This window comes from Stomoxys calcitrans, chromosome 4 (genome assembly GCF_963082655.1).
Source record: "Stomoxys calcitrans chromosome 4, idStoCalc2.1, whole genome shotgun sequence".
Classification (NCBI taxonomy): Eukaryota; Metazoa; Arthropoda; class Insecta; order Diptera; family Muscidae; genus Stomoxys; species Stomoxys calcitrans.
Window position 1 is genome coordinate 128,032,031 of NC_081555.1, and position 1,153,433 is coordinate 129,185,463.

Below are 1,153,433 nucleotides of genomic sequence, written 5' to 3' on the forward strand. Positions count from 1 at the left end.
ACCATTAGAAATGCATTGACATATCCTAAGCGAAATGTTCGTCACCGTTACCGAAAATTTCGCTTGGGTGTACGCAGCTCAATTGAAATTTTCCTTTGTATTTACCGGTTTACTCTACACTACTTGGGTTAATATGTCTTGCCACTACCGGCAGATTTGTCCTGTGAAACTTACACTTATCGTCGTTAACCAACTCACAATAAGTTTAACAGGGTTGCAATCTTTCCATTGTGATTGTCAATATTCAGTTACTCATTCACGGTTACTTAATACCGAGTTAAAAAGGGCGACATGGAATATTCACCAACAGCAAATACACCCAATACTTTAACAACCCTAACTGCGCACTCCGCTACTCATTACAAAGAATCCCCACCATAAAGTAGTAGTGCATAAATTTTTCCGAACAAAATGGTAAATAAGTGTTGAAAATGTTCCACTTTTTTTAATAATTTGAATTAAAAGAAGTAGTTTATAGTCCTTAAAGTGTTTTAAAAGGAATAAGCGATGGAGTTCTTGGACTGTTGTAAAAATAAAAGCATACAAAATTGCCGGGTGTTAACTTGGTCGACGCGAAAAAAGTAGATTACTGTGCGACATGATGGTGCGAAGAAGCAAGCACAATGACCGCATCATTCAATTAGTTAAAAGTCATTGGTAGCGGCGGTGGCGGGGTATATGAATGAGACAGGCAAGCCGTGTGTGTATGTAGTGTAAAAACCGAAATGAAAATGCACGTGAGATTTTTATTTCAGTTTATACGCGATTGCGTTAAAGGAAAAGGGAGTTTTTGTGAATATTGTTAAAAATTTTCAAAGAATATTCAAGTGAATGAAGATGCTTAGTAAATAAATTTAGAAATTTCGAGATTTTAGCGTTTGCGGTAAACAGCATGTTGAGCGGCGTATGAATCATACATTTTTCAATTGTTCATATATACATATGTATGGATTTATAATAATGCATTCATTTGGAAGCCTAATTTCCGTTTTCAATGAATTTACAGTTGAATAGCAGAGGAAATTTGTTATAATAGAAGTTTTATCACTTAAGGGCCAAAGATGCTACAATTAGCCAAAACCAAAAAGTTAGGTTATGCCGAAAGTCACACTCCTTTAAAAACGGTTTGATGTATAGGGTTGCCAACAGTCAGTTAGTTGGGAAACGCTATAAAACCTTTATCCTGGTAACTTTTAAAACAACATGGTACAGTAACAGCTATTACCATATATTTTTTTATTGTCTGTAGAAAACGTGTTTAACTTTCTAACATTATTCTTTTTTTTTTCATTAGGAGATGTCTTTGAATCCTGTCCGTGTGCTCAAAAATGATGCACAAGAAGAGAAAGCCGAAATGGCTCGCATGTCATCGTTTATCGGTGCCATCGCCATTGGTGATTTAGTTAAGAGCACTTTGGGACCCAAGGGTATGGACAAAATCCTAGTGTCGCATGGCCGCCAAGCTGGCAAAGTGGAGGTGACCAATGATGGCGCTACCATTTTGCGATGCGTTGGCGTTGATAATCCCGCTGCAAAAATTTTGGTAGATATGTCCCGCGTCCAAGATGAAGAAGTAGGCGATGGCACCACTTCAGTCACCGTATTGGCTGCTGAGCTATTGCGTGAAGCTGAAAAGTTGGTTGATCAAAAACTTCATCCCCAAATTATCATTGCCGGCTGGCGTATGGCAACAAAAATTGCACGAGAGGCTCTTACTCAGACTTCTCAGGATAACTCGGCCAACAATGATAAATTCAAAGAGGATCTTATGAATATTGCACGCACTACACTCTCCTCGAAGATTTTGCATCAACACAAAGACTTCTTTGCCAAGTTGGCTGTAGATGCTGTTTTGCGTTTGAAGGGTTCCGGAGAATTGCATGCCATACAAATTATCAAAAAGACTGGTGGTACTTTGGATGATTCATTTTTGGACGAAGGTTTTTTGCTGGACAAGAAGCCAGGTGTACATCAACCTCAAAGGGTAGGTAAATCATGGAATTAAATATTTAAATTTGTCTATTTAAGAAGTGATCAGTTCATGAAATGTTTGAGAATGTTCATTATTGGCGCGTCAAATTGGTTGTGAATTATGTTGTTTTTTTATATATCATATCACAGCCATTTTGACGAGTTCGATGGTGTTGCAAGAGTCATCTGTATTGTTAAAAAACTGTGTTATTTTTCCCATGTGCCCACCCTATGTTAGACAACAAGCAAAAGACATGCTTAGTCTTGTGTCCAACTTTAGAGTAGAGCATTGACACATGAAAAAAGTCGTTGCTATAGGATCGGCCCATTATGATGCTGCAGTAAATGGTTATCTTAAGGATTCCGGAGAGGCTACATAGATCTTTCTAACGGTGCTTTATTGGTAAACAATTCCTTCCAGCAACCCTCTGGCATTTAGATCGATTATGAGAGAGTGCAAGGAAGAACTTCCTAAGTTAAGTCGTATGGCTATAGTAGCTCTCACTTGGATCCCCGGTCATAAGAGAAGTGTCGTAAGAGCTGGAAAGTCCTAACGAAGTTAAGAAGGAGCCAGTCGCAACGCCGTGGTATGTTGTTCAAAGGAAGATCTTCAAGTACTATATCAGACAAGCAGAGATTGATAATTTGGGATAAAACTGAAAGATGTCGTGTATCATGGAATACCTGGCCACAAAGTCTCAAGCGCACAGAGCGCGTGATCAGCCTGTACCGACGGAACTTGCCAAAACTTATAGCGGTAAGACTGCCCTATTGGAAATTATGCACGACAGTTGAACCACCTTCTCAGATCTTCCCCTGCGCGAATGATACGTGCTTAGGTCGACCGTTCTTTCATGGCTGGATAACAGCAATTGGAGTACGACGAGATAAAAGCCATTACTCGGTTCATGTGGTTTTCAATATGATCGAGGCTATATTGGGTTACTTGCTACCACGTGGACCTACTAGCACATCCCAAATCTTAATGGTACCAGCGTTACTATAGTCATCTCTTTGGGCATATCTTTTTCACCATCTACAATAAAGCAAACAAAGACTATATTGGATGTGCTTAACAAAGTTTTAGTGGTATCCGAGTGAATATAGTGAATACATTCCTCCATTTTTGACTTCACTTAAAGTACAATTTTAATCGTTTACCACATTTTATGCTTACTCATTTCAGATTGAGAAAGCCAAAATACTCATCGCCAACACGCCTATGGATACTGATAAAATCAAAGTATTCGGCAGTACCATCAAAGTAGATTCACTATCCAAGATTGCCGATTTGGAAATGGCCGAAAAGGAAAAGATGAAAGATAAAGTACAGAAAATTTTGAATCACAACTGTAATGTGTTTATCAATCGTCAATTGATCTACAACTATCCCGAGCAATTGTTTGCCGACGCCGGTGTAATGGCCATTGAACATGCCGATTTCGATGGTATTGAGCGTTTGGCTTTGGTTACTGGCGGTGAAATTGTCTCAACTTTCGATAATCCTTCCTTGGTCAAATTGGGTGAATGCGATGTCATTGAACAGGTGATGATTGGTGAGGATACTATGTTGCGTTTTAGTGGTGTTAAATTGGGTGAAGCTTGCACCATTGTTATACGTGGTGCCACACAGCAAATTTTGGATGAAGCTGATCGCTCTTTGCACGATGCTTTGTGTGTATTGGCTGCCACAGTTAAGGAATCCCGTGTTATTTATGGCGGTGGCAGTTCCGAAGCGTTAATGGCCAATGCTGTGTTCAAAAAGGCAGCTGAGACTCCTGGCAAGGAAGCCATTGCAATGGAAGCTTTTGCACGTAAGTATAATTCAGAACTCAATATAACTTCCCCTATAAATCTTACAAAACTTTGGATTTTGTTATTAGGCGCCCTTTTGGCTCTTCCCACTGCTATCGCTGACAATGCCGGCTATGACTCTGCTCAATTGGTTTCCGAACTACGTGCTGCTCATGCCCAAGGCAAATCTACCATAGGTTTAGATATGGAAAAGGGCAAAATTGGTGATATGAAGGAATTAGGTATAACAGAATCATTTGCCGTTAAACGTCAAGTTCTTCTGTCCGCCTCTGAAGCCGCTGAAATGATATTGCGCGTCGATGACATCATCAGATGTGCTCCCAGAAGACGTGTTCCTGACCGTGGTTATTGTTAAACTATTTAAGACATATGTCATCTTTTAATCACATCAGCCACACCCTACGCCTCATGTTCTCCTTACATCTTAAACTTTATTTTAATATTTTTTTGTTAAATCCATGTTTATTTAATTAACCAAAAAACACATCTAATTATTAAAACGCTAACTTTCTCACTAAACTTTCTGTTCTCCTTCATTGATTTCAATTAGGCATTTTACAATAATTTTATTCCTTAAAATAACGGCATAGCCTTTTAAGGGAGATTCTTTTCAAACAAAAAATTATACTAAAAATTAATTTTTTGCCTAGTGCAAAAAATACTATTTGAAATGTGTCTTAAATTACGCATAAAAAATAATTCAATAAACCTTATGTATTTTTAATACACTAAAAAATATCACACTCAATAGAAATTTATTTTTCGGCTTAAGTATTGAACAAATCCCTATTTTTAGAAAATAAATATGACTCGCGAGTCTATTAACAAAACTGAAGTTTTTTTATTTATAAAAATATACATTTCTATTTAATGGTTCGAAAATGGTTTGCAACCCAGCATCAGTTGCGTTGCCTGCTATTCCAACAACTAATCCCATGGCAGACGGTTGAACGTACCGGATGACCCGAAGGAGTCCTTCATCGACAATGGCTGTCGCCACAGTGTACAACACGCTGCTTGAATAACAACAACAGCTCGGTTGCCAACGGGAAAATTTGTTATAGAAATTTTTATTTCCGTATTGAAGTGCATACATTTTTACATTTACTTAGTAACTGGACTTTCAAAACACTGATATTGAATAAAACTTAGAAAAACTGCCAACTTTATACTAAATTGTATATCATGGTTTTATCTCCTCGCACCGCAACTGTAGGAGAATTGCAATCCATAATTGACCCTTAAGTTTATATTGACATTTTGCAATATTTCTCTAAAACTTGGAGATTTCCGGTATGATTACCAAGATATGTAAAAAAGCTAAAATCCTATTATTCCGAACAGTTTTGCGGAGGAGTACGGTCGATGGCAACGAATAATTATTTGCCTTCTTCTCTGTTGAAAGCACATTGTTGCCTCACGAGAAAATATACTTTCGTTGCTTCTTCTCTTTTTTTGTGTTGAGTGTGGCACACCCTGTAGTGCCTCACCCGTACACTTATTGTCTGTGTCGGGATTAAAAATAACCTCATTGGTTTGAAAAGTATAACCCCGCGCATGGAGTAGGTTCATTTCTTTATGTGATTCAGCTTACAAGATGTTGTCCCAACATAGTTATAAGACTTCTCTTACCCGGCACTATATACAGCTCAAAAATTGCCGTAACAATACCGAAAAAACAACGCTCTGCGAGTTGCAGGGGCAATGAAATCATAGACTTCATAGCTCTGGAGAATATGGTCACTGCGAGGAGACGAAGCTGGCCAAAATACGCAGCTTGCTAGTTGTTAAGATTACAATGAGTTGCGTAAGGATCGCTCACAGCCTGGTTTTCTTGATATACCACTCTATATAGTAAAGTCCTATATCGCTTGCGTTCGACGTAAAAGACTCCATTGACAACCCTCCGACTTCATAACATCTGAAAGCCTGACGTATAATACTTCGCAGAGTACACCATTCGCCGCTTAAGAGAATTACCACCTCTGTCAATTCTATAGCAGCCGGTTGTACGTACCGGATTGACCCGATGGTGTCCTTCATCGGCAAGGGCTGTCGCCTCCGTGTATAACACACTGCTACAACAACAACCACCTCTGACGGACCACCAACTCAGGGACATCATTTACACATCAGACTCTACAAGCCTGTAGCACACATACCTCAATTGAGCTAATTTCCCGGAACAGACAGAGGAACTCTTATACGCGTGATGGGAATGATCGCTCCAATCCTATTCATCCAAGAATTAGGACATTAAATCTAATGAAGAATATGAGGGGAATTTATGGCTGAAGCACCTGAAGCCAATCGTTCTATTTATTTATTCACACCTATTTTGTACATAAATACGTAATAGAGAATTGTACTCACCTGTTATAAATAAAAACTTGAAATTCACACAAAGCAAGCACTTTATTCACTATTTTTTAATTTTATTTTTTTTTTTTTCACAGAGATTGAAGTACTAACGGTAAATAACACATGACTGATTGAAGCGCAAAAAAAACAGACCTGCCACCTTACAAATAAATTGTCTACCAAAGACATAAAATATGTAAAGATAGTGTGTATCATGCGCTTTTTGGATGCCAGATGTCGTAAGTAATAATGGACCGCATCTTTCAATTATATTTTAGTTATTACATATAGTTGTTGTTGTTGCTATTGTGCAGTGTGTTGTATGTACACTGATGTATACCATTGCCGATGAAGGACTTCATCGGGTCAATCCGGTACGTACAACCGGCCGCCATGGGATTGAGTTATATATAGTGATCAATAGGTGTCGTTGGTCCAAAGAGAGGTCCAATTTGCCTAAAAATGGATATTTAAAGTGTTATTTCGGGTCAGAGCGCCCTTAAATAAATATATTTATCGACTTAATTAATCCGCACATGCACTGCGTTCGGATATATGTATTTTTTATATAATATGTGATATATGCGTTTAAAATTATCCCTAATCGACTTTTTTGGATACAATGGAGAAACAATAAAAGGTGGTCCCATTTGTACAACAACAATGTAAAATCCGAACAAAGCATTTGACGTCCTAGTAGGATTTGCATACAACTCTGGAATTAGAAAATTTCATCAAGGTGGTTTTAAAAAGGTGGTTTCATGCGAACAGTTGTTAACTGCCGGCTAGATTTGACGGTATTGAGATGTCAAATTTTTATTCGCATTCTCTTTGTTGTTATCTTCTTTCTCGCATATTCTTTGCTCACGTACGCACTTTCTGCACACGTACACAAACACGAACACAAATTTCTTAATTGTGTTGACAAAATGTCGATCAGCTTGATGGCGATTTCACCATATTATTCTTATGTTGTTGTACTAATGAGACAACCTCTAAATTTGTTGTTGTTGTTGTAGCAGTGTATTGTACAACGAGGCGGCAACCCTTGCCGATGAAGGATTCCATCGGGTCAATTCTGTACGTACAACTGGCTGCCATGGGATTGACCTCTAAAGTAATTCAGCCATGCTGTGCTACCACACGTGAAGTAGTAGTCATTTTTCGAGTTTAATTTTTGACATTTATTTGCAATTTTCAACGCGAGCTCAGCGAGCTCATTCTGTTCTGACCTTTAGGGTTGGTATTTTATAATGCTTTGGGAATAGTCGTTGAAATTTTGAATTGCTGCGCGAGTGAAATTTGACAACAATCAAATGATTTTATTTCCATACCAAAACAGGTGTTTTTATTTGCACTTATTGTTTTCTCCATTTTATTTATTTTCATACCAAAAGACGTTTTTTTATGCCATCAAGATGATCGACGTTTTGCCAACACACACAAAGAATTTTGTGTGCGTGTGTATTACGTGTGCGTACATCAGCAGGGAATGACAACAAACAAAAATCTGACATCTTAATACCGTCAAACCTAGCCGGCTGTTAACAGCTGTTCGCGTGAGAACACCTTTTAAAATCCGCCTTGTAATGTCACCAGGGTTTAATCGCACATATGTAAGTGAATTGACTCGGAAGTTGAATTAGTTAAAATGTGTATTGCCCTAGATTAAACCTTGAGATGAAAGAGAAAAAAAGAGGTTTGGGAGCATGCGCATATCCGATACGCCCACATGTATGTGCATACCAGAGAATAGCAGCAAGCCACTTTAAAATGAGTGCACACGATAGACATGATGTGAATGACGCGCTCACACATTGTACCCTGGCGAAACAGTTAAAGGTGGTCTCGTCGTTTTGCCAACACACGCAAACAAATGTGTGTGTGAATACGAGTGCGTGCATGAGCGGAGAATATGAGAATATAAGATCTTAAAAGCTGTTCGCATGTGAACATGTTTTTAAAGCCGATTTGACTTCGTACCAACAATCGTTGTTGACGCTAACGACTCTCAACCACCAAAAAATGAAATGCAATTTTATGATTCGTTGAGCAACTAAGTCTTTTTGCTAATGAGCCATGGCGAAACAATAAAAGGTGGACTCATTTGTACAACAACCATAAATCATATGGTGCAATCCGCCATCTTGCCATCAAGCTGATCGACGTTTTGACACACACAAAGAAATTTGTGTACGTGTGTGTATACGTGTGCGTACATGAGCAGAGAATATGCAAGAAAGAAGATAACAAAGAGAATGCAAACAAAAATTAGACATCTTAATACCGTCAAACTTGACCGACTGTTAGCGTGGGACCACCTTATTAAATCCGCCATGCTAATCAGCATAAAATTATTGCTGGGCGTATTTTACATTTTGACCAATACTCACGAGGCTCACATGGATAGCAACTGAATAGATGACACACAGCCGTACATAGTTCATTCGTAGCTGTCTCAACAACGACTGAAACAAAGAGAATAATAATAATAAGTGCAGTGTTGCCACACCAGAAAATAATTTCCGACCTAAATGTAAAAAAAAATCCAAGATATATTCATTTACAGGTAGTGGCAGTTGCCCAACAACAAAATATTAAGTGAACTGTCTGTCAAAATCAGTGATTAGTGCAACTCTGATATTGAGTATTTTACTAGTTCGAGCCATTTTTCGTGAGTTATGGTTCTTAAGTATAATACACACACACACACAACCAAAAGTGGTTGACAGCTAGTGCACTTCGCGAGAAAAAATTGAACTCAGCTGAACTCATTTTCTAAATAAAAACTGTTTACGCTATGCTACTAATAGCAAAAAATTTCCGATCACATTGAAGATCTACCAAAATCGATTTGGGCCGTCCATCCGACCAAATCCTAAAATGTACAAAACGGCAATACTGAATGCGTGTGACTTGGCATCAACGCTACCGTGAAGATCTGAACATTGCTGATCTATGTGTCTTTACCGTTTGTTTGTCTGTTGTGGCATTCCTCTGCACATGGCACTCATCTTAATAGTGCTCATTCGCAAACAACATACGATGTCCGACTCTCAAATTGAAAAGCACATCCACTGAACGATTGCTGAAACGTTCGATCAACTATTGCTCTATTGTCATATGAAGAGCGTTTCTAGCTGGCATTGTTTGGATGTGGCATGCATAACACGCACTTACATTGGCACAAGTGATCCGGATCCAGATCCGGCTCGTAGAACTTATCACTTTTTAATTTGATTTCTTTTTATTTTAATCTACAAAAACAATCTTTAAGTTATTATGATTTCATAGTTTTATTTCTTAATTTAGAGATATTTTCCAATAACGTAGATAAAATTTCTATGACCAAATTATAAAATTTTTTAAAACACAGTTTACTTGCGGACAATATAACTTTTCATCATACAAGGAAGTAGTTCGATTTAGGACGGTCTGCCTTTACTTTAAGGTATGCATATTTTTACGTACAAACATTTAGCTTATATATAAATTTTAACATAAAAAAATTCGAGTTACCGGATGTACGATGTGCGAATTAAAGTTCAACATTCAGCAAAAAAAAACAACAAAACTAACCTATTAAAATAATTTAATAAACAATTAAGTTAGGAAATTGAACATTCCATTTCGCCATGTTTAGGAACACAATCCAAAACTAAGGCCACAGCTCGTGCCATATATGTCATGGTGCCAAAACTGCCACTTGGGGCACTAGAAATACAAAAAGCACAGAGTTAATATTTTGTTAATCAATTTAAGTTTTTTACTTTACCTGTCGTATAAATGCTGGCAAATGTAAGCAGCTCCACCACAAAGCAACATGCCCGAAGCTGCTTGATGCTGTTCTTTTCCATCCTTTGACTTGGCACAACATAGAGTGGCATCACCTTGCACTTTGCGTTGATCTTCCAGAAATAGTTGATTTGCCTTGTGAACCAAATGCTCGACATAGATAACATTTCCCAGATTGGGTACTAAATTGTGCTCGGTGACGAGAGTTAACACCATTAGGGCCTCCACCACCAATTGACGATATTCTGGTTGGGGAATTTGATTTAGAGCCGTCTCAACTTCCAAAGCAAATTTCAACTCTCCAGGAGTCATTTCTTGAGTTAAACTTTGTTGCAATATACGACCTTCAATAGCCAAACCTTGGCATTTTTCCAAAACACTCCAGACACGAGAATAGAAATCACGGGGCACACGATTTAAAGCACCATCCAAACGTCGGCGGCGCAACCATTGACCTTGTCGATCATCAATAGTGGCAATAATGGCATCCTCACCTTCGGGATCACCCAAACCAATTTGAGATTTCTTACTTACACGACTCGATTTGCAACTAACAATGGAGAGATTTCCACGAGCAACTAAAAGAAAATTAAAGATTATGTTTTTTTTTTTTTAGTTTTAGACATTCTAAAATGAGCACTTTTGCAATAGTTAAATTTTTCGCTAAGACCAACCACCACTGAAAATGTGGTTTTGATGTTAACGTCGGCATTTGAAGCGGGCATAAACATTAGCATGATTGTCCCCCGTCGACAGTTTATATAAAATATGGATTGTAGAGAATATTTGAGTAAAGACGCAACTGAACGGAACATGGACGGAGACTAGATCTGAAACTCTTCGAGCTACTGGCTGCGACTGCCGTAGGTGTTGAGGCGTGAACAATCTTGGAATTGAGGAGATTAACGCCTTCTCTGATAATAGCAAAATCAGCATCGTTTGGGTGCCGGGCCATAACGAAGTAAGGGGGAAATGAAAGGGCAGGCGATTTGGCGGTGAATGCCAGAGGACTGCCGTCAATACTAGGCTAACTCGGTTAACCCGAAGCCTTTCGGGTCGACCCAGTCCGAGTTAAGGGAGTGGGCGACGAATACGCATGCAACATTGTGGAACAGCGAAACGATCAGTAGGACGGCGAAAATCCTATGGGGGGATCTAGATCGTGAGAAGACGAGGCTATTACTGAAAGGAAGTAAGAAGGTCAGTATAGCTATAGATATCATAACGGGACACATAGGACTATGAGCTCACTTTTGTAAAATCGGTGCCGCATGTGTAGGGCATGCGGGAAAGATGATGAGACATTGGAGCATTTCATTTGTCATTGCCCGGCTTTCGCGTCTTACAGATATCGGCACTTAGGTGGGGTCATAATACCAGACATGAACCAACTTAGGGGCGTGGCATGGAAACCAATTAAGGATTTTGTAAGTAGCACGGAATTCCTAACTTAGATTTTCTTTTTCGAGTTTACTTTTTCTTGTATTTAGAGCGCACAACAAGCCGATTACTGGCTTAGGTGTATGTCCATAGCGGCATGGGGCGGATTAATATCTGCACCCTCTTTTCAACCAAACCTCACCTATCCTATTTTGCAATATAAATTATACCTCCGTGAAATAAAGGGGACCACTAAGGGCAGAGGTTAGCATGACTGCCTATGGTCCTAAACGCCTGGGTTCGAATCCTGGCGAGATCATCAGAAAACATTTAAATCGGCGGTTATCCCCTCCTAATGATGGTGACATTTGTGAGGTACTTTGCCATGTAAAAACTTTTCGCCAAAGTGGTATCGCACTGCGGCTCTCCGTTTGGACTAGGCTACAAAAAGGAGGCCTTGAATTTGAATCGGACAGCTCTTATTTATATATGAGAATATTGCCCCAGTTCCTTAATGGAATGTTCATGGGCGAATTTGAATCTGTGAAATAAATTATATCTTTGCATCCCGACGGAATATGTTTCCGATCGTATCATAAATTGATATTGTCCGGCTTTAGACCATTGCTTAATGCTTTCTATTCCGTATCGGCGATACGGAAAACCAGTCAATTGCTTCTAGCAGCAACACACGTTTGCTGACTTTTGACTTTGACTGACTTTAAATAGAAAGCATGAAGCAATGGTCTAAACCCGGACAATATCCTGCAATGGAATCTCAATAAGATTTTAAGACCGATAAAAATAAAGCGCAAACAGACATTAATTCAGTACTTTCATACTTACCACTGCTAACTGCAAACTCCTTGCCACTTAAAATGTGATATAGGAGGTTTTTCATTTCGAATGGAGATAGATTCAACAAATGTTCGGAAGCAGCTTCACCATCACAATTAAGGGTGCGCGATAATTCTTTGGCCATAACTTGAATAATAAGACCAACACGCAAACGTAACATCTCATGGAAGAGTTGGGGCTCTGTGCGTATAAACATGGCCAAATAGACCATTAGTTCTTGAGTTAACATGGCTGTACTCTCATCATCACCATAGGCCTAAGGAATACATTAAAAAACAAAAACACAGAATTAGTTTGGAAAAATGTACAACAAAATTACTCGACTTACATCATGTATCAATTGCCTTAGATCAGCTTCCGGCAAAGGTGCTGTTATAGTATATTCATTATTTGGCGGCATGCCAACTGTTACCTGCTTCTGGCGTACCAACAAATCGGTAACAGCCTTGGCCAAGTCCTCGACACGTTTACCCAACATGCCAGCTGTGTGACGCACCAGACCCCATAGCTTTTGTTGACAAGCCTTTTCATAGAGGCCTTTTAGTAGATCGCGTACGGTGACTACACGACCTTCTTCCAGCATTCCTTCAGATTGAGATAAATTAATAGTAGCATTATGGGAAGCGGAGCCTCCTTCAACCATCACAGAAGGAGGCAAAGGAGGTTTGGCAAACAAAGGATTTTTCATAGCAGTTTCATATACAAGTGCTTCTTCCAAAAGTGTGCTATCAATTTCTGCATTGATTTTTAAAGTAAAATTTTAATTAAAGCATATGTGGGTTATGTGCGCGCACATGCAAACATTTTCCCGGATTTTTTTTTTTGATATTTTTAGATTATAGATAAAATATAAAAGCAGCATTAGCATATAGTTACAGCATAGAGAAGCCCATTTAAATGTTGTTTCCCCAGCATTGGTAATCGTTAACATTTTAGATGGATTATAAGTGAGGGTGCGTGTGCAGATGAATTTATATAGTAAAAATAAAATCCAAAATGGAGAAAGCAATTATGAAAATAGAAAGAAAATTTGTGAAAAGGCGATTAAAACAGTTTAAATTTTAGTAAAGCATAGTCTTATTACAAATTTATAAGAAGTTATATAATACAAGTGTATGTATGTAGACATTTGCAACCATGATATATGAAAACACCGCCCAATCTTTATGAATAGGAATTTTAAATGAGTATCCAACTGTGAAACGTCTAAAATTTTTCTCTAAATTAAGTGTTCCCAAAAAATGCTAATGTTCAAGAAATGTGAGAAATATTTTATTTTCAATATTGTTGTTGTTGTTGTAACAATGTGTTCCGTATTACAGAGATATCGACCAAAATGTGGACTTTTTGTGGTAGTCACAGATTAAAGCGTTGTGCAAAATTTCGAAAAGATCGAATGATAAATGCGATGATAAATACAAATGCTCTTGCAACGGACGACTTAAACGCAATGAGTTGTAAGAGAATCGTCTCGAAGAGCTGCTTAAACTTCCCCACACGCAATGGGTTGCCCAATAATATTCCAGAAGTGTGTTTCTCGACTCATACGGAAGATCGCAGGGACGAACTCTCTTCCAAAATTATGAAAATGTTTGCAGGGTAAGTACCAATCGTCATCAGTGTTGCCACTCAAGAAAATTATTTCGTACCAAAATTTAAGAAAAATCCTACCAAACCAGACCAAAACCTACCAAATGTTCTACAAGCCAAAAATGTGGTATAGCGTGCATTTTAAGCCACTGCCAAACAATTCGCCATTTTGACATTTCATTTTGAACCCATCGTACCGTATTTCGAACCCACCATAGCATGGGGGTATACTTATTTCGTCATGTTTGTAACACCTCGAAATATGCGTCTGAGACCCCAAAAAGTGTATATATCCTTGATCGTCATGTCATTTTAAGTCAATCTAGCCATGTCCATCCGTTCGTCTGTTTGTCGAAAGCACGCTCGAAGGAGTAAAGCTAGCCGCGTGAAATTTTGCTTAAAAACTTTTTATTAGTGTAGGCCGGTTGGGATTGTAAATGGGCCAAATCGGTTCATGTTTTGATATAGCTGCCATATAAACCGATCTTGGGTCTGGACTTCTTGAGCCTCTAGAGGGCGCTATACTCGTCCAATTTGACTGAAATTTTGCACGTTGTGTTTTGGTATCACTTACGACAATTGCGCTAAGTATGGTTCAAATCGGTCCATCTTTTGATATAGCTGCCATATAAACCGATATTGGGTCTTGACTTCTTGAGCCTCTAGAGGGTGCAATTCTCGTCCGATTTGACTGAAATTTTGCACATAGTATTTTGGTATCACTTCAAACAACTGTGTTATGTATGATGATCGGTTGATAATCTGGTATAGCTGTCATTTAAACCCATCTTGGATCTTGACTTCTTGAGCCAATAGAGCGCGCAATTCTCATCCGATTTAGCTGAAATTTTGCATGAGGTGTCTTGTTATGACTTCCAATAAATCTGCTTAGTGTGGCGCAAATCGGTACACAACCTGATATAGCTGCCATATAAACCGATCTGGGATCTTGACTTCTTGAGCCTCTAGAGGGCTCTCATCCGATTTGTAAGAAATTTTGTACAACGGCTTCTCTCATGACCTTCAACATGCGTGTCTTATATGGTCTGAATCGATCAATAGCTTGATACAGCTTCCATATATACCTATCTCCCGATTTTGCTTCTTAAGCCCCTACAAGGCGCAATTCTTATCCGAAAGAATTGAAATATTACACAATGATTTTTACAATATTCAGCATTCATTTATGGTCCCAATCGGACTATAACTTGATATAGCTCCAATAGCATAACAGTTCTTATTCAATATTCTTTGTTTGCCTAAAAAGAGATACCGCACATAGAACTCGACAAATGCGATCCATGGTGGAGGGTTTATAAGATTCGGCCCGGCCGAACTTAGCACGCTCTTACTTATCAACTCTACAATGTACTAGATAGTCGTTATTCATAGAGGATAAGACAAACACGTCCGTCTGTTCGTTGAAATCACCCTACTGCCTCAAGTTAAGTTCGGCCGGGCCGAATCTTGGAAACCCATCACCATGGATTCTGCTAAAATATGGGAGCTATATCTGGTTATAGACCGCGTTGGACAGTAATTGGCACAGTTGTTGAACAGAACATTATATGCAATATTTCAGCCTAATCGGATAAAAAACGCGGCTTGTAAGGGCTCAAGAAGTAAAATCGTAGTTCAGTTTATATGGGGGCTATATCAGGACCGATTCGGACAGTACTTGGCACAGTTGTTGTAAATTGTTACAGAACGCTATCTGCAAAATTTTAGCCAAATCGAACAAAAATTGCGGATTGTATGGGCTCAAGAACTCAAATCGGGAGATTGGTTTATATGGCAGCTATATCTAAATCTGAACCGTTTTGGCCCATTTGCAATCCCCAAAGATCTACATCAGTATTAAGTATCTGTGCAAAATTTCAAACTGCTAGCTTTACGCGTTCGACCGCTATCGTTATTTCGACAGACTGACGAACGGACGGACATGGCTAGATCGTCTCAGAATGTCGAGATGATCAAGAATATATAATTTATGCAGAGTTAGACGAATATTTCGACCATCCTCTGGTGGTGGGTATAATAATTACCTATATCTTGATATAAAACTATAAACTCATCCCCCGATGAGAGATCTTAAGTTTATAAAGTGGTATTTCTGACCCAATTTCAGTGAACAACCGTCCCGAGTTTCGATAAAGCGATCTCCCAATTTAATAGCCTGTTTGTCGACGTCGAATGCAAGCGTTCGTTCGGCCTGCAAACGAAAAAATACTGATTTGGGTTTGGGTATCTCATTTTAAACGAAGAATTTATCGAACGACAAGCCGAACAAAATCGTAAGCATTCCCATACAAAAAATGGGTTCATGTATATCGTAACAGATGTCAACAATGGGAAGCAAACCAGTCAGTTGATAATTTGCTATCGAGCAAGAATTTTCCAACAAAAATGTAAAGCAAAAAAGCAATTGATATTATAAAATTATACATATATAACATTTTAAATACTTAGATGCCCCCCACGTATTCTATGATAAAAATAAAGGACCAAAAAAGGTTGTCTATAGCAAATTACGGATATCTCTTTTCAGGTGCTTCTGCAAATTTGGACTCAAATAAGAAATTCTAGGAGTTCCAAAAGTAAAAAATGTTCCTTTGTGCCTCGAGGTTTTTGTTGTTGTTGTAGCCATGTTGTTGTTGTGCCTCGAGGTTTTTGTTGTTGTTGTAGCCATGCTCGTATGTCGAGGTGGCGGTCCTCGTCAAGCTCCATAGATGGGCAGGCTCATTCGGATGAAAAATGCTCCTTTTATGAGCTCAATACTCTATATCGATCTGAACCACACTTCACAGAAATGGGTAGGCGTCTACCAGAACTTGGCTGTGGCAAATTTCATCGAAATGAAAAATGACCAAATTATTGCCTCACGACTTTAAGTTTGGAGATCGGTCTATATATAGCGGCTATATATAACTAAATTCTGATTTTTTGAGATCAGAAGGTCACGAAATTGTTTGGAAAATGTTTTTATACCCAAGATATCTGCAAAATTATAAATACCCAAATAAATGCCTAAAAATTGTATTTACTCAATACCCAATAAGTACCCAAGTGTTGAGTATTTACCCGGTAGAAACCCATCTCTAGCAATGGGTTGTAAGAGAATTGTCGCGAAGAGCTGCTAAAACTTTCGCACACGCAACGGATTGCCCAATGATATCCCAGAAGAGTGTTTCGCGACCCATACGGAAGAGCCATTACGTAAATATCTTGCAGGAGATTGTTTTATTCATCGCGGGTACGAACGATCCTCCAAAATTATGAAAAATGTTTGTAGGGTATAAGAACAGTACCGTTAGTACGCTCAAACAAAAAAAATTAACAAAAATCTTAAGTATAATGAGCAGTTGGCTTTTAAAGTCATGTCCTCTGTAGAGGACATCCATCGGTAGAGAAAGGGTTAAAAGGTTGAAAGGGTCGTATGAAAGTATACCAGTGGGTAAGTTTTAACAATTACTCTTTGCAGAGTCCTTAGTGTAAAATGAATGGACATAGACACATTTAGAAATACTAGGCAAGACAGTTCCAAATCTGTAGGAAGGGGTGTGTAAATCAACATTAAATATTTAGTGCAACCAAACCACCATAATCTTAAAAAGTAAAACCACGAATACAGATGAAAACAGGAAAACACCAAAATGACAATATAACAAAACCAATTGTTTAAACTAAGTACTAAGTTGCAATTTTTGTATATTGGGAGTTTGAATGGGGGTTCTATTTAGAATGCCAGCAAAGGCTTTTAGGTAGAAATGTTTAACTTACCAGGCGAAGAAGAAGAAGATGATTTACTTTTAAGTCCTAAGCCGGCTATTCAATATGTTTGGATTTTTTTTTTTTTTTGATAAAAAATCAATGAACAAGCGTTAAAATTATATGTTGACCTTTGAATGTCGAAAGATGTACATATGTATGTGTGTATTTATGTAAAAAGGTTTATATGAATAAAGATATATAAGTTTTTGTGGTAGGGATGCTCGTGGTGTGTTTGTGTAGACAGCTTTTGAAGTTTAACCATTATACACTGGACGGGACAAAAGGATGAATAGGAGATGTGTGATTAGCTTTGGGAAGCTGGAAGATGATATAACACTTCCAATGTGTGTGGGTGTGTGTGTATTATATATGCATTGCAATTGGCAAAACAAAATTTGAATAAAAAGGTTGTTTTAGTGTTTTTTGTTCTTATAACTAAAAGTTCTATCTTAATTGCCATATAATAACTTGAAAACTAATTAACATACCTGTATTGAAATCCAATCCTTGGGTATCCACCAAATATTGCAAAATATCACCTTGTTCCTCAAGATTTTCTGTTTCCCGCAACATTGCAATTAACTCCTCAACCTCTGTGTCGGCGAAATTTGTTTCCGGACGATGGCGTTGAACAAGAATTTTGGGAACATTTTGTACTGAGTTTTTAACAATTGCATTTTTTTAAATGGCATTTTTTCACCACACACACATACAATAAAATCAAAATTAAAACGTAATAATGTGTGGCGCAACGAAAGATCAAGTGATAAAACGAAAATCGTATGAAAATAAAGAAAAGACAAAAATAAAAAATAAAATCACCAAAGAACCTAATGTTGAATGACATGTAGAACTCTTTCTTTCTCTCCTATATATCCTTCACAGAGCACTATTATGAGATCTTAAAATGAATGCGCGTCTTGTTATTTCATATACTCAAAATTAAGTAAAAGCGTGCCAAGTTCTGCCGGCCGAATCTTGTATACCCTCCACCATAGATCACATTTTTCAGGTTCTTTAATCTTCTTATATATAAAACTACCTGACCCGGGCCCGCTCCGCTGCGCCTTCTTTAATTTATATAAAACAAAAGTTTCCTTGGAATATTTATTTTCTACAATGAAAGATCTTTTAGTGAAATACCATGCTAACTTGACTAACAGTTAAACAATATAAGTGGCTTTATCTGAATCCCATATGATATTTATTGGTCTACGAGTTTAAGTTTGGATGTAAGGTCCACGAATTTAAGTTTGCCACATAAGGCTCCATTCTTAAAATACATATTTTCAGCCCGATATTCTTATGATGTCTGATTTAGTGGTGTTTTCGGAGGAGAGGTGATTCCCCAGATACTTGGCCCTGAAAAAATATCAACATCGTGCTCTTCCCTCAAATACCATTTATTTAAACCCCAAATTGCCTTTGGCTTAAAAGGAGTTTACAGGATGAGGCGTCCCCCAAACACATGGCCCCAAAATAGGTTATCAAATTCGTTTTCTAATCTAAAATACCTTCCATTTGAGCCACATATTGGCATGGTCGAAAAATTGTTTCCCCTTTGGGGGTGTTTTAGGAAAGGGGTGATGCCCTAAATAAATGGTTCTACATTTGGATATCAAATTCGTATTCTAATCCAAAATTCCTTTAATTGAGCCCCATATTGCGATGGTCGCTAAAAAATTGCTGTTTGTGAGGTATTTTGGGAAAGGGGTAGACCCCCAGAAAATTGGTCCCGAAAATGGGTATCAATTCTTGCTCTACCCCTCAATACCTTTCATTTAGGCTCCACATTGACATGGTCAGTAAATATGCCCGATTTAGGGGTGTTTTGGTCCTCTAGACAGTTGGCCCCTAATGTTGATATCAGATATGTGGTCTACTCCCACATACATTTAATTTGGTCCGACAATTGGATATGAGATACGTTTCTTATCCTAAATACCTTTTATTTGAGTCCCATATTGTCGTGATTGGTCTTAATATATGTTTGGTAGGTATTAGGGTGGGGCAGCCCCACTAGGTACTCCATCCGAAATTTGGATACCAAATTTTTATTTTTAGGGTACTATACGAGAGCACACAAAATTTCGCTTAAATCGCACCAGCCATCTCCGCGATCTGGCGTTTTTGAAAATTAGGGTAACGGATAGGGCCCCCCCCCCCCCCCCCTCCTTTCAGATATCAAAAAATTTAGTACCCTATTTTCACCACGGGGTTATTATGCACCATCTGTGAAAATTTCAAGAAAATCGGTTTAGCCATTTCTGAGTCTATAAGGAACACACAAACATACAAACAAACAAACACAAATTGATTTTTATATTGTATATAAAATTCAATTTGTGTTTGTCGGCTTGTTTGTTTGTTCCGTATAGACTCAAAAACGGCAGAACAGATTACCTTTAAATTTTTACAGACTGTGTAGGTTGGTCTGGAAGGAAACATAGGCTATATAATTTTTTGATATCGGGAGATATCCCTCTTAACTTAAAAATACTACCCAAAAATAAAGGTGGACCCATCGGGACAATATGGGATTCAAATGAAAGGTATTCAAGAGTAGAGTAGGAATTTCATAATAAAAGTTGGGTCCAAGTACCTGGGGGCCGACCCAGCCACAAAACCCCTTAATATAGGTTTATTTGACGATCATGACAATATGGGACTCAAACGAAAGGTATTCCGGAGTAGATTACGAAAATGGATAGGAAGGAGGAATGGCTTTTTAGTTAGTTGATATTGGAAGAGGCGGACCCTCCCCCGTTACCCCAAAAACACCACTTAAAATCAAAAGTGGACCGATATCGGTAATATGGGTATCAAATGAAAGGTATTGGGGAGTAGAATACGAATATGGCATTAAAAATTGGGTGCAAGGAACCCAGAGGCCACTCCAACCTCAAAAGTTCCCTAAACAAGCATATTGGACGTACATATAAATATGGGACTCAAATGAAATATATTCGGGAGTTGATTACAAATATGACATAAAATATTATGTCTAAGTATTTGCGGTCCGTCCCAGCCCAAAAAAGCCCCCCAAATAGGAATTTTACTCGATCATGGCTAAATAAGACTCAAATGAAAGGCATTTGAGAGGAGATTACGAATATGAAATTAAACTTTGTGTCCAAGGAAATAGGTGGTGCTTTACCTCCAAAATTCGCTACCTATTAATTTACGTTGTTCAAATTTGTGCTCAAGTGACTGTGTGGCACACAACCCTCACATAGACGCCCTCCACCAAACGGCTGTATACACCAATCATGACAATATTGGGTTAAATTAAAGGTATAAGGTTGTGAACTGTGAATCTGATCTCATTATTCTGCTCATATATATATCTTTGTAATGACCATTTATCGGTCCTTTGAATAAAGAAAAATAAGATATAGGAATTTCATTGCGGTTGTTAGCGGTATTATTTTTTAACTATTCCATCCAAGTCGGTGTTTAAGGTCGTTATATATATATATATTATATATATATATATATATATATATATATATATATATATATATATATATATATATATATATATATATATATATATATATATATATATATATATATATATATATATATATATATATATATATATATATATATATATATATATATATATATATATATATATATATATATATATATATATATATATATATATATATAAATTAATTTTTGTTTGTTTGTCAATTTCCTTTTTTGTTTGTTCCATATGGGCTCAAAAACGGCTGAACCGATTTTCTTATAATTTTCACAGATGGTGCATTATGGACCCGTGGTATCCTAATATTCAAAAACGCCAGATCTCGGAGATTGGTAGGGCGATTTTAACTAAATGTGTTTTCTATGTAATAGACCTTAGGTGTTAAGCATTGTATCGTTTCTAAGCAATAAAGAAGAGTTCAGTACACTTCTAACCATTAATTTCTAATCCATGTGCAGCAGGAGCCGTGCTTTGGAGTGTATATTAGTGGCCGTCGGTTGACTTTGCCGCTGGTTAATAGAAGGGAATTTGGTGATATTTTTTTCCACTTTGGGGGCCTTCTTGGACATAGAAGGGCTGTTTTTAACAACGTGAGATAAAGTCCGTACATGATTCTCTGGTGGACTTTAGGGAATCAATAGATAGAAGTTGGCTGCTTAAACAGGAGACGGTGCACTGTATGTCTACAGATTTCACCTATGTCAGGTATGGAGTCATGCCCATAGCAGGTGTGTCCTCCGCAGAATGACCGAGAAGGTACAAGATACTGCCCCCTACCAAGATCAATCTTATACCATTGCAATAAGATTGCGCTTAGACTGACGTGTTCGGGGGCATAGCTTTTCTCAACCTTCAAGCACTGTTCCATTCTGCTGATGGCGTTCGGTGAAACGTGTTTTGTGCTCGTGGGAGGTATAGAATACCGCGGCGTTGAATACCAGGCTCAATTTTACGCCTTTGTACATTTGGTTAGGAGATGCAAGATTATCTTTGAATCATGAGAAAGGCGGTGGTGGTGGTGGGAATAAGGCGGCTGATGAGCTATACATTAATGGAATGCTGGTAGTGCAATTGAATCAGTCAACTCTCCCATGTGCAAATTGCTTGGTAGGGAAGGGGCTTTCTACGCCGACGCAAATGAACCTGTGGCAAAGTATATCACAGAACAGGACTTTATTTATCCTGTGAAAGCATGGACTGCTGATAGGAGTCCCAGCTGGTTATTCCAAAATCAGATGTTTGACTCCGCGCTAACCTTCTTTAGGGGTGGGTTGTGGCGAGCATTTTTTCTGTCGAAGCCCTCTAAATGCGTGCGGAAGACGCGGAATTAAAGGGCCTTTCGTCCTTAACTTTCTGCAGACTTTTGGCCCTATCATTATTCAGGTTTAGAAGAATATGTAGAAGATGAGAGAGAAAAGAAACAAGACGCGCACTCCAGCCTAACCTAAGCTAGTCGATTTGCAAAATTCTATTTCTTGAACTAGTTGGGTTAGTTTAGGTCTATCTGCAGTCAGAATTTCGCCAATTGTGATAAAACCGAATCGAGATCGTTCTTGTACCTCTTTACTTACTTACACGTAAATGTCTATTACGCATCGTAGAAATATTTAAACATCATTCATATCTACCCCAAACCTCAATCAAAGACAAAGATGAACAGGCCAAAGCTCGAATCCTGGGTCAACCCATTTCCCACTTTATGCGTATCGTGTATGAAGCTTCAAAAAAGTTTGGTACGAAATTATTTAAATTTTTTTTTGGTATCCCTAAGCTGATTTGTTGTTGAGTATCTCCATGAACTAGAAAAGCATGTAATTCTTGGCTGTCTAATAATTTTCTATTGAAATTTCGAGCTATTCAACTATCGCTCTACATTGTGGATAATAGTACAGATAAGAGAGAGCAGATTTAACAAAACCAACAACTCACATTCCGAATATCTATTAAACTCACTGCGTTTTTCCAAAGATGAGCGGCTGTGATTAATATCAATGGGATATATATTTTCCCTGATCAATACGTTTGATGAGCTGTGATTGTTAGAGCCTTCCTCAGGTGTGGTAGCAAAAACGCTGTGATGTGCCTGTTTGTTGGCCTGCAACCATGGTGGAGCAATAACAGATGAAAGCCGTCTTTCGGTTAAAGGGGTAGGGCCTTCCATGCCCAAAGTATCGGCTAAAGAATAATTAGAAATTTAAACAAATAAAGCTATGTAGAGTTTATACACAAACATTTTAATCATTCCGATAGATTTTTAAATTTTGTTAACACTATTATTTTTATTGTATTTTTGAAATGTCTGAAAAAAATAATAAAGCCTTTTTTTCTCTTGTACTTACTGTCCACATTAATTGATCTTGTTTTCTTTATAGCGCCCTTGCATGACATACGTCTTCTCAACTGTCTAGGTCGTAGATGGCCACCTCTCAAATTCATCATACTGCTACGATGGCTAAATGAACGCAACAAATGTTCATCTAAATAGGCCTGAACATCTGGATGCAAACGATCTGGGTAACCATCTTCAGTGCTACCCAAAAAACTTAAGTCCGTAATGGCGGATGTATTGAGAAAATCTTTTAAATTGCCCAACATTACTCGGGTGCCATTTATGTAACCGGATTTCAATTTACGCATTGTTTGTATCATGGCCAAGGGTATTTTATCTTGGTCTAGTTATGTAAGAAAAATGTCAAACAAATTATTATTATTTTGATATGTGCTAAAAAAAAATCGAGCAACATAAAATGCATTTGGGTTAGTAACTAAAACAACGACATTACTTATCTTAACCTTCCACCGAAGATACGAAATCATGCTACACAGTTTATATTCAGTTTTGAAAACCCCCATTACATACATCGAATAGTACGGAAGAAAACATAGAGAATTAAATCCTTTTGTAAAAACTGTTCCCAAAATATTAATGTGTTTGTCACAAAAAAAATGAAATTGGATCTGTTCCATTTCAATACATTTATACAAGTAGAGAAAAGGGAGAGTTATGGGCTATTATCATATGAAATGGATATCTATGGAATGCTACGTTGCTTTACTTTTATATATTTCTACCTACCAGACAAAATTTACACGGAACCCCATCCCAGACAAAGCGTTTTGAGGTGGACAAAGGCCCGATGAAAACTTTCATTGGTCACGAACTTCCATTACTCTGTTAGGTGTCTGTTTCGTTTTAATTTTCTTCTGGGATATACAAATCCCTGTTCCGATTGCTGTTTATATAGAGTGTGATCAATGATATCGGTTGGGTGGTATGCCATTAATTTATAGCAAACTGCGGTCCACCGAAGCCGAATCTTTATTATCTCAAGCAAGAAATTCAGTGAGATAACCACAAGACCATGCAGCATATCAGACAGGTTGTTACAGTTGGCAAAATGCAAATCGTACATTTTGGTACCAAAAAGTACTAAATATTGCGCAATACCTAATCTACTTTTACAGTGAACGGAGACAGGCAAAACAAGTAAAAGCAAGTTCGCCCGGACCGAATCTTGGGTACCCAACACCATGCTTTCCGCTAAAAGTGTACTCTTTATTAACTGAGTTTGTATTTGTATTATTTTTGCCTCAAGAAGTCACATCGCGATATCGGTACTAAGGGGGCCTATATCACCATATGGACCAATTCGGATTAAACTTGGCCCTGATGCCGTAAGTTATAAGTAAGGGTCCGGATTTTTATGCAAAATCTTAATTTAACCATCAATTATTAGGGATATGCTTTGGTATTTTGCATATATGCATACAGAATCGAAGTTCCGAAACCATTCTATGTTTACAAAATTAAATTGTATTACATAATTCCAGTAAATTTGGAAAATTGCAAATGCAAATTTTGCCCATGAACATTCCACTAAGGAACATAGGCTAACTTCTCACATATCAATGATTGCATTCCGATTCAAGTTTTAAGCTCAATGATAAGGGGCCTCCTTTTTATAGCCGAGTCCGAACGGCGTGCCGCAGTGCAACACCACTTTAGAGAGAAGTTTTACATGGCATAGTACCTCACACATGTTACCAGCATTAGGAGGGGAAAATCACCGCTGAAAATTTTTCTGATGGTCTCGCCAGGATTCGAACCCAGGCGTTCAGCGTCATAGGCGGGCATGCTAACCTCTGCGCTACGGTGGCCTCTTCAATAGGGATCGTAGCAAATAGTACAAAGTAAACCACCACTTTACCACTTTGGTACTACTTTTTCAAAATGCTTTAATGCCTAACTTTGACAGTTTTTACTCAATCGGTAAAGAAAATAATGGTGTTACTATGTCCGAGTTCGGAGAGCTTTAGTTTAAATAGTAAAAAGTACAATTTTGTACTTTTAGTACCTAAACTTTGCATTTTCTACGTTCTTTAAGGATATGGACAGGTTTCTGAAATTTCATATTCAAATATGACAAGACATCATAATTTTCAAACGGTGTGACTACATAGGCTTTCGGAAGTCCAACACTAAAACGGAGATACTACTAAAAGGGGGATAGCGGACCGGCGGTATGCTATCTCTATATGTAAAAGAGTCGCGTGATTGACTGATGACTGCTCAGCCCAAATGGCTAAAGCTAGAATCAAGAAAATTTGCATGAAAATGGGATTTGGCGATATTCGTACTAAAGGTACTTAAAAGTAATAAATAGTACGAAAATACTACTAAAGGTACTTAAAAGTACCAAATAGTATGAAAATGGGGACTGTTTACAAGGGACCAACGGAAAGGGGAATAATTATGAGGCATTATTTGTGCCAAAATTAAAGAGCGACCCGAAAAAAAGGTTCGAAAAAAAATTTCAGAAAATTGTACCGAAAGTGGTAGAAATAGTACGTTTGGTGCTGCAATGGGCACTATTTGGTAAATTGTGCTAGAGGTTTGAATTTTGGTACATAGGTACACTAAACCAACCTTAGTTGGGAGACGTAAAGAATTTTCGGACTTTTATACATTTCGGTAGCAAAGTATCAAGAAGGTACGAAAAAGCCAACCTTCGATAGGATATGATAGAGCTAGAACTCCGAAATTTTGCATAAAAGACATCTATTACGAAATAATGAGGGTGAAAAGAAAAAAATCAAAAATAAACCTGGAAACGCGAGAAACCGTACGTTTAGTGCCGCAATTGGTACCTTTAGTACTTGGTATTTTCTGTACGTATTGTTCTAGAGCTATGAAATTTGGCATCTAGATACAACTAGGAAATATATTTTGGGTAACTGTATGTTTTTATACCCTACACCACCACTGTGGTACAGGGTATTATAGATTTGTGCATTTGTTTGCAACGCTAGGATGGTCCAAGGACGAACGCTATTGATTTTGAAAAAAATCGGTCGAGAATTAGATATAGCTCCCATATATATCTTTCATCCGATATGCCCTTTTAAAGCTGTAGGAGCCGCAATTTTGGTCCGATCTTTACCAAATTTAGCATGAGATGTTTCGTGTGACGTCTTAATACGTGCGCAAAATTTCATCAGAATCGCATCAGATTTTTATAGCTCCCATATATATCTTTCATCCGATATGAGCTTATAAGGCTGTAGAAGGCACAACTTTGGTCCAATCTTAACCAAATTTGACACGAAGTGTTTTTTTTGACGCCCTAATACGTGTGCAAAATTTCATCAGAATTGGATCAGATTTATATATAGTTCCCATACATATCTTTCATCCGATATGGTCTTTTAAAGCTGTAGTAGCCACAATTTTGGTCCCTTCCTTATAAAATTTTGCAGAAGATGTTTTATTTGACGTCACACTACATGCAACAAATTTCATCAAAATCTAACCAGATTTTGGTAAAGTTCCCATATATATATTTTATGCGTTTCGATTTTTAAGGCTGTAGTATCTACAATTTTGGTTCGATCTTTACAAATATTTTCATGAGATGTTTTAATTGACATCCCTGTGTGCAAAATTTCATAAAAATCCAATCAGATTTAGATAAAACTCTCATATATATCTCTTACGCGTTTCGACTTTTAAGGCTGTAGAAGCCACGATTTTCGTACCATTGTAAGAAAATCGTACAAGGTTCTATTCGATATTTCAAATGGTGTGCAAAATTAAAGTCTGACTTGATTATTATTATTATAAGTGCTATATATTAAAAGTATAACGTAGACTCGGTGGTGTAGGGTATTATTGTATATAGTCGGCTCCGCCCGAATTTTGCCTTTCTTTACTGGTCTTTTTTCAAAATTCGCACTCTTTGGTACAAAATAATGAAATAGGTACTAAAATTTATATGTTGTGCAGTACTTGGTACGGATTGTGCCAAAGTTTTAAAATTTGGGATGCAGATGTACCATGACAGTATATATTGGAAGATCAGAAGATTTGTTTCAAAATCGTACATTTAGGTACTAAACGGTACAAAATGGTACTTTCTTTAGGAATGGAAATGAAACGCTCAAAATTGGGATACAGGTACACCTTGGCAGCATATATTGCGTGACTAGAAGATTTTTATTTGAAATTCGTATATTAAGGTTCTAAAAAATAGTTTACAGTTTGAGCTAGAGCTCTGTTATTTGGGATGCACGTAAACCTTGAAATTCGTACATATAAGTACTAAAACGTACAAAATGATACTTTCTTTACAGATTGAGCTAGAGCTCTTTATTTGGAAAACAGCTACAACTTGATAGTATATATCAGGAAACATAAAAGTGATTTTGAAATTTGTACATTTAGGTACTAAAACGTACAAAATGACACATTCTTTACGGATTGAGCAAGAACTCTGAAATTTGGGATGCAGGTACATCTTGATAGTATGTATTAGGCGTCTAGAAGATTTTTTTTAAAATTTGTACATTAAGGTACTAAAATGTACAAAATGGTTCTATCTTTACGGATTGGGCTACAGCTCTCACACTGGGATACAGTTACACCCTGACAGCATATATTGGGCATATCGGAGATTTTTTGGAATTCGTACATTCAGCTACTGAAACGTCTTTACAGATTAGGCTAAAACTCTTTAAATTGAGTTACAGTTACACTTTAACAGCATCGGGGGCTAGTAAATAATAAATATGTAATTTATTGTCACCAAAGAGTGAAGAGTGCCAATTAACAACTTTACTCTTTCCATACTTGTCGTAAGTGCTGTGGTAATTCCTCTTGCTTAACTTCTTATAGATACTACTTGCGGCAGAAAGTGGCGTCATTTATTCGTTATTCAATTCTGCACAGTAGTGAAATGCTTGAGAAAAATTTTTCTACGCATTCCTGTAACAACTTCTATTCCATATATGTACGTCAGTCAATTCCTCACTGCTGTGTTTGTCCATAGATGACACTACGAAATGCTGAACCGAGTGGTTGACCCCTTAGTTAGTAACTGGTATAAAATCAAACAAAAAGCATGCAAATCAACACAGATAAAACTAACTATGCTACTAAAATACTATGAACATAAAAACAGTAGAAAAATTCAATACAAACACTAATCTCAGCTTAAAACGATAAAGAAGCTAAAGCAAATGATAAAATAGGAATATAGTTGTTATAATTTTTTAAAGCTCTACCGAAGATATGAGTTTGTCATATGGATTGTAAGTGAGAAGAAATAATCATCGAATAAAAAGAAACCATTTTGAATTTTATTATAATGAAAAAACAGCGACGTACGTCGAATTTTGTTTTGGCTCAAGTACCTTTGTTTTCCAACGGTTCTGTTAAGATTTTTTTACAAATCCGACTGTACACATATACGATATTTTAAAAACCCGATGTGATGGACTTATCAATGGTGCAGTTCTGTGCACCTTATGTTATGCTAGGCAAATCCTATTTACCTTGGGATGTACAATGATATTATTTTATTATCCTCTGTGGGAATCCATATGACAAACAGATCAAAGGAAGTAGGCTTAAGCGAATTTTCATTATTTTGTTTGTGAGGAACGGTATAAGTCAATTAGGTAATAAAATTATAATTTGTTGCTGTTTTTTTTATGTAACCAACACGTAGGGGATGTCCCGTATATATGCATTGCATTGCGTTGGCAATTATGAAAGTTAAGGGTTGGAGGGGGGAAAGGGGGAGTAGTGTTTATTGATATTCGTGTTAAATTTCTGAACTTTAATGTGGTGGGAAAGACATTATGCGAAATTCGATTTCACATACGAATGATTCGGGCGAAAAATGAATTTTCCCGGTAATGCATGGTTCGGTCGACTTGCCAATCAATTACAAACGGGTGTGAGTTCCTGACAAGTCTTGTATAACTGGCGAATATCCTAACGTCAGGGATAAGAAGACGAATATCCCTGGAACACACGCCATGAAAATAACGATAGAGCAATTCAACGCTACCAACATTCCGACGATGTTCAAGAGAAGCAATAGAGTTGGATGCTCTGCTGTCTCCAATCAACACCATCGCTTCCGTTGAACCCGGGGCAAATAACTTCAAGGAAGATTTTGGAACTCCTGCCCATATATGACAGTTATATTCCATTCTCGGCCTGATGTAGGTAGTATAGATATTGAGAAGATCAGAAGAGGTGAAATATTTCTTGCATCGCTTCAGCAAGCCTACACATTTGAATGCTTCTTTCGACACTTCGAATACGTGTTTTGGCCAACGGACATCACATTGAATCTTCATGCCCAGAACATCAAGAGCATCTGACTGCTCAATATCTATACCGTTGATAGATATCGACGATTGTAGTGAGTCAGTGAATCGCTTGTGAGACAACAAACAACACTGCGTCTTCTGTGCGTTAAAGTCTGCTCTGTTCATTCTACCCCACTCGGAAATGGCCAACAAATCCTGGGAGAGCGTCTCATCCATAATGTGCCTCCTGTCCACAATTTCTTGAGGACTGGGCCTATGGTCGAATGAATATGAATGACACAGACTACTGTCATCGGCAAATGAATAGACTGGATTCGAAGTCTCACCCAATAGATCGTCAATGAAAATAAGAAAAAAGGAAGGGATGTATACTCATCGGATGAGAGCCCATCTACAAAAACTCAATCTCTGAGAAAGCTCAATATAAATCGAACGAAATTATTACCGACTGCAAAAGCGACAAGCTTTGATAAAAGTGTACCGTGTCAGACCCTATCAAATGTTTTGAAGATATCCAGAGCCACGACCTTACTCTCACCAAACTGGTAGATAGAGCGACTCCATCGTTCCGACAAAAATGCTGTTAGGTCTCCCGTGGAGCGGAGCCCATACTGTCTATCGCTAAGAACGCCATTGGACTGTAAGTATCTCACAAGATGATGGTTAACCATACTCTCCATAACCTTGGAGAGCATATGGCAATTGGCCGGTAATTCGCAGGGCTGTTCGCCCAACCTTTTTTGGGGATGGGCTGAACGTTCGCAACCTTCAAACGCGCCGTGAAAACTCTCACGCGGTAAGCAAGGTTGAAAAGGTTGCGTAGTGGACAAGCAAGCGTCGAAGAACACTTACAGAGGACAAGTGTTGATAACCCGTCCCGGCCCGAAGATTTATTAGCGTCGAGATCCGCAAGTTGGAGCTAGCAGATTTACCTAGCCAATTTACAAGCAATCCTAAATAAATTTCAGCTTAACAATATGGAATTTAAACTGAAAAATGTAAACCAAACTCGTAGCTCATTTGGAAGATATTTATGTAACAAGTAAGAACGTGCTAAGTTCGGCCGGACCGAATCTTGAGAAGGATTCTGCTACAAATGTACACAAACTTAGCTGAAGGACATATGTAAAGGGTTTTTAAACAGGGTAGCTACAAAAGTAGAAAAATTACGGTTTGGGGCGGTTTAAGGGCCAGCGGCGTCATTAGGTCATACTTCTTCCGTGATGATCAACACCGGCACGTTGCTGTGAATGGTAATCGCTACCGTTCAATGAAAAAAAAATATTTTTGACATCAATTGGATGATATGGTGGTTCCAACAGGTTCCAATTCGCCATATCGGGCAAATATTGCAGCTTCAAGGGGCTAAAGAAGTCAAATCGGGGATCGGTATAAATGGGATAAAATCGGGGTATTGGTTTAATTGGGAGCTATATCCATTTATGAAAAAAATTGAGGCTTCTAGGGCCTCAATAAGTAAAAACGGGGTATTGGTTTGTACGGGGGTTATAACTATTTATCGACCTACCTGGGAGGGATTCAGTTTGGATTTGGGTGGGACTATTAGTATGGAAGGAAAAAAAATGTCGCTTCGCGTTTCTAGATCATACGTCTACGATGAAAGTCGAGCTCCGGATTATGACGTTTTTGCTCAGACTTTATTTTTTTTATTTTTAAATTTGAAATTTTGACCTATTTTCAAAAGTAAAGTTGCATCGTGCTATTGTATCGTGCTACAATTTCTCTGAGCTTATTTCCGAGAAAAAAAACTTCGTTTTCATGGTCTAAATGTAGAAAATTCAAATTTTTTTTTTTTGATATTTTGGGCTATAACAGCCAAACCATTGGAAGATAGATTTTCACCGTAGACATATAGTCTAGCGTAATTTTTTTTAGTTACTACAATCTTCGATGTTCAATTCGACCCACCCTAGTGTGGGTGTTTTAGGGCGTAAACGTACATTGCGTACAAAATTTCAGACAATATGTGAGAAGTTTGTCCCCTATTCCATAATTGAATATAAGTGGCCACAATTTGCAAATAACATGGTTATCGTGGAAAGCTCAGCTGAAAGTTACCGGGAGCCTTCACAGGTAGCGGATAATGAAATGCCCCGTATGTATACGGAATATCTTCAAGTGCAGTCGCGGACAATCAGCGGTATCAAGTGGAGATTCTTAGTAAAAGCCCGGCGGAAACGGCTCAACAACATGAAGTGATGACATTCAAAGCAGTCATCGCATATGGAAATTCTCCAGCAAGGCTGGGGAGGAGTGCTGCCTGATTTATCAGCATAAGGTTAGATCTTCTTTCGGGACCTAGCGCTTTGAACGACTTGGCGCTGAATGACATTCGTAAATGTTTCACAGTAAGTTGTGGTGGTTAATCATTGGCTCGGAAAGCACGTATGCTGCGATTGGTTCACTTCATCGCTCTATGGCTTTCGGAATGCTCATGACTATTAAACAACTTGGTGCATCTCTTCGGATCAATCTCTCCTACATCACCAGAAGTGACTGAGATTCTATCATATAATCTGACGAGGTCCGAAGTTACAGGGTACAATTGGGCTAAAGCCATACATTGCACTCTATTGATTTCAGATTCAGAAGGATTGGAGCATTAAATCCCATCACACTCACACTCGTTTTTTCAAGCCCTTAATTAATAAGGAATGGGTACAACATCAATACAAGTTCAACGATAACTCGAAGAGGGTATAGAAAGGGAGACTACATGGTATATCCAGAAAACCGAATTTTTTCCCATACATACGTCGGTGATAACTTTTCTTACACAGATGGCTCAAAGCTAGAGAATAGAACGAGAGAATAGGAGACTACATAGTTAATCCAGAAAATGAAATCATTTTTCCTTTTATCTAAAAGTATAAAGACAAATTTACAATTTTACAAGACGTTTGGAGTAAATATTTCAGGGACGATTATATTTTATTGTTTGTTTATAGAAATTCTACCAAAATTGTTATACCGTTCCATAAATATATACAACATAATTCAAGTAACATGTAGATATTTGTATATTCGTGTAAGTGTAGTGTTATATGTAAACAAGGTTTGAATTAGCTGTATATTTGTATTTTTGTTAAAATAATCAATGTAATTTTTTTTTAATACAATTAATTCAAACCGATATATAGAGAATATTATTATAATGGTTTTTCTCTGCGATTGAGTAATTACCTAGCATATAATGTGTGGCCATTAGGGTTATAGTAGGTCTTCCTAACATATGACGCCAATTGTTTGTTAGGAAAGCTAAATTGGTGGTGAAATTACTTGCAAGCAAGTCGGGATCACGTGTGGTATAATATTCTTCATAATCGATATGCTGAATTTGATTAATACAAAATAAATGATAAAAATAATGGTAATAGATAAAAGTTTTCACTAATTCATTACATTATGGAGGGATATTTTATGATGCTTATTTGTGACTCTTTGCTTTGGGGATGTCAAAAATCAAACTGAGATTGTTTTTTTTTATATGGGTGACTATGGATTCCTTCCAACTAAACGGGCATTAGCCACTAGACTCATTTACTATTCTCAAAAGAGTGCCACCAATTATTGTCCAGTTGTGGATTATCATTCTGGTCAAGATTTTGTTATAATCTTGTTTATTCATTAACTGCTTGCAGATGATTAATAGTTCTTGTAACAGGTACAATATTTTGGTATTAAACACTTTCGCTATCGTTTTTAATACTCCTTTTCCTATCCAAAAGTGGCTAATATTTAAGCCATTTCTAAGTAATTCTTATACTCTACTTGGTTAGATATCACAGATCGGACTGCACTTGCCTCATTTTTGAGAACTAGTCTTTTGGTTTCCACATTTGTTGTTAGTCGCTGGAACTGTTTATTTGTTTCGTGAATAAATTATCATATGTTTATTACATTTTATCTTAAGCTCTTTAGACCTAAGTTCCTTAAATAAAAATTCCATCTTATTTCAATTGTCCCAACGTTTCGTCAATTTTTGTTGACATCTTCAGGGGAAATAGATGTATTTAATTAAAACATTACATTTATTTCAAATCTTCATGAAAATATAATTAACTTACAATAAATTAGGATATATTCACATGAATTTTTTCGCCAAAAGCACATTCATTAACAACACGACATTAATTATATTGAAGACAACTTAAATTTTAATATCACAGATCTTTATATTGCAACACGGTAACTTATACTAATATTGTTTGTGTCCTCTTTCAAGTTCATCGTCCTATCTATTTTTTATTCTATCTTCTGTTTATATATATATTTCTTACTGACTTGTTATTTTGCCATGGCAATGTTGTATTTTCGAATTTTAGATATCACAGATCGGATTGCACTTGCCTCATTTTTAAGAACTAGTCTTATGATTTCCACATTTGTTATTGGTCGCCGGAACTGTTCATTTGTTTCGTGATTTTCTCATTTGTTTTGCTCCAGGTCATCGACAAATTTAAAAAATAGGTGTTGGTTTTTTTCATTAATCGTTTTATTATACCCTCCACCATAGGATGGGGGTATACTAATTTCGTCATACTGTTTGTAACTCCTCGAAATATTCGTCTAAGACCCCATAAAGTGTATGTATTCTTGATCGTCATGACATTTTAAGTCAATCTGTCGAAAGCACGCTAACTTTCGAAGGAGTAAAGCTAGCCCCTTGAAATTTGTCACAAATACTACTTATTGGCACAAATACTTCTTATTAGTGTAGGTCGGTTGGGATTGTAAATGGGCTTTATCGGTCCATGTTTTGATTCCTATCCTATTCTATACGATTTTGCACGCGGTGTTTCTTTATGACGTCTAACAACTGTGCCAAGTACGGTGTAAATCGGTCCATAACCTGATAAGTTGCCATTTTAACGGATCTTGGATCTTGACTTCTTAAGCCTCAAGAGGGCGTAATTATTATCCGAGTTGGCTGAAATTTTGTACAACGGCTTCTCCCATGACCTTCAATATACGTGTCAAATATGGTCTGAATCGGTCTTCAACCTGGTACAGCTGTCCTATAAACCGATCTTCCTATTTTACTTTTTGAGCCCCTAAAAGGCCCAATTCTTATTCGATTTCGCTGAAATTTTACTCATTGACTCTACTGTGGTCTCCAATACTCAATTCAATTAGCATAGCAAAGTCTTTTCTTTTATACTTTGTTTGTCTACAAAGAGATATTGTGCCAAATATTCTAACTATTCCAACTATTCTACTGTTCCAAATATGGTTCAAATCGGTCCGTAACCTGATATAGCTTTAATATAAACCGATCTGGGATCTTGACATCTTGAGCCTCAAGAGGGCGTAATTATTATCCGATTTGGATGAAATTTTGTACAACGGCTTCTCCCATGACCTTCAATATACGTGTCAAATATGGTCTGAATCGGTCTTCAGCATGATACCGCTCCCCTACAAACCGAAATTCCCATTTTACTTTTTGAGCCCCTAAAAGGCCCAATTCTTATTCGATTTTGCTGAAATTTTACACATAGACTTCTACTATGGTCTCCAACACTCAATTCAATTAGCATAGCAATTCTTTTCTTTTGTCCTTTGTTTGCCTAAAAAGAGATATCGGGAAAAGAACACGACAAATGCGATCTGTGGTGGAGGGTATGAAATACAACGACTGTTGAAGATAGTCGCATAGCTTTTAAGTTTTTGTTCGTGTTTTGTTTCCCATTTAGATATATCATATCTTGAAAATGCATTTAATCGAAATGCGAAATATGGATGAATATATTAAGATATGCAAAAACAATGACCTCAAGCTTTAACTAAACAACAGCAAAATTAATTTTTATACCCACCACCGAAGGATGTGGATATATTAATTTTGTTATTCCGTTTGCAACACATCAAAATATCCATTTCCGACCCTAAAAAAATATATATATATTCTTGAGCAGCGTTAAAATCCTAGATGATCTAGCCATTTCCGTCAGATTCTTCTTTTTCCATAAGCAGGTTAAGTTCGAAAATGAGCTATATCGGACTATATGTTGATATAGCCCCCATATAGACTAATCCGCTGAATTTGGGTCTTAGGCCCATAAAAGTCACATTTAATATTCGATTTTGCTAAAATTTGGCACAGAGAGTTGTGTTTGGCCACACGACATCCTTCTTCAATTTGGCCCAGATCGGTCCAGATCTGGATATAGCTGCCATATAGAGCGATCTCTCGCGTTAAGGGTTTGGGCCCATATAAGGCTCATTTATTGTCCGATTTCGCCGAAATTTGGGACAGTGAGTTGTGTTAGGCTCTTCGAGAACTTTCCGCAATTTGGCCCAGATCGGTTCAGATTTGGATACAGCTGCCATATAGACCGATTTAAAGTCTTGGCTCCATAATAGGCACATTTATAATCCGATTTCGCCGAAATTTAACACAGTGACTTATGTTAGGCTTTTCCACATTTGTGTCGTATATCATTCAGATTGATCTATATTTGGATATGGATACCAAAAAGACCAATATTTTGTTCTGCAAAATTGAGCAATGACTTGTACTTATTAGACCACTCACTATCCTTGTCGAATTTGGTCCAAATCGGACCATATTTCGATAAAGCTGCTATGGGGGCATAAATTATGCATTTTTCACCGGATTATTATGAAAGGTGGTTTAAATATATATACCCGAGGTGGTGGGTATTCAAAGTTGGGCCCGGCCGAACTTAACGCGCTTTTACTTGTTTTTATTTATAACATTTATTTTTACATAGTTTACTACATTGAGATTTCATTGCAAGATATTGTCCGCACGACGATCGCCCAACGTTTGATGCTGCCAGTGCTGTGTGCGCTTTCTTTTTTTGGTCTTAAAATCTTATTGAGATGCCATTGCAGGATATTGTCCGGCTTTAGACCACTGTTTAATGCATTCTATTCCAAGAGTAGTATAGCAAAAAAACATTTAAAAGTCAGCAAAAATGTGTTGTTGCTAGAAACATTTGACTGGTTACACGTATCGCGATTTCAATTTCGACCAAGAAATATCATCAGCGGGCGATGTCAAATGGATCATGGTGCTTTACAACCATCCCAACTAGAGTAGATTGTAAAGCACACATCTGAATTGAACAGGACTTTTTAAGACGACTGGATTCACAAGCGCAATAAAAAACAAATCAAATCTTACTTTTCTTATTCAAGTCCAACTTATCCAACGATGCCAGTAGCAACAAACACAAATATCTTTTGCAAAACCTTTTTGTTCCTCGCACGGGGGTGACCTACATCACATGCGATGTGCCTAGGGTAGTATCCCTACACATTCCAGAGATACTGGAATCTGTGGCCCGGCAACCAGGAGGTGCGGTTTTTGTGTTCAGAAACACGTTCTTCAGGGATTTAATGGCTGCCTGAGAAGATATTTATGCCAATCGTCGTAATGACATTATATCTTAGCCATTCCACCACTTCCTTAATTGCAAGGATCTCCGCTTGATACACACTGCAGTGGTCGGATAACCTTTTCGATATGACGGGGTCTAGATCTTTAGAGTACACCCCAAAGCCCGCCTGATTGTTTAGTTTGAAACCATCCGTATAGAAGTCTATGTAACTTCTGTTACCAGGGATATCGTTGTTGTTGTATTCTATCTTTCGTCTGCTTGATTCTGTTGAGTGTCAAGAACCAGGAACTCTGCAATTAAGATGGGGTGCGTCCACAGGGATCTGGGTCTGAGTGGAGTGGGTCTGGCGGGGCAGTTAAACAGGTGACGGTAACGTGCGGTCCCTGGTAACAATCGGGACATACATCTTGCACGTCGCCATCAATCCTTGCTCTGTAGGAGTTGAGGCGGCTGCATCTGCCGGAACATAATTGAGCCAGAACTACTCTGGTTTGCCGGGGGAGGTCAATTTCTTCAGGTGTAATGGGGGGCGGTCGTTTCCAAGGACTACATTAACCCGGTAGCCATTTACCGCATCTGCATGAATGTTGTCTAGATTTGCTTTATATGCCGCTTGATCTAGAGGTTCTCCTTTGTAGCGCTGAACCTCACGCAGTGGATATCTATTCTCAAGATGATGATTTGGATGCTCTCTGCGATAACAGCCCAAAAGGTATTGCTTAGACAGCATGTAGTTATGTCTTCACACTGGTAGGATCTTTGTCTCCTGATGGAGGTGGTCCTCATGAGAACTGAGGAGACAGCCCGTCGCAGTTCGGAGGCCGGCATTCTGACAGGTCTGAATATTATTCCACTACGCGTCACCAAGTTGACGAGACCACGTTGGCGCTGCATAACTTACCATAGACAGGTCAATTGCTTTGTACGTGGTCAACAAGGTTTCTTTATCTGTACCCCAAGTTTCTTGTTTCTACTTTTAACTTTATTGTAAATTGCTGTGGCATGCGGGGAGAGTGTGGAAGAGCTGTCAAATGTGACGCCAAGTATTTTAGGACACTTGACACACGTGTCTCTATTGAGTGTTTTTGATAAGTGTCTATTGAATGACAAATATCGGGTTTTATGCAGTTCTCTGATTTCAATGTCATATCCGTAATAGTAACTGTCATTTCAATAGGTTTATGTTTCATATTCTTCACTCATTTCAGTTTGCAATACATCATTCTTCTTCAGTTTCTGTTAGGGTAATTACTGTACCCTGGCGTTCAGAGTCATGGTCGGACATGCTAACCTCTGCGATACGGCGGCCTCCAATACAATATACAATAAAATAATAATGGAGAACCCTACAGTTTTAGAACTTTTGTCAGACTCATTTTTCAACCCAAAGTGCTATTTTAAAAGTGGCGACAAGCCAAAACTACGAGGTTATGCACAGCTCAGAGGGAGACTATGGTTTTATATACCCCTTGGCTAAGGTTTTGGTATAAATTAAAATAATTCGTTTGAATTTGACATCCCTTCAGCTTTTTTTTCTTAAAGTAAAATACGATGTGTAGTCTGCATTTTGTTTTGAAAGTGTTTTTGAATGTATCGAAATGATTATACATAGTGCACGAGAGGGTAAGGGGAAAAAAATCATACAAATTATTGATTAAAACATATGTAGAAAACTAAAAACTCAACGTGTAAAAACTAAGTTCAAATGCGAGTTCATAAACAAAGAACTACAAATTTGTTAAAGGAAATACAACAAAAGCAAGTTTTCTATAAACCCAGTGTTTATAATTATTGAAGACTTTTAGACAGAGTTTGCTGCACATTTCAGATAAAAGTTTTTTGAAAAAGTTAACTAAACCAATTTCTCTTGTTAACAGTGAGCAGAGGTAGAAGAAGTTGAGAGTACCAAAACCAATTATAGTAATCACCCATTTTTTTTTAATCATAAGTGAAAACAGAAAATAAATCTACAAAACTCGCTTTTGTATACCAAAACAAAAAGGGAACTAAACATGTAAGAATTCAAAAAAGGTTAAAAACGCATCCCTTGCAAATCTTAATCTCGTACAAATGCAAACAAATAATTAAATTAATAACTGATTCAAAATAGTTTTTTTTTGTATTTTCTCTTCCTCTGAAACAGACCTAAATGGATTTTTTTCAAAACTAATGTAACCAACGGACGTCCAAGTAAATCCCAAGCAGACTTGAGAAAATTGATTTCGCCTTTCAGTATATCAATCATTAACTCATTGTCGGAGGCGACATAGAAACGCGATAAATCGACAAACTATAGGGTTTTATTTTTTGGGTGTGTATGTGTATTGAAAGAAAAAAAAATAAACAACATAAAACAAAATTAAGAAAAGTTATAAAGTTTTGAGCATTGTAATCAATATAAGAAAAACTCTTTTAGAATAGTCCCTAAGCGGCTACAAAAAGATTTCACAATCAACTTACCTGTGGTGTAAAGGCAAATATTCTATTTTTCAGCGAGTACAATTTACTTGTACTCAATATACCCACATCACGTGATTTGCGTCCGGTTAAGCCCAATTTACGGTTTCTTCCCAAATAGGTGTACAAATGACTTAGAACTCGAGCTGGTTGCACCTCTATGGGTGCCACTTCGGCAATGGTCTGTACATGTAAATCAGACTCTGCTAACTTATCGCGTATTTCGTTGTCTTCGGCTATAATGACAACTTGCACAACCACATCTGGTTTCTTTTGAGCCCCCAAACGACGATTCAAAGGATCCAATTCACCAACAGCAAGAAAACCCTAGGAAGGAATCGGCAATTGAGCCATGCGTTGTGCAAGTTTGATTAACAAAAACTCACCTCTTGTAAAAGTCTTCCTAAAATAAACAATGATTGGCCCCATAGGAATGGACAACGGCCCACTACTTCTCTTGGCGCTGAGCCAGGATGCCTATATTCCTGTGATACAGCATCTGGGGGCACAGCATAACTTTCAGGAACCAATAGAATACCATCATCACCACGCACCATAATTTTCTGCAAATAAATATAAAATGTTTTTTATAACAAATAAAACCGCATTAAGTTTGGTTGGGCTGACCTATGCATACCCTCCACCTCGGATAACTATTATATCTTCTTTTATGATATAAAAATTAAATTGTTTTGTTTGTTAGTTTCTTTGTCTGTTCAGTATAGACTCAAAAACTGCTAAACCGGTTTTCATGAAATTTTCACAGATGGTAGAGTTTAAGACCCGGTGAAAATAGGTTGCTAAATTTTTTGATATCCGAAGGGGAGGAGGACCCTCCCCCTCTCAAAAAGGCCAGATCTTGGAGATGGGTACACCGATTTAGGCGAAATTTTGTACGCCAAATAACCTGGAGGGACACCCCATCCCAAAACCCACCCGAACGGATATGTTTACCGATTGAGACAATATGGGTATCACATGAAAGGTATTTAAGAGTAGAGTGCGAACTTGACATAAAAATGGCACCTTTAGTGCCGGGTGTTACCCCACACCCAAAAACACCACCCAACAGAACACTTATGGGGGCTACATAAAGATATGGTCCTATATAGCCGATCTTCAAACTAAACCTGCACAAAAAAAGGAATCTGTGCAAAGTTTCAACTCAATATTTTCTTTTTTTTTTTGTCGCGTGTTTTCAACAGGCGGAAGCTGGCACGACAATGGCAAGATTGTCTTTGATTTTTCGACGATGTATTGCAAACAAAAATAATATAAAGAATATAACTCACCTCCAAACGATCTGCATACTCTTTTACAGACAGCTTGTCATTTTGAAATGCATGAAACAATATCAAATAGCAATAGAATAACGGCCATTCGCATTCAATATTTTCAAACATACGCAATTCCCATCTTTCGTAATACAATCGTGTGGGGTCCTCTTTGGGCGTGCGATAACCATCACGTAGAAAACGTTTGCAACCATATTTACCCTGCAAACGCTGTAGTATGGCGTCTTTGGTGTTACGTATAAGATGTGGATCATCAACAGCAAATGCTGGAAAACCAATTACACACAAAAGACCAGAATCCAACTCCTTACTATTCGATTCACGAGGCAACATTGATTGCAATACAGCTTGACATTTATGAGCCTCGTCAGCCAGCACATGTATGACACTAGCCGGACCTCCACGTGCACCGAATAAGTCCAATTCATTCATTGCTTCTAGAGCAGCTTTAGCCATACCAATTGAACTGGCATTAAGTTCGGGTTCACCATGATTAGTTTTATCACCTCTTTCCCAAATGCCATAGTCGGGAATACAGTAGGCTGATTCAATGTAGAATACCAAATTCTGTATAAAAGACACTTCGTCCAAAGAGAAAACGATTTGCAAGCCCGAAGCTGTCATTTGGGCCAAAATCAGGAGGTATAAGGACACAGCATCAATTTGCAAATGACCCCATTCACTATCACCCACCACGGGTTGGCCATTGCTACTACTGTATTTAGCATGCAAAGAGTCCAAAGGATTTTGTGTTATTTTGAATTTTTCTACTTTATCCTTTTGATTCATCATGGCCATAAGAAGGCCGCGCATAAGCTTAACACAGCTTTGTTCCAATTCATAACACTTTGCCCGATCTTCATCCTGATCGGCAATTTTTTTATATGCCATTGAGAGACCCCAAACAGCTAATATGCAATAAACATTATCTCTTATCCAAGCATGAGAGTTGACATTCGAAGCAGGAAACAGCCCAGTCACCGGTTCCTGATGGGACATAATCAAGCGATGGACTACACGTTGGTAGTAGTCCAGGCGTACGCCCGAATTGCTGCGAGAACGCATTTTGCTGTAGTTGTTGGTGAGTATTTGTCGAATTTACACCCACAGCTGTGCACAAAATATTAGAATTATACATCATCCTCTGTACGATGTGGGACATTTAGATGTAAAACTTACATAATTTAAATAGTATTTCCCACTGATCTTCTTCCGATCTATTATATATCTCCTGATGCAGTCTTTAGCATTTTAATAAAACCTAAATTGAATTGAATCCTCTTTAGGCGAGTTGTCTTTTCCGTCCTTCTTAGATTTTGATATTATTTTGTTCCCAATGTTTGTAAATATTTAGTAATTTGCAGATAAAATTCGAGGTTTGCGTTCTGCAGTTTTCACAATTTTTTTTTCTTTGTAAATATGTAAAATGTCACGACAATGTCAAATCAATCAGTGCCAAAGATTTAAGGAATTGTAAAACAGCTGTTGCTAAATACGTAAATATAAACCTAAAAATCGACTTATTAATAATCGATTGTTCAACTCTTTGTGTAAATAAATCGAAAAGTCAAAATTAAACATCCCTGCCCACAGCATCAAGAGCAAACAACATTTTGTTGATGTTTGTTTTTAAGAAGACTTGCTGTCACTCTAGCCTAACCTAACCCTTACCCCAGATTCACTAATAGAAGGTTAGGTCACTTGAGCAAACATAAAGTGGATAGGCCCCATAAACATCATTAAGAATGTCAAATCTGCCGATTGAAAATGTCATCATATAGGAGAAAACGTAAACAAAAAATTGATGTAAAAAAAGAACAAGTTGACATCCTCAATAACAGGATTCACTGAATATTAGTGAATCCTGCCTCAATAACAAGTATAGCCAAAAATTAAAAAAAATTGTATATCGGCTGATCGCTTGTTTTAACCTTATTCAGTGAATCATGCCCTTACCTTACGTTGCGTTCAGCTTGGCGGTGGTCATGACATAATTACCAGGTAGTGTACCGTAAACAGCTGAGTACAATTTTTCTCGCGAAGTGCACTGTCCGTCAACAAAAATGGCGCGAACTCGTAACATACACAAAATTAGAGTTGCACTTATCACTGATTTTGACAGATTGTGCACTCAATATTTTGTTGTTGGGCAACTGCCACTACCTGTAAATAAATATATCTTGGCGATGGTGATGACGGCAGTTGTAAAGCCATCTCAATAAAGCATAAAGTTGTAACGTAAGACAACTCCTTTGTAAACGCATTTTCATTCATGATTTTCATTTTAAAAATATGATTTATCCAGCCAAAACCGATTATAGTAGATATAAACCTTCGACCGGTACTATATACGTTTTCCACAGTTGAAAATCCATGTTTTTCGCGATTACTTTTTGAGACACTAAAAAAATCTCATGTCCTCCTTTGACGCTGAACGCCTGGCTTCGAATCCTGGCAGGAACATCAGAAAAATTTTCAGCGGTGCTTATCCCCTAGTCAGGATTCACTGAATAAGGTTAAGCCAAGCGATCAGCCGATATACTTTTTTTTAATATTTGACAGTACTTGGCATTGAGGATGTCAACTTGTTCTCTTTTTACATTCATTCTTTGTTTACGTTTTCTCCTATATGATGACATTTTCAATCGTCAGATTTGACATCCTTAATGATGTTTATGGGGCCTATCCACTTTATGTTTTTACATTTGACCTAACCTTCTATTAGTGAATCCTGTCCCCTAGTATTGCCGGCGACATTTGTGAGGTACTTTGCCATGTAAAAACTTCTCCCCTAAGAGGTGTCGCTCTGCGCCACGCCGTTCGGACTCGGCTATTAAAACGAGGTCCCTTATCATTGAGCTTAGAATTGAATCGGACAGCACTCATTGATTTGTGAGAAGTTTGCCCTAGTTCCTTAATGGAATGTTCATGGGAAAATTTGCATTTGCACAAAAATCTTAATGATAACTCATACTTTTATTAAAAAATTTTATAGAGGTTTGTACTCTTTTCGGCTTTTCACGTGGACAACTGTCAAACTCCATATAAAAAAGATAAGAAATGTGTAAAAATAATCCCTTTTTTACACTTACGGCTCAAAGTTTGTAGTAAAAAACAATTAATCCTTGCAAAGTATGAAGGCAAGTTTGGGTTAGTACAAAAAAAAAAAATATTTTAATAGGGTTTAAAAATATTTTGATATTTTGTTAAAGTTTTTCGCAACTATTTCAAAAACTGAACAGAATATTTTGCTTACGTAAAGAGAGAATGACTAGTAATGAAATCAGGAAATTTTTTTTTGCATGGAATGTGTTCGCATTTTCTTCGTCACCATTTTTTTATAATGCGTTGTGACAGCTGTTCGGCCGAAAAGTCGAAGTCACGATTAAATTTTTTGGTTAATTTATTTTGAAGCAATACTCTGATTTCATTCAGTGGGACATTCCATCATTATTTATAATACTTTTGATATGTTATGTTATCATTGAAATTTTTGTAGTATTTCAAAAAAGTAAAATCCCGTTTACACTGCTTTTTAAATCTGGATTCGAACCGGATGGTTTGATCATTTGTTTTTCCTTTATAAAATCAGACGACGAGAGCTTTTTATATCCAGACTTAATGAGCAATGTAAACGGGGTTTAATTGCGAGACATGTGTTTTCAACTGTGGAAAACGAACATAGTATCAGCCTTAAAGTGCAACTTATTGCATATGCATCGTATGTAGAACCCACACGTTAGCCTATATTTCAAAGTCCCATCTCTGATATTTTGAGGTTGTCATATTCCGTTATGTACAGTTTTAAAGGCATACCTTAGGATTGAACTCGCATAGTGTGATTTATAAAACCGTTATAATAAAACATAAAGATTGTCTGAAAAAAATGTGATTTTATTAAAATATATTGTGTCGCGAATAAAAACTAGATCAATATGCGTTTGCCTGAGGATGTAAGTTGTCAGCAGGTTGCCCTATGTTATTATTTTTTCTAACTTTGAGCTACAAATCTACCACAATTTCTTCAAACAGGCCACTTGTAAAGTTTGTCGAAGTGTTTTTTGTTGTGCCAAATGTTGTTACAAGCATGAAATAAAAAATCACGCTATCGTTGCTCGAAAACCCATTATGATCAACACCAACAGCATTGGAATCTCTACAACCAACAATAGCAAAGGTGTTGGCAATGCCTCTAACGCTTCATCTTCTTTGGTTAAACGTGGTGACAATGAATCCAATGCTGTCCAAGAAGTGTCCCTGCCGGCGGGGGCATATGAGGAAATTTATCTGTTTTGTCCTATCTGTGAAAAACGTCCTCTGCCTTTGCAAAATGAAATCTATGCAGAAATGTTGATTCATCTGGAGACTCACCATTTGCCATTGCGTTGTGAAAAGTGTGCCAAAATGTACTACAACATCAGTGATCTTAAAGAATTTACCAAATGCATGCAACCATTGGGAGTGTGTCAGTCGATGTCATCGAATACCACAAGTCAAACATGTTACACTGATGAGGCGTCTAAGGTAACAGTTACCCGGGGGGACATGCATTCCACACAAGTGTCACCTATGCGTCGCCAAGACTTCAATGATACGCATATGACGCCAATATCAATAATTAATATGCGTTGGAAGGCGAAGAGCAGCAAAGCTCATGAGGAGTTTATAAGTGATAGTGTTTCATCAATAAAGAATATATCATCCATTAGCAATAACTCATCGTTTCCAAGAGGCCATTGTGGAGTCGCATCTGCAGTTAAGGGCAAGGTAATACGTTCAACATCGACCCCGGTTCACTTAGAGGTGGTATTTGCCAAACCCAAGGAACAAACGTTCAACGCCACAGGTGCTGGTCACATGTCTAGCATATACAATAGCGACTCGGATATAAGTCCGGCATTACAACAGCCTAGCAGGTAAGTTTCGGGAATATTAAAGGAAAATTATTTTAGAATATTATGTAGATTCACCCGTAGCACTTTTCTTTCTTACAAAATAATCGTTCATCTTCCAGTCAAGCTCTTGAACCATTGAATCGCTATCGAAAGGTCGGCAATGGTCGACCCCGCATGTCTGCTGTTACACCATTGCGCCAAGTCATGTCTAAAAGTATACAAAAGGCATTTGCCGAGCATGGTTTACCGGCAGCATCTACAGCCGTAAGGGGATCTTCCGCGGCCTTTCAACGCAAGAAAATGTTTGATACCACTTCTTCACCCGGACTAGATAATGGGGATGCCACTGGCGACAGGCCTTCATCACCATCGCCCCCTGCTCTTGATTTGCGCCTTTCGCCGGCCGTTAGGCGTAGCTACAGTGAATCCGAAGAATCATTGCAGCTGCAAATTTCCGAGGAACAAAAACACATGCAAAGAAATGATTTACCAAACATGAGACGTCGAATTTTACTATCAGCACAAAAACTAACCACCGAGTCGATAGTTATTACTCGTACTGAGCATCTTTCGAGCGTGTCATCATCCTCCTCGGGTAGCAGTTCTAATGGCAGTATCAATTCCATCAAGCCCCATACATCTGCAACTACTAACGCCTCATATCAGTCGGCAGGATCGAATAGTTCCAACAGTTCTGTTTTCAAATCATGTCGCAGCGTTGAAATCATAACATCTACCACCGAACAAATACAACAAATCGAGTCTGTGGAGGGAGCGAATTGTGTTAGAAATCCGTTGCCGCCCATAACACCTATAACTCGCATTCCGGGAGCAGTTATACATAAAAAGCTAATTAAATTTGAAACTCCTAAACTAGGCTCCAAAGATTCACGTGACTCCCAAAACTCACCATGTGATATCTTCTTTACGCCCAATGCAACACCAGTTAGCAAAACAAAGGTGACACCGGACAATAATGGTAGTTCTCCTGAAACACAGAGGATTCGAAAGCGCTTAGTCCCACAAAATCTTAGCGGGCGTTTTTCGTCTCCGCGCAGACCTTCCATAAAAGAATGTGCCCATAGCACTGCCTTTAGTCGTATAGAAAATATTACGGATACTTTTGATGGCAATGCTTATAATGAAATTGAAGACGAAGTATTTGTCACAGAAGAATCGCAGAAGCCTGCACGAAAATTGGAAGAAGCTAAGAGTAAACAGAATCATTCACATTCTGGCCTATGGTCAATAATGAGTTCTGTAATGCGTTTGCCATCACGAAGGGGTAGTAATTCGAAAGTATCACCTAAGAACGCTTCGCCTCTTCAAACAGATGCCAATTCCAATTCGATAATCAAAAGATGTGCTTCTATTGCAGGTAATGTGTTGTGTGACTGATATTTGTATTATTGTCCAATGACACTGAATCATATGTTTCCTTAGGTTCTTTGGTGCGTTCCAAACCGTTGGTCGATGAAAATGAAATGAATACTTTAAAGCGAAAGCGAACATTTACTACGCATGAACAGTCAACATCATCATATTTGTCTCAACTGCATAATTCCGATGCCGCATCACCTCCTAGCTCAGATGGTCTCAATACTTCTTCGAAACGTTTCCGTATTCAAGGTCGACGTCCCATCGATCGTATGCGTATGAATAGTTAATACCGTGTTTTTCCCATTAAATGTTTACATTTTTGTACTTGTATTAATAGTTTTAAAAATAAATTATTTATCTGTTTTTGTGTATTCAAATTATAGCCAAAGTCTTAAAATCTTATATTCATTTAGGATGTCCGAATCAAGCTTTAAATCGATAATAAGGCCAATTCTATTTATAGGCCAGTTCGAACAGTGGCCTTTAAATCTTTAAAGATAAGTTTTGTTGTTAAAGTAGCCGCATTTGTATGTGGAGATAGCCAACTATCGCCGTGTAAACATGATGGTCATTGGTTATTTAAAGGCGCCAATAACTTGTATTGTTATATCGATAATCAAAGGCACTCAGTATTTAAAAAGGTCCGATACCGCTCGGATTTTCATTGAGATGTTTTACTCGATACCGCTGATTGTCCGCGACTGCTCCGTATGGAGCATGCTACTAAACGCTACCTTCCACACCAAGCTTCTCGTGATAACGATGAACATCACACAGATTGGATCTTAAAACTCCAGCTCCAGTTGCTCATATCTATCCCGTGCCGAAGTATTTATTAATGTCGCTAGGCGTGACTACCACTGAAAAATGTATCGCTAGGACTCAAACCCAGGCGTTAAGTAAGTCATTGGCGAAATCGTAGGTAAGAGAATGACAAATTGTATAGATTTGGATAACACAAAAATATTTGAGTTCGATGAGTATGGATGTGCCAGCTCATACATGTTTCACAACACTCTAACCACCCATTATAAACATCGACGAATACGAACAGGCAACGTGTTGGATGCGTATATACTCCAGTATCCGTGTATATATACCCTTGTACAGCTGCATTGAGAGATATGAAAATAAATCAAGTTATAATCCGATTCGGACCATAAATGAATGCCGAACATTGTAGAAGTCATTGTGTAATATTTCAGTTCATTCGGATAAGAATTGCGCCTTGTAGGGGCTCAAGAAGCAAAATCGGGAGATAGGTTTATACGGGAGCTGCATCAAGCTATTGATCGATTCAGACCATATTAGACACGTTTGTTGAAAGTCATGAGAGAAGCCGTTGTACAAAATTCTGCCAAATCGGATGAGAATTGCAGCCTCTAGAGGCTCAAGAAGTCAAAGTCCCAGATCGGTTTATATAGCAGCTATATAAGATTATTTACCGATTTGCACCATACTTAGCAGAGTTATTGAAAGTCATAACAAAACACTTCATGCAAAATTTCAGCAAAATCGGAAGAGAATTGCGCCCTCTAGAGGCTGAAGAAGTCAAGACCAAAGATCGGTTTATATGGCAGCTATATCAAAACATGGTCCGATTTGGCCCATTTACAATCCCAACTGACCTACACAAATAAAAAGTATTTGTTTAAAATTTCAAGCGCCTAGCTTTACTCCAGGATTCACTAATAGAAGGTTAGGTCACATGCAAAAACACAAAGTGGATAGGCCCCATAAACATCATTAAGGATGTCAAATCTGACGATTGAAAATGTCATCATATAGGAGAAAACGTAAACAAAGAATGAATGTAAAAAGAGAACAAGTTGACATCCTCAATGCCAAATACTGCCAAATATTAAAAAAAAAGTATATCGGCTGATCGCTTGGCTTAACCTTATTCAGTGAATCCTGGCTTTACTCCTTCGAGAGTTAGCGTGCTTTCGACAGACAGACGGACGGACATGACTAGATCGACTTAATATGACATGACGATCAAGAATATGGGTCTCAGACGCATATTTCGAGGTGTTACAAACAGAATGAGGAAATTAGTATACCCCCATCCTGTGGTAGAGGGTATAAAAAAAAATCTTATTGCAATTAGTTTGTATTCGAAAATGAAATACGTGCTTGCGTTCAGTTTAGTTTTTTTTTAGCGATTTATAAAAAAATGTATTTAGTTGAGTCATACAAAATATACATGTGTAAAAACTTAGTTATTCAACAAACCGAACAACTACCAGTAACTTTCTAATATTCACCATACTCGAACATTAAACTTCGAGCTCGGCACGGGATAGCTGTGAGCACAACACGGTTTCGGATAGTGGAATGATCCATACGGAGTAGCTGCAACGGCAGTAACGGACAATCTTCAGTATCGAGCCGTGAGTCTCAGTGAGAGGCCAGGCGGCACCGGCTCTTGCCCAAATACTGAGTGCCTATGATGATCGATAACACAGGGCGAGTAATTGGCGCCTTTAATAAATCAATGGCCACCGTAACGCAGAGGTTAGCATGTCCGCCTATGACGCTGAGCGCCTGGGATCGAATCCTGGCGAGACCACCAGAAAAAATTTTCAACGGTGGTTTTCCCTCCTAATGCTGGCAACATTTGTGAGGTACTATGCCATGTAAAACTTCTCTCCAAAGAGTTGTCGCACTGCGGCACGCCGTTCGAACTCAGCTATAAAAAGGAGGCCCCTTATCATTGAGCTTAAACTTGAATCAGACTGCACTCATTGATATGTGAGAAGTTTGCCCCTGTTCCTTAGTGGAATGTTCATGGGCAAAATTTTTAATTTACCCTGTTCTCGCGGCGATGGGTCCTTTTGACCGGAACAAGCTTGCGCACCTACTAGAGCTTGACGAGGATCGCTACCTCCACATGAAAATGTTGCTACAACAACATTAAACATAGAGTATGGATTTACCCTTTCTCAAAAGGGTTTGAGTTGTTCGTATGTGCGACAAACAAATGTGAATACACATAGTGACATGTCGTAAGACATCTACATGCCGTGTAATAATGACATAATTACCAGGTAATGTACCGTTAACAGCTGAGTAAATTTTTTCTCGCGAAGTACACTATCTGTCAACGAGTTTTGGTTGTGTGTGTGTATTATACTTAAGAATTATACACCCACAAACAACGAAAAATGGCGCCAACTAGTAAAATATACAAAATGAGAGTTGCACTAATCACTGATTTTGACAGATAGTACACTCAATATTTTGTTGTTGGGCAACTGCCACTACCTGTAAATGAATATACCTTGCTTGTAATAGCCTTAAAAGGTGTCGTCATACGCACAACAACAAAAATCTACCCCAACGAAACTACCTTGAGTGGCAGATGCCGTAAATTGAAATGTCAAAGTGGTCCTAGAAATAAACTTTATTTTACAACTTATCTTCTACAAATGTGTTTAATATTTTCATCATAAGAACACTGTTTTGTTGCTTATGTGTAGAATATCGGATCAAATAGAACGAGATTTCATTTTTGTTTTTGTGCAAATGACCCTACCTCTTAATTGTACCATGATCAGTGACAACCTATTCCGTTTTCAGGGAAATTAGAATATAGGAATAGTTCTAATTTGAATTTTGGATTTTGTTTTTTTTTAGATAACATAATTATTTTTTTTAATATTTTGTTTTGTTTTATTTTTTATAAAATAAAGGGGTAAAACGAACCATTAAAACAAACACAAGTGATGGTTGCAATGGTATCGAGTGTTGTCAATGTAACTTTTTTACTATTTTCCTCACTATCAGAAGAATTCTACTATTTTTTCGACTATTTTTCTCCAATGTTCGACAGCATTCCGCGTGAAATGCTTAACAGAATACCCTGCTTATTACAAACTCAATGGCCTTTTTGAAACGCTTTTCGCTTTACGTCACAATTTAGCGAGAAGACGAAAGAATATATTTAGCTTGGCCATACGCTGTTAGTCGTGCGTATTGCGATAAGTAACGTCATTACTCTGTGCAGTGTAAATCTGGGAAATTTTGGAAACAGGCGAACCTACATTATCTGCTCTTCAAAGAAAACAAAACAGGAAGTAAGAAATAGCGGTCATTTAAAAACGAAAGAAATATGGAAGTTTTCGATAATTGTCGCATATGTTTACAAGCCATTCCTCATGAGCCCATCAAAATGACCCGTTCCATCCTGAAGTTCATAGAACAAGGTCTGCAAATGCCACACATTACCCGAAAGTTGGATAGCACAAATGTCAAGCAGAACCTTTGTGCAGCATGCTTTAATAAATTGGCTGAATTTCAAGATTTCCATGAAGTGTGTAAGGATGCTGATGAGTTTTGGAAAAGAACATTTCCGAAAGAGCACGACGAAGGGCAGCATGCTGTTGACACAAAAAAAGAGCTACAAATGGAACAGAATCAAATAGCCGTAGTTGATGTCACTTCGACATGCACTCAAGAACAGGAAATGCAACTGGAAGTGTATCCAGAATCGAAATCAGAAGAAGAGAATGACGAATTACTTTTATCTCTACCATTCACGGATCAAGCCGACCAAGAAGTTCAATCGGAAAATGAAGATAAACCAGACAAGATAGTCGATGTTAACGCTGGTCATGTTTCTGTCGAATGGCGGACAGAAGATGAAGAGTCTGTGATTGAATCAGAAAACGATGGCAGTGGTGTTGAGGATCAGGATATCATAGAATATGAATACGTGTTGCCACAAGAAAATAGCAGTCTAAGAAAGGAGGGCATAGAAGATATTGTCGCAAACGATGACGAAGCACATTCTCAAATGGAAAATCAACCATATGTCTATGAAGTGGGTGATGATGATTCTTGCACATTAGTACAAGACTCTTACGACGATGGCATGGAGAATGCCACAGAAACATCCACATTGGACACACCAATGGAAGTTTCAGCATCAGCAAATACCTATATAGTTAAGACGGTTCTAGATGACAATGGAAAGGTAAAGAAATCCTATCAATGTCAACATTGCGGTGCGTATAATGCAAAACTATCCGAAGTGTTTATAATCATTTTGATTTGTTTTTCTGGCAGATAGGTGTTTTGATCGCATCTACGACATAGAATCACACTACAATATACACACGGATGTTAAACCTTACAAGTGTGAAATTTGTGGCAAATCGTTTAGGCAGAAGAATATACTTACCACACATCAGGCAGCTTTGCATTTTGGCAAAAAAATCGAATGCCCTGAATGTGGCAAGATGTTTGCACGGCGCTCACAACTCATACTGCACTTCCGCATGCATCGTGACGAAAAGCCTTTCGTTTGTGAATTCGTAGATTGCCAGGCGGCCTTTAGGCAGCGCCAACACTTGGTCGATCATTTATTTATTCACACGGGAGAGAAGAATTTCCAATGTTCCACATGTGAAAAGGCGTTCCAAACAAGAAAACGGCTACAGGATCACATTTACAAAGTACATTCCTATCACCGCTACGGTTGTGATAGATGTGAGAAGATGTTCCTTAAACCACATATGTTAGTATTGATGTAGAGTATGGTTGCCGTTTTGTACAAGTTTTTTTTTTAATTTTTTTTTAGGCTTCGTAATCATCTTGCCTCAGCCCATAAAGTGGCAGTCAAAGATGTCTCGCATTTAAAGATTTTGGTAGACCCTATAAGAAGTTTTAAGAAATCAGATTGGAAATACAATAAAAATTAGTGCAAACGTTATTGAATGAATCTAAAGACTGACACACAAACCATTGTTGAAAGTGATAGGTCCAAGCATTTTTAGAAACTAAGACATTCGGCAGCCTTGTAACCACAAAAAATCGTAAATCTATTCTCTTTATTGTTTTTGTGGGGTTAGAACCCTGGAACCCTGACTTTCTCCTTTCTTGTCCAAGAAGGTCGAAAAGTTATATAGTTTTTAGCCAAATGGATTAAGAAGGGTTATAATATGTTCGTTCAAAAGTCCCTACAGGTCCTTAAGACGAAGGATGAGCGACTAATTTGTCTGTATTTCTAGGTATGAAAATCGCAGCTCCTAAAAGATATCTCAAGGATTCGCATGGCATGGCTCGCTACTCCATAGATGAATGTAGAAATATAAGTGCTACAGAAGGTGATTCAGCTAGAAAGACATTTGAACATGAGCATTCTCCACTGAAAAATAATTAATGCATCTTAAAGGACTCCCAAATAAGACAGAGGAGGATAATGGCTTTCATTCAAAAGCGCAGCTTCACAGTCGCCGCTGATCCAAGAGACGAAGTTAAACGACAACTACAAACTTCGCTGCTGGAATCCCTATAGCATCATACATAGATTGCGAATTACATGGGTGGCCACTAGACATAAGTAGAGTAGAAAAGTGAAGTCCTGTCTAAGCTCCCTCTACCTCTTACTGGCCTGAAGATAATATCATACGCGGATGATTGCTATATCCTGGCAAGGTAATTACGGATAACCATTTATTTGGAAGATCTAGCAGCACTTTTCAGTAAATTCTCTCCCACGAAATAGTCATCCACATTATTTACTACCTGGAGAGCATCCAATGGGTGACCCTCGAGAGGATCTTCCCTTTATTAGCCTGTGATATTACAGTCTGCTACAAGGCAAGAAACAAAACAAGTGAAGCGTGCTACGTTCGGCTGGGCCGATTCTTGGGAACTCACCACCAGGGATTATGATAAAAACGTATACAAGATAAATTTAGTCGAAGGGCATAATTTTATTTTACATACCAAACTTCTGTCAAATCACCAAAAATTAAAGCTTCTACGAACAAAGATAATCGAGAGACCGGTTTATAGGGAGCTATATCAGGTTATAGACTGATTTGGACCATACTTGGCGCATTTGTTGGAAGACGCAACAGAACAACACATGCAAAATTGCGGACACAATTGTGGCTTGTAAGGACTCAATAAGTCCAATCGGAAGATCGGTTTAGATGGGAGCTATATCATGTTCTTGACCGATTTGGACTTTACTTAGTACAGTTGTTGGAAGTCATAACAGAAAAATTTGTGAAAAATTTTAGCTAAATTGGCCAAAAATTGCGGCTTGTAAGGGCTTAAGAAGTCAAATCGGGAGATCGGTTTATATGGGAGCTATATCAGGTTACACACCGATTTGGACCGTACTTGGTTCAGTTGTTGGAAGTCATAACGTAACACTACATGCTAAATTTCAGCCAAATCGACCAAAGTTGCGTTTTGAAAGGGCTGAAGAAGCCCAATCGGGATATCGGTTTATATGGAAGCTATATCAGGTTATAGACCAATTCGTACCGCACTTAGAACAGCTGTTGGAAGTCATGACAAAACACTACATGCTCAATTTCCGCCAAGTCGGACAAAATATGCGGCTTGTAAGGGCGCAAAAATCAAATCGGGAGATAGGTTTATATGGAGCTATATCAGGTTATAGACCGATTTGGCACAATTGATGGAAATCATAACAGAAAACTACAAGCAAACTTTCAGCCAAATCGGACCAAAATTGCGGCTTGTAAGGGCTCAAGAAGTCAAATCGGGAGATCGGTTTATATGGGAGCTATATCAGGTTATAGACCAATTTGAACCGTACTTGGCACAGTTGTTGGAAGTCATAACAGAACAATACATGAAAAATTTCCGCCAAGTCAGACCAAAATTGCGGCTTGTAAGGGCTCAAGTAGTCAAATCGGGAGATCGGTTTATATGGGAGCTATATCAGGTTATAGACCGATGCGGACCGCACTTGATACAGTTGTTGGAAGTCATAACAGAACGCTACATGCAAAAATTCAGCCAAATGGGATATGGGAGCTATATCTAAATCTGAACCGATATGGTCCATTTGCAATCCCCAACGACCTACATCAATATTAATTATATGTGCAAAATTTCAAACGGCCAGCTTTACGCGTTCGACCGCTATCGTGACTTCGACAGATGGACGGATATAGCTAGATTGACTCTGAACGTCGAGACGATCAAGAATATACTTATACTTTATGGGGTCTAAGTCGAATATTTCGAGGTTTTACAAAGGGATTAGTATACCCCCAGTCTGCGATATTGAGTGGAGAGTCTCAGTTGGAGGTTGGGCGGAACCGACTCTTGCTTAAATACCAAGTGCCTATGATACTCGATATGAGAAGGCGAGTTATTGGTGTCTTTAAATAACTAGTGGTTATGACGTTCCTATGGACCGAAACAAGCTTGCTCACCTATGGAGCTTGACGAGGATCGCTGCACAGGAAAAAAATTTTCATAATTTTGTCATAACATTTATGAAAAAAATTAAATGAAACTTTACATAACATTTATGAAACACGTTTCATAAATCTCAAATCAATAAAACATGTCATAACATTTATGAAAATCAAACATATAGTTTATGAAAAATGTTCATAACATTTATGAAAAACGTTCATAACATTTATGAGCATTCTTCACAACATTTAAGAAAAACTGTCATAAATCTTATAAAATGTTTTCATTATATTTATAAAAATAAATATAAAAAAAAAAACATTTTATAAATAATATAAATTCCGCTAGAAAAATAAAAGCAAAAGCTTGGATATTTTGTTAAAATTCTTAAGATAAAATTAGTTGAACATAAATCTAGGTACTGTGTTGTTATTGCAGACTCACTTCGCTTTATTAAATCAGCTGGCGAGAGCTGCGTTATAATCATAAGGATAATGTAGCAAATGCGACTTTATCATACCTGGCATGGGTTAGCTGTGAGCACCATATAGGCTGAAACATTGAGGTCCGATCTGTGTGGTGTTCATAGCTGTCACGAGAAGCTTAGCTACGAAGGCGCGTTCACAGTTTGCGGAGAGTGGAATGACCCATACGGTGTAGCTGCAACGGCAATCGCCGACAATCAGCGGTATCGAGCGGAGAGTCTCAGTGAAAGGCCGGGCGGCACCGGCTCTTGAACAAATACTTAGTGAATATGATGCTCGATATGACAAGGCAAGTTAACGGCGCCTTTAAAAAACCAATGGCCCCATGTTCCCGCGGCCATCGGACCTTTAGACCGGAACGTGCTTGCTCACATACAGGAGCTTGACGAGGATCAAGGTGGCGATATTCAAATGTGTCTTCAACAACATCATCCCATGGCAGACGGTTGTACGTACTGAATTGACCCCATGAAATCATTCATGGGCAAGAGCTGCCGCCCCAGTGTGCAACGTACTGCAACAACAACATTCAAATAAATATGGTCCTTGGTGGACAGTTGACGAAAAGATCTAACCAGGAATTTTATAATCTTTATTTATTTTAGTTCTATAGTTAAAAAATAATAAAAATAAAAAATAATTCATTAGAAAAGTTAAAAAATAATGTACATCTCTACATAGTTAATAAAAAAACATAAAATTATATTCCATACTAGTCTAACAATGCACATTTGCTTTTGCGTCCATTTACGCAAAGGGATCAAAATCATCACCATTGGTTTCAATGGGATTAAAAGTCTGATAACGATCTTGTTCACTATCATCGGAACCGATTTCATCATATATTTGATTTTCATCAATGTAAGGTGTATTCTCCAGTAAGGATTGCAAACGACGCTGCGGCATAATATATTCCAATTCGCCGGAATCAAACGAATTGTAATTATATTTCAACCAAGAATATTTGGTGGCTTCTTCCAAGAGTCTAGGCCAAGTGATAAAGACATTTTTCACCAGACGTATGATGACATTGAGTCCCTTTATTTCATGCGATGTGTGGCGGGGGTTAACAGAGCCCAATAGCTTTAAATATACAACAAATTCATCATCTTCGATGTGTGTGGCAAAGAAAATCGTCTTTTGAGTAACCTCAAGGGCATAGTCTGTGATATCGGGGGCATAAATGGAAATAAATATTAGACAATCGGTTTCATACCATGTGGTAATAGGTCGTTTATACAGGGCCTTTAATACGGGCATTGGTGTTGTGATGGAGCTGCTGGCACTGGAGGAAGTTAAAGAAGTTGAAGATTTCTTGTTGTCCGAATCATCAGTGGTACAGTGATCTTCCTCGTCGTCATCAATTTCTCTTGTTATTACAAGAATTTTTTTGGCATTAGGCTGATGCTGTTGCTGCTGTTTTGCCTCTTGCTGAGGGTCGTCCAGCAGACCATATGACTTGGCAGTTTCCTTAATCTCATCTATTACATCCGTGGTGCTTTCATTCAATAAATTCTCCTCCATTTGCTCTAACTCATTTGATTTTTGTACACTCTCAAGTTGCTGCTGTTTTGCCTCTTGCTGAGGGTCGTCCAGCAGACCATATGACTTGGCAGTTTCCTTAATCTCATCTATTACATCCGTGGTGCTTTCATTCAATAAGTTCTCCTCCATTTGCTCTAACTCATTTGATTTTTGTACACTCTCAAGAAATTGTTCGAATGTATAGACCCCACTGCCACTGGTCGAAGAGCCGCTGGAACTGTGAACATTGGGTTTTAAATCATTGCTATGGCTAGTTTCAACACTGCTGCTGTGTATAAAACTTAGCTTATAATCCAAATAATGTTTGGTAGCTTCATCCACTGTCGTTATACCTTTTTCCACAAGAACACGGTTAAACATTTCCGCTGCCACAAACTCATTTGGTTTTTCGCACTCATATAGCAGTATTTTGTAGGAGTATATGGGCAGATTGTTTAAACCTAATGATTTCTTCTCCTCTTCGCTACGCTGCTCAACAGCACAAGCGTATAGATATTCTTTGGTAACCTGATATCTCTTGGCAAAACGATCCCATTGTATGCCTCCCAAGGTACAATTTATTGCCTGATAGGGTATAAAGTTAACAATTTCCTCAGTGGTCTCATAAAGGAAATCATTGTACAGCTCGTGAGATTTAACATTGGTAAAACAGGCATAATCACATAGGAAAAATCTGTACAGGCGATCTCTCACATTGTTACCAAATACCCCATGAACTTTGGCACGCAAATACATATTATCATATTTGACAATGCAATTGTGTAGGGGCTTGAACTCATATACGCGATTCATTGAGTCCTTGTCCTCGTTATTGCAGTTGGCCTTTAGTTTTGCCACATGATTGTTTATCATATTGACAAGATCATCGAACATGGCCATGTGTTTTTTGTCGATGATTTGTAGAAAAATATTTTCCCAGTTTCCATTTTCTCCTTCATCTCCAATTTCCACTTTTGTCAATTCGTACAAAGACAACTGAGACCAGGACTCAACTTTTGAAGGGGTTTCATTTTTTAATGGCACAAATACCTAAATTTTTGAAAAAAAAAAAAACACTACATCAATCATCTATTCCGGAAAAATTCATGTAGGCACACATCGTACCTGTTCGTGTTCCTCTTTGCCTGGCTTATCGCTTACAAATGCATCCCAGTCCTCTACTGTATCCACTGGACCTTTTTCACCATCTAGGCCATCTGCCGCTTCTTCCGTTGCTATCTCGTTTCTAGCTGATTCCATGCTGCTATTTGTAACATCCTCCCCATTTGAAGATGAGAATTTAATCAAGTCGGTACTATTATCGTTACGGCATGATTCATAGTCCTCCATGGTTGAGTCGCCCGAAGGGGTCTCTACGCTTTTTTCCTCCTGGTTAGAAACAACAACTTTCAGCAAGCCATATTCTCTGGCAATGTCCTGTACATGTTTTCGTTCACCTTTATAGATCATGGCGAAATTCTTTTTAATAAGGGACAATTTCAAGTTGACATGCGGCCTATAGGTACTGAGTGTTGACAATTTCTCCATAACCACCATATTGTTTACCCACACTGTTTGAGCCAAAGCAAATTTAATGCCCACCTGCACAACATGGTGGGGTTTTAGATCATCCATAAGCCATGTTTGCACTTGTTTGGTTGTTTTCGAATCCCATGTTCTTTCATTATCGAACGGCACCACATTCATTAAGCGTATGTCGATGGCTTGGAAGGGAAACTCTTTAAACTTATCATGACACACAAACAATTCATTGCATTTCACAGAGTTTACAGTGGTACCATCGTCGACAAGTTTCAGATTTACTCTCAAATTGGATTGTACAATATTTATATTTTTATCGCTCAAATCTGGGGCTTCTAGGATTAGAGCTCTTCGGAAATTATCTGCATATTTGTACATGCATAAATCATTGACATAGGGTGGCCAATGTAACAAAAGATTCGCTTCATTGCGATAGTGAAGGTCGAGTTCAACTGAAAATTTCAAGTTTTCCGCGGAACGTCGTACTTCACGCCATTTTGTGGTGTTCAAGGGTTTATGCTGTAGAAGACGTGCAGCAAAATATGTGGGTGAAAATACCTGCCAAAGAGAGAGAGAGAGAGAGAGAGAAAATCAAGAAAATAGCTAAAAAAAAACATATACATACATACATATAGTATGAAATAATTTGAATATTTTACAATATTTTCATCTATACGAGTAAAAACAAGTTTTAGTCCGATTCGGACTATAAAAGAATGCTGAACATTGTAGAAGTCATTGTGTAATATTTCAGTTCATTCGGGTAAGAATTGCGCCTTGTAGGGGCTCAAAAAGCAAAATAGGGTGATAGGTTTATATGGGAGCTGTATCAAGCTATTGATCGATTTAGACCATATTAGACACGTATGTTGAAGGTCATGAGAGAGGCCGTTTTACAAAATTTCTGCCAAATCGGATGAGAATTGCGCGCTCTAGAGGCTTAAGAAATCAAGATCCCAGATCGGTTTATATGGCAGCTATATCAGGTTATGTACAGATTTGCGCCATACTTAGCACATTTATTGGAAGCCATAACAAAACACGTCATGCTAAATTTTAGCTAAATTGGATGAGAATTGCGCGCTCTATTGGCTCAAGAAGTAAAAATCCCAGATCGGTTTATATGACAGCTATACCAGATTATGGACCAATTTTAATCATACTTAGCACAATTGTTGGAAGTGACACCAAAACACTACGTGCAAAACACTACATACAAAATTTCAGTCAAATCGGACGAGAATTGCGCTCTCTAGTGGCTCATGAAGTCAAGACCCAAGATCGGTTTATATGGCAGCTATATGAAAAAGCGGACTGATTTGAGCTATACCAAAACAACACTTGCAAAATTTCAGTCAAATCGGACAGAATTGCGCTCAAGACCCAAGATCGGTTTATATGGCAGCTAGATCAAAACATGGACCGATTTGGTCCATTTACTATCTCAACCGACCTACACTAATAAAAAGTATTTGTGCAAAATTTCAAGCGGCTAGCTTTACTCCTTCGAAAGTTAGCGTGATTTCGACAGACAGACGGACGGACAGACATGGCTAGATCAACTTAAATAAAATGACATGACGATCAAGAATATATATACTTTATGGTGTCTCAGACGCATATTTCGAGGTGTTACAAACAGAATGACGAAATTAGTATACCCCCATCCTATGGTGGAGGGTATAAAAATGATATAGTCAGATCCAAATATATCTGGGATAAAGTTGGATCTAATTAGATCCGATTGGATCTGCCATATCCAATTATATAAATTTATATCTGATGCTATATATAGTTACATCTGGTAGTAGATATAATTGGATATGGGACTATTATTATTGGGTTGCCCAAAAAGTAATTGCGGATTTTTCATATAGTCGGCGTTGACAAATTTTTTCACAGCTTGTGACTCTGTAATTGCATTCTTTCTTCTGTCAGTTATCAGCTGCTACTTTTAGCTTGCTTTAGAAAGTTCATTCTAAGTTTTATTAAAAATGCATTTACTTTCTTTTAAAAAATCCGCAATTACTTTTTGGGCAACCCAATATATCTGGCCTTAGATATACATATATCTTGTAGCGCAAGATATATCTATATCTAACTGACTTTTGTTCTTTAAGTGCTAAATGCTTAAACTTTATTTTAAATTAATTAGCAAACTAGCCAAATCGGGCCCGCTCCGCCGGGCCCGCCAATATGAGCCCCATATTGGCGTTATTGGTAAATAAGTTATGTTTGAGGGTGGAGTGGTCTTTTTCCCAAAAACTAGTATCAATTTCCTATTCTACTCCCAAATAGCATTTATAGAAGTCACATATTGCAATGGTCGGTAAATACATCTGATTAGGAAGGTATTTTGGGGTGGGGCGACCCCAAAACACATGGCTCTTCAATTGGATATTAAATTCGTTTTTATACCCTCCACCCAGGATTCACTGAATAAGGTTAGGCCAAGCGATCAGCCGATATACTTTTTTTTTTAATATTTGGCAGTACTTGGCATTGAGGATATCAACTTGTTCTCTTTTTACATTCATTCTTTGTTTACGTTTTCTCCTATATGATGACATTTTCAATCGTCAGATTTGACATCCTTAATGATGTTTATGGGGCCTATCCACTTTGTGTTTTGCATGTGACCTAACCTTCTATTAGTGAATCCTGCCCTCCACCATAGGATGGGGGTATACTTATTTCGTCATTCGGTTTATAACTACTCGAAAAATTCGTCTGAGACCCCATAAAGGGGTCTGCCCGTCCGTCCGTCCATCCGCTGTCTGTCGAAAGCACGCTAACTTCCAAAGGAGTAAAGCTAGCCGCTTGAAATTTTGCACAAATACTTCTTATTAGTGTAGGTCGGTTTCTATTGTAAATGGGTCATATCGGTCCATGTTTTGATATAGCTGCCATATAAACCGATCTTGGGTCTCGACTTCTTGAGCCTTTAGAGTGCGTAATTCTTATCCGATTGGGATGAAATTTTGCACGACGTGTTTTGTTATGATATTCTATAACTGTGCCAAGTATGGTTCAAATCGGCCCATAACCTGATATAGGTGCCATATAAACCGATCTGGGGACTTGACTTCTTGAGCTTCTAGAGGGCTCAATTCCTATTCGATTTGGCTGAAATTTTGCAAGACGTATTTTATTCTTACTTTCAACAACTGTGTCAAATAAAGTTCATAAAGTTCATAACCTGATATAGCTGCCATATAAACCGATTTGGGATCTTGACTTCTTGAGCCTCTAGAGGTCGCAATTATTATCCGATTTGCCTGAAATTTTGTACGACGGATTCTCTCATGACCATCAACATACGTGTTTATTATGGTCTGAATCGGTCTATAGCCGGATACAGCTCCCATATAAACCGATCTCTCTATTTTACTTCTTGAGCCCCCAAAGGGTGCAATTCTTATTCGAATTGGCTGACATTTTACAAAGGTCTCCAACATATAATTTAATTGTGGTCCAAACCGGACCATATCTTGATATTACTCTAATAGCAGAGCAAATCTTTTCTTGTATCCTTTTTTTTGCCTAAGAAGAGATGCCGGGAAAAGAACTCGAGAAATGCGATCTTTCTCTGAAGCACCTTTCATTTGAGCCCTATATTGTCGTGATTGGTCCATACATCCATTTGAACGGCTTTGTGTGGCCCCCTAGACACCCGACCCCAACAATAGAAACCATGTTTTGTTTTAGTTGAATGTAAGAGTGCGAAAAAATAAAACGAATCATTACCAATCTTCGAGTTCTGGTGTTTTTGAAAATTAGGGTAATGAGAAGTGCTTTTTAGGGGAGATATGGCACCTCAAACATTTTGACTCAAATATCGATATTAAATTTGTGCTTCACTCCCAAATCCCTTTAATTTGAGACCCATATTGCTATGGGGATGGGGCGCCCACGGGCACTTTGCCATGAAAATAGATATCGAATTTGTTCTTCGCTCCCATATACCGTTGATTTGAGCCCCATATTGCCATAGTCGGAAATGAAGTTCAGTTTAGGGGATGGTTTAGGGCGTATCCCTATTATACTCTTAAATACGTTTCATTTGAGTCCCATACTGTCACAATGGGTCGATGAACCTATTTGACGTAAGTTTAGGAGAAAAGACGCCACCTAGATTTGAACGCAAATTTTAATGTCATATTTGTATCTACTCCCAAATACCTTTACTTTTGTGTCCCATATAGCCATGGTCGGCTAATATGCCCATTTGAGGGTGAGGCGACCTGCCATTATCTGGATCTAATTTTATATGCCATATTTGTAATCTACTGCCAAATAGATTACAATATGAGTCCCATATTGACATGACATCGAATATGACTGTTAAGATGAGTTTTGTGGTTGGGGCGGCCCACAGAGTACTTTGACCCAAAATTTTAATACCATATACGTTTTCTAGTCTCTAATACCTATCAGTTGATACCAATATTGTGAATATCGGCCAAGTTTCGATTTTGGGTGGTGTTTTTGGGATATGGGAGAGGGTCCGCTGCCATCCCAGATCAAAAAATTATATAGCCTAGTTTCCTTTCAGACGGTTTAGCCTTTTTTGAGTCTACGGAACAATCAACCAAACCGAGTTCCATATACTCATAACTGGTTAATATGCCCATTTCAGGCGTTTTTGGGGGGTTGGTGTGACCCCTATACTTCTATCTGATTTTATATGCCAAATTCGTAATCTACTCCCGAATACCATTCATTTGAGCCCCATTTTGATAGGAACGTTCAATTTGTTTGCTTGAAGGAATTTTGGGATTAGGGCGACTGCCTGGATACTTGGACCCAATTTTTAATAACGTATTCGCATTCTACTCTTCAATATCTTTCATTTAATACCCATATTGTCATATCGATATCTATAAAGGGATGACAGCATTTATTGGAAAAAGGCTGTTAAGGAGGAGTTAGATTCTCATTTTTCAAATTAAACATGGTCAATTGTGACAACGCCAGAGGGCAGAAATATAATAGACTGTAAATGGGTTTTTACTTTAAAGCATGATGAGTTTGGTAATCCCCAAGCTATAAAGCTAGATTTGTATCAAGGGAATTTAAATAGGAATGTTTGGTAGATTATAGTGAGACATTTACATCAGGGGCTAGAGTCTCTAGTTTTCTTATTTTAATGTATATTTTAAATCAGTTTGGTTTAATATTACATCATTAGCTTTTTTGAATGGAGTGCTTCAATTGTGGAGAAGATAAAATTTGCAAGTTGAACAACGCAATTTATGGTCTTAAGCAAGTGGCAAGATGTTGGTTTAAAGTTTTTGAGGAGGCATTGAAGAATATGGGTTTTGTAAGCTCTCCTGTTGATCGTTGTATTTATTTAATTGATAAGCGTGATGTTCTAAATAATGTATATGTACTACTTTATGTTGATGATCTAGTAATAGCTTCTTCAAATCAGAAGACCATCGAAAATTTTGAAGAGTACTTGAAGAGTAGATTTAAAATGAGGGATTAAGTTTTTTAAAGTGATGAGAATTGAAAGAAATAATGACACAATAACTCTAAGCCAATCTGCTTACATTGAGAAAGATTTTAGAAAATTTGGAATAAGCGATTGCAATCCAATCGGAAATAACTTTCCAAATAACCTTGGTCGAATGCATTAAATTCAGATGAGAAATATGACGCCTCGTGTTGTAATTTGATTGGATGTTTAATGTACATAATGCTCTGTACACGAACTGATCTAAGTACTTCCATAAATATCCAGAGTAGATATAGTGGTAAGAGTAATAAAGAGTTGTGGCAATGTCTCAAGAGGATTCTTTGATACCTAAAAGGCACTATTGTTTATACGAAGGAAACCTGCGGAGAAGGTATATTCTCGGGAATTGCTGACGTTGATTGGGGAGGAAGCAAGGATGATAGAAAAACTACTACTGGTTTTCTGTTTATGATGTTTGAGTCAAATATAGTTTGCTGGAATACAAGAAAACAAGTCTCTTTTGCAGCATCTTCTATAGAAGATGAATATATGGCATTATTTGAGGCTGTAAGAGAAGCATTGCGACTGAAGTCATTGTTGCAGAGTTTAGGTTTTGTGCTTGAAAGTCCAATAATAATTTATGAGGACAATCGAAGTTGCATAAATTTAGCTAATAATCTATCATGTCACAAGAGATCTAAGCCCATTGACATTAAGTATAATTTTTCAAGAGAGCAAGTGGAAGATAATCTGATTAAAATTTATATTCCCACGGGCAAGCAACTGGCTGATTTGTTGACGAAACACTTGTCAACTCCTCGATTCTAGGAATTAAGGACAAAAGTTGAATTGAAGAATTTGGAACATTAAATTTTTTTTTTGATTGGACTGTTCAGATTTTTAGGGTTTTCCTAATCCTTGCAACAAATGTTGGGCCATAAATTTATATATTTTTTTTTCTCAGAAAAAAAACTTTCCCTAATAGTTTTTTTTTGTTTTTAAAATATTGGGTTGCCCAAAAAGTAATTGCGGATTTTTTAAAAGTAATTTAATGCATTTTTAATAAAATTTAGAATGAACTTTAATCAAATATACTTTTTTACACTTTTTTTTTAACGCAAGCTAAAAGTAACAGCTGATAACTGACAGAAGAAAGAATGCAATTACAGAGTCACAAGCTGTGAAAAAATTTGTCAACGCCGACTATATGAAAAATCCGCAATTACTTTTTGGGCAACCCAATACTATTTAACTGATCGCCATATTTTTGAGGTGGAGTGTTGGAAAACATGTAAATTTAAATTTACTATTCAAAAATATTTCGAACAGTATATTTACTTTGTTTCAATATAAAGGGTGATTTTTTTGAGGTTAGGATTTTCATGCATTAGTATTTGACAGATCACGTGGGATTTCAGACAGACAGACAAGAGAAAGATGCTCAGTATGCTTTGACATTTCATCATGAATAGACTTACTAACGAGCAACGCTTGCAAATCATTGAATTTTATTACCAAAATCAGTGTTCGGTTCAAAATCAGTGTTCGGTTCTCTTACAATAATTTGGAATTATCATATCCTTGATTCTTCACATGTGATAAGGTGTATTTAATCGCCGAATTGCTACAAAAAAGCATCTTTTTTCGGAACTTGGGCGAAGAAAATTCAATTCGCCCTGACATTTAAAATTTTCGGCAAATATGCTTCGACCAATCAGAGCAAGAAGAAAGAAGTTTACTAACTTTTTAGTATCAAGCAAGAAATAACAAATAAAAAACTGTTCAAAATTCCAATTAGCAACTGGCTGGAACATTGAGGTCCGATCTGTGTGGTGTTCATTGCTGTCATGAGAAGCTTAGCTGCGAGCTACCGGGCGAGTCCACAGGTTGCAGATAGTGGAATGCTCCATACGGAGTAGCTGCAACGGAAGTCGCGGACAATCAGCGGTATCGAGCGGAGAGTCGATACCGTTGATTCAGAATTAGATGTAGCTCCGTTGGTTTTTAGTAAATTTGCAGTAATGTTGTCATTTGTCAACCGTAGTTATTACAGTTTGAACATATTTGCTTGAAATTTTGCTACGAATTTTTTAATAACCCATCTGCAAACATTCGCCGAGGTCTAACAAAATTGGTTCAGAATTGTATATAGCTCCCACATTGTTCTTAAAGGGTAGGTGTATGGTATTATACAGTCGGCACTGCACGATTTTTGCCTTTCCTTACTGGTTTTTAAATTTGTTTGTTTGTATTTATTTTTGTCAGTGTAACTTATCATATTTTTCCCTTTTTTCCCCCTCTTTTAAAAGTCAATATGCTAATATATAGTATATGCTGCCCGGTTCAGTGAGAAACTGGGCGACATCGACTCTTACACAAATGCTAAATGCCTATGCCTTTAAATAACCAATGGCCACCCTGTTCACGCGGGCGATCGGTCCTTTGACCGGAACGACGAGGATCGCCACCTCCACATGAAAATGTGGCTACAACAACAACAACAACAACCCACAAAAGCACCAAGGTGGAAGGTTTAAATAGTTTTCATAAGGTTATTGTAGCCGCAGATATCTACTAAGTGAATGCTAACAAATGGCTCATATAAAAAGATTGTGAATTGAGCTCAATCACCGTTAGGAGGGGTTGTGTAGCCCTTTTTGGCTCTTGGATATCTATCGGATTTTTAGGCCATTTCAAAAGGTCAGTTAAAGTTTGTTCGCTACGAGGATGACGTTGTCATCATGGTGTGTGGCCGTTCAGAGTGCATACAGTATGCTGCCAAAATACGAGGTAATTTGGTATGTTCAGGGGACCTCTCCTAGATATGATGGAGCTGCCGCTCTCACTACTGAATGTCCTGAAAAGCCGTTGCAGTATCAGGACTTTGACCTTGCGCTGGTCACATGGCGGACTTGATTTGTGGGGATGCGGAGGAATCATACACGGTTGAGCACCTATAGTGAGATTTTCCTGAAATTGCGAGAGTAGGTGCAGAATTATGGCTACACAAAAACCATTTTTTCCTTTCGTAAATTACCTTCATGCAATAGTCCTTTTGCCATTTTGGAATACAATAGTTTTAAATTGCATATTGGAGGAAGCTTCTCCAGACCGCCTGGTAGTTTTGTCATCCATGTTGGCTCTTAATCTTCTTCATTTAAATGTCTGTCGTTGCACTGACGTAAATTTTATCAATATGTCTTCTGCGCTTTTTGAATCTTTCGGGGGCGACACAATAGACCTAAGTTCCCTGAGTGAAACTGATGGTGAATAAGGTTGCTAGACGCGTGCCATACCCCAGATTCAAAAAACATAACTTCAGCAAAAATAATTTTTAAAATATTTATTTTGTTTCAAAGTTTATATGTTTGTACGGCGAATTCAAAAGTTGCGTTGACATATCAAATTTTCTCAGCTGGATTGATGCGGCCACCTAATAAGTACGCCTTGGCATGTGCTTTAAAATTTATTTTTGCTGTTTATTCATTAGTTTTGAAATCTTTGCAGTGACAAGTTAAAGAAAGAAAAGAAATAAAATACAGAATTTTCATTTTCAATTTTATGTGTTTGTCATTTGTCAAATCGTTCTAGAACTTATTTGAATTTAAATATAAAATCCAATATTTCCCTTTTTCCTATATTGTTGTTATATTGATGAACACTGTCCTATTGTAAACTTTTGGGTCTATTCTTCGCATTCGTCTTTACTTTTTCTCTCTTCTAACGCGAACACAATGGACCTAAGGACTTCGAGTGAAGATGTCTCAACCTAATCCGTGTTGCCGAAATAGCCAGCACCATTGAGGGAATAGGTTAGGTTAAAGTGGAAGGCCTTTAAATTCACTTTGACAACTTTTGTCCATTGTGATTTCACAGTAGACCAAAGCTTCTGATGGGAAACGAATCCACAACCCCCACAATAGTAATCCAAGGGCGCTACCAACTCAGCTACCGAGACGCTTATTGAGGGGATAACAAGGTCAATCGGTTTCCTGCTGCCCATCGCCCCACAGGCTGTGGTGGTTAAAAGTAATGATAGAAAACAATGTAAGCAATCATATGTTTCCTACCTTTAATATGAGAATTCGCATTTCTCCTTCGCAAGGTATGTCATCTTTCTCTCCAATCACATCGAAACGCGTCAATTCATGGCGTTTATCACAGCGACTTTCATCACATTCCCCAAATTCCAACAGTTGGGGACACAACAGGGCTCCCTTACAGATGCGCATTTCTTCACGAGCAACCAAGACACGCTTCGATACGGCCAAAATATCAGGATGAACGTATTGATTATGTTTGCGCATAAAATCAACTAAACGTGGCAACTGCAAGCTATTATCTTCATCTAGTAAAATCATTGAGTGAGCTGGAGTCCCAACATGTAACGATGACGATGAGTTTATTGGCTTGGTCACCGTAGAGGTGTGAATATCTTCGATGCATTTACAGACAAAATTATCATAAGTTTGGGCCATTGCTGAAAATCTTGTAGTGAATTGTGTCCACGATGTAGGCATTGAATAGTGTATGAGGTTATGAACATTCTGCACTTGAAGCTCAGGAAAACGTGCATCGGTGCATATGAGGATTTGTGAAGATACCTAAAAATAATAAGGACAGAAATAGGATACATTTTAAAAGTGGACATTATAAAAATTTTATTTTTTCTGTTGATCGAAGTTAAATTTATTCGTTATTTGTTTAATTCTTTCTCGAGATGAGCTTAATGATAGAAGACTTTTGCAACATAGACGCATTTCGCCTATGGTGTGGGCATCTCGAAAGAAAAATAAACAACTCTTTTTGTTAGTACCTTCTTCTTCCACTCATCCACTGTGACCTTTTCACTGTCGGTTGATCGATTGTTATAGGCCAAACATGGATAACCATACTCCGAAATGAATTGCATCACCGTTTCCACATCGTCATCTCCATTGCACATGATAAGAATTCGTCTATGCTCCAAGTCACCTTGTAATGATTGCGCCTGTTTCTCTATGAATTTGAGAATGGTGTCATTTTTCTCCACACTAGACTTCAATTTCACTGACAGAGTGGCCCGACCATAGACGGCGGCTTCTAGAAAATCTCCTATCAGCAACAAGGGTTGGTTGGATTTTCGCATCAAACGTATCATTACACCATCCCAGTCCCGTGAAGTCACAATCAGCTGTGGTTGCAAAGTGTTGAATTTGGATTTCTTAGACAATTTGAATACAATGCGTGCTGCCGTTTCAAAGTCTTCGTGTGATCGCGACAACATGATGTCCATATCATCGATTACTATGTGCTTTAGGCGTTCGCTGTCAAACAGGGGCTCGTTGTTGTTATTATCCTTCAGCAGACGCAAGAGGGAAGAGGGAGTGACAACCAGTATGCCACATCCATTAAGTAGTTGAACTTTGGTATCAATAAAATTTCGCATGCCATATGAGGGAACACAGCTGGGAGCGTCGGCCTTGAAGCCACTCATTAAACGTCGGCAATAGCTATAAACCGATTCCACATGTCTGGAAGAGGCCACCATGACTATAGCCACCGGCCCATATGAGGGTTTCAGTCTTTCGTAGCGACAGCAAACAAGACTGCACAAAGCTGGCAGATATGACCAGGTTTTACCAGTTCTTGCGGGATTAACCACGAAAAGTGAGTTGCCTCTCAAGACATGGGACCACGAATAGACCTGTATGCGATAAACCTTATTGGCGCGCATTTGATGCATTTCCTCGTGTATTTCCGGCAAAAAGGAGGCCTCGTTCACATTTTCCACAGGCATTAGGGGTATGCTGGAATGGGCCAGCACTAAATGGTCAATGAATTTCGTTTGCAGCGTTATTTCACCCTCGACAATTGGTAAATTTTCGGTGCGTTTTACTTCCATTAACGTTGTGTAGTTAATCATATTTTTGGTATTTTTATTATCGGAATATGGAGATTGACATCCAGAAAAATTCTTTGCTATGGTATCACTGAATGCAGACGCCGTTGAATTTGTCGTGTTACCACCACTGTCTGCTCTAAAAGAGCAGTTGGACTTTGAAGATGAACTGTTGCCCGAGATTTTCTCCAATTTTTTTCGTTTAAGAATTTCATCCATTTTTGATATTTGGGAAGACGGCGAAGGCATTTGGCGACGAGCAGGATGGCTATTGATAGTGGACTGCGAGGTAGACCTACATTATAAAAAATGAAGAAACAATAAAAAAATGTTCTATAACTTTAACATCCATTTAAACACCAAGCAACAAAGTTAGCTAGAGGCTTGAAGCGGATACTAGCATTCAAAAATTCTTATATGTCTAAATAAGTCAATTTTTAAATGCAGCTTTCCCTATTCCATTAAGGAACAGCCTAGAAACTTCACCAAATCATACCACACGGTGAAAAAACTAAAATTTTTTGTTCTGTAACTTTAAGCATCTCGGTTGCAAGCCGCTTCACTCTGAGACCATGGATCTAAGGTCTCCGAGTGAAGCGGCCTACAACCGAGTTTGCCGTGTTTTCCCTAATAAATGGGTTCACCAGACTATGTGCCTAAACGATATCCAGGTACGATAAGAGTTCACCCATAATCCTGTGTTTTCCCCCTATTGCGGGGCAGTGCCACAAATTGCGCTCAACCGTCTCAAACTCTTTCTGATCATCACACACCCTGCAAAAGTCCGCCCCTCCCTCTGTCTTGTGCGATGTCGCACACCTAAGTTAAGTAAGGTAAGGTCGCCCCGGTAACCTGCTCGGATTATCAGTACAGGGGTCGCGGATTCGATTCCCACCAGACCTGGTCTGTCGCTACTGTGGTTGATGTTGTTGTTAATCTAACCTACCGTTGGCAAGTGCATGCCTTCGCTCATTCTACGTGATTTTCCAACTCCTGGGAAATCAACAAACACCCCTGCACTAATGGCCACATCCAGCTTGGACCCATCAGTGTAAACAGAGGGACCCCGAGAAGAGCGGGACGCCTTTAGCCCAAAGCTGCCTCCTCGGTAGGACAACCTCCAGGTTGCCATCGAAGAAAAATCCGCCCAGAACATAATACTTCGCGTCGCCTATACCACGTAGTCGATCCACGCTAGCGCCTTTCGCAGAACAGACGAATGCCTGACATACGATGAGCGCCGGACTGCCTAATCGAATGGCATTCATCATCTCCGTGCATTCCACGTAAATAGGTCTCAGACCAAGTATCGCATTAAAGGCCATCAAACCGAGAAAACTCACTCTCTGCAGGTCCCACTGTCAAACCAGGCACCAGGTGCATCCAATGAACCGCCCCAGTTCTAAATCCCCAACTCCTTCCTTTACAACCCTCGTGGCACTGGACCTATCGAAAGCATTCGACACGGTCAGCCATGCCAAAATATTTGAGGACATCGCCAACGCGTCCTTGGGTCGTGAATTATCTGTGTGGTCGCCAGTCATTTGTGTAAATTAGGGATAAGAAGTTGAAGCACTGTAGAGTGAAACAGGGAGTCCCCCAAGGTGGGGTGAAATCTCCGGCACTGTTTAACCTCTACCTATCATTCATTCCACCCCCTCCAGACGGCAGAGATCATATCATATGCGGACGATTGAACGATCATGGCAGCCCCCACCATTGTTGACATCTGCGATTGGTTGAACGTCTACCTCAACGAACTTGCCTCATATGTATTTCGCTGCAAGAAATTTGAAGATATCTGCCACCAAATCTTCAGCCACATTGTTTACTACAAAAACGCCTGAGGTGAATACTGAGCTGACTGTGACGGTCGATGGAGAAATGATTCCGACCATCAAGTGTCCCAAAATACTTGGCGTCACATTTGACAGCTCTTACACATTCTCCCCACATGCCACAGCAATTTGCGATAAAGTCAAAAGTAGAAACAAGGTCCTCAAGTCACTTGCTGGCAGCATTTGGGGTGCAGACAAAGAAACCATGAACACGTACAAAGCAATCGGCCGGTCTGTGGTAAATTGTGCAGCGCCAGTGCAGTAGAATAATATTCAGATCTGTCAGAATGCCGCCCTACGAACTGCGACGGGCTGTCTCCACCTCCATCAGGAGACAAAGATCCTACCAGTGCGAAGACATCATTACATGCTGTCTAAGCAATACCTTTTGGGCTATTATCGCAGAGAAATCATCATTTTGTGGATAGATATCCACCGCCCAGAAGTCTTAAGGTAGATCTACAAGATCTATGGCGTGAGGTTCAGTGCTACAAGAGAGAACCTCTAGATCAAGCGGCATTGAGTAGTTTTTTAACTTATGTTAGAAAAAGTACGTCTTATGCATAGTGTGATTATTTATAGGCCTGATGGCTTCGCATTGCATGAAATGAAATAAATAAATAAAAATAAATAAATATCAAGCAGGTGTAGCCAACATTCATGCAGACACGGTAGCAGATGCGGTAAATGGCTACCGGGTGAATGTAGTCCGACCGCCTCCCATTGCACATGAAGAAATTGACCTCCCCGGCAAGCCCGAGTGGTTCTGGCTCAATTACGTTTCGACAGATGCAGCCGCCTCAATTCCTACAGAGCAAGGCTTGATGCCGACGTGCAAGATGTATGTCCCGATTGTAGCCAGGGACCGCACGATACACGTCACCTGTCTAACTGCCCAGCCAGACCCACTCGACTCAGACCCAGATCCCTGTGGACGCACCCTATCTTAGCCTCAGAGTTTCTGGGTCTTGACACTCAACAGAATCAAGCAGACAAAAGATAAAACACAACGAACTGCTACAACAATAACCAAAAATAAAAACAACATATCCGATTTTTTCAAAATCAAATTAAGAATAAGAAGAGTAAAGAGTCTGAAAATTTTCTTAAAAAAATTAATTTTAACTTTTTTCTCCTTTTCCTACAACTTTTATGTGCCTTTTATTTAGTGGATGAAGTCTTCAAGGCAAAAAAATATATGTGTAAAAAAGGAAAATTTAGCACTATTAGATCAAAAAACTTAAGTCCGTTTTCCCTTAAATTAAATCAAATAAGTTTTCCTCTCCCCAAAGACTTTATCCTTTTGATTTTTGGAACGATAAATAAAAGGCACATTTTTCAGGAGTATAAAAAATTAAAAATTTATTGAAATAAAAATAAAATTAAAGGGCTAATTCAATCTTAGGCTTTTTAAGCGATACACAAAAAACAATAAAAGTGTGTATATACATTTCAACGATTGGACATGGAAGATAATACACATTTGGGATTGTAGTGTGTATATGGGAATGTATAGAGTTTAAAGAGAATTAAAAACGTATTTCAGTTTAATCAAAATATATAAAGCAAACAATGAATTCAAAAGGTATCTGATATAGACTTACGTCGAAATTTCTGGGTAAGGGTGATCGCTACCACCAACGACATCACTTATGATTTGATTATCACTGCAACCAGTCGCATTGCTGTCTTCACGATAAGAATGCTTAGCGCCCATTTGAGCTTGCTGCTGTTGGAAACATTTTAAAGGCTTAATCAGTCTATGATTGTTCTCCACATCTGGCACAGAAAGATCTAAAAGATTTATCTCTTCCTGTTTTTGGGCACTTACAGAAAATGTCTGATTTCCCGGTGCAGACAAATGCGAGGGTTTTGTGAATCTTTTAGAAAGATCTTTTGGCTTTTGTTTTATAACCGGTGCTTTAATTTGGAAGAAATCGGATGATGAGGAACTTTGTTCATGCATATTGTTAATGAGTATTTCTTCTGAAGATGAAATGGTGATGTCATCATGTGGTATAAATTCGTTGCGTGTAGTCTTTTTCCGATGCCAGTGATTATTTTCATCGCGATACGGACGCAGGCGTGTTACATCGAAACCTGCTGGTATCATTGTAAGCCCATCATAATCATCTGCTTGTGATTCCTATAAGAAAAAAAAAGTCATGCCACATACATACATCAATCTCAAAGAGAAATGTTTAATTTAATCAACGTACTTTGTCACTTGCTTTGGAAGGGGTCTTTGGAAGAAGACTTGGCATATCTATGGGCTCATTTGACTCATAGTGTATCGAAGATTTTGGCTTTAACTTAAAATCGAAACTTTCTAATATATTAGTTGGATTGCCTTCCTTAGTGATTTGTTTACTTGGCTGCAAAAAATCCCATATAACAAAAAAAATTAAAAAGGAGACACACTTCACCCACCTTGCAATCACTCAAAGCAGCTGAGAGTTCGTGGAAATTGAATATCTCGTCCTCGGTTGTTGATACTTCACTGGCAGTTTTTTCTTGGGAACTTGCTGCTCTTAATTTGCGTCTCATTTCGCTTAAATGTTTACCACGGGCATTGTTTACTGATGAAGCATTCGCAGAGTCCTTAATATATACAAAAATCATTCAATGAAATGTGATGCTATATGGTGTATAAACCCAAATTGCTTATTAAGCAGAACCTACATGTGTTTTATCGAGATCGTCATTGCAAGTGGTAGTTGATTGGTCTAACACTTGATATGGATGAATTGTTGAGTGCGTTTCATTTGACTGCTGCAATTTATACTGGAAGAGTAAAAAAGAAAATATGACAATGTCAAGTTTTGTAAAGATTTTGCAATGGCGTAGAAATGTTATTAGGGCTACTACAACATATGTAAGTTTGTACCTTTTGTCGTATTCCAATTAGGTGTTGAGTGCGTGAACTAAATGTATGAGTTGAGGATGGCGAAACTATTTTTGAATCTTCAGCTGCAACAGCAGCCGATGATTTTTTCTCCTCGTCGTTTTTATATTTTTTACGCAACTCTGTCAATTTTTGACTACGTAATAAAGCTACAGAACTTCCTGCTCCACCGGTAGTTACAATAGAAGTAGTGGTTGAATTAAAGTCCAAAGAACCTAAATAGTTATGTTGTTGTTGTTGCTGCTGTTCTTGTTGCTTTTTAATTTGCCGCGCATGTTGAGCACGCACTTCAGCAAGTCTTTGCAAACGATCAGATACACTCTTACAACTAGATGCCGAGGATACTATTGTCGGGGCAGAAACAGATATAGGCTTAGCATCATCATCATCATTGCACCCAGTGCCATGAGTGTCAAAATCCATATTGAAGGCTTTTAAATTGGCTTGAGGTGGTAGGCTATGTTTCAGCGAATACTTTTGTTGTTTTAATCTTGTCATAGCCCCCGCTTTTCCAATGTAATTAATTTGATCATCCAAGTCTTTGGTGCTGTGCTCGTGTTGATTTTGGGATTTTGATGCTGATCTTCGCTTCGATTGCATTTGCTGATGTATAACCGAAACGGAATCATCGAATGTTATATCGTCAATGCTCTGATCGTGAGAACATTCAACACCAGATAACTCTGAATGCTCCACAGGGTCTACAGTGCTATTCTGAACACGAGCATTGCGTTCACACCAATCTTCAACTTTGCGTTTTGCACATTCACCAATGATGGCGGAATTAACTTGTTGTGCATGTTCCGCCATATTGTGTTTTATTGAATTGATTTTCATGTTGGTTCTGCGACAGTTGGACAGCCAAGGAGCAATGTTTATTGTCTTAAGAGTAGAGCAGATTTCAGGAAAATCCTTACTGGCTATTTCCATGGCATGCTTAGCTGTTTTAAGGTATTCACGGGCATTGAATTTGTTACCCTTATGATTGACTATGATAAGTTCGCCCCAGCTATGCTCCTCTGGTAAATGAAATTGTTCCACAAAAATTACCGTAGAGGCATCGGCTAACAATTTCTCAAGCATTTCACAGCCCTTCTGTGACCATTCATTCTGTTTCACCATCACTAAATTACTTTGCACGTAATCATAGTCCTGCACAGCAGGTTGAATTTTTGATACGCCACCACAGTGTATGAGACCAATTGACTTCGTCAATATGTCAGGCAAATTTCTCAAATACTCCTTTTTAGTCAAAAGGGGAAAGCCATAATCCATAGCCCATACAATATACTCTTCCTTTTGGAATTCGGCTTTTTGTAGAATTTCGGCACGTATAAATTTATTCCATACCACATAATGAACTGCAACTTTGTCGCCTACTGCTGGACGGCAGCGGGCCTCGGTTGGCGGCTTATTCTTATACAACTCATGTAATCTTTCTTCCAACAGAGTTAGCACGTGGAATTTGTCATCTGGACCTCCGATTTTACGATACCAAAACAAATGTGGATTTATAAAGTGCGTCACTGTGACGCTATGGTCACTAAGTTCTAGGTGCTCCATGAACAAGTTTTTGTTGTTTGCCGGTTGGCTAATATATATTAATAAAACAGGACATGCTTTAATGAAGAAATAGCAATCGCAAGTCTAAAAGTTTATTTTTTTACCTATGGAATGGTTCCACAGCACTTTTCTGTTCCAAATACTAGCATCAACTTTAAAAAAGATAAAAATAATTCCGCGAATCAGAAGCAAGTTGTTTGCCGGCGGTATAACGGTGATAAGTAGAGATGCTAAAACAATTTAACTAGAAACTCCCAAAAAAGATGTTGATAATCTCCTATAAGGATACCATTTAGTATAAAAATTGTTAATAGAATTTGAATATAGCTGGGGATAGAGCTTACCAATTGTTAATAAGATAATCGACAATCATTTTACTATTGTTGTATTAAGTTCAATGCAGTTAAATTTTTGCCTCCAATAACAGAAAATTCTCCATTAACTAGAAATATGTCATTATATGGCAACATTGCTGAAAGAAATAGAAGCCGAACGTTTTATCATCAGATGTTTTATAGTTCGTTTACACAAGACCATCAAAAACACTTATATGAGCAAATCTCCAATTCCGTTTACACAATGCGTTAACTGCAATTTTTTTATTGCTTAAAGGTTGGTGCTATATTCGGTTTTTGCGGTGAAACTCCATATAAAAAAATAAGCGGAAAATATTGATGAAAAGAGTTCGTTTCGCTATAACTTGTTTTTTCATCCAGTGAAAATTCACATTCCACGACACCCAAAAAGATCACAATCACAATTGCTGCGCAACGAGTTGTTTTCTTATATAAAATAAACGCGATCGCAAAACTTCTAATTGTAATTAAATGTTTGTTAGTGTTAGTAATCTTGCTCACATATACTTACTCGGTGTGGAAAAAAAATATTGTTTGTGGATGCATAAATAAGAAACTATTTGTATATATATATAAAAATATAAATAAATATACTTCTAAAATAACAAACTATTGTACGAAGTAATAGCGATTATGAAAGTGTTGTGCTTTTGGTCTTGCTTTCACAACAACATTATTTTTATACAAGTAGAAGCATAATTCGTTTCTTTTTAAATAGTTTTGTGTTTAATTATTTATTAATGTCGAAGGGGTGGGTTTTGGTTCAAATTGCAGCAACATATATTAATTTGAATGCGGTCCAAACACTTACATTTGTATGTAAACATGAACGTAAGCAGCTGATAAATTGGTTGGTGCCATATGAATTTTTATATGTAAATGGCAACATATTGGCAAAAAACCCAAAAGAATCAAATGTGGTAACCTTGTCAAACCACCGAAAGAATGATGTAGGTAAATTTTTTCCCAAAAAAAAACTTAGTACCAGCCTTAAGCTGAGTATTCTGTTCAGCTTTTCAGGCGGAATTTAAAGTGAGGAAAATGGCAAAAATAAATTTTAGTGGTAACGCCGGACATCATTGCAGGCATCATTTTTATTTTATTGGTTTCATTGGTTTGTTTTTTCTTTTTGTTATTTTATTTATTTGCGAAAAAATAATAAAACCATAACTTCAGTTAAAAAGTGTCTTTTGATCTGAAAATAAAAACAAAACATATCTGTCAAATTCCACTAGCGGAACAATAAAATATTTCCGCGACTATTCCGAAAGCAGAATAGAATACCAAACGCTTAAGCCTAGTACTGACTTCGACTTTTCACACGAACAACTGTCAAAAAGCACTATAAAAAATGGTGACAAAGATAATCCATAGAAGTGGTACTGCCTTCTATGAGCAAAATAGTAGCAACATGTCGCTGCATCAAGAGAAATTTTGCACAATTTTAATTGCAAATGTGATTAAATGCTCACGAAATGGGCCGAATCAACTCTGCTTTAATACTGTTGTCTTTGTTGTGTGTTGTTGTTTGACTTTTGATTGTGTGCTGACATAGAAAAGAGTTCATCGGATTTCACAATAATTTAATAGACATTTTCGCCGTGAATTGAGTCAGTACTAGGCTTTAAGCTTTAAACCCCGTTTACACTGCTCTTTAAATCCGGATTTAATAGATCTGTTTTCCCTTTATAAAATCAGCTGACGAGAGCCTTAAATCTGGATTTAATGAGCAGTGTAGCGGGGTTTGAGAACACCTTGTTAAATCCGCCTTGAGTTTTTCTTTTATTTTAAACATAACGTACGTAACGTCTGCTGTAGAGCCGACCTACAAATGTGAACAGCGCATTAAACGCTACCAAATACGTCAGAGTAACTGTGTAACTGAGTGTGTCACATATTCATCGAAGTTTATCGATAATCAGCTGACTGGCACCGAAAAAAAAATAATTTTTAGTTAGGTGTTCGTGAAAAACTAAACTCGATTTGCGAAAATGTTAGCGCAGTTAAATTAAACAAATTATTTTAATTGGAGGAATGTGACTAGATTTCTCTATAAAATTGATAAAATTAACAAGAGTTCCAATCAAAGCAATCAAAATGAACATTTCATGAGTAATTATCGACGTCGGGAGAGTTCGGTGCTAATTAGTATTGCAAAAATAGCGAATAATAGTTTTTAAATAATAAATTTAGCAAAATGGGAATATGATTTGTTCCTAAATGAAAATGTAGAAATAATTTTTGTTCAATAAAAATTCACAAAACGGCGAAACGACAAAGAGCACTTTTTAAATTACATTTATTGAGGTCGCCCGTGTTCCGCAGCGAAAAAATCTATAATTTTTTGAAAGTGGAGCAGATGTATGAAAACGAAAATTGAGACTAGCAAAATTGAGTGTGATTCAATGTTGCAGGAAAAATGAGACCAAAACAAAAAATACGAAAATTCATTGTTATGGAAATGCCGGGAAATGTAAAGATAATTTTTTTAAGTTAAAAGAAGAGGAGGCTGATGCCTCTTACGGAATTTGATAGTTGCTTTCAACTATATTGACCAATGTGGTCCTAAATGGGTGAACATTTCTATCTCACAAATGGGGGAGTATGGAATGGACAGTCGCAGTCAAAAACTCCTCAAAATGGCATGTAGTACACAACAACTTGTTGTTGGCGAAAGTGATGATGGCAATCTAGTAGAGGCTAATAAATACAATGAACGAAATAATCGGACTGACAACAACAGCAGCAGCAATGAAACAGCAGAAGTATATGAAGTATTGCAGGCGAACAACAACAACGATGGTGGCGACAACAAACCGCAAAATAATGTAAACAAACTAAAGCCAGCAGCAAATTCTCAAGTCATACTACTTACACAACCCCATACCACCTCAGCAGCGAATGCTACGAAAGGCGCCAAGGAAGGCAGTGTTAATGTTGGCGACACCAATAGCGATGATGGCGAACAAGAAAATAATCAAACTTTTTATGAAGCCACAGGAGAACCGGAACTAGTGTTGACATTGGCTAACACTTTGGAAATAACAAATGACGTCACATCACGACCAGAAACGGCAGCAACACAATTAGCTCCAACACAGCAAAATCATGCTGCCACAATGAAAGACGACGACAATGAGGTGATTGATGAACAACAAACGCAACTAAAGTTGCCGGCCAATAACTCCACAGACAATGAGTGTATGCCATCCCACACCGCTAACGTAGCTGCCATCGTCGGTCTACGCGATAATGATGATGATGAAGAGTGTGAAGGCGCTGTTGGCGTGACATCCAATGTTCCAACTGATGTTGAAATTTATTCATCAAATTTGGAGAATGATATCACAGTCTCAAAAGAGGAAAGCGAGGAGCCAATTGTGATATTGCGCAAGAAAAGGGGAAGAAGTAAGTTTTTACTCTCTATAATCATTTATTATCGTATGTACGTACATATGACGTGCGTATGTATCTTTCAAAACACTTATGTATAGGTTTCCACCGTGGCCAAATAAACAAAGGTGGCTGGTCCAAATTTGGCCAGTAGATTGATCTTAGAATGTACTATCTTGTAATGTAAGCCTTTAGTCATATTTAGTTAACTATGTCAAATATGACCATCTATAAAAAAAATATTTGTTCCTAGAGAGAATGTGGCCACCATAGCCATATTCCACATAGTTAAACGACCTTTTGGGTCTATGGCGCCCATAAGGTGTGGGCGAAAAGATTTAGCAAATTGTACCTGAAATGGGAGGAATAGTACATTTAGTACGATTTCGCCGAAGCAAGAACTTCGGCTTAAATGATTGTTGTTGTGAAATGAAGGGGGTAGATAAAAAATATGAGCAAAAGTACTGGAAACAGGAGAAAACGTACATTTGGTACCGCAATTGGTTCCGGCACGAGATAGTTGTGAGCTGGAACATTGAGCTCCAATTTGTTTGGTGTTCATTGCAGATTGTCGATCTTCCAATTTAGGTCCTAATCCCATAAAAGCGGATTTGTAGCCCGATTTCACTGACACTGTGGCTTGTATCAGGGTTCTCGGTAGTAGTGGGTAGTGGAGTGGTTATAAAAGAGGATGGTTATTTTATCCATGGTGGTTGTTTTTGTTGTTCTAGCAGTGTGTTGTACATTGAGGCGGCAGCCCTTGCCGATGAAAGACTTTATCGGGTCGATCCGGGACGGGATTGCTCTTTGATATGACAAAAGTATCATTTCATTTCATTGATTCATACACTGTTATACAAAGTCGGCCCAGTTCCTAAATGAAATGTTCATGGCAAAGTATTGGGTTGCCCAAAAAGTAATTGCGGATTTTTCATATAGTCGGCGTTGACAAATTTTTTCACAGCTTGTGACTCTGTAATTGCATTTTTTTTCTGTCAGTTATCAGCTGTTACTTTTAGCTTGCTTTAAAAAAAAAGTGTAAAAAAAGTATATTTGATTAAAGTTCATTCTAATTTTTATTAAAAATTCATTTACTTTCTTTTAAAAAATCCGCAATTACTTTTTGGGCAACCCAATATGTATGTGAAAGACCTTGATAGGAGTTTATTCTGGTACAATTTTGGTTTAGCCATCTATTCCAATTCCAGCACGGTGGGCTCTTATATTAAATTTAAAATTATATGAATTCTTTTATCTCAAAGGAAATTTGAGTATGGTGGTGACTGATTCTGACACACCTTTATTAGGAGATTATATTAGTATTAGTTTGTTTCGACTATTTATGACCAGTTCAATAAAATGAATTGCTTTGTATTGAATTGTTTTGTTTTAACTTTCAAAAACGGTGCCCCATTTGGTCTAATCGGTTCGTAACCTGATAAAGCTCCCGGATTTTGACTTCTTTAGCCGCTAGGTTGCTCAATTATTATCTGATTTGGCTGAAATTTATCATGAAATGATTTTCTTTTAACTTCCAATATAGCTCTCATATAAACGGATCTCGGATCTTGAGTTCTTAAGCCGCTAGATGGCGCAATTAATATTCAATTTGGCTAAAATTTTGCATGAAATGTTTTGTTATGTCTCTTAACAAATGTGCCAATTGTGATATAAATCGGTTCATAACCTGAAATAGGTCCCATATAAACCCATCTCTGATCTTGAGATCTTAAGACGCTAGAGACGGTAATTATTTTCCGCTTTGGCTGAAATTTTACATGAAGTGTTTTGATAAGATTTCCAACAATTGTGCCAAGTATGGTCTAAATCAGTTCATAGCCTGATATAGCTTCCATATAAACCGATCTCCCGATTATGCTGTTTTTGCCTCTAGAGGGCGCAATTGTTATCGGTTTGGTCGAAATTTTGCACAATGACTTCCACTTTGGTCTCCAACAGGCAAACCAAATATGGCCCCAATCGGTTCATAACTTTGTATAGTTTTTGTTTCATACTTTATCCTATTGAAAAGGTATTTACAAAAAGCTATATAAGTATTTGCAGAACTCTGCTGACATTTTAGTGATATCTTATTACTTTGTTAACACTCTTTGACTCTCTTTAAAATCGGGTTGAGTGGTGGACCCTCCCCCATACTACCATTTGCAAAAACGCCCGATCTCGGAGATGAGTGCACCGATTTAGGCGAAATTTTGTATGCCACCTTTTGGTACCCAAAAAAACTCGAAATTGGTATAAAATTTTGGGGTCGAATAACCTGGCGGACGCACCATCCCAAAACCCACTCGAACGGACATGTTAACCGATTGGGACAATATGGGTATCAAATGAAAGGTATTTAAGAGTAGAGTACGAAACAAAAACAACACCCAATAGGACACTTTTACCGATTTGGGCAATATACTCATATTGCCCAAAGCGGGTTCTCCCCATCCCCAAAAGCCCCCAGCAGGACATATTTACCAAATGGGACAATATGATACTCAAATGAAAGGTATTTGGGAGTTAAATACGAAAATGTATTAATGAAGAAGTATCCCTGTTACTTAATGGAATGTTCATGGGAAATTAAGTATTAGTTCCATATATACATCAATACATCGCCGTACTTGCATATATAAAGCCCTAGTTATTAAAAATTTGAACACATTAGCTCTACATTTCATAGGGTTTGTTTTATAACCCATCTAAAAACCTTCACAGAGGTCCATCAAATCCGGCTCAGACTTAGATATGCATAGTTCGCAATTTCCACTTATAGGGTAGGTGTAGGGTATTATGTAGTCGCCACCGCTCGTCTCTTGGCTTTCCTTACTTGAGAATTCCATTTACAAAATTTCTTTTTTCTTTGTTTCAGCTTTAAAAGACTACAATCACATCAATCAGCAAACTTCGGTTGCAGCTGCCGAAGATGAACAGGCTCAAAAGCAACGTCAACAAACTCTTTTGACAACAAAATCCTGTGAAACGCCAGCATCGGCAACCACTCTCTCACCAACGAACTCATATAACGGTAGCATAGGAAGCGATGGTGGCGGTAGCGTGGGTGGTGGTGCACGACGCAAGTCATGGACATTGTCACCGCAAAGTGGTACTTCAACACCCCTAAGTGGGGCTAGGAAAAAGGAGAAGCGAGCAAGTGTAAAATCACCGGCTTCATCAACACCAACGACATCGACGGCTACAGATTCCTTTAATCTATGGATCGCTCGTGAATGCTATGAAACGGTGCCAGCCGAAACAGTGTTTGAAGTCGATAGCAACCAGGGCTTGGTGGGATCAGCTAATTTCACCATAGATGAAGAGGCAGACGAAGAAGCAGCCGCAGTTGAAAGTTTATTGGGGGCAGCAGCAGCATTGCATGCTTCAGCCAGTGCCAGTAAAGAAGCTCAGATTCAGCGTAGACAAAAACATCTTCGACAACCCCAGCATAGACCCTTAGAGAGATCCTGGCCCCCCAGAGCCATTGGAAGGGATTTTCGTTTACAGGGTGACGTGTTTAAATTTGATATTTTAGATACGGATGACTCCATGGATATATATGGTGGTGTTTGTGGCCCCAATGGCTATGGCAGTAATTCCAATAGCACCAACAATTCACCTCTCTACTTACTGAACAGTGCAAATTCCAGCAATTCCTCAAACTCAAGTCCACAATATGAGTTAAATGCTACGCCCTCTCCCCCAGCAATGAAGTTTAAGCCACTGATAAAAAAGAAAATAGGGCCCGATAGCTACATTAATACGATAAGTACCAAAAAAGTGCCAGCAAGTGAAACCTACGAGTTTCCGGCATTTCCCACAAAGGAGAATACTTCCAATACACAATTTCCACAGACGCCTTCAACGTCAGCTTTGAGACAGCACAGACCATTGACAAGAACACTATCGAATGGAAAGTCGGCCTACGAAGATAGGCAGTCACATTCACCCAGTCGCCTAATGCTTTCACCTAAACGTCATCGTAGCCCACCATCGGGATGCTCTACACGCAGTGCTTCCCCATTAGATTTTCAATTGAGTCCGGATGCCCAAGTTTTAACTTGTGGTCAGCAGCAAATTTCCGGTATAGGTAGTGGCACTGCCTCGCCCGTTTTGCATAGTCGTCCCCAACAAAGACTCTTGAAGCGTGTGGGAGGTGTGGGGGCAGGAGCCGCAGCCTCATCTGGTCTTATATGTCCACCAACTCCAACGCATCATGCCAGGCGACAGGCACGTATGCAGCAAGCTGCCGCATCAGCAGCTATGAACAATAATCTCGACGATACTTACATAGGTACAGGAACACCCAGTGGAGGTGGGGGTGGTTGTGCTGGTGCCTTGGGAGGCCAAACTCACGCTAGTCATTTAGATTATAATTATCTTTCCTCACGAACCCCACCTTCTTCGCCAGCTTTTCATGCGTCTGCCAATACTCGAATCTCCGATGATCGCTCACGCTCTGCGGAACTCATGCATTTGGGAGCCACTGCAGCCGCAGCCGCAGCTACATCTCACATAGAAGTGGTGGATAATGATGAAGATGATGGAAATGCCTCAGATGATATGGGAATTGTCCACATAACAAGCACCCGATTGCCTTCAATACCTGAGAGAGGAGCAGCAGGTGGTCTGTTACGTACTAGTGCCATATTTTCAGCTGAAGCTGATGGCAGCAATATCAATGCAAGCGCTGAACCCTTGCCTCCGGCTTGGGAGGCACGAATGGATAGTCATGGCCGCATTTTTTATATTGACCATACCACAAGGACCACATCTTGGCAAAGACCTGGCACCAATGGTTCTGCCACGCTTAATGGACCCGCTGGCAGAGAGCAACATCATCGCCAGCAATTGGACCGCAGATACCAGTCGATTCGTCGCACCATTACCAATGAAAACCGTTCAAATGCATCCGCACCTAATGTTGATAATACTCAAACCTCGCAATCACCACATGCCATGCCCCACAATAATAATCACCAAAATGCACCATCCAATTTCCAGCATGTCTCACTGTCTGTTCACCCAGCTGTTTTAATGCTATGCCGTCCCGATTTTTACTCAATGCTTCATACCAATGAAGATGCTTTGGCCATTTACAACCGCAATACTGCCCTTAAACATATGGTTATACGTATACGCCGTGATCCGTCGTGTTTTCAACGTTACCAGTACAACAAGGATCTGGTGGCACTGGTCAATTCCTTTGCACAGCTCAATCGAGATTTGCCCTCCAGCTGGGAGACCAAATTGGATCAATCAGGGAAACAGTTCTTCATAGATCACAACAATCGGCAAACTTCGTTTATGGATCCTCGTTTGCCTATTGAGTGTCCCCGTATAATACGCCATCGCCAGCATCATCCACAGTTCGATGCCCTTGATGGCAATTGTATGTCGGCGGCAAATCCTCCTTTGCCTCCACCAAGACCATCATCGACCTCATCGTCATCGTCGGCGACCAACACCTCAAGACAAAGTCAATTTTTACAAAACGATAATATGCCTCATTACACCTCATCTTCGACATCCTCATCGCCCTATAACAATGGACCCAGCTCATCGAATGCAATATCGGCAAATAATGGTTACAATGAAGTTCCTGTGGCCTACAATGAAAAAGTAAGCAGTATATCTTTCAACCCCAATCTACGCTTTTGCCTGATGTTGATATCTGATCTTTTTTTTTAGGTTATTGCATTTTTGAGACAACCCAACATAATTGAAATACTACGAGAACGCCAAGGCCAAAACAACGTTTCGCGATCCTTGCGAGAAAAAATTAACATACTTCGTGTGGAAGGTGTGCCAGCATTAGAAAGATTGGCACATGATCTACAATTGACCATTTTATTAAGGTATGTAATTGCAATGTTATTCTCTTCTTTTGAGTGCCGAGTCCACTTATCTATTCTTAATACTGGGTGCGACATGGAGAAGTATAATACTTTCCATTTAGATCCTATGTGAACATTTAAATAGCATTCATCTGAGGATGAAGGTCTTAAATACTTGGCCACTTTATAACAAACCTATATATTCCAGTATAAAAGATATAAAACAATTTTAAACAAACTCTAAACACTGTGACATATAGCATGTTTGGGTAAACGTCTTAAAGAGCGCAAAAGAATACAGCTGGGCTACCACAGTATTTCTACACTCTTAGAGCCAGGCAGACCGGAAAACAGTTTTCATCCCTATACAATCTTTTCTTGTAGCATGATCTAATCTTATTAGCGACCCATACATGTTCAGCTTTTCAGCTGCCTTATTTTCCGCTACGACTTGGAGGCTCTGTAGAGCCAAATAACCTCACACATGACACCGTTCACAAATCTCACGAGACCTCCCAGATACGATCGCAAGATCACCCAGATCGCAGAAGAATCGGCTCCCCGGAAAAGAGGGCCTGCGTCCTTGCAGACCTGGACATAAACAAAGCAAGTGCTTCGTAGTCTTCTACTCATCCTCATCAAGAAATCATTGTGTGGTATTTCCAAGCGCGCCGCCATGCGACCTTTGGCACAGTGTCTGCTTATGACCCCTTTTAAGATACTAAGCGATATCTCGATGACAGGCCATAGCGCTCTAGCAGTCCGGCAACTATCCGCCGAATCCCATCTTGCCACTGACGCCGTCCTGCCATCTATTCTACTTTGTTCATTTGTCCGCCCCTAATATCCTGGAATCCTTTCATGTCCGGGAACGCATGTCAGCGTCACATCGTGGACCAGGGGCCTAACCTGGGACTACAAACAATCTGCCCCAATTGGTTGCATATCCCGCATGCAACTGCCGCATGCAAGCTGCCCGCGGTGCGAATCGACCTTCTCGAATTCCCTAGTACGAATCCTCTTATTCACGCCCTCCACCATACCATTGTCCCATAGGTCAGTTCTGGTCTCACAATGGTCGTATACATCCAATAAATCATTTTGGAGATTACTTCCCTTCTTTCGCGCATCCTCCTGCTGGAGTAAAAAGAGAGCAGTGCCTTACGCCCTCTTTACTCCGTTCTTCGCTTCCTTCGACAGCTGCAGGGTGATCTCGTCGAAAGAGGAGATTCTGAACTTCCTTCTTCTTCTGAACAAACAATCTGCCCCAACTACAAAACAATCTGCCCAAATTGGACTACAAACAATCTGCCCAATTGGTCGCATATCCCGCATCACTGCCAAGGCTCCCCGCGGTTCGAATCTCAGTGCCTCAGTGTCGCATAGATCAGTTCTGGTCTCACAATGGTCGTATATAATCATTTTGCAGGTTACCTCTTCCTTCTTCTTCCGCACATCCTCCTGCAGGAGTAAAATGCGAGCAGTGCCTTACGGCCTTTTTACTCTGTTCTTCGCTTCTTTCGACAGCTGCAGGGTGATCCCGTCGAAAGAGGAGATTCTGAACTTCCTTCTTCTTCTGAAGAGGACTAGCACCTTCTTCCTTGTGTTGATCTTCAACCCATTTCTGGGAGCTCGCTCGCAAAATCCGTTCTAGCCAGCGCAGGGTCACTCCAAGCGACTCCTGCAGGAGTGACGGAATATACCATTAGGTACGGACACAATCTTCACCACGTCAACGATTTCTCTGATGAGGTCAACCGCCAAGGCCGCATATATAGGTATTGCGATATCTTGATCACCGACATCTTCCTGACAAATCTCGGTGTAGCTCCTCCGGATGCTAAGAGTGCTAAGATCTTTCGAGAGCTTTTCAATACGTCACAGAATTTCGCCCAGGATGATGGATTTCGCCTTCCACGTTTCCTTCTTGAACTAGCCAAGGGCCTGATGATATTCGTAACAGCCCTCTGCCGTGCTCTCTCGCTTCAGCTCCGTTGACCACCATGGCTGATTTTACGCGGCAGTACTCGTTCGGACATGCCTGCGGCCTCCAGTTCCTTTGCCAGAGGCCCCGTAGAGGGCGCCAGCTTCTTCACATGTTTCCAGAATTTCTCTCAGTTTGTCCTTCTCGGGTTTCTCCTCTTCCTCATATCGTCCTCGACCTGTAAACATATCTTATAGTGATCCGAAAAGGAGCATACGGTACAGACGTTTCTGCCCCAGATTTCTATTGCCCTAGGATAAAATTTAATCATAAACTGACTCACCGCCCTTGTTGGTATCCGTGCCTCACCGGAGACTGTGGTGTGCATTGACGTTGCACCTAGCACAATGTCAAGTCCCTTGTCCTTGCATCAGCTGGGCGAACTTTGGACTGTATCTGTAGATAGGTGTATAAAGGCAAGAACCAATTTTGACTTGTGCGGTCTCTCCAAAGCACTACCGTTAAGTCTTCATCGCTGAAACGAGAAATCAGAGTTGGGTTTACATCTCTACTGGCTACGATACAGCTTCTAATCTTTCCTTCTGCTGGGGGGAGATAAGATTTAATTTACGTTATTTCGTAACCACAGTACTTGTACCCATTGTTTTCAGAAGCTCATCTTTGGCTGTCTCTGAATGGTGCAGGTTAATCTGCACTAACTTCAGGCAACCCATGCCCCCATAGCCCTTTGGGCGGCTTTGTCATCATTGGAGGGCAGGTCTGCCATCAAACTCACTTAGACGTTTTCTTCCATTGTGATACCACAGGAACAGAAGGAGGAGACGCCTCCTAATTCCTACCGTTGAGCCATCCAGCTCACTTTAAAAAGCCCAACAACTTGCGAATGTTTACATCCGCTAAATCAGATAGATTCTCAAAGAAATGAGAACCTAAAGTGGAACTCCTTCTGACTGCTATTGCGGGACACACACACGGAAGGTGTTTTATAGTATCTTCTTCCTGGATGTCCTCACAGCATCTGCAAAAGTCGTTTTTGGTCTAGATCGGGCAAATATTAATTTGTCATAGAGGTATTTAGGTGTTTGCTTCCAAATGATTTTATATAAGAATAGTAGAGATCTAATTTTAAGTATTGTCGAAGATTGCCGAAGCTACAGCCATAAAGGGAAGTAGCCAAGCGAGAAACATGTTGAGTCCTTCTTATACCATAGACATACCTAATAATGCTGTTGAATACTACATTTAATTTTCGTTCGCTTAGTGAATCGCAGTTTAGAAAAAGTTCACATCCATAGATCGGACCAGGAATCAAGAATATCTTTGCTAACAGAATTCGAATTTCGATTGGTGTATAAGAGTGTGTTATCCACAGTGCACACAGCTGTGCATATGTCTGCCCGGCTGACCAAGTTAAAGAACTGTTAAAAATTACACCTATTGTAAATTCTTAGCACTAGACACAATATCAATTTTCTGTTGATTTATGGTGATACTCAGGTCTCGCAAACTTAATTATTTTTTTTTTTGTGAATAACAATCACTTTCGATTACTGTGGGTTCAGAAATAAACCATTTGCTGTAGGCCAATTATAGACACTGGCCAAATTCTCGTTGAGTTTTGCAACACATTCACTAATATTATTAACAGAGCCGTTTAGGAATAACTACACGTCATCAGCATACATAAGGATTTGGCTATGGACCAGTTGGGTAGGAAGATCGTTTGCGTAGATCGAAAAAAGGAGCGGACCAGTTATTGAGCCTTGTATAACTCCCTTGGGCACTAGAATCTGCTCTGATATTGAATCACCTAGGTACACTGATTGTTGCCGATTACTAAGATATGATTGAACCAATTTGATAGAAGTATCGCTAAAATTGAAAAATCTTCTGAGCTTCATATATAAGTTATGGTGATCAACCGAGTCATTATTCGATTTAGGGATTGGGATTATCTTTTATCTTTTCCAAATAGTCAGATACAGCGGTCAAAAAAAGTATTCATCATTAGCAAAATTGATAATAAATTCACTTATTTTGGGTAATTGAAGAAAATTTAAAGTAAACAAATAATGCAGTTTTATGCAATAGTTTATTTTTCGTAATATGTTTTAAAATAAATTCAAAAAATAAATTTAATTAGCGCAAAAAATGCAATTTTATATAATAACACCAAAAACAGAACAAAAAAAGTATTCATCATTGATGTGCTATCATCAAAGTCAAATTCAAATATTATTTGGGAATCCCCCTTTTCTGTTTTATTTAGTAAAGGAGGCTTTGCCCTTGACAGCAAATATTTAATTTCATTGAAAATATAGTTTTTGTCAAAATGGGTCGTAAGCAAAACGAGGTTTCTGATGAGGTAAAAGTTTTGATAATAAAACACCACAGGAATGGTTTAACTCAAAAAACTATCAGTGAAATATTAAATAGACCACGATCTACTATACAATCCATCATCAGAAAGTGGACAGAAACGAAAACTGTTGACAATAAACCAAGATCTGGTCGACCAAAAGCACTTTCAGTTGGAGATGTGCGTTGGCTAGTGCGGCAAGTTCAGAAAACTCCGAAGACAAATGCGACCATTCTTCGTAAAAACACTATGGAATATTTAGGGAAGGAAGTTACTACACAAACAATTCGAAATACACTCAAAAGGCATAGTTACAGAGGAAGAACTGCACGTAAGAAGCCCTTTATAAATAAAATAAACCGAGTGAAAAGGCTAAACTTCGCAAAAATGTATGTAAAACAGCCCGAATCATTTTGGAAAACAGTCATTTTTGCAGACGAGAGCAAGTTTAATCTTTTTGGGTGCGATGGAAAGGTCATAGTGTACAGAAAACCAAATACAGAGCTTGAAGAACGAAACACAGTTGCTACTGTAAAACATGGTGGAGGTGGTTTAATGGTTTGGGGGTGTATGGCGGCTTCAGGAGCGGGAAATCTTGAAATTATTAATGGAGTAATGGATCATAAGTATTACATTGACATTTTAAAGAGGAATTTAAAAGATAGTGCTGTAAAACTTGGGCTTGGTAATAACTTTCAATATTATCAAGATAATGACCCCAAACATTCTGCTTTAAATACCAAGATGTGGATGCTGTATAACTGCCCCAAAGTCATTAAAACTCCTCCTCAAAGTCCCGACTTGAACCCAATTGAACATCTTTGGGAACATCTCGAACGCAAATTGAGAACGCGCAATTTTTCGAGCAAGAGTCAAATGCAACAGGTGATAATGGAGGAATGGACTAATATAGACCAAAATATAACCGCTAAATTAGTCCAATCGATGTTTAAAAGAAGTTATAAGACGCGGTGGTCGAATAACAAAGTATTAATTTTTTTAAATTATGTTATTTATTTTTTTGTTTTTTTGCAATGATGAATACTTTTTTTGTTTAATTTTTTGTGTTCAGCTGTAAAATGGCCCTTTTTGTTCCAATAAATACTATTTTTTTCTTTAAAAACAATGAAATTGTGTACATATATATCACACAAGCACTACTGCATCATTAGTTTAATATGTTTTTATTCCAATTGTCTTTTGTAGACTTATTAAAAAAAAAACATTGAATGATGAATACTTTTTTTGACCGCTGTATGCACAAGTGATTAGAATTGAATTAAAGAGATGAGTAAAATAAGGTAGAAGGTAAGGAACTAATATTCTAATGAATCTTGGGTCAATGTTATCAACACCAATAGCATTTGACTTGAATGATCTAAGACAATGTAAAACTTCGTCGTACGATACACATCTAAATTAAAAACTGCAATCAACATTTGTGCTTTCCGGAAGCCTATAAGTGTCTTGGTTAAAAGTCGAGTCTATAAAGATTCATTCAATTCATATATATCACCATGGTAATTAGAAATTGCCTTGGATTTTCTAATTCCGATATCGATTATAACCCTCCACTTGCCTTTTGTGTCTAAAGCCGAATAATATTGGGTTGCCCAAAAAGTAATTGCGGATTTTTCATATAGTCGGCGTTGACAAATTTTTCCACAGCTTGTGACTCTGTAATTGCATTCTTTCTTCTGTCAGTTATCAGCTGTTACTTTCAGCTTGCTTTAGAAAAAAAGTGTAAAAAAAGTATATTTGATTAAAGTTCATTCTAAGTTTTATTAAAAATGCATTTACTTTCTTTTAAAAAATCCTCAATTACTTCTTGGGCAACCCAATATTTGGATGAATAATATTGTAATTTTGCATCACTAATGCGGAATGCCGTGCGGAATTTTTCATGAAGTTTTGGCGTTTTAAAACGTTCCCACCTGGAGTAGGCTAGGTCCCTGTTACGAATAATATTTCTAATAGTGCAATTAAACCAAGGCTTAGTATCCGATTTCTTCATCTTAGTCCGAATGGGGACTGTTGCATCATAGATACGTCCAATGTTATCTTGAAGAAAGCTACATTTCTCATCGATAGATATAATATCAAATATCCCTTTCCAATAGATTTCCTGAATCCTTTCATCTTAGTCGGAATAGTCAACATTTTTGAATTGGCGGTACGAAAACTTCTCCACTGTCTTTGACACAGTGAAATTGTAAGCCAGATAAATCAAATCATGTCTTGAGAAACAAAGGACAGATATTTGATCATAGAGCGAAATATTAGAAGTATTATTCACAAAGAACATATCCAAAAAGGTATTAACAGTTGACGAAAAATGAGTGGGGTTTCTAGAATTGGTAGGGGAGAGACCCAGTGCCAACATATTGTCCAGCTATAATAACATCGTTATATCCCTATGTTTCGTTATATTCAGGTTCGAATCCTGGCCGGGCTCTGCCGAATTTTAATTTTTCAAGTTTTTTTGCCTGTTAGGGCGAGATCATTAAATTTTACAATTTTTGTTTGTTTCTCTTTCGAGACGAGCTGAATAATCGAAGATGCAGATGGAAAAGGAATGCCAAAGGTAGCAACACACACCAACCACTATGGGACGCGTTTCGTCTTTGGTTAGAAGACTTTTCAACCATATTAGGTGTGATGGCTTCAAGGGCCGTGCGTTGGTATGTTGTATTTAAATCGTATTAATTGCGAAAACGCAATTATTAGTTAGATAAAACCCCCTCGAATATATTGTATATTCCATTTAATCCTCAGGATTAGATTTTAATCGGAATTTGGCTTTTAACGTGTTCCTTGCATATATGGTAACACCACCCCCACGATGTTCTCTATCAGATCTGAACACAGTATATCCATCCAAGATTATCAAGCTATCTGGTATTGCAGTGTCTAACCAAGTCTCTGAGAGACATATTATATCAATTTCCGCATTTTCGAATATACACTTGAAGTCATCAATCTTGTTTACTATACTTTGAAAATGTATGTGGCATTTCTTCAAACTATCTCTTTGTCTTGTTAAAATATCCAGATTTCGAATTACGTCTTTAGAATCTCTATCTACACTAATTAGATTAGAGCGGATACATATATTTTTTGGAGCATCGGAAAAAATTTGAAAACAAAGAAATTCGTTTCATCGAATGTAGGTTTAGAAAACGCTACGAAATTTTTGCAATTTTTTCATATTTTTGCATATTTTTTGCATAAATTTTGAACATTTTGCATATTTTTGCATATTTGTTGACTAAAAAATCCCAGTTATCGAAGATGGCTTAACCCACTTAAGCTTATTTTTGTATGTACCCATATAATAACTCAAATATACGAATCTGGTGTTATGTTTGGGGTCAAGCTATTGGGTGAACCGCACAACCCAAAAGGACTTTGGTAGATTGGGATAATATCTGATTCAAATGTAAGGTATTTGGACACATGTCATCTAGACTCGACCGATGGCTATTTTAAATTTGGCTCTGCAGAATACTAAGATATTACTTAGCACTAGAAAGAGAATGAAAATGACCGGTTGGGTCATATAAATAATTTTTTTTTGTTCAAAAATGTATATGGCTTTTTATTAAATTAATGTAAACTTTATGTTAAACACATTATTTTATTTGTAAAATTTTCTTTAAAGGAAATGCGTATGCAGTATAACTAAATAGACTTACAGGTCATTTTGACCCCTTGTATAGAATAGAACCATTGTTCGTAAATTTGATCAAAATACTACTTAAACCGGTTTGGTCCAAGTAGGTACATATATAAAAAATCATGGTCTTTCTAGTGTTAAACACTAAGCTGTATTAAAGAAACGACTTCTTTTTTTGCAAAACCCCGATACATTGAAAATGCGGAAGGCAAATTTTTAAAAATCTGAACAACTTAAATAATAAGATCAATCTAGGGTTGCCCAAAAAGTAATTGCGGATTTTTCATATAGTCGGCGTTGACAAATTTTTTCACAGCTTGTGACTCTGTAATTGCATTCTTTCTTCTGTCAGTTATCAGCTGATACTTTTAGCTTGATTTAGAAAAAAGTGTAAAAAAGTATATTTGATTAAAGTTCATTCTAAGTTTTATTAAAAATGCATTTACTTTCTTTTAAAAAATCCGCAATTACTTTTTGGGCAACCAAATATATGGGAGCTATACTAAGATATACACCGATCTGAACCATATTCGGTACAGATATCAAAGATCTAAACACAACTCGTTGTGCCCAATTTCAGCCAAAACGGTAATAAATACGGCTTTTATGGGCTTAAAATCTTAAATCGGGAAATCGGCCTATATGGGGGCTATACTAAGATATAGACCGATCTGAACCATATTCGGGAGAGATATCTGGGAATTTAGCACAATTCGTTGTGCCAAATTTTAGCCAAATTGGATAATAAAAGTGGCTTTTATAGGCCTAGGACCCTAAATCGGGAGACCGGTACAAATTTGGACGTAGTAGGTTCATAGCATACAATTAGAGGAAAATGGGTTTAAAGAGGACATTTATACCCACAAAAGTAGTTTGAACCCAAACCACTAAATCATTTAAGGATCTAAACGTATCTATTTTGGCTCGTACATTTTGCATTTGTTTGGCATATTTTTTGCATATATCAGATATGACGTCAAAATTCGTTTTCTTACACCAAATAATGCCACCGTAGCGCAGAGGTTAGCATGTCCGCCTATGACGCTAAACGCCTGGGTTCGAATCCTGGCGAGACCAGAAATAATTTTCAACGGTGGTTTTCCCCTCCTAATGCTGGAAACATTTGTGAGGTACTATGCCATGTAAAACTTCTCTCCAAAGAGGTTTCGCACTGCGCCACGCCGTTCGGACTCGGCTATAAAAAAGAGACCCCTAACCATTGAGCTTAAAACTTGAATCGGACTGCACTTATTGATAAGTGAGAAATTTGCCCCTGTTTCTTAGTGGAAAGTTCATGGGCAAAATTTGCATTTTTTAACAAAGTTTGGTCAAAATCGGTCCATAAACAAAAAGTGCATATATATCCGCTCTCTACTAATCATGTGTGTCATAGAGAGTAATAGTAATAAGTAATAAATAAGAAATAACATCAGCAGAATCTGTGGTCATCCAACACTTTCAGTCACGACACCCGTCACCTGTTCAACTGCCCCGACAGGTCCACCCTGCTCTGACCAGATCCCTTTGGACGCACCCCACCTTAGTCGCAAAGTTTCTGAATCTGGATTTTAGCAGAACCAGGGGGGGCAGAATATAGAAGACAACACACTGCTACAACACTCACAACATATCCTTCCCATTTACATGTCTTTGCTTAATTCTAAGTATGTGTTATTAATTGACAATATTTCGTCTTCCGGCAGCTGAGTTTTTTGTTTATTTATTTATTTGGCAATTTGTTTTTATTTTTCAAAACAAGTGTTTTGCTGCAAAATAGCTGGTTATTTGCAAAAAAACTGATTAGACAAATGTGCGATTGTGTCAATAATAATTAGTGCGTTCATAATTGAAGCCAAATTATTTATTTATAAATTTTTTTCTTAAACAAACACACCAACCGTAATAAAAAAAACAGAATAATTTCCCTAATAAAATAAGTGTGAGATAATGTTTTGTAGTACAACGAAGTCGCCGATGTCGATAGCAATATAAAATGTCTTTTGTTTTATTTGCTCTATGGGGTGGGAGTGTTTGTGAATTCCTTCATAGCTCTTTGATCATTGGCGGGCTAATTTGACAGCGTCAAGAATTTTTTATTTGCAAATTGAGTTCAAACGGTTTACGTGTTGCTAATAAAAGGAAATGGCTATTTGTCTTTCTTATATTTTTCGTTGTTGTTTCGTTTCCCTCGAGATTAGAAACAATTTCATACATTATTCATGCGGATGATTTTGAAATGGCGCTTAAATAATAATTACAAAGTTTAGACAAGCGGCATATGAATTTCATTTTGGATTTGGAGGCGATAATTGCCAGGTAATTGCTACATGAGAGCGTGTGACAAAGTTTCTAATATGAGAATATAATTGAGGGTGGTATGAACAGCTTAGGTACACCCATGTATTCTTTTTAAAATCTCTTGGACTTAAAAAATCATATCAATTGAAATGGTAAAATCAATAACTTAAGAAAAGGATAAATTATATGATAATATAAGGTTGAAAAAGTAGGCGTAGATATTAATCTGCCTAATGCCACTATCTACATTAAAGTGTCTTAAAAAACAAAAAGTATTTTTTTTAGAACTCATACTCACATTTGTTCCTTTTGATCTATTGGGTTGCCCAAAAAGTAATTGCGGATTTTTCATATAGTCGGCGTTGACAAATTTTTTCACAGCTTGTGACTCTGTAATCAGCTGTTACTTTTAGCTTGCTTTCGAAAAAAAGGTAAAAAAGTATATTTGATTAAAGTTCATTCTAAGTTTTATTAAAAATGCATTTACTTTCTTTTAAAAAATCCGCAATTACTTTACTTTTAGGTACTAGCATGACATTGGTAAACGTAGTATACATTTATTTAGAAGTAACTGAGCTTGGCCTGCTTCGCTGCGCCCGATCATGCTATGTTGTGGAGGAGTACTCTAAATTTGGAAATATCTTCTTAGTTTCAGTTGAAAATGTATTCCAATTTTCCTGTAGATTTTTCTTCTCTCAAATATCTCTTACCTAAACCCACATTGCAATGGTCATGGTCGGTAAATATGTCCGCTATGATTGGTTTTTTGGGGGTGGGTTGACCCACGAAGTACTACGTCCTACGATTGAATAACTGATTCGTTTTCTACTCTCAAATACCTTTAATTTGATACCCATATTGTAGTGATTGGTCCATATATCCGTTTGGCGGGTTTTGAAGATGGGCGGCCCCACTTCAGATTTTGATACCAAATTTTTGTTTTTAAATTAATTTTAGTGTGCAAACAAAATTTCACTTAAATCGCTCCACCCATCTCCGAGATCTGGTGTTTTTGAAAATTAGTGTAAGGGGGAGGGTTGCCCCCTTCAGATATCAAACAAGGAAAAAAGCGTTAAGTTCGCCCGGGCCGAACTCTGGATACCCACCACCTCGGGTATATATGTAAACCACCTTTCGTCATAGTCCGGTGAAAAATTCTTAATTTATGCCCCCATAGCAGCTATATCGAAATAGGGTCCGATTGTTCAATTTTGTAGAACAAAATATTGATCTTTTTTGTAGCTATATACAAATATAGACAAGACCGAAAAGCCTAATATAAGTCGCTGTGTCAAATGGGCCTTTTATGGGGCCATGACTTTCAATCAAGAGATCGGTCAATATGGCAGCTATATCCAAATCCGAACCGACCTAGGCCAAATTGAAGAGGAATGTCGAAGGCCCTAACACAACTCACTATCCCAAATTTCGGCGACATCGAACAATAAATGCGTCTTTTAAGGTTCCAAGATCTTAAATCGAGAGATCGGTCTATTTGGCAGCTATATCCAAATCTGGACCAATCTGGGCCAAATTGTAGAAAGATATTGAAGAGCCTAATACAACTCACTTTCCCAAATTTTGGCAAAATCGGACAATAAATGCGCCTTTTAAGGGACCAAAACCTTAAATCGAGAGATCGGTCAATGTGGCAAATATTGAAGAGGGATGTCAAAGCCCCCAACACAACTCACTGACCCAAATTTCAGCAAAATCGGATAATAAATGAGGCTTTTATGGGCCTAAGACCTTAAATCGTGAGATTGGTCTATATGGCAGCTATTTCCAAATTTGGACCGATCTGGGCGAAATTGAAGAAGAATGTCGAGTGGGCTAACACAACTCACTGTACCAAATTTCAGGAAAATCGGATAATAAATGTGGCTTTTATGGGCCTAAGAACTTAAATCAGCGGATCGGTCTATATCAAGGTAAAGTCCGAAAAAAAGAATCTGTGCAAAGTTTCAGCTCAATATCTCCATTTTTAAAGACTGCAGGGTGATTTCAACAGACAGACGAACGGATATGGCTAGTTCGTCTTAGATTTTTTAAACGATCAAGAATATATATACTTTATAGGGTCGGAAATGGATATTGCGGTGTGTTGCAAACTGAATGATCTTTGGATAACCACCACCCCGGGTATATATGTAAACCCCCTTTCGTCACCATCCGGTGAAACTTGGATAACTTAAGCACCCAAATTCGGCACGGACATTGAGTGGTCTAATAAATATAAGTCACTGTTCAATTTTGTAGAACAAAATATTGGTGTTTTTGGCAGCTATATCCAAATATAAACCGATCTGAACCATATAGGACACGGATGTCGAAAAGCCTAACATAAGTCACTGCGTCAAATTTCAACGAAATCGGATAATAAATGCGCTTTTTATAGGGCAAAGACTTTAAATCGAGAGATCTTTCTATATGACACCTATAGCCAAATCTGAACCGACCTGGACCAAATTAAACAAGGATATAATAATCATCCTTTTTTATTATAACTCCACTACTATATCCGTAGTAATACCTTAATAGTGGCTGGTCTCGATCATATTTTATTCAGGTCCCGAGATCTCATATACATTTTTAGATAATAAATCTACTTTTTATGGGATTAAGACCCTTAATTGGAAGATCAGTCTATGTGACAGCTATAGCTATATAGTCTAATCTGACTCATATGGGGGCGGATGTCGGGAGGCTTAAACCAACCCACTATTTAAAATTTCAACGAAATCGGGTAATAAATAAAGCTTTTATGAGCTTCAGGCCCTTAATCGGCATATCGGTCTATATGACAGCTATATATAAATACATTCTGACATTTACTTTATTTGATGTCAGATGGCTGGTGGCTTAAAACAACTCACGGATTAAAATTTCAACGAAATTGGGTAATAAATGCAGCTTTTATGGGTTACAGACCCTTAAATAGCAGATCGGTCTAAATGGCAGCTATAGCTTAATATAGTTCGATCTGAAACATATTCAGGTCGGATGTCGGGAGGCTTAAAATAACTCACCAGTTCAAACTTCAGTGAAATCGGGTAGAAAATGCAGCATTTACGGGTTTCAGACACTTAATCGGCAGATCAGTCTATATAGCAGCTATATCCAAATATGTTACGATTCGGCCCTTTCATGAACATAGCCAGCGTGCATCAAAAAGACGTATCTGTGCCAAATTTCAGCTCAATAATTACATTTTTGAAGGCTGTAGAGTGTTAACAACAGACGGACGGACAGACACACAGACATCCTTAAATCGTCTTAGCATTTTACGCAATCCGATATATATATACTTTGTAGGGTCGGAAATTGGTATTTCGATGTGTTGCAAACGGAATGACTAAATGAATATACCCCCTATCCTATGGTGGTGTGTATAAAAATTAAATATTTAAAGACGCTTCTATTTGTAAGGCTATTTGTGCGTTTTTAATTTCGGTTCACTGGTGTCTTCCCAACTTTCAAGTTAAGGACTGATCTGTTTTTGACTGCCTGACCAAAATACGGTCATGCAGGCGGAGATACAGGCGATCACGGGATGCGTGAGGTGATGTGGTGTTAACACGAGGACGACGAGTTTGAACATCTTTAAGGAAAGTAAACTGGCCATCATGGCAATAACAACCAAGACGTTAAGGTCTTGAAGTGTAAGAAGGAGATCAACGACTTCTCTGGGGATGACATCATCCGCGGAGTAAGGGGAAATGAAAAAGCAGACGATTTGGCAGTGAAGGCCAGAGGATTGCCGCCAATAAACTTGGTTAACCCGAAGCCTTTCGGGGCGACGCAGTCCGAGTTAAGGGCGTGGGTGATGAACGCTGTCGGTAGGACGGCGAAAATCCGATGGGTAGATCGGGATCGTGAAATGACGAGGCTTTTGTTGAAAGGAAGTAAGAAAGAGGTCAGTGTGGCTTTCGGTATCATAACGGGACACATAGGAATACGAGCGCACTTATGCAAAATCGATGCGGCAAGTAATCGCATTTGTAAGGCATTCGGGAAAGATGATGAGACGTTGGAGCATTTCCTATGTCATTGCCCGGCCTTAGCGGCTTACAGACACCGGCACTTAGGTGAGGACACAATACCAGACATGAACCAACTGCAAAAAATTGATTGCCTCCAACAATATTTGTAGCTTCCAGAGCAATTCTACTAAATGCAAATTTGCTCATGAACATTCCACTAAGGAACTGGGGCAAACTTTTCACATATTACCGAATGCAATCCGATTCAAGTTTTAAGCTCAATGATAAGGGCCTCCTTTTTATAGCAGAGTCCGAACGGCGTGCGACACTTCTTTGGAGAGAAGTTTTAACATGGCACAGTACCTCACAAATGTCGCCAGCATTAGGAGAGGATAGCCACCGCTGAACATATATTCTGATGTTCTTGCCAGGATTCAAACTCAGGTTTTGGGCGTCAAATGCGGCCTTGCTTAAATCTGTGCTACGGTGGCCTCAACATTTTACTTAAACTTAACTAAATGATCAGGCCCTTACTTAGAAGTCTTGATTTTTTTTCTCCCAACATCCTTTGATCGAAGAAGATGCCTTAAATTTTATTCATCATTTCTATGTGTATCTTTTAAGTTTCATTGAAAAATATTTCCTCGAAAATATTCTATTCTATCATTTTTAAATTTTCATCCCACCTTCATTAATATGCAAATTAATATGTAAATACCGTTTTATCGTCATTATCGCTATGAAATGCACCCAATACAGATTACAAGTTTGTCGACTCAGAACAAATTGCCGACTCAGAACAAATACACGATTGGGTGTAAGCAAATGTTTGTTTCATATTCATAATCTACAGCTTACTGATCTGACTGTCAATTAGTGTTCCTAAGAATGCTGTGAACCTAAACAAATATTTAAACAATTTACGCCTTCTTAGTCTGACATCTGTAGTCCTCAGAATCCACTCCACTTTACCTCACCACACTGAGTTCATTAGAAATCAAACAAAAAATAATTGTAGCGAATAACGACGTTGATAGGAGATTTACTATTACTATTTGAATTTAACAATTAATAATTAACTTGAAATTAATGATATGGAACGTGCTTACACATATTACACATCATTGGAAATCATTTGATTCATGGGAATATACCCTCGCCATGTGTTGGGAAGCTGTTAAGAATCACACAGCTAAGTTAAGTCAGTAGATGTTTAATTTTCTGTGGAATCTGAATCATGGTAAGACAGATCTGTTTGAAATAATTTTATTCGTAAATTTCCACGTTCGTTCAATTCGGACTAACTAAAGCCAGTTTAAAAACCAAGGAAAAGAAAATAGATTGCTTCATCAATTTTCCATATATGATATGCAAGTGGAAAATTTTTTCAATTTTGTCCCTGTTGTATTACTATGTCTGTCTTTCTGTCTGCCTGTCCGTCCGTCTGTCCATCTTAATTGTGTATAAAGTACAGGTCGCAGTTTTCATCCGATCATCTTAAAATTTGGTACAGTCATGTTTTTCGGCCTAGAGACGAAGCCTATTGAAATTGGAAAAAATCGGTTCAGATTTGGATTTAGCTCCCATAAATATGTTCGCCCGATTCTCAGTAATAATGCAATAAAATGGTCATTTGTTGACCGATTCTCTCGAAATTTGGTAGGATGGATTTTTTATGACTCGACATTACTGGTGAATTTCATGGACATCGGTTCAGGTTAAGATATAGCTCTCATATATATATATCGCCCGATTTTCACTCCTAGAGCCACTGCAAGCCCATTTATTGATCAATCTTCCCAAAACTTCGTACAACGCTTTCCTCGACGACTATCACAATATGTGAGAAGTTTGCTCGAAATCAGTTCAGATTTAGATATAGCTCCCATATATATGTTCATCCGATTTCCAGTAATATATCAATAAAATGGTATTTTGTAAACCGATTCTCTCAAAATTTGGCAGGAAGTATTTTCTTTTGACCCTCGACATTACTGGTGAATTTCATAGAAATCGGTTCAGATTTATATATAGCTCTCATACAAATATATCGCCCGATTTTAACTTCTGGAGTCACTGCAAGCGCACTGGTGAATTTCATAGAAATCGACCCAGATTTAGATATAGCTGTCATATATGTATATCGACTGATTTTCACCCCAAAGAGCTACTGCCAGCGCATTGTTTGACCAATCTTGCCAAAATTTTGCACAACGAGTTCTTCGACATCTACCACATTATCTGCTCGAAATCGGTTTAGCAATTTGCAATAATGTTGTCATTTGTCAACCGTAGTTATTACAGTTTGAACATATTTGCTCGCAGAGGTCCATCAAAATTGGTTCAGAATTGGATATAGCTCCCCCATCGTACTTATAGGATAGGGCGGTGCCGACTGTATCATACCCTATACAGTCGGCACCGCCCGACTTTTGTCTTTCCTTACTGTTTTTTTTATTGAAAATGGCAAAATTGTTAATCACGACTGTAATTGGAAAAAATGCATATTCAGTTAAAAAACGATTGAATCTATTAATTTTTTTACTAGAAAACGATTTTATTTTCAATTAAATTTTTAATTGAAACGATTTTATTTTCAATTTCATTTTTAATTAAAAACTTTGTGGCGATTTTTTTTTCCGGCGTATGGATCGTCCGACTCTTCATTTCTTAAATATTTGAATTATAAACAAATTTTATTGTTTGGTTTATAAACATACATTGAAATCCTTAAAAATATAATTCCATTATCAGCTTGGCCTTATTCCAATTTCATTTGCTTGTAAGAAGTCCTCGGCAGTTCAGTGACCTAAAATTGAATAAAAGGTCAACATTTAAATAACTATTTCCTGCAATTATTAAAAGGCGAGACCATAAACCACATCAATTTTACACAAATTAATAACATTTACACCAATGGTATCGCCGATTACAAAGTAAAGCCCAATTTTATCACATTTTTCAATCTCAATTAGCCATAAGCATGAAACTTCAACAATTTAATAACTTATTAGACAGTCACTTTGTGGGTTAAGTCCAACACAAAACACCGACACCGACACCGGCAACGGACCCAAATAGCCACAATCATCACTAACCACCTGCCGCCTAGGCTACATGGTGTGCGATCTTTGGTCCTGCTTCAATGCATTTGTGGCACTGGCTGACTGAATGGGTGACTAACTGGCTGTAAGTCTGACAGCCTGCCAAAAGACGTTATTTTAAGTTTGTTGTGTGAACTCTTAATAGATTGAAAACAAGGTCGATTATGATTGTAATTTTATTAAACAAAATAAAATTTTATTTGTTTGTTCAGTATTTAAGTTTCAGCTTCAGGGTTGTAGAACAAAATTTTCACTTGACCACAAATATTGAGGAAATTCTCTCAATTAATTCCATGTAATTTTTTTACATGTCATAACTAATGACCGGTTGCGCCTCACATTAATCGGTATTAAAGTGTTTTAATGCTTGAAAATGATTTTTTTTTGTAATTGTTAACACTTTAAGATATTGTATTCTGTCATGACTCTTTGTCTGACTTATGCTAAAGTCTTACAAATCGTTTGTTTTTAACATTAGACAAGAGCCGTTTACTCAGACAAATGTAATGCATTTGTCAGAATCTAATTAATATACATTAGTTGAGGTGAAGGACATTTAATTAATATACAAGTTATCCGATATACAAATTGAATTTCAAATAACGGGGTTAAGCCGATCGACACCCAACTCGGTTTATATGGAAGCTATATCAGGTTATGGACCAATTTGAACCATTCTTGGTATGGATGTTTGAGGTCATAAGAGAAATCATAGTACAAAATGTTGGTAAGAATTGGTCCCTCTATAGGCTGAAGAAGTAAAAACGGTTTATATGAGAGTTATATGAAAATGTGAAGCGATTTGGCTCATCTACAATCCCCACCGACCTACATCTCTAAGAAGTATTCGATCTCGACTGCAGTTGGGTTTACCTACCGGTATCGATCCAGAATCAATCCAGGCTAAGGATTGCTCCTCTGCAGATCTACGGTCACAACAACAATAATAATATTAGCTAAATTAAGGTTGAAAATAGGTTACTGATATTAATCCCTCTCATGCTACTATGGACATACATCTAAGTCAGTAATCGGCGTATTGTGAGCTCTAAATACAAAAAGTAAACACGAAAAACTTTAAGTCTGGAATTGCGTTCTTCTCACAAAATTCCTAATTGTTCTCCATACCACATCCCTAATTTTGTTCAACTCTCCTAATTTTGTTCAACTGTCCTAATTTTGTTCAACTCTCCTAATTTTGTTCAACTCTGGTATTGTGTCCCTACCTAAGTGTCGGATTCTGTTATCCGCGAAAGGCGGGCAATGCCATGAAATGTCTCATTATCTTCCCCACCTACCTTACTCACGCTATCACCTATTTGCATAAGTCCGCTCGTAGACCTTTGTTTGGCGTAATAATACAGAAAGATGTACTGATCTCTTTTTTTACTGAGGATATGTTTCAATATCTCATCGTCTGCCCCTCATGCCCTATACATGTTAAAACTATTTGCCGTTAAATCGGCGTGCGCTCGAGTGCCTTAAACTCAAACTAGGACCCGAAGGACTTAGTTCTCTCCAAGTTTACTCTGGCTTTCACGGCCAAATCGTCTGTTTTTTCATTCCTCCTTACTCCTTTATGACTCGGCGACAAAACTATGCGAATCATGTCATCCTCTGAGAAGGCTTTAATGTCCTTCTTACACTCTAAGAATGTTCGTGATCTTATCGTCCTTGTTGTTATAGCCGTGATATTCGGTTTACTCTTCACACTCGACATCTTCGCGTTAACGCCATAACACGCCCGTGATAGCTCAGATCTTCGCCTACAGGGCCGTATAATGATTGGGCAGTCGGAAACAGATCACAGACTTTGGATCCTCAATGCAAACCCCAGGTCCACTTTGTCCTCTAGCATTGATCAATCCATGTAGCATGAACTTTCAGATGGCAAATGCAGAGTTACGTCGATCCAAGACTTCGCAGCTGCCAGCAGTGCCTCGCACTCGACCTCAAGTGCCGTCTCAGATATCCGATCCGAAACCTCTTGTATTCTCTACAGGTTTCCCTTAGTCGTTTCGATTATGCCTCGATGGTATGACCTGCTCCCATCCATTTTCCTATCTCTGTAAGTCTCATACCCACAATGGCTCCCTCATATTTTGTCTTTATGTGTCGGATATCTAGAACAGTCGCCAGTGCCCTCCTCAGTCGGCCCAAAATTTAACCACCTATTCCTTAGCATATGGTTTATCCAATCTCTAAGCACCCGGTATTGATCTAAGTATTAGATCACTGTGTCGGTCCTCATGTTTTTAAAAGCCCTATCGATTTCAATGCATACAGCCAATGTGTACGTCTTGGCATCGAAGGATTCTTTTTTTGTGCATAACCTCGTGCAGGGCAGTCTCGGGCCTTCCCTCGACATTGATATGCTGTTTGTATTTAAGCAGTTCGCTGAATGCACTACTCCTTATCATAGTATCCACAAAATGTACACTCTTAGAAAAAGTCTGCAAATACTGTCTGCTGACTGATAGTAGTTAATTTAGCTGCTATTACAGCATTAGTTCTACTTTTACAGCAGTAGTTCGGCTATTACTGCAGTAGTTTTGCAATTTCAGAACAGCAGGCATACTGCTGAAAAGATTTTTGAGCACAGACATGTGTGCTGCGTTTTATAACATAGTAAAAAGGGCCATCGTTATTGTAAGCAATACAAAGCATTTATGAGTAGGTATGAAGCTGTTATGCCGCATTTCCCTGTTTAAAATACTTCTGGATTGTTGTTGTGGTTGTGTTAAAACGCAAAATATCAGAAAAAACCAAACAAATTGGTTTCCTCGCAAAAACAGAGAGAAGGGACAATATGTAGATAGACCCAAAAAAATTTTGGCACATATAGTTTTAAGGAAGTTTCTTAAATGAGATATTGACCCGTAGAGATGGAGATGTGAGTCTTTTTTACACAGAAAAAATATCTCTTAAAAAAAAATAATTACCAAATTTGTGTGTGATAACGTTAATTCTCATCGAATTTTAGCATTAATTTGAAGACCTTTTGTTGTTGAAGTAGATTTGTAGAGACTTGGCAGATGAAATAATTGAAATTTTATGGATTTTCAACATATTATTTTGTTGAGTTAGTTGTTAAAATACGCGTTTTACCATGTAGCACACCAAACTCCCATGCCATTCCCGATTTGCAAACCCAGGTTCTAATCCCCCGGCCAGTCAAAACATTTTTTATACCGTCCACCATAGGATGGGGGTGTACTAATTTCGTCATTCCGTTTGTAATACTTCGAAATATTGATCTAGGACTCAACAAAGTATTGGGTTGCCCAAAAAGTAATTGCGGATTTTTTAAAAGAAAGTAAATGCATTTTTAATAAAACTTAGAATGAACTTTAATCAAATATACTTTTTTTACACTTTTTTTCTAAAGCAAGCTAAAAGTAACAGCTGATAACTGACAGAAGAAATAATGCAATTACAGAGTCACAAGCTGTGAAAAAATTTGTCAACGCCGACTATATGAATAATCCGCAATTACTTTTTGGGCAACCCAATATATATATTCTTGATCGGCTCGACATTCTTAGTCTAATTAGCCATGTCCGACCCTCAGTCCGTCCGCCTCTCTGTCAGTCGAAAGCACTCAAACTTTCGCTGAAGTAAAGCTAGGTGCTTGAAATTTTCCATAAATACTTCTTATTAGTGCGGGTCGGTTGAGATTGTAAATGAGCCAATTGGTCCATGTTTTGGTATAGCTGCCATATAGACTGATCTCGGTTCTTGATTTCTTGAGTAATTATTATCCGATTTAGCTGAAATTTTGCACCAAGTGATTTATTTTGACTTCCAACAACTCTGCCCTGCATGGTCAAAATATAGCTCCCATATAAACCGATTTCCGCTTCTTGAGCTGATAGAGGGCGCAATTATTAACCGATTCGTCTGAAATTTAGCTTGAAATGTTTTGGTTTGACAGGGTGCAATTCTTATCCGATTTCACTGAAATTTTGCACATATTGTCTTGGTGTGACTTCCAACAACTGTGCTAAGTATGGTTCTAATCGGCCCAAATCCTGCTATAGAACCCATATAAACCGATCTCCCAGAAATTTTACATGGCATAGTACCTCACAAATGTTGGCAGCATTAGGAGGGGAAAACCACCGCTGAACATTTTTCCTGATGGTCTCGCCCACGCGTTCAGCTTCATGCTAGGCGGCGGACATGCTAACCTCTGCGCTACGGTGGCCTCCATAGTGGCATAGTACCTCACAAATGTCACCAGCATTACAAGGGTTGTACCACCGCTGGAATTTTTTTTCTCTCTAGGTTTCGAACCCAGGCGTTCAGTGCCAAAGGCGGACATTCTAACCTTTGTGTTAGAGCGGCCTCCGAAATAGAATAGTAAATAAGCTTTTTATGTCCTACATTGTAACACCCAAAAGGAAGAAAAATTTACCCATTGATAAGTATACCGATCGACTCACGTTCTGATTCGATTTAGCTATGTCCGTCTGTCTGTCTGTTCATGTTAATTTGTGTACAAAGTACAGGTCGCAGTTTTCATCCGATCGTCTTCAAATTTGGTACAGGTATGTTTTTCGGCCTAGAGACGAAGCCAATTGAAATTGGAAAAAATCGGTTCAGATCTGGATGTATTTCGTCCGATTTTCAGTAATAATGCTATAAAATGGTCATTTGTTAGCCGATTCTCTCGAAATTTGGCAGGAAGAATTTGTTTGCGACTCTTGGCGTTACTGGTGAATTAATTTCATGGAAATCGTTTAGATTTATATATAGTTCTCATATTCAAATATCGCCTGATTTTCACTCCTAGAGCCACTGGAAGCACATTTATTGACCAATCTTGCCAATATATTACACAACGCTTTCCTCGACGACTACCACAATATACATAGATTTTGGTCAAAATCGGTTCAGATTTAGATATAACTCCCATATATATGTTCGTCCGATTTGCAGTAATATTGCAATATAATTGTCTTTTGTTAACCAATTTTCTCGAAATTTGGCTGGAGGGATTTTCTTTTGACTCTCAATATTACTGGTGTGTTTCATGGAAATTGGTTCAGATTTAGATATAGCTCTTATATATATATATATATATATATATATATATATATATATATATATATATATATATATATATATATATATATATATATATATATATATATATATATATATATATATATATATATATATATGTATATATATATATATATATATATATATATATATATATATAAGAGCTATATCTAAATCTGAACCAATTTCCATGAAACACACCAGTAATATTGAGAGTCAAAAGAAAATCCCTCCAGCCAAATTTCGAGAAAATTGGTTAACAAAAGACAATTATATTGCAATATTACTGCAAATCGGACGAACATATATATGGGAGTTATATCTAAATCTGAACCGATTTTGACCAAAATCTATGTATATTGTGGTAGTCGTCGAGGAAAGCGTTGTGTAATATATTGGCAAGATTGGTCAATAAATGTGCTTCCAGTGGCTCTAGGAGTGAAAATCAGGCGATATTTGAATATGAGAACTATATATAAATCTAAACGATTTCCATGAAATTAATTCACCAGTAACGCCAAGAGTCGCAAACAAATTCTTCCTGCCAAATTTCGAGAGAATCGGCTAACAAATGACCATTTTATAGCATTATTACTGAAAATCGGACGAAATACATCCAGATCTGAACCGATTTTTTCCAATTTCAATTGGCTTCGTCTCTAGGCCGAAAAACATACCTGTACCAAATTTGAAGACGATCGGATGAAAACTGCGACCTGTACTTTGTACACAAATTAACATGAACAGACAGACAGACGGACATAGCTAAATCGAATCAGAACGTGAGTCGATCGGTATACTTATCAATGGGTAAATTTTTCTTCCTTTTGGGTGTTACAATGTAGGACATAAAAAGCTTATTTACTATTCTATTTCGGAGGCCGCTCTAACACAAAGGTTAGAATGTCCGCCTTTGGCACTGAACGCCTGGGTTCGAAACCTAGAGAGAAAAAAAATTCCAGCGGTGGTACAACCCTTGTAATGCTGGTGACATTTGTGAGGTACTATGCCACTATGGAGGCCACCGTAGCGCAGAGGTTAGCATGTCCGCCGCCTAGCATGAAGCTGAACGCGTGGGCGAGACCATCAGGAAAAATGTTCAGCGGTGGTTTTCCCCTCCTAATGCTGCCAACATTTGTGAGGTACTATGCCATGTAAAATTTCTGGGAGATCGGTTTATATGGGTTCTATAGCAGGATTTGGGCCGATTAGAACCATACTTAGCACAGTTGTTGGAAGTCACACCAAGACAATATGTGCAAAATTTCAGTGAAATCGGATAAGAATTGCACCCTGTCAAACCAAAACATTTCAAGCTAAATTTCAGACGAATCGGTTAATAATTGCGCCCTCTATCAGCTCAAGAAGCGGAAATCGGTTTATATTGGAGCTATATTTTGACCATGCAGGGCAGAGTTGTTGGAAGTCAAAATAAATCACTTGGTGCAAAATTTCAGCTAAATCGGATAATAATTACTCAAGAAATCAAGAACCGAGATCAGTCTATATGGCAGCTATACCAAAACATGGACCAATTGGCTCATTTACAATCTCAACCGACCCGCACTAATAAGAAGTATTTATGGAAAATTTCAAGCACCTAGCTTTACTTCAGCGAAAGTTTGAGTGCTTTCGACTGACAGAGAGGCGGACGGACTGAGGGTCGGACATGGCTAATTAGACTAAGAATGTCGAGCCGATCAAGAATATATATATTGGGTTGCCCAAAAAGTAATTGCGGATTATTCATATAGTCGGCGTTGACAAATTTTTTCACAGCTTGTGACTCTGTAATTGCATTATTTCTTCTGTCAGTTATCAGCTGTTACTTTTAGCTTGCTTTAGAAAAAAAGTGTAAAAAAAGTATATTTGATTAAAGTTCATTCTAAGTTTTATTAAAAATGCATTTACTTTCTTTTAAAAAATCCGCAATTACTTTTTGGGCAACCCAATACTTTGTTGAGTCCTAGATCAATATTTCGAAGTATTACAAACGGAATGACGAAATTAGTACACCCCCATCCTATGGTGGACGGTATAAAAAATGTTTTGACTGGCCGGGGGATTAGAACCTGGGTTTGCAAATCGGGAATGGCATGGGAGTTTGGTGTGCTACATGGTAAAACGCGTATTTTAACAACTAACTCAACAAAATAATATGTTGAAAATCCATAAAATTTCAATTATTTCATCTGCCAAGTCTCTACAAATCTACTTCAACAACAAAAGGTCTTCAAATTAATGCTAAAATTCGATGAGAATTAACGTTTTCACACACAAATTTGGTAATTATTTTTTTTAAGAGATATTTTTTCTGTGTAAAAAAGACTCACATCTCCATCTCTACGGGTCAATATCTCATTTAAGAAACTTCCTTAAAACTATATGTGCCAAAATTTTTTTGGGTCTATCTACATATTGTCCCTTCTCTCTGTTTTTGCGAGGAAACCAATTTGTTTGGTTTTTTCTGATATTTTGCGTTTTAACACAACCACAACAACAATCCAGAAGTATTTTAAACAGGGAAATGCGGCATAACAGCTTCATACCTACTCATAAATGCTTTGTATTGCTTACAATAACGATGGCCCTTTTTACTATGTTATAAAACGCAGCACACATGTCTGTGCTCAAAAATCTTTTCAGCAGTATGCCTGCTGTTCTGAAATTGCAAAACTACTGCAGTAATAGCCGAACTACTGCTGTAAAAGTAGAACTAATGCTGTAATAGCAGCTAAATTAACTACTATCAGTCAGCAGACAGTATTTGCAGACTTTTTCTAAGAGTGTACATTTTGTGGATACTATGATAAGGAGTAGTGCATTCAGCGAACTGCTTAAATACAAACAGCATATCAATGTCGAGGGAAGGCCCGAGACTGCCCTGCACGAGGTTATGCACAAAAAAAGAATCCTTCGATGCCAAGACGTACACATTGGCTGTATGCATTGAAATCGATAGGGCTTTTAAAAACATGAGGACCGACACAGTGATCTAATACTTAGATCAATACCGGGTGCTTAGAGATTGGATAAACCATATGCTAAGGAATAGGTGGTTAAATTTTGGGCCGACTGAGGAGGGCACTGGCGACTGTTCTAGATATCCGACACATAAAGACAAAATATGAGGGAGCCATTGTGGGTATGAGACTTACAGAGATAGGAAAATGGATGGGAGCAGGTCATACCATCGAGGCATAATCGAAACGACTAAGGGAAACCTGTAGAGAATACAAGAGGTTTCGGATCGGATATCTGAGACGGCACTTGAGGTCGAGTGCGAGGCACTGCTGGCAGCTGCGAAGTCTTGGATCGACGTAACTCTGCATTTGCCATCTGAAAGTTCATGCTACATGGATTGATCAATGCTAGAGGACAAAGTGGACCTGGGGTTTGCATTGAGGATCCAAAGTCTGTGATCTGTTTCCGACTGCCCAATCATTATACGGCCCTGTAGGCGAAGATCTGAGCTATCACGGGCGTGTTATGGCGTTAACGCGAAGATGTCGAGTGTGAAGAGTAAACCGAATATCACGGCTATAACAACAAGGACGATAAGATCACGAACATTCTTAGAGTGTAAGAAGGACATTAAAGCCTTCTCAGAGGATGACATGATTCGCATAGTTTTGTCGCCGAGTCATAAAGGAGTAAGGAGGAATGAAAAAACAGACGATTTGGCCGTGAAAGCCAGAGTAAACTTGGAGAGAACTAAGTCCTTCGGGTCCTAGTTTGAGTTTAAGGCACTCGAGCGCACGCCGATTTAACGGCAAATAGTTTTAACATGTATAGGGCATGAGGGGCAGACGATGAGATATTGAAACATATCCTCAGTAAAAAAAGAGATCAGTACATCTTTCTGTATTATTACGCCAAACAAAGGTCTACGAGCGGACTTATGCAAATAGGTGATAGCGTGAGTAAGGTAGGTGGGGAAGATAATGAGACATTTCATGGCATTGCCCGGCTTTCGCGGATAACAGAATCCGACACTTCGGTAGGGACACAATACCAGAGTTGAACAAAATTAGGAGAGTTGAACAAAATTAGGACAGTTGAACAAAATTAGGAGAGTTGAACAAAATTAGGGATGTGGTATGGAGAACAATTAGGAATTTTGTGAGAAGAACGCAATTCCAGACTTAAAGTTTTTCGTGTTTACTTTTTGTATTTAGAGCTCACAATACGCCGATTACTGACTTAGATGTATGTCCATAGTAGCATGAGAGGGATTAATATCAGTAACCTATTTTCAACCTTAATTTAGCTAATATTATTATTGTTGTTGTGACCGTAGATCTGCAGAGGAGCAGTCCTTAGCCTGGATTGATTCTGGATCGATACCGGTAGGTAAACCCAACTGCAGTCGAGATCGAATACTTCTTAGAGATGTAGGTCGGTGGGGATTGTAGATGAGCCAAATCGCTTCACATTTTCATATAATTCTCATATAAACCGTTTTTACTTCTTCAGCCTATAGAGGGACCAATTCTTACCAACATTTTGTACTATGATTTCTCTTATGACCTCAAACATCCATACCAAGAATGGTTCAAATTGGTCCATAACCCGATATAGCTTCCATATAAACCGAGTTGGGTGTCGGTCGGCTTAACCCCGTTATTTGAAACTCGATTTGTATATCGGATAACTTGTATATTAATTAAATGTCCTTCACCTCAACTAATGTATATTAATTAGATTCTGACAAATGCATTACATTTGTCTGAGTAAACGGCTCTTGTCTAATGTTAAAAACAAACGATTTGTAAGACTTTAGCATAAGTCAGACAAAGAGTCATGACAGAATACAATATCTTTTCAGTAATAATGCTATAAAATGGTCATTTGTTAGCCGATTCTCTCGAAATTTGGCAGGAAGAATTTGTTTGCGACTCTTGGCGTTACTGGTGAATTAATTTCATGGAAATCGTTTAGATTTATATATAGTTCTCATATTCAAATATCGCCTGATTTTCACTCCTAGAGCCACTGGAAGCACATTTATTGACCAATCTTGCCAATATATTACACAACGCTTTCCTCGACGACTACCACAATATACATAGATTTTGGTCAAAATCGGTTCAGATTTAGATATAACTCCCATATATATGTTCGTCCGATTTGCAGTAATATTGCAATATAATTGTCTTTTGTTAACCAATTTTCTCGAAATTTGGCTGGAGGGATTTTCTTTTGACTCTCAATATTACTGGTGTGTTTCATGGAAATTGGTTCAGATTTAGATATAGCTCTTATATATATATATATATATATATATATATATATATATATATATATATATATATATATATATATATATATATATATATATATATATATATATATATATATATATATATATATATATATATATGTATATCGCCCGTTTTTAACTTCTAGAGTCACAGCAAGCGCATTTATTGACCCATCTTGCCAAAATTTTGCAAAACACTTTCCTCGACGACTGCCACAGTATCTGAGGAGTTTGCTCGAAATCGGTTCAGATTTAGGTATAGCTCTTATATATATGTTCGTAGGATTTTGAGAAATATTGCAAAAAAAATGCTCATTTGCTAACCGATTCTGTCGAAAATTTGCAGGAAGGATTTTCTTATGACTCAATATTACTGGTGAATTTCATAGAAATCGGCCCAGATTTAGATATAGCTGTCATATATGTATATCGCCAGATTTTCACCCCAAGAGCCACTGCAAGCGCATTGTTTGACCAATCTTTCCAAAATTTTGCCCAACGTTTTCCTTCTTAATATGGCTATTGAAGTACTTGTCATTTAAAGAACGGAATTTAAATCCCATAAAACGTGGGTTAAAAAAGTCTTGCATGTATTTCTTAGGAAAGCAACCTTTTAATCCATCCGATTTTTAAGATTGTCACACTTTAGGATAGAGCATCAACATCATTTTTAGAAAGCCTAAATCCCTACTCCTTGTTAAAATATTAAATTTATTTAATAAAACCAAACTTACTTCATCTCATTGTTAGTCACGGGAGGACGCATTCATCTTACGACCTTTTAGATTATCTCTAAATAAATGGCAGAAGCTTTTCTTTGTGTGCTATTTTTAAACACACAAAAAAATGCAATTCATTATACAATAGTAAGTTATATTGGGTGTTTTATATGTTCAAACTGGAGTACTCATTTGGGGCCCGTTAAAAGAGGCCAAACAATAAGCCTTGTTTAGTGATTCACTTAATGTGGGAGTGTTCCCCCTTACAACATCATTATATTCACACATATTTACTCTAAATAACTGTAAAAACTCCATGGACAATTTGGAGCATTTATTGTTTTGGGATTCAATGTTGTCATCGCTCTTAATAATCCAATGGATTTTTTTTCTGCCATGTTTTTGTTTTTGTTTTTTCTTTCTTTGAGAGAGGGGGTGTGTATTTTGCGAATGCACCAAAACCTAATGTCTCACACATTACTAATTAGTTTAGACTTATGCGGACACTTCCCATAAACGTCCCCCCTCTCCGACCGTTCCCCATTAAGAGAAGTTTATGTTTTTGTTAAGCTTCATTAGTTGTTGCTGCTTCAGCGCTTCAGCTGCTCTGTTGTCTTTGCGATTGAGGATACGTCATTTCAGCAAGCAAAGGCTACAGCAAATAAACAACAAAAAAAAGTAAATAAACACATCGGCAGAGAAGCTACCGAAAGTGAGTTTTAAACAAAAATAAACAACAACAAACTACTCAAGTTAGCACAGCAGTCGGGGCATGGACAAGCACAGTGGGGTTAAAAAGTTTATGATTCAAAATTTCCTTAAAGCGCCATTATCAGGTTAAAAACAAAACGAAGATTTCGAGTACTATGAGATGAGACTAGGCTTGCCAGATGGTCGAATTTCAGTTGATATCATGTCTCTTGGGGAAAATATTCAAATATTCCAAGCGTTCCAATAGAAGGAGTATTGCCAGGCATTAGTAGAGTATAACCAGGCTTCATACATTATTGCCAAACCTAGAATGCTGTATAATTTTGCGGTTTTGGACAGGGATATATGCATAAGTCTGGTCTCTGTAGACTGTATGCCGACAAGCCCCAGGATACTTCATTTCAAGAGTAGTAAAATGACCAGATACAAACTGAAAAGCGGACAAGACAGGGGTCAATTGCGTATATTCGCTTTTTCTTCAAACCAATTTGAAAAAAGGTTGTGTTATTTTAAACTTGGTTATATCATAACCTCTCACTGCTTGTTCAGTATTTTTCGGTATCCATTACATTGAATGCTGCATCAGTTTCAAACGTGAAGTTTTGTCTCTTTCGTCCCATTGTGCAATGAGTAAGTAACTTTATCATCACACAAAACTCTAAAATCGTCATTTATATCAACAAATTGCCTTTGAGGGATGAAGAAAAATCTTTGCAGTCCGATTAATGTTCATATAAACAAAAACAAAAAAAATAAACGTCATAGTATTAAAAGATCAAGACGTGAGTATTGCCAATTAAGCATACACACGCCGTTGTCATAAGAAGAGGTCGCCTAAGATTATGATAAATACAATAACAGCTCGTAACAAAAAAATCTTTAAATTCAAAGTACGAAGAGAATCGATGATGGAGCAACAATTAAGTTATCATGCATGAAACGAGAAGGGTATATTAGAGAGCAAACAATTGGCAAAAGTTTGAAATGTAGAAAATTTCAAAATGCCATCGTGAGCAGATATCATTGATGCTGGACAATTAAGAGGTAATGCTTAAGAATTTCAAGAAAACAAATTTGATGAGCATCGAATTTTCATAAAAATTTGTAGAACATCGAATTTTCATAGAAAATAAGATGACCATTGCATTTTTATAGAAAATTTGATGACCATCGAATTTTTATAGAAAATTTGATGACCATCGAATTTTCATAGAAAATTTGATGAACATCGAATTTTCATAGAAAATTTGATGAACATCGAATTTTCATAGAAAATTTGATGAACATCGAATTTTCATAGAAAATTTGATGAACATCGAATTTTCATAGAAAATTTGATGAACATCGAATTTTCATAGAAAACTTGATGAACATCGAATTATCATAGAAAATTTGATGAACATCGAATTATCATAGAAAATTTGATGAACATCGAATTTTCATAGAAAATTTGATGAACATCGAATTTTCATAGAAAATTTGATGATAATCGAATTTTCATAGAAAATTTGATGATAATCGAATTTTCATAGAAAATTTGATGAACATCGAATTTTCATAGAAAATTTGATGAACATCGAATTTTCATAGAAAATTTGATGAACATCGAATTTTCATAGAAAATTTGATGAACATCGAATTTTCATAGAAAATTTGATGAACATCGAATTTTCATAGAAAATTTGATGAACATCGAATTTTCATAGAAAATTTGATGAGCATCGAATTTTCATAGAAAATTTGATGAACATCGAATTTTCATAGAAAATTTGATGAACATCGAATTTTCATAGAAAATTTGATGAACATCGAATTTTCATAGAAAATTTGATGAACATCGAATTTTCATAGAAAATTTGAAATTTGATAAACATCGAATTTTCATAGAAAATTTGAAATTTGATAAACATCGAATTTTCATAGAAAATTTGAAATTTGATGAACATCGAATTTTCACAGAAAATTTTTTAAACATCGAATTTTCATAGAAAATTTGATAAACATATAACTTTCATAGAAAATTTGATGAACATCGAATTTTCTATGAAAGTTTGATGAACATCGAATTTCCATAGAAAATTTTAAATTTTATAAATATTGAATTTTCATAGAAAATTTGAAATTTGATAAACATCAAATTTTCATAGAAATTTGATGAACATCGAATTTTCATAGAAAATTTGGTGATTTGATGACGAATTTTCGTAAAAAATTTGATGATAATCGCAATTTTCAGGAGGCCACCTAGCGCAGAGGTTAGCATGTCCGCCTATGACGCTGAACGCCTGGGTTCAAATCCTGACGCGAACACCAAAAAAAATTTTCAGCGGTGGTTTTCCTTCCTAATGCTGACAACATTTGTGAAGTACTTGGTCATGTAAAAACTTGTCTCCAAAAAGGTGTACGTTCGGCTCAGCTTTAGAAGGAGGACCTTATCATTAAGTTAACTTGAATCGTCTGCACTCATTAGTATGTGAAGAGTTTGCCCCTGTTCATAAGCGGAAGTTCATGGGCAAAATTTGAAAAAAAAAATTATATTCGAAACTTTAATAGAAAATTTGATGATAATCGAAATTTTCATAGAAAATTTGATAATAATCGAATTTTCATACACAATTTGATGATAATCGAATTTTCATAAAAAATTTTGTGATAAAAGAATTTTCACACAATTTTATGATAATCGAATTTTCATAGAAAATTTGATGATAATCGAATTTTCATAGAAAATTTGATGATAATCGAATTTTCATAGAAAATTTGATGATAATCGAATTTTCATAGAAAATTTGATGATAATCGAATTTTCATAGAAAATTTGATGATAATCGAATTTTCATAGAAAATTTGATGATAATCGAATTTTCATAGAAAATTTGATGATAATCGAATTTTCATAGAAAATGTGATGATAATCGAATTTTCATAGAAAATTTGATGATAATCGAATTTTCATAGAAAATTTGATGATAATCGAATTTTCATAGAAAATTTGATGATAATCGAATTTGCATAGAAAATTTGATGATAATCGAATTTGCATAGAAAATTTGATGATAATCGAATTTTCATAGAAAATTTGATGATAATCGAATTTTCATAGAAAATTTGATGAACATCGAATTTTCATAGAAAATTTGATGAACATCGAATTTTCATAGAAAATTTGATGAACATCGAATTTTCATAGAAAATTTGATGAACATCGAATTTTCATAGAAAATTTGATGAACATCGAATTTTCATAGAAAATTTGATGAACATCGAATTTTCATAGAAAATTTGATGAACATCGAATTTTCATAGAAAATTTGATGAACATCGAATTTTCATAGAAAATTTGATGAACATCGAATTTTCATAGAAAATTTGATGAACATCGAATTTTCATAGAAAATTTGATGAACATCGAATTTTCATAGAAAATTTGATGAACATCGAATTTTCATAGAAAATTTGATGAACATCGAATTTTCATAGAAAATTTGATGAACATCGAATTTTCATAGAAAATTTGATGAACATTGAATTTTCATAGAAAATTTGATGAACATCGAATTTTCATAGAAAATTTGATGATAACCGAATTTTCATAGAAAATTTGATGATAATCGAATTTTCATAGAAAATTTGATGATAATCGAATTTTCATAGAAAATTTGATGATAATCGAATTTTCATAGAAAATTTGATGATAATCGAATTTTCATAGAAAATTTGATGATAATCGAATTTTCATAGAAAATTTGATGATAATCGAATTTTCATAGAAAATTTGATGATAATCGAATTTTCATAGAAAATTTGATGATAATCGAATTTTTATAGAAAATTTGATGAACATCGAATTTTCATAGAAAATTTGATGAACATCGAATTTTCATAGAAAATTTGATGATAATCGAATTTTCATAGAAAATTTGATGATAATCGAATTTTCATAGAAATTTTGATCATAATCGAATTTTCATAGATAATTTGATGATAATCGAATTTTCATAGACAATTTGATGATAATCGAATTTTCATAGAAAATTTGATGATAATCGAATTTTCATAGAAAATTTGATGATAATCGAATTTTTATAGAAAATTTGATGAACATCGAATTTTCATAGAAAATTTGATGATAATCGAATTTTCATAGAAAATTTGATGATAATCGAATTTTCATAGACAATTTGATGATAATCGAATTTTCATAGAAAATTTGATGATAATTGAATTTTCATAGAAAATTTGATGATAATCGAATTTTCATAGAAAATTTGATGATAATCGATATTTTGATAATAATCGAATTTTCACAGAAAAAAGGAAACGACCCACATTCATTAACATTACCTAACTATGTACACTCTCCTCGTATGCAATGATAGGTGATAGTGCAAGTCAACATTAATTTTAACAATGATCGGATCGTGTTGGCTTTCCTAAACATTTGTGACTGACTTAATGCATGCATCCAGACCTGAATGAGTGAGTAGTGAATGCTAGTTGAATGAGTGTGTAGTGCTACCAATGAATAATGCCAATCTTATTGTCTATGGTCTGGTCGTAGTTCTTCTCGTCGTCGACGAAGTCGACGTAGTAGTCATCGTTTTCGTTTAGAACAATATCAAGTTTTGTGCTACTGTAAGCGTCGCTGCTTCCTCTGATATGGGAGATTTTTGTTTTTCAAACCAAAGAGTGATCATATTTTTTTTTCATAATCATAATGTTGTGTTTTTCTTAGATCATCCATAGTAATTATTTTCCCACCGCTTATCCTAAATTTGTGGACGTTATTTTTTTGAATTCTAATGTTTTTATTTTGCATATGCAATTCACATACGGCTATCTGTAGAGCCTGGGATTAAGGATGGACCGGATATTTGAATATCAAATATCTTATGATATGAGCGACATTTTTCTTTTATTCTTTATTGTTTTTTGATTAGTATGACATTTTTTTGGTAGCTGAGGCAGTTGGGAATGTTACAAAAATGTGATCGCGTTAGAATTGATTATGGATACATTGTGTTGTCAGAGTAATATGAACGTTAATAGAGTTTATGTTACCTAAATTCCTTAAGTATTTAGTATGACATAAAGAAGAATAGGTTTAGTTTGGATATGATACCTTTTATGAGGCATTTGTTTACTAATGAATGCTCATTTCGACTAATTTGGGATTGATCAACTTGTCTCCCCTACGAAACATAGTTGAGTGGCTGCATTCGCAGCACGTTATATTGCACACAAATTTGAAGGGCATGAAGTGAAAAATAACACTAAACAAATTCGATAGTGTCATCCTCAGCGCTGCTGTGTGGCACTGACAAGCCATCCATAGTTCCGATTGGAACAGTAGATAATTTTTTGAAGAGCTGTCCACCAGACCACAACACCATATTGCATGACGGTCTGACTACTGCAGAACACCGATAAAACATTACAATACATGACCTTAAAGATATAATACCTGACCTAAAAGATATAATACCTGACCTAAAAGATATAATACATGACCTAAAAGAGACAATACATGACCTCCTGCAGGTGTTATAAGACAAAGTCAGATTTTTTGACTTTTCCTAACAATCAAAAACACCTAAGAATTTTGAGCTTCAATTAATGGATCTTCTTTTTCTAACAAGCAGACAGGTGTTACCATCAGCGCCTCATAACTCCTGCTGAAGAAAAACATTTTTAAGACTGATATACGTCATTTTCTACAGCCTACATCGCTGTCGTGCAGTGTTTTTTGAGGAATGTCCCAAAAAATGCCGCGAAACTTCCCCAAAATCCTAAGACTTGAACATTCGCAACCGCTTTTATAAGCCACTTTTTACACGTTTTTACGTGTTTTCTTTAATAATATGCTTTTTTTTAAAATAAATTTGTCAATATTATCGATAGTCGAATGAAGTGAATATCGATAGTTTTTCAGCTCTTCTCAAAATCCATGTACAGATTCCTACAACGCCAACGACTGCACTTCTACCATGTGCTGTATTTCAAAAGTTGACGTATATTATGCGAGACCGGTGACAGTTTCGCCCAGAATGCCATCGTGTCCGGGAACCTAAGTCAGCTCTATGTCATGGGCCTGGATTCCGCTTGCGACTATTGTAATGGCTTAGATCTCTGCCTGAAGTACCGATCACTAGTCTGGCAATCTCGCTGAAGTGCTCATGTTGAGAGTCTGGAAGTAGAACCCCAAACTCGTTCTTGAATCATTCTTGAAGTCAACTGTGAAGACCTACCCTCCCTGGTTCGAGATTTCCTATCCGATCTGTTTAGACTTAGGACATGCATACTTAGGCGATTCGTTGAGGGCGTTCTTAGTTAGCATGACCATCGTATCAATATAATATCCTCTACAAAACTCACCACATTTTCAGAACTAATAGGGGTAGTCATATAGAATTTGTGCTGGATATGATTCCAGTCCGACTTCTTTCTGTTTTTCGGAGTTACTATGTATGGAGTATTTCCATTAGGCTGAATCCTTTTATACTTTACTTTTATTGGCTATGACAGAACATTTGTCCCATTAGCCGAACTAAGAATCCAAGCGCCTCGATCTTCTGCGCTTCTTCTATAACCTCTGACACGAAATTTCGAGATGTCTTTCACCACTTGGTCTTTCTCACTTCCTTTAGCCCATCTGAGTTTTCTTCGTCCCGGTTTGTGCCTGCAATGCTCGCCTTTAAAAGTCTTTTTCGATGGAGCTTCTTCATTCATTCTGACAACATTACAAATGGTCCAATGCAAACTGGTTCATAAAGAAGAATCTTTCTCTCAAACGCTCCAAGCACTGCCTCGACTGCTTTCACTAGTATCAGTGTCTTGTATAGTGTAATCTTCGTCTTCTTAATCCAACGTAGCATCTGTTGCCCGTATTATTCTTGGCTTTATTTCAAAACTGGTGTCAGTTGTTACGGTTACGGCGGTGCCGAGGCAGATAAATTGCTGACTATCTCAAAGTTGTGGTTTCTAACCTTCTCCATTTTCTTTATCTGCTCGGGTGTACAAGGCGTTGTGGGGATTGATTTTATCTCCATTAACTGCCAGACCCACTTTTTGGATTCTGTTTCTATTTCGATTCTTTCATAGGCTGCAGTTACTACTTCCGAAGACCGACTCATGATATCGATTTTGTCGGCATAGGCGAGTAGCATGTGTATTCTTGGGAGTTGTGTGTCATATCTATCCACATCTGCATCTCGTATAGTCTTCTGCAGCGGGAGAGAGATCACACGATAAGCTGTCTCCTTGTCTGAAACCTCGTTTGGTATTAAATAGTTCTAGAATAGATCTGACCGGCCCTTCTCGGGTCTTTCCAGGATTTGTCCCAGTGTGAACATCTGGTCTATAGTGGCTCAATTATCTCATTGTATGTCGTATGCGATGGGGAGGAGACATATTCGTCTGTTGCCAATTACAGAGGAATGAGTCATCCCGTCTTGTCTCCTTTCTTGTATACGGGACATATTATGCTGAGGTTCCAATCATCGGGTATGTGTTCTTCTAGTCAGATCGCTCATACGACCAGATGTATGTGCCATATCAGCGTATTGCCTCAGGTCTTAAATAGTTGAGCGGGCAACGCATCAGCTCCTGCTGCCCTGTCGTTCTGCAGTCGGGTCACTGCTACTTAGACCGCATTCTTACTATCAGGTAAACATTCTATACCATAATCAGTGATTGTTCTGGGTTATCCTCTACGCCGCCGTCTTCGAACACCAGTAGCTGCGAAAATGTTCTTTCCATATCCCTAGCATACTATATGTATCAGTTACTAGATATCCTTCTTTGTCTCTGCAGGAGGATGTGCCTGTACCAAAGCCATCGTTTTGATGTTTAATTCTTTAGTAGAATTTCCGACTTCATTCTGACTCATGTACATCTCAAGTCGCTCACACCCACGACGTTCTATTTCCTTTTTCTTTCTGCGGAATAGACGTTTCTCCTCTTTCCGATAACTCTCCTTCATCTGGCGCGTTGCTACTCATTGCGGGTTTGCTCTGTATGCCACATTCTTGGTTTCAGTAGCATTTCGACACTCTTGGTCGTACCATGGGTTTCTTGGAGTAGGCTTCTGGCAGTCAAGTACCTAGTGAATTTAATTGAAAATATTAAAATTTTATATTAAAATGTTAGCGAAAAGCACGCTGTACAGGGCGCATTCTCTATTTCGATGCAACATGGTTCATATATGTAAAACTCCTAGAACACGAATTTGAGGTTTATGTTTGGGTCCATGAGCACTCCCTAGAAACATACCAATACCAAAATATTGTTTTCCGAATTGTAAAAGAAAGTATCGTGGCATGCTTTGGGGAAGTAAACCCAACAGATAAACATTTAATAAAAGAATATGTTATAATTAGATTGATGCTAAAGAAGCCGTTATGAGATTCTAAGAAGAGAATCGCGTCTAGACGTTTAAAAAGGTAGTCGAAAGATTGTTTTTTTGGGGAAATTTTATCATCCATATACAAATAGTATTTATCAAAATCAAATTTAGAGCGGATAAACTTTTTTAAAAACGGAAAGTTATAACAGTGCTGTCGGGACTAAAAAGTTTTCAAAGAAATGAAGAACGAATTGAGTGACAAAAAGGAAAAAAATTAGTGGTCTTGGTCGTTATTGTTTAATGGAAAAAGATTAAATTTTCAATCACATTTTTTATATAATTTTTTTAGATTCAATTACAAAAATTATTGGATCAATTAATTTTTTAATTGAAAATTTCAATTAGAATTGTAATCGAAAAAATTTAGATTCAATTAAAAAAATAATTGAATCAATTAATGTTTTAATTGAAAATTGCCTAAATTTCAATCCCGATCGTAATTGAAAAAAATACTGTTTCAACTAAAAAATTATTGAGTCAATTAATTTTTTTAATGAAAATTGCCTAAATTTCAATTTCGATCGTAATTGAAAAAAAAACAGATTCAATTAAAAAAAATTATTGATTTAATTAATTGTTTAAAAAATCCGAATTCAATTAAAAAATGATTGATTCAATTAAATTTTTAAATGAATACAGTTCTATTTTCAACTAAGTCTTTACTTGAAAAAAATTTCGTCATATTTTTCCTGTGTAGGAGTTAGTGCCAATTAACCCCTCACTGAGACTCTTCACTCGAAATCGCTGGCTGCTTCGCCCGCATTTGCAGCTACTCTGCATAAATACGATATCTTCCACTGTTACATCTACCTCATCGACTGTGTTCGTCATAAATTTATCCTCCCAAGACACTTTTATCTTCCTTATGCATTTAGGCGCCATTGAAAAAGAAGTGGCACGACTCTTTCTCGGGGCGCTGGACACTTGTGGTGTAGCTGACTCCTCAGATGCTTTCCCAGCTGCTGTTCAATGTGAACCGCTAACGCATACCTTAATTCAACCAAATGACGCACTCACACAAGGCTTGTCAGATCCCGCCTTGGAGTATCCTCCTTCTCTTTTGATCGATTCCGAGTTAGGAGAATTTTTCTTTTCCAGTAATACACCAGACTTTATCGATGTGAAAAATATCCTTTAAGCTTTTTCTTTTTTAACAAATTCAGGAATAAAAACAATTTAATTAAATATACGAGACCACACCATTATGGTGACGTTATCGTCCAAACGCTTGAACATGTAAAAAAAAATCAAGAAGACAAAATGGCACAATAAACAAATAAATGAATACTCCTAATATATGCTTCAGATAAATCATTCCAGGTATATTATTAGATGCTTCACTTAAGTATCATCTTTATTTGCTTCCCAAAATGTTGTGTGCATAAATATAAATTTTGAATTTTTAATTTCTAAAAAAAATATTGGCAACAACAACGAAATAAAAAATCATAAAGATCAAGTATCAAATGCTACGAGGCAAAAAAAAAATTAAACTCCATGTCTCCATGACTGTGAGCAAGATTTGTATGAATCGGAATATTTGTAAAGAGAATTAGATTTTATTTTTGCTTAAATACTTCAAGTCGTCAATTTTAGTTTAACGAACATACAGCCTCAAATAAACCGGGGTACTGAAAAACTTTAAAACAAATTTCTTTCTTGATTTGAACTTATTTACAGGACATTGTTTGTGCAAACACAATCTTACCAATTGTTTCTAGTTTCTGGTTTCAAAATATAGCATTTTAAATATATCTCACGAATTAAATCACAATTTTGCTATATAGAGTTTGGGAGTTGTCCGCATAAAAAGAGTAAGAGTAAACCGAACATAGTTTTGATATAGTTGTCATCTAAACCGACCCCCTGAATTGCATCAATTTAATGTTTCCCATCGTGCTGGGCAACCAAATTTCGTCCCGGGCCGAACATGTTGCGCTTCTGCATACTTGAATGATTTTTTTGGTTATTGTATTAGCATCTAGCGATTAGTCAACTTCTTTAATGATTAAAAGCAGAATGAATCAGACTAGCGTTCGATCACAGTATATTAATAAATTATTTGAATAATTTAATTAAAACTGTTTCATTTATTATTTGTGATAATAGCAGAAGCCGGTTAATTGACATCATACCATTAATTAATGGTTTTCTCTTATTTTGTTTATTGTGTATATATGTAAAATGAATTTGTATCTTAATCTAATACTTTCGCTTTTAATAGAATTTTTCCAACAATGTTCTTATTTTTATACCCACCACCATAGGTATACAAATTTAGTCATTCCGTTTGTAACACCTCGAAATATTCATCTAAGATCCTATAAAGTATATATATTTTTGATCGTCTCGACGTTCTGAGCTAGCTATGTCCGTCCGGCCGTCTGTTGAAATTACGGCAGCGGTCGAACGCGCCAAGCTAGCCGCTTGAAATTTTGCATAGATACTAAATATTGAAGTAGGTCGTTGGGGATTATATATGTAGCTCCCATATCTCCCGATTTGACTTCTTGAACACCTGGAAGCCGCAATTTGCAGGTAGCGCTCTGTTATGATTTCCAATAACTGTGCTAAATACGGTTCGAATCGGTCTATAACCTGATATAGCTCCCATATTAACCGATCTCCCGATTTGACTTCTTGAGCTCTTAGAAGCCGCAATTTTTGTCCGATTTGGCACAAATTTTGCAAATTTGACTTCCAACAACTGTGTCAAGTACCGGTCCAAATCGGTAAATAACCTAATATAGCTTCCATATAAACCGATCTCCCGATTTGACTTCATGAGACGATTTGGCTGAAATCGTGCATGTTGTTTTTTTGTTATGACTTCAAACAACTATGCCAAATACGGTCCGAATTGGTCTATAACCTAATATAGATCCCATATAAACCGATCTCCCGATTTGACTTCTTGAGCTCTAACAAGTCGCAATGTTTGTCCGATTTGACTGAAATTTTGCATGTAGTGTTCTGTTATAACTTCCAACAGCTGTGCCAAGTTCGGTTCGATCGCTATATATCCTGATATAGCTCCCATGTATACCGATCCCCCAATTTGATTTCTTGCGTTCTTACAAGCCGCAATTTTTGTCCGAATTGGCTAAAATTTTGCATGCGGTTTTGTGTCCGATTTGGCTAAAATTTTGCATGTAATGTTCTGTTACGACTTCCAACAACTGTGCTAAATACGTTACAAATCAGTCTATAACCTGATATAGCTTCCATGTAAGGCGGTCTCTCGATCATCCTTGTTCGGTTCCTAGAAGTTTTCATTTTTGCTAGTTTGGCAGAAGTTTGGTTTGTAAAATAAAATTATGCCCTTCAATTAAATTTATTTTGAATACATTTTTAGTTAGCAGAATCCATGGTGGTGGGTTCCCAAGATTCGGCCCGGCCGAACTTAGCACGCGTTTACTTGTTTTTCTATAGCCCCTTAGAAATAAAACAAAGAAGTTATTTTTGAATTTTTTGGTATAGTTCGCTTCTTTACATACAACTATACGCATTCCGATAAAGATATAACAACAATGTTCATAGGTTTACAAAAAATCTAATATATTTGAAGAAAACCGAAATAACGAATACTTATGTGAGTCACAGTACACATTTGTAGAACCCTAACAAAACATTTTTTATTGACACAAACCCCAAAAAAAGATCTGACTGGTCCATATTATTTGTGATCTCTTGAGTTGGCCTTTAAGTGTTGGTGGTGGCGATGCTCATCATAATGTCATATTATGATGTCTTGTAACATATATCTACACACAACACCGGCGACAATGATTGTTGCGTAGGCGGCGACTGCGGTGGTGGCCAATGGCGTTTTTGAAATATATTCGTGCATTTAATTACAGCAAACAAGCAGAAAAATGTTTTAAATACTCTTCTCACACTTTGACTTTTGCCACTCACTGTTCTCATGCAATCCATGTGTCATTTTCTTTTGTGCGGCCGACCAATGTCTGACTCAAACATTTGAAACGTCATAACAGTTTCGAACGCGATCCCTCAATGGGGCACATTCACAGGGAATGCAAAGCAATTGACCAGTACTGAGTACTTTACTCAGTCTCTCAATATCGCATGGCCCATTGCGCTTGGCGCTACTGCTGCCCTGTACTCTGCTGCTGCTTTTTCTGCTACTGAGAACATATGTATGTTTAGTATTTTTAACATTAATTCTTTTTTGTTCTTTGAATGCTACTCGATTGATTTTGGTATCATTTGTTTACTTTGCAATATTGACGAAGTGTTGCTTAGGGTTGCCAGATAAGTTGAAATACAAATAAGCGTTTTTAAGAAAGAAAAGGTAGTCTTTGTTAGAATAATAAAAGAGAATAGTTCTTAAATTATGTTAAATTTTACTGATGTGCCAAGATAGAAGTTTTTAAATGGCTACCATACAATGTGATCCATTTATCCATTCCCTACAAAAAACTTTCACTCAATTTAGGTCACCGTAGCTCAGAGGTTCGCATATCAGCCTTTGACCCTGAGCGCCTGGGTTTAAATCCCGCCGAGAACAACAGAAAAACTTTTCAGTGGTGGTTATACTCTCCTAGTGCTGGTAGTACCTGTGAGGTAAGTCTCTACTAAGTAGTGCCACTCTGCGGCAAGCCGTTGGGACTAGATCTGGCAAAATATAAATGGCAGTATCGATACCATCTATATTTAATTTTTTGACTGAGTATCGATTGTAATTTTTCCGATGGATACTATCGGAAAAGTTAACTTTTTGCAAAAGTAAACAGAAAATGTAACAGAGATGCAACACTAAATGTAGAGATGCAACACTAAAAGTATCCTTTAAGATGCATTGCGCCTATAGAGGGCGCAATTTTCATCCGATGAGGCTACCATTTTGTACAATGATTTCTCCCATTACTTCCAACTGACTTTATAATGCATTTATGTCGCTTCTATATTAATTGATTTCCTGATTTTCAATTCTCATTTTCTTTTGAAATATAGGAGATGGGAAAATATCGAATGGTGCGTTTATCGACAGCTCTAGTTGGGACTCGGCAATAAAAAGGAGGTCTCTTATCATTGAGGTTAAACTTGTATCGGACAGCACTCATTGATATGAAAGACGTATCCCTGGTGCTCCTTATTAATAGACTATTCATTGGCAGAAAATTTGCAATTTGCGATATTACTCTTGAGCCTTTGGAAGCATAATTGATTTACTGTAAGAAAATCCCTCATATACCTATAAACTGAATTGATTTCTGTAAATATTTACCAAAATCTAATACGGGTGTTTAACGGCAATGAACGCCACACAGATCGTACTTCAATGTTCCAGCCTGTGTGGTCCTGACAGCTATTCCGTGCTGAACTTAGCAGTTCGGCCACGCCGAATCTTATATACCCTCCACAGTGGTTCACATTTGCCGGGTTCTTTTCCTGGTATCTCTTTTTTGGCAAACAAAGGATAAAAGAAAAAAAATTCCTATGCTATTGAGATATATCAAGTCATGGTCCGATTCGAGCCATAATTGAATTGAATGCTGGAGATGATAGTAGAAGGACCGATTCAGACCATATTTATTTGACACAGTTGTTGTAAGTCATAACAAAACACGCCATGCAAAATTTCAACCAAATCGGCGCCCTCTAGTGGCTTAAGAAGTCAAGATCCAAGATCGGTTTATATGACAGCTATATTAGGTTATGGAACGATTTGAACCATACTTAGCACAGTTGTTGTAAGTGATAAAAAAATCTCACATGCAGAATTGCGCCCTCTAGAGGCTAAATAAGTAAATACCCAATATCGGTTTATATGGCAGCCATATCAAAACAAGAACCGATTTGGCCCATTTACAATCCCAACCGATCTACACTAATAAGAAATATATGTGCAAAATTTCAAGCGCCTAGCTTTACTGTTTCGAAAGTTAACGTGCTTTTAACAGACAGACGGACGGACATGGCTAGATTGACTTAAAATATCATGACGATCAAGAATACCTTATGGCGTCTTTGACGCATATTTCGAGATGTTACAAACGGAATAACGAAATTAGGACACCCCCATCCTATGGTGGAGGGTATAAAAATATGGGCATTATGCCTATTACTAACTACACTCAAATCTGGCATCTCTTTTCGATTTTCGAACAGAGTGTCGCTGCTTGCGTTGGCGCTACTGCTTCTCTGCCTGTGGAGCTCAGTCAAAGCGATAGGGATATAGCTAGCGCGAGAGCAACGAATCTATGAAGTATTTGATGTTTGTTTACTTTTTGTATTGTTGTTGTTGTTTAACTAAAATACTGCTAATAACAATTAAATAATACAACACACATGGGAGCTATTGCTAAGTTAGTGGTGACAACAGACAGGCATATGCTTGCTGTTAATTTAGTTTTCGCGCGCTGTTCTTGGGCTGCAAACGAAAATGAATTAATCGTCATTGTTTTTACAGCAGCAGCAGCAACAGCAGATATTCTTCGTTCATTCACAAGTGAAAACTACATTAAAGCGAACGGGCGTGCGCGCACACACTTCTTGTGTTCAATATACTAAGCGATCGATAACGATCGATCGAGTGTGAGTGCCCATCGAAATCCATCGGAAATTGAAGTTGGTTTTTTAATGTTTCCTTTTTTTTCCAATTGCCCTACTACAATTGGCGATTGTATTCAAATTCTTTGATCAAGTGTGTTTTTTTTTGTTTTGTTTTTTTTTTTGCTACTGTATTTGGCGGCACACGTATTTGAATGCAAATTAGAAGGTGTACTCAAAAGTTCCTTTAAAAGTGATTTATGTTAAACAACAAACAGTTCTGACTAATTGACCACAACCATATATAGATCGAATAACCATTTAAATGAATTACTGGCCATTATGAACAATTAAAATCTACGTATAATAATTTTCTCATTGTGTTAAACTCTTCCTGCATACCGTTAGATTGTTGCCCATAGACTTTGTGAGACCAGTTCGATATGGTTCGGTTTGGTTTATCATTTACAAAAACGTGTGAAGTTACAATCATAACGGCTTTTCAGAATTCTGTGAATGATTATTAGAAAAAAATTACAAGTGCATAAAAATTATCAAGAATAGCTTTTAATTGACAACAACAAAAAAACTGGAAATATACAGATATTACTTAAGCAAATTTGTGTAATCAATAAATGGGCAATATTAGCATAAATTTTTTAAAAACTCTACCGGCATTTTCCAGAAAAAGTTATTCGCATTTGTAGTTGGATCAAGTTAAACAGAAGTTTTTAAATCAAATTTATTCAGAACAATTTTATTCAGTACGCAATGAATTCCATAAAATCAGTCGATATCTTTTCTAGAATCGTAGAAAGGCAATTAAATAAAGCTGTAACATGTTTTGCATATGTTAATGAGGAAAAGTCTCAACTCTTTAGTAGTGATTAGGGTGCAATTTACAAGAATTATGTTAAGTAGGCATATGTTAACATGCAAAGATACAATTAAGATCGGGAATAACATAATCCATACAGAGTCATTTCAATATCCAACTCCACTACCGTGGTACAGTGTTTCATAAGTTTGTACATGTTTTTACAACGCCAAGAAGGAGAAAAGCTAGAACCCTGATAAGTATACCGATCAATTTGAATCTCTTCATGTTTATATCCTTTACCGTAGATAAGGGGGTATACGTTCCAATGCAGTCACTCTGTATTAATGTATTGGGTTGCCTAAAAAGTAATTGCGGATTTTTTAAAAGAAAGTAAATGCATTTTTAATAAAACTTAGAATGAACTTTAATCAAATATGTAATTGCCATTTTGTTCGATAACCTTTTGCCATCTTCCTGGGAAATTTAGTATTCCACGCTCATATCTGCAAAAAACTGAACCAAGTGCGATTTTATAGCCTGATCATTGCCGAAAGTTTTACCATTTAAGGAGTTCTGCAAAGATCGAAATAAATGGTAGTCTGATGGTGCAAGGTCAGGGCTATATGGTGGATGCATCAAAAGTTCCCAGCCAAGCTCACTCAGTTTTTGGCGAGTGACCAAAGATGTGTGCGGTCTAGCGTTGTCCTGGTGGAATATGACACCTTTACGATTGATCAATTCTGGTCGCTTCTCCTTGATGGCTGTATTCAATTTGTCCAATTGTTGACAATAAACATCCGAATTAATCGTTTGGTTCCTTGGAAGCAGCTCAAAATAAACCACACCCTTCCAATCCCACCAAACAGACAGCATAACCTTCTTTTGGTGGATATCAGCCTTTGAAGTGGTTTGAACTGGTTGACCATGCTTGGACCATGATCGTTTTCGACGAACGTTGTTGTAAAGAATCCATTTTTCATCTCCAGTTATGATTCGTTTTAATTCGATCGAATTCATTGCGTTTAAGGTGCATATCACAAGCGTTGATTCTTCGGTTTGTTAAATGAATTTTTTTCAATACACGTGGTACCCAAATATCAAGCTTTTTCAACAGTCCAAGACTTTTTATGTGATAATGAACGGTTGATTTTGGTATATTTACATGACGATCCAATTCGATTAATGCTTTGATTTGGTCATCATCAACTTCATTTGGCCGACCGAAAAATCAGCAATTACTTTTTGAGCAACCCAATATACAATTATATAAACAGTTGTGTTCAAAATAATAGGAGTGTGCTCCTCAAAAAAAAAAATTTTTTTTAAAAATAATTTTTTTAGATAAGATGAATTATAAGCCAATTCTCTAAATTATATAACAATAAATAATTTAATTAAAGCTACAATAATTTAAAATATTTCATTGAATAATTTTTATACCCACCACCATAGATAAGGGGTATATTCATTCAGCCATTCCCTTTGCAACACACCGAAATATCAATTTTCGACCCTACAAATATATATTTCGGATCGTCGTAAAATCTAAGACGAAACGATGTCCGTGTGTCCGTCTGTTGTAATCAATCTACAGCCTTCAAAAAATTGAGATATTGACCTGACAGATACGTCTTTTTGATGAACGCTGAAATTTGAAACAGTGAGTCGCTTTAGACCTCCCGACACCTGACTCGAATATGGTTCAAATCGCCCTATATAAAGATATAGCTGCCATATAGAGTGATCTGTCGATGAAGGGTCTGAAACCCAAAAGAGCTTTATTTTTTATTCGATTTCGCTAAAATTTAAAACAGTGAGTTATTTTGAGCCTTCCAAAATCCGACCTAAATATGGTTCAAATCGGACTGTATTTGGATATAGCTGCCATATAAACCGATCTCCCGATTAAGGGTCTGAAGCCCATAAAAGCTTTATTTTTATCCGATTTCGCTGAAATTTTAAATAATAGGTAGTTTTAAGCCTCCCGACATACGACCAATATGGCTTAGATCGGACTATATTTAGATATAGCTGCCATATAGAACGATATGCCGATTAAGGGTCTGAAGCCAATAAAAGCTGCATTTATTGCCCGATTTCTGTTTCGAAACTGGAGGAAAGGACACAAAAATCAGTTTGGAGGCCATATCCAAATCCAAATATGGTCCGATCTGGACGATATTCAACAAAAAGGTGTATAGGTCTATCATAACTCACTGTTTCATATTTCATCAAAATCGGATGAAAAATGCTCCCTTTATAGGCTCAATACTCTAAATCGGGAGATCGGTCTATATGGTACGATCTGGACGATATTCAACTAAAAGGTGTAGAGGTCTATCAAAACTCACTGTTTCAAATTTCATCAAAATCGGATAAAACATGCTCATTTTATGGGCTCTATAGATCTTAAGATCGGTCTATAATGCAGCTATATCCAAATATGGTACGATCTGGACGATATTCAACGCGAAGGTATAGAGGACTATATTTCACAGGAATGAGTAGGGGTCTTCCAGAACTAACTGCGCCAAATGTCATCGAAAATAAGGATTTAATACCCTCAAAACTTTAAGTTTAGAGATCGGTCTATATAGCGGTTATATAGAACTATAGTCCGATTTTGTCAGAACAATTTCACTACTGCCTTTAAGATAGTGGGGTGGTTCTGATATAAAATGCGCCAAAATTGCATTTAAAATCCTTCCCAATACCTCCCCTTTGTGAAAATACAAAAAAATAATTATATCTTGATGGCAAAACGAAAACTTTTGTCCGACTTTTCGTCCCATCTTGGGATCCCTATGGAATAACTTGCCGCACCGATTTGCATAAGCGAGCACGTAGTCCTACGTATACTTTCCTATGGTGGAGGATAAAAAATACTTCCTGACTAGATGAGCATGTGAGCTTTGGGGTATACTCTAGAAATCGTATACCAGATGAGTTGGCAAAACTAAGAACAACCTGGACGCTTTTTCTTCGAGATTTGGTCGAAAGGGCCAAATGGTATTAGAATATAAATAATTTAAATTTACAATCTAAGAAGGTCCAACATTTTTTTTGGGCATCTTAACCTGAAGAGGTCTATCGTGTTGTCGATGGCAAGATTTCATCACTCATCTTGTCTGTTATGACAACTCACTATTTGATTTTAAGTTTCTATAGAAGTTGTAAGGACATCGAAAAAATAAAACTGTACTGCAGGATTTCCTTTTAAGCTTCTTAATCTTTAAGGCTTTTCCGAATTAGCTCATGTAAAAATTTGCAAGGTTTTTTGTATCGATCTGGCTTGTTTAACGTTTTCGTTCTTCATGTTCCAAAATCAACTATAATGACCGAGTCTGGTTCCCAACTTGCACTAAAATCCAACTTAACTAACCTACAAATTTTTCTATGAAAATTATATTAAGGAAAAGAGGCAAACATCTCACATATCGATGAGTGCTGTCCGATTCAAGTTTTTAGCTCAAAGATAAGGGGCCCCTTTTTATAGCTGAATCCGAACGGCGTGCCGCAAATGCTGACTCATGAATGTTGTCAGCATTTGGAGGTGATAACTACCGCTGAAAAATTTGTCTGAAGTTCTCGCCAGGAATTGAACCCAGGCGTCCAGCGTCATAGGCGGGCATGCTTGCCTCCGCTTAACATAACTTACCTATGTTCGAATAGTAAACCCTAAGAGATTTGGGTATAACTTGCTGGTGTCAAGGCAATTACCTATTTCGCCCTTTTCAATATCTTGGATTTGAAGTTAAATTTATCGTCCACCAAAATATTCAGGAATTTTACCCAAGCACTTCAACACTAAAGAGAACTTTTTCCACTAAAGAGGAGATGGGTGTCTCCGTGGGTATCTTATTATCCTACTGATAAAAATAATTTCTTGTCTTGTTCGCCGTTTTATCCAAAATTTCTTTTATACCCACCACCAAAGGGTGGGGATATATTCATTTTGTCATTCCTTTTACAACACATCGAAATATCCATTTCTGACCCTATAATGTATATATATTCTTGATCGTCGTAAAAATCTAAGGCGATCTAGCCATGTCCGTTCGTCTGTCTGTTGAAATCACGCTACAGTCTTTAGAAATTGAAATATTGAGCTGAAACTTTTCACAAGTTCCTTTTTTTTGTTCATAAGCAGGTTAAATTCGAAGATGGGCTATATCGGACTATATCTTGATATAGCCCCCATATAGACCGATCCGCCGATTAGGGTCTTAGGCCCGTAAAAGCCACATTTATTATCCGATTTTACTGAAATTTGAGACAGTGAGATGTGTTAGGCCAGTCGATATCCTTCTTCAATTTAGCCGCGATCGGTCCAGATTTGCATATAGCAGCCATATAGACCGATCGCTCGATTTAAGGTCTAAGGCACATAAAAGGTATATTTATTGTCCGATTTTGCCGAAATTTGAGACAGTGAGTTGTGTTAGGCCTTTCGACATTTTTTATACCCTCCACCATGGGATGGGGGTATACTAATTTCGTCATTCTGTTTGTAGCACGTCGAAATATGCTTCTGAGACCCCATAAAGTGTATATATTCTTGATCGTCATGTCATTTTATGTCGATCTAGCCATGTCCGTCCGTCTGTCTGTCGAAAGCACGCTAACTTTCGAAGGAGTAAAGCTAGCCGCTTGAAATTTTGCATAAATAGTTTTTATTAGTGCAGGTCGGTTGGTATTGTAAATGGGCCAAATCGATCCATGTTTTGATATAGCTGCCATATAAACCGATCTTTGGTCTTGATTCTTGAGTCTCTAGAGGGCGCAATTCTTCTGAAGAGGGCGCAATTCTGAAATTTTGCACGCGGTGTTTTGGTATCACTTCCAACAACTGTGCTAAATATGGTTCGAATCGGTTCATAATCTGCTATAGCTGTCATATAAACCGTTCTTGGATCTTTACTTCTTGAGCCAATAGAGCGCGTAATTCTCATCCGATTTGGCTGAACTTTTGCATGAGTTGTTTTGTTAGGACTTCCAATAACTCTGCTAAGTATGCCGTAAATCAGTATAGAACCTGATATAGCTGCCATATAAACCGATCTGGGATCTTGACTTCTTGAGCCTCTAGAGGGCACAATTCCTATCCGATTTGGCTGAAATTTTGTACAATGGTTTCTCTCGTGAACTTCAACATAAGTGTCTAATATGGTCTGAATCGATCTATAGCTTGATACAGCCCCCATATAAACCTATCTCCCGATTTTGCTTCTTGAGCCCCTACGAGGCGCAATTCTTATCCGAATGAACTGAAATATTACACAATGATTTCTACAATGTTCAGCATTCATTTATGGTCGGACTATAACTTGATATAGCTCCAATAGCTTAACAGTTCTCATTCAATATTCTTTGTTTGCCTAAAAAGAGATACGGCGCATAGAACTCGACAAATGCGATCCATGGTGGAGGGTATATAAGATTCGGCCCGGCCGAACTTAGCACGCTCTTACTTGGTTTCAATTTAAGCGGATATAGCTGCCATATAGACCGATCTCTCGATTAAAGGTCTTGGACCCATAAACGGCGATTTTTTTGTCCGATGTCATCGAATTTGGGACAGTGAGTTGTGTTGGGCCCTTCGATATTCTTCTTAAATTTGGACCATTTGGAACAGCTCACTGTTAGGCCACTCGACATTCTTCTCCATTTTGGCCCAGATTGGTCCAGATTTGGATATAGCTACCATATAGACCGATCTCTCAATTTAAGTTATTGGGCCCATAAAAGGCACATTTATTGTCCGATTTCGCCGAAATTTAGGACAGTAAGTTGCGTTAGGCCCTTCGATATTCTTCTTAAATTTGGCCCAGATTGGTCCAGATTTAAATATAGCTGCCATATAGACCAAAATTTGGGACAGTGAGTTGTGTTAGGCCCTTCGATATTCTTCTTAAATTTGGCCCAGATTGGTCCAGATTTGGATATAGCTTCCATATAGACCGATCTCTCGATTTATTGTCCGATTTCGCTGAAATTTGGTGCAGTGAGTTGTGTTAAGCCCTTCGAGATCCTTTTTTAATATGGCCTAAATCGGTATAGATTTGAATATAGCTGCCATATAGACCGATCTCTCGATTTAAGTATTGGCACTATAAAAGGCGCATATATTATGCAAGTTCGCTGAAATTTGACACAGTGACTTATGTGCGGCTTTTCGACATCCGTGTCCTAGATGATTCAGTTCGGTCTATATATTTGAATATAGCTGCCAAAAAGACCAATATTTTGTTCAACAAAATTTAACAGTGACTTGGATTTATTAGACCACTCAATGTCCGTGCTGAATTTGGTCTAAATCGGACCATATTTCGATTAAGCTGCTATGGGTGCTTAAATTATGCATTTTTTACCGTATCTTGATGAAAGTTGGTTCACATATATACCCTAGGTGGTGGGTATCCAAAGTTCGGCCCGACCGAACTTAATGTATTTTTACTTGTAAATGGCATACATTTTTTTGTATGACAAAAAGGAGGATACGCATTTTGTTGATGTAGTGCTCAAACTGTACTTTATTAAACGATGGCCCCTTCGACATCATTATCTCTTATTAAATATTTTTGTACATTTACACTCATTTGGTGACCACACATAGGCTGATTCACATATTTTAGCTACACATAGGCAATTATTATTAACCCCCTTTCAAATGCCACCCCAAAAAGTTATATCTCCATCATCCTTGTTGTGGCAGGTCTCCCATAGAGAGGCATCATGCATGGCAAACAATCTTATCTATTTTTCTTTTTTAATAATCGAAATATTTGTTTTAGCTGCGGTGGGAGTGAAGCCTTATCTTTAATAGATTTTAATGCAACAATAAACCCTAGGCAATAATCAATTAATTTAGCTTTCAATCACATACATAGGGTTTTTGTACTGAGCAAACGCATTTCTACCGATGATCGACTATGTTAAGTTCAGTCCACTCCAAAAGCAATTCTTTCAACTTTTTTTGAATCACTTATTTGCCGATGGGTGTTGAAAGTTCTGTCAACTGGGTTGGGTAGAGCGTATCTATCGATTGCAGTAATTCGTATTTCAACATAGCACGTTAAGTAAGGGAATGTACCCACCACAAATCGATTAAATATTATTGTGAAATCGTTGAAAACTACGTTTTTGTGTCGCATCACATCACTATGAAATGTTAACTCAATTTAATACAAAAGAAGAAAAAACGAACCAACAGTTTGGAATGAAAAAAAAAAACGCATTTTCAAACAGTGCAATAACAGCGGCGACGCACCCACAATGTTTTGAATGGAATATTACCTCCCTCATGCCATCACTTATAGACTGTTTTTGTTGTTAAATATATAAAGAAATAAAAAAAGTGAAACAAATAAACTAAAAAAAAAATGTTTCATAGTGTGTTTAGATTCTTAACAAACTTGCTACCAGACTTCTTGCCGTTATTTCGAAATTCATAAAAGCTTTATTTACAGTGATTTGCCATTTTTGAAGAATCCCCTTAAACTTATTTAATAATGTCAGTGGTGTGCTGAAATTAATTATATAACATTAAGAAGCATACAGACTCTTTAAAACAATTGACGAAAGTGAAATCAAATACCAAACAATAAAAACTCGCAAAGACATTTTGAATCTTTTTTTGCTTTGCCAACTATCCGCAATCGCTGCTGCACCAACCGACGTTATCTCCATTATCCAAAAGTTTTAGAATGCTTGAAATCTCGCCTCTCCTGTTGATTTGTGTTGATTCCACGAGTCCAATTACAAATCTCGACATCAACTCTCCAGCTGCAAGGCGAATTAAGGAATTTTGGAATTCAAAGAATTTCATTCACTATGGGATTTTTCTCCAAAGCTGCCTATATTGTGTGGGCTGTGTAAGTATTGTGCATAAGTTTTAAAATACTATGAATGAAAAAAAAAATACTATGAATGAAAATACCGAGAACTATAAGATTTCAAAAATTTACTTAGAATTAAGATTTTTTTAAATAAAAAAAGGTAAACTGTGCTAAGTTCGACCGGGCCTAATCTTATATACACCCAGAGAAATCATTGGTTGGAATTCGATTATAAGAACAAAAAGAAAATAATGTCAAAACAACTTCAATTGTTTGAATTACAGTTTGGTTATTTTCATAGTTCAGTAGCTATCTTAACCACGATACAATAAATAGGATTAAAAGAAGATGCTACTTACCGATATATCAGTTCCATCGATCATTTCCATAAAAAATAAATTAATTTTGCTTGAGCCAATTGCATCACCAACGTTTTATTTTCTGCAGTACCATCAAAGAGTTAGCATAACACCCTTACGGTAGTTTTGCCTATTACCCTACTGGTAGTTGTGCTAACTGCCATACCGGAGTAATACTAACCCTTACCGATAGGTGTGCTAAGGACTACAAAACATGACATCATGAATTCAAATCTCCCCTCGACTACCGACAAATCTAATAGGATAATAAGTCGAGAGAAAAAGCCGAGAGGGAGAGCAGCGGCAAGCAGAAAAGAACGAAAAAGCTCAGCGCATCCACCCGAACGACGCACGCTTAAAGCAATTTTTATTTTTGGTAGCATAACAAAAACTAGACAATAACCTCAACATCAATGTTGGTTGTCACAACAGCAAAATTTCGGTTGGAAAAAAAATTGGTTGAGGCAACAAAACTGTTTTAAGGGTGTACCATGCACCATGGATCGCATTTATTAAGTTCAAGTTGTTAAGCTATTAGAGATATATCCGGCTATAAACCGATTCCGGCTATTATACTATATGTTGAAGGTCTCAGGGAAGTCGTTGTGAAAATTGTCTGGCAAATAGGATAAGAATTGCTCCCTCTAAAGGCTCAAGAAGCATAATCAGGAGGTTGCTTTATATGGGAACTACATTAGGTTTTCAACCAATTGAGAACATACTTGGCATTTATATTGGAGGTCATAAAGGAAATCATTGTGCAAAATTTTATCCAAATCGGATAAGAATTGCACCCTCTAGAGGCTAGGATAAGAATTGCTCTCTCTAGAGGCTCAAGAAGCATAATCAGGAGGTTGGTTTATATGGGAACTACATGAGGTTTTCAACCGATTGAGAACATACTTGGCATTTATATTGGAGGTCATAAGGTCATAATCATTGTGCAAAATTTTATCCAAATCGGATAAGAATTGCACCCTCTAGAGGCTCAAGAAGTATAATCGGAAGATGGGTTTACATGGGAGCTATATAAGGTTATGGACCGAATCAGACCATACATGGCATGAATGTAATTTCAGGCAAATTGGTTAAGAAATGGGCATTCTAGAAGCCGAAAAAATAAATTCGGGATATTGGTTTATAGGGGAACTATATGAGGTTATGGACCGATTCAGAACAAACATAATACGAATGTTGGAGGTTATAGCAGAATTTATTGTGCAAAATTTCAGCCAAATCGAGGCCCAAGAAATACATTCGGGAGATCGGTTTTTATGGAAGATATATCAGGTTATGGACCGATTCAGACCATATTTGACACGAAAATGGGGGGTCATAGTAAAAGTCGTGCGAAATTTCAATCACATCGGGTAAGAACTCCGCCCTAAAGAAATCACATCGATGGATCTGGTTACATGGGGGCTATATCCGAATCTGAACCGATATGGTCCGTTTGCCATCCCCAATGACCTACGTCAATAAGAAGTATGTGTGCAAAGTTTCAAGAAGCTAACTGTTATCGACCGCTATCGTGATTTCCACAGACGCACAGATGAACGGACATTTATGGGGTCCCAGAACAAAAATTTAGGTGTTGCAAACGGTGAGGGGCAAACAAAACAATTACTTATAAAAAAACATGAGTTGTTGTAACCACATTCTTATATGTGGAGGTAGCGATCCTCGTCAAGCTCCATATGTGAGCAAAATCGTTAGGTTAAGTTGAAAAGAGGGTGCAGATATTAATCCGCCCCATGCCACTATGGACACAAAGGTCAGACCTCATTCTTCATTGTGGCTCCATGATAGTGTCAAGGTCAGGTTGGGGGTTTAATTCCTCGTACTTGATATCGGTATGTAGCTGAGACTCCCGGACTTTGTAAATCTTGACAAGGGATCTTCCACCCTCGGAACTCAGGATTTAAGTGGAAAATCCTTTAAATCGAGGTCAAAGTGCTTGTCGGAATATATAAAAACCTTGACTGAACTTCAGGCTCATACATTTTTCCGGGAAATGAGAAAAGGCTGATTCTTCATTGGCATTTTCGGAACTGCTGAAAGTGGTGGAAAAGTTGACATCTCCGGAGGTCGGAATCAACATGTGTATAGCAGATTGCAATGACTCTTAAGCATGGAGAAAGTTTACTGTCTCTCGACTTCTTCGCGTTATCAACACACCACCCCACGCAGTCCGTCATCGTTCGGAACTCCACTTGGTCAGGCGGTCTAAAACATATCTCAGTCCCTGGGTTCTCAAAGTAGACCCCAGGCCCGCTCTGTCCTCTAGCTTTGATCCATCTATGTAGCATGAACTTCCAGTTGGCTATACCAGAGTACCATCAATCCAAGACTGTGCCGCTGTACCATGCTCCATCCACTTGTGATGGTATCCAATCGGAAGCCTCTTCCAATCCTTTAAGGTCTTCGTCGTCTCGATTATACAGCGATGTTAGACTTACTATAGCCGCAGTGGCTGCCTCGCACTAAATCTGTATGTTTATGGGTCGGATATCTAGAATAGTCTCCAGTACCCTAGTGGGCATGGTCGTCAACGCTCCGCCTCCGCAAAGACAACATGTTCTCTGAACCGGTTGTATTATTCTTTCTTTCTCTATCACAATCCACCAAACTACTGAGGCGGAAGTAAGCTTAGTAAATGAGCTGGTAATGGTTCCATCCCCGGGTACCTGTTCGTTAGGCTGTATTAAATTTCCCGTCCCTGCAAGTCCTATTGTTCTTATATTAGGATTTTTGATTATCCTAGTCTTGGCCACCGTGGCACAGAGGTTAGCATGTCCCACAATGATACCGAATGCCTGTGTTAAAATCCCGGCAGCATGAACATCAGACAAATTTTCAGCTGTGGTTATTTTCTTACTAATGCTGGCTACATTTGTGAGGTATCCTGCCATGTTAAATCTTTTCTACCAAGTGGTGTCGCTATACGGCACGTCGTTCGGACACGGCCCCTTATCATTGAGCTTAAACCTCAATCGGACAGCACTCATTGATATGAAAGAAGTATCCCCTGTTCCATAGTGGAATGTTTATGGGAAATTTAGTAGTTAGCCTTTTCAGTATTGAGAATGTCGGTGATAGTCGTCGGCCCTTTGTTCGTTAGGCGGTATTGAATCTCCGTATGATGTCTCAATATGAGGATCTTTGAAGACAGGTATTCCCAATCTTGAAAAAACATCGTTTTTCCCTTAGAACGCCATGTCATTAGTCTTAGAAAAACTTGTCACCTAGACTTGGTCAATGCCCACCACAAGGAGAGTTCCTTCCCCTTCTCTTCTCTGTGAAGACCTCCCATTTCTCCGCAACCAAAGCTTAATTTTGCCTGCCTAAGAATCCCCATAAGACTTCCGCGAATTTGCTGTCGCAGCCCTTGAAAAATACTGTCGCTTTTGTGAGCTGGGGGATGTCCATTTTTCTCACCAGGTCGAGCTTTGCGCCCTCCCAGGGAATTTGAATACTTCCGACGATCTTTTTAACCATACAAATTCATCCTGTTGACGTGAAACCTAGCATAAAGATGTCCCCTCTATACTCGCAGCTCATAATTTGTATGGGTGGACTCACTCCAGTGTTCCACACATGTTCGAAAATCTGTTTGTTCATCAGATCCTTCACTTGATACCGATGATTTGGTGGAATTCCACTGGATGCACTCTACCGTCTGTCTGTCTGTGGAAAGCACGCAGACTCTCGAAGGAGTAAAGCTAGGCGCTTGAAATTTTGCCATATAAACCAATCTTGGGTCTTGAGATTTTGTTATGACTTTCAACAACTATGCAAAGTATAGTCCGATTATGACTATACTTTGCATAGTTGTTGTTCATAAAATATATTTTAACTGCCATATAAACCGATCTTGACTTCTTGAGCCTCTAGAGTGCGCTATTATTATTCGATTTGGTTGACATTTTGCCCAATGACTTCCAACATCCAAACCTAGTATGGTCCGAATCGGTCCATAACGTGATATGGCTCCAATAGTATGGCAATTTATATCCATTATTACAAGAAAAAGAACCTGACAAATGCAACCCATGGTGGAAGATTCGGCTCGTCCGAACTTCATTCATTTTTGAGAACCGCGGCCTGATATTCAACGTTCTCAAAGCATTTTCCGTCAAAGTGCATGCTTCACTTCTCGAAATAAAGCGTGCTTACCAAGTACTCCTACACCCGGTCAGCTTCCTTGTATAAAGGATTTCTGACTGACATGAGGTTGGGATTTCAATAACCTAAACGAAAAACTGTTGGCAGACCGTTGCTGATTCGTAGGACGACAGCTTTGGGTTTGTAACAAGGCGTTTTGCAATGGTTGTTAGATTATGCTTCCTTACTATACCCATCACCGAAGGATGGGGTATATTCATTTTGTCATTCCTTTTGCATTACTTCGAAATTTTTCCGATCCTATAAAGTATATATATTCTTGATATTCGTAAAAGCCATGCCCGTCCGTCTGTCTGTTGAAATCACGCTGCAGTCTTTAAAAATAGAGATATTGAGCTGAAACTTTGCACAGATTCTTTTTTGTCCATTAAGTTCGAAGATGGGCTATATCGGACTATATCTTGATATAGTCCCCATATAGACCGATCTGCCGATTTAATGTGATTAGTGTCGTGAGCAGGTCGCAGATCAATACTCCGAGGTGTTACAAACGGAATGACTAGATAAGTATATCCGCATCCTATGGCGGTGGGTATAAATCGGTCAAAATTGCAGTGTTAAATATATAAAAAAAATCATTTTTGCAATACAATGATCATCTTCCATTGATATGATGTGTGCGCTCTAAAGATAACATATCTCTTAGGTTCGTTCATGTTATACTGGCCAAAATTCTCAATGATGTCACGTTAAAAATTTTTCGTATTTTAAGATGCTTTCCTTAAATGTGAAATTAAATATTTTGCTACTGTTTGCCAAATAAACAACAATGGTGGTTTAAAGTGGAATTGCCTTAATTAATTGCTTGTATTGGAGTCTTTTTTCTTATTTCATTTCAATTAATGTGAAATTTTAATCCACATAATTTTCCATATATAGTACAGCTGGGTGAATAAATTTTCACTAATAAACGGTTATGTGAACATTTGAACAAATAAAGATACTTCCGTTGAAAATAAGAAATCTAATAATGGCATTTCTGTTATTGTCCTAATTGCAAAATAATTCTTGAAAATTCATTTGTCACAAAATAGGGGGAACGACAATGTATAACCATTAGAAGAAGTTAAAAAAAATCGTAATGTGTATATGCCTTTTTCGTAAATTTTTAGATTAAATCACATAAATATCCATTAAAGTCAATAACTCTTTGCTGTGTAATGTCGCTGGGAATTTCTCTCTCTAAAGTAAGGCTCCATTTTTCGATTTCCTTAATTCTTTCGACCTTGAACTTCATTCAACTAAACTTCTCGCCCATTTTATTCAAAATAGTTGCCAAATTAATGTACAAAACGCTCTGCTTGTGTGTCACCCGCATTATCGTTGCGTTTTGCATTTTTTTCTCTACCAATTTTCACAATTCCCATTTCCTATCAGGCGAGAAGTAGATTAAATCACTCAACCCTTTCATGGGGCAATTATGATGAATGCGTTTTTATGCGGTCTGATTCAAAATTCTTTCGATTCAAAGTTGATTGTACCGTCGGCTGCAATTTTTTGTGGTGGGTATAATTGGGCGTTGCTACCAACAATTAAACACGATAAACAGTTTAGCAAAAAACCTCCATCTATTCTCTTCGAAAAAATTGTTATTCTATTAATTAAAATAAAAAAAAAAATTAACGAAATTGACATTTGACAAAGTGTAAAGTGGAGTAATAGAAATATAGCGTGCTGGGATGATTTCATATTCTCGGGATTGCGTATTTATAATAAAAAAAAATAAATTGTTCATCCCAAAAGTTTTTGTGAATCCTGAAATAATTATCAAAATTAGAAAATAACAATTGAGTTTTTAAATGGAGTTAATGTGGCATTTTTGGTACGTAATTTTTGTGAAAAAATATTTTTATTCAAGTAAAAATTATTATCAAAGTGAAAATTAGGCAAAAAGTTTAAGCATGCTTTATTTTCTAAAATTTAAAGTTAATGTTCCATTTACTAAAAGTGCAAAATACCTGGGTTTTTTGTTAGACAGAAAATTAAACTTCGAATCAAACATTTTAGAAAGGGCAAGAGAGCCATTCGCAAAGTTGGGGATTTAAACCATGTGCCATGCATTATTGGGTCTTTACTGCAGCTGTCAGACCTATGTTGTGGTACGTTGGACGGCACTTTTAAAGTCCAACTATTGTTCAATACTCAGCCATATCCAAAGGGTGGCATGTTTGTGCATCACATCCGCACCAAGGACGACACCATCTGATGTTCCGAATTTAATGCTACACCTAATGCCTTGGACATTATGGCTAGAAAAATTTCTGGTCATGCGGCGTCTACGGACACCGATGTTCTAGGTAGTGTAATGTAGTGGTGTGCATGCGAGTCGAAAATTTGTCGACCATTGTGATACCACAGGAACAGAAGAAGGAATATGCCTTCTAGTTCCTACCATTGAACCATCCAGATCGCTTTAAAAAGCCCAATAACTTGCGAATGTTCACATCCGCTAAATCAGACAGGTTATCAAAGAAATTAGAACCTAAAGTGGAACTCCTTCTAACTGCTGGTGTGGGACACACACACAGAAGGTGTTCTATTGTCTCTTCTTCTTCGATGTCCCCACAGCTTCTGCAAAAGTTGTTGCTGACAACCTTCTGTCTGTCAGCATGTTTTCCAATTAGACAGTGACCTGTCATGAGGGACACAATGACTGAGACGTCTGTTCTAACCAATGACAGCAAAGCAGTAGACCACTTCAAGTCTAGAATAGGCCACAAAGTTTCGAAATGCTCACAGCCCCCTCTTTGTGACCATCTATCATTCGTTGGTCCTGAAAACTTAGCTTACATGTCGCTAGAAACATACCTACAGATTCCAGTGTCCCTGGAATGTGTAGGGTAGTTCCCATACTCGCAAGCTCATCCGCTTTAAAATTCCCTGGGATATCTCTGTGGCCCGCCACCCAGAACAGGTGAATTTCAAACTGTTCAGCTTTCTTGTTGAGAGATCTGCGACAGTCAAGGGCGTTTTTTGTGTTCAGAAATACGTTCTTCAGGGATTCAATGTTTGCTGATATCAGCAGACTAATTTTTCTAGCTGTAGAGATGCATAAAAATGAGAAGAGGATGGAGAAGTGGTTGTGTAGGAGAAGTGGAGGAGGAGAAATGGAGGAGGAGAAGTGGTAGGAGTGAAACCTTTTATACTTTACATTTGCACGTTAAAATACCGCATGATTTTAGACGCTTGGAAAAAATATTTTTTTTTGTATATGGATTGAGTGAAGATTCAGTCACATGTACATCAGTAGTGTAAAGTACACAATACCTACGCCGCTATTTGATAAAAAGTACTGTATCACTATATCTGATTGGTATTTCTGATACACTCAACCAAATTTGTTATTCAAAACAGCAAAACTGTTTGCTAAAACATGAGTTTTTATCTGCTGAAAATGGGAAACCATACATTACTACTGTTTCAAACATAGCAAACATAGGACTGCTGTATTGGCAAACATTTCGGTCAGCTAAATCAGCAAACAAAATCTGCTGTTTTAAGAACAAAAATCTGTTATATTTTATTTTTTCTTCTAACATCCCCTTTATAATTAAGCAGCAGTCATTTTCAGCAAATGACTTTTCAGCAGACAACCTGCTGCTCTGAAATTGTAGAACAACTGCTGTACTAGCAGAACTACTGCTACAATAGCAGCAAAATTAACTACTAAAATTCGGCAGACAGTGTTTGCTATTTTCAGCAAACTTTTCTATGAGTGTATGTAGTGGTATTGCTAAGATATAATGTCATAAGCACAATACAACGATTAACATAAATATCTTCTCCGACATTAAATCTCTGGGGAATGTATTCCTCAATTCAAAAGCCCTCTACAGCCGCAGATGTATCACCGAGATGCCTGAGCGAAACTAACTACCTGCCAGGGGAACTAGAATCTGTGGATATGTTTCTAACGCTATGTAAGTTAAGTCTCCAGTGCCAGGCACGAAAGGCATTGATCACAAAGTGTGGGTTTTTGACCAAATTCTTATCCCTCTTTTTGTTTTAACTGCGGTATAGTTGTATCTGGTATTCTCTCGCAATGTCTGCGACTTTCTTGGATTCAGCAGCAGTTCGGTCATTTCTGGCCGTACCATGGTTGCCCGGTGAATGCGTTTGATACTCAAGTAAGGATTTTACGACGTTTTTCATAGAGTGGAAAATGGTCGTTTTTCCATTGCGCCGCTTTATCATCGGGTCAAGGATGGATCAGTCGAGTATAGAATGGATTTGCCACCAGTTGTATACATAAACTCGCCTTGTAAAATCACGACATTCAGGATTTAAGTAAGAGCCCATTACGCCCTGCCTCTCGCTGACACTCTGCATTTGGTATTGTCCGCGACTATAGTTGCAGCTAAAACAGTAGTGAGTAAATAAACACTATTGCACGCAAGCAAGAACATAAACGCTTATAAGCGCAGGACTTGGAAATACTATGCACAAGTGTAAGTGTGGCGATCTCTGAATTCACTAAATTCAATATCTAGGTTTTGGATTTTAATGACAAAATCAGAAGTTTACTTAATATTGGTTAAAAAACAAAAGTTTGTCTTCAAATACCGGCAGCTAGATTGGAATTTTAGAATTTGTTATCTCTACCTTAAAAAAATGTACACATTTAAGGACGGTCCTATTTGTAAGGCTTTTCTGTGTAATTAACTAATGTACAACATTGCAGGTGGAGAGTTTCAGTGAGAGGCTGTGTGGTACCGGCTGAGAGTGTCTGGAATAGTCTATATGTCAAGGCGAATTATTGGCGTCTTTAAATAACCAATGACCATAGGAGATTTGTGTCTTTAATAACAAGTCGCAAAATCCTTCTTTCTATCTACTATCTATCAAACTATGATATATATATTTCACCATAGGAAATGTTTCATTAAAAAATTTGAAAAGTGGTTATCCTTAAATTAAGTTTGCGATCTTTGGCTCGAATCTTTAAAAATAGGACAACAATTTTTTAGTGTGGTTGGTTATCCAAATTTTTCGGTAACATATAATCACCCTTATTCCTGTTGTCGAAGGTGGAAATCGACAGCAGTTGTAGCTGAAGGCGACATTTTTACCTTTATTAAAAGATTTTTGTCTTTAATAAAAATCGCAGTCTCTCTTTCTATTTACTTTCTATTAAACTACCATTTAAAATGAAAAATCCAGCCAAACAGTCAATTCCTTGTTTACCAGTTGTCTTCCAAGAAATCAGGAAAACCAACCGCCGAAGACGGATCACTCTTCACCACTATATTTTGAGCACTCAGAACATAGATTTGATGAGTCATCCGCCGTATAGTCCTGACTTGGCACCGAATGAAATAAATGAACGAATAAAATGAGAATAAAATGAGATGTCAACTTTTTACGACACCTGAAGAAGCGGTTAATTCGTTCAGAATGCATGTTTTTGAGATACCTCAATCAGAGTGGCAAAAGTGCTTCGACAAGTGCTTCGCATGCAAATGTGTATAGATCTTAATGGGGAATATTTTGAAAAACAATAAAGCGATTTTTGATTATTAATATTTGTTATTGTTCTCTAATACCGAAATATAAAAGGCAACCTAGTTCCTAAAATAATACACAGCAAACGTCTTGTTATCAAATTACGATTTTCATACAACATTTTTTTTCAAATGTTGTAATATTTTTAAATTTTATCAAAAAAAGATTATATATGCTAAATCTTATTTATTCTATCATTTTGCTATTAACCAGTAATCAGCCATTATACATTCACTAGAAATTATAACATTTCATATATGGAACAATTATCTCATTACGAAAGGAAGTCCCGTTTGAAAACAATTAAATATAATAAGCTAAAGCAATTTCCGTGAAAAGTATATACAAAAGTAAATACTTCGACACTTTTGTACTCACTTTCAAACTTCCCCACTTTACTATAAATAATTGCCAAAAAATAAACATTGTTTTTTAACATTCACAAATTATACAAGTGATTGACAAACAATTATTCATACAGTTTAATTGCATTTAATGAATAAGACTGAGATACACATAACACATAACTTTGATCTATTTTTTAAGGCAAAATAGAATATAAACCTATTGACTTTACAAAAAATATGTTGACTATATCGATTAAATAATATTCAGTTTACAAATCTAGGAATAGATTCTGCAAATGGTTGAATTCTGTAATTTGTATTCGTATACAAGTCCGTATTAAAATTTGCAACTAAAAGAAAGAAAAATAAAATTTTAGTTTGAGAAGAATTTTTAACAGCAAAATGCAATAAGTACCTCGTACCTAAAATGATCTAATTGATACTGCTTCATTCGTGGTATAATTACATTTATTACATAGTTTTTAGTAAATGTAATAGTTGGATTACAATTTCAAATTTCCAATTGAATCATCGATAATATCATCATTTTTATTGATTGATAGCCATAAACATTATGGCCGACGTTTTAATAGTAGATAGTAAACAAATGATTGGTTGATAATTCTGATATCACATTTAATGGATCACGATTCTTTTATACATCTAGTTTTATATGATTTTATTTTCTTTTCTGAATCATTGTTAATTGTAGACTATTTGGTGATTTTTCTTTGCAGTCTCTTCGAACAGGAAATAATGAGCTATGTGCCAATCGAAGAACGCAGTCCCCAAGGCTCTCCGGTGCTCAACTCGCGTATGATGCAGCGTGCTCCACCGCCATTCCGGCGTGATTTCGAGGCTAAATTGAGAAGTTTCTATAGAAAACTTGAATCGAAGGGATACGGCCAAGGACCTCATAAATTGAAGTAAGTTGCTTAATTAAATTTATCAGAATCGTATATGCAATTGTAAATTTGCCATGAACATTCCATTAAGGAACAGGGGCAAACTTTTTACAGAGTCGTATATGCTTAATTAAGTTCTTAAAATTGGATATATAAAAAAAAAAGATATTAAATAAGTGAAAATATTAAATAACTGAAAACGCGATGGTTAGGAGTCATGAAAGAAATTGTAATAAAACGTACGAAAAATGCTATATTTCGTATCATAAATTGTTCTTGGTTTGAGCTATTTGAGTGCAAAAAAGTGCCGAATGTTTCAAAAATACGACTTTTGAGATGGATGGATAAAGGGGGAAAATAGAAATTTAACTTTCATACATGATCTCCAAATAATAGGTTAAGAAGGTTAGATTATCTAACAGTGAAGTCAAAAACTGGACTTATTGGACCATTGTGATAAAACAGTAGCGACTAAACAAATCTCGGCGCCCCGGTAGCCGAGTTGGTAGCGTGCTTTGATTACCAGTACAGGTGTCGTGGGTTCGATTCCCGCCAGAAGCCTTGGTCTGTCGCTACTATGGTGTCACAATGGACTTAAAATTGTCTAAGTGAGTCTGTAAAGGACTGCCACTCTTACCTATCCTAACCAAAACTTTAGGCGGGAATCGAACCCACGATCCGCATACTGTTAATCCGAGCTAGCTAACAACTCAGCTACAGGGGCACTAAAGGTAAAAGGATTTTTTTTTGGAAAATCGTACTTTGGTCTTATAATTGGTTTTTGTTGTTGTTCTAGCTGTGTTCTATTGTAAACTGAGGCGGCGGCCCTTGCCGATGAAGAACTCCATTGGGCCAATCTAGTACATACATCCGGCTGCCATAGTATTGAGTCTTATAATTAGTACCTAATGGTACCTTTACTGAATTTTGTGCTTGAAATTTTACACCCAGAGATGTTTGGAGTTCACCGTAGCGCAGAAGTTAGCTTGCCCGCCTTTGACATTGAACACCTGGGTTCGACTTCTGGCGAGAACATCAGAAAAAAATTTTCAGCGTTGGTTATCTTCTAAAGCTGGCGACATTTGTGAGGTATTTTATCATGTAAAAACTTATCCTCAAAGAGGTCTCGCTCTGCGGCACGTCGTTCGGATTCGGCTATAAAAAGGAGGCCCCTTATCATTGAGCTTAAAACTTGAATCGGACAGCACTCATTGATATGCGGGAAGTTTGCGCTGTTCCGTATGGACAAATTTGCATTTATATTTCAAAATGTTTACATTTATGTAGCGAAAAGTACAAAATATACTTATCTTAGCCCACAACAAACGGATAAAGCTGGAATTACATATAACACATTTGATACAAATTATTGGAGTTTGGAAAAATATAGAAAGAAATCATACAAACAGGGTAGCTGACACTGCAGAGTAGCTGATGCTACATGGTAGCTGACACTACAGGGTAGCTGACACAACGTGTTGCCAAATTCAAGTTAAAAACAACAACAAGTAAAAGCGTGCTAAGTTCGGCCGGGCCGAATATTTTATACCCTCCACCATGGATCGCATTTGTCAAGTTCCTTTGCCCGATTCTCTTAATAGGCATGATTATGAATGAATTAGAATTCTTCGTGCGTAAGCGTAAATCACGAATCACAACGCTAATCACGACTCACAACGAAATCACGAACCACGAGATATCTATATTTGGAAATCCGATCACAAATGAAGATTTGGCAGACCGATTAATTTTTCGAAATAAAGGGTGATTTTTTTGAGGTTAGGATTTTCATGCATTAGTATTTGACAGATCACGTGGGATTTCAGACATGGTGTCAAAGAGAAAGATGCTCAGTATGCTTTGACATTTCATCATGAATAGACTTACTAACGAGCAACGCTTGCAAATCATTGAATTTTATTACCAAAATCAGTGTTCGGTTCGAAATGTGTTCAAATTTTGACAAATTTTGTTCAGCGATGAGGCTCATTTCTGGTTGAATGGCTACGTAAATAAGCAAAATTGCCGCATTTGGAGTGAAGAGCAACCAGAAGCCGTTCAAGAACTGCCCATGCATCCCGAAAAATGCACTGTTTGGTGTGGTTTGTACGCTGGTGGAATCATTGGACCGTATTTTTTCAAAGATGCTGTTGGACGCAACGTTACGGTGAATGAACACATTTCGAACCGAACACTGATTTTGGTAATAAAATTCAATGATTTGCAAGCGTTGCTCGTTAGTAAGTCTATTCATGATGAAATGTCAAAGCATACTGAGCATCTTTCTCTTTGACACCATGTCTGAAATCCCACGTGATCTGTCAAATACTAATGCATGAAAATCCTAACCTCAAAAAAATCACCCTTTACTTAATTAATTTTAGGAAATCGAACCCAAATAATGATTTGACAGCCCGAACAATTTTTTGAAATGCCAAGGTGGCAAGTGGCCCTAACTTTTTTGAGTTTCAAAAACTTATAACTCAAATGACATATTTATACGGGTTTTTTTCGATTCTATCCCATTGTCGTAAGGAGCAAAAATTCCTTTGGAAAACCTCCAATTTCTGTAGAACATATCTTGGGTTTTCAGCATGTTTTTCGTAGAAAACTTACTCCATCTAGAAACGTTAGTTGATTAGAAGGGAGTGAGAGCAGAGACAACGGAGGACTTATTGAGGCTTTTGATGAAAACGCATTTTCCACAGGATGCGACGGGACTCACGGAGACACCGGAATCTTGGAATAATGAGGTAGATCATATGTTTATCAGAATTTATGGTAAAGGAAGCCTTGACGAGCTTTCAACCATTTAAATCACCCGGACCGGATAGATTATTTCCGGCGTTACTACGGCAGGAGACTGATTATCGGGCAACCCAACTGGCCACTTTTTTCATAGCGTGTCTAGGACTTGCATATACTCCGAAAGCCTGATAGAAGGCAAAGGTTGTACTTAAACCCATGTCTAGCAAAATAAGTTATGCGACACCAAAGGCCTAAGGACCTATAAGCCTTGCGTCCTTTCTACTCAAAACCATGGTTCGTGTCGTGGATACCATGATAAAGAGTAGGATATCCAGCGAACTGCTCAAATACAAGCAGCATGCCTATGTCAAGGGAAGGCCGGTGGAGACTGCCCTGCATGAGCTTGTGTAGGGCAGTCTTCAAAAAAAAAAAAGAATCCTTCGTACACACTGGCGGTATGCATTGACATAGAGGGGGCTTTTAACAACGTGAGGACCGACACACTGATCCAATCCTTAGACCAGTACCGGGTCCTTAGAGATTGGATAAAACATATGATTAGAAATAGGTGGATAAATTGTGGGTCCCATGACATGAAGACAAGAAAGAAATTGATCCATGACATAAAGACATTATGGATCAATCCCATGACAGCCGGTTGAACGTACCGGTTTGGCCCGATGGATTCCTTCATCGGCAAGGGCTGTCACCTCAGTGCACAACACATTAGATCAATATTTACTTAAGCCTCAGTAGATAATACAATAGGTTCAGAGAACATATTGTCCTGACTTAGGCGGGGCGATAAGGACTAAGTCCACTAGAACATTGGAGACTATTCCAGATATCCGACCCATAAACATACAGATTAAATATGAGGCATCTACTGCGGCTATGGGACTTAAGACGATGGGAGAATGGATAGAGGATAGGAGAAAGTCCCACCATCGCGGTATAATCGAGGGACGATAGGTAAGCTGGAAGTGGTATGGTGTTAACGTGGGCTCGTCGGTTGTGAATATCTTTACGAACAGTAACTGGTCATCAGGGCATTAACAAACAAAAAGTATTCTCTGTGAATGGTTTGATCCGCATTGTCTGGGTGCGAAGCCATCACAAAGTAAAAGAGAATGAAAATGCAGACGTTTTGGCCGTTATGGTCAGAGGACTGCTGTCAATAAACATGGTTAACCCCAAGACTTTCGGAGCGAATCAGGGCGACGAACTGGCATGTAACACTGTGGAACAGCGAAAATGTCGGAAGGCCAACCTTGTCAAACTTCTAAAGATGAGTAAGCTCGTTCCGGTCCATAGGACCAATCACTGCGGGAACGTACGTGATGGCCATTGATTATTTAAAGGCGCCAAAAAAACTCGCCTTGTCATATCAATCATCATAGGCACTCAGTACTTAAGCAAGACCCAGTGCCACACAGACCCAGTTCACTGAGACTGTCCCCCGCAATACTGCTGATTGTGCGCGATTGCAGTTGCAGCTACTCCATATACGAAGCATCCCACAATCGGCTCTTTGCGTGCTAGGGAATTTTGCCTACTTATACCTCAACATTGACTATGTTGAGTTTCGTGTACACATTTACCAAGATTTTTTGATTTGGCAACATCGTGCGCCGTTCGGTCTCGGCTATAGAAAGGAGGCCTCTTATCTTTGAGCTTAAAACTTGAATCGGGCAGCACTCATTTGTATGTGAGAAGTTTACCCCTGTTCCTTAATGGAATGTTCATGGGCAAATTGCATTTGTAGATCGGTTGAAATTGTAAATGAGCCAAATGGATTGATGATTTGATAAAACCCCCATATAAATCGATCTCACGATTTAATTTCTTGAACCTTTAAAGGTTCAATTCTCACCCTATTTGACTGACATTTGGAGGTAGTGTTCTGTTATGACTTCCAACAAATGTGTCAAGTGTGGTCCAAACTGTCCATAACCTGATATAGCCACCGTATAAATCGACTATGCTATGACTACTAGTAGCCAAGTACAGTCTATAGCATGATATAGCTCATATGTATTTGAAATATTCATTCGATGAACTTCGATGAAATCGGTCTGGCTAAACTTAATGCAATGTTTTACTTTTTATACCCTCCACCATAAGATGGGGGGTATACTAATTTCGTCATTCTGTTTGTAACTACTCGAAATATTCGTCTGAGACCCCATAAATTATATATATTCTTCATCGTCGCGACATTTTATGTCGATCTAGCAATGTCCGTCCGTCCGTCCGTCTGTCTGTCGAAAGCACGCTAACTTCCGAAGGAGTAAAGCTAGCTGCATGAAATTTTGCACAAATACTTCTTATTAGTGTAGGTCGGTTGGTATTGCAAAGTGGCCATATCGGTCCATGTTTTGATATAGCTGCCATATAAACCGATCTTGGGTCTTGACTTCTTGAGCCTCTAGAGTGGGCAATTCTTATCCGATTGGAATGAAATTTTGCACGACGTGTTTTGCTATGATATCCAACAATTGTGCCAAGTATGGTTCAAATCGGTCGATAACCTTATATAGCTGCCATATAAACCAATCTTGGGTCTTGACTTCTTGACCCTCTAGAGTGCGCAATTCTTATCCGATTGAAATGAAATTTTGCACGATGCGTTTTGTTATGATATCCAACAACTGTGCCAAGTGTGGTTCAAATCGGTCCATAACCTGATATAGCTGCCATATAAACCGATCTTGGGTCTTGACTTCTTGAGCCTCTAGAGGGCGCAATTCTTATCCGATTGCAATGGAATTTTGCACGAAGTATTTCGTTATGACATCCAACAACTGTGCCTGGCTGAAATTTTTGGCTGAAATTTTGCATGACGTTTTTTATTCTTACTTTCAACAACTGTGTCAAATAACGTTCAAATCGGTCCATAACCTGATATAGCTGCCATATAAACCGATCTGGGATCTTGACTTCTTGATCCGTAGAGGTCGCAATTATTATCCGATATGCCTGAAATTTTGTACGACGGATCCTCTCATGACCATCAACAAACGTGTCTATTATGGTCTGAATCGGTCTATTGCCCGAAACAGCTCCCATATAAATCGTTCTCTCGATTTTACTTATTTATTAATTTATTTTTTATATATTTTCAACATCCAGATTACAAATTCGCCGTACTCACTTGCTGGAGGATGCCTTCCGACGCATTATGTCTGCCAACAAAAAAGACTTACAAAGAGGACGCTTAGCTGTACTCTGGGATACTGAAGAGGGTCTCGACTATGGAGGACCATCAAGGTTAGTCTTTATGCAGTATATTTTTATCGTATATCCTTATCTGGTAATTTCTTTACAGAGAATTCTTCTTCCTGTTATCCCGTGAATTATTCAATCCCTACTATGGTCTCTTTGAATATTCTGCCAATGACACTTACACGGTACAAGTGTCGCCACTTTCTGCTTTTGTAGATAATTGCCACGATTGGTTCCGCTTTAGCGGTCGTGTTCTGGGCTTAGCTTTAGTGCATCAATACCTATTGGATGCCTTCTTCACACGGCCATTTTATAAGGCTTTATTAAGACTTCCGGTAGCTTTAAGTGATTTAGAATCATTGGATAGTGAATTCCATCAGTCATTGCAATGGATACGTGACAATGACATTGGTACGGGTATCGATTTAGGTCTCACCTTCTGTGTCACCGAAGAGCTTTTGGGGCGTGTGGTGGAACGTGAACTCAAGCCAGGTGGCAAGAATATCATCGTTAATGAGAAAAACAAAAAGGAATACCTCGAGCGCATGATCAAATGGCGCCTGGAACGTGGTGTACAAGAGCAAACGGAATCTTTGGTACGTGGCTTCTATGAAGTCGTAGATTCTCGTCTGGTATCGGTATTCGATGCCCGCGAATTGGAGCTGGTCATAGCCGGAACGGCGGAGATAGACATCAACGATTGGCGCCTTAATACCGAATATCGATCGGGTTATCATGATAATCATCAGGTGATCATATGGTTCTGGCAGGTCATTGAGAAGTTTACAAATGAGCAACGCTTGCGTCTATTACAATTTGTCACCGGTACCTCAAGCATACCCTACGAAGGTTTTTCAGCATTACGCGGTTCAACGGGTCCACGGCGTTTTTGCATTGAAAAATGGGGTAAACCAAATGCCTTGCCACGAGCCCATACATGTTTCAATCGTCTAGACCTACCACCCTATCCCACTCCAGAGCTGTTGTATGAAAAACTTTTACTGGCTGTAGAGGAGACAAATACCTTTGGCATTGAGTAAATCTTCAGTTGTTTTGCTTTTTCTCCATTCGATTTAAATTTCAACTATGGTGTGTGTGTGAGGCGCAAGAAGAATTGAAGAAGTTGAGTAAAACAAGTGAAAAACGTGATATTTTTAATGTCCTTTAGTTATTATCGATATATATTCCAATATTATATTATAATGATTATATTTAAAATAATTATTAAATGTAGATGTGCTCGTGTGTTTTGTCCATCTAGTTAAGATTATCTAATTTAAGTATTTATTTACAAAGTGAAATATTTTTTATTTTCGATTACAGCTATGACTATAATTTATTTGAAATTAGTTTTTACACAAAAAAAAAATATTATAGTTGGCCATTTTATTAGACATTATGATTATTATTATGATAATAATGTGGATGGACCCAAAATGTATAGCATAGTTGTTGGCCCATACCTAGTAGTTTGATACTTTGCCTGACCAATTGGTATTTCAAACATCATTTATTCAAAATAATCTTTAGGGTTTCTCTGCAAGTTTTTAGCTTTTTGTTCAACCTTTCCGTATTCTTGTCTTTTTAGTCATTAGCATTGTAAGTGATATAGGAAAAAAAATCAACAAAGAATTAAACAAACTGAGATGTTTGTCAACACATTCCTCATTTTAAGCAAAATGGTCCATAGTTACTCGCAAACATATTTCTTTATAGAATATTTCCAGAAATGATTGGTAGTTTTTGCCATTTTCAACATATATGCCGGGAAACATTTCGATCCTTATTTTAACGATTCGCTTTACTATATTTAAAGATGTCAAATGTTTCAATTTTTCAAGGATACATTTTCTTTCATAGAAGATTTTTTACTTTATATTAAGAAATAATTACCTTCAAATTTAGTATAATACATACTTAACTTTTAAACTAAAGTTAAAATATAGTCTTGCCTTTGAGAAAAGTACAGCATTGTACCTTAGTTATGAAAATAAGCGGTGTTATACACTGAGGCGGCAGCCCTTCCCGATGAAAAACTCCATCGGGTCAATCCGGTACGTACAATCGGCTGTCATGGGATTGCCATGGAGTTCGGTGTACTTGGCTACAGCTTTTAACATGGTCCAAATTTGAAAATTATTTATATTCATATTGAACTCTCAATAATCATCCATTAGAATCCCATATTGTTTCGTTTCCTCAAAAATTAACCCACATTTTTATATAATTTTCATATACTGATCTCAAACTGCTTTTGTTTGAGCCCCATCCTGCCCCGTTCGGTGTATATGTGCATTTGGTGTATAATTTTGGGGTGGGCGACCCGCCTGGGATTCTACTTCCAATAACCTTTCATTTGATACCCATATTGCCCAATCGGTAAAGTTGTGAATTTTTGGACGGTTTTTGGTGTGGGGCGGGCCCCCAATACTAAAGGTTAAATTGATGTAACAAGTTCCTACTCCACTCTTAAATACCTTTCATTTGATACCCATATTGTCTCAATCGATAGACATGTCCGTTTGGTTGGGTTTTCGGATGGGGCGTCCCCCATGGTTATTTGACCCCAAAGCTTTAACCAATTATGTGTTTTTGGGATATCATAAGTTGATACACATAAATTCACTTAAATCGAGATCACCCATCTCCGCGATCTGGCGTTTTTGGAAATTGTGATTAGGGTGAGTCTCTGCCCCCTCGCGGATATCACAAAATGAAGTACCCTATTTTAAGCGGGGGCTAAACTCTACAATCTTTGAAAATTTCATGAAAATCGGTTCAGCCTTTTTGAGTCTATTTTGAACAAACAAAAAAAAGCGCAACACTTTCATTATTATATAATAGAGGTCCTTATTCTAAAGTCTGGTTTCTCAATCTGTAAATCATTAGCAAAATCCTTAGGTAAAGGAAGAAAAATCTTAAATTTTTGTACTTTCTACCTTATAATGGGAGGAATACTAACTTTGTCATTCCGTTTGTAACAACTCGAAAACAGATCTAAGCCATCATGAAGCATTGTCCCCATGGTTACGACCAGTGGGGCATAGTTTGGCAGAACTGATTGAAGGCTCCACATTCTGCACGGCGAATGAGAAGGGTGCAGCAGCTCGCCAGATATTTCCTTTGTATCCCTTGTTCTCCTGAATGACGTATCTTGGCAAGCCGCCCTTTCTTTAGGATCTGACCACTTTCCCATAATTCTCACCATCCACCGAGTACCCGACTTCATAACCTCTGAGCGCCGAACGTTTATCAATCAAAACAAGGTCGATTGGGTCGGCTTCAGAGAGTACACCAATCGCCGCCTCCCATCAAACGTGCTAATTGCCGAGGGGAAATTCCAAGGCATCATTAACGCATCATCCGCTCGTTTTATACCAGTCAGTCGATTATCCCAAATGTGGCCCAATATTCCGGCGCAGGCAATGCTACTCATAGTCGAGCGTGATGGGATTCTTTGCACGGACCCACTAACCCCAGAATCAGCTAGCTGAATCTGGCAATAAACAGGGTAGTCAACGAACATAAGCGGAATATGTGGTTGAAATTCTTGAAGGCACGGATAGCTGTAAGCACCACACAGGCTGGTACATTGAGGTTCGCTTTTCATTACGTTCACAGGTTGCAAATAGTGGAATGCTCCATACGGGGTAGCTGCAACACATTCTCCCCACGTGCCACAGTAATTTGCGATGAGGTCAAAAGTAGAAACAAAGTCCTCAAATCACTTACCGGCAGCACTTGGGGTGCTGACAAAGAAACTGGCTATTTCCTGGTAGAATAATATTCAGATCTGTCAGAATGCCGCTCTTCGAACTGCTACGGGCTGTCTCCTCAGTTCTCACGTGGACTACCTCCACCAGAAGTCAACGATCTTACCCGTGCGAAGACATAACTACATGCTGTCCAAGCAATACCTTCTGGGCTGTTATCGCAAGGACCATAGAAATCATCATCTTGTGGATAGTTATACACCGCCCAGAAGCCTTGAGGTGGGTGTACATGATCTCGAGCGAGAGAAATCCGGCAGTTCTAGACAGCATTATGCAAACACGGTAGCAGATGCGTTGAATAGCCACTGGGTTAATATGGTCCTTGGAGAACGACTGCCTCCCATTGCAAATGCAAATTTGCCCATGAACATTTCATTAAGGGACAGGGGCAAACTTCGCAAATATTAATGAGTGCAGTCTGATTCAAACTTAAGCTCAATGATAAGGGGCCTCCTTTTTATAGTCGAGTTCGAACGATGTGCCACAGTGCGACACCTCTTTGGGGAGAAGTTTTTACATGGCTTCTATGCATGCATGGAGGGGAAAACCACCGCTGAAATTTTTTTTTCTGGTGTTCTCGCCAGGGTTCGAACCCGGACGTTCAGCATAATAGGCGGGCATGGTAACCTCTGCCCCTCCATTGCATTTATAGCACACCGCAATTTGGCTTTAAAAAAAACAAAGTTTTTTATTTTGCTTTCTATTCTACAAAGAATCCAACAACCGAAATAAAAAGTAACAAAACAACTTAGAAGTTTTTTTCAAGAAACCATGGATAAAAACCAAGGTTCTGGACCAAATGGAATATGCCTTTGCCATCTGTTGTTGTTATTGTTGTAGCAATGTGTTATACACTGAGGCGGCAGCCGATGAAGAGCTCCATCGGGTCAATCCGGTACGTACAACCGGCTGCCATGGGATCGCCATTTGTTGTGTTAACAGTTTTCTAACGTCGAATATTCGGGCACCATCACATGGTATATTCGCAAAGTTTATATGATGCTGAAGCTTTTCTGCAACAAGGAACTGAGTCAATGTTCGCTTTTCGAATCGAACGCTGGATTAATGTCTTTCATGTTGTTTTTACAACACTAATTTATGGGTCGATTATGGATTGCAACTCGACTACAGTTGAACTGCCAGGAGACAAAACTGCAAGGTAAAAATTTTTATAAAGTTGGAAATTTTTGTCAATTTCATTCAATATCAGTATTTTTAAAGTTCAGTTACTAGGAAATTTGTAAAAAAGTGCGTAACTCAATACAAAACTTTAAAATGTCTGTAACGAATTTGGCCGTTGACAACGCAACTGAAGTTGGGTTGCCATCCATAATCGACCCATTAGTTTCTTGTTAATTGATAGTTGGGCATCCTTGTGGATGCTGAATTTCCAAATTATTGAACCAATTTTCACTTTCAAAGAATGATGTAAATCATTCTCTCTAATCTTAAGGGAACGATTCTGACTACGATATATGATGTGAGAGTAAGAACGACTAATTCTTTACAATTAAAAGAATTTCTATTCCAATACTTGCTCTTCATTTTGAAATTTGAAAACAACTCCATATTCACTTGCTAAATTTCTAGAAAAAAATTTTAAATATTGTCATTTATAAAAAACTGTGATAAATTCAAACACAAATTAACTGCCACTCGTTCTGGAAATATTCTAGAAATGATGTTAATACAGCATTACACGTAGTATACAAGTTTATTACTAGAGTTTACAACAAGCGAATCAAAACTAGCGTAGATACATTCCATGATCTAATAGAGACACCACCAATAATGAAAAACTTTAAATAAATTAAATCATAATCAAGTCATAATATCACCCCTTAAAGTTGAATAGTAGTAATATACATACAGGGTGGCTGATGAATATTGCTACATTAAGAAACTCAAATAATTTTTTTTCGGTGTATGGAATACATATTTCTTTTATTCATGTTAAAGCTCGTTCAATTTTATTAAATATAGTTTAATTTGTTTTAAAAATAATGGAATTTAAATGCCCCCCCTGCTCGTTGATGCATGTGCGGCATCTTAGCAAAAAGTTATTCATTACTGCTTGGAGAGTTGAGACAGGAATAGCCGCAATTGTTGCTCGAATGGATTGCTTTAGTTCATTCAAATTTGTTGGTTTTGCTTTGTAAACTTCCTGTTTGCAATGACCCCACAAGAAAAAGTCAGGTGCAGTAAGGTCAGGCGACCTGGGTGGCCAACGGAATGTGGAGTTTCTGGATATCAGTTTATTGGGAAATTTTCGTCGCAATTCTGTCATAACAGGTTGGGCTATGTGAGGACCTGCACCATCTTGCTGAAACCACACAGAGTTAAAAGAAATTCTCTTTCGGCGTAATTCTGGATAGAAAAACTCTCTCAACATGTTCAAGTAGCGGTCTCCAGTAACCGTAACGGGGTGACCGTTTTCTTCGAAGAAGTAGGGCCCGACAATGAAACGTGATGAAACTGCACACCACACTGTGACACGAAGTGGATGCAATTCCGTCTCATGGAGTGTCTGTGGGTTGGAAGCACTCCATATTCGACAATTTTGTTTGTTTATGTTGCCGTTCAAATCGAAATGGGCCTCGTCAGACATGAAAAGACAGTTCAACATGTTTCCATCCTCTTCCACCATTTGAAGCATCTTCTGGCAAAATTCCAAGCGAATCGGCAAGTCTGCAGCGTTCAGTTTGTTGGCCATTTGAATTTTATATGGGAATAAGTCCAAATCTTTGTGCATAATTGACTGTAATGACTGTCTGCTTATACCCATTTGAGCAGATAAGCTTCTTGTCGAAACTCTTGGATTGTGTTGTATCGCAGCAGCTACAGCAGCGATTGTTTCCTCCGTTCGAACTGAAGGGTTTCGATGGTAAGGTCTTCTGTTGACTGTCCCATGCTCGGCAAAATTGTTTACAAGTCTCATTATGGTCCATCTGCTCGGAGGATTGCCGCCAAACGTGCGTCTATACTCTCTTTGAACCGAAACTACAGACTCCAGTGCGTGATAGCGGCGGACAATCCAAATTCTTGTTTCGGTGTCCCAGTTATCCATTTTTGTCAAATCTAAGAATCAATCTGCAAAATAAAAAAAAAATCGACCACATTCATTAAATAGAAAAAAAGTTATTACATTTTTTTTTGGTAGCGGCTTTCATCAGCCACCCTGTACAACTATAATGTATAGTGATACCTTCAAATAATTGAAACAAAAAAGAAATGCATTTTTATCTTCTTTAGATATTTATATACACATATTTTTCGATTAGTTAAGTCAGTTCGAATCCATCCAATTGTGTGTATTATTACTAAGCTCTTGATTTGAGTAAACCAACAACAACAAAATGATATAACGATGATTTTTCCAAAAATGGTATAATAATTTCGCAAATAGTAGTAGTAGTTACGAACATTCATTCCCTATGTTTGGAAATGGCATAGTTGCCACCTCAATGATTTATGAGCATCCTCAAAAACTTAGATGTGCATAAATCATTAAGGAGCTAACTATGCCACCAGATCATATATATATATATATATATATATATATATATATTTTAAACGATGGAGCAGTAGATTTTGTAACTCTTTTTTTGATTTGTTTTACTACAATCGGGGTTTCATAACAAAGAAATTAAGAGCCATCAATAAAGTAATCGAATGATAATTATTCAACTATCAAAATTTGAAACGGATCGTTGTATCCGTTTAAATGTCGGAACTTAAATTTAAACCTCAAGTATCGTCTGAGGTATCCGATCTGAAACCTCTTCCCTTCTTTCCAGGTTTCCTATCGTCGCCTTGATTAAACCGCGATGGTAAGAGATATGGGTCAGATATCTAGAATAGTCTCCAGTGCCCTTGTGGGCGTGATCCTCATCTCTTCGCCTATGCCAAGACAACATGTTCTCTGAACTTTTTATATGTTCCTAACATTTCACTTTTTCTCCATAGCAGTCCACCAAACTACTAACGCATAAGTAAGTATTGGTCTACACACGCTTCTGTAGAGCCAGCAGACTATCCTCGGATTCAGGCCTCATTTCGAGCCTACGACCCGTCTACATAGTGCCCAACATCTGTGAGCCTTCTCAGTACGCTCCTGAATGTGACACTTCCAGTTAAGTTTCCTTTCCAAGATCACTCCTAAGTATTTGACATTGTCAGATATCGGAATCGGTTTTATTAAAAAAGCGAGGTGCGTCAAATTGGCATATTTTAGTCTTCTATGGGTTAACATTGAGACCCCCAGGTCTATCCCAGTAGTTCGGATCCTTAGTATTGGTCTAATCACGCTTCTGGTTAGCCAGCAGACTATCCTCGGATTCAGGCCTCATTTCGAACCTCCGACCCGTCTACATAGTGCCCAACATCTGTGAGCCTTCTCAGTACGCTCCTGAATGTGACATTTCCAGTAAAGTTTCCTTTCCAAGATCACTACTAAGTATTTGACATTGTCAGATGTCGGAATCGTTTTATTAAAGAAGCGAGGTGCGTCAAATTGGCATATTTTAGTCTTCTATGGGTTAACATTGAGACCCCCAGGTCTAGCCCAGTGGTTCGGATCCTTAGCCCTAAGAAGTATTATAACATGGTCTGCATATCAGACGCGTAATAGGTTATGTATCAGTCAGCATTCATAATAGGCTGTTTATGGTGGTCACACAAAGGCGTTGCGAACCCTGTGCCACTTTCTCCCTTATATTTATGTCATGGTACCCGCAATTTATCCACCTGTTCCTTAGCATATAGTTTATCCAGTCTCTAAGGAACTGGTCCACCCGGTACTGGTCTTAGGATTGGATCAATGTGTCGGTCCGCACATTTTTAAACGCCCCCTCGATGTCAATGCAAACCGCTCTTGTGTACTTCATGGCATCGAACGATTCTTCTATTTTATGCACCACCTCGTGCAGGGCAGTCTCCACCAACCTTCTCTTGACATAATCATGCTGTTGGTATTTAAGCAGTTCGCTGGATATCCTACTATTTGTCATTGTATCCACAATGCGTTCCGTGGTTTTGGGCCTGTGTCGCATAACTTGCCTTGCCGGACTTGGGTATAAACACCACCCTTACCTCCTGACAGGCTTTCGGAATTTATGCAAGTCCTAGGCACACTGTCAAAATAGTGGCCAAATGAGGCGCCAGTAGAGCTGGCAAATTATCGATGGCACGATCGATATTTAATTTTTTGACTGAATATCGATTGGTGTTTTTACGCAAAAGTTCAGTTTTTTGCAAAATTAAACAAAAATAAGCAATGCGACACTGAATGCATCCTTTAAGATACAATGCCCCTATAGAGGGCGCAATTTTCATCCGATAAGACTAACATTTGCTACAACAATTTCTCTCATGAATTTCAACTGATTTAATAATCTTGTTGTTGTTGTTGTAGCAGTTTATTGTGTTATATCTTTCGTCTGCTTGATTATGTTGACCCAGGAACTCTGCGACTAAGATGGGGTGCGTTCACAGGGATATGGGTCTGAGTCGGGTGAGTCTGGCCGGCAGTTAAATAGGTGACGTATATCGTACGGTCCCACGATACATCCCCACCTAGCTCCGTACGAATTGAGGCGTCTGCATCTTCCGGATCGTAATTAAGCCAGGACTACTCTGGTTTGCCAGAAATCGAAAATATCGAATGTTCCGATTATCGATAGTTTGTCAGCTCTAGGCGCCAGATAATCGACCACCTTCTCGCCGGAAATATTCCAACAGGTCCGTGTGACTTAAATGGTTTGAAGCTTTCTTGACCATAAACTCAGTTATGATAAACCTTCGATCAGCCTCATTATTCCAAGATTCCGGTGTCTCCATGAGTCCCCTCGTATCCAATGGGAAATGCTTTTGTAAATAGGAGATTCAATTTAAAGATAGCAAGTTTATTTTAAAGTTTTGGTTCTATGACTCGTTTTCATTGCTAAAATCCTACAAATAAGGAAAAATCTTAAATTTTCGGCCAAATTTTTTTTTTTCAGTGTATTAATTTTAAAATTTAAATACATTTTTTATTCAATAAAAATTTACCCAATTTTTTTTATAACTTGTGTTATTATAAATAAATTTATATATATCTATAGCTAGTAATAATTAGCTGACAGTAGAAAGACTTGATTAACAATCTATCTCTCCAAATATTAAGTAAAAAATCTAAGAAATTTCTGAAGCTTTGTTAAACATGTATTACCATTAAAATATATATTTTAATGTAATATTTTTTATTATTATAATTTATATTCCTAAAGTCTGACTTATAGAAAGAAAGAGAGGAAGAAGAATCCCCAAACCACATTCAACCTTATTTATTTCAATTGAAAGAGTGTAAAAAAACCTACCATAAATATAATTGTTATAGAAACTCCCCTAAATGTATTCCTTAAATCAATTTAAAATTTAAACAAACTAAATGAACTTAAAATATATACAATTACCATAGAACAAATCAAATACAGTGCTTGAAACAAAATTTAAGAGTTTTTAATCCTAATAAAAAAATTTTATTTGTTAAATTACATAAACCTGATTTTATCAGTTTTTAAAAATGGTATTTTTTAAATCCAAATCTACCAACTTTTTTAGAAAAAAATATTTTATTGTTTGATTTGAGACAAAACAAAAAAAGAAATGTGATGTAAGCTTGCGCAATAAAACCCTCTTTATACAATAGTTTCTATTGTTAACAAAATGGAAAAACAAAAGTTAAAAAAATATGTAAAAACAATTCCTAATCCCAAAATTCAGTCATTATTCAGCCTGTTATGATTATTGCTACAAACTTACAAAAAAATCAAAAACCTAACAAAAAAACCTCACCACAATATTTGTACTACAGTCTCTTCATATATGTGTTACCTGAGTGATAATTTAATACTAAGCGAATATTATATAAAAATATTATTTTTAAAGCAATGTCCAAAATGTCAGTTATATACCTCTTATTTATTTCTATCAATATACACATCTTGATTATTTAAAATAATTTTAACAAAAAAATGTTTCTGTATTCTATTTTAGTTTAAAATACAATTATAAACAATTTCCCTAATACCTCTATGTTATACACTTGCAATCCTTATATTTTTTTATATAAATTTATAATTTATGCCACAGCAGGAATTCGGAAACATGGGAAAATTTTGATACGATAACTACATAAAAAAAAAAATAGTTTTGTTTTATTTTACACAGTCCAGTTTATACAGTCCAATTTTATACAGTCCAAAACCGAAAAAATTTTTCTAAATCCATTTCTAAAATTTTCGAATCCAAAGAAGAAAAGCTGAACTTTGCATTACTGCTCAATGGAAATGACTTTAAGTGAAGTTAAGCTTTTGTACTGAAATGCTAATGGCAGTCTCTCAGTTTGGATCTGGGCAATGGGATTTTTCTAAAACACCTCTAGCTCGCTCAATAGCTCTTCTTGTCCAAGCTTTCATTTTCTGTTTCCAATACTGTGGTATATCATTTATCATTTAATTTATTTTAATTTCACAAATAAAATAAAACTACACTAAAGAAATCCCTAGCTTGTGACTTAAGACGATTAAAAAGGAAGAAACTACAAAACAATTATTAAAAGTAAAACAAACCGATATTAAATTAATATATACATACATATGCATACTTACGTAAATTCGAACATTTTCTGAAGAAAATTTCAATTTAAAAAAAGATTTCTGAGAAATTCAATATAAACCAAGTATGTTTTATTCAAATATAGGACAAGTGTGTATAACAGGTAAGTACAAGAAAAAAAAAAAAGAAATTTAAAAACAAAAATCCAAAATATGCTCTGAATGTAGTTTGGAATTTGCCTGAAAACGTTTCGTTTTTAGGCCAAAAAAGTGAATTTCAAAAATCTGAGATGTGTCTTCAATTCAGTTTTCGACGAGGAATTATAATCGCCAGCCAATTTAGCAAAAATCGAAAAAGTTTTTTCGACCAGTTTTCAGACAGGCTATATGAATGAAAGTCAATGAAATTTTCAATAATTATCCAAATTTCTTAATTTTTAAAATCGCGAAAATTATGGCGAATCTAAAGAGAAAAGCCAACCGAAATTCATCATCAACGCGTCAAAATCGTGCGTTTTTGCACTGAAAACGTCGCGTTTTTAGGCCAGAAAAGTGAATTTCAAAAATCGGAAATGTGCTTTCGATCCACTTTTCGGTGAGGAATTATATACACCCAACAATTTTGCGAAAATCGAAAAAAAAATTTTTCGACCAGTTTTTTGACAAGGCTATAAGTCATTGAAATTTTCAAAAATAAGCAAAATTTCATAATTTATAGTATCGCAAAACTTATGGCGAATCTGAAGGGTGGTATCACAGCATTCCGAAATTCATCATCAGCGCGTCAAAATCGCGCGTTTTTGCACTGAAAACGTAGCGTTTTTAGGCCAGAAAAGCGAATTTCTAAAATCGGAAATGTGCTTTCGATTCAGTTTTCGGTGAGGAATAATAATCGCCAACCAATTTTGCGAAAATCGAAAAAAGTTTTTTCGACCATCGAAAAAAATCGAAAAAAAGTTTTTTCGACCAGTTTTTTGACAAGGCTATAAGTCATTGAAATTTTCAAAAATAAGCAAAATTTCATAATTTATAGTATCGCAAAAAATATGGCGAATCTGAATGGTGGTATCACAGCATTCCGAAATTCATCATCAGCGCGTCAAAATCGCGCGTTTTTTGCACTGAAAACGTAGCGTTTTTAGGCCAGAAAAGCTAATTTCTAAAATCGGAAATGTGCTTTCGATTCAGTTTTTGGTGAGGAATTATAATCGCCAACCAATTTTGCGAAAATCGAAAAAAAGTTTTTTCGACCAGTTTTTTGACAAGGCTATAAGTCATTGAAATGTTCAAAAGTAAGCAAAATTTCATAATTTATAGTATCGCAAAAAATATGGCGAATCTGAATGGTGGTATCACAGCATTCCGAAATTCATCATCAGCGCGTGAAAATCGCGCGTTTTTGCACTGAAAACGCAGCGTTTTTAGGCCAGAAAAGCGAATTTCTAAAATCGGAAATGTGCTTTCGATTCAGTTTTTGGTGAGGAATTATAATCGCCAACCAATTTTGCGAAAATCGAAAAAAAGTTTTTTCGACCAGTTTTTTGACAAGGCTATAAGTCATTGAAATGTTCAAAAGTAAGCAAAATTTCATAATTTATAGTATCACAAAAAATATGGCGAATCTGAAGGGTGCTAACACAGCGTTCCCAAATTCGTCATCAGCGCGTCAAAATCGCGCGTTTTTGCACTGAAAACGCAGCGTTTTTAGGCCAGAAAAGCGAATTTCTAAAATCGGAAATGTGCTTTCGATTCAGTTTTCGGTGAGGAATTATAATCGCCAACCAATTTTGCGAAAATCGAAAAAAAGTTTTTTCGACCAGTTTTTTGACAAGGCTGTAAGTCATTGAAATTTTCAAAAATAAGCAAAATTTCATAATTTATAGTATCGCAAAACTTATGGCGAATCTGAATGGTGGTATCACAGCATTCCGAAATTCATCATCAGCGCATGAAAATCGCGCGTTTTTGCACTGAAAACGTAGCGTTTTTAGGCCAGAAAAGCGAATTTCTAAAATCGGAAATGTGCTTTCGATTCAGTTTTCGGTGAGGAATTATAATCGCCAACCAATTTTGCGAAAATCGAAAAAAAGTCTTTTCGACCAGTTTTTTGACAAGGCTATAAGTCATTGAAATTTTCAAAAATAAGCAAAATTTCATAATTTATAGTATCGCAAAAAATATAGCGAATCTGAATGGTGGTATCACAGCATTCCGAAATTCATCATCAGCGCGTCAAAATCGCGCGTTTTTGCACTGAAAACGCAGCGTTTTTAGGCCAGAAAAGCGAATTTCTAAAATCGGAAATGTGCTTTCGATTCAGTTTTCGGTGAGGAATTATAATCGCCAACCAATTTTGCGAAAATCGAAAAAAAGTTTTTTCGACCAGTTTTTTGACAAGGGTATAAGTCGTTGAAATTTTCAAAAATAAGCAAAATTTCATAATTTATAGTATCGCAAAACTTATGGCGAATCTGAAGGGTGCTAACACAGCGTTCCGAAATTTATCATCAGCGCGTCAAAATCGCGCGTTTTTGCACTGAAAACGCAGCGTTTTTAGGCCAGAAAAGCGAATTTCTAAAATCGGAAATGTGCTTTCGATTCAGTTTTCGGTGAGGAATTATAATCGCCAACCAATTTTGCGAAAATCGAAAAAAAGTTTTTTCGACCAGTTTTTTGACAAGGCTATAAATCATTGAAATTTTCAAAAATAAGCAAAATTTCATAATTTATAGAATCGCAAAACTTATGGCGAATCTGAAGGGTGCTAACACAGCGTTCCGAAATTCATCATCAGCGCGTCAAAATCGCGCGTTTTTGCAGTGAAAACGCAGCGTTTTTAGGCCAGAAAAGCGAATTTCTAAAATCGGAAATGTGCTTTCGATTCAGTTTTCGGTGAGGAATTATAATCGCCAACCAATTTTGCGAAAATCGAAAAAAGTTTTTTCGACCAGTTTTTTGACAAGGCTATAAGTCATTGAAATTTTCAAAAATAAGCAAAATTTCATAATTTACAGTATCGCAAAAAATATGGCGAATCTGAAGGGTGCTAACACAGCATTCCGAAATTCATCATCAGCGCGTCAAAATCGCGCGTTTTTGCACTGAAAACGCAGCGTTTTTAGGTCAGAAAAGCGAATTTCTAAAATCGGAAATGTGCTTTCGATTCAGCTTTCAGTGAGGAATTATAATCGCAAACCAATTTTGCGAAAATCGAAAAAAAGTTTTTTCGACCAGTTTTTTGACAAGGGTATAAGTCATTGAAATTTTCAAAAATAATCAAAATTTCATAATTTATAGTATCGCAAAACTTATGGCGAATCTGAAGGGTGCTAACACAGCGTTCCGAAATTCATCATCAGCGCGTCAAAATCGCGCGTTTTTGCACTGAAAACGCAGCGTTTTTAGGCCAGAAAAGCGAATTTCTAAAATCGGAAATGTGCTTTCGATTCAGTTTTCGGTGAGGAATTATAATCGCCAACCAATTTTGCGAAAATCGAAAAAAGTTTTTTCGACCAGTTTTTTGACAAGGGTATAGTCGTTGAAATTTTCAAAAATAAGCAAAATTTCATATTTTATAGTATCGCAAAAAATATGGCGAATCTGAATGGTGGTATCACAGCATTCCGAAATTCATCATCAGCGCGTCAAAATGGCGCGTTTTTGCACTGAAAACGCAGCGTTTTTAGGCCAGAAAAGCGAATTTCTAAAATCGGAAATGTGCTTTCGATTCAGTTTTCGGTGAGGAATTATAATCGCCAACCAATTTTGCGAAAATCGAAAAAAAGTTTTTTCGACCAGTTTTTTGACAAGGCTTTAAGTCATTGAAATTTTCAAAAATAAGCAAAATTTCATAATTTATAGTATCGCAAAACTTATGGCGAATCTGAAGGGTGCTATCACAGCATTCCGAAATTCATCATCAGCGCGTCAAAATCGCGCGTTTTTGCACTGAAAACGCACCGTTTTTAGGCCAGAAAAGCGAATTTCTAAAATCGGAAAGTGCTTTCGATTCAGTTTTCGGTGAGAAATTATAATCGCCAACCAATTTTGCGAAAATCGAAAAAAAGTTTTTTCGACCAGTTTTTTGACAAGGCTATAAGTCATTGAAATTTTCAAAAATAAGCAAAATTTCATAATTTATGGTATCGCAAAAAATATGGCGAATCTGAATGGTGGTATCACAGCATTCCGAAATTCATCATCAGCGCGTCAAAATCGCGCGTTTTTGCACTGAAAACGTTGCGTTTTTAGGCCAGAAAAGCGAATTTCTAAAATCGGAAATGTGCTTTCGATTCAGTTTTCGGTGAGGAATTATAATCGCCAACCAATTTTGCGAAAATCGAAAAAAAGTTTTTTCGACCAGTTTTTTGACAAGGCTATAAGTCATCGAAATTTTCCAAAATAAGCAAAATTTCGAAATTTATAGTATCGCAAAACTTATGGCGAATCTGTAGGGTGCTATAACAGCATTCCGAAATTCATCATCAGCGCGTCAAAATCGCGCGTTTTTGCACTGAAAACGCAGCGTTTTTAGGTCAGAAAAGCGAATTTCTAAAATCGGAAATGTGCTTTCGATTCAGTTTTCGGTGAGGAATTATAATCGCAAACCAATTTTGCGAAAATCGAAAAAAAGTTTTTTCGACCAGTTTTTTGACAAGGCTATAAGTCATCGAAATTTTCCAAAATAAGCAAAATTTCGAAATTTATAGTATCGCAAAACTTATGGCGAATCTGAAGGGTGCTATAACAGCATTCCGAAATTCATCATCAGCGCGTCAAAATCGCGCGTTTTTGCACTGAAAACGCAGCGTTTTTAGGCCAGAAAAGCGAATTTCTAAAATCGGAAATGTGCTTTCGATTCAGTTTTCGGTGAGGAATTATAATCGCAAACCAATTTTGCGAAAATCGAAAAAAAGTTTTTTCGACCAGTTTTTTGACAAGGCTATAGTCATTGAAATTTTCAAAAATAAGCAAAATTTCATAATTTATAGTATCGCAAAAAATATGGCGAATCTGAATGGTGGTATCACAGCATTCCGAAATTCATCATCAGCGCGTCAAAATCGCGCGTTTTTGCACTGAAAACGCAGCGTTTTTAGGCCAGAAAAGCGAATTTCTAAAATCGGAAATGTGCTTTCGATTCAGTTTTCGGTGAGGAATTATAATCGCCAACCAATTTTGCGAAAATCGAAAAAAGTTTTTTCGACCAGTTTTTTGACAAGGCTATAAGTCATTGAAATTTTCAAAAATAAGCAAAATTTCATAATTTATAGTATCGCAAAACTTATGGCGAACCTGAAGGGTGGTATCACAGCATTCCGAAATTCATCATCAGCGCGTCAAAATCGCGCGTTTTTGCACTGAAAACGTTGCGTTTTTAGGCCAGAAAAGCGAATTTCTAAAATCGGAAATGTGCTTTCGATTCAGTTTTCGGTGAGGAATTATAATCGCCAACCAATTTTGCGAAAATCGAAAAAAGTTTTTTCGACCAGTTTTTTGACAAGGCATTGAAATTTTGAAGTCATTGAAATTTTCAAAAATAAGCAAAATTTCATAATTTATAGTATCGCAAAAAATATGGCGAATCTGAATGGTGGTATCACAGCATTCCGAAATTCATCATCAGCGCGTCAAAATCGCGCGTTTTTGCACTGAAAACGTAGCGTTTTTAGGCCAGAAAAGCGAATTTCTAAAATGGGAAATGTGCTTTCGATTCAGTTTTCGGTGAGGAATTATAATCGCCAACCAATTTTGCGAAAATCGAAAAAAAGTTTTTTCGACCAGTTTTTTGACAAGGCTATAAGTCATTGAAATTTTCAAAAATAATCAAAATTTCATAATTTATAGTATCGCAAAACTTATGGCGAATCTGAAGGGTGCTAACACAGCGTTCCGAAATTCATCATCAGCGCGTCAAAATCGCGCGTTTTTGCACTGAAAACGCAGCGTTTTTAGGCCAGAAAAGCGAATTTCTAAAATCGGAAATGTGCTTTCGATTCAGTTTTCGGTGAGGAATTATAATCGCCAACCAATTTTGCGAAAATCGAAAAAAGTTTTTTCGACCAGTTTTTTGACAAGGGTATAGTCGTTGAAATTTTCAAAAATAAGCAAAATTTCATAATTTATAGTATCGCAAAAAATATGGCGAATCTGAATGGTGCTATAACAGCATTCCGAAATTCATCATCAGCGCGTCAAAATCGCGCGTTTTTGCACTGAAAACGCAGCGTTTTTAGGTCAGAAAAGCGAATTTCTAAAATCGGAAATGTGCTTTCGATTCAGTTTTCGGTGAGGAATTATAATCGCAAACCAATTTTGCGAAAATCGAAAAAAAGTTTTTTCGACCAGTTTTTTGACAAGGCTATAAGTCATTGAAATTTTCAAAAATAAGCAAAATTTCATAATTTATAGTATCGCAAAAAATATGGCGAATCTGAATGGTGGTATCACAGCATTCCGAAATTCATCATCAGCGCGTCAAAATCGCGCGTTTTTGCACTGAAAACGCAGCGTTTTTAGGCCAGAAAAGCGAATTTCTAAAATCGGAAATGTGCTTTCGATTCAGTTTTCGGTGAGGAATTATAATCGCCAACCAATTTTGCGAAAATCGAAAAAAGTTTTTTCGACCAGTTTTTTGACTAGGCTATAAGTCATTGAAATTTTCAAAAATAAGCAAAATTTCATAATTTATAGTATCGCAAAACTTATGGCGAACCTGAAGGGTGGTATCACAGCATTCCGAAATTCATCATCAGCGCGTCAAAATCACGCGTTTTTGCACTGAAAACGTAGCGTTTTTAGGCCAGAAAAGCGAATTTCTAAAATCGGAAATGTGCTTTCGATTCAGTTTTCGGTGAGGAATTATAATCGCCAACCAATTTTGCGAAAATCGAAAAAAAGTTTTTTCGACCAGTTTTTTGACAAGGCATTGAAATTTTGAAGTCATTGAAATTTTCAAAAATAAGCAAAATTTCATAATTTATAGTATCGCAAAAAATATGGCGAATCTGAATGGTGGTATCACAGCATTCCGAAATTCATCATCAGCGCGTCAAAATCGCGCGTTTTTGCACTGAAAACGTAGCGTTTTTAGGCCAGAAAAGCGAATTTCTAAAATGGGAAATGTGCTTTCGATTCAGTTTTCGGTGAGGAATTATAATCGCCAACCAATTTTGCGAAAATCGAAAAAAAGTTTTTTCGACCAGTTTTTTGACAAGGCTATAAGTTATTGAAATGTTCAAAAGTAAGCAAAATTTCATAATTTAAAGTATCACAAAAAATATGGCGAATCTGAAGGGTGCTAACACAGCGTTCCCAAATTCATCATCAGCGCGTCAAAATCGCGCGTTTTTGCACTGAAAACGCAGCGTTTTTAGGCCAGAAAAGCGAATTTCTAAAATCGGAAATGTGCTTTCGATTCAGTTTTCGGTGAGGAATTATAATCGCCAACCAATTTTGCGAAAATCGAAAAAAAGTCTTTTCGACCAGTTTTTTGACAAGGCTATAAGTCATTGAAATTTTCAAAAATAAGCAAAATTTCATAATTTATAGTATCGCAAAAAATATAGCGAATCTGAATGGTGGTATCACAGCATTCCGAAATTCACCATCAGCGCGTCAAAATCGCGCGTTTTTGCACTGAAAACGTTGCGTTTTTAGGCCAGAAAAGCGAATTTCTAAAATCGGAAATGTGCTTTCGATTCAGTTTTCGGTGAGGAATTATAATCGCCAACCAATTTTGCGAAAATCGAAAAAAAGTTTTTTCGACCAGTTTTTTGACAAGGCTATAAGTCATTGAAATTTTCAAAAATAAGCAAAATTTCATAATTTATAGTATCGCAAAGCTTATGGCGAATCTGAATGGTGGTATCACAGGATTCCGAAATTCATCATCAGCCAACCAATTTTGCGAAAATCGAAAAAAAGTTTTTCGACCAGTTTTTTGACAAGGCTATAAGTCATTGAAATTTTCAAAAATAAGCAAAATTTCATAATTTATAGTATCGCAAAAAATATGGCGAATCTGAATGGTGGTATCACAGCATTCCGAAATTCATCATCAGCGCGTCAAAATCGCGCGTTTTTGCACTGAAAACGTAGCGTTTTTAGGCCAGAAAAGCGAATTTCTAAAATCGGAAATGTGCTTTCGATTCAGTTTTCGGTGAGGAATTATAATCGCCAACCAATTTTGCGAAAATCGAAAAAAAGTTTTTTCGACCAGTTTTTTGACAAGGCTATAAGTCATTGAAATTTTCAAAAATAAGCAAAATTTCATAATTTATAGTATCGCAAAAAATATGGCGAATCTGAATGGTGGTATCACAGCATTCCGAAATTCATCATCAGCGCGTCAAAATCGCGCGTTTTTGCACTGAAAACGCAGCGTTTTTAGGCCAGAAAAGCGAATTTCTAAAATCGGAAATGTGCTTTCGATTCAGTTTTCGGTGAGGAATTATAATCGCCAACCAATTTTGCGAAAATCGAAAAAAAGTTTTTTCGACCAGTTTTTTGACAAGGCTATAAGTCATTGAAATTTTCAAAAATAAGCAAAATTTCGTAATTTATGGTATCGCAAAAAATATGGCGAATCTGAATGGTGGTATCACAGCATTCCGAAATTCATCATCAGCGCGTTAAAATCGCGCTTTTTTGCACTGAAATCGTTGCGTTTTTAGGCCAGAAAAGCGAATTTCTAAAATCGGAAATGTGCTTTCGATTCAGTTTTCGGTGAGGAATTATAATCGCCAACCAATTTTGCGAAAATCGAAAAAAAGTTTTTTCGACCAGTTTTTTGACAAGGCTATAAGTCATTGAAATTTTCAAAAATAAGCAAAATTTCATAATTTATAGTATCGCAAAAAATATGGCGAATCTGAATGGTGGTATCACAGCATTCCGAAATTCATCATCAGCGCGTCAAAATCGCGCGTTTTTGCACTGAAAACGTTGCGTTTTTAGGCCAGAAAAGCGAATTTCTAAAATCGGAAATGTGCTTTCGATTCAGTTTTCGGTGAGGAATTATAATCGCCAACCAATTTTGCGAAAATCGAAAAAAAGTTTTTTCGACCAGTTTTTTGACAAGGCTATAAGTCATTGAAATTTTCAAAAATAAGCAAAATTTCATAATTTATAGTATCGCAAAAAATATGGCGAATCTGAAGGGTGCTAACACAGCATTCCGAAATTCATCATCAGCGCGTCAAAATCGCGCGTTTTTGCACTGAAAACGCAGCGTTTTTAGGCCAGAAAAGCGAATTTCTAAAATCGGAAATGTGCTTTCGATTCAGTTTTCGGTGAGGAATTAAAATCGCCAACCAATTTTGCGAAAATCGAAAAAAAGTTTTTTCGACCAGTTTTTTGACAAGGCTATAAGTCATTGAAATTTTCAAAAATAAGCAAAATTTCATAATTTATAGAATCGCAAAACTTATGGCGAATCTGAAGGGTGCTAACACAGCGTTCCGAAATTCATCATCAGCGCGTCAAAATCGCGCGTTTTTGCACTGAAAACGTAGCGTTTTTAGGCCAGAAAAGCGAATTTCTAAAATCGGAAATGTGCTTTCGATTCAGTTTTCGGTGAGGAATTATAATCGCCAACCAATTTTGCGAAAATCGAAAAAAAGTCTTTTCGACCAGTTTTTTGACAAGGCTATAAGTCATTGAAATTTTCAAAAATAAGCAAAATTTCATAATTTATAGTATCGCAAAAAATATAGCGAATCTGAATGGTGGTATCACAGCATTCCGAAATTCATCATCAGCGCGTCAAAATCGCGCGTTTTTGCACTGAAAACGCAGCGTTTTTAGGCCAGAAAAGCGAATTTCTAAAATCGGAAATGTGCTTTCGATTCAGTTTTCGGTGAGGAATTTTAATCGCCAACCAATTTTGCGAAAATCGAAAAAAAGTTTTTTCGACCAGTTTTTTGACAAGGGTATAAGTCGTTGAAATTTTCAAAAATAAGCAAAATTTCATAATTTATAGTATCGCAAAACTTATGGCGAATCTGAAGGGTGCTAACACAGCGTTCCGAAATTTATCATCAGCGCGTCAAAATCGCGCGTTTTTGCACTGAAAACGCAGCGTTTTTAGGCCAGAAAAGCGAATTTCTAAAATCGGAAATGTGCTTTCGATTCAGTTTTCGGTGAGGAATTATAATCGCCAACCAATTTTGCAAAAATCGAAAAAAAGTTTTTTCGACCAGTTTTTTGACAAGGCTATAAATCATTGAAATTTTCAAAAATAAGCAAAATTTCATAATTTATAGAATCGCAAAACTTATGGCGAATCTGAAGGGTGCTAACACAGCGTTCCGAAATTCATCATCAGCGCGTCAAAATCGCGCGTTTTTGCACTGAAAACGTAGCGTTTTTTAGGCCAGAAAAGCGAATTTCTAAAATCGGAATGTGCTTTCGATTCAGTTTTCGGTGAGGAATTATAATCGCCAACCAATTTTGCGAAAATCGAAAAAAGTTTTTTCGACCAGTTTTTTGACAAGGCTATAAGTCATTGAAATTTTCAAAATAAGCAAAATTTCATAATTTACAGTATCGCAAAAAATATGGCGAATCTGAAGGGTGCTAACACAGCATTCCGAAATTCATCATCAGCGCGTCAAAATCGCGCGTTTTTGCACTGAAAACGCAGCGTTTTTAGGCCAGAAAAGCGAATTTCTAAAATCGGAAATGTGCTTTCGATTCAGTTTTCGGTGAGGAATTATAATCGCAAACCAATTTTGCGAAAATCGAAAAAAAGTTTTTTCGACCAGTTTTTTGACAAGGGTATAAGTCATTGAAATTTTCAAAAATAATCAAAATTTCATAATTTATAGTATCGCAAAACTTATGGCGAATCTGAAGGGTGCTAACACAGCGTTCCGAAATTCATCATCAGCGCGTCAAAATCGCGCGTTTTTGCACTGAAAACGCAGCGTTTTTAGGCCAGAAAAGCGAATTTCTAAAATCGGAAATGTGCTTTCGATTCAGTTTTCGGTGAGGAATTATAATCGCCAACCAATTTTGCGAAAATCGAAAAAAGTTTTTTCGACCAGTTTTTTGACAAGGGTATAGTCGTTGAAATTTTCAAAAATAAGCAAAATTTCATAATTTATAGTATCGCAAAAAATATGGCGAATCTGAATGGTGGTATCACAGCATTCCGAAATTCATCATCAGCGCGTCAAAATCGCGCGTTTTTGCACTGAAAACGCAGCGTTTTTAGGCCAGAAAAGCGAATTTCTAAAATCGGAAATGTGCTTTCGATTCAGTTTTCGGTGAGGAATTATAATCGCCAACCAATTTTGCGAAAATCGAAAAAAAGTTTTTTCGACCAGTTTTTTGACAAGGCTTTAAGTCATTGAAATTTTCAAAATTAAGCAAAATTTCATAATTTATAGTATCGCAAAACTTATGGCGAATCTGAAGGGTGCTATCACAGCATTCCGAAATTCATCATCAGCGCGTCAAAATCGCGCGTTTTTGCACTGAAAACGTAGCGTTTTTAGGCCAGAAAAGCGAATTTCTAAAATCGGAAATGTGCTTTCGATTCAGTTTTCGGTGATGAATTATAATCGCCAAACAATTTTGCGAAAATCGAAAAAAAGTTTTTTCGGCCAGTTTTTTGACAAGGCTATAAGTCATCGAAATTTTCCAAAATAAGCAAAATTTCGAAATTTATAGTATCGCAAAACTTATGGCGAATCTGAAGGGTGCTATAACAGCATTCCGAAATTCATCATCAGCGCGTCAAAATCGCGCGTTTTTGCACTGAAAACGCAGCGTTTTTAGGCCAGAAAAGCGAATTTCTAAAATCGGAAATGTGCTTTCGATTCAGTTTTCGGTGAGGAATTATAATCGCCAACCAATTTTGCGAAAATCGAAAAAAAGTTTTTTCGACCAGTTTTTTGACAAGGCTATAAGTCATTGAAATTTTCAAAAATAAGCAAAATTTCATAATTTGTAGTATCACAAAAAATATGGCGAATCTGAATGGTGGTATCACAGCATTCCGAAATTCATCATCAGCGCGTGAAAATCGCGCGTTTTTGCACTGAAAACGTAGCGTTTTTAGGTCAGAAAAGCGAATTTCTAAAATCGGAAATGTGCTTTCGATTCAGTTTTCGGCGAGGAATTATAATCGCCAACCAATTTTGCGAAAATCGAAAAAAAAATTTTTCGACCAGTTTTTTGACAAGGCTATAAGTCATTGAAATTTTCCAAAATAAGCAAAATTTCGAAATTTATAGTATCGCAAAACTTATGGCGAATCTGAAGGGTGCTAACACAGCGTTCCGAAATTCATCATCAGCGCGTCAAAATCGCGCGTTTTTGCACTGAAAACGCAGCGTTTTTAGGCCAGAAAAGCGAATTTCTAAAATCGGAAATGTGCTTTCGATTCAGTTTTCGGTGAGGAATTATAATCGCCAACCAATTTTGCGAAAATCGAAAAAAAGTTTTTTCGACCAGTTTTTTGACAAGGCTATAAGTCATCGAAATTTTCCAAAATAAGCAAAATTTCGAAATTTATAGTATCGCAAAACTTATGGCGAATCTGAAGGGTGCTATAACAGCATTCCGAAATTCATCATCAGCGCGTCAAAATCGCGCGTTTTTGCAGTGAAAACGCAGCGTTTTTAGGCCAGAAAAGCGAATTTCTAAAATCGGAAATGTGCTTTCGATTCAGTTTTCGGTGAGGAATTATAATCGCCAACCAATTTTGCGAAAATCGAAAAAAGTTTTTTCGACCAGTTTTTTGACAAGGCTATAAGTCATTGAAATTTTCAAAAATAATCAAAATTTCATAATTTATAGTATCGCAAAACTTATGGCGAATCTGAAGGGTGCTAACACAGCGTTCCGAAATTCATCATCAGCGCGTCAAAATCGCGCGTTTTTGCACTGAAAACGTAGCGTTTTTAGGCCAGAAAAGCGAATTTCTAAAATCGGAAATGTGCTTTCGATTCAGTTTTCGGTGAGGAATTATAATCGCCAACCAATTTTGCGAAAATCGAAAAAAAGTTTTTTCGACCAGTTTTTTGACAAGGCTATAAGTCATTGAAATTTTCAAAAATAAGCAAAATTTCATAATTTGTAGTATCACAAAAAATATGGCGAATCTGAATGGTGGTATCACAGCATTCCGAAATTCATCATCAGCGCGTGAAAATCGCGCGTTTTTGCACTGAAAACGTAGCGTTTTTAGGCCAGAAAAGCGAATTTCTAAAATCGGAAATGTGCTTTCGATTCAGTTTTCGGCGAGGAATTATAATCGCCAACCAATTTTGCGAAAATCGAAAAAAAAATTTTTCGACCAGTTTTTTGACAAGGCTATAAGTCATTGAAATTTTCCAAAATAAGCAAAATTTCGAAATTTATAGTATCGCAAAACTTATGGCGAATCTGAAGGGTGCTAACACAGCGTTCCGAAATTCATCATCAGCGCGTCAAAATCGCGCGTTTTTGCACTGAAAACGCAGCGTTTTTAGGCCAGAAAAGCGAATTTCTAAAATCGGAAATGTGCTTTCGATTCAGTTTTCGGTGAGGAATTATAATCGCCAACCAATTTTGCGAAAATCGAAAAAAAGTTTTTTCGACCAGTTTTTTGACAAGGCTATAAGTCATCGAAATTTTCCAAAATAAGCAAAATTTCGAAATTTATAGTATCGCAAAACTTATGGCGAATCTGAAGGGTGCTATAACAGCATTCCGAAATTCATCATCAGCGCGTCAAAATCGCGCGTTTTTGCAGTGAAAACGCAGCGTTTTTAGGCCAGAAAAGCGAATTTCTAAAATCGGAAATGTGCTTTCGATTCAGTTTTCGGTGAGGAATTATAATCGCCAACCAATTTTGCGAAAATCGAAAAAAGTTTTTTCGACCAGTTTTTTGACAAGGCTATAAGTCATTGAAATTTTCAAAAATAATCAAAATTTCATAATTTATAGTATCGCAAAACTTATGGCGAATCTGAAGGGTGCTAACACAGCGTTCCGAAATTCATCATCAGCGCGTCAAAATCGCGCGTTTTTGCACTGAAAACGTAGCGTTTTTAGGCCAGAAAAGCGAATTTCTAAAATCGGAAATGTGCTTTCGATTCAGTTTTCGGTGAGGAATTATAATCGCCAACCAATTTTGCGAAAATCGAAAAAAAGTTTTTTCGACCAATTTTTTGACAAGGCTATAAGTCATTGAAATTTTCAAAAATAGGCACAATTTCATAATTTATAGTATCTCAAAACTTATGGCGAATCTGAATGGTGGTATCACAGCATTCCGAAATTCATCATCAGCGCGTCAAAATCGCGCGTTTTTGCACTGAAAACGTAGCGTTTTTAGGCCAGAAAAGCGAATTTCTAAAATCGGAAATGTGCTTTCGATTCAGTTTTCGGTGAGGAATTATAATCGCCAACCAATTTTGCGAAAATCGAAAAAAAGTTTTTTCGACCAGTTTTTTGACAAGGCTATAAATCATTGAAATTTTCAAAAATAAGCAAAATTTCATAATTTATAGAATCGCAAAACTTATGGCGAATCTGAAGGGTGCTAACACAGCGTTCCGAAATTCATCATCAGCGCGTCAAAATCGCGCGTTTTTGCAGTGAAAACGCAGCGTTTTTAGGCCAGAAAAGCGAATTTCTAAAATCGGAAATGTGCTTTCGATTCAGTTTTCGGTGAGGAATTATAATCGCCAACCAATTTTGCGAAAATCGAAAAAAGTTTTTTCGACCAGTTTTTTGACAAGGCTATAAGTCATTGAAATTTTCAAAAATAAGCAAAATTTCATAATTTACAGTATCGCAAAAAATATGGCGAATCTGAAGGGTGCTAACACAGCATTCCGAAATTCATCATCAGCGCGTCAAAATCGCGCGTTTTTGCACTGAAAACGCAGCGTTTTTAGGTCAGAAAAGCGAATTTCTAAAATCGGAAATGTGCTTTCGATTCAGTTTTCAGTGAGGAATTATAATCGCAAACCAATTTTGCGAAAATCGAAAAAAAGTTTTTTCGACCAGTTTTTTGACAAGGGTATAAGTCATTGAAATTTTCAAAAATAATCAAAATTTCATAATTTATAGTATCGCAAAACTTATGGCGAATCTGAAGGGTGCTAACACAGCGTTCCGAAATTCATCATCAGCGCGTCAAAATCGCGCGTTTTTGCACTGAAAACGCAGCGTTTTTAGGCCAGAAAAGCGAATTTCTAAAATCGGAAATGTGCTTTCGATTCAGTTTTCGTGAGGAATTATAATCGCCAACCAATTTTGCGAAAATCGAAAAAAGTTTTTTCGACCAGTTTTTTGACAAGGGTATAGTCGTTGAAATTTTCAAAAATAAGCAAAATTTCATAATTTATAGTATCGCAAAAAATATGGCGAATCTGAATGGTGGTATCACAGCATTCCGAAATTCATCATCAGCGCGTCAAAATGGCGCGTTTTTGCACTGAAAACGCAGCGTTTTTAGGCCAGAAAAGCGAATTTCTAAAATCGGAAATGTGCTTTCGATTCAGTTTTCGGTGAGGAATTATAATCGCCAACCAATTTTGCGAAAATCGAAAAAAAGTTTTTTCGACCAGTTTTTTGACAAGGCTTTAAGTCATTGAAATTTTCAAAAATAAGCAAAATTTCATAATTTATAGTATCGCAAAACTTATGGCGAATCTGAAGGGTGCTATCACAGCATTCCGAAATTCATCATCAGCGCGTCAAAATCGCGCGTTTTTGCACTGAAAACGCACCGTTTTTAGGCCAGAAAAGCGAATTTCTAAAATCGGAAAGTGCTTTCGATTCAGTTTTCGGTGAGAAATTATAATCGCCAACCAATTTTGCGAAAATCGAAAAAAAGTTTTTTCGACCAGTTTTTTGACAAGGCTATAAGTCATTGAAATTTTCAAAAATAAGCAAAATTTCGTAATTTATGGTATCGCAAAAAATATGGCGAATCTGAATGGTGGTATCACAGCATTCCGAAATTCATCATCAGCGCGTCAAAATCGCGCGTTTTTGCACTGAAAACGTTGCGTTTTTAGGCCAGAAAAGCGAATTTCTAAAATCGGAAATGTGCTTTCGATTCAGTTTTCGGTGAGGAATTATAATCGCCAACCAATTTTGCGAAAATCGAAAAAAAGTTTTTTCGACCAGTTTTTTGACAAGGCTATAAGTCATCGAAATTTTCCAAAATAAGCAAAATTTCGAAATTTATAGTATCGCAAAACTTATGGCGAATCTGTAGGGTGCTATAACAGCATTCCGAAATTCATCATCAGCGCGTCAAAATCGCGCGTTTTTGCACTGAAAACGCAGCGTTTTTAGGTCAGAAAAGCGAATTTCTAAAATCGGAAATGTGCTTTCGATTCAGTTTTCGGTGAGGAATTATAATCGCAAACCAATTTTGCGAAAATCGAAAAAAAGTTTTTTCGACCAGTTTTTTGACAAGGCTATAAGTCATCGAAATTTTCCAAAATAAGCAAAATTTCGAAATTTATAGTATCGCAAAACTTATGGCGAATCTGAAGGGTGCTATAACAGCATTCCGAAATTCATCATCAGCGCGTCAAAATCGCGCGTTTTTGCACTGAAAACGCAGCGTTTTTAGGCCAGAAAAGCGAATTTCTAAAATCGGAAATGTGCTTTCGATTCAGTTTTCGGTGAGGAATTATAATCGCAAACCAATTTTGCGAAAATCGAAAAAAAGTTTTTTCGACCAGTTTTTTGACAAGGCTATAAGTCATTGAAATTTTCAAAAATAAGCAAAATTTCATAATTTATAGTATCGCAAAAAATATGGCGAATCTGAATGGTGGTATCACAGCATTCCGAAATTCATCATCAGCGCGTCAAAATCGCGCGTTTTTGCACTGAAAACGCAGCGTTTTTAGGCCAGAAAAGCGAATTTCTAAAATCGGAAATGTGCTTTCGATTCAGTTTTCGGTGAGGAATTATAATCGCCAACCAATTTTGCGAAAATCGAAAAAAGTTTTTTCGACCAGTTTTTTGACAAGGCTATAAGTCATTGAAATTTTCAAAAATAAGCAAAATTTCATAATTTATAGTATCGCAAAACTTATGGCGAACCTGAAGGGTGGTATCACAGCATTCCGAAATTCATCATCAGCGCGTCAAAATCGCGCGTTTTTGCACTGAAAACGTTGCGTTTTTAGGCCAGAAAAGCGAATTTCTAAAATCGGAAATGTGCTTTCGATTCAGTTTTCGGTGAGGAATTATAATCGCCAACCAATTTTGCGAAAATCGAAAAAAGTTTTTTCGACCAGTTTTTTGACAAGGCATTGAAATTTTGAAGTCATTGAAATTTTCAAAAATAAGCAAAATTTCATAATTTATAGTATCGCAAAAAATATGGCGAATCTGAATGGTGGTATCACAGCATTCCGAAATTCATCATCAGCGCGTCAAAATCGCGCGTTTTTGCACTGAAAACGTAGCGTTTTTAGGCCAGAAAAGCGAATTTCTAAAATGGGAAATGTGCTTTCGATTCAGTTTTCGGTGAGGAATTATAATCGCCAACCAATTTTGCGAAAATCGAAAAAAAGTTTTTTCGACCAGTTTTTTGACAAGGCTATAAGTCATTGAAATTTTCAAAAATAAGCAAAATTTCATAATTTACAGTATCGCAAAAAATATGGCGAATCTGAAGGGTGCTAACACAGCATTCCGAAATTCATCATCAGCGCGTCAAAATCGCGCGTTTTTGCACTGAAAACGCAGCGTTTTTAGGCCAGAAAAGCGAATTTCTAAAATCGGAAATGTGCTTTCGATTCAGTTTTCAGTGAGGAATTATAATCGCAAACCAATTTTGCGAAAATCGAAAAAAAGTTTTTTCGACCAGTTTTTTGACAAGGGTATAAGTCATTGAAATTTTCAAAAATAATCAAAATTTCATAATTTATAGTATCGCAAAACTTATGGCGAATCTGAAGGGTGCTAACACAGCGTTCCGAAATTCATCATCAGCGCGTCAAAATCGCGCGTTTTTGCAGTGAAAACGCAGCGTTTTTAGGCCAGAAAAGCGAATTTCTAAAATCGGAAATGTGCTTTCGATTCAGTTTTCGGTGAGGAATTATAATCGCCAACCAATTTTGCGAAAATCGAAAAAAGTTTTTTCGACCAGTTTTTTGACAAGGGTATAGTCGTTGAAATTTTCAAAAATAAGCAAAATTTCATAATTTATAGTATCGCAAAAAATATGGCGAATCTGAATGGTGGTATCACAGCATTCCGAAATTCATCATCAGCGCGTCAAAATGGCGCGTTTTTGCACTGAAAACGCAGCGTTTTTAGGCCAGAAAAGCGAATTTCTAAAATCGGAAATGTGCTTTCGATTCAGTTTTCGGTGAGGAATTATAATCGCCAACCAATTTTGCGAAAATCGAAAAAAGTTTTTTCGACCAGTTTTTTGACAAGGGTATAGTCGTTGAAATTTTCAAAAATAAGCAAAATTTCATAATTTATAGTATCGCAAAACTTATGGCGAATCTGAAGGGTGCTATCACAGCATTCCGAAATTCATCATCAGCGCGTCAAAATCGCGCGTTTTTGCACTGAAAACGCAGCGTTTTTAGGCCAGAAAAGCGAATTTCTAAAATCGGAAATGTGCTTTCGATTCAGTTTTCGGTGAGAAATTATAATCGCCAACCAATTTTGCGAAAATCGAAAAAAAGTTTTTTCGACCAGTTTTTTGACAAGGCTATAAGTCATTGAAATTTTCAAAAATAAGCAAAATTTCGTAATTTATGGTATCGCAAAAAATATGGCGAATCTGAATGGTGGTATCACAGCATTCCGAAATTCATCATCAGCGCGTTAAAATCGCGCTTTTTTGCACTGAAATCGTTGCGTTTTTAGGCCAGAAAAGCGAATTTCTAAAATCGGAAATGTGCTTTCGATTCAGTTTTCGGTGAGGAATTATAATCGCCAACCAATTTTGCGAAAATCGAAAAAAGTTTTTTCGACCAGTTTTTTGACAAGGCTATAAGTCATTGAAATTTTCAAAAATAATCAAAATTTCATAATTTATAGTATCGCAAAACTTATGGCGAATCTGAAGGGTGCTAACACAGCGTTCCGAAATTCATCATCAGCGCGTCAAAATCGCGCGTTTTTGCACTGAAAACGTAGCGTTTTTAGGCCAGAAAAGCGAATTTCTAAAATCGGAAATGTGCTTTCGATTCAGTTTTCGGTGAGGAATTATAATCGCCAACCAATTTTGCGAAAATCGAAAAAAAGTTTTTTCGACCAATTTTTTGACAAGGCTATAAGTCATTGAAATTTTCAAAAATAGGCACAATTTCATAATTTATAGTATCTCAAAACTTATGGCGAATCTGAATGGTGGTATCACAGCATTCCGAAATTCATCATCAGCGCGTCAAAATCGCGCGTTTTTGCACTGAAAACGTAGCGTTTTTAGGCCAGAAAAGCTAATTTCTAAAATCGGAAATGTGCTTTCGATTCAGTTTTCGGTGAGGAATTATAATCGCCAACCAATTTTGCGAAAATCGAAAAAAAGTTTTTTCGACCAGTTTTTTGACAAGGCTATAAGTCATCGAAATTTTCCAAAATAAGCAAAATTTCGAAATTTATAGTATCGCAAAACTTATGGCGAATCTGAAGGGTGCTATAACAGCATTCCGAAATTCATCATCAGCGCGTCAAAATCGCGCGTTTTTGCACTGAAAACGCAGCGTTTTTAGGCCAGAAAAGCGAATTTCTAAAATCGGAAATGTGCTTTCGATTCAGTTTTCGGTGAGGAATTATAATCGCAAACCAATTTTGCGAAAATCGAAAAAAAGTTTTTTCGACCAGTTTTTTGACAAGGCTATAAGTCATTGAAATTTTCAAAAATAAGCAAAATTTCATAATTTATAGTATCGCAAAAAATATAGCGAATCTGAATGGTGGTATCACAGCATTCCGAAATTCATCATCAGCGCGTCAAAATCGCGCGTTTTTGCACTGAAAACGTAGCGTTTTTAGGCCAGAAAAGCGAATTTCTAAAATCGGAAATGTGCTTTCGATTCAGTTTTCGGTGAGGAATTATAATCGCCAACCAATTTTGCGAAAATCGAAAAAAAGTTTTTTCGACCAATTTTTTGACAAGGCTATAAGTCATTGAAATTTTCAAAAATAAGCAAAATTTCATAATTTATAGTATCGCAAAAAATATGGCGAATCTGAAGGGTGCTAACACAGCATTCCGAAATTCATCATCAGCGCGTCAAAATCGCGCGTTTTTGCACTGAAAACGCAGCGTTTTTAGGCCAGAAAAGCGAATTTCTAAAATCGGAAATGTGCTTTCGATTCAGTTTTCGGTGAGGAATTATAATCGCAAACCAATTTTGCGAAAATCGAAAAAAAGTTTTTTCGACCAGTTTTTTGACAAGGGTATAAGTCGTTGAAATTTTCAAAAATAAGCAAAATTTCATAATTTATAGTATCGCAAAACTTATGGCGAATCTGAAGGGTGCTAACACAGCGTTCCGAAATTTATCATCAGCGCGTCAAAATCGCGCGTTTTTGCACTGAAAACGCAGCGTTTTTAGGCCAGAAAAGCGAATTTCTAAAATCGGAAATGTGCTTTCGATTCAGTTTTCGGTGAGGAATTATAATCGCCAACCAATTTTGCAAAAATCGAAAAAAAGTTTTTTCGACCAGTTTTTTGACAAGGCTATAAGTCATTGAAATTTTCCAAAATAAGCAAAATTTCGAAATTTATAGTATCGCAAAAAATATGGCGAATCTGAATGGTGGTATTACAGCATTCCGAAATTCATCATCAGCGCGTCAAAATCGCGCGTTTTTGCACTGAAAACGTAGCGTTTTTAGGCCAGAAAAGCGAATTTCTAAAATCGGAAATGTGCTTTCGATTCAGTTTTCGGTGATGAATTATAATCGCCAAACAATTTTGCGAAAATCGAAAAAAAGTTTTTTCGACCAGTTTTTTGACAAGGCTATAAGTCATTGAAATGTTCAAAAGTAAGCAAAATTTCATAATTTATAGTATCGCAAAAAATATGGCGAATCTGAAGGGTGCTAACACAGCGTTCCGAAATTCATCATCAGCGCGTCAAAATCGCGCGTTTTTGCAGTGAAAACGTAGCGTTTTTTAGGCCAGAAAAGCGAATTTCTAAAATCGGAAATGTGCTTTCGATTCAGTTTTCGGTGAGGAATTATAATCGCCAACCAATTTTGCGAAAATCGAAAAAAGTTTTTTCGACCAGTTTTTTGACAAGGCTATAAGTCATTGAAATTTTCAAAAATAAGCAAAATTTCGTAATTTATGGTATCGCAAAAAATATGGCGAATCTGAATGGTGGTATCACAGCATTCCGAAATTCATCATCAGCGCGTTAAAATCGCGCTTTTTTGCACTGAAATCGTTGCGTTTTTAGGCCAGAAAAGCGAATTTCTAAAATCGGAAATGTGCTTTCGATTCAGTTTTCGCTGAGGAATTATAATCGCCAACCAATTTTGCGAGAATCGAAAAAAAGTTTTTTCGACCAGTTTTTTGACAAGGCTATAAGTCATTGAAATTTTCAAAAATAAGCAAAATTTCATAATTTATAGTATCGCAAAACTTATGGCGAATCTGAAGTGTGGTATCACAGCATTCCGAAATTCATCATCAGCGCGTCAAAATCGCGCGTTTTTGCACTGAAAACGTTGCGTTTTTAGGCCAGAAAAGCGAATTTCTAAAATCGGAAATGTGCTTTCGATTCAGTTTTCGGTGAGGAATTATAATCGCCAACCAATTTTGCAAAAATCGAAAAAAAGTTTTTTCGACCAGTTTTTTGACAAGGGTATAAGTCATTGAAATTTTCAAAAATAAGCAAAATTTCATAATTTATAGTATCGCAAAACTTATGGCGAATCTGAAGGGTGCTAACACAGCGTTCCGAAATTTATCATCAGCGCGTGAAAATCGCGCGTTTTTGCACTGAAAACGTAGCGTTTTTAGGCCAGAAAAGCGAATTTCTAAAATCGGAAATGTGCTTTCGATTCAGTTTTCGGTGAGGAATTATAATCGCCAACCAATTTTGCGAAAATCGAAAAAAAAATTTTTCGACCAGTTTTTTGACAAGGCTATAAGTCATTGAAATTTTCCAAAATAAGCAAAATTTCGAAATTTATAGTATCGCAAAACTTATGGCGAATCTGAAGGGTGCTAACACAGCGTTCCGAAATTCATCATCAGCGCGTCAAAATCGCGCGTTTTTGCACTGAAAACGTAGCGTTTTTAGGCCAGAAAAGCGAATTTCTAAAATCGGAAATGTGCTTTCGATTCAGTTTTCGGTGAGGAATTATAATCGCCAACCAATTTTGCGAAAATCGAAAAAAAGTTTTTTCGACCAATTTTTTGACAAGGCTATAAGTCATTGAAATTTTCAAAAATAGGCACAATTTCATAATTTATAGTATCTCAAAAAATATAGCGAATCTGAATGGTGGTATCACAGCATTCCGAAATTCATCATCAGCGCGTCAAAATCGCGCGTTTTTGCACTGAAAACGTTGCGTTTTTAGGCCAGAAAAGCGAATTTCTAAAATCGGAAATGTGCTTTCGATTCAGTTTTCGGTGAGGAATTATAATCGCCAACCAATTTTGCGAAAATCGAAAAAAAGTTTTTTCGACCAGTTTTTTGACAAGGCTATAAGTCATTGAAATTTTCAAAAATAAGCTAAATTTCATAATTTATAGTATCTCAAAACTTATGGCGAATCTGAAGGGTGCTATAACAGCATTCCGAAATTCATCATCAGCGCGTCAAAATCGCGCGTTTTTGCACTGAAAACGCAGCGTTTTTAGGCCAGAAAAGCGAATTTCTAAAATCGGAAATGTGCTTTCGATTCAGTTTTCGGTGAGGAATTATAATCGCCAACCAATTTTGCGAAAATCGAAAAAAAGTTTTTTCGACCAGTTTTTTGACAAGGCTATAAGTCATTGAAATTTTCAAAAATAAGCAAAATTTCATAATTTGTAGTATCGCAAAAAATATGGCGAATCTGAATGGTGGTATCACAGCATTCCGAAATTCATCATCAGCGCGTGAAAATCGCGCGTTTTTGCACTGAAAACGTAGCGTTTTTAGGCCAGAAAAGCGAATTTCTAAAATCGGAAAGTGCTTTCGATTCAGTTTTCGGTGAGGAATTATAATCGCCAACCAATTTTGCGAAAATCGAAAAAAAGTTTTTTCGACCAGTTTTTTGACAAGGCTTTAAGTCATTGAAATTTTCAAAATTAAGCAAAATTTCATAATTTATAGTATCGCAAAACTTATGGCGAATCTGAAGGGTGCTATCACAGCATTCCGAAATTCATCATCAGCGCGTCAAAATCGCGCGTTTTTGCACTGAAAACGCAGCGTTTTTAGGCCAGAAAAGCGAATTTCTAAAATCGGAAAGTGCTTTCGATTCAGTTTTCGGTGAGAAATTATAATCGCCAACCAATTTTGCGAAAATCGAAAAAAAGTTTTTTCGACCAGTTTTTTGACAAGGCTATAAGTCATTGAAATTTTCAAAAATAAGCAAAATTTCGTAATTTATGGTATCGCAAAAAATATGGCGAATCTGAATGGTGGTATCACAGCATTCCGAAATTCATCATCAGCGCGTTAAAATCGCGCTTTTTTGCACTGAAATCGTTGCGTTTTTAGGCCAGAAAAGCGAATTTCTAAAATCGGAAATGTGCTTTCGATTCAGTTTTCGCTGAGGAATTATAATCGCAAACCAATTTTGCGAGAATCGAAAAAAAGTTTTTTCGACCAGTTTTTTGACAAGGCTATAAGTCATTGAAATTTTCAAAAATAAGCAAAATTTCATAATTTATAGTATCGCAAAACTTATGGCGAATCTGAAGGGTGGTATCACAGCATTCCGAAATTCATCATCAGCGCGTCAAAATCGCGCGTTTTTGCACTGAAAACGTTGCGTTTTTAGGCCAGAAAAGCGAATTTCTAAAATCGGAAATGTGCTTTCGATTCAGTTTTCGGTGAGGAATTATAATCGCCAACCAATTTTGCGAAAATCGAAAAAAAGTTTTTTCGACCAGTTTTTTGACAAGGGTATAAGTCATTGAAATTTTCAAAAATAAGCAAAATTTCATAATTTATAGTATCGCAAAACTTATGGCGAATCTGAAGGGTGGTATTACAGCATTCCGAAATTCATCATCAGCGCGTCAAAATCGCGCGTTTTTGCACTGAAAACGTAGCGTTTTTAGGCCAGAAAAGCGAATTTCTAAAATCGGAAATGTGCTTTCGATTCAGTTTTCGCTGAGGAATTATAATCGCCAACCAATTTTGCGAGAATCGAAAAAAAGTTTTTTCGACCAGTTTTTTGACAAGGCTATAAGTCATTGAAATTTTCAAAAATAAGCAAAATTTCATAATTTATAGTATCGCAAAACTTATGGCGAATCTGAAGGGTGGTATCACAGCATTCCGAAATTCATCATCAGCGCGTCAAAATCGCGCGTTTTTGCACTGAAAACGTTGCGTTTTTAGGCCAGAAAAGCGAATTTCTAAAATCGGAAATGTGCTTTCGATTCAGTTTTCGGTGATGAATTATAATCGCCAACCAATTTTGCGAGAATCGAAAAAAAGTTTTTTCGACCAGTTTTTTGACAAGGCTATAAGTCATTGAAATTTTCAAAAATAAGCAAAATTTCATAATTTGTAGTATCGCAAAAAATATGGCGAATCTGAATGGTGGTATCACAGCATTCCGAAATTCATCATCAGCGCGTGAAAATCGCGCGTTTTTGCACTGAAAACGTAGCGTTTTTAGGCCAGAAAAGCGAATTTCTAAAATCGGAAATGTGCTTTCGATTCAGTTTTCGGTGATGAATTATAATCGCCAAACAATTTTGCGAAAATCGAAAAAAAGTTTTTTCGACCAGTTTTTTGACAAGGCTATAAGTCATTGAAATTTTCCAAAATAAGCAAAATTTCGAAATTTATAGTATCGCAAAACTTATGGCGAATCTGAAGGGTGGTATCACAGCATTCCGAAATTCATCATCAGCGCGTCAAAATCGCGCGTTTTTGCACTGAAAACGTAGCGTTTTTAGGCCAGAAAAGCGAATTTCTAAAATCGGAAATGTGCTTTCGATTCAGTTTTCGGTGATGAATTATAATCGCCAAACAATTTTGCGAAAATCGAAAAAAAGTTTTTTCGACCAGTTTTTTGACAAGGCTATAAGTCATTGAAATGTTCAAAAGTAAGCAAAATTTCATAATTTATAGTATCGCAAAAAATATGGCGAATCTGAAGGGTGCTAACACAGCGTTCCGAAATTCATCATCAGCGCGTCAAAATCGCGCGTTTTTGCACTGAAAACGTAGCGTTTTGTAGGCCAGAAAAGCGAATTTCTAAAATCGGAAATGTGCTTTCGATTCAGTTTTCGGTGAGGAATTATAATCGCCAACCAATTTTGCGAAAATCGAAAAAAGTTTTTTCGACCAGTTTTTTGACAAGGCTATAAGTCATTGAAATTTTCAAAAATAAGCAAAATTTCATAATTTACAGTATCGCAAAAAATATGGCGAATCTGAAGGGTGCTAACACAGCATTCCGAAATTCATCATCAGCGCGTCAAAATCGCGCGTTTTTGCACTGAAAACGCAGCGTTTTTAGGCCAGAAAAGCGAATTTCTAAAATCGGAAATGTGCTTTCGATTCAGTTTTCGGTGAGGAATTATAATCGCAAACCAATTTTGCGAAAATCGAAAAAAAGTTTTTTCGACCAGTTTTTTGACAAGGGTATAAGTCATTGAAATTTTCAAAAATAAGCAAAATTTCATAATTTATAGTATCGCAAAACTTATGGCGAATCTGAAGGGTGCTAACACAGCGTTCCGAAATTCATCATCAGCGCGTCAAAATCGCGCGTTTTTGCACTGAAAACGCAGCGTTTTTAGGCCAGAAAAGCGAATTTCTAAAATCGGAAATGTGCTTTCGATTCAGTTTTCGGTGAGGAATTATAATCGCCAACCAATTTTGCGAAAATCGAAAAAAAGTTTTTTCGACCAGTTTTTTGACAAGGCTATAAGTCATTGAAATTTTCAAAAATAAGCAAAATTTCGTAATTTATGGTATCGCAAAAAATATGGCGAATCTGAATGGTGGTATCACAGCATTCCGAAATTCATCATCAGCGCGTTAAAATCGCGCTTTTTTGCACTGAAATCGTTGCGTTTTTAGGCCAGAAAAGCGAATTTCTAAAATCGGAAATGTGCTTTCGATTCAGTTTTCGGTGAGGAATTATAATCGCCAACCAATTTTGCGAAAATCGAAAAAAAGTTTTTTCGACCAGTTTTTTGACAAGGCTATAAGTCATTGAAATTTTCCAAAATAAGCAAAATTTCGAAATTTATAGTATCGCAAAACTTATGGCGAATCTGAAGGGTGGTATCACAGCATTCCGAAATTCATCATCAGCGCGTCAAAATCGCGCGTTTTTGCACTGAAAACGTAGCGTTTTTAGGCCAGAAAAGCGAATTTCTAAAATCGGAAATGTGCTTTCGATTCAGTTTTCGGTGATGAATTATAATCGCCAAACAATTTTGCGAAAATCGAAAAAAAGTTTTTTCGACCAGTTTTTTGACAAGGCTATAAGTCATTGAAATGTTCAAAAGTAAGCAAAATTTCATAATTTATAGTATCGCAAAAAATATGGCGAATCTGAAGGGTGCTAACACAGCGTTCCGAAATTCATCATCAGCGCGTCAAAATCGCGCGTTTTTGCACTGAAAACGTAGCGTTTTGTAGGCCAGAAAAGCGAATTTCTAAAATCGGAAATGTGCTTTCGATTCAGTTTTCGGTGAGGAATTATAATCGCCAACCAATTTTGCGAAAATCGAAAAAAGTTTTTTCGACCAGTTTTTTGACAAGGCTATAAGTCATTGAAATTTTCAAAAATAAGCAAAATTTCATAATTTACAGTATCGCAAAAAATATGGCGAATCTGAAGGGTGCTAACACAGCATTCCGAAATTCATCATCAGCGCGTCAAAATCGCGCGTTTTTGCACTGAAAACGCAGCGTTTTTAGGCCAGAAAAGCGAATTTCTAAAATCGGAAATGTGCTTTCGATTCAGTTTTCGGTGAGGAATTATAATCGCAAACCAATTTTGCGAAAATCGAAAAAAAGTTTTTTCGACCAGTTTTTTGACAAGGCTATAAGTCATTGAAATTTTCAAAAATAAGCAAAATTTCGTAATTTATGGTATCGCAAAAAATATGGCGAATCTGAATGGTGGTATCACAGCATTCCGAAATTCATCATCAGCGCGTTAAAATCGCGCTTTTTTGCACTGAAATCGTTGCGTTTTTAGGCCAGAAAAGCGAATTTCTAAAATCGGAAATGTGCTTTCGATTCAGTTTTCGGTGAGGAATTATAATCGCCAACCAATTTTGCGAAAATCGAAAAAAAGTTTTTTCGACCAGTTTTTTGACAAGGCTTTAAGTCATTGAAATTTTCAAAAATAAGCAAAATTTCATAATTTATAGTATCGCAAAACTTATGGCGAATCTGAAGGGTGCTATCACAGCATTCCGAAATTCATCATCAGCGCGTCAAAATCGCGCGTTTTTGCACTGAAAACGCAGCGTTTTAAGGCCAGAAAAGCGAATTTCTAAAATCGGAAAGTGCTTTCGATTCAGTTTTCGGTGAGAAATTATAATCGCCAACCAATTTTGCGAAAATCGAAAAAAAGTTTTTTCGACCAGTTTTTTGACAAGGCTATAAGTCATTGAAATTTTCAAAAATAAGCAGAATTTCGTAATTTATGGTATCGCAAAAAATATGGCGAATCTGAATGGTGGTATCACAGCATTCCGAAATTCATCATCAGCGCGTTAAAATCGCGCTTTTTTGCACTGAAATCGTTGCGTTTTTAGGCCAGAAAAGCGAATTTCTAAAATCGGAAATGTGCTTTCGATTCAGTTTTCGCTGAGGAATTATAATCGCCAACCAATTTTGCGAGAATCGAAAAAAAGTTTTTTCGACCAGTTTTTTGACAAGGCTATAAGTCATTGAAATTTTCAAAAATAAGCAAAATTTCATAATTTATAGTATCGCAAAACTTATGGCGAATCTGAAGGGTGCTAACACAGCGTTCCGAAATTTATCATCAGCGCGTCAAAATCGCGCGTTTTTGCACTGAAAACGTAGCGTTTTTAGGCCAGAAAAGCGAATTTCTAAAATCGGAAATGTGCTTTCGATTCAGTTTTCGGTGATGAATTATAATCGCCAAACAATTTTGCGAAAATCGAAAAAAAGTTTTTTCGACCAGTTTTTTGACAAGGCTATAAGTCATTGAAATTTTCAAAAATAAGCAAAATTTCATAATTTACAGTATCGCAAAAAATATGGCGAATCTGAAGGGTGCTAACACAGCATTCCGAAATTCATCATCAGCGCGTCAAAATCGCGCGTTTTTGCACTGAAAACGCAGCGTTTTTAGGCCAGAAAAGCGAATTTCTAAAATCGGAAATGTGCTTTCGATTCAGTTTTCGGTGAGGAATTATAATCGCCAACCAATTTTGCGAAAATCGAAAAAAAGTTTTTTCGACCAGTTTTTTGACAAGGCTTTAAGTCATTGAAATTTTCAAAAATAAGCTAAATTTCATAATTTATAGTATCGCAAAACTTATGGCGAATCTGAAGGGTGCTATCACAGCATTCCGAAATTCATCATCAGCGCGTCAAAATCGCGCGTTTTTGCACTGAAAACGCAGCGTTTTTAGGCCAGAAAAGCGAATTTCTAAAATCGGAAAGTGCTTTCGATTCAGTTTTCGGTGAGAAATTATAATCGCCAACCAATTTTGCGAAAATCGAAAAAAAGTTTTTTCGACCAGTTTTTTGACAAGGCTATAAGTCATTGAAATTTTCAAAAATAAGCAAAATTTCGTAATTTATGGTATCGCAAAAAATATGGCGAATCTGAATGGTGGTATCACAGCATTCCGAAATTCATCATCAGCGCGTTAAAATCGCGCTTTTTTGCACTGAAATCGTTGCGTTTTTAGGCCAGAAAAGCGAATTTCTAAAATCGGAAATGTGCTTTCGATTCAGTTTTCGGTGAGGAATTATAATCGCCAACCAATTTTGCGAAAATCGAAAAAAAGTTTTTTCGACCAGTTTTTTGACAAGGCTATAAGTCATTGAAATTTTCAAAAATAAGCAAAATTTCATAATTTATAGTATCGCAAAACTTATGGCGAATCTGAAGGGTGGTATCACAGCATTCCGAAATTCATCATCAGCGCGTCAAAATCGCGCGTTTTTGCACTGAAAACGCAGCGTTTTTAGGCCAGAAAAGCGAATTTCTAAAATCGGAAATGTGCTTTCGATTCAGTTTTCGGTGAGGAATTATAATCGCCAACCAATTTTGCGAAAATCGAAAAAAAGTTTTTTCGACCAGTTTTTTGACAAGGGTATAAGTCGTTGAAATTTTCAAAAATAAGCAAAATTTCATAATTTATAGAATCGCAAAACTTATGGCGAATCTGAAGGGTGCTAACACAGCGTTCCGAAATTCATCATCAGCGCGTCAAAATCGCGCGTTTTTGCACTGAAAACGCAGCGTTTTTAGGCCAGAAAAGCGAATTTCTAAAATCGGAAATGTGCTTTCGATTCAGTTTTTGGTGAGGAATTATAATCGCCAACCAATTTTGCGAAAATCGAAAAAAAGTTTTTTCGACCAGTTTTTTGACAAGGCTATAAGTCATTGAAATTTTCCAAAATAAGCAAAATTTCGAAATTTATAGTATCGCAAAAAATATGGCGAATCTGAAGGGTGCTATAACAGCATTCCGAAATTCATCATCAGCGCGTCAAAATCGCGCGTTTTTGCACTGAAAACGCAGCGTTTTTAGGCCAGAAAAGCGAATTTCTAAAATCGGAAATGTGCTTTCGATTCAGTTTTCGGTGAGGAATTATAATCGCAAACCAATTTTGCGAAAATCGAAAAAAAGTTTTTTCGACCAGTTTTTTGACAAGGGTATAAGTCGTTGAAATTTTCAAAAATAAGCAAAATTTCATAATTTATAGAATCGCAAAACTTATGGCGAATCTGAAGGGTGCTAACACAGCGTTCCGAAATTCATCATCAGCGCGTCAAAATCGCGCGTTTTTGCACTGAAAACGTAGCGTTTTTAGGCCAGAAAAGCGAATTTCTAAAATCGGAAATGTGCTTTCGATTCAGTTTTCAGTGAGGAATTATAATCGCCAACCAATTTTGCGAAAATCGAAAAAAAGTTTTTTCGACCAGTTTTTTGACAAGGCTATAAGTCATTGAAATTTTCAAAAATAATCAAAATTTCGTAATTTATAGTATCGCAAAACTTATGGCGAATCTGAATGGTGCTATCACAGCATTCCGAAATTCATCATCAGCGCGTCAAAATCGCGCGTTTTTGCACTGAAAACGTTGCGTTTTTAGGCCAGAAAAGCGAATTTCTAAAATCGGAAATGTGCTTTCGATTCAGTTTTCGGTGAGGAATTATAATCGCCAACCAATTTTGCGAAAATCGAAAAAAAGTTTTTTCGACCAGTTTTTTGACAAGGCTATAAGTCATTGAAATTTTCAAAAATAAGCAAAATTTCATAATTTATAGTATCGCAAAAAATATGGCGAATCTGAATGGTGGTATCACAGCATTCCGAAATTCATCATCAGCGCGTCAAAATCGCGTGTTTTTGCACTGAAAACGCAGCGTTTTTAGGCCAGAAAAGCGAATTTCTAAAATCGGAAATGTGCTTTCGATTCAGTTTTCGGTGAGGAATTATAATCGCCAACCAATTTTGCGAAAATCGAAAAAAAGTTTTTTCGACCAGTTTTTTGACAAGGCTATAAGTCATTGAAATTTTCAAAAATAATCAAAATTTCGTAATTTATAGTATCGCAAAACTTATGGCGAATCTGAATGGTGCTATCACAGCATTCCGAAATTCATCATCAGCGCGTCAAAATCGCGCGTTTTTGCACTGAAAACGTAGCGTTTTTAGGCCAGAAAAGCGAATTTCTAAAATCGGAAATGTAATTTCGATTCAATTTTCGGTGTGAATTTATAATCGCCAACCAATTTTGCGAAAATTGGAAAAAAGGTTTTTTGAACAGTTTTTTGACAAGGCTATAAGTCATTGAAAAATTCGAAAATTTTTTCTTACTTAGAAATCAATTTTTCCCATTCTCATTTTATTTAAGTAAAACACTCAACTTTTTTTCTATTGAACACTTTTTCAATATTTTGCATTTATTTGCTTTTGCCTTAATTTTGAATTAAAAGTAGACATAAAATTATTAGTAATGTACTAACTAATAGTAAATCGAAATGTAATTTTAAAATTATATACAAACAAGTTAAGAAGTCATGTTTTATTATTATTTAAGTGAAGCAAATTATTGTTTTTCTTTATTGTAATGAAAACAAAAATTCACCATAAATTATTTTTAGGTTTTTGGAAATTAGTCACTAGTCCATCATCCTATTGAAACAACATAGTCTTTAAGATCACATGTATTTATTAATTTTGTCATAGAATTTCATATCGCTTTCAAAGTCGTCTTCTTGCCTTTCTATCATAAACATTTGTATTAACATTCAATTGTAACATTCGTTATATATAATGAGCTTTTTTTAATGCTATAATGTGATGATTGTATATTCGTGTTGGAGTTTTTTGTTTTGTTTCTTTTAATAAACTTGCAATAGCCGTTGTTTAAAAAGATATTTGAGCTGCAGCTTTTGTGGGAAGTATTTTATTTAATATCTATGTAGATGGCGCTGTTAATATTATTATATGGGTATATGTGTATATGTATTTGTTTATAATATAATTTTAAAAATCCAGTCGTAACAATTAAAACACATCGAAAATTCCATTTCTGTCTGGCATAAATGTAAATACATATATAGATACTATTTAGCTTTCTTTTGGTTTGGTACGGCGTTTTGTTTTCATATTTTAAGGTATGCAGTAAAAGAAACCTCCATAGATTTTGAAAAGAAAAATATAATGACATACAATTTTGCTATATCCGAGGATAATAATTTCCCCAAGTTTCCGTTTGAATTTTACGTATGAACACACATGTTTCGGTAGATTATTGTTTCTAATTGAGTTCTAATGATACCAATTTGAATTGACATTCAGAGATAATTTTATTGTGTTAATAAATGCAATATGGGCTTTTGGTTGTTATGCTGTTTTAACAATTTCCTAATTCTAATAATTGTCTAATATAACATCAACAATGATTAATGTGTATGGTATTCTAGTATGTTCTTCGTTAAATGTGATATGTTTTGAGCGATATTTATATGTTTCTTTTTTGTTACCTAAGGTAAAACATAACAATGTATGTATTTATGTATATGTAGAATAATGTTCATATGTTTAATTCTTTTTCAAATCTTATAATCTATGATAAAATAATAAAAATTGCAAAAAAAAAAAACATATTTTCAGTAGTTGTTTTATTAAAACAATAACCAAAGACAATCTGAAAATTCATCGGCTGACGCCAGATGGACATCTATCAAAGAAATTCCCAGCATTGGGTATTTATTGGGAACTTACCGGGTTTATACCCAATGTGTGGCAAATTTTTGGGTAGATGCCCATTTCCGTAGCACAGAGGTTAGCATGTCCGCCTATGACGCTGAACGCCTGCGTTCGAATCCTGGCGAGTACATCAGGAAACAACGGGAAAGGCATTAAGTTTGGCCGCGCCGAACTTTGGATACTCACTTTGGATAAATGTAAACCACCTTTCGTCATAATCCGGCGAAAAATGCATAATTTATGCCTCCATAGCAGCTTTATCGAAATATGGTCCGATTGGGACCAAATTTGGATATTGAGTGGTCTTATAAGTATATGTCATTGTTCAAATTGGTCTTTTTGGTAGCCATATCCAAATATAGACCGATCGGGACCATATACGAGATAGGTGTCAAAAAGCCTAACATAAGTCACGGTGTGAAATTTCAGCGAAATCGGACTATAACAACTCACTGTCCCAAATTTCGGCGAAATCGGACAATAAATGCGCCTTTTATAGGCCCAAAACCCTTAAATCAAGTGATCGGTCTATATGGCAGAAATATCCAAATCTGAACCGATCAAGGCCAAATTGCAGAAAATTGTTGAAGAGCCTTACGCAACTCACTGTCTCAAATTTCGGCGACATCGGCGATAAATGCACCTTTTATGGGCCCAAAACCTTATACCGAGAGATCGGTCTATCCAAACCTGTACCGATCTGGGCCAAATTGGAGAAGGATGCCGCAGGGCCTAACACAACTCAATGTCCTAAATATTGGCACAATCGGACATTAAATGCGCCTTTTATGGGCCTAAGACCTTAAATCGAGAGATCGGTCTATATGGCAGCTATATCAAAATCTGGACAGATTTAGGCCAAATTAAAGAAAGATGTCGAGTGGCCTAACACAACTCCCTGTTCCAAAATTTCAGCAAAATCGGATAATAAATGTGGCTATTATGGGCCTAAGACCCTTAATCGGCGGATCGGTCTATATGACAGCTATATCCAAATCTGAACCAATCTGGACCGAATTGAAGAAGCATGTCGAAGGGCTTAACACAACTCAATTTCAGCAAAATCGTATGATAAATGTGGCTTTAATGGGCCTTAGACCCTACATCGGGGGATCGGTCTATATGGGGGGCTATATCAAGATATAGTCCGATATAGCCCATATTTGAACTTAACCTGCTTAAGGACAAAAAAAGAATCTGTGCAGAGTTTTAGCTCAATATCTTTAGTTTTAAAGACTGTGGAGTGATTTCAACAGACAAACGGACGGAACTACATGGCTAGATGGACTAAATATGTCATGACGATCAATAATATGTATACATTATGGGGTCTTAGATGAATATTTCGAGGAGTTACAAACAGAATGACATAATTATTATACCCCCATCCTATGGTGGAGTGTATAAAATAAAAGCGTAAACTGACATAAACCCAGATCGGTTTATATGACAGCTATACCAGATTATGAGCCGATTTGAATAACACTTAACACAGTTGTTGAAAGTGATACCAAAACACTATGTGCAAAATTTCAGTCAAATCGGACGAGAACTGAGCCCTCTAGAGGCTCAAGTAGTCAAGACCCAAGATCGATTGATATGGCAGCTATATAAACATATGGACGGATTTGAGCCATACTTGGCGCGCAGTTGTTGGAAGTGATACCAAAACACCACGTGGAAAATTTCAGTCAAATCGGATGAGAAATGCGCCCTCTAGAGGCTCAAGAAATTAAGACCCAAGATCGGTTTATATGGCAGCTATATCAAAACATGGACCGATTTGGCCCATTTACAATACCAACCGAGCCACATTAATAAAAGGTATTTGTGCAAAATATCAAGCGGCTAGCTTTACTCCTTCGAAAGTTAGCGTGCTTTCGACAGACAGACGGACGGACGGACATGGCTAGATCGGTTTAAGATGTCATGACAATCAAGAATATATATATACTTTATGGGGTCTCAGACGGATATTTCACGGTGTTACAAACAGAATGACGAAATTAATATACCCCCATCCTATGGTGGAGGGTATAAAATGGAAAAATGTAATAGGTCTAGGCTGAAAGTTCTTTCAATTACTTTTTGATTGAACCGGAAACTTTTTTACAGTCATCAGCATTGTTATGGCTGTGTGTTTTTGAAAAAGTCTAGCCGCTCAAAATATTGATAAATACTTTCTATAAATAGCAGATAAAACTCCCCAACAAACATTCTTTCGACTACCTTTTTTAAATTTCTAGACTCAATTCTAATCTTATTTATGATCAAATTATGCATATTAATGGCATACAGGCTTTTCTAGCATAGATCTAATTATAACATAGCGCAGAAGTTAGCATGTCCGCCTATGACACTGAACGCCTGGGTTCGAATCCTGGCGAGACCATCAGAAAAAATTTTCGACGTTGGTTTTCCCTTTCTAACAGCCAATGGTACGGCAGTCATGTAAAAACTTCTCTCCAAAAAGGTGTCGCACTGCGGCACGTCATTCGGACTCGGCTATCAAAAGGAGGTGCCTTATCATTGACCTTAAAACTTAAATCGGACTGCACTTGTTGATATGTGAGAAGTTTACCCCTGTTCCTTAGTAGAATGTTCATGGCCAAATTAGCATTTGCATTATTTTATGTTTTTCTGTTGGATTTACTTCCCCAAAGCATTTAATTTACAAAGTTACTGTAATAAAAATATATTAATTACTGTTAGTTTATAACGCTAGCTAGAGATAAATCCGCCTCGCAAGTCTTTCATTAATAATTCGGGAAACAATATTCTCCCTTGCAATTTATGGAGTGATCATAGACCTAAACGTAAACCTCAAATTCATGATCCAGAAGTTTTACATATGTGAATCATGTTGTATCGAAATCGAGTGTACGGCCTATACAGCTCGATATTCGCAAAAATTTAAAAATAACATTGATGCAATTTAAATATTAATCTGATATTTCGGAAATTGTAATCGTCTTTTAATTGTATCAATCAAAAAATTATTTGAAAATTTCAAAAACATCAATAATTTTTTAATTGGATCAATTAAAAAACTTATTGAAAATCAAAAAAAAAAAAAATTGTCAATCATTTGTTAATTGAATATGCAAATTTTTTAATTAAAAATTTTTTCAATTACCTTTCACAAAACTTGATTGATTTTATCATATTCGTGATTGAAGCTGTTTCAATTAAAAAAATAATTGGAATTATTAACTTTGTGTTAGAAACCGATTTTTATTTTTTCTGTGTGTTACTACAATGAAATGTTTGTCAAAACAACAGCATTTGTTCCAAGTCTGCACAAACCTTCTTCCAAGATGTTTTTTGTTCAAATCATATAAAAAAAAAATGTTTGTGGTATTCGCATGAATAAAATTGTACTTACCATTTAGCATTTCAATTATCTTCTACACAGCAATGCTTCGATAATGATCTGTCTTAACACAAACATATGCCTGCACTCACTCAATTCGTTTTCCTTCTATAAAATCAGCTGATATCGATAAATTTTAGCATTATACAAGGCTTGTTTAAAACGTATTACACATTTTGTATATCTTTAGAAAGTGTTAAAAGGTTCTTGAATATCTATTTTGACCCTTCAAAGCAATCATAATTGAGTTGCACACCATAATCGACCCATAAAGTAAATTTTTGTGATATTGTTCAGCTTTTAGTTTGTAAAACTTTATATGGAACTAGCTGAACCTCTGAAGCTGCGGGGCCACGACATAACGTTGAATTGGGTTCTCGGACACGTTGGCATTCCGGGAAACGGGAGATCGGACGAAAAGTCCAGCGAGGGGTTTTCCTCTCAGGGCAACCTTGTAATATGTACCACTTGTCGAACTACGGTGGTGTATTGGGAGTTTGTGCATAGATGCCTAATTGCTCGGAAAGGTAAGTGAGTAAGACGCGAAGGTTTCGAAGGTTTATACAAAGAAGTCCTACAAACGCGGTCATGTATGAGTTAATAGGCAGGACCACTGGATGACACTCACCAAATACACGCACAGATGAGAGTGAAGATCTGTAATTGTTTAAAAAGTTAATTGACTCACTCATTTATTTATCGGAGACCACCGTAGCGCAGAGGTTAATATGTTCGCCTATTCGGGAAAGACATTAGTCGGAAGTCGATTCTCGGTAATGCATGGTTCGATCGACTGGCCAATCAATTACAAACGGGTGTGAGTTCCTGGCATGTCTTGTATTCCTGGTGAACATCCCAACGTCAGGCATAAGAAGACGAATATACCTGAAATACACACCATGAAAATAACTATAGAGCAATACAACTCTACCCACATTCCGACGACGTTCAAGAGAAGCAATAGAGTTGGATACCCTACTGTCACCAATCAACATCATCGCTCTCTTTTGAACCCGGTCAAGTAGCTCAAAGGATGATTTTGGAGTTCCTGCCCATATATGAGAGTTATATTCCATCCTCGGCCTGATGTAGGTAGTATAGATATTGATAAGATCAGAAGAGGTGAAATATGTCTTGCACCGCTTAAGAAAGCCCAAACACTTGAATGCTGAAGTGTCGAACACTTCGAATACGTGTTTTGACCAACGGACATCACATTGTATCTCCATGCCCAGAACATCAAAGCATCTGACTGTTCCATATCTATACCGCCGATAGATATCGACGATTGAAACAGCACTGCGTCCTTAAAGTCTTCTCTTTTCATTCTACCCCACTCGAAAATGGCCAACAAATCCTGGGAGAGTGTCTCATCCATAATGCGCCTCCTGTCCACAATTTCTTGAGGACTGGGACTATGGTCGAATGAATATTAATGACACAGACTACTGTCATCGGCAAATGAGTAGACTGGATTCGAAGTCAGACCCAATATATCGTCAATGAAAATAAGAAAAAAGAAAGGGGGAGAGGGAAAAAACAGAGCCTTGTGGCACACCTGTGGTCAATGTATACTCATCTGATGAGAACCCATCTACAACAACTCGTATAGTGCGATCTCTGAGAAAGCTCGATATAAATCGAACGAAGTTATTACCGACTCCATAAGCGACAAGTTTTGATAAAAGTTCACTGTGCCACACCCTATCAAATGCTTTGGAGATATCCAGAGCCACGACCTTACTCTCACCAAACTGGTTGATAGAGGGACTCCATCATTCCGACAAAAATTTCATTAGGTCTCCCGTAGAGCAATTTCTGCGGAACCCATACTGTCTGTCGCTAAGAAGGCCATTGGACTCTAAGTATCTGACAAGATGATGGTTAACCATACTCTCCATAACCTTGGAGAGCGCAGAGCATATCGCAATTGGTCGGTAATTCGCAGGGTTGTTCTCCCCACCCTTTTTGGGGATAGGCTGAATGTTCGCAAACTTCCAACGCGCTGGGAAAACCCCCGCACGGTAAGCAAGATTGAAAAGGTTGCGTAGCGGACGAGCAAGCGTCGAAGAACACTTGCAAAGGACAAGTGTTGATATACCGTCCGGGCCCGGAGATTTATTAACATCGAGATCCGCAAGGACCCTTACAAAGGACGGTAACAAATCAGACAACAGCTGTTGAAGAAAGACGCATAGTCTTTAAGTTTTTGTTCGTGTTTTGTTAGTCATTTAGATATGTAAGTTAAATAACAACTCAAAACAGTGATGCCAATCGTGTTAAAATAAACTTTAATTTTAGTAGATCATATCTTGAAAATGTATTTCATTGAAATGTAAAATATCGATAAATAAATAAGGAATCAAAGACCTCGAGATTGAATGAAAAAACAATTTAATTGAATAATAAAGGTCGATTATAAAATTATTAAAACATATTAAATAAAAAAATTCATATAACTCAATTTCTCACGAAATTTTTTGTTTATATGTTTTCCATTATCCTTATGTTTTATGGTTTTGCAGCTGCTTTAGGTGCCAGTAAAACTGTTGTTCTCTAGTTTTTTTTTTGTTTTTGGTGTAGTTAAAAATCATATACAACCTGTTTGTAGTGTTGTTTTTCTCGCAAAATAAGTGTTGTGTACATTGGTTTTATTTTATTTTTTATTTATAAATTTTTATTAAGTTCTTCTTCAAGGTTTCTGATATAACGGATTTCGTTTAAATCTTCAGCATTCAGCAAAAAAAAAATAGTAATATTAATTAATTAATTAATCAATAATTAGTGTAAGATGGGAAAAGGGAAGGGAGGAAATGGTGTACTTAAAAAAAAATCCATAGCTAAAAACTATAATTTCTTCATCTTGCTTTCATTTAATTAATTTTATATTTATAAATTAATTAATGTATGCTTGTATATATATATATATAGTAGGTATATATAAAGTTTTTCGTTTTTTTGCTTTTTTCGCCTTATATATATTTTTTTTTTCATTATTTAAACAACTTGTAATATTTTTTAACATTAGCTAAAAATTAAAAACAATTTGTTTACTTATTTCAATGATAAGATGAAGCATTTTAGATTTTTTTTTGTTTTTTTCTTTATGGTTTTTTGTATATTCTTTTTTAGGGAATTCAGCTAAGGTTTCAGAATGGTTTCAAAAACCTTTCATAATGAAAAATTATAAAAAAGAAAAACAAAACAAAATTGTGTGTGTTTACTTTATTTCATTCAATCAATAACAGCATATTTATTTCAGAATTCCCATGTATAAAAAAAGTAATAATAATAATAAGATTTCTTACGGAAAACTTATATACCGATGAACGATAAACATAAGCAGTATACAACATAAACTTATTAAAAAAATAGAAGAAAAAAATTATATAATTATTGAAAAAAAAAAAAAGTTTTGTGGTTGAAATTTTCTTTTTTTGTTTTTTGAAACGAACAAAATTATGTTACTTACGCAAAGAAATGTATGGTAGATAATGAGACATTCAATATATTAAAAGTTTATAAGCCAAAGCCTTTGATAGCATTACAAAAAAAGCCGACAGACTAACATATAAATGAAGATCGTTTAAAGGTTTTAATTTTTAGGTTTAAAAAAAAGCAAAAAAAAAAAATAAAATTAAACAAGAAGAATCACACAAAATAGAGACCTTTAGGAAATTGGGTTAGAAGCAATCACAAGAATCACAAGGGAGAATTTATAAAAAAAAGGATTCTTTTTTTTCTATATAAATAAAATTAGTAAAAAGTTTTGAAAAAGTATTGGGAAAAAGATGAGGAGTTTTTTTTGTGGGGGGGATTTATGTCATTTCAAGTACATACTGGTTTTCTTTTCTTTCCTCAATTTTTTGTATTATAATTAGAAACACAATTGTTTTTTTTTCAATTATTTTACACTAAAAACTAGATTTAAATAACTCATGCTGTAAAAAAATATTTTTTTTAAACCTTTTCAGTATGGTGTTTTTGTTAAGATGACCGCATTCCCTTAATCTCTGTTATTTTTGTCTTTTTGGAAAATACTAATGCAGAAAGAGATTTTGTTTTCCCTTTACTTTAGTAAACCAGCTAAAGTTTCAAAAAAAACCAATAAGGAAAGGCAAAAGTCGGGCGGTGCCGACTTTATAATACCCTACAACTACCCTATAAACACAAAAGAGGGGCTACATATAATTCTGAACCAATTTTAATGGACCTCGGTGGATGTATCCAGATAGATTATTAAAATTCTTGCATCAAATTTTGGGCAAAGCAAATATGTTCAGAATGTAAGAACAACGGTTGATAAATGACAACAAATTACCCAAAATCTGACTAACATATACATGGGAGCTATATCTAAATCTGAAGCGATTTCGACCAAACTTTATGGATATTGTGGAATTCGTCGAGGAAAGCGTTGTACAAAATTTTGGGAAGATTGGTCAATAAATGCGCTTTGCAGTGGGTCTAGGAGTGAAAATCGGGCGATATATGTATATGAGAGCTATATCCAAATCTGAACCGACATCTATGAAATTCACCAGTAACATCGAGTCATAAGAAAATTCTTGCTGCCAAATTTCGAGAGAATCGTTTAACAAATGACCATTTTATTGGTGAATTACTGCAAATCGGACGGACATATATATGGGAGCTATATCCAAATCTGAACCGAATTCTTAAAAATTCACCAGTAACATCGAGGGGCATAAAAAAAAACCTTCCTGTCACATTACGAGAGAATCGGTTAACAAATGACCATTTTATTGATGTATTACTGCAAATCGGACGAACATATATATGGGAGCTATATTCAAATCTGAACCGACATCTAGGAAATTTACCCATAACATCAAGAGTCATAAGAAAATCCTTCCTGTCAAATTTCGAGAGAGTCGGTTAACAAATGAACATATTATTGCATTATTACAGCAAATCGAACGACTAATATATGGAAGCTATATCCAAATCTGAACTGATTTCTTCGATATTCACCATTAATATTGAGAGTCATAAAAAAATCCTTCCTGCCAAATTGCGAGAGAATCGTTTAACAAATGACAATTTTATTGATGTATTTCTGCAAATCGGACGAACATATATATGGGAGCTATTGCCAAATCTGAACCGACATCTATGAAATTCACCAGTAACATCAAGAATCATAAAAAAATCCTTCCTGTCAAAATGCGAGAGAATCTATTAACAAATGACCATTTTATTGATGTATTGCTGCAAATCAGACGGACACATATATGGGAGCTATATCCAAATCTGAACCGAATTCTATGAAATTCTCTAGTTATATCGAGAGTCATAAGAAAATCCTTCCTGACAAATTTCCAGAGAATCAGGTAAAAAATGACCGTATTATTGCTGTATTGCTGCAAATCGGAGCTATAGCCAAATCTGAACAGATTTCTACGATATTCACCATTAATATCGAGAGTCATAAGAGAATCCTTCCTGTCAAATCGGTTAACAAATGACCATTTTATTGCATTATTAATGCAAATCGGACGAAAATATATGTGGAAGCTATAATCAAATCTGAACCGATTCTTTCTAATTTCAATAGGCTTCGTCTCGAGGCCGAAAAACATGCCACTACCAAATTTGAAGACGATCGGATGAAAATTGCGACCTGTAGTTTGTACACAAATTAACAAGGACAGGTGTACAGACAGACGGACGGAGAGACAAATAGACGGACATAGCTAAGGGGCCTCCTTTTTTTGTCGAGTCCGCGCAGCAACTATAGTCCCAAACAATCGAGTGGAGCGTCTCAAAGAGAGGCCGGGCGGCACCGGTTCTTGCTTAAATACTGAGTACCTATGAAGCTCGTTATAACAAGGCAAGTTATTGACGCCTTTAAACTACTAGTGGCCATATTCCCGCGACGATAGGTCGTATGGACCGGAACGAGTTAGCTCACCTATAGCAGCTAGACGAGGATCGCCACCTCCAAATGCAAATGCGGCTACAACAATAACAACAACATTGCGTGAATTCTCTGACTGACTTTGACTGGAAAAGAAAGGATGGACTTCTTATTTTTGTCAATATGTCACTGAAAGCTCTAGATTAGGTTAGGTCACAATGAGAGTCTGTTGACAAACTAAATAATGGAATGGATGTCTTAATCGACCAATGAGGCGGCAGCCCTTGCCGACGAAGGACTCCATTGGGTCAATCTGCCGGCTGCCTTGGGGTTCATTAAGGATTTGATACGGTAAAGTAGATATGCTTAAAGTGTATGAACTTACTGTCTTGAACATTTTACGTTAATTTTAAACCCAAAACATTCTTCTTTTTTTATTTTTTGTTTACGTTTCTACCGATTTATATATGCTGCTTTTGTTTAACGGGGGAATATATGCTGTTATATTTATTTGAGATTACCATATCTGTTAAAAAATATCAACCATGATGTGGTAAATAAACTCCAAGGACATGTTTTGCCAATAGGCAGCAAACAAATTTTTGTTTGGAGATATTTCCCTAATTAATGACATGTTTGGGATCATTTACATTTTCTTTAAAGAGTTTGGGGATATTTTCGTTTAATCTGATTGGGGAATTATAAGCTGTTATATAAATTTGGGGTTACCATGTCTGTTAAAAAATCAACCATGGTGTGGTAAATAAACTCCAAGGATATGTTTTGCCAATAAGCAGCAAATCAAGTTAATGACATATTTGGACCATTTACTTATTTTTTTTAAAGAATTTGGAGATATTTTCTTTAAATCCGATTTTGAGGACATTTCTTATGAATTTTCAAGGCGGGTTGATTATTCAACTGGCAGACAAATTAAGCAGCAAAAAAATGTTTGTTTGGGGATATTTCCCATTTACTTTTTTTTAAGAGTTTGGGGATATTTTCTTTTAGTCTGATTGGGGAATTATATGCTGTTATATTAATTTGGGGTTACCATATCTGTTAAAAAAAACCAACCATGGTGTGGTAAACATACTCCAAGAACATATTTTGCCTGTAAGTAGACAAATTAAGCAGCAAAAATAATTTTTGTTTGGGGATATTTCCCAAATTAATGACATATTTGGGACCATTTACTTTTTTTAAAGAGTTTGGGGTTTTTTTTTTTTTTTATCTGATTTTGGGGACATTTCATATGAATTTTGAAGGCGGTTGATTATTCAATTGGAGGAAAATTCACTTTCGGGAAAAATTTTCATGGTTGAGAATATTTAAAAAAAAATTTTTTTGGGGATATTCTTGCCACAAAGGATTTGGCTCAAATTGATGACAAGTTTTAAGACATTTTCTAGTAATCTGATTTTGGGGACATTTCATATGAATTTTAAAGGCGGGTTGATTATTATTTGGAGGAAAACTCACTTTCTGGAATAATATTCATGCTTGGGAATATTTTCTTAAAAAAAATGTTTGAGGAGATTGTTGATTTGTGATTGATTGATTTTAGAATATATGAAACTAATGAGAAGTTTAAAGACATTTCCTTTTTGAAAAACATTCTTGGGAGTTTTTTTTATGGTTTTTAGGGAACATTTCACATTTATATACCAAGCAGATTGATTTCTTAATCATGATTCACGACAGTTTTTTTTATTTTGAAGATATTTCCTAATATAACAATTTGGGTAAATAAACTCCAAAGACATGCTTTGTTTGCGGATATTTCCCAAACTAATGACATATTTGGGACCATTTACATTTTTAAAGAGTTTGGAGACAATTTCTTTTAATCTGATTTTGAGGACATGTTGTACGAATTTTCAAGGCGGGTTGATTATTCAATTGGACGAAAATTAGCTTTCGGGAAAATAATTCAAATATTTATTAAAACAAATGTTTGGGGAGATTGTTGCCACATATTTTAAAACATATCCCATGTTAATGACAAGTTTAAGGACATTTTCTTTTTGGAAAAATTGGGATTTATTTTTTTATATGGTTTTCGGCGATAATTTCACATTTGTATTCAAAGCAGATTGATTTCTTAATCATGATTTCGGGCAGTTTTATTATTGTAAAGATATTTTATAATATTACTATTTGGTGACAAATTCCTATTAGGAAAAATAATGTTTGGGGACATTTCCAAAGTAAGAGACGTATTTAGGGACATGTCATTAAAAAAAATAATGTTCGGGGACATTTCCAAAGTTAGAGACGTATTTAGGGACATGTCATTAAAAAAATATATGTTTGGGGACATTCCAAAGTTAGAGACGTGTTTGGGGGCATGTTTCTTTAAAATAATTTTTTGCCATATATCGATTCAAAAAATATGCTTGTATTAGGATAATGGAACATTAGAGATGTGTTTGGAGACATATTCTTTTAAAAAAATATATGTTTGAGGACATTTCTAAAGTGAGAAACGTGTTTGGGGACATGTTTAAAAAAAAAATTATGTTTGGGGATCTTTCTTTCAAAAGTTTTAAGTTTAAAAAAGGTTAAGGATATATTATACTTTAGGGACAATTCAATTTAGGAAAAATATTAATGTTCGCTAATATTGGGGATCCAAGCTTGCCATAATTGGTAATCTAATTTTAGGGCAAGGTGAAATTGTTTTCATGTAGGCCCAAACAATATACTAGTATTAGGATAATGGAATTTTAGGGAAGTTTTTGGGTTTTGGGGACATTTCCAAAGTGAGAGACGTATTTGGGGACACGTTTAAAAAAAATTATGTTTGGGGATATTGCTTTCAAAAGTTTTAAGTTTAAAAAAGGTTAAGAATATATTATAATTTAGGGACAAATCACTTTAGGAAAATATTTTTTTTGATAAAATTGGGGATCCAAAATTCCCATAATTGGCGATATAATTTAAGGGCAAGTAGAAATTTTTTTCATGTAGGCCCAAACAATATACTTGTATTAGGATAATGGAATATTAGGAAAGTGTTTGGGTACATGTCCTTTTAAAAAAATTATATGTTTGGGGACATTTCCAAAGTTTGAGATGTGTTTGGGGACATGTTCTTTTAAAAAAATTATATGTTTGGGAATCTCTCTTTCGAAAGTTTTAAATTTAAAAAAGGTTAAAGATAGATTGTAATTTGGCGACAATTCACTTTAGGAAAAATATTACAGTTTGCTAATATTGGGGATCCAAAATTGCCATAATTGGCGATATAACTTAAGGGTAAGTAGGAAATTTTGACATATAGCCACAAAAAATATATTTGATATATTTAGATCTATGCATGAGTTTTGGTCTATGCATGAGTTTTGAAAGAAAGGGAACCTCTTTTAAACCAATAAGAGACAATAAGAAAACCCAAAGGAAGTTAAGTTTAATTTTTTCCGTATAAAATAAATTCCATCTACATTAGCAAACGAAAAAAATATTGTCATCTGAGATACCTCAAGCCGTATAGAGACCAAAAGTACAAATTGGGTTAAGAAAAAAAAGGTTTAGATAAATCGAAAATGACAAAAACCTTTTCGTTTCCAAAGTTGCAAATAGACCAACTTGCTTGCTAGTACCTACATAATAAATATATAGGACATCTTACCTCCTCTTCCTGTTTGGCTGAACGTTTTTATTTCTTTTGTTTCCTTTATTTCGTTTCCTTTTTCCCCAATAAGACTTAACACGCAGGACATTGGTCATCTTAAACAAATTCTTCATAGGCTACACCACCACCACCACCATCATCTGTACAACATAAAAAGTAACTAAAATACTTTTTTCGTTTTGTTATTAAATAATTATAATACGTATAACTAGTACTACTACGGCTATTTTTATTATTATTTTGTTTATGGTTGGGGGGCTTATTGATGGGTTTCTCCCTATACTACATGCAACATAAGAAACGGTGAAAGAAACTTTTGGCATTCCTTCGCGCCCTAGAGGCCCTTAGCTAACAAATAATACCCTGATCTAAGCTCAAACCATTTGCGGCGGCGCCAGCGGCACTTTTCACCACCCCATGATGATGCAGATGGGAATGCGGATGGTGGTGGTGAAGGTGATGGGCATGGTGATTATGTGAATGATGATGCGAGTGGTGGGAATTCAAGAGGTGATGCTGTTGCTGCTGCTGCTGCTGTTGTTGTTGCTGATTGGAGCCTCCACCAAATAGCAAAGCGTTGGAGGATGAGGTGGTAATTGTGGTGCCGTTACTGGAACTGCTGGTGAGGCTGCCATTGCTACTGCTGCCATTAATCAATGATTTGGTGCTCTGGCTGAAATTGGCGCCACCACAGGTGGAGGTGGTTGTTGTGCCATTCTTATGGGAGGCCACATGTACTGTCGTTGTTGTCGATGTGGGATGCCTGCATCCATTATTGGCCACCGCTGCATTGCAGGAATTACAATAGACACACATTGTTTTATAACTATTATTGCTGGCCATAGATGGTGGTTGGGAAACCGGAGCCGACGAAGCCAGCTTCTTATTGGTATTATGGTGTATAGCCGTTATGGGCTCGGAGGCTCTTCTCGAGGAGGTATTATTGTTTATGATAATGGCCGTGGAAAGCGTAAGTGTAGGAGGAGATTTTGGCATAGATGATCGGCCACCACTGCCATTGAGGAATTTCGTTTTCGTTTCGTTTGTTACTGCTTTCAGTGCTGCATGAGGCGCCTGCTGTGGCTGCATCAGGACCTGTGCCTGATGATGCTGCTGCTGCTGCTGGTGCTTGGAGCCATTGGTGGCAAATTCAGGTGGGCTTAGCGGCTGTTCGCCACCTTCCAATTGGAATTTCTTTACTAAAGCCTTAACAGAGGTGGGAGATGTGTCCGAATTTGGTGCCTTGCGTATAACTTTGGGTGTAGTAGGAGCATCTGGGAAAAAAGAATTATTGTTGTTGTGGTTGGTGGCTGTAGTAGCTGTTGTAGTAGTACCCATAGTATTGTTGGTGGCAGTATGTGATGATGGCATAACATTTATTAATTTCTCATTTGTAACATTGACATTAGAGGGTGACATTGTTGAGGAGGATGAAAAGGAGGAGGTGGTGGAAACGTTCGAACATACCATTGCCGCTGTCGAGGGCAAGGTTATGGTAGCCACTATATTATTGGCAAGAGCATTGCCCATGCTGGGATTAATGACAATGGTTGCTGTGGAGGTATTGGATTGTGCAACTGTTAGATGGGGTTTTTTCATGCCACAGCTTAGGGGGGAGGGGGCAATTTTCTTGGTGGTTAGAAATGTATTTTCTTTATTCGACTCGGACGATTGACGTCGAGCGGGTATGTGTAGAAATTGTTGTTGTTGTTGCTGTTGTTGTGGTTGGTGATGTTGCATTTCTTGAGGTGTTGTTACTAATGTACCAACATAATGTTGCTGTTGTGATGTTGCTGTTGAGGGTGGCACCATCGCCATTGGTGTTTGAACACTGCCCAGGGGAATGGTAATGGCTTTTGTTGCTGTCGCTGGCACATTATGAACCACTGTAGTTTTGGTTGTAGGTATTGAGGCAGTCTTACTACTGCCGCCTGAGGATGTGGGGGAAGTGGGAGTTTTGTTGGCCGAACCATTGGCCTTGGGGGTTTTAGCATAACCATTTGTTGTAGTGTGACCATTGGATATACCACCACCACCACCATTCCTCATGGTGTGACCATTTGAATAGGGTTTTGCATGCCCATTCATATGAACACCATTAGTGATTGTGGTAGTGGCTGCATAACCATTTGTTTTGCCATGTTTGTTGTTGTGCGACGATTCGGATGATGTCAATAGATCATCTTCCTCCTCGGAATTGTCTACACTTATAGCTTCGGGTTTAGCTTTAACAACTACCTCATCATCATCATCATCCACTGCAATGTTGGTACAGCTGGGGCTGTTGGGCTGGTGATTTAGTTCCAATCTCTTTGTTTCCGCAACATCCACATCATGGTCGATGGCTCCCCCACTACTACTGGCACGTTCATCGCTATCAATATCCACGTCGTCCTCCTCCAACTCCAACTCCTCATCATCATCATGTTCCAATTGCTGCTTATTGCTGAGTTGGCTTTTGAAAATATGTCTATCGATGCTACATTCGTCTTTAAGCCAAATGTGTTCGAGACATCCTGCAGCAGTCATGCGATCACTGAAAAAAAAAACAAATCATAGACAAAAAAAAAAAAAATGGGAAACAAATTAAAATCAATTAGATAGAGAGTGATGTTGGGACAAAAACGACTTGAGATAACTCTACACAACCAGCAAACTGAACTGGGAGTAACGTCTGTGAGTATATAGAGAAGGTAAGAAAGATAAAAGATGCGTTAAAGAACTTATGGTGCCCCAAAAACACGAAACTGGTATACAATTTTGGGTCAATTAACCTGGGGGGACGCCCCATCTCGAAATCCACCCGAATGGACATGTTGACCGACTGGGACAATATTGATATCAAATGAAAGATATTTAAGAGTAGAGTATCAACTTGGCATAAAAATGTCACCCTTAGTGTCCCCCCTCCCCAAAAACAATCACCCAACTGAACACTATTACCGCTTTGGGCAATATGGGTATAAACGGAAAGGGTTTTAAAGGAGATTACAAATCTGACATAAAAATTTATTACTTGGTGTCTGAGGGGCCTCCCCACCCCCTAAAACCACGCAGCAGTACATATTTACCGATTGGAACAATATGGATATCAAATGAAAGGTGTTTGGAAGTTGAGTACATATATTGGGTTGCCCAAAAAGTAATTGCGGATTTTTCATATAGTCGGTGTTGACAAATTTTTCACAGCTTGTGACTCTGTAATTGCATTCTTTCTTCTGTCAGTTATCAGCTGTTATTTTTAGCTTGCTTTAGAAAAAAAGTGTAAAAAAAGTATATTTGATTAAAGTTCATTCTAAGTTTTATTAAAAATGCATTTACTTTCTTTTAAAAAATCCGCAATTACTTTTTGGGCAACCCAATATGTTATAAGAATTTGGTCCGAGGTGTCTACGGGGCCTCTCCAAGCCCAAAAACTCCCAAAACGGTCATGAAAGTCCAACGTCAAAAAAGGGGGTATGATATGAAATGGGACCCTCCCCTTTTCCTACTTTAAAAAACGCTAGATCGCGGAGATGGGTGGGGCGCTTTACCTGAAATTTAGTTTGTTTGTAATAACTCCAAAAAAGAAAAATTAGGTATTCTTATTTAGAGTGGGGCGACCCACGCTAAATAGGGTGGGGGGGGGGTGGGCGCCCCACCTCCAAAGCCCGCCAAATGGAAATTAAAACCAATAATGACAATATTAGGTTCAAATGAAAGGTCTTTGAGACTAGAGCACGAATCTGATATAGGGGGGTCCAACTCACCCCCCCCCCCCCCCCATACCGGACATATTTACCGACCATACCAATGTAAGGCTCAAATGAAAGAAATTTGGGAGTAAAGCTCCAATATGATATCCATATTGGGGAAATATCTGAAAGGACGTACCAGCATCCCAAACAGGACTTTTTCCCTGACCGTGCCATTATAGGGCTCAGATAAAATAAGAGAGTGAACGAAGGCGCAGCGGAACGGAACCTCTCCAGCTAGTAGAAAAGTAAATCTTGGGAACTTGATCTTGGGTGAATTTTGTAAAGCTTGGTCCAAAACTGTGGCATCTATAGCCATAATAGGACATATTTCACCTGGCACGCGATAGCTGTGAGCACCACATAAGCTGGAACATTGAGGTCCGAGCTGTATGGTGTTCATTGCTGTCACGAGAAACTTAGTTGCGTGCTACCGGGCGCGTCCACAGGTTGCGTATAGTGGAATGCTCCATACGGAGTAGCTGCAACGGCAGTCGCGAACAATCAGCGGTATAGAGAAGAGTCTCAGTGAGAGGTCGGGTGGCACCGGCTCTTGCACAAATACTGATTCTACAACAACAACAACATCAATTGTTGTCGTTGTTGTTGAAGTTTGTAGTTGTTGTTGTTGTAGCAGTGTGTTATACACTGAGGCGGCAGCCCTTGCCGATGAAGAACTCCATCGGGTCAATCGGGTACGTACAGCCGGCTGCCATGGGATTGTGTAGAAGTTTGTTGTACACTGAGGCGGCATCCCTTGCCGATGAAGGACTTCATCGGGTCAATCCGGTACGTACAACCGGATGTCATGAGATTGCGACAACAATTGTGACTGGTTAAGACTTAAAAAGTCACATTGTATGAAAGATATAACCGGGAGCTGTATCTAAATCTGAGCCGATTTTGATGAAATTTCGCACACGTATTGGGACGACAAATAAAGTATGTCATGCTAATTTTTGTATAGATCGGATCAAAATTGTGTACCTTGATTACAAGAATTTATGAACAGACAGACACATGGGCGTAGCTAAATCAAGAAATGATTCTAAGCCGATCGCTACACTTATCAATGGTTTTAGCAAAGTTATTATACCCTGTACCACAGTGGTGGTGTAGGCTACAAAAATTACCCTAGCAGTAATGTAGCATATCAAAATCGAAGTTTCCTCTTATAGAAATGCAAATGATTGATTTTGTTTTCCATGACCTGCTTACCTTGGCTTTATTCGCAATGCTTTGCGTATGAAATCAATGGCTGCCGATGAGACGCCTCCAAATAATTTATCCGGAAATGTTAGTGCACATTGTGATATATTAAGGAAGGTTTCCTGTTTGGTATCTCCCCCGAATGGGGAAAATCCAGACAAAAGGACATAGGTCAAAACACCCACCGACCAAATGTCGGTGGACAGTGATAGGGGTTCGTATTGTAAGACTTCGGGTGCAACATAATCGGGTGTGCCGACAATTTCACGCACATTGGTACCCTCGGTAACAACGCGTGAAATACCGAAATCGCATAACTTAAGACCATCTGCAAAGAAAAAGATATAGGATTTTAGTAGTATCAGTGTCCTAGAAGAAGATTTTGATCATACTTACCTTCAACACGTTCTCCACTAAGCAGGATATTTTGTGGTTTTAAATCTAAATGAACAATGGATCGTTTGTGCAAGAATTGTAATGCTTTAAGTACTTCACGCATGCAACTGCGTGCCTGGCCCTCATTGAGACATTCTTCATTGTCGAGAAATGTTTGCAATTCACCGCCAGTCGCTCTGTAAGCAAAAGACAAAGACAAAGAGTGTTTAATAAGCGGTAAAATGTTATGGCAATCAAATCACTTACAATTCCAATAGAAGCGCTGTATCGGATCTTGACTCGTGTACAGCATTTAATTTGACAATATTTTCAGCTTCGTTACATAACATTAGCACAGCTATTTCATGTTTGATTTCTTTATCTGAAGACTGGGCACGTCTTCGCCGCTTTAGAAATTTTGCTGCAAAATGAACTCCGGAATTTTTGTGTATTGCACGGCGTACAGCTGCAAATTTTCCTCTGCAAAGATAAAAAAGGAGAAAAAGAACAAATTAGGAGAAGAACAATGGCAACAAATAAAATTGAAATTTAAAAACAAATATAAAAGCATCCTTTCCCAAAAGGAATTTCTTCGTTTATGCAGATGACGGTAAAAAAATATAAATGTAACACTACCCCAACTGAAGAACAACAAGGCAGCAGGAGCCTATGGGTTACCAGCAGAATTATTAAAGAGGAGAGACAACAAGCAAATTAGGCGTATGCATCAACTCATCTGCGCAATCCGACTAGAAGAACTTATACTTGATATATGCAATCTCATATTATGACCCGTACACTAGAGGCCATCTGTAGCGCAGAGGTTAGCATGTCCGCCTATGATGCTAAACGCCTGGGTTCGAATCCTGGCGAGAATATAATTTTTTTTTCGGCGGTGGTAATCCCTTCCTTATGCTGGCGACATTTGTGAAAATGGTACGGCAGCCATGTAATAACTTCTCCCCAGAGAGGTGTCGCACTGCGGTACACCGTTTGGACTCGGTTATAAAAAAAGACCCCTTGTTATTGAGCTTAAACTCGAATCATTTTTATGTGAGAAGTTTGCCCCTGTTGTTTAATGGGATGATCATGGGTAAATTTGCATTTTTACACAAGGATTCAATAGGGTCTAAAGTCAACAAGATAATTGATTGGCCTATATCAGCTTGAGACCAGGTTAATCCATCGCAACGAGATACTCAGATTGCTCTATTTTCTAGAGAAGACTTAAGAGAGAAAGATCGACCCTTAACATCTTATCGTTGACTATAAGGCCGATTTCAACAACCCCATATGTTGTGTTTCAAGTCATGTCTGAGTTTTGTGCCCCTGGGATAAAATTTCCTAGGCTCGATTAAGTTAAAAGGGTGCGAACACTAATCCGCCCCATGCCACAATAGACATACACCAAAGCCAGTAATCGACTTGTTGTGCGCTCTTAATCCGAAAAGTATCCCGTAAGCGTTTACCGCCATAGGCGGACATGCTAACCTCCAATAACGAGCAGACCAAGTATATTTTCTGCAAGCACCTAGAGAGAATATGACCGTTGCCCCGCCCATGATGTTAAAATCCCTCTGGGTCATCTTAATGTAAAGATTGTGAAGGACAATATCTTTTGTCCAACTGTCGGAAAATAAGACTCTAATGAGATAACGTCCGATAATGGGTTGAGGCTAATAGACTTTGCCGTTGCATAAACATGGTAGTTAGCAGCATCAGATTTTAAAATATCCACCAAGAAACATGATGTCTCCAGATCAAGAAGTAAAAAACCAAATTGATCACGTTGTAATAGATGGAAGTCATTCATTCAGCGTGTTCGATGCACGATCGATTCGAAGAGCGAACATAAATTCTAATCATTACTTTGTTGCAGCGTTTTTTGAGTGTGGTGAGAAAAATACGATCTGACAGTGCACGGAAGCTGGACATAGAAAAGCTGAAAACACAATAGATGGCAACGGCATACTAAACTCGACTGACCCAATTGCTTGATGAAAGTACTACGCAGTGGCAAACCATTGCCTGCTCTATGGAAAATTCCGCGTAATTCGTACTTGGGTACCAGAAGCCTCCCCAACGATACGCCCAAGAGTGTCGAAATGCTACTGAAGCCAAGCAACGCAGAGGTATCGCGAGAAAAGGAGGGAGGAGCAACATCTATTCCGCACAAAGAAAAAGGGATATGGAAAGACGTGAGTGTGAGCGAACTGGGATGTACAGGAGTCAGAATGAAGTCCGGAAATTTTACCAAAGAGTTAAACATCAAACCGATGGCTTTGGTGCAGGCACATCCTCCTGCAGAGACAAAGAAGGAAGTAGAAGTGCTAAAGTAGGCCTGAGGATAAACATAGCGAAGACCAAATAAATAGGGATAGGAACATCAAATCTGACACCGTCCACTATAAACGACCATATCATTCAAGACGTTAACAATTTCTCCTATCTTGGCAGCAAAATAACAAAGGACGGAGAATCAGAGGCAGACATAGGCGTACGTATCAACAAGGCTAGAAGCGCTTTTTTTAACTCAACAATGTTTGGAGATGCAGTGACATCTCACATAATACAAAATTCAGGATCTTCAACAGTTGTGTGAAATCAATTTTATTATATGGTTGTACATCTTGGAGCTTGACACAAGCGACTACTCGCAAAGTCCAAGTCTTCATAAATCGCTGTTTACGACAAATACTTCGAACTTTCTGGCCTAACCGTATTTCAAATGAAGAATTGCAAATAAGAACAAACACTTCCCCTGTCGATGTAGAAATCCAGAAGAGAATATGGACTTGGTTGAGTCATATCCTACGCCGACCACGCGATGATATAGCGAGAAATATCGTAGACTGGAAACTGCAAGAACAGCGAGGGAGGGGATGCCTGAAAAACACATGGATTCGCTGTACGAAAAGAGAGCTGGAATAAACCCATATATCGTGAAATCAAGCCAACGATAGAGCTCAATGGAATAAATACCAAATTTGTGAAAAAGTTTCCTATAAATACCAAATTTGGACCAAAACTGTCTATAAAAAGCAAATTTGGACAAAACATACATCTATCCATAAAATAGTAAGTTTTGACAAAATTTAGTATAAATAGCACATTTTGAAAAAATTCTTGCAAAAAGCTAATTTTTGAAAGTTTTCTTTAAATAACAAAATTTTTGAAAAAGTTTCCAATAAAAAGCAAATTTTGAAAAATTTCACAATTTCTTAAAAATTTTAATATTTTACAAAATTTTCTGGGAATAATTATTACATATTTTTTTAAAATAATTTTTTACAAAATTTTGTTGAATTTTTAGCTTTGGGTATTTTGTGCTAGCCATGTTGTTTATATTCCTCATTATTTCCATTAAGAAGATTAAAATTGTTTATGTGCCACAGAAAACAAGGAAACCCCCTTTTGTGAGCCAAAAAGAAAATACATACCACAAAATTACTATTTTGTTGATTCATAATAATGGAAACTATTATATTTTCATTCATAAATTTCCCATTAGAATTATATGTATGTGAAAGAGAGAGAGATAGAGGAGCTGCAGGCATAGCGGCGGCTATGAAATGTGGAAAATACTTTTTCAATTTATTTTTGGGTTACAACCAAATGACGAAAAACTCATATGCGCGCGTGGCTGTCTGGAAACCGGCCAAATAAGAAACCGGTAATGAATTTGTGTTGTTTTTGGCAAGTTTTCCAAGTTTCCGATACTTAGCAAAACAAAAAAAAAAAAAAAAAAAAAATAATATATATAAGTATAACAACCAAAACACTACATGGGCCCAGCTTGACACTGAGTTTACTCTATACTACAATTTGGTGAATGAAAATTTCATTGGAGTCTGTTATGCTTGTTGTCTGCTGGTTGGCGTTGCCCGTCCACCATTCAGCTCAACCATGTTGTTCGGTCCACCTTTATTGCCGGTCTGTCTGCTTTTTTTCGGTCTGTTGGAATTGGAATTTTATTTTTTTAGGGGGGGAGGAAAAAATTTTTTGGGCGTTTTGGAAATTTTGAAATGATCAACAAGTTGTTGGCATTATTACGAATTTTTCTGGGCTATTACAATATAAAACAATATAATGGAAATGATTGCATTTTAAATTTTAACAACATTTTCTCAAATGTGGACAAATTTCCCTTTCCATCATGAATCTATAATAAAATCAATTTGGACAAAAATTTATAAAAAAATTTCCATCATTCTGTATTATAATTTAAAAAAATGCCTATAAAATTAAGTTTTATACAAGTTCCCCCGATTTTTTTTACCACAATACCTAAATTTGCTGAAAAAAAGAATTACTTTAATTACTTCTTTTGAAACTAAAATCTCTTTGGGAAAATGAAATTGAGATCTCCGACTACTTTTGTTTAAGCGTTGTTAAAATTACTTAAATATCAAAGACACATTTGGCAAGGCACCTAAGTAGCATAAACATATGACGAACTAAAAAGCAAAATAGTCTGTTTTCATTTCAAATGTTTTTCATGTTTTTCATTTCAAATGTGGTCCAATCTGTACTATTGGGTTGCCCAAAAAGTAATTGCGGATTTTTCATTTAGTCGGCGTTGACAAATTTTTTCACAGCTTTTGACTCTGTAATTGCATTCTTTCTTCTGTCAGTTATCAGCTGTTATTTTTAGCTTGCTTTAGAAAAAAAGTGTAAAAAAAGTATATTTGATTAAAGTTCATTCTAAGCTTTATTAAAAACGGATTTACTTTCTTTTTAAAAATCCGCAATTACTTTTTGGGCAACCCAATATTTCAGCACAAACGGGTAAAAATTTGACCTTTTTCTAAGCTTTTTATGGGCTTACAATCCTGAATGGGTAGAACGGTCTATATGGGAACTATATCTCAATATAAACCGATTTAAAATGTATACACTCATAAAAAAAGTCTGCTGATAATAGCAAATACTGACTGCTAACTGTTAGTTGCTAATTTTGCCGCTATTGCAGCAGTAGTTTTGCTGTTACAGCATAACGCTTGTAATTTCCCACCAGCAGCCTGCCTGCTAAGAAGTCTGTTGTTTGCTGAAAATGTCTGCTGTTCAAATTAGGATGGGGTTGTTAGGAGAAGATAATAAAATATTAAATATAATATAAAATAAAAAAAGTTAAAAAATAAAGTAAAATCTGGTAAAGCAAAATTAAATAAAAATAAAATATGATAATGTAAAATAAAATAAAGCAAAATAAAATAAAATAAAATAAAATAAATAAAATAACTAAAAATAAAATAAAATAAATAAAATAACTAAAAATAAAATAAAATTAAATAAAAAAATAAAAAAACGAAATGAAATAAAACAAATGAAAGCGTGCTTAGTTCATCCGGGCAGAATCTTGGGAACCCACCACCATGGATTCTACTAAAAATGTATGACAAAATTTAGTTGAAGATTTTTATTCTAAATGCCAAACTTCTGACAAACCAGCAACAATTAAAGCTTCTAGAAACCGAACTAGGATAATGGAGAGACCGGATAATATATGGAAGATATATATCAGGCTAGAGACCAATTTCAACCATGCTTGACACAGTTGTTGGAAGTCATAACAGAATACTATATGCAAAATTTTAGCCAAATCTGACAAAAATTGCGGCTTCTATGGGCTCAAGAAGTCAAATCGGGAGATCGGTTTACATGAGAGCTATATCAGGTTATAAACCGATTTGAACCCTACTTGGCACAGTTGTTGGAAGTCATATCAGAATACTATGTGCAAAATTTAAGCAAAATCGGAAAAAAATGTGGCTTCCAGGGGCTCAAGAAGTCAAAACGGTAGATCGGTTTGTATGGGAGTTATATCAGGTTATGGGTCATTTTGGACCTTACCTGACACAGAACACCATGTGCAAATTTTCGGCCAAATCGGACAAAAAATGCGGCTTCCAGGGGCTCAAGTAGTCAAATCGGGAGATCGGAGATATGGGAGCTATATCCAAATCCGAACCGATATTGCCTATTTGCCCGCCAAAGCTGGGCAATGATATAGGAAATGCTCCAACGTCTTATCATCTTCCCCAATTGCCCTACACCTGCTATCACTTGCCGTACCGATTTTGCATAAGTGAGTTCGTAGTCCCGTTATGATACCGAAAGCTATACTGACCTCCTTTTACTTCCTTTCAGTAATAGCATCGTCTTCTCACGATCCGGATCCCCCCATAGGATTTTCGCTATCCTACCGACCGTTTTGCTGTTCCACAGGGTTACATGCGCGTTCGTCAAACACGTCCTTAACTCAGACTGCGTTGACCCGAAAGGCTTTGGGTTAACCGAGTTTATTGACAGCAGTCCTCTGGCCTTCACTGCCAAATCGTCTAAAACAAGTACAAGACCTTAATTTCGGCCGGACCGAATCTTATATACCCTCCACCTGACTTTTTCAAATGTATAGGAGATACACCTTTAGATACAAACAGACCATAGAGACTATTAAAAGTCATAAAAAATGCCACGTTTAAAATTTCAGCCAAATAATTGCACCCCCTAGAGGATCAAGTAGTCAAATTGGGCGATAGTATTATGTGGGAGTTATTGGGTTGCCCAAAAAGTAATTACGGATTTTTTAAAAGAAAGTAAATGCATTTTTAATAAAGTTTAAAATGAACTTTAATCAAATATACTTTTTTTACACTTTTTTTCTAAAGCAAGCTAAAAGTAACAGCTGATAACTGACAGAAGAAAAAATGCAATTACAGAGTCACAAGCTGTGAAAAAATTTGTCAACGCCGAAAAATCCGCAATAACTTTTTGGGCAACCCATCTGGTTAGATACCTATTTTGACCATACATTGCACGGCTATTGAAAACCATTGACAAATTTTGCAAAATTTCAGCCAAATCGGGTAGTAATTGCCCCTTCTTAAGGCTAAAGAAGTCAAATCGGGATATCGCTTCATATGGGAGATATATAAAGATATGTACAGATTTGAACCATACTCAGCACAGTTGTTGGAAATCAAAGCAAAACACTTTGTGCAAAATTTCAGCAAATTCGTGTAAGAATTGTGCCGTCTAGTGGCTCAAGAAGTCAAGATCCGAAATAGGTTTATATGGCAGCTATCTCAAAATGTGGACTGATATGACCTATTTACAATCCTAATCGAGCTACACTAAAAGGAAGTATTTGAGCAAAATTTAAAATATCTAGCTTTACTCCTTCGAAAGTTAACGTGCTTTTGACAAACAGACAGACGGGCAGACGGGCGGACAATATTTCGATGTGCCACAAACGGAATGGCGAAATTAGTATACCTCCATCCTATGGTGGAGATAAAGTGTGATATTTTAAGAGCTATAGGAAATAAACATAAAAAATACATAAAATTCACGAAACCTTTATTTGAATCGATAGTACGGTCCACAGAATTTATTGTTTGAAGATTATTTCATGCAAATGTTGACCGTGACTGCGCCTCAAATGGTCCATCCGTTTGTCCAATTTTTGCATACTCTTTCCAACATTTCCGCCGGTATCTCATGAATAAATGCTTCAATGTTGTCTTCCAATGCGTCAATTGAAGGGAGCTTGTCTGTATAGACATTAGCTTTATTATAGCCCCACGAAAAATAGTCTAAAGGCGTTAAATCGCACGATCTAGGTGGCCAATTGACCGGTCCCGAACGTGAAAAAAATGTTCACCAAACTCGCCTCTCAATAAGTCCATTGTTACGCGTGCTGTGTGGCATGTGACACCGTCTTATTGAAACCACATGTCATGCAAGTCAAGCTCTTGCACAGTTACGTTACGATTCGCATCATCATTGAAGAAGTACGGTTCAATGATGCTACCAGCCCATGAACCACACCAAACTGTGACTTTTCTGGATGTATTGGTATCTCTTGCAATGCTTCTGGCTAATCTTCACTCCAAAATCGAAAATTCTGGTTATTTATGTAACCATTGAGTTAAAAATGAACTTCGTCATTTCGTCGGAGAAGCGCGCAATGTACTTTCTTAACAAATCACGTATTTTGATAATAAAATTCAATAATTTGCAAACATCGTTGATTTGTAAAACGATTCATGGTTAAATCATAGACCAAACTGAAGATGTTTGACAGTGAAACAAAACATGAAACGTGCGTGAGATGTTTAAACAAGTGTTTCCAAAGAGATAATAACTAAAAAATCACCCTTTATTACAACAGTTTTAGGTTTGTTGAAGTACCAGCATGCTCTCTTATTTTCAGCACATACAAATTTTTGTTTTAGCTAACATTTCTTACTTCTTCTTGTAAATTTTCCTACCGGTGAATTTTTGCAAACTACTATTACGCATTTTTGCTTTTCATCTGACACTACACCCAATCCACTTAATCCCTAGTCCTACTCGTTCATTTTAGTGTTGCATTAAAAAATGATTTCCAAGAACATACAGTGGTCAATAACTTAAAGGAGGAAGCCGAGAAAAGAAAATTTAAGGCGACTGCTTATGCCAACCATCCAGTCTCCAGTCAGTCTTGTAGACAACAATGAAACAGCGAAAATAATTAAGATTGAATACAAAGGAATGCCCTTGGGGGGAATACACCAAAAGAGCCGACGACATGGACATCCATCGATGGTATAAAGAGTAAGATTTTCACACACAAATAACGTTTCAATTCGTTTGAAGATTGTGACATGAAAGAATTCTTTATAATGAAATAATTGAGAAAGAGTAAAAGGATTCCTGAGAATACAATGGCAAATAAATAAAAAAAAAACAATTCGTTGGAAAGAGGAAAATTTAATATGCAAGAGAGAATCATAATAGAATAGATTTCCCAGAAAATTTACAGCCATAGAAACTTTATTCTTATGTATTTTCTAGCAACTATGACATCCCGAAATTTGAAACAAATGTCAATTGACACTACTTTTCTCTTTTACTTTCCAATCCTTAACAATCCATTCGCCAACGCCATACACTGCATTCAAAGCAGGCATGCTCTGTGTGTTGGTGGATATTAATAAACTATGTACCCATAATTTAACAGCAAACTTCATCGAAATGTGAATTATGTCAAACATTTTTTACAACACCGGTATTCACAAAACTTAATGTAGATTTGAAATAGGTATATTTTACAGATTTCCTTTATAGAACTGTCAAATAAATTTCGCTTTTTGAAAACTTGATAAACTTTTATTTGAGAAAGTTAAAAGGATTTAATAATACAGGAATGGGTGCGGATACCAGCTACCAAGTGAATGTAGTCTCCAATGGCTACATTCACTTGGTAGAAGAAATTGACCTCCCACGGCAAACCAGAGCATTTTGGCTCATTTGCGTTTCGGCAGATGCAGCTGCCTCAACTCCTACAGAGCTAGGATTAATGCCAACCTGCGGGATATGTGTCCTGATTGTGACCTGGGACCACACGAAACACGCCATATGTCATTTTTTTTCTTTGATATCAGGCCGAAGTTGAAGTGGATGTCAGGGCAAGCATGCTCAACTGCTAACCGCTAACTCCGACTTCGCAGCTCTGAGACTGACAGCTCTTCCTATAGTTCAAAGAAGCTCTTTGCATCTTCTATCCAGTCTCAGCTTCACATAGTTCCTTGCTAGACCCTTTAGCGACGACTGACTATCCACTCCCACATTGACATTATCTCCAATGCCTTCAGGACCACCGAAACGCTGTACACGTCCAAAAGCCTATATGATTCCCTGTTTAACGGAAAAAAGAAGCTCTCGGAGACGGCGAGGTACCTTCATCTCTTAGTTCCCTTTTCGGGAAAATAACATCTCCACCGTTAACAAGGAAGGACTTCCTGTCTAGATCGGCGATGGTCAATGGGTTTGGCATAGAACACAGAAAGGCAGAGCTGGTGTTGTTCACTGGAAGGAGTAAGTATGGCGAATTCAGGGGACCGATCCTGGAAGGAGTGCGTTGCCGCTCGCTCGGGAGGCTAAATACCTGGGCATAATTTTTGACCATAAATGAGAATGAACGTTTAGGAGAGAGTTAAAAGGAGGCTAAGTGCGTTCTAATCATGGCACAACTCAATAGCCAGGATTTGGGAACTTGGACCAGGGGCGGTCCAGAGGATGCACACTTCTGTGGTTTGGCTGATCCTTATCTATGGGCGCTGGGTGTGGCACCTGGCCCTGGAGACGGTGAGTCTACGCGGTATGATGGAAAAGGTAAAGGGTATTAAGGCAGTACTGATATTGGGGGGCGAGTAAGAGTGCACCGAGAGCAACACTTAACGCGACACTAGACCTTTACACTTTTATGTAGAGGTCGTGGTGTTGAGGTCTGCCTTTTAACTGAGGTAGTCAGGAACATGACGTTCTTTCGTTTTCGGGCATTCGTTTTTTTGCGAAAGGCCGCTAGAGTGGAACAATTACGTGGCTTTGGCGATGCGATGCGCTGCATGCCGGGCGGATCTTTCTTCGATGGCGACTTGGAGTTTGTCTTCCCGGAGAGGAAGCTTTGGGATGGGAGTGTCCCGAGCTTCTCCTGTCCCTCTATTTGCATGGATGGTTCCAAATTGAATGGGGGCACTGGAGCACTCCATAAACTGAATTCTTAGAGTTTATGGAGTCACCTAGAATTCTGGACGAGTGCAGTGTCCTTCATTATTCATAATAACTCTACGCAAAAAAATAATAAAACAAATTAAAAAGACAACGTTTGAAGCTAACAAAGTTTTAAACAGCTGATTGTCATTGTTCGCTGGAATTAATATACAGCGGTCAAAAAAAGTATTCATCATTCAATGTTTTTTTTTTAATAAGTCTACAAAAGACAATTGGAATAAAAACATATTAAACTAATGATGCAGTAGTGCTTGTGTGATATATATGTACACAATTTCATTGTTTTTAAAGAAAAAAATAGTATTTATTGGAACAAAAAGGGCCATTTTACAGCTGAACACAAAAAATTAAACAAAAAAAGTATTCATCATTGCAAAAAAACAAAAAAATAAATAACATAATTTAAAAAAATTAATACTTTGTTATTCGACCACCGCGTCTTATAACTTCTTTTAAACGTTTTGACATCGATTGGACTAATTTAGCGGTTATATTTTGGACTATATTAGTCCATTCCTCCATTATCACCTGTTGCATTTGACTCTTGCTCGAAAAATTGCGCGTTCTCAATTTGCGTTCGAGATGTTCCCAAAGATGTTCAATTGGGTTCAAGTCGGGACTTTGAGGAGGAGTTTTAATGACTTTGGGGCAGTTATACAGCATCCACATCTTGGTATTTAAAGCAGAATGTTTGGGGTCATTATCTTGATAATATTGAAAGTTATTACCAAGCCCAAGTTTTACAGCACTATCTTTTAAATTCCTCTTTAAAATGTCAATGTAATACTTATGATCCATTACTCCATTAATAATTTCAAGATTTCCCGCTCCTGAAGCCGCCATACACCCCCAAACCATTAAACCACCTCCACCATGTTTTACAGTAGCAACTGTGTTTCGTTCTTCAAGCTCTGTATTTGGTTTTCTGTACACTATGACCTTTCCATCGCACCCAAAAAGATTAAACTTGCTCTCGTCTGCAAAAATGATTGTTTTCCAAAATGATTCGGGCTGTTTTACATACATTTTTGCGAAGTTTAGCCTTTTCACTCGGTTTATTTTATTTATAAAGGGCTTCTTACGTGCAGTTCTTCCTCTGTAACTATGCCTTTTGAGTGTATTTCGAATTGTTTGTGTAGTAACTTCCTTCCCTAAATATTCCATAGTGTTTTTACGAAGAATGGTCGCATTTGTCTTCGGAGTTTTCTGAACTTGCCGCACTAGCCAACGCACATCTCCAACTGAAAGTGCTTTTGGTCGACCAGATCTTGGTTTATTGTCAACAGTTTTCGTTTCTGTCCACTTTCTGATGATGGATTGTATAGTAGATCGTGGTCTATTTAATATTTCACTGATAGTTTTTTGAGTTAAACCATTCCTGTGGTGTTTTATTATCAAAACTTTTACCTCATCAGAAACCTCGTTTTGCTTACGACCCATTTTGACAAAAACTATATTTTCAATGAAATTAAATATTTGCTGTCAAGGGCAAAGCCTCCTTTACTAAATAAAACAGAAAAGGGGGATTCCCAAATAATATTTGAATTTGACTTTGATGATAGCACATCAATGATGAATACTTTTTTTGTTCTGTTTTTGGTGTTATTATATAAAATTGCATTTTTTGCGCTAATTAAATTTATTTTTTGAATTTATTTTAAAACATATTACGAAAAATAAACTATTGCATAAAACTGCATTATTTGTTTACTTTAAATTTTCTTCAATTACCCAAAATAAGTGAATTTATTATCAATTTTGCTAATGATGAATACTTTTTTTGACCGCTGTACATACATATCATTTAAAATCTACGAAATTTGACAGTGTTGCTAGCAACATGTTGAAATCATTTCGCAAAAAGAACTAAGTACAACTTATTTGAACAACTTTCGTAGTCATTTCGCAAAAGTTTTTTTATAGGGCCCATTAACAGTTGTTCGGACGAAAACTTGAAGTCAGTACTAGGCTTAAGGCCGTAAAAATATGCTTAATTTAAATTTCTACGTTTATCTATGTAATTTTTGACTTTTTATATTAGGTTTACTGTATAAACCACATACACACATCAGCATTATGAGAACTGTCTCTCTCTCTCACACTTTCTTTTACCTTCTTCTCTTGTTGTTGTGTCATATCTCTCTTGTTGTTGTGTCATATCTCTCTTGTTGTTGTGTTTTTGAATGACGCATAGCATCAGCATCAAAAACAAAAACAAAAAAAAGAAAGAACAAGAGAAGATGAAGCTCCAACTGGTTTTCAAATTTGCTACAATATAAACAATAGTAACAACTGCATTTACAACAATGACTCAAAAAAAAAAAACACAAAAAAACAACGTGGAGTGGTCAAACAACGACGGCCGGTAAACATTAACGTCGGCGGCAAATGATAACGACGCCTTTGACAAAGTACGTGCCACCTTAATAAAGCGGCGACTAAGTGTTGAATGCTTCCGGCACAATACAAATGCACAAACGCATACTCGTATGTATATGTATGCAAAGCTCCAATGGTGAATAACACCAACAACAAATCCGACATAAATTGGAAGAGAATAAAAACAAACAAAAAACAACAACAACAATAGAGAGAGATATTGGCTATAGAATAATAGTTAAGCTGCAACAACGAGATGTAAACAGTGTCTGCTGTTAGTAAAATGTCGACTAGGAAGAACAAGAACACAAACAACAAGAATGATGCTAAAAATTTGCAGAATGGCAACAACTAACAACGACTAATAAAAAAGACAAAGAAAAATACAGAGTTGAACAAATAATACAAACATCTGGCTCTTACTCTATGCAAATTGCATAACAGATGATAGCAAAAGAGAGTGAGGTTAGGAAGTAGTATTGTTAAAGAAAGTTCATAAAAATTCGGCATATTGACATTAAGCCAAGGGACAAGAAGCATTGGTAGTGCAAAATGGTCTTTTTTATACCCACCACCGAAGGGAGGGTGTATTATTAATTTTGTCATTCCGTTAGTAACATAACGAAATATCAATTTCTGATCCCACAAGGTACATATATTCCCGATCGTAGTAAAATGTTAATAGCACGTTTACATTGAAATATTTATGATCTGCATTTAACTAAATCTAAAAATAAATCCTGTCCGTTTTTACTGCGTTTTTTGAGAATTTAAGTGGCGTACACAAAAGTACATGAGTGAACATGTATGTGCATATCACACACATCTATACACAAGCCTTGAAAACAGTTGCATATTTTGGCACTTTTATCGATTATTCGGGTTTATTTTGGATTTAAAAATAAATCCTGCAAAAATGGGATTTATTTTTGAATAGTAAAACCTGCAAAACAATACAAGATTTAACACTTAAATCTCGAATATTCCATAAATCCAGATTTAGTGGCCAACGTAAACGTACTTTAAGACAATCTACTTTTGACCGTCCGTCCCTGATCATCAAAGACAGACGGAGAGAGGAGGGGTACATACATATATTCGTTTTTTCATTCCATTTGCAACACATCGAAAAATCCATTTCCATCCTATAACGTTTATATATTCTTGATCGTTGTAAAAATGTAGGACGATCTAGCCATGCCCGCCCGTATATCTATTTAAATCACGCTACAGTCTAAATATATAGCTGAAACTTTGCACTGATTATTTTTTGTCCAGGTTACGTTCGCAGATGGGCTATATTGGACTATATCTTGATATAGCCCCCACAAAGACCGATCTGCCGATTTAAGGTCCTAGGCCCATTTAAGTAACATTTATTATCCGATTATGTTGAAATTTGGGACAATATGTTGCGTTAGGCTCCTCGACATTCGTACTGAGTATGGTCAAGTTGGGGTTATATTTTTAAATTTGTGCCATATAAATCGATCTCCCGATTTAGGCTCTTGGATCCATAAAGGGTGTATTTATTATCCGACTTTGGGGAAATTTGGTAAATTGACCTATGTTAGACTTTTCGATATCCGTACCATACATGGTTCCAATAGGTCTATATTTGAATATAGCTGCCATATATATCGATCTTTCGTTTTAAGTCCTTGGGCCCATAAAAGCAGCGTTTATTATCCAATTTTGCTGATATTTGGCACAGTGAGTTGTGTTAGGCTCTTCGACATTTGTGGTCAATATGGCTCCGATCGGTCCATATTTGGATATAGCTGCTATATATGTGTAACGATCTTCGATTTAAGTATTTGGGCCCATAAAAGTTGCGTTTATTATCCGATTGAAGAATTTTCGACATCCTTACCTTACATGGTTCAGATAGGTCTATATTTGGATATAGCTGCCATATATACCGATCACTCGTTTTAAGTCCTTGGACCCATAAAAGGCGTATTTATTATTCGATTTCGCTGAAATTTGGCACAGTGATCTATTTTAGAATTTTCGACATTCGCGGTCAATAAGGCTCCGATCGGTCTATATTTGGATATATCTGACATATGTAACCATCTACGATTAAAGATGTTAGGCCTGTAAGAGCAGCATTTATTATCCCATTTCACTGATATTTGGCACAGTGAGCTGTATTATGTTCTTTATTATCCGATTTCAATATGACCCCGATCGGTCTATATTTGTATATTGCTGCCATATAAACCGAACTCCCGATTAAGGCCCATAAAAGGCACATTTATTATCCGATTTCGCTGAAATTTAGTACAATGATCTATTTTAGGATTTTCGACATCCGTACCATTTATGGTTCAGATCGGTCTATATTTAAATATAGATGTCATATAGACTAATATTCTGTTTAAACATTGAATTTGTTAGAACACTCGATATCCATGCCGATTTTGGTCCAAATTGGGGCATATTTCGATATAGCTGCTATGATTTCATAAATTATGCAATTTTCTCCGTAGTATGAGGAGAGGTGTTTCACATATATATCTGAGGTGGTGGGTATCCAAAGTTCGGTCCGGCCGAACTTAGCCTTTTTACTTGTTTACCATAGACAGGTTAAGTTCGAATATGGGTTATATTATACTATAGTCCCCATATAGACCGATCTCCCGATTTAAAGTCCTTGGCCGATACAATTTTGTTAAAATTTGAAACAGTGATTTTTATGAGATCCAAAGACAACATCCGTCCCAAACATGACACAGACACAGTATGCTTCGTTCTAGCCAGATTGCACAGACGCTTTATCAGCTTGTCGCCTCCGATAGTTCAGCTGGCCCGGGGAACTGTTATATGTACGTACGCTGACATCATTCTAACCAAGCGATATATATTCAACACCACTATCAGGGTTAGGTTCAAAGGTATCCTTGTCGTGTCAAGCGTGATTCTCTTGATTCGTGAGTGAGATCCAAATCCAATCACATGATTGTGCGTGACCTTGGCGTTGTTTGAAGCGAGTATATACTCGTTTCAACATGCCGTGCGATTTGATTTATTATTCGCTGGATGGAAATTTATTTGTTGAACCGTGGCTCGTGAGTTTTTCGTAAGTCGTGATTGTCTCGTGAGTCGTGATTTTCTCGTCAGTCATGATTTTCTAGTGAGTCTTGATTATCTCGTATGTGGTGATTATCTCGTGAGTAGTGCGTGAGTAAAATTTTCGTCTCGTGAGCGTGCGTGAACATGAGTCGAAATAAAAAAGTCGTGCATGAACGTGCGTGATTAAAATTTTTTTCTCGTGAGGGTGCGTGAGTGGAAAATCACTCGCGCGCATATCTCTAGTCTAGGCTCCAACAGCTTTTGCAGCTTATCTAGGCACCAACAGCTTTTGCAGCTTATCTAGGCACCAAAAGCTATTGCAGCTTATCTAGGCACCAACAGCTTTTGCATTTGCCTATTCAGTGTGTAGCTTGTAACCTATTGGCACTCGCCAATAGGTTATTTCAAGCTTGCTACGCTTAGCTCATTCACACTAGGGTGTATACATTCGTTGCTGCCACTATTGTATGCTAGCAGATGGGAAAAATTTCTTGCCAAACCTTGAGCATACGATCTGTTGAATATGTCTCATCAGAGTATTAGCTTTGGATTTAAAAATTGTAGCTGGTTACCCACTGGGTACTATTTTTAGATGGGTATCTTATATGTTGAACTTATTCTGAGTAAGGGGTATACATTCAACACTGTAAACGTCAATGGATAAGCTTGGAGTATCTCCCTCGCCGCCACCATTATAAGAAAAATGTTTATTTTTTCATATCTAAGCGTTCTATATGCAGCAGGTACTAGATTGTCTGTACCAAAGGTTCAAGATTGACCTGGACATTGCCAAGATGAAGTCAAACAGAAACAAAATGTGGTATCCTTCACCCCTCCCTTGCAATACAAGATGTAATATAGAATTTATTATGGCTTTTGTAGGCTACAGTCAACTTTTCGCCATTTTCAGCACACTTTTTATTGTTTCAGCAAAAATTTTGTTTTTTTTTACTAACAATTTTCTCCGAGTCTAAATACTCCAAAATGATAAAAAAATAATGAAAATGTTAAATAGTGTCTGCTTATGTGTTCTGAGGGTTTAGCGGGAGAAGTAGGTTTGAAAGCCAAATCTATTATGTCTGGCTGTCTAGCAATGAAGGATGTTTACATGCGAGCGAGCGCGCATGCGTTGTTTGATTGGTAAAATTTATGGTCTTAAAATGATTGTGTCTAGGCTTTTAAAGCACAATACAACGGTTGTCTAAAAGAATGGGTGGTAATTGCCATTTAGTTGTCCAGCAAAGTGGTTACTTTGAAAAAGTTAAATAGCTGATAGGTGCAAAGGAAGTGTGTGTATGTGTGATTGCATGATGTTGGAGGAGTTATTTAGGAAATGATTTGTAAATTAAACACTTTAAGCTGGTAATTTATTCAAGTGTTGGGTGTAATTTTTTTTCATTAGACCTTTTTACATTACATTAAAGGCGTAACAGGGGAAATTAACTGAGACATTTGATACCTAATTTAGTTATCCTGTTGAGATTATGCCAAAAAAGTTCATTACAATGTTGGTAAATTTGATACACTCATAGAAAAAAATTCTGCAAATAATAGTAAACCCTTTCGTATGCTGCTTGTTTTCGTTTCTCTGCTATTACAGCAGAATTTTTGTTATTTTATTTTACTACTGCATTGCAAATGCAAATATTGCCCATGAACATTCCACTAAGGAAAAGGGGCAAACTTCTCACCGTATTACCAATAGAAATATCACTAGAAGAGGCCCAGAAGAACTATCAAATCAAAAATCAATTATTCCCTATAATCATTATTCTCTGAATATCACAGAAGACATACTCGTTTCCATTGAAGATGACACACATTTTAATAACTTCCTCTGACATGGAAATTAAAAACTTAAAATTTTTTATTGCTAATTATACTGCTGTCAAGTACAAAACCACAAAAAATTATATAAAATGAGCAAAAAAAAAAAAACTTTTAAAAATTATTACCCCGGTAGACATGAACCCACCATAATAATAATGTGGTAAAATTGCATTAAAACATTCAGAAGCTTCATCGTAAAAATTTCCTACTGCATGTCATCATAGTGCACAAGAGAGACCATAAATGTGGTTGCCATAGATGATATGGATGTACATGCATGCATGCAACAGCATGCAGATTGCAGACTGCAAAATTGTTTGCGGATCAAATAAAAGTTTTAATTAATTTTTGTAAAAAATAGTAAAAAGCAAACTGCAGAGGCACCGGCCGACCAGCCAGCCAGTCAGTCAGCCGCAAGGAAATGCGTGACTGCATTTTAAGATATCAACTCTATTTTTTATTTCGTTCAAACTCTTAAAATCACAGGAAAACAGACTGAAATTAGAACTGGTCTCTGGCAGTGGCACAACCACAGACATGTTAGTCAGCATTAGGCCTTGTTTGCAGCAACAAGGATGGTGGTGTGAAAATGCAGGAAATATTTTTTTCAAATAAGAACTTTTAACAAAATTTCTTATAATAGAAAATTTTTACAAAAATTCCTATAAATAAAAAATGTTGGCAATTTTTTCTAAAAATAGAGAAAATCTTTAAAAAACTTTCTACATATGAAAAATTTGAAAAAATTGCAGCAACAAGCAAATTTTTTTTTATGAATATTAGATTTTGTAAAGATTTCTCACATAAAACAAAATTTAACTAAACTTTCTGAAAATAGCAAATTTTTGCAAAATTTCTTATGAATATCAAATTTTTACCAAATTTCCTGTAAATAGGAAATATTTTACAGAATTTCCTATAAATAGCAACAAAAATAGCAACGGTAGATTTACACAAAATCTTCTTAAACAAAAGAGATATTGACCAAATGTCCTAAAAATAGCAGATATATTGACAAAATTTCTTCATGCACAATTTTAGCCAAACAGGATGAGAATTGCGCCCTCTAGTGGCTCAAGAAGTCAAGATCCAAGATGGGTTTATATGGCAGCTATAACAGATTATTGGCCGATTTGAACCATACTTAGCACAGTTGTTGGAAATCATAACAAAACACTTTATGCAAAATTTCAGCCAAATAGGATAAGAATTGCGCCCTCTAGAGGCTTAACAATTCAAGATCCCAGATCGGTTTATATGGCAGCTATATCAAGTTGTGGACTGATTTGAATCATATTTAGCACAGTTGGTGAAAGTCATAACAAAACACTTCTTGTAAAATTTCAGCCACATCGGATGAGAATTGCGCCCTCTAGCGGCTCAAGAGGTCAAGATCCCAGATTGGTTTATATGGCAGCTATATCAGGTTATGAACCGATTTTAACCATACTTAGCACAGTTGTTGGAAGTCATAACAAAACATTTCTTGTAAGATTTCAGTCACATCAGATAAGAATTGCGCCCTCTAGAGGCCCAAGAATTCAAAATCCCAGATCGGTTTATATGCCAGCTATATCAGGTTACAGACCGATTTAAATCATACTTAGCACAGTTGTTGGAAATCATAACAAAATTCCTTGTGCAAAATTGCAGCCAAATCTGATAAAAATTCCGCCCTATAGTAGCTCAAGAATTCAAGATCCAAGATCGGTTTATATGAGAGCTATATCTAAATCTGAACCGCTATGGCCCATTTGCAATCCCCAAAGATCTACCACAATATTAAGTATTTGTGTTTGTTGGTTTGTTTGTGTGTGTGTTCAGTATAGACTCAAAAAGGTCTAAGCCGATTTTCTTGAAATATTCACAGATGGTGCATAATGGTCTCGTGGTGAAAATAGGGTACTTCCCCTTTTTATATCTAAAGGGGGTGCGGACCCTCCCCCTTACCCTAATTTTCAAAAACACCAGATCTCGGATATGGGTAGGGCAATTTAAGCGAAATTTTGTGTGCTCTCTTATAGTGACCTAAAACCAAAAATTTGATATCCAAATTTTGGATGGGGTATCTAGGGGGCCGCCCCACCCAAAAACCCACCAAATATAATTATATTCCATTCACGACAATATGGGACTCAAATGAAAGGTATTTGAGAGTGGAAAACGAATCTGATATTCAAATATGGAATCAAGTGTTAAGGGAGCCGCCCCACCCCCAAAACACCCCTACATCGAACATATTTACCGACAACGGCAATATGGGACTCAAATAAAAGGTATTTGGGAGTAGAGCACGAAATTGATATCCACTTTCAAGACCAAGTTTCTGGGGGTCCTCCCTTTCCCCAAAACACGCCCCAACAGAACTTATTTACTGACCAAGGCAATATGGGGTTCAAATAAAAGATATTTGAGAGTAGAATACGAAACTGCTATCCAAATGTGGAACCAAGTGTTTGGGGGGGGGGGGCGCCCTTCCCCAAAAACAACATTCGGTAGCAAGGGGCAATAGGGCCGCCCCTCCCAAAGAGCACAAATTTACCGACCTTAGCCAAATGGGACTTACAAAATAGGTATTTTAGAGTAGAATATGAATCTGATATTTATTTTCAGTGCACGTCACCGCGTGGCCTTCCCATCCCCATACGAATCTGATATCAGCATTCGAGATTAACTGTCTAGGGGACGTCCCACCACCTCTATAACAAGCACCAAATAGGACTATTTGTTCATAATGACGATTTCGGACTCAAAAAAGTGGAGCACGATGATAGTAGTTTTTAGGGCCTCCCCCAAACCGGTCATATTTGCTGATGATTGCAATAAGGGGATCAAATAAAAGGTATTCGAGATTGGAAAACGAATTTGATTTCCTTGGGGCCAAGCGTGTGGGGGACGACTCATCCCATAAGTTCCCCTTAATCCACGATGCTAATATTTTTTCAGGGCTAAGTGTTTGGGCGACCACCTCACTCCCCAAAACACCCATATTTACCGACCATGGCTATAAGGGGCTGAAATGAAAGGTACTGGGGCGTAGATCACTCCCATGTAAAAGAAGGCGCAGCGGAACGGGCCCAATTCAGCTAGTTACCTGTAAAAGCAAATTTTTACAAAATTTCCTATAAAAGCTAATTTTTACAAAATTTCCTATTAAAGCAAATTTTTACAAAATTTAAATTATGATTATAAATATAAAGGTAACTTGGTTCTTAGAACAAAGCAAAATTTGGCAAATAATTTTAAAAATATCAAATATTGGAAAAAATTCCTATAAATAGTAGATTTTACCAATTTATTCCCGAACTGAATATACACCCCTCCTATTATCTTTAAGAAGAACAAGAATTACAATTCATTCATTAGCATTTTAAACAAATGAAGAATGTTTTCTTAGTTAAATACGTTTTGTTCGTGTCAATGTGTTGCAGCACCACAGTAGCGCTATAAACATGGAGTAAGTGTTCACTCACTCTTGGTGACTATGCGGTGTTGGTGGTGATACCACAAGGCGAATGCCATCAAGACCAAGATTAACAAAGAACAAAAAAAAAAAAACGAGAACAGGGCCACAAAAATGTGCTGCACAAATGATTTTCCGGTACATTGCATGTTAGCATCTTGGTAGCCCCATGACGATGGAGGGACAGACAGACACACGGAGAGTTAAAAACGGACGCAGTTTGCCAGATGATGATATAAATGACATTTATGGTAAAGTTAATTAAGAAGTCTCAACAGCCAGCCAACTAGAATTTAGCAAAAACACAGAAATGGCCAAATGCATTTTTTCTCTTCTAAATATGAGGTGGCAAACAGAGCAAATTTTATCATCCTCATCGTCTTCTAACCCATGAAACGCTTCAGCAGCAGCTACCGTTTGTGTCAGCCACGCAAAATTGCATTTGTCAACAATATTTTGCGCAGCGAGTGGTGAGTTGATGGGTTTGTTACAGCGCACAGCTGCTGTTGATGGCAAGCGGATGATAATGACCATCAAACCACCTTCACCCACCCACCCAGCCACCTCCATTGCCACAGGTTAGTAAAAAGCCTACTAAAGGCTCCATGTTTTGTGGTTAGGAGGCATTTTTTATGGCTCACCAACAACAACAACAACAAAATTAAAGGAAGATGTTTTTGATTTGTCACGTTTCTTGCAGTTCACGAAGAGCATATAGACACACACTTTTCCTCTTGTCTCCTCCGTTCGTATTCAGCACAAGTTACAGGAAACATTTTGATTTGAGTTTTTGAATAACGGCAGCAATGATGAGTTTAGTGCTTGACATTCAGTAGCATTACTGCTGCATTATTAGTAGGTGCTGATGGAAACTCAAGAAAAACAGATTGGAGAAGCTAATACTGAAACTTGCTGCAAGATGCAGCATTGGTGAAATAAATGATAAGAGGGAAGAATGGAATGGAATGAATTCATAATGACAACACAAATGACCAAATTAAGAATTTAAAAACAAAATCAGAATCTAACTTTTGAGTACTGAGAAAATAAAAATAAAAATTTAATAAAAAATAAAATTGAAAAAAATTGTATACCCTAGTCTTATCGGGATATCGGTCCACCATATGGAACGTTTTGAATAAAACATGGCATGGATATTGTAAGCCATAAAAGAGAGTTTTGGGGCAAAAATCAGGTGAAAATTTAGGCTTCTAAGGGCTGGAGGAAGCAAATCCAGGGATCGGTTTATATGGGGGCTATATCTGTTTATAGGCCGATTCGGATCATACTTGGCATCGATGTTGAAAGTCATAACTCAAGTCTTTGTTCCAAATTTCAGCCAAATCGGATGAAAATTGAGGCTTCTAAGGACTCAAGAAGTAAAATCAGGGGATCGGTTTATATGGGGGCTATATCTGTTTATAGACCGATTCGGATCATACTTGACACGGATGTTGGAAGTCATAACTCAAGTTCTTGTTCCAAATTTTAGACAAATCGGATCAAAATTGAGGCTTCTAAGGGCTCAAGAAGTCAAATCGGGAGATCGGTTTATATGGGGGCTATATCTGTTTATAGACCGATTCGGATCATACTTGGCACCGATGTTGGAAGTCATAACTGAAGTCCTCGTTCCAAATTTCAGCCAAATCGGATAAAAATTGAGGCTTCTAAAGGCTCAAGAAGTCAAATCGGGGGATCGGTTTATATAGGAGTTATATCTGTTTTAAGACCGATTCGGATCATATTTTGCATGGATGTTGGAAGTCATAACCCAAGACTTTGTTCAAGATTTCATCTAAATCGGATAAACTTTAAGCTTCTAAGGGCTCTAGAAGTCAAATCGGGGGATCGGTTTATATGAGGGCTATATCTGTTTATAGACCGATTTGGACCATACTTGGCATGGGTGTTGGAAGTCATAATATAAGCTTTTGATTCAAACTTTAGCCAGATCGGATGAAAATTGAGGCTTCTAGGGGCTCAAGAAGTCACATCCGAGGATCGATTTATATGGGGGCTATATTCAAATCTGAACCGATATGGCCCATTTGCAATTCCCAACGACCTACACCAATAACAAGTATCTATCTATATCTACGTTGGACAGCTATCGTGATTTCGACAGACGGACGGTCGGACGGACATGGCTACGAATGCGAATATGGTATTCAAAATTGGGCGCACCGTCCCCATTACCCAAACAATCGGAACAATATGGGTATCAAATAAAAGTTATTAGAGAGTAGAATACGAGTATGGTATAAAAGTTTGAGGCTAAGTATCCAGAGGCCGCCCCAACCCCAAAACTCTCCCAAACAGACATATTGGAAGGTATTAAGGAGTATATTACGAATATGGTAAAAAAATGAAGTCCATGTCATTGGTGGTTTTCCCTCCCCCAAAAAATCCCCCCAAATAGGTATATTAGCCCACAATGACTATATGGTACTCAAACGAAAGCAATTTGGGAGTATATTAGGAAAGTGACATTAAAATTGGTCTTAAAGTATCAAGGTGGCGCTTAAATCACCTCAAATAGGTTATCATTACAATATGGGACTCAAATGAAAGGTATTTGAGAGTAGAAAAGAAATACAGTTTTGGGGCCAAGTGATTGGCCCAAAACTGAGGCTCTAATGAAAGGTTTTTGGCAGCAAAGAACGAATTTGATGCCTATTTTAGGGCAAAAAATGATATAAGGGGCAAAAAGAATGTCTTTGACTTTCCTTTTCCTTTTGCATCTCCGATCATTGAGCTCGTCTCGAAAGAGAAACAAACAAAACAAATCAAATTTCGATGAAATTTTCTATAAAAATCAAATATCGACGAAATTTTCTATAATTTTCTGCATAAATTACATGTTTCCCAAAATTCTCTTTAAAAATCCAAATTTGACAAAATTCTTCACGAAAATGCAAAATAAAATCAATTTTTCGGGGATTTTGTGTTTAAATCTAACTTTTAATTTTTAATCCCAAAACAAAGTTTTCTTTCATTACTGCCCTTGGTTTTTTTTTCCGACTTCTTTCTCTACCATATATTTGTTCCTTTGTATAAGGAACATAACAGGTTATGTGGAATAATATTAAGGTGAAAAGTTCTTCATGACCTAGCTCCTCAATCTAAAGGCAATGTTATATGAGCATAAAAAGGAACTTAGAAATGAAAACGAGCTACAACGGTTAGCCTTCTAGCGAAATGATGAGTTTTTGTCACAACCAGTCACTTGGGCAGGTTCATGCCATTCCATGCCACACAACACTGGACAACACAGCAAGTAGACAAACATTCCATGTGACACGTCGTCTTTAGGAGACTAAAAGAAAACAAAAACGAAACAGAATCATGAAACACAGTAGCAGAAGATGAATGACATCTTAACATTAAGGTGACTGACTATCAAGAGTTTCGATAACTTGTCTTAAAAGGCTTCTACAACAATTGTTGCTAGTTGTTGTTGTTGTTGTTTGTAGCAAGTGAGTGTTGTATTTTTCCACCTCTAATTGGACAAGGTCTACTAATAAGTAAAACCAATGTTGGTTACAAGCACTTCATTGTACAAGCGATATATTGTACAAACAAACACAGATGATGGTGATGATGATGATGATGATAATGACGACGACAACGACGATGTTGTCTAGGCTATTTTTATCAACAAAAAATATATATCATCAATCAATTCCAGCTATCTACGTTCGTTACGTAACTTTGTAAGTTTGCACACCAGACTCAAGTGGCAGGTACCTACCTAAACTGTGGGATGATGATGGTACATGAAGAAATTGTGAATTTTGAAATTCTTATCGAGGTTTAGAGAAAAGCAACACAAAAAAATGCCAAATTTGGCAAATTTTGTAAAGGTTAATGTATTACCTTGATGTAGTCACAAAAATAAGTTTGTATGATAAAATTAAAAACTAAAAATATATGTTCCGGAAGTTTTAAAAAAAGATGTTTGTTTATACAGCTACGGATATCCATCACTTTCGATCTATGGCAAAACATGACTCAACGTTTAAACAAAGTTATTTAGAAAGAACATGGTATTAAATGTTTTGTAGTACACTCTACCATAGCATGTGGGCATATTTAACATTTAATGGGAAATTGTGTAAACATATGCTGTTTATTGGAAATTTTGTCAAAATTTTTCATTTACAGGAAATTTGATCAAATTTGGTATTTATAGGAAATTTTTTTAAAATTTGATATTTATAAAAAATTTTATCAAAATTTACCATTAATAGGAAGTTTTGTCAAAATTCACTATTTGTAGGAAATTTTATCAAAATTTTTTATTTATAGAAAATTTTATCAAAATTTTCTATTTATAGAAAGTTTTATAGAAAGTTTTATCAAAATTTTCTATTTATAGAAAGTTTTATCAAAATTTTCTTTTTATAGAAAATTTTATCGAAATTTTTTTGTATAAAATAGTGGCTCTGACCATTTTTAATCCACGCTTCTTGAATATCGGTCATTATATTAAGCAATTGGTCTAAGCACAACGATCAGAGTTATTAAGTGTAGTATGGCGACTGTAATGCACAAACAAGACATCCTTTGGATCCGGTTTAGTATTGAACAATAGGTGGATTTTTCAAGCGTCGTTCACCATACTACAACACCATATAGCAATATCAGACCTATAATGCTATATGGTGGTGTAGTATGGTGGACAGCGCTTCAAAAATCTACCTATTGTTTAACACTTTAGCGGATCCAAAGAATGCCTTGTTTGTCTGCAGCATTTAACTAATGCGCGACACATGTTTTTAACCCCAACTTTTGTCAATGGCTGATTATTAAATGGAGGATGGATTAATAGAACGCTGTTCACCACAACACAACACCATATAGCATTATAGTTATGACATATGCAAAATACCAGGCCAACGTGGCACAGAAATTAGCATTAGCATGATCATATGACACCGAACTTCTGGGCTCAAATTTTCTATTCATAGTAAATTTTAACGAAATTTTCTATAAATAGTAAATTATGACAAAACTTCCTATTAATAGTACATTTTGACGAAAACTTCCTATAAATAGAAAATTTTATCAAAATTTTCTATTTATAATTCTCACCTTGTTTATATCACGATTGATACTTAGTATGACAAATATGATGAGTAATACAAACATTTTTTTAAATTCACTTGTTACGTTTTTGATGAACGAACTAATCTTGATATGCATTTTTGATTTTCCAAGCGAATAATGAGCAATTCTTTTTAAATAATTAATAAATATTCCAAAACACTTAGTTTTAACTCCAAGCGTGTAGTGCGAAATTCGTCTGGAAGAGTGTTTTATAAATCTTCCAAAAAACACTCATTCGTTACACGTCCACATGATTCTTGCGCGATTGAAAGACCATCTAAGACTCTTCTGACTTACTCGTTAGCAACTCATATGGAAGATTCGCGGAACACTTTCCCAGAAGATTCGTCTTGAGGACACAGCTTGTCACAAAGGGGGAATCGTGCACGACTCTTAGACGAGCTTGTCTGCGATAAAAATTATCATCTAGAAGATTCGCGGAGGGTTGCTTGGCGATCGAAAATGTCTGCAGGGTATGTGGATATATCGTAAGCGAGGAAAGGCCGCCGGAGGGTTGGGCTTAGCACCCCGCAGAAAAGTTTTAGTATTTATTATTTCGTTATAGCTACTAAAGGATTATAAATGGTGCATTTTCACCGGATTTCAATTTTTTTTGAAATGTGAAATATACACGCACATATCCAAAGTTCAGCCCGGCCAAACTTATTGGTGATTCCGTTTGTGACTTATAGAAATAATGAACTGAGATCCAACAGAGATGTATATTCTTAATCTCTTGACACCCCCTTAGTCTATTTAGCCATGTCTATCTGTCTGTCTGTCGAAGGCACACTATCTTTCGAAGGAGTAAAGCTAGGTGCTTGAAATTTTTACAAGAATTCTTATTAGTGCAAGTCGGTTTGGATAGTAAAGGGACCAAATCGGTCCATGTGTTTATATAAACGGCTAACATTTTCCACAATGAATTTTTCTACGAACTCCAACATTCGTGCCAAGTATGACCTGAATTGGTTTAGAATCTGATATAGCTCCCATATAAACCGATCTTCCGATTGCATTTCTTGTGGTCTAGAAGTCTAAATTTTCATCTGATTTAGCTGAAACTTGGCACAATGACTTCTGTTCGGATTTCCAATATCCGTGCCAAGTATGATTCATTCAAATACAAACTGACTTATTAAGGGTCAGTTTTTAGCGGAATCCATGGTGGTGGATACCCAAGATTCGGCCCGGCCGAACTTAGCACGTTTTTACTTGTTTCGTGCCTTTATAAAGAAACCGTGCTAAAAACTTCATTCATGCAATCCAAGGTGGAGGGTACATACAACAATTCGCCCCGACCGAATTTTATATTTTTGGTTATTTTTTGGGCTGATACGATCTCCCAAATCTTTGGGATCTAAAAATAATCTCAGATTCGCTTTCTACTCCCGTATATCTTTCATTTGATACCCATTTTGTCCCAATCGGCCAACATGCCCGTTTGTGGAGCTTTGAGGTGGGGCGTTCCCCTTGGTTGCTTGATGCCAATTTGATATTTTTAGTTTGTCGTAGATTGCAAATAAAATTAATATTGAATCGCTGTACATAATTTCAAAATCTGGCGTTTTTCTGGGTCTTCGCTTCCCTTCATATTCGTCTTGTTAAAACTTCTATTTCGTAAGGGTTCTTTCAACAGACGAATTTATTTCCTTAGTAACAAAATAAACAATTCTTCAATCGAGAAATATTCTCTTCTCCTCAATATATTTCATAATTCGTTCACTTACTCAGCTCTCGCAATTCATGTTTGAAAATAGTAATCACATTAAATGTACCTGAAAAACAAGAAAAAATAAAAAAGTTAGTACAAATTGAACAATTTTTTAATATGCAAAAATGTTTGCTTTAAAGATATATGCAAAAGATGTATAAGATGTATAAAATATGTACAAAAAACTCTTTGCATATGGGTTATTATGAATAATCGCTGTGAATTTGACAATACCAGCTGGGCGAAAATATCGAAAGTCATACGATTAGGGTTGCGGTGTTTGACCCTGAGTCGGAGTATTAAGCCGGAGTCGGAGAGCTTTTCGTAATTGGAACAAGTTTCTTCAACTCCGAACCAAACTCCGGATCAATAGTCCGACTCCCACTTCGATTCTGAGCTCAAGACCTCGACTATGACCATGGAACACTGCATATATTGCCAACTTTATTAATGAATTTAATCCAAGTCATGTAGGGTATAAAATATTCCACCTGACCATAGATAAAATTCACATTTAATTATTTTTTGATTATTTAAACGCAACGCCTTCACAGTTTTTGGTGTTTTTGGTTGTTGAACGAACTACAATGAACTATTTCGATGTTTTGGTTGCCTTATTCTCTAAACTTTGAACGACCACACGACCGACCAATGGTTTTCTAATTTTGGTGAATGGCAAATTTTTGTTTTATTTCCATATACCCAAAAAAAAAGCAAAAGAAAAAAAGTTCTAAATAAATTAAAACATGTATGGTTGATTATATGGACAAGATAGTGGTGGTATGTGGGTTGGTAGGTCTGGATTGTTTTGATTTGTTTTTGTTGTTGTTCTTTTTATAGAAGTGTCCACACCCACCTACAAACACACCACTACCTTTAGATCTCTGTCATATCTTTGAGGCAGCACTCAGCAACCTCAAATTAAAGTACAACTCAAGCTTTACAGAAATGCTGGCTAAGATTCGATGGAATGATTTGCTGATTGCTGATTATAAAATACATTTTAGCACGTTTTCCATTCAAAAGAAATCATTAAAATCGCCATTGTCGCTCTACAAATATATTGCAAATAAAACGTTTTCTTCTTTTTGCTTCGGTTCTACAATACGAAACTTTTGACCATAAATGGTGAGATTTAAATGCCATGACGATGATGATGATGATGATGATTATTCGACGACTTGAAAGGCATAAAGACATAAAATCATATCTATCGCTCGCTTAATGGGGGTGAACTAGAGCCATGCGATGCGAAGCGATTTGAATAATACCTGTTGCCATGATCTCAAAAAGCAATTCTTTTGTTTGTTTATTGAGTGTAGAATATATTGTACAAAAAAAAAAAAATACGAAGAAACAATGGATTCAGGTGAAGTTTTAATAGAACAACTGAATAGCCTACATATATCGGGATTCCCGATAAGGACTTGACAACTTTTTTTATTATGAACTTCGCCGCTGGAGTTAACGCACTTAACATGGCGATCACTGACTCCGAATTTCGTTCGTTCGTGACAAAAACGTCGAGTTTACTGAATAAATTGACAGTGACTGTTAGAAGATTAGTGCTAGATTTCGTTCACAAATTTAATGCAACGTTATTAAATCTCTATTGGACAATCCTTTACATTTTATTTTGATTACCATTTAACTTTGAATGTTTTAAAATTGCCTCTGTGGATACATTGATTTTAACTTAAAACGCAATTATCGAAGTGACAACTGAAAATGATCATGTTATACTAAGAAACAATAATTTATTGACGATTTTATACCCTTCACCATAGGATTAGGGATATACTGATTTTGTCATTCAGCTTACATCACATCGAAATATCGATCTGAAATCCAACAAAGTGTATATAATTTTGTTCCTCTTGACATTCTTAATCGATTTAGCCTCTCCCGTCCTTTCGTCTGTCGAAAGCGCGCCAACTTCGAACTTATTCTCTTAGTAACAAAATGAACAATTCTTCAATCGAGAAATATTTTCTTCTCCTCAACTTCGCCAAATTCGAAAGGAGTAAAGGCGCTTGAAATTTGCAAAAATACTTCTTGTTAGTGAAGTTCCGTTGGGAAATGGGCCATATCGGTTCATGTTTTGATATAGCTGTCATATAAACCCATCTCGGATCTGGACTTCTTGAGCCTCTAGAGGGCGCAATTCTTATCTGATTTTACTGAAATTTTGCATGAGGTGTTTTGTTTTGACTTCTTATAATTATGCCAACTATGGTTCAATCCGGTTCATAATGTGTAATAGCTGCTATATAAATCGATCCTCAGATTTAAGTTCTTAGCCTCTAGAGGGCGCATTCACTATCCGATTTTCTTGAAATTTTGCAAGTAGCGCTTCGTTATGACTTGCAACAACTATGACAGGTATTGTCCAAATTTTTGGTTTATAACCAACCGATTTGACTAAAATTTATTGCGAAATCTTTTGGTATGACTTCCAAAAACCGTGCAAAGTATGGTTAAAATTGATCCATATCCTGATATAGCTCCCATATCAACCGATTTCTCGATCGGACTTCTTGAGCCTTTAGAGGGCCGAATTACCATCCGATTTGGAATTATAACATAGAGTTAGGTTTCGACTATCAAAATCCATACCAAGTATGATCTAAATCGGTTCATAACTTGATGTAGCTCCCATATAAACCGATCGGCCGAATTGAATTTTTGATCCTCTAGCGGGTCCAATTACTAGCCCATTTAGCTGAAATTTTGAAAGTTGTATTTTTTATGACTTTCAACAGCCATGACAAGTGTGGTCAATATTGGTCCCTTACTTGCTACAGCTCCTGTATTTTTGAAAAAGTCATTCAAAGAACTTGTACCAAGTGATGCATGCTGGAGAGTTTATAAGATTCTGTCCGGCCGAACGCGTTTTTACCTTGTTCTTACTTCAAATTGTCTGTGGCATGAACCAAATAACAAAATGAAACATTTTCGAAAGAAACATTTTCGTTAAAAAATACACCGATGATTTTTATGGGAACTGTATCTTCTGTATTTGCTCGGGTATATGGAACTTTGTGGTAGTTGATACAATCCACTTTGTCTTATCTCCATATTCACACCAGTATCTCGTATAATCCACCCTAGCAGGATATTAAAGAGAGGCTTCCTATAAATTCGTATCAGTTTTACCAAACTCAGATATGGCTGGAAATTTCTGAGGTCATTGAAAATATGGTAGGTGTTGATTTGTGCCTCTCGAGTCTTTTCCAGGATTTGGCGCAGTATAAGTAGGAGGCTACCGTAGCGCAGAGGTTAGCAGTCCGCATGGGTTCGAATCCTGGCGAGACCATCAGAAAAAATTTTCAAACGGTGGCTTTCCCCTCCTAATGCTGGCAACATTTGTGAGGTACTATGTCATGTAAAACTTTTCTCCAAAGAGGTGTCGCACTGCGGCACGCCGTTCGGACTCGGCAATAAAAAGGAGGCCCCTTATCATTGAGCTTAAAACTTGAATCCGACTGCACTCATTGATATGTGAGAAGTTTGCCCCTGTTCCTTAGTGGAATGTTCATGGGCAAAATTTGCAATTTGCAACAAGTATCTGGCCTATGATGGATTCACCAGGTCTAAAGCCACACTGATATGGCGCCCTTTTTTCTTCGACTTCAGACTTTCATCTTTCACAACTCACGATCGATGGTATCTTGTATGCGATGGGTAGGAGAATTATACCTCTGTAGATGGTCCATACTGTCTAGTTCCCTTACTTGTGTAAGGGACATGGTATGCAAAATTGCAAATGTTGCCCATGAACATTCCATAAGGAAACTGGGGCATGGTATGCTGATGTTCCAATCATCGGGTATGTGTTTTTCCAGCCAGAACACTGACGAGCTGATGCATACGCCTTATCAGCGTTTCGCCTTCGGCCTAAAATAGTTTAGCTGGCAACCCTTCGGCATCTGCTGCCTTATTGTTTTTTCAGATTGGTTCAGCGATTGGTTCGGTGGTATACTCATGACCCCCATTATCGGATAGCAGCAGCTGGGAAAAGTGTTTTTTCCATATTCTCAGCACACTATCTGTATATGTTGCAAGATTTTCTTCATTGTCTCTGCAGGAGGATGTGCCTGTACCAAAGCCATCAGTTTGATGTTTAATTCTTAGGCAGAATTTTCGGATTTCATTCTGTCGCCGATTTCCATTTCCTTCTTCTTTTTGCGGAAGAGACGTCTCTCCTCACTCCTTTTCTCCCGATAGCTCTCCTTCTCCTGGTTCGTTGCTGCAGACTGTAATGTTGTCCTGTTAGTCGCCTTCTTGGCTTCAGTAACTCTTTGACATTTTTGATCGTATCATGGGTTCCATAGGGGAGGCTTTTGGCACCCAAGTACGGATGTTGCGGCTTCTACCAATGAATGGGCAATGATTTTCCTTTGTTCTGCTACTCTATCGGAACAGGTAAGGCTTTCTTCAAGCAATTGGGTCAGCCGATTGGAGTATGCCGTTGCCACCTATTGTGTTATCAGCTTCCGTGCAATGACAAATCGTACGTTTCTCGCCACACTAAGCCTTTGCTACAAAAAATATTGATCCGAATCGATATTCGCCCGTCGGATCGATGGTGCATGTAACACCTTGCATCTATCACAATATGATCTATTTGTTTTCTCGTGTTTCGAAAGCCGCGTGGCCGTTATAGCACGAATATATATGAACATTAATTTTCCTTAAACAAAAAATATGAAAATGATGAACTAATTGTCAATTAAAGAAGAAGAAGCATTGACACAGCAAATTGTTGTTGCTGTTTTGTGTAAGCATCCGTTACTTGTGTGAAAACAAAGCCAATATAAGTGGAGAGAGTAAGAGAAACAACTGATAGATGTGCGAGAGAAAGAGTATCACTATTTATAGTAGTAGGTGAGGGTGTTGTGGGGGTGTGATGTGCCTGGCCCTACTCGACATGTTGGTAGTCATTGGCTGGAAATCATACATTAAGACCACGCTCCAAATATTGCCCCCTTAAAAGGCTCAACATGTATAATCAGGATATCTGTAAAAATAGCAGTTATATCCAAACAATAAGCGATTTGGCCTATAATGGGACCTCTACAAAAATAATCGATATTGCAAAAGTTCGAAAAAAAAACAAGTAAAAGGGTGCTAAGTTCGGCCGGGCCGAATCTTATATACCCTCCACAATGGATTGCATTTGTCGAGTTCTATGTGCGGTATCTCTTTTTATACAAACAAAGAATATTGAATAAGAACTGTTATGCTATTGGAGCTATATCAAGTTATAGTCTGATTCGGACCATAAATGAATGCTGAACATTGTAGAAGTCATTGTGTATTATTTCAGTTCATTCGGATAAGGGGCTCAAGAAGCAAAATCGGGAGATCGGTTTAATGGGAGCTGTATCAAGTTAAAGATCGATTCAGACCAAATTTGACACGCATGTTGAAGGTCATGGGAGAAATCGTTGTACAAAATTTCTGCCAAATCGCATGAGAATTGCGCCCTCTACAGGCTCAAGAAGTCAAGACCCAAGATCGGTTTATATGGCAACTTTATGAAAACATGGATCGATTTGGCCAATTTACAATCCCAACCGACCTACATTAATAAGAAGTATTTGTGCAAAATTTCAAGCGCCAAGCTTTCCTCCTTCCGTGCTTTCGATAGACAGACGGACGGACATGGCTAGTTCGACTTAAAATGTCACGACGATCAAGAATATATATACTATATGGGGTCTTAGACGCATATTTCGAGGTGCTACAAACAGAATGGCGAAATTAGTATACCCACGACCTTTGGTACATTATATTAAAATTTTTAATAATTTTAATATAATGTACCAAAGGTCGTGGGTATACTAATTTCGCCATTCTGTTTGTTTGGTAATCAGTCTTTCAAATTTACCCATTGAAAGACTGATTACCATGGCCCAAATGGTTCTTTAAACTTGAAATTTTTTTCCTGAGATTCAGCATAACCTTAGATTTTTTCTACTTTTTTTTCATAATTAAGACACTCAAATATGTTAATGGTATTTCTAAGAGGTTTAAATCATTGTTTAACACAAATAAGCCCATGTAATTACATACTTTTATCTGTCTACTTAAGCGTTTATAGTTTGCACGAATAGTTGTCGATAATAAGGTCATTAACAATTGTCTATCTTCTCTGGAAATTCATTAAATTTTATAATGTTAGCTCAAATTGTACACCCCCTCTTACCACTACTCTCCTCTATCGCCTAACCACAAAAGTGCTATTTATAGAAATTCATTGTCATTAGAGGTTGGTTTTATATTTCCTCTGCAGCGTTATGATCTAATACATCATTTATAAAAAAAAGAACAATCATTGATAGCGACTAAAATACAAAATATTCGAAAAAATTTGGTATGGAAATATTTAATTAAAATTTTGTTGAGGTAATTTTTATACCCACCACCATAGGATGGGGGTATACTAATATAGTTATTACGTTCGTAACACCTCATAATATTGTTCTAGGACCCCATAACGTATATATATATTCTTGATCGTTTCGACATTATGAGTCGAACTAACCTTGTACGTCCATCCGTCTGTCGAAATCACGATAGCGGTTGAATGCGTAAAGCTAACCGCTTGAAATTTTGCACAGATACTTAATGTTGATGTAGGTCATTGGGGATTGCAAATGGGCTATATCGGTTTAGAGTTGGATATAGCTCCCATATAAACCGATCTCCCGATTTGACTTCTTGAGCCCCTAGAAGCCCGATTTGGCTGAAATTATGCACATAGTGTTCTGTTATGGTTTAGTGTTCTTTTATGACTCCCAACAATTGCGCCAAGTACGGTCCAAGTCGGTCAAGAACATGATATAGTTCCCATATAAACCGATCGCCCGATTTGATTTCTTGTGCCCTAACAAGCCGCGATTCATATCAATAGTTGAGTTGAGAGCAACACTCCGTAAGACGAAAACCAACAAAGCTCTGGGCGAGGACAGAGTGATATATGAGTTCTTTGTTAATGCAACGGAAGATTTTCATAATATATTGTTAAGAAAGTATAATAAGATACTGGAAAGTGAAAACGTAGACGATTCATTTATTAAAACTATTAAATACCCAATATATAAAAAAGGCGATTGTGATCAACTAATAATTACAGAGGAATTGCGTTCTCAAACTGTATTGTAAAGATAATGATGGTGATTCTTAACGAGCGGTTACGGAAGTGGGTAGAATCTGAGAATGTTTTGAAAGAATTTCAAGCAGGATTTAGAGGAGGCTATTCCACAAACGATAATAAATACAACTTGTCTGCAATTGTAAGTCTTAAACTAGACGAGAGAAAGAAAGTCTATGCATATTTTGTAGACTTTCCAGCTGCTTTTGACAATGTGTCCAGACAAGTTTTAATTTATAAATTATTGTATTTGAACTGGGAGTCTTCTATAAATTTGCTAAGCTTGTTGAGAACATATACGCTAATACACAGTACGATGTATGGACGGGGGAGGAAATGTCCGGATATTTTCAAACTAAGGCTGACGTAAAACAAGGATGTTTGCTATCACCTCTGTTAATCGCTTTATACATCAACGATGGTATCAATCTGAGAATCTTACTATACGCAGATGATATTGTCATTATCTCTGATGATATAGAAACAATGCAACGAATGATTGACACGTTGGAAATCTATTGCAACATATGGAACCTTTCAGTCAATATATCAAAATCTCAGATGTTAGTATTTAAAAGAGGTGGAAGATTAAGCTCACTAGGAAAGTTGTATTTTAAAGGGAAAGAAGTCAAAATTAACTCTGAATTACATTATTTGGGAGTTACTTTTATTCCAATCCGTTGAAAATCTATTGCAACAGATGGAACCTTTCAGTCAATATGTCAAAATCTCAGATGTTAATATTTAGAAGAAGTGGAAGATTAAGCTCACTAGATTATGGGTATTATAAATGGGAAGATGTCATATTTACCTCTGAATTTAAATATTTGGGAGTTATTTTCACTCCAAAGCTGAGTTTTTAAAAGCATGTAGAAAAGAGAAACTTGCAGGCTAAGAATGTTCTTAATTCGACTTGGAACCACATAATGAAGGAGAACCACATCAGTCTACGTATGAAATGGAAGGTTTACTTAGCAGTTTGTAGAGTAATACAGAGCTACGCATCTCAAATATGGAGTTTCAGACATTTTGATGAAGTAAACATACTTCAACGCTTCTTTATAAAAAAAAAAATATTACGGTTGCCGAAAAATACGCCAAATTATGTACTGATGTTGGAAACTAATGTTGAAGAAAGTCTTATATATATACGATGGATCTACATTTGAAATATATTAATAATGTTTTGCTACATTACCATGATAATCGGTTGTCAAAGAAGTTAACGAGAGACCTAATTGAAAAGAATTCATTTTGGGTGAAAGATTTGAGAAATATAGCAAAAGATCTCAATATCAATTGACCGGAATTGTCGAATATTTTCGACCAATGGCAAACTTTCGGCATTGACCTGCTAACGGCTTTAAAACTGAAAAACATCCATGGTAATATCCGAAATAAAAACTGAACAGAAAGGTTTTACAAGCATCTTGACTATAATAAAGGGTTACCATATATAACAGATGAGAATATTATGGATAACATTATAGGGATTCTAAAGGCGCGAGGCGGAATGCTTAAATTAAATGACAATTTATACGGAGTGGTAGATAGCCATAAAATAAGTAACCTCTGCAACATTCAGGCTATCGAAAATATCCAACATTTTGTAGGAGTTTGTCCAGTGCTAAATGAGTTTCGATTTCTGTACTTTGGGAAAAGAATACTAGATGAACATGAAATGATCAATATATTGAACGGTCAACGAGAGTATGATTGGAGAAATTTGATTAAATATATAAAATGTGCTTCAAATTACAGGCATTCTTTGATATAAGATTTAAACTAAACATAAATGAGACAGACGTTTGATACAGAAACATTGTCCAATTTAAACTTTCTTTGTTAAATTAAATATAAAAAAACAAGAATATTATACTTTTATAGTTGAATTTTGATAAATAAAGATCATCTATCTAAAAAGAGCCGAGATTTTTATCCGATTTGTCTGAAATTTTATGTTATGACTCTCAACAACTGTACGGTCAAGTACGGTCTAAATCGGTCTATAACCAGACAGCTCCCATATTTTAGCAGAATCCATGGTGGTGGGGTCCCGATATTCGGCCAGGGCGAACTTAGCACGCTTTTTCTGGTTTAAGTTACAAAGATTATTGGATTGATTTCTTTTATCATTCCTCTCCTGTTAACGATGTTCACATTGTTGGCTGCAGAAAAAGCATGATGCACACAAGATCCAATAGAAATATGAAGTAGCTCATATAGTTTTCCTACAACTTCTATTGGATCTTATTTGCATCATGATTTTTCTGCAAGCTATCCTTGGCCAAGCTATCGGAGGCCATCGTAGCGCAGAGGTTAACATGTCCGCCTATGACGCTGAACGCTTGGGTTCGAATCCTGACGAGACCATCAGAAAAAAATTTTCAGCGGTGGTTTTCCCCTCCTAATGCTGGCAACATTTGTGAGGTACTATGCCATGTAAAACTTCTCTCCAAAGAAGTGTCGCACTGCGGCAAGCCGTTCGGACTCGGCTATAAAAAGGAGGCCCCTTATAATTGAGCTTAAAACTTGAATCAGACTGCAGTCATTGATATGCGAGAAGTGGAATGTTCATGGACAAAATTTGCATTTTGCATCCTTGGCCAAATTCACTCAGTTGGTTCTTATGGTTATTAGCTAAGAGCATTCCCTTTAATTTAATCTCAAATACGTGAGAACAGTGTTGTGTTATAAAGGCCTGTAAATGTAAAATTTTTATCTATTGAAGTCGCTATAGTGAATTATTGCAAAAGAAGACATAGTGAGAAAACAATAACCAACGCATACATTGATGTCACACTTTCAAAACATGTGTTGTATTCATGTGACATTAGTGTTGATGTAGCCAACATTTGAGGTGTGTTTCATTATTTCTTTACTTCGAGGGGTCTTTAGTAACAAACAAACAAAACAACATTTCAGCTTTCAACTTCAATTCTTACCTGCCTAAAATCATAAAACCAAAAAAGTGGACTATAACGAATTTTGCAAAGTGAATAATAACAACAACCCCCCATTAAACTTAAACCATAAAAATTTATGTTCAAATTCAGCCATACATGGATGGATTTGCAACATAAAATTTTTAGCTTATACTGAGTCAGTTTTAATAAATTATAATAAAAAGACCACTACGGCATAAACTTCATTAGCCTAATTTTAGATTGAATTCATATAAAAATAAACTTAATTTTGCCAAAAAATAAGGCAAATACAGATGTTGAATTCAAGTCACCGAATAAGAAAATTCAATTAATTGAAAAACCACCGTTATTGTCGCCTTCGCCACCACCACCTACTTCAATATTTCCGCATTCCGCATGAAATTCCAAGACTTCACAGTTGACAATTTGTTGATGACAAGACGTCGTCTACTGGCAAAGGGCGTTACGAGTGTCTGATCCGAATGTGTCACAAAAGCTGTTAAAAAATGTGTTACAACAAAGGTGTTGCTGTTGTTAATAGCATATAGACGTGCAAAAATATTCTTTAGGTCTTTGTTGAAAATAAAAACTTTTTTTTACAAAACTTATTTTTTTTTTGTTTTCAGCACAAAAAACAATTTGGCACATACACTTTTAGTTCAGTTTTAAATTCAAGATTTGTTTTTGATTAAAACAAGAATTTTAACAAGACATTGAAATATGAGTAGCGCGTATTTAATGATCTATTTTAAAGTCATCTTGTTCAACGCAAATGCGTGTGGTTTGAATGTTTGTTAGACAAAGAAACAATGTTGCATGAAAAATAAAATAATATCTTAAGATAACCGCAGGCACAACATTGCCTTGTGGCAAAGTGTATTTGGTTGAGTTGACAACAAAAAATTCAAAGAAACACAAGTATTAAATATAAATATGTACTTATACAAAAATATGGGAAAATATAAAAAAAAAAAATAAAAAATAATAAAAAAAGATAAAAATAAACAAAAAATTATAAAAAAAACAAAAAAATATAACAAAAAAAACAAAAAAATATAAAAAAAATCATAAAAATACATAAAACAAGTAAAAAGGGCCCCACCTCGGGTATATATTTAAAAACGCGTCTTTTATGGGCCCAAAACCTTAAATCGAGAGATCGGTGTATATGGCAGCTATATTCAAATCTGGACCGATCTGGGCCAATTTGCAGAAAGATACCACTGTCCCAAATATCGGCGACATCGGACAATAAATGCGCCACTTATGGGCCCAAAACCTTAAATCGAGAAATCGGTGTATATGGCAGCTGTATCCAAATCCGGACCGATCTGGGCCAAATTGAAGAAGGATACCGAAGGACCTAATATAACTCACTGTTCCAAATTTTGGCAAAATCGAACAATAAATGCACCTTTGAGGGGCACTTGACCTCAAATCGATAGAACAGTCTATATGGCACATATATCCAAATCTGGACCGATCACGGCTAAATTCCAGAAAGATGTCGAGGAGCCTTACACAACCCACTGTCCTAAATTTCAGTGAAATTGGACAAAATATGCGCCTTTTATAGACCTAAATCTGGACCGATATAGGACAAATTAAAAAAGATGCCAAAGGGCTTAACACAACTCACTGTCCCAAATTTCGGCGAAATCCCCAGAATGAAATCCAGAAATTCTACCAAGGAATTGAACATCAAACCGATGGCTTTTGTACAGGCACATTCTCCTGCAGAGACAAACAAGGAAATCTGGTGACTGACACAGATAGCATGCTGAGAATATGGAAGGAACATTTTAACCAAACTGCTAGTGTTCGACGTTGGCGGCGAAGGGGATACCGCAGAACCAATCAATGTTGATGGAATAGAATATTTACCTCTTAGTCAGAATGAGGACCAAATAGCAATGACCCGACTGAAGAGCAACTAAGCAGCAGGAGCCGACGGGTTACCCGCTGAACTATTTAAGACCGGAGGCAACACGCTAATACGGCTATGCATCAGCTTGTCTGCGCAATCTGGCTAAAAGAACGCATATCCAATGATTGAAACCTCAGCATACTATGTCCGGTACACAAGAAAGAAGACAAGACGGAATGTGTCAACTACAGATGAATAAGTCTCCTCCCCATCGCATACAAGATGCGATGGGGGATTAGGTTTAATCTGTGTGAAAGATTAAAACCTAAAATCTTGTCATGGCTGTTAGAGGTCATAGAAATACACCACCTCCAAAATTTCAGGCAAATCGAGTAAAAATTGCGCCCTCAGTCTGTCAAATTGGGAGATCGGTTTATATGACATTTATATCAGGTTATTAACCGATTTAGACCACACTGGGCACAGTTGTTGGAAGTCACCCCAAAAGAATAGCGCCCTCTGGAAGCTCAAGAAGTCTAATCGGGAGATCGTTTTATATGGCAGCTAAATCAGGTTAGGAACCGATTTGAGCCATACTTACCACAGTGGTTGGAAGTGATACCAAAACACCATGTGCTAAATTACAGCCAACGCGTATAACAATTGCGCCCTCTATGCACACTGAGTGCAGTTTTTGAGCCCTCTAGAGGCTCAAAAAGTCAAGACCCAAGATCAGTTTATATGAAAACATGGACCGATTTGGCCCATTTACAATCCTAACCGACCTTCACTAATATGAAGTATTTATGCAAAATTTCAAGAGCATAACTTTACTCCTTCGAAATAGCTAGATCGGCTTAAAATATCATGACGATCAAGAATATATATACGTTATGGGGTCTTAGACGCATATTTCGAGGTGCTACAGAGAGGATGACGAAATTAGTATGCCCCCATCCTATGATGGAGGGTATAAAAATGTACTACCCAAATTCGGAATCTGTGACCGCTAGCTTAATAGCAAAGTTATCTTCTGTTACGAAACTAATTTTTGGTTTAATGGATTCGTCAATTAGAAAAAATGCCTCACAAATTAAAACTTCATCTATCCATCCATCGGTTTGAATGCCGGCTTCGTTATTGGATCATACTTCTTCGGCCACGATGCTACGCTACCGCATAATGTTCATTGATTATTTTTGGCCTGAATGGGAAGATAGGGACCTGGTCGACATGTGGTTTTAACCAGGGCTGCGGAGTCGAGTTTTTGAGGCCGGAGTCGGACTTTGGTTCGGAGTTGAACACGCTTGCTCCAACTCCTAACCGCTCTCCTACTTTGGCTAAACACTCCGACTCCGACTAAGACTCCAACCTGGGGACGGAATCGAGTGCTAGAATCCGCAGCCCTGGTTTCAACACGACGTTGCTATGAGCCACACATCACACGTGCAATCAATTTATGGAAGATTAAGTTTAATGAGCGTGTTAGCTAAAGAAATGGCCCTGTCGATTGGCCGCCTCGTTCGTGCGATTTAACGCCTCTAGACTATTTTTCCTATTTCTAGGGCTACGTCATTGGTCTATGCCAACAAGCAGACAACGCATAGCAAAGAATATGCCGTGTGAGAACGGGTAGAGATGTCTCCTTGTAATGGCTTGAGTTGAGTTATTGGCGAGATCGTGTGCAAAATTTCAAAGCCCTAGGTTGTCCTGGCGCCTTTTGGCAGGTCTTTAAAGATGGTCACCTTGTATTTCGAAAAATTGTTCGGATTGCCAAATCTTCATTTGTGTTTCGATTTCCAAAATTCTTTTCTTTTACTGGATAGTGCTCAAAAATCCCTACAAAAAAGTCCGCTTGAGGTTTACAATATCTTCACAGGATATACGAGTTTAAATATTTATTTGTTGAAATTTTGAGCGAGATTGGCTTCGTAATTTGCAATTTCGTATTTTGAGCTCAAGTTTTTGAAAGCTCAGAAACCCCAATTGGGCATATGTTTTTTTTAATTCATATGTACCCTAAACCGATGGAAAAAAATTTTTACAACTAACAATATTTGTAGCCTCCACAGCACATTTACTAAAAAATGCCGATTTTGAAATCATCGTTTCACAAAAAGGGTAAATTGGCAATTCTTGTAAAAAAAAATTGGGCAGAATTTAATTTTAGTTTTTTGAGGACACTTTTATCTGCAAAATTCTAAAATATCTTTATTCGTTTTTTTTCTTAGAATATTTTTTATTTTTATTTTTTAGCTCAGAGCCAACAATAAACTAAAAATAGCGACCGTTTTGGCCGAAATGTGCGGCTGTCATTGAAAATTGGGTTCAACGTATTGAAAGGTTCAGATTCCATTCATAAATATTTTGATAATACTTCAAGCCGATACTAAAATTTCGAATAAAAGTTAATAGCTTTAAAATTAAGTACTCATTTTAATTTGGTTTAATTTTTGGATATGTGGCCCAATCAAATTTTGCAAAATTCAAAAATTGTAATTATGTCTGTTAAGTTTTTGTGAAGAAGTAGATAAGAAAAAACCAACCCAATCAATCAATTTCATATATCAGCGATTAATCGATTTATTTTTGACATAAAAACCAGATTTTTCGTGATGTTTATACACTCTACTCTACCATTGATGAGGATTTTTGATTAATCAGCCGAGAAAGGTTAAATTAATCAAAGACTAGCCCCATAGCCACCCTACTTTAAAAGGCCTGATACATATACACTCCATTAAAATGTTTTAATACAAGGCTTGCATAAGTTTTCGGTGATTAGATGAAGGGGATAGCCGTTTTAAAATGTTACAATTTTTTTTTCGTTCAAAATTTTGCTTTGGCCTTTTTTCTATATTATGGCAAAATCGAAAAATTCGCACCCAATTATAAGCAAAACAAAATGTTAATAAATCACGAATATTTTTTCCGAGCTGTTTTGTTGGTGCTGTGATCTTTTTTAATGCCACATTATTGGCAAAAGTGCCGGCTTGTCTATCTGTATGTTGGCTTCTCAGATTAAACCTGGGTCTGTTTGTCTGTCCGTCGGAGACTGTGTTCGTACGTCCATTGTGGCAATCATATGCACCATTAATCTACACTTTGTTTGGAATTTATTCCAATGTCTATATGTCTGTCTAACGTGTTGGCAACCAGTAACCACAAGATTTCAACAAGAAATGGCTAAACACCAGCCACTGACTGACTGTGACCAGCTATGTCCCCTTCTCATCTTGCGAAATATTTTCTAGCTTGAATCCCCCTGGCGAGTTCAATGGAAAACACCTTTTACAGTCAACAACGCACACCCACCTCAAAAAACAGTATGTAACCGAAAATTATTTTGTTTTTTTTTTTTTTTGAGCAGCTCGTAACTTCAGTTTTTTAGTTGTTTTGTGTTTGCTTTCTCAACTTGTCCGAGTTAACCCCCCCCCCAATGTATGGGCAGATATATGCATAGACGACCAATTCACCAGCATGAGATGTAAAACAAATTGTTGGATTTAATAGATTTTGCAATCGCCTATTTTACTTTACCGCCAACTATCAAATGCCTCGCAAATTGGAATTTTTGAAAATATATAAAAAAAACACAGGGAATTCCCCTAATTCAAGGTGCTGCTTTATTTTGAAAATGCTAATAATTTTTGAAGATAAAAATGCTATCTTAAAAGAAATAATGGTGACATATACGGGTGGCTGATGAAAGCCGCTACCAAAAAAAATGTAATAACTTTTTTTCTATTTAATAATAATAATTTAATAATTAATTTAATTAATTAATTAATTAATTTAATTAATAATAATTTAATAATTAATTTAATAATTTAATTTAACATGAATAAAAGAAAAATGTATTCCATACACCGAAAAAAAAATGTAGCAATATTCATCATTGTAGCAATATTCATCAGCCACCCTGTATAAGGAAAAAGAGTCATCTCTGGCCTCCCCTGCCAAATTCCCATAAAAATGCAACGCAATACTTGCCTTGTGAATTACATGCTATAGCTAAAGCTCTTATTTAAAATACTAGGCCACTATATGACTCTTTGCAAGTTTGCAGCTTGATGTTTGCCTTAGCTGCAGTATCTTCCTCCCAGTGTTTTCAAATCCACTTGTTGTTCACCTTACCTCACATTATTTCTTTGACGTTTTTGGGTCCCTAATCTTCTTTATTCATAAATATTTTACTTTTCTCATTGTTTGTGTTTTTTGTTGCTGTTTGTTTTCTTATTTTTTTCCAAACTTATTAACGAATAAATATGACAACAAGTGGTTTTTATTATTGTTGTTGTTCATTACTTCATCCACTTCATAATTTCATTATTTTTCCCCCAACCCACAGTTACAATAGTAATAATGAGGGAAGCGACCTGCTCTTCTTTTTCACTTGCATTATGTGTTATAAATCATTTAAATTACACTATGGAACAAAGAATTGTTAAGAGGTTTTTATACCCACCACCATAAGATAGGGGGTATATTCATTTAATCATTCCGTTTGCAACGCATCGAAATATCAATCAATTTCCGATCCTACAAAGCATATATTTCGAATCTTATACAGAAAAAGAATAAAAACAGGTTTCTATAACGAAATTAATTGATCCAATTAATTTTTTAACTGAAACTGAATCAATTAACGATCTGAACCATATACGACACGGATGTTTTTCGACATTAGGCTTTCGGCCTAACATAAGTCACTGTGTCAAATTTCAGCGAAATCGGATTATAAATGTGCCTTTTATGGGGCCAAGACTTTAAATCGAGAGATCGCTCTATATGGCAGCTATATCCAAATCTAAATCGATCTGAGCCAAATTGCAGAAAGTGGTCGAAAGGCCTAATGCAACTCACTGTCCCAAATTTCGGCGAAATCGGACAATAAATGTGTCTTTTATGGGCCCAAAATCTTAAATCAAGATATCGGTCTATATGGCAGCTGTATCCAAATCTGAACCGACCTCAGACAAATTGAAGAAGAAAGTCGAAGGGCCTAACACAATTCACTGTCCCCAAATTTCGGCGAAATCGGACAATAAATGCGTCTTTTATGGGCCCAAAGCCTTAAATCGAGATATCGGTCTATATGACAGCTATATCCAAATCTGGACCGATCTGAACCAAATTGCACAAAGTTCTCAAAGGATCTAACGCAAATCTCTTTCCCAAATTTCGGCGAAATCGGACAATAAATGCCCCTTTTATGGGCCCAAAACCTTAAATCGAGAGATCGGTCTATAAGGCAGCTATATCCAAATCTGGACCGATCTCAGCCAGATTGACGAGGGATATCGAAAGCCTTAACACAACTCACTGTCCCAAATTTCGACGAAATCGAACAATTAATGCACCTTTTATGGGCCCAAGACCCTAAATCGAGAGATGGGCCTATACGGCAGCTATATCCAAATCTGGACTGATCTCAGGCAAATTGAAGAAAAAAATCGAAGGGCCTAACACAACTCACTCCCAAATTTCAGCAAAATCGGATAGTAAATGACCCTTTTATGGTTCCAAAACCCTAAATCGAGAGATCAGTCCATATGGCAGCTATATCCAAATCTGAATCAATCTGGACCAAATTGAAGAAGGATGTCGACTGGCCTGACACAACTCAATATCCTAAATTGCGGCAAAATCGAATAGTAAAAGAGGTTTTTATGGGCCTAAGACCCTAAATCGGCGGATCGGCCAATATGGGGGCTATATCAAGATATAGTCCGACATAGCCCATCTTCGAACTTAGCCTGCGTATAGACAAAAAAATAATCTGTGCAAAATTTCAGCTTAATATCTCTATTTTTAAGGACTGTAGCGTGATTTCAACAGACAGAAGGACGGACATGGCTAGATTGTCTTAGATTTTTACCGTGATCAAGAAAATATATACTTTATAGGGTCGGAAATGGGGTTCTACGAAGCATGGGTGCTTGCGAAAGCAGATGAGGCAGTACTCGAAGTGTTTGAGAGAAACATCCTTCGTAACATATATGAACCGGTCTGCGTTAAAGGAGAATGTAGGCGACGTATGAACCACGAGCTGTATGACGATGATAGAATAGTTAAACGCATAGGCCATGTTGAATGGACCATAAAAGAGAACGCAAAAGGGGAAGACTAAAACTCCGATGGAAAGACCAAGTGGAGAGCGAAATCTTGAAACTTGGTGTCAGAAATTGGAGAAGAAGAGCGGAAGATCGAGGCGCTTAGGCATCTATTCTACCTTCGGCTAAAGGAATAAATTTTCTGTAATGGCCAATTATAGTAATGTAAGAGGCCACCGTAGTGCAGAGGCTAGCATGTCCGTCTATGACGCTGAAAGCCTGAGTTCGAATCCTGGCGGTCATGAAAATCTTCAGCGGTGGTTATCTCCTTCTAATGCTGGCGACTTTTTGAATTGCTGTACCAAAGATGGTATACAGCCATGTAAAAACTTCTCCACAAAGAGGTGTCGCACTGCGGCACGCCGTTCGAACTCGGCAATAAAAAGGAGGCCCCTTATCATTGAGCTTAAACTTGAATTGGACAGCACTCTATGTATTGCTATGTGAAAAGTTTGCCCCTGTACCTTAATGGAATGTTCAAGGGCAAATTTGCAATTTGAAAGAGTTGTACTAGGGCCCCCAATATGGTCCATATCGAGCCATATTTACATATAGCTGCAAAATAGACCGATCTGCGGCTTCAGGGTCTTCGCTAAAATTTGGAACAGTGAGTTGCAGTAGGACAACCGATATTTGTACGGAGTACGGTTCAGATCGGAACAATTTTTGGATATAACTGCGATATAGACCAATCTGTGCATTCAGGGACTTAAGCCCACAAAGTCGTACTTATCCCTCGAGTTCTCTAAAATTTGGTACAGTAATTGAACAAAGACATCCGAGCCGAGAATGGACCACACCAAACCATTTGTTTATAGCTTCCATAAAGACAAATCTGCCAACTGAGAGTCTAAAGTGAGTAAAAGACGCATTTATTATCCGATTTTGGTGAAATTAGAAAATGAACCATAAGAAATTCGGATGCTTATGGTTCACACCAGACTTCAATTAGATATAGCTGCGGCATAAACCGATCTGCAGATTAAGGGTCTTAAGCGCATAAAAGATGCATTTAATGCCCGATTTGACTGAAATTCGGAACAGTGTGTAACAGTAGAGCAACCAATATCAGAATGGAGTATGGTCGAGATCGGACCATATAGAGCGATCTGCTGATTCAGGATCTTAAGGCAATAAAACACGCGTTTATAACCCTCTTTTGCTGAAATTTGGAACAGTGTATTAGATTGGGCCACCCGATATCCAAACTGAGTATGGTCCACATCAGACAACAGACTACAGATATAGCGCCCTAAAAGCGCGTTAAAAGCGCATTTAGTATCCGATTAGGCTAAAATTTGGAACAGTTAGTTGCGCTGAGCCAAAGATATCCGAATTTTGCAAATTATGTTTATAGTGAGCTTAGTAGGTTAGGTCTTGAAATTATTAAAAATGCCAGATCTCGAAGTTTGAACGAATTTTTATAGGGATACTTATTTTTATACAAAACGAAAAATCTGGAAAGCAAAACCCTCACAAATCCCTGAATACTCCGATCAACGATCAGGGTAAAGTACGAAAATGATATATTCTTTAAAGACCATGTGTCTGAGGTTCAAATGAAAGGTATTTGGGAGAACTCACGATTCCGACCGTGGTTAATTGTCTGGAGGTCTACCACTCCCAAAACATCGCTACAAACCGGAAATATTCACCGACCGTGATAATATGGGACTCAAATGGAAATTATTTCAAAATAGAGTACAAAAATGATACTGCTGAGGTCAAGTGTCTAGAATTCAACAGCACCCTTAAAATACTTCCCAAACGGGATCTGAAGACTGATGATGGCAAAATGGGGTTCATGTAAAAGGTATTGGAGAGTAGAGTAGTAATCTGATATGCTCTTCGAAGAACAAGTTTCTGAGGTTCAAATGAAAGTTCAAATCTGGTATCCATTTTCGTGTCGAAGTGATTGAGTGCTGTTCTACTTAATGTCTAAATTTTCCTAAGAACATTCCATAAAGGAACAGGGGATTCTTCTCCCATACCAGTGAGTGCAGTCCGATTAATGTTTAAGCTCAATAATAAGGGGCCTCCTTTTTATTGCCGAGTCTGAATGGCGTGCCGCACAGCGACACTACTTGGTAGAGAAGTTTAACCATGGCAGGGTACCTCACAAATGTAGCCAGGCTTAGTAAGGGGAAAACACCGATGAAAATATTTCTGAAGTTAACGCCGGGATTTGAACCTAGGCATTCGGCGTCATAGACGGACATGCTATCCTCTGGTGATGTGAGCGCTGTTCACACCACAAAACTGGACATGTAAACCCATTATGACAGTATATCAGGCAACTAACCTTTTCACTACCGATTTCCTATACAGAGGACATGATTTTCCATTGCTCATTAATCTTATGATTTATGTTATGTTTTACCAACGGCATAGGCATGGATGGTAAAGAATCCTTCAGATCCGGAATCCATACTTGGGAATCCATACTAAACACTGCAATGAGTATCTTTCAACCACCGACTGGAGGATTGGAAGCTTGGATGAGGCTGATGGGAACATGCTTTATTTGTACTATTTTCAGGTTACCTCGAAGAATTCAACGAGTCTAAGGGAGTTTCGTCTTATGGATTCATCAAGATGAGGCTAAAAACGTAAAGAGCGGTGGCTGAAAACAGCTCAGCAGTTCTTGCTGAAGAGTTGTCCTCCACAATTCTAAAGAAGGCGGATTGATGAAATGGAAAATTCCCCTTACATCAATCAAAAATGAAGGGGAAGGTGTTAAAACGGGACCCGACAAGCTTTGTGCTAGTGGGTCTCTCAGTTGGATTAGTTTAGAATAGAGTGCCAGCCAGAATGAAAAGAAGGAATTCAGAACGTATTTCGAAAGCAGCAGCAGCAGTTACTGAGTAGGAAATATCCACATCACAATTAACCAGCTTTCTGGGGAAGAGTGGTGTGACTACTCTCTCAACTGCGGTTGGATGCGTAAGGAAACTCTTCATGACAAGAACAAACGACTTTGGTGAGGATGAGCTCCTGTCGGAAACAGACGCTGAGGTGAACGCAACGGTGATTAAAGATATGAATCCTGACCATAGTCATGTTTCTGCTGGTATAACAGTTGAAACTATCGGGCATCCTTAATTTCAGGTTACTGTGGTATCACAATGGACTAAAAATGCCCAAATAACTCTGATTGCAGACTGCCACTAAAACCTAACCTAATTTCAATAGGGTACAACATGTTAGGAATTTACAAGCCATCAGTGTAATTGATTCCTTAAATTCTTTGTAAATTTTAGATTTCCCTGGGGAGATGTTTGGGATTGCAAGTACCAAAGTGGGAAGTTTTCTCCCATAGTTTGGTATATACCTTGTAAAAAAGATATATCCAGATTTTTGAGTACTGTGTTGTGAAGCTTTGTTTGTTTTTTTTTTAATTTTTTATTATATTATTAATCGGCCAGGGGTTTTATAAAGGCGAGCAAACGACTGATTGGATTTTAATTAAATTGCTATCAATCTAAAGATATTTCTCAGAGAAGCGACGAAGATATATGAAAATTAATTTTCCGAAAACAAAAGCCATGAAAATGAGGAACTAATTTTCAATAACAGAAGAAAAATCTGAAACATAGCAAATTGTTGTTGCTTTTTCGCTTAAGCATCCGTTATTTTTGCAATGCAATGCTGTGAGAGCATAAGATACGTGAGAGTAAGAGAAGCAACTTGTAGATGTGTGTGAGAAAGAGTACGAGTATTTAGTTGAGGGTGTTGGGAGTTGCCCTACTTGGCTTGTAGTTAAGCCATTGGCATAAGGCTCGGGGTGAGTGTTGCTTTTGCATTGTTGTTGTTATTTGTATACCTATTGCTTATTGTGAGTGTTGCTTTTGCATTGTTGTTGTTGTTTATATATCTATTGCTTATAGTTAGTGTTGCATTTTCATTGTTGTTGTTGTTTGTATATCTATTGCGAGCCTAAACAACAAGACAAACAATCTTATAATTACGGTACAGGTCATATGGAAAATGTAAGGGGGTAGATGAGTGGGATACACTTATTTGAAGTGAGTTTCACTTATAGAAGTGAAAATTATACAGCTAGCCAGCCAACTTTTTACCATCTGAAAACAGCAGACAATATTTTTGCAAGAAATTATTGCTGTCTCATTTCAAGCAGACTTTATGTTGTTATACCAACATTTATACCAACTATTGATTTTACTATAAAATTTCTATGAGTGTAACTTTTTTTTGCAATATTGTACACAAACCTTTATACCCAAGATGCAACTATAAAACCTAAAAGTTTAGACTACAAATATAAGGGAATTTTTATTCTATGCATTTTATAAGAGGCACAGCGGAGCGTACTGGTTTGTGAATCATTACCTAAATGTCTGTCACCTCCAGAAAATCCTGAAACCCGTAAATAATTATTTCTTCATTCTTAAGATTTTATTATGGACAATGCATCAATAAATTTAAGAGCTCATTAAAATTCCAATCATTGCAGTGTAGTTTTGTAAAAAATGGGTTCTACCCGAAAATAAAAACAGAAACCCATACACACACAAATACAATTTCCTCTTCCGGTTGGACAAAACCAAAAAAATATAAAAAATTATCGACAGAAACGTCGACCACATTACACATGTAGTAGAGAAGCGAGTTTACAATTGTCTCACTAGTAAAGGTGGGTAATATATAGGCAGCACTGACATTTCTATTAGGAATTGGTAATGATTTAGACAAGGTTCATTGGCTTTAGACAATTATCGTAAACAAATGAAACCAAGAACTTGCCATAGACAAAAAAGAAGTCCAAATTGTTGGTATGGTAATATTACAACACTGCCACTGACAGTGTAAATGTAATACAATGACAGAGAATTTCAAAAAAAAAAAAACAATTTGGCCACAAGTGTTTGAATTCAACCCTCGTTGTGTGTTTTTGGAAGGCCACTAACAAATTATTCACATTTTTGTTCTTTTTTGGTTTTTTTTTCGATTCTCTGCTGGAAAACATCAGACAAGTTCAATGAATTTTTGATGAATTTCCAAAATGCGATTTTTATTTTTTTTTTTGGTTTTTGGGGGTCTGTCTAAAGAGTTTTATGACACGCATGGCATGCATAAGTAAATTCTTCATAACATGCGATGACATTAAAAAATCTGTCTGAGCTGCGCGGGTGGCATAAGACTTATTGCTGTCATGTAAATCATGAAATCTGCTGTCTGCCATCTTTGGGCATATATTTAGACTTAAATTGGAGTATTTTAAACTGGCTAAAAGGACTTGTGAACTTAAAAGATTAGCTAAAAAAAGAGCAATTGAAAATGTCTTGAAGCTTAATGCCTCCCGAGCAGCACACATGCAGTTATATCTTTGAGATCTTGTGTGTATTTTTTTTTTAATTTTTCAATTACAGGAAGGGAGGATATGCGACATGAAACAATCAAGTATTGTAAGAGCTAATGCATGACTTGATGTAGATTTAAATCTTTCTTCAAAATTATTCTTCTTCACTTACATGAATGTTTAATTGAATGAAGGAAAAACTCTTAACACCATGTTGGAAAATTACCTGTAAAGGAAACAAAAAAAAAAAACAATTTTTATTAGTTCAAAGACAATAAATGTTAACTTATTGAAAATTTAAAGAATAATGGAAGTTAAAAATTAGACAAAGCAAATTTGATTTCAAAACATTCTTCCGACTGTAATGACAAAGATATTCATTAGGGCTCGTTGATTTTTCTTTTAGTCGTATAGCAAAAACGTAAACTATTGGGTTGCCCAAAAAGTAATTGCGGATTTTTTTAAAAGAAAGTAAATGCATTTTTAATAAAACTTAGAATGAACTTTAATCAAATATACTTTTTTTACACTTTTTTTCTAAAGCAAGCTAAAAGTAACAGCTGATAACTGACAGAAGAAAGAATGCAATTACAGAGTCACAAGCTGTGAAAAAATTTGTCAACGCCGACTATATGAAAAATCCGCAATTAATTTTTGGGCAACCCAATACATGAAATTCTAAGAAATTTTTTCGACAAAACCATACATATAAAATAAAATCCTAATTTGTTTTTTCATATATGTTGTTATATTTCAAACATATTTTTTTTTTTTTTTTTTTTTTTTTATTTCTTAGACATAACAATGTTGCTTAAGTATAATACTACAACTAGTCATTTGAATTAGGACTAACTAGTAGTTTATTTAAATTATATAATTATGTATGATACAGCTTATGCTTTAAGGCACAAGTAGCTGGGTAAACCTCCTCTTCAGATCGAAGGGTTTATATCTATTGAGTCTTCGGGTTATATTTGCCTCCATAAGTTTTGGGATCTCCGGATTTTTGTGATGGTGCAGCCTTTTCTCATAGTTATCTGCTACTTGCTGTATTTCCTCTCTTACAGTGCTGATTTTAAGATCTCTATGTATGTCGCTATTTCTTATATACCATGGTGCCTTTACTATATCTCTTAAGATTTTGTTTTGGAGTAACTGTATACTTTGAATGGTACTTTCATTGGCACATCCCCAGAGTTGGATACCATATAGCCATATCGGCTTTAAGACTTGCTTATATATCATAAGTTTGTTGGAGATAGATAGTAAAGACTTTCTACCGATCAGCCATTTTAACTCGCGATATTTAATTTCTAGAGCTTTTTTTTTGTTTGCCACATGAGCTTTCCATTTTAGTTTGCTGTCTAGCGTCACTCCAAGGTACTTTGCCGAATCAGCAATAGGAACTTGTTTGCCTTTAATGAAAATGGGTTTATGGGTGGTTTTTGTTTTTTGTGTAAAATCTACATGTACGGACTTTGAACTATTGAGCTTAAGTCCCCATTTTTCAGTCCATGAATCAATTTTCGCCAAAGCATTTTGTAGTTTGATTGTTGATGTTTCGTTTGTTTTGCCTGTTGCAACTATGACTGTGTCGTCAGCGAATGTACCTATAGTACATTCTGAATACGAGGGAAGATCATACGTATATAGTAAATACAGAAATGGACCCAATATGCTGCCCTGTGGAACTCCTGAGTAGATGGGGTAGATTTCCGAATACTCGTTACCCTGTTTGACTCGAAAAAATCTATCGTTTAAATATGACTCCATCAGCTTGCAATAACTATCCGGAAGTATTGACTTAAGCTTGTGTATTAGCGATGTGTGAACAACTCCGTCGAAAGCCTGAGAGATATCCAAAAATACAGCGGAACATACCTCCTTTTTTTCGAAAGCTTCTTCAATATCATGTGTTATCCTGTGAATTTGTTCTATGGTGGAATGACCTTTACGAAAGCCAAACTGATGACTTGGTATTAAATTCATTCTTTCAATAAAAGAGTTTAGACGTTTGCCTATTATTTTCTCAAAAAGTTTACCAATTAATGGTAGTAGTGAAATAGGTCTGTAGGAGCTTACTTCATTTAGATCTTTCCCAGGTTTTGGAACCATTATTACTTCGGCGACTTTCCAAGCTGTTGGCACATAGTTTAAACGAATAGCTGAGTTAAAGATTTTTGTTATTTTAGCTAATGCTTTTAGCGGTAAATTCTTCAATACTTCTGCTGTAATCAGGTCAAAGCCAGGTGACTTTTTATTTTTGAGGCATTTTATTTCCTGAAGTATTTCCTTTAAGGTAACTTTTGAAATTATTTCTTGACATGATAGACCGACGTTTTCTTCCTTTGAGTTTGACTTATTAGAAAAAATTGTGTACAAGTGTTTCGCAAAGGCATTAGCCTTCTCTAGATCTGTTTTTGCCCATTCGCTTTCAATTGTCCTTAAGGGTTGATTAAGGTTTTTAGGACAGTTCAATTTTTTTGTGGCTTTCCACAGTGAATAGTCTGTTTTACTATCATAAGTCAGTTTTGAAATAAACTGATTAAATTTTGAGTTTTTTAATTTCTTGATTTCTTTGCGAAGTTTTTGAGTTAACTTATTCAGAATTTGTTTGTTCTGGGGAGATCTGTTCATCTGCCACTTCTTTCTTTGATTCCTTTTCTGTTTTACCATATTTCTTATGTATAAAGGATATGTGTGTCCTGAAGAAGGCTTTTTATAAGTTGGTGTGCTACTCCAGCATGCATTTTGTATTATTTTTGTAAGTCTTTGAACTTCATTTTCAAGATCATCCGTTGTTTCTATTTGGGTAAATGAATTAATACCCTTTTTGATCAATATTTCGAAAAACTCCCAGTCAGTATCTGGACTAATTAATTTTGGATTTGCTTTGTTCACAGTTAATGTTGTTTTGTAGATCAAATATATTGGAGAGTGATCAGAATTTAATTCGAACCCCTCCTCAACTTCCATAAGAGTTCGAGATATTTTGTTGGTAATAAAGAAATCAATTAGATCTGGACTTTTACTTTTGTCCGTAGGCCAATAAGTTGGCAAACAAGTTGACATTACGTTACAACCATATTGTTCTATAGCTTTGAGAAGTTCTCGTCCTTTTGTGGTTGTCAATCTTGACCCCCATTTAACATGCTTAGCATTAAAATCACCTCCTATTATAAACTTGTGTTTATGAGTTTCCAGTAATTTTACGTAATCCAAATGCTTTATATTGTGCTTTGGTGGACTATATAATGACGTGACTGTTAAGTATTGTTTATTTTCCATTATTGTAATTGTTGTAGCTTGAAAATGTTCAAGTTGGATTTTTTCTTCCTCCCAGTGGACTATTTTATCTTTAACAATGATAGCGCTTCCTCCTCTAGCTTTATTGCAAGGGTGAATAGTATGATATATCTTGTAATTTTCGAAAAATATATGCGATTCTTTTGTAAAGTGAGTTTCGCTTATGAGGCAGATGTCTATGTTCTTGGATTTTAAAACATAAAGTAGGTCAGCTTTGTGTTTTAAAAGACCATTTGCGTTCCACTGCATAATTCGAATTTCAGATTTCATTCAAATACCGAGCTAAAGTTTTCCTCTAACGAGAGTAAACGACTCTCAAACACTTTGTTTTGAGTTTCAATATTTTCTAGTTTTATTAATATTTGTGTTAAGATATATTGTTCTGTTTGTTCACTACTTTGGGAACGTTGTTGTATTACTTGAGAATATAATTTAGGGTTTGCTTTTGGATTATTAGATGCAACTAAATTTGTATTTGAAACTGTTTTATTAACGGCTGAGGCTACAATAGTAGTAGTTTTGTTATTTTGGACCAACGATCTTTTAGTTTTGTTTTCTCTTAGCTTCTGTAGTTCTTTCGCTACAATGCATCCTCGATAGCTTGCCGGGTGCTCTTCACCGCAGTTTACACATTTCGGATTCGAATCTGAGGGTTTGTCACAATTTTTAGATTCATGTTTTCCTGCACAGCGAACACATCTTGGTTCTTTCGAACAATAATTTTTTGTGTGGTTGTAACTTTGACACTTTCCGCACTGTGGAATAAGTTTTGGAAGTTTCAAAGCTTCGATGGTAATTTTTGTATTGAGAATTGCGTCAATGTTATATATTTTGTTTATATCCTCTGTATTATCGAAAGACAAAACAAACATATCTAGTGGTTCTTTCGTTTTCGTTTTCGTTTCGTTTCAAACATATGTCACAATTTTTCATATCTTTTTTGATTATTTATTTTCCAATTTTAATGCCCTTCCTTCTTTTTTCTCAAGGACTCTTAGTAAACCGAATGTTTTTCGAAGTAAACATATCCTAACAGTTTTTACACACTTCCTTGACTAAAATACCACTACAAAAAACAAGGATTATTTGTTTTTCAAGTGGCATTTTCCACTGAAGAGAAGGAGTCACAAAGAAATCTATAACAGCCACAAGGATTCAAGTTGTGTGTCTCAAGAAGCTTTTCGCAGCTTAGTGAAAAGAAACCACTCTGAGGCATTTGCAAAGAGGAAAAAACATTAGAATAATACTTCCGCAATGAAGGATTCACTCGAAAAAAAATAAAATGTTTAAGTCGCGATCACTGTAGCCTGAGCAATGCATTTGGCAACAACACGTTTTACCTATACTTTTTTAAAGTATTACTATTTTGCTTGTCTTTTCTAATCAAAGCCAGACACAATTTCAACAAAAAAAACAAATAAAAACGCATTAAGTTCGGCCGGGCCGAACTTTGGCTACCCACCACCATGGATATATTAATCATCCTTTTTTATTGTAACTCTACTACCATATCCATAGTTGTATCTAAATGGGGGCAGGCCTGGATCATATTTTATTCAGGTCCAGAGTCGTCTATATGGCAGCTATATCTAGTCTGATCTGGACTATATTTGGGTCGGATGTCGGGAGGCTAAAAACATTTCACTTTTCAGCGAAATCGGGTAATATATTAAGTTTAATGGGCTTAAGACCCGGAATCGGCTGATCGGTCAATATGGCAGCTTTATCAAAATATAGTGAGACCCTTAACCGGCAGATCGGTCTATATGGCAGCTTTATCTTAACATAGTCCGATCTGAACCAAATTTAGTTCAGAAGTCGAGAGTCTAAGTACAACACACAACTCACTATGAAATTTACTGAAGCAGTAAGTTGTACTTAGAAACTTACTGCTTCAGTGAATTTCAGTTAAATCGGGTAACAAATGCAAATTTTATGGGTTTCAGATCCTAAATCGGTAGATCGGTCCATACAGCAGTTATATCTAAAGATAGTCCGATCTGAGCCGTATTTTGGTCGGATGTCAGAAGGTTTACAACAGCTCACTGTTTCAAATTTCAGCGAAATCGGATGAAAAATACAGCTTATATGGGTTCAAGATCCTAAATCGGCAGATCGGTTTACATGGCAGCTATATCTAAATATAGGCTTAAACAACTCAATGTTTCAAATTTCAGCGAGATTGGGTAACAAATAAAGCTTTTATGGGCTTCAAACCCTTAATCGGCAGATCGGTCTATATGGCAGCTATATCTAAATATAGGCTGATCTGAACCATATTTGAGTCGAATCTCGGGAGGCTTGAAAAAAGTAACTGTTTCACTGGAAATAAATAAAGTTTTTATGGGCTTTAGACCCTTTATCGGCAGATCGGTCTATATGGCAGCTATATCCAAATAGGGTGCGATTTGGCCCGTTCAAGAACTTTACCTGTGCGCACCAAAAAGACATCTGTGCCAAATTTCAGCGCAATATCTTAATTTTTGAAGGTTGTATAATGATTACAGCAGACGGACGGACAGACACACGGACATGGTTAGATCGTCTTACGACGATCCGAAATATATATATTTTGTAGCATCGGAAATTGATATTTCGATGTGTGTGATTATAAAAATATATTTTCTATTGTAATTTCTTTTTTTTTTAATTTTGCTTTTATTCCGAGTTTAGTTAAAAATGTGATTTTTATAGAAAATTTTCTCAAATTGTACGGAAAGGCGGCTTCAAAGTACACTACCCAACAGGACATTTTTACCGTTTTGGACAATATGGGTATCAAATGAAAGGTATTCAAAAGTAGAGGACAAATTTGACATAAAAATTTAACCCTTGATGTCTGAGGGGCCTTCCAACTAGAAATGGCAAAATATCGTTGGCACTATCGACATTTAATAATTTTTTTCTGAATATCGATTGATATTTTTCCTATCGATACTATCGGCAAAGTTAAATTGAACGAAAATAATGTATCCTTTAAGATACATTGCGCCTATAGAGGGCGCAATTTTCATCCGATTGGGCTAAAATATTGTACAATGATTTCCTTCATGACTTCCAACTGCCATTATTAAATGTTATTTTATTCGGTCTATACATTGACATTGCTTCCATATGAATCTATTTTCTGAATTTTACTTCTCATTTTCGTTTGAATTTTAAGTTATGGGAAATTACCGATAGTACCGATGACATCGATATTTTCTAGAAAAAATATCGAAAATATCGATTGTTTCGATTATCGATAGTCTGCCGGCTCTACTCCCCACGACCAAAAATTCTCACCTGGACATAATTACCGATTGGGAGTAAAATACAAATATGACATTTAAAATTAGGCCCAAGTACTTAAGAGTCCGCCCCCATCCAAAATCGCCCAAAAGTACCGCCCAAAACAAATGAAAGGTATTCGGGACTAGATTATGAATATGATATTAAAAATTGGATCCAAGTATCTTGGAAGCCATCCCAAGACCAAAACCGCACCAAAGGTACCGTCCAAAATCAAAGTGGACTTATCGGGACAATATGGGACTCAAATGAATAGTATTCGGGAGTAGAATACGAATGTGACGTCAAAAATTGGATCCAAGTATCTAGTGAGCGGTCCCAAATCCAAAAGTATCGCCCAAAATCGAAAGGGACCGATCGGGACAATTTGGTACTACAGTGAAAGGTATTCGAGAGTAGAGTACGAACATTTTTATCGATTATTAAAAATTAGGTGAAGGAAGCCGCCCTAAAACCGTCCTAAGTGGGTACATTAGATGATCCCCAGCAAAAAATTTGCATAAAATAGAAGGTACTACCAATTCTTTTTGCATACTGTAAGCTCTACCATAAAGCACTATTGTTTCTTGCGCTTAATTCAGCACTACTTTTGCAAATTCAAAATGCTAATTTGCCCATTCCATTAAAGAACAGGGGCAAACTTCTCACAAATCATGGAGTGCTGCCCGATTCAACTTTTGTTAAGCTCAATGATAAGGGGTCTCCTTTTTATAGCCGAGTCCGAACGGCATGCCGCAGTGCGACTGAACGCCAGGATTCGATATCTGTACTCTACCCGTAAATATATATTTGTTGTGTCATTGTGTCAGATGTTTTTGGGTGTGGTCCATTCTCCCCAGTTACTTGCGACCCAATTTTTATTCAAGATTCGTATTCGACTTTCAAATACCTTTCGTTTGATACCCACATTGTCCCAATCGGGGGTTTTAGGGTGGGGCGTTCCCCCAGGTAACTTGACCCAAATTTGTATATCAAATTCGCTTTATTGGATAATAAAGATGCAAATAAAATTTCGCATAAATCGGCTACACGTCTCCGAGACAAAGCGATTATAAAAATTCGTTTGACGGAGTACCCGCCCCCATTCCATATATCAAGGAATTATGTGGCCCATTATTCCTTTCATACTAACTTTTACAATCTGTGAGAATTTCAAGAAAATCGATTGAGATGTGCCATAGATTTTTAATAGATGTAATAATTTTTCTTGAGTGTACAACTATCAGGTGTTGTGTGACAATTGCAAGTCCTTGCTACCACACGATACTTTGTTCTTAGTCAGGGAATTCTCATTTCAGATAGAAAAAAATGTTTGACACTCGCTTATAGCACTTTTAAACCTATATAGCAATATAAATATTCACAATGCATTAGACCTCACCATTCAATGAATCGTGTAGGATAAATATGAACACTTTTATAGACATTTTATGGATGTTGTTGGGGGGATATCAAAAGCTTAACCTAACTTCACCATTAGTAACACAACAACTTTTATGGGTCTAGACTCAAAATGGAATGAAGAAATAAACAAAAGAACGAACAATAATAAAACATTAAAATTTTTGAAAACAACATCTGTCCTACCAGCACAAGTGAATGAAGCAAAACAAAAAACAAACAACAAAAACAAAAGACTAAAAAGAAACTCTCAGTTTGCTTAACCGTCAACCGTCACCACTACTGTTCTACTGGTGTTCTTGTTATAGTCTTCAATTCTTTTCTCCACTTCAAAGTTTACCCACCATTGTCATTCAATGGCATGCTTTCTGTCAAAAAGTTCATCGAACCTATGTGGTTTTAAGTTCTTCTGTTTTCCTTTTTTGGTGTGTATGCCCCAAGCCTTTGGAGGAGGAGAGCGAAAAGAAACCACTACTATGCTTCTACCAAACTAAGAAGAGATCTGACATTAATAAGGCTGCAAAAAATCTCAACGTTTGATTACAGAGTTGTGAGTTTGTTTTACTCTTTCATGTAGAGATACATATGTATAAAGGAAACCAATATTTTTACACTGCAAAAAAATACATGACAAAATAACTCGACATACTAACGTAGAATATATTATCGCAAATTGCAAAGTTTTCCCAAGAACACTCCACTAAGGAACAGGATATATATTATAGAATTAGAAAAAATTTTATCATTTTATTTTCCAACAAATTATAAATTGGCATTGAAATGGGCCAGAATTTATTTGCTGCATAATCATCACAAAAATATACCTAGTTTTGCTTTAGTTTACATTTTTTGTAATGTATACCAACACAAGTTTACATTCACGTATGCAGACATTCGTACGTTTGGGGATATGTTGCAATTCTCATGTGTAGTTTTCATAATCATATGAATGAATGGTTGGTTTCATGCATAACAAGAGCAGCGAGAGACAGATTGTGAGAGCACCAATGCATGTATGAACATTCATTTGTATGTATCATCATTATTTGTACACAATGTTTGTTGTGGAGTTGTTGTACTATATTAGCGTAGAGAATAACATAATCCGATGATGATAGCGCAAAAGGTGGAATCTTCTTATATGAAAAAAGTAAGGGGAGCCCATGATAAAAAAAAACAACAACAACATATTGCATAAAATGCAAACAAACTTAAAGCGGAAGTAAACAGGATTTCTTTATCACAATAAACATTTGTAGTACAATCATACATACATGTCTGCATGAAGATGCATCCACCACATGATGTTTACTTCTGTGTGGGTTATGACTGTTATTGTTATTGCAGTTGTTGCCTTGTTATTGTTTGCCGCTCTTATTATGATTACTTCCAATAGTTGTTGGTTTTGTGTATGCACTAACGGTAAAAGTCATAACATAGCCCTCAACAAAAAATGTAAACAGACCATTCTCTTTTATGAGATATCGTGCCATCATTGATGCGTTCTTTGGTTTGTTTACAAACAAAATGTAATAAGGGAATTATTATCTTTGTATTTATCGATTGGTGGATGACTACAATCGATAATTCCATAAACTAAAACAGAGAGAAAAAAACTGCATCTTTAGAGAAGTTTTTAAAGAAAATTTATTTAAAAAACTAAAGATAAGTAAGATATAAACTGTTGGTAGACAGACCGGAGGCCCAGACAACAAGATATAAAAATAGTTTAAATATTTGATTGTTTTTAAGTTACTTTTGAATTCAAAGAAACAAAAAATTATTTAATTTTCAGGATTTTTTGGCTGTTAGGAAGATCATTTTATTTTTACAATTTCTTGTTGTTTCTCTTTCTATCGGAGATTTTTTTGCAATGGAAAAGGAAAGCCAAAGATCACCACACACACCAACCACTATGGGACGCGTTTCGTCATTTGTTTAGAATAGCTCATCGGCCATATTAGGTGAGAAGGCTTCAAGGACCGTACTTTGGTGTTGTACTTATATCTTTTTTTAAAACGAAAACGCCTCTATGATATAAATACCACATTATCCACGCTCGACAACCCTATCTAATAGCTGTTCCTTTCCCAATGCATGTTTTTGTGTAATGGCAGATTTTTTGTCTACACAATTTTACTACTCCCATGGCATACATATTATTTTGTGCGTCTTTTGGAAGTTGTGTTGATGGCTTCGAACGGTAGCCAGGTTCGCCATCTCGGAATTTCCCCACCCCCATATTCTCTTTTGGACATGTCATGTGAGAACTGAAAAACTTATTCAATCCTTAGATCAGTACCAGGTGGAGCAGGTTCTGAAATGTTCTTATGGCAACCAGGAGGGAGGCAAGGAACGACGCAGTAGAAGTATTTTATCACCGCTCTTGTGAGTAACTCTATACAAGCTTGCTGAATACTTTTGCCGACAAGGAATTTGAACCAGTCTGATATGCAGAAGATGGTTTAATAAGTCTAGAGCGGAAGGAAGTTAAAAATAGGTCATGAGGGTTTTGGAAATGGCATAAAAAAGGGGTCTCAACGTCAACCTTGACAAGACAGCGCTCTCCTGGTTCACTGGGAAAAAAGTCATATATAAAAATATTGTATCGTATATTTCGTATACTAAACTTGAAGTGTTAGCAGAAGGCTTATAGATGTTGGTCACTATGCGGAATAACCATAGACTAGACATGGGATTTTACTGGGTCAAACCAAGGGGTCTCAAATTCAACCCTCATAAGACATAGATATGCTTGTTCACCAAAAATACGAAGATAGTTCAATACTAGGATCCACACCATCAATATAAGATACTTATGTGGAAGTATCACATTGAGCAGCTTTCGGCTCAGATGTTGGCAACTATGCAGAAGACCCGGGGCGGGATAACTATGACCATGACACAGTCTGTAACTTTGGGCTCTAATCTGTGTGGTGTTCTTCGATATCACAGAGATGATTGTTGGGAGCTACCGGGCGCGTACACAGGATGCGGATAGTGGAATGCTCCATAAAGAGTAGCTGCAACTCCAGTTGCGTACAATCAGCGGTATCGAGAAAAGGGTCTCAGTAGGAGGCCGGGTGGTTAAACCTCCTACCCTCGACTTGATCCTAATCTAATCTAACATAAACTAGAAACAATTGCTTTGAAATTTTGTTTTAAAAGAACAATTCTAAACATTTTGGTCTTTTGATAAATTTTTTTTGAAAAATTTGAGTTAGGAAACTTAAAAATTTTATTTTGAGAGTATCCAAACACACGAATTTAGACTTAGACTTAGTATTTATATTTTGCGATACTTTCTTGAATATCTCACAACTGTAGTGTTTTAAGGCCATTATGCGTGAATTATCAACTTAGGTTAAGATATGTCGTGGCAAGTCATGGAGAAGAACTTGACCACTTACTTCATATCATTACAACGGTGAGCACATAAACTCTACCCAATAAATATACATTTGAAGCCCAACCTATACTAAATTCTTTGTCTCACTCCAAATTGGCCATAAAACCTCTTTACATGAGATGTTATGTCTGGCAAAGTCTTCCATCCTTCAATTCTTCTCTTGTCATAGAAGTCCCTCTTGCTGCCGAAGTTGATTCCAACGTCCCATCACAGCACATACAATCCACTCTTATTACGGTCATTGGTACAAAGCAACATCTAATGGATTCCGTTCCCCGCAGCTTTCGTTCCGATTCCTTCTCTATGAACCCCAACATAGAGAAAAGAATTTCTTCAATATTTTGACTCCAAAAGAAAAATTCTTAGAATTGTTGTTTTCTTTCGAGTCTTTCGAGAAAATTTTGTGTAAATTTTGTCTTTATAAAAATTTTTTTAGAGAAAATTTATAGGTTAGGTTAGATTGAAAAGAGGATGCAGATATAAATCCGCCCCATGCCACTATGGACATACACCTAAGCCAGTAATCGACTTGTTGTGCGCTCTAAATACAAAAGAAAAGTAACCTTGAAAATGAAAATCTAAGTTAGGAATTCAGGCACAGGCAGGCAGGCACTTCCTCCAGAAGAGACAAAAAAGGAAATCTTGTAACTGACACAGATAACATGCTGAGGATATGAAAAAAACATTTTACCCAACTGTTAGTGTACGACGTTGGCGGCGAAGAGGATACCGCAAAACCAATCTCTGATGATAGTATAGAATGTTTACCTCCTAGTCAGAATGAGGTCCAAGTAGCTGGTACCCGACTAAAGAACAACAAGGCAGCAGGAGCCGACGGGTTACCCGCTGAACTATTTAAGACCGGAGGCGACACGCTGATAAGGCTATGCATCAACTTATCTGCGCAATCCGGGTAAAAGAACGCATACCCGATGATTGGAACAATGTCCCGTACACAAGAAAGGAGGCAAGATGGAATGTGCCAACTACAGAGGAATAAGTCTCCTCCCCACTGCCTGATGTCATCATATTAGGTTCTTTGCCTACCTTAGTCCAAATCTTAAGTAAATGGGCTTCTTAGAAATTTTGTTTTTAGAGAAAATTTAATAGAAACATTGTCTTTAGGGAAAATTTCTTAGAAACATTGTCTTTAGGGAAAATTTTTATCTAAGTAATTATAATTTTTTTGTAATAAATTTCGTTTTTTTTTTTCAAATTATTAAAGTTGAAATCTTGTTTCAAATCGAGCTAGTTATCACACACAGGAAATAAATAAAATTTCTAAAGTCCACACGACATAAGAATTAAGATTTCTTTGTGACACCATGCTATGATAAAGTAATTTAAATTGAAATTTAAATATTTTTAATCCTCTACGAACAGGTTAACACTTATGAATAATGCTATAAAAATGTTTGACTATAATAGCGTGAATCATTGACCAAAAGTTTTAAGACATTATTTAATCTGTCATTGTCATGATGTCAGAGAGTGTCAAAGGAACACAATAAATGAATAATTATTATCATGTTTATACACTTGTGCTTAATAATGTTGAGTGACCAATCAGCCAAAGCTGGTCACCTTAGTCAGAAGTAAACAACCGACCTTTACATTTAGACTGGTAAAAAAAAACTAAAAAAAAATGAATACAAAAAAAAACGGATTTTAACAGTTTCGCACCACTTTAATGACATACAGCCGGTTTCGCCTTTTGTAAAAAAAAATTATTCTCATTTTTGGTTTCGTTTTTTTTTTTTTTGATGATAAACTTCCCAAATGTAATATTTGTTTAGTTTTAATGCGAAATAATTTAGACGGGTTTTTATTATTATTTTATTTTTTTTTTGGTAGCTTGAGTCATTACAAATGTGAATTGTTGTCCAGCAGTTTTTATGTGAGTTTCTCTCACATACCCAACGTCACATTTTTTACATTCACATTGACCTTGTTAACAATTATCATCCAACGTTGGCAAAGTAGTTGTCGGCGGTCGTCTCAGAATTGTTTGCCATGACTTGATGGGACTGCAGTCGCTAGCCTAGGAGCAGAGTTACCCTTTTCTCCAAAAAGACATTTTATGAGAATTTTTCATAACAGATTTTAGGTTAGGTGATACCACAGTAGCGACAGACCAAGGCTTCTTGCGGGAATCGAACACACGACCCCTGCACTGGTAATCCAAGCACGCTTCCAACTCGGCTACCGGGGCGCCCATAAACAGATTTTTGTTTTCGAGGAAATTTATCTGGGACTGCCGGACGAGTGTACAGTCTTTCAAGCAGAGGTCTATGCCATTGCAGTGACCGCAAGAAAAATTCTGGTAAGAGCCTTACCGGCCTCGAAACTCAGAATTTGTGTGGACAGTATGACGGCGCTCTAGACCTTAGGGTCGAGGATGGTGAGGTCGAGGATGATGAGGTCGAGGATGGTGAGGTTGAGGATGGTAAGGTCGAGTATGGAGAGGTCGAGATGCGTGGCGGATTGTTTGGAATCCCTGGATAGGCTCCGAGCCCACGACGTGGCGTTGACATGGGTTCCTGGGCACGAGGGGATTCCAGGAAATGAAAGGGCGGACGAGTGCGCCAGGAGGGGTTCGTCTGCGACGGGGGACTAGTCATTGGTCTTGCCAACGTGCCATTTATCGAACTACTGAGCCAGACTGCGAAGGCGCTCGACGACCGGAGGAGGACGAGGGAGTGGCTGGTGTTCGATAAGGGGTCGATGAGTGCTTTGACGAGGATGGTGAGGTCAAGGATGGTGAGGTCGAGGATGGTGAGGTCGAGGATGGTGAGGTCGAGGATGGCGAGTTCAAGTATGAAGAGGTCGAGATGCGTGGCGGATTGTTTGGAATCCCTGGATACGCTCCGGGCCCACGACGTGGCGCTGACATGGGTTCCTGGGCATGAGGAGATTCCAGGAAATGAGATGGTGGACGAGTGCCCCAGGAGGGGTTCGTCTGCGCCGGGCGGACCAGTCATTGTCTTGCCTACGTGCCATTTGTCGAACTACTGAACACAGTAGATGGGATGGCAAGGGCGGCATCGATGGCGAGATGGGGCTCGGTAGATGGTTGCCGGACTGCGGAGGAGGACGAGAGAGTTGCTGGCGTTCGATAAGAGGTCGATGAGTACTTTGACAGGGGTCATAACCGGGAACTGTGCCATAGGCCGCATGGTGGCGCGTATGCGGATACTGCACAATGACTTCTGTAGGAGTTGCCTCGATGAGAATGAGAAGAAGGAGGAGAACTCACCTTTGGTGGGCAACCCATTCAACCTAACCTAACCTAAGTTCTTGGCCCATTGTGGTACCCTCTCTCTAGGGTACCACACTCTGGCCTCCGAGTGAACTCACCTTTGGTGGGCAACACATTCAACCTAACCTAAGTTTCTTGAAAATTTGCCATAAAATGCAATTTTCTTGGAAATTTTCTATACAAATTTTTGTTTTTTGGTAAATCTCCAAAATTTTCAAAAAATTTCCCTTTGAAACTAAATTTCAGATTTAATCTTAGTTTCTATGAAGGTTTTTTTTACATTGGCAACTCTGCCCCAAAATAACCACCAACAACCACATTTGTAATCTATATGCAACCCATTTTGGGCCTGAGAAAAACTTGTAAAATTAAATGACAAAACGAAGCACCACTCGGTCGGGCTACATACTTTGGCCCCTATATTGTACCATGTACGAATGTATGCTGTTTTTTTCTCCTTCTCAGCGGAAAATAAGATCAATGGAACTATAACAAATGTGACCTTTTGTTTTGAATTTGCTCGAAGCCTGGTGGTCGATTTGTTGGTCGTTACCTGAAGCTCTATCATAATTTACACCCGCTACACAATAAGATCGCCATGTCCAAGGAGGGAGCGGGAGACCGAGTTGCTAACAAAATCAACTATACAGCAGAGAAGAGTGCGCGCGCGCGAATCGAGACAAATATGGCAATTGAGGCTCTAGATAAGTGGAAATATTGTAATTGCCAACAATTTACACCTTGTTTTTGAGCGTTTTTTTCGCAATGATTATTGAGGTAACTGAGATCTGGTGTAAAAAAAAAAATACAAATTAAATGTTGCTACTGCAGCATAAACAGTTTTTTGTTTATTTTGCTTAAAAACAAATTAAAAATCTCAAAACTCATTCACTGACGCCGTTAAGGAAGTGACATTGAATGCTATTTTATGTTATTTCCATTTCACGATTTTTTGTGGCGTTTGTTTTTTTGTTTGTTGGTTTGCTGTTGTCTAATTCGATTCGTTTTTGAAATCCTCATGTAATTTGTATTTCAGTTTCAATTGGAAATCACTGCGGGGGTGCACTTGAATGATTTTTTAGAACAGCAACTCATAAATGTTGTTGTTTTTGTTAGAGAATTCTTTTTGTTGTAGACATTGTTTATAATTCTAATGTTATAAATAGTGGGAGCAGTGATATTAACATGATATGACTTGTTGAGACTGCCGATTTGAGTATCACTTAGCCACTAAAACCCAGTGAAATATTTGAGAAACTAAAAAAAATCAACTAAAAGCGTGCTAAGTTCGGTCGGGTCGAATATTATATACCCTCCACCATGGATTGCTTTTGGCCGATATTTCTCTATAGACAAACAAAGGATAATGGATAAGAATTGCTTTGCTGTTTGAGCTATACCAAGTTATGAAACAAACCATACTTGGTTTGGCTGTTGGAGACCAATGTGGTATCCATTGGGCAAAATTTCAGCCAAATCGAGTAAAAATTGCGCCCTATAATGGCTCAAGAAAAAAAATTGGGAGATCTGTTTATGTGGAAATTATATCAGGTTATGAACCGATTCAGGTTATATTTAACACGTATGCTAAAGGTCATACAAGAAGTCGTTGTGCAAAATTCCAGCCACATCTGGTTATGAACCGATTTAGACTATACTTGCCACAGTTGTTCATGTTCAGAACAAAACACTTCATGCAAAACTTCAACCAAATCGGATATTAAGTGCGCCCTCTATTGGCTCAAGAAGTCAAAGTGCGAAATCGGTTTACAGGGAGATATATCAAGTTATGAACCGATTTGGATCATACTTAGCACAGTTGTTGATGGTCAAACCAAAACATTTCATACACAATTTCAACCAAATCTGATAATAATTGCGCCCTCTAGCGGCTCAAGAAGTCAAAATCCGAAATGGGTTTATATGGGAGCTATATCAGGTTGTGAACTGATTTGTGCCATGCTTTGCTCAGTTTTTGATGGTCAAATCAAAACACTTCATACAAAATTTCAGCCAAATCGGATAATTATTGCGCCCTCTAGCAGCTCAAGAAGTCAAGATCCCAAATCGGTTTATATAAGAGCTATATCAGTTTATGAACCGACTTGTGCCATACTAAGCGCAGTTGTTAATGGTCAAACCAAAACCCTTTAAGTTAAATTTAAGCTAAATCGGATACAACTGCGCCCTCTATCAGCTCAAGAAGTCAAAATCCGAAATCGATTTATATGGGAGCTTTATCAGGTTATGAACCGATTTAGACTATATTTGGCACAGTTGTTGATGTTCAGAACAAAACACTTGATGCAAAATTTCAGCCAAATCGGATAATAATTGCGCCCTCTATCGGCTCAAGAAGTCAAAATCCGAAATGGGTTTATATGGAAGCTTTATCAGGCTATGAACCGATTTAGACCATACTTTGCGCAGTTGTTGATGGTTAAACCAAAACACTTGCTGCAAAATTTCAGCTCTCAGCTCAAGAAGTCAAAATCCGAAATCGGTTTATATGGGAGCTTTATCAGATACCGAACCGATTTAGACCATATTTGGCGCAGTTGTTGATGGTCAAACCAAAAAACTTCATGCAAAATTTCAGCCAAATCGGGTAATAATTGCTCCCTCTAGCGGCTCAAGAAGTCAGGATCCCAAATCGGTTTATATGGGAGCTTTATCAGGTTATGAACCGATTTAGACTATATTTGGCACAGTTGTTGATGTTCAGAACAAAACACTTGATGCAAAATTTCAGCTAAATCGGAAAATAATCGCGCCCTCTATCGGCTCAAGAAGTCAAAATCCGAAATGGGTTTATATGGAAGCTTTATCAGGCTATGAACCGATTTAGACCATACTTGGCGCAGTTGTTGATGGTTTAACCAAAACACTTCCTGCAAAATTTCAGCTAAGTCGGAAAATAATTGCGCCCTTTATCAGCTCAAGAATTCAAAATCCGAGATCGGTTTATATGGGAGCTATGCCAGGTTATGAACCGATTTTGATCATTCTTGGCAAAGTTGTAATAATTGATGATTCTTGGCCAAATCGGGTAATAATTGCGCCCTCTAGCGGCTCAAGAAGTCAGGATCCCAAATCGGTTTATATGGGGCTATGTCAGGTTAGGAACTGATTTGGACCGTACTTGGCAGAGTTGTTGGAAGTCAAAATAAAACACTTGGTGCAAAATTTCAGCCAACACTTGGCCCCACATTTGGATATCAGATTCGTTTTCTACTCTCAAATACCTTTCATATGAGTCCCATGTGGCCATGATTGGTCTATATATCCATTTGGTGGACTTTGGGGGTGTGGCGGCCTTACCATCCCAAATTTGCATACCAATTTTTTGTTTTAAGGTTACTAGAGGGCGCAATTCTTATCGGATTTGATCGAAATTTTGCACAGTGACTTCTTCAATACCTTGTAATATATGTGCCGAATATGTTCTTAATCAGTCTCTAATCTGGTACATCTCCCCTATAAACCGATCTCCCGATTTTACCTATTTTGCCTCTAGAGGGCGAATTATCCAAATTAGCTAAAACTTTGTATAGTGACTTCACTTATACCCTCTAAAATATGTGCCGAATATGTTCTTAATCGGTTCATAACCTGGTACAGCTCCCCTATAAACCGATCTTCCCATTTTATTTCTTAAGTCCCTCGGGGCGCAATTCTTATCCGATTTGCCTGTAATTTTGCACAATGGGATATAAAGGATGATAGAAAAGTTTTTCAAAAATACACAAAATTCAGAAAAATGCATGAAATCTTTATTTAAATCGACAGTACGGTCCATGTAATTTAATGTTTGAAGATTATTTCATGCAAATATTGACCGTGACTGCGCCTCAGATAGTTCATCCGCTTAGTCCAATTTTTGCATACCCTTTTCAACATTTCAGCCGGTATCTCACGAATAAATGCTTCAGTGTTGTCTTTCAATGCGTCAATTGAAGCGGGCTGGTCTGTATAGACATGAGCTTTAATATAGCCCCACAAAAAATAGTCTAAAGGCGTTAAATCGCACGTTTTAGGCGTCTAATTGACCGGTCCCGAACGTGAAATAAAATGTTCACCTAAATCGTCTCTCAATAAGTCCATTGTTACGAGTGTTGTGTGGCATGCGGCCCTGTCTTGTTGAAACCAAAAGTTATGCAAGTCAAGCTTTAGTATTTTGGACAAAAAAAGTTGGATATCATCTCACGATAGCGCTCACCATTCACAGTTACGTTACGAGTCGCATCATCTTTGAAGAAGTACGCTCCAATGATGCCACCAGCCCATGAACCACACCAATCTTTAACTTTTTCTGGATGCATTGGTAGCTCTTGCAATGCTTCTGACCGATCTTCACACCAAAATCGACATTTCTGCTTATTTACGTACCTATTGAGCCAAAAATGAGCTTCGTCACTTCGTAGGAAGAAGCGCGCGACGAACTTTCTTAACAGACCACGCATTTTGTTAAAAAAAATTCAATAATTTGCATGCGTTGTTCATTTGTAAGACGATTCATGAAAAAATTATATACCAAACTGAAGATGTTTGACAGTCAAACAAAACACGAAACTTGCGTGAGCTGTTTAAACCAATGTTGCCTAAGAGATAATAGCTAAAAAATCACCCTTTACTTTTGTATTTTACATCTAAGCCAATTATGGCGCGAATAGGTTTATAGCCTGACATAGCTCCAATAGCAAAGCAATTCTTTTCCATTATCTTTTGTTTGCCTATAAAGAGATACCGGACAAAGAACTTAACAAATGCGTTCAATTGTGGAGGGTATATAAGATTCGGCCACGCAAAACTTTGCACGCTATACTTGGTATATCATAGATTTTGGTAAAGGTTGCTGTTTATACATTTTTTTCTCGAAAATTTTCTGTGAAAATTTCTGTTTATAGAAAATTTCTTGAAAATTTGTTTGCTGGTCTTTTTCCCCATCACCTTTTTTCACTCTTTCCAATTTGTTTACTTTGTAATTAGATTCTATAGAATGGAAATGATGTTTGAATGTCAATAACCGTATGTTGGCCTAGTAAATTTTGTAATGAGAATCAGAAGTTGCGGGGCTGTATATTGCTAATCATAGTAATTTTGCTGATTTCGTATTTGTTTTACAAAACAATTCCGAGTATCAGTTTAATTAAAGTAGCTTTGATTTTGAGGAGATTTTGTTGCTGTTTGAAGCTTACAGGCCAAGTTTGAGCGTCGGTGGCAGCATCATTGCACCAGTAGCCAGCCAGCCAATATTTGTTACTGAAATGCTTGCGCACACATTTTTCAATTAACCAAATTTGGCTAACTAGACAAGGAAATTAAAAACTCATTTTCAACAAATCACTCCGAGGCAAACTAAAAATAGTTGTTTAGGGGGAAAACTCAATAGAAATATAATTACAATAAATGCATTGTGAAAAATATGATTTGTGGTATTGTTTTGATTAGCGAAATATTCACTTTTCACACATTTCTGATGTGAAGGTGGAGGCGGAGGCGCCTAATGCCAATGTTAAGGTTGGTAGTGGAAATGATTATGAATTCAATGATGATTGCAATGATTGACTAGGTCAAAGAATGCAAGCGAGGCTAGAGAATTTTTCAGACATTTTATGTTAATGTGAGGGAATGACCAAGATTTGGTAATCATGGAAAATTTAAGCAAAATTTGTTATTTAAGGAGAATTTTGGGAAAAAATTTTATAATAAAAATATTAAAATTTTTGTTTGTTTCACTTTCGAGACGAGCTCAATGATCGGAGATGCAAATGGAAAAGGAAAGCCAAAGATAGCAACACACACCATATTATGTGTGATGGCTTCAAGGGCCGTGCGTTGGTATGTTGTACTTGAATCGTATTAATAGAGAAAACGCATCTATGATACAATTACCACATTAACCACCCTCGACAACCCTGTCTATTAGCTGTACTTTTCCCAATGCATGTATTTTTTTGTAATGACAGACAGACATTCTTTCTGTGACAAATGACACTTCATCCGTACTACACATGATTTTGGGCATCTGTTGTAAGTTGTATTGATGGCTTCGAATGCTAAGACAGAGGCAATGGCTCTCTCTGTTCCTCTGTGTGCCCAGGTTCGAATCCTGGCCGGGCTCTGCCGAATTTTTAATTTTTCAAGTTTTTTTTTGCCTGTTAGGGCGAAGATCATTAAAATTTTCAATTTTTATTTGTTTCTCTTTCGAAGCGAGCTCCATTTGCATCTCCGATCATTGAGCTCGTCTCGAAAGAAAAACAAACAAAAATTGAAAAATTTAATGATCTTCGTCCTCACAGGCAAAAAAACTTCAAAAATAAAAAAAATTATTATTTTGTTTATTTGTTTTGGCCACTACAGCCGATCATTATTCCTTGTTGCGTTAGTCGAGCTTAAATGATCACGAGAATCTGTCTTAGGGCATTCCTAACACATATTCTCGTGGTTATTTAAGATTGACTAATGCAACAGGCAAAAATATTATTTTCATAAAAAATTTTGGGCGAAATATGATTTTTTCCAGAAATTTTGCAAATAATTTGCAATTTATAAAAAACTAGCTGAACAGGGCCCGCTTCGGTGCGCCTTCTTTTACTTTATATGGAACAATATTATCCTTTGAATATTTTTTTTCATAATCTCAAACGATCTTTATTGCTCTATGAATTCGCTCGGAGGGTTTAGAGTCATTAACGTTTGGGTGTTAGATATACTCCATTCTTAAATGTCTTTATTTCAGCCCGATATTGTCATGATGTCCAAATTAAGAGTGTTTCGGGAGTGAGGTGGCCTGCAAGACACTTGGCCTGAAAAAATTTCAGCATCGTGATCTTCTCTCCAATACCAATTTTTTAAACCCCATATTGCCATTGGTTTAAGAGGAGTTTGTGGGATGAGGCGTCCTCAAACACTTGGTCCCGAAATTTTTACTCTTTGGGGGGTGTTTTGGGTAAAGGGCTGTGTCCTTTATTTAAGCCCCATATTGCGATGGCCACTAAATAATTGCTGGTAGGTATCAATTTCGTACTCTTCTTCCCAATACCATTCATTTGAGCCCCACATTGACGTGGTCGGTAAATATGGCCGATTTAGGGGTGTTTTGGAGAGTGGGTTGATCCCTCAAACACTTAGCCCTGAAAATATATCAGCATCGTGCTCTACTCTCAAATATCATTTATTTGAACTCCATTTTGCCATTGGCCGCAGAATTGGATAAAAAATTCGTTTTCTAATCTCAAAGTCCTTTCATTTGAACCCCTTGTTACAAACTTCAGCAAATATGTCCGGTATGGGGTATGAGCCCTAAAACCTAACAATATCGAGATCCACACTCTTTAAGACCCAAATTGTCATGGTGAGCAAATACGTCCTATTTGGGGGTTGTTATAGGGGTGGGATGTCCCCTAGGCAGTTGGTCCCAAATGTTGATATCAGATTCGTGATCTACTCCCAAATACCTTCCATTTGAGCACTATCTTTCCATAGTCGGCAAACATGACCGGTTGGGGGGGTGTTTTGGGGGATGGGGCGTCCAGTGACTTGGCCCTAAAAATATATATCAGATTCGTGTTCTACTCTAAAATACCTCTTATTACTGCCTCATATTGAAGTGGTCAGCAAAGACGTCCTATATGGGTGGTGTTATGGGGGTGGGTTGGCCCCATAGACACTTTTTCCCGAAGATTGATATCAAATTCGTGCTGTACTCCCAAAAACCTTTTATTTGATCCTCATATTGCTATGGTCGTAAATTTGTCTTCTTTGGGAGGAGTTTTTGGGAGGGGCGGTCCCCAAACACTAGGTCCCATTTTTGGATATTATATTCGTTTTCTACACTCTACACTTCTACCTTATATTTAAGCCCCATATTGCCATGATCAGTAAATAAGTCCTGTTTGGGGAAAGGGTGGCCCCCAGAAACTTGGTCCCACATTGGATATCAGATTCGTATTCTGCTCGCAAATAACTTTCAGTTGAGTCCCATACTGTCATAGTCGGTAAATATGTCCGATTTAGGGGTGTTTTGTGGGTTGTAGAGGTCACCGTAGCGCAGAGGTTAGCATGTCCACCTATGACGCTGAACGCCTGGGTTCGAATCCTGGCGAGACCATCAGAAAAAAATTTTCAGCGGTGGTTTTCCCCTCCTAATGCTGGCAACATTTTTGAGGTACTATACCATGTAAAACTTCTCTCCAAAGAGGTGTCGCACTGCGGCACGCCGTTCAGACTCGGCTATAAAAGGGAGGCCCCTTATCATTGAGCTTAAACTTGAATTGGACTGCACTCATTGATATGTTAGAAGTTTGCCCCCGTTTCTTAGTGAAATGTTTATGGGCAAAATTTGCATTTTTTTGCAATTTGCTTTTGAAATTTGCATTTTGCATTGCATTTGCATTTTTGGGGGTTGGGGTATTCCCCCTAATACTTGGTCCGACATTTGGATATCAGATACGTTTTCTTATCCTAAACCTATCCTACATTTCATTTGAGTCCCATGTTGTCTTGATTGGTCTATAAATATATTTGGTAAGTTTTGGTGTTGGGCGGACCCCTTAGGTACCCCATCCGAAAATTGGATACCAAATTTTTATTTTTTAGTTGCTATTAGAGAACACAAACAATTTCGCCTAAATCCATCCAACACCCATCTCCGAGATCTGGCGTTTATGAAAAGTAGGGTAAGGGGGAGGGTCCGCCCCCCTTAATATATCAAACAATTTAGTACCCTATTTTCATCAAGGGATCATTAGCACCATCAGTGAAAATTTCATGGAAATCGGTTCAGCCGTTTTTGAGTCTATAAGGAACACACAAACAAACACAAATTGATTTTTATATATAAAATTTATCCAAATTTGTTTTTGTTCAAAATTTTGTTCTTGAAAATATTGCTCAAAGTCAATACTCATTTAAAACCTTCTCCACATTTGAAAAAAAAAATCTAAACTTAAACATTTATAAAAAATGGCTCAAAATTTGCTTCTGGCCATAAGTTCTCATTTGATAAAATTTCCCTTAACAATTTCCTCCATTCAAATCACTTTAACTTAATCTCACTTCCGCTTTTGCCATCACAAACGAACGAAATCCTGTTAACCTCTTGACTTGATTTCATGTTGAAGGCTTACAAATCCTGTCATGTAAGCATAACTCACACGAGTACTGCTAGAAATCCTTCCTTTGGTTTTTTGTCATATAGAATTCGCAATTCTAAAGAACCTACAAACAAAACAAATAAGTCACCGAAATAGCAAGGAGTGGAGAAAAAGGCAAAAATCATAAACACAGCAGGTATGCACTGCCTTTAAAATTACTTTCTATTCACTTTTCTTGTGTCCTGTCACAACATGTAGCAAACATACAAAGCCAGGAGGGGGTAGGCAGTGAGTGCGTCAGGCAGTCAGTCAGTCAATTGTAGCACTTTGCATAAATGCGGTGGCAAAAAACGCCACATAAAAAACACAAAAAAGAGGGCCCTCCAACACCATGAGATGTGTCAGGCAGTCAGTCAGAGAATGGGATTTGAAAAATGGGTTATGCATGCAAAAGACATATTCGCATAGAAAACCCAGCACAAGCACCAGCGGCAGCGTCAAACGTCAACATCAATATCAACTTCAACTGCAACCTAACTATGAACGAATGCATTCTTGGAATGAATGTTGCGTCTAAAAAAAGAGAGTAGGAGAGTTGGACTTGGACGCCCACCCACCAGGAAATACTAGACATTGTCTGCATTTTACACCTTTGTTCACAGGAATATTATAGAGAATGACAAAGGAAATGAGGAGTGAGACTACTGGGACAATCTTCAATGGTTGTCCCCCCATATTTCTGCAGTGCCCCCCCGCTCTTTGTGGGGGTTTGTTGCAATTCTGGAATTACTTGGGGTTTTTGCATATCATAGCACTTCAAACCACTCACTCTTTCTAGAGGTAGGTGGTTGTTGGAACTGTTGTTGAGCAGAGCCAGACCAGGCTGCTAGATGTTGGAGGAATATGTGGAATGAATGACAGCATAAAGTAAGTATGTCATTAGGGCTGATATGACAATGTATTGTAGTTTGGGTGTAGGCCCCCCGAGTACTCGTAATGAATGAATGATAGACAGACAGACCGACAGACAGTGTGTTTGCTAAGACAAATAAATCTCATTAAAATCAAGATTTCTGAAATGACAATGAAATGGGTTTCTTTTTTTGCATATGTATTCTGTCCATATGGATGTCTGACTTTCTGCCTAACTGTCGATAGTCTAACCATGTAATTGAATTGTTGTGGTAATGGAGGGCTTACAAAGCGGATGTTGATAACATATGCTAAGGAGTCGGTTTTGGCCTAATAGTGGAGTTTTTAGAGTTTGAGCCGCTGCTGAAAATAGGGTACTACATTTTTTTAAATCTTCAGGGAAGTCCGACCCCCTTACCTCATTTTTAAAAACGCAAGATATCGGAGATGGGTGCACCGACACATAAATAAAATAAAATAAAATAAAATAAAATAAAATAAAATAAAATAAAATAAAATAAAATAAAATAAAATAAAATAAAATAAAATAAAATAAAATAAAATAAAATAAAATAAAATAAAATAAAATAAAATAAAATAAAATAAAATAAAATAAAATAAAATAAAAATAAAATAAAATACCGTAAAATAAAATAAAATAAAATAAAATAAAATAAAATAAAATAAAATAAAATAAAATAAAATAAAAAAATAAAATAAAATAAAATACCGTAAAATAAAATAAAATAAAATAAAATAAAATAAAATAAAATAAAATAAAATAAAATAAAATAAAATAAAATAAAATAAAATAAAATAAAATAAAATAAAATAAAATAAAATAAAATAACATAAAATAAAATACCGTAAAATAAAATAAGAAGAAATAAAATAAAATAAAATAAAATAAAATAAAATAAAATAAAATAAAATAACAAAAAATAAAATAAAATAAAAAAAATAAAATAAAATAAAAAAAAATAAAATAAAATAAAATAAAAAATAAAAAAAATAAAATAAAAAAAATAAAAAAAAATAAAATAAAAAATAAATAAAATGAAATACAGTAAAATAAAATAAAACAAAATAAAAAAAAATAAAATACAAAAAATTAAATAAAAAAAATAAAATAAAATAAAATAAAGCAAAATAAAATAAAAAAAAAATAAAATAAAAAAAAATAAAAAAAAATAAAATAAAAAAAAAAAATAAAATAAAAAAAACAGGAGCTCAAGAAGTCAAATCATGAGACCGGTTTATATGGGAGCTATATCAGGTTATAGACCGATTTGGACCGTACTTAGCACAGTTAATGGAAGTCATAACAAAACACTACATGCAAAATTTCAGCCGAATCGGACAAAAATTGCGGCTTGTAAGGGCTCAGGCAGTCAAATCGGGCAATCGGTTTATATAGGAGCTATACCAAGTTATGGACCGATTTGTACCGCACTTGGCACAGTTGTTTATAGTCATAACAGAACACAATATGCAAAATTTCAGCCAAATCGGACAAAAATGCGGCTTCCAGGGCCTCAAGAAGTCAAATCGGGAGATCGGTTTATATGGGAGCTATATCTAAATCTGAACCGATATGGCCCATTTGCAATTCCCAACGATCTTCATCGATATTAAGTATCTGTGCCAAATTTCAAGCAGTTAGCTTTGCGCGTTCGACCTCTATCGTGATTTCGAAAGACGAACGGACGGACGGACATGGCTAGATCGATTCAGAACGGCGAGACGATCAAGAATGTATATACTATATGTGGTCTTAGACGAATATTTCGAGGTGTTACAAACGAAATGACTAGATTAGTATACCCCCATCCGATAGTAGTTAGTATAAAAATATAAAAAAAATTTAATAAAAAAAAATAAATTAAAAATTAATAAAATAAATGAATAAAAAATAATAAAAATCTAATTAACAATAAAAAAAAATATCTTATATAAAAATTAAATTGTTGCGCTTTGTTTGTTTATTTGTTTGTCTTTTCCGTATAGACTTAAAAATGGCTGAACTGATTTTTTTCATATCCAAAAGGGGGAGCGGACACTCCCCCTTACCCTTGCGTCCAAAAACGACAAATCTAGGAGATGGGTGCACACATTTAAGCGAAATTTTACATGCCACCTTATGGTACACCAAAAAACCACGAAATTGCTATAAAATTTTGAGGTTAAATAACCTGGGGGGACGCCCCATCCTAAAACCAACCCGAACGGACATGTTTACGGACTGGGACAATATGGGTATCAAATAAAAGGTATTGAAGAGTAGACTACGAACTTGGTATTAAAATTCCACCATAAGTGACGGGGAGTTCCCCCATCTTCAAAAACACCACCCAACAGGACACTTTGACCGTTTTGGGCAATATGGGTATCAAATGAAAGGTATTTAAAAGAAGAGTGCAAATCTGACATAGAAATGTTTTCCTTGGTATCTGAGGGGCCACACAACCACCCAGCAGAACTTATTTACCGATTGGGATAATATGGAACTCAAATGAAATGAGTTAAATACGAATATGGGTCCCAGGCGCAAAACCGCCCCAAAATTAGCGCCCAAAATCATCAAAAGTGGACTGATCGGTACAATATGGGACTCAAATAAAAGGTTGTTGGGAGAAGAGTATGAATATCAAATTTAAAATTGGGTCCAAGTACCGTCAAAAGTGCAAAATCACCCCAAAATTACTGCAAAAAAGCAAAGTGGATCGATCGATACCTTATGGGATTCAAGTGAGAGGTTTTCGAGGGTAGAATACGAATATGGTGTCAAAAATTGGATCCAAATACCTAGGGCGTCGCTCCAAGTGTACCCAGCGAGCCGTCCAAAGCTCAAAACGACCCCAAAAATGAAAGTGGATCGATTAGGGACAATATGGAAACCAAGTGAAAGGTTTTCGAGAGAAAAATACGAATATGGTGTTAAAAATTCGATCCAAATACCTAAAGCTTCGCCCCAAGAGTACCGCCCAAAATAAAAGTGGACCGATCGGGACAGTATAGGACTCCAATGAAAGGTATTCGGAAGTAGAGTATGAAATTGATATTGAAATAGTTGGATCCAAGTATCTAGGAAGCCTTCCCAAGTTCAAAACAGCCAAAATCAAAAGTAGACCGATCGGCACCATATGGGACTCGTAGTAGTACAAATATGATTATTGAATAATAAAAATTGAGTGTAACTACCAAGGGACCGCTCCAAAACCAAAGGGTGGTGGATTCCCAAGATTTGGCCCGGCCGAACTTAAGTTCAAAAAGGCTACATCGGTCTATATCTTGATATAGCTCAATATAGACCGATCTGGCGATTTAAGGACTTAGACCCATTGAAGCCACATTTATTATCTGATTTCTTTGAAATTTTATACAGTGGGTTGTGCTAGGCCTCTCGACATCCTTGTCTAATAAGGTCCAGATCGGTCGAGGTTTAGATATAGCTGCCATATAGACCGATCCCTCAATTCAAGACTTGGGCCCATAAAAGGAGCACTTTCTGATTCGATTTAGCTATGTCTGTCCGTCCGTTTGTCTGTCTGTCCGTCCGTCTGTCTGTCCGTCCGTCTGTCTGTCTGTCTGCTCGTCCGTCTGTCTGTCCGTCTGTCCATGTGTACAAACTACAGATCGCAATTATCATCCGATCGCCTTCAAATTTGGTAGAGGCATGTTATTCAGCCTAGAGACGAAGCCTATTGAAATTGGAAAAAATCGGTTCAGATTTGGATATAGCTTCCATATATATGTTCGTCCGATTTGCAGTAATAATGCAATGAAATTATCATTTGTTGACGGATTTTCTTGAAATTTGGTAGGAAGGATTTTTTTATGACTTTTAATGTTACTGGTGAATTTCATAGATGTCGGTTCAGATTTGGATATAGCTCCCATATATATGTTCGTCTGATTTGCTGTAATACAGCAATAAAACGGCCATTTGTTACCCAATTCTCTCGAAATTTGGCAGGAAGGATTTTCTGACTTTTTTATGACTCTCGATATTAATTATGAATATCGTAGAAATCGGTTCAGATTTGGATATAGCTCCCATATATATGTTCATCCGATTTGCAGTAATACAGCAATAAAATGGTCATTTGTTAACCGATTCTATCGAAATTTGGCAGGAAGGGTTTTTTTTATGACTTTTGATGTTACTGGTGAATTTTATAGATGTCGGTTCAGTTTTGGATATAGCTACCATATGTTCGTCCGATTTGCAGTAATACGGCAATAAAATGGTCGTTTGTTAACCGATTCTCTCGAATCGAGAAGAATAATTTTCTGATGACTCTCAATGTTACTGGTGAATTTTATATAAATCGGTTCATATTTAGATATAGCTCTCATATATATATATATATATGTATATATATATATATTCACTCCTAGATCCACTGCAAAGCGCATTTATTGACCAATCTTCCCAAAATTTTGTACAACGCTTTCCTCGACAAATTCCACAATATCCATAGAGTTTGGTCGAAATCGGTTTAGATTTAGATAAAGCTCCCATGTATATGTTAGACAGATTTTGGGTAATTTGTTGCGATTTGTCAACCGTTGTTATTAGATTTTGAACATATTTGCTTTACTCGAAATTCGATATAGGAATTAAAATAATCTATCTGGATACATCCGCCGAGGTCCATCAAAATTGGTTCAGAACCGGATGTAACCCCCCTTTTGTGTTAATAGGGTAGGTATAGGGTATTTTTTTTTTTTGCCTGTCCTTACTGGTTTGATTTTTTTTTATTTTTTTTTTGTGTTTTATACCCCCCACCAAAGGGTGAGGGTATACTAATTTCGTCCTTTTGTTTGTAACTCCTCAAAATATTTGTCTAAAATCCCATAAAGTATATATATTCGTGATCGTTATGACATTTTAAGTCGATTAAGCTGAAATTTTGTACAACGACTTTTCTCATGATCTTTAACATACGTGTCGAATATGGCATGAATCGGTTTATAGCCTAATACAGCTCCTCTATGAACCGATTTCCCTATTTTACTTCTTTACACAATGACTTCTACTGTGGTCTCCAATATTCAGTTCATTTATGGTACTAAATGAACCATAACTTAATTTTATTTTTTTTTTTTTAATTATTAAATTAAACTTTTAAATTTTTTAAAACTTTTTTATGTAATTTTTTTATTACAAAATTTTATTGGAACCCCAAATTATCAAACTCCTATGAACTTTACCTTCCTGTAGTTGAGGACATCAACAACTGTTGCTGCAAAAAAAAAACCTTTTTCATACTTAATGACCATTAAACCTTGAAATGTCATTACGGGCCATTACACGAAATTTAAGAATACGAAAAAAATTAAAAGTTTTATTATCATTTATAGCTATAAATCCCTCATCGACCACAGCTGAGAGTAGAAAAAACATAAATCAACAAAAATTCTTTAGATAAACAAAAAAAAAATAAAATAAAATAATACTCGTATAGCAATCAATGATGTGGCAAAAAAAATCAGCAAGGAAAAGTGAAACGCAAATCAAAGAGAGGTGACTGGCTAAAGCCATGCTGAATTAAACCAAGTTGAACTGGTCATAAAAATGCGGACTTGAAATCTTGTCATGACGAAAAACGATATGATCGTTGTATACAACATCTTGCTGGCGTTGGAGGTGGTGGTGGTGGCCCATTACTATGTAGCTAGCATTTGGACCCAGTCATTTTGCCTAAAATACAGACATATGAGAGTGAGTACTCGTGCCGCAATAATTAAATAACACAATTCTGGGAGTGTTCTTTAAAAAAAAACCATACACACACTGAAAACAAAAAAAAAACAAACATGATCAAAAGTTAAAGGCTAGAACAGCATACACTACCACATACAGAGAGAGGACTTACGTATGGACAGACCACATATATCGCTTTCCAAATAAATCAAAGAACATTTTGAACTAAATGCAGCAACAAAGTTTTTTTTTGTGAAAAAATACAGCAAGAAACCATGATTTTATGGCCAAGCTCACAAAAGGTACCAAATCTTAGATTTGTTTCCATTTGCTTGTACTCAACACAACTGGAAGAGAGCGAGCGGTAACCTTGATTCCAGGGATTAAGTATCAATCATACATGTCCACCAACTTGAACAGCAACACATACAGCTTCGTAACACTAGATGAAGTACAATATTCTTGGCAAAAAAAGATACATTTGTAGTTTTGTTGTATTTTGTATTCCTTAGCAGCGATAGCAGGGTAATAAAATGAAAGTAACTGTGAATACACTTGGAGAAATGAAAACAAAACATTGACACAAATCTGGTTTTTAGGGAAAATTTCTTAGATAAAGGTCTTTAGAAAGAAGAAGAAAAAAAGTTCGTAGACTTAAGAAGAAACTTCTTAGAACTTTGGCCTTATAAGAAAATTACTTTCAATTTTTGCCCTTAGAAAGAATTTCTTAAAAATTTGGTTTAAGAGAAAAAACAAATTTTGGCAACAGATTTTCCCTGTTTAGAAATTTGTTTAACATTTTGTTGCTGTTGTTGTTGTAGCATTGTGTTGTGTTCTATCTTTCGTCAGCTTGATTCTGTTGAAAGTCCATATTTAAGAACTCTGCGACTAAGATGGGGTGCGTCCAAAGGGATCTGGGTCTGAGTCGAGTGGGTCTGGCTGGGCAGTAAAACAGGTGACGTGTGTCGTGTGGTCCCTGGTCACAATCGGGACATACATCTTGCACGTCGGCATTAATCCTTGCTCTGTAGGAGTGGAGTCGGCTGCATTGAGCCAGAACTACTCTGGTTTGTCCGAAAAGGTCAATTTCTTCAAATGTTACCGGAGGCGGTCGTTCTCCAATGACTACATTCACCCGGCAACTATTCACCACAACTGCTACCGTGTTTGCAACAATGCTGTCTAGATCCGCTTGATATGCCGCTCGATCTTGAGGTTCTCTCTTGTTGAACTGAGCGTCACGCTTTAGATCATGTAGATCTACCTTAAAGCTACTGAACGGTGGGTGATAATGATGATGATTTGGATGGCCTCTGCGATAAGAGCGATAAGAGCAAAAGTTATTGCTTAGACAGCATGTAAAGGGTGATTTTTTTGAGGTTAGGATTTTCATGCATTAGTATTTGACAGATCACGTGGGATTTCAGACATGGTGTCAAAGAGAAAGATGCTCAGTATGCTTTGACATTTCATCATGAATAGACTTACTAACGAGCAACGCTTGCAAATCATTGAATTTTATTACCAAAATCAGTGTTCGGTTCGAAATGTGTTCATTCACCGTAACGTTGCGTCCAACAGCATCTTTGAAAAAATACGGTCCAATGATTCCACCAGCGTACAAACCACACCAAACAGTGCATTTTTCGGGATGCATGGGCAGTTCTTGAACGGCTTCTGGTTGCTCTTCACTCCAAATGCGGCAATTTTGCTTATTTACGTAGCCATTCAACCAGAAATGAGCCTCATCGCTGAACAAAATTTGTCAAAATTTGAACACATTTCGAACCGAACACTGATTTTGGTAATAAAATTCAATGATTTGCAAGCGTTGCTCGTTAGTAAGTCTATTCATGATGAAATGTCAAAGCATACTGAGCATCTTTCTCTTTGACACCATGTCTGAAATCCCACGTGATCTGTCAAATACTAATGCATGAAAATCCTAACCTCAAAAAAAATCACCCTTTAGTTATGTCTTCGCACTGGTAGGATCTTTGGCTCCTGATGGTCCACTGAGGAGACAGTAAGGGCGGCATTCTGACAGATCTGAATTGTATTCAACTGCTTGTCACAGAGCTGACGAGACCACACTGACGCTGCATAACTTACCACAGACCGGCCAATTGCTTAGTACGAGGTTAACCAGGTTTCTTTGTCAGCACCCCAGGTGCTGCCGGCAAGTAACTTGAAGACCTTTTTTATACCCTCCACCATAGGATGGGGGTATACTAATTTCGTCATTTCATTTGTAACATCTCGAAATATGCGTCTGAGACCCTATAAAGTATATATATTCATGATCAAGTCATTTTAAGTCGATCTAGACATGTTCGTTCGTCCGTCTGTCCGTCCGTCTATCTGTCGAAAGCAAGCCAAGTTCCGAAGGAGTTTAGCTATCCGCTTGCAATTTTGCAAAAATACTTTTTATTAGTGAAAATCGGTTGGGATTGTAAATGGGCCAAATCGGTCCATGTTTTGATATAGCTGCTATATAAACCGATCTTGGGTCTTGACTTCTTGAGCCTCTAGAGGGCGCAATTCTTGTCCGATTTGACTGAAATTTTGCACGTGGTGTTTCGGTGTAACTTCCAACAACTGCTCTAAGTATGGTTTAAATCGGTCCATGTTTTGATATAGGTGCCATATAAACCGATCTTGGGTCTTGACTTCTTGAGCCTCTAGAGGGCGCATGTTTTGTCCGATTTGACTGAAATTTAGCACATAGTGTTTTAGTATCTTTTCCAATAACTATGTTAAGTATGATTCAAATCGGTTCATAACCAGATATAGCTGTCATATAAACCGATCTTGGATCTTGACTTCTTGAGCCAATAGAGCGCGCAATTCTCATCCGATTTGGCTGAAATTTTGCATGATGTGTTTTGTTATGACTTCCAATAACTGTACTAAGTATGGCGCAAATCGGTACATAACATGATATAGCTGCTATATAAGCCGATCTGGGATCATGACTTCTTGTTCTACTTTTGACTTTATCGCAAATTGCTGTGGCATGTGGGGAGAATGTATAAGAGCTGTCAAATGTGACGCTAAGTATTTTGGGACACTTGATGGTCGGAATCATTTCATTTTCGACCATCACAGTCAGCTATGTATTCACCTCACGCGTATTTGTTGTAAACAATGTGGCTGAAGATTTGGTAGCAGATTTCTTCAGATCTCATGCAGCGAAATATGGCATGGAAATAGGCATGTTTGTTGAGGTAGATGTTCAACCTATCGCAGATGTCATCAATGAATCGGGGGCCAGATGACATAATCGTACAATCATCCGCATAGATAAATAGATCTCTATGCCGTCTGGGGAGGTGCAATGGAGGATAGGTAGAGCTTAAACAGTGCCGGAGATATCCCCCCGCCTCCCTGTTTCACTCTACGGAGCTTCCATTTCTTATCCCTAAATTCCATAAATGACTAGCGACCACACAGATAATTTTGCTGGATAACTGGCTGAGTGGCCGTATTGGCGCTGTTCTCAAATAGTTTGGCATGGTATCGAATGCCTTCGATAGAACTAATGCCACGAGGACCGTCCTATCACAGGACCAGAGCTGATTGAAGACACGACAAATGTGCGGTGACGGCATGCAAAGCAGTTGAGTTGTTGTGCTATGCAGTCTTCGAAATCCATGCTGATGCTCGGCGAATGAAGATTCTCCAACGAGGCTCGGGAGGAGTTAGGCCTCAAGCGTCTTGGCTACTGTACGACTCCCCCGAACTCAGGTTCCAGGCTTCAGTAACCGGATCACTCTGCCCATTTTCCAGACATCGGCAACTATAAGAGTGTTCAAAGACAGATTGAGGACAGTAGTAAGATACTCAACTCCAGGTAGATCCAGAATCTTTAGCATCAGTATAGAGATTCCATCGGAGCCCAACGTCTTGGATGATTTGGCTCCACGTATGACATTCATAACTTCGCCCACCGTAAATTGTGATGGCTGTCCAACAACTCAGAGACCACGGATGCGAGGCGATGGCTCTCCTCCTTGCGCTGCCGCTCTCGGGATGCATAATAAATTAATGGTTGAACAATCTGACGCATCTCTTCGGATAAGTCACGTTTACGTCGCCAAAAGTGACTGAGGTTCTGCTATCCCGTCGAGAGTGACTTAACAGTAGACCACAGCTTGCCTAAGCCGGTGCCAAATACTTGGAGCAGTCAAAATTAGGTTTGAGACTCGTTTGTGCATAGCGGGCCGCGAGTGCAGTTTTCTACTCTATGGGTTTGCCAGTGGCTTTCATGTCAGATTTGTGTGATGGCATCCTGGTTTTTAGTTTTGAGCCAGGATGTCATCACACAAATCTGACATGAAAGCCACTGGCAAACCCATAGAGCAGAAAACTGCACTCGCGGCCCACTGTGCACAAACGAGTCACAAACCTAATTTAGAGCTAGTGACTACTACAGACGTATGATTTTAGAAATGTTGCACATAATAGATGTTCCCTCTAAGAAGAGACTAAATTACAAAACTGTGTTTCTTTAGAGAACATTTTTTAAGATTTTTTTTTAGCAAAACTTTTTCTTAAGCGAACATTTCCTTCTTCAGACATCATTTTCTAAAATTATTGTGTTTAAAGACAATTTCGTTGAAATTTTGTTTTTAGAGAAAATTTCATAGAAATTTTGTCTTTAGAAAAGGAATTATGTCTAAGGAAAAAATGCTTAGTATTCTGTAACTGTATTGTATAAGTACAGCTTTACTTATTTTTCTCGCAGTGTACTATGCTCCAGTTAGCTTACACATGGACAAAGATAAATGATTTGGAAATTAAGCAATTATGTTGTAGCAGCTAACAACCGTTTAAATGCTAAAATGTTAAGAAACTCTACTGGAGGTTTTTCTATACTCTTACCCTTTTTACAACAACTCATGTATGTTTGTTATGTGTTGTAAGTTGTTGTTCGTTTTGTAACGTTCTACATTTGACTTTTCAAAAACTGTGTAGAGTGACAGTATTTTTATGTTCACAAAAAAACTGCCACCTCCGGCCACCAATCTTGTGTAAGTCAATCAGATCGAACGTCAGTCTATGGTTACACACCGTGAAAAAAGAGTTCTTTTTACAAAACAAAAAAAAACCTCAATCTAGGATTTAGTGCGAGTTCAAAAAGTGTTCAATTCAATATCAAAATAAAACTACAAAACACAACAAAAATGGAACAGAATAGCTGCAGCACAATTTATAAAGATCACTTTTTAAATGAAAATAATCTCTGTGGCAGTTGTTATTGTTGTTGGGGGCAGCTATAACAACATAAGAACTGTACAAACTAAACTCTACCAAATATCAACTGACAGCTTAGTGGATTGGAATTTTTAAAAGGTAGTATTTATTATTTCTAGATATAAATCTCCCGTTTTGTGGTATGCTTGCAGTGTTTTTATTGTAAAGGAATGCAAAAAAGGCTTAAAAACATGGGTTGCCTAAACTAAAAAAGAGATATGAACTCTGATTAAGGTTAAGACTATTTTTGAGATTTGTCTTACAATCAAAATAGTGAACATTAATAGGTGTGTTCGGTAAATTTTCCAATAAAAACCTTCCAAGAAAAATGTGCAGGGAATAAAAGCAACTTTCACTCGCTTTCTTTATTAACATGACTAAAGCAGCGGGTTTTGAGAAGTGAGGTATGAATCTAATTTAAACTTTGCGCCAAGTGTCTGAGTCCCTTATACAACTAAACCAAAGCAACCAAAGGTACGTGTATGCCGATGGGGATAAAATGATATTTAGGTGGAAGGTCAGTGTCAATTGGGACACTACGAATTTTCTATTTAAAGATGTCGACCCATTCGCTGACCCATTACGATCATCCTTGTCTATCAACTGTGTAGATTTTGAGCAATCAGAAGCTCTTGATGTTCTGGGCATGAAAAGTGATGTCCGTTGGGCTAAACATGTATTTGAAGTGTCGAAAGAAGCATTCAAGTGTCTAGCCTTCCTTAAACGGTGTACGAATTATTTCACTCCGTCTGATCATCTTAACATCTATACAACTTTCATAAGGCTGAAAATAGAGTACAACTCAGATGTATGGGCTGGAGCTTCAAAATCATCCCTGGAGCTACTGGACGGCGTTGATAGGGGATAGTGGGGTATCCAACTCTATTGCCTCCCTTCATCATCGTCGCAATGTGGGTTGTTTGGCGTTGTTCTATCGGTACATCCATGGTGTGTGTTCGTCTGATATTCGTCTTCTTATTCCTGAACTCACACCCGTTTGTACTTGATTGGCCAGCGGACCACACAATGCATTATAGAGAAAATTCTTATTTCGGCCGAACCGTTCCTACTTCCGGCTAATATTTTTCCCAATCACTTTGACATCCAAAGATTTAAGACAAATGTCAATAAGCACTACATCCTTCCTAATTTCCTCTCGCCAACGCAATGTACTGCATTCATAGGGGACATCCCCTGCGTGTTGTCTGAGAGAAAAAAAGAGTACTCAGATCAAAGTTGATCAATGAAGCGACTGTAGGTCTTCTTAAATACCGTATCAAAAATGGTGCTCTACTCTATCACTCACTGATAGAAAAAGAAGGTTGCAAATCGTGCCCCAATGGTGTCATTATCATGAATTGGTGCTGATGAAAATATTGTAAACATGTGGTGAAGATTTTGTGAACGAGCGTTGTTGATTTGAATTTGGTTTGAAATTTGGCCCCACGTAATAACACCCCAAACCCAAATTGAAAATATGCCCCAAACAGGTATATAGAGAGTAAAAACAAAACTTGTACGGCCTATTTGCGAATGTGGTTCAATAAATCCCCTAATTCAGGACGAAACGTGTCCACAGTGTTTGGTGTGATGTGATCTCTGGTTTTCCGTTACAATTGCAAGAAATTTTCGATAGTTACTCACTTTTGTAATTTAAAAAAAAATGTGCATTAGACGCTGCCAAAAAGTGAATGGCTGTGGATAGGTTTCCCAATTTCTTTGCTAATTTTTTGAACATTTTTTTCTACGTCAAAACGATGCGTATAAATTATCGGAAAAACAATCTTTAAAAAATAAAAATGAGAGTCTTGCGCTTTGTTTTTTTTTCAGAGTAAACTCAAAAACAGCAGAACCGATTTTCACGAATTTTTCACAACATAGAGTGTGGCCCCCGGTGGAAATAGAGTACTTCATTTTGTCATATCTGCGAGGGGGATGGGCCTTCCCCCTAACACCAACATTCAAAAACGACCGAAGTCAAACATAGGTGCAACGATTTTAGCGTAATTTTGTATTTTCCTTTATGGTAACTTCAAAACATAAAATTGATATACATTGTTGGGGTCAAATAACCGGGGGGAACGCCCCACCCAAAAACCCTCTCAAACGGACATAATCACCGATTGGGACAATATGGGTATCAAATGAAAGGTAATTGGAAGTGGAATACGAAAAACAACATAGGATTGAAACAGATTTTCATGAATTTTTCACAGACGATAGATTTTGGCCCCTCGATGAAAATAGGGTACTTTATTTTTTCATATCCGTCAGGGGGGAGCGGACCTTCCCCCTAAAAACAATTTTCAAAAACGACTGATTTCGGACATGGGTTCATCGATTTTAGCGTAATTTTGTATACTCCCTTAAGGTAACCTAAAAAAACACAAAATTGATATACATTGTTGGGGTCAAATAACCAGGGGGACGCCCTATCGCAAGATCCACTCAAACGGACATAATCACCGATTGGGACAATATTGGAATCAAATGAAAGGTAATTGGAAGAAGAATATGAAACTTATTGGGTTGCCCAAAAAGTAATTGCGGATTTTTTAAAAGAAAGTAAATGCATTTTTAATAAAACTTAGAATGAATTTTAATCAAGTATACTTTTTTTACACTTTTTTTCTAAAGCAAGCTAAAAGTAACAGCTGATAACTGACAGAAGAAAGAATGCAATTACAGAGTCACAAGCTGTGAAAAAATTTGTCAACGCCGACTATATGAAAAATGCGCAATTACTTTTAGGTCAACCCAATATAAAAATAATTTGAGGCCAGATCCCAGGGGAGCCGCCCCAGCCCAAAAACCACCCCCAAACGGACATATAGGCCGATCGAAACAATATGGAATTCAAACCAAAGGTGCTTGAAAATAAAATGCGAAATTTGGGGTCTATTGCCAGGCGGGTCGACTCACCCCAAAATGATGCCCCAAGTGGACATGTATACCAAACGGGGAAATATGGGATTCCAATGAAAGTTTTTTGAGAGTTAAATACGAATATTAGTTATTTTAAAATTTGGATCCTGCCAAAAGGGGGCCTCAAAACACTTAATAGTGTAGCAAAGGACACGGAGCAAATTTTTTTAACAGAAATAAATTAGCATCACTTACTTAAATTGCACAATAAACAGCACAACTGTAGGCACACAAATCGTATTTACCTGAAAGAAAAAAATAGTAAAGACAAATTAGTAAAACAAACAATATGTAAGATGTAACAAGATACACTCAGAAAAATTAGTCCGCTGATATCAGCAAACACTGTTTTTTTGGTAATTAATTAAAAATTTTAAACTGTTGCATAACTCAATTCAAAATTTTCGAACTTCTAAACAACAGTTGAGAACAGTTGAGGCATATCAACCAAATGAAAGGTATTAGAGATTAAAAAGAAATATTGTATTAACCGAACCCCAAAACTTATCTAAACCGATATATTCGACGTTCATGTCAATATGGGAGTCAAATAAGAAGTATTTGGCAAATATGGCATATAAAATTGGGTCCAATGGGAGGTCGCCCCAACACCAAATACTCCTAAAATGGGTAAAATAGCCTACCATGGCTATATGGGACTCTAATGTAAGGTATTTGGGAGTAGATAACGAGTATGACATTAAAATTTACGTTCAGGTCTAGGAAGCACTTTTTCTCCTAAAATAATGTCAAATATGTTCAGTGACCCATTATGACAATATGGGGCTCAAATGGAGCATATTTGAGAGTAGAAAACGAATTGGTTATCCAATTTTGGTGCCAAGTGTTTGGGGATACGCCCTAAAGCACCTCCTTAACTGAAATTCATTTCCGTAGGGAATAAAGAAAGAATTTGATATCTATTTTCAGTGCAAAGTGGCGGTGGGCACCCCATCCCCAAAACACCCTCCAAACGGTAAAGGAATTTGGGAGTGAAGCACAAATTTAATATCGATATTTGAGACAAAATGTCTTCTCATTACCCTTATTTTCCAAAAAAAACTGATCTTGGAGATTGGTAATGCGATTCGTTCGACATTTTTTTACCCTCCAACATAGTATGGGGGTATACTAATTTCGTCACTCTGTTTGTAAGTCCTCGAAATATTCCTCTGACACCCCATAAAGTATACAAATTCTTGATCGTCATGTCATTTTAAGTCGATCTAGCCATGTCCGTCTGTCCATCCGTTCGTCCGTTTGTATGTCTGTCGAAAGCACTCTAACTTTCGAAGGAGTAAAGCTAGCTTCTTGAAATTCGGCATGAATGTAGATCGGTTGGGATTGAAAATGGGCCATATCGGTCCATTGATATAGCTGCCCTATAAACCGATCTTGGATCTTGTCTTCTTGAGTTATTAAGGGCGCAATTATTATCCGATTTGGCAGACATTTTGCATGAGGAGTTTTGTTGTGATTTTCAACAACTGTGCTAAGTGGGGTTCAAATCGATCCATAACCTGATATAGCTGTCATATAAACAGATCTTGGGTCTAGACTTCTATTGCCCCTATAGGGTGCAATTCTAATCCGATTTGGCTGAAATTTCGCATGAGGTGCTTCGTTATGATTTCCAGCAACTGTGTTAAGTGTGGTTCAAATCGGTCTATAAACTGATATAGCTGTCATATAAACCGATCTGGGGTCTTGACTTCTACTGCCTCTATAGGGCGCAATTCTTATCCGATTTGGATGAAATTTCGCAAGAGGTGTTTTGTTATGACTTCCAACAACTGGTCCATAACCTGATTTAGCTGCCATATAAACCGATCTGGGATCTTGACTTCTTGAGCTTCTAGAGGTCGTAATTATTATCCGATTTGGCTGAAATTTTGTACAACGACTTCTCTCATGAACTTCAACACACATGTCAATAATGGCCTGAATCGGTCTATAGCCTGATACAGCCTCCATATAAACCGATTTCCCTATTTTATTTCTTGAGACCCTTAAGGGCGCATTTTTTTTACGAATTGGCAGAAATTTTACACAACGATTTCTACTATGGTCTCCAACATTCAGTTCAATTATGGTCCGAATCGGACGATAACTTGATATTATAGCTCCAATATCATAGCAATTCTTTCCTTTTATCATATGTTTGCCTAAGAAGAGATACAGGGAAAGAATTCGACAAATGCGATCTATGGTGGAGGGTATATAAGATTCGGTCCGGCCGAAATTGGCACGCTTTTACTTGTTCTGCACTCTTACAGTCACCTAGAACAAACCATGGTTCCTATTGTTAAGGTCGAGTGTCTCGGGGGCCACCCAAAATCTGGCAAATGGATATATAGACCAATCATATATAAACGAATTTGATATCCAATTGAAGAGCTATGTGTCGCCCCACCCCAAAATAACCCTTGCTAATCGAATGTATTCACCGACCATTGCAATATGTGACTTATATAAAAGCTATTTCGGAGTAGAGTACGAAATTGTACCTGCGGTCCACTTCACCCTCAAACATAACTTAATTACCAATCATGCCAATAGGGAGCTCATATGAAATGTATCTGAAAGTGGAGTACGAAGGGCCAAGAATCTGGGTAGCCACCACACCCCCCAAATACCCTGTAAACAGGAAATATTTACCAAAGTGGGAAATATTTGAATCAAAAGAAAGGCATTTGGGAGTAGAGTACAATTTTGCCCATGAACCGAGCAGAGGCAAACTTCTCACACATCAATGAGTGCTTTCCGATTTAAGTTTAAACTCAATGATAAGGGACCTTTTTTATAGCCAAGTCTGAACGGCACGAATTCGATATCAACATTCAGGGCAAAGTGTCGCCACCATAAAAAGACATAAGAGAGTTAAGGATGGCGCAGCGGACCGGTGCGGCTAGTTATGTATGAAAAAAAACTGGATTTAAAAAGGGCAATATTCAGTGGTAATCTTGAAAAAGTCTGGGATAACTTTAACCGGAATGACAAGGTATGTTTTTGATAGTATCACTTATGCGATAGTTTCACTTATGCGATCGATTCACTTATGCGATAGTTTTACTTATGCGTATAAAAACCATAAAAAGGCATAAAAACCTTAACAGTTAATCGGTATTTTCAGTTAAACAATATTTTACTTAAGCAATTCCAATTGCATTGGATAAGACCAACAAATTACGGTTCTTCTCATTGGGTTTCACTTAAGCGAGTTTTTTTTTCACTTAAGCGTGTTACAGTTTTGCGGTTTCGACTGTATGCTCTTTAAATTTTCTTTACATATTTCAATTTTTTTGAATCATTGCAGATTGCACGTCTCGTGTTGATGGCAATTGCCAACAACATTTTGCCTAACTTTTTTCAAAATAATGGTTATTCTCATCAAGTTGCACTTAAGCGGAAATTTTTTCACTAAAGCGAGTTACCGTCTTGCGGTTTCCTCTGTATACTCTTTAAATTTCCTTTAAACATTTCAATTTCTTCGAAACATTGTAGATTGCACGTCTCGTGTTGATGGCAATTGCCAACAACATTTTTGCCTTACTTTTTCCAAAATTTTTGCTTACAATAATTATTAACACGTTTCTGACAGGTTTCTAATAAAATAAAAAGGCAGTAATGTTTCATGTTGATTTGAGGGTTAAATTAATTAATTTGTTTATATATAATTTAAATGCATATAAGTCGACCAAAAAGGTGCTGAAGTGCTTAACAAATAACCAAATATAGAAGAACAATAGCATTTTTATGAAAAACAAATGCACAATGCGAAACAATACTGGGTGGAAAAACAAAAACAAAATTATTAAGCGAAAAAATAACATAAAAAGCGGTAGCTTGTTTGCCAAATTTGTGTGAAACGGTCGTAAAAAACACCATTTTTGCGGCAGTTTTGTTAGCTTAATAAACAACAACTATGAAAAGGCTAAGTAACATTGGTGCCAAAGAATATTAAAAATAAACAAAAACAAAACTTAACTCATTTGCAAGGGAGTTTCCACTTTTTTACATTTCTGGTTAACTGGGGTTAGTACAACAATTAGAGAATAATGGTTAATATTGGTGATAAAGAGGTGGGGTTACTTAAGTTTAACAAAAAACAAAATCATACACATAATTATTACAATTCGCCAACAATAAAACAACTATCATCACAAAAAAGTGTTACAAAAAAACCAAATCCTCCTATGGTAATTATTTGTTGTTAAATGTTTTGATAATTTGCCGCAGCCCTTCCTACCCAAGTGTTGTAAGTTTTTAGATAATTTATGTGACAATGGAGTGAATCATTAACAATGAAGTTAATAGATAGACGACAATAATAATAAAAATACAGCCCAAACGTAAATAATAAAACATAGAAATGACGGAAAACGTTGCATATAAAAAAATAAAAATAATTACTTGCTAAACTAGCCAAGATGATTATGTTGTCCATACCATAGCAGATGGGAACAAACTTAACAAAGATCGATTTAAGTCTTTATCATCTTCTATAAACTAAAAACTGGTATTGGCAGACACAACCTTGAACAGTTTATAGTTAAAAATACGCGCAAATATGATTTTTTAATCAAATATTCTTAGCATAATGAAATTTGGCAAGTTGTTAGTTTAATGTGCTAAATGAATTGTCTTAACGCAATTTAAACAGGTTTTGGGTAAACTTCCTTTTTATGTGATTTATTTAATAAGCCAAAAACAAAATAATAATTCTCACTACGAAATATCTTAACAGGGCAGCTAGGGGCAAACAATTTTAAATTAACAAAGAACATTTCAAACAAAATTTTAAATATTTGCTATATAAGAGAATTTTTTGTAAAAATCTTCTATTTCTAGAAAATTTTTAAGAAAATTTAGGAAATTTTGCCAAACTTTACTATTTGGAGAAAATTTTTATAACTGTGAAAATTTTTCTTATTAATAGAAAATTTGTCAAAATCAGATATTTTTAGAAAATTTTGTCAAAATTTATGTGATACTAGCCGATCCGGTCCCGCTCCGCTGTGCCTTCATCAACTTTGATTTTACGGAACAAACAAACAAACCGAGTCTCATATAGAAATGGTGAGTGTCCATGCCCATTTGGGGAGCTTCGATCTGACTTTGTATGCCAGTTTCGTTATCTACTCCCGAATACCTTTCATTAGAGCCCAATATTGATATGGATGGTCAATTTGTCTGCTTTTGGAAGTTTTGGAGTTAGGGCGACTTCCTGGTTACTTGGACCCAATTCTAATAACATTGTACTCTTCAATACCTTTCATTTGATATCCATATTGTCCTTATCGGCCCACTTTTGATTTTGGGTGGAATTGATTGATTTTACGGAACAAACAAACAAACCGAGTCTCATATAAACATGATGGCTGCCCATGCCCATTTGGGGTGTTTTTTTTTTTTTGGGGGGGGGGGGGCTGATCCCCTACTCCTCGATCTGATTTTGAATGGCAGATTCGTAATCTACTCCCGAATACCTTTCAGTAGAGCCCCATATTGATATGGATGTTCAATTTGTGTGCTTTTAGAAGTTTTTGGGTTAGGGCGACTTTCAGAGTATTTGAACCCAATTTTTAATACCATATTCGCATTCTACTCTTCAATACCTTTCATTTGATATCCATATTGTCGGTCCACTTTTGATTTTGGGTGGTGTTTTTACGGTAACGGGGAAGGGTCCGCCCCCTTCCGATATCAACAAATTATAAATCCTATTCCTTCTACCTGACGATATTCGAATCTACTCCCGAATACCTTTCATTTGAGTCCCATTGCGCCCGAGTTACTTAGACCCAATATTTAAAATGAAATTCGTACTCTACTCCTGAATACCTTTCATTTGAGTCCCATATTGTCCCGATCGATAAACTTTTATTTTTGGGTAGTACTTTTGCGGTAAGGGGGAGCGTCCGCCCACTATTTTAGGGGCTTTTGGGGTTAGGGCGGCCCCCCAGTTATTTGGATCCAAGATTTAATATGAAATTCGTACTCTACTCCTGAATACCTTTTATTTGAGTCCCATATTGTCCCGATCGATAGTACTTTTGGGGTGAGGGGGAGCGTCCGCCCCCTTCCCATATCAAAAAATTATATAGCTTACGTTTCCTTCCAGACCAACCTACACAATCTGTGAAAAATTCAATGTAATCGGTTCAGCTGCTTTTGAGTCTATACGGAACCAACAAACCGACAAACAAACACAATTTGATTTTTAAACATCAGATTTTGGTAAAATTTGCCATTCAAGAAAATTTTGTAATAATCTGATATTTATAGGAAATTTTTGTAAAATTTTGAAATTTATAGGAAATTTTATCAAAATATGCTATTTTTGGAAAATTTTGTCAAAATTGTGGCATTTTTGAAAAATTTATTTAAATGTCCTATTTAAAGGACATTTTGTAATCCTCTTGTCAAGACCTTTCATTTGGGTTCAATATTGTCCCGGTCGAACTACATGTTCGTTAAGATTTTTTGAGGTGAGGCGGCATCGCAAACACATAGCCACAAATTTTGATATCAGATTCCTACTATACTCCTAAATACCCATAGTTTGAGAACTAATTTGCTCTGATCGGGCTACATAACCGTTTTGAGGGGTTCCACACATAATTATGAGATTGGTACTCTAATTTCACAGACCTTTCATTTAAGTCCCATATTGCCCAGGTCCGTTTTTAAGTTAATAGGGTGTAAGGCGGCCCCGCCCAATATTTTTCAAGTTAGGATGCCAGGTTTTTATTGTACTTTCAAACACTTAAACTCATATAAAAACAAGTAAAAGCGTGTCAAGTTAGGCCGGGCCGAATCTTATATACCCTCCACCATGGATCGAAATTGTCAAGTTCTTTGGCCGATATCTCTAAATCAGGTTATGAAACGACTTGAATCATACTTTGCGCAGTTGTCAGAAGTTAAAATAAAATACTTGGTGCAAAATTCCAACCAAATCGGATAAGAATTGTGACCTCTGGCGGCTCAAGAAGTCATGAGCCGAAATTGGTTTGTATGGGAGCTACATCAGGTTATGAAACGATTTGAACCGTACTTCACGACTTCTAGCGGCTCAAGAAGTCATAAGCCGAAATCGGTTTATATTGGAGCTACATCAGGTTATGAAACGATGTGAACCGTACTGCATGCAGTTGTTAGAAGTTAAAATAAAACATTTCATGCAAACTTTCAGCCAAATCGGTTAAGAATTGCCTCCTATAGCGGCTCAAGAAGTCAAGATCCGAGATCGGTATATGTGGGAGCTATATCAGGTTATGAGCTGATTTGGACCATACTTGGCACAGCTGTTGATGGTTAAACCAAAACACTGCATGCTAAATTTCAGCCAAATCGGATAATCGGAATGCCGCCCGCTAGCGGCTCATGATGTCAAGATCCGAGATCGGTTTATATGGGAGCTATATCAGCTTATAAACCGATTTGGACTATAGATGGCAGAATTATTGGATACCAAAATAAAACACCTCATGCTAAATTTCAGACAAATTGGATTGCGCTCTCCAGAGGCTAAAGTATTCAAGATCCGATATCGGTTTATATGGCAGCTATACTAAAACATGGACCACAAACACAAATTTAGATTGTAGATTCGTACTCTGATCTCAAATACCTTTCATGTGAACCCTATTTTGTTCTGATCGGACTACCTGCCCGCCTGGCGGTTCATGACGGGGAAGGTCCCCTTTTCTTAGACACTTGTCACCAAACTTGTATGACAGTTGCCTTTATACTGCAAAACGCCCTTCAGTTAGTCATTCTTCCAGACGGTTAACTAGGGAGGTTTCTAAGACTACATTCTTAAAAACCTTTGAGGGTTTTCTAAAAATGAGGCGGCCTCCCTAGATATTTAACCTAAAATTTAGGTGTTAGGATTGCATTTAGCTACTAAAAACTTTTCATATCAGTTCTATATTCCACGGAGGTAGGCTAATATAGTACGTCAATTAAATTATTTGGAGGCTTAGAAACTTGGTCACGAATTTTGGTATTAAAAGATTTTTGAACCTTGAAAATTTTTGTCCAACTTTTAGGCATCACCATTTTTAATGAAAAAATTCCATATTTTGAATTGCAATAATAAAAGAATAAATTAAAATAAATAATTGGTACATATCCTCCCAGCCAAAACAAAGACAAAAATGCGATATTTCGGAAAATAACAAAAAATTACTTTGGCCCCTTAAAGCAACAAAAGTCAAAAATCTTTTTTTAAATAACACAAATTAAATCATAAATTATTTGTCCACCAAGAAAGGAATGTGAATGATTATTTCGTCATTAAATTGGAGATAAATGATAAAATAAATCTTAATCGGATTGTCTCGCAAAAAATTCAATGATATACTGGCCTAAAAATAGTATTGTGAAATAATTTATGGCATATCAGCGGTACAACGTCATCGTCGTCGTCGGAGCAACGACATTAATCTGTTGCTGGATGCATCAATGGTTTATTGTGGATATTAATGGCTATATTTGGGATCACTTAAAGAATTGGTAGCAAATAAAAACGAAATGGGATGTATTACTTAATTAAGCGAAAAATGTGAAAATATGCAATAAATATCTCATGAGAGGTCAAGGTGGCAAGGTTATTACAGATGAAAAAATGAAATAATTTTGAGAGATAAAATTTTATTCCCTTTCTATACTAAATTCGAATTGCATGCCGCATAGCGAAACCACTTTGTTTATAGTGGTTTATCATGACTAAAGACAGTAAACGTGGCGGCAGAATTACTGAGGGACCAACCTCCGCTGAAAATATGTTATGAAGCTTTCGCCGAGATTTGAGCATGTAAAAAAATTTCCTAAAATACCGTTAACAATAATTACACTTAGTTAAAAATGCACTTAAATTTTGTAAACAATTACTTTAACTTTGTAAACATTTACTCAAATCTTGTTTTACATTTACTTAAATGTTATATACATTTACTTAAGTGTTATATACATTTACTTAAATTTTATAAACATTTACTTAAATTTTGTAGTCATTTATTTAAACTAGAGGACAGAGTGGACCTGGGGATTTACATTGAGAACCCAGGGACTGAGATCTGTTTTAGACTGCCTGACCATAATACGGTCCTGCAGGCGGAGATCCGAGCAATCACGGAATGCGTGAAGTGGTGTGGTGCTAACGCGAGGAAATCGAGTGTGAACATCTTTACCGACAGTAAAATTGCCAAAAGGGCCATAACAACCAGGACGGTAAGGTCACAAACAGCCTTGCAGTGTAAGGAGATTAACGCCTTCTCTGAGGATGGCAAAATCCACATCGTTTGGGTGTCGGAAATGAAAGGGCAGACGATTTGGCGGTGAAGGCCAGAGGACTGCCGTCAATAAACTTGGTTAACCCGAAGTCTTTCGGGTCGACGCAGTCCGAGTTAAGGGAGTGGGCGACGAATGTGCATGCAATATTGTGGAACAGCGAAACGGTCGGTACGACGGCGAAAATCCTATGGGGGGAACCAGATCGTGAAAAGACGAGGCTATTGCAGAAAGGAAGCAAGAAGGAGGTCAGTATAGCTATTGGTATCATAACGGGACACATAGGACTACGAGCTCACTTATGTAAAATCGGTGCGGCAAGTGATGGCATGTGTAGGGCATGCGGGGAAAATGATGAGACGTTGGAGCATTTCCTTTGACATTGCCCGGCTTTCGCGTCCAACAGATACCGGTACTTGGGTGGAGACACAATATCAGACATGAACCAACTAAGGGGAATGGTATTGAAAACAATTAAGGATTTTGTAAGTAGCACGGAATTCCTTAACTTAAAATTTTCTTTTTAGAGGTTACTTTATAGTTTTTGGAGCGCACAACAAGCCGATTACTGGCTTAGGTGCATGTCCATAGTGGCATGGGGCGGATTAATATCTGCACCCTCTTGTCAACCTAACCTACTTAAATGTTGTAGTCAATTACTTAAATTTAGTAATCATTTACTTAAATTTGTGAGTCATTTACTAACATTTTGTAATCATATACTTAAATATTGTAATCATATATTTAAATTTTTTAGATTAAATTTTGTGAAAATATACTTGAATTTTGAAAAAATTAGAATTTGTGTAAAAATTTACTTGAATTTTGTAAAAATTTACTTGACTTATGTAAAAATTTACTTGAATTTTGTGAAAATTTAACTGAGTTATGTAAAAATTTACTTGAATTTTGTGAAAATATAGTTGAGTTTTTCAACAAACCGCTAATTATATGTAAATTTGCTTTGTACGACGTTATTTTGCCAAAATTACTCTCTATTATAAGTTTTGTAAAATTTTGATTTTTTTTTCTTTTATACTTAAATTAAATCAAATTTACTTTTTAGTGTAAATTTGTACGGTGTAATTATGTCAAAATTACTTTCTATTGCTAGTTGTGTGCATTTTGATTTTTTACATTAAGTAAAAATTTGCTCAAATTTAAAAAAAAATTACTAAAATTGTGTTTGTAAATTTTGTTAACTTTAACTTAAATTTTGTAGTCATTTACTTAAATCTTGTAGTCATTTACCTAAATTTTGTAATCATTTGCTTAAATTTAGTAAAAAAAATGTACTTGAATTTAGTAAAAATTTACTTGAATATTGTAAAAACAAACTTGAATTCTGTAAAAACGAACATGAGTTTTGTAAAACATCACTAATTTTTTCTAAATTTGCTTTTTACGACGTAATTTCGTCAAAATTACTATCCATTGTAAGTTTTGTGCATTTTTTTGTTTTATATTTAGGCAAAAATGTACTTTAATTAAAAAAAAAATTATTAAAAAAGTGTTAAATATACGTATAGTTAGATTTTGAATTAAAATGTTTAAATTTGATCAAATTTGCTTTTTATTGTAAATGTTTATGGCGTAATTATGTCAAACTTGCCTTTTATTGTAAGTTCCGTAAAACTTTGTTTTTTACATTATTGAAAAATTTTCTTAAATTAAAAAAAATACTACAAATGTGTTAAATTTACATACATTTAGTAAGTAAAAATCTAAATTTTTGAATTTGATCAAATTTTTTTTATATTATTTTTTTTTTTTCAAATGTTGCATTATTAACATGAGAAGTTTACCCCTGTTCCTTAGTGGAATGTTCATGGGCAAAATTTGTTTGTTTGTTGTTTGTGTTGTTTTTATTAACAAATTTGTGAAATTTACTTAATTTTTGCGTAATAAGTACTTAAATGACGAAAAATTTTATTTAAATTTATGAAATAAAATTCTTAAATTGTGTAAAATATACTAAAATATTGTCAAAATTTCCTATTTGTAATTTTTGCCGTAATTTTCTTCTTGCAATTAACAAATTTTTAAAATTTATTAAAATTTTGAGTAATAATTACTTAAATGACAAAATATTTTACTTAAGTTATAAAAAAAAATTCTTAAATTGTGTAAAATTTTCTTAAATTTTGTAAAAAATAGGAATTTTGTAAAACCAATTTTCTTTTTTATTTTTTAAAGTTTTTTTTTTTAATTAATTCAAAATTTTTTTTTAATAGACAATTTTGCCCTTTTTTTCTTTTGGTATAGAAAATTTTTGCAAATCTTTTCCATATACATTTTCAAATTTTTTGTCTGTTAGGGAGAACATTAAATTTTAAAATTTTTGTTTATTTCTGTTTCGAGACGAGCTCAATTTTCCATTTACATTTTCATTAATTTTTTTTTTATCAATTTTAGTTTTTAAAGTATTTTTGAGAGAAAATTTTGTCATAATTTGTTTGGGTTCACCTTCTATCTAATATATACTCATAATTAGGATTTATCTTGCTAAAAATACATTGAAGTATACGCCTTTCAATTTTTATAAATGTAAAATCTTTGTTATCAAAGCAAAAAATCCTTTTTTCAGATTATGCAGAGTAACAAAATTACCCCAGCTTTGAAGAGTATTTGCAAGTATAAGACATTAATTTAATTTCCCGAAAAAGAGGATTTAACAGCTTCTTATATGTATTCATCTTTGATTAATGCCTGTACATGCTGTCATCTCCTTCCAGCTTAAATGATTACATCATGGCAACCAATGCATAAAAGCAACAAAAAAGCAATATTTTTTTTGCGAGGCCAGCAACCTTTATATGAGAGCGAAAAAAGGTTTAAGAAAAGGAAATAAACTTTAGGGAAATTCTAAGAAATGAATCGTGCAAATGATGGGATACAAAACATATGATTTAAAACACTGAATAATACATACAAAACATGCACATCGTTGTGAAAAAGGAAACATTTTATTTGATGTTTAAAATCCTAAAGCGTTTTTTAAGATTGGCAACTGTGTGGGGAATTTGTTTGCTTTGCCATCTCTGGTGTGGCATAAATTATGTATTTTTTGGTTTACCAGCAAAAACGCACTTGCCTGAAGGCAATTCTTTTTTATTATGGTTTTATTAGCCCAACTCAGAGAGTGAGGATAATAACTGAGTTTCAGGAAGCAAATTCCCCAAAAGCTGGTAAATTGAATTCAAAGAACGTCGTTTGGGAATATAACGAAAATCAGGAGAATAAAAGCAAAAAATAGATTTTTAAAGAATTAAATGTTATATGTCAGCTGAAAAGAAAATTTACTTGAATTGTGTAAAATTGGCTAACATTTTTCAAAATAGCAAATTTCGAACAAATTTATGGTTCGAAATTTTCTCGAAAGAGAAACAAACACAAATTTTAAAATTTAATTATGTTCTTCCAAACAGGAAAAAGAGTCCGTCCGGGATTCGAACCTGGGCACACGGAGCAACAGCGAGAGCCGTTGCTGTTTTCTAGCGTTCGTAGCCATCAATACAACTTCCAACAGATGCACAGAATCATGTGCAACATGGAAGCAGTATAATTGTCGCAGAAAAAAAGTCTGTCATTACACAAAAATTTATCCATTGGGAAAAAGTACAGCTAATAGGCAGGATTGTTTAGCGTTGTTAATGTGGTAATTGTTACCAAGGGGCGTTTTCGCAATTAATACGATTCAAATACAACATACCAACGCACGGCCCTTGAAACCATCACACCTAATATGGTTGAAAAGTCTTCTAAGCAAAGACGAAACGCGTCTCATAGTGGTTGGTGTGTGTTGCTATTTCTGGCTTTCCTTTTCCAATTGCAAAGAAAATCTCCGATCATTGAGCTGGTCCCGAAAGAGAAACAAACAAATATTTAAAAATTTAATGATTTTCGCCCTAAGAGGCAAAATACTTGAAAATTAAATCCTTTAAGTTTAGAGAAGATTTGCTAAAATTGTGCAAATTTGACTTAAAGTTTTGTTTTTCTAAATTTAATTGAGTTTTTGCATTTGTAAGCATATTTTTATAAAAATGTACATAAAAAAAAATTGCTAAAATTATGAAGACAATAAAAAAATAAATTTTTTTTCAAAAAAAAAAACTATTTTTGTTAATTTTACTTTAAGTCTTTAAATTTCGCTAAAATTTGATTCTTAAAATTGTATATTAATTTTTGTAAAAAAAAAAAAAATACTTGCTAATGCAAAAAATGTACCTTTAAAAAATACTTAAGTTAAGTAAAATTCACTTAAGTTAAGTAAAATTTACTTAAGTTAAGTAAAATTTACTAAATTTAAATAAAATTTATTTAAATTAAGATACAATTTACTAAAACTTTTTGAAATATACATTAATTTGTCAAAATTGGATTTTTTACAATATTTGTATATAATTCATTTTTTTAATATTTTTCATAATTATTATTTCTATTTGCCTACAATTATTTTTTTTTTTATTTGCAATTTGTTTGCATAAACTTAGAAAAAAAAATATTTGAAATGAATAAAGCTTATATGAGTTTCAGAGGATATTTATTAAAATCGTCTAAATTGACTTATATTTATTTTGCTTTCTTCCATTTTTGACTTTTTGTTGAATTTTAGAAAAAAAATTCTTTAATTTAGTAAAATTTTTTTTATGTTTAGGAAAAAGTTTATTTAAACCGTTTTTTGTTCTTATTTGTTTTAATTGGCAAATTTTATCAACAGTTCTTTGTTGAATATTTTAACAATTGTTTACTTAGTTTTAGAAAATTATTCCCTTTTTTGAGTTAAATTCCCTTAAGTTTACAGAAGATTAACTTAAATTGAGTAAAATTTACTTAGTTTTTAAAAATAGCTTATTCGGAAATTTTTGATTAATTTCAACTTTTTCATATTTCTAGAAAATTTTCGCCATGTGCGTTTTTAAAAATTTATTTGAGTTTTGTAAAAAATATTTAGTAATTGAAAAAGTTAAACATTTACAAAAGAAATTACTTAAATTAAGTAAATTACTTAAAGTAGGCCACATTAGCACGTCCGCCTATGACGCTGAAGCCCTGGGTTCGAATCGTGGCGAGAACATCAGAACTAATTTTCCGCGGTGATTATCCCCTCTTAATGCTGGCGACATATGTGAGGTACTATGCCGTTTTAAAACTTCTATCCAAAGAGGTAGAAGTTTTAAAACGGCACGCCTTTCGGATTCGGCTATAAAAAGGAGGCCCCTTATCATTGAGCTTAAATTTTGAATCGTACAGCACTCCGTGATATGTGAGAAGTTTGCCCCAGTTCTTTAGTGGAATGTTCATGGGCAAATTTGCCAGTAAAACAACTTTTGTTAAAAGAAAATTTTCTTTAATTAATCATAATTGAATTAAATTTGTCATAGATTAGATTTTAATAAATTTTGTCCAAATTTGATTTTTTTATTTTTTCTAATAAATTATTCTTGAAATTTATCAACAATTCCTTTTATTGTGTTTTTGTTTGTATAATTAAAAAAAATATTCACATTATACAATATGCTTTTGTCAGTTTTTCTTTAAATATTTATACCATTTTTAACTTAATTTTAGAAAAAATGACTGTAATTGAGTAAAATTTTCTTATATTAAGAAAAATTGTTTTATATTAAGAAGAATTTTCTTCAGTTTTTCATTTTTTGTATTTGTTTTCATACCTTTTTTGAGATATTTGTCAATTTTTGTATTTTAAATTTTGCCAAAGCATAAAAAATGCTCAGCCTTGAAGCATGAGATAAGGTATAAATTTTCTACAGTTCAGAAAATTTTAAATCATAACCTTTGTAAACTTTTTTTTATTCCCTCATCGTTTCCTTGTTTTGTCATACAGTTTTAATGTTTATAGCAAACACAAAATAAGAACTGTTATCAAAAGGCGTAACATTGCGTCCTTTATTTCAATACTCTGTTTTATATGCCACAGGCAGAAATGGATACCCACCAAACGTAATATTTACCTGGAAAACTGCATAAAAATTAAAAACCGTTTCTCATATATCATTTTTAACAGTGCCACAACAACAACCATAACAAGTGGATATCATATACAAAAAAAATCAAAACATAAAAAGGTAAAGACTGCCAGCTTTAGAAGTCTACTCCTCCCACCTACCATTTATCTCAAATGACCAGTGATGTGGACATCACCATGATGATGATCTTGGCCATAATCAAAGATGAGGATCACAATGCCGATATAGCCGCCAACCAATAGTGTTGGGGAAGATGAAGAACATTTCATTGGAGAAGTTTGCATCATCCATCCACATCTTCATCATCACCAATGCTGACTATGGCAATTGCCGAGATGACTCACAACTTTGGTATGTCTTGCCAATAGTTTTTTAACGCCTCAAAAGAACAGAAAATGCCTCGTTTAACACAACACAATCGACCGACAGCCTTATGGGTAGAACATATACCGTTCCAGACTTTTATTTGCTGCTGCTATTGGTGGCAAAATTTATGAGAAGGCCGGCCAGACCATTGTGCCATTACCCACCACCACACCATTTTGAGTTTCCTGCTCTTGATCTCATGATCAATGTGAAGATCATATACAAAGGCTAATAAAGCGTTAAAGTATTTACACAAACGTTTGTATGCATGTTTATATGACTCTGTGTCGCTTCCTGATTACTGAATTACAAGAAACCATGCTAAAATGCTTTTTATTATCCCTCAGATGCATATCTAACAACAACATGGGAGCTGGAAGTCATGTTTTAGTTTCTTTTAACCTAAGGTTAATGCCGACCAATAAAACACAGAGGAAATCAAAATTTTGACCAAATCTTCTCTGAAGACAACATTTTTTCTTTAACGAAAAAAATTTTAAACAAAATTTGTAAAAGAATCTTGCTTAAGATAAAATTTTCTCTTAAAGCACAAAAATTCCCTGAAAGACAAAATAAGTTCAATTATAAGGGGCCTTCTTTTTACACTCTAATCTCTGCGCTACAGTGACCTCCAATAGACTTTTTACTTCATGTTAGGAAAGTTTTACTTTTATTGAGTAAATTTACTTAAGTTTGAAGAAAATTTCCTTTAATTATATAGTTTACTTATAATTTTCAAAAACAGCTTATTTGTAAATTTTTTTTGGATGGACGCATATTTTTGAATACTTTATACATAGTTTACTTAATGTTATAGAAGTTTTACTTTGATTGGGATTACTTAAGTTTAATACAAATTATCTAAAGAAAAAGTTTACTTCAAATTTTTCTTAAAGAAAGCATTTCATGAACTTTTCTGAAAAGTAAAATATTATTGAAATTTTTTTGAATATTTTTCTGAAGCAAAATTCCATAAAATTTTTTAAAGATACAATTTTCAAAACGGTCATCTTAAGGCAAAAATTCCCCAAAATATTTTTTAAAAACAAAAAAGCTCCTTGAATTTTTTGTAAGACAAAATTTCCCTGCATTTGTTTAGGACAAAATTTCCTGAAATACTTTTGTAAAGACAAATTCTGTCTGAAATTTTTTTCGAAGTCATAATTTCCCTGAAATTTTTTGAAGATATAATTTGGCTGAAATTTATTCCAAAGACAAAATTTATCTAAAATTTTTTCTAAAGACAAAACTTTTCTGACATTTTTTCCAAAGACAACATTTGTTAAAAATATACATGACTTGTTTTTAGCAAACTTTGTTCACGAAATTTTTTCTAAAAACAAAATTTCCTTGAAAATTTCTTTAAAGAAACATTCCATAAAACATCTAAAGTGAGGAATTTGTCTAAAAGTTCATCAACAGACAAAAATTTCCTGAATTTTTTTAAGTCAAAATTCCCTGAAATCTTTTCCAAAGACAAAATTTCTTGAAATTTCTTCCAAGACAAAATTTCCCTAAAATTTTTAAAGGAAAGACAAAATTTCGCTGTAATTTTTTTGAAAGACAAAAATTACTTGAAATTTCCCTAAAATCTTTCCAAAGACAACATTTTTCCAAAAGCCAAATTTCTCCGAAATTTTTTCCAAAGACAAATTTTCTCTGAAATTTTTCTCAATAAAAAATTTCCCTAAAATTTTGCCAAGGACAAAATTTCTCTGAAATTTTTTCCAAAGGCAAAACCTTCCTGGAATTTTTCCGAGGACAAAAATTCTTTAAAAATGTTTCTAAAGATCAAATTTGCCTAAAACTTTTTCAAAAACAACAGTTTTCTGAAAATTTTTCCAAAGACAAAATTTCCCTAAAATTTTTCCAAAGACAACATTTCCCTAAAATTTTTCCAAAGACAAAATTTCCCTAAAATTTTTCCAAAGACAAAATTTCCCTAACAAAATTTTGTTTAAAATTTTTTTCAATGACTAAATTTGCCTAAAATTTTTCCAAAGACAACAGTTTTTTGAAATGTTTTCCAAAGACAAAATTTCCCTAATATTTTTCCAAAGACCAAGTATTTCTGAAATTTTTCCAAAGACAAAATTTCCCCAAAATATTTTCTAAAAAGAAAAATTCCCTGAAATTTTTTCCAATTTCTCTGAAATTTTTTTCAAATGCAAAATTTCCCTGGAATTTTTCCAAAGACAAAATTTTCCCGAACTTTTTTCTAAAGACAAAATTTCTCTGTAATTTTTTCCAAAGACAAAATTCTCCGAAATTTTTTCCAAAAAAAAAAAATTTCCCTAAAATCTTTCCAAAGACAAAATCTCCCTAAAATTTTTCCAAAGACCAAATTTTCCTAAAATTTTTACCGAAGAAAAAGTTTTCTTTAAATTTTTTCCAAATACAGAAATTTTTTTCCAAAAAACAAAATTACCCTGAAATTTTTGAAATTTTTGACAAAATTGTCCTAAAATTTTTTCCAAAGACAAAATTTCGCTAAATTTTTTTTCAAAGAGAAATATTCCTTAATATTTTTCCAAAGTCAAAATTTCTCTAAAATTTTTTCCAAAGTCAAAATTTCTCTAAAATTTTTTCCAAAGACAAAATTTTTTGGAATTTTTTTTTTTCAAAGACGAATTTTCCCTAAAATTTTTCCAAAGACCACATTTTTCTGAAATTGCTTTTAAAGGCAAAATTAACCTAAAATTTTTCCAAAGACATTTTTTTAAAATTTTTTCCAAAGAAAAAATTTCCCAAAAATTTTTTTTTTAATTTTTCGTAAAGACTAAATTTCACAGAAATTTTTTCCAATGACAAAATTTCCCTAAAATTTTTCCCAAAGACAAAATTACCCTAAAAATTTCCCCGAAAAAAAACGTACATGACATTTTTTCTAAAGAAAAATGTTCTATGAAAAATACCGTCCCCAAAATGTTGTCTATAAATTAAAATTTAAATCGATATCATATTCAATGCCTTCTTTTCAAAGAATAGCATAGCAAAGAACTTATTAAAGCTGGGCAAATGTGTGTTTTCATTCAAAGCACTTTGACTGGCATGGTGGATCGTGATTTCTGATACGCCAAGTATCTGCATCAACACAATGGTCAAATTGATTAAGGTATCCCATATACGCAATGACTATTGAGTACCGTGTATCAATTTGACACACATGTTGATTAAGATACATGGCGTATCAGAAATCATGATCCATCATGCCAGTCAAAGAGTTCTGAATAATAACACACATTTGCCCATTTTTTTAGCGCTAAAGAGAGTTAGAGGACTTATGAGCTCTGTTTCCAAACAAAAGCGTGTTCCAAATCATGCACAATAGTCTTTAGGTGTGTAGGGCACCTTAATCAATTTGACAAAGGTGTTGATGAAGATACATGGCGTATCAGAAATCACGATCCACTATGCCAGTCAAAGTATTTTGAATAATAATACACACTTGCTCAACTTTAATAAGTTCTTTGCCATGCTACTCTATGAATTGAAAACATTGAATATGATCTCGAGTTAAACGACGTTCGAAAAATCATGAAAGGAATTAGAAAAATATTTTCATAAAATTTGATCAAATATAAAATTTTTGCAAAAAAAATCTATAAAATTTTCTTTAAAGAAAAAATTTTTTTGGATTCATCCTTAAAGAAAACATTTTATATAGTGAAAAATATCCCATCAAAATTTCTCTAAAGACACAATTTCTAAGAAATTTTCTAAATACAAAGATTTTATTTCCATCAAATTTCTCTAATTTCTCAAAAGAAAATTTTAGAAATTTTCTCTAATGAAAAACACTTTAAGAAATTTTCAAAAATTTGTACAAACATTTTGATATTTAAAAACTTATTCACTGTACACCGTTTATATGTCTCTCTTTGTTTGCTGCTGCCCATGTGCGCGAGTAAAGTTGTTTTATTGATCCATTTTTAGTAGTGTTTTTATCGCCGGTATGCCACTTGACGACGTTGACGTCGTCGTTGCTGTCATTGATGGTGGATGCTGCATCATCTACATCTATGGCATGCATGGAAGGCATGGAATGGATGACTAATCGCTTGGTAATGATTTTATTTGAATGTTGATATCGCACCGACCAAGAGTGAAAAAATGCATCCACATATTTGTTGGAAAATTTCTTGACTTTCAAGACGACAGACGACAATTTTATGCTGTTTGTTTTGAATTTTATGCCTTTAAATCAAGGCAATGGCCATAGGCATTAGAGAGAGTATGACTAAGATGATGTAGAATAGAAATGATACCAAATGTAGATTGAAAAGTATTTTGGTCTATAAACTAGTAAGAAAAAAATGTATCTAGGCTCAATATGATGTGGGAAAGAATGTTGAATAAAAGCTTGTGTTTTGGGAATGGAGTGAATCATAAGTTTTAAATTAAAGAAAGAAGCAAAATTCAAAAAAAAATCTGTAAATACAAGTCCCCAAAAATTTTGTGAAAATGTGAAATTTTAAAAAGAAGTTTTAAAAAGTTTTTCTGAAATAACAAATTTTGTCAAAATGTAGCCAAATTTTTCTGAAAAAAAAAATAATTTTTTCAAAAGTTGATACAAATAACAATTTTCAAAAAATGTCAAAATTTTAACAAAATTTCCTAGGAAAATTAATTCTTCGGAGCCAAATTTCTTCAAAAATTTTAGTTAAAAAATTACTTTGTTCTCAGTGCTTCAAAAAAATGCGCATTATCCCATGTACAAAAAGTTTAAGGTAAAATGTTTGTAAATGAAAACGTGCTCGTTTCGCACCCACACACACACACACACACAAACAAGTATTATTTTACATTGGTGCCTATTGAAAAGTTGCAATTTCATTTCAATTAACCTTCAATTAACACATTTAACACTGGTGGTGGCTTAAACTTGGGCTTGGGGTTTTCAAACTCATCTCGCCACTATTGTTGTTGTTGTTGTTTTGGAGAGTATTCATCTCCAATGGCTGCGGGATGGATTACACACATTTCGAAACCGCAGAAAAAGTTAAATTATAACAAAAGTATTTTAACACCTTCGTACAAAAATTTATTGTGCTATTGAGGGGATGCAGCAGCCGGAGCAACAGCATTAACAACAAGCCTTTTAGCCCACAAATGAGCCACCATTTGTTGTATTACTCGAACTGTTGATGGGGATGCTGTTGCTGCTGCTGCTGCAACGTATCACCCAATATCGATGTGGCCTTTAACCAAAGTTTAGTGTGGTGTTGTACCTACCATTCGAGTGGAAAACAAAACTTGGAGATTAATTTCCAGTTTAACGCTTAAAAATTTGTATTTATAGGCCGACAACAAAAGCTATGCTGTACCAATGCGATTTCGAATAATTTGGAAAAGTGAATGTCCTAAAGACAGTCAAAGCTTACTCAAGTTCGGTCGAGCTGAATTTGAATTCAGCCAAATCGGATGAAAATTGCGACTTGTAAAGGCTCAAGACGTCAAATCGGGTAATCGGTTTATATGGGAGCTATATCAGGCTAAAGACCGATTTGGACTGTACTTGTCACAGTTGTTGGAAGTCATAACGAGACACTAGATGCAAAATTTCAGCCAAATCTGATGAAAATTGCGACTTGTAAAGGCTCAGGAAGTCAAATCGGGCGATCGGTTTACATGGGAGCTATATCAGGTTATAGACCGATTTGAACCGCACTTGGCAAAGTTGTTGAAAGTCACAACTAAACACTACATGCAAAATATCAGCCAGATCGGACAAAAATTGCGTCTTCCAGGGGCTCAAGAAGTAAAATCGGGTGATCGGTTTGCATGGGAGCTATATCTGGTTATAGACTGATTTTGGCCGTACTTGGTACAGTTGTTGAAAGTCATAACAAAACACTATATGCAAAATTTCAGCCAAGTCGGACAAAAATTGCGGCTTCCAGAGTCTCAAGAAGTCAAATCGTGAGATCGGTTTATATCAGAACTATATCTTAATCTGCAACGATATGGCCCATTTGCAATCCCCAACGGTCTACATCGATATTAGGTATCTGTGCAAAATTTCAAGCGGCTAGCTTTACGCGTTCATGACACGGACATGGCTAAATCGACTCAGAACGTCGAGACAATCAAGAATATATATTCTTTATGGGGTCTTAGACGAATATTTCGAGGTGTTACAAACGGAATGACTAGATTAGTATACCCCCATCCTATGGTATTGGGTATAAAAAATAATATTGCATTAAGAAAATTGCCATATATAGAATTTTTTGTCAAAATTTACTTTTATAGGAAATTTTGTCAAAATTTACTTTTTATAGGAAATTTTGTCAAAATTTACTTTTTATAGGAAATTTTGTCAAAATTTACTTTTTATAGGAAATTTTGTCAAAATTTACTTTTTATAGGAAATTTTGTCAAAATTTACTTTTTATAGGAAATTTTGTCAAAAATGTACTTTTTATAGGAAATTTTGTCAAAATTTACTTTTTATAGGAAATTTTGTAAAAATTTACTATTTGTAGGAATTTTTAACAGAATTTACTTTTTATAGGAAATTTTGTCAAAATTTACTTTTTATAGCAAATTTTGTCAAAATTTACTTTTTATAGGAAATTTTGTCAAAATGTACTTTTTATAGGAAATTTTGTCAAAATTTACTTTTTAAAAGAAATTTTGTCAAAATTTACTTTTTATAGGAAATTTTGTCAAAATTTACTTTTTGTAGGAAATTTTGTAAAAATTTACTTTTTATAGGAAATTTTGTCAAAATTTCCTTTTTTATAGGAAATTTTGTAAAAATTTACTTTTTATAGGAAATTTTGTAAAAATTGACTTTTTATGGGAAAATTTGTCAAAATTTCCTTTTTTATAGGAAATTTTGTCAAAATTTATTTCTTACAGGAATTTTTGCCAAAATTTGTTATTGATAGGAAATTTGGCAATATTTTATTTTTATCGGAAATATATTCCATATTTTTTATTTTTAGGTAATTTTGTCAAAAATTACTTTTTATATCAAACTAGCTGAACCCGGTCGGCTCCGCTGCGCCTTCATTAACACCAAGCGAAAAATATGTTTTTTACTTCATACCATATGCATATCCCCAGAACAATCATCATCAAATATCAAATATCATACCCTTGTTTTGTATCCCATATAGCCATGATTGGCAAGTATGTCTATTTGGGGAGTGCTTTTGACGTCCCGTATTGTTATGATCATCCAAAATGCCGAATTGAGTGGGTTTTCGGGTCAGTGCGGCCCCTCAGTACCTGGACCAACTTGTTAATATAAAATTCATACTTTACTCCCGAAAATCTTTCATTTGAGTCCCATATTGTCCCATCGGTCAACTTTTATTTTTGCGTGGTGCTTTTGGGGTAAGGGGGAGGGCCCGCCCCCTTCCAATATTAACAAATTATATAGCCGATTGCTCCTTCCAGACCATATTCGTAATCTTCTCCCTAATACCTTTTCATTTTAGTCCCATATTATCATTATCGTTCAATATGCTTATTTGCGGCGGTTTAGTGGTCGGGGCAGCCCACTAGGTACCTGGACCCAATATTTTGTATCAAGTTAGTACTCTACTACGATATCAACAAATCCTATAGCCTATTGCTTTTTTCGGACCATATTCATTATCTACTCTCTAACACCTTTCATTTGAGTCCAATATTGTCGTTATCGTAATATATATCTATTTGAGGGGGTTTTGGGATCGAGGCGGCCCCTAGGTACATGGACCCAATTTTTTGTTTCATAATAGTATTCTTCTCTCGAATACCTTAAATTTTAGTCCTAAATTGTCCTGATCGGTCTACTTTCAGTTTTGGGTGGTTCTTTTCGGGAATGGGGAAGGGTCAGCCCCCTTCCCACCAGCCATCTCAGAGATCTGGCGTTTTTGAAAATTTGCGTAAGGGGGAGGGTCGGATACCTGAGACGACACTTGTGTTCGACCGCGAGGCACTGCTGCCAGCGGCAGAGTCTTGGATTGACGGAACTCTGGTACTGCCATCTGGAAGATCATGATAGATATTTAGATGGATTAAAGCTACAAGACGGAGTGCGCCTGGGGGTATACATTGAGAACCCAGGGACTGAGATCTGTTTTAGACTGCCTGACCATAATACCTGCAGGCGGAGATCCGGGCGATCATGGAATGTGTGAGGTGGTGTGGTGTTAACGCGAGGACATCGAGTGTTAACAACTTCACGGACAGTAAAGTGGCCTTCAGGGCAATAATTAGCCGCACGGTAAGGTCACGAACAGTCTTGTAAGAAGGATATTAACGCTTTCTCTGAAGATGGCACGACTCGCATCGTTTGGGTGCCGGGCCACAGCGGGTTAAGGGGGAATGAAAAAGCAGACGATTTGGCAGTGAAGGCCGGAGGATTGTCGTCAATAAACTTGGTTAGCCCGAAACCTTTCGGGTCGACGCAGTCCGGGAGAAGGCCACCGTGGCGCAGGGATTAGCATGTCTGCCTATGACGCTGAACGCCAGGGTTCGAATCCTGCCGAGGCCATCAGAAAACACATTTTCAGCGTTGGTATTCCCCTTCTAATGCTGGCATGCCATGTAAAAACTTCTCTCAAAAGAGGAGTCGCACAGCGGCACGACGTGCGGACTCGGCTATAAAAAGCAGGTCCCTTATTACTGAGCTTAAACTTGAATCGGACTGCACTCATTGATATGTGAGAAGTTAGCCCCTGTTCCTAAGTGGAATGTTTATGGGCAAAATTTCCAATTTGTAGTCCGGGTAAAGAGCATGGGCTACGAACGCGCATTAAAGACTATGAAACAGTGAAACGGTCGGTAGGACGACGAAAGACGTATGGGGAAATCCAAATTGTTAGAAGCCGAAGCTATTGCTGAAAGGAAGTAAGCAGGAGGTCAGTATAGCTTTCAGTATCTTAACAGGACACATTGGACTACGAGTTCACTTATTTGCACAGTCGGAGCGGCAAGTGATGGCAAGTCTAGGACATGTGGGGACGATGATGAGACGTTGGACCATTTCCTAAGTCATTGCCAGGTTTTCGAGGCTTTCAGATATCGGTTCTTAGGTGGGGACACAGTACTTGACCCAACTTTATGGCGTGGTATGGAAAAATTTTAACATTTTGTAAGTAGCACTGGCTTAGATTTTCTTTTTCGAGGTTACTTTTTAGTATTTATTGGCATGGGGCAGATCAATATGAGCATTCTCTTTTCAACATCACAGGGAATTTTTTTCAAATTAGCTTTTTTAGGAAATTTTTTCAAAATTTACTTTTTAGGAAAATTTTTGTAAGAATTGGCAAATATCATCAAAATTAATTTTTATAGGAAATTTTGTCAAAATTTACTTTTAAAGGAATTTTGTAATTTTTTTTATAGGAAGTGTAAAAAATAATATTGCAAAAAAAAAAAGCTTTTAAAGGACATTTGGGCAAGATTTCTTTTGAGGGATTTTTTTATCAAAATTTCTTATTATATCTTATATAATATCTTATATAATAAGATACTGGAAAGTAAAACGTAGACGAGTCATTTATTAAAACTATTATATTGGTTGCCCAAAAAGTAATTGCGGATTTTTCATATAGTCGGCGTTGACAAATTTTTTCACAGCTTAAGACTCTGTAATTGCATTCTTTCTTCTATCAGTTATCAGCTGATACTTTTAGCTTGCTTTAGAAAAAAGTGTAAAAAAAGTATATTTGATTAAAGTTCATTCTAAATTTTATTAAAAATGCATTTATTTTTTTTTAAAAAATCCGCAATTACTTTTTGGGCAACCCAATAGTTAAGCAAAAAGTTTAAATTCAATACCCATAACATTGCCCCACAGTAAACTCTTAACATTTGCCCCCTCACAAGTTTGCCAGTCAGCAAGCCCAGCTCCAAGCTTCCAAAAAGGAAAAACTTAAAGAGACTTTGAGCAGGAGGAGTAGTGTGGATATTTTCTCATTGAAATTTTATGACCATTTGAGGCCATGCCAAAATTTACACTTTACTAAAAATCTTGGTCGTGGATCAAGTCGAGACCATGACCATAAAGGAGAGTGGAATGTTTATGCTTAATAAGTAAGCAATTTGCATCACTTTCACCCTTTTTTTTGGATATGGATCGATGAGTTTTGTTGAAAAAATTAAAAACCTCCTTGACCAGCACTTTGTCAAAAACAAAAAGTCCTCCTGGTGGGTAGGCTCCAGCTCACTAAACTTTTGATGATTTGGAAAGTCATAACAGGTCATTCTTCTTGTTGTGCCTTAAAGAAAAGAAGGTTGCGCGCAGGCGCTCTTTCGCTTTTGATTACTTAAATCTCACCTTCATCATTTTTAATGCATATTGTGCGCAGCATGTAAGCGGTCATACATATTCAACAAAAAATTTCGGCCATCATCTCTGCCAAAGAAAATTATGTCAAATTCAATTATTACGGTGTCATGGTCAGTTGGTAGATTGCGTGCCTGCAATTATGTCTGTCTGTCTGTCTGTCTGTGGGTATGACTGCCTGCCTTTCTACCTTCCCACTCAAGCGTTTAGTCATTCATATTCATAATCCAGATGGTGGTGTCCAATTAATCGTTGATTTTGTAAGGGTCATTTGTCGTTATTGTTCGTCATCGACTAAATCCTTTTAGAGGGATTCATCGATTGTTGAATGGAATTGCCCATTCAAGGTTTCTCAAGTATTCATCACCATTCGGCAGGGCAGATGATTATGGTGATTTTAGTTTTCTTTTTCCCCCAATTCATTTCATAACACAAAGTGATGATGCTGTGTAGGCTTTATAAAATCATACTTGACATCGAGAGGATTTTTCTTCAGTTCAATTGAGTTGAATATGAATGACCTGATTTTAAAGAAGGATAATTATAAGTCAATGTAAGGAGGGCATTTTTGAAAGGATTTCTTACATAATGAAGAGCAACAAAGAGTTATGTAAACAGTTTTAAGAGCAAGCTCCAAAGGTTTTTTTTGAAAATTTTTAAATCTTCTGCAACACAAATTAATCATTTTGTTTGCCATTCAACATTATTTTTTTCCTTCTTCTTAGTCGTTTACTTAAAACTCTTTAAACGTTAAAGTCAATGTCAAAAGTTCTGAAGTTTCTACATTTTCACACAATCCATCATCACTAATTGCTTAACCTCAAATCAAAAACACTATAAAAAACCCAAAAAAGATATAAAGTTAAGTAATCCAATCTATAGACTATTATTTACATACACATAAAAATGAAGAAAAATAAAAATTAGAGGGGAAAATCTAAAATGAACGCTTCGTTTAGCATCATCATTTACTGAACACGAGACGGGCAATCAGCCACTGTAAATCATAAGAACTCAAAAAAAAAAAACAGAAAAAACCTTTGCAATCGTTAAAAGCCCATTTTGTGGATAACGAAAAAAAAAAACACAAAAATTAAGATCCAAGCTACTCACACAACCTTTAAGTGAGTACTTCATAGATCTCTGTAAAGGTCTACTTACACAGTGAGTGTCCTAAATATGTCAATCAACTTGATTTTTTTTAATAAAATTTTCAATACTGTGGCTATGGGTGTGTAGGGTTCTACTACCAGGCGAATAGTGCTAGGGTAGCATCTACACATATCTATGGTCGAATCACATTTATGACATGCAAATGTGAATGTCTAAACCTATGGACTAACCAACCATGCCACAAACCACCAATCAGTCCTCGTATTGCAAACTAATCATCCATCATGGTTTATGCTCACTCAAAGTAGTTATGTTTTAGGGGAAAAACCATCAAGCTGAGAATGTTTAATAAAAAAAACAAAAAAAGAAAAACCCCTAGAAAAAGGAATACACTGAAAAAAGGGAGAAACTCAAAGATGCAACACCAATAATAAAAAATAGACTAAATAATTAATTAATGAATTATTAGAAGTTAAAAAAAAATTATTTTATCCATTTTTTTTTTGATTTTGTCCAACAGCAAAATATGCATAAATTATAAAAGAAGAGCTAAAAAGAGAAAACTCAGATGTTGTTGTTGTTGTTGTAGCCACATTTTCATGTGGATGTGGCAATGCTCGTCAAGCTCCTGTATGTGAGCAAGCTTGTTTGGGTCCAAGGACCGTTCACCCCGGGAACAAGGTGGCCATTTAAAGGCGCCAATAACTCGCCTTGTCATATCGAGCACCACAGGCACCCAGTATTTGTGCAAGAGCCGATGCCGCTCGGCCGCTCTCACTGAGACTCTCCACTCGATATCGCTGATTGTCCGCGACTGCCGGTGCAGCTACTCCGTATGGAGTATTCCACTATCCGCTTCTTGTGACAGCAATTAACATCACACAGATCGGACCTCAATGTTCCAGCAGGTGTGGTGCTCACAGCTATCTCGTGCCGGGGAAAACTCAGATTTCATTATAGCAGGTAATTTCGATTCCAACATCCTTTTGGACACAAGTCTCACCGTGTAGATGTCTTCATTGGGCTTATTACCGTCCAACACATCCATGACGACTAATTTTTCGTTTAGATCCAGTACCCTTCTCGATTTTTTCTATGTCAGTGAATTCTCTAATGGTTCCTTGTATGACCAACTGTCCGCATTGTGCTTCTCCAACCATGATTTGATTTTTCTGTCCTACAACTTTGAGATTCTTAAAAGGGAGAAGTCTTATTCATATCGAGATTTCAGTATTCTGGACCAGGAAGCCTTGTCTTCTTGAATTTCAGATGTTGATTTGAGTTTGCTGTACCATATGGAATCGGTAGACGATCGGGTGAACTTTTTATCTGGAAATATGTGCGCTGTCCAGGATCTTATGATCCCGATCAAAATGAGACGAATTTGTTTGAAGACTAAACTGTGGTTTTCGGAAGATATTCGTGTTGCAATTGAGTCTTGAAACACTGCATATCATAGATGGAAGCGTTTTCGGACGCCGCGCCTACGAGAGGAATATCGCTCCAAATGATCCCGTGCCGAAAAGTTGACAAAATCAACTAATTCTTCCGACATTTCACCTCTGCGATCAGTTGGAAGAAGACTTGGAGAGCCATTCACGACATAGGCATCGGTCGCAGCTCCCCCGATAACTTCACTGATGTGAATGTGGACAAGCTTAATGCTATCTTCACAAATATGTCAGCAAACTCCCATAGATCCTAGTTTCTATGATTTTGATTTGACTCTTGAGGATCGTCACGGTGGTGAAGGTTTTAAATTTTCGGATAAGAACAAAGTGATGTGGCATTTAGTTTCTCAATGGTGAAATCAAATGCAGTTGAATTCAGATAACAAGGTGTAAATTTTTATAACAGATGTTTACCCTACTTTTAAATACCATTCTATTGATATCCATATTGTCCCAATTGATAATTATGACCTGCTGGGGTATTTTTTGGGGGAGTGAGGAGGCCCCTCACACATCAAGGAATACATTTTTATGTCAGATTTGTACTCTACTTTTAAATACCTTTCATTTGATACCCATGTTATCCCAATTGGAAAATTTAACCTGCTGGGGGGTTTTGGGGGTTTGGGAGGCCCCTCAGACAGCAGGGAATAAATTTTTACGACCGATTTGTACTCTACTTTTAAATACCTTTCAGGTATTGGTGTACTGTTGGGTGGTGTTTTTGAGGATTACAGACTCCCCCGACACTTAGGGTGACATTTTCGTGACAAGTTCGAACTCTACTCTTAAATACCTTTCATTTGATACCCATATTGTTTCAATCAGTAAACATGACCGTTCGGGTGGGTTTTGGGATGGGGCGTCCCCCCAGGCTATTTGACCCCAACATTTATACCGATTTCATGTTTTTGGGGTACCATAAGGTGGCATACAAAATTTCGCTTAAATCGGTGCACCCATCTCCAAGCTCTGGCGTTTTTGAAAATTCAGGTAAGGGGGAGGGTCCGCCTCCCCTTCGGATATCAAAAAATTTAGTGCCTTTTTTTCACCGGGGGGCTTAAACCCTACCATCTCTGAAAATTTCATGAAAATCAGTTTAACCTTTTTTGAGTCTATATACCACCACTGTGGTACAGGTGTTAGAACTTAGTGCATTTGTTTGTAACACCCAAAGGAAGAGAGATAGACCCATTGATAAGTACACCGTTCGACTCAGAATCACCTTCTGATTCGATTGAGCTATGTCCGTCTCTCTGTCCGTCTGTTCATGTTAATTTGTGTACAACCTACAGGTCGCAGTTTTTATCCCATCGTCTTCAAATATGGCAAATACATTTTTTTTGCCGTAGTGACGAAGCGTAATGAAATTGGAAAAAATCGGTTCAGATTTGGAAATAGCTTCCATATATATGTTCGTCCGATTTGGACTAATATTGCAATAAAGTGCTCATTTGTTAACCGATTCTCTCGAAATATGACAGGGAGGATTTTCTCTTGACTCTCGACATTAGTGGTAACTTTCAGAGAAATCGGTTCAGATTTAGATATAGCTCTCATATATATATAATCGCCTGATTTTCACTGCTAGAGCCACTGCAAGCGCATTTATTGACCAGTCTTTCCAAAAATTTTTACAATGCTTTCCTTGACGACTTTCACATCATCTGAGAAGTTTGCTCGAAATCGGTTCAGATATAGATATAGCCCCCATATATATGTTTGTCCAAAATTTTTGTTTGTTTGCGCAGTAAGAATTCTCTTATGACTCTTAATATTGCTGGTGAATTTCATAGAAATCGGTCGAAATTTAGATATAGCTGCCATATATGTATTTCGCCCGATTTTCACTCCCAGAGCAAGTGCGAGCGTATTTGTTGACCAATCTTGCCAAAATTTTCCACAACGATTTCCTCGACGACTAACATAATATTTATACCGATCTCACGAATTTCAAACCGATCTCCCGAATGTATTTCTTGAGCCCCTAGAGTGCGCAATTCTTATCCGAGGTGGCTGAAATTTTGCACAATGACTTCTACTATGACCTCCGATTTTCGTGCAAAATATAGTTAGAATTGGTTCATAACCTGACATAGCTCCCAAAATAACCTCTTCTCGACTTGACTTGGTGCAAAAAACTTGATATATGCGATCTATGGTGGAGGGTATACCAGATTCGACCCGGCCGTTCTTAACATGCTTTTACTTGTTTTTATTTGACTTTTCTCTGTGTGGCACATGGTGATGGCCTACTATGATGCAAAATTCCAATAATCTAAAGGTTACCCCCACGATGGTACTTGGCTTGCTTGCTAGTTGGCCACAAATGTCTCAACCATATTGCGTCACTAGCTAGCTAAAGTGATTGAATGTCAAATAATGGGAGAGAAAACTGCCAATCATTTGATGATATTTGCGACGCATTGAAAAGGGCTTATGTGTCTGTCTTCTGTCAAGCCATGTGTCTGTCTATCGTAGCTACGTTGTAATTTGATGGAATTTTGATACATGCCATGATATGAAATTGATGTCAAAAAGGCAATTTTATGGACAATCGCAAGAGATTGGAAAAATTGGGACAAAAATCATCATAACAACTACGATTTGTAACCAATAGTTTTTTCATAGACATGGAAGCGTCCCATTGTCTAGTAATTGTTGAAAGTGAAAAAAGCCTCTGATTTACTAGGCCAAACTAGAAAAATACCTTGAGAGCTTTCATTGAAACTAAGCAAAGCATCTTCAATAATTATGGGTGATAACACATACAGGCCATTAACATAGACACTTGACATTGAAAATAGACACTAAAGAAGATAAGAATACTGCCAATCAATAAATTGAAACAAAATGTTAATGTGCTGCCAATGACAATGATAGTTTCAAAGCCAGCACTTATCACATAAAATAAGAAAAACATGGTTAAGAAAAATAAAAAAAAAATGACAGTGTAAACTGTAGTTAATAAAAATAAGAAAAACAATCGTAAACAAAAACATCAAAAGAAAAATAAATATCGAAATAAGAAAAAAATAAAAATCGAAATAAAAAAACATAAAAATTAAAAAAAATATAAAAAAAAATAAAAAAAAAAAAAATTTTAAAAAATAAAAATTAAAAAAAAATAAAAATTAAAAAAAATTAAAATTAGAAAAAAATAATTTAAAAAAAAAAAATCAAAAATAAAAATTAAAAAAAAAATAAAAATTAAAAAAAAAAATAAAAATAAAAAAATTTAATTACAAAAAAAAAATTGTTCAAACCTAAAAAATTTAAGTTTTAGTAATTATAATAACAAAAAATTTAATTTTAAAACCCTCTAATGTTTCTAAACCCAATAAAAACAAGAAAACTTTTAAAATAAAAAAAAAAAAAAAATCGAAATGAAAAAAAAAATAAATAAAAATTCAAAATTAAAAAAAAAATTTAAAAAATAAGAAAAACTAAAATTACAAAAAAAAACTTTTCAAACCTAAAAAATTTTAGTTTTAGTAATAATAATAACAAAAAATTTAATTTTAAAACCCTCTAATGTTTCTAAACCCAATAAAAACAAGAAAACTTTTAAAATAAGAAAAAAATAAAAATCGAAATGAAAAAAAAATAAATAAAAATTCAAAATTAAAAAATAAAAAAAACTAAATTACAAAAAAAAAACTTTTCAAACCTAACAAAATTTTAGTTTTAGTAATAATAATAACAAAAAAGTTAATTTTAAAACCCTCAAATGTTTCTAAACCCAATAAAAACAAGAAAACTTTTAAAATAAGAAAAAAATAAAAATCGAAATAATAATAAAAAAAAAATAAAAATTCAAAATTAAAAAAAAAATAAAAAAAATCTAAAATAAAAAAAAACACTTTTCAAAGCTTAAAAATATTAGATTTAGTAATAATAATAAAAAAAAAATCTTTAAATGTCTCTATTGTCTATAATCCCAATAAAAACAAGACATCTTTTAATCCCTTTAATAAACCATTTTCGTAGAGTTACATCTACTTAACCCCCGGTAGTTAAGTGATGCCTCAAAAGTCAACTCAGTCATAGTGATAAGGAGATGAAAAACTTCAAACTTAACATTTTCACACGAAAATCTTAATACTTTGCAGTTCAGCACATCCGTTGCCCGCCTGCCTGTCTGTCCGTCCATCCTGTCATCTATAAATTGTCTGTGTACACCAATGTCCACTCTTTTTCCAGAGTCTTTGCCATTGTCTTGCCTTATTTGTATAGAATCTATGCTAATTTTTTAAGTAAATTATACAATTTTTCCTTCTTTTGCCTTTCCAGTGATTTGTGAGTCAAGCTTAAATTCACACAAGAAAACTATTCTCCCATAGGGCCATAACTGATGATGGCGTTGGAATAAATGTGTGGCATCACTACATATTTGAATGAATTGAAGCAAGGGGAACTCAATAGTCCACCCAAAGGGGCTAAGTAAATAGAAAATCCATTTGCCTGACTCAACTTTTTCTCTGTACTGAAAACAAAGATATTTGTAAATGGGTGGGGGGAGGGAGGTAAAAAAAGAAAACTCCATCAGCCTTAGATTTTCACACATGAATGCTACAAGTAAAAGCAATTTTCGAAATAACCCCCTTTCCTCAGGCAAGCAACGACTCAGGGCATTATGACTACAAAAGGCCACTTTTTACTGGCAGAATCTCCAAGCATAGTTTCTTCAGCAATTCCCATTCTCAAAGCCCTCTTCCTTTTAATCTTAATTAGAAACATTAGCACGAGTATGTAAAAAAAGAGATTTCTTTTATAAGGAAATGGTGCGGGTGCTTACTGACTCCAATGAGCATAGAAGCAGTAGGAAAATAGGAATGGGTCTTTGGAAGCAATGCATTGCCAACATACGATTGGATTTGATGAAGTGGTATAAAAAATTCAAGAAAAAAAGGTTAAAATTACTATAAAAATTTTGTCCAGATCGTTTGAAAATTTTAGTTATTACGGCCAATTAAGTGCAAATCGGGCGATACATTATATGGGAGCTATATCTAAATCTAAACCGATTTTGATGAAATCTTGCAGATATGTTAAGATCAGTTATAAAACAACCAAAGGTCATGGGAGATATGTTGTACAAAATTTCAGCCAAATCGGATAATAATAGCGCCCTCTAGAGGCTCAAGAAGTCAAGATCCCATATCGGTTTATATGGCAGTTATAAAAGGTAATTGACCGATGGCGCCCTCTAGCGGCTCAAGAAGTCAAGACCGCAGACTATTTAATATGACAGCTATAACAGGTTATGGACCGATTTGAACCATATTAGGTACAGTTGTTGGAAGTCATAACGAAACACGTCATGTCATATTTCAGTCGGATAATTGCGAATTGCGACCACTACTGGCTCAAGAAGTCAACACCCATATCGGTTTTTATGACAGCTATACCAGATTATGGACAGATTTCAACCATATTGAGCACAGTTCTTGGATAGGAATGGCGCCATCTAATGGCTCAAGAAGTCAAGATCCAAGAGCGGTTTATATGGCAGCTATATCAAAACATGGACCGATATGACCCATTTACAATCCCAACAGACCTACACTTATAGGAAGTATTTGTGCAAAATTTCAAGCGGCTAGCTTTACTCCTTCGAAAGTTAATCTGATATCAACATTAGGCACCAAATGTCTAGGGGACGTCGCACCCCCACAACAACCCCTAAATAAGACGTATTTGCTCTCAATAACATTTTGGGTCTTTTTTGGACCCATACCCCAAACTGGACATATTTGCTGACTTTTGCATTATGGGGTTAAAAAATGAGATTAGAATTAGATTTCATATCTAATTTTGAGGCCAATGGCAATAAGGGGTTCAAATAAATGATATTTGAGAGTAGAGCACGATGGTGATTTATTTTCAGGGCTAAGTGCTTGGGGGACCACCCCACTCACCACAGCAATCATTAATCGGACACACTTTGATCGAGCAAGGGAATATGGGGCTCAAATAAAAGATATTGGGGAGAAGAACACGAATTGATACCCACTTTCGGAACCACGTTTCTGGAGGTCCACCCCTTCCGAAAAACACCCCAAACAGGACTTATTTACTGACCATGGCAATATGGGACTCAAATATAAGTTATTTGGGAGTAAAATACGAATCTGATATCCAAATGTGGGACTAAGTATTGTATTTGGCGAAAACACCACCCTTGGGCCCATGAGAATATCGGGTGTTTTATAAAGTCCTTTAAGAATGAAGAACATGCAAATCTTAGAAATTTTTCTACAAAAAGCAAATTTTTAGAAAATTTCCTATAAAAATCAAATTTTCACGAAATTTCCTATAAAAAGCAAATTTTCAGAAAATTTCCTATAAAAAGCAAATTTTTAGAAAATTGCCTATAAAAATTAAATTTTCAGAAAATTTCCCATAAAAAGCTCATTTTCAAAAATATTCCCAAAAAAAAAGCCAATTTTCAGGAAATTTCCTATAAAAAGCAAATTTTTAGAAAATTTCCTATAAAAAGCTCATTTTCAAAAATATTCCCATAAAAAGCTAATTTTTAGAAAATTTCCTATAAAAATCAAATTTTCAGAAAATTTCCTATAAAAAGCGATTTTTATAAAATTTCCTATAAAAAGCAAAGTTTTAGAAAATTTCCTATAAAAAGCAAATTTTTAGAAAATTTCCTATAAAAACACAAATTTTTAGAAAATTTCCTATTAAAAGATAATTTTAAGAAAATTTCCCATAAAACCCAAATTTTCAGAAAATTTCCTATAAAAAACAAATTTTTAGAAAAATTCCTTAAAAAGCTAATTGTGAACCAATTCCTAAAATAATAGAATTTGTTTCACATATTTTGAAAAAATTTCCAATAAATCGCAAACACCGAAAACAATTTCCTTTAAACAGCGAGTTCAAACGAAATTCCCTTAAAGAGCAAATGTTGACGAAATTTCCTTTTTTCTCAATTGTCGTAATTTTTCACATCACCCTCGTTATCAATACTTTTAGCTTGGGGTCATTTGTTCTTCTTTCTACAACTCTACTTCTTTATGCACAGCCTTCTCCTTTAAATCTCTTTACTACTCCATGTTGCTGACTACTTGTTTGGGGCATTTGAGAGCTGTTGAAAAGTTACGATGTTTATGACAGGCCACTGGATGGGCATGGGGAATTGGTGGCAACATCATAGATGAGTGAATGCATATTGCAATGATTGTAATTGGTGGGGGGATTTTTTTAAAGTGTGGGAAAGTTTTGAAAGCGCAGTACATTTGTGCGATTTTTTGTAAGAGCCCTCCTTCATAGTTTTTTCTTTAAAACGCAAAAAAAAAGAAAATCATTTAGAATTTACAAGAGTTGAAGTTATTGTGGTTTTTGCATCATTTTATTGAATAAGTCTTCTGGCTCAAATGGTATTTTAGTTAGAATTTATGTTTAAAAAAATAATTATTCGACGTAAATAATTAAAAAAGGAATTATTTAATTTTTTTTAAATATATTTTAAAATATTTTTTAAAATATTTTTTTTTAAATATTTTTTTAAAAGTAATTTTTTAAATATATTTTTAAAAGTAATTTTTTTAATATATTTTTTAAAAATATTTTTTTTTTAAATATTTTTTAAAAATATTTTTTTTTTAAATATTTTTTAAAAATATTTTTTTTAAATATTTTTTAAAAATATTTTTTTTAAAAATATTTTTTAAAAATATTTTTTTTTTAAATATTTTTTAAAAATATTTTTTTTTTAAATATTTTTTAAAAATATTTTTTTTTAAATATTTTTTAAAAATATTTTTTTTAAAAATATTTTTTTTAAAAATATTTTTTTAAAAATATTTTTTTTTAAATATTTTTTTATTTTCAAGAAATATTTTTTAAAAATATTTATTTTTGTAATATTTGTTTAAAAATATATATATTTTTTTAAATATTTTTTAAAAATATTTTTTAAAAATATTTTTTAAAATTTTTTTTTAATATTTTTTAAAAATATCTTTTTAAAAATTTTTTTTTAATACTTTTTAAAAATATTTTTTAAAATATTATTTAAAAATATTTTTTAAATATTTTTTAAAAATATAATAATTTGCTTATTTTTAAAATTTTTTCATAGGCGCCCCGGTTTATTTTTTTTAAATAATTTTTTTTTTTGTTAAATGTATATGTTTTTTTTATTTTTTTAATAATTTATATATTTTTCAATTATTTATTTAAAAATATTTTTTAAAAATATTTTTTTAAAAAAAATTTTTTTAAGTATTTTGTATAAATATATTTTAAATTTTTTTTTAATAATTTGCTTATTTTTTAAATTTTTTAATAGGCCTCGGTTGTCCTGCGTCGTGCGTTCGACTCCCATCAGAGGCCTTGGTCTGTAGCCACTGTGGTATCACAATGAACTAAAATTGACTAAGTCAGCCTGTAAAGGACTTACCTGAATCTAAATATTTTCTATATATTTATTTTTTTTTTTAATTTTAGGTTTATTATAAATATTTTTATACATGTTTTTCATAAATATTCTTATAATAATTTTTGGTTTTATTTAAATTTTTTTCTTAATTTTTTTTGGTCAATATTAGACTTTAATATTAAACTCCTTTAGATCCTCAATGTCCTGCTGTGCTGGGACATAAAACAAAAATGTTTGAGGATGGTGATATGGTCGCTCCATGATTTCAATGATAGAGTACTTGATGGTAGAAATGCTGTTGGTGTTGCTGTTGATGATGGAGCAAATGTTTACAAACTGAATACAGTATTTGTTGACTTTTAACTTCGAATGTTTTACGATAACAACGAATGGTCGTTAAATTAACTTCAGTTTGCCCAAAAGGGCGAAAAATAACAAAAAATGTTTATTTTTCCGGCTATGGATGATGTGGCAGGAAAATAAACAAATCGAACAAATTGTTGTAAGGTAAACAAGAAAAATCATTTAAGGAAAGGGAACTTGGGGAAAAACTCTAAAGCAAAAAAATATGAATAGCAGGCGACAGTTTAAAGTTTTTTTTTTGGAAATTTAGTAGTATTTGTAGAAAAAATTTCCAGTATATTTCAGCCACCAATAACATTATGTTGGCCATAAACATAAACCAAATTGCCATAAAAATTCCATATAATCATCAACGTTTTCGTTGTCTTCTCCATCATATGGCCATACATATAGCCCAATCGAAGCTTAAAGTGGTGGTAAAGACTAACATGCACTTGGCACTACTGGCCCCCATATTGCGAAAAAAATCAGCCGCGCTGAAATCAAAAACAATGCCCGGCAAAATACAAAACGAAAATCCACACGTACGTACGGCACATGGTTATTAACAGCGAAAAGGCTAAGGCTACAACTACGGCAAGAGAAGAAGAAAGAGTGTGTGGGTAAAAAAGACTCAAAGAAAGGTCTTTCCTTTCATGGTTATGTCTTGAAAATGCCTACCGGTGTATAAGCTCCCGTTGGCTTTAAACATTTTGAAATGTTGAAGAAAAACAAAACCAGTTTTACTTTTCGCTTAAATATTAATGACCAATTTTTGTAGTTTAATGATAACACAGCCAGCACCATCGATTCACTCGAGAGAAGGGGTATGCCTTGGTTATATTTATAATACCAAGAAGTTAGTACGGGATATGGAATATTAAATCAAGGACATTGTGGTGCGCTCAAGTATGTAATTTAGCTTTATTACCAAGTTGTGTGAGCGCTGTTAGAAAATTCTGGCAAGTTTTAGTGGAAATTTCGTATAACCCATAAAATAGTTGGCTAAAATTTCTCCCAAAGGACTTTATGTTTAACAAAAAAATGTTAAGGAAAAATGATGAAAAATTTCTATGAATAGTAAATTTCGAGAAAATTGCCTAACATTTAGTAAATTTGAAAAAATCGTTTTTTACAGCAAATTGTGAAAATAAGTGTTTATAAATAGGAAATCCAGGCCACCGTACGCAGAAGGTAGCATATCATCCTATAACGCTGAACGCCTGGGTTCGAATCCTGGCGAGACCATCAGAAAAAAATTAACAGCGGTGGTTTTCCCTCGTAATGCTGGCAGCATTTGTGAGGTATTGTGCCATGTAAAACTTCTCTCCAAAGAGGTGTCGCCCTGCGGTACGCCGTTCGGGCTCGGCTATAAAAAGGAGGCCCCCTTATCATTGAGCTTTAACTTAAATCGGGCTGCACTAATTGATGTGTGAAAAGTTTGCCCCTGTTCTTAATGGAATGTTCAGGGGCAAAATTTGCATTAGTTTATTCAAATGTGGGACCATACATTTGAAGTACCGCCCTTTTTACCGCCCTTTTGCTTTTTATAGGAAATTTTGACAAAATTTCCTATAAAAAGCAAATTTTGTCAAAATTTCCTATAATAATCTAATTTTGGCAAAATTTCCTATAAAAAGCAAATTTTTACAAAATTTCCTATAAAAAGCAAATTTTGACAAAATTTCCTATAAAAAGCAAATTTTGACAAAATTTCCTATAAAAGCAAATTTTAACAAAATTTCCTATAAAAAGCAAATTTTGACAAAATTTCCTATAAAAAGCAAATTTTGAAAAAATTTCCTATAAAAAGCAAATTTTGACAAAATTTCCTATAAAAAGCAAATTTTGACAAAATTTCCTATAAATAGCAAATTTTGACAAAATTTCCTATAAATAGCAAATTTATAGAAAATTTTGACAAAATTTCCTATAAATAGCAAATTTTGACAAAATTTCCTTAGATAGCAAATTTTGACAAAATTTCCTATAGATAGCAAATTTTGACAAAATTTCCTATAAATAGCAAATTTTGACAAAATTACCTATAAATAGCAAATTTTGACAAAATTGCCTATAAATAGCAAATTTTGACAAAAATTTCCTATAAATAGCAAATTTTGACAAAATTTCCTATAAATAGCAATTTTTGACAAAATTTCCTATAAATAGCAAATTTTGAAAAAATTTTCTATAAATAGCAAATTTGAGTGAATTTCATATAAATAGCAAATTTTGACAAAATTTTCTATAAATAGCAAATTTTGACAAAATTTTCTATAAATAGCAAATTTTAACAAAATTTTCTATAAATAGCAAATTTTGAGAAAATTTCTATAAATAGCAAATTTTGAGAAAATTTCCTATAAATAGCAAATTTTGGAAAATTTCCTATAAATAGCAAACTTTGAGAAAATTTCTTATAAATAGCAAATTTTGAGAAAATTTCCTATAAATAGCAAATTTTGAGAAAATTTCCTATAAATAGCAAATTTTGAGAAAATTTCCTATAAATAGCAAATTTTGAGAAAATTTCCTATAAATAGCAAATTTTGAGAAAATTTCCTATAAATAGCAAATTTTGAGAAAATTTCCTATAAATAGCAAATTTTGAGAAAATTTCCTATAAATAGCAAATTTTAACAAAATTTCCTATAAATAGCAATTTTGACAAAATTTCCTATAAAAAGTCAATTTTTAAAAAATATTAAATAAATAGCAAATTTTGGAAAATTTCCTATAAATAGCAAACTTTGAGAAAATTTCTTATAAATAGCAAATTTTGAGAAAATTTCCTATAAATAGCAAATTTTGAGAAAATTTCCTATAAATAGCAAATTTTGAGAAAATTTCTTATAAATAGCAAATTTTGAGAAAATTTCCTATAAATAGCAAATTTTGAGAAAATTTCCTATAAATAGCAAATTTTGACATAATTTTCTATAAATAGCAAATTTGAGTGAATTTCCTATAAATAGCAAATTTTGACAAAATTTTCTATAAATTGACAAAATTTCCTATAAATAGCAAATTTTGACAAAATTTGCTATTTATAGAAAATTTTGACAAAATTTCCTATAAATAGCAAATTGTGACAAAATTTCCTATAAATAGCAAATTTTGACAAGATTGCCTATAAATAGCAAATTTTGACAAAATTTCCTATAAATAGCAAATTTTGACAAAATAGCATAGCATATAAATAGCAAATTTTTGGCAAAATTTCCTATAAATAGCAAATTTTAACAAAATTTCCTATAAACAGCAAATTTTGACAAAATTTTCTATAAATAGCAAATTTGAGTGAATTTCCTATAAATAGAAAATTTGAGTGAATTTCATATAAATAGCAAATTTTGACAAAATTTTCTATAAATAGCAAATTTTGACAAAATTTCTATAAATAGCAAATTTTGAGAAAATTTCCTATAAATAGCAAATTTTGAGAAAATTTCCTATACATAGCTAATTTTGAGGAAATTTCCTATAAAAAGCTAATTTTAACAAAATTTCCTATAAATATCAAATTTTGGCAAAATTTCCTATTAATAGCAAATTCTTAGAAAATTTCCTATTAATAGCAAATTTTGAGAAAATTTCCTATAAAAAGCAAATTTTGAGAAAATTTCCTATAAATAGCAAATTTTGACAAAATTTCCTATAAATAGCAAATTTTTACAAAATTTCCTATAAATAGCAAATTTTGACAAAATTTCCTATAAATAGCAAATTTTGACAAAATTTCCTATAATTAGCAAATTTTGACAAAATTTCCTATAATTAGAAAATTGTGAGAAATTTTCTATAAATAGCAAATTTTGAGAAAATTTCCGATAAATAGCTAATTTTGAGAAAATTTCCTATAAAAAGTTAATTTTGAGAAAATTTCCTATAATAGCAAATTTTAACAAAATTTCCTATAAATAGCAAGTTTTAACAAAATTTCCTATAAAAAGCAAACCTTGACAAAATTTCCTATAAAATTTCTCAGAAATTAACAAATGGGTCACAATTTCCGAAAAGTTTTGACTAAAATTACCATAAATAGCAAGTTTTGAGAATATTTCCCGGAAAAACCCACCCTTTGAGAAGCTATAAAGTAGCCTTTCACTAAGTCGACAACAACTTCAGCTATTGTCCACACAATTAGTTCAAAAGAAAATTGTTTAATTGCTGTTTGTCAGTTTTCGGTGTTTTAACTCAACATTTACACTGCTCAAGCTCTCGTGGATATATTTTTTTATGAGATTTATTTTCTTTGGGGTAAAAGACTAAACACAATCGCCTTAATGTGTGCGCCTAAGCAGAGTATTTGCCATGAATATTAATCGTATAATTGGATGGCAATAAAACAAAATAATAAAAATAATACCAAACAAGATATACCAGAAAGCGTGCGCGTGTTCGTAATAAATAAAAAAATTAATACAAAAAAAAAAATAAATAAAATACGCATGCCGGGTATAAAAAGCACCAAACCGGCTGGTCTTAGACATATTTTTGTGATTTACCATTTCTTTTAAGATAGCAAAAAAAATATAACCGATAAAAAATTAAATAGCAAAGCAGCGGAAAGCGTAAGGAATTTGCTTTTATCCTTAATGACACTAAGCAATTAAACGGAGAGAAAAGTTGCATTATCAAGACCGGTAAATGCACTTCAACTACTTCAAGTGGAAAGAATTAAAGCAATTTTTTTTTTAATTTAAAAATGAATTCAATTTCCTTTCATTGATTATAAGCAGTCCTTGCAAAAGGCGGCAGTTTTGATCAAAAAAGACTTACAGCAATTCCTTGGTGTTAGATTTTCGTTAGGTTAGAACATATAGGAGATTTATTTACCTGAAAGAAGAAGAAGAAAAAATCAAAAGTTATTATGAATAAAAGCTACAGGCAATTTCATACTATGATAAAATTTGCTTTTATACAAAAAGTTGTCGAAAATCGCCACTTATAAAAAAATGTTCAAAATTTACTTTTTGAAAAAAAAAAATTTATCAAAATTTTGTTATTTATAAAAAATTTTATCAATTTTTACAAAACTGCTAAAATTTTCTTTTTTCACAAAACTTACAAAATTTGGTACTTATGGGAAAATTTTCTCAAAATTTGATATTTATGAGAAATTTTTCGAAAATGTTCCGTCTAAAGGATATTTTTGCTTTTTATTGGAAACTAGCCGACCGGACCAGCTCCGCTGCGCCTTCTTTTACAACGTATGGAACAAAATTATCCTCTGAATATTTATTTTCGACAATTGAAGTGCTTTGAGTGAAATATCATGCTACGCTTTTATCTGAATCACATATGATCTTCATTAGTCTATGAATTCGCTCGGAGGGTTAATTTGGGTGTTAGATGTACATCATTAGAGCCCGATGTTTCATATGGATTTTGAGAGCTGGAAGGTCCCCAGGGTGGTGGTTGGTGGGTTTAGGGTGTGGTGTGGATCCCCAGATATCAATGGACATCAATTCGTAGTCTACTCCCAAATATCTTTCATTTGAGTCCCATATTGCCATTGTCGGCAAATATGAATGTCCGATTTAGTGGTGTTTTGGGAGGTTCGGGTGGTGCCCCAAACACTTAGCCCTGAAAAAATTTCAACATCGTGCTTCACTTTCAAATATCATTTATTTGATTGCAAATGCAAATTTTGCCCATGAACATTCCACTAAGGAACAGGGGCAAACTTCCCACGCATCAATGAGTGCAGTCCGATTCAAGTTTAAGCTCAATGATAAATGGCCTCATTTTTATAGCCGAGTCCGAACGGTTTGCCGCAGTGCGACACCTCTGTGGAGAGACGTTTTACATAGCATAGTACCTCACAAATGTCGCCAGCATTAGGAGGGAAAACCACCTCTGAAAAAATTTTTCTGATGGTCTCGCCAGGATTCGAACCTAGGCGTTAAGCGTCATAGGCCAACATGCTAACCTCTACGCTACGGTGGCCTCCAATACCTTTCATTTGAGATCCTTATTTCAATAGTCAGCAAATATTTCCGGTTTGGGGGGTGGGTCCTAAATACTATCAACATCGTGCTCGACTCTCTTTGAGACCCAAATAGTCAAGGTGAGCAACAGTTGGTCCTGAATGAAAGATATCTGCCTTAACTCCAGATATTTTTCATTTGAGCCCCATATTTTCATAGTCGGAAAACATATCCGGTTTGGGTTGTCTTTTGGGGGATGGGCGGCCACTGAGTGACTTTGCCCGAAAAATGAATATCCGATTTGTGTTCTAATCTAAAATAACTCCTTTTTGAAGCCCAATATTGCAATGGTCAGCATATACGTCCTATTTGGGTGGTGTTATGGGGTTGGGTGGCCCCATAGACACATTTCCCCAAATATTGATATCAGAATCAGGCTCAACTCCCAAAGACCTTTCATTTGAGCCCACTGCATGAGCCCATATTGCAATGGTCGTACATTTGTCCTCTTTGGGATGATGTTTTTGGGCAAGGGGAGGACCCCTAGAAACTTGGTCCCACATTTGGTATAAGATTCGTGTTCTACACTCAAATACCTTTTATTTAAGCCCCATATAGCTAAGACCAGTAAACAAGTCCTGTTTGGGGTGTCTTTTGGGGAAGGGGTGGACCCCAGAAGCTTGGTCCCACATTTGGTATTAGATTTGTATTCGCTAATATCTTTCATTTGAGTCCCATATTGCCATGGTCGGAAAATAAGTCTGATTTAGGGGTGTTTTGGGTGTTAGGGTGGTCCCCTAAACGCTTGGTCCGGCAATCGGATATCAGATACCTATTTTTTCCCTTAAATACCTTTCATTTGAGTCCTTCTTGATTCTCTTGATTGATCTACATATAAATTTGGTGGGTTTTGGGGGTGGCTATCAAATTTCATTTGATAGCCATTTTGCCCCAATCGGTAAACAAGTCATATTTGACCGGTTTGTGGCGATGTGGTGAAGCCCCCGACACTTGGGGTCAAGTTTTTACATCAAGTTCATTCTCTACTCTTAAACATCTTTCATTTAAAACCCATATTGTCCCAATCGGTATATATATCCGTTTGAGTGGGTTTTGGGGTAGGGCGTTCCCCCCGAAATTACTTTTTATACAAATTGCTTGTTTTTGGGTTACCTTTAGCATGCAAAACAAATTTCGCTTAAATCAGTACTCCCATCTCGGACATCTGGCGTTTTTGAAAATTGCGGTTAAGGGAGAGGTCTGCTACTATTTATAGGAAATTTTTACAGTGCTGGCTCGGGCGCTTCGATACACCCTAAAAATGTTTTTGGTTGGGGGGGGGGGGCTTCCCCTGACATCTGGGGCTAAAATTGTATGCCAAATTCGTATTATACTTCTAAATGCCTTTCATTTAATACCCATACTAGCCCAAGCGCTAAACGTGTCCCGTTCTTTTTTTTTCAATCAACCATCACGCAGGGGATGTCCCCTATATATGCAGTGCCTTGCGTTGGAGAAGATAGTTAAGGATAGGAGGGAGGATTTCCGAAGAACTCAAACCGTCGAAGAATCGATAGAACAGCGCCACACAACCCATATTTCGACGATGCTCAAGGGAAACAATATAGTGGGAAACCCTACCATCTCCAATCAACAACACACCAGCCTCTGGACGCGGTCAAGCAGCTCCAAGGATGGTTTTGGAGCTCCGGCCCATATATGCGAGTTATATTCTATCTTTGGCCTGATGTACGTAGTGTGGATATTAAGAAGATCGGCGGGAGTGAAATATTTCGTACACCGCTTAAGAAAGTCTAAGCACTTGAATGCTTCTTGAATATGTTTTGACCAACGGACATCACATTGAATCTTCATGCCCAGAACATCATCAAGAGCCTCTGACTGTTTGATATCTACACCGTCGATAGATATAAACGATAGTAAAGTGTCAGTGAATCGTTTGCGGGACAACAAACAGTACTGCGTTTTGCGTGCACAAAAATCTACTCTGTTCATTCGACCCTACTCTGAAATGGCCAGCAAATACTGGCAGTGTTACGTCCATATTCCACCTTCGGTTTTCAATCTCTTGAAGACTCGATCTAGGTCGAATGAAAATGAATGACAGAGGTTGTTGTCATCCGCGAACGAGTAGATCGGATTCGAAGTCAGACCCAGTGTATCGTCAATGAAAATAAAAAAAAGAGAGGGAGAAAGAACAGAGCCGTTTTGGTACTCCTGCGTTCAATTTATATTCGTCAGATAAGAAACCATCTACAACAACTCTTATAGAGCGATCTCTGAGAAAACTCGATATAATCGTAAAAACGGAAGTAAATCTGTCAGCTTTAAACAGACGGAGACAGATAGCTCGTACGTCACTGATAAAAGCATTTCTCTATGCCGCTCAACAACACTTAATGTCTCATTTCTCTGCTTGCTTTGGCTTCATATGCCACTCATCTGAATGGTGCTCATATGCAAACAACACACGACTAAATTGTGTTTCACTCTACTGTATATTTGCTTGTGTTTCTAGTTAACTTTGTTTTTAGGTGGCTTGCGATACAGACAATTGCTTTGGCCAAGATTACTATTCAGTGCCAAACAAACGACACTCGATGTCCGACGATTAAATTGAAAAATATCCACACATTACTGAAACTTTCGACAATTGCTTTGGCCAAGATTACTATTGAGTGCCAAACAAACGACACTCGATGTCCGACGATTAAATTGAAAAATATCCACACATTACTGAAACTTTCGGGCATCTCTCGCTGTATTGTATATGTGTGTGTGGTTCTAGCTAATTTTGTTTTTAGGTGGCATGCGAAACAGACAATTTCTTTTGCCAAAGTGACTATTGAGTGCCAAACAAACAACACACGATGTCCGACGAATAAATTGAAAAACATCCACACATTAGTTGAACATTCGGACACCTCTCACTCTATTGTATATGTGCGTGTGTTTTTAGTTAATTTTGTTTTTAGGTGGCATGTGAAACAGACAGTTGCTTTGGCCTAAGTGACTATTGAGTGCCAAATTTTGGGTTTATGTATTTCTCTGGTTCCCATAAGGGGACATACATTTAAATCTTTGACACCTCGAAACTTGGTGTCAGAGATTTTAGAACGAGCGCAGAAGATCGAGGCGCTTGGAACAAATGTTCTGTCATAGCCAATTAAAGTAAGTAAGTAATCTCCGACATTGGGGTGAGATGAAGTACCCTATTTATATGGGGAACCAAATTCACCATCTGTTCAGGCGTTTTTGAGTCTATACGGAACAGACACTAACAAATGCAATAACATGGAATACCAACCATAAATGGATATTTCCAACTCGTAAGCCCTCATATCCTATCTATTGGGTTGCCCAAAAAGTAATTGCGGATTTTTCATATAGTCGGTGTTGAAAAATTTTTTCACAGCTTGTGACTCTGTAATTGCATTCTTTCTTCTGTCAGTTATCAGTTGTTACTTTTAGCTTGCTTTAGAAAAAAGTGTAAAAAAAGTATATTTGATTAAAGTTCATTCTAAGTTTTATTAAAAATGCATTTACTTTCTTTTAAAAAATCCGCAATTACTTTTTGGGCAACCCAATATATCCCCAAAGCCTTTGTTCACATAATATTTTGGTTACAAATTAAGTTCATCCATATGAAATAGGTCACATTAAACTTCTCTCCTTAAGATTATCTCTTCCAGCTCGTTGATAAAATATCTTTCAAATGGCATAACAGCCAGCACTCAATCCCTTTTTCATTATCCTTTCCAACACATAAAAACTGGGTCAAACAAATAGGTTGACTTGGCTCAGTTTTAGTCAAAGCATGATGAGGTATATATGGAGTAAAGGAAAATCATGTGGAGAATGACGATGATGTTGATGATGACGATAATGCACAAAAAATTTTCAATTTCATTTTGGGCCACAAACACTTAGCCATCCATTCAACCATCCATCCATCCATCCATCTATTCCAAATGTATGATACTCAAGTTGTTAGGTGCTCTGCTTAGATGAGGTGGCTAACAAATGTTGCATGATTTTTTCCTCAACATATATGGGGGAAGGAAAAGAAAGACATGGAAGGTGATCTAGGGCATTTAGGGGGGTGATGTTGGGATGGGGAGTTTAGTAACCAAACTGTTTTTCTTTCCAGTTTTGCTGACACGCTTTGCTGCACATACTGCTGGTAAAGTGAGTTTAAGCTCGAATGATTACAAGAGTAAAAGTGATATTTTAGGTGATTTTTGTTGTTGTTTTTGTTGTACGTGCTAAACAATTTTCATTTCACTGATTGAGTTAACAAGATAGCTATATCAATTTGTATGGCAATCAATGGAAATCGTCTAACTGAATTTTTCGGCTTTGGTTTTGTTTGAAAAAAAAAAAAAATAAATAAATAAAAAAAAGATTAAAAATCACCCAAAACTTTTTTTAATTAAATTTTCATCAGCCTTATGAACAAATTCAAGTGGTTAAGTGCTTTGCTTGTTGGCTCAATGTGTTAGTTAAACAAAATTTGGGTGGCATAAATTTTCCCAATGGAGATGGCCTAAAATGGCATTTTTCATGCCAATGCTGTTGTTTCTTGGTGATGATGAGGATGACGATGGCAACAGCTGAAAAATGCTCATTTTCATAATGATTTGGTTCGTTTTTATGGACCACAAAGTAACTGACCAACCAAACATTCAAACATATATGAAAAAACAAAAAAAGGGAAAGGAAAGAAGGAAAGAAATAATGTAGATGCAACCGCCTGGAGTGGAAGTGGGAAGTATGAAAAGTTGGGAAAAACAAAATTTCTATTTAAAGAAATCTATATTTAAATAAAGTAATACTAAGCAGGTCAAACATGATATTGGTATAAAAATGGCTTCAAACGAGTGGCATGCACTTTTCTTCAAGATGGTTAGTCCCCTCCTAATGCTGGCAACATTTGTGAGGTACTATGCCATGTAACAACTTCTCTCCAAAGAGGTGTCACACTGCGGCACGCCATTCCGACTCGGCTATGAAAAGGAGGCCCCTCATCATTGAGCTTAAAATTGAATCGGACTGTACTCCTTGATATGTGAGAAGTTTGCCCCTGTTCCTTAGTGGAATGTTCATGGGCAAAATTTGCATTTTTTTTGGTAAGTCTCTCAGGCATTTCATTTTCTATCATTTGCTTGACCATTGTTGCCAAATGACATTTTTTCACCTTATCAAGGGTATCCCCCCTCGTTTCTATAAAATATTTGTAATTTACATTTCCATAATGCTGGAAGGCTTTGTAACAGATAACAAGCAGACTAAAAAAGGAAGAGCTACAGTGGCAGTGGCTCATAAGACAAAACAAAAAAAAAAAACACAATGGCAACCATCTTTCAAACAACCATGTTAAGTAAATATGGCAAATCTGAGCCAGAAGGAAATTGCATAATTTAAATGGATGGCGCTACTGTTTTACAATTTCGTAACAAGCCAAGCACACTGCACAGCCACTCGGCTAGCACATCTCTGGCAGTCAATTCAAAACGACAAAAAAAAGTATATTATCCACGAGAGCTAGATAGACTTGTGTCAGATACCTTGATTCGGTAACTGCTACTGTGAATGGCTACTGCAATTGCTCGGATGGCTAGATAGATAGTTGATATAAACAAATATAGACATTTTTCGCAACAAAAATCAATGTTCAACTCACAAAATTATCAACAACAACAACAACCACGAAAGTAACAATTTAACGGAAATAGCAGCGACACATCAACTTAATATGCAGCAACAAAAATTTTAATAAAACAAAAATTTCCAATGGCAGAGGAAAATAATTTAAAATTCATATAATGTAAATTCGAAATTTTTGCTCCAAGCCTTATAAACAAACAGGAAGAGGCAATTTTCTGAAAGGCATATGAATTTTAAAATATTGTCAATTTCTTAAAGGCGAATTATAGGAAAACAAGTAAAGGAGTGCTAAGTTCGGCCGGGCAGAAATCAAAGTCAATACAAAACACCTCATACAAAATTTCAGCCAAATCGGATGAGAATTGCTCCCTCTAGAGGCTCAAGAAGTCAAGACCCCAGATCGGTTTATATGGCAGCTATATCGGGTTATGGACCGATTTAAACCATACTAAGCACAGTTATTGAAAGTCATAAACAAATACCTAAAGCAAAATTTCAGCTAAATCGGATGAGAATTACGCCCTCTAGAGGCTCAAGAAGTCAAGATCCCAGATCGATTTATATGGCAGCCATATCAGGTGCTGAACTGATGTAAACCATACTAAGCGCATTTGTGGAAAGTCTTAACAAAAAACTTCATGCAATAATTCAGCCAAATCAGATAAAAACAGCGCCCTCTAGTGGCTCAAGAAGTCAAGATTCAAGATCGGTTTATATGGCAGCTATACCGGTTTATATGCCAACTATATCGGGTAATGGACTGATTTAAACCATACTAAGCACAGTTGTTGAAAGTCATAACAAAACACCTCACGCAATTTCAGCCAAATTGGATAGGAATTGCGCCCTCTAGAGGCTCAAGAAGTCAAGATCCCAGATCGGTTTATATGGCAGCCATATCAGTTTATGGACTGATGTAAACTATACTAAGCACATTTGTTGAAAGTCATAACAAAACACCTCATGTGCAAAATTTCAGCCAAATCGGATGAGAATTGCGCCCTCTAGAGGCTCACTTAGTCAAGATCCCAGATCGGATATATGGCAGCCATATCAGGTCATGGACTGGTTTAAACCATACTAAGTACATTTTTTGGATATCATAACAAAACACCTCATTCAAAATTTCTGTCAAGTCGGATAAGTATTGCGCCCTCTAGTGGAAAGAAATCAAGATCCAAGATCGGTTTATATGGTACCTATATCAAAACATGGGCCGATATGGACCATTTACAATCCCAACCGACCTACAGTGTTAGCCTAGAGAAGTCAAAAATATGTATGTTTACGAGAAAGGGCCAATTTGACGCGCCACGCTTCCTCAATAAAACGATTTCACAAGGTCAAATACTTAGGAGTGATCTTGGATGGGAAACTTAATTGGGAGAGTCACATTCAGGAGCGTACTGAGAAGGCTCACAGATGTTGGGCACTATATAAGCGAGCAGTAGGCTCAAAATGGGCCCTGAACCCGAGGATAGTCCACTACTTACTCACGCCTCAGTAGTTGGGTGGAATGCTATGGAGAAAAAGTGCAACAAAAGCATAGGCGGAGCGATGAGGACCAAGCCCACTAGGGCACTGGAGACTATTCTAGATATCCGGCCCTTGATATACAGATTAAATGTGAGGTAGCCACTGCGGCAATGAGACTTAAGTGGATGACAGAATGGATGGAGGATGGGAGCTCATAACCATCACGGTATAACCGAGGTGATGATAGGAAGCCTGAAAGGAAGGGAAGAGGTTTCCGCTCGGATACCTGGGATAACACTTGAGATCGAGTGTGAGGCACTGCTGCCAGTGGCACCATCTTGGACAGAAGGAGCCCTAGTATTGCCGTCTGGAAGATTATGTTACAAGAATGGATCAATGACATGGAGACAGAGTGGGCCTGGGGGTCTACATTGAGAACCCAGGGACTGAGATCTGTTTTAGATTGCCTAATAAAAATATCGTCCTGCAGGCGATCCGGTCGATCACGGAATGCGTGAGGTGGTATGGTACTAACGCGAGGACGTCGAGTGTGAACATCTTTACGGACAGTAAAATTGCCATGAGGGCAATGACAAGCAGAGCGGTAAGTCTTGCAGTGAAAGAAGGAGATTATGCCTTCTCTAAAAATGGCACAATCCGCATCGTTTGACTACCGGGCCATAACGGAGTAAGGGTAAATGACAAGGCAGTCGATTTGGCAGTGAAGGACAGAGAACTGTCGTCGATAAACTGGGTTAACCCGAAGCCTTTCAGGTCGACGCAGTCCGATTTAAGGGAGTGGGCGACAAACGCTGTGGACAACAAAACAGTCCTATGGAGTGATCCTGATCCTCAGAGAACGAGGCTATTACTGAAAGTAAGTAAGAAGGAGGTCAGTATAGCTTTTGGTGTCATAACGGGACACAGGACTACGAGCTCACATATGAAAAATCGGTGTGGCAAGTGATTGCATGTGTTGGGCATGTGGGGAAGATGATGAGACGTTGGAGCACTTCCTATGTCATTGCCCACTTTTATCGGCTAACAGGCACCGCTACTTGGGTGAGGACATGAACCAACTTAGGGGAGTGGTATGAAAAACAATTAGGGATTTTGTAAGTAGCACGGAATTCCTAAGTTAAAATTTTCTTTTTCGAGGTTAATTTTTTAGTTTTTAGAGCGCATACCAAGCCGTATTACAGACTAAGGTGTATGTCCATAGTGACATGGACATAAAGTATATATATTCTTGATCGTTTCGACGTTCTGAGTCGATCTAGCCATGTCCATCCGTACGTCTGTCGAAATCACGCGTTCGACCTCTAGAACGCGTAAAGCTAGCCCCTTGAAATTTTGCATAGATATTTAATATCGATGTAGGTCGTTGGGGATGGCATATAGGCCACATCGGTTTAGATTTAGATATAGCTCCCATGTAAACCGATCTCCCGATTTGACTTCTTGAGCCCCAGGAAGCCGCAATTTTTGTCCGATTGGGCTGAAATTTAGCATGTAGTGCTCTGTTATGTCTGCCAATAACCGTGTCTAGAACGGTCCCGTTCGGTCTATAACCTGGCATAGCTCCCATATAAACCGATCTCCCGATTTGACTTCTTGAGCCCCTGGAAGCCGCAATTTTTGTCCGATTTGGCTGAAATTTTGCATGAGGTGTTTTGTTATGACTTCCAATAACTGTGCCGAAGACGGTCCCATTCGGTCTATAACCTGACATAGCTCCCATATAAACAGATCTCCCGATTTAACTTCTTGAGCCCCTGGAACCCTCTTTTTTCATCCGATTTGGCTGAAATTTTGCACATAGTGTTCTGTTATGACTCTCAACAACTGTGCCAAGTACGGCCCACATGGGTCAAGAACATGATGTAGCTCCCATACAAATCGATCTCCCGACTTGACTTATTGAGCCGCTGATACCCGCTTTTTTCATCCTAATTGGCTGAAATTTTGCATGTAGTCTTCTGTTATAGCATTCAACAACTGTGCCAAGTACGATACCATTCAGTCTATAACCAGATATAGCTCCCATACTTTAGCAGAATTCATGGTGGTGGGTTCCCAAAATTTAGTTGATTCTTAAACTTAAATCTCTTATGAATCTATTGCCTACAAATTGTTTTAATTTCCTATTTCATTTGTTTGCCTCAAACTCGCTTCACGTTACTAGTCAACTTTCATTTTCTGCACTCAAATAAATAGGTTTTTTAATCCGTCTAATCTTACAAAATATATCAATTTTCCGAAAACAAAAAAAAAAACAATACAACTTTTATGCTATTGTTGTTCGAAAAACAACTTGAAAAAGTACAAGGAAGTTTTTTTTATTAATGTCATCTATCGAATCCATCCGCTCTGTAATCTGCCAGGCAAGGCAGCCAGCTCGTAAGCCATCCTTGCATGGCTGGTAGGCTGGCTGGCTGGCTGGTTGCCCAAAAACCAGTCAGTCAGTAGTCACTTCAAGACCGGGTCGGTGGCCAACGACAATGACGACGAGTGTGTAATTGGTAAAATGATGACAGACTAGAGTAAATTGTAAAACACAATAGTGTAACAATAGGAAAATTTGGAAGGAAAAGTGAAAAACGACCGGAAAATTTGTTAGGTTTTACACTAAAATGCGTTGGTTTTTGTGCGAAACGAAAATGTCGTATGAAATTTCTTTGCGTTGGCGGTCGGGTGGTTATGGTGGTATCACGAAACTTCAACATTTTAACAAGTTTTGACTGCGCTAACAAGAATAAATTGGCAGTGGCAAGACATGACACCATTTTAACACAGCTCATGTATAACCCAAGGGCTGATTTTGACAAAAAAATATCCCAAAGTTGATATAATTCATGCGAAAAAGAAATGTTTTTGTTTTCCATAAAGTTTGACTTTGGTGTACACGCAGAAAAATAAAGGAAACAAAGCAGCTATGCTTTCTTTAGAGGGAATAAAATGAAAGAAAATTAAAAAAACAACCATAAAGTAAAATTAGAAAAAACAATATCTAAATAAATAAAATTAAAATAAAATAAAAAAAATAAAATAGAATAAAATAAAATGAAATAAAATAAAATAAAATAAAATAAAATAAAATAAATAAAAAATTAAAATAAAATAAAATAAAATAAAATAAAATAAAATAAAATAAAATGAAATAAAACAAAATGAAATGAAATAAAATAAAATAAAATAAAATAAAATAAAATAAAATAAAATAAAATAAAATAAAATAAAATAAAATAAAATAAAATAAAACAAAATAAAGTAAAATAAAATAAAACAAAATAAAATAAAATAAAAAAATATAAAATAAAATAAAACAAATTAAAATAAAATCAAATAAAATAAAATAAAATAAAATAAAATGAAATAAAACAAGATGAAATGAAATAAAATAAAATAAAATAAAATAAAATAAAATAAAATAAAATAAAATAAAATAAGATAAAATAAAATAAAATAAAATAAAACAAACTAAAATAAAATAAAATAAAAAAATAAAATTAAATAAAATAAAATAATATAAAACAAAATAAAATAAAATAAAATAAAATAAAATAAAATAAAATAAAATAAAATAAAATAAAAAAATAATATAAAAAAATAATATAAAAAAAAATAAAAAAATTAAATAAAATAAAATAAAATAAAGTAAAATAAAATAAAATAAAATAAAATAAAATAAAATAAAATGAAATGAAATAAAATAAAATAAAATAAAATAAAATAAAATAAAATAAAATAAAATAAAATAAAATAAAATAAAATAAAATAAAATAAAATAAAATAAAATAAAATAAAATAAAATAAAATAAAATAACATAAAATAAAATTAAATAATATAATATAAAATAAAATACAAAAAAATAAAATAAAATAAAATAAAACATGTAAAGATTTCGTATATACAGCTAAACCGATATTCTTGAAATTTTCACAGATGGAGAATAATGATCCCAATTTTCTCGTGGTGAAAATTGGGTACTATATTATTTGATATCTGAAGGGGGGCGGACCCTCCCCCTTACCCAAATTTTCAGAAAGACCAGATCTCAGAGATGTGTGGTGCAATTTAAGCGAAATTTTGTGTATGGTATTTGCGAGTAAAATACCAATGTAATATCCAAATGTTTCTGGGGGTCCACCCCTTTATCAAAACCCCTCCAAACATGACTTATTTACTGACCATGGCAATATGGGGCTCAAATAAAAGGTACTTGAGAGTAGAATACGAATCTGTTATCCAAATGTATAACCAAGTGTTTGGGATAATGAATAAGAATTGCTATGCTATTTGAGCTGTATTAGGTTATCGATCGGACCATACTTTGTTTGAATGTTGGAGATAATAGAAGTCATTGTGGAAAATTTCAGCCGATTCGTATAAGAACTGCACTCAATAGGGACCAAATCGGGAGATCGGTTTATATGGGAACTATATCAGGTAATGAATCGATTCAGACCGTGCTTGGCACGTATGTTGAAAGTAAAAGGAGAAGTCATTGTGCATGAAAATTGCGCTTTCCAAAACTTTTCCTCCTCCTTGTATTATTTGAAACGAATGAAATGTTTTCTTTTGACAATAATTCCAGCGGAATATGGTGGTGACTTCGAGGCCTGACATCATTCCTTGTTTTGCATTCGCGAGGCCGAATTCCATTAATATTAACATTGAGTGACATTGCAGTTTTATTTATTGGCATTGCCAGGTTAGTTAGGTAGGACAGAATTACTGCTTGAAAACATCAGAAGTTCGATATGGGTACTTCAGAAGATATAGATAAAGACAGTTACGGCATCACCTTGTCAAACTTTTAGAAGTTGCATGTTAGTCCTTTTGAAAGCTTCATTTAAGAAGGTCCTATTTGTAGCGCCGTTATCAAGTCTGATTGAAGCAGGGCCTAATACAATAATATAATAGGTTTTACACTAAAATGCGTTGGTTTTTGTGCGAAACGAAAATGTCGTATGAAATTTCTTTGCGTTGGCGGTCGGGTGGTTATGGTGGTATCACGAAACTTCAACATTTTAACAAGTTTTGACTGCGCTAACAAGAATAAATTGGCAGTGGCAAGACATGACACCATTTTAACACAGCTCATGTATAACCCAAGGGCTGATTTTGACAAAAAAATATCCCAAAGTTGATATAATTCATGCGAAAAAGAAATGTTTTTGTTTTCCATAAAATTTGACTTTGGTGTACACGCAGAAAAATAAAGGAAACAAAGCAGCTATGCTTTCTTTAGAGGGAATAAAATGAAAGAAATTAAAAAAGAATATATAAACAAATAAAAAAATAAAATAATATAAAATAAAATGAAACAAAATAAAATAAAATAAAATAAAAATAAAAGTAAAATAAAATAAAAAAATATAAAATAAAATAAAATAAAATAAAATAAAATAAAGTAAAATGAAACAAAATAAAATAAAATAAAATAATATAAAATAAAATAAAATAAAAAAAATAAAATAAAAAAATAATAAAAAAAAAATAAAAAAATAAAATAAAATAAAGTAAAATAAAATAAAATAAAATAAAATAAAATAAAATAAAATAAAATAAAATAAAATAAAATAAAATAAAATAAAATAAAATAAAATAAAATAAAATATAATAAAATAAAATATAATAAAATAAAATAAAATAAAATATAATAAAATAAAATAAAATAAAATAAAATAAAATAAAATAAAATAAAATAAAATAAAATAAAATAAAATAAAATAAAATAAAATAAAATAAAATAAAATAAAATAAAATAAAATAAAATAAAATAAAATAAAATAAAATAAAATAAAATAAAATAAAATAAAATAAAATAAAATAACATAAAATAAAATAAAATAAAATAAAATAAAATAAAATACAAAAAAATAAAATAAAATAAAATAAAACATGTAAAGACTCAGTATAGACAGCTAAACCGATATTCTTGAATTTTTCACAGATGGAGCATAATGATCCCAATTTTCTCGTGGTGAAAATTGGGTACTATATTATTTGATATCTGAAGGGGGCGGACCCTCCCCCTTACCCAAATTTTCAGAAACACCAGATCTCAGAGATGTGTGGTGCAATTTAAGCGAAGTTTTGTGTGCTCTCTTTTAGTAACCAAAAAAACAAAATTTGGTATCCAAAATTTTGGAGGGGGTACCTAAGAGGGCCGCATCACCCCAAAAACAAACCAAATATCTATATACACCAATCACGTCAATATGGGATTCAAATGACAGGTATTTAAGATTACAAAACGTATCTGATATCGAATTGTCGGACCAGTGCTTGGGGGACCACCCCAACCCGCAAAACACCGCAAATTCGGACATATTTACCGACCATGCCACTATGGAACTCAAATTAAAGGTATTTGCGAGTAAAAACCAATCTAATATTCAAATGTTTCTGGGGGTCCACCCAATTACCAAAACCCCTCCAAACATGACTTATTTACTGACCATGGCAATATGGGGCTCAAATAAAAGGTACTTGAGAGTAGAATACGAATCTGTTATCCAAATGGGGAACCAAGTGTTTGGGATAATGAATAAGAATTTCTATGCTATTTGAGCTGTATCAGGTTATGGATCGGACCATACTTGGTTTGAATGTTGGAGGTAGTAGAAGTCATTGTGGAATCTTCAGCCGAATCGTATAAGAACTGCACTCAATTGGGATCAAATCGGGAGATCGGTTTATAAGGGAACTATATCAGGTAATGAATCGATTCAGACCGTGCTTGGCACGTATGTTGAAAGTAAAAGGAGAAGACATTGTGCATGAAAATTTCAGCCAAATCGTATAAGAATTGCGCTTTCTAAAACTTTTGCTCCTCCTTGTATTATTTGAAACGAATGAAATGTTTTCTTTTGACAATAATTCCAGCGGAATATGATGGTGACTTCGAGAATTCTTTGTGACTTGAAGAATTTTGTCGAGAATTCGGAATTTTTCACTTAAGCGAGATTTTTCACTTAAGCGAGATTTTTCACTAAAGCGAGATTTTTCTCTTAAGCGAAATTATTTACTTAAGCGAGATTTTTTACTTAAGCGAGATTTGTAAGTGTATTGCAGTTATGCGGTTTCGAGTGACTTTTTGTTAGATCTCAGATCAATAATTCGATCTGTTACAAAGGGAATGACGAAATTAGTGTACCACCATCCTATGATAGAGTACAAAAAAAAATAAATAAATAAACCGTAACGTAATTTTATTTGGAATTTTTAATGAATTCAAACAAATTTTTTAATTGTATCAAATATGACCTTAAGAAATTTCAATTGATGGTATATCCTTGGTTTCTTTGCTTGTAACCTTAAAAAAAAGTTTTGCTTCTCCTTGCATTGTTTAAAACGAAAGAAAGGATTTATTTTGACAATGAGAATAAAAACTTTTTGTTATAAACATAAAAGTGATATATTTTTACACCCTTCACCATAGACGAGGGGTGTACAAATTTCGTCATTCCCTTTGTAATACACCGAAATATTGATGAGACCCAACAAAGGATATATATTCTTGATCGTCTTGACATAAGTCAAGGTAGCCATGGCCGACCCTTTGTCAAAGGGATAAAGCTAGTCATGAATACCTCATATTAGGCTAATGGGCTATATTGGTCCATGTTTTCACATAGGTTTAAGTGGTAGTCTGCCATCACACTCACATAGACGTTCTCTTCCATTGTTATACCCCAGGAACAGAAGAAGGAAGATGCCTTCGAGTTCCTACCGTTGAACCATCCAGATCGCTTTAAAAGGCTTAAAAACTTGCGAATGTTCACATCCGCTAAATCAGATAGGTGCTCAAAGAAATGAGAACCTAAAGTGGAACTCCTTCTGACTGCTAGTGCGGGACACACACACACAGAAGCTGTTCACATAGCTGCCATTTAAACCGATCCTTTATCTTGATTTCTTGAGCCTTTAGAGGGCGCAATTCCTAGCCGATTTGTCTGAAATTTTGCATGGGGTGTTTTATTCTGACTTCCAACAGCTGTGCTAAGTATGGTCAAAATTCTTTCACAATCTTATAAAGCTGCCATATAAACCGTCCTTTGGATTATACTTATTGAGTGTCTAGATTCTTATCCGATTTGGCTGAAATTTTTTATAATGGTCTATGGTGTCCAACATCCATACCAAGAATGCCACGAATCGTTGGCTTGACAAATGCGATCCATATTGGAGGATGTATAAGCTTCAGCTATGCTAAACTCAGCACACTTTTACTTGATTTTTTTTTTGCTTGTAGTACAAAATAATGTTGCTGCTTTACTTTTAGTTGAAGGCTTATGTTTCCTGTAAACAAAAGTTCAAGTTGGACTAAAGTTTTTATTTTCTTAATGCGCGAAATTTTTGTTGTTGTTGTTAAAAGTTGTTCAAGCAGAAAAAATAAATGAGAAACACATAACGAGACAGCGCTTTAAAACTCAAATTGTTTAATAGAAATTTCAAGCACTGGAGGCAGAAGTTCTAAGGAAATTAGCAAAACAAAATCTTTTTTCTTTTATAGAAAATTTTATCAAAATTTGCTTTTTATACAAAATTTTCTTAAAATTAGCATTTTTAAGGAAAATTTCTTAAATTTCGAAATTTAAATCGCGATAAGGATAGCCAGTCAAATGCGTCTAGCAACATCAAATTTTGCTGACTTTAAAATGTTTTTTTGCTATGCTATTCTTTGAATAGAAAGCATTAAACGATGGTCTAAGGCCTGCAATGGAATCTCAAATTCCAAATTTTCAGGAAATTTGTTCAAAATTTCCATTTTATCAAAATTTACTACAACCGTTTTTTTTTTTCATTAAACTTTGGGCAAAAATTGTTTTATTTGTAATGTGAGACAATGGCTTTGCCAACTAAGCTTGCAATTACACCACCTTATTTTGGCATGCAATTCCATATGATGGACACTATCTCCCAGAGGGCCAGACATTTATTGAGTTACGATATTTGAACACATTTCAAATAAATTTCTTTACATCTACAATGGTGGTCGCCAATGTTGTTGTTGCTCATGGAGTGATTTCCATTAGCAATGAAAAAATTTAATAAACAAATGAAGTGGTAGCAGCATTTGCAATAACAATTCCTTTTAAACCGAATTTCATTACAAGTGAATTTTAATGCTAAAAACAAAAAATGGGTAACATTCTATAAAATGGAAATTCAAAAATTTTGTTTGCCTTTGATTTTTTATGATTTTTAAATTTTCCTCAAAAACTTTTCAAAAAAATTTAATTTTTGTAAATAACATCTTCCTATTATTCCTACCATTTCCCCTCACTTATCATACTACCCCTTTATGATCAAGTGAAATTTTTATTGATTACTCATTAATAATATCTTATGATTCATATTTTTTAATTAATGCCCCGTTATGAGCTTTCAAAGGCATTACACCCGCTAAGACCACCATTAGTTTGAGAACAAAAAAACTATAAAAAAAACATGATAATGAAAAGGTGGACAGTAATATTGGATTTTCAAATTTAATTGACTCCATAAAACATGTGTAAACTTCTAACGAACATGGAGATTAAAAACAAAGAACCCCATAAAAATGCAAAATATTAACGACATCATTAACAACTGGACAAATATTTCCTTATATCATTAGAAGAACATGGTATACAAAACACCCACACATGCAAAAAAAAATAGTATTGGACAGCTACATAACCATAACTTTTTGCCTAATACTCGTGGATTGAAAAAATGTAATAAAGGTTCGGACAAGACATTAACAAAAAAACCCACTCACAAACTTAAACCTGTAGTAAAATAATGGTGGTTGAAGCAAAACACGAATATGAGTGCGAAAAAAAGAAATCATTTTAACAATTTTGAAAAAATTTTTAATATATAGTAATAAAAAGATATACTCCATAAAAAGAAAATTTGGACAAAATTCCCTAAAAATAGGAAAATTAGCAAAATTAAATTAAATTTTGACAATATTTCCTATAAATATCAAATTTTGACAAAATTTATTACGAAAGACAAATTTGTAAAAAAATTTCTATTAATAGCAAATTTTGACAAAATTTTCTATAAATATAAAAATTTGACAAAATTTCCTATAAAAAGCAAATTTTGACAAAATTTTCTTAAAAAAAACTAATTTTGACAAAATTTGCTAAAAAAAAGCAAATTTTAACATTGTACGCAATTCCCATTCCCTGTTGCTCATCGATCTCATATCGATCGCCATCAACTCCCTTGTCCTCCTCCGGTCGATGACAGGCATGAGCGCCTTTGATGTCCGGCAACCATCCACCGAGTTCCATCTTGCCATCACAAAAAGCAAGTTATACAAAATTTCCTATAAATAGTAAAATTTGCAAAAATTTCCTAAAAATAGCAAATTTTGACAAAATTTGTGCCCGGTTATAACCCCTTTTAAGGTACTCATCGATCTCTTATCGAACGTCAGCAACTCCCTTGTCCTCCTCCGGTCGATGATAGGCCAGAGAGCCTTTGCAGTCCGGCAACCATCCACCGAGTCCCATCTTGCCAGCGTCGCCGGCCTGGCCATCCCCTTTACTGTGTTCAGTGGCTCGACAAACGGCACGTAGGCAAGACCGGAAGCTGGTCCGCCCAGCGCAGACGAACTCCTCCTGGCGCATTCGCCCGCCCTCTCATTTCCTGGAATCCCCTCCAGGAATCCATGTCAGCGTCACATCTTGGACCCGGAGCATATCCAGGGACTCCAAACAATTCGCCACGCATCTCGACCTAACCATCCTCGACCCCAAGGCCTTGAGCGCCGCCATACTGCGGCACAGACCTCTTCCTGAAAAGTGTACGGTACACTCGTCCGGCAGTGTCAGAGACATACCGATATTGAGTGCTTCGGAGTAGCAGTAGCAGATTAGCAGTCCCTGACTCCATCTTGGAGCCATGGGTGTAAATCGAGTTCTTATTCTACTCAAGTACAGCATTCGCTCTCCATTCATCGAATAGCGAAAGCTTAACCCCAGTCGGCACTGGTGCCAGGTAGTCGGAGATCCTGCTCAGTCTACCCTTCGCATCTATAACGCCCAGCAACCGTCCTCTTTCAGCATGCCGAGTTCCTTCAGCCTAAGCGCGATCTTAGCGCCGCAGTTCCGAATATAGACCTCAATGGGGTGCATATCCAGCATCGCCTCCAGGCCTACATGCGGTGCGGATCCCAGTTCTACTGTTAACATGACGAAGGCCAGTCTCTGGAACTACTCGAACTCCCTCGTACGTTTCCTCTTCTCCATGCCCTTAATGGAATGTTGATGGCCAAATTTGCAAATCCTCTTGCCCATCTCGTGCTAGACCTGAAGACATATCGTCCTTTTCGGATCGCTGGGTGGAAACGTTTTAGGTTGTAGTAGCCACAACTTTGGTCCGATCTTTATAAAATTTTGCGTGAGGTATTTCATATGACGCTTCGGTTGCAAAATTTCATGAAAATCGGTGCAGATTTTGATATAGCTCCCATATATATCTTTCATCCGATATGGACTTTTAAGGCTGTAATAGCCTTAATTTGGTCCCATCTTTACAAAATTTTGCACAAGACGTTTCATATGACGTCACAACATGTGTGCAAAATTTCATCAAAATCGGTCCGGATTTAGACATAGCTCCCATATATATCTTTCATCCGATATGGCTTTTATAGGCTGTGGTAACTACAATTTTGGTTCGATCTTTACAAAATTTGGCATGAGGTGTTTCATATGATGTCTTAGTACGTGTGCAAAAATTCATCAAAATCGGTCCGAATTAAGACATAGCTTCCATATATATCTTTCATCCGATATGGCTTTTTTAGGCTGAAGTAGGCACAATTTTGGTCCAATCTTTCCTAAATTTTGCACAAGATGTTTTATTTGACGTCCCAACACATGTACAAAATTTCATTAAAATCGGTCCAGATTTAGATATAGCTCCCATATTTATCTTTCATCCGATATGGCCTTCAAAGGTTGTAGTAGCCACAATTTTGGTCCAACCTTTACAAATTTAGCATGAGGGGCTTTATATGGCGTTCCAATATGTGTGCAAACTTTCATGAAAATCGGCCCACATTTATATATAGCTCCCATATATGTCTTTCAACCGATATGGAATTTTAAACAATATACGCTTTTAAGACTAGGCCGCCACAATTTAGATGCTGTTGTAAGAAAAGCTTGCAAGGTTCTATTCGATATTTCAATAGATACTCAAAATTAAAGTCTGACTAGATTTAGACATAGGTTATATGTACTAAAAGTAGTACATAAACTCTTTTTTCTAAATTTTTTGTCTCAAAAACTTTTTTAACAGATTTTCTTCAACTTTCCCTTTCATAAATAAAAAAAAAACATCATATAACATTAGTGCAACTGATGCTGTAATATTTTGAAAATTTAGGAAAATCTCCATTGAAACTCCCAAAAAAAAAATAAGCAAAACATTTTTGTTTTGCTTTTTTGTAATTTCATGGCTTGCAATCAGGCAATAAATTGATGCAGTGTCACGTATTGACACAAAATATAATGGAGTTTAATTGAATTTCCGGTATGACATTGAGCAACCGCTATAGGGGGAGTATAAAATGCACACAAACACATCAGCACTCTAGATATGTATAATGCAACAATCATAGGGGGAAAAAGTGGCAAATGATGGGTAAGAGAGAGAGAGAGAGAGAAAAAAAAACATAACCACAATAGCATCTGACATCGATGAGCTGCATCAGCTTAAGCCCAGTGCCACATTCACAACAAAGGGGCAGCAATAGAAAATTGAAACAATTGAATTTATATCGACATATCATATGCTGAGTGCTGCCGCCACTCAGTATGACCCCCTTCCTCAGCTTGAAGCCTCCATGAAGCCTACAATGCTACCTCCTAATGCTTTTTCTATTTCAATGGCCAACTTTTATGGGCGACCACATTATGGAGGAGTACATTATCTTGGGAACCCCCAGCATGTGGAATAATGAAAAAAACCGGTGTTTCGAAAAATATTTTTTTTTTAAATTTAAAAAACCGGGTTTTTTTACCCATAGATGGCAACTTTGGTTATGAAAACCGAAAAAAAAAAATTATGTAAATCAATTTTCACCAAAAATTTATATAAATTGCCTGATTTTCAAAGAAAATCACATTAAGGAGGAGTAGATTATCTTGGGAACCCCCAACATGTAGAGTAATGTTGGTTAAATTTTTTAAAAATTTTAGAAAACCGGGTTTTTTAGCTGTAGATGGCAACTTTGGTTATGAAAACCGAAAACAAATTTTATGTAAATCAATTTTCACCAACATTTTATATAAGTGGCCTGATTTTCAATTTCTTAACAAAAATTAAACCCGTATAACCGGTTTTTCTCAAACGGTTTCAATCACTCCCTATTTATTTTCTTTTTGATTGGGGGTTGCCTGTCCTCCCTCATTTGTCGTTTATCGATTTGTTACAGGGAAAGATGCATGAACGACTGCTGTTGCAGTTCAGTTGGTTGGTCGGTCTGCCGGTACCCACCAATGCATTTATTGCTTAGATGGAAGCTGTCATGGCAGTGTAATCATCAATGCATTGCCACTGAACGTCTCTAGACCATTATAACCATAGGAGAATGTTTATAGACAGGCGGCAGCTACTGGTGCATGTGGCATGACGTTGGTTGGGGTGATAACACTGAATGCAGATTTGCATGGATTGGAGCAAAGTGGGGAGATACACTGCCTGAATGCCCCAATGAATGAAATTTACTCTCAGGGGGAAGAGGAAACAAGTGAATGAATGATTAAAAGCAATTGTTTGCCACCAAAAGCTTTTCGTTTTCCCCAAAGGGGAGATGAAAGGGATATCAATGACCAAAAAGAGGAAAAACGTGTCTTTGCTTTTAACATTTGGGGCGGGTGGGTGAATTATGACTGAAGAAAAAAACCAATATGCACCCTTTTAAAAACGAGGAATAAGCTTGAAAAGATTTTAAAATCCTTTATCTCTTAAAGTAAATATAGATGTGAGCCAAGCTGTCGAACCCCATAAAGAGGGCTGTATGAGAAAGAGGAGGAATGAAAATTTATTTAATTAAAATTTTAATGTAAAAATTTCTCTAGTAAAAACTTTGCAAAACTTTCTCTGGGAATTTTTTTTTAGAAAAATTTCATTGTGAACATTTATTTAAGTAATAATTTGACTGTGGAAATTTCTTTACAAGACACTTCACTGTGAAAACTTCTTTACGAAAACTTTCACTATAAAAATTTCTTAAATAAAAATTGCCCTGTGAAAAGTTCTTAACAAAATATGTCAGGGAGAAAATGTATTTTGTTTGTTTGTTTATTGATACCAGACATCACAAGATAAAAATCTTATAAGTGACGATGCCGGTTTAAGGAATGGATTACATCGAATATGTGTTAAGAAAAATATAAATAAAAAAGTAATTATATTATAAAATTTATCATAAGAGAATTTTTTAGGAATTATACTTTAAATATAGTGTTTGAAAATTGTTTTCTTGAAAAGAGTAGCATTACTTATGGTTTGGATGTTGGATGGCAAATTGTTCCAAAGACGAATACTGTTGATTAAAAATTGTTTTTCAGAGTTTGAGGTTCGGAAGCGTGGTAGAATGATTTTTAGTCCTCTGCCAGATCGAGCAAAATGGAGATGATCATAAAGATATTTTGGCTGCTTAAGATAGATTATTTTTTGCAGTAAAATAACGCATTTCGCTTTGAGGAGGTTTTCGAAACTAATGTCGAATATTTTGTGGGCGAATTGAGAAATTCGGTCTCTCCTTTTCTTATTAAATATGTAGCGAGCAATGTTATTGTAGCTTACTTTTAGTTTGTTGAAGTCTCTCGAATCACAATTTGCGAAAATTTCACATCCATAAAGTAGAGTAGGTATAAGGTAAGATTTCGCTAAAAGCATACGTACTTGAAAAGGTGTAGAAGTCCGCACAGACCACAAACTTCGCAGCATTCCTTGAACTTTACCAACAGCTTTGTTTATATGATTAGTCCAAGTCAGTTTGGAATTGAATATTACACCAAGGTTGCAGGATGTATCAACAGTTTCTATTACCGAGTTGTTCAAAGTAGCTCTTACAGGAGGAATCTGGGTGGTTGATCGTTTTAAAATTTTCATCAGTTTAGTTTTTGACGGATTTAGACAGAGACTATTTTTACTCGCCCAGTTCTGGATTTCATTCAGATCGCAATTAATATTATTTATACATGATTGTACGCAATTTGGTTTAGCGCTGGAGAAAAGCTGAACATCGTGTTTTGCATACGTTCTCATCAGAGTAAGATCCACGGCCTTCTCTCCACCTTTTTGGCGCCATAACCAACTTATCTGTGGTGAGCGTGTTTTCACTGTTTATTGTTGTTATTTCAATTACTGGTACTTGCTCAGAGTGTGCCATGCTAAGAGATATTTATTTATTTTTTCGGTTTGTGTTTTTTTTTTTTTTTTTTTTTTTTTTTTTTTGTTTTTGTTTTGTTGTCACTTAAGAATTTGCACAGAATGTTAATTGGTTCTTTATATTTTCAAGCGCAGACACTCACGAGAATTTAGATAAAGAGCACAGAGAGATGTTCAAATTTATCTAGTTTGATGTATATGTACTTGTAGCAAACAAGTTGTTTTGTTTATTTTATTTTGTTTTGTTTATTTGTATCGACGGTGTTTGACTGTTTTTCTGTTATTTTAGGTATCACAGTGAATTTGTTATGGCAATCTTTGGTTGTCGGTAGATTGAAATGGGTTTAAACTGATGTTTCTATTAAAACTTCAAGGAGGTAATTGAAACACGTCCGTTCTCACACCGAATCACATTGCTTACAAAAACTTTCACTGTGAAAACGTCTTGAGTAAAAATTTCACTGTGAAAATGTTTTAAAAAAAAAAATTCATGTGAAAATTTCATCAGAAAAAAATGTGAAAATTTCTTAGTAAATTTTTTACTGTAAAAATTCCTTTAAAAAATTTCTCAAGCAAAAATTTGTGAAAATTTTTTTAGAAAAAAATTTCACTGTGAAAATTTCATAAAAAAAAATTTCACTGCAAGTATGTCTGTTGAAAAAAATAAACTGTGAAAATAACTTTAGTAAATATTTCACCGTGAAAATTTCTTTTCAAAAAATTTCACTGTGAAAATATCTTTAGTAAATATTTCACTATGAAATTTCACAGTGAAAATTTATTTTCTAAAGATTGCACTGTGAAAATTTCTTAAGAAAAAACTTGAAATTTGCTTTAATAACAATTTACTGTGAACATTTATATTGTAAAATTTCATTGTAAAAATTTCGTTGGTAAAAATTACACTATGAAAATTTATTTTTTACACATTTCACTGTGAAATTTTCTTGAGTAAAAATCTCACTGTTAAAATTTCATTAACAAAAATTTCACTGTAAAAATTACTTCTGTAAAAATTTTGCTGTAAAAATTTTTCTAGTTAAAAATTTTTTAAGTAAAAATTGTACTGTGAAAATGACTTCAGTTAAAATTGCACGGTAAAAATCCATTTGGAAAAAATTTCACTAATATATTAATATCTTTAGTAAAAATTTCACCGTGAAAATTTCTTTTGTAGCAGTTTTATTTTAAACTTTTCTTTAGTCAAAATTTCACTGTGAAAATTTTTTTAGTTACAATTTCAATGTAAAAATTGATTCGTTAAAAATTCAACAGTGAACATTTGTTTACTTTAAATTTCACTATGAAAATTTGTTTAGTTAAAATATCACTGTGAAAATTTCTTTCCACTGAGAAAAATTCGAAAGTCTCACTAAAAATTTCTTTAAAGAAAATTTCACTGTTTGTAAAATATCACTGCAAAAATTTCTTTAGTTTAAATGACGCTATGAAAATTTCTTTGTTAACATAAAACTGTTAAAATTTCCTAAGTGAAAATTTCTTGAGTAAAAATTTCACTGTGAAAATTACTTTAGTAAAAATTTCACTGTGAAAATTACTTTATAAAAAATTACACTGTGAACATTTCTTTGGTTATAATTTAATAGTGAATTTTTTTTAGTTTTCGTGCCCACTTTGTTTTAATTGACCTGCAGACTAAAACATTAGTAAGTAATGAAAATTTTTTAAGTAAAAATTTTACTATGAAAAATTATTTAAGTAAAAGTTTTACTATGAAAAATTATTTAAGTAATAATTTTACTATGCAAAATTATTTACTTAAAATTTTACTGTAGAAATTACTTTGGTAAACTTGAAAATTTATTTAGTAAAAATTTCACCGTGAAAATTTATTTAGTAAAAATTTATTTCTGAAAATTTTGTAATAAAAAGGTACTTGTAAAAATTTCTTTAGTTTATATTTCAATGTGAAAATTTCCTTAGTCAAACTTTTACTGCTAAATTTTTTTATTTAAATTTAAATGTGAAATTTCACTGTGAAAAATACTTTAGTAAAAATTTCACTGTGAAAATTTCTTCAATAAAAATTTTTTTTACTATAAAAATTTCTTTGCTTAAAATTTCACTATGAAAATTTCTTTACTTAAAATGCCACTTTGAAAATTTCTTTATGTCTTAAATTGTTCAAAATATTCAATTCAGTTCCCTACCTCATATGAAAATAAAATGCGTATGTCACTCTAATGTGCCCATGACATCCAAAAAGTGAATTGAAGAGCACTTTGAATAACAAAAAAATTGGAAAAACATCATCCAAATGGAAATCACGTAAAAAAATGAACCCCAAAAAGTAGCTGAAGCAAATCCACTCACTATTTCTCAGTGAAAGATATGGAATAGAGTGTAGGCTGGCTTTAGCGAAATCCAAGTTATGTAACTTTTATGATTTGAATACAGATAGCAGAGTAAAGAGGATAATAAAATAATGCAAAGATATGGAAATATGAAACCAAATATTCCCAAATAAAAAAAGAAACCAATCCTTTCGAAATTATGGCTTCCTTTTTGGGGTATTTTAAATTCATAACACTGGGCAATAATTGCCAAGTTTACTTTCTGTTGCTTTACCGGCCCGTAGGACCAACAGAATGGGCTCAAATTTAAGTAGCCCTTTTAGGAGTTTATTTTTACAAATGCTTAAAAATTCTAAGACTTTTTTTCAAATGAATCAAAAAGAAGAAAGAGTTTAAGTCGATGAAAGCTTTTTATATGTTTCGCAAAATATTTTGTTACAAAAATACAAAATAAAATCTCATTCTCAGGCAAATTCAATTTATTGGATAATATTTAAAAATTTTGCCGACCTCAGTGACTGGTTTAAAATTAAGGGCTAAAGTACTTACAAAGAACATTCAATAAAGTGGGAGTAGAAATGGGTGGGCTTTTTACCTGAAAAAAAAAATAAAACAATTGATTAAAAAAATGTTCCACTAATATAGCTTATTTTCACTGGCGCCCAATCTGTGAGCGCCAGAAATCAATGTTCTACAAAAATTATTGCCACTCGTACGCTAATGTAGTTCAAACATGTGAAACCTCCAACTAGTTTAACAATTTCTTTAAATTTATTCTTTACAATATTAAGTTGATGTTTACGAACACACGTTGGGCGCCAGTTGAATAATAAAAATCAAGTTAACAACTTTATATGAATCTAAGTTAAATTTTAAGACCAGTCATACATTTTTAAACTGTACAAACACTATTAAGCTCGGTGCGGTTAGTAAAAAACTGCCCGCGTTGGGCGCCAGTTTGATAAAAAAATATCTTAATACTTGTTTATAGGAACATTGCAGGCTAATGTCTGGGCCTTGGAAGTAAGCTGCAGCTAAAAAGGTACGACAGTCTGAAATGGACTCACTTTGGCAAATTTGTAGATCTGAATGTTACCACAATAGCGACAGCCCAAAGTCGTGCAGCAATTTAGTTTAGGACTCCTGCGTTGGTATTCTGAGCTCAAAAATTAAATACGGGGACGCTCACTGTTTCACACTAAACAAATTGGTGATATTTGGTTGTGCTGTAGGTCAATGCGACCTAAGCACAAACAACACTTGCAGTGACATTCAAAGAATGTTTAAGTGCACAACAAAAAGAGTTTGGCAAGATTGATGTGTTTGTTGTTCTTAGCATTTATGATTAGTTTGTATCGGAATAGTGGAAAGTAAGACTTTCTTCTGTCTTGCTGCGCTAAGGAGAGTTAAAAGGACTTATTGAGCTCTGTTTCAAAACAAAATCGTGCTCCAGTAGTTTTTGGGCATGCAGGACACCTTAATCAATTTGACAAAGGTGTTGATTAAGATATATGGTGTATCAGAAATCATGATCCACCAACCAGTCAAAGTGTTTTGAATAATAACACACATTTCCCCAACTTTTGTAAGTCCTTTGCTATGCTATTCTTTGAATGGAAAGAATATGATCTCGAGCTGGAAGATATTTGAAAAATCACGAAAAGATATTAAATCTTGGCCAAATAGCTCTCATATGGATCCTTCAGAAATCGAATACATACTTGTTAGACTAAGGGAAGGATATTTCAATCTTTCGACCCTTTCCCTTACCATTTTTGGAGATGGGTGCACCGATTTTACCGAAATTTTGGTAACCCAAAAACACAAATTGGGGAAAACGCCCCTCCCCGATTGGGACAGTTTGGGTATCAAATGAAAGGTATTTTTAAGTAAAGTAGGAATCTGATGCAAACACTTAGCTAAAAATTCTGGAGGTTTGGCTCACCCACAAAAAACTATCCCCAAATTGCGATCGAGAGAATATGGCACTCAAATCGGAATTATTATTAGGCAGAAGAGCATATATCTGGTATTTACATTAGAAACCAAATATCCTGAGCTTTTGGTAACACAAGAACACGGATTGGGGGGAACGCCCCTCCCTTAAGCCCCCCAAAACGGGCATGTTTACCGATTGGGACAGTTTGGATATGTAATGAAAGGTATTTTGAAGTAAAGTATGAATCTGATGTAAACACTTAACCCAAACGACTGGAGGTTGGGCTAACCCTCAAAAATTAACACCCAAATTCACATATGGCCGAAGAGCATAAATCTGACATTAATATTAGAAACCAAATTTCTTGAGGCCCTCCTACCTCCAAAAATCCTAACTAAAAGAATAAGGTATATAAGACTCAGAATACGTGGGGAAGAGTATGGGACTCAGATTAAAGGTTTTTGAGAGCAGAGTGCTGGAATGTCTTGACTGACCACAGTTTCTCTGATCACCATCATATGTCAGCCTTGGTGAAAATATTCGTTATAAAACAGAATAGCGAATTGGCATAAACTTCGGCACACTTCCTAGTAAACCTGAAAACCTGATGGAAAAAGTGGAGAACATTGATATGATTTTCAAGTGGGATGGGAACGCACCAAAGGACTCGTTTATGTCTGCGAATTCTACACCAAGACATACGTTAAGAAACTACAAGGGTGAGCTGTAAACATAACTATTATCATTGCTGTACCTTCAGAAGACGAAGAATGTACAAACAATGTCTAGAGAAGAAATACTAGAAAAACTTTTGGAAGCACAGTGAAAAACTCTCCAGAAGAAACCATGGAACCCGGAGAGGAAGATGATGTGTCTGTTTGAAAAATCGTATGGATTAAGAAAACTTTTAGAGCGTATAGATCCAGAATTCGAACCCAGGCGTTTAACGCCACAGGCGGACACGCTAACCTCTGCCGTGCGGTGGGCTCCACCTAACAATCACAAACTTTTGTAGGTTATTTCTAGGAACATAATTAGATCGCCCAGGTAACCGAGTGGGTGCGAGGGTCGTAGGTTCGATTCCCAACAGAGGCTCGGTCTGTCACTATTGTGGTATCACTATGGACTAATAATGTCTAAGTGTCTCTATTAAAAAAATAGACTGCCGCTCTAATCTAACCTAACATACTTCTCAGTTGCAAAAGTTACAAACTGGCGCCCAACGCGTGCTTGTAGATTCTGACTTGTAAAATTTATCATAGACTTCGATTTTGACAACCGTCTTGCAAGTTTTTAGTCCTTACAGATTGAACCAGCCTAGTGGGTAAGCTTCCGATTTCACAAGAGATACAAAAATTTTGTGTTTGGCGCCCAACGCAAAACCCCCAGTTAAAACAAAAAGATTGCCGAGGACATTAGCAAACCCAAAATCAAACGCAATGGTGTTCGCTGTTTAAAGTTTGATCGCAATTACACATTTTTATGATAGTATAGTCTCGGGAGCCACCGTGGTGCATAGGTTAGCATGCCCGCCTATCGTGCCCAAACGTCGGGGTTCAAATCCTGCCGGCGAAAACAGCTTTAAAAATTTTTTTAAGTTGGTTTTCCCCTTACCAAATGCTGGGAACTTCTCAACATAGAAGTATCACTTTTCAGTGACATTCCATTCGGACTCGGCAAAAAACAGGAGGTCCCCTTTTCATTGAACTTGAATCTGGCAGCTATTTATGGATAATGTGAGAAGTTAGTTTCCCTCTAAATTGTTCCCTAACGGGATGTTTGGAAAACACTTAAAGACACTCAATGTTGAACAAATAATAAATTGGCACCCAACGAGTGGCAGCCCTCTAAAATTTTGCTTAAATTCTATTTATTTATCATTAATCATCGCTTTTACACCCTCCATCATAGGATGGGGGCATACTAATTTCGTCATTCCGTTTGCAGCATATCGAAATATATAGGACTTGGCACGGTCGAACTTACTATGAAGTTTTTCATTGAAATTTCGCCTTATTTCTAATGCAGACAACAATAAATGCGGAAACTTGTCACCCAACAAGAAGAGAAGAAAATATTTGAAAGTGTTAATGGAGATATTTTAAATAATGATCTTTGTCAGCGTAATATGTAAGAAGCACAATGACTATAATAAGACCAGTAGCAAGGCAACAAGTGTAACCCAAGTCTACACCTGATCATGTCTAGGCCTTTATTTCACTTACAGAGCCTCTTAAGTCTGCAACAGCAGAAAATATGCTTCAAAACACGGATACAGCATACATGAAATGCATGTTTAAAACGCATTTTCCTTTTGTTTTTATTATTATTTTAAAATGAAAACAACTTCAAAGCCAAGTTATATGGTAAAAATTGAATGAAAATTAAACAATAACCAGGTGATGGTGGTGTTGGCATGAAACTGGAGAGTACTTTTGTAGGTGGAAAATTACTTGCAGTTTTCAGTGAAGCTGGTTGGTTATTTGAGTTTTAAAACTTGTATGGTTTTTTTACAGATTTTTTCTAAAATACTGTCTCTTTTTGGGAAAACTAAAACACCAGACGATGTTACAACTGAGGGAGGCCAACACAATGTTGGACAATGGTGGGTAAAAATTAGAAAGTGTGTGAGTTGCATAATTAAGCATTGAAAAAATCTGAAAAAAATGAGGCTGAAAAGAAAACATGGCTTATCTCTTGCAAAAGAAAAATTTAACACAAAATTTACCCAAAAAACCTCAACTAAACTAAACCATAGAGAAAGAATTTTTTATGCAAGTGGGTTTTTTTTTGCTATTTAGGGTCTACAACAATAGCAATATCTGTAAATCTTTTAAATTTAAAATTATTTTGAAGTTTTCTCCCCATCTCCGTAAGTTTTAGGAATTTTCTGCTTAAGGCATGGTTCTGAATCACTTCCTCTTTCTATGCAAAATTCTCTTTTCATTATTTTTTTAATTGAATTCTTATGGGAAAAATTATGCTGTGCTTGCAACTGACTGCCTTTATATCATTGGCATTGCATCTTAACCGGATGTTATTGATTATTTATGCGCCTGCTGCATTTGATTTGTGCTTTGTTCTGGAGTATGCCTTTTTCTCCGAAGTTAATTCCTTTATTTTGAATTAATTTTTGTTTTCCTATTTATGCCTTTATTTCTTTGCTACCTACTTCCGTTCATTCAACAAGATGCGTTTTTGAATATTTTAACAAATCGTTGTCATGTCAATTTACAAATTGACACACAATGATTGGTGAAATGGCAATGCACATAGAAAAAAACACGCACAGAGAATGTAAAAGAGGGGAAAAGGTTATGAGTCATAGCCGGATTTATTTTAAAATGCAAAAAATCAGTTATAAGAGCTCTGACAATTTCATAAAAAACCAAATGTTCAGAAAACTATTAAAATAAATGATAAATCACAAACTGGCGCCCAACGTGGAAAGCAAATTGAAATTAATTTGAAAGCTCAAACACAATTTTTAAAGCGTTGGCAAATTCATTAAGCAGCAAATGAGCAGAAAATTATTTTAATAAATGATAAATCATCAACTGGCGCCCAACGTGAAAAGTATATTTTTACTTTGTTACCAAATTCAGAACATTTTTTTGTTCGAAGCGTAACAAACAGCTGTAAGCACTTAGGCAACTTCCTTAAAAAAAACTAGTGGAAAACTATTCAAATAAATGAGGAATCACAAACTGGCGCCCAACGTCGGAAAACAAAATTTTTAACTTTTTGATCCATTTTATTGACTGATTTAAAGCCAAAAATCGTTTAAAAACTTTGGCAAATTCATTAAGAAGCAAATGGGTAGAAACCTATTTAAAAAGATGATAAATTATCAACAGGCACCGAACGTTGAAAATAAATTTTTACTTTGATACCAATTGCAGAAAAATTTTATGGTTAAAGCTCAACAAGCTGATCTAAGACCTAAGGCGACTTCCTCAAAAACAAAAATAGTGGAAAACTATTCAAATAAATGATAAATTAAAACTGATTGATTTTTAAGCCAACAAACCGTTTATAAGCTTTGACTAATATATTAAGAAGCAAATAGGTGACTTCTTTAAAAAAATTTGGAAAAAAATTATTTAAATAAATGAGAAATCAAAACTGGCGCCCAAAGTGGAAAAACAAGTTTTTATCTTGTGTATCCATTCTGGTGACGGATTTTAAAGCCCAAAACCGTTTAAAAACTTTTTCAATTTCATTAAGAAACAAATGAATAGAAAAATATTTCAATAAATGATAACGCTTCAACTGGCGCCCAATGTAGAAAATAAATTTTTACATTGATACTTATTTTATAAAATTTTATGGAACTAAGGCGACTTCCTAAAAAGAGAAACTAGTAGAAAACTATTGTAATAAATGAAAAATCACAAACTGGCGCCCAACGTGAAAACCAAATTTTTACTTGTTTACCAATTTTATTAACTAATTTTAAAGCACAACAGAAGTTCTAAAACTTTTGACATTAAGAACAAATGTCAAAAAAACTATTTAAATTAGTGACAAATTATCCAGTGGCGCCCAACGTGGAAAATAAATATTTATCTTGTTACCAATTTCATAAATTTGTTTCGAAAAAACGCAACAAACCTTTTTAAAAACTATGGTGACTTCATTAAAACTCAAATAAGTGGAAAACTATTCAAATAACTGTTATTGGGTTGCCCAAAAAGTAATTGCGGATTTTTCATATAGTCGGCGTTGACAACGTTTTTCACAGCTTGTGACTCTGTAATTGCATTCTTTCTTCTGTTAGTTATCAGCTATTACTTTTAGCTTGCTTTAGAAAAAAGTGTAAAAAAAGTATATTTGATTAAAGTTCATTCTAAGTTTTATTAAAAATGCATTTACCTTCTTTTAAAAAATCCAATTACTTTTTGGGCAACGCAATAGATCACAAATTGGCGCCCAACGGGAAAAACGAATTCACCAATTTACTATTTTTTTAATAACAGTATTTTAAAAGTATATTGAAATGGATGACATATATTTCTATGAGGTACAATTGGCGCCCAACTTGTTGCACCATACAATATTCCCGAAGATCTTTCTTGATGTTATTGTCCAAATTGTTGCGACCTACTCTATTAATATTTAATTTGTGCGCCATTTCGAAAAAAATTGTTGGCACCCAACTTGTCGCATTATTTCTTTAAGATCTTTATATTAACACCAAATGGGAAGAAAAATACCCAAGAATAGAGCTGTCTTAGAAAAATTCTACCTTAAGATGGAAAAGCGGAATTCAAATGAAATGTGTATTGGTGTTAAGAAGACCATCGAAACTAGTAAAAAAAATTGCTTCTTGAAAGGCCGAAATTTTTTATAGCTAAAAAAAATCAAACAAAATTTTTTTTCAAAATTTTTAATATTTAAAATTTTTTTAAAAAATGTAAAATTTTTCTTCAAACATTTTAAATATTTAAAAAAATTTTTTAAAATTTATAAAATTTTTTTTTCAAATTTATTTTTAAAAAATTGCTACATCAAAATAAATGCTCTTAATTAAGAATATCTGAAAATTTATTAAAATCGGACAAGGGAGTCAGGCGTTGGTCAGGCGTTAATGGGCTTAACTTAATTTTTGGCGCCCAACTAGCTTTGAATTTACGTAAAAGGCAATTTTTTGCGCTTAAAACTGAATAAAATATTAAAAATTATATATTTTTTTAATTCTGTTTTTTTTAAATTTTAAATTTTTTTCGAACTTTTTTTCCAATATTTTTTTTTAAATTTTTTTTCAATCTTTTCAATAAAAAATATTTTTTATATTAATTTTTTTTTGTTACAAAAGAGCTTCAAAACATTACTCCCACAATATTAATGCTGTCAATAACAAATATATGAAATTTCATAAAAATTTGACATAGCAATCGATGGTCTGGCATTAAAGGGTAAACGCAAGTTCTGACGAAATCTCTTGAAACAGCAAACATTTCAATAACAAGAATCCCATTTTTTATGCAAAAAAGGTCTGAAAGGCCTTAGACAAAACATACACAAAACCATTAAGCCTAAACAATTGTCTGATGTGAACTAAGTTTCTTAGTGCATTCCCTATGATAATCACTTAAACAGACAGTTTAAATGCCTGTCCATTTAAAATATCATTCATTTTCTTTCACTTTCATTTGGGGTAACACTTTTTTTTGCTTTTCTGAAAATCTCGTTCTCGGTTTTGTTCGTTTATTCCACAAACAAATTGGCCAGAAACTTGAACCTTTAAAAGGGTACTTAGCAGCTGTAGCGAAGGCCTTCAAAATCAAAACAATTGACATTTGTGGGATTTTGTATTTACATGGGCTTAGTTTGCAGTCGAAGGTACTTATTCTGTAGCCAGTGAGAGACAAACTTAGAGAGCAAGGGAGGGCCAAGATAAAAAACTTTGGCAATTTCATTAAAACCCAAATGGGTAGGAAAACTATTAAAATAAATTATATGTAACAAACTGGGGACCAATGTGGAAAAACAAATATGTACCTTGTTCCCTTATTTTATTGATAAGTTTTAAATACCAATAACAGTTCTAAAACCTTTGGCAAATTCATTAAGAAGCAAATGGGTGGAAACTATTTCAATAAATGACCAATTATCAACTAGCGCCCAACGTGAAAAAAAACTTCATTAAAAACACTTGGTGGAACACTATTCAAATAAATGATAAATTAAAAACTGGCGCCCAACATGAAAAAATGAACCTGTACATTGTCTACAAACTTTATTGATTTACAAAAGCTCAAAAATTCTTAAATTTATGGAGAAGCAAATGGGTGTAGAAAACGCTTTAGAGAAATGATAAATCGTCAACTGGCGCCCAACGTGAAAAACACATTTTTACGTTGTAACCAATTTCATAAAATTTTCTGCTTAAGGCGCAACAAGCAGTTCTAAGAACTAGGGCGACTTCATTAAAAACACATTGGTGGAATACTATTCAAATAAATGATAAATTAAAAACTGGCGCCCAACAGGGAAAAACAAATCTTTAACTTGTTTACCAACTTTATTGTTTTATTAAAGTTCAACAACATTTTTAAAACCTTTAACAAATTCATGGAGACGCAAATCTGTAGAAAACAATTTAAATAAATGAGAACTCGTCAATTGGCGCCCAACGTGGAAAATAAAATTGTACCTTGTTACGAATTTTATAAGACTTCCTGGTTAAAGCGCAATAAGCAGTTCGAAAAACTATGGTGACTTATTTAAAAAAACAAATTGATGGTAAAATATTCAAACCAACAAGAAATCAAAAACTGGCGCCCAACGCGGAAAACAAATTCGTACATTGTTCACCAATTTAATAAATGTTTAAATTCATAAAACTATTTTAAAAATATATTGAATAGGATAAAATATGAGTTCATTTAAAGGCAAGTGGCTTTAAAAGGAGGTACTATTTGGCCCCCAACGTGTTGGACTAGTTATAGGAATTTTTCTCATTATTGGCTATTTATAAGAAATTTTTAGAAAAATTTGACATTAAAAGGGATTGTTTTTTTTTTAATTTTCTATTTATAGAAATTTTTCTAAAAATTGGCTATTTATAGGAAACTTACTGAACCGGGTCCGCTCAGCTTCGTCTTCTTTTACAATATATGGAACACAATTATCCTTTGAATATTTATTTGCGATTGTGATTGTGAGAGTGGGAAGGCAGCCAGGGTGAAAGTTGGTGGTTTTTAGGGGGTGGTGTGGACCGCCAGAAAGTTGTCCCGAAATTGGGTATCAATTTCGTGCTCTACCGCCAAATACCTTTTATTGAGACTCAAATTGAAATGGTCGGTAAATATGTCCTATTAAGGGGTGTGGGGTGGTCCCACAATTGCATAACAGATATGATATCAAAACTTAAATATCTTTCATCTAAGTCCCATATTGTCGTCCTTTGTCTATATGTATATGTATATATATGGTGGCTTTTGGGGTAGGGGCGGAACACCTAGGTACCCCATTCAAAATTTGGATACCAAATTTTTGTTTTTATGTTACTAAAAGAGAACACACAGAGTCATGGGCTGACATGCTAACCTCTGCGCTACGGCGGCCTCCATATTCGTTATCTACTACCGAATAACTTTTATTTGAGTCTCGTATTATCATGATCGTCAAATATGCCCACTTAGGACTGTTTTCGATTTAGGTCCGATCGGTCCATTTTGATTTTGGGAGGTACTTTTGGGACGGTTTTGGGCTTGGGACGGTCCCTTGGATCAAACTCTTAAATACCTTTCAATTGCTACCCATATTGTCCCAATCGGTAAACATGTCCGTTCGGGTGGGTATTTAGAGGGGGCGTCTCCCCCCCAGGTTAGTTGGCCCAAACATTTTATACCAATTTCGTGTTATTGGGGTACAATAAAGTGGCATACACAATTTTAAATCGGTGCACCCGTCTCCGAGATCTGGCGTTTTTGAAAATGGAGGTAAGGTGGGGGGAGAGGAAATCAAAAAATGTAGTACCCTATTTTCACCGGGGCTTTAGGGGGCCACAGTAGCTCAGGGATTAGCATGTCCGCCTATGACGCAATGATTGGAATACTGGCGAGACCATCAAAAAAAATCATCGGTGTTTTTACCCTCCTACAATGCCATGTAAAAACTTCTCTCCCAAGAGGTTTCGCACTGCGACACGCCGTTCGTACTCGGCTATAAAAAGAAGGAACCTTATCATTGAGCTTAAAATTTGAAACGGACAGCACTCAGTGATATGTGAGAAATTTGCCCCAGTTCCTTAGTGGAATATTTATGGGCAAATTTGCATTTCAACATTCCAATAAAGGAAGAGGTGCAAAATTCACACATATCAATGAGCGCAATGGCCCCATTTTGAAATGTTCTGCGGCAAACTTTTCAATGTCAAAATTAGCTATTTTTACAATTAATTTTTTTTACAGAATTTTCAAAAATTTGGTTTTAAAGGAAATTTTTATGTATTTTTTTTTAATTTCCTTTTTCTGGGAAAATTTCTCACCTTTTTTAAACCCACCACCATAGGATGGGGGAATACTAATCAAGTCATTCCGTCGAAATATTCGTCTAAGACCCCATAAAGTATATATTGTATATTCTTTATTGTCTCGTCGTTCTGAATCGATCTTGAGTGGTACATAGAATTTTTAGTTTTGCTGGTTTGACAGAAGTTTAGTATGTACACCATCAAACATAGGCAACTTGCCTCTCATTTCCAATCTTAGCCAAAAGTATCTAACAATGCTACTTGACCACTACATTCTAATAAAAAAAGTGTTGTTATGACACTTGACAAAAATCGTGTTGACATTGCCATTGGTTATCGTTATTAGCTTGAAGTGACCAACAATGAAATGCCTTCTATGGTTCACCACGGAGTGTCATGGCTTGTCCCTCACTGGCCGGGGTTATTTCCAACCATATGGTGGTGGGGGCTCTCACACACATATCTAGAGATGACATATATGGTTGGCATGTAATAGCGCATACAAACATGCTCCGAAATGTGATATATTTAAGTGCGGTTGACACTTAACAATTGTTTTCTTAAATAGCAATTTGCGGTGGATGAAAACTAATACGCGGCGCAGACGACTTTTTAACTAACGAACTTGAATTAAGGTAAGCTTAGCTAAGGTAAGGGTAAAGTCACAAACTCGAGGTGGTTGGATAGCAAAAAAAAAAAACTACTGTGACAAAAAAAAAACACTTTAAATATGACAAGGAGACGAAAACGACTACAAAAACATAGGCGGTATGTAGTGCAAATGTGTTTTTTTTTTGTCTTGAAAAGACAGAGACAGTGAAAGTTTTTAACAAAGAAATCACAGAAAAGTCAACACTTTGGTCAATACCGAGGCTGGCGACCAGACATGCCCCCTAAGGGAGGCAGCAGGCATGCCTGGGTAAGTGGTACCTAGTCCGACATCATCCGCCAGACGCACTTAGTTGAATTACCTTTGCGGCTTAGCTGTCTTCTGTGTTCTTTTGCTTCGTTGCTTGCTTGCCAAAGGTGATGGCCTTGGCCTTAAGGCATAGCGGCCTTAGATAAATTACACAAAGCAATGATGGCATAAAGAATTTCTTGGTACAACAACTGCATGCAGACATTTGACAAATAAGGCCCCGGTGGATGGGTGGGTGGGTGGTTGGGTGGCTGGTGTTTGCTCACTTGAAAAAATATTTGAATAAATTTAGACATGTTTTTGGGGCTGCAAGAGAAAATTAAATTTAAAAAGTTTTTTTTTGTATTAAAACGCATGTCTTGTAAATGCGAATCTTATCAGTTCGAGTGTCATACATTGTTGCAAATAGGGTGAATCACTTTATGCCATGATGTCCTTGAATTAAAATTATGACATATTTAATTAAGCAAAACAAGCAGATCATTGCTTTAAGAAATATCTGTGAAATTTTGTGGTTTTTAAGATATGAAAAATTTATAAAAAATTTTTTGCTTAAAGTTGTGCTTAATGACTCAATTGTAAAATAACCACTAGGCCAGATAAAATCGATGTACAAAAGTAAAGTCAAAGTAAAGGAAAGCTTAGCCACCATTGCTCAACGTCACTTGAGTCAGAGAAAAAGCCAGAGAGAGAGAAACATACAGCGACAATGGTTTAAACCAAAACAAAGATTATTCATTCATGGGACGATGTACATTTTTATTTTATTTATATTTTTTTATTGTAAACAATTACGTTTGCCATGCCATAGAGATTCGTTGTGTTTGGCATTGAACCATGAAATCTATAAAAAATTTTATGTTAATAGTTGAACCTGCCTTCCTTTCTTTGTTTTCATATGGCGATTGAGACTTGAGATTGTGTACAGAAAGCTAAGTAGACACACAGATAATCGCATTGGCTTTGCTCGTTTTTAGGGAGATAGAAGACAGACCCACATTTAAGACCTGCCTCCAAAACCCCTCTTACACACTTTTCTGCCACAGCAGGTCGGTGGGAGATTGGGTGATACAAAAGAAAATCTACAAATTAGTAGGCAACAGTTAAATGCTTTTAAATTCATTGTTGGCCATATGGCAGCGAATTGCATAAAGCCTTAAGTGATATCTTGTTGTTTGTAACAAATCACAAACAATAAAATTAAAGGCATTTTTTGTGTGACATACTACACTGGACAACATTAAGATGTAGAGATATTTCAAAAATATGTTTGGAGTAAGAAATACCGAAATAAAAAAAGAAAATAAACTCTAAAACATTTTTAAAACCAGTAAGGAAGGTCAAAAGTCGGGCAAAGCCGACTGTATAATACCCTACACCTACCCTTTAAGTGCAATGTGGGAGCCACATCCAATTCCGAACCAATTTTGATGAACGTCGGTGGATGTTTTCCGATGGGTTGTTAAACAATGCCTATCAAATTTGGAGCAAATATATTCAAACTGTAATAACTACGGTTGACAAATGACAACATTATTGCAAATTCCATAAAATCTGACGAACATGTATATGGGAGCTATATCTAAATCTGAACCGATTTGGAGCAAACTTGTGGAAGTCGTCGAGGAAAGCGTTGTGCAAAATTTTGGCAAGATTGTCCAATAAATGCGCTTGCAGTGGCTCTTGGAGTGAAAATCGGGCGATATATATATGATAGCTATATCTAAATCTGAACTGATTTCCATGAAAATCACCGGTAACGTCGAAAGTCATAAGAAAATCGCTATTGCCAAATTTTGGGAGAATCCGTTAACAAATGAGCACTTTATTGCAACTTTTCTTAAAATCGGTCGAACATATATATGGGAGCTATATCTAAATCTGAACCGATTTTGAGCAAACTTCTCAGATATTGCGAAAGTCTTAGAGGAAAGCGTTGTGCAAAATTTTGGCAAGATTGGTCAATAAATGCGATTGCAGTGGCTCTAGAAGGGAAAATCGGGCGATTTATATATATGACAGCTATATCTAAATCTGAGCCGATTTCTATGAAATTCACCAGAAATGTTGAGAGCCATAAGAAATTCCTTCCTGCCAAATTTCGAGAGAATCGGTTAACAAATGAGCACTTTATAGCAATATTTCTCAAAATCGGACGAACATATATATGACAGCCATATCTAAATCTGAACCGATTTTGAGCAAACTTTACAGATATTGTAACAGTCCTAAAGGAAAACGTTGTGCAAAATTTTGGCAAGATTGGTCAATAAATGCGGTTGCAGTGGCTCTAGGAGTGAAAATCGGACGATATATTTATATAACAGCTATATTTAAATCTGGGCCGATTTCTATGAAATTCACCAGTAATGTCGAGAGCCATAAGAAAATCTTTCCTGCCAAATTTCCAAAGAATCGGTTTACAAATAACCATTGTATAGCATTATTACTGCAAATCGGACGAACATATATATAGGAGCTATATCTAAATCTGAACCGATTTTGAGCAAACTTATCAGACATTGTGGTAGTCGTCGAGGAAAGCGTTGTGCAAAATTTTGGCAAGATTGGTAAATAAATGCACTTGCAGTGGCTCGAGGAGTGAAAATCGGGCGATATACATATATAACAGCTATATCTAAATCTGAACCGATTTCTATAAAATTCACCAATAATGTCGAAAATCATAGGAAAATCCCTCCTGCCAAATTACGAGAGAATAGGTTAACAAATGAGCATTATATTGCTATATTGACATGACTAGTTCGACTCAGAACGTCGAGACGATCAAGAATACTTTATGGGGTCTTAGACGAATACTTCGAGATTTTACAAACGGAATGACTAGATTAGTATACCCCCTTTGGTGGTGGGTTTAAAAAATAATGTTATACCGTGACCAGCCTCAATTCTTTGCCAATAAATCGTTGTATCACAAGCAGAGGCCTATATAGCGCAGAGGTTAGCATGTCCTCCTATGACGCTAAACGCCTGGGTCCGAATCCTGGCAAGACCTACAGAAAAAAATGTTCAGCGGTGGTTTTCCCCTCTCAATGCTGGCAACATTCGTGAGGTACTATGCAATGTAAAAACTTCTGTCCAAAAAGGTGTCGCACTGCGGCACGCCGTTCGGACTCGGTTATAAAAAGTAGGCCGCTTATCATTGAGATTAAACTTGAATCGCATTGCACTCGTTGATATGTGAGAAGTTTGCTCCTGTTTCTTAGTGGAATGTTCATGGGCAAAATTTGTTTTTACAAACAGAATGACGAAGTTAGTATACCCCCATGAAATGAAAGTGATGCGCTTTGTTTGTAGAGTACTTCATTTTGTGATATCCGCGAGGAGGGGCGGACCCTCCCCCTAACACCAAGTTCCAAAAACGTCAGATCTAGGATATGAGTGCATCGATTTAAGTGAAATATTGTATAGGCCCTTATGGTTGTTTGCCCAAAAACACAAAATGGGTATAAAACTTTGGGATCAAATAACCGTGGATGAGACGCCCTACTCCAAAAGCCACCCAAACGGACATGTTTGCCGATTGGAACAAAATCAATATCAAATAAAAGGTATTAAAGTGTAGAGTATGAACTTTATATAAAAATTCTGTGCGTGAAGATAAATTTGAATATAACTTAGCCAAGACACCAACCTGACATTTTAACAGAACTATGACATGTGATTAACAGAGCACTGTTAACTGATTTTCTTTTACATTTTTAATTAAAAAAATATATTTGGGGCAATTGGAAGCAAAATATGAAACTTATATAAAAATTTTGAGTCTTTCGCCGGGGGTCGCCCCACCCCAAAACTATGATCCAAATGGACATATTCACCGAACAGGATAATATGGGACTTAAACGAAAGGTATTTAAGAGTAAAGTACGCACTTTTATTAAAATTCCCAGGAGGGGGACGATGGGAGGACGCCCTACTCTAAAACCCACCCAAACGGGCATGTTTACCGGTTGGGACACTATGGGTATCAAATGAAAGGTATTGAAGAGTAGAGTACGAACTTACTATGACAATTATGTCCATGAACCTGACATTTTAACAGAACTATGGTAAGTGATTAACAGAGCACTGTTAACTGATTTTCTTTTACACTTTTAATAAAAAAAATTATGACCCCAAATGGACATGTATTCCAAACGGGTCAATATGGGACTCAATGGGACTTATTTGAGATTTATATACGATTGTAAATTATTTTCAAATTTGGTACATGTCAAAAGGCAGCCACAAGATAGTTTATTTAGAAAAAATGACAAATTTCGACTTTTTTAGCAAACATTTATTTATCATTTATGATAATTTTCCCTGGAGGCCACCGTAGCGCATGTCCGCCTATGACGCTGAACGCCTGGGTTCAAATCCTGGCGAGACCATTAGAAAAAAACATTTTTTTCAGCGGTGGTTTTCACCTCCTCCAAAGAGGTGTGGCACTGCGGCACGCCGTTCGGACTCAGCTATAAACAGGAGGCCCCTTATCATTGAGTTTAAACTTGAATCGGACTGCACTCATTGATATGTGAGAAGTTTGCCCCTGTTTCTTAGTGGAATGTTCATGGGCAAAATTTGCAATTTGATAATTGTTGCGCTGTGTAAAACACAACAATTTTGTAAAATAGTGTTGTGATCAACTATTTAGCCATTTAAAATGTTTAAATATTTAACAGCTATAGTAAAACACTTGGTCTCATTTTATTTTTAATTTTCTACCATGTTGACATTGTTTTAATTGTGTCAATTTGCACTCATTTACAAGCTGTCTACTTCGAGACATCCATGTTATATGCTCATTGGCTTGAAGGGAATTAAACAGAATGTCGCCTTAGACTCTTGGAGCCTCTGCCACAGACAACATTGTTGTACAAATGACAACAAATTACAAATTATTGAAAAACGGAAAAACAGCAAATGTTGATAAAATTACTTTTAAATAGCAAATTCTGACAAAATTTTCTAGAAATAATTCAAATAATTCCTTTTGACTTTTTTATTTTTTTTTTTCAAAAATGTTTTCTAATTTTTTTTAAAAAATTTGTACTAGTTTTTTTTTAACTTTTTTCTTATTTTTTTTTAAATTTTTTTCAAATTGTTTTTCAAAATTTTTTTTTTCAATTTTTTTTCAAAAATTTTGTTTTTGGAAATTTTCACAAAATTTGACTAATATGTAAAGAATTTCCTAAAAATATTAATATTTCAGCATATTTTCTATAAACATAAAATTACCCGGAAATTATTTGCAAATTGGATTTTATGACTTTCTTTAATTTTTTAAGCTTTTAATGCCATTCACGATTTTTTCTCCTAACCAAACGACTATTCCCTTTCATTTAATTTATGCATGTAAGACATTTGTCAACATTAGCCTGATTTAAATCTTAAAGAGTAGCCTATAAAATAAACTCTTATTTCCTGATTAGATTTGTTGACGCCTAAATGATTCATATGCAACAACACAACAGCAACAACTACATCAGTCAGTAAGAGATGGTGGCCAATTGTTACGACAGATGTACTCGTTCGTAACTCTATGGGCACATTGCCAATAGGTAACTAAGCGCAAGCGGGTTTATACTATGCGACCCATCCATCACATCACGGAGCTTAGAAATGGCGACAACAAAAAACACCTTTTTCCAGACAGAAGTGGAGCCGCGACATTACGGAATTGCGCATTAGCGGAGGTAGTTCATCAAAAACAATTAATCTAAATTAATATTAATTGAATGCAAATGTGTAAATGTTAATTGAGTTTCGTTGTGTGATATGTGGAGCTTGTGGCGGTGACGCTGGCGGTGAAGGTGGCAGGGCATTAAGATTGCCACTAATCCCTATTGATGGGGAGATAAATTTCTAATAAATCTTAGAATAGAGAAAGATTAATTTAATGCAAGGAAATTAAATTGGCATACAATTAATGGATTTGAAAATCAGAGTAGCTTTAAAATCTGGCTTGTTTTATATGTTCCAAGGCCGATATCTTTTAAGAAGCTGACAGATTTATTTTTTATATTGATTTTCCTCAATATTTAATATTTATAGGAAATTTTCCCAAAATTTCCTACTTAAAGGAACTTTTCGCAAAAAGGAAATTTTTCAAAATATCACCTAAAAATTTCCCCTTCAAAGGAAATTTCTTCCAAATTTCCCCATCAAAGGGAATTTTTTCAAAATTTCCCTTTGAAAACAATTTTTCTCAAAATTTCCAATTTAAAGGAATTTTTTCAAAATTACCCTTTCAAAGGAAATTTTTCAAAAGAAATTTTTTCAAAAATTCCCTTTCAAAAGAATTTTTTTCAAAATTTTTCTTTCAAAGGAAATTTTTTCAAAATTTTTCTTTTAAAGGAGATTTTTAGAAAATTTCCCTTTAAAAGAATTTTTTTTCAAAATTTCCCGTTCCCCCTTCAAAGGAATTTTATTCAAAATATCCTCTTGAAAAGAATTTTTTTCAAAATTTCCTCTTAAAAGGAAATTTTATAAAATTTCCTCTTCAAATTAATATTTTCAAAATTTCCCCTTTCCCTTAAAAGTATAGTTTTCAAAATTTCCTTTTAAAAGGAAATTCTTTCAAAATTTCCCCTCCGAAGGAAATTTCCTCTTCAAAAGAAATTTTTGCAAAATTTCGACTTCAAAAGAATTTTTTTTTTTTAATTTTCCCTTTCAAAAGAAATTTTTCTCAAAATTTCCAGTAAAAGGCATTTTTTCAAAATTCCCTCTTCAAAGGAAATTTTTTCAAAATTTCCACTCCAAAAAATTTTTTTTTTTTTTAATTTCTCCTTAAAGGATATTTTTTTCCTTTCAAAGGAAATTTTCGCAAAATTCCACATTTAAAAAAAATGTTTTCATAATTTCCCCCTTAAAAAGAACTTTTTTCAAAACCTCTCCTTCAACAGAAATTTTTTCAAAATTTCCTCTTAAAAGGAAATTTGTTCAAAATTTCCCCTTAAAAGAAAATTTATTCAAAATTTTCCTTACAAAAAAAATCTCTTCAAAATTTCCCCTACGAAGGAAATTTTTGCAAAATATTCCCTTTAAAGGAAATTTTTTTAAAATTTCCCCTTAAATGGATTTTTTCAAAATTTCCTCTTCAAGGGAAATTTTTGCAAAAAAAATGTTATCAAAATTTCACTTTTAAAAATTTTTTTTCAACATTTCACTTTTAAAGAAATATTTTCAAAATTTCCCCTTCAAAAGAAATTTTTTCAAAATATCCTCTTGAAAAGAAATTTTTTCAAAATTTCCTCTTGAAAGAATATTTTTCAAAATTTCCCCTTAAAAGGAAATTTTTTCAAAATTTCCCCTTAAAAGGAATTTTTTTCAAAATTTCCCTTTCAAAGGAAATTTTTTCAAAATTTAATGTTTGTTTATTTTCTGTAATTTTCCCACAAAAGTGCTGTTTATAAGAAACTAGCCGAATTGGCCCCGCTCCGCTGCGCCTTCTTTAACTCTCTAATATCTTCTTAGGGTGGGGAAAATTCTCCCTGAGTGCGGATATCGAATTCGTGCCATTGTAGCCTATGACACTGAACGCGTTCGAATCCTGGCGAGAACATCGGACAAAGCAGTATTTATCCCCTCTTAATGTTGGCGCAAGTTGCCAGGTACAATGCCATGTTCTCATTAGGGGAGTGATGGCACCTCAGACATTTCGACACAAATATGGACATCAAATTCGTGCTGCACTTCCAAATCCCTTTAATTTGAGCCCCATATTGCCATGACCGGTAAATATGAACCGTTTGGAGGGTGTTTTGGGGCTGGGGTGGTCACCGGCACTTTGCACTGGAATTACATATCAAATTAGTTCTTTATTCCCAACGGAAATGAAGTTCAGTTTAGGGGGTGCTTTAGAGCGTATCCCAAAACACTTGGCTCCTAAATTGGATATCAAATTCGTTTTCTACTCTCAAATACCTTTCATTAAAGTCCCATATTGCCATAGCAGGTCAAATAACTTATTTGAAGTATCTTTAGGTGGAAAAGCGCCACCTAGACTTGAATGCAAATTTTAATGTTATATTCGTAATCTATTCCCTAATACCTTTCGTTTGAGTGCCATATAGCCATGGTCGGCTAATATGCCCATTTGGGTGTATTTGGGGGTGGGCGACCTCCCTTTACTTGGACCTAATGTTTTATGCCATGTTTGTAATCTACTGCCTAATACTTTTCATTTGAGTCCCATATTGACATGAATCTCGAATATATCTGTTTAGAGCAGTTTTGGGGTTGGGGGAGGGGCCGCTGGTTACTTGCACCCAAATTTTAATACCATATTCGTTTTCTGGTCTCCAATACCTTTCATTTGATACCCTTATTGTGCCCATAGGACCACTTTCCGATATGCGTGCCGTTTTTGGGGTAAGGGGGAGGGTTCGCCTCCACCCGATATCTAAAAATTGTAAGGCCTATGTTTCCTTCCAGACAAACGTACACAATCTATGAAAATTTTAAGAAAATCGGTTCATTCAAGTATCATATAGTCATAATGGGTCTAATGGAGTGTTTGAGGAGTGGCGTGACCCCCGATATGATTTTGTATGCCAGGTTCGAAATCTACTTCGGAATACCTTTCATTTGAGCTCCATATTGAAATTAACGTCCAATATGTCTGTTTGGGAGAGTTTTGGGGTTTGGGAGGCCCAATTCTTATACCATATTCGTATTTTATATGACAGATTCGAAATCTACTCCCGAATACCTTTCACTTGAGCCCCATATTGGAATGAACGTCCAATATGTCTGTTTGGGCGAGTTTTGGGGTTGAGGCGGCCCGATGGCTACTTAGATTCGAATTTTAATACCATATTCGTATTCTACTGTCCAATACCTTTCATTTGATACCTATATTGTCCCGATCGATCCACTTATGATTTTGGATTATGTTTTTGGCATAAGGGGGAGGGTCTGTCCCCCTTCCGATGCCAAAAAATTATATAGCCTATATTGCCTTCCAGACCAACCTACACAATATGCGAAAATTTCGAGAAAATCGGTTCTCCTGTTTTTTTAGTCTATTTGGAACAAACAAACCGAGTCCCATATATTCGTGATTGGCTAATGTGCCCATTTTGGGCTTTTTTGTGTGGGTGGGGTGACCACCATACATCGAAATGAATTTTGTATGGCAGATTCGTTATCTACTCCCGCATACATTTCATTTCATACCCATATTGTCCTTATCGGTCCACTTTTGATTTTGGGTGGTGTTTTTGGGGTATGGGTGAAGGGTCCGCCCCCTTCCGTTATCAATAAATTATATAGCCTGTTCCTACTTCCTGATCATATTCATAATCTACTCCCGAATACCTTACATTTGAATCCCATATTGTGATAATCGTCAAATAAACCTATTTTAAGGGGTTTTGGGGCTGGGGCGGCCCCCAGGTACTTGGACCCAAACTTTATTATGAAATTCGTACTCTACTCTTGAATACCTTTCATTTGAATTCCATTATGTCGCGATCGGTCCACTTTTATTTTTGGTAGTACTTTTGTGGTAAGGGGGAGCGTCCGCCCCCATTTATAGGATATTTTCTCAAAATTTTTATCTTAAGGTAAATTCAATCATAATAGTAGTTAACATAAAACTAAACCATTTACTATCAATTTCGTATAAATAATGGCCTAGTTATGAGCATAAAAATGACAGAATGCTAATTACAATTCTGTAATGCCAGCTAAGTAGAGAACAAAAGATCTTTGTGTTATCCAATTAGCAAAGATTTTTTGTTTAAGGAGCTTTTGTTTAACAAAGGAGATTCTAGTATAACATCGGTGTATTTGGCCAACAAATTTACGATTTGTCATTGCATTGCCAAAAACGTGACTTGACACGACTACCTGACCATGCCGCAGAACACTCAACAGCGTGGCGTTTAAAAATTTTTTTTAACACTTTTGTGTTAAATTTAAAATGCACACTTGTTTGGCCAAAAAAAACACACACACACTCTGAGAAAATAATCCGCCAAGACAGAAATCGGATCAACGATACCAGGCCAACCATGTTTTATTGCAAAATATTGTCAGAATTTATTATTTGTATTTGTTTTCTCTACTTTTGTCAATATTATTAACTTTTTTAATTAAAAAATATTCTTTGCCATATAGCGAGCGTATATTTTTCAAACAACAAGACATTTTAGAGAACGTAACAGCTACCATTTGGATGGCTGCGAAAGATTTGCATTATTTTCCCATTTTTTGTTTCGTTATTCTAAATCAACTTAACTGACAACTTATGCTTCTGGCGCTGACTGCTTGCCTAACCGGCCAAGTGATGTCGTTGCGCTGTCTCTTGTCTAGCCGTTGTTAATTTGAAATTGTTGTATAACAATTAATTACAATTTATTAAGAAACACTTTTTTAAGTTTGCCTCGCCAGACATAAAACAACATTCTGCTGCAGTGCTTTAGAGATAGTTGGAAGCAAAATAACAGTGGAGAATCGATTAATTGAAGACAAAGAAAAAAAAGGGAAAAAACGATAAAAAATTCACACAATTTTCAAAAACAAAAAATATTTGACAAAAATTTTAACAACAGTTTCTAAAGAAATAAAATTTTGAAAATTTTTTCTTTAAAAAAAATTTTAAAAAATTTTTTATAAAAAAAAATTGGAAAAATTTTGTATAAAAAAAAAATTTGAAAAAATTTTTTATAAAAAAAATTTGAAAAAATTTTCTATAAAATAAATTGAAAAATTTTGAAATAATTTTCTATGAAAATAAAATTTTGGGAAAAAATTTCTACAAAAACAAAATTTGACAAAATTTTCTATTGAAATAAAATGTTGACAAAATTTTTTTAAAAAAATTTTGAAAAAAAATTTTTATTAAAATAAAATTTGACAAAATTTTCTAAACAGAAATAAAATGTTGACAAAATCTTATATATAAAAATTAATTTGGGTTTTTTTGAAATTTTCTTGAAATTTTCACTGATGGTGCATAATGATCCCGTGGTGAAAATAGGGTACTACATTTTTTGATATCTGAAGGGGGAGCGGACCCTCCCCCTTACCCTAATTCCCTAATTTTCAAAAACGCCAGATCTCGATTTAAGTGAAATTTTGTGTGCTCTCTTATAGTAACCTACAAACAAAAATTTGGTATACAAATTTTGGATGGGCACCTAGGGTGGGCGCCCCACCCCCACCCCAAAACCTACAAAATTTATATGTACACCAATCACGAGTATATGGGACTCAAATGAAAGGTTTTAAAGATTAGAAAAAGTATCTGATATTCAATTGTCGGACCAAGTGTTTGGGGGACCATCCCAACCCCCAAAACACCCCTTAATCGGACATATTTACCGACCATGGCAATATGGAACTCAAATGAAAGGTATTTGCGAATAAAATACGAATCTGATATTCAAATTTGGGGCAAAGTTTCTGGGAGTCCACCCCTGCCCAAAAAACTCCCCCCAAACATGACTTATTTACTGACCATGGCAATATGGGGTAATTGGGTATTTGAATGTATAACACGAATCTGATATCCAGATGTGGGACCAAGTGTTTGAGGGGCCGCCCATCTCCCGAGAACATCCCCCAAAGAAGACAAAATTTGCGATCAAAGCAATATGGAGGTCAAATGAAAGGTCTTTGGAAGTAAAGCACTAATCTGATATCAATGTTCGGGAAAAGTTTCTATGGGGCCACCCCACCCCCATAACACCACCCAAATAGGAAGTATTTGCTGACCATTACAATATGAGGCGACTCTGATATATATTTTCAATGCCAAATCACTGAGTGGCCGCCTCATCCTCCAAAACACCCCCCAAACCGGTCATGTTTGTCGACTATGGAAAAATGGGGCTCAAATGAAGGGTATTTGGGAGTAGACCATGAATCTGACATCAACATTCGGGACCAACTGTCTAGGGGACGTCCCACCACCATAACAACCCCAAGTAGGACGCATTGGCTCACCAAAACAATTTGGGTCTTCAAGACTGTGGAGCTCGACATTCATAGTTTTTAGGGCCCATACCCCAAACCGGACATATTTGGTGACTTTTTCAATAAGGGGTTTAAGTGAATGGTATATGAGAATAGAAAACAAATTTAATATCCAATTTTGAGGCCAATGGCAATACGGGGTTCAAATATATGAGAATGATTGGGCGACCACCTCACTCCCCAAAACACCCCTAATCGGGCATGCGATAATTTTTTGTTTTTTTTTTTTTTGGAAAATGAAAAATTCGGTAGAGCACGGCCAGGATTCGAACCTGGGCACACGGAGCCATCAATACAACTTCCAACAGATGCACAAAATCATGTGTAGTACGGAAGAAGTGTAATTTGTCACAGAAAGAATGTCTGTCATTACATAAAAATACATGCATTGGGAAAAGTACAGCTAATAGACAGGGTTGTCGAGCGTGGTTAATGTGGTATTTGTATCATAGATGCGTTTTCGCTATTAATACGATTCAAATACAACATACCAACGCACAGCCCTTGAAGCCATGACACCTAATATGGTTGAAAAGTCTTCTAACCAAAGACGAAACGCGTCCCATAGTGGTTGGTGTGTGTTGCTATCTTTGGCTTAACTTTTGCATTTGCATCACCGATCATTGAGCTCGTCTCGAAAGAGAAACAAACAAAAAAAGTAAAACGAATTTTTGAATTCCTTGAGAACTTACCCATGAGCTGAATATTCTAATTTAGTTTGTAGAACATCACACATACCTGAAACGAGAAATATGAAATTCAGTAAAAATTGTCTTCAGAAACTCAAATTTCAATGAAAACGAAATATTTGATATAAAAACCAACTTAAACATAAAAAGCCTATCTCTGTACCAATATTTTGGCTACATACTGTTGCTGCTCCTTTGTCATTACTACTGCTCAAGGCTAACAATATTTGCAGTTTTTTGTTTTGCCTTCTTGCCGAGTGGAGAACACATTTGCCCCCCAACTATAAAACATTTGGAGTTTGCACATTTTCTTTCCTTCTTTTCAGTGAGCACAGCACAAACATGGCAATTATATTTTTGCAGAATTTTGAAATTTTGGCAATTCTGTGCGGTGCATGGTGCTGCTGCAGGGTTTTCGTTAAGTGTGTAATTTAAAATTTTTTTCTTTGGAGTTTATAAAAGTTAAGTGGTGTCAATGGTTAAAAGCTACTCAAAAATTTCAAGTTGGTTAAATCGAATACTTTGACAAAGCATCCAAAATGGAGAAACACAAAAACCGGAAAATTAAAAAAAATGTAGAAAAGGAAGGGAGTGGAACCTGTCTCCTTGGGAGGATAGAATGTTCCATTTACAGAAAGCGTTAAATACCTGGGTGTTTTGCTGGCCAGGAAATTGAACTTCAGGTCAAACATTTGGGAAAGGGCAAGAAAGGTAACTCTTTCCCTATACACCTGCAAGAGAGCCATTGGCAAAATTGGGGGGGGGGGGGGGGGTATAGACCGCGTGTCAAGCATTGGGTATATACTGCAGTTGTCAGCCCTATAATGCTATATGGTGTTGTGGTCTGGTGGACGGCGCTTCCAAAAGTCCATCTACCACTCAATACTTAGCCGGATCCAAAGGATGGCTTCTTTGCGCATCACAGCCGCACTGAGGACGACACCATCTGATGCACTGAATTTAATGCTACATCCTTCGCCTCTGGACATTGTCTCTAGACAAATTGCAGCGATTACTGTCGTAAGGTTAAGGGAGCTTTCTCATTGGTCATGTGGCGGCTACGGAGACTGTGTTATCCTTGATACAATATCCGATGTTCCAGGCAGTGTGGATTACACCCTACCTGAGCAACTTTTCGATAAAAGGAACTGTACCACTATTCCTGATAGAACCTATTGGAACTACGATATCCCTGGTAACAGATGTTACATAGACTTCTATACGGTTGGTTCCACACTGGGATGGCCAAGATATAATGTCATAACGATGATTGGCATAAATGTCTTCTCAGACAGCCAGGAAGCCATTAAATTCCTGGAGAACGTATTTCTGAACACATAAACCGCCCTCGACTGTAGCAGATCTCACAACGAGATGGCTGAACAGTTCAAAATTCACCTGTTCTGGGTGCCGGGGCACAGAGATATCCCAGGGAATTGCAAAGCGGATGAGCTTGCGAGACTAGGTACTATCCTACATATTCCATATTAAATGGCCATGCATGGCGTATACCTCGCAAATTAAAAGGGGATAATCCCGAAGGCGCAGCGGAGCGGGCCCGATTCGCATAGTTAAACATAAAATCAAATAAAAAAAAAAATGTTTAAAATAAAATAAAATAAAATAAAATGAAATGAAATGAAATGAAATGAAATGAAATGAAATGAAATGAAATGAAAAGAAATGAAATGAAATGAAATAAAATGAAATGAAATGAAATGAAATAAAATGAAATGAAATGAAATAAAATAAAATGAAATGAAATGAAATGAAATGGAATGAAATGGAATGAAATGGAATGAAATGGAATGAAATGGAATGAAATGGAATGAAATGGAATGAAATGGAATGGAATGGAATGAAATGAAATGGAATGGAATGGAATGAAATGGAATGAAATGAAATGGATTGGAATGAAATGGAATGAAATGAAATGGAAATTTATGAAATAAAATGTAATAGAAATTTAATTATTATTTTTTGTGATTTATTTATCATTCTTAAACTTTTTATTATGATTTCTTTTGCATATTTTACTTAATTATTATTATTATTTAGATTTTTTATTACGATCATTAAATTTGTATTAAAAATCACAATAAAAACCCAAAATATCCACAACATACTTGAAAGAAGAACTACTTTTTCTTCGTTTTATCGTTCTTTTCCACTTTCATTATACATTATCCACTTTTTCCTGTTTTTCATTTTCCAGATACAAAAAACAAAATGATTATACATTTATTGAAGAGTTAACAATGCAAAATGTCAATTATTTCTCCATAATTGAAAGTATAACGTCGTACTTAAAAAAAATTAACAGTCTATACTATACTCTAAGCAAAAAGTGGAAGCTGATGACTGGGTTACTGCCAGCCAGTCAGCCATTCAGTGAGACAACAAGCCAAACCAGGCTCAACTGATATCGTATAGCGTGATGAGAAGCGCACCATTCACTTAAGCTTTAGGGAAGCAAACCCAATTGCAAGAAACAGAAGCACCAAGATATGGTCGGCTACGACGTTTTTATCAGTTCGACAATGCGGCAGCAGAAGCAAACAGCATTGGAAGAACCTCAAACCAAGATAAATACAGTAGCCTGCATCACTCAAATATAAGCGGCAATAAGAGAAATAAGAAATATAAAAAGTAAAAAAAAAAAGAAAAAAACACTAACATTTTATCTTGAGTTGCGTTTTTTGCAGTCATTGTTATCCAGCAGCTGTTTGCTCTAATGCTCCACAATTCATTGGTTGATTTTTATTAATTTGAGCTTTATGCTGAATCTTCCATATGCAATAATTTTCCGCTGATTATGATGAGGAAGACGATGATGGAGCATAAAAAGTCTATTTTTAATTTCAATTTTTATGAAAAAAAAATTTGAAGGATAATTTTGCAACATTTACTATAGAAACAATTTTTTTTTGTTAAAAACGGCTAGACGACGTCAGCCGAAATAGTGGAATAGAAACAGATAAAAACCAATAGAAATTTGTTTCAATTGACCTACAGCCGAAAGCGAAAGTATGGTAGAGTTTGAGCCCCCGCTGAAAATAGTGTACTTCATTTTTTGATATCCGAAGAGGAGCGGACCCTCCCCCTTACCCAAATTTTCAAAAATGCCAGATCTCGAAGATGGGTGTATCGATTTAAGTGAAATTATGTATGCCACCTTATGGTAACGCAAAAACACAAAATTGGTATACAACTTTGGGTCAAATAACCTGGGGGGACGCCCTATCTCAAAACCCACCCGAGCGGACATGTTTGCCGATGGGGACAATATGGGTATCAAATTAAAGGTATTTTTGAGAGTAAAGCACCGAACATCATATCTACTATATCTATTTGACCCTAGTGTCGGAGGGTCCTAAACCCCCAAAAACACCACCCAACAGGACAATTTTACCGCTTTGGGCAATATGGTCACCAAATGAAAGGTAATTGAAAGTAGAATACGAAACTTACCCTTAACGAACATGCAGGGCGATTGGGACAATGTGGGATTCAAATGAAAGGTACTGAGGGAGTGTTGCTTATTGATATTCGTCTTAAATGTGTGAACGTCAATGTCGGTGGGAAAGACATTACCCGGAAGTCTATTCCACATGCGAATGATTCGTACAAAAAATGAATGTACTCTGTAATGTATGGTTCGGAGGAGGCTATGACGATGAATGCCTGGGTCGAATCCAAAGAAACATTTTTAGAAGTTTTGCCAAGAAAAAAATCTTTCCGTAAAAAGAAGAAAACAAAAACCCTTTGGTCTAAGCTGGACTCGATTCCACTAACAAAATTAAATTTCTATTGAAATAAAATTGCAACCAAATTTTCTGTAAAAAAAAATTAATAAAATTTTCTTTAAAAATTCAATATTTACAAAATCTTCTTTGAAAAAATATTTACTACTTTTTTTAAAAATAAAATGTTGTTTATAAATTTTGTATTTTTTTTTAAAAAAAATTCTAAAAAAATACAAAATTTATAGAAAATTTTGTAATTTTTTTTTATAAAATAAATAAATGATTATTTCGGTAAAAATGGGTCTACCTATCGAAATGTTTTTACCCATTCATATACGTATTTAATTATTGCCTTTTGTCATCGCTATTTGAAGTCAAAAGTTTAGCCTAATTTTTCTTGATCGCTTTTATTGTTCAACTTAAACTTTTTGTAATTTAACTGCAAAACTACCCATCGTCATTATCATCTTCGCTATCTGCAGCATAATAAAATGATTTCGGTTAATGGTTATGTTGGCTTTGGTGGCTTGGTTTGATTTTGGCAAAAGAGATCACTACTCGCGCCCAGTAGTCGTCCCTCAGCTGAGTCTTAACCTTTTCTTTTCAAGATATGATGATGCTTTTTGTTTGTTGTTGTTGTTCCTGTCTAAAGTTATTAAAATGGATAAAAGAAAGAACCACAACAAATACGGTGGCGGCAATAAAAGAAAATCGTTTCCATTGACAAAAGCCAAACCACAACAATGGCCATTTGCCATTTGAAAGAAGATGGATCGTTGTTGTCTTGCAAAAAAGAAACTTAAAAAGAGGAAATGTAGGCCAAGAACGTGTCTATTAAGATCAATTTTCTAATTTTTTGATATACATTTTATTTTTATTGTTATTGCCTTTTAATGTGGAGCATTGATGCTGTTGGCGATACTTTTCCATTCCATTGTTATTAAGTGGCAGCTACAAGTACTACTTTTTCAAATGGAACTCAACAAATGTGAGAGTAAAACTATAGCAAAGCGAACAAACATCACTTTTGCATGGGGTGTTGTAAAAGAAAAGCATATGGGACAATAAGCATTTCAATTTAGTAGGAATAAAAAAAAATTAGTATAAGAAAATATTGATTTTGGTGAAAATTTTACTTAAGTGAAGTAATTTTTTTACTCCAAATAAGTAAAAAACTTGAAAATTGTAAAAATAGAGACACAAAAAATTATAAAATATTATGGAAAAATTGGATTAGGCTAATAAGAAGGTTGGGTGGAGCTTGGCCAACGTTATGGCAATTTGGTAAGAATTTTAATTAAATTTTCTAAAAAAAAAAAGTACTTCAAAAAAATAATTTTTTACTTAAAGCAAGTTTGTGCCTACCATAGCATATGGTAGGCATAAACAAGCATTTCAATCTAGTAGGAATAAAAAAAATTAGTATATGAAAAGACCGATTTTGGTGAAAATTTTATTTAAATTAAATAATTTTTTACTCAAAATAAGTAAAAAAACTTACATATTGGAAAAAAAAGAAAAAAATTATAAAAAATTATGGAAAATTTGGATTAGACTAATAAGAAGGTTAGGTGGAGCTTGGCCAACGTTATGGTAATCTGGTAAGAATTTTAATTAAACTTTCTAAAAAAAAAGTAGTTCATAAAAATCATTTATTACTTAAAGTAAGTTTGTGCCTTATCTTAGAAGCCCAGGAAGCAAGTACAACCATCTATTCCGGCAATTTGAACACTTAAGGTTGAAATGTCTAAAATTTGCCACTTTTGTCTCCTCAACCATCAACAACCATCTATTCTGCCAATTTCAACACTTGTGGTTGCAAGGTCTAACATTTCCCACTTTTGTCTCCTCTTAGCGATTTTCACCACTGCTAATTTTAATTCTTCCAATAATCTTAACCTAAAGTCAAAATTCTTCGCTTTATAGTTTAGCCCAACCCTTTTCAAAACTTCGATAACACACCTTCAGGCACAAATTCCTCGGTTTAACAAAAAAAAAAAGAGATGAATAGCCAAACTTAGCCATACTCATTCAAAATAAATTTTTTAGACAAAAAAAAATGTGTATCTAATTCTGCCCATTGTTGGCATTAAATTATCTTCATTAGACCGTTAAATCCATTGTATGTTTGTTTTTTTTCTAAGCTAAATTTATTCTAAGCCAAGACAATACCTTTGGCAGAGTAAAAAAAAAATGGATACGTTAAACAGAATAAAGAAAAACCTTCAACATTGACCTACAGACCAATAAACTTTCAAAATACAATTGGCCATAATTAACACCGCTTCTAGCACTATTCTGTTCTATAGGGAGAGGGAACGCAAAACAAACAAACAAAAGCCTATACAAAAGAACAGCAGGCTATGGATTAATAGAATGCGATTTTTTTCAAGCAGCACTTTTTCATATGAGGAATTTGTGTGTGTGTTTGCAGATAAAATAAATATAAAAGAAATAATAAATTACAGCGGTCAAAAAAAGTATTCATCATTCAAAGTTTTTTTTTTAATAAGTCTACAAAAGACAATTGGAATAAAAACATATTAAACTAATGATGCAGTAGTGCTTGTGTGATATATATGTACACAATTTCATTGTTTTTAAAGAAAAAAATAGTATTTATTGGAACAAAAAGGGCCATTTTACAGCTGAACACAAAAAATTAAACAAAAAAAGTATTCATCATTGCAAAAAAACAAAAAAATAAATAACATAATTTAAAAAAATTAATACTTTGTTATTCGACCACCGCGTCTTATAACTTCTTTTAAACGGTTTGACATCGATTGGACTAATTTAGCGGTTATATTTTGGTCTATGTTAGTCCATTCCTCCATTATCACCTGTTGCATTTGACTCTTGCTCGAAAAATTGCGCGTTCTCAATTTGCGTTCGAGATGTTCCCAAAGATGTTCAATTGGGTTCAAGTCGGGACTTTGAGGAGGAGTTTTAATGACTTTGGGGCAGTTATACAGCATCCACATCTTGGTATTTAAAGCAGAATGTTTGGGGTCATTATCTTGATAATATTGAAAGTTATTACCAAGCCCAAGTTTTACAGCACTATCTTTTAAATTCCTCTTTAAAATGTCAATGTAATACTTATGATCCATTACTCCATTAATAATTTCAAGATTTCCCGCTCCTGAAGCCGCCATACACCCCCAAACCATTAAACCACCTCCACCATGTTTTACAGTAGCAACTGTGTTTCGTTCTTCAAGCTCTGTATTTGGTTTTCTGTACACTATGACCTTTCCATCGCACCCAAAAAGATTAAACTTGCTCTCGTCTGCAAAAATGACTGTTTTCCAAAATGATTCGGGCTGTTTTACATACATTTTTGCGAAGTTTAGCCTTTTCACTCGGTTTATTTTATTTATAAAGGGCTTCTTACGTGCAGTTCTTCCTCTGTAACTATGCCTTTTGAGTGTATTTCGAATTGTTTGTGTAGTAACTTCCTTCCCTAAATATTCCATAGTGTTTTTACGAAGAATGGTCGCATTTGTCTTCGGAGTTTTCTGAACTTGCCGCACTAGCCAACGCACATCTCCAACTGAAAGTGCTTTTGGTCGACCAGATCTTGGTTTATTGTCAACAGTTTTCGTTTCTGTCCACTTTCTGATGATGGATTGTATAGTAGATCGTGGTCTATTTAATATTTCACTGATAGTTTTTTGAGTTAAACCATTCCTGTGGTGTTTTATTATCAAAACTTTTACCTCATCAGAAACCTCGTTTTGCTTACGACCCATTTTGACAAAAACTATATTTTCAATGAAATTAAATATTTGCTGTCAAGGGCAAAGCCTCCTTTACTAAATAAAACATAAAAGGGGGATTCCCAAATAATATTTGAATTTGACTTTGATGATAGCACATCAATGATGAATACTTTTTTTGTTCTGTTTTTGGTGTTATTATATAAAATTGCATTTTTTGCGCTAATTAAATTTATTTTTTGAATTTATTTTAAAACATATTACGAAAAATAAACTATTGCATAAAACTGCATTATTTGTTTACTTTAAATTTTCTTCAATTACCCAAAATAAGTGAATTTATTATCAATTTTGCTAATGATGAATACTTTTTTTGACCGCTGTATATCATTAACCTTATAGAAAATAGTATTAATTTTTGATTAAATGTTGATTTTTGGTCGGTTTTTGACAGCTCTATTAGAATTTCAATATGGCCATTAATATTAGATATTGGGGCATATTTAAATTTTTTGTAATAAATTGCCAAAGCCTGAAAATATTTTTAAAAATTTTGTTTTTTAAATTTAAGCACTGAAATTCTCCTCTAAATTACCTAAAAGCTTGTATTACCTAAATTAGAGATATTTGAGAGTAGACTACGAAAATTACTTCAAAATTTTGTGGTAATAAATTAAGTTTCTCTTTCATTGTTTTTCAAGTCGATGACCAAAGGAGAGATTGCCAAATGAGTCTTGAAGAAACGAAATTGCCAGTTCCTCAGACAAGCCAGGACACATGTCATTCCCACTCGTGGACGCGTTTCGATAATTGGGTTTCTTTATCTCATCGGCACCATCATGAACTATGTCCGTCCGTCTGACCGGCCGGCAGTTCACAGCCTAATAGTTGAGATCATAAGCACAAATCCTATGTGAAATCTTAAATACTACTACCAGACTGTTCGCTGTAAGCTTTTTCACTGAGCAACATCTCTTCAAACAAACTCCAACTCCCCTCTATGGCCTTTGCATTCATCTTATTCTTCGTCAACGTGGCAAGCTCCTCCTGCCGACGTTAATATGACCACACATGTGGACGGAAGGACGGACGGACGGAAGGACGGACGGACGAAAGGACGGACGGACGAAAGGACGGACGGAAGGACGGACGGAAGGACGGACGGAAGGACGGACGGAAGGACGGACGGAAGGACGGACGGAAGGACGGACGGACGGAAGGACGGACGGACGGAAGGACGGACGGAAGGACGGAAGGAAGGACGGACGGACGGACGGAAGGACGGACGGAAGGACGGATGGACGGACGGAAGGACGGACGGACGGAAGGACGGACGGACGGAAGGACGGACGGAAGGACGGACGGAAGGACGGACGGAAGGACGGACGGAAGGACGGACGGAAGGACGGACGGAAGGACGGACGGAAGGACGGACGGAAGGACGGACGGAAGGACGGACGGAAGGACGGACGGAAGGAAGGACGGACGGAAGGACGGACGGAAGGACGGACGGAAGGACGGACGGACGGAAGGACGGACGGACGGAAGGACGGGCGGAAGGACGGACGGAAGGACGGACGGAAGGACGGACGGACGGAAGGACGGACGGAAGGACGGACGGAAGGACGGACGGAAGGACGGACGAAAGGACGGACGGAAGGACGGACGGACGGAAGGACGGACGGAAGGACGGAAGGACGGAAGGACGGACGGAAGGACGGACGGAAGGACGGACGGAAGGACGGACGGAAGGACGGACGGAAGGACGGACGGAAGGACGAACGGAAGGACGGACGGTAGGACGGACGGAAGGACGGACGGACGGAAGGACGGACGGACGGACGGACGGACGGACGGACGGACGGACGGACGGACGGACGGACGGACGGACGGACGGACGGACGGAAGGACGGACGGACGGAAGGACGGACGGACGGAAGGACGGACGGACGGAAGGACGGACGGACGGAAGGACGGACGGACGGAAGGACGGACGGACGGAAGGACGGACGGACGGAAGGACGGACGGACGGAAGGACGGACGGACGGAAGGACGGACGGACGGAAGGACGGACGGAAGGACGGGCGGAAGGACGGACGGAAGGACGGACGGAAGGACGGACGGAAGGACGGACGGAAGGACGGACGGAAGGACGGACGGAAGGACGGACGGAAGGACGGACGGAAGGACGGACGGAAGGACGGACGGACGGACGGACGGACGGACGGACGGAAGGACGGACGGACGGACGGAAGGACGGACGGACGGACGGAAGGACGGACGGACGGACGGAAGGACGGACGGACGGACGGAAGGACGGACGGACGGAAGGACGGACGGATGGACGGAAGGATGGACGGAAGGACGGACGGAAGGACGGACGGAAGGACGGACGGACGGAAGGACGGACGGACGGAAGGACGGACGGAAGGACGGACGGAAGGACGGACGGACGGACGGAAGGACGGACGGACGGACGGACGGACGGAAGGACGGACGGACGGACGGACGGACGGAAGGACGGACGGAAGGACGGACGGAAGGACGGACGGAAGGACGGACGGACGGACGGAAGGACGGACGGAAGGAAGGACGGACGGACGGAAGGACGGACGGAAAGACGGACGGAAGGACGGACGGAAGGACGGACGGAAGGACGGACGGAAGGACGGACGGAAGGACGGACGGAAGGACGGACGGAAGGACGGACGGAAGGACGGACGGAAGGGCGGACGGACGGAGGGACGCATATTTCGAGGTGTTACAAACAGAATGACGAAATTAGTATACCCCCATCCTATGGTGGAGGGTATAAAAATGCATCAATTAATTTTGTTACTGAAACCGATTTTAATTATTTTCTGTGGTACTGGAACTTTTTTAAGATTGCAATTTGGGGTATTTTCTATCTTTTTTTGTTTATGGCTTAAAATGGACTAAAAGTGGCTTTCTGTTATTTAAAAACCACTAACAATACTCAAACATATGCCCTATATTGGACTTTAGAATGCATGTAAAAATAAACTTTCCAAAAAAATGCCTTCTCCCCATCTGTACACATCTCACATTTGGCCACATTTGATCTCTTACATTCCAGCGATTGATATTCAAATGTAGTTCAACATTGAAAGGCCATAAATTTCGAAAAATAAAATCTGTCTCGCATGTACAAAAATACATCGCTCTCGACAACATGTGAACGTGAAGGATTAGCTGACTTTGGCAAATTCCGAACACCATATCCGTTTTTTTTTTTCTCTCTCTCTTCACATTCATTTATTCAATGAGCGGTGGGTGCATGGCAAATATTTGACTTTTAACGGAAAATAGTTTATGTTTAATTTAGCCGATCTTGTTGATTTATTTTTTTTTTTCTAGTCGAAGCTGGCTATGATCGCAAGGCAAAGCAAGCGAGAGCATTTGTAATTTGAATGTGGCGGGAGGCATTAAGAAATAAATAATGTCATGCAGCCAGCACACACATCACCACTTTGGTGGGTCGTGGTGGTGTTGCGGCCACCACCATCACCAAGGTGATCATATTGGTCTTTGTTAGACAGGAGGCAGGGAGAACCTTTAAAGCAATATCATCACACTTAGCAAAAAACAAAGATATTTTTCAAGTGTTTGCTCCAACTAATATATATTGGCAAATAATGTACCCAAACACTTTACTTGTTGCATGCAAATATATTATGGTACCACAACAATACCACTTTGTTGCGGTCAACCATTTTAGTCAACATGTTTCTCAGTGTGTAGGTGTATTCACTCACTATAGTCAAATTGTTTGCTCCAAACATAACTTAAATTCCAACAAACAACAAAAAATGTTTCAAAATATTAAAAAAAGTATTATAAAAAATTGAAAATCTTTGAAAAAGAAACCCTCTGAATGGCAAATAATGTGACTTGTGGCAGCCAAAAACAAAAAATAAAGGCAAAGAGGCAAACAAGCGAAATGAAAGAAAAACGATCTGTAAACTATGAAAAGTGAACGGCATACAAGATGAATGGCGGTGGTACTGATGTTATGTTGTCTCGATGGTGGTCGAAATAGTGCTGGTATGAGATTTTAATACAAAAAAAAATATAAAGACAATTGGGATAAGAAAAAAATTATACAAAATTTATTTTATTCAAAACAACATGAGCAAAAGCTAAATCAGTATTAAAGAACACCATCGCCACCAGCAGCAACACCACCACTTCACATTGCCAGGGTGTATATTTTTTTTTTTGTTTTTTGCTTTTGGCATCCTAAGAATTTTTCATGTACCCTGTCAGAGCCGAATACGTGTACGTTGCTGGTGACGGTAATGTTGACGATGCCATGAAGCCGCCTAAGTTAGTTGTTGGTGAATGTCTTCGATCGAATTTTTATATTTATTTCAGTATTCCTTGAAAATGCAACTTCAACCAGCCGAAAACAAATAAAATCACATTTTCAAGATCACAGCATGTGGGTTTTTTAACATGAAAAAACAACCAACAACCAACAATCCAAAGAAGCCCAATTGCGAAAAAAAAGGAAAAAAATACCAAAACATTCTAATTTAACAAAGTGAATGGCAAAAGGGACGATTATCAGGTCGTGGAAAGAGTTATGCTACACTAAATTAAAAACAAAATATGGACAGCATAATTTTTATTTGATTAAATTTTGGGCCAAGGCACAGTCGTTAGAAGTCATAACAAAACACAATATTGGGGCTTGTAAGGGCTCAAGAAGTCAAATCGGGAGATCGGTTTATATGGGGGCTATACCAGGTTATAGACTGATATGGACCGTACTAAGCACAGTTGTTGGAAGTCATAACAGAACACTACATGCAAAATTTCATCCAAATCGGACAAATAATGCGGCTTCCAGGGACTCAAGAAATCAAATCTGGAGATCGGTTTATATGGGAGCTATATCAGGTTATTGACCGAATTGGACCATACCAGGCACAGTTGTTAGAAGTCGAAACAAAACACTACATGCAAAATTCCATCCAAATCGGACAAAAATTGCAGCTTGTAAGGGCTCCAGAAGTCAAATCGGGAGAAGGGTTTATATGGCAGCTATATTTAAATCTAAACCGATCTGGGGCAAATTGAAGAAGTATATCGAGGGGCTTAACTTATCTCACTGTCCCAAATTTCAGCAAACTCCGATAATAAATGTCGCTTTTATGGGCTCAAAATCTTAAATCGAGAGATCAGTCTATATGGCAGCTATATCCAAATCTGAACCAATCTGGGCCAAATTAAAGCAAGATGTCGAAGGGCCTAACACAACTCAATGTCCCAAATTTCAACAATATCGGATAATAAATGTGGCCTTTATGGGCCTAAGACACTAAATCGGCGGATCGGTCTATATGGGGGCTATATTCAAATCTTGATCGATCTGATCCATATTGACGAAGAATGTCGAAGGGCCTAACACAACTCAATGTCCCAAATTTCAGCAAAATCGGATAATAAACGCGGCTTTTATGGGCCAAAGACCCTAAATCAGCGGATCGGTCTATATGGGGGCTATATCAAGATATGGTCCGATATAGCCCATTTTCGAACTTAACCTGCTTATGGACAAAACAAAAATCTGTGCAAAGTTGCAGCTCAATATCTTTATTTTTAAAGACTGTAGCGTCATTTCAATAGCCAGACGGACGGACATGGTTAGATCGTCTTAGATTATCGAACCGAACCGAATCGGTATACCCTCCATATCGGGTTATCAACTGATTTTGCCTATACTTGTTGGAATTCGTACCAAAACGACCTATGCAAAATTTCAAGCCAATTGGTACATTTGTTGGAAGTCATACGAAAACCCCATGTGCAAAATTTCAGCCAAATCGGATAAAAATTGCTCCCTCAGGAAGCTCAAGAATGCTTACCAGGAGATTGGTTTATATGGCAGCCACATCAGATTATGAACCGATTTAACTCATACTCAGCACAGTTGTTGGAAATAGTACCAAAACACCTCATACAAAATTTCAGCAAAATCGAAAAATAATTGCGTCCTCTATAGGCTAAAGAAGTCAAGACCCAAGATCAGCTGATATGGAAGCTATATCAGGTTATAGACTGATTTAGACCATACTTGGCACAGTTGTTAGAAGTCATTTCTCAACGATATGTTCAAAATTTCAGCCAAATCGGATAATAATTGTGCCCTCTGGAAGCTCAAGAAGTCTTATCGAGAGATCGGTTTATATGGCAGCTGCATAAGGTTATAGACCGATTTGGACTGCAGTTGGCACAGATGTTGGAAGTCAGAAGAGAACAAATTTTGCCCATGAACATTCCACTAAGGACCAGGGGAAAACTTTTCACATATTAATGAGTGCAGTCTGATTCTCAAGCTCAATGATAAGGGGCCTCCATTTTATAGCTGAGTCCGAAAGGAGTGCCTCAGTGCGACGCCTCTTTGGAGAGAAGTTTTACATGGTATACTACCTCACAAATTTTGCCAGCATTAGGAGGGGAAAACCAACGCTAAAAAATTTTATTCCGATGGTCTCGCCAGGACTCAAACCCAAACGTTCGGCGTCATAGGAGGACATGCTAACCTCTGCGCTACGGTGGCCTCCTACTGGGCAAAATAGACACTATGTGCAAAATAGACAGAATTAGATCATACTTGGTCCAGTTGTTAGAAGTCATACCAAAACGACACATCCAAATTTTCAACCAAATTGTCAAGTCAAGACCCCAGATCGGATTATATGACAGCTATATTAGGTTATGGACCGATTTAAACACGCACTTGACATAGTTGTTGGAAATCAAAACAATATGTGCAAAATTTCAGCCAAATCGGATAAGAATTGGGTCTTCTAGAAGCTCAAGAAGTCCAGACCCAAGATCCGTTTATATGGCAGCTATATCGAAACATGGAGCGATGTGGCCCAATTACAATCCCAACCGACCTACATAATAGAAAGTATTTGTGCAAAAATTTCAAGCTTAACTACTACGAAAGTTAGCATGCTTTTGACAGACAAACGGACGGACATGGCTAAGTCGAATTGGGATGTCAGACGTTGAAGAATGTCAAGACGTTCAACCAAATAGACTTTGAATTTCAAGACGATCAAGAATATACAGTCGAAACCGGTTAAGTGAAACGCTAAAAAATCATCAATTTGTTTTCACTTAACCGTAATTTTCAGTTAAACGTAGTTCGGATAAGTGAAATGAATTCTCAGTTAAGCGACAAAAGCATAAATAAAATCGAATTTTTACACCAACGTCTTATTTAACTTCAGTTGAAAAGTAGTCAAAGACAATAATTAGCGATATGGTAAAAAATATTTTTTGGGAAATTTACTGATGAGGCAAATTTCTACCATTTCATTTAGTTTCCCATAAAAATAACTTTTTCACTTATGCGACTTAATTTTCATTTAATAAAGGAAATTGGAGCTTAACCACTTTGTCAGTTTGGCGATATTGTCAGTTAAGCGATTTTGCACTAAAGCGAATTCAATTGTATTGAATTACGCCAAAAATGGATGGTGCTTTCCATCAAGTTTCACTTAAGCGGAATTTCTCACTAAAGCGCATTACAGTTATGTGGTTATGGCTGTATAAACTTTGTTGGGTCTCAGATAAAATTTTGCGATGCGTTACAAACGACGAAATTAATCATTCCCCCATCCTACGGGGCTATACTAATGGAGATATTGAGCTGAAACTTTGCACAGATTATTTTTTTGTCCATAAACAGGTTAGGTTCGAAGATGGGCTATATCGGACTATATCTTGATATAGCCCCCATATAGACCGATCTGCCGACTTAGGGTCTTAGGCCCATAAAAGCCACATTTATTATCCGATTTTACTGAAATTTGGGACATTGAGTTGTTTTAGGCCCTTCGATATCGATCTTTAATTTGGCCCATAAATATATATATTGGGATGCCCAAAAAGTAATTGCGGATTTTTTAAAAGAAAGTAAATGCATTTTTAATAAAACTTAGAATGAACTTTAATCAAATATACTTTTTTTACACTTTTTTTCTAAAGCAAGCTAAAATTAATAGCTGATAACTGACAGAAGAAAGAATACAATTACAGAGTCACAAGCTGTGAAAAAATTTGTCAACGCCGACTATATGAAAAATCCGCAATTACTTTTTGGGCAACCCAATATATATATATATTTTTTCTTTTTGATTCTTTTCAAAAAAAAAAAAAAAAAACAAATTAAATTTTTAGATAATTTTCATTCGCTGTTAATGAGTAAAACATATAAAAATACTCTTTTTGTAAAATGTAGTTCATAGTTTACATTAATCAATGTTTAAGAGTTTTTTACATAGCCTTAATTTCAAGTTTGCGTTTTTTTTTCGTTTTTGGAGTTTTGGTTCACCTTTTTTTCTAATTTCCGGTGTAAATTTGTTATGACTGTAGATGGCATTAATAATGCATGCCTACATACATTGACCAAATAGCTTAAAATGTTATAAACAACAGTGGTTGCTAGGATGTTTTGAAGCAAATTTGCATACAAACTTAAATTAAGTGAATATGAAGTATGGATTCGGGAAGGAATTTTGAAGCTTCATAAAAAATACATCCAAAGCCTTAACACCCATTACAAAAGAGTTATTCAGAAGGCAAATAAATTATGGATGACGCATAGTGAAGACACATAGAGACTCCTTCAGTTTGCACTCTCCAATAGACAATGTGGAAACAGAGAAATAGTTAATTAATTTTCTATGAAAATATTGGGTTGCCCAAAAAGTAATTGCGGATTTTTGAAAAGAAAGTAAATGTATTTTTAATAAAACTTAGAATGAACTTTAATCAAATATACTTTTTTTACACTTTTTTTCTAAAGCAAGCTAAAAGTAACAGCTGATAACTGACAGAAGAAAGAATGCAATTACAGAGTCACAAGCTGTGAAAAAATTTGTCAACGCCGACTATATGAAAAATCCGCAATTACTTTTTGGGCAACCCAATATTATTCCCATAAAATTATAACATTTTTCTTCAGATAAAATTGGCTATTCCACAATTTTCAAGGATTTTTTTGAAAACAAAAATTTTAATAAATTTTCAATTCAAACAAAATATTGAAAAAATTATTTGTAAAAATAAAATCACAACTTCACGATAAAATTATAACATTTTTCTTCAGATAAAATTGTCTATTCCACAATTTTCAAGGATTTTTTTGAAAACAAAAATTTTAATAAATTTTCAATTCAAACAAAATATTGAAAAAATTATTTGTAAAAATAAAATCACAACTTTATTTCATATGAAAACATGTAAAAGCTTACTAAATTCGGCCGGGCCGAATCTTATGTACCCTCCAATATGGATCGCATATGTCAAGTTCTTTGTCCGGTATCGATTTGTACCGATTTGGCACACGCATGGTTTGGATGTTGGCGAACCTAATAGAAGTCATTCCCGTCAAATCGGATAATAATTGTGTCCTATAGGGGCTCAAGAAATGCAAACGGGAGATAGGTTTGTATGGGAGCTATATCAGGTTACAGAACGATTCAGGACATTCAGGCACGTACCTATGTTGAAAGTCATAGGAAAAGTCATTATTCAAAATTTCAGCCAAATCGTATAATAATTGCTCCTTTTAGAGGCTCAAAAAGTCAAATTTGCGGATCGGTTTATATAGGAGCTATATAAGGTTATGGACCTATTTCAACCATACTTTGCATGCTCGTTGGAAGTCATAGCAAAACGTTATGTGCAAAACTTCTATCAAGTCGGGTGCAAATTGTCCCTTTTAGAGTCTCCAGAAATCAAATCTGAAAATCAAATTATATGGCAGATATCTATCAAGTCGGGTGCAAATTGTCCCTTTTAGAGTCTCCAGAAATCAAATCTGAAAATCGGTTTATATGGCAGAAATATCAGGTTTTGAACCAATTTAACCCATACTTGGAACAGTTGGTAAAAGTCATAACAAAAAATCTCGTGTAACATTTCAACCAAATCGGATAAGAATTCCGCCTTTTAGAGGTTCAAGAAGTCAAGATCCGAGATCGGTGTACATGGCAGCTATATTAGATTATAAAGCGATTTAAGCCATACTTGGCAAAGTTTTTGGAAGTCATAACAGATAAGAATTGCGCCTTTTAAAGATTCAAGAACTCAAGATCAGAGATCGGTTAATATAGCGGCTATATCAAAACATGGACCGATATGGCCCATTTACAATCCCAACCGACCAATACCAACAGGAAATGCTTGTGCAAAATTTCAAGCAGCTAGCTTCAATCTTTAGAAAGTTACCGTGCTTTCGACAGATGGACGGACATGGCCAAATAAACTTAGAATGTCAAGACGAAAAAGTAAAGACCCATCCTAAGGTGGAGGGTATAAAAAAACTATAATTAGATTTTGACTGCAAAAAGAGCTGAAAGAAATTTCTATAAAAAAAAATTTCTAAAAAAATTTTCTATGGACGTATTTTTAGAGTTGAAATAAGTTTCTATAAAAAAATTTCTATTGGCCTTATTTTTAGAAAATTTTCAATGAAAAAAAAATTTAAAAAAAAGCTTTTTGGCTGTTAGGGCGGATATCATTTTATTTCACAATTTTTCTTTTGTATATCTTTCGAGACGAGCTTTTTTAGTTCTGTTTTAATTTTTTAGTTTTTTTTTTTATTTTATTCTTCAATTTCACTATCTTTTATTTATTTTGTTGTATTTATTAATTTTTTTTTGTTTTTCTTAGTTTTTTTATTTTATTTGTTTTTTTTTGTAATATTTTTTTTATTTATTTTTCCGTTTTTATTGATTTACTTTATTTTTTTATTTATTTATTTTATTTTATTTATATTATTTTATTTTACTATTAATTTTTTTAATTCTTTTTAATTTTTTTATTTTATTATTTAATTTTGTTTCCTTTTATTTAATTTTTTTCTATTATATTTTTTATTTATTTTTTTAAATTTTATTTTTATTTTTTTTTAATTTTTTTTTCGTTTTTTTAATTTAAGTTCTGTTTTAATTTTTTGTTTTATTATTCAAATTTTCCATTTTTTATTCATTTTTTTACATTTTTAATACGTTTTATTTTGTTTTTTTTTTCATTTTTTTTATTTTTTTTGTAACTTTTATTTTTTTTTTTTGTTATTTTTATTTATTTTTCATTTTATTTCCTTATTTTTTTATTTCTTTATTTTATTTTATTTTATTTTATTTTATTTTATTTTATTTTATTTTATTTTATTTTATTTTATTTTATTTTATTTTATTTTATTTTATTTCTTCTAATTTTATTTTATTTTATTTTATATTATTTTATTTTATTTTATTTTATTTTATTTTATTTTATTTTTTTTATTTTATTTTATTTTATTTTATTTTATTTTATTGTATTTTACTTTATTTTATTTTATTTTATTTTATTTTATTTTATTTTATTTTATTTTAATTTTTTTTTGTTTTTTTATTTTTTTTTTAATTGTTTTTTTTATTTTTTAATTTTTTATTTTATTATCTTTTATTTATTTTTTAATTTTTTTTTTATTTTTTAATTTTTTTTTTATTTTTTAATTTTTTATTTTATTATCTTTTATTTATTTTTTAAAATTTTTTTAAAATTTTTTTTGGAAATTTTTTTATTTGTTTTTTAATTTTTTTTAATTTTTTATTTATTTTTTATTTAATTTTTTTTTTATTTTTTTTTTATTTTTATTTAATTTTTAATTTTTTCCTCTTCAAGCAACCAAGGTGCCTATAACTAACTGTCAATAATCCCATATAGCTAGCTCCTGTTGCTAAAGCTACTTGGCTGACTGGTTGCCTATCTAGCTGTTTGAAATATATCTCATGCCATATCCAAATAATATCAAATGGCGATACCACCATCGATAATTCACAAATCAAATGGCATGGAAAAAATATCATTCACTGATTTATGATCACTGGTGCTGCTGCTTCTTCTTCCACCACCTATGCCCCTATGCTCTAACACCGGTAATTATTGCATGTATGGGGAGATCCGGTTATTAAAAAGACGACAGGCCATCGCATCGTTACGTTTATTACAACATTTTTAGCTGGGAGTCTCTCTATCAAAGTAGTACTTGTCCAATTCATTAAAACGACGACATAAAACGGATGACTACTGTCATTGGCCACTACTACCGACCGAGTGAAATGACATGCGAGCGAACAGCTTCAATTTTGGTGTAAATCAGTGACTACACAAGGCAAACGCCACACTTGCCATTTTCGATATAATTTACTGTTAATGAAAATATTTGAAATTGTTTTGCAAGCAAAGAAGAAAATGTAACGAGTTGCTCTTTTTTTTTCTGAGGAGTCTCTCTCATTAAGCGATCCACCTCCTCCTTCTTCCTCCTTCTTCCTCCTTGGTGACACAAACGATGACAATTTATTTCATTCAATTTCACTTTGGAAATTATTAGCATGTCCACTGAGTCTTTGACTGGCTAACAAATTATGCTTGTTTAATTGAAATTTGTTTCTAATTTATGCGATTTAAGCGAAAAATGAAACTTATGAAGATTTATGAATTGGTAGAAAAAAAAACCTGTAGTGCCACTATGACTTGTTCAAATAACATAAGGATTAAAGGTGGAGGATTTAAAGGCTTAAAATGCACATATGGAAGAGGGGGCTGAGAAAAACATGGTTAAGCCACAATACAATACGACCGTGAGCTATTACATGCACCATTACACCAGCAACCCAAAACACATGACAAATGTTCGGCTGTGGCGTGGTCTATGGGGAGATTTTCAATGAAGGGCTTTGAGTCATAAAAGTGGGGACATCAGACCAGGAACCCCGAAATAGCATACACAGAAAAATATTTCACATAAATTTTTTTGATTAAAAATTATTTTCAAGTTTTTGCCTGTTAGGGCGAATATCATTTTAATTTTACAATTTTCGTTTGTGTCTCTTTCCAGACGAGATATTTTTTGCAATGGAAAAGGAAAGACTGAGATCACCATACACCCCAACCACTATGGGACGCGTTTCGTCATTTGGTTTGAATAACACATCGGCTACATTAGGCCGGGGTTCGAAACTGGGCACACGAAGCGACAGTGAGGGCCGTTGCCGTTGTCTACCGTTCAAAGCCATCAATAAAACTTCCAAAAGACGCACAGAATCATGTGTATGCCATGGGAGTAATGTAGTAGTAACATGCTATTACATGTCACATCTATTCTGCATAAGTGAGCTTCAGATTTCCTTTTTACTACCTTTCAGTAATTGCCTCGTTTTATCACTTTCTGGATCTCGCCATAGGATTTTCGTCGTCCTACCGACCATGTTACATGCGTTTTCATCGCTCACGCCCCTGACTCGAACGGCATCGACCCGAAAGCCTTGGGGTTAACTAAGTCTTTTGACGGCAGTCCTCTGGCCTTCACTACCAAATCTTTTGCTCTTTCATTCTCCATTACTCACGATCGTATTTGAAAAATTTTATATTCAAATAAAAAAATTATTAAATCAATTAAATTTTTAATTGAAAATTACAAAAATTTTAAACAGAATTGTAATTGAAAACAAGTTCAGATTCAATTAAAAAAAATATTGAATCAATTAATTTTTTAATTGAAAATTTAATAAATATTAATCAAGATCGTAAAGGAAAAAAATCAGATTCAATTAAAACATGATTGATGCAATTAATTTTTTTAATTGAACAAATTTTTATTTTCAATTAAATTTTAAATTAAAAAATTCTCAGTTTTGACTTCAGTTTTCATCCGATTTGACTGAAACTTGGCAAAAGGACTTCTGTTCTGACTTCCAACATCATTGCCGAGTATGATCCGAATTGGTCAAGAAACTGGTATACCCTCCATTTAAAGCGATTCCAGGTTTTGACATCTTGAGCCCCTTAAAGCCTCAGTTTTCATCCGATTTGACTGAAACTTGGCACAAGGACTTCTGTTCTGACTTTCAACATCATTGCCGAGTATGATCCGAATCGGTCAATAAACTGGTATACCCTCCATATAGACCGATTGCCGGATCTGACTTGTTAAGCCCCTAGAAACCTCAATTTTCATCTAATTTGGCTGATATCTGGCACAAAGACTTCTGCAATGAATTCCAAAATCTATGGCAAGTATGATGTGGATCGGTCTATGTACAGATATAGCCCCCATATAAACCGATCCCCAGATTTGACTCCCGGTACGGGATAACTGTGAGCACTGCATAGGCTAGAACTTTGTGGTCCGATCTGTATGATGTTCATTGCTGTAACGAAAAGCTTAGGTGCGAGCTACCGGGCGCGTCCACGGGTTGCGGATTGTGGAATGCTCCATACGGATTAGTTGCAACGACAGTCGGGTACAATCAGCGTTATCGAGTGGAGAGTCTCAGTGAGAGGACGGGCGGCACCGGCTCTTGCATAAATACTGAGTGCTCGATTTGACAAGGCGAGTTATTGGCGCCTTTAAATAACCAATGGGCAGTATTTTCCCGCGGCGATTGGTCTTTGGACTGCAACGAGGTTGCTCATCTACAGGAGCTAGACGAGGATCGTCACCTCAACATGTATATGTGGCTACAACAATAACAAGATCTGACTTCTTGAGCTTCTGGGGGCCTCCATTTTTACCTGATTTAGCTGCGATTCGACACGGACTTCTGATTTGACACAAAGACTTCGGCAATCAGTGCCAAGTTTGATCCGAATCGGTCTATATACTGTTATAGGCCCTATAAATACCCATTGGCCGATATGACTACCTGAGACTGTAACAGCCAGGAGGCCACTGTAGCGCAGAGGTTAGCATGTCCGCCTATGACGCTGAACGCCTGGGTTCGAATCCTGGCGTGACCATCAGAAAAAATTTTCAGCGGTGGTTTCCCCTCCTAATGCTGGCAACATTTGTGAGGTACTATGCCATGTAAAACTTCTCTCCAAAGAGATGTCGCAATGCGGCACGCCGTTCGCACTCGGCTATAAAAAGGAGGCCCCTTATCATTGAGCTTAAACTTGAATCGGACTGCACTCATTGATACGTGAGAAGTTTGCCCCTGTTCCTTAGTGGAATGTTCATGGACAAAATTTGTATTTGTTGTTTGAGACTGTAACAGCCACAGCCAATTCCCGACGAACGGAGTTCATAAAGGTAAATTTTTATCGGAATCTATGGAGGTGGGTTCCCAAGATTTGACCCGGCCGAACTTAGCACGTCTTTACTGGTTTACTATCGTTACACATTTTGGCATAATCGCCTTATTCTAAGTTCAAAAAGCCTTTAGAACAAAATGCTGATGAGTCATTTAGAACAACACTTCATCAATTAGTCCATAACCCTATTGACACCCACTTCGTTTGCTATTTGGATGTGAATGATTTATTTACGACAAACAATTCATTCCATATGATTGCAAAATCATTAGGCAAAGATGAGGGATAAGTTCATAAATCACCAAACACTTTGGCTAAACAAAAGGCAACAAAGAACCGAAAGAAATTCATCAACATTGCCACATCAAAGGAGCATTTTTTTGTTGTTTTTTGGAAATTCCATTTTAGTTCTAGCCAAAAACTCTTCCTGCTTTAACCAATTAAAAATTACAATTAATGGTGTTTATTTTAATTTGAAATGTGCAATAACAGAAAGAAACAAAGAAGGAATGAAGAAAATGCCAAAACGATTACATTGGAATTTTCCATAAAGCTTAGGCGGCAACTATTGGGGGAGGAAAGATGTGTTTGTCTTTACAAACAACCAAAAAAAAAAAACTTTAAAGAAAAACTTGCTACGAATGCCAAAGAATTTGAAATCCAAACAACAGCAACATCAGCAACCGATGGATGCATCAACAAGTATACATTTTCCCAAGAAACAAAAGTTCAACAGCTGTCCATCTTTAATAGAGAAATGAATGAATGAGTGAAGGAGGTGGCCAGCATCCAATGAAACGGAGAACTTATGCATGGTTTAGGAAAATTTTTCATAAAAAAATTGTCCAATCTTTAGAGTAGGGAGAAGGAAAAGACTGCAGCCACCGATTTCGTAGCCTTCCATTAGTTGGAGATTTTAGACTTCCTTCTTGCTATGCTTCTGTATGTGCATCTGCTGCACCAAAATTGATGATCATGATTATGTGGTTGTTGTTGTTGAAAAGGCCACAAATCAAGCACAGGCGAACGAATACTACGACAACGACAACAACAAACTGCATCCCAAAAACTTTGAACAGGAAAAGTTTGACCTAAATAAAGGCAGAACAACACAAACAGTCAACATGATGAGGAACTTCATCAACATCATAGTGAGTTGGTACAAAACCACCAACAAACTACTGCAGCAGCCACTACAACAGTAGCAGGTATGAAACATCAATCGTTGACTGCCACTTTCTCAATGCAGATGGTAAAGTTTTTGCCACCAATTTCAGTGTTCCCTTAGTGTCACAGCTAGCAGGAGAAAAGATGTCAGCAAGAACAGCTGCTTGTTTTTTTTTCGGAGGTTTCTTTCCGAAAGTTTTTTGATTAATCCGTAAAGTTTTCTTTGTGTCATGCTGCTCCATAGCAATGCACAACAAGGATTTTGTTAACATGATTTAAGCATTGAACAAAATAAGTTTCAAGTTTTAGTTTGGGTAAAATTTTTAAGAATTCACTTCATGCTGAGAAAAATATTCAAAATTTGGGTTTATTTTTCATTAGAAACAATCAAATGGCATATTCACTTCAAGGACAACCAAGCAAGGACACCGATGAAGCAGAGCACAGAGAAAGTTCTAATATGGAAAGCTATTACGGCTCAAGACGACAAATCGGGAGCTCAGAATGTGTCCCAACAGAAGTCATTGAGCAAAATTTTAACAAAACTGGTTAAGAATGGCGCCCTCTAGAGGAGGGAGGAAAACAAAATGGGTTTATATGGGAGCTACTTGCAGTTACAGACCATACTTGGCATCGTTGTTGAAAGTCATTACACAAGAGCTTGTGCAAAATTTCATGTAAATTGGTCAACATTTGCGCCCTCTAAGGGCTTAAGAAGTATAACTAGGAGAACGGTTTAAAGGGACCTACATGAATTTATGGACCGATTTATATCATACTTGCCATGAATGTTGAAAATCGTGACAAAACACAGAATACAAAATTTCAGCTGAATCGGATAACAATTGGCGCTTCCAGGGACTCAAGAAGACAAATCGAAGGACCATTTTATATGGGAGCTACAGTGAGCGGCAAAAAAGTGTACCAAAGCATTTACAGCCATCTAGAAGCTCAAGAAAACTAATCAGAAGATCGGTTTACATGGGAGTTATATGAAGTTATAGACCTACATACCATAGCCGTCATGACCGATGGAAGTCACACCAAAAGTCCTTGTGCAAAATATCATGTAAATTGGATAATAATTGCGCCCTCTTAATGCTCAAGAAGTATAAGCGGGAGATTGATTTATATGGTACCTATATGAAGTTATGAACCGATTTATACCATACTTGGCTTGAATGTTGGAAATCGTAAAAAAAACACTGAGTACAAAAATTCAGTCGAATCGGATAACGATTGCTGCTTTCAGAGACTCAAGAAGTCAAATCGAAGGACCATTTTATATGGGAGCTACAGTGAGCGCCAAAAAATTTTACCAAAGCATTAAGACCCCTTTAAGAGCTCAAGAAGACAAAACACGAGATCGGTTTATATGTTTGTTTGCTCAACATTTCATGTAAATTTATAAAAATTTTCGACCTCTATGGGCTCAAGAAGTATAAGCGGGAGATCGGTGTATATGGGACCTACATGAAGTTATAAACGGATTTATACCATACTTGACTTGATTGTTGGAAATCGGGACAGAACACTGAATGCAAAATTTCAGCGGAATCGGATATCAATTGCCGCTACCATAGACTCAAGAAGTCAAAACGAAGGACCATTTTATATAGGAGCTACAGTGAGCGCCAAAAAAGTGTATGAAAGTATTAAGAATCCTCTATGGGATCAAGAAAACAAATAGGGAGAACGTTTTACATGGAGCTATATGAAGTTGTAGACCAATTTGTACCATACTTGGCATGGCTGTTGAAAGTCATAACATAAGTCCATGTGAAAAAATTTCAGTGAAATTGGTTTTTGGGCAGAATTGCTCGCTTAAGGGTTTCAAAGTCATGTCGGGAGATCGGTTTATGTGGGAGCTACATGAAGTTATAGACCTATTTATAGCATACAAGACATGGTTCTTGAAAGTCATGACATAAGACCTTGGGCAAAATTTTATGTAAATTGGTCAAGACTAGCGGATTCTAAGGACTTGAGAAGTATAAGATAGGTATATATGGGAGCTATATTAGGTTAAAGACCGATTTAGATTAAACCTGGCATGAATGTTGGAAATTGTAACAAAATACTGAGTGCAAAATTTAAGCCGAATCGTATAACAATTGCGACTTTCAGAGACTCAATAAGTCAAATCGAAGGAATATTTTATATGTGAGCTACAGTGAGCGTCAAAATTTCAGCCGAATTGGATAACAATTACGGCTTCCAGAGACTCAAGAAGTCAAATCGAAGGACCATTTTATATGGGAGCTACAGTGAGCGTCAAAAAAAGCGTCACAAAGCATAAAAAGATCTTGCAACAATGCCAAAAGGACTAATGAGAGGTTCCAAGAGCACTTAACGCATCCCCGACAACGGTATTAGGCCAAATAACAATAACAAAGATGAAGACTCTGGATTCCAGATGAGAAGGATGTTTTGTAATCCATGCATGCTCATTTAATCTGAAAAAATTAACTTACTTTTTGAATAAGTCATGTATAGTCTCTGGCCATACCTCGCCAATTATTTACAGGAGCAGAGCATAAAGGAAATCTGTTCTACGTATTGGTGACAGACTTAGAATACGTCACACAAGCCCTCTTAATTAATTTAAGAGCAAGGTGCTAATTTTCATTATCCATCATCATGAGGAAAGTGTTTTTGTCAGAGAAGAAGAGTCCATGCTTCTACCTGACAAAGACACAGATCGCTGGCAAGTGAGGACTGAACGGTAACGGGCTGATCATCAAGCATTGAACCTGTAATCATCATGACGGCAAATAGAACCAGGCGCAACCACTCCACGGCCTGATACCGTCAATGAAAATGAAATGAAAATTTAAACTGCCGCCTCACTGAAACAATTCTTCTCCACAGTACAAATGTCTTTACAATGCCCCATGTAGAATAAATTTGGACATATGATACTTTTCTTCCATCTACCTTTAGTTTCTAAAACGAAATGGGTGCACCGCTTTGCGAAAAATGTTTTGTGTGTAATCTTATGGCAACCCCAAAATACCAACTTATTAAAAAATATTTTGGGATCAACCAACCTGTGGGATCGTCCTACCCCTAAACCTTCCAAACGGACATGTTTACCGATTGTGACAATTATAGTATTCATTGAAGAAATTTCCTCTGACGAAAAAAATTTTCGTGAAATTTTCTCTAAATATAAAAATTCTATGAAATTTTACCTAAAGACAACAAAATTGCAAATTTGGCCCATGAACATTCCACTAAGGAACAGGGGCAAAATTCTCACATATCAATGAGTGTTGTCCAATTTAAGTTTAAGCTCAATGATAAGGGGCCTCCTTTTCATAGTCGATTCCGAACGGCGTGCCGCAGTGCGACACCTCTTTGGTGAGAAGTTTTACATCACAAATGTTGCCAGCATTAGGAGGGGAAAACCACCGCTGAAAAATATTTTCTGATAGTCTCGACCGGATTCGAACCCAGGCGTTCAGCGTCATAGGTGGACATTCTAAACTCTGAGCTACGGTGGCCTCATGTAGACAACATTTCTATGAAACTTTACCTAAACAACAACATGAAGACAACATTTCTATAAAATTTTCACTTAAGGGCATAAAGACAAAATTTTTATGTAATTTTCTCTAAAGACAAAATTTCTATGAAATTTTCTCTAAAGACAAAATTTCTATGAAATTTGTCCTACGACAAAATTTCTATGAAATTGTACCTACACACAAAATTTCTATAAAATTTTACCTAAAGACAAAATTTTTATGAAATTTTACCTAAATTTCTATGAAATTTTGCCTAAAGACAAAATTTCTATGAAATTTTACCTAAAGACAAAATTTCTATGAAATTTTACCTAAAGACAAAATTTCTATGAAATTTTACCTAAAGACAAAATTTCTATGAAATTTTACCTAAAGACAAAATTTCTATGAAATTTTACCTAAAGACAAAATTTCTATGAAATTTTACCTAAAGACAAAATTTCTATGAAATTTTTCCTAAAGACAAAATTTCAATGAAATTTTACCTAAAGACAAAATTTCTATGAAATTTTACCTAAAGACAAAATTTCTATGAAATTTTTCCTAAAGACAAAATTTATATAAAATTTTAAATAAATCCAAAATTTCTATGAAATTTTAACTGAACACAAAATTTCTACTTCTTTACCTAAACACAAATTTTTTAAAAAAATTTAACCTAAAGTCAAAATTTCTATAAAATTTTCCCAAGGCAACATTTTTATAAAATTTTTTCTAAAGACAAAATTTCAATGAAATTTTACCTAGAGACAACATTTCTATAAAAATTTACGTAAACACGAAATTTCCATGAAATATTACATAAAAGCTAAATTTCGAAGTAATTTTAACTGAAGACAAATTTTCTAGGAAATCTTACCTATAGACAAAATTTTGATGAAATTTGACCTTACGACAAAATTTCTAGGAAATTTGACCTTTCGAGAAAATTTCTAGGAAATTTGACCTAAAGACAAAATTTTTATGATATTTTGCCCAAAGACAAAATTTCTATGAAATTTTACCTAAAGACAAAATTTCAATGAAATTTTACCTAAAGACAACATTTCCATGAAATTTTACCTTAAGACAAAATTTCTATGAAATTTTACATAAAGACAAATTTTCTATGAAATTTTACCTAAATTTCCATGAAATGTTGCCTAAAGCCAATTTTTATTTAATATTCATAAAAAACTTACCCCCAACCGCAATGTTTATTAGTTTATCACATACCTAAAAGAGAGAAAAACATTTAATTAATAAAATAATTATCCATAAAAAAACATTTTAAAGCTAGCAGATTTGGACAAAAATAGGACACCAAATCATTATTGAATACTAAGAATTATTCTATCAAGAAGAAACTTTCAATTGAAATAACACCACCACAAATTGACAGACTTTAGATATAAGTGCAGCACTAAGAGTTGGCATATATGTGGCCATACGGTCATTCGTTTCCGCCAGTCCATACCAACCAACATTGCCCACTACCTCCTTCGCTACCACTACTGCCATATGACAAATTCTTATCAAATTAAGAAAAACAAGAATATAGGACGCGCAAGGAACATAAATAAAATAAATTCAAGAAATCCAAGTAGAGAAAGGGAACAAAAAAACAATAACGAAAATTTCAGTTTGTCCACATACAAACTGGACAGACAAAAAAATGGTTGGAGAGCAAACCTGAGGACAAAAACTAAGTAAATGAAGTAACCTCAATTTGTTGTAGAGAAATCTAAAGAAGTCATGACATAAATTTTGCATGATTTCTTTGAAGGGAAACAGGAAAAATAAATAAAGAAAAACAGGCATGGCGTTGTTTTTTTTTTTTGCCAGTTGCTTATCGCACAGCACTACTTGCTTGGCGTGGCAAAAACTCTTTAAAGAAGAAAAACTTCAGTTGGTTTCATTATTGTTTTCTTTTATTGTTTTGTTTTTTTTTCTCTACAATAGTTGTAGTTGTTTTGAATTAATAGAGAATATATTACCCCCGCCAAACAACGCCAATTGTTGGCGGCGTAAATTGCATTTCGGTTTAGTTCTATGTGCATAAATTGCTGATATGTTCATATCACATCAGCTCGAACTCAACAAACACTGGCTGGAATTAGGAAAACAAAAAAAAAAAAAAACAACAACACATTGACTACTCTACTAACCAAGAACGTTGTGTGTAAACTGCAATACCCAATTGACTTGCAATTGTACTGAACTATCGAGTATAAACGAAATATAGGGCGTCGAGGAGTGAGCTTCTCGGGCAGGGTAATGTACTGCTGAGGAACATGGAATGCTTATCGCATAGTGCAAATGAGATGAAAAACACTGAGAGAAATTTTCAAATATATTTTTCTTTTAGTTTGAAATTATTGCCTTAAAAAAAAATTCGGCAAATTTTGTATTTAGAGCAAATTTCATGGAATTTTTATCTGAAAGTGACAAGTCCAATGAAATTATGCTTTTAAAAAAAAATTGTCCTTAAAAACTCTTTGAAATTTAGTTTTTAGAGAAAATTTCTTGGAAATTTTGTCCTTAGTGAAAATTTCTTGGAAATTTAATCTTTAGAGAACATTTCTTGGAAATTCTGTCTTCAGAGCAAATTTCATAAAAATTTTGTTTTTAGAGAACATTTTTTGTTTTTAGAGAACATTTCTTGGAAATTCTGTCTTTAGAGAAAATTTCATGGAAATTTTGTTTTTATAGAAAACTATCAGGACAGGGCCTGCTACGCCACCTTCATTTATTCTCTTATTTTATTTGTGCCCTATACTCTCACGTCAGGAAATAAGTCCTGTTTGGGGGTACGGAACGGCCTTTCAGATATTTTGCGCCAATGTGAAAATCATATTGGTGCTCGGTGTTCTACTCCCAAATATCTTTCATTTGAGCCCTATATTGCTATGGTTGATAAATGTGTCCGGTATGGTGGTGTTTTTTGGGGGTAAGGCGGATCCCTACATATCAAATTCGTGCTCTGGTCTTAAATACCTTTGATTTAAGACCCATAAGGCCTCTATTCGTTTATATTCCATTTGGCTGGCTTTGGAGGGGGCGGACCCCTAGATAATCCATCCTAAATAAGGATACCAAATTTCACTTTATGAGTTATTATAAACAAACTAAATTTCGCTTAAATCGCCTTACCCATCCCCAAGATCTGGCGTTTTTAACAAATAGGGGAGGGTCCGCCCATTAAATTATGGATGTAAAATCTACTTCATTTTCTTGGTTTTGGTGGTAAGGGGAGGTTCCGCCCATTAAAGTTTGGATATTAGATCTACTTCAATCTCTTGGTTTTGGTGGTAGATTAGAGTAGCCAAATTCTTTGCCCCGTAAGTGGATAACAGATTCATATTCATTTTCGATCATCCTACATGACAGTCGTTGTTTTTATTGGGAGGAGGGGGTCAGTCCCCCCGATGCTAAGACCCAAAAGACAATCTATTTGAGTCCTTTATTGTCGCGATCTACATGTCCTGCGGAACGGTAGGACGTGACCCAGATACTTGAATCCTTATACCAACATTAGATTCGATTTCTATTGTCATAGACCTTTTTTTAATTGACATATTATGCCGATCGAACTACACGTCTTATTGAAGGGTATTTAGTTGGTGGGCCGGTCCCAGACTCTGTCCCAAATGTGTATTTCAGATTATTAGTCAACTCCGAAAGGTCTTTCATTCGATACCCATTTTGTTACGTTGGATATTCATGCACGTTTTGGAGGTTTTTTGGGGCTGAGGAAGCCCCATAGACACCTTCCACCAAATTCTTAAAACAAATGTGTATTCAACTTCCAAACACCTTTATTTTGATACCCATAATGTTTCAATCGGTAAATATATCCTTTTGAGGGATTTTGGGGGTGGGGTGGGGTGGGCGCCTCAGACACCAAGGAATACATTTTTATATCAGCATTGTATTCTACTTTTAAATACCTTTCATTTAATATCCATATTGTCCCAATCGGTAAATATGTCCTGCTGGGGGATTTTGGGAGGTGCATCCGTCACCAAGGAATACGTTTTTATGTGATTTGTACTCTACTCTTAAAAACCTCTCATTTGATACCCATATAGCCCAAAGCGGTAAAAGTGTCCTATTGGGTTGTGTTTTTGTGGGGTGGGGAACCCCCCGGACACAATAGATCACATTTCTATGCTAAATTCATACTTCCCTCTTAAATGCCTTTCATTTGATACCCATATTGTCCCAGTCGCTAAACATGTCCGTTCGGATGGGTTTTGGGATGGGGCGTCCCCCTTATTTGAACCCAACATTTTATACCAATTTCGTGTTTATGGGGTACCTTAAGATGGCATACAAAAGTTCGCTTAAATAGGTGCGCCTATCTCCAAGATCTGGCGTTTTGATAATTTGGGTAAGGGGAAGGATCCGCCCCCCTTCGGATATGAAAAAATTAAGTACTCTATTTTCATCGGCGGATCAAGCTCTACCATCTGTGAAAATTTGTCTTAGAGAAAGTTTTTTAGAAATTTTGTCTTTAGAGAAAATTTCTTAGAAATTTTGTCTTAAGAGAAAATTTCTTAGAAATTTTGTCTTTAGAGAAAATTTCTTAGAAATGTTGTCTTTAGAGAAAATTTCTTAGAAATTTTGTCTTTAGAGACAATTTCTTAGAAATTTTGTCTTTAGAGACAATTTCTTAGAAATTTTGTCTTTAGAGACAATTTCTTAGAAATTTTGTCTTTAGAGACAATTTCTTAGAAATTTTGTCTTTAGAGAAAATTTCTTAGAAATTTTGTCTTTAGAGAAAATTTCTTAGAAATTTTGTCTTTAGAGAAAATTTCTTCGAAAATTTGATCTTTAGAAGAAATTTCTTAAAAATGTTGTCTTTAGAGAAAATTTCTTAGAAATTGTTTTCTTGAAATTTTTTATGCCAAGTATGTACTTTACTCTTAAATACCTCTCTTTTGATACCCATATGGCCCAAAGCGGTAAAAGTGTCCTGTTTGGTTGTGTTTTGAGGAGTGGGGAACCCCCCTACACTTTAGGTGACATTTGTATGCCAAGTTTGTACTCCACTCTTAAATACCTTTAATTTGATACCCATATTGTCCCAGTCGCTAAACATGTCCGTTCGGGTGGGTTTTGAGATGGGGCGTCCCCCCAGGTTATTTGACCCCTAAATAAATGGTGTTTTTGGGGATGGGGGATCCCCGCCAACACTTAAGGTGACATTTCTATGCCAAGTACGTACTGTACTCTTGAATACCTCTCATTTGATGCCCATATTGCCCAAAGCGGTAAAAGTGTTGCGTTGGGTGGGTACTTAATACCCACCCCAGGTTATTTGACCCCTAAATAAATGGTGTTTTTGGGGATGGGGGATCCCCGCCGACACTTAAGGTGACATTTCTATGCAAAGTACTTACTCTACTCTTAAATACCTTTAATTTGATACCCATATTGTCGCAGTCGGTAAACATGTCCGTTCGGGTGGGTTTTTAGGATGGGACGTCCCCCCAGGTTATTTGACCCCTAAATAAATGGTGTTTTTTTGGGGGGGACCCCCCGACACTTAAGGTGACATTTTTATACCAAGTTCTTACTCTACTCTTAAATACCTTTTATTTGATACCCATATTGTCCCGGTTGGTAAACATGTCGATTCGGGTGGCTTTTGAGATGGGGCGTCTCCCCAGGTTAGTCGTGTTTTTGGGGTATCATAAGGAGACATGCAAAATTTCGCCTTCCGAGATCTGGCGTTTTTGAAAATTTTCACCATCTATGAAAATTTGTCTTAGAGAAAATTTCTTAGAAATTTGGCTTTAGAGAAAATTTCTTAAAAATTTTGTCCTTAGAGCAAATTTCTTAGAAAAATTGGTCTTAGAGGAAATTTCTTAGAATTTTTTGTTTGTGAAAATTTGTCTTAGAGAAAATTTCTTAAAAATTAGAATTCTTAGAAATTTTGTTGTTGGAGAAAATTTCTTAGAAATTTTGTTTTAAGAGAAAATTTTATAAAAATGTTTCCAACCCTATGTTTCTTTTGAGTGCATGGCAGACATTTGCCCCTAAGATGCAATATGGAAGGCTTGTGCAGCAGTACATTTGCGTCCAGATATGAGAAGTGTTTGTCTCCGAAGCGCTGTTGGTTGCCTGATAGGTTAGCAGGCTTGCTGGCTATTTCCAGTCAATGGGGAAATGTCGTAGTCGTCGTCAATATGCAGAGTAGCACAAAAATAGGGGCTTGTGTGTGTGCGTGTGTGTGTATATTTGTGTTTTTGTGGTCACCAAGCCATACATAAGAACTTTAAAGAAACACAAACACTACTCGTATTGTCGCAAAGTGGAACAAAAACAAAAAAACAACTGCAACAAATTGAGATAAAAAGTGTGTGTGTTTAGCTTTTTGTGTAATGTAAACAATTTATTTAAAAAAAAAAAAAATGTTTAAAGCGAAATTCTATATATGTGTGTTTGCATGTGTGTGTTAGTGTGAGCGCAGCCCAACAAATGTGCATAAAATTAAGAAAAATTGCATAAAAACCAGCCAGCTTGTTTTTTTTTTTGTTTTCATTTTCTTGATGGAAAATTTTTTAAACAAAAAAAGAATACAAACTAAACGACAACATGAAGCGGCATTTATATCAGCAATGCAGCAGCACCCAGCACTGTATGACATGAAGTTTACATCTTTAGTCGAATGTTGCTGCAGCCGGCAAAACTTCAAAGTATTGATTATTGTTGTTCTTTTTTCTGTAGTTTTGTTTTTGTTTGTTTGTTGCTGTTGCTGCCGATGTTGTTCTTTTGTGCTAGACAGACAGTAGATTTTAAGAATATTTAAATGAGCCAAATACGAGGGAGGTATTATAATGAGGAGCAATGACGGACGGACAGAGGGATATCGCAAGGAAATATAAACAGCATTTGGAAGGCAAAATAAGGCAACAAACCAAAAACAATGCAAATTAAAAAAAAAATAAAATAAAAATTAAAAAAAAATCAAAACTATAACAAATAGTATAAAAATAAAAATTAAAAAAAAATAATACAAAAATTTATAAAAACTTAAAAAAATATTAAAATTATTGAATAAATTTTGTAAGAAATTTTTAGACAGAAAAATTCACAAAAATAAACATCTTCCAATTTTTTTATATACAAAAATTAAATTTTTAAGAAATTTAAAAAAAAAATATTTTAAAATTTATAAAAACTAAAAAAAAAATTTTAATAAATTTTGTAAGAAATTTATAGACTTTTTTGTAACTTAAAAATTCCCAAAAAATTTTTAATTTTTAAGAAATTTTTTAAAAAAATTATAAAAACTAAAAAAAATATTGAATTTTTTTATAAATTTTGTAAGAAATTTTTTACATTTTTCTAACTTAAAAATTCCCAAAAATAAAAATCTTTTTTTTTATATAAAAATTAAATTTTTAAGAAATTTTCTAAAAAATGTCCCATTGTTTATACCCCCTCCTCTGTGGTAACTACCAAGTATATGTTTTTAACTTTATTAGTTCACACAAGAAACCCCATGGTAAGATGCGACGGACAAGCGAAAGGGTAAAGCTGAGGCCTTTAATTTGGTTGATTGGAGTTTTTTGTAAAAGCTTTTGTTGCGTTAAATTAACGTCGTAATTGATTAAAAAATCATATGAATAAATGCAAGCGGAACTCGCTGGCTGCATTTAAAAAATCAGCACCTTTAAGTTGCATAAAGAAACTTCTGGCATATAAAACCGCCGACGATAATGCCGCTGCAGTTTTGTTTTTCAGCTGACAGCACCCAGCCGATTGTCTACTCTCGGCTTGGTTGATATGCAAAACCAGCCCGAGTAGTAGAAAAGTTATGTTTAAATAAGTAATTAAGGTAAATTAACATGATTTAAAGCGACAATCAGCCAACACCAACTGCCATGGCTACCATGGCAATTTACGACTATCACAACACCAGATATTAAAAGCATATTTCCAAGATTGCCCATAATCTAGTGCATCAAAGCAAGTAGGCTAGGCAAAGCAAAGATTAATTAATTGGATTAATAACACCATGATGAAATTTTGTGGAAAAAAATCAAATTAAAGTCAAGGATATTTTTTTTAATTGTTGAATTAGCTAAGCAATTTAAATGGAAACCGAAAACATGAGAAATGTATATTAACCCAAAATTTCATTTTTAGGCAAAATTTTTCAAAATTTAAAAAAAAAATATTTTTTCTATAGTAAAATTAAAAAAAAAAATATTTTTATAGAAAATTGTATTTTTATAGAAAATTTATAAAAAATTTTATTTCTACAGAAAATTTACTTAAAATTTTATTTCTACAGAAAATTTACTTAAAATTTTATTTCTATAGAAAATTTTGTAAAAAATTTTATTTCTATAGAAAATTTTGTCAAAATTTTATTTATATAGAAAATTTTGTCAAAATTTTATTTTTATAGAAAATTTTGTCAAAATTTTATTTTTATAGAAAATTTTGTCAAAATTTTATTTTTATAGAAAATTTTGTCAAAATTTTATTTTTTAGAAAATTTTGTCAAAATTTTATTTTTATAGAAAATTTTGTCAAAATTTTATTTTTATAGAAAATTTTGTCAAAATTTTATTTTTATAGAAAATTTTGTTAAAATCTCATTTCTATAGAAAATTTTGTCAAAATTTTATTTCTATAGGAATTTATGTCAAAATTTTATTTTTATAGAAAATTTTGTCAAAATTTTATTTTTATAGGAATTTTTGTCAAAATTTCATTTCTATAGAAAATGTTGTAAAAATTTTATTTCTAAAGAAAATTTTGTCAAAATTTTTTTACAAAGAAAATTTTGTTAAAATCTTACTTAAAAAAATGTTTTGCCTGAATTTAAATTTTAAAATGTTGGACTTGTTGTGCGCTCTATTTGAGCCCCATATTGCGATGGTAATTAAATAAAAGCTGTTTGTGGGGTGTTTTTGGTAGACCCTCAGAAGACTTGTTCCGAAAGTAGGTATCAATTGGTATGGGTATCCCCTCCCCCATACCTTTCATTTGAGCGTCACATTGATATGGGAGGTTATACGTTCGATTTAGGAGTGCTTTGGTGGGTGGTCCAAACACCCACTTTGCCCTGAAAATATATCCGCATCGTGATCTACTCTCAAATATCATTTATTTGAACCCTATATTGCCGTAGGCCTCAAAATTGGATATCAAATTCGTTTTCTAATCTCAAATACCTTTCATTTAAATCCCTTATTACAAAAGTCAGTACATATGGCCGGTTTGGGTATGGGCCCTAAAAACAATCAATATCGAGCTCCACTCTCTTTAAGACCCAAATTGTCATTGTGAGCAAATACGTCCTATGCGGGGGTAGGCCGTCCCCTAGACAGTTGGTCCCGAATGTTGATATCAGACAACCAAATACTCCTAAATACCTTTCATTTGAGCCCCATATGGCAATGGCCAGCAAATACGTCCTATATGGGTAGTATTGTGGGGGTGGGGTGGCCGCACAGACACCTTTTCCCGAATATTGATGTCAGATTCGTGCTTAACTCCTAAAGACCTTTCATTTGAGCCCCATATTGCTATGGTCGCAAATTTGTCCCCTTTGGGGGTTTTTTCGGGAGGGGAGGCCACCCAAAGACTTGGTCCTACATTTGGATATCAGATTCGTATTCTACTCGCAAATACCTTTCATTTGAGTCCCATATTGTCTTGGTCGGTAAATATGTCCGATTTAGCGGTGTTTGAGGTGGGGGGAGGTCCCCCAAACACTTGGTCCGACAATTGGATATCAGACACGTTTTCTAATCTTACATACTTTTCATTAGAGTCTCATATTGCTGTGATTGGTCTAAATATATATTTGGTAAGTTTTGGGGGTGGGGCGGCTCCCCTAGGTACCCCTTCCGAAATTTGGATACCAAATTTTTATTTTTAGGTTACTATAAGACAAAATTTCGCTTAAATCGCACCACCCATCACCGAGACTTCATGTTTCTGAAAATTGGGGTAAGGGGGAGGGTCCGCACCGACCAGTGAAAATTTCATGAAAATCGATTCAGCCGTTTTGGAGTCTATAAGGAACACAAACACACAAACAACAAACACAAATTGATTTTTATAAGATTTTAATTTTATTATTGAAGAAATTTTTACCAAAATTTTATTTCTAAAGAAATTTTTTTCAAAATTTTTTTTTTAAAGGAAATTTTGGAAAATTTTATTTTTAAAGGAAATTTTGGAAAATTTTATTTTTATTTTTGAAATTTTGTAAAATATTACTTCTAAAGAAAATTTTGTTTTTTAAGGAAAATTTAGTTTTTAAAGAAAATTTTATTTTTTAGGAAAGTTTTGTTTTTAAAGAAACATTTTTAACAGAAATTCGTTTTTCAAACAAGAGGTCGTTTGTCATTTTTGGAGTAGTCGCGAAGGTGTGTTAAACTAGAAATTTACCAAAAAGCTTCAGTGTGATTCGTGTTAAACAACAGGGGCAAATTTCTCACATATAGATGAGTGCTGTCCTATACAAGTTTAAGCTCAATGATAAGGGACCTCTTTTTTATAGCCGATCCCGAAGGGCGTAACGCAGTGCGAAACCTCTTTGAGACATGGCAAAGTACCTCACAAATTTCGCACGCATTAGGAGGGGATAAGCATCGCTGAAAATTCTTCTGATGTTCACGCCAGGATTCGAACCCAGGTTTTCGGCGTCATAGGCGGACATGCTTACCTTTGTGCTACAGTGGCCTCGAATCTTTCAATCTCTAATGCTTTTATTCTAATGCCCTATTCTAGCCACAGATGTTCACGCCAGGATTAGAACCCAGGTTTTCGACGTCATAGGCGGACATGCTTACCTTTGTGCTACAGTGGCCTCCAATCTTTCAATCTCTAATACCTTTTATTCTAGCCTTATATTGTCTTGGTGGAAAAATAAGTTCTGTTTTGGGCTGCTTTGGTGGTGGGACCGCCCTTCAGACATTTCGCCCTGAAGTTGGTTATAAAATCCCAGCTCTACTTCCAAATGCATAGCATTGGAAACCCATATTACCAAGGTAGCTAATAATATCCGGCTTGCTAGTGGAGTGGCTTGCCAAACTTGGACTTGAAAATTGATATCAGATTTGTACTCTACAATCAAATAATCCATTTGAAAAGAAAATCTCCCATCATTGAGCTCGTCTCGAAAGAGAAACAAACAAAAATTTCAAAAATTTAATGATTTTCGCTCTAACAGGCAAAAAACTTGAAAATCAAATAACTTTTGAGTCCCATATTGACATGGTCAGTAAAACAAGTCCTACTTTGGAGTGGGGCGGCCCACCAGCCGCTTGGTCCCGTAAGTGGATAACAGATTCGTGATGTACTCCCAAATATCTTTTATTTCAGATCCCAATTGGTAAGGTAGGTAAATATGTCTGATTTGGTTGGTGTTTTGGGGGTGGGGTGGCCCCTCAAACATTTGACACCAAAATTAGATATCAGATTCGTTTTCTACTCTCAACTGCCTTTCGTTTGAGTCTCATATTGTTATGATTGCTCTTTTTAACTTTTTCGCGGGTTATGGGTGTGGGGTGATTCCCCCAGGTGCCCCACCCTAAATTTGAATACAAATTTTCTATTTTTAGGTTATGTTTATGTGGTGCAAACAAAATTTCGCTTGAATCATACCACACATCTCCGAGATCTGGCGTTTTTGAATATTAGGGTAAAGGGGAGCGTCCGCGCCCCCTTTAAATATGAAAAAATTAAGTAACCTATTTTCATCACAGTACCATTGTACACGATTTGTGAAAATGTCAAGTTAATCGTTTTTGCCGTTTTTGAGTCTATACCAAATTGATTTTTTTGTACAAGAGAATGTTTTCAAAAAATTTTCTTCTTCGAATTTGTTTTTCTAAATTTTGTTGATATTTTCGATTTTTTTGTTAACTTCGTTTTTATTAATTTTTACAGATATATTTTTTTTTTAATTTTTTGCATAACTTAATCACATATCATTTTAAGAGTTTAAGTATTATGACACAATCAACTTTGTGTCGGCAAACTTCTTAAGACAATTTAAAGCCCCCGCAAAAGCCAAGCACATATCATTCCAAGACAACAATTCGATTTCCTGATTTGCATATTCGTTGTAATGAATCACCTCATTTACCAACCATCAGCCTCCCAACTTATTCTCTAAGAAATTTCAATGGTCCATTTAAACAATTCGCAAAAATTGAAAAACAAAAACGACAAAAATAAAACGCGACAATAGAAATCACAAGCAATAATCCTGAAATATGTTTACAGCACTTAACTTGGGCTTAATTACATAACTACGAAAGAAAAAATTACTTTAACTGTGATAAAAGACAAAAGGAGACCGCCCCGCAAGAGTAAAAAAATCACACATATCAAAGAAACACCATACAGTACACCTACAATACAATGAGCGCAAAAGCATTCCTAAATGACCATAAAAAATTATTTGCCTTAAAAAAGGCAAAGAAAATATGAGACATAATCTCTTACATGTGACCAGAAAGTAAGCGCTGGACCCAGCCATTGAGCCATAGATTCATGAGCTTTAGCTCCATGATTAGACAATATTCGCGTCATTTCAATCACCCCATTCACATGGCTCTATGGAGAGAGGGGGGTGGCTGAGTTTATGCCAAAACTCATTATCTAACAACAATACATCTTAGAAAAATATTCAAGTACTCTGGACAGACGGACGGACATTGCTTTATTTAGCATTTTGTATATCTCTTTCTTTTTTTTTTTTTTGCAAGTTATTCGTTGTTTTGTAAAAGCATAATAATTTACAATCAAATAAAAGCCGACAATAATAATTTGCATAATTCCAAGTAATATTATTAATAACAATATAGTACAACAAAAGCAAAAACAACCTATTTTAAACTTGTTTTCTTTTATTGCTGTGTCTTTCTTTCATTTTTGTAGTCGCAAAGGCTTTAATCCGACATTTACATTTAAGGCAATAAAATTAAAACCACCTACAACTTAAGTGGAGAGAACTAACATTTAAGCACTAACTAAGCTGATGTTTGATGTGAAGCTTAAGCAGAGGTTATTATTCTAAGGCAATGACTTGCTTAGCTGCTGATTTAGTAACAATTCACCAAAAATAAATAAAAAAAAAACGATAAATAAATAAAATTTTGACAAAATTTTCCATGGAAATACAATTTTGACAAAATTTTTTTTTTTAAATAATATTTTGACATCATATTCTATAGAAATGAAATTTTGACAAAATTTTCTATAGAAATAAAATTTTGAGAAAATTTTCTATAGAAATAAAATTTTGACAAAATTTTCTATAGAAATAAAATTTTTAGCAAAATTTTCTATAGAAATAAAATTTTGACAAAATTTTCTATAGAAATAAAATTTTGACAAAATTTTCTATAGAAATAAAATTTTGACAAAATTTTCTATAGAAATAAAATTTTGAGAAAATTTTCTATAGAAATAAAATTTTTAGCAAAACTTTCTATAGAAATAAAATTTTGACAAAATTTTCTATAGAAATAAAATTTTGACAAAATTTTCTATAGAAATAAAATTTTGACAAAATTTTCTATAGAAATAAAATTTTGACAAAATTTTCTATAGAAATAAAATTTTGACAAAATTTCCTATAGAAATAAAATTTTTAGCAAAATTTTCTATACAAATAAAATTTTGACAAAATTTTCTATAGAAATAAAATTTTGACAAAATTTTCTATAGAAATAAAATTTTGACAAAATTTTCTATAGAAATAAAATTTTGACAAAATTTTCTATAGAAATAAAATTTTGACAACATATTCTATAAAAATAAAATTTTCTATAGAAATAAAATTTTGAGAAAATTTTCTATAGAAATAAAATTTTGACAAAATTTTCTATAGAAATAAAATTTTGACAAAATTTTCTATAGAAATAAAATTTTGACAAAATTTTCTATAGAAATTAAATTTTGATAAAATTTTCTATAGATATAAAATTTTGACAAAATTTTCTATAGAAATAAAATTTTGACAAAATTTTCTATAGAAATAAAATTTTGTCAAAATTTTCTATAGAAATAAAATTTTGTCAAAATTTTCTATAGATTTCTATAGAAAATTTTGACAAAATTTTATTTCTATAGAAAATTTTGACAAAATTTACGAATTTTATATCAAAAAATGGGTCCAAGCAACTGGGGTGTCGACCCTACCCCAAAACCCACCAAAAATAGGTTTATTGGACGATAATTACAATATGGGATTAGATTACAAAATTCGGGAGTAGATTACGAATATGGTCAGTAAGGAGGCATAGGCTTAATAATTTGTTGATATCAGAAGGTGGGGGCGGACCCTCCCCCGTTACCCCAACAACACCATCCAAAATCAAAACTGGACCGTTAGGGACAATATGAAAGCTATTGGAGAGAAGAATAAGAATATGGTATTAAAAATTGGGTTCAAGTATGCAAGGGGTCGCCCAACTCCAAAAACTGTCCTAAACAGACATATTGGATGCACAAATCAAAATAGGACTCGAATGAAAGGTTTTCTGTAGTAAACTACGAATATGAAATAAAAAATTAGGTGTATGTGATAAATGGTCGCCCCACCCCCGATAAACCCCCCAAATGGGAATATTACTCGATCATGCAAAAGCAAATTGCAAATGTTGCCCATGAACATTCCACTAAGGAACAGCGGCAAACTTCTCACATATCATACACGATCATATCTTGATGAAACTCAATTAAAAGGCATTTGGGAGCAAATTACGAATATAACATTAAACTTGGTGTCCAAGAATCTAGGTGGTGCTTTACCTCCATAAATCGTGGCAGATGGGGTGTGGCGCACAACCCTCTTATAAACGCCTTCCACCAAAAGGCTGGATACACCACTCATAACAATATGGGGTAAAATTAAAGGTATAAGGTTGTGGACTGCTAATCATATATCTTTATTCTGCTCATATATCTAGCGGACCACCAGACCCCAAAACAGTCGATCAATCATAATGACCTAATAGGACACTGTGTGATTTAATTAATGTGTGGGGACACAAAAAAGAGTAGGACGACATACCCCCAAAATTTTGCCGTTCAGCGTGATAGGAGAAGTTGCAAACCCTAACGTTAAGATTGCAACCATTTTTAGCTCATTGATAGACAAGACCAAACGACATGCTGCTGGGCAACACTTTTTTGTTCAAAAGTTTTACATGGTTTAATGGTAAGAACCATCGCCAATGCACCAAATATATAGACAGACAAATTAGTTCTTTACCACAGAAAATCGTTTAATATGGCAATTTGATTTAATTTAAAAATAAAGATTAAATTATGACTATTTGATAGAGACTCATCAAGTCATTTATAAAAAACTACCATATGAGGATCAATGGTATAGGCGTTAAGCCACGAAAAGCGAGTAGCACTAACATTTAAATTAACGCCATCTACTGGCTGTTTCCAGTTGCATTTAGTTGATCCAACAGCCAGTAAATGGCGCTAATTTAGAGAAGCCAACGTGAACAGAAAGAGGGCAGAGTGGTCAACATTGAAATTACAGCATTTATCTTTGTTATGACAATCTATCGGCACTTTGAATAAAAGAATAATAGAAAAATAAAATATAGGAATTTCGTTGCGGTTGTTTACGGTATTATTCTTTAACTATCCCAATCTCCCCCTTGTCATACTTTCCAAAAACACCAGATCTCGGAAATGGATAGAACAATTTAAGCGAAATTTTGTTTGCACACTTACAGTAACCTAAAAACAAAAATTTGGTATAAAAATCTGGGGATGGTGGGGATTTCAAATGAGCCATATCGCTTCAGATTTGGATATAGCTCCCATATAAACCGATCTCCCGATTTGACTTCTTAAGCCCCTGGAAGCCGCAGTTTTTCTCCGATTCGGATAAAATTTTGCATGTAGTGTTCTGTTATGACTTCCAACAACTGTGCCAAGTAAGGTCCAATTCGGTCTATAACCTGATATAGCTCCCATGGAAGCGTATCTCCCAATTTGACTTCTTGAGCCCTTACAAGCAGCAATTTTTGTCCAATTTGGCTGAAATTTTGCCCATGGTGTTCTGTTATGACTTCCAACAACTGCACCAAGTACGGTTCAAATCGGTCTATTACCTGAAATAGCTTCCATATTAACCGATCTCCCGATTTGACTTCTTGACCCCTTACAAGCCGCAATTTTTGCCCAATTTGGCTGTAATTTTGCCCATGGTGTTCTGTTATGATTTCCAACCACTGCGGCAAGTACGGTTCAAATTGGTCTATAACCTGATATAGCTCCCATATAAACCGATCTCCCGATTTGCTTTCTGTAGCACCCGGAAGCCGCAATTTTTACCCGATTTGGTTGAAACTTTGCATGCGGTGTCCCGTTATGAATTCCAACAACTGTGTGAAGTACGTTCCAAATCGGTCTATAACCTGATATATGTCCCATATAAACCTATCTCCCGATTTGATTTCTTGAGCCCTTACAAGCCGCAATTTTTTTCCAATTGGGCTGAAATTTTGCATGTGATGGTTTGTTTCGACTTCCAACGACTGTGCCAATTACTGTCTAAATCAGTCATAAACCGGTCTCTCGATCATCCGTGTTCGGCTCCTAGTCGCTTTAATTTTTGATGGTTTGACAAAAGTTTGGTATGTAGAATAAAATTATGCCCTTCAACTAAATTTATTTAGAATCCATGGTGGTGGGTCCCCAATTTCAAAATCATTCTAGTGGTCATAGTGTAAGAGGGGCTTGAGGCTGTTGGCGATAATATTGAAAAAGATTATAATTTATAATTTAACTAAAACTATCACAATATTTATAATGTATTTTTTTATTGCATCTGTCTTACCTGTGCTACATTTAAATATTTCCCCAACCTGCTAATTGCTCGTTAACTCAAATCAATGATTTTTTCCCCTAAACACATTAAATTATTATTACAAAACAATTTGTTATCGCAACAGTACATTCTCTTCTCTAAAATTTGCCATAAATCTTTAAAGTGCGCTAGAATTTAGCAGCAGTAATTTAATGCCCCGATAGTTGCAGGCTAACAACTACCAACTAACCCTGCAAATGACATTTTTCGTTGGCAAAAACCTCTTTGGCGGCAACAGTTAGTGCTGCAACAACCCCAGGCTAGCAAACGATTTGAATAATTCAGAGTAGTACTTTTGAATTTATGGTCACTAATACTGTAGTGGTTTAGGGGTAACAACTTATAATTTGTTTGCATCTAATGAACATTTCAACAACTAAACGTATCCCCTCCTCTCTCTCTACCCCTAGCCAAGAAAGGTGGAATGTTAGGCCACCAAACATTTTGAGGTGGTAGTTAATGTCTAGCCTAGCTAGCACTCATAGATTTGCTGCCTTCGATGCAATCCATCCATCTGCTATTTTACAAATGTCAAAATGATAAAAATTTTGTTTTTTTTCGCTTTGTATACCAATAAATTATTATAATTTAATACAATTTCAGCAAAACGCGCGAAATAAAAGAAAAATGACAGAATTATAGCCTCGATTGCCGCTGTAGGTGCTGCTGCAGCAATTTGCATGACACGAGCATTTGTTTACTCTGATCGTGTCTTGGCAATTATTTATTGATTTTTATTGTCTGTTATTATTTTGTATTTAAGTTTATTTTTGTAAATAAAGAAAAAAGTAAAAAACCTAAATCATTAAAAGCCATTTACAAGATTTGAAATTATGAAATCTGCGGCTTACTTGTACAATGCATATTCTGTCGTAATAATTGGAACTAAAGTTAGGTTTTTTTCTTTAAGAAATTAGTCATATAAATGATTGCAATAATTCAACTTGAAGATTATGATCAATCAGTTTGCAGATTACAATTGCATTTTACTAGGGAAAAAACGTATTTCAAATTTCTCAGCATGATGTTCAATTTGTTAGTGGAAACGAAAAAAATGATAATTAAGGCATTATAAAATTTTGCAAGGACATAGATGGCAAACGAATTTTAATTGCTGCAAAATACTTACAAAGATACAACAATTTTACTTTGAAGTTTGTTACCCCGTGAAAATTATTTTAAGTCTACTACTTTTATAAGAAAAAAAATGTTTGGGAATGTTTTTCATTTTTTCTCAAACTTTTCTATAAAAAAAATTGAAAATTTTATGCGAATTATTCTCTAACATTTGCTATTTACAGTAAACTAGCTGAACCTGCTCCGCTCCGTAGTGCCTTCTTTCACTTTCTCATATATTGTTTGAGCCCTATATTGCCCCGATTCGGAAATAAGTCATATTTAGGGGTGTTATGGGGGGCCTCAGACTTTTCGCCATGAATGTGAACATCCGATTCTTGCTCTACTCCCAAATACCTTCCATTTGAGTCCCATATTGCCAAGGTTTACCTACCTGTCCTATATGTCCAGATTGGTGGTACTTTGGGGACGAGGAGGCAACCCAGCCACTTGCCTCAGAAAATAGGTAATAAATTCGTTATCTCCTCTCAAATATCTTTCATTTGAATCCCATTTTGTTATGATTGGCCTATATATCCATTTGACGGGCTTTGGGGGTGGGACGTCCCCCCTAGGCAATCTACCCCAAAAATGGATACTAGCGTTTCGCCCTTAATGTGAATATCCAATTCGTGATCTACTCCCAAATACCTTTCATTTGATCCCCATATTGCCATGGAAGGTAAATATGTCAAATTTGGTGGTATTTTGGGGGTGGGTGGCAACCCAGATACTTAACCCTGAAAATAGGCAACGAATGTTGCCTATTTCTACTCTCAAATACCTTTTATTTGAATCCCATATTGTTATAATTGGCCTATATATCCATTTGGCGGGCTTTGGGGGTGGGACGTCCCCCCTAGGCAATCCACCCCAAAAATGGATACTAGACATTTCACCTTGAATGTGGATATCCGTTTCGTGCTCTACTTCCAAATGCAATTCATTTGAGCCCCCTATTGCCATGGTAGGTAAATATGTCCGGTTTGGTGGTATTTTGGGTATAAGGTGGCAACCCAGACACTTCACCCTAAAAATAGATAAGATTCGTTTTCTACTCTCAAATACCTTTCATTTGAATCCCATATTCTTATGATTGGCCAATATATCTATTTGGCGGGCATTGGTGGAGGGATGTCCCCACTAGGCAATCTACCCCAAAAGTGGATACTAGACATTTCGCCCTAAATGTGGATATCCGTTTCGTGCTCTATTGCCAAATACTTTTTATTTGAGCCCTATATTGTAGATAAATATGTCCAAATTGGTGGGTGGCAACTCAAACACTTGAACCTGAAAATAGATAAGATTCGTTTTCTACTCTCAAATACCTTTCATTTGAATCCCATATTGTTATGATTGGCCAATATATCTATTTGGTGGTGGGACGTGCGCCTAGGCAATCAACCCCGAAAATAGATACTAAACATTTCGCCCTGAATGTGGATATCAAATTTGTGATATACTTCCAAATACTTACCATTTGAGCATATTACCATGATAGGTCAATGTATCCGGTTTTGTGGTATTTTCGGTATAAGGTGGCAACCCGTTATCGTTTTCTACTCTCAAATACCTTTCATTTGAATCCCATAGTGTTATGATTGGCCAATATATCTATTTGGCGGGCATCGGGGGTGGGATGTCGCCCCTAGACAATCTGGCAATCTACCTCAAAAATGGATACTAGACATTTCGCCCTAAATGCGGATATCCGTTTCGTGCTCTACTGGCAAATACTTTTTATTTGAGCCCTATATTGTAGATAAATATGTCCGGTTTGGTGGTATTTTGAGGACGTGGTGGCAACCCAGGCACTTGACCCTGAAAATAGGTAAGAAATTCGTTTCTTACTCTCAAATACCTTTCATTTGAGGCTCATATTGTTATGATTGGCCTATATATCCATATGGCGGGCTTGGGGGCGAGACGGCCCCCCTAGGCAATCCACCCGTAATTTGGATACTAGACATTTCGCACTGAATGTGGATATCCAATTGGTGCACTACTTCTAAATGCCTTTCATTTGAGTCCCATATTGTCATGATGGGTAAATGTCTCCGGTGTGGTGGTATTTTCGGGTGGGGTGGCAACCCAGACACTTGGCCTTGAAAATAGGTAAGAAATTCGATTTCTACTCTCAAATACCTTTCCTTTGAGTCCCATATTGTAATGATTCGCCTATATATCCATTTAGCGGGCTTTGGGGTGGGACGCTCCCCTAGGTACACACATCCCAAAATTGAATACCAAATTTTCGTTTTTAGGTTGATACGAGGGTAAACAGAGTTTCATTTGAGTCGACCAACACTTCTCTGAGCTCTAGCGTTTTGAGAATTAAGAGCAAGGGGGAGGGTCCGCCCCTCTTCAAATGTCAAAAGAGTATCCTATTTTCATTACGGGATCATTCTGTATTTTTCAACATTTTTATACCCACCACCATATGATGAGGGTATACTGATCTAGTCATTTCGCTAATAACACCTTGAAATATTGATCTGCGGTCCCTATCATGACCGTCTTGAAATTCTAAGTCGATCTAGCCATGTCCGTCCGTCTGTCTGTCGATACAAAGATAGCGTTCGAACGAATTAAGATTGCAAATTGCAAATTTTGCCCATGAATAGTCCACTAAGGAATAGGGGCAAACTTCTCACATATCAATGAATGCAGTCTGCTTCAAGTTTAAGCTTAATGATAAGGGTCCTCCTCTTTACAGACGAGTCCAAATGGCGTGCGACACCTATTATGGGAGAAGGGGAAAACCACCGCTGAAAACCATTGCTGATAGTCTCGCCAGGATTCAAACCCAGGCGTTCAGCGTCATGGGCGGACATGATAACCTCTGAGCTACGTTGGCCTCCATTAAGATAGCCACTTTAAATTTTGCATCGATACTTCCTATTAATGTAGGTCGTTAGGGATTGCCAACGTAGCGCAGAGGTCAGCTCGAAAAATTTCCCATTAAGTGGAAATTTTGTAAACTTTTTTCTTACAATTGCTTATTTATGGGTAACTTTGTCAAAATCTTCTAAATTTTTTTGAAATTTCCCATTTTTACGAACTTTTTCAAAATTTCCCATTTTTATGAATTTTTCCAAATTTCCCATTTAAAGGAAATCAAAATTTCCCATTTAAAGGATATTTTCAAAATTTCCCGCTTATAGGAAATTTCAAAAATTTCCTGTAAATAGGAAATTTTCAAAATTTCCTATAAGTGGGAAATTTTGAAAATATCCTTTAAATTTATAGAAAATTTTCAAAATTTCCCATTTTTAAGAAATTTTCAAAATTTCCCATTTATGGGATATTTTCAAAATTTCCCATTTATAGGAAATTTTTAAAATTTCCCATTTATAGGATATTTTCAAAATTTCCCATTTTTAGGAACTTTTTCAATTTTCCCATTTTTAGTATTTTTTTCAAAATTTCCCTTTATAGGAAATTTTCAAAACTTCCCATTTATAGGAAATTCTCAACATTTTCCATTTAGAGGATATTTTCAAAATTTCCCATTTATAGGAAATTTTCAAAACTTCCTATTTATAAAAAATTTTCAAAATTTCCCATTCATAGGAAATTTTCAAAATTTTCCATTTATAGGAATTTTAATAAAATTTGCCATTTATAGGAAATTTTAAAAATTCCCCATTTATAGGAAATTTTCAAAACTTTCCATTTAGAGGAAATTTTAAAAATTTCCTATTTATAGGAAATTTTCAAAATTTCTTATTTGTAAGAAGTTTTTAAAATTTCCCATTTATAGGAAATTTTCAAAATTTCTCATTTATAGGAAATTTTTAAAATTTCCCATTTATAGGAAAGTTTCAAAATTTCCCATTTCTAGGAATTTTTCAAATTTCGCATTTATAGGAATTTTTTTTCAAAATTCCTATTTATAGGAAATTTTTCCTAAACTTGCTATTTAGAGCAAAGTTTCTCAAATTCGAAATCGATTTGATCTTTTAAAAAAATGTTATTTTTGGTAAATTTTCTCAAAATTTATTAGTTACGCAAAATGTTCTCAAAATTCGGTATTATTTAAAATTTTTGAAAAATTTTTAATTTTTAGAAAATTTTCTCAAAATTTTTCATTTTTTGTTTTGCCCATAACGAGTAAAACAAATTTAACAAATTGATTTAAAATGCCTCATATGGCAATACACATTCCCTCGAACATTTTTCAAAGCTAATGCAACTCAAATGCATTGCCTTTAACCGCCAAGTTGTTTATTACCGAAATGAGTGATGATTTTGAAATATTTTCCAAAATATGTTAACAAAAATACTCACGTGGTCACCGTGGTATTTGCATATCACATTTGGCCATTTTGGCATTGCAACTTTATGACATTGTAATCTCCACGAATCAGATGACTCTGAGTATTTGGCTGTCAACTTGCACATAATGAAATTAACCCACTCCAACCATACAAAACAAAAACACACTCCACATTGGATAGCCGGTCGTTTGCACGTTCCCACATCCCAATTTGTAGATTTCTTCTGTCTTCTTTTGGGATTTTTTTCATATGGCATTTGTGTGACAAATCTAAGTTGCCATACGTGATCACAGAGAGATTATGTAAAACCAAAACAGACAAAAAATGGGCTAAAACTAAAACTTGGAGGTAAAAATCATACATGTGCGTGTTTTTATGACCCATGTACTCGCCGCGGCCACCACCGCCGCCGCCTCTTTTGCATGTGAGATTTGTATCTATGCCAACAAACATCAACAAGTCGGCCATGTAGGCCTCTGGAAAATTGCATTACAACAGTTCTTTATTTTGCTGAATTAGGTAAATCTCTTAAAAACAGGCACAAGATTATGTTGTGAAATATGTGAAACTGGACAAAAAGAAAGCCATAAACCTAAAGAATTAAATTTTTTCTTATTAAAAAGATTTATAAAATGACATGAAAAGTGTTAAGAATTTTTGGAGAAAATTATTTCAGCATATTTCCACATAAATCATGGTATCATTATGATGACATATAAAATAACATAAATTTTCTAATAAAGAAAAGCTGAGTAGTTAAAATATTAAAATATCATGAAAAGAATTAGGTATTCCAAATATTATGCAAAGCTAATTGGGACATTGAAATGTAAAATTTTATTGTAAGACACTTAAATGTGTTGAGCAATGAACACAATTTGTGTTCTTTTAAGAATAGAGGAGTTTTCAGCTGGCTGAATGATCAATTCGGTTGGCTGAATATAGTATTCAGCTGGCTGAATATACTATCTGCCAGTTTAGAAGTGGTGAGCCAAAACACGCGATAACAGTCGCACACAGCAGATTGTATATAGACAAGCCAGAATGATAACAACAAGGCAGCTTGGTGTCGATTTAGGTATACACTATCTCCTCTGCGTAATCAGACCAGAAGAATGATGGCTGGAGGACAATTGCAACCTCAGCATACCCCTTACATAGGAAAGGAAACAAGATAGTTTTTGCTAAAAATCGAGAAAGTTTCCTCTTTTCCGTTGCTTCTGACTGTCGTATTCCACTAGCTTTATAATATTTCTTATAGCTCCTGAATGTTGTATTGAGTTTGCTAAATATTGTATTCCGAGTTTGAGTGCTGTACTCTACTGCTTAATATTGCAAGCCATCTGAATTCAGAAACTGAACAATTGTATTCTAATTGCCAAATATTGTATTCAACTTCTGAATATTGTATTTCACTTGCTTAATACTTGCGTTTAGCTTACAAAATCCTAATTTCAGTTTGTTTAGTAAGGTATTCAACTTGATCAATATTGTACTTCGATTGTTGTTCAATCTTTGGCTATCGTATTCAGCTGGGTAATATTGTATTCAACCTTTGAGTATTATATTCAGGTTCTGAATATTGTATTTAACTTACAGAATTAACTTCTGAATATTCAACTGTATTCAACTTCTGAATTTCGTATTCACCTTACTTGATATTGTATTAATCTTGCTGAATATGGTTTTAATTTTTTTTTTAATATTGTGTCCAACTTGCTTAATATCGTATTCTTTTTCTGATTGTGAGAATGTGAATTCTGTTTGCTGAATATCGTATTCTCATTCTGTGTATCATATTTTGTTCGCTGAATATTGTTTAAATATTAAATATTTGGCTATCGTATTCAGCTTGACAATATAGTATTCCGCTTTTGAATGTTGTACTCAGGTTCTGAATATTGTATTCAGCTTACTGAATCATCTATTAACTTTTCTCAAAACTCTATTCACGTTTTTCAATGTTCTGAATTCAGCTTCGAACATTGAATTTCACTTGCCTAATATTTGTATTCAGCTTACAAATTATCATTTTGATGTGGTACTCAACTTGATCAATATTGTATTTTGATTGTAATTCAACTTTTGAATATCGTGTTCAGCTTGCTGAATACTGCATTCAGCTAGGTAATATTGTATTCAGCTTTTGAATATTGTATTCAGGTTCTGAATATTGTATTTAGCTTACTGGATAAACTTCTGAATGTTCAACTCTATTCAATTTATCTTGAATTTATGGTATTTACTTTGTTTAATATTGTAATCAGCTTGATTATCGTATTTTGTTTCTGAGTACCATATTCTGTTTGCTGAATATTGTGCTCTATTTTTTTGACTATCATATTCAGCTTGATAATATAGTATTCAACTTTTGAAGGTTGTATTCAGGTTCTGAATATTGTATTCAGCTTACTGACTAAATATTAATCTTTCTCAACATTCTATTCACTTTTTAAATGTTCTATTCGGATTGTGAATGTTGTATTCAATTTTTGAATAATATATAAATGACTTAAGTGATGCTTGGAAAAGGCATAAATATAAAGAGCTTACTTTATGCGGACGACATAGTCATTTTGGCCGACGATGCAAAGATCTTGCAACAAATGATTTTAAAGTTGGAGGTATATTTTTAGTTGTTGTTTTTTTCTCCAAAGTGGAGTCGAACTAATGACCATGAGAATTATTTTAAGCAGAGAGATTTGGTTATTGAAAAGTTACTGGAATTTGGCTATTGACAAGTTGGAGGAATATTGTGATGAATGGAGCATAATTGTCAATATGGTAAAGTCCAAAATCATGGTCTTCCGAAACGGGGAAAGACTATTCTAACAAAAAAAATGGTTCTTTCATACTGAACAATTAGAAGTGGTAGCAGACTTTAAGCACTTATGGATAGTACTAACCACTAAAATAAAGTTTTTGAAGCATATTCAGACCTAGAGAAGCTTAGCTTGGGTTGGGCGCTGTGAGGGCGGCATGGAAAAACTCCTGTATAAAGTCGATATTTGTTTGCAAAATTAATTGAATTGAATGATCAGTCCAGTCGCATGCTGCTCAGGGCATATCATCATTTTGAATAAGTCGATAAATTACAGCGCTGTTTCTTGAAAATAGTTTTTATTTGCCCGACTCAACCCCAAATTGCTCTTTATTTACAATAAGACAAGGAAGAAAAATATGGCACACACTTAGACTTCATATAAAAAGAGTCGGGTGCTTGACTGATTACTGACTGACTGACTGACTTATCATCACCCACACTAAACGGCTAAAGCTAGGATAATGAAATTTCGCACGGGATAAGGTGGGATTTGGTTTAGTTACTAAAAAGTACCAAATAGTACGAAATGAAAATGTTTTTGGGCTCAAATTAAAGAGCGTCTTGAAAAAATAAGGTTTTGGATAAACAATTTTGGAAAATCGTATCAGAAGTGGGAGAAATAGTGAGTTAAGTGCCGTAACTGGCACTATTTGGTATTTTCTTTGTAAATTAAGCTAGAGTTCTGAATTTTGGAACTTGGGTATACCAGGGCAACGTAAATTGGATGATTATAAGATTTTTTGGAAATTACTACATTTAAGTACTGAAAAAGTACCGAAAATGTACGAAATGGATGAACTTTGTACAGGGCAGATAGATAGAGCTAGAATTTTGAAATTTGACTCAGCAGAAATCTTCTGCAAAATAATGAGGGTGATGAGAAAGAATGGAAAATAAGTACTGGTAATGGAAGGAAGCGTACGTTCAGTACCGCTCTTGTTACCATTTGATACTTTCTTTACTGAAATTTGGCATGTAGGTGTAAAAAAGAAATATGTGATGGGTGACTAGATATTCTATTCAAAATTCGTACACTTTGGTACCATTTACAGACGGAGCTAGTGGCCTGAAATTTGGCATACAGGTACAAGAAGATAATATATAATGGGTGACTATTCAAAATTCGTACATTTTGATACCAAAAAGTACAAAATAGTACCAAATATCTTATCTTCGCCTACAGTGAAGGCGAACTGCTAAAATAAAGCAATTTGACAAAAATTAACGAAGTCTTGACAAAAATACGTCATACGTTTGTTTTTTTTTCGAATTGGTACAAAGGTACTGAAACATACAACAGTTACATTTTGTATATATTGAGCTAAAGTGCTCAAAATTGGGATTAATTTGGGCGACTTAATGATTTTACCGATGTTTTATTATTTTTGGTACCATTTGTTACTTTCTATACGGAAGGGGGCAGACTTCTGAAATTTTATACGCAGTTATAACAAAACTTCATAACCTTAAAAACTGAGTGACTACCTGGGTTTCCGAAAGTCCTACACTAAAAAGGGGGTATCAATCAAACACGGAGATAGCGAAGCGGATCGCCGGTATGCTAGTTCAAATATAATGGTTCAGAGAACTTTTTTGGGTGAAAGCTCTAAATGAAATCCTTGATGAGCTGGATATGCAACCATTGCGAGAAAATATGACACAGAACGAGTGGAACAGTAAGACTTATAACTTCATAGATAAATTAGCTCAAGCAAAAAATCGCTGCAGAAAGCTGGTCTAGATTTGGTAAAAACCCGGATTTTAGGAGAGGAAATCTATACCCGAATGGCTGATATAATATTAAGGAGATTACATGGATATTTAAAGCAAGGGTGGATTTAATATATCTCAACGCTGATCAAAGAGGCTTATAAGCCGGTTAAGAACGATTTGTGCATGTTATGTAACTTGAGAGGGAGGGGCGATTTTCGATTTTCTTGCCGAATGTCCCATTCTAAGAGGCCATCGAATGTTTTGATTCAACAAACCAACCAATATAGAACCGGAACTAATTAGATTCAATATTCCGCTGGGTTTATTTAGAAGTCAATAATCCTACTTGGAGCATATTTAGTAGAAGTAATCTGTATTTATTATTTAGTCATTATATCTAGACTAAACAAATCTAGAAATAAAGAATAATGAATAAATAAAGATTACTACTAATATATATGCTCCTAGTAGGATTATTGACTAATGAATAAATAAACCCTGTGGATTATTGAAATGAGCTCTCTGAATTATACACTGCGTAATATTTCAATATTTTCCCCAGAGATTAATTTAAATAGGCAAACTAAAACAAACACCATTTTTTAACATGCATTAAACCATAAGTAAGCCATAAAAATGTCTAAAAACATAATTTAACACATAAATTATTAGCAATGTCCGGCAAACTGAAAACGTCGTCTATGTTCACATAAAAACAAAAATGCGGTCAAGATGTGTTGGGTTTTCCATAGTTTTTCCTGTCCTCTGCCATCGCTTTGCACAAAGAAAGAAATATTTATTCAACTTAATTTAGCCCATAAATATTCAAAATTAAGGAAATTGTAACCAATTTTCGTTTGAACAAATTTATTTTGATTTGTCTAGTTACAAGAGTAGAGGTGTTTGTGTAGTGCCTCTACTACAATACATGAGGTGTTTTGCATAGATTTCAACAAAAGTGTACACAGAAGTAGGAGGCATCAATGAATGTACTTCGACCAAACAGCCGTCTTGTAGAAGGACGGACACATCTATCCATAACACATATCGTTCAAAGCAAAATAAAAGGAGGTCTGGTCAATGTCTATGACGATAGTGTTGAGATGTGTGTGTTTTTTTTTGTGATTACAGCAAATATTTGTCGGCAATTGCCCTCAACAATTTGCAGCACAACTCAGTAATTGGGGAGAAAAACAAACTTTGGCGGTAAATGATTTCTTATGTTGCAATGGGAGTAAGGAGCTTGAGATAAACACCAAAGTAACAAGATGGAATTTTGGCGGGAAAATAAACTCAATTGGAAAATCAAAATTAAGGATAAACCAGTCAGCATTCCACAACATTAAAAAAAAAAATTATCAACAAAAATGGGAACAAACAAACGTAGTTTAAAACAAAATTTAAATATGAAAGTAAACATGGACAGCTTGATCGAATCGAACGCTTAAAATTTACAGTGATACGATATATTTTTAAATATTAAAATTCAATTCCTTTTTATACATCATGATGACGGAACTTTCCTTGGAGTTTATAGGTTCATATACAATGACATCGATGATTTATACACCCTCTAGGAAGATTTGAGCTTTCACATCATCTTGTCCCATCCAGCAATATTAGGCTTCACAATACAAACTCCCCTTTAACATGAAAATTATGATGTTGTTCAAACATCTCATTTAAGGTTCACTCATTTCCTTTTGAGCCCCTACTTCACATTTAGAGATGTTTAATGAAAAACAAAATGCCTGCCTGCCTCCCAATCAAAAAAACGAAATACTCAAAATTGCATGACTTATGAAAATCTAAAGTGAAGTGAAGTAGATTTCCAATAGCCCCCAGAAGCGCGAACAAATCAAAAATGCAACATGCCAATTGCTACTACAACAACAACTACTACAGCAATGATGAAAAAAAGGAAACGCAGTTGAATGGAATGCTTCATAGTAAAGTTTTCCACACTTTTGTTTAATAAATGGTTGTTGATTTGGTTTAACATGGCATTGCAGCAATGAGCAGCAGTCAGCAACATAAAATTGGCCCCCAAAAAAAATTCAAACGAAATAAAAACTCCTTGGCAAACGGAAATTGATGCATTTTTAGTTTGTGAGGAGGGAATGCAAGGGGTAGAATTTCTCCTTAGCAAAGTTTCGATGGCACTTTTTTCTCCCACAAAACAAAACAAATCATGTTAAAAGTGGCTTGGGAAAAAAGCGAAAATAAATTTTGATTGAATGTCGTTTTGGTTTTTTGATGCCAAACCAATAGACGGCAGGCAACTCGTTTCATTTTGGTGTTGGAGGAGGAGATAACAGAAATTGTTTTCATAAATTTGAAATGCTTTAAAGTGAAGTGTTGCCTTTGCCTTGGACATGGTGAAGCCTCATGGTGAGTTAAAAAAGTACACCAAAAAAAATTTTAATCATAAAAAAATTTAATCAAAAAATTATTTCTCTATGTACTTCATCTCGCACGTAATATGGATTGGAGTATAGTGCAAATAATTTACTTTACTGAAACTAATACCTGTGAAAGTTCTGTTTTTTCCCAATTGTTTTTTATTTCAAAAGCAATTAAACAATAAATTAAGATCAAACTTAAAAAATTTGTTAGCTATGATATCCAGCATCACTTTAATTAAAGTACAAACACTCCACTTCGTTGAAACTGCAAATATTGCAAATTTTGCCCATGAACATTTCACTAAGGAACAGGGTCGAACTTCTCACAAATCAATGAGCGCAGTCCGATTCAAGTTTAATGCTCAATGATAAGCGATCTCCTTTTTATAGCCGATTCCGAACGGCGTGCCGCAGTGCGACACCACTTTGCAGAGAAGTTTTACTTGGCATAGTACCTCACAAATGTTGCCAGCGTCATAGGCGGACATGCTAACCTCTGCGCTACAGTGGCCTCCTTGAAACTAATGCTTGTAAAAGTTCTGGTTTGCAAATTATTTACTTCATATGCACCTGAGTAGTAGTTGGCGTAAATATTTACGCAAATATAAAATTTTTCAGTGTACAAACACTCTACTTCTTTGAAACTAAAACTTGTCAACGTTCGGATTTTAAAATTTTTGACATCGTATACATATGAGCAACAAGCTAAGTAAATTCTAAAAAATAGTTTCAGTAATAATTTCAAACAATTTTGTTTGGACTACAAACACTCCACTTTCGTTGAAACTAAAATTTGTCAAAAATCTGGTTTTATAATTTTTGACATCGTATACATATGAGCAACAATCTAAGTAAATTCTAAAACATAGTACCTGTAATAATTTAAAGCACCATATTCGTTGGACTACAAACACTCCACTTTGTTGAAACTAAAACTAGCCAAAGCTCTTTTCTACAGCGTATTCATATGAGCAATAAGCTAGGTATAATCTAAAAAATAATTTCAGTATAAATTTCATATATAACATTGGTTAAACTACAAACACTCTACTTCGTTGAAACAAAAACTAGTCAGAGTTCTGGTTTTAAAATTTTTGAACATTGTATACATATGAGCATGATCTAAAAAATAATTTCAGTATAAATTATAAACATAAAATTGGTTAGACTACAAACACACCACAAATTTTATATTTTCTATTTCACAGCTGATATTGAAAATTGTTAAATAAACACTCCACTTCGTTGGAATTAAAATTCGTGAAATTTACAACCAGTATGGATATCGCCAAAACCGGTTATAAACAAGCCATTACCCCAATGTGCTCCTTCTCAAAAATAAAATTAATTAGAGAGCAAGCCCTCCACTTCGTTTAAACCAATACTCATTAAAGTTCTGGTATTGCAATTTTTTTTCACTATTCACATGGATAAGCTCAAGTAATTCCTAAAAGAAGAAACGTATATTTGCTATTTTGACAGCTTTTATCAAAAACATTGAAACAAACAATCCACATCGTTAAAGTAAAAATTCGCAAAATTTCTGACAATGCCTATATCGAGCATAGACTAGCGAATACTCCTAGGTACTTTACCTCAAATATGACATTATATTGAGTTTTTTTTACTTGATAAGTAGTTGATCAACAAACTAAGACCAACATTAAAAAAATTTGCAATAATATTTATTAATAATTATATAAAATACAAACACTCCACTTCGTTTAAGTTAACAATCGTCACAATTCTGGTTTTATAATTTTTACTTCATAAACACTTGAGCAATAAACAAAGCACGTCCTAACAAATAACTTCAACAAAAATTTAAAATATGACATTATTAAGAACACAAACACTCCACTTCTTTGAAATGTATATTTGTCAAAATGCTGGTTTTAAATTTTTTTTTTAATATTTACTTGAATAGTATTCGTAGTAGTATTAAACGCAAACATACAATTTTTTTGGAATATAAACACTCCACTTCGTTGAAACAATTGTTCGTCAAAGGTAAGATTTTCCAAATGTTTATCCTCATATTCACATAGGCAAACTCCAAAATTCCCAAAAACGCATATATGACAGCTGTTATAAAAAACTGTGAAACAAACACTCCACTTCGATAAAGTAAAATCTCGCTGAATTTCTGCTAATGCCTATATCGAGCATATCGGCTAGCTAACTAAACTAAAATTTATTATCGTCAAAGTTCTGATTTCTGCAATAAATTCCTTCATATACACTTGAGCAATAAACTAAGGGCTCCCTAAAAAATCAATTCAGCTTTAATTTCAAACATAACAATATTAAGAGTACAAACGCTCCATTTCGCTGAAATTAATATGCGTCAAAGTTCTGGTTTTACAATCCTTTTACATCATATGTACTTGAACAGAAGTTCAGGTAATATTACCAGAAACATAAATTTTTTTGGAATAAAAACACTCGACTTCATTGGGCTGGCTGGTATTCGCCAAAGGTCTAATTTTACAGATGTTTTACGTCATTACGTGTTAATAGCTGATATCGAAATTATAAAACAAACACTTCACTTCGTTGTAACAAAAGCTCATGAAATGGGTGGCGATAAACATACCGAATATAAAATAGACGATACCTTTTAGTAATAAAATTTAATTTCCTTGCTTTTCAGTAAACCAGTACTAAAAGCAAACAACTTAAAAAAAAAAAAAACAAAAAAATATTTAGAGTGCCAAAACTCCACTTCGTTGAAATTAATGATCATCAAGGTTTTGGTTTTCCAATATTTTCTTTCATTTACACAAGAGCAATAAACTGGGGACGCCCTAACAAATAATTTGAACGATAATTTCAAACATAACAATGTTTACAATACAAACACTCCACTTTGTTAAAACTAATATATGTAAAATTCTAGGTTTTAAAATTTTTTTTCTCTTCATGTTTACTTGAATAATAGTTGAGGTAAATATTACCGTTAAATAAAATTTTTTGGTTTACAAACACTCCCCTTAGTTGAACTAATACTAGTCGAATATCTTGTTTTAAAATTTTTTCCTTCACATTTACATGCACAAACTCAAAAATTACCAAAAACAAACTATACATCTTTTTAACAGCTGGTCTCAAAAATTGTAAAACAAACACTCCACTTCGTTGAATCAAAAACTCATGGCGTAGGTGGTAATAAACATACCGAGTATAAAGAAGAGAATAAGTTTTAATAATAAATGTTAATTTCCTTACCTTTCAGCAAACTAGTACCAAAATAAACAAACAAACACTCCACTTTATAGGAACAAAAAACTCACTAAAAACACGTTTTTCATAAAGCTTCATTAAATACAAGAGCAAAAAATAAATAACATCCAAAACTAGTCATACAAAACCAATTTTAAGCCACTGGTTACAAATTAGAATAACAAACACTCCACTTCATTGGAACTTAAACCTAAACATACTGCATAATTTTCCAATTTTTTCATAATAAATAATGAAAACCTAGAAGAGTATCATTAAACTACTCTCTGAAAAATGTTTGTCCTAATTTTAAAGATTTGAGCCAATGATAAGCAAACTTAATCTAAAGATGATCATTTTTCCAAACTTTTTAGGCAACGTTTGAAATTGAAATTGAAATTTGAAGCGGATTGTCATGTCCGTTAGTAAAAAGAACATTAAATTTAAAGATAGCTTCCTTGTTTTAAAGTTTTGGTTCTTTTTTTATTGCTAAAATCCTACGAATAAGGAAAAAACTTTAAATTTCGGCCAACTTTCTCTTCTGCGCATTATCGGACAAAGCTTTTAATTTTTCTCTGTGTACCAATATCCATGACATTAGCAACATATCTTGGTTGCACTACAAGTAGGCCTTCCGGCTAAAACATTAAGCCATGGAAAATTTTAGGATATTTTTTTACTCTTTTCATGCGAAAAATGTTCATGACACAAAGAGCGAAAACAAAAATCCAACGAATCAAGTTTTCTTCTTTTAGTTAACACCCTCCAGACACGACAAGCAGGAGTGGGAGATGGGTTGTTGTTCTCCAATATGTATTGTCCTTTACATTTTCTTTTAGCCCATAACACAAATGCGAAAGTTTTTCTTTTTGTTGCTGTTAACCATCACAAATGGTTAATTTTCTGCCAAAAATATTTTGACATTTTTGGCACAATACAATTTTTTCCTTTCAGTTGTATTGTTTACAATGCTTTGTCAAATTGCCATGGGCAATAAATACAGTTTGCCATGAAAAACAAAAATTTATAACAAAAACCTAAAAACCTCAAAAGCAAGAACTAAGCCATAAATTTATCAAAATGTACCAAAGACAAGTAAAAGTTAAATAAGAAATACGAGTATAGTCAAATGTATATTTCAATGGGTATAACCAATTCATGGTCATTTTGGAACATTGCTGTAAATTCTTGGAAGAATGGATAAGACTTTGGGAATATTGAGAAAAAGTCATTTATTAGGAAAATGAATAAAAAAAATATAAAATAAAAAGAGTTGTTTGAATATAATTTTTATAATAATCTTGATGCAATTCTATTTGTATGAAAATTTTGTTAAAATTTTTTTTGTATGGAAATTTTATTAAAATTTTTTATTTCTATAAAAAATATTCTCCATATTATTTAAAAAAATTCTAATTAAAAATCAAAATGAAGTTTCTATAACCCATTTTTTTACAATTTACTTTACTTACGTAGAGAATTAAACCAGAAGCACTGTTAAAAAAGGAATATTTACCTGCAATAAAAAGAAAACGAATTATTTGAAAATTATAATAATTAAGTTAAAAAATAGGAATAAAATTATTTTTTTTTATTCTTTAATATTCTGGACATTTCAATAAAAAAAAAAAAATTAAGTTTTCGTGAAGGTTTCTGAAGTTTAAAAATTCTATCCAGTAAAAAAATTGCAAAAATTCTGCACACCCTAGGATATCAACATTCACTGCACAAGGGTAAACACTTGGATCCCCTAGAAACTCAAATTATGAATTCTTAGAGGAAAACACATCAAAAAGAAAACACACCACTACTAAAAAAGGAATATGAAAATAAGTAAAAAGGCATTTGGTTCAAGATCGGGAGATTGGTCTACATGGCAGCTATATCTAAATATAGACCAATCTGGGCCATATTGAACACGAATGTCGAAGAGCTTAACATAGTAACACAGCTCACTGTGTCAAGTTTCAGCGAAAACGTGTAATACACGTGCTGCTATGGCTCCAAGAACTTAGATCGGGAGATGGGTCTATATGGCAGCTATATTCAAATCTGGAACGATCTGTATTGAACGGGGATATTGAGTGGCCTACTCGCCTTAGTGCAACTCGCTGTCCCTAAGTGGCCTAATGCAACTCGCTGTCCTGAATTTCAGCGAAATCGCACAATAAATGCGCCTTTTATGGGCCCTAGAGCATAAATTGTGAGTTCGGTCTACATGACAGTTAAATCAAATAATAGACCGACCTTCACCATTCTCGGTGCAAATATAACTTAACTCATTGTGCCTAATTTCAGCAAAATCGGCTAATAATCTCAGCTTTTATGGGCCCAAGGCCTGAAACCGGAAAATCGGTATATATGGCAGCTGTATCCAAATCTGCATCGATCTGAGCTGTATTGAATAGGCATGTCAAAGAGTCTACCATTACTCACTGTTTCAAATTTCAGCGAAATCGAACAATAAATGCACCTTTTAGGGCCTAAAACCTTAAATCGGAAGATCGGTCTATATGGCAGCTATATCAAAATCTACACCGATCTGGGAATCTACACCAAATTGAAGAAGGATGTCGAAGGGCCTAACACAACTCACTGTCCCAAAATTTTGGCGACATCGGACAATAAATGCGCCTTTTATGGGCCAAAAACCTTAAATCGAGAGATCGGTCTATATGGCAGCTATATCCATATCTGGACCGATCTAGGCCAAATTGAAGAAGGATGTCGAAGGCCCCAACACAACTCACTGTCCCAAATTTTGGCGACATCGGACAATAAATGCGCCTTTTATGGGCCCAAAACCTTAAGTCGAGAGATCGGTCTATATGGCAGCTATATCAAAACCTACACCGATCTGGGCCAAATTGAAGAAGGATGTCGAAGGCCCTGACACAACTCACTTTCCCAAATTTCGACGACATCGGACAATAAATGCGTCTTTTATGGTCCCAAAACCTTAAATCGAGAGATCGGTCTATATGGCAGCTATATCAAAATCTGGACCGATCTAGGCCAAATTGAAGACGGATGTCGAAGGCCCCAACACAACTCACTGTCCCAAAATTTGGGGACATCGGATAATAAATGAGCCTTTTATGGGCCCAAGACCTTTAATCGAGTGATCGTTCTATAGGGCAGCTATATCCAAATTTGGATCAATCTGGACCAAATTGCAAATAGATGTTGAGGGGCCTTATACAACTCACTGCCCCAAATTTCTGCGAAATCGGATAATAAATATGTCTTTTATGGGCCTAACAGCTAAATCGGCGGATCGGTCTATGTGGGGGCTATATATCAAAATTTAGTCAGATATAGCCCATCTTCGAACTTAACCTGCCAATGGACAAAAAACCGATCTGTGCAAAATGCCACCGTAGCGCAGAGGTCAACATGCCCGCCTATGGCGCTGAACGCCTGGGTTGGAATCCTGGCGAGACCATCAGAAAAAATTTTCAGCGGCGATTTTCCCCCTTGTAATGCTGGCAACATTTGTGAGGTACTATGCCACGTAAAACACCTCTCCAAAGAGGTGTCACACTGCAGCACGCCGTTCGGACTCGGCTACAAAAAGCAGGTCCCTTATCATTGCGTTTAAAACTTGAATCGGACTGCACTCGTTAATATGTGAGAAGTATACCCCTGTTCCTTAGTGGAACAGTTGCCAATGAACATTCCAGTAAGGAACTTGGGCAAACTTCTCACATATCACTGAGTGGTGTCCGATTAAAATTTTAAACTCAATGATAAGGCGCCTCCTTTTTATAGCCGAGTCTGAACGGCGTGCCGCAATGAGACACCTCTTTGGGGAGAAGTTTAAACTTATTTTTATAGCCGAGTCTGAACGGCGTGCAGCAATCCGACACCTCTTTGGAGAGAAGTTAAAACATGGCACAGAAATGTCGCCAGTATTGGGAGGGGACAACCAACGCTGAATATTTTTTCTGATGTTCTCACCAGGATTCAAACTCAAGCGTTCAGCATCATAGACAGACATGCTAACCTCTGTGCTACGGTGGCCTGCTTCACCATAACCGCTCAAAATCTTACACCAGTACTACTTATTAATTTTCGACCATTCGGACCTTTCGATTTGGTTAAAATTTGCTCTTGAAAGGCGCAAGTCTTATAAATATAGCTTTTAACATCTGATACAGCCGAATTTCTCAATACGAGGGCTGGTATATAAATCACTAGCCTTAAAATGAAAATGTGAAATTTTATATTCAAAAATACTTTTAAAGTTTTTCAAAGTTTCCTCCAGCATGAAGCGCCCAAATCAATTGTCCAAGTACTTTTCCCACTACGAATTGAGACACCACAAAAACATGTTTATGAAGGCATTTTCTGGCGACGAAAATCATTGAGCATGAATTTTTATCTTTATGTGCGGGAATAAAAAGAAGTCATTGGATGCCCGGTAAGGGCTGTATGACGGATGACCCATCAATTCCACTTTTTGGCCGGTCAAAAAGGCGCTGGTTTGAGGCATCCCTTCGCCTTGGAGAACAATGTTACGTTTTCCCTTTTCTCCAAGACTTTAAGCAATCACATTATGGTGTACCACTCAAAATTGTCCGTCCTACTTTCTTTAAGCAGAACAATCGTCACATGACCGATTTTGCAGAGGAAACCGCAGTCAATTTGCTTCGAAGTGCTTCTTCCACGAACAACTTTCTCTGGATTTGGTTTGTCTTTGAACGATTCGCCACTTGAAACCATCTTATAAAAGTATTTTGCGGCACAGCGATCGTATTTTTTTCAACATTGCTTCCACTAATCGACACGAGCCTTTTTTTGAACGATTGCCAAATTGTGAGGAATCCAATGAAAACAAACCTTTTTTACGGCAAGGTGTTCATGCAAATTCGAACGCATGCTGGTGGAAGAAATGCCCAAGTATGCCTCCATCTCGTGGTATGTCACTTGACGATCTTGCATTATGAGTCCACTTACGGAATCAATGTTCTCTGCTACCACCGTCGTTTTTGGACTACCTTTACGGAATTCGACTTTGAGCAAGCGTCGGCCACAACTGAATTCATTACACCAGTCTTTCACAGTACTATAGGATGTTGCTTCGTCATTTTTCAATGGAAATATCAGATTGCACCCAGCAACACTTGGTGTTACCTAGGCCACAAAATTATATAGCAGTCCTCGTAAACAATCCACCATGGTTCTGTGAACGATTCCTTAAAAATATTGAAGATACATCTACAAAAAACGATGGTCCGTACTTGTCATGACTATCGGAAGTCATAAATAAATACCTCGTTTAAAAAATCAGTCAAATAATTGCGCCCCCCCTAGGTCAAGAAGTATAATCGGGCGAGCGGTTTATATGGGAGCTATATCAGGTAATAAACCTATTTGGACCATACTCAACAGGGGTGTTGGAAGCCATAACAAAATTTAGTGAGCAAAATGTCAGCCAAATCGGGTGGTATTTGCGCCCTCTAGCGGTTCAAGACGCGAGATGGAATTATATGACAGCTATATAAAGTCATGTGCAGATTTGATTCTTGGCACAGTTATTGAAAATCGAAACAAAACACGTCATGCAAAATTTCAGAAAAAGTCAAGATCCGGAATCGGTTTATATGACAGCTATATCAAACCCTGGAACGATATGGTTCATTATACCTTATACGGAGGAGCAGCTATATCAAGTTATAGTCCGATTCGGGGCCCAAGAAGCGAAATCGGGAGATCGGTTTATATGGGAGCTGTATCAAGCTATAGATCGATTCTGACCATATTGCACACGTATGTTGAAGGCCATGGGAGGAGCCGTTGTACAAAATTTGTGCCAAATCGGATGAGAATTGCGTTCTCTAGAGGCTCAAGAAGTCAAGACCCAAGATCGGTTTAGATGGCAGCTATATCAGGTTATGGACCGATTAGGACCATACTTCGCACAGTTGTTGGAAGTGATATCAAAACACTATGTGCAAAATTTCAATCGAATCGGAAGAGAATTGCGCCCTCTAGAGGCTCAAGAAGTCTAGACCCAAGATCGGTTTATATGGCAGCTATATCAGGTTATGGACCGATTAGGACCATACTTCGCACAGTTGTTGGAAGTGATATCGAAACACTATGTGCAAAATTTCAGTCAAATCGGAAGAGAATTGCGCCCTCTAGAGGCTCAAGAAGTCAAGACCCAAGATCGGTTTATATGGCAGCTACAACAGGTTATGAACCGATTTGAACCATACTTGGCACAGTTGTTGGAATTGATATCAAAACACTATGTGCAAAATTTCAGTCAAAACGGAAAAGAATTGCGCCCTCTAAAGGCTTAAGAAGTCAAGTCCCCAGATCGGTTTATATGGCAGCTATAACAAAACATGGACCGATTTGGCCCATTTACAATCCCAACCGACCTACACTAATAAGAAGTACTTGTGCAAAATTTCAAGCGGCTAGCTCTACTCCTTCAAAAGTTTGCGTGCTTTCGACAGACAGACGGACGGGCGAACGGACGGACAAGGCTAGTTCGACTTAAAATGTCACAACGATCAAGAATATATTGGGTTGCCCAGAAAGTAATTGCGGATTTTTTAAAAGAAAGTAAGTGCATTTTTAATAAAACTAAGAATGAACTTTAATCAAATATACTTTCTTTACACACTGATAACTGACAGAAGAAAGAATGCAATTACAGAGTCACAAGCTGTGAAAAAATTTGTCAACGCCGACTATAAGAAAAATCCGCAATTACTTTTTGGGCAACCCAATATATACTTTATGGGGTCTAAGACGCATATTTCGAGATTTTACAAACAGAATGACGAAATTAGCAATCCCCCTATCCTATGGTAGAGGGTATAAAAACAAACATATCTGCAATTTGATTTTTCCTGTCTACGTCCAATAATGGAACAGAAAATTAATAGTCTTTCCTGCATAAATTGTTATCATCAAAATCCATTCCACACACTGGCTATAATAAATCATATTTTAAATTTTCTTCCATCTAAGGCACAGGGAAATAAAATGCCTTACGATCATTTCAAAATCGATCAATTCGCCATTGACATGAAGTGACAACAATAAACAATTGTTGTACAAATTTGTACACTACGTTGTTTTTTTGCAAACATTTGCTTACTACAGGAACACAGTAAAAACAGCAACAAAAGTGTTGGGATATATGTGGCTATCCATTTGGAAAATGTTGTTGTTACTATTTCTATTGCCATTGCGATTACATTCGAAAATGCTTATTTGGTAGGGAGACAAAAGACAGAGGCGTCTGGAAGCCACAAAGCATCCGTAGTCGAGTGTCAATTGAATATTAAAGTGAGCGGGAGATGAGAGTAAGATTTGGTCCCCTACCCTCCAATAGTTTGGGTCCCTTCCCTCGCAGAGGAAAATAAAGTTTAGAGCGACCAATAATGGCGATGAATAATGCACTCAAACAAAATTTTTTTTTAACTAAGATATACGCAAAATAAAAATTACTATATATAGAAGGTGATTTTTTAAGAGCTATAGGAAAGTTTTTCAAAAAGAAATTAAGAAAAAAATCGATAGTGCAAATATTGACCGTGACTGCGCCTCAAATGGTCCATCCGCTTAGTCCAATTTGGTCCAAGTTGCATACTCTTTACAACATTTCGGCCGGTATCTCACGAATAAATGCTTCAATGTTGTCTCCCAATTCGTCAATTGAAGCGGGCTTGTCTGTAAAGACACCAGTCTTAACATAGCACCACACAAAATAGTCTAAAGGCGTTAAATCGCCCGATCCCGAACGTGAAATAAAATGTTCACCGAACTCACCTCTCAATAAGACCATTGCTACGCGGGCTGTGTGGCATGTGGCACCGTCTTGTTGAAACCACATGTCATGCAAGTCAAGCTCTTGCCTTTTGGGCAAAAAAACAAGTTGGATATCATTTCACGATAGCATTCACCATTCACAGTTACGTTATGATTTGCATCATCTTTGAAGAAGTACGGTCCAATGATGCCACCAGCCTATAAACCGTTGTTCGTTTGTAAGACGATTCATGGTTAAATTATAAAACAAACTGAATATGTTTGAAACAAAACACGAAACGTGCGTCATTTATTTCTTGATCAAAAGATTTTGGTAATAATTTAGAGTTAAAGTCGGAAGACTTAAATATTAGGATATTTTCTTCAAATTATTCTCTATGTTCAACTGGGACAATCAATCAGATCGCTGATTGAATCTCATTTTACGTTACAAATCATTTCTGATTTACTTTTTACCTTGCGAGTGTAAATGGGCCAAACAGATCTTCCGCTTTGACTTCTTGAGCTTCTAGAGGGCGCAATTTTGGCTGAAATTTTGCACGTAAAGCTGTGTTATATTTCCCAATACCCTTCCCAAGTATGGTCGAAATCGGTTGATAACCTCATATAGCTGCCATATAAACCGATCTTCTGATTTGACTTCTGGAGCCTCTAGAGGGCGCAATTTTCATCTGATTTGGATGAAATTTTGCAAGTTACGTTTTGCTATCTCATCCAACAGCCGTACTATGTAAGGTTCAAATCGGTTTATAATTTGATATAACGGCTATATATACCGATCGTCCGATTTGACTTCTGGAGCCTCTAGAGGGCGCAATTTGTATCCGATTTAGCTAAACCTTCGCATGTAGTGTTTTGTAATAACTTCCTACAGAGGTGGCAAGTATGATCGAAATTGCGTGATAACCTGATATAGCTGCCATATAAACTGATCACCCGATTTGATTTCTTGAGCCTCTAGAGGGCGCAATTATTATCCGACTTGGCTGAAATTTTGTATGTTACGTTTTGCTATGGCTTCCAACAGCCGTGCCAAGTATGATCGAAATCGGTTGATAACGTGATATAGCTGCCATATTAACATATCTCCCGATTTGACTTCTTAAGCCTCTAGAGGGCGCAATTTGTATCCGATTTAGCTGAAATTTTGTATGTAGTGTTTTGCTTTTACTTCCTGCAGGCGTGCCAAGTATGGTCAAAATGGATTGGTATCCTGATATAGCTGCCATATAAATCGATCTCCCGATTTGATATCTTAAGCCTCTAGAGGGCGCAATTTTTATCCGGTTTGGCTGAAATTTTGCATGAAGTGTTTTGCTATGACTTTCAACCGCCATGCCAATTATGGCCCAAATCGTTCAAGAACCTGATATAGCTGTCATGTCAACCAATCTCCCTAGTTGACTTCTTGGGCCTCCAGGGGGCGTTATTTTTTTGGCTGCAATTTTAAACGTTGTATTTTTTATGACTTCTTATAATAATGACAAGAACGCTGCTTCTGTATCTGTAGAAGTATCACCTATATATTTGAAAAAAAGCGATCCATGCTGGAGGGTATATAAGATTCGGCACAGCCGAACTCAACGAGGTTTTAATTGTTTTTAGGCTTATTTAGTGAAGACGGGATTGGAGGTCTACCCAGAGACACTCGATATTGGTATGTCAGTTAGACTACTAGACGATTGTACGGCTTTTTTAGGCAGAGATCTGAGCCGTTATGATGGCAGCAGTAGGGCGGACCTCAAGGCATCAAATTCGAAGACCAGGAGGTCGAATTGTGTGGTGGAGTGTTTGGTGCCCTGAAAGGGCTCCGGGCTAACTATGTTGTGTTGACGTGAATTCCTGGGTTAGTCTATGTTCAGGAAATTGAAAGGGCGGACGAGTATTCCATGAGGGGATCCTCCACGGCAGGTAGAATTGTGGCCGGCCTTGCACACGTGCCTTTTGTCGAACTACTGAACATAGTAGAGGAGATGGCCAGTGTGCAAGCGGTGGCGAGGTGAGAGTCTGTGGATTGATGTCCGATTGCCACAACACTCTGGCCAGCTGTTGACCAATGGACGACGCGAATTGCTGGCCCTTGCTTAGGGGTAACTGAGTGCGCTTTCAGGAGACAACCTGTGGACGCGCCCGGTATCTCGCAGCTAAGCTTCTCGTCACAGCTATGAATACCACATAGATCGGGCCTCAATGTTCCAGCCCATGTGGTGCTATCCAGCTATCCAGGAGACATAACCAAACACTGTGCGATAGGTTGTTGTTGTAGCCACATTTTCGGCGGCGTTCCTCGCCTAGCTCTTGTAGGTGAGCAAGCTCGTTTCCGCAGGAACAGGGTGGCCATTGGAAATTTAAATGCGCCAATAACCCGCCTTTTCATATCGAGCATCATAGGCACTCAGTATTCGTGCAAGAGCCGGCGCCGCCCGACCTATCACTGAGACTCTTCGCTTAATACCGCTGATTGCCCACGACTGGCGGTGCAGCTACTCCGTCGAAGCATTTCACTCACTACCCCTAACCTGTGGACGCGCCCGGTAGCTCGCAACTAAGCTTCTCGTGACAGCTATGAGCACCACACATATTGGACCTCAATGTTCCAGTCAGTGTGGTGCTCACAGCCATCCTGAGCAGGGTGATAGGTCAAACGGCCGCGCGCATGGCGATCCCGCACAACGACTACTGCGGACGCTGTCTTGATGAGGACGAGATTATCGAAAACCTGCTCTGCACATGCCCAGGTCTAAAGCAAAATTGCAAATTTTGCCCATGAACATTCCACTAAGAAACAGGGGCAAACTTCTCACATATCAATGAGTGCAGTCGGATTCAAGTTTTAAGCTCAATGATAAGGGGCCTCCTTTTTATAGCCGAGTCCGAACGCCGTGCCGCAGAGCGATACCTCTTTCGAGAGAAGTTTTACATGGCATAGTACCTCACAAATGTTGCCAGCATTAGGAGGGGAAAACCACCGTTGAAAATTTTTTCTGATGGTCTCGCCAGGATTCGAACCCAGGCGTTCAGCGTCATAGGCGGACATGCTAACCTCTGCGCTACGGTGGCCCCCAGGTCTAAAGGGGCACAGAATTTTTCCTCCTAGGGATGCGGTTTCTCTCCGATCGCGATGAACTTGCAGATGTGTCTCTGGGGAGTCTCCTTAGATATGTGGTTCAAACGGGTTTATTTCGACAATGGACGCTATAAAACTCTTTAATAGGTATGCGCAGACGCGGTGTACCAATGCTTGGTTCTCGGCGAGTGGATACTTGAGTGAGTGTGAACCGATACTTCGGGAAAGTATGGTGTCGTGATGGATAGGCGAGTGGATACTTAAGTGAGTGTGAGCCGATACTCCGGGAAGCATTCGCGTCGTGGCGTAATGGATGGATCTCTCATATCTCATCATCTTCTTGTCCTTCCTTCGGGTCGGAGTAGGGGGCAGGGTACTTCATCATCATATTTTTCAACTAGTCTTTATTTTTCTTTTTCTTCTTTTTCTTACTAGGGCTTGGAGCTACCATAGACCTAGGGTATGAGTTATCCATTTGGTATGAGCTACCCATTCAACATAAAGTAGGCCTAGGAAGGTTTTTGTCTTTAATGTTAAGACTTATATTTACCATTTGTACCATTTAATATAGAAAGTTCATCATGTAAAAAATCTTTCACCAAAGAAAGTTATTCCTTGAAATTTTGGAAATAGGACATCTTCAAACTTAGTTTAAGAAATCCATAAAGTTAGGGATTTTTTCAGTATTCAGTAAAGTTTTTTAACACTGGAAAGACCAAAAATTTTTTTACACATATTTTGCCTTATTCGGAAATCTGACTGATTTGATGATTTGGGGAAAAACTTATGAAATTTCAAATTGTGGTTTTTAAACCTTCAAAACTTTAAAATTCAACATAGTTTTAATCGGTAATTTTGACCGGTTTGGCCTTTCAACAAAGTTGAACAATAAATTAAGAATTGACCCCAGCTCAAACTAACTCTTCCTATCTCTGTAAATCCTATATTGTAACTTGGCATTATTGTTGCTAACTTTACTTTGCTGTCCTCTAAACTATACTCGACCTCGGCCTCTTTCATCAACGGCAGCCGAGCAAACCACATCGCACAAAGGAAGGTGACAATAAAATACTCGTCTCAAACATAACTTGGCCTGTCTTTTTGTTTCTCTCTCCCCTCTCTAGGTCAAAGGCAATCATTTCCTACATTGGTCGTTAAAATTTGTAGTGGATTTCCACTCTCTGAAATCTACTCGCCTTTGCCCCTCTTTTGGTAAATGAAAGTGCCCTGCCGCTTTCTACGTAAGGTAAGGTAAGGTTACATTTAACAGAAAGTTCTCACTCAACATTCTTCAAGTGTTGAAAGATTTTAATCCTCTCTCACCTTTAAGAAACACTTAAGGATAATAATTTGTTTTATCTGAAGCTAAGGAAAACTTTCAAAAATCATTCACAATCAATTCCATTGCTCTAACTATTGATTTCTGCAATTAAAACAGAAAACTTAATATGAGTAAAATTTAACTTAAATATAAGTAAAAAATTAAACTTCCATTTAGTCCATAAATTTTTCTGCCTGTGCCTCTGGCATTGTCGTTTATTTTACTTTTTGTGCTTTTAATGCAAAACCACGCCTTTATTAGCGAATTTATAGCTAATTTTACAATTATCTACCACCTTTTCCTTGTTAGATATGAAATGGGAAAAAGCATATCCATGTATGGTGAGATTTTGTAATAACATGTTGTAATATATTCTACTTTTGCTGGTAACCGCGCATTTAAAAGTTTTAACTAAAAACATTTACTTTCCATAAACGCAGGTTTTGAAGAGGGAAAAGAAGTTTTATGGCAATTAAGATATACGTATGTTGAATATAACTACAATTAATAATAATTTTCTCAGTAATGCAAAATACTATAAAATTGAAAACAATTAAAATGATCAGCTTTCTATATTTCTATGACTAATATGGATGGTTTGAATGGGCTCGTGAACGCTGTGGTTTTTAGCTGATTTTTTTTTTTAATTTTGTATGATAATGTTTTTATGGATTTTGTTATTCTAATATGGAAAAACAACATCAATTAAGTTTTAATTATTTTCATGCGAAATTAAGTGTTTGCAAGACATCTATGTGTTGTAATAGAATAATTAGAAATATTGTCTTTTACTTTGGTATGACAATTTCCATGACGACAATTGAGCAAATAAGGGCGTATTAACCCATTAAGGCCTGACACTTAATTCCAATGTCAATAAAAATTCATATGTTCATTATTTATAACACTTCTATTGACGTTAAGATTTTTTAAAAAATTTTCTCAAAAAAAAAAAATGTTAACAAATTTTTAAAAAAAATCTTCACAAATTATTTAAAAAAAATTAAAAAAAAACTAAAAAAAATCATTATTCAAATCATTTCTATTGACGTAATAGTTTTCTTAATTTTTTCTAATTTTTTTTTTTAATTTAAAAAATTTTAATTTTGGAAAAAAATTTTTTTTGAAAAAAAAAAAAACTATTGGGTTGCCCAAAAAGTAATTGCGGATTTTTTAAAAGAAAGTAAATGCATTTTTAAAATATACTTTTTTCACACTTTTTTTTCTAAAGCAAGCTAAAAGTTACAACTAATAACTGACATAAGAAAGAATGCAATTACAGAGTCACAAGCTGTGAAAAAATTTGTCAACGCCGTCTATATAAAAAATCCGCAATTAATTTTTGGGCAACCCAATAAAAAAAATTTCCTAAGCCCTTATATCTTTACAAGGAAAAAAATATTTTTTTTAATATTATGGCGAACCAAATTTGATCAGGACATCTCTTTCCTAAATGAGAACTATAGCTACATCTGAAACGATTACGACAGAAATCAACATATATTCTGGCAATCGTATAAGACCACATCGAATCAGAAGGTGATTCTGAGACGATCGGTACCACTTATCAATAGATCTAACTCTCTTCCTTCTGACTGTTAAAAACAAATTCACAAAGTAATAATAACCTGTACCACAGTTGTGGTGTCCTGTGTAAAAACGCCAGATCTCGAAGTAGGGAAGGGCGATAAATTTTTCGGGACAACTGAAACCACTCCCAAAACTCTCCCAAATCGGACATATTTATCATATGGGGATCCGATGAAAGGTATTTGGGAGTAGAGCATGAAATTGAGATCCACTTTCAGGACCAAGTGTCTGAGTGTGCACCAAATTTAAACGTTTTAGTAAAAAAACAACGTGGCCCCGACGTTAGTATGTGCGCCTATGATGCTGAAAGCCTGGGTTCGAATCGTGGCGAGAACAGCACAAAACAAATAAAAGCGTGCTAAGTACTGCCGGGCCGAATTTTATATACCCTCCACCATGGATCGCATTTGTCGAGTTCTTTTCGCGGCATCTCTTCTTAGGCAAAAAAGGATATAAGAAAAGATTTGCTCTGCTATTAGAGCGATATCAAGATGGTCCGGTTTGGATCGAAATTAAATTATATGTTGGAGACCTACCAATTCGAATAGGAATTGAGCCCTTTGGGGCCTCAAGAAGTAACATAGAGAGATCGATTTATATGGGAGTTGTTTTAGACTATAGGCCAATTCAGACCATAATAAACACGTATGTTGATGGTCATGAGAGGATCCGTCGTACAAAATTTCAAGCAAATCGAATAAAAATTGCGACCTCTAAAGGCTCAAGAAGTCAAGATGCCAGATCGGTTTATATGGCAGCTGTAACAGGTTATGAATCGATTTGAACCTTATTTGACACAGTTGTTGGAAGTAAGAATAAAATAAGTCATGCAAAATTTCAGTCATATCGGATAGGAATTGCGCCCTCTTGAAGCTCAAGAAGTCAAGTCCCCAGATCGGTATGACAGCTATATCAGGTTATGGACCGATTAGGACCATACTTCGCACAGTTGTTGGAAGTGATATCAGATAAATCGGATAAGAATTGCGCACTATAGAGGCTCAAGAAGTCAAGACCCAAGATCGGTTTCTATGGCAGAATTGCGCCCTCTAGAGGCTCAAAAAGATAAGACCCAAGATCGGTTTATATGGCAGCTATATCAGGTTATAAACCGATTAGAACCATACTTCGCACAGTTGTTGGAAGTGATATCAAAACACTATGTGTTTCAGTCAAATCGGACGAGAATTGCGCCCTCTAGAAGCTCAAGAAGCCAAGTCCCCAGATCGGTTTATATGGCAGCAATATCAGGTTATAAGCCGATTAGAACCATACTTCGCACAGTTGTTGGATGTGATATTGAAACACTATGCGCAAAATTTCAGTCAAATCGGATAAGAATTGCGCACTCTAGAGGCTCAAGAAGTCAAGACCCAAGATCGGTTTACATGGCAGCTGTATCAGGTTATGGACCGATTTGAACCATACTTGGCACAGTTGTTGGATGTCATAACAAAACACGTCGTGCAAAATTTCAACTGAATCGGATAGGAATAGCGCCCTCTAGAGGCTCAAGAACCAAAGGCCCAAGATCGGTTTATATGGCAGCTTTATCAGGTTATAAACCTATATGAACCATACTTATCACAGTTTTTGGAAGTGATATCAAAACAATATGTGCGAAATTTCAGTTAAATCGGAAGAGAATTGCGCACTATAGAGGCTCAAGAAGTCAAGACCCAAGATCGGTTGGTATGGCAGCTATATCAAAACATGGACCGATTTGGCCCATTTATAAACCCAACTGACCTACACTAATAAGAACTATTTGTGCTAAATATCAAGCGGCTAGCTCTACTGCTTCAAAAGTTAGCGTGCTTTCGACAGACAGACGGACGGACGAACAGACGGACGGACATGGCTAGTTCGACATAAAATGTCGCGACGATCAAGAATATATATACTTTCTGGGGTCTTAGATGCATATTTTGAGGTCTTATAAACAGAATGACGAAATTAATATACCCCCATCCTATGGTGGAGGTTATAAAAAAAGTTTTGCAAGTGTGTGCTATTATTCAAAACATTTTGACTGGCACGGTGGATCGCGATTCCTGATATGCCATGTATCTTTATCAACACTTTTTTGAAAATTGATTAAGTTACTCTGCATACGCAACTTGTATTGAGTAGGGTGTAGAGCACGCTTTTGTATTGAAGCGTGTTTTGAAGCAGAGCGCAATAAGTCCTCTAACTCTCCTCAGCGCAGTAAGAGAGAAGAAAGCCTTACTTTTTATTATTCCCATACAAACTAATCATCGATGCTAAGAACAACAAACACCTCAACATTGCCAAACGTTCTTCAAATCATCAAATACATCGCAGAAACATATTTTGATAACTCTCTTCTTATTGTTTCTAACTTTAAAAGAGTTCTACTCGGCATTGCTATTTTTCGATTGAAGTTATTTCATACATAATTCTAAGCACTTATGGTTACATCGCCTAACTGAAAATTTATTTCACTTATCCGAACTACGCTTAACTGAATATTACGGATAAGTGAAAATAGATTGATGTTTTTTTAGCGTTTCACTTACATGGTTTCGACTGTATTACCCGAAATTTGGAACAGTGGGTTGAACTAGGACTCTCAATACTGAAGCGAAAAAGGTCCACATGCCATGCGATTTAGGGTCTTGAGCCAAGCACAGGTGCATTTATTTACCAATTTGGCTGAAATTTGGAACAGTGAGTTCTAATAGTCCCTTTCACATCCAAGCTAAATATCATCCCGATTGGACTATATTTAGATAGAGCTGCCATATAGACCGATCTTAAAGACATAACAGGCGCATTTAAAACAAGATTTCGCTAAAAGTTGTCACAGTAGGTTATACTGAACCTATCGATACCCGAACTGAATATGGTCCAGATCGGATATAGTCTATATTTGGCATAGCTGGCACAAATACCTATCTAACGATTTTGTGTCTCAAGCCCATAAAAGGCGTATATATTACCCGATGTCGCTGAAATTTGTAGCAGTGAGTTGTATGGGGGCTCCCGACATCCGAACCGAATATGGTTCAGATCGGACCATATTTGGATATAGCTGCCATATAAACCGATCTAGTTATGAACCTTCAGCTCAAATTTTCCGATTTATTATAGTTCCTAGTATATTTCCTACATCATATACAAACATTTTAGAAACCATACCAGACAATTTTTTTCGTATCGCAACAGTATTGTACGAATTAACATTTAAACAAAAACTATATGACTTTGCTAAATCTTAAAATCATAAAAATGCAATTAAAATTTTAGCACATGTAAATCAACATTCAATAGCATTTACGGCTATTACTTAACACTTTTCAGAGTCTCCACAAACAACACTTGTTTAATGGGGCTGGCAATGATAGCCAGTTGCTTAAGTGAAGCATCATTATATGCTCAATTCATATATTTTTTGAATATATAATGAAGTAATGAACATTCTTTATTGACTGAAACTCCGAGGGAGACTTCAGTAGCTAAAGCTTCTTTCTATATACATGACCAGATATCAACAAACATACAAATACCCATGATGATAACCTTAGAGACAAACAAAACAGCCATCAACTATCTACTGTCAACATTTATAATAAACTCAAAGGCAAATTATAAATAATTTCTAATAAGCAAAAAATTTGAAAAAAAAAGAAAAAAATTAATTAAACAAAAATAAATTTCGAATTTTGCCACTTCATTTAGAATGAGAATTGTATTGATTAGCTTTTAGCGTATAATTATCGTATATTTTGTTGTGTTGTATGTTCCTTATGGTTTTTTGTCCATTCGTTATTTGTAATTGATTTGAATGAATAGTCATTTACTCCTTGAATATCATCTCTCGAGACTTGTAGAAAGTCATCGTAGTCGTAGAAGTCATTGTCGTCACTGTTGTCATCAACATCGATGTTATTTTGTGAAATTTGCATAATTATTGTTTATTATGGACAAAAAAAAAAAAAACAACAGCACATTAACATTAAGCCCGTCAATAGATTTCAAATTTAACACATCGCCGCCAAAGTGTATGACAGTTGAAAAGGTATTCCTAAACGGTGGTTGTCATTGCTCTTTATTTCTGTTGCATAGAGCCCAATGTATGATTTTGAAGAATGCACAAATCTTTTGTTGTCTCAATGGCTATCATTATACCTAATTGTCTTTGATTATCTTAATGTTTGCTGGTGATTTTATTTTTTGCTTATAAGCCTTCAGAAAATATGGAATTCCCATGGCATGTTTACTGTTTAATTATTAAAAAAGAATTTTAATTATTTCACAAAAACGGAATAATTTTTGAAAATTGTTAATTAACAATAGGGGAAAAATGATAAGCGGAAGTTATCATAAGTATACAAGTTAAAGATTAAAGCCCAAGTTGACGATTTTAATTTAAAAATGCGTAATGTTTAAATTTTTTTAAGACAAACTGTTCTTTGTTGAATTATTTTTTACTTGTTATTAAGAAACATTGTCTTTAATTTTAGTTAAGTTTATTCATTACTTTGCGTCATGTTTAAAAAGACAAAAGTCTTTTAATGAAGATTACTATACCGTTGAAGGTTAGGAAAATTTGCCTTGGGTGAAAGATTTTTTACCTTGTATTAAGTAAAAAAGTATTAGTATTAAGTCAATAAATTTGGTTAACCCGCAGCCTTTCGGGTCGACGCCGTCCGAGTTAAGGGCGAAACGAAAACGGTCGGAAGGATGGCGAAAATCCTATGGGGTCATCCAGATCGTGAAAAGACGAGGCTTTTACTAAAAGGAAGCAAGAAGGGGGTCAGTATAGCTATTGGTATCATAACGGGACACATAGGACTACGAGCTCACTTATGTGAAATCGGTGCGGCAAGTAATAGCATGTGTAAGGCATGCGGGGAAGATGATGAGACGTTGGAGCATTTCCTTTATTATTGCCCGGCTTTCGCGTCCAACTTTGGTGGAGACACAACATCAGACATGAGCCAACTTAGGGAAGTGGTATCGAAAACAATTAAGGATTTTGTAAGTAGCACGGAATTCTTACCTTAATTTTTTTCTTTTTAGAGGTTACAACAAGCTGATTACAGGCTTAGGTGTACGTCCGTAGTGGCACGGGGAGAATTAATATCTGCACCCCCTTTTCAACCTAACCTAAATAAAAAAAGGAATATTTTCCTAAATTCTTAAATTAATATTAAGAAATATTTCTTAAAAACTTAGGAAAACCGTAAATTGTGGTAATATATAAAATATAAAAATATATGAATTTGTATTCACCTTAAAAATGTCATCCCATTTCCATGAATTTAATTTAAAGATGCGAAATTTTTCAATTATTTTTAAGCAAACTTTTTTTTTGGTGAAAGATTTTTTACATATTCAAGGTTTTTGCCTGTTAGGGCGAAGATTATTAAATTTTACAATTTTTGTTAATTTCTCTTTCGAGATGAGCTTAATGATCAGAGATTTACTTTGCAAATGGAAAAGAAAAGCCAGAGATATTAACACTCACCAACCACTATGGGACGCGTTTCGCCTTTGGCTAGAAAATTTGTCAACCATATTAGGTATGATGGCTTCAAGGGCCGTGCATTGGTTTGTTGTAATTGAATAGTGATAATGAATATCACTATACGGTTAAAGGTTAGGGAAAAAGTTTTTTGTGAAACATGTTGTACTTAGTTTAAGGAATATTTTCTTAAATTAGAGTTAAAGAAATCTAAAAACTGTGGTAATATTTAAAAAAAAAAACAGTAAAATATTTTAATACATTTAAGCTCACTTCAATGATTTGAACCCATGCTAACGATTTTTATTTAAAAAAGATTTGTGAAAGATTTTTTACTTGTTATTAAATAATATTTTTTTTAATTGTAGTTAAAAAATTCTTAAATTGTCGCAATAATATCATTATATTGTTGAAATAATGAATGTAACTATAGGGTAAAAAGTTAGTAAAAATTTACTTTTTTGAAAGATGTTTTACATATTATTATGAAATATCTGAAATAACTCTCTGCTTCAAATTTCAGCGGAATAGGGTAATAAATAAAGCTTTTATGAGGGCAGACCCAAAATCGGCTGATAGATCTTTTTCAAATTTTAACAAAATGGGATAATAAATGCAGCTTCAGAGCCCTAATCGGCATATGGGAGCTAGATCGAAATATAGTCCAATCTGAACCATATTTGAGCCGGATATCGGGTGGCTTAAATCAACTCATTGATTCAAATTTTAGCGAAATCGGGTAATACATAAAGTTTTTGTGGGCTTCAGATGCTTTATCAGTAAATCGGTCTATGTGGCAGCTATATCCAAATACGGTCCGATTTGGCCTTTTTAAAAGCTTCACCTGCGTGCATCAAAAAGACGTATCTGTGCCCAATTTCAGCTCATTGTTTCAATTTTTGAAGGCTTTAGAGTGATGACAACAGACAGTGATTGGACAGACACACGGACATCGGTAAATTGCCTTAGAATTTTACGACGATCCACAATATATGCACTTTGATGGCCGGAAATGGATAGTTCGATGTAATGCAAACGGAATGACTAAAAGAATATACCCCTTTATACCCACCCACCACCATAGGGTGGGTATAAAAAATTTTTTTAAATTTTTTTTCTCTAAAATTTTAAAAAAAGAGAATATATAAAAATATTTCAAAAAAATTGCTACGTCAATAGTTATGCTGTAAATAATAAACATATTTAATTTCATCAAAATCGGACACGGAAATCGAGGGTCAGGCTTTGATGGATTAAGGAAATCTTTGTTTTGGTGAAAAATATTTTACTTGATATTAACGAATATTTTCCTTAATTATAGTTAAATATAAAGTTTTTTTTCCATTGAGTTTATAAAGGTAAAAATCTTTTAATGGATATCACTATACGGTTAAATGTTAGGAAATCTCTCCTTTTTGGGAAAGACTTTTCTTTATATAAAGGTATACTTTCTTAACTTGTAGGTAACAAATTCTTATATTGTCGTAATATTTAAAAAAAAAATCATTAATGAATTTGTACTTACTTTAAAGATTCGAGGCCAAATTCTCGATTTTAATTTGAATATAACGAATTTTTTAATTTTTTTTTGGGAAAACTCTTCTTTGGTTAAAAGACTTTTTTACTTAATATTAAGAAATATTTTCTTAGATTGTAGTCCAATAGAAACTTAACTTTGAGTAGTGTTTATAAAGACAAAAATCCTTTAATGAATATCACCATACCGTTGGCGATATCCTTGGTGAAAGATTTTTTACTAATATTAAGGAATATTATCCTAAATGGCCGTTTTATAGCTCCTCAACTTTGCCTCTTCAACTTTCTTTTATTGAAAAGTTTTTACTTGTACTTTATTTATTGTTAAGTTAATGCTTAACTTTGCGTCTTATTTATAAAAACAAAAATCGTTTAATAAATATCATTATACATAAAGGTTAGGAAAACTTTCCATGTGTGAAAAAATTTTAACTAATATTAAAACATGTATTCTTAAATTGCAGTTCATTAGATCCATAACTTTTCGTTTTATTTTGAACGACTTTTAATCACTATACTGTCTGAGGTTAGGAAAATATTGCTTAGGTTAGCTTGAGAATAGGGTGCGGATATTAACTTTTGTGAAAGAGTTTTAACGTAATTGATGGAATATGCATATGGCAACCCGACATAACATGGTTTTACTTTTGTTTGTTCTCTTATACCCACATTTTAAATATTCAATCAGTCTCTTTTTTAATCCCCCAAAGTGAAAGTCTGTTTAAGATTAATAAAAACAATTAAATAACACATAGTTTCAAGCGTTTTTTTCGGTGAAATTAAAAAAAAAAAAAACATTAAATGGTCCTTTTATCGATCCTTAAGTCTTCTGCAGCTTTCAACTTTCTCCTAGTGAAAGATTTTACTTAAAATTTCCTTTATTGTTGCTAAGTAACCCCTTAGCTGTGTGTTTTATTTTTAAAAACAAAAATCCTTAAATGAAGATCACTATACTAAAATTTTAGGAAAACATTCCTTGGTGAAAAACATTTTAACTAGTATTAAGGAATATTTTCTTCAATTGCAGTTCAGTAGACTATTAACTTTGCGATTTATTTTAAAAGACAAAACTCTTTTAATGCAAAGAAAACTCCATCAGAAGAAATTTTTTATGAAGATCGCTATGTCGTCAGTAGGAAAAGGTTTTTTCTTATTTTTAAGGAATATTTTCTTAAATTTAAGTTTTTTTTTAAAATTTTTACAATACTTGTAGAGAATACTCAAAAAACTACCAACTGCCTTATTCAGCGAGGCATCAAAGCAACATTCAGTATGCCACTCCAGTATTACATTCATGTCTCTTTGGTTGATTACCACTTCGAAAAAAAAAATCAATGTCAATAAATTAAAATTTCCCACTTATTTATGTTGCATTACGTTGAACCCCTCAACAAATATCATGGTAATATTTTAATTAAATACCAGATGATAATAAATGGCATGCCGGGAAATTGTGTTAATTGTCAAATCACTCAATGACATATGGGGGCAACACTCACATTTTGTAACATCTCCATCAGTCAAATTTAATAAAATTTCTCTTTAGCTGACAGCCACACAGTTTTTGTTTTTTAATTTATTTTTAATATTCAACACAAAGTGTAATTAAAACAAGTATTTGTAAACTTTGAAATAAAAAAAAAGCCAAAGCAACGAATAAAACAAAAAAAAAAAAACAATATAAAATCGAAATCATTAACGAAATTGTATGAATTAGCAACAAATGATGATGAACGAACGCATAAAAGTAACTACAACTTGACCAAGTGCTATGGAGTGATGACTGGACTGGTCAGCCTTGAATGGCCTTGAAGAGAGGTAGCAGCTGATGTCGATGCTGTTGCTGCTGCTGCTGCAGCAGCACTAGCATCAGCATCAGTTCAATAGCTCAGTAACCGACTATTAATCTCAGCTAGGCATTGTATCTGCTATGGAATTGATGCCATAGAAGTTTCATTGTTGGGGCATTTTTATTGGATGACTAATTTCAGTAAAGTCAAGCATTGAACGAAATCATAGATGCATTTTTTTTTTTGTTTTTGGGCAAAGCAGAAATCGATAAATTGTAAGTCCATGTCCATGTCATTTGACCATATCAGAGATAAAGAGATGCTGATGACGATGATAACCACCAACTAAGACAAATCAAAAAGTCACGCATGCGTCGCACGGCTACAATAAAGGCAATGTGTTTGGCAACAGGTGTTGTGATGGGTATCTAAGAGAGAAACAGTGTTGCCATTAAACAAAAAAAAAATCAAAGATGATGTTGACTAATATAGAATTTTTTTGAGCAATTTCCTTTGATTAGAAGATTTTTTAGAAAAGTTGCTATTTTTAGAAAATTTTTCGGAAAATTGCTGGAAATTTTTCAAGAAATTTGTTGTTTGTAGAAACATTTTCAGATGGTGTCTAAGAGAAAAACAGTGAGCAAAACGGTTTGCTGTTAATGGAAAATGTTTTAGGAAATTAGCTATTAACAGAAAATTTGGAGGTGGAGAGGCCCCCTCAACATTTGGTCCACATTTGGATATTCGATTAGTTTTCCACTCTCAAATACCTTTCATTTGAGTCCCATATTGCCATGATTGGTCTATATCATCATTTGGCGGGCTTTGGGGGTAGAGGGCCGCCCCCTAGTACCCTATCTCAAATTTGGAATCAAATTTCTATTTTTTAGCAACTATAAAAAGTGCAAACAATATTTCTTTTGACTCGCCGCAACCATCTCCCAAATCTGGCATTTTTGAAAATTGGAGTAAGGGTGAGAGCCCGTTCCCCCTTCAGTGTGGATATTTCGAGAAAATTTTGTTCAGCCGTTTTTGAGTCTACACGGAACACACAAACAAACACTTGACCCACATTCGAATATTCGATTCGTTTTCTACTCTCAAATACCATTCATTTGAGTCCCATATTGTCACGATTGATTTTTGGCTTTGGGGGCAGAGGGCCGCCCCCTAGTACCCTTCCTCAAATTTGGAATAAAATTTTTGTTTTTAAGCAACTGTAACAAGTGCAAACAGTATTTCTTTTATATCGCCGCAACCATCTCCTAAATCTGACGTTTTTGAAAAGTAAGGTAAGGGGGAGGGTCCGTTCCCCCTACAGGACCATTCTGCACCATGTGTGAAAATTTCGAGAACATTTGGTTCAGCCGCTTTTGAGCCTAAACGGAATACACAACCAAACACTTGACTCGCATTTGGATATTCGATTCGTTTTCTACTCTCAAATTCCATTCATTTGAGTCCCATATTGTCACGATTGGTCTATATATCCATTTGTGAATATTTCGAGAAAATTAGGTTCAGCCGTTTTTGAGTCTAAACGGAACATACAAACAAACACTTGACCGCATTTAGATATTCGATTCGTTGTGTTTTCTCAAATACCTTTAATTTGAGTCCCATATTGTCATGATTGCTCTATATATCCATTTGGCGGGCTTTGGGGTGGGGGGACCGCCCCTAATACCCTACCTCAAATTTTAATACCAAATTTTTGTTTTTTACTAACTATAACATGTGCAAACAATATTTCTTTTGACTCACCGCAAGCATCTCTTAAATATGGCATTTTTGAAAGTTAGGGTAAGGGGGAGGGTCCGTTCCCCCTACAGAACCATTCTGCACCATGTGTGAAAATTTGGAGAAAATTAGTTTCAACCGTTTTTGAGCCTAACGGAACAGACAAACAAGTGAATAATCAGATGTAGACACTTTTTGCGGCAAAGTCGATGCAAATTTTGTCACGAATCTAAATAATGCATAAAAATGAAATTCGAACCATACATGCCTAAGTATATTGCAAAATACGAAGCACGTCTCGGTCAAAATTGCAAAAAAAAAGGAATGTCCCTGACAAAGAACGAGATATTGTAACGAGAATTGGGAACTCCGAACACAAGCGAAAATTTTACGGAGCCAAAAAGGTTTCGAAATACCGAGGTGATCAACTTAAGGCAGCCGGAGAAACTAGGGCCTTGAAATTTCGCACACAACCTGTACCCCCTTTCCTACACGGCAAATTTTTTCCTCATTTTTTTTGGTTCTATTCCAAAACATTCTTAGGCTTGAGTGCATCTCGAATTTGCATTATTGAATCTGCGTAAGGTATTTTTATTTACTTTTATATACAAGTTTCAAAGGTATGGCGGCCTTCCTAAATGACTCAAAAACTAGATTTTCGGATAAGTATTGTACTCCCTAATAACGTTCATACTTTTATGAAAAACTTACATGTCCGCTCTTTTTGGGTTAAAGGGACCACCCAGTTATTTTATTCCGAATTTGGTTTGAGATTCTTTCTGTACTACCAAAAGATATTTCATTTGAATCCTATATTGCTCGTATTGACCAACAATTCCTAATGGGGGAGCCAAACTCTTTCGCTCAAATTTCAATGTCTAAAGACCTGTCATTCGAATACTATCCCGATCACCTATCAACTCATCTGGGCGAGTTTTAGATGGCAGGGGCATTCCCGAAATTCGATATCAGATTCATAATCCACTCGCAAAGACCTTTTATTTGAGTCCCATAATAATCGAGTCGTGTTACTGATCGGTTTGAGGGTTTTTTGATGGTGGGACAGCGTACCGAAATTCTTGACTCCAAATGGTAATCATACTTAACTCGTAAATACCTCTTTTTTGATACCTATGTGGGTCCTATTGTGTTAAAAGACCTTTTGGGAGCTTTTAGGTGGAACATTCCCCCCAATTAATTAAAGTCATGTTTAAGTGGCAGTTTGCAATCAGTTTCAATAAGACATGTTAATTCTTTTCATATACTTAGCACACTATCTGTTACCAGACCTGTCCTTCTTTGGATCCCCTAACACTTGTCCTCTAAATTTTGTATTAGATTCGTGCTCTACTCTCAAATACCTTTCATTTAAGTCCCATATTGTACCAATCGCTTCTAATGCCCGCTTTGGGGGGGATTAGGATAGGACGTTCCCCTTGATACTTGAACCCAAACTTAAATGTAAGATTTTTGTTTATGGCTTACCTTAATGAGAAAAAAACAATTCAATTCAAATTCAATCAAATGGAGGCCACATAGCGCAGAGTTAGCATGTCCGCCTGTGACGCTGAACGCCTGGGTTCGAATCCTGGCGAGACTATCATATAATTTTCGGCGGTGGTTATTCCCTCCTAATGCTGGCGACATTTGTGAGGTACTATGCAATGTAAAAACTTTTACTCAAAAGAGGTGTCCCACTGCGGAACGCCGTTCGGACTCGGCTATAAAAAAGAGGCCCCTTATCATTGGGCTTAAACATGAATCGGACTGCACTTATTGATATGTGAGAAGTTTGCCCCTGTTCCTTAATAGAAAAATGGTAAAATTTTGAACCTTTCTTGTTCAGTTAAAAAATGATATTTGCCCAGGAACATTCTATAAGGTACAGCGGGGATACCTTTATCCTATCCATTAGTGGTCTTCCATTCAAGTAAAGCAAAAGATAAGGGACCTTCTTTCTAATTCCTCACAGAAAACTCTTCAAAAACCCATCAAAAAGGGCAACCCTCCTTGCTAATCGTTACTTTATAGGCTGTCCATCATCGTCATCGATAGATGGAATATTAATACATTTCAGGTTATTTAATGGCGTTAAACATAAAACAGACTGGCCAAGATCAACTTGGACTTAAGAATACCATCACCCAAGTCAGTCAGTCACCACTCGAATAAGCATTGATGAGCGCATAAATGTTTCCCTGAAGGTTTTTGTTTTTGGTTTCTATTCAATTTTCTGTGCAGGTTTTCGTAACGAATCATTTATTCACTTTTGTCCAAGAGTGGGTGGATGGTTTTTGTGATTACTGAAATTTATTCGAATGTGATTATCTTTTGTTATTTTAAGTCAAAGTGCCACTATTGACACTTAAACGCCTACTAAATGAAATACCAAAAATATTACCAAACGAAGAAACCACATAACAAAAGTCAGTTGAATTTTTAGATATATAGAAAGAGGAAGGGGTGATTGCTGCTTTGTGGTTTTTCTGTTGCATTATCATAAGGCCAAGAGACAAGGTTACAACTCTTTGAATGGATAACAACTGAATGAAAGTTGTAAAATGTAAGATTACAAAATCATTCATCTAGATTTCATTTTATAATCAATGTTTACAATGACTCTTAAGTTGTATGAAGAAATCAATTTTTTTCAATTCGTCATTAAATGAATGATGAGGTACCACCAGAGCTGAGGTTTAATCATTTTCTACAATGGCCAGATGTGTATTTATGACTGGTGTTGATTGGATTGAACTCCCCAAAAATTTACATAAACCAAGATTAGACATTTATAACACTTGAAATCGTAACAATGCTGTATAGTGAAATAGATAAACTATATTTATAAGATGAAACTATTGTTGTATTGTATCATTGAATATATAAATGCACGATTAATATAAGCGTTTTTTGAAGTGATGTCAAATTACATAGGAAATGATTGTAAAAGGTCAATGGCTATAAAAATGAAGAGCATTTAAAACTAAAGTAATTGAATTGTATTGTACAACATAAATTATTTGTGGTATTTTGAATTGTGATACCATGTGGCATAAAGTTGTTCATAATATAAGGAGATCCAAGCATTTTAAGTTTCTATATGCATGGTTATGTATGATAACATTGAAAGATAACATTTCCTTTGTTGAAAGATTTAGGAGTTTTTATCTCAAGAGGAATTTTTATCCTTAACTTTGCATCTTAAGAACAAAAATCATTTAAGGAAGATCACAATATCGTTGAAGGTTAGCAAATTGATTTTGGAAAAAGACGAATATTAAATCATAGCTAAAGACACCGAAAACCCTTGCAAAACATAAAGCGTCCATAATTAGATGAAGAAAGTCGAATGTTAGGTTTTCAAAAAATATTTCACAATTGAATAACTGGTTCTTTAAGGTTAGAATAATCAGCACATTCTTCATAACGGAATTAAACGTTTTTAAGACTTTGTTCTTCATTATTTTTGAAACAATTTTAATCATAACATTGAAAGATAACATTTCCCTTGTTGAGAGATAAAGGAATTTTTATCTTAATAGATCCTTAACTTTGCGTCTTAAGAACAAAAATCATTTACGGAAGATCACAATATTGTTGTAGGTTAGCAAATTGATTTTGGAAAAGGAACAATATAACATCATAGCTAATGAAACCAAAAACCCTTGTAGAACCGACAGCGTCCCTAATTAGAATGAGAAAGTCGAGGTAAGTTCTTAAAAAATATTTCACAATTGAAGAACTGGTTCTTTAAAGTTAGAATAATCAGCATTTTCCATAACGGAATTTAACCTTTGTGGGACTTTGTTTCGTATTATTTTCGAAAGATTTTTAATGATAACATTGAAAGATAACCTTTCCTTTGTTGAAAGATTAAAAAATTTTTAACTTAATAGATCCTTAACTTTACGTCTTAAGCATAAAAATCCTTTAAAAAGATCACAATATCGTTGAAGGTTAGCAAATTGAATTTGGAAAAATAACAATATTACATCATAGCTAATGAAACCAAAAACCCTCGCAAAACCGACCGCGTCCCTAATTAGAGGGAGAAAGTCGAGTGTTAAGTTTTCAAAAAATATTGCACAGTTGAAGAGCTTGTTCTTTAAAGTTAGAATAATCAGCACATTCTTCATTACAGAATTAAGACTTTTTAAGACTTTTTTAAGACTTTGTTCTGCATTATTTTCGAAAGATTTTTTATGTTCTTAACTTGAATTCATTGTCAATTACCATGAGATCTTGTTTTTTAAATTTTTTCTTTCTCTTCTACAAACTAAGAATTGCCATCAGTGTGAATTGGATTTCAAGATTGCAATATGCTTGCTCAAATACTAGGATTAAGTTTATAATTATATACACAAATTGTTTATACTATCAATAAATGGTTACAACATTTATGGTCTTTATGGCAGGGATGAGATAGTAAAATGCTAACGTTGTGTAACTATTTTTAAATTATTATGGTTGACATTTTGATGAGAAACCACATGTTGTCATAGAAAAAAATACCTATTTTTATATTAAAAATGTGGCACGAGCTGGATATGTAGAGATAAAACTGTTTACGGAATAAAGAGATAAGTTTTAGATGCAGATTATTCATAGATGGAGAACGAATACAGAATAAAATTGAGATAAAAACCGCATGGCAATTGGATTCGGAGGTGGTTATGTAGAATAACCATGTTATAAATTTAAAAGCCCATGAAAAATTTTTAAAAACCATTCTTATGATCACAAATTGAAGTGGTTTCAAATAATTGACCCTCTTAAGATATAAAGAAATCTTTTTGGGCCCATTCCATTTTATGTCTCTTATAGTTTTTATACCCACAACCAAAGGATGGGGTACACTACTCTAGCCACTCTGTTTGTAACATATCGAATTATTGATCTGCGATCCCATAAAGTACATATATATATTCTTGATCGTCCCGACCCTTTGAGTCGATCCAACCGTATCTGACCGTCTGTCGAAACCACGATAACAGTCGAAAGCGTAAAGCTAGCCGCTTCAAAGTTTGCACAGATACTTCTTTTTAGTGTAGGTCGTGGTAGATTGCAAATGGGCCATATCGGTCCCGATTTGAATATAAATAGGTGCCCTTCGAGTTGAATTCCTAAACGCCTAAAATCCGCAATAGTTTTCCGATTATGCTGATGTAGTCTTCTGCTATGACTTCCAATATTTGTGCAAGTTATGGGTCAAGTCGGTCTATAACCTGATAAAGCACCCATATGAACTAATCTTCCGATTTCAAATCTTGAGCCCTTGAATGAAGCCACAATTTTTGTCCGATTTGTGTACAATTTTGCATGGAGTGTTTTCTTTCAACTTCCAACAACCATGTCAAGTACGGTCCAAATCGTTATTTAACCTAATATAGCTCCTATATAAACCGATCTCCCGATTCACATCTTGATCCCATTAAAGACGCAATATTTGTCCGATTAAGCTAAATTTTTGTACGTGATGTTCCGTCGCGACCAAGTGTGGTTGAAATCGGTGCCAAGTGCGGTTGAAATCGTTCTCACGATTTGACATCTTAATCCCCTGGAAGCAGCAATTTTTCTCCGATGTGGCTAAAATTTTGCATTTAGTGTTCTATTCCGAATTTCAACAACTGAGCCAAGTCCGGTCCAAATCGGTCTTTAACCTAATATAGCTCCCATATATTAACCAATCTCCCGATTGTTCTTCTTCGACTTCTAGAAGCTTTAATTTTTGAGTGGTTTGGCAGGAATTTAGTACGTAGAGGAATAAAAAAACCCTTCAACCGATTTAAGGGAATGCACAAAAATACTCAGCTCTTACACACACTCAACAAATTAAACGTTTGGCTTACAAAGAACAAAATACTTAAATTGTGAAGTTTTGCTTTTATTGCAACTGGGTAACGTTTCGCTTCATCATATCGAATGTTTTACGAAGAACAAAATACTTAAATTGAGAAGTTTTGCTTTCATTGCAACTATGTAACGTTTCGCTTCAACATATAGAACGTTAGCCATAAACGTAGTATTATTGAACATAACTAACTTTGTTTATTGTAAACACTTTAGCAGCTTCTACTACGATAATAGGACCTTTATTTTGTTGTTAAACCAAAAACTCTTTAAAAGCAAACATGTATTAATAGCCGCAAACGATTATTCGTTTACAGGACCAATAATTATTCTCTTGAATATCTCCTACTAGAGAGAAAGAGTGAGTATTTAAGCGTATAGAACAGTGATGGGCAAAAATACTCACACAATTGCAGAGCTACAGACAAAGGTCTGCCCGTAACAAGAAAACGCAGGAAGAATTTCAAAGCCAAATACATTGTTTGGATATATATGCTATAATAAAATATTCATTCCAAAGAAATTATTTAAATGTGCGAAAACAACAACTCCCATAAGAAGTTTTTATTTTATTTACAGCATAACGAATACAGTAGTATTGTAAAAGAGGACACAGCGGAGCGTGTCTGGATGGGCTAGTATAGAAGTATACCACAATTTTTATCCGATTTTCTAGATACACTGCAATTTGTATTCCATATAGTTGAAATTGGGTATGTGGAGTACAATCATGCAATCTTACTCACCACCACCTTAACCTCGCCCCCATTAAAGTCGACCCCCTTATTTGACTTTATGAGACCCTAGAAGATTCAATGAGTTTCGTAAGAACTTCAAATTTCTTTGAAGATGCTAAAATTCATTCATTTCATTTTATTTCTTTTTTTATTTTTTTTTTTTTTTGAAAAATTTCTTCTTTCTAAGGATAGGAAATTTTTGAATTTTACGTTAAGGAGGAGATATTTGAAGCTATTTTTACAAAATGTTTTTTTTTTTTGTTTTGAAATCCATCCTTTCTAAAACCTCAAAAATAAAACTCAAACCATATGCTGCATGAGAAAACCTTGAAAAATCTAACAAAAAAAAAAACGGAACACAAACTGGAACAAATCACCGAACAAAATGCCTCCAAATGTGCCTATAAAACAACAAAGGCCAAAAATCACGGACAGACAGGCAAAGTAACATTTACAAAAAAAAAATATTACAAAAACTTTATTAAAATGTCACATGTGTGTAAATAGAAACAAAAGACAATATCAATATCTTGTTTTCTAATATTCTTGGCTGCCGTTGCTCTCTACTCAATGTTGTTGTAGGCGCAATTAGACATGTTTTACAACGCCCCCCATCATGCCATCGAACAAATTTGTCGTAATTCTACGGTGCATAAAGTGTCTCATGGATCATGTAAAGGCGACGACAAACGGCACATAAACGCGAATTTGTTGCCGGCTCCAAGACAATACAAAACAAATTTAAAACAAAACTGCTAAATATTGAGGATTGAAGGAGTTTTGAACATACCAGCTATGGCTTGAGACTGATAGAATTTTCTATGGCCCTCCTACCGTAACAAATTTGTCTCGAGCACATTTTGTATGTATTGTAAGGCATTAGCCATACACATATACATATAGCTGGTATCAATCATGTTTGATGAGATGCCGGAGAGTGAGAGAGAGAGAGAGAGCGAGAAGCAATAAGCGCAGTGTCGCGCCAGCATACCATTTTTGATCTTTGGATTTTTCTTCTTGACTTTGAAGCATTGAATAGGGCCGTGTAGCTTGCGGCGTTTGAATGTAGCACCACATCACACACCAACGTAGCATATGTTGTATGGGGCATACCGGCGCCACAGATAAATATTGAACGCAAGCAATAACAACAACAACAACAATGGGGCAACATGGCTTGTATGGCAACATTTTGTAAAAAAAAAATTGTTGTTGTTGTTAAAATTAAGTCAAATCATCAAATTGCTATTTAATGTCGTTGAAGCGACATAATAGAAAAGTTGTATTTGCCATAATTGTTGTGGATGGCAACGCAAACGAAAACACAAACGGCAACGCGTTACCTGTACTCTTCTGCTGTCCGCTAATCGTGACGCTATAATGATGTGTGATGGTGTTCGCCAATTGTTTTGTGTTAGTAGCACATGTTTAGTATGGTATTTGAAAATTGTTGTTTTAGTTTTTTTTTCATTGTTGTTGTTATTTGTTGCTATCCGTCGGCTTATGAGTCTTTGAACAGGTTTTATCCAAGATTATTGGGATTAGTTTGGTAGTTTTTTTTTAGGGGGAGTCCCCCCTTGTTGATGGATTGGAAGTCGGTTTTAAGAAAAGGGGTCTCCAGGTCCCGCCCCTTCTGGCACCTTTTGTTACACGGATAGGTCAAAATTAGGTAGGGCCACTTGAGCATGAGTCCTCATTGAACTCCTTGGAATCAGGGAATCATATGGGCTTCTAGACGGCTGCACCGTCTTTTAGGCGTAGGTCTTCTCGATCCTGAGGGCATTGGCCGGCCCGATCAGACTATCATGATGTACGTGACGCTGAAGCCTCTGGATTCGGTTAATGTGAGTTCAAAACTGGTTTGAAGATGTAAAGAGCTTTTTGGAACCGAAGACGTAAACATTGGGGGTATGCACTGACACACAGATCTAGACCTTAAAGCAATACCGGGTGGACCGGGTCCTTAGAGTCTGGATGTAGAACAAAGTACCACAGGTTACGCCACAGGAGCGCGTTTTATCGACACTCCAATGGATGACCTCCATTAATAGCCTATAACGGATGTTGACTGAGGAGGGATTTGAATCCGTCTGTTACGCAGACAATGTTTTAATGCTTCTAAGAGGCAAGGAGCCATATTAGGTATGCAGTAGGGCCGAAAGGGTCTTGCAGATGGCATAAGGCTGATGTGGTCCTAGGTGTATCAATGTTAATTTAGAGAAGACTGAAATCTGCTGGTTCACTAGGAAGACAAGGGTGGATCAATCTGATGCACCACGTTTCCTCAATAGAACGATTTCGATAACTGACAAGGTCAAATACCTAGGAGTGATCTTAGATAGGAAACTGAATTGAATGTGTAGTCACATTCAGGAGTCTACCGAGAAAGCTCACAGGTGTTGGGCACTAAATAGACGGGCCGAGACGTACGCTAGTTGAATCCGAGCATAGTCCACTGGCTTTGCAGGAGCGTGATTAGACCAATACTCGATGAAGATGACGCCCACTAGTGCACTGGAGACTATTCTAGATATCCGACCCATTGTGAAGCAGCCACTGCGGATATAAGGTTAAAAGCGATGGGAGATTGAATAGAAGATAGATGCAGGCCACACCATAGCGGTATAATCGAGGCGACGAAAGGAAGCCTGAAAGGAATAGAAGTGTTCCGGATCGGATACCTGAGATGACACTTGAGGTCGATTGTAAGGCAATGCCTCCAGAGGCACAGTCATGGATTGATGGAATTCTGGTACTGCCTTCTCGAAGTTTATGCTACACAGATGGATCAAAACTGAGAACCCAGGAACTGAGATCTTACTCCGAATGCCTCATAATATGATCTGCAGGTGAATATCCGGGCGATCACGGAATGCCTAAAGTGATACGGTATACACTTGAGGTTGATTGCGAGGCATTGCTGCCATAGGCACAGTCTTGGATTGACGGAACTCTAGTATTGCCTTCTGGGAGATCATGCTACACAGATGGATCAAAGCTTGAAAACCAAGGGAATGAGATCTGTCTTTGACTGCCTGAGGTCATACCATCGCGGTATAATCGAGGCGACGAAACGAAAAAAGGAACGCTTATGGAATAGAAGAGGCCGAGTGCAAGATACAGCTACCAGAGGCACAATCTTGGATTGACGGAATTCTAGTATTGCCTTCTGGGAGATCATGCTACACAAATGGATCAAAGCTTAAGAACCAGGGAATGAGATCTGTTTTCGACTGCCTGGCCATAAAAGGGTCCTCCAAGTTAAGGGCGTGGGCGACGAATACGCATTTAACGCTTTGGAACAATGTAACGGTCGACAGGGCGAAGAAAATCCTATGGGAGTTCCGGGATGGGGCTATAGTTGAAAGGAAGTAAGAAGGTGGTCAGTATAGCTTTCCGTATGATAAGCTCACCGTGTGCGGCAAGTGATAGCATGTGTAGGGCATGTGGGGATGATGATAGGGCTTTGCTGCATTTAATAAATCATTGCGCGGCTCTCTGGCAACGAATTCAGCGCTACTTTTGGTAACTACTTAAGGGAAGAATATAAAAATTCTAACGCAATAGGTTATTCCGATGCAAAAACAAGTAAAAAAGTGCCAAGTTCGGCCGGACCGAATCTTGGGTACCCACCACCATGGATTCTGCTAAAAATTTATACAACTTAAATTTAGCTGAAGGGCAGAATTTTGTTCCATATACCAAACTTCCGTCAAAACAGCATACATTTAAGCTTCTAGGAACCGAACAAGGCTTATCGAGAGACCGATTTATATGGGAGCTATACCAGGTTGTACACCCATTTGGACCGTACTTGGCATAGATGTTGGAAGTTATAACACAGCATGTGCAAAATTTCAGCCAAATCGGACAAAAAATGCGGCTTCCGGGGGCTCAAGAAGTCAAATCGGGAGATTGGTTTATATGGGAGCTATATCAGGTTCTTGACCGATTTCGACCGTACTTAGCACAGTTATTTGAAATAATATTAAAACACCTTGGGCTAAATTTCAGTCAAATCGGACAAAAATTGTAGCTTCCAGGGGCTCAAGAAGTCAAATCGGGACACCGGCCTATATGGGGGCTATATCCAAATCTGAACCGATATGCCCCATTTGCAATCCCCAACGACCTACATCAATAAGAAGTATATGTGCAAATTTTCAAGCGGCTAGCTTTACGCATTCACCGCTACCGTGATTTCGACAGACGGACGGGCGGGCATGGCTAGATCGACTTAGAATGTCGGGACGATCAAGAATACGCTTTATAGGGTCTTAGGTCAATATTTCGAAGTGTTACACACGGAATGACTAGATTAGTATACCCCCACCCTGTGGTGGCAGGTATAAAAATGTAGTGCTGAAACAAGCGCATATTCTGTGCTTTTGTGTAAGCAGGTTCTTCCTTGTTCGCTCTCCTGTTTGGAAGCGTTGTTTTTGTGTGTTTGGCACGATCTTTAACGAATGACAAAATATGTTACGATTTAAATCGAACATGGACGCGTCAATGATTTTCTATACTCTATTTTGAGCTTCTCCATGCGCTGAATTTCCCGCATGGTGGAAGCGCATTCAAGTGGGACATTGCCTTATAATTTCGCCAGTGAATTCAATGCTCTGGTAGCGCTGTGCCCTCACAAAGATGCTGAAAATTCAGCAAGTTGTGTACTGGGTGGGTCCCAGGCTATTAAGTTATGGCGGGGAATAAAGCGGCCGATGAGCTGGCTATTAATGGATCGCTGATTGCTATGGGGTCAGTGAGCTCAGCTCGCACAGTGGAGCTTCTTGGTTGAGTGGACGTCTTCTATGATGAATGCACAAATAAAACATGGGCCAGGTCTGTAGATTGTAGGGTGTCAAGGGACCAGTGGCCGAGCATTTCGCGGAACAGGACGTCGCTTATCCTGGGGCTGAGAAATCATGACTAAGGATTGATAATAGAAGTTCTGACTATTCATTGCAACGCACAGATGGAGAAATTCGAAAAGAACTGGTAAAAATATGCCATTTGAAGACGGATAGAGAAAACTCGTTGAAATTTGAAATGGTTAAAGCTGAGAAGTTATCGCTTTATCCATTTCAAGCTTCAGCTTTATCCATTTCAAATTTCACAGAGTTATTTTTATCCCTTCTCAAATTTCATATTTGTAAGTAGTTTTCTTTTGATTTTGTCCCACTGTGCAATGTGAGATCGTTGATGTCGCGCTGGGCGCTAGAAGGCGCAACCTTTGCAGCATGTGAGATGGAGAAGGTCTAGCACCTGTTGTATCACTGCCACCCCCAATTGCGAGAAGACCCAGGATTATGACTGAACATCTCTGTCCGTGCCTGTATTCTCTATATGAGCTCTTAGACCTATTGTAGTCTTAGAGTACTATAGAAGCCTGAATTGGCTGACTGGACATACTCTCGCCAAGGAAAGTTCTTTCTTCTTACCTTATGTGTAAGTTTAGTTTTTCTGTCCTTTTTTGCGGTGTTGTACCCTGCTGTGGTGTATGTTTGTCTGTTTTTTCTATTCTATCTTCTAGAGCGAAAACAATGGACCTAAAGATTCAGAGTAGAGACTTGAGGGGTTTCCAATAGAATGACAGTAGACGCTCCTATATTCGTTCCAGGCAAATGTTAGACAATGGTGACGTCACAATGTATCTTCCCAATGGAATCCCCTGCTTGAAATGGACTGTATTTTAATGGTGGCCTAAAATTACTCCTCAGGGAAGGAGGGGTATTGTAAAGATCAAAATACCAAAATTGGTTCCCAAAAGTAAAAATGAAAATACAAAACTATTTTCTACTTTGTAGACTGTTGTCAGCATTGCCAAATGTAATCAAATGATAAATTCATACTTTGTTCTGCTTCCAACCATGTGAGCAAGTGTGACATAAATTCTTACAAAATAATATAAAATTGCAGATTTGTGTTTTGTTGTCTAGCTAAAACTTGAATTTTTCTTCGAAAAACCAAACAAACAAGTGGTCAAAAAATCACCCCAGCAGTATTGAAATGAGAATTCCCTCGTATTAAGCCACAGGCAGTGAATTGTTTTGTAATACTTTACACTGCTAATTAGTGTAGAAATATTTCTTAACAAAAACCATTTTCTATACAACTGTTAATTATAAAATGATGTGAAAATTTATAATAAACAAATAAAATTAATAAAAAAAACAGACAATTATGCAATGATGTTGTAATTGCAAACATTAAAATGGGCTCGCATGCCAGCCGCCAAACGGCTGTGTTTAAAAATAAGAATTTTTAAAAGAATCACAGAGAAAAAAAAGAGAATTTTTGCATTTTTATGCAATTCAGCAGAACAGCCATAAATATCTAATAGCAAGACCCCGTAAATGTGAATTAAAGCGAAACCAAACAAAAAACTAAAATTCTTTTATATGCATAATAATGTCTTCAAAAAAATGTTTTCTTATGCACATACCCCATACATTGTACAACAATCAGCGCCAGAAATTCAAATGAACATTTTTATTAGCTTGGTTATAGATAATAAATTAAATTACTCACTTAAAGATCATTAAATTGGCATTTAATAGCGTGTGATTTATTTAGCAACTAACAAATTTGCCACAAAAGTATATCAAAAGTCCATAAAAACCATGGGGAGAAAAACGCCATCAAGGCGATTTACATATACCATAGAGAACCAGAGAGTGGTTAATCATACCTGCAATACAAACAGAGAAAACGGAAATAAAAGACAATTAATTGGTGCAAAATTGGAAACATGAAATCGAAAACGAAATATAAGTAAATACTATACCATAAACATGAATTAGCAAAAATAAATCGAATAATAATTTTGCAAAATTTCATTTCAATAGAAAATTTTGTCAAAATATAATTTTTAAAAAAAATTTGTTCAAAATGTTATTGTAAAAGAAATTTAAGGCAATATTTTAATCTTAAAAAAAATATTAAAAAAAATTATTTTTTTACAGTAAGTTTTAAAAATTTTATTTTTATATAATTTTAGGGGTGGGCGGACGCTCCCCCTTACCCTAATTTTCAGAAACGCCAGATCTCGGAGATGCGTGTTGCGATTTAAGCAAAATTTTATTTGCTCTCTTATAGTAACCTACAAACAAAAATTTCATATCCAAATTTCGGATGGGGTACCTAGGGGGTAGGCCCCACCCCCAAAATCTACCAAATATATACAAACACCAATCACGACAATATGGGACTCAAATGAAAGGTATTTTAGATTAGAAAACGTATCTGATATGCAATTGTCAGACCAAGTGTTTGGGGGACCACCCCAACCCCCAAAACACCCCTAAAACGGACATATTTACCGACCATGGCAATATGAGACTCAAATGAAAGGTATTTGCGAGTAAAATACGAATCTGATATCCCAATGTGGGACCAAGTTTCTGGGGGTCCACCTCTTCCCCAAAACACCCTCCAAACAGGACTTATTTACTAACCATCGCAATATGGGGCTTAAATAAAAGGTATTTCAATGTAGAATACGAATCTGATATCCAGATGTAGGATCAAGTGTTTGGGGGCCGCCCATCCCCGAGAACATCCCCCAAAGAGGGCAAATTTACGACCATAGCAATATGGGGCTCAAATGAAAGGTCTGTGGAAGTAAAGCAAGAATCTGATATCAATATTCTGGAAAAGTGTCAATGGGGTCACCCCACCCCCATAACACCACCCAAATAGGAAGTATTTGCTGACCATTGCAATTTAAGGCTCAAATAAGAGGTTTTTTTAGAGTAGCATACGAATCTGGTATATATTTTCAAAGCCAAGTCACTGAGAGGCCGGCCATCTCCCAAAACACCCCCCAAACCGGTCATGTTTGCCGACTATGGAAAATGGGGCTCAAATGAAAGATCTTTGGAAGTAAAGCAAGAATCTGATATCAATATTCGGGAAAAGTGTCAATGGGGTCACCCCACCCCCATAACACCACCTAAATAGGACGTCTTTGCTGACCATTGCAATTTGAGGCTCAAATAAATTTTTTTTTAAAAAAGAACACGAACCTGATATATATTTTCAAAGCCAAGTCACTGAGAGGCCGCTCATCTCCCAAAACACCCCCCCAACCGGTCATGTTTACCGAAATGAAAGGTATTTGGAAGTAAAGCAAGAATCTGATATCAATATTTGCGAAAAGTGCCTATGATGTCAACATTCGGAACCAACTGTCTAGGGGACGTCCCACCACCATAACAACTCCCAAATAGGACGTATTTTCTCACCAAGACAATTTGGGTCTTAAAGTGGGGAGTGGAGCTCGCAATTGATAGTTTTTAAGGCTCATAACTCTTAAATGAAAGTTATTTGAGATTAGAAAACCAATTTGATATCCAATTTTTAGACCAATGGCAATGTGGGGTATAAATAAATGATATTTGAGAGTATTTCACGTTGCTGATAATTTTTAAGGCTAAGAGCTTTTGGGTGTCGAATGACAGGTATTGGGGAGTAGAGCGCAAAATGTATACCCACTTTCGGGACCAATTTTCTTTCCTATATGGGGCTCAAATAAAGGAATTTGGGATTAGAATACGAATCAGATATCCAAATGTGTGACCATGCATTTGGGACACCGCCCCCTCCTCAAAGAGTACAAATTTACCGATCATGGTAATATGTGGCTTAAATGAAAGGTATTTGAATTATTTTTGCAGTATATTGGGTTGCCCAAAAAGTAATTGCGGATTTTTCATATAGTCGGCGTTGACAAATTTTTTCACAGCTTGTGACTCTGTAATTGCATTCTTTCTTCTGTCAGTTATCTGCTGTTATTTTTAGCTTGCTGTAGAAAAAAAAGTGTAAAAAAAGTATATTTGATTAAAGTTCATTCTAAGTTTTATTAAAAATGCATTTACTTTCTTTTAAAAAAATCCGCAATTGCTTTTTGGGCAACCCAATAATTTAGTAATATACAGTCAATATATACATGTAAATATTCGCCAAGTCACTGATGCGAAAACGCAATACATGTCGAAAATGGGTTATTGTTTTGATACGAGAGTTGCCAAAGTTGTATTTAACCGTTGCCAACACATTACACCGCACATTTCATTGTCCATAGTCGCAGTTTAAGCTTAAACAGACTGTCCCTCATGCCAAAGAGCACCCAATAGAATGACCACACACATCGCACCACTACACACATGCACCACCACACACCCGTACGACAACACATCCGCAGCACCGCAGACCCGCACCTCCACCCAACCGCACCACCACACACCCGCACCACACTAGTGACCGTTTTAAGCATACTAGTATGAGAGAGAAAGAGTTCTTTCTCTCACACATACCACTCACCTCTCACACTCTCACCAACTAATACTCCCACCTATGGCTTCGCTTACACAAATACCAGATGATTTAGTAAAAAGCAACAACAATTTGCTGTGTTTATGCGTTTTCTACTTTTATAGAAAATTTATTCCTGATTTTGCAGGGAATTTCTTTCTGGATAAATAATTTTCATATATATTCTTTAAATCTGTGGAAAAATATCTTTCGATTGATACTAATTTCTTTAAAATCCATTCAGCCGCTTGGCCGTAATATGTATGTACAACAAAATCGCCTTTATAAAACCATTGGCCGTTTCATACTCGTAATATGTTAGCATACTCTTTCTCTCGCACACATCAGTCAACTCTTACACTTACACCACTAATACTCCCACCTATGGCTTTGCATGCACATCCATAACGAATGCTTTAGGAAAAAGCCAACAACAATTGACCTACATCAATATTAAGCAGGTGTGCAAAATTTCAAGCAGCAAGCTTTACGCGTTCGATCGCTATCGTGATTTCGACAGACGGAAGGACATGGCTGGTTTGACTCAGAATGTCGAGACGATCCAGAGTATATACACTTTATGGGGTCGCACATCAATATTTCGAGGTGTTACAAACTGAGTGACTAGATAAGTACGACATCATCCTATGGTGGTAGGTATAAAAATGTTTGCCAGAATTTTATTTTCACATCAAAAATTGTCCCGAACTTAGGCTACAAAAATGGTTTTGCCAAAAATGCTCACCACAATTAATTGAACCAGTTTGTGAGTAATTTTTTTAAGCAAAACAATATTCACGAGTATAATACATTCGTTTTGTGTTTTTATCTAAAAAGAGGTTTAGTCATTAGTTAAAAAAGCATGGCGCCTTAGACAACATTCATGGCAGACAGATAACAATGATGATGTGTTTAAACATCTGTATACATTTATTAAATTGTTTAATGTTTTTCTCTATATAAATAAATCATTGTATTTATGGCAAAAAAACAAAACCAATTGAATTTTATGTGCAAAACATTTAATTAAGTTTTTTTTTTTTTTTTGAAGGCAGACGCGTGCTTCAATGTATCATATGAATGAGAATTTTCATCACTTCACTCAAGTTCATGACGAATATGAGCATCATGTTCGACCGAAAAAACCAAGTGTAAGGGCGTTCGAGTCATTACCAAGGGGCAACCCAAAGCAAGGTCAAATGTATGCATGGCGACTTGAGTGCATATGAAAAGCTGTGTTTTTTTTCATTTTCTTCACTTAATGATGAGTTTTTAGTTAATGTTTCATAATAATTATATAATAATTACTTGGAGACTTGCAATTTTATTGAATTTTGTACATTTTTACATGTGGGTGTTGAGAATACCATTTTGGTCACCAAAAATATGACACTAATTATGGCTTGATTATTATTAAATAAAATAACTTTTTAAAGCGACACTGAACATGTTTATCGATAGCCAATTATGGTAAAATATGACAAAGTTTTTTTTGAGGAATTAGGAGAAAATTTCAAGGTTAATATTAATTAAGACTTTAAACAAGATTGTTATATCATTCATGTAGAAAGATAAGGTTGTAATAATTCACACACAATGGGAGGAAAATTAAATAAAAATAAATTTTAACAAAATTTTCTATAGAAACAAAATTGTAATAAAATTTTGTATACAAATCAATTTCGGGGGCCGGACCCTCCTCCAAATCTCGGGGATGGGTGCACTGATTAAAGTGAAATTTCGCATACCACCTTAAGGTTCCCCAAAAACACGAAATTATTACAAATTTTTGGAGATCAAATAACCTAGGGGGACGCCCCACCCAAACGGGCATATTTACCGATTGCGACAATATGGGTATCAAATGAAAGGTATTTAAGAGTAGAGTACGAACTTGGCATAAAAATGTCAACCTGAATGTCAGGGAGGTCCCTCGCCCCCAAAAACACCACCCAACTGAACACTTTTACCGCTTTGGGCAATATGGGTATAAAATGAAAGGTATTTAAAAGTAGAGTAAAATGCTGATATAAAAATGTATTCCTTCGTGTCTGAGAGGCCTCCCCACCCCCAATACCCCCCAGCAGAACATATTTACCGCTTTGGGCAATATGGGTATCAAATGAAAGGTATTTAAAAGTAGAGTAAAATGCTGATATCAAAATATATTCATAAGGATCTAAGGCGCTTCCACCCCTACCACACAAAACCCCTCAACACTGATTAGCACAATATGGGTGTCAACTGAGAGGTGTTTGCAAGTTGAGTACACATCTGTTATAAGAATTTAGTTCAAGGTGTCTACGGGACCTCCCCAACCCCAAAAACACGCAAAACGGGCATGAATGTCCAACGTCACAATACGGGAAGCAAATGAAAGATCTTTGGGATATGACTACGAATCGGGTATACACATTTGGGACAGAGTTTGCGACCGGCCCACCCACTAAATATCCTTCAATAGGAAGTGTAGTTCGATCGGGATAATATGTGAATTATAACAAAGGTCTTTAACAGTAGAGTTCGAATCTAATGTTGATATAAGAATTTAAGTATCTGGCTCACGTCCTGCCGCTCAGCAGGATATGTAGATCGCAACAATAAAGGACTCAACTAATTTGAATTTTGGGTCCTACCGTCGGGGGGACCGACCCTCTCCTCCCACTAAAAACAACACCAAACTGTCATGTAGGACGACCGAGAGTATATTGTACTCAAATGAAAGGACCGGTCCGAGGGCAATCCCCCTCCCCCATCCTACCTAAAAAAACAAGGAATTAAAAATACTATATGAAGGCCGATAAGGATGGAATAGGACAGCAATAAAAGGTTTTTGGTAGTAGAGAACACTTTTAACCCTCAAATTGGGATGAACACATGAGGACTTGCGGATCTTTAAAAATGTGGTATCCCAAGTGGTTGCTTTGAAATATGATTGTGAAGGTAACCAATACAAAAAATTAATAAATTAGTGTGGATCTGAACGAGACCAATAGCCCTGAATATCTTCACCGCCACCTTCAAAATGCTTGACATTATGGAGCTCAAGCAAAACCGTGCTCTAGCAAAATGCTGATATTATTTCAGGGTCCGCCCCTAAACTCCCTTCAAACCGTCCATGTTTGCCTACTATGCCAATAAATAATAGGTATTTGATAGCCGAAACGAATGTAATATTTTTTTTTTTTTTTTGAGGACAAGTTTTTGGGGGTCGTCCCATACTCCTCAAACTGGACATATTTGTGAATTATGGAAAAAAGGGGCTCAAATCTGATATCTGTTTTATGGCAAAAAGTTTCAGGGACGCCTCACCCAAGAACTTCCCCTAAAAACACATATGTACCCACCATAGCAATATGTAACATCAAAACTTTGGGATGAAATATCTGAAAGACCCAAACAGGACTTTCCTGACCGTGCCAGTATAGGTCTCAGATAAAATAAGACAGTGAATAATAAAATAAGAGAGAGTAAATTTTTTGATAACTGAAGGGGAGCGGACAGACAGACAAAATTATTGAACTTTTTGATGAGTTTCAACAAATTCTTCAGTTGAGATACTTGTAAAAATATGCGTGCTACCATGTAGAGCACAAAACTCCCATGGCTTTTATGATTTGCAAACCCAGGTTCGAGTCCCTCGGTCGGGCAAAAAAAAATTTTTTTTTTTTTTTTTCTTTAATCTTTCTTTAGAAAATTCGGCATAAAAAAATATGAATTCAGAAAAAAAATTTTAATGTGGTTTTACCTTTTTTTGAATTTTATTAATTGAGACACTTACTACTGCGCAGCAGTACTTATTTCATCATAAAGACGGTGATGTCGGTAGGCAAGAGGATACGTACAAGACTATCAAACATGAGATCATGAGTTCAATACCAACATTTGTTTTTAAGATTAATAGTAAACAGTGACAGAGGAAAACCCGAGAGTAAAACGAACGAGACAACCGCACAAAGAAAACCAAAACACCATCACCCGAACAAAGCACAAGCGCTGACTGGTTAGATGGATTTTTGCCTTGCTTAGGGATATATTGTTTTTGTTGTTATGTGTTGGCTTGCAAAGAGTGCCTTTCAACAACAAATTTGTACTTTGGGTCGTTGAGATTCAACATAAATTGTTGCAAGAAAATTAACAATTTTCGTAGTTGCTTTTTCGACCAAAGTTGTTTTTTTTTTTTCAAAATTATTTTTATCTGTGTATCATCGGGTATGCATTCTTCTAGTCGAATTGCGCAGACGAGGTGATGCATACGCTTTGTCAGCTTGTCGCTTCCGGTCTTAAGTAGTTAAGCCGGTAACCCATCGGCTCCTGCTGCCTTATGGTTTTTCAGACGAGTTACTGCTACCTGGACCTCGTTTTGACTAAGAGGTATATATATGCTATACCATCATCAGGGATTGATTCTGCTCATGGTAACCATCATCGGATACCAGTAGCTGGGAAAAGTGTTCATTCGGTAACCTCAGCCCACTATCTGTATCAGCTAACAGATTTTCTTCTTTATCTCTGTAGGCGGATTTGCCTATACCAAGTCATCAGTTTGATGTTTAAATCTTTGACAAATATTTCGGACTTCATTGTGGCTCCTGAACATCTCGATTACTGAATAGGTTTAATAATGGAATCTTTATTTTGTGTCAGTCCATTTTCTTTGAGTGTAATCATCACACAAAAATGATGCAAGTGAACATATGATTTTTTTTTTTTTGGTTAAAAGCAATAGTTGAAAAGAATGTGCTCGTACAATGGATAGATGCACGTTCCATAGCATATGCGATAGGCACGGATAACTTGGGTAACTGTGCTGTTGTTGTTCTATCAAAAAGGCACATTCATATTCATAACTCATACATTATTCGTAGTTGTTGTCATATCAACGTTAAAAATTAAAAACAAAAATTACACAAAGAAACCAAACAGTGGGAGGAAGGGTCGAGATATTCTCAATGACAGACAGAACGACAGTTAGACAAATAGAGATGCAGCAGCAGCAGCAGCAGTGAAGCATAATTTCTTAAGTTCAATGTTAACAATTTCTATCTAGTTTTTATTCATTGTTGCCGTTATGTTAAAAAAAACTAACAAAAACCCCTCTTTGGAGGTTGTTGCTTTGAAGCAGCGTTTGTTATTCTTTCGATGGGTCTGGGCTTTTTGTCTTTTTGTTCTTTATATGAAGGCACAAAAGGAGAAGAAGAGCCCACCATTCTTGTCCTACTCAGATGATGATGGTGATGCCTCTTCACCAATGATGTGGAAAAAGAAGATCTCAGTCTTTTTTGAAGTTACAAATAATAAGTTGTTCTATGCTTTTTGGTGTGTTTGTTTTTTTCTAACTATAATTCTTAGGAAAATATGTGTATATATAAAAGTGTATATAAACAAAAGACCGTTAATTGACACAGAATTTATATGATGCTGTTGAGAAACGACCAAGCATATGATAATGATGTTAATGACAATATGATGATGATGATGATGAAGAAGCGCGGCGCATTGCTGTTACGAACCATGATGATGGTGTTGAAATAACACCAAGGATAGGGATGATGGTTGGACCCATACCGGCGATAGATGTCAGTGGATGGTTCATCATCATGGTAGTGGTGTTTTCCCCCTCATTATCATTATGATTATTTTTTTTTTCAGTTTCTTGATAAATCACAGTGTGCGGCCCAGCCAGCAGGCGGCTGTCAAGTTGTTTGAGATGTGTGATTTTTTTTTTTGTTCTACAAGTTCTCTATGGCCCATGCCCGTAAAAACCATGCAAACAGTTGACATGCTGGTGATAAAAATCTATACTCATTATTGTTTATCTTTAAACAACACTACACACACACACACACACACGCTCACACTAATTTTCAGCAACATGTGAATCCATAGAATTTTTTCTTTTTCCTTTTTAGTTTCATAATCATACAACCAACAGTTGGAGCGGGTAAACAAAGAATTTATGCAAATGTAAAACTTTTTTGTTCTAAATGTTGCGGTACTTTGTTTTTTTAAAGTTGCATCTATAGCATTGACCTCTTTACCGTGAGGGGGTAATGATGATGGCGATGATGTTAGCGGTGATTGCCGCAGTCATTGACGCAAATGTCAATGGGAAAATAGGGATGAGTTATGAACAACGTTTTGGAAACAATAATTTATTATATTTAATTAAACAGAAGCTTAAGATTAATGGCAGTGATGATATGATTGACAGATTGTATTATTAGCATTTGACAGAGTGGATTGAGGAAAACAAATGATAATTGCCGCATTTGGCGGTATTCTTTGATTCGGGGATTGTAAATATTAACATAATCGTAATAAGCTAAGAGGAATTAAAATAAGAAAAAAAATGTTGGGAAAATGCATACAAAAAGTAAAAACAAGTAAAAAAACGTGTTAAGTTCGGCTAATCTGGTTATAGACCGATTTGCACCGTACTTGCCACAGTTGATGAGAGTCATAACACAAAAATTTCAACCAAATCGGACAAAAATTGCGGCATCCAGGAGCTCAAGAAGTCAAATCGGGAGATCGGTTTATATGGGAGCCATATCAGGTTCTTGACCGATTTAAACCGTACTTGGGACAGTTGTTGGAAATCATAACAGAACACTATGTGCACAATTTCAGCCAAATCGGACGAAAATTGACGCTGGCAGGGGCTCCAGAAGTCAAATAGGGAGATCGGTTTATATGGGAGCTATACCATGTTCTTGACCGATTCGGACCGTATTTGGCACAGTTGTTGGGAGTCATAACTGAATACCGCATGCAAAACTTAAGCTAAATCGGATGAAAATTGAGGCTTCTAGGGGCTCAAGAAGTCAAATCGGGAGATCGGTTTATGTGGGAGCTATATCAGGTTATAGACCGATTCGGACCGTTTTTGGCACAATTGTTGGAAGTCATAACAGAACACTCTGTGCAAAATTTCAGCCAAATCGGATGAAAATTGAGGCTTCCAGGGATTCAAGAAGTCAAATCGGGAGATGGGTTTATACGGGAGCTATATCATGTTCTTGACCGATTCGGACCGTATTTGGCACAGTTGATGGAAATCATAAAAGCACACAACATACAAAATTTCAGCCAAATCAAATGAAAATTGAGGCTTCCAGGGGCTCAAGAAATCAAATCGGGAGATCGGTTTATATGAGAGCTATATCAGGTTATACACCGATTCGGTCCGTATTTGGCACAGTTGTTGGAAGTCATAACAGAACATTATGTGAAAAATTTCAGCTTAATCGGATGAAAATAGAGGCTTCCAGGGATTCAAGAAGTCAAATCGGGAGATGGGTTTATACGGGAGCTATATCATGTTCTTGACCGATTCGGACCGTATTTGGCACAGTTGTTGGAAATCATAAAAGCACACAACATACAAAATTTCAGCCAAATCAGATGAAAATTGAGGCTTCCAGGGGCTGAAGAATTCAAATCGGGAGATCGGTTTATATGGGAGCTATATCAGATTCTTAACCGATTTGAACCGTATTTGGCACAGTTATTGGAAGTCATAACAGAACATTATGTGCACAATTTCAGCCAAATCGGACGAAAATTGACGCTGGCAGGGGCTCAAGAAGTCAAATCGGGAGATGGGTTTATACGGGAGCTATATCATGTTCTTGACCGATTCGGACCGTATTTGGCACAGTTGTTGGAAATCATAAAAGCACACAACATACAAAATTTCAGCCAAATCAAATGAAAATTGAGGCTTCCAGGGGCTCAAGAAGTAAAATCGTGAGATCGGTTTATATGGGAGCTATATCATATTCTTGACCGATTTGGATCGTATTTGGCACAGTTGTTAGAAGTCATAACTGAACACCGCATGCAAAACTTCAGCTAAATCGGATTAAAATTGAGGCTTCCAAGGGCTCAAGAAGTCAAATCGGGAGATGGGTTTATACGGGAGCTATATCATGTTCTTGACCGATTCGGACCGTATTTGGCACAGTTGTTGGAAGTCATAACAGAACACCATGTGCAAAATTTCAGCCAAATCAAATGAAAATTGAGGCTTCCAGGGGCTCAAGAAATCAAATCGGGAGATCGGTTTATATGAGAGCTATATCAGGTTATACACCGATTCGGTCCGTATTTGGCACAGTTGTTGGAAGTCATAACAGAACATTATGTGAAAAATTTCAGCTTAATCGGATGAAAATAAAGTATCTGTGAAAAATTTTAAGCGGCTAGCTATACACGTTCATCCGCTATCGTGATTTCGACAGACGGACGGACGAACATGGCTATTGCGACTCAGAATGCCGAGACGATCAAGAATAGATAGACTTTATGGGGCCCTAGATCAATATTTCGAGGTGTTACAAACGGAATGACTAGATTAGTATCCTATGGTGATGGGTATAAAAATGCTTTTTTTTCAAAAGTTTCGTCCAACATATACATGAATTGAAAATTTTTCTTCAAAATTATTTTTCATAGATATTTCCCAAAAAAAAGTTAAAAAAGTTTTTTTTTCAAAATTTTTTCCAAATTAAGACAATAAAAAAAATCTTAATAACAAAAAATAAATAATAATTAATACATTTTTTTTTTTTTTATTTTTAAGAAATTAATAAACAATTACAAATTACTTATGTTCTAAATCCGTAAAGGAGTAGTATTTGTGACGGATATTCGCCCAGACGAAACGACTGAACCTACAAACGTGACATTTTGCATGAATGTTATTCATGGTACGAAGGTGCGAGACAAGGCTGGATGTTTTAAAATTTAAACTAGAACTTACTATATTTAGCAAATTATTTAACACAAAAATTGTTATTGCCTTCCACCAAAGACTCATTTGTTTGTGCTAATGCAAAGCCATATAACAAAAACTGTGACGAGTTCTAGCTAGCCGTCCTTTCTTTGGGATCAGAATACGTCACACCCTATTCTCACCATCGACCGACCACCCGACTGCACAACCTCTGAGGGCCAGATGTTTATCAATCAGAAGAAGGTCGATTTGGACGTCTTCAGAGTTTACACCAATAGCCGCTTCAGTGAACTGACATCCCATCAAATGTGTTGGTTGCCGAAAGGAAATTCCTAGACATCGAATGCTCCGATCTCTTTATACAAGCCGGTCGGATACCCCACATTGCAGGCAGTGGTACTCGCGGACGAGGGTGGGTTGATTCGTTGCATCAACCCCACTAAAACCAGAATCAGCGTACTGAATCTGGAAATAAATTGGGTAGTCAACGAACATAAGCGGAATATTTGGCTGGAACACTTGAAGCAATGTAACATAGGTACCGGTTTAGGCGGGCTGTGGTCTACTGTTAAGTCACTTTGGAATCCCGGAAGAAGCGATGACTGGACCTCAGTCACTTTTGGCGACGTAAATGTGACTGACCCGAAGAGATGCGACAGGTTGTTGAGCATGCCGAGTGCAAAATATGTGGCTGGAACACTTGAAGCAATGTATCTTGGGTACCGGTGTAGGCAAGCTGTGGTCTACTGTTAAGTCACTTTTGAACCCTGTAAAAAGCAATGAATGGACCTCAATCACTATTGGCGATGTAAATGTGACTGACTCCAAGAGATGCAGCAGGTTGTTGAGTATCCTGAACGGGACATGACTAGGAGGAAAGCCATTCGTCGTATCCGTGGTCTCCTAGCCGACGAACAGTCATAACAATTTACCATGAACAATGTTACGAATGTCATTCGCGACGCCGAATTATCCGGGGCGTTGGGCCCCGGCGGAATCTCTACATTGATGCTGAAGTATCTGCATTTACCTGGAGCCGAGTACCTGAACAACTGTCCTCAACCTATCTTTGAACACTCTTATAGTATTCCATGTCTAGAAGATGGACAGAGTGATCCCGATACTGAAGCCTGGAAAAGGCCCGAGCAAGAGGAGTCGTTCAGACCGACGTCCTTTCTATTCCAAAATACTTAGTGTCACATTCTCCCCGTATACGACAGCAATTAGCGATATGGTCAAAAGTAACCGGGCCGAATCTTATGTACCATCCGGCATGGAACGCATTTTTCGAGTTCTTTTCCCGGTATCTTTTATTTCAGTCAATTTTCAATTTCAGTCAAATCGGATATCAATTGCGCCATCTGGAGGCCTTACAAATATAATCAGGAGATCGGTTTATATGTTAGCTATATGAGATTATGCACCGATTTGGACCATACTTGGCACAATTGTTGGAAGTCAAAACAATAAAGACTTTATTCAAAATTTTAGCCAAATCGTATAATAATTGCGCCCTCTAGCGGCTCAGAAAATCAAGATCCGAGATCAGCTTTTATGGGAGCTATATCAGGTTATGGGCCGATTTGGACCATACTTCGCACAGTAGTTAAAAGTCATAACGAAACACTTCATGCAAAATTTCAGCCAAATCGTATAAAAATTGCGCCCTCTAGATGCTCAAGAAGTCAAGACCCCAGATCGGTTTATATGGCAGCTATATCAGGTTATAGAAAGATTTCAACCATTCTTAGCACAGTTGTTGAAAACCATAAAAAATTACCTTATGCTCAATTTCAGCCAAATCGGATAAGAATAGCGCCCTCTAGTGGATCAAGAAGTCTAGATCCAAGATCGGTTTATATGGCAGCTATATCAAAACATGGACCGATGTGATCCATTTACAATGCTAACCGATCTACACTAATAAGAAGATTTTGTGCAAAATTTCCAGCTTCTTCCAAACAAACCTTTTTTTAATAATTTTCAATATCATGTCATTGAATCAATGTGAATTTAATTATAGAGGAAATTTTCAAACAAACTTCGACATCATTGTAGCTTTCTCCTCCTCCTGTTATTTCCTTCTTCTACTGCCCCTTTATGTGCAATCAATTATTATACCCTCTGGCAATGTGTAGTTGTGTCCATTATCTTTGATTTCAAATCTAATATGAAACGGAATTGTAAGTAACCACGCTCAAAACTTCTTACAAACCCGAAATGGTTTATCTCATTAGCCAGATCTATTTCACAGTTTGCAATTCGTTTTCTATTTGGTAATTTTTTCAAGCTCGCATTTGCGGTGGGAGCAAAACCACATACAAACATTATTGGTTGCGTGTTTGGAAGTTGTTAAACAGCGAAAATAATAATTTGTCTAAATATTCACAGTTTTTGTATAAAATAAAAGAAAATCCCACGACGTTGAAAGACAGACAAATAAACAACAGGCGTAGAGGAAAAATAATGTTGAAAAACGTTTCTGTACAAAAAAGAATTTGTAATTTTTCTAAAAGAAATAAAATATGATCTAAAATCTTCTACAGAAATAAAATTTTGTCACAATTTTCCATAGAAATAAAATTTTCGTAAAATCTTCCATAGTAATAAAATGTTCATATAATCGCGTATTGAATGTTACACAGAGAGGGGAGATTGTAAAATCAGTTTTGAAGAAAAGAAATTGCCTGATTTTTCAGAAAATCAGTAAACAGGTACCACACTCCTGGTGGACGCGTTGCGATTTTTGGTTAGATAATCATTTTCAACGCCATCGTGGAGCATACTTTTACATCCGACTTGTCTACCGTTCACATCACACCGTATGTTCTAATATGAAAACGGGAAAGGCTCGTTTCCTAATAAAAATTCACTACATTAGTGGCAAAGTTGTAGCGAGGTAGAGCTTCGCCAAGATGACTGAAAAATAAATAAGAATGTATAATAACAACAATAGGGAAATTAGAGTTTGTCTGAAGGAGTGTTGATCAGAAAACTCTTTCCTCGTTGTGCAATGATCTTACCCAAATAAGAACAAGCGGTGTAGGTAGGCCAGTCAAACGGATATAATCCTAGGTAGTATTGAAAATGATTATCTAACCAATAATTGAAACGCGTCCACCATTGGTGTGGTATCTGTGTCCTGATTTGTTTGAAAAATCTGGCAATTTCTTTTGTTCAAAAGTCATTTAATAATCTCTCCTTTGTGTGTAACATTCGATTGGTCATTCAGCTCGACTAAAATACTCAACTACAGGAATTGATTCACATTACCCAGTTGTAAAAGCCAAAAACAAATGAAAACAAATTTTTTACAGAATTTGCTATAGTTTTTTATTTTCTATAAAAAAGTTTCCACCAAATTTTCTATAATGTATAGGTATTATTCTTTGTACATATGGTACTATTTATGATATAGATTAGGTTAGATTGAGTGGATTGCCTAGCACAGGTGAGTTCACTCGGAAGAGAAAGAAGATGTGAGACCTCGGACTAACGGTTATACACGAATAAATAGAAAAAAGGAGGAATGGAGAACCCGAGCGAGAGGTGAATAACGCCCATCTCCACGCAAGCATGGATTTACCTACCCCGGAGCCTATGACCCACCCCCGTCGGAACCATCCGACTCTGGAGACCTACAAGAGGTACGTTCGCAAGTTCACCCAGATCGCAGTAGAAATGCCTCCCCAGAAAGGAGAGCCTATGTCACTGCAGACTCGGACATGAACACAGCTGCTGCAATGGCACAGTCATCTGCCTGAAAGACCGTACACTCGCCCGGCAGTCTTAGAGACATACCGATATTGAGTGCGTCAGAGTAGACCCTCAATCCAGTCCCTGTCTCCATCTTGGAGCCATCAGTGTTGATCAAGGTCTCATCCGCCTCAAGTACAGCATTCGCTCTCCATTCATTCCTCTCAGGAAAACGAATCGCAAATGCCCTCACCCCATTCGGCACTGATGTCAGGTGGTCAGAGATCCTGCTCAGTCTACATCCAGAATCGAACTGCGACCACAATCGCCCTCCTTCAGCATGCCGAGCTCCCTTAGCCTATGCGCAACCTTGGCGACGAAGTAAGGCTTCAATGGGCTGTATATCCAGTATCGCTTCCAGGCCTGCCTGAGGTGCGGATCTCTGTGCGCCTGTTACCCCGACGCAGGCCAGACTCTGGACTTTGTAGAACTCTCTCGTACCGATGTTTATATTATTTATGGTATGGTACTATTTGTAAAGGGTGATTTTTTTTAGCTATTATCTTTTTGGCAATACTGGCTTAAACAACTCACGCACGTTTCGTTTTTTGTTAAACTGTCAAACATCTTCAGTTTGGTCTATGAGTATAATTGAACCATGAATCGTTTTGCAAAAGAACAACCCTTGCAAATTATTGAATTTTATTATCAAAATGAGACGAAGCTCATTTTTGGCTCATCGGGTACTTCAATAAGCAGAATTGTCGATTTTGGAGTGAAGATCTACCAAAGCATCTAGAAAAAGTCACAGTTTGGTGTGGTTTATGGGCTGGTGGCATCATTGGACCGTACTTCTTCGAAGATGATGCGAATCGTAACGTAATGGTGAATGGTGAGCGATATCGTGAGATTATATCCCACTTTTTTTTTGCCCAAAATGCCCAAAGTGATATAAAATGTGAAGGTGAACATTTTATATCACGTTGACCGCCTAAATCGAGCGATTTAAAGCCTTAACACTATTTTTTGTTGGAGCTATGTAAAAGCTCATGTCTATACAGACAAGGCCGCTTCAATTGACGCATTGGAAGACAATATTTAAGTATTTATTCGTGAGATATCGGTCGGAATGTTGGGAAAATTTGACTAAGGGATGGACCATTTGAGGCGCAGTCACGGTTAACATTTGCATGAAATAATCTTCAAACATTTAATTATATGGACCGTACCATCGATTCAAATAAAGATTTCATGCATTTTTCTGAATTTTATTCCTTTTTTTTGAAAAACTTTTCTATAGGTTTAAAAAATCACCCTTTGCATAGGTTAATACTCGTAGTGCCTTTGGTACTACTTGAAGTACCTGTGGTACTGCTTATAGTACCCGTGGTACTACTTGTAGTACCCTCGGTACTATTTATAGTACCCGTGGTACTACTTTTTGTACCTCTGGTACAACTAATAGTACTATTTATAGTACTTATCGAACTATTTTTAGTACCTATGGTACTATTTATATTACCCATGGTACTATTTATAGTACCTTTGGTACTATTTATAGTACCTATGGTACTATTTATAGTACCAATGGTACTATTTATAGTACCTATGGTACTATTTATAGTACCAATGGTACTATTTATAGTACCAATGGTACTATTTATAGTACCTATGGTACTATTTTTAGTACCTATGGTACTATTATAGTACTATTTATAGTACTTATGGTACTATTTCTAGTACTTATGGTACTATTTATAGTACTTATCGTAATATTTATAGTATCTATGGTATTATTTATAGTACTTATGGTACTATTTATAGTACCTATGGTACTATTTATAGTACCTATCGTACTATTTATAGTACCTATGGTACTATTTTAGTGTACCTATGGTACTATTTATAGCACCTATGGTACTATATATAGTACCTATGGTACTATATATAGTACCTATGGTACTATTATAGTACTATTTATAGTACTTATGGTACTATTTATAGTACTTATCGTAATATTTATAGTATCTATGGTATTATTTAGAGAACTTATGGTACTATTTATAGTACTTATCGTACTATTCATAGTATCTATGGTATTATTTATAGTTACTATGGTACTATTTATAGTACCTATGGTACTGTTTATAGTACCTATGGTACTATTTATAGTACTTATGGTACTATTTATAGTACTTATCGTACTATTTATAGTATCTATGGTATTATTTATAGTACCAATAGTATTATTTATAGTACCAATGGTATTATTTATAGTTGTAATGGTATTATTTATAGTATCAATGGTATTAAAGTTTTGAAATCATTTTCTTCAGTAATAAAATTTTGCATAGAAATAAAATTTTGCAAAAATTTTGAAACTATTTTTATAAAAATAGTGTCAATATATTGCCATAAAAATTATAAATTTATATTTTTATAAAAATAGTGTCAATATATTGCCATAAAATTATGGCAATATTTTTAATATAAATAATTAAAAAAAAACTGTAAAAAAGTGAAATAAAATTTGAAAAAAAAATTCTTATATAAAAAAAATCAATAAAATTAAATTTGCACAAAAATTTTCCGCATTCTTTTCCAAATTGCCCAGTTCATATCCCATGTGTTTCCCTTTTTTGCTCTGTGATCTGTTTCGAGTACAAGGTTTTACTGATTTTACTAATCCTTTGAAAAAAAATGTACCACCCAAATAGATTTAACAGGAATACCACATCAACTTTCCAAACATTTATTGCCCACTTACATACACTTTTGTTAGGGGGGAAAACAACAACAGCAACAACAACAACAACTTCTGTAGCGTAGTGTAGTGTAGTGATAGCTATAAAAGTCTGTCATGTATTCTTTGCTCGCTTTTTTTTCAAAGATATTTCCCATGCCAATCAGTAAAGTGGAGAGCAGAACCTTAAGAATCATAAAAAAGATTCCATCTTGTTATGAAAAGACATAAAAATACTAACAAATGGTTCACATGCCTCAAAGGCATTTGCCGTATTTAAGAGTTTGTTGGTTCTTAACTTTTCACATTGAAATGGCAATCGATGATGGTTTTCAACACAACATGTTGCCCATGTAGTTGCTGTAGTTGACGACTTTTAAGACCCATGCTTGCTATTTATGATAAAGTCAATGATGACGAAGATGATGGAGGAGAGACTCTATTTGGGCAAACTGCTGAATAATGACTGAGACTAGTTTCACAAAATAGAAATAAGGAAATTTTAAGTTTTATGGGCCACCAAGTGGGGGCGGTTCGGCAAATGGTCAGGTAGTGAGGCTGTTTAAAAGTTTCTATTTAAGTCTTTGCGCCCAGGCGCCAATAGATAAAGAATCGTGAAGCATTTCAGTATTAATGTCATACTTTTCAGGGGAAATTTTTTAAATGGCAATATAAGGAGATTTTAAGAGAATTTTTGTTTTTTCTTCAACGATGATTTAAAATAGACTTGTTGTATAATAATTATTATTGTTGTTTTAGTTGTTGTTATACAACTTTATTACTTTTATCTTCAGCGCTCACGATTTCATTTCGTATCGTTTCGAAACAAAGAAGTGAGGATGCAAAAAAAAAAAACCAAACTCAACAATAATCGCATCGTCAGTCACCACTAGCAACTACTACTCCCCCACATTTATCTGCTGTTTCACAGCGGCGGCAACAGTTGTTAACTTAGATCAGTCTATATAAAGTCTTATAAAGTCGAGGGTTTTAAAATGCCGACAAATAGCAACGAGTCAATATTTCATTTTTTCTTATTGCCCACAAGCACCTAAAATAAGTGAAATGCGAATGAAATGCAAATTATATGAACAACATTGTTGTCATTATGACAGATTTACAATTTAAGTGCAAAACCATTAATACAATTAAAAATGAATAAAATATTGATTGGCTCATTTTGTCAGTTTTAAGAAAAAGAGGATATTTTGTTTTTTATTAAAAACAAGAACATGACATTTGGTATGGGCATGGAATTTTTTCTTAACAAAGATCTATACAGAGAGAAAATATTTTTAACTACAACCAAGCCAACTAAAGAAGTTTTGGAAAGTTAAGGCACCTGTCGACGACTGTAGTCAATTGTGAGCACGCTTGTGGTCATTAAGGGCTGGAAATTAACGATTTGTATCTTTAACAGCCAATGCACAAAAACTTTGCCTTAAGTTATCGCCATGTTGTCAACCACTGTTTTCAATTTTGAGCACAAGTCAGTTCTTAATCTATACCAGACCCAATTTTAAGCAGGTCTTATCTACAACAATTTAAGCTCCATTAGTGGTGCAGTGCAACAAGAACATTGTCCAAACATGTCTTTATTTTGTCAATGGTCGTTGTCAATTTTGTGCATGCTTGTAGTCAACATTGAACAGAATCAGTTCTGTATTGTTAAAAGCGTACACTTGTTCAGTGGTGCCTTGCCACAAATAATTGCGTTAGCGTGTTTGTATTTTGTCAATTTTGAACACCATTGTTGTCAAGTAATTTCGAATATTTAGTCTAGCTGTCAGATCTTCATTTGTGGTCCGCTTTCCAAAATAATGCATTAAAAATCGAAGAATTAAATTGAAAATCGAAGCACAAATGTCTTTGCAAATCGCAAAATACAAAGCCTCAGGCAAAATAAACAAAAAATTAAGTCGAAAATCCCCAAGACCAAAATCGGGAATTTTGAGCATTTGCCAGCGAAAATAGAATTTTGAAAATCGCCAAGACCAAAATCTGGAATTTTGAGAACTATCCAGCAAAAATAGAATTTTGGAAATCAGAAAACAGAAATGAAAATTTGGCAGCCCGAACCAGTTTTCGAAATGTCGAGGTGATTTACTTTAGCGGTTTTCCAAGAGTCGCCCGGACTACTAAGGGCCACACAATTTTGCATATTATTCCGTTAACGCCTCAGCTCAAAACTGTTTAACATTTCAAAGGGATATCTCTATTCGTTCTCAAACGGCAGATTATATATAATATCTCCACTGGTTTCGCGTGGAATATTTGAGTTTAAATTTTTCTGTATCAAGCTACAGATCGATTCAGACCATATTGGACACATATGTTGAAGGTCATGGGAGAAGCCGTTGTACAAAATTTCAGCTAAATCGGATGAGAATTGCGCCCTCTAGAGGCTCAAGAAGTCAATATCCTAGATTGGTTTATATGGGAGCTATATCAGATTATGTATCTATTTGCGCCATACTAAGCACAGTTGTTGGAAGTCATAACAAAACACCTCATGCAAAGTTACAACCAAATCGGAAGAGAATTGCGCCCTTTAAAAGCTGAAGAAGTAAAGACCTTAGATCGGTATATATGGCAGCTATATCAAGTTTTGAACTGATTTTAGCCATACTTACCACAGTTGTCGAAAGTGATGCCAAAACACCACGCGCAAAATTTCAGTCAAATCGGATGAGAATAGCACCCTCTAGAGGCTCAAGAAATCAAGACCCAGATCGGTTTATATGGCAGCTACATCAATACATGGACGGATTGGATTGTACACGGACCTATACTAATAAAAAGTATTTGTACAAAATTTCAAGCGCCCAGCTTTACTCCTTCGAAAGTAAGCGTGCTTTCGACAGACAGACGGTCGGACGGAAATGACTAGATAGACTTAAAATGTCATGACGATCAAGAATATATATACTTTATGGGGCCTTAGATGCATACTTCGAGGTATTACAAACATAATGACGAAATTAGTATACCTCGAAGTAAGAAATATGAAATTAGATGTACAGGGTGGCTGATGAATATTGCTACAATGATGAATATTGCTACATTTTTTTTTCGGTGTATGGAATACATTTTTCTTTTATTCATGTTAAATTAAATTATTAAATTAATTATTAAATTATTATTAATTAAATTAATTAATTAATTAATTAAATTAATTATTAAATTATTATTATTAAATAGAAAAAAAGTTATTACATTTTTTTTTGGTAGCGGCTTTCATCAGCCACCCTGTATGATCGATTCGTGCAGCGAATATAGATTCGGATGATTATCTTGTTGCAGCAAAATTTCGCACCCGTTCGAACATGGCGAGAAAAGTACGATCTGACACTGCACATATGCAGGACATTGAAAAACTGCAAACACAACAGATGGCAACGGCATACTCCACTCGACTGACCCTTGATTGCTTGAAGAACGCACACCTTGTTCCGATGATATAACGGCGCAGTGGCAATCCATTGCCGATTCTATGGAAAATGCAGCGAAATCCATGGTTAAGTACCAAAAGCCTCCCCCTCAAAGAGACTTAAAATACGACCAAGAGTGTCGAAATGCTACAGAGCAACCCTGAAATGAGTAGTAACGCGCCAGATGAAGAAGAAGTAGAAGGAGAAAAGGAGAGAGTAGAAATGCCTATTCCGCAAAAAAAAAGAGGAAATGGAAAGACCTGAGGGTGAGCGAATTGAGATGTACAAGAGTCAGAACGAAGTCCGGATATCTACCAAAGAATCAAACATCAAACCGAAGGCTTTGATGCAGGCACAGATAGTGTGCTTTTTTTCTTTTCGCAGCTGCTAATATCCGACAAGGGGACGAAGAGGATGCCAAAGAACCAATCCCTTATGATGGTATAGAATGTTTATCTCCTAGTAAGAATGAGGCCGAAGTAGCAGTGAACTGAACAAAACAAGGCAGCTGGAGCCGACGAGTTGCCAGCTGAACTATTTAAGATCGGAGGCTGCTGGTATCCAATGATGGTTACCATGAAAACAACACAGAACCAATCCCTGATGATGGCATAGAATGTGTACCACCTGGCCAATACGAAATCTACAGGGCTGAAAACAATTAGGCAGCAGGAGCCGTTGGATTGGCGGCTGCACTGTTTAAGACCGGAGGCGACATGTTGAAAAGGCGTAAAACCCGTACTGTGGGAAATATTAAAACCTAAAGTCAATGAGATGATCGGGCCCTATCAATGCGGACAGATGTTTACGATGCGCCAAATCCTGGAAAAAACCCGAGAAGACTGATTCAATACCAATCATCTTTTTGCTAACTACAAAGCCGCCTACGACAGCTCTATACGTTCAAAGGTATTTCGAGCCATGTCCGAGTTTAGTATCCCTGCAAAACACATTCGACAGTTAAAATAGGAAAGAACCTCTCCGAAACCTTCAATACAAAACGAGATTTCAGACAGGGAGAGAGCCTATCCGGTGATCCCTTTAATATCCTGCTAGAGAAGATTATACGACAAGCAGGTGTGACTAGATGTAGCACACTACTCACAAGAGAACAAGGGTCGAGCACCGAAAATAGCAACTGCAGCTTTTGAAATTATCGAAAGAGAGGCAGTGAAAATAGTTCTGGCAGTAAGTAGAGATAAAACGAAATGGATGGTATCAACTTCCAAAACGTCCTGTACAACCGAGCAGAGCTAAGAAAATGGAGAAAATTGGGCACTGCCGTAACCTAAACGAATGATACCAGTTTTGAAATAAAGCGGAGAATAATACTGGCAAACAGAAGCTACTTTGGATTAAGTAAGCAGTTTAGAAACTAGCTCACCTATCGACAGACGAAGATTACACTATACAAAACACTGATACTACCCGTGCTGTTATATGGTTCTGGGGCATGAGCACTTGTGAAGGCAGACTAGAAAGTGCTTGGAGTGTTTGAGAGAACGATTTTTCGTAAAATATATGGACCTGTTTGCGTTAATGGAGAATATAGGCATTGTATTAATCACGAGCTATATTAGCTGTGTGACGACGATAGCGTAGTTACACGTATCAAAATACAGAGGCTGCGGTGGCTAGGTCATGTTGTCAGAATAGTTGAAGAAGCTCCAGCAAAGAAGTCTTTTGAAGGCAAATACAGTGGTTCACGCAACTTGGGACGACCAAAAGCCTGTTGGAAAGATCAAATGGTGGGAGGCACGCAGAGGTTAGCATTTCCTCCTATGACGCTGAACGCCTGGGTTTAAATGCAGGCGAGACCATCATCAAATTTTTAACGGTAGTTATACCCTCCTGCATTTGTGAGGTACTATGCCGTGTAAAAACGTCTCCTCAAAAGAGTTGTCGCAATGCGGCACGCCGTTTGGACTCAGCTATAAAAAGGAGGCCCCTTATCTTTGAGCTAAAACTTGAATCGGACTGCACTCATTGATATGTGAGCAGTTTGCCCCTGTTCCTTAATGGAATGTTCATGCGCAAGTTTACATTCGATGGATACTAGGTTCTTCTTTCTTTCAGACACACGAAGAACTGCCTTTTCATCCGAGTAGCACCAGGAAGTACATTTACGGAGGGTTAGCTTTGTGAAGTAAATTTATCGGAATGAGAAGTGGGAGGATGAAGAATCTGGCCAACGTGGATATTTAGACGACCAAAGTTTCGGCATCATCCTCCGCCAACTTAACCTATTTGATCTTTTTAGTGTATATAGGGTACTATTTTTGGTTATCCTTACCATACTTAAATAGATTACTACTTATAGAACCGGCCAAGATGGGATTCTAATTGTAGTACCTTGATATAAAGATGACACTATTTATAGTACTCTAACCTTGAAAGGGTAGTACTCATCTATTAAATAAAAAAGAAAGTGCGGCGCTTCGTTTGTTTCTGTGGACTCAAAAATGGTAAAACCGATTTTCGCGATGGTGGAGTTTGGCTTCCCGATGAAAATAGGGTGCTTCATTTTGATCCCAATTTTCAAAAACGCCAGATGTCCCAGATGGGTGCATCGATTTAGGTGAAGTCGTGTATGACCCTTATGGTAACACAAAAATATAAAATTCATATAAAACCGTGGAGGACGCCCTACCCCAAAACCCACCCAAATGAAAATGTTTACCGATTGATACAATATGGGTATCAAATGAAAGGTAATTATGAGTAGAATACGAACTTGATAAAAAAATGTTACAGCAGATGTCGGCAGGCCCGCTCCAACCCCATAAGCCGCCCAAAAATTATATGTTCACCGATTGGGGCAATAGGGATATCAAACGAAAAGCAATTGGAAGTAGAATACGAAACTTATAGAAACATTTGGGGTATATTCCCAGGGGGCCGCTGCACCCCAAAGTATGCCCCAAATGGACATCCTCGCCGAAAGGGACAATATGGGGCTCAAACGAAAGGTATTTAAGAGTAGAGTATGAATTTCATGTAACAATTTGACCCCAAGTGTCGGGGAGCCCACCCACCCCCAAAAAATCGAAGTATCCCCGCAGTTCCTCAATGGAATCTTCATTGGTAAATTTGCATTATACTTTCATTATAAACTTTCACTTACTCAAATTTTAGTAATTTTATATGCGCAGCAAGTATTCCCAAAATATTTACCTAAAAAGAAAAATTAAAGGACAAAAGTTAGTACAATATAAAAATAGTTTTTTTAGTAAGTTGTAGAACTCAATCATTTTTTTTTTTGCCTACAAAAAGTTTTTACAGAACCAAGAAAGTTCTACTTGAACGGACAGCGCTTCTTTTTTTAAGCGCAAAGGCTACATAAAGTCATATGTGTTACCCACATTGTTCCTTTGAACTGTATGATAATTTGTTCTTCACTTTCAAATTTAAAATTTTTTTTTAATACAAAAAATACCACAAAAATAATGAAATGTTGCCTATGGCGACATGTATCTTCTTCACATTCCATTTACCATTAAAATTGTTCAAATAATTCTCTTGTTTTCTTAAAAAAATAAGAATAATGGACAAGTGTCATTAGAACAACCACTCTTGACACCATTTGCAAAAGATTTCCGTTGATGTTAATCATCCATATGGTCAAAACTTGAACAGCAGATGGAAAGCATTGTTGACTCACCTGTCTGTTCAAAAGTTTTGTTTTATTTCTAAAGAGATTGTGGGAAATAAACATTCGATCTTTATTAAGGCAAACTGGAATTTCAAGACTTCTGTTATTTATCTGCCAGTTTCACTCACTTATTACGGGGTGTCTGTGCATTGTTTGTTTTGTGAAATTCCTTGGCAAAAATGTGGTAATGTTGTCCAATATTTACAAATTATTGCCGATGGGTGGCTCATGATATATGCATATGGATTGATGCATTGATAAAACATCGATTAGCCGCTAGTGTTGACAACAGACATTCTAATTATTTGTCTGATTGACATCAGTTTGTTTGCATGTTATTTCTGAGTTTCCTATAGAAATTCTGCAAAATGTTAAAGAAAAGCAAAAACTGACCACCAGACTAGATATGGATGATGTGTGGTTAACAAAAAGTCACGTTAACACGAAATTGTACTTAAATTTCATGTATCGATACGGAAATATTTCACCTAGAATATTTGATGCAATAACAGCATGCATTTAGCACATGGGTATAGCCTTGTGCTACAAGGTTTGCGAACATTTCGATTAATAATTAATCAAAATTTTCTGTAGAGAAACATGATAAAGTGCTCTAAACAAGAATACTTTGTGGTTCACAGCAATAACATTTATTTTAATAATGGTAAAAGAACAAAGAGAGTTAAACAACAAAATTAAGAATAGAAAAATTGTTTAAAGCGATACCTGAGATACCAAATTAGAAAATTCTAAATAAAACAAATAAACACAACTATATGATAGATATTAAAAATATAAAATTTTTTTTATAGAAAAAATTTCGTTACCATATTTTTATAGAAAAAATTTCGCTACCAATTTTTTATAGAAAAAATTTCATTACCAATTTTTTATAGAAAAAATTTCGCTATCAATTTTTTATAGAAAAAATTTCGCTACCAATTTTTTATAGAAAAAATTTCGCTACCAATTTTTTATAGAAAAAATTTCGCCACCAATTTTTTATAGAAAAAATTTAGCTACCAATTACAAAAAATTTCGCTATCAAATTTCGCTACCAATTTTTCATAGAAAAAATTTCGGTACCAATTTTTTATAGAAAAAGTTTTGCTACCAATTTTTTATAGAAAAAATTTCGATACCAATTTTTTATAGAAAAAATTTCGATACCAATTTTTTATAGAAAAAATTTCGCTACCAATTTTTTTATAGAAAAAAATTCGGTACCAATTTTTTATAGAAAAAAATTCGTTACCAATTTTTTATAGAAAATACAAATTTTTTATAGAAAAAATTTCGGTACTAATTTTTTATAGAAAAAATTTCGATACGCAAAATTTTGCTACCAATTTTTTAAAGAAAAAATTTCGGTACCAATTTTTTAAAGAAAAAATTGCGGTACCAATTTTTTTATAGAAAAAATTTCGGTACCAATTTTTTCATGAAAAAAGTTCGGTACCAAATTTTTAATAAGGAAAAAATTAGTTTAACAATTTTTTATAGAAAAAATTTCGCTACCAATTACAAAAAATTGCGCTACCAATTTTTTTATAGAAAAAATTTCGCTACCAATTTTTTATAGAAAAAATTTCGCTACCAATTTTTTTATAGAAAAAATTTCGGTACCAATTTTTTTATAGAAAAAATTGTGGTACCAATTTTTTTATAGAAAAAATTTCGGTACCAATTTTTTTATAGAAAAAATTTTGGTACCAATTTTTTTATAGACTGAACCGATTTCTTGAAATTTTCACAGATTGTGTGCAGTGGTCTGGAAAGAACAAAGGCCATCTAATTTTTTCATATCTAAAGGGGGCGGACCCTCCCCCTTACCACAAAAGTACGACCCATAAATAAATGTGGACCTATCGGGACAATATGGGACTCAAATGAAAGGTATTTAGGAGTAGACTATGAATTTCTTACGAAAAATTGGGTCCAAGTAACTGGGGGCCGCCCCAAACCCAAAACCCCTCAAAATAGGCTTTTTGGACGATAATGACAATATGAGACTCCAATAAAAGGTATCCGGGAGTACATTAAGAATATGGTCAGGAAGGAAGATTAGGCTTTATAATTTGTTGATATTAGAAGGTGCGGACCCTCTCCCGTTACCCCAAAAATACCACCCAATGTCAAAAGTAAACCGAAAGAGATTGCCAATCTATTGAAGCTATTTCAGGTTATCGACCGATTCGGACCATACTTGGTTTAAATGTCGGAGACCATAGTAGAAGTCATCCTGCAGCAGGTTTGGGTGAATTCACCCCTATTAACATAAGTTACCGGTCATATCACCAATAATTTTAGTCCATTTCGTGGCTGTTTTGAGGTATTTTTCTTTTCGCAGAATAAACCGGTGAAAACACCGGTCTAAATGTCTATGCGTTATAAAATTTTAATAATTTTTTACTCTTTTTTTAGAAGCAATTCCAACGTCAATAAATGACAGAAGGTTAACGCAACAGCCTAGAAAACCGATATATTTAATAAAACAACGATATTTAAAAATTAAGAAATAATTTTTAGTTTTAAATTAAAATTTTGATCGTTTTGAATTAATTCTAATTTTTTTGATTATTTAATGGACCAAATAAACGATGTGTTTGTCTTAACGGGGGAAATGACTGTTTTTTTCAAACCGTTAAAGTAGTGGGTTTTTTTAAACCGAAGAAATGACCGATTTTTCAAACCGGTATAATGACCGATTTTTTAAATCAGTGAAATGACCAGTGTTTTAAGCGGATGAAATGACCGGTTCAAAATTATTGGTCCCTAGGTATGGCATGCCCATATAAAAACACCGGTAATATGGATAGTCAGGGAATCAGTCACTGGTAATGGAAAATCGGCGAAATCGCCAGTTTGGGACCGGTTAAAAGTCCTGCAGGGCATTTTTTCGTTTTCGTTTTGTTGATCTACATTGTCTGTCATAGCTCTTTGCCTGTGTGCGTTCGAGATCAATTTGTTCTTGGTAAGCAGTTACCATATAAACCGATCTGGGGTCTTGACTTCTTGAGCCACTGGAGGGCGCAATTTCTATCCGATTTGGCTGAAATTTTGCATGAGTTGTTTTGTTATGACTTCCAATAACTGTGCCATGTATGGCTCAAATCGGTACATAATCTAATATAGCTGCCACATAAACCGATCTTGAATCTGAACTACTTTACCCATTGGAGGGCGCAATTCCTATCCGATTGGGCTGAAATTTTGCACGAGTTATTTTGTTATGACAACAACTGTGCCAAATATGCTTCAAATTGGTTTATAACCTGATATAGCTGCCATATAAACCGGATTTTGACTTCTTGAGACTCAAGAAGGCCTAATTATTATCCGATTTGGCTGAAATTTTGTACAATGGCTTCTTCCATGGCCTCCAACATACGGTCTTTAGCCTGATACATCTCCCCTAAAAACCGATCTCCCTATTTTACTTCTTGTTTTTTTTTTTTAATTTCTCAAATTATTACGGCCCAATTTTCTTCCCGAAATAAATATGTTATATTTGCTCAAGAACTACTTTCTATGTAAAGAATAGTCTAGTTCTACATCCGCTCTTCATTTTAGTTACCATAATTTCGTATGTATGTCACGTTTGTTATTTAGAAGCCAGGTAATTATCTTAGGTTCACTTAATATGACCAGCTCTTAACACACTTTGGTGAGTAACATCACCTAGAGTTACATCTTGCATTTTTGCCACCCACTTCCCATCCACAAACCATGACAAAGTTCCCTTTGTGCTTTGTGATAACGGTAAAAATTATGCTTAATATAATCGCCTAAAATCATTATGGAACAACACAATGACTAAAGTTCATTATGGTCGTATTTTATAACAATTCCTACATACGTTGGCTCTAACATAGTTATAAAAACTTATTAAAGTTATTTACATATATGTATAGTATAGGGTGGGGTGGAGGGGGGGATGGGGTTCAAAGTTCTTTAACTAGGCGCACAAATGCCAAGTTCACATATTACAACAGTCTCTTCTCATTCTCTCTCTCCCAATCTTCATCGACAAGGGCTGCCTGCCGCCTCAGTGTATAACACACTGCTACAATAACAACAACAACTTGCTCTCTTTCCGTTAGATATTCTGCCAAAAGGGGGGTTTTGTTCAAGCATCTCAGAGGGGATATGTGCTATAATGTCCATTACATACACACAGGCATGCATATTTGTATGAGTTTAGTAATTACTTGCTTATTTATAATGGAATTATAAGCATTACAAATGACTGACAACATTTGTCGCTATGTTGCTCTCCTCTATCTCCTCCTTCTAGAGAAAACGACAAAGAAATGTGGCTGGCTGGTTGGTTGGTTGACTGTGCTATAATGCAACCATTCAGTCAGTTAACCAGTCACCCAGTCAGTCAACCAACTATCCAACCAGGCAGTCATGAACATTCTGCTTAATCGCCATCTCATCATCGTCATCCAAACGACATCAAATGGAAAATCATCTTCATTAAAGTGTCACTCTCAATAGAAAATATTGTGCAAAGACTCAGTGTGTGTAGCGGGTAAAGATCTTGAGCAGAGGTTGGGGGACAAGTGCTTGTCAACAAGGCTTTGGGGTTAGATATGTGAAGAGATGGAATGGCAATTCCGTCTGCATTAAATGGCCCGAGTCTGACTGAAAAGACTCCACCAGCGTATTTCGTTCCATCACATTGGCTAAATGTCAGGATGAACCAACTCGGCGAAAGGTGGTACAACATTTAAGCACATACTTCTTAACGCTATTTAGCGCCATTCTGTATTATTTAGCAAAGCAACTACTCTGTAATTTTTTTTCCTCTTGTTATTATTGTAAAGACCACATTTGGCAGAATGAGAAACGCGTCTTTAGTTTTGATTTGAAGACAGAGAATAGCATCAATTCACTAACTAATTTATACTTTCTATATAAATAGCAAATAAGAAAAAAAAAATAACAAAGCGAGGTGGGTATCTACTAATTTGGTTGCAAAAGCATTGTCATTAGTTTGTGGGAACTACTGTTGAGTTGTGAGCAGCATTATTGGTTGGAGAGAACTACTATAAAGGTAGTAGGAGGAACAATGAGAGAGAGAATATCATTATTAGAAACACACAATTTTGACATTTTCTTTCGAAATAAAATTAAAAAAAAAAATCTAATAAAATTTTGAAAAACATTCTAAAAAAAAAATTTGAAAAAATTTTTAAAATTTTTATGAAAAAAATTTAAAAAATTTTCTAAAAAAAATTTTCTAACAAAATTTTGAAAATAAATTTCTTAAAAAATTTTATATAAAATTTAAAAAAATTTTCTAATAAAATTTTAAAAAATTTTCTAATAAAATTTAAAAAAAAATTTTCGAAGTAATAAATTTTTTAAAAATTTTCTATAGAAATAAAATTTTGATAAAATTTTCTATAGAAATACAATTTTGACAAAATTTTCTATAGAAATAAAATTTTGACAAAATTTTCTATAGAAATAAAATTTTTACAAAATTTTCTACAGAAATAAAATTTTGAAAAGCTTTTATAGAAATAAAATTTTGAAGAATTTTTTATAGAAATAAAATTTTGAAGAATTTTTTATAGAAATACAATTTTGGAAAATTTTCTGTACAAATAAAATTTTGGAAAATTTTCTGTACAAATAAAATTTTGGAAAATTTTCTATAGAAATAAAATTTTGGAAAATTTTCTATAGAAATAAAATTTTGAGAAACTTTCTATGGAAATAAAATTTTGACAAAATTTTCTAAGAAATCAAATTTTGGCAAAATTTTCAATAGAAATAAAATTTTGACAAAATTTTCTGTAGAAATGAAATTTTGACAAAATTTCAAGGGAAATAAAATTTTGACGGTCCAAATAGGTCTATAAGCTGATATAGCTCCCACATAAACCGATCTCCTGATTTGACTTCTTGAGCGCTTACAAGCCGCAATTTTTGTCCGATTTGGCTGAAAATCTGCACGCGGTGTACTGATACGATTTCCAAGAGCTGTTCCAAGTACGGTCCGAATCGGTTTATAACCTGATATAGCTCCCATATAAACCCATCTGCCAATTTTTTCCGATTTGGCTGAAATTTTGCACGTAGTGCTCTGCTGTGACTTCCAATAACTATGGCAAGTACGGTCCACTTCGGCCTATAACCTGATATAGCTCCCACATAAACCGATCTTCCGATTTGACTTCTTGAGCGCATACAAGCCGTAATTTTTGTCCATTTTGGCTTAAATTTTGCACAAGGTGTTCTGTTATGACTTCCAACAAAAAAAAAGTAAGGTCCAAATCGGTCTACAACCTGATATAATATAACCTCCCATATAAACCGATCTCCCAATTTGACTTTTTGAGTCTTTACAAGCCGCATTTTGCATGTAGTGTTCTGTTATGACTTCCAACAACTGTGCCAAGTAGGATCCAAATCGGTCTATAACCTGATATAGATGCCATATAAACCGAACCCCCCATTTGATATCCCATATAAACTGATCTCCCGATTTGACTTCTTGAGCACTTACAAGCCGTAATTTTTTTCCAATTTGACTGAAATTTTGCATGTGGTGTTCTGTAATGGGTTCCAACAATTGTGGCTAGTACGGTCCAAATCGGTTTATAACCTGATGTAGCCCCCATTTAAACCGATGACCCGATTTCACTTCACAATCCGATTTGGCTTAAATTTCGCCCACAGTGTTCTGTTATGGCTTTCAACAACTGTATTAAGTACGGTCCAAAAAACCATAAAATTATGCCCTTCAACTAAATTTATTTTGTATAAAATTTTAGCGGAATCAATAGTGGTGGGTTCCCAAGATTCGGTCCGGCCGAATTTAGCACGCTTTTACTTTCTATTTCGTGCTTCCATTTAAAAACAAGGCAACAACAACACTTTTAAGAATCTCAGAACTTGTGGTGTGTTAAATGTATCAAGAGGCGGGCTGCAATTATCACGGGTCTATTGGGTTGCCCAAAAAGTAATTGCGGATTTTTCATATAGTCGGCATTGACAAATTTTTTCACAGCTTGTGACTCTGTAATTGCATTCTTTCTTCTGTCAGTTATCAGCTGTTACTTTTAGCTTGCTTTAGAAAAAGTGTAAAAAAAGTATATTTGATTAAAGTTTACTCTAAGTTTTATTAAAAATGCATTTACTTTCTTTTAAAAAATTCGCAATTACTTTTTGGGCAACCCAATATTTCCAAACAAAACAGAAAAAAAATACTTAAAAGAATCTCAGCATTTGTGGTGTGTTAAATGTATCAAGATGCGGATTGCAATGATCGAGATTTCGGCCTTTGCCAGAGGTCTCGTCAGACTCTTTTGGTAGCATAGCAGTCTGACGAGACCTCTGGCAAAGGCCGAAATCTCGATCATTGCAATCCGCATCTTGATACATTTAACACACCACAAATGCTGAGATTCTTTTAAGTATTTTTTTTCTGTTTTGTTTGGAAATATTGGGTTGCCCAAAAAGTAATTGCGGATTTTTTTAAAAGAAAGTAAATGCATTTTTAATAAAACTTAGAGTAAACTTTAACCAAATATACTTTTTTTACACTTTTTTTCTAAAGCAAGCTAAAAGTAACAGCTGATAACTGACAGAAGAAAGATTGCAATTACAGAGTCACAAGCTGTGAAAAAATTTGTCAATGCCGACTATATGAAAAATCCGCAATTACTTTTTGGGCAACCCAATAGAAGCAAGAAATAACAACAGATTGCTCTTTGCTGGTTAAACCAACAACGAAAAAAATTTTTGATAACATTTTGTTTAGAATAAAATGTTGACAAAATTGGTCTAAGCTGGTTAAACTAACCACGAAATAAATTTTTTAGAAAATTTTCTATAAGAATAACATTTTGACAACATTTTTAATACAAATAAAATTTTGGCAGTGTTCATTAAAAAAAAGTTTTTGAAAAAAATATAAAAATTTTGAAATATTTTAAAAAATTTATTTTTTCCTTGAAAATAAAATTTAGTTTTTTTTAAATAAAAATAAAATTTTAAATTTTTTTTTTAATAAAATTTTGATTTTTTTTTTTTAAATAAAATTTTGATTTTTTTTCAATTAAAAGAAACTTGAAAAAAAAAATTATTTTAATTAAATAAAATTTTTTTCAAAAAAGAAATTAAAATTTTTTTTTCTCATTAAAAATAAAATTTGGAAATGTTTTTTTCAATAAAAATAAAATTTTTAAAAAATTTCCAATAGAAATAAATTTTTAAAAAATTTCCAATAAAAATAAAATTTTTAAAAAATTTCCAATAAAAATAAAACTTTTAAAAAGTTTCTTTGAAAGCGTCAAAAAATTCTATGGCAATAAAATTTAGACAAAATTTTGAGCACAGATGTTGTTTTTTATAAATTTCAAAATCAAATCCCTCTTATTTCTGGTATATCCCTCGTTAGAAAACCACCGTCGCCATAGCGGCAACAACAATTTCAAGCCAATAGAGAAAATGTTTCTAAACAATTTTTTGCGGTTGTGGAATCTCTATCATACTGTCTATATTCCTGTTGTCATCTGGCATTGTCTTGGTCGTTGTCATCATCATCATCATCGTCTTCATCAAAAGCCTTTTGGCCACAATTGTTTGTGACGGCATTTAAGACTGTTTTAGAATAAACAACATTCTTCTAACTGAAGCGCGCAGCACACAGATGCTGCCATTGATGCTACGATTGCTGCTGCTGTTGCTGCACGCACGCATTTTCCGCGACTTCTTTCATTTTCTCTCGGCCATTATTCACTATTTTCTATACTGGAGTGAATAAAAGTGACATTGGAATGCGTGAAGCATTATCGACAAAGAAAAGATGTGAGCGAAGGGTGGGTGAAAGAGGGGAGGGCCGGCAGGGGAATACTAAAAACCCAGTGCGCCGCCACTATGTGAGATGTGAGATGTGAGATGTTGTGTTCTCGTTTCGTGGCTACGTTCTATAATTCAATACCGCCAATTGTGGTCTGTTTTTCATTTGCGGTAATTACAAGTGATCTTGCCATCGTAGCTCGGTTGGTCGGTCGGTCCATTGGGGTTAAGTCACATTTCTTCTTCCATGGCCATGACCGCCATTGGCATTGTCGCATTGGGAAAGAGTAAAACTTCTTCTTCTTCATCTTCTGGCTCATTTAGGAAATTGTTAAAATACTGATTTCTTACTCAGCAGATGAGTTTACCCACTGGCAAGAAGGTAGCCAGGCAGCAGGCAGGCAGGCAGACAATTGTTGTTGTCATTAAACGCCAAACGATCATCATAAAGAGAAAGTTTTTATTACTTTGCCGGTGATTGTTGTTGTAGTTGTCATCGTTGTTTGTTGCTCCTTTAATGACAACTATGTACAGAAGTTATTTGCTGCAGTTGTTGTTGTTGCTGTTGCTGTACATAAATAATAACTTTTAATTTTATTTGAAAAATAATTGTTGTAAGAGTGGAGTGAACCAAGCATTTACGGACAGATGGCCCCACAGACAGACAGATAGACAGACGGACAAACTGTGCTTTGCCATCAAGAACTTGCCTTGTTGTGTTTTGTGATAAACTCTGATGTTGTTCTCCTTTCTTCTAAGCCCGAGAATGACATTTGTGATCAGTGTCAATTTTAATCACCGGTATTTATGTGAGACTATGAACACTTTCCAAGTCTAAGCCTGAATTCATGAGAGACAGCTCAGCCATAGTTGTTTAATTGAAGCTTCGCATCTATGGTTCTAGGAAATCTTAATGGCTTTAAATTTTCACTAATAACGTATGGAAAATATGAAGGGCCATTTGTTAGGAGAAAAAATTGATGCTAGTCATAATGAGCATTCCAGTAAAGAAGAAAAATTAACAGAAGAATTTGTAAAGAAAATAAAAAAATAAAGAAAATCTTGGCAAAATTTTAATCCCTTGGACAAAATTTTCTAAAAATTTTATTTTTTATGAAAATTTTAAAAAATTTTTTTTTGGAAAATTTTGTGAAAAATTTATTTTTTCTAGAAAATTTTGTGAATAACTTATTTTTCTAATAAATTTTGTGAAAATTTTATTTTTATAGATTTTTTTTTCAAAATTTTATTTTTATAGAAAATTTTGTCAAAATTTTATTTTTATAGAAAATTTTGTCAAAATTTTATTTTTATAGAAAATTTTGTCAAAATTTTATTTTTATACAAAATTTTGTCAAAATTTTATTTTTATAGAAAATTTTGTCAAAATTTTATTTTTATAGAAAATTTTGTCAAAATTTTATTTTTATAGAAAATTTTGTCAAAATTTTATTTTTATAGAAAATTTTGTCAAAATTTTATTTTTATAGAAAATTTTGTCAACATTTTATTTTTATAGAAAATTTTGTCAACATTTTATTTTTATAGAAAATTTTGTCACAATTTTATTTTTATAGAAAATTTTGGCAAAATTTTATTTGTATAGAAAATTTTGTCAAAATTTTTTTTTTAGAAAAATTTTGTCAAAATTTTATTTTTATAGAAAGTTATGTCAACATTTTGTTTTTGGAAAAAATTTTGTCAGATAAGCCTTTTTTCAAAAGTTTAGAAAAAATGAGGTTGCAGTTAATTCGAAGCAAACTAATCTTCAGTCTGCTTTGCCCCAAAAAGATTGCGTACTTCCACCTACTCACTAATTAGTGAACTGTGCAACGGTAAATAAATTTTATACAAATTTTTTTGTGAAAATTATTTTTTTATTGAGATTCCACTGCAGGATATTGTCCGGCTTTAGACCATTGTTTAGTGCTTTCTATTCAAAGAATAGTATAGCAAAAAACATTTAAAATTTAGCAAAAAGACATTCAAAAGTAAGCAAAAAGTGTATTGTTGCTCGAAGCATTTGATTGGTTTTCTGTATCGTGATTTCATTTTCGACCAAGAAAAATCATCAGCAGGAGATGTCAAATGGATCATGGTGCTTTACAACCATTCCAACTAGAGTAAGTTGTAAAGCACACATCTGAATGTGAACAGGGCTCTGTGTGTGATTTACAACTTACTTTAGTTGGAATGGTTGTAAAGCACCATGATTCATTTGACATCTCCTGCTGATGATTTTTCTTGGTCGAAAATGAAATCACGATACAGGAAACCAGTCAAATGCTTCTAGCAACAACACACTCTTTGCTAACTTTTGAATGTCTTTTTGCTATACTAGTCTTTGAATAGAAAGCATTAAACAATGATCCAAAGCAGGACAATATCCTGCAATGGAATCTTAATTAGATTTTATGACCACAAAAAGAAACCGCAACCAGACAATTATTTTTTTATATAAAAAATTTTTGTTTTTAGTAGAAAATTTTTTAAAAACTATTTTTATACAAAATTTTTAAAAAAGACATCATTGAAAATTTTTGAAAAAAAAAATTTTATAAAAAAATTTAAAAAAAAAATTATTTTTTATAAATTTTTTTTATTAAAAAAAATTTAATAGAAATATTTTTTGAAAAAAAAAATTTAAAAGAAATATTTTTTGAAAAAAAAAATTTTAATAGAAATATTTTTTGAAAAAAAATGTTTTATAGAAAATTTTTGAAAAAAAATATTTATTATTTTTTTTTCTCAAAGAATTTTTTTCTCAAAAAATTTTGTAAATAAATTTTTTATAAAATTTTGTAATACACTTTTTCATAGAAAATTTGATGAAAATTATCTTTTTGGAAAATTTTAATTTCTAAAAAATTTTTTCAAAATTCAGTTTTTATAAAAAATTTTGTCGAAATTCATTTTTTTAAGAGATGCTTTTTTGCACAGATACTTTTTATTGATGTAGGTCGTTAGGGATTGCAAATGGGCCATATCGGTTCAGATTTGGATATAGCTCCCATATAAGCCGATCTCCCGATTTGATTTTTGAGCCCCTGGAAGCCGCAATTTTTGTTCGATTTGGCTATAATTTTGGATGTAGTGTTCCGTTATGACTTTCAAAAACTGTGCTTAATACGGTCCAAATCGTTCAAGAACGTGATAGAACTCCCATATAAACCGATCTCTCGATTTGACTTCTTGAACCCCTGGAAGCCTCAATTTGAGTTATGACTTTCAACTTCCATATAGCCCCCATATAAACCGATACCCCGATTTAACTTCTGGAGCCCTTAGAAGCCTGAATTTTCATCCGATTCGGTAAAAATTAGCAACAAAGACTTAAGTTATGACTCCCAACATCCATGCCAAGTATGATCCGAATCGATCTATAAACAGATGTCGCCCCCATATAAACCGATCCTCCGATTTGATTTCATGAGTCCTTAGAAGCCTAAATTTTCACCTGATTGGGCTAAAATTTTAGTTGTGACTTTCAACATCCATGCAAAGTATTATCCGCCATATAAATCGATCTCCCGATTTGAGCCCCTAGAAGACTAAATTTTAACCTGATTTGGCTGAAATTTGGCCCAAAAATCTACTTTATGACTTACAACATCAGTGGCAAGTTTTATTCGTATCGGTCCATATGGTGATACAGACTCCCCAAATACCGATATCCCGATTTGACTTCTTGAGACCAAAACAATGCAAAAACGAACTCAGTTAATAGGGTTACATTTTTTGCAGAATCCATGGTGGTGGGTACTTAAGATTCGGACCGGCCGATGGGGGTATACAAATATCTCATATATTCTTGATCGCAATGATATTTTAAGTCAATCTAGCTGTGTCGGTCCGTCTTTCCGTCTTGCCCCCGCTGGGACGTCTCGCTGAGTCCTTCAAAATCAGTGCATATGCGGATGACCTGCTCATCCTGGTTGAAGGAGATTTCAGACTTGATTTGGAAACTCGCGGTGAGCTTGCCATGGGCATTTCGCGCGAATGGAGCGATCGTGTTGGTGTTGACGTCTTCAAAACCGTGATAATGTTGCTCAAGGGCATCTTGTCGCGGAATCGTCCACCCACTATTCGATCTGGTGGAGGTAGCATCAGGAATGTAGCGCACGTTAAATATCTGGGTGTGAATGTTTGGGAGAGAATGGGTTTCCTGGCCCATTTGGATCGGGTGAAGGAGAAGATGACTGGAGTAGCCGGTATGGTTAAGCGTGTTCTGAGAAGCGATTGGGGTCTTAGTCGTCGCGCTATTTGGTCCATATATGGTGGTCTTTTTGTTGCTTGTTCAACTTATGGAGCGCCTGTATGGCACGGAATTGCTGCGACAGTCTTAGGACGAAAGAAGATCCTCTCTTGTCAGAGAGTGGCAATGCTGGCTTGCTTGCCTGTTTTGTCAGATGCACTACAGGCATTGCTTGGCGCGCCCTCGCTTGATTTACTCGTGAGTTACATGGCCATTCTGTAGAGTGTGGAAAAGGGAATTCCATCAATGCGTAAGGATTGGCTCACCGCTTCTGAGCTTGCAGTTGGCGATGTTAGGCGGCTCAAGGCACTCCTTTTGGAGCGTCTTGATAATAGGTGGAGAACTGGATGGACGAATAGTGACAATGATCGGGTGACTTACGAATTTATTCGTGACGCGACGTTCGTACGAGACCGCACGGACTTTGGCTTCAGCCTAAGTCTGGGCTTCATACTGACGGGACATGGTTCTTTAATGCATTTTTGCATCAGAGGAATTTGTCCGCGACTAATCTGTGCGACTGCGGGAAACCTGAGGACTGGAGGCATGTACTGACAGAATGCCCGTACTATGCAGACATTAGAGATTTAGGCACGATGGGAATTAGCGAGGCGGTGTGGGATTTCAGAAGGGCCCTTGAAGACAAGACGACTGTTACTAGACTGGCCACCTTTTCCCGGGAAGTATTTCTTAGGAGGCGGACAAGATTTAGTGGGGGGATGAATACACGATAGTTATCCATAACAAGGTGTTGCCGTACTGGCGCGACCGAGTGATTTGGTGCTGCGCTTGACATGGCCTGGCACCTGCCTTGCCCATTTTGATGCAGCGGCGTTTGTCCATTGTTGGTTCTCGTAGCTGTTGTGGTTGTGTTCGGTCATCCGTGAGGGTGGCCGAGATGATTGTGAGTCTCATGTTGATGCAGATATGAGTGGCGTAGCCCGTGAGGGCTGCCGTGTCCTGTTTGTGTTTCTGTATATCGTCCTGTTGTATGTTTGGTGCATACTTTTATATGCTGGCTTAAAGTCGGCTTAGGGCGATTCATTTCTTCCAGGTGACCAGTCCGGAACTGTTTGGGGTTCAACTGGTAGTAGTCTTTTAAGTCTACAAATTCTGACCGGAGACTTTAATCTGGTACCACGGGTGTCAGGAGCCCCTGGAACTTCGGTTGCAGCCTGACAATGGTGAGGCCCCAGTTGGGAGCAACGTGGTGGCTTTGGTTTGTACCCAAATCAAAATCGCGGGTAGAGCATAAGCTCGGCGTGGAGTTGCGTTTTCAACCTGGTGCCGTGACCCATAGATCGGAAGGAGTTTCAGGTAGTGCTCCGCTCCTAACCAAGGAGGTGAACGCGTCCAAATATGTGGGCTTAAATTGGTACTCATGTGTGGGTTACCACATGTTGGGGCGTTGGTAGACGCATTGTATGCACCCTTGGGCCTCGCAGGTTTGGGCCGTGATGGCAGGTATCTGCGTTAAACACGACAATCGTGTCCATCTGACCCTTAGTCCCTCTGTACCTATGTCCACCTGTCCCTATGTCCGTCTATCCGTCTGTGAAAAGCACGCCAACTTTCGAAGGATTAAAGCTAGGCACTTGAAATGTTGCACAAATACTCTCTACTAGAATAGGGCGGTTAGGATTGTCAATGGTCCATATCGGTCCATATTTAGATATAGCTCACATATAAAACAATCTCCCGATTATACTTCTTGAGCCTCCAGAGAGCGCAATTCTTATCCGATTTGGCTGAAATGTTTTGTATAGTGACGTTTTCTATGACATTTTACATATGTCCGAAGTATGGTCCGAATAAACCTAAATCCAGATATAGCTCCCATATAAACCGATCTCCCGATTACACGTTTTGGGCCTCTAGAGGGCGTTATTCGCTCTGATTTAACAGAAATTTTGCACAGTGATTTTCTATGACCTCTAACAAACGTGCCAAATATGGCTTGAACCTGTTGATATAGGATGGGGATATAGCTTCTTTAAAAACCGATCTCCCGATTTTACTTCTCAAGCCCCTACAGAGGGCAATTATTAACCCATTTGATTGAAATTTTACACGACGTCATCTACTATGGTCTCCAACATCCAATTTAGTATTGGATGTTGGAGACGATAAATTTAAGGAATGCAGTCCGATTACAGTTTTAAGCTCTACGATAAGGGGGCTCCTTTTTTAGTCCGAGTCCGAACGACGCCACTTGGTAGAGAAGTTTTGACATGGAGGTTACCTTACAAATGTAGCCAGCATAAGTAAGGAGATAACCACCGCTGAAAATTGTTTTTTAAGGTTCACGCCCGGATTTTAATCCATGCGTTCGGCGTCATAGGCAGACATGTTAACCTCTGCGCCACGCTGGCCTCCATCCAACATCCAATAATCCTCATTCTAAAAGCATTGCATTGACCAACGTTGTTAGTTCTATTAATAATAATTGAAAAGTTTATTTGCCCTCCCAGTTGCCCAAGTGTGGAAAACAAGAAACTTTGTTCAATTGAAAATATTGCTGGGCCATTACAAATCATTTCTTCTAAGCAAAGTTCAATGTCCCATTATTCTCGTCGGTTCAAAAAGACATTGACATTGAAGTACCATCATCGACAACAACAACAACAGGGCGATACACTTGTGTTGCTGACTTGTAAGTCTGATGAAATTAATTACCGTAAACCCTCTTTAAACACATGTAGCGGGACTTTTCTTTCTGAGCATAAGAGCATTTAACGCTTTTTTGTCTTGCGCCCCCCTCCCCCTACTCCCTGCTCCTATGTCTGTCTGTCCGTCAACTTCATCCAGCATTCATTGTTTTGCTACGGCGACTCACCATGAAAACGTAGAACAAATTTTGAGCCTTGATCTCACACAAAAGACCATAACGAATATTATTTTAAAAAGTCATGTAGTTAGAAAAGTGGCTAAGGGCATTAGACAAAGACAAAGTGAAAAAACAAAGAAGAGAAACAGATCGTAGACAGCAAAAGCTAAAAAGTCATCTAGCTGTGGGGGCTTTCCAAGAGTCTGAGGAGAAGTAGAAGTGAAAAATATTTTCGAAAAAAAAAAAAGACATTGAATTGAAATAATTTGCGGCTAAATGATGATGTGTGGTATTGCTCAAGTGTTGGCTGACTACTCTGGAAATCATATTAAACGTGTCGCTTTGCCATAAGACATGATGAACTTGTGCTCGCTCACACATTAATGATTGACAAAAATGATTGCTACCATCATTACCATAATCATCATTATCATTGTGATGATTATCGACAACAATAAATGGCTATGACCCAAACTAAAACCTTGCCCTGAAGCCTTTCCCAAGTTAAATTTTGTTTCTTCAATTTTTCTACTTTGGGAATCTTGTATACACTCAAAGAAATAAATCTGTCAATAATAGCAGGCAATGTATGCTGGGTGTTAGTTGTTGTTGTCGATTAAGGAACAGGGGATATTTCTCTCATATCAATGAGTGCAGTCCGATTAAAGTTTTGGCTCAATGATAAGGGGCCACCCTTTTATAACGATTCCGAACGGTGTGCCACCTAGCGACGACACCACTTGGTAGAGAAGTATTAACATGGCAGAATTTCTAACAAATGCAGCCAGCATTAGTAAGAGGATAAACAAAGCTGAAAATGTTTCTGAGGTTCACGCCGGGATATGAACCCAGGCGTACGTTGTCATAGGCGGACATGCTAAACTCTATGCCCCGTTGACTTTGATTTCATGTGTTCAATATTTAAGAGATTTTGGTACTTAAAATAGCAGACCAAAATGCTTGCTTCAACAACTTTATGCTTGCTAAAACAGCAGACATTTAGCTTTCGCATTTTCATGTGAATGAACAAACTGTGTTATATCTAACTGTTTCGTTATTATGAACAACAAATTTCGTTGAGTGTACTAAAACCACCATACCGACAATTACACACACATATACACTTATGGCTATTGATGAATCTCTGGCCAATACCATCCGTCAATGGGAACCTCGTTTTTTAATACCGATCATCAAATGAGTTGATTCTGAAGTAAATATTTGCAATGTGTATGAAAGGAATGCGAGGGTGGGGAGGGAAATTTAAAAATTGAAAAAAATGGCAATCGGTTAAAGCTTTGATTGTGAGAAACAATTTTGGTTGCCACAATTTGATTTCCAGATATAACTTTGGTTATTACAACAAACTTCGGTTAACTTTGGTTATCGCAACTAACACTTTGGTACTCATAACCAACATTTTGGTAAACAAAACTAACCCTTTGGTTACCAGAAACAATTTTTCGGTAATATGAACCAAATTTTTGGTTGCAAATAACCAAATATTTGGTTACCTTAACAAACTACAGCGTTTTTTTTCAGAGACGCTAAAAAAGGGCTGTGAGCATTCCAAAACTATGTGGCCTAATCTAGATTTAAAGAGGTCTACTGCTTTGCTCTCATTGGCTAGAACAGACGTCTCTGTCATTGTGTCCGTCATGACACATCGGAAAAAAAGCCGACAGACTGAAAGTTGCCAGCAACGACTTTCGCAGAAGCTGTGAGGACATCGAAGAGGAAGAGACTATAGAATACCTTCTGTGTGTGTGTGTCCCGCACTAGCAGTCGGAAGGAGTTCCACTTTAGGTTCTCATTCCTGTCTGATTTAGTGAATGTGAACATTCGCAAGTTATTGGGCTTTTTAAAGCGATCTGGATGGTTCAACGGTAAGAACCAGAAGGCTTCTTTCTTCTTTTGTTCATGTGGTATCACAATGGACGAAAACGTTTAAGTGAGTGCTATAACAGACTGCTACTTAAACCTACCATTAGCTGCTAACCTACAAAAGTAGACCGATAGAGACAGCAATGATGAAAAGATGTACGAGCCATCAACGAGTCGAAATTATTTAAATTTACTACCGAAATTTCGAGTCAGTGACCTCATCGTTTTCAAATTTTGGTTGCCATAATTTGGTTACCAATCAACTCTTCGTTTGCCATAACCAACTATTTGGGAACCAAAAAAAAAAAACTCTTTGGTTATCATTACTATCCCTACGGTTACCAGAACCAACTACTGGTTACCATCACAAAGTATGGTTACCGAAGGAGCAAAGATGTTAGCATGTCCGCCTTTGACGATGAACGTCTGGGTTCGAACCCTGTGGACAACATCAGAATAAAATGATCAGCAGAGGTTTTCCACTGCCAATGACATTTGTGAGGTGCTATGCCATACATAGAAGCCTTGTAAAAACTTCCCCTCAAAGAGGTGTAGCACTTCCGAACTACGTTCGATTCGGGCATAAAAATAAGGTTCCTTATCAATGAGCTCAAAACTTGAATCGAACAGCACTCATATATATATGAGAAGTTTGCCCCTGTTCTTTAATGGAATGTTTATGAGCAAATTTGCTAATTTTGGTTACCGGAGTCTTGTTTGGATAGCAGCATTAACTTTGATTACCAAAACTAAATTTTGATACGAAAACTAACTTTGGTAACCAGATCCAACTCTTTGATTTCCAAAACCAACTATGATTATCAGAACTTAAAATACTAGAACCAACTTTGTTTACCTGAACGATTTTTGGTTACCAGAACTAACTTTGTTTACTACAACTAAATTTGGTTATCAGAATCAACTTTGCTTAACAGAACTATCTTTGGGCCCCAGAACTAAATTTACTTCCTAGTACCAACTCATTGATAATCGGAACCAAGTTTGGTTACCAGAACTAACTATGGTACCAAGATCCAAACCTTTGATTACAAGAACCAGCTATGATTACCAGAAACAACTTTGGTTGCCAGAACCAACTTTAATACCAGAACCAATCCAACTTTGGTTACTAGAACTAAATTTGGTTACAAGAACCAAATTTGGTTACGAGAGCCAACTTTGATTACCAGAATCAGCTTTGGAGACCTGAACTTAATTTGGATACAGAACTTAATTTTGGATACCAGAACTTAATTTGGATACCAGAACCAAATTTGGTATCCAGAACCAACTTTGCTGACCAGAACTAAATTTGGGTCCTAGTACCAACTCTTTGATCATTAGAACCAACTTTGGTAACTCATTGATATCCAGAACTAAGTTTGGTTACCAGAACTAGATTTACAAGGCTCAACTATGATTACCAGAAGTAACTTTGCTTACCAGAACCAACTTTAAAACCAGAACCAACTTCGTTTACCAGATCGAACGTTTGTTACTAGAACTAAATTTGGTTACAAGAGCCAAATTTGGTTACGAGAACCAACTTTGATTATCAGAATTAACTTTGGAGACCAGACCTTAATTTGGGATACCAGAACTAACCTTGGTTACCAGAACCAAATTTGGTAACCATAACCAACTCATTGATAACCAGAACTAAGTTTGGTTACCAGAACTTAATATGGTAACCAGATCCAAACCTTTGATTACCAGAAATAGCTTTGGTTGCCAGTACCAACATTAAGGCCAGAACCAACTTCGTTTACCAAATCGAACTTTGGTTACCAGAACTAAATTTGGTCACAAGAACCAAATTTGGTTACGAGAATCAACTTCGATTACCAAAATCAACTTTTGGAGACCAGAATTTAATTTGGATACCAAAACTAACCAGAGAACCAGAACTAAATTAGGGTTCTAGTACCAATTCTTTGATTAACAGAACCAACGTTGTTAACCAGATCCAACTCATTGATAAGCAGAACTAAGTTTTGCTTACCAGAACAAACTATGATAACCCTATTCAAATCTTTGATTAAAAGAACCAACTATGATTACCAGAACTAACTTTGGTTGCCAGAACCAAATTTGTTTACCGTATCGAACTTTGGTTACAAGAACCACATTTAGTTACGAGAACCAACTTTGATTACCAGAATTCAACTTTGGAGACCAGTTCTGAATTTGGTTTCAAGTACCAAATTGGGTTCCAGGACTATGACCATCTTTGTGGTGACCAGCACTAAATTTGGTTTTTGGAAGCAAATTTGGTTCCCTGCACCACATTTGTTCCCCTTAACCAACTCATTGGTTACCCACACTGCCTTTGGTTAGATAATTCTGATGCCTTAAAATGGTTGTGGAAACCAAAGGAGATGCACAAAAAGTTGGTTCGGCTCCCGAACAAACTTTGTTTCTCTAAACCTACTCTGGTTTCCGAATTGGATTTGAGGGTTTATAGAAAAAACTTTGTTACTCACAACCAACATTGGTCTTCAGTACCAACTGTACTATAAAAAAATGTAATAATTTATGTCTTTCGCCTTAAACACATCGACAACCTTTAAGGACGACCCTCGCTTATACACCACTTAGGGTATATTTTCAAAAGTACTTAAATCCGACACCAGCAAAGTGTATAGGTAATCGAATTGATCGCAAACGCTTAGGCACAGTGCAACATGTTCCGCTTGATTTAACAACAAGTCATTGTTTTGTTGGAATTTTGACTTTGAGACTTAAAAAATGTTGACGAACTTTACACAAGGAAAACAGCAAACACACACATGAAGCTCAGATGCCTCAGTACATGTCCATCCATGAACGGCCCACAAACACCAAGAAATATTTTCTCAGTGAGGAAGTTGTCTTTTATAAACTACAAAATAAAAAAAATCAATCACCAAAACTACTATCAAGCAGGGCAGTAAGATGAGATGAGAGTAGATTAAAAAGAGAGGGAGAGAGAGAAAAGCGGTGTAACAAAACAATGTTAAGGGGTTAGGAAGAAGACTTTTAGTTTTTTTTTTTTTACTTCCCTTGGGTCCACAGAGGTCAAATGCCTGAGTGGGGGACTGACTAATCAATTGAGACTCACTCACAATGAATGAGCAATGGATGAACCAAAGAAAACGAGCACATGTGAATTTGGGGACCCCAAATTAAACCAATCACGAGGAAGTCAAAGTCAATATGATCATCTGCATCTTCGTCATTATAATCACTAATGGAGAGTTGCTGATAATTTTGGTAGCCCTGAACATTTTTTAACTAATGTTACAAGGCTAAAGAAAATTACTCAAATACTTCAAACCACAAATGCCGCAGCTTATGATGACTATTTGGCCGTGTTTTTTTTTCGCTTTTAGGCCCTAGAAGAAATTCCTAGGTGTCCAGCAGGCAATAAAAGGAAAAAATAACTAGAATTTCAGTGATCAGAACTTAATGATGGGCTTCGCTGCGGCTTGTAATGTTAAGGGCAGCCCTTATATAATTGCCAAATGATTGATGATCAATTTGTAGGGTTCTTGGGATTTCTGGCTTCCCAAGAAAAAGTAATTTAGGTAATGAAGATGAAAGGAATAATTTGCGGGTAACAAAAACAACCACTGATTGTAATTCCAACAATGATCTTGAACGAATACCAACAACACTGCTAAGAGAAGGCTATTTGAGAGCATTTAAAAAAAAAAAAGATTTAAACTTAAATTGTTGCATTGAAACAAAATACTTTGGCTATGTTTTCGGTCTGCTTCACTTTCAAACCAAGTCAAGATCAGCAGCATCTCCGTCATTGTGTTGACTGATGTGGCCTCACTTGATACGACTTTGATTTAGAAGCATTCAAGCCATTTAAGCCACCAACCATGCTTTAGCGGTGGTAAGATAAATGCCGTTTAAACATCAAATGAAATGAAAATATAACATAAATTGTATTGTGGTTAATTTGTAGTTATTAAGAACCTAAACATTGTATCAATATGGGCCAATTACAAAAACAATCGCAACAATGTTTCATAACTTTAAAGACAAAGGTTCAACTAGAACTATACTTAGGAAATTTTCTTAAAAAGTAAGCAAAGATTTTCAAAATTTGCTTACTTTACTTTAATTGGCTATACAGAATACACTAGCCGAACGTTGATTAGCATCCCAAGCGTCTCGATCTTCTGCGCTCATTCTAAAATCTCCGACACCAAGTTTTGAGGTGTCTCCCACCACTTGATCTTTCCATCGGGCTTTTGGTCTTCCCGGTATGCGTGTACCACATTTCTTTGCTGGAGCTTCTTCATTCATTCTGGTTACCACAACTAAATATGGTAACCAGATCCAAACCCTTGATTACAAGAACAAACTATGATTACCAGAAATAACTTTGGTTGCCAGAGCCCACTCGTTTACCAGATCGAACTCTGGTTACAGAACTAACTTTAGGTACAAGAACCAAATTTAGTTACGAGAACCAACTTTGATTACCAGAATCAACTTTGGAAACCAGAACTTAATTTGGATACCAGAACTAAGCTTGGTTACCAGAACCAAAGTTGATTACCAGAACTAACCTTGGTCACCAGAACCAAATTTGGTTACCAGAACCAAGGTTTGTTACCAGAAACAACTTTGGGAACCACAACTAAATTTGGGTCCTGGTACCAACTATTTGATTATAAGAACCAACTTTGGTAACCAGAACCAACTTTGGTTACCAGAACTAACTATTGAACCAGATCCGAAAATTTGATTACAAGAAACAACTATGACTACCAGAAATAACTTTGGTTGCCAGAAGCAACTTTAATACCAAAACCAACTTCTTCTGCGCTCATTCTAAAATCTCCGACACCATGTTTCAAGGTGTCTCCCTTCACTTGATCATCATCGAGCTTTTGGTCTTCCCGGTTTGCGTGTACCACCGTGTTTGCCTACAAAAGATTTCTTTCTAGGAGCTTCTTCATCCATTCTGTTTACCAAAACTAAAAATGGTAACCAGATCCAAACCTTTGATTATATGAACCAACTATGCTCACCAGAAAAAACTTTGGTGCCCGAAACCACTTCGTTTACCAGATCTAACTTTGGCTACCAGAACTAACGTAAGTTACATAAACAAAATTTGGTTACAAGAACCAACTTTGATTACCAGAATCAACTTTAAAGACCAGAACTTAATTTGGATACCAGAACTAACCTTGGTTACCAGAACCAAAGTTGGTTACCAGAACCAAAGTTGGTTACTAGAACCAAAGTTGGTAACCAGAACCGAAGATGGTTACCAGAACCAAAGTTGGTTACCAGAACCAAAGTTGGTAACCAGTACCAAAGGTGGTTACCAGAACCAAAGGTGGTTACCAGAACCAAAGTTGGTTACCAGAACCAAAGTTGTTTACCAGAACCAACTTTGCAGACCAGTACCATCTTTGGAAAACAAGAACTAAATTTGGGTTCTAGTACCAACTCTTTGATTTTCAGAACCGACTGTGGTCACCAGAACCCACTCATTGATAACCAGAACCAAGTTCGGTTACCAGAACTAACTATGGAACCAGATTCAAACCTTTGATTACAAGAACCAACTATGATTACCCAAAATAACTTTGGTTGCCAGAACCAATTTTTATACCAAAACCAACTTCTTCTGCTCTCATTCTAAAATCTTTGAAACCAAGTTTCAACGTTTCTCTTACCACTTGATTTTTCCAGAGGACTTTTGATCTTCCCTGTTTGCGTGTACCACGGAGATTGCCTTCAAAAGACTTCTTTGCTGTAGCTTCTTCAACCATTCTGACAATATGACCTAGCTATTGCAACCGTTGTTATTGATACGTTTAACTAAGCTATCGTCGTCATACAGCTCATAAACGTCGTGGATCATACGGCGCCTATACTCTCCATAAGAGAAAACTGGTTCATCTATCTAACGAAGAATCTATCTCTTAAACACTCCAAGAACTGCCTCGTCTGCTTTCACAAGTACCCATACCTCAGAACCATATAACAGAACGGGTAGCAACAGTGGTGACCTTGTTTCTAAACTGCTTAATTAATCCAAAGTAGCTTCTGTTTGCCAGTATTATTCGCCGCTTTATTTCAAAACTGGTGTCATTCGTTTTGGTTACGGCGGGGAAGAGGTAAATAAAGTTGCTGCCTATCTCAACGTTGTGGTTCCCAACTTTCTCCATTTTTATACCCTCCATCATAGGGTGGGGCTATACTAATTTCGTCATTCCGTTTGTAACTTTTCGAAATATGCGCTTAAGACCCCATAAAGTACATATATTCTTGATCGTCATGACATTCTAAGTCGATTTAGCCATGCCCGTCCGTTTGCCTGTCTGTCGAAAGCACGCAAAATTTCGAAGGAGTAAAGCTAGGCGCTTGAAGTATTGCACAAATACTTTTTATTAGTGTACGTCGGTTGGGATTGTAAATGGGCCAAATCGGACCATGTTTTGATATAGCTGTCATATAAACCAATCTTGGGTCTTGACTTCTTGAGTCCCTAGAGGGCGTAATTCTTATCCGATTTGATTGAAATTTTGCATGACCAATTTTGTTATAACTTCCAACAACTGTGCTATGTATGGTTGAAATCAATTCATAACCTTATATAGCTGTCATATAAACCGATCTGCGATTTTGACTTCTTGAGTCTCTAGAGGGCGCAATTCCAATCCGATTTGGTTGAAATCTTAAATGAAGTGTTTCGTTATGACTTTCAACAACTGTGCTAAGTATGGTTCGAATCATCCCATAACCTGAGATAGCTGCAATATAAACCAATCTTGGGTCTTGACTTCTTGAGCCTCTAGAGGGCGCTATTCCTATCCGATTTAGCTGAAATTTAGCATGACGTGTTTCGTTATGACTTTCAACAACGGTGCTAAGTATGGTTCAAATCAGTCCATAAGCTGATATAGCTGTCATTTGAACCGATCTGGGGTCTAGCCTTCCTGAGCCTCTAGAGGGCGCAACTCTTATCCGATTTGGCTGAAATTTTGCACATGTCACTGAGGAATGACTTCCAACAATAAGATTCGGCCCGGCCGAACTAAGCACCATTTTACATGTTTTTCATTCATATTGTCCGGCTGCAAATTTTTTTTTTGGTTTTTTTATACAAATTGTTCCCATTATTCGATAATTATTTAAAAATTTTCTCAAAATTGTTTTTTTTAAGAAAACTTTCTCAAAATTTTTTCATAAAGAATGTTATTCAAATGTACAGGATTTTTTTTAATGCATTTGCTTCCTATTACCGAAATACCACCAAATCACTTACTGATTCAAACATTACATGGTACACATATGAAGACAAACAGCAAAGGCCAATTAGAGTAATGGCAAAAAGCCTGTCTCATACTTGTGACCCAAAGGAAATAATAGCTGATCTTAAGGATAAGGGTTTTAAGGTCGTGAATGTATTTAATAAAACCAAATATAAAACGAAAGAACCACTAGATATGTTTGTTTTGTCTTTCGATAATACAGAGGATATAAACAAAATATATAACATTGACGCAATTCTCAATACAAAAATTACCATCGAAGCTTTGAAACTTCCAAAACTTATTCCACAGTGCGGAAAGTGTCAAAGTTACAACCACACAAAAAATTATTGTTCGAAAGAACCAAGATGTGTTCGCTGTGCAGGAAAACATGAATCTAAAAATTGTGACAAACCCTCAGATTCGAATCCGAAATGTGTAAACTGCGGTGAAGAGCACCCGGCAAGCTATCGAGGATGCATTGTAGCGAAAGAACTACAGAAGCTAAGAGAAAACAAAACTAAAAGATCGTTGGTCCAAAATAACAAAACTACTACTATTGTAGCCTCAGCCGTTAATAAAACAGTTTCAAATACAAATTTAGTTGCATCTAATAATCCAAAAGCAAACCCTAAATTATATTCTCAAGTAATACAACAACGTTCCCAAAGTAGTGAACAAACAAAACAATATATCTTAACACAAATATTAATAAAACTAGAAAATATTGAAACTCAAAACAAAGTGTTTGAGAGTCGTTTACTCTCGTTAGAGGAAAACTTTAGCTCGGTATTCGAATGAAATCTGAAATTCGAATTATGCAGTGGAACGCAAATGGTCTTTTAAAACACAAAGCTGACCTACTTTATGTTTTAAAATCCAAGAACATAGACATCTGCCTCATAAGCGAAACTCACTTTACAAAAGAATCGCATATATTTTTCGAAAATTACAAGATATATCATACTATTCACCCTTGCAATAAAGCTAGAGGAGGAAGCGCTATCATTGTTAAAGATAAAATAGTCCACTGGGAGGAAGAAAAAATCCAACTTGAACATTTTCAAGCTACAACAATTACAATAATGGAAAATAAACAATACTTAACAGTCACGTCATTATATAGTCCACCAAAGCACAATATAAAGCATTTGGATTACGTAAAATTACTGGAAACTCATAAACACAAGTTTATAATAGGAGGTGATTTTAATGCTAAGCATGTTAAATGGGGGTCAAGATTGACAACCACAAAAGGACGAGAACTTCTCAAAGCTATAGAACAATATGGTTGTAACGTAATGTCAACTTGTTTGCCAACTTATTGGCCTACGGACAAAAGTAAAAGTCCAGATCTAATTGATTTCTTTATTACCAACAAAATATCTCGAACTCTTATGGAAGTTGAGGAGGGGTTCGAATTAAATTCTGATCACTCTCCAATATATTTGATCTACAAAACAACATTAACTGTGAACAAAGCAAATCCAAAATTAATTAGTCCAGATACTGACTGGGAGTTTTTCGAAATATTGATCAAAAAGGGTATTAATTCATTTACCCAAATAGAAACAACGGATGATCTTGAAAATGAAGTTCAAAGACTTACAAAAATAATACAAAATGCATGCTGGAGTAGCACACCAACTTATAAAAAGCCTTCTTCAGGACACACATATCCTTTATACATAAGAAATATGGTAAAACAGAAAAGGAATCAAAGAAAGAAGTGGCAGATGAACAGATCTCCCCAGAACAAACAAATTCTGAATAAGTTAACTCAAAAACTTCGCAAAGAAATCAAGAAATTAAAAAACTCAAAATTTAATCAGTTTATTTCAAAACTGACTTATGATAGTAAAACAGACTATTCACTGTGGAAAGCCACAAAAAAATTGAACTGTCCTAAAAACCTTAATCAACCCTTAAGGACAATTGAAAGCGAATGGGCAAAAACAGATCTAGAGAAGGCTAATGCCTTTGCGAAACACTTGTACACAATTTTTTCTAATAAGTCAAACTCAAAGGAAGAAAACGTCGGTCTATCATGTCAAGAAATAATTTCAAAAGTTACCTTAAAGGAAATACTTCAGGAAATAAAATGCCTCAAAAATAAAAAGTCACCTGGCTTTGACCTGATTACAGCAGAAGTATTGAAGAATTTACCGCTAAAAGCATTAGCTAAAATAACAAAAATCTTTAACTCAGCTATTCGTTTAAACTATGTGCCAACAGCTTGGAAAGTCGCCGAAGTAATAATGGTTCCAAAACCTGGGAAAGATCTAAATGAAGTAAGCTCCTACAGACCTATTTCACTACTACCATTAATTGGTAAACTTTTTGAGAAAATAATAGGCAAACGTCTAAACTCTTTTATTGAAAGAATGAATTTAATACCAAGTCATCAGTTTGGCTTTCGTAAAGGTCATTCCACCATAGAACAAATTCACAGGATAACACATGATATTGAAGAAGCTTTCGAAAAAAAGGAGGTATGTTCCGCTGTATTTTTGGATATCTCTCAGGCTTTCGACGGAGTTGTTCACACATCGCTAATACACAAGCTTAAGTCAATACTTCCGGATAGTTATTGCAAGCTGATGGAGTCATATTTAAACGATAGATTTTTTCGAGTCAAACAGGGTAACGAGTATTCGGAAATCTACCCCATCTACTCAGGAGTTCCACAGGGCAGCATATTGGGTCCATTTCTGTATTTACTATATACGTATGATCTTCCCTCGTATTCAGAATGTACTATAGGTACATTCGCTGACGACACAGTCATAGTTGCAACAGGCAAAACAAACGAAACATCAACAATCAAACTACAAAATGCTTTGGCGAAAATTGATTCATGGACTGAAAAATGGGGACTTAAGCTCAATAGTTCAAAGTCCGTACATGTAGATTTTACACAAAAAACAAAAACCACCCATAAACCCATTTTCATTAAAGGCAAACAAGTTCCTATTGCTGATTCGGCAAAGTACCTTGGAGTGACGCTAGACAGCAAACTAAAATGGAAAGCTCATGTGGCAAACAAAAAAAAAGCTCTAGAAATTAAATATCGCGAGTTAAAATGGCTGATCGGTAGAAAGTCTTTACTATCTATCTCCAACAAACTTATGATATATAAGCAAGTCTTAAAGCCGATATGGCTATATGGTATCCAACTCTGGGGATGTGCCAATGAAAGTACCATTCAAAGTATACAGTTACTCCAAAACAAAATCTTAAGAGATATAGTAAAGGCACCATGGTATATAAGAAATAGCGACATACATAGAGATCTTAAAATCAGCACTGTAAGAGAGGAAATACAGCAAGTAGCAGATAACTATGAGAAAAGGCTGCACCATCACAAAAATCCGGAGATCCCAAAACTTATGGAGGCAAATATAACCCGAAGACTCAATAGATATAAACCCTTCGATCTGAAGAGGAGGTTTACCCAGCTACTTGTGCCTTAAAGCATAAGCTGTATCATACATAATTATATAATTTAAATAAACTACTAGTTAGTCCTAATTCAAATGACTAGTTGTAGTATTATACTTAAGCAACATTGTTATGTCTAAGAAATAAAAAAAAAAAAAAAAAAAAAAAAAAAAAAAAATTTGCTTCCTATTCCAAAAAATTGCCAATACATTTTTTTTCCAAACTCATTATTATTTATGTCCTTGATTTCCTCTTTGCATAGAAAGTCATGTGAAGTCTAGTCAAATCATGAATGCCAAAAACTGCCATGAAAAATGAAACATTGTTTATCAATGATGAGGTCTCTTTGAGGGACCAAAATGAAATGCATAGTGGTGAGAGGGAGAGAGCATTGCAAGGAGGTATGCGAAGATATGCGAATGCGAAAAGTGATAACATGACTTTCCCGCGCCAATGATTAAAGTCAAGCAAATGAAATACTTTCTCAAGACGCACAAAAGAAATTATGGCTAAAAATCACACATCATCTATTACCAAGTCAAGCAACAAAGCAAACGGCCAAACAGGCAGGCAGGCAGGCTGGTAGGCCAACAAACCAAATCTTGACTTGTTTTCTTCGTCATCACTGTCTTCTTTGTTGTCTTGCTGGCGTCCTTCCTCCGCCATTTTCTTCTCTGTGTGCCTATATGTCGCACTCCTTTAGTGCAAGTTTAACGACAAAGCAAAAAAGAGATCTTAACAAGCGGATGCTTGAAAATCAGCTAATGTTACAAAAGTCAATACTGGGGAGGGAGATAGGGAGAAGCTCTGCCTGGCTGGGGGGGGGGGGGTTGTTGATGTTTGACCAAATTGCATATTTTCACCTATAAGCCTCGTTTTCAGACCTAAGATATGAGACTGCCATGATGTTTTTAAATGCGCGTGCGCACGCTCTCTTGTGAGTTTTAGCAGTTTTGCTAAAAATTACTTTTCTTTTTTAATATGCGTCTCTTTATAGCGCTTTTCCCTCATCTGCTTCGTTTTTCTAAATACCTAAAAAGTAATGTGAACATCTGCAAATGGAACTTGGCAGCAGCAGCAGCAGTTGTAGAAGAAACAGCATCACTACCACCAGCTGCTAGTTTAACCAGAAACTTTTTAAATCCCGCTCGAAGCCAACAAGCGTGCGTAATACAAGGTTTCGCTTCAAAACATTTTTTCTTTGGAGTTAAGCTGAGAAGAGAAGGAAGGCCTAGTGGAAGGCCTCTAAATAACTAGTTTAAGATTTTTTTCAATAGTCAGTACTAGTAATGAAAATTTGCCTAAATGATTCATAGAAATTTTTCAGAATTTGCTGTTAAAAGGAAATTTTTTCAAAATTGTCAAAATGGCTTTTATCGAAATTTGTTTAAATTTGATGTTTATAGGAAATTTTGCAAAAAATTATGTTTATAAAAAAGTTTATAAAATTTGTTGTAGAAAATTAAATTCTTTATATAAGTAAATTTTGCAAACATTCCTATTAAAATTTTCTCAAAATGGAAAATTTTAAAAAATTTTTACATTTAAAAAATTTCTAATATTCAGAAAAATGCCCCAAATTCTTAAATATTTCCCAAAATTTGAAAAATTTCTCAAATTTTGAATAATTTCCCAAAATTTGAAAAATTTCCCAAAATTTGAAAAATTTCCCAAAATTTGAAAAATTTCCCAAAATTTGAAAAATTTCCCAAAATTTGAAAAATTTCCCAAAATTTGAAAAATTTCCCAAAATTTGAAAAATTTCCCAAAATTTAAAAAATTTCCTAGAATTTGAAAAATTTCCCAAAATTTGAAATAATTCTCAAAATTTGAAAAATTTCGCAAAATTTGAAAAATTTCGCAAAATTTGAAAAATTTCCCAAAATTTAAAAATTTTTAAAAATTTCCCAAAATTTGAAAAATTTCTCAAAATTTGAAATATTTCTCAAAATTTGAAAAATTTCTCAAAATTTTAAAAATTTCCCAAAATTTGAAAAATTTTCCCAAAATTTAAAAAATTTCCGAAAATTTTAAAAATTTCCCAATATTTTGAAAAATTTCCCAAAATTTGAAAAATTTCCGAAGAAAAATTTTCCAAAATTTGAAAAATTACCAAATTTGAAAAATTTGCCAAAATTTGAAAAATTTGCCAAAATTTGAAAAATTTCCCAAATCTACAATCTACTTATGTAGGGATGGTTAAAAAGCACCATGATCCATTTGACATCGCTCGCTGATGATATTTCTTGGTCGAAAATGAAATCGCGATACGAATAGCCAGTCAAATGCTTCTAGCAATATCATACTTTTGAAAAATGTCCAATATTCTGAAAAATATTCCAAATTTTTAAAAATTTCCTAAATTTTTAAATATTTCCCAAAATTTGAAAAATTGACCAAAATTTCCCAAAATTTGAAAAATTTCCCAAAATTTAAAAAATTTCCCAAAATTTGAAAAATTTCCCAAAATTTAAAAAATTTCCCAAAATTTTAAAAATTACCCAAATTTGAAATACTTTCCAAAATATGGAAAATTTCCCAAATCTACTTCAGTGGGGATGGTTGAAAAGCACCATGATCCATTTGACATCGCTTGCTGATGATATTTCTTGGTCGAAAATGAAATCGCGATACGGATAGCCAGTCAAAGCTTCCAGCAACAAAACACTTTTGCTGATTTTTAAATGTTTTTTATACTATACCATACTATTCTTTGAATAGAAAGCATTAGACAATGGTCCAAAGCCCGGCAATATCCTGCAATGGAATCTAAATTTCCCAAATTTTCAAAAATTTACCAATTTTTAGAAAATTTCCCAACTTTATACATTCGAATATTGTCTGTTGATATCTTCATTTTGTAGAAATATATGAAGTGGAGTTATTTTCTTTCTAACTGCGCTATAAAAGAAAAGTACTTTTAACAGCATAGTTTGAACCTAGAAGACATGCCTGCTTTGACAACTTCCACTGATGAGTTTGGGTGGTACCAAACGAAATACTAATCTAGGAAACCAGTCAACAGCTATTACAAAAAAAAAACACATTTTCTCAAAAAAAAGCTTTTTATTTTTCTATTTCTAATAGAAACAGATTACCCTATGGTCTACAGTCCGACTATATTCTTTTTTTTTTAAATTTCCCAAATTTTAAGAAATAACTCAAATTTTGAAAAATTTCCCAAATTGTAAAATATTACTGAAATTTTGAAAAATTTTCCAAATTTTGGTATAGTTCCCAAATATTGAACAATTTCCCAAATTTTCAAAAAATTTCCTAATTTTCGAAAAATTTTCCCAATTTTGAAAAATGTCCCATATTTGAAAAATTTCAGAATTTTGAAAAACCTCCCAAATATTGGAATACTTTCCAAATTTTGAAAAATTTTCCAACTTTTAAAAAATTTCCCAATTTTAAAAAATTTCCCAACTTTTAAAAAATTTCCCAATTTTAAAAAATTTCCCAATTTTAAAAATTTCCCAATTTTAAAAAATTTCCCAATTTTGAAAAATTTTCCAATCTTCGAAAAATTTTCCACAAAAATTTATAAATAGTTCCCAAAAGTAAAAAATTTCCCAATTTTCGAAACATTTCCCAATTTTCGAAAAAATTTCCCAATTTTCGAATCACTTCCCAATTTTCGAAAAAATTTCCCAATTTTCGAATATGTTCCCAATTTTCGAAAATGTTTGAAAAATTTCCCCAAATTTAAAATATGTAAAATATTTTGAAAAATTTGAGAAGAACCTCCCAAGTATTGAAGTACTTTCCCAATTTTGAAAAAATTTCAAAATTCTGAAAAATTTTCCAATCTTCGAACAATTTTCGAAAAATTTCCCCAATTTTGAAAAAAGTCCCATATTTTGAAAATTTTCAGAACTTTGTAAAACCTCCCAAGTATTCAAATACATTCCGAAATTTGAAAAATTTTCCCAATTTTGAAAAATTTCCCAATTTTGAAAAATTTCCCAATTCTGAAAAATTTTTCATGATTGAAGAAATTCTTAAAACCTGACAAGATGTTCATAATTTCGGAAATTGTGCCAAAACTTGCTATTTATAGGAAAGTTTTCGTAATTCTAAATTTGCTATTTATGGGAAATTTTGTGAAATTTGCTATTCATAGGTTATGTTTCAAAATTTGATACTTATAAATTTTCAAAGTTTTTAACAAAATTTGCTGTTTATTGAAAATGTAACAAAAATTTCGACAAAACTTGCAAATTGTACGAAATTGGAAATTTTATCCTTCTTAAAGGCCTTGATAACTCCATCGTTGAACTGTCTCTGATATTGAGTGTCGGTGTAAGTAGTGGAAGTTTTCTTTCTTGTCTCCGTTGCTCTGCACATTGTTGTTGTTGTTGTTTGCAATAAAAGAAGATTGACGTAGCCAACTTCACATATTTTCAAAGGTCGTTTCAAGTGAGTCGACACTGTGAATGACTTGGTCGAGTCGTTGATGCTGCTGCTGCTACGTTGTGGCTGCTGCCGTTGAAAATTTCAAGCCAACTGTTTAATGTATCGAATAGGAGATAGCAGGAGGTGGAGATACTTTTGATGTTGTCTTTGACTATGGGCTGATGGCTGGCTGACTGGCTCCCAACTAGTGGGGGGGGAGGTGCAAGAGTACACGAGTTGGTACTCTTGGCTCTTGCCACTGTCGACAATGATGGTCGGTCGTGAGTGAAGCTCTACAAAGTCTGTTGAACTATGAGCGATGCCATACCAACCAATGAAAGTGTGCTTCGCTTCTATAGCTCTTCTATTCGCAAGCATGCGGAGGTAGACCCCCATTATAACTCCTGCAATTGTTGTTGGCGTTGTGCTATTGAAGTACCCTACTATAATAATCTTAAGCTTTGGCTGGCCTTAAAGACAACAACACATGGTGGTGGTACTTCAAGCCAACATCTGCTCTTCTAGCCTGCGAATGCCTTTAAATGCTCTTGCTATGATATCTTGAAAAGTCAGTCATCTTGGTTTGAAGGCAAAATATTTTGATAACAAGAAGCAGGCAACAACGACGACAAACGTCGTCAGTCCATAACTTCTCCTAGTAAAAGAAAGAGAAGTTTAAATGTATATAAGGGTGGGGTAGGGGACGATGTGCAATGTGATGTGGTGGGGTGGCTTTTCATATCTTGTGTTGTGAATATTCTGTTGGCAAGAAAATGCAATAAGCCCAGAAATAGAAAATGAAACTCGTTCAATATCATGTTGCTGATGCTGCCGCTGCTTGCTGCTTCACTACTCAAGTCAAACATTGACATTAGCATCGCATCTGCCTGGGTATTCAAAATAAGCCCCAATGCGTTTAGTTATAGCCTATTTATAGCATACTAAAGCTATTTTTATTTCTTATAGTGCAAAAATTTAACTTTTTAGATGGAATTTTAATTTCCTATAAAAAGCAAATTTTGAAAAAATTTCCTATATGTTGATGTAAAAATTTAAACTGCCTCCTATAAGCAGTTGGCCTAAAATGAACTGAGAACACATTCTATATGACACCAATTTTTTGTTTGTTTAAACAAAAATTTTCACCATCACATTTTTATTTTTTGTTTTGGTGGAGCAATAAATCAAAATGAAAAAAAAAATTGACTTAAGCTCTTTGCAGAGAGTTAAGCAGAACTTTTCCCTCAGCCCAACAAATCACGGTCAGACGATGACGATAGTCAAGATGGAAGCAGACAAACATAAATATTATGATTGGTTTACAAATATACCATAGATTTAGATAGAAGGCAACATTTTGTGGCAGCAACAAGCGCAGACAACAATGCCACTGTGGGGGCATGCAAGCATAGATTTGGTGTTTTACGACTCAAGAAAGAAGCAGCACAAGTAGTGACTGTGACAAAGTTTTTCTTTGTTTCTTCTTGGTAGGGAAAATTTACGAAAAACAACAACACACTGACCAAAACGGAGAAGCAGTAGCAAAAAAAAAGAGAAAATTTATGCACCAACACAACAACATTTGGAATTTTCACAAATTCAGGCAGGCCAAATGGTGACAATGGTGGCCACTACTGTATTTCAAGTGGTAGTTGACATTAACTGCTAGTCCTCCAGCTTGCCGGTCGGCTTGTTTTAATTGTGTGTCGGTCGATAACTTATGACAAACAACAACACAGCAACAGCAAACAAACAAACAACACAAATGACAATGACAGTAACCAACAACCACAAAAATCAAACACCAGAGTTAGATTCAATGTTTAGGAGTTGAAGTTCGAGTATGTTAGCAAAACCAACTAACCTACAGATTTCTGGGAAGTGGCAGTAGGTTTATGGGTTGTCTTTTGAGCAACGCTACACAAGAAGCAATTGGACAAACCGAAGGAAGGTTAAGGAAGGACTTATGGGCAAAATTTTCATGAAATTTTCTTTAAAGTTACAACTTTTGAGAAGTTTGCTCTAAAAACAGAATTTCTATGAAAATATGGCTAAAGATTTTTTTCAATTTTCAAATTATTTTTAAATTTTTTTTTAAATTTTTTAAAAATTTTGTTTCTTTTAAATTTAAAATTTTTTTTAAACATTTTTTTAAAAAATTTAAAAAATTTTTTTTTTTAATTTTTTTAAATTTTTTTTAAATTTTTTTATAATTTTTTTTTAATTTTTTTTTTAATTTAGATTCAATTTTTATAGTTGAAGTTCGAGAATGTTAGCAAAACCAACGTTAGTTGGTTGGGAAGTGGCAGTAGGTTTGTGGGTTGTCTTTTGAGCAACGCCACACAAGAAGCAATTGGACAAACCGAAGAAAGGTTAAGGAAGGACCAATGGGAGAAATTTTCATAAAAGTCACAACTTCCGAGAAATTTGGTCTAAAGACAAAATTTCCATGAAATTGTGGATAAAGATTGAATTTTTTAAATTATTATTACTTTTTTTTTGTAAATTATCGACTTTTTTTTAATTTTTTATGTTTTTTTGTTTTAATTTTTTTTTTAATTTTTTAAATATTTTTTAAATTTTGTTTTAATTTTTTGTTTTTTTTTTTAAATCTTTCATTTTTAAATTTATTAAATTAAATTTTTTTAGCCTTAAAATTTTTTTTTTAATTTTTAAAATGTTTTTTAAAAATTGTTTTAATTTTTTTTTTAATATCTTTAATTATTTTATAATTAAAATTTTTTTTTAATTTTTAAAAATTTTTTATTTTAAATTTTTTTTTTAAGTTTTGAACACTTTTTTTTATTTTTTAAATTTTTTATTTTTGTTTTTGTTTTTTAATGTTTTAGTTTTCTCAAATCTTTTTTTTAATTTTTTTTTTTTTTGTTTAAATTTTTTTTTTTTTGTTAATTTTAGTAATTTTGAAATTTTTATTTTTATTTTACTTTGGTCAAATTTTTAAATTTTTAATTATAATTGTTTTATATTTCTGATTTTTAATTAATTTTTTTATGTGTATTATTTTTTATAATTCTTTTATTTCCATTTTTTAAATTTGGTTTATTTTTTTTCTAAATTTTTTTACATTTTTCTTTTTGAATTTTTTTTTTTAATTTTTTCTTTAACATGTTTTTTTGAATTTTTAAACTTTTTTTTAATTTAAAATAATTTTTTTTTTAAATTAAATTTTGTTTTTTAATTTTTTTAATTTTTGTTTTTTTTTTTTGTTTTTTATTTTTATTTTAATTTTTTTATAATGAAATTTTTTTTAATTTTTAAAAAATTTTTATTTTAAATTATTTATTTTTTTAATTTTTAGACATTTTTTTAATTTTTTAAATTTTTTTCTAATTTTTGTTCTTTAATGTTTTAGTTTTTTCAAATCATTATTTTATTTTTTTTGGCAATTCTAGTAATTTTTATTTTTTTTTAACTTTCTTTAAATTTTAAAAATTTTAATTATTATTTTTTTATATTTCTGATTTCTATTTAATTTTTATGTGTATTATTTTATATAATTTAGTTATAATTCTTTTATTTCCATTTTTTAAATTTGGTTTATTTTTAATTTTTTTGTTAGATTTTAAAATTTTTTTTTTTAAATTTTTTCTTTAAAAATTTTTTTTTTAAATTTTTATATATTTTTTTTTTAATTAAAATTTTTTTTTTTAATTTTTTAAAACTTTTTTTAATTCTTTTTTTATTATTACTTAAATTTTTTTTTTTGTTAAATTTTGCAATTTTTAATTTTTTTTAATTGGTTTAATTTGTTTTTCAGTTTTTAATTTTTCTTTTCAAATTTGTTCAAAGTTGTACCCACCACCAAAGCGTGGGGCTATATTCATTTTGTCATTCCGTTTCATTCATTCATTCGAAATATCCATTTCTGACCCTATAAAGTATATATATCCTTGATCAGCGGAAAAATTGAAGACGATCTAGCCATGTCCGTCCGTCTGTCTGTTGAAATGTCGCTACAGTCTTTAAAAATAGAGATATTGAGCTGAAACTTTGCACAGATTCTTTTTTTGTCCATAAGCAGGTAAAATTCGAAGATGGGCTATATCGGACTATAACTTGATATAGCCCCCGAATAGACCGATCGGCCGGTTCTATGGGCCTAATACCCTAGTATTAGGCCCATAAAACCCACATTTATTATTCGATTTTGCTGAAATTTGGGAAAATGGGTTGTGTTAGGCCCTTCGACATCCTTCGTCAATTTGGCCCAGATCGGTCCAGATTTGGATATAGCTGCAATATAGACCGATCGGCCGATTAAGGGTCTTAGGCCCATAAAAGCCACATTTATTATTCGATTTTGCTGAAATTTGGGAAAGTGAGTTCTGTTAGGCCCTTCGACACCCTTCGTCAATTTTGCCCAGATCGGTAAAGGTTGGGATATAGCTGTCATATAGACCAATCCTCCGATTAAGGGTCTTAGGCCCATGAAAGCCTTATTTATTATCCAATTTTGCTGAAATTTGGGGAAGTGAGTTCTGTTAGGCCCTTCGATACCCTTCGTCAATTTTGCACAGATCGGTAAAGGTTGGGATATAGCTGCCATATAGACCAATCGGCCGATTTAGAGTCTTAGGCCCATAAAAGCCACATTTATTATCCGATTTTGGTGAAATTTGGGACAGTGAGTTGTGTTAGGCTTTTCGACTTCGCCAATTCGGCCCAGATCGGTCCAGATTTGGATATAGCTGCCATATAGACCGTTCTCTCGATTTAAGGTTTTGGGCCCATAAAAGGCGCATTTATTGTCTGATGTCGCCAAAATTTGGGACAGTGAGTAAAGTTAAGCTCCTTGACATACTTCTGCAATATGGCACAGATCGGCCCAGATTTGAATATAGCTGCTATATAGATCGATCTCTCGGCTTTAAGTTTTGGGGCCATAAAAAGCGCATTTATTCTCCGATATCGCTGATATTTGGGAAAGTGCGTTGTGTTAGACTCTTCGACAGTTTTTCTGCAACTTAACCCAAATCGGTGCAGATTTGGATATAGCTGCCATGTAGACCGATCTCTCGATTTAAAGTCTTGGCCCCATAAATGGCGCATTTATAATCCAATTTCACTGAAATTTGACACAGTGACTTATGTTCGGCTTTTCGACATCCATGTCGTATATAGTTCAGATCGGTATGAGGTATATGAGTATAAGGTATGAAATTTTCACCGAATTTTGATGAAAGGTAGTTTACGTATATACCCGAGGTGGTGGGTATCCAAAGTTGGGCCCGGCCGAACTTAACGCATTTTTACTTGTGTTTGAATTTTATTTTTAAAAGTTTTTCTTTTTAATTGTAATTTAACAATTTTTTTAATTTAATATTTTTTTTAATTTTAATTTTATGATTTTTTTTAATTTTGGTTATAATTTTTTTATATTTATTTTTTTATGATATAAATTTTTTTCCATTTCTTTATTTTGCACTTGATCCCTCCTATCGCCAACTAGAATAAATTTTATTTATTATTTATTTAAAAATTTACTTATGGTAAAATAAAGATAAACAAGAAAAAAAGTGAGCATTTGACTACTATGGCCATCAGAATAAATTTTGTATTTTTTTTTTGACAAATTTCACTGTATCTAACTTTTGTTTTACTGCTAAAATTTTCCTCCTTATCATACCGCTTTCGTACAATTTCATCGCCAAACGGTAGTGACATTATTTTCTTTTGGCGATAAAAACAAACAAAAATATAATGAAATATGTTTGACAAACAATCGACACAAAAGCGTCAATGGACAAAAACTAATAACCATACCAAGAGGTTGCTCGTCCTCGACCATAAATTTTAACATTGAAAAAATGTCGTAGAAAATCCAAAATCTCAACAAGAAAAAAAAAATGCATTTAACAACATTTCGTTGACAACAATGCTGTTGGGGCAGTTGTTGTTTAGATGTTGGCCAAATTTCAAATGTTGTTGTTAACATGAATGGAGGCTGGCAGGGAACAGCCCAACTCGCAGTGGCCTGAAGATTTGTTCCATTCGATTTGTTTGCTTGGCAGTACAAAAACAAAAGACGCAAAACATAGAACTCTGGGTAATCGCATTTCGCTAGTTTCCAATACGAGGAAGAAACCTACTAAACATAATGCCGACTTGAAGTGAAGTGAAGTGAATTGAGTTTTTTTTTCTTTCTTTTGCTACCGACCATGATTTGTTGCGAATGGTGCAAATTTATGTTTGGTGTGAAGTACATGTCAAATATTTTCTTTATTGTTTGAAAAACACCAACTCGGTATATCTTAGATGGGAGTTTGAAACACACAAATCTGTGACAGAAAATTTACAATACCATGGTCACCATGCTGTTTGGATGTTGTTTCAGTAGTTGCCGCCACCACCATCATGGTCACCAAAAAAATAAATTTACTGCCTTGTAAAAGACAACATGGCGTGATGATGCCGCCAAAACGACTACTATTTATGACGGAGATTTTATAAGCCGCTGGCTTGTGGTTTAAAAATTTTCAATCTTACGAATGACCGAAATTCTATGGCCATAATCATGTTGGCGCCAATAGCATAATTGGCGTCAATTTCTAAAGGTTTTACATATAGGCACAAAATAAAATAAAAAAATTAAAAAGTATAAAAAATTAAGAAATGTAAAAAATAAAAACAAATAAATAATTTATATAAATAAATAAAAAAAATGAAGGGGAGTCCGACACTAAGACCCAAAAGACAATCTATTTGAGTCCTTTATTGTTGCAATCTACATGTCCTGCGGAACGGTGGGAAGTGACCCAGATCCTTGAATCCCTATACCAACATTAGATTCGAACTCTCTGTCATAGACCTTTCTTATAATTCACATATTATTCCGATCGAACCACTAGGACGTGTTCCTAGTGAAGGGTATTTATTTGGTGGCCGGTCCCAGACTCTGTCCCAAAATGTGTATACCAAATTTGTGGTCAACTCCAAAAGACCTTTCTTTTGATTCACATTTTGTGGCGATGGACATTCATGCACGTTTTGGGGGTTTTTTGAGTTGGGGAAGCCCCATAGACACCTTGGACCAAATTCTTATAACAGATGTGTACTCAACTTCCAAACTCCTTTCATTTGATATCCATATTGTCCCAATCGGTAAATATGTCCTGCTAAGGGGGTTTAGGGGGGTGGGGAGGCCCCTCAGACTCCAAGGAATAAATTTTGGTTTTAGATTTGTACTCTGCTTTTAAATACCCTTCATTTGATACCCATATTGCCTGTTGGTGGTTTTCTTTTTACTGTTGGTGGGTATTTTAAGGGTGGGGGACCCCCCGAACACTTTGGGCGAAATTTGTATACCAATTTCATACTCTACTCTTCAATACCTTTCATTTGATACCCATATTGCCCCAATCGGTAAACATGTCCGTTCGGTTGGGTTTTGGGATGGGGCGTCCCCCTCGGTTTTTTGACCCAAAAATTTTATAACGATTTCGTGTTTTTGGTGTTATGACACTTTACATACAAAATTTCGCTTAAATCGGTGCAAGCAACTCCGATATCTGGCGTTTTTAAAATTGAGGTATGGTGGAGGGTCCGCCCCTCCTACGGATATCAAAAATGTAGTACCCTATTTTCACCGGGGGGCCAAACTCAACCATCTGTGAAGATTTCATGAAAATCGGTTCAGCATTTTTTGAGACTATACGGAACAAACAAACAACAAAAATCAACGGCTGAACTGATTTTCTTGAAATTTTCACAGATGGTGCATTATGGACCCATGCTGAAAATAGGGTACTTCATGTTTTTATATCTGAAGGAAGGGCGAACCCTCCCCCTTATTCTAACTTTTAGAAATGTAAGATCTCGTATATGGGTTGTGCGATTTTCGCGAACTTTTGTGTGCTCTCTTACATGCCTAAAAACCAAAAATTTTGTATCCAAATTTCGGATGGGGTACCTAGGGGGGCCGCCCCACCCCCAAAACGTACCAAAAATATATATAGAACAATCATGACAATATGGGACTCAAATGAAAGGAATTTGCGAGTAGAATACGAATCTAATTTTGTGTGCTCTCTTATATACCTAAAAACCAAAAAAATTAGTATCCAAATTTCGGATGGGGTACCTAAGGGAGCCGCCCCACACCCAAATCCAACCATAAATATATATAGAACAATCATGACAATATGGGGCTCAAATTAAAAAAATAGATGGGTTGTGCTCTTTTAGCGAACTCTTATATGTTTAAATTCCAAAATTTAAGTATACAAATTTCGTATGGGGTACCTAGGGGGGCCGCTCCACCCCCAAAACCTACCAAAAATATATATAGAACAATCATGACAATATGGGACTTTAACGAAAGGTATTTAAGATAAGAAAACGTATCTGATATCCAATTGTTGGACCAAGGGTTTGGGGGACCACCCCAACCCCCAAAACACCCCTAAATCGAACATATTTACAAACCATGGCAATATGGGACTCAAATGAAAGGAATTCGCGAGTAGAATACGAATCTAATATCCAAATGTGGGACCAAGTTTCTGCGGGTCCATGCCTTCCCCGAAACACCCCCAAACAGGACTTATTTACTGACCATAGCAATATGGGGCTCAAATAAAAGGTATTTGTGTGTAGAATATGAATCTGATATCCTAAGGTGGGACCAAGTGTTTGGGGGGCCACCCCTTCCCAAAAACACCCCTCAAGGCGGACAAATTTACGACCATAGCAATATGGGGCTCAAATGAAAGGTCTTTGGGAGTTAAGCACGAATGTGATATCAATATTCGGGAAAAAAGTGTATATGGAGCCACCGCACCCCCATAACACCACCCAAATAGGACTTATTTGCTGACCATTGCAATATGGGGCTTAAATAAGAGGTATTTTAGAGTAGAACACGAATCTGATATATATTTTCAAGGCCAAGTCGCTGAGTGAACGTCGCATCCTCCAAACCAGACATGTTTGCCGAAATATGGGGCTCAAATGAAAGGTCTTTGGGAGTAGACTACGAATCTGTTAACAATATTCGGGACCAACTGTCTTGGGGACGTCCCATCACCATTACAACCCCCAAATAGGACGTATTTGCTCACCATGACAATTTGGGTCTTAGAGTGGAGCTCGGTATTGAACATTTTTAAGGTCATCACCCCAAACTGGACATATTTACTGACTTTTGCAATAATGGGTTTAAATGAAAGGTATTTGAAATTAGAAAACAAATTTGATATCCAATTTGAAGGCCAATAGCAATATGGGCTATTTTAAGAGCAAATTTGTTTTAACAGAAAATTTCATCGAATTCCAACTTACCGACACTTATAGAGTCAAATAACTTGTAATTGCTTGTAAAAAAATTAATCATCCAAAAAGCTATGCCTCTTCTTTTTTCCAAGACAAAAAAACATTATTTTTAAAAAAAAACTCTTATTTTCATACTGCCTACTACAGTATATAATGATTAATTTACAGAAGTAGTTGAAAAAAAAACCAAACCCAAACCAGAAGTAGCAGTAACAATTAATCAATCAATCAATCAAACTTTAATGACAATGTTCTTCTCACCGATTAAGAAAAAAAAATGAAATTCAGCCCAAGCTACATGGAGCATTAAATTGCCCGCGCTATGTAGACAATAAAATTCACAGCTCGTGGCAGCCACATAGAGCCTAAGGAAATTTTGTTTTTGGAAAAATTACCTGCAATGAAAGAGAGAAGGGAAAAAATTAAATCAATTAATCATGCGTTGAATTAAAAAACAATTGAAAATTAATTAACAATAAATTTATCAGTTAAAAAACAACTTAAATGAATAAACGGCGAAATAATTCAACATCAGCTGAGGGTTGAAAACAAAAGGCCTAAATTTAACAGCGAATTAAGACAACATATGTCGAACAAAAAAACAAAAAAAAAAATACACAGAAAAAAATAAAAACTTGGGGATACGAATAAATAACCGTCAATTTAATTTAAAAAAATTTTAAATTAAGTGAAAAAAAAATTTTACATTTTTATTGAATTTTTTGTTTTAAGTTTATTTTTTTACAAAAAAAAAAAAATAAAAAAAATATTTTTTTTTTAACATTTCTTTCTCTGTACAGTTCCCGTTTCTTGGCCTAATGCCAAGCTTCTTTACAAAAATGTAACAAAAAATGTTTTGATATATAAAATATGCGAAATCAATAAAACAGCTATTCAGTTAGTTTGGGTTGGGTTTGAGACATTAAAGAATTTCTTGGTTTTTAGAGCAAACCATAATAATCTGATAAAGATTATTGGGAATTTATATGCAAATTATTCACCATTTTTAAAATCAAACAATGCAAAAGATATGACCCTCAAATACCTTTTGTTTGCATTTGAGTGAAGTAGGGAAGGGATTGTCTTGAACATTTTCATTAATCAAAACCTATCAAAAAGCATTTATTTTTTAAATATAAATAGAGCAGTGTTGCGAGAAAGGGGAAAAAATTGCCTCAGAAACATAGTGGACCCATTTACGTTTCGCCGCCACAAGTTTTGGCCATGCATTTTTTTTCAATATTGAACTTGACCATGATAAGCTTTAAATCGAGCAAAAATCAAAATCCAAATCTATGCCAATAGTACATCACATCTTCGTTATAAAGTCTTTTGTTTGTAAATATTTTCTCAATTGCGCCTAGCATCGCAAAGATCCATCCAGTTAAATGAAATTCTGTAAGTGAGGAGGGAATTTTTGGGGCCACCATTACCAAAGAGGAGAGAAAAAACAGTCATGAAGGCCAAATGTCTTAAAGATTCAATGTATTAATCCAACAGGTCAGTCACTGATTCAAAGGCCTGACTGGCTGGCAGGCAGGCAAGCAGCAGGCTTAACTTAACATTTGGGGTGTTGCCCACCACTTTGTCTTCATGGTTGGCATTTTTCTTAATTTATTGATTTATGGCAATGTGCGTTGAGTGTGTGTATTCTGTATTGAAATGCCAAACAATTAACAAAGAAAATTTGTTTGGTTTTCTTTCGGCAAATAACAATTAAAGCTCTAACCTCTCCAATCCCCCACCCCCCTTAGCATATTTGACTCAAGACAGACCTGCATTGAGAAGTGGTCGATTGAGCTTTGAGCCCATATACAAAAAATAAATCGCTGTATTGAATTATTTGTACAATTTTCGTAAAAAAAATAATTGCTTAAATTGTTGGGCAGTTGAAAAAAAATACTAATATTTTTTGTGTTATAAAATATTCTCTTGGCGCCATCAAGAATTTTTGGGTTAATTTATTAAAACCCCCATTTTTGGCTTTTCTTCATTCTTTGAATGATTAAATTTGTAATCCATTAGAGACCGCAATAATAAATTAGACATTAAGGCATAACGTACTGACTGACATGTGACATTGAGTCAAATGTTCTTGGAATGTCTCTTTACTCATATCCCTCCTGAGAGAAATGGTAGAAGAATTGAAGAATTATATTCTAATAAACAATTAAAAAAAATAAAAAAAATAATACAATAGAATAAAAAACTAAATAAAAAATTAAAAACACTAAATAAAAATAAGTAAAATAAAAATAATAATAAAAAAAAATAACAAGTAAAATAAAAAAAATTAAAAAAAAAACAAAAAAAAAAATAAGTAAGAAAAAAAACAATAACAAAACAAAATAAAAAAAAAACAATAAAAAAAAACAATAAAAAAAACTAAATAAGAAATAAATAAGAAATAAAAAATAAAAAAAAAATAAAAAAAAAAATAAAAAAAAACAATAAGAAAACAATAAAAAAACAAAAATAAAAAAACAACAAAATAAAAATATAAAAAATAGAAAAAAAATTAAAAAAAACCAAATGAGAAAAAAATAAAACAAAAACAAAATGAAAAAAAATAAAAAATAAAATAAAAAATAAAAAAAATAAAAAAAAATAAAAAATAAAAAAAAATAAAAATAAAAAAAAATAAATAAAAAGTAAAAAAATAAAAAGTAAAAAAATAAATAAAAAGTAAAAAAATAAAGAAACAAAATAAAAAAAAATAATAACTAAAGAAACAAAATAAAAAAAAAATAGAAAAACGTAATAAAACAAAACAAAAAATAAAATAAAAAACAAAATAAACATAAAAAAACATAAAAAAACAAATAAATAAAACAACAATATTAATATTAAAAACAAATAAATAAGAACAAAAAAAAAACAAAAAAACAAAATAAAAAATAAAACAAAAAAAATTATATCATCATCAAAACCATCTATGACCTTCTACTTGTTCTAAAATAAGAAAAAATAAAAAAAAATACAAAAATATATATAAGAAAACAAAAACAAATAAAATAACAAAAAAAAAAATAAAAAAAACTAAATAAGAAATAAAAAAAATAAATAAAGTAACAAAATAAAAAAAAAATAGAAAAACGTAATAAAACAAAACAAAAAATAGAATAAAAAACAAAATAAACATAAAAAAACAAATAAATAAAACAACAAAATTAAAATTAAAAACAAATAAATAAGAACAAAAAAACCAAAAAAAACAAAAAATTAAAATAAAAAACAAATAAATAAGAACAAAAAACAAAATAAAAAATAAATAAAGAAAAAAAGTAAAAAAACGAAATAAAACAAAATAAATAAAAAACAAAATAAACATAAAAAACAAATAAACAAAACAACAAAATTAAAATAAAAAACAAATAAATAAGAACAAAAAAAAACAAAATAAAAAATAAAACAAAAAAATAATATCATCAAGAAAATCATCTATGAACTTCTACTTGTTCTAAAATAAAAAAAACCAAAAAAAAAAACAAAAATATATGTATAAAAAAAAACAAAACAAAATAAAATAACAAAAAAAAAACTAAAAAAAAAAGAAAAACATAAAAAAATTGGAAAACAAAAAAGAAAAAAAGCAATAAAAAAATAGAAAAGGAAAAAAGCAATAAAAAATAAGAGAAATATAACAAAACTAACCTAAACAAAAACAAAAAAACATAATAAAATAAAAAAAATAAATAAAAAAATTAAAAAAAAAAAAAATTCTAAACAAAATAAAAAAACAAAATTTGTTAAAATTTCAATTTTAGAAAAATCCTCTATGATCTTCCAATTGTTTCACAATAAAAAAACAACAAAAAAATAAAAAGAACTAAAAAAACTAAAAAAACTAAATAAACTAAATAAACTAAGTAAACAAAATAAATAAAAGTAAATAAAAAAATTTAAAAAAATATATTAAAAAAACAATAAGAAAAAAAATAAAAAACAAAAAATTAAAAAAAATAAATAAATAAACAAAACAAAAAAAAAATATACAAAAAAAAATAAATTAAGAAAAAAAAAATAAAATAAAAAAAAATAAAATAAAAAAAAAATAAAATAAAAAAAAATAAAAAAAAAAAAAAATAAAACAAAATAAAACAAAATAAAAAACAAAAAAAAAATTGTTTTAAATTTTTTTTTAAATTAAATTTTATTTTTTTTTAGCTAATTTTGATTTTTTAAAATTTTTGTGTTTTATTCATTTTTAAACATTTTGTAATGTTTTTTTATATTTTTTTTTTAACTATCTACCGAGCATGGAAGACATTGACGAAAATGTCAACAAGATTACGACTGCACTGGTTGAGTCCTTTGAAGATAATTGTCCTCTTCGGGAAAGGAAATCAGCCCAGGAAAAACCCTGGATGATGATGGGTAGATTCGCAATATTGGAAAAGAGGTCCACAGACTTTTTAACAGAGCACGTCGTAAAATAGTGGAAGTTTATTGGGATGTGTATTACACACGGCTCAAGGACTACATTAAAATTACCAGAGCGGCAAAACGTGCCTCCTGGAAGCTTTTCTGCGTACAGGTCGACAGCGTTAACGACGCCCCAAAGATAAAAAAAACTTTAGTAGACGACTTGGGAGTGAGAGCAGAGACAACGGAGGACATGTTGAGGCTTTTGATGAAAACCCATTTACCACAGTAGTTTGGTAGACTGCCATAGAGAAAAAGTGCAACATAAGGACCATACAAAAGGTTCAGAGAACATGTTGTCTTGGCATAGGCGGAGCGATGAGGATCACGCCCACTAGGGCACTGGAGATTATTCTAGATATCCGACCCATTGACATACAGACTAAGTGTGAGGCAGCCACTGAGGCTATGAGACTTAAGGCGATGGGAGAATGCATTGAGGATGGGAGCAGCTCATACCATCGCGGTATAATCGAGGCGATGATAGGAAACCTGGAAGGAAGGGAAGAGGTTTCCGCTCGGATACCTGAGATGAACCTTGAAGTCGAGTGCGAGGCACTGCTGCCATCGGCACAGTCTTGGATTGACGGAACCCTAGTATTGCCATTTGGAAGATCATGTTATACGGATGGATCAAAGCTAGAGGACAGAGTTGGCCTGGGGGATTACATTGTTTTAGACTGCCTCTCCTTTAGGCGGAGATTCGGGCGATCATGGAATGCGTGATGTGGTGTGGTGCTAACGCGAGGACGTGCATCTTTACCGACAGTAAAATTGTCATAAGGGTGATAACAACCAGAACGGTAAAGTCACGAACAGTCTTGCAGTGTAAGGAGGAGATTAACGCCTTCTCTGAGGATGGCAACATCCGCATCATTTGGGTGCCGGGCCATAACGCAGTAAGGGGAAATGAAAGGGCAGACGATTTGGCAGTGAAGGCCAGAGGGCTGCCGTCAATAAACTTGGTTAACCCGAAGCCTTTCGGGTCGACGCAGTCCGAGTTAAGGGAGTGGGCGACGAATGCCCATGCAACATTGTGGAACAGCGAAACGGTCGGTAGGACGGCGAAAATCCTATGGAGGATTTAGATCGTTAGAAAACGAGGCTTTTACTGAACGGAAGCAAGAAGGAGATCAGTATAGCTATTGGTATCATAACGGGACACATAGGACTACGAGCTAACTTATGTAAAATCGGTGCGGCAAGTAATAGCATGTGTAGCGCATGCGGGGAAGATGATGAGACATTGGACAGATAACAGATACCGTCACTTAGATGGAGACACAATACCAGACATGAATCAACTTAGGGGAGTGCTTTTGAAAACAATTAAGGATTTTTTAAGAAGCACGGAATTCCTAACTTTAAATTTTCTTTTTAGAGGTTACTTTATAGTTTTTAGAGCACACAACAAGCCGATTACTGGCTTAGGTGTGTGTCCATAGTGGCATGGGGCAGAATAATATCTGCACCCTCTTTTCAACCTAACCTAACCTAATATTTTTTTAATTTTTTTTCTTATTTTTTTTATTTTATTTTAATTTTTTTTTTATATATTTATTTAAAATTTTTTTTACTGTGCTTTTTTATTTTTATTTTGTTTTTCCATTTCTTCTTTAATTTATTTATTTGTATTTTTTTTTTAATTCATAAATTTTTTTAAATTCATAAAATTGTATTTTTTTTAAATCAAATTGTTTTTGTTTTTTATTGTCAAATTTCGCTTATAAGAAAAAATGTCATTCGGGCAAAAATGTTAAAATACCCCATTTTTGCCCGAATGACATTTCTTTCTTCACCTAATTAGGTGAAATAACAAAAACAAAAAAAAAAACAAAATAAAAATAAAATAAAAAATAATAAAAAAATAAAACAAAAAAAAAAACAAAATAAAACAAAACAAAATAAAACAAAACAAAATGAAAATAAAACAAAAAAATAAATAAAAAAAAAATAAATAAAATAAAAAAAAAACAAAAAATAAAACAAAAACAAACAAAACAAAATAAAAATTTAAGATAAAAACAAAATAACAAAAAATAAAAAACAAAATTTAAAAATTTATTTTTTTTTTAATTTTTGTATATAATTCATTTTTATGACATTTTGTTAATATCCGTTCTTAATGTTTTTTGTTAATACTTTTTTTTATTTTTAGTTTGATTTTATATTTTTTTTCTTGTTTTTTTTTTAACTTTTTTCATTTTTTTTAAATTTTTTTATTTTTTTTTTTAATTTTTTCTTTAATTCTTTTGTTTGTATTTTTTTTAATTCAATCATTTTTATTTTTCTTTTTTTCAAATCGTTATTACTTTCGTTTTAAATTCATATTTTACCATTTTTGCCTGAATGACACTTTTCTTCACCTTATTAGGTTGGGTAAGGTTAGGTTGAAAAAGATAATGCAAATATTAATCCGCCCCACGCCACTATGGACATACACATAAGCCGGTAAGCGACTTGTTGTCCGCTCCAAAACTTGTTGGGCGCTCTAAAAACTTAAAAGTAACCTTTTCACCTTATTAATGGTTATAGTTTTTAATAGAATTACTTTAAAACTTAATATGTATATTTTTTTATTTAATTTAATAAAAAAATTACTTTAAATTAATCTAAAAATGTAAGCACCTCAGTAAAGAAGTGAAAGTTTGGGACAAATTTGACATCAAATTTTATCTGATATTATCCAATTTGACTATATTTGATCCAATTAAATACATCTGTTGACAGATGTAATAGAATCTGACCATATCAATTTTTTTACTCAGGTAAATAACTAATAGTTTATTGGCCAATATCCCTTTTAGAAAATTATTACAACAGCATATGTGGTATAATATTTAAAAAATAACCTTTTACAAAAAATTTACCAAAAAAAAACATACATATAATAATTGAAACAACATGTCATATTTTAATTGCTATATGAGTTCGTAATATGAAATTATTTCCTCGTACAATGACATATTTATAACGCGTAAAAGTGATCGAGGAAGATTAATATGTCATATGACTTCAACAAGATGAAAACATTTATTATCGACCACATTACTCTTATAGCTGATGAGAAGAATGAAAAAAAAAAAAAAACACCAACAGCATTGAACTTGACTTTGAGTGGTTATTTCCACTTTGTTTTTTCCATTGAATATGAAATTAATTTCTCGAAGCTTTCATTGTTGCACAAAACAGAAAAATACCGCTTAAACAATTTAAAAATATATATAAAGAAATTTTTAATTTGTTTCTCTGTTTTTGGGGAGAATGCCAATTGAAAGGCAGTGAGCAGAATTTTGCGAAAAAACAAAAATTAATTGAAATGACAATCGCGTATAAGCATGGGTAAGAAAGAAAAGCATGCCCACAGTTCTTTAATGAAACTTTCATAAGAAAATTTGCAAAAATTTTATAAAAATTAAAAAAAAAAAATATTTTAAAAGTTTCTATTTTAAGGTAAAAATCTAACCATTTCAGTAAGCTGTTAAAAAATGATTGGACCTCTGTTCCCAAAACTTAATATACTTTTCTAATATTAAAAATAATAATGATAATACGCTTATAAAAACATTTAAATTTTTATGGGATATAATTTTTGAGCCTATGGTAGCATATTACATTATTTATGTCTCTAATCATTACTACTAAGTGTTTTAACTTTATACTCATCGAAGTCGTTTCCATGAAATGTCATGGTGTGGCGGCATCCTCACACATTATCTTATCCGTTCATCCATCCATCCATTACATAAAGCGCAAATAAACACACACACACACACACACACACAATGACAGAAAACGCTCATATTTTTTATAGAGTTCATGAACTTGAAATACGCAGAAGAGTAATAATGAACAAAAAAAAACATATAATAAATAAAAAATAATAATAATATTCGTCATAAACTATGAATGTTATTATTGCCGCTTGCTTTAGCTCGTTATTTATACATATGAAGATCCCAAGGAATTTATGATCATTTATTTACAGTAAATCAACTAAATATTGTCGTCTGTTGGCGGCAGCAGTAGCAGATAAATATTTCATGTATGTGTGTGTATGTGTGGCTTCTTAAACACGATCATTTAAATTAATTTCAAATGAAATTGATATTGATTTTCAAAATGGGCAGAGAGAAGTCAAATGAAAATATGAGCAGATAACCTTCCGGATAATCATGAGTGTAGTTTTTCCAAATGTTTGAAGACACATATAAATTTTATTTATTTCTATTATAAATTATTTTTGGTACATCGTTATAGTATGTTTAGGATTAAGAAGACATAGTAAAAAACAACAATTATTTGTTTGGCTCAAAAATGAAAAAATATAAAAAATACAACAAAAAAATATGAAAGGAAAATAAAAAAAGTATATAAAAATAAAAAAAATATATAAAAATAAAAAAAATATATAAAATAAAAAAAATATATAAAATAAAAAAAAACAAAAATAAAAAAAAAAAAAATAAAAATAAAAAAAAAATAAAAATAAAAATAAAAAAATAAACCAAAAATAAAAAAAAAATAAAAAAAATAAAAAAATATATATATAAAAAAAATAAATATATAAAAAAAAAAATAAAAAAGCAACAATAAAAAAAATGAAAAAATATATAAAAATAAAAAAAAAAAACAAAAATATAAAAAAAAATAAAAAAATAAATAAAAAAAAAAAATAAAAATAAACAAAAAATAAAAAAAAAACAAAAAAAAAAAAATAAAAAAACAAAAATAAAATAAAAAAACAAAAATAAAAATAAAAAAACAAAAATAAAAAAAACAAAAAAAAAACAATTAAAAATAAAAAAATTTAAAATAAAAAAAAAAATTAAAACATCAAAAAAAAAATATAAAAAATAAAAAAAATATAAAAAATAAAAAAAATATAAAAAATAAAAAAAATACAAAAAAAACAAGTAAAAAGGAATTAAGCTCGGCCGAACTTTGGATACCCACCACCTCGGGTGTATATCTAAACCCCCTTTCGCCAATTGGATAACTTATGCACCCAAATTCGGCACGGACATTGAATGGTCCAATAAATATAAGTCACTGTTGAATTTTTCATTTCAAATTTCAGTGAAATCGGATAAAAAAAGTGTTTATGGGCTTCAGACCATTTAACGGCAGATCGCTCTGTATGGAAGCTATATCTAAAAATTGTCCGATAGAAACCATATTTGGAACGGATGTCAGAAAGACCCAATACTACCTGCTGTTTCAAATTTCAACGAAATCGGGTAAAAAATAGAGCTTTTATGGGTTTCAGACGCTTTATCGGCAGATCGGTCAATATCGCAGCTAAATCTGAATATAGTCCGATCTGAACCATATTTGGGTCCTATGTTGGGAGGCTTAAAACTACGCACAATTCCAAATTTATACGAAATCGGATAAAAAATAAAGCTTTTATGGGCTACAGAAACTTTATCTGGAGATCGGTCTATATGGCAGCTATATATAAATACAGTCCGATCTGCACCATAATTAAATCGGATGTTGAGAGGATTAAAATTGCGCACAATACCAAATTTCTACGAAATCGGATAAAAAATAAAGCTTTTATGGCCTTCAGACCCCTAATCGGCAAATCGGTCTAAATATATGGCAGCTATATCTGAATATAGTCCGATCTGAACCATATTTGGGTCCTATGTTGGGAGGCGTAAAACTACCCACTGTTTAAAATTTCAGCGAAATCGGTTAAAAAATAAAGCTTTTATGGCCTTCAGATCCTTTATATGGAGATCGGTCTATATGGCAGCTATATCTAAATATTGTCCGATCTGTACCATATTTGGGTCAGATGTTGAGAGGCTTAAAACTGCGCACAATTCCTAATTTCTACGAAATCGGATAAAAAATAAAGCTTTTATGGCCTTCAGACCCTTATCGGGAGATCGGTCTATATGGCAGCTATTTATAAATATAGTCCGATCTGTACCATATTTGGGTCGGATGTTAGGAGGCTTAAAATAACCCACCGTTTTAAATTTCAGCGAAATCGGGTAATAAATAAGGCTTTTATGGTCTTCAGACCCTTTACTGGGAGATCGGTCTATATGGTAGCTGTATCTAAATATAGTCCGATCTCAACTATATTTGGGTTAGTTGTCGGGAAGCCTTAAACTACTCCTTGTTTCAAATTTCAGCAAAATTGGATGAAAAATAAAGTTTTTATGGGCATTATACGCTTTACCGGAAAATCGGTCTATATAGCAGCTATATCCAAAAATGGTCCGATTTTGCCCGTTCAAGAACTTAACCAGCGTGCATCAAAAAGATGTATCTGTGCGAAATTTCAGCTCAATATCTCTATTTGTGAAGGCTCTAGAGTGATTACAACAGACGGACAGACACACGGACATCGTTCAATCGTCTTAGAATTTTACAACGATCCGAAATATATATACTTTCAAGGGTCGAAAATTGATATTTCGATGTGTTGTAAACCGAATGACTAAATGAATATACCCCCCTATCTAACGGTGGTAGGTAAATAAATATAAGCAAAAAAATAAACAAAAAAACTAGTGGCTCAAGAAGTCAAGACCCCAGATCGGTTTATATGGCAGCTATATCAGGTTATGGACCGATTTGAACTATTCTTAGCACAGTTGTTGAAAGTCATAACAAAACACCTCATGCTAAATTTTAGCCAAATCGGACGAGAATTGCGCCCTCTAGCGGCTCAAGAAGTCAAGATCCAAAATCGGTTTATATGGTAGCTATATAAGGTTATGGACCGATTTGAACTATTCTTAGCACAGTTGTTGAAAGTTATAACAAAACACCTCATGCAAAATTTCAGCGAAATCGGATAAGAATTGCGCCCTCTAGAGGCTCAAGAAGTCAAAACCCAAACTGATTTTTATATATAAGATTTTGTCAAAATTTAATTTTTAGAAATTTTTATTAAAATTTTATGGAAAACTTTGTCAAAAATTGTAGAGAAAATTTTTATTTTTATAAAAAATTTTTTTTATCAAAATTTGATTTCTACAGATTTTTTGTTCTGTATTTTTTACCCGTTTTGGCATCCTTCGTCATCCCACACTCTCAAAATAAAGGTCATAAAACTCCCCCTGTACGAAGAACAAACAAAGATGTTAATATTATTGGAATGTTCTCTGTTCGATTTTATGTTGTGTTCAAGAAAAATGCCAACAATTGTTTGCACTTTCCAGCTTCTCACATAAATGTTACACGCTTTCTGTTTTTTTTTTGTTTTTTTTTTTCGATTAAAGATTTTTGCATAAAAACGTCTCGACTTCTCGTCAAAAGATGATCAGTTAAGATACGTCGGTCAAGGGAAGTCGTCCATGTCGTCGCCATCGCCTTCTGCTACATCGTCGTATGGCACCTCTTGCGGATGTTGGAGTTGTTAAAACCCAGCCACCACAGCACCGCCATCGCCTTGAAATAAGCAGCACTAAATGCTGGGGAAGCAGCACAGCATATGGAAGTTAAAGGTGGGGGAGGGGAAAGAGGAGCTAGTGAGGATAGTGTTAAAGCAAAACGACCTTGAATTGTTGATCTAAAAACTATGGTGCTCTTCGCATGCTAAGCTATGGCCAGTATGTTGGTGAGGGGAAAAAACTTTTGGGTTTGGCATGGCTTTAATAAACACTGGTGGATGTGTTTTTATTCTTTTTCAGTATTCTGGAGGCTACGATTATTTTTTGTTTTTGTTTTTTGCTGTTTCGAATTGTGTCTTGTTTTTATTTGTTTAATCTCCATAGAAGCGAAGAGATAAATGAAAACCACTGGCCCAACTATGACTAAATGGCCTCCTCAAAGATTTTGCATTACTTGCAGAGAATGCGTCTGTTTTTTTTTTTTTCAATTCGAGAGCGAATTCGAAACACATTGTTTTTATTATTATTTGTATAGCAAACATGGCAGCAGGCAAATAGTGTTCGGTGATGTTGTGTTGGTCTTTATTTAGATATCCCCCTCATTGAAGAAGTGGTGAATCGTTGTGGTGGAGTGTTGGTGGCAGAGTAGGGTTGCTGTGGCTGCCATTGGCTATGATAATGTGATGTTGGTGCACAGCATGCTGGAGCGGGCGGCTTACGACTTGTTGGTGCAATGTTGTGGCACGAGCATCATGAATTATTTGGCCTACAGCTTTATTTCCAACAATAGAATGAATGCCACAATTCTAGTACTACTAGAATTCGAGTGCCTGTGTGTGGTTTGTTTTTGGTCTCTATTGTATGCGCATCACATGCGAAAATTATTTGTACGCTGCTGAGTAAGCAGAATAGATTTTATAAATAGTCAGCAACTGAAATTTTGTGCCTGAGCAATATTTAAAGCCTGACACTGCAACTGAAGTGCAGGGTATTAAAAATTGAATATCTATGGGTTTAAGATTAAAACCTTCATGAAATTTTTCGTAAAATATTCTCTAAAGACAAAATTTCCACAAAATTTTGAAATTTCCTCTAAACACAAAATTTCCATGAAATTTTCTCTTAAGACAAAATTTCCATGAAATTTCCTCTAAAGACAAAATTTCCATAAATTTCCTCTAAAGACAAAATTTTCATGAAATTTCCTCTAAAGACAAAATTTTCATGAAATTTCCTCTAAAGACAAAATTTCTATGAAATTTTCTCTAAAGACAAAATTTCCATGGAATTTCCTCTAAACACAAAATTTTCATAAAATTTTCCTAAAGTCAAACTTTCCATGAAATTTCCTCTAAAGACAAAATTTCCATGAATTTTCCTCTAAAGACAAAATTTCCATGAAATTTCCTCTAAAGACAAAAATTTCCATGAAAATTCCTCCAAAGGCAAAATATCCACAAAATTTCCTCTAAAGACAAAATTTCCATGAAATTTCCCCAAAACATTTCCCTAAAATTTCCTCTAAAGACAAATTTTCCATAAAATTTCCTCTAAAGACACATTTTCCATAAAATTTTTTCTAAAGACAAACTTTCCGTGAGTTTCAATGTGATTTCCTCTAAAGACAAAATTTCCATGCAATTTCCTCTAAAGACAAAATTTCCATGCAATTTCCTCTAAAGACAAAATTTCCATGAAATTTCCTCTAAAGAAAAATTTTTTTATGAAATTTCCTCGAAAGACAAAATTTCCATACAATTTTCTCTAAACACAAAATTTCCATGAAATTTCCTCTAAAAACAAAATGCTTTCGAAAGATTTCGACAAAGGTGCTGATAAAGATACATGGGATATCCGAAATCATGATCCACTAACCAGTCAAAGTGATTTGAATAATGACACACAATTTTTCAACTTTTATAAATTCTTTGCTATGCTATTCTTTAAAAAGGAAGAATCGAATGTGATCTCGAGATGGAAGATGTTCCAAAAATCACGAAAAAATAATTTTTTCTCTAAACAATTTTTTTTTTAATTTTCTCTAGGGAACAACTTTGATGAAATTAAATATGAAGAAAAATTTTCACTTATTTTTCTCCAAAGAAAAATTTCCATGAAATTTCCTCTGAAGACAAAATTTCCATGAAATTTTCTCTAAACAAAATTTTTTCGAAAGAGTTTGACAAAGGTGCTGACACAAGCGTATCAGAAATCATGATCCACTAACCAGTCAAAGTGTTTTGAAACGCTAGATCTCAGAGATGGGTAGAGCGATTTAACTGAAAGCTTTGTGTGCTCTCTTTTAGTAACCTAAAACCAAAAATTTGGTACCCAAATTTCGGATGGAGTACATAGGGGGACCGCCCCACCTCCGAAACTCAACAAATGTATTTATAGACCAATCACGACAATATGGGACTCAAATGAAAGGTATATGCGAGTAGAATTGAAATCTGATACCCAAATGTGGGACCAAGAGTTTGGGGGACCCCCCCCCCCCCCAAACACCCCTAAATCGGACAAATTTACCGACCATGGCAATATGGGACTCAAATGAAAGGTATTTTCGCAAGAAATTTTTAAAAAATAAAATTTATTTAAAACGTATTCTGAAGATAACATTTCTATGATTTTTTTTTAACACAAAACACTTATTTGTAATAAATTCTGAAAAAATATAATAGTAATGCTTTTTGTTTTTAAATTTGAAAATTTTAGGTCATTTGGTTCTGTCCCTTATAATAAGTAGTGCATAAAAATGTCGCCTTTGCTTTACTGTACCTTAACCAATGCTGTTTCTTTCTATTTATTTAGATGGTCAAATCTAAGCGTATCTCCTTGCCCCATTGTCAAATTCATGTAATCAATTATCCACAGATATAAAGAAACAATGCCTAAAATCAAATTCTATACAATTGAGGAATTGAAATAAAAAAAAAAATACCACTTTGAATTCATAGACAGACAATCGTCACAACAAACCTCATGGCAATAGAGAGACCATAGCAAAAATTTGCTACATACAAAAACTATTGATTATATTTACCAAGATTGTTAATTATCGGAAGAAGGCTAAATCACGTTGGTGATGGTGAGCGTATTGCTCCAATCGCCGAAACCACCGCGTTACACTTTTTTATTTGGATGCCGCAGTCAGGGTTATTTTTGTAGGGCTTTTTGTTTTGTGGAAGTAATGGTAGTGGTTTTAATGATTTATTTTTGTAAGGCTTATTTAAATAAAAAACAAAAATCAAAATAAAAATAAAAACCCCTAGAAACACCTCACGCTACAAATTGATAATACGTCTCACTTTAGGTCTCATTGTGTGTGTGTGTATGTGTGTGTGCTTTATTTGTTTTGTAATTTCAACAAATATTTGTGCACACTTATTAATTGTTTTCTATTGTTATTCATACCATTCAGCCAGGTTTTTATTATTTCGCTGTTAGTTTTTGTTTTTCAGTTAACGTTCATGCTTTTGTAGTTGAAGTTCAAGGTGTTAATAAATTTTGCCTCAACACTGGCATACACATACGGTAGCCAGTAATAAGAAAATTTAATAAAAATATGTTATAAAATTCTTAAAAAAAAAAAATTAAAAATGATCATTTATAAAATAAGATTGGACGATAAAGATACTAGAATGCGATAGAAAATGAAGATGAAGTACTTGACGACAACAAAACATGGTAAAAAATTGTATAAAGATGCTACATACTACATTTTGTTCGAAAACAAAAATTAAAAAGACAATGACAAAATTAATAACAAAATTACAAAAATTAAAAGACTAAATAATAAACCAAAAAAAAAAGGTATGTTGTCAAACAAATTAAAAAAACTAATTCATAAAAAATATATACCAGTATAAGAAATAAAAATAAAAATAAGCAAATTAGTAATATAACACAAAAAACAAAATTTGTAAAAAAAAACAAAATTATTAAAATAACAAAAAAAAAAAAACAAAAAAATAACCAAAACAACAAAAAAAAAACAAAATAATTAAAAATTAAAAAAAAAATAATAATACAAAACAAAAAAAAAATAATTAGGAAAAAAATAATAATAATTATAAAACAAAAAAAATAACAATTATTATTAAAAAAATTATAATTATAAAACCAAAAAAATATAAAAAACAAGACAACAAAAAAATATAATAAAATAACAAAAAATTAAAAACAAAATAAATAAGTTAAAAAGAAATATTAAAAAAAATAAAAAAAAAAAACAAAACAAATAATAAAAACTCCAATCCAAAAATAAAAAACAAAAAAAAATAAAAATAAACAAACAAAAAATAAAAAAAAACAAACAAAAAATAAAATAAAACAAAAAATAAAAAAACAACAAAAAAATAAGAAAAACAACAAAAAAGCAAAGTAAAACAAAACAACAAAAAAGCAAATAATAATAAAAACATAAAAAAATATAGTAAAAAATTTAAAAAAAAAATAAAACAAGTTATAAGAAAAACAACGCAAATAATAAAAAAAAATAAGAATAAAAAAAAACACAAAAATAAGAAAAAAAGCAAAAATTAAAAAAAAACCAAAAACAAAAATATAATAAAAAATAAAACAAAAAAATTTTAAAAATTATAAAAACAATCATATTAGAACAATAAAGATAAAGATAGAATAGTAAACAAAAAAATTAAAATAAATAAAATAAAAAAAATAAAAACAAAAAAAATTAAAATAAAAAAAAGAAAAAATAAAAATAAAAAAATAAATAAATAAAAATAAAAAAAATAAATAAATAAAAATAAAAAAAAAATGAATTAATAAAAAAAAATAAATAAATCAAAATAAAAAAAATAACAAAAAAAAAACAAAAATCCAAACCAAAAAATATTAAAAAATACAAAACCACAAAAAAAATTTAATAGAATAAGAAAAAAAAATAATTACAAAATTCAATACAAAAAAAAACAAAATAATAATGAAAAAGTCAACAAATAAAAAAAAAAAAACAAAAAATAATAATAAAAAAGTCAAAAAATAATATGTAAAAAAAACAAAAAAAAACGAAAAAATAATAAAAACACAAAAAAGTAATAAAAAACAACAAAAGTATAATAAAAAATAGAAAAAAATATGTAAAAAACATAAACAAAAAATATTAAAATAATAAGGAAAAGATAGAATAATAAAAAACAAAAAAAAAAAACTAAAAAAAAAACAAAATAAAAAAAATGTAAAAGAAAAAATAAAAACATAAAAATAATAATGATAAAAAAAATTATAAAACAAAATAAAAAAATAATAAAAAAGCAAAAATAATAAAAAAAACAAAAAAAAAATAAGAAAAACAATAGAATTAAAAATTAAAAAAAAAAAAACAAATTATAAAAAAAAACAAAAATGATAAAATAAACAAAGAATATTAAAATAATAAAGAAAAAGATAGAATAATAAAAAACAAAAAAATAATTAAAAAAAACAAAACAAGTAAAAGCGTGCTTAGTTCGGCCGGGCCGTTGGAGACCTGTGTAAAATGTCAGCCAATTCGAATAAGAATTGCGCCCTTTGGGGGCTCAAGAAGTAAAATAGAGAGATCGATTTATATGGGAGCTGTATCGGGCTATAGACCGATTCAGACTATAATAAACACGCATGTTGATGGTCATGAGAGAATCCGTCGTATAAAATTTCAGACAAATCGGATAATAATTGAGACCTCTAGAAGCTCAAGAAGTCAAGATACCAGATCGGTTTATATGGCAGCTATATCAGGTTATGAACCGATTTGAACCTTATTTGACGCAGTTGTTGAAAGTAAGAATAAAATAGGTCATGCAAAATTTCAGCCAAATCGGATAGGAATTGCGCCCTCTAGAGGCTCAAGAAATCAAGATCCCAGATCGGTTTATATGGCAGCTATATCAGGTTATGAACCGATTTGAACCATACTTGGCACAGTTGTTGGATATCATAACAAAACACGTTGTGCAAAATTTCATTCCAATCGGATAAGAATTGCGCCCTCTAGAGGCTCAAGAAGTCAAGACCCAAGATCGGTTTATATGGCAGCTATATCAGGTTATGGACCGATTTGAACCATACTTGGCACAGTTGTTGGATATCATAATAAAACACGTCGTGCAAAATTTCATTCCAATCGGATAGGAATTGCGCACTCTAGCGGCTAAAGACGTCAAGACCCAAGATCGGTTTATATGGCAGCTATATTAAAACATGGACCCATATGGCCCATTTACAATATCAACCGACCTACACTAATAAGAAGTATTTGTGTAAAATTTCAAGCGGATAGCTTTACTCCTTCGGAAGTTAGCGTGCTTTCGACAGACGGACGGACGGACAGACGGACGATCAAGAATATACATACTGTATGGGGTCTCAGACGAATATTTCGAGTAGTTACAGAATGACGAAATTAGTATATCATATGGTGGAGGGTATAAAAAAACAGTAAAAAAAAATAGCAGGTTAGGTTAGGTTTAGGTTGAAAAGAGGGTGCAGATATTGATCTGCCCCATGCCACTATAGACATACACCTAGGCCACTAATCGGCTTGTTTTGCGCTCTAAAAACTAAAAAAGTAACCTCGAAAAAGAGAATCAAAGTTAGAAATTCCGTGCTACATACAAAATCCTTAATTGTTTTCCATGCCACGCCCCTAAATCGGTGCATGTCTGATATTGTGTCCCCACCTAATTGCTGGTATCTGTAAGACGCGAAGGCCTGGCAATGACCAAGTGAAATACTTCAACGAATCATCTTCTCCCCCGCATGCCTTGCACATGCTATCACTTCCGCCTCGATTTTACATAAGTGAGCTCGTAGTCCTGCGTGTCCCGTTAAGATTCCAAAAGCTATACTGACCTCCCACTTACTTCCTTTCAATAATAGCCTCGTCTATTCACGATCTGGATCCCCCACATAGAATTTTAGCCGTCCTACCGACCGTTTCTCTATTCCACAGGGTTGCATGCGCATTCATCGCCCACGATCTTAACTCGGACTGCGTCGACCCGAAAAGCTTCGCGTTAATCATGTTTCTTGACGGCAGTCCTCTGGCCTTCATTGCCAAATCATCTGCCCTTTCATTCCCTCTTACTCCGTTATGGCCCGGCAACCAAACGATGCGTATTTTGCCATCCTTAGAGAAGGCGTTAATCTCCTTCTTACACTGCTAGACTGTTCGTGACCTTACCGTCTTGGTTGTTTATTGCTCTTATCGCAATTTTACTGTCTGTAAAGATTTTCACACTCGACGTTCTCGCGTTAGCACCACATTACCTCACACGTTCCGTGATCGCCCGAATCTCCGACTGTAGGACCGTATTATGGCCAGGCAGTCTAAAATAGATCTCAGTCCCTGGGTTCTCAATGTAGAGCCCCAGGCCCAGTGTGTCCTCGAGCTTTGATCCATCCGTGTAACACGATCTTCCAGATGACAATACTAGGATTCCGTCAATCGAAGACTGCGCCGCTGCCACCCTTGCCTCGCACTCGACCTCAAGTTTCATCTCAGGTATCCGATCGGAAACCTCTTCCCTTCCTTTTAGGTTTCCTATCGTCACCTCGATTATACCGCGATGGTATGAGCTGCTCGCATTTTCAATCCATTCGCCCATCGCCTTAAGTCCCATAGCCGCAGTGGCTGCCTCTCGGTTATTCCGTATGTCAATGGGTCGGATATCAAACTACTGAGGCGTAAGTAAGTATTGGTCTAATCACGCTCCTGTAGAGTGAAATGGGGCCTGAATCCGAGAATAGTCCACTGGTTGACAATGCTCGGATTCAGACCCCATTTCGAGTCTGCGGCCAGTCACGGATTCAGACACCATTTCAAGTCTACGGCCCGTCCACATAGTGCCCAACATCTGTGAGCCTTCTCAGTGAGTTTAATCACGCAGGAGCAGGAGGATCACCACAGGAGCGTGATTAAACTCACTGAGAAGGCTCACAGATGTTGGGCACTATGTAGACGGGCCGTAGACTCGAAATGGGGTCTGAATCCGAGGAAAGTCCACTGGTTGACTATCCCCGGATTCAGACCCCATTTCGAGTCTACGGCCCGTCTACATAGTGCCCAATATCTGTGAGCCTTCTCAGTACGTTTAATCACGCTCCTGTAGGGCGAAATGGAGCTTGAATCCGAGGATAGTCCACTGGTTGACTATCCTCGGATTTAGACCCCATTTCGATTCTATGGCCCGTCTAAATAGTGCCCAACATCTGTGAGCCTTCTCAGTGCGCTCCTGAATGTGACACTACCAATTCAGTTTCCTGTCCAAGAGCACACCTAAGTATTAGAGCTTGTCAGATATCGACATTGTTTTATTGACGAAAGGTGGTTCGTTAAATTGGACACATTCGTCCTCCTCGTAAACAGGCATATTTCAGTCTTCTCTGGGTTAACATTGAGACCTCTGGGTCTAGCCCAGTCATATGACATATGCAATGGGTTTTGCATATGTCATATGACTTGGCTTCTGCATAGCTGGTTCGGATCCTTATCCCTTAGAAGTATTTTAACATCGTCTGCATAGCAGACGGGTTCAAATCACTCCTCAGTCAGCATCCGTAATAGGTCACCAAATCCGTAATAGGTAGGTGGTCAGCCAAAGGAGTGTGGATAAAATGCCCCCCTGTGGCGTGACTTATGCCACTTTCTCCCTTATATTTATGTCATGAGACACACAATTTATCCACCTGTTGCAGACTCTAAGGACCGGGTCCACCCGGTACTGGTCTAAGGATAGGATCAACGTGTCGGTCCGCACATTGTTTTAAAAGCCGTACTTGGCACATTTGTTGAAAGTGATAACAGTGCAAAGTTTCAGGCAAATCGAATCAAAATTGAGGCTTCCAGGGGCTCAAAAGGTCAAATCGGGAAATCGGTTTATATGGGAGACATATAGCTTATAAAGGGTGATTTTTTTGAGGTTAGGATTTTCATGCATTAGTATTTGACAGATCACGTGGGATTTCAGACATGGTGTCAAAGAGAAAGATGCTCAGTATGCTTTGACATTTCATCATGAATAGACTTACTAACGAGCAACGCTTGCAAATCATTGAATTTTATTACCAAAATCAGTGTTCGGTTCGAAATGTGTTCAAATTTTGACAAATTTTGTTCAGCGATGAGGCTCATTTCTGGTTGAATGGCTACGTAAATAAGCAAAATTGCCGCATTTGGAGTGAAGAGCAACCAGAAGCCGTTCAAGAACTGCCCATGCATCCCGAAAAATGCACTGTTTGGTGTGGTTTGTACGCTGGTGGAATCATTGGACCGTATTTTTTCAAAGATGCTGTTGGACGCAACGTTACGGTGAATGGACACATTTCGAACCGAACACTGATTTTGGTAATAAAATTCAATGATTTGCAAGCGTTGCTCGTTAGTAAGTCTATTCATGATGAAATGTCAAAGCATACTGAGCATCTTTCTCTTTGACACCATGTCTGAAATCCCACGTGATCTGTCAAATACTAATGCATGAAAATCCTAACCTCAAAAAAATCACCCTTTACACAGATTTGGACCGTACTTGACACAGGCGTTGGAAGTCACAACAGAACACTTTGTGCAAAGTTTCAGCCAAATCGGATGAAAATTGAGGCTTCCAAGGGCTCATGAAATCAAATCGAGAGATCGGTTTATATGGGAGTTATATCCAAATGTGAACCGATATGGCCCATTTGCAATCCCCAACGACCAACATCAATTTTAAGTATCTTTGCAAAATTTGAAGCTAGCTAGCCTTACGCGTTCGACCGCTATTGTGATTTCGGCAGACGGACGGACGGACGGACATGACTAGTTCAAGACGATCATGAATATATATAGTTAATGGGGTCTTAGGTCAATATTTTGGAGGTGTTACAAACAGAATGACTAGATTAGTATATTCCCATTCTATGTTGGTGGGTATAAAAAACATACACTGGAGCAAACTATTTGGGGCTCACTCGTTGGGCGCCAATAACAATTGTCATTTCGACAGGCGGACGGACGGACATAGCTAGTTCAAGACGATCAAGAATATATATACTTTTTGGGGCCCTAGATCAATATTTTGGAGGTGTTACAAACGGAATGGGTAGATTAGTATACCCCCATCCTATGGTGGTGGGTATAAAAAACATACACTGGAGCAAACTATTTGGGGCTCCCTCGTTGGGCGCCAATAACAATATCTTGATGTTACAATATACAGCTTTTGGCTCCCAAACCTCATTTTCTTTGTTACATGCACGCAACAATCCAAACTTCCCTAAGCTGTGGAAGTGTACAGAAAATTGGCTAAGAATAGTTTTTAGAGATGCTTAAGGAAAATCTAAAAATCATGTAAAAAAAACAACAACAACCAACAATCTGACAGCGCGGTTGTTTTGATAGACAGACAGCCGGACGGAGAAGCATTACAAAACACCTCTTAGGCAACCAAGCGTTCAATTGAACCAAGGCAAACCGACTGACCGGATCACAACATACCAAAGTGACCAAAAAGATTGGCAATATTAAAATCACCATGATCATGGTGATCATGATCTTATTTAAACAAATGTGCATAACTTATGCAGGCATTTTAAAGTAAGTCGTCGGTTTTTCTCATGTTTGTTTTAGCTTATCTCTCAGACATGTGATGGCCTACGGTCTGGCCAAGGTGTCTGGAACGGAAGACCTTAAGAATGCTACCACCAGCAGCAGTGTGTGTTGCTTAAAAGACTTTTTCATGTGATTTGGTTTTGTTTGGTATGTCTCTATCAAGATTGCTACATTCATCGTAGCATGATAATAACCATAACCATATCCATGGTATGGTAGGCAAATCTATGTTTGCTGCTTGCTGCCTCAACGAAAATAATTTAACTAAATTACACAATTTCAATTAATCTTAAAAGAGTTTAGGGGCTCTTTGGCAATTTTTCAGATTTTGTTTTCTCCCTTTTTTAGTTAACCAAGATTTATATGAAGTTTTAAGCTATTTTTATTCATTTGAATATTTTTTTTTTTTTTTGCTTTTTTGCAGATGAACAAACGCGATAACAACAAAATGGCCTAGAGCTCTACAGCTTATGCCCAATTAGTTAAGAGTTAAGAATTTGTGGCTTGGTTAAACAACAAATTGAGTACATGTTATTTGTTTTACAAAGGAATTTGGGAAATTGAGCAACACAAATTATGGAGATAAAAGGTTTAACGTTGGTTAATAGAGTAAATTATGGGGAATTTTGCTATTCTTAGACAATTTGTGCCGCATTTTTTTAGTTACAACATTTCATAATGGAAGAAATAGCTGCAGAATAATCACATTTATCCTAGTGACTGCTAACGACTTAAGGAACCAAAACTGATGTAGTGACTCCTCTTCAAAATCGAATCCTGATTCCTAGTTGCAACCATAGTAGACCTGGATACTAAAATAAAGATATTTCCAAGACTTTTCCACCAAAGGAACCCAACCAAGATTAGCCTACCGAGTATTGGGAACCCACCACCATGGGTTCTACTGCCAATTTACACAAAATAAATTAAGTTGAAGGGCATCATTTTACTCTACGTATCAAATTTCTGCCCAACCAGGCAAAAATTAAAGCTTCTAGGAGCCGAACAATGATAGTCCAGAGAATGAATGATACTTGGGACGGTTGTTGGAAGTCATAGCCAAACCGAACAAAAATTGCGGCTTCTAGGGGCTCCAGACCTGAAATAGGGAGGTCGGTTCATATTGGAGCTATATCAAGTTGGAAGTCGTAAAAGAATAAAATGTCGGTCCAAACGGCTTGTTGGGCCTCAAGAAGTCAAGTCAAAGGACCATTTGCAATCCCCAAAGATCAAGCGGCTGGACAGACGAACGTACATTGCTAGATCGACTTAGAATATACCTTTTGGGGTTGCAGATCAATATTTCGAGGTGTTACAAATGGAATAACTAGATTAATAAATCCATGGTGGTGGGTATAAGAAAGCAAAAGCCCAAAAGCTCAGGAAATACAATAGAAAGCATGTATTATTGGGTTGCCCAAAAAGTAATTGCGGATTTTTTAAAAGAAAGTAAATGCATTTTTAATAAAACTTAGAATGAACTTTAATCAAATATACTTTTTTTACACTTTTTTTCTAAAGCAAGCTAAAAGTAACAGCTGATAACTGACAGAAGAAAGAATGCAATTACAGAGTCACAAGCTGTGAAAAAATTTGTCAACGCCGACTATATGAAAAATCCGCAATTACTTTTTGGGCAACCCAATATATTTAAAATTACAATAGTTATCTAAGTAGAAACCATTGCAGTTGCAGTTCAATGACCTTCTACTTGGACCCAAATTTTAATACCATATTCGTTTTCATGCCCATCTGACTACTTTCTGATATGGGTGGCGTTTCTGGGGTTAAGGTGAGGGTCCGCCTACACCCGATATCTAAAAGTTATATAGCCTATGTTCCCTTCCAGACAAACGTACACAATCTATGAAAATTTTAAGAAAATCGGTTCAGCCAAGTTCCATATAGTCATAATGGCGTGGGTCGAATGCCGTTTTTGAGGGTTGGCATGACCCCCACTACTTCGATTCGATTTTGTATGCCAGATTCGAAATCTACTCCCGAATACCTTTCATTTGAGACCCATATTGAAATGAACGTCCAATATGTCGGTTTGGGGGGGGTTTTGGGATTGGTCCGGCCCGATGGGTACTTCGACTACAATTCTAATAACTTATTCGTATTCTACTCTCCAATACCTTTCATTTGATACCTATATTGTCCCGATCGGTCACCTTTTGAATTTGGGTTATGTTTTTGGCATAAAGGGGAGGGTCCGTCCCCCCTCCGATACCGAAAAATGATATTGCCTATGTATCCTTCCAGACCATCCTACACAATAAGCGAAAATTTCGAGAAAATCGGTTCTGTCGTTTTTCAGTCTATAAGGAACAAACAAACCGATTGCCATATATGCTTGATTGTCTAATGCGCCCATTTTCGGCTTTTTTGTGGTGGTGGGGTGACCACCTATACTTCAACATGAATTTGAATGCCAGATTCGTTATCTACTCCCGCATACTTTTCATTTGATACCCATATTCTCCTTATCGGTCCACTCTAGATTTTGGGTGGTGTTTTTGGGGTAACGGTGGTGGGTCCGCCTCCTTCCGTTATCAATAAATTATAAAGCCTTTTCGTAATTCCTGACCTTATACGCCCTCTACTCCCAAATACCTTTCAATTGAGTCCCATATTGTCATGATTGTCAAATAAACCTATCTTAAGGGGTTTTGGGGCTGGGGCGGCCCTCCAGGTACTTGGACCCAACTTTTATTTATTCGTACTCTACTCTCGAATACCTTTCATAAGAAACCCATATTGTCCCGATTGGTCCACTTTTATTATGGGGTAGTACTTTTGGGGGGAGGGTTCGCATCCACGCTGGTTAAGTTCTTGAACGGGTCAAATCGGACCATATTTGGATATAGCTGCTATATAGACCGATCTGGCGATAAGGGTCTAATGCCAAAAAAGCTTTATTTATTACCCGATTGCGCTGAAATTGGAAACAGTGAGTAGTTTTGGGCCTCCCGACATCTGACCCAAATATGGTTCAAATCGGATTATATTTAGATGTAGCTGCCATATGGACCGATCTCCCGATAAGGGGTCTAAAGGCCAAAAAAGCTTTATTTATTAACCGATTTCGCTGAAATTGGAAAAAGTGAGTACCTTTAGGCCTCCCAACATAGGACCCAAATTTGGTTCAGATCGGACTATATCTAGATATAGCTGCCATTTAGACCGATCTTCCGATAAAGGGTCGGAGGACCATAAATGCTTTATTTATTACCCGATTTCGCTAAAATTTGAAACAGTGAGTAGTTTTGGGCCTCCCGATATAGGACCCAAATAGTGTTCAAATCGGATTATATTTAGATATAGTTACTATATAGACCGATCTGCCGATTAAGGGTCTAAAGCCCATAAAAGCTTTATTTATTACCCGATTTCGCTGAAATTTGAAACAGTGAGTAGTTTTGGGCCTCCCGACATCTGACCCAAATATGATTCAGATCGGACTATATCTTGATATAGCTGCCATATGGACCGATCTCCCGATTAAGGCTCTGAAGCCCATAAAAGCTTTATTTATTACCCGATTTCGCCGAAATTTGATGCTGTGAGTTGTTTTGAGCCTCCCGAAACCTGACCCAAATATGGTTCAAATCGGACTATATCTAGATATAGCTGCCATATAGACCAATCTCCAGATAAAGGGTCGGAGGACCATAAATGCTTTATTTATTACCCGATTTCGCTGAAATTTGAAACAGTGAGTAGTTTTGGGCCTCACACCATGGGACCCAAATATGGTTCAAATCGGACTATAGTTAGATATAGCTGCCATATAGACCGATCTGCCGATAAAGGGTCTGAAGCCCATAAAAGCTTTATTTTTTAACCGATTGCGCTGACATTTGAAAAAGTGAGTTGTTTTGAGCCTCCCGATACAGGATCCAAATATGGTTCAAATCAGACTATATTTAGATATAGTCACCATATAGACCGATCTGCCGATAAAGGGCCTAAAGCCCATAAAAGCTTTATTTATTACCCGATTTCACTGAAATTTGAAACAGCGAGTTGTTTTGGGCCTCCCAACACCTGACCCAAATATGGTTCAAATCGGACTATATCTAGATATAGCTGCCATATAGACCAATCTCCAGATAAAGGGTCGGAGGACCATAAATGCTTTATTTATTACCCGATTTCGCTGAAATTTGAAACAGTGAGTAGTTTTGGGCCTCACAACATGGGACCCAAATATGGTTCAAATCGAACTATATTTAGATATAGCTGCCATATAGACCGATCTGCCGATAAAGGGTCTGAAGCCCATAAAAGCTTTATTTTTTAACCGGTTGCGCTGACATTTGAAAAAGTGAGTTGTTTTGAGCCTCCCGATACAGGATCCAAATATGGTTCAAATCAGACTATATTTAGATATAGTCACCATATAGACCGATCTGCCGATAAAGGGCCTAAAGCCCATAAAAGCTTTATTTATTACCCGATTTCACTGAAATTTGAAACAGCGAGTTGTTTTGGGCCTCCCAACACCTGACCCAAATATGGTTCAAATCGGACTATATCTAGATATAACTGCCATATAGGCCGATCTTCTGATAAAGGGTCGGAGGACCATAAATGCTTTATTTATTACCCGATTTCGCTAAAATTTGAAACAGTGAGTAGTTTTGGGCCTCACAACATGGGACCCAAATATGGTTCAAATCGAACTATATTTAGATATAGCTGCCATATAGACCGATCTGCCGATAAAGGGTCTGAAGCCCATAAAAGCTTTATTTTTTAACCGATTGCGCTGACATTTGATAAAGTGAGTTGTTTTGAGCCTCCCGATATCCGAGCTTACTATGGTGTAGATCGGATTATATTTAGATATAGCTGCCATATGGACCGATCTCCCGATAAGGGGTCTAAAGGCCATAAAAACTTTATTTTTTAACCGATTTCGGTGAAATTTGAAGCAGTGAGTAGCTTTAGGCCTCCCAACATACGACGCAAATATGGTACAAATCGGACTATATTTAGATATAGCTGCCATATAGACCGATCTCCCGATAAGAGGTCTAAAGCCCACAAAAGCTTTATTTATAACCTGATTTCACTGAAATTTGAAACAGTAAGTAGTTTTAGACCAACCGCCATCTGGCCCAAATATGGTAAAGATCGGAGTGTATTTAAATATAGCTTCCATAAGGAGCGATCTGCCGATAAGGGGTCTGAAGCCCATAAAAGCTTTATTTTTATCCAATTTCGCTGAAATTTTAAATACAAAATTCAACAGTTACCTATATTTATTAGACCACTCAATGTCCGTGCCGAATTTGGGTGCATAAGTTATCCAATTTTCACCAGATTGTAGCGAAAGGGAGTTTACATATACACCCGAGGTGTTGGGTATCCAAAGTTCGGCCCGGTCGAACTTAATGCCTTTTTACTTGCTTTCATTTTATTTTTTATATATTCGATATTCCGATATTCTTCCAGATAAAGAGCATTAAGTCAAATATTTGATGTGAATAAAGCATAGGACTGGCTATTCAAATAGCGATTTTTGTTCCGCTAAGAACAATATCAACGAGATTTATCAAAGAGTTATGATTTTTTATTTAGCTTTAGTTTTTATTTTAATTTTTTACGTTTATCCTATCATTATTTTTTTTTTGCTATCATTATTTTTTTATTTTAATATTTTGCGTTAATTTTATTTTGTTGTTTATTTCAATAACCTTTCCATTTTTTTTTTTTTCAATTTAATAATTTTTGTGTTTTTAGTTTTTTCCTTTTTATAATTTTTTTTTATTTTTTCTATTTTTTTCTTAATTTTTATTTATTTATTTCGCTTTGGTCAGTCTTGAGCAATTTTTCATACTTTTTTTTAATTCATCTTTGAAGATTTAATCAGTTGATATCTGCTTATTAAATTTGCTTTCTTCCTCATTTCGTCATACTCTTTTTGCTTCTTGTTATTCCGCAACAATAATGTCTCCCTTATATTTTTCTTTCAAAGCACGTTCATTTTGTGATTACGTTTATGCGACATAGGTTATGCAAAATATGATAACACATTGTGGTATATTTCTTTGTTTTCAGATCATACAATTGTCTTACATATTCGCTTTTTTTCGGCAAACTCTTTTTTTTCGCACAACTCATTCATTGAATGAATAAAATATTTTATTTAATTTTCTTAAGTCGTTGTCAATGAATATTTCACTTAACAAAGTATCGGCACCTTTTGTCTGGCAATGATTGATTAATATCTCAAACAGATTCAATCGATAGGTGAGACAAATGACACGCATGTCTTCCAAGTGTCAATGAATGGGGAGAATTGGTGAATGAGTGCGTCAAAAAAATATTTAAATATGGCCATTTCAATATACAAGGCAGCAGATGTTTCATTTAGGATAGAGTTGAAGAAAAACAAAAAAAAATATTGCGGGAATATTATTTAAAATTAATGGTTGTTAAGGCATATTAAAAAACTTTGGCAAATGAAAATGTAGAGAAAAATTTGTATGCAAATCATTAAAAATGTTCCATTGTTCTCAAATTTTTCCATAAAATTCCATTTAAGAGAAAATGTGGATTGCAATATTTTGTTGGGAAAATCAAGTTTAGGAATTTCGCCTTAATTTCCTATGAAAATGAAATTGTGTTTAAGTTTTGAATTACCTATCAATTTCAATGAATCTTGGCATGACAATCAATAATTTCGTTTTACATTTTCCCATTATACACCATAGCGAAATACAATGTTAACAGCAATCTCTATTTGTCCCATTTAACGCAAAAGATTCCGTTGACGCCGTTATTATTATGCATGACACTAGACTTTTTTTTTGTTACATCAGGACTACAATGGTCGAGAAGAGACAAAGTCCCCATTAATTAATATTTCACACAGAATTACAAAAAAAGTATAAATAAGCAAACAAATGAAACGATTCGCGTGTAATCATTTATTCTCCATAATTCACACATCATCAACACTGAATACTATTTTTCCCACATGTACTACCTACTAGCCTTTACTCTGACGCCTCACCCTTCTCATCAACAACCAAATAGTTCACAATCAAATGCAAAAATTCTTCTGTTCATACAAAAATTTATTATGGTCAAGTTCAGAATGCAATTATCACTTAATAAAAATAATTGTTCGGAAATATTTCCTTACTCAGCAAAAAAAAAAGCCTAGAACCATTTTCTGGGTTGGAAGAGTAATATTGAGTTGCCCAAAAAGTAATTGCGGATTTTTCATATAGTCGGCGTTGACAAATTTTTTGACAGCTTGTGACTCTGTAATTGCATTCTTTCTTCTGTCAGTTATCAGCTGTTACTTTTAGCTTGCTTTAGAAAAAAAGTGTAAAAAAGTATATTTGATTAAAGTTCATTCTAAGTTTTATTAAAAATGCATTTACTTTCTTTTAAAAAATCTGCAATTACTTTTTGGGCAACCCATAGTTTTGCAGAGTATATTGGACGTTTTTTTCTCGAGTGTAGTTTCAATTGCCCTTGAGGAGGAAAATCAAACGACAAAACTGAAAGGAATTTTAATTATCACTAGGCTTTTATGTTTATGACGTTGTTGACAGGGTAAATATTCTATAAGCTATTTAAATTATATTATTTACGACTTTACGCCACGATTGTTCAATTGATTTTTGTTTTCCTAATGCGAAATTGAAACAAACAATGGAAAATGATGATGACTTATAATTACAATATTCGTTTGCGGAAAACAAAAAAAAATGAAGAATAGCAAAAAATTTTATAAAAATAATAAAATAAAGCATAAAAAAAGGAAAACTTATTAACAAAAAACTAAAAGTACAAAAACTTCTAAAATTAAAAAATATTAACAACATTAAAACAAAATTGAAAAAAAGATATATTAAAAAAAAAACAAAATAAATAAAAAAAAAATAAATAAAAAAAAAATAAATAAAAAAAAATAAATAAAAAATAAATAAATAAAAAAAATAAAAACAAAATAAACAAAAAAAGATAAAAAAAAAAAAATAAATAAAAAAAACAAAAAATAAATTAAAAAAAAAAAATAAATAAAAAAAAGAATAAAAACAAAAAAAAATCAAAATATATTTAAAAAAAATTCAATATTATAAAAATATAACACCGTAGCGTAGAGGTTAGCATGCCCGCCTATGACGCTGAAAGCCTGGGTTCGTAGCCTGGCGAGAGGTTTTCCCCTGCTAATGCTGGCAACATTTATGAGGTACAATGCCATGTAAAACTTCTCTCCAAAGAGGTGTCGCACGGCGTGCCGCAGTTCGGACTCGGCTATAAAAAGGAGGCCCCTTATCATTGAGCTTAAAACTTGAATCGGACTGCACTCATTGATATGTCAGAAGTTCGACCCTGTTCCTTAGTGGAATGTTCATGGGCAGAATTTGTATTTGCAACAACATAATAAAAAAAATATAAAAATCTTATATGCCCTCCACCATGGATCGCATTTGTCAAACTCTTTGTCTGGATTCTCTATAGGGAGAGTTGGGCGGTGGGTAAATACCCAAGAGGTATTTACCCGGTAAATTGGGTAAATACCCCTGTATTTAACAACTGATACCCAAAAGCTGCGTATTTATAATTTTGCAGATATCTTTGGTATAAAAACACCATTCGAAAAATTTTTGATAATTTCGTATTCTTTGTATATAAACCTGATCTTCTGATCTCATAAAATCGAATTTTAGTTATATATAGCCGCTATATAGACCGATCTCCAGACTTAAAGTCTTGAGGCAATAAATTGATAATTTTTCATCCCTATTCATTTCTGTGAAGTTCGGTTCGGATTGGACTACATTTGGATATAGCTGCGCTTAGACCGACCACCCGATTTCCCCATATAGGGTAGTGAGGCCATAAAAGATCCAGTGTGTTCTGGTAGACCCCTACCCATTCCTGTCAAATGTGGTACAGATCGGACCATATTTGGATATAGCTGCCATATATAACGATCTCCCGATATTGTGTAATGAGCCTATAAAAGGAACATTTTTCATCCTATTTCGGTGAAATTTGTCACAGCGAGTTCCAGTATCCCTCTAAACCTTTTTGTTGAATATCGTCCAGATCGGACCATATTTGGATATAGCTGCCCTATAGACTGAACCCCCGAAATAGAGAATTAAGTCCATAAAAGGAGCATTTTTCATCCGATTTTGATGAAATTTGAAACAGTGTTAAAAGTCGTATAAAAAGTGGTTGAGAAAAATTTCAGCCAAATCGGATAAGATTAGCTTCCTCTAGAGGCTCAAGAAGCGTAATCGGGAAATCGGCTATATAAACTTGGCAGACTTGGCAGTTGGTGGTCAAACCAAACCACTTTATGCAAAATTTTAGAATCGTATAATAATAGCGCCCTCTAGAGGTTCACGAAGTCAAGATCCGCGATCGGATTATATGGGAGCTATATCAGATTATGAACCGATTGAAACCATACTTGACGTAGTAGTTAGAAGTTAAAACATAACACTTCATGCAAAATATCAGTCAAATCGGATAACAATTGCGTCCTATAACGGCTCAGGAAGTCAATATACGAAATCGGCTTGTATGGGAGCTATATCAGGTTATGAACCGATTTGGACCATACTTGGCAAACATGTTGTTGGTCAAACGTTAACACTTCATGCAAAATTTCAGCCAAATCAGAGAGTAATACCGCCCTCTATCGGCTCAAGAAGTCAAGATCCGTGATAAGATTATATGGGAGGTATATCAGGTTATGAACTGATATGGACCTAACTTGGACCAGTTGTTGACGGTCAAACCAAAACACTTCAAGCAATAATTCCGCCAAATCGGATAGTAATTGCGCCCTCTAGCGGCTTAGGAAGTCAAGATCCTAGATCGGTTTATATGGGAGTTACATCAGGTTATAGAACGATTATGGCCGTACTTGGTACAGTTGTTGGGTGTCATAACAAAACCCTACATGTTCAATTTCAGACAAATCGCACAAAAAATGCGGCTTGCAAGGACGGAAGAAGTCAAATCGGGAGATCGGTTTATGTGGGAGCTGTATCAGTTTATAGACCGATTTAACCCGTACTTGGCACTGTTGTTGAAAATCATAACAAAACACTACATGCTAAATTTCAGCCAAATCGGTTAAAATTGCTGCTTGAAAGCGCTCAAGAAGTTTAATCGGGAGATCGGTTTATATGGGAACTATAACAGGTTATAGACCGATTTGAACCGTACTTGGCACAGTTGTTGAAAGTCATAACAAAACCCTACATGCTCAATTTCAGGCAAATCGGACAAAAATTGCGGCTGTAAAGACTCAAGAAGTCAAATCGAGAGATCGATTTATGTGAGAACTATAACAGGATATAGACCGATTCGGACCGTACTTGACACAGTTGTTAACGGTCATAACGGAACACCACATGCTGAATTTCAGTCAAATCGTACAAAAATTGCCTCTTGAAAGGGCTTTAGAAGTTAAATCGGGAGATCCGTTTATATGGGGGCTATATCAGGTTCTTCACCAATTAGGATCATATTTGGCACAGTTGTTGGAAGTCATAACAAAACACTACATGCCAAATTTCAGCCAAATCGGACAAAAATTGCAGCTTCCATGGTCTCAAGGAGTCTAATCGGAAGATCGGTTTATATGGGAGCTATATCCAAATCTGAACCGATTTGGCCCATTTGCAATCACCAACTACCTACATTAATATTAAGCATCTGTGCAAAATGTTGGAGGGCTAGCTTTACGCAATCGACATCTATCGAGATTTCGGCAGGAGGACGGACATGGCTAGATCGACCCAGAATGTCGAGACGATCTAGAATATAAATACTTTATGGGGTCATAGATCAATATTTCGGAATGACTAGGTTAGTATACCCCCATCCTAAGGTGGTGGGTATAAAAATGATATCGCCTGAGATGGTTTTCAACTTCCTTGAGTGCAGATTTAGTGACTCGTATCATAGGAATTAGTTGCAGTGTGACTGACATTCGTGCCAAAGAACACCAAGTAGGGCCACTCGCATCACACCACCACCCGTACGACAATATCACTATTGCGTACTCTCTCTCGCACATACCAGTCACCTCTCGCACTCTCACCACAACGGGTGCTTAAATAAAAAGCAACAAATCCTCATTTTCGTGGATTTTCTTTTCGTAAAATTAATTTTCATATATATTGTGCACATCTCTGGAAAAATATCTTTCGAATGATGCCCAATTCATTAAAATCCAGCCAGCCGTTTAGCCGTAATATGTGCCACAAAATCGCCTTTACAAAATCCTTGGCCTTTCAATAATATAAATATAAGTGTCCTTCCCCACCTACTGCATACGGCATGTACTGTAGTAACACAACTTGTTGTCTTGTTGTGTAGGCTCCCAATAGATACACGTACTTAATAGATATATACATACTCAATAGATATACACATACCCAATACAGATATACATACAAATAAAAGCCGAGTCTTTATTAATTGGCTGAACAACATGCCGAATAGGGTTATGCACATCACACACACACCCACACCCACACCCACACCCTCACCTACTACTATAAATAGTGATTCTCTTTCTCTCGCACATCTTGCAGTTGTTTATCTTACTCTCACCAACTAATACTCACACCTAAGGCTTTGCACTAACACCCATAACTACAGGGTCGTTATGGGTGTTAGTGCAAAGCCTTAGGTGTGAGTATTAGTTGGTGAGAGTAAGATAAACAACTGCTAGATGTGCGAGAGAAAGAGTATCACTATTTATAGTAGTAGGTGAGGGTGTGGGGGTGTGGGTGTGTGTGTGATGTGCGTAAGTCTGGGGTTAAGTGTCCCCAAGTCACCACTTTTGGCTACTATGTATGTGACATTGTCACCAAATTGTCTACAACCTTGTCCACATTGTTTTTATTGACAGGTGACAAGCTATAATTTATTTTATTTTTCAATCGTTTTCTCACTTGTTTTGTTGAAAATCATATTTCCGGGTCCAAAAATCCTTACGAAAAAAATTGCAAATTAAGCAAGTGATGCTAATTAGTGACTTAAGCTGACCAATATGTAAGTTAATAACTTTATTGTAGTACAAATTCTTGACACCAATTTTAACTTCTTGTTTGTACTTAATAGACAAGAAGATTATTCTTGGTGATAATGCTGAACGCCACCGACATAAGGCATTTGGACACTGCAATTTTTAACGGATCATTTGGCAGCTATTCAAATATTTCTCTTTTTATAAAAGTTTTTTCATTACTGAATACAAATACATAAAAGTTTAGACTAATTTTAATTTAATACCTTATTCAGCTGATTTGAAATTGAGTGAAAAGTTCGAGATTTACGGACTAAATTATTGAACATGACTATATAATGTCCCTACTGATATACTATTGATCATGACCCATATATTCCGCCATGTCTCTATATATTCCCTATTGGCTTACTATTGACAATGTCCCTACTGACTTCTGAATGACAAGTCTATAGCAAATATATATAGACATGTCTATAGCAAAAAGCATAGGCTTGGGTACAATTTGTCTGCAGTTCTGGTGACAAAGTCAACAGTAAGTCAGTATAGATTTACTATTGACATTTTCTACAGGGGAGTGCTTTAGAAAAAAAACCAGCAACAATTTGCTGTTTATGCTTCTTCTCTTTTTATTGAAAATTAATTCCACATTTTTATGGAATTTCTTTAAGAAAAATTAATTTTCATATGTATTCGTCGCTTCTCAATTCATTAAAATCCATTGAGCCGTTTGGCCGTAAAATGTACCACAAAATCGCCTTTATAAAATCTTATATATTTGCATAAGAGATATAATAAGCTTTTATATGCATTCTTATAGCTGAAACTTGCCAAAGAATGTCTGTCCCTAGAATTAATACCCACATTTAAGTCTTGTCATGCAAAATAAGTGATTTATTTAAAATCCGTTATAAGGCGTTGGTAGCATTTTTCTAAATGACATTTAATAAGCAAGTAGAACTTCAACTTTACTATTTTCTGGGCAAATCTATTAAACATTTTACTGTTATCATAACACAGAAGACAGACAGATAGACAGACAGCTACCATAGACCTACAACAAATGCTGCACCCCCAATAGCATAATAATGGTCACGTTTTATATTTACATAATTTTTTTTTTTTTGTTTTCTACTTCATTTTGTCTGCCAAAACGAACTGCGAATCTCAATGTAAGCGTTAGAAGTTTTGCCTACAAAAGGCGCATTGCAGCACGTTTTTAAAGTCGCTTCTTTTGTCTAATATGAGAAATGAGAGGCCGCCACGGCGCTCAAGTAGTTGCAAGAGTTGCATCACAATAGGTGGGGAGATCGGGGGGGAGGGAGGAGAACAAAATCTGGAATTCTTAAAGCTAATAGCCGTATGCTTTCCAGGAAAGAAAGAATGAATGATTCATGTGAACAAAGACGGAAGGACGGTCGAGAATGAATGGTAAAAAATCATGATAAACGATTACACAATAGTTTAAATAGCTCTTTGTACAAAAAAAAGCCTCTTCAACAACAATAACAACAGTTTAGGGGAGCTGGGTAAAAGAAAAAGTGCATTTATTAGAAAAGTAGGGAAAAGTAATGAGAAAGGGAACCACTACAAGGCTATAAAAGGCAGGGGGGCACGGATTGCAATTGCAATGAGAAAAACTTTTTTTGTGTTCATTGTAATTTTGCACTGTTTAAAGTTCCAACAACAACTGAAAGAAGGAGTTTGAGGGAATTATCGTCGTTGTTACGATGTAGGTAGTTTTGTTTTTTTAATTTTTTCTCTCTGAAACTCTGTTATGTTTACGTTGCTTTTAATAAGCGGAAATATTAAAAATTTCCAACAAAAACATGCATACTGCAAGTAGGTACTATGTACAACAACAAACAAACATAACACATGCTTGCCTGCAATCCAAGAGTAAGGTAATACACTAACAAAGGCAACCAACCCAACAAACAATGATGGAGGGGGAATTACTCATATGTTTGTTGTTGGTTGTTGTTGAAGTTAAAAAGTGCACTCATACCTTTACACACAGCCCATGAAGGGGGCGCACAATGAATGACTTCCCTTCTGGTTGGGGCTTTGGCATTTTCTTTAATTCTGCGGAAATCTCTTTTGAAATACTTTAAATATTGTTGTTGTAATGCTTTAATTTCCAGACATTTTCCACTGAAATCAAGAAGAATTAGCCACCACAGTAATGGGAATTCCCCATTAGTCTTGAAGATTTTAATGGATTATTAGATTAAAAAAAAATTTTAAATGTAAATTTTTTCAGAACAATCTTAGCCTTTAGATGCTTATTTTGCCTTTGTTTTAATTATCTTTGATAAATTTTTGCTCTTTGAGTCATGGTTTCATTGAATGCCAGCGATAAATATTTTATATAATCAAACAAAAGGGGACTCAAATATTGATACAAGTCTTTTTTATCTTCTTCATCAGCAATATTTTGCACATTTGATTACATTTTTCAAGCTGATGTTGACCAAATACACTGAGAAAAATATAATACAAGAAATTTTCAAAAAAATGTTGCCATAGTTCTCTATAAAAATAAAATACTCATGAAATTTTCTAGGACAAAAAAAAAATCAACGAAAACTAAAAATTCGTTGGAATTTAAAAAATTAACAAAAAAAACAAGAATCATATATACCCTCCACCATGGATCGAATTTGTCGAGTTCTTTTCCCGGCATCTCTTCTTAGGCAAAAAAGGATAAAAGAAAAGATTTGTTCTGCTATTAGAGCGATATCAAGATGTGGTCCGGTTTGGACCACAATTAAATTATATGTTGGAAACCTGTGTAAAATGTCAGCCAATTCGAATAAGAATTGGGCCCTTTGGGGGCTCAAGAAGTAAAATAGAGAGATCGATTTATATGGGAGCTGTATCAGGCTATAGACCGATTCAGACCATAATAAACACGTATGTTGATGGTCATGAGAGGATCCGTCGTACAAAATTTCAGGCAAATCGGATAGTAATTGCGACCTCTAGAGGCTCAAGAAGTCAAGATCCCAGATCGGTTTGTATGGCTGCTATGAACCGATTTGAACCATACTTAGCAGTTGTTGGATATCAGAACAAATTACTTCGTGCAAAAATTATTTCAAACCGGATAAGAATTCCACCCTCTAGAGGCTCAAGAAGTCTAGACCCAAGATCGGTTTATATGAAAGCTATATTAGGTTATGGACCGATTTGAACCATACATGGCACAGTTGTTGGAAATCATAACAAAACACGTCGTGCAAAATTTCATTCCAATCGGATAAGAATTGCGTACTCTAGAGGCTCAAGAATTCAAGACCCGGGATCGATTTATATAGCAGGTATATCAGGTTATAAACCGATTTTAACCATACTTAGCTCAGTTGTTGGAATTGATATCAAAATCAATCGTCCCACCCAAAAAATCTACCAAATATATTTATAGTCCCCTCACGACAATATGGGACTCAAATGAAAGGTATTTGAGAGGGGAAAACGAATATGATATAAAAATATGAATTCTAGTGTTTGGGGGGCCACCCCACCCCCAAAACACCCCTAAATCGGACATAGTTATCAACCATGGCAATATGGGGCTCAAATTAAAGATATGTGGGAGTAGAGTACGAAATTGATATCCAGTTTCGGAATCAAATTTCTGGGGGCCTCCCTTTCCCCAAAGCAACCCCCAAACAGGTTTTATTTACTGGCCATGGCAAGATGGGGCTCAAATAAAAGGTATTTGAGAGTACAATACGAATCTTACATCCAAATTTGAAACCAAGTGTTTTTGGAGGGGGAGCCCCTACCCCAAAACAAACCCCAAAGACGAAAAATTTACCGAACATAGCAGTAAGTGGCTCAAATGGAAGGTATTTGGGAGTAGAGCACAAATCTGATATCAACAACAACCAACACCAAACCATATCAACACCAAAAAAGTATCTGTAGAGCCATCCCACCCACTCTCAAGAGTCTTCAGCCTAAAGAATAACATGCAAATAGGACGAAAATCTTTCGCCTTCATATGGTAAGGTTTTCCTCCCTTCAGAATGAAAATGACCTTCTTGTCCCTACATGCCACAGGTATATACGACATGCTAATACAAACAGAGTACATCTCCCTGAGCCAAGGAACCAGTCTATCAGACACCGCTTGTAATTCAACCGGTAATTCATCAGGGTCTGGCGACTTAAAGGAGTCCAAACTTCTTATCGCCCATAGCATTTTCGGCTCAGACACAATTTCCCCAATAACCTCCGACTAAAGACAACCTCTACTGGCTCATCACTACTCCTACGAGTAGTGATGATTCTAGTGTTTCCTCACTAAACATTGTCCATACATTCTCTGACTTCTGAATATACCCCACCGAAATAGACCTCGGGGACAGAATCTTCTTTAGCCTAGAGATGTATTCTAGAGGATACATCTGTATCCTCAACGGAGCTGTAGAATTTTACCCAGGATTTGTTCTGTGCCTTTCTCAGTTTCCCTTTATATTTTCTTAGCTTATAGATGTCCCAATCGTGTGGTGTTCTTGTCGTTTTCGCTCTGTTGAAGAGTTTTCTGCAGTCCTTCCTTAGACCAACCAGCTCTGGGGTGCACTATGGCGGTCACTGTTTGCCCCTTGGCTTGCCACTAGGGCATGTTGACTCAAGCGAGTCATTCAGGGCCTTCGTGATCAGGTTCACCACTTTGTCTATATCCTCCGTAGTTTCCACTTTCTTTTCTAGTGTAGAAGGGATAGGGTTAACCAATTTTCAAATTTAAATCACTTTCATGTTGATAAATTTTTCTGAGTACACTGTCCACATTTGATTAGTAAGCACAGTTTGTTCACCCCAAACTAAGAGTAAAACCGTGAAAAGATATGTCATTAGTTTTAGGTGTGGTTTTGCAGTGTGGACAGAAAATGAATATAAAATTTCTAGAATGTCTTGAAAAATTGTTAAAATTAGTGTTGCCATGTAATAATGGCATGGATTTTATTCTCACATAGGACAACATTAACAATTTGTCTTAACGTCATTTTTGTCCCGTGAAATCTGTTATTATGGCGGAAATCAATCAGAGAGGGCACAAAGAGCAATGTCTTCAACAAGAAGAAAAAAAAAATAAATAAATTACATTTACAATAATTCTGGACTTGTTCTATTTCCTGGATGTGAATGACAGATAATCGAATGAGGGTCGGGCAAAAGAACTTTGCTGCTGCTTAAGCGCATGCGCCCGCTTCATATGTGCATCGGTTCATTTGTATTGTAGTACTGTGTACGTTTCAATTACACCTGCCTGACATTTATGCCGGTTAGATGGTTGCTATGGTTGTAGTTGTAGTTGTTGTTGTTATTTGTTTGTGTGTTGTTTTAAATAAAATTTATGGGCTATCGTTTGTTCGAGCAAACACTCCCTTTGGCTGTTTCCACCAATTGGCACCGCTAGCAATACTTGTCGTTGTACTTGTAGTTGTTTGCTCAACAACATTACATAGCGACAGCAACAATACAATTTAACAGCAATACGACAAAACGTGCCAACAACTTTGGCGGTGTCTGTATCCCCTTCTCTCGTTCCACCCAAAAACAGCGAAAAAAAAAAACACCAAACAATCGAACTTCGACAACGACGACATTTACAGCAAATTTGCAATTGTTGCAACAAGCCAAGCCAAAGAAAATTGAGAATGACGACGACAAGGGAGGTAGATAACTTAGGCAAGAGGAGAAGATTTTGTATGACATAAGAATTGTCAACGATGAACAACAACAACAAGCACCACAGAGACGTTGTCATAATAAATAACGGCAACAAATGAGCCAACAACAAATACAATAACCACAACAATAACAACAACAAAAGAAATAGGGAAACACGAAACAGTCGGAGAAAAAAATTATTTACGAAAATTAAAAAAAAAAAGGTAGAAAAAGAAAACAAATGACAACGACCAAGTTTTATGTAGAGCAAATATTTTAATTTTGTACGAAAATAAACTTGCAAATACAAATGGAACACTACTTTGTCTGATAGCCCGCATAAAACAAAAAAAAAAAAGAGTTCATCATAGTGGGACCAAAGAGATGAAACCAAAATATTTCAATATTAAACAAAACTAAAAAAAAAATAAAAAAAAGTAAAAAAAAAATTAAAAAATATGAAAATAAAAAAAAAAATAATAAAAAAAATACATTGAAAAAATATAAAAAAAAAATTAATAAAAAAATATATCACAAAAATAAAAAAAATATATAAAAAATATATGTTATATATAAAAATCAATTTGTGTTTGTAGGTTTGTTTGTTTGTGTGCCTTATAGACTCAGAAACGGCTGAACCGATTTTCTTGAAATTTGCACAGATGGTGCATAATGACCCCGTGGTGAAAATAGGGTACTAAATTTTTTGATATCTGAAGGGGGGGGGGGGGGGGGGGGGGGGGGGGGGGGGCGGACCCTCCCCCTTACCCTAATTTTCAGAAACGCCAGATCTCGGAGATGGGTAGTGAGATTTTTATGCGAAATTTTGTGTGCACTCATATAGTACCCTAAAAATAACAATTTTGTATCCAAATTTCGGATAGGGTACCTAGGGGGGCCGCCCCTCCCTAAAACCTACCAAACATATATTTAGACCAATCACGACAATATGGGACTCAAATGATAGGTATTTGGGATAAGAAAACATACCTGATATCCAAATGTCGGACCATGTATTAGGGGGACCACCCCAACCCCCAAAACACCTCTAAATCGGACATATTTACCGACCATGGCAATATGGGACTCAAATGAAAGGAATTTGCGAGTAGAATACGAATCTAATATCCAAATGTGGGACCATGTTTCTGGAGGTCCACCCCTTCCCCAAAACACCCCCCAAACAGGACTTATTTACTGGCCATGGCAATATAGGGCTTAAATAAAAGGTATTTGAATGTAGAACACGAATCTGATATCCAAATATGGGGCCAAGTGTTTGGGGTGCCGCCTCTCACCAAAAACATCCCTCAAAGGGGACAAAATTACGACAATAGCAATATGGGGCTCAAATGAATGGTCTTTGGGAGTAAGGCACGAATTTTATATCATTATTCGGGAAAGGTGTCTACGGGGCCATGACACCCCCACAATACCACCCAAATAGAAAGTATTTTCTGATTATTGCAAAATGAGGCTCAAATAAGAGGGTTTTTAGAGTAGAACACAAATCCGATATATATTTTCAAGACCAACTCACTGAGTGGCCGCCCACACCTCAAAACACCCCCCAAGCCGGTCATGTTTTCCGACTATGGAAATATGGAGCTCAAATTAAAGGTATTTGGGAGTAGACCACGTATCTGATATCAACATTAGGGACCAACTGTCTAGGGGACGTCCCACCACCATAACAATCCCCAAATAGGACGTATTTGCTCACCAAGACAATTTGGGTCTTAAAGAGAGTGGTGGAACTAAATATTTTTAGTTTTTAGGGCCAATACCCCAAATCGGAATTTAAATGAGATTAGAAAACGAATTTGATATCCAATTTTGAGGCCAATGGCAATATGGGGTTCAAATAATTGATGAGTTATATGAGAATAGAGCACGTTGCCGATATATTTTCCGGGCTTAGTGTTTGGTGGACCACCCCAATCCCCAAAACAACCCGTAAATCGGGCATATTTATCGACCATGTCAATGTGGAGCTTAAATGAAATGGAATTGGGAGGTAGACCAAAAAAAAAATTTCTGGGTGTCTACCCCTTTCCTGAAATACCCCACAAACAGAAATTTTTTACTGACCATCGCAATATGGGGCTCAAATAAAGGTATTTGGAAGTAGAAAACGAATTTGATATCCAAATGTAGGACCATGTATTTAGGGCATCACCCCTTCCTCAAAACACCCCCCAAAGGATAAACATTTTTCGACCATGGTAATATGTGGCTCAAATGAAAGATATTAGAAAACGAATTTGATAACCTATTTTGGGACCATGTGTTTGGGGGACGCCTCATCGTGTAAACTCTCCTAAACCAATAGCAATATGAGGTTTAAATATATGGTATTGCGGTACGAATTTCATAATAAAAGTTGGGTCCAAGTACCTGGGAGTCCGCCCCCGCCCCAAACCCCCTTAAAATAGGTTTATTTAACAATCATTACAATATGGGACTCAAATGAAAGGTATTCGGGAGTAGATTACGAATATACTCAGGATGGAGGTATAGGCCATATAATTTTTTGGTATCAGGAGGGGGGCGGACCCTCCCCTTTATCCTAAAAGTACTACCCAAAAATATAAGTGAACCGATCGGGACAATATGGGACTCAAATGAAGAGTATTCAGGAGTAGAGTACGAATTTTATAACAAAAGTTGGGCCCAGGTAACTGGGGGGCCGCCCCAGCCCTAAACCCCCTTAAAATAGGTTTATTTGACAATCATGACAATATGCGACTCAAATGAAAGGTATTAGGGAGTAGATTATGAATATGATATTAAAATTCGCGTTCCAGTCTAGGTGGCGCTTTTTCTAGATGGCGCTTTTCAAATAACCCATTTACGTCAAATGGATTATTTCACCCATTATGACAATATGGGACTCAAATGAAAGGTAGTTGAAAGTAGAAAACGAATTAGATATCCAATTTTGGAGCCGAGTGTTTTTGGGGTACGCCCTAAAGCACCTCCTATACTGAACTTCATATCCGCTGGGAATTAAGAACGAATTTGATATCTATTTTCAGTGCAAATTGCCGGTGGTTGCCCCAGTCTCAAAACACCCTCCAAACGGTTCATATTTACCGGCCATGGTAAATATGTTTTGGTAAAGCGATTTGGAAGTGCAGCACGATTTTGATGCACATATTTGAGTCGAAATGTCTGAGGTGTGCCATCCCTCCTCTAATGAGAACATTAGCCCAGGAACAGGAACCAAGTTTAAACTCAATGATAAGGAACCTTTTTTATAGCCGAGTCCGAATGGCGCCTCGCAGTGCGACACCTCTTTAGGGAAAATTTTTAAATGAATGAAGATAGCCTGACAAATTCAGAATCCGAAATAATATTTTCAACTATTTTTTATTTAGATGTGTGAAATAAAATTACTTAAAACTTACTCAGTTTTCAATTTAATTAAAATTTTAATAATTTTAGTTGAAATATTTACCTGCAAAGAAAATAAAACAAAAGTTAGTTAAGCATGTTTTGAACTAAATGTTAGTTAAGACTAAACTGTCCCACCGTACCCCCACCATTTGTAGTGGAGCACCATGGAGCTTTTTTTTTTGTTTCAGAAATTCTTGCATAATTAATTTCAAGTTTTATACCCTCCATCACCGTTAAGAAAACCCGAAACAGCGAAAAATACTCCAACGGTTCAGTTCAAACAATCAGACAGATACCAAACAAAAATTTTAAAGTCAATGAATGAAAACAGCATTAAAGCTCAACTACAAAAAAAAAAAAACAGAATTTAAATAAAGTATTGCAAAATTCTGGTATGTTAACGGTAAAAACTTGAAATTAGTGTTAATTTTTCTTTTTGTGTTTTTTTTCATTCTTTCTTGCAAACAAAAAAAAGCAAATATGTGCAAATAATGCTGGTTGTTCTGTGACTGTTATAGCCAAGACACAGATAGACTGACAGAAAGACATACTTTTAGATGAGGAGCGTATAAAAAGCTAAAATGATGGCTTTTTTTGTTTTATAAAGAAGAACAACAACCGCAACCAGATAAGTTAAGGGGTGCCGTTTAATTTGTCTGGGCAACAAAAAAAACACCTAAAAAGACACGGAAAGGAAGTAAATAAAATTCATGAGGCAAAATTACCTTTTCATTCTACACTTGAGCACGCATTCATTTAGATAGACAACGGAAAAGAAAGGTCTTGTTATAGTCTACGATACTAGAAACGCAGACGACACTAACACCAGAAGGTGTTAGGAAATTTAAAGAAAATTAAAAAAAAAAAGAAATTATAGTAAAGATTACCAGTACTTAAAACCATGTCAGAAAAAGAAACATGCCATGGTGAACAAAATTTACAAAAATTACTTCCTGATGACTGAAAATGCTTTTTGGAGTTAATTTTTGGATGGCTTATAAAATTTATAATAAGGTAAATTGTGTATATTAGTGAAATTAAATACATATATAAAACATTTTAAAAAAATTTATATTAATAATGAAATGCATGTTGGAGACCATAGTAGAAGTCATTGTGTAAAATTTCAGCCAAATCGAATAAGAATTTCGCCCTTTAGGGGCTCAAAAAGTAAAATAGGGAGATCTTTTTATAAGGGAGGCCGAGACCGATTCAGACCATATTTGACACGTATGTTGAAGGTCATGTTGTACAAATTTCACCCAAATCTATAATAATTGTGTCCTCTTTGACTCAACAAGACAAGATCCCAGACCGGTTTATATTGCAGCTATATCGGGTTATATACCAATTAGAACCATACTTGGCACAGTTGTTGGAAGTTGTAACGAAACACTTCATGCACAATTTCAGCCAAATCGATAGAATTTGCGCCCTCTAAAGTGCTTAAAAAGTCAAGACCGCAGATCGGATTATATGACAGCTATAACTGGTTATGCACCGATTTCATGCATACTATACCATACTTGACACAGTTGTTGGGAGTTGGGACGAAACACGTCATGCAAAATTTCAGCCAAATCGGGTTAGAATTGCGACTTCTAGAGGTTTAAGAAGTCAAGACCCCAGATCGGATTATATGACAGCTATAACTGGTTATGCACCGATTTCATCCATACTTGGCACAGTTGTTGGAAGTCATAACGAAACACGTCATGCAAAATTTCAGCCAAATCGGATAGAATTTGCGCTCTCTAAAGTGCTTAAGAAGTCAAGACCCCAGATCGAATTATATGACAGCTATAACTGGTTATGCACCGATTTCATGCATACTTGACACAGTTGTTGAAAATCATAACCAAACATCTCGTGCCAAATGTCAACCAAATCGGATAAGAATTGCGCCCTCTAAAGGCTTAAGAAGTCAAGACCCCAGATCGGATTACCTGGCAGCTATATCAGGTTATATACCAATTTGAACCATACTTGACACAGTTGTTGGAAGTGATACCAAAACATCATGTGCAAAATTTCAGTCAAATCGGACTAAAATTGCGCCCTCTATTGGCTCAAGAAGTCAAGACCCAAGATCGGTTTATATGGCAGCTATATCAAAACATTGACTAATATGGCCCATTTACAATCCCAACCGACCTACACCTACAAGAAGTATTTGTTCATAAATTCAAGCGGCTAGCTTTCTTCCTTCGAAAGTTAGCGTACTTTCGACAGCCAGAGGGACGGACATGGCTAGATCGATATAAAATGTCGTAACGATCAAGAATATATATACTTTATGGGGTCTAAAACGAATATTTCGAGGAGTTACAAACAGAATGACGAAATTAGTATACCCCCATCCTATGGTGAAGGGTATAAAAAGAATTTCGCTCTCTAGAGTCTCAAAAAGTCCAATTCGGAGATCGGTTTACATGGCAACTATATCAGTATATAGACCGATTAGGACTATACTTGGCACAGTTGTAGGAAGTCATAACAAAGCACCACATTCAAAGTTTCAGCTAAATCGGATAACAGTTGCGCCTTCTAGAGTGCCACATCTCTTTGGAGAGAAGTTTTAAATGGCATAGTACCTCACAAATGTTGCCAACATTAGGAGGAGAAAACCAGAGCTAAAAATTTTTTCTGATGGTCTCGCCAGGACTCAAACCCAAGCGTTCAGCGTCATAGGCGAACATGATAACCTCTGCGCTACGGTAGCCACCTCAGTTAAGGATGGGCTTTAGGGTTTACCACAAACACTTGGCCCCAAAACTGTATTCATTTTCTACTCTTAAATGCTTTTCATTTGAGGTGATTTAAGGATGTTAAGCGCCACCTACATTCCTATCCACAAATTTTATTGTCATTTTCCTAATCTACTTCCTAATTGCTTTCGTTGGAGTCCCATATACCCATGGTCGGCTAATGGGCCCATTTGGGAATGCCTTTCATTGGAGTCCCATATTGACATGAAAGTCCAATATTCCCGTTTGGGGAAGTTTTGGGGTTGAGGCAGCCGGTATTAAGACTTAAATTTTAAGACCATATTCGTATTCTACTTTCCAATACCTTTCATTTAATACCCATATTGTTTCAATCGATCCACTTTAAATTTTGGGGTGGTTTTGTTTTTGGGATAAGGAGGAGGGTGCACCCCTCTTACTATATCGAAAAATTATATAACCTATGTTTCCTTCCGCAAAAACATACACAATCTGTGAAAATTTCAAGAAAATCGGTTCAGCCGTTTTTCATTCTACGGAGCAAACAAACAAACCGAGCTTCATAAAGTTGTGATGGGTCACATATGCCCATTTGGGGCGTTTTTGGGGGGTGGGGTGACCCCCTACACTTCGATCTGATTTTGTATGCCAGATTCATAATCTACTCCCGAATACCTTTCAATTGAGACCCATATTAATATGGAAGTTCAATTTGTCTGCTTTTATAAATTTTGGGGTTAGGGTGACTTTTTGGGTACTTGGACCCAATTTGTAATACCATATTCGCATTCTATCCTTCAACACTTTTCATTTGATATCCATATTGTCCTTATCGGTCCACTTTTGATTTTGGGTGATGTATTTAGGGTAACGGGAGAGGGTCCGCCCCCTTTAATACCATATTCGCATTCTATTCTTCAATACCTTTTATCTGATACTCATATTGTCCTCATGGTTACACTTTTGATTTTGGGTGGTGTTTTTGGGGTAACGGGGGAGGGTCCGCCCCCTTCCGATATCAACAAATTATAAAGTCTTTTCCTTCTTCCTGACTATATTCGTAATCTACTCTCGAATATCTTTCATTTGAGTCCCATATTGTCATGATCGTCCAATAAACCTATTTTGGCGGGTTTTGGGGTTAGGGCGGCCCCCAGGTCCATGGACCCAACTTTTATTAAGAAATTCGTACTCTACTCCTGAATACCTTTCAGTTGAGTCCCATATTGTCCTGATCGGTACACTTTTATTTTTGGGTAGTACCTTTGGGGTAAGGGGGAAGGTCCGCCCCCCTTCCGTTTTCAAAAAATTATATGGCCTATGTTTTCTTCCAGACCAACCTACACAATCTGTGAAAATTTCAAGATAATCGGTTCAACCGTTTTTGGGCCTATACGGAACACACAAACAAACCGACAAACAAACACAAATTCATTTTTATATCCACCTCCGTATGATGGGAGTCATTCCGTTTGCAACACCTCGAAATATTGACCTAAGACCCTAAAAAGTATATTTATTCTTGATCGTCCCCACATTCTGAGTGGAACTTGCCATGTCCATCCTTCCCTCTGTCGAAATCACGATAGTGGTTGTATGTGTAAAGCTAGCCACTTGAAATTTTGCACAGATACTGAATATTGATGTAGGTCGTTGGAGATTGCAAATGGGCCATATCAGTTCAAATTTGGATATAGCTCCCATATAAACCGATCTCCCGATTTGACTTTTTGAACCCCTGGAAGCTGCAATTTTAGTCCGATTTGGCTGAAATTTTGCATGGAGTGTTCTGTTATGACTTCCAACAATTGTGCCAAGTACGGTGCAAATCGGTCTATAACATGATATAGCTCCCATATAAACCGATCTGCCCGATTTGACTTCTTAAATTGAAATTTTGCACAGAGTGTTCTGTTATGACTTCCAAGGATTGTGCGGTCCGAATCGGTCTATAACCTGATATAGCTCTCATATAAACCGATCTCCAGATTTGACTTCTTCAGACCCTCTATGACTCAAGTTTCATCCGATTTGGCTGAAATTTCACACAGAGTGTTCTGTTATGACTTCTAACAACTGTGCCAAGTACCGTCCAAATCGGTCTATAGCTCCCATATAAACCGATCTCCGGATTTGACTTCTTCAGCCCCTGGAAGCCTCAATTTTCATCCGATTTGGCTGAGATGTTGCACAGAGTGTTCTGTTATGATTTCCAACAATGTGTCAATTATGGTCCTATTCGGTATATAACCTAATATAGCTCCCATACAAACCGATCTCGCGATTTGAAGCCTCAATTGTTGTCCGATTTGGCTGAAATTTTGCACAGAGTGGTCTGTTATGACTACCAACAACTGTGCCAAGTACGGTCCGAATCGGTGTTTTATCTGATGTACCTCCCACATAAACCGATCTCCCGATTTGACTGGCTGAAATTTTATGTTATGAATCTGTACCAAGTAGGGTCCAAATCGGTCTATAATCAGATATAGCTCCCATATTTTAGCAGAATACATGGTGGTGGGTTCTCAAGGTTCGGCCCGGCCGAACTAAGCACGCTTTTACTTGTTTTATTTTTATTTTTATTTTTGCCTTTTAAATTCCCCCATATTTGTTGACCATGGCTGAATTCTAAAAAAAAAACCCTTCTGGTTAACTAAACTCACCCACCCTTTCATTAATTTTTGGCAAAATGTTGTTCATATTACATGACAAATAGTACGTCGAATGGAGAAGCGTTTATAATACAAATACAAGATAGAAGAAGATATGACATTTTTCCAATTTGTTTTTATTTACTTAGGTTTTTTGTGCATACTATGAATGAAAATCATATGCATGGAACGAATGGCGAGTGGTGAGTGGGTGTGTGCTTGGAGTCATCATAGAATTCATTGTGTTGATAAATTTGGGGGGGGATTTTTTTGTCATTACTCTTTTATTTGCAAAATAATATTTTGATATAACCATCAGCATAGCTACACATGCTGCACAGATAAGAATGTCAACCCTCCCGCCAACACCCCTATAATAATGGCTCATGTGGCCTTGTGGTATTTTTTCGACATTTTGACGCCCTAATTACGTACATACACATGACTTGTCAGCCCACCCACCCGCCAGTAATATAATTTCTTACTAACATCGCATTTTAATTTTAAGGGTGTTTTCCTTGAATATGTTTTGGGAAAAAGGAATATTATTTTTTTAGGAATATTGCGTGACTTTATGGGTTTTCTGCTGATTAAATTGTAATGAAAGGGGGGAAAAAAGTCATGGTAATCAGGATTTCATATCTAATTGCGATTATGAAGGTCATTATGAGAAGGGTGATTAAAAACGCAATGTACAATCATTTATGAAATGGGATAAAAGAAATTATTAGAGTAAAAATAGAAATGAAAAATTTTAAGGATATTCAGAAAATATTTATAAGAAGGGTTTGTGGAAATCGTCTTGGTGTCATATAGAATTCAACACTTTCTTCCGTACAAAACAAAAATAAAATTGTGGCTATATGACTTTAACTTCATTTTATATTAAATTAAAAAAAAATTAAACTTCAAAAATTCTTTAAAAATGAAAAAAAAAAAATTCAAAACGCAATACAACAAAAAAAATAAAAATTTTAAAAATTAAAAAAAATATAAAAAAATTAAAAATTAAGAAATAAAAAAAAATAAAAAAACATTACAAAACAAAATAAATAAAAAAAAATAAGAAACATTACAAAACAAAAAAAAATTAAAAAATAGACAAATAAAAAAAATTAAAAAATAAACAAGTAAAAAAAAAATAAAAATAAACAAACATAAATTGGAAAAAATATATATATATATAAAACAATATAAACAAAGAACAAATAAGAAAATTAAAAATAAAAAATAAATAAAAATACTAAATAAATTAAAAAAAAAAATAAATTAATTAAAAAAAAATAAAAAATAAATTAAAAAAAAAATAAAAACTAAATTAAAAAAGAATATAAAATAAATGAAAAAAAATAAAATAAAAACAATAAAAAAATAAACAAAAATAAATAAAAAAAATTCCAAAAAATACAAACAAAAAAATAAATGAATAAAAGAAATAAATATAAACAAATAAAAAAAATTAAAAAATAAAACAAAAATAAAAGTGAAAAAAAAAAATGGAAAAATACAAATAGAAAAAAATGGAAAAATAAAAAAAATTAAAAACAAAAAAAAAATGTAAAACAAAAAATAAATAAAAACAACAAAAATTAAAAACAAAAAAATTAAAAACAAAAAAATTAAAAACTACAAAATAAAAACAAAAATAAATTAAAAACAAACAAAAATTAAAAACAAAAAAAATATATAAATAAAGAAAAAGTAAGAAAGCTAAAAAAATAACAAAAAAAAATAAAAAAATCAAAAACAAAAAAAAAAAAAATAAATAAAGAAAAAATATGAAAACAAAAAATTAAACAAAAAAATTAATTAAAAAAAATAAATAAAAAAATAAATTAAAAAAAATAAGTTAAAAAATATTAATTAAAAAAAATAAATTAAAAAAAAATTAATTAAAAAAAATTAATAAAAAAAACGAAAATTAATTATAAAAAATTAAAAATAAATTTTAAAAGCATTGATAGGAAAGCAGTTAATAGAAAGCTTTGAATATGACCTCGAGCTAGACTGTGCTCGAAAAATGACGAAAAAATTTTCGTGGGCCTAAGCCCAAAAAGCACTTGCAGCAGTGTTGTCAGATTAGCGGAAATTTCCCCAAACAGGGAACTTTTTTCGTAATTGGGGAAAAAATGTCTCATTTGGGGGATTTTGATGGGGAGAAAAGTAAAAATTGGTGATTTTCTGGGGGAAATTTCACCAGCATAGCTTCATAATTAATTTTTTGTTTATACCCTTGGATTAGGTGTTATTTAATAGAAAGCATATTTACATTCACTGGTGTTTACTGTAGAAACTTATCTTCCAAGCAGAGAAATTGTACATTAATATATTCATTGGCTGTACATGAACATAGGCATAGACTTTATTCCATTGTACCAAAGCTGATAATGTTTTTTACAATTTAGGATCGGCTAAGGTTGAGGCACCCGAAAAGTTCAGTTAACTTTGTATACTCACACCATGTACTAAACTAGTCATTCCCCTTAAGGTGAATAGTTTCTTAATGATCTTAACATGCTAAATTTGTATGGAATTTTGGAAATCTGTTTAAAAAAATCTGGCATCCATGACTTGCAGTGACATTCAAAGATTGTTCTAATGCACAACAAACAGAGTTTAGCAAGGGTGATGTGTTTGTTGTTCTTAGCATTGAAGATTAGTTTGCATCCGAATAGTGGAAAGTAAGGCTTTCTTCTCTCTTGAGGAGAGTTTTAGGACTTATTAAGCCCTGTTGCAATACAAAAGCGTGTTCTACACCCTGCTCAATAGCCGTTGTGTATGTAGTGCACGATAATCAATTTCACACAGGTGTTGCTACATGGCATATCAGAAATCGCGATCCACCATGCCAGTCAAAATGTTTTGAATAACAACACACACTTGCCCAACTTTTATAAGTTCTTTACTATGCTGTTCTTTGGATAGAGAGCATTGAATATAATCTCGAGCCAATATGTTTGAAAAATCACAACAAAAAAATTAAAAATCAAAATAAGAGAGCGACAAACTTCAAAAACTTTAAAAATAGACTTGAATTTATCAGAAATCGCGATCCACTATGCCAGTCAAAATGTTTTAAATAACAACACACACTTACTCGATTTTTATAAGTTCTTTGCCAGCGTATTCTTTGAATAGAAAGCATTAAATATGACCTCGAGCTAGAAAATGTTCAAAAATGCACAAGAAGATTTTGAAAATCACAATAAAAGAGCGTGATCCATCATGAATCGCATTTTGGAAGTTCTTTTCCCGGTATCACTTTTTAGGCAAAAAAAAAAAATAAAATAAAAGAATTGTTATGCTATTGGAGCTATATCAAGTTATGGTCCGAATCGGACCATAATTGAATTGAATCAATTGTTGAAAATTTCAGCCAATTCTTAATGGAATTCCGCCCTTATAGGTCAGGCTGTTTATAGACCGATTCAGACCATATTTGACATGTCTGTTGAAGGTTATGGGAGAAGCCGTTGCACACAATTTTAAACAAATCGGACAATAATTGCGCCCTCTAGAGGCTCGAGAAGTAGAGATCCCAGATCGGTTTATATGGCAGCTACATCAGGTTGTGGACTAATTAAGACCATAACCTTGGCACAGATGTTGGATGTCATACCAAAACGATATATGCAAAATTTCAGCAAAATCGGATAAGAATTGCGCCCTCTAGTGGCTCAAGAAATCAAGACCCCAGATCGGTTTATATGACAGTTATATCAGGTTATGGACCAATTTCAACCATTCATAGCGCAGTTATTGGAAGTCGTAACGAAACACCTCATGAACAATTTCAACCAAATCGGATAAGAATTTTTTGGAAAAATTGGAATTTTTGGAAAACAATTAATTTAAAAAAAATTTAATTTTTGAAAATAATAGAATTTTTAGAAAATTGAATTTTAAAAAAAAATTAATATTTTGAAAAAAAGAATTTTTAATAAAAAATTGAATTTTCGGTAAAAAATAGAATTTTTGGAAAAAAATAGAATGTTTTGAAAAAAAAGTTTTTGGTAAAAAAGGAATTTTTGGAAAAAATTTAATTTTTGAAAAAATAAGATTTTTGGAAAAAATAAGATTTTTGGAAAAAATAGGATTTTTGCAAAAAATAAGAGTTTTGCAAAAAAAAAAAAAAATAGGAGTTTTGGATATAATACAGGTTTTTGGAAAAAAAAGTTTTTTGGAAAAAATAGGATTTTTTAAAAAAATATTATTTGTGCAAAAAATAGATTTAAAAAAAATAATAATTTTGGAAGAAATATTATTTTTGGAAAAAATAAAAATTTTGGGAAACAATAGAATTTTTGGAAAAAATAGAATTAAAAATAAAAGAATTTTTGGAAATTTTTGAAATATAATGGAGTTTTTTAAAAAAATTTAATTTTTGGGAAAAATATGGAATTTTTGGAAAAAATAGAGTTTTTTGGACAAAAGGAAAGAAATAAAATTTTTGAAAAAGATTTAATTTTTAAAGAATATAAATAAATATAAATAAACTAATGTATATAAAAAAGTATAAATTAAAAACAAATAAAAAAATGTTCAAAAATTTAAATTGTTAGAAAAAAAATAAAAAATTAAAAAATAAATTTTTGAAGAAAATTGATGCTTAAAAAAAATTGTGGAACAAATTAAAATTTTAGAAATATACATTTTTGGGAAAAAATTCAAATTTTAAGAAAAAATTTACATTTTTGCAAAAATATTATTATTTTTGGAAAAAATCTACATATACGAAAAAAGTTAACATTTGTAGACAAAATTTACATATTTGGAAAAAATTTACATTTTTGGAAAAAATATACATTTTTAGGAAAAAATTAAAATATCTGGAAAAAAATTAAAATTTCTGGAAATAATTAAAATTTTGGAAAAAAAAATAATTCTTTTGGATGAATAAAATTTTCAATGAATAGGATAAATAGGATTTTTGGAAAAAAAAAGAATTTTGCAAAAAAAATATGAGTTTTGGATATAATACAGGTTTTTGGAAAAAAAAGGTTTTTTGGAAAAAATAGGATTTTTTAAAAAATATTATTTGTGCAAAAAATAGATTTAAAAAAAATAATAATTTTGGAAGAAATATTATTTTTGGAAAAAATAAAAATTTTGGGAAACAATAGAGTTTTTGGAAAAAACAGAATTAAAAATAAAAGAATTTTTGGAAAAAAAAAATTTGAAATAAAATGGATTTTTTTAAAAAAATTTAATTTTTGGGAAAAATATGGAATTTTTGGAAAGAATAGAGTTTTTTGGACAAATGGAAAAAAGGATTTAATTTTTAAAGAATATGCATGTAATTTTTGGAAAAAATGTAACTTGTGAAAGAATTGAACATTTTGAAAAAAAAAAAAAACTAATGTATATAAAAAAGTATGAATTAAAAACAAATAAAAAAATGTTCAAACATTTAAATTGTTAGAAAAAAAATTTAAGAAAAAATATACATTTTTGCAAAAATTTTATTATTTTTGGAAAAAATTTACATATACGAAAAAAATTAACATTTGTAGACAAAATTTACATATTTGGAAAAAATTTACATTTTTGGAAAAAATTAAAATTTCTGGAAATAATTAAAATTTTGGAAAAAAAAATAATTCTTTTGGATGAATAAAATTTTTTGGAAAAAAAATTGACAATTTTAGAAAAACCTACATTTTAAAAAAAAAATTTAATTTCTAAAAAAAACTAAAATTTTTGAAAAAATTTTACGTTTTAGAAAAAATTTAAATTTTTGAAATTTGAAAAAAAAAAACATTTTATTTCCAAGTTTTCTGCCTGTTAGGGTGAAGATAGCTAAATTTTACAATTTCATTTTCTTTCGAGACGAGCTCAATGATCGGAAATTTATTCATTGCAAATGGAAAAGGAAAACCAGTGATCTCAGCACAAATTAACCCATAGTGGTTACAAAAAATAGTTTAAAAAAATAAAAAATTTCGAAATTGTTAAAAAACACAAAATTATTAACATCAACGCTCTAATCATAAAACAGAAAAAAATGTCTAAAAATCAGTTTAGAGAATGGGGGTTATGCGCTCATGAGTTAAATTCATGTGTTTTAATTCCCCAAAAAAAAAATATTACCCACATTCTTTTCTTTTTCCCATTAATTTAAATTTTTTGTTTTTATTTACAGTTCCTACAAAATTTATGAAAACCCAATGTCAGTCAAGAAAACCAGTAGTAATTTCTTTCCACATTAAAGTGTCGTTTTTCTGAGCCATTAAAACCTACATTAAACGCCATAAAACAAAGACTTGTTTTACTAAAAGACGAAATGCAGATTTTACAAAAAAATATTACAAACTAAATTAAAATGTGCTCTGTTGCCATCGTAAACCTCTTTTCCTACATTTTCATTTTTTGAAAACAACAACAGCAATAGAAACTATAACAAACATATATGGTATAATTACAAATGACAAAAGCTGTAACAACGAAACTTCCCCAGACAACCCTAACAGAGGCTTGTTGACTTTTTTTCACAAAATTTTTAACATTTGCTATAGAGGTGTATGCAAATTTTTTTCTCTTCGAAGCAGTGACGTTGTGACTTGGAGACCATTTGTTTAAACGCACATTTTGTTGCGTATTTAATTGCAGATTGATGCATATGATGGTGGTTTTACGAGTACTGAATGGAGCATATATTCCACTACCATCTTTGCAGCTTTGGGCGTTGTATGGGTTTTGTTTATGTTTACCGGGTGGGGATTTGGTATAAATTTCATATTTATGGTCACACCACACAGCACGCAAACAACCAACAGCAAACAAACAGCCACAGCAAACAATGAAAAATAGAAAACCAAGAGCAACAGAAAATAAAAACGCATACACCAATTCAAGGCCAATATATGCATTTTTTATTATACAAAAAAAAAATGGAAATAAAGACTCGTCACATTTGTGATATGGTCCGTTTTTTTGTTTTCTAAATACACATTTTGTTTGTTTTAGAAAACACAGTCATAAACTTCACCATTACAAATCACAAGTGTGTACATGGTACATGGTGGCATGGCAACTGTGCTGATGCCTTTTATACCTCCACATTGGTAAATCTACGGTGGCAAGCCACAGTGGCTGCCATAATAGCCATGCAAAAAATGGTATAACAACTGAGGCCACCTACCTCCTCCACATCAGCAGTGGCTGACTGGCTGGCTGGCTGGCTGGATGGATGAAATGATGTTCGTTTGTTTCATAGTAATTTTGGGGGGAATTTAGTTATTTGTTATGCAAAAATTGCGCTCAGAGTTACTACACCATAGTTGAAACGAAGCCTGAAATGTATTTCATACACCTTAAACGTAAAAAATATGTAAATCAAAGTCTGATGTGAGGTTTTCAATGCCTTTAAAAAAAGGGGCAGAAGAAAAAAAAACTGTACTGAAATTTAATTAGGGAAACTAAAACAGGGAAACTTCTCAAATCCTAGGAAATTTTTTAAAAATTTTTATCTGGGATCTGTGGATCTAAAATGATGGGTCAGCAGAGGAACCCCTCATGGAGGTGTACTGTCTCCTCTACTTTGGAATATAGCCATTAACAATATATTATTGTCTCCGGAAGGAAAAGGTGTAAAAGTGATCTCGTATGCTGATTACGTGGCAATCGCGGTTAGGGGATAGTTTCCCAGCACTCTAAGAGATATACTTCAGAAAGCTCTATGTACAACAGCGAAGTGGGCTACCGAAAGTGGTCAAGGTATAAATCCGCGCAAGACAGCAGTAGTTCTCTTCAGCAGGAGATACAAGTTGCCTACAGAGGCACGTGTCTGCTTGGGAGGACAGCATGTTCCATTTACAGAAATCGCAAAATACCTGAGTGTTTTGCTGGACAGGAAATTGAACTTCAAACCCAACATTTTGGAAAGGGCAAAATAGGCAACTTTTCCCCTATAAACCTGCAAGAGATCCATTGGCAAAAGTTGACGATTTGGACTGCGCGTCATGCTTTGGGTATATACTGCAGTTGTCAGAACTTTAATGCTATATGGTGTTGTGGTATGGTGGACGGCGCTTTATAATTCCACCTTGTTGATACTTTTGATTTCCGTGCAAGCCAGAAGTAGTTCTCTTCAAGTTGCCTACAGAGGCACCTGTCTCCTTGGGAGGAGAGAATGTTCCATTTACAGAAAGCGCAAAATACCTGGGCGTTTTGCTGGAAAGGAAATTGAACTTCAAATTAAAATTTTGGAAAGGACAAAAAAAGGCAACTCTTGCCCTTTACACCTGCAAGAGATCCATTGGCAAATGTTGGAGATTTTGACCGCGCATCATGCATTGAGTATATACTGCAGTTGTCAGACCTTTAATGCTATATGGTGTTGGGGTATGGTGGACGGCGCTTTAAAAGTCCACCTTGTTCATGGACTTTTGATTTCCGTGCAAGACAGAAGTAGTTCTCTTCAGCAGGAGATACAAGTTGCCTACAGCGGAACGTATCTCCTTGGTAGGAGAGAATGTTCCATTTACAAAAGCGCAAAATACCTGGGTGTTTTACTGGACACGAAATTGAACTTCAAATCCAACATTTTAGAGAGGGCAAGATATGCAACTCTTGCCCTATACACCTGCAAGAGAGCCATTTGGCAAAAGTTGAGGATTTAGACTGCGTGTCATGCATTGGGTATATACTGCAGTTGTCAGACCTATAATGATATATGGTGTTGTGGTCTGGTGGACGGCACTTCAAAAGTCCACCTACTGCTCAATACTAAATCGGATTCAAAGGTTGGCTTGTTTGTGCATCACAGTCGCACTGAGGACGACACCATCTGATGCACTGAATTTAATGCTACATCTAATGCCTCTGGACATTGTGGCTAGACAAATTGCTGCGACGACTGTCATGAGGCTAAGGGAGCTTTATCTTTGGTCATGTGGCGGCAGGCAGGGTGAATTACACCCAATCTGAGCCGCTTTTGGGTAAAGAGTATAGTACAACTATTCCTGATGGAACCAATTGGAATTACGATATCCCCTTCTTTACGGATGGTTTCAAACTAGACAACCAGGTGTGCTTTGGGTGTACTCTACAGATCTAGAACTGGTCATATCGAAAAGGTTACCCCACCACTGCAGTGTGTATAGCAGATGGTTCCAAACTAGACGACCAGTTGCCCTTTAGGTTGTACTCTAAAGATGTAGAACTGGTCATATCGAAAAGGTTACCCATTGTGTATCAAGCGGAGATCCTTGCAATTAAGGAAGTGGGGGAATGGCTAAGATATAATGTCATAACGACGCACAGTGGGCCAAATGGCAAAAAAATTGGAAATAAGTCTACAACTTTTTATCTGTTGATTTTAGCCATACAAAATGTTCTAGACATTTGTAGAGGAGGACATAGGCTTTCAGAAAAGTGCTGTTGTTGGTCCATATCTTTAATACAGGGTGAGCTACAGGGTGTCAAAGTTGACCACTTTTGACTTCTCCAAGCTTCTGGGGGCCATAACTTTTGATCTACTCAACCGATTTACATGATTTAGGACTCTAGAGAAAGAGCTTGACAAGATCTAAAAAACTTATGCATAAAGTACCATGCCATCGTGTACTGTTAAGGAGTTATGAATTGTTTAATTTTAAAATATGAAAATTTGGCCTTGGTTTTTTTCAGTGTTTTTTAAATAACTCCGTCAATTTTAAAGCTATAAACTTCATACTTCACACAAATTATGCCAGCATATGTGTGCATAAAATACAAAAGGAATCACGTGAATATCTTTGGCGGTTTAAAAATGGCATCGTTTTCAATATGAAAAATATTTTTTTTGTCAAAAAATTGCAAAATTTTTCAAAAAAGATACTCCCATTTCCTTTAAGTTTTCGCAAACTTTGGCCGTCAAAGCATTATCATTTCTTTCCATTTTCACAAAGTCGAGGTATTAAGAAAAGTTTTAAGTGCTAATTTGGCTAATTTCGATATCAAACAACACCGTTATCTTAAGACCAAAATGGCCAATTTTTTTACTAAACTTCAAAAGTTTCTCACTGGAAAAAAAGTTCCACGGGGATTTTTTCGCTTTTTTTGAACTTAAATGAAAGCTTAAAATGTTCCCAACATTTTAAGGTATGTCTCGCCATATCCTAGCCATAAATGAGATCGTAGCGATCAAAATACTGAAAAAAGACAATTTTCAAGTAGTGCTATATTCATTGCTAAAAAACAAGTATTACGTCACATTTTATTGCAAAGATGTTAAATAAACTTTTATTTGGTAACACTTCTTCTACAAAACACAAAAAGAATCATGGAAATATCTCTATTCTATTCCATTTTATGGAACCGGCAATAAAAAAGTCAATTTTTCAAAAAAGTCGAATTTCCCAAATTTTGTTTTTGTTGTCCTAATTGCACATGACACACTATAGCCATATTTACGCAACATACCTTATCGTAAAGGAAATTTTCATACCTTTCCAACAATGTATAAAACATTTCTCAACTCGGATTCTATCTACTCTAAAATTCATTTACACTTCATTAAACTCTATATAAAAATGTCTATTTGTGAAATGGAACCTTATATGGGGCCTACACTAAAACATTGATAGATTTGCCCAGGGTTTACAATACAAATGTGTTAGAATAAAAAAAGGTCTCCTGCCAAAGTTTAAAAAAATTGGAATAAAAATATGTGTTTTAGAGCGAAAACACTTCGCATCGGCGTGCGTTTATATGTATATTAGCTACTCCCAAAATAAAAAAGCATTTTAGTTTTGTATTATTTGATTTTATTCTCTACCAAATAATCTAAGGTATCAAAATTTAAAAGCTCTTTAATTTGAATGGCATCGGGATCGTCCTTATCTATATCGTCACATATTTTTGGTAGCCATTTAGTTCTGATGCTGTATAGTACCGGATCAGACGATAACAATAAATATTGAAGTAAATCATAATTTTGGTTAAATTTGGTGCTCTTTCGGGTATTGAAAAGCCGGAACTGTTTAACATCTCTATTACGGGATTCCTGAGCTTCTTCTGTAAGTTCTCCTAACGGAAGTATGTTGTATTCCACAATTTCCTTGCCATGATGTAAGACTTTATGTACTGTCGGTGTTAAAGCTTTCCACGAATATAAATCAGATAAAATGTTTTTTGTGTCATTACTATAAGCTTCAAATTTGGTTGAATTTATCATCTTTTTGCTATTGATTACAGCCAAAATCACTTTGAATCGTCTTAGCAAGTGTTCATCAAGACCGGTTATTTTAGATGTCGATACGGGGTCCTCAAAAAACCGCCTTGCCGAGTTGCCATCATTTGTGCTTCCGTATCCGTAAAGAGGTTTATCTATTATAAGTCCCTTTTGTTTAAACTCCAACTGGATTCGATTCTTCTCTTCCTGCCTCATTTTGTGAAGATCTTGGTTGTTTCTAGCAGAGACATCGCGGTTTCCAGGGCTAGTCCGATATTTAAGGTCATACGATAAATGCAAACAATACTCCATGAATCGAATTCTACAGTGCAGGGGCGAAATACCGAAATTGAGCGCATTTTCGTTTACTAAATTTTCATCAGACTTGTCCTCGAATTGCCCATTCTTCTTGCCACAAATATTGCATCTCCAATTGGACATAACGCCAGTTAATGCGTTTGCCACCTTTCCATCGATCATAGTGAGTTGTAGTTGAAACGAAACTTTTATATTTCTTCCCAATTGGTTTATAACAATCATGGGTAATGCAGCAATTTCTTCCTTTATTTCGTTCACCAAAGATCGTGTTGTGTTCCGGTCTTCCTTTGTATACTCAAACCGAATTGGGCGACATAAATATTTTGACCCAGGTGTTCTATTTATCCATATATCTTGAAATGCATTTTCTTTCGATGATGAAGATTGGTCCTTGTACAATCTCATTCTCAATGGTACTAATGATGCCATGAAAATTGATGCGAAGTTGGCATCTATTTCTGTTTGTTGCTTATATTCGGAAAATCCAGATGATCCATCACAACCCCATTTGCTGATCAAAACCACTTCGGAATTATTACATGTGTTCAACTGTTCTTCAGTAAAATTAGAAATAATTCTAACAGCTGTATTTTCAACAAGATCAGCAAGTTTCACTCTTGCTTTTAATTCGTCCACGTATATATTTGATGGCACCATTTTCGTCCTGGTGTTGTACAATTTATGTTTTGAGGGTAAACAACCCCATCCTTTTTCACGAAGAGCCTTCCTCATTGTTGAGTATTTGTTTCTTGAGAGGCCTAGGTTCAAAATCAGGGCCAGTGCATCTTCCTCCGTGAATTCTGTAGTCGATTTTGGAGTTGGAATACTTTCTACCATTCTCTTTACCCTTTTCGGAGATGCTAATGGTAAAACATCGACAATTCGTCCAACATTTTTTGGTTGTGTTTTTAACAATGCTGTTTTGAACGTATCTTTTATTAAATTTGGCGGATGTGCCGCCAATAGTTCCTCTTGTTTTTTCTTTTTGGTTTTCTCCGTAACTTCGTCGTATGCTTTGCTAGGCCGGCCGGGAATCAGCGGTTTAATTTCAATAAGTAGATCCGATTTCAGCCACTTCTCATACATTTTGAAAAACTTGATTTTTGCGAATGAACATTCTGGCAACCTTCTCTCAAATGATTTGTAGAATTTTTCAAGTTTGTCTAAAGCGTCTTTATTTAGCCTTATTCCATATATGTGGTCCAAAGTGTAAACAAGTTCCTTAAATGACTCCGTGTATGATTTGGAATCATTTTTGATGTCCCATACAATTTTCGAAAGAGTGGAATACTTCAGTATGACTTCCATAACTTATAAATGTCCTTTACGCCTCTACAAAATATAATGAAGAAAATTTGGATTTTGTTCAAATATTTATGCAATATATTCACAATTAATGACCCATTTCAGGTATCAGACGCAATCGTAAAAAGGGGTCCAAAGTGCCTCTTTTTACTTACTCTTCTATAATTATTTACCTGGACTCGAATTTGGTTAAAAAAAATGACAATGAATTTTTTATGGGTAGGTTTTTTCACATTCATTGATACGGTGGATTTCCTGGGAATTCGACATAGCGAAACAGGTAACATTTGTCTGCATCAAATCTTAACACAAATATATATATATATGCAGGTATATTTCTAGGTTACTTTTTATTCAAAAATCATCAGCTTACATTAAAAATAGATGTAGGTACTATACAAACGCACGCCGATGCGAAGTGTTTTCGCTCTAAAACACATATTTTTATTCCAATTTTTTTAAACTTTGGCAGGAGACCTTTTTTTATTCTAACACATTTGTATTGTAAACCCTGGGCAAATCTATCAATGTTTTAGTGTAGGCCCCATATAAGGTTCCATTTCACAAATAGACATTTTTATATAGAGTTTAATGAAGTGTAAATGAATTTTAGAGTAGATAGAATCCGAGTTGAGAAATGTTTTATACATTGTTGGAAAGGTATGAAAATTTCCTTTACGATAAGGTATGTTGCGTAAATATGGCTATAGTGTGTCATGTGCAATTAGGACAACAAAAACAAAATTTGGGAAATTCGACTTTTTTGAAAAATTGACTTTTTTATTGCCGGTTCCATAAAATGGAATAGAATAGAGATATTTCCATGATTCTTTTTGTGTTTTGTAGAAGAAGTGTTACCAAATAAAAGTTTATTTAACATCTTTGCAATAAAATGTGACGTAATACTTGTTTTTTAGCAATGAATATAGCACTACTTGAAAATTGACTTTTTTCAGTATTTTGATCGCTACGATCTCATTTATGGCTAGGATATGGCGAGACATACCTTAAAATGTTGGGAACATTTTAAGCTTTCATTTAAGTTCAAAAAAAGCGAAAAAATCCCCGTGGAACTTTTTTTCCAGTGAGAAACTTTTGAAGTTTAGTAAAAAAATTGGCCATTTTGGTCTTAAGATAACGGTGTTGTTTGATATCGAAATTAGCCAAATTAGCACTTAAAACTTTTCTTAATACCTCGACTTTGTGAAAATGGAAAGAAATGATAATGCTTTGACGGCCAAAGTTTGCGAAAACTTAAAGGAAATGGGAGTATCTTTTTTGAAAAATTTTGCAATTTTTTGACAAAAAAAATATTTTTCATATTGAAAACGATGCCATTTTTAAACCGCCAAAGATATTCACGTGATTCCTTTTGTATTTTATGCACACATATGCTGGCATAATTTGTGTGAAGTATGAAGTTTATAGCTTTAAAATTGACGGAGTTATTTAAAAAACACTGAAAAAAACCAAGGCCAAATTTTCATATTTTAAAATTAAACAATTCATAACTCCTTAACAGTACACGATGGCATGGTACTTTATGCATAAGTTTTTTAGATCTTGTCAAGCTCTTTCTCTAGAGTCCTAAATCATGTAAATCGGTTGAGTAGATCAAAAGTTATGGCCCCCAGAAGCTTGGAGAAGTCAAAAGTGGTCAACTTTGACACCCTGTAGCTCACCCTGTATTAAAGATATGGACCAACAACAGCACTTTTCTGAAAGCCTATGTCCTCCTCTACAAATGTCTAGAACATTTTGTATGGCTAAAATCAACAGATAAAAAGTTGTAGACTTATTTCCAATTTTTTTGCCATTTGGCCCACTGTGCGACGTTTAGCATAAATATCTTCTCAGACAGCCAGGTAACCATGAAATCCCTGGAGAACGTATTTCTGAACACAAAAACCGCCCTCACCAGTCGCAGATCTCTCATCGACATGGCGGAACAGTTCAAAATTCACCTGTTCTGGGTGCCAGGCCACAGAGATATTTCAGGGAATTGTAAAGTGGACGAGCTTGCGAGACTAGGAATTTCCCTACACATTTCAGGGATACTGGAATCTGTGGATATGCCTTTAGCGACATGTAAGCTAAGTCTTCAGGACCAGGCCCGAGAAATGCCATTAGGTCTTCCGTGAAGCGATTTCTGCGGAACCCATACTGTCTGTCGCTAAGAAGGCCATTGGACTCTAAGTATCTAACACGATGACGGTTAACCATACTCTGCATAACCTTGGAGAGCGTAGAGCATATCGCAATTGGCCGGTAATTCACAGGGTTGTTCGCCCCACCTTTCTGGGGGATGGGCTGAAAGTTCGCGACCTTCCAACACGCTAGGAAAACACCCGCTCGGTAAGCAAGTTTGAAAAAGTTGCGAAGTGAATGAGCAATCGTCGAAGAACACTTACAAAGGACAAGTGTTGATATACCGTCCGGGCCCGGAGATTTATTAACGTCAAGATCCACAAGGACCCTTTTAACTCCACGTGTTCGAAAGAATATCTGAGGCATCGAACTAGGTAAACTATCAATCACGGGGTGTGGTTGATTGCTAAACGGCAAGGAAGAATTTCCTGCAAACATTCCAGCCAGTAGATAAGCCTTATCAACCGGGTCAGTGAATACCTGATCATCCTTAACAAGAGCTGGGATTGCCGATGGGTTGCACTTTACTCTTTTTACGAATGACCAAAAGCTCTTGCTTTCTCTCGGAGAAGCAATAACTTTGGCACGAAGACGCTGTTCGTAAAAAAAATTTTTCTTGTCTGAGTACTATGGCACCGCGAAGTTCTTGCCTTTTTGCGCAGCATTTCGGTATTGGTATTTTTGTTCAGACGCCAAGTCCTAAATGAGTTCTCTTTTGATCTGACAGCATCTCTGCATGCCCGGTTAAACCAAATTTTAGGTTCACGCGGGCCAAATTTTATATACTTCCACCATAGATCGAACGTGTTCTTTGAAAGACCTTTTCAAATATATAAGAGCTATATCAACTTATTACCCGATAAGTACCATACTTCTCATGGCTGTTAGAAGTCATACAAATCGAATAATAATTGCGCCCTCTAGAAGCTTAAAAAGTCAAATGGGGCGAATTTTATATACCTCCACCATAGAACGAATGTGTTCTTTGAAAGACTTTTTCAAATATATAAGAGCTATATCAACTTATTGACCAATAAGGACCATACTTGTCATGGCTGTTAGAAGTCATACAAATCGAATAATAAATGCGCCCTCTAAAGGCTCAAAAACTCAAATCGGGCGGTCGGTTTATATGGAAGCCATATCGGGTTATAGACCAATTTGGCACACAACTGGCATGGCTGCTGGAATTTATAACAAAATTTATGTAGAAAATTTCAGCCAAACTGGATAAAAATGACGACCTCTAGTGATTAAAATTAGTACCACATTTAAATAAATATTTTTTTTTGCTTTTTTCTTATTATTATTTATTAAAATAATTTAAACATAGGTCGTTTACACAAATAAAACCAATTGGAACATAAATTAATATAAAGTTGTATTTGCATAAACTCCCCAACAGATGGCAGCACTTATGGTTGCCATAACCAAATGTCTAGCCACACAAATATGGCTTTTTTGCAAAGTTCAATATTGAAAATATATCCCAGACCTTGACAATAAACTATGCATTGGATATGGGCAAACTTTTCTCATTGTTTTCATCTCCCCCTTGACTTTGTACCTTGGCATTTGTTGGGCTTTTCGCTTTTTTTATATTTTTTGTGTTATCGTTCATACTTCCACAACAGTTGGATCACACAAAAGTGACTGAACAAAAAACCATTAAAAACATTCATTAATGTTACATTAAAATGTAATAAAAGTTGCAGAGCAGCGTTACAATTGTACGATGCAGAACTTTCATGGACAACCATCGTCACACACAAAGGGAAGACGAGCTAATGACAGACAACATCAGGTCGTTAAAATGGAAATTCAAACCATATGTTGTCAGTTGTGTTTCAAAAGCAAAAACAAAAAAGAACAGAAACAGGAAAAACTCATTCAATATTTTCCACATGCAGAACCCTCTTTCACTCATTCATGCTTCAATCCCTTACATTTGTAAGTGAAAAGATGTATGAATAATGGAAAAATTCATCTGTTGAAGTTTACATCTCTATGTTATCTGAAAAAGGGATATGCCACATTATTGTGCATGCATACTGCAAAGGGTGTGGGGTTTTATTGTGTGTGATGGGCCATACCATGCATTGAATTGACGTTGATGTCTAAATATAAGGATTTGAGTGGTAATTTGATTGAAAGTGATTGATTTAATGGCAAAGACTTAAATTTTTTATGTACAGCAATTTTATTATATCGTAGATGTTTATCGCATATGGTTCTTGTCATTGTTGATTAAAGGTCATTGGGGTTCAAGGAGACCAAAGTTAAAGAGGTACATATTTGGTGGAATCTTCTTCTCAAAAATTGGCTAGTAAAATAAAGTTTTTATGAACAGCGCCACAGGCGTGTTATGTTGATTGTCGTAAAATTCTTAAACGATTTAGACATGTTCGTCTGAGTGTTGTATGGATGTGGGGATACTAAAGGTTGTTGTTGTAGATACATTTGCAAGTGGAGGTAGCTCCTATAGGTGAGCAAGAACGTTTCGCACGCTAGGCATACCGTTTGTAACACCCCGATACACCAATTAAAGTTCTATACTATTCGTGATTGTCTTCTCATTTTAAGCCCATATCCGTCCGTCAATCGAAAACTCGATTTCACTGGAACAAATAAGGATATTTGTTTCCAATATAGCACATTTGTATATGCTTCTAAGACTCAAGAAGTAAAATCGGGGGATCGTTTAATATGGAAGCTTAATGTCATGGGTAGGGCATGTGGGGAAGATGATGAGTTCTTGGACTATTTCAGTTGCCATTGCCCGGCTTTCGCGGGATTTTTTGTTTTTCGACATAATTTCATGTAAACTTTGCCCGTTAAAATTCAACTCAGGAACGGGGGAAAAATTCTCACAAAGAGAGCAAACTGATAACTGGCTTAGGTGCACTAATTCCAATAAGTCTGCTGATATCAGCAAACATTGTCGTCTGAAATTAAATTATAATTTGGAAAGTTTTGAGTAAATCCATTCAGAAGTTTTGAACTTCCAAGCAACAATTGAGGAGATTGCTATATATTGTATTAATAAAAAAATTTGCCAATTTTAGTCGTTAATTTTTTTTTTGTTTGGCTGATACGCGCTCCTCAGTAAGAATTGGAAAGAATCTCTCCGAACCATTTAATACCAAAAGAGGTTTCAGACAAGGAGACAGCCTATCGTGTGATCTCTTTAACATTCTGCTGGAGAAGATTATACGAGATGCAGATGTGAATAGATATGGCACAATAATCACAAGAGAACACAAGCTACTCGCCTATGCCGACGACATCGTTATCATAGGTCGGTCACCGGAAGTAGTAACTGCTGCCTTTGAAAGAACGAAAGAGAGTCAGTGAAAATGGGTCTGGCAGTAAATGGGGATAAGACGAAATGGATGGTTTCAACTCCCAAAAAGCCTTGCACAACCGAGCAAATAAAGAAAATGGAGAAAGTTGGGAACCACAACTTTGAGACAGTCAGTAACTTTATCTACCTCGGCACCGCCGTAACCGAAACGAATGACACCAGTTTTGAGATTAAGCGAAGAATAATACTGGCAAACAGATGCTACTTTGGACTAAGTAAGAAGTTTAGAAACAAGGCCACCTTTCGACAGACGAAGACTACACTTTACAAGACACTGATACTATCCGTGTTGTTATATGGTTCTGAAGCATCGATACTTGTGAAAGCAGACGAGGCAGTGATTGGAGTGTTTGAGAGAAAGATTCTTCGTAAAATATATGGACCAGTTTGCGTTAACGGAGAATATAGGCGACGTATGAACCACGATAGTTACACGCATACAAAATACAACGGCTGCGTTGGCTAGGTCATGTTGTCAGAATAGATGAAGAAGCTCCAGCAAAGAAGTCTTTTGAAGGCAAACATGGTGGTTCACGCAAACCGGGAAGACAAAAAGCCCGATGGAAAGATCAAGTTGTGGGAGACACCTCGAAACTTGGTGAGCGCAGAAGATCGAGATTTTAGAATGAGTGCAGAAGATCGAGGCGCTTGGAACGCTATTATATTAGTTATTTTGTTTGCTGTTATTTAAATTCAATCAAATATTAGCAAAATGTAAAAAATGGGAAAAAAATTACCTAATATGCAAGGGATTTTGGGTGTCCATAATTAAATTAAATTTTTATTTATTTCCATTGGAATTAAAAAAAAAATTTTTAAAATAAATTAAATTAAAACAAAACCCAAAATTAAAAAAAAAATAAGTTAAAACAAAAAACACAAAATTAAAAAAAAAAAATTGAAAAAAAGATAAAAAAAAATAAAAAAAAATTAATAAGTTAAATTAAAAAAAATTGTAATGTTAAAACAAAATAAATAAAATTGAAGAAAAAAACAAAAATAAATTGAAACCAATAAAAAAAAAATTATCAAAAAAAAAATAAAATTTGAAAAATTAAATTGGGAGAAATAAGTTTTTTTTCACAATTATTTTTTTAATTTTAATATTTATTAAATTCTTGATAATTTTTTTTATAATTTATTATATTCTTGATCGACATGATATTTTAAGTCGATCTAGCCATGTCCGTCCGTCCGTCTGTCTGTCGAAATCATGATAGCGGTTGAACGCGTAAAGCTACGGAACTTACGATTTAACTTTTTGACCTTACAAGCCGCAATTTTTGTTCGATTTGGCTGAAATTTTGCATATGGTGTTCTGTTATGACTTCCAACAAGTGTGCCAAGTACGGTTCAAATCAGTCTACAACCGGACATAGCTCCCATATAAACCGATCTCCCGATATTCTTGAGCCCTTACAAGCCGAAATTTTTGTTCGATTTGGCTGAAATTTTGCATGTAGTGTACCGTTAGGACTTCCAACAACTGTGCCAGGTACGGTCCAAATCGGTCTATAACCTGATACAGCTCCCATATAAACCGATTTTCCGATTTGATTTCTGAAGCACTGGAAACCGCAATTGTTATCCGATTTGGCTGAAGTTTTGCGTGTGACGTTCTGCTTTGACTTCCAACAACTGTACCACGTACGGTCTGAATCGGTCTATAACCTGATATAGCTCCCCTATAAACCGATCTCCCGATTTGACTTCTTAAACTTAAACAAGCCGCAATTTTTGTCCGATTTGGCTGAAATTTTGCATGCGGTGCCCTGCTATGACTTCCAACAACTATACCAAGTACGGTTCGATAAATAACCTGATATAGCTCTCATTTAACCGATCTTTCGATTTGACTTCTTGAGCCTCTGGAAGCCGTAATTTTTATCCGATTTGGCTAAAATTTTGCATGTGGTGTTCTGTTACGACTTCCAACAACTGTGCCAAATACGGTCCAAATTTGTCTATATATGATATAGCTCCCATATATGATATAGCTCGGTCTATATATGATATAGCTCCCATATATACCAGCCTCTCGATTATCCCTGTTCGGTTCCTAGAAGCTTTAATTTTTGCTGGTTCGCCAGAAGTTTGATATGTAGAATAAAATTATGCCATTCAACTAAATTTATTTTGTATACATTTTTAACAGGTGGTGGGTGGGGAGGCCACCGTAGCGCAGAGGTTAGCATGTCCGCCAAATCGATCTATAACCTGATATAGTTCCCATGTAAACCGATTTCTCGATCTTCCTTGTCCAATTCCTTTCAACTAAATTTATTTTGTATGAATTTTAGGCAGTATCGAAGTTGGTGGGTTTCTAAGATTCGGCCCGGTCGAAATTTAATTTTTTTTATATTTCTTTTTTAATTTTTATTTTAAATTTTTTTATTTTTTTTTTTAATTTTTTTTAAATTTTTTTGTTAAATTTTTTTGTTAAATTTTTTTGTAAAATTTTTTTTAAAATTGTTTTTTCAATTTTTTTTTTAATTTTTTTTAAATTTTTTTTTTTTCATTTCTATATCTTTTTTATTTTAACGTTTTTATTTTTATTAATTTATTAATTTATTTTTATTTATATTTATTTATTTTTTTATTTCTATTTTTTTAAATTATTTTTATTATTTTTACATTTTTTTATTATTTTTTATTTTTATGTGTTTAATTTATTTATTATTTATGATTTTATTTTTTTTTTCTTTCATTTCTTTTTTATTTAATTTTATTTTTTTATATTTACTTATTTATATTTCTTTATGTTCAATAATTTTTACTATTTTTTTTATTATTTTTTAATATTTTTATGTTTAATTTTCTAATTTGTATTTTTTTTTTTTACTTTTTCTATTATTTTGTGTCAGATTTTCTGATTTGTAGGTTTTTTAAAATTTTTATTTTTATTTTTTTATTTTCAAAATTTCTATTAATTTTTATTGATTTTGATTTATTTTTAATTTAATTTTATTTTTTAGTTTTATTTATGCTCTTTTAATTTAAATTTAAATATTATTTTTTTATTTAAATTATTTTATTTTTTTTTCTTATAATTTAAATTTTTTTTTAGTTTTTTTTTTATATTTCAATTTTTATTTTTATTTTTCTATATTTATTCTTATTTATATTTTTTTTTTAATATTTTTTTTATTATTTTTTTTTAATATTTTTTTATACATATTTTTTTTATTTTTTTTTTTGATTATTTTTTATTTATATTTTTATTTTTTTTTTGTATATTATTTATTAATTTTTTATTATGTTTTTGTTTATATTTTTCCTTTTTATTTTTATGTGTTTAATTAATTTATTTTTTTTTTTTATTTATATTTTTACTTTTATTTTTTTGTGATTAATGTATTTATTTTTTATCATTTTTTTATTTTTTTATTTCATTTCTTTTTTGTTTAATTTTATTTTTTTATATTTATTTATTTATATTTTTTGGTGTTAAATTTTTTTTAATTGTATTTTTTTACTTTTTTATTATTTTGTGTGTAGTTTTTTGATTTGTATGTTTTTTGCATTTTTATTTTTTATTTCATTATTTCATTTAATATTTAATTTTTATTGATTTTTTAATTTAATTTTTTTATGTTCTTTTAATTTATATTTTAATTTTTTTTTTATTTTTAATTTTTTCTTTGTATTTTAATTTTTTTATTATTATTTATTTATTTTCTTTTAATTTTAATTTGTTTAGTTTTTTTTTTTTAATTTTTCAATTTTTATTTTTATTTTTCCATTTTTTTAAATATTTTTTTATTTATATTTTTTATATTTCTTTTATTATTATTTTTTTTTTTTTGATTATTTTTTTATTTATTTTTTTTACTTTTTTGTGTATTATTTATTAATTTTTATTATTTTTGTATTTATATTTTTTCCTTTTTTTATGTGTTTAATTTATTTTTTTTTATTTATACTTTTTACTTTTATTTTTTTGTGTTTAATTAAATTATGTTTTATCATTTCTTTTTTCTTTAATTTTATTTTTTATATTTATTTATTTATATTTTTTGTGTTAAACTTTTTTACTAGTTTTTTTATTTTTTTTTAATATTTTTGTGTTTAATTTTCTTATTTGTATTTTGTTTTTACTTTTTTATTATTTTGTGTTTGATTTTCTGATTTGTATGTTTTTTTACAGTTTTATTTCTTTATTTTTATATTTGTGTTAATTTTTATTGATTTCGATTTATTTGTTAATTTAATTTTGCTTTTTTATTTTTGTTTATGTTCTTTTAATTTATATTTTATTTTTTTTATTTTTATTTATTTTCTTTTAATTTTATTTTGTAATTTTTTTAGTTTTTATTTTCTATTTTTCAATTTTTATTTTCAATTTTTTTTTTCAATTTTTATTTTGCCAATTTTTAGTTTTAAAATATTTATTTTTTTTAATATTTAGCTGATATTTTCTTTACAAATGCAAATAAAGTACAGCCAATTTAAAAATATCGTAAAACGATTGCAAAAGTTCAGGTTAACAATTTAAGTCCTAGCATCTTTCTTCTGTCTCTCTCTCTATCTCTCTTATCCCCCCATGCAATTCATGTTCCTTTCCATTTAAATGACTAAATTGCAGAAAAGCACGCACGTATCTAAATGAATATGTTCCCTTAGACATCAATCTATACAAGCGACGTCTGTCTGGCTGTCTATCCTTTGACGACCATTATCGTCGATGTGGCAAAACCAATAAACTCCGAACAAAAGAGTAACGTAGACAAACATAAACTCTAAAATGGAAATCCATAAAAATGTAATCTCGCAAAATCTACTTAGAGCAACACCAAAAATGCACAGCAACAGACATCCACTCCCATCCACCACCCCACTCAAGTCTGGCCCCCTGGCACAATAAAAGGTAAATTTCGATGGTTTTGGTTTTGCGTACTTGGCAAGCATATGCTGAGGCTGAAGGTCAATATTCCCCTGGTGCAGTGAGGGACAACTTACACCCTTGGGTAAAGAGAAAAAATTTATTTGGCTGCCATTTTAAGTCTTCTTTTTGTCTCTGGTAAATTTTGCGCTTAATCCACGCTAAAAGTAACAATTTACACGCATTGTAAATATTTAATAAAGTCTTAGACGACGTTCGGCCGTATGTGTATGTGTGTGGATGGTCCATGTGACCCCTCTTCATGCAAGGCAAACAATTTCCCCCTAACTCTGCATTTTTCTACCGACAGCTATTCGACCCCTTTTGCATTTTGTCTGCATTAAAGAGCCCAAAACAAATTCAATTGTTTGGTTTACCAAAAAACACGATTTTCTATGTGTAAGCCCAAAACTTCGACATATTTCAACACTTCTGTGATTAAATTCGAGTTTAGCCCTTATGCAGCATAAAGAGTGTATTTGGAGTGCAAACTCCACACCACAGACGGCTGACAATGAACGGAAAGAACAACCCTTGTGCACCCTCTCAACCACAAACAGGAATTTTTGTGGGTGTTTTTGGTAGAGGCAACTCATTGCGGGTCATATATTGGTGTTGGTGGTTAATTCGAATCATTAGTAAATCGTTTCCCAGAGGTATCGTTCAACGGCCAGTTTGGGTCAGTTTGCACATGTCTATGTGGTCATTTTATGGGCATGTAAATAACCATTCATCCCCTGTGCCAATATTCGCATTAAATACGAAATATTTTATTGATGTTAGATGCTGCAAATAATGTTCATAAAATAAAAGGAATTAAATGATACATGGGAAATGAACTGGAAAAAATGGTTCGATATTTTCAAAATAATTTAGAAATAAATGGCTTTTAGTTCCTTTGTCAATGCTCGGTTATCGCGTCTAACAGATACCGGAACCATATATGAACCAACTTTTTTTTTGCATGTAGAGCTCAAAACAAGCCGATTACTGGCTTAGTTGTATGTCCATAGTGGCATGGGGCTGATTAATGTGGGCTCCCGGATTAATGTGTGTCCGAGTAAAGCTAGGCGCTTGAAATTTTGCACAAATTCTTCTTATTAGTGTAGGTGGGTTGGGATTGTAAATGGCCCATATCGGTCCAGGTTTTTATATAGCTGCCATATAAACCGATCTGGGATCATGACTTCGACCTCTAGAGGGCGCAATTCTTATCCGATTTGTATGGCTAAATATGGTTGATATCGGTACCTAATCTGATATAGCTGCCATATAAAACGATCTGGTATCTTGATTTCTTGAGCCGCTAGAGGGCGCAATTCTTATCCGATTAGGTTGAAACTTTGTATAAAGTGTTTGGCTTTTTGGCTTGGTTTTTAAGCCTCCAGAGGGCGCAATTCTTATCTGATTTGTCTGAAATTTTGCACAAAGTGTTTTGTTATGACTTTCAAAAACTGTGCAAAGTATGGTTCAAATCGGTTCATAAACTTATATAGCTGTCATATAAACCGATTTTGGATCTTGGCTCTAGAGGGCGCAATTCTTATCCGATTTGGCTGAAATTTTCAATGAAGTGTTTTGTTATGACCTAAAATACTGTACTATGTAAGATTCAAACCGGTACATAACATGATATAGTTTGTGGCTCGTGACTTTTTAAGCCTCTAAAAGGCTTAATGCGACTTTTATTTTAATTTTATTTTGTATTCTATTAATTTTATTTTATTTCATTGTTTTCATTTTATTGTTTTCATTATTTTAATTATTGTTTATTATTTTAATTTTATACCTTAAATTGTTTAATGTTATTTTTTTTTTTAATTTTTTTATTCTTAATTTTATTTTTTTTAATGTTTTAATTTTTTTTTAAAAATCTATTAATTTTTTTTTAATTTTTATATTTTTTTTAATTTTTTTTTAAATTTTTATTTTTTTAAAAATTTTTAATTTTTTTTTCTTTAAATTTTAAATTTTTTTTAAAAATTTGTATTTTCTTTAATTTTTTTCTTTTATTTTTTTTTTTAATATTTTTTAACTTTTTAATCGTCAATCATTTTTATTCCAGATTTTATTTTTTTAAATGTTTTAATTTTTTTAAAATTGTTTTAACTTTTTTAAAATTGTTTTAATTTTTTTAAAAATCTTTTAATTTTTTCAAAAATCTTTAATCTTTAAATTTAAATTTTTATTTAAATTCTTAATTTTTTTTAAAAATTTTTGATTTTGTTTTTTTTTAATAATTATTTTTTTTTAATTTTTATTTTTTTTTTTTATTTTTTCTTTTATTTTTTTTATTTTTTGTTTTTTTTTTTGTAAATATTTTTTAACTTCTTAATCGACAATCATTTTTTTTTAATTTTTTTTTCTTTAATTTTTTTTAGTTTTTTTATTTTACCACTTAATTCCCCATGAAATTCCGCTAAGGAGCAGTGGATACTTCTCTCATATCAATTAGTGCAGTCTGATTAATTTTTAATTTTTTTTAACTTTTTATTTTTTTAAAAATTTTTAATTTTTTTTTAATTTTAATTTTTTTTTAAAAATTTCTATTTTCTTTAATTTTTTTCTTTTATTTTTTTTTAATATTTTTTAACTTCTTAATCGTCAATCATTTTTTTTCCAAATTTTATTTTTTTAAATGTTTTAATTTTTTTAAAATTGATTTAATTTTTTTAAAAATCTTTTAATTTTTTTAAAAATCTTTTTTATTTAAATTTTTATTTAAATTCTTGATTTTCTTTAAAAAATTTTGATATTGCTTTTTTTAATTTTTATTTTTTTTTTTAATAATTTTTTATTTTTATTTTTTTTTTTTTTTTTGTAAATATTTTTTAACTTCTTAATCGTCAATCGTTGTTTTTTAAATTTTTTTTCTTTAATTTTTTTAGATTTTATTTTACCACTTAATTTCCCATGAAATTCCGCTAAGGAGCAGGGGATACTTCTCTCATATCAATTAGTGCAGTCTGATTCAAGCTTTAAGCTCAATGATAAGGGTCCTCCTTTTTTATGCCGAGTCCGAACAGCATGTAGCAGAGCGACACCACTTTGGGGAAAAGGTTTTACATGGCTAAGTACTTCACAAATGTCGTCAGCATTAGGAGGGGATAACCATCGCCGAAGATGTTTCTGATGTTCACGCCGGGATTTGAACCCAGGCGTAAGGCGTCATAGGCGCATATGCTAACCTCTGTGCCACGGTGGCCTCGTTTTTTGGTTTTCCACATTTTAATATGGAATTATGCCAATGCCAAGTTTTTTTGACTTTTATTTCTCTTTTTCTTCAATTCTTTCATACTAATTTGAGTCTCACATTATGCCAATGTAATCTCTTGACATTTTCGAAGATGATTAAAGGCAAATAAAATTGATATGATTAATTCATTTTGCAAAATAAAAATTTCGATTTCATGTTAGTGATTCATCGCTCGAAAATAAACAATTTCAATATGAAGTAAGAAGTCGCATGATTAATTTGGATATTTGTTAATATCTCCAAGTTTTCATAATAAATAATTACCTTGCATCATTAATAAAAGCTATTGGCATAGAAATGGTTTACCTGTAATAAAGAGGAGAAAATAATAAAATTAATAATGCAAAATAAAAATAAAAATTTTATAGAAATCGCAAAAATTTAAGAAAATTTCATGTTAAAATGGTAGACAACAAAAATATGTTCACGACAAAAGTTTATACGTTTAAACGAAAAACAAAAACAGCAACAAACTGATTCTTAAATCCAAGCTTCTACAACAAACATGCAATTTTGTAACTAACCAAATATTTTTATTTTAAGATTTCCATTTCAAATGTTTATATTCTCATTAAACTCGATTTGCCAACAAATTGAGCAACACTAGAATACTCTTGGCTTCAAGTTTTGTGTGAATGTAGGCTTGCGTTTGTAAGTGAACAAATATTTTCATTTTGCTATAAGCAATTGTTTTTGTTTGTTTTCTTTAATTGAAAAATTTTGTTGGATAATTTATGATATTATGCAATCATTTAAATCTGTTTTTCTGCTTCTTTTTTTTTCTTCTCCTCTCTCTCTGAAACCATGTTGGTCGGCCAGGCCATTTAATTAATGGGCCTGCAGAAGTGGTAATGGCCAATTGAATTGGCGTTTGCTTGATAATGGAGACGGCAACTAGGGGAAAAAAATGCTGGTAGTCCGTCGTGGCGGTTTTGCGTTTTTTGGGGTAATCGGTGGTCGGTCAAAGCCCGAGCCAAAGATTTTTGTTTACTTTGGCGTTGGTGTGCCGGCGCTGGCGTTAATGTAACAGAAACACCAAATATTTTTTATAGTCTATGGAAACTCTAAGGAGGGGGAAGAGCATTTGTGCAGTCCAGCCAAACAAAAACGCAAATTTTGTTGGCATAAACAAATGACCAACTAACACCAAACTAGCAGAGGGTTATTTACCACCACAAGAAATAAAATTTTGCAAAATGAAAACAATTAAACGAATATTTAAAAAGACGTCATTATAAAACACTGGAGGATAAATGTGGGCAAAGCTTAATGTGTAAAACGCGTTGCAGACATTGAGTCATTTTTACTTTATAAATAAATTACGCTAAATAAAACAAAAATATCAAACCTTAAGGCAAAATAGTGATCAACAAAATCAAAAATTAAAGAATTAAACAAAAACTTATAAATACAAAGTAATCTGAAATCAATCAGAATTGTGCCCACCTCATGCAAAATTTCAGCCAAATGGGATAGGAATTGCGCCCTCTAGAGGCTCAAGAAGTCTAATCGGGAGATCGGTTTATATGGCGGCTATAGCAGGATATGGACTGATTTAGACCACACTTTAAATAGTTGTTGGATTTCGCAATAGAACACTTCATGCAAAATTTCGGCCAAATCGGATAAGAATTGCGCCCTCTAGAAGCTCAAGAAGTCAAAACCCAATATCGGTTTATTTGGCAGCTATATCAGGTTATGGACCGATTTGAACCATTCATACATAGCACAGTTGTTGGAAGTCATAACGAAACTCTTCATGCAAAATTTCAGCGAAATCGGATAGAAATTGCGCCCTCTAGAGGCCTCATGTTCACAATTGCACCCTCTAGAGGCTCAAGGCGGATATATCAGTTTAGACCATACTTGGCATAGTTGTTGGGAGTCTTGCCAGAAAACTTCAAGTAAAATTTCAGCCAAATTGGAAAAGAATTACGACCTTTAGAAGCTCTAGAAGTAAAGACCCAAGGTCGGTTTATATGGCGGCTATATCAGTTTATGGACTGATTTAGATTTTATTTGGCGCAGTTTTTGGGAGTCTTGCAAGAACACTGCATGCAAAATTTCAGCCAAATCGGAAAAGAATTACGATCCCTAGAAGCTCCAGAAGTAAAGACCCAAGGTTGGTTTATATGGCATCAGGTTATCAACCAATTTAGACTTAGTACAGCTGTTGGAAGTCATATTAAAACACCTTATGCAAAATTTGGCAATACGGGACTCAAATTTGAGGTATTTAAGTTTATTGACGGCAGCCCTCTGGCCTTTAGCGCCAAATCATCTGCCCTTTGATTCCCCCTTACTCCGTTATGGTCCGGCACCCAAATGATACGGATTTTGCCACCTTCAGAAAAGGCTTTAATCTGCTCCTACACTGCAAGACTGTTCGTGACCTTACCCTCCTGGTTGTTATTGCCCTTATGGCAATTTTACTGTCCCTTAAGATGTTAACACTCGACGTCATCGCGTTAGCATAACACCACCTCACGCAAACGATGCGGATTTTGCCACCTTCAGAGAAGGCGTTAATCTGCTCTTACACTGCAAGACTGTTCGTGACCTTACCCTCATGGTTGTTATTGCTCTTATGGCAATTTTACTGTCCGTTAAGATGTTCACAATCGACGTCCTCGCGTTAGCACCACACAACTTCACGCATTCCGTGATCCCGTATCGAAGCTAGAGGACCCACTCTGTCCTCAAGCTTTGATCCATCCGTGTAACATTATCTTCCAAATGATAATACCAGGGTTCCGTCAATCCAAGAGTGTGCCGCTGGCTGCAGTGCCTCGCACTAGACTTCAAGCTCAAACTCAGGTATCCGATCGGAAACCTCTCCCCATCATTCCATGTTTCCTATCGTCGCCTCGACTATACCGCGATGGTATACCATCCTCATTCATTCTCCCATCGCCTTAAGTATGATAGCAGCAGTGGCTGCCTCACACTTAATGTGTCTGTCAAAGGGTCGGATATCTAGAATAGTCTCCAGTTCTCTAGTGGACATGGTCCTCATCGCTCCATCTGTGACAAGACAACATTTTCTCTGAACCTATTGTATGGTCCTTATGTTGCACTTTTTCTCCATAGCAGTCTACCAAACTACTAAGGCGTATGTAAGTATTGGTCTTATCACGCTCCTGTAGAGCCAGTGGACTATCCTCGGATTCAGGCCCCATTTCGAATCTACATAGTGCCCAACACCTGTGAGCCTTATCAGTACGCTGCTGAATGTGACACTTCCAATTATGTTTCCTATCCAAGATCACTCCTAAGTATTTGACCTTGTCAGATATCGAAATCGTTTAATTGAAGAAACGTGGTGCGTCAAATTGGCCCACAGTTGTCTTCCTCGTGAACAGACAGATTTCAGTCTTCTCTGGGTTAACATTGAGACCTCTGGGTCTAACCCAGGCATATGCCATATGAAAGATCTTTTCAGCCCTTCTGCATAGCTCGTTCGGATCCTTACCCCTTAGAAGTATTATAATATCGTCTGCCTAGCAGACGGGCTCAAATCTCACCTCAGTCAGCATCCGCAATAGGATGCCATTATTGGGTTACATGAGAACCCACTTATAAGGCAGACTTTCAGCCACTTGTTAAGTGTTTGAATGTTACGTTCGTACTCTGGGTCATTTAGAACCATGTCCACGGCAACATGTCCTCTATAGCTGATTTGAAGGCCATTGAGATTGTTGTCCCAAAATTTCGATGTGAAATTCCTACTCTATTTTCAAATACCTTGAATTTGAGCCCTATATTGTCATAATAAGGCTATATGTCCGTTGCTGCTTTTAGGGTAAAACTCTCTGAAAGTTGCATCCATATTTCAAAGTAAGAGTCGTACTCTACTTGTAAAACCCTCGTTACCATGATGGGTGGTTTAAGGAAAAAGGATGTCTCCCAAATATTTGACTTCATATTTTTATGCCAAATTTGTTCTGACTTCCATTCGAGACGTTATATTGCCAGATCGCAGTAAATGCCGCTTTGGGTTGTTCAGTGCCAGGGCAGTCCTTCACACAATCTCCTTCTGATAATGATATATAAAGCGCACTATTTTCATAAAATGGTCATTTTAAACTATCTAAATATTGCAAGTTAGTCTAAGTCTATACGAACAGAGAAACATACAAAAAGATATTGATTTTTTATCTTAAAACATACGGGACCCATCACATAAAGTAAGAAAAAATACCGCACCCTCATTCGTTTACTTTTTTTAACTTTTTCATTTATTAAATGCATAGTTTGGCCATACAACTAGCTAATTTGACTCCTGTTAATGTTTACTTCAATGTTTAGATAAGTGCGTTGCCAAAGTTGTATTTAACCGTTGCCAACATATTAAACCGCAAACGTCATTGTCCATAGCTTCAGCTTAAGCTACTGGCTGACTAATCTTCATACCAAAGAACACCAACTAGGGCCCCACACACCGTATAACCGCACCCCATTAGTGACCTTTTTTAGCATACTTTTTCTCTCGCACATACCAGTCACCTCTCACACTCTCTCACCACTAATACTCCCAGCTATGACTTCGCTTTCACACATATAATGGATACTTAAGTAAAAAGCAACAACAATTTGCTGTGTTTTCTGCTTCTTTTTCCTTATTCTTATGGCTTAGAAGAAATTTCACATATATTCTTAACATCTCTGGAAAAATGTCTTTCGATAGATACCAATTTCTCTAAAACCCATTCAGCCGTTTGGCCGTCATATGTACAACAAACCCGCCTTTATAAAACCCTTGGTCGTTTTATAAAATTTTAGTATACCCTTTCTTTCGCACATACCAGTCACCTCTCGCTTTCTCACTATCGCCCACCTATGGCTTTGTATTTGTATAACGGATGCTTAAGTAAAATGCAACAACAATTTGCTGTGCTTTCTGTTTCTTCTTTTTTATTGAAAATTATTTCCTCATGGATTTTCTTTTCGGAAAATTAATTTTCATATTTATTCTACACATCTCTGAAAAATTTTTTTTGATTGATGTCAATTTCATTAAAATCCATTCAGTCGTTTGGCCGTAATATGTACCACAAGCTCGCTTTTATAAAACCCTTCTACTGCATGTAAACTGCAGTTATGCAAAAATTATACAAACAACAACAACAATAAAAAAAAATGCCTCGCATTCCAAAGACGAACTATGAGAAATTGCCTGACCTACACACAAAGGTCCTACACACATCATACCCCCACGACATCCTCATCTAAATAGTGATACTCTTTCTCTCGCACCATTTGTTTCTCTTACTCACATCAATAATACTGTGGTTAGAGTAAATGGTGGTGAGAGTAAGAGAAACAAATGGTGGTGTGAGAAAGAGAATCACTATTTAGGTGAGGGTGAGTGGGGGTATGATGTGTGTAGGGCCTTTGTGTGTAGGTCAAGCAATTCCTCATGGCTCGGCTTTGGCGTGCGAAGCATTTTTATTGTTGTTGTTGTTGTTTGTAAAATTTTTGCATAACTACAGTTTACATGCAGTAGATGGGTTTTATAAAAGCGAGCTTGTGGTACATATTACAGCGAAACGATTGAATGGATTTTAATGAAATTGCCATCAATCGAAAGATATTTTACCAGAGATGTAAAGAATATATATGAAAAATAATTTTTTCCGAAAAAAAATCCATGAGGAATTAATTTTCAATAAAAGAAGAAGAAAAAGTAAATTGTTGGTGCTCTTTACTTAAGCATCCGTTATTTGTGTGAATGTAAAGCCATGTCTTTGCATTCACACCCACAACGAATGCTTTAGAAAGAAACCAACAACAATTTGCTGTGTTTATGCTTATTCTTCTTTTAGAGCACATTAATTCCTCATTTTGGTGGCTTTTCTTAAAGGAAAATTAATTTTTATATATATTCTTCGCTTCTATGGAAAAATATTCTTTCGATTGATGCCAATTTCATTAAAATCAATTCAGCCATTTGGCCGTATATATTTTTTTTATATATATCTAAGTAAATTCTTGCAATTAATCCATGCAGGTTAAGAATTGCACCTCCAAGCTTTCAAAAAGTCAAATGAATAGATGAGTTGGACAATACATCGCATGCATGTTGAAGGTTATTATAAAAGTAAGTGTGCAAACTTGTGCCGTTTCAGCAGGGATTTTCAACGATCGGATGATTATTCTCAAAACATTTTAAAGAATGTAAGGTATGTAAAGTTGCTTTAATAGTTGCTGACTATTATAGCAACTTTACACAGTTTCGTGGAACAAAAACTTCCTGTATTGAAAAAATTGTTGTCCAAAAGATTGAAAACTTTGATACACAGATAAATAATTAAATTGCATGATATATTTTATATTCATATTTATTTTATATTATACATTAAATGGACAATAACTTGAGAGTGTATGGACATTAACTTGAAACCTATTTTTTTATTATTATTTTTTTGATTCTCTCTGGGCGACAATTACTTATTAAGACCACCGTAATTGTACCATAATCCCACAAACATAACAAACTTCATTATTGAAAAAAATGATACACAAAATATATGAGCATTACATTACGTGCATATATTTTGGCAAAGAGCTCCAAATAAAGGGGTGAAAAACAGGCCAACTTTAATGTTTGGTACATTATTGATATTCATGGGTTGTATTTGAAAAAAAAATATGTAATACTTTTGGTGATTGATGTTTTATATTGTGGGATTTCATGTACGATTTTTTGTTGTTGTTTTTTTTTGTGATAAATATTTTTTTATCTATTATTTTGATCATGATTTCATAATTTTGCCGGTTGCCTTTTGGTTAGTTTTTTGGTCAACTACAAAAAGAAATGTATTCAAGAGACATTGAATGTTATTATGCGTTGGTGTAAAATGGCCTGTAACGGGGTTTTGGCTGCAAAAAGTAACAAAGAAAAAAACACAAAAGAAATGTCTTTTTTTTGCGAGTTTTGGCAACCAAATTGGGTTTTAATTGATATATTTGATCATTTTTTGTGGTTGTTTGATGAAATAGGGTTACTATTTCTTCGATGACAAAGGCATAAAAGACATTCAATTAAAACTAAAATATAAAACGCTTGTAACACATATTGGGAGCCTCAATGACCCTCATTTCATTAGTTGACCATTACCAATTAGTGATGTAAAGAGTGTTGGTCCACATAATCATGAGTATGATCAAAGCAAATATGGCATTTTTGTTTTTGGGTCATTATGAAATAATTTAAAAAAATAGACCAGATATTAAGAAGAAAAAAGTTTGGTTATTGCTTGAGAAAGTTGTTGAGCTCGCCTTACAGATATCATCGAATAATGAATTTCGATGATATCATAATTACTTTATTCATAGGCTCTTTTTTCAAAATTGAGTTTTGTGATTAGGTTGTAATAAGTTGTCCATCCATCACTCGTATGTCTTGTGATTAATGATTGAATTGTCTAGCCTAATTGAGGTCATTTACACAAAAGCATAAAAGGCAAAAACATAACAATTACTGTAGGTAATTTTTGTAATGATATGTACATTATATGTAACTAATAAACAACTAAATTAATAATAAAAAATAAATAATAAAAAATAATAAAATATAAATAAATTATAACAAAATAAATATATTATAAAAAATAAATAAACAAATAATTAAAAATAAATAAACAATAAAGAATTATAAAAAAAATAAATAAGACAGAAATAAATTTTCTCATTCCTACCTACTTGAATAATAAAATAAATAAATAATAAACAAGTAAGAGCGTGCTGAGATCGGCCGGGTCGAATCTTATATACCTTCCACCATGGGTAGCATTTGTCGAGTTCATTGCACGATATCTCTTTTTAGGCAAACAAAGAATAACGAATAAGAACTGTTGTGGGGTTTGAGCTATATCAAGTTATAGTCCGATTCAGACCATAAATGAATGCTGAACATTGTAGAAGTCATTGTGTAATATTTCAGTTCATTCGGATAAGAATTGCGCCTTGTAGGGGCTCAAGAAGCAAAATCGGGAGATCGTTTTATATGGGAGCTGTATCAAGCTATTGATCGATTCAGACCATATTGGACATTGTTGAAAGTTATGAGATAAGACGTTGTACAAAGTTTCTGCCAAATGTGATGAGAATTGCGCCCTCTAGAGGTTGAAGAAGTCAAGGTCCCAGATCGGTTTATATGGCAGCTATACCAGATTATGAACCTATTGCAACCATACTTAACACAGTTGTTGGAAATCAAAATAAAATACCTCGTTCCAAATTTCAGCCAAATCGGACGAGAATTGCGCCCTCTAGAGGTTCAAGAAGTCAAGATCCCAGATCGGTTTATATGGTAGCTATACCAAATTATGAACCGATTTGAACCACACTTAGCACATTTGTGTTACCAAAACACCACGTGCAAAATTACAGCCAAATCGGATAAGAATTGCGCCCTCTAGAGGGCGCAATCGGTTTATATGGCAGCTATATCAGGTTATGAACCGATTTGCGCCATACTAAGTACAATTCTTGGAAGACATAACAAAACACCTCACGCAAAATTTCAGCCAAATCGAATGAGAATTGCGCACTCTAGAGGCTCAAGAAGTCAAGATCCAAGAGCGGTTTATATGGCAGCTATACCAGGTTATGAAGCGATTTGCGCCATACTAAGTACAATTCTTAGAAGACATAACAAAACACCTCACGCAAAATTTCTGCCAAATCGGATGAGAATTGCGCCCTCCAGAGGCTCAAGAAGTCAAGATCCAAGAGCGGTTTATATGGCAGCTATATCAGGATATGAACCGATTTGAACTACACTTAGCATATTTGTTGGAAGTGTTACCAAAACACCACGTGCAAAATTTCAATCAAATCGGACGAGAATTGCGCCCTCTAGAGGCTCAAGACGTCAAGACGTAAGATCGATTTATATGGCAACTATATCAAAACATGGACCGATTTGGCCCATTTACAATCCCAACCGACCTTTATAGTATACCCCCATCCTATGGTGGAGGGTATAAAAATAAATCTTCTTATATATAAAAATCAAGTTGTGTTTGTTTGTTCCATATAGACTCAAAAACGGTTGAACCTTGATTATCTTGAAATTTTCACAGATAGTGTGGGTTGGGTTGGAAGGAAACAGGCCTATATATATTTTTGATATCGGAACCCTCCCCATTATGATAAATACACCACCCAAATCAAAAGTGGACCGATCAGAACAATAACAATCAAAGGAGAGGTATTGAAGATCTGAATGCGAATATTAAGTTTAAGTATGCATCGGGCATCCCAAACCCCAAAAATTCCCCCAAACAGACATATTGGACGTTCATGTCAATATGGGGCTTAAATGAAAGGTATTCGGGAGTAGATTACGAATATGGCATACAAAATTAGGTCCAAGTAATGGGAGGTCGCCCCACAACCATCATGACTTCATGGGACTCAATTTGTTTCTTGCGTAAAATCAAAAACGGCTGAACAGATTGTGTCGGTTGCACTGGAAGGAAATATAGGCTTTATATATTTTTTATATCGAAAGGGGGCGGACCCTCCCCCATGTGGCAAATACACCACCCAAAATCCAAAGTGGACCGATCGGAGCAATATGGGTATCAAATGAAAGGTATTGGAGAGTAGAATACGAATATGACATTTGTGGTCAAGATCAAACGCATACTAAAATCAGATTAAAGTGTAGAGGGTCACCCCACGCCACAAAAACCCTCAAATGGGCATATGTCCCATCATGAATCAAAAACTGCTGCACCGAGTTTCTTCAAATTTTCACAGATTATGTAGGTTTGTCTGGAAGGAAACATAGCCTATATAATTTTTAGACATCGATTGGAGGCGAACCATTCTCCTAAACCCAAAAATGCCACCCAAAACCAAAATGGACTGATGGGCATCAAATGAAAGGTATTGGAGACTAGAAAACGATATCATATTAAAATTTGATGATAAAAAACTCTCCCACACAGACATATTAAACGTTCATGTCAATATGGGCCTCAAATGAAAGGTATTTGGGAATACATTACGAATATGGCATAAAAAATTAGGTCCAAGTAATGGAAGGTCGCCGCACCCCCAAATACCTCCAAATGGGCATAACAGCTGACCATGGCTATATGGGACTCAAATGAAAGATATTTGGGAGTAGATAACGAATATGACATTAAAATTTGCGTTCATGTCTAGATGGCGCTATTCCTCCTTAATATACATCAAATAGGTGGCAATATGGGACTCAAAAGAAAGATTTTTGAGAGTAGAAAACGAATTCGATATCCATTTTGGAGCCAAGTGTGTGGGGTACGCGCTAAAGCAACCCCTAAACTGAACTTCATTGTCGACTATGACAATGTGGGACTCAAATCAACGGTATTTGGGGGTAAAGAACAGATTTGATATCTATTTTCAGGGCAAAGGGTAAGTGTGTAAAGCATTTTGCCATCTTGACCCGCAAAAAAAACCTTGCTCCCAGCTCATAACATCTACATTAAACATAAACTTGTCATATATTTCATTTCGCCATCGTAATATTCATTTAAGATTCTTACACAATTCTTCACCTGACGACTTTATTCAAAGTGAATGTGAAATGTGAGTAATACATAATACAAAACAATTTGAGTTAATTATTTTCATCTCTCACTCTCAAAATATTTGTTTGGTAATGTTTTTTAATTATTTTCTAACACGTAACACCAACGAACCAACCGACCAACTCCCCCATCGTGAGATGAGGAAGAAGAAGGTACATTTTCTTATGTTTTCAATACTAAATACCCCAAGTTTGGCAATATGATGAACACCTACTGGTGTTTTTTTTTTTGTTTTTCATCAAGCCCCAAGAGTTTGAGGAAATTAACATAAAACTGTAATAACACTTAGTTAAACAATAAATAAATTAATTAAACGGGGCAACACTGAAAACAATACAATGTTGATTTTAGAAAGTTTTACACAATTTTTTCCTATGATAATGATGTGAAAGAAAGAATACGAGAAATGCGAATGTTCCGCGATTCTCTGAGGAAAGTAAAATTAATATAAAATAGCATTCGCTTTATGAATGATGATAATGAAATTAACCAAAAGCAAAAACACCAGGAAGTCACCAGTTCGTTTGGAAAAAAAATTGGGAAGTCTTTAACACTTATAAGTTGTTTAAAATGTTGATTGTTTTAGATAAAGAATTGATCATTGGCGGTCAAATATAGAAATAATGAAAATCATTAAAAACTCTCCAAATTCTAAGAATTTTTATAGAGATTCTAGAAATTAGATTTCTTTTACAAGGTTCATGTTTAGTATTTTCAATCTAAAATCGGTGCGACCAGTGATAGCATGCGGGGAAGATGAAGGAGCATTTCCTATGTCATTGCCTTGCTTTTGCGGCTAACTGATAAAAAACAAACAAAATAAAAATAAACTAAAAATACAAATAAAAAATAAAAAATTACAAAATGAATATATAAAAAATGTAAAAAAAACAACAAAATAAAAATCAATAAAATGAAATTACAAAAATAAAAAAATGACGAAATGAATATACCCCATCCATGGTGATAGGTATAAAATTGAAAAATTAGATATAATAAAAAATAATATAAAAATTAAATAAAAAAAAAATACAAAACAAATAAAAAAAAATAAATAAAAACAAAAAAAAAATTAAATAAAAAGAATTACAAAATGAATATACCCCCATCCTTTAGTGGTGGGTATAAAATAAAAAAAAATAATTATATAAAAATTAAATAATAACAAAAAATAATAATTATATAAAAAATAAAATAAAAACAATAATTAAATAAAAAAAAAAAATAATAAATTAAATAAAAAAATATGTAAAAAAATATATGTATAAAAATAAAAAAATTTATTAAAATAAAAAATATGAATAAAAAAACACAAAAACAAAAATAACAAAATAGAAATGAAAAAAAAAAATAAAAATATAATAAAAATAAAAACAAAAAAAAAAAGAATAGGAAAATAAAAATAAAAATAAAATAGTAAAAAAGTAAATAAAAAATAAAAATAAAATAATAAAAAAAATTTATAAAAAATAAAAATAAAATAAAAAAAAAAATTTATAAAAAATAAAAATAAAATAATAAAATAAAATAAAAACAAAAAAAAAATAAAATAAAATAAAAAAATCCAAAATGAATATACCCCCATTCATTGGTGGTGGGTATAAAATTACAAAAAAAAAAAATAGAAACAATATAAACAAAAATATAAATATATAAAAATGATTAAAAAAATATAAAAAAACAGAGAAATAAAAAATGAAAATGACTATAATAATAATATAAAAAATAAACAAATAAAATTAATAAAAATAACAAAAAATAATAAAAAGAAAAAAATTAAAACAAAAAAAAAATGCCAAAATGAATACACCCCCTTTCTTTGGTGGTGGGTTCAAAATTACAAAAAAAAATTGAAATAATAAAAAAAGTAATATAAAAATAAATTATTTAAAAAAAAATTAAAGAGAAATAAAAAATAGAAAATAAAATAAAAAACAAAAAAAATTAATAAAAAAGTGACAAAATTGATATATGGGGTATATTGGTGGTAAGTATAAAGTGAAAAAAAATATTAGAAACAATAAAAAAATTATATATAAAAAAATAAATATATAAAAAAATAAATATATAAAAAATAATAATATAAAATATATATAAAAAAATAAGAAAAACCAAACAAAAAACAAAATAAAAAATAAATAAAACAATAAAACTAAGTAAAAAATAAAAAAAATAAATAAACCTAATAAAAATAAAAGCAAGCAAAAAAGACAAAAATAAAAACAATTAAAAAATAAAAAATAAATATAAAAATAAAAATAAAAAAAATAAATATATATAAAAAAATAAATAAAATAAATAAATTTAAAATAAATAAAATAAAAAATAAAAAAATACAAAGTGAAAGATGGGGGTATATCCTTTGGTGAAAGGTATAAAATTAAAAAAAAAATAAAAATTATAAAAAATAATAATATAAAATATAAACAAATAAAAAATATAAACGTATAAAATAAAATTAAAAAGTAAAAAAAAATGTTAAAAAAATAAATACAACATTAAAAAACAAATAAAAAATATGACAAAATGAATATACCCCACTCCTTTGGTGGTGCGCATAAAATAAAAAAAATGGAAATAATAAAGAAAATAATAATATAAAAAAAAAATTATATAAAAAAAAATAATATAAAAAAAAATAATATAAAAAAATACAAAAAAATATAAATTAATAAAAAAATGACAAAATTAATATACCCCAATCCTTTGGTAGTGGGTATAAAATAGAAACAATAAAAAAACAACAATAATATAAAAAATTAAATAACATAAAAAATAATAAACTAAATGAAAAAATAAAAATAAGAAAAGTATAAAAAAAAAAATTGGAAAGAAAAAACAAAAATAATAAAACAATAATAAAAATAATATAACAAATTAAAAAAAATATTAAATATAATATAAAAAGTAAAAAAAAAATAAAAATAATATGTAAAATATTATATATAAAAAGTTAAAAAAAAAAATATTAAAAATAAAAAAAAATTAACACAAAAAAAATAAAAAAACAAAAATAACAAAAAAATTAAAAAAAATAAAAATAAATAAAACAAAAAAAATAACAAAATGAATATAACCCCATCCTTTGGTGGTAAGATTAAAATTTAAAAGAATAAGAATAACAAAAAAAATAATATAAAAAAAAAACATAATTAAAAAATAAAAAATAAATAAAAAATACAAAAAAAAATAAAAATTGATAAAAAAAATAAAAATTAATAAAAAATTAAAGATAAAAATAATAAAAAAATTCAAAAAAAATACACACCCATCCTTTAGTGGCGGTGGGTATAAAATTAAAAAAATGGAAATAATTAAAATAAACAATAATAATATAAAAAGTAGTAACGGAAAAAAAACAGTAAAAAAAACAAAAAACAAATTAAAAACCAGAAAAAATAAAAAAAATAGAGTCATAATAAAAATAATAAGAAAAATTAAAAAAAAATGTTATAAATAAAAAAATATTTAAAAAATTAAAACAAAAAAAAATAACAAAAATTTAATAAAAAAAAAAATTTAATTAATAAAAATATATAAATATAAAAATAAAAAAATAAATAAAACAAAACAAAATAAATAAATAAAATAAATTTAAATTAAAAAAAAGAAATAAAATAAAATAGAATAAAATGAAATAAAAATAAAATGAAATCAATTATTAAAATAAATTAATAAAATAAAATAAATAAATAAAATGTAACAGTTGTTGGAAGTGATACCAAAACACCACGTACAAAATTTCATTCAAATCGGACGAGAATTGAGCCCTCTAAAGGTAAAAGAAGTCAAGACCCCAGATCGGTTTATATGGCAGTTATATCAGGTTATGAACCGATTTGAACCTTACTTATCGCAGTTGTTGGAAGTGATACCAACACACCACGTGCAAAATCATTCCAATCGGATAAGAATTGCGCCCTCTAGAGGTAAAAGAAGTTAAGACCCCAGATCGGTTTATATGGCAGCTATATCATAACATGGACCGATTTGGCCCATTTACAATACCAACCGACCTACACTAATAAAAAATATTTGTGCAAAATTTCAAGCGGCTAGCTTTACTCCTTCGAAAGTTTGCGTGCTTTCGACAGACAGACGGACGGACGGACATGGCTAGATCGACTTAAAATGACATGACGATCAAGAATATATATACTTTATGGGGTCTCAGACGCATATTTCGAAGTGTTACAAACAGAATGACGAAATTAGTATACCCCCATAGTTCATAGTTCATCTGAATAAATAAATACGCTGCAACAATTTACAAAAATTCCAAGAAGTGAAAACACAATTAGCACCGAAAAAATTAGTAAAAATCTAAATTTGGGGAATAAATAACAAAAACAAATAATTAAATTAAATAACATTAGTAAAGCTACGGGCAAAATATTAATATTTGAATACGATAGATAATGAATTTGTCTAAATATCTAATATTTGAAACTCTTTAAAATATTTCTATTATTTACGTTCGACTTATTTTCTGGCAGTTTTTTAGGACCATACCACAATACACGTGCAACTAATGACGCGGTGGTCTAATGATTATTGTCATTTCACTTTTTAAACAGTGATATATTTATTATCACCTCCTCAGAGCCAGAGATCATTATCGATCGTCATTAAATTTAGTTTTGTTGACGAGCCCTTAGGCTATACCATAAGGGTAGTATGAAGATTGTGAGCAAAAAAAGGGTGGGTGGGAAATTGAAATGAAAGATGTCGCAAAGCCCAAGAAATCTTTAGAGTAACTAATATAACCCTGATAGGGAAAATTGAAGAGGACGAACGAAAAGTTAAATGGATGAATGAAGCTGGCGGATCAACGTTAGAAATAAGTTTGTATTGGGTTGCCCAAAAAGTAATTGCGGATTTTTCATATAGTCGGCGTTGACAAATTTTTTCACAGCTTGTGACTCTGTAATTGCACTCTTTCTTCTGTCAGTTATCAGCTGTAACTTTTAGCTTGCTTTAGAAAAAAAGTGTAAAAAAAGTATATTTGATTAAAGTTCATTCTAAGTTTTATTAAAAATGCTTTTACTTTCTTTTAAAAAAATCCGCAATTACTTTTTGGGCAACCCAATATATGCTTACAAAGTAAACGAAATAAAAGCTTAATGGAATTTGTGTACAATCAGGAACACTTCGTTGTATATTATCCCCAATAATGTCAACTTTTTTTTAATAATTCCCACAAAAGCGTCCAAATAAAGCTGCTGGGTTTATACACGCTTTTAACACTTTGTAACACCTTAAAAATCCCCCTAGCCATTTTAAATATTCTTGCAATTATGCAAAAAAGCAACACGGCAGCCAACTAATTAATTTAAATCTGAATAAAATGAATTGCTAAATGTTTTTGGTTATTTTTTCACTTTGTTTGTTGGTGTTTGAAAAACAATATGGCCAACTCATGCCATGTATGGGTGAACAATAATAAAGAGCCATGTTATACAGCACAGAATGAACTTTTGTTTTTTTCAAATATTTGCTTAATATATGTGATTTTTTTTCTTATTTCATTTAGTATAGAAATGACGGCGAAAGTTAAAGTTTGTTTTTTTTTTTTTTTTGCTGCAGTCAGTAGCACTTTGGAAAAAAAAACTTCCATATTAGAAAGTATATGGTGGCGCAGTAGCTTAGCCATAGCCAAAAAGAATATTTGGAAAAAAAAATTGTTTTGTTTTGAAAATCGCATTCATTGAGGAAATACACTCTAAAGTATAGCCACCATTCTTTCGTTCGATGGTTTAATGCTTTAAACATTTCACTTTTTTTAAATTGACCGTAACAAATTAAAATTGCAATTTTTATGGGCATCGCAAAGCTAAGGAAATTATTTAGTATAACAAGTTTAAAAAGGAAATAAAGTTGCTTCATAACTTTGCCATTGCCGGTGAGCTCATCGGTAAGCGAAGCAAAATAAATAAAATAGGCCGCCTTCAGTGTGGGAAAATGCGTATCAAAAAAAAAAAAACAATAAAAAAAAATTATAACCCATTTAAAGTGAAACCCTTTTGTGGAAGATGTCACAGAATGTTTTGACATTTGAAATCCCATTAAAAGAAGTTTCTGTGGGATTAAAAACATTTAAGGGGAAAATTGTTTGCATGTCACATATCATAAGAGTTACGTTTTGCCATTTAAAACTGAACGTCACAATGAGGAAAAAAACAGAAATTTACACAAATGTGACATGTCAAAGTCAAATAGTCATTAAAAAAACATTCATAAAAACAAGTAAAAAGGCGTTAAGTTCGGCCGGGCCGAACTTTGGATACCCACCACCTCGGGTATATATGTAAACCACCTTTCATCAAAATTCGGTGAAAATTTCATATTTTATGACCCATATCAGTTATATCAAAACATGTTCCGATTTCGACCAAATACTAATAAGTACAGTAGCTATATCTAAAAATTAACCGATCTGAACCATATACGACACGGATGTTGAAAAGCCTAACATAAGTTACTATGTAAAATTTCAGTGAAATTGGATTATAAATGCGCTTTTTATGGGGCAAAGACTTTAAATCGAGAGATCGGTCAACATGGCAGCTATATTCAAATCTGGATCGATCTGGGCAAAATTGAAGAAGGACGTCGAAGAGCCTAACTAAACTCATTGTCTCAAATTTCAGCGACATCGGACAATAAATGCGTCTTTATGGCCCCAAAACCTAAAACCTAGATATCGGTCTATATGGCAGCTATATCTAAATTTGGACCGATCTGTGCGATATTGCAGATGTATGTCAAGGAGCTTAACTTAACTCACTGTCCCAAATTTCGGCGACATCGGACAATAAATGAGCATTTTATGGGCCCAAAACCTTAAATCAAGAAATCGGTCTATATAGCAGCTATATCCAAATCTGAACCGATCTGGGCCAAATTGAAGAAAGATGTCGAGGGGCCTTACGCAACTCACTGTCCCAAATTTCAGCAAAATCGGGTAATAAATGTGGCTTTTATGGGCCAAACACCATAAATCGGAGGATCGGTCTATATGGCAGCTATATCCAAATCTGAACCGATCTGGACTAAATTGACAAAGGATGTCGAAGGGCCTAACACAACTCACTGTCCCGAATTTCAGTGGAATCGGATAAAAGATGTGGCTTTTATGGCCCTAAATCGGAGGGTCGGTCTATATGGCAGCTATATCCAAATCTGAACCGATCTGAGCCAAATTGACGAAGGATGTCGAAGGGCCTAACAAAACTCACTGTCCCAAATTTCAGCAAAATCGGGTAATAAATGTGGCTTTTATGGGCCTAACACCATAAATCGGAGGATCGGTCTATATGGCAGCTATATCCAAATCTGAACCGATCTGGGTCAAATTGACAAAGGATGTCGAAGGGCCTAACACAACTCACTGTCCCGAATTTCAGTGGAATCGGATAAAAGATGTGGCTTTTATGGCCCTTAGACCCTAAATCGGAGGGTCGGTCTATATGGCAGCTATATCCAAATCTGGACCGATCTGAGCCAAATTGACGAAGGATGTCGAAGGGCCTAACAAAACTCACTGTCCCGAATTTCAGCAAAATCGGATAATAAATGTGGCTTTTATGGGCCTAAGACCCTAAATCGGCGGATCGGTCTATATGGGGGCTAAATGAAGATATAGTCCGATATAGCCCATCTTCGAACTTAACCTGCTTATGGACAAAAAAAGAATCTGTGCAAAATTTCAGCTCAATATCTCAATTTTTAAAGACTGTAGCGTGATTTCAACAGACAGACGGACAGACGGACGGACATGCCTAGATCGTCTTAGATTTTTACGCTGATCAAGAATATATATACTTTATAGGGTCGGAAATGGATATTTCGATGTGTTGCAAACGAAATGACAAAATGAATATACCCCCATCCTTCGGTGGTGGGTATAAAAATAAAAATCCATGGAAAAAAGAAAATAAAAACAAACAAGTAAAAACGTGCCAAGTTCGGCCGGGCCGAATCTTATATACCCTCCACCATGGATCGCATTTGTCGAGTTCTTTTCCCGGCATCTCTTCTTAGGCAAAAAAGGATATAAGAAAAGATTTGCTCTGCTATTAAGACTTGCGCCCTTTGGGGGCTCAAGAAGTAAAATAGACAAATCGATTTATATGGGAGCCGTATCGGGCTATAGACCGATTCAGACCGATTTTGGGGGCTCAAGAAGTAAAATAGAGAGATCGATTTATATGGGAGCTGTATCGGGCTATAGACCGATTCAGACCATAATAAACACGTATGTTGATGGTCATGAGAGAAGGCGTCGTACAATATTTCAGGCAAATCGGATAATAATTTCGACCTCTAGAGGCTCAAGAAGTCAAGATCCCAAATCGGTTTATATGGCTGCTATCTCAGGTTATAAACCGATTTGAACCTTATTTGACACAGTTGTTGAAAGTAAAAATAAAGTATGTCTTGCAAAATTTCAACCAAATCGGATAGGAATTGCGACCTCTAGAAGCTCAAGAAGTCAAGTCCCCAAATCTTTTTATATGACAGCTATATCGGGTTATGAACCGATTTGAACCATACTTGGAACAGTTGTTGGATATCGTAACAAAATACAACGTGCCAAAATTCATTCAAATCGCATAAGAATTGCGCCCTCTAGAGGCTCAAGAAGTCAAGACCCCAAATCTGTTTATATGACAGCTATATCAGGTTATGAACCGATTTGAACCATACTTAGCACAGTTGTTGGATATCATTAGAAAATACTTTGTGCAAAAATTCATTCAAATCGCATAAGAATTGCGCCCTCTAGAGGCTCAAGAAGTCAAGAACCAAGATCGGTTTATATGGCAGCTAATCAAAACATGGACCGATTTGAACCATACTCAGTTGTTGGAAGTCATAACAAAACACGTCAAGTAAAATTTCATTCCAATCGGATAAGAATTGCGCCCTCTAGAGGCTTAAGAAGTCAAGACCCCAGATCGGTTTATATGGCAGCTATATCAGGTTATGGACCGATTTGAACCACACCAAGCACAGTTGTTAAAAGTCATAACAAAACTCTTTATGCGAAATTTCAGCCAAATCGGATAGGAATTCTGTCCTATTGTGGCGCAAGAAGTCAAGATCCCATATCGGTTTATATGGCAGCTATATCAGGTTATGGACCGATTTGAACTATTCTTAGCACAGTTGTTGGAAGTCATAACAAAACACCTCATGCAACATTTCAGCTAAATCGGATAATAATTGCGCCCTCTAGTGGCTCAAGAAGTCCTGATTCAAGATCGGTTTACATAGCAGCTGTATCAGATTATGGACCGATATGAACCATATTTGGCACAGTTGTTGGAAGTCATAAAAAAATACTTCGTGCAAAAATTCATTTAAATCGCATAATAATTGCCTCCTCTAGTGGCTAAAGAAGTCAAGACCCCAGATCAGTTTATATGGAAGCTATATCAGGCTATAGACCGATTTGAACCATACTTGGCACAATTGTTGCAAGTCATAACAAAACACCTCATGCAAAATTTCAGCCATATCATATAAGAATTGCGCCCTCTAGTGGCTCAAGAAGTAAAGATCCAAGATCGGTTTATATGACAGCTATATCAAAATATGGACCGATTTGAACCACACCAGGCACAGGTGTTGAATATCATAACAAAACACGTCGTGCAAAATTTCAGTCAAATTGAACGAGAATTGCGCCCTCTAGAGGCTTAAGAAGTAAAGATCCAAGATCGGTTTATATAACAGTTATATCAAAACATGGACCGATTTAAAGCACACTTTGCACAGTTGTTGGAAGTGATACCAAAACACAACGTTCAAAATTTCAGTCAAATCGGATAAGAATTGCGCCCTCTAGAGGCTCAAGAAGTCAAGACCCAAGATCGGTTTATATGACAGCTATGTCAAAACATGGATCGATATGGCCCATTTACAATCCCAACCGACCTACACTAATACCAAGTATTTGTGCAAAATTTCAAGCGGCTAGCTTTACTCCTTCGAAAGTTAACGTGCTTTCGACAGACAGACGGACGGACATGACATAAAATGTCACGACGATCAAGAACATATATACAGACGAATATTGCGGGTAGTTACAAACAGAATGACGAAATTAGTATTCCCTTATCTAATGGCGGAGGGTATAAAAATTTTAAAAAAATTAAACAAAATTCTCTTTGTTGTCTATGGGCGTTCAGTGTCATGTGTTTTTGGTTGGCATTTACCCATATAAACTTAACTCCCGATATAATTCTTTAGAACTCTAGAGAGCATAATTCTTAGCGAATTGGGGTTTACGTTTTTTTCGATTTTTTTTTTTTTGATTTTTAGCATACATCCCAAGTATGGTCCTAATAAGGCAATAACCTCATGCATATCCCACAAAAACTAATCTCTCGATTTTATTTGTGGGCTACCCAAAAGCACTATTCTTATACGATTTAGTTGAAATAATATACATCAATTGTGACTTGTAGCATCAATATCAGGTCGTACCGCTTTGAAGCGTTCCTTAATGGAATCTTCGCAGGAAATTTTGAATTTTCCTTGTATTTGCCTCTAAATGTAACATGGCACTCAAAAAAAAACTTTTCATATTGTTAGCCAAGCTTATGCAATTGCACCAAAAATAGGTTTATTGATAAACGAAATTTTTAAGATTTATTTTACTTATTGTTTCCAATAGGGACGTTAAAACCTCGTTTTGTTTTAATGTCAGCTGTCGGGTTTTTAATGCTTATTTCACCACCAAATCCATATTGGCAAACATTTTCTATAGAAATTTGCTTTGATAATAAAATGGTTGTTGATTTAAGTCATAATTTTATTTGATTTAAAAACCCATTACCAAGACTGAGTCCATAATAAGTGATGCCACTTCACCCGGGGCCATCAATAATGGTTGAATATTCTACGCCTAAGGCTAAAATGTTGTCAAAGATAAATGATTATTGTTTGCTTTTGTTGTTGTTGTAGTTTTTTTCTTGAAAATTTCTTTTCATGATTATACATAAAATTTTCCCCACTCCAAAAAAAACGACAAATTATTGTTTTTAATAAAACTAAGATTTGTTTAGGCGAAAGAAGAAAAAAAAACAACAAACTCGAGTCTCCAATGCTTAAGAGGCGAAAGTGTCTGCTTTATGGATGGTGGACTTTTGAGAGTTTGGAGTTTGAAGATTTGTGTTTTTTTCCTTCTTCATCTCCTTCTGTTGAAGGGGTTTTGTGTGTTGTGTGCTGTGTGTACGTGTAGTGTAACTAAATACAATACTTGAAAGTGACACTATTCACTCTCAGTCAAGAGGATTCAATGTGGCGCGGCGGCTGTCACCTCAAGACCAAGTAAAAATGAATGCTTTAAAATAAAAGCAAAGCCAACAATAACAAAATGCGAAATAATAAAATTAAATTACAAACATTTGATATTAATACTTTGTGTTGTACTTGAACAGGTAGGTAGGTAGGTAGGTAGGTAAGTATGTGCAGCAAGTCTGTCTGTCTCTCTGTCCGTCTCTCTGTCGTCTGTCCAATGAAGTGACAGTTGATGGTTAATAATTTCGGTTTGAAAGTTTTTGTGTTTTCCCTCATTCTGCTTATTGTCTGAATATTTTTTAGATAATACCTTCCCCTCTTTTAGTTTCGAGTGGTATTAACGCCTTCGAGTATTTAGTGGTTCAAAAGTTTAGTAATTTAATACTTGAGAGATCACTCGAGCAAGGGGCGTCAATGAAAGGACGTGTGAAAGTAATCGCTTTTATCGTGGGTGTTAAATTTATTTGAAGCTATTTTATAATTGATTAAACTTTGTTGGCCATATTTTGATGAGTTTTGAGTTATTGGTATAAACTGAATCTCAAAAACAAAAAACAACAACAAAAAACAAAACCAAAATAAAAAAAAACAACAAAAAACAAAAACAAAATAAAAACAAACTATAAAAATAAAGAATAAAATAATAAATAAAATTTTATATAAGCAAAAAAAAAGAATAAGAAACAAAATAAGCACAAAAAAAATAAATTAACAAAACAATATTTTATATAAGCAAAAAAAATAACAAAGAAAATAAAATAATTAAAAAAGTAAAAAAAAATAAATAAAAAAAACTAAATAAAATAGATAATACTAACTAAAAATTAAGAAATAAAACAATAAAAAAAACCAACAAAAACAAATAAAATTTATAAAAAAAACATATAATATCTATAATCATGTTATATATTCAATATTTAAAAAATAATAAACATAAAAGATAATAAAAATGTAATAAAAAACTAAAAATAATAAAAAAAAAATTTAAAATATTGGGTTGCCCAAAAAGTAATTGCGGATTTTTTAAAAGAAAGTAAATGCATTTTTAATAAAACTTAGAATGAACTTTAATCAAATATACCTTTTTTACACTTTTTTTCTAAAGCAAGTTAAAAGTAACAGCTGATAACTGACAGAAGAAAGAATGCAATTACAGAGTCACAAGTTGTGAAAAAATTTGTCAACGCCGACTATATGAAAAATCCGCAATTACTTTTAGGGCAACCCAATAATAAAAAATATTAAAAAATATTAAAAAAAATTAAAAAAAATAAAAAAATTAAAAAATCTATAGAAACAATTAAAAATAATACAAATATATAATACTGAAATTGAAAAATAAAAATATGAAATAAAGTTTAAAATATAAAAACATTTAATTAAAATTAATAAAAGAATTAAAAAAATTAAATTAAAATTAATAAAAGAAAAAAAATTTATTAAAATAATATAATAATATAAAAAAATATTAAAAAACAATAAAATAAAAATCTAAACAAAAAATAAAAAAATAACAAAAATAATAAATATAATAAAATATAATAAAAATATAAAAAAAACCATAAAAATTTAACAATAAAAAAATTAATTAAAAAAATAAAAAAGTAATAAAAAAAATATAATGTAACAATAACAAAAAATTAACAAAAAAAAAATAAAAATTATAGATATTAAATAAAAAATTAAAAAAAATATTTAATATAAAAAAATATTTAATATAAAAATATATAAAATAAATAAAAATATTGAATATAAAACAAAATAAAATAAAAACAAAAAAAAATACAACATAAAAAAATGGCAAATAAAGAAAACAAAAAAAATACAACATAAAAAATGGCAAATAAAGAAAACAAAAAATAGAACACAAATAATAAAACAAAAAAATTAAAAGTAATAAAAAATAAAAAAAAATTAGACAAATAATACAAAAAAAAATTAATCAAATATAAAACATAAAACAAAAAAAACATAATTAAAAATATACAAAAAATTAATATAATAAAATAAATAAATAAATAATAATTAAATAAATAATAAAAAATAATTAAATTAAAAATTAAAAATATTTACTAAAAATAAAAAAAACAAAAAATATTAAAAATATGAATTAAAAAAATATTAAAAAAAAATTTAAAAAATAATTAAATTAAAATAAAAAAAAACAATAAAAATTAAAATAAAAAAAGCAAAAATTAAAAAAAAATAATAATAAATTAAAAAAAAAAAATAAAAATTAAAAAAAATAAAAATAAAAATTAAAAAATAATAAAAATTAAAATTAAAAAAAAAACAAAAATTAAAAAAAAAGTAAAACTATAATAAAAACACAATAAAAATTAAAATAAAAAAAGCAAAAATAAAAAAAAAATAAATTAAAAAAAAAATTAAAAAAAAACAAAAATTAAAAAACAAGTAAAACTATAATAAAAAATTTAAAAAATTAGACAAATAATACAAAAAAAAAATAAAACATAAAACGAAAAACATAACTAAAAAGTTGCAAAATAATACATAAAAACAAAAACATAATTAAAAATACACAAAAAATTTTCAAAAAATATATTAAAAAAAATATACAAAATTTAATTAAACAAAATTAAATAAAAAATACTTTAAAAAATTAACAATGAAAAAATTAAACAAATCCAAAAAAATATAAAAAATGAAAAACAATTTAAACAATTAAAAAAAATAAAATCTTAAAAAATAAAAAAATAAAAAAACTTTGAAACAAAAAACTTAAAAAAAAATAATAATTCTTAAAAATAGAACTTAATCTAAAAAATGTAAAAAAAAAAAATCCAGAAAAATAAAATAAATCTAAAAAAATAAAAAGAATAAATAAAACTGAACTAAAAAATAAAAAAATCCAAAATATAAAAAAATCAAAAAATGCAAAAATAAAAAAATCCAAAATATAAAAAAATCAAAAAAATGCAAAAATAAAAAAAATTAAATAATAAAAATTCTAAAAAAATTTACATCTAAAAATATTAAAAAATAAAATATCTAAAGAAATAAAAAATCTAAAAATCAAAAAAATCAAAAAAATCAAAAAATCCAATAAAATAAAAACAACTTAAAAAAATTAAAAAATAAAAAAAAAATTAAAAAAAATTAAAAAAAATTAAAAAAAAAAATAAAAAAAAACTTAAAAAATAAAAGAAATAAAAAAAATCTAAAATAATAAAAAATCCAAAAAATAAACAAATCTGACAAAATTAAAAGATAAATAAAAAGATTAAAAGAATATGGAAGCTATATCAGGTTATAGACCGATTTGGAGCGTACTTGGCACAGTCGTTGAGAGCCGTACGGGAACACAATGTACAAAATTTTAGCCAAATCGGATGAATATTTCAGCTTCCAGGGGCTCAAGAAATCAAATCGGGAGATCGATTTATATGGGAGCTATATCAGGTTATGGAGCGATTTGGACCGTACCTAGCACAGTAGTAGGAGGTCATAACAGAACACTATGTGCAAAATTTTAGCCAAATCGGACACAAATTTTGAATTCCAAGGTCTCAAGAAGTTAAATCGCGAAATCGGTTTATATAGGAGCTATATCCAGATCTGAACCGATATAACCCATTTGCAAACCCCAACGGCCTTCATCAATAGTAAGTATTTGTGCCAATTTTCATGCGGCTAGCGTGAGGTGTTCGACCGCTACCGTGATTTCGACAGACGGACGGACGGACATGGTTAGATCGAGCCAGAATGGAGAGACGGTCAAGAAGATGTAAGGTTTATGGGGTCTTGGATCAATATTTGGAAGTGCTACTTACTGAATGATTAGATTAGTATACACCCAGCCTATGGAGGTGAGTATGAAAACATAATAATACGCAATTTACAAAATATATAACAATTACAAAAAACTAAAAATATTACAAAAATTAGTTTAAAAAAATAAATTAAATATATTAAATAAAAAAATAAAAAAAAATTATTAAACACAAAAAAAAAAATTTATAATAAATCGAAAAAAGAAAAAAAAGTAAATTAAACTAAATAAAAAAATTAAAAAAATATATATAATGACGTGAAATTTGTTCGGGTCGAATCTTCTGTACCTATATTTGAATACCACTAAACCTACAGGTTATTATTGTCAAGTAGTTAACGTTGTTTAATTTTTGTCCGTTTTTAGCCAGAATAATTTTAGTTACTTACGATCAATCAATTATTTGGCAATCTCTGTAGCTTACCTAAAAAAGAAGAAAAAAAATATATTAGACAAGGATTTTTAAAACAGAAGTTTAAATTATTTTCAAAATTTTTTTCGAAAATCAGCTAAAGAATGCGGAATAGGTTTTACAAGTTAAATGTAGAAAACAATTATGACCTTCAACTAAATTTATTTTGTATAAATTTTTAGCAGAATCCATCGTGGTGGGTTCCTAAGATTCGGCCCGGCCGAATATTTGGGACATACTTAATTTTTGACTTCGGAGTTATTTCACTTTTTTGGGTTTTATTTCATTTTTGAAGTTGGAACTTATTTATATTTACGACCTAGTTCGGTAGGACTTATTTGATTGACAGTTATTAAATTGGGGATCATTGCGCATAGCCCAGGTTTTGTGTCGGCCGTGTGGGTCACTTTCCATTGAATTTCTCACGAGGTTAAACTTAACCATACTGGGATCGGATTATGCAAAATATCTGGATGCATAGCCTCCCTCCCTTTGTAGCAAGTTCTTGATCGGTTCCATTTTTGTACTGGTCTTCTCGCTAAACGCCACCCAGCGACTCCGCTTTTAGACTAAGGTAAACCGTAGCATTTTCCCAAAGTTGCGATTATAACAAGCCAGATTTTATTAGAATATACTTCATAAGAAAATTTAATTTCCTTTGCTTTTCATAGAATTTTAGCATTGGATTCATGTTCTGTAAATTTACAACGAATACTCATTCAACTTTATTTTCTTTTTGCAATAGCAGTACCTTCAAACCTACACCCTTATCCTATGTATAAACAATTAATTGTAGCCCAAATCAACTATTTCCCATGCCATGCATTTCGCTCTCCTTCTCTTTGGCAAAATTTCCAACTTCCTTGTACTCCTACAGTAGACTAAAAGACAGACGGACAAGAAAAAAAAAATGGACGGATGCATTCTGTTGTTTGCGTAAATTGAATATGATTAAAATGTAACGTCTTTTCACCACTTAAAACGTAACACAAACAACAACACACGCACACTCTCAGGCAACCATAATAATGAGGGGAATTCAAGAGAGTGAGAGAGAGAGAGAGAAAAGGCAAACATTTCAGCACAACAGCAGTCACCATTCATGACAAACGCCAGAAAAGGTATATTCACATCATTAAAACAACTACAAACAAAAAAAAAATATGCAACAATGAGAATCAAGAACAAGGAAGAGGAAAATAACTTGAGAAGAAACATGTTGATGGCAATGGTCGGTCGGTTGCATGGAAGATAGTTCAACTTCCATCATTTCAAGCAGCATCTGACACAGCTGCTGCAGCGGCGACGGCAGCGGCAGCTGACAATGCTTTAGCACCAGTAAAAGAGAAAATATCCAAAAGAATTTGTTGTGGTGGCTTTGAAAGCGAACGACCTTCACAGTCATTGGACCCAAGTAGCTTTACACGATGATTATGAAGATGATGATGAAGACGACAACAACAACATAATGGGGAAAAACGATGAAATGTTTTACAAAACAAAGAAACGCCAACATAATAGTGAAAGAAGTAGAAAACTTAAAAAAAAAAACACTTCAGACAAGGGGAAAAAGAGTATAACAGGAAAAGGAGCGGCGAAAATATCAAGATTTTTTCAGAAAAATTGCAACACTTACATACAAAGAAAAACAGCCACAAGAACAATAACATGAATAACACCGGAATGAAAACGGCAAAGAAGCAAAAAAAGAAGAGTCTCCCAAGAGTACCCCTATCAGTGTTAGGCCTCTTCGTAGCTTCTCTTGCCTTGGGAACAAACAAAACTCAAAAATGTGCTGGCAAAGCGATAGATCTGAAAGGGCATTGTTAAAGTTTTCCCCCCGTCTAGATGCCAATCAAATTTTCTGCTTTATTCTTTAGGGAGAGAGAGAGAGAGATGGAAGAAAGCAAAAACGAAAAACTTCATAAAACTTAAAATACGCAAATGTATATAAAAATAGCAAACAAGATGAAGGGAAGAAAAGAAAAACTACACTGTTATCATCAACAAATCCAATGTAGCACAGCCAGACGAAGAAATTGAACAACAAAATATACACGTGCACGAACACATACACACACACACACGTACATTGTACAAGCCAACTCGCATTCAATCGCCATAAATACAATGACGTTGATGATGATAATTGTCTTTTTTTCTCCGTTTATTTTCTTCCCTATTTATAAAATGGAATGAATTAATGAGGAAAGTGTGAACGGTAGGTTCAGAAAAGCAGTAATGGCAGACAACAAGGGAATGGGTAAGAAGAGATTGTGGTTCTCTATATCACAAAAACAAAGTTTGAAGCAAGTTGATGAATCAATTCAAGTAGGATTAAGTGATCGGTTTAAATGCACTCATAAATGAAGAGCCTGCTGATATGCAATAGCAAAAACTGTCTGCTGACTATGACTTTATAGTTACTTCTGCTGCTATATCAGCAACAGTTCTGCTGTTATAGCAAACAAATTAAATATATGACAAATTTTACTTGGAAAACCTAATTAGCAAAAATTTCTAGAAAATTACGAAAATTTCTATGAAATTTAAATTTCAAACAAAAATAAATAAAACCAAATATTGATGAAAATTTCTATAAAACTCCAATTTGGAGGAATCTTTTTTATCAAACTCTAGTTTGTTCGGATTAAAGTCGTATGTTAAAATAAAAAAAAATATCTTAATGATTTTGAAAGATTTTTTGTATTCTTAATTTTGTAGGATTCTGAAATATCGCCAATGTTTGTCCTCAGGGTTGAGTTATTAGATTTTGTAGGATTTTTAAATATCGCCAATGTTTGTCCTCAGGGTTGAGTTATTGCGAGTTGCGAGTGAGATAATTGTCTTGTTCTCCACGGAGTAATTTTACAACTGTGTAGTCCTCACAGTTGTGAATACAACACGGAGATTTTTCACATTTTAAAGTAGCTTGATAAACAAGTGAATTGTCTACCTCGCAATAACTCAACCCTGAGGACGAACGTCGGCAAGGATTTGAAATAAAGGAAAATCAAATTTTCAAAGCAATTTTTCTACGAGATACATTCTCTTTTTGTGACTTTTTTGTAAAAATCATTTTCGTTTATTTCCAAAAAAAAAAATTAACATATTGTTTAGTTTAGCATTTCTTTTTTAATTTTTTTTATAGACTTTTCCTATTATTTAAATATTTTTTATTTCATGCATCTTTTTAATGAATTTTTTTATTTTTTTTTTTACATATTTTGATGATTTTTTTATATTATTTTTGAGTTTTTATACATTCGATTTATTAATCAGCTTAGAACAATGTTTTTTTTTTTATTTCTTGCTTCTATTTCAAAACCAAACCACAAAAACACTGTAAAGAGTCTGAGCAATTGTGTTGAATTAAATGTATCATAGGCGGACTGCAATGATCGAAATTTCGTCCTTTGCCAGAGGGCTCATCAGATTGTGATGCCACTAAAATATTACATGCTTCCACCACACACTAATTATTGAGCAGTGCAATGGTAGAAGCATGCCTTTCAATCAAACTTTGGGTCTTATTATATTAGAAGAAAGAAATAAATAAGAAGAAATAAAGAATAAAAACTCAGTTTTTATTTCTTTCTTCTAATATAATAAGACCCAATGTTTCATTCGAAGGGCATGCTTCTACCGTTGCACTGCTCAATAATTAGTGTGTGGTGGAAGCATGTAATATTTTGGTGGCATCACAATCCGATGAGCCCTCTGACAAAGGCCGAAATCGCGATCATTGCAGTCCGCTGTTTAATCCAACAACAACCTGAAATTAGTTTTGTGACCAAACTAAGGAAGCTCAAAAGACGATATTTTTATATTTTTTTTAATAATTTTTTTTTATTTTTTATATATTTTCTTATTTTTATATTTTTTTATTTTTATATATTTTTCAATATTTTTTATTATTTATATATTTTATAATTTTCTATATTTTTTATTTTTTATACCTTTCTTATAAATTTTTTTTATTTTTTTAAATATTCTTTTATTTTAATATATTTTTGTTTTTTATATATTTTTTATTTTATATATATTTTTTTTATTATATATTATTTTATGTTGTATAACTTTTTACATATTTTTGGTTTTTTAACTTTTTTTATTTTTTATATTTTTTTTATTTTATATTAATATATATATTATTATTATATTATATTATTTTTTTTTCATTTTTTTTATATTTTTTATCTTTTATATAATTTTTATTTTTTATATATTTTTTATTTTTTATATTTTTTTTTATTTTTTATATTTTTTATATTTTTTTTATTTTTTATATTTTTTTATTTTTTATATTTTTTTTATTTTTTATATTTTTTTTATTTTTTATATTTTTTTTATTTTTTATATTTTTTTTTAATTTTTATATTTTTTATATTTTTTTTATTTTATATATATTTTTGTATTTTTTATATATATTTTTGTATTTTTTATATTATTTTGTTTTTTAATTTTCTCTTTCGAGACGAGCTCAATGATCGGAGATGCAAATGGAAAAGGAAAGCCAAAGATAGCAACACACACCAACCACTGTGGAACGCGTTTCGTCTTTGGTTAGAAGACTTTTAAATCATATTAGGTGTAATTGCTTCAAGGGCCGTGCAGTGGTATGCTGTATTTGAATCGTATTAATAGCGAAAACGCATCTATGACACAATTACCACATTAACCACGCTCGACAACCCTGTCTACTAGCTGTACTTTTTCCCAATGCATGTATTTTTTTTTATTTTATATATTTTTTTATTTATTAATATTATTTTATTTTTTATATATTTTATATATTTTTAAATTTTTAATTTAATTTTTTTTTTATATTTTTTTTTTTATTTTTATTTTTTATATAATTCTTTTTTATATAGTTTTTTATTTTTAAATTTTTTTTCTTTTTATATATTTTATTGTTTTAATTTTTTTTTATTTCTTTTATTTTTTATTCTTTTTGTATTTTTTTATTTTTAAAATTGGCAATTCCATTGCAACGGGTATTAAATTGTTACTTCAATCTCTTGGTTATTTATGTCTTTTTTATTTTTAGTTTTTTTATATTTGTTGTTTTTTTATATTTTTGAATTTTTGTATTTATTATATTTTTTATTTTTTTTTTTAAATTTCATATATTTTTTATAGATATGTTTTTTAAATTTTTGGATTTTTATATTTTTTGGTTTTTCATTATTTTTTTTAAATTTATATTTTTTTTTTTAAATTTTTTACATATTTTGAAAATTAAATTACTACTACCTTTAACTGAAGAAAACAAGATTTTTTACATGATAACTGCTATGTTATTCTTTTAAGAAGTTCAAAATTTAAGCAAATCATTTTTTAAAATTCATAGCTTTTAGAAAATCAAATTTCTACTACCTTTAACTCAAGAAAACAAGATTTTTTATATGATGACTTCTATGTAATTCTTTTAATAAGTTCAATTTTTACTAAAATTTAGGCACATCATTAGTCCTCATATGAACATAAAAATCCAGCAATCCATTTCCCCACCTTAAACTACCTCCCTCTTAATTTTTCACTAAACTCCCTCTACCTTTGAGGTGAGTAAAAAGAGTTTAACTTTTGAATTTGACTAATCGTCGTCGGTCGTTGCCGCCATCGTCATCATAATCATCAACCTGGGTTTCAGCACAGAACTGTTGTGGCGTTCAGGTTGACTGACTTTATGTGAATACTTTGACTTATTTTCATGAAGCTCAACATTCATCGTCAATATTTTCTTCATTCAGTTTTTGTTATAATGCGATTTTTTTTTCAACACTTTTTCGCCTGCATTTAAACTTTTGCAAAATGAGGAATTTTTTGCTCTTGCGTCAGTCAAAGAAAACAAAAAAAATATTTTTAGGTTTGTTATACAAACGGAGAAAAAAATTCTCAAATTAATACTAAAATAACAGAATAAGTAAGAAAACAAAAAAAGAAGTTTGCAAAACAAATATAAATAATTCCACGAAAGAAAGGCATAAATTTATGAAATCGCATTCATACTTATCAAAGTTGACTCGTCGTTGTCTTCTTTGGCCTTTTGTGTATTTCAGAAACATTGTTAAGGAAAACGTGAGCATTTAAGAGCATATATGAAGCAAAAAAGAAAAACAACATGGCCAGTCGAAAACAAAAATACTGGCTACCAAAACAACGAAATAATAATTGGATTTAACCTTAAAATATCACTGTCCACAAAGTGACAGTTTAAAGCACCACTCTACTTATGTTGTTCTTTTTGTGTGTGTGTGTGTGTGTGTTTTTTGGCAAGAGAAAGGCGGCTTTATAGCTGTCTGACATTAAAAGAACAAACCTGAATGGGCTTTGAATAGAACAAGTGGCATTCATAGCAACTCGCATCAGTGTCAACAGTAAGGGCAATAAACAGTTCGGTTATGAAAACTACTGACCCTGTGCTCCGGTTCTCAATGTTAAAGTCGTAAGATTTCTTTTTCATAGCAAATTAGGTTTAGGAAAATTTTACGAAAATTATACACTGTAAAACCAAAGATTTGGGGTTTAGAATTTTTTATTTTAATTTGAAGACTTACTTGCGCAAAATATAGACCTTTCAATCTTTTTCTTTAAAATTTTGCTAAATTTAGTTCAAATTCAAAGAAAAAATTGGTAGGTCAATATTTTGCGCATCATAACAGATATCCCAATCAAGGGGACATTCTTTGGTAGGACTTCGTAAGCACTTTCAAACAAGGTATTAACCACAAATGGGCTTTTCGCATCCCGAACAAATTTTGTAGAAGTCAATTTGAAGGCCCCGGGCATCCTAAGGCCATGAAATTTTGGTTGACGGAAAAAATTATTAATATAATGCAATGGCCACCTCGATCATCGGACTTTAATACTATTGAAACCCTTGGAAAAATCCACCGAGAAAAGTGCAAAACCAAAGAAAGTTTATTTGAAAGCCTAGAAAGCAATATCAACTGATATAAATATTAATTTAATACCTTCCCAATCAGTTCCCTTTTTAAATTTTTTATAAATTTTTTAATTTTTTTTAATTTTTTTTTACTATTTTTTTTATTATTTTTTATAATTTCTTTTACTATTTTTTATTATTTTTTTTTTGTTAATTTTATAATTTTTTTTTTAATTATTTAATATTTTTTAATTATTTCTTATAATTTTTTTTTTTTCAATTTAATTTTTTTCATTTTTTCAAATTTAAAATTTTTTTTTCCAATTTTTTCCAATTCTTGTTTTTTTTTTTAATTTTTAAGTATAGTAGGGTGGAGGGTATACTATTCTGGTCATTCCGCTTGTAATTTCTTTAAATATTGATCTGCGACCCCAAAAATTATATACATTCTTGATCGACTTGTCCGTCCTTAAGCCCTCGTGTCCGTCCGTCCGTCTGTGGAAATCACGATAGCGATAGAGATATTCACCACAGATACGTCTTATTGATGCAGGTCGTTGGGGATTGCAAATAGGCCATACCGGTTCAAATTTCGATATAGCTCCCATATAAAGTGGTCCTTCGGCCTGACTTCTCGAGCTCCTGGGAGTTTCCATTATTAACCAATTGGGCTGAAATTTTGCACAGATACTCCTTATTGATGTAGGTCGTTGGGGATTGCAAATGGGCCACATCGGTTCAGATTTGGATAAAGCTCTCAATAAAGGGGTCCTTCGTCTTGACTTCTTGAACTCCTAGAAGCTGCTATTATTAACCGACTGGCCTAAAATTATCAACATTGTGTTTTGTTACGACTTCCAACAATCGTGCCAAGTATGGTCTGAATCGGTCTATAACCTGATATAGCACCCATATAAACCGGTCTCCTGATTTGACATCTTGAGTACCGCATTTGTTATTGAGCTGACATTTTGTAGATATACCTCCCATATAAACCGATCTCCCGCTTTGCCATCTTGAGCCCCTAAAGGCCGTTGTTTTTATCCAATTGAGCTGGCATTTTGCACGTAGGGTTCTGTTATGACTTTCAACAATCGTGGTGAGAATAATCCAAATCGGTGCATAACCTGATATATCTGCTATTATAACCTGTATAAACCGTGTAATGTACGGTCCAAATCCTTTGTGTAAACATTTAGCAGAATCCATGGTGGTGGGTTCCCATGATTCGGCCCGGCCCAACATATCACACTTTTAGTAGCCGGATATTTCGGACCCTATAAAGTATATATGTAAAATTCTAAGACGAACTAGCCATGTCCGTCCGTCTGTCTGTTGAAATCACGCTACATTCTTAAAAACTAGAGATATTTTAGTGAAACTTTGCATAGATTCTTGTTTTGGCCATAAGCAGGTTAAGTTCGAAGAGGGGCTAAATCGGACTATATCTTGATATAGCCCCCATATAGACCGATCCGCCGATTTAAGGTCCTAGGCCCATAAAAGCCACATTTATTATCTGATTTTGCTGAAATTTTGAACAGTGAGTTATGTTAGGTCCTTCCACATCCCTCTTCAATTTGGACCCTCCCCCTTACACTGAATTTCAGAAACGCAAGATCTCGGAGATGTGTGGTACAATTTAAGCGAAATTTTGTAAACTATAAAACTCTTATAGTAAACTAAAACCAAAAATTTCATACCCAAATTTCGAATGGGGTACCTAGGAGGGCCGCCCCACATATTTATAGACCAACCCTGTCAATATGGAACTCAAATGAAAGGTTTTTGAGATTGAAAAACGAATCTGATATTCAAATATAGAGTCAAATATTTGGGGAGCCACCCCACCCCCCAAAACATGACTAAATCGGACATATTTATCGACCATGGCTATATGGGACTGAAAATAAAAGTTATTTGGGAGTATTTTGATATCCACTTTCGGGACCAAGTTTCTGGAGGTCCTCCCCTTCCTCAAAACACCCCCGAATGTGGAACCAAGTGTTTGGAGGGCGCCCCTCTCTCAAAACAACCCCCGAAGACGACAAACTTACCGACCATAGCAATATGTGGCTCATATGGGAGGTCTTTGGGAGTAGAACATGAATCTGATATCAACATACCATATCATATTTGCTGATGATTGCAATAAGGGCCTCAAATGAAAGGCATTTGAGATTAGAAAACGAATTCGATTTCCTTTTTTGGGGCCAAGTGTATGGGGGACGACTCATCCCATATATTCCCCTTAATACAAAGGCAATATGGGAGTCAAACAACTTATATTTGAGAGTAGAACACGACGCTACTATTACTTTTAAGGCTAAGTGTTTGGGAGACCACCCCACTCCCCCAAAACACCCCTAAATCGTACATATTTACCGACCATGGCAATATGGGTCACAAATGAAAGGTATTGGGGAGTAGAGCATGAAATTTCTTGGGTCCACCACTACCCCAAAACACCCCCCAAACAGGACCTATTTACTCTGGCCATGGCAATATGGGGCTCAAATAAAAGGAATTTGGTAGTAGAATACGAATCTGATATACAAATGTAGGACCAAGTGTTTGGGGAACGCCTCATTCCATAAACCAATGGCAATATGGAGTTTAAATAAGCGGTATTTGAGAGTAAACTACAATGCTGATAGTTTTTCAAGGCTAAGTATCTGGGGGATCACCCCACCTCCCAAAACACCCCGAAATCTGACATACATATGTACCGACCATGGCAATACTTCTTATTTAAATATTTTTGGTTAATATTATAATTTAATTTTTTATGTTATTATACTTTTTCAATTTTTTCAATTTTTTATATATTTTATTATATTTAATAACTATCTTTCTTAATTTTTTGTACGCATTTTTTATTTTTTATAATTTTTAATTACTTTTTTTTTAGATTTTATTTTTTTTTTATTTTTATATTTTATTTGTTTTTGAGTTGTTTTATATAAATATTTTTGTTTTGTATTGTTTATTAATTGTTTATTATTTTTATTATAGTTTAATTTTTTTGTATACCTATGTATAAAAATATTTTTAGTTTCTTAATTTCTATGGTATACCTTTTTTTTTTTGCCTCTAAAAAATATCTTCACTAAGGGTTTTTGCGCAATTTCCATTTTTCTAAAGCTACATTGACTCTCGTTATCAGTTTCCAATAATGCAAAAACTATAATGATAAGGCTTATCGAACCTTAATGTGCTTTATGAGAGAGTATGAGTGTCTGATTTTAGTTTTTGTTTTTTAGCTTTTCCACCAAAGCTTTCGATTGCAATTTCCCCCTTGTTTGTTGTTGTTGTTATTAAACGATATTAACAGGTTTGTTTTTGTGCAAATACGAACAGAAAACGGAAAGATAAACATGGAAGAAACTGAACGGTTGACCATGTCGCTTTTGCCGGTCGCTATACCTCTTGTCATAGACAAACCGGGGCTATTAAAGTTTCGAGAACACTATCACTTTTTTGCTGTGGCTGTATGTGTGTGTGCGTGTGTGTGGTGCCATTTTTATTGTCATTAGTGGTACTTTGTTGTTGGATTTTTTTAATATCTGGCAACTCTCCTTGCAAGACTATCTAATGGTTCTTTCTAAGCAGGTTTCTTTCTACATAGTTTAAGCAGTTGATTTTTTTTTCTTTTTTCAACCGAATGTGATTAATAGAAATGTTGTATTCATTGCGGTAGACGATAATAAATACACTCAGAGAATAATATTTATAAATATTTAAAGGTTTTAAAAACTGCGAGACAAGGTAAAAAACCAATTCGAAAAAGGGTAAGTGCAAAATAAGTGTTGAATTAGGTATTCATTAGGTTTTTATTGTCCTAGGCTATAAAATCGCAATTGTATTATAAAAAAAAATAATTAAAAATAAAAAAAGTCAATAAACAGACTAGATAGACAAAGTGTTTGAGCAATTTCTCAATTGCAAAATTTATGAGCCTCCGAATCCTATATGAGATTTGTGCTTGACTCCCAGGTATCTTTCCTTTAAATCGCATATTGCACCGATCGGTCTATATGGCCGTTTGGGGGGTTCCCCTAGTTACTTAGCTCGAAATTTGATTCTCTGATTTGTGTTTTTGGGTAACAATAATTAAGCAAATTATAGCCGAGTCCGAGCGGCGTACCGCTGAGCGACACATTTTTGGGAAGTAGTTTTTATATGGCAAAGAAGCTCACAAATGTCGCCAGCATCAAGAGGGGATAACCACCCCTGAAAAATTTTCTGATGTTCCTGCACAGGATTCGAACCCAGGCATTCAGCGTCATAGGTGGACATGCTAACCTCTGCGCTACGGTGGATAGAACTCTACGGTGGTTCAATAAAACCAATTTTTTCATTTTCCATTTTTCGAACATATTACAGATTGAAATCAGAAAAAAGCGTCTGAGACCCCATATAGTATATATATTCTTGATCATCATGACATTTTAAGTCGACAGACAGACAGACGGACGGACGGACATGGCTTAGCTTCTATAGGGCGCAATTATCATCCGATTTGGCCGAAATTTTGTACAACGGCTTCTCTCATGGCCTTCAACATACGTGCCTAAAATGGACTGAATCGATCAGTAGCTTGATACAGCTACAACGAATGAACTGAAATATTACACAATGACTTCTACAATGTTCAGCATTCATTTATGGCCCGAATCGGACTATAACTTGATATAGATCCAATTGCATAACAGTTCTTATTCAATATTCTTTGTTTGCCTAAAAAGAGACACCGCGCAAGGAACTCGACAAATGCGATCCATCGTGGAGGGTATACAAGATTCGGCCCGGCCAAACTTAGCACGCTTTTGCTTGTTTTTATATTTTTTTCCTCTTTTTATATTTTCTCATTTCCTAATTTCCTCGAGTGTACTTCAAAATTTTGATTATTTTCTGCGGCAATATGAAATCATAGTTTATCTAACTTCAGTCTTGCTCCAACTCGGGGCTCTCTTGTCACATAAAAAGCCAAAAACATAGGAGCCTATGGCCGTTGTTGTACAATAATTCTAACAGTTGTACTGTATGTATGTATGGGATGGCTTATCACTGTCACCGTATTAACTGTTAAAACTCTGTTGCATAGTTTTTGTTGTCTTGATATTCAAATCATGTCTGGACTAGGTATAATCTATGTGTGTGTGTGTATATGTGTTGTTGGTTTGTTGTTTTATTCCCCAAAGCTAGCAATGCCTACTCACTCACTTCTTGGGGTATGAAGACATTTTTAGGTACATGTGCGAGCGAGCATAGCCATAATCTATGCATGTATTTATCAAAGTTTATGGTTACATTTATGAATTTTCTTTTGCCTTGTCTGCCAACCATTTTTACCACAACCACTGCTTCGCACAATGACACTTAACTGTGTTTGAGGTCGATTCTTATCTAATTTCAATTAAATTTATTTATTCTTTTATGAGTAACTCACTTATCTCACACTCTCTCTCTCTGTTTCTCTGCCTGCGTTAATCTCACCACCCACCAATATTCTTTTACCATTTCCCCCTAAAAAACGAGAACTGTTGCTGCTTATTACGAAAACAAAAAAATTAACATGAAATACTTTAAGGCAACCAAAACGAAGCATAGCGAGCAACGTTTTATGAATTCAAAATTAGTTCCAAAAAACAAGAACAAATCGTGCTTATGAAACTATGACGCATTAATAGATAGAAATGTGTTGGCTTTTTATGCTAATTTAGCCATAATTATTTTATTGGTTTTTCACTTTTTTATTTTCACATTATAGTCTTGTTATGGTTTTATTGTTTGTTTGTCTTTCTGGAAAGTTTTGTCTCCATTTTATGTTGCAGGTACTTTCTTAGCCACATAAAAGAGAGTTAAAACAATACCATGGCGATATTAGTTTGAAAATCTATACGACAAAACTAGGCCATTTGAAATTATATGAAATAAAATAAACTAAAAAATAAAATAACAAATGGATCGACTAGAAAATAAAATAAAAATAGAGATCGGTGCTTTATCGTTGGGCCGAAAAACCCAAAACGGAAGATTGGTTTATATGGGAGCTATATCTAAACACGGAACGACTTGGCCCAGTTACAATCCCAAACGACCTACATACGCCTAACTTTATTCCTTCGAGAGTTGAGTTGCTTTCGAAATCAGGGCCGTTCTGGGCCGTATTGAACCAGGATGTCAAGAGGCCTAACATGCTGTGTAAAAACTTCTCCCGAAGGAGGTTTTACTCTGTGGCAATCCGTTCGGACTCGACTATAAAAAGGAGGCCCCTTATCATTGAGCTTAAACTTGAATCGAACAGCACTCACTGATATATGAGAAGTTTGCCCCTGTTCCTTATTCGAATGTTCATGGAAAGTTATTGCATACACATCGCAGCACTATTGATCCCTTCCCTTTATTACTTAATTTATTAATAGATGCTTCTGCGGTGCCAATAGGTCTTTCCGCGTAATTTTCCAATAAACATTTGTGCAGTAAAAACTTGTAGGAGAGTAATAACAGCTTTTACAAATGTTTGCTATTTATTTAATAAAAACAGCTGTTTTTCGAAAAAAAAAAATCTGTTCAATGCTGCAAATTGCTACTGGAGAAAACCCTCAAGCAGAAATTTGCAAGCTCTACATTACGAAACTCTCCAAAAAACACGACAGGGATGATAAATGTGGTTTTGAAAATGGTACAAAATATGAGTAAAACTGTTACTTTTACTGCCAAAAAGTACAAATTTTTGTTGCAGCTAAGTTTATGCAAAAATGCACTTTAAGTTGTTGTTGTTGTAATTACATTTCCATGTGAAGATAGCGATCCTCATCAAACACGTTCGGGTCCAAAGAACCAATCGCCGCGAGAACAGAGGGGTTATTTAAAGGCGCCAATAACTCGCCTTATCGCTTCATAACTCGCTATATCGAGCATTATAGGCACTCAGTATTTGTGCAAGAGCCGGTGCCGCCCGGCCTCTTACTGAAACTCTCAACTCGATACCGCTAATTGTCTGCGACTGCAGTTACAGCTACTCTGTATGGAGCATTCCACTGTCCGCTACCTGTGAACGCGTCCGGTAGCTCGTAGCCAAGCGTCTCGTGGCAGCAAAGAACACCACACAGATCGGAACTCAATGTTCCAGCTTGTGTGGTGCTCTCAGCTATCCCATGCCGGACGCACTTTATAGGGCGAATCCCTATTTTTATACCCTCCACCATAGGATGGGGGTATACTAATTTCGTCATTCCGTTTGTAGCACCTCGAAATATGGGTCTAAGACCCCATAATATTCCTGATCGTCATGACATTTTAAGTCGATCTAGCCATGTCCGTCTGTCGAAAGCAAGCTAACTCTGGAAGAAGAAAGCTAGGCGCTAGAAATTTTGCACAAATACTTCTTATTAATGTAGGTTGGTTGGAATTGTAAATGGGGCAAATCGGTCCATGTTTTAATATAGCTGCCATATAAACCGATCTTGGCTCTTGACTTCTTGAGCTCCTAGAAAGCGCAATACTTATCCTATTTGGCTGAAATTTTGCACGTAGTGTTTTGGTATCACTTCGGACAAATGTGCCAGATATGGTATAAATCGGTTGATTACCTGATACAACTGCCATACAAACCGACCTTGGGTCTTGACTTCTAGAGCTTCTAGAGGGCGCAATTCTTATCCAATTTGGCTGAAATATTGCATCAAGTGTTCTGGCATAACTCCTAACAACTGTGCCAAGTATAGTCTAAATCAGTCCATAAACTGATATAGCCGCCATATAAACCGATATCCCGATTAGACTTCTTAAGCCTCTAGAGGGCGCAATTCCTATCCGATTTTGCTGAAATTTAGCGTGACGTGTTTCGTTATGACTTCCAAAAACTGTGTTAAGTGTGGTTTAAATCGGTTCATAACCTGATATAGCTGCCATTTAAACCGATCTCAAAGTTTGACTTTTTGAGCCTCTGAAAGGCGCAATTATTACTCGATTTGCCTGAAATTTTGGAGGTGGTGTTTTCCTATGACTGGAGTTTTTCTATTTTAAAAAAAGTCATTCAAAGAACTTGATAAATGCGATCCATGGTGGAACGTATATAAGATTCGATCCGGCAGAACTTACAACGCTTTTACTTGTTTTTTTTTTTATTTTTAATAACATTTAACTTTCTAAAAGGTACACAATTGTTCGCGGGAGTCTTGTGGTACTTTCAAGCATTAAAAAGTATCAAAAAACGTACCAAAATATCAAGATTGTCATATCTGGTACGCGAACGACTTCCAATAAAAAATTGTTGTATTTCGGGCATAGTTCGAACTAATTTGTACCTTTTCGTACCTAAGTGTACGTATTTAAAAAAAAATATTGTCATACACAGGGCCTACAATCTACTTCAACTAACGTGGTAACACATTTTATTACTTTTGCGGTTTGGGTCAATCAGTTGGACACACAGCTCTAGTATATATGTAGACAAAGAGGAAAGTTTGTCTTAAAGTCTTTTGCTGTAAAATAGCTGTAAAACCTGTATCAAAAAAGTACGAAAGTATCAAGACTATCATCCCTGGTACGCGAACGACTTGCAGCATAAATTTGTGCACATTTGTTCAAATTTGCACAAATTTTTGAGTATACGAACCACTCTTAATATGCAAATTGCAAATTTGGAAATGCAAATTGCAAATTTGGAAATGCAAATTGCAAATTTGGAAATGCAAATTTTGTCCATGAACATTCCACTAAGGAACAGGGGCAAACTTCTCACATATCAATGAGTGCAGTCCGATTCAAGTTTTAAGCTCAATGATAAGGGGCCTCCTTTTTATAGCCGAGTCCGAACGGCGTGGCGCAGTGCGACACCTCTTTGGAGAGGAATTTTACATGGCATAGTCCCAGCATTAGGAGGGGAAACTCACCGTTGAAAACTTTTTTCTGATAGTCTCGTCAGGATTCGAATCCAGGCGTTCAGCGTCATAGGCGAACATGCTAACCTCTGCGCTAAGGTGGCCTCTCTTAATATCAAAATATTTTTCAATTTTAGCAGCTAATTCTTCTTTTACTACAGCGTTTTAAATTCAAAATTCATTTTGTCTCACCCAAAAATCATTAACTTAAAAATCAAAAATATCCACTCACTTCTTGCACTCTAACCAATGCCTTTTCATTCCAGCTCTCTCATACACAACTATACTCTTGTATTTACATTTAAGGAGAGCGGCTCTCTGTGAGAGCAGCTCTCTTTGCAATTTAGGGATATCAGATTTAATGGGTTCATTGTTTATCATAGTTAATCGCACTTTTGCAAAAGTAGCACATTGTTACTCTTTAATGTTTGCATAGCACTCTTTCCTATAACACAGATGTTCTTAAATACAAGCATGCCATGCCACAATTGTCATCTTATCACTGAGCTATTTTCCCTTGGTAAACAAAAAAAAAAACTACCCACACACACACAAAACAACAACACACATAAAGAGATAACATTAAAGCAAAAAATTCTTATTACACAAACGGTAGGAATCTCAAAAATGTAGGTACCTATATAGCATTCAAAGCTGTTGTTACGTTTTCTGGCGGCGACGACGACGACAGACAGCAATGATAAGAAGTCAGTCAACCAAGTAATCATGGCAAGTTCCTACAGAGAGAACAATAATTACTTACAACACTAGCAACAGCAAGTCAGAAAATGTGAGCAAAATACCAAAATAAATATGAAAAACTTCAAAGTGGGCTGTGTTGAGTGTTAGTTAGAGACAAGAAGGCAAAAAAAAAAACAACTGTAATAGGTAAGTGGGCAACCCACCAAACATTGGCCACATGTAACAACCAGAAAACCACCCAATTGGTGGTATTGGTCATAATTTAAATACGTTGGCAAATTACAGAATTAATCAAAAATAATTATGATCTAATAATTAGTTATTCTGTCAGATTTCATAAGAGTGTGTGTGAGAGAGCAGAGAGGGTTATTGAGAGAGTACGATTTTAGTTATTTGGAAAACTACTACCAAATAACAGAGATATTTTTGTGCTCTCAAAATTGAACAGCAAATGCCAAGCTTATAGGTGCCGGTAATTATTTTATTTTTCTTCAAAGCAAGTAGCTCTTTACATTTACAGCAAAAAGAAATAAAGTAAAGAAAGGTACACATATTGGAAGCTACGACTGCCGAAACTCCATATAGGTGCATTTCACCATAGTTTCCTCCACGGGAAAGAAAATAATGCATATTTGGAAAATCGGCAATCGACACAAACTCCGGCCGTCACGGGGTAACTATGAGCACCACACAGACTGGTACTTTGAGCTCCGACTTGTGTGGTGTCCATCGTTGCCACGGGAAGCTTAGCTGAAAGCTTCCGGGTGCGTCCACAGGTTGCGGATGATGGAGCTCTGTTTTTATGTGGAGAAGCTGCAAATGCGGCCGCGGGCAATCAGCGATTTTTAAGAGGAAAGTCTCAGTGAGGGTTCTGGTGGCACTGGCTCTTAATTTAATACTGAGTGCCAATGATACTCGAGATGACAAGGCGAGTTATAGACCCACGCAAACGAAAAAACGACCATGATTTGCAGATCTGCAACAGGAATGTCCGAAGGTGCAGTATACGCGCTGGCGGATGTATTAAATAGAGAATAAAAAAATGCAAATTTTGCCCATGAGCATTCCACTGAGAAACAGGAGCAAACTTCTAACTTATCAATGAGTGCAGGCCGATTCAAGTTTAAGCTGAAAAGCTGCAAATACAAAAGATGACAGCGGCATACTCCATTCGACTAACCCAACTGCTTATTGAAAACACTCATTGTTTCGATGATATAAGGGCGCAGTGGCAAACCATTGCCCACTCTATGGAAAATGCCGCGAAATTAGTACTTGGGTACCGGAAGTCTCTCCCAAAAAAAAAAAAACAGGTACGACCTCCCTAAAAACCAGGTATGACCATAAGTGTCGAGATGCTACTGAAAGCAAGGATGCGGCATATAGAGCAAACTTGCAATCAGTATCGGGAGAAAAGGAAAGAGAAGGAACATCTATTCCGCAGGAAGAAAAAGGAAAAGTAAAGACGTGAGTGTGAGCGAATTGAGATGTACAGGAATCAGAATGAAATCCAGAAATTCTACCAAAGAGTTAAACATCAAACCGATGGCTTTGGAGCAGGCACATCCTCCTGCAGAGACAAAGAAGGAACTCTAGTAACATATCCAGCATGCTGAGGATATGGAAAGAACATTTTACCCAACTGCTAGTGTCCGACGTTGGCGGCGAAGAGGATATCGCAGAACCAATCAATGATGATGGTATAGAATGTTTACCTCCTAGTCAGAATGAGGTATAAGCAGCAGTGACCCGGCTGAAGAACAACAAGGCAGCAGGAGCCGACGAGTTACCGGCTGAACTATTTAAGACCGGAGGCTGACACGCTGAGGCGTATGCATCAGCTTATCTGTGCAATCTGACTAGAAGAACGCATATCCGATGATCCTACAAGGAGACAAGACAGAGGAATAAGTCTCCTCCCCATCGCATACAAGATACTCTCGAGCGTACTGTGTGAAAGATTAAAACCAAAATTCAATAAGGTAATTGGGCCCTATCAATGCGGCCAGATTTTCACACTGCGCCAAATCCTGGAAAAGTCCCGAGAAGAACAAATCAACACCTACCATCTCTTTGTTTACTACAAAGTCGCTTTCCATAACCCTTTACGTTCAAAGGTATTTCAAACCATGTCTGAGTTTGGTGTCCTTATAAAATTAATAAGACTGCAGGATGAAACATGCTGAGACGACGCCATTCCTAGTAAGAATAGGAAAGAATCACTCGGAACCATTTAATACCAAACGAGGTTTCAGACAAGGAGACAGCCTATTGTGTGATCTCTTTAATATCCTGCTGGAAAAGATTATACGAGATACAGATGTGAATAGATATGGCACCCTACTCGCAAGACAACAAATGCTACTCGCCTATGCCGACGACATCGACATCATAGGTCGGTCACCGGAAGTAGTAACTGCAGCCTTTGAAAGAATCGAAAGAGAGTCAGTGAAAATGGGTCTGGCAGTAAATGGAGATAAGACGAAATGGATGGTTTCAACTCCCAGAACGCCATGAACAACCGAGCAGATAAAGAAAATGGAGAAAGTTGGGAACCACAACTTTGAGATAGTCAGTAACTTTATCTACCTTGGCACCGCCGTAACCGAAACTTATGACACCAGTTTTGAGATTAAGCGAAGAATAATATTGGCAAACAGATGCTACTTTGGACTAAGTAAGCAGTTTAGAAAAAAGGCCACCTCTCGACAGACAAAGATTACACTATACAAGACACTGATACTACCCGTGTTGTTATATGGTTCTGAGGCATGGTTACTTGTGAAAGCAGATGAGGCAGTGCATGGAGTATTTGAGAGAAAGATTCTTCGTAAAATATATGGACCAGTTTGCGTTAATGTAGAATATAGGCGACGTATGAACCAAGAGCTACACGCATCAAAATACAACGGCTGCGTTGGCTAGGTCATTTTGTCAGAATGGACGAAGAAGCTCCAATGAAGAAATGTTTTGAAAGGCAAACACGGTGGTACACGCAAACCGGGAAGACCAAAAGCCCGATGCAAAGATAAAGAGGTGGGAGACACCTCGAAACTTGGTGTCAGAGATTTTGCAATGAGCGCAGAAGATCGAGGCGCTTGGAACGCTATTCAACGTTCGGCTAGTGGAACAAATGTTCTGTCATAGCCAATTAAAGTAAGGTAAGTAATCGAAGCAAATTGCAAGCAGCAGAATTCCGCTTACGGCATGTTCTTAAATACTTCTCATTTGTCTATACTCACAAGCGCCACAAACAAGTCTATGTTCGAACTTTAAATTCTTTATCTAAATATAGATAATTTATATATACTGCTACCTCAAGATAAGAGAAGCTATTTCGTCACATAGCAACTTTAATTTATGAGTAAAATAGACCAACATGGATTTGGCAAGTTTTCATCCCATAAATGACATTTGTGAGCATTATTAAACCATAGATTACTTCATTCACAGAATGAGAGAAATAATTCCAATACCACATAAGTGAAATTGGACTCTCTGTAGTAGTGGGAAGACAAATCGCCAGAGGTTAGTTTATTTATTACTTTTACTTTAAACGATTGAACCATGTTCTTGTTGAAGAAAAAATCTGATCAAAAAAAGAAAGAAAAATTGAAACCCAACTCTATACCCCTTACTTGCGGTTGAAGGATTTGTCTAATCTTGCACTTTTTTGCCTATTGTAAAGGAAAGTATTAAGCAGTCATACGATTTTTTTTTTGCTATCGTTTTACATTTTATGTTGGCTGTGGTGTGACCATATGAAAAACTTTTACCCGTGGGCATATTTCATCAAATCACTGTGACCACCGCCAACTCATGTATTTGTTAGCCATAATTATCTTTTGTTACGCTTATATGAGATTTCATAAATCCAATCTCAAAAGCGTTACATTTTTTTTCCTTAATAAATTTTACTTTTATTCTAAAATTTTTTCTTCTATTGTATTTAATTATTGGGTCGTCGTCGGTTTTGTGTATCGATCATTCAAACTAGCTGTGACGTTTTATGAATAGACATTTAATTGAAGGCTTTGCATTTGGTAAAGAACAAGCACAACAACAACAAAAATAACACAAAACAAAAACAAAAAAAAACGACAAATCTACGTAGGCCATGTGACTCATTCTAACGGAGCGGATTGAGTAAGTGAGTGAGTTTGGTATGGTGCTTTCAAATGAAATGAAATTTCCAACAACTGTCTTAGAATGACAGGCAACAAGGCTTTGGAAAAGTTTGAATTCAATTGACATTTGGAATGTGGCGCTAGCTCACCAATGCAAATCAAGGGGTTAGGTAAAGAATTTAGGAATTCTCTTTTAACTAAGAAAAAAATAAGTCTGGAATTGAGATCAAAACGAAATTCATGTAATGCCAGATATTATTAATTTAAACAATTAAATCGAGTTTCCTGGAATTTTTTTTTTCAAATCTAAATTCGTCCAAATTTGTTAATTTTTATTGAAAAAGTCACAAAAAATATAAACCCATTAATTTAGAGAATTGATTTTTTATTAAATTTTTGTTGATTTTTCTGATAAATAAATCCGTCAATATTTTATCGCTGCAGAAATTTTACCAAACTTTATTTTCATCAAAATTTTTTTCGAAATTGAATTCGGTTAAATTTTGCTTCAGACAAAGTAATTTTCTTGTCGTCTGCCTTAGTAGTACGAAGGCAACGTGGTTGATTTGATAAAAACTTAGGTAAACACACACACACACACACACACACGTGTATGCGCTTCTATGAGACAGACACAACAACGATTTGTTGATTTTGTATCAGTGTGTTGTATACTGAGGCGGCAGCCCTTGCCGATGAAGGACTCCATCGGGTCAATCCGGTACGTACAACCGATTGACAACGATTTGTGTGGTCAGTTCATGTAGTGGCAATGACTGATTTGACTGTGCAACATATCAGTTAAATCAGGTAAGAATTGCGCCCTCTAGAAGCTCAAGTAGCATACTCGGGAGATCGGTTTATATTAGAGCTATATCAGGTTTTAAAACCGATTCGCACCACACTTGGTATATTTGTTGAACGTGAAAGAAAACTAAATAGTACAAAATTCCAACCAAATCGGATAAGAGTTACGCTCTCTAAAGGCTCAAGAAGCATAATAGGGAGATCGGTTTATATGGGAGCTGTATCAAAACATGTACCAATATGGCCCATTTACTATATCAAACGAGTTATTCTAATAGCAAATATTTATGCAAATTTTTAAGAGCCTGGCTTTATTGCTGCGAAAGTAAACGTGCTTTCGACAGACAGACGGACGGACAAGGCTAGATCAACTTAAAATGTCATGAGGACCAAGAACATAAATATATACTATATAGGGTTTTAGACCAATATTTCGATGTGTTACAAACGGAATGACAAAGTTTCTATGGTTTCTATATCATATGGTGGAGGGTATAAAAATGAAAGTGAGGTGGAGGTTATTAAAATGAAATGTTCCGCATTGACTAAAAAGCAACTGAACCGATTTTCACATAACTATCACAGATGGTAGAGTGTGGCCCCCGGTGAAAATGAGGTGTCTATTTTTTCGATATCTAAAGGTGGGGATGGACCCCCACCCTTACCCTTAATTTTCAAAAACGCCGGATCTTGGAAATGGGTGCACCAATTTAAACGACATTTTGTATGCCCTCTTATGGTAATTGGGGTCATCGAACCCCAGGAAACGCCCCAACCCCAATCTCACCCAATCGGACATGTTTACCGATTGGGACAATATGGGTATCAAACAATAGGTATTTAAGAGTAGAGTACCAACTTGGTATACAAATTTGACCCCAGTTGTCCGGGGGCTCCCCCATTCCCAAAAACCGGCCAAAAATTACATATTTAACGATTTGGGCAATATGGGAGTCTGATGTAAATTTTAGCCTTATAGAGTCTGGGGATAAAGATGGCAAAATATCGATAGTGCCATCGATATCGATATCAATTTTTTTGGCTGAATATCGTTTAATATTTTTCGGATAGATACTGTCGCAAAAGTTAATTTTTTTAAACAACAAAAATAAAAATAAACAAAAATATGCAATCTTTAGACGCAATGTATCTTAAAGGATACATTCAGTGTCTATGTATCCTTTAAGATACATTGCGTCTATAGAGGGCCCAATTTTCTTCCGATTAGGCTAACATTTTGTACAATGATCTCACTCACTGACTTTATTAGCCTTGGTTTTATTTGGTCTGTGCATTGATATTGCTTTTATATAAATCAATCTCCTGATTTTTAGTTTTCCTTTTTGTTTTAAATAGAGGTGATGGGAAATTAACGATAGTATCGATACTATCGATATTTATTATTAAAGCTATCGAAAATATCGAATGTTTCGATTATCGATAGTTTGCCAGCTCTATCTGGGGGCCACCCCACAGTCTAAAACTGTCAACCGGCTTTATTTACCGATTGGGACAATATAGGGATCAAATAGAGGGTATTGGAAACTGTTTTTGTTGTTGTAGACACATCTTTATGTGGAGGTGGCGATCCTAGTCAAGCTCCTGCAGGTGAGCAAGCCCATTCTTGTGCAAAGGACCGATCGCCACGGAAACTGGGTTGCCATTTGTTATTTAAAGGCGCCACTAACTCGCCTTCTCATATCGAGAAACATAGGCACTCTGTATTTGTGCAAGAACCGGTGCGGTCCGACCTCTCACTGAGCCTCTCTGTTGTTGGTCCGCGACTGCCGTTGCAGCTACTCCGTATGGAGCATTCCACTATCCGCAAACTGTGGAAGCGCCCGGTAGCTCCCAGCTAAGCTTCTCGTGATAATGAACAACACCACACAGATCGGACCTTAATGTTCCAGCCTGTGTGGTGCCCAAAGCAATTTCGTGCCGGGTCATGTAAAAACTATGGTCTCATGGGGGCTGCTCCACCTCCAAGAAAAAACAAAAATACCCTAAACAGCCATGTATGTCCATCAATACAAAATGGATATCAAATGAACTGTCTTAGAGAAAATACCACGAATCTGGCATAAATATTTGGGGTCGCTGCACCCTGAAAAAGACCCCCACCAGGACATGTAGGCCGTTCGGCATAATATGGGATTTGAATGAATGGTCTTCGAACAATAGCATCTGGGTATGTCCTGCCCTTAAACAGAAGATGAATTTTGCGACAATAGTAAGAATGTGGTGTTATTTGGGACCAAGTGTCTAAGGTGTCTAAAGTGTCTAACCAACCCCAAGAAGTACATTTTGGCCGACCGGGATTAAGAACCTTTGAATCTTTGAAAATGTTTTGTAGAAGTGTTGTGATATAATTTTGAAAGTTACGATAAATGTGGATCAAGGGCTTGCACTAGACCATTCTTTGGTGATTATTCTACTGAAAAACTAGACACTGAATACAAAGTAAAACGACCATTTTGGTGTTGAGTTTATATTTTTGAAAAAAAAAAAAAAAAAACATTCAATGCTTGGTAGTGTTTTTTTTCTCGAATTCATTGCCACTCCATGAACTGACCACACAAATCGTTGTTGTACGTACCGGATTGACTTCTTCATTGACCTCCAACATACGTACCAAGTATGGCCTCAACCGGTCGAGAACTTGATATGCCTCCCATCATAAGTGTAGAAAGACCTCTGGGGGTGGTCTAAGCAACCCCAGAAAAGTTTTAACCCCCGTAGAATTTTGAAAAAATTTCATTATTTTCGACAAAATTTGCTTATTTAATTGCTATATAAAGGGCTTAATTGAAAATTATTTTTTGTAATTAAAAAATTAATTGATTCAATAATTTTTTAATTGAATATGACTTTTATTTTCAATTACAGTCGTCATTGCAATTTTTGCCATTTTCAAATAAAAAAATTAATTGATTCAATTAATTTTTTAATTGAATCTGAAATTTTCTTTCAATCACAATCGTAATTGAATATTTTGTAATCTTCAATTAACAAATTAATTGATTCGATCATAATTTTTGTAATCTCAAAAAATTTTCATATATTGTTCTTAAGTCAATTCAATTAAAGGCTATTTTATCCCATACAATATAAAGGGATGTAGATTTCACAAACCCATACGTCCCACATTTCGGCAAATCTATTGTAATACCAATACAGCCTGTTCTACTACCGATGCATTCCTTCATCGGCCAAAGGCTGCCGCCTCAGTGCACAAAATACTAGTATGACAAAAACAACAATCTATAGGGCACCCCTACCCGACACCCGAAAGTTTTTGCAGAATCCACGCGGGAGAGTTTTTTTATACGGATGCCCATGGATTTTTGCCCAAACAGCCCAAGTTCATGTTCCAGGAGGTAAACATCTGTGTACCAAATACAGAAATAAATTGGAATTAAAAAAAAAATTACAAACAAAATTTCGTAAAATTTGATTTTTATAAAAAATTTTTACACATTTGATTTTCAAAAAATTTGTTGATATTTTTCATCATTATGGAATTTCATACTAAAATTCGGTGAAATAGGAGTTTCATAGAAACTTATTCATTTATGCTCACTTATTATTCCTCTCCTTATCATCTAAAAAAACATCCCTGTTTTGTATATAACACCGGTAACTTAAAGACAAGTCTATCTTGTTTTTTTTTGTCAAAACAACCAAACAAGAAAAGAAAAAGTTCCAGAGACAAGGGAAAAAAACACGAAAATTCCTTTGCACAACAATTCGCCAGAGACTAGATGGCTTGAATATTTTCATGACCAAAAGAAAGTAAAAGAATCCACAGATGACAAGGACTGTGAAGTTGGCATGGCCTCTTATTAAGAAGCCACCAAATCAAGAGAAAGACAAAAGAAACCAAAAACCACACACACACACACACACAACTAGACTTACAAATGAAATTGAATTTATGTCTGTCACACATACACACCATTGCACACACACTCAACAAGGATAGCTTCTAGAAATTCGAGACAAGCTTTCAAAATCTCAAGCCAGGAATTGCACAGGGAAAAAAACAACGAAATATGGGAATATAACAAAGAAACAGAAACAATCATGCCACCATTCTATGACAAACGAACAATCAAGTCAAAAACATTTCATTTTCTAAGACCAACAATGTTCGACGCCATCACCGTCAAATTATAGCCACTAAAACAATAACAACACCAAGAAAATAAAAAGGAAAAAGCAGTCAGACAAAATTGTGAAGAAAAAAAAAGAAATACAACTTGAAAGAAGTCTTTTTTGGTTTTTTTTCTGGTTGTCCATCCATTGGGGATTTTTATTTCTGCTACATTTGTCTGTTCGTTTGCCTTTTTTTTTGTAAGAGGCGCAACATCAAGACCGGCTGTCTATTTTTCTTCATTTCTGATTTAAAGGCGGCTTTTGCCCGATAGAAACAAAATGTGGTGAATTTAGTCCGTCGTCTGCAGTAACATTGAAGACGAAGACAACGCGTTGTATAGTCCATTAGTCTGTATCATAAAAGTCCGTGCAAAACGAAAAAAGTATACAAAACTTGTTTGGACTTCTTTTCATGTGAAACTGGAAGAACCCAAAAATTGTAAATACCTACATATCTTTTATTATATTATTCGTTTATTTGTGTCTTTTTGCTTAAATTTTGAGATTTTTGGGTTTTTATGGGACTTTCCATTTGTGGCTCTTAAGGGAGGGAGTAGGTATTTGCAAAAGTATTTGATTTATCACTTGCCTTAAATGTTGGGTATACAAAAAAGCTAGAGATCAAATTTTAAAAATTACCCAACTGCCATATGAGAAGAAAAACTTTGTTTTCCTAACTAAAGTAATTTTCCCTAAAGGCTGGTACTATGTTCGATTTCACAGTTGAAAACACTTTTTTTCGCGATTATTTTTTTTGAAACACTACAACAATCTCAATGATAACATGATACTTCTATTTTACGATTAGTAAGGAGGAAATGACCTACTCAATGAAATCAGTAAGTTTTTTTGCTTCCAAATATATTATCTAAAAAAAGTAATCGCGAAAAAATATTGCGAAAAGCGAACGTAATACCAATCTTAATATAGTGCTTGAAATGTGAAGATGAGTTGAAACGTCTCGATAAAGAGATAGTCTTTGGATTGCCACGAAGAAACTTAAGAAATTAGGTTTGGTTCTCAGCTGATACGAAATGTTTAAAGGCGTTTTACTATTTAGTCAAAAATTATCAACATCTTTGTCGGTGAAATTTGGTTAAGAATGACATTCAGTCAAACATAGCAGGAGGGAAGATCAACTGATTGTCCCTGATCTAACTATTTTAGCAGCTGCTGCTAGATTCACAATTATTTAAATGTCTTGCTTCCTTAATCAGAGGTTTAGTTTCAATAATATTGCAAAATTGTCTATAGGAGCACATTTCCATTGACAACCTTTAACTTTTCAAATTATAAACTTTCAAATGTACACTCTCTTTGCTTGCAAGAAAAAGAATTTCAATTGAGGGAGAGAGAGAGAGAGAGAGATTTTAAACGAAAATCATACCACAACTCAATCAAAATTAATACTAACACACTGTGAATTCTCAAAAAAGCGTAAACAAGAGAGAGAGAGAGAGAGCCAAAGAATTAAAAAAACAACAACCTAGGGGATGCTAACGTTCAGATAAAAGGCAATTGCGGTAAAATAAATGAATAAGTTATAGGGCTTAAATAAAAGATTATATAGCTACAGTCATTATAGGGCTTCAATGAAAGGTAATTAAAAGCAGAGTACCTATGAATTTAAGTTTAAAATTAGTGGCCGGTCTAAACCCCAAAAAAAAAACCCAATCTTATATATAAACAAGCAAAACCAAGTTCAGCCGCGCCGAATCTTGGGAACCCACCACCATGGATTCTGATAAAAATTTATACAAATCCAAACAGCAAAAATTCAAGCTTCTAGGAACCGTATCAGGATGACCCGAAGACCGGTTTATAGGGGAGCTATATCAGCTTATAGAACGATTTGGGGCGTACAGTTTGGCACAGTTTTTGGAAGTCGTAACAGAACACCACATGCAAAATTTCAGCCAAATCGGACAAATATTTCGGTTTGTTAGGACCTAAGAAGTCAAACCGGGAGATCGGTTTATATGGACGCTATATAAGGTTATAGACCGATTTGGACGATACTTGGCACAGTTGTTGGAAGTTGTAACAAAACACCGCGTGCAAAATTTCTGCCAAATTGCGGCTTGTAAGGGCTCAAGAAGTCAAATCAGGAGATCTGTTTATATGGCAGCTATATCAGGTTCTTGACCGATTTGAATCGCACTTGGTACAGTTGCTGGAAGTGATAACAGAACACTATATGCAAAATTTCAGCCAAATCGGATAAAAATTGCGGCTTCCAAGGGCTCAAGAAATCAAATCGGGAGATCGGTTTATATAGGAGCCATATCTAAATCTGAACCGATATTGCCCATTTGCAATCGGCAACGACCTACATCAAATACAAGTATATGTGCAAAATCAAGCGGCTAGCTTTACGCGTTCGACCTCTATTGTGATGTCGACAGACGGACGGACGGGTATGGCTGGAACGCCTCAAAACGTCGAGAGAATCGAGAATATATATACTTTTGGGATCTTAGACGAATATTTCGAAGTGTTACGGAATGACTAAATTAGTATACCCCCATCCTATGGTGGTGGGTATAAACATGAATTTGTGTTTTGTTTTTCTGTTTGTTCCGTATAGACTCAAAAACGGCTGAACCGATTGCCTTGGAATTTTCTCATATTGTGTAGGTTGGTCTGGAAGGAAACATAGGCTATATATTTGTTTGATATCGAAAGGGGAGCGAACCCTCACCCTTACCCCTAGAGTACTACCTAAAAATAAAATTTTACCAATCAGGACAACATGGGACTCAAATGAAAGGTATTCAGGAGTAGAGTACGAATTTTATATGAAAAATTGGTTCCAAGGAACTGGGGGCCGCCTCAAACACAAAATCCCTTAAAATAGGTTTATTGGACGATCATGACAATATGGGAATTAAATGAAAGGTATTCGGGAGTAGATTGTGCATATAGGCAGGAGGAAGTAGCAGGCTTCATAATTTCTTGATATCGGAAGGGGACGGACCCTCCCCCGTTACCCAAAAAACACCACCCAAAATCCAAAGCGGACCGATAGGGACAATATGGGTATCAAATGAAAGGTATTGGAGAGTAGAAAGCAAATATGGTATAAAAATTGGTTTCAAGTACTCCTCCAAGCAGACAAATTTAAAGTTCATATAAATATGGGGCTAGATTAGGAATCAGGCATACAAAATCACTTTGAAGGTTTAAAGGTTTTTATTGTTGGGGTCGGGTGTCTCGGGGCCACCCAAAACCCGGCAAATGGATAGACCAATCACGACAATTTACGGCTCAAACAAAAGGTGTTTGAGAGAAAAAAATTAATTTGATATTCAATTGAAGAACCATGTGTTTGGCGGCCGCCCCACCGCAAAATACCTTCCTAATCGGACGTATTTACCGATCATTGCAATATGTGACTTATATAAAAGCGAGCTATTTGGAAGTAGAGTACGAAATTGACACTCATTTTGTGGACATTTGGGAGTGGACATTTGAACCGAGCAGAGGTAAAGTTCTCACACATTAATGAGTGCTTTTCGACTGAAGGTGGACTCTATGATAAGTCGTGCCGCAGTGCGACACATTATTAGGGAGAATTTACATGACCATGCATTGCTTGGTACCTCTCAAATTTCGCCGGCTTTAAGAGGAGATAACCAATGCTTTAAATTATTTTCGATGTTCTCGCTAGGATTCGAAGGCAGGCGTTCAGAGTCATAGGCGGACAGTGGCACGAATTCGATATCCACATTCAGGGCGAAGTGTCCCACCCCAAAAAGACATTAGAGATTTAAAGAAGGCGCAGCAGAACGGGCCCGGTTCGGGTAGTTGATTATATAGACCGATCATGGCAATATATGCTTAAATCATGATTTACTAAATAAGGATCGGCCGACATATATATTTTTTTTGAATTTTTGGCAATACAGTCGAATTTGACAATACCGTCGAATTTAGTTGTAGAGAAGTTTGACTGTACTTGCCATTCAGAATGTCAACTTGTTCTCTTTTTACATTCATTCTTTGTTTAGGTTTGCTTCTATTTGTATCATTTTTAATCGGCACATTTTGACATACTTATTGTTTATGGAGCCTTTCCACTTTCTGTTTTCGGAAAGTGACCTAACCTTCTTTTATTCAGCCATGGGCTTAAATGAAAGGTACTAAAGAGTAGAGTATAAATCTGACATAAAAAATTTCCTTTGGGAAAATCCCCATAACCAAAAACCTCCCAAACAGTTTAATAAATATATCAATCATGACCTATGAAGCCTTTAGAATGTTAAACCTTCTTATATTTCCAATGTAGTACTTAACAAAATTTTTACCGAATACATTTAAATTTTGCAAACTTTGAGTTTTAGATATAAACGTTGATCGATGAGGAATTAAAATAAATAACTTAAATGTGCAGGAGTCAGGCAGGAGTCTAAATCAATTTCTACATGTCAAGCATGACTAGAGACGTGAATGCAAAGTCAAATACTGTTGCAAGTTAATATTCTTTTATAATCATAGATTTAGGTATACTTTTGAATTGGTTTATGTTGTTAAAATAAAAAATGTTTCATGGGTTTAGGAATACTAAGTATAGGTAGGGTTAAGACAAAGCAGGGAAATTATAGGAAAAATATTTGAAATATGATTAAGAATTTTAAGATTTGCAAAACAGGACTTAATATCCACTAAATCATGCATCGAATATTTTTGAGAAAATTTCAGCAGAGAATAGTATTTTGATGATGTGATTAACTTTTCAGCTGTATCAACGCTTTTTAAAGAAGATGGCGATGATATATGCATATGCTTGTCTGAACCCTTTGAATAATTAAAAAATTTTAATCTAATTTCTAAATATGGGGTCATATAGTCTTCCCACTCCCAGAGAAATTTGTAAGTAAAACCAGCAAAAATGTTTGCTGAAACAACAGAAAGGTGACAATTTGGCTTGTAGACGAAGCCACCGAGGTGGAAATGTTCCTCATCAGTCAATATGATTTGGCGTCTTGCAAGTTTTTCATCATTTGTGTAGTGAATTTTAAAGATTTCAATGCGTTCTTGTATCGTTTATCGATCCATTTTGAATATCTTCAAAAATGACAGCAATCGAAATACCGGATAGTTCAAAATAACATCTCATGTTGGTAAATTCTTAATAATGGAGCAGAATAGGCACGTATCTAAATCTGATCCGATTCCCTCCAATTTCTGTGGCGTTTGTCTGTAGGCTAAACAAAGTCTGATGTAACAATTTTCAAGTAAACCCGACCAAAAATGCGATCTGTATTTTGTACACAAATTCACATGGGCAGAAAGATGGACCTACAAACATGGACAAACGCAGAGACAGACGAACATAGCAAAATCAAATAAGAATGCCTTTCGGGTGCCGATTGGTATACTTATAAATCTCTGCTCACTTTGGAATATACAGTTTGAGGTTGGAGTTTTTAGGAATAAAGTTGAAGAAGTTTACGTTGGAGCATTTCCTTTGTCATTGTCTTTCGACTACCTTTTTTAAGATCCTATTAAATATTAATTTAATTAATATATTGAAAAGTTCAATCATTTCATAATTGGACCCATTAAAAAAGTATTTGATAATTTAAACAATTTTTTTATTGGATCAATGGAAATGGAAATTAAATGGAAATTTCAAAAACTGTCAATCATTTTTTTAATTCAATATGCAATGTTTAAATACGAGGCCACCGTAGCGCAGAGGTTAGCATGTTCGCCTATGACGCTGAACGCCTGGGTTCCAATCCTGGCGAGACCATCAGAAAAAATTTTCAGCGGTGGTTTTCCCCTCCTAATGCTAGCAACATTTGTGGGGTACTATACCATGTAAAATGTCTCTCAAAAGAGGTGTCGCACTGCGGCAAGCCGTTCGGACTCGGCTATAAAAAGGAGGCCCCTTATCATTGTGCTTAAACTTGAATCGGATTGCACTCATTGATATGTGAGAAGTTTGCCCCTGTTCTTTAGTGGAATGTTCATAAGCAAAATTTGCAATGTTTAAATAGAAATTTTTTCAATCACATTTTCGAAAACTGCGATTGATATTATGATTTTCGTAATTGAAACAGTTTTAATTAAAAAATTTATTGGATCAAATAATTTCGTGATGGAATATTCCTAAATTCTAACACTTCTGCTTCTAGATGCTGCAAACATGAGAAGGCTCAAAATGACAAAAGCGGGAAATAGTTTTATTCGGTTTATATGGGAGCTTTTGGGTTGCCCAAAAAGTAATTGCGGATTTTTTAAAAGAAAGTAAAAGCATTTTTAATAAAACTTAGAATGAACTTTAATCAAATATACTTTTTTTACACTTTTTTTCTAAAGCAAGCTAAAAGTAACAGCTGATAACTGATAACTGACAGAAGAAAGAATGCAATTACAGAGTCACAAGCTGTGAAAAAATTTGTCAACGCCGACTATATGAAAAATCCGCAATTACTTTTTGGGCAACCCAATATAATAAACCGATTTGGACCATACTCGGCACGTTTCTAAGGTTTAAGTCAAGTCGAAAGACCACTTTATATGAAAGCTATATCGAAATCTGAACCGATATGGCCCGTTAGACAATTTTAGGTCCATTGTAGAACCAAAGTAGCGACAGACGAAGGCTTCTGGCCGGAATCGAACCCCTGCGCTCGTAATCCAAGCACGCTACCAACTCGGCTACAGGGGCGCGAATGGCCCAATATGGCCCATTTCCAAATTACTGAAAATTTCAAGGAGATAGCTTCACTCGTACGGCCACAGACGGACTGAGGAAACGCTGATTAGAATTTCGAGGTGTTACTAATATTATGACTAGAGGTGCTACTAACGGAATGACTGTAATGGTGGGTATAAAAAGTTATCTTAGTATTTTGGATGCCACGACCATGGACGAGTATAAATTGTTTGAAACATTTCCCGCTTAAGTACGATGAACTAAAACCTATGCCTTGTGATGGACTAAAGCCTATGCCTGCTGATGAACTAAAGCCTATGTCGATCATATTCATGTACAATTTCTCAATTCGGTTTCTATACGCTACTACAGTAAACACCAGTGTAGGTGAATATGCTTTCACACCTAATCCAAAGGTATTTATTGGCCAGCACTAAACATAAGGAAATTTTATATACTTAAGAAAATTATTTTTGAAGCTATACTGATGGAATTTCCCGTGGAAAATCCCCAGTTTTAACTGTTATCCCCATCAAAATGCCCGTACCCCAAATGAGAAAAAATTTTCCCCAATCACGAAAAAATCCCTTGTTTTGGGAAATTTCCTCTAATCTGGCATCACTGCTTATAGGTTCTTTGGATTCGAGATGTTTTTGACCATAGATATGACCAAAAAATAAGGCTGCCTTTGCCACTACTTTGAAATCACCAAATTAAAATAAAGGATTTTATTTAGTTCCCTCTTTTGCACAATCATAATCTCTACAAAACCAGTGTATTGGTCACAGGTAAATTTTCAAGATACAAATCAACAATTTTCCCATTAAACAGGTAGCCAGCTATAGCCCATCAGGTGGCGCATTAAGAGCAAAGAAAAACAAACCACAGACAAATTTATTTTTTTTTTTTGTGAGTTGATGGGAAAAATCAGATCAATTAAAGACCAAAGTATGGGAAGAGGCTATTTTAAATGCTCATCATGATACAAAGGAGTTTTGTGTGAAGCTATTTTTGTATGTATGCTACCCTCTAACACTTTGCTGTTGTGTATTTTTCTCTTCCCCCGTTGTCTAAGGATACAACAACACCAACAACAAAAATAAAAGGTCAAAACGCCCGCTATGAAACCACGCATAGAGAAGAAAAATATATGTCAACTAGCTAGAAGAGGCAACAGCAGCAGCAACAACAACAAAGGCAATGGGCACATGAAATACGCAAATGAAAATTTATTGTGGCCCACCAAGAGTCAAAAACAAGAGAAATTGGGACAAAGTTCTATATCCCGAATTGGAAGGAATGAATGGCAATAGAAAGGGAAATGAACTCAAATGAAATGAAACTCAACAAAGAGAAGGTGAGGAAAGGGGGGTGCGTGTAAAGAGAGAATAAACAAAATTTTTGGGAAATTGCATACATAGAAATTTGTTATCTATGTTATCTAAGTGTTAACACACTTTTCTAGTTGCATTCTTGAACTTTGACTTTGAATTCTCTGCCTGTTATTTGTGAAAATCGGACTTATGTTTGGTTTAGTCTGTGTTTACTCACCTGGCAAATGGAGTTTGTTCCACCTCATAGATTTCGTTGATATCTTCGGGAACCAGCAAACCTTTAAGACGCTCCTCATCAATGTCCAAAAGGCCATCGCCTATGGGAAATATGCCTTCAGCAAACATGTTTTTTGTTTCGTTTAATTTTACTTGTTGTTGTTGGAGGTTTTTATTTTGTTGTTAAAAGCTTTTGTGTAATATTCTTAAGAGGATGGGAGTGGTGTGGTGGTGGTGGTGGTGATCCCACTGAAGGTATTTTAACACGTTTTTTTGGGAGTTAAGATTTAACTTCACACTTTTCTTTTTTGGGGTTTTAGATTTATGTTAATTTCACAACAACAAAATAATTTTGTAAGGGATTTTCTTTTCAAACACTTTCAGGGCACTATAATTTAGAAGAGAGAAAATAATAAAATATTAATTAGAAATTTAATTTAAGAATAAAATTCTCAAGTAAATCACTTTGTTTTGCAATATTTTTGCTTTTATTTGCCAAGCCACAGTCTTGGCTGATTATTAACACAGAATATTTTTTATTTTATTTTGACATCTCTCTCGGTTTTGTCATGTGTGATGGGTTGAGAGTATACAAAAGATGATTATTATATTAGCAACTACAACAATGTCAACATAAGCAAACAACAGCTGTCCTACAGGGACCACGACAAGGCAAACGAAATCAAGTCAGGCTATTTTTCCCTACTTTTTTGACATTTGTCCACTTTTTTCTTGTTGCTGCTGATGTTGGCTGGTGTTGCTTCTTTTACTTTGCACTTCTCTATTTACTTTTCTTTAATAATGTGTGCATGTTTGTGTTTGTAATCAACTGCTGCCATTGCCTGCCTGGCTGCTTGTCGTTGCTATTCAAAAATTTGTCGTTGTTGTTTTTGGTTTTTGTGTACTACACTTCATACTAAATTTTTTGTTGCCTTTGACTGCTAACTCGTCATATTGAATGTATATCCCCCAAAGAGGTTAGACAGAGATGCACATAGTCGGAGTAGGGAGTCACAACAGGCCGTGTGAGTCGTAGTAATAATACGAAGAGAACAGCATTAAAAAGAAGAAACACAACAGGCACACACGCACACAATCACACCCTGCGGTACATTCACTGCATATCGCACAGAAACAGAAAAAAAAATTTCACAAAAGAATTAATTTAAAACAAATGAAGAAAAGGTGCAAAGTAAAATATCATAAAATATTATTTTATAAACTGAGAATAGTTTAATGGTTTTCTGGGTAATAAATACTTTTGCTCAAATCACGTTTAAAAGTTAAGCACATAGAAATATTTTCACTTTCAACGTTTCTTTTGAAACGAAAAAAACAAGTTTCTTCTGCTGTGAAAGAAAGACCACAAACAGACAGTCGCACTTAAGCAAAGAAAAGCCACAAAGGAGTAGGGAGCAAGCAAACCTCACGAATTATTTTATTGGTCTTGTAGATTTTTGAGGAAATTTTAGTTTTGATTTCCCTTTGTATTTTCTATTGAGTTAGCACTTTATGTTTCCATCTTAATTACACTCACATTCATTTACTTCTATTACTCTTTTTCAAGCGACTACTATTTCTTGTTGCCGTATTTTCACATTCAGTTGGATAAAACCATTTCAACATTTAATACGGCATCAAACACTTTTTTTTTAATAATTTACACTCGCAACAATTCGTTTTTTGTTTTATTATCTCCAGCGCATCAAAGAAACAAAAAGCACAAACATTTACACGCGCGTACAAACGAACCAACGATGACCACGACGATGACAATTCAACAGCTTTAGGTTTTGTTTAAATAGCACATGTGCATGTGTATTTTGCATTTGTTTAATAATAACAATTTTGCACAAATATCGTATCCTTTTAGGCCCTTACGCGCGTTTCGTTTCTTTTTTCTTTTCTTCGTTTCGTTTCAGCGCAGCGACAACGCAACAACATCTAACGCGTTCAACGGGTTTTTTCAAAATGAGTCGACTTCGTGGAGAACGGCTTCGTCGTAGAGCACGCTCATTCTCTATTCCATACAATTCGTAAATAAACTTTTTGCTGTTCCTCCAATTCCGCTTTCGTTGAGCACAGCTATGAAATTCACCATACTGGTTTTTTGTTTCCACCACACCACTGGGAGAACAATGGCCAGGGTTGATAATTTTAATGCTTTGGTACTTTTTGTGGAGTAAAAGTAGCAGATAATATTCAGAGTAAATAAAGTATTTATGAGAAAAATATGTTCTTTAAAGTTTCAGCCAGACTTTTTTTATTCGGAAATTAAATAAAATAGGTATTCCGCGAGATAAAAGTTTCGATGACATTTTCAATAATGAAAAAATTAAATTTGTAGAACAAATACCCCATTTACACTGCTCTTTAAATCCGGATTTAATGGCTCGATTATGTTTTTCATTTACAAAATCAGCTGACGAGAGCCTTAAATCTGGATTTAATGAACAGTGTAAATGGGGTTAAATATTCAAAATTGAATATGTATTCCATTTCGGTTGCAGCCAAGATATAAATGTATTTTGTAGAATACAAGATGGCGATAAACATCGATTTATAATTTTGGCCGAATTTTTTATTATACATATGTGCATAAAGTATATATGTGCTGTAATTAATCGTTTTTATTTGAAAATAACTTAATTTCATGTTGCATGGGCCTATCGAAACATAAATTTTCATTCGTAGTTGCAAGAAAAAAATTCACCAATGCCTATTATGTCACCCTGTTATGCATAGAAAACTTCATTTGAGCTGCGTACCTGCAAGCGAAATTTCATTCAGGATAAGTCAATGCATTTCTTATGGTAACGAATATTTCACCAGAGGTGCATACTGCGCTTTACACTGAAAAAAGTTTGACCCAAAACTTTCGATTTTATCTGATTCGTAGGATTTTAGCAATGAAAACGAGCCGAAGGACCAAAACTTTAAAATAAAGATGCTATCTTTAAAAATAATTTAAAATTTTGATAGCTTATTGATACTTATTTTATTATTTTTTGAAAAATTCTTTCTTTAAACTTAGTAAAAAAGTTAAACATTAAAAGACGCTCCTATTTGCAACGCTATTTGCATACGCATCAACGAAGGATGGGGGTATAGTAATTTTGTCATTCAGTTTGCAAGACATCGAAATATCCATTTTCGAGCGTATAAATTGATCGTCGTAAAAATCCAAGACGATCTAGCCATGTCCACTTGTCCGTCTGTTGAAATCACGCTTTCTTTTAAAAAATTTGATATTTAGCTGAAACTTTGCACAGATTCTTTTTTTGCCCATATCGGACTATATCTTGATATAGCTCCCATATAGACCGATCTGCCGATTTAAGGCCTTAAGCCAATAAAAGCCACATTTATTATCCGATTTTGCTGAAATTTAAGACAGTAAGTTGTGTTAGACCACTCGACATCCTTCTTCAGTTTGCCCCAGATCGGTTCAAATTTGGATATAGCTGCCATAAAGACCGATTTCTCGAATTAAGGTCTTGGGCCCAGAAAAGGTGCATTTATTATCCGATTTCGGTGAAATTTAAGACAGTGATTTGTGTTGGACCACTCGACATTCTTGTTCAGTTGCCCACCCCAGATCGGTCCAGATTTGGATATAGCTGCCATATATTCCGTTCTCTCGTTTTAAGGTGTTGGGCCCCTAAAAGGTGATTTTTCCGATTTCGCTGAAATTTAGGACAGTGAGTTGTGTGGAGGCCACCGTAGCGCAGAGGTTAGCATGTCCGCCTATGGGTTCAAATGCTGATTCTCCTAATGCTGATTCTACGCCATGTAAAACTTCTCTCCAAAGAGGTGTTGCACTGCGGCACACCGTTCGGACTCGGCTATAAAAAAGAGGCCCCTTATCATTGAGCTTAAAAACTTGAATCGCACTGCACTCATTAATATGCGAGAAGTTTGCCCCTGTTCCTTAGTGGAATGTTCATGGGCCAAATTAGCAATTTGAGTTGTGTTAGGCCCCTCGATATACTTCTTGAAGGTGGCCCAGATCGTTCTTTATTTGGATATATCTGCCATATAGACCGATCTCTCGATTTAAGGCGTTGAGCCCATAAAAGGCGCACTTATTGGCCGATTTCGCCGAAATTTGGTATAGTGAGTTATGTTAGGCCTTTCGACATCTTTTTTTCAATTTGGCCCAGATCGGTCCAGATTTGGACATAGCAGCCATATAATCCCATCTCTCGATTGAAGATCTTGGGCCCCTAAAAGACGCTTTTTTGTCCGATTTTGCTGAAATTTATGAGAGTGAATTGTGTTAGGCCCCTAGATATCCTTAAAGATGACCCAGATTGGTCCAAATCTGGATATAGCTGCCATATAGACCGTTCTCTCGATTTAAGGTCTTGGGCCCATAAAAGGCGCATTCATTATTTGATTTCGCTGAAATTTGACGCAGTGACTTATGTTAGGCTTTTCGATATCCGTGTCCTATGTGGTTCAGATCGGTCTATATTTGAATATAGCTGCCAAAAAGACCAACATTGAACAGTGACTTTCAATTATTAGACCACCCAATGTCCGTGCCGTATTTGGTTCAAATCGGACCCTATTTGCATATAGCAGCTATAGGTGGTTTACATAAATACCCCCGGCACGGGATAGCTGTAACCACTACACAGGCTGGAACATTGAGGTTCATTGCTGTCACGAAAAGCTTAGCTGCGAGCTACCGGGCGTGTCCACAGGTTAAGGATGGTGGAATACTCCATACGGAGTAGCTGCAACGGCAGTGGCGGAGAGTCTCGGTGACACAAATACTGAGCGCCTATGATGCTCGATATGACAAGGCGAGTTATTGGCGCCTTTAAATAACCAATGGCCACCTTGTTCCCGCGGCGATCGGTCTTTGAACCGGAACGAGCTTGCTCGCACAGGAGCTTGACGAGGATCGCCACCTTCACATGAAAATGTGGCTACAACAACAACATAAATACCCGAGGTGGTGGGTATCCAAAGTTCGCCCTGACCGAACTTAATGCCTATTTATACCCACCACCATAAGTTGGGGGTATACTAATCTAGTCATTCTGTTTATAACACCTCGAAATATTAATCGAAGACCCCACAAAGTATATATATTCCGGATCTGCTCGACACTCTGAGTCGATCTAGTCATGCCCGTCTGTCCAAATCACGATATCCGTCGAACGCGTAGAGCTAGCCGCTTGAAATTGTGCACAGATATTTCTTATTGATGTAGGTCGTTGGGGATTGCAAACGGACCGTATCAATTCAGATTTGGATAAAGCCTCCATATGAACCGATCGCCAGTTAACTTAACGAATTCTTAGAACCCTTAATTTTCATCCGATTTGACTAAAATTTGGAGCAAAGACTTGAGTTACGACTTCCAATATATAGCCCCCATATAAACCGATCTCTGGAGTTGATTTCTTGAGCCCCTGAAAGCCTTAATTTTCATCCCATTTGGCTGAAATTTGGAACAAAGACTAATGTTAACATTTTCAACATCCATGTCAAGTATGATCCGAATCGGTCAATAAACGGATATAGCCCCCATATAAACTCATCCCCGGATTTGACTTTTTGAGCCCCTAGAAGCTTCAACTTTCATCCGATTTGGCTGAAATTTGGAACAAAGACTTATGTTATGACTTTTAACACCCATGCCAAGTATGATCCAAATCGGTTAAAAAACAGATATAGCCCCATATAAACCCATCCCCGGATTTGACTTCTTTAGCCCCTTTAAGACTCAATTTTCATCCAATTTGGCTGAAATTTGGAGCAAAGACTTATGTTATAACTTTCAACATCCATGCCGAGTATGATCCGAATCGGTCTATAAACAGATATAGCCCCTATATAAACCCATCCCCGGATTTGACTTCTTGAGCCCCTAGAAGCCACAATTTTCATCCGATTTAGCTGAAATTTGCAGCAAGGACTTATGTTATGACTTCCAACATCGATACCAAGTATGATCTGAATCGGCCTGAAAACGGATATAGCCCCCATACAAACACATCCCCGGATTTGACTTCTTGAGCTCCTAGAAGCCTCAATTTTGATCCGATTAGGCTGAAATTTGGAACAAAAGTTTGATTTGTGACTTTGAACATCGGTACCAAGTATGATCCGAATCGGTCTATAAACAGGTATAGCCCCCATATAAACCCATCCCCGGATTTGACTTCTTGAGCTCCTAGAACCTCAATTTTCATCTCATTTGGCTGAAATTTGGAACAAAGTCTTGTGTTACGACTTCCGACATCCATGACGAGTATGATCCGAATCGGTCTATAAACAGGTATAGCCCCCATATAAACCCATCCCCGGTTTAGTTGAAATTTGGAACAAAGACTTGAATTTTGACTTTCAACATTCATGCCAAGGCTGAAATTTGGAACAAAGGCTTGTGTTTCGATTACCAAAATTCATGCCGAGTTTGATCCGAATCGGTCTATAAACCGGTATAGCCCCCATATAAACCAAACTCCGGATTTGACTTCTTGATCCCCTAGAAGCCTCAATTTTCATCCGATTCGGCTGAAATTTGGAACATATATTTGAGTTATGACTTCCAACATCGATGCCATGTATGTTACGAATAGGGGCTTACTTAAACTTGTTGAAATCTAAACCTAGGTAAGAAAGGTACAAAAAACAAAAAAAAAGAGAGGACCTGAGGAGGTCCAATTAAAAAAAAAATCATTGCATATAGGTAATCATTGATTGACAGTACAGTAAGACTTTGAAGCATTAATTTTAATGTAATTTTTCGACTTTTGCCTTTAGCTGTAACCCATGGCAAAAAAATGTCCGAAGAATATTATTTTTAAACATGTATGTTTTTGTTTTGCCAACAAAAATGTAAAATATGTAAAAATTTCTCTTTTCCCAGTTCAGAAAGGGTCATTAACAGGCTACACTCTCGTTCTCGCTGCATACAGGAAAAGTAGCCAAGTTTTTTAAACTTGAAAATCTGCAATTAGTGCATTCGCATTATAGACGGACAAACACTGCGTCAGAGCCATCGAAATGAATTAAGTGACGTATGTATGTACATCCATACATACGTCTGTGCTTTCGTTTTCCTCAAAAGGGTTCAGGGTCATAAATTGCATTGAATTCTTGTTGGTTGGTGATGGCTGCTGCATTTGTACGACGACCCAAAGCAATTCACTTGACATTTAGAAATTGTACCGAAAATAGAAAATTCAGAGCATTAACCTCAAATCAGAAAGCCAAAACTAACACCGTACACCGAAGAAAGTGCAATTGTTTTCAAGAATTTGCCAAAGATAACAAAACAACTACTCTAAAACTCAACAGAATTTGAGAACACATGAAAAATGTTTCGAAACGCCAAAAGAATTGCTGCCTCAATGGTAATTAAAGGAAACATCTGTGTAACCCAGCAATACTATACTAACTCCATGCCACACCACACTCGGAGTGCAGAGTTAAGTAATGTACTCGCTGGCTTCAGCCTTCTTCATATGTAACAAGAAAATTGCGATTTTCCCCAGCAGGGAACAGCCGTATTTTGTGCACTTCTTGTTGGAAAATCGTTGAAAACATTTCAAGAATTTATTGCGAAAATAAACAACAAGATCCTGTAAAAATAAAGAAAAAATTGCTTATCTTTGTTGATGTCTGCATATTTGCTGATTTTTACAACTCCCCATTTGCATTTGTTGAGGTTAATCCCTTATGCAATTTTAATCGCACTACAGATATACACTTGGAGAAAAATAAATATGGAAACCATTTTTATACTCTCCAACATATGGAGGAGGGTATAATAATTTCGTCATTCTGTTTGTAACACCTCGAAATATGCGTCTAAGACCCCATAAAGTATATATACTCTTGATCGTCAAGACACTTTAAGTCGATCTAGCTATGTCCGTCCGTCTGTCTGTCGAAAGCACGATAACTCTTGAAGGAGTAAAGCTAGGCGCTTGAAATTTTGCACAAATACTTCTTATTGGTGTAGGTCAGTTGGGATTGTAAATGGGCCAGATCGGTCCATGTTTTTATAAATAATTTTTTTGGTGTGTGTTGCTATCTTTGGCTTTCCTTTTCCATTTGCATCTCCGGTCATTGAGCTCGTCTCGAAAGAGAAACAAAAAAAAATTGTAAAATTTAATGATCTCGCCCTAACAGACAAAAAAAACTTGAAAAATTAAATATTTTTTATAAAACATATAAACTGATCTTGGGTCTTGACTTCTTGAACCTCTAGACGGCGCAATCTCGTCCGATTTGTCTGAAATTTTGTGCGTGTTATTTTGATATTACTTCCGACAAATGTGCTAAGTATTGATCAAACCGGTTCATAACCTTATATAGCTGACATATAAACCGATCTTGGGTCTTGACAACTTCAGCCTCTAGAGGGCGCAATTCTCATCCGATTTGGCTGAAATTTTGCATCAGGTTTTTTGTTATGACTTCCAACAGCAAGTCCGTACATAACCTGCCATAAATTTGGAACAAAGACTTGAGCTATGACTTCCAACATCGATACCAAGTATGATCCGAATCGGTCTATAAACGGTTATAGCCCCTATATAAACCCATCTCCGCATTTGACTTCTTGAGCTCCTAGTAGCCTCAATTTTCATCCGATTTGACTGAAATGTGGAACACATATTTGAGTTATGACTTCCAACATCGATGACGAATATGATCCGAATCGGTTTATAAACAAATATATCCCCCATATAAACCGATCCCTGGATTTGACTTCTTGAGCCCCTATTAGCCTCATCTTTCATCCGATTCAGCTGAAATTTGGAACCAAGACCTATGCTATGACTTTCACTATCCATACTAAGTATGGCCCGAATCGGTTTATAAGCAGATATAGCCTCCATATAAACCCATCCCCGAATTTGACTTCTTGAGCTCGTAGAAGCCCCAATTTTCATCCGATTTGCCTGAAATTTGGAACAAAGGTTAAGTTGTGACTTCCAACCTCGATTCCAAGTATGATCTGAATCCTTTTATAAACAGATATAGCCCCCATATAAACCGATCCCCGGATTTGACTTTTTAAGCCCCTAGAAGCCTCAACTTTCAGCAGATTCGTATGAAAGTTTAAGCTTGACTTCTTGAGCCTCTAGAGGGCGCAATTATCGTCAGATTTATTTAAAATTTTATACGTGGTGTTTTGTTATGACTTCCAACAACAGTGCTTTGTATGGTTCAAATCGCTTTATAACCTTATATAGCTGCCATATAAATCGATCTTGGATCTTAAATTCTTGAGCCGAAAGAGGCCCTTATTCTCATCCAATTATGCTGAAATTTTGCATGAGGTGTTTTGTTATGACTTCCAATAACTGTGCTAATATGGCGCAAATCGGTACACAACCTGATATAGGCAGAAATTTTGTACAACGGTTTCTCTCATGACCTTTAACAGACGTGTCCAATATAGTCTGAATCGATCTGTAGCTTAATATAGCACCCATATAAACCGATCTCCCGATTTTGCTTCTTGAGCCCCTACAAGGCGCAATTATTATCCGAATGGACTGAAATATTACACAACGACTTTTACATTGTTCAGCATTCAATTCATTTATGGTCCGAATCAGACTATAACTTGATATAGCTCCAATAGCATAACAGTTCCTATTTATTATTCTTTGTTTGCCTAAAAAAGGGATACCGTGCAAAGAACTCGACAAATGCGATCTATGGAGGAGGGTATATAAAATCCGGCCGAACCTAGCACGCTCTTACTTGTTTAATTTAAATAATAGCAAGTAAAAAAGCCATTAAGTTTGGCCGGGCCGAACTTTGGATACCCGAAACCTCGGGTATAAATGTTAACCCCCTTTCGTCACAATCCGGTGAAAATTGGATAACTTAAGCACCCCAATTCGGCACGGACATTGTTGAGTGGTCTAATGTATATGTCACTATTCTATTTTGTAGAACAAAATATTGGTCTTTTTGGTAGATATATGCAATTATAAACCGATCTGAACCATATTAAGGTCGGATATCGGAAGGCTCATAAAAATCCACTGTTTCAAATTTTGGCGAAATTGGGTAATAAACTTAACCTTTTCACTTTTTAAAATTTCAGCGAAATCGGGTAATAAATAAAGCTTTTATGACCTTCATACCCTTTATCGAGAGATCGGTCTATATGGCAGCTATATCTAAATATAGTCCGATTTGAACCATATTTAGGTCAGATGTCGGTAGGCTTAAAATAACCCACTGTTTTCAATTTCAGCGAATTCGGGTAATAAATAATTATGGGCTTCAGACCTTTTATAGGAAGATCGATCTATATGGCAGCTATATCTAAGTATAGTCCGATCTGTACCATATATGTGTCGGATATTGGGAGGCTTAAAACTATGCAGTGTTCCAAATTTCAGCGAAATTGGATATAAAATAAAGCTTTTATGGCCTTCAGACCCTTTATCGGCAGATCGGTCTATATGGCAGCTATATTTAAATATAGTCCGATGTTTACCATATTTGGGTTAGATATTGGGAGGCTTAAAACTATGCAGTGTTCCAAATTTCAGCAAAATCGGGTAATAAATAAAGCTTTATGGCCTTCAGACCCTTTATCGGCAGATCGGTCTATATGACAGCTATATCTTAATACAGTCCGACCTGTACCATATTTGGGTCGGATATTGGGAAGCTTAAAACTACGCAGTGTTCCAAATTTCAGCGAAATCGGGTAATAAATAAAGCTTTTATGGCTTTCAGACCCCTTATCGGCACATCGGTCTATATGGCAGCTATATCTAAATATAGTCCGATCAGAACCATATTTAGGTCGTGTGTGAGATGGCTAAAAAAATCTCACTGTTTAAAATTTTAGCGAAATCGATTTAAAAATAAAGGTTTTATGGGCTCAGACCCTTTATTGGCAGATCGGTCTATATGACAGCTATTCTAAATATAGTCCGATCTGTACAATATTTGGGTCGGATGTTGGGAGTCTAAAAACTGCGCACTATTCCAAAAAAAGCTTTTATGGCTTTCAGACCCTTTATTGGGAGATCGGTCTATATGGCAGTTATATCTAAATATAGTCCGATCTGAACCATATTTGGGTCGGATATAAACTACGCAGTGTTCCAAATTTCAGCGAAATCGTATAAAAAATAAAGTTTGAATGGGCTTCAGACCCTTTATAGGGAGATCGATCTATATGGAAGCTATATCTAAATATGGACCGATCTAATCCATATTTAGGTCAGATGTCGAGAGGCTTAAAAAACCCACTGTTTCAAATTTCAGTGAAACCCGATTGAAAATAAAGCATTTATGGGCATTAGACCCTTTACCGGGAGATCGGTCTATATGGCAGCTATATCTAAATATGGTCCGATTTGCCCCGTTCAAGAACTTAACCAGCGTGCATCAAAAAGACGCATCTGTGCCAAATTTCATCTCAATATCATAATTTTTGAAGGCTCTATAGTGATTACAAGAGACGGATGGACGGACGGACAGACACACGGACATCGTTAAATCGTTTAAGAATTTTACGACGATCCGAAATATATTTACTTTGTAGGGTCGGAAATTGATATTTCGATGTGTTGCCCCCTATCCTACGGTACAATGCGAATTGCAAATTTTGTCCATGAACATTCCACTAGGGAACAGGGGCTAACTTCTCACATATCAATGAGTGCAGTCCGATTCAAGTTTAAGCTCAACGATAAAGGGGCCTCCTTTTTATAGCCGAGTCCGAACGGCGTGTCGCAATGCGACACCTTTTTGGAGAGAAGTTTTACATGGCATAGTACCTCACAAATGTTGCCAGCATTAGGAGGGGAAAACCACCGCTGAAAAATTTTTTCTGATGGTCTCGCCAGGATTCGAACCCAGGCGTTTAGCGTCATGGGCGGACATGCTAACCTTTGCGCTATGGTGACCTCCCCTATCCTACGGTGGTGGGTATAAAAATAAACCAAAATAAAAACGTCTAGGGGTAGGAATGCTTGGGGTTACCTGGACAGTACTATGGCCCAAATTCAATTAAAGGAGTCTCTCCCTATTGGTGAATGACTAAGGATCACTCGCACCAAATCTTTCATTAAGCTTGAAAATCAAAGAAATGGATTTTTAATTTTATTTTCAAAAAAATTGGTATTTTTGTTGTTATTTTGTTTGTAATAGTTGGATGTCTTCATTTCGTATAAACATATGAAGTGGAGTTATTTTCTTTCTTGCTGCGCTTCATATGAAAATACTCTTAAGAGCATAGTTTCAACCTAGAAGAAAATCCTATCGAGGAGTTTGGGTGGTTCCAAACGAAATCGCGATCTAGGAAACCAGTCAAATGCTATTACAGAGCAAAACACACATTTTTCTGCCTAAATTTAAAAAAAAAATTCATATTTTTCTCTCAGTGTAAATCAGAGCATCGCAAGTAAAGTGCGTATAATCAATGATACTTAATTTTTATACTTTGCACAGTGTTAAGTAGCTTGTTCCGGTTGTTGGACTGTAACAGACTGTAAAGTGGAAGACATTGGACAGACAGGCAGACAGACAGCTGGCCAGACGTACAAACTGACGAGAGGCCCTAAGCACACAGAAAGGATGCGTATAAGTAATTACGGGCTTATTAATGGTTGATGGCGCAGATTTTGTTTTCCTGCACAAAAATATCACAATCTTTGTATTTTTCTCCATTCCAATCTAGATCCAGACAATGCGATAGTCAAGACAGTTCGCCTGCGTGTGTTTGGGTGTGGACTCTCTTTCTGCCAAGAAAAGTGCAACATTGGAATTTTTCACAAATTGCACACAATCTCTTCAATCGGCACTACAAGTGGGGGAGAATCTTTGTTTTTTGCCTAATCCTACTTTTTTTTTGACATGACCATGTCTGCAGCCGGACATGCTGTCAACGCTCTTTTGAAATGAAAAGGCGCCATTGCCCCAACAGTGGCGTCGCAGCATGCACCGTTGTGTTTTCCTGTTGCGTTTGTTGTTCTTTTCCTTTTTTCATCATGAACAAATTATCGTTGCAATGATGGTGTTAAATTCCATTTAAATAGACAAAAACAGGCATTCAACAAATTTGATATTATTTTGAGTGAATTAACATTTAATAAAATGATAAAAAAAGACAAAATATCAGTGGAATTTCGCCTAACGGAAGAAATCTAATGAAATTTTCTCCAAAGACAAAAAAATTCAGTGAAATGTTCTCCATAGATATTAGCTGTGTTCGGAAACTCAAAAATTTGTGCAAATTTGCACAAATTTTTACTGGAAGACGTTCGTGTACTTTATTTGCCAGAAGAGAGCGCGAGAGAGAAAATCTTGAAAAATTAAAACATTGTATCCTTCCAGACACCAAGAAAAGAGCAATTATCGGTTTCATAAGTGTTTTGATGGAATCATCCTCATCGGAGAGCTACGATGAAACCAACACAGTTCCTTTGAATTTGTTAAGGAGGGAAGATGCTGCCATGGGATTGAGTGGGTCTAGCTGAGTAGTTAAACAAATGACACACAGTGGGATTAGAATCTGCCAGTTGTGAACGGATACAGATATCTTCAATGATAACAAAGTGTTCGTAGACGCCACATGGCCAAATGGAAAACTCCCTTAGCCCCACACATTGGTCGTAGCAATTTATCTAGCCACAATTTCCAAAAGCATTAGATGGTTAGTCCCAAGTATCTTTGTCAGCACAACAAGTGTACTTTTGTATACGGTAATGGCATGTAAAGCAGTTGTAGTCCTATGCAGCCTTCGAAATGCATGCTGATGCTTGGCGAATGGAAATTGTCCAACGAGAGGAGCGGGAGGAGTAGTCGCTCATGCATCTTGGCTACTGATAAAGGAAGGGAGTTCGGTCTGAACGACTCCCCCTTGCTCGGGTCCTTTTTAGGATTCAGTAGTGGGATCAGACTACCCATCTTCCAATCATCGGGTACTATAATAGTGTTCATATAGACTGAGGACAGTTGTAAGTTAATCGACTCCAGGCAGATTTAGATTCTTCAGCATCAGTGTAGAGACTCTGTCTGGAACCAGCGCTTTACCCGACTTGGCGCCACGGATGACATTCGTAGCTTCGTGCATGGTTGTTGTTGTAACAGTGTGTTGTACACTGAAAGACTCCATCGGGCCAAAAAAAAAGACTCCATCGGGCCAAAAAAAAAGACTCCATCGGGCCAAAGCGGTACGTACAACCCGCTGCCATGGGATTGCATGGTAATTTGTGATGGCTGTCCCCCTCTAGCCTTTTCACTTTCGCTCAATAAATTGACGTTAATCTAAGAAAAATACCTCAAAAGTATCGCCAGCATTTTGAATTTAAAAAAAATATTTTCCAAGCAAGCAAATAAAAAACCAACCAAAACAAAAATCAGCTGTTTTTATGCAAATTTTAATTGGAAGTCGTTCGCGTACTTTTGTTTGCAAATTTTTTAAAGAGTGGAAAATGGCTCTTATTCTCCTGCAAATTTTTACTGGCAAATTTTTACCGGAAAAGTACCCGACCCATTGTTAAACGCCCAAGGGTTTTATAAAAGCGATTTTGGGTTACATATTATGGTCAAACAGCAAAATGGATTGTAATGAAATTGACATCAATAGAAAGATATTTTGCCAGAAAAGCGAAAACAAAATCTACGAAAATGAGGAATTAATTTTCAATAAAAGAAGAAGAAGCATAAACACAGAAAATTTTTGTTGGTTTTTTCTAAAGCATTCGTTATGGGTGTGAATGCAAAGCCATGTGTGGGAGTATTAGTGGTGAGAGTAAGAGAAACAACTGGTAGATGTGCGAAAGAAAGTGTATCATTATTTATAAAGAGTATTAGTGGGTGGGTGGGAGATTAGTGGTGAGAGTAAGAGAAACAAATGGTAGATGTGAGAGAGAAAGAGTATTATTACTTATATTTAAGTGGTGAGGTCGTTGTGGGGTGTGATGTGCCTGGCCCTACTAGGCATGTTGGTCAGCTAATTTCTAAAGACTCGGCTCTGTGTGGCATTTGTAATTTTATTGCTGTTTGTATGTACATCTATTAGGAAATTTTGTAACTACATTACAGGTCGTATACTGTAGGTGGGTGGGTGTCACCAATTTTATATTATTTAACGGCCAAGGGTTTTATAAAGCAATCTGGTGAAACACACTACGGCCAAACGGCTGAATGGATTTTAATGAAATTGCCATCAATCGAAAGATACTTTTCCAGAGATGTACAGAATATATATGAAAATTTATTTTCCAAAAAGAAAATCCTATAAAAAAAGAGGAATTAATTTTCAATAAAAGAAAGCGAAGGAGAAACACAGCAAATTGTTGTTGTTTTTTACTTAAGCATTTGTTGCAAAGCCTACGGTGGGAGGATTAGAGTGCGAGAAATGACTGGTATGCCAGAGAAAGAGTATGCTAAAAGAGGTCACTATAGTAGCGATAGTGCGAGAGGTGACTGGTATACCAGAGAAAGAGTATGCTAAAAGAGGTCACTAATAGGGTAAGAGTGCGTGTGATGCGAGTGACCCTAATTGGTGTTTTTTGCAATGCAGGTCAGTCAGTAGCTTAAGCAAGTTGTTTATGCCAACAATGGTAGAGTATACTTGAAGTCAAGATACACCCATGAAACCTGCACTCAGAGAAAAGTTAATACCAAACGTGCTCATTTCAGTACTATACGATAGTAAAGCAACACCGTATGGTACAAAAACAATACCGGATGGTATAGATGAAACATTAAATGAATAGTACCGTTTGGTACTTGCCCTATTATCGAACTGGAATTGGTTTTACTACCAATCTGTTATTAGTTTTAGCACCAGACCAAAAAACCCATTGAAAATAATTTTAGCCTAATTTTATTTTGATTATTTATGTTAATAATTACAAAAAGTAATATTACACCGTGACCAACCTCAATTCTTTGTATTCAGCAATTGATTCCATATTCATTGATTCCCAGAAGTGGTTTTCATATGAATACACCAACATAGCATCATTTTCAGCAGTAGAGACAATCAATTTTATTTAAAGACAAAATTTCTGTGAAATTTTTTCTAAAGACAAAATTTCAGTGAAATTTTATCTAAAGACAAAATTTCAGTGAAATTTTATCTAAAGACAAAATTTCAGTAAAATATTATCTAAAGACAAAATTTCAGTGAAATTTTTTCTAAAGACAAAATTTCAGTGAAATTTTTTCTAAAGACAAAATTTCAGTGAAATTTTTTCTAAAGACAAAATTTCAGTGAAATTTTTTCTAAAGACAAAATTTCAGTGAAATTTTTTCTAAAGACAAAATTTCAGTGAAATTTTTTCTAAAGACAAAATTTCAGTGAAATTTTTTCTAAAGACAAAATTTCAGTGAAATTTTTTCTAAAGACAAAATTTCAGTGAAATTTTTTCTAAAGACAAAATTTCAGTGAAATTTTTTCTAAAGACAAAATTTCAGTGAAATTTTATCTAAAGACAAAATTTCAATGAAATTTTTTCTAAAGACAAAATTTCAATGAAATTTTCTCTAAAGACAAAATTTTAATGAAATTTTCTCTAAAGACAAAATTTCAATGAAATTTTTTCTAAAGACAAAATTTCAATGAAATTTTTTCTAAAGACAAAATTTCAATTAAAGACAAAATTTCAATGAAATTTTCTCTAAAGACAAAATTTCAATGAAATTTTTTCTAAAGACAAAATTTCAATGAAATTTTCTCTAAAGACAAAATTGCAGTGAAATTTTTTTCTAAAGACAAAATTTTAGTGAAATTTTTTCTAAAGACAAAATTTTAGTGAAATTTTTTCTAAAGACAAAATTTCAGTGAAATTTTTTCTAAAGACAAAATTTCAGTGAAATTTTTTCTAAAGACAAAATTTCAGTGAAATTTTTTCTAAAGACAAAATTTCAGTGAAATTTTTTCTAAAGACAAAATTTCAATGAAATTTTATCTAACGACAAAATTTCAATGAAATTTTATCTAAAGACAAAATTTCAGCGAAATTATCTCTAAAGACAAATTTCAATGAAATTTTCTCAAATGACAAAATTTCAATGAAATTTTCTCTAAAGACAAAATTTACACGAAATTTTCTCTAAAGACAAAATTTCCACGAAATTTTCTCTAAAGACAAAATTTCAATGAAATTTTCTCTAAACACAAAATTTCCACGAAATTTTCTCTAAAGACAAAATTTCAATGAAATTTTCTCTAAACACAAAATTCCATTTCGTTTTGGCTTTCTTAATAACTAAACATGCCCCGACCATCACCAATTGCATGTTATATTTAATGAAGACACCTCAATAAATTTGTCATCAATGTTGGGCAAAATTTTCTAAAAAAAAAATTCTAAATTCTAATTTTAAAAATAGAATCAGAATGTTCAGTGTTTTAATTTTATATTTGTTGCTTGCATAGCCAACAACAAATATTAAAATATAATCTGGCCAAAATGCATTTGCAACACCAACCATATTTTGTTCTGGGTGGGGAAACAACTGGCAAGGTATAGCATTCGAAAACAAAATTGGGATCACAGAATTCTAACATATATCCGATCAAAATACACCAAAACACAAAAAAACGCCTAAAACTCAAATGAGCAGACTCAGAATGTTGGCGACACCATCCAACACCGCCGTGTTAGGCGGTGCAACATGGATTTGCACGGATTTTTGTTTGCCCAAAGTGCGGCGTGGCAATGTGAGTGACTTGTTCTGAATTCCTGAGTGCTTAGAAGCCGCAATGCTCTTTCAGCATTGAAAATATAAATCTTTTTAAGTGAAATTGTTTCTTTTTAGCAAATTGCCATAGCGCAACTATTTTAAATGCAAAGTCTATTTGGAAATGCAACGTAAACTGAACGCTGTCACAAGAATTCCCACTGGCTCTTTGGGTGGGGGAAACTAAACAGGATGATGCACCGTGCCCATTCGAGAAATCGGTCGAGACATTTTTGCATTTTTGTTTTTTTTTTTGATTTTTTACTTGGTCGAGATAGATTAAGCAGGCGGCATATCATCAAGGAATGTCGTTGAGTTATGATTTTTGCCTGATATTTGTTATTGCTGTGTGGTTGCAGTAGCAGCAACGTCTCGTTAGTATTTTACACGGCATTGCATCCGCATGTCTGATATATTCGTTTAGCCGCACTTGTTTTGGGGTGGAATTTATAAGGGGGCACATCGATGAGTAGGAGAGTTGGAAAAAGGAAGGGTAAAATTATAGTAAAATCGCTTTTCTTTTCCGATGTGTGTGGAAATAAAATTGGGCGACATTTTCTATGAACATCAAAATTTTATGGAACTTTTTATAAAAATTTAATTCCAATGATATTGAGGGGAGGACCCTCCACCTTGGTTGGTTAGTTTTCTCCGTTAGCTGGGATAAGGCCCGCAGGGGAAGGGTCCGTCACCGAAATAAATAATATCAGTCAGACGGTATGAGTGTCTCTTAAACTTTTCATATTTGCCTACGAACATTCCAGTAAGGAAGGGACAAACTTCTTCCATGCCAATGAGTGCTGTACAATTAGTGATTAAGAACCGAACTAAGCCCGAATGGCGTGACGCAGTGCGACACCTCATTGGTAAAGAAGTTTTTAAATGGCATAATCCCTCACAAATGTCGCCAGCATTAGAAGAGGATATTTACCGCTGAAATTTTTTTGAATATCTTGCCAGGATTTGAGCCTAAGAGTTCTGCGTCAAAGGCGGACACGCTAACGCGCTATGGTGGCCTCTTTTTTTTGAATTCATGCGGTTGTGGTTCTACAGCCTTAAAAGTCGAAACGCATAAAAGATATATATGGGAGTTTTGTGTAAATCTGATTCGATTTTCGATTGGCATGTCAATTAAAACATCTCATGAAAAATTTTGTAGAGATCGGACCGAAATTGTGGTTCCTACTGCTTCTAAATGGCATATCGGATGAAAGATATATATGGGAGCTATATAGTGATCCGATCCGATTCTGATGAAATTTTGCACACATATTGGGACATCACAAGAAGGACTTCGTGCCAAATTTGGTAAAGATCGGAACAAAATTGTGCCTTCTACAGCCTTAAAAGGCCTTATCGGATGAAAGATATATATGGGAGCTACACATAAATCTGATCGGATTCTGACAAAATTCTGCACACATATTAGGACGTCACAAAAAGCACTTCGTGCCAAATTTGGTAAGGATCAGACCAAAATTGTGCCTTCTACAGCCTTAATAGGTCATATCGGATGCAAGTTATATATGGGAGCTATATCTAAATCTGAACCGATTTAGATGAAATTTTGCGCATGTATTAAGACGCCACACGAAACATCTCATGCTAAATTTGGTAAAGATCGGACTGAAATTGTGGCTCCTACAGCTTCAAAAGGGCATATCGGATGAAAGATATATATGGGAGCTATATATAGATCCGATCCGATTCTAATGAAAGTTTGCACACATATTGGGACGTCACAAAAAGGACTTCGTGCCAAATTTGGTAAAGATCGGATCAAAATTGTGCCTTCTACAGCCTTAAAAGGCCATATCGGATGAAAGTTATATATGGGAGCTCAATATAAATCTGATCCGATTCTGACAAAATTTTGCACACATATTGGGACGTCACAAAAAGCACTACGTGCCAAATTTGGTAAAGATCGGACCAAAATTGTGCCTCTTACAGCCTTAATAGGTCATATCGGATGAAAGTTATATATGGGAGCTATATCTAAATCTGAATCGATATAGATGAAATTTTGCACATGTAGTAAGATGTCACACGAAACATGTCATGCCAAATTTGGTAAAGATCGGACCAAAATTGTGGCTTCTACGGCTTCAAAAGGGCATATCGGATGAAAGATATATATGGGAGCTATATATAGATCCGATCCGATTCTAATGAAAGTTTGCACACATATTGGGACGTCACAAAAAGCACTACGTGCCAAATTTGGTAAAGATCGGACCAAAATTGTGCCTCTTACAGCCTTAATAGGTCATATCGGATGAAAGTTATATATGGGAGCTATATCTAAATCTGAACCGATCTAGATGAAATTTTGCACATGTTGTAAGACGTCACACGAAACATGTTATGCCAAATTTGGTAAAGATCGGACCAAAATTGTGGCTCCTACGGTTTCAAAAGGGCATATCGGATGAAAGATATATATGGGAGCTATATATAGATCCGATCCGATTCTAATGAAAGTTTGCACACATATTGGGACGTCTTAAAAAGGACTTCGTGCCAAATTTGGTAAGGATCGGACCAAAATTGTGCCTTCTACAGCCTTACTAGGCCGTATCGGATGAAAGTTATATATGGGAGCTATATATAAATCTGATCGGATTCTGATAAAATTTTGCACACATATTGGGACGTCACAAAAAGCCCTTCGTGCCAAATTTGGTAAAGTTCGGACCAAAATTGTGCCTTCTACAGTCTTAAAAGTCCTTATCGGATGAAAGATATATATGGGAGCTATATATAAATCTGATCCGATTCCGATGAAATTTCGCACATATATTGGGCCGTTAAAAAACGCACTTCGTGCCAAATTTGGTAATGATCGGAATAAAATTGTGGCTCCTACAGCTTTAAAAGGGCATATCGGATGAAAGATATATATGGAAGCTATATCAAAATCTGGACCGATTTTTTTCAAAATCAATAGCGTTCGTCCTTGGACCAAATGACGGGAGGCTAAATACAAGTCACTGTGTCCAATTCCAACCAAATCGGGTAATAAATGCAGCTTTTATGGGCGTCAGGCCCTTCATCTTCAGATCGGTTTATATGGCAGCTATATCTAAATAAAGTCCGATCTGAACCATATTAAAGTAGGATACCAGGAGGCTCAAAACAACTCACTGTTTCAAATTTCAGCGAAATAGGGTAATAAATAAAGCTTTTATGGGCTTCAGACCCTTTATCGGCAGATCGGCCTATATGACAGCTATATCTAAACATAGTCCGATCTGAACCATATTTGGGTTGAATGTTGAAAGGCCTAAAACTACTCACCGCTTTAAATTTCAGTTAAATCAGATAAAAAACAAAGCATTTATGGGCTTCAGACCCTTTATCGGGAGATCGGTCTATATGGCAGCTATATCGTACTCCGATCTGAAACATATTAAAAATAATACTCAATACTACTCACTTTTTCAAATTTCAGCGAAATTGGATAAAAAATCAAGCATTTATGGGCATTAGACCCTTTATCGGCAGATCGCTCTATATAGCAGCTATATCCAAATATATTCCGATTTGGCCCGTTCAGCTCAATATCTCAATTTTTTAAGGCTGTAGTGTGATTACAGCAGACGGACGGACATCGTTAAATCGTCTTAGAATTTTACGACGATCTGAAATATGTATACCTTGTAGGGTCGGATTTTGCCTATTTTCAGTTTATGAGCTCTTTTAAATGTTTTTGTGAATAAGGCTGTAAAAGTAGTACGTGGACTCGGTGGTGTAGCATATTATATAGTCGGCACAATCGTACTTTTGCCTTTCATTACTGATTAATTCTAACGCCTTACATTAAGGTGAATATTTGGAAAGTTCCATACTATCCTCGTCACATTTAGCATATTTTGCCATATTTCTAACAAATATTTTGTGACTAGCTGCTTATGAGATATAGACCTCTATGGCATGTTTGATGATTTTTCTGCCAATGATGATGATGATGTTGAACTGTTTCAAAGTCATTCACACTTTAGAAACGGCGACAATAACATAAGGAGTGCATCATCTGCCACATCGCCATCATGCCAAAAGAGTCTTCTTAGTCGTCATCTTGGTCGTCTATTAGTGATGTATGTATGGCGCTGGGTCCAATACTCGTACCAGTCAACCACACCAAACTATGCAAAATGTGTTTATTTTGAGAATGTGCACCTATCGAATGCGAAAGCAAATGCGGGTATTTAGGCTTTCTTCTACTAAATGGGAACTTAAGATGTGAGAGAATTTTGTGTTTACAACCATTCTGATGTTTCGGTATTAATCATTTTAATGTGCAGCATTTGGACATGGTGCAAATATTTTTTATAATCATGTTGTTATTGGTGTTTTTGTTTTTGTTGTTTTCGAAATTCCTCAAAGATGATTTGGTGTAAATATAGATATAAATCATAATCATCTACCACACAGCCACAGACAAGTGCACATCAATAAATTAAAATAATGCATAAATCTCTTTCTACCTACAAAATTATTCCTATGGATGATTTTGAGAAGAATGCATTTTTAATTTGACGAATGAACCAAGGCACTGAAGTGAAGAAAAAAAGAAACCGATTTTGATGGAAACAATCTATTTTGGAAATTGGCTACCGTAGCACAAAGGTTAGCATGCATGTCCGCCTATGAAGCTGAACGCCTGTTTGAAGGATTTTTCACTCAAACACTCCAATACTGCTTCATCTGCTTTCGCAAGCAGGGAATCATTCTATGATTTTGTGAAAATTTTTCATTAAAGTAAATTTCGATAAAATTTTTAATAAAAACGAATTAAGGGACATTTTCTATAAAAAAAAATTGAATATTTTCTGAAAAAAGAAAATTTTAAGAATATTTATAAGGAAATTTGCTATAAATAGCAAACTTTGAGGACATTTGCTATAAATGGCAAATTTTGAGGACATTTGCTATAAATGGCAAATTTTGAGGACATTTGCTATAAATGTCAAATTTTGAGGACATTTGCTATAAATAGCATATTTTGAGGACATTTTCTATATAACCCAAATTTTTGAAAAAAATTTTGAGGATATTTTCTATAACTACCAAATTTTGTGCAATCCCACAAAACCCATGCGGTTGGGACGCTGGGCCTGTAACCCGCTCTCGGAAAACTATGAGAAACAAAGCAATAGTAAAAACGGACACCCCCAACGTTGACGACCCACGTCAACGAAAAAAGGGCCATGATTTGAGGGTCTGCATCTGGAATGTCCGCACAATCTAAAGAGGAGGTGCAGTATACTCGCTGGCGGATGTATTAGAAAATACAAGGCAGATATTATCGCCCTAAAGGAAGTGCGATGGACTGGGAATGGCGTCACTACAACACCAAACGTTGACGACCCACGTCAACGAAAAATGGGTCATGATTTGCGGGTCTGCATCTGGAATGTCCGCACAATCTAAAGAGGAGGTGCAGTATACTCGCTGGCGGATGTTTAGAAAAGTACAAGGCAGATATTATCGCCTTACAGGAAGTGCGATGGACTGGGAATGGCGTCACTACAACACCAAACGGCGACGAACTTTACTATAGCTGCCATAACACGAGGCATGAATTGGCCTGTGAATTTGTGGTTAGTTGGAGACTGAAACACCTTGTCTCCAGCTTTACTCCGGTGGATGAGAGGCTAGCCACAATCCGCATAAAAGCTAAACTCTTCAATATCAGCTCTATTTGTGCCCATGCCCCAACGGAAGACAAGGACGAGCAGACCAAGGATATTTTCTACGAGCGCCTAGAGAGAAAATATGACCGCTGACCCGCCCATGATATTAAAATCGTTCTGGTAGATTTTAATGCGAAGATAGAGAAGGAAGACATCTTTGGTCCAACAGTCGGAAAGTTTAGCCTCCACGAGATAACATCCAGTAATGGGTTAAGGCTGATTAATTTCGCCGCGGCAAAAAACATGGTAGTTGGTAGCACCAGATTTCAACAAAAAAAATGTTGTGATAGATGGAAGGCATTCATCCAGCGTTTTAGATGTACGATCGATCAGTGGAGCGAATATAGATTCGGATCATTACTTTGTTGCAGCAAAGGTGCGCACCCGTTTGAACATGGCGAGGAAAGTACGATCTGACACTGCACGGAAGATCGACATTGAAAAGCTGCAAAGCCAACAGATGACAACGGCATACTCCACTCGACTGAGCCAACTGCTTGATGAAAGCACTCCTCGTTTCGATGAAAAATGCCGCGAAATCCGTACTTGGGTAACGCTAGCCTCCCCCCAAGAAACCCATGGTACGACCAAGAGTGTCGAGATGCTACTGAAGTCAAGAATGCGGCATATAGAGCAATCCTGCAATCAATAGCAACGCGCCAGATGAAGGAAAGGTATCAGGAGAAAAGGAGAGAGGAGAAACGTCTATTCCGCAGAAAAAAAAAAGGAAATGGAAAGACGTGAGTGTGAGCGAATTGAGTTATACAGGAGTCAGAATGAAGTGCGGAAGTTCTACCAAAAAATTAAACATCAAACCGATGGCTTTGGTCCAGGCACATCCTCCTGCAGAGACAAACAAGGATAATGGTATAGAATGAGGTCCAAATAGCAGTGACCCGACTTAAGAACAAGGCAGCAGGAGCCCACGGGTTACCTGCTGAACTATTTAAGACCGGAGGCGGCACGCTGATAAGGCGTATGCATCAGCTTATCTGCGCAGTCTGCCTAGAAGAACGCATACCCGATGATTGGAACCTCAGCATACTATGTCCCGTACACAAGAAAGGAGACAAGACAGAATGTGACAACTACAGAGGAATAAGTCTCCTTCCCATCGAATACAAGATATTCTCGAGCGTTCTGTGTGAAAGATTAAAACCTTAAGTCAATGAGGTAATTGGACCCTATCAAAGCGGCCTTAGACCAAATCCACCCTGGACCAGATAATCACACTGCGCCAAATCCTGGAGAAGACCCGAGAAGGACAAATCAACACCTACCATCTCTTTGTTGACTACAAAGCCGCTTTCGATACCCCTCTACGTTCAAAGTTATATCAAGCCATGTCTGAGTTTGGTATCCCTGCAAAATTAATAAGACTCTGCAGGATGACACTTGCTGATACACGTTCCTCAGTAAGAATAGGAAAGAATCTCTTCGAACCATTTAATACCAAACAAGGAGACAGTCTATCGTGTGATCTCTTTAATATCCTGCTGAAGAAGATTATACGACATGCAGATGTGAATAGAAATGGCACACTAATCACAAGAGAACACATGCTATTCGCCTATGCCGACGACATCGACATCATAGATCGGTTACCGGAAGTAGTAACTGCAGCCTTTGAAAGAATCGAGAGAGAGAGTCAGTGAAAATGGGTCTGGCAGTAAATGGAGATAAAACGAAATGGATGGTTTCAACTCCCAAAATGCCTTGTACAACCGAGCAGATAAAGAAAATGGAGAAAGCTGGGAACCACAACTTTGAGATAGTCAGCAACTTTATCTACCTCGGCATCGCCGTAACCGAAACGAAGGGAAGAAAAATACTGGCAAACAGATGCTACTTTGGATTAAGTAAGCAGTTTAGAAACAAGGCCCCTTCTCGGCAGACGATGGTTACACCATACAAGACACTAATACCACCCGTGTTGTTATATGGTTCTGAGGCATGGGTACTTGTGAAAGCAGATGAGGCAGTGCTTGGAATATTTGGGAGAAAGATTCTTTGGGTTAATGCAGAATATAGGCGACGTATGAACTACGAGCTGTATGAGCTGTATGACGACGATAGCATAGCTAAAATCAAAATACAACGGCTGCGTTGGCTAGGTCATGTTGTCAGAATGGATGAAGAAGCACTAGCAAAGAAGTCTTTTGAAGGCAAACACGGTGGTACACGCAAACCGGGAAGACCAAAAGCCCGATGGAAAGTCCAAGTAGTGGGAGACACCTCGATACTTGTTGTCAAAGATTTTAGAATGAGCGCAGAAGATCGAGGCCCTTGGAACGCTATTCTATGTTCGGCTAGTGGAACAAATGTTCTGTCATAGCCAATTAAAGTCAAGTAAGTAGAATGCTGGAATATTCAGTTGTTGAAGAAGCCATGATAAGATGGACCACAGCAGTAAGAAAAAAAAAACATTCCAGTTTCCACGATCTTTTGATAAAGAAAAGTGAAAAAAAAAATGGAAATAACTTCATATTTCATAGCCAAATAAAATAAAGGGTGACGTTTTAGCTATTATCTTTTTGGCATCACTGGTCTAAACAGCTCACGTAAGTTTGCTCAAATGACGTTTTTCTTTATAAAAATGTATCACATTTTTTTAAATATCGAAAAATTTTATATGCTTAAAGTTTACAGTAAGAATTTAAAACCAGCTGTCGAGATCTAGACAATATCCTGTTGAAATCATGTAACCAATGTGAGACAAATTAGAACTAGCGCAAAATAGCGCAAACACAAATTTTGCAATGTTTAAAAAAAGTGAAAAATCATCATCAAAATACTAGCCAGTTCGCAGAAATGTTTGACAAAATATTAAATACACCAAAATCAGTATAAAGCTAAGATATCCACACAAAATTATCCTATCGGTAAGCAATACAAATTTTAGCTCTTGTTTTATGACCAAATGTCACCGCCGATGAATCCCTTCCGGGACCTTAAGCGACAACAAACTTCCATAATGTCACCGCCGATGAGTTCCTGGACCCTTAGCGACTACAAATTTCCATAATATAATTAAATATTTTTATACATTTCACAGTAACAGAAAGATTTTCAGAATTTTTAGATTCTCACAGTATGACCCCCATCCTATGGTGGAGGGTATAACAACAACAACAACACCAAAAGGATATCCTTAAAAGTGTAATTTATTTAATAATATTTTTAGCGACATCTCTTGGTGGTTGGTCAGATGTTTCTTGATGCATTGTAATGTGCACTAACGACATGCATTGTTATATGCACTAACGACACCTAGCGTTTGTTAGCCTACAACATTAAAAGACGACATCTTGTACACATTTGCACTTAATATCGAAAACAACAACCATCAATATTGTAATAGACTAGGGTAAGAATATAACGCTACGATACTTTGCCCACTAACCACTGTATTGACAACTACAGCTGTCCCCATGACAGCACGCTTTAGGCTTTTCAGTGGATGTGATTACAACACAAAAAGTCAAAGGTATAAAACACTAACGTTGGTTCTTCAACAATTATTACGATATTTTTAAGTTTGATAAATAAAACAAAGTACAAATCCTCACACAAACCATGGCAAATAAGGAAGCAACAACGGCCCCACTGGATTCGCTGGACAAAGAGCAAATGAAAACAGTGAGTACCTTCTTTACTATCGCCGACTAGACCACATCAAGATGATAAAAAAAACTGAACTTTTATTGGCATTTTAGTTCACAGACTTCTTGATGTCCTACAATAAACTTTCCGAAATGTGTTTCACCGACTGCGTTAGAGATTTCACTGCCAGAGAAGTTAAGGAAAGTGAGGTAGGTCTACCAATCATTTAAGTTGGAACATGAAAATTGTTGGCCTTAATAATTTTGTTATTGTTTTTTGTTTGCAGGAGAAATGTTCCCTGAATTGCATGGAGAAATATTTGAAGATGAATCAAAGAATTTCCCAAAGATTCCAAGAATTCCAAATGATTGCCAATGAGAATGCTTTAGCAATGGCCCAAAAAACAGGAAAACTATAGAACCCTAGAATATAACCAACCACAACAAGTAGTTCATATCTAAAAAAAAGAACCTTGATTACATTCTCAGTGTTAGCTATTGTTACTAAAACTATTGTCTTGATTTTTACAAAAAACAAAAAAAAAATCAACTTGTTTTTTTAGTGAAAAAGAAAGACCAGGTTTGTTTTGCATTTCAATAAAAGAAATTTAAAGAGTTCCAAAAAAAAAGAAGACGTTCATTATTTATTAAATGTTTAAAAAACAAAACTTGAGAATTTTAGTGCCAAATATTAAAAACTTGCTTTAACGAAAGACAATTAAATTATTCTTTAAGATCTAAACAAAAGTGTGGGCAGACTTAAATTTAGAAAACAGCGCCATGTACGTTACGTTCTAAACTAAGGCTAAGGTGTGGTACACATAAAGAGGAGAACATAGGTTGTTTATGCAAAGAATACTTTTTGAACAAATCTTGGTAATTTGGCTTAAAGGCATGGTTTTTTTTTTAAATATTAATTCTAGCAACTTGTTTGCTGTAGTATTAAATTTAATTTCTTAAAATCTAGGCGTACTTTTAACGCTTTTTTACTTCTTCTGGTTTTTTTATATCCTTCGCTACTACACACTAAATCAAAGATCATTATTTCCTTTTAATTTCAAATTAATGTTAAATCACTTAAGTGTAGATTATTAAATATTAGTGAGGAGTTGATTGATAATAGGTGGTGGGGAGATTATATATATTAAGAGCATCCATAGTTGCTGTGGGGTTAATGGGTTGGCGTTGAACTCTCAGGGAATCCTTCGACTTCACTAATCAATGCATATTCCAGAATAACACGTCCTTCTTTATATCTGTGGGACAAATGGTAATAATATTTTATTGCTTGCGACAGTGGTTTGCTGTCTTATGTACGACTAAGAAACTTGCCTCTATTCGAGTACACCAAATACTATTTGTTTTCTCAAAGCTAGAGCAGAGCTATTCAACTAAGAGCTTTAATAAATCTATGCCATTTTTTTTAAAGGTGGAGACCTTCTTTTTTGGCGTGATGAACGTAGATTTATCGCAAAGGAACCCCTGGGATATGGGTATCCCGCCTTTCCTCCGACTGTCTGTGAATAGGGGTGGTTTTAAATTGAGAGTGGCGCCAGGTTAGCAGCCTTTATGTAATAAGGGAATCATACAGAGTTACGGACGGACGTAGCGTCTTTCCGGCGTTAGTCTTCACGGTCCTGTGAGCACTCTTGAGAGGATGTCAATACAGGAGCGGCGACTCAATCACGAGTTTCACGATATTCAGGGCGGTCAGACGGTGCTAAAAGCTTTAGCGTTGGGCCAGGTGATGTCGAGATTGGCTGCATCTTTTTCAAGGAAATTTTTTGAACTACGGGGATGGAGGTCAGGCTCTACTGGATGTGGGTACCCGCTGTTTCCTCCGACTTTCTGTGTAGAGGGATGGGTCTAAATTGAGGGTGGCAACGCGGCAGCAGCCGCATACAGGGTTCCGGGCGGATGTAGCATCTTTCCGATGGAGGTCTTCGCGGTCGGGAAGGCACTTGAGAATATGTCAATGCGTGAGCAGCGGCCCTATCGACTTTCACGATATATGAAGACACTCAGGTTGTTCTGAAGTAGAGATGAGCGCGTGATTTTGCACTCACGCTCACGAGAAAAGTTACCCCAGCTCGAATTTTGTATGTCGACTAACGTTTACGCACGCTCACAAGCCAAAAATTTTACTCTCGCACGACGCACGAGACAATCACGTCCCACTAGGCACTTACAAGCCAATCACGTCTCGCGAGATACTCACGACTCACAAAAATATCACGACTCAAGAATGCTCTCAAATTATACGGTATTATGCGGTAGAGCAAATACGACTTGGCTAATAAATGAGCAAATTAAATTAAAAAAAATAATAAGTGGTTATGCAGGGAAAAATATCACGTGATTGGAAAAATTTTTTGTTTTAGCGTGACTTGTGATTTTCTCATGTGTGTCTCGTGGTTGCTTCGTGAGCTGTGAGCATGATTTCACTCGCTCACGGAGGATCACGTGATTGGATTTCACTCGGGAATCACGTGACGTGATTCACTTTGAACACGACAACTCACGGGCACTGAAGGGTCTAGCGTTGGGCGGCGTGATGTCGAAATAGATTGCATCTTTTGCAAGGATAGTTTTTTAAACACGGGGAAGGGGATGGGAACGATGCGGCCGAAGAGCCCGCCAGGAGATCTCTGATAATCGCGCTTTGTGATAGAATATCAGTGAGCGTTTTCCCGCATCTTGATTGAGTGGATGTTTTCTAGACAACTGCGCGAGTGAAGGGTTGTTGTAGATCCAGGAACTCTGCGACTAAGATAGGTTGTTGTTGTTGTTGTTGTAGCAGTGTGTTATACACTGAGGCGGCAGCCCTTGCTGATGAAGAACTCCATAGGGTCAATCCGGTACGTACAACCGGCTGCTATGGGATTGACTAAGATGGGCTGCGTCCAGAGTGATCTGGGTCTGTCTGGCCAGTTGAACAGGTGACGTGTATCGTGGGGTCACAATCGGGACAAACATCTTGCACGTCGGAATTAATCCTTGCTCTGTAGGAGTTGAGGCGGCGACATCCGACGGAACGTAATTGAGCCAGAACTACTACTGGTTTGCCGGGGAAGGTCAATTTCATCAGGTGCAATGGGAGGTGGTCGTTCTCCACATTCACTCGGTAGCTGTTTACCGCATCCGCTACAGTGTCTGCATCAGTATTGTCTATCTCAGCTTGATATGCCGCTTAATCTGGAGGTTCTCTCTTGTAGCGCTGAACCTCACGCTCTAGATCATGTAGATCTACCTTAAGGCTTCTGGGCGGTGGATATCTATCCACAAGATAATGATTTGGATGGTCTCTGCGATAACACCCCAAAAGGTATTACTTAGACAGCATATAGCTATGTCTTCGCACTGCTAGGATCTTTGTCTCCTGATGGAGGTGGTCTACATGAGAACTGAGGGGACAGCCCGTCGCCGTTCGGAGGGCGGCATTTTGACATTCTGCGTGTCACAGAGTTGACGAGACCACACTGGCGCTGCATAACTTACCACAGACCGGCCAGTTGCTTTGTACGTGGTCAAGAAGGTTTCTTTGTTTGCACCCCAAGTGCTGCCGGCAAGTGGCTGGAGGACCTTGTTTCTACTTTTGACATTATCGCAAATTGCTGTGGCATGTGGGGAGAATGTTAAGAGCTGTCAAATTTGATGCCAAGTATTTTGGGACGCTTTATGGTCGGAATCATTTCTCCATCGACCACGTTCACTTCACACGTATTTGTAGTGAACAATGTGGCTGAAAATTTGGTGGCAGATATATTCAGATTTCTTGCAGCGAAAATATGAGTCAAGTTCGTTGTGGTAGATGTTTAACCTATCAAAGAAGTCAACAATGGTGAGGATTGGGCTGTTGTTGTGGTTGCATGGTGGCGAAAACCCTGTGACCGAGCATTAGACGAAGCAGAACGTCGCTTTTCCTGGGGGTGGGAAACTATGACTTGGGGTTGCTGGTAGGAGTCCTGACTGGTCATCGCGACGTCAGAGACCTGACTCGAAGGACATCAAAATAGGCAGACTTCTGCAGGATGTGCGATGGCGAGGAGGAATTGGAGATGGTCGATAACCTCGAAATTGCGAGAAGTCACAAAAATATGAGTGAACACCTGGATTGCACCAGATAGTTAGTCCACTGGTCATAATGAAATTCTATGAAGGTCTAATTTGGATGACTGAACACTATTTCTTCCTACGTTTTGTATTTTATGCCTTGGTTTTCCGTTTTTCTATTGTTTCTTTTGTCTTACAACTTATTGGGGCGTACCTCTGTCTGCATATCCCATCTTCTTGATCCCTTCTATCATCTTCTAGAGCGAACACAATGTACATAAGGTCTCCCGGTGAAGCTGCTAGCAACCGAGGTTGCTAGTCGCGTGCCCTCTAACCTAAAATAACCTAACCTTGTCCGTGCCCCAATTGCTGCCGGCTAACAATTTGAGGACCATGTTTCAAGTTCTTGCTTTATGCAGATTGAGGTTATTATTGTAACTAGGATCTGTTAGCTAGGCTTTGTAAAATATCTAGATTCAGAAACTCTGAGACTTAAGTTAGGTTGAAAAGAGGGTGCAAATATTAATCCGCCCCATGCGACTATGGACCTACACCTAAGCCAGTAATCGGCTTGTTGTGTGCTCTAAAAACTATGAGACTTGGAAGTAAGTCAAGTAGGATTTGATTTTGAGTTAAATCATCATATTCTTCAAGTTTGTCCGCTTCAATATTTGTATTTTAAGTGAACATAATTTCAATTTTTCATACAGCAATGATATTTTTAAATGATAAAGGTACAACAATTTTTTTTTTTAAGAAAAATTTGTTAAAAAATATTTCTTTCTATCAACACTTCTACCAAAACAGAGAACTGTATATGGGGTACAACTGCACTAAACATTCTGTTCTTAGCGGCGACTCGAATACATTGAAAACTAAACAGATTACATGAAATACGCTTTCTTGTCTACTTACTTTTGTGCGTCATCTGTTGCATACTCGTACATCCATCCCAATTTGGCATTACAATTCTTACACATTACATCGCGTACCATGTGGCGACCAGTAAGCATTACCCTCTCCTGGACATTGCTGAAGGTGAGATTGACCACACGTTTAAAGAGATAAGCCCGTCCTATATATTATTGACGTAATCGATGATGATTGTGATGGGAAAATGCATCAACCAGAATGGGGAAGCAAATAGTGAAAGAATAAAATTATTACAATGCGCAATTATAGCTGAGTAAAACATTTACAACAAATCACACAACTCACATTCATACATAGATAGAAAGTTCAACTTACCGGTGGCTCCTGTAAAGCGAGTGCTTATCAGCTGATTACGGTTGGTTAGGTTAGTTTGACACTGACCGCAGTTGAACAAGCGAATGCCTCCTAAATGCTCCAAAAAAACACGACCCATAGCGCTGCCAGACAGACGGAGCGTTTAAGATAATTTTCCTCCGTCGTCAATTAAAAATCCAAAAAATATATTGACGGACGGTATGTGTGTAATGTGTAACTGAATAGAACGTAGTTACACACAAATGATGATACGATGATGATTTCGATTTCGTGTATCCACAGCGCTGCTGTGGCTTGTCTTGTCTTGTCTTGCCTTTCACTGTGTTTATTTTCGTTCTGTTCTTTATGTCACTGCTAGTTGTTGTTGTTGTTGCTCATAATTTTCTATTGAAATTTCTTCAGACAATGATTTTTTCTTGTAGGCCAATTTGGTATAGAACTTTGTTTCAACGGCACTTAACTTGTGTGCAAAATAATTCTAGTTAAATGAAATATAATTTTGGAAAATTATAAACCATTAGAATGTGTTGTTTTGAAATTTGTAATGTTATTTGTAATGCTGTTATTTTTAATGTTTTTAATGGTCTTCAGAGAACAAAGCTAAAGCTAAATTGTCTACGGCGGCTAAAAGAACAAAATCATGGACAACGATGACGGCATAAAAAATTGTAACCGGTTACTTGACAAGTGTTTTAACGTAACGTAAGGCCTAAAGGTAGAGTTACATACATCGCGCAGCACTTATGCGTGCGTGTCGTAAAAAATTAAAATACTTTGGTTTGCATAGTTTGAGTTACACAACAAATGCAGGCATCTGACGGAATAAGTTAACCAACTCTCAATTTTGAACGCGATTCAGGGCGCAAAACACATGATTCAAATATGTTTTCTGTCCAAAAATTGTTTTGCAGTTAGTAAATTAGAGAAATTATTTTATGATTTTAATATTAAACTACATCATTGACAATTTCGTCTGAAATTAACTTTATAATGACATAAATAAGCTGATTTTTAGAAATTCATGCGCAGTAAAAGACGCATTGTATGTAACTCAACCCAAAAGAACGTATGAGGGCGTTTCTGATTGCTTAAGCACGCATAAGTGTTTCGCGTGGTATGTAACTCCAGCTTAAACAGAAAAATGCATGTCTGCAAACAATTGCTAAAAAAGCAAAGAGCTAAACAAATTTTAACTTTGACCACCAAAAACACTACTACACGTGTGGCAACACTGAGCGATTATCACTTTCAAGCGTCAAAGTTGACATTTTGTTTTTACTTTTCCGCATTGCTTTTGTGGTATTTGAGTGCAGAGTTGCATTTCTGCAACCCGACGCTCGAAACCAAAGCTCAACGCGTTCATTCTGTTTTGGCCTTTAAAGTGGAGTTACTTACTATGCGCAAGCGTTAAAAATGCAACTTTGCAAACGAATCCTACAAAAGCGTAGCGCAAAAATTAAAGAATTTACAAAAGACGGGGCTTTAGAGTATGTGCGAAAACTACAATTATTAACTCGGAAAACACCAGCCATTAGCAAAATTCCCGGAACAAAGAGAACCAAAATTAGATGTAATTATTTTTAATTTTTGGTGTATAAATATATAATTCTAATAATATATGAATTCGTCAATAACAATGGATCCTTTCCTCTTGTTTGTCATCGAAGACATGTTCGTTCACAATGTCGTTTAAAATGTCATGCTTGATTTTCGCGGCAACTATATAAAAATGTCATAAAATTTACTATCAAGTTAGTTAAGATCCATAGCATACATGTTGGTCAACTGCTACTACCTGTTAAATTTGTGATGGTACCACCCAAGATATATTCATAAATATCTATCATTTGATCTCCGCCTTTCCAAAATTAACAAATTATATAGCCTATTCCACCTTCCTTGCCATATTCGTAATCTACTCCCGAATACGTTTCATTCGAGTTCCATATGGTCATTATCGTCCTATATGCCTATTTAAAAGGGGTTTGGGTCTGGGCGGCCCCCCAGTTAGTTGGATTCAATTTTTAATATGAAATTTGTACTCCTGAATACCTTTCATTTGAGTCCCATATTGCCACGATCGGTCCACGTTTATTTTTGGGAACTTTTGAGGGGGTGGTTCCGCCCCACTTGATATATCAAAAATCATATAACCTATTGCTCCTTTTATGATATCCAACAACTGTGCCAAGTATGGTTCAAATCGGTTCATAATCTGATATAGCTGTCATATAAACAGATCTGGGGACTTGACTTCTTGACCTTCTAGAGGGCGTAATTCCTATCCGATTTGGCTGAAATTTTGCAAGACGTTTTTTATTGTTACTTTCAACAACTATGTCACATAAGGTTCAAATCGGTTCATAAACTGATATAGCTGCCTTATAAACCGATCTGGGATCTTGACTTCTTCAGCCTCTAGAGGTCGCAATTATTATCCGATTTGCCTGAAATTTTGTACGACGGATCCTCTTATGACCATCAACTTACGTGTTTATTATGGTCTGAATCGGTCTATAGCCCGATACAGCTCCCATATAAATCGATCTCTCTATTTTACGTCTTGAGTCCCCAAAGGGCGCAATTCTTATTCGAATTGGCTGACATTTTACACAGGTCTCCAACTAAATTATATGATTTAATTGTGGTCCAAACCGGACCATATCTTGATATCGCTCTAATAGCAGAGCAAATCTTTTATTATATCCTTTTTTGCCTAAGAAGAGATGCCGGGAAAAGAACTCTACAAATGCGATCCATGGTGGAGGGTATATAAGATTCGGCCCGGCCGAACTTAGCACGCTTTTACTTGTTTTTTTTTTTTTTTTTTTTTTTGATAAAAACAAGCCTTATATTATAATTTATGATGAAAAAATGTATATTTCCCCCCTGGGGTAAATAAAATCAACGTTTATGATCATTGGACATATATTTTCCAAGATATGTTAACCATTAATGTCAACGATAAGTAGGAACCCTTCAAAAAAATGTTATCGTCTTAGATAATCGGTTGCAGATAATCGCTTGAAGCATACCGTGGTTTAGTTACAAATTGACGGCCGAGGTAAACGAACAAACCTTTATACAATGGCGGGTTTAAAAGTAAGATTTTGAAATTTTAAAAGTTATGGAACTAATTTTGCGAATAATCATTGGAAATTTATATTTATGTAACTAACGAATTGTGAAGAAAGTGAAGCATGATATCGTTTGGTGAAAGCAATAAACATTTTGTTGGATAAGAAAGCAATTGCGTTCAATAAATCTAATTATTTACTACCGCCAAGTTGCTATGAGTCAACTTTAGAATGTGACAAAAAACAAATGAAAATGAACTTTGGATTCCGATCAAATTTGTTTTTTAGGCATCGATCTATATCGCGTAAGGTGTCGAGAGGACTAAAATTACCCGTTATTTAAAATTTCGTCAACAGGCTTTCACGTGGCCTTAAATCGAGAGATCGGCTTATGCTCAGCACGGGTGTCGAGGCGTCCAATACAATCCATTGTTTCAAATTTTTGCGAATTCGATTAAAAATGTGCCTTTAATGGACTCAAGACCCTAAATCGGGAGATAGATCTATCTATAAACAAATTTCGACAATACTCCACACGAGAATCGAAAGGTCTAATAGAACTCATTGTTACAAATTTCAACTAAATCGGATAAATTAAATGCTCCTCATAACTCCAGACCCTAAATCTGTAGAGCGATCCATATTCAAATATGATCCGATCTCGACTATAGCTGGTGCAGGTATAGTGGCGCTTAATATAACTTAATGTTCCACATTTCAACGAAATGGGGTAATAAACGAGACTTAAAGGGGCTTAAGACCGATTTGTATGGCAGATATATCAGCGGGTCTATTGCAACTCACTGTACTCAACGTATTCCCCTAATCGGCAATTCGGACTATATGGGAACCATAAATTTATTTAGCCCGATATGGACCATATTCAGTACGGATGTTGAGGGTTCTAATATAACTCAGTGAAGAAAATTCTAGCAAAATCAGAAAATAAATGCGCCATTTATCGGCTCAAGACCGTTAATCGGGTAATCGGTCTAAGCTTAAGCCAGTTTGACTTAAACAGCTGTTACTATGCATGTGTGTATTAAACACAGCTCGTATAGCCTGTTTGTCGATGTTGAAAAATAAATCCAGGCGAATAGAAGACAGTCATTCTATTAGTCTATCTAGAGGGTTTTTGGCGTTTACTACATTGACGAACCCATTTATATATCGAAATATGTATTTATTATGTATTTATTATGTAGACGACATAGGAGTGAGGAGGACAAGTTGAGCCTTTTGATGAAAACGCATTTTCTACAGCATACGATCGAACTTACGGAGACAGCAGAATTTTGGAATAATGCGGTTTTTCGAAAGTTTATCATAACAGAATTTTTGGCAAAGGAAGGCTTGAGGAGTTTCCAATTTTTTAAGTCACCCCGACCCGATGGAATATTTTCGCTGTTACTACAGAAGGAGGCCGACTATATGGCGCCCCATCTAGCCACTATTTAAACAGCGTACCAAGGACTTGCCTATACTCCGAAAGCATGGCAGTGATCACAGGTGCTATCTATACCCAAGTGCGGCTAGGCAAGTTATGCGACACCAAAGGCCTACAGACCCATAAGCCCGTCTGTCCGTCCGTCTGTCAGTCGGTCCGTCTGTCCGTCCGTCTGTCAGTCGATCCGTCTGTCCGCCCGTCTGTCTGTCGAAAGCATGCTAACTTTCGAAGAAGTAAAGCTAGATGCCTGAAATTTTGCACAAATACCTCTTATTAGTGCAGGTCGGTTGGGATTGTAGATGAGCCAAATCGGCCCATGTTTTGGTATATCTGCCATATAAAGCGATATCGGATCTTGACTTCTTGAGCCTCTGGAGGGCATAATTCTTAACGATTTGGCTGAAATTTTGCACCAAATGTTTTATTTTAATTTCCAACAACTCTGCTAAGTATGGACCAAATCGGTTCATAACTTGATATAGCTCCCATATAAATTCCGATTTCGTCTCTTGACTTCTTTAGTCTCTAGAAATTTTTATTCGGCTTGACTCATATATTTTACATGAAGTGTTTTGTTCTAACTTCTAACAACTGTGCCAAGTATGGTTCAAATCAGGTCATAACCTAATATAGCTTCCATATAATCCGATCTCGGATCTTGACTTTGTGAGCCTCCAGAGGGCGCATTTATTATCCGAATTGCTTGAAATTTTGACAGAGTGTTTTGGTTATACCATTAACAACTGCGCCAAGTATGGTCCAAATCCGTTTACAGTCATATATAGCTCCGAGGAAGCAATTCTTATCCGATTTGGCTAAAACTCTGCACAACCACTTTGAGTATGACCTTAACAAAAGTGTTATATATGGCTGGAATCGGTTCTTAATCTGATATAGCTTCCAGATCCCCCAATTTTATTGCTTGAACCACTATAGGGCGCAATTCTCATCCGACTTGGCTCAAATTTTGCCCAATGAATTCTATTGGGTTGCCCAAAAAGTAATTGCGGATTTTTTAAAAGAAAGTAAATGCATTTTTAATAAAACTTAGAATGAACTTTAATCAAATATACTTTTTTTACACTTTTTTCCTAAAGCAAGCTAAAAGTAACAGCTGATAACTGACAGAAGAAAGAATGCAATTACAGAGTCACAACGCCAACTATATGAAAAATCCGCAATTACTTTTTTGGGCAACCCAATACTTTGGTCTCCACCACCCAAACCCCAAAGATATAACTCGGTATAGTTTCAGCATAGCAATACTTATCCATTATCCTTTGATATCGGAAAAAGAACTTTACAAATGCGATCCATGGTGGAGGGGTTATAAGATTCGACGTTAGCAAAACAGTCCGTGCCAAATTTTGTGCAGATCGGTTGAAAATTTTACCTACTACGGCCATTAAAGTAAAAATCGGGCGATACATATATATGGGAGCTAGATCCAAATCTTGATCGATTTTGTTATAATCTTTCAGAGGATCAGTAACAAAACTGTCCGTGCCAAATTTTGTGCAGATTGGTTGAACAATTTTAGCTACTACGGTCATTTAAGTGCAAAACGGGCGATTCAATATATTGGAGCTATTGGGTTGCCCAAAAAGTAATTGCGGATTTTTCATATAGTCGGCGTTGACAAATTTTTTCACAGCTTGTGACTCTGTAATTGCATTCATTCTTCTGTCAGTTATCAGCTGTTACTTTTAGCTTGCTTTAGAAAAAAGGTTTAAAAAAAATTATATTTGATTTAAGTTCATTCTAAGATTTATTAAAAATGCATTTACTTTCTTTTAAAAAATCCGCAATTACTTTTTGGGCAACCCATATATCTAAATCTGAAACGATTTTTACCAAAATCAATAGTGTTTGTCCTTGAGCCAAAAAAGCGATATGTGCAAAATTTCGTGATGATTGGACAACAAATACGACATGCATTTTGATTACAAGAATACATGGACTCACAGACGGACAGATGGGCATGGCTTAATCGAATCAGAAAGTGATTCTGAGTCGATCGGTATACTTATCAATGGGTCTAGCTCTTGTCCTTCTTAGCATTGCAAACAAATGCACAAACTTATAATACCCTGTACCACAGTGATGGTGTAGGGTATGAAAATGTGCAGATTTTCTTTACTTTTAGTGTCACAGGCTATGTGGATTTCATTAGATTTTCCATTTAAAGGCCGTACTACTCCGTTCACTTTTCGCAGCAATTTCTTATAACCTATTTTTGTAACGACTTTAGTTTAAAGTTATAATACAAGACAATTTCATTCTGAATTAATGTTCATTTATGATTACCATCTGAAAAATAGAAATGCAAAAGTACCAACTTTAATATAAAATTCCTTAATATCAAGTAAAAAATTGTTCGTCTAAGGAAATTTTTTTCTTAAAAAGTCTAAAATTAGACAAACATATTCAAAATTAGTTCTCAGTGATATTTTCAGTGAAGGAATTTCTCGTTTGAATAAATATTGAAGAACTTTTCATCAATTTTCTAATTCTAATTAAAAAAAACTCTACTATCATGTATTAATTTATAGAATTAGCCCATAAATAAAAATCTATGCATATTTAACCTTAATGGCATCATTACAGTGCATTTATATTTAGATTTTCTAATCACCATTATGGCAGCATACATACATTAAACAAGAACCAATCTTCAATAATAAACAAAGAAAGACAGCTTTAAGATGTACTGGTACAACAAAGAAAAATAACACACGCCTCCTATTATGGCACATATTCTTCGGCCTAAGTCTTTCTTGTTCAAGGCCTGCTTTCAATGTGACACCACCTGCATTAGTCCCATTTATAGATAACCTGTTGGCAGAGTCCATTGTACATTTAATTACAAAAAGTAATTATTTTTATATCGCATCAACGTGTTTTTTTCGGTTTTGGTTTAGAAATGAAAACGCTCAGTTCACCCAAGTGGATCAACTAAGCCGCTTGGAATTCTTGAGCCACATTTTTCTGAATTCAGTAAAAAGCTGTTGTTCAGTGCCAAAACTTCGACATCAATGGGGCTTCTTAATGTAAGAATGGAAAATTATTTAAAAAGAAAATACATTACTGGCTAGTGAAGCAATAATTTTACATAAACACAAGAAATGTGCAATAAGAAAGCAATCGATTATGAAGCGATAATCAAGTAATGCCGAAATCTTATCAAAAACAACCTTTATTGCGGATTAACTACAAAAAAGTGGTCACAAAAGTGACTTTTATATAATGACTGTTTGTTATCAAGGGAATAATTGTGGTAATTTACAAGATAGATGAAACTCGTGGTGGAAAATTCAACGGAATTCGAATTTTAATAAAAAATTTATTGGGTTGCCCAAAAAGTAATTGCGGATTTTTCATATAGTCGGCGTTGACAAAGTTTTTCAACGGCTTGTGACTCTGTAATTGCATTCTTTCTTCTGTCAGTTATCAGCTGTTACTTTTAGCTTGCTTTAGAAAAAAAATGTATAAAAAGTATTTTTGATTAAAGTTCATTCTAAGTTTTATTAAAAATGCATTTACTTTCTTTTAAAAAATCCGCAATTACTTTTTGGGCAACCCAATATAACAATTATAATTTTCATAGAAACATCACTGACCGTGGATGACCAAATTGCTAAGGCAGACGAATGGATGAGAGCGGTAAATGATGTGCTCCTTTGCAGACGTCGAAAGGCGAAACCAAGTAAGGTCAAGTGGTGAATCCGTGAGCTGGAAACAATGCGGCGAAACGTCAGGCGTGTGAGGAGGCGATTCCAAAGAGCCAAAATCAACTATTGATTAGGAGTAAGGAAGATCACTTTAGGAGATTTGTACAGGACAACAGAGATGATCCATGGGGCAAGGTATAACGCGTGTGCCGGCGCGCTGGGCCACAGGGTTCTAGTCAGGGTGACCTGGGCGGTTTTAAAATGGGGGACAATGTGTTTTGTGTTCTTGGCCCGAGCGTGCTAGGGTGTTAATGGGAATGATCTTTCCCGATGCGGATGATCACAAATAGGCTCCCAGTGTGGAGATGATCGTGCCTCCTCCAAGTCTGAAAGAGTCTGGACAGTGTCTGCCATCTTAGAAGCGGGAGATCACCTGGCATGGACGCTATGAAGGCTATACCTGAACATGTCGAGTTGATCCTCACACGATGTGTCGAAGTTGGAGACATGAAGTGTTAGTAAAAATGGAAACATGTGTAGTATTTTGGATTGTGCATTTATTGCAAAAGAGAATACCTGTAGATGGATATATTATAAAGCAGAAGTCACTACGAATTTATAAGCAACTGCAGCTATCGAAGCCATCAACAAGTCGTCAAGATAAGAGAAAGGAATTTTCGGCTAGTGATGGATGGCTTACAGGATTTCTTAAAAGAAGCGCATTTTATAATTTAAAAACAAGTAAAAGCGTTCTAAGTTCGCCCGGGCCGAATCTTGGGAACCCACCACCATGGATCGCATTTGTCGAGTTCTATGCGCGGTATCTCTTTTTAGGAATAAAATATTGAATAAGAACTGTTATACTATTGGAGCTATATCAAGTTATAGTCCGATTCGGACGATAAATAAATGCTGAACATTGTAGAAGTCATTGTGTAATATTTCAGTTCATTCGGTTAAGCATTGCGCCTTGTAGGCACTCTAGAAGCAAAATCGGGAGATAGGTTTATATGGGAGCTGTATCAAGCTATTGATCGATTCTGATCATATTAGACACGTATGTTGAAGGCCATGAGAGAAGCCGTTGTACAAAATTTCATGAGAATAAAGAATATATATACTTTATGGGGCCTTAGACGCATATTTCGAGGTGTTACAAACAGAATGACGAAATTAGTATTCCCCCATCCTATGGTTGAGGGTATAACAAGTAAAAGCGTGCTAAGTTCGGCCGGGCCGAATCTTGGGAACACACCACCATGGATTCTGCTAAAATATGGGAGCTATATCTGGTTAAAGACCAATTTGGACGGTATTTGGCACAGTTGTTGAGAGTCACAACATAAAATTTTAGCCAAATCGAATAATCGACGCTTGTAAGGGCTCAAGGAATTGGGCGATCGATTTATATGGGAGCTATATCATGTACTCGACCGATTTGAACTGTACTTGACACTAATTGACACAATTGTTAGAGGTCGTAGCAAAATATCGCATGCAAAATTTTGGCCAAATCGGACGAGGTGTTACAAACGGAATGACTAGATTAGTTGTGTTGAACCTTACCCTAATTTTCAGAAAAGCCACATCTCGGAGATGGGTGGTGCGATTTATGCGAAATTGTGTGCTTTAAGTAACCTAAAACAAAAAAATTGGTATTCAAATTTTGGATGGGGAACCTAGGGGAGCCGCCCCACTTCAAAAACTCACCAAATATATTTATAGACTAATCACGACAATATGGGATTCAAATGAAAGGAATTTGAGAGTGGAAAACGAATCTGATATTCAAATATGAAGTTAAGTGTTTTGGAGGCCGCCCCATCCCCAAAACACTCCTAAATCGGACATATTTACAGATCATGGCAATATGGGGCTCAAAGAAAGGTATTTGAACCTTACCCTAATTTTCAGAAAAGCCACATCTCGGAGATGGGTGGTGCGATTTATGCTAAATTGTGTGCTTTAAGTACCCTAAAACAAAAAAATTGGTATTCAAATTTTGGATGGGGAACTTAGGGGAGCCGCCCCACTTCAAAAACTCACCAAATATATTAATAGACTAATCACGACAATATATGATTCAAATGAAAGGTATTTGAGAGTGGAAAACGAATCTGATATTCAAATATGAAGTTAAGTGTTTTGGGGGCCGTCCCATCCCCAAAACACTCTTAAATCGGCCATATTTACAGATCATGGCAATATGGGGCTCAAAGAAAGGTATTTGGGAGTAGAGCCCGAAATTGATATCGATTTTCGGGACCAAGTTTCTGGGGGTACTCCTCCCAGCCAAGTGTTTGGGTGGGAGCCCCTCCCGCCAAAACAACCTCCAAATAGGACAAACATACTGATCATTGCAATATGTCGCTCAAATGAAATGTCTTTGGAAATAGAGCACGAATCTGATATCAAAATTCGGTAAAAAGTGTCTATAGGGCCGCCCCTCCCCCAAAAGCACCCCCCAAGTGGACAATTTTACCGACCATAGCAATATGGGGTCGGTATTTTAGAGTAGAATTCGAATCTGACATCTATTTTCAGAGCCAAGTCACCGAGTGGCCTCTTCCCCAAAACACCCCCCAAACAGGACTTATTTACTGGCCATGGCAATATGGGGCTCAAATAAAAGGAATTTCGGGGTAGAATACGAATCTATATCCAAATGTGGGACGCTTCATCCCACAAACTATTGGCAATATGGGGTTTAAATAAATGGTATTTGATGCTGATAGATCTTCTGAGTATCATAGGGACCACCCCATCCCTCAAAACACCCCTAAATCGGACATAAATATTTACTGACCATGGCAATATGGGACTTAAATAAAAAGTATTTGGGAGAAGAGCACGAATTGATACCGGCGGAGCGGAGCGGGGGAATATAATTTTGACAAAAATTTTAAAGAAATAAAATTTGTTTTATTTTTCACTCTTATTTTTTTCTTTAATTGCAGATTTTGTGTTTGGCTTTAATTCTTGCCTCCATTCCTCGGATATCCTTGGTAAATATCCTTCATAGAAACAATTAAGTAGTTACTCCTTTTTTTACAAATATCGGCACATTTTTAGTCTCAAAATATAGTTCCCACTCTTTTGGTTCATGGTGGCGCTGGGGATGTCAGCGATGAATCGATACCCTTTAAGAAGATCGGAGTTAAGTTAGCAGCTCGTGTGGGCTATGAGACTTTAAAGAAAACTGGAAGTGTTGTGGAAGCTGTTCAACAGGCAGTCCAGTCTATGGAGGAAAATGACCAATTCAACTCTGGCTATGGCAGCGTCCTTACATGGGAAGGCGATGTTGAAATGGATGCCTCGATAATGGATGGTTCCACCTTAAATGCTGGATGCGTATCTTTAGCCAAAGACATCTTGCATCCCATTGCCTTGGCCAGAAGTGTTATGGAAAAGACCAGGCACATGTATTTGGCTGGTGAGGGAGCCATGGCTTTTGCCGTTGAAGAAGGTTTTGAGATATTGCCCGAAGGCTCATTGGTAACGGAAAAGTCCAAAAAGGCTTTGGAAGATTATAAGAACAGCTTGAATGGTACCAGTGCTAACAAAAAGCAAAAGTCATGTCCTGAAATAGGTGACAAAATATTTGGATCTCCTGGCACAGTGGGCGCTGTGGCCATCGATGCTTATGGCAATGTGGCTGCTGCCACCTCCACTGGTGGTATAACTGGTAAAATGCCTGGCCGCATAGGTGATTCACCAATTTTGGGAGGTGGCACTTATGCTGACAATGATTCGGGTTGCGTTTCGGCCACTGGACAAGGTGAAACCATAATGCGTTTTAATGTGGCCTCCAAAATTTTAGCTCTTATTGAACATTTCGGTATGTCAGCCCAGGATGCCACCGCAAAGGTGTTGGAAGAAATGACGCATCGCTTCAATCAAACGGCTGGCGTAATAAGTATCGATGGTAAAGGAAATTTGGGTATATATTTTACATCGAGGCGCATGTCATGGGCCTATCAACGTGGTGAGGAACTTCACTATGGCATTGATAAGGATGAGGATATTGTGGAAATTGTTGGTGAACCAAGAGTTGAATTTCTTTAAATAAGGGTTTGTAAAAATTAAAAAAAATTTTAACAAAGATAATAAAATTTTTTAAATGATTTTTTTTCGAAAATTGTTTTTTTTTTTTATTTGGATTTAAAGCGGCTGCCCGATGAATACAAAAAAATGTTTCAAAGTTTGGGTTAGGTTAGGATATTAATCCACCCCATGCCACCATGGAGATACACCTAAGCCAGTAGTCCGCTTGTTGTGCGCTCCTAATACTAAAAATTTACTTCGAAAAAGAAAATCTATGTCAGGAATTCCGGGCTACTTACAAAAATCCCTAATTGTTTTTCATACCATGCCCTTAGTTCATGTTTGATATTGTCTCCCACCTTAGTGCCGTTGTCTGTTAGCCGCGATATGCTCTCATGTCTCATCATCTACCCCGCATGCCATACACAGGCTATCACTCGCCGCACCAATTTTGCACCGATTTTTGTTTCTAAATTTACTATTTATAGAAAAATTTTTTCAAACATTTTTTAGTTAGAGTAAATTTTGTCTAAAATTTGTTATTTTATGTAAATTTACTATTTATAGGAAATTTATTCAAAGTTTACCATTTATACAAAATTTAGTTTTTGTTGAAAAATTCCTCAAAATTTTCTATTCATAGGAAATTTGCTTAAAATTTTACTTTTCATAAAATTTTTTTAAAAATTTAATTTTTACAGGAAATTTTCTCAAAAATTTACTTTTTTGGGAAATTTTTTTAAAAATTTACTCTTTATATATTTTTTTAAAATTTTCTATTTACAGAAATTTTTCTAAAAAAATTTTACTTTTTAAACAAATTTTTTTTTTTTAAATTTTCTAGTTATAGGAATTTTTCTAAAATTTTAACAAAAAAAAAAATAATAGAAATCGTCACAAAATTTATTGTTAGTAGGAAATTTTCTTGAAATTTATTATTTATAGAAATATTTTCAAAATGTACTTTGTGTTGGAAATTTTGTTAAAATTTAATTTTTATTGGAAATTTTGTCAAAATCTTGTATTTAAAGAAAACTTTTTAAAAATTACTTTCCATAGCAAATTTTCTCAATTTTTTTTTAACTAATTATAGAAAAAAACAAAAATTGTCAAATTTTATGATATTCGCCCTAACTGACAAAAAACTTAAAAAAAATTCGGCAGAGCCCGGCAGGGATTCGAACCTGGCCACACGGACCAACAGCGAGAGTCGTTGCCGTTGTCTAGCGTTCAAAGCCATCAATACAACTTCCAACAGAAGCACAGAATCATGTGCACCATGGAAGCAGTGTAATTGTCGCAGAAAAAAAGTCTGTCATTTCACGAAAACACATGCACTGGGAAAAAGTACAGCTAATAGACAGGGTTGTCGAGCGTGGTTAATGTGGTAATTGTATCATAGATGCGTTTTCGCTATTAATACGATTCAAATACAACATACCAACGCACGGCCCTTGAAGCCATCACTCCTAATATGGTTGAAATGTCTCCCAACCAAAGACGAAACTCGTCCCATAGTGGTTGGTGTGTGTTGCTATCTCTGACTTTCCTTTTCCATTTGCAAAGAAAAATCTTCGATCATTGAGCTCGTCTCGAAAGTGAAACAAACAAAAATGTTCAAAAAGTTTTGTGTTTGTTGAAGTTTTGTCAAAAATTATTTACATTATTTACATTTAGTATACATTTTTATCGAAATTTACTTTAATTAGAAAGCAGAGACACAGCCAAGGGTGTCTATCGGGTCCGAACTACCACGAAAAATCCTATTTTTCGAATGTTAGCGCGTATACGTACTTATTATAGTTTTGCTTTATATAAGAAAGTTTGCTCAAAATTTTCTCAAAATATTCGTTGAATTGAAAAAATTTTTTTTTTAAATTTTACATTTGAGAGGAAATTTTGTCAAAATTAAGTTTTTGAGGGAAATTTTCAAAATCACATTTTCTTAAAATTTAAGGAAATTTTTTTTTAAATTTTTTATGGAAAATTTTCTCAAAATATTCTTTTAAAGAAATTTTTAAAAAGGGGAAATTTTGTCAAATTTTACTTTTGAGGAAAATTTTGCAAAAATTTACTGGTTTTTGGACAAGGATTTTTTTTTTAAATTTACTTCTTAACAAATTTTTGGGAAATTTAAAAAAAAATTGTTTTATGGCAAATTTTCTTAAAGTTTTTTTACGAAAACTTTCTAAAAATTAATTTTTTAGAAAATTTTTTCAAAATTTGCTATTTATTGGTTACGTAAGGTTTTTTAAAGAAATTTTCTGAAAGTTTTCTTTATATAGAAAATTTTGTCAAAATTAGCTTTTTATGGGAAATTTTCTCATAATTTACTAAAGGGTGTTTTAAGCTATTATCTTTTTGGCAACACTGGTTCAAACAGCTCACGCACGTTTCATGTTTTGTTTCATTGTCAAACATCTTCAGTTTGATCTATAATTTAACCATAAATCGTCTTAAAAACGAACAACACTTGCAAGTTGTGCAATCGCGCTTCATCCATTTAATGACGAAGCTCATTTTTTGGCACAAAAAGTCACAGTTTGGTACGGTTTATGGGCTGGTGGCATCATTGGACCGTACTTCTTCAAATATGAAGTGAATCGTAATGTAACTGTGAATGGTGAGCGCTACCGTGAGATGATATCCAATTTTTTTTTGCCCAAAATGCAAGAGCATGACGTGTGGTTTCTACACGACGGTGCCACATGTCACACACCACGCGTAATAATGGAGGTGAGTTAGTGCAATCGTTCGATTTAACGCTTTTAGACTATTTTTTGTGGGGCTATGTCAAAGCTCATGTTTATACAGACAAACCCGCTTCAATTAACGCATTGGACGACACCATTTAAGCATTTGTTCGTGAGATATCGGCCGTAATGTTGGAAAGAGTATGCCAATATTGAACTAAGCGGATGAACCATTTGAGGCGCAGTGACGGTCCACATTTGCATGAAATAATCTTCAAAAATGAAATTATATGGACCGTACTATCGATTCAAATAAAGATTTCATGCATTTTTCTAAATTTTATGTTTTTTTGAAAAATTTTACTATAGCTCTTAAAAAATCACCCTTTATTTATGGGAAATTTTTTCAAAATTTACTATTTATGGGAAATCTCTAAAAATTTACATTAATGGGATATTTTTTTTTTAATTTAAGTCATGAAAAAATTTTTCCAAAATTTGCTTTTTATAGGAATTTTTTCTTAAAATTTACTGTTTATAGGAAGTTTTTTTTGAACTTTAGTATTTCGTATATAATAAAAAATTAATTTTGATAAAATGTTCTAAAATTTGCTTTTTTGTAGAATTTTGTAAAAACTTACTTTTTATAAGGAATTTTGTTACAATTTATTATTTATGAGAAATTTTTTCCAAATTTTCTATTCATAGGAAATTTTCTCAAAATTTACTATTTATAGGAAATTTTCTCAAAATGTACTATTATAGGAAAATTGTTCAAATTTTCTCAAAATTGGGAAAATTGTCTTCAATATACTATTATAGGAAAATTTATCAAAATTTCCCATTTGTAATAATTTTTTATAAGAAATTTTCTCACAATTTACTATTTATAAGAATATTCATCATTAATAGAAAAAAATTTTAGAATTTTTTGTTTTCACAATGTGTTTTTTGGGCATAACTTTCTCAAAATCTAAAGTGTTCGAAAAGTTTCTATTTAAGGAAATTTGGCCAAGTTCCTAATTGTGGGAATTGTTTTTCCCTTGGGGTACGTTCCTCTTGGAGAATATAAACTTCAGAACAAACTCCCTTTCGCCGAATGAATTGCAAGTTTGCAACAGCGTTGCCAAAGCAAAGATTTTGTTTTTTTTTTCTTTCAAATATTTTTTTTCTTTCATTAATATTAAGTTTATTTGTTTTTTTTTATTTCATTTCTCATTAAATAATTTACAATAGTTTTGCTTACTTTCTGCTTTTGATAAATAGTTAATAATAGGGGATTGTTTTGGGTTGTATTTTTAAGTTATTTACTTATATGCATACCTGTTGTTATTTCTTTAAATTTATAAAATTATACATGATCCTAAAGGGGATTAAATGATGATTTTTACTTTGTTACATAAATTACCCTCATTTTGTATATGCACTCTATATATATGTATATGTTTTTTACGTCTTTTTGAATTTGGTTTTATATTAATATTTTTTTTTTGGTTTATAAAACTTAAATATTCGAAATGAAAATACTTTCAAGGCAGGATTTTAAAATGTTTTCAAAATTTGTATTCATAGGGGAATTCGTGGGAAATATACTACTTTTTATAGGAAATTATCTCAAAATTGTTAAAATTTACTTTTTATAAGAAATTTTGTCAAAATTTACTTCTTATAGGAAAATGTGTCAAAATTTACTTTTTATAGGAAATTTCAAAATTTACTTTTATAGGAAACTATCAAAATTTGCTTTTTGTAGGAAATTTTGTCAAAATTAGCTTTTTAAAGGAAATTTTGTCCAAATTTACTTTTAATAGAAAATTTTGTCAAAATGTACTTGTTATAGAAAATTTTGTCAAAATTTACTTTTTATCGGAAATTTTGTCAAAATTTACTTTTTAAAGGAAATTTTGTCAAAATTTACTTTTTATAGGAAATTTTGTCAAAATTTACTTTTTGTAGGATATTTTATGAAAATTGACTTTTTATAGGAAATTTTGTCGAAATTTAGTTTTTATAGGAAATTTTGTCAAAATTTACTTTTTATAGGAAATTTTATCAAAATTTACTTTTTATAGGAAATTTTGTCAAAATTTACTTTTTGTAGGATATTTTATGAAAATTTACTTTTTATAGGAAATTTTGTCGCAATTTACTTTTTGTACGAAATTTTATGAGAATTTACATTTTATAGGAAGTTTCGTCATAATTTGCTTTTCATAGGAAATTTTGTCAAAATTTACTTTTTGTAGGATATTTTATGAAAATTTACTTTTTATAGGAAATTTTGTCGCAATTTACTTTTTATAGAAAATTTTGTCAAAATGTACTTTTAAAAGGAAGTTTTGTCATAATGTACTTTAAATAGAAAATGTAGTCAAAATTTACTTTTTATAGAAAATTTTGTCAAAATTTACTTTTTATAGGAAATTTTGTCAAAATGTACTTTTTATAGGAAATTTCGTCAAAATTTAGTTTTTATAGAAAATTTTGTACTTATTTACTTTTTATAAGAAAATTTGTCAAACATAACTTTCATAGGAAATTTTGTCAAAATTTACTTTTTATAGGAAATTTTGTCAAAATTTACTTTTTATAGGAAATTTTGTCAAAATTTACTTTTTGTGGGATATTTTATGAAAATTTACTTTTTATAGGAAATTTTGTCGAAATTTACTTTTTGTACGAAATTTTATGATAATTTACTTTTTATAGGAAGTTTTGTCATAATTTGCATTTCATAGGAAATTTTGTCAACATTTGCTTTTTATAGGAAAATTTGTCAAAATTTGCTTTTTATAGGAAATTTCGTCAAAATTTATGTTTTATAGAAAATTTTGTACTAATTTACTTTTTATAAGAAATTTTATGAAAATTTACCTTTTATAGGAAATTTTATGAATATTTACTTTTTATAGAAAATTTTGTCGAAATTTACTTTTTATAAAAATTTTTATGAAAATTTACTTTTATAGGAAATTTTGTCGAAATTTACTTTTTATAGAAAATTTTTCAAAATTTACTTTTTATAGGAAATTTTTTCGAAATGTACTCTTTATAAGAAATTTTGTCAAAATGTATATTTTATAAAAATTTTGTCACAATTTACCTTTTTTATCTTTTTTCTTCCTTTGAGATGAGCTTAATGATCGAAGATCTTTGAAATGGAAAAGGAAAGCCAGAGATCACAACACACCAACCACTATGGGACGCGTTTTTCCTGGGTTAGGGGTTTTTCAAGGAGCAATAGGCTGGTCATACTTATACCGAATATACAATTAAAAGGTGTCCACAATGTGAGCAGAAAACTCAAACAAGTTTGTCAACTTTCTCATCAGCTGTTCTCTTCCACCACATGTGTTTTCTTTGTCGTAATAGACTTATTTTCTATTCGACTACATGGCCTCCATGGTATACACATGTCATTTGTGCATTTTTTTTTTTGGTAGTTGTATTGATTGATGGCTTCGAACGCTAGACAACGGCAACGGCTCTTTATTTTATTTTTATAGAAAATTTTGTCAAAATTATATTTTTTTGGAAGTTTTCGTAAAATTCTCTTATTGTGATAATTTAAGCCGTAAGCTGTGAAAAATGGTCGCACGAAAATGTTCACGAATTAATTCAATTTTTATGTCAAATTAATATTTTCAAATAGTCAAAACATTCTTAGTTCGATTATGCTAGAAAATGTCAAACTTTCCAATGGCAATGTCAAATTGCACCTGGCAATACTTAGTGTTGCCGGCGAGAAACTTTTAGAGCAGCCCTCGTATGCCAATTTGAGACGTTTTGTGGGTGGGGCGCTCCCCTAGGTTATTCGACCACAAAGTTATGTACCAGATTTGTGTTTTTCGATTTTCGACCTTTCGACCACATTTTTGAATACATTTTGATTTAAAACCAAATGGTGATTTTATTTACAAATAAAATCACCCACGGTTGTCAACTAATAAATAAGCTGGACAACCATGGGTTTGGTAGTTACCCCTATGGTAAATGTCAGCCAGAAAAGGCCGGTTATACGTACCGGATTAACCCGATGGATTCCTTCATCGGCAAGGGCTGCCACCTCAGTGTACAACACTGCTACAACATCAACTACAGAATATAACAATTTAAAATATAATTTTCCATTGTTTCTTTTTTCAAAACGAACTTAACGATCGAAGATTGTTTCTAACGGAAAAGGAAAGCCAAAGATCACTACACACCAACCACTATGTTAAGAGTTTCGCCTTTGGTTAGAGGCATATTAAGTGTGGAGGCTTTAAGGGCGATACATTGGAAGGTCGTACTCATATTGAATATATCGTGAACACGTGTCTACGATGTAAGCATGACACTAACCAAGTTTGACACTTTTAAGAGAAGCTGTTCTCATTCACTCCATCTGTTTCTTATTGTAGTAATGGACTTGTTTTTCCAGATCAGAGAACAGCAGCACTTTAAAATAAGTGCACATGGTAGACATGCAACGAATGGCAAGCTCACACCTTATACCAGCAATGGTTGTTGATGCTTACAACTCTCAACGACAAAAACATAAAATACTCCTTTAAATTCGTTGAGCTATTGTAAGGGTTTTTGCTGAAATGATTGTTGAAAGAATGATTGCTGGGCATATTTTACATTTTGAGCAATACTCACGTGGGCTCTCATTGACCGTAACTAAATAGAAGACACACAGCTACCGTTCAAAGTTATGAAAACTGAAATTAATTTGCGTGCTTTGTAATGGCTTGGGTAAAGAAAAGAGTAGAAGTAAGTCGGTCACTTTTGAACAGACGGAGACAGACGGCACGTACTTCACTGATAAAAGCAATTCTCATCCAAAAATAAAAAAGTAAGTGCAAAAAAAAAAACAACAGAGTATATGTCTCATTTATCTGCTTGCGTTGGCTTCATATGACACTCATCTGAGTGGTGCTCATTTGCATATCACATACGCTGTGCGACGACCAAATTTAAAAAAACACATCCACATGCACCCAATTCCAAAACATTTGGGTATCTCTCACTCTATTGTATATGTGCGTGTGTTTCTAGCTTACTTCGTTTTAAGGTGTCATGCGTTACAGGTAATTGCTTTGGCCAAAGTGGTTACTGAGTGAGAAGTTTTGTGTTTCGGGCGTTTCTCTGATAGATACTATTTAAATTCTCTGATTGCCCCTGATTGAAATATGAGTAAGAATTCTGTGATTTTCATTTTTTCACTTTCATTCCATGCCCTTAAGAAATTTCCTACGAAAGCCATGGGCCAAATTCTCCCTTCTGTAAATGAGCAACTTTTTATTCGAACATTACTTTCGTTCCGTAAATACCAACTAGATAATGGCTTCTGATCGTAGTTTGTGAACAAGTTATCGATTTCGGAGAAAAATTAACCGATCAGCCGAGCATATTTTACCATCCCAATCATGGCTGTGTTATATTGGGTTGCCCAAAAAGTAATTGCGAATTTTTCATATAGTCGGCGTTGACAAATTTTTTCACAGCTTGTGACTCTGTAATTGCATTCTTTCTTCTGTCAGTTATCAGCTGTTACTTTTAGCTTGCTTTAGAAAAAAAGTGTAAAAAAAGTATATTTGATTAAAGTTCATTCTAAGTTTTATTAAAAATGCATTTACTTTCTTTTAAAAAATCCGCAAGTACTTTTTGGGCAAACCCAATATTTGTGCAAAATTTCTAGCGCCTAGCTTTCTTCTTCCAAAGTTAGCTTGCTTTCGACAGACGGACAGTGCAAAGTGGAAAGAATATCAGTGCAAAGTAGTACTAGTAAGTTATCGATATCATGCAATAACAGATAAAAAGAACCGATTACTTGTGATTTGCACTATATAATACTAAAATAAAGGAGGCCACCGTAGCGCAAAGGTTAGCATGTCCGCCTTTGACGCTGAACGCTTGGGTTCGAATCCTGGCGTGACCATAAGAACAATTTTCAGGGGTGGTTATCCCCTCCTAATGCTGCCAACATTTGTGAGATACTATGCCATGTAAAACCTCTTTCCAAAGAGGTGTCTCACTGCGGCACGCCGATCGGACTCGGCTATAAAAAGGAGGCCCCTTATCATTGAGCTTAAACTTGAATCGGACTGCACTCATTGATATGTGAGAAGTTTTCCCCTGTTCCGTAGTGGAATGGTTATCATTGAGCTTAAACTTGAATCGGACTGCACTGATTGATATGTGAGAAGTTTTCCCCTGTTCCTTAGTGGAATGGTCATGGGCAAAATTTGCATTTGCAGTACTAAAATAAAACGCAGCAATTATAACAACTACTATTCCTATTTTTACACAGTGCATTGTTGTTGTATGTGAAAGAAGGTCAGAAACACGAACCTGAATTCCTTTTTTACGTAAAAAGGAATCTGTATACGCTTGGTGGGAAGTGCTCCAAGCTAGGGAATATGGTTAATTTGTTTAATGGTAAAAAAACACAATGGACAATATCTATGCCGCTCAACTAAAGTTTATGTCTCATTCCGCTTCTTGCTTTAGCTTCATATGGCACTCATCTAAGTGGTGTTTATTTGCAAATAACACACGATGTCTTCCAACAAAATAGAAAATCATATCCACTGAACGTTTACTAAAACATTCGCGCATCTCTCACTCGGTTGTGTGTGTGTTTCTAGCTTACTTTGTTTTTATGTGGCATGCGATACAGACAATTGCTTTGGCCAAAGTGCCTATTGAGTGCCAAACTTTGGATCTCATGCAGTTATCTAGTATAGATGATATGTGTATACCATGGATATATGGCCTCCATGGTATACACATGTCATCTGCACCTGATAACTGCATGAGATCCAAAATTTGGCCAGTCGTGTAGAAAATTAGTGCATCACTACATAGAGAAAACACATGCGATGGAAAAGAACAGCTAGAGTAATAAGTGTCAAACTCGATGTAAGTACGACCTACCAATGTATCGCCCATTAAGCCTACACACTTAGGGTTAGGTTAGGTTGAAAAGAAGGTGCAGATAAAATAGTTGAAAAGTCTTCTAACCAAATACGAAAAGCATCCCATAGTGGTTTGTGTTTTATGACCTCTTTTCTTTCCTTTTCCATTTCAAAAAATCTTCGATCATTAAGCTCGTCTCAAAAGAGATACAGCGGAAAATTGTGAAATAAAATGATGTTCGCCCTAACAGTTAACAAAAATGTTATTAAAAATTTACGTTTTTTTTAGTTTGTCATACAAACATTTGAAATAAAAACTTTTTTTATTCATTTTTATTTTATTTTTAAAACAAAGTATGCCTTCTCGAATTGTTCAATCTTTTACTCCTTGCCTGCCTTGATAACCAAATGTAGATTTTCTACGGGGGTTCTTTCCTTTGTCTAATTTGAATACCTCCTCATCAATGGATTTTTGTATAATTTTATTTTTATAAATTTTTTTTACTCATACAATAAATGTGGTTTTGCTTTAAAATGCCTTCATGTTCATTGGTTTAGTTGATTATCCTATAGGGTTAGCTTAATCGCTTGTTTTACTTGTCTTTACATACAAAAATATTTATAAAATTACACAAAAATACATGTATACACATTTATGTTGTCCTCTGCAAATTTTTAGCAAACTTTACCAACTTTTTGGATTGTTTGTATTTTTTTTCTTATGTTTTTTAATTTCATTTTATTTTCAAAAACAAAAAAAAATATATGTTTGGTATAAAAAGTTTAACTTATTATTATTTTTTTCTATATATTTAACTTGATTATATTTAAATTTTAATTCCAGTAATTTTAATCAATTTTGTTTGTAACATATAATTTCGTTTCTGTTGTTTTTGTTGATATTTAAAAACAGACTACAAATAATGATTTTAAATTCTCATCTTATTTAAGCCAAAAAGTTTAAGTTAAAAAAAAAAAAAAACTAAATTTAAATTTCTCTTCTTCCGTTCTTTGGAAGATTTTGAATTTGTAAAACAGTTTTTTTGTTTTAATTTTCTTTGTATTTATTATGATTTTTTATTTAAATTCTTTTGTTGTTAATTGTTTCTATTCTATTTAAAATAAATTATATTTATTTAACTATTTATTTATTATATGCAATTCAATACTTTACTAATTTAAAGCCATTTTGTTTATTTGTTTGTATTAAGTGATTTTTGCATTTAGATGGAAAGAAAAGAAATTATAATGAATTTAACAAAAAAAAATCAACAACTTTTTTAAAAGACATTCTTTTCATGCGCTAGAATATATTGATTTAAATTAAGAACTAAACGATTATGGCAAACTTTGCCACTCCGTCATATAAGCACTTGAATTTATTTTCTCCTACATTTTTCTTAAATCTTTGAAATAGGAAAACACCAAGGGAAAAAGTATTTAGTTCAGCCTAGCTGAATTTTTAATACCCACCATCATGGATATATTTAAAGCTTTATGTAAAAAACGCCTCTCAACTATATCCACATATGATTGCATGTTTCATCCAAATCTCATAAAGGCCCATTTGGTATGTGAGATTTAATAGAAATCCTATTCTTTTTTAATTCCGTCCATGATTGAAATCCGAGTTTTGCTTTACATTATGATTGGGTTAGGTTGAAAAGAGGCATGATCACGCCCATTGCCAAAATGAGCATACACCTCAGCCAGTGATCGGCTTGTTGTGCACTCTAAATAATAAAAAGTAACCTAGAACAAGTAAGAGCGTGTTGTTGCAGTAGCAGTTGTGGTACATTGAGGCGGCAGCCCTTGGCGATGAAGGAATTCATCGGGTCAATCCGGTACATACAACCGGCTGCCATGGGATTGCGGCCGAATCTTATATACCCTCCACCTTGGATCGCAATTGTCGAGTTCTATGCACGGTATCTCTTTCAAGGCCAACAAAGAATATTGAATAAGAATTGTTGTGCTATTGGAGCTATTTCAAGTTATAGTCCGATCAGGACCATAAATGAATGCTGAACATTGTAGAAGTCAGTGTGTAATATTTCAGTTCATTCTAATAAGAATTGCGCCTTGTAGGGGCTCAAGAAGCAAAATTGAGAGATCAGTTTATATGGGAGCTGTATCAAGCTATTGATCGATTCAGACCATATTAGACCCGTATGTTGAAGGAGAGAAGTCGATGTACAAAAATTTCTGCCAAATCGGATGAGAATTACGCCTTCTAGAGGCTCAAGAAGTCAAGATCCACGATCGGTTTATATGGCAGCTATATCAAAATATGGGCCGATTTGAACCACCGCAGTTGTTGGAAGTGATACCAAAACATCACGTGCAAAATTTCAGTCAAATCAGATGAGAATTGCGCCCTCTAGAGGGTCAAGAAGTCAAGATCCACGATCGGTTTATATGACAGCTATACCAGATTATGAACCGATTTAAATCATACTTAACACAGTTGTTGGAAGTGATAACGAAACACTACGTGCAAAATTTCAGTCAAATCGAGAATTGCGCCCTCTAGAGGCTCAAGAAGTCAAGACCCATGATGGGTTTATATGGCAGCTATTTCAATATATGGACCGATTTGAGCCATACTCACCGCAGTTGTTGGAAGTGATACCAAAACACCACCACCACGTCAAATCGGATAAGAATTGCGCCCTCTAGAGGTTCAAGAAGTCTAGACACAAGATGGGTTTATATGGCAGTTATATCAAAACATGGACCGATTTGAACCATACTTGCCACAGTTGTTGGATATCATAACAAAACAAAACAAACAAAATATCAGTCAAATCGGATTAGAATTGCGCCCTCTAGAGGCTCAAGAAGTCAAGATCCAAGATGGGTTTATATGGCAGCTATATCAAAACATGGACCGATTTGAGCCACACTTACCGCAATTGTTGGAAGTGATACCAAAATTTCAGTCAAATTGGACGAGAATTGCGTCCTCTAGAGGCTCAAGAAGTCAAGACCCAAGATCGGTTTATATGGCAGCTATATCAAAACATGGAACGATTTGGCCCATTTACAATACCAACCGACCTACACTAGTAAAAAGTATTTGTGCAAAATTTCAAGCGGCTAGCTTTACTCCTTCGGAAGTTAGCGTGCTTTCGACAGACAGACGGACGGATGGACATGGCTAGATCGACTTAAAATGACATGACGATCAAGAATATATATACTTTATGTGGTCGCAGACGCATATTTCGAGGTGTTACAAACAGAATGACGAAATTAGGATACCCCCATCCTATGGTGGAGGATATAAAAAGAAAATTTAGTTCAGGAATTCCATGCTACTAACAAAATCCCTAGTCGTTTAAGGGATTTTACAAGTATATTCAATATATTCAATCAGTATTTTGGACTATTTTGTAAAAATGATTTTTCGGTCCCTTTTTCGGAAACAGGGCTAAGAACTCCTTTAAATTAAAAAACTCCTAAAAAATTCTACTATTGTCCCCTGAATACATCAAATCCGAAAACTTAACATAAACACCGGAAATCAGTAAAACGGAAAACACAATTTAGGGATAAAGTCGTATGTTAAAGTAAACGCCTTCTATAGGCTTAAGAACTCTAATCAAGAGATTGGTTTATATGGGAGCTTTATCAGGTTATTTGTGGTAGTTGATGATACTCTTATCAGATGTCATCATGCAAAATTTCAGACAAATCGGGTAATAATTGCGACCTCTGGAGGCTCAAAAAGTTAAATCGGGAGATCGGTTTATATGGGAGCTAAATCAGGCTATTGACCGATTTGGACCATATTCCACTTTTTCCTATATTATACACTCAATTACAACTCTGTGTTCTAGACATTGAGATCTATGTTAACTCTTAACTATTTTTGTCCAAAGAATACTCTAAGAGGCAACAGACTCGGCCATAAAAAGGAGGTTCCTTATCATTGAGCTTAAACTTGAACCGAACAGCACTCATTGATCTGTGAGAAGTTTGCCCCCGTTCCTTAATGCAATTTTGCATATTCGAAATCTATTCGCTAATACCATTCATTTGATACCCATATTGCCTAAGTTGTAGCACTTTCCACTAGGACGGTCCAGAGGCCTTTGCGCCCAAAAACGGGCTTCAGATTCGTGTTTCTGGCCTTCTGTTTTTTTCACATGAAACAACAATTTATTGAGTAAAAATAGTAATCGTTGAAAACAATGACATTCTTGTTGTGTTTTATTTGAGTAGTATATAATGCAAATTACGATTAATCGATTATTATTATCAGTTATTGCATAATATCAATGACTTACCAGAACAACTTTGCACTGATATTATATCCAGAACATCTGACTGTATGGACTAAACCACTGGATAGGACTAAAATATAACACAGCAACTAATAATTTTTTTAACTGTTTAACTGTTTAAATCGGTAAATTTTGTTTTTCCGAAATCGATAACTTGTTGACAAATTACGATCATAAGCCATCATCCAATTAGTATTTACGAAACGGAAGTAATATTCTAATAAAAACTTGCTCGTTCACAGATGCGAGAATTAGGACCCTGGCTTTCGTGGGAGGAAAATTCCTTAGGGGCATGGAATGAATGTGAAATAATGAAAATCACAGAATTCTTAGTCATATTACACTTTGGGGACAATCAGAGAATTTAAATAGTAACTACGTATCTATCAGAGAAATGCATGAGAGTCAAAATTTCTCACTCTGTAGCCACTTTGGGCAAAGCAATTATTGTAACGCATGCCACCTTAAAACGAAATAAAGCTAGAAACACCCGCACATATACAATATAGTGAGAGATGCTCAAATGTTTTAGTAATGGCTGCATGTGGATGTATTTTTCAATTTGGTAGTCGAACAGCGTATGTTGTCTGCAAATGAGCACCATTCAGATGAGTGTCATATGAAGCCAAAGCAAGCAGAGGAATGAGACATCAAGTGTTGTAGTGTGGCATAGTTATACTCCGTCGATTTTTTGCACTTGCTGTTCAAAAGTGGCAGACAGACTTCCATTTCTTTCTTTACCAAAGCCATTACAAAACTCTCAAATTAATTTCAGCTCTCATAACTTTAAACGGTAGCTGTGTGTGTGTGTGTCTTCTATTCAGTTACGGTCAAAGTGAGCCCTCGTGAGTATTGCTCAAAATGTGAAATATAACCAGCAAGCAAAAGTTATGCGCATCAGCAAAAAAACTTACAGTAGCTCAACGAATTTAAAGAAGTATTTTATGTTTTGCTCTTTGAGAGTCGTAAGCGCCAACAACGATTGCTGGTATAAGGTGTGAGCTTGCCGTTGGCCGCATGTCAATTTTGAGCAATACTCACGAGGGCTCACTTTGACCGTAACTGAATAGAAGACACACACCCACACAGCTACCGTTTAAAGTTATGAGAGCTGAAATTAATTTGCGAGCTTTGTAATGGCTTGGATAAAGAAAGAAGTGGAAGTCAGTCTGCTACTTTTGAACAGCAAGTGCAATATTTTTAATGTGGCTTGCTGCTGTTTTCTGGTATCTTTAAGAAAAACCTGGGACCTTATTCTCGCATACATAATCGATTTGTTAGGATCGAGATGTGAATGTTTGGGATGATGGCCTCCGTAATCGATGAATTCTATTCGAAACTTGAAATAGAAATGTACGTTACGGCTCGCAATGATTTCCCTATCGCAGACAAGCAAGTATTTTTTTGGTAAAATAATAGAAGTATTTATTAGGTAAAATATTACAAAAGTTAAAAAATATTTAAATAAATTATCCTTTAATTTGTACAAAAATTGACTTTACGCAATGCACAAAATTGGTAAGCCAAATTATCTAATTACATGTCTGTATCTAAATCTGAATCCATTTCTATGAAATTCACCAGTAGTGTCGAGAGTCATAAGAGAATTCCTCGTGCAAAATGTCGTGAGAATCGGTTAAGAAATTACGAAATCATAGCCATACTAGTCAAAATCGGGCGATACAATATATGGGAGCTATGTCCAAATCTGAACCGATTTCTAAAAAATTCGACAGTAATGTCGGGAGTTATAAGAGAATCGCTCGTGCAAAATTTCGTGAGAATCGGTTGACAAATATATAATCGGACGAACATTGAGAGAGTTGGGGTGACCAGATTAATAATTTGTATCTCTTACAAATATGGCTGTCCCAAAATTTCCTTTGTGGGGTAGAAAGGTGATGAAATAAGGAACATTTTGTGGTATAATTAAATGGTTAAAAATTTGAAAAAAAAAATTTTTTTTAATTTTTTTTTTTTTATTTTGTGATACATATTAGTCAAAATCGGGCGATTCAATATATGGGAGCTATGTCCACCTCTAAACCGATTTCTAAAAAAATTCAACAGTAATGTCGGGAGTTATAAGAGAATCGCTCGTGCAAAATTTCGTGAGAATCAATTGGCAAATAACGATGTTATTATAATCGGACGAACATTGAGAGAATTGGGGTGACCAGATTAATAATTTGTATCTCTTACAAATATGGCTGTCCCAAAATTTCCTTTGTAGGGTAGAAAGGTGATGAAATAAGGAACATTTTGAGGTATAATTAAATGCTGAAAATTTTGAAAAAAAAAATTCTTTTAAATTATTTTTTTTAATTTTGTGATACATAGCTTTAAAATTTAGGAAATAATGCATAAAAAAACTCTTTGGGGCGTTTTTAAATCCATTCATTTGTTGTAAAGTTAAAGCGGTTTGAAAATTTTTCTGCAAAAAAATTCGAAATCCTGATAGTGTGGCAACCCTACATCACACGGACCTAAATTCATATTCTCTCTTTTTTTAGTAATAATTGACAAAAAAAAGTATGAACACTTTTTTTTGCGAGAATGCCTCTTATGTCACTGAACCCCTAAATTATATGTGGCAGGATAGATGGAGATTTTAATAAGGATAAGCTTTTAACTTCATTACATGGGAAGTTATTGATGTGGGTGCATTAGTCCTTCTGCCTGACCGAAAAAGACAAACATTGAAGAAGCACCTTTGGCGATATAAGTTCCACAAATTTTTGTCCTTTTTAACTTGAAACATCTTAAAAACAAGTAAAAAGTCATTAAGTTCGGCCGCGATGAATTTTGGGTATCCACCACCTGATATATATAATTTAGCCTTCGACAAAATCCGGTGAAAATGAACCATTACTGATACCGTAGCAGCTATATCGTATATTGGTCTGAGCTAGGTCTAGCCCAGTACGAAAGTCAAAGGATTAACGAAACTTTTTTTTCTAAAAGGAATAAATAAGCCAAGTAATAAATAAGCCGAAGTAATCAATAAGGCATTTATGGGTGAAAGACCATAAATTGGAAGATTGTCGCATATTGGAGCTATATCTAAATATGGTCCGATGTGAACCACACTCTGTAATAACGACGAAAGCCCTACCCCAGTTCTCAGCGCTGTATTTCAGCGAATTCTGGTAATAAATGCGGCTTTTACGGCCCTTAGACCTTACATCGGAAGATCAGTCTTAGTCTCTCTAAGATATTGTCCGATGCGAACCATTTTCGAGGACCTCAGGATCAGGGTTGCTTCAGAATCCTTGTCACTCCTGAAGTCCTCGCTGGGAGAGGTCAAGTTTGGCTTAACCATGTGCGAATGGTCCTGCCCGCCGATGAAGACGACGTCACCCAGGCTACTAGGGGGCATGGGCTGCCTGAAGCTAATGAAGCAGATTAAACTGCACCACTCGGAGGCTGTCACGGATGAGCTGGTGAGAGCTATTGGGAGAGATGACACTAATGTGGCCCTCGTTCAAGAACCGTGGGTACGAGGTAACAAGGTTCGCGGACTCAGATTACGAAATCTGAATCTCAATCGCTTATGCGGACGACGTCGTGCTGATGGTCCGAGGCAAGTTTCTGTCGACGATCAGCGAGATCATGGAAGGGTCACTGAGGAAGTGGTCGCGATGGGCTACCAGAAATGGGATGAGTACCAACCCAGGGAAGACGGAGCTAGTCCTATTTACGCGTAGATATAAGATACCGGAGTTCAGATTTTGGACGGGGTCACCCTGCGGCTGTCGAAGGAGGCGAAGTACCTAGGCATAGTCCTCGATTCGAAACTGTCCTGGAAGAGAAACACCGAGGAATGACGCCGTAAAGCACTGTGCGCTGTTTACTTCTGCAGGAGGAATTTCCGACTACCTGGCCCCAGTGCCAACTGGAGTGAGGGCATTCGCGATACGTTTTCCTGAGAGGGACGAATGGAGGACGGATGGTGTACTTGAGGAGGATGAGACCTCGCACAGATGGCACCAAGATGGAGTCAGGGACTAGATTGGGGGTCTACTCGATGCACTCAATATCAGTGTGTCTCTGGGACTGCCGGACGAGTGTACGGTCTTTCAGGCAGAGGTCTGTGCCATTGCAGTGGCCGCAAGAGAAATTCTGGTAAGAGGCTTACCGCCCTCGAAACTCAAAATTTATGTGGACAGTATGGCGGCGCTCAAGGCCTTGGGGTCGAGATGAAGGCGGACAGTTTGGAATCCCTGTATATGCTCCGGGCCCACGAAGTGACACTGACATGCGTTCCTGGGCATAAGGGGATTCCAGGAAATGAGAGGGAGGACGAGTGCGCCAGTAGGGGTTCGTCTGCGCCGGGCGGACCAGTCGTCGGTCTTGCCTACGTGCCATTTGTCGAGCTATTGAACACAGTAGATGGGATGGCCAGGGCGGCGTCGGTGGCAAAGTGGCACTCGGTAGATGGTTGCCGGATTGCGAAGGTGCTATGGCCGGTCATCGACCGGAGGAGGACGAGGAAGTTGCTGGCGTTAGATAAGAGGTCGATGAGTACTTTGACAGGGACACTGTGCCATAGACCGCATGGCGGCGCACTTGGGATATCGCACAATGACTTCTGTAGGATTTGCATCGATGAGGATAAGGAGGAGACTACCTAGCACTTGCTGTGTTCCTGTCCGGGTTTGCAGAGACGTAGGCTCTCTTTTTTGGGGAGCTGTTTCTTCTGTGATCTGGTTGAACTTGAAAATGTACCTCTGGTATCTCTCCTAAGGTTTGGTGAGGGAACAGGATGGTTCAGACGTGGGGTGCCACAAACTCCGGCGTAGGTAGATCCGTGCTTGCGTAGTGACGGGCGGTTCTTCACCCCCCGCTCGGGGTTCTCCACTCCTCTTTCGTGTATAACCGTTAGTATGAGGTCTCACATTTTCTTTTTCTTCCCTTCCCTCAGTCTGGGGTACCACAATGGGCCAAACTGGCCTCCGAGTGAACTCACCTTTAGTGGGCAACCCATTCAACCTAACCCTAATTGAGCTTAAATCTTGAATCGGGCAGCATACATTGATAAGTGAGAAGTTTGCCTTTTTCCTCAATGGAATGTTTATGAGCAAATTTGCATATACCACAAGCTATTTACCAACAAAAATGCAAAAATCCATGATAAAAACCAAGTTATTTTTAAAATCATTTTGTATATCCTCCACCATTGGATGGGTGGATAGCAATTTCATCATTCCATTTGTAAAACATCGAAATACTAATCTGAGACTCAACAAAGTATATATATATTCTTGATCGTCTTGACATTCTGAGTCGATTTTGCCATGTCCATCCATCTGTCTCTCGAAAGTACGTTAACTTTCGAAGGACTAAGTGTAGATAATAAGTGTAGATCTGTTGGGATTGTAAATGGGCCATATCGGTCCATGTTTTGGTATAGCTCCCATATAAACCAATTGCACCTATCGAGCCTCTAGAGAGCGCAATTCTTATCCGAATTGGATGCAATTTTGTACTACGAAGGTTTCTTGAACATTAAACAGATGTGGCAAGTATGTTCATGGGCAAATTTGAATTTTCCAAGTCTGGTCCCAATTGGTTCAAAACCTGATAAAGCTTCCATAAAAACCGATCTCCCGATTATACTTCTTGGCGTCTAGAAGGCGTAATTTTTATCCAATTTTGCAGGGATTTTGAACAGTGACTCTCCTACAACCTCCAATATAGCTTTTAAGCCCCTATGGGGCGCAATTCTTATACGATTTAGCTGAAATTTTGTACAATGACTTCCAAAATCCAAACCAAATATGCTCAGGCTATCGGCCCACAACCTGATATAGCTGCAATAGCATAGCAATTCTTAACCATTGTTTGCCTTAAAAGAGATAACGTGCAAATAACTTGACAAATGCGATTCATGGTGGAGAGTATATAAGATTCAGTCCAGCTGAACTAAGCACGCTTTTATTTGTTTCAGTGTATGCATGTGATAAACCTATTGTGTAATGGCGCCCCATTTGTAGCATATGGTAAAACAATAATCAAGAAAATAATACCCACATTACAGAATAGTCTGGTCAACAAAAACTCTTCAATGGAAACGAAGAGGTCAAGAAAAAAAGAAATAAATCATCATATTTAAATGCATAAAATTCCATGCTTTGCTTTTCTCTTCTTTTTTGTTTTCATTTATTTTATTACAATTTTTCGTAATTATTTTCTTTAATTTTTTTACATTTCTTACTAATAACATAAAAACACATTTTCAAATATTTATATTCACTGGTAGACGGATGAAAGGGAGCAGGGGGTGTGGGATGGGGTTTGATGGCTGATATATAAATATCAATTCTTTTGGTTTGTTTTTGATAACTTCTTCAATTTGTGTATGATAATGGATGCAATATTGGTATGATGTAAATTATGAAAATGGATGGATTCAAAATTCTAATGTACATGTTACACAAAATAATAATAAAACGATTTATTTTGTAAATTTACTCTTTTCGTTTTTTGCTTTTGCTTTTTTCTTTTAAATACATAAATATTTACTTAATACATAGTTAACTTTAGCAATAAAAACACATTGGTATTACAAAATTAAAATTATAAAAAAAATTAAAACAAAAAGATTTTTTTATTTTTTCAATAGTATTTTTCGTATTTTTCGCATTTTTCAATTGATAAAAAAAACTTAAATAAGAATTCAATTATAATAAAAATAACTTAAAATTAACAGAACAATTTGTTTTATGCTTTAAATGATAAACATAAGAAAGAATTACTAATAAATGCTTATGTGTTAAACGATAGCGAATAAAAAAAAAAACAATTCTTATGCATTAAAATTTCGGTAGATAACTTTTTGTTATTTTCACTTTTCATTTGATTTTTTGTTTTGTTTTTAATTTATGTAAAATTATACGAATTTATTTATATAAGTATTTATATAGTAAGATAAGGAAGATGACTGAATTTTTCTCTCATTTTGATTGATTGATTTCGTTTTCAAGAGTTAAAAAAATAAAAAAATAATTAAAGAAATTATATATAAATATATATAATTTTTCGTATAAATACATAGATATATATAGGGTTTCTTATAGGTAATATACAAAACGAAGGAGGGGAGTTGAATGATTTCTTTTTTTTAATGACTTGTGTTGTGGTATCATTTTAATAACACATTCAAAGAGAAAGCGTTTTAGGAATTGACGATGATACGAGGATTATTTAAATTTGACGACTAGTTGGTGTAAAATTTAAGAAGATTTTGGTTTTAAGTGTGATTTGATTATTTGTTGAATATCTAATTCATCTTGCGATAGAAATTATTGATCATGATAAATATGTTATTCAAGTTTGAATGTCGTATTCTGCTTGCTGGATTAACTTATGGAGGTACTTTTATCCTATTCAGCTTCTGAATTATTTAATAATATATAAATGTATACTATATAATATACTATTCACCTTACTAAAATAGTTATTAACCACGCTGAATATGTTATTCACCTTGCCGAATATGTTATTCACCTTACTGAAATAGTTATTAACCTCGCTCAATATGTTATTCACCTTCCGAATATTCTATTTAGCTGTCTGAATGTTATTCACCTTGCAGAATACATTATTCACCTTGCTGAATATGTTATTCAACTTGTTGAATATGTTATTAAACTTACTGAATATGTTATTCAGCTTGCTGAATTTGTTATTCAGCTTGCTGAATATGTTATTCATATTGCTGAATATGTTATTCAACTTGCTGAATATATTATTAACCTTGCTGAACATGATATTCACCATGGTGAATGTTATCCACCTTGATGATGATATGCGGTTTATTTAAATTTTACGAATAGTTGGTGTAAAATTTAAGTTGATTTTAGTTTTGGGTCTGAATTGATTATTTGGTGAATATCTAATTCAGCTTGCGATAGAAATTATTGATCTTGCTACATGTGTTATTCAACTTTGAAAATCGTATCCGGCTTGGTGAATTATCTAATGCAGCTATTGTACTTAGCTTCTGAATTATTTATTAATATATAATTTTATAAGCTGAATATATTATTCACCTTGCCGAATATGCTGCTAAGCTGTCTGAATGTTCTTCACCTTGCAGAATATGTTATTCACCTTGCTGGACATATTATTCACCTTGCTGAATATATTATTCACCTTGCTGAATATGTTATTCACCTTGCTAAATATGTTATTCAACTTGCTGAATATGTAATTCAACTTGCTGAATATGTTTATCAGTACGGCCAGAGTCGCCTGTTATTAGTATTACTTTGCACTGGAAATCTATACAGTACATTTGACTTGTTCTGGGTGAAGCGAAAATCAGAAACCTCCGAAGGAAGCTCTACTATCTTCCTTCAGGTTGTGATTAATGCACAAGAGCTTTTTGTGACAAAATTTGCTGTGTTTATTTTAGTCCTATCTAGTGCAAGTCAAATGTGGTGGTTGGAGTTACAGTGCAAAGTTGTACTGTATAGTTATTGATATCATGCGATAACAAAAAAAAACAACCGATAAATTGTAATTTGCACTATATACTACTTAAATAAAATACAGCAATTGATTCACTTTATTGTCTCCATATTTGTATGTATATAATATCGATAAAACGATAAAGGTCCAGAATAATGGCGGTATTTTATTTTAGATTCACGTTGGATTTACTGCAAAGAAATACGGTGCACTGTTATTGATTTCACCCGATAATAGTTATCGATATCATCCGATAATTATTATCGATATCATCCACTTATAATTATTGATATCAGACGATAATGAGTATCTATATCAACCGATATTAATTACCGATATAATTCGATAATAGCTATCTATATCATTGGGGCATTGTTATTTATATCATTTGATAAAAGTTATCGATATTATGCAGTAATAATTATTGCTATCAGACGATAATAAGTATCAATATCAACCGATAATAACTGTCGAAATCATACGATAATAGCTATCTACATCATCGGTGCACTGTTATTGATATCATACGATAATAGTTATCTACATCATCGGTGCACTGTTATTGATATCATTCGGCAAATGTTTTTGATATTATCCGATAATAATTATCGACATCATCCCATAGCAATTGTCGATATCATCCCATAGTTATTATCGATATCATCCCGTAATAGCTATCGATATGATTTGATAAAAGTTGTCGATATTATCCGATAATAGTTACCGATATACGATAATAGTTATCGATATACGATAATAGTAAAAAATATCAACCGATAATAGTTTTCGATACCATCCCACAATAACTATCGATATCATCTGTTAGTGTTATTGCATTGATAACATACAATAACACGTGGATAATACAGCAAGTTTATTTTATTTAAAAGGTACTCAATGATAATTCAACATATCAATAGATTTCGATTTCGCCATATATCTGGAAATACTATTGTCCGATAACAATTATCGTTATCATCCCATAATAATTATCGATATCATCCCATAATAACTATCGATGTCATCCCATAATAGTTATCGAAATCACCCGATAATAGTTATCGATATCATCCGATAATAGTTATCAAAATCATATGATAATAGTTATCGATATCATCTGATCATAGTTATCAATATTATCAGATAATAGTTATCGATATTATACGATAACACCTGTTTAATACAGCAAGTTTCAATTATTTAAAATGTACTCAGTAGTAATATCCTAACGGCAAACTTAATAATTTATTTTGTAATTTAACATATCATATTAACATATCATTTAACATATCGATTACGCCATATATTTGGTAATACATATTTTGTTATGCAATGGAAAACTGTCTCTGAACTGGATATTTATTTGTAAAAAACTACAAAAATCATTGTAAAACTGTTATTTCTATTCGGAGTCTCAGAGTGTAGAATACCGATAACAATCAATTACGATTTTTTATGGGTGGAATGGCTATACCAGACAGTAATTTGCGCTTTCGGAATAAGTCCTTATACGTGTCTGTTATTATTAATCTTTTTGTAACGATAAATAGGTTATTATTATCTGTGGTCCTATGATATCAATAACTAACCAGTGCAAGTTTGCACTGAAATTCTATCCAGTACATCTGCACTGTACTGGCATTTATCGATTCATACCAATAACACGGCAATTGGAAAGTTAAATATAAAATACCGATAAAACGATAACCGATAACATACCAAAAGCAAGGCAATTGAAAAGTTAAGTATAAAATACCGATAAAACGATAACGGTTTACTATAATTTTTTAAAGAAAGGCTTTACCGACCAGTTATTTGCTTTTACTTCAACGCCCCACACTAATCTCTTACAATTAATATTATCGAGTCATATCGATAACACGATAATCGTTAGCTTCAAATTTAATTTTTAAAACGTTTAAATATTTATGGGAACGTTAATCGTTAGCCTTTCAAACATTGGTTGCAATGAATCGCTCGATTGAAACGGATTTTTTTCTATGTAATCAGGTATAGAGAAAATTACTCTTAATCATGCAACGCTTTCTCTTCCGTTGTAGTGTCTTTTAAATGTACCACGAAAGGATTTTTAAAGGGGGAAAGGCAATTTGGATATATCATGGGGAAAAGTAGGGTTTCCATGATTGGGTTGGTTTTTGGTGTTTAGTAGATTAAATTTTAGTAGTAGTTGTTGTTGTTGTTGATTTTAGTAGATAGGTATTAAAATACAATTTTACTCTTCATATGTGATTGTATATAGGAGGAGGGGCGGGGGAGGTTTGCTTTGCGTTACATCTTTTTTCTTCTTATTTCATTAAATAATAATACAAAAAAATTGCCGTTAATTGTTAAAATAAATAAAAATGAATTACTTTAAATTAGTATATACAACAATCGTTTGTTTTTCTTTTCAGATTTGGGAGGTTGATTGGTTTTATGTTTGTTTTTTGTTTTCGTTTGAGGAGAGCAGTATCGAAGCGACATAGTGATAAGATCAGTAGTAATGGAAACGGCTCATAACCCTTTTGTATTGGGCTAAGGCCTAGGGTGCAGGAGGAGCCATAGGAATATATGCCAAATTGTTTGGAAGATGGAGGGGGGTTGGGGCGGGGCGGGACCTCTCTAGCTTTGGCTTTGATTGTTTGTTTGTTTGTTTGGCTTTCCAACCAAACCAAAATGGGAATTTTGAAAACTTTTCTCTTTTAGAAAAAAGTGGAGAATTTTCGTTTATTTGGTTGTCTTACACTATGGCTACTTGTGCCAGTTGTAGAGTTGGCATTTACCACAGCCACAGAAGCATAGGCAGCCGGCTCTGCAGCGCAAGGATTTGCTACAGCAGCGGCAACACCAACGCCAACACCAACAATAACACTACCGGTGCCACCGGCAACAGGACCGCTGCTACTGCAACCAACGCCAACGCCACCACCACTACTGCTGCTGCTGCTGCTGCTAACCACCAACGTTTTTTTGGTTAATGGGCCGGTGTTAACGGTGCTACCAATGCTGTTTGTCGCCATTAGTTTTTTATGCCCATAGGCGTTGTGCAGGGCCGTTGAGGGGGCGGGTGGGGCTACAACGACCGGTACCAGCACGGGTTATACGGAAATCTCATAATTCATATCGTATACGCTGGCACGGTCGGGTGTGGGCGTGGTGGTATTCGCCCTGGAGCTCATCATATGAGAGCCGCCGGCACCACCACCCTGACCCGTTAAAATGGCACCATTGTTACGATTTTGTGGCTGCTGTTGCTGTTGTTGTTGCTGCTGATGTTGATGATGGTGTTGTTGTTGTTGTTGCTGCTGCTCAAGCGTTTGCATTTCCATAGAATCGGTCATTTCGAGTGCTCTCACAAAGGACATGGGTCGGGTGGGAGTTTGTTTGCGCTTAATTTGAGGCGAGGGTTGTGAATTGCCAGCCAGGGCCTGGGGATTGGGAGGAAATACGGGCACACCGCCATGTATCTTAGGCTGATAGCCTTGACTGGCAGAGCTGACGGCACCAATACCGCCAGTACTGCCACTGCCCAGAGCCTGACTATAGCTGGCCATAGCCTGGGGCTGTGATTGTGATGAGACTGTAGATGAACCACCGCCATAGCGCAGCATATATGCCGGCGCCGAGGCTGTTGTTGAAGCCGAAGGTAATGTTGTAGGACTAGTTGGATTTGAACGATGAAATACCGCATGCGGTTGTTGCTGCTGCTGCTGCTGTTGTTGTTGGAAGTCGTGGATCACACCACCACCGCCACCTGGCTGCATGCGAGAGTGCGCCAATATAAGGGGATGACCTTGTTGGACTCCCCCACCTCCTCCTCCTCCTCCACCTGTGATGTATTGAGGCCCACCTGCACTGTGATGTTGTGGTTGCATGCTGTTTGGCATAGTGCCTGCACTGCTGCCAATACCTCCCATTGAGGATGGTGGTCCTGGCATCATCATGCCACCGCCGATGCCGCAACCTCCTGTACTCCCCTGAAAGCCTGGCGAAGTATCCTTCCACATGTACACGCCTCGTTGGGGACTACCAGCCAATTCGCGTATATTATCCACGGTATTATTGGAACGGGCGTAAGCCAAATCACCCACAGCAGGTCCAACAGCGCCGCTACTCTGACGTACCAATTCACCTTCGGAGAGAAAGCGTCTTTGAGGACTGCCACCATAGGGTTGTTGAGCTAATGCGGCAGCATGCTGTTGTTGCATATTGATAGCCCCTGGAAAAGATAACATTAGTAAAAAGCAGTCATTTGGGAAGTATAGAACAAATTTTTTCCACAATCACTATCTTTAAAGCACGTTGGGGCTTTTCAATATATAAGAATAGGGCAAAATAAAGTTTAAATGCGGTATGGCCATTGTGCTCTCTGAAGCGCTTCGCTATTCGAGTTGATGCGAGCAAGGCGTCTTCCAGACACCTATCCCCAAATTAAGATATCAGAACTCTACTTCCAAAACACTTTCATGTCAGACCCATACTGTCTCAGTCGATCTTTTTGACATGTACCTGGTTGGCTATGCGAGCTCGCTACCAACTCTTGATCGGCTACATGTCTGTTTGGGGGGGCTTTCCTCCTCGGTCTCAAATACGACTCAGACAAATTTTGCCCATTGATATACCGCAGCAGGGAAAGAGCAAAGAATCTGTTGACAATCAAACCCACGACCCCTGCATTGTTAATCCGAGCTCACCACCAACTCCTAATCGGTAATATATCTGTTTGTGGCGCTTTTTTGTAGGGCTTACCCCCCGGTGTCATAGCTACAAAAAATCAACAAAATTTTCAGCGGTGGTTATCCCCTTACAAATGCTGGGTTTCAACTTTAATCGGACTGCACTCATTGGGATGAGAGAAGTAACCCTTGTTCCTCATGGGAAATTTAGTTTAGATATCAGTGTTGTGAAAGCGACAAACCAAGCCCACTGTTAGAAATAGAAGCCACGATCCACAAAATCATCGGGTCAGCTAAATCGTGGCTGCCTCCGATTACCATTTTATTCGACCAATGACATACGGCCGGGGTGATCAATACATCTGAAATTATGAGAATATTATGGAACAGGTTATGAATTCCATGGTCCGGTATAATGTACGTCGGGGCTATTCCCATGCGAAAGTCGGACATAGATATACCTTGTACACAGCATCGCTAGTCGCACCTAACTTATGTAGCTACTCAAGGTCATACTGATCTCCTTTCTACTCTTTCTTAGTATGTAAGCGTGTCTGTAAACATATCTGTATGTTCCAGGATAATGTACAATCCGAAAGACAGGCATAGGCATGCCTTGTGCACAGCATCGCTAGTCGCGCTTACCTTACATGGGCGTGCCAATAAGCCTATCTGTTCCCTATATTCCAGGAAAAACTATGATCCACTACCTCGGAATATTTCCCATGCGCATGTCTTGCTCACAGCATCGCTAGTCGCACCTAACTTATGTAGCTACTCAAGGTGATACTGATCTCCGGTCGACTCTTTCTCAGCCTCGCCTTTAAGGGTCCCTCCCATATGGGAGCAATACAGACGATGAAATGCCGAACGATATCCCTGTTCTCGGTGCAGAGCAAGGTGGCACTTACTATTATATCATCCTACCAAATAGTGGCGGAGCCCGTACCCCGATAGACCTACAGACCATGTAGCGGGCCAGTCTCCGATGATATCCCGAACGATATCTCTGTTCTCAGTACAGAGCAAGGTGACACTTAGAATTATATCATCCTACCGAATAGTGGCGGAGCCCGCAGCCCGATGGACCTACAGGCCATGTAGTGGACCAGTCTCTACATCGTGAGGTCTAAACCCCAGATGGGAGAGAGGATGGCTCAAGGTGGCGATCCTCATCAAGATCCATAGGTGAGCAATCTCGTTCCGTTCCGTAGCACCGATCGCCGCGGAAACGTTATGGCCATTGGTTATTTATAGGCGCCAATGTCAAGCCTTGTCATATCGCGTTTCATACGCACTTAGTATTTAAGAAAGAGCTGGTGCCGCATGGCGTCTCACTGAGGCTCTTTAGTGTTATGGCTGATTGACCGCGACTGCAATTTCAGCTACATCGTATACGAATCATTTCACTATACGCAACCTGTGGATGCGCCCGATAGCCCTCAGCTGAGCTTCTCGTGCTGACGATGAACACCACACAAATTAGAGCTCAGAGTTTCACCCCGTCTGGTGCTCACAGTCATCCCGTGCCGGGAAGGTCTCCAAGTGAAGTGCCTAGTAACCGTGGTTGCTAGACACGTCTAAGGTCCAAGGGTGAATATAATGCGTTTACCAACGGCCCCATTTGCTGTAACCTACATATAAAAACCAATCCGATCACAAGTAGTTGGACGTGTTCATCTCCTTGGTTAGGTGAATTCCTTCTGACTTATGAGCACTCGATTAACAACGAAACTGCCTGCCGTGCGATACCCGTGATACCAGATTAAAATCTGCTGTCAGACTTCGTGATACCAGTTTAATTCCAAATATTCTCGAACTAGATACCTATGAACTTCTCACTTTTAGACCAAGAAACAGGGATCTTTGATTCCGCAGCACGATCAGCGCCAATCAGCAGTTCAAAGTCATGCTTCCTCAGCCCCAGCATAACCGACGTTTACTGCAACCCATAGCATCAGCCCACGCCTCATTCGCGGCATCACTGTAGAAAGCGCCCACCCTACCAAGAAGCTTCCACAGAGGAAGACTCACGGAGTTCAATCTGCAAGCAGGCATCTATTCGTTGTCAGTTCGTCGGCCGCTTCATTCCCCGATATCTCTTGACGACACAGGACCCAGCAGGGCCGCACTATCTTTTTCCCTGCTTCGAAGAAGCTCTGACAAAGGCTTCTGATAGTTTCATTGGACCGGCGCTCACGCATCGGAGGCCACCGTAGCGCAGAGGTTAGCATGTCCATCTATGACGCTGAACGCGTGGGTCCGAATCCTCGCCATCAGAAAAAATTTTCAGCGGTGGTTTTCCCCTCCTAATGCTGCCAACATTTGTGAGGTACTATGCCATGTAAAAACTTCTCTCCAAAGAGGTGTCGCACTGCGGCACGCCGTTTGGGCTCGGCTCTAAAAAGGAGGCCCATATCATTGAACTTAAATCGGAATGCACTCATTGATATGTGAGAAGTTTGCCCCTGTTCCTTTGTGGAGTGTTCATGGGTAAAATTTACAATTTGCAATAAGTGCAGCCCGATTCGAGTTTTAAAGCTCGGCCTCCTTTTTATAGCCGGGTCCGAACGGCGTGCCGCAGTGCGACACCTCTTTGGAGAGAAGTTTTACATGGCATAGTACCTCACAAATGTTGCCAGCATAAGAAAGGGAAAACCTCCGCTGAAATTTTTTTCTGATGTTCTCGCCAGGTTTCGAAACAGGAACGCCAGAATTCGAAACAGTGCCGGAGATATCACCCATCTTGGGAAACTCCCTGGTTCCCTCTACGGTGTTTCGACTTCTTATCCCTTAATTTCACAAATGACTGGCGACCCAGAGTTTCAGTCTTGGCTGGAGGGATGTGTTGGGGATGTCCTCAACTATTGTTGACCGTGTCGAATACCTTCGATAGGTCCAGTGCCATGAAGACCTCCTATCACATGGCCTGGGCTGATTGAAACCATGGGAAATTTTTGCGATGATGGCATGCAATGCAGTTGTTGAGCTATGCAGTCTTCGAAATCCATGTTGGTGGTCCGCGAATGAAAATTTTCCTACGAGGCTCGGTGGGAGTAATGCCTCAAGCGTTTTGGCTGATGGTGAAAGAAGGGAAATTGGTCTATACGACTCCCCCAAACTCGGGTCCTTTCCAGGCTTCAGTAGCGGGATCACTCTGCCCATTTTCCAGACATCGGGAACTATAAGTGTCTTCAAAGACAGGTCGAGGACAGTAGTAAGGTATTCAACTCCAGATAAATCCAGATTCTTCAGCATCAATGTAGAGATTCGGTCGGGGCCCAACGCCTTGGATGAATTGGCGACATGGATGACATTCGTAACTTCGCCCATGGTAAATTGTGATGGCTGTCCATCGGCTCGGAGACCACGAATGCGGCGAATGGTTCCCCTCCTTGCCCTGTCACTCTCGGAATGCACAATAAATTGACGGTTGAACAACCTGGCGCATCTCTTGGGATCAGTCACGGTTACGTCGTAAAAAGTGACTGAGGTCCTGTCATCTCGTCTACCAGGGTTCGAGAGTGACTTAACAGTAGACCACAGCTTGCCTAAAGAGGTGCCTAAGTTACATTGCTCCAAGTGTCCAGCCATTAATTCCGCCTATGTTCGTTGACTACCCTGTTTATTTCCAGGTTCAGCTCGCTGATTCTGGGGTTAGTGAGGTCCGTAAACGAATCCCATCACGCTCGTCTACGAGTACCACTGTCTGCGCCGGGAATTTCCTGTCGGCAACTAGCACATCCGAGGGAGGTGCTAGTTCACCGAAGCGGCGATTGGTGTACTCTCTGAAACCAGCCCAATCGGTAAAACACAGTCTCTTACTGCTAAGGCATAAGACCCCCAGGTCTCATGCGGCTTTCCCCGTTTCTGAGAGTACGGTGCAACTGACCCTTATTAACAATTGGATAAATGTCTCGGTTTTCACAGTGCTCCTTTAAATGAATCTACATTACCGATGTCCTCATCAAAAGAACTCCTCGAGTTTTCAAAATTAAGTTTCGGAATAAGGCTATTTTAACCGCACTCATTTTTTTATACTTCTTAAAGATTATGTGGAAAAATTTGTTTATTATCATTCAACATCTTCTACTTACCTTGTTGCTGTTGTTGCATTATGGCACGTTGTTGCATCAACATTTGTTGCTGCTGTTGTATTGTGGGTAATTGCGGATGCTGTGGTGGTAGTCCCGCCGATGATGATGAGGATGAGGAGACACCAACATTTGTTGTATATTCGTAAAAGGATTGCGTTGGATTTTGTGGATTCGCAAGTTGTTGCTGTTGTTGTTGATTCAAACCTATGAAGTCGGGCCTCCGTGGCTGTGTGGGTGTGCCAGGATTCGATCTGTTATTTGATTAAAACGATACAATCATCTCACAACAATTAATTGCTTTGAATTGGGTTGCGCTTTGAAAACAAAAACGTTTGTTTCTCTTTCAAACAAAGGGAAAAGGAGAGAGGGAGAGAAAAGATAAACTAAAAACAAAGCTCACAGAGAATGTTATCTCCATTGGAAGAAACCATAAAACAAAAAATATATAAAGCTTTGTACATTATTTTTCTTCTTAGTAAGGAGTTTGTTAGTAAGAAAGGCTATTAGTCTTTTGGTTTGGATTTTCAACAGAGCCAAAGAACCAAAAACCAAACAAAAGAAGCAGTGCAGACACATAAAAACTAGGAAAAACTTATATGGTATTCAAAGAATGAAGAACCGAAATGGAATAAATTTTTTGGTCGAATTAATCAATGGGAAATGTTGTGATTTTGTGGTGCATGGATATATTGCTTGAATGCATGATGTTGGCAAGGACTAATGCTATTGCTTATTTGTTAATGGTGTGCGAAAATGATGCAATGAAATGTGACATCGTTGCGGGTAATAATTTGTGTATCTTGCTACTGGTTGTTTTTTAAGCAAACTACATTTTTGTCGATTTCTAATGATTTTAAAAGATATACGACATTTTTCTACAGTTGAGTGTTGACTTAATGGAAAAAATATTTCAAACGATGTCTAATCTTAAAATCTATAATAGCAACTGGCATAGTGAAAAATGCGACTATATCAAGCATTAAGAAAGTGTTATAACAAAAATTTTAACTCTTACTTCAAAGGAAACTTTGAAAATTTCAGAAAGCTCTATAACAAACCGCGAATGTTATAGAATATGTTACATCTATAAGTTTGAAGAATCTTAAGGAAAGAAGATTATTTTAGAAGAAGAATCTTAAAAAAAAGTTCAAATATCTATTCCTAATCGCAGAAAGAACTATGCATAGCCTTCCTTGTATCCCTTGATTGAAAATCAATTGTTACCAATGAGGAAAGGCTTTTAATTATTACTCCTTTTTGATTCGTTGTCCCTTTTTATGATTTTCATTTGAATTGTGTTTTTAGTTTATCTTTTTCATTAGCTTTGCATCTTTAGCTTTAATGTTCATAGTCGTCATCTTCAATTCTTTAATATAACATCTTTGATATTTTCTTCATATACTTTAGCGTCTTAGTATTCTTCACAATTTTGATATCTATCTGCATCTTCATATTATTTTGATCAGCATGACTTTTTTATTTGTCATATTCATTGTATCTTCATATTCATCTTGAGATTCGTTTCTTTATTATATAATCATTCGATTTTTATGTTGCTATTCATTCCCCAACTTCTTTTCCATTATTTTTTCTTTTATCAATATGACTTTATTCTTTCTTATCTTCATGTTTCTTTCATATTCAGTTTCAAGTTTTATTCATTCGATTTTGAATTGATATTCACTGCTTAATTTTTCTTTCATGTTTCTTTCATTTTTTTCATATTCATATTCATATTCATATTCATATTCATATTCATATTCATATTCATATTCATATTCATATTCATATTCATATTCATATTCATATTCATATTCATATTCATATTCATATTCATATTCATATTCATATTCATATTCATATTCATATTCATATTCATATTCATATTCATATTCATATTCATATTCATATTCATATTCATATTCATATTCATATTCATATTCATATTCATATTCATATTCATATTCATATTCATATTCATATTCATATTCATATTCATATTCATATTCATATTCATATTCATATTCATATTCATATTCATATTCATATTCATATTCATATTCATATTCATATTCATATTCATATTCATATTCATATTCATATTCATATTCATATTCATATTCATATTCATATTCATATTCATATTCATATTCATATTCATATTCATATTCATATTCATATTCATATTCATATTCATATTCATATTCATATTCATATTCATATTCATATTCATATTCATATTCATATTCATATTCATATTCATATTCATATTCATATTCATATTCATATTCATATTCATATTCATATTCATATTCATATTCATATTCATATTCATATTCATATTCATATTCATATTCATATTCATATTCATATTCATATTCATATTCATATTCATATTCATATTCATATTCATATTCATATTCATATTCATATTCATATTCATATTCATATTCATATTCATATTCATATTCATATTCATATTCATATTCATATTCATATTCATATTCATATTCATATTCATATTCATATTCATATTCATATTCATATTCATATTCATATTCATATTCATATTCATATTCATATTCATATTCATATTCATATTCATATTCATATTCATATTCATATTCATATTCATATTCATATTCATATTCATATTCATATTCATATTCATATTCATATTCATATTCATATTCATATTCATATTCATATTCATATTCATATTCATATTCATATTCATATTCATATTCATATTCATATTCATATTCATATTCATATTCATATTCATATTCATATTCATATTCATATTCATATTCATATTCATATTCATATTCATATTCATATTCATATTCATATTCATATTCATATTCATATTCATATTCATATTCATATTCATATTCATATTCATATTCATATTCATATTCATATTCATATTCATATTCATATTCATATTCATATTCATATTCATATTCATATTCATATTCATATTCATATTCATATTCATATTCATATTCATATTCATATTCATATTCATATTCATATTCATATTCATATTCATATTCATATTCATATTCATATTCATATTCATATTCATATTCATATTCATATTCATATTCATATTCATATTCATATTCATATTCATATTCATATTCATATTCATATTCATATTCATATTCATATTCATATTCATATTCATATTCATATTCATATTCATATTCATATTCATATTCATATTCATATTCATATTCATATTCATATTCATATTCATATTCATATTCATATTCATATTCATATTCATATTCATATTCATATTCATATTCATATTCATATTCATATTCATATTCATATTCATATTCATATTCATATTCATATTCATATTCATATTCATATTCATATTCATATTCATATTCATATTCATATTCATATTCATATTCATATTCATATTCATATTCATATTCATATTCATTTCCATATTCATTCTTCTTTTGTTTTTGATATTTAACCTTCATTTCATTTTGCAGTTCCATTCTGAACAGCTACAGCTTGAGCTTCATATTCGCTTTCTTCATCTTCTTTCCAAACTTTATTTTATCCTTCAATATCATTTCATACAGCGGCATTTTCATATATGCCGTCATTATCTTCTTTCTAATATGTTGATTTTTTCACATTCATAACCAAATTCAAGTTATATTTTTATCTATTTTAGTATTTAGTATCTATATTAGTATTGATATTCATCCTGCTATACATTTATCATTTGTATGTACATTCTGAGCATCTTTATTTTTGCTTTCATATTCAATCTTAAACGTATGTATCATATGCAAATGAATGAACACCATTCGAAGGATTTATAGGTACATATTCTTATTTGTCATCATAATCTTCTTTCTGATCGCACTTTGTTTCCTTAATTTTCATCTAAAATTTCAAACATTGTATGTTTATTAGATTTTCATGAAGCCATTCATTGTTCAAATCCTTTTTATTCATTGGAATGATCATTGTGAGCATCTACAGCAACATCTTCATATCGTGTTTTTTCTTATCTTATTGTATCCTTTATATTGATATTTATCTGCAATATCAAAACTTATTCATATATCTTCATATTCGTCAATGTTATGTTTTTATCATATTTTCATTTTGTTCATTCATATTCAACTTAATACCAAAGACATATTTATCCATCCGATTTTCATATTGATATTTTCATTCGGAACGTATACAGCTACATTACCGCCTTTGAATTAATTTTTGTCTTTATGTTTTTTTGTATTTGTCTCTGCAGTTTCATATTATGATTTAAAGTTTGAACTGATTCTTGACATCCATAATCAACTTGACAACTTGAAATGATATTCAGCATTTTCATTATAATCTGGATAGACATAATTTTCTTCTTAGAATTGCAATATTGACGTTGGTTTGTATGTACAATTTTATTACCTTTTTGATTAAATGAATATAGATCCTGAGTCCCATTTTGTCTTCTTTTCAGTCATAGTTCTCCCCATCATTTTCCTCCTTTACTTTTATAATATTGTTTTGTATGTTTACAATCATTTGTTTTCATTCATATTCTTTCACTTTTTATTCTGAAGAAGTAGATTTTTATTCTAATATTTATCTTCTTCATAAAAATTACTTCACTCTTTCCTTAATTTTCAATAACTAAAGTCTTCATCATTTGGTTTAATGTAATCTTGATTTCCTTTTAAGTCTTCTTTATTTTTATAATAATAATTCCTTTTACTTTAATATTGATTTGAATATTCTGCATCTTGATTTAATCAATTGAATTTTAATTCCAATCTTGATTTGTGTATCTTTATCTGAACCTTCTATTAAGTTTGATTAAGTTTGACATAAAATCCTTATCCTCATCCTCATCTCCATTGAAGTCACTATCCATATTTTTGTTTATCATGATACTAATATTCACTTTCATATAATTAATTTTGATCTTTAGCTGCATTCTTCACCTAGGTTTTTCATAAGCACATTTAAATTTCACTAAGGTTTTCAACTTATTTTTAATTACCTTCATATATAAGTTGATTTTTGAAATTTTCTATCTTCAGTGGTTATTTTACACATTAGCTTCAACTTAAATTGTATCGCAAATTGAAGTTATATAGCCAATAGACAGAAATAGACTTATGTCCTTATTTACCAAACTTAATGAAGCCTTAAATTAGATTTATTTGGCAATTCTATAAAGGAAGTCTGTCAAATAAACCTATTTCAAATCTACATTTAGTTTTGTGAATACCGGCGTTAAACTTCAAATAAAACGTCAATGTAACTTTCAATAATTATTTAAAAAATTTCATTATTTTGAAGTGAAGCGACTGATCTCGAATGAACTCCAAAGACCCAAAGACTGTGGTGGTGGAATCAGGATGTAGTATATTGCTTGCTACTGAGACCACTACTGGTGGAGTGGCTGCACTAGCCGACAGGATTCAATATTCAAGGATTTCCTAAAATCCTGAATCCATACTTGGGAGACTAAGGGACTGTAATCCCAATCTTTCAAACACCGAAGGTTGATAGATTGGATGAGGCTGATGGCGATCCGAGACATGCATAAGGTTATAGATCGATGCAGGCTATACTTGAAGCGTATGTTGGAAGTCATTGTGCAAAATTTCGGCCAAACCGGATAATTGCGCCTTTAAGAGGCTTAAGAAGCCAAATCGGCCGATCGGGCGGATCCTCTCCAAAACCATAATTTTTAGACACGCCATATCTCAGAGGTGAGGTGCTGCAATTTAAGCAAAATTTTTTCTTGTGCTCTCTTATAAAAACAAAAAAACAAAAATTTGGTATCCAAATTTCAGGTGGGGTACCTAGGGTGGCCGCACCACCCCCAAAACTTAAATGAAATGTATTTAAGATTGGAAAACGTATCTTTTTTCACGTAACCAACGCGCAGGGAATGTCCCCTTTATATGCAGTGCATTGCGTTGGCAATTAGGAAAGTTAAGGGTTGTAGGGGGGAAAGAGGGAGTAGTGTTTATTGATATTCGTCTTAAATTTATGAACGTCTATGTTGGTGGGAAAGACATTAGCCAGAAGTCGATTCCACATACAAACGGGCGAAAAATTAATTTTCTCGGCAATGCATGGTTCGGTCGACTGGCCAATCAGTTACAAACGGGTGTGAGTTCCTGGCAAGTCTTGTATTCCTGGTGAACATCCTTACGTCAGGGATAAGAAGACGAATATCCCTGGAACACACGCCATGAAAATAACGATAGAGCAAAACAACACTACCCACATTCCGACGATGTTTAAGAGAAACAATACTCTACTGTCCACAAACAACCCCATCGCTCTCCATTGAACCCGGTCGAGTAGCTCCAAGGATGATGCTGGAGCTCTTGCCAATATATGAGAGTTATATTCCATCTTCAGCCTGATGTAGGAAGTATAGATATTGGAAGATCAGAAGAGGTGAACTACTTCCTGCTTCAAGAGCATCTGACTGCTCAATATCTATACCGTCGATAGATATCGACGATTGTAGCAGGTCAATGAATCACTTGTGAGAAAAGAAACAGCACTACGTCTTCTGTGCGTTAAAGTTTACTCTGTTCATTCTACCCCACTCGAAAATGGCCAACAAATCTTGGGAGAGCGACTCATTCAAAATGCGCCTCCTGTCCCCAATTTCTTGAGGACTGGGCCTATGGTCGAATGAATATGAATGATACAGACTACTGTCGTCGGCAAATAGGTAGACTGGATTCGAAATCGTTAATGAAAATAAGAAAAAGGGAAGGGGAAAGGACAGAGCCTTGCTCACCCGTCGACAATGTATACTCATCGGATGAGAATCCATCGACAACAACTCGTATAGTGCGATCTCTGAGAAAGCTCGATATAAATCGAACGAAGTTATTACCGACTCGCACTCGTATAGTGCGATCTCTGAGAAAGCTCGATATAAACCGAACGAATTTTTACGGACTGCAAAACCGACAAGCTTTGATAAAAGTGCACCGTGCCAGACCCTATCACATGCCTTGGAGATATCCAGAGCCACGACCTTACTCTCCTTAAAGCGATTTCTGCGGAACCCATACTGTCTACCACTAAAAAGGCCATTGGACTCCAAGTATCTCACAAGATTATGGTTAACCATACTCTCCATAACCTTGGAGTGCTCGGAGCATATCGCAATTGGCTGGTAATTTGCAGGCTTGTTCGCCCCACCTTTTTTGGAGATGGGCTGAACGTTAGCAACCTTCCAACGCGCCGGAAAAACTCCAGCACCGTAAGCAAGGTTGAAATGGTTGCGTAGTGGACGAGCTAGTGTCGAAAAACACTTACAAAAGACAAGTGTTGATATACCGTCCGGGCCCGGAGATTTATTAATGTCGAGATCCGCAAGATTGTGGGACCAAGTGTTTAGGGGACTACCCCTCTCCCCAAAACACCCCTATATTGGACATATTTATCGACCATGGCAATACGGGACTCAAATGAAAGGTATTTTGGGAGTAGAGCACAAAATTGATACCCACTTTCGCGACCAGGTTTTTTGGGGGTCCACCCCTTCGCCTGATATTATTTTTTCAGGGCTAAGTGTCTGGGGACCACCCAAATCACCCCTAAATCGGACATACATTGTTATAGACCATGGCAATATGGGGCTCAAATGAAAGGTTATTGGGAGTAGTGCACGAAATTGATACCCACTTTCGGGACCACGTTTCTGGAGGCCCATGGCTCCCCCTAAACCCACCAAACACCACTCTGAGGGCCTTCCCACTCCCAAATTCCCTATGAGAATATCGGTCTCCAATAAATTTTTTTAAACATCCGAACTTTAATGACCCTAAACCCTCTGAGCGAATTCATAGACCAATAAAGGATCAAATGGGGTTCAGATACAGACACTTATATTGTTAAACTGTTAGTCAAGTGATATACATATACCATTTTCGCAACATGGCATTTCAATAAAAGCTCTTTAATTGTCGAAAATAAATATTCAAAGGATAATTTTGTTCCATATATTGTAAAAGAAGGCGCAGCGGAAAGGGCCCGTTTCAGGTAAAAATAATAAAAAATATTGGGTTGCCCAAAAAGTAATTGCGGATTTTTTAAAAGAAAGTAAATGCATTTTTAATAAAACTTAGAATGAACTTTAATCAAATATACTTTTTTTACACTTTTTTTCTAAAGCAAGCTAAAAGTAACAGCTGATAACTGACAGAAGAAAGAAAGCAATTACAGAGTCACAAGCTGTGAAAAAATTTGTCAACGCCGACTATATGAAAAATCCGCAATTACTTTTTGGGCAACCCAATAGTAAATCAATTTCTTGCATTTTCGCTTTTTTATTATATATTTAGGTGAACCCACTGGGTTATGGACATATTAGAACCATATTTGACACGGCCGTTAGAAGTCGTATTAAAAATTTTTGTGTAAATTTTCAGCCAAATATTGTACAATTTCGACTTCTACAGGAAATCAAATCTGAAGATTGCTTTATATGGCAGCTATATCAGGTTATGAACCGATTGGCACAGTTATTGGTAGTCATAGCAAACCAATTGTTTCAAAATTTCAGCAAAATCGGATAAGAATTGCGCCCTCTAGAGGCTCAAAAAGTCAAGAAACGATATGGGTTTATATGGCGGCTATATCAGGTTATGAACCGATTTAACCCATACTTGACACAGTTGTTGAAAGTCATAACAAAATACCTCATGCAACATTTCAGCCAAATTGAATAAGAATTGCGCACTCTAGAGGCTCCAGAAGTCAAGATCTGAGATCGGTTTATATAGCAGCTGCATGAAAATAAGGGCCGATATGGCCCATTTACAAGAAGTATTTGTGCAAAATTTCAAGCAGCTAGCGTTATTTCTTGAAAAGTTAACGTGATTTCGACAATCGGACGGACATAGCTAAATCGACTTAGAATGTCAAGACATTCAGGCGGTTTGCCCCTCTTCCTTAGTGGAAATTTTATGGGAAAAATTTGAATTTTTCAAGACGGTTAAGAATATATATACTTTGTTGGGTCTCACATCAATATTTCGATGTGCTACCCACGGAATGATGAAATTAGTATAACTCCTTTCTATTTTGGAGTATAATAATGTTTGTTTCCTACTAAAACGCATAAAATTAAATTTTCTATATTTCATAGCTTTAAAAAGCCAAAACTAAGTGCAATTAAATCCTATACCACAGCTAAATGAAATTAAACTATGAAAATAAAAATTGTACCATACAACAACATATAAACCAATTAATTGCATACTTTTAGGTGCAACTGAAACATTTAAATGGCCTAAATCCTAATGATATCTAAAAAATATTTTCCAACTTATACGGAATGTGAAGAGAAAATAAGAAACATAAATGGACAACCTCAAAGTTATACAAAAATGTAAAGTATGTATCTTTATGTAACGAAATATAAAACAAATATAAAAATATGATATGAAGAGATGTACTATTTATAATTTTGTATAATATAGGCGAAAGAATATCATTTACAAAAACCCAAATCATGGAAAATGACACATTGATGAAAGACAACGCAGAGACAGGACAAAATCCGAAATGGCTGAAAGACATTTGTTGATGTTCATACAGACTAGTATATGTTTGTTATCACATGTTCAAAATTTTGAAATGAAATATCTGGAATTCAGGAAACGGAAACGAAAGCGAAACACAAAAAACACATATGAGATTCGAAAGAAATGATTTTTATAGAAAAAGCCGAGTAGTTGGGAAATTTAAAAAAAATTAAAATACTTAAAAAACTCAAAAGCAAAACTCAAACTCACCTCCATTGATATTTGGATGAAAGAAAAATTAAAAATTTTAGGGCAAGTTGCAAAGTAGAGGTAGAGTAGTAGGTGTAGACTAGACGCAAAACGTTTTGTTTTATACAGAACAAGGCTTGTTGTAGTAGTAGTAGTAGTTGTTATTTCTTGTTGTTTTTTTTTTAACAATGGACGGAGTTGTTTTTGTAGTGGTTGCGTTTACAAAAACAGAAGTTTATTTTGTTTAAAAACTAAAATTAATTTTTCTTATTTTTTTTTTTTTTGGTTTTGATATATCTAGTAGTTGCCTAACTAGATGTAGTTAAAGTAAAAAGGAGTATAGGAGGTGTTTGATAAATATATTTTTTTTTTACATTTAATACAGGGAGTGAGTTGAGGTGTGTAGTATCTGTGTGCGCGCACTCTCTCGCTTACTTTCTTTCAATTTCTTATAGAAATATTTTACATGATTTTTCTTTTTGGTTGATCACTTTGGGCTTAAAAACAAAAACAAGGAAAGAAAAAAGGGGGAAACATTGATTGTTTTGCGTAGATTATAGAAAGTATATAGTTTCAGTAAAACAAAAATGGAGAATGAAATTATTTGAATTATTAAATAATAAAGAAAATTTTGGTATACGTTTATAATGAAGAAGAAAACAAATAATGACTTGAAAGTATGCTTTATATTCACTTATACACTGTTTGACCCAAAAGTATGCTATACTTTTTTGATCGCTGCAAAAATTTTGGAGAATACAAATCGCATAGTCGTATATCTATTGTAGAAGAAGCTATGTATGATAGGCTTAAGCGAAAATATGAATTCTGTTTTTTAAAATTAACCATCCCAAAAAAAACAAAAAAAAAATAATAATATTTTAATAAATAGAATTTGGCATAGAATGTCTTATTATCATTGGACTCTTGATGTTTAAGTATGTAAATTATATATGGTATGAGTAAGATGAGGCATTTAGAGAGGCTTTGTACTACCATTAAATGTCTTATAAAGCATGATTTTTTACCCATTTTCTTTTTGGCAGCACTCGTTTAAACAGCTCACGCACGTTGCGTGTTTTGTTTCACTGTCAAACATCTTCAGTTTGGTCTATAATTTAACCATGAATCGTCTTAAAAACGAACAAAGCTTGCAAATTATTGAATTCTATTATTAAAATGCGTGCTCTGTTAAGAAAGTTAATCGTGCGCTTCTTCTATTTTATGGACGAAGCTCATTTTGGCTTAAAGGGTGCATAAATAAGCAGAATTGACGATTTTGGAGTGAAGATCACCCAGAAACATTGCAGGAGCGCTACCAATGCATCCAGAAAAAGTCACGGTTTGGTGCGGTTTATGGGCTGGTGGCATCATTGGACCGTACTTCCTCAAAGATGATGCGAATCGTAACGTAACTGTGTAACTTTATTTTTTGTCCAAAATGCAAGAGCTTGACTAGCATGACATGTTGTTTCAAGAAGACGGTGCCACATGCCACACAGCATGCGTAACTATGGGCTTATTGAAAGGCGTGTTCGGTGAAGGGCGGGATCGGTCAATTCGCCGGCTAGATCGTGCGATTTAGACTATTTTTTGTGGGGCTATGTTAAAGCTCATGTCTACACAGACAAGCCCGCTTCAATTGAAGCATTGGAAGACAATATTGAATCATTTATTAGTGAGATACTGGTCGAAATGTTGAAAAGAATATACCAAAATTGAACTAAGCGGATGTACCACTTGAGGCGCAGTCACGGTCAACATTTGAAATAAATATTCAAACATTAAATTATATCGACCGTTTTATCGATTCAAATAAAGATTTCATGCATTTTTCTGAATTTTTTTTTTTTTGAAAAATTTTCCCACAGCTCTTAAAAAATCGCCCTTTAAATCCTTAATTGGCAAATAATACTTGATACTTATAACACTTGGAGGCCACTGTGGTGCAGAGGTTATCATGTCCACCTATGACGCTGAACGCTTGGCTTTGAATCCTGGCGAGACCATCAGAAAAAATTTTCAGCGGTGGTTCTTCCCTTCCAATGCTGGCAACATTTGTGAGGTACTACGCCATGTAAAACTTCTCTCCAAAGATGTGTCGCACTGCGGCATGCTGTTCGGACTCGGCTATAGAAAGGAGGCCCCTTGTCATTGAGCTTAAACTTGAATCGGACTGCACCCATAGATATGTGGGAAAAGTTTGAATGTATGTGTGTTTGGCTTTGGTAAACACAAAGACGAGTAAGCGAAGCACACAGAAATCAGTCTATCCGCAGCCGTGACGACGTAAAGACGCGAGTTAAAACCGAACGCCATTCCATTAGTTTACATTGATTACTGTTTTACTTTTCTATTGATATCAAACATTTTATTGTACTTTACTCTTAAACTTTAACTAAATATAAATAAAATAAAGGGATTTAAAAGAAGAAAAAAAGTGTCCACAAATTGGGGGCTCAACCGAAATAGAGTCGACTCAGTGAACTAAAACGACGATCGGCCAATAAAAGCCGCAGTGAAAGAAGAAACCTCGCGACGCGACTCGGTCGAGACGAACGGAGTAATTCAATGGTTAATGTGGAAAGGCGACAATCAGCCTGAACGGTTAAAAAAGAAAGAAAAAGAAAGGAAAAGACTCGACGAGGAAGTATATTTATTGTCTGCATCAAGCACATCAAAAGAGAAGAAAAAAGCAGAATAGTTTCTATCCACGAATGTCCAAGCACGGAATCACAGGTGTACAACTTCTTTAATTCTGCAACGCACACACTCTCACACAATCACGCAAAACGACGGTTGAATTTGAAAATACGGAGGTGGTTTAAATAACAACAGACGACGAGTGTATGTGTTAGTGAGAGAGAGACGGACTCTCGCAACCATACACAAAACGACGGTTAATTTTCAGAAGTGTATATGAGAACGCCGACATCCCAACGTTGTGTGTGTAGAGGCAAGTTGAGGAGAAGAGTGTGATTGTGTGTAAGACATTGTCAAGACACCTTAGACATTTGATACAATATCTGATTTGAATTGAGTGCACGTTTATGTGTTTGTGTGCAGCGGACAGTTCTTTTGAATATAAGAAAATAAAACTATAACAAAGACGCACACACACACTTGTGTAGAAAGAATACTCATAATAAATAAAAGAGAACCATGGCATGTTTAGGGGATTTTACGGCGGTTGACAATCGTTTAAGAACTGCCAAGCGTACGGTGGTGGTTGCGATGCATAAATTCATTTTTGGAAGAGAAGGAGATCGTGACAACCGAAAACGACTACGCTTGTTCGACGGCTTCGACTACGATGTAGACAGCGAAATGTATGCAAACAAAGCAACGTACATAAAGGCAAATTTGTGTCAAGCTGACCTGGTGTCGATATGTAACGCTTTGGGTATCGACTACATCGATGGTGATTTGTGTTTACACATCTTTAATAATCTGCGAAAGGGTGCAATGTTAGCTGCTGCTGTTGATGACGACGAAGACGATGATGAAGGCGACGACGACGACGGCGAAAGCAACGAAGACGACCGCACAATAATGAGAGCAGATAGCCAAGCAAGTGTTAGAGAATCAATTGGTGGTGGTTCACATAATGACAAGCTGTTGCTTGCAGGCGATTTGGTTCGCGAACAGTGTCTCAAAGCTGAAAGTGTTCACGTACAGCAAACAATGAATTGCGAACTGCCTAGTGGTGTAAATAGAGAGGTTTCATCGTGTCAGACGCATCAATACAATGACGTTCCCAGATTTACTTTAAATTTCCGAGATATTGAAGACTCCATTCGACCTTTTGATGGAACTGATGACTTACCCATTGGCGCATGGTTGGATGAATTCGACGAAACTGCTTTTGTTATGGGATGGAATGACCTCCAGAAATTTGTGTTTGCTAAACGCTCATTGAAAGGGCTTGCGAAATTGTTTATATCAAGCGAACGTGGTATAACATCTTGGAGTACCCTTAAAAGCAAATTGGTAGAAGAATTCCAGTCGACGACAAACAGCGCACAGCTTCATAAACAATTGTCCGAACGACGAATCCAAAAAGGCGAAAATTACCTGGAATATCTTTTAAAGATGAAAGAGCTAGCTTCTCGAGGCAACATAGAAGACGACGCTTTGATACAATACGTAATCGACGGCATAAATGATTTAGCAACAAATAAGGCGATGCTGTATGGTGCCAGAAATCTTAAAGAGTTTAAGGAGAAATTAAGATGCTACGAGACGATGCAGGAAAAGATTAAACCAAGGTTTAATTTTAACCAAAAACAACCTGACAAGACGAAACAACCTGATAAGACGAAACAACCGGATAAGACAACAAACAAGGCCGAGAAAAAGGAGTTGTGTTACAACTGTGGCGAAAAAGGGCACACGTCCCGAAATTGCAGCGATAAAGATAAAGGGACCAAGTGTTTTGGATGTAATGAGTTTGGCCACATATCAAAACAATGTCCGCGCAAAAATGAAAGAGCCAATATGCGACGTTTAGTTCCTGATGACATAATGAAGAAAGTTGTTAAATTTTCTGATTTACAATACATGGCGATCTTCGATACAGGCAGCAGGTATAATGTTGTCAGCGATAAAGTTTACAATGATCTAAGAAGACCAACTCTTAAGAAATCTGATTTTTATTTGGTTGGATTTGGTGAAAGGACTCTCAACAACCGAATAAAGCCGCTGGGAAACTTCACGCATCAAGTTGAAATCGACGAGGAGGACTACCAATTGACATTCCACGTAGTTCCAGCAAATTCTATGGATATCGACGTGGTGCTAGGAAAGGATTTCTGCTCCGATGTTCGTGTTGAAATTACGGCGAATAGTTTAAAGTTCGAAAAGATCAAAGACGACGTTACCTCCCAGCAGCACAACATTATGCTCATAAGAACAGCTGACGAGCCAGAGAGTCAAGTAGACGTGAATTTAATGGCAAGTGATGGTGCAAAACGCGAAGTTATGAAGCTCATTGATAATTACAGACCTGAGAAGAACAAAACTACGAATGTCAAAATGAATATCATCCTGAGCGAAGACACTAACATATTTTCCAGACCTCGTAGATTACCAATGATTGAAAGGGAAGCAGTGGATGAGCAAGTGGACAAGTGGTTGGCTGATGGCATCATTGAGGAATCTGTGTCTGAATATAGCAGTCCAGTGGTGATGGTTAGGAAGAAGGATGGTTCGTATAGACTATGCGTTGATTTTAGACGCATGAATAAGATCATAGTTAAAGACCGATACCCCCTACCACTCATCGAAGATCAGCTAGACCGACTGCAAGAGGCTACGGTGTTCAGCACAATTGACTTAAAGAACGGATTCTTCCACGTGAGTGTAGCCGAAGCAAGCCGTAAGTACACCTCATTTGTTACTCACAACGGGCAATACCAGTTTTGTAAGGTGCCATTTGGTTTGTCAAACTCACCTGCTGTGTTCCAGAGGTTTATTAACACAATTTTTCGTGATTTGACACGAAGAGGTGTTGCACTTCCTTACGTCGACGACGTTATTATTCCATCGAAAGACGAAGACGAGGCCCTGCGAAATCTGAAGGAGGTAATACAAGTTTGCAAGGATTATGGACTTGACCTAAACTTGAAGAAAAGCCAATTTTTAGTCAGACGCGTGGAATTTCTTGGCCACGTAATCGAGAATAAGCAGATATTTCCATCGAACAGCAAGGTCGCCGCTATATTGAAATTCCCAATGCCGAAAGACGTTAAAGGGTTACAGAGTTTCCTAGGGCTTGCTAGTTATTTTAGGAAATTCATTCCAGATTTTTCAATATTGGCTAAACCTTTGAGCGACTTAACGAAGGCAGGAAGATTATTCGAGATGGGTCACGAACAGATTGCTACGTTTAACGCTTTGAAAAAGATTTTGTCAGAAGGACCCGTATTAAATATTTTTAATCAACGATACGAAACAGAAGTTCATACGGATGCATCGATGGACGGGTATGGCGCAATCTTATTGCAACGATCTCCAGATGACGACGGTTGGCATCCAGTATACTACATGAGCAGGAAGACGACGGACGCCGAAAGGAAATATTCCAGTTACGAGTTAGAGATACTCGCAGTTGTGGAGGCACTGAAGAAGTTCAGAGTATACTTACTTGGAATTCATTTTAAAATAGTATCCGACTGCAATGCATTCACCAAGACGATGGAGAAAAAAGATTTATGTACACGAGTTGCCAGATGGGTGTTGCTACTGCAAGAATTCGACTATGAAGTGGAGCATAGACGTGGTGTAAGGATGAAACATGTCGATTCATTAAGCCGATTTCCAATAATGACGATAGTGGAGGATAGTTTACTAACCAGATTGGAGAAAGCTCAACAACAAGACGATGAGTTATTGGCAATTATAAGCATTCTTCAAGAAAAAGACGTTCATGATAACTATTTCATGAAAGGAAATATTTTGTGCAGGTATGTTGATGACTATGAGGTAATGGTGATTCCTAAGGGAATGCAGAGGGAAGTAATACGAGCTGTTCATGAGAAAGGGCATTTTGCCAAAGACAAAGTCAAAGAGATTATAAGAAGGGAGTATTATATACCCAAATTAGAAGAGAAGGTCAAATATCATTTGCAGAATTGTATTCCATGCATAATGGCTAACCGGAAAAAAGGAAAACAGGAGGGCGAACTCCACCCATTACCGAAAGAGTTTCAACCATTGCATACCTACCACATTGATCATCTAGGACCATTGGAATCAACTAGCAAACAGTATAAACATATTTTTGCCGTGATAGACGCCTTCACAAAGTTCTGTTGGTTGTACCCAACAAAGACAACATCGACGAACGAAGTTTTATCTAAGCTGAAGTCGCAAAGTGTTCTATTTGGAAATCCCCATCAAATAATTTCGGACAGAGGAACTGCTTTTACCTCAGAGGACTTCAAACTGTATTGTGAGACGGAGAACATCAGACATTTCCTGATAACGACGGGCTTGCCACGAGCCAACGGGCAAATTGAGAGATTGAACTCGACGATTATAGCCGTTTTGTCAAAGTTGAGTATGGATGACCCTGCAAAGTGGTATCGACACGTTGCAAAAGTACAGCAAGTCATAAATTCGACAATTTCCAGAAGTATTAGCACTACACCTTTTGAACTAATGTTTGGAGTAAAGATGAGGACTCCCGAACAATCTGAAATTCTGAAGATGATTGAGGATGAGCTGAATTCGAATTTCGTTGAGGAAAGAAACTTTTACAGACAAGCTGCGAAAGAGCAAATTTTAAAAGTCCAACAGGAAAACAGATTGTATTACAATCTACGACGACGTAAGGCCACTAAATACCAAAAGGGTGACTTAATTGCTATAAAGCGCACGCAATTTGGTCCAGGCCTTAAGCTGAAACCGAAATATTTGGGACCCTACGAAGTGATGAGGGTAAAGCCAAATGATACCTACGATGTTTTCAAACGTGGTTCTGGTGAGGGACCGATGAAAACTACAACTTGTGCAGAATACATGAAGAGGTGGTGCGATTTTGAGGGCGAAGATGAAGAATTCGAGACGAATTCCCCGCAGGATGGCCGAATTGTGGGAAAAGTTTGAATGTATGTGTGTTTGGCTTTGGTAAACACAAAGACGAGTAAGCGAAGCACACAGAAATCAGTCTATCCGCAGCCGTGACGACGTAAAGACGCGAGTTAAAACCGAACGCCATTCCATTAGTTTACATTGATTACTGTTTTACTTTTCTATTGATATCAAACATTTTATTGTACTTTACTCTTAAACTTTAACTAAATATAAATAAAATAAAGGGATTTAAAAGAAGAAAAAAAGTGTCCACAGATATGTGAGAAATTTGCCCCTGTTCCTTAGTGGAATGTTCATGGGCAAAATCTGAATTTTACTTATGCTCCACTACCCACTAAAAGCGGTAGGGTTGGGGAATCAGGAGTCGACTCAGCAGTTTTTGCTAAACACTTGTCTGAGGGACTATCGACCACATCTCTTAAATCTGGCGGATTGCAGGAGATTGAAAATTTCCCTGTCACAATTAGAAGAGGAGGGGAAGGAAGGCGTCGAGACGGTTGGATTGGGCTCTATGTGTGCGCCGACGGGGAAGGACGGAACTCAAAAGGTACTTCGACAGCAGTAGCTGGTGAGGCTTCTCAAGAGGAATCGTCCACACCGTAAGTGTCCAGTCAAATGAGAAAGGTTAGGTTTAGGTGGCTGTCTGGCATCAGACTCACTTAAACGTTTTCGTCCATTGTGATATCACAGGAACAAAAGAAGGAAGATGCCTTCTAGTTTAAAAAACCCAATTACTTGCAAATTAGAGGCAACCGTAGCGTAGAGGTTAGCATGTCCGTCAATGTCGCTGAACACCTGGGTTCGAATCCTAGCGATACCATCAAAAAAAATTTCCAGCGGTGGTTTTCCTGGCAACATTTGTGAGGTACTATGCCATGTAAAACTTCTCTCCAAAACTTTACATGGCAGTGCGGTACCTCCAGTGCGACACATCCAGTGCGACACCTCTTAAAACTCGAATCGGACTACACTCATTGATATCTGAGAAATTTTCCCCTGTCCCTTAGCGGAATGTTCATGGGAAGAAAAAAAAAAAAAAACAAATAAAACTTGCGAATGTTCATATCTGCTTTACAATTCTCTGGGATATCTAAGTGGCTCGGCACCCAGAACAGGTGAATTTTGAACTGTTCAGCCATCTCGTTGAGAGATCTGCGAGAGTCGAGGGCGGTTTTTGTGTTCAGAAAGACATTATCCAGGGATATAATGGCTACCTGGCTGCCTGAGAAGATATTTATGCCTTAATTGCAAGGATCTCCTTTGGATACACACTGCAGTGGTCGGGTAATCTTTTCGATATGACCATTTTTAGATCTTTAGAGTACACCCCAAAGCCCACCTGGTAATTTAGTTTGGAACCATCCGTATAGAAATCTATGTAACTTCTGTTACCAGGGATGTCGTAGTTCCAATCGGTTCTATCAGGAATAGTGGAACAGTACTTTATTAAAAAAGCGGCCCAGGTAGGGTATAATCCACGCTGCCTGGAACATCGGATATTGTATCAAGAATAATACAGTGTCCGTAGCCGCCATATGACCAATGAGAAAGCTCCCTTAAACTCACGGCAGTGGTCGCTGCAATTTGGGTAGCTACAATGTCCAGAGGCATAAGATGTAGCATTAAATTCAGTGCATCGGATGGTGTCGTCCTCAATGCGGCTGTGATGCACAAACAATCCATCCTTTGGATTCGGTTAAGTATTGAGCAGTAGGTGGACTTTTGAAGCGCCGTTCACCATACCACAACACCATATAGCATAGGTCTGTCAACTGCATACCCATACTGCATACCCCCAACTATTCCCAGTGGCTCTCTTGCAGGTGTATAGGGCCAGAGTTGCCTTTCTTGTCCTTTCCAAAATGTTGGATTTGAATTCAATTTCCTGTCCAGCAAAACACCAAGGTATTTCGCGCTTTCTGTAAATGGAACATTCTCTCCTCCCAAGGAGACAGGTTCCACTGTAGGTAACTTGTATCTCCTGAACACTTTCGGTAGTTCACTTTGCTGTTGCATGTAGAGCTTCCTTAAGTATATCTCTTAGAGTGCTGAGAAACTTTCCCCTAACCGCAATTGCCTCGTCATCAGCAAACGCGACCACTTTCACGAATGAGAAAGAGTGGTTCCAATGCATTCTCAACTGCCCCTAGATGAGTAAGGAAACTCATCATGACAAGATTGAAGGAATCTTGTGATTAGGAAATCCTGTTGGGCTCAGACCACGAGGCTAACGCAACAGTGGTGGAAAAACAGAATCCGGTTGCTGTACATAAATCTCCACCATTGTAAAGACGTTCGGCAGCACTAAAGGTCCTTTTATGGCAGAAGGAATTGACGTTGTTCTTATCTACGAAACATGGGTGTGTGGAGAAATGATTCAGCGAACTAAGAATTCCTCGATTTAAACTACTCATGAGTATGGGGGATGGGAGACAAAGAGCCTGTATTCTTGCAAGGAGTAGTTCTAACGTTTTTTTTTTTTGATAAGTTTGATTATTGGATGGCTTCCCTATATATGACACAAGATTCAGAGATGCCGCTTTCAAGCCTTCAGTTGCTGGTTGAAGCCGATTCTGCAGACAAAAATAGCCTCATGGTGGAAAGTGATGCTAATGCACATCACTAGTGATGGCGCATCCCAGCACTGGATAACTGTGAGCACAACCCAGCTTATAGCTTTAAGCACTGATCTGTGTGGTGTTCATCGTTATCGTTCACAGGTTGCGGATATTGGAATGCTCTATACGGAGTAGCTGCAAATGCAGTCGCGGACAATCAGCGATATCAAGTAAAGAGTCTCAATGAAAAACTGGACAGCTTTGACCAATGGCCACCATGTTCACGCGGCGATTGGTCATATGGACCAGAACTAGCATATTCATCTTTAGGAGCTAAACTAGGATCGATATCTCCACATGATATGGCTACAACAACAACCAGATATGGGGAAGTTCGGATATCAACGACAGGAGTGGGCTGCTTATATATGCAACTGCAAAATTGCCCATGAACATTCCATTAAGGAGCAGGGGCAAACTTCTCACATATCAATAGGTGCTGTCCGGAACGTGCGTGAGCTGTTTAAACCAGTACTTCACGCGCTTTTTCTATTCCATCGACGAAGCTTATTTTCGGCCCAATGGGTACGTAACAAGCAGAATTGTCGACTTTGGAGTGAATATCCGCCAGAAGCATTGCAAGAGCTACCAATGCATTCAGAAAAAGTCACAGTTCGGTGCGGTCTATCGGCTGGTGGCATCATTGGACCGTACTTCTTCAAAGATGATGCGAATCGTAACGTAACTGTGAATGGTTAGGGCTACCGTGAGATGATATCCAATGTTTTTTTTTCCAAAATGCAAGAGCTTGTACATGCCATAGAGCACGCCAAACAATGGACTTTTTGGACATTTGCATGAAATTATCTTCAAGCATTAAATTATAGGGACCGTCTAACGATTTAAATAAGTATAAATTTTTCTAAATTTCCGGTGTTTTTTTTGGAAAAACTTTCCTATAGCTCTCAAAAATCACCCTTAAGTGGGAGACGGTGAGTTGTCAGACCGTCTAGATGAAGAAGAGAAGGTATCCTGAATAAAACCGTCGACAGAAGTAGAGGAAATCACAATAGATCTCTGAGCGAAGGAACTAGCACTCGAGCTTACAAGTCTTGCGCTCTTCAACCCATCTAGTTTAGAAGGATTTAGTTTATTTGTCATTAATACCTGAATATAAATTTTAATAAATTTTAGTTTTAATTAAGCGAAAAATAATCTTGTGGTAATTTACTCTAACTTTATGCAGAAAGCCAAATTTATTATCACATTCTTATATCATTTAAAATCAAATTTAAAATAACTCAAATTTCCTGTCAGAGGAAAAATAACTAAGAATGCCTAAATATATGCAACACTTTTTAACATCTCTGGCAGAAAAGAAAACATAAGGTTAAACCAATGATTTATATGAGAAAACCAAAATAAATGCAAGAATAAACTCGTTTAAATCAACTATTGGTAAATATTTTGTTGGTTAGAGAAATGTATTATAAACAAATAGTACATCATTGCCAAAGTTGCAAGAAACTCTATCTAAGGTAAGAATTACATACACATATACAAGAACAAACTACCAAAGCATATTTTAGGGCGGTGCATTTATTTTCAAAACCTTTTTTAATTTCTTTCAAACACACATTTTTTGTTAAAACACCATAAAACAATAAATTTTCTGCATAGTTCGTTGCCAACATTGATTTTTTATTTCGTTGGTTTTTGAGGAAATTCGATTTAATTTGCCTAAAAACAACACACACACACACTGAGAGTAAAATGCCGTTTAAAATTTGTTAATTACCGATTATTTTGGCACAAAGAAAACGTAGAAAACTCCAGCTATGTCCATCTTTAAAATTGTTTTTTTTTGTGTTTTTGTAAATGATTTTAATTTGAAATATTTTGAAAAGAAATGTGTGTAGTTGTTGTTTAATGCGGGAATAAATGGTAAGGCAAGACATGGTATAAATTATTTGGAGATAGAATAAAAATCATATTTTGGAGGTTTGGGGATGAGGAAGTGTGTAGCAGGTTTGAGGGTTTGTGTTTTTTTTTTTTTGCAAAAAACAGGGTTAAATTAAAAAAATTTTTGTATTACAGTTGAAATTTGTTTGCAGAGTAAACATAGAAGATAAAATGAAGAAAAATAAATAAAGCAAAATATTTATAAAAAATAAATAATTTTATATAGATTTTTTCTTTTTTTTGAATTTTTTTTTTTTAAATCTTAAGGTAAACAAGTGTATAGGTGATGGTTGTGGCGATTGTGATTATTAAAGTTTTAAAATTATTTTTTTTTTCATGTACAAAGATTTTGTTTGAAGGATGGGGTGGCAGTGATTTTGTGGAGCGAATTGAAATGCATTGCTTTTTGGGAAATATTGAATTAAAAGCACTTACCTTCTAACTGGACTAGCCATAACGAGTGGTGTGGCTACACCCAAAGGTTTCATGCGTTGTTGCATGGTGGGTGTAGCCGTTGTCCCCGTGCGATTTTGTGCTTGTTGCTGCTGCAGCTGTTGTTGTTGGCTAATATGATTTGGATTATCTGGTGACATGGCATCATTGAAACCACGCTGTGGATCCAATCCCCTATTTCAGTTAATGCAAAAAGAAAATGGAAAAAGAGCAACGCTTAGTAAGGGTGTTTGTTTTTTCTTTAATTTTCCACATTTTCAGTTTAAGTCAATGTATTCAGTATGCGAAAGTTATATTTTAGGAATAACAAGTAAAAAGGCGTTAAGTTCGGCCGGGCCGAACTTTGGATACCCACCACCTCGGGTATATATGTAAACCACCTTTCATACCGAATCTGGACCGATCTAGACCAAATTGACGAAGGATGTCGAAGGGCTTTTCGCAACTCACTGTCCCAAATTTCAGTTAAATCGGATCATTAATGTGGCTTTTATGGGCCTAAGACCCTAAATAGGAGGATCGGTCTATATGGCAGCTATATCCAAATCTGAACCGATCTGGGCCAAATTGACAAAGGATGTCGAAGGGCCTAAAACAACTCACTATCCCAAATGTCTGCATAATCGGATAATAAATGTGGCTTTTATGGGCCTAAGACCCTAAATCGGAGGATCGATCTACATGGCAGCTATATCCAAATCTGGACCGATCTGGGCCAAATTGACGAGGGATGTCGAGGGGCCTAACAAAACTCACTGTCCCAAATTTCAGCAAAATCGGATAATAAATGTGGCTTTTATGGGCCTAAGACCCTAAATCGGCGAATCGGTCTATATGGGGGCTATATCAAGATATAGTCCGATATAGCCCATCTTCGAACTTAACCTGCTTATGGACAAAAAAATAATCTGTGCAAAGTTTCAGCTCAATATCTCTATTTTTGAAGACTGTAGCGTGATTTCAAAAGACAGACGGACAGACGGACGGACATGTCTAGATCGTCTTAGATTTTCACGCTGATCAAGAATATATATACTTTATAGGGTCGGAAATGGATATTTCGATGTATTGCAAACGGAATGACAAAATGAATATACCCCCATCCTTCGGTGGTGGGTATAAAAATAAGTTCCTGTGGTAACTATAAGCCTTTAACAGGCAACTGAAATGTCCGCGATTTGGTTCTAAGTTGAGTTCACTTGTTTGTAATGATGACAAACGGGACAAATTTCCATCAGGTTGCACAGCAACCAGCGGGACGTAGCTAAGGCAGGGCAGATGGAAGGCTTCACGTCTTGCATGTTGAATGAGGATACACCCACTAGGATTACGAGGAGGTGTAGCAGCTCTCCAGACATTTCATTGTATCCCCTCATCTACTGAGTGACGTAGCCTGGATTAGATCACCTCCCCATAATTCTCACCATCGCCCAACTTCATAACCTCTGTTTATCAATCTGTAGAAGGCCGATTGGGTCGGTTTCAGAGAGTACACCCACCGCCGCTTCTGTGACCGTATACCCCCCCCCCCCCCCCTCAAATGAGCTAGTTGCCGAGACGGAATTGCAAGACAACATTAACGCACCAGCCGCTCGCCTTATATCAACAGCTCGCCTTAAACCAGCTGCTCACCTTAAACCAGCTGCTCACCTTATACCAACCGCTCGCCTTATACCAGCCGCTCAAACACCCCAAGTGCGTCCCAATTTACCGGAGCAGGCAGTGGTACTCGCAGACGAGAGGGATGGGATACGTTGCACGGACCGCACTTAACCCAGAATCAGCGAGCCGAATCTGTAGTTAATGAACATAAGCCGAATTTGTGCGTGGAACACTTGCAGCAATGTAATTAAGGTCTCGGGATACTCGTCAATTTATTGAGTATCCCGAGAGTGATAAGGCAGATCACAATTTACGGTGGACGAAGTTACAAATGTCATCCATGGCGGCAAGTCATCCAAAGGGTTGGGCCCCGATGGAATCTCTACACTGATGCTGAAGAATCTGCATCTACCCGGAGTTGAGTACCTTACAATTGACCTTAACCTGTATCTGAACATTCTTAAGGTACCCGATGTCTGGAAGATGAGCAGACCTCAGCCACTTTTGGCGACGTTACTGTGTTTGATTCAAAGAGATGCGCCAGGTGTTCAACCTTCAATTTATTGAGTATCCCGAGAGTGATAAGGCAGATCACAATTTACGGTGGACGAAGTTACAAATGTCATCCATGGCGGCAAGTCATCCAAAGGGTTGGGCCCCGATGGAATCTCTACACTGATGCTGAAGAATCTGCATCTACCCGGAGTTGAGTACCTTACAATTGACCTTAACCTGTATCTGAACATTAACATAAGGTACCCGATGTCTGGAAGATGAGCAGAGTGATACCTCTACTGAAGCTCGGAAAGGTCGCGTGTATGGGGGAGTCGTAAAGACCGATCTCTCTTCTCTCACCATTAGCCAAGTCGCTTGAGAGACTACTCCTTTCGAGCCTTGTTGGAGAATCTCCATTCGCCGCGCATCAGTATGGATTTCGAAGACTGCTGGCACGGGATAGCTGTGAGAACCACACATGCTAGAACATGGAGGTCCGATTTGTGTGGTGTTCATTGCTGTCACGAGATGCTTATTTGCTAACTACAGAACGCGTCCACAGGTTGCGGATAGTGGAATGCTCCATACGGAGTAGCTGCAACGGCAGTCGTGGACAACCAGCAGCATCGAGCGGAGAGTCTCAGTGAGAGGCCGGGCGGCACCGGCTCTTGCACAAATACTGAGTGCCTATGATGCTCGATATGACAAGGCGAGTTATTGGCACCTTTAAATAACCAATGGCCACAGTTTTTCCTTGGCGACCGGGCCTTTGGACCGGAACGAGCTTGCTCGCCACCTTCACATGAAAATGTGGCTACAACAACAACAACAATTGTGGACGAAGTTACAAATGTTACACGTGGCGCCAAGTCATCCAAGGCGTTGGGCCCTGACGGAATCCCTACATTGATGCTGCAGACTCTGGATTTACCCGGAGTTGAGTACCTTACAACAGTCCTTATCCTGTCTCTGAACACTCTTATAATAATGTCTGGAAAATAGGCAAAATGATCCCACTACTGAAGCCCGGAAAGGACCCGAGTAAGGAGGAGTCGTACAGACCGATCTCTCATCTCTCGGTTGAGAGACTACCCCTCACGAGACTTGTTGGAGAATTTCCATTCGCTAGGTGTCATAATGGATTTCGAAGATTGCATAGCAAAACAACTGCTTTGCATGCCATCACCGCACACATTTGCTGTGGCTTCAATCAGCTCAGGCTATGTGATAGGGCGGTCTGGACCTATCGAAAGTATTTGACACGGTCAGCCATGTCAAAATATTTAGGACATCTCCAACACGTTCCTCCAGCCAGGCATCAAACGCTGGGTGGTGAATTATCTGTGTGGCTGCAAGTAATTTGTGGAATTTAGGGATAAGAAGTCGAAACACCGTAGACTGAAACGGGTAGTTTCCCAAGGTGGAGTGATATCTCCGGTACTGTTTAACCTCTACATATTCTCCATTACAACCCCTTCAGACAGCATAAAAATCGTATTATACAATATATGGACGAGGTTTGCATGTCCGTCAATAACGCTGAACACCTGTGTTCGAATCCAGGCGAGAACACCAGAAAATTTTTTTTTCAGCGGTGGTTATCCCCTCCAAGGGCTGGCGACAGTTGTGAGGTACTAAGCCATGTTAAAACTTCTCCCCAAAAAGGTGTCGCACTCCGGCACACCTTTCGGACTCGGCTATAAAAAGGAGGCTCCTTATCATTGAGCTTAAAATTTGAATCGGACAATACTCGGTGATATTTGAGAAGTTTTCCCCAGTTCCTTAGTGGAATGTTCATGGGAAAATTTGCATTATCATGTTATAAAAGAAAATTAATATTAAAATATATAACAAAGTGTTATAAAAACAAGTTGTTAACAAAATGTTACGTTAAGATTAAATAACATAAATATATTTAATTTTTAAATTTTTAATAACAAATGATTGCTTTTTTTAAGAAAAAAAAAAAATGATTGCTTAATGAACGCCGAGGAATTTAAACATAGTGGTTGCCCACCACTATGGATAAATTTATTATCTTATTTGAATCGTTTTAATAGCGAAAACGCTTCTATGATACAAATACCACATTAACCAAACTCGACAACCCTGCTTATTAGCTGTACTTTTCCCGGATCGTTGCATGTCGGACAAAAATTACTCAATAAGTCAAATTGCGAGATCGGTTTATACGGAAGCTATATCAGGTTATAGACCGATTTAGACCATACTTGGCACGGTAGCTGGAAGTCAAAACAGATCACTATATGCAAAATTTCAGCCAAATCGGACAAAAATTGCGGCTTGTAAGGGCTCAAGAATTTAAATCGGGAGATCGGTTTATATGGGAGGTACATCAGGTTAGACCGATTTGGACCGTACTTAGCATAGTTGTTGGAAGTCATAACAGCACACTACATGCTGACTTTCAACCAAAACGGACAACAATTGCGGCTTCCAGGGGCTCAAGAAGTCAAATCGGGAGATCGGTTTATATGGGAGCTATATCTAAATCTCAATGCATATGGTCCATATGCATTCCCAAAGGGTCTACATCAATATTAAGTATATGTGTAAAATTTCAAGCGGCTAGCTTTACCGGAAATTTAGCACAGTGTGTTCCGGTAGACCCCTACCCATTTCTGTCGAATGTGGTCCAGATCGGACCATATTTGGATATAGCTGCCATATAGACCGATCTCCCGATATAGTGTGATGAGCCAATAAAAGGAGCATTTCTCATCCTACTTCGATTAAGTTTGGCACAGCGAGTTTTGGTACCCTTCTAAACCGTGTCGTCGAATATCGCCAAGATCGGACCACATTTGGATATAGCTGCCATATAGACCCATCTCCCGATATAGGGTATTGAGCCCATAAAAGGAGCATTTTTCATTGCTGCTGTATCCAAATATGGCCCGATGTGGACGATGTTCGACACAAAGGTGGGGAGGTCTATCAAAACGCACTGTTTCAAATTTCATCTAAATCGGATGAAAAATGCTCCTTTTATGGGCCCAATACTCCATATAGGGAGATCGGTCTATATGGCAGATATATCCAAATATGGTCTGATCTGGACGATGTTCAACGCAAAGGTGAAGAGGTCTATCAGAACGCACTGTTTCCAATTTCATCAAAATCGGATGAGAAGTGATCCTTTAATGGGCTCAATACTCTATATCGGGAGATCGGTCTATATGGCAGCTATATCCAAACATGGGTCTACCGGAACACACTGTGCCAAATTTCATCGAATTCGGGTCAAAAATTGATCTTTTATGGCCTCTATACCCTATATCGAGAGATCGGTCGGTCGGTCTATAAGGCAGCTATATAAAAATATAGTCCAATCTGAATAGCACTTCACAGAAATGGGAAGGGGTCTACCAGAACTCACTGTGCCAAATTTCATCGAAATCGGATGTAAAAATTATCAATTTATTGCCTCAAGACTTTAAGTCTGGAGATTGGTCTATATAGCGGCTATGCAAAATTGCAAATTTTTGCCCATGAACCTTCCACTAAGGAACAGGGGCAAACTTCTCACATATCAATGAGTGCAGTGCGATTCAAGTTTAAGCTCAATGATAAGGGACCTTCCTTTTATAGCCGCGTCCGAGCGGCGTGCCGCAGTGCGACACCTCTTTGGAGAGAAATTTTACATGGCATAGTACCTCACAAATGTTGCCAGCATTAGGAGAGAAAACCACCGCTGAAAATTATATTTCTGATGGTCTCGCCAGGATTCTAAAACAGTCGTTCAGCGTCATAGGCAGACAAGCTAACCTCTATGCTACGGTGGCCTCATATAGCGGCTATATATAACTAAAATCCGATTTTATGAGATCAGCTTAGGCAGGGCAGATGGAAGGCTTCACGTCTTGCATGTTGAATGAGGATACACCCACTAGGATTACGAGGAGGTGTAGCAGCTCTCCAGACATTTCATTGCATCCCCTTATCTACTGAGTGACGTAGCCTGGATTAGATCACCCCCCATAATTCTCACCATCGCCCAACTTCATAACCTCTGTTTATCTGTTTATCAATCAGTAGAAGCAGAGGTTTCAGAGAGTACACCCACCGCCGCTTCTGTGACCAGATACCCCCCTCAAATGAGCTAGTTGCCGAGAGGGAATTGCAAGACATCATTAACGCACCAGCTGCTCGCCTTAAACCAGCTGCTCACCTTAAACCAGCTGCTCACCTTATACCAGCCGGTCGAATACCCCAAGTGCGTCCCAATTTCCCGGAGCAGGCAGGAGTACTCGCAGACGAGAGTGATGAGATTCGTTGCACGGACCCCACTTACCCCAGAATCAGCGAGCCGAATCTGTAGTTAATGAACATAAGCGGAATTTGTGGCTGGCTGTGGCCGCTCCCCTTATACCAGCCGGTCGAATACCCCAAATGCGTCCCAATTTCCCGGAGCAGGCAGTGGTACTCGCAGACGAGAGGGATGGGATACGTTGAACGGACCGCACTTAACCCAGAATCAGCGAGCCGAATCTGTAGTTAATAAACATAAGCGGAATTTGTGGCTGGAACACTTGCAGCAATGTACTTAAGGTACCGGTTTAGGCAAGCTGTGTGGTTTACGAGGAAGACACCCTCGAACCCCGCGGAATGGTATTACAGGACCTCAGCCACTTTTGGCGACGTTACTGTGTCTAATTGGAAGAGATGCGCCAGGTGTTCAATCGTCAATTTATTGAGTATCCCGAGAGTGATAAGGCAGATCACAATTTACGGTGGACGAAGTTACAAATGTCATCCATGGCGGCAAGTCATCCAAAGGGTTGGGCCCCGATGGAATCTCTACACTGATGCTGAAGAATCTGCATCTACCCGGAGTTGAGTACCTTACAATTGACCTTAACCTGTATCTGAACATTAACATAAGGTACCCGATGTCTGGAAGATGGGCAGAGTGATACCTCTACTGAAGCCCGGAAAGGTCGCGTGTATGGGGGAGTCGTAAAGACCGATCTCTCTTCTCTCACCATTAGCCAAGTAGCTTGAGAGACTACTCCTTTCGAGCCTTGTTGGAGAATCTCCATTCGCCGCGCATCAGTATGGATTTCGAAGACTGCTGGCACGGGATAGCTGTGAGTACCACACATGCTAGAACATGGAGGTCCGATTTGTGTGGTGTTCATTGCTGTCACGAGATGCTTAATTGCGCGTCCCCAGGTTGCGAATAGTGGAATGCTCCATACGGAGTAGCTGCAACGGCAGTCGTGGACAACCAGCAGTATCGAGCGAAGAGTCTCAGTGAGAAGTCGGGCGGCACCGGCTCTTGCCCAAATACTGAGTGCCTATGATGCTCGATATGACAAGGCGAGTTATTGGCACCTTTAATTAACCAATGGCCTCAGTTTTTCCTTGGCGACCGGTCCTTTGGACCGGAACGAGCTTGCTCGCCACCTTCACATGAAAATGTGGCTACAACAACAACAATCGTGGACGAAGTTACAAATGTCACACGTGGCGCCAAGTCATCCAAGGCGTTGGGCCCTGACGGAATCCCTACATTGATGCTGCAGACTCTGCATCTACCCGGAGTTTAGTACCTTACAACAGTCCTTATCCTGTCTCTGAACACTCTTATAATAATGTCTGGAAAATAGGCAAAATGATTCCACTACTGAAGCCCGGAAAGGACCCGAGTAAGGAGGAGTCGTACAGACCGATCTCTCATCTCTCGGTTGAGAGACAACCCCTCACGAGACTTGTTGGAGAATTTCCATTCGCTAGGTGTCATAATGGATTTCGAAGATTGCATAGCAAAACAACAGCTTTGCATGCCATCACCGCACACATTTGCTGTGGCTTCAATCAGCTCAGGCTATGTGATAGGGCGGTCTGGACCTATCGAAAGTATTTGACACGGTCAGCCATGTCAAAATATTTAGGACATCTCCAACACGTTCCTCCAGCCAGGCATCAAACGCTGGGTGGTGAATTATCTGTGTGGCTGCAAGTAATTTGTGGAATTTAGGGATAAGAAGTCGAAACACCGTAGACTGAAACGGGTAGTTTCCCAAGGTGGAGTGATATCTCCGGTACTGTTTAACCTCTACATATTCTCCATTACAACCCCTTCAGACAGCATAAAAATCGTATTATACAATATATGGACGAGGTTTGCATGTCCGTCAATAACGCTGAACACCTGTGTTCGAATCCAGGCGAGAACACCAGAAAATTTTTTTTTCAGCGGTGGTTATCCCCTCCAAGGGCTGGCGACAGTTGTGAGGTACTAAGCCATGTTAAAACTTCTCCCCAAAAAGGTGTCGCACTCCGGCACACCTTTCGGACTCGGCTATAAAAAGGAGGCTCCTTATCATTGAGCTTAAAATTTGAATCGGACAATACTCGGTGATATTTGAGAAGTTTTCCCCAGTTCCTTAGTGGAATGTTCATGGGAAAATTTGCATTATCATGTTATAAAAGAAAATTAATATTAAAATATATAACAAAGTGTTATAAAAACAAGTTGTTAACAAAATGTTACGTTAAGATTAAATAACATAAATATATTTAATTTTTAAATTTTTAATAACAAATGATTGCTTTTTTTAAGAAAAAAAAAAAATGATTGCTTAATGAACGCCGAGGAATTTAAACATAGTGGTTGCCCACCACTATGGATAAATTTATTATCTTATTTGAATCGTTTTAATAGCGAAAACGCTTCTATGATACAAATACCACATTAACCAAACTCGACAACCCTGCTTATTAGCTGTACTTTTCCCGGATCGTTGCATGTCGGACAAAAATTACTCAATAAGTCAAATTGCGAGATCGGTTTATACGGAAGCTATATCAGGTTATAGACCGATTTAGACCATACTTGGCACGGTAGCTGGAAGTCAAAACAGATCACTATATGCAAAATTTCAGCCAAATCGGACAAAAATTGCGGCTTGTAAGGGCTCAAGAATTTAAATCGGGAGATCGGTTTATATGGGAGGTACATCAGGTTAGACCGATTTGGACCGTACTTAGCATAGTTGTTGGAAGTCATAACAGCACACTACATGCTGACTTTCAACCAAAACGGACAACAATTGCGGCTTCCAGGGGCTCAAGAAGTCAAATCGGGAGATCGGTTTATATGGGAGCTATATCTAAATCTCAATGCATATGGTCCATATGCATTCCCAAAGGGTCTACATCAATATTAAGTATATGTGTAAAATTTCAAGCGGCTAGCTTTACCGGAAATTTAGCACAGTGTGTTCCGGTAGACCCCTACCCATTTCTGTCGAATGTGGTCCAGATCGGACCATATTTGGATATAGCTGCCATATAGACCGATCTCCCGATATAGTGTGATGAGCCAATAAAAGGAGCATTTCTCATCCTACTTCGATTAAGTTTGGCACAGCGAGTTTTGGTACCCTTCTAAACCGTGTCGTCGAATATCGCCAAGATCGGACCACATTTGGATATAGCTGCCATATAGACCCATCTCCCGATATAGGGTATTGAGCCCATAAAAGGAGCATTTTTCATTGCTGCTGTATCCAAATATGGCCCGATGTGGACGATGTTCGACACAAAGGTGGGGAGGTCTATCAAAACGCACTGTTTCAAATTTCATCTAAATCGGATGAAAAATGCTCCTTTTATGGGCCCAATACTCCATATAGGGAGATCGGTCTATATGGCAGATATATCCAAATATGGTCTGATCTGGACGATGTTCAACGCAAAGGTGAAGAGGTCTATCAGAACGCACTGTTTCCAATTTCATCAAAATCGGATGAGAAGTGATCCTTTAATGGGCTCAATACTCTATATCGGGAGATCGGTCTATATGGCAGCTATATCCAAACATGGGTCTACCGGAACACACTGTGCCAAATTTCATCGAATTCGGGTCAAAAATTGATCTTTTATGGCCTCTATACCCTATATCGAGAGATCGGTCGGTCGGTCTATAAGGCAGCTATATAAAAATATAGTCCAATCTGAATAGCACTTCACAGAAATGGGAAGGGGTCTACCAGAACTCACTGTGCCAAATTTCATCGAAATCGGATGTAAAAATTATCAATTTATTGCCTCAAGACTTTAAGTCTGGAGATTGGTCTATATAGCGGCTATGCAAAATTGCAAATTTTTGCCCATGAACCTTCCACTAAGGAACAGGGGCAAACTTCTCACATATCAATGAGTGCAGTGCGATTCAAGTTTAAGCTCAATGATAAGGGACCTTCCTTTTATAGCCGCGTCCGAGCGGCGTGCCGCAGTGCGACACCTCTTTGGAGAGAAATTTTACATGGCATAGTACCTCACAAATGTTGCCAGCATTAGGAGAGAAAACCACCGCTGAAAATTATATTTCTGATGGTCTCGCCAGGATTCTAAAACAGTCGTTCAGCGTCATAGGCAGACAAGCTAACCTCTATGCTACGGTGGCCTCATATAGCGGCTATATATAACTAAAATCCGATTTTATGAGATCAGAAGATCAGGTTTATATACAAAGAATACGAAACCATCAAAAATTGTTAGCAAAATGTTTTTATACCCAAGATATCTGGAAAATTATAAATACCCAGCTTTTGGGTAAAAATGGGAAATACCCGGGTATTTACCCAATTTACCGGGTAAATACCTTTTGGGTATTTACCCATCGCCCATCTCTAGGTATGGGGTCATGGACGAATATTTGGAGGTGTTACAAACGGAATGACTAGATAGTATACCCCCAACCTATGGTGGTGGTTATAAAAAACACTATCATAAAAATTAAAATTAATTTTTTTAATTTTTTGTGAATTAAAGCGTGAATTCTTATTTTTTTTTTAAATTATTAAAATTATTGTAAATTGAAAGTCTTTTTCCTTAAAAAAAAGGTGGACAAATTAACACAACTACAAATTTCGGGATATATATTCACAGAACCACTTTGACTTGTGTTCGCTTGATGAGTAAAATCAGCTGTTTTTAATCAGGGAAACAGCTGATTAAAAAAATTATCGATTATTAAAATTATTGTAAATTGATTTTTTTTTTCCTTAAAAAGAGGTGGAAAAAATTAACACAACTACAAAATTCGGGATATATATTCATAGAACCACTTTGACTTGCGTTCGCTTGATAAGTAAAATCAGCTGTTTTTAATCAGGGAAACAGCTGATTTAAAAACAAGAAAGCATTGTGGATCGTGGGCTTTCACTTTCAATTTTTGATATTTGTGAATATTTAAAGAAAAACATTTTGGAAAATTCAACTAAACTTGGCTTTTTTGTTTTTTTTTTTTGTAAATAATATTTCCCCTCACTCTTACCTTTGTCTTGCTAAAGGACTATGCCTGGGATGGTACATGCGCATATGTCGTGGCGAATCACCGCCACCATTGCTTTGGCCAGCATTACCCTGACCCGTTGATATTGTCCCATTCACATTCTCCATGGGAGGCAAGAAGAAATTGGTTGAATTGTGTCGTTGTAATGGCGGTGTGGGCTCACAATCTTGACTCTGTGATGCTTGTGGTTCCATATCAGTATCGGAACATTCTCGACCGGGCGATAACTGTTCAGATGAATAGACATATAAACACATATGGGGGTTTTTAATACAACAATGTCACCTGTCCATAATTAACTTACAACAACAACATCAACAAACAATGTACATACATATGTAAAATGATAACATAATTATAATAAATGACGTTAGACATTAATTAAAATAGATTAATGTAATAATAACATAATAACGATATGTAGATCTTTATGGATATGTTTATGGCAAGGGGATGGCGAACAACGACGACGACGACGATGACGACATGAGCATGAGGGTCAAAGGAATTCTTTCTTTGTATTGGCTAGAAATTTTGTTGCGACATAAAAATTTCAATAATCCATCTTAACATAAATTTATTATAATTTAATAAAAATAATTTAATAATTACGGAAAAATAGGATAAAGAACTTTATTTATAAAAAATAACATTTCTATACCTTCCCTTTCATGTTGGGTTCTATTTCAATTAAGACATTTACTTTAGGCAATGGGTAATAATAGAATATTTTGATAAAAGCAAGACCTCTACTGGTCGTCATTCCCAAATGAACTTTAATGATTGCCCCTAGAGAGTAAAAGACTTCTAATGATCATCCATATTAACACTATATGGCCTAAAATATACTTCCACAATAAAAAAGAATTTTAATGGCTGTCCATAAAGAATAAATCGCCTCTAATCAATGCCAGTTGTATTTTCTAATGGCCATACATGGCCTGTCATAAGAAATAAACGTGGTATAATCATCATCAATTGGATTTAAGTGATAGTTAATGGTAGTCTCTAATAAAATGGGATACCCAAAAAAAATATTTTTCGAAATTGTTTAGTAGAATAGGAAAAACTGCGCCATATAGGTGCTCAAGAAGAAAAAACAAGTAAAAAGGCATTAAGTTGGGCCGGACCGAACTTTGGATACCTACCACCTCGGGTATATATGAAAACCGCCTTTCGTCACAATTCGGCGAAAATTGGATAATTTATGCAGCGAAATTCGACACGGACATTGAGTGGTCTAATAAATAAAAGCCAAATTTCAACAAAATCTGATAATAAATAAAGCTTTTATGAGCTGCAGACCCTTTATCGGGATGTCGGTCTGTATGGCAGCTATACCTAAATCTGTACCATAATTGGGACGGATGTCGGGAGAACTAAGGCAACCCACTGTTTCAAATTTCAGCCAAATCGGATAAAAAATAAAGCTTTTATTCGCTTCAGACCCTTTATCGGGATATCGGTCTGTATGGCAGCTATATCTAAATATAGTCCGATCAGAACCATATTTGGGACGGATGTCGGGAGAACTAAGACTACCCACTGTTTCAAATTTCAGCGAAATCGGGTAATAAATAGGGCTTTATGGGCTTCAGACCCTTTATCGGCAGATCGGTCTATATGGCAGCTATATCTTAATATAGTCCGATCCTAACCACATTTGGGTCCTATCTAAGAAGGCGTTTAACTACTCAATGTTTCAAATTTCTGCGAAATCGGGTAATAAATAACGCTTTTATAGGCTTTAGACCCCTTATCTGGGGATCGGTCTATATGGCAGCTATACCTAAATATAGTCCGGTATGATCCATATTTAGGTCAGATATCAGGAGGCTAAATATAACCCTGTGTTTCAAATTTCAACGAAATCGGGTATTAAATAAATCTTTTATGGGCTTTAGACCCTTTATCGGCAGATCGGTCTATATGGCAGCTATATCTAAATATAGTCCGATCTGAAGCATATTTGGGTCCTATGTTAGGAGGCGTAAAACTACTTACTGTTTCAAGTTTCAGCGAAATTGGTTAAAAAATAAAGCTTTTATGGGCTTTAGACCCTTTTGGTTTTTAAGGAGGAGGTATGGAGTTTTCAAGGGACCGGTTCTTGATTGAGTAGAGGCTCTCTCGGGAAGCTAAACACTTGGACGTTATTCTTGAGCAGAAATTGAACTGGAGAAGAAACGATGAAGAGAGAGTCAAACGGAGGCTGAATATTCTGCGCAAGGCCGCTGGCTTGGGATGTCTTCGTGGCATTGACGACGCGACGAAGTATGTGCCAGGCGGATTTTTTATTAATGGCGATCTGGAGGGAGGGGAGGAAGTTTTGGCCTAGGAGCGTCACGCCTTTTCTTGGGCCCCTCTGATGGGTCCAAACTGGATGGAGGCACAGGGGCACGCGTGTGTGCCACATAGACTTCCGGACGGGTGTTGTGTCTTTCAGGCTGAGGGTTTTTGCAATCCTCAGGGCCTGCTGTGCTATGGCCAATCCTCTCCTATGGGTGCCTAGTGTTGCACTGGGCCCTCAAGAATGTGGTTCTACATGATATATATGATGCAGAAGGTACTGGGTACTGTGGCGGTGCTAATAGCTGGGGCGAAGTAAAGTGCTTCGAATGCGATACTTCATCTGAGACCTTTGCACTTCTACGTGGAGTGACAATGGATTTCGGGAATTCATTTGTACTGCGGAAGCCCACTGTCCTGGAACGACTACGTGACATTGGCAATGTGATGGCGATCTGGAGGTTGTTTTCCAGGCTAGGTAGCTTTAGAGGCGTCGCGTCCTTTCTTAGGTCCCTCGGTTTATATGGATGGGTTCAAGTTGGATGTAGGCACAAAGGCAGGGATTTTTGGACTGATGGAGTCAGGGACAAGGCGCTCTTTGGCTTTAGGGCATTCGTTTGCTCTGTGCCGGGCCGCTGGCGTGGGACGACGCGACAGACTATGTGACGGGCGGATCTTACTTTGATGGCGATCTGGAGACTGTCCTGGGGAGGGAGCTTTGTTCTGAGGGCGTCCCGCCTTTCTTTGGGTCTCTCTGTTTATACGGATGGGTCCAAGCTGGATGGAGGCACAGAGGCAGTGTTTTTTGTTGAATTCCTAAGAATCAGGGAGTCACATAGCTTCTGGACAGGTGCAGTGTCTTTCAGGCAGAGGTTTTTGCGATCCTCAGGGCCAGCTGAATTTTGGCCGATGCTCAACTATGGGTGCCTGGTGTGGCACCGGGCCCTCGAAAAGGTGCTGATACCTGGGGCGAGGAGCAGGACTAAATGCGATACTTGATCTGAGACTTTTGAACTCATATGTGGAATGTTCGGCGTTGAGGACTGATCTCGGACTGAGGGAGTCAGGGACAAGGCGCTTTGCGGATTTAGGGCATTCGTTTGTTCTGCGCAAAGCCGCTGGCGTGGGACGACGACGTGGCATTGACGACGTGCCATTAATGACACGACGGACTATGTGACGGGCGGATCTTACTTTGATGGTGATCTGGAGGTTGTCTTCCCAAGGAGGGAGCTTGGGTCTGGGGCGTCCCGCCTTTTCTTGGGTTCCTCTGTTTTCCCGAATGGGCCTATCCTCACCTATGGATGCCTGGTGATGCACCGGGCACTCAAGAAGTTGGCTCTATTTATTATATTTGATGGTATGATACTTGATCTGTGACTTTTGCCCTCATGTGTGGAATGTTCGGCGTTGAGGACTGCTCTCGGACTGAGGGAGTCAGGGACAAGGCGCTTTGCCGATTTCGGGCATTCGTTTGTTCTGCGCAAGGCCGCTGGCGTGGAAGGACCACGTGGCATTGGCACTGCGACAGACTGCAGGTTGTCTTCCGGGGGAGAGAGCTTTGCGCTGGGGACGTCGCGCCGCCTTTTATAAGGTTCCTCTGTTTACAAGGAAGGGTCCAAACAGGATGGAGGCACAGGAGCAGGGGTATTTATTGGATTCCTAGAAATTAGGGAGCCCCATAGACCTCTGGACGGATGCAGTGTCTTTCAGGCTGAAGTTTCTGTGATCCTCAAGGCCTTGGATGTGGTACTGAGCCAGGAGGCGGCTCTCTCAGACTGTTATGATTTATGTGGACAGTGAGTCGGCGCTGTTGTCCCTGGCAGCAGGTCATGTGAAGATCAGGTATTTCGAGAGATGTAAGGAACGTCTCGAAGCTTTGGGGTAGCTATCAGATAGTAATGGGTTGCGGGCCATGGAACGTCTCGGATGTTTGGGGCTGCTGTCAGATAGTGCTGGTTTCCGGGCCATTTAGGGGTGGCGGGGAATAAACCGGCTGACGAGCTGGCCACGTTTGGTTTGATTAGGGGATGGACTCTGTGAGTGCGACGCCGATGGTGAACCTCCTTCTGTGTTGGCTAGAAATTGGGGAGCCACATAGACTTCTAAACGGGTGCAGTGTCTTTCAGGCTAAGGTTTTGGCGATACTCAGGGGTCAGAAGCGGCGGCCCTCTCAGACTGTCCCGATTTATGTGGAAAGTCGGCCCTGGCAGCGAGTCACGTCAAGTCGAGACTTATAGGGAGATAATGTCTCAGAGGTTTGAGCTGCTGTCAGATTGTGTGTCAGATTGTGGTTCTGTGTCATCAAGAGGTGGCTAAAAACAAAGCGGCTGATTAGTTGGCCAGGTTTGGTTGGTGAACCCCTTCCATGTTCTTACCACGTACAATGCGCTGACTTGGCATGGGCTGCTATTGTGGGCTGCATGGTTGCCAAGGAGGATCTCCGGAACAAGTACGTCCTTGAGCTGGGGAAGCGCGACCAGGGGTCCTGTTGGTGGGAGTCCTGACAAGACACTACGATGTCACGTCGCTGATATATTGATGGGCTTGAGACAATGAGGATTTAAATGGGGTTGAGGGAGGAGTTCCAGACGGTCGAGAATCTGCTGTGCCAATGCCCGCGATGCCAAAGATAAGGCGTTGTACTATGGATGAACACCTCTTCTTTTCACTGAACTGTCTACAATCTTTCGACTGCCGAGTCATTCTGGACTTCTGTAAGGGTCTGGGATGACTGAAGGGGTGGCCCTCTAGACGGTGAGACTTCTTTAGGGCTCTATGCCAGGCTTATCTTTTTCTACCAGCCTTCGTCTCTCTCTCTCTATCTATCTCTCTTATGTCTTTCTAGAAAACAATGAACCAGGAAGTTCTTCGAGTGAAGCGGTTGGCAACTAAGGTTGCCATGCGCGTGTCCTTTAATCTAACCTAAGTGTTTTGTTAAACATATAAATCATCTTCAAAACCAACATTTTGAAAAGGCCAAAAATAGCAACTCTTGCCATAAGACAAACAAAAATGAGAGTCGTCATCTCAAACTGGGCAATCAGGAAAGTCTTAATCAAAAGATTTTTTTTCAGCAGCAATTTCCAGCATCGAACAGATGATTTTTTTTTGAAAACCAGTTGTTTTACTCAAATAAATTGCAAAAGAGAGTAAAATCTCTTCTTATTCTCCTGCAATTTTTTACCGGAAAAGTATGCGAACACACCTATTGAAAGTAAATATTCCTGACTAATTTAGATAAAATATTCTTTCTTTCTCATTTAAATGTCCTATCAATGAATTATAGTGTCTTATTTTCGTAAATAACCAAAAAAAAAAGTAATATTTAATGAGTACTAATTAATTTTGATACGTTCAATGCATAATCATCTTGTGATTGAAGAGAGAAAAATAAAAATGAATAAAGGGAAAAACAGTTCGAATCAAATCTAACAATGCATATGAATAATTTTTGAGGAATATTACTTTTAAGTGGAAGGAAAATTTGATAATTTTAAAGAGAGAGAGAAAAAAAAAACATTTTTACTCTGCATTATAGCATATGATATATAAAATCGACTTTAAATTTTAAAAAAATATAACAATTGACAATTATGTGATACCAAAAAGAAAATCAAAAATCGTTTAAAGAGATACAAATAGAATGTATGAAGGAAATTTGATTTTAAATGAGTTTTAAATAACGTTTTTTTTTTTTAATAATGGAAGAAATATAAATTTTTAAAAAATTCTTATTTAGTTTACCTTTCTTGGTTTGTACGGTGCTTTCACATAAGGTGTACGGTTTGAGTTTGAATTTGACCAATTTCTTTTAAATATCAATTATTACAAAAAACACCATAAAAGAAACGGAATATCTAGCAAAAAATCAATCAAAACACAAATGAAACGAAACTAAACGAAACGAAACTAAATCTGCTGACAGCCAAATCAGTTTAAATAGAAAATAAAATACAAAAAATCCAACTAAATGATGCAAGCATGCATAAAAATAACCAAAAGAGAGTTATATCCGTGCCATAAAGAGAACAGTGTAAAATAAATTCGGTGATATGTGCTAGTCAAAGTTTGAAACGTTTCCAAAGGATGTATTCAAGTGTAAAATCTCTATGATTTGAACACGAAATCAATTTAAATTTGATTTGGATACCTATGTACAGCTTTGTTGTGGATATGTGCAAATTATTTTTCTTCATCATCATCAATGAAAACAATCACAAATAACGATTGTTTGATTGAAAGTTGTTTTTCAGTCAACACTACTTTGTAATACTTGACTTAGGGATACTATCCATAACATACTATACAGAGTAACATACAACATTGAAAATTTTTAAGTCTCGTTACAATTATATAAATTTTCAACATATATATTTACATTTACTACATTATTATTTCCCAAAAGAGGCTAAACAAGTAAGGAAAGTCAAAAGTTGCCAGCCCTTGCCAATGAAGAACTCCATCGGGTTAATCAGGTGCGTACAACCGGCTGCCATGGTCCATACATTCTCTGACTTCTAAATAAAGTCTACCGCAATAGGTTTGGAGAACAGGTTCCTCAGTAGCCCAGACGCCTCAGATGTTTCCTCTACAGAGCTGTAGAATTCCACCCAAGACTTGTTCTAGTGGATACAATAACTTTTTCTTAATTTGGTAACGGGTTGAATGTCTTCTCCAGTTTAACCATATTTTTGCATTCTTACAAGATATGTAAGGATGGGCATTTATATCTCTCTTCGCGTTATACAAACAAGACTTAGAATCACCATGCCGTATACGTGTTGAAATAAAAAAAAAATGTTGTTCATACGCTCCGATGTACAATGTTTCTAAATTGAAACATCTTGGAAATTATTCCAGAACTTTTGAACGGTTAGAGATATCTACACGAAACATAGTCAATGTTGAGTACTTTTCCAATAAGTATGCAAAATTTGGGGATCCTAGTGGTTTTATAGACGGATCCATGGGACTTGAAGGTTGGTAACCTCGAGCATGTCAAATTTTGAATTGCTTGCCAAATAGTCATTTTATGGGCCCATTGGATTGATTCTTATTTTTAAAGATAGATCTCGTAAAATGCTACAAACAATGTTTCTAACGGTTGATGAGTTATTGGACTTAGGTAAGGTTAGCTTGAAAAGACGGTGCGGACATACACATAAGTCCATGCCACTATGGACATAGACATAAGTCAGTAATCGGCTTGTTGTGCGCTCTGAATACAGATAAAAGCGTGCTAAGTTCGGCCGGGTCGAATCTTGAGAACCCACCACCACCATGGATTCTGGTAAAATATGGGAGCTATATCTGGTTATAGACCGAATTAGACCGTACTTGGCGCAGTTGCTGAGAGTCATAACAGAACACAAAATTTCAGCAAAATCGGATAAAAATCGCGGCTTGTAAAGAAGTCAGATCGGGAGATCGGTTTATATGGGAGCTATATCATGTTCCTGATCGATTTGGGCCGTACTTAGCACAGTTGTTGGGAGTCATATCAGAACGCTATGTACAAAATTTTAGCCAAATCGGACAAAAATTGAGGCTTGTAGGGGCTCGAGAAGACAATTTGGGAGATCGGTTTGTATGGGAGCTATATCAGGTTCTTGACCGATTTGGACCGTACTTATCACAGTTGTTGGAAGTCATAACAGAACACAATGTACAAAATTTCAGCAAAATCGGATGAAAATTGCGGTTTCCAGGGGCTCGAGAAGACAAATCGGGAGATCGGTTTATATGGGAGCTGTATCAGGTTATAGACCGATTCGGACCGCATTTGGCACAGTTGTTGGAAGCCATAACAGAACACAATGTACAAAATTTCAGCCAAATCGAATGATAATTGCGGTTTCCAAGGGCTCAGGAAGTCAAATCTGGAGATCGGTTTATATGGGAGCTATATCTAAATTTGAACCGATATGACCCATTTGCAATCCCCAACGACCTACATAAATACTAAGTACCTGTGCAAAGTTTTAAGCGGCTGGCTTTACGCGTTCGACCGCTTTCGTGATTTCCAAAGACGGACGGACGGACATGGCTAGTTCGATACAGAATGACGAGATGATCAAGAATATATATACTTTATGGGGTCCTAGATCAATATTTGGAGGTGTTACAAATGGAATGACTACATTAGCATACCCTCATCCTATAGTGGTGGCTATAAAACGTATTCTCGAAAAAGAAAATTTAAGTCAGGAATTCCTTGCTTGCTGCTTACAAAATCCCTTATTGATTTCTATACTACGCCCCCACCTTGGTTCATGTCTGGTATTGGGTTCCAACCTAAGTACCGATGTTTGTTAGCTGCGAAATTCCTAATTGATTTCCATACCACACCCCTAGGTTCGTTCATGTCTGGTAATGTGTCCCCACCTAAGTAACCATGTTTGTAAGCTGCTAAAGCCGGCAATGGCATAGGAAATGCTCCAACGTCTCATCACCTTCCTTGCATGCCCTAGACATGCTATCACTTGCCGCACCGATTTTGTATAAGTGAGCTCGTAGTCCAATGTGTCCTGTTATGATACCAAAAGCTATACAGACTTCATTTTTACTTCATTTTAGCAATAGCTTCGTCTCTCACCATCTAGATTTCCCCATAGGATTTTTGCCGTCCAACCGACCGTTTCGCTGTTCCACTTTGTTAAATGTTCGTCCGTATGTTAGTTTACCTTTACCCACTCCCTTAACTCGGACTGCGTCGACCCGGCAGTCCTCTGGCCTTCACTCCCAAATCGTCTGCTTCTCATTCCTCTCCGCTATGGCCCGACACCCAAACAATGGGGATCGTCCCATCTACAGAGAAGGCCCTAATCCCCTTCTATCCAAGAATGTGCCCCTGGCAGCAGTGCCTCGCACTGCGGCCTCAAGTGTTTACACGTCGACGTCCTCGCGTTAACATCACACCACTTCACGAATTCCGTGATCGCCCACATCTCCGCCTGCAGTACCGTAGTATGGTCAGGCAGTCTAAAACAGATCTCATCCCTAGGTTCTCAATGTAGACCCCCAGGGCCACTCTGTTCTCTAGCTTTGATCCTTCCGTGTTACATGATCTTCCAGATGGCAATACCAGGGAACCGTCAATCCAAGATTGTGGCTCAGGCAGCAGTGCCTTGCACTCGATCTCAAGTATCGTCTCAGGTATCCAATTGAAAACCTCTTCCCTTCCTTCCAGGTTTCCTATCGTTGTCTTGATTGTACCACGATGGTATTACCTGCTCATATCCTCTATCCTTTCTCCCATCGCCTTAAGACTCATAGCCCCAGTGGCAACAGTTCTCTGAACCTGTTGTATTATCCTTACGTTGCATTCTTTCTCCATAGCAGTCTACCAGCCTAATCACGTGGACAGTGGACTTTCTTCGGATTCAAGCCCCATTTCGCGCTAACGGCCCCCCTACATAGTGCTCAACATCTGTGAGCCCTCTCCGCACGTTCCTGAAGTTTTAACATGCAGGATACCTCACAAATATAACCAGCTTTAGTAAGGGAAAAACCACAAAAGGAAAACTTTCTGATGTTCACGCCGGGATTTGAACCCCGGCGTTCGGCGTCATAGGCGGACATGCTAACATCTGCGCCACGGTGGCTGACTATGTTAAGTATAGCGTACACATCTCTATCCGTTTAAAATCTCCCAAATAATTTTCAAGATTTTTTGATTTGGCAAGACTGTACATTGGAGCGTATGGACAACATTTTTATTACAACACGTATACGGCATGTTGATCTAAGCCTTGTGTTTGTATAACGCGAATCGAGACATAAACATCCATCCTTCTTATCTCGTAAGAATGCAAAAATATGGTTAAACTGGAGATGGAATTCAACCCGGCATTTTCCCGAAGTATGAGCAAATAGTGGGTTAATGTACCCACTAAAAACAATCTTGGGTGGAATTCTGCAGCTCCCTGAACCTGGCCTCCAAGTCTTTGTTTATAAGTCAAAGAATGTATGGACAATATCTAGTGAGAAAACACAGAACTACTCGATTATGCACATTTCCCGATAAAAATTCTCCAAAGGATAACGTGGTGCCAGAAAAGGATGTCACTGATATGCATTCGTCGGAGGTTGTTGGGGAAAATCCTTTGGGCGATAAAAAGTTGTGACTCTTTAAAGCCTCAGGCTCTGATGATGTATCACCGGTTGAATTACAAGCTGAGTCCGTTAGACTGGCGCCTTTGCTTAGGGAGATATACTCGAACTCAAGGAAGTCGATAGAAACATATCTTAGGCCAGAGATCCCTGGAGATCACCTGTTTCGGCAACAACATACATATAGTAAGGGTCTAAGTCTACTGAAACCACTCTTCACGACCTAGTCGGCTACATAGAAGGCTCGCTCGCTGTCAAGAAATTCACAATGGTAGCCGTGGCGCCAAATCATCCAAGGCGTTGGACCTCGACGGAATCTCTACACTGATGCTGAAAATCTAGTTTAACATGGAGTTGAGTACCTTACTACTGTCTTCAACTTGTCTTTGAACACTCTTATAGTTCCCTATGTCTGGAAAATGGGCAGAGTGATACCGCTACTGAAGCCTGGTAATGGGGAATCATAAAGACCGATTTCCCTTCTCTCACCAATAGCCAAGAAGAAGAGTCAGGAGCCCCTGGTCGTATCGAGACTTGGACTGGTCGTATCGAGAAGGTTAGTTCAACACTGTGTAGCAGGCAAGGATCCTTGCAGTAAAAGAAGTGGTGGAAGGGCTAAGATAAAGGGTGATTTTTTAGCTATTATCTTTTTGGCACACCGGTTTAAACAGCCCACGCACGTTTCGTATTTTGTTTCACTGTCAAACATCTTCAGTTTAGTCTATAATTTAACCATGAATCGTCTTACAAACGAACAACGCTTGTAAATAATTGAAATTGATTATCAAAATGCGTGCTCTGCTAAGAAAGCTTATCGCGCGCTTCTTCTTTTTCAGCGACGAAGCTCACTTTTGGCTCAATGGGTACGTAAATAAACAGAATAGTCGATTTTGGAGTGAAGATCAACCAGAAGCGTTGCAAGAGCTACCAATGCATCCTGGCGGTTCATGGGCTGGTGACATCATTGGGCCGTACTTCTTCAAAGATAATGCGAATCGTAACGTAACTGTGAATAGTGAGCGCTATCATGAGATGATATCCAACTTTTACTGCTGGTGCCGGACACACACACACAAGGTGTTCAATAGTCTCTTCTTCTTCAATGTCGTCACAGCTTCTACAAAAGTCGTTCAGATAACCTTCAGTCCGTCAGCATGTTTTCCGATTAGACAGTAACCTATCAAGACGGACACAATGACTGAGACGTCGGTTCTAGCCAATGACAGCTAAGCGGTAGACTTTTTCAAGTCTAGATTAGGACCTATAGTTTTGGAATGCTCACAGCCCTCTCTTTGGACCGTCTATCATTCTTTATCCTTCGGGCCTGGTCAAGAAAACTTAGCTTACATGTCGCTAGAGGCATACTCACAGATTCCAGTTTCCATGGAATGTGTAAGGTAGTTCCTAGTCTCGCAAGCTCGCCTGCTTTACAATTCCCTGGGACATCTACGTGGTCCGGCACCCAGAACCGGTGAATTTTTGAACATTTCAGCCCTTTTCGTTTAGAGATCTGCTACAGTCGAGGGCGGTTTTTTTGCTCAGAAATACGTTCTCCAGGGATTTAATGGCTGCCTGGCTGTCTGAGAAGATATTTATGCCAATCCTCGTAATGACATTATATCTTGGCCATTCCACCACTTCCTTAACTTTCTGACCTTAACAAAGGCCACATTGTCATTTAGTTTGAAACCATCCGTATAGAAGTCTATGTAACTTCTGTTACCAGAGATATCGTAGTTCTAATCGGTTCTATCTGGCTCAAAAGCGGCTCAGGTAGGGTGTGATCCACACTGCCTGGAACATCGGATATTGCATCAAGGATAACACAGTGTAGCCGCCACATGGTCAATAAGAAATCTCCCTTCACCTCACGGCAGTGGTCGCTGCAATCTGTCTAGCCACAAACGTCCAAAGGCATAAGATGTAGCATTTAATTCAGTGCATCGGATGATGTCGTCCACAGTTCGGCTGTGATGCACAAACAAACCATCCTTTGGATCCGGTTAAGTATTGAGCAGTAGGTGGACTTTTGAATCGCCGTCCACCAGACTGCAACACCATATAGCATCATAGGTCTGACAACTGCAGTATATACCCAATACATGACACGCGGTCTAAACGCCCTGCTTTGCCAATGGGCAAGAGTTGCCTTTCTTGCCCCTTCCAAAAAGTTGGATTTGAAGTTCAATTTCCTGTCCAGCCTAATACCCAGGTATTTTGCGCTTTCTGTAAATGCAACATTCTCTTCTCCCAAGGAGACAGGTCCCACTGTAGGCAACTTGTATCTCCTGCTGAAAAGAACTACTTCTGTCTTGCACGGATTTATACCTAGACCACTTTCAGTAGCCCACGTAAAGCTTCCGGAAGTGTGTGTCTTAGGGTGATGGGAAGCTTTCCCCTAATCGCAATTGCCACGTCATCAGCATACGCGACCATTTTTTCACCTTTTCTTCCAGAGACAATTATATATTGTTAATGATATTCCAAAGTAGAAGAGACAGTACACCTCCTTGAGGAGTTCCTTTGCTGACCCATCTTTTTAGATCCACAGATCGCAAGCCTACCGTAATACATCTTTTAGTAAGTAAGTTATTAATAAACTTTCCTACGGTAGAGTTGATGCCTAGAAACTCCAACTCCTTCATGAGTGACGTCGTTTTTACATTATTGAAAGCGCCTACCATTTTATATTCCTTGACAGCGAGAGAACCCTCTATGTAGCCGACTAGGTCGTAATGGGTTGTTTCTGTGGATTACTATATGCATGCTGCCACCGTAGCGCAGAGGTTAGCATGTCCGCCTATGACGCTGAACGCCTGGGTTCGAATCCTGGCGAGACCATCACAAAAATTTTTCAGCGGTGGTTTTCCCCTCCTAATGCTGGCAACATTTATGAGGTACTATGCCATGTAAAACTTCTCTCCAAAAGAGGTGTCGCACAGCGGCAAGCCGTTCAGACACAGCTACAAAAAGGAGGCCCCTTATCATTGACCTTAAACTTGAATCGGACTGCACTCATTGAAATGTGAGAAGTTTGCCCCTATTCCTTAATGGAATGTTCATCGGCAAAATTTGCAATTTGCATATGCATGCTGCTGTCGCGACAGGCGATCTCCAGGGATCTTTGCCCTAAGATATGTTTCTATCAATCTCTCAAGAGTCTTCAGCATAAATGATGACAGACTAACAGGTCTGGGAAACATATTTCTTAATTCAAAATCCGCCCTCGACTGTCTCAGATCTTTCAACCAAATGGCTAAACAGTTCAAAATTCACCTATATTGGGGTGCCGGGCCGCAGAGATATCCCGGGGAATTGTAGAGCGGACGAGCTTGCGAGACTAGGAACTTTCTTACACACGTTTCAGGGGAACTGGAATCTGTGGATATGCTTTTAGCGACATATTAGCTAAGTCTTCAGGATCAGCCCCGAACGACTGATGGTCACAAAAATTTTTCACGCCGTATGTATTCTTTATATACCAACCAAATTTTTTTTTGCTGTCAAAATTTTCTATTGGCTATCCAACTACAATTTGAAACCAAATAATAATTAAAAACTACTTCTAATTTTTTTTTTTTTAATATAAAAATAATTAAATAAATTAAATATATATGTACACATACTTTTAAATATCAATACGTAGTTAATAAAAAAATATTTGTAATAAAGCTATAGTTACTTGTTTGATTTTTTATATGTTTTTGGCAGCTATAGGACACTTAAGCTTCAGCGGTTTTTGGGCCATTGAACAAGCAAATAAATACTTTGTTGTTCTTCTTTTTGCATATACGAATCGGAAAGTAGAAGGAGGTCGGTCGAACTATGACAGATAGACAGATAGATAGCGAAAAAAAGACAATAACACTACAAAAGGAAGCCTCTTCATAGCCAATAACAAATGGAAAACAAAACTAGGAGAGACAAGGATATAGTCAACAATTCATCATCATCATCATGCACTTAGGAAAATTGACTAAAAAACAAAATACAAAGAAAGAAAAAAAACCTAAGACCCACAGTCCATAGAGACCAGAAACAACAAAAAAAAAACATCATTCAAGAAACAATATTGAAAATGGAGTACAACAGAAAATAGATATAAAAACATTGGTGTCCAATAACAAAGAATGACAAAAAAATAAACAACTAAACTACAAAACAAAAAAAAAAAAAACAAGAAATGGTGCCAGGTTCTAAACGAAAATACGTCCTCAAAGAAAAACATAGGAAAATTTGATATCTTCATGCAAACAAAAATAAATTTTGTCGACACTATGCTGCCGGCAGCCTAGCTGGTGCTGCTGACAACACACCCAAGGTTAGTTATAGAGTTCTTATATTTCGCAACATGTCGAATGTGAGATATATTAAATTTCCAAGTAAACAAATTTTTCCATATCCTTGGTGATGAATGACAGACATCATACTGTTGCTTTGAGGGGACAGTTTTCACAAAATTGAATGTAAACAAGAAATGGCTAGAGGAAAAGAAGGTGTGAAACTTTGCAAAAAAAAAACAAATAAGAGCAGGCTAAGTTCGGTCGGGCCTAATCTTATATACCCCCCACCATGGATCGCATTTGCGAGTTCTAGGCAAACAAATAATATTGAATAGGAACTTTTATGCTATTGGAGCTAAATCAAGTTATAGTCGAATCGGACCACAAATGAATGCTGAACATTGTAGAAGTCATTGTGTAATATTTCAGTTCATTCGGATAAGAATTGCGCCTTGTAGGAGGTCAACAAGCAAAATCGGGGAGATAGGTTAATATGGGAGCTGTATCAAGCTATTGATCGATTCAGACCATATTGGACACGTATGTTGAAGGTCATGAGAGAAGCCGTTGTATAAAATTTCTGCCAAATCGGATGAGAATTGCGCCCTCTAGAGGCTCAAGAAGTCAAGATCCCAGATCGGTTTATAAGGCAGCTATATCAGGTTATGAACCGATTTGAACCTTATTTGACATAGTTGTTGAAAGTAACAATAAAAAACGTCTTGCAAAATTTCAGCCAAATCGGATAGGAATTGCGCCCTCTAGAAGGTCAAGAAGTCAAGTCCCCAGATCTGTTTATATGACAGCTATATCAGATTATGAACCGATTTGAACCATAATTATCGCAGTCATTGGAAGTGATACCAAAACACCTCATGCAAAATTTCAGCCAAATTGGATGAGAATTGCGCGCTCTATTGGCTCAAGAAGTCAAGACCCAAGATAGGTTTATATGGCAGCTATATCGAAACATGGACCGATTTGAACCATACTTAGCGCAGTTTTTGGAAGTGATACCAAAACACCTCATGCAAAATTTCAGTCAAATCGGATAAAAATTGCGCACTCTAGAGGCTCAAGAAGTCAAGACCCAAGATCGGTTTATATGGTACCTATATCAAAACATGGACCGATTTGGCCCATTTACAATCCCAACCAACCTACACTAATAAAAAGAATTCGTGCAAAATTTCAAGCGGCTAGCTTTACTCCTTCGAAAGTTAACGTGCTTTCGACAGACAGACAGACGGACGGGCATGGCTAGATCGACTTAAAATAACATGACGATCAAAATATATATTCTTTATGGGGTCTCAGACGAGGTGTTACAAACAAAACGACGAAATTAGTATACCCCCATCCTATGGTGTAAAAATCTATAAAAATCTTGGAAAATATATTAGGCCGAAATTAGTCATTGCACTATGGGCTCAAATCGTAAAACAGAGGCAAAAAGTCAATTTTCCAAAATGAGATTTTTTTAAATGTTCCCATTGAATTTGCTTTAGACCTCCGTGAGGAGTAATAATCCTAAGTAATTATAAAATTTGGCAACCCTGATTATTAGCAAACAGCTGATAATGTTTACAAAATTTAAACAAACGATAAGCAGCAAACAGAGCTGAAATTTCAAGTATTTCGTTGGTTATACATTCTTTTAAGGAGTTTGAATTTCAATAACTTTTTTATATGGATTCTAATGATGGAGGTGAGTACTTTAAAAATGTGGTATACATTCTCAATATTTTTTTGCAGTCTCTTCTTCCTCGACGTCTTCACATCTTCGGCAAAAGTCGTTACTGGCAACCTTCAGTCTATCAGCATGTTTTCCGCTCAGACAGTAGCGACCTGTCATGGTGGACATAATGACTGAGACGGTCGTTCTAGCCAGCGACAGCAAAGCGGTTGACCTCTTCAAGTTTAGACCAGGCCACATAATTTTGTAATGTTCACCACCTTCCGCCTTTGTGATCACATCTGTCATCTGCTGCCCTTCGGGCATGATCCTGAAGTCTAATCTACAATGGTGCTGGAAGGCATACCCACAGAATGCAGTTCCCCTGAAATGTGTAAGGTGGTTCCTAGTCTCGCAAGCTCGTACACTCTACAATTACCTGGGATATCTCTGTTATCCGGCACCCAAAACAGGTGAATTTTGAACTGTTCAGCCATCTCGCTGAGAGATCTCGAGGTCGGTTTTTTAATTGAGATAAACATTGTCCAAGGATTTAATGCCTGCCTGGCTTTCTGAGAAGATATTTATGCCAATCGTCGTTATGACATTACATCTTAGCCATTCCACAATCCCATGGCAGGCGGTTGTACGTACCGGATTGACCCGATGGAGTTCTTCATCGGGAAGAACTGCCGCCTCAGTGTATAACACTACGTTGTTGCTACAACAACAACCACTTCTTTAATTGCAATGATCTTCGCTTGATACAAACTGCAGTGGTCGGGTAACCTTCTCGATATGACCAGTCAAAGATCCCCAGACTACACCCCAATGCCCACTTGGTTGTCTGGTTTGGAACCATCCGTTTAGAAGTCTATGTAACTTCTATTAGCAGGGATACTGTAGTTCCAATCGGTTCTATCAGTAATAGTGGCACAGTACATTTTAACAAAAAGCGGCTCAGGTAGTGTGTAATCCACACGTGCATTGTATCAAAGGATGACATAGAGTTCGGTGGCGCCGCATGATCAAAGGGAATTTCCCACAACAATGGTCGCAGCAATTTGTCTAGCCACTATGGCCAGAGGAATTACTGTAGATTCAGTGCATCAGATGGTGTCGTACTCAGTACGGCTATTATGCACAAACAAGCCATCCTTTGGATCCGGCTTAGTATTGAACAGTAGTTGGACTTTTGAAGCATCGTCCGCAAGACCACAACACCATATAGCATTAGAGATCTGACAACTGCAGTGCTAGACATGCGGTTTAAACTCCACAACTTTTGGCAATAGCTCTCTTGCAGGTGTTAAGGCCAAGAGTTGCCTTTCTTGCTCTTTCCAAAATTTTGGATTTGAAGTTCAATTTCATGGTCAGCATCCAACATCCAAATATTTTACGCTTTCAGTAAACGGAACATTCTCTCCTCCCCAGGAAACAGGTACATACGATTTCATATTCGTAATCTATTCCCAAGTATCTTTAATTTCAACTCTATATAGCCATGATTGGCTTCTATTCCCATTTTGGGAGGGAGTGGGGGAAGGGGGAGGGAGGTGGAGGTTGGAAAGGACCCTAAAAAGATGGACCCCATTTAATGGCATACTCGTAATTTACCCCCGATTACCATTTGAATCCCATATTGGGAAGATTTTCCAGTATACCTATTTGGGGCGGTTTCGAGCTTGGGACGACCCCTTGGTTCTTGGACCCAAAATTTAATACTAAATACCTTTTGTTTGAGTCCCATATTGTCCCGATCGCTTCAATTTTGACTTTAGGCGGTACTTTTGAGGAAGTTTTGGGCTCGGGGAGGAGGCACATAGGTACTTGAGCCCAAACTTTAATATCGCATTAGTACTCAACACATTTTCCCACATTGTCCCGCGTAGTGCAGAGGTTAGCATATCCGTCTAGGACGCTGAACGACTGGGTTCGAATCCTGGCGGGAACATCAGAAAAAGATTTTCAGCGGTGATTATCCCCTCCTAACCCCCCTCTTATGCTGACGACGTTTGGGAGGCACTGTACTATTTGGTATGGCAACCATGTAAAAACTTCTCTACAAAGAGGTGTGGCACTGCGGCGCCGTTTGGACTTGGCTACAAAGAAAGGCCCCTAATCATTAGCTTAAAAAAAAATTGAATCGGACAGCACTCATTGTATGTGAGAAGTTTGCCCCTGTTCCTTAATGGAATGTTCATGAGCAAATTTGGATTTTGGTTATCCCCTCCTAATGCTGGTGATATTTGTGAGGTACTATGCCATGTAAAATTTCTCCCCAAAGAGGTGTCGCACTGCAGCACGCCGTACACTGGGATAAAACCGAAAAAAACTGGTGAAAAATATATGCGGTGTTAGAACGGTTAAAGACATCTCTTTGAAATTTAGAATGGTTAGAGCTGAGGTTAACGAGATCGTGTAAAAACTTTCGAGGCCCTAGGTTGGCCGGGCGCCTTTTTGCAAGTCCCTAAAGTTAGTTACTTCGGAATGTCGAAAATTTTTTGGGGCTGCCAAATCTTTGTTTATGGTCCGATTTCAAAATTTTTAAAAATTGCAAAATACGAAGCAGGTCTCGGTCAAAATTGGAAAAAAAAAATTAAAAGTCGAATATCCCCGAAACAAGATGAGATATTGTAGACCTCAAGCGGACTTATATGTAGAGATACTTAGGAACTATCCGTTGGGTTCCGACAGCAACTCTACACTGCTACTGAAGAATCTGGATCTAACTGGACTCAAGTACCTTACAACCATCGTCAACCTGTCTCTGAACATTCTTATATTAACCTATGTCTGGAAAATGGGCAGAGTAAAACCGCTACCGAAGTCTGGAAAGGTCCCCTATAAAAGGGAGTCGTACAGACCGATCCCCCGTTTCTCACCAGCAGCTAAGACGCTTGAGGGACTATTCCTTCCGAGCCTCATCAGATAATTTCTGTTCGCCGAGCATTAGCATGGATTTCGAACAACAACCGACTTAAAGCTGTATGTTTTGCTCTTCATGATACTGTTGCTTTTGTTTGACCTCTCTCACCCTTTAAGTAGTTTTTGTGGTTATCATTTTTCTAAAACAAAAATTAACTTTTAAACAAATTTTGTGGCAAATAAGTAACAAACATCAATGGAAATAAAGAAGGAATATTTGAGTTGCCAAACCTTTTCAGCTAATGAGTTAGCAACCTTTTTTTGTGTATGGTCTAAAGTAAGTATTGTTAAAGAGACCAATTAGAAAATAAGAATTTTGTTTTAAAACGTTGTAAAGCAAATATAACAAACAGCATACTTAAAAAAAGACTACTCTTTACCATAACTGTTGAGGTTTTCTATTTTAATTCGCTCTCTTCAAACAAGTAACGAAAAAGCTTTAATCACAACCTTGTATAGTCTGTAAGAGCATTAAATCTAAGAAATGTTTGAAAAGCAAAGTAGAATGTGCATGTATGTGTGTGTGCTGGTATTTTCTGCCCAAGCAAACGTTTATGCTATTATACAGTCTAGGGTCAGTTATTATACCCCTAATGTTGATAACATTGGCCCGGTATGACTATGAGCACCACAGGGGTTGGAACTTTGAACTGCGATTTGTGTGTTGTTCAATGTCATCACAAGAAGCTCAGCTGGGTCCACAGTTTGCGTATTGTGGAATGCTCCCTGTACGGACTAGATGCAACTGCAGTCGCGGACAATCAGCGGTATCGACTAGTGGAACAAATGTTCTGTCATAGCCATTTAGTTCTGGAAAAATATCAGTATCGTGCTCTGCTCTCAAATTTCTTTCATTTGAGCCCCAATAGCCATTGGTTGTTTTTGTTTTGGTTATCGACATTTAAAATCATATTTCAAAGCTACCACTTGGGATATCACATTTTTAAAGATCCGCAGGACCTCGTGTGTCTATCCCAATTTGATCGTTAAAAGTGTACTCTCCAACCAAAGGCTTTTTATTGCTGTTCTATTCTATCCTGATCGACCTTCATTTATTATTTTTAATTTCTTTTTTTTTTTTGGGTAGGTTGGGGGGGACGGAGATTGCCCCCTGATAAATCCTTTCATTTAAATACAATATATTCTCGGTCGTCTTACATGACAGTTTGGTGTTGTTTTTATTGGGAGGAGAGGACCGCTCACCCCGACGCTAACGCCCAAACGACAACTTATTTCAGTCCTTTATTGTCGCGATATACATGTCCTGCTGAATGGCAAGACGGCTGGACGTGACCCAGATTATAGAATCCTTATATCAACATTAGATTCGAACTCAACTGACATAGACCTTTCTTTTGGGGGGGTGGAGTGGCGCCTCAGATACGTAGGAATAAATGTTTATATCAGATTTTTTTTACCTGATATCCTTATTGCCCCAATCGGCAAACATGTTCCTGCGGGGGGTCTTAGGGGATGGGGAGGCTCCTCAGACACCAATGAATAAATTTGTATGTCAGATTTGTACTCTACTTTTAAATACCTTTCATTTGATACCCATATTGCCCAAAGCGGTGAAACAGTCCTGTTGGGGGGTTTTTAGGGGGTGGGGACCGCCCCCCAAAACTTTGGGTGATATTTGTATACCAAGTTCGTACTTTACACTTAAATACCTTTCATTTGATACCCATATTTTCCCAATCGGTAAACATGTCCGCCTGGATCGGTTTTGGGATGGGGCGTCCCCCCTGGTTATTTGAGCAAAAAATGTTACACCAATTTTGTGTTTTTGGGGTACCATAAAATGGCATACAAAATTTCGCTCGCTTAAGATCTGGCGTTTCTGAAAATTGGGGTAAGGGGGAGGGTCTGCCCCCCTCCCTTCGGATATCGAAAAATTTAGTACCCTATTTTCACCGGAGGCCCAAACTCTACCATCTGCGAAAATTTCATGAAAATCGGTTCAGCCGTTTTTGAGTCTGTACGGAACAGACACACAAAGTAACACACAAAGCGCAACAATTTAATTTGTATACCAGTAAGGAAGGGAAAAAGTCGGGCGGTGCCGACTGTATAATACCCTACACCTATCCTTTAAGTACAATGTTGGACCTATATCCATTTCTGAACCAATTTTGATGGACCTCGGCGAGCAAATATGTTCAAATTGTAAAAACTACGGTTGACAAATGACAACATTATGGCAATTTACCCAAAATCTGACGAACGAATATATATGAGAGCTATATCTAATTCTGAACCGATTTCGAGCAAACTTCTCAGATAATGTGGTAGTCGTCGAGGAAAGCGTTGTGCAAAATTTTGGTAAGATTAGTCAAACAATGCGCTTGCAATGGCTCTTGGGGTGAAAATCTGGCGATACACATATGTGACAGCTATATCTAAATCTGGGCCGATTTCTATGAAATTCCCCAGTAATCTTGAGAGTCATAAGAAAGTCCTTCTTGCAAAATTTCGACAGAATCGGTTAACAAATGAGCACTTTTTTGCAATATTTCTCAAAATCGGACGAACATATATATGGGAGCTATATCTAAATCTGAACCGATTTTGAGCAAACTCCTCAGATACTGTGACAGTCGTCGAGGAAAGCAAAATTTTTGGCAAGATGGGTCGATAAATGCGCTTGCTGTGGTCATAGAAGTGCAAATCGGGCGATATATATATATGAGAGCTTTGTCTAAATCTGAACCGATTTCCATGAAATTTAACAGTAATGTTGAGAGTCAAGAGAAAATCCCTCCTGCCAAATTTCGAGAGAGTCGGTTAACAAATGAGCACTTTTTTGCAATATTTCTCAAAATCGGACGTATATATATATACCTAAAACTGAACCGATTTCGAGCAAACTCCTCAGATACTGTGGCAGTCGTCGAGGAAAGCGTTTTGCAAGATGGGTCAATAAATGCGCTTGCTGTGGCCATAGAAGTGAAAATTGGGCGATATATATATATATATGAGAGCTATATCTAAATCTGAACTGATTTCCATGAAATTCCCCAGTAATGTCGAGAGTCGTAAAAAAATCCTTCCCGCCAAATTTCGAGAGAATCGGTTAACAAATGACCATTTTATTGCATTATTACTGCAAATCGGACGAACATATATATGGGAGCTATATCCACATCTGAATCGATTTTTTCCAATTTCAAAATGCTTCGCCTCTAGGCCGAAAAACATGACTGTACCAAATTTAAAGACAATCGGATGAAAACTGCGACCTGTACTTTGTACACAAATTAACATGGATAGACGGACGGACAGACAGAGAGACAGACAGAAAGACACAGCTAAATCGAATCAGAAAATGATTCTGAGTCGATCGGTATACTTATCAATGGGTCTATCTCTCATCCTTTTGGGTGTTACAAACAAATTCACTAAGTTATAATACCCTGTACCACGAACACGTTCTCCAAGGGTGAATGTAGTCCTTGGAGAACGACCGCCACACATTGCACCCGAAGAAATCGACCTCCCCCGGCAAACCAGAGTGGTTCTGGCTCAATTACGTTCCGGCAGATGCAGCCGCCTCAATTCCCACAGAGCTAGGATTGATGCCGACGTGCAAGATGTATGTCCCGATTGTAACCAGGGACCGCACGATACACGTCACCTGTTTAACTGCCCGGCCAGACCCACTCGACTCAGATCCAGATCCCTGTGGACGCACCCCATCTTAGTCGCGGAGTTCCTGGGTCTTGACACTCAACAGAATCAAGCAGACGAAAGATAGTACAAAATAAACTGCTACAACAACAACAACAACCCTGTACCACAGTAGTGGTGTAGTGTATAATATTTAATAGAAAGAAGGCGTTTTCGACAGACGGACGGACATTTTCAATAAATTTATATACAAATTTTAAAACGAAAAGCCAGTCTCAATACCTTGGCATGATACTGTTGCCTCTATGGACCGAGGAAGAACAATAAATAGTAAATAATAAGGCTACATACATAACTAACACTATTCGTATTATATCCTACTATGTACAGAAGAATCTATGTATGTATGTATGTATATACAATAGTATAAGTACAAAATAAAAATAAATAAATACAAAAGTCTAGAGCATGAAATAGAGAATTAGAAATAAGGACTATATACAAAGGATACAGTGCCATTAAATAAAAACAAGACTTAACGAAAAAAAAAAAATAAAGACAAAGATAGAAGTAAAAAAGTTGCAGACAATTACAACTGAATAAAAAAAAGCTACAACTCTTTATGGTAGAGTAAATACAGACAGACAGACAAATCGCAACAAGTAGTAAAACAGTTATAGTAGTGTAGTAGAGTAGTAGTGGTAGTAGTGGTAGTAGTACTAGTAGTAAAATTAAAAGATAGACAAAAAAACAACAAACACAACAAGAACAATAACAACAACAACAACAACTGAACAGAAAATGCATTGTGTTTTGTTACAGTTTTTGTTTGTTTTTAGTTTTTTCTTTGGTTTTTTGTTTAGGATTTGTTTTTTGGATTGTTAAAATTACACAATTTACCCACCTTACTATAAAGCGTTGTGCTGCCCGACCGCTGATTAAAACCATTGCCCTGGTCCGTATAAGTCTTTACCTGTGTATGACGCTGGTCCCTATCGTAATAATTGCGAGGCATTCCATGGGGAGAATGTTGGTTATTTGTAGTGGGCATGCCGCCACCACCTGTACCACCACCGCCGTTGCCGCCGCCTCCATTGCCACCACCGCCACCCGGTGGTTTACCACGAATACTGCCCGAATTTTGTTGATTGTTTGAATCACGTTCTGTGGTTATCGTGCTAATGGCTTGATTTTCTTTATGTGAACGACGTGCAGCATATTTATCGGGTTTGAGAAGACTATTCATCACCATGCATTATTAAGTCCCCAAAAAAAAAACAACAACAACAACAAAATTTTGATTAATCTCATGTGTCTGATGCGTCTGATGCTTAGCATTCTACTCACCTTGGATATTGTGGACCAAATTGGGTGTAGCAGCAATTATGCCAACAACCGCGGGAGAATGGATTATAACCACCCTTGAATTTACCTGTCACCTGTTCGTTTGTGGTGCGACCTCTAGAGACCAGTACCATATGAAACCCAGTCAAACCGAATATGGGTATGGCTAATATCGTTACAATACCCATTAAAACCATGCTGAAATTATTATGGATAAAATATTTAATAGTTAATTAAGAAATAAAAAATACTTTTGCATACAAAGAATGGCAGAGAGAGCACTTTCATGACTTAAAAGAAAATACATTAAAGAAAATTTTTCTACGTAAATTTTAGCAAAATTCTTTGTTTTACAAAAGAAATTTGAAACAACTTTGGACAAAAATAGCCAATTTTCAATAAATGAAAACTTTAATAAAATTTTTATAATTTTTATCTAAGGTCCCTGAGATTTTTTAAAAATTTTGTTTGCACTCTTAAAGTAGCTTACAAATAACAATTAAGAGCGTGCTAAGTTCGGCCGGGCCGAATTTTATATACCCTTCACCATGGATCGCATTTGTCGAGTTCTTTGTGCGGTATTTCTATTTAGGCAAACAACTAACAATGGATAACAATTATTATGCTATTGGAGCTAGATCAAGTTGTAGTCCGATTCGTACCATAAATGAATTGAATGTTGAAGACCATAGTATAAGTCATTGGCTAATATTTCAGTCCATTCGTGATAAGAATTGCGCCTTCCAGGGGCTCAAGAAGCATAATCGAGAGATCGGTTCATAAGGGAGCTGTTTCAGGCTATAGATCGATTTAGACCACATTGGACACGCATGTTGAAGGTCGTGGGAGAAGCCATTGTACAAAATTTCAGCCAAATCGGACAAGAATTACGCCCTCTAGTGGCTTAAGAAGTCAAGATCCTAGATCGGTTTTAATGGCAGCTATATCAAGTTATGTACCGATTTTAACCATACTTGACACTGTTGTTGGAAGTCATAACAAAACACCTTGTGCCAATTTTCAGCCAAATCGGATAAGAATTGCGCCATCTATTGGCTCAAGAAGTCAAGATCCCAGATCGGTTTATACGGCAGCTATATCAGATTATAGACCGATTTGCACCATACTTAGAACAGTCATTGGAAGTCATAAGAAAACACTTCATGCAAAATTCCAGCCAAATCGGATGAGAATTGCGCTCTCTAGTGCCTCAAGAACTCAAGATCCAAGATCAGTTTATATGGCAGCTATATTAGGATATGGATAGATTTGAACCATACTTTGCACAGTTATTGGAAGTCATAACAAAACCCTTCATGCTAAATTTCAGCCCAATCGTATGAGAATTGCACCCTCTAAACGCTAAAGAAGTCATGACCCAAGATCGGTTTATATGGCAGCTATATCAAGTTATGAACCGATTTGAGCCATACTTGGCACAGTTATTGGAAGTCATAACCAAACACCTTATGCCAAATTTCAGCCAAATCGGCTAGCTTTACTCCTTCGAAATTTAGCGGGCTTTCGACAGACAGACGGACGGACATGGCTTGATAGACTTAGAATGTCATGACGCATCTGCTGCCGTGTCTGCCGCTTATTCTAGAGGTTCTCTGAACCTCACGCTCTAGATCATGAAGATCCACCTTGAGGCTTCTGGACCATGGATACTTATCTACAAGATGTAATTTGGATGGTCCCTGCGATAACAGTTCAGAAGGTATTAGGATGGCATGGTTAGGATCAATGTCTCCTGAATGAGGTGGTTTACATGAGTCCTCAGTTCTCAGTTATCAGTTCGAAAAGCAACATTCTGACAGATCCGAATATTATTCCACTATTCACATAGCTAACGATACCACACTGACGCTGCATAACTTACCGCAGACCGGTCAATTGCCTGGTAAGTGGGGATGGAATACGGGATAGTCAGTGGAGGAGTTGCCCGCCTTGGAAACTCCCTGTTTCACTCTACGGGGTTTCGACTTTTTGTGCCTAGCTTCCACAGAAGATTGGCAGCCACACATATAATTCGCCACCCAGCGTTTTAGGCCGGGCTGGAGGGACGAGTCGGTGATGTCCTCAAATAGTTAGGCATGGCAGACCGTGTCGAATGCTTTCGATAGGTTTAGTGGCACTAGGACTATCTTATCACATGACCTGGGCTGATTGAAGCCACTGGTAATATGTGCGGTGATGGCATGAAAAGCAGTTATACTATGCAGTCTTTAAAATCCATGCTGAAGCACGGAAATTCTCCAACCAGGCTTGGGAAGAGTAATCCCTCAAGCGTCTTGGCTACTGGTGAGAGAAGGGAGACCGGTCTGTTCGACTCCCTCTTACTCTTCTAGGCTTCAGCAGCGGGATCACTCTACCAATCTTCTAGACGCCGATTACTAAAAGAGTTTTCAAAGACAAAATGAGGACAGTTGTATGATAATCGATGCCAGATAGATCCGGATAATTCAACATCAGTGTGGGCACCCCTTGGGGCCCAAGGCCTTGGATGACTTGGCGCCACAAATGACATTCGTAACATTGTCTACGGTAAATTGTTGTTGTAGCCACATTTTCATGTGGAGGTGGCGATCCTCGCCTAGCTCCTATACATGAGGAATGCTCGTTCCATACCAAAGGACCGGTCGACACAGGAACATTGTGGCCATTGTTTATTTAAAGGTGCCAGCAACTTGCTTTGTCATATCCAGCACCATAGGCACTCAGTATTTACGTAAGAGTCGGTGCCGCCAGCCTTTCATTGAGACTATCCGCTCAATGCCGCTAATTTTCCACGACTGTCGTGGCAGATACTTCGTAAAGAGCATTCCACCATCCGCAACTTGTGGAGGCACTCGTTAGCTCGCAGCTAAGCTTTTCGTAACAGCGATGGACATCACACAGATCGAGCCTCAAAGTTCCAGCCTATAAGCTGTGTTTCCTCTTGAAACTTCTAAAAGTTGCAACTTCTAAAAGTTTGACTAGGGTTCCTCTACCGTCTTTATGTATTCCTTCTAAAGTACCCCATAACATGTATGGGACACATGTCAGTGTCTATTGAACTTTTGGTGTTGAGCAGTATTTTTGTCCTTCTTAAGGCCATGCATATACCGTGAAAGGCAAATCTAACCTGGCAATATCAATCAATGCTAAAAAGATATATCAACATGGAATTTGAAGTCCAGGTCTCGCGAATGCAAAACAAGGAATGATATCTGACTCGAAGCCACCGCCTTTTCCCGCTGGGAAATCATCATCTGCGAGAACCACCGCAGGAGCAGGGAAATTGCGCCGCACTTGGGGTATTCCACTGGCTGGTATAAAGCGAGGGGCGGCTGCTGCGTCAATGATGTCTCAGAATTTTCTCTCGGCAACTACCATATCTTGTGATGTGGATCATCATCACTTCTCATAATGAGGATGCTTTTCCCTACAGAAGCGGTTATAACCAGCAACTTAAGGCTTGAAGACGGCATCACTGAATCGTGTGCCATATATAGTGAGACCTATTAAGGCTGGCTCCTACTGAATCTTCAGTGCTTAGCGACGAAAGGAGAACAAGTGAAAGCGTGCTAAGTTCTTCCGGGCCGAATCTTGGGCACCCACCTTCATGCATCTAGCTAAAAATTTACTCTTATTAACTGAATTTGTATTGGGTTGCCCAAAAAGTAATTGCGGATTTTTTTAAAGAAAGTAAATGCATTTTTAATAAAACTTAGAATGAACTTTAATCAAATATACTTTTTTTCTAAAGCAAGCTAAAAGTAACAGCTGATAACTGACAGAAGAAAGAATGCAATTACAGAGTCACAAGCTGTGAAAAAATTTTTTAACGCCGACTATATGAAAAATCCGCAATTACTTTTTGGGCAACCCAATATTATTTTGGTCTCAAGAAGTCATATGGGAATATCGGTACTTAGGGGGGTCTATATCACCATATTGACCGATTCGGATAAAACTTGTCACTGATGTCATAAGTCATAAGATAGGGTTTTGTGTCAAATTTCAGCCAAATCAGGTGAAAATTTAAGCTTCTTTAAATTTAAGCTTTCTTTATTGACCGATTGGTACTTGGCAAGGATGTTGGAGGTCACAACTCAAGTCTTAGTTCCAAATTTCAGCAAAATTGGATGAGGCTTCTAAGGGCCCAAGAAGTCAAATCCGGGAATCGATTTATGTGGGGCTATATCTGACCGATTCGTACTTGGCAAGGATGTTGGAGGTCATAACTCAAGTCTTTGTTCCAAATTTCAGCAAAATTGGATGAAAATTGAGGCTTCTAAGGGCCCAAGAAGTCAAATCCGGGGATCGATTTATGTGGGGCTATATCTATTTATAGACCCATTCGGATCATACTTGAGATGGATATTGGAAGCCATAACTCAAAGTCTTTGTTCCAAATTTCAGCCAAATCGGGTGAAAATTGAAACTATTAAGGGTTCAAGAAGTCAAATCTTGGTATCGGTTTACATGGGTGCTATGTCTGTTTATAGACCGATTCGGCTCATACTTGACATGGATATTGAAAATCATAACTCAAGTCTTTGTTCTAAATTTCGGCCAAATCGGATAAAAATTAAGACTCATAAGGGCTGAAGAAGTCAAATCCGGGGATGGGTTTATATGGGGGCTATATCTAAATCAGAACCAATATGGCCCATTTGCAATCCCCAACGACCTGCATCGCATAGAAGTATCTGTGCAAAATTTCAAGCGGCTAGCTTTACGCGTTCGACCTCTGTCATGACTTCGACAGATGGACGGTCACGGTCACGGCTACATCGACACAGAAGGGCGAGACGATCCAGAATATATTTACTTTATGGGATCGCAAATCAATATTTCGAGGTGTAACAAACGGAATGACTAGATTAGTATACCCCCATCCTATGGTGGTGGGTATAAAAACATTTCAACTACTCTTTGCAAGAGTACCCTTAAGTACCTTAAGAAGTAAATCCAGAAATTCTTGGTCAAAAAAAAAATGTAAAAAAATTTTGACCAAAATCTTTCTCGAAACATTTTCCATAAATGCAAAATTATAACGTATTTCTTTAAAACAATTTTTTTTAAATTATTTTTTTTTAATTATTTTTTTTTTAATAAATTTTTTTTTTTTAATTATTTTTTTTTTGAATTCTGCAAAAAACAGATTTTTAATATTTTTGATATTATTTTCTTTCTCTTTTATTAAAGTCAAAGGAATTTCTCTTTTATTAAAGTCATGAAGGTGCTTTTTTCTCTTAACCGCTATAGCAATATTCAAATATTAATTGAATATACTTACGATACTATTGGCGCTGTTTGCCTTATACTTGGCATATTTTTTAATACATAAAATAAGCATAATGAGAATATGCTCAACATGTGTATCGATAGGGAAACCAAAAAGAAAAAGAAAAATCTATAATTCCGTCGCCCAATGCAATTATTCACCCAAGGACAATGATGATCGAATGTCTGCAAAGATAACACAAAATGGGCAAAGTCACAGCAGGTTAACCGCAAGTTTTAATTTTCAATGCCAAAACTCCACAGATGATGCAGATGCAAATGACGGTTAAGATGATGAGTATGGTAATACTAACCTCTATGCAGTGATTGCACACAGAACAATGTGAACATCGGGGCGGTCGATAAAATTTACAGGTGACGCACCATTTCATTTTCACCGTAATGCCGTTGATTTCTGCGTTTTTATAAAGGGGTGCGCGAAATTCCTCTTCGCGATCTTCATCGGGGGAAGCTCCAGAGGAGAAATAATTTGTTAGGATAAAATTGTTGCAGGCACAATGGAATGTTTACATATTATAATACAAATTACCTTTTGGTATCACACCGGGATCCATAAATGTGGCCAATGTGAAATTGGCCAAAACAAAAAACGTTATGACCCCCTGATATGCTGGCACCCATGGATGGCTTTTTAAATAATATTGGCAGCTGCAAAGAGAAAAAGAAGGAGAGAGGAAATGAGTAGGAGAAAATTTAGAAAAAAAAGAAGTAAAAGCGTTCTAAGTTCGGCCAGGCCGAATCTTGGGATGGATTCTGGTAAAACATGGGGCTTTATCAGGTTATAGACTGATTTGGATCATACTTGACAAGTTTGTTGGAAAGCATGATATAGCACTATGCGCAAAATTTCACACAAATCGAATAAAAATTGAGGCTTTCAGGGGCAAAAGAAGTCAAATCGGGAGATCGGTTTATATGGGAGCTATATCAGGTTCTTGACCCATTTTGCCCGTACTTGGCACAGTTGTTGGAAATCATAACAGAACACTATGTGCAAAATTTCAGCCAAATCGCATGCAAATTGAGAATTCCAGGGGCTCAAGAAGTAAAATCGGGAAATCGGTTTATATGGGAGCTATATCAGGATATTATCTGATTTAGACCATATTTGGCACAGTTGTTGGGAGTCATAACAGAACATCATGTGCAAACTTTTTGCTAAATTCGACCAAATATGCAGCTTCTACGGGCTCAAGAATTCAAATCAGGAGATCGGTTTATATGGGAGCTATATCAGGTTCTTGACCGATTTGGATCGTACTTGGCACAGTTGTTGGAAGTCATAACAGAACACTATGTGCAAAATTTCAGCCAAATCGGATAAAAATTGGGGCTTCCATGGCCTCAAAAATCAAATCGAGAGATCGGTTTATATGGGAGCTACATCAGGTTCTGGACCGATTTGGATCGTACTCTGCACAGTTGTTGGAAGTCACAACAGAACACAGCATGCAAAATTTCAAAGTCATAACAGAACACTATGTGCAAAATCTCAGCCAAATCGATTGAAAATTGAGGATTCCAGGAGCTCAAGAAGTCAAATCGGAAGATCGGTTTATATGGGAGCTATAACAGGTTCTTGACCGATTTGGGCTAAACTTGGTACAGTTGTTGGAAATCATAACAGAACACTATGTGCACAATTTCAGCCAAATCGGACAAAAAATTAGAATTCCAGAGGCTCAAGAAGTCAAATCGGGAAATCGGTTTATATGGGAGCTATATCTGGTTCTTCACCGATTTGCGCCGACCTTGGCACAGGTGTTGGAAGTCGTAACAGAACACTACATGCAAAATTTCAGCCAAATTGGACAAAAATTCCGGCTTCCAGGGGCTCAAGAAGTCAAATCGGGAGATCGGTATATATGGGAGCTATATCCAAATCTGAACCGATATTGCCTATTTGCAACCTTAAACTACCCACATCAATATAAAGTATCTGTGCAAAATTTCAAGCGTCTAGCTTTGCGCGTTCGACCGCTATCGTGATTTCGACAGACGGACGGACGGACATGGCTACACCGATTCAGGATGTCGACACGATCAAGAATATATATCCACTATGGGGTCCTATGTCAATACTTCGAGGTGTTACGAACAGAATGAGTAGATTAGTATACCCCCATCCTATGGTGGTGGGTATAAAAATGTTTAGAATAAATAAAAAAAAATAAAGAAAAAATTTTTTTTTGAAAACTACACTCTAAAAATTAACCAAAAATTTATAACAAATAAAATTAGTTTTTATGAAGTTGGATTACCTCCATGGGTTTTTCTTTAAGGCAAAATTGAGGGTTTCAGATTTTACCTTTTTTGGGATAACCCAATTTTGGCATACGAATTTTGCTTATGGTCATTTTCTTTGATGCCTTAAACATTATTTTTTCGAGTGTATAAACAATGAATGATTTCATGTCTATCGTATTCATTGCCACGTGTACTAATAATAATAGGCTGTCAATATTACAAATGTTTAATTATAATAAAAAGAATATTAACTACGGCAAAATGAGTTGATTGGCAACTGATTTGCTGATATGTAACCTCCATCCGCCATCCGTAGTTATGTGATAGTGGTGCTGGCTTTGAAAGACTCCATGTGCGTGTGTGTGTGTATCCGTTCGTCTGTCCGCAAGTGTTCGTGTTAAAAAAAAAGTAAAAATATTTCCATACAAAATATAAACAAAATTTGCATGCAAAAAATGCACAAAACAATAGAGACGATGGCCGTTAAGCTATTTGGCCGCCCAGTCATCAAGCCATTTAAAATATATATATAACGTCCGTTGTTGGTCGCCAGCGCGTCGCGTCACACGTGTTTGGAAATATTTATAATTCCTGCATACATCGCTGAATGTGATATTGGAATTCATCATTCATCAGTTTACTGACTGACTCGCTGACTAGCTGAGTGTCGGTAAAGAGACCATCATTTCAATTTTTCATTTCATTATTGTAAACTAATTGTTTACTAATTGTATGCACAATTGACATTCGCATCAGCCATAAAGCCATTGAATTTAACACCAATTTTTCTTGATGGATAACAGAAGAGAACATGGCAGAATTTCTGTAGAAATTTTTAGTCAACATTTATTTTTGGTATAGAAAATTGGGCAAACTTTAAATGCCCCCCCACACCAATACCCAATGAAAGTGGACCAACCTAGGCAATATGAGTATTAAATGAAAGATATAGTCGATTAGATTACGAATATGCTAAAACTTGCCTAAAAATTGTACCCAGGAAAGGCCTACGGGGTCTTGAGAATTTTGCACATTGTTAACATAGGCAATATGGGTACCAAATGAAAGGTACCAAGGAGTAGATTACGATAGATAAGCAAAAAAAAAATTAAGCTCTAAAAGAAAGAAAAACAAGTAAAAGTGTGCTAAATTCTGCCGGGCGGAATCTTGGGAACCCACCACAATGGATTCTGCTCAAATATGGGAGCTATATCTAGTTATAGACCGAATTGCACCGGATAAAAATCACGGCATGTAAGGGCTCAAGAAGTCATATCGGGAGATCGGTTTATATAGGATCTATAACATGTTCTCGACCGATTTGAATCGTACTTGGCACAGTTGTTGGGAGTCATAACAGAACACCATGTACAAAATTTCAGCCAAATTGCGGCTTCCAGGGGCTCAAGAAGTCAAATCGGGAGATCGGGTTATATGGGATCTATATCAGGTTACTGTATGATTTAGACCATATTTTGCACAGTTGTTGGAAGTCATAAAAGAACACTATGTGCAAATTTCAGATAAATCGGATAAAAATTGCGGCTTCCATAGGCTTAAGAAGTCAAATCGGGAGATCGGTTTATATGGAAGCTATATCAGGTTCTTGACCGATTTGGGCCGAACTTGGCACAGTTGTTGGAAATCATAACAGAACACTATGTGCAAAATTTCAGCCAAATCGGATGAAAATTAAGGCTTCCAGGGGCTCAAGAAGTCAAATCGGGAGATCGGTTTATATGGGAGCTATTTCAGGTTATAGACCGATTTGAACCGTACTTGGCACAGTTGTTAAAAGTCATAATAGAACAGCAAAATCGGACAAAAATTGTGGCTTCCATGGGCTAAAGAAGTCAAATCGGGAGATCGCTTTGTATGGGAGCTATATCCAAATCTTAACCGATATGGCCCATTTGCAATCCCCAAAGACCTACATTAAAATAAAGTATCTGTGCAAAATTTCAAGCGGCTAGCTCTACGCGTTCAATCGCTATCGTGATTTTAACAGACGGACGGACATGGCTGGTTCGAATCAAAATTTCGAGAAGACCAAGAATATATACTTTATGGGGTCCTAGATCAATATTTTGAGGTGTTACAAACGGAATGACTGGATTGGTATACCCCCATCCTATGGTGGTGGGTATAAACATTTTTACTGCATATCTTTCGCAATCTACTCATTGGTACCTTTCATTTGATACCTACACTACCTATGTTACATGGGTTAAAAATTCTCAAGACCCCTTAGGTCCTTTCATGGTCCAATTTTTAGACATGTTTTTGCAGATACTTAATATACTCTACAGTACCTTTCATTTGATACCCATATTTCCAAGGTTGAAATACCCCAAGGGGGGTTTTTGGTCCGTAGGGGGATTTTTGGCCCCAGAAGCCTTTGCCTCAAAAACGGACATCAGATTCGTGTTCCTGGGGTCAAAACTAGGGGGAAGGGGGTGCAAAAAGTTAAAAAAAAATCGGGGGTGCGCCCTGTAGAGTGCATTTTTCTCATAAAGCTTGTCAAGTTCGGCTGGGCCGAACTTTGAATAACCACCACCTCGGATATATATATTAACCACCTTTCGTCATAATACGGTGAAAAATGCATCATTTATGAACCCTATATTTAGATATAGCTGCTATATCTAAATATAGTCCGATCTCCACCATATTCAGTAAGGACATGTAAGGCTCTAAATCAACTTATTGTACCAAATTCATCGGTTGAAAAATGCTAACTTTATGGACCAAAATTGCAAATTTTGCCCATGAACATTTCACTAAGGAACAGGGGCAAACTTTTCACATATCAATGAGTGCAGTCCGATTCAAGTTTAAGCTCAATGATAAGGAACCTCCCTTTTATAGCCGAGTACGATCGGCTTGCCGCAGTGCGGCACCTCTTTGGAGGGAAGTTTTATATGGCATAGTACCTCACAAATGTTGCCAGCATTAGGAGGGGAAGACCACCACTGAAAATTTGTTCGGATGGTCTCGCCAGGATTCGAACCCAGGCGTCAGCGTCTTAGGCGGACATGCTAACCTCTGCGCTGCGGTGGCCATCTTTATGGTCCCAAGAACTTTAATTGGGAAATCAGTATATATGACAGCTTTATCCAAGCCCGATCTTGACCATACTCGGTACGAATGTCGAAGCGTCTAACATCGCTATACCAAATTTCTGAGAAATCGGACATAAATGCGCCTATTATGGGCCCAAGACCTAAATCAAGAGATCGGTCTGTATGCCAGTTATATCCAAATTTGAACCGACCTAACACAACTCACTGTCCCGAATTTAAGCGAAATCTCACAATAAATGCGCCTTTTATGGACCCAAGACCTTAAATCGAGAGATCGGTTTATATGGCAGTTATATCCAAATCTAGACCGATCTGGGCCAAATTAAACAAGGAAGTCGAAAGACCTAACATAACTATCTGTCCCAAATTTCAGCGAAATCGGACAATAAATGCGGCTTTTATGGACCCAAGACCTTAAATCCAGAGATCGGCAGCTATATCCAAATCTAGACCGATCTGGGCCAAATTAAATAAGGAAGTCGAAAGGCCTAAAATAACTCGCCGTCCCAATTTCAGCGAAATCAGACAATAAATGCGCCTTTTATGGGTCTAAAACCTTAAATCGAGAGATCGGTCTAAATGGTAGCTATAACCAAATCTAGACCGATCTGGGCGAAATTATACAAGGAAGTCGAAAGGCCTAGCATAACTTACTGTCACCAATTTCAGCCAAATTGGAAAATAAATGCGCCTTTTTTTTGGGCCCAAGACCTTAAATCCAGAAATCGGTCTATATGACAGCTATATCTAAATCTAAACCGATCTGGGCCGTATTGAACGAGGATGTCGAGAGGCCTAACACAACTCATTTCTTCAACTTCAATTTCATTGAAATCGGATGATAAATGTGGCTTTAATGCGCCTAAGACCTCATAACGGCAGATCAGTCTATATGGGGCTATATGAAGATATAGCCCGATATAGCCCACCTTTGAACTTAATCTGCCTATGGAGAGTTTTAAGATGGGGACATTTTCGCCCCGAATGTGGTTATCGAATTCGTGTCATTGAAGCGCAGAGGTAAGCAAGTACGCCAATGAAGCTAAATGCGTGGGTTCAAAACCTTCCGAGAAAATTGCAAATTTTAAGCCGTGGTTATCCCCTCCTTATGTTGACAACATTTCTGAGGTACTATGTCATGCATGGAATTCATGTCAAAACTTCTCCCCATGGAGGTGTCGCACTGCGGAGACTCGGCTATAAAAAGGAGGTCCTCTATCATTCAGCTTAAACTTGAATCGGACAGCACACATTGATATGTGAGAAGTTTGTCCCTGTCCTTTAATGAAATGTTCATGGGCCATTTTTTTGGTCTACTCTCATATACCAATCTTTGGACTCCTATATTGTAGTGGGTAAATATGTCTGGTTTGGGGTGAATTTTGGGAGTGATGTGGCCACCCAAACACTTGACTCTTAATGTAAATATAAGATTTGTGCTATACCTTCAAATACTTTTTAAATGAGCCCCATATTACCACATTCGGTAAAAAAAAGTCGTGTTTTATTTGGGCCCTATATTGTCGTATTTGGTCTATATATCCATTTGACGGAAAGTGCTTTTTAGGGATGATGATAGTACCTTAGAAATTTTGCCCAAATATGGATGTCAAATTCGTACTCTACTCCCAAATACCTTTATTTTAAGCTTTAAATTACCAGAGGCGATAAATATGTACGGTTTGGAGGGCGTTTTGTAGCTGGGGCGGGCACTCTGGCACTGTACTCCCAAAGACCTTTCATTTGAGCCTCATATCGATATGTTCGACAAATAAGTTCAGTTTAGGGGGTGCTTTGGGACTTACCCATGAACACTTGGCCTCAAAGCTTGATTCCTTTTTTAGTCTCAAATACCTTTAACTTGAGTCCTATATTGTCATGATGGGTCCAATAACCTATTTAAGGTGTTTTAAGGAGGTTAAGCACCACCTATTGGGTTGCCCAAAAAGTAATTGCGGATTTTTCACATAGTCGGCGTTGACAAATTTTTTCACAGCTTGTAACTCTGTAATTGCATTCTTTCTTCTGCCAATTATCAGCTGTTACTTTTAGCTTGCTTTTGAAAAAAAATTTAAAAAAAGTATATTTGATTAAAGTTTATTCTAAGTTTTATTAAAAATGCATTTACTTTCTTTTAAAAAATCCGCAATTACTTTTTGGGCAACCCAATAGATACTTAAACACAAATTTCAATGTAATTTTTCCAATCTACTCCCAAATTGCTTTCATTTGAGTCTCATATAGCCATTGTCGGCTAACATGCCTATTTGGGAGGTTTTTGGGGGGTGGGGACACCTTCCACAACAAGGACTTAATTTTTTGCCATATTCCTAATCGAATCCCGAATACTTTTCATTTGAGTCCCATATTGACATTAATGTCCAAATTGTCTGTTTGAGGGAGCTTTGAAGTTGCGGCCGCCCGCTGGGTACTAAGCCTCAAATTTTTACACCATATTCGTATTCTACTCTCCAATATCTTTCATTCGATACCCTTTTTGTTCCGATCGGTCCACTTTAGACTTTGGATGGTATTTTTGTGTTAAGGGTGAGGGTGCACCCCCCATCCGATATCAAAAAATATATAGCCTATGTTTCCCTCCAGACCAACCAACACAATCTGTGAAAATTTCGAGAAAATCGATTTTGATTTTTTTGGTGATTGGCCGTGTTTGGCTAATATGCCCATTTGGGGTGTTTTGAGGGGTGGGATGACCCCCTCATTCTGATTTTGTACGCCAGATTCGTAATCTTCTCCCGAATACTTTTCGTTAGAGCCCCATATTGATATGGACATTCAATTTGTCTGCATTCAGAAGTTTTGGGGTTAAGAGACTTCCTGGGTACTTGGACCCAACTTCTAATGCCTATTCCTTCTATTCTGACCATATTCGTAATATGCTCCCGAATAATTTTCATTTGAGTCCCATATTGCCATACTCGTCCAATAAACTTAGCCCGTAAGGTTTTGGGGTTGGGGCGGCCCCCAGTTACTTAGACCCAATTTTAAATATGAAATTCGTTCACTGTTGTTGTTGTAGTAGCAGTGTGTGGTACACTGAGGCGGCAGCCCTTGCCGATGAAGGAATTCATCGGGTCAATCCGGTACATACAACCGGCTGCCATGGGATTGCTCTACTCCTAAATACCTTTCATTTGAATCTCATATTGTCCTAATCGGTCATTTGATAATTTTTGGGTAGTAAATTTTATTTCTTCAGAAAACTTTGTCAAAATTTTATTTCTATAGAAAATTTTGTCAAACTTTTATTTCTTTAAGAAATTTTGTATAATTTTTTTTTCTCTTTTTTGAAAATGTAATCATAGTAGTCGTAAGCCTTGTCTACTATTAGTCGAGTTGGTAGTGAGTGTGCCCGGATAACCAGTCCCGGGGTCGTAAGTTCGATTCCCACCAGATGCCTTGTTCTGCCACTACTGTGGCATCACACTGAGCATAAAATTGCCGAAGTGAGTCTGTAAAGGACTGTCACTCTTACCTAACCTAACCCTATCGTAGTAATCAATTCTTTTTCTTTGTGTATTTCATGGTTGAAAGTCTAAATGCTTATTATTATTCTATGGTAATTCGTGTAAATAAAATATTTTGAAAAAGGCCAACCATGGCACAGGTGTGCTTTGGTTTATTTACCCATTCAGTGTATATACAAAAAAAAAAGTGCTAATTTGCATATTTCACGAAATATATACATGAGGAAATTAATTGTCGATACTCACAAATTGGACAGCATTCATTACAATGGGTCGTTTGGAGTTTCTGTTGTTGCTGTCAATTTTATGTGATATCATATAATTAAATCTCAATAGGTTTCCGTTCGTTTTGCCTTTTATGGTACAAAGCCAATTAGCTTTTTCGCAAACAATGATAATTTTGTTTGGAGTTTTTCAAGAAATTAAAATTATGTTGCGAAAGCCTCTTTATACACAATTATGGGTAAGACTACTGGTTAACAAAAAGAGAACAAATAAATAAATAAATATTTCAAGCTCAGAATCTAAAAGTAATTTAAAATTTAAAATTTTTCAATTCATGCCCTGAATGTGGATATCAAATTCATGCCACTATAGCCTATGACGCTGAACGCCTGCGTTCGAGTTCTGGCGAGAACATCGGTCAAAATTTAAATTTCCCATGGTACTATGCCATGCATGGCCCTATATTGTCGTGATTACCAATCTCCGAGATCTTGTATTTTTGAAAATTAAGGAAATGAGAAGTCCTTCTTAGGGGAGACATTTCAACTCAAATATGGATATCAAATTCGTGCTCCACTCCCAAATCCCTTTCGTTTGAGCCCCATATTGCCATGGTCGGTAAACATGAACCGTTTGGAGGGTGTTTTTGGGGCTGGAGCTAGGGCGGCCACCGGTACTTTGCCCTGAAAATAGATATCAAATTAGTTCTTTACTCCCAAATACCATTGATTTGAGCTTCATATTGCTGTAGTCGGAAATGAAGTTCGGTTTTGGGGTGATTTAGGTCGTACCCTTGAACACTTGGCTCCAAAATTGGATACAAAATTCGTTTTCTACTCTCAAATACCTGTCATTTGAGTCCCATATTGCCAAAATAGGTCAATTAACCTATTCGAAGTATTTTAAGGAGGAAAAGCGCCACCCAGACTTGATTGCCAATTTTAATGTCATTCGTAATCTACTCCCAAATATGTTTCATTTGAATTCCATATAGCTAAAGGTCGGTCGCCCCACCCATTTGGGGTTGGGGCGACCTCCCATTACATGGACCTGAGTTTTTTTTTGCCATATTTATAATCTACTGCCGAATACTTTTCAGTTGAGTCCCATATTGATAGAAACGTCGAATATTTCTGTTTAGAGGAGTTTCGGGGTTAGGGCGGCCCTCTGGGTACTTGGACCCAAAATTTTAATACGATATTCGTTTACTAGTCCCCAATACCTTTCATTTGATACCCATATTGTGCCTATCAGTGCAGTTTTGGTTTTGGGTGGTGTTTTTTGGGGTAACGAGGGAGGGTCCACCACCATCCGATATCTAAAAATTATATAACCTACGTTTCCTTCCACAAAAATCTACACAAAAATCGGTTCAGCCGTTTTCGATGCTACGGAACAAACAAACAAACCGAGTCCCATATAGTCATGATGGGTCATATGCCAATTTGGGGCGTTTTTGGGGGATGGGGTGACCCCTTACATTTCGATCTGATTTTGTATACCAGATTCGTAATCTACTTCCGAATACCTTTAATTTGAACCCCATATTGATATGGACGTTCAATTTGTCTGTTTTGGGGTTAAGGGAGCCTTCCTGGATAGTGGGACCCAATTTCTAGCACCATATTCGTATTCTACTCTTCAATACCTTTCATTTGATATCCATTTTGTCCGATCGGCCCACTTTTGATTTTGGGTGGTGTTTTTAGGGTAAGGGGGGAAGGTCCGTCCCCTTTCTGATATCAACAAATTATAAAGCCTATTCCTTCTTCCTGACTATATTCGTAATCTATTCCCAAATATTTTTCGTTTGAGTCCCATATTGTCATGCTCGTCCAATAAACCTATTTTAGGAAGTTTTTTAGGGTTGGGGCGGCCCCCCAGTTGCTTGGATACAATTTTTAATATAAAATTCGTACTTTACTCCTGAATACCTTTCATTTAAGTCCCATATTATTCCGATCGGTCCACTATAATTTTTGGGTAGTACTTTTGGGGTAAGGGGGAGGGTCTGTCCCCCTTGAGATGCCAAAAAATTACATAGCCTATGTTTCCTTCCAGATCAACCTACACAATCTGTGAAAACTTAAAGGTAATCGGTTCAGACGTTTTTGAGTCTATACGGAACAAACAAACAAACCGACAAACAAACATAAAATTCATTTTTAAATATGACTAGCTGGACAAGGCCCGTTCCGATGCGCCTTCTTCCTCTCTCTTATTTTATCTGAGCCCTATACGGTCACGCCAGGAAATTAGTACTGTTTAGGGGTGCTGGTACGGCCTTTCAGATATTTCGCCCCAATGTGGATTTTATTGGTTAGTGCTCTTCTCCCAAATACCTTTCATTGAAGCCTTATATTGCTATGGCCGGTAAATATTGGGTTGCCCAAAAAGTAATTGCGGATTTTTCATATAGTCGGCGTTGACAAATTTTTTCACAGCTTGTGACTCTGTAATTGCATTCTGTCAGTTATCAGCTGTTACTTTTAGCTTGCTTAAGAAAAAAAGTGTAAAAAAAGTGTAAAAAAAGTGTAAAAAAAGTATATTTGATTAAAGTTCATTCAAAGTTTTATTAAAAATGCATTTACTTTCTTTTAAAAAATCCGCAATTACTTTTTGGGCAACCCAATATGTCCGGTATAGGGGTGTTTTTGGGGCTGAGACGGATCCCCATATATCAGATTCGTGATCTGGTCACAAATACCTTTCATTTGAGTCCCATATTGTCATTATTGCTTTATATTCCATTTGGCTGGTGGCTTTGGAGGTGGGGCGTCCCCCTAGATACCCCACCCTAAATAAGGACACAAATTTCTGTATTTAAGTTATTATAAATAAACTAAATTTCGCTTAAATCGCCACAACCATCTCCGAAATCTGGCGTTTTTGGAAATAGGGTAAGGGGAGGGTCCGCCCATAAAAGTTTGGATGTTAGATCTACTTCATTCTCCTGGATTTGGTGGTAGATTGGTGTAACCAAACTCTTTGCCCCGAAAGTGGATATCAGATTCATACTCCACTCCCAAAAACCACATTGGAGCTACATATTACTATAGTCGGGATATATGTGTGTGGTTTAGGGGGAGTTTATGAGGTGAGGCGACCCTGAAACACTTGGCCATGAAACAGATACCAGATTGGAGCCCCTTTTTGCCATAATCCACAAATATATCCAGTTTGAGGGGTATGCACGTACTTAGCCCTGAAAAAATATCAGCATCTCAAATTTCTTTAATTTGAGCCCCAATTGTCATTGGTTTAGGGGGAATTCATGAGGTGACAAACATTTGGCCTCAAAATTGGATATCAAATTAGTTTTCTACTATCAAATACCTATTATTTATCGCCATAGTAGGCAATCATGACCGGTTTAAAGGGTGTTTAGAGGCGGATCCTGAAGTTATATCAGCATCGTGCTAGAGCACGATTTTGTTTGAGCCCCATAATGTCAAGCATTTCGAAGGAGGCTATCAGGCTTCAGGGCTACGGGTCTCATTCAGATTCACACCAATTAATATTTTTGTATTGGTTATCTACTTGCAAAATCATATTGCAAAGCGACCACTTGGGATACCAGATTCTTAAAGATCCGCAGGTCCTCCTGTGTCCATCCCAACTTGAGGGAAAAAAATTTACTCTACTACCAAAGACCTTTTTGTCCTATTCTATCCTGATAGGCCTTCATAGATTATTTTTAATTTTTTTTTTTTTTTTTGGGAAGGAAAAGGAAAGGGGGATTGCCCTCTGACACGTCCTTTCATTTGAGTACAATATATTCTCGGTCATCCTACATGACAGTCTGGCGTTGCATTTATTTGAAGGAGAGGATCGGCCCCCCCCGACGCTAAGAACCAAACAACAATTTATATGAGTCTTTTATGGTCGCAATCTACTGTCCTGCGGAATGGTAGGACGTGACCCAGATACTTGAATTCTTATACCAACATTAGATTCGAAAGATACTTTCATAGACCGTTCTTTTAATGGACATATTGGGTTGCCCAAAAAGTAATTGCGGATTTTTTAAAAGAAAGTAAATGCATTTTTAATAAAACTTAGAATGAACTTTAATCAAATATACTTTTTTTACACTTTTTTTCCAAAGCAAGCTAAAAGTAACAGCTGATAACTGACAGAAGAAAGAATGCAATTACAGAGTAACAAGCTGTGAAAAAATTTGTCAACGCCGACTATATGAAAAATCCGCAATTACTTTTTGGGCAACCCAATATTATCCCGATCGAACAACACATCCTATTGAAGGGTATTTAGTGGGTGGGGCGATCCCAGACTCTGTTCTTATTGTGCATACCAGATTCGTAGTCAACTCCCAAAGACCTTTCATTCGATACCAATTTTGTGACGTTGGACATTTATGTCCATTTTGGGGATTTTCGGGGTTGGAGACACCTCGAACCAAATTCTTATAACAGATGTGTACTCAGCTACCAAATATCTTTCGTTTGATATCCATATTGTTCCAATGGGAAAATATGTTCTGTTGAGGGGTTTTGTGGGTGTGGGGCCGTTCTTTTAATGGACATATTATCCCAGTCGAACAACACATCCTATTGAAGAGTATTTTGTGGGTGGGCCGATCCCAGACTCTGTCTTAGTTTTGCATACCAGATTTGTAGTCAACTCCCAAAGACCTTTCATATGATACAAATTTTGTGACGTTGGACATTTATGTCCATTTTGGGGATTTTCGGGGTTGGAGACACCTCGGACCAAATTCTAATAATAGATGTGTACTCAGCTACCAAATTTCCTTCGTTTGATATCCATATTGTCCCAATCGGTAAATATGTCCTGTTGAGGGGTTTTGTGAGTGTGGAGAGGCGCCTCAGACACCAAGGAATACATTTTTATATCAGCATTGGACTCAACCTTTAAATAGCTTTCATTTGATAGCCATATTGTCCTAAATGGTAAATTCGTTCTGCTGTACTCTTAAATACCTTTCAATTGTTACCCAATTGTGACAGTGTCCTCTTGGGGCTTTTTTGGGGGAGGCCCCCCCCCAAAAAAAAAAAAAAATTAGGAGTGAAATTTTTATACCAAATTCGTTCACTACACTTAAATATATTTCATTTGATACTCTGATTGTCCCAAACGGTCCACTCGGGTTTTGGTATGGGGCGTCCCCCCAGCTTATTTGACCCCAAAATTTTTGACCAATTTCATTTTGTTGGGGTACCATAATATTGCATAGAAAATTTCGCTTAAATCGGTGTACGAATCTCCGAGATCTGGCGTTTTTGAAAATTGGGGTATGGGGGAGGGTCCGCCGCCCCCCTTCAGATTTCAAAAAATCCACCACCTGTGAAAATTTCATGAAAATCGGTTCAGCCGTTTTTGAGTCTATACGGAACAGACAAACAAACAAAGCGCGACAAATTTCATGTTTATATAATAGATTTTTATTTGAATTATTGGGTTGCCCAAAAAGTAATTGCGGATTTTTTAAAAGAAAGTAAATGCATTTTTAATAAAACTTAGAATGAACTTTTATCAAAGTTACTTTTTTACACTTTTTTTCTAAAGCAATCTAAAAGTAACAGTACAGAGTCACAAGTTGTGAAAAAATTTGTCAACGCCGACTATATGAAAAATCCGCAATTACTTTTTGGGCAACCCAATAGTATTTTTAATTTATCTTTTTTTTTAATTTTGTTTAAATTATTTTTTAATTTAATTTTTTATTAGTTACATTTATTTATTTTATTAATTTTTTTAATTTTCTTTTATTATTTTTTTTTCTTTAAAAAATTTGATAAATTATTTGCTAATTTTAAGGCCTCTGTTATATCCCTTTGCTAGCTTAATTTATACCGAGTCAACAGTAAAAAGGTTTTCAATTCCTATACGCATGATGGATTTGTTTCTCATGTTACAAATTTATTATTATTGTTAACAAGTGAGTGACTTGGTGATGGCAATGATAATGATGATTGTGGTAATGGTGGTGGTGAATGCTCTGAATATTTTTAAATAGAATTGTTGTTTGGTTATTTGTAGTCGCAAGTGTTTATAAAATACAAATTAATATTTTTCCCCCATATTTATACGAGTATAAATATTTATATACGGATAGATAGACAGATAGATGGATAAGTTCTTGTTGACTTGATGCATTGCTTAGAACAACCGTAGCAGTAGAAACTTAACTAAGGCACAAAAAGCCAGTGAATTCTTAATGGAAACATGTCTTGAAGTGGATCACGCGATGTTCAACTTAAAATGTTGCCACTCCACCAACTTGATTGTATTGTCAATTATAGCCAAGCTGTCTGTTGTTCAGGCCAGGTCTGTCTTGAATTCGCCAAAACAACATGAGCGATATAGCAACAAAAAAGGAAAACGAGAAGAAAAAAACCAACAAATCTTTTTCGAACTGAAATGAACAAAATGCGCGAGTAATTGTAACATATGTTGCACTAATTGTGTCAGTCAACTACCAGATAACAATGTTTTTGATTGCTTGCTAACCCCTGGTTCACGAAGAATTTCACATTATAAGGAAAAAATAAAAATCAAAATATAAAAAATATAAATTAGAAAAATTCCCATGACATTGAGGTGAGGAAAATCGTTATTGACAGGCAATGGACAGTTTCTATTAACTTTTGGCTTTAGTAAAAAATTTCATTCAAAGTAATAGGTCTTTAAAGAAAATGGACATTTTGTCATTGGAAATTATTTTATGGAAATTTTGGGTTTTAGAGAAAACCAGCTGAACTCTACCCGCTCCGCCTTATTTTACTTTATATGGAACAAAATTATCTTCAGAATATTTATTTTTGATAATTAATAGCGCTTGACTAACAGCATAACAATATAAATGCCTTTATCTGAATCCCATATTATCTTTATAGGCCTACGAATTCGGAGTTGGAGTCATTTAAGTTTGGACGTTAGATGTACTCCATTCTTAAAAGCTTTATATGAGCTCGATATTCCCATGGGGATTTTGGGAGTGGCAAGGTCCCTAGGGTGGTGGTTGGAGGGTTAAAGGGGTGTTCTGGACCCCCAGTGTGGACTCCCAAAAGAAGGTATGAACTTCGTGCCCTTCTTTCAAATACCTTTCATCTGAGCCCCATATTGGCACGATCGGTAAACATCTATGTCCGATTTTTGGGTGTTTTCGGGGGTGACATGGTCCCTCAGACACTTTGCCTTGGAAAAATATCAGCATCGTAATCTGCTCTCAAATACCATTTATTTAAACCCCATATTGCCTTTGGTTTAATGGGAGTTTATGGGATGAGGCGTCTCCAAACACCCCAACACCCCAAAAATTGGTTTTGGAATTAGTTTTCTAATTCAAAATAACTTTCATTTGAGCCACATATTGCCACGATCGGTAAATTGGTGCTCTTTGGGGGGAGTTTTGGGGAAGGGGCGGTGTTCCAAATACATGGTCCTACATTTGGATATCAGATTCGTATTTTACTCCCAAATACCTTTACTTGGGACCCATATTGTGACGCTCTGTTCGTGGGGTGTTTTAAGAAAGGGGTAGACCCCCAAAAAATTGTTCCCGAAAGTGGGTATTAATTTCGTGCTCTACTCCCCAATACATTTAATTTAAACCCACATTAACATGGTTGGTAAATATGTCCAGGGGTGTTTTGGGGAGTGGAGATGGTTCCCCAAACACTTAAGCCTGAAAATATATCGGCATCGTTCTACAATCTCAAATATCAAAATCATGGTAGCTCAGACATTTCGCATTTGTCAAATTCGTGCTCTACTCTCAACTTCCTTTTATTTAAGCCTAAAATGGCCATGGACGATGAATATGTATGGGTTAGAGGGCGGTTTAGGGCTGTAGCTGGGGATGACACCCTACCACTTTGCCCTAAAAATAGGTATCATATTCGCTCATTACTCCCAAAAATCTTTCATTTGGTCCCATATTGATATGTTCGGCAAATAAATTCAGTTTAGGGGGTGGTTTAGGGCTTACCCACAAACACATGGCCGCAAAATTTTCTACTCTCAAATATCTTTCATTTAAGACCCATATTGTCATGATCGGTCAAATAACCTATTTGAGGTTTAATGCTACATCTTATGCCTCTGAACACTATGGCTAGACAAATTGCAGCGACCACTGCCGTGAGGTTTAGGGAGCTTTCCCATTGATCGTGTGATTGCTACGGATACTGTCTTATCCTTGATACAAAATCCGATGTTCCTGGCAGTGTGGATTCCACCATACCTGAGCCGCTTTTTGATAAAAACTACTGTGCCACTATTGGCGATAGAACCGATTGGAACTACGATATGCCTGGTAACAGAAATTACATAGGCTTCTATACGGATGGTTCCAAACTAAACGACCAGGTGGGCGTTGGGGTGTACTTTAAAGATCTAGAACTGATCATATGGAAAATGTTACCCGATCACTGCAGTGTGAATCAAGCGGAGATCCTTCCAATTAAAGAAGTGGTGGAATGGCTAAGATATAATGTCATTACGACGATTGGCGTAAATATCTTCTCAGACAGCCAGGCAGCCATTAAATCCCTGGAGAACGTATTTCTGAAAACAAAAACCGCCCTCGACTGTCGCAGATCTCCCAACGAGATGGCAGAACAGTTCAAAATTCAACTGTTCTGTGTGCCGGGCCACAGAGATAAAGCAGACGAGGGACGAGGGAATTGTAAAGCAGACGAGCTTGCGAGACTAGGAACTACCCTACACATTCCAGGGATATTGGAATCTGTGGGTATGCCTCTAGCGACAAGTAAGCTAAGTTTTCAGGACCAGTCCCGAAGGACAACGAATGATAGATGGTCACAAAGATATTGCCAGGAACGTCCAATATGTCTGTTTGGAGTTGGGCGCCTTGCTGGGTACTTATACCCAAATTTTAATACCATATTCATTTTCTACTCTCCAATACCTTTCATTTGATACCCATTTTATTCTGATGGGTTCACATTTGATTTTGGATGGTGTTTTTTGGGTAAGGGGGAGGGTGTACCCCCCTTCGATAACAAAAAATTATTAATTCTATGTTTCCTTCAAGACCAACCAACACAAGATGTGAAAATTTCGAGTTGGCTATTATGCCCAAGTGGGGGGTTTTGTGGGGTGGGGTGACCCATTATACTTCGACCTGTTTTGTACGCCAGATTCGTAATCTACTCCCAAATGCCTTTTGTTTGAGCCCCATATTGACATGAAAGTTCAATTTGTCTGCTTGGAGGAGTCTTCGGGTTGGGGGGATTTCCTGGGTACTTGGACCTAATTTCTAACACCATATTCGTATTCTACTTTTGGTTTTGGAATTAGTTTTCTAATTTTAAAAACCTTTTAATTTGATATCCATATTTTCCCTTTCGGTCCACTTTCGATTTTGGGTGGTGTTTTTGGGGTAACGGGGGAGGGTCCGCCCCCTTCCGGTATCAACAACTTATAAAGCCTATTCCTTCTTTCTGATTATATTCGCAATCTTCTCCCGAATGCCTTTCAATTGAGTCCCATATTGTACCGATCGGTACACTTTCATTTTTGCGTAGTACTTTTAAGATAAGGGGGAGGGTCGGCCCGCCTTCCGATATCAAAAAATTATATAGCATATGCTTCTTTTCAGACCAACCTACACAATCTGTGAAAATGTCAAGGTAATTGGTTCACCCGTTTTTGAGTCTAAACGGAACAAACAAACAAACCGACATAAAAAACAAACACAAATTGATTTTTATATGTAAGACAAGCTAGACAGGGCCCGCTCTACTACGCCTTCTTTCACTCTCTTATTTTATCTGATTCCTATATTGGCACGGTCAGGAAATAAGTCCTGTTTGGGGCTCCTGGTACGGCCTTTCAGATATTTTGCCCAAATGTGGATATCATATTGGTGCTCTACTTCCAAATACCGTGCTTTTGAGCCTTATATTGCTATGGTCGGTAAATATGTCCGGTATGGAGGTGTTTTGGAGGTGAGATGGATTTCCATGTATCAGATTCGTGCTCTGGTCTCAAATACCTTTCATTTGAGCCCCATATTGTGATTATTGGTTTATATTTTCATTTGGCGGGCTTGGGAGGTGCGGCAGTCTCTCTAGATATCCCACCCTAAATAAGAATACCAAATTTCTGTTCTTGAGCCAATATAAACAAACTAAATTTGGCTTAAATCGCCCAGCCATATCCGAGATCTGGTCTTTTTCAAAAAGGGGTAAGGGGAGGGTCCACTCAGTAAAGTTTGGATGTTAGATCTTCTTAATTTTCTTGGTTTTAGTGATGGATTGGATTGCAGCCAAACCCCGAAAGTGGATATCAGATTCATACTCTACTGTAGGTCTCATTTGACCTACATATTTGCTATAGTCTTCGTCCCCTAAAACACTTGGCCATAAAACAGATATGAGATTTGAGCCCCTTTTTGCCACCATCAAAATGTCAAACATTTTGGTGGCGATCAAGATATTCAGGGCAACGGGTCTCGTTCAGATCCACACTAATAAATTTTCAATTTTTTGTCCGTCCGTCTGTAGAAATCACGATAGCGGACAAACGCGCAAAGCTAACCACTTGAAATTTTGCACAGATACTTAATATTGATGTAGGTCATTGGGGATTGCAAATGGGCCATATCGATCTCCCAATTTGATTTATTGAGTCCCTGGAAACCGCAATTTTTGTTCGATTTGGCTGAAATTTTGGACAAAGTGTTCTATTAGGACTTACAACAACTGTGTGAAGTACGGTTCAAATCGGTCAAGAACCTCATAAAGCTCCCATATAAACCGATCTCCCGATTTGACTTCTTGAGCCCCTGGAAGTCTCAATTTTCATCCGATTTGGCTGATGTTACATGTGGTGTTCTGTTATTACTCTCAATAACTGTGCTAAGTACCGTCCAAATCGGTCACGAACCTGATGTAGCTGCCATATAAACCGATCTCCCGATTTGACTTCTTGAGCCAGTGGAGGGTAAAAAGCGTGTCTTTGGTAGGAGAGTTTATTGCTGTCCTATTCTATCCTGATCGGCCGGTATATATTATTTTTAATTTCTTTATTTTTAGGTAGGATAGGGGAGAGGGATTTCTTTCTGACACGTCCTTTCGTTTGAGTACAATATATCCTCGGCCGTCCTACATTATAGTCAGTTTTATTGGGAGGAGAGGGTCGCTCCTCCGACGCTAAGACAATTTATTTGAGTCCTTTAATGTCGGCCGGCTGTACGGCAGGACTGCAGGGCATGACCCAGTTACTTGAATCTTTATATTAACATTAGATTCGAACTTAGCTGTCATAGACCTTCAGTTATATTTCCATATTATTCCGATCGAACTTCACATCTTTTTGAGGCGTATTAGGTGGGTGGGCCGGTCCCAGACTCTGTCCCAACTGTGTTTATCAGATTCGTAGTGAAATCTAAAAGACCTTTCATTTTATACCCATTTTGTGACGTTGGAGATTTTCTCCCGTTTTGGAGTTTTTTGGGTTGGAGAGTCCCCGTAGACACCTTGGACCAAATTCGTATAACATATGTGTTCTCAACTTCCAAATACCTTTCATTTGATACCCATATTGTCCCAATCGGTAAATATGACCTGTTGAGGGGTTTTTGAGGGAGTTGGGGCGCCTCAGATACCAAGGAATAAATTTTTATATAAGCTTTTTACTGTACTTTTAAATGACCTTCATTTGATATCCATATTGTCTTAATCGATAAATATGTCGTACTGGGTGGTTTTGGGTGGTTGGTATGTCCTGCTGGGGGGTTTTGGGTGGTTATGTCAGATTTGTACTCTACTTTTAAATACCTTTCTCTTGATACCCATATTACCCAAAGTGATAAAAGTGTTCTGTTGGGTGGAGTTTTTGGGGGTGGGGAACCCCACGACATTTAAGGTGACATTATTATGCCAACTACATTCTCTACTCTTAAATACCTCTCATTTGATATCCATATTGCCCAAATTGCCCCTCCCATTGCCCCTCCCCCTACACTTATGGTGAGATTTTAATGTCAATTTCTTACTGTACTCTTAAATACCTTTCATTTGATACCCATATTGTCCCAATCGGTAAACATGTCCGTTCGCGTGGGTTTTAAGATGGGACGTCCCCCCAGGTTATTTGACCTCAAAATTTTATACCAATTTTTTGATTTTGGGGTGGCATAAAAAATTTTGTTAAATCAATGCACCCATCGCCGAGATCTGGCTTTCTGAAAATGAGCGTAGAGGGAGGCCCCCCCCCCCTGCGGATATCAAAAAAGTACCCATTTTTTAAAGGGGGCTCTAACTCTACTATCGGGGATACAGAACAGATAAACAAACTTACACACAAACAAACAAATAAACAAACTAGATGTAGCAAAAATTGTGTCTTTCTTTAAAACTTGGACCTTAAAAAACCAAGCAATTGCAATATGCTTTGCTTTAGGTTTCCATTTAGCTACAAGATTTCTTTCATCTAAGGCCTTTGTTGTTTATTTACATTTTTTTTTTTTAAGTTTTTGAATTCAATTATTCTTATATATACGTAAAGGTTTTTAAAGGCCTTTTATAACTTTTTGCTATAAGCATTACGCTTTAAAATATTCAGCTTTCTCTTCTTCAGCTTAAAATGTAACCAAAATTGTCCTTTTAAAATAACACGTTTGAACTGAATACGATTACAATGCAGTCACATTTCCACTTTCCACTTCAAAGACTAAGCTCACAAACATATCCACTTTGATATCCTAACATCTGAGGAAAGACAGAGCGAGGCCAGGCAGCATATCCTATACACAAACGCTCTGGCACAGCAGATGATTTGCTGTGTCATCGAGTCACGAGTTTCACCAAACATCCCCACACAATACCCCCAAAGCAAAATCCAGCGTTAAATTCTTAAGATGACCCAATTTTCAAAAGTATATGTCACACATACTCCTGTGTGTGGGTGTATGCATGTGTATGTGTGTGTGTTTGTATGTTTCTAACGTCTTCTTCAGTCGTTCTCAAAATGACTGCATAAAGATTTATGCCTGCAAGCCCTCCAAACATTTGGAAGTGACTTTCTCACTCCCTCCCAGAATAGTCACTTTTTAGGTCCTTTTGTATGATAGTTTGTAGAGATTTCAAGATTTACAACAACAAAATACATTACTGTCGGAATTCTATCATTCATGTTTCGCTAATTAGTTTCTCATAATCAACTGTTATTGCTACAAATTTAAAAATAGATTTTTTTGTTGTTGTTTTGGACGCTAACTCAAAAAACCCCAAACAAGAGAATGTATGTTAACTTAGCCTTCTGTAATGAAGAAAGGCCGGTAGCACAGAGGGATAGCATACGCCTCACAATCGTAAGGTTGGCTGTTCAAATCCCAGTCAGGGAAAATCATTGCAAATAAAATCTTCGATTATTAATCTTGATTTGGAAAAGAAATAAATTAGAAAGAGAAATAAAAATTAGCCTCGCTCTAAAAGGTAAAAAAAAAACATTTGGCAAATAAAAATTTATTTTTATAAATGACGTTGATAATCGAATTTTACACTTTTTTTAGTCCCTATTTAGTCACTCATGGGTATATATCGCCAAGTGGCACGTTTTCTCCCGTACCGAGACACTAATTAGAGTAAAAAATGATATCGCCTGAGATTGTTTTCCACTTCCTTGAGTGCAGATTTAGTGACTCGCACGATAGAAAATGTTTGGAGGGAGAGGGTGCATAAAAAAACAGATCCATGTGAGAGAGCGCTTGTGTAAGGTGTAAGAGTGTAAGTGCTCTTTTTGTGTCTGTTGGGCAAAGGCATTCTTCTTTTTTTGAGTTTAAGTAAAATGAATTAAATAAATAAACCTCTTTAAAAGAATTTGTGGTTCAGCGAATATCTTTTCTATCTTCATGCAATCCCAAAGAAATGGAAACTTATGGGACCTTCTTCTTTGATTGTCATTATTTGTCCGATTTTAAAGCTTATTATGGCAACAATGGCAATTGGAATGTAATACAGGAATTATCCTTTCTCTACTTCTTCTGGCTTTATTTACAGCACCATTTTATGCTGTCGTTAAGAAGGGGCTAAGGATTGTAGCACAAAAATCCTTTGTGTTTTTAAACTGGAATTAATTAAGGAAATGTAAATTTAATAACTTCATGACATAGGAAGCCAACGGATATAGAAAAAATGCACATACAACTATTCAAATGAAGAAAAAAAAGAGGGGAAAACCATGCCAAAAGTTTTCCAGACCAACATTTCCATGATTTTTCTTAAGAAAATAATTTCGAGAAATTTTTTTAAAGAAAATGCTTTTAAGAAAATTTTTGTTTTATAGACGAAATTTTTAAGAAATTTTTTCGTATCACAAAATTTCGAAAAATTTTCTATATAGACAAAAATTCGAAAATTTTTCCCTAAAAACAAAAATTCTAAGAAATTTTCTCTAAAAACAAAATTTCTAAGAAATTTTCTCCAAAGACCAATTTTCTCTTAACACAATATTTTAACCAAGTTTCACCCGAAGCCTTTCGGCTCGACGCAGTCCGAGTTTAGGGCGTGGGCAAAGAATGCGCCAGCAACCCTGTGGAATAGCGAAACGGTCGGTAGGACGGCGAAAATCCTGTGGGGGGATCTAGATCGTGAGAAGAAGAGGGTATTACTGTTTGTTTGTCTGAACCGGCTGAACCGATTTTCATGGAATTGTCACAGATGGTAGAGTTTGAGCTCCCGGTGAAAGTAGGGTATTAAATTTTTTGATATCTGAAGGGGGGCGGACCTTCCCCCTTAGCCTAATTTTCAGAAACGCCAGATCTCGGAGATGAGTAGTGCGATTTAAGCGAAATTTTGTGTGCTCTATTATAGTAACCTAAAAACAAAAAATTTACATTTTTTCGGGTGAGGTACCTGTGGGGGGATCCACCCCACAGGGGGGCGGCCCACCCCCAAAATCTTATATAAATAGACCAAACACGACAATATGGGACTCAAATTAAAGGTATTTAAGATTAGAAAACTTATCTGATATCCCATTGTCGGACAGTGGAGCTCGATATTGATAGGTTTTAGGGTCCATACCCCAAACCGGACATATTAACTGACATTTGCCAAAAGGGGTTTATATAAAAGGTATTTGGGATTAGAAAACGAATTCGAAATCCAATTTTAAGGCCAATGACAATATGTGGTTCAACTATATGATATTTGAGAGTAGAGCACGATGAAGATACATTTTCAGGGCTAAGTGTTTGGGGGACACCCCACTCCCCAAAATACCCCTAAATCGGGCATATTTACCGACCATGTCAATGTGAGGTTCAAATGAAAGATATTGGGGAGTAGAGAACGAAATTGATACCCACTTTCGGGATCAATGTTCTGGGGGTAGACCCCCAAATTGGGTAGACCCCTAAATTCCCAAAATATCCCACAAACAGCAATTACTTACTGACCATCGCAATATGGGGCTCAAATAAAGGTATTTGGGAGTTGAATACGAATCTGATCCATGCATTTGGTGTACCACCCCTTCCCCAAAACACCCCAAAAAAAGAATCTAAACTTACCCAATTTTGGGGACAAGTGTTTAGGGAATACCTCATCCCATTAACTCTCCTTAAACCAAAGCCAATATGGGATTTCAATAAATGGTATTTGAGAGAAGAGCACGATGTTGGTTTTTTTTTAGGGCCAAGTGTCAGCGGGACCACCTCACCCCCGAAAAAACACCTAATTCGGACATCATGAGAATATTGGGCTCAAATAAAGGCTTTTCAGAAAGGAGTACATCTAAAATCTTAACTTTAATGACCCTAAACCCTAAACTTCGAGAAAAATTATAGACTAATAAAGATCATATGCGATTCAGATTAAGGCATTTATATTTTTGGATTACCAGTGCAGGGGTCGTGGGTTCGATTCCCTCAAAAAGCCTACTGTGGTATCACAATGGACTTAAAATTGTCTAAGTCAGTCTGTAAAAAACTGCCACTCTTGCCTAACCTAGTTCAGCGATATACTTATACCATTTTCGTAGCATGGTTTCACTAAAAACTCCCTAATTGTCGAAAATAAATATTCAAAGGATAATTTTGTTCCATATAAAGTAAAAGAAGGCACAGCGGAGCGTGTCCGGTTCAACTAGTTTTCTCTAAAATGAATGAATTCTAAGAAATATCTGTCTCTAAAGACAGCATTTTCAAGAAATTTTCCTTAAAGACAAAACTTTTTATTAAGTTTTCTCGCCAAAGACTAACCCGACAACTCTGCTTTTTCGCACAATTTTTTGTTATTTTCATCATGGCAAATTGTCCACACTTGAAAACATGTCGACTTAACGAAAGCCCCACACCAAAATTCCTGCTGGTCAAAAATAATGGCAACGGCAAGGAGAGACAGGCGGCAGAGCAGGCCATGTTGCCATAGCCTCATTCCTTACAAGTCTACGATGCCATGCTGCATTTGTTATGCAAGTTCTTTGGAAATAAATTAAAAAAATACAATGCAAGGATATGCAAAAGAAAGGCAAAAAATAAAACCAAAGAACAACACACAGCTGAAAATAGGATAAAAAGGGATTGAGAGCACCGAAAGCAAAAGGGGGCAGGGAATAATAGCATTAAGCCATGGTAAAAGCTCTATCCCCATCAACAGAACTTAAAATTACACAGCAAAAAAAAAAAAAAAATAAAATAAAAAAAAAAAAATAAAATAAAAAAAAAAAATAAAAATAAAAATTGGTTTCAATCACGAAATTAATAGATTCAATTAATTTTTTCATTGAAACTGCATCAATAAAAAAATATAATAAAAATCATTGTTTTTGAAAAAGTAATTAAACAATTATTCAACAAAAAAAATGCATGTTCAATTAAAAATGATCTTCTTTATTTTGTTAGTACACCTCGGCGATATTGAGGGAACCGAATTTTAATGTTGGATCAACTTTTTATATTCTAGATCTTATTTTTGCTTTTTTGTGTTGTTTGAAATTAGCTTTTCATGAACAAATAATTTTTTTTTTGAAATTAATTAACTGCGTGCAAAATTGCTTAACAGTGGTCTGCTAATCTCAGTAATGGAGGACTGGTAAGTCAGTGGTTTGTGTCTCCACTAGTTAAATTCGGAATTTATCTTCACTCACATGTTTGGGCGATGATCCGTGGGTACCCGTATAAAAAAACTCCCCCTCAACAGTTCTCCAAAAAATTTCGAGTCTCGGATACGGGTGTCCTATAGATTTGTTGTTGTTGTCGTAGCAGTGTTTTATGCACTGAGGCGGCAGCCCTTGGTCTATGAAGGATTCCATAGAGTTAATATGGCACATAGAACCGTCTGACATGGTATTGCTATAGATTTGTCGAAATGTGGGACGTATGGGAAGGGGGAAAATAGCGTTTATTTGAATTTATTAAAACACCATATTTGAAATTTTTTAAGATACGATTAAAAAAATTATTGAAACGATTAATTTTTTGATTGAAAATTGCAAAAGTTTGAATCAGGATTGTGATTGAAAAAATGTTCAGATTCAATTAATAAATTTATTGAATCAATTAATTTTTTTAACAAAGATGGTAAAAACTTCAATCACGACTAAAATAAAAAAAACATATTCTCAGCATTACACAAAAAACAACGGTTTCAAAAAAGACATTAATTGATCCAATTAATTTTTTAATTGAATCTGCTTCAATCGCAAAAATGATCATATCAATCACCGTTTTTGCAAAATTAATTAAAAAAATATTTAATTAAAAAAATTGCATATTCAACTAAAAATAGTTGAAATTTTTTAATTAATCCAATTCAAAAAATTATAGAAAATTTCAATTAATTTTTTAACCGATCCAATTAAAAAATGAAAAAATTCCAATTACGACTGCAATAAAAAAATCATATTCAATTTAAAAATGATTGAATCAATGAATTTTTTTATAGAAAACTTTTTTATTTTCAATTAATTTTTTAACTGACAACGATTTAATTTTCAATTAAATTTTTAATTGACAGTTTTTTTGTGATTTTTATTTCTGTGTACTTGATGCAACAGGATTTACAAATTTAATGTTTTGATTACAATTCTTTGGTTCGTCGTAAATGAATTAAAGAGAGGCAGGGAAGATAGGCCGAAAGAGAGAGAGGGAGGAAGAGCATGAAAAGCCAACAGCATTCCTAACATCCTCTATTGTTGTATCAAATTGTGCGTTTAAATAAAATGCAGTTGCAAAATCCCCAAATGGCATAGAAGAGATGATTTTTCCACCTGAAGGCATTTAGGTCAAATTTAAGCTTTATACTGACTTTAAAAATTTAGCAAAAAAATAAATATTTTTAAAGGAAATCAAAACAGTTTTGTTTTTTTTTTTTTGATGAGGCAGAAATTAAAAGTTTTCTAAGGAAGTATATTCAAGAGTACATAACAAAGCAGGAGTATATGTAAGGACTAAATAATCAATGGCCATTATTCATATCAGACATTGGAAAAAAAACCAAGGGAAGACCAAATAAATTAAAAAAGGGTAAAAAAAGGGTTTAACATTACTATGATCAATTCTATCCAGCAATTTTAAAGAATTGCTTAAAAAAACTTAAGTTGAAAGAAATTTCTTTTCTCAACAGGAAATTGGGAGGTTATATGTTTTGATAAGAATTGTAGGTGTCATTCTTGTCATAGATGTTAGAGGTTATAGGAGAAATTAGAAGAGAACTGCCCCCTCTGGAGGCTCAAGAATTGATCAATCGGGCGATTGATTTATATGGATTTATATCAGGTTATATACCAATTCCGACCATATTTGGCATGCATGTTGCAAGTCTTACTAGTAGTCATTGTGCAAAATGTCAGCCGAATGAGATAAGAATTACCCCTTATAGAGTAGTACCATAGGGAGATCGGTTTCTATGGAATTTAACGACCAATTCGGAACGTACTTGGTTCAGATATTGAAGCTCATAAGAGATACCATTCGAATGAGAATAGCGCCCTCTAGAGACTCACGAAGTGTAATCGGAACATCGGTTTATATGGAAGCTATATCAGGTTTTGGACCGATTCGGACAATACTTGGACATCTGTTGAAGGTTATAGGAAAAGTAGTCTTGCAAAATTTCAGCCAAATCAGCGCTCCTGGCTTAGGAAATATAATCGGGAGAACAGTTCTTTGAAATCAAAACAAAACACTACATGCTAAATTTCAGATCATATGTGAACACCTCATGCAAAATTTCAGCCAAATCGTACAAAAATTGGGCTTGTAAGGGCTCAAGAAGTCAAATCGGGAGATCAGTTTATATGGCAGCTATATCAGGTAATGAATCGATTTGAACCATACTCAAAACAGTTGTTGTATGTCAAACCAAAAAGCTTTCTACAAAACATCAGCTAAATCGGGTAAGAATAACACCCTCCAGAGGGGCTCAAGGATCAACATCCAAGATTGGTTCATATGACAGCTTTATCAAAATATTAACCGACATAGCCCAAAATTACAAGCGCCTAGCTTTATTCCTTTCTTAGATAAGGATTTTACCAGCCGCTGGTCTACAATGGAGGATAATCCAGAACCAGTCCATAATGACGGTATAAAATATCGACTGTTTAGTATGAATGAAGTCGGTTTAGATGTTACCCAGCGGAGGAATAACAAGGCAGCAGGAGCCGTTGGGTTACCAGATTAACTATTTTTGATAGGAGGAGACACGTTTATGAGGCACATACACATAAGTCAGCTCGTTTGTTAAATCTAGCTAGAAGATGACTTGGAGGCCACCGTAAGCTTTGGCATGTCCCTCTATGAAACTGAACGCCTGGGTTCGAATCCTGGTAAGAAAATCAAAAAAATTTTCAACAGTGGTTATCTCCTCTTACTCTAAATGCTGACGACATTTGTGAAGAGCTGTATCATTTTGTATGGCAACCATGTAAAAACTTATCCACGAACAGATGTCACATTGCGGCACGCCGTTCGTTTCGACTTGGCTATAAAAGGGAGGCCCCTTATCATTTAACTTAAACTTGAATCGGACAGCACTCATACATATGTGATAAGTTTATCCCTGACATTCTCGACATTCCGATTCGATCTAGACATATCTGTCCGTCCGTCTGTCAAACGCGTAATTCAGCCACTTGAAATTTTGCACAAATACTTAATATTGATGTAGGTCAATGGGGATTGCAAATGGGTCATATCGGTTTAGAATTAGATATAGCTCCCATATAAAGTGATCTCCCGATTTCACTTCTTGAACCCTTTCAAGCCGCAATTTTTGTCCGATTTGGCTGAAAATTTGCACGTGGTTTTCCATTAAGACTTTCAACAACTGTGTCAAGTACGGTCCGTACTTGTACTCAGTCTATATTCTAATATAGCTCCCATATAAACCGATCTCTCGATTTAAACCGGTCTCTCGATCATCCTTGTTCCTATAAGCTTTAATTTTTGCTGGTTTGACCGAAGTTTGGTATATAGAATAAAATTACGCTCTTCAACTAAATAAATTTTGTATAAATTTTTAGCAGAATCCATGGCGGTGGGTTCCCAAGATTCGGACCGACCGAACTTAGCACGCTTTTATTTGTTACTATTTTTTATATTTTTTTTTTTTATTCTATCCCACTGTGCACCATCGAACCTATGTCTGATTACGGTATATAGTCTATACCAATTAGTAAGAATGAGGATAGCCAGGCACCAGTCTGGTTATTAGTAACACATCAGAAGAAACAACAAGGCAGCAGGAGCCGATGGGTTAACAGCAGCATTATTTTAGAGTGGACGTGGTTCCTGATTAGGCGTACGCGTCCGAGAGCTCCTGGCACAATCTGCACAGGCGCATGTATCCTTATGCAGAGACAATGGGTAACAGATACAGACAGTGTGCTTAGACATTTCTGAAGACATTTTACCCTGTTGTTGGGATACGAAAGTGGCAACGACATAAAAGTCCCGAAACCAATAACTAATAATGATATAGAATGTATATCACCTTGTCAATATGAGGTCAGCGAATCAATTACCCATTTGTAGGACAAGGAAGCTGAAGGCGATGGCTTACCAGCTGGTCTATTTATGACTTCGGAAAAGACATATTCTCCTGCCTATATCAAAAAAGAGATGAAGATACCACAGGATCAAACGCAGCACGGGATAATTATGAGCACTACACAGGCCGCAACTTTAAGCTCCGAACTGTGTGGTGTTCATCGTTGTCACGAGAAGTATAGCAGCGAGCTACCAGGCGCGCCCACAGATTGCGGATAGTGGAATGCGTCATGCGGAGTAGCTGCAACTACAGTCGCGGACAGTCAGGGATAAGGAGCGGAGAGTCTCAGTGTGAGTCTTGCCTAAATACTGAGTGCCTATGATGCTCGATATGACATGGCGAGTTATTGGCACATTTAAATAACCAATGGCCTTCTTGTTTCCGCGGCGATTGGTCGTTTGGACCACAGCGAGCTTACTCACCTATAGGAGCTTTATACTGACTGGTTGCTGACTGACTGACTGATCATCGCCCAGCCCAAACGACTAATGGTAGAGTCACGAATGTTAGTCTTGGATCATAGGCACGTGGATAAGACTAGATTTGGTGATATTCGCACGTTTAGGTACTAAAAAGTACCAAAAAGTACGAAATGGTACGTATTTGCGCAGCGCAAACGGAAGGAGCTAGAATTACGTTCCTGGGCTCGAATTAAAGAGCGTCTCGAAAAATAATGTTTGGTAAAAAAAATTGGAATATAGTACAGGAAGTGGGAGAAATAGTACGTTTAGTACCACAGACAACTGGCGCAAAAAGATGAGGGTGAAAAGAAAAATGAAAAAATAGTACTGCAATTGGTACCATTTGGTACTATCTTTACAGATGAGGCTAGAAATCTCATATTTGGCATGCATGTTTAACCAGCTATGATGGGTGACTTAGAGGGCTAAAACTCATAAATATATGATAGGCGTCTAAATGATTTTTTCACAATTCGAACATTTTGGTACCAAATTTGGTACTATTTGGTACCTTCTTTATAGTTTGAGCTAGAGGTACGAAATTTGGCATGTAGGTACAACTAAGAAATATATGATTGTTGACTAAATGTTCTATTGAAAATTCATATATTTTGGTAACAAAATTGATACCATTTGGTTCTATCTTAACAGATGGAGCTAGAGGTCTCATATATGGCATGCATGTACAACTAGGAAAAATATGATGGATGACTATGATTTTTTACAAATCGTACATTTTGGTACCAATATTGGTACCATTTGGTATTTTCAGCGCAGATGGAGCTAGAGGTCTGAAATTTGAAATGTATATGATAGGTGGTTAAATGATTCATCAAAATTCGTACATTTCGGTACTAAAAAGTGCAAAATAGTACGGATCTTCGCTTACCTTCGCCAACAGCGAACGGGAACTGCTAAAATTCAGCAATTTTACAAACATTATCGCAATCTTGACAAAAATACGACATGTGGAAGAAAACGTACTAATTGTGGTGTATCATGGTACCATGGAAGAATATATTGGGCAAACAGAAGATATTATTATCCGTATATATTTAGGTACTCAAACGTACAAAATGGTACTTTTTTTAACGGAGTGAGCTAAATCTATCAAAATTGGGATACAAGTATACATTGACTTAAATGAGCAGAAGATTATTCAAAATCTTACATTTAGTACATTTAGTATCGTACTAAAACGTACAAAATGGTACATTCTTTACGAATTGACTAATGCACTCAAAATTAGGATACGGTTACACCATGGCAGCAAATATTGGGCGGTAAGAAGATTTATTATTAATACGTGCAATTTTTAAATATTGTTTTGTTAATACTTATAAAATTTTGAAAAAATAAATATATAAAACATTATTAAAAAAAAAATTTGTTTTGAGTTTTTAAGCAGCTATGTTTATTGGGATGCCTCTTACCTAACTCGGGCTAGAATTTTTGTAAGGCAAAAAGTTGTCTTAGAACAATTTTTGTTCGAGTTAGCTAAGAGTTATCCCAATATAGAAGCTTTCGGGAGCGAGATTTCTGTAAACTGTTTTTTTTGTGTCTTTTTCTAACCTTTCGTAGATAATGGGTTAAACATTTCAAATTCTCTCTCCAATATTCCTAAGTGCAGCTATTACTAACCTGAGCGAAATTATGGTACGTAATTGCTTGTATATGTTTTGTAACTTAATACTCTTTGAGTTATATTAAGCATACGCCTATGGACAATTTGGCAAACACATTAAAAACTGTACCGGAAAAAGGCTCCCAGGACAACTGCAAATTTCCCCCTTTTTGTTTTTGGCAAAACCATAGTTTATTTAAAACCCAAACCTACCGAGTCACATCATCAAACAGCAAATATTTAATCGCATTGCTGGGGATTGGCTGGCTGGCTGCAGACTTGTGTCAAAACTTAAAGTTGAGTTAAGCAGCAGCAGCAGCAGGAAAAAAGGGATAACAAGTAATAGTTACCCGTCGAAGAGGAGGAATATAATGAAATTGTCCGTTGACTTTGTAATGGTATACTATTACAGAACACTGAGAATAAATGGGCAGCGGCAAACGAGGAACACGTCTAAAACGGAGAACGCAATAATTAATGTTGAAAGGGTTCGCCATCCTTTATTTGTATTTCTCGTTTATTTTTTGCAACTTTGCCACTGGAGCATTTGGGACCGCCATTAACTTTTTGTTGTCGCTGGCGGAGTTGTGTCAACTTCAACGCCATGGCAAACTTTTAGTCAAACAATACACTCACAATGCTGGTGATGATTGTTGAAATTGTTGAAGTAGCACCAGGGGGTGGATTGTGGGGTGGCGTGATTCACAGTAAAATGGTTGGTTTTTTCTCTGGAGTTTGCACAGTTATTTTTTCTAACAAGTTGATTGTCTGGGATCATAGGAGAAACTCCAAAAGAAAATTGACAAATTTTCCAGAGAAAAAAGTATTAGACAAAAATTTTTATAGAAAAAAAAAATTAAAAAAAATTTAAAAAAAATAATTAAAATTAAAAAATTTAAAACAAAAATAATTTAAAAAATAAATAAAATATTTAAAAAATAATTAAAAAAAAACTTAAGAAAAAATATAAAAAAAAATTTAAATAGCATATTAAGAAAAAAAAAATCTATAGAAATAAACTTTTGACAACATCTTTATTGAAAAAAAAATGGAAATTAAACAACCAAACTTAAAAGTAGCGAAAAACTGATGAACAAGTGTTACAAAATGACAAAATTCTTTATAGAGATCAAATTTGTCAAATATTTCAACAGGGGTCAAATTTTGAGAAAAAAAAATCTTATATACCCTCCACAATAGACAGGATTTGTCAAGTTCTTTGCCCGGTATCTTTTTATGTGTGTTTATATGAACCGATTCGAGCCATACTTGGTTTGGATGATAGAGACCATACTAGAAGTCATTGTTTAAAATTTAAGGGTAGCCATATAGGGGCTTAAGAAGTAAAATCGAGATATCGGTTTATATAGGCGCTTTAACAGGTTATGAACCTATTCAGTTCATATTTGGCATGTAGGTTGAAGATCATAGGACAAGTCGTTGTGCAAAATTTCCGCTAAATCAGCCCAAAACTGCGCTCCCCAGAGGCTCAAAAAGTATAAACGGGAGATCGGTTTATATGGGAGTTATATCAGGTTTTGCGCCCTCTAGAGGCTCAAGAAGTCAAATCGAGAGATGGGTTTATATGGGAGCTATATCAGGATTTGAACCGATTCGGACCATGCTGAGCACATCTATTGAAAATCACAAAAACCGCCACAGCACAAAATTTCTAACAAATCGGATAATAATTGCGCCCTCTAGAGGCTCAAAAAGTCAAATCGGGAGATAGGTTTATATGGGAGTTATATCAGCTTATAGACCGTTTAAGGCTATATTGGGAGCAAATGCTCGCGCTCATACAAGAAGTCATTGCGCTTAGTTGGATAAGAAATGTGCCTTATACGGGCTCAAGAAGTATAATCCGGAGATCGGTTTGTATGGGAGCTATTTCAGGTTTTGGACCAATTCGGACCATCCTGTTGTTGCCTGCGATAGACAAATTTCATCCAAATCGGATAATACTTGCGCCCTCTAGAGGCCCAAGAAGTGGATTCGGTAGATCGGTAGGTTTTGGACCAATTCGGACCATCCTTAGCACGAATGTTGCTCGCGATAGAAAAATTTCATCCAAATCGGATAATAATTACGCCCTCTAGAGGCCCAAGAAGTGGATTCGGGAGATCGGTTCATATGGGAGCTATATCAGGGTTAGGACCGATTCGGGCCATACTTAGCACATCTATTGAATGCCACTAAAAGCGTCGTAGCATAAAATTTCAGACAATCGAATAATAATTGCGCCCTCTAGAGGCTCATAAAGTCCACAAAATAACCCCAAAGAGGACAAATTTACCTACCCTGGCAATATGTGGCTCAAATGAAAGGTCTTTGGAAGTAAAGAACGAATCTGATATCAACACTCGGTGTAAAGTGTGTATAGGCTGTAGCGTACTCATGGATTCATACCATAAAATCAATGTTACTTGTACTCATATCATGGAATCAATGTCACAACCAACAATAATGGTTCAAACAAAGAGAGTGTCAAATTACGCTAAGCAACACCCAACATGAGTGAACTAAGCAAAAACAGCAATATGAAAATGGTTGCCGGTGAACTCTTTTCATTCTTATGCTACATACAATTCTATTGTTACAGACCTCATCAAGAAATGGACTTCATAAATGAACTAGATGCATATTTTGTACAAAGACTTAAATGTAAGAGATATTTGTATTTTAGTCGTAAGTGTATTGAAAATATTGATTTTGGGGAACCATCGAAAGACGCCGGCGGAGCCGATCATTTAATATAAATTCGATGGCATTCCTCCAAAGAGACATTCAACAAAGCAATGTCATCAGACTGCCTGCTTCAAGCCTAAATAGAAAGGTCTTTATATATTAACTACAGGGCCGCCCCTCACCCAAAACATCCCCCAAAGAAGAGAATTTACCGACCATAGCAATGATCCATTTGACATCTCCTGGTGATGATTTTTCTTGGTCGAAAACGAAATCGCGATACAGGAAACCAGTCAAATGCTTATAGAAACAACACACTTTAAAATTTAATTTAAGACAAATTTTAATTTAAGACATTTAATTTAAGATAAAAAAGCGCAAACAGACAAAATAAAATCTGTACAAAATTTTCTATGGAAATAAAATTTTAACAAAATGTTTTCATTTTGCTTTCTTTTGAAGCAACTTTCCTTTTCTCTCTGGGATTATCTCATATTAACGACTGCACCACATTTCCAGACATTCAACTTTATATTTTATGCAGTTCGCACAATTTGCGCCTAGAGTTATGGTACAATGTAGACCAATATTTTATTGTACTCGTCATTCGTTGTTATGTCTTCTTTCTCTCTCCGTTCCGTCTGTTGGTTGATTCGTGGTTGTTGTCGGTTCATTACTCCCAAGGATAACATAGGGATACTTTTATTTTTTTTTTTTGTTTGTTTTTCATTTAAACATTTTTTTCTGGCATCTCTTCGGAGGCCTCTCCGACTGACATCCAGACCAGCCAGAACAGTGTGCAGTTTACATTGTTATTCTTTTTGGGTCATTAGAGTGCATTTCAGATTGGATTTTATTGTTGCCATACTGTACAGAACTAAAGCACAGATTGTCTGCCTTAAAACAAATGTCCATATGTTGCTTTTGGATGAGTGTAGAAATTAATGTGGAATGAGCCATTCCAAATACCAGAGCTAGCGAAACCATTGAAAGGATATGGGGAGTGTCATAGGACGTTTAAGATTATTAAGATTATATGTATGGGCATTCCCGACTGACACGGGATAACTATGAGCACCACATAGTCTGGAACTATGAGCTCCGACTTGTGTGATGTCCATCGTTACCGAGGGAAGCTTAGCTGCAAGCTACCAGGCGCGTCCACAGGTTGCGGATGGTGGAAAGCTTCGTTTTTATTCGGAGTAGCTGGAAATGCGGCTACGGGCAGGCAGCGATTTTCGAGAGAAGAGTTTCAGTGAAGAGTCAGATGACACTGGCTCTTAATTAAATACTGAGTGCTAATGACACTCGAGATGACAAGGCGAGTTACTGGTGCCTTCAAATAACTAATGACCAAAATCAGCGTCTGTTCCCAGGTTATGGGCTCACCACAACGAGGAATACATGTGCAATTCCACAAAACCCATGCATTTGGGGCGCTCGCCATTTTCCCGCCCCCGGAAAACAATGAGAACTACTATAAGAAACAAAGGAATAGTAAAAAGGAAATCTAGTAACTGACACAGATAGCATGCTGAGGACATGGAAAGGATATTTTACCCAACTGCTAGTATCCGACGTTGGCTGCGAAGAAGATACCGCAGAACCAATCCCTGATGATGGTATAGAATGTTTACCTCCTAGTCAGATTGAGGGCCAAGTAGCAGTAACCCGACTAAAGAACAACAAGGCAGCAGGAGCCGACGAGTTACCTCCTGAACTACTTAAGCCCGAAGGCGACACGCTGATAAGGCGTATGCATCAACTTATCTGAGCAATCTGAGTAGAAGAACACCCATATACAAGAAAGGAGACAAGACGGAATGTTCCAACTGCAGAGCAATAAGTCTGCTCCCCATCGCATACAAGATTCTCTCGAGCGTATTGCGTAAAAGATTAAAACCTAAAGTCAATGAGATAATTGACTCTGCAGGATGAAACTTGCTGATACATGTTCCTTAGTAAGAATAGCAAAGAATCTTTCGGGATCATTCAATGCCAAACGAGGTTTCAGACAAGGAGACAGCCTATCGTTTGATCTCTTTAATATCCCGCTGGAGAAGATTAAAAGAGATGCAGATGTGCATAGATATGGCACACTAATCACAAGATAACACATGCTACTCGCCTATGCCGACGACATCGACATCATAGGTCGGAAGTATTGGGTTGCCGAAAAAATAATTGCGGATTTTTTAAAAGAAAGTAAATGCATTTTTAATAAAACTTAGAATGAACTTTAATCAAATATACTTTTTTACACTTTTTTTCTAAAGCAAGCTAAAAGTTACAGCTGATAGCTGACAGAAGCAAGAATGCAATTACAGAGTCACAATCTGTGAAAAAAATTTGTCAACACCGACTATATGAAAAATCCGCAATTACTTTTTGGGCAACGCAATAGTAACTGCAGTCTATGAAAGAATCGAAATAGAATCAATGGCAATGGGTCTGGCAGTAAATGGATGGTTTCAACTCCCAAAACGCCTTGTACAACCGATCAGATAAAGAACATGGAGAAAGTCGAGAACCACAACTTTGAGATAGTCAGCAACATTTTCTACCTTAGCACCGCCGTATCCGAAACGAATGACACCAGTTTTGAAATAAAGCGAAGAATAATACAGGCAAACAGATGCTACTTTGGATTAAGTAATCAGTTTAGAAACAAGGCCTACTCTCGACAGACGAAGATTACACTATGCAAGACACTGATACTACCCGTGTTGTCATATGCTTCTTGCGAAAGCAGACGAGGCAGTACTTAGAGTATTTGAGAGAAAGACTCTTCGCAAAGTATATGGACCAGTTTGCGTTAATGGAGAATATAGGCGTCGTATGAACCAAGAGCTGTATGACGATGATAGATAGCATAGCATCAAAATACAACGGCTGCGTTGGCTAAGTCATGTCATCAGAATGGATGAAGAAGTTCCAGCAAAGAAGTCTTTTGAAGGCAAACACGATGGTGCACGCAAACCGGGAAGCCCAAAAGCCCGATGGAAAGATCAAGTGGTGAGAGACACTTCCAAACTTGGTGTCAGAGATTTTAGAATGAACGCAGAAGATCGAGGCACTTGGAACGCTATTCTAGGGTTGCCCAAAAAGTAATTGCGGATTTTTTAAAAGAAAGTAAATGCATTTTTAATAAAACTTAGAATGGACTTTAATCAAATATACATTTTTTACACTTTTTTTCTAAAGCAAGCTAAAAGTAACAGCTGATAACTGACGGAAGAAAGAATACAATTACAGAGTCACAAGCTGTGAAAAAATTTGTCAACGCCGACTATATGAAAAATCCGCAATTACTTTTTGGGCAACCCAATACGTTCGGCTAGTGGAACAAATATTCTGTCATAGCCAATTAAAGTAAGAAAGTAATGTATGAGGATTTTTTGAAAATGCTAAGACGACTATTAATTAACCAACGTACGACCCTTGAAGCCATCACACCTAATATGGTTGAAACCCATTACCACCCATAGCAGTGATAAACTATCACAATATTGTGGGAAAAAGATTGCACTCCAAAAAACAGTTTTCCCAAGAAGTAATGAAAACTACCGTGGTGAAGCTGTAAAATTTGTTTTTGTTTTCATAAAATTTAATTTGCTTCAACTAAACAAAAAGAGGGATGGAGTAGAAAAAGAGAGAGCAAGAGAGAGAGAGGGGAAATAAAAAAATGTTGGCAAGCATAAAGTAAGTGCACTAATTTCATTAACCATCAATTGTGTGGTTAAAGCAACCACTAAAGGTGATAATTACTTTTTTTTAAGTTGTTAACTGTTGGAAGCAAAAGCCAAAGTAGCACACACACACACACACATATATATGAATAGTTCGCTAATCGTTATCAAAGTGTGTTGCAACAACCACAATTGTGTTAAGACAATGTACGCATAATGTCTTGGATTTGATTATAAGCGAGGGTCGGATTATGAATTTTAAACATTGCATTGTGGTCCCGTGATGAAAATAGAATACTACATTTTTTGATATCTGAAGGGGGAACGGACCCTCCCCTTTACCATTACTTTTTGAAACACCAGATGGATTTGATTATAAGCGAGGGTCGGATTATAAATTTTAAACATTGCATTGTGGTACCGTGGTGAAAATACAATACTAAATTTTTTTGTTATCTGAAGGGGGAACGGACCCTCCCCTTTACCATTACTTTTAGAAACGCCAGATGTCAGAGGTGTGTGGTGCGATTTAAGTGAAATTTTGTGTGCTCTCTAATAGTTACCTAAAAACAATAATTTAGTATCTAAATTGCGGATGGGGTACCTTGGGGAGCCTCCTCAATGTGGAACAATATAGAACTGAAATGAAAGGTTTTTAAGTTTAAAAACATATCTGATATCCAATTGTGGGACCAAGTGTGTGGGGAGCCACCCCAACCCCCAATACACCCCTCAATCGGACATATTTACCGACCATGGTAATGTGGGACTCAAATGAAAGGTATTTGCGAGTAGGATACGAATCTGACCAAGTGGGACCAAGTTTCGGGGAGTCCGCCCCTCCCCAAAACACCCCCAAACAGGACTTATTAACTGACCTTGGCAATATGGGGCTCGAATGAAAAGTATTTGCGAGTAGAATACGAATCTGGGATATGGGACCAAATGGGTTTGGCGTGCCGCCCCTCCCCAAAAACACTTCCAAAGAGCGAAAAATTTGCGACCACAGCAATATAGGACTCAAATGAAAGGTCTTTGGGAGTAAAGCCCGAATGTGTTATAAATTTTCGGGAAAGGGTATCTATGGGGCCAAACCACTCCATAACACCACCGAAATAGGACGTATTTGCTGACCATTCCAATATGGAGCTCAAATAAGAGGTATTTTAGAGTAGAACACGAATCTGATATATATTTTCAGTGCCAAGTCACTGAGTGTGCACCCACCCTATCCACGAAAACACCCGCCAAACCGGTCACGTTTGGCGAATATGGGGCTCAAATGAAAGGTATTTGGAAGTAGACTATGAATCTGATATCAACATTCGGGACCAACTGCCTTGGGGTTGCCCAAAAAGTAAAAATCCGCAATTACTTTTTGGGCAACCCAATAGTTACTTGGACTCCTTTAATCACTTCAATGTTTAAATAAGTCCGTTGCCAAAGTTGTATTCAACCAATATTTGTATTTGTATTGCCACGATATTAAACCGCACACGTCATTGTCCATGGCCGCTGCTTATGCTACTGACTGATTTTCATACTAAAGAACACCAAGTAGGGTTACACACAATGTGTGTGTCACACATCAGACCACCATACATCCGCACCCCATTAGCGACCAGCAAACTGTTGTTGTGTTTTTTCTAAAGCATTCGCTATGGGTGTTAATGCAAAGCCGTATTAGAAGTGAGAGTGCGAGAGGTGACTGGTATATGCGAGAGAAAGTGTATGCTAAAAGAGGTCACTTATGGGTTGCAAAGAATGCAAAGTGATCTCTTTTAGCATACGCTTTCTCTTGCACATACCAGTCACCTCTCGTACTCTCACCACTAATACTCCCACCTATGGCTTTGCATTCACACCCATAACGAATGCTTTAGAAAAAACAAAACAACAACAATATGCCATGTTTATGCTTCTTCTGCTTTTATTGAAAATCAACAGCTCATTTTCATGGTTCTTCTTTAAAAAAAATTAATTTTCATATATATTCTTCACATCTCTTTAAAAAAAATATCTTTCAATTGATGGCAATTTCATTAAAAATACCTTCAGCCGTTTGGCCGTAATATGTACCACAAGCTCGCCTTTATAAAACCCTTGGCCATTTAATAATATAAATATTATGTGTAATTGTACTCACAAGAAAAACATTATTTTATTATGATAAAACGTTGGAAACTTACCTGAAAAATAAGAAAAGAAAAAAAAACAGAATATTAAAAAGTAAGTTAACAACAAATTTTTGTCAAAAATTTATAAATATAAAAAAAACAACAATTAAATGCGTGCTAAGTTCGACCGGGCCAAATCTTGGGAACCCACCGTCATGGATTCTGCTAAAATATGGGAGCTATATCTGGCTATAGACCGATTGGGAGCCTACTTGGAACAGTTATTGATACGCATAACATAAAATTTCAGCCAAATCGGATAAAAATCTCGGCTTGTAGGGCTCAAGAAGTCATATCGGGCGAACGGTTTATATGGGAGCTATATCAAGTTATAGACCAATTTTGACCGTACTTGGCACAGTTGTTGGGAGTCAGAAGAGAACACTTTGTGCAAAATTCAGCCAAACTGGACAATAATTGCTACTTCCAGAGGCTCAAGAAGTTCAATCGGGAGATCGGTTTATATGGGAGCTATATCCAAATCTGAACCGATATGGCCCATTTGCAATCTCCAACGACCTACATCAATATTAAGTATCTGTGCAAAATTTCAAGCGGCTAAATTTACGCGTTCGACCTCTATCGTGATTTTGATAGAAAGAAGGACGGACGGACATGTCTAGTTTGACTCAGAAAGTCGAGACGATCAAGAATAATGGGGCCCTAGACCAATATTTCGAGGTGTTACAAACGGAATGACTAGATAGGTATACCCCCATTCTATGGTAGTAGGTATAAGAAAGTTGAAAAAAAAAAAGTAGAATTTTATGACAAAAATTTTCCAAATTTAAGTTATAAGGAAAATTTTTGCCGAAATTTAATCTTTGTAGAAAATTTCACTAAAAATTTTATTTTTATTAAAAATTTTGTCAAAATAAGGTTGTTAAAGAAAATTTCGTTAAAATTTCATGTCTTATAAAATTCATAGCGCTATCACACTTAATAAAACAAAACCGACAATTATTGACCGTGAATGGTTCAGTCCAGAAACTTTGTTTCGGGTCTTTCATGGCTCCTGAATTAAGGCAATATGAATCTTGCCCTTGCTGATTTTCTCCAACAGAGCGTGTGTAGCTATCTCGCTCCGGTGGTAATTTGGTTTATCTGGATTACCTCAATCATTGGTCCTCCAGTAGATGGGCATCTTGGGAGTAGGTGACGATGTCATCGTCTGCTCCCTGTTCTCTTCATTGACTTTCCTTTCACTGCCTGATGTCATCGTATTAGGTTCTTTGGCAATCCTAGTCTTCCAAATCTTAATAAAGTCGGTAATAGTTCCATCGTCGGGTCCCTGTTTGTTAGGGTGTATTGAGTTTCCATTCCCTGTAGTGCCTGATGTTTCAATACTAGGATCTTCGCCCATCTTAGTCTTCCAAATCTTAAGAAAATGGGCTTCTTGGGGGTAGGTGATGGTATAATCGTGCGCTCCCGGTTCGTTAGGCTGCATTGAGATTCCAGTCGCTGCTCTGCCTAATGTTTCATTATTAGGATCTTTACTTATCCTAGTCTTCCGAATCTTGAAGTCGGTGCTAGGTTAGTCGTCGGGTTCCTGTTTGTAAGGCTATGTTGGGTCTCTCGCCACTGCACTGCTTGATGTTGTAGTATTAGGACCTATTCTTTCCCTAGTCTTTCCCATATTGAGAGAGGCGGTGATTGTGTTGTCGTCAGCCCCCTGTTCTTTGGGCTGCATTGAGACTCCTGTCGCTGCTCTGCCTAATGTTTCAATATTAGGATCTTTACCTAACCTAGTCTTCCGAATCTCGAAGTCGGTGATGGGTCCGTCGCCGGGTCCCTGTTTGTTAGGCTTTGTTGGGTCTCTCGCCACTTCACTGCCTGATATTTAAATATTAAGATCTTTGCTTATCCTAGTCTTTCCAATACTGAGAGAAGCGGTGATTTACTCGTCGTCAGCCCCCTGTTCGTTAGGCGGTATTAAGTCACTTGACACTGCACGGCTTGATGTCTCAATATAAGGATTTCTGTCTATCCTAGTCTTCCCAATCTTGAAAAAGACAGCCTTGCTCCCATAGTGCGACATACCTTTAGTCTTAGCTAAACTCGAGGCGGAGATTTGATCAATGCCAACCACAAGGAGAGTTCCTTCTCCTCCCTGTGGAAGATCTCCCACTTCGCTGCGACCGTCGCAAATTCACTGTCCCGTCTCCTGATTAAGACCGTCGCCTTTTATGAACTGGAGGATGTCCATCTTTCTCACCAGGTCCACGATCTCTCCCAGGGAGATTGGATACCTCTGACGAGCTGTTTGACGGTATCAATACATTCCGCCGACGCAAAACGCAGCGTAAAGATGTCCCCTCTATATTCACAGCTTATCATTTGTATGGGTGGACCCTATACAGAGTTCTACACATGTTCGAAAATCCGCTCGTTAATCAGATCCTTCAGTTGGGACCGTTGGTCTGGTGGAATCCTATCGGATCCACTGCCGATATTGATAACTGCATAAGTCAGCTCATCTCTGTTGTGCTTTCTTGCCACTCTGGCGTAAGAGAGCGGCTCCTGACCATTCTCAGCGACCATCTTCCCCTTCTGTGATGTCTATGGCCTCCTTTTGGAAGTCACAGTCCACCATGAAGACTCAGGGGCTGTGCGCGCTTCCTTCGTTTCTGTTCCAACTTTGTTTACCTCCGCAGGGCACTGTCTGAAGTCTCCATTGCGGGATGGCTGGCTTGGTTTTCCCAGAGTACTCGAAAGCAGGGAGGCCACCGTAGCGCAGAGGTTAGCATGTCCGCCTATGAAGCTGAACGCCTGGATTCGAATCCTGGCGAGATCATCAGAAACAAATTTTCAGAGGTAATTTTCCCCTCCTAATGCTGGCAACATTTTTGAGGTACTATGCCATGTAAAACTTCTCTCTAAAGGGGTGTCGCAATGTGGCACGCCGTTCGGACTCGGCTATAAAAGGAGGCCACTTATCATTGAGCTTAGACTTGAATCGGTCTGCACTCATTGATATGACACAAGTTTGCCCCTGTTCCTTAGTGGAATGTTCATGGGCAAAATTTGCATTTTTCAGCAGGGTGCTGTTTTTTTCTTTTTCAGCATTTTAGCAGTGTTATGCTCTTTGGGAGATCTGATTCTCTTTCCAGCTTCCTTGGAAGTGCTTGGAATCTCAGTTCTATCCCTTTCAGCATCCTGCACTTTCGCCCGATTGCGCTCCCGGTACATTGCACTCGGTCTCCTTCGACGTGCCGCGGATCGCTTTCTAGGTCTGCTTGTGAGTTAGTCAACCCACTGGCCTCATCTCTCGATTCGACTGCGATGACTGTCTCATTGACACCGTCTCGGTCTGAATGACGACTAGTTGTGCGCTTGAAGCATTACACTCGACTACAGGTGCCAAGGCACCCACACCTATAGGAGGGGTGAACTACATGCTACGGTCTGATGCCAACACCGCAGCTGTAAGGTCTTTAGAGTCCATTTCTAGCCTACTCCAATAAGGCTTTAAAATATTTCCTAATAGGTAGTACCAATTCCGAGATACGGACATACTTTCTTGGAGTAGCTCCTCTTAACGGCTACAATGTTTTGTGAATAACGGTGTAAGTTTTCTTTGTTGTTAGTTTCATTGCATTTCTAGTTTGTTTGAGCCTCCAAAATGAGAACCATTAAACAACTTCTCAATCCAATAATTTTTTAGTTAATTTTTTTTTAAGTTCCATTGCAGGATATGGTCCGGCTAAAGGGCATTTCGTTCAATGCTTTCAATTCAAATTTTTAAATTTCAAATTTAATTTTCAATGGACAGTTGGACAGTTTTATGTTGGACATTCAATATCCCCTGGCTAAGCTAGATAAAAACGCAAATGTGAGTTTGTGATAGCAACAAAAAAAAAAAGCGGATGTTCTCGTTTAGCTGAAACGAGTTGCAGTCAATGGTTTACTTTTTCCTGCCTGCTTGCCTGTCAGTCTATCAGTCCGTCCGTCTGTCCTTCATTCTCAATGACACACATGCCACACACCATGATTTTGCGCTCGCGTTGTGATTTTACTGCAAGTTTTGAAAAAATGAACGTTCGTACATTATAAACACATTTCACTTACTAGTCTTTTTTTGCCTTTTTTTCTGCTTAACTCAAAAATATATTAGAGAACAACTTTACGTTGCCTTGAAAGCTTGATGAACACTGACAATGTCAATTTCAGTCATTTTTTACCATCAACATTTGTCCTTTTTGTTGTGAAGGTTCGTTTTTTGTTGTTATATTCCGGTATACTTTCCTCACAAAGTAGGATGTAAAATGAAAACTTTTCTGTGTTACCATTGGAATGGGTGGGAAGTTTTGGTAGAACGCAAAATTTTTTTCTGGATAAAATTAGCAAAATTTAAATTCTTCAAAGAATTTCGTTAAAAATTTTATCCTATCAAAATTTTATTTCTAAAGAAAATTTTATCATTTTATTGGGCATGCCTTTATTGGGGACATACCTTTTCTCATCGCTTGGTATTTGCGAATTTTCGTTATTATTTTGATAGAATTTTTTTCCAAAATACCTTGCCGGCTCCCAGCCATTTGATAAATGTTTGAATGTTACGTTCGTACTCTACTCCTAAACTCCTTTTTTTCAAATCGTCAGCATCTCCTTTCAATCAGGTTTGGAGGCCCTGAGATTGTTGCCCAAAGTTATGGTATCAAATTCCTACTCTAATCTGAAATACCTTGAATTTGAGTCCCGCAATTATCATAGTAAGACTACCCATTGGTGCCTGTTGGGGTAAAACTCTCTGAAAGTTGAATCTATATTCCAAAGTAAGGTTTGTAATCTACTTGCAAAACCCTCATTGTCATGATAGGTGGTCTAAGGAAAAAGGATGGCCCCAAACACTCGACTTCATATTTTTATGTCAGATTTGTTGTGCCTTGCTTTCGAAACCCCATATTCCCAGATCACGCTACTTGCCGCTTTGGATTATTCAGTGCCAGGGCAATCCCTCATACAACCCCCTTCTGATATTGAAATATAAAGTGCACTATTTTCAACACATGGAAATTTTGAACTATCTGAATATTGCAAGTAAATACAAATATATAAAAGGATATCGATTTTTTGCCTTAAAACAAAATTTTGTTCCTATGGAAAATTTTGTCAAAATTTTATTTCTATAGAAAATTTTGTCAAAATTTTATTTCTATAGAAAATTTTGTCAAAATTTCATTTTTAAACAAAAATTTTTCAAAATTTTATTTTTAAAGAAAATTTTGTCAAAATTTTATTTTTAAAGAAAATTTTGTCAAAATTTTATTTTTAAAGAAAATTTTGTCAAAATTTAGTTTTTATAGAAAATTTTGTCAAAATTTAGTTTTTATAGAAAATTTTGTCCAAATTTTGTCAAAATTTTATTTCTATAGAAAATTTTGTCAAAATTTTATTTCTATAGAAAATTTTGTCAAAATTTTATTTCTATAGAAAATTATGTCAAAATTTAATTTGTATAGAAAATTATGTCAAAATTTAATTTTTATAGAAAATTTTGTCAAAATTTTATTTCTATAGAAAATTTTGTCAAAATTTTATTTCCAAAGAAAATTTTGTCCAAATTTTATTTCTATAGAAAATTTTGTCCAAATTTTATTTCTATAGAAAATTTTGTCCAAATTTTATTTCTATAAAAAATTTTGTCAAAATTTTATTTCTATAGAAAATTTTGTTAAAATTTTATTTCTATAGAAAATTTTGTCAAAATTTTATTTCTATAGAAAATTTTGTCAAAATTTTATTTCTCTGGAAAATTTTGTCAAAATTTTATTTCTCTGGAAAATTTTGTTCAAATTTTATTTCTATAGAAAATTTTTTCGCAATTTTATTTTCATAGAAAATTTTGTCAAAATTTTAGTTTTTATATTTTAAAACGTTCGAGGTTTCCCCTTCGATTTATTTCATGGCATTTCTTGGAAGTATTTGTAATCATCTAATCTTCAGGCCATATACTCATGGGAGGAAAATAAATTTATAAATTTTGTTCCATATAAATGCCAAAGGAGGCATTAGTTCAATTGTGGTTTCCCAAAACTTTTTAGATATGTTTGTGCTTAGCCAGCATCATATCATCTAATGCCAGTGCCAGAGATATGACGCCGCCCATTCTACCTCATTGCAAGGCATAAAAATGTTATTTTCAAATTTTAAACAAATATTTAAAAATCTTGAAATATTTTTCACTTTTCCAGAAGTAAATATTTGCTTAATTTTTCAATTTCACAACATAAGCACACACACACACACACACACACACACACACACACATACACACAATATTTGTTTAAGTTTTAACAGAATAAAGTTTTCACTTAGCCATCGTGTTCGGATGGTGCGTTATTTGGTGTTGCTATTGTTCGGTTTTTAAACATTGAAACCCTGGAGAAAATTCCTATAGCATGGCATTCCTCTCTCTCTCCCTCTCCCACTCTTATCACACACACTAGCACAGAGAGAACTAACAATGTAGAATATCATTCATTGACTAGCTGGCGGTGTTGGAGGTGGTGATGCCAGCAAATCGGAAACTATTTTCACAGTTTTCATGATTTGGTAACACAGTTTAGAGGCAATTAAAAAGTTTCCATAGAATGTTGAAAAACGTTTGCAAGTGCGTTGGAAGCCATAACAAAAAGCGAAAACAAGTCTTGTGTTCATGGAAACTCTGCACCAGTTTTGGTAATGTGAAAGTTCAACATCATTATACATACTTTTAAAACAAAATTTGATGTTATTTTGAAAAATCATAAAAAAAATTGAAACTAATATTCTGATAGAAAAATATATGGATTTTAAACTGAAGAAATTCAAAAATATCCATGGAAATTAAATTTTCTCCAAGTTTTTGATAGAAATTAAGCTTGGAAATAGTTTTCTATAGAAATAAAAATTTGACAAAATTTTCTATAGAAATAAAATTTTGACAAAATTTTCTATAGAAATAAAATTTTGTTTCGTTGTGATTTCCAACAACTGTTTCAAATATGATCTAAATCAGTCTATATCCCGATATAGCCGCCATATAAACCGATCTCCTGATTACACTTCTTGGGCTCCTAGAGGGCGCAATTATTATCCAGTCCAAGCTGTCCTTAGTGACATTAACATAGCTTCTTGGACCCATCCTACTATTGTTCACCTTAGTTTTTCCAGGTGACCACAGCCTTTTGGCTGACTGCGGTCCCGTTTCGGGTAGCCTATGCAGAGAGAGAGAGAGAGAGATCACCTTTAAGGGAGGCTCTCCTTATCGCTGAGAGTTTTAGAATCATCCGCACCAATCCTCTCAATGAGAGCGATGCAACTTTTATTATTCCAACCTCTTAAAGAGCGTATTGGTTTGCCAGAGAAAGCCAATGGCTTAGCCAAATTACAGACATAAGAAGATAGAATATGTTCGGCCTTGTCCATAAGGTTCGAACCGGTCTTTGTCTTTGTGAAAAGCCCCTGCTGACCAGTAGTCTGGCGACTAGTGGAGCTTGGCGCAGCCGTTGTTTTTATGCTACGATGAGCAACGATACCAACAACCATAGTCAGCAAAACAACAGATTCTATCTATTCAATGCGAGAACAAAATAGCTTACGACCGAAGGCGTAAGCCCGCACATCAGTATAAAGTCGACGCGCAAGACGAATGAATGCACGAACAGCATGTCGGCAAATATGTACCTGCAATATGGTCATATGAAAAGTTATTCTATGGCTATTAATGATTGTCTGTGTAACAAGTTTTGGCTTTGTGTGTGTTATTGATGTTAGATGTCTATTTGAAGAGATGTTGGCTGTTGGTTTTCGATTTTTTCTTACTGCGCATAAGAAAGGGCTGACTAATAAGACCCAACGTTTCTGATCACTAATTAGTGAGTAAGTGAAATCATATTATCTTGTGGTGGCATAGCAATCTGATGAGACCCCCGGCAAAGGCCGAAATCGCAATTTTAGCAGCCCGCCCAGAATGCATTAAACACACCAAATACCAACGACTCTTTGAAGGTTTTTTGTTATTTTAAAATAGAAGCAAAAAAAGACCATTCTAAAAGAATGGAATGCTGGATGAATTCAACAACAAATGAGAAAAAAGGGTAAGCTCATATCAGCTGACTTTCAGACTTCATTGCTCCTATTTATTAAACTTTACATCAAATTCGTACAAAATAAATTAAATTAAACGTGTCGTGCTTTAGGGATTGTAAAAAAAGCACTAGACAAATCATAAGACGAGGCTTCAAGTTTTTCCTTGTTGTCATTTTGTTGATAAATTAAAAATTGCCCTTTGTTGGACATCTCTGGCAAACAGAGGCGCCCTTATCGCCAACAACAAAAGACATAAATGTAGCAACAAGTAATTAATAAACGCTTTGACACCCACTTTAGTGTTCAGCGGCATTTATCGGCCACATAAATCACAAGAACACCCAACAAAACAACAACACATCATTCAGTCGTACAGTCCCAAAGAGGGGAGACCCAAACCAATGACAACATCAACACCAACACCAACGTCAAAGCACAAAGCTTTCGAGTTTCCAGCAACACAAAATCAACAGCGACAGCAGCTACATCAGTTTTTAAAACCTGAATATCACTTCGCCAACGCTATGGCCAACATGTCATGGCTGGCAACAGCAGTATCAGTATCTGCAGCAGTCTAAGCATCTACAGCAGTATCAGCATCAACAGCAGCAGCAGCAGTAGCAACAACAGCATCTATCTTGCGAACAAACGACCGAAACAAAAACGTGTCATTGAAAGGATTTCAAAGTAATGGCCAAAAAACTCAAAAAACAAACAAACACTAAAATACCAAACACCAAAGAACAGGGATGCCAAAGGCAAAAATTTGTTTCCTATATAAACATTTTTCTATTGTTTTTTCTTTTTTGTTAAAATTATTTTTTTTTATAATTAGGATGAAGGTATACTAATTTCTTCATTCCCTTTGTAACACCTCGAAATATGCGTCTAAGGCCCATAAAGCATATATACTCTTGATCGTCACGGCATTTTAAGTCGATCTAGTCATGTCCGTCCGTCTGTCTGTCGAAAGCAAGCTAACTTTTGAAGTAGTAAAGCTAGGCGCTTGAAATTTTGCACAAATACTTTTCGTTAGTCCAGATCGATTGGGATTGTCAATGGGCCAAATCGGACCATGTTTTGATATAGCTGCCATATAAACCGGTCTTGGATCTTGAGCCGCTAGAGGGCGCAATTCTGAAATTCCAACAACTGTGCTATAGCTGCCATATAAACCGCTTTGGAATCTTGAGCCGCTAGCGGGTAGAATTCTTATCCGATTTGGCTGAGATTTAGCATTAACTGTGTTAAGTATGGTTCAAATCAGCCCATAACCTAATATAGCTGCCATAGAAACCGATCTTGGATCTTGACTTCTTGAGCCTCTAGAGGGCGCAATTCTTATCCGATTTGGCTAAAAATTTGCATGAATTGTTTTGTTATGACTTCTAACAACTGTGCCAAGTATGGTTCAAATCGGCCCATAACCTGATATAAAGGGTGATTTTTTTGAGGTTAGGATTTTCATGCATTAGTATTTGACAGATCACGTGGGATTTCAGACATGGTGTCAAAGAGAAAGATGCTCAGTATGCTTTGACATTTCATCATGAATAGACTTACTAACGAGCAACGCTTACAAATCATTGAATTTTATTACCAAAATCAGTGTTCGGTTCGAAATGTGTTCAAATTTTGACAAATTTTGTTCAGCGATGAGGCTCATTTCTGGTTGAATGGCTACGTAAATAAGCAAAATTGCCGCATTTGGAGTGAAGAGCAACCAGAAGCCGTTCAAGAACTGCCCATGCATCCCGAAAAATGCACTGTTTGGTGTGGTTTGTACGCTGGTGGAATCATTGGACCGTATTTTTTCAAAGATGCTGTTGGACGCAACGTTACGGTGAATGAACACATTTCGAACCGAACACTGATTTTGGTAATAAAATTCAATGATTTGCAAGCGTTGCTCGTTAGTAAGTCTATTCATGATGAAATGTCAAAGCATACTGAGCATCTTTCTCTTTGACACCATGTCTGAAATCCCACGTGATCTGTCAAATACTAATGCATGAAAATCCTAACCTCAAAAAAATCACCCTTTAGCTGCCATAGAAACCGATCTTGGATCTTGACTTCTTGAGCCTCTAGAGGGCGCAATTCTTAACCGATTTGGCTGAAAATTTACATAAATTGTTTTGTTATGACTTTCAACAACTGTGCTAAGTATGGTTCAAATCGGTTTATAACCTGATATAGCTGCAATATAAACCGATCTTGGATCTTGACTTTTTATGCCTCTAGAGGGCGCAATTCTTATCCAATTTGGCTGAAATTTTGTAAAACGGCTTCTCCCATGTCCTTCAACATAAGTGTTCAATATGGTCTTAATGGATCTATAGCATGATACAGCTCCCATATAAACCGATTTCCCGATTATGCTTCCTGAGCCTCTAGAAGGCGCAATTCTTATCCGAATGGACTGAAATATTACCCTATGACTTCTAGTATGATCTTCAACATTTGCGGATTGCAAATAGGCCATAACGGTTCAGATTTAGATTGGATATAGTCCCATATGAACCGATACCCAAATTTCACTTCTTGAGCTCCTAGAGGCCTCAATTTTGGTTGGCTGAAATGTGGCACAAGGACTTCGGTTCTGACTTTCCCTTATTTTTTTACAGGATTTGGCTGAAAATTCAGACTTCTGGTGTGATTTTGAAATTTTGTGCAGAGTGTGATCCTAATCGGTTAACAAGACTGTTGTAAGTCCCATATAAATCGATCCCCGGATTTGACTCTTTGAGCTCACAGAAGCCTCAATTTTTACCTGATTTGACTGAAATTTGGGACTAAAACTTCTGGTCTGATTTTCAACATCTGCGCCGAGTATGATTCTAATTGGTCTTTGAACTGTTAAAGCCCCCATATAAACCGATCGCCGGATTTGGCTTCTTGAGTTCCTGGAAGCCTCAAAGTTCATCAGATCTGAAATTTGGCACAAGGACTTCTAGTTTGACTTCCAACATCTGTGTCAAGTTTAATGCGAATCGGCCTATATACTGATACTAGCCGAACTGGGCTCGCTCCGCTGCGCCTTCCTTAACTCTCTAATATCTTTTTAGGGTGGGGACACTTCGCCCTTAATGCGGATATCGAATTAGTGTCATTGTAGCTTATGACGTTGAACGTGTTCGAATCCTGGCGAGAACATCGGACAAAGCGGTGTTTATCCCCTCTTAGTGTTGGCGACATTTGCGTGGAACAATCCTATGGATGGTCATTTAAAAAATTTTCCCTAATGAGGCGTCGCACTGCGGGATGCCGTTCGGACTCAGCTATAAAAAAAGGTCCCTTATCACTGACTTTAAACTTGAATCGGAAAGCACTCATTGATGTGTGAGAATTTGCTCCTTCGCGGTTTCTGGTGATGTTTGGGGGAATTTTGGGGTTGTGGCGGCCCGATGTGTACTTAGACTCAAACTTTAATACCATATTCGTATTCTACTATCCAATACCTTTCATTAGATACCTATATTGTCCCGATCGGTCCACTTTTGATTTTGGGTAGTGTTTTTGGTATAAGGGGGAGGGTCCGCCCCCCTTCAGATACCGAAAAATTATATAGCCTATGTTTCCTTCCAGACCAACCTACACAATGTGCAAAAATTTCGAGAAAATCGGTTCTGCCGGTTTTCAATTTATACGGAACAAACAAACTGAGTCCCATATATCCGTGATTGGCTATATGACCATTATAGGCGTTTTTGTGGGGATGGGGTGACCCCCTATACTTCGATATGAATGCCAAATTTGTAATCTACTCCCGCATACTTTTCATTTGATACCCATATTGTCCTTATCGGTCCACTTTTGATTTCGGGTGGGGCTTTTTGGGGTAACGGTGGAGGGTCCGCCACCTTCCGTTATCAATAAATTACAAAGCTTATTCCTACTCCCTGACCATATTCGTAATCTACTCCCGAATACCTTTCATTTGAGTCCCATATTGTCATGATCGTGAAATAAACCTATTTTAAGGGGTTTTTGGGGCTGGGACGGCCTCCCAGGTACTTGGACCCAACTTTTATAATGAAATTCATGCTCTACACTTCAGTACCTTTCATTTGAATCCCATATTGTCACGATCGGTCCATTTTAATTTTTGGGTAGTACTTTTGGGGTTAGTGGAGAGGGTGCGCCCCCTCCCGATATCAAAAAATTATATAGCCTATGTTTCCTTCCAGACCAACCTACACAATCTGTGAAAATTTCAAGGTAATCGGTTCAGCCGTTTTATGAGTCCATACGGAACAAACAAATAAACACAAATTGAATTTTATATATAGGATAGCCCCCACATAAACCGATCCCTGGATTTGACTTCTTGAGCTCCTAAAAGCCTCAATTTTCACCTGATTTGGCTGAAATTTAGAACAACGACTTCTGGTTTGACTTTAAACGTCTGTGTGAAGTATGATGCGAATCGCCACATATACTGATATAGCCCCCACATAAATCGATCCCCGGATTTGATTTCTTGAGCTCCTAGAAGCCTAAATTTTTACCTGATTTGGCACAAAGACTTCTAGTTGGACTTCCAACATCTGTACCAATTATGATCTCAATCGCTCTATATAGTGATATAGCACCCATATAAACCGATCCCCCGACTTGACTTCTTGAGATTCTTGAAGCCTCAATTCTCACCTGATTTGGTGAAAATTTGGCACAAAGACTAAAGTTATGGCTTCCAGCATCTGTGATAAGTGTGATCCCAATAGGTCTATATACTGATATCGAAGACTCGGAGGCCACCGTAGCGCAGAGGTTAGCATGTCCGCCTATGACGCTGAACGCCTAGGTTAGAATCCTGGAATCCTCCTAATGTTGGCGACAATTGGGAGGTACTGTACCATTTGGTATGGCAGCGATGTAAAAACTTCTCCACAAAGAGGTGTCGCACTGCGACACGCCGTTCGGACTGGGCTATTAAAAGGAGGCCCCTTATCATTGAGCTTAAAAAAACTTGAATCGGACAGCCTCACTGATATGTAAAAAGTTTGCCTTGGTTCCTTAATGGAATGTTCGTGAACAACTTGCAAAATTTGCATTACGTAGGCTCGACGGTGTACAGTATTATAAAGTCGGTTCTGCCCTACTTTTGTATTTCCTTACTGGTTTTATTTTTATGCCCTCCACCATAGGATGAAGGTACACTAATTTCGTCATTCTGTTTGTAACTACTCGAAATATTCGTCTGAGACCCCATAAAGTATATATATTCTTGATCGTCGCGACATTTTACGTCGATCTAGCTATGTCCGACGCTGTCCGTCCGTCTGTCCGTCCGTCCGTCCGCCTGTCTGTCGAAAGCACGCTAACTTCCGAAGGAATAAAGCTAGCCGCTTGAAATTTTGCAAAAATATTTCTTATTAGTGTAGGTCGGTTGGTATTGTAAATGGGCCATATCGGTCCATGTTTTGATATAGCTGCCATATAAACCGATCTTGGGTCTGGACTTCTTGAGCCTCTAGAGTGCCCAATTTTTATCCGATTGGAATGAAATTTTGCACGACGTGTTTTGGTATGATATCCAACAACTGTGCCAGGTATGATTCAAATCGGTTCATAACCTAATATAGCTGCCATATAAACCGATCTTGGGTCTTGACTTCTTGAGCCTCTAGAGTGCGTAATTCTTATCCGATTGGAATGAAATTTTGCACGACAAGTTTTGTCATGATATCCAACAACTCTGCCAAGTATGGTTCAAATCGGCCCATAGCCTGATATAGCTGTCATAAAAACCGATCTTAAGTCTTGACTTCTTGATCCGGGCGCAATTCCTATCCGATTTGGATGAAATTTTGCTTGACGTATTTTATTCTTACTTTCAACCACTGTGTCAAATAAGGTTCAAATCGGTTCATAACCTGATATAGCTGCCATATAAACCGATCTGGGATCTAGACCTCTTGATCATCTAGAGGTCGCAATTATTATCCGATTTGCCTGAAATTTTGTACGACGGATCCTCTCATGACCATCAACATACGCGTTTAATATGGTCTGAATCGGTGTATAGCCCGATACAGCTCCCATATAAATCGATCTCTCTATTTTACTTCTTGAGCCCCCAATGGGCGCAATTCTTATTCGAATTGGCTGATATTTTACACAGGTCTCCAACATATAATTTAATTGTGGTCCAAACCGGACCATATCTTGATATCGTTTCAATAGCAGACCAAATCTTTTTTTATATCCTCTTTTGCCTAAGAAGAGATGCGGGGAAAAGATTCTCGACAAATGCGATCCATGATGGAGGGTAAATAAGATTCGGCCCGGCCGAACTTGGCACCCTCTTACTTGTTTTAAATTTGAGATCGTCTATTTTTTTTAATATTTTTTATAATTTTTATCTGTTTTTTTTATGTTTTAATTTCACAAATGGCAACCCTCACACCACTAAATACCAAATTATCCATCATGTTCACATCACACTACACACACACACACACTTGAGTACGAGTATATCTTCACCACTACTAACACCGCCACCACCACATGGGACCATGAACTAAACTAACATTGGAGAATAACCTAATAATCGTCATTATGAGTCCTTGTGTTTATTTTACTATGGCTTAGAAACCACACACACACACACCCACACACACTCACACGAACAAAGTGAACTCTCTTTTAAGGACAAATTGATGATTCATACTGGGAGATATCAGACATCCTTGTCTTACCAGCCATCATTATAAAACATTTGCTAACTAATGTTTCTTATATTCCTCAACCACACAAAGGATGAACAAAAAAAGGGAAAAGTTTTTAAGGTGAGTTTGTTCTGTTGCTCCTTGGGCTCTTTCCCCTTAACACACAATCAAATGGCAAACTCAACTCAATTACAGGTAACATATTTGGAAACTTCATCAAATAAGAAAGAAATACATGAAATGTAACACATGAAAGGAAATTCTCAGAATCGACTTTTACCTTCTTCTCAACTGCCATCTACATCTGTGTTTTGTATAGGATGTGTATGTGTGTGCGTGTGTGTGAGTGTATAAAAACCGCAAACACCAACAAAACCGCTTTGAGGGCGAACTAGCGCTACCAAAATAAACGAACCAAAACGAATAAACACTGAAGTGAAACGGAAAATTCATTACACTTCAGTGAATGATCTATCAGCAGCAGCAGCAGTAGTGAGTTTTGATGACTTTTTCAAATTCCCATATGGCAAACATTTTTTCCCTTCTCGCCCAAAATTTTTCTCTATTTCTTGCATATGTTAAAAATGGAATCAAAGGTCGAAAGCCTTTCACACAAAACAAAAAAAGAGAAATTGACCTATTTGATGACTGACATCATTTCAAAAAACCAATCTAAATTCACTCACATATATGAGCTTTTCTGAAGCAGGAAAATAAACAAGTAAAAGCATGCTTAGTTCGGCCAAATACGTCCTATTTTGGGGTTGTTATGGGGGGTGGGACGTCCCCTAGACATTTAGTCTCGAATGCTGGTATCAGATTTGTTCTCTACTCTCAACTACCTTTGGATCCCCATATTTCCGTAGTCGGCAAACATGTCCGGTTCGGAGGAGTGTTTTGGGGTTGGGGAGGCCACTCTGTGACTTGGCCCAGAAAATATATATCAGCTTCGTGTTCTACTCTAAAATACATTTTACTTGAGCCCCATATTGCTATGGCCGGTAAATTTGTCCTCTTTGTGGATTGCTTTGGGGAGGGGCAGCCCTTCAGACACTCTTTATCGACAGTTTGATATCAGATTCGTGCTCTACTCCCAAAGACCTATAATTTTAGACACATATTGCTATAGTCGGTAAATTTGTCCTCCTTGGGCGTTGATTTGGTGGAGGGGGGCCCCTCAAACACTTGGTTGCACATTTGGATATCAGAATCGTATACTACACTCAATTAGTATTTATTTGAGCCCCATATTGCCATGAACAGTAGATAAGTATTGTTTGGGGGGTATTTCGAGGAAGGGGAGGACCCCTAGAAACTTGGTCTCGAAATTGAATACCAATTTCGTGCTCTACACCCATATACCTTTTATTTAAGCCCCATATTGCCATGGTCGGAAAATATGTGCGATGTAGGGGTGTTTGAGGATGGGGCGGCCTCCCAAACACTTGACTTCATATTTGAATATCAAATTCGTTTTCCACTCTCAAATACCTTTTATTTGAGTCCCATATTGTCGTGATTGGTGTATAAATATATTTGGTGGGTTTTGTGGGTGGGGCGGTTCCCCTAGGCACCCCATCCGAAATTTGGATAAAAAATGTTTGGTTTTAGGTTACTAAAAGAAAGCACACAAAATTCCGCTTAAATCGCTCCAACCGTCTCCGAGATCTGGCGTTTCTGAAAATTAGGGTAAGGGGGAGCGTCCGCCTCCCCCTTCAGATATCAACAAATTAATTAAGGGATCATTAATTTTAAGAAAATCGGATCAGCCGTTTTTGAGTCTATAAAGAACACACAAACAAAAAACCGACAAAACCCGATTTCTATAGAAATTTTTTGAAAAAACTTATTTTTAAAGAAATTTTGGACAAAATTTGTGAGTGGGTTTGGTGTTTTTGCTTCTGGGTGATAACAAAGGACAAGAGTATTCAAGTTGGCTAGATTTCATACTTCGACCTTAAACTCGTAAATCCGCACAAGACAAGACAGTGAAGCCTATCTCCTTGGGACGAGAGAATGTTCCATTTACAGAAAGCGCAAAATGCTGGGTGTTTTGCTGGACAAGGGCAAGAAAGGGAACTCTTGCCCTATACACCTGCAAGAGAGCCATTGTAAAAAGTTGGGGGTATTGTTCGCGTGTCATGCATTGGGTATTTACTACACCTATAATGCTATATGGTGTTGTGGTCTGGTGGACGGCGTTTCAAAAATCCACCTACTGCTCAATACTTAACCGGATCCAAAGAATGGCTTTTTTGTGCATCACGGTCGCATTGAGGACGACATTATCTGATGCACTAAATTTAATGCTACATCTTATGCCTCTAGACATTGTGGCCACCCAAATTGCAGCGACCACTGCCGTGAGGTTAAGGGAGCTTTCTCATTGGTCATGTGGCGGCTACGGATACTGTGTTATCCTTGATACAATATCCGATGTTGCAGGCAGCGTGGATTACACACTACCTGAGCCACTTTTCGATAAAAAGTACTGTACCACTATTCCTGATAGAACCGATTGGAACCGACACGATATCCCTGGTAAAAGAAGTTACATAGACTTCTATACGGATGGTTTCAAACTAAATGACCAGTTGGGCTTTGGGGTGTTCTCTAAAGATCTAGAACTGGTCTTAACGAAAAGGTTACCCGAACACTGTAGTGAGTATCAAGCGGAGATCTTTCCAATTGAGGAAGTGGTGGAATGGCTAAGATATAATATTATAACAACGATTGGCGTAAATATCTTCTCAGACAGCCACGTATTTCTGAACACAAAAACCGCCCTCGACTGTCGAAGATCTCTCAACGAGATGGCTGAGCAGTTCAAAATTTACCTGTTCTGGGTGCCGGGCCACAGAGATATCCCACGCAATTCTAAAGCGGACGAGCTTGCGAGACTAGGAACTTCTCTACACATTCATGGGATACTGGATTCTGTGGGTATGCCTTTAGCAACATGTAAGCTAAGTTTTATGGACCAGGCCCGAAAGACAACGAATGATAGATGATCACATAGAGGGGGCTGTGAGTATTCCAAAACTATGTGACTTAATAAAGACTTGAAGAGGTCTCTTTGCTGTCATTGGCTAGAACACACGTCTCAATCATTGTGTCCGTCATGACAGGTCACTTCCTATTCGCAAAACATGCTGACAGACTGAAGGTTGCCAGCAACTATGTTTGCAGAAGCTGTAAGGACATAGAAGAAGAAGAGATTATAGAACACCTTCTGTGTGTGTGTCCCGCACTAGCAGTCAGAAGGAGTTCCACTTTAGGTTCTCATTTCTTTGAGAACCTATCTGATTTAGCGGATTTGAGCACTCGCAAGTTATTGGGCCTTATAAAGCGATCGGGATGGTTCAACGGTAGGAACTAGTAGACATCTTCCTTCTCTGCTCCTGTGGTATCACAATAGACAAAAACGTCTAAGTGTGTCTGATGACAGACTGCCACTTAAACCTAACCAAACTCTCTATTGACCAATCTTGCCAAAAATTTTGTATAACGCTTTCCTCGACGACTTCCACAATATCTAAGTAGTTTGCTCGAAATCGCTTCAGATTTCGATATAGCTCCTAAATATGTTTTTATCAGATTGTGGCTATTTTGCAATAATGTTTTCATTCGTCAACCGTAGTTATAACAGTTTGATACGGTTTGTTTAATGACCCCAACTGAAAACATCCTTCGAGGTCCATCAAAATTGGTTTAGAATTGAATAAAGCTCCCACTTTGTACTTAAAGGGTAGGTGTATGGTATTATACAGTCGACGCCGCCCGATTTTTACCTTTCCTTACTGTTTTATTTCTATTGAATATTTTGTGTATGTTTATTAACGTAACATTTTATTTTAGTTTAATTATTTTACTTTTTTGTTTTATTGCTTATGTTTTTTGCTGAAGACTATTAAATTAAATGCTTCTATTAATTATTTTATTTTATTTTGTTTTTATTTTATTTTTTTTTTTGTTTTATTTTATTTTTTTATTTTATTTTATTTTATGTTATGTTATTTTTTTTATTTTAGTTTAATTTATGTTATTTTATTTTAATTTTTTTTATTTTATTTTATTTTATTTTATTTTACTTTATTTTATTTTATTTTATTTTATTTTATTTTATTTTATTTTATTTTATTTTATTTTATTTTATTTTATATTATTTTATTTTATTTTTTTTTTATTTTATTTTATTTTATTTAATTTTAATTTTTTTTATTTTATTTTTTTTTTATTTTTTTTTTTATTTTATTTATTTATTTTGAATAGAACCTCCGCATGGTCGAGGTTTTTGCAAAATATATGTATTTTTTAAAATTTCGCTGCGGAAATGCTGCCTACATGAATTCAATGGGGTTCACCTAAGCGTATGAGTGCTAATAATGTTCATGCCCATATTATGTATACGCTACAGTGAACTCTATGTTTAACCATTTGCAATGAAAGACACATAGAAGCAAATAACTGTTAAATAATATGTGTTGAGTATCTTCCTTTTGATCACTGGCGCTTAAAGGGTGATACGATGATTATTCCAAATTAATACAAAGTAATTTATGTTTTGCTAATAAATTCTATTCTAAAGAATGCATAAACCCTTACTATTTTATATTATCCACATATATAGTAATTTTTTTATCTTTGCTATTTGTAGTGTCATCTTAAATCCCTTCATTGCAAAGAGTAACAGAAAGAAAACACTTAGCATATGATTTAAATATAATTGCATGCACTTGATGCACTTGTGCACAACTTGCACTTTCATTTATAACAAGTGTTATTATTTTTGTATGACTCTGTAAAAATAATTGCAACACTTTAATGAGACACAAAATAAAAGGAAAAGTAAACACTTTTGTACGCATATGTATAAATGAGTAATGATAGTTAAGACCCCTAGAGCAACTTGACAGATTTATTATATTCCTTTTCTTGCTACTGTCAATGAATAATGACAAGAGGTCCATAAGTCGGTATTTTGAGGTATAGTGATTAACTTAAAAAATGTTGCAACCTATTTATAGAACAAAATAATATAAAATTCGCAGAATTCAAACATTTCTCCAGTTAGGTGTATTTGATATTTATAAGAATTAAAAAAGTGCTTTGATTTAAAAATTAAAACTTACCTAAATTGTGAGAAATAGTTTCCAGCATTACCGAAAAAGAGAGGAAGTAAAAAAATTTCATTATTAGAGATTTTAGAAAAACTAATTAGATATATCATACATAAATAAAAAGTAGAAAATCACCTACAGTGGGCGACAAAAGTCTACGTACGACCCTAAATTTTGTTAAATATCTATCTACAGCTGTATGAATTTAGGGAAAAGTTTAGTTTATAACTTATTTGTATTATTTATCGATTATAGATTTAAAGATAGCTTTGTTGTTGATCATATCTTGATAACGCATTTCAATTTAAAGAGACTATAAAGAAAATTTTATCATAACAATTGTCCAAAAAAAGTATACAACAACTAAAATACATTGTGGCAAAAACCGTTAAATTTTCGAGCGTCTTGCTAGGAGATTTAAATGTCAAGAAAAAAAAAGGTCTAACAGACTACGCCGCGGCGAATAACATGACAGTTTGTACCAGCTGATTACAACATTGTGATATTCACAAGGCCTTATGGTTGTCCCCCCTTCGAATGAGACCGGAAAAAAAAATTTAAAAAATCTGCCGTTTGAGTTTCCGCCACACAATGGGATAGAACCCAAAAAAAAGAATTGTAAAAACCGTACACCTCCTAGTCTACGTACAACTTTTTATATATAGAACTTATCTCCAAATCTAGTCAAACTTTAATTTTGCATACCTAGTGAAATATGGAATGGGCCTTAAAAGCCCATATCGGATAAAATATACATATGGGAGCACCATCTAAATCTGTGCAGATTTTGATGCAATTTTGCACACAAGCTAGGAAGTCAAATATTGTAGAGATCTGACCAAAATTGTGGCTTTTTCAGCTTAAAAAAAGGCCATAACGGATATAAAGGGTGATTTTTTTGAGGTTAGGATTTTCATGCATTAGTATTTGACAGATCACGTGGGATTTCAGACATGGTGTCAAAGAGAAAGATGCTCAGTATGCTTTGACATTTCATCATGAATAGACTTACTAACGAGCAACGCTTGCAAATCATTGAATTTTATTACCAAAATCAGTGTTCGGTTCGAAATGTGTTCATTCACCGTAACGTTGCGTCCAACAGCATCTTTGAAAAAATACGGTCCAATGATTCCACCAGCGTACAAACCACACCAAACAGTGCATTTTTCGGGATGCATGGGCAGTTCTTGAACGGCTTCTGGATGCTCTTCACTCCAAATGCGGCAATTTTGCTTATTTACGCAGCCATTCAACCAGAAATGAGCCTCATCGCTGAACAAAATTTGTCAAAATTTCGAACCGAACACTGATTTTGGTAATAAAATTCAATGATTTGCAAGCGTTGCTCGTTAGTAAGTCTATTCATGATGAACTGTCAAAGCATACTGAGCATCTTTCTCTTTGACACCATGTCTGAAATCCCACGTGATCTGTCAAATACTAATCCATGAAAATCGTAACCTCAAAAAAATCACCCTTTATATGGGAGTTATATCCAAATCTACATCGATTTTAGTGACATTTTGCACTCATATTAGGATATCAAATAAAACACCTCATGTAAAATTTTGTTAAGATCGGACCAAAATTGTAGCTGCTACAGCCTAAAAAGGCCATATCGGATGAAAGATATATATGGGAGCTATATCTAAATCTGGACGGATTTGTATGAAATTTTTCACACATATTAGGACCGAAAACTGAAATGAAAGCACATTTCAGATTTTTTAAATTCCCTTTTTGGCCTAAAAAGCCTTGTTTAAAAAATTGATCGAAAAACTTTTTTTCCATTTTCGAAAAATGGTTGGCGAGTATAATTGTTCGCCGAAAACAAAGATGAAAGCACATTTTCAGATTTTTAAAATTCCTTTTGCGACCAAAAAACGCAACGTTTTCATTGCAAAAACGCACTATTGTGAATTACGTAATGCTGTCTTAGCACCCTTCAGATTCGCCATAATTTTTGCGATTTTAAAAATTAACAAATTTTTGAAAATTTCAGTGACTTATACAGCCTTGTTTAAAAATTGGTCGAACAACTTTTTTCTGTTTTCGCAAAAATGGTTGGCGATTATAATTCCTCGCGTATTAAGTTGAATATCCCCGAAACAAGACGAGATTTTTGAGCAGTATCTAGCAAAAATATTGTGGAAACGAAAATTTGACAGCTCCAACAAGTTTTCGAAACATCGAGGTGACCAACTTCCCGGGCTTTCCAAAGTGGCGCCTGCACATCCTAGGACCTTCAAAATTTGCACACAATTTCGCTAACACATCAGCTCTAACCATCCCAAATTTCAAAGAGATATCTCTATCCGTGTTCACACGACATATTTTTTTTTCGGTTGTATCCCACTGCGCGTTACCCGGTGAAAAGCGCACCTTTACGCCGAGCTCAGATCTCCGCGTGAATTGAATCCAATCAAAACATCCACGTTGCTCCCATACGCTGTATAACCTTTTGCAAGATGGAACCGTAATCCACGGGGGCTCTGTTATCCTTGGTACAAGATTATAGTCTCCGTTCAGACTTCGTAGCTACCACACGGCATAGATATGGTATCATATGCGTACGATTGTACGGTCATGGCATCAGTCCCCCACCCATTGATGACTTCTGCGATACGTTAAACATCTACCTCAACGAACTTGCCTCTTATTTCACTGCAAGAAATTTGAAGATATCTGTCACCAAATCTTCAGCCACATTGTTCATTACATAGAGAGGTGCGTAGGGAGCTGAAAGTGATGGTCGACGGAGTGACAATTCCGACCATAAAGTGTCCCAAAATACTTGGTGTCACATGTGCCAGTATAACAAATTCTCCCGACATACCACAGCAATTTGCGATAAATTCAAAAGTAGAAACAAGGTCCTCAAGTCACTTGCCGACAGCACTTGGGGTGCTGTCAAAGAAACCTTGTTGACAACGTACAAAGCAATTGGCCGGTCTGTGGTAAGTTATGCAGCGCCAGTGTGGTCCCGTCAGCTTTGTGACACGCAGTGGAATAATATACAGATCTGTCAGAATGCCGCCCTTTGAACTGCGGCGGACCACCTAGATTAGGAGACTAAGATCCCACCCGTGCGAAGGCATAAGTTAGGTTAGGTAAGAGTGGCAGTTCTTTACAGACTCACTTAGACAATTTTGTGTCCATTGTGATACCACAGTAGCGAGAGTCCAAGGCTTCTGACGGGAATCGAACCCACGACCCCTGCACTGGTAATCCAAGTACGGCTAACGGGGCGCCCATAAGACAACCACATGCTGTCTAAGCAATACCTTCTGGGCTTCATCGCGGAGACCATCTTAGACAAAATCTTTTGGATAGGATTGGATCCACCAGCCAAAAGCCTTAAGGCAGATCTACATGATCTAGAGCGTGAGTTTCAGCGCTACAAGAGAGAAACTCTAGATCAAGCGGGCCTAGACAACATTCATGACGACACGGTGGCAGATGCGGTGAATAGCTACCGGGAAAATGTAGTTCTTGGAGAACGACCGCCTTCATTGCACCTGAAGAAATTGACCTCCCCCGGCAAACCAGAGTAGTTCTGGATCAATTACCCTCCAGCAGATGCAGCCGCCTCAGTTCCTACAGAGCAAGGATTGATGCCGACGTGTAAGATGTATGTCCCAATTGTTCCCAGGGACCTCACGACACACGTCACCTGTTTAACTGCCCAGCCAGACCCCCTCGTCGCAGAGCACGATCCCTCTGGACTCACCCCATGTTAGTTCCTGGATCTGGAAACTCAAGAGCATTAAGCAGAGCAAACAACAACAACTATAGTACGTCACCGCTTGGTGTTGTTGTGACGCCATTCCCGGTCCATGACACTCCCTGTAAGGCGATAATATCTGTCTTGTACTTCTTCAATACATCCGCCCGTGCGTATACTGCACCTTCTATGTAGAGAGGCCGAACATACCAGGTGCAAATCCGCGTATCATGGTCCTTTTTCGTTTGCGTGGATCGTCAATGTCAAGGGAGTTTTTAATTTTTTTTTTCTTTCTTAGAGTAATCCTTATAATTATCCGGGTGCGGTTTATTGACCTAGCTGCCCAATAGCATAGATGTTTGCGAGCCGCTTACTCCAAGATCCTAGGCTACCCTCCAGCCGCCCCTAGCCTAGAAACAAACGCTGATGTTGGTCATTGATTACTTAAAGGCGCCCATAACTCGCCTTGTCATTTCGAGTATCATTGGGACTCAGTATTGAAGTACAAGTCAGTGGCACCTCACCCCTCACTGAGACTCTGCTCTCAAATCGCTGACTGACCGCGGCCGCATTTGCAGCTAAACTGCAAAAATACGAAGCTTTTCATTATCTGCAAACTGAACTTTAAGCTTCGACCAATGTTGGCCAACCGATGTGGTGATCACAGTTATGGCGTGTCGTCCTTTTCTTTCTTCTTTCTCTTATTTCATTCAGTTTAAGCTTTTTTGCTTAAAATGCCTACCAACAAAATCCAGTTAAAATCACATGTCTTAAATAAATCTTAACTCATTTTAGCACGTTACCAAATGAAAAAAAAACGCACACACAAAGTCATATTTTGATCATAATTTAAGACTTGTTTTTATCCACAAAACAGAGTTTATTGAGAATTCAATCCCAAAGAAAAAACAACAACAACAAAACGTGCATGGCACATCCGGTTAATTTGAATTGCTTTACGTTATGCCAAAATGAAAGTCAACGTCCTGTCTTTGTGATGCGCTTCAAAACAAGTTGAGACAGTTTTTTTTTTGTTTTGCCAAATACAGTACGGCGCAACAAAAACAAAAGCCCCCCAGCAGATACAAATAAATCCCATAGAAGAGTCCATACGCTTAAGCAAACAGTTGAAGCAACAACAACAATAACATTGAAAAATGTGATCCACTTTCTAGTGATTTGTTCTACAAAAAAACACACACTCTCTCTTTCACTCTCTCATTGGGTTAGTCATACACTCTCTCTCTAGGCTTCTCTTTTGTTGTTCTACACTCACTCTCATTGATAGTGCACATCAAACAAATGGCATCGACACTTAAAAGTGAATAATATTTATCCCAACAACAACAACAACAGTAGCAATGCACAAAAGCAATTAACAACAAAAACAACAGAGGCAACATATAAATGTAATAAAATAAACCAAAACAACTACAACAGCATGTGAAAATGTGTCACAGGTCCAACCAAGACCATAATACGTTGCCTGCCTGCCTCCCACTCTCAAGCATACACGCGCCCCTGCACAGATAGTGCTATGTACATGGTATTTGCTTAAGAATGACTAGACTGTCCCATATATAAATTATGGACTTAACAACAACAACAACAGCAACTAAAACAAAAACGACATTATACGACATTGTCCAAAGAGCCTACTTTGGTATATATTTTTGTACAACTTTGTGTGCTTGCATATTCATGGCAATGTACATATGTATGTATATGTATTTGTATAGTACGATGATTGGGCTGTGCTGTGCTGTGTGGAAGAAGCAGGAGCAGTGTATAATGAATTTAATAATGACGTTGTTGTCGATTTCATTCCATGTATTCCATGGAATGACGTTGAAAAGCGATGACTACGACAACGTGTTTAACTTGTGTTGCTACGAGTGAATAATTTGTGTACATTTCTGTCCTTTTGTTGTTTGTTTGCCTTTTTTTTGCAATATATTTTCTATATATCGCTCCGTGTCTGTATTTCAACCCAATTATAACAAATCTTCATATAAACCTACACGTGCAAATGGATCTTCATATAGATGTGTGTGTGTATATTTCAATATACAAATGTTTGTAGACATGTGCTTAGATTAGGCCGTATCGTACAACCTTTATTTCTGACTGAGGAGGGAGCGAGCTATGCAGAAGGGCCAAAAGGGTCTTGCATATGACTGGGCTAGACCCAGAGGTCTCAATATTAACCCAGAGAAGACAGAAATATGCCTGTTCACGAGAAAGACGAAGGTGGGCCAGTTTAACCACGTTTCCTCAATAAGCGATTTCGATATCTGACAAGGTCAAATACTTAGGTGTGGTCTTGGACAGGAAACTGAATTGGAAGTGTCACATTCAGGAGCGTACTGAGGAGACTCACTTACTTATTTACGCCTCAGTAGTTTGGTGGACTGCTATGGAAAAAAAGTGCAACATAAGGACCATACAACAGGTTCAGAGAACATGTTGTCTTGGCATAGGCGGAGCGACGAGGACCACGCCCACTAGGACACTGAAGACTATTCTAGATATCCGACCCATTGTCAAACAGAAGTGTGAGGCAGCCATTTCGGCTATGAGTCTTAAGGCGATGGGGAAAATGGATTGAAGATGGGAGCAGCTTATAAAGGGTGATTTTTTTGAGGTTAGGATTTTCATGCATTAGTATTTGACAGATCACGTGGGATTTCAGACATGGTGTCAAAGAGAAAGATGCTCAGTATGCTTTGACATTTCATCATGAATAGACTTACTAACGAGCAACGCTTGCAAATCATTGAATTTTATTACCAAAATCAGTGTTCGGTTCGAAATGTGTTCATTCACCGTAACGTTGCGTCCAACAGCATCTTTGAAAAAATACGGTCCAATGATTCCACCAGCGTACAAACCACACCAAACAGTGCATTTTTCGGGATGCATGGGCAGTTCTTGAACGGCTTCTGGATGCTCTTCACTCCAAATGCGGCAATTTTGCTTATTTACGCAGCCATTCAACCAGAAATGAGCCTCATCGCTGAACAAAATTTGTCAAAATTTCGAACCGAACACTGATTTTGGTAATAAAATTCAATGATTTGCAAGCGTTGCTCGTTAGTAAGTCTATTCATGATGAAATGTCAAAGCATACTGAGCATCTTTCTCTTTGACACCATGTCTGAAATCCCACGTGATCTGTCAAATACTAATGCCTGAAAATCCTAACCTCAAAAAAATCACCCTTTACCATCTCAGTATAATCGAGGCGACGATAGAAAACCTGGAAGGAAGGAAAGAGGTTTCCGATCGGATACCTGAGATGAACCTTGAAGTCGAGAGCGAGGCACTGCTGCGATCGGCACAGTCTTAGACTGACGGAACCCTAGTATTACCATATGGAAGATCGTGTTACAGGGACGGATCAAAGCTAGAGGATAGAGTGTGACTGGAGGTCTACATTGAGAAGCCAGGGACTGAGATCTGTTTTAGACTGCCTGACCTTAATACGGTCCTGCAGTCGGAGATTCGGGCGATCACGGAATGCGTGAAGTGGTGTGGCGCATGAGGACGTCGAGCGTGAACATCTTTACCGACAGTAAAATTGTCATAAGGGCAATAACAACCAGGACGGTAAGGTCACGAACAGTCTTGCAGTGTAAGCGGGAGATTAATGCCTTATCTGAGGATGGCACAATCCGCATCGTTTGGGTGCCGGGCCATTACGGAGTAAGGGGAAATGAAATGGCAGACGATTTGGCGGTGAAGGCCAGAGGACTACCGTCAATAAACTTGGTTAATGACAGATGTGGAGCAAAGCGACCTCTCGACAGAAAAAAATTACAATGACACTACCCGCGCTGTTGTATGGCTCCAAAGCATGGGTACTTGGGAAAGCAGATGAGGCAATACTTGTAAGTTTGAGAGAAAAATCCTTCCTAAAATATCTGAACCAGTTTGAGTTAATGGAACGTCGTATGACGACGATAGCATAGTTAAACGCCATTAAAATAAAACTGGAGAGCGACATCTCTAAACTGGGTGTCAGAAATTGGAAAATATTGTAAGAGCAGAGATTCTATCCTGCCATGTTAAAACTTCTCTTCCAAGTGGTGTAACCGTTCGAAATGGGCATTTAAAAGGAGGCCCCTTACCATTGAGGTTAAACTTTAATTGGACTGAACTCATTGATATGAGAGAAACTTGCCCTGTTGAACATCGTCGAAATTTGGGTTGTGTGGTGTTGTTCCATCGATTCTTCCACGGTGTGTGTTCTTCGGAAATCAGTCTTCTGATTCCTGACTTGAGGTTGTTTGTCAGAAATACAAGATTTTCTAGAAGCGCGCACCGGTTTGTAATCGATTGGCCAGCTGATCGAACATGTACTACAGAGAGAATTCTTTTTTCGCAACGACGTTTCGATTCCACGACTTCCGGCGGATGTTTCTCCCGCTACTTACGACATCCAGAAATTCAAAGCAAGTGTCAATAAACACTACTCCCTCTTTCCCCCTCATATCCTTAACTATACTTTCCAATGCAATGCACTGCATATACAGGGGACATTCGCTGCGTGTTGGTTAATTGAAAAAAAATAAATAAAAATATCCCTAACAAAATTCTTCAAAATCCAAATTTTGTAGTCTAGTGTCAATTCCTACAAAAAAAAAATACAGCATTACCACAAAATCTCATGCGATTTTTATGCTCTGGGATTTGAAAAACCTAAATTGACAAAAAAAAACGCACACACACATATATAAAAATATACACAACCCCATGAGCAGGCGAGAAGGTATAAAAACAAATTCGACCGCAAAACACGCATTAGTCATCGGTACAATGTCCCCAACATCATGTTCCGATATGAAGAAACAAATACTATATATAAACTAAGAAACCGAAAAAAAAGCGCTCACACACACACAAAAACACAAGCGCCCATGATACGACATCGTCAAGAACATTTTAATATGGTGTGTCGCACAATGGGAAATTGGTTTTTATGCAGAAAAAAGTATTTCAAGCAAAGAAATAATATTTTATGGTCTTTTGATTGAAAAAAAAAACGTTGATGCCTTTTCCATGGGGGATTTAGATCCATTTCGGGATTAAATAGTTCCATAACTTTCACCCAAATTTATAGCTTTTTAAATACATTCCTCCATTTATGCGATGATTTTATTTGGAAAAAATCCTATAATTAAAAACTTAGTGGCGATTAAACCATGCATCCAAATAAAAAAAAAGTGGGGGATATTTTGTGTTTCATCCCCCAAACACTTATTAAAAACCGTGCAACAAGCAATAAAAGATTTACCAAATCTTTATCCATGCATTTATAGCATGTTTACTACGCTAGCCCCATAAAGCGGGAAATTCTAAAAAAGTAATTAAGAGGCGAAACATTTTTTAAAAAAAATTAAATAAACACAAACTTTTACATGGAATCTATTTTAAGAAATTTTTGTCCAAATTTCAACAGAAATGTTTGTCAAACTTTTTTTTCTATAGAAAATGTTGTCAAAGCTTATTACTATAGAAAATTTTTTCTATAGTCATGTTCTTTCGTTTATCCGTATGCGCTTTCTTCTTTGGTCTTAAAACCTTATTAAGATTCCTGTAACGGAATCCCAAAATGGTATTTCTATAAAAATTTTATTTCTGTTGAAAATATCTTTTCCCATACTATTTTTGGCTGAATTTTAATTCTATAGATCATTTTTAAAACAATTTCATTACTATAGAAAATATTTTTAAAATTTTATTTCAATAGAAAAATTTAGAAAAAATTTGTTCTTTTGTAGAATATATTGTCAAAATTGTATTTCTATGAAATAGGTCAGTCAGTTTGCTTACTTTTCTAGTAAAAATTTGCCAGAACAACTTTGCAGAAGAGTAGGAACAGCCCCTTCTCTCTTTTGCTATATATTTCAATAAATTCCTTTCCTTTGATAAAGAGTACTAAAAGTACCCTCTGCTTTCGGAAAGACTTCTAACAGCAACCCTTTCTTTAAGAATGCGTACTAAAAGTACGTTTTTATTTGGGAAAGAGTACTAAAAGTAAAGTTTTCATCGTGTACACTTTGTTTGGGGAAGGGTACTAAAATCACCTTTCCTTTGGGAAAGAGTAGTAAAAGTACCCTTTCCCTTAGAAAAGAATACTAAAAGTGCCCTTTCCCTTAGGAAAGAATACTAAAAGTACTCTTTCCCTTGTGGATGAGTACCAAAAGTAACCTTTCGCTTGGCAAAGAGTACTAAAAGTACCCTCTCCTTTAGGAAAGAGTACTAAAAGTAACCTTTCCCTTGGGGATGAGTACCAAAATTAACCTTTTCCTTGGGAAACAGTACTAAAAGTACCCTCTCCCTTGGGAGAGAGTACTAAAAGTACCCTCTCTTTGGGAAAGGAAACTAAAAGTACCTTTTCCCTCGGAAAAGAGTACTAAAAGTATCCTCTCCTTTGGGAAAGAGTACTTAAAGTACCCCTTACTTTGGGATAGAGTAAAAAAGTACACTTTCCTTGGGAAAAAGTACTAAGAGTACACTCTCGTTTGGGAAAGCATTCAAAGTATTCCCTTGGAAAAGAGTACTAAAAGTACCTTTTCCCTTGGAAAGTGTACTAAAAGTACCATTTCCATTGGGAAAGACAGCTTTCCTTTGCAAAAGAGTACTAAAACTACACTTTCCTTGGGAAAGAGTACTAAAAGTACACTTTCCCTTGGGACAAACCACTTAACGTGCCCTTTCCCTTGGGAAGTACCACCAAAAGTGCCCTTTCCCTTGGGACAGACTACTAAAAGTGGCCTTTCACTTGGAGAGAGTACTTAAATACCTTTCTTTAGGAAAGAGTACTAAAAGAACCCTATCCCTTGGAAAAGAATACTAAAAGTACCCGTTCTCTTGGGCATGAGTACAAAAAGTACAAATTCCTTTGGGGAAGAGTTCAAAACTACTCTTTCCCTTGGAAGAGTGTAGTAGAAGTACTCTTTCAATTGTGAAAAAGTACTAAAAGTACACTTTCCCAAGCGAAAGGTTACTTTTATTGCCCTAAAGTAATCTTTCCCTTAAGTACAACCGGCTGCAATCCCATGGCAGCCGGTTGTACGTACCGCATTGACCCGATGGATTCCTCACTCGGCAAGATCTCGTGCCTCAGTGTACAACACACTGTTACAACAACAACCCTTTCCCTTCGGAAAAACTACTAAAAGTACCCTTTCCCTTCGGAAAGAGTACTAAAAGCACCCTTTCCCTTGGGAAGGAATACAAAAAATACCATTTTCTTTGGGAAGAGTACTTAAAGAACCCTTCCCTTGGAAGATAGTACTCAAAGTACCCTTCGGAAAGACTACTAAAAGTACCCTTTCCATTGGGAAAGAGTACTAAAAGCACCCTTTCCCTTGGGAAGGAGTAAAAAAATACCATTTCCTTTGGGAAGAGTACTAAAAGAACCCTTCCCTTGGAAGATAGTACTCAAAGTAACCTTTCTCTTGGGAAAGAGTACTAAAAGAACCCTTTCCCTTGGAAAAGAGTACGAAAGGACCCTTTGCCTTGGAAAAGAGTACTAAAAGTACCATTTCCCTTGGGGAAGAATAATAAAAGTACCCTTTCCCTTGGGGAAGAGTTCTAAAAGTAACGAAAGATTACTTTTAGTACCCCTTCCCTTGGGAAACGGTACCAAAAGTACCCTTTGCTTATGAGAAGAGTACTAAAACTACCCTTAAAGAGTACTAAAAGGGAAAGGGTACTAAAACTACCCTTAAAGAGTACTAAAAGGGAAAGGGTACTAAAACTACCCTTTCCCTTGGAAAAGAGTTCTATAAGGGAAAAGGTACTAAAACTACTCTGTTCTTCGGATGAGGATACTAAGGGGGAAAAGGTACTCAAGCTACCCTTTTCTTTGGGAAAAGGTAATAAACGAGAAAGGGTAATAAAACTAACCTTTTCTTTGGAAATGGAACTAAAACTACCTTATTTTCTTTCAGAAAAAGGTACTAAAAGGGAAAGGAACTAAAAATAGCCATTTCTTTGGGTAAGGGTACTAAAACTATCCTTTACTTTTGGAAAGGGTACTAAAACATCCTTTTTCTTGGGAATGGGTACTAAAACTACACTTTTCTGTGGGAAAATGCACTAAAAATCCACTTTTCTTTGAGAAAGAGTACTAAAACTACCTTTTACTTAGGGAAAGGGTACTAAAACTATCCCTTACTTATGGAAAGGGTACTAAAACTACCCTTTCATTTGGGAACGGGTACTAAAACTACTCCTCCGCTTGGAAAAGGGTACTAAAACTACCCCTTACTTAGGGAAAGGGTACTAAAACTACCCCTTACATAGGGAAAGGGTACTAACACTACACTTTCGTTTGGGAAAAGGTACAAAAACTATCGTTTATTTAGGGAAAGGGTACTAAAACAACCTCTTCGTTCGGAAAAGGGTACTAAAACTAACCATTCGTTTGGGAAAGGGTACTAAAACTACCCCTTCGTTTAGGAAAGGGTATTTAAACTACCCTTTCATTTACTAAAACTACCCTTCTCTTTGGGAAAGTGTACTAAAACTACTGTTACCTTTGGGAAAGGCCAATAAAACTACCCTAACCTTAGAGTTAGGGTACTAAAACTACCCTTACCTTTGGGTAAGGCAATAAAGCTACTCTTACCTTTGAGAAAGGATACTAAAACTACCCTTCACTTTGGGAAAATGTACTAAAATTACTGTTATCTTTGGGATAGGGTAATAAAATTACCCTTACTTTTGGGAAAGGGTACTGAAACTAACCTTATCTTGGGGAAAGGGTACTGAAACTACCCTTACCTTTGGGAAAGGGTGCTAAAACTACCCTTTCCTTTGGAAAGTGTACTAGAACTACTTATACCTTTGCGATAGGGTACTAAAACTACCTTTACCTTTGGGAAAGCGTACTAAAACTAACTTTATCATAGCGAAGGGGTACTAAAACTACGCTTTCGTTTGGGAAGGGGTACGAAAAGTACCCTGTCCTTTAGGAAACGGTACTAAAACTACCCTTATGTTTGGGAAATGGTCTTCAAGCTACCCATTGATTTAGGAAAGGGATCTAAAACAATCCTTTCCTTTGGGAAAGAGAACTAAAATACCCTTTTCATTGAAAAAAAGTAGTAATAGGACTATTTTCTTTGGCAATGTGTACTTGGGCTACCCTTTCCCTTTTGAAAGCGTACTAAAAGTAGTCAAATCTTTGGAAAAGTAAACCAATTCTTTTGAGAAAGAGCACTTAAACTGCCCTTTTCGTTGGAAAAGTGTACTTATTCTTTTGGGAAAGAGTATTTAAGCCACACTACCGTTGGGAAAGAGATATAAGCTACTCTTTTCTTTGGGAAAGGGAGTACTTATACCATCATTCCCTTTGGCAAAGATATTAAAATTAACTTTTGTTTTAGGAAAAAAAATACTAAAGCTAGTTTTTCCTTTTGGAAAAGAGCACTCAAACTAGACTTTCTTTTCCATTGGGATAGGGGTTTAAAATCAACTAGCCTTTCATTTGGGAGAAGATGATTTTCAACATTTATTTAGATGTAGATGTAAATGGAGCAGAATTTTGCATTCACTTCTTACTCGTTATCTATGTGTGTGTGTGTGTGTGCATGTTTGCATGTGTAACTAACATAGATTCGAAGAACCATAATAAAAAGTAATTTTAATTGGAATTTTTTATACATTTTATATATGTGTATGGCTTTTTGCAACAATAGAAAAAATTTTCAATAAAAATAAAATTGTGAAAAAATTTAAAAAAAAAAATAAATAAAAAAAATCTTTTTTTTTTATTTATTTTGTTTATATAATAAAATAGACATAAATAAAAAATAATAAATATTGATAAAATTTTTAATGAAAATAAACTTTTGAGAACATTTTCTATTTAAATAAAAATTTCATTTTCGACCAAGAAAAATCATCAGCAGGAAATGTCAAATGGATCATGGTGCTGTACAACCATTCCAACTAGAGTAAGTTGTAAAGCACTCATCTGAATTTGAACAGCGCATATGAATCAAGTGGACTTAAAGTTTTGTGTGCTCTCTTATAGTAATCTAAAACCAAAAATTTAGTATTTCGGATGGGGTACCTAGGGGGGACGCCCCTCCCCAAAACCTACTAAATGTATATATAGACCAATCACGACAATATGGGACTCAAATGAAAGGTATTTAAGAACAAAATACAAATTTAAGAATCCTAAAAAACACCCCCCAAACAGGACTTATTTACTGACCATCGCAATATGGGGTTCAAATATTTGAGTGTAGAAGACGAATATGATATCCTAATGTGGAACCAAGTGTTTTGGCGGCCGCCCCTCTCCAAAAACACACCCCACCCAAAGAGCACAAATTTACGAGCATAGCAATATGGGGCTCAAATGAAAGGTCTTTGGAAGTACCGCAAGAATCTGATATCAATATTTGAGAACAAGTTTTCCCATCATTGCAATATGGGGCTCAAATAAGAGGTACATCTCTTTAAAGCGGACATATTTGCAGACTTTTGTAATAAGGGGTTTAAATGAAAGGTATTTGAGATTAGAAAACGAATTTGAGTTTGGTTTGAATTTGGGTTAAAATAAATGGTGTTTGAGAGAAGAGCACGATGCGAATATTTTTTTCAAGACCAAGTGTCTGAGGACCAACTCACCCCGAAAACACCCATAAATCGGACAAACATATATACGGATCAAGGCTATATGGAATTCAAATGAAAGGTATTTGGGAGCAGATCACGAAATTCATACCCACTTTCGGGACCAAGTTTTTGGGGGTCCACATCACCCCTTAAACCCACTAACCGCCACCCTGGGAGCCTTATCTCCCAAAATCCCCATTAGAATATCGGGTTCAAATAAAGTCTCTTAAGAATGGAGTTTATTTTACATCCAACCTCAAATTCATAAATCAATAAAGATCATATGGGATTCAGATAAAGGCATTTAAATTGTTTAACTGTTAGCCAAGCAATATACAATACAAATACTATTTTTGTAGCATGTTAGTTCACTAAAAGCTCTTTAATTGCCGAAAATAAATATTTAAAGGATAATTTTGTTTCATATAAAATAAAAGAAGGCACAGCAGAGCGGGCCCTGTTTAGCTAGTGATAAATAAATTTTAAAAAATATATATAAATAAAAAAATAAAAATTAATAAGATAAAAAAAATAAAAAAAAAATATAAAATAAATAAAAAAAAATAAAATAAATAAAAAAAAATGAAATAAATAAAAAAAAACAAAAATTAATAAAAAAAAGGATTAACAAAAAAAAATAAAAAACTTTAATAAAATTAAAAAAATTAACAATAAAAAAATAAAATGAGTAAAAAATCAAAAAAAAACACAACAGTAAAAATATAAAACAAAAAAAATAAAATATATAAAAAATAAATAAAAAAAAAATAATAAAAAATAAAAAAAATAAAAAAAAATAAAATAAATAAATAATAAAAAAAATAAAACAAACAAAAATTAATAAAAAAGAATTAACAAAATAAAAATAAAAAACTTAAATAAAATTAAAAAAATAACAATAAAAAAATAAAATGAGTAAAAAAATCACTAAAAATCACTAAAAAAACACAACAGTAAAAATATAAAAAAATAGATAAATAAAAAAAATAAAATAAAATAAATAAAAAAAATAAAAAAAAAAAAATAAACAAAAATTAATAAAAAATTAAAAAAAAATAATAAAAAATAAAATAAATAAACAAATAAAAAAAAATAAAAAAAAATAAAATAAATAAAAAAAATAAAATAAATAAATTAAATAAAATAAATAAATTAAATAAAATAAATAAATTAAATAAATTAAATAAAATAAATAAAAAAAATAAAATAAATAAAGTAAACAAAAATTAATAAAAAAGGATTAATAAAAAAGGATTAATAAAAAATGGATCAACAAAAAAAAACTTAAATAAAATTAAAAAAAATAACAATAAGGAAATAAAATGAGAAAAAAATCACTAAAAATTAAAAAAAAATCACTAAAAATAAAAAAAAAACACAACAGTAAAAATATAAAAAAAATAAAATAAATAAAAAAAAATAAAATAAATAAAAAAAATAAAATAAATAAAAAAAATAAAATAAATAAAAAAAAAATAAAATAAATAAAAAAAATAAAATAAATAAAAAAAAATAAAATAAATAAAAAAAAAATAAAATAAATAAAAAAAGGATTAACAAAAAAAATAAAATAAACGAAAATTAATTAAAAAAGGATTAACAAAAAAAAATAAAATTAAAAAAATTAACAATAAAAAAATAAAATGAGTAAAAATAAAAAAAAATCAATAAAAATATAAAAAAACACAACAGTAAAAATATAAAACAAAAAGAGTTAAAAAAAATTAAATTAAAACTAAAATAAAATAAAAAAGGAAATGAAATAAAAGAAAAAAACAAAAACATAAACCATAAAAACATATTAAAAAAAATAAAAAATTATAAAAATAATATAAATTAAATAAAAATTTATAAACGAAAAAAAAACAAAAATATTGAAAAAATTAAAAAAAGTTTTTATTTATAAAAACATTTAAAAAAAGGAAAAAACTTGTAAAAAAAATTAAATATATAAAGTGGAGTAATTTTCCTTCTGCTGCGGTACAAGCGAAAAATACTCTTAAGAGCATAGTTCCAACCTAAAAGGCTATTTATTAGCTATTATCTTTTTGACAACACTGGTCTAAACAGGTTACGAACGTTTCGTGTTTTGTTTCACTGTCAAACATCTTCAGTTTGGTCTAAAATTCAACCATGAGTCTTACAAACGAACAACGCTTGCAAATTATTGAACTTTATTATCAAAATGCGTGCTCTGTTAGAAAAGTTCATCGCGCGCTTCTTTGTGTTCAGCGACGAAACTTATTTGTGGCTCATTGAGTACGCAAATAAGCAGAATTGTCGATTTTGGAGTGAAGATCAGCCAGAAGCATTGCAAGAGCTACCAATGCATCCAGAAAAAGTCACAATTTGGTGCGGTTTATGGGCTGGTGGCATCATTGGCCCGTACTTCTTCAAAGATGATGCGAATCGTAACGTAACTGTGAACCGTGGGATGTTATCAAACTTTTTTTGTTTTACCCAAAATGCAAGCGCTGGACATGTCATGCAAGCGGAAATTTTTAATAAAAATGTAAGTTTAGATTTAATTCGAAATTTTCTATGGAAATATTGGCATTTTACACTCCTGCCTATCTACTTATATTGGTAACAGCTGCCTTTAACAACTCCCTTATCTTATTGAAATAGTATTGCAAATATTTCTTAGGATAAAAGTAGTAGTAAACCTTACGAATTTTTAATCCTTTTCTTTAACGATGTTTCACATTTTCTTTTAGGGCAAAAAAAAAAAGAAAGTAATTATGCGTTTTATACTTTCTTTTTATCTTGGAAAGAAAACAACAATATTTTCTCCAAAAAAAATTCTTGCAAAACAAAGTTTTAAACTTTGTGCTGCGGGCTTGTGCTCTATAACAAAAAACGGGTTATCTTTTAACTCAAAGGAAAAAGAATGAAAAAAATACAACACGAGACAAATTTTTGTTATGAAAATCTGGAAGCTAAGGTCGTCTTGAAAAACAAGATATAACATTTCTTCTTGAATAATGTTTTTTAGTATTAATTTAAAACTACTCTCATAGCTCATCTCAAACTTTTCTCTAAGACTTTCAGGCAAAATTAAAGTTTCTTCGAAAGTTCCTTACTCTCACATAGGTTGGCATGATTTAGGGGACTCTGTTTTGTTTTGTTTTGTTTTGTTTTGTTTTTTTTTTTTTTTTTTTTTTTTTGTTTTTTTTTTTTTTCTTGTTTCTACATTCCTTAGACGGAAATGAATTCATTTTCATTCAATACTTCGGAAACAACAGTAATTGTGGCGGTAACGACAAAACTTAGACACCTACCAACGAAAATCCTTCGTGACACATGCACACAGGCGAACGAATAAACGAACGAACACATCGCATGGATATGGATTTACGTGTTTTTCGAGCATATGTGCTCGATGTGTATGTAAACACATGTAAGTATGTTTTGTATGTATGTGTAAAAATTGGTATATTTGTATGTATGCATAAAAACTACATATGTAGACATTTTTGCACACATGGATAATATTGAAATTAAAGTGTCATTCAAATGTTGTAGGAAATCCACATTTATTCGTTACATGGAGAGAAAAAATATGGTATTTTTATATTTGAAGAGCGAACAGTGGGTTCCACAGGAAAATGCCCCAGCCAAGGGTGGGGCATTGTATGTCTGTTTGTGTGTTACCTACAGACAGAAGCGTGTGAACCGATATTCGATATTCGAAAACCTTTCTTAACTTTTCAAAAACGTCAAAAATATGAGATAGGTGCACCGGTTTAAGCGAAATTTTGTTTGTTATCTTGTGGTAACCAAAAAAGGCGAATTAAAAAAAAACCAACTTGGGGTGAAACAACTGGGGGGAACGCCCTACCCAAACGGACATGATTACCGATTGGGACAATTTGGGTATCAAATGAAAGGTATTTCGAAGTTGAATACGAATGTGATAATTTGGCAAATGTCTGGAAGCAAGTAACGGGAGGGGTTGGGGGTCGCTCAATCCTAAAAAAACTTATTAAAAAAAGTTAGGGTGAAGCAATCTGGGGGAACGCCCTACCTAAACGGGCATAATTACCGATGGGGACAATTTGGGTATCAAATGAGAGGTATTTCAAAGCTGTGTATGAAAGTGATAATTTGGCACATGTGTGGAAGCAAGTTACGGGGGTGGCCCAACCAAATGGATTGTAGAAACTTATCACTAACTATGCGAAGAAGAAAAAGAAATTCGGAAAATAACTAGTGGAGACACAAACCACCAACTTAACAGGCTTCTGTTATAAGCATTAGCGGAGCACTGTTAAGCAAATTTATGCACTAACTAATAAAAATATTGGCCAGATGGGGCAGACTATCTGGCGCCTCACGTGGCCAATTCACAGCGTGCTTGGGACTTGCATATACTCCGAAAGGCAGGAGGCAAGGGTGGTATTTACACCCAAGCCCGGCAAGGTAAGTTATGCGACAACAAAGGCCTACAGACCTTTAAGCTCTACATCCTTTCTACTCAAAACCATGGAATGTAATGAGGGCATAGAATAGAAGAATCCTTCGATGCCAAGAAGTACACATTGGCGATTTGCATAGTCATCGATGGGGCGTTTAATAATATGCAGACCGACACATTGATCCATTCCTTAGGCCTGTACCGGGTGGACCAGGTCCTTAGGGACTGGATTAACCATATGTTAAAAAGTGGTGAATAAATTGCGGCTCCCACCTTCCCAGACGAAGGTAGGCCAATTTGAAGCACCACGTTTCATCATTAGAACCTTTTTGGATATACGAGAAGGTCAAATACTTAGGTGTGATGTTGGACAGGAAACTGAATTGAAAGTATCACATTTACGAAGAATGTTCACTGATGTTAGGCACTATGCAGACGGGCCATAGGCTCGAAATGGAACCTGCTGGTTCACTGGCTCTTGAGGAGCGTGATTAGATGAGGAACACTAAATTACTGGAGACTATTCTAGATATCCGTCCCGTAGACATACAGATTAAGTGTGAGGCAGCCACTGCGGCTATGAGTCTTAAGGCGATAGGAGAATGGATTGAGAATAGAATCAGGCCATACCATCCCGGTATAATCGAGCCAACGATAGGAAACCTGCAAGGAATGGAAGAAGATACCTGAGAGACGATACTTGAGGTCGAGTGCGAGTCAATGCTGTCATAGGCAAAGTCTTGGATTGATGGAACTCTAGCATTACCAACTGGAAAATTACGCTACAAAAATGAATAAAAGCTAGAGAACCCAGGGACTGAGATTTGTTTTAAACTGTCTGTCGGAAAAAAATTTTTTGTTGTTTTATAACAAAATTTTCATTTTTTTTATAAAAAGTTTTTCTTTTTTTTTCATAAAAAGTTTTTAATTTTCTTTATAAAAACTTTTTAATTGTTATTTTTTTCATAAAAATTTTTTGATTTTTTTATAAAAATTTTTGATTTTGTATTAAAAAATTTTTGACTGTTTTAAAAAATAATTTTTTTTTTTTTAATAAAAAATTTTCGACTTGTATAAAAAATTTGTATTTTGTTTTAATAAAAATTTTTTACTTTGTTTTAGTTAAAACAATTTGAATTTTTTTTACAAAAAATTTTAATTTTTTTACAAAAAATTTTTAATTTTTTTACAAAAAATTTTTAATTTTTTTACAAAAAATTTTTAATTTTTTTTACAAAAAATTTTTAATTTTTTTCTTTAAAAATTTTTAATTTTTTTTTACAAAAAATTTTTAATTTTTTTTTAAATCTTTTTTTATAAAAAATTTTTAAAATTTTTTTATAAAAGATGTTTAATTTTTATAAATTTTTTTTTCCACCAGTGGGGTGACATGTGTCCTTCCTTGTCTGAGGAACTGGCAATTATGTTTTTCTTCAAGACTCATTTAAGAATCTCGCCTTAGGCTGTTGCATTCGCTTGGTCATTAAGCTCGACTTGAAAAATAATAAAATATATATGAAACAATGAAATATAAAGAATTTTTTTTATAAAAATTTTTTAATTTTTTTTATAAAAAATTCTTAATTTTTTTTATAAAAAATTTTTAATTTTTTTATAAAAAATTTTTAATTTTTTTATAAAAAATTTTTAATTTTTTTTACAAAACATTTTTAAATTTTTTTTATAAAAAATTTTTAATTTTTTTTTAAAAAATTAAATTTTTAAAAATTTATTTTTTTTGAAAAATTTTAATTCTTTTATAAAGTTTTCGATTTTAAAAAAATTACATTTTTTAAAAAAAAATTTTTTTTTAAACAAAAATTTGATTTTTTTATTAAAAAAAAATTTAATTTTCTTAAAAAAAATCATTTTTTTTAACTTTAATTTTTTTATAAGAAATTTTTGGTTTTTTATATAAATTTTTATATAAAAAAATCATATTTTTCACATTTTTAATTTTTTTATACAAATTTCTTCGTTGATAAATTTTTCCTTTAATCTCCCAAGGGAAGCTACAATTTGTCATTTAGAAGAATATTTTTGTCGAAAAATAAATAAAATGTTGTTCTTTGAAAAACACTGTTACTACCTGAGGATTATCTGAGTGCTTGACTACGATGAGTTATTTGAAATACCATGAGCGGGTGGGTATACGGGCCTGTGTCGGTGGCTTGAATGTGAATAGACAGGAACCTATCAGAATTGGAATACATAATGCCCGCATATCTGAAAGCTAAATAAAAAATTACTTTCAGTTAGTAGGCCCATCATCCATCCGCAGGCAGGCATTCAGCCATTCAGTCGTTCAGTCATTCACTCACTCAATTCGCTGACAAAAGTAGGAAACAAACAAAAAAGTGGAAAAAGGTAAAATTTCCAAGCTATAAGTTTGAGTATAACGGCAATATTAAACTTAGTAGGCAGGGGCATGATGTCGTTTGCGGCGCTGACGATGGTGATGGTGATGATGAGGGTTATGGGGAAAGTAATGGAGATGGTGAATGTGTTGATGACTGAAACACACCAATGTGTCCAAAAAGCAGGCAGAAGACTATGACATTATGCTACTACATCCAAAATGTAATGTTTTTTGTTATTTAATTCCAAAGTAGTTGATCGTTATTTTTCTATTTTCTGTTGAGTGGAAAAAGAAAATTGATTTTTCTGTATATCCTATTTTCTGACAAGTAAAGTGTAACAAAACTTGGGAATTTATTTTTTTTAGGAGGAGGAAGAGGTTAACGAAGAAACGATGGGACATTTGAGTGATAGAAAGACCCCAATGGAAGTGGATCTAATCTACAAAATTAAAACAATAAACAGAATAAATAAATAATGCAACGAACGAACTCTTATTGTCATGGATTCAATACTCTTACAACTCTTTTCGAATTTGCAAAACTGGGGAGGAAGGAAACGTAAAAAATTGGCAGTCATGAAAGGAAAAGTGGTAGTAGCATTGCAAATTTGCCCATGAGCATTCCATTAAGGAACTGCAGCAAACTTTTCACACATCAATGATGGCTGTCCAATACAAGTTTGAGTTCATTGAAGGCCACCGTCCGCCTATAACGCTGAAGGCCTGAGTTCGAATCATGGCGAGAACATCAGAAAACATCTTGAGCGCTGGTCTGGGTTCGAATCATGGCGAGAACATCAGAAAACATTTGAGCGGTGGTCTGGGTTCAAATCATGGCGAAGGCCTGAGTTCGAATCATGGCGAGAACATCAGACAACATGATGAGCGATGGTTATCCTCTCCTAATGCTGGCCACATTTATGAGGTACTGTGCCATGTAAAAACTTCTCCCCAAAGAGGTGTCGCACTGCGCTATGCCATTCGGACTTGGCTATAAAACAGATGTTCTCTTTCAATGAAATCTCGGTAGCATAATCCACAAATTTTCATAGAAAATTTACGAAAAAATTTGAAAAAAAAAATCGCGTGGGGATATCAATATACTTCAAGCCAACATTTTCTTATAGTATTAAACAAACACCCCTATTTTACCAAATTGGTAATGCTAAACAAAAATTGTTCCATTATTCTATTTGAAAATTCTATTAAGCTAATACACATTGTATACATTTGCATGTATTGGTCCACTTATTTGTTTATTTGGCCGTTATTCTCACTCTTTGTTTTTGCATTTTAATCGTGTGATTATTTAGATATGCTGGTCTGTCGGATGGACTTCGTCATCAACATCATCATCATCATCATCAGCGCAAGCAACCCAAAGCATACAGTGGTGAAGTGGCGATACTATAAACCAAGGCAGCTTAATACTATGCCAGAAACAACATTTCATGTTCCAATTGTGTCATTTGTATAACATGATTGTTGGAGATTTTCAAAACAATGATGGCGGCGGCATGTCATTTGAATTGTTTGCTCGACTATTTCTATTTATTTCATTCATGAGGAGATGAGGATGAATTGCTGGGCATGCACATGATTTTGATTTTGGACTGCTAATGATGATGTCGTAAAAAAAGCAAATAATAAAACAAAATTATTTTTTTCTGGATGACTTTGACACAAGATAATTGTCTTAATTAGGCTAAAAACTAGAAATGTTTAACGAAAACGAAAAAATGCCGTTAAAAAAAAAAAAAAAAAAAAAAAAACAAAAGCAAAAAAAAAATTGAATTAAAGCAAAATTCACAAAAATTTAAAAAAAAATGAAAAAAAAATTTAAAAATATAGAACCAATAAATAAAAACTGTATATAAAAAATAAATAAACAATATATATACAAAAAAATATATAATATATATGTATACAATATAAAAAAGTTAAAACTACGTAAAAAAATTTTTTAAAAATATACACGAAAAAAATATATAAAAAAAATAATAAAAAAATAATAAAAAACAAAAAAAATTTAAAAAATTTTAAAAAAATATATAAAAAAATTAAAAAAAAATTAAAAAAAAAATAATTTAAAAAAATTAAAAAAAAAAATAATTTTAAAAAATATATAAAAAATAAAAAATAAGACAAAAAAAATAAAAAAATTAATTTAAAAAAGAAATATATAAAAAAGTAAACAAAAAAAAATAATAAAACAAAATAAAAAAATATATAAAACTAATTAAATAAAAATAATAAAAAAAAATTTAAAAAAATAAAAAATAAATAAATAAAAAATAAATAAAATATAAAAAAATAATTTTAAAAAAATATATAAAAAATTTAAAAGAGTATATATATTAAAAAAAAATAAATAAAAAAAATTAATTAAAAAAATTTATTAAAAAAAATATATAAAAAATAAAAAATAAATTAAAATAATATATTTATATAAAAAAAATTACAAAAAAAATATATATAAAAAATAAAAAAAATATATATAAAATAAAAAAAATGAAAAGAACATAAAAAATAGCATTAATACAACTTCCAACAGATGCACAGAATAATGTGCAATATGGAAGCAGTGTAATTGTCGCAGAAAAAAGGCTGTCATTACAGGAAAAAATAACATGCATTGGGAAACATTACAGCTAATAGACAGGTTTGGCGAGCGTGGTTAATGTGGTAATTGTATCATAGAGGCATTTTCGCAATAAGTACGAATCAAATACAACATACCAACGCACGGCCCTTGCAGCCATCACACCTAATATGGTTGAAAAGTCTTCTAACCAAAGACGAAACGCGTCCCATAATGGTTGTTGTGTTTTGCTATATCTGGCTTTCCTTTTCCATTTGCAAAGAAAATCTGAGATCATTGAGATCGTCTCGAAAGAGAAACAAAGAGAAAAAAGCATTAAGTTTGACCGGGCTGAACTTTTGATAGCTACCACCTCGGGTAAACCACCTTTCGTCATAATCTGTTGAAAAATTCATTATTTTTGCACCCATAGCAGCCATATGCAAATATGGTACGAATTGAACCAAATTCGGCACGGACATTGAGTCGTCCAATAAATACAAGTCACTATTCAATTTTGGTTCAATAGTCTTCTTGGCAGCTATCAATGTCTTTTTGGCATCTATATTCAAATATAGGCCGATCTGAACCATATAGGATACGGATTTCGAAAAACCTAACATAATTCGCTTTGTCAAACTTTAAGCGAAATCGGATAACAAATGCCCCTTTTATGGGGCAAAGAAGTTAAATCGAGAGATCGGTCTATATGACGGCTATATAATAATCTGGACCGATTTGGGCCAAATTGAGAAAAAATGTTGAAGGGCCTAACATAACTCACTGTCGCAAATTTCACCGGAATCTGACAAAAAATGAGCCTTTTATGGGCCTAAGACCTTCAATCACGGGATCGGACTATATGGCCGAAATCTAGGCCGATCTGGGCCAAATTGAAAAAGAATGTCCAAGGCCCTAACACAACTCACTGTCCCACATATCGGCATAATAAGACAATAAATGCGCCTTTTGTGGGACCAAGACCTTAAATCGAGATATCGGTCTATATGGTAGTTATATCCAAATCTGGACCAATCAGGACCAACTTGAAAAGGATGTCGAAGGCCCTAACACAACTCAATGTCAAACATTTCGGCGATATCGGACAATAAATGCGCCTTTTATGGGCCCAAGACCTAAAATCGAGAGATCGGTCTATATGGCAGCTATATCCATATATGGACCGATCTGGGTTATCTTCAAAAAGGATATGGAGGGGTCTCATACAACTTTAAGTCCTAAATTTCGGCGAAAACGCACAATAAATGCACCTTTTATGGGCTTAAGACTTTAAATCAAGAGATAGGTCTATATGGCAGCTATATCCAAATCTAGACCGAGCTGGGTTATCTTCAAGAAGGATATCGAGGAGCCTCATACAATTCACTGTCCCAAATTTTGGCCAAAAAGCACAATAAATGCGCCTTTTATGGGCTTAAGACTTGAAATCATGAGATCGGACTATATGGAACATATGTCCAAATCTAAACCAATTTGGGCCAAATTGAAAGAAGATGTCGAAGAGACTTACACCACTCACTGTGCCAAATTTCAGAGAAATCGTACAAAAAATGCGCCTTTTATGGACCCAAGACCTTAAATCGAGAGATCGGTCTATATGGCAGCTATACCCCAATCTGGACCTATCTGGGCCAAATTGAAGAGGAATGTCAAAGGACTAACACAACTCACTGTCCCAAATTTTAGCAAAATCGGACAATAAATGAGCATTTTATGGGCCTAAGACCTGCAATCGAGAGATCGGACTATATGGCACTATATCCAAATCTGGACCTAGCTGGGAGATTCGTTTATATATTGCGCTATATCTAAATCTGAACCATTATGGCCCATTTGCAATCCCTAACGACCTACATCAATATTAAGTATCTGTGCAAAATTTCAAGCGAATAGCTTTACGCGTCCGTACGCGCGACGGACGGACGGAGGCTTTTGATGAAAACGCACTTTCCTCAAGATTCGACGGGACTCATAATGATGTTGATCGAAGGCTTATCATTACAGAAATTATGGTGAAGGAATCCTTGAAGAGCTTCAAACTATTTAAGTGATTCATCACCATGCCTACGTCAAAGAATGGTCGGTGGAGACTGCTCGCACGAGGTTGTGCATAAAAAAGAAGAATCCTTCGATGTCAAAACCTACACTCTGGCGGTATGCATTGACATCGAGGGGGCTTTTAACAATGTGCGGGCCGACACAATCCTTAGACCAGTACCGGGTGGACCCGGTCCTTAGACACTGGATAAACAATATGCTAAGGAACCGGTGGATAAATAATGTGAACCATGGCATAAATATAGTGGAGAAAGTGGAACAATGCACGCCACAGTGCGGCATTTAATCGCCATTCCTATGGGTGGCCACCATAAATAACCTATTACGGATGCTGACTGAGGAGGAATTTGAACCCGTCTGCTAGGCAAACGATGTTTTATTACTTCTAAGAGACAAGGATACGAACCAGCTACCCAGAAGGGCTGCAAGGGTCTTGCATATGACATAAGACTGGGCTTGGCCCAGGGGTCTCAATGTTAAGGCTGAAATATGCCTGTTCACGAGGAAGACGAAGGTGAGCCACGTTTTCTCAACAAAACGATTTCGATATCTGGCATGGTCAAATACTTAGGTGTGATCTTGGACAGCAAACTGAATTGGAAGTTTCACATTCAGGAGCGTACTGACAAGGCTCACAGATGTTGGACCCTATGTAAACGGTCCGTAAGCTCGAAATGGGGCCTAAATCCGAGGATATTTCACTGGCTCTACAGGAGCGTGATTAGACCCATACTTACTTACGCCTCAGTAGTTTGGTGAACTGCTATGGAGAAAAAGAGCGGTATAATCGAGGCGACGATAGGAAACCTGGAATTAATAGAAGATGTTTCCGATCGGATACCTGAGACGACACTTGAGGTCGAGTGCGAGGCCCTGCTGCCACAGTCTTGGATTAACGGAACCTCAGTATTGCCATTTGGAAGATTATGTTACACGGATGGATCAAAGCTAGAGGACAGAGTGGGCCTGGGGCTCTACACTGAGAACCCAGGGACTGAGATCTGTTTTAACCTGTCTGACCATAAAACGCTTCAGCGGCGGGGATCCAGTCGATCACGGAATGCGTGAAGTGGTTTGGTGGTAATGCGAGGACGTCGAGTGTGAACATCTTTACGAATAGTAAAATTGCCATAAGCGCAATAACAACCAGGAGGGTACGGTCACGAACGCTCTGCAGTGTAAGGAGATTAACGCCTTCTCTGAGGATGAGAAAATCCGCATCGTATTGGGTGCCGGGCCAAAACGGAGTAAGGGGAAATGAAAGGGCGGTGAAGGCCAGAGAACTGCCGTCAATAAAAAGGAGCAGCGCATACCATCGCTGTATAATTGAGGCGACGAAAGGGAACCTGAAGGAAGGGAAGAGGTTTCTGATTGGTTACCTGAGACGACAATTGAGGTCGAGTGCGAGGCGCTGCTGCCACAGTATCGGACTGACGGAACCCTAGTATTGCCATTTAGAAGACCATGGTACATGGATGGGTCAACGCTGGAGGGAAGAGAGGGCCTTGAGAACTCAGGGACTGAGATCTGATTTAGACTGCCTGATCATAATACGGTCCTGAAGGCGGAGATCCCGGTGATCACGGAATGCGTGAGGTGGTGTGGTGTTAACGCAAGGACGTCGAGTATGTGCATCTTTACGGACTGGCCATAAGGGCAATAACAACCATGACGGTAAGATCACGAACAGTCTTGGAATGAAAGAAGGAGATTAACGCCTTCTTTTCTAACGCCGCTGGGCCTTAGCGGAGTACGAAAGACGATTTGGCAGTGAGAAAGTAGACGATTTTGCAGTGAAGGCCATAGAAATGCCGTCAATAAACTTGCGGCAAGTGATAGCATGTGTATGGGAAGGCGGGGAAGATGATGGGACGTTGAAGCATTTCCATTGCCATTGCCCGCCTTTCGCGTCTAACAGATACCGGCATTCAGGTGGTATAGAAAACAATTAAGGGTTTTGTAAGAAGTACGGAATTCCTAACTTAAAATTTTCTTTTTAGAGGTTATTCTATAGTTTTTAGAGCGGACAAAAAGCCGATTACTGGCTTAGGTGTATGTCCATAGTGACATGGGGTGGATTAATATCTGCACCCTCTTTTCAACATAACACAAAAAAGCTTTATTGTGAAATGATTTAAAGAAAAATTTAAAACTAAATTTTTACTTTCAAAATTTTAAATTAAAAAAAAACTTATTTTTTTTTCAAATTTAAGCTTAATTTTTTTTTTTTTTTAATAATAACCATTAGAAGTCCCAAATCGAATACCACTGTGCGTTAATATACCGCGAACATGAAAATTCAAATAGCCTTTGCCTTGGGGCTTGCTGGTCACCCAATACACCCTTAGGCGGTTGAACGCGCGCAAACACCAAAACTCAAGGGCGATTATCTAAAAAATCTAATAATGCCTGTTAATTGCTTTCAAAGATTCAAGTGTTGGCTAAATTGAATTTTAATGGAATTTTTGACAAAAAGAAAGAGAACACATTTTTTTTCTATTTACGAGCTTTTATGGATTTTAAGATTAATGGCAAGCGTTTTTGTAGACAGCACAAAATTTTGTGCAAACGCACACAAATAAACAATCACACCAATTCATGGAGATACATACAGTCCTGCGCGAGGCTAATGGTGAAGTAGATATAATCTCCACAACAATAATGAAGCTGATTTAAATTTTATTGAATTAATGCAAATTTCAAAGTATTTTTCTTTTTGAGTTCCATTCTTTTTTTAGCAATGGTGATTTGATTTGGTTTTTAAGTGATTCTCCCCCAGGGGAGAAAGAAATTTATGCACTTGCATTAAAAATAAATCCATAATTAAAATCTTGAAAGAAAAATTCAAGTTAAATGCATAAAATTTGAATTTTTATGTAAAGTACTAAAGAAATCTTCAATACAGCTGTAAAGTTTCATTCCCAAAGACTTTGCTAGATTTTAATATGGTTGATTGTACTTACGAAAACATTGCTAATAACGATACCATTATGGAAACTTACCTGAAAATAAAAAAAAAAAACACATTTAAAAAAAACACGTTGTAAAAAAACTCGATTCAAGTAAATCTTCAAAATGTAGAATGTCAAAAGATAAAGATAATATGGGCTTTGTTGGGTCTCAGATCAACATTTCGACGTGATACAGACGGAATGACGAAATCGGCATACCCCCTCTTATGGGAGAGGGTGTAAAAATTGAGATTTTTAATTTTCATAGAATATTTTGTAGATGTAGGATCATTGCCCCCAAAAACCCGTACTGTTTTCAACTTCGTACTCTAGTGCTAAGGCCGTTTATTTGCATTCCCACGTTGGGCGCTATGACAGTAAGCCCCAAACAATTGAGCCTCAAATTGAAAATAAACAAGTAAAACCGTCCAAGTTCGGCCGGGTCGAATCTTGGGTACCCACTACCATGGATTCCGCTACAAATTTACCCTTATTAACTGAATTTGTATTTGACTTATTTTGGTCTCAAGAAGTCATATCGGGATACTGGTTTATATGAGGGACCTATATCACCATATTGACCGGATCGGAGAGAATTTGGCACTGATCTTGTAAGTCATAAAATAGGGTTTTGGGCCAAATTTCAGCAAAAGCAGTTGAAAATTTAGGCTTCAAAGGCTCAAGAAGTCAAATCCGCGGATCGGTTTATATAAGGGCTACATCTGTTTATAGACCGATTCGTATCATACTTGGCATGGATGTTGGAAGTCATAACGGAAGTCTTTGTTCCAAATTGCAACCAAATCAGGTGAAAATTGAGGCTTCTAAAGGCTGAACAAATCGGAGTTTCGATTGATATGGGGGTTATATCTGTTAATAGACCGTTTCGGATCATACTTGGCATGGATATTGAAAGTTATAACTCAAGTCTTTGTTCCAAGTTTCAGTTAAATCGAATGGTCCGATATGGCCCATTTGCAATCCACAACGACCTACATCAATAAGAAGTATCTGTGCAAAATTTCAAACGGCTAGCATTACGTGTTCGACCGCTATCGTGATTTCGACAAACATTCAAATACCCAAAAACTAAATTTTTTCTACATCTTTGGAAGCAAAACATTTTGCTGGGCAATAATTATGAATATGACAAAGGGGCAGATACATTAAAACAAACAATAAAAAATGAAACAAAAGACTCGACCGTATCCCAACAATTATCTGCTAAAGAAACAAAACAGAAATTGTTAATAATTCAATAAGAACTTAAGTCGATTATTTTATTTATTCTTAGTATTTATAAAAGAAAGCCAAAAACAAGAAAACACCAGAAAACGAAGATATTTCCACCAAACATAATGGATAATTCAAAGAAAAAGGAAATCATAAACAATATTCATCAGAAATACACGCCACCTTGGCCAAAGGCATAGTACCAAGTCCCTTCCTTGAAGTTCTTTTCCCTGTCGACGTTTGTTCAAGTCGAAAATAAAATGAAAATGCTCATCAACTCGGTGACAATAGTGGCACTCTACAAAGTATAAGGTGGCAGAGGCACGTACAAGTCCAATGCAACACAATTTAATATTCCCGTCCAAAACACACATCTGGTGCTGGTGCTGGTGCTGTTTCTGGCGCTTGATATTCGAATTCATTGAAGGTGGAGGTGAACGTGGAATGGGGCCGGGCGGGATAACAAGAGAATATGAAGAAGTTGAAAAAAACAGAAAACAAATTATGATTAAAAAAAAAACCATTCAATTAAAGGTCATTATTCGATTGCCCACGCATTCTTGATTGCTCTTAGTGGGAGGATGTGGGTGAAATAATAATCGTTTCAATTTTTGTTGTTTTTGGCATAAAATAATCGTAATGCTTGCCTTATTTGTGTTATGGATACTAAGCAAATAAACTTGGAAATTGTTTAGTAAATAGTTTGCACTCAATACATAGAATAAATAAAATTCATGTCTACATTAAAATCTACACTTGATTAATAGAGAGGTAAAAAGGCGCAGAGACGGAGAGAGAGGCAACGGAACCAAATATGTTATAAATCAGTCTATAACCTGATATAGCTCCCGGTTTACATGGAAGCTATATCAGGTTATAGACTAATTTGAACCGTATTTGGTACAGTTGTTGGATGTCATAACAGACCACTTCATGCGAAATTTCAGCCAAATCGGACCAAAATTGCGGCCGGTAAAGGCTCAAGAAGTCAAATCGGGAATTCGGTATACATGGGAGCTATATCAGGTTATAGACCGATTTGGAGTGTACTTGGCACAGCTGTCGGAAGTCAAAATTTCAGCCAAATCGAACAAAAATTGCTGCTTTTAAGGGCTCAAGTAGTAAAATCGGGAGATCGGTTTATATGGGAGCCGGGGAAGTTTTTTTCGAAGTTCTCTAGCTTCGAACGTTAGACAAGACAGTTTTGCATTAACGAGGAAAAATACCCAAGAATAGAGTTGCCTTAGAAAAATACTAGCTCCAGTTAGGAAAGAGGTATCGTAATGAAATTTGGATTGGTGTGAACTGGACGACTGAAACCAGTTACAACAATTTTTTCCGTCATGTTTTGGGGGAAAATTGCTGGTAGGAAGGCGAAAATCCTATGGGCGGGATCCAGATCGTGAGAAGACGAGGCTATTACTGAAAGGAAGCAAGAAGGAGGTCAGTATTGCTATTGGTATCATAACAGGACACATAGGACTACGAGCTCACTTAGGTAAAATCGGTGCGGCAAGTGATACTATGTGTAGGGCATGCGGGGAAGATGATGAGACATTGGAGCATTTCCTTTGTCATTGCCCGGCTTTCGTGTCCAACAGATACCGGTACTTAGGTGGAGACACAATATCAGACATGAACCAACTTGGGGGAGTGGTATTGAAAACAATTAAGGATTTTGTAAGTAGCACGGAATTCCTAACTTAAAATTTTCTTTTTAGAGGTTAATTTATAGTTTTTTAGAGCGCACAACAAGCCGATTACTGTCTTAGGTGTATGTCCATAGTGGCGGATTAATATCTGTACCCTCTTTTCAACCTAACCTAAACTGGACGACTGAAACCAGTTACTACAATTTTTTTCCGTCATGTTTTGGGGAAAAATTGGCTTGTCGAAAGTCGACAATTTTTATATCCCAAAAAAACATTTCATATTTGATACAACTTATTGTATATTTGTCAAGACAACGATCATTTTTAGCAAATTTTTTATTGTTACCCTTCTCCGTTCACTGTAAAAGTAAATATCCAAAGTTCAAAAATGTCCAAAAATTCAAAAACTCTTTCAGCCTCCCAATTTAGGATGCCATAGTACACCTAAATTCCAAAAATCAAAGCTCTAGCTCAATTAATAAACAAGGTACCCAGATGTACCAATTGCGGTGCTAAATGTACTATTTTTCCCACTTCCGGTACGATTTTGGGAAATTTTTTTCACCATATATTTTTCCGAGTCGCTCATTAACTTGAGTCCCATACTTTCGCGCTGGGTAAAAGGCCACCGTTTCATAATTTGGAGTAACTACACAAATATCACAAAATCCTGTCTTGTCTTGCGAGAACCAAGACCCATTGGAAACTATATCTAAATCAGAACCGATACGGCCCATTTGCCATCCCCAACGACCTGCATCAATATTAAGTATCTGTGCTAAATTTCAAGTGGCTAGCTTTCCGCGTTCGACCGCCATCGTGTTTTCGACGGACGGACGAACGGACATGGCTATATCGACTCAGAACCTAGAGACAATCAAGAATATGTATACTTTATAGCGGCTTAGACGAATATTTCGAGGTGTTACATACGAAATGACTAGCTTAGTATATCCTTATACTATGGTGGTGGGTATAAAAATATGAGACCTCTCACATAATGTAAGCAAAAATACTGCACTCTTTTCCTTTACTTATTTTAACTCTCTACCAACTATTTCATTCACTAGGAGCACAATGTGGCCACACAATTAGTTACTTTGACTCCTTTTAATGTTTACTCCAATGTTGCAATAAGTATGTTGCCAAAGTTGTATTTAAACCTTTCCAAAATATTAAACCGCAAACGTTATTGTCCATAGCCGTAGCTTAATCTACCGACTGACCTTCATGCCAAAGAACATCAAGTAGGGCAACACAAATCATACCACCACACACCCGCAACCCGTAAGTGAGCTCTTTTAACATACTCTTTCTCTCTCGCACATACCAGTCACCTCTCACACTCTCACCTCTAATACTCTCAGCCATGGCTATGCATTCACACCCATAACGAATACTTTAGAAAAAAAAACAACAAAAATTTGCTGTGTTTAAGATTCATCTTCTTTTAACGGAAATTAATTCCTAATTTTCGTGGCTTTTCTTTAAGGAAAATTAATTTTCGTATACTTTCATCGCTTCTCTAGAAAAATGTCGTTCGATTGATGTCAATTTCATTCAAATCCTTTTTGCTGTTTGACTGTAATATGTACCACAAAATCGCTTTTACAAAACCCACCCACTGCATATGATCTGTAGTTATAAAATTGTTTGCATTGTTGTGTAGCCTCGCAAAACATATACAAGCAACAGCAACAAAAGTTCGATTGCCTAAGTACATGCCAAATAGAGCCACGCACATTACACCTCCACAACACCCTCACCTAAAAAGTTATACTCTCTCGCACCACTTGTTTCTCTTACTCTCACCATTTGTTCCTCTTACTCTCACCACTAATACTCCCTATACCTATGGCTAAGCATTCACACCCATACGGAATGCTTTAGAAAAAAAGCATCAACAATTTGCTGTCTTTATGCTTCTTCTTCTTTTATTGAAAATTAATACCTCATTTTCGTGGCTTTTCTTTAAGGAAAATAAATTTTCATATACATTTGCCGCTTCTCTGGAAAAATATTTTTCCATTGATGTCACTTTCATTCGAATCCTTTCTGCCGTTTGACAGAAACCCATCTACTGCATGTGACCTGTTGTTAGAAAATTGTTCGCATTGTTTTGTAGCTTTGCAAACCATATACAAACAACAACAGCAAAAGTGCAAATGCCTCGCATGCCAAAACAGAGCCTCAAGAAATTGGCTGACCTATGTACATGGCAATTAGAGCCACGCACATCACACATCCACAACACTCTCACCTAAAACATGATAATCTTTCTCTCACACCATTTGTTTTTCTTATTCTCACCATTTGTTTCTCTTACTCTCACCACTAATACTCCCATCTATGGCTATGCATTCACACCCATACGGAATGCTTAAGAAAAAAAGCAACAACAATTTGCTGTCTTTATGCTTCTTCTTCTTTTATTTATTAATTTTCATATACATTTGCCGCTTCTCTGGAAAAATATCTTTCGATTGATGTCACTTTCATTCTGCCGTTTGACAGAAGCCAACCTACTGCATGTGACCTGTTGTTAGAAAATTGTTCGCATTGTTATGTAGCCTTGCAAACCATATACAAACAACAACAGCAAAAGTGCAAATGCCTCGCATGCCAAAACAGAGCTTTAAGAAATTGGCTGACCAATGTACATGCCAAATACCAACAACACTCTCACCTAAAACCTGATAATCTTACTCTCACACCATTTGTTTCTCTTACTCTCACCACTTATACTCCCACCTATGGCTGTGCATACACACCCTTAACTAATGCTGTAGAAAAAAAGCAACAACAATTTGCTGTCTTTATGCTTCTTCTTTTTTTATTGGAAATTAATTCCTCATTTTCGTGGATTTTCTTTAAGGAAAATTAATTTTCATATACATTCGCCACTTCTCTGGAAAAATTTCTTTCGATTGATGTCACTTTCATTCGAATCGCCTTTATAAAACCTTGACCGTTTAAAAATATATAATAAATAATACTATCTCTCAATTTGTCTTGGAATGGCTCATAAAACCATATTCCCATAGAACAATAAAGTTTATACCCCTATTTTACACTGCCAATTAAACAGTTTGCTCATAGTAAAAAAAATCATCATTAGCATGGCATTTGACAGTTAAATAGAAAACTTGCTTTACTTGATCCATAAAATATTTAATAATAACACATACACAAAACTTTATTAACTTTCTCAAAACAATAAAGAGCAGAAAAAGTGTGTGTTTCGCCCAACCCTAAAATTAAAGCGAAAACTTGGCTAATTAATTTTTGGCAAACCCAATGCAAAAAAAAAAACTTCATTTCCACTTTAAACAAACATCGCAAAAATAAACATAAATTAACTCAGCCATAAAAAAAATTGTTGACAACTTTTCAAAAAAAACTACTAATACTGCCACTCACTCTAAACCCCCCAAAACAAAGTAAAAAACTCCCTCTGGCTAACTATCATGCTGCGGAGATGTGATGCAGCAAAATATGGCAAAATTAATAATTAGTTTAACGAACTTGCCATCGAGCCAAAGAAACGTCAAATAAAAAGAAAAAAGTCTGGAGCGTAAAACAAAAACACAAATAAAGCATATGCAAAAAGCCAAGTTGTAAATTTTTTCATGTTTTTACTTAGTTAGTTAGCTGGAAGCTATACAACGATGAGGCGAGGGCAAATTGGCTATTTTCTTTATGGCGTTTTTTTTTTTAAATATTTTTGTCAAGCAGAAATATTTTCATTGAAGATGCAAAGATGGCCAAGATAAAATGCGTATTGTCACACATGCCTCTAACCATAGACGATGAGTAAAGTCAACATCACGATTTGTCACTCTCCTCTCTCTCGCTCTCTCACTCTTTCTACTTTGCCATGAGCCATACATGGCGGCATATTTACAACACATTTGGGCAGACATTTGTCTCTTTTTTGATGTTGTTGTTGCTGTTGTTTATTTACCTCCATCTCTCACATTATGCAAATTTTAGCTTCGAGGAAAATTTTATGAAATAAATTTGTGGCAATGACAGATGCGTTCACCCATGAAATGTGAATGGCTATCGTTGGCAAATGTTATCAAGTTGGAGGTGAATGCGAATTAAAACATTCCAATTGAAAAAAATTGTTTCTAAAAATTTACAGAACCAAGTGGGATAAGAATTTCGCCCTATAGAAACTCAAGAAATCTAATCGGGAGATCGGTTTATATGGCAGCTATACCAGATTACTTGGCACAGTAGATGAAAGTCATATAAAAAAACCAGCCAAATCGGATAAGAATTGAACCGCATTTAGCCTCAAGAAGTTAAGATCCAAGATCAGCTTATATGGTAGCTATAACAGTTTACTAACCGACTTGGACCATACCTGACACAGATATGACATAACGACGATTGGCATAAATATCTTCTCAGACAGCCAGGCAGCCATTAAATCCCTGGAGAACGTATTTCTGAACACATAAACCACTCTCGATTGTCACAGATCTCTCAACGAGATGGTTGAACAATACAAAATTCACCTGTTCTGGATGCCGGGCCACAGAATGATAGATGGTCACAAAGAGAGGGCTGTGAGTATTCCAAAACCATGTGGCCTCATCTAGTCATTGGCTAGAACAGACTTATCAGACATTGTGTCCGTTATGACAGGTCACTGTCTAATCGGAAAACATACTGACAGCCTAAAGGTTGCCAGTAACGACTTTTTCAGAAGCTGTGAGGACATCGAAGAAGAAGAAGAGTCTATAGAGCACCTCCTGTGTGTGTGTCCCGCACTGACAGTCAGAAGGAGTTCGACTTTAGGTTCTCATTTCTTTGAGAACCTGTCTGATATAGCGGATGTGAATATTCACAAATTGCTGGGCTATTAAAAGCGATCTGGAAGATTCAACTGTAGGACATAGAAGGCATCTTACTCCTTCTGTACCTGTGGTATCACAATGGACGAAAACGTCTAAGTACGTCTGATGGCAGACTGCCACCTAAAACTAACCTAAACCTAACATAAACCTAAAACTAACCTAACCTAAACTTAACCTGAACCTAACCTAAACCTAAACCTAACCTAAACCTAACCTAAACCTAACCTAAGCCTAACCTAAACCTAACCTAAACCTAACCTAAACCTAACCTAAACCTAAACCTAAACATAACCTAACCTAAACCTAACCCAAACCTAAACCTAACCTAAACCTAACCTAAACCTAAACCTAACCTAACCCAAACCTAACCTAAACCTAACCTAAACCTAACCTAAACCTAACCTAAACCTAACCTAAACCTAACCTAAACCTAACCTAAACCTAACCTAAACCTAACCTAAACTAAACCAAACCTAAACCTAACCTAAATCTTACCTAAACCTAATATCGATGTAGATCTTTAGGGATTTCAAAAGGCCATATGGGTTCAGATTTAGATATAGCTCCCATGTAAAGCGATCTCCAGATTTGACTTCTTTAGGACCTGATAAACGCAATTTTTGTCAGATTTGGCTGAAATTTTGCATGCAGTGTTCTCCATTGTGCCAAGTACGGTTTAAATCGGTCTATAACCCATATAAACCGATCTCCCGATTTAATTTCTTGAGGCCCTGAAAGCCTCAATTTTTGTCCGATTTGGCTAAAATTTGTAGCCCCCACATTAACCGATCACCGGTTTAAATTTCTTGAGCCCCTAGAAGCCTCAATTTTCATCCGATTTGGCTGGAATTTGGAACAAAGACTAATGTTATGACTTCCAACATCCATGGCAAGTATTATCTGAATCGGTCTATAAATAGATGCAGTCCCCATATAAACCGATCCCTGGGATTGACTTCTTGAGTTCCTAGAAGCCTCAATTTTCATCCGATTTGGCTGGAATTTGCAACAAAGACTAATGTTATGACTTCCAAAATCCAAGCCGAGTATGATCTTAATCGGTTTTTAAACAGATATAGTTCCCATATAAACCGATCCCTGGGTTTGACTTCTTGAGTCCCTAGAAGCCTAAATTTCACCTAATACGGTTGAAATTTGACCCAAAAACCTATCTTATGACTTACATCATCAATGGTAAGTTTTATACGAATCGGTCAATATGGAGTTATAGGCCCCCTGAGGCTCTAGAGGGCACAATTGTGGTCCGATTTGACTTAAATTTTGCACGTGGTGTTTCGGTATCATTTCCACCAATTGTGCTAAGTGTGGTTCAAATCGATTCATAACCTGATGTACCTGACATATTAACCGATCATGGGTCTTGACTTCTTCAGCTTTTAGAGGGCGCAATTCTTATCCAATTTGGCTGGAATTTTGCACGTGGTGTTTTGTTATAGTTTTCAACAACTGTGCTAAGTATGGTTCAAATCGGTCTATAACCTGATATAGCTGCCATACAAACCGATCTTGGGTTTTGAATTCTTCAGCTTTTAGAGGGCGCTGTAATTTGGCATTAGGTGTTTTGCTATGCCTTCCAACAACTGTGCTAAATATGGTTCAAATCGATTTATAACCAGGTATATCTGGCATATAAACCGATCTTGGATCTTGACTTCTTGAGCCGCTTGAGGGCGCAATTTTCATCCGATTTGGCAGAACTTTTGAACAACTGAGTTTCTCATGACCTTCAACATACGTGTCCAATATGGTCTGAATCGATCTATAGCTTGATACAGCTCCCATATAAACCGATCTCCCGACTTTATTGAGCCCCTACATCACACAATGACTTTTAAAATGTTCAGCATTCATTTATGGTCCGAATCGGACTATAACTTGATATAGCTCCAATAGCATAACAGTTCTTATTCAATATTCTTTGTTTGCCTAAAAAGAGATACCACGCATAGAACTCGACAAATGCGATCCGTGGTGGAGGGTATATAAGATTCGGCCCGGCCGAACTTAGAACGATCTTACTTGTTTATAATTTGTTTTTCTTTAAAATTTTTTTTTTAACAATTTTTAGTTTTAAGATTTTGTTGAAGTTTTTAGTAAATAAGCAAATATTTTTTCTATTATAACATAATATTAATTCGGTAATCAACGACATATTTTTATACCCTCCACCATAAGATGGGGGGTATACTAATTTCGTCATTCTGATTGTAACTACTCGAAATATTCGTCTGAGACCCCATAATGTATATATATTCTTGATCGTCGTGAAATTTTATGTCGATCTAGCCATGTCCGTCCGTCTGTCCGTCCGTCCGTCTGTCCGTCCGTCCGTCTGTCTGTCGAAAGTACGCTAACTTCCGAAAGAGTAAGGCTAGCCGCTTGAAATTTTGCACAAATACTTCTTATTAGTGTAGGTCGGTTGGTATTGTAAATGGGGCATATCGGTCCATGTTTTGATATAGCTGCCATATAAACCGATCTGGGGTCTTGACTTCTTGAGCCTCTAGAGTGCGCAATTCTTATCCGATTCGCATGCATTTTGGCACGACGTGTTTTGTTATGGTATCCAACAACTGTGCCAAGTATGGTTCAAATCGGTTTATAACCTGATATAGCTGCCATATAAACCGATCTTGGGTCTTGAATTCTTGAGCCTCTAGACTGCGCAATTCTTATCCGATTGGAATGAAATTTTGCACGACGTGTTTTGTTATGATATCCAACAACTGTGTCAAGTATGGTTCAAATCGGTCCATAACCTGATATAGCTGCCATATAAACCGATCTGGGGTCTTGACTTCTTGAGCCTCTAGAGTGCGCAATTCTTATCCGATTGGAATGAAATTTCGCACGACGTGTTTTGTTATTATATCCAACAACTGTGCCAGGTATGGTTCAAATCGGTCCATAACCTTATATAGCTGTCATATAAACCGATCTTGGGTCTTGACTTCTTGAGCCTCTAGAGTGCGCAATTCTTATCCGATTGGAATGAAATTTTGCACGACGTGTTTTGTTATGATATCCAACAACTGTGTCAAGTATGGTTCAAATCGGTCCATAACCTGATATAGCTGCCATATGAACCGATCTGGGGTCTTGACTTCTTGAGCCTCTAGAGTGCGCAATTCTTATCCGATTGGAATGAAATTTCGCACGACGTGTTTTGTTATGATATCCAACAACTGTGCCAGGTATGGTTCAAATCGGTCAATAACCTTATATAGCTGTCATATAAACCGATCTTGGGTCTTGACTTCTTGAGCCTCTAGAGGGCGCAATTCTTATCCAATTTGAATGAATTTTGGCACGAAGTATTTTGTTATGATATCCAACAACTGTGCCAAATATGGTTCAAATCGGTTCATAACCTGATAGAGCTGTCATATAAACAGATCTGGGGACTTGACTTCTTGAGCTTTTAGAGGGCGCAATTCCTATCCGATTTGGCTGAAATTTCGCAAGACGTTTTTTTTTGTTACTCTCAACAACTATGTCAAATAAAGTACAAGTCGGTTAACAACCTGATTTAGCTGCCATATAAACCGATCTGGGATCTTGACTTCTTGAGCCTCTAGAGATCGCAATTATTATCCGATTTGCCTGAAATTTTGTACGACGTATTCTCTCATGACCATTAACATACGTGTTTATTATGGTCTGAATCGGTCTATAGCCCGATACAGCTCCCATATAAATCGATATCTCTATTTTACTTCTTGAGCCCACAAAGAGCGCAATTCTTATTCGAATTGGCTGACATTTTACACAGGTCTCCAACATAAATATAATTTAATTGTGGTCCAAACCGGACCATATCTTAATATCGCTCTAATAGCAGAGCAAATCTTTTCTTATATCCTTTTTTTTCCCTAAAAAGAGATGCCGGGAAAAGAACTCGACAAATGCGATCCATACTGGAGGGTATATAAGATTCGGCCCGGCCGAACTTAGCACGCTTTTACTTGTTTTAATTTTTTATAAAAATAAAAGAAAATTTAATTCCTTGCTTATCAGTACCAACCAAAATTTTCCAACACATTTTTAATACCATACTTACAATATCTTGAGATTTTCAAAGAAAATTGAAACTTACCTGAAAATAGAAAACAAAAAGACTTTCATTTAGTACATAAAAAATCATTAAAAAATTAATTCCATAAGAAAGTAGTGGTTTCCCTACAGCTAGAGTACGTGCCAAAGTAAATATTACCCCGACTCTGAAAAGCTTCCTCCCCAACACCATATGTCTCCTCTTTGTAGGTTGACAAAGAATCACCTTGTCATAACATATCATTAAAATCAAGTGTGTCAAATGTCTGGATATTTACAGCTAGGAACCAGCTGCGATAAGCCATGACAACAAAAAAAAAAAGCCAAGAAGAAAGCAACAGCAGACTGCACCTGCAACTACTACACCTGCCTCTAGGTTGTTTACACACGGTTTTCCCGCTCTTTGATGTTTTTCGACTTATTTTAGGAGGCAAAATAAAAATCACTACGCCTAGCATATTCGCTAACATTTTGGCTTTGCTCCAAAAACACTTCTACAACAACGTTATTTGGCTAACGAAACTCATAGAAAAAAAAAAGCAACAAAAGCAAAAAAGAAAACGCTAAAGTAAGGCAAAAACTACAGAAAAAAAACAAATTATTTGTGCTTTTTCGCTGCATTCAATTTCATATTTTCAATTTTTAATGAAGTAATTCTAACATAACATAAATCGCATTAGGTAAGTAAATTGCTGCATGCCTGCCTGCTTCCTGGCTCGTTTCGACTGAATAGTTGTAGCTGTACTTTTCCAAAGGCCACAAAACAGGTGAAGTGCTAGCTAATGGGCAGAATTGCATGAATTGGCCCTAGAGAGTTTGGTAGTAGAAGTTTTGCCGATGATTGGTGTACTCTCCTGACAAATGAAAACAAAACTGAATGCATTGAAGTGGAAAGCATTGCCCTCGTAGTGAAGGCAGCCCCATGGCTGCAGACCGGCAACCACATACATAATTGGTGGGTGAATTGCATGTCGTTGCCGCACTTATCACATGAAACGACACGTGTTTGCTGCAGCCACATCGACAAATGTTGTACCACCAATTGTTTGTTGTGGACTACAAAAGAATACGATACGATGTATGAACTATGCACTCTGTTGGGGTTTTCCAAATATTGGGTTGCCCAAAAAGTAATTGCGGATTTTTTAAAAGAAAGTAAATGCATTTTTAATAAAACTTAGAATGAACTTTAATCAAATATAACTACAGAGTCACAAGCTGTGAAAAAATTTGTCAATGCCGACTATATGAAAAATCCGCAATTACTTTTTGGGCAACCCAATAAACTCTGTGCCTAGTAGTGTGCTACAACTAACACCCACTTTGATTGATATAAAAAAATTGTAAAATTAATTTTATCATTAAATATTTAACCTCATTCCGATTAAAATCTAGTTCATATAGAAGCAAAACAGGTATCAGTGAAGCAAAGTGAAACTGTACTACAACCGCAATAATTGCAAAGGTAATACAATATAAATAAAGGGTGATTTCTTAAGAGCTATACGAAAAATTTTTCAAAAAATACAGAAAAATGTAATAAAAACTTTACTTGAAACGATAGTTCGGTCCATTTAATATTTGAAGATTAGTTCAATGTTGACCGTGACTGCGCCCCAAATGGCCCATCCACTTAGTCCAATTTCGGCATAATCTTTCTAACATTTCGGACGGTTTCTTATGAATAAATGCTTCGATGTTGTCTTCCAATGCGTCAATTGAAGCTGGCTTGTCTGTTTAGATATGAGCTTTAACATAGCCTCACAAAAAATAGTCTAAAGGTATTAAATCGCACGATCTAGGCGGCCAATTGACCGGTCACGAACGTCTCTGCAGTGAGAAAATCTGGTAACCGACACAGAACATTTTACCCAAATGGTAGGACACTGCCATTTGGTTGGCGGCGAAGAGAATACCGCAGAACCAATCAATGATGATGATATAGAATGTTTACCACCTAATCAGAATGAGGTCAAAGTAACAGTGATCCGACTGAAGAATAACAAGGCAGCAGGAGCCGACGGGTTACCCGCTGAACTATTTAAGACCGGAGGTGACTAGCTGAGGTCCAAGTAGCAGTAATCCGACTGAAGAACAACAAGGCAGCAGGAGCCGACAGGTTACCCGCTGAACTATTTACGACCGGAGGCGACACGCTGAGGTCCAAGTAGCAGTAATCCGACTGAAGAACAACAAGGCAGCAGGAGCCAATGGGTTACCCGCTGAACTATTTAAGACCGGAGGCATACGCCTTATCAGCTTAACGCCTCTTATCTGCGCAATCTGGTTAGAAGAACGCATACCCGATGATTGGAACCTCAGCATACAGTGTCCCATACACAAAAAACGAGACAAAAAGGAATGTGCCAACTACAGAGGAATAATTCTCCTCCCCATTGCATACAAGATACTCTTGAGCGTACTGTGTGAAAGATTAAAACCTAAAGTCAATGAGATAATTTGGCCCTATCAAGGCGGCTTTAGGCCTGGTAAATCCAACCTAGACACTGCGCCAAATCCTGGCAAAGACGTGAGAAGGACACATCAACACCTACCATTTCTTTCGATACTTCTTTACATTTAAAGGTATATCAAGCCATGCCGGAGACCACCGTAGCGCAGAGGTTAGCATTTCCGCCTGCGACGCTGAACGCCTGGGTTCGAATCCTGGCGAAACCATCAGAAAACATTTTTCAACTGTGGTTCCCCTCCGAATGCTGGCAACACTTGTGTGGTACTATGTCATGTAAAACTTCTCTCCGAAGAGGTGTCGCACTGCGGCAAGCCGTTCGGACTCGGCTATAAAAAGGAGGCCGCTTATCATTGAGCTTAAAACTTGAAACGGACTGCACTCATTGATATGTGAAAAGTTTGGCCCCGTTCCTTAGTGGAATATTCGTGGGCAAAATTTGCATTTGCCTGAGTTTGGTATCCCTGCAAAATTCATAAGACTCTGCGGGATGACACTTGCTGATGCGCGTTTCTCAGTAAGAATAGGAAAGAATCTCTCGGAACCATTTAATACCAAACGAGGTTTCAGACAAGGAGACAGCCTATTGTGTGATCTCTGTAATATGCTGCTGGAGAAGATTATACGAGATGCAGATGTGAATAGATATGACACACTAAACACAAGAGAACACATGCTACTCGCCTATGACGACGACATCGACATCATAGGTCGATCACCGGAAGTAGTAACTGCAGCCTTTGATAGAATCGAAAGAGAGTCAGTGAAAATGGGTCTGGCAGTAAATGGAGATAAGACGAAATGGATGGTTTCAACTCCCAAAAAGCCTTGCACAACCGAGCAGATAAAGAAAATGGAGAAAGTTGGGAACCACTACTTTGAGATAGTCAGTAACGAATGACACCAGTTTTGAGATAAAGCGAAGAATAATATTGGCAAACAGATGCTATTTTGGACTAAGTAGGCTGTTTAGAAACAAGGCCACCTCTCGACAGACGAATATTACACTATACAAGACTCTGATACTACTCGTGTTGTTATATGATTCTGAGGCATGTGTGCTTGTGAAAGCAGATGAGCTAGTGCTTGGAGTATTTGAGAGAAAGATTCTGTGTACAATATATGGACCAGTTTGCGTTAATAGAGAATATAGGCGACTTATGAACCATGAGCTCTATGTGAATATCACGTGAGTTTCATAGAAATCGGTTCAGAATTAGATATAACTGCCTAAATTGGGGGGAACCTTCCAATAAGATGTAAGCAATACAAAATGTGTAGGCGAATGAAGATGACGATGTTACCAAAGTCAAACTTGATGGTAATTGGAATGTTCCCGATGAGGGTGGACTGTATAACTTATGACTATCTTTGTTATTCCTCCGATTTGGGGCATAACAAGCGTATAAAACGAAAACACAGAACCAAGAGAAAATACAAAAAAAAATTGATTAGGGCTAGGATGAGAGTAAGTGAAATGAGATAAATAAAAAGGAGGAGGACCTTAGCGATCGGTCGATCGTAATTTTGTACAAAGGCAACTTAGCATTGAGTGTTTCAATTCAATGTCATTTACTTACTACGAAATGACATATTGTTAGACAATTCTTTTACAAATTATACAGGGTTTGAAGTTACAATTCATTCAATTAAGCAAGAGTATAGTAAGTACAGTAAGTAAGAGTACAGTACACTTCAATTTAATACAATTCAATTCAGTTTAATACAATTCAATTTAGTACAATTCAATTTAATAGATTTTAATTGGGACATAATTTAAGGACAGCATTGTTCACTGTCATATATGTATATCGCCCGATTGTCACTGCAAACGCATTTATTAACCAATCTTGCCAAAATCTTGAATAACGCTTATCTCGATGGTCAACATCGATTCAGTCTTAGATGTAGCTCCCATATATACGTTGCCTTTTCTTACTGGTTTTACTGCACTTTAAGCCTCTTCATTATCTCTCTTTAATTTGCCCTACTGTCATAATAAATCAAAGTTAATTGTAATAAAAGTAGTAAAACTTTAGTTAATAACTTTCCATAACATTAATTAAGATATTCATGTGTCTCCTCATATTTGGCATTGCAATGAATGGACATAACAAACTTGGAACATTTGTCTTCTGGGATTTTCCTTTTTGTTATGTGTTGCCATATAAACATGATAATAAATTTGTATTCAACTTAAATTGCTTCCGAATATAATAAAGTAATAATCTAATACGGAAAATATTATTCTATAGCTTTTATTAGCATATTATGCACACATATGAAATGAAACTATATACACCTAATGTTGTTGTTTTCGGGTTTTGTGACTTTGATTTTGTGTGCCAAAAATTCTCCATGCCTTGTTCTTTCAGCCAGGGATTGGGAAGTAATTATTTATTTATTTGCAATATAGGGAAGTAATTATGTGTCTGTCTATTGAGAGTAGGAATGTGTGTGTGAGTTTTATAAGCTCATATCCCTGCAGGACATAGGACCGGTCCTAAACTAGTGAATTTACCTGTTTTTTGTGACCAATGACTGGTAACCGGACTATCCATATGACCGGCGATGACATGTCGCCGGAAATGGTCAATAATTTTGCACTGGCCCCTTTACCGATTTGAAATATTGGTCATTTCACTGGTCTGAAAAGTCAGTCATTTTCCCTGCCAAAAAAACCAACCACTTCACCGGTTTAAAAAATCAGTCATTTCACCGGGCTAAAAAAGAAGTGGATGGTTTTAAAACCGCGGAAATTACCGATTTTTTCATATCGGCGAAATGACCGATTTTTTATACCGGTAAAATGACCAGTGTTTTAAACCAATGCAATGACCAGTTCAAGATTATTGGTCCCTAGGTATGATGTGCCCATATAAAATCACCGGTCATATGGATAGTCACGGGACTGGTAACTTGGTCACTGGCCACTGAAAACCGGTAAATTCGCCAGTTTGGGACCGGTCCAAAGTCCTGCAGGGATGTTTGACGAAATAAAAAAGGATTGATATTTGTTTCCGGCCGACACGGGATAACTATGAGAAACCACAAAGTCTGGAACTTTCAGCTCCGACTTGTGTGGAGCTTAGCTAAGCTTCCCGTGGTAACGGGAAGCGGATGATGGAAAGCTCTGTGTTTATGCGGAGTAGCTGGTAGTCAGCGATTTTCGAGAGGAGTGACTCAGTGAGGAATCTGGTGGCACTGGCTCTAAATTATATACTGAGTGCCAATGATACTCGAGATGGCAAGTCGAGTTATAGGCGCCTTCAAATAACCAATGGCCGACATAAGCGTCAGTTCACAGGTTAGGGGCGGCTGGAGGCGAGCGTCGGAACTTGAAGCAAGCGGCTCGCCCTCGAGGGATACATGTACGATCCCACAAAACCCAGGCGGTTGTGGCGATAGGCCAGTAACCCGCCCCCGGAAAATTATAAAAATTACTTTGAGAAGCAAAAGAATAAAAAGAATGGACTGCCCTAACGTTGACGACCCACGCAAACGCAAAAAGGACCATGATTTGCGGATCGGCACCTGGAATGTCCGGACTCTTTATAGAGATGGTGCAATATACACATTGACGAATGGACTGGGAATGGCGTCACTACAACACCAAACGGTGACGAACTGTACTGTAGCTGCCATAACACGAGGCATGAATTTGGCTGTGGATTTGTGGCTAGTCGGAGACTGAAACAACTCAACAACAATTTTACTCCGGTGCTCCCATTCACCGGCCACAATCGCATAAAAGCCAAGTTCTTCAACATCAGCCTTATTTGTGCCCATGGTCAGACGGAAGACAAGGACGAGCAGACCAAGGATATTTTCTACGAGCGCCTACAGAGAGTGTAAATCCGCAGCCCCGGTCATGATATTAAAATCGTTCTGGGAGATTTTAATGCGAAGATAGGGAAGGAAGACATCTTTGGTCCAACAGTTGGAAAGTTTCGCCTCCACGAAATAACATCCAGTAATGGGTTGAGGCTGATAGATTTCCAGATTTCAACATACAAATATTCACAAAGCCACATGGCTGTCACCCGATCAAAACAGGAGGAACCAAGTTCATCACGTTGTGACAGATGGAAGGCCTTCATCCAGCGTGTTAGATGTACGATCGATCCGTGGAGTGAATATAGAATCGGATCATTACCTTGTTGCAGCAAAGGTTCGAAGTCGTTTGAACATGGCGAGGAAAGTACGATCTGACACTGCACGGAAGAGCGACATTAAAAAGCTGTAAACACAAAAGATGGCAGCGCCGATTGATCCAACTGCTTGATGAAAGCACTCCTTCTCCCGATAATATAACGGCGCAGTAGCGCAATGCCCACTCCAAAATGCCGCTAAATTCGCACTTGGGTACAGGAAGTCTCTCCTAAGGAACCTATGGTACGACCAAAAGTGTCGAGATGCTACTGGAGCCAAGAGTGCGGCATACAGAGCGACCCAACGGGAGAAAAGGAGAGAGGACAAACGTCTATTCCGCAGAAAGAAAAAGGAAATGGAAAGACGTGAGTATGAGCGAATTCAGATGTTCAAGAGTCAGAATGAAGTCCGGAAATTTTACCAAAGAATTAAACATCAAACCGATAGTTTTGGTGCAGGCACATCCTCTTGTAGAGACAAAGAAGAAAATCTGGTAACTGATACAAAAAGTGTGCTTGGAAAATGAGAAGGACATTTTACCAAACAGCTAGTGTCCGACAATGGCGGCGAAGCGGATACCGAAGAACCAATCCCTGATAATGATATAGAATGTTTACCTTCTAGTCAGAATGAGGTCAAAAGCTGTGGCCCAACTGAAGAACAACAAAGCAGCGGGAGTCGACCGGTTGCCCGTCGAACTATTTAAGACCGGAGGTCAACAGCTTATAAGGCGTATGCATCAGCTTGTCTGCACAGTCTGGCTAGAAGAACTCATACCCGATGATTGCAATCTCAGCATACTATGTCCCGTACACAAGAAAGGAGACAAGACGGAATGTGCTAACTACAGAGGAATAAGTTTTCTTCCCATCGCATACAAGATACTCTCGAGCGTACTGTGTAAAAGAAAGATACTCTCGAGCGTACTGTCGAAAGAGAATCAGGGAAAATGGGACAGGCAGTAAATGGAGATAAGACGAAATGGATGGTTTCAACTCCAAAAACTCTTTGTACAACCGAGCAGATAAAGAAAATGGAGAAAGTTGGGAACCACAACTTTGAGATAGTCTGTAACTTTATCTACCTCGGCACCCCCGTAGCCGAAACGAATGACACCAGGTTTGAGATAAAGCGAAGAATAGTACTGGCAAACAGATGCTACTTTGGATCATCATAGCCTTTCGTGTGATCTCTTTAATATGCAGGCTGGAGAAGATAATACGAGATGCAGATGTGAATAGATATGCGACACTCATCACAAAAGAACACATGCTACTCGCCCATGCCGAAAGAGTCAGTGAAAATGGGTCTGGCAGTAAATGGATGGTCTCAACTCCCAAAACGCCTTGTACAAACGAGCAGATATAGAAAATGAAGAAAGTTGGGAACCACTACTTTGAGATAGTCAGTATCTTTATCTACTTCGGAAACGTATGACACCAGTTTGAGATAAAGCGAAGAAAAATACTTGCAAACAGATGCTACTTTGGACTAAGTAAGCAGTTTAGAAACAAGACCACCTCTCGGCAGATGAAAATTACACTAAACAAAACACTGATACTACCCGTGTGTGTATGGTTCTGATGCATGGGTAGTTGTGAAAGCAGAAGAGGCAGTGCTTGGAGTATTTGAGAGAAAGATTCTTCGATTGCGTTAATGGAGAATATAGGCGATGTATGAACCGCGAGCTGTATGACGACAATAGTATAGCTACCACGCATTGGACAGGTCATATTGTCAGAATAGATAGATTGCGGTGGTACACGCAAACCGGGAAGACCAAAAGCCAGATGGAAAGATCAAGTGGTGCGAGACACCTCGAAAATTGGTTTCAAAGATTTTAGAATTAGCGCAGAAGATCGAGGCGCTTGGAATGCTAATCTACGTTCGGCTAGTGGAACAAATGTTCTGTCATAGCCAATTAAAGTAGTAACGTAAGTTATTCGAAGTTTCAACTATACTTTCTTTATTTACAAATTAATTTAACATCAAACGTTGTGCGCTTATTGAAGAGAATGCCAAGTTCAATTTAATGCTGTAACATAATTCAAACTCAAATTTGTAATTTGTAATTCAAACTCAACTACAAGCGTATCTCAGTTTGTAATTCAAACTCTCTCGGGGAATATTTGAATTCATTTCGATGTAATATACACAATTATATTAATAGCCTTCTATTTTTGCAAAACTCTATTATGCTGTTGTTGTTGTTATTTTCGTTCATTCAAATACCTACTTTGTTATGGATATTCCTTTATCGCGTAAATGTTATCAAACAATAAATGTGCCTTAGAAATCCTTGTTGTTTTTTTTTGTACCTGGCAGCCACATGTGTGTTGTTCTAATGATTTTTGTCATTGGTCACATCAGCATTTTTTTTATTCAAACTTCAATATATGTGCCTTAGAAATCCTTATTGTTTTTTCTTGTACCTGGTAGCCACTTGTGTGTTGTTCTAATGATTTTCGTCATTGGTCACACCAGCATTTTTTTTATTCAAACTTTAAAAATTCTCACTTTCTGAGTATACAATCAGCATTCGTCCAAGCTGCTCAATAAACTGACTTCTCTTTGCTCATTCAAAAAAAAAAGGAAAAAATTTTGTATGTGAGAAAGTGTCCATACCAGTGCCTAGCTAACAATTGCTATTATTTGCAAGCCTATCGATCTGCTTGGGATTATTTTCTTGTGTATGTACAAAGTAATGTGCAATTGAGTGAGTATTCATGCCAACCACTGGTCTATACGCTCAAATACCCACCCTTTTCATCTAGTAGGAGAGACACAAGAGAATGATTATTGATGCAGCACAGAAATAATCGTTTGCGCCTATCGAAGCACTTTTGCATTTAAAGAGTTTTTGGTTTTACAACAAAATGAAGGTCCTTTTACAGTAGATGAAGCTGCTTAAGGGTTAACAATAAACAAAGTTAGTTGTGTTCAATTATACTATGTTTATGACTAACGTTTCATATAGACATTCTTGTTGTGTATTCTTGTACCTGGCAGCCATTTGTGTGTTGCTCTAATGATTTTTGTCATTGGTCACACCAGCATTTTTTATATCGAAACTTCATAAATTCTCACTTTCTGAGTATACAATCAGCATTCGTCCAAGCTGCTCAATAAACTGACTTCTCTTTGCTCAGTCAAGACAAAAACAGGAAAGAAAGTTGTGTGTGAGAATGTGTCTATACCAGTGACGAGCTAACAATTGCAATTATTTGCAAGCCTATGGATCTGCTTGGGATTATTCTCTTGGGTATGTACAAAGTAATGTGCAATTGAGTGAGTATTCATGCCAACCACTGGTCTATACGCTCAAATACCCGCCCTATCTCTAGACACAAGAGAATGATTATTGGTGCAGTACAAAAATAATCATTTGCGGCTATCAAAACACTTTTGCATTTAAAGAGTTTTTAGTTTTACAACAAAATTAAAGTCCTTTTACCGTAGACGAAGCTGCTTAAGGGTTAACAATAAACAAAGTTAGTTATGTTCAATTATACTATGTTTATGGCTAACGTTTGATATAGACATTCTTGTTGTGTATTCTTGTACCTGTCAGCCACTTGTGTGTTGCTCTAATGATTTTTGTCATTGGTCACACCAGCATTTTTTATATCGAAACTTCAAAAATTCTCACTTTCTGAGTATACAATCAGCATTCGTCCAAGCTGCTCAATAAACTGACTTCTCTTTGCTCAGTCAAAACAAAAACAGGAAAGAATGTTGTGTGTTAGAATGTGTCTATACCAGTGATGTGCTAACAATTGCAATTATTTGCAAGCCTATGGATCTGCTTGGGATTATTCTCTTGTGTATGTACAAAGTAATGTGCAATTGTGTGAGTATTTATGCCAACCACTGGTCTATACGCTCAAATACTCACCCTTTTCATCTAGTAGGAGAGACACAAGAGAATGATTATTGATGCAGCACAGAAATAATCATTTGCGGCTATCGAAGCACTTTTGCATTGAAAGAGTTTTTGGTTTTACAACAAAATTAAGGTCCTTTTACCGTAGACGAAGCTGCTTAAGGATTAACAATTAACAAACAAAGTTAGTTATGTTCAATTATACTATGTTTATGACTAACGTTTGATATAGACATTCTTGTTGCTCTAATGATTTTTGTCATTGGTCACACCAGCATTTTTTATATCGAAAGTTCAAAAAATCTCACTTTCTGAGTATACAATCAGCATTCGCCCAAGCTGCTCAACAAACTGACTTCTCTTTGCTCAGTCGAAACAAAAACAGGAAAGAATGTTGTGTGTGAGAATGTGTCTATACCAGTGCCTAGCTAACAATTGCTATTGTTTGCAAGCCAATGGATCTGCTTGGGATTATTTTCTTGTGTATGTACAAAGTAATGTGCAATTGAGTGAGTATTTATGCCAACCACTGGTCTATACGCTCAAATACTCACCCTTTCTCTATAGTAGGAGAGACACAAGAGAATGATTATTGATGCAGCACTGAAATAATCGTTTGCGGCCATCAAAGTACTTTTGCATTTAAAGAGTTTTTGGTTTTACCACAAAATTAAGGTCCTTTTACCGTAGACAAAGCTGCTTAAGGGTTAACAATAAACAAAGTTAGTTATGTTCAATTATACTATGTTTATGACTAACGTTTGATATGTTCAAACAAAACGTTAAACGGTTACAATAAAAGCAAAACTTTGTGATAAAGGTATTTTGTTTGTCATAAAAATTTTCCAAACTTTTAATTTTTTGGCGTGTATTTGGTGGGATGATGAATATTTCCATGGTGATGGTTAGCAGATAGAACTTGAATTCAATGCGATCTTCCTACACAAATAAACAATACCTTGAACTAAAACCAACTTTGAAGTAATTTAGAGTAATAAACTCATAATGAATTTACATTGCTCTCAAAATTTCCGATTGGTAGAACTCTCAACCATTCGTGTTTGGTTTTAAAGAAATCCTAATGGCATAATTTTTTCTCCACCATTATTAGAATAACAAAAAAAAAACGGAAGTTAAATAAAATTTCAATTCACCTCCGGTTATATGGACCATTAATGGCTGTATTTGTTGCAACCTGCAAAAAACGAGGAAAAACCAACAAATGAGCCAAAAAAAAAAACAGCATTTCAGCAGCAGCGCCCAAAGTATCTCGAAAAAAAAGCACTTGAGAAATATTTAAATAGAACAGTGCCTGCAGCCATCAACCTCATCCTTACCACAATTTGCCGTATGCCAAATTGGAATCGAACAAAAATCGAAATGAGTCTAAAAATCCAAAACGCAAAAAGCGTAAGAGAATTAAAACAACAAACGCGGAAGCAGAGTCAAAAAAAAAATCGCGTTGGGCAATTTCCATCCATAAATATTTTCTTGAATTGCCTGCAGCAGCAGCATGGGAGACCAGAACTAAGTAAAGGAAGCAACCAGAGATAAAGTCAAAATGCTTGGTGTACAATTCGTTTGCAAAGCCTAGTGAGTCCACATAGTGAACTTCCTCGCCAGGTTTGAATTGAATATCCATGTTGGTGTAGGTTGGTTGGCTGTTGGGTTGGTTGGTTTGGTCTTACTTTTATGAAAATTTATGCAGATCTGTTATTTGGTTTTCATTTCGTTAATATATTTGTTCCTGTATCATGGTGCAAGGAAAAAAAAAACTCCAACCTCCGAAGAGTGAATAAAAACCTCAGAAGGAGAGCTCAAAACCAAAGGCAGTTAAAGAAAAAAAAGAAAGAAAAATTAGATGGGTTTTTTCGTTGGTTGCAAAGGCCTTGCAAATTCGTTTGCTGACTTGCGGGATTTCGGCGGTTAGTTGGTTTTTTTTTTGTTTTACTTCATTGTCGCTTTTCCGCTTCGTTGCTTGTGGTTATATTGCGCGGTGGATTTATGTTCTTTGGTCGCAAACTAACTTGGTGCTCTAAACAAAAATGTATTTATTATTAAAATGTTTGTGTAATAAAAGCAACCGCGATAACCCCAGTAAAGAATGACTTATTACATCTGAGCATATTTTTGGATACATTTTTTATAAACTGTATCCACGTGTGATTTTGAGAGAAGTTTTCTTGAGCGTAATGAGAACTGCATTTAAATAATTTATTAGTTTGAATTTATTTCATTAAAATGAAACCAAAGGATATAAAGAAATGCCAAAGAAGTGCAAAACATTGCAAAAAAAGGTGAAAGAACATGACTTCCATAATTACCGAAACTGAGCCAAAGGACAAGCATCGGTTTCCATGATGTTCTGCTACTTTACTAAATTTTCCCTGAATATTTCATTAAGGAACGTGGATTACTGATGTTTTACAGGTCCTGTTATACAATGGAAATTTTCCTTCCAGACCAATGTTGTTGGCTTCAAATTAATAAACCAAATCAACGAATAGAAAACTAACCCATAACCATATGAGACTTGAGCTTTCCCATTCGGGACATACGACCCCGGAGGGTCAATACGCCGAAATATTCGCCGCGCAGAATGGCGGACCGACCGACACACATTTCATGTGTCGAAGGACACCACTCTAGACCTATTCTTAACTTCGCACCCTAAGAAGTATGAAGTTAGTGTCCTTGCGACTCTCGGTAATTGCGATCACTGCACCATTTCAGCGCCTGAGAAGTATGAAGTTGGTGTTCTTGCGCCTCTTAGTAATTCCCATCACTGCACCATTACAGCGTCATTTTCGTATTCTGCTCTTCGCTCCGCCTCTTCCGCAGCCCCAAAGCGGTCAAGTTTTGTATACGAAAGAGCACGTTGGGCTGAGCTCAACGAATTTTTCTAAACGGTGACGTAAATGCTGCTGCCGAAATGGGGCAGAAAGTAATATTAATAGGAATGAGATCGTTCATTCCGACAAAGAATTTATGGGTTAAATAAAAGGATAAAATTTGGTTTAATCGGGCACGCAGAAATGCTGTCAAATCAAAAGAGGATGCATTTAGGACTTGGCGTCTGAACAAAAATGCCAATACCGAATCAGGCAAGAACTTCATGTGCGAGAGTACTTAGACACGAAATGTTTCTTTACGAACAACGTCTTCGTGTCAAAGTTATTGCTTCTCCGAGGGGAAGCAAGAGGGCAACCCATCGGCAATCCCAACTCTTGTTAAGGATGATCAGGTATTCGCTGACCCGGTTGATAAGGCTAATCTACTGGCTGAAATTTTTGCGGGAAATTTTTCCTTGCCGTTTAGCAATCAACTACTCCCCGTGATTGATAGTGTACCTAGTTCGATGCCTCAGATATTCTTTCGAACACGTGGAGTTAAAGGGGTCCTTGTCGATCTCGACGTTATTAAATCTGTGGGCCGGACGGTATATCAATACTTGTCCTTTGTGAGTGTTCTTCGACGTTTGCTCATCCACTACGCAACCTTTTCAAACTTGCTTATAGTGTGGGAGTTTTCCCGGCACGTTGGTAATTAGCGAACGTTCACCCCATTCCCAAAAAAAAAGGCCGAGCGAACAACCCTGCGAATTACCGGCCAATTGCGATATGCTCCGCACTCTCCAAGGTTATGGTTATGAGTATGGTTAACCATCATCTTGTCAGATACTTGAAGTTCAATGGGCTTGTGCATAAAATAGAAGAATCCCTCGATGCCAAAACGTACACCCGGGAGGTATGCATTGACATCGAGGGGACTGTTAACAATGTGCGGACCGAAACACTGATCCAATTCTTAGACCAGTACCGGGTGGACCCGGTCCTTAGAGACTGGATAACCTATTTGCAAAGGAACAGGTGGATAAATTGTGTGTCCCATGGCATAAATATACGTAAGAAAGTGGCACAAGGCACGCCGCAGGGGGGGCATTTTATCGCCATTCCTATGGGTGACCACCATAAATGACCTATTACCGATGCTGACTGAGGTGGGATTTGAAGCCGTCTGCTACGCATACGATGTTATAATACTTCTCAACGGTAAGAATCCGAACGAGCTATGCAGAAGGGTCGAAAGGGTCTTGCATATATGTCCGTGAAGATAAATTTGTATATAACTTAGCCAAGACACAAACCTTACATTTTAACAGAGCTATGTTAAGTGATTAACATAGCACTGTTAACAAATTTTCTTTTGTATTTTAAATTAAAAAAAAAATCATTTTTAGCATTTTCTTACGAAATATTTTCTAAAATCACTTGCTAAAGACTTTATCTGCAACTATAAAATGCTTAATAATAAGTAAACCCTCAAATCTCTATACCAAAAATATTTTTTGAAGGCCTATATGACCCATTTTTAAAAAGGCATTGGAGTGAACTCGTCATAGATAGGTGATACAAACTAATACCAGAATTAGCCCCTATTAAGAGCTTTTAGAATCAGAAGTCCCCATATTCAAATTGTATTTCAGATCGGAGATATTTCGCCCCAAAAATTGTGTCTTAGCTAAGTTAAAAAGTCAGGTTTGTGTCTTGGCTAAGTTGTACTCAAATTTATCTTCACAGACATAACATAAGGACCATACAACGGGTTCAAAGAACATGTTGTCTTGGCATAGGCGGAGCGATGAGGACCACGTCCACTAGGGCACTGAAGAATATTCTAAATATCCGACCCATTGACATAGAGATTAAGTGTGAGGCAGCCACTGCAGCTATGAGACTTAAGGCGATGGGAGAATGGATTAAGGATGGGAGCAGCTCATACCATCGCGGTATAATCGAGGCGACCAAAACAAAAACTGGAAGAAAGGGAAGAGGTTTCCGATCGGAGATGAACCTTGAAGTCGAGTGCGAGGCACTGCTGCCATCTGGAAGATCATGTTATACGGATGGAACAAAACTAGAGGACAGAGTGGGCCTGAGGGTCTACATTGAGAACCCAGGGACTGAGATGTGTTTTAGACTACCTGGCCATAATACGGTCCTGCAGGCGGAGATCCGGGCGATCAAGGAATGCCTGAAGTGGTGTGGTGCTAACGCGAGGACGTCGAGTGTGAACATCTTTACGGACAGTAAAATGGCCATAAGGGAAATAACAACCAGAAGGGTAAGGTCATGAACAGTCATGCAGTGTAGGACTGTTCGTGCCATCCTCAGAAGCCTTCTCTAAGGATGACAAAATCCGCATCGTTTGTCTGCCGAGCCATAACGGAGTAAGTGGAAAAGAAGGTGCATACGATTTGGCAGTGAAAGTCACAGAACTGCCGTCAACAAACTTGGTTAACCCGAAGCCCGAAGGGTCAACGCAGTCCGAGTTACTGTCGTGGGCGATGAATGAGCATGCAACACTATGGAATAGCAAAACGGTCGGTAGGACGGCTAAAATCCTATGGGGGGGATCCAGATCGTGAGAAGACGAGGCTATTACAGAAAGGAAGCAAGAAGGAGGTCAGAATAGCTCTTGGTATCATAACGGGACACATAGGACTACGAGCTCATTTATGTAAAATCGGTGCGGCAAGTATTGTAATAGCATGTGTAGGGCATGCGGGGAGGACGATGAGACGTTGGAGCATTTCCTTTGTCATTGCCCGGCTTTTGGGTATAACAGATACCGGCACTTAGGTGGAGACACAATACCTGACATGAATCAACTTAGGGGAGTTTAAGGATTAAGGATTTTGTAAGTAGTACGGAATTTCTTAAAATTTTCTAATTAGAGGTTACTCTATAGTTTTAAGAGCGCACAACAAGCCGATTACTGGCTTAGGAGTATGCCCATACCGGCATGGGGCGGATTAATATCTGCACCCTCTTTTCAACCTAACCTCACCTATAGGATTCCCAGCCAAAGCAAATAACACTGGTAATTGAAGGGAAATTTTCTTTATTCAAATAGCTTCAATATCATAGCAATTCTTATCCAATGTTTGTTTTAAAAGAGATACCGTGCAAAGAAGATGAAGGAAGATGCCTTCTAGTTCCTACCGTTGAACTATGCAGATCGTTTTAAAAGGCCCAATAACTTGCTAATGTTCACTTACGCTAAATCAGACAGGTTCTCAAAGAAATGAACTCCTTCTGACTGCTAGTGCGGGACACACACACAGAAGGAGTTCTATAGTCTCTTCTTCTTCGATGTCCACACAGCTTCTGCAAAAGTCGTTGCTAGCAACCTTCAGTCTGTCAGCATGTTTTCCGATTAGACAGTGGCCTGTCATGACGAACACAATGACTGAGACGTCTGTTCTTGCCAGTGACAGCAAAGCGGTAGACCTTTTGAAGTCTAGGTTAGGTCACATAGTTTTGGAATGCACCTGATCCTGGTCCTGAAAACTTAGCTTACATGTCGATAGAGGCATACAGACAGATTACAGTATCCCTGGAATGTGTAGGGTAGTTTCTAGTCTCGCAAGCTCATCCGCTTTACAATTCCCTGGGATATCTCTGTGGCCCGGCACCCAGAACAGGTGAATTTTAAACGGTTCAGCTATCTCGTTGAGAGATCTGCGACCGTCGATTGAGAGATATGCGAGAACTGTAAAATTTATCGAGATTATCAACTGCCGTATCGTCCTTAAATGCCCTATTTAAAATCCCACTGCATCTATATATGAGCAATAAACATCTGAGATAAAAAATTGAAGAACAATCACAGGTGAGGAGCCCAATTCTCAAAATCAGCCAAACGGATTGCCAACAAAGTACGAATCAGAAATTAAACTTTCCTTAAAATATTCAAGGAAAGAAAATTTCCGAAAAAATTCTATAAAAACATTTTGACAAAAATTTCTATTGGGTTGCCCAAAAAGTAATTGCGGATTTTTTAAAAGTAAATGCATTTTTAATAAAACTTAAAATGAACTTTAATCAAATATATAATTGCCATGTTGTTCGATAACCTTTTGCCATCTTCCTGGCAAATTTAGTATTCCACGCTCATAGAACTTCTGGCCTTTATCTGCAAAAAACTGAACCAAGTGCGATTTTATAGCCTCATCATTGCCGAAAGTTGTACCATTTAAGGAGTTTTTGGCGAGTGACCAAAGATGTGTGCGGTCTAGCGTTGTCCTGGTGGAATATGACACCTTTACGATTGACCAATTCTGGTCGCTTCTCCTTGATGGCTGTATTCAATTTGTCCAATTGTTGACAGTAAACATCCGAATTAATCGTTTGGTTCCTTGGAAGCAGCTTAAAATATACCACACCCTTCCAATCCCACCAAACAGACAGCATAACCTTCTTTTGGTGGATATCAGCCTTTAAAGTGGTTTGAGCTGGTTCACCATGCTTGGACCATGATCGTTTTCGACTAACGTTGTTGTAAACAATCCATTTTTCATCTCCAGTTATGATTCGTTTTAAAAACGGATCGAATTCATTGCGTTTAAGGTGCATATCACAAGCGTTGATTCGGTGTGTTAAATGAATTTCTTTCAATACATGTGGTACCCAAATATCAAGCTTTTTCACCAGTCCAAGACTTTTTATGTGATAATGAACGGTTGATTTTGGTATATTTAACTTCTCTCCTATCTCACGCTCAGTTACATGACGATCCAGTTCGATTAATGCTTTGATTTGGTCATCATCATCTTCATTTGGCCGACCTGAACGTGGCTCTTCTTTAAGTGAAAAATCTCCAGAACGGAATTTGCGAAACCAATTTTGACACTGTCTTCCTTTTAAGGCTTTAACACCATACACATCTCGTAACTTTTTAGCAACCTGCTCCGCGTTTTTTCCTTTACGGAAATAATAAAGTAAAATATGACGAAAAATGCTCCTTGGCTCCATATTAAAATTGACGCCAAACAAACAAATGTAAACAAAATTTCGCGCACTTTTTTTCTAAAGCAAGCTAAAAGTAACAGCTGATAACTGAGAGAAGAAAGAATGCAATTACAAAGTCACAAGCCGTTGAAAAAATTTTTCAACGCCAACTATATGAAAAATCCGCAATTACTTTTTGGGCAACCCAATATTACCAAATTTCGTTCAAACTTTCTATGTACTAAAATATTTTGTATTCCTAACTTTCAAAATATTACCAAACTTTTTTATGCTTCAATAATTACTTAAAAATCTGTTCCTTTAAAGAAAAGAAGGGGTTAGTGTTGACGTAAAAAGGAAATCTATCTAAACTGTTAATAACATTAGACAAATAATTAGCGAGTAGCTAAACTTGGGTAATTACCAACTCCTTTCCTATCATTTGGGTTACCAAAGTTCTTCTCACGCTATCCTTTCATTGTGCCGCCTACAGCCATTCAGCCAGTTCATTGTTCTAATTTGAACTTTAATGATAAAACTAATTCAACAATTTTCTCCACACATCAAAAATAGAACTTATCAATCACGAAGGCACCACCGTCGTCAAAAGTGAATAAACTCCCTCACACTCTTTCTCTCTCTCTCTCTCTCTCTGTGAATGTTTGAAATGTGAATCCATTACAATGTTACCTCACTTCAAAAATTTGCTACCAAAAGTTTACTGACATTTGAAATAATTAAATAGGGTGGCATTGGGTGGCGGCGACGGCGGCGGCGGCATGGCAGCACACCTTTGTTGTGCTGTGAAAAACCTAAAGGCAAAGGTAAATCGCTGTGGAAATGAGATAACAAAGCGTGCTCGGTCGTACAATAGAAATTGTTACCTTGAACTGATAACACCGACACCGGGTGATTAGTTAACATTTTATGGGGTAACATAAGGAAATACCGGTTTCCATGGGTAGTAAGCAAGTGAAGTGTGAGGCGAAAGAAGGTAGTATTATATGGCAAAAACGCCTAACGAACGCAGCGTGGAGGAACGCAGGTGGGTGATAGGAGAATAGTATTGAACTGACAACAAGACAAACAAGTACATATGGGAAAAGAAGTAAAACTTGACACGATTATAAAGTAAACAATTATTATACCCTCCACCATGGGATGGGGGTATACTAACATGGTAATTCAGTTTGTAACACATCGGTCTAGGATCCCATAACATATATGTAAACATTCTTCTTCGATCTAGCCATGTCCGTCCGTCCGTCGAAAGCTCGCTAACATTCGAAGGAGTATAGCTAAGCGCCTGAAATTTTACACAAATACTTGCCATTAGCGTAGGTCAGTTGGGATTGTAAAAGGGCCCATGTTCTGATATAGCTGTCATATTGTATAAACCAATCTCGGATATTGACTTCTTGATCCTCTATGGGAAATTTGGTTTCTTCTATGACCTTCAACATACGTACCAAATATGGTCTAAATCGGTCCATAACCAGAAATAGCTCCCATATAAACCGATTTGCCGATTTTACTTCTTAAGCCTCTAGAGGCTTAACTGATTTGCCTGAAATTATGCACAGTGACTTTTTCTATGACCTCTAACATTTATGCCAAATATGGTCTGAATCGGTGTACAACTTGATATAGCTCCCTCGAACCGATCTCCCGATTTTACTTCTTGTGACCCTAGAGGGCGCAATTCTTATTCGATTTGATTGAAATTTTGCACAATGACATATACTACGGTCTCCAACATCCAATGGTCGCCCAGTTCAAACGGCTAAAGGTAGAATTATGAAAGTCAGTACAAATGTTGGTAGAATAATGAAAATTTGCACGAATGTTGATCATAGGCACGAGATAAGACCGGATTTAGTGATATTCGTACGTTTAGATACTAACAAGTTAAAGCGTGCTAAGTTCGGCCGGGCCAAATCTTGGGAACCCTTCACCATGGATTCTGTTAAAATCTGGTTATAGGCCGATTCAAACCGTACTTGCTGCAGTTGTTGGAAATCATAACAGAACACTATGTGGAAAATTTTAGCCAAATCTGATGAAAATTGCGGCTTCTAGGGGCTCAAGAATAAAATCGGGAGATCGGTTTATATAGGATCTATATACGGTTCTTGACCGATTCGGACTGCACTTAGCACAGTTGTTGGAAATCATAACACAACGCTATGTGCAAAATTTTCGCTAAATCGGGTGAAAATTGAGGATTCCAGGAGCTCAAGAAGTCAAATCGGGAGATCCGTTACAAGGGAGCTAAATCAGATTATAAACCTATTTGGACCGTACTTGGAACAGTTGTTGGCAATCGTAACAGAACACTTTGTGCAAAATTTCAGCCAAATCGGATGGAAATTGCGGCTTTCAGGGCTCAAGAATTCAAATCGGGACATTGGTTTATATGGGAGCTATAGAAATCAAATCGGGAGATCGGTTTATATGGGAGCTATACATGGTTCTTGACCGATTCGCACCGCACTTATCACAGTTGGTGGAAATCATAACTGAACACTATGTGCAAAATTTCAGCCAAATCGGATGAAAATTGAGAATTCCAAGAGCTCAAGAAGTCAAATCGGGAAATCGGTTTATATGTGAGCTAGAGCAGGTTATAAACCGATTTGGAGCGTACTTGGCACAAAGTCATACCAGAACACTATGTGCAAAGTTTCACCCAAACCTCACAAAAATTGCGGCTTCTAGGGGCTCAAAATGTCCAATCGGGATGTCGGTTTATATGCGAGCTATATCCAAATCTGAACTGATAGGCCCATTTACAATCACAAACGACCTATATCAATTTTATGTACCTGTGCAAAATTTCAAGTGATTAGCTTTACGCGTTCGACCGCTATCGTGATTTCGACAGACGGACGTATGGACGGACATGGCTAGATCGACTCAGGATGTCGAGACGATCAAGAATATGTATATTTTATGGGCTCCTAGATCAATATTTCGAGGTGTTACCCCATCCTATGGTAGTGGGTATAAAAATTATGATTTTGGACTCAAATCAAAGAGCACATGGAAAAAATAAGATTGGGTGATAAAAATTCCCTAATTAATACCGGATACATAGAACGTTTAGTACCGCAGTTGATACTTTTTTTGAAAATTGAGCTAGAGCTTTGAATTTTGATACATAGCTGCACTATATCAACCTAAGTTGGGAGTCTTAATGAGTTTTTGGACATTTGTACATTTAGGAACTAAAAAGTACCAAAAATTTACGAAATATGTGAACTTTGGGCGAACGGGTAGAGATAGAACTTCATAATTTGGCCTAGAGGATGCTGTTGCGTAAAAATGGGGACGGAGAGAAAAAATTGGAAAATATTTTCCAAAATGAAAAAAAACGTACATTAATTACCGAATTTGGTACCAGTTGGTACTTTCTTTATGGCTCTAAAATTTGACATGTAGGTAAAACTAGGAAATATTAGATTGATGATTGAAGAATGATTTTTTTCAAAATTCGTACATTTTGGTACCAAAAATATTGCAAAATTGTACGAAATAGCTAATTTTGTCTACAGCGATTGGCGACTGCTAGAATTAAGCAATTCGGTAAAAATGCTCGTAGTCTTGATACAAAAAAAAACGATAGGTTGTATCAGATATGGAATATTGTAATCGTACCAGATGTGGAAGAAAACGTACTTGTAGTGCTGTAAATGGTACTATTTGGTACTTTCTTTACAGATTGAGTTAGAGCTCCGAAATTTGGGATACAGTAAACCTCGGCAGTATTAACCGGGCAACTAGACGATTTTTTTTAATTCGTACATTTAGGTACTAAAACGTACAAAATGGTACTTTCCTTACAGATTGGGCTACAGCTCTGCAAATTATGAAAAAGTTACACCTCGACAGTGTTTATCGGGCAACTAGATTTTTTTGAAATTCGTACATTATAGAATGAACTACAGCTCTCCAAATTGTGATACAGTTACACCTCGACAGTATTCATCGGGCAACTAGAAGATTGTTTTTGAAATTCGTACATTTTGGTACTTAAACGCACCAAATGGTACTTTCTTTCTTTCAGATTGAGCTACAGCTCTCAAAGCTGGGATAAAAATACACCTTTATTTTCTTTTTTGAGCAAAAAACGGTCAAAATTGGGCATTTGGAAAAGTAGTACCATAGTGGTAAAAAAAAGTATTGTTGTTCTGGGTACTATTTAGTACGTTCTTTACAGAAGTGCACAAATTTCTGCAATTTCATACTCAGATATGGCAAGACTCCATAATTTTATATAGGGTGTGACTACATGAGCTTTCGAAAGTCCAACTCTCAAGCGAAGATACTTCCTAAAGGGGTTAGCGAAGCGAACCGGGGTATGCTGACTGACTGATCAACGCCCAGCCCAAACGGCTTAAGCCAGAAACATGAAACTTGGCTCGAATGTGGCGTGTGATAAGAAGGGATTTTGTGACATTCCTACATTTAGGTACTACAAAGTACCAAATAGTACGAAATGTGTTTACATCCAAAACCCCTACATATTTTACGGTCAAACTACATTCCCAATTTGTTTATCGTAAATCCCCAGATAACCATATTGGATTATTTACAATCTTGTTTTGACGTTTCATCAAATGACGTATTTTTTCGCCGCGATTAGTAACCCATCAAAATTGATATTTCCGCAAAAAAAATCTGAGGCCTTCTGTCCCATTCGCTGTTCATCTTCATACTGGTAAGACGTATTCCCCCTCAATAAAATCCAAGCATATTTGTTCAATCCTAACTCCACTGCTTTTTCTCATTCCTTTTGTTTTCATATGTTCACTGGGAACATATTCTCCAACCATTCTTACGAAGATGCAAAGCCATTAGTGAAGTGTTACTTCTGACTTTTGCAGTGGACTCAATCAATACACCATCTTCCCACAGATCGAAGTGCACTCCCGCAAACATAAACATTTTGGTCCAATTCGAACCTGATACCTACGACCTCTTGGAGCAGGCACTCTCAGAAGTTTCAATTCCAGAAGTTCCAGTTCTTGTCATCCCGATAAAAACAGGTTAGTGTTACATTGCCTTTTGTGTTCTAGCTATTTGTTATTGAGGTGCTATAGAGTGAGGATTGACACAGAATAAGCTACAGTCAAAAGCGCATTTAACCACGTGTCAAATTTATAAATTGTGCTATAAGAAGAAAATAAATTAATTAGTCCGCATACAGAATTTATATAAGCCAAACTGGGAGATCATACATTTGTTTGGTCACTATGGAAAATACACTTATTAATGTGACAAAATAATCACCAAGACTTCGTTTACAAGCATTGCCTGAAATATTGGATTAATTGGACCATAAGGCATGGGCCCTTCATGGACAAAGCATTGGTGAGTCGTGTGTTTTTAAATCCAAAAATACAAACATTCCATAAATGAAGTAAAGAAAAAATTCTTTCAATATCCATGTGCATGAGGCAAAGTAAAATCGGTGGTGTATGTTCAGTGCGCGCTTCCTACTTTGCAGTTGATATACCCATGAATGCACAGTAGCCAAAGATGATATGGGATTTCATTGTGCTCTGTGGTTATTTCTCTTGCAGTGAATGTATGCTTATTTTGATTTTCAGCTATTTGTTGTTATTTGAGATCATCCAGTCATTTACGATATCTTCTGTTCATTCCCATTGTCCCTAAGTCAACTCTTTTTTTTCTAATTACCACTCCTATTCTCTATCACTCAAACCATTGCACTCTCTTACAAGTGATCTTTCCACATAGAAGCTTCATTTCATTTTGTCAGTGATCATAACTTGTCATACGGTTGTATCATAGGGGTACAAACAAGTTATTTTATGACTACACTACTCCCATGCGCTGTGTACTAATAAGTTCGCTTGTGGGTACAATTTTCTCTTCTATGTTTGGAGCCAATCTGATTTTCATCACTGGTGCCTGTATTTATTGGAGTCTGCGCAGTGGTTGATTTCCTCTCTTGAGTTATAAATATTTCGGTTCTCCGTTCTCCATTCCTTCTTTCTTCTTTCGAGGTTATTGACCCCCAACAGTTTTGAATAAGGCTACAGCTGATTCATGACGTCACTAGTGCAGTTTAGCCTAGCGATGTATCTATGACTTATGTTTTTGAATCTCTGTTGGGATCCATTTGGGGTTGAATATTCTTTTTCTTGGTTTTTCAGTGTGACTAGATACTTTTGTGTTTCGAAGGTACATTTTACGCTTTGTTTGATTAACAGGAATTAATTCTATATTTTGTCTACGGGCGAAATCTGTTTGAATAGAGACTTCCTGTTAAGGAACAGAATTATTCGACCTAGTCGATTTTTGGTTTGCTGTGCATTTCCCCACATTTTTTTTATCTACTGCCTTCCCACGGTGCTTTTGAGATTGTATAAAGGCAATCGAATGTAGATACGATCATGTCCTTGGATAAGTTCATCCGATTGTCTGACAGGCTTGTCGAATTTGAGGCACTCCTTAATGATAAGCATACCAAGTTGTCCTCATGTTATGCTGTTGAGACGCACAAGGAGGAAGTCAAGGAAATTTGGGATAGGCTGAAGCCAGTTTACGAGCAATGCCTTGGCGATTTGGAAGAGGAGGCAGTTGGGGATGAGATGCCTTTTGGGGGAAATGACGAGAAGGCTTCTGAGGTTGAAATGGTCAAGTCAAAGTTTAGAAGTGCTTTCTCAACTTATTGTCGATGCGTTGAACATTTAGGGGAGGTGCTTCAACAGCTCTCCCAACCCATTTCTACAACGGCTTCGAATCAACCTCAGGGATTTAAACTCCCACCATGTGAAATTCCTACATTCGGTGGCGATTATCCCACATGGCCCACATTCCGGGACATGTTTACGGCGGTCTGTATTCGGAATTCTCGTCTTAGTCCGGTGGAGAAGCTATTTCATCTGACTCAAAGGACGAAGGGAGAGGCCAATGAGATAGTGAGGAAATTCCCTTTGACTCAGGAGAATTTTGCCTTGGCTTGGAGAAGTCTTTGTTCACGGTACGAGAACAAACGGGTTCTTGTCAACACTCAACTGAAGGCACTTTTTAATATTTCTTCCATTCATTCAGAATCTGCCGGCGCACTTAAGTCTCTTCAGCGAGACATAAATGCTTGCATCTCCATGTTGAAGCTTTATGACATTGATGTTGACAGTTGGGACCCCATTTTCATTTATATATGCTCCAGTCGTCTTCCTGACGTGACCCTTACTTTATGGGAACAGACATTGGAGGACAAAACTTTAATTCCGAAATGGTCTGTCTTCGATACATTTCTGACAAATCGACATAGGACCTTAGAATCTGTGTCCGAAATCCGTAAAAAGGACACGATGTCGACTGGCTCTAATACGGGGCAGAGGTCATGCCCGAAGTCCGGGGGCAAGAACATAAGGGCTTTTCAGAATAAAGTTTCTGAGTCCAACTGCAAACTGTGCCCTAATGAGGTTCACGTTATTCGAAAGTGTCCTAAGTTTTTGCAAATGAGTGTGAATCAGAGGTTGGCGGAAATTAAGAGATTGAGTCTATGCCTAAATTGTTTTTCCAAATCCCATTCCGTGAGACACTGTTCGAGTAAGTTTTCTTGTCTGAAGTGCAACAAACGCCACAATTCTTTACTACACCGAGAACAGACGCCTTCGACCCAGGGCCAGCCCGATACGAACGCTCATACCACTTCCAGTTCTGTCACATCTCCGATACCAAATTCCTGTACTCTACAGTCCACTAATTCCGGAGGTGGTTTAATACAGACATGCTTTTCAAGTCATTCCAAAGGGGTTCTGTTGGGCACGGCTATGGTGAAGATTTGTCATAATGGTTTGGATTATCTGGCAAGAGCACTAGTTGATTCAGGTTCTGAGGGTACCTTCATTTCCGAGAAGTTGTTCAATCAGCTTAAATTGCCGTTCAAACGTATGAGTGCGAGTATTTCGGGGTTAAATAATACAATTTCCGCCTCCGTTCAGAAGGAATGCCGTTTCAAGTTAAATTCAATAGTGGATCCGAATTTTGAGGTCTGGGCTTCAGCACTGGTGGTACCACATTTGTCAGGAAGCCTGCCATCGAGAACCTTTCATCCGAACTCATTAGTCGATTTGCCCGACATTCCTTTTGCAGACCCCCGGTTTTATGAAAGTTCCAAAATTGATCTTCTTCTAGGTGGGGACATTCTTCCATTTATAATGCTCTCGGGCATTAGACGAGAAGTCTGTGGATCGTTGCTTGCACAGGAAACTGTATTTGGATGGATCCTTACAGGTCCAATTCCTTCTGAATCCATTCCTTCATCTCCTAGAGTTGTGTCTTATTTTTGTGAAGTTGCTCTAGAATCACTGATTTCCCGTTTTTGGGAGGTGGAAGACCTTCCAAGGAAGACGTTTTTATCTCGTTCAGATCAGTATTGTGAGGATTTGTATGCAGCGACTACTACAAGGGATAAAGAGGGCCGATATATGGTTTCACTTCCATTTAGGGAGGGTTTTCCGGAGGATGTTAACATCGGTCACTCTAGAAACTGTGCGATGGCACAGTTCATAAGGAATGAGGCACGTCTTCTCCGAAATCCAGTTTTCAAGTCCGAGTATGACAAAGTGCTTGAGGAATATACGTCCTTAAAGCACATGTCCAGGGTTTCTGCCCCTAAAGATGTACACTCTTGCGATTATTATTATTTACCCCATCACGCCGTTGTAAAGCCCGAGAGCACTACGACAAAAGTGAGGGTGGTATTCAATGCCTCTTCCCCCTCATCCAATGGTGTCAGTTTAAACGATGTTTTATATGCTGGCCCTGTTTTACAGAATGACCTTGTCGTGCTCATTCTTAGGTGGAGATTTTTCCGTTATGTATTCAACGGGGACATAACGAAAATGTATCGGCAGATACTAATACGTCCGGAACATAGAGTTTTCCAAAGAATTCTTCACCGTATAGACCCTAATGGAAGTATTTCTGACTACGAACTCGATACGGTGACTTTCGGAGTCAATTGTGCCCCCTTCCTTGCCATAAGGACTATCCTGCAGTTGGCTGACGATGTGAAAGAGTCATTTCCATTAGCAGCCCATATATTACGGGATTCGATGTATGTGGACGATGCTCTCGCAGGTGCCCACACAATTGAGGATGCGATTGAGTCGAGAAATCAGCTTATTAGAGCTTTGATGTCCGCTGGTTTTTCAATGAGGAAGTGGGCATCTAATTCCAAGATGGTCCTTTCCGACCTTTCTACTGACCAACTGCTTTCCGAGGACTTTTTGAATTTAGATGACCGAAGTACTGCTAAAACTTTAGGCATTCGCTGGAATGCATCTTCTGATTCATTTTACTTTTCTACTTCACCATTTCCCGACAATTGCAAATTTACGAAAAGGGAAATTTTATCGCAAATCTCCAAACTCTTTGACCCTGCCGGTTGGTTGGCCCCATGCATTGTTATAGCGAAAATGATTATGCAGACTATTTGGACCGAAGGTACAAAGTGGGACGAGGAAGTTTCCCCACAATCATTGTCTGGCTGGAGATGTTTTCAGTCTGCATATCCGTCAATAAATTCCATTGTCGTGCCAAGGTGGTTTGAGTATAGCCCAGATTGTGATATCCAGTTTCATGGTTTCAGTGACGCCTCAGAGAAGGCATACGCGGCTGCACTCTACGTTCGGGTCAGTAAGAGGGGGTCAACATCCGTCCATTTGGTTTCATGTAAGACTAAAGTTGCACCATTGAAGACACTTTCGATTCCACGATTGGAATTGTGTGGGCCAACTTTACTTGCTGAAATGCTTGACCACCTACTTCCTCAATTACATATCCAGGATTATTCAGTGTTTTGTTGGACGGACTCCACTATTGTCCTGTCTTGGCTTAGTAAACCTCCTTGTTTTTGGTCGACGTTCGTGGCCAATCGGGTATCAAGGATCACCCAGGTTATTGATGTTTCTAAATGGCATCATGTAAGGTCTGACTTTAATCCAGCTGATTTGGCCAGTCGGGGTATATATCCGACTGAACTTCTGAATAACAACCTATGGTGGCATGGACCATCGTGGCTAAGTAGCCCCAAGCATGCTTGGCCAAAGCTCAGCGAGTGTTCAAGCGAGCCTATTGAGCTTGAAAGGAAGACTGTGAAGGTCCATTTTTCCTATTTTCGTGATTTTGACGACATCCTGGAAAGGATGCCATTCGGGTTATTGCATACATATACAAGAGCCATTCGGGTTATTGCATACATATATCGGTTTTTCCACAGCACGCATCCAAAATACCGATCTAAGCACCAGAGGCATAGGGCAACAATTTCACCATCAGAGGTTTTGATGGTGCAGAACCGCCTTCTCTCCATGACTCAGAAAGCTTACTTTCCCGACGAATATTTGGCACTGTCTGCGAAGAAAACTATTGCCTCCAAAAGCTCATTATTAAGTTTAAATCCATTCCTGGATGATGAAGGTGTTATGAGGATATGTGGGAGGCTGACATCATCTCCGGTCTTGTCGTATAATGAAAGACATCCGGTTATACTTCCGTATAGTAGCCAGTTATCTCGTCTCCTGGTTAAATTCACCCATGAGATTTCCATTCATGGTGGCAACCAACTGGTTCTCCGTTTGCTTCGTATGCAATTTTGGATAATCAAAGTTAAAAATTTGATTAAGACGATTATTAACAGATGTAAACCGTGCATCCTTTATAAGCAACGGTGTCAGCGACAAATGATGTCCGCACTGCCTCCAGAAAGAACTGAAATTTTCAGGCCTTTTACTCACACTGGTCTGGATTTCACTGGGCCATTCGATATAAAGAATTATTCCGGCCGGTGCTGTCGCATCACCAAAGGCTATGTATGTGTCTTTGTGTGTTTTGCGACCAAGGCCATTCATTTGGAACCCACATCAGATCTGTCCACCAACACGTTTTTGGCGGCTTTTACTAGATTTGCTTCACGGCGTGGATGTCCTCTCCATCTCTATTCCGACAATGGCACTAACTTCGTTGGTGCGTCCAAGGTCTTGGCAAGAGATTTCCTCCAATCATCCCAGCAGTTACTTGAGTCCAAATATGCTCACCAGGGTATAGCATGGCATTTTATCCCTCCTGGAGCCCCACATACGGCTTCAACTGGTAAACAAATTCGGCTACTGTAAGAACTGCTTGGCACATTCGCACTCCCAAGGTTCTTGTTTTACAACGACTGGTTGCCGGTACTGCCAAAAAAACCATCACAGCCTACTTCATATGCACAAGGCACAACAACAAACTCGGAGCCAAAAAGGACGGCCTCATTCTACACAACAAAAACAGTCCAAAAATAAATCCCGAAGCTCAAAAACTCCAAATTCACATCCAAAGCCAAACCCGAATCCAATACTAAATCCGGATTCAAATCCAAATTTGAAGCCAACTGCAAGGTCGAAATCGTGTGAAAATAAATCTTCCAATGCTTCTTTATCTGCTATCCTAAAGCAGAATACAGTTACGCTACTCCCAACCGTGGTTGTGGAAATCGAAGGTAACAAAGGAAAATGCAGAGTACGTTGTTTGCTTGATACTGGATCCCAATATAGCCGCATATCTTCAAGTTTAGTGCGCCAATTGGGACTTACAACGCTTACTCTAAACGAAGAGACAATTTGCCCAATTGTTTTGGCATCCGTGTACGATCCAGACATACGAATCGAGGTTACACTCCGCGTAACTAATAGAATTTCCGTGCGCACACCCGGCAAATTGCTTTCAAAATCCATAAAGGCCAAATACACCAATATAATGCTTGCAGACGCTTCATTCTACAAACCAGGCCCCATAGATGTAATACTTGGTATCGACATATACTCTTTAGTGATAAGAGAAGGCATTTCCAACCATTCTGGTCTGCCAACTGCCCAGAATACTATGTTTGGATGGACCATCTATGGCAGTTGCCCAATGTAGTTTTTACCTTGCACTTTGAATTATTACTCGCATCAACTGAAATCCAACAAAACTGAACTCACTCTAAATAGCAAACTGAACACTTAAGCAAATGTAACCTAACACCAACACTTCAATATACGTACATAATTTTAAAATTATTATAAAAATACAAATCTAGTTTCTATTTTCAATTGAAAATACAAAGAAGTATTTATAACCTTAAGAGTACAATAAATTACATAACTTTCCTAACCTAGCGAATTAATTTGAAAATTATTTGTAGAAATTATATTTTTTAATACTAAATTAACATGAATTGTAAACGGAAAATCAATTCTGATGTGGTACGAACTATTTGTTGCAGTAATACTGCAAGGGGGGCGGAATGTTTACATCCAAAACCCCTACATATTTTACGGTCAAACTACATTCCCAATTTGTTTATCGTAAATCCCCAGATAACCATATTGGATTATTTACAATCTTGTTTTGACGTTTCATCAAATGACGTATTTTTTCGCCGCGATTAGTAACCCATCAAAATTGATATTTCCGCAAAAAAAATCTGAGGCCTTCTGTCCCATTCGCTGTTCATCTTCATACTGGTAAGACGTATTCCCCCTCAATAAAATCCAAGCATATTTGTTCAATCCTAACTCCACTGCTTTTTCTCATTCCTTTTGTTTTCATATGTTCACTGGGAACATATTCTCCAACCATTCTTACGAAGATGCAAAGCCATTAGTGAAGTGTTACTTCTGACTTTTGCAGTGGACTCAATCAATACACCATCTTCCCACAGATCGAAGTGCACTCCCGCAAACATAAACAAAATGGTAAAATGAATTGTCCAGCGCGAACGAAAAGGGATAGGAAAATGAATTAGGGCTCAAATTAAAGAGCGTCTCAAAAAAAAAAATAAGATCTGGTGAAAAAAATTCCAAAGTAGTACCAGAAGTGAGAGAAATAGTACGATTTGTGCCGCATTGGTACTATTTGGTATCTTCTTTACGGATTGAGTTAGAGCTTTGAATTTTGGTACATATATGCACTATAGCAACCTTAGTTGGAAGTCTTTATGAGTTTTTGGACATTTGTACATTTAGGTACTAAAAAGTATCAATATGAGAATTTTGCACAGGGTGAACGGGTAGAGATACAACTTCGAAATTTGGCCTACAGGATGTTGTTGCGTAAACATGGGGTGAGAGAAAGAATTGGAAAATATTTCCCGAACGAAAAAAAGTACATAAGTACCGAAATTGGTACCATTTGGTACTTTCTTTCGGATACAGCTAGAGCTCTGAAATTTGACATGTAGGTACAACTAAGAAATATACGATAGGTGACTGAATGATTTTTTCAAAATTCATACATTTTAGTACCAAAGATAATGCGAAGCGGACCGGGGTGTGCTAGTCTATATATTTCAAAGAGCTCCGTGACTGACTGAATGACCAAACGACAAAGGCTAGAATCATGAAACTTGGCACGAATGTGAGTCTGGGATCATAGGCTCGTGATAAGACGGGATTTTGTGATATACGTCCGTTTAGGTATCAAATAGTACGAAATGGTGAACTTAATGTTTGCCCAGCGCGAACGGGAAGGGCTAGTAGAATGAATTGCGGCTCAAATTAAAGGGGGTCTCGAAAAAAACTAAGGGTTGGTGAAAAAAATTTTCCAAAATAGTGCCAGAATTGGGAGAAGTAGCACGATTATTGCCGCCATTGGTACTATTTGGTACCTTTTTTACGGTTTAAGCTCGAGCTATGTGTTATGGTATTCAGGCACACTATGGCAACCTTAATGGGGTGACTACATGAGTTTTTGGAAAATGGTGCATTTAGGTACCAAAAAAAGTACCAAAAATGTACCAAATGTGGGAACATTGAACAGGGCGAACAGATAGAGCTAATATTTGGAAATGCTGCTTAATGAATCATGTTTCCTAAAGTTAGGTTGGGAAAAATATGTGGAGAGTAGTTCTTGAAATGACAGAAAATGTACATTTAGTACCGCACTTTGTACTTTATTAACGGATTGAGCTAGAGCTTTGAAATTTAATGTAGGTACAACTGGGAAATATATGAGGGATGACTAAATAATTTTTTCATAATTCGTACTTTTTGGTACCAAAAAGGACAAAATAGTACGAAATAGCTTATACTCGTCTACAGCGAATGGCGATAGCTAGTATTAAATAATTACGTAAAATTGGTAAATGGCCGTAATCTTTAAAAAATTGAATATTCGGTAACACATCGTACAAGAAGTTGAAGAAAACGTACTATAGTGCTGTAATTGGTACTATTTGTACACTCTTTACTGATTGAGATAAAGCTTTTATAATTAGAACACATTTACAACTTGACAGTGCATAGTTGTAGCCCCCACAACAAATTAACTACAAAATTTCGATTTCGAAATCATCTTTGCTTGAAAGGGGTATTTTGGGGATTTTTGTAAACAATTTATGGCAGAATTTTTTATTTGCTAATTTCAAAAAGAATTTCTAAGATATCTTTGTTCGTTATTTTCTTAGAATTTTTTCAATTTGAATCTTTGTTTATAGAAAAATTCAATTTTGAAAATCGGTCGACTGTTTTACTCTTCAGTTTTTCTGTCCTTCTGTTTGTCTACTCCTCCGTTTGTCAGTCCATTCGTTCGTAATTAATAACAACAAGAATGTTAAGACCACCTTTAAGTTAGTTGATTTTACAAAAGCAAAGAGAAAAAAAGTTGATAAGAAAAGCAAAAAATCGTCCAACAGTTTGGGTAAATATTTAAAATTAAAAATTTGGTGAATATTTTTATTGATGGGTATCACAGGGTGACTTGTTTTTTGAATGACAGATATTTAAAAAATTAATAAGGGCTCTTTTTGCAAAAATACAAATATTGTGCTTTATTATCTTCCCATAAACCAATGTTTAGGCATTGAAAAAAAGGAATTTAGCAATGCGAGAGTAAATGTTAGCTTGAACTGACTTTTTGACAAGGATGATCATTACATAATACATATATGGTAAAAAAATAACTCCAAAATCAGTCAAAAAACAAGTTTTAATCTTCAAAACAGTTAAAAAACGTACCCAGGTTACCGAATTATTTCCCCAAAGACCTAGAATACTATAAGATACAGCACCTACAAAAGTAAATTTGGGATAGTTTTGAACGATAGATGGCATTGTAGTCATTGGAATGGCACCACTATAACATATTCTATAGAAAGTACATATATTTTAGACCAGTGTATGTACGGATAAATTAAATCCATGAATATATTGCTTTAAGGGCTCATGATACAAAATTTCAGGATAAATATCCTAAAAAAAAAAAGATTGGGTCCATTTTGATCAACGACATCTGTTGACCACTACTTGTAACTAAAATATAACCGAAAGATTGGGTCCATTTTTACTAACGACATCTGGCATCCAAAAGCCGCAATTGAAATACTGTATCTTTATATATTGGATGGCTTTGATTTCCATCATTTTTTGCAATTTGACTTCACAGTGCACATGCCTCATGAAAATCTGGTTATCTTCTGGCTGTCACAAAGATACGTAAAAACATACCAAAATTCTATTAAACCGCAGTAGTGCTGTATAAAAATCTATAATCGTTGCTGACTCAATTTTAAAATTCTTATCGGTTGCAAAATTCATATATAATGCAAAGGTCTTTTGTTTTACTTTCTTAGAAGCGTTAATTAAATAAAACTTTGTTATAGTAAAAGTAGGTAGGTAGGCTGGCAGTTTGTTTGCCGGACGGGCTGTAGCCCAGCCATGTTTATTAAAAGCAAATAAAGGTGCCAAAGTTAAACTTTGGCCTTTAACCTTTAAAAGGTTCTTCAAAGGCATGGTCTATTTGATAATTCCTATAAGCGCTTTCAGGGCACTATTTTCCAGTTGGCTACAGTGGGCCATTTAGTTCGAAAAATAGAACATAAGAAGGAAAACTTTCCAAATATTGGCGAAAAATGCCAATTTCTTGGGTTCTTTGTTTATTAAAAGCAAATATAGATACATTGAAACTTTGGGTGCCAAAGTTTAAAGGTTCTTCAAAGGCATGGTCTACTTGATATTTCCTATACGCGCTTTCAGGCCACTATTTCCCGATTGGCCACATTGGACCATTTTGTCCGAAAAATAGAACATAAAAAGGAAAAATGGTCAAATATTGGCGAAAAATGCAAATATCTTGCGTTCTTTGATATTTTGGGTGTCAGATTTTTAGGATTCTTTAAAGGCATGGCCTACTTGATATTTCCTATAAGCGCTGGATATCATCCTAATACAAAATTTGTATTGGGATTTTGGCATATTTGTATTAGGTTTTCTGTATTATGATTTTATACTTCACATGTAGGTGGCGCTCTGTCGCTAACTTTGCATGGCCAATGGCCAACATCAGCGCCTGTTCCCAGGTTTGCCTAACCTGGAAACAGGCGCTGCTGGATCCGAGCGTCGGATCTTGGGGCAAGCGGCTCGCGACAACGAGAGTTACATGTGCGATCCCACAAAACCCATGCAGTTGGGGCTCTGGGCCAGTAACCAGCCCCCGGAAAATAAGAATCACTCTGAGAAACAAAGGAATAGTTAAACCAGACCCCCTTCCCCAACGTTGACGACCCACGCAAACGAAAACAAGGCCATGATTTGCGGATCTGCAACTGGAATGTCCGCTCTCTCTATAGAGAAGGTGCAGTATACGCTCTGACGGATGTATTGGAGAAGTACAAGGCAGATATTACCACCTTACAGGAACTACGATGGACTGGGAAAGGGGTCACTACAACACCAAATGGTGACGAACTATACTAAAGCTGGCATAACGCGAGACATGAATTTGGCTGTGGTTAGTCGGAGACTGAAACACCTCGTCTCCCGCTTTACTTCGGTGGATGAGAGGCTAGCCACAATCCGCATAAATGCCAAATTCTTCAACATCAGCCTTATTTGTGGCCATGCCCCCACGGAAGACAAGGACAAGCAGACCAAGGATATTTTCTACGAGCGCCTAGAGAGAGAATATGACCGCTGCCCCGCCCATGGTACTGAAACCGTTCTGGGAGATTATAATGCGAAGATAGGCATCTTTGGTCCAACAGTCGGAAAGTTTACCCTCCACGAGATAACGTCCGATAATGGGTTGAGTCTAATAGATTTCGCCGCGGCAAAAAAAAACATGATAGTTAGCAGCACCAGATTTCAACATAAACAAACTCACATGGCCACATAGGACAATAAATATGCCTTTTATGGGTCCAAAATCATAAATGGAGAGATTTGTCTATATGACAGCTATATCCAAATCTGAACTGATCTGGGGCAAATTGCAGAAATACGTCGAAGAGCCTAACACCCAAAATTTCGGAGAAATCGGATAATAAATGCGCCTTTTATGGTCCCAAAACCTAACATCGAGAGTCGGTCTATATGGGAGCTATATCCAAATCTGGACCGATCTGAGCCAAATTGCAGAAAGATGTCAAGGACCTAACACAGCTCACTGTCCCAAATTTTGGCAAAATCGGACAATAAATGTGCCTTTAATGGGCCCAAGATCTTAAATCGAGATATGGGCAGCTATATCCAAATCTGGACCGATCTGAACCAAATTGCAGAAATATGTCGAAGAACCTAACACAACTCACTGTCCAAAATTTCAGAAAAATCGGACAATAACTGCACCTTTTATGGGCCCAAAGCCTTAAATCGAAACATCGGTCTATATGGGAGCTATATCCAAATCTGGACCGATCTGAGCCATATTGAAGAAGAGTGTCGAAAGGCCTAATACAATTCACTGTCCCAAATTTTGGCGACATCGGACTATAAATGCGTCTTTTACGGGTTCAAAACCATAAATCGAGAGATCGGTCTATAAGGCAGCTACACCCAAATCTCGAGCGATCTGAGCCAAGTTGCATAAGGATGTTGAAGAGCCTAACACAACTCACTGTCCCAAAATCGGACAATAAATGTGCCTTTTATGGACCCAAGACCCTAAATCGGCGGATCGAAATCTGAACCTATCTGGGTCAAATTCAAGAGGGATCGGCGGATCGGTCCATATGGCAAATATATCCAAACCTGAACCTATCTGGGTCAAATTGAAGATCGATGCGCCTTTTATGTGCCCAACAGCTTAAATCGGCAGATCGGTCTATATGGGGTCTATATCAAGATATAGTCCGATATAGCCCATCTTTGAACTTAACCTGCTTATGGACAAAAATCTGTGCGAAGTTTCAGCTCAATATCTCTATATTTAAAGACTGTAGCGTGATTTCAACAGAGTTGGACGGTGAGACGGACGGATATGACTAGATCGTCTTAGATTTTTACGACGATCCAGAATATATATATTTTATAAGGTCGGCAATGGATATTTCGATGTGTTGCAAACGGAATGACAAAATTAGTTTACCCCAATCCATCGGTGGTGGGTATAAAAAGGAAATGGAAAGAAGTGAATGTGAACGAATTGAGATGTGCAGGAGTCAGAATGAAGTTCGGAAATTCTACCAAAGAATCAAGCCGAAGCCGAAGCACATCCTTCTGCAGAGATAAAGAAGGAAATCTGTTAACTGACGCAGGTAGCGTGCTGACGATATGGAAAGAACATTTTACCCAACTGCTGGTGCCCAACGTTGGCGGCGTAGAAGATACCGCAGAACCAATCCCTGATGATGGTATGGAATGTTTACCTCCTAGTCAGAATAAGGTCCAAGTAGCAGTGACCCGACTGAAGAACAACAAGGCAGCAGAAGCCGACGAGTTGCCCGCTAAACTATTTAAGACCGGAGGCGACACGCTGAGGTCCAAGTAGCAGTGATCCGACTGAAAAACAACAAGGCAGCAGGAGCCGACGGGTTACCCGCTGAACCATTTAAGACCGGAGGCGACACGCTGAGGTCTAAGTAGCAGTGATCCGACTGAAGAACAACAAGGCAGCAGGAGCCGACGGGTTACCCGCTGAACTATTTAAGACCGCAGGCGACACGCTGAGGTCCAAATAGCAGTGACCCGACAGAAGAACAATAAGGCAGCAGGAGCCCACGGGTTGCACGCTGAACTATTTAACACCGAAGGCGACGCGCTGATAAGGCGCATTCATCAGCTTGTCTGCGCAATCTGGCTAGAAGAACGCATACCCGATGATTGGAACCCCAGCATACTATGTTCCGTACACAAGATAGGAGACAAGACGGAATGTGCCAACTACAGAGGAATAAGACTCCTTACCATCGCATACAAGATACTCACGAGCGTACTGTGTGAAAGATTAAAACCTATAGTCAATGAGATAATTGGGCCCTATCAATGCGGCTTTAGACCTGGTAAATCCACCCTAGACCAGATATTCACACTGCGCCAAATCGTGGCAAGGTATTTCAAGCCATGTCTGAGTTTGGTATCCCTGCAAAACTAATAAGACTCTGCGGGATGACACTTGCGTTCCTCAGTAAGAATAGCAAAGAATCTCTCCGAAAAATTTAATACCAAAAGGGGAGACAAGGAGACAGTCAACAGTGTGATCTCTTTAATATCCTGCGGGAGAAGAATATACAGGATGCAGATGTGAATAGATATGGCACACCAATCACAAGAGAACACATGCTACTCCCCTATGCCGACGACATCGATATCATAGGTCGGTCACCGGAAGTAGTAACTGCAGCCGTTGAAAGAATCGAAAGAGAGTCAGTGGAAATGCGTCTGGCAGTAAATGGAGATAAGACGAAATGGATGGTTTCAACTCCCAAAAAGCCTTGCACAACCGAGCAGATAAAGAAAATGGAGAAAGTTGGGAACCACAACTTTGAGATAGTCAGCAGCTTTATCTACCTCGGCACCGCCGTAACCGAAACGAATGACACCAGTTTTGAGATTAAGCGAAGAATAATATTGGCAAATAGTTGCTACTTTGGATTGAGTAAGCAGTTTAGAAACAAGGCCACCTCTCGACAGACGAAGATTACACTATACAAGACACTGATACTACCCGTGTTGTTACATGGCTCTGAGGCATGGTTACTTGTGAAAGCAGACGAGGCAGTACTTGGAGTGTTTGAGAGAAAGATTCTTCGTAAAATATACCGGCCAGTTTGCCAGTGTAAAAAAAAGTACATTTGATTAAAGTTCATTTTAAGTTTTATTAAAAATGCATTTACTTTCTTTTAAAAAATCCGCAATTACTTTTTGGGCAACCCATACTAGCTGTATGACGAACATACATTGTGAGTTAGGTTACGTTAGGTAAGAGTGGCAGTCCTTTACAGACTCACTTAGACAATTTTAAGTCCATTGTGATACCATAGTGGCGACAGACCAAGGCTTCTGGATCGAACCCACAACCCCTGCACTGGTAATCCAAGCACACTACCAACTCAGCTACCTGGGCGCCCCATGCATAGTCACATGTATCAAAACATAACGGCTGCATTGCCTAGGTCATGCTGTTAGAATGGATGAAAAAGCTCCAGCAAAGAAGTCTTTTGAAGGCAAAATCTCTACAAGAGATTTGACAGACAAAATTATTAAAATTTTGTGGACTTTCAAAAATTCTTTTTATTATAAATTTTATTTATTTTTTTCAGTACCCTTATTTTAGAAAATTCGGCATAAAATAATAACATCTCCACCCAAAGCAAAACTCATGCATTGACTGGTTACAAGGTTTTTTGCCTTGCTTATGGATATTTTGCAGTTGGTGTTATATGTTGGCTTGCAAAGAGTGCCTTTCAACAACAAATTTGTACTTTGGGTCGTTGAGATTCAAAATAAATTGTTGCAGGAAAATTAACAATTTTCGTGGTTGTTTTTTCGACCGAAATTGTTTTTTTTTCAAAATTATTTTTATCTGTGCTATGAAAAGATGTAGTGAAGGGAAACACCTCGAAACTTGGTGTTAGAGATTATAAAATGAGAACAGAAGACCGAGGCGCTTGGAGCTCTATCTCGCGCTGTTTTGTTCCACTAGGCGAACAAAGAAAACAAAAACACTACCACCCGAGGCAAAGCACATGCGTTGGCTGTTTAGATGCTTTTTTGCCTTGCTTACGGATATTTTGTTGTTGGTGTTATATTTTGGCTTGCAAAGAGTGCCTTTCAACAACAAATTTGTACTTTGGGTCGTTGAGATTCAAAATAAATTGTTGCAGGAAAATTAACAATTTTCGTGGTTGTTTTTTCGACCGAAGTTGTTGTTTTTCAAAATTATTTTTATCTGTGCTGTGAAAGATCTTTTCATAGCAGTGAAGGGAGACAACTCGAAACTTGGTGTCAGAGACTATAAAATGAGCACAGAAGATCGAGGGGCTTGGAACGCTATTCTACGTTCGGCTAAGGAAATAAATGTTCTGTCATAGCCAATTAAAGTAAAGTAAGGTAATATACTTTCACACACTTAAGGAAACAAATTTCTTGAAATTTAAGGTTATATTTTCAGCATTCATACTTACGAAAGAGATTTCGATAGAAAAATTTAACAAAACTTACCTGTAAAGAAAGAAAAAAAAAATCATGTTAGTAAAAAATATTCACAAATTAAAGTTTTGGAAACACCTAGAAAAGGCATATTGGGCGATTTAAAAACAAAATTCATTATACCATCTATAAATTGAAAAATTTAACAAAATGTCTACAAAACAGCAAATTTTTAAGACAAAGTCAATAAACAGCGCTCTCAATGAGATCTTGTATAAACATTTTTTAAGCTTTTTGGAATTTTTGGCAAAATTTCGCTAAATTTTAACATTTTCTTTGGCTAATAAAAAGACCAAATTCTCTTTCAAAGAAAAAATATATAACAGTCTTTTGGAAGGTATATAATTAAACGATTTCATGTTTTCTTTGATCTTTCTGTTAGAAAAAAAATCACCAATTCACCCTCCTTCTACATCTGCAGGTGTGTGTGTCGCTCTTACACAAAGCCAAATTTCAATTGAAGACAGCATTAAAAGAAGAAACAAAAGCCGCAAAAGACCAAATCACAACAGTAGTTCTTCTTTGAGAACAAAACAGACTGAGAACACTAAGAAGCAAATAGCATAAGACCGTCTTTATGACTTTATAAATATTTCATCATCACTTTTACTTTTCCACATGCTTTTGTTTGCAGTCTTTCCTTTCATCAGTCATTCTGGCTACTACCTTCTCCTTGGCCATGCTACTAACAGAAATGTCCATAACATTGACTCAGTGACTGACTAAAAGCAAGCAAGGCAGAGGCCAAGCCAGCAAGCTCGTGATAATTGACTGGTTGATGAAAATGAAGGCGGGCATGAATGGCATGAATTGAGGAAAGCGAAAAAATAACACAAAACAGAAAAATCTGTGATGAGACACCAATGCCCCCAACCCTCAACACAGCCCAAAGACAGACAAATTAAAAACACGGCCATGGCAGTCGAAAGTACAGGGTGCGCCAGAGAAACGTAATTATTTGAAAGGTCAATAAAAACTCAAGTACTGCAATTACAGTTTTAATTCTTTCTATACCCACCACCATAGGATGGGGGTATACTAAATTCGTCATTCTGTTTCTAACACCTCGAAATATTCGTCTAAGACCTTATAAAGTATATATATTCTTGATCGTCTCGACATCAATCTAGCCGTATCCTTTCGTCTGTCCGTCTGTCGAAATTAGGATAGCGGTCGAATGCGTAAAGCTAGCCGCTTGAAATTTTGCACAGATACTTAGTGTTGATGTAGGTCGTTGGGGATTGCAAATGGGCCATATCGGTTTAGATTTAGATATAGCAGCCATATAAACCGGTAATCCCGAGTTGACTTCTTGAGCCCCTGGAAGCCGCAAGTTTTATCCGATTTGGCATATAGTGTCCTCCAACATATAGTGTCCCCCAACAACTGTGCTAAGTACGGTCCAAATCTGCCGATTTGCCTTCTTGAGCCCTTACAAGCCGCCATATTCGTCGGGTCCAAATCGGTTTATTACTAGAGATGGGCGATGGGTAAATACCCAAAAGATATTTACCCGGTAAATTGGATAGATACCAGGGTATGTACCCACTTATACCCAAAGCTTGGTATTTATAATTTTGCAGATATCTTGGGTATAAAAATATTTTCCAAACAATTTTTGATGATTTCGTATTCTTTGTGTATAAATCTGATCTTCTGATCTCATAAAATTGGATTTTAGTTATATATAGTCGCTATATAGACCGATCTCCAGACTTAAAGTCTTGAGGCAATAAATTGGTAATTTTTCATCCGATTTTGATGATCGACACAGTGACTATATTTGGATATAGCTGCCCTTAGACCGAACGCCCGATCTCCCGATATATGGTATTGAGGGCATAAAAGATCCATTTTTTACCCGAATTCGATGAAATTTGGCACAGTATATTCTGGTAGAACCCTAACCAATCCTGCCGAATGTGGTTCTTATTTGGGCCATATTTGGATATAGCTGCCATATAGACCGATCTCCGGATATAGTGTAATTAGCTTATAAAAGGTGCATTTTTCATCCGATTTCAATGAAATTTGGCACAGCGAGTTCTGGTACCCCTCAAAACCTTTTTGTTGAATATCATCTAGATCGGAACATATTTGGATATAGCAGCCATATAGACCGATCTCCCGATATAGGGTATTGAGCCCATAAAAGAAGCATTTTTCATCAGATTTCAATGAAATTTGGCACAGTGAGTTCTGGTACCTTTCTAAACCTTTGTGTCGAACATCGTCCAGATCGGACCATAATTGGATATAGCTGCCATATAGAACGATCTCCCGATATAGAGTATTGAGCCCAAAAAAGGAGCATTTTTCATTCGATTTTGTTGAAACTTGAAACAGTGAGTTTTGATACACCTCTACACCTTTGTGTCGAACATCGTCCAGATCGGATCATGTTTGGATATAGCTGCCATATACACCGATCTCCGATATGGAGTATTGATCTCATAAAAGGAGCATTTTTCATTCGATTTTGTTGAAACTTGAAACAGTGAGTTTTGATACACCTCTACACCTTTGTGTCGAACATCGTACAGAGCGGACCATATTTGGATATAGCTGCCATATAGACCGATCTCCCGATATAGAGTATTGAGGCCATAAAAGGAGCATTCTTTATCCGATTTTGTTGAAACTTGAAACAGTGAGTTTTGATACACCTCTACACCTTTGTGTCGAACATCGTCCAGATCGGACCATATTTGGATATAGCTGCCAATTTTCATTCGATTTTGTTGAAACTTGAAAAGTGATTTTTTATACACCTCTTCACCTTTGTGTCGAACATCGTCCAGATCGGACCATAATTGGATATAGCTGCCATATAGACCGATCTCCCAATATAGAGAATTGAGCCCAAAAAAGGAGCATTTTTCATCCGATTTTGATGAAACTTGAAACAGGGAGTTATGATACACCTCTACACCTTTGTGTCGAACATCGTCCAGATCGGACGATAATTGGATATAGCTGCCATATAGACCGATCTCCCGATATGGAGTATTAATCTCATAAAAGGAGCATTTTTCATCCGATTTTTTTTTTTAGAAAAGAAGCTCTCGACGACGAAGACCCAATTCTGCCTAAACCGTAGCTTGATGGACACTTACTGCCGGGAGAAACAAACTTGGGCGCTTCCCCCATCCAAATGCACCCCATATCTACCCCCTCCCCGCTCTACTCAACGCTCAGCAGTTTTTATACTCTAAACCACTACTTTGGTACAGGGTATTATATCATAGTGCATTTGTTTGTACCACCCTGAAGTAAGAGAGATAGACCCATTGATTAGTATACCGATCGACTCAGAATCACTTTCTGATTCGATTTAGCTATATCCGTCCGTCTGTCTGTCCGTCTTTCCATCTTAATTTGTGTACAAAATACAGGTCGCAGTTTTCATCTGATCGTCTTCAAATTTGGTACAGACATGTTTTTCAGCCTAGAGACGAAACCTATTGAAATTGGAAAAAATCAGTTGAGATTAAGATATAGCCCCCATATATATGTTCGTCCGATTTGCAGTAAAAAAGCAATAAAATTGTCATTTGTTAACGAATTCTCTCGAAATTTGGCAGGAAGGATTTTCTTGTGACTCTTGACATTATCGGCGAATTTCATAGAAATCGGTGCAGATTAAAATATAGCTGCCATATATGTATATCGCCCGATTTTCACTTTTAGAGCCACACCAAGCGCATTTTTTGACTAATTTTGCCAAATTTTTGCACAACGTTTACCTCGACGACAACCACAATTGGTTCAGATTTAGATATAGCTTCCATATATATGTTCGTCCGATTTTGAGAAATATTGGAATAAAGTTCACATTTGTTAAGCGATTCTCTCGAAAATTAGCAGAAGGTATTTTCTTGTGACTCTTGACATTATCGGCGAATTTCATAGAAATCGGCCCAGATTTAGATATAGCTGCCATATATATATCGTCCGATTTTCACTCCAAGAGCCACTGCAAGGCCATTGTTTGACCAATCTTGCCGAAAGTCTCTCTGCCACACCCTGTATGAAACAAAATACGATACGCATGCAAACAACGATGTGAACGAACTAAAAAAGAACAAAACATAGACATTTACCGCACATTTAGGCTTAGGGCTTTATCTTCTGGTTTCATAGTAAAAGAATCCATAGAAAACTTAGCCCTTAGGTCATTCCATTCTATCGTATACCACCAGCTGGGATGATGGGTCTGCTTTCAACACCTACTAAAAGAAGAACGCTTACAAAACTTGAGTATTGTTCATCGACACCTTCAGGGACATAGGATGTGTTTACTTGGATGGCGAAAACCCAAATAGGTTTTATTAATGAAAAAAAAAATGTAATAACTTCCCCTATTGCCAAAAATGGTTTCTTTTGTGAGTGAGGCCAGCAGAGGCTAAGAGTATACTCGAGAAAGGACAAAACAAAAATTAAGGAAATGTTCCAAAATTGCAAAATTTTGAAATTTGTTATTTTTAGAGAACTTATCCGAAATTTTTTAATTCGCAAAATTTAGCTATGTAATGAAAATGTCAAAATTTGCAGAAATATGCAACAAAATGTTCTACTGGGAGGTTTTGAGGGGTGGGGAGGGCCCTAAGAAACCAAGGGTGATGTTTTTGATGGGGGAGCCCCCGACTCTTAGGGTGACATTTAAAGCCAATTTTGTACTCTACTGTTAATTAACTTTCATTTGATACTCATATTGTCCCAATCCGTAAACATGTCCTTTCGGGTGGGTTTTGGTATGGGGCGTCCTCCAGGTTATTTGACCCCAAAATTGCTACTTTTGGGGTACCATAACGTGGCTTTTGCTTAGAACGGTGCACACATCTCGGAGATATGATGTTTTTTAAAAAGGACGTCAGTATTAGGCTGAAATTTGTTTGTGATGTTCTCGTCAGGATTCGAACCCCGGATTTCAGCGTCATATGCGGGCATGCTAACTCTTTGAGCTACAATGGCCTCCAGCCACCTTAGGCTTGTAGATTCCGATCTTTAACATCGACTGGGCGGCAATCCTTCGGCTCTATCTGACCTGTTGTTTTTCAGTCAGGTCACTGCTATTTGGACTTCATTCTGAATAGGCGGCATACATTTTCAACTATTATCAGGGATTGGATCTCTGGTATCCTTATCGCCGCCATTGTCGGACACCAGCAGCTGGGAAAAATGTTCTTTCCACATCTTAAGCACACTTTCTGCATCTGTTAGGTTAGGTAAGGTTTAAGTGGCAGTCTGCCATCAGACACACTTGGAGGTTTTCGTCCATTGTGATACTAGAGGAATAGAAGCAGAAAGATGCCTTTCTACCTACCTTCCTTCCTACCGTTGAACCATCCAGATCGCTTTAAAAAGCCCAATAACTTGCAAATTTTCTCATCTGCTAAATCATACACGTTCTCAAAGAAATGAGAACCTAAAGTGAAACTCCTTCTGACTACTAGTGAGGGACACAACCAATGTCCATGTCCTCACAGCTTCTGCAAAAGTCGTTGCTGGCAACTTTCAGTCTGTCAGTATGTTTTCCGATTAGACAATGACCTGTCATGACGGACACAATGACTGAGACGTCTGTTCTAGCCAATGACAGCAAAGTGGTAGACCTCTTCAAGTCTAGATTAGGCCACATAGTTTTGAAATGCTCACATTCCCCTCTTTGTGCCTATCTATCATTCGTTGTTTCGGGCCTGGTCCTGAAAACTTAACTTACATGTCGCTAGAGTCATATCCACAGATTCCAGTGTCCCTGGAAAGTGTGCGGTAGTACTTAGTCTCGCAAGCTCGTCCGCTTTACAATTCACTGGGATATTTTTGTGGCCCGGCACCCAGAATAGGTGAATTTTGAACTGTTCAGCCATCTCGTTGAGAGATCTGCGACAGTCGAGGGCGGTTTTTTGGTTCAGAAATACATTCTCCAGGGATTTAATGGCTGCCTGGCTGTCTCAGAAGATATTTATGCCAATCGTCGTAATGACATATCTTAGCTATTCCACCATTTCCTTAATTAGAAGGAACTCCGCTTGATTCACACTGCAGTGGTCAGATGACCTTTTCGATATGATCGGTTCTGGATCTTTAGAGTACACCCCAAACCCACCTAGTCGTTTAGTTTGGGGCCATCCGTAACTCCATCTATGTAACTTCTGTTACCAGGGATATCGTAGTTCCAATCGGTTCTATCAGGAATAGTGGTACAGTACTTTTTTTATCAAAAAGCGGCTCAGTTTGGGTGTGATCAACGCTGCCTGAACATCGAATACTGTATCAAGGATAACACAGTGTCCGCAGCCGCCACTTGACCAAAAAGAAAGCTCCCTTAACCTCACGGCAGAGGTCGCTGCAATTTGTCTAGCCACAATGTCCAGAGGCATAAGATGTAGCAATAAGTTCAGTGCATCAGCTGGTGTCGTCCTAAGTGCGGCTGTGATGCACAAACAATCCATCCTTTGGATCCGGTTAAATATTGAGCAGTAGGTGGACATTTGAAGTTCCGTCCACCAGACCACAACACCATATAGCAATATAGGTCTGACAACTGCAGTATATACCCAATGCATGACACGCGGTCTAAAGCCCCAACTTTTGCCAAAGGCTCTCTTGCAGGTGTATAGGGCCAGAGTTGCCTTTTTTGCCCTTTCCAAAATGTTCGATTCAAAGTCAATTTCCTGTTCAGCCAAACATCAAGGTATTTTGCGCTTTCTGTAAATGGAACATTATCTCTCCTCCCATAGAGACAGGTTCCACTGTATGTAACTGGTATCTTCTGCTGAAAAGAACTACTTCCGTCTTGCACAGATTTATACCTAGGCAACTTTCGGTAGCCCACTTTACTATTGCACGTAGAACTTCTGAAGTATATCTCTTAGAGTGCTGGGAAACTTTCCGCTAATCGCAATTGTCACGTCATCAGCATACGCGACTTCTTTTACACCTTTTGCTTCCAGAGACAATAATATTGGGTTGCCCAAAAAGTAATTGCGGATTTTTCATATAGTCGGCGTTGACAAATTTTTTCACAGCTTGTGACTCTGTAATTGCATTCTTTCTTCTGTCAGTTAGCTGTTACTTTTAGCTTGCTTTAGAAAAAAAGTGTATTTGATTTAAGTTCATTCTAAGTTTATTAAAAATGAATTTACTTTCTTTTAAAAAATCCGCAATTACTTTTTGGGCAACTCAATATATCCAAAGTAGAGGAGACAGTACATCTCCTCTGTTGACCCATCTTTTTTAAATCCACAGATCCTGTTCCCACATTCACTTGTTTGTCTCTGCAAAGGGACGTTTTGCCTGCGGTCTTAAATAGTTCAGTTGACAACCCATCGGCTCCTGCTGTATTGTTGTTCTTTAGCCGACTAACTGCAAAGTAGACCTCGTACTGACTAGGTGGTATACATTATATACCATAATCAGGGTTTAGTTCTCGTATACTCTTAGCACGCTGCTTCTAACTACATATTTTTAGATCCACAGATCCTGTTCCCACATTCCCTTTTTATACCCCACACCACTACTGTGGTATACCCTGTATAACTTAGTGAATTAGTTTGTAACCCCCAAAAGGAAGAGAGATAGGCCCATTGATAAGTATACCGATCGACTCAGAATCACTTTCTGATTCGATTTAGCCATGTCCGTCTGTCTGTCTGTATGTCCATCTGTCCGTCTGTCTGTATGTCCGCCCATCTGTCTGTCTGTCCGTCTGTCCATGTTAATTTGTGTACAAACTACAGGTCGCAATTTTCAACCGATCATCTTCAAATTTGGTATGGGCTTGCTTTTCGGCCTAGAGACGAAGCCTACTGAATTTGGAAAAAATCGATTCAAATTTAGATATAGCTCCCATATATATGTTCGTCCGATTTGCAGTAATACTGCAATAAAATGGTCATTTGTTAACCGATTTTCTCGAAATTTGGCAGCAAGGATTTTCTTATGACTCCCGACATTACTGGTGAATTTCATAGAAATCGTTCCAGATTTGCATATAGCTCCCATATATATGTTCGTCCGATTTGCAGTAATAATGCAATAAAATGATCATTTGTTACCCGATTCTCTCGAAATTTGACAAGAGGGATTTTCTAATGACTCCCCACATTACTGGTGAATTTCATGGAAAACGGTTCAGTATTAGTTATAGCTCCCATATATATGTTCGTCAGATTTTGGGTAATTTGCAATAATGTTGTCATTTGTTAACCGTAGTTATTACAGTTTGAACATATTTTTGCGAGGTCCATCAAAAATGGTTCCGAATTGGATATAGCTCCCACATTGTACAAGGGTGTAGGGTATTATACAGTCGGCACCGTCCGACTTTTGCCCTTCCTTACTGGTTTGTCTCTGCAAAAGGACGTTTTGCCTGCGGTCTGAAATTGTTTGGCAAATAACCCATCGGCTCCTGCTGCATTGTAGTTCTATAGCCGGGTAACACCTTAGTGGACCACGGTTCTCTTTTACGCTTGACGCGCTGCTACTACCTGCATAGTTGGTTGAATGTATACCTCATTCAAGTTTACCTTAAGGGCTACTTTTCTACGTCTTCATGATAACAGCCTTCCGTTTAAAAACATAATATCCCATTAAAAAACACTAAGGACTACATTTTACCCGCATAATTGAAACATATATACGACCTTGCCTTCTCCTATGATGGTTTTGGCTTCCGTAGTTTCAAACTAAGAACTTTTAATAAAATACATATCATGTTAAAGCAACGAAAGCTGCGAAGTAGAAAGGAAGATATGGTTACCGAAAAAGGATCTTGTTGTCCAAGGTTTTTTCTTTGTTTTTTTTTCAAAGCACTTCCACCAATTTCGCCTTCTCACAAAAAAGAAAAAAAAAACATTGCTATGGAGCTTATGGAAAAAAATTTGTTTTATGATGTTAGCGCCCACCATTGTCCTTTGGTATTAATGAGGAAACAAGTCGTAGTAAAAACAACGAAAGTGCATCAAACAATTTTTCTTTTTTGGTGGCAAAAGCCAAACAAGAAAGGTCTTCATTCAACGTTCATACTTGAGTAAGTAGAAGATATTTTGTGTGTGTGTGTGTCTGTATGAGACTCTCTGTTTTTGCGTTTGTGGGTGTTTTTCTTTTGGTGTTTGCTGTAAATGATAGAATGAATGGATTTTCTAAAACACACAAAGGACAATTTATTGCAAAGGCGTCCTGAGCCATTGTTAATGTTTTCTTCTTTTTTCGGTTCAACACAAGGCAAAGTCAAAGGGAGAAAGAGAGGAGAGAGATGAGTAGCAAAGCAAAACGTCTGTTGTCCACTACGACAATGGCAAATGTATGTGCTAGGCCATGAGAGACAAAGATTAGTGTAGTTAGTTTCCCATTGGTGGCAATAACAATAAAGCAACATTAACACTAATCTCCAACGCACACACACACACACACACACATAATGAGCGAAGGAAGCAAAGCAGGAAGTATGGTTTGACTTAAGGTTATAAAAGGAAGGAAATGACATGGAATCAATGGATTATTTTCATTAAAGTTTTCCTATAAAATGTGGTAGTTAGTTAGATAAACTTCCCAAATAGGCTGGCCAAATGACGCCTACTTCGGAGGAATATTACAACGAAATGAAATCAAAACAAAAGCTTGTCGCAATATTTTTGGTCATTTTCTCTGAAGACAAAATTCTAAGGAAAAATTTCTAAAAAATTAATTTCTCTAAAAACAAAAGATAAAAAACAAGGGAAAAACCCAAATTTCTCTAAAGACAAAATTTCAAAGAAATTTTCTCTGAAGACAATATTTCAAAGGAATTTTTTTTTTTGAAGACAAAATTTGTAAAAATTTCTAGAAATTATTTCTGGGGATCAACGTTAGGTTAGAGTTAGGTCGCCTACCAAAGGTGACTCGGAGGGCAGTTTGGCCCATTGTGGTACCCTAGAGAGAAAAAGGGGAAGAAAAAGGAAAAATGTAAGATCTCGTACTAGAGGTTATACCCGAATAAAAAGCAAAAAAGAAAAATAAAAAGCGGTAGGTGAAGAAACGCCCTTCGCTACGCAACCACGAAACCTACCTACCTACCGGAGCCTGTGTCACCCCCCGTCGGAATCATCCTGTCCCCTAAACAAACCTCAGGAGACATACTAGAGGTACGTTTGCAAGTTCACGCAGATCGCAGAAGAAACGGGTGTCACCCCCCATCGGAATCATCCCGTTCCCTCAAAAACCCTCGGGAGACATACTAGAGGTACGTTTGCAAGTTCACGGAGATCGCAGAAGAAACGGTTCCCCAGAAAGAAGAGCCAGCGTCTTTGCAGACCCGGACAGGAACACAGCAAGTGCTCAATAGTGTCCTCCACATCCTCATCGAGACAACTGCTACAGAAGTTATTATGCGGTATCCCCATGCCGCCATGCCGCCGCTATGGCACAGTGTCCGGTTATTACCCCTGTCAAAGTACTCATCCACCTTTTATCGAACGCCAGCCATTCCCTAATCCGCCTCCGGTCGATGACCGGCCATAGCGCCTTCGCAGTCCAGCAACTATCCAACGTTTCCCACTTCGCCACCGACGCCACCCTGGCCATCCCCTCTACTGTGTTTTGCAGCTCACCAAATGGCACGTAGGAAAGACCGATGACTGGTCCGCCCGGCGCAGACGTATCCCTCCTGGCGCACTCGTCCGCGCTCTCATTCCCTGGAACCCCCTCATGCCCAGGAATCCATGTCAGCGTCACATCGTGGGCTCGGAGCCTATCCTGGGATTCCAACCCCTAAAGATCATAGATATGTGAAATTTTTTCTAAGAACAAAATTTTAAGAAAATTTCTCTAAAGAAAAAATTTTCACTAAAGAAATCTTTCGCTGAAGGAAATATGCACCTCAAACTAATTTTTCGTTGCCATAAGAAATGCATTGACATTGACGAAATTTTCGATTTGCTTTGTGTTACAGGATCTGGAGGATTTTTCGGTCAGTGAAGTTGTCGCTGGGGATTATAATGTCCACAACTTCTCATGGCTTTGCCATTCAGGCCACACGACTCCGGAGGGCCAATACGCCGAGCTCTTTGCCGCGCAGAATGAATTGACGCAACTAATGAATGAACCGACAGACATTCCGTGTGTGGAAGGGCAACAGCTGAATACTCTTCATCCTTTCTTAACTTTGCATTCTGGGGTTTAAATAAAAATGCCAGTAATGAATTCCTGCGCAAACAGAGAAGATCTTCGTATGTCAGAGTACTTAGACGGGAAATGTTTACGCATGAACAGCGTCTTCGTGCCAAAGTTCTTGCTTTTCCAAGGGGAAGTAAAAGTTTTTGGTCGTTTGTGAAAAAGAGTGAAGGGCAACTCATCGGCTATCTCGACTCTCATTTAAGACTACCAGATATTCACTGACGCGGTTGATAAGGCTAACCTGCAGGCTGACATGTTTGCGGGGAAATTCTTCCCCACCGGAAAGCGATCTACCACTCCCCGTTATTGAAGATGTATCTAGTTCCTTGCCTCAGATATATTTTCGAATACGTGGAGTCAAAAGGGTTCTTGCAGATCTCTACGTAAATAAATTCACAGGCTCGGATGGTATATCGTCATTTGTTTTATGCAAGTGTTTTTCGACGCTCACTCGTCCTCTACGCAATCTTTTCAACCTTGCTTACCATGCGGGTGTTTTCCCGGCGCGTATGTGTAGCCTATCCCCACGAAGCTCGAGGCTACCAAGTCTGCAGATTACTGACCAATAACTTTATGCTCCGCGCTTTCCAAAGTTATGGAGAGCATGGTTATTCACCAACTGGTGACATACTTAGAGGCCAATGGTCTTCTTAGCGACCGACAGTATGGGTTCCGTAGAGATTGCTCCACGGGTGACCTGATGGCATTCCGAACATTGAAGTCGCTCTATTCACCAGTTCGGTGAGAGTAGGGTCGTGGCTCTGGATATCTCCAAGGCATTTCATAGGGTCTGGCACGGTGCACTCCTCTTAAAGCTTGTCGCTTTTGGTATCGGTAATAACTTCGCTCGATTTATAACGAGTTTTCTCAGAGATCACACTATAAGAGTTGTTGTAGATTGGTTCTCATCTGACGACTATAAATTGACCGCAGGAGTACCTCAAGGCGCTGTCCTTTTTTCCTCTCTTTTTCTTATTTTGATTTAAATTTAAGGCAATTGAAGACAAAATTTTAAGCAAATATTCTCGAAAGAAATTTCCTTTAAAGAAAAATTTTCCAAAAAATTTACCCTTAGCAAAATTTTTAGGAAATTTTCTTGAAAGACAAAATTTAGGAAATTTTGTTTGAAGACAAAATTTAAAAAATTTTCTTTAAAGACAAATTTTCTAAAAAATTATCTTTATAGACAAAATTAATTAGAAATTTTCTCTTAAGACAAAATTTCTAAGACTTTAATTTTTTGGTATTCGAAGGGGGCGGACTCTCCCCCTTACCACAATATTCAAAAACGCCAGATCTCGCAGATGGATGCACCGATTTAAGCTAAATTTTGTATGTTGCCTTATGGTAACCCAAAACACACAAAATAAGTATCAAACTTTGGGGTTAAAAAACCTGGGGGGACGCCCCCTCCCAAAACCCATCCGAACGGGCATGTTTACCGATTGGGACAATATGGGTATCAAATGAAAAGAATTTAAGAGCAGAATACGTACGTGGCATAAAAATGTCACCTTTAGTTTCGGGGGGTTCCCCACCCCCAAAAACACCACCCAACAGGACAATTTTACCGCTATGAGCAATATGAACATCAAATGAAAAGTATTTAAAAGGAGAGTTCAAGTCTGACAAAAAACTAAATTCCTTGTTGTCTGAGGGCCTCCCCACCTCCCAAAACCCTCCAGCAGGGCATATTTACCAATTGGGACAAAATGGATATCAAATGAAAGGTATTTAAAAGTAAAGTAAGAATTTGATTTAAAAATCTATGCCTTGAGGTTTGAGGCGCCTCCCCACCACCCAAAACCTTTCAGCAAAGCATATTCACCAATTGGGACAATACGGACAACAAATGAAAGGTATTTAAAAATAGAGTAAGAATCTGATTTGAAAATTTATTCCTTGAGGTTTGAGGAGCCTTCCCATGCCCCAAAACGCTTCAAGAGAACATATTTACCGATTGGGACAATATGGATATCCAATGAAAGATGTTTGAAAGTTGAGTACACATCCGTTATGGGAATTTGGTCCAAGGTGTCTACGGGGCCTCCCCAACCTTAAAAACCCCAAAACGATCATGAATATCTAACTTCTCAAAATGGGTATCAAATGAAAGTTCTTTGGGAGTTGTCTACAGTGTGTTGTACACTGAGGTGGTAGCCCTTGCCGATGAAAGAATCCATCGTGTCAATTCGGTACATAAAACCGGCTGCCATGGGATTGGCGAATCTTGTGTACACATTTGGCAGTGTCTGGGACCGGCCCATGTGTAGTTCGATCGGGATAAAATGGGAATTAAAAGAAAGGCCGATGACAGTAGAGTTCGTATCTAATGTTGATATGAGGATACAAGTATTTGATGCGTCCTGCCGTTCAGCTGAACATGTAGATCGCGACAATAGAGGACTTTTGGATTTTTGGGTCTTAGTGTCGGGGGCACCGACCCTCTCCTCCCAATATTAACAACACCAAACTGTCATATATGACGACTGAGAATATTTTTTTTCTAAAGGAAAAATGAACGCAAATGAAAGGACGTGTCAGAGGGAAATCCCCCCATCCCATAAAAAACAAAAGGGAATTAAAAATAATATATAAAGGCTGGTCAGGATAGAAAAGGACAGGTATAAAAGGTCTTTGGAACATTTTCTATAAAGAAAAAATTTTTTTTTAAAAAAAATTTTCGCTAAAGAAAAAATTTTCCCTAAAGAAAAAAATTTGTCCAAAGAATAAATTTCGTCCAAAAAAAAAAGAATTGTTTCTAAAGCAAAATTTTTTCGCAAAAGAAAAAATGTTCTCTAAAGAAAAAATTTTTCTCCAAAGGAAAAAATATTTTTAATTGAAAATCAAAGAAAGTTTCGCTATAGATTAGATTTAAGAATTTTCATCTTAGAAATATTTAAATATATTCATAAATATATGTTGAAAAAAAATTTCTTAGAATTATTTTTTAAACAAATTTTGTAAGAAATTTTTCGTAATAACAAAATGACAAAAAAAATTCAAACAAAAATTTTCTAGCAAATTTTTTCTTAACACCAAATTTCTAAGAAATTTTCTCTAAAGACAACTTCCTCTAAAGACAAAGTTTATCCAAAGACAAATTTTCTCCAAAGAAAAATTTTCTCTAAAGTAAAATTTTCTCTAAAGACAAATTTTCTCCAAAGAAAAATTTTCTCTAATGTCAAATTTTCTCTAAAGACAAATTTTCTCCAAAGAAAAATTTTCTCTAAAGTAAAATTTTCTCTAAAGACAAATTTTCTCTAAAGACAAATTTTCTCCAAAGAAAAATTTTCTCCAAAGACAAATTTTCTCTAAAGACAAATTTTCTGTAAAGATAAATTTTCTCTAAAGACAAATTTTCACAAAAGACACATTTCCTCTCTCATTTTTTTGCGCTCATATTGCGCTTCTTAATGACAAGGAGATGAGTCCAATCACTGTGAATAAGAAGTTTAATAACTAGTCATTTGTGTCCTTAAAAAACCAAAAACAAAAAACTGCCTGAAATCACTAGTAAATCCTTGACCCACTTTCATGCATATAACAACTCTGCACACACTTACGCATACAACAGTCAAGGTAGCAGAAAAAATTTTCCCAACAAAATAATTTGGATACTTTGTTGCAATGGTTTATCACCGTAACGTTTCAACACTTCAACAGCCTTTGCCACAAACACACAGGGCACAGCAATAATAGGCCCCATGACCCCTAGAGAGATAATACGGGGGAAATCTGATATGGGACATTTTACCACAAATAGGCCAACACCTAAAATCTGAAATGCAGTTGCCATTTCACATACAGATGGCGTATTATAATCCAACCTTTGCTGCAGCTTTCTAATTCCAAAATCAAAAATATTTCCTAATTATTCGCTTAGATATGGAATGTCCCATATGTATATGGTTTTTGTTTTCTAGTTGTACGTAGTACGTACATATAAATGTTTCGTGTAAGTATGATGTCCCAGAAGGTGTTAGCATCGGCTTACACAAAAAAAGTGTTACCTTTGCAATAAAAGCAACCACTGCCACCATCAATATGACAATAATCGACTTTATTTGGCCTAGAAAGTAGAACGACACCGACAAAGACAATGGCCGTGACAATAATAACAACAACAACACACACATTATCTAATGGGCCCCCATACGGTGAAGGACAGGGTCAATAATACCGGGTACCGGGCAGTAACCACATTCAAATTGAAACGAAAAAAAAACAAAAGTTACTAAAATTTTCTTAATGACAGTGTGGTAACGAGCGAAGATGTAGATAAATATTCGGATGAGCTGATTAGGAAAATAAATGAAAAATCCTTAAATAAATTTCAATTAAGGTGTTAAATCCGAAAAAGTTCCTATGAAATTTCTAAATAAAAAAAAAGTAATAAAAAATAAAATAAAATAATAAAAAATAATAAAAATAAAATAAAAACAAAATAATAAAAAAAATAATAATAAAAAAAATAATAAAAAATATTAAAAAAAAATAAAAAATATTAAAAAATATTAAAAAAAATAATAAAATATATTAAAAAAATAAAATAAAATATATTAAAAAAATAATAAAAAATATTAAAAAAATACAAAATATAAAAAAATATTAATAATAAAAAATAATAAAAATAATACAAAAAAAAAAAATAAAAATAATTATAAAAAAAATAATAAAAATAATTATAAAAAAATAATAAAAAAAAAATATTAAAAAAATAATAAAAACCAAAAAAAAAAAAAAATAAAAAATATTAAAAACAAAAAAATAAAAAATATTAAAAAGAAAATAATAGAAAATATTAAAAAAAAAAATAATAAAAGATATTAAAAAAAATTCAAAATATTAAAAAAAAATTAAAATAAAAATAATATAAAATGAAAAAAAATAATAAAAATAAAAAAATATGAAACAAATAAAAAAATAATAAAGCGCAAACAGCCGCTCAGACAATGTGTAGTCCACACTGCCTGGGATATGGGACATTGTATATAGACAATGCCCTAAGCGCAGCCTGACCAAAGAGAAATCTCTCTTATTCCCATTGCAGTGTTAGCAGCAATTTGTTTAACACCCATGTCCAGAGTCGTTAAGTGTAGCATTCAATTAAGAACATTCAATTCATGTCGTCTTCACTACCAAACGACCCTTTCGTTCCGGTTAATATTTAAACATTGGGTGGCCGTCCACCAGATCACAAAACTATATAGCATTATAATTCTGATAACGGTATAATACATCCAATACAGGCCACCGTATGGCTGAGGTTAGCATGTCCGCCTATGACGCTGAACGCCTGGGTTCGAATCCTGACGAGACCATCAGAAAAAATTTTCAGCGGTGGTTTTCCCCTCCTAATGCTGGCAACATTTGTGAGGTACTATGCCATGTAAAACTTCTTTCCAAAGAGGTGTCGCACTGCGGCACGCCGTTCGGACTCGGCTATAAAAAGGAGCCTCCTTATCATTGTGCTTAAACTTGACAGCACTCATTGATACGTGAAAAGTTTGCCCCTATTCCTTAGTGGAATGTTGGATATCATCTCACCATAGCGCTCACTATTCACAGTTACCTTACAATTCGCATCATCTTTGAAGAAGTACCGTCCAATGATGCCACTAGCCTATAAACCGCACATTTTCTGGTGCATCGGAGCTCTTGCAATGCATATTGATTACAAATAAAAATATATAAAAAAATTAATTTAAAAAAAGTAAAAAAATAATTAATAATTTTTTTTTTAATTTTTATAAATAAAAAATTTTTAAGGAATTATTTATAATTTAAAAAATTTTATTTCGCAATTTTTCGATATCGGAAGGGGGGCGGACCATCCCCCTTTCCCCAAAAGTACCACCCAAAAATAAAAGTGGACCGATCAGGACAATATGGAACTCAAATGAAAAGTATTGGAGAGTAGAATACGAATATGGTATTAAAAATTGGGTCCAAGTAATTGGGGGGCCACGCTAACCCCAAAAGCCCCTAAAATAGGTTTCTTGGACGACCATGACAATATGGGACTCAAATGAAAGGTATTCGGGAGTAAATAACGAATATGGTCAGGAAGGAGAAATAGACTTTATAGTTTATTGACATCGGAAGGCGGCGTAACCTCCCCCGTTACACAAAAACACCAGCCAAAATCAAAATTGGACCGATCGGGACAATGTGGGTTTCAAATGAAAGGTATTGGAGAGTAGAATATGAATAGTATGGTATTTAAATTTGGGTCTAAGTACCCATCGGGCCTCCCTAACCCCAAAGCTCACCCAAACAGACATATTCAACTTTCATATCAATATGGGGCTCAAACGAAAAGTATTCAGGGGAAGATTACGAATCTGGGATACAAAATCAGGTCGAAGTATAAGGGGTCATCCCATCACTCAAAACTCCCCAAATGGACATATCACGACTATATGAGACTAGGTTTGTTTATTTGTACCGTAGACTAAAAAACTGCTAAACCGTTTTTCCTAAAATTTTCACAGATTGTGTGGGTTTGTTTGGAAGGAAACATAGGCTGTTTAATTTTTAAATATCAGAAGGGGGCGAACCCTCCCACTTACCCTCAAAACGCTACCCAAAACCAAAAGTGGACTGATAGACACTATGGGTATCTAATAAAAGGTATTGATTGAAGTATAGAAAACGAATATCGTATTAAAATTTGGCCCCAAGTAACCGACGGGCCGCCCCAATTCCAAAACTTTTCTAAACAGATATATTGCACGTTCATGTCAATATGGGACTGAAATGAAATGTATTCGGCAGTAGATTACACATATGACATTAAAAATTAGGTCCAAATAATGGGAGCTCGCCCCACCCCAAACACCCCCAAATGGGAATATTAGCCGATCGTGGCTATATGGGATTCAAATGACATTAAAGTTAGCGTTCAAGTCTAAATGGCGCTTTTCCTCCTAAAAATACGTCAGATAACTTAATTGACCCATTATGACAGTATGGGACTGAAATGAAGGATATTTGAGAGTAGAAAACAACAATTTTGGAGCCAAGTGTTTGGGGGTACGCCCTAAAGCACCCCCTAAACTGAAATTCATTTTCGACTATGGCAATATGGGGCTCAAATCATAGGTATTTGGTATTTGAACGAATTTCATATCTATTTTCAGGGTAAAGTGTCGATGTACGCCGCAGCCCCAAAACATCCTCCAAACGTTTAATTTTTACCGACCATGGCAGTATGGGACTCAAATTAAAGGGATTTAGGAGTGGATCACGAATTTGATATCAATATTTGAGTGGAAATGTCTGAGGTGCCATCCCTCGCCTAAAAAGCACATTTCGGAGATTGGTTATGTGATTCGTTCGAAATTTCGAAATGCACTCTCACAGTCATCGAAAACAAAACATGGTTTCTATTATGGAGGTCGGGTGCCTTGAGGGCCGCCCAAAACCCGCCAAATGAATATACAAATACAAACCAATCGCGACAATATAGAGCTCAAACAAAAGGTGCTTGAGAGAAAAAAACGAATTTGATATCCAATTCAAGAGTCATGTGGTTGGTGAGCCGCCCCACCCCAAAATACCTCCCTATTATATAAAATCTATTTGGAGTGGAAATTGATCGATTTTCGGGATATTGATATTCATTTTCGTGACAAAGTGCCTGGAGTCCAGCCCACCCTCAAACAGAACTTAGTAACCGATCATGCCATTATGAGGCTCAAATAAAATGTATTTGAAAGTAGAGCACGAATCTTATATTTACTTTAAGGGCCAATTGTCTGGGTGACCACCCACCCACCCCCGAAATACCCCCTAAGCCAGAAATATTTACCAGTACGGTAGTACAGGACTCAAAAGAAAAGCATTTGGAAGTAGAGTGAAAATTTTCAGGAGCAAACTTTTCACACAGCAATGAGTGCTTTCCGATTCGGCTTGAGTTGATGAGGGGTCTTTTTTTATAGCCGAATCCGACCGGCGTGCCGCAGTGCGACACCTTTTGGGGAGAATTTTTTACATGACCATGCATAGCATGGTACCTCGCAAATGTCGCCATCTTTAAGAAGTATAACCAACGCTTTAAATTTTGTCTGATGTTCTCGCCAGGATTAAAAAGCAGTCGTTCAGTGTCATAGGCGAACATAGGCTACAGTGGCACGAATTAGATATTCACATTCAGGGCGAAGTGTCTTCACCCTGAAAAGATAGAGTTAAAGAAGGCGCAGCGGAGTGGGTCCGGTTCGACTAGTTTTCTATAAAAAAAATATTATTTCACAGTGTTTATTTGATTTATTACAAATAAAAAAAATCAATAAAAAAATTTAAAATAAATAAAAAAAAAATAAATAAATAAATCAAAAAAAAAATAAAAAAAATAACTAAAATAAAATAAATAAAAAAAAATAAAAAATAAATAAAAAAAATAAATAAAAAAAAATAAAAAATAAATAAAAAAAAATAAATAAAAAAAAATAAAAAATAAATAAAAAAAATTAAAAAATAAATAAAAAAAAAATAAAAAATAAATAAAAATAAATAAAAAAAAATTAAACATATAAAAAAAAATATTTTTTTAAAAAAATATCAAAGAAGTTTTTTATAAATAAAAAAAATGTATTTAATAAATGAATAAAAAAATAATAAATCGTGCAAAATTTCATTCCAATCGGATAAGAATTGCGCCCTCTAGAGGCTCAAGAAGTCAAGACCCAAGATCGGTTTAGATGGCAGCTATATCAAAACATGGACCAATATGGCCCATTTACAATCACAACCGACCTACACTAATAAGACTTTGTGCAAAATTTGAAGCGGCTAGCTTTACTCCTTCGGAAGTTAGCGTGCTTTCGACAGACACACGGACGGACATGGCTAGATCGACATAAAATGTCGCGACGATCAAGAATATATATACTTTATGGGGTCTCAGACGAATATTTCGAGTAGTTACAAACAGAATGACGAAATTATTATACAACCCATCATATGGTGGAGGGTATAAAAAATAAAGAAAAAAATAAAAAATAAAAAAAAGTAAAAAATAAATAAAAAATAAAAAATAAATAAAAAAATTAAAAATAAATAAAAAAAAATAAATAAAAAAATAAAAAATATATAAAAAAAATAAATAAAAAATTAATAAAAAAATAAATAAAAAACATAAAAAAAATATAAAAAATAAATAAAAAAAAAATAAATAAAAAATAAAAAAAATAAAAAATAAATAAAAAAAAATAAAATAAATAAAAATAAAAAAATAAAAAATAAAAATAAAAAAAATAAAAAAAAAATAATAAATAAAAAAAAATAAAAAATAAAAAAAATAAAAAATAAATAAAAAATAAAAAAAAAATAAAAAATTAAAAATAAAAAAAAAAATTAAAAATAAAAAAAAATAAAAAATATAAAAAATAAAAAAAATTAAAAGTAAATTAAAATTGAAAAAAATTTAAAATATATATTTTTTTTAAATATTTTTTTTTAAATATCAAAGTAATTTTTTATAAAAAAAATTATTAATTCACAATATTTATTTTATTGATTATAGATAAATAAAATAAAAAATTAATAAAAAAAATAAATATATTAAATATATATACATAAAAATATATATATAAAAAATATATAAAAATAAATAAATAAAAAATATATAAAACATAAATAAAATTTTTTTTTTACATATTTTCTCTAAATAAAAAATGTCTAAGAAATTTTCTATAAAATAAACATTTTTATTTCACAATATTTATTTTACTGATTATAAATAAAAAATAAATAAAAAAACATTTTTTTTATAAATAAAAAAGTTTTAGGAAATTTTCTATAAATTAAAAATTTCTAAAAATTTTGGTAATAAAAAAATTTCTAAGAAATTTTCTATGTATAAAAATGTCTAAGAAATTTTCTATAAATAAAAAATTTTTAATCTCACATTGTTTATTCGATTGATTAAATTTATCAAAGGCTTAAAGCTTTACTATTTTTTTTAATTTCAATTTCTTAATCCTACAATGAATGCACTTTTGTTTGCTATCAAATCAATAGGAGGCCTTATCATATCGTTACAATTTAACGTCAGACAATCGCATCATATCGTTCGTTGCCTCATTTCCTATGAGAAACTATTTTGGTTTTCACTTTGACTCATTCGGCATACAAGGAGCTTTTTGTCAATAAGTATTGGCATATTGGTTGTCCAATCATGGCAGTTATAAAAGGAAAAATAATTTAATAGATTATTTTCAGTTGGTTTTATCTCGTTTTTTTTCGAATGATTCGATATAACCACAGGTTTCCAGGCATATAGATATCCATTTTTTTTTTAATTCTTCAGTCATTTAAACTGCAAAAACTGACTTTTGTATACAAATAATAATCATCAAAGTAAAATGTTAATTTTGTTTACGTTTTGTTTTGTTGTTTTAACAGCAACAACAAAACTTGTTAAATTAAATTACTTTAAAATGTATATGCAGACTAGCATTGTTAATTTTAATAAACAAATATATATGTATGCTAGCAGCAGTATGGAAAAATTTTAATATAAACAAACGAGAAGTACACATGTATTGACGTCACTTGTATTGAATTCAATAATAAAAAAAAACGCTAGAATAATGTCAATATATAAGGCAATTAGTGGCTATATAAATGTTTTATAACAAAGCCTTCTTGGCTTTGCTCTCATGATATTTGTATTAATTATACGCCACAAATTTAAGTTTCACATGCCATCATGGTGTCGTATGAGTGATGCTAATAAAATAAATGCTTAATGAATATTTTTGTGGTTTAAATGATTTGCTCTATATGATTTCAAGCGTATACGTAACATAATTATTATTTATCATACGCGTCATATTCTTACTTGGCCATAATCATTGCCATCACATTAATTAATATTAATCATACGTTTATGCTTTACTAATTAAATAGTTGCTTAATTTACAACACTCCTTTCACTCTATCAAATGAAAATATTTCCTAGTTGTGTTGTCTTTTATTTTTCATATCATTAATCATAATAACGGCTATATCGATTACAGAACAAATTGTCTGATTCGATTTTTCCTATGAGGTAATGATAGTTGGGAAGTTAATGTCATAATATATTTAACACTTTAAAAAAATTAGTATGCATTTTCTTAAAAATGTAATTCACATAGGCAATTTCGCGGAATTTTTAAATTTGTATACAAAACTAGCCGAACCGGAGGAGGCCACCGTAACGCAGAGGTTAGCATGTTCGCCTATGACGCTGAACGCCTGGGTTCATATCATGGGTAGTACTTTTGGGGTAAGGGGGAGGGTCCGCCCCCTTCCGATATCTATAAATTATATAGCCTATGTTATCCTTCCAGACCAACTTACACAATCTGTGAAAATTTCAAGGTAATCGGTTCAGTCGTTTTTGAGTCTATGCGGAAAAAACAAACCAACCGAGTCCCATAAAGTCATAATTGGTTACTATGCCAATTTGGGGCCTTTTCGGGGAGTTGGTGTGACCCCCTATACTTCAATCGGATTTTGTATGTAATACCTGAGTACATTTCATTTGGGCCCCAAATTGATATGAACGTTTAATTTGTATGCTTGGAGGAGTTTTGGGGTTAGGGCGACTTTTTGGGTACTTGGGCACAATTTTTAATACAATATTCGCATTCTACTCTTTAACACCTTTTATTTGATACCCATATTGTCATTATCGGTCCACTTTTGAATTTGGGTGGTGTTTTTGGGGTAACGGGGAGGACCGCCCCCCCCCCCCCCCCGCCCCTTCCGATATCAACAAAGTATAAAGCCTGCTCCTCCTCTCTGCCCATATCCGCAATCTACTCTCGAATACCTTCCTTTGAATCCCATATTGTCATGATCGTCCAATATGACAATATGGGTTTAGGGGTTTTTGGGGTTGGGACCGCTATCCAGTTACTTGGACCCAATTTTTAATACCATATTCGTATTCTACTCCTGTATACCTTTCATTTGAGTTCCATATTGTCCCGATCGGTCCACTTTTTTTTGGGTAGTACTTTTGGGATAAGGGGGAGGGTACGCCCCCATTTCGATATCAATTAATTTCAAAGCCTATACCTCCTTCCCGACAATATTTGTAATTTTCTCCCGAATACCTTTCATTCGAGTCCCATATTGGCATTATCGTCCAATAAACCGATTTTATGGGTCAAGACGGCCCCCCAGTTTCTTGGATCGAACTTTTGATATCAAATTTGTATTCAACTCCCAAATAACTTTAATCTGAGTCCCACATGGTCACGACCGGTCAATTTTTTTTTGTGGTCGGACAAAAATTGCGGCTTCCAGGGGCTTAGGAAGTCAAATCGGGAGGTCGGTTTATATGGGAGTTATATCAGTTTATAGACCGAATTGAACCATACGTATGAGAGCTATGTCAGATTCTTCACCGATTTAGACAGTACATGGCACAGTTATTGGAAGTAAAAACAGAACACTACAAAATTTCAGCCAAATCGGATGAAAATTGAGGCTTCCAGGGGCTCAAGAAGTCAAATCGGGAGATCGGTTTATATGGGAGCTTTATCAGATTATAGACCGATACGGACCGTACTTGGCTCCATTGTTGAGAGTCATAACAGAATACAATGTGCAAAATTTCAGCCAAATCGGATGAAAATTTCAGCATCCTGGGACTCAAGAAGTCAAATAGGGAGATCAGTTTATACGGGAGCTATATAAGATTCTTGACCGATTTGGGGCGTACTAGGCATAGTTGTTGGAAGTCATTACAGAACACTATGTGCAAAATTTTAGCCAAATTGGACAAAAATTGTGGCTTCCATGGGCTTAAGAAGTCAGATCGGGAGATCGGTTCATATGAGAGCTATCGAAATTTTGACTTCCATGGGCTCAAGAAGCCGAATCGGGAGATCGGTATATATGGGATTTATATCAGATTCTTGGCCGATTTTGGCCGTACTAGACACAGTTGCTGGAAGTTATACCAGAACACTATGTGCAAAATTTCAGCCAAGTCGGGCAAAAATTGCGGCTTCCAGGGGCTCAAGAAGTCAAATCGGGAGATCGGTTTTTTTGGGAGCTATATCAGGCTCTTGACTGATTTGGACCATACATGGCTCCGGTGTTGGGAGTGATAACAGAACATCATGTACAAAATTTCAGCCAAATCGGACAAAAATTTAAGCTTTCAGGGGGTTAGGAAGTCAAATCGGGAGATCGGTTAATATGGGAGCTATATCCAAATCTGAACCGATTTGGCCCATTTGCAATCCCCAACGACCCACATCAATATAATGTATCTGTGCAAAATTTCAAAACTCATTAAGTCACCTATCATATATTTCCTAGTTACACCTACATGCCAAATTTCAGAGCTCCAGCTCTATCCGTAAAGAAACTACCAAATGGTACACAAATTCGGTACTTAATGTACGTTTTATTTAATTTCGGGAAATATTTTCCAATTGTTTCTCTCCATCTCCATGTTTACGCAACATCATTCTCTAGGCCAAATTTCGAAGTTCTAGCTCTACCCGTGCGCTCTGTGTAAAGTTCACATATTTCGTACCTTTTTGGTACTTTTTAGTACCTAAATGTACAAATATTCAAAAACTCATTAAAACTTCGAAATTGGGTTGATATAGTGCACCTATGTAGCAAAATTCAATGTTCTTGCTCAATTTAGAAAAAAAGTACCAAAAAGTACCGATTGCGGCACTAAACGTACTATTTCTTCGGTACTATTTGAAAACTTTTTTTTGTTGCCAAATCTTATTTTAAAGAGATGCTCTTTGATTTGAGCCCAAAATTATAATTTTAGCCCTTTCCTTTCCCGCTTTACATACTTTTCATATACACCACCATAGCATGGGGGTAACACTTCGATATATTGATGTAGGACCCCATAAAGTATATATATTCTTGATCCTGATCCTCGACATCCTGAGTCGATCTAGCAATGTCCGTCCGTCTGTCGAAATCACGATAGCGGTCGAACGCGTAAAGCTAGCCGCTTGAAAATTTGAACATATGCACAGATATTGATGTAGGTTGTTGGGGATTGCAAATGGGCCATATCGGTTCAGATTTCGATATAGCTCCCATATAAACCAATCTCCCGATTAGACTTCTTGAGCCCCTGGAAGCCGTAATTTTTGTATGATTTGGCTTAAAATTTGCACATAGTGTTATTTTATGACTTCCAGCAACTGTGCCAAGTACGGTCGAAATCGGTTTATAACCTGATATAGCTCTCATATATACCGATCTCCAGATTTGACTTCATGAGCCCCTGGAAGCGTCAATTTTCATCCGATTTGGCTGAAATTTTGCACATCGTGTTCTGTTGTGACTCCTTACAACTGTGCCAAGTACGATTCAAATCGGCCCAAAACCTTATATAACTCCCATATAAACCGATTTTCCGATTCGACTTCTTGATCCCCTGGAAACCTCAATTTTCATCCGATTTGGCTGAAATTTTGCACATAGTGTTCTGTTATGACTCTCAACAATTGTGCCAAGTATGGTCGAAATCGGTTAAGATCATGATATAGCTTCCGTATAAACCGATCTCCCCGATATGACTTCTTGAACCCTTAAAAGCCTCGATTTTTTCCGATTTGGCTAAAATTTTGCATATAGTGCACTGTTATGGCTTCCAAAAACTGTGCCAAGTACGGTCCAAATCGGTCTATAACCAGATATAGCTCCCATATTTTAGCAGAATCCATGGTGGTGGGTTCCCAATATTCGGCCCGGCTAAATCTGGTCTTATCTCGTGCCTATGACCCAAAACCAACATTCGTTTTAGTCGTTTGGACTGGGCGACGATTGGACTGTTGGATACTGTTGGTATACACCATTGTGAAAATTTTCAACCAAATTGAATAAGAATTGCGCCCTCTGGGGTCACAAGAAGTATTGGGTTGCCCAAAAAGTAATTGCGGATTTTTCATATAGTCGGCGTTGACAAATTTTTTCACAGCTTGTGACTCTGTAATTGCATTCTTTCTTCTGTCAGTTATCAGCTGTTTCTTTTAGCTTGCTTTAGAAAAAAGTGTAAAAAAGTATATTTGATTAAAGTTCATTCTAAGTTTTATTAAAAATGCATTTACTTTCTTAAAAAATCCGCAATTACTTTTTGGGCAACCCAATAGAATTGGGATATCGTTATATAGGAACTATATCAAGTTAAAGACCGATTCAGACCATATTTGGTATAAATGTTAGAGGTCATACAAAAAGTCACATATCTTTGTGGGGTCCTAGATCCATAATTCGAGGTGATACAAAGGAATGACTAGATTAGTATACCCCATCCTATGGTGGTAGGTATAACAACATGAGCCGGCATCCAAACGATGCGGATTGTGTCATCCTCAGAGAAGGCGTTAATCTCCTTCTTACACTCCAACTGTTCACCCTGCCTTACAACATTCTTTTAAGTATTCCTTTAATGCATGCTAGTTTTCCTTTGTCCATTTTGCCTTCGTTTTGTCGAGAAGTTAAATAAATAATTTGTGCAGTTCCTTTCCTTAAAAGCCCAAATTAAGTAGTGTCGCCAATAACAAACACAAGTGGAATAATACTATGCCAAAATAGTGTGGTTAAACCACAAAATAGGCTACTCTCGGCAAGAACATTAATATTAATCACCAGGGTGGACCACTGGACATAAATGAATTTGGGATAGCAGAATTACATATTCTGATATGCTTGTGTAACCCACCCACCCATACCCTACAAAAATTTATTCCTTGCCTTGGGACAAAGGAAATTGGAGGCATAAAATTATAGAAGGGAAAGAAAAACTAGAAGGCCAACTAACAAAATTCCCAACAGACCTTTTCTTAATAGGCTTAAAATTGAAAAAATATAAATAACATAAATAAAAAAATTAACTATAGGAAATAAATCATATTGAAGACTATGAGGATGCGTTTGAAATCGAATAAGTAAAATTAATGTTTAAAAAAATAAAGTAAAATATTTTTCTTTATAAACCGATTAATTTCGAGTAATCTTCTTTTCCAGGCGACAATAAGAGAAAAATAAATCTTTAAACAAAGCAAAGGTTCATTTATAACTTTAAGGCTTGCAAAGGCTTCGTAGAAGGGGGGATGATAAATAGGCCAATGACTCTAACGACATATTCACACCACTCCCCAATGCCCTTCACCAATACCCCTTCCCAATGCCCCTCCTCTGAATGTATATTTCTTTAGCATTCATCTCCACGCTGTCGCCTTCTTTGCCATAACAACTTCAAAAGAGCACCACAAAAATTGTCATTGGCATATTCCATCATATCACCACCACCCTGCGCCTTTGAGAAATCATCATCAACATAACTTTTGATTTGAGTTTCTTTTCACATTTTTCCAAATATCGATTCCAGGAATATCAAACAATAAATTTTTTATAACTCGTCATTTTTTTTTTTGATTCGCTTCGTGTATTTTTCGCTTCCACACAGCTTTGAAGTGCCAATGGGACATCATGTGCCTGAGCATCTCCCCCCACCACCACTCTCCATCCATCAAATGGAAAACAGGACACTGTCGCATTAAATGTTGTCATTTTAATGATTGAATATTAATGGCATAAAAAGGTCAGTGCAAAATACATCATATCGGGTTTTATTGCAAAGACGAAAAGTTTTATGCACACTTTAAATAAATAATGGCGGCCAAAATGGTTGTTTAAAAAGGAGTAGTCATCTGGCTTTTATTGCACTAGAATTGATAAATGGCAACAAAGAAAACCAGAAAACTATGCTCAATCGTTTTCCAAGCTACCATAGAAAACAAAGATTTGATTAAATTTAAATAGACACGTGAAGATAAAGTTATCTTTAACTAGAGAAAACGAAATTTTTGTATAAAATTTTCTTTAAATTTTTAATTTATTAGAAATAAGCTCGAAATATAGATTTTTGACTTAATTGTCAAACCAGCAAAAAGTAATGCTTCTAGGAACCGGACAAGGATAATCGAGAGACCGGTTTACATAGGAGCTATATCAGGTTATAGACTGATTTTGGCCGTACTTGACAAAGTTATTGGAAGTCATAACAAAACACTACTTGTAAAATTTCAGCCAAATCGGACAAAAATTGCGGCTTGTAAGGGCTCAAGAAGTCAAATTGGGTTTATAGGAAGCTATACCAGGTTATAGACCGATTTGGACCGTACTCGGCACATTTGTTGGAAGTCATAGCAGAACACTATGTGCAAAATTTCAGCCAAATCGGACAAAAATTGCGGCTTGTAAGGGCTCAAGAAGTCAAATCGGGCGAACGGTTTATATGGAAGCTATACCAGGTTATAGACCGATTTGGACCGTACTCGGCACAGTTGTTGGAAGTCATAGCAGAACACTATGTGCAAAATTTCAGCCAGATCGGACACAAATTGCGGCTTCCAGGGGCTCAAGAAGTCAATTCGGGCGATCGGTTTATATGGGAGCTATATCAGATTACAGACCGATTTGGACCGTACTTAACACAGTTATTGGAATTCATAACAAAACACTACATGCAGAATTTCAGCCAAATCGGAGAAAAATTGCTGCTTTCAGGGGCTCAAGAAGTCAAATCGGGAGATCGGTTGATATGGGAGCTATATCCAAATCTGAACCGATATGGTCCATTTGTAATCCCCAACGATCTACATCGATATTAAGTATATGTGCAAAATTTCAAGCGGCTAGCTTTACGCGTTCGACCTCTATCATGATTTCAACAGACGGACAGGCGGACGAAACTGGCTAGATCGATTCAGAACGACAAGGCGATCAAGAATATATATACCTTATGGGGCTTTAGACGAATATTTCGAGGTGTTACAAACGGAATGACTAGATTAGTTTACCCCCATCCTATGGTGGTGGGTATAATAAAAATAAAATCATATTGCAAGTATTTCGATATTGGTTTGAAAAGTTATTGGGTTGCCCAAAAAGTAATTGCGGATTTTTTAAAAGAAAGTAAATGCCTTTTTAATAAAACTTTTTTACACTTTTTTTCTAAAGCTAGCTAAAAGTTACAGCTGATAACTGACAGAAGAAAGAATGCTATTACAGAGTCACAAGCTGTGAAAAAATTTGTCAACGCCGACTATATGAAAAATCCGCAATTACTTTTAGGGCAACCCAATAATTCTCAAATTTGTGAATTTCATTTCAATCCCCTACCCTTACAATTGGCAGACCCCATATAATTGAACCCGGTTTGTTGCCCTTTCAGCGTGGGACGTTCCTATAGGTCTACATGTCCGCTGGGGATATTTCGTTGGGGGTAGCCATCAGAGACCCCAATGCAAATAGTAACTTCATATTCCTTCTTCACTCCCAAACACCTTTCATTTCATACTCACATTGTCCCAAATAATCGTTGGTCCTATCGGCATGGGGCAATTTCCCCAATACTTTGCCCGAATTTAAGATGTTATCAGACAACATGTCCTCTTGGGATTTTCTCGATCTCGAATTTTATCATCAGACCCTTTCAGCAGTCCTAAAACATTTAAATCAATTCCTATATTTTTATGTCCCTATCGGGTTGTTGTCCCGCCAGCGTGGGTTGTTCCCGCCATTATTAAGCCCGAAATTTGGATATTATCGGTCTACATGTCCGCTCGGCATATTTTGTTGCGGGAAGCCATCAGATACTCCAACGCAAATAGTAACTGCATATTCCTACTTCACTCCCAAATACCTTCCATTTCATACCCACTTTGTCCTAATCAGTTGGTGGTCCTATCGACATAGGGCATTTCCCTCAATACTTTGCCTTAAATTTGGTTATAATCATTCTTCATGTCCGCTTGGGATTTTTTTGAGGAAGAGGGCCAATAAATACCATACTACAGGTATTTTCGATATTGGGTTAAAAGGTTAAATGTAAAATTCGTACTCTACTTCCAAAGTGAACAACTGTTCAATCCCTTATTAGTCTTCGTCCCCAGACCATTACAATTGGCAGACTCCAGATACTTGAACCCAAATTTTAATGAAAGATTCGTTCCCCACGATCAAATACCTTTTATTTGATTCCTATCTTTTAATATCCCCATCAGGTGGTAGCCCTATCGGAGTGGGGCGTTCCCCCCATTACTTGCCCTGAAATTTGGATATTAACAGTCTACATGTCCGCTTGGGATATTTTGTGGAATGCAGCCTCCCACAAATTTTAATTTCATATCCCTTAGTTTACAATCCAATACCTTTCATTTCAAACCCAGATTGTCCCAATATGTCGGTGTTCCTATGGGGTAGGGCATTTCTCCATGCCCGCTTGGGATTTTATTTCACAAATTGTATTGCCAGATCGGTTCAACATTCCCAAATACCTTTCATTTGATGTCCAATATTTAAATGTCTCTACAGGGTGGTGGTCCTACCGGCGTGGGGCGCTCCCCCTATTAGTCGGCCCGAAATTTGGATGTTATCGGTCTACTTGTCTGCTCTGGATTTTTTGTGGGTTTAGTCCCCAGATATATGCGCAAATTATAATGCCATATTTCTACTTCACTCCCAAATACCTTTCATTTCATACCCATATTTTCCCAATCAATTGTTTGTTTTATCGGCATGGGCCATTTCTCCCAATACTTGGCTTTGAATGTTATAGGTCTACAAATCCCCTAGGGATGTTTTTACAGGGGGTAGCTCCCAGATACTTGAGCACAATTTTTATTGTCATATATCTATTTCACTCACAAATATCTTTCATTTCATACTCACATTGTCCCAATCAATCGTTGGTCCTAACACTTTGCTCGAAATTAAGATGTTATCGGACAACATGTCCTCGTGGGATTCTTCTTGAACTCAGGTTGAATCGTCAGATCCGTTCATCAATCCCAAATAAATTTTATTCAATTCACTTATTTAAATGTCCCTATTGATTTGTTGTCGTTTCGGCGGGGGACGTTCCCGCAATTATTGAGCCCGAAATTTGAATATTATCAGTCTATATGTCCGCTCAGTATATTTTGTGAAGGGTTGCCATTCGATACTCCGAAATAACTTTCATTTCATACCCACTTTGCCTTAATTAGTCGGTGGGCCTATCGGGATAGGGCATTTCAAGTAGGGTGGACTTTGACAGAAATTTGGATATTATCATTCTTTTTGTCCGCTCGAGATTTTTTTTTTTATAAAATGTCATAAATATACTTCACTCCTCAATACCTTTCATTCCATATCCAGATTGTAACAATGTGAAAGAGCTCCTAACGGGATGGGGTATTTCCCCCAAAACTTTGACCGAAATATAGATATTATCAGTCTGCTTTGGAATTGGATCCACTTTTTTTGATTTACTTTATTTTATTCCCATATTTTAATGCCCCCTTACGGATGTTGGTCCTATCGACGTGGGGCATTCCCCCCATTACTTGATCCAAAATTTTATCGGCCTACTCGGTATTTTTTATGGGGCAACCACCAGAGCCTTAAACGCTAATTTTGATGTCATATTCCACTTTACTCCATTGTCCCATTCCGTCGGTGGTCCTATCGGGATTGGGTATTACCACTCAAAAAGAATATTTTTTTAAATCTTTAAAAAAAATTGTTGTTAAAAAATTAAAAATATTAATACGTCAGTAGTAAAATAATAAAATAATCAAATTTCGTCAAAATTAGACAAAGGGATTCGAGGGTTAGGCGTTAATTGGTTAAATGTCAGCCGCAGTGGTTTCCTAATTTTAATGTGTATATCTACGGGCCGAATATCTAGAATAGTCTGCAGTCTTAGAAGGCGTGAATCCCATGACCGCCGCTCCTATGGCAAGACAACATCTCCGAACCTGTCCTAATGCCCTTATTTTGTACCTTTTCTTCATCGCGGTCCACCAAACAACTGAGGCCTACGTTAGTCTAATTTCGCTACTGTAGAGCCAGTGGACTATTCTCGAATTCAAGCCCTATTTCGAGCCCACAGTCCATGTACATGGCATCCAACAACTGTCAGCATCATCCTGGTGAGACCATCATAAAATTTTCAGCGGTGGCTATCTCCTCCTAATGCTGGCGACATTTGTGAGGTACTTTGCCATGTTAAAACTTCTCCCCAAAGAGGTGCCAGACCGCGGCATGCCGTTCGGATTCGGCTATAAAAAGGAGACCCCTTATCTTTGAGCTTAAACTTGAATCGGACTGCATTCATTGATATATGAGAAATTTGCCCTGTTTTCTTATTGGATTGTTCATGGGCAAATTTGCATTTGCTTTTGCAATGGCGGGCACCTTCTACACCGATAGGAACACCAACCGAACTCGATGGGGTTAAAAAAAAGGTATTTGGGAGTGATTAATGGATCTGGTAATACAATTTGTGTTCAAGTACAATCCCAAGTGGCCGATGACATCTAAATTTCGGACAATGTTCTGGGGAAAATGCCTAACCTCATGGGACCACCAATATATTGGAACATTCTGGATATGAAATGAAAGGTGAAGTAGGAATATGAAATTAAATTTGGGTCAAGTACCTGTGTTCTCCACAAAAAATCCCGAGCAGACACGTAGACCGTTAATATGCAAATTCAAATATTTTAAAAAATTTTGTTTACCCATTCGGCCTCAATGGTTTAAGACGATGGGAGATTAAGTATAATCGAGTCGACGATAGGAAACCTGGATGAAATGAAAGAGGATAAGGATCGAATACCTGAGAAGGCCCAAGAGAACGTCATTGCTGCCGGAGGCACAGTCTTGGATTGACGGAACTCTGTTATTGCCTTTAAGAGCTTAGAGTGGGCCTGAGGTTCCACATTGTCAACCCTGGGACTGAGGTTCGTTTTCAGCTGCCTAACTCTGGTATGGACACCTGGAACTTCATGTTACAAAGATGGATCAAAGCTAGAAGACAGAGTGGGACTGCATTGAGGACCCATGGTCTGATAAATGCTTGTCTGACCAAAATACGGTATTGCACGCGGAGGTTCGGACGGTCACGGATCACGAAAACACTTTGGGGGAATCCGAAACGTGAGTAGATGAGGCTTTTACTGAAAAACAATAATGAGGCAAGTAAGGCTTTCGGGTCACATAGGACTATGGGCGCACTTATGCAGAATAGGTGTAGGTCATGTGGTTCAGATGAAGAGACGCTGCAAAATGCCGATGCCTGGGTGAGAATACGACACCAGACTTGAACGGGCTAAGGGGCATAAAATGGAAGAAGAATAAAAATTTTGTGAGCACCACGGAATCCATAGATCACTTTGAGGATACTTTTCGGATTTAGAGTGCACAACAAGTCGATTACCGGCTTAGGCATATGTGCATAATTGCACAAAGAAGGAAATAGAATCCGCAGCCTTCTTCATTTTAGCCTTAACTACTTGTGCATTAGGCTTATTTAAAAATTTCATTTGTACTCGGCTGTCAAAATAGAGGTCCCTTTTATTGAGCTACAATTTAAACAGAACAGCACCTATTAACGTTAAAGAAGTCTTCGTGTACCTCATTTGCGATTTTCTTGGGCTTTTTTGTGTCTGTTTAAAATTTTGCTCAACTTCATCGTTAAATTTATTTATATAACCAAATAATTAATACTTTACACTTACGAAGAAACATTTTCGGACACTTACCTGTAAAAAATAAAATAAAAAAAAATTATTAAATCAGTTAATATGATAAAAAAATTCAGAATAAGAGTTATACATTTATAATGATGGAAAAGTTCGTCTATGGGACGAATATGGTATAAACTTAACCATAACTGCTTATACTTAGAATATTTCGACGAAATCTGAAAGTAGAATATTTTAACCCTTTTTTCTTTTTTGATAATTGGCAAATTTCAAAAACAATTTGAAGAAATAACTTATTTTAAGAATTAGTTTCCTTCGAAAAATATTGTCGATATGTAATAGGGAATTTTCCCAAAATATTTCCATCATCTATGGTCAAAGGTCCCATTAACATCACCCCCAAAATATAACAACTAAAAAATAAAGGCCTATTATTTATAAATTTTCTCAAAATTCATATGCGTAACTCTTGTCGAGTATTTTCAGCCCCGTACACGGTCATAATGTTGCCATAAACAGATTGCCATTTTCACTAATCACACAGCAGTAGTCCCAATCACAATGGAACTTATTAAACCTACTTCAAAAATTTACGAAAATATAATGCATAAATAATAGCGTAAAAGAGAAAACCCAAAAAATAAAACAACAACAAATAAGGAAAGAAAAAAAAAAACGAGAACATTTTCACAACATGACGTATGTGAAATATTTATTGTGTTGAGGTTTTCATAGCAAACCAACCAAAGGGAGAGAGAGAGCGAAAGAGAGAGAGAGTAAGGGACATCTCTCGCCTCATATCTGCGGCAACCCTCCCTGCGCGCAATTCTCCACACTCAGCTGTTGTGTTTCGAGTGTCTTGCGAAAGAATTACATGCTGAAAGAAAGGGAAATTATACATAAATAATAAAAACTAATTTAAACCAAAAGAGGAACGAACAAAAAAAAAGAAAATAATAAGAGAAGTGACTAAATGAATGAATTTGGTGTTATTTTTTTTTTCTTCTTGTATTGTATAAAAATCAAACAACAAATGTTTGTTTGTTTTTATTCTCTTCCATTCTAGCGCTCTTCGTTCATTCGTCGTGGTTGTTGTTGTTGTTTTTAGTTTTGCCTTTGGCTCAATACAAACTGTTTTGGCAGTGGCATGGCGGTGTGTTCGCAGTCAGTTTTGTTTTTTCTCAGTTTTGCAATGGTTTTACAAGTTTTACGTCAAGAGCTATGTAAACTAATGCAAACACAACACATGCACATACACTTACACTTACATACATATGTTAACACAATAAATGAAACAAATTTACATTTGTAAAAACGTGAAAGTGTATTCATTAGGTGATACAATTATTTGGTTAAGGCACTTTTGGAATATTTTTTTTTAAATGGGATGTTATACAGGCGGGGGAAAGAAATTTCTTAAACGTCAAACATAAAAAGGAATATTTAACAACATAAAGTTATGCATCGGTATTAGCAAAAATTAGTTTATTTAACAAATTTCCTTTATAGAACTGACAAATAAACCTATTTTAAAGCTTGATTATGTTTTGAGAAAATGGCCAAGGGTCTATAGCAGTGGTGCACAGAATGAAAATGAGATTGTATGAGTGAAATGTTTTCTTAAAATTTTTTATAATTCTTTCCATGAGTAAAATTTTGATTAAATTCGAACTTGGGCACACGGAGCAACAGCGAAGGCTATTGCCATTGTCTGGCGTTTGAAGCCATCAATCGTCTTCCAAAAGTTGTACAGAATCATGTGTGTACCATGGAAGTAGTGTAATTTGTGTAGACAAAAAATCTGCCATTACACAGAAACACTTGCATTGGGAAAAGTACAGCTAATAGACAGGTTTGCCGAGCGTGGTTAATTTGGTATTTATATCATAGAGGTGTTTTCCGCAATAAATTCGGTATAAGTACAATATACCAACATATGGCCCTTGAAGCCTTCACATCTAATGTGGCTAATGAGTAATTTCAAATCAAATTGGAAAATGCGTCCCATAGCGGTTGGTGTGTGTTGCGATCTCTGGATTTCCTTTTTCATTATCGGAATCTCGGAAGAGAAGCAGTCAGAAAATGTGGAATTAGATAATAATTATAATTACTTTACTTTAATTGGCTATGACAGAACATTTCTGACACCAAGTTTCGTGTTGTCCCTCACCACTTGATCTTTCAATCGTACTTTTGGTCGCCCCGGTTTGCCTTCAAAAGACTTCTTTGCTAGAGCTTCTTCATCCGTTCTGACAACAAGACCTAGCCAACGCAGTGTAACTATGACATCGTCGACATACAGCTCGTGGTTCATACGACATCCATATTCTCCTTAACGCAAACTGGCCCCTATATTATTAGAATCTTACTCTCAAACCATCCAAGTACTGTCTCGTCTGCTTTCACAAGTACCCATGCCTCAGATTTTGCACGCAAAGTTTCGCTATAACTTTCGACTGCCGTGCGAGGCATAGTTCGATATACGGAATAAGCTTTTGAACCCCTAGAGAGCACAATTCTTATCCGATTTGGCTGAATTTTGTTTTATTCATAATACAAAAGAAAATCAGTTAACAGCGATCTGTTAATCACATAACATAGCTCTGTAAAACGTTAGGTTTGTGTCCTGACTAAAGTTTCGCTATAACTTTCGACTGCCGTGCGAGGCATAGTTCGATATACGGAATAAGCTTTTGAACCCCTAGAGGGCACAATTCTTATCCGATTTGGCAGAATTTTGTTTTATTCATAATACAAAAGAAAATCAGTTAACAGCGATCTGTTAATCACATAACATAGCTCTGTAAAACGTCAAGTTTGTGTCCTGACTAGGTTATATTCAAATTTATCCACACGGACATGTATTCAGAGAAAAATTTGCTGAAATTTTGTCTTTATAGGAAATTACTTCGAAATTTTATCTTTAGTGAAAATTTCTTAGAAATTTTGTCTTTATAGGAATTTACTTCGAAATTTTATCTTTAGAGGAAATTTCTTAAAAATTTTGTCTTTGGAGAAAATTTCTTAGAAATTTTGTCTTTAGAGAAAATTTCTTAGAAACTTTGTCTTCAGTGGCAAACCTTTGCCCACACCTTGGAAAATGCTGCGATATCCGTACTTGGATACCAGAAGCCTCCCCCAAGAAACCCATGGTACGACTAAGAGTGTCGAAATGCTACTGAAGCCCAGAACGCGGCATACAGAGCAACCCTGCAATCAGTAGCAACGCGCCTGATAAAAGAGAGGTATCGGCAGAGAAAAGGAGAGAAAAGAAACGACTATTCCGCTGAAAGAAGAAGGAAATGGAAAGACGTGAGTGTGAGCGAAATGAGAGAGTACAGGAGTCAGAATGAAGTCCAGAAATTCTACCAAAGAATCAAACATCAAACCGAGGATTTTAATACAGGCACATCCTCCTGCAGAGACAAAGAAGGAAATCTTGTAACTGATACATATTGTGTGCTGAAGATATGGAAATAATGTTTTACGCAACTGCTAGTGTCCAACGATGGCGGCGAAGAGGATAACGTAGAACCAATCCCTGATGATGGTATAGAATGTTTACGTCCTAATCTGAATGAGGTCCCAGTAGCTGTGACCTGACTGAAGAACAACAAGGCAGCAGCTAACGACGGGTTGCCCGCTGAACTATTTAAGACCGGAGGTGACACGCTGACAAGGCGTTTGCATCAGCGTGTCTGCACGAGGTGGCTAGAAAAACGCATACCCCATGATTGGAACTTAAGCATACAATGTCCAGTACATAATAAAGAGACAAGACGGAATGTACCAAATACAGAGGAAGAAGTCTTCTCCCCATCGCATACAAGAAAATCTCGAGCGTACTGTGTGAAGTATTAAAACCTGAAGTCTTTGAGATAATTGTGACTTTAGACCTGGTAAATCCACCCTTGACCTGCGCCAAATCCTAGAAAAGTCCCGAGAAGGACAAATCAACACCTACCGTCTCTTTGTTGACTACAAAGCCGCTTTAGATACCCCTATACGTTCAAAGGCATTTTCAGCCTTGTCTGAGTTTGGTATCCCTGCAAAATTAATAAGACTCTGCAGGATGAAACTTGCTGATACACGTTTTCCTCAATAAGAATAGGAAAGAATCTCTCGGAACCATTTAATACCAAACGACGTTTCAGACAAGGAGACAGCCTATCATGTGGTCTCTTTAATATCCTGCTGGAGAAGATTATACGAGATGCAGACGTGAATAGATATGGCACACTACTCATGAAAGACAATCAGTGAAAATAGGGTCTGGCAGTAAATGGAGATAAGACGAAATGGATGGTTTCAAGTCCCAAAACGCCTTGTACAAACGAGCAGATAAAGAAAATGGAGAAAGTTGGGGACCACAACTTTGAGATAGCCAACAAGTTAATCTACCTCGGCACCGGCGTAGCCGAAACTAATGACACCAGTTTTGAAACAAAGCGAAGAAGAATACTGGCAAATAGATGATACTTTGGATTAAGTAAGCAATTTAGAAACAAGGCCACCACTCGACAGACGAAGATTACACTATACAAAACACTGTTACTACCCGTGTTGTTATATGGTTCTGAAACATGGGTACTTGTGAAAGCAGACGAGACAGTGTTAGGAGTATTTGAGAGAAAGATTCTTCGCAAAATATATGGACCAGTTTGCGTTAATGGAGAATATAGGCGTCGTATGAACCACGAGCTGTATGATGACGTTAGCATAATTACACGTATCAAAATACAACGGCTGCGTTAGCTAGGTTATGTTGTCAGAATGGATGAAGGAGCTTCAGTAAAGAAGTCTTCTCAAGGCAAACATGGTGGTAAACGCAAACCGGGACAACCAAAAGCCCGGTGAAAAGATCAAGTGGTGAGAGACAACTCGAAACTTGGTTATAGAAGGAGCGCAGAAATTCAAGACGCTTGCAAGGCTATTCAACGTTCGGTTAATGGGACAAACGTTCTGTCAAAGCCAATTAAAGTAAAAGTAAAGAACAAGTACATGAAAATCTGAAGTAAAATATTTTTTTTTAATTTATATAAAATGTCATTAACAATTTTCCTCTAATAAAAAAATACTACTCTAAGAGGAGTTTGTGTCATTTATATCTTTGGCCGAAAATATTTAATTTTTCTTCATACACACACACACAAAGGCCGTTGCTTCCTTTCCATACATTTTAAAACAGAGAAAATACCAAATTTGAAATAATAATACTTGAATACTTATATGGAGGAAGGCTTTTGTATGAGAATTACAAACAAATGGGCACACGAAAGTATTTTGCAACCAAATTTATGTAAACAATCATTCAGCATTTTGGCCATAAAAACGCAACGGATGGAATACTGATATTGAAAAAATTGCACAACGCACATACACTTGGGGATATGAATACAAAACACGCAGTTGCTTCAAAGCAGTGTCCATTTATTAGGGTGGAACAGAAAAACTATAAGCCAATTTGGGAAAAATTTGAAAAAAGAAACTTTAAAACAAATGTTTTTTATTTTTCTGATGTGTAGGTATTACTTCAAAGGACATGGATAATCAACTGATGCACCCTTATGTGCAATCTAGAAAATTGCAGACAAAAACTATTGGGTTGCCCAAAAAGTAATTGCGGATTTTTTAAAAGAAAGTAAATGCATTTTTAATAATACTTAGAATGAACTTTAATCAAATAAACTTTTTTTACACTTTTTTTCTAAAGCAAGCTAAAAGTAACAGCTGATAACTGACAGAAGAAAGAATGCAATTACAGAGTCACAAGCTGTGAAAAAATTTTTCAACGCCGACTATATGAAAAATCCGCAATTACTTTTTGGACAACCCAATACTTAAAAATCTTTTTGGTTGTTCTGATGTCATTGTATTTTTTCGGAAGAAACTGACCAATTATTGAACCACCCTAGTGTATAGGCCCAACGACTGTACCGCCTCATTCATTCATGCACTTGTCCAAAAGGAGGGGCATGGAAAAAGTAAACTTTTCCATAAACAAACAATGATCGGAATGTTGCCGGCATAGTAACGAAAAAAAAAACTCATTTTGCAATGACGAACTCTACGACTGACAATAGAGCTCATTGGTGCGGGAAACTCAAACAATCTTGGGAAAATGTTTACAAAATTTGCAAGAAGTAACCAAAGCAAAACAAAATGAAAAAGTAACCAAACGAATGAAAAGATGAGCCTTTTACCGAAATGCCTATTGTTTCGTAGGCTATAGCAAATCAAAAAAAATCCCATCAATGCCACATTTTTACAAAATTTCCTTAAAATTGGTAATTTTTACAAAATTTTCTAAAAATACAAAATTTATAAAAAAAATTCCTATATATAGAAAATATTGGCAAAATTTTATGCAAATTAAAATTTTTTCAAAATTTCCATTGAATAGAAAATTTTAAAAAATTTCCTATGAATAAAAAAATTGGACGTTATTTTCTATGAATAGGAAATTTGACAAATCTTATATATAAAAATCAATTTGTGTTTGTTTGTCGGTTTGTTTTTTTGTATGTTTGCTTGTGTGTTTCTTATAGACTCAAAAACGGCTGAACCGATTTTATTTGAAATTTTTCACTGATGGTGCATAATGATCCCGTGGTGAAAATAGGGTACTCAATTTTTTGATATCTGAAGGGGGGGCGGGCCCTCCCCCTTACCCTAATTTTCAGAAACGCCAGATCTCGGAGATGGCTTTTGCGATTTAAGCGAAATTTTGTGTGCTCTCTTATAGTAACTGAAAATAAAAATTTGGTACCCAAATTTTGGATTGGGTACCTAGGGGGGCCGCCCCACCTCCAAAACCTACCGAATATATATTTAGACCAATCACGGCAATATGGGACTCAAATGAAAGGAATTTAGGAAGAGAAAACGTATCTGATATCCAATTGACGGACCAAGGGTTAGGGTGACCACCCCAAACCCTAAATCATCCCTAAATCAGACATATTTACCGACCATGGCAATATGGGACTCAATTGAAAGGTATTTGCGAGTAGAGTAGGAATTTGATATCTAAATGTGGGACCAAGTTTCTGGGGGTCAACCCCTTTCCCAAAACACCCCCCAAACAGGACTTATTTACAGACCATGGCGATATGGGGCTCCAATAAAAAGGAATTTGATATCCAAATGTGAGGCCAAGTGTTTGGGGGGCCGTCCCTTCCAAAAAGACCCCCAAAGATGATAAATTTACGACCATAGCAATGTGGGGATCAAATGAAAGGTCTTTGGGAGTAAAGCACGAATTTGATATCAATGTCCTACACCCATAATAACCCCCAAATAGGATGTATTTGCTCACCATAACAATTTGGGTCTTAAAGGGAGTGTATCTCGATATTGATAGTTTTTAGGGTCCATACCCCAAACCTTACATATTTGCTGACTTTTGCGATAAAGGGTTTCTATAAAGGGTATTTGAGATTAGAAAACGAATTTAGTATCCAATTTTGAGGCCAATAGCAATATGGGGTTTATATAAATGACATTTGAGAGTAGAGCATGATGCTGATATATTTTCAGGGCTAAGTGTGTGGGGGACCACCCCACTCCTCAAAACACCCCTAAATCGGGCATATTTACCGATCACGTCAATGTGGGCTCAAATGAAAGGTATCGGGGAGAAGAGTAAGAAATTGATACCCGCTTTCGCGAACAATTTTCTGGGGGTCTACCCCTTCCCCAAAACACCCCACAAAGAGCAATTATTGACCGGCCATCCCAATATGGGGCTCAAATAAAGATACTTGGGAGTAGAATACGAATCTGATACGCATATGTGGGACCATGTATTTGGAGCAACGCCCCTTTCCCAAAACACCCCCTCAAAGAGTTAAAAAATTTGGGGCCAAGTGTTTGAGGACGTCTCATCCCATAAACTCCCCTTATACCATTGCCTATATGGGGTTTAAATAAATGGTATTTGACAGAAAAGCACGAGGCTGATATTTTTTTCATGGCCAAGTGTCTGGAGGACACCCTCAAGCCGGAAAATACCCCTAAATCGGACAAAATGACAATATTAGACTGAAAGATTTTAAGAAAGGAAATAAGAGTTTGCCCTGTTCTTTAGTGGAATGTTTATGGGCAAAATTTGGATTTGCAAGAATGGAGTATATCTAACACCTAATGTTACGTTATGCGACGTTAAACCCTACGAGCGAATTCATAGACCAACAATGATCATATGGGCTTCAGATAATGGCCGGTGCCCGCCCCATCCCCAAAACACCCTCCAAACAGTTCATATATGCCGACCATGGCAATATGGGGCTCAAATTAAAGGGATTTAGGAGTGGATCGCGAATTTGATATCAATATTTGAGTCGAAATGTCTGAGGTGTTATCCCTCCGCTAAAAATCACTTCCCTGAGATTGGTAATATGATCCGTTCGAAATTTTTTTGCACTCTCATAGTCACCAAAACATGGTTTCTATAGTTGGGGTCGGGTGCCTCGAGGGTCGCCCAAAATCCACCAAATCAATACACAAATACAAACCAATTGCAACAATATAGAGCTCAAACCAAAGATGCTTGAGAGAAAAAAACGAATTTGATATCCAATTCAAAAGCTATGTGTTTGGTGAGGCGCCCCACCCCAAAATAGCTCCCTATTATATAAAATATATTTAGTGAGGAAATTGATCGATTTTTGGGATATTGATACTCATTTTCGGGACAAAGACCCTGGGGTCCACCCCACCCTCAAACAGAATTTATTCACCAATCATGTCATTAAGGGGCTCATATGAAATGTTTTTGAAAGTAGAGCATATAATATTTACTTCAATGGCCAAGTGACCACCCCCGAAATACCCCTTTAACCGGAAATATTTACCAATACGGTAATATAGGACTCAAAAGAAAGGCATTTGGGAGTAGGGTAAAAATTTGTCCTGGAACCGAACAGGGGCAAACTTCTCACACATCAATGAGAACATTCCGATTAAAGTTTAAACTCATAAGGGACCTTTTTTTATAGCCGAGTCTGAACGGCGTGCCGCAGTGCCACACCTCTTTGGAGAGAATTTTTTATATGACCATGCATGGCATGGTACCTCGCAAATGTCGCCAGCATTAAGAGGGGACACCACCTCTTTTAATTTTGTCCGATGTTTTCGCCAGGATTTTCGCAGGCGTTCAGCGTCATAGGCGGACATAAACATAAACACATTCAGGGCGAAGTGTCCCCAACCTAAAAGGATATTAGAGAGTAGAATAAAGCACAACGGAGCTATTCGGTCCGGTTTGGCTGGTTTCCTAAAAATATCTGGTTTTGACAAACTTTTTTATAAACAGCCAATTTTGATAAAACTTTCTATCCTATATATAATTTTTACAATACTACCTATAAAAAGCGGCTAAAGTGCGATTTACGGGGAAAATGCCAAAAAAATTTAACTTTTTGCATACCCTCTAAAATGACCCCAGGAACATGAGTATGAACGGGCCTTCCCTCCTCATCAAGTGAAATGACGCCGAATATAGGCAAGATGGTACTCAAATTAAAGGAAATTTTGAGTAGAATACGAATATGAAAAAAGGTTTAAAATTTACATATTTTTTCATAATTTCTTATATAAAAAGCGGATGAAGTGCGGTTTACGGGGAAAATGGCAAAATTGCCTTTAGAAAGCGCCTGAAAAGCGGTTTACGGCAACAAATCTAATTTTTTGCATACCCATTTAAAATGACCCCAGGAACACGAGTGTGAAGTCTGTTTTTGAGGCTCGGGCCTGGGGAGTCCCCAAACGGGCCTTCCCCCCTCATCAAGCGAAATGACGCTGAATATAGGCAAGATGGTACTCAAATTAAAGGAAATTTTGCGTAGAATACAAATATGAAATGAAAAGTTTAAAATTCCTACAAATATGAAAATTTTATTAAATTTTCGTGCAATAGCAGTTTTTTACAAAATTTCCTATAAATAGCAAAATTTGACTAAAATTTCATATAAATAGCAAATTTTGACAAAATTTCCTATTAATAGCCAATTTTGACACAATTTACTATGAGTAGCAAATTTTGACAAAATTTACTATGAATAGCAAATTTTGACAAAATTTCCTATAAATACCAAATTTTGATAAAATTTCCTATGAATTACAAATTTTGACAAAATTTTCTATGAATTACAAATTTTTGACAAAATTTCCTATGAATAGCAAATTTTGACAAAATTTCCTATGAATAGCAAATTTTGACAAAATTTCCTATGAATAGCAAATTTTGTCAAAATTTCCTATCAATAGCAAATTTTGACAAAATTTCCTATAAATAGCAAATTTTTACAAAATTTCCTATCCGCAATTACTTTTTGGGCAACCCAATATATCAAATTTTGACAAAATTTCCAATAAATAGCAAATTTTGACAAAATTTCGTAATAGAAAATTTTGACAAAGACAAAAAAAATATGAAAATTTGATAAAATTTTCGTGAAATAGAAAATTTTGACAAAATTTCCTATAAATAGCAAATTTTGACAAAATTTCCTATAAATAGCAAATTTTTACAAAATTTCCTACAAATAGCAAATTTTGACAAAATTTCCTATAAATACCAAATTTTGACAAAATTTCCTATAAATAGCAAATTTTGACAAAATTTCCTATAAATAGCAAATTTTGACAAAATTTCCTATAAATAGCAAATTTTGACAAAATTTCCTATAAATAGCAAATTTTGAAAAAATTTCCTACAAATACCAAATTTTGAAAAAATTTCCTATAAATACCAAATTTTGACAAAATTTCCTATAAATACCAAATTTTGACAAAATTTCTTATGAATAGCAAATTTTGACAAATTTCATATAAATAGCAAATTTTGACAATATTTCCTAAAAATAGCAGATTTTGACTAAAATTTCATATAAATAGCAAATTTTGAAAAAAATTTCATATAAATAGCAAATTTTGACAAAATTTCATATAAATAGCAAATTCTGACAAAATTTCCTATAAATAGCAAATTTTGACAAAATTTCCTACAAATAGCAAATTTTGACAAAATTTCCTACAAATAGCAAATTTTGACAAAATTTCCTACAAATAGCAAATTTTGCCAAATTTCCTATAAATAGCAAATTTTGACAAAAATTCCTGTAAATAGCAAATTTTGACTAAATTTCCTATAAATACCTAATTTTGACTAAATTTCCTATTAATAGCAAATTTTGACAAAATTGACTATAAATACCAAATTTTAACAAAATTTCCTATAACAGAAAGTTTTTGGCAAAATTTCCTATAGTGCCAGATTTTGCAAATTTTCCTATAAACAACAAATTTTCCAAAAATTTCCTTTTCCGAAAATAAATTTAATAAATTTTTCTACTGTTTAACCAAAAACCCTGCTTACGCCCTTTTCTTCTTCCAAAAAGCTCTTTGGCAATGCAGCACTTCTTTCAAAAGCAACTCATTTACCATACAGATAAGAAACACCCAAATTGGTAGCAGAAGCAAGGAGCAGACATTCACATATATCCTCACATGATTAAAACTTCTATTCACTGTTTTCCTCCTATGGTCTTCGTCTTTTCTGTCTGACATAGCGACAAAATATGAATCACCATGGTAGATAAGTCAATGAGGATAAAAAAATACATGGGGGGTTTACCACCGGAATAAAGGTTTTTTTTGCAAACTTTTTATTTCCATTCCAGTACGAAAAATTTTAATCTTATGCTTGAGATCTAAGATTATGCGAAACAAAATAATACCACGTTCTGATTTCTTAAGAAATTCCAAAGTATTTTTAATTATAATTTAAAAAAAAAAAAAAAACAGCTAAAGAAGTGAATCAAATTGAAATAAGGAGACGCCGTCTCTCACAAACTTTCGTTTTTGTCGTTCTAATATTAAAATTAAGATTTGCCAATTTCGAGATGATGACAACGATGTGCGTATGACGACTTTTGGTCATGACGACCATACAAAAGACCGACGAAAAAAACCTGGAGAAGCATTAATGGCAACACAGCAAGGCATCACAGAGGCCCTGAAATAAAATCATGCCGCTTGGGTATCTTGCTCAAAAGCGGCCTCCTACTCCCTTATGTATCAGGTAGGGAGGAGGGAGGGCGGAAAATATGAAAATTATGTGAACAGCATTGAATCAAATAGGGGAAGGGTGGGGGCGGCTATGGATAACTCGCTTCTATTGGCTTGCGGCCATGATTATTATGGTGGTGATGATAATGATGGCAGCGACTCTGATGAGTAATTAAACCAAGCCATATTAGATTTTATGAAAAGTCACCGTGGTTTGTTGTCTCTGCGGTCCGTCATCTTTGAACGCCTTGCTATACAAATAAATTAAATGTACAGAGCTCGGCTATAAATTACAAAAATACAATTAACAAAGAACATTATGATGTGTGCTGTGCTGTGCAGTTATGTGCCTTTCCAGCTAGAGCTAAAATATTTATGCGCAAACACAAAGAATAATATTCAGAACAGTGGTTTATGTTTTCAACATTTTTCTTTTGCTGTTGGAAAATATATTTTGGCACAAGTTTTGACAAAATTCTCCAAATTTTGGGAAAATGGCTTTAAAAGGCTAATTGTGAAAAAAATCTTATAATAGCAAATAATTTCCTATAAATAGCAAAATAGCAAATTTGAACAAAATTTCCTATAAAAAGGTAATTTTGACAAAAAATAGCAAAATTTTTACAAAATTTCCTATAGATAGCAAATTTTTACAAAATTTCCTATAGATAGCAAATTTTTACAAAATTTCCTATATATAGCAACTTTTAACAAAATATCCTGTTTAAAACAAATGTTGACAAAATTTCCTATAAATGGCAAATTTTTCCAAAATTTGAAAAATTTCTTATAAATAGCAAATTTTGATAAAATTTCAAATAAATAGTCAATTTTGACAAAATTTCTTTACAATAGCAAACATCGAAAAATGTTGACAAAATTCAATGTATATACCAAATTTCCTTAAATAGCTACTTTTGGCAAAATTTCCTATGTAGCGGTACATACGAAATTTCCTGTCTAAAGCTAATTTTGACAAAATTTTTTATATATAGCAAATTTTGCCGATATACCAACCAAAATTCCTATAAATAGCATATTTAAACGAAATTTCCCCAAAAATTCATATTTTTCTATAAAAAGCAAATTTTGACAAAAAGGTCAAAATTTCCAAAAAAAAAAGTTTTGGCAATATTCCCTTTAAAAGAAAATGTTCGCAAAAAAAACCTGTAAATAGCAAAATTTCTTATCAATAGCAAATTTTGACAATATTTCCAATAAATAGCAGATTTTGACATATTTTGGTAAAATTTCCTATTTATAGCAAATATTGGCAAAATTCCATATAAATAGCAAATTTTTGAAAAAATTCCCTTTTCGCTATAAATAGCAAATTTTAGCCAAATTTGCTATAAATAGCAAATTTTGACTAAAAGATGATTTAAAAAAAAATCTCTATAAATAACAGATCATAAAAAATTTTTATGGATAGGATATTTTGGAAAAATTTTCTTTTTATAGCAGATTTTGAAAAATTCAATATAAAAAGCAAGTGTTTAAAAATTTTCTATTTTTGAAAAAATTCCCTCTAAAATTCAAATTTTGGCAAAATTTCCCACAAATACCAAATTTTGTCATAATTTCCTACATATACTAAACTAACAACGCGGTGGTTCGCTTTGCTACCCCCGTTTTTGGTACCCCTTTTTTAGTGTAGAACTTCCAAAAACCTAGGTAGGCACTCAGTGAAATCGGTCCCCTTCAGAAATTTCCTCTTCCATAAAGAACGTACCAAATAGTACCAAGAATAACAATGCACCGGAAAAATCAGTAACTCGCCCAATATATATTGTCAAAATTTTAATGTATCGCAATTTTGTGCGCTTTAGCTCAATTTGAAATTTGTTTTAGTACCTATTTTGCACATTTTTTTACCAAAATGTACGAATTTTGAATGGATCATTTAGTCACCCATTATATATTTCTTTTTTTTACCTACATGCCAAATTTCAGACCTCTAGCTCTATCTGCAAAGAAAGTATCAAATTGTACCAGTTTTGGTACCAAAATGTATCATATATTTCTTATTTGTATCTACATGCTAAATTTCAGACCTCTAGCTTCATCTATGAAGAAAGTACCAAAATTGGTACCAATTTTAGTACCAAAATGTGCGAATGGTGAATAGATTACTCAGCCACCCATTTTTCATTGCTTAGTTATACCCACATGCCAAATATGAGACCTCAAGATCCATCTGAATAGATAGTACAATATGGTACCAATTTTAGTACCAAAATATACGAATATTGTATACATCACTTAGTCATTTTAATTATACCTACATCCCAAATTTCGGACCTCTAGCTCCATCTGAACAGAAAGTACCAAATTGTACCAAAACCTAAAAATTTTTAATAGAACATAAAGTCAACTATCATATATTTCTTAGTTGTACCTACATAACAAACTTCAGACCTCTAGATACATCTGAACAGAAAGTACAAAATGGTACTAATTTTGGTACCAAAATGAACGAATTTTGAATGGATCATTTGGTCATCAATCATTTATTTCTTTGTCGTACCTACATCCCAAATTTCGGACCTCTAGCTCCATCTATAAAGAATTAGCCAATTAGTACCAATATTGGTACCAAAATATACGAATTTTTAAAATAACATAGTAAAGCTCCATCTGTAAAGAAAGTACCATATGGTACTAATTTTGGTACCAAAACATACGAATATTGAATAGATCATTTAGTCACCCATCATATATTGCCTAGTTGTACCTACATGCCAAATTTCAAACCTCTAGATCCATCTGTAGAGAAAGTACTAATTAGTACCAATTGCGGTACTAAACGTTAGCAGTACTATTTTGTCATTTTTCCTTTTCACCCTCATCCTTTGGACCAATTGTCTTTTTAGTTAAATTTCAAAATTCTACCTCTATCCATGCGCCCTGAAGAAAGTTCACCCATTTCTTACCTTTTTGGTACTTTTTTTAGTACCTAAATGTATAAATTTCCGAAAAGTCTTATAGTCACCCAATTATGGTTATAGCCACCCAAAGTGCACCTAAGTTCTACAATTCAGAGCTCTAGGTCAATAAACAAAGCAAGTACCAAATAGTACCAATTGCGATATTAAACGTACTATTTCTCCCACTGCCGGTACGATTTTCTAAATTTTTTTTCGCCATACCTTATTTTTTCGAGACGCTCTCTAAATTGACCCCAAGAACGTAATTCTAGCCCTTCCGTTCGCGCTGGGTAAATATGTACCATTTCGTACCTAAACCTAAACGTACGAATATCACCAAATCCAGCCTTATTCAACCCAACATTCGTGCAAAATTTCATGATTCTAGCTTTAGCCGTTTGGACTGGGCGTTGATCAGTTAGTCAGTTAGCAATCACTCAGTCACGCTAAAATTTCCTGCAAATAGCAACTGTTGGCAAAATTTCTTATAAATGGAATATGTTGACAAAATTTCCAAAAAATACCAAATTTTATCAAAATTTCTTACATATAGCAATTTTGCCAAAATTTACCAATCATAGCGAATTGACTAAAAACTTTTCTATGAATAGAGAATTTTTAATAAATTTCTTATAATAACAAAAAATTGGACAGAACATTGCTTAGAAATAGCGAAAAATTTTTTAAATAGCAAGTTTGGGCATTTTTTTGAAAAAAAACTACAGAAAACTTTTCCGCCAATAGAAAATTTAATTATTTTTTCTCCTCAAATTGAAAAAAAAATCATAGGGAACCCATTGTAAGCTATTTTGTGCCATTTTTATTTTATTATTGTATACATATTTCCCATTGTTTACTTGACGTAATTTTGGGAAAATTAATTTCCGAAAAATCTCTCATCATAGGTCGTTAGAAAAAATTATGTGGGTAGTTTCGATAAAGCACATAAAAATAATTATGCGTTAAAGAAATTTTTAGTTTCGCTTGATATGACCAAAGATGATGATGATGATGATGGGAAGGGGGGGAACAACAAAGATGTATGACGGTAATTCTTTCCGCTCTTACGAAAGCCATAATTTATGGTTTTTAGAGGCCTCTGTATATTGCCACAAAATTTATTAGGGGTCAATAATTTGTGTTTAATTTAATATCTTAGTCAGGGTCTGAAAATTAAAATTTTAATCTAATTTAAATAGTTTGGAAAACCAAGCAAACAAACAACTTTTTCCCAATTCTTCTTAAAAACCTACATTACCATCAAATCAAATATCATCTTATATGCTTGTTATATATAGAAAATCCTTGGCAACTTTACCAGACTTAACAAAAACTCAACTCAATTATGTCTGCTCCTACAAGAAATCTGACAATAATTTTCGTTTTACCATCATTTGGAAGGCAACATTAATGTTTGACATATGCCAAAAGATTAAGATAAGAGAAAAAGGCACGCAGCAGCAGCAGCCCCAAAGATTAAATGCCTATTGGCCAAAAAGATATAAAGTTATGGGCATGAAAGAACAAAAACAAAAACTATATGTGTGGGGTTCCATCAATGATTTTTCTTGTTTCTCCTTTTTTGCTGAGTGTGTAGTAAGTAATTGTCATTTTGCTTGGGCATGTTCAGCATTATCAAGGACATACACACAAACATTTATGGCCCGCATAATATCTACTCGACGTTGACACCTCCTCATATTAGTATATTGCCGCTCAGTTAATCGTGCCGACCGATTTCTGTCTTTACCCCATTCTCATTTATTATATTACTCTTTCTCTCGCACACACACACACACACACACACACTCACTCACTCCTTCTTCAAACATGTAAAAATAGATAAACGATGCTGAACTTGAAACAAGTTTTTCGGTTTGTTTGCTTTTTATGTGTTGACATTTTTTGTTGTTGTTGTTGTTGTTGTTGTTGCTTTTGTAACTGGCCTGTTTTTAATTTGTAACAAGTTTCATAGAAAGAGTAACAACCGCACACCACTCCTGTGCCAGACACATTTTATGCGAAAGAGAGAGAGAGAGAGCGACAACTTGAGAACAATCTAAAATGTTTGTCATAATGATGCATAATGCTGACAATACAACCGTAAATGATGACAAGTCGTTAATTTTCGTTGAAAATACTGAGTGAATCAGTGTCCGGTAAAGATAAAAGTGAAAATAACTGTTAAATTATAGAAAAATACGTGTTTTAAATTGAAAAATAATCAATTTATTAAAACCACTTTTGTCATTCCGCATATACAAGCAAGTTTTAAGAGTTATAACGACAAGAGAATTTCTAGAATCGAAAAAAAACTTGCAAAAGGCTGGTACTGTGTTTCCTTTTTGAAGCACTTCGCAATTATCAATAATAACATAAACATTTTATTAAAATTTTACCATTAGTAATGAAAAAATATGTTTGAGGCCACCGTAGATGTTAGCATGACCGCTTATGACGCTGAAAGCCTGGGTTCGAATCCTGGCGAGAACATCTGAAAAAAATTTATCAGCGGTGGTTATCCCCTCCTAATGCTGGCGACATTTGTGAGGTACTATACCATGAAAAAACTTCTCTCCAAAGGGGTGTTGCATTTGGCACGCCTTTCCGACTCGGCTATAAAAAGGCGGCCTCTTATCATTGAGCTTTAACTTGAATCGGTCACTCATTGATGTGTGAGAAATTTGCCCCTGTTCCTTAATGGAATATTCATGGGCAAATTTGTAAACGATGTAATGTTCTACAGAATGAAATCATCAAGATTTTATGATTTAAAAACTGTTATTGACCACGAAAAATTTCGCGAAAAGTGAACATAGTACCAGTCTCAAAATACTACTTTTTCCCATTGACAACTCTTATGGAGGAAAAGATTTCTCCCAAATCAATATCGATTCAATTTATAGTACTATTTTATAAGATAGCCGAAGTAATTCTTAATCACAAAATTCGAAAGGCAAGTTAGAAAATAAATGCACTGTAACATCTTACTAAGTATACGTTGTGGCTTAGTCAAGGATTAACACAAGTTAATGATATGGACCGTACTTGTCATGACTCTTAGTAGTCATAGAAAAATACCAAAATTTGCGCCTTCCCGAAGCTCAGAAAGTCAAATTGGGAGATCGGTTAATATGGCAGCTATATCAGGTTATGAATCGATTTAGAGCATAATTGGCACAGTTGTTAAAAGCCATACCAAAGCGACTTTTGCAAAATTTAAAACAAGTGGGATAAGACTTGCGTCCTCTAGATGCTTAAGAAGTCAAATCGGGAGTTACCAAAACGACTCGTGCAAAGTTTCAATAAAATTCGATTAGAATTGCGCCTTTTAGAGGATCAAGAAGTCAAATCGCGAGATAACTTCCTACGCCAGCTATATCAGGTTATGGATTGATTTTCACCATACTTGGCAAAGTTGGTAAAAGTCATACCGAAATGCTATGTACAAAATTTCAACCAAATCAGATAAGAACTGCGCCCTCTAGAAGTCAAGAGCCCAGATCAGTTTATATTACATTTATATCAAAAAATGGACCGATCGAGGAGGTAGTAGATTTTATTGTATGAGTTGGATAAACATTTTGGGTGCAGCGATCCAGTAGACGAAGCTGACCAACACTTGCAGCTTGCACATTAAGAACGTATACAATATGCTACAAAGGGATAGCTTAAGGAATGGAGGTGGGGGATAGGCTTTCGTGATGCACCGTTCAGTGCAGAATAGACCTATCTCGCCTGCTCCTGGCGCTGGTGAGGCCAACATGGAGTGTATGGGGATAGCAGTCAAATCCGGTATACATACCGCCGATTGGTAGCTGTGTGCCAGTTAATGGCCAAGCTTATAAGCCCAACTACCTTCCCATAATTCACTCCATCGCTCAAACACCCGACTTCAAAATCTCTGATCGCCGGACGTCTATCAATCAGTAGAAAACCAAACGGGCTTCTCGGCTTGAAAGAGTACCCCAATCAACGCATCAGTGAACTGACACCTCCTCAAATGTGCTAATTGCCGAGAAAAAATTCCTGGACATCATTACATAGCTTTATACCAGCCTTTCGAACGTCCCAATTTGCCGGCGAAGGCAGTGGTACTCGCAGACGAGGGTGGTGGGATTCGTTGTTCCTAGAATCAGAGGGCAAAATCTGGACATAAACAGCGTAGCCAACAAACATAAGCGGAATTTGTGGAACACTTGGACCAATGTAACTAAGGTACCGATTAAGGTAAGACGTGGTCCACGGTTTAGTCACTCTCGGCGGCGTAACTGTAAATGATCCGAAGAGATGCGCCTGGTTGTTCAACCGTCAATTTATTGTATTGGGTTGCCCAAAAAGTAATTGCGGATTTTTCATATAGTCGGCGTTGACAAATTTTTTCGCAGCTTGTGACTCTGTAATTGCATTCTTTCTTCTGTCAGTTATCAGCTGTTACTTCTAGCTTGCTTTAGAAAAAAAGTATATTTGATTAAAGTTCATTCTAAGTTTTATTAAAAATGCATTTACTTTCTTTTAAAAAATCCCCAATTACTTTTTGGGCAACCCAATACTTCTCGAGAATGACAGGGCTTGGGGGAGAGCCATTCGTCGTATCCGTGGTCTTGAAGCCGATGGACAGCTATCACAATTTACCGTGGGTGAAGCTACGAATGTCATCCGTGGCGCAAATCATCTAAGGCGTTGGGCCCCAAGGAATCTCTACGCTGATGTTGAAGAATCGAGATCTACCAGGAGTCGAGTAACTTACAACTGTCCTCAACCTGTCTTTGAACACTCTTATAAAGGGTGATTTTTTTGAGGTTAGGATTTTCATGCATTAGTATTTGACAGATCACGTGGGATTTCAGACATGGTGTCAAAGAGAAAGATGCTCAGTATGCTTTGACATTTCATCATGAATAGACTTACTAACGAGCAACGCTTGCAAATCATTGAATTTTATTACCAAAATCAGTGTTCGGTTCGAAATGTGTTCATTCACCGTAACGTTGCGTCCAACAGCATCTTTGAAAAAATACGGTCCAATGATTCCACCAGCGTACAAACCACACCAAACAGTGCATTTTTCGGGATGCATGGGCAGTTCTTCAACGGCTTCTGGTTGCTCTTCACTCCAAATGCGGCAATTTTGCTTATTTACGTAGCCATTCAACCAGAAATGAGCCTCATCGCTGAACAAAATTTGTCAAAATTTGAACACATTTCGAACCGAACACTGATTTTGGTAATAAAATTCAATGATTTGCAAGCGTTGCTCGTTAGTAAGTCTATTCATGATGAAATGTCAAAGCATACTGAGCATCTTTCTCTTTGACACCATGTCTGAAATCCCACGTGATCTGTCAAATACTAATGCATGAAAATCCTAACCTCAAAAAAATCACCCTTTATTACCCGATGTCTGGAAGATGTGAAGAGTGATGCTGCAAATGAAGCCTGGAAAGCACCCAAGTAAGGGGGAATCAAACAGACCGATCTCACTTCTCTGAACAGTAGCCAAGGCTCTTTATGAACTACTTCTCTCAAGCCTCGTTGGAGAATTTTCATTCACCTACCTTAATTTTCATTCACCTAAGAATTTCGAAGACTGCATAGCTCAACAACTGCTTTGTATGCCATCACTGCACACATTTGCCGTGTCTTCAATCTGCCCAGGCCAGTTGATAGGATGGTCCTCGTGGCACCTATCGAAGGCATTCGACACGGTGAGCCATGCCAAACTATTTGAGGACATCGCCAACACGTCCCCCAGCTAGGCCTGAAAAGCTGGGTCGCGAATTATTTGTGTGGTCGGCAGTCTTTTTTGGCATTTAAGGACAAGAAGTCAAAGCACCGTAGAGTGAAACAGACAAGTCCCAAGGTGAGTTGATATCTCCGGAACTGTTAACCCTCTACCCATCCTCCATTCCATCCTACCCTACCTAACTACAATAAATCAAGAGAAGCTAAGCTGGGACCTACCGGTCGCGTCCACAGGATGCGGATAGTGTAATGATCCATAGGTGAACTGCAATCGCCGACAATTAGTGGTATCGAGTGGAGAGTCTCAGTGAGAGCCCGGGCGGCACCGGCTGTTGCTTGAATACTGAAAGCCTGTGATACTTGATATGACAAGGCAAGTTATTGGCCCCTTTAAATAACCAATGACGTTACCTCGCCTTTACTAGGATCGCTACATCCATATACCAAGGTGACTACAACAACTACGTGCACTCGGCTATCGGTCCTATAAACCGGAACGAGCTATAGAATTCAAACGAGAATCCCTAGCCCCACATGCAAATGCGGCTAATAGCAGAATAACAAAATTACCTTCCGTAGGGCCTGATCCTCCTACTAAAGGGTGATTTTTTTGAGGTTAGGATTTTCCTGCATTAGTATTTGACAGATCACGTGGGATTTCAGACATGGTGTCAAAGAGAAAGATGCTCAGTATGCTTTGACATTTCATCATGAATAGACTTACTAACGAGCAACGCTTGCAAATCATTGAATTTTATTACCAAAATCAGTGTTCGGTTCGAAATGTGTTCATTCACCGTAACGTTGCGTCCAACAGCATCTTTGAAAAAATACGGTCCAATGATTCCACCAGCGTACAAACCACACCAAACAGTGCATTTTTCGGGATGCATGGGCAGTTCTTGAACGGCTTCTGGTTGCTCTTCACTCCAAATGCGGCAATTTTGCTTATTTACGTAGCCATTCAACCAGAAATGAGCCTCATCGCTGAACAAAATTTGTCAAAATTTGAACACATTTCGAACCGAACACTGATTTTGGTAATAAAATTCAATGATTTGCAAGCGTTGCTCGTTAGTAAGTCTATTCATGATGAAATGTCAAAGCATACTGAGCATCTTTCTCTTTGATACCATGTCTGAAATCCCACGTGATCTGTCAAATACTAATGCATGAAAATCCTAACCTCAAAAAAATCACCCTTTATTTCTTGTCAAGCGAGCTGGCTTCTCTCTCTCTCTCTATTTCATTCTTCTAGGTTGCTTCGCACTGCGATACCAACAACAACAACACATTACTTAGCTTGCATTTCCTTCAAATATTTTAGCTAGAGTGAATAAAATGGACCCTAGGTATCGGAATATGGCGGTGCTATTAACGTATTCTTCGACCTAACCTAACATGAGACCTATAGGTTCCCCGAACAAAGGATTTATCGACCTATCAACCAAAAGAAAATGTTACTATATCTCCACCCAATGCCGAAGGTCATAAAAAACAAGATTTGCAGGAGATACGTAGACAAATTTTCAAGGAATTTTCTGATTTGACTTCTAAAATCGACGCAAAGTGTGGCACCAATGATCAGATTGAGCTAGCTTCCATCAAAGCCGTTCTTTCCTATTTTATTTTATCTTCTTATTGGTATATATGTCAGAAGTTTCGTGCTGTTCACAAATTCCTTAAACGTTTTTCACTCTAATGCTCTAGAGTGGTATCGTAACTGCACCCAAAAATTCGGAGCTTGTTAGCTGCGTCATCATCATTATCTTCCCCATATGCCGTCACTTACCCCACATTTTCTGCAAGTGCGCCCTAGTAACCCCTTATGATACCGGAAGTCATACTAACCTCGTCCCTGATTCCTTTTTGCAATAACCACAGTCCTCTTTGGGTTTACAATCAGCGAAGACTGAGATCTGCCTGTTTATGAAGGAGACCAGGATTCACTGAATAAGGTCAAGCCGATCGATCAGTCGACCTACAATTTTTTAATTTTTGGCAGCACTTGGCGTTGAGTATGTGAACTTATTCGCTTTTTATATGCATTCTTTGTTTACGTTTTCCCCTTTTTGATGACATTTTCAATCGGCAGATTTGACGTCCTTAATGATGTTTATGGGGCCTTTCCACTTTATGTTTTCGTAAGTGATCTAGTGAAGTGAATCATGAAAGAAGACGAAGGTGGGACAACTTAAGGCGCCCCGTTTCCTCAACTGGACGATTTCGATATCCGCCAAGGTGTTACTTTGGAGTGAACTTGGATAGGAAATTGAAATGGAAGTACGACATCCAGGGGCACTCTAAGAAGGAGCAGGATGTTGGCTCGAGTTAGGCAATTAGACCAAGAACACAATTAATATCCGATAAGATTTAGCATGTAAAAATTTCTAACGTTCATGCCACAAAATTTTATAGCTTTGAAATGTAAATGAAAAAGAACTCCTGGAGGCACTATACAAAAATTCCGGTTGACCCGCACATAGAAACCAAAAACTTATTTTTTTTTCGTATTTGAAAAAATAAGCCTCAAATTTATTTTAAACTACGGAACCGTTGTGCATCCAGTGACCATCCGTGAGAGGTGACAATTTGGCATACGGAAAACAAAGTTGCGAATTTCCCCCCAAGTGCAAATAAGAAACAAACACTTCTTTAAAAGTCATTGGTGGTATACATAAGCAATTGACATGATTGTTGGTTCATTGCAATGGCCGGTGGCATGATACTTACGGATAAAAGAAGAAGAGAAAAGTTGTGGTTAATAATAAAATCCAGGCGAAAGTCGCAGGAATGTAACGTGTTTTAACATCGCATCGGGGCATTTTGTCGTCGGTGCTGGCGTAGTTAATGCTAACTCTACTGCTGCCACTGCTGGTGGCGCTGCTAGTCTCGTTAATGCTGCTAATGCTGGTGACGGAATTTATATTCTTGCTGCTGCTGTCGTTGTTGATCGTCGAAGAGGATGACAATGATGATGAGGTCGATGATGATATTGATGACGGACGCCGCAGTGATGATGATGGCGGCAATCGATGTGAGTGATGAAATGGCGATTCCAAATTGTTATTCTTGCCAATGTTGCGAATGTTGCTGCTTTTGTTGTTTCACAGAACAGGTGCAAGTATGTCCATGTCGCCGACGCAGCCTAAAAAGCTGTAGTAGAAAACCAGATGTAGTATTGGGGAACAAATGTGAGAACCCCTTGTCTTGTCTAGACTTTATGGAGTATCGTTTAGGTATATGTTTGTCAGCTTTGGTGAAGGTAGAAAAGGAGCAGCGAGATAATTTTCATTGACTTCTCCTTGCAACTTTATTTTGTGTCGAGGCAGACACTGTGTCCTCGTCTGATTTTTTTTTTTTTGCATGCACGATCTTTCTACAGAGCGACGAGTAGGGCTACAGTAAAAACCTTGACAAATATTACTTTCATGTGCTGGAAAACAACACACCTCCGCCGCCACCACAGCAAATATCCAGACATCAAAGAAGGAACAAAAAAATAAAGCACGCAAAAATACCACGACAACCACCAATGACAATGGCGTTGACTGCTATTCCACAAAGAAGACGACGACGATGATAATATGACGAGGTGTTACGAGACGTTTTATGCTTTGCCCCTAGCCGTCCGTACCCGTCGTCCCCTCTAGAAGGATGTGGCGATGAAGATGAGGATGACGATGACTAGGAAACAGGAGCAGGTCTTTTGTTACACAGTAACCTTTTTGTTGTTGTTTTCGTCTGTTGGTGCTTTCCTTGGCTGTGTATAGAGCAAAAACGAATGCTATGCTATTTTGCAAAACACAATGTCGCCGTCACAGAGGTTTTCCACAAACTTCCCGAAATATTTCACTTATTTCTTTTAAATTTCGCACATATTCCTTAATATTTCACACACCCCTTTATAATTTTTCTATTTGCCGTGACGTTTATTTTTTGCTTCTCCGCGATTTTCACTCCTTTCTCATTATCTTAACATTTTTTTTCCTATATTTTTTTCACTTTCTGCAGAAAGAAAAATGGGATAGCAAAAGAGGAGACATACACACAAGCAAATACATATTGAAAATTAGATTATTTATTAGATTCTTTAATTAAATATATCATATTTTCACACTTCACTGAGAGAGGGGCACCACACATACTCAACAAAACAAAATATATATTTTTTAATTCCTCTTATTTAATTTGTTCTAAAGCAAAACGAAATGCGTGACGTACTGAATCAGATAACAAAGCCGAGCGAAATTATAGTCGTTTAGGTTCCAAATTGATGAGCGGCGTTTTATTTTAGTTATTTGACGCCCATGGGATAGAATAAACACAATGGCAATCGCTTATGGCGGCCGTCAAATTGGATTAAACCATGAAGACGGCCGTGCCTGTCAAAACTGCAAACATACGTCAATTGGCGAAAACTGGAATTGGTGAAACTATGAATAGCAAGGTTGACTCAATAAAGTTGCGGAAAACAATCAGCAGACTGTCACTATATAAGCAGGGTATTCTGTTCAGCTTCTCCAGGGGAATGCTGTCAAACTCCATATAAAATATAGGCTATACCTTGGCTAAAGGCGAAATGTTGTCAAACTCCATATAAGAGAAACGTCGGCGAAACTCTGGAGGAAAATAGGCGAAAAAGTAGTACTCTGTTTATAGTAAGGAAAATGGCAAAAAGAAATTTTAGTGGCAACGCTTGAAACAATTCATTTTTGAATTGTTCTTTCACTTTTTTATTTTATTTATAAGTACATATAAAAAACATCCTTTGGTATGAAAATAAAAACATAAGATAACTGTCAAATTTCGCACGTGAAACATTTAAACATTTCAGCGACTATTCCTAAAGCAAAATAAAATACCAACCCATAAGCTGAGTATTCTGACCAGCTTTTCAAGTGGAATGCTGTCATGCTCCATATAAAAAAAAGTCGGCGAAACGTTGGTTGAAAATGGGCGGAAAAGAAAAACTCGGTATATAGTGACAAAAATGACAAAAAACTATTCTAGTGGGAACACTTGAAACAATTGCCGGCATCATTTTTGTTTGTTGTTTTTAATGGTTATTTTTTCTTTATTTATTTGAGAAAAAATATATAGAATAGAAAAAACAATAAGTGCAGATAATTAAACGTGTTTTGGTATGGAAATAAAGACATTTGATTGGTTTCTTGATAGCAAGATGGCGGTTGCTTGATAGCAAGATGGCGGTTGCTTGATAGCAAGATGGCGGATTGGACAATAGGATTTGTGGTTGTTTTACAAATGAGACCATATTTGTTTCGCCATGCCCATATGCCTAGACTAACTTCATTCGTACCCAAAATGCTTATTAGATAATTGCGAAATTATTCGTCAGAAAACAAACAAAAGTCACACAACAGCACTCAGCAACATTTTTTTTCTTTTCCTCGTTGTTTTTGTGGGATTTGTGTGCAGAGTTTCATTTTTGCAACGCGAAGCTCAAAAACAAAGCGCTACGCTAGATCGTTTTTTGAATTCTACTTTCCGGTTACGATCGATAGACGTTCGATAATGGTTTGCATGTGTATTCACAGCAAAACAAAACATTATCGTTGGCATAATCTGGCTTTAATGAATTCCGTCTAGACACTTAGTTCTCTTGTCATTTTAAAGTTCTGTAGAGGCCCGTTTGGGCTGGCTGATCATACTCCTAACGGTACGAGTTTCTCCCCTGTCCGGATTTAAAGAGCAGTGTCAAGGGGGTTTAACCTTCTTTAGTGAACCCTGCTTAATTCCACCTTTGCAAATGATTTATGTATGTGAGCATCCCTAATGTAAATACAAAATCAAGACGTGTGTTAACCCCATTACTGTCACCCATACTACTAGTACTAATTGAAAACCGACTACTCTTACCAAAAGACCAGGCACGATTGATATGCGCTAATTAGTATAAGAATATTTATTGCACAAAACAAGACTTTAGAACAAATACAACAATTCGAGCTATAAAAAAAAACAAGTTTGCAATACATCACCCATGTATGTATATATACATACTGTTATATCTCTTCCTTTTCTTTGGTTTGCCATTTGCATTCTTTGTTTTCCTTCCACATGCCTTCATCATCATCATATTTTTCTTTTTTCCAAATGGGCACATGCTTTTTAAGATCTTCAATAGCCATTGAAACTGCTTCCAAAGATGTTTTTCGATGCGGCGAAGATATGGCTATGACAACACTGGCTTCACTAACGGGAACTAGGCCCAAACGATGATATATAGCAATATTAACAATGTCCGGCCAACGTTGCCTCAATTGGCTACATATACTTTCCATTTCTTTCAATGCCATAGGTTCATAGGCTTCATACTCCAATGATACTACTGTCTTATCCTCAAAGTTATCGCGTGTGGTCCCCACAAACAGAGATATAGCACCACAGCTGCCTGCAGATACCAAATTGCTAATGGCTCCCACATCGAGAATTTCATGTGTAAGTAACAAGTGGTTGCTCATTTTTTTCTTATCGTTGATTTTGCTTTTTTTAGATTAAAAGATAATTCCAAGATACTTTAGCCGCCGCTTAAAGGAGGAATAATGGCAATTTCATCGCCCTCCTTCAAATTTAATTGCTCTCCAGACTCAGTGTCACAATATATTTGGTTTATGGCCAACACAATGGTGGATTTAATTGATTCCAAATTATATAGTCGGCTAATTGTGTTCAACAATTCAAGCGAAGAAATGTTATCTGTATCCAAGCAAAACGAAGCCTCACTTACTCCAGATAATTCACGTGATTTTGCAAAAAACAATATTCGAATATTAATTTTTCGGGGCACGGAATCACCACAGCTCATACTGGCAAATTCTAACTAAGCATGCTGTTAATGGAATTCTAATCAAAATAAAATAATTACTATTGTACCTACACCTGCACAGCATTGATCTGATAAAGTGATTGTATTTGTATTGTAGAGTTTATTCAGCAATTATACGTAACGTAACGTAACTACGGGATAAAGCAGGGTACTTTGTTCAACTTCGAGAATATTTATGAAAATTTTCAACAAAATATCATATTTATATTAAACTAATTTATGGGATATATTTTATATCAATGCAATCCTGTCATCATATTACAGGAGGATATATTGCGTCTAACTGTTATTTTTAGGCCTTTGCCTAAAAAACGCTATTCAATTTTTCATACATTTTTTATTTCTATTTTTTTATATGGAGTTTGACAGTTGTTCACGTGAAAGGACTAATAGAGTACCGCTTTTGCATTTTCTTCGTTACCATTTTTTATGTGTTTGACAGTTGTTCGTGCGAAAAGCAGAACCAGACATAATAAAATTTTAAATTAATGGGTCGATTATGGATGTCAACCAAACTGAAATTGAGTTGCCAACGGCCAAATTTGTTACAGAAATTTTCATTTTTGTATTGGCAACGCAGCTGTAGTCGAGTTGCAATCCATAAACGCCCATAAATTTATGTAAAGCAGGGTACACTGTTTTTATTTTTGAAAAACTTCAACGAAATATAAAATTGTGAAAAAATAGCAAAATTTGAACAAACTTTTGTATATCCTTTAAAGCTGCGTAAGTACAACTCAACAAAGGGCGAGGGTAAAGAACTTGACTCAACAAACGATGCAAAGTTCCAACTTTATTTATTACAATATTCATTTCTCATATTAAATTTTTCGCACGTGTCAGACGAGGTGCATAAATTTTAATTTCTATTTTTAAAATTACATACAACAAGTCCGTTCGTGTAATGGCAGCTCCTGGTACAATTTCTCTAGCTTATACTCCAGGATTCACTGAATAAGGTTAAGCCAAGCATTTTTTTTTTTTAATTTTCGGTAGTCTTGGCATTGAGGATGTCAACTTGTTCTCTTTTTATATTCATTCTTTGTTTACATTTTCACCTACTTCATGACATTTTCAATCGGCAAATTTGACATCCTTAATGATGTTCATGGGACCTATCCACTTAATGCTTTCGCAAATGACCTAACCTTCTATTAGTGAATCCTGCTTATATTCTTGCCCCCATTGTGTGGTTATTTATTGTTTGTACCGATTTGTTTGTGTTGTATATACTTGCAACACTAAGGTAAACAGTGAACTGTCAAGCTGCAACCACCGAAAATTGCTAAATATTCCGGCCTTTGGTTTAGCAAAAAAAGAAATAAATAAATAACGTTGTTAAATTACTTCAACTAAGGCAATTCCTCCTACTTGAATAATGTCACGCAGTGTTCGAGCTGAAACTCGTAGCCGAGCAAAGGATGATATTAAGCGTGTAATGCAAGCCGTTGACAAGCCACGACATTGGGAAAAGAAATGGGTTACTATAAATGATACCACAATGAAAATTTTCAAATGGGTGCCCATCTCCAACAACGACAAGAAGAAACTCAATAGTCTGAGCAAAAGTGATAAGGAAAATATGCAAAAAGGCACTCCAACACCTCCCCAGATAACGTCGAGTTATGGATTAACGGCCGATGATTCCAATACCTGTGAGTGAATGAACGAAGACAAGATGGTTTCCAACGCCAAGAGCTTTTAAAATGTTTGATGTTTTTATAAATTTCTTTTAATTTTGGGACAATAATGGAATTGCACTTTCATTTTAAATTTCGAACTTATGGTAGAGTCTATTACTAACGTTCTTTATTTACTTATTTTCAGGCTTTTCAGTGGTTAGTGATTCTCAGGGTGCTGATTTCGTGAGCAGTATGCCATTTTCTGAAGATTCTAACTCACAGGGCAGCGAGGGACCAGTCAAACGAATAAAAACATCCGATTAAAGCAGTATCCATATGTACAAAAACAACTTTTTAAACAAACATTTTTCTCAGTAATTTTAAGTTAGTAATTTTACATGTATAGTAAGTAGAATATGACCAACTTAATTTCAATGATTTCAATATAGTGATCCCTTTACTCAAAACAGCTTTGACAGAATTTCAACAATTTACATTCTTTTTATCAAGGGCTTATCAGTGTGCGAACCGTAGATACAGGCACGCGTTACAATATGTGCAAGTGTGCGGAAAACCATTGCAGTGTAAACTTTCATACATGTGACCAGGGGAACTCCATAAGAAGAGGTTGGTAGGCCCGACCAAGAACGAAGTTCCATCGGAATATAGTCCTTAGTTGGCTCGCATCGGCCAGTGGGGATGGCCAAAGGGCATGGCCCTGAATGTTTTCAGGGAACCTGTTGCATGGGATGGGTTGCAGCTGGCTAAGAACCTGAACATGATTCTTGACAAGAGACTAAGCTTGGGAGGAACATCGAGGACAGTGTCAAAAGGTCCGGGGATTTGGCTTGGTTGGAATTGGGCCCTGAACAACTGTGCCCTCCGCAGGATTCTGATCAAGAAGATACAGGGTCCGCGGCGCTCTTGTTCTCTGTAGTCTCACTAAGACTCTCCTCTCGAAATCGCAGATTTCCCGTGAGTGCAATTGCAGCCACCGTAGCGCAGAGGTTAGCATGTCCGCCTATGACGCTGAACGCCTGGGTTCGAATCCTGGCGAGACCATCAGTAAAAATTTTTAACGGTGGTTTTCCCCTCCTAATAGCTGGCAACATTTGTGAGGTACTACGTCATGTAAAACTGATCTCCAAAGAGGTGTCGCACTGCGGCACGCCGTCCGGACTTGGCTATAAAAAGGAGGCCCCTTATCATTGAGCTTAAACCTGAATCACCGCTCAGAGTTTAATCCCTGTGGTGCTCATAGCCATCCCGCGGCGGGGGGCTGTATGTTGGGTATGTTGCAACGAAGATCACCTTACATAGGCGCTCCTCAAAATTTAGGCATTATTCTGTTCTGCTGGGGGATGGTTGTTGTTGTAGCAGTTTGTTGTGTTCTATCTTTCGTCTGCTTGATTCTGTTGAGTGTCAAGATCCAGGAACTATGCGACTAAGATGAGGTGCGTCCACAGGGATATGGGTCTGAGTCGATAGGGTCTGGCTGGGCAGTTAAATAGGTGACGTGTATCATGTGGTCACTGGTTACGATCGGGACATATAGCTTGCACATCGGCACTAATCCTTGCTGTGTATGAGTTGAGGCGGCTGCATCTGCCGGAACGTAATTGACCCAGAACTACTCTGGTTTGACCGGGAGAGGTCCATTTCTTCAGATGCAATGGGAGGCGGTCGTTCTGAAAGGACTACATCCATCCGGTAGCTATTTACCGCTACCGTGTTTGCATGAATGTTGTCTAGAACTGCTTGATATGCCGCTTGATCTAGAGGTTCTATCTTGTAGCGCTGAACCTCACGTTCTAGAACATGTAGATCTATCTTAAGGCTTCTGGGCGGTGGATATCTATCCACAAGATGACTATTAGGATGGTCTCTGCGATAACAGCCCCAAAAGGTATTGCTTGTAGTTATGTCTTCGCGCTGGTAGGATCTTTGTCTCCTGATTGAGGTGGTCTACATGAGAACTGAGGAGACAGCCCGTCGCAGTTCGGAGGGCCGCATTCTGACAGATCTGAATATTATTCTACTGCGTGTCACAAAGTTAACGAGAGCAGACTGGTGCTGCATAACTTACCACAGACCGACCAATTGCTTTGTATGTGGTCAACAAGTTTTCTTTGTCTGCACCACAAATGCTGACGGCAAGTCACTTGAGGACCTTGTTTCTATTATTGACTTTATCGCAAATTGGTGTGGCGAAAATGTGTATGCTGTGGGATGGTTATGCTAGGTGGCGACATATTTTATGCGGCGGAACAAATTATTTACCAGTTTGAGTTTCTTGGAATCAGGGAATCATATCGGCTTCTACACAGGTATAGCGTGTTTTAAAGGAAAATATATTTGCTATTCTAAAGGCACAGAGACGATTTCTATACGCAAACGACTGTCGATCGGGCAGTCACGAGATACGTGGACAGGTAGGCGATCTTGCACTTTTCTTGCAGTCCCAATTTGTTTATTCTTTAACAATATCCCATATTGCTCATCTCCACCAGGAATAACCTCAATGGACAATACTCACTTAAACAAAGCAGATCAAAAAGGATATAAATTTTTCGGAATCAAAAATCAGATTTTGTTCAAAATTTCACTAAAATCGCATGCAACGCTATTACTTTAAATTTGACAACCGCTGAAAATGTTTTAGATGTCCTCGCCATGATATGAACTAAGTTACTCTTCCATATATAAAAAAAGGAATTTACCCATAAATTACGTTTTTATTCCGATGATCGATAATAATTAGTGTTTACAACACATTCAGAAATTCTTTCACCTTGTACTTTCACTTATTAGATAAATCAGTTCGCTGTAGCACTCTGTTTTTTACTTTCTTTTAATAAAGCACTTTTGCATTTATGCAAAACCACGAGATAAGTATTTTACAAAAGGTCTGTTCGAGTATTTTGGGTTATTAAAACTCACTGAGAGTAACGGTGTTTTTCAGTATGAGAAACAAACTGAGAGCGAAATCTGCTGACTTTTTTAAAGCAGCGAAGCCAAACGCACTAGAGCCTAAACGCAATTACAGAGTAAAGAGACAAGCTTACAAACATTTTATTTGGGAAACATTAAACCGCTGACGCTACCGTCGTGAGAGTCCCATATAAAATGCTTGTAAAACAAGTTGACGCTGACTCTTGACTGGGATAAGACTCTTGTTTGTTGAAAACCTTCGTATTTATGCGGGGTAGCTATAAATGAGTCAGCGGGCAGTCAACATTGATTCTTACTTAAATACTGAATGCCTATGATATGACCAAGGCGGTGGCGGTAAGGTGGTCTCTGCCGGCCAGATTTGACAGTATTAAGATGCCAGATTTTTGTTTGCATTCTCTTTGTTGTTACCTTCTTTCTCGCGTGTACATATATGAGCAGAGAATATGCTCATGGGAATGTTCACATCCGATTAATCAGACAGATTCTCAAAGAAATGAGAACCTTAAGTAGAACTCCTTCTGACCTCTTCAAGTATAGATTAGGCCACATAGTTTTGGAATGCTCACAGTCCCCTCTTTGTGACCATCTATCGTTCGTTGTCCTTCGGGCCTGGTCCTAAAAACTTAGCTTACATGTCGGTAGAGGCATACCCACAGATTCCCGTATCCCTGAAATGTGTAGGGTAATTCCTAGTCTCGAAAACTCGTCCGCTTTACAATTCCCTGGGATATCTTCTTGGCCCGGCACCCAGAACAGGTGAAACAACCTTATAAAGGGTGATTTTTTTGAGGTTAGGATTTTCATGCATTAGTATTTGACAGATCACGTGGGATTTCAGACATGGTGTCAAAGAGAAAGATGCTCAGTATGCTTTGACATTTCATCATGAATAGACTTACTAACGAGCAACGCTTGCAAATCATTGAATTTTATTACCAAAATCAGTGTTCGGTTCGAAATGTGTTCATTCACCGTAACGTTGCGTCCAACAGCATCTTTGAAAAAATATGGTCCAATGATTCCACCAGCGTACAAACCACACCAAACAGTGCATTTTTCGGGATGCATGGGCAGTTCTCGAACGGCTTCTGGTTGCTCTTCACTCCAAATGCGGCAATTTTGCTTATTTACGTAGCCATTCAACCAGAAATGAGCCTCATCGCTGAACAAAATTTGTCAAAATTTGAACACATTTCGAACCGAACACTGATTTTGGTAATAAAATTCAATGATTTGCAAGCGTTGCTCGTTAGTAAGTCTATTCATGATGAAATGTCAAAGCATACTGAGCATCTTTCTCTTTGACACCATGTCTGAAATCCCACGTGATCTGTCAAATACTAATGCATGAAAATCCTAACCTCAAAAAAATCACCCTTTATTAGTGAACCTTGTGCACAATACAAGAAGCGTAACTCTCAACGGCGAAAGTAGGATCTTGTCAGCCAATTCAGGCCTCTATTGAATTGCAGAATAACTAGAGGACTAAGTGCCTGGAGGGAATTCAGGTACGGAAAGAGGTTGTTGTTGTAACCCCATTTGTATGTGGAGGCTATCCTCGTCAAGCATCATATGCGAGCAAGTTCGTTCCACACCATAAGAGCGATCGCCGCAGGAACGTTATGGCCATTTGTTATATAACTCGCCTTGTCATATCGAGTATGGTATGTATTCAGACACTCTCTCACTGAGACTCTCCACTCAATACCGCTGATTCTCCGCGACTGCAGTTGCATCAACGCAGAAGAGGTGTTTAGTGAACACCTGTTCACTCATAGATTGGCCTACCACAATATCTAAGAAGTTTGGTCAAAATCGGTTCAGACTTAGATGTAGCTCCCATCTATATGTTCGTCAGATTTTGAGTAATTTACAATAATGATGTCAATTGTCACCCCTAGTTATTACAGTTTGAACATATTTGCCTTGCTCCTAATTTGATACGGTTTGTTTAATATGCAAATTGCAAATTTTGCCCATGAACATTCCACTAAGGAACAGCGGCAAACTTCTCACATATCAATGAGTGCAGTCCGATTGAAGTTTAATCTCAATGATAAGGGGCCTCTTTTTTATAGCCGTGTCCGAACGGCGTGCCGCAGTGCGACACCTCTTTGGAGAGAAGTTTTACATGGCGTAGTACCTCACAAATGTTGCCAGCATTAGGAGGGGAAAACCACCGCTGAAAATTTTTTCTGGTGGTCTCGCTAGGATTCGAACCCTTGCGTTCAGCGTCATAGGCGGATATGCTAACCTCTGCGCTATGCTGTTTAATAACCCATCTTAAAACATCCGCCGAGGTCCAACAAAATTGGTTCAGAACTGAAAATAGTTCCCACTTTGTACTCGTCCGTCACTAACTCCTCCGCATCACCGTAGATTCTGCAGAAGTCTGCCTCTCCGCCTCAAATAGCATGCCCCTGCGGAACAGAAGAATGCCCAAAGTTTGAGGCGCGTCATGTACTTGACTGCCTCAGACTTATGTCGTTCTTCGTTGTTACATACCCAACATACAGGTGCAAAGCCTAGAATCGAAAATGGTATTATGCGCCTCTTTTGGGGAGCTCTTCTTTGCCCTAGATTTTTGCAGTGTCGCGGTACCCTTTACCTTCTCTATTATATTGCGGAGGGCACAGTTGTCTACAGCCATATGCTACACCAGACACCCATAGGCGAGAATAGGCCGGACTACCGCCGTAAACATCCAAGGCACTGTCCGTTGTAGCTGCTCCGTATGGAGCATTCCACTATCCGCAACCTGTGGACCCGCCCGGTAGCTTGCAGCTACGCTTCTCGTGACAGCAATGAACACAAATTGGAGCTCAATGTTGCAGCCCGTGTGGTGCTCACAACTATCCCGTGCAGGGATAATATTCCTTCGTTTTCGCAGGTGAATGTGCCTGCACCAAGGCCATCGGTTGGATGTTTAACTCATTGATAGAATTTCCGCAGGCTTTTGACGTTTCTCACTACGCTTAGACGGTTGCGAAACTTTGCTGCAAATAGGTACTGATCCGAATCCTTGTTCGCTTCTCGAATCGATCGATCGTTGTGATCAAAACGTGATCAATATGCTTTCTTATTCCTTGGTCGGCGGATAATCATGGTGCCTCGTGAGTCACCATCTTGAAATCTGATGTTGTTAACTACCAAGTTTTTTGCCTTGGTTAAGTCTATTAGTCTAAATTATCCGACCGTTGAAGAAAACACATTATCCCTTCCTATCTAGGCATTAAAGTGTCCTGTCAAGATTTTAATATTAAATATTTTATAAAATATATCGTTGGTCTTTTTTGACCTACCTTTCTTTCGGGCATGGACACAAATATGACAAGGGGAAAAGAATTCGGTTTGTATGTAGATTGTTATTAGTCTCTTATTCGCCAGAGTAAATCACAGCTATCCCGGCACAGAATAGCTGTGATTTACAAGGTGGTACATTGAGGTCCGATCTATGTGATGTTCATTGATGTCACGGGAAGCTTAGCTGCGAGTTACCGGGCGCGTCCACAGGCTGCGGAATGCGGAAGTTGAATGCTCCATCCATCGAGTAGCTATAACTTGTCGCGGATAATCACCGGTATCGATTGGAGAGTCTCAAAGAGAGGTCGAGTGGAACCAGCTCTTGCACAAATACTGAGTGCCTATGGTGCTCGATATGACAAGGCGAGTTATTGGCGCCTTTAAATAACCAATGGCCACTTTGTTCCCGCGGCGATCGGTCCTTTGGATCGCCACCTCCACATGAAAATATGGTTACAACAACAACAGGAGACAAAATGTTTCTCAATCCCATGGCAGCCGGTTGTACGGATTGACCCGATGGAATCCTTCATCGGCTAGGGCTGCCGCCTCGGTGTACGACACACTGCTACAACAACAACAAAAAGTTTCTGGCTTCGTCTAATCACAAATTCGGAGCCAAACGCTGGTCTTGTGTCATAGCATATATCGTACAAAGCGACACCTTTCGTTTGTTTTGGTCGTCAATATTACGGTAGCCCGGTTTTCTATTCTTTAATTTGTTTGAGTATGTATTCGGTTTTTTTCTACAAGGGCGGATTACTGACCCAGCTGCTCAATAAATTTGCACATAGTTTACAATAAAAACCTGTTCATTTGGCGGCCTATGTTAGCTGAGATGAGGGAGAGACTAACATTGACCTGGACTTTGCCATATTAAATCCACTCATAACCTACGTCGCCTAACTAGGTGTTAGAAATTGGAGAACAGATTGGTTGGAAAACCTTAAGTATATGGTCAAAGATATGTTGTAGCCAACGATGGCGCATTGCAGGGCCGTCAGATTATCGCCCACAGATTTCCACAACAAATATAGTTTAATGCATTTGATAACATTTAAAGGTTTTATCGTTATTTTTTTATTAAAACTACTAATGCAAAATGTCAAGTTATTCATTATTTAATTGATAACCTTCTCTTTACATTGGCTAACAACATAAAATTATTGTCAATATCAATTAAACAGAATGATTAAATGACTAATAAAATAAAACGTAAAGCAAAAGAGTGCAGATGTAGTTTTTCCGACTATATTACAACAGTGTTTTTACAAAAACAATATACTATGTGTATATATAAGAGAATACATTTATAGAATAACGGTATATAAAATAAATGTTTGTGGTGATGTGCAAGTAGAGTGGATATAATCTCATTAGACCACAATTGATAATGATGCAGCAGTAGCATTGATAATTCTATCTAAAAAAATATCAAATTCAACAAGTTAGAAAAAAAACACAATGTTGTTTCTTTTATATCACTTGAATTTCGCATTCTAAACATAATTAACGACAATAATTTATATATTATTAAACATATGTGTATATGTTCAAGTATTTGTTTGTTATACATAAATAACAACGACAAAAAAAACACTTCGTTTGAGGCAATTGTATCTAAGGATCACACATTTCAAAGGGTAAGAAAAAAAAACTCATAGAGGTATAGGGATATATAAGGGGTTTGCTTTGTTGGGTTGGGGAAACAAAATGTGTGATTGTGATGCATTCCCAGCAGCAGCAGCAGCAGCAGCATGTAGTAGTTGTAGTACTGCCATCTACTTGTATTGCTTCATAAATTCAGCATGGAATTTTTGGAATTTGTTCATCATGTCTTTCAACACATCGGTTTGAGGTAAGATGGTGCTGCGGTAGTGATAGGTTCCAGGTTTTTGGCCAAAACCAGTGCCAGCAACAATGCAGATACCTTTTAGAGAAAAAGAGTAGCAGAAATTCACATACAACGCTCAACCAGAGTATCCGTTCTATTGGACTCACCAGTAGATTCCAAAAGTTGTGTTGCATAAAACACATCGGCAGCCATGTTCTTGGCCTTGGCAGCTTCTATAGCCTTAGGTGGAATTTCAACTTGTGGGAATACATACATAGCTCCCTGTACCTTGTTAACCTTGTAGCCTTCAAAACTGGAAAGAGTTTTGTGCACCAGTTCAGCACGTTCCTTTAAGGCACCCAAAATGCCATTTCTTTCTTCCAAGTATTTTTTATGTGAAGGCTCTCCGGGTTTGGGAGGATTTACCTATAATTATTTAAAAATATTCTAGATTTGCTAATTTAACAAAAATAACCCTTCACATATAACCTACCAAGGCACTGACAGCCACTTGACCGGCAGTGGTGCCACACAGACTAGCTGTAATAGACTTGGTCAACATAGCCATAACCTGGGGACACATATTGATGATTTCCATATAGCCACCACGAATACCACATTCACCCAAATATCCCTTGGAGGTGGACATGAAACTGGCCAATTCCATTTCACTGTAGGGTGGGCCCATTTCGGTTAAAACCTTTTTGAACGAGAAGAATTTCGAATCTTTATCGTAAATGTTATCCTGGTACACTTCATCGGCCAAAATGAAGAGCTTATTCTTTTGAGCAAATTTAATAATTTCTTCAATATTCTGTCTGGTCAAGACCTGGCCGGTGGGATTGCCAGGGTTGATGACAACAATGGCGCGTGGATTGCAGGTCTTTTTGGCCTCATCGTAAGAACGTTGCAATTCCTTGGTTGATAAACTCCAGCCGGTTTCTTCTTCCAAATAGTAGTCCACCTTGGTCATGCCATACTCGGCAATGGTGGCCGAATATAAGGGATATTGGGGAATGGGTACCATAATGCCAGGAGCTTTTCCACCAACTTTACATCTACAAAGAAAAGTTTTTGAATGTTTAACAAAACCAATTTTACTAATGTTCACAAATGTCCTACCTCAACAAGGACAAAACACTTTTAATACCAGGTGAAGCTCCGGCAGTGAGGAAAATGTTACGCCAATCGCAGGGTACACCATCACGGGCAGCAATAAATTCGGCTACTTGACGGCGAATGACTTCAATGCCTGCCGAATCTGTGTATGAACCCACCGAACCACCTTGGCAGCCTTCTAAGACGGTTTTGGCACGAGCCTTAACATCATCAGGATAATTGGGAGATTTTATCAATTCAGGATCAAAAGTTAAGTTGAGGAGCTACAGGAAAATAAAAAACAAAAAAACAAATAAACATTAAAAATTAATGGGTTTAATATAATAGAAAAAATAAGAAAAACGATAGAATTTCTTAAGATATTTGCACCAAAGAAGCTCCAATTTTGAAATTTGACGTATATGGGCTCAAGATTTTTACGAACATTTAATCAGTCCCATGGCAGCCGGTTGTACGCACCGGGTTGACCCGATGGAACCCTCATTGGCAAGGGCTGCCGCCTCAGTGTACGTGTTCGTGTTTTTTGGTCATGGGAGAGGCACATCCCGGAGTGCCTTCTCCGCACGCTTCTGATCCCTGCCCGGGATTGAAAAGAACCCCGGACCCTGGTTCTGTTCGGTTTGTTAGAACCGCCTCCATCATCGGTCGGTGTTGGTCAGGTGTAACCGGTGCCTGAAGTGGGTACATTTCCGATCTTGCTCTGGCCTCACTTCACTACGGGAGTATAGTCATACTGGAAATGTAGCAAGGTGATGTGCGAACGTAGCCAGCAGTGGGTCACAAGCGTCGTCGTTGTCGCCTTCTGCTTCCTCGTCGTTGGACTATGTGACCCCCCGACTTCTCCCGTACAGCAATATACGCAACGGCAGCATCCCAGCCCAAATATTGCCAAGCCAGTGCCGGGAAATGTATCATTTTTGCAATTAAACTGCAACGGTCTCCGTGGCAAGATAGATGAGATTGTGGATTTCACGAATCGGACCAAAGCTGACCAACACCAGCAGCTAGCACAGTTATCATGGAAACAATGTGCTAGGAATGGAGGTGGGGGATTGGCCTTCGTGATTCACCATTCCGTGCAATATAGACCCATCTCGCATACGCCTGGCGCTAGTGACCCCTACATGGAGTGCATGGGGATAGCAGTCAGGTCCGGTACTGCCGAGATGGAGCTATACATACCGCAAACCGCCGGTTGGTAGCTGTGTGCCTATTAATGGCCAAGCTTACAATCCCGACATAAGTGGGTTACTATCTGGCCATAATTGCCTGGTTCTAGGGGACTTTAATGCGCATCACACTTCATGGCATTCTCCCTTAGGTAACGGCCAGCGTGGCATAGCTTTGGCAGAGCAGATTGAAAGCTCCACGTTTTGCACGATGAATGCGGATGCCCCACTAGGATTACGAGGATGCCATCTGATGCATTGAATTTAATACAACACTTCATAGCTGGTAGTTGTGACGGTCCTTATTTCCATGTGAAAATTTTTCATTTACAATAAATTTTTATACCCATCACCGAAGGATGGGGGTACATTCATTTTGTCATTCAGTTCGCAAAATATCCATTTCCGACAATATAAAGTATATATATTCTTGTTCAGCGTAAAAATCTAAGTCGATCTAACCATGTCCACCCGTCTGTCTGTTGAAATCACGCTACAGTCTTTAAAAATAGACATATGGAGCTGAAATTTTGCACAGATTCTTTTTTTTGTCCATAAGCGGAAGATGGGCTTTATCGGACTATATCTTGATATAGCCTCCATATAGACCGATCCCCCATTAAGGATCTTAGGCCCATAAAAGCCAAATTTAGTATCGATTTCGATTAAATTTGGGACAGTGGGTTGTGTTAGGCCCTTCGAAATCCTTCTTAAATTTGGCCCAGATCGGTCCAGATTTGGATGGAGCTGCCATATAGACCGAACCTATGATTTAGGGTCTTAGGCCCATTTATTATCCGATTTTGCTGAAATTTAGGACAGTGAGTTGTGTTACGCCCTTCGATATCCTCCTTCAATAGCTGCCATTTAGACCGATCTCTCGATTTAAGGTCTTGCGACCATAAAAGGCGATTTTGCCAAAATTTGGGACAGTGAGTTGTGTTAGGCTCTTCGACATCCTTTTTTTAATTTGGCCCAGATCGGTTCATATTTGGATAAAGCTGCCATATAGACCGATCTCTCGATTTAAGGGTTTGGCCCCATATAAGGCGCATTTATTGTCCGTTGTCGCCGAAATTTGGGACAGTGAGTTAAGTTTTGTATCGGAAGTAGTAACTGCAGCCTTTGAAAGAATCGAAAGAGAGTCTGAGAAAATGGGTCTGGCAGTAAATGGAGTTAAGACGAAATGGATGGTTTCAACTCCCAAAAAGCCTTGCACAATCGAGCAGATAAAGAAAATGGAGAAAGTTGGGAACCCCAACTTTGAGACAGTCAGTAACTTTGTCTACCTCGGCACCGCCGTAACCGAAACGAAGAATCGAAAGAGAGTCTGAGAAAATGGGTCTGGCAGTAAATGGAGATAAGACGAAATGGATGGTTTCATCTCCCAAAAAGCCTTGCACAACCGAGCAGATAAAGAAAATCAAGAAAGTTGGGAACCACAACTTTGAAACAGTCAGTAACTTTATCTACCTCGGCACTGCCGTAACCGAAACGAATGACACCAGTTTTGAGATAAAGCGAAGAATAATACTGGCAAACAGATGCTTCTTTGGACTAAGTAGGCAGTTTAGAAACAAGGCCACCTCTCGACAGACGAAGATTGGACAAGACACTGATACTACCCGTGCTGTTATATGGTTCTGAAGCATGGGTACATGTGAAAGCAGATGAGGCAGTGCTTGGAGTATTTGAGAGAAAGATTATTCGTAAAATATATGGACCAGTTTGTGTTAATGGAGAATATAGGCGACGTATGAACCACGAGCTCTATGAGCTGTATGACGACGATAGCATAGTTACACGCATCAAAATACAACGGCTGTGTTGGCTAGGTCATGTTGTCAAAATGGATAAAGAAGCTCCAGCAAAGAAGTCTTTTGAAGGCAAACATGGTGGTAAACGCAAACCGAAAATACCAAAAGCCCGATGGAAAGATCAAGTGGTGGGAAACACATCGAAACTTGGTGTCAGAGATCGAGACGCTTGGAACGCTATTCTACGTTCGGCTAGTGGAACAAATATTCTGTCAAAGCCAATTAAAGTAAAAGAGTTATGTTAAACCCCTCGACATTCTTCTTCAATTAAGCTCATATCAAGATTTGCATACAGCTGCCTTATAGACCGATCTCTCGATTTAAGTTTTTGGGCCATAAAAGGCGCAGTTATTGCCGATGTCGCCGAAATTTGCGACAGTGATCTGTGTCAAATCCTTCGATATTCTTCTTCAATTTGGTTCAGATCGATCCAGATTTGGATATAGCTGCCATATAGACCGATCTCGATTTTGGGACCATAAAAGGCGCATTTATTGTTCAATTTCGCCGAATTTTCGGACAGTGGGTTGATTTAGGTTCAGATCGGTTTACTTTTAGATATAGCTACTAAAAAGACCAATATTTTGTTATATACAATTGAACAATGACTTGTATTTATTAGCATTTGGTCCAAATCGGAACATATTCCGATATAGCTGCTATGGGGCATCAGGTATGCATTTTTCATCAGATTTTGACGAAAGGTGGTTTACATATATACCCGAGGTGGTGGGTATCCAAAGTTCGACCCGGCCGAACTTAACTCTTTTTTACTTGTTTGTATTATACATTTTTTCCCAACATTACTATACCTACTATCTGTCCTTTCGATTATTTCAAGTGACCTACTACATACATACATATGTACTTTTAAAGTCGTTGACGTCTCTGTAACCATAATTAGATTTAAATTTATTGCAAATTGTATGATTGCTTAAATGAATAATTGTGTCCACATTTCACATTGTTTTAGACCTATTCAATTTAATCAATTTGCTTCTTAAATTGTGTTAATAAATATTCGCAGAAAATTGTTTGATTTATGAACTATTGGGTTGCCCAAAAAGTAATTGAGGATTTTTCATATTGTCGGCGTTGACAAATTTTTCCACAGCTTGTGACTCTGTAATTGCATTCTTTCTTCTGTCATTTATCAGCTGTTACTTTTAGCTTGCTTTAGAAAAAAGTGTAAAAAAAGTATATTTGATTAAAGTTCATTCTAAGTTTTATTAAAAATGCATTTACTTTCTTTTAAAAAATCCGCAATTACTTTTTGGGCAACCCAATACATATTATGTGGTTGGTTGGTATTTGTTTACTTACTTGTCTAAGAAAAGTAATGGGCTTCTGTCCCATAGCATGACAATCACCAATATTTGCACGGATGACATAATCGAAAGGTTTTTTGACGCCCTGAAAAAGGAAATAAAAAAGATATTGTATGTAAATGTTGAAAAGAGGAAAGAATTCCATACAGTTGAACCTCGATTATCCGCCTCGCTCGGCACCGAGCTGAGCACGGAAAATCGGAAATACGTTTAACATAGTTTTTTTTTCTTAAATTTCATTATTCATGTGTTTTTATTGATTTCTGGTAGTACCATACCATACCATTTAATATGAATTGGTATACAGAAAGCTTCTTAAAATATATATACATATAAATTTAAAGAACTAGTGCAATGTCGTTTCTTTTTGCCCGTGTATTCTTTATTATTTTTTTGGTTAGTTTGTATGCGATGTACCTGCTTTACATTATTCTTTGAAATTTATGGACTACTATTGCTTTCAAGTCATTCCAATCGAACACTATATGCCTTTGTTGCTGTAGCTAATGGGAGGATTCTGGTTTTTTTTAGAGTTTCCTTCGTCTGATTCTTCAGAATCCCTATTAATGTCGTATTCTTCGCTTTGGTTCGCATTATGCATTATGCCATTAGATACAATAGCGCAGGATGTGATATCACCATCGACCTTCATCTACTTTGCAATGTTTCATTGTATAAAAGCAGCATAATTCCCCTTTTCGTTATCGCGGAACAGCAGATTGTTCAAAACATTATGTTAAAATTGTGGTCGATTCATTTACGGTGGTTGAAGTTTCGGATTGTCCCTTGAACAATAGGCCGAATTAAGCATGTGGAAGAAATGTTACGATAACTTTAGAATTTCTAGAGGCACATTTGAAAATTACTTTCTTCTTTTGTATTAAATCCCTTAAAGTTTCTTTGTCTACATCATATTTTTCTGATAACAAAAAAACCGAGATGTGTATTTACTGTGATCTTTATTCAGTTTTAATTTTTCTTGTATTGCAAGAAAGTTACGGTTGCCCTTCTTTTATAGTTACAATAACTTTCAATTACAGACTGAATGTAATTTGATACTCTACTTTAACTCAAAATAAAAAGGGGAATTCCAAAATTTTACATCAAAAAATGTGAATGGTGCACGGATAATACAGAAAAGTACGGTTTATAGAGGTGGTATTTTTGAAGCATAGATAATAGAGGTAAACCATAGTTAGCAGAGGTACATAACCAAAAGCATAGCATGCCGGTTAACATGGGAAACCGGTTAATAGAGGCCTGGATAATTGAGGTTCAACTGTATATAGTAAGTGGTGAATGTCGGTGATGGACCAAAGGATTTCAAACATCAATTCCTTTGGCTCATCATTGACTACTCAAAGATTCCCTGCCCTATAGGAAAAATATTCAAAATATTCCTTTCCCAAATTAATTTTATACAAATTTTTATATCTTTACAAAATTTTATTGCTATAGAAAATTTGTAAATGCGTTTTGTTAGTTTTTGCGCTACTTTTAGGCTTTGATTTTGTGTTTTCTTAGAAAAGAAAGCAAAACTAAAAATATTTTTAAAAAGTTAACGGATATCGCGATTTCAAAGCTGGCCAAAGCTTCATCATCAGCCCGCTAAGCCCCAAAAAGATTACATGCTACCAACTACTCACTAATAAGTAACTAAAATCCGATATTATGAGATCAGAAGATCAGGTTTATATACAAAGAATACGAAATCATCAAAAATTTTTTGAAAAATGTTTTTATACCCAAGATATCTGCAAAATTATAAATACCCAGCTTTAGGGTGTAAATGGGTAAATACCCGGGCATTTACCCAATTTACCGGGTAAATACCTTTTGGGTATTTACCCATCGCCCATCTCTACTTATGATATGTTAAATTTAGCACATATAGAGATGTACATGTCGTGTGACACAAACGAAACTTACATATGAAAATCCCTTTTTCAAAATAGCACATGTAAGTTTTTGGTTTAGAGAGTGCTCTATGCCTTCTGACAAAAACATAAATAAATCGGCTATTTTTGTTGTCAGTCGAATGAAAGCAACCCCAAATTTAATTGTTTTCACAAAATTTAAGATTTAACCAACTTTTTCACAACTTTAAAAATTTTTACTCATAAAAAAATCAGATTTGCTCAAATTTTTAGGTTATGTCATACCTCAAAGACATACAGGTGTGATTTGCTCACATTTTTAGGTTATGTCATACGACAATGACATATAGGTGTAATAGCAAAAATGATAAATCGTATGTAAATTGACATTTTTGACAAACATTTTAAATAGCATGTAAATAGAAAATAACATAAGACAACTACATGCCGTGTAATAGCGGCTTAAGTAAGAGGACATTCAAAATAAGATAAAAACCAACATAGGTATTTACATATAAAAACCGCTAATTATCAGCAGAATAATAAATTTGAACATTTATACGAAATTGATGATAATTGATTGAACGTTTATAGCTAGATGATTGCGCTGTGGCGGCAAGTAGATATAAAAGCGTTCAATTCGATAAACAGCCACCGCAACAATTATAAAGCAATTACCTTAGCAAGTAACTTTCAAATAACCTTAAAGGTAAATTCCATATTGTGGAAAAAGTACAATTATCTAATGAGTTGACTCAAATGTGGAAATGTGTGAAAGTCACAAATTTTTACATGCATCATTCTTGTTATTGTTGCGGTTATTCTGGAGAAACGAACGAAAACATGCAATACTAATACTAATGCAATGCTAAAGCAGAGGGTGTGATTTCATACGGTATTAACCAGATGCGGGCGGGCAATTAGTTAAGTGGTATGTGACAAAATACAGAATGGGTGTAGTGGTGTTTGTGTGCCTCTCATCTAGTACAGTTTTGTGGAAAAGAACTTTGTTTTTACAATAATTTCACATTAGATTCACTAACTAAGCACTCATCACCAAAAGAAGGCCATCCTCTCATGACGATGAATTCCCAAACTAAATGTATGCACTCAAAAGTACCACTAATCTGTTCAGTTATCAATTTAGCACTCCTAAACCCAAACCCTGCCTAATAAGACAATGCATTCCAACAGCTTACTAAACGAAATCGGGTATACATACATGTATATGTAAGTATTTGTGTATTAGTAAGACTGAGTGTAGCTGTTAAAAGATAAGATTTGATTTTTGCTTTCTTTTTAATTTACGTTTTACAGCAGCTACCAGACACATGATCGCAAATTTATTGCTATTACGTTCTTGGTAACTCAACCGTTCTCATAACTCAAGAGGAAAATGTCGCCTTGTTTGCTAATAATCCCATCCATCATGAGTAATTTAATGATCCATTAAAACAATAAAGCAAATAAATATTTGATTACATTGCATCAATATCTACTAAAGCAACATACCAAACAACTACATATGTTATACATGGCAATAAAATAAGGCATAGATATCACATGCATTATTAATTGCGTAATTTTCAGTGAATGAAATACCAATTGCAACTATCGACTTTTTGCGAATCATGTTATCTTTTATTTTATTTCAGAAATCCATGTGTAGTTCCACTTCAAATGTTGGCATTTATTTTAGAGATAGGAATACATGGCAAGCAATTTACGTGTAGGCACATACTGCAGGATAAATGTCATTTGGGCATTTGTTATTTGGTAAACATTTCCAAGGAAAAAAATTTTGAGAAAATTTTCTAAAGAGAAATAAAATTTTGACAAAATTTTCTATAGAGATAAAATTTTGACAAAGGTTTCTATAGAAATAAAATTTTGAAAAAAATTTTCTATAGAGATAAAATTTTGACAAAATTTTCTATAGAGATAAAATTTTGACAAAATTTTCTATAGAGATAAAATTTTGACAAAATTTTCTATAGAGATAAAATTTTGACAAAATTTTCTATGGAGATAAAATTTTCTATAGAGATAAAATTTTGACAAAATTTTCTATGGAGATAAAATTTTGACAAAATTTTCTATAGAGATAAAATTTTGACAAAATTTTCTATAGAGATAAAATTTTGACAAAATTTTCTATAGAGATAAAATTTTGACAAAATTTTCTATAGAGATAAAATTTTGACAAAATTTTCTATAGAGATAAAATTTTGACAAAATTTTCTATAGAGATAAAATTTTGACAAAATTTTCTATAGAGATAAAATTTTGACAAAGGTTTCTATAGAAATAAAATTTTGAAAAAAATTTTCTATAGAGATAAAATTTTGACAAAATTTTCTATAGAGATAAAATTTTGACAAAATTTTCTATAGAGATAAAATTTTGACAAAATTTTCTATAGAGATAAAATTTTGACAAAATTTTCTATAGAGATAAAATTTTGACAAAATTTTCTATAGAGATAAAATTTTGACAAAATTTTCTATAGAGATAAAATTTTGACAAAATTTTCTATAGAGATAAAATTTTGACAAAATTTTCTATAGAGATAAAATTTTGACAAAATTTTCTATAGAGATAAAATTTTGACAAAATTTTCTATAGAGATAAAATTTTGACAAAATTTTCTATAGAGATAAAATTTTGACAAAATTTTCTATGGAGATAAAATTTTGACAAAATTTTCTATGGAGATAAAATTTTGACAAAATTTTCGATAGAGATAAAATTTTGACAAAATTTTCTAGAGATAAAATTTTGACAAAATTTTCTATAGAGATAAAATTTTGACAAAATTTTCTATAGAGATAAAATTTTGACAAAATTTTCTATAGAGATAAAATTTTGACAAAATTTTCTATAGAGATAAAATTTTGACAAAATTTTCTATAGAGATAAAATTTTGACAAAATTTTCTATAGAGATAAAATTTTGACAAAATTTTCTATAGAGATAAAATTTTGACAAAATTTTCTATGGAGATAAAATTTTCTATAGAGATAAAATTTTGACAAAATTTTCTATAGAGATAAAATTTTGACAAAATTTTCTATGGAGATAAAATTTTGACAAAATTTTCTATAGAGATAAAATTTTGACAAAATTTTCTATAGAGATAAAATTTTGACAAAATTTTCTATAGAGATAAAATTTTGACAAAATTTTCTATAGAGATAAAATTTTGACAAAATTTTCTATAGAGATAAAATTTTGACAAAATTTTCTATAGAGATAAATTTTTGACAAAATTTTCTATAGAGATAAAATTTTGACAAAATTTTCTATAGAGATAAAATTTTGACAAAATTTTCTATAGAGATAAAATTTTGACAAAATTTTCTATAGAGATAAAATTTTGACAAAATTTTCTATAGAGATAAAATTTTGACAAAATTTTCTATAGAGATAAAATTTTGACAAAATTTTCTATAGAGATAAAATTTTGACAAAATTTTCTATAGAGATAAAATTTTGACAAAATTTTCTATAGAGATAAAATTTTGACAAAATTTTCTATAGAGATAAAATTTTGACAAAATTTTCTATACAGATAAAATTTTGACAAAATTTTCTATACAGATAAAATTTTGACAAAATTTTCTATAGAGATAAAATTTTGACAAAATTTTCTATAGAGATAAAATTTTGACAAAATTTTCTATAGAGATAAAATTTTGACAAAATTTTCTATAGAGATAAAATTTTGACAAAATTTTCTATAGAGATAAAATTTTGACAAAATTTTCTATAGAGATAAAATTTTGACAAAATTTTCTATAGAGATAAAATTTTGACAAAATTTTCTATAGAGATAAAATTTTGACAAAATTTTCTATAGAGATAAAATTTTGACAAAATTTTCTATAGAGATAAAATTTTGACAAAATTTTCTATAGAGATAAAATTTTGACAAAATTTTCTATAGAGATAAAATTTTGACAAAATTTTCTATAGAGATAAAATTTTGACAAAATTTTCTATAGAGATAAAATTTTGACAAAATTTTCTATAGAGATAAAATTTTGACAAAATTTTCTATAGAGATAAAATTTTGACAAAATTTTCTATAGAGATAAAATTTTGACAAAATTTTCTATAGAGATAAAATTTTGACAAAATTTTCTATAGAGATAAAATTTTGACAAAATTTTCTATAGAGATAAAATTTTGACAAAATTTTCTATAGAGATAAAATTTTGACAAAATTTTCTATAGAGATAAAATTTTGACAAAATTTTCTATAGAGATAAAATTTTGACAAAATTTTCTATAGAGATAAAATTTTGACAAAATTTTCTATAGAGATAAAATTTTGACAAAATTTTCTATAGAGATAAAATTTTGACAAAATTTTCTATAGAGATAAAATTTTGACAAAATTTTCTATAGATATAAAATTTTGACAAAATTTTCTATAGAGATAAAATTTTGACAAAATTTTCTATAGAGATAAAATTTTGACAAAATTTTCTATAGAGATAAAATTTTGACAAAATTTTCTATAGAGATAAAATTTTGATAAAATTTTCTATAGAGATAAAATTTTGACAAAATTTTCTATAGAGATAAAATTTTGACAAAATTTTCTATAGAGATAAAATTTTGACAAAATTTTCTATAGAGATAAAATTTTGACAAAATTTTCTATAGAGATAAAATTTTGACAAAATTTTCTTTAGAGATAAAATTTTGACAAACATTTGGCATAAAATAAAAATTTGAGAAAATTTTCTATAAAATAAAGTTTTGACAAAATTTTCTATAAAATAAAGTTTTGACAAAAGTTTCTATAGAGATAAAATTTTGGCAAAAAGTTTTTATAAAATAAAATTTTGAGAAAATTTTCTATAGAATAAAATTTCGAAAAAAATTTCAATAAAAAAAAATTTGAGAAAATTTTCTATAAATAAAATTTTGAGAAAATATTCTATAAAATAAAATTTTAAGAAAATTTTCTATAGAAATACAATTTTGACAAAATTTTCCATAGAAAAAAATGGACAAAATTTTTTATAACAAGTAAAAGCGTGCTAAGATCGGCCGCGGCGAATCTTGGGAACCCACCACCATGGATTCTGCTAAAATATGGGAGCTTTATCTAGTTATAGACCGAATTGGACCGTACTTGGCGCAGTTGTTGGGAGTCATAATAGAACACTATTTGCAAAATTTCAGCCAAATTCGGATAAAAATCGAGTCTTGTAAGGGCTCAAGAAATCAAATCGGGAGTTCGGTTTATATGAGAGCTATATCAGGTTATAGACCGGTTTGGACCGTACTTGGCACAGTTATTGAGAGCTATAAAAATCGAGTCTTGTAAGGGCTCAAGAAGTCAAATTGGGAGATCGGTTTATATGGGAGTTATATCAGGTTCTTTACCGATTTGGACCGCACTTGGCAAAGTTGTTGCAAGTCATAACAGAACACTATGTGCAAAATTTTAGCCAAATCGGCCAAAAATTGTGGCTTTATGGGCTCAAGAAGTCAAATCAGGAGATCGGTTTATATGGGACCTATATCCAAATCCGGACAGATATGGCTTATCAAGTGTCTGTGCAAGCGGCTTGCTCTACACGTTCGACTGCTACCGTGATTTCGATAGACGGACATGGCTAGCTCGAATCAGAATTTCGAGACGATCAAGAATATTTATACTTTATGGGGTCCAAGATCAATATTTCGAGGTTTTACAAATGGAATGACTATACCCCCATCCTATGGTGGTGGGTATAAAAATAAAATTTGGACATAATTTTTAATAAAAATGTTGATAAAAATTTGCATAAACACAAAAGATTTGAAGATAACATTTTTAAAACCACGGAATATGTTTCATAAAAAAATATTTTTTATTTATTTAAATAAGAAATTAATAGGGTAAAAATTTCTTAAATTGGAAAAAAAATTAGTTTCCAAATTTGAAATGGTTTTGGTAAAGTTTCGCTATTTCATTATATCCTCTTTTAGGATACATACTTTGAACAACTAATACTCCTTTTATCATACCCTCCACCATAGGATGGGTGTATACTTATATCGTCATTCTGTTTATAACACCTCGAAATATGCGTCTAAGACCCCATAAAGTGTATATATTCTTGATCGTCGTGACATTGTAAATCGAACTAGCCATGTCCGTTCGTCTGTCCGCCCGTCCGTCTGTCTGTCTGCCGAAAGCACCCTAACTTTTGAGTAAAGCAAGCCGCTTGAAATTTTGCAAATACTTCTTATTAGTGTAGGTGGGTTGCGATTGTAAATGGACCAAATAGGTCCATGTTTTGATATAGCTGCCATATAAACCGATCTTGGGTCTTGACTTCTTGAGCCTCTAGAGGGCGCAATTTGCGTCCCATTTTACTGAAATTTTGCTCGTAGTGTTTTTGTGTCACTTCCAACATTTGTGCGAAGTATGGTCCAAATCGGTACATAACCTGATATAGCTGTCATATAAACCGATCTGGGATCTTGACTTCTAAAGCCACTAGAGAGAGCAATTCTCATCCGATTTGGTAGAAATTTTGTACAACGGCTTCTCCCATGACCTTCAACATACGTGTCGAATATGGTTTGAATCAATCTATGGCTGGATACAGCTCCCATATAAACAAATCTCCCGATTTTGTTTCTTCAGCCCCCACAAGGCTCAATTCACAATGACTTCTATAATGTTCAGCATTCAATTCATTTATGGTCTGAATCGGACTATAACTTGTTATAGCTCCAAAGCATAACAGTCCTTATTCATAATTCTTTGTTTGCCTAAAAAGGGAAACTGCACAAAGAGCTCGACAAATGCGATCCATGGTGGAGGGTATATAAGATTCGGCCCGGCCGAACTTAGCACGCTCTTACTTGTTACTATTAAAACTTAGTTAACTTTTTTATCAGTAAAAATTATCATTTACAACTTTTATTGATTTCTCACTCATCAATACCGTTAAAAAAAACAATTGTAAACAAATCATGACATATCCCTCTGTTCTTACAGTAATGGAAAATCAAGTATTTTAATAAGCCTTATTACATGTGCATATATTAGCAATAATTAATTAATTGGTCTATTACTGCAAATAGTATACAATATGCAAATTAAGCCCGCTGTAAAATACTGACCTATATCAATTAAAAAAAATTAAAAGAATTAAAAATGTTTGAAAATAAACTTTTGCATTGATATTCACAATACTTAATGTGGATTTGAAATACATTTGACAGATGACGTGACGACAGATTACCCTTTTATGTCAAATAAACCTATTCATCAATAGAGATGGGTTTCTAACGTGCTTGATTATATGGGTATTGGGTATTTACCCAATAAATACCTTTTTTGGGTATTTATAAATTTTCAGACGTTTTGGTTGAAATCATTTTCCAAAAAAATTTTGATGATTTTGTGTTCTCTGTATACAAACCTGACCTTATGATCTTATAAAATCGGAACTTAGTTATATATAGCTGATATAAACAGCGATCACCTTCTTACGGCAATAAATTAGTAATTTTCCATCCGATTTCAATGAGATTCGGCACAGTGATTACTGGTAGGCCCCTACCCATTTCTGTAAAGTGTGGTCCAGATCGGAACATATTTGGATATAGCTGCCTTTATACCGGCCGCCAGATTTCCCGATATAGGGAATTAAGGTCGTAAAATATCAATTTATTACCCGATTTTGATGAAAATTGCTATATTTAGTTCTGGTAGATACCTACCGATTCCTGTCAAATGTGGTATGGATCGCACCATATTTAGATATAGCTGCCTTATAGACTGGTCTCCCGATGTAGTGTAATGAGCCTATGAAAGGAGCATTTTTCATCCGATTTCGATGAAATTTGTCACATTGAGTTCTGGTAGACCCTTACACCTATTTGTTGAATGTTGTCCAGATCGGACAATATTTGGATATAGCTGCTATATAGACCGATCTTCTGATATAGAGTATTGAACTCAAAAGAGGAATACTTTTCGTTCGATTTCTATAGACTTTATATCGGCAGTTCGGTCTATATGGCAGCTATACCCAAATATGATCTGATGTGAACCACATTTAACAACAATGGGCAGGGGTTTACCAAAACTCACTGTCATCGAAATCGGATGAAAAATTATCAATTTATTGCCTTAAGACTTTAAGTCGGGAGATAGGTTTATATAACGATATATAAAGTATATAAAGTAATTGCGGATTTTTCATATAGTCGGCGTTGACAAATTTTTTCAACGGCTTGTGACTGTAATTGCCTTCTTTCTTCTGTCAGTTATCAGCTGTTACTTTTAGCTTGCTTTAGAAAAAAGTGTAAAACAAGTATATTTGATTTAAGTTCATTCTAAGTTTTATTAAAAATGCATTTACTTTCTTTTAAAAAATCCGCAATTACTTTTGGGGCAACCCAATATAAAAAAATCCTATTTTATAGGATCAGCCGGTCAGTTTTATATACAAAGAATACAAAATCATCGAAAATTGTTTGGAAAATGTTTTATACCCAAGATATTTGCAAAATTATAAATACCCAGCATTTGGGTATATATGGGTAAATACCCGGTTATTTACAAACAAAATTTTATACAGAAATAAATTTGTTTTACTTCAAGCAATTGTTTACATATTAAGATATCTATTTAAATGTTCCGAAAACTTTCAAAAATAATCCAGTAAACAAAAATGTTCATACTTTTCCATACAATGCAAAAAACCTTGTTTAAATCGTTTAAAGTAATATACAATACAATTGCCTATAAGGAATGCAACATTCACTTAAAGAAACCGACTCGAGCGTCAAGTTCATTGAACGACCTTGTGTATTGTGCAGTACATGGAAAACATGGGAGAATACATATTGCAAAATGTTAGCCAACGTTTGCCCATATTATGTTCTACTTTGTATAAATATCGAAACAAATGTACCAACGACTAAATGAAAAAAATAGACAATAGACTTGGTTAAATAGTATTTGACGAAACTATAAAGAAACAAGGGAAACGTGTGTACTAACGTCACACTTACAGCTAAATAAAACTTTGTGCACTTAGTATAGATTTTGGCACAAATTTTAGCACAGTGGCCCATTCTAAATGAAAGATGCTAGAAATGAAAGTTTTATTTCTATAGAAAATTTTGTCAAAAATTTAATTCCTATAGAAAATTTTGTCAAAATTTTATTTCTATAGAAAATTTTGTCAAAATTTTATTTCTATAGAAAATTTTGTCAAAATTTTATTTCTATAGAAAATTTTGTCAAAATTTTATTTCTATAGAAAATTTTGTCAAAATTTTATTTCTATAGAAAATTTTGTCAAAATTTAATTTCTATAGAAAATTTTGTCAAAATTTTATTTCTATAGAAAATTTTGTCAAAATTTTATTTCTATAGAAAATTTTGTCAAAATTTTATTTCTATAGAAAATTTTGTCAAAATTTTATTTCTATAGAAAATTTTGTCAAAATTTTTATTTCTATAGAAAATTTTGTCAAAATTTTATTTCTATAGAAAATTTTGTCAAAATTTTTATTTTTTATAGAAAATTTTGTCAAAATTTTATTTCTATAGAAAATTTTGTCAAAATTTTATTTCTATAGAAAATTTTGTCAAAATTTTATTTCTATAGAAAATTTTGTCAAAATTTTATCTCTATAGAAAATTTTGTCAAAATTTTATCTCTATAGAAAATTTTGTCAAAATTTTAATTTTAGAAAATTTTGTCAAAATTTTATTTCTATAGAAAATTTTGTCAAAATTTTATCTCTATAGAAAATTTTGTCAAAATTTTATCTCTATAGAAAATTTTGTCAAAATTTTATCTCTATAGAAAATTTTGTCAAAATTGTATCTCTATAGAAAATTTTGTCAAAATTTTATCTCTATAGAAAATTTTGTCAAAATTTTATTTCTATAGAAAATTTTGTCAAAATTTTATTTCTATAGAAAATTTTGTCAAAATTTTATTTCTATAGAACATTTTGTCAAAATTTTATTTCTATAGAACATTTTGTCAAAATTTTATTTCTATAGAAAATTTTGTCAAAATTTTATTTCTATAGAAAATTTTGTCAAAATTTTATTTCTATAGAAAATTTTGTCAAAATTTTATTTCTATAGAAAATTTTGTCAAAATTTTATTTCTATAGAAAATTTTGTCAAAATTTTATTTCTATAGAAAATTTTGTCAAAATTTTATTTCTATAGAAAATTTTGTCAAAATTTTATTTCTATAGAAAATTTTGTCAAAATTTTATTTCTATAGAAAATTTTGTCAAAATTTTTATTTTTTATAGAAAATTTTGTCAAAATTTTATTTCTATAGAAAATTTTGTCAAAATTTTATTTCTATAGAAAATTTTGTCAAAATTTTATTTCTAAAGAAAATTTTGTCAAAATTTTATTTCTATAGAAAATTTTGTCAAAATTTTATTTCTATAGAAAATTTTATCAAAATTTTATCTCTATAGAAAATTTTGTCAAAATTTTATTTCTATAGAAAATTTTGTCAAAATTTTATTTCTATAGAAAATTTTGTCAAAATTTTATTTCTATAGAAAATTTTGTCAAAATTTTATTTCTATAGAAAATTTTGTCAAAATTTTATTTCTATAGAAAATTTTGTCAAAATTTTATTTCTATAGAAAATGTTGTCAAAATTTTATTTCTGTGGAAAATTTTGTCAAAATTTTATTTCTATGGAAAATTTTGTCAAAATTTTATCTCTATAGAAAATTTTGTCAAAATTTTATTTCTGTGGAAAATTTTGTCAAAATTTTATTTCTATGGAAAATTTTGTCAAAATTTTATTTCTATGGAAAATTTTGTCAAAATTTTATTTCTATGGAAAATTTTGTCAAAAATTTATTTCTATGGAAAATTTTGTCAAAATTTTATTTCTATGGAAAATTTTGTCAAAATTTTATTTCTATAGAAAATTTTATCAAAATTTTATCTCTATAGAAAATTTTGTCAAAATTTTATTTCTATAGAAAATTTTGTCAAAATTTTATTTCTATAGAAAATTTTGTCAAAATTTTATTTCTATGGAAAATTTTGTCAAAATTTTATTTCTATGGAAAATTTTGTCAAAAATTTATTTCTATGGAAAATTTTGTCAAAATTTTATTTCTATGGAAAATTTTGTCAAAATTTTATTTCTATGGAAAATTTTGTCAAAATTTTATTTCTATAGAAAATTTTGACAAAATTTTATTTCTATAGAAAATTTTTTAAAATTTTTTTACTATAGAAATTTTTGTCAAAATTGTATTTCTATGGAAAATTAGCTGAACCGGGCCAGCTCCACTGCGACTTCTTTTACTTTATATGGAACAAGATTATCCTTTGAATATTTATTTTCGAAAATAGTATATGCATATCGCTTGACTAACAAATGTTGCCAGCATTAGGAGCGGAAGACCACCGCTGAAAATTTTGTTGTGATGGTCTCGCCAGGATTCGGACACATGCGTTCAGCGTCATAGGCGGACATGCTAACCTCTGCGCTACGGTGGCCTCGCCCTAGGTACCCCATCTAAAATTTGGATACCAAATTTTTCTTTTTAGGTTACTATAGGAGAGCACTCAAAATTGCACATAAATCGCACCACCCATCTCCGAGATCTGGTGTTTCTGAAAATTAGTGAAAGGGGAAGGGTCCGGTTCATAGCATGTTAATTTGTAGCTTTGAAATAAGATCTGCATCCCAATTTGGAATATGGAGACTTTAATTTTGCTTCAACAAGCTAATCCCTTCAGTTGTTGCACAACATCCTTTCATTTGTCTATATCGCTTTCTAATATTTCTTAGTGATTTCAAGGCAATTGACTCGCTTTTTTCAGCATCAATGTGTAACGGTTCATACACACCAACAATGTTGATGACTTTTTTAACCGCTGTTGTTGTTCTTGTTTTGTTTCCTATACGCTTGGAGTCTGCCAATGAATATCACCAACAACTATTTTAATGAGTATTCAATGCAGCCTCCAATTTACTAGCACTTTGAGCTCCGTGCAATCTTTCGAATTATTTGCCTGAGATTTAATCAAAGAACTTGACAAATGCGACCCGGCCGAACTTAGCACGCTTTTTCTTGTTCTTGTTCATTCTTTGGTTATTCCTTAAAATATGCGCCACTGTGTATTTTTGTTCTATATTTGTTTGAACGCACATTCACAGGCATATGTTGCCGTCAGGTAATATAATCACACAAGTGCAATTGACGGTAGCAATTCATTGCCAAAACATAACACTCTGAGATTTTTGAAAGTGTTAAGTAAAATCTAAGAATTTCACTCTCTGGCTCTCTCTCTCTCTTTCGCTGTGTTTTAGTAATGTATGTAATGAATATGCGCAAAAACAAACATTTACTTTGAGAAAGGATATGTGAACTAGTTTCGTTGTGTCGTAGTCCAATGCCGGGTTGTATTCTACACATACATACTTATATACTTGAAGTGTTTCCTTGTCATTGTCCATTGTGGAGAGAAAGAATGTTTATTGCGCACATGTAGAACAAAAAATTGCTTTTCCAGTCATTTTCATTCAGACAATGTGAATTGTGTGTAAAAAGACATTTTTTCTGTTGTTCACGTGGTTTTCCCCTGTGAAAACTGGGATAGACACAGAAGACGACTTCTTTTGTTTGCAACACGTTTTTGTACTCAATGCAAATATTATAGCTTTTCTGTCATCATTAATACATTTGAGTATTAACAACACCTTTTGTTAATCTTTTCGAGATATACCTACACATATTATGAAACTATTGAATAGGCGTAACAAGTAGCTAGATAAAAAGCGGTGTTATATAATATATACGAGACAATAGTGAACATTTTACCTTTTTCTTTCGCCTTATGTCTGGCTTTCCTTTCAGGTTAAAATTCCCTTTTGCTTTGAAGACTACTTAAATATATTCCACATACATATATGTTTTGTTGTTTTGTTAGTGGCTGATGAGTAAAGACTTCCTCACCGAGGTTGCCAAGATTTTACTGCGGTAGTCTGGATTGTTGTTCGCGGCTTTTACAAGGATGTCAAAGTATGAAACGTTTATTTAGTTAATTTTGCCCGACCATTGACAATTAAATGCAACCCAACATTGACCAAACACCTTACGATCGACTCAGAATCACTTTCTGATTCGATTTAGCCATGCCCGTCTGTCCCTCTGTGAGTCCATGTTACCATTACGAAATTTTGGACATATCACTTTTTTGGCCCAAGGACGGACGCTATTGATTTTGGTAAAAATCAGTTCAGATTTAGATATAGCTCCCATATATATGTATCGCCCGATTTGCACTTAAATGGCCGTAGTAGCAACAATTATCAACCGATCTGCACAAAAGTTGGCACAAATTGTTTTGTTACCGATCTTTACATATGTGCAAGATTTCATCTAAATCGTTTCAGATTAAGATATAGCTCCCATATATATGTTTCGCCCGATTTGCACTTAAATGGCCGTAGTAGCTACAATTTTCAACCAATCTGCACAAAATTTGGCACGGACAGCTTTGTTACTGTTTGGGAGATTTCATCAAAATCGGTTCAAATGTGGATGTAGCACCCATACATATTTATCGCCGGATTTACACTTATATGGCCGTAGTAACAACAATTTTCGACGATCTGTTTGAAAGTCGGTTCAGATTTAGATATAGCTCTCATATACATATATACTTATATATTGCCAGAATTTATAGTTGTAGGGTAGGTGTAGGGTCGGCTCCGCCCGACTTTTCCTTTCCCTACTGGTTTTAACTTACATTTTACTCCCTACAAGAAAGTATGAACTTAAATCTAGTAATGTTCTGATAAAGGCAAATGTGGCAATGTTTTTTTTTTCACCTTCATCACAAACGTTTTTATTGATGTAGGTCGATTAAAGATTCAAATTGACCATGTATCTTGTCTAAGACTTCCCCTGAGTGGTGTTCCGAATTTTATTAATTTGTTTTCCACCCTATATGGGAAATTTATCGGATTTAGCGGTGGTCTTGATATTTTAAACCTAATGTAAAGATGGTTGGATTAAAATTGCACCCTATGGTAGCTCAATGAGTAAAATAGGGACATCGGTTTACATGGGAGCTATATAAGGTTATGGAGCTTACGGTCAAATTATACATGGAATGGGTATTGAAAGTCATAACAGAAATCTTTGTGCCACATTTCAACCAAATTGGGCGAGAATTGCGCCATCTAGGGGTTTAAGAAGTCAAATCCTTAGTCTTAGGCAAGATACTTTGAACTGCCCAAGCATAAACGACATTGACTACAATGTCAATATAAAAAGGTTAGGTTGAAAAGGGGTTACCGATATAAATCCGCCCTTTGCCACTTAAGCGTACACCTAAGCCAGAAATCGGCTTGTTGTGCGCTCTAAATATTAACAATTAAAAGCATGCTAAGTTAGGCCGGGCCGAATCTTATATACCCTCCACCATGGGTCGTATTTGTCGAGTTCTTTTCCCGGTATCTCTTTTTAGGCAAACAAAGGATAAAAGATAAGAGTTGCTATGCTATTAAAGCTGTATCAAGTTATGGTCCGATTTGGACCATAATTGAATTGAATGTTGCAGACCATAGTCGCCCTTTAGGGGCTCAAGAAGTAAAACAGGGAGATCGGTTTATATGGGTGCTGTTTCAGGCTATAGACCGAATCAGACCATATTTGACACGTATGTTGAAGGTCATGGGAGAAACGGTTGCACAAAATATAAGCCGATCTTGACCATACTCGGTTCAAATGTCGAGGGGTCTAAAACACTGTGCTAAATTTCAGTGAAATCTGATAATTAATGGGTCTAATACCTTTAATCGGCAGATCGGTCTATATGGGGGCTATACCAAGGTATAGTCCGATACAGCCCATCCTATGCCTACGAACAAAACAAAAGAATCTATGCAAAGTTTCAGCTCAATTTCTCTATTTTAAACTGTGGACTGTATTGTGAATTTAAATAGACAGACAGAATGACATGCCTAGATCGTTGTAAATTTTTACGTCGATCAAGAATATATATACTTTATAGGCTCGAATATGAATATTTTGATGTGATGCAAACGAAATGATATAAGGCATATACACCCATCCGGGTAAAAAATTATCTAGAGACAAAACATTATTTGTTAACATTCGAATAATTGAGATCAAAGGAAGGATTTCCCTACCATGGACAAGCACTAATACCCACTCTGTATTATCGCATAATAAATAAAAGAATAATTCCATTTAATATCTTGAAACAAAAACTCCTTCGCTAGTCTACCGTTATTTGGCAATAGGAAGTGAAGTACAAGGACTTGATATGAGTCATAGTAATTAAGGCCCAAGCTGAAGTTTGTATGAATATTGATTTTTGTTTGTTTATTATACTATGAGTCAGACTAATGTACAATATAGAACAACTATTGTAAATATCAGAGATGACAGTCGGAAGCAAAATTATGTACTTCATATAAAGTTATGGGTATGTGAAGATTTATTCGAAAATAAATAGTCAAGACAAAAACCAAAAGCCACCACATGAGAGTTTATGAACTACTTTCCTATAGGCAAAAGAAAATTTTTTGAAAAAAGTGCCCATAATGGCCGCATGGAAAAATATGGCCATTTCAAATGTGGGTAGCAGACAGTTCTTGGGAAACTCTATACAGTAATGTAAGCGTTTAAACCCAAAAGATCGTTCAACTCAGTCGAATATGGCCAATGATAGAAATAAAGTTGTTTCTGGGGCACCATGGCCGCATGAAAAAGATGGACGTTCCAAATTTGAACAGTACACACCAGAGAACGGGTTGAATGCCATTTTGATTGCCTTTGAATACATTCGTAAAAAAAATCCATATTGTCGTCACCACACAAACTTTCAAAACAATAGCATTCAACACAATTCATAGAAAGAAAATATGACGAAAGCCGCACATTGTATGTCTTTTGTTTATCTCACCTAACACTCTCAAAGGCAAAGAATATGCGGCGAATAATATGAATAATTTTAATGTTGATTGAATAAAGCCTCGTAGCTTGCAAGGGAATATTTTTAACCATATTGTTAATTTCAGTTGTAACCACCACCATAGAATGGCGGAAGGTATTGGAGAAGAGTATGCCAACAAATGTTGGACCCAAGAGTCTGAGGAGCCGCCCAGGTGGCAAAATATCGATGGCACTATCGATATTTTATTTTTTGTCTGAATAGCTGGTAAATTTCGATGGCACTATCGATGTTATCGATATTTTATTTTTTGTCTGAATATCGATTGATATTTTTCCTATCGATACTATCGGCAAAGTTAAATTTTTTGCAAAAATAAGCTATTCGACACTGTCTGTATTCTATAAGATACATGGCGCCTATAGAGGGTGCAATTTTCATCCGATTAGGCAAAAGTTTTGTACAATGATTTCTATCATGACTTCCGACTCACTTTATTAAATTTAGATTTTTTCTGTCTGTGCATTGATATAGTTTTTATATAAATCGATCTCCTGATTTTTACTTCTCACTTTCGTTTGAAATATGGGTGATGGGAAATTAACGATAGTATCGATATTTATTATTAAAAGTATCGAATAGTGCGATTGTCGATAGGTTGCCAGCACTACATAAAGACCAAAATGAGATTTAAACAAGTAAAAGCGTGCTAAGCTTGGCCGGGCCGAATCTTGGAAACCCACCACCATGGATTCTGCTAAAATATGGGAGCTAAATCTAGTTATAGACCGAATTAGACCGTACTTGGCGCAGTTATTGAGAGTCATAACAGGACACTATATGCAAAACTACAAATCGGATAAAAATCACCAAATCGGGTAAAAATCGCGGCTTATAAGGGCTCAAGAAGTCAAATCGGGAGATCGGTTTGTATGGGAGCTATATCATATTCTTGAACGATTTGATCCGTACTTGGAACAGTTGTTGGGAGTCAAAATAGAACACTATGTGGAAAATTTTAGCCAAATCGGATGAAAATTGAGGCTTTCAAGGTCTCAAGAAGTCAAATTGGGAGATCGGTTTGTAGGGAAGCAATATCAGGTTATAGGCTGATTTGGACCGTTGGAAGTCATAACAGAACACTATGTGCAAAATTTCAGCCAAATCGGACAAAAATTGTGTCTTCCATGGGCTCAAGAAAACAAATCGGGAGATCTGTTCATGTGGAAGCTGTATTAGGTTCTTGACCGATTTGGGCGGTACAAGGCATAGTTGTTAGAAATCGTAAAAGAACACCACATGCAAAATTTCAGCCAAAGCGTACAAAAATTGCGGCTTATAAGGGCTCGAGAAGTCAAATCGGGAGATCGTTTTTAAATGGGATCTTTATCAGGTTATTGACCGATTTGGACTGACTTAGCTCCGTTTTTGGGAGATGTAACAGAATACTATGTGATTCGAACCGTACATAGCATGGTTGTTGCAAGTCTTTACAGAACACAATGCGTAAAATTTCAGCCAAATCGGACGAAAATTGCGCCTTCCAGGGGCTCAAGAAATCAAATCGGGAGATCGGTTTATATGGGAGCTATATAAGGTTATAAACCGATTTGGGGCGTACTTAGCACAGTTGTTAAAAGTCATAACAGAACCCCACATTATAAAATTATAAACCAATTTGGGGCGTACTTAGCACATTTGTTAAAAGTCATAACAGAATCCCACCTACAAAATTTCATCCAAATCGGACAAAAATTGAGATTTTCAGGGGCTCAAAAAGTCAAATCGGAAGATGGGTTTATATGGGAGCTATATCTAAATCTGAACCCATTTGCAATCCCCAAATATCTTTTTAAGTATCTATGCAAAATTTCAAGCGGCTATTTCGAGGGGTTACAAACGAAACACCTCCTAGGGTGGTGGGTATAAAAAGGAGGTCCCTTATCATTGAGCTTAAATTGAATCGGACAGCACTCATTGGTTTGTGAGAATTTTGCCCCAGTTTCTTAATGGAATGTTCATGGGCAAATTTGCATTTCCAATAAGTCGCCTTGTCATAACTAGCATCATAGGCACATAGAATTTATGCAACAGCCGGTGCCGCTCGGCCTTTCACTGAGGCTCTCAGCTCAATATTCCTGATTGCAGCTAATTCGTATGGAGCATTCCACTATCCGCAACAGTGGACGGGCCTGGTAGCTCGCAGCTAAGCTCCACATGACAGCGACAAACACCCCACAGATCAGACCTCAAAGTTCCAGCCTGTGTGGTGATCACAACTATCCCGTACCGATTTTCTGGTTCTCACGCGATGCTCTATCCAATAATGTTAGCTTTTATTCCGTAAAGATCGTAAAACTAAGAATATTTCTTATCCAATGTGGAACTTAGGAATGTGTAGATCTCTGAAATAAACGAAAACATGATTTGCAAATATTTCTTGCCTTTTCCAAATTTGTTGTCCTATTTTTACCCACAAGTGTATTGTGTTTGAATGCATATTTTTTTACATGAGCTTCGGGGTGTTTTAGATACAAACACAAACTCAACCTAAAAACACACTCGCACACCATTACTTGCATTTCAAGTAGTATTTTCCTGCCATAAAACATTATTATAGTCACTTATCACACAAACCCATGCGAAATTATGACATTCGAGATGTTACCTCTTTCTGACACCCGCATATTTGTTTTTATAAGAACATATCATTAAGCAGCTAAGCCCCTTTATATCATTGGTTCTATCATTCCTTTATCATAGCCCAGATAGCAAGCAAAGACATCTTGTCATATGTGAGTTATTGTTTGACAATCTGATGGAAGGCTATGCGAAAACACTTGTTAGCAGTCATATGCTAAAACGTCTTTTAGGAATCTTTAGAACTGGGCTTGAAAATTAACACTTATCAAATGCGAAGAATGCAACAAAATAAAAATTAAACCAGTAAGGGCGGTGCCGACTGTATAATACCCTACACCTACACATTAAGTACAAAGTGGGAGCTGTATCTAATTCTGAAACAATTTTGATGGACCTCGGCGAATGTTTTTAGGTGGGTTATTTAACAACCCATCAGATGGTTATTATTTCAGATGGCTTTTATCAAATTTCAAGAATATATGTTGAAACTGTAATAACTACGGTTGACAAATGACAACATTATTGCAAATTACCCAAAATCTGAAAAAAAAAAAATTTATATGGGAGTTATATCTAAATCTGAACCGAGTTCGACCAAACTCTTTGGGTAGTCGTCGAGGAAAGCGTTTGCAAAATTTTGGCAAGATTTGTCAATAAATGCGCTTGAGATGGCTTTTGAAGTCAAAATCGGGCGAAATACATATATAGAAGCTATATCTAAATCAGAACCGATTTCAATGAAATTCGTCAGTAATAGTCATAAGAAAATTGCAAATTGCTAATTTTGCCCATGAACATTTTACTAAGGAACAGGGGCAAGTTAAAGTTCAATGATAAGGGGCCTCCTTTTTATAGCAAAGTCCGAACAGCGTGTCGCAGTGAGACACCTCTTTGGAGAGAAGTTTTACATTGCATAGTACCTCACAAATGTTGCCAGCATGAGGAGGGGAAACCCACCGCTGAACGTTTTTTCTGATGGTCTCGCCAGGATTCGAAGCCAGGCTTTCAGGTGGACATGCTAAACTCTGCGCTACGGTGGCCTCCATAAGAAAATACTTCCTGCCGAATTCCAAATTAGCTCTTAATTGCAATATTCCTCAAAATCGGACAAACATATATATGGGAGCTATATCTAACTACCAACTCTCTATGGGAATTATATCTACCGGGGCGCCCTGGTAGCCGAGTTGGTTGCGTGCTTGGATTACCTGTGCCTTGGTCTTTCGCTGCTGTGGTATCACAATGGACTTAAAATTGTCTAAGAGAGTCTGTAAAGAACTGCCATTCTTACCTTACCTAACCTATATCTAAATCTGTATCGATTTCAAATAAACTATAGATATTGTGGTAGTCGTTGAGGAAAACGTTGTACCAAATATTGGCAAGATTGGTCAATATATGCGCTTGCAGTTGCTTTAGAATTGAAAATCGGGCGATATACATACATATTTGGCAGCTATATCTAAATTTGGACCGATTTCTGTGAAATTCACCTGCAATATTAAATGCTATAGGAAAATCCTTCCTGCCAAATTTCAATAGAATCGGTTAACAAATAACCACATTATTGCAATATTAGTTCAAATCGCATGAACATATATATGGGAGCTATATCAAAATCTGATTTTTCCCATTTCAATAGGCTTTGTCTCTATGCCAAAAAAAAAAATTATGTGCCAAAATTGAAGACGATCTGATGAAAAATTGCGACCTGTAGCTGGTACACAAATTAATATGGACATACGGACATAGCATAGGAAATCAGAAAATAAATCTGAGCCGATCGGTATGCTTATCGACCCATTGATCTCGCTATCACGCTTCCTTCTGGGTGTTAAAGGCAGAGCGCAAGCGAGAAGCGGTGCTAAGATATGGCGCTAGACGGCGCTATAAACATCTGTGTGTGTTTTGTTATGCTAAAGCGCAAATGTTGTCAGAGTAATTACTATGCTACAAGCTAGACGGCGCTAGTGCGAGCTATAAAGAGTGTTGTGAACAGTGCTGCCACTCAATAAAATTATTTCCTACCAAAATTTAAGAAAAATCCTATCAAAACCTACCAAATGTTCAAAATTGCAAATTTTGCCCATGAACATTCCACTAAGGAACAGCAGCAAATTTCTCACATATCAATGAGTGCAGTCCGAATCAAGTTTAAGCTCAATAATAAGGGGCCTCCTTTTTATAGCCGAGTCCGAACGGCTTGCCGCAGTGCGACACCTCTTTGGAGAGAAGTTTTACATGGCACATTTTTTCTGATGGTCTCGCCAGAATTCGAACCCAGGCGTTCAGCGTCATAGGCGGACATGATAACCTCTGCGCTACGGTGACCTCCACCTCCTACCAAATGTTCTACAAGACAAAAATGGGGTATAGGTTTTTATAACCACCACCGATGAGTTAGTAATTTTGCCATTCCACTTGCAACACATCAAATTATAAATTGTCAACCCTACAAAGCATACATACTACATGGTCGTTATATTCATAGAAGATGTCCGACCGCTTTTTTGGTTGAAATCACTCCACAGCCTCAAGTTTATAGATGGCATATATCTACCGATCTCTCGATAAGAAATCTTGAGCTCATAAAAGTTTTGGCTTTGTTCCGATTTCAAAAAGTTTGGATAAAGAGATCTCTCTATTCAAGGGTTTGATCCCAAAAAATTAACTTTTATTAGCGAATTTCGTTGTTATAGTCAGTAGCATGATCTCAACATCTGAATATTAACCAGGTCTGACCATATTTGCATGCAGCTGCCATAAGCCTTGTTTTCCCATTGAAGACGTACCAGTTAAGTCTATATCCGAACTAACTTTTAGTCCTGAAATTTACAGTATTTGGGCCCTCAACATCAATGGTTTTATTCTGAACACAACAAACTGCTACAATAACAACAACAAAAACGCATTTAACATTTTACGGTAGACCAGGGTAGTACTAGATAAATTCTAGGGGCTGGGATTGATTCCAGCATCATTAAATGCAACAAAAATGCATTTAAAATTTTACGGTAGACCAGGGTAGTTTTAGATCAATTCTAGGGGCTGGGATTGATTCCAGCATCATAGACGTTTGTCACTATTATAACCAGGGACCACACATCACATGTGTCAAATGCATGACTCTCTGGAGGACATGAGGATTCTTCCTGAAATGAGTTCATATAATGGTCATTGGCAGGATAATTACACCAACAATTATTTCGATGATCTCGAGCCGAACCAGGCAAAGTTATAAAAAGATTTAATTTTCACCAAATATTTGATATACGTACATGATATTTGCCATGAAGAGATTTAAAAAATGGAAGTGCGTTAGATAACGATATAAAATTTTATCACCATAAACCTTTTGTACAAAAAATTGTATTAATAATATGGCTAATCTACATGTATGCTTGTCCAAGTTAATTTTTAGAGATAAACATTCAACAAAGCGTCTGTCTATCAATATTATTTAACAGTCATTATCAAAAACGCAGCATAGAGTCGCATAACGGCTATTTACCTCATTCTCTCTCTCTCCCTCTCTCCTCTCTATCGAAACCCAATAAATGTTTATTTCTATTCAAAAGCCACATGACGTTTACTACTGGCAAATACAAAAGACGCAAGAGCAAATACGTTAAAATAATTTAGCACCAAATAAATGCTATATAAATTTTTGATTAGCGGCTACATGAACAGCAAGTAAGCGTTCTTAACAATAAACGAAAGCAATGAGCAAATAATAAAACAAGAAAGAAAAAAAAAATTGCTTCGCATAGCAGCCAAAAATTATTCCAAATGGGTTGCGATCAATAATAACCAACAAAGGAAAAATAACTTAACTAGGTTCTCATTGAGACTTGATAGCAATTTCAAAATGTCTTGGTACTATAAAACACATCTAGCTCAGTGAAGACACTTCATTTGTATGTATAGAACTAAAGAAGAATTCTGACTTTGATTAATATTGGGTTGCCCAAAAAGTAATTGCGGATTTTTCATATAGTCGGCGTTGACAAATTTTTTCACAGCTTGTGACTCTGTAATTGCATTCTTTCTTCTGTCAGTTATCAGCTGTTGTTGTAGCAGTGTGTTGTACACTGAGGCGGCAGCCCTTGCCGATGGAGAACTCCATTGAGTCAATCCGGTATGTACAACCGGCTGCCATGGGATTGATCAGCTGTTACTTTTAGCTTGCTTTAGAAAAAAGTGTAAAAAAGTATATTTGATTAAAGTTCATTCTAAGTTTTATTAAAAATGCTTTTACTTTCTTTTAAAAAATCCGCAATTACTTTTTGGGCAACCCAATATTTATTATACAATATACCGGTTTAGGGCCGTTATGGGTTTATTGACTGTGGATTTACGTCCTCACAAATACTTGTGAATATTTTGTGGTGTAGGCATTTTTAAAATTTGTGTAAATGAAATAACTAACCACAATGTATCCAATTGAATAACTAAGGCGACACTTGAAGAAGAGTGGGAGACTCCCTTGCCAGCGATACATTATCTGGTAAATAATGATATCCGTATATATCAAAGCTAGAGGCGGAAACGGCGTTGAGCATGATGGTATAGTTCTTCCGCCAAAGTAAGTTGGCTATTAAGGCAGGTCAATAAGGTCTCAAATAGTTTTGGAGTGTGAAGAGGAGATTAACGCCTTCTCTGAGTATGGTACCAGGACACTCCCTAAATGACATATAAATGGTGGCAGTAGTACGAGCTACCGGGCGCGTCCCCAAGTTGCGGATAGTGGAATGCTCCATACGGAATAGCTGCAACGCCAGTCGGGGATAATCAACGGTATCGAGCGGAGAGTGGCACCGGCTCTTGCACAAATACTGAATGCCAATGATGCTCGATATGACAAGGCGAGTTATTGGCGCCTTTAAATAACCAATGGCCACCTTGTTCTTACGGCAATCGGTCTGGAACGAGCTCACTCACCTGCAAATGCAAATTTTGCCCATGAAAATTTCACTAAGGAACAGCGGCAAACTTCTCACATATCAATGAGTGCAGTCCGATTCAAGTTTTTTAAGCTCAATGATAAGGGGCCTCTTTTTTATAGCCGAGTCCGGACGGCGTGCCGCAATGCGGCTCCTCTTTGGAGAGAAGTTTAACATGGCATAGTACCTCACAATTGTTGCCAGCATTAGGAGGGGAAAACCACCGCTGAAATTTTTTTTTTGTTTCTGATGGTCTCGCCAGGATTTGAACCCAGGCTTTCAGCGTCATAGGCGGACATGCTAACCTCTGCGCTACGGTGGCCTCCTTGCTTGCTCACCTACAGGAGCTTTACGAGGATCGCCTCCTTCACATGAATATGTGGCTACAACAACAACTTTCCCGAAAAGTGACAACCTTCTAAAACTTGTTTGAAGTTTCAAACCGCCACGGTGTTTAGTTAGCACTGAAAAGTAAATAATCTTAGTATATGTAAATATGGAAAAATTGGTCACCAGAATACTTTGGGGGAGTCTGGGCCAACGTTTACAACCACAAAACATTGAGCTGAGTTAAACTGGGCGGAGCCGCCATGATGAATATCGTAGTGGTCCTGTCCTATTAAGGTGTCCACGCCAGAAATGGTTAAAAATTCCACCAAATGGTATTATGGGAAGTTTGCGAACTAGCTGATGTCACAGGCATTTCAAGAAAGTGTAAATCACAAATCCACCATTGCGATGAAAAAGATCCATGACATAAAATTCGAATTGCTCTAGCACATATTTTACTCGCCCGTTTTAGATCCCACGTATTATTTTTATACCCACCACCATAGGATGGCGGTATACTAATCTAGTCATTCCGTTTGTAACACATCGAAATATTGATCTGCCACCGCATAAGGTTTATATATATATATATATTCTGGATCGTCTCGATATTCAATGTCGATCTAGCCGCCTCAGTCCGTCTGTCGAAATAACGATAGCGGTCGGACGCGCAAAGCTTACCGCTTGAAACTTTGCACAAATGCTTACTATCGATGTAGGCCTTCGCATATGGGTCATATCGACTTAGATTTAGATATTGCTCCCATATAACCGATCTTACGATTTGAATTCTTAAGCCCCTGGTAGATACAATTTTTGTACGATTTAGCTTAAATTTTGCACATAATGTTCTCTTATGACATACAATAACTGTTCCAATTACGGTTCAAATCGGTCTACAACCTGATATAGCTCCCATATAACCGATGTCCGGATATGACTTCTTGAGACCCTGACTTCTTATCCGATTTGGTTGAAATTTTGCATGTAGTGTTCTGGTATGACTTTCAACAACTGTAGTAAGTAAAGTCTAAATCGGTCTATAACCTGGTAAAACTCCTATATAAACCGATCTACCGCTGTGACTTCTTGATTCCTTAAAAGCTGCCAGGATGCACTTATAAGATGATGAAGTAATGAACAGCTGAGTAAAATTTTTTTATTTTTGTTTTGATTTTGCAGTAAATCTAAATGTCAAAGGCTTGATGGCACAGCTGTGATTGATCGATAGATAATATGCGAATCAATTTGTCGTGTTGGATCGAATCAAAGGCTTTTTCGTAATCCACACGGGACTTTTGCATTATCATTTGAATACTAAATAACAATTCTCTTGTGCCCATTCCTTCTTTGAAACGAAATTGGCGCATCCTTGCCTTACATTTTTGTATATTCTTTTATATTTTTAAAAAATTATTTTCAAATCATGACTCATAAGGCTAAAAAGTCTATACTCACTGCATTCCATAACATTGGTTTTTTTGGGTATAGTAATGAAAGTCGATTACAACCAGTCTGCTGGATATTGGCCAGTGTCAAAGACATTGTTCAATAATTGACCAACATTTATGTTCCCCTCATGGTATGTATCAGGACCTACTGATTTAATTTCCCTCAATGATTTGATGCGATACATACACTTCATTTTTTGTTATGAGTACCACTAAGTTCTAGGATTTCTTATGAGGATCATTATCCGTGAATAGTTTTGTTACAGAATCTCTTGTTGGGTAGTTCGCAAAATATTTAATTTTTTAATTTTAACCCCAGGAACCCGAATATGAAGTCCGGTTTTGAGGCACGGGCCCGTGGACGCCCCTAAGGGCCAAACTTCCCCCTACCTTGGGGAAGGGGCCAAATTCTCAAGACCCCATTGGTCCATCTCGGGTCAAAATTTTGGACATTTGTTTGCATATTTGTAATCTACCAATCAATACCTTTCATTTGATACCCATATTGCCCAGGTTGGACTACTTCCCCCAAGGGGGTTTTTGCGAGCCCCAAAAACGGACTTCATATTCGGGTTCCTGGGGTCAAAACTAGGGGGTATGCAAAAAATTAGATTTTTTTTGCCAACTACCCCGTAAAATACAGTTCAGCCGTTGTTTCTGCTGGTCAAATCAGATATAATAAGATTTTTGTCGTTAAATAGAACTGTGAATGGTTTGGTTTTCTATGTGCTCTTCAAGTCTTTTTTGGAGGTTAAAATCATCATGTTGCCTTTGGAACTGTGCTAATTTCTCGCCTTCTTTTGTTTACATATGTCAATGCGATTTTAATAAGATAACGCAGGGAAACACCATCACTATTACACCGTAAAATCTTTTTCATGCGATTCAACATTTTTGCTTCAGCTCAGGAATATTATTTCCTTAAGCACCACTTATTTAAGCCTATAATTTTCAAAACACCACCCTAACGAATTTACAACACACTTCACATATGGTTTTGAGGTGCTTTTTTTGCTTCGAGTAAATATTATAAAGTGAAACAAAAACAAATGCATCGATGCAAAAATACAAACTGTCTACATTTTCCCATTGTTGGCTGTAAGAAAACACTGATAAGCGCATACGTGAGACCACTGGTCGCTTTTGATACATATCTTTTTGTTAGCTTATACACTTAAGGTCATCGTCACGCATTACCTGTTTTAATTCTTTTTCGATTTCACCCGCTCTGATGACCAAGGGACCACGAACGGCATATTCCATGGTGATGAAATTTGGATTGATATTCTCCAATTGTAAACATTTTCCGGTTCCCGACATTTTTGCTTGATCTACCGCACTGGTACTGAGAGCGCGACAATATTTCGAGGCAGACGACAAATTACTACAGCGCGCGTTAAAAGTCTGAGCCGATGACGAAGTAAGTGCCGAAGAAATCTGACGTCTCTGAAGTTGCTGTTGTTTGTGCTGCTTATTGACATGAATCAACAATGATTTCCAACGGCGAGAGATGTGCTGCTTGGAAATAGCGGTTGCCGCTACCGGCTCTCTCAGTGCACCAACAGTGGCGCGCTGGACAGCGGCAGCAGCATTGGAATTATTTAATAGCAGACGACTCATGGTTGGAAAGGCAATTCCACAGATGGCAGCAATGGGGATGGTAGTTTGTTTTAGTTTTTGTTGTTGCTGGGTGGTGGCAGTTGTGTTTTGCTCGGAGCTTTATTTTTGCTTGCCTGCTCTCGCGGTTGTTGTTATTGTTGAAACTGGAAAGAGAACAAAGAGAAATTGTGAGAGTGGCTAGAAATAGTGCAAAAAACAATTGAACTGCAAGTTGAGCAAACATAATCACATTTAACCCATACATATATTTGTTTTGACAAATAAACATTTATGATGGACACGTTATCAAAGTAGGCTCCATTATTGATTGATGTATTTATCAAAGTAATAGCCACCTCAAAGAAATTTGTGGAAAATATTTGGTTTATAAGCATGTACCAACAGTCAGCACTGATAGTCTTTGTCTTCAAAATATGTACACACATAATATGTATGTACATACCTAGCTACAGTATCGGACAAAACATTAGCAACACAGAAATTGCAAAAAAAATACATATCTATAAGTAATTGTAATACATAAATTTATTTCTTTTAAATGCATTTATTATTTTATTTTTTCTAACGGAAAAATTAACCTCTCGATGCTTACAAAAATTCAATTCTGTGGACATTTGACAAAACAACATATCTCGAAAATACCAATTTTATAGGCAGGATTCTATTAGTGAATCCTGTTTTATAGGGGAGCGAAAAAACACATAAATTAGCATACAAAACTTTTTGTGAATCGTTGTAAGCAAATGTGGACAGCTAATAAGATAAAGTAGTCTTTGAAGATTTTTTTATACCAGCTTTCAAAATTCCAGCACTAACCGTTTCCGAAAAAATTTATAAATAATAAAATATGTTGTTTTGTCAAATTTATTTTGTGTGTTTTTTTGTGAAACTGACATTCAATAAAAATTGGCACACTTTAAAAAAATCAGGGGCATACATTGAAATAAGTTATTTTGTTAAAAGAACTTTTTCGAATCTTTTGTCATATGCCATTTCCCCAAAAAAACGGAGGTATGTTGATTTGACCAATTGGATAACTCTGGAACCAGAAATGGTAGAAAGACCCTGGTAAGACAGAAAGAGCAGCCTTCAAAAGATACATTTAAAATAATAATCCTGGAACATTGTCTTTTCTCGAGATAAGTTGTTTTGTTAAATGTCCACAGAATAATTTCGATTTTATAGGCACTTAGTTTTTAATCTTTGTTTTCTTCTGTTTTTGTTGGTGATCTCTTTGTTGTGGTTTTAAGTCCTGATCTGTCCTGACTACACTTCACAAAAATGAATAGGGGTCTACCAGAACTCACTGTGCCAAATTTCATCGAAATCGGATGTAAAATGGCCAATTTATTGACTCAAGACTTTAAGTCTGGAGATCGGTCTATATTTGGGTATTTACCCGGTAGAAACCCATCTCTACGCATGTATGGGCATTTCTCTTATCGTGTGCAAAATAAAGACCTTAATTTTTTTTTTGAAATTTTCATAAAATCGAATTAAAATAATACTAACTACTAAATTTCCCATGAACATTCCCTTAAGGAATAATATCAATGAGTGAAGCCCGATTAAATTTTAAGCTCAATAACAAGGGGTCTTCTTTTTTATGTCGAAGCTGGACGGCATGTCGCATAGCGACCCCACTTGGTAGATAAGTTTTAACATGACAGGATACCTCACAAATATAGCCAGCAATTAGTAAGGGAATAACCACCGCTGAAAAGTTTTGTGATTTTCATGCCGGGGTTTGAACCCAGGCGTTCGACTTCATATGCGAACATGCTTACTTCTGCCCCAAACATAAAAACACAAATATTGCAATCTTTCCGGCCTGTTTCGGTGAGATAAGAGTATGCATTCAAATATCGGCGCTGGAAGGTTTGCAAGAAATAAAGCAAAGAAATTCTTTCGTTTTGCGTTTTCTAAAACTGGAACAGGCCTGTTTACCTTGCACACTACTATTAGTATAGATATTTTGACTGAGTTAGGTAAAATTAAAAAAAAAATGCTAATGAAATCGAAATAATTTGATTTTTTTGAAGAGGTTTCTTTTTACATTAGAGAATTAATATATTACAATTCTTTTTTTTTTAATTTCTGTGGTAGTTGCAAATGTTTTGTCCGATACTGTACACATAATACATCCCTAAGTATGCACGACACAAGTGCGCCAAAATATTAAGTGTTAAAGCTCATATTTTGAATTCTTGAACAAGGCAAAAAAGCTTTTTATTTTGGGAATAATAATATTTTAGCATAGATTCAAACCCTAGGAAATCAGCACAGTGGATAGACGAAAACCAAAAAGTTTAATATGTATGCTTTTTTTTAAATAATAAATATTGACAAGATTTTTTTGTTCATGAACGAAATTAAAAAAAAAAATATATATATATATATATATAATTTCGTTTAATTTTGGAATACAAATCTAATTTCGACGAAATCTTAAATACCTCTAAATACGTCATTTGGTTGTTTCGTATAGTCGTAGGTACCTACCTATTTAGGTATTGGTAGAATTGTTAACTATAAAAAAAGATAGGACGGGATATAGTCGAGACAAACCGAACTTCTGACACCCTACTTCACATTAGGTATACAGGCCAAAGGCACAAAATGAGCGCGTTGAGCTCTGGTTTTGAGCGTCGCGTTGCAAAAATGCAACTCTGCTCACAAAAGGCCACAAAGCAACGCCCAAAAGTTAAAAATTTCAACTTTGACGCTTGATGCCGAACGTCACTCGGTGTTGCCACATTTAGTAGTGTTTTTGGTCGACAAAGTTTGAAATTGTTTAACTTGTACGAGTTGCTTTTTAATAATTGTTTGCAAAGTTGCATTTTTCTCCGCGACGCTCATCAACGCACTCATTATGTTTGCCCTTAAGTCGTCGGAATTAAAATTGGCTTAAATTTGAAATGACAACTGTCGACCCAAATCCGTTCATATTGTAAGAGTCATTATGGAAATTGCTATGCAAATTTTTAAGTACCTTGGTTGATAAAGGTCCTAAAAGTGAAAATAGGGAGATACCTACATACTCGTACATCTGTATGTAGACGCTGCATGACCAAAGAGAAAGCTTTCTTAACCGCACAACAGTAGCCGCAGTAATTTGTCTAGCTTAATTCAGTGCACCAGATAGCGTCTCGGTAGCCTCAATGCTCTAAGTCCATCTTTTGGATACAGCTGAGTATTGAACAGTAGCTGGATTTTGAGGGCACCATCTACCAGACCACAAAAACATATAGCAATATAGGTTTGACCATTGCAGAATGCATGAGACGCAGTTTTAGCTCCCAAAATTTGCTAATTGTATTCTTGCATTTTACCTTTTAAAATGTTCGATTTCAAGCTCAATTCCCTGTTCAACCAAACACCCAGTTATTTTGCGTTTTTAGTGAATAAAACAATCTCTTCTTTCCAGGAGACATGTACCGGCTGGTATCTCCTAGTAAAAAAGAAGAGCAGGTTAGGTTTAAGTGGCAGTCTGCCATCAGACTCACTTAGACGTTTTCGTCCATTGTGATACCACAGCAACAGAAGAAGGAAGATGCCTTCTAGTTCCTACCGTTGAACCATCCAGATCGCTTTAAAAAGCCAATTAACTTGCGAATGTTCACATCCGCTAAATCAGACAGGTTCTCAAAGAAATGAGAACCTAAAGTGGAACTCCTTCTAACTGCTAGTGCGGAACACACACACAGAAGTTGTTCTATAGTCTCATCTTCCCTACAGCTTCTGCAAAAGTCGTTGCTGGCAACCTTCAGTCTGCCAGCATGTTTTCCGATTAGACAGTGACCTGTTATGACGAACACAATGACTCAGACGTCTGTTCTAGCCAATGACAGCAAAGCAGTTGACCTCTTCAAGTCTAGATTAGGCCACATAGTTTTGGAATGCTCACAGCCCCCTCTTTGTGCCCATCTATCATCCTATGCTGAAAACTTAGCTTACATGTCGCTAGAGGCATACCCACAGATTCCAGTGTCCCTGGAATGTGTGGGTAGTTCCTAGTCTCGCAAGCTCTTCTGCTTTACAACTCCATGGGATATCTCTGTGGCCCGGCACCAATAATAGGTAAATTTTGAACTGTTCAGCCATCTCGTTGAGAGATCTGCGACAATTGAGGGCGGTTTTTGTATTCAGAAATACGTAATCCAGGGATTTAATGGCTTCATGAGAAGATATTTATGCCAATCGTCGTAATGACATTATTCATTCCACCACTTCCTTAATTGCAAGGATCTCCGCTTGATACACACTGCAGTGGTCGGGTAACCTTTTCGATACGACTAGTTCTAGATCTTTAAAGTATACTCCAAAGCCCACCTGGTCATTTAGTTTGGAACCATCCGTATAGAAGTCTATGTAATTTCTGTTACCAGGGATGTCGTAGTTCCAATCGGTTCTATCAGGAATAGAGGTACAGTAATTTTTATCAAAAAACGGCTCAGGTAGGGTGTAATCCACACTGTCTGGAATATGGGACAATGTATCAAGGATGACACAGTGTCGACTATAAATAACTAACAACTAACGGCAGTGGTCGCTGCAATTTGGGTAGCCACAATGTCCAGAGGCATAAGATGAAGCATTATATTCAGTGCATAAGATGGTGTCGTCCTCAGTGCGGCTGTGATACAAAAACAAACCATCCTTTGGATCCGGTTAAGTATTGAGCAGTAGGTGGATTTTTGAAGCGCCGTCCACCAGACCACAGCACCATATAGCATTATAGTTCTGACTGCATTATATACCCAATGCATGACACGCGATGTAAACCCCCAACTTTTTCCAATGGCTCTCTTGCAGGTGTATAGGGCAAGCATTTATTGCTCTTTCAAAAATGTTGGATTTTAAGTTCAATTTCCTGTCCAGCAAAACACCCAGGTATTTTGCGCTTTCTGTAAATGGAACATTTTCTCCATACAAGAACTTCTGTCTTGCACGGATTTATACCCAGACCAGTTTCGGTAGCCCACTTTGCTGTTCCACGTAGCGCTTCCTGAAGTATATTCCTTTGAGTGATCAGTATTCGCGACCACTTTCACGCCTTTTTCTTCCAGAGACAATCTATTGTTAATGGCTATATTCCAAAATAGGGGAGACAGTATGCCTCCTTGAGGTGTTCCTCTGCTGACCCATCTTTTTAGATCCAGAGATTCCAAGCATGCCGTAATGCATCTTTTAGTAAGTAAGTTATCAATAAACTTTCTTACGGTACAGTTGATGCCTAGAGACTCCAACTCCTTCATGATTGACGTCCGTTTTAGACTATTGAAAGCACCTTCAATGTCAACAAAATGCTACCATTTTATATTAATTGACAGCGAGAGAACCCTCTATGTAGCCGACTAAGTCGTGAAGGGCTGTTTCAGTGGATTTGCCTTTACTATATGCATGGTGCTACTGCCACAGGCGATCTCCAGCGACCTTTGCCCTAAGATATATCTCTATCAACCTCTCAAGAGTCTTCAGCATAAAGGATGACAGGCTAATAGGTCGAAAATCTTTCGCCTTCGTGTTGTTGTTGTTGTAGCAGTTTATTGTGTTTATCTTTCGTCTGCTTGATTCTGTTGAGTGTCAAGACCCAGGAACTCTGCGACTAAGATGGGGTGCGTCAACAGGGATCTGGGTCTGAGGCGAGTGGGTCTGGCCGGGCAGTTAAACAGGTGACGTGTATCGTGCGGTCTCTGGTTACAATCGGGACATACATCGTGCACGTCGGCATCAATCCTTGCTCTGTAGGAGTTAAGGCGGCTGCATCTGCCGGAACGTAATTGAGCCAGAAATACTGTGGTTTGCCGGGGGAGGTCGATTTCTTCTGGTGCAGCGTTCTCCAAGGCGGTCGTTCTCCAAGGACTACATTCACCCGGTAGCCATTTACCGCATCTGCTACCGTGTCTGCATGAATGTTGTTTAGACCTACTTGATATGCCGCTTGATCTAGAGGTTCTCTCTTGTAGCGCTGAACCTCACGCTCTAGATCATGTAGATCTACCTTAAGGCTTCTGAGCGGTGGATATCTATCCACAAGATGATGATTTGGATGGTCCCTGCGATAACCGCCCAAAAGGTATTGCTTAGACAGCATGCCTTTGTGTGGTAGGGTTTTCCTGCTTTCGGAATGAAAATGACCTTCGTGTCCCTCCATCCCACAGGTATATATGACATTCTGATACAAGCAGAGTATATCTCCCTAAGCCAGGGAACCAGTCTATCAGATCTGGCGACTTAAAGGAGTCGAAACTTATTATCGCCCAAAGGATTTTCGGCGCAGACACAATTTCCCTAATGGGCTCCGACATATGCATTCGTCAGTGACAACCTCTTCTGGGGCCACGTTATCCGTTGGAGAATTTCCCGGGAAATGTGTATCAACGAGTAGTTCTATTGTTTCCTCACTAGACATTGTCCATACATTCTCTGATTTCTGGATATACCCCATCGTAATAGGTCTCGAGGACAGAATCTTCCTTAGCCTAGAGGCTGCTGAATTCTACCCAGGATTTGTTCTGAGCCTTTCTAAGTTCGCACTAATATTTTCATAGCTCAGCCTTATAGATGTCCCAATCGTGTGGTGCTCTTATGGCTTTTGATCTGTTGTAGAGTTTTCTGCAGACTTTCCTTAGACCAACCAGCTCTGTGCTCCATCATGGCGGTCGCTGTTTGCCCCTTGGCTTGGCACTAGGGCATGGTGACACAAGCGAGTCATTCAGGGCCTTCGTGATCCGTTTCGCCACTATATCAATATCCTCCGTAGTTTCCACTTCCTTATCTAGTTTAGAAGAAATAGTGGTGCAGAATTTGTTCCGAAATTTATCCCAATCCGCCTTTCTTCTGGTTAGAGAGAGAGAGACCACTACTTCAGTATTTTCTCCAAGGCTAAAACTAATATAATGATGATCAGAGAAGCTGTGGTCATCCAACACTACCCAGTCGCATATTCTTCCACTTATATCTTCCGATATAAAGGCATTATCTAGTACCTCCTTCGTGTTCCTGGTAATGAAGGTCGGGTTTTCCCCTTTATTACAAATCGCCAGATTGCAATTTGTAATATATTCGATATGCAGCTCACCCCTTTCACCCCTTTCGTTGACATCCGAACTTTCCCATACCTGGTGATGTGCATTAGCAGCACTTCCAACAATAAGGCTTTTCTTCCCTACAGAAGCAGCATCAACCAGCGACTTAAGGTTTGAAGGCGGTAATGGGTAGTAATGAGTAACGAGACTTGTTTATTCAATGGCTGGCTACTACTAATCTTCAGTGCTTGGCGACGGAAGAAGAAAAACATTTAGCCTACCCTTTGGAAGAATACAGGTTCTGTGTCTCCCATTCCACGTATCCTTGAGAAGTTCAAATCCCGAAATTCTTGTACATATATAAAATTTCCTCAGCATAATAACATGTGGAAATTTTCTATATAACACTTTTTTGAAAATGTTTTTTTTTTTAATTAATTATCCCGAAAGCTAAGTGACAACAATTTTTTTTAGTGTATTACGTTTACTTGGCTGTTGCCATGAAAAACTTGCCAGCTGTACAAAATTTTCCTAAAAACTAATCTGGATTGTATTCAAGTAATCGAAATTTTTTTGAAATATGATTAGTGGCCGTTTATAGTCCACCTACTAAATTACTTAGGCATTTGTATTATATTTTTCCAGGGATTAGGAAAACCAAATTCAAAACTGATTGTAAACCAGAATAGTGAATATAAGCGTTACGGGTGATTTCCGTGGGGAGCATTGGTGCCATTGTTTTGTTATTGAAAATGGGTCCATTGTCTGGGGCAAGGCAATGCTCATCTAAGTTTGCAAAATTGATAAGACCTATGCTATACTATATGTGAATATTCGAATGACATGAAAATCAAAGTTTAATAAGGAAAATTATTAAAATTTAGTTAATATTGCTAATCACGGTGGAATAATAGATTAAAGTGTGCTTATAATCGTGACATTTACTATTTATTTAATAGAAATAATCTATTTTTATAGCCTCCACCATGGGATGGGGGTATACTAATTTCGTCATTCTGTTTGTAACACCTCGCCATATGGGTTTGAGACCCCATAAAGTATATATATTCTTGATCGTCATGTCATTTTAAGTCGATCTAACTATGTATGTCTGGCGAAAGCACGCTAACTTTCGAAGGAGTGAAGCCAGCCGCCGTAGGTCGGTTGGTATTGTAAATGGGCCAAATCGGTCCATGTTTTCATATAGCTGCCATATAAACCCATCTTGGGTTTTGAAAGCAATGACTGAAATTTTGCACTTGGTGTTTTGGTATCACTACCAACAACTGCGCTAAGTATGGTTCAAATCGGTCCATGTTTTGATATAGCTGTCATATTAACCAATCTTGGGTGTTGACTTCTTGAGCCTCTAGATAGCGCAATTCTCGTCCGATTTGACTGAAATTTTGCACATGGTGTTTTGGTGTCATTTTCAACAACTGCGCTTTGTATGGTTCATATCGGTCCATGTTTTGATATAACTGCCATAAAAACCGATCTTGGGTCTTGACTTCTTGATCCTCTAGAGGGCGCAATTCTCGTTCGATTTAACTGAAATTTTGCACGTAGTGTTTTGGTATGACTTCCAACAACTGTGCTAAGTATTATTCAAATCGGTTCATAATCTAGTATAGCTGTCATATAAACCGATCTTGGATCTTGACTTCTTGAGCTTCTAGAGGGCATAATTCTCATCCGATTTGGCTGAAATTTTGCATGAGATGTTTGTTATGACTTAAAATAATTGTGCTAAATATGTTGTAAATCGGTATAGAACCTGATATAGCTGCCATATAAACCGATCTGGGATCTTGACTTCTTGAGCCTCCAGAGGGCACAATTCTCATCCGATTTGGCTGTTATTTTGTACAACGGCTTCTCTCATGACCTTCAACATACATGTCTAATATGGTCTGAATCGATCAATAGCTTGATACAGCTCCCATATAAACCTATCTCCGGATTTTGCTTCTTGAACCCCTATACGGTGCAATTCTTATCCGAATGAACTGAACTATTACACAATGACTTCTACAATGCTCAGCATTCATTTATGGTTCGATTCGGAATATAACTTGATATAGCTCAAATAGTATAACAGTTTTTATTCAATATTCTTTGTTTGCCTAAAAAGAGATACTGCACATAGAACTCGACAAATGCGATCCATGGTGGAGGGTATATAAGATTCGGCCCGGCCGAACTTAGCACGCTCTTGCTTGTTGTAACCTAAACAATTTAAATTCTGAACTTAGCCTTTTTCTAAGACAAAGGCGATAAGTTAGGTTAGGTTATAGTGACAGTCTGGCATCAGACACACATAAACATTTTCTACCATTGTTATACCACAGAAACTGGGGAAGAAAATCTCCTTCCGTTAAACCTAGTAAGTAGATTGTTTTGGCAAAATCCAATAATTTGCAAATGTTCACAGCCTTTGATTAAGCCTTAAACTCGGGTCGTGTGGCAAACCTCTGGCCCATACTACCACTTTACCTTCCCTTTTATTTTCCAAATTTTTTAATGTTAAGTGTAAGCTTTAATCGCCTATTAGCCACCCAGAACGATTTGTGCTAGAGGTTCTCCCATTAATATCCTTGTCCTTGTAATCATGTTGCTACCCTTTTAACTCCTAATATAATAAATTCTACGAATAAACAACAACAAGTCAAAGTTTTAGCAAGAAATTCTTAATTTATTACCATTTCCACTTGGGATTTAGTAACCATTCAATCTTTCACTAATCGGCGCTACAAAACCCATAAATTAATTGATGGTAAAATGAGTTTTGCATATCGAAAGCCACGAGAAACTTGCCACCTGCCAAGACCCACTCTGGAATACATGCATGGATATGGTGTACAAAAAAGCTATTATTATCGCCCTGAAACAAATTCTCCACACCCGCAAAATGAAGATAGTAAATTATCTTCATTTGGGTGTGTGTATGTGTGAATAGCTCAGTATGACTTCTGCCACCGTATACAGGTGCTTTTGATAATTCTTCCATCAAGGCAAGGTACCTAGTTGCAATAAAAAATGCGAGTTGATTAGATATCAGGCAACACAAAATAATGATTGCTATCACAGAAGGAGCTATGGCTCCTTAATGTATGGTTGTTCATGGGTACTTTTGGGCTGGCTTTATGACGTATACGATGAGATTTTTTTTATAGGTTTATTTTGCATGTTTTGCTAGCTAGACAATTGATTGTGTCGCCAAGTTACTGGAACCATTTGTTGCATATAATATAAATAAAAGGGTAAACGGTTTATGTACTTTTATATGAATCCTAATAAACTATTGAAGTGGGTTATAAACTGTAGTACGAAGTCGGTTCCAAAAGTAGCCGCCCTGACACAACAGATGGCGGTAGTAGTGTGAAAAATAAATATATTCTTGAAAAATGGCATCCTTCTTATACACATGTTTTAAGATAGTTTTTTTATTGGAGCACCCAAAAGTAAACGATCTCGGTGAATTTGTAAATATGGAAAAAATTGGTCACCGCTATGTTAGACTGGAGTAAAGGCCTAAACAGAATGAGCGCGTTGAAAAATGCAACTCTGCCAACAAATGTTAAAGAAGCAAAAGTTAAATAATTTTTAACTTTGACGACCAAAAACACTACCTCAAGTATGGCAACACCGAATGACGCTCGGTTTTAAGCGTCAAAGTTGAAAATTTTTTAAGCTTCTGTTCAGCTGTTCAAGCGGAATGCTGTCAAACTCCATATATTGGGTTGCCCAAAAAGTAATTGCGGATTTTTTAAAAGAAATGAAAAGCATTTTTAATAAAACTTAGAATGAACTTTAATCAAATATACTTTTTTTACACTAAAGCAAGCTAAAAGTAACAGCTGATAACTGACAGAAGAAAGAATGCAATTACAGAGTCACAAGCTGTGAAAAAATTTGTCAACGCCGACTATATGAAAAATCCGCAATTACTTTTTGGGCAACCCAATAAAACAAAAAACGTCATCAGAAAATAGGCGGAAAAGTAGTACTGTGTTTACAGTGAGGAAAATGGAAAAATATTATAGTGGCAACACTTGAACCTATTGCCGGCATCATTTTTTTTTTTGTTTTATTGGTTTCAATGGTTCGTTTTTCTTTATTTATTTGAGAAAAAATTTATAAAATAGAGAAAACAAATAGTGCAGATAAAGAAACGCTTTTTGGTATGGAAATAAAAACATTTGATTGCTGTCAAATTCCGCTCGGGGAACAATTCAAAATTTCAGCGGCTATTCCGTTAGCAGAATAGAATACCAATCCTTATGCGTTGCTTTGATGGAATTTTTATAACCCAACCAAAAAACTCATTTGGCCGCATTAGATTACTCAAGTACGCATAAGTACTTCGTGTGGAATGGAACTCCAATTTAAGTGTATCGAGTTTAAATGAGATTATAGGCCCCTTCGCGTACTTTTCCTAGTAAAAATTTGCAAGAGAGTAAGCACCGACTTTACTCTTTTGCTATTTATTGGTTTTCATAAAACAGCTCTTCGATGTTGCAAATTTGTGCTGGGGAAAACCCCTTCAGCGGAAATTTGCAAGCTCATAATTAGCAAACTTTTGCTCGATTTAACGCACTCTCCTGCTGGAGAGTGCTGGAAAATAATGTACGCGAATGAGAAATATTGAGAAACAACGGAAATGTTTCCCGCCCTCTCTATGTTAAGTAAAAAGAAAATTTTAAGTTAGGAATTCCGTACTACTTACAAAATCCTTAATTGTTATCAATACCACTCCCCTAAGTTGGTTCATGTCTGGTATTGTGCCTCCACCTAAGTACCGGTTGTTGTTGTTGTAGCAGTGTGTTGTACACCGAGCCGGCAGCCCTTGCCGAAGAAGGATTCAATCGGGTCAATCTGGTACGTACAACCGGCTGCCATGGGATTGACGCGAAAGCCGGGCAATGACAAAGGAAATGCTCCAACGTCTCATCATCTTCCCCGCATGCCCTACACATGCTATTACTTGCCACACCGATTTTACATAAGTAAGCTCGTAGTCCTATGTGTCCCGTTATTATACCAATAGCTATACTGACCTCCTTCTTGCTTCCTTTCAGTAATAACCTCGTCTTCTCACGATCTGGATCCCCCCATAGGATTTTTGCCTACCCACCGACCGTTTCGCTGCTCCACAATGTTGCATGCCCATTCGTCGCCCACTCCCTTAACTCGGACTGCGTCGACCCGAAAGGATTCGGTTTATTGACGGCAGTCCTCTGGCCTTCACCGCCAAATCGTCTGCCCTTTCATTTCCCCTTACTCCGTTATGGCCCGGCACCCAAACGATGCGGATTTTGCCATCCGCCCTCGTACTAAATTAAAAAAAAAAATCTTTGGGCATTAAGCTCGCCCTTACAATCAAAAAATCTTATTAATAACAAAACGCCAGATCTCGGAGATGAGTGCACCAATTAGAGCAACATTTTGTGAGCGGTATAAAGCTTTGAGCCAAATGAACGGGGGGAACGTCCCATCCCAAACGGACATGTTTACCGATTGGGATGGGTGTCAAATAGGCTTGGTCGGAATTATCCCGACTTTCAGCGCCTGTCCCGACTATAGGGAGAAAAATATGGGAAAATCCCGACTTTTAGAGTATATAGTCTTAATGAATAATATATATATATATATATAACGTACTCGTATTTGCTCTTCCTGTTGGTTTATTATAATTTATTTTCAAACTTTTTATACGTTCCACCTTAGGATGAGGGTATACTAATATCGTCATTCCGTTTAAAATACAACGAAATATTCTCTAAAACCTCATTAAGAACATATATTCTTGATCGCCATCACAGTTTAAGTCGATCTAGCCCCGTCCGTCCGTCCGTCCGTCTGTCTGTGGAATGCACGCCAATTTTCGAAGAAGTTAAACTAGGCACTTGAAATTTTGCACAAATATTTTCCTATCAGTGTAGCTCGATTGGGATTGTATCGGTTCATTTTTTGAGATAGCTCCCATATAAACCGATCCCCCGATTATATATCTTGTAGCTCCCATATAAACCAATCACCCGATTTTACATCTGAAGGGCGCAATTTTTATCCGATTTGGATGAAAATTTTCGCAATGGCATCTACTATTGTCTTCAACATCCAAACCAAGTATGGCACGAATCGGTTCTTAACCTGATATAGCCCCAATAGCATAGCAATTCTTATCCCTTATCCTTTGTTTGCCTCCAAAGTGATACCGAGCAATGAACTTGACAAACGCGATCCATGGTGGTATATAAGATTCGCCCCGGCCGAACTTTCATATTTGATATTTATATACATATTTGGTATTCACAAACAAGATAACAAAGATCTGATAATTAAAGTAGCGAGTTGTTTACGATATCAATATTTTTGTTACAAGTTTATGTATTTAACTTGAAAGGGATTGACTGGCAAAAAATATGAAATATATTGAGTTAGTGAGACAAATCGTAAAAAAGGAGTTTCTTAAAATAAATTTGCGTTGCTTATAGTTTGGATCAAGGGGGGGCAGCGAGTTCCATAGACGGATCACATTTAATTGCCAATTCCATAGACGGATCAAATTTGTTGGCGTAAAATTTGGCTTTTGCACGATTAATTTCTTTATTCACCTCAGTTCTTTATGCTCGGTATTCATCATGTAGTAAAGAGGATTTAAAACGTTTCCATCGTTGGGACTTGTTATTTCTATTATGCTTAATTCTCAGTTCCCGTTTTGCCCTTCCCCTTTGTACATAGCCCATAACAATATGAAAATCATATTAAACAAATTTTGTCACCTGATATGCAAAAGCGTATAACAATAGTTATTTATAATATTTGTTTTGCCACTTATCCAATAAGTGCGTTAATTGTAAGTTTTGGAGGTCTAGACCGCGTGATATGCACTGACTGTATACTGGCAGTTGTCGGCCACAAAATTGTATATGACATTGTGGTCTGGTAAATGACACTTCAAAAATCCCCCTAACGTAGCTTTCTCTTTGGTCTAGAAATGGTTACGGACACTGTGTTTTCCTAAATACAATGTCCTATATACATAACAGCCCGAGTAGTTGGCCTTTGATTAACAGTCTAATTTTAACACACTCTACCTAACTGTTGCATTATGTATCATGGCGAATCAATAAAGGTGGTCTCATTTGTAAAACAAACACAAATCATATGGTGCAATCCGCTATTTTGTCATCAAGCTGATCGACGTTTTGCCAACACACACAAAAAAAATTGTGTGCCAGTGTGTACATGTGTGCGTACCTGAGCAGAGAATATCAGAGAAAGAAGATAACAACAAAGAGAATGCAAACAACAATCTGTCATCTTAATACCGTCAAATCTGGCCGACTGTTAACAGCTGTTCGCATGAGACGACATTTTTAAATCCGCCATGATTATGTATTAAGCTTTCCTCTCATGGCGAAATAATTACAGGTCTCATTTGTACAACAACCACAAATCATATGGAGCAATCGCCTACTCATCATCTAGATGTCATTTCAAAAATGACAAACATACCTATTGTTCTCAAGCCAACCAAAGAAACTTGCGCCCCTGTGTGTATGTGTTCAGATAAAATGAGAGAAAAAGAAACACAAACAAAGAGAACGTGCAAAAAAATAGGGGGGTTTGCTGCGAATGAAAACACAGAACTGACGACATCTTTATACCATCAAACTGGCCGGCTGTTTTTAGGACCATCTTCCTAAACCCACCATGCGCTGATCTGTACAATCAGGGAAGTCGTGTAGTGGCTAAAGTTATTGTTGTTATAGCCACATATTCCCAAGTGAGGGTAGCGATTCTTGGCAAACTGCCTTTGTGGTGCAAGGTCGTTCCTGTGCATAGACCCGATCGCTGGGGGAACGTGGCTCTACCCTTTAAATAATTGTTTCAATTTGGACTGGGCTTTTTGAGAAGGTGACAAAATCGCTGTAATGTGCAGGAGATACTCGCCATAAAAAAAGCAATAGAGTGGTTAATATATAATGGGGCGGGCTTCTTTTGTTGTATCAGATACGTCTTCCTTTTCTGACAATCTTTTATTTTAGTCCTGCACCAATCGCATTACATGTACGTTTGGAAAGATTTTGTGTAGGACGTTTTACCTAGAAGCTTATCCCCAAATTTAATTATCTGATTTCTATTTTTGGGTTACTATCATGGCGGAACAATTAAAGTTGATGTCATTTGTACAACTGAGCTGATCGACGTATTGACAACACACAAAGAATATCGGCGCGAATATCACAAAAATTTTCAGCAGTGTTTATCCCCTAACATATGTATGTAAGGTAATCTGCCATGTTAAGACTTCTCTACCAAGTGGTGTCGCTATGCGAAACGCCATCCAGCCTCGGCATAAAAAAGGAAGCCCCTTATCATTGAGTTTAAACATTAATCGGACTGCACTCATTGATATGAGAGAAGTATCCCCTGTTCCTAAATGGAATATTCTTAATTCACCAATCGGTCTATATGACAGCTATATCCAAATATGGTTCGACTTTAATCATATTTGGGTCGGATGAAGGGAGGCCCACAGCAACTGACTCTTTCAAATTTCAGCGAAATCGGCTAATAAATTGGGTTTTTATAAGCTTAAGACTCTTAATCGGGAGATCGGTCTAAATGACAGCTATATTTAACTATGGTCCGATCTAGACCATATTCGGGTAAGATGACGAGAAGCCTAAAGCAGTTCACTGTTTCAAATTTTAGCGAAATCAGATAATAATTGCGGCATTTCTCGGCATAAGACCCTTAATCGGCAGATCGATCTATATGGCAGATATATCCAAATATGATCCGATCTCAATATCTCGATTTTTAAAGGCTGTAGCGTGAATACAGCGAATGTGCGCGTCGAAAATGGATATTTTGATGTATTGCAAACGGAATGACTAAATGAATATACCTCAGGTGGACCACCTCCATCGGGCTGTCTAAGCAATACCTTTTGGGCTGCTATCGAAAAACCATCCAAATCATCATGTTGTGGATAGATATTCACCGCCCAGAAGCCTTAAGGCAGATCTACATGATCTAGAGCGTGAGGTTCAGTGCTACAAGAGAGAACCTCTAGATCAAGCGGCATATCAAGCAGGTCTAGACAACATTCATGCAGACACGCTAGAAGATGCGGTAAATGGCTACCGGGTGAATGTATTCTTTGGAGAACGACCGCCTCCCATTGCACCTGAAGAAACTGACCTCCCCCGGCAAACCAGAGTAGTTCTGGCTCAATTACGTTCCGGCAGATGCAGCCGCCTCAACTCCTACAGAGCAAGGATTGATGCCGACGTGCATAAATTGCAAATTTGCATAAATCAGTCCACCCATCTCCGATACATCCAAGATAAATTCATTTACATTTCATACCAAATAAATTTATTTTGGATACATCTTCGTCTTCTGTTAAGGTTATATAAGGGGTTTTGGGGTTTTGTTTTATTAACCTAATATCATTTAAATAACTTGGAATTTCCCATCTCCCATATTGGCTGTTGTACTGCATTATCTATAGCAGGCTTCATTTTAACAATTTTATCAGTTACTCACTTTTGCTTTTTCAAATGCAGGCCCATGTGTTTGTGCGTACCTATATCAACATTTAAATTTCGAACTATTGGACACATAACAAACTACGTTTCTCACTATGACGTAATGGCATTTTTGTTTGGACCGTTCATAATTCAAAAGATTGCCGAAAGTTTTGAACATGTGTTTCATTCATTTGCAGATGTGTGTGTGTATTGGGACTATTGTGTGTAGTTTTCGCTGGCTGTGGCTTTCGTATTTACACCTTAAAGAATTGTTTGTCATGTTAACCAAAAATTTGCAGCAAAAAAAAGGAAAACAAAATATATTCTGCAATAAAATTGTTTTATTTTTAAAAGTAAATTGAATGTTTGCCAAAATAAAAACTGTTTAGAGCTTTTGAGTATCAGCAAGTGTTGTTGTTGTAGCAGTATATTGTACTTTTTATGGGCTTGACAATTTTCTACTTTCATTTCATCTGGTGTTTTTAATGTAATTTATTAACTCCTTGCTCACAATTACAGAACAGTCCGCCGAACTTAAGACACACCTCTACCTATTATTTATCGATTTTGAGCGTACTTTCGACACAGTATCGCGGGACTCCCAAGTTTTTGTCAATAGCTGCCAAATGTTTCTGGCCAAATCGTATTTCAAATGAAGAACAAACACAACCCTTGGCTTGTTTGGATCATATCCTACACAGGCCGCACAATGTAATAGGGAGAAATGTCTTAGACTGGAACCCGCAAGGACAACGAAGGTGGCGACGCCTGAGAAACACATTTAGGATCATTTGGTGATTTAAACAACTTTTAACTAGACTTCAATACCTCTTACAGAGGGGACATACACTAATCTAGTCATACGTCCATAAAACGATTTGAAACTCCCCAAAGTTGCATCTATAATAAATAAAATTGACAGATATTTCTACAGAACATAGTCCATTGCGAAGCCAGTGTTTTTCTTGAAGGGAAAGAACAAAGGCTTTGATGGGAAATCATTCAAAGGAGAGTAACGCCTTCTCTGAGGATGGCATAATTCGCATCTTTTGGTTGCCAGGCCATAGCGGAGTAGGGGGAAATAAAAGATCAGAAGATTTAGACTGCCGTCAATAAACTTGGTTAACCCAAAGCCTTTTGGAACCAACCGTGCAGCAGAAGTTGGCATGTCCGCTTATGACGCCGAACGCCCGTGTTCAAATCACGTCGTGAACATTAGACCAATATTCACCTGTTGTCATCGCCTTACTAGTGTTGGCCACATTTGTGAGGTATTCTGCCATGTTAATAACTTCTCTACCAACTATCTCCGACACGCCGTTCGGACTTGGCATAAAATAGGAGGTCGCTTATCATTGATATGAGAGAAGCATCACCTGTTCCTTTATGGAAAGTTCATTAGAAATTCAGTATTTAGTAACCCGAAGCCTTTGGGAACGACGCGGTTCAGTTTAGGTCGTGGGGGACGACAGCGAAACGGTCTGTAGGACGACCAAAATCGTGAGAAGACGAGGCTATTACAAAAAGGAAATAAGAAGGAGGGCAGTATAGCTTTCGGTATCATAACGGGACACATAGGACTACAAGCTCACTTATGCAAAATCGATGCGGCATTTGATAGCATCTGGGGAGGGTGATGAGACGTTGGAGTACTTTCTATGTCATTGTCCGGCTGTCGCGGCTAACAGACATCGGCATTTAGATGGGGACACAATACAAACAATTAAGGATTTTGTAAGTAGCACAGAATTCCTGACTTGGATTTTCTTTTTCAAAGTTACTTTTTAGCATTTAGAGCGCACAACAAGCCGATTACTGGCTAAGGTGTATGTCCAAAATAACATTGCAAATTTTCCCATAAACATTCCACTATAGAAGCTTGACAACAATAACAACAACACCGATCGGTTGTTTCGTTGTTATAAACGAGCCGCATGGGGCCATATCCACTATTCACAAGGGAGAAACATATCTGCTCATAGACGACATACTGATGAAGACACAAAGCTGACCTATGCAGAGCAAATCCGGTATCCAACAACAAGGGCCGCGAGGATAACGGCTCAACTCAGTCTCAGCTGATTGCAAACAAAGGTGGGACTCTCACGAGCTGGCGCAGGCTCATAATAGAGACATGCAATAACATCGGGCCATGCTAGAAGAGACTATCGAAAGATGGCAACAAAGGAATACGAATGAGAATCGGGCCAAGTCGACGACTAATACCCGATGTACAGATGTCGAGAGAAAGGAAATTATTGCGGTTGACAGGCCATAGTTACTTTAACCTGCATAGAATGGACAAATGGTTTTCTAGCAAGTGCATTTATGAGGATCTAAAAGTAGCAGACAATGTGGAACACACATTCTTCCACTGTGAGCACTGGGCCGAGAGACGCAGCGAACTAGAAACAGCGATTGGTTACGTTTCGCCTGGGACAATAGTCCAAAGGATGCTGGAAGACAAGCAGAACTGGGGAGCGGTGATGAGATACGCTGAACAAGTATTGCGCAGGATGGAGATGGACCTGGACGCAGTGGCGTAGAGTATGAATGCGAAGGTATGGACGCAGACACAATGGAGATGATATGGATAATCACCAGAAATGGGATCCACCTCGAAGTAATGCGAAAGCGGTTCCGAGGTGCAAGTAATCCCCCCGGGGTACATATGATTTTTAGCCGGTACCGTTGGAAACAACGGAGTCTAACATAAGGCGAGAGACTACTCGTCACGTGCATAAAGCAATTTTACTTCTGACCCGCAACAAATATAGGGACTGTTAAAGGTGGCTTTGTAGTCGACGAAAAGATGATATGTATCGAATGAATATATGAAATATATGGTCTATTGTGGGTTAGCCAGGTCTTATTATCTCGTTGTCTTTAGATTTAAATCTCTTTCAGGGTACGCTCCAAAGTTTCAAAGTTTCCACTGACGAATCCTCTGCCTGCCATCACTACTCATATAAACCGTAGTCTAAATCAGTTTAGGCAATGCGATAGGATGGTCCTCGTGACTCTGGACCTTGGAAAGCTTTTGATACGGTCAGCCATGCATGCCATCTCTTCAGCCTGTCCTAAAACGTTTGATTACGAATTTTCTGTGTGGTCACCAGTAGTTTGAAGAATAGAGAAATAGGTCGAAGCTTCGCAGAGCGAAACGTGGCATTCCCCAAGACGGGCTGATATCTCCGGCACTGTTTAACATCTACCTCTCCTCGCTTCCATAGCCTCTAGACTGCAACGAGATCGTGTCATATGTGAACGATTGTAAGATCTTCAGATTCTTCAGGCGCCCGTGAGGTTGAACTACTGCCTTGCCAATATTGCCGTTTATTTCTCTGCTTGAAAATTGAATATATTCGCCACAAATCCGTCTACCACACTGTTCACTCCATCGTCACCGAAGACCCATAAGAAGTTGAATGTGATTGTCGAAGGCGAGGAATGTCAGAGCACCAAATATGCCGAAATACAAAAAAAAACTTTGGGTACCAACAAAAACCCTTGTTTACTACATACAAAATCCTATGAAGGGATCCAGAACGTGAGAAGACGAGGCTATTACTGAAAGGAAGTAAGAAGGGGGTAAGTATAGCTATTGGTATCATAACGGGACATATAGCACTACGAGCTCACTTATGTGAAATCGGTACGGTGAGTGATAGCATGTGTAGGGCATGCAGGGAAGATGATGAGACTTTGGAGCATTGCTCGGCTTTCGCGTCTAACAGATACCGGTGCTAAGGTGGGGACACAATACCAGACATGAACCAACTTAGGGGCGTGGCATGGAAAAAATTAAGGATTATGTAAGTAGCACGGAATTCCTAACTTAGATTTTCTTTTTCGAGGTATTTTTTTTTTTTGTAGTATTTAGGGCGCACAAACCGATTAGTGGCTTAGGTGTATGTCCATAGTGGCATGGGGCGGATTAGCATCCGCACCCTCTTTTCAACCTAACCCTAACCTAACACACAAAGTCATTGGCCAGTCAGTGATAGACTTTGCAGCGCCGGTGTATCCCAAACTTGTCACCGGTGTATCCCCCGCACAGAGATGTTACGGTATATCTACATGCTCTAGTGAACAGCTACCCAGTGAGCTCAGTCCTTAGAGATCGACCTGAAGAAATCAGCCTCCCTAGGCAAACCAGAAAACTTCTGTCTGAATAGGTTTCTGGCAGATGCAGCCGCCTCAACTCCAATATAGCTAGGATGGTTGCCAGCGTGTTGGATGCATGCCCCTATTGTCTAAGTTGGTACGATATCAGATGACCGTTATATTCAAAACCTACTAAGGTTTGACCCGATTGATGGTAAGGAATCATTATAGTCTTCTGCATAATTTAAAATGGGAGAATACCCTAAAAATTAAAAACAAAAACATCTGGAATGAGATAATTTTTGTTGTAGCAGAGTTTTGTAAACTGAGGGGGCTGCCATTGCCGATCAGATCCCTTCGGTACGTACAACCGGCTGCCATGGGATTTGATGAGATTATTGTTACATGACGAGATGGCACGGGAAAGCTGTGAGCACCACACAGGCTGTAACATTAAGCTCCGTTCTGCGTGGTGTTCATTGCTATCACGAGCAGTTTAGCTACGAGCTACAGGGCGCGACCCAGTTTGCGGATAGTATGGATGTTCCATGCGTAGGTAAGCAAGCTCGTTCCGCTCCATACGATTGATGGCCGAGGGAATATGTTAGCCATTAGTTATTTAAAGGCGCCAATAACTCGCCTTGCCAAATCGAACACCATCGGCTTTCAGTATTAAAGCAAGAGCCGGGGCCGTCCGGCCTCTCACTGAGGGTCTTCTCTCGATACCGCTGATTGTCCGTGACTGCCGTTGCAACTAATCCGTATGGAGCAATCCACTATCAGCACTATCCAGTTGACACGCCCGGTAGCTTCCAGATAAGCATATCACGATAACGAGAACAGCACACAGATAGGAGCCCCGTGCTGGGAGATTTTTGGTCTGTTCCATTTGCCGGTGTTTGAATAGAGCCCAAAAGAAATATTTTGGTGAAGAGTAACATATGTAAAAACCTAGACAACAGTGTTTTAATGTGCAATTTTATACCAAAAATTATGATGTCGACATCGGTACGTAAATATTTAGCATCAAAAGTTTTTAGATTAGGCTCCAACGAGAGGATAACTTCTAAATAATTCCATTTTACTAGGTATAACATCTCAATATAGAATTTTTAACACTTATTACACTTACCCACGCATGAAAGGTATTCATTCTTGTTATTGTCATTAACATTGTGACACCAATTGATATGAAATTAACACCTAACACCACGCAAAACAACAAAACAAGAGCAAATAAAAAACAACGTCTAAAAATACAAAAAGTGTGGCGAAAAACAACAATTCTCCATCAAACCTCCATTCATCATCTCTTCTACTCTATGAGAGGAACAAATTGACCGAATAGAAAAATTAGCGCAACAAATAAAGACCTCTAAAGTAAGTTGTTGCGTTTGTAAACAAAAATATGACAAAAAGTAAACAATATTGTTTTTTTTTTGTGAAAAACGTGATAAAAATCGATGACTTGTGGATATGGATACATATTCGTACACACACACACTCATGTTCTCACTCAACATAATACCGGCTGATGCCGGCGCAGGGCAAAAAGCGAACAATGAGCCCTTCACAAGAATTGGGTTGACCGAAATAACCAATTAGTGCATGTAAAAGACAGAAAGAAATAAGCTCTATCGATTTTTTCTTCTCAAAAGTGGGTGGCGGTGGGTAGTCCCAGATCCAATGTTTCATGTGTTAAACCTTTCAATGTAAAACATTATTGTAAGGGAATTACAGTAAATTCGTACGTCGATTACATTACATATGCAAAATTTGGTCAAAAAACTATTATTTTGCTCTTTTATGACATTTTAAAGTTTTTTTTTGAGGAAAGAGTGATTATCTAACCGTTATATATATGACCTTGTGTTGCTTTTGATATTTTTACAAAATCAAGCAAAAATCATCACAGTTCTTTTTGCAAGATACAAAATCACACACACACACACTCAAACATGCAGCAGCACACTAGCGCGCGATTTAATCAAAAATAACATAAAGACACGACACTTATTCACCAAAAAAAAATTTCTTCTCTACACGTGATTGTTTTTCTAATTTCTTTTTCAGGCAGATCGTTGTTGATTTATAAAAATAAGTTATCAAAAAAACTAAATTAGTAATTCACTGCTTACGTACAACAAGACACCAAGATTTCAAAATTTTTGCGAATGACCTAAACGAGACTCGAGTAGGTCCTAATCGGATGGGGGACTCAGACGACTGACAGATGATTTGCACGATGGGCGAAATTGGCAAAACTGAAAGCATATGAAAGCACCGAAATATCAACAAAACATGTACACTTAATTGTTGTAGTTGTTGTCAATTGGGGAATCGGGGGATAACTTGAGTAGAGAAGCCTGTGAAAGAACAACAACGCCGAGAGCGAGAGAGCAAAGCTTGTTGGTGTGCAAAATTGGTGGAGAGCTTGGTTACATGCGAAATGGTGAGACCAAATCAAAAAGGCGTTTTAAATGTTATTGGCTTATGCTAAGAATTTGTCGTACAAATTATTTGTTATGGGTTTAATGCTGTCAATGTTATGGGTCATTTACACTTTTTTATAAAAAAATTCTAACTATGCAAACTTTCTATTAAGAAATTTGGGTTTCATTATTGCTGAATAATATTAATTGGGACTTATTAGCTGATAGCTTTAGTGGCTAGTGTTTATTTTAATTTTAATTGAATATAATAATATTGAATTTAATTGTATAATCTTATAATAACTGTAACATTATTAAAAAACAAATTTTTGAACCACACACGAAAAAAATCTATTAATTCTGTGGCATCACCGTTTTATTTAAGCAACAACAACTATAATTCAAAGCGGTTCTATGGACCGGAACGATCTTGCTCACCTATGGGAGCTCGACGAGGATAGCAACCTCTACATGTAAATGTGGCTACAACAACATAAATCACAGCGAAATCCAAGTCCTCTCTTTTTAGAGCCTTTACGCAGGATTCACTAAATTTGGATGCGGAAAGCGATCAGCTGGCATACAATTTTTTGAATTCGCAGGATATACTGAATAAGGTTAAGCCAAGCGCTCAGTCGACAAACAATTTTTTTAATTTTTGGCAGTACTTGGCATTGAGGATGTCAACTTGTTCTCTTTTTCCAGTCATTCTTTGTTTACGTTTTGTCCTATTGGATGATATTGCCAATCGGCAAATTTGACATCCTTAATGATGTTCATGGGGCCTATCCACGTTATGTTTTCGCAAGTGGCCTAACCTTCTAATAGTGAATTCTGGTACAGAGGCTCATTTCTCTTTCTATGGATATTATCACTTTTGGGTTCTTTTTTTTGTCTATGCGTTCAAGATCAGTTTTTTTGTGTCATTTACCACAGGGTTAACTACCAAACCAACGGTTGTCCAACTTATCTATTAGTTGACAACCGTGGGTGATTTTATTTATTAATAAAATCCCCATTTGGTTTTAAAACAATGACATTTTCAAAAATTTGGTCGAAAGGTTAACTGGACTGCAGTTTCTGGGATACCATCAGTGACATTCTTCGACGAATTCTCCAGTCAATCATCAATGTTATGAGCTTGGACAAAAATAATCTAAATGAGAAAAACACTATTGCTAATAACTTCGAAGAAAGCTGTCAGTAATATTGAGTTGCCCAAAAAGTAATTGCGGATTTTTCATATAGTCGGCGTTGATAAATTTTTTCACAGCTTGTGACTCTGTAATTGCATTCTTTCTTCTGTCAGTTATCAGCTGTTACTTTTAGTTTGCTTTAGAAAAAAAGTAAAAAAAGTATATTAGATTAAAGTTCATTCTAAGTTTTATTAAAAAAGCATTTACTTTCTTTTAAAAAATCCGCAATTTCTTTTTGGGCAACCCAATAGTTTTGAAAACATTTTGATTTTCATACAGCTCCACTTTTTGCGGAGAGACTGCATAAGGTTTGTTGTTGTAGCAGATGCAAGCTAACATCGTCGTACGCCACTTTTCCCCTTTGTTTTTTTTTTTGTTGATCTGTTTCTTCACAGTTCTTTTTGTTGCAGGAATCCTGTTTTTGTTGTCTATGCCTTGCAAAAGACAATATTTCAAACACAGTAAACGTTACACTACCTTTAATATTCAGCGTCACGATACGTTTGACACTGTGCATGCTTGACACTCATAAGATGTAAATGCATAGAATTAGGATGGGCAACAAGAAGCTTTCAAATAACGGTATTGATCATAAAATTTTCAGTCTGCCTGGTTTTTGGAATCGGTTCCGTAAAAAAATAGTAAATTAAGCGATTAAGTAGCAAAATAATTAAATATTGTGTTAATATTTCATAACTAATTTACTACTTCGTCATTCTACAAAATATTTAACGTTTGAATGCAAGTATTTCCGGTTTTCTTATGAGCATCCTAAATGTGCATCAAGTAATACTGACAACAGCCGGCAGTGGTCAACAGTTGCCAAGTGGACACCGGTGAAACAGTGCGAATTGCGAATAAAAAAAGTAAATAAAAAATGTGCAGGCTTCAAATTGTACCTATGTGAATTAAAAATGTGAAGTTTCATTGTATACCGCGTTTGAGAGACATTCGTAATCTAAGGAATTCATAAAAAAGGTGCGCGTCGCGAATCAAAGTGCGTGATCATAAAGAAGCGAAAAGTTCACAATCAAATTGGAATCTCATTAGCAAGAACAATGCTCCAACTGGGCATAAGTAGATCAGTGCCATGTCGGAGTTGAATTAAAATTAGTTTTCAAGAAATGCCCAATTACTAGTATGAATATACAAAGTTTGTAATCTTGGTAGCCGTAGGATTTCTCCCTCATGCAAGCGGGTCGCGGACTGAACATATGTACCAACAAAGTGTTATGCGAATTTTGTGAAGTGTATATAGCCGACTTCAATAACGCGTTTAGATGTCACGGTAGGACGAATAAAAAGTGTTGCGGAGTAAAACAAGAACGGCTGCTTTCACAAGTGGACTGCTCGGGGCATATTAAAAATAATAACTGAAAGAGACTCCCGATGGCCACACAAGACGAATTGACCCATTATGAGAATTACAAAGGTGAGTTTTTAACACATTTTCTATATTTTTGTTGTTGGTGTAATACGGGATATCATTGGGTGCATATGCCCAAGATTCGAAAAAATTTATGAAGCTTAAACGGTGCCGGGATATCACACCATGTTAGGGACTATCTGTTTCGCTCTATGAGGCTTCCTTTTTCTATACCTAAGTTCCACACCAATAACTTGATCGAAAGACGTGCTGGCGATATCCTCAAAAAGCTTGACAGACGGCATTGAAAAACCTCGAGACGTCTTGATCGGCTCATGGGAATTGATTGGTGTTATGGTTGTAGGCCACCGTAGGACTGAGGTTAGCATGTCCGCCTATGAAACTGAGTGTAGTGTGTCAAGCGTCTTACGTAAAGGCGAGAGAGGGAAAACCGATTTGTATGATTTTTCCATGCCTTTCTGGATTCAGTAGCGAGATAACATTGCGAATTTTTCAGAAATCGGGAATTAAGAGCGGTAGGGAATCATTCGGGGACAACTTGGTGCCGCTGATTACGTTTCTATTTTCGTCTATGGTTACTGTTGTCCCTGTAAGTATACACATCGTTTCATTCTGAGATTATTCTAGCTCAGCTATTGTCTACTAAACAAATTTCAGAAATCTGAACGCTTCAATTGGAGTCATCCATAGCGGCTATGTAGTTAGAATAATTCGTTTCGCTGGACATGTCAACAAGTGATTGGTGTTATGGTTGGAGGCCATCGTAGGACTGAGGTCGTGATTGGTGTTATGGTTGTAGGCTACCGTAGGACAGAGGTTAGCATGTCCGCTTATGAGACTGAGCGCTTGGATACAAATCCTGGCGAGAACATCAACATCCCTTCGAGATACTTATCATTAAGCTTAAACTTGAATCAGACAGCACTAATTGACATGTGAGAAGTTTACCCTGCTGCTTGTTGTTGTTGTTGTAGCCATATTTTCACACGGAGGAGGCGATCTTCGTCTAGCTCCTGTGGGTGAGTAAGCTCGTTCCGAAGGACCGATCGCAGCGGGAAAAGGTTGGCCATTGGTTATTTAAAGGCGGCAGTAACCTGCCTTGTCATAGGCTGGTGCCACCCGGCCTCTCACTGAGACTCTCCGCTCGATATCGCTGATTGTCCGCGACTGACAGCTGCTCCGTAGCATTTCACTATCCGAAACCTGTGGACACGCCCGGTAGTTCATGGGCAAATTTGCATTTGCATTTTTTTTTTATCATAGAGTGCTATTTTGTAATGGACAGCAGATATCAGGGATGGTATCGTCTATCCCCGATCGATATTAGATTATTTGTTTGCTACACCATTCTTATTATAATTGGACCAGATTATTTCTGAGCTTCCTAGGCAGGCTTTTCTCGTTATCTGCAATGGGTGGCGGTCGTGCGCCAAGGGTATGATGAGGTTGCATGATGAGGTCGCATTAATTATAGCCTTCTGGTTGATATCCTGCAAATCCGCTCTTTATGAGGCAGTTATCCCGCAAATCTGCTTTTATGAGGCGATTGCGAGTAAATCGGCGAGGTTTCGATGGTTTGCTTTCTAAAATATCCAAATACTCTTCTTCTCGTCTTAAGGAGGGATTCCACCGTGTGTTAAAAATTTGAGTGATTCTCTTGGTGGCAGTTTAGTCAGAAGTTCACAACCATCCTTCAGGATATTGGTCTCATCATGTAGACGTTGTGGAGGCAGCGATCCTCGTCAAACTCCTCAAGACGAGTAGGCTCGTTCCGGTCCATAGGGCCGATCGCTTTAGGAACGTAATGGCCATTGGTTATTTAAAGGCGCCAAAAAACTAGCCTTGTCATATCGAGCACCATCGGCACTCAGTATTAAAGCAAGAGCCGGTGCCGCCCGGGTTCTCACTGATACTGTTGTTGTAGCCTCATTGCATGTGGAGGCAGCGATCCTCGTCAAACTCCTAAAGATGAGTAAGCTCGTTTCGGTCCATAGGGCCGATCGCTTTAGGAACGTAATGGCCATTGGTTATTTAAAGGCGCCAAAAAAAACTAGCCTTGTCATATCGAGCACCATCGGCACTCAGTATTTAAGCAGGAGGCGGTGCCGCCCGGGCTCTCACTGATACTTTCCACACGATACCGCTGTTTGTCCGCGACAGAAGTTGCAGCTTCTCTGTATAGGAAGCAGCCCACTATCCGCAGACTGTGGACGCGCCCGGTAGCTCCCAGCTAAGCTTCTTGTTGTTGTTGTAGCAGTGTTTTGTACACTGAGGCGGCAGCCATTGCCGATGAAGGAATCCATCGGGTCAATGCTGTACGTACAACTGACTGCCATGGGATTGAAGCTTCTCGTGATAACGAAAAACACCACACAGATGTGAGCTGAAAGTTCCCGCCTGTGTGGTGCTTATAGTTATCCCGTACCGGTGGTCTCGTGTACATGGTCAATGCTTGGCATCTGATGGCAGCCTTTGATAGGCCTTAATAACGTGTATTGGCAGGTCTGTATGTTTCTTCATAGTGTCTCGCTTAGTGCTGCTTCCCAAACTGGAGCTGCTTAATTCATTGCCGGTGGACCAATCACCTCATATGTTGTCACAAGGATTTTTTGTTCATTCCCAAGTGCTGCCGGCCAAAGATTTGAAAATCTTGTTCTTGTTTCTTACATTAACGCCACGTTTTGACTGGTCTGTAGGTTTTTTTCATTAAGTTTCGCTCATTCCTGTGCTGCGTTATTCATAACCGATAGGCCAATCGTCTTATAGGAGGAGCTCTCCAAGTGCAGCCCGCCAAAGATTTAATGTCCTTATTCTTGAGCCCCATCGTTATCATGAGAAGCTAAATTGAGAGCTAACGGGCGCGTCCACAGCTTGCGGATAATGGAATGCTCCGTAGGAGCAGCTGGAAATGAAGTCGTGGACAATCAGCAGCATGGCGTAAATAGTCTCAGTGAGCCCGGCACGGGATAGCTGTAAGCAACACACAGGCTGTAACATTGAGGTCACGAGCTACCGGGCGCTGCCACGAGAAGCTCAGCTGCGAGCTACCGGGCGCGTCCACATGATGCGGATAGTGAAATGCTATGGAAATGTGGCTACAACAACAAGTCTCAGCGAGAGGCCGGGCGGCATGGGGCCCTGTTAAACTCGATATGATGAGGCAAGTTATTGGCGCCTTTAAATAACCAATGACGGAGGCCACCGTAGCGCAGATATATGCGTGTCCACCTATGGCACTAAACGCGTGGGTTAAAATCCTGGTGAGAACGTCAGACAAAATTTTCAGCGGTGGTTATCCCCTCCAATTTGAGATAATTGACCCGTTAACATACATATTAAATATGAGGCAGCCACTGCGGCTAGGGGACTTAAGGCGATGGGAGAATGGATGGAGGATGGGAGCAGCTTATACCATCGCGGTATAATCGAGGCGACGAAAGGAAACCTGGAGGGATACCTGAGACGACAATTTAGGTCGAGGCACTGCTACCAGCGGTACAGTCTTGGAATGACGGAACCCTGGTACTGCCATCTGAGGGGACAGAGTGGGCCTGGAGGTCTACATTGAGAACCCAAGAACCGAGATCTGTTTTCGACTGCCTGACCATAATACGGTCCTACAGGCGAAGATCCGGGCGATCACGGAATGCGTGAGGTGGTAACGCGAGTACGTCGAGTGTCAACACCTTTACGGACAGTAAAATGGCCATAAGGGAAATAACAACCAGGACGGTAAGATCACGAACAATCTTGGAATTTAAGAAGGAAATTAACGTCTTCTCTGAGTTTGGCACAATACGCATCGTTTGGGTGCCGGGCCATAACGGAGTAAGGGGGAATGAAATGACAGACGATTTGGCGGTAAATGCCAGAGGACAGCCGTCAATAAACATGGTTAACCCGAAGCCCTTCGCATCGACGCATTCCGAGTTAAGGGTGTGGGCGACAAACACTGTGAAACTGCGATACAGTCGGTAGGACGGCGAAAATCCTAGGGGGTGATCCGGATCGTGAGAGGACGAGGCTATTATTGAAAGGAATTAAGAAGTAGGTCAGTAAAGCTTTTGGTATCATAACGAAGCACATAGGAATACGATCTCACCTATGCAAAATCGGTGATAGCATGTGGGAAAAATGATGATAATGACGTTGGAGCATTTCCTATGTCATTGCCCGGCTTTCGTGGTTATAAAAAGGAGACCCTTTATCATTGAGCTTGACGAGGATCAGTATCTCCACATGCAAGTATGTGTATACCACAACAACATGAACTTGTTCTTGTTTCTTGTCTTTTTGCAGACCGCAGTCGCTCAAGCTGACTTCGAGAAGAGGTTGTCGAGGGTTATGTCCAGAATTGTTTGTTGTTTTACTGTTTGAATATCGATCATTATCCTTTATGAGCACTAATGTAACCTCACTCGAGCTGAAGGAGGCCATTGTCGCTCATGATTTTGTGGACAAAATTTCCAGTTTATGACTCATCCAGATTTTCGAATTAAATTTTTAATCTTTAAATGCCATTGCCCCTCGTAAGGATAGAAAATTTGTCCGCATATAATATTACTTCCACACTGAAGGGAGCTTAGAGAGGTATAGGTTAAAGAGGATCGGGGAGACAACATCCCCCTGGGGAACTCGCTGTTTATGTTCTTATGGCTATGGACCGCACAGTTAGTTCACAATACCCCTCTTTATCGAGTTCGGTAGGTCGGACACCAAGACGTCATTGAAAAGTATGTTGCTATTGACCGTTTCAAATGTCAAGGGTCACGAGGATACTTTGTTTATGTGGTCTCTTCTGATACAGACCACGGCTTATATGTATAGCGATTATGGTGAATGCTGTACAGGTTACGAAAAAATAGACAGGTCGATGAAGACCACTCGATGAAAACCATACGGCCCGTAGACATATAGATTAAATATGAGGCAACCACACAGGCCATGATACTTGACACGATGGGAGTAGGGACAGAGGGTTGGAACTGGTCATACCAACATGGAACCAGCTATGAGGTCAATATGGCTTGTGGTATCATTACGGGTCACACTCCAGAGACACTCCACCCCCTAAATCCGCCCAAGAATTACATGTTTACCGATTGGGGCAATTTGGATATAAAATGAAAGGTAATTGGAAGAAGAATACGAAATTTATATAAATAGTAGGGTTCAAGTTCCAGGGGGACGGCCCCGCGATAAAGGGTCTAAAGCCCATAATAACTTTGATTTTCATCCGATTTTGCTGAAATTTGAAACAGTGAGTAGTTTAAGGCTTGCCGACAACTGACCCAAATATGTTTCAGATCGGACTATATTTAGATACAGCTACCATATAGACCGATCTGCCGATAAAGGGTCTAATGCCCATAAAAGCTTTATTTATTACCCAATTTTGCTGAACTTTGCAACTTTGTGTTATTTTAAGCCTCCCGACATCTGTCTTAAATATGGTTAAGATCGGTCTATATTTAGATATAGCTGCCGTATAGACCGATCTCCCGATAAAGGTTCTGAAGCCCATAACAACTTTATTTTTTAACCGATTTCGCTAAAATGTGAAACAGTGAGCTATTTTTAGTATCCTGATACCCGTCCCAAATATGGTTCAGATCGGACTATATTTAGATATAGCTGCCATATAGACCGATCTGGCGATAAGGGGTGTGAAGCCAATAAAAGCTTTATTTATCACCCGATTTCGCTGAAATGAGTGAGTTTTTCTGATATTTTGTTCTACAAAATTGGATAGTGACATATATATTAGACCAATAAATGGCCGTGACGAATTTTTATTTTTATTTATTTATTTCATATCATGCAAGACGAAGCCACCAGGCCTATAAATAATCACACTATGCATAAGACGTACTTTTTCTAACATAAGTTAAACAAGTGAAAGCGAGCAAAGTTCGGCCGGGCCGAATCTTATATACCCTCCACCATGGAGCGCATTTGTCGAGTTCTTTTCCCGGCATCTCTTCTTAGGCAAAAAATGATATAAGAAAAGATTTGCTCTGCTATTAGAGCGATATCAAGATATGATCCGGTTTAAACCACTATTAAATTATATGTTGGAGACCTGTGTAAAATGTCAGCCAATTCGAATAAGAATTGCGTCCTTTGGGGGCTTAAGAAGTAAAATAGAGAGATCGATTTATATGGGAGCTGTATCGGGCTATAGTCCGATTCAGACCATAATAAACACGTATGTTGATGGTCATGAGAGGATCCGTCGTACAAAATTTCAGGCAAATCGGATAATAATTGCGACCTCTAGAGGCTCAAGAAGTCAAGATCCCAGATCGGTTTATATGGCAGCTATATCAGGTTATGAAACGGTTTGAGTCATACTTGGCACAGTTGTTAGATATCATAACAAAACACGTCGTGCAAAATTTCATTCCAATCGGATAAGAATTGCGTTCTATAGAGGCTCAAGAAGTCAAGACCCAAGATCGGTTTATATGGCAGCTATATCAAGTTATGGACCGATTTGAACCATACTTGGCACAGTTGTTGGATATCAAAACAAAATTTCATTCTAATAGGATAAAAATTGCGCCCTCTAGAGACTCAAGAAGTCAAGACCCAAGATCGGTTTATATGGCAGCTATATCAAAACATGGACCGATATGGCCCATTTACAATACCAACCGACCTACACTAATAAAAAGTATTTGTACAAAATTTTAAGCGGCTAGCTTTACTCCTCCGGAAGTTAGCGTGCTTTCTACAGACAGACGGACGGACAGACGGACATGGCTAGATCGACATAAAATGTCGCGACGATCAAGAATATATATACTCAGACGAATATTTCGAGTAGTTACAAACAGAATGACGAAATTAGTATACCCCCCATCTTATGGTGGAGGGTATAAAAACCACTCAACTTAACTTATCTAAATTTCACCTGATTGTGACAAAGTGGGATTTGCATATATACCAGAGGTGGTAGGTATCCAAAGTTCGGCCCGGCCGAACTTAATGCTTGTTTACGATGTTCTCGCCGGGATTCGAATGTAGGCGTTCAGCGTCATACGCGGACATGGGCTACAGTGGCACGGTATCCACATTCAGTCCGAAGTGTCTCCTCACTTAAAATAAACATTAGAGAGTAAAAGGAGGCGCAGCGGAGCGGGCCCGGTTCGGCTAGTACGAATATCATTTTTTTTCAAATTTGGACCAAACACTTAACCCTAAACAGCCGTTCTTCGTCAAAACAACGACGAGCGACGGCTTTTATTATTGTAAATAAAATAAGTATGACTTTCCAGGTTGTAGCGAAGCACACCGGACCAGCTTGTCATGAATAATAACACACATTAAAATATTTTTTTACATTTTTATATTTATTAACAAATTTTTCTTTTAATTTATTTTCTCATTTTTCTCATATACTTTACTAAATTTTTAAAATTTAATGCTATTTTATATACTCTTTTTCTCATTTTTTTATATATATATATATAATTCTAAAAAAACGAAAGGAAGCACAGATTCGCTTTAAAAATATGTTTCTTCTTTAAACTTTTTTTGTCGATTTTTTTTTTTAAATATTTAAAACATTTTCTTTGTGATGACATAAATATTGCAAAAGTCAATTAAAAATATATTATATAAGAAAAAAGGGGGTGTCAAAGAGGATACAAATTAAATGAATTGCTTGGTGAAAGAGAAAGCTAGGCTTTTTGCTCTTTCACAACATATAGAAAACAGTGAGTGAGAGAGAGAGAGAGAGAGAGAATAGAATAATGAGAGGGAGAAAGTCATAGGTGATTTCATTTAAATGCTGGATTTTTTCATTTTTTCGGTTTTTAACTTCTTTGTGGTTTCTCTCCTCCAAGTGATGTTTGACGTTTTAATTTTATTAAAAATAAAGACATAAAATAATAATTACCGTTATAGCATAATAATTATAATAAAAACAAAAAAAATACTATGTAAATAAAAATATTAAAGGAATGCTTTCTTTTACGTTTTTTTTTTGTTTTGTTTAAAGAGATATTACAAATACAAACTTAATAAAAAGTTTTAAAAAAAAACTTAATAAGACACATACAAAAAAATATTATGTAAAATATTTTTGATATAATTTTTTGTTCTTGTTTTTTGGGGTTTTAATGGTAAATAAAAGTTTGTGTATGTTTTTTATGTATAATTCACAACTTGAAAACAATTTTTATGGATTTTTTTTTGAAAACAAATAATAGAAAAAGTATCAAAACAGTTTCCTTCAGACTAACATACATAGAGGGTAAATTAAAAAAGAAACAACAAACCCAATTTTGTAAATATTTTTTTTTTAACAACTGCGTAATGTATCTGGGCTTAAAAGGAAGGGTTTTTAAAAATTTGGTTTTTTTAGGGAATAATGAAGTTTGGCATATTCCCATGAAAGTAAATGTGATGTCATTGAAAATGTGATGTTTGGGTGTAGCAGAAAAAATTTTCAAACTATGCCGAAATATTTTTTTAACAAAATTTACCAATTATAGTAAATTTTTATAAAATTTGCTATTTGTAGAAAATATAAATGTCGATTAGATTCTTTAAAAAATTTGCAAAAAAATTGTTTTTTTAAGAAAGTTATTTTTGTTTTTTAATGTAAAATGCCAAAAATATCTCCTGTCTCTCTTAAATCCCATTGTACATTACACAGGTACTTTTAAATTTTTAAAATTGAGGGTTCTAAATACAAAACTTTTATTGTTCTAAATTGTAACAGAAATTGGATTTTCCGAAAAAGCTATATTTTTCTCAATAGATTGATAATGTGGTGTAAATACCTAATTTTATGCTGGCTTAGAAACAATATCTGTTTAAAAAGGCATTGAAAAAAAACAAAAATTTTTTAAACAAATAATTTGTTTTTAACTTTTATAATCTTGCTAGGCTTCTTACATTTTTGTTCTAGTTTTCTGGTTGTTTGTAGTAGATTTTTTGTTTTGGGCTTTTTTTGCTTGCTGCATTTGTTTTTGTTTTTTTATAAAAAATATATAAAATATTTAGAAAACTATTTCTTTTTTCCATTTAGTTTTTGTTTTTCGTTTTTACATAGATTTTATTTTAGGTTTTTTGTTCTATAGCTTGAAAGATTTTTGTTTTTCTGCTTAGCTTTTGTCTTGTTTTTACAAAATACACAAATTTTGCTTTTTTTTTGTTTAAATATTGTCTTTTTCCATTTTTTTTTTATATATATATATAAATAAACATTTGAATTCGCTTCCCAATTTTAACCGTTGTGTTTATACAAAAGAAGAAAAAATCACCACACATTGAAACTACAGCGCTCAATTGGGTTGCATTCATTTACTCACCTCACCTCACCTCTGTACAGTGTTGTATTTTGTTTAGGCATCAACGCATAGGCGGTGGTGTGGAGAGTGTGTGTTGGTGTGTTGGGTTTTGCTTTTGTTTTGTGTATGTTTTCAAACTTAACCGTTAAGTTCAATTGAGTTTTTGTCTTGTTTGCTTTGTTTTTGTTCTGCTGTTATACATCAAAGATATGTTTTTGGATTTTTTGTTTTTTTCTTGTCCTTTGTCTTTTTCTGTGTTTTTTTTTCTTTACATGTTTGTTTGTTTTCCATTTTTTAGTTTTTCCTTTCCTTATGTATGCTTACATAGCTATATATTTATATAAAAAGTATGTATATATAAATAATTTATATAGTTTCTTGTTTTCTCTGTGTGTGTGTATGTGTAGGTATGTTTTTGTTGTTGCTTGTTTCTTGGTTGGTTTTGAAGTTTTCTAAATTTTCGTTTTATTTACATCACGCAATGCTGTGATGATTTGTTTTTGTTGTTGTTGTTGTATTTGTGATTGGTGTGTTTTGTTGCTGTGTGGTTGGTGGTAGTGGTGGTGGTGGAGTGTTAAATTAAATTTAAATTTGTTCTCTTTATCGTAGTTGTTCCACAGGTTGTTAGTGTTATTGTTGTTGCCGTAGCTAAAATCTGATGTTAGGGTTTATATCAGCATTCAGACTTATCTTCTTCCACCAAATACTGGGTATCTTTGCCATTGTCGGCGGATGGATCTAATTCGCGGGTTCTTAATTGTAATTGGGGTGAGGATTTGTGCGTTATACTGCTAGGTGCTAAAATGGCTGATACAGGTTCCGTAAATGGACCGATGGGTTTAATTTTGGAGGGATCGTGTGGCACTTCATAAATTCCTGTAAATCAAGAAAAACATAAATTAAATTACATAATGATGGTCACAATCAATAAAAAAAAATTTATTTAAAAAAAAAATTGTTAATTAATTGGACAATATTTGAAAATTTGGATGGCCAAAAAAGCTTTCTAGTTTTTTTCGTTTTTTTAACAGACAGTTTTATCAAATGTTGTCTTTGGGGAATATTTTCCCCAAAAAATCTAATCTTCTCAAAAGAAAGTATAGCTTTTTCTCAAAGGAAAAGATACTACATACCCGTTTCGAAGGAAGGGTACTAAATCGTCACTTTCTTAAAGAAAGAATAAATAAATCTACACTATATTCTTGGAAAGGTGCTAAAACTACCCTTAATTCTAGGAAAGGGTACTCTATTATAGGGAAGGTTACTAAAACTATCCTTTTCTCAACGAAAAGGTACTACAACAACCCTTTCGCAAACGAAAAAGTACCAAAAGTACCCCTTCACAAACGCAAGAGTACTAAAACGACCCTTTTCGAAAAGAAAATATACTAAAACTACCCTTTTCGAAAAGAAAGAGTACTAAAAGTACCCTCTCGCAAACGAAAGAGTACTAAAAGTACCCTCTCGCAAACGAAAGAGTACTAAAAGTACGCTCTCGCAAACGAAAGAGTACTAGAATTACCCTCTCGCAAACGCAAGATTACCCTTTCCCTTAGTAGGGGGTACTAAAACAAACCTTTCCTAAGGGAAATGGTACTAAAACTACTCTTTTCTGAGGAAAGGCTACTAGAACTGATCTATACCAAGGGAAAGGGTACTAAAATTAGTCTTTTCTGAGGAAAGGGTACTAGAACTGACCTATACCAAGAGAAAGGGTGCTAAAACTAACTTTTCCCAAGGAAAACAGAACTAAAATTACTCTTTTTCTGAGGAAAAGGGTAATAAAACTATCTTTTCCTAAGGGAAAGGGGTATTAAAACTACCCTTATCTTAGTACTGAAACTTCCTAAGTTCTAAAACTACCCTTTCCTAAGGGAAATGGTACCAAAAATACCCTTTCCTCAGGGAAATGATACTAAAATTACTCTTTCCTAAAAGAAGTGTTAATAAAACTGCCTTTTCCTTAGGGAAATGATACTAAAACTAACCTTTCCTAAAGGAAATGGTACTAAAACTACCCCTTTCTAAGAGAAATTGTACTAAAACTACCCCTTTCCTAAGGGAAATGGTACTAAAACTACCCTTTCCTAAATGAAATGGTGCTAAAACTACCCTTTCCTAAGGAAAAAGGTACCAAAACTACACTTTCTTAAGGAAAATGGCACTAAACTACCCTTTCCTAAGGGAAAGGGTACTAAAACTACCCTTTCCTAAGGGAAATAGTACCAAAAGTACTCTTTCCTAAGGGAAATGGTACCAAAAGTACCCTTTCCTAAGGGAAATGGTGCTAAGTCTACCCTTTCCTAAGGAAAATGGTGCTAAAAGTATCCCTTCATAAGGGAAATTGTACTAAAACTAGCCTTTCCTAAGGGAAATGGTACTAAAACTATACTTTTCTAATGTAAGTGGTACAAAAACTACCCTTTTCTAAGGGAAACGGTACTAAAACTACCCTTTCATAGAAAATGGTACTAAAACTAAGTTTTAATTTAAAAATTTCAATCAAATATTTCTTTTTCTTTTTTCAAAATTCAAAATTTTTGGAAAATTTTATAAAAAATTCGCTGGGCATTTGATTTTTTTCATTTGAAATCTATAAAATCATCCTTAAGTTTGTAATCCTAGGAGAAAAAAATTACTTACCTGATCCATTGCTTATGCTTGGATCTGTTGCACCCGATTGTACGGCATCGTACATGGGATTGGAGAAATCACGGGTCTTACCCGTATTTACCGTTTGTAAATTGTAACCTTCCAATGGAGCAACATCGCCCGTTGTGGTACCAACTGGCGCATTAGGTCCTGGGAAGCCAGGAGCATTGAACTCAACATTTGTGCCTTGGCGGAAGGTAACACTTTGCGATGAGGTTAATGTAGGCAAACGAGCCAATTTTCCACTGCAAACAGAAAAAAACGAATAAAAGACAATGGTTAAATACCCTCCTTCTCCTGCTGTCGATTTTTCCCACAATACTTACAATGGCTTTTTGCGTATCACAAACCAAACACCACCAGCGGCCAAAAGCACCAATAGAATCACCATAATGGGCACCACTACAGCCGTTACATTAGCACCACCATGGCCAAACATGCCAGCGGCATTTTGCTCACAATGATCGCCCTTGAAGTCACCCAAACACTCACACATCAACTCGCCATTGTTATCCTCTACACAGAAACCACCATTCTGGCAAGGGCATATGCGGGGCGATGGTCTTGGCCTTTCTGCGGCAGCATCACAAATCACTTCCATGGTGCTGCGATGTGAGGGTAATGCTCCCGAACTATCAGGGCAGGCACAACGATGGCCACCAGGCACCAAAAGACACAAATGGGAGCAACTTGAACCATAGCAGGGATCCTTTAGAGAGGTATTATAACGCTTCTCATGATAGATTTTAAGGCCAGAAGGATTGACGAGATTACGATGCACAGCCACTTGAACACCTCGACCAAATTTATCCTGTCTCAATAGTTCGCCAGTGTCACGTGTGACCCAATACATATTGGACTCGAAGATATCCAGTGACACAGGGTGTCTCAGCTGATCACTCTTTACAATGGTCTTGCGGCCAGAGCCGTCTGGTTTCATGGACTCAATGGCATTCAATTTTGTATCGACCCAATAGATGACATGGTCTTGGGCATAGTCAATGGTCAAACCGGCGGGGTGGCGTATGGCCTCGGTAATAACGGGACGCCGTTTGGAGCCATCCATCCAGGACACCTCAATTTTGGGTGCAGAACCTGCATCAGACCAGTAAATGCGACCCAATTGTGGATTGACAGCAATGGAGGTGGGCACCTCTAGGCCAGCATTAACAATGGATCTTCTGTAACGACCATCTGTGGTGGCCACCATAACACGACCACGAGGTTTCGAACCTGTCCTGTCAACTTCAGCCCAGTATAGATTATTGGCCAACCAATCCACCGCCACAGCTGTGGGCTTCGAACCTCCCTTCATATTCAAATCCTGGGCAAAACCTATGCGTGCCTGACCATCGACGGCATTAACCATGTACGAGCGTTTAATGGTCTTGTCATAGCTATCGGCCCAGAAGACAATCTGTTGCTCGGCATGATAATCCAAGGCCTCTATACGTTTCTCCGACAATATCACATCGAATTCCTCCTTCTTTTGCAGATCCAAAGCTCTTATCTCAGGACCATTAGAGAATATCACCACCACATCGTCCTTGTCGGCCTTGCAAACACCCGAGGAACTATCAACCAAACGGAAGCCTTCGCGACACGAGCACGAATAGGTGCCATTGAGATTCTGACATTGATGCGAGCAGGTATGCTGGCGTGTGGCACACTCATCGACATCCACACATTTCTTTTTGTTATCCTGCGAGATGATATAGCCAGGATAACAGGCACATATGTAGCCACCATCGGTAAGATTATGGCAATGATGTTGGCAACCACCTCGAGTGTCATCCAAGCAACTCATGTTATGATGGCAACCCAATTCATCCGAAGCATCGCCACAGTCATCAGAGTAGTCACAAACTTGGGCCCTCTCTATACAGTTCTTGTTGGCACATTGATATTGGGTGTAGAGATCGCAGGGCTTGACCTTGGAGGCACATATGGTCATGTTGTTCTCATCGGAGCCATCACCACAATTATCCACACCATCACAGATTTGATAACGAGCCACACAACGATGATTATCACATTGGAATCTACGCAGGGTATCACAATTGAAGTCGGAACAGACCTTGGGATCTTCGTCGGATCCATCACCACAGTCGTCGGTGCCATCACACAGATCCGAGGGGGAGACGCATAGATTATTGCTGCACTGGAAGCGGGATTCGGGACAGTAGCGGCCTCCGGGGAAGCGTGGGGGACAACCCATCTCATCGGACATATCACGGCAATCGCGGTCACCATCACAACGGAAGTAAGAGGCTATACAATGGCCTGAGGCACACTGGAAGGTGCCATTCTTGCATTGGAAGCCCTCGCAGTTCAGCTCATCAGAGTTATCACCGCAATCGTCTTCGTGATCACATTGCCAACGGGAAGATATGCATTTGCCATTGCCGCAACGGAATTCCGATTCAGAGCATTCGCGGTATTTGCCCTTACAAATGGCATCATTCTCATCGGAGCCATCACCGCAATCATCGGCAAAGTCGCACATCCATTGTCTGTAAAGAGTTGAAATAAGAGATATGAAAATGTTGATGATATTCCCACACATAGTAACAACTTCAACTTACTTTGGTATGCATCTGTTGTTGCCACATTTGAAATCCGTCTCTGCATTGCAAGAGGGACAATTCTCCGGCAGCTCATCGCTGTTGTCGCGGCAATCGTCTTTGCCATCACAGAACAGCCACTTGGGTATGCAACGGTAGTTGGATTGTCCAGGACATCTTTGCCAGCCGGTGGTGCAATTGCGTTGGCGGCACATGTAGGCAGGCTCATCGGAATCATCACCACAATCATTGTCGAAATCGCACATCCATAACTTGGGAATGCAGCGGCCATTCTTGCAGCTAAATTCGGTATCGGGATCACAAGTTCGTTTATCTGAAATTTGAGAAAAAAATCAGCAACATTTTAGATTTTCAGGCTTGTCAAAAACTTACGGCACACCGCTGGATCTTCATCGGAGCCATCTTTGCAGTCAGCATCACCGTCACAGCGCCAACTGTCCAAAATACAACGACCGCTGGATTTACACTTGAAGTCGGAATCGGGACAAGGCAGATCACAGTTTTGTTCATCCGAGTTATCACCGCAATCATCGATGCCATCGCAAATGGTGGCCGAAGGAGTGCAATTGGTGTTCTTACATTGGAAGGTGCCGGCACGGCAATGACGCTGCGGACAGGTGGTGGGCTCATCTGAACCATCCTTGCAATCCTTTTCACCATCACATTTCCAGAACCATGGAATACACTTTTCGTCATCACCTCCACATCGATGTTGACCAGTGGTGCAATTGGCAATGCAGGTCTTGCTGTCACGAGCCAAATAGAATTGATTGGGGCAAGCACACTTGTAGCTGGGAGCACCTTCTTCGATATAGCCCTCAATGTTGAGATACGTTGACTCTGGCGGAGGAGAAATCAAGCAGAGATGGGAGCAACCACCATTGTTTGAGCCACAGGGATTATTGTAGGGCACCTGACGCAAGGGATGGTTGATGTGAATGTCATAGGGACGATGGGTGGTATTGCGCAGCACAGTAAAGTTAGCACCGGTGAATTTATTGGCCCTGGCAATGGCCTTCAAATTCCAATCACTCCAATACAAATGATCATCGAACAGGGAGATGGCAAATACATGTGGCACCTTGGCACCGGACAAGACAATATGACGGTGACGTCCCTCCAAATCAGCATAGGCTATATAATCCAAATGAGCATCGGCCCAATAAATGCGATCAGTAAAATAGTCAATAGCCAAGGCATTGGGCCAGGCTATGTCATCTTCCCAGGTGAGAATGCGTGTAAAGTTTGAGCCATCCATACCCATTTTGGCAATGTAGGCCTGTAAATGCCACGATGTGAAATACAGAAAACCTATGCCCGGATGCACCACAATAGCTCGAGGATCTACAACACCGCTGCGCAAAGTTTTACGTTTTGTGCCATCCAATTCGGCCACATCGAGATTCTTCGAATGTCGATCCAACCAATACAGCTTACGTCCCACCCAATCAATGGCAATGCCTTCCAGACCATGAGAGTCGTGACGTATAACAGCTTCTCTGGTGGGTTTCTCGCTGGCATCTGTATACTTAGAACGGAATATCGTCTTGGCGGTGACATCACAGAAGTACATGTGCTCATCCTTAATATCAAAGTCCAAGGCCACAACATTCATCAGGTCCTGATGCATCAGATTGTATTGGTGTCCATCTATTGACATATTGCGCACATAGTATTTGTTGGTGAAGATTAGCCATGCCGAGGTATTGTCTTTGCGTTTGCACGTATGCTCATCCAACTGACGTTCGTAGTAGCGTTCATCACACTTACAATAGAAACTTCCAGGTGTATTGGAACAGTGTTGTGAACATGCACCAGGTAGTTCGATACATTCATCAATATCGGCGCAGGCTTTGCCATCGGCTAAGAGTCTGCAAGAGGAAAAGAGAGTAAAATATTAAAGTCACAATTTTGAGGTTATGAATAATTTTGGAAGGATTGGATACTTTATTAAACTTACCCCTGAGGATAGTTTACTAAAACCTCCCTTTGCAAAAGATAGCATACTAAAACAACCCTTTCCCAAAGGAAAATGTACTAAAACTACACTTTACCAAAGAAAATGTACTAAAACTAGCTTTTCTCAAATAATACTAAAGTTACCATTTTCCAAAAGAAAGGTACTAAAACTATCCCTCCCCAAAGAAAAGTACACTAAAACTAATCTTTCCCTTAAAGAAAGTGTACTAAATCCACCCTTTCCCAGAAAGAAAGTGTACTAAATCTAGTCTTTCCTATGAACGTGTACTAAACGATGCTTTTCTAAAAGGAAAGTGTACTAAACGATGCTTTTCCAAAAGGAAAGTGTACTAAACGATGCTTTTCCAAAGAAATTGCTTCTGAAAATTCTCTTTTCCGAAGAAAAGAGTACTAAAAGTACCTTTTACAAAAAGAAAATGAACTAAAAGTACCTATTACCAAAGGAAATGGTACTAAAATTACCCCTTGCCAAAGGAAATGATACTAATACTGCCCTTTCCCACAGGACATAGTACTTATATTACCCTTTCCCACAGGAAATGCTACCCAAATTACCCTTTCCCAAAGGAAATGGTACTAAAATTACCCTTTCCCAAAAGAAAGTGTACCAAAACTACCCCTATCGAAAGGAACGTGTTCTAAAATTTCTCTTTCCCATAGGAAATATTACCAAACCTACCCTTTCCCTTAGGAAACAGAAGCAAATCTGCTATTTCCCAAAGGAAATAGTACCAAAACTACAATTTCCTGAAAATATTACCAAAACTACACTTTTCCAAAGGAAATAGTACTAAAATTACGTGTTTACAAAGGAAAGAGTAATAAAATAATATTTTCCCCAGAGAAAGTGTAGTAAAACTACCCTCTACAAAGAAAAGAGTACTAAAACTAAACTTTCTTAAGGAAGTAGGGTTATAAAAGTACCACTTTTGAAAGGAAAGGGTACTAAAAGTACCCTTTTCCAAAGGAAAGAGTACTGAAAAAAACCTTTTGGAAAGAAAGTACTAAAAATAACCTTTCCAAAAGGAGACAAAATGCAAATTTACTTGCAGTGCGACACCTCTCTTTAGGAGAAGTTTTGAGTTTTGACATGGCATAGTACCTCACAAATGTCGCCAGCATTTGGAGGGGATAACCACCGCTGAAAATTTTATGATGGTCTCGTCAGGATACGAACCCAGACTTTCATCGTCATAGAAAAATTTTCTAAAATTACACTTTACCGAGGAAAAGTGTTCTAAAACGTTTTAGTACACTTTATTTTCCAAAATAAAGTGTACTAAAACTACTCTTTCCATTAAGAAAGTTTACTAAAATTATCCTCTCCCAAAGGAAAGTGTACTAAAACTACATTTTCCCAAAGAAAGGAGTACAAAAACTACCCATTCCCCAAAAGAAAGAGTGCTAAAACTACACTTTCCCAAAATAAAGTGCACTAAAATTACCCTTTTCAAAGGAAAGTGTACTAAAACTACTTTTATCCAAAGGAAAGTGTACTAAAACTACGCCTATCCAAAGGAAAGTACTAAAACTACGCTTATCCTAAGGAAAGTGTTCTAAAACCACGTTTATCCAAAGGAAAGTGTACTAAAAATACCTTTTCCTAAATGAAAGTGTACTAAAACTATCCTTTCCCAAAGGAAAGCTTATTAAAACTATGGTACTTATCACAACTATCCTTTCCCAAAGGAAAGTTTACTGAAACTATGGTACTTATCACAGGAGATGATACTAAAGTTACCTTTTCCCAAAGGTAATGGTATTAAAATTACTCTTTGCTAAATGAAATGGTACTCTTTCCCAAAGGATAGTGTACTAAGTCTACACTTTTCCAAAGAAAAGAGTACTAAAACTAATCTTTCTTAAGGGATTAGAGTTCTAAAAGTATCACTATCGAAAGGAAAGTGTATTAAAAGTACCCTTTTCGAAAGGAAAGAGGAAAGAGAAAAAGGAAATTACTCATTCCAAAAGGATAGTGTACTAAAACTACCCTTCGTCAAAGGAACAGGTGCTAAACATACCCTCTTTCAAGGGATAGTGCACTAAAACTACCCTTTCGCGAAGAAAAGTGTTCTAAAATTACCCTTTCCCGAAGAAAGATGTTCTAAAACTAAATTTTCCCAAAAGAAAGTGTACTAAAACTTTTTTTCCTAAAGGAAAGTGTACTAAAACTACTCATTCCCAAAGGAAGGAGTACAAAAACTAACCTTTCCCCAAATGAAAGAGTGCTAAAACTACACTTGCCCAAAAAAAGTGCACTTAAATTACCCTTTTTAAAGGAAAGTGTACTAAAACTACTCTTTTACAAAGGAAAGTGTACTAAGACTTCGCTTATTCAAAGGAAAGTGTACTAAAAATAGCCTACCGTAAAGGAAAGTTTACTAAAACTATGGTACTTATCACAGGAAATGATACTAAAATTACCTTTTTCCAAAGGAAATGGTACTAAAATTACTGTTTGCTAAAGGAATTGGTAGCATTTTTCAAAGAAAAATTTACTAAAGCTACACTTTCCCAAAGGAAAGAGTACTAAAACTAAACTTTCTTAAGGCATAGAGTTCTAAATATACCACTTTCGAAAGGAAGGAGTACTAGAAAGAGCACTTTTCGAAGGAAAAAGAATAATAAAATTTTCGTTTCCAAAAGGATGGTGTACTAAAACTACCCTTTGTCAAAGAAAAGGGTGCTAAAAATACTCTATTTCAAGGGATAGTGCACTAAAACTACCCTTTCGCGAAGAAAAGTGTTCTAAAACTAAATCTTCCCAAAAGAAAGTGTTCTAAACTAAACTTTTCCATAAGGAAAGTTTACTAAAACTATCCTTTTCCAAAATAAAGTGTACTAAAACTATTCTTTCCCAAAGAAAGGAGTACAAAAACCACCCTTTCCCCAAGAGAAAGAGTGCTAAAACTAGACTTGCCCAAAAAAAGTGCACATAAATTACCCTTTTTAAAGGAAAGTGTACTAAAAGTACTACACTTCGAAAGGAAAGTGTACTAAAACTACACTTCCCAAAAGGAAGTGCGCTTAAATTACCATTTTCAAAGGTCGGTGTACTAAAACTACGCTTATTCGAAGGAAGTAAATTAATTTCCCCTTCTCGAAAGAAAGTGTACTAAATTTACTCTTTTCTAAAGAAAAGTGCACTAAAACTACTCTTTCCCAAAGGAAAGTGCACTTAAACTATCCTTTTCCGAAGGCAAGTTTAAGTTTCCCAAAAGGAAAGGAAATGTTAGTAAACCTTTTACAGAAAATATTCTAAAAGTTGTTTTTATAAACTGTTTATATTTTTTGTACTTACTTGTAACCCTGATTACAATCGCAATAGTAGCTTGTCGGTGTATCCACACACTTGTGACCACATTGATTGATTTCCACCTTGGCACACTCATCCACGTTACAATGAGCCGGTTCATCAGAATCATCGGTACAATCGGAAACCTTATTACACACCAAAGACATGTCAATGCATTGACCATTGGCGCAAGCAAACTGGCCGGTGGCACAAGTGGAATTATCCTTTTTACAGTCAACCTCATCCGAGTGATCACCACAATCGTCTTCACCATCACAACGATATTGATTGCGTATACATTTGAAATTTTGGCAAGTGAATTCAGTAGCAGAGCAGGTTTTGTATTTGGAATTACAGAATTTGCCTTCATCGGAGCCATCGCCGCAATCGTTGTCATGATCACAAACCCAGCCCTTAGAAAATTAAAGAAGAAATATGAACAAAAGTTCTCAAATAGCTTAGGGGTATAGATGGTTCTACCTTATTAATACATCTGCCATTGCCGCAGGTGTACATTTCATCGCCACAAGGTTGCTGGGTGGCACAATTGTGTAGGGTAACATTTTCATCGGCACCATCCACACAATCGGGATCCCCGTCACATATCCATTTCTTGGGTATACATTGAGCACGTCCCCAGGACTTGTTCTCCACACAAGTAAATTCGGTTTCTTCATCACATTTACGTTCATCTGAAATGGTCAAACAATGAAAAAAAAAAGTCCTAAATGCTTTGCTCTCAAAACTCACTGCATTGATGGCGGCTGTCCTCATCGGAATTATCCAAGCAATCATTGTCACCATCACAGATGTAAATTCTGGGTATACAATTGCCATTGTCACAAGTGAATAGGTCGCCAAAGCAGGTCCTACCCTCGGATTTGCAATACTCTGGAGGCTCGTCGGCGCCATCACCACAATCATCATCGCCATCACAATACCAGGTGGCTGGTATGCAACGATGATTGGGACAACGGAAACTATTGGCGGGGCAAGTTCTCTGGCCACAATGCAAAGGATCTTCATCGGAGTTGTCGCCGCAGTCATTGTCACCATCACAAAGCCAATAGGGTTCCACACAAATATTGGTCTTCTCACATTTCAAATGATTGGCGGGGCAGGTGGTGTTGGTGGGGCACCTTTCGTGGGTCTCATCCGAGGTGGCATTGTCCTTGCAATCATTTACACCATTGCACACCTGAGACATGGGTATACAGCGACCATTGCCGCAAGTGAATTCACCATCCACACAGGGAGGATAGGTGCAGTCCACTTCGTCGGACCCATCTTTGCAGTCATTTTCGTGATCACATTTCCAGCTCTTGAATATGCAGCGGCCATTGTTGCAACGGAACTCATTGGGCGAGCAGGAGTGATAGGCGCAGTAGTTGGGATCTTCATCGGAGTTATCGCCACAATCATCGTCACCATCGCAGGACCACATGCGTGATATGCATTTGCCATTTTGGCAATAGAATTTGCTAGCCTCGCAGGTGTTGTTGCGTGGAGCACACATGCGTCCCTCGTTGACCACCTTGGAGTTGTCATCGCATTTGCATTCAGCCTTGCCATTGGGTGCCGGGTGGCAGGATTGAGCACACCCACCATTATTGATGAGACAAGGATTGACGCTGCACTTCTGGCGCTCAGCACTGTAGACCCTGATGTCGCGCGGAGAATCTTCCAGACGCTTAACCATCTCAATCATGTTGGCTCCCGTATGCTTCTCCGCCCTGTAGACACCTCTCAATTGCAAATCGGTCCAGTAGATGTAGTTGCGGAACACCGTAATGGAGAAGGGATATATGGTGGCGGCCACCAGGAGTTCACGATTCTTACCATCCAAGTCGGAACGCTCAATCTTCTCTCTCACTGCATCGGTCCAGTACAATTTACGCTCGTCATAGTCAATGGCCAAACCACTGGGTTGAGACAAATCCTTATCCACTATGGCACGCTTCAACGAGCCAGCCATGGTGGTCTTGAAGATTTTGCCCGAAGTGCCAAATCTGCCCCAGTCGGTAAAGTACAGGGTGCCATTGCAGGGATCCAACACTATGGCTCTGGGTCTTTCCACACGGGCAATCATCACCAGGTCACTGCCATCCAAATTCATGGCATATATAGAATTGTTGGAGCTATCAGTCCAGTAGACCTTGTTTTGGGTCCAATCGTAGGATATGCCCTCGGGATTAATGCCCTTGCTCAGCACGACTTTCACACTGTCCACAGAAGGTTTATCGGCATTGGTGTAGGCAATCTTAGCCCATGGACGGATTTGAGTGTAGAACATGTGATTGTCGTGATAGTCAAAGTCCAGGCCCACCACATTGGTGAGATTGGTCATGGGCGTGAAGGGTATCTGGGTGGAGCGGGGGTCCAGATTAACGGCTCGGATTTCGGTGCGGGTGGCAAAGACCAGATACTCATTGACGGTTTCACATTTGCGTTTATCGGCGGCCAGCTTACCGGTGGCACATTCGCAGCGATAGTTGAGGTTGGAGGGGTTGGCATTGTCCACGGGGAAGCTGAAGCAGAGTTGGTCACAGCCTCCATTACCCAAGCGGGTGCAGGGATTGCTTTCGTCCTGGGGCTGATTGTTAATGCTGTAGATGGCTATGTCGCGCAGTTTGGCCAGATTCGTCCTCACCTTGGTGGGCAGCGAAGAATTACCAGGCAGTTTTGAAGACTTAAACACAGTCATCAGATTGCGATCCACCCAGTAGACATCACCCAAGTGGATGGCTATGCCCATGGGATTGGGTAGATTGCGTCGAATAATCTGCCTATTGCCTCCCGAATAGGAAATCTTTTGTATGGTATCCAGTTTTGAGTCTACCCAATAGACATCATGCGTCAGCATATCCACCGTCAAATCGCGAGGATTGGATATGCCCGAGGTAACCACTGGCGTCCATTTGCTGCCATCCAAGTAGGCCTTGCCAATGCGTGGATATTGGCCATAATCGATCCAGTAGAGCAAACGTTTGATGGGATTAACAGCCAGCTCGCGCGGGGCATCGTTGGTGGTCTTGACCAAAACCTTGCGGTGACTGCCATCCAACCAGCAGACCTCGACGTAGTTCTCGTGGGGATAGACATTGGTGAAGTACATATTTCCAGCCACCCAGTCAATGGTAAGACCTCGAATGCCATTACTGCCAATGCCATCTTTGATGATGTGTTCCAGTTCTGTGCCATTGGGGCGGGTGCGGAAAATGCCGCTCCAGTAGCCGCGATTGTATTCGGCCCAGTAGATCCATTGTTCGCGGAAGAGCACATCCACATGCAAGATGTGATGGCCGGTGCCGCTGATGGGCACCATGGCCTCGGAGCTATCGGAGAGACTGTAGCCACGGGTGACATCGAGTTGGGAGACCACTGCAAAGGTCTTGTAGGCCAAACAGTTGATGTCGTTCTCTTTGCGGTAGCCTATGCCGCAGGCACAGGAGCGAGAGGCACCCTCATCGGGTATGCAGATATGCTCACAGCCACCATTGCCGTTCTGGCAGGGATGTTGCATCATGGGACGCTTTTTATAGATCATCATGCTCTTGAGTTCCGGCTCATTGTCCACAATGGTCTTGGGATTGTCGCCGCGTGGCAAATCGACACGTACAATGTTCTCATAGGCAGGATCCAGGAAGTAGAGACGCGAATCCAGCACACCCAAACTGCGAGGTTTCGAAATGGCATTTTCCTCGGTGAGCAGAGTGCGGAAGTCATCGCCATTGTAGTCCATGACACAAATGGTGGCCGGATGTTGGGTGGAATAGTAAACCAGTTTCTTATCAATGTCCAGGGTGATACTCTCGGGGCGATCGACATCTTCCTTCAGCACCACCGGATTATGACCATTCATGTTGACGCGGGCAATTTTCACTGGCACACCAAAGCCTCCCTCATCAATCCAGAAAAGTTTACCCTCATTGGGATCGAGCACAAGTTGTTTGGGCTTTGACACGGAGGTGCGATTGCCATCATTGGCCAAAATAATTGTGCGATATTTGATTTTGCCATCCACTCGCACCAACTCAATGTTGCTGGCAATGCGATTGCCCATATACAGATTACGGCCCAGCCAATCGAAGGCAATGGTGTAGGGGGCTCCCACAATGCCGCTATCCAAGCCGAGGAATTGAGTTTTATTGCCTCCGCCATAGGGAGTGGTGAAGATGGTGCAGTTCTCATCATCATCTTCGCGTCCTTGGATCCAATACAAGGTCTCGCCCTTACGATCAAAGTCCAAGCCGGTGCTGCTTTCAATGCCTATGACCGGGGCCAAGGAGCCAGCCCTGGCATCTCCACCATTCAGGGGTATATCCACAATCTGGGTACCTTTGACAACCATAAGGAAAGGATTCTCCTCCTCCACACAACGACCCTCGCTGAGCAGACGATAGCCGGGCTTGCACTTACACGAATAGCCCTCACTGGTCGAGGGACTGAGCAGGCACAAATGTTGACATTTGGAATTCTCACAGGGATTGGGATGCATGGGCTGCAACGAGGGATGGTGCACATGTATGGACAAAGGCTGACTAATCAGATGGGACACGACTGTTTGATTGTGTCCCCTAAACTTATTGGCAGACAACACACGATTCAGCTGTCTATCGGTCCAGTACAGGGTATCCTCGAACAAAGACAAAGAGTGCGGGTGCAGTAGATAGTGGCTGCCGGCCAAAACCTGCTGTCTACCGGTGCCGTTGTAGTAACAAAAATCAATAAAGTCCAGCTTAGAGTCGGCAAAGTAGACCCTCTTGGTGGCGGTGTCCAAAGTCAGGCCATTGGGCCAATAGATTTTCGTATTGATAATCGTCTCTCGCATAGTGCCATCCATGCCAATGCGTTCAATGCGTGGATTCTCACCCCAATCAGTCCAGAATATGAAACGCGCCCCAGGGCTGGGATCTATGCACATGCCTCGAGGCTGGGTAATATTTTCGCGCACCAAAACCAAACGATTCGAGCCATTCTCCGCGGACACTTCAATGGTGTTCAATTTGCTGTCCAGCCAATAGAGATTTTTGGCTATCCAATCGTAGGCCAAACCCTCCACCAAATCCAGGCCGGTGGTAATGATTTCTTGCGGCTCTGAGCCTCGGTCCAAACGGGAGATTTTCTTTAGCTTCATGTCACTCCAGAAGATGGTGCCACTGTGCATGTTGGAGGCGGTGGCCACCACATTCTCCACATAGATGGGCACACGTTCTAAGCCCTGATCCTTGAGGTCGGCCACCAAGATGGAATGGCGATTGGAGATGATCAAAAAGGCTGCCGTGTGATTGACCGCCTTGCAGTGATGCTTATCGGGAGCCAAAATATAGCCATCGGTACAGGAACAGAAGTAGGAACCCTTGGTATTGGTACACATTTGGGAACACAGGCCGGGAGGGTCGCACTCATTGGTGTCCACACAAGTGTAACGATCTTCGCCAATTTCCGAACCTGGAGGACAAACGCAGGTGGCACCTTGTGGCGTCTTCTGGCAGCCATTGGAGCACAGACCCGATTGATGATCACATTCGGCCAAATCACAACCCTCACCCTCATCCGCACCATTGGGACAGTCCGGGGTACCGTCACACACTGAGGTGGTATTGACACAACGATTTGTTACTCCAGGACACTGCCATTGACCATGGGGACACTTGAAGGGTGGAGGCACACAAGCATGCAGGGCACTTTCATCCGAGCCATCGCCGCAATCATCTTTGCCGTCGCATATGTAGGCCTTGAAGACACAATTGGTGTTGTTGCACTTGAAGAAATTGGGGGCACAGGTTATTTGACCACAATCCTCTTCATCCGAGTGGTCGGAGCAATCGTTGGAGCCATCACAATGCCAGGCAATGGGTATACAAAAACCAGAAGTCTTGCAGCGGAAATGTTTCTCCAAATTGCATTGATTGGGGCCCATGGAGGGACAGCCCAGCTCATCGCTGCCATCATTACAATCGGGTATGCCATCACATTTATAGGACTCCTCCACACATTGCCGTAAATCTGCGCACTTGAATTGATTGGCCAAGCAGGTGATGGGAGGGCAATCTTTTTCATCCTGCTTATCAAAGCAATCGTCATCGCCGTCGCACACCCAGCTTTGGGGTATACAGTGGCCGGTACGGGGACAGGTGAACTGGAAGTAGGCACAGGTCTTTTCTGCACAGAAGTCGCCCTCATCGGAACCATCACCGCAATCATTTTCGCTGTCGCACTTCCACATGTTGGGTATGCAGCGACCATTGGCACAGGCGAATTGGGCAGTGCCGCAGGTGACATTGCCGCACTCAAATTCATCGGAGTTATCGCCACAATCGTTCTCCTGATCGCAGCGGAAGTTCAGGGGGATACAGCGGCCGGATTTGCATTGGAATTCATTGGAGCCGCAAGTGGGTTCTGAAATAGAGGGAGAGAGAGAAAGAGAAACAGAGAGTGAGAGTCAGGGGAAATGTGCTGTGCTTTCTTTTCGACTTACTGGTGCAATTCTGCTCCTCATCACTGTTGTCCAGACAATCATCATCGCCATCACACACCCAGGACTTGGGTATGCACCGCTGATTGTTGCAGGTAAAATCCCAGGAGTTGGGGCAGGGCTGCACTGGGGGCTCGGCACTTTCATCCACCACACAGGAGACCTGATCATCTGCCAAACGCTCGCCATAGGGACACGAACATTTGGCCAACAGCTTGCCAGTGTCATTTTGTGGCACCGCAAAGCAAATCTTCTGACACTTGCCATTGTCATAGTGACAGGGTTGGGTATCCGACACGGTTTGCACATCATGTGAGTAGACCTTAACGCCATACAAACGATTTGTCTGAGGTTCTCGCACCATCATCTCCTCCTGTTCGCCGGTAAGTTTGTGCAGACGTATAATGGCATCCAAACGCCAATCGGTTATGTACATCCAATCATTGTGTATCACAATGGAGAAGGGATGTCTGACGAGTCTCGAGTTGACGGTTCTAATATCACTGCCATCCAATTTGGAATGTTGCACATGATCCAGCAAAGCATCACACCAATAGACACGATCCTCTTTGAAGTCAATGGAGAGTCCATTGGGCCAGCCGAGAGTGACATTTTTGAAGACCACCAGGTCGGAGCCATCCGTATTGGCGCGGGTTATGTTGGCCGGGCGATCCCATTCCGAGAAGAAGATGTAACCCTTATTGGGATGCACCACAATAGCACGCGGCCTCTTGAGATTCTTCAACAAAGTACGGCGATGGGTGACATTGCGGGTGGAGAGCACATTTAAAGTACCTTTGCGCGAGTCTATGTAGTAGAGATTCTTGGAGACCCAGTCCACAGCCAAACCCTCAACTCCCTCGTTTTGGGAGGCCAAAACTATTTCGCGACCAGTGCCATTGCGATGCACTCGATAGATGACATCTTGCAAGACATCCGAGTAGTAGATGAATTCATCGCGGGCATCAAAATCCAGGCCCACAAAACGAGCTCTGCGCGAAACCACTGGCAAAATGGCATCACTGAAGCCCTCAATGACGGGTTCCAAAACCTTGCCCTTTATGAAACGCTGCTGGGAGTACATAAGGAATTCTTTGACAATCTTGCAATTCTTCAAATCCGATTGCAGTTGATAGCCGGTGTGACAGGCACAGCGATAGCCCAGATGATTGGCTCCCTTGACGGCGGTGACAATACACATGTGATTGCAGCCACCATTGTTGGCGCCACAGGGATTTGAGGCCTTGGGCTGGCTAAGGGCATGTACAGCCACAATACCCTTGGGCTCGCGTATATCTTTGGCCTTATAGGTGACCTGTATGGAAGTGGGACCGGCATATTTGTCCACCGACATTATACCCTGTTTGGTGGCATCGGTCCAAAAGATGCGATTCTCAAATAAAGCCAAACGTGAGGGACTGGGTACTTGTTGCCCTCTTAAGACCATGACACGATGGTTGCCCTCATAGTCGACCGTCTCTATATAGTCCAGCAGGGAATCACACCAAAATACTCGCTTTGAAATAATGTCCACGGTAACACCACTGGCCTTGTAGGCAGCCTCGGAGACTATAGAACGAGCATGGGTGCCATCCATGTGAGCCTTTAACACTTGGCCACCATCGGCCACAAACATCAAACCGGCGGTGGGATCCAAAGCCAAGTCGGCAGGGCCGGTGAGATTGGAACCCAAGACGACAGCATGCCAATTTCCACTCAATTCGAAGACATCGATTTTCTGGCCCACCAAATCGGCCACATAGATCTTGTCACCCACCCAATCGACAGCCAAGGCCACGGGAGCCCAGGTGCCGGGCAATGTCAAATCCAATGGCTGTATGGCACTGCTAAACACATCCAAAGGCAAACTCTGCACCTTACGCGTCTTAATGTCCGACCAATACAAAGTGTTGCGCTGGTAGTGATACGCAACGCCAGAGGCAGAGCTGGCATTTGCTATTATGCGAGGATCTCCGCCATGTGAGGACATACGCACCACAGCACGGTCATGGGCAAATATCAATTGCAGATTATTGGCATCAGGAGCAATGCATTTGGCATTGTTAATCAGAGTATAGCCATGGGTGCAGGCACAGGAATAGGAACCCTCGGTATTTGTACACAATTGATCACAATGACCCCATTCCGAGCATTCGTCCAAATCAACGCAGGTGCGATTGTCAGCAGCCAGTGATTGGCCAGGACGGCAATAGCAAATGCCACCGGTGAGCGAAGGACCACATTTGTATTCACAGCTCAAAGCCGGACACGAGGTGGTGGCTGCAATAGAAGTTAAAAGAAACATTTTTTTTGGATAAATTCAATTATCCTCATCATCGTCATGCTGCTTTTGCAGGAAGGTAGGAACTGGTAGCTTTCTTCTTTTCTGCAAAAGGGATACTTACAACAAGCTGCCTCCTCATCGCTGCCATCCTCACAGTCGCGTTTGCCATCGCACAATTGGGTTTTCAATATACACTTTGGTGTTCCATTAACACCGCCACGGGGACAAAGGAATTTATTATCGGGGCATGCAATCGCCGTACAATTGGCCTCATCACTCTCATCGGCACAATCATGATAGCCGTCACAATAGAAGTTCGAGGGTATGCACAAAGCATTCGTACAACGGAATTGTCCATGATGACATGGTGGAAAATCTATGGAGGGGAGAAAACAAAGGTACAACAACAACAACAACAATAATAAAAAGTGAAAAGAAAAGTAAGGCAAAAATGTATGCAAATGTAGGCGAATAATAATGGCAATGGTGTCGTTGATGTTTCCATTGCTTTGCAAATGTGTCACTGCTGCTACGGCCACTGGGTGCTGTATGCTGTGTCATTAAAGCTGTAAATGTGTGAACGTGTTGCGATGATGATGATGATGATGACTTTGCATCCTTTTGTTTTGTTTTGTTTGGTTTTGTTTGTTTGTTTCCACTTTGCCGTTGTATTGTGAAAGGACTTGGCCATCATCATTCAGCTGTTGTCCAACCAACAACTATGACTTTTAAGTGAACTAAAGTAGCGAGGGTGGCAGGCGTAAGAAGCCAACAAGCAAATGAGCCAGGAAAAATATGTTAATTGCAACGCTTATGCTTAACGATGTCACTACACTGAAACCAGGTGACTGAAAACACAGGACACACACACACCCACACACACACACAAAGCATGACAGCAGGAAAATTAAATATTTAATTTGAATTTCAACCGAGCTCTTATTGCCATTGCAGCACCATGCGCAGCATCAACGGCAACAGCAGCTTTAATTACTTTGCTATTGAAACCTTAGATGAAATGATGGTTTTGACATTGATTGACATTCAGCAGCGGTTGATTGTGAATCATCTCAATCATCCCCCACCCCCACCCCTCAGTTGTGGAAGTGAAAGTGTGTGGCAAAAGGAATCTCTCTCCCCATCCATCTATATGGGGGTTTTGGCAATGAGCGAAGCCTTTGGAAAATCTAAATAAATTGACTTTTTCACTCAATTTAACTCAATTAATGAGAATGATTGAATTTTCCATTTATTCTCGATTCTCTATACACTTCATGAAATTGTGTGTGGCCTCCCAAAAAGGGGGGTGATCCTTTGGGGACAACAATTTGACTAAAAGCTTTTAAAATGTCTTTAATTTCTTTGATTTTTTTCCAATCCCTAGCTAATTGGTTTTGTAATTCAAATTTATTTCATTAATGTCAAAGGTTTTGGGGTTTTTTTTTTCAACATTAATGGCATATAAATAATATTAATTAGAACGTATGATTAATATTGGGTTGCCCAAAAAGTAATTGCGGATTTTTTTAAAAGAAAGTAAATGCATTTTTAATAATACTTAGAATGAACTTTAATCAAATATACTTTTTTTACACTTTTTTTCTAAAGCAAACTAAAAGTAGCAGCTGATAACTGACAGAAGAAAGAATGCAATTACAGAGTCACAAGCTGTGAAAAAATTTGTCAACGCCGACTATATGAAAAATCCGCAATTACTTATACGTTAATCGCCAAAAATTTGGTTGAAGTTTATCGATGCTCTTTTATTGCGTTTATCCACCTCGAACGTTGTTAAAAATAATTGCACAAAAATGTTCACGATTTAATTCCAGTTTTTGGGCGAGATGAATCTTTTAAGTTACTGTAAACAACACAAATAACGCTCGTATGTCAAAACGTTCTGAGTACGTTTAACCTCAAAAATGTCAAGCTTTACGATAGAGCTGTCAATTGGCAGATTGGAACACAAGGGTTGTCCAATCCCGAAATATAAAACGCAACCCTCGTATATATTGGGTTGCCCAAAAAGTAATTGCGGATTTTTTAAAAGAAAGTAAATTGCATTTTTAATACAACTTAGAAAACACTTTTTTTCTAAAGCAAGCTAAAAGTAACAGCTGATAACTGACAGAAGAAAGAATGCAATTACAGAGTCACAGGCTGTGAAAAAATTTGTCAACGCCGACTATATGAAAAATCCGCAATTACTTTTTGGGCAACCCAATATATATAATTTTTGGTCCTATATTCGTCTACGTAATAAGAAAACCCACAGTTTTGCTTCGATTTAAGAAAATTTTGCAAATAGCATACTGTCATTATTTTCTACAAGTGTGCTTGTAAAATTGCAAATTTTGCCCATGAACATTCCACTAAGGAACAGGGGCTAACTTCTCAAATATCAATGAGAGCAGTCCCATTCAAGTTTTTTAAGCTCAATGATAAGGGGCCTCAATTGTGCTTGATTTGGGATAAATCGTTTCAGATTTAGATATAGCTCCCATATATAGTTTTGTCCGATATGAATACAGAATCCACAATTTTATTTATTTATTTGGGATCTTAGACGCATATTTCAGGTGTTACAAACGGAATGACGAAATTAGTATACCGCCATCTTATGGTGGATGGCATAACAAAATGGTGTTGATCCTCTCATTCCTCTTTATTCCGATGTAAAAGAAATTTTGCTCAGACTATACTGTGGCTATCTTCTTCAAATGTGCTTGATTTGGAATAAATCGGATTTAGATAAAGCTACCGTATATATTTTTTTCGATATGAGCACAGAATTCACAAAATGTAAATTTTCACAGTTGTACATTTCGTTTCCATCTTAAAGTACGCACTATATATGATGCCACCCATTTATCTGCAAACTTTTGCAGATGAAATCTATTAGGTTAGGCCAGGTTAGATTGAAAAGAGGGTGCAGATATTAATCCGCCCCATGACACTATAGACATACACCTAAGCCAGTAATCGGCTTGTTGTGCGCTCTAAAAACTATAAAGTAAACTCTATAAAGAGAATTTTAAGTTAGAAATTCCGTGCTACTTACAAAATTCTTAATTGTTTCCAATATCACTCCGCTAATTTGGTTCATGTCTGGTATTGTGTCCCCACGTAAGTGTCGGTATCTGTTAAACGCTAAAGCCGGGTAATGACAAAGGAAATGCTCCAACGTCTCATCACCTTCCCCGCATGCCCTACACATGCTATCGCTTGTCGCACCGATTTTACATAAGTGAGCTCGTAGTCCTATGTGTCCCGTTAGGACACCGATAGTTATACTGACCCCGTTCTTACTTACTTTCAGTAATGGCCTCGTCTTCTTACGATCTGGATCTCCCCATAGGATTTTCGCCGTCCTACCGAGCGTTTCGCTATTCCACAATGTTGTGTGCACATTCGTCGCCCACTCCCTTAACTCGGACTGCGTCGACCCGAAAGGTCTCGGGTTAACCAAGTTTATTGACGGTAGTCCTCTGGCCTTCACCGCCAAATCGTCTGCCCTTTCATTCCCCCTTACTCTGTTATGGCCCGGCACCCAATGCGCCTTTAATGGGTCCAAGACCTTAAATCGACAGATCGGTCTATATGGCAGCTATATCCAAATCTGAACCAATCTGGCCCAAATTAAAGAAGGATGTCGAGGGGCCTAACACAACTCACTGTCCCAAATTTTGGCAAAATCGGACAATAAATGCGCCTTTAATGGGCCTACGACCTTAAATCGGCGGATCGGTCTATATGGGGGCTATACCAATATATATTCCGATATAGGTGCCATATAGACCGATCTGCCGATTTTGATACTTAAGGCCATAACGGTAGATAATATTACCCGATTTCGCTTGAAATTTGAATCTGTGACTGGTATAAGGCTTTTATGCCCCTGTACCAAATACGATCGAGATGAGCCCATATCTGGATACTAATATGGATATAGTAGAATTATTGTAAAATAAGATAGTTAATATATCCATGGTGGAGGGTAGCCAAATTTCGGCAAGGCTTTACTTATGCGTTTTTACTTCTTTTACTTCATATGCCCCCTAACCCCTGTAAACAAAAATAATATTTGTATCCTCCTCAGCCAATTTACTATCGACCCAGTAAGGAAAGGTGAAAGTCGGGCGAAGCCGACTATATAATACCATACACCACCGAGTCTACGTGCATCTTTTAAAACATGGAACCTATATTGAAATCTAGTCAGACTTTAATTTTGCATACCTATTGAAATGTTGAATAGAACCTTGTAAGATTTTTATACCCACCACCTTAGAATGGGGGTGTACTAATCTAGTCATTCCGTTTGTAACACCTCGAAATATTGATCTAAGACCCCATAAAGTATATATATTCTTGATCGTCTCGACATTCTGAGTCGATCGAAATATCGATAGCGGTTGAACGCGTAAAGCTAGCCGCTTGAAATTTTGTACAGATACTTACTATTGATGTAGGTCGTTGAGGATTGCCAAGTACGGTTGAAATCGGTCAAGAATCTGACATAGCTCCCATAGAAACCGATCTCCCGATTTAACTTCTTGAGCTCCTGGAAGCTGCAATTTTTGTCCGATTTGGCTAAAATTTTGCACATAGTGTTCCGTTATGACTTTCAACAACTGTGCTAATTACAGTCCAAATCGGTCAAGAATCTAATATAGCTCCTATAAAAACCGACTGATTTGACTTCTTGAGCTCCTGGAAGCTGCAATTTTTGCTCGATTTTAATGAAATTTTGCATGTGGTGTTCCGTTATGACTTTTAACAACTGCGCCATGTAGGGTCCAAATCGGTCTATAACCCGATATAGCTCCCATATAAACCGATTTCCCGATTTGACATCTTAAGCCCTTGGAAGCTATTTTTTTACCCACCACCATAGGATGGAGGTATACTAACCTAGTCATTCCGTTTGTAAAACCTTGAAATAGTGATCTAGGACCCCATAAAATATATATTCTGGATCGTCTCGACATTCTGAGTCGAACTACCCATATCTGTCTGTCCGTCCGTCTGTCGAAATCACTATAGCGGTCGAATGCGTAAAGCTAGTCGCTTGATATTTTACACATATACCTTATATTGATGTAGGTCGTTGGTGAGTGCAAATGGGCCATATCGGTTTAAATTTGGATGTAGCTCCCATATAAACCGATCTCCGATTTGACTTCTTGATCCCCTCGAAGTCGCAATTTCTGTCCGATTTGGCAGAAATTTTACATGTAGTGTTCAGTTGTGACTTTCAACAACTGAGCCAAGTACGGTACAAATCGGTCTATAACCAGATTTAGCTCCCATATAAACCGATCACCCGATTTGACTTCTTAGACCCTAGAAGCAAAAATTTTTGTCCGATTCGGCTGAAATTTTCCATGTGGTGTTCCGTTGTGACTTCCAACAACTAAGCCGAGTACGGTGCGAATCGGTCTATAACCAGATATAGCTCACATATAAACCGATCTCCCGATTTGACTTCTTAGACCGTAGAAGCAACAATTTTTGTCCGATTCGGCTGAAATTTAGCATGAAGTGTTCTGTTATGACTTCCAACAACTGCGTTTAGTACGCAGTTGTCTATAACCTGACGTAGCTCCCATATAAACCGGTCTCCCGATTTGATTTCTCGAGTCAATGGAAGCCGCATTTTTTTTCTGATTTAACTTTGCACATGGTGTTCTGTTATGACTTCCAACAACTGTGTCAAGTACAGTCCAAATCGGCCTATAACCTGATATAGCTCCCTTATGAACCGATCTCCCGATTTGACATTAACCTTCGTTCGATTTAGTTAAAATTTTGCACATAGTGTTCTGTTATGACTTCCAACAACTGTGCCAAGTGCGGTCCAAATCGGTCTATAACCTGGTATAGCTCCCATATAAGCCGGTCTCTCAATTATTCTTGTTTGGTTCCTAGAAGTTTTAAGCTAAAATTATTTTGTATAAATGTTGAGCAAAATCCATGTATAAATTTTGAGCAAAATCCACGTTTTTACTTGTTTATACTTTTTTCGATTCGATCCCACAGTGTAGCGTATGAATAACGTTATTGAAAGAAAATATTACGTATACGTCATATAGGTCAAAATATATAATATAACTTATACGCCACCCCTTTTTTTACATGAAAAAGTTCTTGCAGCCTGGTATCCTTGGAAATACACAACAAAGCTATTCTCTCAAAAGAAACATTTGCTTTATCTTTCCCCCTATAGAGTAGCCAAGTGTTATAATGATGTTGAAGGGCTATTCTCAATTGGTTTGACATGAAATATGTTGACTGTCTTTCAATGAATTGAAATCAATCAATCCTGTACGGTTATATCCAACATATCTTCTTTTGTTCTAATCATTTTTCATTATAAGACTGTGTACGTATGATTGTCTGTCTGTGCAAAGGCCATTTACTTAATTTTCCACAACATTAGATGCAACTTCAACTGCCTTCAAGTTAACAAGGCTTCATCAAATCCATAAGATGGGGAAACATTGCCAACCAAAGGACACACAACAGTCAAGCCATGCCAATTCATCTAGGCTCGGAGGCAGTACCTAGATATGCTAGACAAATGACATTAAATAGCAAAGGAAAAGATAAGAAAAGCAGCAGCATTGACAGTTGGCCGTACATACAGACAGACAGCTAGGCAGGCAGCCAGCCAGCAAGACTGGCAGGCCAGCCATACCCAAAGACATAGAAATGAGCTAAGATGGCAAGGAGATTTAAAGCATATACTTACTGCATCCTTGTTCATCGGAATTATCACCGCAGTCATCCTTGTGATTGCACTTCAACGAAGCACTAATACACTTTAAGCCATTGGCACAGCGAAACTGATCCAGGCGACAGGCAGTTCCTTTGCAGCCTTCCTCATCACGACCATTGCGGCAGTCCAAATAGCCATCGCATCGTTTTTCCGTGGGCACACAAGGACCGGACAGACGACTGCCATCGGAGGGCGGCAAACCACCGATTTGATTGCAAAATACATCGGTCGTTTGACATTTTCTATAAGCTGCAGTTCCCAAACACACACACACATACATACACACGCAGACAATGCAATAATCCCATTGACAATGACAGTGGCAATGTGCAACGTTATGGACGTATGGATGGATGGATGGATGGACAGAATGGGTTATTGGTTAAGCATTCACAGCCAATGTTTTGCACGTAGTCATCATCAAAAAAAAAAAAAACGTAAAAGAAAAACATCAGTTTTCAAGGAATTGGAAGCCATTTCCAGGATTATACATAAGCAACACAGCAATGTTTGTGCATCCATACAAACACCACCACAGCAGAAAAAATATTGTTGACAATTTATAGCATCAGATTGCATTGTGTCCATTCATTCAAAGTGACAAGAAGAAGGAGGAGGAGTATGAGCAGGAGTTGTTTTTTCGTTTTTAATACAACAGTCAACAAAAGCCAGAATATTTGTCCAGTGGCACAGTGTCATTGGTATCATCATCATCATCATCGTCGTCGTCGAGTTGGCCATTGAGAGCAACATTGCATATAAGAATGTTGTCGTCGAGATAATTTTTGTTGACACATGAAAAATGATATGCGAAGGAAACAGATAGTAGTGGCAAACGTAGTCAAAGTTGAAGTCGACGAAACACCAAAGGAAACGGAATTCATTGCCAATTCGATATTGACACAATAAGTGAGTGTGAGTGTGAGTGTGACCAAAGAAAATGAAACGGCCAATGGCAGCAAGACGCACAGTAGTCATTGTTATTAACATCATTGACATAGTTATCAGTGTTGTTGTCATCATCATCATCATCATCGTCGTCGTCATCATCAGGGTTGGCAAACATACATGGAAATAATGCAAGAAAGAAAGAAAGAAAGAAAGAAAAATAATTAATAAGTAAATTTTAATAACATTTATATTTGCATCAAAAGGCGCAAAGAAACTTAATGCGTATGGCAAACATGAAAATCCACATTTATATAAGGCTGCTGTCTCTGGTGAGGCTTTAATTTCCCATTTTATTTCAATCAATGTCAGTTTTCTTTTACATGTGGCCAGAAATACATAAGCTCTTTTTATTACGATTCAGGTTTTCATAATTAAATACAACTACCTTGAAAGTTTAATTAAAATACAAGAAGCCATAATGGGTTAATAAGGAGCTTTCAAGAACCTGGGAAAGGCCATAAAACAGAAAAATGGTAAATTTGCATAAATTTCACACAAAAAACAACTTCTTTTGGCAAGATATGCTACATATGGAAAATTAAAAAAAAAATGTTTTTAAAACGTAGTAAGGCGAAAGTTTCAGATTTGAAAAAGCATAACATTTCACAGCCTCACTATATGCAGAAATTAAAAAAAAAAATAAAAACGCATTAAGTTCAGCAGTAAAAACTCATTAAGTTTGGATACCCACCCCCATAGAGGTGGTTATAATAACTCAACCGTGTAAATACAAAAAATGCAAATTTTGCCCGTGAACATTCCGCTAAGGACCAGGGGCAAACTTCTCACTTATCAATGAGTGCAGTCCGATTCAAGTTTAAGCTGAATGATAAGGGGCCTCCTTTTTATAGCCGAGTCCGAACGGCGTGCCGCTCAGGCTTCGAACCCAGGCGTTCAGCGTCATAGGCAGACATGCTAACCTCTGCACTACGATAGCCTCTACTATATTCATACTAAATTCCAACTATGGGCTGATCTAAATCATATTTGGTTCAGCATCTTGAAGCCATATACAAGTCATAGCTTAAAATTTCAGCGAAATAGGGCTTTTATGAGCTTAAGAAGCAAAAGCGATAGATCGGTTCATATGGTACCTATATCCAAATATGACTCGATGTAGACCATATTCGGTTAAGATAGCAGTAAGCCTAGCCCATCTCATTGATCACCATTTAGCGCATTTGGATTATAAACGCACTTTTATAGGCTTAAGAGCTTGAATCGGCAGTTCGGTCTATATGACAGATATATGTAAATATGCTGTGATATGGGCTAAATTGGGCTCGGATATGGGGGTCCCTAGTACAAATCGCTTATCCAAATTTCAGCAACATTGGTAAATTAATGAGGTTTTATGGGCTAATGAGGAAATATGGCCCGATGTAAAGCGTTTTCAATTTGAATAAAGAGGGGCCTAGTCCAACTCACTGTTCCAAATTTCATCGAAATGGGATTTAAATGCGAATTTTACGGGCTAAAAAGCCTAAATCGGCCGATAGGTCTATATGACAGCTGTATGTAAATATGGCCCCATATTGGGGTCGGACTTTGGGAGCCAAAGTAAAACTCATTGTCTGAAATTTTAGCCAAATCGGGTAATAAAAGCGCTTGTTATGCGCTTAAAATCCTAACTCAGTTTATAAGGCACCTATATACATCGAAATATGGCCCGATATGGGCCATGTTTTGTCCGTCGCTATGCTGTTTTCTGCGGCCTTAGACCAAAAAGCACTTGCAGTGACATTCAATGAATGCTTAAGTATACAACAAAAAGAGTTAGGCAATGTGTTTGCTAGTCTTAGCATTGATGGTTTGTATCGGAATAGTGGAAAGTAAGACCTTCTTCTCTCTTACTGCGCTAAGCAGAGTTATAGAACTTATTAAGCCCTGTTTCAAAACAACAGCGTGCTCTACACCGTACTCAATGGTCGTTGGGTATGTAGAGCATCTTAATCATTTTGACAAATGTCTTGATGAAGACACATGGTGTATCAGAAATCACGATCCGCCATGCCAGTCAAAGGGCGTTGATAACAGCACACATTTGCTTAACTTTAAAAAGTTTTTTGCTATGCTATTCTTTGAAGAGATGAAATCAAAAAAGAAGAAATCAAAAAAAAAGTTAACAAAATTTCCAATCAAAACCCCTTACCCAAATTTTCAATAAAAAAAAATGTTGCCAAAATTTTATATATAACAAGTAAATGGGTGCTAAGTTCGGCCGGGCCGGATTTTAAATACGCTCCACCATGAAACGCAATTATGAAGTTCTTTGAATGACTTTTTCAAATAGAAAAACACCAGTCTTGGAAAAAGAAAAACACCACCTTCAGGCAAATCGAGTTATAATTGCGCCCTCTAGAGGTTCAAAAAGTCAAACTGGGAGATAGGTTTGTATGGCAGCCATATCAGGTTATATACCGATTTAGACCATTCTTGGAACAGTTGTACCAAAACGACGTATGCAAAATTTCAACCATATTGGATAAGAATTGCGCTCTCTAGAAGACCGAGAAGACGAATCTGGAGATCGGTTTATATGGCGGCTATATCAGGATATGTACTGATTTGGATCATACTTGACGCAATTGTTGGAAGTCAAAATAAAACACTTCATGCTCAATTTCACCAAAATCGGGCAAGAAATGCGCCCTCTAGAAGCTCAAGAAGTCAAGACCCAAGATGGGTTTATATGGCAGCTATATCAGGTTATGGATCGATTTGTCAGTTGTTGGAAGTCATAACGAAACCTGTCATGCAAAATTTTAGCGAAATCGGATAAGAATTGCGCCCTCTGGAGGTTCAAGAAGTCTAATCCGGAGATCGGTTTATATGGCGGCTATATCAGGTTATGGACAGATCTACATTAAACTATACTTGGCTCAGTTGTTGTGAGTCATACCAGAATATTTCATGCAAAATTTCAACTGAATCGGATAAGAATTGCGCCCTCTAGAAGCTCTAAAAGTCAAGACCCAAGATCGGTTTATATGGCAGCTATATCAGGTTATCAACCGATTAAGACCATACTTGGCACAATTGTCGGATTTAGTACCAAAATACCACGTGCAAAATTTCAGCCAAGTCGGATAAGAATTGAGCCATCTAGAAGCTCAAGACCCAAGATGGGTTTATATGACAGCTATATCAAAACATGGACCGATTTGGCCCATTTACAATCCCAACAGATCTACATTAAAAAGATATGTTTGTGCAAAATTTCAAGCGGCTAGCTTTACTCCTTGAAAAATTCGAGTGCTTTCGATGGACGGACGGACGGACAGACAGACGGACGGACATCGCTAGATCGATTTAGAATGTCATAACGATCAAGAATATATATACTTTTTGGGGTCTTAGACGCATGTAACACATGGAATGACGAAATTACTATACTCCCCATCCTATGGTGGAGAGAATAAAAATTTGTGTGTTCCTTATAGACTCAAAAACGTCTCAACCGATTTTATTGAAACTTTCACAGATGGTGCATAATGATCGCATAGTGAAAATTGTGTACTAAATTTTTTGATATGTGAAGGGGGCGGCCCCTTCCCCTTACCCCAATTTTCAGAAACGCCAGATCTCGGAGATGGGTGGGGCGATTTAAGCCACATTTTGTGTGCTCTCTATAAGTAACCTAAAACCTAAAATTTGGTTTTAGGATGGGGTGGCTAGGGGGCGCCTCACCAAATATATTTATAGACTAATTACGACAATATAGGACTCAAATGAAAGGAATTTGCGAGTGGAATACAAATCTGGTACCCAAATGTGGGACAAAGTTGTTGGTGGACCACCCAAACCACCGCCCAAAAAGGACTTATTTACTGGTAATATGGGGCTTAAATACCCAAATGTGGGACAAAGTTGTTGGTGGACCACCCAAACCACCGCCCAAAAAGGACTTATTTACTGGTAATATGGGGCTTAAATAAAAGGTATTTGAGAATAGAATACGAATCTGATATCCAAATGTGGGACCAAGTTTCTAGGGGTCCACCCCTTCCCCAAAACACCCTCCAAACAGGACTTCTTTACTGACCATGGCAATATGGGGCTTAAATAAAATGTATTTGAGTGTGAATACGAATCTGATATCCAATTGTGGGGCCAAGTGTTTGTGGGACCGCCCCTCCCATAAACATATCCCAATGAGGACAAATTTACGACCATAGCAATATGGGGCGGCATCTGATAGCAAAATTCGGGACCAACTACTTAGGGGACGTCCCAATCCCATAACAACCCCCAAATTGGACGTATTTGCTCACGATATTGATAGTTTTTAGGGCCAATACCCAAAACCGCACACATTTGCTGACTTTTGCAATAAGGGGTTAAAAGGAAAGGTATTTGAGATTAGAAAAGGAATTTTATATACAATTTTGAGACCAATGGCAATGGCCGTCCCAAACCCCCCTAAAATAGGTTTATTGGACGATCTTGACAATATGGGGCTCAAATGAAAGGTATTCGGGTGTAGTTTGCGGATATGGGCAGGAGGGAAGAACAGGCTTTAAAGTTTGTTGATATCGGAAGGGGGCGGACTCTCCCCCGTTACCCCAAAAACACCACCCAGAATAAAAAGTGGACCGATAATGACAAAATGGGTATCGAATGAAGGGAATTGAAGAGTAGAATGCGAATATGGTATTAAAAATTTGGTCCAAGTACCCAACAAGTCGCCCTAATCCAAAAACTCCTCCAAGCAGACAAATTGAACATTTATATCAATATGGGACTCAAATTTGCTTTCAGGTTTAGGTGGCACTTTTTCTTCTAAAAAAACGTCAAATAGGTTGATTGATCCATTATGACAATATGGGGCTCAAATGAAAGAGTGAGAGTAGAAAACGAATTTGATATCCAATTTCGGAGCCAATAGTTTGGGAAACACCTTAAAGCAACCCATAAACTGAACTTTTTTTCCGGCTATGGCAATATGAAGATAAAATCAACGGTATTTAGGAGTAAAGAACGAATTTGATATCTATTTTCAGGTCAAAGTGCCGGTGGGCGCCCCATCCTCAAGACACCCTCCAAACGGTTCACGTTTACCGACCATGGCAATATGGGGCTCAAATTAAAAGGATTTGGGAGTGAAGCACAAATTTATTATCGATATTTGAGACTAAATGTCTGAGGTGCCATCCATCCCCTAAAAAGCACTTCTCATTACCCTTATTTAAAAAAAAAAAAACCAGATGTTGGAGATTGGTAGTGCGATTCGTTTGAAATATTTTTTTTTTGCACTCTTATAGTCACCTAAAATAAAACATGGTTTCTATTGTTGGGGTCGGGTGCCTCGGGGGCCATATATACCGGCAAATGGATATATAGATCAAACACAACAATATAGGACTCAAACGAAAGGTGCTTGAGAAAAAAAAAACGAATTTGATATCCAATAGAAGAGCCATGTGTTTGAGGGTCACCCCACCCCAAAATACCTTCTTAATTGGACGTTTTTACCGACCATTGCAATATGTGGCTATTTTGGAGGAGAATACGAAATAGATGCTCATTTTCGGAACAAAGACCCTGGGGTTCACTCCACCTTCAACACAACTTATTTACCGATAATGCCAATACGAGGCTCATATAAAATGTACTTGAAAGTGGAGCACGAAGCTTTATTTACTTTCAAGGCCAAGTGCCCGAGTTCAGGGCGAAGTTTTCCTACCCTAAAAAGACACTAGAGAGTTAAAGAAGGTGCAGCGGAGCGGGCCCGGTTCGGCTAGTTTCCTATAAAACGCAAACTTACAAATTCCAATTTTCAAGAAAACTTTG

The 1,153,433-nt window shown here is 36.4% G+C and overlaps 16 protein-coding genes and 2 long non-coding RNA genes across 38 annotated transcripts in view; 9 read left to right on the forward strand and 9 right to left on the reverse strand.

The window, feature by feature from the left end:
- The first annotated feature begins 324 nt into the window (after positions 1-324).
- LOC106084258 (T-complex protein 1 subunit beta) lies at positions 325-4,616 on the forward strand. 3 transcript variants are annotated; one of them, XM_013247831.2, is made up of 4 exons: positions 325-414; positions 1,295-1,984; positions 3,158-3,785; positions 3,855-4,616. In XM_013247831.2, exons 1-4 carry the CDS (start codon positions 412-414, stop codon positions 4,139-4,141), a joined length of 1,608 nt encoding a protein of 535 aa, XP_013103285.1. In that variant the 5' UTR covers positions 325-411; the 3' UTR covers positions 4,142-4,616. The 3 variants fall into 3 exon arrangements, with proteins under 3 accessions (XP_013103285.1, XP_059223717.1, XP_013103286.1); XM_059367734.1 differs by lacking the exon at positions 325-414 and adding an exon at positions 668-691; XM_013247832.2 differs by lacking the exon at positions 325-414 and adding an exon at positions 1,031-1,206.
- Positions 4,617-9,418: 4,802 nt separating this feature from the next.
- Positions 9,419-42,259, reverse strand: LOC106084251 (probable phosphorylase b kinase regulatory subunit alpha). Of its 8 annotated transcripts, none has more exons than XM_013247820.2 (13): positions 41,976-42,259; positions 40,794-41,906; positions 39,888-40,064; positions 39,505-39,828; positions 32,858-33,005; positions 23,374-23,706; positions 22,988-23,209; positions 18,030-18,134; positions 17,551-17,595; positions 12,509-12,915; positions 12,169-12,436; positions 9,923-10,520; positions 9,419-9,861 (listed from the first exon to the last, which is right to left on the reverse strand). In XM_013247820.2, the coding sequence occupies exons 2-13, from the start codon at positions 41,859-41,861 to the stop codon at positions 9,756-9,758; spliced, it is 3,801 nt and encodes a 1,266-aa protein (XP_013103274.2). In that variant the 5' UTR covers positions 41,862-41,906; positions 41,976-42,259; the 3' UTR covers positions 9,419-9,755. The 8 variants fall into 8 exon arrangements, with proteins under 8 accessions (XP_013103274.2, XP_013103272.2, XP_013103275.2 ...); XM_013247818.2 differs by having other exon boundaries at positions 18,030-18,197; XM_013247821.2 differs by having other exon boundaries at positions 12,509-12,765; positions 18,030-18,197; positions 22,964-23,209.
- Positions 42,260-44,654: 2,395 nt separating this feature from the next.
- Positions 44,655-47,453, forward strand: LOC106084249 (mitosis initiation protein fs(1)Ya). Its single transcript, XM_013247815.2, has 4 exons — positions 44,655-44,749; positions 44,829-45,712; positions 45,811-47,069; positions 47,135-47,453. Exons 1-4 carry the CDS (start codon positions 44,732-44,734, stop codon positions 47,356-47,358), a joined length of 2,385 nt encoding a protein of 794 aa, XP_013103269.2. The 5' UTR covers positions 44,655-44,731; the 3' UTR covers positions 47,359-47,453.
- Positions 47,454-51,057: 3,604 nt separating this feature from the next.
- On the forward strand, positions 51,058-52,787 carry LOC106084248 (zinc finger protein 1 homolog). Its single transcript, XM_013247814.2, has 3 exons — positions 51,058-52,080; positions 52,142-52,592; positions 52,656-52,787. Exons 1-3 carry the CDS (start codon positions 51,186-51,188, stop codon positions 52,774-52,776), a joined length of 1,467 nt encoding a protein of 488 aa, XP_013103268.1. The 5' UTR covers positions 51,058-51,185; the 3' UTR covers positions 52,777-52,787.
- Positions 52,788-56,327: 3,540 nt separating this feature from the next.
- On the reverse strand, positions 56,328-76,740 carry LOC106084255 (uncharacterized). Its single transcript, XM_059367265.1, has 11 exons — positions 76,568-76,740; positions 74,883-76,491; positions 74,678-74,779; positions 74,426-74,596; positions 74,215-74,370; positions 73,827-74,141; positions 73,600-73,724; positions 69,093-70,452; positions 68,347-68,880; positions 58,399-59,373; positions 56,328-58,323 (listed from the first exon to the last, which is right to left on the reverse strand). The coding sequence occupies exons 2-11, from the start codon at positions 76,461-76,463 to the stop codon at positions 56,497-56,499; spliced, it is 7,146 nt and encodes a 2,381-aa protein (XP_059223248.1). The 5' UTR covers positions 76,464-76,491; positions 76,568-76,740; the 3' UTR covers positions 56,328-56,496.
- A 2,051-nt stretch (positions 76,741-78,791) lies between these two features.
- Positions 78,792-160,902, forward strand: LOC106084257 (E3 ubiquitin-protein ligase HECW2). 3 transcript variants are annotated; one of them, XM_013247828.2, is made up of 6 exons: positions 78,792-80,227; positions 83,091-85,837; positions 85,907-86,073; positions 149,886-150,074; positions 155,934-156,071; positions 156,130-160,902. In XM_013247828.2, the coding sequence occupies exons 1-6, from the start codon at positions 79,414-79,416 to the stop codon at positions 157,064-157,066; spliced, it is 4,992 nt and encodes a 1,663-aa protein (XP_013103282.2). In that variant the 5' UTR covers positions 78,792-79,413; the 3' UTR covers positions 157,067-160,902. The 3 variants fall into 3 exon arrangements, with proteins under 3 accessions (XP_013103282.2, XP_013103283.1, XP_013103284.1); XM_013247829.2 differs by lacking the exons at positions 78,792-80,227; positions 83,091-85,837; positions 85,907-86,073 and adding exons at positions 130,147-130,175; positions 138,387-138,791 and having other exon boundaries at positions 156,130-160,901; XM_013247830.2 differs by lacking the exons at positions 78,792-80,227; positions 83,091-85,837; positions 85,907-86,073 and adding an exon at positions 145,041-145,121 and having other exon boundaries at positions 156,130-160,901.
- Positions 160,903-206,757: 45,855 nt separating this feature from the next.
- Positions 206,758-702,486, reverse strand: LOC106084246 (death-associated protein kinase related). 4 transcript variants are annotated; one of them, XM_059366903.1, is made up of 6 exons: positions 702,002-702,486; positions 700,466-700,852; positions 218,450-218,662; positions 218,204-218,379; positions 217,817-218,135; positions 206,758-215,400 (listed from the first exon to the last, which is right to left on the reverse strand). In XM_059366903.1, exons 2-6 carry the CDS (start codon positions 700,591-700,593, stop codon positions 213,213-213,215), a joined length of 3,024 nt encoding a protein of 1,007 aa, XP_059222886.1. In that variant the 5' UTR covers positions 700,594-700,852; positions 702,002-702,486; the 3' UTR covers positions 206,758-213,212. The 4 variants fall into 4 exon arrangements, with proteins under 4 accessions (XP_059222886.1, XP_059222884.1, XP_059222885.1 ...); XM_059366901.1 differs by having other exon boundaries at positions 701,254-702,486; XM_059366902.1 differs by lacking the exon at positions 702,002-702,486 and adding an exon at positions 700,930-701,202.
- Positions 599,648-599,941, forward strand: LOC106084250 (uncharacterized). The gene is made up of 2 exons (XR_001220779.2): positions 599,648-599,709; positions 599,779-599,941. It is a non-coding gene; the product is annotated as an uncharacterized LOC106084250 (long non-coding RNA).
- Positions 702,487-727,332: 24,846 nt separating the features above from the next.
- Positions 727,333-728,086, forward strand: LOC106090324 (mitochondrial import inner membrane translocase subunit Tim9). Its single transcript, XM_013256481.2, has 3 exons — positions 727,333-727,511; positions 727,589-727,684; positions 727,762-728,086. The coding sequence occupies exons 1-3, from the start codon at positions 727,449-727,451 to the stop codon at positions 727,891-727,893; spliced, it is 291 nt and encodes a 96-aa protein (XP_013111935.2). The 5' UTR covers positions 727,333-727,448; the 3' UTR covers positions 727,894-728,086.
- A 4-nt stretch (positions 728,087-728,090) lies between these two features.
- Positions 728,091-733,364, reverse strand: LOC106090323 (protein yippee). The gene is made up of 3 exons (XM_013256479.2): positions 732,776-733,364; positions 732,443-732,602; positions 728,091-728,730 (listed from the first exon to the last, which is right to left on the reverse strand). The coding sequence occupies exons 1-3, from the start codon at positions 732,891-732,893 to the stop codon at positions 728,646-728,648; spliced, it is 363 nt and encodes a 120-aa protein (XP_013111933.1). The 5' UTR covers positions 732,894-733,364; the 3' UTR covers positions 728,091-728,645.
- Positions 733,365-735,862: 2,498 nt separating this feature from the next.
- On the forward strand, positions 735,863-745,056 carry LOC106090322 (probable isoaspartyl peptidase/L-asparaginase GA20639). Its single transcript, XM_013256477.2, has 3 exons — positions 735,863-735,877; positions 743,928-743,975; positions 744,043-745,056. Exons 1-3 carry the CDS (start codon positions 735,863-735,865, stop codon positions 745,033-745,035), a joined length of 1,056 nt encoding a protein of 351 aa, XP_013111931.2. The 3' UTR covers positions 745,036-745,056.
- A 19,955-nt stretch (positions 745,057-765,011) lies between these two features.
- Positions 765,012-1,039,039, reverse strand: LOC106090321 (palmitoyltransferase ZDHHC8). 5 transcript variants are annotated; one of them, XM_059368274.1, is made up of 10 exons: positions 1,037,537-1,039,039; positions 840,029-840,147; positions 839,793-839,950; positions 839,492-839,664; positions 834,208-834,402; positions 833,765-834,098; positions 809,929-810,173; positions 798,504-798,695; positions 776,150-776,400; positions 765,012-771,595 (listed from the first exon to the last, which is right to left on the reverse strand). In XM_059368274.1, the coding sequence occupies exons 1-10, from the start codon at positions 1,037,626-1,037,628 to the stop codon at positions 770,475-770,477; spliced, it is 2,880 nt and encodes a 959-aa protein (XP_059224257.1). In that variant the 5' UTR covers positions 1,037,629-1,039,039; the 3' UTR covers positions 765,012-770,474. The 5 variants fall into 5 exon arrangements, 4 of the variants coding, with proteins under 4 accessions (XP_059224257.1, XP_059224258.1, XP_059224260.1 ...); XR_009398216.1 differs by lacking the exon at positions 765,012-771,595 and adding an exon at positions 785,974-786,449 and having other exon boundaries at positions 776,315-776,400; positions 1,037,537-1,039,037; XM_059368277.1 differs by lacking the exons at positions 765,012-771,595; positions 776,150-776,400 and adding exons at positions 797,688-797,846; positions 797,905-797,952 and having other exon boundaries at positions 1,037,537-1,039,037.
- A 1,678-nt stretch (positions 1,039,040-1,040,717) lies between these two features.
- Positions 1,040,718-1,041,291, reverse strand: LOC106091941 (molybdopterin synthase catalytic subunit 1-like). Its single transcript, XM_013258654.2, has one exon. It carries the CDS (start codon positions 1,041,289-1,041,291, stop codon positions 1,040,833-1,040,835), a length of 459 nt encoding a protein of 152 aa, XP_013114108.2. The 3' UTR covers positions 1,040,718-1,040,832.
- Positions 1,041,292-1,041,347: 56 nt separating this feature from the next.
- On the reverse strand, positions 1,041,348-1,041,725 carry LOC106091942 (molybdopterin synthase sulfur carrier subunit). Its single transcript, XM_013258655.2, has one exon. The coding sequence runs from the start codon at positions 1,041,633-1,041,635 to the stop codon at positions 1,041,348-1,041,350; it is 288 nt and encodes a 95-aa protein (XP_013114109.1). The 5' UTR covers positions 1,041,636-1,041,725.
- A 1,182-nt stretch (positions 1,041,726-1,042,907) lies between these two features.
- Positions 1,042,908-1,043,768, forward strand: LOC106091944 (B-cell CLL/lymphoma 7 protein family member B). Its single transcript, XM_013258657.2, has 2 exons — positions 1,042,908-1,043,311; positions 1,043,484-1,043,768. Exons 1-2 carry the CDS (start codon positions 1,043,035-1,043,037, stop codon positions 1,043,600-1,043,602), a joined length of 396 nt encoding a protein of 131 aa, XP_013114111.1. The 5' UTR covers positions 1,042,908-1,043,034; the 3' UTR covers positions 1,043,603-1,043,768.
- A 7,005-nt stretch (positions 1,043,769-1,050,773) lies between these two features.
- Positions 1,050,774-1,108,574, reverse strand: LOC106091945 (alanine aminotransferase 1). Of its 2 annotated transcripts, none has more exons than XM_059367492.1 (7): positions 1,108,460-1,108,574; positions 1,085,206-1,085,771; positions 1,056,799-1,056,888; positions 1,052,493-1,052,752; positions 1,051,864-1,052,428; positions 1,051,538-1,051,796; positions 1,050,774-1,051,466 (listed from the first exon to the last, which is right to left on the reverse strand). In XM_059367492.1, the coding sequence occupies exons 2-7, from the start codon at positions 1,085,626-1,085,628 to the stop codon at positions 1,051,318-1,051,320; spliced, it is 1,746 nt and encodes a 581-aa protein (XP_059223475.1). In that variant the 5' UTR covers positions 1,085,629-1,085,771; positions 1,108,460-1,108,574; the 3' UTR covers positions 1,050,774-1,051,317. The 2 variants fall into 2 exon arrangements, with proteins under 2 accessions (XP_059223475.1, XP_059223476.1); XM_059367493.1 differs by having other exon boundaries at positions 1,108,456-1,108,574.
- A 1,963-nt stretch (positions 1,108,575-1,110,537) lies between these two features.
- LOC131996759 (uncharacterized) overlaps positions 1,110,538-1,153,433 on the forward strand; it is a 76,255-nt gene continuing 33,359 nt past the window's right edge. The window contains exon 1 of the long non-coding RNA XR_009397968.1: positions 1,110,538-1,111,377. This is a non-coding gene — a long non-coding RNA (uncharacterized LOC131996759). The remainder of the gene's footprint in view (positions 1,111,378-1,153,433) is intronic.
- LOC106094156 (low-density lipoprotein receptor-related protein 2) overlaps positions 1,118,895-1,153,433 on the reverse strand; it is a 795,641-nt gene continuing 761,102 nt past the window's right edge. For both annotated transcript variants that reach the window (XM_059366657.1, XM_059366656.1), the window contains exons 5-15: positions 1,146,663-1,146,938; positions 1,140,030-1,140,284; positions 1,137,628-1,139,904; positions 1,131,897-1,137,548; positions 1,131,627-1,131,838; positions 1,131,153-1,131,559; positions 1,126,244-1,127,742; positions 1,125,872-1,126,184; positions 1,123,613-1,125,799; positions 1,123,278-1,123,531; positions 1,118,895-1,121,510 (exon numbers count right to left, since the gene is read on the reverse strand). In XM_059366657.1, coding sequence (XP_059222640.1) covers positions 1,121,308-1,121,510; positions 1,123,278-1,123,531; positions 1,123,613-1,125,799; positions 1,125,872-1,126,184; positions 1,126,244-1,127,742; positions 1,131,153-1,131,559; positions 1,131,627-1,131,838; positions 1,131,897-1,137,548; positions 1,137,628-1,139,904; positions 1,140,030-1,140,284; positions 1,146,663-1,146,938 — 13,535 coding nt within the window. In that variant the 3' untranslated portion in view covers positions 1,118,895-1,121,307. The remainder of the gene's footprint in view (positions 1,121,511-1,123,277; positions 1,123,532-1,123,612; positions 1,125,800-1,125,871; positions 1,126,185-1,126,243; positions 1,127,743-1,131,152; positions 1,131,560-1,131,626; positions 1,131,839-1,131,896; positions 1,137,549-1,137,627; positions 1,139,905-1,140,029; positions 1,140,285-1,146,662; positions 1,146,939-1,153,433) is intronic.

Excerpts from the sequence above, each read along its gene's own strand:
- LOC106090322 (XM_013256477.2), top strand. Across the intron at positions 743,976-744,042 it reads CCATTCCTCGGATATCCTTG|TCTCAAAATATAGTTCCCAC; the intron begins GTAAATATCCTT and ends GCACATTTTTAG.
- LOC106084258 (XM_059367734.1), top strand. Across the intron at positions 1,985-3,157 it reads GTGTACATCAACCTCAAAGG|ATTGAGAAAGCCAAAATACT; the intron begins GTAGGTAAATCA and ends TACTCATTTCAG. Across the intron at positions 3,786-3,854 it reads TGCAATGGAAGCTTTTGCAC|GCGCCCTTTTGGCTCTTCCC; the intron begins GTAAGTATAATT and ends TTTTGTTATTAG.
- LOC106091944 (XM_013258657.2), top strand. The coding sequence starts at position 1,043,035 with ATGTCACGCAGTGTTCGAGCTGAAACTCGTAGCCGAGCAAAGGATGAT. Across the intron at positions 1,043,312-1,043,483 it reads GGCCGATGATTCCAATACCT|GCTTTTCAGTGGTTAGTGAT; the intron begins GTGAGTGAATGA and ends ACTTATTTTCAG.
- LOC106091941 (XM_013258654.2), bottom strand. The coding sequence starts at position 1,041,291 with ATGAGCAACCACTTGTTACTTACACATGAAATTCTCGATGTGGGAGCC.
- LOC106091942 (XM_013258655.2), bottom strand. The coding sequence starts at position 1,041,635 with ATGAGCTGTGGTGATTCCGTGCCCCGAAAAATTAATATTCGAATATTG.
- LOC106084248 (XM_013247814.2), top strand. The coding sequence starts at position 51,186 with ATGGAAGTTTTCGATAATTGTCGCATATGTTTACAAGCCATTCCTCAT. Across the intron at positions 52,081-52,141 it reads CTATCAATGTCAACATTGCG|ATAGGTGTTTTGATCGCATC; the intron begins GTGCGTATAATG and ends TTTTTCTGGCAG. Across the intron at positions 52,593-52,655 it reads ATGTTCCTTAAACCACATAT|GCTTCGTAATCATCTTGCCT; the intron begins GTTAGTATTGAT and ends ATTTTTTTTTAG.
- LOC106084249 (XM_013247815.2), top strand. Across the intron at positions 45,713-45,810 it reads GCATTACAACAGCCTAGCAG|TCAAGCTCTTGAACCATTGA; the intron begins GTAAGTTTCGGG and ends TTCATCTTCCAG. Across the intron at positions 47,070-47,134 it reads AAGATGTGCTTCTATTGCAG|GTTCTTTGGTGCGTTCCAAA; the intron begins GTAATGTGTTGT and ends ATGTTTCCTTAG.
- LOC106090323 (XM_013256479.2), bottom strand. The coding sequence starts at position 732,893 with ATGGGTCGTGTTTTTTTGGAGCATTTAGGAGGCATTCGCTTGTTCAAC. Across the intron at positions 732,603-732,775 it reads TCGCTTTACAGGAGCCACCG|GACGGGCTTATCTCTTTAAA; the intron begins GTAAGTTGAACT and ends AATAATATATAG. Across the intron at positions 728,731-732,442 it reads GCAACAGATGACGCACAAAA|ATATAAAGAAGGACGTGTTA; the intron begins GTAAGTAGACAA and ends TTTGTCCCACAG.
- LOC106084255 (XM_059367265.1), bottom strand. The coding sequence starts at position 76,463 with ATGGAGCACCTAGAACTTAGTGACCATAGCGTCACAGTGACGCACTTT. Across the intron at positions 74,371-74,425 it reads CTGCTTTGAGTGATTGCAAG|CCAAGTAAACAAATCACTAA; the intron begins GTGGGTGAAGTG and ends GATTTTTTGCAG. Across the intron at positions 58,324-58,398 it reads GCAAAGAGGAACACGAACAG|GTATTTGTGCCATTAAAAAA; the intron begins GTACGATGTGTG and ends TCAAAAATTTAG.
- LOC106084257 (XM_013247828.2), top strand. The coding sequence starts at position 79,414 with ATGGGGGAGTATGGAATGGACAGTCGCAGTCAAAAACTCCTCAAAATG. Across the intron at positions 150,075-155,933 it reads CAAGGACCTCATAAATTGAA|ATTACAAATTCGCCGTACTC; the intron begins GTAAGTTGCTTA and ends TTCAACATCCAG. Across the intron at positions 156,072-156,129 it reads GACTATGGAGGACCATCAAG|AGAATTCTTCTTCCTGTTAT; the intron begins GTTAGTCTTTAT and ends ATTTCTTTACAG.
- LOC106090321 (XM_059368274.1), bottom strand. The coding sequence starts at position 1,037,628 with ATGCCCCGATGCGATGTTAAAACACGTTACATTCCTGCGACTTTCGCC. Across the intron at positions 810,174-833,764 it reads GCACAACGCTTTATAGTAAG|TTATCGCCCGGTCGAGAATG; the intron begins GTGGGTAAATTG and ends TCATCTGAACAG. Across the intron at positions 771,596-776,149 it reads AATGCAACAACAGCAACAAG|GGGCTATCAATATGCAACAA; the intron begins GTAAGTAGAAGA and ends TATCTTTTCCAG.
- LOC106091945 (XM_059367492.1), bottom strand. The coding sequence starts at position 1,085,628 with ATGAGTCGTCTGCTATTAAATAATTCCAATGCTGCTGCCGCTGTCCAG. Across the intron at positions 1,051,797-1,051,863 it reads AAGTGGCTGTCAGTGCCTTG|GTAAATCCTCCCAAACCCGG; the intron begins GTAGGTTATATG and ends AAATAATTATAG. Across the intron at positions 1,051,467-1,051,537 it reads ACAACTTTTGGAATCTACTG|GTATCTGCATTGTTGCTGGC; the intron begins GTGAGTCCAATA and ends TTTCTCTAAAAG.
- LOC106084251 (XM_013247816.2), bottom strand. The coding sequence starts at position 41,861 with ATGCGTTCTCGCAGCAATTCGGGCGTACGCCTGGACTACTACCAACGT. Across the intron at positions 33,006-39,504 it reads TATTTGCCTTTACACCACAG|CATATCGATTATGAAGAATA; the intron begins GTAAGTTGATTG and ends AATCAAATTCAG. Across the intron at positions 18,198-22,963 it reads GTTTAATAGATATTCGGAAT|TACAAAATGTTCCCAAAATT; the intron begins GTGAGTTGTTGG and ends TTAAAAACTCAG.
- LOC106084246 (XM_059366903.1), bottom strand. The coding sequence starts at position 700,593 with ATGTTTGCTGAAGGCATATTTCCCATAGGCGATGGCCTTTTGGACATT. Across the intron at positions 218,663-700,465 it reads GAACAAACTCCATTTGCCAG|AGGAAAATTTGCAGCTGTAC; the intron begins GTGAGTAAACAC and ends TTATCTTTGCAG. Across the intron at positions 218,136-218,203 it reads TAGTGGAGAACGTGTTGAAG|ATGGTCTTAAGTTATGCGAT; the intron begins GTAAGTATGATC and ends TTTTCTTTGCAG.
- LOC106090324 (XM_013256481.2), top strand. The coding sequence starts at position 727,449 with ATGGCAAATAAGGAAGCAACAACGGCCCCACTGGATTCGCTGGACAAA. Across the intron at positions 727,512-727,588 it reads ACAAAGAGCAAATGAAAACA|TTCACAGACTTCTTGATGTC; the intron begins GTGAGTACCTTC and ends TTGGCATTTTAG. Across the intron at positions 727,685-727,761 it reads GAGAAGTTAAGGAAAGTGAG|GAGAAATGTTCCCTGAATTG; the intron begins GTAGGTCTACCA and ends TTTTGTTTGCAG.